The sequence below is a fragment of the Pelodiscus sinensis genome, chromosome 1 (assembly GCF_049634645.1).
Source record: "Pelodiscus sinensis isolate JC-2024 chromosome 1, ASM4963464v1, whole genome shotgun sequence".
In the NCBI taxonomy this organism is placed as follows: domain Eukaryota; kingdom Metazoa; phylum Chordata; order Testudines; family Trionychidae; genus Pelodiscus; species Pelodiscus sinensis.
The window spans coordinates 113,558,740-114,668,942 of record NC_134711.1 but is presented as its reverse complement, the minus strand read 5'-3'; the positions used below and the strand labels follow the sequence as shown (position 1 = coordinate 114,668,942).

Below are 1,110,203 nucleotides of genomic sequence, written 5' to 3'. Positions count from 1 at the left end.
CCTCCCTGCCTTCACCCCTTCCAGGCGCTGTGGGTCAGGCTAGGGGTGCCCCCCCCCACACTTCAATAAAGCTATGTTTGCACTGGTGGGTTCTTGCACAAGAACCGGCAGAGCATCCACACGGCCCGCCCGCTCTTGTGCAAGGCTTACCCTGCGGCATTGGGCTTCTCGCAAGAGCTACACTCTTTTCTAACAAGTGTAAGCCCTCTTGCGCAAGAGGGCAGTGTGGACGCGGACGCGCGGCAGGGTTTTCTTGCGCAAGAGAGCATCCACACTGCCATGGATGCCCTCGCACAAAAGCATGTGGCAGCGTGGACGTGTTCTTGCACCAGAACCCCCCTGTACAGACAGAGCCTATGGGTTTTCATAAGATAAGACTTTCCGTACATCATTGGGCACTTGTGCAAATCCATCCCACTCTTAACGTTGCACGCACCCTGCCCTACCATGTGCATGGGGGGATGTGCCCCTGGACGAGAGCAGTAGCACGCCCCCAAAAGAAGATGGTGCTCTTTCCACAGCACTTAAGGGAGATAGGGCCTGAGGAACCCCAAGTGGGTGTGAGCCCTAGTCTGAGTGAGAGAGCTTTCAACTAGCTAACTTGTAACAGGCCCTAAGGTACTCCACGTTCACGTGAGTCATCTCAGAGGAGATACTGGTTGACATTCCTTGCTGTTGGCAAATATTACAAATCATCTTGCGGAAACTGTGGCAGGTTTGGTCTTTAGTGAATTAAAGGAGGCCCTGTGAACTTGTGATGTACACCCTACCTTTCCCTGATTAGTAAGTGTTTTAAGGGAAACACTGACAAAAAACTTTTTATTCAAATGGAAACCCATTGCTACCTTGGACAGAAATTCAGGGAGAGATCTGAATGATTTACCCATATGAAATATTGTACAGAAAAGGTCAACCATGAGAGCTTACATTTTCCCCAAATCTAGCTGATGTAATTGCCATTGTTAAGGATGTTTTCATAGACACATGCAGTAAGTAACAATTTGGTAAGTGCTTAAATGGATGGAGTGAATGCAGCTTACAAAGCCTGTCAGCACAACGTTAAAGTCCAATGAAGGAGGTTCCCTTCATGGGGAGAAAAGCTTGTATAAGGCTCTTTAAAAATGTGATCATAGCGAGGCAGAGAAAAACTTTAGCATTGAAGAGGGGATGGAGTGATGTGTGAACATGGCTCCCAAGTGCACTCTCATAGATAGTTTCAAGTGCTTAATAGAGTATAAATAGTCCAAGAATTAGGGGTCTGGGAATCAATAGGTTGTAATTTACATTCTCATCAAATCTGAATCTTTTGTACTTAACAGCCTATGTTAGTCTGGAAACTTTTCTACTGTAGATCAAATGTTCTGGACATCAGAGAAACATGATCTCTCTGTGTCTGATCTCCAGTAAGTAGCCAAGCTGTGAGTGTGAGGAAGAGGGAGGATGGATGTAGAGATAAGATGCTCCCATAGTTTTGAGGTATTAAATCTGGTCAAATTTAAAAGGTTTTAGTGACTGAAATGATAAGAGCATCAATTCCAGGAGGTACCAAAACTACCTGAGCCAAGTAGTTGCTATTACTATCTTGTGTTATCTTTCTGAGCATGCTAGGACTCAGAGGGATTTGAGGGTAAGCATACATCATCCATAGGAAGCATTGAGTGAGGAATGCATCAGACAGGAATCCTGGGCTTAGACCTCCTTTGGAATAGAAATAGATACATTTCATCTTCTTGGGCTGTTGGAAATAGGTCTACAAAAGGATGACCCAGCACTTGGAAGATTTGATGGATAACAGAATCCTCGATCATCCACTCACAGCTTGACAAAAAATATCTTCTAGAGCATTCTCTACATCAAAGGGATCCTCCCTGCCCATTTATATAACATGTTTCCAGTTATAACTTGAATGGTCAGTCCATGGACAATTGGTAGGAATGCAAAAGTCTCTGTGAACCACTTTGGGCCCTGCAATATTCATATGTAGTCAGGTATCCTCATGGGTCTGGAGAACTGGAGCCTGATAATGGTCCAGATATGCTCCCTATCTCAGCAGGGACATGTCTATCACTAAGGGGGCAGAAGTGGATAAAAAGGGGGGAAAGATCTTTCACACTCCTAATGATAGACATTGTCATTGAATCAGAGGCTGAATTCAGAGGCATCCATTGCTGCGTGGAGGGTCATCCTGGCTACCAGCTGTTCATCAGCAATCAAAGATTTAAACTCCAGTCTGTTCTCCAGGGAGATGTCAAATCTGAAAATTTAATGTAATTTTAAAAATCAGCACCAGTAACACCTGATAATTAGCAATCCAGAAATACTGGCCAGTAGATGAGTAACTCTTACATCTGAATAAATCTCTGGAAGTTATCTTTCTGTTGCAGTGGGCTTGTTTCACTAACCACCATAACCATTACTAAGTAAGGTAGAGGTGAGTGCAGATACTCAGATCTGACAAATGATACCCAGTACCTCTTAGCTGACTTTTTTAGAAGTCAGAGGTACTGATACAGTTGTTTACCAGATGTGCTTTACTGGCCTTTTGTAATAAGGAGTGACAAACAACCCGGTATGACAGCAAAAAGAATGTCCAAGACCTTGTGTTGTCTCCACCAGTGTTGCAAGAGAATCAGCTACATGTTTGAGCAGATGCTCTTGTAGATGTGTGGAAGCTCTTGTAGATGTGTGGATGAGAAAGTATAGATCGAACCATTGCCTCATCAAGGGATGATGTTAATACAGTGTCTGGCTTTGACTCATTTCCTGTCTGGGGCTGGGAGGACTGCTTCTGTACCTAGAGGAGGAGGTTGATGGTGCAGAAACATAGTATCTTGTTTGTGAAGATCCCAGAGGTTCAAGAAAGGCCATGATTAAATGTTACATGGAACAGCACCTGACACCCAGGGAAAAGAGTATCAGGACTCAGGGCAGATGTCTACTTTTATATCCCTGTATAATCTAGGCGTTTATGAAACTAGGCAATTTCAGACTCATAAGAATAAAGCGAGGGGCCCATTACTGAATATAGAGGGGATCCCTGCTTTGTTGGGAATCTGATGAAGAAAGAGAGCATTCTCTGTCTAAGAGGTAGGGCCTGCTAATTAACAGATTTGTTTGAAAATCTTTGGAAAATTTAAACTATCCATGTATATTTGTGGAAGATACAATGTATTATTTATACAAAACAGAGACAGAGATCCCTGCTGTAAGCGAGAAATGGAATCTGTCCTTAATTATGGAGCTGCTAGCAACACCTCTGTTAGTTCTTCTCGCAGAATTGCCAAGAAAGAGTTATACAACAAAAATGTGAGTAGGCCATCCAGCAGATGGGGCAATTTTGTGTGTGTACATTAGCCAGTAAATCACTATAGTTTCAGAGATTATACTTCAAACTAACTGCCTATGGGAAGTCGTACTCTGCATTTGCTGGATTTAAAGCATTTGTTTTTCAAAGACAAAAAGAAAAGAAGACTTTTCATGCTGCAAAACCAGCATGAAAACATTAAAGTCCAGCTGAACTGTACAATTGTAGAATCACTCAAAAAACCCCTCAGAGTACTTACCGTGTGCCTCATAGTAGTCCAGATTGTGACCTTTTTTGTTTGAAAAGACCTGCTAAATTTTTCAAAACTTTGTGTATGTGTACATTTTGTAAAACCAAAATACTGATGAAAGTACAAAAATCCATTTAAGTGTGTATTTGTTAAAAATTCTCTCTACTTTATAGCCGTTCTGGTGAAAGCCCTTTCCCTCTATAGCCCTCGTAATTTAGGATAGGCTTCTTGCCTCCCACTTCTAAATTATCATTAGAAAATTTCCCTTTCTCTTGACACACTTTCTGTGGCCTACATTTTGTAGAGCCTGAGAAACTTACAATATTTTATTCATTTTCAGAACCCACTTATGAGATAGAAAGTAGGGATGTTAAATATAATTAGCTAATTGAATAGTCAATGGTATTTCCATCGACTGTTCGATTAGTTGATAAGGACTAGCATGACATTCTGCCTTTGAAATGTACAAGAGACACTGCAGGAACTCTTGTACATTTCAGCTGGGCCTCTTGTACTTTTCAAAGTGGACTCCTCCCTGATCCTGAACTCCATGTGGCATTTCAATCTCTGGGGCTCTTGCACATTTCAAAGCGGAAGCGCTGCATGGAGCCCAGGATCAGCGGGGAGTCTGCTTTGAAACCCTCTCTCCCTCTCCCCCCCTCCCGCTGCCTCTTTGTGATAGAAGCAGCAGCTGAGGAAAGCAATTAGTCAACTAGTGTGTCAACTATCCGATAACCTTTTGCTTTTCAGATAGTTGATTAGTCGCTTACATCCCTAGTCCATTGTACAGATGGGGAACTGAGGCACAGAAGCACAAAGATACATGCCCAAGGGAGTATGTGGCAAAATGGGATCCTGAATCCAAGTCTCCCAAGTATTCACCTAGGGCTCTAACCCCTGAACAATTCTTCATTTCTTCTTCTTTCTCTCTATTTTGTGACTGCAATGTTTCACGCTGTAATTATTTGTAATAACCAATTTTGTAACTTAAATTTGTATGGCATTTTATGATATAGTGGTCAGACAGTGTTTCTCAACCATTTTTTTAATAAAGTACCCCCTTTTAAAAACAATTAGAAGTACTCCCAGTACCTACAGTTTTCAGACACACATTTTTTTTCTACCGTTGCAACACATTTGTTTAAACAACTTAATCGTAGCTGGACGGGTGATGACATTTTTGGGTGTAAAAAGTACAAAAATAATAAAAGTGCTATAAAACAAAAATTCGGTTTTCTCCAAATTTCAGTTGTGTTGATGTACCCCCTCTGAATTCTCTTGAGTAACCCTGAGGGTACTCGTACCACTGATTGAGAAACACTGGGTCTGAGAAATTCTGTAGAAAGTTTGTTTCTATAATCTGTCAATAATGATAGACTGTGGATATCAATATACTTATGAATGGGGCCACCAGGACTAGCTTAGACTTGCTAGGATCCGGGGCTGAAGCCAGAGCCCTACTCCCAAGACTGAAAAAGCCTGAGGGCTTCCGCCATGGGAAGTGGGGCTCATGTTGCAGACCCTCTGCCTGGGGCTGGAGCCCTGGAGCTTAGCTTTGGCCCCACTGTGGTGAGGCTCGGGTTTGTGTTCTCTCTCCCCCCCTCCCCCCCCACTCCAGCTAAGTGGGGCCTGGGTGTATTTAGGCTGCAGTCTCCCCTCTTGGGATTGTGAAGTAATTTTTGTTGTCAGAAGAGGATCATGGTGTGGTGAAGTTGGAGATCCCTTGCTCTAGAAATCAATTAAAAACCTCTGGCTGGCCCATGCCTACTGATTCAGGCCCATGGGGCACAAGCTAAGTGGTCTAAGTGAGGTGTGGTTGTATGGTGCTTCAGCTGGAGCCCTGGCTCTGGGACAGGGCTGGGCAAGATGGGGCGCAGGAGCCAGATCCGGCTTGCCTAACACTTTGATCCAGCCCCCAGACTGCATCTGGCTGCCTTCTAATTATATCCTGCTGCACATGGCACCAAATTTCCAGGCAGTGGCTCAGACAGTAGGCTCCTCTTGAAATGGCTCCTGTCTCTCAGTCGTAGCACTATCTTTAAATAGCTGCACAACCCCAGGCGGCTGTCAGGCAATGAGGTAGTGGTAGGGCCAGGAGCTGCGAGCCCTTTTCTGTGTTTTTAATTCAAATCTTGCAGCCCCAGACAACTCTGAGGGGAAGTTAATCCCCAGCTCCACCTCTTCCAGCCCAGGCCCTGCCCCCTTCCAGGGGTGGAGCCGACCCATGACCACATTGCAAAATTCATTAAGTGGCCCTCCTACAAAAATTATTGCCCACCCCTGCTCTATGCCTGATCCCAGTGAACCCAAGTCAACTGGCATGGGCCAACCACAGATTTTAAATCATGGTGCAGAATATGAGATCCAAATGCTCTTGAACTACAACAAAGTTCAGACCTATACTGAAGCCTCTCTTTATTATGATATCCTCACTAAACAGATACTGTATTCATCTACTGGCATAAATCTATATATTTTAGAAATGGGCATCTGTCTGAGACTGTTTGTTTGAGAAGTCATCCTAAACGATAAGAGCTAGGACCACCAAATTTGGTATGCAGCTTCCTTTTATCATAACAAATTTAAAGCAAGGCCAGGGTTTTCTTGTGCCAGGACAATGGGATATATGTGGAATGTGATTGTTTCTCATCAGATGGAAAAGGAGGTGTGAGATAGCAAGGACAGTTATATTCACGAATGACCATGGGCAGCAGCAAGCACCCCAGCCACATGGAGCAGCTGCTGGCTGACTCCAGTGAGAAGTTGGCAGGTGGTCTGCGTGCTTCCACCCCCCCATGCTGGTCCTAACGGGAAGGCGGTAGGTGGCGAATGTGGACCTTCCCCTTCCTCACCCCAGGCCAGCCCTGAACCTAGGCAACACCAGGTAAGTTTTCTAGTAGGCCATATTTCAAGTAATTCAGATGAGTTTCTCAGAAAGATCACAAACAGCAGACAATTTCACCGTCATGTGCCATTAAAATGTAATCTAGGAGATTATGCATAACATGTTTATCTTCTTAGCCTATAGATTATGTTGTTTCCAGTTTGTAACTCTGATCTTTTCTGTGCTCAAGGACCTATGGTGTATATTGAAATGAAATGAACTTGATAGATTCTGCTTAGCTTTAGAGACAGAGTACTGCTCACTATTTCATTCAAGCAAATCGCAGAGAGAGAGACTGACAAGAACAACCTACTTTTCTGTGTGTGGCATTCACTGAATGTGAAAAGGGCTTCAACAGGATTGAGAAAGTGGCTGTTGTCATGACAGCACTGGGAAGCCAGGGATTGAAAAGCTCTTCATCAGCTCACTGCAGCAATTCTATGCCAATGGAATCGCACTGCCAGTCTGCATACTGAAAACAACAGGGAAATGCCAACTCCTCAAACCTCTCCAGGTTCATTCTTCAAACTTTCCTGGCTCCAAACCTGGGATTTAGTACTTTTGCAAAGATGCTGCATTTTTCAGGCACCCTTTTTTCTTTTGGGGATTTTTAAGAAGAAGAAAATGCCTTATTCTGCTCTTTCGCTGCTTGTTATACCTTTCTCTTCTGGCAAAACTGCATTATACCAGAAAGCAGCTCAAGTCTGTGGAAAACCTTATTCAAATGCTACAATGGTTTGCAATCTGAGTCCATAATATTGCACATTTTACAATCTTAACTACAATTTTCCCTGTTATTGGTGAATAAAGGGAATTAAAAAATAAGATTTCTGTGGATGCATCAGTTGCTTGGGATATCTTCCGACAAGCCTTAGATCTATTTGGTCAATTCTGGCCATTCCTTCGGTAGATAAAATTATTTTCTTTCAGCCTGCAGTTGGCGAGTTTGTCCTCGTATCAACTGGCATGGTATGATCACTACAAGTCACTTCACTTCTGGGGACAGATGAGGCTGTTACTGTTTCAGTGGAGCTTTTGTTTAACTGAAGTGACAGAAAATATGATGCCTAACTAGAAATTTTGTATTGCAGAAAAAAGAAGGTTTTGCTATATGAATATTTGCTGAATTTCCAATACTTGTTTAATTTTAAGTGATGAAACATATAAATCCAAAACTTTGAAAATGTGCATTGTTGCAACAATTACACTAAAACGGATGAATTCTAGCAGAGTAAAGGATTGGGAATTGGGTCCTGGGATCAGATCCTCTCCTCCACTCTGGCACCTTTATGTCTGGTGGAAGAGCAGAAATAATGCAAAGGGATTAAACTCTTGTTTACTTCAGTGGGGCTAGGGTTTCACATCTAGTTTGGGCTCTCAGAAGACTGCCATAGAGCAGGAATTGAGGAAGACAACCACCAGTTTTCTCTCAGAGAACCTCCTCCAAGCCTTTGTGTAGCAATTGTGCTGGGTGATGGCTGAAAGCTGGTGGGTCAAATCAGAGGGGAGATTGCAGCAAATAGCACTGTGAAGAGTCAGCTGCAGCAGCTACTTATAAGTTAGACAAGCCCTCATTATATTGGAGTCTGCAGAGCATCTCATAATTGTGAAACGAGGTTTACCGGAGCGGTTGACAAAGGCTTCCCTTGTTGACCATGCTGCGTCTACACTGCCATGCCGTGCCAGATCAGATGATTGTCGGCACACCGCGGTGGCCATTTTTATTTCAATTAAGTGTGGATTATTTAAATCCCCGCTTCTTTGACTATGCCAAGTAAACTATTTTACATTGCTCCGTCGACGGAGTCATGTAGTCTAGGCGCACCCTAAGAGTACATCTACACTGCACACTTATTTTGAAATAAGCTATTTTGGATTTTTTTCCAAAATAGTTATTTCAAAATAGCACATCTACACTATAGGGAAGCCTCAAAATTAGTCTGAGGTAGACTTCCCTAATGTGAACTTCCTACCTCAATTTAGAGCCCCAGGAGGCACTGGGGAGTAATTACTTGGAATGGCCCTGGGGAGGAGCTAATTTGAAATAGCAGCAGTAGAGCATCCACACTACTGCTCCTCTGAAATAGCTATTTTGGAATAAGCGTTATTTCCCATAGAATGAGGTTTACAGATTTTGAAATAAGCCGTCCGTTATTTCAAAATTATTTCAAAATAACAGAATTGCTGTGTAAATGCCCACGTTGTTATTTTGAAATAATGTATCCTAAAAGGAACAACAGAGAATCTCACCCCTGAAGTCTATAATCAACTACAGGGCCAGATTTAGGGGCAGGCAACCCAAGCAGCAGCTTGAAGTGCTGAGCTTGGAGGGCACTAGGCTTAGGGTGGTGGTTTTTGTTAGTGACAAAAGAGAAAATAGAATGTTTGAAATAAAATGTTTCAGGAATTCCTGATGGATTGATTTTTCACTAACCTCCTACAATGTTCTGGACCTTTGTAGAATCTTGTAGATCCTCCCAGACTTTCTGAGAACTACATTTTTCTTGAATCTCCTAGAATGTTGTCAGCCATGGCCTTGCAGGCATATGAAGGGTGGGGCATCACTAGTTAATGACCTATAAGAAAAAAGGGAAGTGAAATGAGCGTCCGTCTGCAATACTGTGAATTTTATTGTGTAATTGTGAAAGCGTACTTGTATTTTAAGACTTGAAGTTGTGGCATGGGCTACAAATAGAATTTTTAAAAAATAAGGTATTTAGAAGCTTAACAAATGGAGGAGAGGCATTATCTGGTTTAAAGTTTTAAACCATTCAGTGAATGTTGCTATCATATGCACAACACAAAGTATTCTCAGTAAAGTGGGTCTGCTTTTATTTACAAATGCATTTTGTATCATTTACCCTTTTCTAACTGTTTGCTCCAGCAAAAAAAGAAAATGAGCAGATGATAAACTTCAATAATTTTCAGCTATTGTTGAAACATTTAGATATGTATCCTAGTAACTGTTACTCTACAACAGTTCTGTTCCTAGACAGTTCTGTGTCTAAAAATAGCCACCACACTGTTGAAATGCAGAATGAAATCTGGTATTGTGTAAATTATTACTGGGTTGCTATTACAGTGTTCCAAACTTGGAAACAAATTGAGTGTTAATTCTGAAATGTCTTGAGCTAATCATTTGTCAATCTTCATGTCTGGATTTCTAGTCAGACTGTTCAATGTAATGTTGGTTCAATCTTTCACATTTCAGTCTTGAGAAAGAAACATTTTTTTCTGTAGAGATGCAAAAGGTCTATTTTTAGATATATTGTATCATATTGTAACCCAGTTCATGCTAGCAAACTGTCTAGTCTGCAGAAAAGAAACATTTTGATTTACATTTGCTGGTTTGAGAAAATACAAAACAGTTACTGTACAGTAAGGACATGTCATTAATTGAAAAATCATTTTAAGACATTAAGATTTGCTTAAGGAACCATAACCTATATCTATAATGTTTTCAGAGGTACGCTGTGCCTCAGCTAGGTTATTGGCCATGGCTTCTCTGGTCCTCACTACTACCTTTAGCCCTCATAAGCTTCAGTGGCTTTCTAAATTATGTCTACGCTGCTAAGTAAACCCAAGGTTAGTAGGACTTAAGTCATCAGATCCTCATTTGGAGAAACTGAGTGACACATCTATGAAATACTGATGGACATTTCAACTGCATTTTCTGACTAACTGAAGGCACCTGACAGAACTAGTGATGGTGCAGAAGGATGAGGACATGGAAGACTTGAACTGGCTGATGTTGCTCACGATATTTGGTATTGCTGCTGCTGCCCACTACATAGTGCTTCTGGAGTAGGGCTATGAACACAGTTCAGTGGCATGATATTGTCATGCAGACCTAGGATGACCAGAAATGGCTTCAGAACTTTGATATGAAGAAAGCTACCTTTCTGGAGCTTTGTGAGCAGTTTGCCATGACTGTCTAGTAATAAGACCTCTGGATGAGGATGGTTATGTTAGTTCAGAAGCTGGCAACCCCAGAATATTACAGAGCCCTTGTCAGTCAGTTTGTTGTTGCAATGTTGACTGTGGGTAAAGTGGTGTCATAGGTTTCTGACAAAGTAGGCATGAGGTTTACCCTGAGTTGGCAGGCATAAAGAAATTCCTGAAGTAATTGCTGGCTCTGAGTGAATGGGATTTCCAAACTCAGCTGAGGCCAATGATGGAGACGCATACCTATACACTGTCTCTCTCAAGGAGCACAAGTCATAAATCACCAGGGGGTATTAACTCCATAGTTATGCAGGCACTTGTCGTCCACAGAGGCCTATTTATGAACATCAATGTTGGCTACACTGGAAAAGTTCATTATACTGGGGTTCACTGACAATCATGGACAAGTTGGGGGACACTTCCTACCATATGATATTTTCTTAAATGGAGTTAATGTCCCCAGTTATTCTCAGGGACCCCACATACCCACCCCCCTTTTCTTGACTTACAAAACCTGACCTTGATCTGACAAAAGAAGGTATAATTGCACTCTGAACCGGTGTGGAATGGTGATTTAAAATGTGTTTGACTGATTGAAATCTTGCTGGCAACGTGTACAGACCCATTTGGATTCCAGCGTCACAAATGATGTCTGTATTACTGTGCTCACAAACATTGTGAAGACAGAGGAGCTATTTCCCCCTGAAAAGGCCTATGATAGCAAGGGGCTGCTGAACTGGTACACTCAGCCAGAAAGTGCCCCTGCCACAGCAGGAGCTGCATGTGCTCAGGCAACAGAAATCAGATGCTGAGGGATGAATTGCGCTCCCACATTTGCATGGGACAATGGAAGCAAGAGAATAGTACCTTTATGAATGTGCTTTTCAGGGGTGTGTGTGATTGCCATGGATAATACTTTTGAACAACATGACTCCTTATGAGGTGGGGGTGGGTGGGAAACAGTATGTATTATGTAATCTTCAAGATAGTTTAGGTAAGAAATAAGTAAAAAATTAGGGCTTAAGTTAGTCTTAAGTATAGAGGAGCATGGGAAATTTAAATTGCTAGAGTGAGAAAAGTTAAAGATAAGTTGGAGACATAGTATTATGAGAAAGCAAAAGTTAGCAAAGAAATAAGCCAGGGTCACATTACCATTTGATTATAACTAGGTTGAGCAAGGTTTTAAAGGATTGTGAAGGTTTTATTAAAATGCTTTCTATATCAATAATATGGGAAATACTTTGGTTCGGATGTTAGTTTAAATGATATGTAAAGAGCCAATCAGAAGATGACAGAAAAGATACTTACCTGTTTTGTAACTGGTGTTCTTTGACAGACGTTACTTGTGTCCATTCCACAGTAGGTGTGTGATCACTGCATGTGCCGGTACCAGAAGTTTTCCCCCTCAATAGTACATGTAGGCGAGTGATAATGGAGCTCTCATGGCATGAGATCAGGGGGACAGCATGCTCCTACCCTCAATTCCTTCTTGCCAGAAACTCCAACAGTAGGCAGGAGGGTGGGTCATGGAATGGACATAAGCAACACATCTCAAAGAACGCGCCACAGAAGAGGTAACTGTCTTTTCTTCTTCTTCGAGTGCTTGCTCATGTCCATTCCTCATTAGGTGACACCAAACAGTGCTCTTAAAGGTGGGTAGGAGTTCACAGCTGCGTTGATGGTGGCACAGTTCTGCCAAACCCAGTGTCATCTCTGGCCTGTTGCGGGATGGAATAGTGAGACATGCACATGTGAACTGAGGACCACGTCATGGCTCTGTGGATGTCCTGGATGGACACATGCACCAAAAAGGCTGCTGCTGGGCTTGGACATTCAGTGACCACGGGACCTTAGCCAGCTTTTAACAAGTGTTTATGTACAAAGTGCTCCTGTTAGAAATCCTCTCCACTGAAATCAGAAGGCCTTTATTTCTGTCCATCATAGCAACAAAAAGCTATGGCGACCTGTGGGAGGGATTATTGGTTCCAGGTAAAAAGCCAAGACTTCTGGATGCTTGGGAGAAGGGTCAGCAGCTGTGAGCCAGCATGCGCCTGCAGAGCTGGCAGCACGGGGCAGCTGGCGCCCTGGGGGTTGGGCTGACAGAGCCCACAGCACAGAGTGGCAGCTGGCTCCCTGGGAACTGTGAGGGTCCCTTCCACCGTCCTTCCCTTTTTAGTCCCACCCTGCCATACAGCCCCAGCTAAAATGGTTACCTGTATAACAGGTAGGATTTTTAAATGTTACATGGCTTTTGTTTATATATATTAATTACATCCCTAGTATAAAAGGTATTGCTAAATTGTGGGGGAGCTGCAGTTTACATCAAAAGGGTGTCATTGCATTCCAGAATTATAAGACTATATAGTTTGGACCTCCCTGGTCCAGCACCCTCAGGACCTGACCGGTCCTGGATGAGGGATTTTGCCAAACCAGGAAAGGTGATAGCTGGCCCTGAATACCAGCCCCTCCTCTCCAGCCCTGGACCACCATTGGCCTCCTGGCGGCTCCTCCCACTCTACCATCAGCCCCACTCATCTGATGCGCCCTCCTCTCTTCTAAGCCAGGTAGCCCAGCTCTAGCCCAGCTCGCTGAGCTCCCTGGTCCTGCTGGGCATCCCCGGCTCTCAGCTCTGCTGGGCAGCCCTGCTGGAGTGCACCAAGATCCTGGTCCCACCAGGCAACCCCACTGCCATGCACCTGGCTACTGCCCCACTGGGTAGCCCAGTTGCAGGAGCCCAGCTGCCAGACCTCCACTGGGACTCTCTGTACCTAGAACATCCGTGGTCTGTTGCTGGACCAGTGTATCCCGGTTTACAGAGGTTCAACCTGTATATCACTCTGTTATCAGTGAACCGATTACCCACTCTTATCTTTCAGTGTGAGTATAACGGTACCATTTGTATAAGTAGTAATTACATGCCTGTTTGCTTAACTAATATTTTTCTTTTCTTGGTATTCAAAGAGTCATCTAGAGGTCCTCTGCTAAATACATTGTAACTGATCTAGAGGCTCACACTAAGTTGGGTTTGATTGCATCCATCCTCTTTAACAACCCTTAATTGGGAACATTTTCAGCATAAAAATGTCAAAAGGCTGCAATTGATTCAAAGAATTGATTTATGGATTGACATATATAGCTGTAGTGAGACTTGGATATGCTATACACCCTCCCAGTTGTCCCTGATCATGAGTTCATCTTTATTACATGAAACATACATTTTATGACAGTTAGCAATGATGGCAATAAAATTCTTTATAAAACAAAACCTTTGTTGGAGAAGTACAATATTAAATCATTATTAATCAGGCCATCTTGTATTAACATTCCAAAACACCAGCAATACCAAAAACTTTAAAAGTAACCAAGAACAAAGAGCTTAATTGTTTGCATTAGTTTATGCAATGTAAAAGGCACCTCCTACTATTGTGTCCCCTCTGGCTCCCATTCTTTTTTCCTTTCTTTACACAGTTGCTACACACTTAGTGGAGGCATCCACAATGGAAGGGGCTCAGGACTGAAGACTGCATGAGGCAAATCTGTCCAATCCAGATGCTCATAGGACCAGATTGGATAGGCCACCCAGCCATTGAGTTGTCCTAGCTCTTCTTGGAATACAGGCCAGGGACACAGCTGGTAGTGCGGGTACAGCAGAACCTTGCACTCTTGCAGCCATCCGAGACAACAGCTGTTCAGACTGTTCTGCTTGCACACCTTCGTTTCTTCCTTCACCTCCACTCCAGGAATTGCAAAGCAAATGCCTGCTCTCATGCCGCTACTGTGTCCTCAAACCTTGAAGTCAGCTTGAGCCTTTCTGTTTGCCTCTCGGCTTGCCTCTCGACATGTCTTTCATATAGCTGCACATTCTGTTTTTACTTGACCTAGTTGTTGGCTCTGTTCAAATGTTCAACCAGAACTCTGAACATGTGCTCATGAAGGTACAATGAGACAGCCTCCTGTAGTGCAGGTGAGCTGCCTAGGTATTGCAGCCTGCTGAGGTTGATGGGCCTGGAATGGGATGAGACACAAAGGGTTATTGTTTCAAATTGTTGAGTGCAGGGGATCAGCAAAATCATTTAGGAATATTGAAGATGGAAATGTTACTTTTTGACACTGGATTTCAATAATATGATAGCAGAGAACTGCTTCCGACCACAGAGACTCCTTATGGTCAGACACAGGTACATTAATCACAGCAAAAAAAAAGTGCTGAGAGGATAGGAAGTTAAAAATCACAACTTTAAAAAAAATCAATAAATTAGAATTTGGGTAGAGGTTGGTGGCTGTGCCATCCTATATAAACCTTACCTATCATTTTAGGTATGGCACATTTGGGAGACATACAGTTTTTAAGTGCCCGATTGGGCAGCTTGGAATAATCTGTTTTTGCCAATGGGAAACTACAAGTGTATTCAGAAGTTTGGTGACTGAACAGCACATGTATGAGTGAATGGAATTTAAACATACGTCCTTCTGAACTGTTACTACCTATCTGGAGTTCCTGCTGAAGAAAAAGTTTGCTGTTATCAGTCTTACACATAAAAGAGCTCAGATAGCATAATTTACATACAGGCTGCTGCACATGCATGCTAATGCCTTCCAGTGAAAAGTTCAAACACATAAGTTTGCAGATTTTTTGCACGTGCTCAGCAACCAGATACAAATAAAACCAGAACAAAACGAGATTTTCTAAAGAACCTTTAAAATGACATGTCCGTTATGGCTCATTGTGCTTCTAGATGGATTAAAACCTAAACAATTATCCCAGGCCTCAAGATTTTGACAGCTTCTTATATATTTTTTAAATTGAACTCGGAATCAATATTAAACCTTTTAATGCATGTTGAGAATAGTATAATGACATAGCTTCTTTCATCTGTCACTTATACTCATGCCCAACAATCATTTTAACCCTGTTCTGGAATCGCCACTTACTTTTTCTGGGTTACTACATGGCTCACTATTGGAATCAATCTACGTTCCCAGAAAAGGTACTATCATGTCACCCACCAGTTATTATTTGCATTCATCCCTTAAAACCATTATACAATAGTAGGCCTGCCAGGAGGACAAAAGCACAGGAAGAGAGGCAAAAGGGGGAAAATGCAGTGGGAAAGCAGCTGCTGCTGGACTAACTTTGTTCTTTAGGGGTCCTTCCGGAAGCGTATTTGAACTGAGAATGTGTGTGCCTTTTATCATTATCAACATCTAACACAACTAGACTCCCCAGTGCAGAAACTGGAAATTAGCTTGAATTAATTGCTTGTGTATCAGCAGAGCTAAGAGGTAATAACTTTGCTTTTATGACACAACACAGTGATTCTCAGCCTGTTGAAAGCAGCAAGAGGCAGAAGGGAGGATGTGGGAGAAAATTTCCTGGAGCAGTCATTTTGATTGCCACCAGGAGTTTCCAGCACAGACCCAGCTCTTTGGGGCTACTTTCAATGAATGTAAATGAACAGCAGATTCTCCTAGGAACCCTTTCTATATCAGTTTCTATCTCTGAATGCAGTGAAGACAGAATCTTAGATGTGATTAAGGAAATTATCTGAAAAGTTTAGTCTGTATCTAGAATTCGAATCTTTTGTATAGTCATCCTCTATTCTGCAGGATTATGTTTTGACAAGGGATCATAACTATATCAGCTTTTTAGGTTGCCTGGGTTTACTAACTGGAAATATTCAATTGTATATATTAATGAACATGAAAGCAATGTATGCTGCTACAAGGCAGGCTTAAGATCAGAAATGGTATGCATTGGCACATATGTATGGGACACAGCACTAACATGAGCTATTTGACCTCTTTCTTCAACAAACAATACATTCGCAAGGTTTTAATAAGGAATATTGATCCAGCTATTGGATGGCTTCTGTCCTTTTCTGTCTTAAAGCATGGTTGAGGTGCCCAGTGGGCAACTCTGTTAGCAGATCATGCTTAGCAGATCATGACAATGTGATATGTGAAGTGGGCCTTATTTCCATATTCTTCTTGAATGACTCAGGTATTGCAGTTTTCAGCGAATCCTAGAGAGTAATTTTCTCCCTCAAGCAAGGCCTCAGAGGCTTAGATTATGTAAGCAGCTATGTTTTTCAGAGTGCTCTAATCTGTCTCCATCTAACAAATTCTCTTTTGCTGAGGGTATGTCTGCACTGCATGGCTATTTCGAAATAAGCTATTCCAGAATAGTTATTCCAAAATACTTCATTCCAAAATAGCACATCTACATTGCAGGGAAGCCTCAAAATTAGGTTACCCTTATGTAGATGTGTTATCTCGATTTAGAGCTCCAGGAGGTACTGGGAAGGAATAACTTAGAACAGGGGTGTCCAATCTTTTTTCAAAGAGGGCCAGATTTGATGAAGTGAACATGCGTGAGGGCCGACCATTTTGCCTGACATTCTTTGAACCATTAAAATTAAATGCAAATTAACTATTTTATGCAAAGTTTATTGCAAACGGCATACTTTTCATTTTGTCACATCTAAACAGGTGTTTAATCACTCTGCCTTTCATATCTGAAGGCCAGATGAAAAAAAAAATCCAGGAAGCTGAAATATGACAGGAACATTGTAAAGTACATTACATATTATTGGTAATAAAGGTTGTCTGTCAACTTTTAAGTTCAAAAAATATGAACAGGAACATAACACCAAGTATACATGTCGTGTCCAAATATATTTATAACTGATTTAGACCAACTGACATTAACTGAGATTTTACAATGTATTCATCTCAATACATATGGATTAGTTGGGGGCCATAAAAGATAGATATTGCCAAATTACGTGTGGGGCCGTATTAAACCAGAACACAGGCCGCAATTGGCCTGCGGGCCGGACTTTGGACATGCCTGACTTAGAATGACCCTGGTGAAGGACTATTTTGAAATAGCAGCAGTGGAGCATCTACACACTCATTTCAAAATAGCTATTTCAGAATAGGCGTTATTCCTCATAGAATGAAGTTTACAGATTTTGGAATAAGCCGTCCGCTGTTTCGAAATTACGGAATGGCTGTGTAGACGCTCGCATTATTTGAAATAATGTTAGCTATCTCGAAATAACAGTGCAACGTAGACGCACCCAGACAGTTTGGCTAAATGGGCATGAGATGCTGATTCCTACAACCACTTGAGGGCAGTAGCCACTGTTCTTTGAGGAGTTTCCCCAAGGGGACTCCACTAGCTGTTCTGGTGCCCTTGCTCTTGTAATTGGAGATTTGTAGTAGCAGTGCCCACTTGGGCTGTGCATGCACTGCTCCCCACTTTGTGCTGAGCAGATTATATAGCGCCACATAACCAGCCCCCAGTTCCTTCTCTTCCACCTTTGTCCTCAATCAGTGCACTTAGCCCTATTCAGTATAGTTCTTGCTGTCAATGGTTAGTTTTAATTCAGACCAGCCACTCTTCCCCATTTATTTTACACAGATTAAGCTTCAGTTGTTAGTGATCCCTTAGAACTAAATTCTTCTCCCTTGAGGGAGAAAATCCCTCTTCAAGGGACATACCCTGGGTTACAAATGCTACCCAATGTGCAGATTATCTATTCCTGTCTCAAGTGTGCATTCACAATCTGTTCTCTGCCGGTGTGAAATGCACATACTGCAGAAGTGCTCACATGGCCATATTCTGAAAGCCCACATTAGGTTGGCAAGAGATTTGTAGTTGCAACTCCTTATGATGGATAAATCTGTGCCCGGTATCTTATCCTGAATCACAGATTCCTCTCTTGGACAACTGTCTCCCATGACAGCCTCTGACAGAAGCTTGCCTAGGTTGTCTCAAGGAAAGAACACAGCATCATGAAGGTGACTAAAAAGTGGCTTCGTCATCTCCTTCTTGGGAGTCTGCCAAGAAAAGGTATTTCCCAAATCAACTTACCTTGTCAGCATTGATCACACCAGGCCATACAACCATTGAGATACATTCGGTACTATTAGAAACACAAGAGTGAAATACCCTAAGCAGGCTCGCTCAGACAAGTGCAGCAAAGGGACATCAAAACCCTCAGCCTCAGCATTATTGGAGCCAACAAGATATTTAGCATGAACCAAATTGAGCCCACCACAGATTATGGTGCTACCCGCTGCCTACAAAACTCGTGCAATGTGCTCCACAGCACCAACCACCATGCAACAGCCATTGATATTAACATCTTCAGCTGCACCAAGACTCCCAGTACATGATGATTCCTGTGGCAGAAAGATTTGCTAGGGTCTGAGGCACCAGAATCACTTCTTGTCAGTAGTGTTAGCACTCCAGTTTTTTCGGTTACAAGCCGCTTTTCCACAGTACCCAAATCTGCTTTTCCCTTCTTGAGTGATGAGGAAGATGTTGACAAAGGAGAAATCACATCCCATCACTCTCTCCCTCCCTCTCCCGGCCAGCTTCTGCCAGGCTGGATGCATCACAATGGAGGAAACACTCCACAGACCTGAAGTTCAGATCTGGTACAGGCACCGATAGATGCCCTCAATGCCTGTATCACCACATTGGCCTTACTAAGCTGCATACCTCCCACAACACCACCTGCCTCGGTGTCTACCCAAGGTGAAACCAGGACATATCCCTTCACCTTTAGTACTGGGACCCACAGAACTTCCACAGGAGGCTGTTGAGAAATCTGAGGAGCTGTCAGATGAGAAAGATGTGTCTGCAGCCACTTTTTTATCTTTTTTTCCCCAGATGAGAGTGCTGACTCCCACATGGAACCATCAGAAACTATCTGGCAAACAACCAGATAAAAAGGTCATATAAAAATACTAAGCAAAAGGTCAGATAAAAATACAATGTGCTCGCCAGGGAAATGGAATTGCTTTTTCCATACCCCTCACTTGGGTGAGGGAGGCAGTGAAGGAATGTGGCAGTGAGCCCTACTTCAGAAATACCCTGTATGATAGGGACTGGAAGAGATGCCTAAAAGTTACTACTAGCCAAATACGACATCACACATTTTTCAAAGGTCACAGTGTATTGAATTAGTCAGAGGAAAAGGAAGAACATTTTAGAGTAGTGATTTTGGAAGGGCATTTTATTGGGGGAACAGCATTGGGAGCTGTATTGGATTCCAGAGCTCGATCGATTGCCACAGCCATAGTCATGCAGCACACATCCAGGCTGAATCTGTCTGGTCTTCCCAGAGAAATCCAAATGACTATAGAAGACCACTCATTTAAGGGTCCAAAATTATTTGTTGGCAAAGTGGACAAATCCCTTCATATGCTGAAGGACTCCAGACCCAGAGCAACAAGTCCTTGGGCATCTACACACCTATGAACAAGAAGAAAAAGAGGGCAAATACTATGTAGCACGTGGAGCTGGATCAGTGCCTTATTCACAACCACAAAGGCAATACGAACCACAAAGACAGAGACAGTGACCCAGTAGATGCCGACAGCCCTGGACATCATAACATACCAGTTAGATGTCTCTGCATGCATGTGCATGTTATCTGGAAGGTTTTTCCCCTAGCAGCTAGCCACTGAGTCGGCTTGGGTGCTCTCCTAGGCTGTGTCCAGACTCAGGGGTTTTTTCGAAAAAAGTAGCCTTTTTTCGAAAAAACCTCACCTGCGTCTAGACTGCAGCCGTGTTCTTTCGAAATTAAATCGAAAGAACGCGGCTTTTCTTTCGATGGCGGTAAACCTCATTTCACGAGGAAGAATGCCTTCTTTCGAAAGTTCCTCTTTTGAAAGAAGGCGTTCTTCAATGTAAATAGGGCTTCTTCGAAAGAGAGCATCCAGACTCACTGGATGCTTTCTTTCGAAAAAGCAAGCCGCTTTTTCGAAAGTTCAACGTGCAGTCTAGACGCTCTCTTTCGAAAGAGGCTCTTTCGAAAGTATCTTTCGAAAGAGCCTCTTTCGAAAGAGGCTTGCAGTCTAGACATAGCCCTAGAGTGGCACTGAAATGGCACTCAATATAGAATCCTGCCAACCCCTTCTTGCCAGCTGCTCCAAAAGAGTGGAAGGAAGGTGGGTAGTGGAATGGATAACATCTCGAAGAACAGTTACGAGAAGGGGTCTGTAACCATTTTTTCTTTTTTCAAATGTTTTCTCATGTGCACTCCAATTAGGTGATTCCCAAGCTCTTACTCAGAAGGCAGAGTTGTAGCCTTGAACTGAATGTAGCACTGCTCTGCTGAAGGCCGCATCATCTCTGGACTGGTGCGTGATTGTGTAATGAGCTGCAAAAGTGTGGACATCACTGCTCTGCACATTTCTTGGGTGGGAATCTGGGCCAGGAAAGACACTGAGGCGGCCTGTGCTTTAGTAGAGTGCACCAAAAGTGGTGGACAGGGCACCCCTGTAAAATATAGCACTCCTAAATACAGGACACAATCCAGGAAGAAATACTCTGGGCTGAAATGGGTTGGCCATTCTCTGCTCCTGCTATGAAGAGTTGGGTAGACTTCCTGAGGGGTTTATTCTTTCAGTGTAAAAGCCGGTGCCCTTCATACATCCAGAAAGTGTAGTCACTGCTCATGTGAATTAGTGTGAAGTTTAGGGTAAAAAAACAGGGAGAAAAAAATTCCTGATTCATGTGAAATATAGAGATCATTTTGGGTAGGAATGTCAGATGGGGACGGAGCTTCACCTTATAAAAACCTATACGGAGGTTGTGACATAAGATTCTGAGTTCTGCTAACTTCTAGCAGAGGTTATTGTCATGAGAAATGCTACTTTGCAAGATAAGTACAAGGAACACAGTGCAGAGGTGGCCAACCCATTTAACAAAGAGAGCCAAAACAGCGGCAGAAAAAATGCAAAGAGCTGCCCCAGAATGGTCCGGGGGGGGGGGGGAGGGGGGAGAAGGGGGAAAGGAAAGCCCCCCAGAAAACAAAAAGTGGCTGCCCCTTTAAGAAACAAGCTTAGGCTTTTTGGCTATATCAGGCTCCTGCCAGCGGCTGCCATCTTGGGCGCCATTTTGAATTGCCACCCCTGTGAGCACAGGAGAACCGGAGGGGGGCCACCAGTGGCTGTTGGGGGGCACAGGAGTGGCTTCATGAGCCGCACTTTTGGGGGAGAAGAGCCGCACGCGGCTCACGAGCTGCGGGTTGGCCACTCCTGATATAGCGAGTGGTTCAAATGGATGACCCAGATGCTTGGATAGTACTAAGTTAAGGTCTCAGGGAGAAATGGGTTTCCTGACATGTGGGAAAAGTCTGTCAAAGCACTTTAAAAAGCGAGGGGGGGGTCAGTGAACACAGATGAGCCTGGTGCCCCTAGTCAAAGGCCAAAAAGACAGCTAAATGTACCCTATTAGAGGAAATTGAGACTCCCTGTTGTTTGAGGTGGAAGAGACAATCCAAAACCAAGGGGACAGATACCTGCATGGGGGATGAACCCTGCTGATCAAACCAAATGGAGAATCTCTTCCCCGAGCCATATAGGCAACTCTAGGCCAGGGCTTAGATGATGACCTGGGCTTGATCCTGTCTGATTTTTAGGAACACGCTGTGAACCAGAGGAATGGGTGGAAAAGCATAGAGTAGACTACTTCCCTCTCCCCCCCCCCCCCAATTGAGGAGGAACACATCTCCACAAGAGCCCAGGCTGAGGCTCTGGAATGAACAGAAGAGGCAGCATTTCCGATTGTATTGAAAAGAGATCTATCTGGGAGACCACCATCTCTGGAAACCCTAGAGATGGGTTTACCTTCTCCCACAAGGGCAGAATACTCAGTTCAGGAATCCTGGTGAAGCAGCTCTGTAAGTTTTAATAGGAAGCTACAAGTGTTAAAACCATATCTACTAACCAATGCTTATTGATTAGAAATACATAATTGCAGGCCCCTAGTAGACTACAGATGAAAGGCCTATAGGTCTAGATTTTTGACCTCCCTGTTTTTTGATGATGAGCCTTGGAAACCTGGCTGCTCACGGTGGATCACCACGTCTGCTACCAAGGAGTCAGGAAGAAGGTAGAAATAAAGATGCTGAAAGCCTCTTGATGGGACAAAGTACCTCCTCTCACTATGTTTGGCCATGGAGGGTAGTGAAGCTAGAGTTTTCCACAGAATCTTAGTGGTATCGGTAATGGACTTGGTAGGTGGCAGGGTAATATGGCTCAGAGGAGAGGAGGACAAGATGTGCACCACAGAATTAGTCTCCTCCATGACTTCCTCAGCCTGGATGTTGAGGCTTTGAGCTACTCACCTGAGGAGTTGCTGAAGTGCCTTGTAAATCCTCTAGCATGGCGGATGGGTTGGAACCCACCAACGCCTCATCTGGTGATAATGAAGAGGAGGGGCTCACCAGTGATAGATCCATCTGTACCCTGGGACCATGAAAGAACGTACAGTGCCATGAGCTGTGCTGAGGGGGTCAGTTCCGGTGGTAGGCACAGCGCTTGTAGGCCAGAGCAGATACTGTTGTCGGTGCCAGTGCCAACATTGGTTCTTTTGTAGGAGACCCTGGAGTTGACACGGATGGTGGCTCTGAAACTTGAATTGGTGTCTGGGTAGGGAGCACTGGAGCCATGGACATTGGTGCTGAGGGGGGTACAAATAAGGCCAATGCCACAGAAGACACCCTTAAGTGATGCCCCTTACTCCTGCCCTGCCTTTGGTGAAAAGCTCAAGGAGTCCAAAAAGGCCACGGCGCTGGTGATTGCCACAGTGTTGTGTATTGGTGCCAGTCCCAAGAGGATGTGAATCTCCTGATCCAACGCAACCTTCCTGAGTCTGATTCCGATGTATCAAAACCTAGCCAAGTTAGTCCGCAACATGAAAAACTTAAAACACAACAAATAGTCCAGTAGCACCTTAAAGACTAACAACATGTGTAGATGGTATCATGAGCTTTCCAATCATCTGAAGAAGTGGGTTGTGCTCACAAAAGCTTATGATACCATCCTGCTTCCACAATGTGGTGCTAGTCTCTAAGGTGCTACTAGACTATGTGTTGTTTTTTTTAAAAGTTTTTTCTGATATATCAGTACAGGCTGGCGCTGGGGCAGCTGAGCTTCTTGGCACTCAGCCTGGATGTGAGAGGATGCTGACTTGATTTCCCTGCATTGCCAGAGAGGAGGGTGTTGTGGAAGTTGAGCGCTGACTCATGGCTGGTTTACCTCTGGAAGGTGCTCTAGGCGGGACCAGTGCCAGCGATGAAAAAAGTGCCATGCAGTGAATTAGATCCAGGGCAGCTTGAAGTGTCTCTGGAGAACAAGGCACACAGAACTCCCTTGTAGACACAGGAGAGGAGGCTGGTGGTGGCGTCACTGGTACATGTGGTCTCTCTGCCACATCAGGAGGTGGCACAGTAGACTGGTGGCCCAAGTCAGATCTTAGGCCTATCCTTAGCAGGGGATCTCCCCCCGCATCTGGCTGCCCCTTCTTGGTCTGAGGCATGGATGATTGGGAACTGTGCTGATGATAGAACCATGAGAACAGTCTGTCAGGTGCTGGGGGCCCTTGGCAGGTGCTTGACTGTGCACTGATGATGCCGGTGCAGCGCACACGGAGGAGGATGCACTCAGAACTACGTCTGTCAGCACGCGGTCCGGCTAAAGCTGTAGAGCCACATCCATTGACAAAACCTTCAGGCACTGATCTCCATCCTTTAAGGTATAGTGTTAGGTGGTTTTGCTGACCCAGTGGTCCTTCTAGTGACCCTCCCCCAAACGCTTTAAACAAGAAGTATTGGGTGTGTCACTTTTGGGCCTATATTTGCCACAAGAGCTACAGGCTTTAAACTCTGGAGACCCAGGCATGCCTGAGCACGCGGGAGGAAAAAAGAGGGACCTTTCAACTGAAACTTAACTCAAATAATGTTTTAAAATGAAACTAACACTGAACTATTACAACTCACAAACTGTAGCTATGAACTACAGAGAACAAGAAGAGTTGCAGCACTTGCTAAGAGGAGCAAAGGGGAGCACCACCTCACTGTCACTGGCAGTAAGAAGGAACTGAGGAGGGGAGGGATCAGCAGGGTACTTCAAAACAATGGTGTATGTATTGAGGACCATTTTGCCACCACTCTAGGGGGTGCCCAGACTGACAGTGCAGCTAGCTGTTAGGGGAAAACCACTTCTAGCTAATGTGCACATGTGGGCATGGACACCTAATTGGAATGGACATGAACAAACACTCCAAGAAGAACAGCTTGCTCCAGGTATTCCTAAACCACTAATGATCAAAAGCTGGGGCTGAATTATAGGGAATGGATCACTCAAACTTACCCTGGTTTGGTAATTTCTGCTAAAGCATTTGGCATTCACTTAAGAGTCTTACGTTCTCCCTACACCTGCTAACTATGGGAAGTCTCTTCACAAGAGTGGTACAAAAGTACATTATTACCTTCAAAGGTCATCTGAGATGTCTAATAAATTGGTGACTAAACCAAGCCAAGAAACATAGCATGATGAGGCAATCTGCTATGAAGTTTAGAGTTACTGCATTTTTGCAGTACTTTAAAAAAAGCGACCTCTCTGAAACACACATGCCCCCATGTTCTGCTTCAAAGACATTTTAACACCATACTTGAAAGAGAATCCTCTGAACTGTCATTCATGCTTAAATTTGACACTTTACACCTAGGTCTTAACAAGGGCGTTAATTACCTGACCCATTACAAAGATAGCTTCCCCATTTATCACCTCTAATATCATTAGCTCACAGACATTTACCTCCCCTCCTCATCCCCCTTCTGTTCTGAAATTTGATTTGTCCTTTTCATATGTGTTCATTTTTTTTTATTGTATCCTTTGGTATATATGGTCGTGCCAATTTTCTTCCACTATTTGATCTGAGGAAGTTGGTTTGGCCCACAAAAGCTCATCCCCTAATAAAGCATCTTGTTAGTCTTTAAAGTGCTACATAGTCCTGTTTTTTGTTTCAGCTAGACGAGACTAACACGGCTACATTTCTGTTCCCATAAAATGTGTATACCTCAGGAAATAGGCTATAGATTGTTTTTGTCTACACCTTCTGAGAAGTTAGAAATGAGAGTTAATAGAGTAGTAGTTATGCTTATTCATTAAATGAATAGTGTGAAGAGTGGGAGATTGTGGCTCATGGAATAGATTTCAACCTGATTCAACCTTTGGGCAACCAACATTTTCAAAAGCAACCAGCAATTTTAAGTACTCAACTTGAAAAACTTTAAGCCTGATTTCTCAAAAGTGCTGAGCATCTGCAGCACCTATGCCCCACAATCTGGGAACCGGTTGTGAGTTTAGTTAGGCCCCGTGGAACAACATGTGCGTAGGAAAGGCTGTTGTATAGCCAAATGTTTTCCCCAATGCACTGTATGGATAGAAATGTATGAACTATGCTAAAGGCATGGATTAACACTACTGCAGGTGGGAAGGGAGGAAAAAACCTCTGGGGAGTTGCAATTCATGTGGGATCCTTCCCGCTGAGCTCTATAGTGCAGTAATTCTCCACTCTAAAGCACATAAACATTGCTTCAAGTACAGAGCCCCAGCAGAATGCAGGACTTGTTATGTAACTGTGGTGTAAAAGGGGTTTCCATGCCTCGGAGTTTTTTTTTAAGATGTCTGGAAATTTAAGGATCAAGGTGTTGTTTTCAACTTCTCATTGGTGAGCAGTGTGTGACAAGCGTGAATTTTGCTTGTTCTGTGATCAAACAGGAATTTCTGTCATTAGGGGCACCAACTTTCTCTCAAATTGAATTCAATAAAAATACCATGACCAAAAACAAAATCATACTATTATTCTTTGAAGTGTTACCATTCTGTTTTACACATGCCTAGGCAGTACTGATGACACCTTTAATTTTGTGCATTAGGGACAGGAAGCAACAGCAATGACATCAGTAAGAGCATTGCTCCAAATCCAACTATTGTAAATCTTTGAAGTCTATAGAAATCCCCTCTAGATAGTTGTGTGTTTTCAGAGTTTTCTTTACCTCAAACAGAAATCAATCCAATAAGTATTACACTCAAAATTTTAGGATTGGCAAACCAACCATGTAATCCTACTGATGCTACCTATGTGTGATTATAATAGTGAAGATTAGTTTTGTAGTCCAATATGTTAATGTAATTCAGCTTGATGAGATCTATGACTATAAATATTGTGCTCTTGTGAACCAGCGAAGGCCTGTTTATCTAAGGTATGCTCCTCATGAACATGTTTGGAAAAATATGTTCAATAGTTCCTTCCTAAGATTAACATCAAGTATGGTTTTTTATAGTCAAATCAATATAAAGTTTTATATTTCCAAAAGATGGGCCAGATTGTGCTACCATTCTCCATGTTGAATAGTGTTTTTCTATGAATATTTTTATTGAAATCAGCAAGACTACCTGTGGAGCATTACAAAATGTAAGTAAGAGAGCAAAATCCAGCTCTGGAGTAAAGATCCAAACATGAGACACTAGTGAGGAAAAACCATAATCTTGAGTCCCATGACTCTCTATGCCATTTACTTTATGCTTCACAGTTCATTATGCCAAACAAAAATTGTACTTCTGCTGGTTACAAAACACAAATTAGCAGGGAAGTGGAAAGGATTTCTTGCACCGTCCAAGTCCAGCTCCCTGAATTTATCAGGATATTCTGTTACACTTCACCCTAGAATTTCATTGCTTAACACCAGTGACAAAAGTGACTCAAAATTGCTTCACTAGGCAGTGGAATAATAGCTAATATTACAAAATTGTCTTAAACGTAACATTTGTTATAGCTAGTGGAACTGTAACAGCTTATTTTCAACTTGGTTCAGGCACATTAATTTAAGTATGATGCAAGAAAATAGTTCTGATTGTGATTGTTTGAAAAAAAGATAGTATATGTCAGGTTCCTTTATGATTAAAAAAAACCCTCAATGTGAATTTGAATAGAAAGCTTCCCCCCATCATGACACTGAATCAGAGTCGGGTTTTAACTACTGGATGATCTATCTTCTCTCTGAACTGGCCCAGACCAGTTTGCACAAGAAATTCCCAGGACATAAAGTACAGCTTTTCTAGTGATGTTACTTTATTCAGGAATTTGAAAGGACCACATTCCTTAGTCTTTTTGGAACAATGCAAGTGGCAAACAAAAGCTCCAGACAGAAGGAGATGTAATTGGTTTTGAAGAGCATGAACATCTGTAAAGCATGTGTCTGACGTACATCTCTTAAGAGACCCTGCTTTTGAGGAAAAAAGCATACTATGTACAAATGTCAGCACAGTAGGCCAATGAAGCAATCAATCAGAAATTTAAAAAATAACCTAAGCTCAGACTTAAAATACAGCCATTTCCAGTCTGACAGTCTAGGGATTCACTTATTTAGCGGTGAATCTTTCAAAAGCATGACTAGTGGGAGGAGAATTAAAAGGTAAGTACAACAAAAAAATTTTAATGAGGCAGGAGAAATAGCTGCTTTCTTAATCAAGAAAGCAAACTGAGCAATTTACTTTTCAAAACACAGATGAAAATAGTTTCAAATACCCAATTGTACTTCAAATCTTCAGTGTAAATGCCAAGAAAATTCTAAGGCCTGACATACTGACACAACTTTGTTGGTTGGAAGGATATGATTATTTACTAGCAGCTGTCTCACCAAAAGCTACCATAGACAGTAACATTGGCAAAATCTTCCTTTTACCATTGTAGCTTATTTTGGTCAAGGAACGATTATAAGCTTCACAGGCAAAAGGACCTTTTTGCTGGTATAAACTGCATGTATACTATGAGGATGTGCTGGTACAGCTATAACTAGCAAACCTTTTAAGTGAAGACAAGGCTTAAGAAGGTTCCAGATCACTAATCCTATTCTTTCTTTAGCGAATACTAAGACGACAGCCCCATGTGCCTTTCTCTTTCCTCACCGCTCTGCATTTAAATGGCCACAGAGCTTGGTGCACAACTTAACTCCAGAAACATGCCACACAGTGAAGTGAAACCCGTATTTTAGACTCTTAAGTATGTGCTGTGCCACTGGGCATTCAACAACTCTTACGGGAGTGTGGTGCAAGATACTGAACAAATAGATAAGCAAGTCAGAAGCTGAATAGTGTCTTGAGCAAACATTGCTTTTGTTTTCTAAAAACAGCTCTGATGGTCTGACTTCTCCCAGGAATGAAAAGTGTATTGAAGTGTTTGTTTTTAAATTCAGATCTTTGCAGTCTGGATCCAAACGATTCTCTTTTAAATCTACTTTTCATTATTCTTTTCTAAAAATGCACACAAGCAGTTTCTAGTTACACTAATTCAGACAGCAGTGAGTGATGAAAAAGTGAAACCAGTAGTATGTGTAATAAGCTGCCATGCATGACAAATGGTTTTATGTTTTCTTTTTGGTTCTGGGAAGATGATGTGCAAATGTTAGAGCCCTGAGGAATCATCTCATTCCTCTCCTCAGCCCAATCATAATAGTGTTCATTCTAATTTTGAAAGTAATAGCAATTCTACATAAAAAGATTGGGAACGGAAGCAAAAAGCAACTAATTGACTTGCCAAAGGTCATAGGTGAAAGTGTGGGAGAACCAAGAACTGAACTCAAATTTCTTTTTGAGTACTAGGCCACAAGGCTGTGGTTTTGCTGTAGGCTGTGGTAGGAACCACTCCTTCCAGAAGAGCCAAGGTAGAATCCATTAAGAGTCTACCAATGCTGCTCTTGTTTGTAGCTGATGTCACACAGGCTACGTCTATACTACCACTTATTATGGCAAAACTTAGATCACTGAGGAGTGTGAATATTTAGTGAGGAAAGCTCCTCCTGTCAACATAACTACCACCACTTGCTGGGGTGGATTAATTGCTTGGACAGGAAAGTTCTCTCTCATAGTGCACCTGAATCGGTACAGCTGTGCCACTGTAAGCACTCTAGTGTAGTGCTCAGATTTTAAGGCCAGGAAAGAACATCATTATTTCCTTCACATTGCAGACCACAGAGCGTCCTCCAACCAATCCTGTAACAGGCTGATACTCTTATAAAGATGTGCTTCCCACACAAATACGGATGAGTACACTGTGCTTGCTAGAAGGAATACTACCCACAAAACTTTTAAGAACATCAACATTTATTTAACATGATAAAAAAAGAAATGAGATATGAACATTTGCATTTGAATAGTAAGTGGCTTCTTATACTTACATTGGATGTGCCCATTGTATAATATATACACAATGAACATAATTACATTTGTACACAAACTAAGTACTGGAATTGAAAACCTGCTTATTGCTGTACACCCCCTATTCCAACAAAGAGCCCAGTACCTCAAAATACCTACACTTCATTTTGTTTAAGAAAAAGTAAGCACAAACATTCATGTATATGTTGATAACAGTGTGGCAGTAACTGCTGATGCTGCAACCTGATCAAGAAATAATTACAGCTGAAACAGGACATACTTTACTCAACAATAATAAAAATGGCACATTTTAAATATATATAAAATTTTACAAATCAAATGTCAAAATACACTAGTGTTTAAAAAGTGTAAAACAAGGTTTAGTGGAGATACGTAAAAGAAATCGATCTGTTATGTAATCTAAAAGAAACAAAAATGCAAACTTATATGATTTCATAATTAATTCTGTAAATCAACTAAGGTTCTGACTTTTGCCTGCATACTAAAAGGAATATTTATGTGCATTGAAATCATAGCAGCAAGCTGGTATCGGAAGAACAATCTTCAGATTGTTGAATGTACATATGGGCCATTTAAAGCTGTCTTGGAATAAACGTTTTCCAGGAAGTGATAAAATGATGCTCTGTGGCCAAAAGCATCAGAACTATGAATTTCATAGATTTAAAATATACTCTACAATATCTTCTCATATTTCCATAGGTCCATACTCCTCAGCCATGAATTGTCTCAACAGAATCTGTTAGAGCTGAAAGACAGACATGGATCAAATTACTGCAGTTTACCAAAAAACTATAAAGCACCTCTTAGGATCAGGAATGGTGAGGCATTTCTGACCTCACTATGGCTATTCACAAAGTAAATTATATTATTTAAAAAAAAAATCTAAGAAAAATTAATTTCTACCACCTATTTTTTTTAGACATTAAAGCTATTTGATAATTATGCACAAATACATTGAAATGGGGGGGTTTATTTGTACAAAGAGACATGTTAGGGTTTTATACTGTCACCATCAAAACAACAAGTTAAGTGCTTACCATGTAAAATTAATAGCAAAGTCCCTAAATGCAGATCCCAAGGACTGTCAAGGTTAGAAACAGGACACAGTACTCTCTATTTGCTATGATGTAATGCAATGTTTGGGATGAAAAATTCTAAATAAATTTAATCATACTTTATTAAACAGTGCATCAACATGCTTAAGATTTTATAATGAACTTGTAATATAGATGCAACATTTGTATTAGTGATGCCAGAAGAAGTACAATATAGAAAAAGTAATGTGTGAGGTAAGCTCTCTTTCCTTAGTCTTGTGATAGCACCATTTTCTTTTTCCAAATTCCACTGCCACAGTGCCATAAACATGATTTTATTAAGTATAAAAGCTCTTCAAAAATATGACTTTAGCCCTCTAAAAACCATCATGCATTTCCCAGACATTGTCTCAAAAGCTGATCATTCTTTGAATTGGAATGCCTCTCTCAAATTTTCAAGTCTTTCTATCGCAAAGGATTTTTACCCTACATTTTGTATCCCACTGATTATCTGAATTCCTGCTTTAAAAAATTAACAGGAGAGGAAACTTGTTCACAGTCTGGTATGCTTGCTATTTTGTGTGGGAAATTACAGCTCTTATGTTAGTCATGGGTAACAGCAATGCTCCTCACATTCAGACGTTTTAAATGTGTTGGGTAGTGATTAAGAAAGTTGTCTGACTGATAGCTGTGGAGAATGACCTCTAGTGGGCAGCAGCAGTGCAGTGGTTCTCTCTGCCCCGAATGCTTCATTGTGTTTCAACTAAATCTGCAGTAAAACTCCCATGGTCTGGCACCATCAGGAACCTAGAAGTGCTCCGGGTAGCCAGACCATTGGAGCTGCTCTGCTCCCAGCTTCCCTGATTCAGCCGCTGCTAAAATTGACCAGCCGCTGAATTGGGGAAGCCGGGGGCGGAGCAGCTGGAGTCCTGCCGGGTAGGTCCCATAGCGCTTCCCCTCGGGGCTGCGGGACCAACCCAGCAGCACCCCAGCTGTCCCTAATTCAGCCGCTGCTGAAACTGACCAGCGGCTGACTCCAGGAAGCCGGAGGCAGAGCAGCTCTGCTCGGGCTTCCTGGAATCAGCCCCTGATCAGTTTCAGCAGCAGCTGACTTGGGGACACCTGGGGCAGAGCAGCTGGGGTGCTGCCGGGTTGGTCCAGTAGCGCTGAGGAGCGGCGTTGTGGGACCAACCTGGCAGCACCCCAGCTACTCTGCCTCAGGCGTCCCCAAAAGTAGCTGGGGTGTTGCCGGGTTGGCCTCACCGCGCCAAGGGTCGGCGCCACCAGACCAACTCGGCAGCTCCAGTTGCTCTGCTGCAGGTGTCCCCGATTCAGCCCCTGCTGAAACTGACCAGCAGCGGCTGAATCAGGGACCCCTGGGGCAGAGCCGGACTATTGGAAGGGCGGGCTTTGAGGGGTCTGGGGTGACATCCCCCCAACCCCACCTCAGACCCCTGATAGCCCCCCCCCTTCCGATAGTCCGGCATATTTGATAATCCGGCACCCCCTGGGTCCTAAAGGTGCCGGATTATTGGAAGTTTATTGTAGTCAGGATTTTATTTTGACAAAACATTTTTCGATTGGAAACCACCAATTTATTGAAAAACTTTTTGTGGAAACCTATTATTTTCAATGGGAGTGGGGGAGAAGATGCCCACCCCAGAACAGTCAAATAGAGAGGTTAGTGCATTCTCCTAGGATGTACAAGACTCACGTTCAGAGAAACAGTTACTCACTTTAATTGTTATTTGAATGTGAATTCAACTTAGATGTGTGCTGGTGTACTGGCTACCATGAACCAAATAATTTTGCCTACAGTACCTGTAGCGGGGATAAACTCATGCCACTTGGCCACAGCTCCTCTCCTGGCTGTATGAGGCAACACAGTCTTGAACTCCCTCAGCTCCTTCACACAGAGTGTCCAAAGAATAGGATCCACAGCAGAGGGGCAGAGGTGGGTTGTGGAGTACACATTTGCATCACATCTCAAAGAACCACAGTTACAGTAACAGTTTCCTCTTTAAATGGAAAAACTTAAACAACAAATAGTCCTGCAGTGCCTTAAAGAATAAAACAAAAAATATAGACGGTATCATGAGCTTTTGTGGGCACAACCCACTTCCCACGAAAGCTCATGATACCATTTACATTTTTTGCTAGTCTCTAAGGTGCGGCAGGACCATTCGTTATTATTTAATTTTTTTCAGTAACAGACTAACATGGCTACCCCTCTGAAACTTTTGAATTCTTTTAAGTGGATGCATCTATGTATTCCACTTAAGTGCTCACAACCAATCCTTCTCCTTCCCCCAAGTAGACCTCAGAGTCTACCTAAACACAGACCACTTGACCCTTCCAATGATCTATATATGACAAACAGGCACAGTAAAGATTGGAACAGTTTAGTGCTGTCCAGACAGAAGGCTAGATATTGCCTGACATCTGATGTGTGGAGATGCTGCTCTTCTGGAGATGAAAGCATCTTGGGAAAGGACACAGGTACGTATGCCGCCTGGTTCAAATGAAGCTGAAAAACCACTTCAGATACAAATTTTGGATGTGGTAATAAAGTCATTTTGTCTTTACAGAATTGTATGTATGCAGGCTGACGGCAGAGCCTCCTACAGATAGGCTCTCCTTACAGATACTATTGGAATCAGAAATGCAGTCTGAGACAAAAGTGAAAAGAGAGACGATAGCAGAGGCTGCTAAGAAAGAGAATGGTTGTTAGATTAGGAACCATACAGAGATATGATTCCAGCTAGGAGTGGTAAAAAGGAACAGATGGAGTTTAGGGGAATGTTATCTCATATAGTCAGAGAGGAGTTGTGGCCACAAGGTGTGAGTGGTGACCCTTTAAGGCTATTGCTTGGCAAAATTCTCCAGCTCCAATGTGCTAGGTGTACACACACACCAATTGAATACACAGCTGCACTCATGCCAAAGAATCAATATAGTCCTATTTAGTTTGATTGCTTGTTCAATATATACATCTTCACCCTACTTAATAAAATTGCCTATATGTGATTCTCAAAGAAATCACAGTATCCACAGAAAATAGCATGATGTGAAAAGCAGACGTACTTTTCTCAGACTATACACACATGAAATGTGATCCTTCTGTGAGCTGTGGTTGCATTGATGGAGCTGGTGATGGTGGGGACTCTGGTGAAGAGGGCTGACTTTTTCCTATAAAGAGAAATTAAACAAATATTAAAGAAGGCAAAAGTTATACAAATTGAAAATGTTTCAGGCAGCATGAAATTTGAGAGCAAGGTAAGTGTTAAGCAAGTAAAGGTTAAAATAACCTGAAGAAATCTTTTCAATCCATATTATATAGTAAAAATAACGCTATGTAAAAAAAAGAATTTACACATTGCTCTTAAGATATTTGCTCACACCCAAGTTATTGATATAATGAATGCAAAACAGACACGGCACACAAGTTAATTATCACACAGTATAAGAAAGACAGAAATACTTTTTAATGAATATAAAAAGAATCATTTATGCAGATTAGACACAACCACAACCCTGTTATGCTCTCTAGCTAAGAGCAACTGTGATCACAAAGGATCTTTCCTACTCCTGACTTGAACTAAGTAGTCATGGTTAGAACTGTGCCGTTACTTTGTTTATTTATCCTTACGTAACATCTGAACTTCCTTATTTCTCCCTGGCACCAAACAACAATACTCATCACTGCAAGTATTGATCATTCCACCTGCCCATTTTTTATAAGCAATTTGGCCTTCCCCCAGTGCCCAAATCTTCTTGCAACCGTGTGCCATTAAGGTACTCACAAACACGCTGTCTTTTCCACTCTGGCATCCCTTTTGACCTCTTGAGACCCACACACCAACCTATTATTTTGCTGGTCCATAATCTAATGCCACTGGGAAGCTATCTACTGCTTATTTGGCCCTCATCACTGGAGTATCTATGTTCCAGTCACAGGTCATACTTGCAAGGGTTGGGAAAGGGGATCAACATCAGAAAAGTGTGTGCTTAGAATACCATAAAATCACGAGTATAATGCGCACCTATGTATAATGCGCACACTGATTTTAGAATCTTAGCATAATGAAAAAACCCGAACTCCTATGTACAATGCGCACCCCATCGTACAGAAAAACAGGAGGTAAACTGTTTCCGAAGTCCAGAATTTCTTGGTCTCTACTAAACTGGAACAACATTTGATTATCCTTAAACCAGATCTGAAGCTACAGGGAAACGCGTGCGCAGCCCGGGGAGCTGGCGGCGGAGTTTGAAACCTTTCCCCCGCCCTTCCCAACAGCAGCCCGGGTGCTGTGGGCGGCAACATGGCCTGCCCTGCTGCGCCAGGAGCTGACCCACCAGCACCAAGCCCAGCCTTGCCTGCTTCCCGGAGGCGGCCCTAAGCTGCAGGCTCGCGGGAAGGAGGGACGTGCTGCTCCTACCTGCAGGCTCGCCTGGGAAATGCGCACGCAGTGGACAGCTACCCGTGCGCCATGCTGAGCTCATGCCTGCCACGGGGACCCCCAGGCGCAGCCTGAAGGAGCACCAGGCAGGCAGCGAGCCAGGGTGCTGCAGCCTGGCGGTGCCGCCGGCTCCTCGCCTTGTCCGGGAGCCTGGCAGGGTGGTGGCCCCCGTGCTGTGCTGCAGCGGGAAAGTTTCTGTTCGGAGGGGAGAGGAGGGAAGGGGAGGAGGAGTTTAAAACTTTTAAAAATTGCTCCTATGTATAATGCGCACCCCAGCTTGGAGCCTAAAAAACCAATTTTACGGTAGATGCCTTTGATGAGATGACCTATAGGAGAAACTCACATGGCTGACTGGAACCAGTAGCAAGGAGGTAGGCAAGTACTGTGAATACGTGCAGAGGATTGGGGAAGGTTTCCAAGAGGCAGACAGGGCACAATTTGCTCCAGCCAATTCATACTTCAGTGTAATGGACAATCTCTTTTCCATACCTGCGGTTTGATTTTCTCTCGAAGATTGTACAGCTAACTCAAAAGAAGAAACAATCTCTTCTTGTTCTTGAACACTGGCTGCTTCACTTTCTTTTGGATTGGTTTCATGTCTGTGCTTTGCAAGTTGTGCCTCATTCTGCAAGCTAGTTAAAAAAGTTGTTATTTTTAGAGGTCATTTAATCTAATTTCAGGCATTAACCATATTTATGTGCAACTGGAGTTCCAACACTCAATTTTCTTCTCTTAACCCAAATCCCTCCAATTGTGTTGTTTATATCAAATACATATTTCTGGAACCTGTAGTAACATATTGAAATCCTGAATCAAAGAAAAACTGTTTCAATCTTATAACATGAATTTTAGAGTAAAAAGAACATTAAGCTGCAAACTATATATGGTTTTTCCCCCCTTTTCATATTCATACACTGAAAAAGATACCAAACCCTAAGCCATAGGGAAGATGCACTGCATCATGAGAATGCGATCACCCTGTGGGAGAGCCTCACTCTACATGAAAAGTAAAACTCATTGGTCCAGCTTCGTGTCAGGCAATAACTACTTAAGAGGAGCCCTAATGCTCCATTACTACTCTGAAATGATGGAGCTGAAGGAAACCCTTCAAGGTGATGAAGTACCATCAGGCCGTGGTTCTCAACCACAGGTATGCGTACCCTTGTGGGGAACACGTTCTTTCACAGGTTACATCAGCTCATTTAGGTATTTCCCAAGTTTTACAACATGCTACATAAAAAGCACCAACAAAGTCAGTGCAAACTAACTTTTCATGCAATGGTTTATTTATATTGCTCTACATACTATACACTGAAATGTAACTACAATATTAATATTCTAGTTTCATTATATAATTATGAAATAAAATGAGAAAAAGCCCCTTTTGAAGTCACACTGTGTTGTGACACTTTCGTATTATTAAAGCTGATTTTCTAAGCAAGTAGTTTAAGTGCGGTGAAACTTGAGATACACAAAACAAATTAGACTTCTATGAGGGATAAAGTAGTCTGGGAAGATTGAGAACTCCTGTCCTGAGGGGTCAAATAAGTCTAGACTGCTTCTCCTCTGATGGCTTCCATCACAGTGCAAAGTACTTCAATAAAAAACTTGCCCTTGGACCCTTCAGTTGAGGCTTTTAACATGAATCTTATGGAAGCTTTGAGGCATCAAGGAAAGCTATTAAGCCCTCATCCTGAAAACATTGAGTAGATCTTGCATCCCAAAGCAAACCAAGAATTGTGAGCCCAAGCTACTTCAATTACTTCTGATTTAATTTTTAGAATTTGATCTAAGAACCAGTGTTGATCAAACTCCTTCCTTGTTACCAGTATGTGATAGGTGAACTCAGTGAATTCCTGGTTTCAGTAGGTAGCAGGAAATGATTCATGATGTCAATAAGTATAACAAGTTTGCTATGACTAGGAAGAAAAAAACTACACTGCATCCAGAATGTGTTATATTTTTATATTTCCTTCCATAGCTGTGTGTGCTGTGTTCTACTTCTCAGAAAAGTGAAGTCTGTGTTGGAGCCCCTGAGTAGAATGGACAAAGAATTTCCTGGAAGTACAAGAGGGGTAGGAGAATAATCTTAAGTATTTTAGTTCGTCTGTCAACATAGAAAAAGGAAACCTAAGAGAGAAATGAATAAGCAAAATAACTTTGGATAAGATTATTCATATCTAAAGAATTTATTTCCATGAACCACAAAGTTTAAAGCCTATCTGTATGTACACAGTCCATGACCTGATTCTATACCTGTTTCTACCAATGAATGCTGGACTGTGCTATTTCTTTGTGCTTACATTATGCAATCAAATATTACCATACAAACCATCTTGTATCGAATCTGTCCATGTCTAAAGAAAACATTTTTTCCCATTTTTCATACCACCTAACCATGCATATTTTTTCATTATACTTTTTATAGACAAAATAAAAATGTAATACATATATGTGCATGCCACCCCAACTACCTGCAATTCCCCTTTAGAGTTGTATAGAGGAATTAATCAAGCTTCCAAAGGAAGCAAAAATATCCACTATTAAACTGTAATTAACTATAGGACTGGTTAGATATGCAATTATCTTATTTTTATATATTACCTGACATCAACATTATGTGTTTTTCCCAATTCCTTTTGTTTTTCTACTCCTTCAGCATTCCCTTCTTCTGGATCAGCTATAACAGAGGTGTCTGCCAATAGCAGGTCATCGCTTTTTGTCAACTTTATAAAGAAAAGTTGAAAAATTTTAAGAAACATCTGTAAGTACACACTTTGAGAACATAGGACAGAGAACCAATTTTCAGAAAGTAAGCTTTGGCAAAAGAGCCAAATTTTGGCCTCAGGTAGTTTACACAGGCATAACTAAAGAACTGTGTTTATCTAATTTATATCAATACCATTACCTGGAGAATTACACAGGAGGAAATATGAAGAATTTGGCATACTGAATTCTGAGTGAGATCTAGAACTATCAGGGAACTCTCTAGAATCTGGATTGCAGTTTCTGTATTGTTTTCACACCTCCACTGCCACCCAAAATTAATACACTGCAGAGCAGCTTAGATAGAGTACTCAGTGTGAATGCTTTAGAAGTTCTGATTATATACAGCCATTTTCTGCATGAAGTAGTACACCTTCAAAAGCCTCAAATACTTAAGATATAGCAAGAAGGCTTCAAATAAAAGGTGTTTTAAAGAAAGATGATCAGTTGGTTTTAATAACTTGATTTTAAATTATTATTTTTTGGAAACTTGATAAGAAAAATGGCAAAGTAAAAGGAGAGGAAATGGGGAGCATCAGCAAAAAGAAAAGGGGGATTATGAAAGAATATGGGCAAAAACAAACTTTTCATTAATAAACTTAAAAGTGTTCAATTATAAGGAGGCATGATTATATGGTGGTGGTTCTGACAGTTGTTAGCTCTATCAGTAAGCCATTAAAAACAGGGTTTAATGCAAGATAAATTTGACAAGTACCATTTTGATGATCACCACGTGTAATAATTATTGCCCAATTTCATTCTGTGTAAATTCTCTCTCCTCTTATTTTGATAAAAAATAATCTGATATGCTAGATGCTATACAACTCAAAAATATGGGGTAGTATTGAACACTCTAAATATAACTTAATACCTCTTTAGTAAAATCAACATTCAGCTCTTCTGATCCTGCATTTTGTTGTGTTATTTCTTCTGTCAGAGATTTATGATTCTGTTCCAAATCATTCTCTCTTATGGCATTTTCTAATTCCTTAATGTTACTAGATACTATATCATCCTTTCTTCGATTCTGTAGAACAAATGTAATATATGGAGATACTTACAATAAAAATCAGTGTATCACTGCATACTCTTTTTCTGTTATGCTGACACCTCCATTATGACCTTTCAAACACTGGTAAAAGTTACTCAAACTTCTGACTACTTGATCACAATCCAAAAGTTTACCATCCCATTTCCTCATATGTGTGTCACGTTATTGTAATGAAATACAGTAAACTTCCGATAATCCGGCACCTTTAGGACCCAGGGGGTGCCAGATTATCAGATATGCCGGACTATTGGAAGGGGGGGCTATGAGGGGTCTGGGGTGGAGTGGGGATATGTGCCCCTTGGGTCTACAGGACCACCCGGCAGCACCCAAGCTGCTCTGCCCCAGGCGTCCCCAAGTCAGCCGCTGGTCAGTTTCAGCAGTGGCTGACTTGGGGATGCTTGGGACAGAGCAGCTGGGGTGCTGCTGGGTTGGTCCCCTAGCGCCACCCCTCGGGGATGTTGTGGTCCTTCCCGGTGACCAAAGGGCCTGAGGTGCGATGTGGGAACAGGCCCAAGGGGAAGCGGCGTGGGGCCCGGTGGCAGAGAGGCGGCACTGGCTGCGCACCAGGCCAGCCCTGGCGGCCCCCTGCTTGGGGGAAGCAACCACTGCACCATATCCCCTTCTGACAGCTGGATTTGGTGTGTGCTGCCCGCCTGCCCCTTCCTCGGCTATGCCCTGGGCAGCCACACCAGCACCAAGCCGCCGCAGTGGAAACCACTGCTGCAGCCCAGCAACCCTGAGACATCACAGAGGGGAGAGCCCAGCAGTGTTCAGAGCAGCTGCCATCCCAGAGGGTGAGGTAACTGGGGGGGAAAGGGGAGGAAGAGTGCCTGCCTCTGCACGGTAGTGTCCAGAGATTCCCCCTCTCACTGGATGGCTCCCCAGCCTTCTTTCCATCATCCATGTGTGTCCTCGGCCCCTCTCGTGCCCCCTCACAGACTCCCATCCCCCCTGTCCCAACCTGGCATCCCAAAAGAACCCCCTTTCTCTGACCTTCCCTACTGCCTCTTTCTCTGCTTCCTTTCCATTTTCTCTGCCCACAGACATCCCCTTTTCCCACTTCACAGACCCCAGCAATGCCACTTTTGCTGACTCTTCTCTCTAGGCAGCTACCCAGATCTTGCTGTCACAGCACCCGGGGTAGCCCTCCCCTCCCCCGGAAATTACTGAATATGGGGCTGGAGCCATTTCTTTGCTGGTTAAGTTGCCTATTTGTGGGAGGGGGGCAGGGTGTGCGCAGGAAGGGAGGAAAGGGGATAAGGGTGTATGTCAGGATGGGTAGTGCAGTAAGGGGGAGGGGAATGGTAGGAATATTGAGGAAGGAGGTGGGAATAGAAATAAGCAGTGGGGTGGGGACGGGGAGGGGTTTGGGAGGATAGGGTTGGTGTAAGAATGGAGGTGCGGGGAGGGATGGAAGGAGGAAGATGGAAGGGGGCTAGGAATGGGAATGGGAGTGTAGGAATGGAGGAGGGTAGGCTGTGGGCCATGGACTATTTTATTGGAAGGTGGGGCAGGAGTGAGCAGGGGGGACTGGCTGGCGATTGAAGGGCATAAGCAGGTAGGATGGGCAGGAGTGGAGCAGTGTGCAAGTGACTTGAGGCCATGGAGAGTGCTGCTGAACTCAGTGCAAAAGCAGCCAGAGAGAGGGGGTCTGGTGAGTGTAGTGAGCATGGGGCACAGCCCCTTAGTTTTTCCAAATATAGATTTTCTTTATTCTAACATATTACTGTGTATCAAGGAATTTTGGCATACCTGAGCTAATTTATATGGATTATCCCTAACAAAGGATGAGCTCTGTAAAGGAGATGTATCTGAAATGCCAATAATATTTAGTCCCTTTTTCTTTTCTCTCAGACAAGCTTGTTGGTGTCTCTTTATTCTTTCCATCTGCTCCTCCACAGTCATTCGAGGTCGAGTGTTTTCTGCCAGACATAACTGCTCCACTGCACTTCTCGGCCTTTCCTTAGAAGAAAAGAACACTCTTTTTAAGAGAGTACTTTTTGGAGTAATATGAGCATATAGCATAGGTATTCGTTTTAAAAAAAGCTCATACTGCACATACCTGCAGTTAGCCTAAATCTGGTATCTCCTGTACTAAGAATGGTCAATACGTCAAGTACCATCAGAAGTTTTAGGGCAGGATTTATCCACTGGAAAATTACATCATGGTAGAACATGGCTTAACGTTAAAAATGAGTGCTCACTGTAGGGGCGTTCAACTCCATTATCATTCAGCTCATTGTAGCACCTAACAGTTTTAGTTATGGACTAAGGATTTTAGATACTGTGCAACTGAATAGTCATGTAGCCACATAAAAATCTTAGCAGTTACACAACTATTTGATAGTCTCTGGGGGTGGGGTTGGCAATCAGTGGACTCCCAACCCCATTCCTAGGGAGCCCCCTGCCCACCATGCGCTGCTGCCTCCCACTGGCATCCTGCACAGACCGGCTCCCACCTGCTGCCCTGTGCTGCAGCCTCTGATACAGGTGGCAGCAGTGAGGAGCTGATAAGAAATGGCTTTTAAGCCAGCTCCCCCTAGCAGTGATTCCTGCCTGCCCCCTCAGCTGCCTCTATTGGAGGCTGCAAGGGGGTGGGCAGGTAAATCTGCAAACCGGCAAGCCAGCTTCCCCGGCATATGAGCTCCAGCCTGGGCCCCTCACCCTCCATGCAGTGCAGTGGGAGGGGAACAGGCAGAACCAGTGCTCATGGGGAGCTTGCGTTTAAGCCAGCTCTTTATGGGCACTGGCTCCTGCTCCCCGCCCCCTTGCGCCCTCTGATACAGAAGCTGTAGGAGGTGGGGGGGAGGGGAAATGCATGTAGTCAAGACGATTAACCGATTAGTCCAGGCTAATCAGTTAATTCTGTAATCTGCATGTTGACATCCCGAACATGGACCAGTACAAACAGAACAAAAACATGGCAGTCTTTGACTAGACTGCATATTTAACACTGCTAGTTAACATGTTTCTAACAATGTAATTTTCCAGTTTAAATAAGCTGGAAATGAGAATTGTATAATTTTTAAATGATGCACACTACAGTTTGTTTTAGATGCTTTTTCCAATCAAAATGAAATGCATTTAAATTTATCTTCAGTTGTTTCACCTAATCAAGTGACTTTATGAGATCATTACCTGAAACACTGAATTAAGAGCACAGCATAAAATGTCAGTGAAAGCACAATTTTGAAGAGATTTTTCAAAACTGCATGGCGTAAGCAACAGAAATGCATAAAAATTCAATTAAATATTTTAACAGGTGAAATACACATATAGACTTGAAAATATTTTCACTTGGCTCCTCAACCATGTAACTCAGGGATGGGCAACCAGAAATGGTGGGTGGGCCACAGCAGCCCACAGCCCACTGGGGTTCCACCTGCAGCCTTGAGGACCTTGTCTGCTGCCCTCCCCAATGTGGCTCTTGCACACTGGGGCATTGGAGCCCCACACTTACCTGCTCCTCTCCCTCCTTCCTAGCACTTGAATCGTCTAATTCACTCTCCATCCCCATTCCCTCTCCCTTCCAGAACTGGAATGTCACAAACAGCTGATTCACAGTGTCCCATGCGCCAGGAGGGAGGGGGGAGAAGTAGGAAATGCAAGGCTCTGGTGCCCCAGTATGCAAGAGGCACGTAGAGGAGGGGGGGCAGACAGAGCGTCCGTGGGTCACATCACTACTCTAACTGTATCCATGTGGGTAGACCAAGGAGCCCATGTAGAACCAGATGTGAATTTGGGACATTATTGTTTTGGATTTTTAAAAAGTAGTCCCAAACCCCCTAATTACTATTAGATTACAATGAAGAATAATCTAAATAGAAGGCCTTGATTTAGAGAGTTCTCCCATCACTAGTGACCAGGCTGATCACAAATAATGCAATCTTTATGGCAGGTGGTGACCTTGCTTTCTGTTTGCAGATTCTCTCAAGTTTCAGAATGACCAGAGAGATATGTACTAAGGACTAAATATGGAGAGTCCTGCAAATCTGAGGAGATCCGCTTTATATCCATGGGTATCTACATCTGCAGATATCCATGGTTCCTTTTTTGCAGATACAATTTTTTTTAAAAAATTTAGAACCCTGAAAATGTAGTGTAACCCTCTGGTACAGTGACTAACTGTCCCTCAGATTCTCTAAAGTACAGAAGAAACTATGTGAAACTCTAAAGCAGCATGGAGGCTAGTGGAGCACCCACAGGGATAGCCATTCAAAGAATCTCAGTTACTGCACAAGGTGAGTAACACTCTTCTTCTGAGGAATATTCCTGTGGGTGGCTCCACTTTATGTGACTATTAAGCATTGTTCCTCAGGGGAAGTGAGGGACTTTGGAACAGTGTAATTGATGATGGATAAAATTCTGAGTTCAAATTGAGTGTCTGATGACTGCTACTCTGTAGCATAGTGCTTTGTGATGGCTGATGCCCAAGTTGCTGCTCTGCAAATGTCAATAATGGGAACACTGTTGAAAAAAAGCTACGGATGCTGAAACTTCTCTGGCAGAGCACATACAGACTCCCATTGGGGCTTGTAAATGAAACTTTTGATAACAAAGGTGGATGAATCCCAATATCCGCTTGGACAGTTCTCTGCTTTGAGATGGTTTGCGCTACTGAGCATTCTGCTACAGATGAATAGTCTCGCAGATTTTTCTATATGTTTTTGCTTTTTCAATTTAGAAAGCTAATGCTCTTGGAATGTCCAGTGTGTGGACAAATGCCTCATTTGCATGTGGTTTTGGAAAAACACAAATGAGTAAATTGGTTGTTTCAGATGAAAGGAGGCGGCAACCTTAGGTAGGAATTTAAAGTAATAGTGTATGGGACTGCCATTAGAGCGCCTAACTCCCCCAACTCATCTGGTGGATGTGGTGGTGTTGAGGAAAGCCACCTTCATAGGTAAGAGGAGGATAGAGCAGGTGGCAAGCAGCTCAAATGTTTTTCCCATAAGTTCATACAAGATGAGATTGAGATCCCATGGAGGAATGGGTTCCTCATTTTGGGGGAAGTGTAGTCAGAAAGCCTATGGGAAAATATTTAGTTGTTGGATGGGTAAATACGGTGCCCACATCCACCTCATTGGGAAGGCAGGATAAGGGACGCCCTGACGTTAGGGAGGTGGGGTGGGTTCTGGAGTGGCCTAAGGCACTTGCATGGGAAGGGCAGGGTTGGGGGCTTGATTACCCCTCACCCCCACCGAGTACCCTTAGTAAGTGGGAAAAATGTTGGCAAGATCTGTTTGTCTTGGGTGTTAAATGTTGAACGGTTTCCAAATATGCATATGTCTTTCTTGTAGTAATGTGGCATTAGAATGGTGGATGTGTCCCCAAGTCTTGTGTGAGTGATGAGGCATTGGGGAAAAATTTGACATGGGCACACCCTCTTTAGCAGGAATAGGAAGTATGTTTGTTTGGGCATGTAGACACTATTAGGATGACTCTCTGTGATGGATGGAAATGTAAAAATATGTATCTTACGAATCCAATTCTGAGAGCCAGTCTCCTTCTCCAACATTGGAATTATAGTTCTTGGTGTCACCATTTTGGAATATTGTGTTTTTACTAGTTTTCTTAGATCCACCTGCCCACCTTTTTCCTGAGTTAGAAAATAGCATGAGTGAAAAAGATCTCTCCCTCTTTCTGTATTGGTACTGGTTCCACTGCACCTAAGTATAACATGGGTTATTTCCTGTTCTAGCACGTACTCAGGAGAGTGATTCCTGAAGAGGAGGTGGGGAAAGTGTATGGGTAGCTCAGATAAAGATAAAGGGAATAAAATAATCCTTTTGGATAATTTTATTTATCTGTAGCAATGGATTACAGACTTACTAAAATGTTGACCGGTTGATTTCCAGGCATTAGAGTGTGTGGCTGTCTCGTGCTTTTGACTACACCTTCAAAACGGTTGTCTCGAGGTGGATTAGGCTGTTGAAGTTTGGCTTTGATTTTTGTCCACGTCTGGTTTGTCTTTGGTTGCAACATTGGTAATATTACCTGTGATTTTGTGTGTACAGCAACAATTAGAATCTCTGGGTAGAATACCAGACATTTCTTTTTATTTGCAGGGGTATAGATCAGTAGAGATTTTAATGTTGCCTTCCAATCTTTAAAGGTACGGAGAGACTGATCTGTTTTGCCCTTGAATAATTTTGGGTCTTCAAAGGGCAAGCCCTTGGCTGTTGATTGGAATTTCTTGGGGGAACTCCAAGAGATGAAGCCATGATATCTGGTGCATGACTACAGATGAGCATGAAGCCATGTCTGTGGGGAGGCCTGGCACTGAAATGGCCTTTGGAAATATCAGTGTTAAACTGTTATTTTTTCTTAAATAATTTTCTGATACTTTCGAAAAAAGTGGGAATATTTGGACAGTAGGGTCTTGTAATTTAGCTATGTGTAGTGTTGCAGCTGAAGGCATCTAATTTCCTTCAGTCTCTGTCAAACTTTTTAAATTCTAGCATATGGTGTTGGTTTCCCCTCTTGTTTACTGCCTCTGCCACCAATGTTCCTTCTAATTTTTCCATCCATATGCAGAATACATTCTGCCATATGCATGCACATGTGCACCACCAATAGAAACAAAATCCTAGATATTTAAAAAGTCTTAAATTGTCAATTACTCCAGCAGGAGAAGTTAAGCATTTTAGAACTCACTACTCAAAGAATTTAAGTGTAAGAGAAAAATTATGAAATGCATGGACCACTCAGAACACTAAAATAACACTCTGAAAGAATAAAATTACAGAGAATACATGTGCATTACAGGAAGTATCAAGTAGTGACAAGAATAATACAAGTATATGGTGAGAGATGACTGTGGGCAACACAGACTGTGTGAGTGGGTTGTGAGACATTCCCAGATGGGGAACATGGGAGGGGGAGGTGAGGAGTGTGTGTGAGACAAACAGAAAGAAAGACATAATGATCTCATAGAATCATAGGACTGGAAGGGACCTCGAGAGGTCATCGAGTCCAGCCCCCCGCCCTCAAGGCAGGACCAAGCTCCGTCTACACAATCCCTGACAGATGTCTATCTAACCTGTTCTTAAATATCTCCAGAGAGGGAGATTCCACCACCTCCCTTGGCAATTTATTCCAATATTTGACCACCCTGACAGTTAGGAATTTTTCCTAATGTCCAATCTAAACCTCCCTTGCTGCACTTTAAGCCCATTACTCCTTGTCCTGTCCTCAGAAACCAAGAGGAACAAATTTTCTCCTTTCTCCTTGTGACACCCTTTTAGATATTTGAAAACCGCTATCATGTCCCCCCTTAATCTTCTTTTTTCCAAACTAAACAAGCCCAGTTCATGAAGCCTGGCTTCATAGGTCATGTTCTCTAAACCTTTAATCATTCTTGTTGCTCTTCTCTGTACCCTTTCCAATTTCTCCACATCTTTCTTGAAATGTGGCGCCCAGAACTGGACACAGTACTCCAGCTGAGGCCTAACTAGTGCAGAGTAGAGCGGCAGAATGACTTCACGAGTTTTGCTTACAACATACCTGTTGATACAACCTAGAATCATATTTGCTTTTTTTGCAACAGCATCACACTGTTGACTCATATTCAACTTGTGGTCCACTATGACCCCTAGATCCCTTTCCGCAATGCTCCTTCCTAGACAGTCGCTTCTCATCTTGTATGTATGGAACTGATTGTTCCTTCCTAAGTGGAGCACTTTGCATTTCTCTTTATTAAACCTCATCCTGTTTACCTCTGACCATTTCTCTAACTTGCTAAGGTTGTTTTGAATTATGTCCCTATCCTCCAAAGAAGTTGCAACCCCACCCAGTTTGGTATCATCTGCAAACTTAATAAGCATACTCTCTATCCCAATATCTACATCATTGATGAAGATATTGAACAGTACGGGTCCCAAAACAGACCCTTGCGGAACTCCACTTGTTATCCCTTTCCAGCAGGATTTAGAACCGTTAACAACAACTCTCTGACTACGGTTATCCAGCCAATTATGCACCCACCTTATCGTGGCCCTATCTAAGTTATATTTGCCTAGTTTATCAATAAGAATATCATGCGAGACCGTATCAAATGCCTTACTAAAGTCTAGGTATATGACATCCACCGCTTCTCCCTTATCCACAAGGCTCGTTATCCTATCAAAGAAAGCTATCAGATTAGTTTGGCATGACTTGTTCTTCACAAACCCATGCTGGCTATTCCCTATCATTTTATTACCTTCCAAGTGTTTGCATATGATTTCCTTAATTACCTGCTCCATTATCTTCCCTGGGACAGACGTTAAACTGACCGGTCTGTAGTTTCCTAGGTTGTTCTTATTCCCCTTTTTATAGATGGGCACAATATTTGCCCTTTTCCAGTCTTCTGGAATCTCCCCTGTCTTCCATGATTTTTCAAAGATCATAGTTAAAGGCTCAGATACCTCCTCTATCATTTCCTTGAGTATCCTGGGATGCATTTCATCAGGACCTGGTGACTTGCTGACATCTAACTTTCCTAAGTGATTTTTAACTTGTTCTTTGTGTATCCTATCTTCTAAACTTACCCTCTCTCTGCTTGTATTCACTACGTTAGGCACACCTCCAGACTTCTCAGTGAAGACCGAAACAAAGAAGTCATTGAGCATCTCCGCCATTTCCAAGTTTCCTGTTACTGCTTCTCCTTCCTCCCTCATGCTGCTGTGCTTGCTTTGCTAATCAGCTGGGCAGTTTGTGAATCTCGCCTACATGGCCACCTAAGCACATGGCTTCCAGGGAACAGAGTCTACCAATAGTGAGTTTGATGTGAGGTGGGTAGAGTAAACACTTAATTGTGAGGTGGCACATAGTATTTTTGGCTGATCTTTTGCATGATGGCGGTGCTGTTGCTGGTGTCTGCTAGATGGTTTTGGCAGCCTCCATAGCAGAATGTTGATCAGTAATGCCGACTTTGCAGAGGCAGATGTCTGAAGCATGTCTAGTACTTTGCACTGTGATTCAGGTACCTCTTCTAGTGATATGTCCAAGGACTCTACCATCCTTTTCAAGAGTTCCTGGAATTGCTTGAAGTCAATCTCTGTGGGCATTACTGTTTCATCTAGTGACAAAGATGACAGGCTCACTAGTGGTAAGGCTTCATGGCCTAAGATTTCCTCAGTCATCTACTCCTGTGTTTGAGGATGCTGTGATGAGTCATAATGGAGATCATGGTGCACTTGATCTTAGTGTGCTAGAGGTCCTGTGATGCTGAACTCTGTATATTGCCTACAGATCCCAGTAGGGCCAGTTTGGTGGGAATGGCATTGGGGGCAGTATGTGTCTGTGAGGATGGAATCCCCATCTCTGGAGATATTTAAGAGTAGGTTAGATAAATGTCTATCAGGGATGATCTAGACAGTATTTGGTCCTGCCATGAGGGCAGGGGGCTGGACTCTATGACCTCTCGAGGTCCCTTCCAGTCCTAGTATTCTATGATTCTATGAGGAGTGGAACTCTGGTCAGTAGTATGACCCAGGTTTGGGTGAGGAGTGATGAACTGTATACATCACCCCTTCATCCTCACTAGAGATAGGAGGGGCTAAACTAGGTGGAATGGTCAGGTGGTTTGGTACTGATCAAGATGGAGTGCCATCGGTACACAAGAGCGGAGATTTTGATATAGAAGAGACCAAAATGCCTGTATGTCTCAGGATCTGGCACAGTACTGTGAATGCTGGTACTGATGTCAGTGTTGTTGATGGTATGGGAGTGAGAGCAGTAGCTGCTGGTGCCGAGGGTCTTGTGCAAGTACCATAGGTGGCACCAATGTGTGCTCCTTAATGCCAAATGTCTTTCTGGCTCTATAGGTACTGAAGTGGAGGGTTTTATTTTGCCCTATGAGTCTCTGTTAGAGCTTGCTCACTTAGGGTCTTTAGCTCTCCCAGAATCTGCAATACCAGAAGGTCCTGGTAGTTTACGTTGAAGATCCCTAACTTTTCTCATGCTGGCTTTGAGAATGCAGCAATGCAGACACTTCTGAGGAATGCATGTCTTGTTGAGACAGCACGCACACGGCATATGTCTCCATCAGAGACAGGGACTGACAGTCTGTAAGTCAGTCACCATTTGAATCCTGGCAATCCACGCATGCCGAGTTCTGTCCCAAGTAAGAAAGGAACATTAACTCTACAGAAGCCTAAACTTATCTTACTGAGAAGAATAAAAGATAATATTTTGTTATAAATAAAATAAGTATAACGAGTAACAACAAACTAATTACTAAGTATAATAGAAATTAACTAATCTAAAGGTAGAGGATACTGTTAACTGTTCTAACAAGCCAAAGGTGGCAGAGAAAAAACTGAGGGACAGTTGGTCATGCAGTGCTATGTAACTGCATGAATCAGTGTGAAACAGCAATGGCATGCATATGACCTAATGAAACTTTGCTATCACTAAATCTCTGATTCGAAGCGCAAGGCACACAGACACCTACATCTGAGTATCCAGGGAGACATTCCTCAAAGAAGCATAAGTTTGGCACCCACATATTGCTTCCTCACAACTAATTTACTGTAAAATACACCAGCACTCTAGCTGCTCATCTTCTGCCAAATGAACAAAAATGTATCAGTAACTTTTGTCTAAACTAGAAATAATACCCACTGCTGACAACAGGTGTCAGCAACATATTAGCTTTTTTCTCCTGAGAATAAGATTAGGAAATCATGTTAAACAATGGACAAGCAACTCAGTCTGAGTTTCTAGTACAACAATGTGGCAAAATGGACTAACGTGATCCTTGCATGTATATCCCTATGGAGTCGGGGAGCAAATAGGAGGATAACGGAGGTTTTACCTCTATACAGGAGGCCCCGCTTTACGACCACCCCATTTACGACCCCACGAACTTACGACCTTTTCCATAAGTGTGGAAGGGGCCGAAATTCCCTCACTTATGTCCTCGGCCCCGCGTTTAAGACAGCGTATGATGCCTGTCATAAATGCAGGCTCAAGTTACGATGCCTCTGACATGCGATGTTATCCCCAGAGCTGATCACGTCGCAAATTGGGGGCAGCCTGTATATAGCATTGATGAGGCTACTAAAATACTGCACACAGTCCTGGTGTCCACGTGAAAAAAAGTTGAAAGACTGGATAAGGCAAAGAAAAGTCTCACAAAAAAGATTTAAAGGCCAGGGAAAACGTCATATCGCAACAGATTTACAGCTCAATCTGTTTACCTTATTAAAAAAGATGGACAGGAAAACAATTACAGTGTATATGTACTCACAAAGAAAAACTGAGTAATAAATGAGCTCTTTAATCCAGCTAAGAAAGACGTAACAAAAATACCAATGGTGGCTGAATCCAGACACATTCAATTCAGTAATTAGTCTTCACCAGGTAGGGTGATTAAACAGTGTACAAAACTACCAAGGAAACTGGCACATTGTCTCTTGAAGTCTCCAGATCAAGATAAAACACCTTTCTGGTAGATAAAACTTTAGCCAAACACAAGTTATTGGGTTCAAGACAGGGTGGCTCAGATTTAATGGTCTGTGATATACAGCAGGTCAGACAAAAATCTAATTATCCCTTCTGGCCTTAAAATAAATAAATAAATAAATATGAATGGGTACAGCTAGACACAATTTAGCTGCAAGCATAGACCAAGACAAACCGTGTTCAGAACCATTTCTGAAACTTCATTTAAAGGGTTTAAGGTATTTTCTGCATGGTTTTGAACATGGTTCATCTTGTTCTATGATTACAGTTAAATTACATTAAGTAGTAATAGACAATTTTTATACTACAGACAAGGTTGAAGACTAATAATGTAGTTTTGGACACTGATTTTTCAAACAAACACGCTTATGTCATGAATGATGACAAAGTCAGAATACTGTCTTTTTGACAGTAATCTCTTCTCTGAATTCACATTTCTGTTCTCTTGCTTCTGCCTCCTAAAATTCTTTTAGTTTTCTCTTCTATTTTCTCCCTAACTCCTTCTCTCCCTACTCCCTTTTCCGATCTTAGTTATTCTGTCTTCTTCCTTCATCCCACATTATCTGGCCTCTTATCTGAAAATCACCAAAAGTTCAGTACAATGTATTGTGCCCTCAATTGTTCTGGTTTTTTCAGCTGCCTGCAAAATCATTTTGGGGTTGGAAAAAGAACCAATTTACCAACAGAGGTTGATGATATGCTGTCCCTTTGCCCAACAACAACAAAGGCATTTTGAAAAGCCAAGCATAAAAGGCAGTACTTTGTTCTTTAATTTTGTACTGGACATGACTCACTCATGCAAAACTTAAGTTAGCAATAATACTGGTGACTACTAGAAAAATTAAAGAGCCTAATTTTAAGCCCTCAATTGTTCAATAGCTTTATCACCAACATTTAACACTTTACCAATTCAAATGTAATGAAGTCTGCAGGGTTCTAGCACACGTGAATTTTAAAATGCTAACATTCTTTACTTATGAACTGAATGTACTAAGATGACATCATATAGTCCTTTTTAAGCCAGTGGAATGTTTCTCTTTCATTTCTTTTAAATAAAAGTTTTTGAAGTAACTAAAGGGCCAGAAATTAATCTTGGAAAACAAACACACTGTTGTAAATCTCAATACTTGCACATTTTTAAATACCATTCTTAGGTCTATCTTCTTGTTTTTCCTTAGCGTGACATAAGAGGCTATTGTTGAAGATTCTGGAGTTGGAGATTTGGTTCTGGGAGGCACAACTCCAACAGGAAAATGTGAGCCTATAAAGTAATAAAACATCATCTTTAAGTGTTATGCAATATGGAATACAAAAATACTGTATTGTTTGTCATAAAACAGGTTAGGATGTAAATTCATTAATTCATGAACTACCAATCTCTTATTTACCATAAAAGTCATTATGTCTAACTAGAATAGCTGCAGTTTTTTTCCTACGTAAATAAACCCAGTTAAACTGAAATCTAGTCAGTATTGAATCAGTATGTTAAATGTGAACAGCAAAGCTTTTTTTGTTTTAAATTAGACTTGTTCCTGCTTTGCTTATTCACGATACATAAAGAAAACCCCAAATACTTGGGCTTTCACAATTTTTTGTCCCTTTGCGGGGATTTTTCCCTTAAAAATATCTGGAATGTCAGCTGAAGTTTTCTTTGGTTTGGCTGGAAGAATCAGTGTGGGTCTCAGAAGATTGTTACTGTCTTAACTGGAGCAGAAGGATGCATCTTTAACTAAGGTTTCCTTTCTCCAAAATGTTAGTTAGTCATAGAAGGATTTTTTTAAATAGACAAGACAAGACCTGAATTTGTACTGCCAGGAAATGCTGAGTATCTGCCTAACACAAACATTTCAAGAAACTCTTCAGGCCTTTTTTTAAGTCATCAAAACAGTAAAACAAAGGCCACAAGTCTATTTTTCTTTTCTTTTGCAGATCTCTAATTTCTAGAGATTTACAAATCACAAACTGCTATTTTTAAAGTGTTTTTTCTTTCTTGGTGGATGAAAAACAAATGAAAAGAAAATAATTGACAAAGGGAAACAATAAATAGTAAAGTACACAAAGTAAACAAGAATTGAAATGCCCTCTTCTGATCTCTTATTTTCTTTCAGATGTACCCATTATGTGTGGCTCTAGTTACTGTAGGTCTTGTCTACATGGTGAGGCAATAGAAATCACAGTACTGTGATTTCTAACACACATGAAGATGTTGAACATTATTCTGTCAGACCCTGCTGGTGTTCATTCAAAGCTTTCAGTATGCTTTAACATACTGCTTGGTTAAAACCATTGGAAACAATGCATACCAACAGGTCTATATGGACCAATTAATGCATAATACCTTAATACATTTTAGAAATCACATCCCCATAGTGTGCATTATCCCAACATATAGAGCCCTTACACGTGGCTTCTTACAACAGTAAGCAAAATAAATTGAGAGAGAAGTATGATTTTTAAGTTGAACTCTGCTGAAAGTGTCTGGATTATGAAGGAATGGAAAGATTAACTGAAATAATTAACCAATATGATGTTTCTGAATGTAGACAACTAAGAAAATACTAACTGCTTATATTGTCCTTTATGCTGTGGGTAAAGAGAATTAGATAAAATTAAGTGCATTAGAAGATTAAGTGTTCACTGGGTGGAACAGTAACAGCTACAATAAAATTACCTCCATTTACTGGTAAGAGAAAGAATCTGCCTTTCATTTGCCACTTCTGAGGCTGTAGCTATTTTTAAGTGCCTTTAAATTACCTCTCCATTTTTGAGACACAAGATGGGTGAGGTAATATCTTTTATTGGGCCAACTTCTGTTGGTGAGAGAGAAAACAGGTTTCTGTGCTTACATAGAGCTCTTCAGGTCTGGGAACACTTCTCCATTTATGGACCAAGATAACCCATCACATGATGGGTTTTAAAAAAATCACTTCTGCTTTATTTAGTCAATGCAGCTTTCAGTTACTTATTTTCAACTCATTAACAGCTCTCTTCATATGATCTGCAACTTAAGTAGGTCAATACATTCTGTGTATTTTTAAAAGGGTAACTAGTGCTTCAATGAATGTGATTATAAGACTAAAGTTAAGGTTCCCACATAAGCCCTTCATCTTTAAAAAACTAAATGAAGGGGGATTTACTTTTAAGCTAATACAACACCCTAGCATATGCCAGGATGGTGCTGACATGCAAACGTTTAGGTGGGCATTATTCGATAGTGCAGTTTTGCATATTTATTATTTTGTATGACACATTAAATGCTGCTGCTTCTCCAAAACTATACAACATAAAACCAAACAGTTAACTAATGACACCCCTTTAGGCCACAGTCAGCAATGTACCATAACAGAACCTCATGTGCATGCTGAGTCATTGTGTCAGAACGGAAGCCAGTACCTGATTAGCACAGAACATTTGCAGATATTTGGGGGGAGGGAGGCGTAAGGGAGGCTGATTTTAGGGCATCATCCTTGGATGGCTCCCTCAATCTGGCAAATGGGGGTGTAACACCTATTGGTAAATTAAAGGGATTTTGAAAACTGCCTTTTCCACAAAACTTTTAAAAAGCTATTTTACATGTTTTAACAAGCGGTATTAGATTCCTTAAGCGAATGACCAAGGTGAAGGAATCTACCATATGGGCTATGTGAAAAAGAGAAAATGAGGCATTCAGCAACACCACAGAACTTTACTGTGAGTATATTCCAAGGGCAATAACATTAAATCTACTGTATCACAAAACAAAAGGCAATTCAACAGTCACAAGATTAAACAAAACAAACACATTATTCCTTCCCTTGAGAGAGTTTGAAAATTCTGTGCTGCTGCTTTTTTGGACATTTTTGGTAACATTGTTTCAAGTTGGATTAAAAAACAGCATAAGGGCAAGGACAAAAAATGGATAATGGTTCAAGGGAGTGATGTGTGTGGGACGTGAAGAATGCCAATTGACAGTGTCAATAATGATTGTGGGGTTGTTGAGCATAAAGTTTGATTTTTCTGTGGTTTGAATGCAATCCTTTTGTTGCATAAATAAATCATTTTATTGTGGAAGCTGTTTCATTTCCATCAAGCAACAGACATACCCCTCTCTCTTTCACACTCATATTTTTTAAAAGACTGAAAAAACAGGATGGAAATCAACATGCTTAGAACTAACCTTTAGTTGTAGAAGTTTCTGACTCTGAAACTGGTTCTGTTTTTTCTTCACCATTAGACTCATCAACTTCTGCCACTGTTGTTAACTCTGGCTCACTCTTATAAAGTCTGTAATCTGGACCCTAGAAGAATGCAATAGTAAAAGGTAACCAACAATGATGTAATGTTTAAGTGTTAGTATCTTAATCAAACAACTATGCTGTAGCTGATTTTGCTCTCTTTTAAAATTGATATTTTTGTAAGCCATAACTCCATTGTTCAGGAGTTGGTGAAATGATAATTTTTTTCAATTAACTTGAAGCAAACAACTGCCAGAGACTTTCAAATGTAATATAAACTAAATCTGGCTGATGTGAAGGAGAAAAATTTACCATTATTATGTAATACTAACTCTAAGAAACAAAAATTAATTATAAAAAGGCTTTAACAGATACTTAATTGCCAGGACTGTGGTTTTGTAGTGTAACAAGAGTTCAGAAAAACTTGATTTTGAAAAAGTCATCAAATATATTAATTCAGGGGTTCTCAAACTTTGTGATACTGTGACCCCCCTCTAAGTTGTTTGCGACCCCCTGGGGGGTCGGGATCCACAATTTGAGAAACATGGTATTAAATCATCATGAAAGTCTTGTTTTGATGTTTAATTCTTAGAACACATTTATAAGCATGGTATATCAGATAACTGTCAAATGCAAATGATGCAGCAAGAAATAAAATGAATTAGCCAAAAAGGGATTACACAGCACAGAAGTAGCAAGATGTCAAAATAAAGAGTGACTGTGCAGAGGATGGATGGAGAATGTCTGATGTACATTGTGGCAATTTTAGCCACTTACACAGTAAGATCCATTTCTCTGATATCCTTGAACTTGGTGCATCTTCTTTTCTTCCTGCAGATGTACTGGGCCCCTGCTATAACAGAGCAAGGAGCTGCTATCACTGGGCAGAGAGGGAATTATGGGAGGATGCTCTGTAAAGTCATAGGACCGAGGGAGTGGAGGACGAGGTGGGACTACTTCCTCTTCCTAAAGATTGTAGAATAGTCACCTTATTTAGATGTGTACACCTGTTACAATTATTTATAACTTTAAAAAAGTATAATACTGTAGCTATATAAGCGCTGTGTTTTGCAATTAAAGGGACACTGTCATACTAAAAAGATATATTAAACATGGTGCTAGTAATACCATCTAGAGTCATAGATATTGAAATACTTCTCTTTAAAACTCATCACCATTTACTATCTGCATGTTACTCAGTTAGTTATGCTTTCATTTCTCAGTTGTACTTTCTGCCGCTTGTTGACTCTCATGCTTCTGTTGCAAGTATTGATTTAATTACCCCACCCATTTTAACTGAAATTCAATATTTACTAAAAGTTTTTGCATATTAGATTTTCTATAGCCTTTAAACCCAAAATTTAAGCTTGACTTATAGCACACAGTTGACACTGTCCCTTTAACGCTATGATTTCTAGACATTATAGGCATGATTTCCAGATGGGTTGAAAATTTAGAGCCCCACTGATTTAAATCTGTTGTTGGGGTGCTTGGTACATTTGAGAACCAGGCTCTATACATGAAGAGACATGTAAAACAGTATAATTTCTCTCTCCATGCAATGTGTGTATGGGGGTGGGGGGAATAGAGGAGAGGGAAAATCAGGCTTTACATTTTTGGGGTAGAGGTCTGAGAACAGAAAAGGTGAGGAATGGGGACATAGAACCATGAATTTGTAAGGATATGAAGTCACAGAAGAAATGGAAATTTTAGAATTGTGAGATTTTAACCTTCAAAATCCAATACTGTACATCTGCTAATTTATATATACACACAGTGAATACACATTGCAAATACTATTAAAAGAACAGAGAAATAATTTCTAGCAGCTAATAATTTTTAATTCAGAAATTCATTGATGCTAAAATGTAAAATCACTAAAATCATACCTCATTTTTATACTTAATAGCTGAAAAAGACTGTATTCCAATGGAACCTGTTTAAAAAAAAACCATGAAAATCTATTTTCAATAAATATTAGGAACTAGCACAAAAACCCATAGTGGTATGACTATAAGATTCAAACACACACTTATCTCAACTGGTTAATCATTTCAGTTACACTTGTTTCCAGCAACTATGTCGTCAAACAGTTTCAGTCAAACAAAAAAACAAATATTTATTCCCTAATATAAATGCAGTTAAATAAAAGCAGCCCATTTACCTGACTCTGTAGAACTTCTTTGCTGCTTATGTTTACTCAAACCTTCCATGACATCTTGAATTCTCCAAAGTTCCTTCTGAATCTGCGCACGCTGTATACCTGCTGACTCAGTCTGCCAGTGAACAGACATTAGAAATGGGACAACACATATAATATGTTGGAAGAACAAACAACTTTACTGACTGTAGACATAGCACATTCAAAGTTTTCCCTCCTTACTGAAAGGAATCAGGATTTAGGAAGCAATCTGATAATTGGCACTCTCGCTCCAATATAATGTCCACACTATCTGTAGGTTAGTGTAACCTCTTCAGAGCAGTAAGAGGAACAGCTACCATTACAATCATTGACCCTCACATATTCCAGCCACCTGATTCTTGGATCAGTAGCTTTGCAAATCTCATCTTCTAAAACAAAGATGAAGCAATTTCACAGTTTAGAGGGGTGGGAAACCTTGGGTCCGAGGGCCACACCTGGCCCCCCCAGACAATTCCATTTGGCCTCTGGGGGTCCAGTGGCAATGCAACACTGTGGAGGCTCCAGGGGGCATGTATAGAAACCTTATCCCAACCTCATCTGCAGTGCAGACCAGTCTCTTCCATAGGCGCATGCAGGAGAGGAGGTTGGAGGGGGAAGCCACACCACATCAAATGCTGGAGCCCTTTGGCTGCACCAGGCAGCAACAAAGGAGCCCTTTCCCCACTTGAGCACTTGCTGCCTTTCCCAGCACTGGGCAGCCAGGTGCAGCACATCAAGTGCTACAGTCCTCTCTCTACACTGGGCAGCCAGGCGGCAGCAGGGAAACAGCTGGAGCCCCTTCCCAGCCTGGTTCGGCTTTAGCAGGGAACCACACCAAGCAGCCGCTTCCTTCAATTAGGCACCCTTTACGGAGGATGGAGAAACAACAGCTGGGCCAGCCCCCAAACTTCTTCCCCACCTTTTTGGGATCTTCTCACTTTTGTGTGGCCCCCGACTGATTTTTCTTGCAGGGGTCAGTGGCCCTCTGATTCAAAATAGGTTCCCCACACCATTTCACTAGTGATATAGGACAAAATGTATCAGAACCTACAAAGGAGAATGGAAACAGAAGACTTCACCACTGAACACATTACTACAGCTCTGCTCTGTGGGATGATTCTTCACATGCTGAGCTATTTCCATGTCTGTCACTGGCTAAAAGGGAACACTATCAGTACAGACTGGTGGGTGGGCTGATCAACATGAAAGTAGCATGACTGACCATGTAGAGTTGTTTGTATCTGTCCAGACTTTCAGAAGGAGCTACTCTACATTGGTGAATAAACAGTAGGCCAATGTACACCCAGAAACACACAATTTTTGCCAATAGATATGCTGTGTTCTTATTTCCATGCTCCTGACACTCACCTGCAAAAGTCTTTCCATGGTTGTGTGGAGAAAAGATGCATGTCTTGTGGTGCTGCTTTATTTCCCTGCACTCTATACCCTCCACCTACTTATTGCATTAGAAATATAAGACTTGTCATCACGCTAGGTACATCACATCAGGTACCTACAAGCTATTTTTGCTTGGTTTTGCTAGCACTGATTTAACTCAGCTGCCTGACAGTCACTTAGGAAAAAGAATTTGTGTTAAATTTCCAACAATTAAGCCTTGGAAAAAAGTCCATTTCTGCGGCTCCTTCAAGGGCACATTAAGAAAAAATAAGGAAGACTAGACACGATATTCCTCATAGTTTCCAAGTAAAAAACAAAACAAAAGCAACACCTCAGGGCAAAAATGAAAGACAATATCGCTCCTCCTCCCTAAAAATCAAACTCTACACTACCAATTAGTCCTTTACAGTATTACAAATAATAAATAGCTTAAAAAAGCAACAAAGGAGGATACAATCATGAACGAAATAAAAAGTTGGTCTGTTTTAACCTTGTATTTAAAACAGATTTAAAATCACATTGCAATTCTTTTATACCTGAACTTCCCCAAGTCGGTCCAGCTGCTCTTGCATATGGTTCCTTGTAATTGTTACATCATATTCTAATTTGTCATACTCCCTCCATGCTCTTTCCAATTCCTTAATTAAGAAGGAAAGCAGTATTAAGATCTCACTTTATATGTTGGCAAACTGAAAAGAGATGTTACCAGGATAAAAAACTTGCACCTATTTTTTCTCAACCCAGCAGCACACCGGTTCAGCAGTACTTCTCAAGAACGAATTAAGAAATGCATTTTGGTCCTGTTTAAAAATAATTTTTCATTTTCAATTGGATTTTTACCTATTTTCTTCTGTGGGCAACAACGTAATAAAGGCAAAAAGTCTGTGCTTGCACCTGAGACTCTCTTTCTTGGAACCTTTGTATCCCAGGCTTAATTCTTCCCTCACATTCCAAACACAACTGGAGACAATGAAGGCAAACAAGACTCAATTATCACCGACAGCAGGCTAAATTTTGTCCATTTCCCCCTCACAAGATGCATTGGTGTATTTTTACTATTCTTTAAACAGGACCAAAGTAGGATGTTTAAGTCAGGATATTACAAAAATTCTAATTTTCCCCTCTGAGTTTTCCAGATGCTTTCAGGTTACTGCCACTGTATGCAACTGACCACGTTGCCAAGTCCAGATCATCTCGAGATCACTGTGCATGAAGCTCCCAAGATTTTCCTTCCATCATTACCCTTCATCATCTTGTCCTTGGGGGAGGGCTGTTCAAATCAGGATAGCTCTTTACAAGCAAGACCACAAGGAAAGGATGAAGGGCTGATGTGTGTGCTTCAGAAGTAGAGTGGATTATCTCTATCCATGGGTACTGAGGGTAAAAACTCACCCTTCTCTGGGGCCACAGTTTGAAGAGTCTGCTGCTGCCATCAAAGGCAAAGTAACTGAAGCCCAGCTTGTCCTTCAACATCAAGTAAAACCTGTGAAGTTGCCAGTTGGGTCATTTAGATTGGCCAGGTAATGCCTATTCTGCATTTCTGACCATTAATTAAGTGAGGATATTAATTCTTTTCTTCCTTTTACATGCTTTGCCTTTTTTCTCTAACAATGCTGGAATGGAGACAAGTTGGAGCATGACATGATTGTGCCTTTTTGGTCTTTGAAAGAGCAAGGTTTGTTTGACAGACATCGTCCTGTCAAAGAGGATCAGGATCAACTCTCCCTTCTTTCCCACACTCTTCCTCTATCCTTTTTATGTTTAATTTAAGATACCGGTGGGCTCTGGGCAGAGAGTTATTGCCAGGATGTCTCCTTTTGTGTTTGTTTTCATGGGTCAGACCAAAGTTTCCATGTATTGATGAGTACAGATTTGTGTCCTGACCCCTTTAAAAGTCTGTCTTGACTGATTTATGTTTGAGGATGAGGCTGGGAGCATTGGGCCAGGACAGGAAGCTATAGCAGGAATGGTATTTTCCATCTACTGAAATGGTTTTAGTGTGGAGAGGCCATGCCTGGTGTAGGAAAAAACATAACTTGTCTGCTTTCCCAGGCAAACTCCCACAGCATTGTATTTGATGGCACCCTAGTTAACTGGTTAGCTGGCTGTGGATGGCAGCGGAAGATGACGGGACTGTCTCCAGGAGGCAACAATGCTGTCCTCTACTCTTAGCTAGCCTAATACAGATTGGCCACAATCACAAAACACATTAGTAGAAGGCCCACTGTGACCTGAGGAGCCACTTGTGTGTTAAGAACTGCAGGAGATAGAAAAAGCAGTAGTGCTGTCCTCAAGTGCTCCTACGCGAATGAGAAGGAAAGCCATGCTGCTTGTGCCGTCCCCTCCTGTTTTAGTCCTGTTCCAGATCTGGAAAAGGATCGACCAGCTCTGTGTGAAACTCCCCATAATAGTTGGGACTGGCAATCTTTCCCAGAGTTGTTGTGAAAGGAAAGAAGGAGGTGACAGTGGCCAACTCTCCTTCATGAGTCTGGAGTCTCTGGGATTATGTATTCAATTAACTTTATGCACTGTGCATAAGTGGACTATTGTATTTAGTTTTGTATCAGCTATGTCATGGTGAGCCCGGAGCAGTCTCACTTTAGGATTAATGATAAGCAGTTCACATGATATTAAATACAACTAACCTTTTCTAGACAGGAGTATTGAACGCTATGTCTAAAAAAAGTCTCCCTCCTGAGTAAAGAAGCCCACTGAGAGACTATAAGTTCCAAATGACACAGAATGAAGAAAGCATTTAAATTTACAGTCAAGATGACTGTAACAAATGAGGTCCATAGCCTGTGCCTTCTGGAAGCCGAAAAAACTAATAAAAAAGTTGTCAGTAACAGTAACCCTATTCCCCAGCCATGACATAATGTCTAGTCAGCCTCTGACCATATAGGAGAGAGAAAAATCCACCATCAAAACAGTGGAAGACGAAGGGAACAATATTTACAGAGTGCAGAAATTTTCCATTTATTCAACTGGATGAAGGGCTATTGATTAAAATTTCTGTCTAGTGATAAGACATCCATCATGATAGAAAATGTTATTTGAGACATTGCTACATTATAAATCACATTCCAACCTGCTTTAATAGTCTACTGTGATGGAGAAACAAATATTTTAAAATGCAACTGTTTAAGTTTTGCTTTCCGCTATTAAACTTTAAAACAGGTTGGGAGCTAGTGTACAGTTTTATAGATGAGGCTCCCTCTGACAGGTGTACCTAGGCCTTCATAGCTCCCTACAGGAGGCCTTGCGGTACTACTGCATCCTGCTCCAGAAGCAGCAGGACCTGCCAGTACTGGGGGGAGGCAGAAAATAAGGGACAATTTGTCCATTTAAAAAAAAAAAGTTGGGGCACCTGCAGAAGGGCTTAAACACAAGACTGTTCCTTTAAAACAAGAGGTCTGGACACCCTAGGGGTGATGGACTGACTATCAGCAGTCTGGAGACATGTGAACATGCAAGGGACAGCACACAATACACCTTGTCAGCAGTGTTCCCTGTAAGCTTGTGCAGCTGCTCAGGAGAGTCAAACGCTGACCAACTAATTAGCAGAGCACCCCCCCCAGCTGAGTTTTTTGTTTCTACTGTTTTCTACATGTCTTAGTGCACATAAAATTTATTCCACATAAATGGAAAATATTAGAGGGAACGCTGCTTGTCAGTATGGTCAGTAAATGTGGGAACCAGTGAGCCGAATACAGTCCAGGAAAGCATGACATGCATTGCAGTTGGCTACAAGCTCCAGTAATTAGACACGCAGTGAGGTACACTACTCTCACGATAAGCCTTGGACTTGCAGTGAACCCTAAGTGTGCTCCGTATCAGGGAATTGTCAGTGACAACAGACTTGGTTGGCAAAGAGTAGACAAAGGTAATACCCTGGCAAATGTTCTCTAGATGCATCCACTACTACAAGGAGTTCAGGACCAGTTACGAATGACAGATGTATCTGTCCAAGTGGTGAAGAATCAAATGATAAACTGATCTGAACTACATTTGGGGAGAGGCAAAGGTTCAATTTTGCAAACTGGACAATGAGCAAGCAAGCAACACATGGCCCAAAAGCTTCTGTGAAACTCAGTCTACAGTCTCAGCCTTTCACATATGATAGTGAATTACCTGTAAACTGTCAGTCAGCAGAAATGCTCTCAAACTCGTAAGAATTTGTTGAGGCCTCAACCAACTCAATTTTCTGAGTGGTAACTGAAGTTGACTTTCCAGTATTTAGGATGAGCAAATGCAGAGTAGTGTTGACGTAAGCAAAAACTCTCTTTGAACCTGCCCCTCAGTAACAATTCACTCTAATACAGAAGGATGTGGATTCCTTTCTTCCTGATATGTGCCAACACAATGACCATGCATTTGATAACCCTCCCCCTAAGGGCAGAAGAGAGGCCGCAATGGAAGCAGTATGTCACATACTGAACATGACACACTGCCACAATAAATTAAAAAAAATTCTGTGGTCCGGCAAAACATCACATGAAAGTTGGTATCTTGAAGATCTAGAGCAGTACGCCAGTCACTCACAGACAATGCACAGAGGACAGTCCATAGAATGACCATTCAGAACTTCATTTATCCAATATAATAGTTGAGGCCATGAGACTTGAGAATGTATCTCCTCTCCACGTTGGATTTGGGCACCAGAAAGCACTGGGAATAGAAACTATGACCCTGGTGTTCCAGTGGCACTTCCTCTGCTTCTCCCAAAGCGAACCTGCCTGAGGAATAATAATTCATGAGAGGGGTCCCTAAAGAGGGACAGAAGAAGAGGGGTGGAAAGGAACTGAATGGCACAGTCCAACAGTCATGATTGAGCCCCAAGCACTGTGAAAAAGGGCCAGCCTTTTCCCAAATAGAGGAAGTGGGGAGAAAGAGATGACTGGAATGTTGCTCTGGACCAAAGAGTCAGAAGGAATGCTTGGGAAGCGTTGGGATAGGGTAGGTGGATTAGCCAAACTCCAGACCACACTGCTTTCTCCTACAGAATCTATGACTCTTTCAGGGGCTGTCCTGCTGTCTTCCAGGGAGAGAAAGATTTCCCAGCTATATGCTAGGTCCAGCCCCACCTCCACTGACTGAAAGGGAGATCTCAGGGTATTGTGCAGACAACTCTCAGACTCAGTAGCCTGACCAAAAAAACAGGGCTACAAATGGTGCAGCACTGGAAAGTCCTGAACCAAGGGTTGCGACAGAAAAGCAAAGGAGTTCCATTGGCTCCCGATGAATCATTGGCGCAGAAACAGTTGATGCCAGCATTGCCGTCATCAGTATCAGAACTCAATCCGCATGGCCAGATTTGGAATCAACAGCATGGGGTCTCCGACCTTGCATAGGATACTGGGATGTAGTTGACAGGTTCATCCTGTGCACTGGAATTAATCCAATACCAATCCATGCTTGTTCTGGAAGAGGAAGAGTTCCCACAGGGCCTGGAACAGCCTTGCTCAGTTTTTTGTGATCTTTTCCTTGACATACCCAACAAGGAACAATTCCTTCAGGTCTTCAGGTAACTGCTAGCTCCAGGAGGATGAGGAGCTTGGTGATGAAACAGATCTGTTTGAACAAGTGCTGCATTAGCTGAAGATCTCTTGCCTGATGGGCCCATTTAGTAAATGATTTGTGGATCAAACTACTGCTCTTTGATGTGTTTCACTTTGGTACAACAAGCACCACATGTGGCATTGTTTCCTCACAAAATGCCAATGTCAATCCTGGTGAGATTCTCACCAGGAAAACACTTAAAACGACAGCTAACACTAAATCTAACTAATGCTAGCCTACAGATACGGATTAATTATATACAACTTGAAAAAAAAATCACTAAAAGTGGGATTGAGAGATGAAAACCACACACAACTATATATTCAGGAGAGGGGCTATAGCCATGAGGTGCAAGCATTGCTCTCTATGGGTAGAGCTAGGCAAAATTATCCAGTTTCAGCCTGCTGGGTGTGCACATACCTAAGTGGAATACACAGCTACATCTCATCTAAGAACATATAGTAAACTTTACACACAAACTTTATTAAATTAAGCTCTATGTGGTTGTAAACATATTTACAATGAGCCAATACATTTTTAGAAAATAGAGTTATCAGAACTTCTCAATAAGATATGGCTTGTTGATATTATATAATTCACTCTATAATTAACACTTCATCTCACAGAAAAAAGTTGCCAAATCAATTAAAGTTCGTACACATTTGTCCCTTTTAATTTAATTTGCATTGACTGAATTAAAAATAACATTTGTTCCCCCATCTGCCTAAACAGAAGCTTGAAAGACAATTTAATGTTTGTTGGGATGTACTAAACAAAGAACCCATAGACAACCCAATTAAAAGTACCAACCCAAAGAGAAATCACTTAACACCTCACTGAGTTTTACTGGCAAAAATATTTATTACTTACTGCAGTAGCTCGAGACACTTCTCGACATGTACTAAGCAGTCCATTCTGTAAGTCATCTCGCTGTAAGACTACATTCTGTATGGCAGCTGGATTATCAGCATTCATTTCTATCTCTTGACTGGCTGATAGCAAAGCTTGTTCAAGCGTGTACTATTATAATAAAAAAAATATATTTTTAATGTTCTGCATCATCGAGTAGATTTTCTTTTTTATTTTAGATATCAGTGTTGTGATAATAACCATGTAAAAGAACATCCATTTTAGGTAATAAACATAATTGTCCTACTTTCTCCTTGTGTAGCTGTTGAAGTTTCTCTTCCAATGCTTGTACCACTTTATCTTGTTCACATAATCGGCTAAGCTTAGTCTATTTTAAGAGAAGATGGCTGTAATTAGTATAATTTATTATTCTACACATCACCTACATTAATATGGCACCAAACCATTTTATACATAGTTTTGTTATTACTATACATTTAACTTTATTAAATGCTGTAAACCCGAATATTGAAATTTCAAAACAACAAAAGAAATTCTGAAAAAAAACCTTATAGAGCATTACTGTGATTTCAAATAGCATGGGTCAAATGCAGTATCTAGTTATTCAACAGCTAAATTTTCTAGATTTCACAGCAGCTTTTACTACCACTGACCACACTATTTGACCCATCTGCAGGCCTTGGTTGGGGTACATATTAAGAAGATCCATTCTTTTCTATCCCATATTACAGGAGCTTTGTAATTACTCATCAAAGCCAAAAGCACTCTTACGAGAGCCCTGTGTGGTTCTATCTTCTGTTAAACATGTATGTGTGACTACTCTGGTGATAGATTATTTGGTTTGGAATGTCATCAGCTTGAAGATGATAGAAAGCACTAAGTCTTAAGTTTACAGTATTAAATACTATTAAATTGCTAAAACATACAGACATCTGAATTTCAGCTACTGATATGTACTAGGAAGGCAATTGTTTCCCTAAAAAATTTCCATTGTATGTTGTATTTTAAGGGTCAGCTTCCATCTGAAAAACTCATCAGTAATATAGGTTTCCATTAGACTATTAAGCCACTTTTTTTCTGTAATCCCTTTCTAGTGGCTGAAGCTTAAAAACTGAAATTTGACATGAAAATTAGTCATGAAAAAGAATAGGTATGTGTTAGCTTTAACTGATTTTGTTTACACAAAGTTACCCATTTAAAAACTGCATGTTGAACATGTTCTTTAGAAAAGGCCTCAGGTCAGTGCATCTAAGTGTAGACTTGATGATTCAAGTTTTACAAAACTTCATGATAGTCTCTTGATTCATGGAATTTTTTTAATATACACACACATTAATACCCACACACATATTACAAATTCACTTACTAGTATCTTCCCAACCCCAATACATTCAAAACCAGCTAAGGGATGTCTGCTCAATATTCCAGAAATAATTTACCCAACTTCTAGAAATGATTTCCCATTAAGCACAAATGTGATTTCAAAAACCTTATAGGATAACAACTGCGGGTTATAATGGAATCTCTCCCCCCCACTTTAATTAAAGCAATTGCTACTAGTGGCCCATTGTATTTAGCAGTTTTTGCATCTAAATTTTATGTTCAGGGTAGAAACTACAACAGAATATCAATAAGAAGTCCAAAGATGAGTATTAATTTGAGGAAAGCCAAAAACAAATACTTACATCAATATCCAATTCTTCAGATCTATATTTGTATAGTGTACCCCTACACTCTTCTTGTGTCAACTATAAGGAAGAATAATATTGCCATAAAATAATTTCACCAAAACTATGAAAACAATATACATCTTAGAGTTAAAATTTTAATACACCAAAATCAGGTCCTTTTATATGCCTAACATTATATTTGCAATATAGAAAGTTAATCAGATCTGGACTACATAGTAGATAAAATTACATATTGATTACATACAAATACACACAAATTATGTATCACTTTTTGTGCATGCAATTCTAAATATAGAGCCTTAATTCTGCTTTTATGTTAATGTCAGTGTATAAAAATTCTAATGTGTTCAAATGTAGTTACAATTTTACACCAGAGTCAAAAGAGAATTGGCTCTTCATATATTCAGTGTAAGATGTACAGATAGACACTTTTTTGGCACGTAGGTGGGATTTTTAATTTGCACTTTTCTCTCAGCTCTTTTAGAAGCAGTACACCATACTACCACAATTACTGTAAATGAATACAATTGTATTTCTTGTGCTGAGGTATGCAAACTCACTTCTTACCAATGTTATGACTGCCATCCTACTCATCAGTACAAGGGATCCTCAGATTCTGATTTGATAAGAATGAATGTTCAACATTAACTTTTAACTTTTTTTTTTTTAAAAAACTTTCTTCCCCTCTCTCTCTAGACTGACTGCTAGCAATATATTTTAAAATACTTAAAAGGGGCATACATATATACCCATTTGTGCAAAACTTTTACTGTATATCCTATTTTAGTTAATGAAAATATATTCATATTCCTTCCGTCCTAATATATATATTTTTCCTCCATGTGTATGCTATTTAACTATAACATTTTATGTCAATTGTGCAAAAAAGATTGTAGAAACACAAGTCCACTTTAAAGGAGGTTTATAAATGCAAGGATTGAGAAGCATTAAACATACAAGCATTCCAAACATAATAAATCTTTAAAAAGACTTAAGTGTTTCGTTTCAAGACATCATTTCCACATATCTCATGCAAATGCATCCGGTGACAATTTAAAAATATGTATAGTGTATTAAAACCACACTTTCTTTGAAATGAACATTTAATGAAAATGAGTATCAGAATATGAAAAAGCCATAACACTTTTGCACCTCATTAAGGTTAAACTAAGATTTTTGTTAAAAAAAAGTTATTTAAACCCCCTAATAGTGTAGGAACAATATATTTTAAAATCCCCTCCTTTCCAAACTAAAGCTTCTATCTTAACTGCAGAAAGAATTTAGGAATGGAAATACTTTAAGAGTGTGCTCATAAACATGGTCAATATAAATCTGGCTCATATACCTAAAAAATATGGTTAAAACCCTTACAGTGATTTCTGTCAAACACAACAGGGACATTATGTAGCTTTTCAAGACCCAATTTTATCTTTCCAGTGTACTATTAGATATCATGAAGCTTCCTTGGATGGTGATATACAAAGTAATTTTTTGAAAACGTAGTGACTGATTTGTTCTCTGAAACCCAATCTTAAAAATGACAGCCCATCTTAAAATGGTCTAATCTACCATTCACACCAATTCCTAGTTTTTAAAATATTACATTAAGTATTTAGAAAAATCTAAATGTACTTTTAATGATCTAGATACAGGACTTTAATTTATTTTAATGCTTGTAAATAACTACTTGTAAAATAATTTGATTCAAATAATATTACGTTTCTGTTTATCCCACACAGGCAATGAAGCAGTTAATGTTGGCCCATTAATAACAGAAGGATAGGCCAGACCCTATGAAAAGATGAGTCCAGTTGAGGGGATGAGGTATGTGTTTTCTGTGAAGCAAGGAAGCTAAAAGTAGAAAAGAGAAAGGGAAAGAACATTATAGTATCTCTTTGAATAGTAGAGAGCAGAGGAGTTTCAGGACAGATTTTACAATCTGGGCTTGATGGAGTCGGTTAGCAGGGGTCAAAGGGATTCTGCTACTGTATTTGAGGAAAGCCAAACCACAGGTAGAAAGCTGAGGATTCACACAAGGGCAAGATTCCATGAAAGTAGTACCTGAAAGTCAGAGTTTTGTAGAGCAAGAGCTGAAGGAGACCCAGGATGATTTAAAAGTTCAAGCCTGGAGAAGGGGCCAAAGTTCCTTCTGTTGTGGTTTATATTTTCCCTTTGTAACTTAAAGCCCTGGAAATAATGGAATGGAACAGAAAAGGAGCATAGAGGGGTGGTAGATGTGAAACTGATGGTCAGTGTCAAATGGGACACTAACACACCAGAATGGGAGAGACTTTAAAATGACCTGGCCAGAGGGCCAAGTTGCAAGACAGACTGACTCCCATAGGGCCTGGGCAGCTGATGGCAGGGGATGGGAAATTATAAGAGTTGCCATGCCAAGCTACAAATGACATTTTGGGAGCCCACTTTTTTACAGTGTATAATAGCCACTTAGCACACAACAGGTAGAAACTTCTAAAGAAGGACTTCACCTCCACACAACAGAGAATATTGTAAAATTATAACATTTTACATAAATTTAACACAGAACATCTTAAAATTGTATGAATTACTTTGATCATCACTGTCAATGCAGCAGCTGTTTAATAATGTACAACAAATCTATTAGACAGTTTAGACTGAGAAAGATGTGAAGAATGCCATCATATTCAAATTGGAATTATAAAAGAAACTGAGATAGCGTAAGCTATCTCTTGGAGTGCGCTACAGGATATTTAGTGACCAAGTGTCCAGCATCTGTTTTTGTGTCACATCCAAAGGAATCACCTGCAGTGACAGTTCCTTTTTATACCCCATGAGAACACTGATTCAAGAGGAAGAGTGCCATCTACTGTACCACTATGATCACTTCTCACAGATCTGTGAGTTTTCCTTGAAGACTTCCTCTCCAAGTACAGACATAGCCTATTCCTGTTATTCTGAAATATATAGTGAAGTCACATTTTATGAGTGCAATGGAATGAATAGCATATAAATGCTCCTGAAGTACTATTTATTATTGGCTTTTAGTGTAAGCTACATGCAGAGGTGGGGCAAATATTTCTTAGTGTGTGCTGTTACAAAGGTATTACAAAACTATTATTGCACTCAGTAAGAAATGTGTTATGTCCATTATATAATGCTGAAAACATCACTCTGTGAATTAAGTCTTGTACACAATATGTATGACTACAAAGTATAGAGCAAGTTGAGATTTCAAAAGTTACAGAGAGTCTTTCATCACATTGAGACAACGAACATTATCTGCTGAATCACAGCAAGGTATAAAGCCATAAAAATAAACATTATGCAACATGTCCAGGAGGTAGGAGGAGAGGACATTTTTTTCCTAACCCTAGCAAATTACTGGAAGTTTAATTTCCTGAAACACGAGGGCTTATATCCTTGTGTTTTTATCTGAATCAGTGTAAGTGCAGATGTTAATATACTTTTCTAAAACTTTTAAAAATTACACTAAGCTTGTTGCCTCAATAAAATCTTATGGTATGGAATTTCACAACTGATGGCACATTTAACATCTTTTGGGAGACTGTCCTAGTAAGAAAATTAAACAAAAAATTGGTGCTTTTGAGCGGAAGGTAAGATATTCTTAAAAATTTTAGTAGCATTTTTAAAAGGACCTTTTTACCCATTAGTAAATAACACAGAGACCTATACCAAACACAATAATGCTTTCATGTAATTTAGCTTAAAGCATAGTAAGAACATACTGTGGGCTTGAATGTATTGCATATTAGATATGAAAACTGCATTTTGCATAATACGACATGTAGAATTTCAATTAGGGACAAGACAAGAGGCTATAGTCCAAATAAAGATGTTGAACAAATTCACAAGCAAAGGTTAGAAAATATTTCTAAACAAAGATCATAAGATAATAGTCCATCAGCAGCTTTAATTTGTGCAACTGGTGAACAGTGTATGACAACTCAACATCTTTTCTCCGAGGCTACGTCTATACTGCAACCTTCTTCTGCAAAAGCTTATGCAAATGAAGCGTGGAGTAGAATATCGCTGTGCTTCATTTGCATAATTAATTACTGTCAGTTTTTGCACAAGAGGCTTTTGCGCAAAAAGGAGCTGTGTAGACGGCTCCTTTGTGCGCAAAAACCACCTCTTGTGCAAGAGCTGTTCTTTCTCATTTTTTCAGAAAGAATGGCTCTTGCACAAGAGGGATTTTGTGCATAAAAAGCCATCGTTTACACAGATCCTTTTTGCGCAAAAGCCTCTTGCGCAAAAACAGCCCCTAATTAATTATGCAAATGAAGCGCTGCAATATTCTACTCTGCGCTTCATTTGCATAAGCTTTTGCGGAAGAAGGGCGCAGTATAGATGTAGCCTGAGAGAGAAGTATAGGACAACCATCTGTTCTTAAATGTTTTCCAATTTATAGGGCACTAACATGCTGACATTTAGGCATGCATGTCATGTCATCTTGTTTTAATCTTGTCTTTTCAGTATCACTGTGCTTCATACACACAGTGTTTGACTCATTCATGTTAAATTCCTATATGATCTTAAAGTCAACACTGTACAAGGTAGTGTCTCAAACTGAATGGCTTCAATGGGTGTATTTGTGAATTTGCACCAATGCTGTCCCCTTCAGACAGCACTGATTTACCTCACTTAATGCTTAAAATATGGACAGGACAGACTGTCTAGAGATATGTTCAAGTTTCAAAGAGACAATCTAGTTTCCTTCAATTTACTATTTACATGGTTATGTACCCGAGGGACTGGTTTAGGCTCATCTAAGTGTACCTGAATGTGTCCAGCAGAGTTAGCCAAAGAGAATAGAAAGCTGGTTATTACATTTCTTCAATATGAATAAAAAGTTAATATGCTACATTATATATTACTTATTAAGTATCAGGTAAATATGTTAAGAACCCGGCTAAAAGTACTGACTTGCTGGGAGAATGGCCTCTGAATATGTTAAGACAAAAGTCTAAATACTTATTATGCTTCTGGCTGTTAGCTTGTGTACATACTTGGGCTGAACCCTTTTCCTTTTCACAGTTTGTATTTTACAATAGCCCAATCCCATAGGAAAAGAGGTCAAGCATTCCCAATAATGTGAAATACAAAGTGACGCTTCCATGAATTTAAAAAAATATAATTCGTAACTCTGTTTAAAATGCTGATCCTTATACTAGAATATTCAGTAAAGCGGGTCAGGGAATCCATGAGGCTGTCATTTTGTAATCAAATAAATATCAATTAATAATTTTCTCCCCCAAAATGCCAGGTCTCGTCTACATAGACACATCAGCAAAGCTCATCCAAATTAATTAATGGTGTGAATTTCAATTGATTAATTTAAAACATATTAAATCTGAACGAATACTTAATTCAGAATTAAATTGCCTTAATTTGGTTTAGTTTAACTCACTTTTTTCAAGCTAAACTTTAATACTGAATGGAGGTATTCCCACGGGGGCTTAATATGGTTTAACTAATCCACTAAAAATTCATAGTTTTAGTTAATTTGGATTAATTCTTCTGATGTCTGTGTTGACAAGCTCCTATTCCTGGACAGAACTATCACATGTGTAAGTATGCTTCCCCTTCCTTATAATTCTTTCAGAATATCTTCCTGGCAGGAAAAGTATGATGGATCTTAGCTTGACTCAAATACCATACATTACATTTATAAAAAAAAATGTTTTTATGAGCTACACTAACTGAAGATTTATATTATCTTTCCCATATCATACAGATAAATTTATTTGCCTAAATCCCTCCCCCATCTTTTCATTTGTATTGTTAACACCCTTTTCATTCAAAACTGCATTCAGGGGATTCCCGACTTACGACCACCCGATTTATGACTCCCCGCATTTACAACCGCCCTGCTCTGGCCACTGCTACCACCCAGCACAGCCCTCAGCCGGCTCTGGGAGCAGTTCGCGCTGCACCACCTCCACCTGGCACAGACATCTCTGGGCCCAGTGCACTGGAGACAACTCCTCCCAGGAGGCAAAGCGGGCCAGGAACAGAACCCCTATTTTTATCATTGCACCTATGGAAAATAAGGGTTTGACTTATGACAGCTCGACTTACGATGGTTCTCCAGGAACCAATTAGGTCATAAGTGCAGTGGTCTCTCGTATATTTTAGAAATTAATTTTTTGTTCCAGGTTTAACTCTACACATGTGGTTGAATATCTAGTTTCTTGCCTCATATCTAGATTGCACAATAAAATGTTTGACTTGTAATTAATGAAAATACAGGATCTTTATATTGCTCATGTTCCTAAATACTTCTTGCTATGGTTTCAAATCAGAACCCAGACACAACTATTTAAATTGAGTAATCTCAAGCAGTTACCTACAACAAAAAGTCACTTTGATATTTCTTAGAGATAAATTCCTGATTTTTAATGAAAGAAGGGACATCTGAGAAGAAGGTAGAAGACAATTTCTCCAAGCTGTCCTGGATGAATGGGAGATATTTCATTTTTGGTGACAAATTTCTTTTTACCTCCTCTAACTATGAATTGCTATATTTGGGTTCCAAGGTTTTTTAAAAGAAATATAGAGCTCTAAAAGGACACTGGCTGAAAATGAGAGTCCTTTATTATACAGTACACGTTTTCCCCTAAACTATCCTGCCAGCATGTCTTAAAACCCCATTCTAGAGGGACCACATCTCTAAGGGCGAGAGGGAAGTTCAGTCTTCAGATTCATGCTCTCTGACAAGGTTGTCAGGAAAGTGCTATTTCAATGTCAAATATAAAATGAAGTTGTTTTCTCTACCGTAAAACAGGCTTTCATACTTACATGGATTATTTTAACAATCTAGAAAATTATAAAAATTGATAGCGTTTTTCAAAAATTTTCAGCAGTGGGACAGTTAAACACACAAAAATCATCTTTAGTTTCAGGTCTTGAGGAACCCACTGTCTCCCATTCCATCCCAACCTTTGAAGCTGTGTGTGAAAACAACTTGCTTTTGACACACAAGAGGGAGAGAGTTTTCCTGGAACCCGTTAATGCAAGCTATTTTTTCAGCCTACGCAGAAACTCGAGTCTCAAACATTTCTCCTTTATCTAAAGTACATACCTGGCTGTTCTCCTAAATACTTAAAATATCCTATGCTGTGAAGTAGGGATGTAAAGGACTAATCAACTATTCGACAAGCAACTGCTTATTGGATAGTTGACAGGATAGTTGACTAGTCGCTTCCCCCCCGCCCCTTGCTGCCTCTATTATATAGAGGCAGCAAAAGGAGTGGGTGGGAATAAGAGGGGGTACTTAAAAGTGGCAGTGCCAAGGTCAACTGCTCTGTGCGGTGCTGCAGCTTTGAATGCCGTGGGGAACGTGGCTTCAGGCTCCTCATGGCATTTCAAAGCAGCACTGCCCTGTGGAGCCGGGATCAGCTGGGAACTCCTCAGGTGAGCCTGGCCTCCACAGGATGCTGCCGCTTTGAAATGCCAGGTGGAGCCTAGGATCAGCTGGGGACTCCCCAGCCGACCCTGGGCACCATGCAGCTTGCCACCTTTGAAACTTACAAGAGTCCCCAGTGGGGGCTCTTGTGCATTTCAAAGCGGAAGCACCTGGGTGGAGCCCAGAGTTAGCAGGACTTCCTGCTGGCCCTGGGCTCCACATGGGGTTCCAACTGTGAAATGCACAAGAGCCCCCACTGGGGCTTTTGTACATTTCAAAGGTGGAACGCAGAAGTACTTATCGACTAGTTGAGTAGTTGATGGAAATTCCATTAACTACTCGACTAGCAAATTAATCGCTACTTAATATCCTTACTGTGGAGTGAATTTAAAATACACAAATATAAAGGACAAAATATCCCCAAAGAGTTGTATTAGTGACACATAGCAAAACATTTCATCACTATCAATGACATTTCTTCATAGCAGAATTTATCTTGTTCCTTTCTAGTCACTGAACTTTGTTTACCACTTCCCATTTTGGAGTAATTCCTGAATTTGATGAGAATTGGTCAAATATTTATTTTGTTTGGCAGCCAGAGATTTTCATAGCTCAGTTAGCTCATAGCAAAATGCAAGCAATCACTTAAATAAGAATAGTTAGGGTTTTTTAAAGTTTCTATGTCTGAAAAACAGTACTTTGTGCAGTTATAAAACTGCTGTGCTTATAGATTTGTATTGGCCATGCTTGTAACTTAATGCAAGTCTTAACCTATAGACTTATTTCCATTCTGTACTTTTCCCCCTCCTAATGTCTCAGAGTTGCAGCCATGACTATATAGTCTAGAAGTGTGAACTCCGCTAGATTTGCTGTGAATGTATTAATAAAACACTGTCCCTTGGATCTACAATCTCCAGATCAAAGTTATTTTGAGCTGTTTTTCCCCAAAAGCTAAGAACTAAGTGCAAACAAAAATCTATAAACCCATCTCCTAAAATTAAGAAAGTTGTCAGACATGACCAGGTAAACACCAATGGCATGCTTTTGTGCTGAACAAAATGAAGCACCTGTGAAAGCTAATTGTGCACAGAACCATGTTAAGACAAACACTGGAAGCTTGTTGGAAACTTTATGAGTTTACTTGACTCCTACATAAGTTAATAACTGATCAAATATTCTAGCCAGAAAAAGTTACCCAAAAGAGTACATTTAATATACTCAACAACAAAAGCGTTCAGCACAAGCCATGCTAACAATATGGCAGCATTTTATAAAGCATGAATGATTTGTGGTTTTCCAAAACAAAGAAAAAACACTGATGTTATGAGTAAATTTGAACAACCAAAAACTGTCACTGAGGAAAATTTTCGCAGATGATAAAGCAATTTCATTCACTGTCCAAGACCTTACTTGCTGGTACAGTTGTGGTCTTAGCGCCGAGTTCTCAATCATAGTGTGAACCATGGAGATTAAAGGTTCATTCTCTTTCATCTATTTCAAATCAGGAGGAGCATACAGCAAACATCAGTTTACACCATAGCTAGATTTGAAAGATGACACTGTAAATATAGTCTCTACTTCAATATTTTTTTCTAGTGCAGCAGTTTTAATTTTAGCCTGCCTTTGCAGATTCCATCATTTAGAAAAAATAAACATTTAAAAAACATAAGTGATAAATATCAAACTCATGTTTCAAACATTAAGATTTTACTATACTAATATTTCATAAAAGTTGCATCATTTCCACTATAATTCATGTCACTAGTAAGTCTAATTACTTCAGATGTTTCACCAATAAACACAAATTACAATAGGTAACAACTGGACAAAATATCAAGTAGCCAAACCAATATATAATTTAGAAATAAACCAGCTAGATTTGACGTACTTTAAAACGCAAACAGAATAATTTAAACGTGCAGCCAGAAACATGCAAATTCTTATCTGAGAACCATCTCATAAAATAGTTCCCCTAGACATTAAAATGTAGATTACATCTTAAGTATATTACAAGTTATTTGAGGCCTTTTACTGCTGAATACTAAGTTTTCAATGGTCTACACTAGTACTAAAATTACTCAATTATGTTATTGTATTTACCCATATATAGTTATGACACTATCTGTTGCACATTTCAAGCTTGGTTAGACATATTAGAAGCTATATTTGTTATACCAATTATATTTACTGCCACAAGAGTACTTGTTCAAAATCGGTTCTGTGATAATTTACAAACAAAATTTACAGAAGTTGGTGTTTTTTAAAAAAGGAATGCAGAGAGTAAATGGTCTTCTTATGCCAGTATTCTGGTGAGAATTCTTAGAATCTGACATGGCTTTTGAATATTGTGTTAGGTAAGTTAGTTAAGAAATATTTTTATTCCTGTCCAAGAAACCCACAAAAAACCCAACCACCAAGAAAGAAAAGTTTGTCACAATTTTTCTTAAGTTTTTGGACTTTTGCTTAAGAACCAAAAACCATAATTTTCTGTCTTAGGGGGTGAAAAATTCTGTTTTCCCAACAAAAATGCAAAAAAATATAGAAAACTGACATTTCCTTTAGAAACCTGCAGTTTCAAAGACTAAGTAGAAAATGTTTTGATTTAATAATTTCAGCCAGATCTTGTGCCAACCTGCTATAGAGGAAACGTGTGTGACCTCTCTCAACAAGTAACTGTATATTACAGTGGATTTTTATAATGGATAAGTATCGCCAATTTGATGCAACAGACAAAGAGTTGCTGCTCTACTGTCTACTGAGGGCACCCTTTCCAACCCAAGGGAAAATTTCCCCATAAATTCAAAATGCCCATGTGTGTGACAGAGGTATCAGTGGTATTTTACTAATTTTCACTGGCTATATTTTGGTCATAATTTGAACCAAAACAACTGTTTTTCTCCCATTCTCAGTGAAATTTTAATTATTATCTGTAAAAAGCGAATACTTCCAGAATACCACGAAGGATCAAATTAGAACTACAAACAGTAGTAAGTTACAGTTATTAAATGAAGTATATTGTTGGCCATTCTTTGCTTTATTGTGCATTTATTCACTCATCTGCAACATTTATTTATTTACAATGGGTTACCAGACAGTGGGAAATACTGAGGTTCCAGTATATGTGAGGAATATGTTTCATACTGCGCCTCTAATGAGGAAGATGTCTTAATTTACAGGACAATATATTCTTATAATAAGCAATAGAAGAGTTTGAGAGGCAAAAGCAGGCCAACCTTGAATTAAAATGAAATCTTCCTCACTTATTTACGTTTTGTCTTTCCCTTGTGGGACTGAAGTAAAAGCCTTATGCCACAATGAACATTTGAAAGTATTTATTTCAGTTTTCTAGCAATATTTATTTTCCCTGTAATATATAATATACGCCCTACAATATATTGTTGACAAACCTAGAGAGAAGCAGAATAAGGCAATAGTCACATATGAAATACTTAGGTATTGACTAAGTTTAAAAGTCTCAAAGACTTTGTGTTCTTGTCCTATTTTGTAACTTGCTGCTCTACATTACACAAGTTCTTCTCAGCTGATTATTATCAGTCAGTAGGTCAATACTATTCTATACTAAGACGGCAATTTTTTTAGACGTGTGAACACATCTTAAACTAGCCTGTCTTGAAGAAAAATACTGTATTTACAATAGTAAATACATGCAGTAAAAACTATTAAAAAACAAAGCTAGTCAAAATACATCTTCCATTTCTATAGAAATAAATATAGATTTAACTTTTGTATACAGGCAGTCCCCGGGTTACGTACAAGATAGGGACTGTAGGTTTGTTCTTAAGTTGAATCTGTATGTAAGTCAGAACTGGCGTCCAGATTCAGCCGCTGCTGAAACTGATCAGTTTCAACAGCGGCTGAATCTGGACGCCAGTTCTGACTTACATACAGATTCAACTTAAGAACCCCAGGCATCCCCAAGTCAGCTGCTGCTGAAACTGATCAGCGGCTGATTCCAGGAAGCCCGGGGCAGGAGCTTCCTGTAGTCAGCCACTGGTCAGTTTCAGCAGCGGCTGACTTGGGGACGCCTGGGGCAGAGCAGCTGGGGTGCTGCTGGGTTGGTCCAGTAGCGCCGCTGCTCCTCGGCGCTACTGGACCAACCCAGCAGCACCCAAGCTGCTCTGCCCCAGGCGTCCTGATTTAGCAGCTGCTGAATCTGACCAGCAGTGGCTGAATCAGGACGCCTGGGGCAGAACAGCTGGGGTGCTGCCCGGTTGGTCCAGTAACGCCCAGAGCGGCGCTACGGGACCAACTGGCAGTGCCCCAGCTGCTGTACCACAGGTGTCCAGAGCAAAGCCGCGGAGCACGGGGGCAGCGGGACAGCCCAGACGCGCCGTGGCTGTCCTGCTGCCCTCGGGCTCCGTGGCTTTGCTCTGCTTTGCTCCCCGTACCCCTGGTCTGCAGACCAGGGGGACGGGGAGCAAAGCGGCGGAACACGCGGGCAGCGGACAGCCCAGACGCGTCTGGGCTGTCCGCTGCCCGCGTGTTCCGCGGCTTTGCTCTGCTTTGCCCCCCCGTCCCCCTGAACTGCAGACCAGGGGGAGGGTGGGGGGGGGGGGGCAAAGCAGAGCCAAGCCGCGGAGCGCGCTGCCAGCTGCCAGCCCAGACGCATCTGGGCTGTCAGCTGATCGCGCGCTCCGCGGCTTGGCTTGGCTCTGCTTTGCTCTGCAGCCGGGGGGGGGGGGGGGGGGGGGGGGGGGGAAGCAGAGCCAAGCCACGGAGCACGCGATCAGCTGACAGCCCAGACGCGTCTGGGCTGTCAGCTGGCCGGGCGCTCCGTGGCTTGGCTCTGCTTTGCTCCCGTCCCCCCGTCCCCCTGGTCTGCAGATCAGGGGAACGGGGGGGGGGGGGGGGGGGAGCAAAGCAGGGCAAAGCAGAGCCAAGCCGCGGAGCGCATGGGCAGCGGACAGCCCTGTCCGCTGCCCACGTGTTCCGCCGCTTTGCTTCCTCTCCCTGGTCTGCTGGAGACCAGGGAGAGGAACGGCCCCGTTCGTAACTGCGGATCCGACATAAGTCGGATCCGCGTAACTCGGGGACTGCCTGTATTGTTTCCACAAATCAAAATTTCATGGCTAAATTTGAAAACCAACATCTCTATTTGGAAATGCCTTTTTAGAATGGTCTGAGCAGGGAGCTGAGCCAAGTCCGTGGAAGAGAGTGAGAATATGGAAGTATATGAACTACATTTTTCATGATGTACAATGGTATCCCCATTTCCTGGAAAAAGGTGCTGTATTATTGCAAACCAAAACTAATTATGATCTACGCCAACCAAGAGTTCTTCTAGAAACAACTAAAGTGACAGAACTAATTTAAACCCAATATGCAGCAAACTGCTAACTTGAAGAAAATAATTTTAACTACAGAGAACCAAAATGCTGTCAAATATGAATAATTTCAACAAGATGGATCAATTACTACCAACTTTTCATCAGGAAGATATCCCTGTAGTCTAGACATAGCCTAAATGACAGATCATTCAATATTTGTCAAGCGATGATACATTTATAATGTATACTGCCGGTCCCCGAGTTGCGAACAATTGAGTTACGACCATTCGCATTTACGACCAAAGCTCCCATGGAGCGGTTGTAAAGCAGTCCCCAAGTTACGAACAGCGCATTCGCTATGTAACTCAATGGGGTCCGAGTTACGAAGAAATCGAGTTACGGCCATGTGTTTGGTCCGTAACACGTTCGTAACTCGGGGAGAGGCTGTATGTCATTTCACTCTTATCATTTTTATAAATGCTAACCACATATATGCAGTACAATTATCTGCAGAAATGGTAGAGCAAAAAGAAGCCTAAAAAAGATAATACAGGAGCCCAAACTGGACAAGAGCACACCAATATTCACACAAGAACAGATCCAAACTGTATTATGACGAGTGCTACAAAAACAAGATTTTACACAACAGCTGCACCATAATACAGTATTGCATCTATAAAAGTCATCTGAGGATACAAAGTTCTTTACAAACGGCCAAAAAGCGTTAAGCAACTTGTACCCTACTTAACCCAGACTCAACCTTTAGAGACATGTTAGAAAAGTATGGTATCGTAATTAGGGTCATACCATGTTAGAGCTTTAAAATGTAGACTTTTATTATTAAAGAATTGGAAGAAGATACGCTACCTATATCTTGTTAGAGGTTAACAATATAACTAAAGCCTTCCTGTCTAGGGCTGAATTCTGTTAATTCAGAGATCCAAAGGATCTAAATTAACATTTAGATCAAACTTGGTGAAATAATACTATTTTCTATATGTCTCTTTAAAGTTTGTGTGAACAGTCTATAAACTGCTTAATGAATAATTACTTTATGTTAATCTATGTAGTTAATTACTGGTGGAGTTTAGGAAACAAGGTTACTTCAAAAGTCTTTTGTTCACTGAAGGACTGAGTGATGCCAACTAACATTATAAAGGACTCTTGGAACCTAATCCTTTGATCCCAGATCTGCTTATGCTTTATCAGGGGAAATACTGAGCCACAAGACTAAGGCCTCCAAATTCATTTGGATCACCCTGGTATTGCACATTGAACTAAAGCTATGGACTAATTCTAAGAATACTGTAACTCCAGAGCTCATCATCTCCACTATGAAACTGACCTCGAAACTGTACTCATATCGGTACGTCTACTGATCTTTTAACTACCATTCTCTCTCTCTTTTCTAATAAATTTTAGTTTGGTTAATAAGAATTAGCAGTAAGCATGTATTTGGGTAAAATCACAAGTATTCATTAACTTGGGAGGTAATGTATCCAATCCTTTGGGATTGGTAGAATTTTTTATGATGAACAAGATTTTCAATAATCCTGATAGTATTTGATTGTTGGATTGGGTAAGGGAACTCAAGGCTGGGTTTCTTCAAGAAAACTGTGTATTTGGCTTCTGTATAACCAGTAAGGTAAAAATTCTAAAAGGTGTTTGCTACTGGCTGGATGAATAAGTACTGGAATGACCACCAGCTCTGGGATTTGTCTGACCCATTTTTTGCAGTTTGCCCAAATTTAGCAAACTCAGCATGCTCTAGCCCTGTATTTCATATTACATGTAGGCTGCTAAAGCACAAAATGGTTTAATGAAATGTCTGATGCCATGAAGCAAGCCAGTAGCTATACTCTGAGAAGAATTCAGGAATGCCATCTTAGAGATGCCTGTTGTTTTCTGTAGATCAGTTTTGGTGGAGGGTTAGTGATGTTTTTCTCTTTGCTATACTTTTTTATATTCAGTGTGGTATATGAAAATTTCTCAAGAGGGGAAAAACAGTGAACAATTTTTACCTAAACAAGACATACGTTGAAACAGCTAAATCAATTTAATAGATAGCATTTAAAATTTGAGTATATTATATTCAGATAATGCCATAACACCTAGGAATACAGAGCAACATTATAAGCATATCTGAAATCCACTGAACAGTCAAGAAAACCCTAAAAAGAGAGTGTTTACCAAAAAGATGTTAATTTCCCTCTTTCCACCCAACACTTTTGTAAGTGAATCAAGTGTTCTTCCCTGTGTCTGACATCTTTCTGCACAGATGAAATTTCTCAGCATCCAGTATGTCTGTGGTTCTCAAACTTCAATAACCTGAGGACCCCAATTGTTTTTTTTTGTGGACCTCTCCCAACACTCCCCTCAGTCCCAACCCTACCCCGATCTCTCATTCTCTCCATCCCCCACACCTTCATTCACTTTCACTGGGCTGGGGTGAGGGCTCGGGCTGGGATGCAGGCTCTGGGGTAGGGCAGAAGATAAGGGCTTTCGGATGTAGCTCAGTGCTAGGGGCTGGAGAGTTGGGGATTTAGGGTGGATCCAGAAATGAGGGGTTCAGGGTATGCAAGAGGGCTGCAGCCTGGGGCAGAGAGTTGGGGCCTAAAGGGGTGAAGGCTCTGGGGTGGGGCATATCATGAAGTTGTGAGTGGTAGGGGGTTGACCCTGGGAGGGAGTTTGGGTGCAGGGGGCAACTCTGGGATGGAGGTTAGGTGTAGGAAGATATAAAGGGCGCAAGGTCCCAGCTGCATTTACCATGGCTTCTGGAAACAGCTGCCAGCTCCCTGTGGCCCCTAGGTACAGGCCAACTCATGGGAGCTTTGGAACTGGCACTTGGGTCAGAGACAGTATGATGTGCATCCCTGAACCTAAGGGCTACTGGGACCTGGCAGCTGCTTCCGGGACCCACACAGAGCTACAGCAGCCTTGGGACCCTGCTGTGCTGTTGACTGGCCTAATCTGCCATGCTGACCAAAGCTGCCAAGGTCACCTTTTCAACCACTGTACCCCAGCATGCAGGAGGCACTGGGAGGAGGAGTTCAGTGAGGAAGGAAGGGGGGGGGAGTGTATCAGCAGGGCCTGTGGACCCCTGGAATATCCTTGAACCCCAGTTTGAGAAATGCAGCACCATGCTGATTGCATTACAACCAGGATCAGCTACAGAGAAGAGACACTTCCTATACGAAGTTCTATTATTTAATATTCTGACCCTTCCTGATGTTTTAAAAATTTTATACTTAAAAAGCTTCAGTACTGAAAACCATAAAAGAACAGATGCATACTGAATAAATGATATTCTCTTTCTTACCAGACTCCCTGATCCACGACTCACTAGAGGTGAAATTTGTTTCCTGTCCCAGAAAAATCTACCACAAGCAGAGATTCTTACTATCAGAGAAGGAAGATGACAGAAGACTTCTTGCAGTCCAACAGGTATGTCACTATGCCAATCTAATTAATCTGGGAGATGCTCACACACACTGGTACCAGCGTGAAACCCTAAGATACACAGGTTAATCCCACTGAACAGTATAGTTCAGGGGTGGGCCAACCAGTTAGACAAGAAGAGACAAAATAGCAGCGGACAGAGTGCAAAAAGCCACGTATTTTATATTTTTTGTAGATATCTATATACAGAAAGATATATAGATATAGTACACAAAATGTAGTGATAAAAATAACATTACAAGACATTTTGGACAAAAACCAATAAAAAAGTCTCTAGTCACTTAAATTCATGGCCAGTCAATAGATCTTCAGAGAATTTGACAAAGAACAAACATCAAATTAAAAAAAAAAAACTTTTAAAAATACAGTAATATTCTCACTAAAAAAAGCATCCCCGACATGTATTTTAAATGTAACACTACTGCCTATTATGTCCTATGAGGTTTTTTTAAATTAAACTGAACTGAGAAGTAAATTAGCACAATTTAAAGTGCCTGTCCCAGACTGCAAATATGAGAGTTTCAAAAACAATAAGGGAGAGAACTCAAATCTCAGAATAATTGCTTGAGCCTGGCAAACAATAGTCTTTGAATTTTCTTTGAAGAAACACAATGTAAACCAGGTACATGCTGATTTTTTTTTTTTTTTGCCCTGGAATTTAAATATGATATCTGTGTTGGCTGCCTAATTCTGCATCCACGAAAACTTTGAGTTTAAGGTGCTTCGCCCCCCCTCATCCTCAACCCAATGCCCTCCCTCTCCTCCAGAGCCAAACACCCCCCGGCTCTAACCCAATTCCCCATCACTCCCCCAGAGCCAGACACCTGCCTTGCTCTAACCCAATCTCCTCCCCTCCCCCAGAACCAGGCACCCCCTCCCATCTCGCTCTAACCTAATGCCTGGGTCCCGCCACGCGCTTCTCCCTTCAGGTTGTGGGGTGCGTGTGCTTAGCAGCTGGCCACAAACAGGCACTAGGGCACCCTGCAGAGAGTGGCCGGCCTGAGCAGTCCGGGCACGCGGCTCAGAAGCAGCAGGAGCCGCATTTTTTTTTAATCAAAGAGCCATGGGTTGGCCACCCTTAGTATAGCTGGTAATCATAGGAGATTTTCATTTTCAATAACAAAATTACAATTGTTCTAAGACTTGTTTCTGGAATTTCCTTCTGATAATAGGTGCAGGTTCTAACAAAACATCAATTTATGAAGAAATAAAACATTTAAGTGATTGTGGTCACAGTCTTTATTTGAAATTTTCATTTTTCCATTTGTGGTTACTCCTCCTCCTGTGAGTATGGTCAGGGGAAAAAAGAGAAATCCACTGTAAATGGATTTAAAAGCATACTTGGATAACTAATCCTTTGGATTCATATAATGCCATGATTATCTTTATACTACTACCCTTGTGATAGAGCATGCAATTGCAAGCAATTAGTCTATGTCTATGATCACTAACGGTGCCCTGAATAGGCACTTGTGAAAAAGACAGCAAACATGGCTGGCTCCTCTGATGTCTCCTGAACACCACACCCACTAAGAGATGGTGTTTAATTGGTGATCTAAATTCTGATTGGCTATGAGATTTCAAAGAAACCTACTGCCTTGAGACAATTTTGTGCTGTACCATTCTTACTACAACAAATAAAAATCCAAACCCTTAATGTAACAAATAATAAATATTCCCAAGTAAAATCGGAGAATAAAGAACTGATCCTACTATAAAAAATGGTTCTTGTGATTTCTTGGGCTTTGTGAAAGAAATAACAAGCAATATTTCATTGCGATCTCAGCAATTACTAGAGTAGGGATGTTAAATTTTGATTAATCGGCTAAATGAGTAGTCAATGGATGAGACTGTGGTTCTTATAACATTTATAATGCAGAGGCACAGCGGGGAACCAGAGGCAAGAGGGGACAGAACTCAAGTAGTTCACACTCATGACAGGTCCCGACTGCTGTGCTTCTGCCTTTTAAATGTAACAAGAGCACCACAGGGCTTCAAGTTCCTGCTCACTCCGGTTTTCCCGCTGCGCCTCTGCCTCTCCTTCCCTATACCCCTCGAAGACAATGCTGGGGGGAATTGGCTTTTAAGCCAGCTCCCCCCTGCATCGGCTCCTGACCCCCCTTGCTGCCTTTGATACAGAGACCGGGGGGAGGGGAGCTGACTAGTCAAGTAGTGATTTGACTACCCAATAAGTTTATGCTTATCAGGTAGACGACTAGTGGCTTATCTTCCTACATTATAGGTTACTTTATACATAAGATTTTACATGTAGTGCTGAGAAGAGTTGAGTTCTGATATATAGCCTTGGTTAGGAGGCAGTAGGTATCACATATAGTTCCTCACAATCCAAAAGGTGGGTGATGGATAAAAGTACTGGAGTGCAGCTACACTTACCATTAAGAGAGGTTTAGAGAATTTCATATTCAGAAACTACAGACTTGTCAAAAAAGGAAACGTAATTATATATAAATAGTTGCAATGCAGCAACCCAAAGAGGGTAAAGGATTATTCAAGGTGATTAAAGAAGCTGTAACAGCAGCACTGGCCTGATATATGAGATGGAAAAATTTAGGCTACGCAGTAGGTTTTTTTTCTCCTAAAATAAGGTCAGTTTGATGGTGGACTGATTTGCTAAGAGAAGTAGTTGAAACACCAGCTCCCCGAGGTGTCCAGGACGACAATTTCTCAAACAAATTATTTGGTGTATGGGACAATCCTGTTCTAATGCAGAGAGAAAGAGGAGAAAAGAATAGAGCAGATGACCCAGAACATTTATTCCAACCCTATGCTCCATGATTTTTTGACTAAGAATCCCATTTTATACTAACACTTTCTTACTGTACATGAAGTTTAATCACTTACTTGACTTCCTGCAGAGATTTGATTTATATTTTTAAATGCTCGCATTAAATGAATTCATAAGAAATGCACCAAAATGCAGAAATATATATTTCTGTAACCCTCTGCTTTGTAAGGTATAACTTCATTTGTTCTGGAGTTCTCAATAGTCAGTTTTTACCTAATGTACTACACCAGTGAAGAACTGCTTTACTATCTCTCAAATGATTAATGCCATTTCCTTTTTTTAAATCAGACTATCACACTGGGAGATCACCAAACAAATTCTGTAACCAGCCAATAATAATTATTAAAAAAGGAACGTAAATGATAGTTTACCATCTTGTATAAGCAGTAACAAAATCAAAGCTGGAAATGTTTGAGCTTGATGAAATACTTTGGCTTAACACAACAAACAAAGGTTCTAATTGTCCACTGCCTAACACCTGGGTAGTTATTTACAACATTCATTAATGGAAACTTAATGCAACGTGACTGTAAATCACAACTAAATGAGAATAGGGGGTTTTCAACTTGAAACCAACCTTGAACTCAATTTGCATTCATGAGTGACTGCCCAAAGTGCAAGGTGATGGAAAAATCAAGCCAGGAAATTTCTTTATACCAAAAAATTTAATGAAATCCTAATTACTGCAGCAATGCACAGGATGCCCAGTTGCAAAAAGAAGCAGGAAATCATTCAAGTATGCAAAATTCTACATGCACAATGTCTGAAAAAATCAGTTTTCAGATATTCATGTAAGAAAATTGATACAGGTTGAACTTCTCTAGTCCGGCACCCTCGAGACCTGAGCAGCATCAAACCAGAGAACCAGCTGAACTACAGGAGGTTGATATTGTCTTGCAGCATTACCAACACTTTCACTGCTTACTGAGCTCTCAGAAGAGATTTAGGGGTAAATTAGAGCTAAATAATTCAGAACACTGAGAAACAGATGGGACCATGGCAAACAGCCACACCCATGATAAGTGGACATCCAGCTAACTAGAGGGTTTGAACCATAAAAGCTCATGATACTAACACACACACACTTTTTTTTTTTGGTTAGTCCCTAAGGTGCCAAAGGACCACGCATTTTTAAAGTTCCAGACTAACACGGCTACTCTCAAGTCTTAAAATCATTCTGGATACGGATATTACGGATATCCAGTGTGCTGGGTTAGAGAGGTTCAACCTATTGTTAAACATCTATTTGACTACATTTCCTTTTAAACACTTATGATTTTCTCTATGTGTCATAATTCTGTTCTCATAATTCTGTTTAAAAAGCGCTCTTTTGCAGAACCCATTTCCAAATTTCATTTGATTGTGTCTTGTAGCCAAAAAGCTGAATGTGATATCTTAATTGTTTGTCAACATATTTTGATGGCAAATGCAATAGCAATATTATGCTCTCATTCTGAGATCCGTCAGGAAAAAAGTCTGAATTATAAAGAAGTCAAGTTATGTATGACTAAATAGCTTAGCAAAACCAAAACTGGGTAAGTTGCCTTTTGTTTAAATGTACTTTCAAATTTGATCCAATATCATGTCCCTCTATAAATTCATGTCTTGAAGAAACATCTGTTTAATTTGTTCTGAATGCACTGAAATAATCAGAAATGGCTCTTTTCTATTAATCATTGAATTGTCATACTTATCCGTTTGGAAATCTTTGATGAGTTTGGTTATTATAATAAAAAGTTAAGGGCATTTTAGTTATCTATATTACAGAAACGCAATGAATGAACAGCAGCAACAAGCCAGAGCCTGAGAATCAAAAATACGTTTTGGTATATTAATGCTCAGATTCTTTTTATTAATTCATTGCATTCTATTTTGAATAACCTTTAAGATTTTTGTTATGTGAATAAGGTAATTTTTATATATAATACCACAGTACAGTTCATAGAAAATCTCTTTAAATATATGGCATCTTTAAATTTGGCACTAGCATGTAAAACAGACTTGAGACAAAGAAGAAAAAGCTGCTAATCCCACCTGATGATCCAAATATATGGCATTCCTTTGCAGGTGATGGGAAAGAATCTCATTCTAGCAGGCAGCAGTCAAGAAGATAAAGGAAAGGTGCAGAATGCATGAAAAGGTCAGTTTGGAAAGAGAAACTAGCCAGTGATCTTTCAATTTAATTAATGTAACAGTTGTATGCATTTTTACATAAACTGCTTTGAGCTCAAGAGAAAATGGATAATTAAAATTTTCTACAAATCTAACTACGAACTACTATAGTACATTTTTAAAAAGCCAAGCATATTTAATTAGATATGGAAGCAGGAAAATGCAGAAAAAGGTACACCTTTGTTTAATGAGGTATTAACTTGCAATTTCTTTTTTATAAGTCCTGTGTATTTAGTAACAATTTTCTTAATACACACACAAAATCAGTACGTGCATGTGGATTTTCTATACATGATTACATAGCAACTATAAACCCTTTGATAAGTTTGCGCTCTTTAATGAGTGACCTAGTTTTGAACGAAGATTATAGAAAACAAATTACACCTGAGATGAGGCACTTAATACCACAATACAATTGTTTATGGCAATGGTTAATTACTTGTTTTAGTATATTTCACCTGATCAATGTACAGAGTCTATAATTTTGCTTTCAAATTTGAGGAAGCAATATATTTGGAAGCATACCTACCCCTATTTTGATTCAATAATATATTTTCAGGCTTTATGTTAAGAATTCAAAGGGTTAATAGCTGAACATCACAGATGCAAGGCAACAATGATATTCTAATCTACATCCATGACTAACCAGACAACTTTTCACTAATGGTGTAACGCAAATTTAGATTAATGAATAGCTCAGAGCTAGTGAAGATGGTACACAGCACACATCAATACTTCATAGCTGACCTTTGGGCTGTTGGCCTCAAGTTTTAGCTGCATGAGTTGTGCTAATGTGTGTTCCCGGATACTACTCAGTTCGGCTTGCTGCCGTCTCAGCTTTATTAGCAGAAGCGTGAGCTCCTCTGGCTGAAGGAGTGCAGTGTGAGAAGCCAAAGAGTGGAGAATAGGTTAACTGGTGTCCCGAACAACACTTAATTAAACTAAAGGCATCTTCTCATAGTTAACTGTTAATAGGCCAAACACACGTTAAATTACTCTAACTGTATAGTATAATGTTTTCCCCAAATAGCTTTCCAAGAATTTAAAACAAAAGGTCAACACAGAATTTATAAGAATTCAAAGCCTTGAACTTCAAATGGTAGAATTTAGAATTTTGTGTATAAGAAGATACGGTTGGAAGCTTATAGATGAAAAAGTATGCATCTTGCACCGTTAGTGACCACATGTGTCATACATACCAACATGGGAGGATGAAGATAAAGTTAAGGTCAGAAGGGAGCAGCATTATCTAGTATGTCCTCCTGCATATTGCAGACCACAGAACTTCACCCTCCACTGTTACAGTCCCCTAACCTCTGGCTTATTTACTGAAGTGTTCAATCACGATTTAAAGACATCATTTAAACCTGCAAGTGACCTTTACCCATTCTGCAGAGGAAGAAAAAAAAAATGTCCATGGTCTCTGCCAGTCTGACCCAGGGGAAAATTGCTTCCTGACTCCAAATACAATTAGACCCTGAGCACATAACATTTTCCAGGGGGAATATTGCCTATCTATATGACAGCAAAAGAAGTAGGGAGAAAATATTAACATTTACCATTTAATGAATCAAAACTTTTTTAAAAGAAACATTCTCAAGATTGAAACACTCAGAATGTGACCTACTTTCTCTTATCTGTTTTAAAAGTCCTTGGTAATCCTCTGCATGTTGGGGCTTGTTTTTTTGTTTTTTTGCCAGCATACATTTCAAAGCCCTTTTGTTTTATGAAATAATGAGACTAACCAAACACCATTAAAACAAGCAGATTGCAATGAAAGAGAGTTAGCCCCCCTCACTTCCTCAAGGGTTTATAATAAAACAGGTAATACAGCCATCAGCAATGTATAGGTTTGGCCACCCATTAAACATTGAAAAAGAATGATTATTTTAAAAGAAGAGTTGTGTGTAACTTATCTCCTGGATAATTTCAAGCAGCCTTATTTTTAGGTAGAACGCTGCCTGTGCAATTTTCTAAGGATCCTCTCTTATTAACAATACTGGCAAAAAACCTTAGACCTTTGTTTTGCAAACTGCTCTCCTGTTGTAAACTGCTGCTAATTTCCCCAGCTAAAGTATTACAATGAGGTGTCAATATTTCCACAGCAACGTGACTAATTCAAGTAGAAAAAACCACATAGGAATATGGTATGTTAACTTTTACTCTGTTTTCATACACATTTCCAATTCAAGAAATGGGGAGGAAAAATATAGAAAATGTAAAATGAGGTCATATTATTGAAAACAATTAGTATCCACTCCCTGGAAGACAGAATAAGAGTCTGAAAACAACATCGGGTGCTTCTTGATTAATCCACAAACAAAATGCACATCAATGGGCATTTTTCACAGAAGACCACCAGAGGGAGAAAATACTTTTACTATAACTGCAGTTGTCTGTCCCATCTAGCTTTCACTGGAAAACACAACATAAGAATCAAGTTCCATAATGGTTAATCTTGCAGTAATTATTCATTTCAATACCAATTGGAGTATAGGTCGAGAAAGTATGTAATAAGTATTTAGGTCACTATAAAATATTTTAAAATGTGTTCCCAAGGAAAGTGGACAGTGTTTCACATACAAAATTAAATTTTAAACAGAACCAATTTCTCTGCAAGATCACATTCACAGAAATAAATTGAAGGCTGTAATCTCTCTGGAAATTAAATACATAACTAATTGATGTTTTCAGGGATAAAACATTTTCTGTAGGAAGACTTGCATGAACACAATTTATAATTTGAAAATTAAGTACATGATTTTATGATATATTAATAGAAATCCTTGCTTAATGTACATACTTGTCTTATCATAGAGAAACACAATGCATAATAGATGGCCTCAACTCCCTAGCAGTATTGGCAACCCTTGTAACATTACTATGACTGGTGGAAATCAGTTTAGGGAGCACTTGGGGTAATACAGGCAGCTCGGTAATATTACCACAGCCACCTATAGTTTTCTTCCTCTCTGGCTACTGCTTATAATACCTGTGGGCTGCCATGAGAATGCAAAACCCTGGAACAAACATAGAACAATCCTTTGCTTCCCCATCAACAGCCTCACCTAAGCACCGCAGTAGAAGAAAAGGAAGAAGTTATTGGTGACAGAAGTCTAAGGGAAAAAAAGCAGCAGCTGCAGAGCCCACTGGGGGTATTATGGAGGGCTGCAAGCAGAGAGGGTTCTGAGCACTAACAGAATCAGAAAGCAGATGCATATGGGAAATAGGGCCTTCACTGCACATAGACATTACATATGGATTTAAGGTACAAATTTCAACCTGTAATTTTCAAACTTTGGGGATATGAATTTCGGAACATTTTAAAAATGTTACGAGTTTTCAGCTTCTGGCTCTGGCAATAGTACATTCACCCATTACCATTAATGGAAAATATCAAATGAAAAGTCTTAATTCTATTAGAATAGAAAATGCTCATTGTTCTTGAATAAGAGCACTTTATTTTACTCAACACAGATATACTATTCTTAAAAATTCAGAAGAGGCAATCTTCTTTGTCAAATGAATGTTGGGAAAATCCTAAAATAGAAAACTTGACATTGCCCTAGATATGTCCAAAATAAGGTACTCAATGGTTACTGTAGTTATTTCCAGAAAGAGAAGTATATTCGTTGGAAGAAACTTAACTAAAAACATCAACTCTTATTCTTGCAAATCTTCAATGTAATCAAATACAATCAACTTGTTTGGTTTGGAAATCTTTGCCAACTGTAGACCGCATTTAATAAAAACTCTACAAACAGAAATATTGCAGTGTTGCATATTTTATTTTACGGATTCCTCTTAAATAAAAAATGATGTACTAAATAGAAGTGCCACTCACTGTTTTGCCTTGGAGGCTCTGGGGAGTAACAGGCTGTAAAGTCAGACCTGCTGGCATCGACCTTCTGTCAGGCATAAAGACATGCTATGGAAAAACAAGACTGTACGTTATAATCCATGGTTAACTGTCAAGGTTTTTTGTACTGAAGGTTAAATAGAACTTAATGTTGTTTTTCAGGTCAATTTAATTCTTATGAAACATGTCAGAGGGTGTGTCTACACCTCAAAACCCCATACTTGACCCATGCCAGATGACTTGGGCTTGCAGGACTCAGGTTGTGGGGCTCTCTACATGCAGTGAAATATTTGGTTCAAAGATGTAGCACAAGTGAGGGACTCTCACAGGTCTTACAGCAGGGGTGGGGAACCTCAGGCCTGGGGGCTGCATGTAGCCCCCGGATTGTCTAGCTCCTGCTTTTTACTTGTGTGCAGCCCCGACTGATTTTTCTGTGGGTCAGCAGCTACCAACCCAAAAAAGGTGTCCTACCTCAGTCTTACCGCCTAGGCTTCAGCCCAAGACCAGAAATCTATATTGCAATGAAACAGGCCCACAAACTGAGTGCCCAAATCAGCAGGCATGGCCAGCCACAGACATCTAACTACAGTATACATTTAGTCAGAATGACAGCATTACACAATTAAGTTTTCTGTTGGCTTACAAAATATATTCAAAAGCAGCTGAAATCCTTCAGCATGCCTGCATCCGTGCTCTAAAAGTACTTCAGACTTCATGGCTCATTCAGTTCATGGCCCCTCCACTTAGACTTCAGGAAGAAGTTGGTATCAAGCGTGGCGGTATTTTTAAAATCAGTGTTTGGGCTGAGAATGAGACAGAGCACTGAATCATCTGCCATAGGTCATGAAATATTTGAAGAATTTTGTTCAAATAGTTTTTGATCCATATCAGGCAGACGTGGATTCAGTCCAGCACTCTCTGGTCTGATTTTAGTTAGCTGGATGTCCACTTATGGGTGTGGGCAAGTTTCCCACGGCCCCATAATGTTTGTTTCAGCCACTAGTCCTGGCTCTCAGTGTTGTGCTGATATTTAGCTCTAATTTACCCCTAAATGTCTCTTAAGAGTCCAGAAAGCAATGGTAATTCTGTTAGACAATATTGACCTCCCATGGTTCAGCAAATTCTCTGGCTCAGCACTGGTCAGGTTTTAAAAATGTATTATACAAGTAAACAAAAAAAACCTCAGTTTAGTCCCTCCTCATTACATAAGCTACATCTTTGCTCTGTGCACACCTGACAATGAGGCTATTTTTTAGGGCTGCATTAAATGGTAAGTTAAATTTCTAAAAACAGTAATGGGCAATGGACTACCAATCCAAAAAAAAAGTTCTTTTGTTGGTTAAAGATATTTCAATCCCAAAGGTCAAAATACACACAGCAATTCAAAGATCTTTAAGTTTTAAAAAGCCATTCTGCAGCAAGACACATTTCAGAAAGAATCCTGGATCAGAGTTCAAGGAACGGCTTCAGTACAATCCTTGAGCATGTTACTATATCGTAGGGCAGAAAATTGTTAGTTTTACATCCTATTTAAAACAGCATAATTTTTAAAAGGCAGTCTCAATTACAGTCACAATATGCATAATATAATTTAAATCTACAAAAAGCAGATGGGAGGATCTAAATGTATGATTCTAGCTTATTCTAAACTGAGATGGCAAGGACTAACAGATTTATGGAGGGTCGGCCACATGCATGGCAGTTTTGCTGTTTCTTAGTTATCTCACTGAATAATTTAACAGTAATTCACTAGAAAATTACTTGGACTCGTGGCTGTAGGTGAGAAAAATAAATAGGCAAGGACGTAGAGCACTCTCAGGAGAAAGCTGAGAATGAGAAAATTTCCAAGGATCAGACTGGACCCTGATTACAATCCCAGAAATTCCAAGTGCCCTTTTACTTCAGAAACTTGTTTGCACTTCCTTAAGATACTTGCTTTCTGTCTGTCTCTCTCAATGTAAGAGTAATATTTTATAATGTTAAATTTACTATGGATAAGAGCACACTTCTCCATCCTCTAAAAGAAAATAACTTCTCCCATCCCTTATAGTCTACATCTAGACTACAATCATCTTTCAAAATAGAGCATCTAGACTACAAGCAGATTTTTTGAAAAAGCGAGCTACATTTTCCGAAAGAGAGTCTAGATGCTCTTTCGGAAAAGCACAGTGTGCATTTAATAGCGCTGGTTTCGAAAGAGTACTTCTGAAAAAAGGCGTTATTCCTCATAATATGAGGTCTACCGTGATTGAAAAAAACTGTGGTATTGTTTCGATTTACTTTTGAAAGAACATGGCTGCAGTCTAGACGCAGATGAAGTTTTTATGAAAAAGGCTACTTTTTTCGAAAAAGCCCTGTAGTCTAGACACACCCACAGAGATTACACTTGACATTTTAAAGTAATTTTTTCTTTTAAATACACATTTAATATAATTATTTTTTCATACAAAACAGTGGCATGTAACTGTAACTACATTATCATGAAACATGTGCAATAGCAGAATTTTCCAAAGTAATAAGGAAATTCTAGTTCTAGATAACAGAACACTTTGTATTTAAAGATGAAAACTAGAAAAAGTATTTCACCTTAACATGATGCATCCTATGCCTGCGATCAATTGTTACATCGGCTCTTTGCACTGGAGAGGGCACTTCTGATCTGTATGTCCGTTGTGGAGAATATCCTTGGTAACCAGTTATGGAACCATGGGAAGGTGATGTAGGAATGGAATGCATCACCTGATCAGAAATATTGATCATGGTTTTTGGACTACTTAAAGTACTGTGTCTAGTAAGAGTTGTTTGCTTATTGTAAAATTGACGTTGTTGCCATTCATAGAGTTGCCACATTGTGTCATCCCGCATGGATCTTCGTTTTTCTTCAGCTGTTCCCGTTCCTATGGTCTGGTCATAAACCGAAGGCGTCACACTACAGACGCTCTCTGGCCTGGTTTTGCTGTTCCTAGGCAGGGTTCTATAGCCTTCTGGGTAACGGGGTACAACTTGGGGTCGATGACTTGGCATATTTCTTGGTAGTGTCTGATATGAAATTATGCTGAAACAAAAGTTTTCCATTAACAGTCAAGAACACTGCTATAAGGAAACACAAAGCTACCCAATTTCTTTTCCACACTGGGATAGATAATATTTTATAATTGGTTCTGATACTATAGGCATTATTTTTTAAAACAAGGATGGACAGTAATTTTTAAAACAGGGATGGGCAAGAATATGGTAAGTGATTACACGTTGCTCTTGGCAGTGCAGGGTCTGGAATGGAGGTTGGGTGCAAAAGAGAGCTCAGGATAGGAAACTGTGGTGGAAGAGGTGGTGAGGGGTCTGGGAGGTAGTGCACGGTATGGGAGGAGTTATGGGTACATGAGAGGATTCTGACATGTAGGAGAGGGTATAGGATCTGGGAGGGGTTTGTGATCTGGGGCATGGGTGCAGACGGTTTGATTTGTGATCTGGAGCAGGGAGTTGGGGGTGTGGGACGGGATGGGTGGGGTGCCAAATGCAGGATCGGCTAGGAGACGTATACCACTGTAGGTGGCTCCTGGTCAGCAGCCCAATGGGACCATCAGGAAGGCTTCCTGTCTGCCGTGCTCCTGCACACTGCAGGGGCTAGGAGTTCTCTGCATGCCACATGCCTCTTGTGGGAGGAGCTTCATGCACTGACTACGCCCAGACAGGTCCCATGCCCCAGTGCTCCTAGTTTCTGGCGAATGGGAACTGTGAAATTGTGGGTGGGGACAGCATGTGAAGCTCCTCCACTCCCCCGGGGACACACAGAGCGTCTTCCTGATGCTCCTGCGGTCACTGGGTGGGATCTAGTGATTTAGATTCAGCCCAAAGACTTTGCTTTGCCTGCTCCTGTTTTAAAAGATCTATGCTGTCCATCATATGAAGGAAACAATAAAGGCTACAAAAAAAAAATCAAGTATGCCAAATTAATGTACTACAAACAATGCAACTAGTTCTCTTCACTGACTGGAATAATTAGTCAACCCAGTATTTCACATCAATCCAATCTTCATTTCTGGGTCAGTTTCTGAGAGATGCACCTGTACAACTCTTGTGGACTTTAACAGAAGTTTCAGATGCTTGGGATTCATAGCTCTCAGACCTTTTGTTTCTATTTCAGTTCAAATCTGCAAGGTGAACAGTTTAGTGTAAAGCTTTTAGAACTTAAAATTAAGTCTTGAATTGTTTGTTCCAATACAAATTCATTAAGAGACAAAAGCTGACTGTCTATAAAAAGCAGATAACTGCAAAATGATATTAAAACCATTTATTTATTATGGCTGGAATAAGGCAGAAAAATGGTAGTAATGATCTTCTGCAATTATATTCTGCAGCCTTAGATAACAAACCATTCACATAAATCAGCCCAACCGGAATAAACAGCATTTTCTTTGTATTATAAAACTGAACATAGCTTTAATATTTTTTTTTTACTTTTAAAATTGTGTGCGCATTTAAAACTTCTCTTTAATTGCATATCAAATTAATATTTCTGAAAGCTGAAGTCCTTCAGTGACAGATCAGGTAGCACTTACAAAGTTTTCCCAATTTAACCATCACTATGCTTCAAGTGTGACTGGAGGTAGAGGAAAAAGTTAAGACTTGGATCAATGAGTTTGACCTATCATTTTCCATTTAATGCCAATAGTAGTGGTGATTTTTGGATGCTGACACTTTTCTAGTGAGAAGGAGAATAATACCTAATTCATTTCACATAGGACATTGAATAAGCATGAGATGGAAACTTCCAGTCTCATGCAAAGTGGGCTAAATTCAAACGGACATCCTAGAGGTGAAAAGCACTAAACATCTCATTACCAATATTTAGAGCCATTTAACTATTTAAATCAGTAACTATGGTCGTAGAACTGAAAATTAGTGGGTTATGGCAAAGGGCCCATTAAACCAGAGATAACATCTAAGTGTAATTAGTGCCTTACAAAATAAATATTTAAAAATTAATTTATTTTATCTTTCAGTCCTACAAAATAGAAAAGTAAAGGTTTTTTTTTGTTTGTTTTTTAACATTTACTATGACCTATAATGCTTTGAAGGAATCACAGATTGGAAACTGCTTTACGAAAACTAATGAATCAACCTCCCTGAAGTATTATTCATATTTTATAGATAGGCGAATTCTCCTCTTCTCAAGACCATTCTGTTTCCATACGCCCAACTCTGCATTTTCACTGCAATAATTATGAAAATGACAAAAACATTTACTAACCTTTTCAGAACGGTTATTCTTTGAGATATGTAGCTCATGTTCATTCCATGCTAGGCACACACACACCACGTACACTGTTACCAGAGCTTTTTCTCCTTAACATAAACTAAGGCACTTCAAGCAGTTTGAATGTAGCTTGCTCACTGGCGTGGACTTGCTATAAGCGGTACATGGCTTGAAGCTTCGAGATAGGGACATTCTCACAGGGACTAAAGCATGCTCATGAACAACTGGGACCACCGTTTACTATATACATGAACATTAACTAATTATATATACTCTTCAAAAAAGAAACTCAATAATTAGAGTCCAAATGACTGAGTAACCCTTGCTGGAGAGCAAGAAGGTCATTCCAAGTAAGAGTCACTGGTGGTAAGAAGGAACAGAAATGGTGAGGAGGTGCGGAGCCTGCAACAACCCCTGCTGTTAATGTATGTGCATAGTGCTCCAGTGCACGGTTCTAGGGCCAGTCTTATGGATACTACTAAGGTAAAAACATCTCCATATGTGCATATGGTGTGCACATACCTAGTATGGATAGGACATGAGCAGGCACTCAAAGTTATTTTTTCCCTTTTACTTCAATAAAACACATCCAAATGCCCCTTTGCTAAACTTTCCAGAGGATATGTTACATTATTTTTTAGCTATTGTAATGTTTTTTTTTATTTTAAAGTTCAGATTTTCAAAAGGAATCTAAAGATGTGCATTTCCCATTGTAATTCTCTTTCATTAGAAGTAGGGCATATGACGCCTTTTTACCTTCTTTGAAAATCTGAATCTAATTTAGGAAAAAATTCCTTTGTATTTTTAATGTATGAAATTTAAAAATGTCTACTCTCAATACACATTCATAATTTCTGGAATTTCAGAAGATTTAAACATCCATCGCCCCTTAATTACTAGTACTAGAAAAAAATCCTTAAATGAAGCTACATCTTTCAATGCAATGATGAAACCCAAAAATGAGTATTCAGTGTTATGAGGATCCCAAGCAAGCCTAACCCAACCAAAGGCTAACCGCTATTAAAAGCAAGATGCTGTGTGTGCAGCGCGGAGAAAAGTGCAGTCACATAGTCCATCCTGCAAACTACAGAGCGGCAGTAACAGTTCTATGGTTGACATGATAATGATCCTCACCTCCACCAAAGCTTCTGCATGACAAAAAACAAACTTTAAAACCTTGGGACTGTTTCCATTGAATGTGATTATTGTTGGGCTCCAAGATTTGTTCCAGACTAGAACGTAAATAATTTACTCTAAAGGGGGAGAGAGCTTGCTGGTATGTAGATCCTTGCAAATCCGCAGGTATCCACGGACATCTGCTTTGTATCCACAGATATCTGCAGAGGAATTTGTGATCATAGCACGGATGAGGATACAAATTTTGTACCTATATAGGGGTCTGCAGCACATACCCATCAGAATGGAATGGCGGTCACCAAGTACAGCTCTTTAAATTGCGCAGCAGGATGCTGGGCATTCTGGGAAATGTTCTTTAAACTTGCAGGCAGCAATGGCTTAAGTGCATTAGAGGCACCACAACTAAAATGGAGTGTAGAAGCCTCCCACAGGGAGGGTGGTGTTTCATAAAAGGGCCTAGAACTGTAGTCTCGCTGTTTTGTGAGAGATTACAAAGGAAAATGGAGGAAAGTTATGTTGTCTCTTTAAAATATAGGGCAGAGGAATCCTAAGCCACATATGGGACCAATCTTCTGATTACGAATATTAGAGTGACCTGTTCGAAATAGGGATGTGAATGACTAGTCGCATCCTCCTGCCCTACTCCCCTACAGAAAGAGGCGGCAAGGGGCGTGAGAGGAAGGAGTGCAGCACTGCGTGGAGCCTGGGGTCTGCCGCTTTGAAATGCTGCATGCAGCCTGGGGTCCTCAGCTGGTCCAGGGTTGCATGTGGCATTTAAAAGTGGCAGCTCCATATGGAGCCCGGGGTCAGTCCTCAGTTGTCCCCAGGCTCCATGTGAAGCTGCCACTTTGGAACGCTGCAGGGAGCATGAGGCCACTGGGGGACTACTTGAGCCCCCCTGCTGGCCACATATTCCCCGCGGCACTTTTGCCTTTGAAATTTAGCAACAGCCCTGAGGAAGTGCTTACTGACTAATCAAATAGTTGATGCAAATTGCATTGACTATTCGATTAGCCAAATCGAAATTTTACATCCCCGGCTACAAAATTTAAAAATATGCAGATATGTAGCACACCAATTTCTCTCAACTGTAAGAGCAGATAGTTGAATCACTTTTCTGTTGAATTTAATTAATAGGGTGTACAATGGCATCTTTAGTGGTGTGATGCAGTTCTTGTAGTCCATTACTGAATCTACTCAATGGGCATTCATTGAAAATATGGGTCATTGTTATGCCACAGTTGCAAAAAAGACTGGTGTTTGCTGCACAGAGGCCATGCCTGGTCCAGAACATGTTTAATGGGGACCAGTGACAAATATTTATCTACTACTGTTAAATTAACTGTAGGCGTTAAAAATTAGAGAAGACTGTACAAAGTTCAGTTTTTAGATGATTATCTGACAAAACTTCATTAATCAAAGTCTTCCTGATTCCTTTAAATAGTCACATTCCCCTCTGTGTGTAGATCTCACACGGCAAGTGAGGAAAAAAACCAGGAAAATGTAACTAAACAAATCTAAACAAAAACAGTGGGGGCCGGGGACTAGAGATCAAGTTCAGATGCTATACCCAGACCACTTTCCTACATTTTTTTAAAATATCTAGAAATCCTTTATGATATATTTTTGGAGTAATCTATGTTTTTACAAAACATGTTTTTGTACATAAGCAATTTTGTGGGATATCCAATGGCTTGCACAAACTGTCCTTTCGAAAATTTCCCTCCCTCTCTCTCTCTCTCTCTCTCTCTCTCTCAAACTACTAATTTTAATTTGAACATACTATAAATGCAGAAAGGACAGCCACAAAACAACAACTTGGGGGACAATACAGAATTTCGGGAATTAATAATTGTGCTATCGTTACCGTCAAGTGCTTTGGGCTATTTAAAACAATAAATGTGGACATGTGCTCCTCTTTAAAAGTATTTATAAAAAATATTTCTTCAGCTACTTGCTGTTATGATAAGCAACCCTTACCTATGATCAAAACTAACAAATGTTACAACATCCAAAAGCCCTGACATTCTAAATTCAAATCTGTATAGCAGTTTATAGCATGAGCTGAAAGGATTTTTTAAAATAAATTTTGTTTGTGCCCTTGGTTCTATGATGAAGATAAAAACTTAAGATTTTTTTTTAATCTCAGAAATATTAAGAATATCAAGTTTTGTATTCATTGCTTTAGATGGAACAAATTCTGGGAGGCCTCATAGATGCTTTGTTGAAAGAACTGCATGAAAGGGAATCTTTAAACAAAGGCTGCCCTTCTCCAAAATGTCAGTCATGGAAGTTAAATAGATATTATTAGAAACCAACAGAAACCAAACCTTACTGAAAACACCACAAACCCAGTTCTCTCTTCAGGCTCTCACAATATCTCAACTTTCATTCTATTGTGATCTCACCATATCAATACTTCTCCAAATCAGATTTTTCTATTCTAGACAATACCTGGATTTCTAGTGTCATAAGAAACAAATGCATTATAAACCCTTTTCTCAAAAGTAAAAACTTCAGGCTAACTTTAAGTATCCTAAAAAAGTGAAGAAGAGCAGAAGCCCAATTTTAATTGCACTTTGCTGATTAGCTTTACATCAAGCTTCATTTTTAAGTATATCATTTGTGTTACCAATATCATCCATACTTAAATAAAAATTATCTCTATGGTCAAGGTGATTCAGTTCTGCCAGTTAATGTTTTGTAAAGGTCTTCCACCATACATCTCCCACAATGAAACCAGTTTGTGTTGGAAGAGCATAATACTGGAACAATGATAAGAGGAATCTAAATTTAAAAAAGACTCCAAAGTTTAATCCTTGTTCATAACTGTAAAACAGTATCTATTCAATTATCACCTTCTGAAAGCAAGTTACACAATTTTTAATTCTAATTTTTAAAATCTAATTACATCACAAAACACTATTAAGTTCTCATTGCCCAAGTATACATAATATGATAAATGTCAAGGTTTAAGGATCATTCCGTGTAGTATATATTAAAATTAAATCAACTGGCAACAGAAATATATCAGAAAGACTATTTGGCCCTCAGATATCAATTATATTTAATAATGGGGCTGTTATGAGAACTCTAGCAATTGAGCCAAACTATGGTAAATTTTCACTGCTTTCCAAGAAACTGATCTTAACATTCAAGTTGAAAAGTAGATTATTCATGTCAACCTATCTTCTCCTTACTCTGTACTCTCCTCCCTACATTGTGAAGGGAATAATTTCTCACTCTCCAAATTCACCCTGCAGTGACATTTCTATAAAAGTTTCATTGAAAGCAAAAAACTTGTAATGAAAGTTTGAAAAGTCAGTATTGTAAACTCAAGTTTAGGGTGCCATAAATGAAGTTGCCTGGTAGACATCCTGGAAGTGATGTCCTTATGCTACTACCATGCAAAACAATTGCTAACACCACAATATTTAATAATGCCAATGATTCACAAAGGAAGTTTTCTGATTAAGCACTGAAATGCACTGTTCAATTTGGAGGTGGTATGCCATAAGCATGATTATACGCAGAAAAGAAAGTTATTAACATGAATTTAAATGAAATTGCATTACAAACTCTAAATTACAAAATTTAGGATGTTCTTTTTTAAACTTAAATTCTAAAGATTACATAGAATATTTTTACAGTAAGAGTTTTAAAACAGGGACTTTATGAGGAAAAGTGCTGCTTGACCCAACAGTGCACACAGCTCACAAGCAGAAGACACTGGGGAGGGGGTAGAGGCTTTCTGGCTGCTGCAGTTCTCAGCATGCCCTGAAGGAAGGAGGCAACATGGTGGAAACTCCACACAAATCTGAGACCAGTATGAGGCTGTTTCTCTCTCTGGATCCTTGGGATCTGAGAATAAGCGAGTGAGTGCCTAAGTAAGGGGAGCAGCAGCTGGGCTCTAGGTGGGAGGAACCCTCAAGTGGAAGAAGGTGGAGGTATCTGACCTCCCTGCTGGACTCCAGGGTAAAAAGTTAGAGAAATAGGACTGGATTGTAACCAGGATTTCCTTAACACACTACTCCTGGAGGAATCTTCTTTGTCTGTACTGTACAGATATAGTTGCTGATCGGTATTTTGAAATAAAGTACTGAAATATTTGTCACTGATACAACAACAACAGTGTTATTCTGACAAGTAAGGGCAGAATTTTAAAATACGGTGGGCAAAATTTTAAAATTTTTTGACACAGAATTCCTCCAAGAGTACTACATCTGAAGTTTGTATTATAATAGAAGCTGACTTCCCTCAGAAGGGTTTTTGACCTGCTTTCATATGAAACTCAGAGATATTTAGTGCTCCTTTCAATATTCTAGTTCCTTACATGATGTATGCAGTTTCTCAGTGCTTCCCCTCTCCCTTACCACCACCGATTACTTACTTCTTTCAAACCTACTACTCACCAGTGAACTGATCCTAGGGTAATGAAAGCTGAGGGAAGAGAACAGAGACAAGACACGGGACAAAGAGGGATAATTTCCCTCTGATGTCAGAATCCCTACCAATGGGAGAATGGAGCGTACAAGGGAGAAGGAAAGGCGGGGGCAGAGAAGAAGGCAAGTCACAATTCAATCAACCCGTGCATTTTACAGGTATCACCTAAACTGTTACTATAAAGAATCAGAATTGCACCATTCTTTAAACTACACATTTCCTTCTTAAAGAAGCACACAAACCCCATGCAAATGTTTTAATGGGAATATGCAATATTTTTGTGTTTAATATGCATATTTCAGAATTTACATCTCTCTCTCATTTCCTGATCCCATATTTTAGGTATTTCTTGAACTGACAGACTGAATTTATCAAACATTTTGTTTTAATACCTAATTTATTCTTCATTTATGGGGACTGTTCACTCTATTTTATTCAATTTGAACAAAAACCTGATCAATGTAATTGTTTCCAAATGCTTTCAATTTGTTTTCATGTATTTATGTATATTTAAGCATACAATACTATAAGAAATGTTAAAGTCACCAGCAAATATAAAAACAAAATAAACCAAGAGCTCCCTCCCACCAATACTTTTTAACTGGTTTCATGTATTCTTCCCCAATCTAAATTGTGTGCCTAAAATGAGCTGGCAGTGCTCATTTAAATACGTCTTTTATTGAGACGAAATGATTGAGAGCATCTCTGACTGTTGTTTAGATTGTGTATCTAGATAACCACTGTACACAATAATGCAAGACAACCTCTTTAAATAAAAAATTGGACTTTACAGGAATGTAAAAGTCAATTGCACACGTGAAAGTATTTGACCAAGATATTTTCACAGCAAATCTAAATTAAAAAAAAATCAAATTGCTTACCCTCTTGTTTCCTCATCTTGCCCCTTTCCTCTCTGAATTTTAATCCACTGCTCCAACTGAAGCATTGAATTAGTTCTCTGTATGACCCGTTCAGACTCCATGTGTGAATGAACTGCATTGTGCTGTCCTCCATCTCCAGTATCTGCCACAATATTGACAGCTTTATTCTCAGACCCATTTAAATGAACTGGCCTGTAGTGTCCAGTGTGAAGTGTATTCACTGGTAACGTTCTATATTCTGAATTTAGCTTTACACTGTTAATTTTAGTTAAGGGTTTGTCTTGTCCAACTTTCTGAAATCCATATTTTTCAGCTTCCAAAGCCTTCTTCTCTTCATGTTTGCTTACTTCTTTGTTTTTTTGATTATTCTGTGCCTCTGGTTTAATTAACACCCTGTGGTTTGAAATATTATTCACTTCTCGAGGCGGTGTGTTTTCAGTTATCTTCTCTACTCTGAAAAGAGAAGAGAATGGCATAACAACATAACTGCACACAAACTGAAATAACTACCAAAAGTAATTCCTTTTGAAATACACCCCTTGATTTATATGGGTTCCAGATTGTTCTAAGAGACTATTGTCTAACCACATTAAGTTGTAACAGCTTGATTTTAGGAGAATCATCTATGCCAGTTTTAAAAGGTCAATAGTCAGGTTTTCTTGTTTTGGTAAAGAATTCTCCTTCAATTCTTTCTATTTAGGAATATCCATACCAAGCCAAACTCAAAGTTATACTAGGATGGTAAGTGGCCACTAAACTAGATGACATCAAGCTCGGGAACCTGGAAGAGCAGATGTTAATATCCCCAAGGCCAGGATGCTGGAACAGCAAATACTCTGTGGCTCTTCTCAGGAATCAAAGCCTCTGGAATGCAAACTGCTTAGAATCCAGACTGACTTTAAACCAAAGTGTTTCAGATGGCAGCATATTATGTTTCTGTCTAGCTCATAATTCACTATGCTAGTCATTTCAACATACAATGGGCACATTATTCTATATTTTAAACTTTATATGGTCACTGACATTAATTAGCTTTCTCTGGTATGTTGTCATTTCAGCTATTATATATTTTGTGGAAAATACTTGTGGCTTCCTTAATTTTAGAAGGAAAATATCTGCTGACTATGGAACTGTAGCACAAAATAATGATATCTTTTTTAAACCAAACTTTAACTGCGATGCAGTACTTATATTACACTGTTATACATAGTACTTATACCTTGAGTGTAATGATTTTCTTTTTAAATTCTTCCATTTCAACGAATCAAGGGTGCTTCAAGACTGGGACATTTGAGCCCTAAATTTTCAACTGTGCACGTATTTTATATCACAACAAACAATCGCATATGCAAAAAATGCTTTGAAATGAGTATCACCAAATATGTATTCACCAGTGCAAGCAGCCCATTATATCTATTTCTATCCAGTCTAAGTAACTGTATATGCAAATGCACACTAATTTATGTCCACTTCAGTTCTCAACATCAGGCCTAAATGTTTGACAAATAGTAATCATCATTCCAGAAGATTATTTAAACCATAAATACTTGATTCACTTGTGAAAATACTCTTCCATGTAGGGTATAATTTTCATAAACATCTAAAGAACTGAGAAATCTAATTCCCTTTTGAAATTTTACCCATTATCCCTATAGTTTCTTCAAAAATTCTGGACATATATTTTCAAATGCTCTACTGGTAAAATGCATATACATAAAGTAAAATCATGCCTTTTAATACCAAGCATTTGTTAAAACATGTAATTAGTAGAATTCCTTACCAACTCCTACATACATGGATTGCAGATATATAAACTAGTTTAAATGTTTTTACAAGGAATTTCTTAGACAACACAAATTCCTACCCCAGCCACAACTGATAACTGAACTGGACTTTAACTAGTTACAGATGAAGAAAATGGACTATTTATGCAGCATAGTTTTAGATTTGAGATGAACCATTTTGATAGGTACATTTCTCTTGGTTCAAGACCAAAGAGGCAGCAAAACTTTTTTTTTTTTTAAAGTTTACATTGGAAAATGTTAGGAACCTAGAATAAACCTGCCCTTGTAAAATGATTCTGTTTCTGTCATCCTGTTTGATGCTTGTTGATGAAGTAGGCTGGGGTTACTAGTAGCCTGTGTTTAGTAAAAGGCAGTTAACCTACTTTCTTGTAACTAGTGTTCTTCAAAATGTGTTGTTCACATTCATTCCAATCATGGGTGTGCATGAGTGTGCAACTCTCATCGGGGTCAGCTATGGAGCCCCTGGAATGGCGCCACTATAGCTGTCTTCATATACCGCTGCCACCCCAACCTCTCCCTCAGTTCTTTCTTTCTAACAGAGGGGGGAAAGGGTGGTATTGACATGAGCAACACATCTTGAAGAATACCAGCTACAAGAAAGCAGGTAACTGTTTTTATCTTTGAGTTGATTCCAAATAAGGTAATTCCCAAGCAACTATACCTCAGAAGTAGGATCGGAGTTAGGAATCATTGATTGGAGAATGGCTGTGCCAACTGCTGCATAAACTCTAGCCTGCTAATTGATGTCATAAAGAGCAGTGAATATATGTACCTATAGACCAGGTCGCCGCCCTACAGATTTCCTTAATCGGGACTTGGACTAGAAATGTGATTGAGGTGACCTGTACTCTGGCTGAGTGGGCCAAGACTGCAGGTAGTGGAATTTTAGCCAAAATCATAAGGAGTGTGGATGCAATCCAATATCCAGGAAGAAATGAGCTGTGATGAGACCAGGAGACCTTGCATCCAGCCTACGATTGCTACAAAGAATGGTGTGGATTTCCTAAATGACTTTGTGCACTCAATATAGAAAGCCAAAGCTCTGTATACATCAAGAGTGTGCAGCCCTTGTGAGTGGTTTTGGGTAAAAATCAGGAAGAAAATATCTTTCCCCAGGTGAAATTGAGAGACCACCTTAAATAAGAAGGCATGATGTGGCCTGAGCTGTACATTATCCTTATGGAAAATGGCGTAAGGGGGTTCTGAGGTAAGAACCTTCAACTCTGAAACTCTTCTAGCAGATGTAATAGTTACCAAGAACACCACCTTACAGGACAGAGAACATCAGTTCAAAGGGAGAGTCCATGAGCTTGGTGAGGACCAAATTAAGGTCCCACGTAGGTACAGGAGGGTGGGAATAAGAGAAGAGCCTATCCAAACCTTTACAGGAATAGGTCACCATGAGGCCAACAGACAGAGCACCCCAAGTGATCGGAGTGAAAAGCTTGAAATAGCAGCAAGGTTTGCAATGGAAAGACATATTCCAGGGTAAGAGATACAGGTGCTTGCATGGGGTGGGGGGAGAAGGAGGAGGGTAGGGAACATGTTGCTGTGCACACCACCAGGAAAACCTCTTCCATTTAGCAAGGTAGGTAGCTCTGGTCAAGAGTTTTCTACTAAGCAATAGCACCTTTTGCACTCATGCTGAACACTGCAGTTCTAATGTGTTCAGCCATGTACTCTCCACACCATGAGATGGAGAGACTGAGGTCTGGATGTAGGAAATGGCCTTGATCCTTAAAAATCAGGTCTGAGTACAGTGACAGAACGATCAGGGCCTCCACTAAACTCCAAACAGAGTTGTGAACCAACACTGGCACGACCATGCTGGAGTCAGCGGGATCATGTTGGCCCCATCTCTGCGGATTTTTAGCAGGACATTGTGACTACTGGGACCATTAACCACCCTTCTCATTAAGAGTTGTCTAAGGCTGAATTTGTGCTCTTTCTTGGTATGGGGCTTAAATCCTCTTCAGACCTTACAGCGCTCAGACTGTTGCTCTTCACCTAATCACATCAGGCATGCGTCATATCACTGTTTAGCATAGACTTCTTGCAAAATATGCAAGACTTGAAGCCTTGGGCTTTCAGCATGCCCTGATGACCCAAGAGGGCGATAGGAGTGAACAGGCTTGCTCACAGCTAACTGCTAAGTGTTACAACTAGTAACAAGTAGTTAATAGAAAAAAAATGGGTACTAAAATAGGTTGGGGCTAAAAGGCTTGCTTAAAGCAAGGAAGAGAAACTGATCCAATGCCAACATGAAGGGTAAGAAGGAACTGAGGAAGGGATCTGGGTGGCAGTGGTGTATAAAGGAAGTTATAGAGGCACCACTCCAGGAGGCTCCAGAGGCAACCCCGACAGGGGCTGCTGGGAGAAAACTTCCAACGCTCGTGCATGTGATACATGCATACCTGCTTTGTATCACATGAACAAGCATTCAAAGAACTTTAGGTTAGAAACAAATTCAGAGACATTTCACAACTGCATAGCATTTGTTAACCCTTAAATTACTACAAATGACTGTTCAAGTCAGTTAGGGATTGATTCTGCCTCCTTTACAAACACCAAGCAATACTTTACATATTTCTGGAATATCAGGGAGTAACTACTCAGTGTACATAAACATAGCAGACTCTAGCCCTTAATATGCAAAAGTTAGTTTCAATCTCTCTGGCCAGAAACATCCATAGTCGGGCAGGACCATGGATGTTGTTGGGCCAGAGAGTCCTGGCAGCTAGGAGCAGAGGCCAGCTGGGGGTTTGGAGGACAGTCCGGCCAGGGCCAGCATAGGCCGTGAGTGCTGTTGGGCTGGCGGCAGGGGGGGCTGGCTGCCATGAGCTTGACCAGTAGCCATAAGCTGAGCTGGGCCAGCAGCCAGGGATACTGGTAGTTGGGAGTGAGGTCAGTGGCCAGCAGCCAGGAGGGGGGCTCAGTGGCTGGCAGCAGATGGGCCAGTAATTGATCTCCCCTTGTCCAGCAAAATCCCTCATTTATGACTGGGTCAGGTCCTGAGTGTGCTGGACCAGGAAGTTCCAACCTGTAGTATTTATTATGGATATTAATCTGGTTAAAAATGTTATCATGTAACTGATAAAATCATAGCGGTTATACGCACTGCAGGCTCTGCAGTATAAAGTTTAAATAAGCCTCCTGGGAGCCCTTGCCAACCCCATTCCCAGGGATGATGCAACCTTTTACATCCCTACTTCTTACACTCTGACTAGGTTATGGAACAACAGGCTACAGCAAACATGTAACTAGTGTACTATACTAGGCGTTCAGCACATGAAAAAGACATACTAGTGTAACATATTACTACAGCAGACAAAAAAAACCCTACGTTGCTATGGTTTATCACTAATCTGGGAGACAGCTAATGTGGAAATAATCCAATGTTTTCTAATTTCAAGAGGTTGTTTTAATTCACATTTTCTGAACAACAGGTATATATGGACTGCTGATAGTCTCAAATATTTGAGACTGTTTGCAACAGGCCTCCGAGGACCTTGTTAAACTGGCATCTAACATTTAAGAAAATAAAGCCAGACTTACTTAGGTAAAAGCAGTTACAATTAAATCTACAGGGCAAAATAAATTCCATCAAAATTAATATTCACCTTGCAGTATACACTCTCACTATACACACTACCTATGAAAATAAAAACACTTAATATTTTATTTCATTTAAAAAAAAACATTTGGGATAGTGGGAAAGAATCCATAATTGTCATTTCACTCACAAACACATTAAAATGTTTCCCCATTGCATATATAAAAATATACCAGAAAACTCACCAAATTATTCACTGGACAACAAATAAGAATGGGAATCAGGACCAGTTTAGGGTTCAAGAGGAATTTATCAAAAATTCTCACTCCTCATTAGCTCAGAATAGGATTTTTCACCAGAGTGTTCACTCTCAACTTAAGCTATTACTCATTCCAGATCAATTTTCCAAGAAGAAAATTTTAAAAAATTGTTTCCTCACCTCAAACTTTTATTTTAAGCAGGTTTTAAACAAAGGAGGTAAAAGTCATTTCATAGCAAAACTGGATTAAAAAAAGAATGCTTTCATGAGGGAAAATAGGTACTCATACCTAAAGAAGAGAAAAATTACAGGCTGAAGTTATTTAAGGCTGAAATGGATAATTTAGTGGACTGTTGGACTTAGGTACAAGGGAGTTCCAGGAATGCCATCCTTACTGAAAAAAGCAGAACTTCTACATTTAAATAAATACACTATTTTATTGATAGGTAATTTAACCTCAGAAAACAAAGGTCTCAAGGCAAAGTATTGAGCATTAGTTTGGATGAATACTGGGAGAATATCTGTTCTCTTAATAAGCCTGCCTACTACACCTGAAGTAAAACTACAGGAAAATTTCATTTAGGATACTCCTAGCAAAAAGAAAAACATTAAAGAAACAAAAGCACTTACTGATTAGATGATCCAACCAAAAGCACTTTATCCCAAATATTATGCGAATGCCAAAACCATTAGGTTATTTAAGGATGAGATAATAGATAAATTTAACAGATTTGCCTGGGGATCCAGTAATAGTTATTTTATAGTATGTGTACAAGATCATAACCTGCTAAACAGATTTTTAAGACTGATTTTATAGCAAAGAGATGGATTCAGCAGAAACAGATCTCTACTCCTCCTCTCCAGCCCTGTGATAGCTAACAGATACATAAGCCTAATAAACTTTGCTGGTCTCGAAAGATGTGTGTTCAATTAATTATTTCAAGACTATTAGGCTATGTCTAGACTACATTCCTCTTTTGACAGAGGGATGTAAATTAGACACTTTGAAATTGCAAATGAAGCCGGAATTTAAATTTCCATGCTTCATTTGCATAATGGTGGCTGTGTTCCCCCCCGCCGCTCCCCGAAAAGGGTCTTGTCAATAGAAAAAACGGCAGTTTAGACAGGGATCTTTCGAAAATAAAACTCTTTTTCGAAAGATCCTGTACTCCTCAAAAAATGAGGCATGATTGAAGATCTGCATGCATCAGCACTGCAGTAGCAGCCCCTTAAAATTAATCAATATATTCAAACACCCTAAGGCTAAATCCTGTAACCCTGACACAACTAAGGGCTTATCTATAATTTGGAACAGACTACAGGGGGTGTGAATTGCTGCAGTCTAATTGCTCTGAATGGAAGCTGCTGTCATGAACTACAAAAGGTACCTAGTTCACATTAACATTCACTCTATTTCAGTTTACACATCCATAGTCCACACTGCAGCACAGAATAAACATAGCTTCAGATATCATGACATCATCAAGGGTGATGTCATAGTGGATATCTACTACGGACTAAGGATGTTAAGAAGCAGGTAACTGACTAATCGTGTAGTCAAGACAATTTGTATCAACTACACGATTAGCTGATAAAGAGCCCTGCTGCAGTTCTGTAGTTTAAATGTAGTAGGAGCCGGGTGCACAAGCAGCCTGGCTCTTACTACATTTAAAATGCAGACACGCAGTGGGGGGTATGTCAGGAACCTGGTGTGAGCAGTCCCGGCTTGCGCTGGGTCCCAGATCTCCCCCTACTGCAGCTCTGTGTTTTAAATGTAGTAAGAGCCTAGTGCTGGTCCACGAACCATCATGATGGACCACAGATGTTGTCAGACCAGAGAATCCTGGATTTTAGAGGTGCAAATTGTATTAGTATTAAGCCCAAAGCTACAATGGTCAGAGCATTCCTTATGGACTTTCTATTTTATCATCATACTGCCTGAAACAAGGACACTGGAATCATGAAGCAGGAATGAGTTTAATCACAAAGTCTCTAGTGTGCAAATGTCTGAGTTTTACAAATACTGAGATGCACTTGATATAGCACCATATTGCCTTTTTTCTTCCTTGTGTCCACATTCACAGGATATTTTTCCCCTCTTGAAAAGTTCTAGCATTAACATCATTAGTTAAGATCAAATAGTAGTAGTAAAAGTGGACACATGAATGTAAACAAGGTGCTAGCTGTCATCATTTTTAACTACCCTGCTATACTGAGGAAGATTAAAGACTTTAAACTCTGAACCTTCAACGATATTAAAAACCCGTGTCCAAAGGTAACTGGCAAGGGGACACAAGTGAGGCCAAACACCACATGCCCCCTTCCACCCTAATGAATAGCTGGTACAAGCCCCTCTGTCCCAAATCCTGCCTCTCTCCACCCTTGCTCTGTCTCCCCCTGGCCCTTGCTGTGACTCCTTCCAATTCTCTTCTCTTCCCTACCCTTGCCCCTTCCCCCAAAGGCCTGGGTGACTAGATGGGCCAAGGGTCTACTCCCCTGCTATCTCAAGCAGTAATGGGGTCTGGATCCCTGCTGTGGGTGCCAGATCCCCCTCCTACCCGGACCATTGCCCCTCCTGCCCATGGCATTTGGGGGGCATGTTCCCCGTCATGCCCCCCATATGTTGACCCTGCCTGTGTCTGGCACAAGCCAACTGACTCCAGTTAGCAGAGAGCAGGTTACGGACTGTTTATTGTGCTCTAGATGTGAGGCTCAGGGTAAATCCTGTGAGATGGGAACATCCCAGAGCTCAGGCTGAAGTCCAAGTCCAAATGTCTACATTGCAATTAAATAATTCTTTAGCCTGAGTCAACTACACAGACCAGCCATATGTATCTAACCACAGTGCAGATATCTCCAAGAGTGCTCTCATCATTTCTATCATGCCAAATTACCTTGCATTAAATGAATGAACTCAAACCCAATACTGGAAATTAGCTCCTTGTTCTTATGGTTTGCCAATCTGCATTACCTTTTCACAGGTTCCGTCTGTACAAGTGCTGCATCTATCATGGCTTTCATCCACAACTCCATTTCCTTCCCTGTATCTGTGCAGAAATAATAGGTCCTCATGTTTGGATGAGCTGCCTGATTGGAAATCACAAGGCCATTGTAATAAGACAAGATTCCTGTATAAGGAAAAAAAGGGTAAATATGTTTTTTTTTTTTTTTTTACTACATTGTTCTTAGGTTAATGAAAACAGTACAAAGAACACTTCCCACAAGAACAATTTCATTCACTGTTATGCTTCTTGTTTAATGCAATGAAGTAATAAAAGAGTTAACCTGAAAGTTATAATTGTTGCTTCTGTGCACGTAACTCAGCTGAAATGATTCACATCTTTCCTGCTATCAAAAATCCATACTGATGTTCATAAAACATTAACCTAATATCAAGATACTAAGTGAATTGTATTGTTCAGACTGCCAAAAATGTAAGTTTTTATTTGTACTCACCATTGTAACTTGCAGCGGTGTACAGCTCAACAATCATTAAGGACACCCAAAAAGGAACTCTCAACCAAGAAATGAAATTCCATGTTAGAGAATATGTAAATGATGACTTTTCTCATCATTAAAGAATATACCTACTAAAATAAATACTTCATACTAAATAGTGTGCTTAATACCGAGACAAACATTAAACTCGTAATTTTTTCTTTTATTTACAGCACAGTAAATGCTTCAAGTGTTTTTTTTCTTCTCTAAAACTACAAAGAAACGGCATGATGTGCACTTATTAGTAATCCCAGTTTCATAAACAGCCATGTGCACAACAGAAGAAAATACATCACAGGGTTTATTCATGCAGCACCACAATTCGGACTAAGGAGGTCAAAACTGCAGCACACACCAGTATGCTGAGCTGGAAGTCCCTTGCGCGAATGCTATGCATGTGAAGTAAATTACTTAAGGCTATGTCAAAACTACCATTTACATTGGGAAAAAAAACCACGCACTTGAGTGATAAGTTTTGCCTGCAATTAAGTGGCAGCGTGCACAGTGCTATATTGACAGGAGAGATTCTCCTACCAACGTAGCTACTGCCTGCTGCTCACTGAAGGTGCTTTAATTATGTCAATAGGAGAACTCTCTCCTGTCAGCATACAGCAAAAAAGAGATCTTATAGCAATGAAATCAGTACAGTTGAAATGCTGTTAAGGTGTTCTAGTATAGACATACTCTTACATGGCGTTAACTTATTCCTCTTTAACAAGAAATAAATTAACACCAACAAGATACCTTCTAGTTCATGTCCACACAAGGGAATTGCAGTGCAGCATGCTAGTGTGTGCTGTAATTCACGCTCCGGTAGTTGAAACTATAGGGTCATGAAGACATAACCTAACTACATATGGAGATAGCAATTCCAAACTACCAAGGTGCGATTTAAAAATAAAGGAGCTGCTAAACGATGACATATGCCAAGTTAGCTCCTTCCTCAAGTTTAGCAATTGTCTATAGACATAACAAAACCATTTGCACACTACACTACATTGTTTACATCATCTGCATACAACAGGGGTGGGCAAAGGGGCCATCTGCCATGTCTTCTCCTGCCCTGCAAGGGGGTGGGTGCCTAGAGACAACTGCCAGCTGTTCTGAACAGCTGGCAGTTCCCTTTATGCAGGGGGCATGGCAAAGACTTCACATGCTCCCCCAGGCCAATCAGGGTCTGTGGGAGGGGGAGTATGAAAGTGTCCTGGCCCCGCCCCTTCCGGGATGGCCAGTGGCCACTTTAAAAATTAGTGAAGTGGTCACCTCATCTAAAATTATTGCCCATCCCAGGCATACAGTATTATGCAAAATCAATCTCACAGGCTGTTTCTGTCTCGCCTATCATGCATAAACACACAGTGAAAAGTGTTCTGCACTCCAAAGTATATATATTTGTTTAAAGTGAAAATGAATGACCTCACCTTAAAAGCGTATTTGCGGTTAATATGATCCTCAGAAGAAAGCATCGATATGTGAAAACTAGGTAGAAGTATGCTCCCCAATATTCCCTCTTCTTTTTCATCTAAAATATAATATTTGGTTAGAATTGGAGTTTTATACACATGGTATGTTTATTTAGACTTTCCTTTCCCATATTTTTCATTCATTGAGAAATGACAGAATTCAACTGTATTCAGTCTTTGATGACAGATTTCAAAAGATGACCAGCACTGACAAAGAACAATAAGAATATTTTATTTTGATACCATATTGTTTAGCTTTTCTTGACCCAGATCAGTAGTAGGGAACTTGTTGATGGGAGGGAAAGAGAAAGTACATCAACACAGAATCAAGCAGCTGGATAGAGCATTGGGGCCAGCCAGGGAACTGAGTTAGGTAGGGCCTAGGAGTGGATGTGCAGCAGGTGCTACTAAATGGGTTAGTCTGACCCTCCCATGTCCCACATTCATGTCCTCACCCAGCCTCTTTGGGATGTGTAATGCCCCAGCAGCGAGTGACCAAACAGCTTTGATGAATTTAGATAATCCCACTAAGGTTCCTGTCTGAATAGCCACAGAGGGTTCATTTTAAAATGTTTTTGGTGAAAACCATAGTAAATATTGTACTAATCAAGCATAATGGAAAATTCAACTGTTCTCTGAAGACTTGTATATTAAACTCAGATACTAAATTTGATCACTGAAGTGGAAAATAGAATTTTAATCCTGCTTTAACTACATCTCTCAGCTTAAGGTTTACAGTCACTACTAGCATGCCCACAGCAAAGACATATTGGAGAAACATTCAAGGGAAAGAATCTGCAAATCAGAAATTACTAGGTGAATGTTATATTTCACTGACACATTGCATGTCTAGCCTTGATATACCTTAAGATATGCTTCCACAGATGACACAATTTGTTCATACAGGTATATGGGATGCCTGTCTCTAATGACAGCTATGAAGCACAATGACAGCATTTTTCCAAACTTAGCATACAGACACCAAGACAAACTATAACAGAAGTGCTATGCCATTGATGCCTTAGGTAGAGCAAAAGCAGGGCCATCATCAGGGTGCATTTCTAGGGAGCTTCTAACACAGGGGTGGGCAATTTTAGATGGTGGGACCACTTCACTAATTTTTTTGAAGTGGCCACGGGCCACCCTGGAAGGGGCAGGTCTCTGACAGAAGGGTTGGGCCAAGACACTTCCATGCTCCCCCTCCCACAGATCCTGATTGGCGAGGGGGAGCAAGTGAAGTCTTTGTCCCACCCCCTGCCTACAGAGAACTGCCAGCTGTTCTCAACAGCTGGCGGTTCCCTCTAGGCACCCACCCTCTTTCAGGGCAGGAGGAGACTTTGCAAGCTCCCCCGCTCCCACTCACTGCCCCCGTCCTGCAAGGGGCATGCAGCACTCGCAGGGCAGGGGCAGGGAGCAAAAAACTTCACATGTGCCCATTCCTCTCCCAGACCCTGATTGGCTTGGAGGCAGTAAAGTGGCAGGGTGTCCATGAGCCAGATTTGGCTCGCAGAGGCCCATTTGCCCACCCCTGTTGTAGCAGCAGTCTCTAAAGGCAGATGGCTGGTGAGCCTCCAAAGAGAGGTGACCCATACTGCATCTGGCATTTCTTGTACCTTGCATGGCCAGCCATTTTTGGGAGGGCTACAGCTTCCCAAGCCTCTTATATGTACTGCCCATGGGTAATCTCAAAGAAGCCAATGAGACTTACTCATATGTAGATCAACACCTAAGGGTAGAATGTTTCCCAATCAGACTGTCTCCTGCATCCACTTTGAACACATGTAAACAACTGAAAAAAGCATGTAAGTCACTTAATAAAGAGCTTTTTGTAGTTAAAAAATTTGTATCTCACCAAAAAAGGTTGGTCCAATAAAAGATATAACTTTACATTTCTTTGAAAGAGTAACAGGCAAAAGACAGTGACAAAACCACTTGCATCCCACTGTTTATTCAGTAAAACTTGCTCATACATGAGAGCAGAAACACTTTAAAAATAATTTTTAAAAATGATGGCCTCTGAGCCAATTTGCACATCCTTTCCAACTATTGACTGAAGTCAGGCATATTCAATTACAAAACTGTTTGAAATCCCACGTGGCAATATTTATGCTCATTAATATTTACATTCCTCTAGCATTTTAACTGGACTGAAGACCAACAAAATCGATACTACAAATCACACATTTTTCCATAACCTGAACTGTTAAAAGTTTCGACAGAATTTTAGATTTACACTACAAAAAGCACTCTGATAATATGGAGCTACACTTATCTCATACAACCGGAAGGGACCTTCAGAGGTCATCAAGTCCAGCCACCTGCCTTCACTGGCAGGACCAAGTACCATCCCTGACAGATTTGCCCCAGATCCCTAAACGGCCCCCTCAAGGATTGAACTCACAACAGGTTTTGTAGGCCAATGCTCAAGCTGCTGAGCTATCTCTCCCACAGTAGTGTGAATCGGACATTTTAGTTGCATGTCTTGGGAGCCAGTCCCACACTGCCCTGTAGCAATGAGAAGATGGAGATGCAAGAACAGAATAGAACTGCTGTGTCCAACCAGTTCCGAAGCACTATTGTGGTTACTGCTATAGCAAACTAGCCCCATTCAAAGGGCCAAATAGCCACGTGTGGCTAGAATGTTGGAAACCACGATTACAGAAGATTTTGGTTTCCACTCACCATCCTGACAATGCACACAGTCCAGGTGCCCCACCTCACAGGTCAGTTTTGCTCCCTGCTCTGGGCAAATTCTGTGCAGCAGCAGGGGGAGCATGCGCTCAGCTAGGTACTAATAGTGCTTCTGGCCATGATACTTAGTACCTAAAGTATTACCCACTGCTGCTGGGAAGTCTGTGAAACATCAGAGGCCTTCCTGGACCTGAGCTAGGGCTGTGTGCACACAGATTAGTACTAAGGCTCAGATCTTTCAAACCCACATGGTCCTGGAACTCTGATTCTGAGTCTTTGATTAGCTCAATTGGCTATTAGGGGAATAAGGGCCTGGGGTCAAGCCCAGTCTTGCATGCAGCTCAGACACACACACACACACACACACACACACACACACACACACACACACACACACACACACACACCCCCCCCCCCCCCCCCCCCGCCTGGAACTAGCCTCCATGTTGGGGTTTACATACATGGGCTAGTAGAGTTGGCATTTGCATTTTAAAAATGGCTGTGAAGACAGTTCTTTGAAGTTGTGGCTTGGGCTCTGAAACCTATGGAGGTGGTGGGGCTACAGAACCCAAAACTACAGTCTGAGCTGCAGCTTCAAAGGGCTGTCTAACACAGCTATTTTTAGAGCACTAGCAGGAGCTCCACTACCCCAAATCTGTCCATCAGGGCTGGGAAGTTCGATCCCATGTGCATCAATGTGATGTACAGACAAACCCTGGGACTATGGTTTTGAGCCCTATATTAGCTCAGTTGGTGTGTGGCTACAAGGGGAGTTACAGTCTGGGCTCCTGCTTCATCTTTTCTCTACAGTCCAGAATATTTAAAAAAAAAATCTTGAAAGGGCTTCTTGACATTTTCTCCTCCAAACAAACTGGTATGCTCTGAAAACACGTAAACTAACCTGTTCACCCATGGGCAAATCTCACTAGCACCCACATAAAACTATTGCCTATTTTTGTAACACTGAATAATTGTCCATCTGGGGAATTGGGCTTTTTTGATAGATGCATACTGTCATGCTTATAGTTTTCAAATTTTTAAAAATCTGTTTCCTATACTATGAGCTTTTTTCTGTTACTCTGCCTAATGCATCCATCTTCATTTGTACAACTAGGAAAAAAATCTTATGCTATTGTATAAGATAAGATCTATATTCGATGAGATATTTTTCTGTGTGAAAGCAGTCAGTCTTATCCCCCTGTAGCCAGACACGAACCCCATCTTGATTTCCGCCCCCCCCAGAGAGCAAGAGAAAGGCAGTCAGCCTTTGATGCCCTGGGAACACAGGTGTGCTGCCTGTCCCTGACTCTACCATAAACAGAAACCAGACAGTAAATGGGCTAGCTGACCACCCGGGGCCTCCCGTCGCCCTGATGGCTAGTACCAGTAATTGACACGCCTGCACTGTCCCAGAAGAGGAATCTTCGCCCATCATATACCAGAGGTGCCCACTGTCTGCATTTTCCCCAGGTGTGAATTACGCTTTGCACCCTTTGTGGGAAACTTGGTGTTCAAAGCCATTTTTCCTAATTGGCCACTTGAGACCAGGAAGAAGCCTACGTGACCCAAGGGGTATAAAGAGGGTTTAGTAGCCCACCCCATTTGAGCTCCAATCATCTATACCTGCTGGCAGGTACTGATTGTCTCCCGAGGTCTGTGGGACACCCAACCTCGCCCTACTTTTTCCTGAGGGATTGAGAGAAAGACGCTGGCCACGCCAAGTCTGGAACGCAGGGGTGAGAATATATACCTGCTATGTGTCTATTTTGCATGCATTTAATAAGAGCTCAGAGAACCAAAAGGGTTTCATGGTACCTGTAAGTGACTTATTAGTGTAATTTCTGTCCTGTCCTTTGTAGTGGCTGTGTTATCTGTAACACAGCAGTAGCATTTAACAACTAAGTTTACCCTGTAACAATAAAATAGTAACTGTTTAAGCTTTAACCTGACTCCTTCAGTTGCTGTAACAGAACCAAGCACAATTTAAAAGAACTTCAGCCGGTCATAAGGGACTCACTGCCCTGACCGTCGGCTGACATTCCCCCAATGAAAAGAGAGAAACATTATGCTTTAAGCACTGAAAAATTACAGTGAAATAGGTTTCCTTTCTGCTCTTAAATCAGGACTAGGCACTAGATTTTAACATGGCAAAATTTTGGACTAAAGTTTATCAGCCTTTTAGAACTGGCATTACAGTCAGATAGAGAATCAGAAATACTATTTGCAATCTGAGAGCAAATGCACATTTTGATTTTTTCATGCAAGTCCCTAAGACAACATTAACCTAACATAACTTCAAAAAAGAAAGGGTTCAGAATTTATCTGTTAGTTTTGTTTTAATAATCATTTCTAATAACTGTAAACCATTGCTCAATCACTTTTGATTTAAATACATTTTAGTAATGGTGTGATAGTTATCAAACTTCAGCTTCTTACTTTATACAAATTAGGCTAGTCTGCTGTTATTTTTCTGTCATCTAGCCTGTGATTAACACATTAATCAAGCATAGAACAATGGGAAACTGGAAAAGGAATACTGAAAAACAGTTTTATTTATGTTTAATAGCTGAATGGACAGCTCCATAGGCTTCAGAGCCCATGCTGCAACTTTAAAATACCATCTAAGGCTATGTCTACACTGGCAGGTGTAAAGTGCTGGCAGTTACAGTGCTGCTCATGGAATGCAATAGAGAAAATGCTATTGGGTGTCAACACTGACAAGCTACCAGCACATTAGCGTGACTACACTTGTGGTTTGCAGCACAGTTGCGTCACTTGCAGTAACATCCTGGGCAGCTATCCTACCGAGCACCTCTTCCTCTTCTGCTGCAGAGGCTTCTGGGGAGGTGCAGGGCATCCTGGGTCCTATCCCAATGCCCCACAGTGCATCGCTTTGCATCCCAGCAACCCTTGCGCTTCTGTCTGCATTTGGCTTGTATGCTTCCAAATGTACTCTGCTTCCTCTGTGTGTGGAAATGGATCCCCAGCTATTGAGAAAAATACTGATAGATCTCACTAGCACATCACACATGGCAGTTGAGTTATTCCAGAAGCTGTGAAGTGACAATGAGGACTCCAAGCAGCGTTAATATGACATGAAATTTCTTGTGGCATTCATGGAGATGCTGACAACAGTGGAACGTCACTTTTGGGCTCAGGAAACAAGCACTGAGTGATGGGATCAAATCACCATGCAAGCCTGGGATAACGAGCAGTGGCTGCAGAACTTTTGGATCAGGAAAGCCACTTTCCCCGGACTGTGCGCTAAGCTTGCCCCTATCCTGTGACACAAGGACGCACGAACAAGAGCTTCCCTGCGGTCAGTCATCAATCGTTTGGAGTGGGAAAGTCAAACACTGGACTCGCGACTGATGGTCTTGCACACTTCCATTAGCACATCCTGCTCCAAAAGACCATGAATCAGGGCAATGTGCATGAAATCATGGATAGTTTTGAACAGATGGGCTTCCCAAACTACAGAGGAGTGATAGATGGCATGCATAGTCCAATTCTGGTATCTGACCATCTAGCCTCCCAGTATATTAACCACAAGGGGCATTTCTCCATGAGTCTGCAGGCGCTTGCGGATCACTGTCATTGTTTCACAGCAGGCTAGTTTGGAAAGGTGCATGACGCACGCATCTTTTAGAATACTGGCCTGTTCAAGAAGCTACCAGCAGGGACTTCCTTCCTGGACCAGAAGATCACTGTGGGGGAAATGGAAATGAGCAGTGTGATCTTTGAAGACTCTGCTTACGCCTTAGTGCCATGGTTCATGAAACCATACATGGGGAGCCTTGACAGCAGCAAGGAGCGGTTCAATAAAAAGGTGTCTCAGGGTACGTCTACACTGCATTCCTCTTTTGAGAGAGGAATGCAAATGCAGAGGAACGAAATTGCAAACGAAGCACGGATTTGAATTTCCTGTGCTTCGTTAGCTCCCGGACAGGATTATGCTATTTCGAAATACCCTATTTCGAAAAAATAAATGCAGTCTAGACACTGTTATTTTGAAAGAAAACCCTTCTTTCAAAATTACCCTTAAACCTCATTTTATAAGGAGTAAGGGTAATTTTGAAAGAAAGGTTTTCTTTTAAAATAATCATGTCTAGACAGCGTTTCTTTTTTCAAAATAGGGTATTTCGAAATAGCAGCCGGACACGATTATGCAAATGAAGTGCGGGAAATTCAAATCCGCTCTTCATTTGCAATTTCGCTTGGCTGCATTTGCATTCCTCTCTCGAAAGAGGAATGCAGTGCAGACATACCCTCAGATACAGAATGACTGTGAAGTGTGCTTTTGGCCATTTGAAGGCTCTCTGGTGAAGTCTGTACAATAAGCTGGACTTGCCCAATGATAAAATCCCTCCAGTTACCACCATGTGCTGTACCCTCCATATCATCTGTGACGGGAAGGGTGAAAGCTTCACTCAGGCCTGGTCTACATAGCCTGAAGGCAGAGTTTGAACAGCCTGACACCAGGGCTTTTCGAGGAGCACGGCACGAGGTCATAAGGATGAGGGATGTCTTGAGGCAGCCATTTGATGTTGAATGTCAGTAAAAGTTGTTGCTATGCATGGGAGTGCAGTGGCTATCTTGCTAGTGGTTTCTGACATGCACTGGACTTAAAGCCACAGTCACCGTAGCTTTGCTGGGGGTATGCTCTTTCTTTCTTGCTTGCATGTAATGGAATACAGATTTCTTTGAAAACACATGTGAAGCATGAAACAAACATCTGCACTATGAGAGACAGGGAGGAAGAGTGGAGAAGCAGGAGGTAAAAAACACCCTGAGAATTTCACAAGTTTGTATTTGTCCATAGTTCATATGCAGCCCAACTATCCAATATGCTATGGAAAGGAGGCTTCAGTTCATCAAGGCTCAGCTATATGCCGTTTGGCACTGAGTACATTGGCAACAGGTGGTGGTTGAGCTGGCAGATGTGAAGTGTGGCAGATGGCACCTGAGGACAGAGTGGTGCACAAATTGTGTTGATTGGAACAGGGAAGTATACTGGAAAAAGTTTTGGGACACCAGCTGGAGAGGAGGGGGAAATTGTGCAGCTGCTCTATGTGCAGTGCTAGTAGTGCCTCCAGAATGTTCGTTTGCCAGCTGCATCATCCACAGCTTCCGACAGCTGCAAGTGGCTCACCTCTTCGGGGATACAAAACAGCTCCTGAGTGCACGTCTCTAAAGATGCCAAGTCCTCCTCTGACTGAGTCCCTCCTCCCCTTCACACACTGGGCCACAACTTTCTCCTCCTGCCTCGGTCCACTGCTGGATGATCCAAGCCACCGAGGTATTCACATGGGTCTTTGGAGTGGACCTCAAGTATATCATCCAGCTCTTTATAGTACCTGCAGTTTGTCGGTGCAACACTGGAGCGGCAGTTTGCCTCCTGTGCCTTGTAGTAGACATTTTGCAGGGTGTCCTGGTCATGGCCCCTTTCGTAATTCCTATGGCTGGAGCGCAGCTGGGACTGGACTGCCTCCTCTCACCAAACACTGATGAGGTCTAGTACCTCAATATGGCTCCAAGCCAGGGTTCTCCCGGTGCGTGAAGCAAGCATGACCAGCTGGAGAGAGGCCCTGAGAACACACAATGTGTCACCGAGCAAACAAGAAGGGGACTTTCAAATTTCAAAAAGAATGCAAGGGTAGGTCTTGGTTACCTAGTCAGTCACCTGAGCAAGGCAAGAGTTCAAACAGATGACAAGAGAGGCTAGAGGAAGGGTGCCCCACGGTGTCCACTATGGCACCCCAGTGCACTATCCAGAGTGCAGCAAGCTCTTTGCTTCTTGCAGAGGTGGTTTACGTAGAATGCACTAACTGCAGAGCCACTGAGCAATAAGTGTCTTGCCAGGGTGGACACTGAAAATCACAGCACTGGAGGCTGATTTACTGCACAGTAGCTTGCCACGGCAGGCTTGACCTATGAGTAAAAGTGGAAGTTTGAGCCCAACCAGCCGAAGTCTATTGACCTCGGCTGGGACACTTTCTGATGCAGGCTGCGTGGACATACCCTCAGACTTTTAGGTATTTTTTTTTAAAAAAGCGCTCTCAACCAACCCAGAATATTAAGCACATAAAACTTCCATGGGCTATGCAGACATACTCCTAAAGGGTTTACTACAAGTAGGCAAACATTATAGAAAAACCACAGAATGTGCACTGGGCCACTTAACTAAATAAAATAACTGAAGCTCAACCAATGTCTCCATGTCTAAATTATAGTCCTACTGAGTAGACTGATTTTGACTCAGCAGTGGTTTATCTGATAACATGTAATCTTTCAAGTGCTGAATGCAAGCATGCTGACTGCATTCCAATAAAGCTTTTTTGCTTTGAGGCTTCATTTACCTTTATTAGCTTAGAAATGTGCTGCAAGTTTTTCCTACCAATCATTAAATAATTTTCACCTCAGAACAAACTGAAAACGCCACACACCTCAGTCGTAGTCCAAACCTAGTGAATTTTTTTTTGTGTCTGAATTATGGCTTGTACCTCCTCTCTCACGAGAGATCATGAATCATATTTCATGTTGGTATTTATGCTGCATCATCCAATGCTCCCAGTTTCCTCAACAGTATCAAAAATGGAGATTGAGAACACCACATGTAATATTTTTATCATTTCAGACATCTATGAGTACCCCAAGAGAGCTGGGAGGATCACAGAAATGGCTTTTGACTCTCCATTAACACAAGCATCACTGGCTCTGCCCTTCATATTTGTCTCCAATTTCCCCTGAAATTAAAATTTACCTCGGCCTATCTACTCACTGACAGAGTTTTAAAAATGCGAGCAAGGTAGTGAAATTAGAAGTAAATTATTTATGCAACCTTTTGTTTTGCCTGGCAAAGCAGGCTTTCAGATGACCAAATGAGAAAGGGAGAATGCCCCCCGCATATAATGAAGTGGTGAATGGAGAAGAGGAGTTACCCTTTTAATGGCAAGAGTTGCTGGGCTGGTAGCAAAGTGGTCATTGTCCCTTTAAGTCTCCTCCTCCCTAGAAGGTTTGCTTCCCCTGTTCCACATAGGAAACAATAGGAAAAGGCAGACAAGGTCAGCAGGATTACTTACCCCAATCCCACACAGGTGACGAGAGAAAGGGAGAGTATTTATACTCAAAGCTGTGGCAGAAATGCCCCCCCTGGACCAGGCAAGCTTGTGGTGGATGTCCAGTGCAGATACTCCAAAGTGAATGGATTTGGTGATCTCATGAAATGGATTGGTGAAGGACTTTAAAAAGAATGGGTTTAGGGTTCCTATCCTATAACAGGTAACGTGAGGAGTTAACCCCCTTCCTTATAGAACCATCATAGGAGGAGTGTGTCTGGGAGTAACTCTTCATCCCAATAGTTAGTTGGCTGGGACCAGCATGGATAAAGAGGAAGCCCCCTGTGTGTATGGCAAGGATAATGGAATTACTTGCCCTGTACTAGTCTGTCTACCACATATTCCCAGATATTTAGACCACAGCCAATGCCCCCCGTCTTGCTCCTGACATAGCCGGACAAACACAATGTCAGCAGGTGGTTTTGACCTAGAAAGTGCAGCTAGGTTTAACAGGGCACTGATTTTGCATATCAAAATTAACACCCTTTCAATTAGAAGATGGGGCTAACTTTATTTTAAACCCTCAACTGTAGCGTGTCTGTGTCAGGGGAACAGTTTATGATAACTCTTTCAAATTTTTTGAAAGATGCAAAGATTTTCCCATTTTCAAAGTAAAACAAAAAACTTTAGAAAACTTACCTCTGTAATAGAAGAGGCACAGATCAGAAAGCACAAACCATCGTTTCTTCCACAGCTTCATACCAGTACTATCCTACATTAAATCAAAGTGTTCAAGTAAGTATTTTTCAGACTAACAACAATTAATGCCTCATACTGGAAATGCTATCCATTGATTTTCTTATGTAAGAGCACGTTTTATGCACATTTGATTTCTTAACACAATCCTGTCTTCAAATACCAAACTGATTATCTGGAAAGCCTACAGCTGATCTGATTTAAGAATACATGACTTACAAGTCTGGTATTTTAGGAACTTACAGACTACAATTTACACTAAATGGGAATTAAAAAATAAACGTGAACATTTTTAGACGAACTACATGAGCAAATATTTTTAAAGTTATCTTTATCCTTTGTTACTTTTCATATCAAGTGTGTGCCAAACTACTGACACCACCAGTATTCATACATTTAGAGCAAATTTCTGTTCAATAATTTAAAAAAAATAATTCCTAAACCAATTTCATTTGCTTTTATGTATGTAACCAATTTACAGTACATTTCTCAGAATGAATGACTGCCATCATTGATGCAGCGTAAGAAAGATAAAGCATTGCAGTGTGCACATCCTGGTAAAATAAGATTTAATAAATATTTTAATCTACTCCAAGAAGAAAGGTATGTGTGAATTTTGAAAGTATCCTCACGGTAAATGGGGTTTAAAGTGATATTCAAGGATGGTATTGCATTAAAATTCTAACCTTTACATACACTTAAATAAGTATTTTAAAACAATAAAAAGAAGAGTCATCACATTTTTTGCCTCTCTTTTCAGTTTTGCTCCCTTGGTAAAAAACAAGATTACCCAGAGTATAAAACCTACTTTTTCTGAATAATTTTATCTATACTTAGCAACCCTTTGCCACTGAAAGTTTACATAATTAGAATACTTAGCACTTTATGTAAACTTGCATCAGAAATGCTTTACAAGATATTAATGAATTAAGTCTCCAACACTGAGGTATTCACATTGCACAGATAGAGAAACTAGCAAGTAAAGGTCAACTGACTTGCTGAATTAAGGTCACAAACTACATCAAAACTAGAATGCAGGAATCCTGACTAATAGAACTGTGCTTTAGCACAAGGACATCAATTTTAAAGCCTTTAAATGCTTGTAAACAGCATTTTTATTAATCCAACTCAACTGATAGCTATAGGAATTAAGAAGAGTTTCCATGTCATGCCCACAACTGCACTGCTTCTCAAACATGAGGGATTTTCTTTTTTTCTTTCCATCACCAGACCAAGATTCATAAGATTGGAGTTGATGGTTCCGGTATGGCAAATACTTTATTCCTGTAAAGCAGCGTTTCCTAAACTATGGTCCGCAGCGGGAAAAAAATGCCGGGCCTCAGTGTGCCTGGTGGCTGCCGGCCCTTAGGCCGATTCGACCCATTTGGTAGAATCGGGCCACGCACCCCTGCACCCGGAAGTGCCGGCGAGTCACAAGCCGGGCCCTGCTCCAGTGCTATGTGGAGCTGGGTCTCTCCCCAGCTCTGCCTGAAGCAGGCCCCGCCCCTGCGCGTCCTCCTGCCCTGCCCCCTCGGCCCCGGACATCTCTGCCACGCACAGTGCCGCCTGCCGTCCGTGCGCGGCGTTGCACGTGGGCGGGGAGGACGCCCGGGCGTGACGGGGCCTGGCTGGCTCCGGGTTCGGCCTCCGGGGCCTGAGCGCAGACCCCGGCCCCGCAGCATGGAAGGAGAAGGTGGGAACCGGCTCGTGCGGCGGCGGCGAGGAAAGGAGAGGGGGAAGGCACCAAGGGACAGGGGTGCGGGAGAGAGAGACAAACAAATGCCAGGGGGCCAAGTGCAGACCATGAGGGAAAGGGCAGGAGGGGCGGTATCAGTGGGAGGGGGACAGGGTGATGCTGGGAGAGCAGGAGGGGGAAGGGCACTGGAGGGGGAGGTGCTGGGAGAAGGCTTGAAAGAAGGGGTGGGCATGAGGAAAGTCAGGATGGAACAAATTGTGTGTGAGGGCACAGAGGGGCAGGAGGAGTAAGGGGCAGAGACTGGTGAGGGGGTGGATATTAGGGAAAAAGAGGGGAAAAGGAGGCACCAGGAAGGTGCAGGGCTAAGGAAAGGTGCAGGTGCCAGGGGATTCTGGGGTGAGGAGGAGGGGAGAGCTGGCCACCGGAAGCAGAACTGGACAGGGGAATCAGGGCTGGCTGGGGAGATTGGGGGGCTGGTGGAAGCAGGGCTGCCAGGGGGTGTGAGGTTGCGGGCAGGAAGCTGGCCAGGGAATATGTGGGTGGGGTGGGAAAAGTGGCTGCTGGAAGGAGGGCTGGACGCAGGCAGCGGGGTTGGCCAAGGGAGACTGGGAAGAGAAGCGGGGGAGAACTGGCTGCCAGGGAGGGGGTTGGGGAAAGTGGGGCTGGCCAGAGGCGCAGCAAGGGGAGCAGGGGGGAGGAATGAATCGGCCTCCAGGAAGTGGAACTGACCCGACCCCGTTCCTCTCTCCCCCCCACCCACAAAGCATTAGTCTGGCACAGGGATTCTACTGTCATGTAATCCCCCCCCCCCCCCCCCCCACACACACACACCCCGGAGTAGTTGCGAACTATCTGCCTGGTAGACACTCTCATGCAGCCTGGTAGACACACTCATGCAGCCTGAGCCTACCAACTGATACATCTAGTAATAATACAACTTACCTCCTGAGAAAATACCAGACATGTTATATGTCTGGTATTTTCTCAGTTTGTTTTTTATGTGTTTATATTTTTGGGCTGCAAAAAGCAGAACTGAAAAAAAAGGGTTCCAATTAAAGTAAAAAGTTTGGGGAAACCCTTTCTGTCTGTCTTACAGCCCATTTATCCAATCCATATTCCTTAACTTGCTGGCAAGAATATTGTGGGTGACCGTATCAAAAGCTTTGCTAAAGCTGGCACTGGGAGATTTGGGAGGACCAGAAACAACTTATCTGAATATTCATCATTTGATTAATGAATACGCAAATGAACATTACTGGTCCTCCAAAAGTTCGTGAATGGATTTATGGTCCCCGTGGCAAAAAGTTTGGGAACCCCTGCTGTAAAGTGAATTCATTTGCATATGATGTATGTGCAAGCTACTATTTACTTTCTTTTAGCTGAGTGTCATTACACAGCAATTGCTCAGTGTTTTTCAATAATGAAAAAAATAAGAATTGGTTTTACAATCAGATTTGGTAGAAAAAATACAGAATGATTTGAGAATGATGTTGTGTGTAATGATCTTATACATCTCAAGATTCAAATTACTATTTTCTCTAACTAAATAGAACAGGAATGCTATTACTAGATAATTTATCAGATAATCAAAACTGAAGATTTCATATTATACGCAGATAGCACTCCAAATCACTCAAATCAGCTGAGTTGGGTCACTATCATTGCAATTAAGTAAACAGCACAGAAATCTATAGCATCTGCTTACCATCTGAAACCACCATTGAAATGTTAAAATAATTTTGTCCATATGCCACTCCCCCATTTGAGTTTATCTGCTGTAGTCTTTTCGTTTGTTAACCCATTAAAGAGGAGACGGGTAGGGGGGCTGCTCCAGCCAGCTGAGTTGCAGCAGTCCCCTGCACCCGCCACGGACAGGGGCTGCTCCTGACAATCGGAGCAGCCCCTGCCTGCGATACAAGACTGTTTGCAGTGGGGCCCTTGGAGGGGAGCTGCTCCAGCTCCAACCAGTTAACCTTTCACATCCCTAATACTAACCTGACAAGACATTACATGTATCTGAAAAAAATGTGTGTTAAGTAAGAGGAACTACCCCTAGTCCTGAGCATTCCAATAAGAAAAGTTTATCAACAAAAGTGTATCTTCCTGTAAAAACAAATTGCAAAGACATAGCTCTGGATAAAAAAGGAGAGGTTACTCACCACTACAATAATTTGAGTTTTCAAAATGTTTTGCTGCTTTGTATTCTCCTCTGAAAGATGTAAGCATGTTCATGTACTCTCAACTGGAGATTATAAAAAGCCAAAATCTCAAAGAAGTGCCTTGTGCTCCCAGGTAAGGTCATATAAGGTGTGAACCCACCAACAAATCTAGTTCCTCCTTTACCACAAAGCCAGAAAGTCTCCGCAATAGAAGAGAAGATGGACAAGATGTGGGGCATCCAAAGGGAACAAAAGATCTCAAAGAACTCAAGTTATTCTACAGGCAAGTAACTGGGTCAAGTATGCATCTTATACTTCTCTGTAGCAGATTCCCAAGCAGTTTCTCAGCACTGCAACAAGTGCTGTGGAGGCAAACCAGACAATTCAGAGGCAGTGAAGATACTATTAGGTCAGGACAGAGATGTGATGGTGTAATGTATGGTAAATGTGAATGGAGAACCAGACTGTTGCCCTGAAGATTCCCAATACGGGGACAGCCCTACAGAGGACTACAGAAGTGGACTGAGCCCTAATGACACCATATGCTCCTTTGGAGCGGAAGAGATGACATTCTACATTGCTTGAAGCTGCAAAGAGGTCTACCTTGGGGAGGCCTCAGATCTGGCAAATGCTGAGGAAAATGAAGCTGTTGAGCTTCCCATACATGGTCTTGATGGACGGTTCTGCTCAGGGAGTCTGACTATTTTGAAGACCTGGTTGGTAAATCTCCATGATGGAAAAGCACCAGTACCACAGTCTTAGTAATTCTGTGCCAAAAGACTGGGATTCTGCTCCCCGGTGGAGTTTTTGTAGTACACGCTTACTGTTGTCTATCACTACCCTTGAAGAGTGCCCTGAAAGGAAGTGCTAATACACAGACTGCTATTAGTTCCAGGATATTAATGTGGAGCAATGTCTCTTGTGAGAACACACTGTCCTCTGCTGTGGCACCAGGGAAGAAGTGTCCCTCATAAGTGGTTTCTAGAGTGTTGAATGTGAAAATTGAGTTCCAACAAAGACCTTTAGTGGGTTTTTCCACCACCTGAAAGAGTCTACTGCTTACACAGGTATAATGACTGGTTAAGAAAGACTGTCTGAGGTGTACGTAGTACTTAGCCATGCCTGAAGGCACCTTAGATGCAGGCTTGCATGCAGTGTAATCAACAAGACAGCCAACACATGGCCCTGCAGTTGCAGGCAGATTCTTGCAATAACTAGGGGCTGTGCTGTAAAGATAGTCTGGACACATGGGCTGTGTCTACATTGGCATCCCTTTCCGGAAAAGGGATGCTAATGAGACATCGCAATTGCAAATCCGCGGGGGATTTAAATATCCCCCGCGGCATTTGCATTTACATGGCTGCCGCTTTTTTCCGGCTTGGGGATAAGCCGGAGAAAAGCGCCAGTCTAGACGTGATTCTCCGGAAAATAAAGCCTTTTCCAGAGGATCTTTTATTCCTACTTTCAAGGAAAAAGGCTTTATTTTCCGGAGAATCACGTCTAGACTGGCGCTTTTCTCCGGCTTATCCCCAAGCCGGAAAAAAGCGGCAGCCATGTAAATGCAAATGCCGCGGGGGATATTTAAATCCCCCGCGGATTTGCAGTTGCGATGTGTCTCATTAGCATCCCTTTTCCGGAAAGGGATGCCAATGTAGACACAGCCATGAAGAATCTGTTCTTATGTAGGAAAGCCCAAGCAAGTAGGGAATCTAGCATGGGCCCAATAACATCTATTTGCATGGCTGGTATTAACAGACTTTATTACAGTGACAGAGACAGATATAGGGTTCAGACCTTGGTTGCCAATTGAATCTCTTTGGCAGGAGTGGCCTCAGAGGAGATGTTGTCTAGATATGGAAAGTTGTAATGCCAAATTGACAAAAGCATATCACTACTGCTGAGGGGAACTTTGAGAAGGCTTCATGGCTGTGGAGATCCAAGAGGGAAAGTCACTATTTTGGTCATGTTCTGAGCCTGTGAAAAAATGCAGAACACACCTGTAGAAGGGATGAGCAGCCACATGAAAGTAAAGTCTTCGAGATCCAGGGAGACAAACCAGTCCCCCTGACCTAGTAATAGGACTATGGTAGCTACCATGAACAATCAGAAGTACTTCTATAGGAGACAAGTGTCGAGTTATTGGCTTCCAGCTGCCTCCTCTTCTGGAATCCAGGAGGTATTTGGAGTAAAACCCTCTTCTGACAAATTCAGGGGAACCTGCTTAATTACTTCCCTGTTTTAGGATATCTTCACAAGAAGGATCCCTGAAAAGGAATAGACAGGATAGAATGGAAATGGACAGAGTATCCACTAGTGACCATCTTTAAGATCCACTTGTTTGAGCTGATGAGCTGCTTGAAAGATGACAGAATTGCACAGAAAATTCAGAGAATAAGTTGTCTGAAGACCTTGGCCAGGTTGTCAAACTGGTAATTTGAAGATGCAGGCTGGATAGTTCTGGAGAACGGTGGTCCTTATTTCTAGGGATCTGATGTCCTGTAGTGGGCTTTGTAGATCTAGCATTAATCTGGTGCAAGTGCTACTGATATGATTGAGTATTTTGATGCATAAGACTTGCCAAAGCATCTATTTGTTGCAGGCCAATATATTCTCAGCAGGCAAAACGTTGCCCTTGAGTCTTTTAAGAGAATGATGTGAGAAGTTCATGTTGCCACTAAAGAGTATTTTACACCTCTCTCAGGAAGCCAAAAGATAGGAGTTAAGATGCTCGCTACATAACTACAGCAGTGGCTAAGGCCTGTGAAATTGTGTTGACAGCATCAAGAGCAGCTCTGGCAATCAACTGACCCTCTTAAATAAGGACTTAACTTTGCTCCCTATGGTTTTGTGGTAATTCAATAATATTAGTGAACAGAGTAGGTTTGGTACTAATGGCAATTGGAAGTCTTGGCTATTTGAACTCTGGGACAAGAGTATTGGCATTATGACTTACCCCTCCTTTTAGAATCTTTGGATGGAGAAATAGATTTTCTTCTTTTTAAAGTTTCAAGCTCCAGAACCAACCTTTGAATTCCTGAAGTCACCAACACAGCCTGAAACGCTGAGGACAATGTTCTGGGAACCGGGGAATGGATGAGGAGCGGATGGACACAACAGATCACATCACAGCTAAAATGTTTTCTACTGAAAGGAGAGTCACTCTAGTCCTGGGGGAATATTGCACTTGTTGCATTTGGAGTCATAGTAAAATTGCAGAATTTCCTAAAGACTGACTCTAGCTTCTCATTCCTTATAAGATCCGCCTTTAAAATCAAGTGGACTTTACACTGCAATAGGACATGAGTTGCTCTGAGACATTCAAAATACCCTAACTATAGGGAAAAGACCTGTGGCAGGTCTGGGCTGGATTCAAATGCAGAGGTCTAATGCATAAAACAGAGAAATGCCATAAGCCACAATGGGGAAGGAGGCTTAGGAACTCTCCAAACACGAGCTGTGCTACCATTAAGAAAATAACTATGCAAAATAAAAACTAACTAAACAAACAAAAACAACAAAGAAAAAGCAAATGAAAGCAGCAGATTGTTCTGTTTAAAGCCACAGATAGTTTAGAAGGAACAGGAGTGGCAGTGAGACTGCGATTCCTTTTATATACTTGTGTGAGGGCACGAAGGACTGCTCTCTTTGGTACACCCTATGGGTGCTGCTTTTTGAAAACTCCAGTCAAGAGAGTACAGGTGTGCACACATCCTATTGTGGACATCTACTCAAAGGAGTATTACAGAGTGGAAAAGAGGAAAATAAATTCACTTTCAGAAACAAGAAATTACAGTATACACCGACCACATCTAGATGCACTGTTCTTTGAATTACCTGGTTAATATTTACCACTCATTGCACTGAAATATTCTGACTATACCACTTGATTCTCAGTTGGTCCTAATGTACCTCAGAATAAAAACTCATCCAGGAATTTATTGAAAATTTTACCAATTTTCCCACCAATTATTTGATTACATGTCTGTGACACTAGATATATTCAGGATGTTTTAATGGCTTTTTTTTAATACTACCTTCATGTGATTCTATTGGCCATTAATAAGCTCTAGGGTAAATGACTTTGCTGAGCCTATGTGTACAGAAGAAATTAAGTGGAGGGGAGCGGATGGTGGAACACTTGGGGAAGAGACAGGATGGCCTTGGAGCCCCACAGCCAGGGGTCAGAAGCACCGTCGTGCAGCCACAAGGCTATAATCTCAGTCTCCAGCCACAGCCCGTGGACATTACTGGGTGATGCTTACCAGGTAATGGTTAACTAGTGCCCGGGATCAGTTCCCGGCCTGCAGTCTGCCATAGGCAAACAGCTACTTCAGCCCTGCTGGGTCCCTTGGCAGGCTGGGAGCCCCATGTGGGGCTGGGAGCAGGGAATCCCACTGACTGAGGGCTGCTCCAACCAGGCTGGAGCTGTCTCCCGGCCAGGATCCCACTTAACTGATTAACTGATTAAATGGGATTTTGCATCCATAATATCAGCACAAAACAGGACTCATGAAAAGTCAGCTGTAAGAACTCAAGATTCAGTAAAACTGAAGAAGCAATTAGCAATTTAAAAATAAGACAATGACAATTATTCAAGAAAAAAACACCTACAAACTGAGAGCAATGAAATTTTGAAGTCACAGTTAATTGCATTAATGCGTAAATATTAGGAGTGTCAAGTGTTTAAAAAATTAAACATGATAATGACTCTGACCTAGCCCTGGACACTGTGCAGTAAGTCCTGTCCTCTCCAGGCCATCCGGTACTATCAGCTGAGCCCAGCACAGGATCAGAGCCACCAGATGGGTCTTCCCCAGTTCCACTCCCTATCCCACAGTGATTTACCTTTCTGCCAGCTTCCCTGGGCACCTGAAATATACTGCAGGGGAGGGCAGAAATGAATGCTCTCATGTTTTCCCTTTGCTTCTCCATCAGAAAGTCATTTTTCTGTGGGGGAAGCAATGAAATATGCAGGGAATAAATTCAGTACACGCACTGCAAAATAATAAATATTTCTTACAAATAATTGTATTTCTTCTTATAATATGTATCTATGAGTTTGAATATTTTGTATGGGAGTTAGGCTATTCATTCCACCAAAAATATATTTTTAGTCCAATATATATTTTTTTACCTAAGATGTTAAACTGGCCATAAATTAAGAAGTGAAATTAGAACAAATTCAAAAGCAAGTCATAAAGAAAACATAGAAAGCTCACATTACCAAACCTTATGGTCCTTTAGTCTGCAAAGGATGGATAAAAGTATAGACTAGAAGAAAATCTAAGTATTGGGGGGAGGGGGGGAAGCCACTGCCACTCCAAATCAAGATCAGCCAGTGCTTGAGGTAGTTAAATTATTAATGCTTTAGTCATCTATCTAAAAAGTGTACAGACAAATTATTATAGGCCATTTTTCCCCCATCAGTCAACTGGAATGTGCTTGGCAATTGTGGTTCCAATACTTAGTTTCATAACTTCCCCATCCCCCAATACCTCTATTTTCACTTAAAATCACCAGTTTGTTTTCTGGTTGTTCTTGATAGCACCCTCCATATGCCACAGGTTTTCTTGTGTAGGAGCTAATAGTACTGAACTGCTGATTGCAAGAATGCACAACACATAAGGAGATTCTCAAAAGTATAAATTGCAATTAACTTTCAATAGGAGTTGCTATTTACACTTTTAAAAACCTTCCCTTCGTATACATTAGTAACTAAAAAAAAATCTCAAATCACTCAATATATCTATATTTTACCAATATTCAAGCCAAAAATTATCCCTGAATAATAAATATCAAAATATTTGATCAGTCACTCTTGCCCCATCTTCCCAGAGAAGTATTTAGTCTTCCATCCATCCCTGATACGTACTTGCCAGGCTGACACCAATCTCCCAAATTCTTTCAGATATTACAGATCTCTGAATGTATAACATTTTCCCTCTCTCCTCTTGTGCTTCTGAAGGGAATACAGAAAGTAAACCACTATTCCTACACTTGCTAGCTGCTTTTATTAATTTTCAGCATGTCTTTTAATCAGTAGGTGATATGAGTTAATGAAAGGCAACACACATGCATCAGAAAAAGTTACCACCTCCACTTCAATGTTTCACATAAACTACTGTCTATCATGCAATAATAATAAACAGGAAAAAAAATGTTAATACCTGCTTGTAAAGCCACCCCCGTCTGATGACTGGTGCATTAGGATTCCTCTTTATTGAGTTTGATCTCTTTCCAAAATTATGAACCTTCTTTGAAGATCGTGATGTCTAAATGGAATCAACATGTTAGAAAATGCACCATCAGTGTCTATTAATGCTAGGAAATTGTTATACTTTTTTTCCTCTAACCATGTTCCTCCTTGAGAATTGCAGGATATTGCTTTGTTCCTTTTCAGACAAATACATACTGTAATTGTCATGCTGGTTCTGCTGGCTATAGGATTTCACTAAATTTTCTGCAGTCAGAAAGAAATCCCAGTGCATAACAAGAACATTGTAAACAGAGATTTAATAGCATTTTTTAAAAACAAAAACTCAGCACACTCTGTTCTAAGACAGGGTTTGAAGAACACTTACAAGAAAATACAAGCACTAACAGAGAATTAAAACTATGATAGATGTCAATTAGGAAAAGCTGCTCCAGCGCAACACCTTGGTGGGAAAAGCCCAGCTTTATTCTGCTCCTAGCAAAGCCAGGTCACTGGGAAAGAGGCCAGATTTCTATTACAGTGCAATCTCTGGCTTCTGATTGAGACTTTTGTACCCTCTTCTGGTAAAAAAAAACCCTTTCATTCTGTCCTCTCCTCACAATCTTCCTGTTCATTTTCACTTGCTTGCTACAAAAGGGAAAAAGATCTTCACTACTCTACCTCTTGATGTTTTGGTTCTCCTTCTCATGTAATTCCAGCATTCAATTCCGATGCTGCATATGTTTTTTTTCCCCAAGCTGCTACAGAATGAAATGAAAGTGATTCTTGGTAATTTAGAAGAACAGCTGTGAAACTAACCACAGTCCTGTTCTTTTCATTCTTCTGCCTCAAAGGAATGAGTAGCAGCAGACGCACTAGAGGGGTTTACCATATCTTGAATACCACTTGGCATCACTTTCCATTTAACTTTCATTTGGAAAGTTAGTGTTGCAAAAAGATGGAAGCCTTTTTAAAAAAATATGTCAGTTTAATTTCTGCAAAAATTAAGGACTTTGTGGTCAGTACATTGACAGGGAAAGTTTCCCTTTTATCAAGAGCATGGGACTAGGAAACAAATGTCCTAGGTTCTATTCCTGTCTCTGCTACAAACTTACTGCTTAATTTTGGACGAGTCATACAACTTCTGCACCTCAGCTTAATCTAAGTGCTTGTATCCACTAGGCTGGGGATTGATGCTGCAGCAATTGATCCATCAGCCGTCGATTTATCGTGTCTGCTTAGATCCAATACATTGATCTCTGAGTGCTCTCCAGTCAATGCTGGTACTCCTCCAAGACTAGAAGAATAGCCCACATCGACCTTGATACACACAAGACACTGTAGTAAATATGTCGACTTCAGCTAAGCAAATAGTAGATTGATTATAATTTGTTGGGGGAAGTCAACATGGTTTCTGGAAAGGGAAATCATGCCTTACTAATCTGCTAGAGTTCTTTGTCAACAAATGTGGGCAAGGGGATCCAGTGGATATCATATACTTAGATTTTCAGAAAGCCTTTGACAAGGTCCCTCCCCAAAGGTTCTTAAGTAAATAAGTTGTCATGGGATAAGAAGGACGGTCCTTTTGTGGATTGATAACTTGCTAAAAGACAGGAAACAAAGGGTAGGAATAAATGGTAACTTTTCCAACTAGAGAGAACTAACTAGCGGGGTTCCCCCCCACAGGGTCTTGTTCAGGTACCAATCCTATTCAACTTATTTATAAATGATCTAAAGGGGTAAACTGTGAGGTGGCAAAATTTGCATATGATACCAAAGTGCTCAAAATAGTTAAGATCAAAGCAGACTGAGAAGAGCTTCAAAAAGATCTCACCAAACTAAGTGATTGGGCAACAAAATGGCAAATGAAATTTAATGTTGATAAATGTAAAGTAATGCACATTGGAAAAAATAATCCCAACTGTACATACAATATGATTGGGACTAATTTGGCTACAACCACTCAAGAGAGAGATCTTGGAGGCATTGTGGATAGTTCTCTGAAAACATCCACTCAGTGGGCAGTGGCAGTCAAAAAAGCAAATAGAATGTTAGGAGTCATTTAAAAAGAGATAGAGAGTAAGACAGAAAATATCTTATTGCCTCTATATAAAACCATGATATGCCCACATCTTGAATACTACGTACAGATGTGGTCACCTCATTCCGAAAAAAGATATATTGGCATTGGAAAAGGTTCAGAAAAGGGCAACTAAAATGATTAGGGGTTTGGAACAGGGCCATATGAAGAGAGATTAAAAAGACTTTTCAGCTTAAAAAGAGGAGATTAAGGGGGAAGGGATATGACAGAGGTCTATAAAATCATGACTGGTATGGAAAAAGTGAATAAGGAAAAGTTATTTACTTATTCCCACAATATAAGAACTAGGGGTCACCAAATGAAATTAAAAAGTAGCAGGTTTAAAACAAACAAAAGGAAGTTTTTCTTCACTCAACACAGTCAACCAGTGGAACTCTTTGCCAGAGGATGCTGTGAAGGCTAGAACTTTAACAGGGTTTAAAAAAGAGCTAGATAAATTCATGGAGCTTAGGTCCATCAATGGCCATTAGCCAGGAGGGGTAGGAATGGTATTCCTAGCCTCTGTTTCTCTGGAGGTGGGTGGCAAGGAAGCGGGGGGGGGGGGGGGGGGGGGGAGATCACTTGAGGATTATGTGTTGTCAGCTCTCCCTCTGGGGCATCTGTTATTGGCCACTGTCAGCAGACAGGATACTGGGCTAAATGGACCTTTGGTCTGACCCAGTATGGCCATTCTTATATATGTAGGATCAATGGTGCGGGTTAATATAGACAGGGCCTAATACTGATGACATATTTACAACTTCAAAGGAGAATTTTAAAGCTGTAATTAAGGGTTGTCAGGAGCGTTAAGATACTCTGATATAATACTATTATTGCTTTTCATATCTACTTGTGGTCTACAACAGCTCTAACCTAGAAAAACAATTGCACAAGTTTTGAGGAAATGACAAATGTGAAAAGTATACAAAGACATGACACAGCCAACACAAATGCTGAACACAGGTAGTTATGGCTTTGCTCTCAAAAACAACTGGCTGTCTTAGTAATAGCATATGATAGCTCTTTGCATAAATTAAGCAGTGGGAGCAGAGTCACCATTTAGATATTACAGATCAACAACAGAGCACTGAGTTCTCTCTCAGACTAGGAACCAATACAATAAGAGATAAATACGATTTCAATTGGAATTGACTGTCAGAAGAATACACATTTCAATGTGCCCACTGCATGTAATGATTGAATTTCATCGCTGCCCGTAACAGAATATTTCCCATATAAACAGCAGGCAATATTAAGACACTAGCACCAAAAACATAGGAGATGAGGGAGAAAAACAATTTTTAATTTTAATACAAATTTCAAAAGGAAGAGACTTTTTTCTGAAACTGATGTTTGTTTCCTTGGAAGCATCTAATGATTATTTCGCTACCAAGTTTGTAAACTGAAAAGTTTTCATCTGAAAACATCCACTCAGTGTGCAATAGCAGTCAAAAAAAGCAAACAGAAAAATAGGAATAATTAAAAAAAGGGATAAAAAAATATGACAGAAAATGTCATATTGCCTCTATATAAAACCATGATACACCCACATCTTGAATACTATGTACAGATATGTTCACCTCATCTCAAAAAAATATATTGGCATTGGAAAAGGTTCAGAAAAGGGCAACAAAATTTATTGGAGTTTGGATTTATTGGGGTTTCCATGTGTGGAGACTGAAAAGACTTGGACTTTTCAGCCTAGAAAAAAGGAGACTAAGGGGGGGATATGATAGAGGTCTATAAAATCATTACTGGTGTGGAAAAAGTGAATAAGGAAAAGTCATTTCTTTATTCCCACAATATAAGAACCAGGGGTCACCAAATGAAATTAATAGGCATCAGGTTTAAAACAAACAAAAGGAAGTTTTTCTTCACTCAGCAAAGTCAACCTCTAGGACACCTTGCCAGAGGATGTGGTGAAGGCTAGGACGAACAGGGTTCAAAAAAGAGCTAGATAGATTCAGGCAGGTTAGGTCCATGGGGTAGGAATGGTATTCCTAGCCTCTGTTTCTCTGGAGGTGGGTAACAGCGGAGGGATCACGTGAGGATTACTTGTTGTGATCTGAGTATCTGGTATCGGCCACTGTCGGCAGACAGGATCCTGGGATGGATAGACAGTTGTTCTGACCCAGCATGGCCATTTTTATGTTCTTAACCATAGATTATTAAAAATTCTGTAGTGTCAGAATGCACTTTTAATTAAAAACCTTGTTGAACTGAACAGGACATTTGGATTAGTTTTCAAAGGAACATTTCACGTAACACTGCATACTGTTTTTTACCTTAATATGCAGCTTTTGTGAACCTTATTCTGTGAACAACAGCATAATGTCTTAATAAAGATTTTTGGAGTATAAAACCCTTTTTTTATTTTAAGGGGTTGACATAAGCCCACAAGATGAAAAGCAAGAGTGAAGAGGCAGTTTTAAATTCATCTGGAAGACAACAGCTGAAGAAAATCTGATTTAGGAAACAAGCTAAACTCATATTAAATATAACACAATTCAAAACAAAAGTCAAGAGGGTAATAAGGCTCAATATTTTAGTCTGAAAAACTCAATCCACCTTCAGGAGAATTCAGCAAATAAAGCTATACAAATAATGAAACCATTTCAATTCTAACAATTGTTTTCACAAACATTTCCCCATGCCCCACTAAAGAGATGATTACTAAAGCGGGGGGGGGGGGGGGATTTTCACTGAAATGACTTATTTTTGGCTAAAAATGTAGTTTTGATTTGCCTAAACTCTGAAAATTTGATAAGTTTGTCAAATAGTTTCAATCAAAAAAAATCACAGGGGAGACTTTGATGTAATTCACAAAATGGATAGAAAGTGTTTTAATCCCTCCTTTTGTAGCTGTTTCAGTCTGCATTCTGATTAATCCCTGGCCCAGCAGAAGTGAGAATGACACTATACACCATGGGTGGAAAGAGGACAAGGAGTGATAGGGCATTCACCTGGAAGATAAGTTGTTGATCCAATTATTATCTTTTATACACCATAGAAAAGTTTCAGCAGAAGAAAGATACCCTCTCAGAATACCCAATATTCAACGAATACGGAATTCCCTTGCAATGAGACAGACAAGTTAAAATCCCTTTCCACAGCAAGCAGATAGGGAAGTTTAACCTGCATCTCTCACATCGTAAGTAAATGCTGGTTTAAAGGCTGAAAATGAGGCAGAAACTCCAATACCAACAACAGTCATTTGTGAATCTAGCCCTTCCTTTCCTCTCCTTGTAAAAGGCAGTCAGAAATGAAATTTTTTTTTTTGAAAAAACAGCTATTTCATAGAATCATAGAACATTAGGACAGGAAGGGACCTTGAGTCCAGTCCCCTACCCCCATAGCAGGACCAAATACTGTCTAGACCATCTCTGATAGACATTTATCTAACCTATTGTTAAATATCTCCAGAGATGGGGATTCCACAACCACCCTGGGCAATTTATTCCAGTGTTTGACTACCCTGACAGTTAGGAACCTTTTCCTAATGTCCAACCTAAACCTCCCTTGCTGCAGTTTAAGCCCATTGCTTCTTGTTCTATCCTCAGAGGCCAAGATGAACAAGTTTTCTCCCTCTTCCTTATGACACCTTTTAAATACCTGAAAACAGCTATCATGTCCCCCCTCAGTCTTCGCTTTTCACAACTAAACAAACCCAATTCTTTCAGCCTTCCTTCATAGGTCATGTTCTCCAGCCCTTTAATCATTCTTGATGCTCTTCTCTGGACCCTCTCCAATTTCTCCACATCTTTCTTGAAATGCAGTGCCCAGAACTTGACATAATACTCCAGCTGAGGCCTAACCAGCTCAGAGTAAAGCAGAAGAATGACTTCTCGTGTCTTGCTCACAACACACCTGTTAATGCAGCCCAGAGTCATATTTGCTTTTTTTGCAACAGCATCACACTGCTGATTCTCATTCAGCTTGTGGTCCATTATAACCCCTAGATCCCTTTCTGCCATATTCCTTCCTAGACAGTTGCTTCCCATTCTGTATGTGTGAAACTGATTGTTCCTTCCTTTACATTTGTTTTTATTAAACTTCATCCTGTTTACTTCAGACCATTTCTCCAATTTGTCCAGATCATTTTGAATTATGACCCTATCCTCCAGAGCAGTCACAACCCCTCCCAGCTTGGTATCATCTGCAAACTTAATAAACATACTTTCTATGCCAATATCTAAATCATTGAAGAAGATATTGAACAGAGCCGTCCCAAAACAGACCTCTGCGGAACCCCATTAAGTTATAACTTTCCAGTAGGATTGTGAACCATTAATAACTACTCTCTGAGTATGGTTATCCAGCCAGTTATGCACCCACCTTATAGTAGCTCCATCTACTGTATTTGCCTAGTTTATTGATAAGAATATCATGCGAGACCGTATCAAACTCCTTACTAAAGCCTAGGTATACCACATCCACCGCTTCTCCCTTATCCACAAGGCTCGTTATCCTATCAAAGAAAGCTATCAGATTGGTTTGACATGATTTATTCTTAACTAATCCATGCTGTCTGTTCCCTATCACCTTGCCACCTTCCAAGTGTTTACAGATGATTTCCTTAATTATTTGCTCCATTATCTTCCCTGGAACAGAAGTTAAACTAACTGGTCTGTAGTTTCCTGGGTTGTTCTTATTTCCCTTTTTATAAATGGGCACTATATTTAAGCTTTTCCAGTCTTCTGCAATCTCTCCTGTCTCCCATGATTTTCCAAAGATGATAGCTAGAGGCTCAGATACCTCCTCTATCAGCTTTTTGAGTATTCTAGGATGCATTTCATCAGGCCCTGGTGACTTGCGGGCATCTAACTTTTATAGGTGATTTTTAACTTGCTCTTTTTTTATTTTATCTTCTAAACCTACTCCCTTCCCACTAGCATTCACTATGTTAGTCATTCCTTCAGACTTCTCGGTGAAGACCGAAACAAAGAAGTCATTAAGCATCTCTGCCATTTTTAAGTTTCCTGTTACTGTTTCTCCGTCCTCACTGACCAGTGGGCTTACCCTGCCCTTGGTCTTCCTCTTGCGTCTAATGTATTTATAAAAAGTCATCTTGTTTCCCTTTATTCCCATAGCTAGTTTGAGCTCATTTTGTGCCTTTGCCTTTCTAATCTTGCACCTGCATTCATGTGTTGTTTGCCTATATTCATCCTTTGTAATTTGTCCTACTTTCCATTTTTTATTAGACTCCTTTTTTATTTTCAGATCATGCAAGATCTCGTGGTTAAGCCAAGGCGGTCTTTTGCCATATTTTCTATCTTTCCGACACAGCGGAATAGCTTGCTTTTGGGCCCTTAACAATGTCCCTTTGAAAAATTGCCAACTCTCCTCAGTTGTTTTTCCCTTCGGTCTTGATTCCCATGGGACCTTACCTATCAGCTCTCTGAGCTTACCAAAATCTGCCTTCCCGAAATCCATTGTCCATTTATCTAGCATTACTAATTTTTCATCAAAATCCTTCAACATTTTCTAGTATGCAGTATACAAACAAAACGGTCTCTGCGTGTTCTAAGAACGAATGATGCAACTCTCATATCCACTCTATCATTTGATATAACAGAGAGTAAGACCCACAAATTCCTTTTTGTTTGCAAATTGTCAATGCATCCAAATGCTGCTGACAATAATAGTAATTTCAACTCCTCACACTGATTCATGTCACAAATGCACATCCTTCGGTTTAGTAACCAAGTACAACACACTTCAACATGCATCTTACAGGCTCATACAGTTTATTAACTGAAAAAAACACTTCAGTTAACAGTGCATTGCTTGAGTTTCCCAATACTAGTTAATAAACAGAACACTCTAGATACTTGTAAAATTTTATTTTCTACTGTCCAATAACAATCTCAGCTCATGCACAGGAGTTCTAGAGCAGGGGTGAGGAACCTAAGGCCTGAGGACTGGATGAAGCCCCTAGGTCGCCTGGATATGGCCCATCAGGCTTAGGGCTCCCCCCAGCATTGGAGAGTCCATGCTGGCACTCCAGGCCCCCCACTTCATTTTTTTGTGGATGAGCAGCTCCCAACCCAAAAAAGATTCCCTACCATTGCTCTAGAGATCTCAAGACTATGTGGAAGGGGTATATCACCAACCATTGAATTCTGTCCTCTTCATCCTCCCTCCCCAACAGTTTTGTCCTCCCTCCCAAATCTTCCTGTGGTTCTTCATCTTCCTTCCCCAGGACTAAGAGAGGGGCTTAAGTAGGGTCCCCACTTCTTCTTCCTAGGCTGGTTGTTGCAGGGAAGGGAGAGGAGCATGGGATGCTGAAAGGAGAAGTCAGGATGTGGCAGAGCTGACTGAGCTGCTTCATTCTATCTGTTCCTTCCGCTGCTCCTGTATATAAGGTGTCTGCTCTTGAGGGGCGAAGGGGGGGAGGAGGAAGAGAGGAGAGCTCTGCTTGCCTAATACAGCAGCCAAGATTGGCTGTTCCCCAGAAGGTAGGAAAGAGGCGAAAAAAAGGTGCTCGAGGGGATTCTTCCCCCCCCCCCCCACAAGCAGGGCTCAGCAACCCTGTTTCAGTTGTAGCTCAGCAACTCTTTTGGACCAAGCACATTTTAAACCACTGTGAAAAATATTGTAATACTTAAATACCACAACCCTAGTATGTGTCATCTTGTAGGTTAGTTTTTCCAAAGAACACAGAAGCAAAACTACTGCTTGAGTGTTTTAAAAAGCAACACTTGGAAACATCAGTAATGAATGGAAAGCTTATCCTAAGCCACCAATTTCTGCCAAATTTAATTTGTTTAAAAATAAGTTTTTAGTCTTTATGGCTGGTAAAATAACTTTCCAAATGTGAACCAATGCAGTGTTGCCTTCTTAATTTTGTAGGCAGTTCTAGTATTAATTATGCTTCATTCTTCTAAGCACTGGTCAAGAAATTGAGATGACTGGGTAGTATTGGTATTTGGGGGGACTGACAGCCACCACAGGCCCAAAGACAAAATGAGAGGGGCACACCCAGAAGAGGTGAGGCCAAAAGCAGTTAGCTCTTCGCATTGCTCAAACTATGGCACCCATTCCTCCTACTCCCCAAAGTGGTACTCTGGCACTCCAGCAACAATTTAAAGGGGCCCAGGGGTTCCAGGCCCCATGAGCTCCAGGCTCTTTTGTATGACTGGGCCCAGGCAAATTGCCTTATTTGCACCCCCCACCCTGCCATCGGTAGACCTGCTGCTATTATTCAGAAGTCTGTGGGCAAAAATGAAGCTAATGAGGACCATGTCAGCTTCCCAACCTAGTATCTGCTAATGCTTTGGGAAAGAATGAAGAACTACAGAAGTGGACACTGGAGCCACAGAGATCATCATAACACCTGTAACATTTTGCCTATGCAAGCACACAGTATGTTACTAAGCAATATTCCCTGTACATGTTATTAGGATTCCATCATATCCATTTCAAAAGCCTTTATAAAGATTTTAATAGCATCTTCAGAATACTTGGAGAATACCAACTTTGAAAGAGAGGTTGGAGGAAGTGTAGACTGGAAAAACCTTCCCTCAACACCACTTTTTAGCATCATGAGGCTATGGTGGGAGAATAGCAGACTCTGTCCACAAAATCTTCAGCAGATTTTGGTCTAGGTTGGAAAAGAAGTGAAAGCACATGTCCGTTCTAGAAATCAGGAAGTTGGACAGATAGCTTTGATTTACAATACACTTGCAGCTGACTGAAAAGATGGAGCCTTTAACAGCTGGAATGAATCTCCATTCTCTCTTTTATCAGTGTTTTATTTTATTTTTGGGTGGAGGAAGGAAAGGAGAAAAAGGAGGACTGGATATCTAATCAAGCCCTTTGCTGCTTGGTCTCACTCAGCTCACTTCATCTTTTTTATCAGCTTCTGAATAGAGGCTTTAGACACTAGTCAGCCTTTTTTGATCAAAACCTGAACACAAAACATTTATAAATGCTGTTATGCTAATTACGAACTATTTTATATTAATAAAAAGAGAAGCACTGTACTCTCAAAAGTCTGGAAACATTCCTTTGTCTCAGCTGAGCTGTTCCCAATATGAAATTCCTCATTATCTCCCCAACTAATTAGATAAAACCTTTAGCAATTCTCTTAAGTCCTTCCTGAAATTGTCTTAAGTTTACAATTTTAATAAATTGCCACTAATATTTTTGCTTGTCTTAGAAGTAACCAAATGCAGCCTTTCCCCTCTACTTCCCTAGTTTATGGAGAACCTAAATATTTTTCTCCCAACTATTTGCTCTCATGCATTAAAATAGTACTTTAATGACAGACACAGAAACTAGTGCTGGTAAGGTAGCCCTAACACCTAAAGTTCTCTATTCATAAAGGTAGAAATCCGAACTGATAGCACAAAACTGCTCCTGGCTGGAACTAAAGTTCCTCACTAAATACTGTCCCTGAAGGGCCACTTCTAAGCATAAGGAAATAACAGTTTTAAATACATTTAACCCATGAGCCCTCCAAAAATGCAATCAAAGAGGCTGATTACTGTCAAGTATAGTTTCTATGGTACAAACACTGAGACTAGACTATCGAAAATGGGCTGATAACGGTGTTTAAAGTATCAACTTGACTATCATTAACATCATAAGTAGTTAATTTAGTAACTGAAAAAAGATAATGAGCACAGCTTTTAGTGTAAAAGTCAGTCTGATTTCTCTAAAAAGTAGCCCAATAAATCCCATTTAATAAAGCAGGTCAGAATGTAGACCAATGCCCATAGTTAAATAGCCAGTGGCAATCTGCATTTCTTTCCAGTGTATTGTCAAATACAGTAAAGTTTATTTTAATTTGGTCAGTAAAAGCTCTAAATCAATTTCCTGACTACCTCCCAAATGAACACATTTCCCCTTTCCTGCATCCACATTTCATCCCACATAACTAACTCTAACACAGCCCTGTTGTAAGAATTGTGTATCAGCATCACTGATGCCGTCAGCAGAGTTGTGAGAAAAAAGATTTTATTGTGGATTTTTTAATGGCTGTCCCTGCAGGGGCTTAGCAACTATTATAAGGTCAAGTTTAACAGTAGCATTTTTTAAAAATATCAACCTTCTACTATTTTCTCAGCAACACTGTTAAATTGAGGCATTTTCTATAATCTGTAAGTCTTTCGTCAGTAGATAATGGTTTTAATGTAGGTCAACTTTTTGCCTGACTTATTCGACTGTATCTATTTAGAACAAAAGGTGCTGTAACAGCAGTCTCCAACTGCTCAAAATGTCTTATTTTATGGGCAATTGTGAAAAAAATGTTCACAGATAAAACCAACGGGGTTTCAAGCCAAACATGTTGAAATTAAAGAAACTGTTCAGTTAACAAAAATACTTCAAAGTACATACTATGATGCAATTCTGATTTGCGGGAGAAACACTTTGCTGGAGATAGGCTTTCAGTGTCTAATTCAATAGTATTTGGGGGGACAGAGAATGTAAAAATATTCAAGAAGAAAGTTTAACTGTTGACTAGAAGACAAATGGCACTGCTCATCTCATCACAAACCTATTCACCTATCCTGGCAAAACTCAATGAAAAATTTCATTTTTGTAGTGAGTGTTCTCTAACTGAAAAAAAGATCAAAAAACCCAAACCTGTGGATTTTTACCACCTTCTATCCAAGGATCTCTAAAGCAGGGGTAGAGAACCTTTTTTGGGTCAGGGGCTGCTAACCCACAGAAAAATCAGTTAGGGGCCACACACAAGTGAACAGCCCCTGACTGAGAAGGAGAAAGACACTTCCCACATTCCCCTGGCACACCAGAGCCTAGTGGGATACAGGCTAGCAGATTGTGTGTGCTCCAGTCCCTCAATAAGTGCAGGCTCCCCAATTGTAGGCAAACTGGAGCCACATACGGCCCCCAGCCCTGAGGTTCCCCACCCCTGCCCTAAAGCCTTTTGCTTCATAACATCTTAGGGGCACGGAAGTATCACCTTCAAGAGGCATATATGGGGCAACTCAGGCACAGAACTGTTAAGTTGATTTACCCTCAGTCCCATAAGTAAAGAAAGGCCAGAAAATAGAACTGAAGCTTCCTCATTTCCAGTCCTCTGCTTTAACCACAAGAACAGACTTCAAAACAAAACAGACAACTTATGATTTCATGGGCTACTAAGCCTAGCTGCAATGAAATTCTAGTACTGGTGGTTGCCAGTTAAATGTAACCTTTGCCATATGGCCTGTTGGTCTGTTCCCATAACCACTTTAAAGGACTGCAACCACTCCAAAGGACTCTTAAGAGCTATAATTCCATACTCCTTCCATGAGGATATTGGGTCAAAACTTTCAAAATAGTGCAATTGTGCACATACACATCTTCGTGCCCATTCAAACACACATTTGCTCATATATAAAACAAAGATATCTAATACCAAAGACATTTTCAGAATGTGAAAGGAACAGAGCCAAGAAACCTGTGCCAAAAATTACAGCTTTAGTGATAAGTTATTTCAGACACCTCCAGCTTCCAAATGAAAACATTCAGGTCACCAAGTACCCTGATGCTTTTTTTAAAAAATGGAATATTAATTACAATGTCTCTTTAAATATAGGATTCTGTTCACTCGCTCAGACAGTAACTAAATAATCTTACAGTAACTTACTCTGCCGACTGGGCTCATTGGATGAACAGCATAATCTGATGTCAAATTATAGTTGGAAGCTTCACTTATTGGTCGTTCTTTCTTTTCTTCGGATGTCATAGTTGAAGCAGTCCTGAAAACAGAATATTCAATACAGTAGAATCTGTAGTGTGTGCAGAGTGCTATTAAAAAGTAACCCTAAAATGTTCTCTAATAGAGGTTGTGTCCTACTTTCCCAATTCTGAAGCATGCAACTCAGATTTCCCTGGGAAAATTATCTGCACCAACTATTTAAAAGGCCATTCAATTGTACAGAAAAGCCAAACGTAGTTCTTCTACACAAAATTCTTAAAGTTGTTTTTAAATTATTTTCAAATTCCTGAGTTTACCCAATAGTACAGCTAGTAAGAGAATGCTGCACATTAGTGAAAATATGAGATTATTTTTAATTACTTAAATTCAGTTTGGTAATTTCATGAGATATACAACCACTTCATAACCAAGGATCGTGAATTACTACTACTGCATACATATCTTTGATTCCTTTCAACCTTTAGGAGGGTCTAAAGAAATAATGTCATTTATGATTTATTCTCCAAGAATAATGAAACTGTCATCAACAAATCTATTACCCGCTTGCTCAAGAAGCTTCTTGACAGGACAACTTAGCAAATCAGAGTTAAATTAGAGCACAGAACACAGAGCCAGGACTGGTGGCTATAAACAAACTTTATGGGACTGCAGGAAACTTGGCCACATCCATGATAAGTGGACATATTGTTAATTAAAATCATGCTGGACCACAGATGTTGCTGGCTCAGAGAGTGCCGAACTACAGTGCCGAACTACAGAGGTTCAACCTGTACTAGCCGCTACAAGAGATATGGAATGCCAACATATTTCACAGAAATTCAAATGGATCAAAAATGTACCTTTTGGATGATCGTACTAAAAATCTATTAGTTTACTCTGCACGCAAACTGTGTAGGGTGTCTGACATGAACAGCTAAATAATGGCTATCCTACTTTAAATATATGAAGCCCCGTTTGGGTTAGTTTTTTTTTTCTTTTTTTGTTTTACTGTGCTTCTTTGGTCTTAGATTAGCAAAGTGCAGAAATATTAATTATATAATAAATTTCCAAATGAGTGGAACTCATTGTGAAATCTATGAATTAAGAATGCATATTTTTTACATTGTGCAAAACACATTTCACTTACTGTTCATTCACAACAAAAATACAGTTATCCTGGGATGGCTGTCCTGTTACTGGATGCTTGCAGGTCACTTTCCGTTCATTATGACTGTGGAGAAGAGAGATAAGACATTTATACATTTTTTATAAATGTATTTTGTCATTTTCTGTACAATTCTTTTGAGGAACTAGCATAAGGTCCAATTACAGGGAAAAACGAATGGATGGCTAATGAAGAGTACATTGTGATGTGTGGAACTTAACTCCTGGCAACTGCAAATGTAAAACATTTATGTGACTTTGAATATTGTGTCTTTAGCCACACATTACAGTTGAAAGAGTGCAAACAGTTTATATTTAAAATGGATGCTACTATTGTTTTATTCACAATGAGTGAAATCCTTATGGCAAACATGCTTTAACAATTTAGAGAGAAAAATAAAATATCTGAGCTTTTTCACATTGCTCTAGAGATCATAGAGCTAATGATACCTCATCTAGAACTTGGCATTTTTCATTTAAAACTGCCAAGTAAAACGGCATAATATTCACAAAGATGGAAAATATTATGAACTTGTAAGAGCCAAAAAAAAAAAAAAAATACTACACCCCAAAACAGATTGCGGCTACATAAATGCACAAGATAAAATATATTTTATTTTAAATTAATCAAGCACAAGCAAATTAGATTTCATGGTCATATTATCCCGAATATTGTTTATGGCATTATAATGAATGAAAGTATCTTAAGTGTTAGTTAAGCACAATAAATTCATGCAACAAGAGAATATATTAAAATCAATGTTTCTGTAATGATGTCCTAAATTCTTCTCATCACAGTGAGCAAGACATAGGACTTTATAATGTTAGGCACAAATTAAAGACAGTTCAAAATTAAATCAACTTTTTTCTCTCTAAATTAAGAATAGGATTTAAACCTGGGATAATCTGGGATAGTGAAACAGTGAGTATATCTACAATAGTACAAATGCACTTTTCATGAGCTATTCAACAGAACCTGTACCCCAAGATCCTTCATGTAATTTAATAACAGGAGGCAGAAATTAACAAGGGACAAGAGACAAAATGTATGCCTTTACTTTACATTTGAAAAGAAACTGAGTCAGTGAGACAGACACATACAGGAAGTCCATTCAAAATAGCAGGAATTCCATAAGAAAAGGTTCTTCCACCAGCAGTACCAAGATTTTATGGAAGACAGACAGAGAACGGTCAATGCCAAACAAGTGGGAGGAGGGGGGAAGTTGTAACCTTTCAAAGTAGGTTGATTTTGAACGATACCATGAGCATATAAAAAGTATCAGTACACCTGTTTCGGCTATACAAAAAAGTGCTCTATGCCCAGAACTGCATCCGTTTCATATACATTGTACATGTGATTCCAAGGCAACTACACCAGGTTCTGGGAGTAGAAAAATGGAGATGAGCTAGGATGTTTTATCCTCACAAGTACTTCCTCGTTTTGAAGCACTTGGAAGAGGGAAAAGTGATGATCAGGAATAGTCAACACGGATTCACCAAGGGCAAGTCATGCCTGACCAACCTGATTAGCTTCTATGATGAGGTAACTGGCTCTGTGGACATGGGGAAGTAGGCAGATATGATATAACTTTACTTTAGCAAAGTTTTTGTGATACGGTCTGCCACAATACTCTTCTTGCCAGCAAGTTAAGGAATAAATGGACTGTGAGGTGGCTGGAAAGCTGGCTAGATTGTTAGGTTCAACAGGTAGTGATCAACAATTCGGTGGCTGGCTGGCAGTCAGTTTCAAGCGGAGTGCCCCAAGGATCTGTTCTAGGGTCTTTTTTTTCCCCAACATCTTTATTAATGATCTGGATGGGGGGGTGGATTGCACACTAAGCTAGGGGAGAGGTAGATATGTTGGAGGGTAGGGATAGGAGCCAGAGTGACAGACAAATAGGAGGATTAGGCCAAAAGAAATCTGATGAGGTTCAACAAGAAGTGCAGAGTCCTGTACTTGGGACAGAAGAATCCCAAGCACTGTTACAGGCTGGTGACCGACTTGGCTAAGTAGCAGTACTGCAGAAAACAACCTGGGGATTACAGTGGATGAGAAGCTTGATATGAGTCAACAGTGTGTCCTTGTAGCCAAGAAGGCAAATGGCATATTAGAGTGCATTAGGAGGAGTATTTCCAACAGATCTAGAGAAGTTATTATTCCCTTTTATTCAGCATTGGTGAGGCCACATGTGGAGTATTGCATCCGGTTCTGGGCCCCCACTACAGAAAGGATGTGGACGCATTGGAAAGGGTCCAGTGGAGCGCAACTAAAATGATTAGGGGGCTAGAGCACATGACTTACGAGAAGAGGCTGAGGGATCTGGGCTTATTTAGTCTGCAGAAGAGAAGAGTGAGGGGGATTTGAAAGCTGCCTTTAACTTCCTGAAGGGAGGTTCCAAAGGGGATGGAGAGAGGCTGTTATCCATAGTGACGGATGGCAGAACAAGGAGCAATCGTCTCAAGTTACAGTGGGGGAAGTCTAGGTTGGATATTAGGAAAAACTATTTCACTAGGAAGATGGTGAATTACTGGAATGGGTTACCTAGAGAGGTGGCAGAATCTCCATCCCTAGAGGTTTTTAAGCCAGGGCTTGACAAAGCCCTGACGGGGATGATTCAGTAATGGTTGGTCCTGCTTTGGGCAGGGTATTGGACTTGATGACCTCCTGAGATGTCTTCTAGCACTAGGATTCTATGGTTCTAATAACTAGACCATTCCTGAGAGAAATCTTAACATATTCCTGGCTGATGCTTATATTAAATCACTTTGCAATTTCACTGTCATGCCCTAGTCAAGTTTCCTTACACACAAATATACAGTAAAAGAATTAAAACTTCTTTCAAGTGCAAGCAACATTGGATATAAAAGGTGAACTACGGATGTTAAATTTCAATTAATAGAGTAGCTGATGCAATTTTCATCAATTTAGACAACAGTCAGTGACCAAATAGAGTCCATGCTAAGTCTTCACAAGCAAAGTATTTTGTGTAATTCATTATGATATGCAGGTAACTAAAACAACCCAAGGAAAATTAAGCCAATATTTTTCTCAATATTTCTCCATATTCATTTTCCAGTTTCCACAATTCCAAAATTGTACTTCAAAATTACAGTGTTGCATCAAAATTACAGTGTTGCGTGTTTGTACTTGTATTGTGTGGTAAGGATTGTATTACACTGGGTTTAAAAAGAGAAGCCAAGATATTTTAACTCATTTGTTCCTTTTGTGGAGGCAGAAATATAGTATGCTTGTAATATATTCTCTCAAACGTCTCTCAAAATGGAGGTTCAAAATTCTGTTCTTGGTTACACTAGTATAAACAGTGTAATAGCACTTTGGAATTGACCCTATCTGGAATTGGGAGTGCTCACAAATGCAGTCATATGTAGAGCCTAAGGCAAAAATCAAACCTTTTATTAGTATTCATGAACAGTTCCCCTAACTCAATACACACAACTGACTGTGATATATGTAATTAGGGCAATGATACTCAGACTGAGGCTCGAGAGTCACAGTGGTCATTTAATGTGCCTCTTGCAGCACATATTAAAACACAACTATTAACCAATCAGGATGCTTTTACTCTATTATTAACCAATTGTAGCTGATAGATATATTATTCTTATAGCAAAATGATCGACCAAATATTGTATCAAAGGAAACCATTCACACTGCCACGGCTCTTTTGGATAATGTTGATCGATAATTTGGCTTCTGAAACACTGGGGTCTTCAGAACTCCAGAAGCAGATGCAGCTGGCTGAGAAAATTCTGTTCTCAGTTGCATGGGGTAACAACTGAATTCACTATACTTTAGTTTCATGTGATTTTGGAAAACAAGAGTTCAATTTTTTTCCATCTCAACTGTACAGGATCCCGTACTACCTTGGGAAGAGCCAACAAAATCCATTTGTTTTCCACATGGAAAGCCCATATCAACATCTTTCAGGGTGGCAGCTTCAGTACAGATACATTTCAAATTGTACTCATGTTGTTGCTCTCTAGCCTCTGCTTCTCCCCCCCCCCCCCAGAATTCTTTCAGAGGAATTGTTCCATTTACAAGATGTGGTACAAGATAACCATTATACACTTTCACATGACACCGTCCTCTCTCCAGACATGCTTGCTGACATGTCAATCTACTCTAAGCCCTGGTTTACACTATAAACATATCAGTGGAACTATGTAGCTCTCGGCTGTCGATTTATATGGAAACATAAAACAAACTAACGGATGTAACAAAAGATCCCATTATAAGGTATTCAGATTGTTCGAAAGCCCTTCACATCAAACTAAGCTGTTACATATAGAGCACTGCACATATAAAAAATATGTATCCATATGCACATCTATATCCGCCAAAACTGAGCCATGAATATCCATATCTGAAGATGCAGAAACCTGCAGATATAAAGTGGACAGCTGCGAATTTGCAGAGTTTTAGATAAAGTTTGTATCCGCATCCATATCTGCAAAAATGAGCTTCAGATATCCACATCTACATCCACAGATGCAGATACCCATCGATATAAAGCAGATATCTGTGGATTTGCAGGGCTCAACACATACATTTCAATCATAATATCTAATCAATGCAATATATCTTATAGCAAATACTTTGCAATATTAATTCTCTTTCTGAAACTTATAACCTAACACACAACATACAGAGCTCAATGTTATTGACATAGCAACTGCCTCTCCAGGAGATCAAGTGCCTACCCTCATGGGAGAAGCTTTCCCATCAGCACTGGGAGTATTTAAGTATGATTATAGCTAGACTAGAGGCTTCTTTCGGAAGTACCTTTTTTTTGGAAGAGATCTTCCAAAAAAACTTCTTCTGAACGAGAGCGCCCACACACTAAAGCGCATCAAAAAAGCAATCTGCTTTTTCAAAAGACAGCATCCACACCGGACGCTATCTCGCATTTAAGCTGTGATTACTATGGACAGAGTGGCCACCAGAACACCTTTTTCCTCTTCTTTCGAAAGAACTCCCTCTTCCCCGTCCCCACACGCCTTTCTCCAAAAGAGCTCTTTTGGAAAAAGGCTTCTTCCTCATGGAAAGAAGATTACTAATGCCGGGAAAACCCTTCTGTTCTTTCAGAAGACTGCGACTGAAGTGCGGACATAGCTCAGGTATTGTTGGAAAAACAGACGTTTTTCCAACAAAACTCTGTAGTGTAGACATACCCTATGTGTTGCAGGGTGGTAAGTATAAACAAGCCCTAAGAATACTGAATCAATTTAATTGGGGAAGAGTGTAGGGCAAAGACACAAAATGAGACTAAGAGGCCTCAAAAAGTTTCTAATACACGACTCTGCTCTAAGAGCAAGTCTACACTACAGACTTAAATTGAGCTAATGTTCATACTAATACTAGGGATGTAAGCAACTAGTCGCTTCCCCATCCCTTGCTGCCTCTATCAGAGGCAGCAGGGGATAGGGGAAGCTGGTGCTGGGCGGGAACTGGCTTAAAAGTCGGTTCCCCCCAGAACCGTCTCCATGGGGGGCAGGAGAGTAGTGGGGACCGAGCACAAGCTGGGAATCAGTTGATTCCCAGTTTGTGCCCAATCTCACATGCTGCACCTCTGCTTTTTAAATTTATTAAGAGCCTCCCGGCTCTTAATACATTTAAAAGGCTGGAGTGCAGCAGGGGGCTCTGGCACAATTATTAATTATATTATTAATAATAAGCTGATTATTGCCCACCCCTGTATTATGTGAAGACAAACAGCCTAACAAATACTAAGAGGAAAGAATAAATGTTACAAAGCTTTGTGAATTACCAAGCTTTTGATATATTAACCAAATCCTTATTAAGCAAACATAATTCATGTGTCACATTTACTCAACAATATTCATTTTTTCCCTCATTTTTGAAGAAAAACAAAATTACATAGTTTCTGCCATCACCTACTTACATTTAAAAATTAAAAACAAATTCCAGAAAAAGTAATGAGGGAGATGCAGCTCTCCTCTTCTTTATAAAGGCACTACATTTCTGCACAGACATAAAAAACTGGAAACAAAAAGAGCAAGTCTGATCAAGCTCTGTTCTACTTCTGTACCAGTGTTTCATTTCTCAACTGGAAAAAAACATGTCAGCAACTTCTGCCCCATTTTTGCATTCCAGACTAAGAACTTCTTTTCATTTCTAACTGAAATAAATGCAGTAACTTATAGTTGTCTATTATAGAGTTATTTAAATTTGAAAATAATGTAAGTAAATGCAGCCCCTATGTCCAACTGTTAGCAAGGATGTGGTCTGTGGTTGTTCAATGCCTTCTATTTTACTAAAACTGTAATGCCACATTGCACAGTAAACAGCACATGCAAGCATTTTCCAGCCAGTACTCAAATGTCCATTTATTATGAACCTTTTTCCAATTAAAGGTTTTTGAACAATAAATTTGGGAACCATATTGCATGGCTGTATTGAAAAAAACAGATGAACATGAAAAGTTTTAATGTCAAGAATAAAAAAGACAATCCATGCTTTCAATTATATAAACAGTCACTCACTGTAAGCTGTGAAAAACATTAGCATTTGGAATTAGTTTCCCTTCACGCACCCACGTATTTTAGTACGTATACATACTTTTTTCCTCTCATTTGTTTGGCAGACAATGTCAAAACCTAATTTAGGGCTGTTGCTGTTACCACTCTTGATCTCATGAAAATATCTTTCCTAAGAATGAGGACCATTCTCCAGATACTTTTTACTTTTTTTAAAGATGGCAACTCAAAACTGTATTGCCAAGGCACAAAAAGCTTGTATCCCTCTTGCTGATGTCCAGTTGCCCTATTTCACTTGTATGGTATAGCTCATTGTTCTCAGATTCTTTCACTGTCCTTAATATTTATTCTCAAAGATTGCACTAGATGAAAGCATGATTGCTTCAGCTGTATGCAGTAGTTTTGAAATTGAAAGCTTTCCTTTCTACAAGACCTTTCTTAATCAAAAAGCCAATTCAAACCTCCTGAAAGTCTGGAGCTTAATTTAAATAGAAAATGCCTGCTACTAACTTGATGTGATTAATACATTCTTTTGAAATATTCACCCAACATGTATTTTAAATTATCAAGTGTCAGTGTAACATGGCCTTGAATGCCTACTTTATAGCAGACGTTCATAAGCTAGGGCGACACCCCAAACTGGTGGTATATTCCGTAGCAGAGGTTCACAACCCTTTTTCCTTTCTCATCTCCCCAACCATGCTGTAAAATCTACACAGCTCGCTTGTGCAACAATGTTTTTCTGTATATCCAGTAGATAAAAAGCTGTATTAAATGCATTGCCATACAGTTAAAAACACAAACATAAAATATATATAAAAAGGACAACATAGGTACATTAAACTTTTTTTTTTAAAATTTACTCGGTATGGTACTTATTTTTGGTGCTAATCAACAATCCTGTCATGAAATTGGGGGTATCTTTGACAAACATGCATGTATGTCATGGTCAACATTCATCCTGACTAGGTATTTTGTTTTCATTGATATCAAGTCAGAAAATCCAGCTTTGCTTAAGTTGTAGTTGTCAATGGGCATCAAAACTTTCAGGACTACAGAAGCAGCAGTGATGTATTCATTGGAATACTTGGACCAAAATGTCTCCACAGCAGCTTTTCTTTGAACTTGGTTCTGAGGGAGCTGTCTGATGAAACACCAATGAGCTCTTCTAACAGTTTTAATAGGATCTGGGATGAATATTCTCCACTTGTATAGCAGTCTGCTCTATTGTGAGTTCGGGAACATAAGCATTACAGATGTGCTGCTAGAGGAGGTTTAATTACATCAAAGTGAGTATTTCATTCCTGAAAGAAAGAGCTCAAACATGACAGTAGTGCCTCCCCTCCCCACAAACACTTGACCTCTTTGCAAAAGAGCTCCTCTATGTCAGTGATGAGCAACATGTAGCCTCAGGGCTGCATGCATGTGTGGCGCACAAGACATTTTGTTTACTATTACCTACGCACAACATTGTCAGGTTCTGCTGGTTTTCAACCACAGTTTTTCCCCCCCCCCACCCCCACTAGTATTACACAAGTGACATGTACTAAAAGCAAGGGCATGGAAAGTGAAGTGTGTGCTGATCACATACAACATTGTGAGAGCCATGTGCTTCCTCTGAGTTCAAATTGCTGCTATGGTTCAACTGGCATACTGTACAAATTCGAGGTAAGAAAGTGTAGTAAGCGGAGCTACTCTATCACGGGAGAAAGTCTTGTTTACGACAATCTTGTGTCCCACTGAAATGGAGGGCCACTTATGCAGCCCACTCACTAACCTTGGTTGCCCCCACTGCTCTATGCCTTTATTCCACAGATAAGGAACATAGGCAAGTAAATAGGACATTGTCAAAATGTCCATGGAACCATCTAATTGTACACAAAATCATTGTCACGCAGTCAATCAATATACTGAGAAACTGTCTGACATAGAAATGATCCGTTGTTTAACAGTGTCATCTGACATCAGTATTTTTATCAGTACCTTGGGCCTTCTCCTCTCCCAGCGCTTCATTGTTACTTTATACAAGACATTGTATTGAAATCCCAGCTACTGTAATGTGATTTGTTTTAAGCAATTTTCTGTGCCGATATGTAAGATTATCTTAAAATCGTGGATTTCATTGTTGTTTTTAGTAGCAAGCAGTTCCTTGACCTTTCGCTCAAAAAATGAACATCCTTATTTTAGAAAGCATGAAATCTATAACAAATGTGGAGGTCTTCAAACATTCATTGGACATTATTTGTGCACAAATTACTGTGGTTAAGGCACATCTCCACTTTCAGAACAAATAAAATCAAAATTCAAATAGCTGACTTAGTATTTCCTAAATTTTGCAAGCTTATTAACAGCTTTATGTTTTTTACTCACTAGGGATGTCAACAAGTAGTTGACCAGACAATTAACTGATAAGCCTAGACTTATCGGTTAATCTAGTTGATTACTCGCATTCCCCACCCCTCACTGCTTCTGTATAAGAGGCAGCAGTGCAGCGTGGGAAGGAGCAGGGGAGGCTGCTGCAAAGCAGCTTCTGCCTGCAGCAGAACATGGTTTTCCATGGGCAGAAGCTGTTTCGTGGCAGCCGCCCCTGTCCACAGGGTGGCTGGGTGTATCCGAGCTCCCCGCGGAGCAGCTTAGGCCCACTAAGGACAGAGGCTGATGCCCAGCAGCAGCCTCTGTTGGAGGGAAAAGGGGTCCGAGCTCCCTGTGGCCAGAGGCTTCTTCACAGAACCCCCCCTCTCCCAGCAGTCTCTGTCAGGAGTTCAGACCCTCCCCCACATCCCCTGACACGGGCTGCTGCACATTTCCAAATTATTCACATTTCCAGATTATGAGGGCAAATCCAGTACTTTTAGGGCAAGCCACTCTATAAAACAGAATAGTGTAAGTCAACTTAAAAAAAGGAGGTACCATTTTCCAACATGTAGTGTTTTAATAATTTCAGTTCTGAATTTACCTGTCACAGTACAAAATGGCTTACGAAACAAATTGAACACATCACACTGGGACAAACTGAAGTAATCTATTATTACCCTAAACATCACTTGTTTCTTACCAAGATGGAAGAATAGACTATCACTGTCTTTCTTGAACAAATGGGAAGTACAATTTTTTTTAAAGCTATGAACGGTGTAATTGATTTTAAGCCTTTTATACACAGCATTCCTTTTTCTTTAATTGCACAGATACATTAATGTAGTAAAAACAGACCAAAGTATGTTAAGTTTTTAAAGCAGCAATGATTTGTGTTATACTGGAAAACAGATTTATTGCTAAGGGCTTAGATTAGAATCACTTGAGAGTGGTATAATGCATTCAGTCAGGAATTTCAAAAGGTTGATTGGCTAAAGTAGCATAGTAAGAGTTGTTATTATAGCAAGGTCATTTAGGTAACAGGTTATGTTTTTCATTTTATCAGAAACTTAATTATGAAATTTTAGCATAAAATCTGATTTTAAAGTTTTCATAATTTGCCCAATGCTTTAATGATGATTCCTGAGCACTTTGAAGTCTAAAGGCTGTTCGCAGCTGGAAACCTGGATGATTTTGTTCTTTAGTGTTCCCATATTTCATTCTGTGTAAAATGCATTAGAACCCTATTTCCTTTAAAAGTGCTGAAGTACCTGCCATGACACATTTGTTCAACAGTAAACATTGTCTGAGTGGCATTGGGTTGTATCAAAGTACTGGTTTATTTGCATGTGCGCTGCACTGAATCACAAATCTTTGAAGCAATTTATTCAATATGCTCAAACCAATGGATACATAAGTTTCTGCTAGATGAAACTATTTCTTGGTTGTCTTTTCCTATATTTTCACATTTACACAATTTTCAACATCTGTTCAGCTTTTTCTGCATCTTCCCCTTAAATAAAATGGAATGTGTTTCCAAAATAAGTGATTAGCTAGCATAGCAGCAGTGAAACCTGTAGTTTTTGAGTTAAGTGGGAAACCTACTTACAGAATAGCACTTCCTTCTCTTAACTGACAGTGTTCATCCCTAAAATATGCTTAAAATATTCATGTACCAAACAACCTGGAAGTAACAAAGAGCCCAATCTAGTAATCAGTGATTGAAAACAGAAGCCTCAGGCGGTCAATGGTAGAGGTCTAAGCACAAAGGAATAAGAAGAAATATTCAAAGTTTGTCCTCATTAACATTAATTCATGGGTGCAAAGTCCTATTGTAAAATTTGTTACAACTACTATAAAAAGTTATGTATACTGTAAATAGAGCTGTGTATTTGGGAAAACTGTTTGTACAACTATTCTGGAATAGGACGGGGAAAATGTGTGTGTCCTATTCCTATCTGAAAATGTCTGTTCTTAAAGTAAATGAGGAATACAAATCCACGACAGTCTCTGCTCTCGATACCATCTCACAGGTAAAACAAACCTATCATCTGGAGGCAAGCAGCTTCAACTCTGAGAAACCACCAACTGAAATGCTTCCACTAGCAATATTAGAGTGTAGTCGTTTACACAAGAGGCAGGCGGGAGCTAATACATGCAGGAAGCAGCTTTACCAGGGAAAGCGGGGGGGGGGGGGGGGGAGCACAAACGAGCAAACCAATTGCTTATCTTTCTCTTCCCAAATCATCAGCACACAAGGGATATTCAAATAAGCAAGCTGAGCTGTGAGACCATACTGGATTGCCCAGAGCTCTCAACAGCTTTTATTGTTCTTGCTCTTATTCAGAGTTGTCTGGACATGCTTTGGTTCTGTGTGAACATTCCCACCCTTCCTGGTTTTCATCTGCAGTGACAACTGTTCTGACAGGTTTTCTTATTTGAAAGCCTGCCTTGAAGCTGCTTGAACTCACCTGCCACAAGTGGATGACTTTAGAAACTTCCTTGGGAGATATGACTTCAGTGGAAGGCAGATATGTATTAGTTTAGGGAGGTACAAGGAGCAGCCCCGTAGTGACGTCACAAGAGTACAGGGCTATAGACAATAACCACAGAGGAGACTAGGGATCCCAGCAGAGACACGCATATGAATGGGTACTTCCCATGAAAGGATGACGGTTTTAATAACATTACTCAGTTTCTCCATCTTTCCTGCAGTAAGGAACACTGTAGACTGTGTCTCGTCACAGACAGGAAATCTATTTAGATGGTATTAAATTGATTGATTAAATTGGAGGGATGATAGGAGTTACTATAGAGAACCTTCTGGGTGTCTGGGTGGTGAGTCTTGCCCACATGCTTAGGGTTTAGCTGATCGCCATATTTGGGGTTGGAAAGGAATTTTCCTCCAGGATAGATTGGCAGAGGCCCCGGAGGATTTTCGCCTTCCTCTGTAGCATGGGTACTGATCACAGCTGGAGGATTCTCTGCATCTTGGGGTCGTCCAAGTATTTGAAGGCTTCAATATCTGAGATATAGGAGAGAGGATTATTCTAGGAGGGGGTGGGTGAGATTGTGGCCTGCACTGTACAGGGGGTCAGACTAGATGATCATAATGGTCCCTTCTGACCTTGAAGTCTATGAGTCTATTTTCCACAGATTTATGGCTCTACACATCCTTTCACCTGGGTGATACCATGAATGGCTTGCCCTGGATGAGGGCTTTGAATAGGATGGTAGCATAGGAAGGGCTAGATGCAAGTGCTCTCCTGTCTGAGGGCTGCTATTAAACTACTAGCAAAATTTAGTAAACACTAGCAGTCCTGTTACTAAAAGGAAGGGCCTGGAATGAGTGCTGTTGTGCTTCTAGAGCAAAACTTAGGACAGATCTACACTAGGGGGCAATATCAAATTAAGGTATGCAACTCCAGCTACGTGAATAGTGGAGCTGGAGTCAATGTAACTTAGTTCGAGTTACTGCGGTAACCCCACTGCGGGGTAGGGGAGGGAAGAAGGGGCTGGGAAGAAGGGGCTCCCCTTACTCTGCTTGATCCGGTAGAGTACTGGAGCACATGGGAGTGCGAACAGCAGTCAATTTAGTAGGTCTAAATCGACCCCTGGGAGATTAACTCTATGGGGATCAATCTCCTGGTAAGTGTAAACAAGGCCTTAGAAAACCTCTGTGAGATTGCTGAAATATGTAGATAGGCGTTCAAGTCTACTGACGTTATGTGGTTCCTTTTCACTCTTGGCACTAATTTTACTAATGGCACTAGTGTGAATTTTAAGGATTACAACTTGAGTTGATTATTGAAAGTATCCCAACAGATTCATGAAGTAGAGAACTACTTTATAGCCTTTTTTTTTATTTAAGAACATGGTGTGAAAGCCTCATTTCCTGTGGAAAGGGACAGGATCTATTGCTTTCATTCAGAGAAGATCTGTCTGCATGCCCTGACTTTTCCTTTTCTTCAGGGAGGATTCCAACACTTAAATTTTGCTCTGCAGAATGGAAGAGACAGTCTGCCTGCCTGCAGCTCAAGAGCTGATATTTGTGCTGGCAGTTTCTCAGAACTGGGGCCAAATTCTCTTGCTACTAACTGACAAGTTTGGTCTGCCTGAAAGGTAGTATAGCGCAGAGTAGATCTGTGGCTCTCATCTACTGTATATTTGAGAGAATTTGTCCATTTGCGCATCTGTCTGTTCAAGAACTCCTCCTAAATGGGAAGAGCTAAGACCACCAAATTTCATATGCACCTTCCTTTTATCATAAAGCAAGGTAAGGGCTTGATTGTACCAGGAAAATGGGATGTGCCTGGAATGGGATTGCTTCTTATAAAACTATACAGAAAAGAGAATCATCAGGCAGGTGAAAGAGGGCTGGCTGGGGGTGTCTCCCTCCCCTCCTCTGAGGGTGCTCCAACTCAAGCCTCCCATCCCGCTGATTTGTACAGGAACATTGCTGTCTATTCCCCATCAGGGAGAGAGAGGAAAGCCTGCATACTGGACTCCCATCCCCAGCTCCACCCCAGAGCAATGAATGAAATGAAGCATGTACATTTTCATTTTATTTTCCAAAAAGCAAAAACTCAGTTAAGAACCTGAGCGACAGCTGGGTAAATTTTCTAGTTATAAATAAAAGCTATTCCAAAGTAGCTCCCCATACACAAGCACACTATTACAAATTTAAGTTACTTTACTCCAGAATACTTACTATACATACTCTTTCATAAGCTAGATTTTATGATAAAAAGTGAAGAATCAAAGAGCAGGGGCCAGCTTATCAACAGGACTACATTGTGATTATAGATCAGAAATTGGCCAACTTCATTTCCCAACCTGTCTGGGTAAGCCACTGGTGTGCTGGGACATTGTGTGCTACTCAGTCTCCATTGGTGGTGCGTGCCGTTCCCAGCCAATGGGAATGGCAGGAAGAGGTGTGGGCTGAGAGATGTGCTGGCTGCCACTTCACGTTGCTCCTGCTGGCCAGGAACAGTGAAATGCAGACACTGGGAGCTGCAGCGCTCCATGCATAAAGAAAGCATCCTGACGCACCAGCGGCTCTCCTAGATGAGCTGGGAACCAAAGTTTGTCAACTGCTGAAATGTAGGTTCAGCTTATGAAAGTGTCATAGTATTTTGCCATTTTTTACCCATCATTTTAAGAGGGGAGGAGCGCTTAGAAATGTATGGGCTAATGAATGGATATACACAGTACTTTGTTTTGGAAAAAGTGATTATTTCAGAATAAAATCACTTATCCCAGAGTGTCCCTACTATAAGTCACTCCAGTATACATCTGATCCACACTAAAGTCATTGACATTTATAGGAACTGAAGCGTTGGAAGTCCTCCCATTCCCCGCTAGAAGTTGTGCAAAACACTCCCCCAATTTGCTTAAATGGAAGTTGTTTCGCTATAAGTAAGTTTTTTGGAACATATCTTGGACTTATAGCGAGGACAGCCTGACAGCTAAATTATACTAGCACAACTGTAGTGGAATAAGCACTCGAATTACTGTGCTGGTGAACTTCTACCGGTGAAGACTGGTTATCATACGGTTGAAGACACTTATGCCAGAGAAGCACATCTACCCTAGGAGTTTGTACTGGTGTTAGCTAGTTATGTGCAAATCTCCGTTGATACAAGCGCTGTGTGAACCCACTTATGCAGTATCAAAGCTTAATTTTTTTATGGATGTTGAAAAGCAGCAAGGTGAACAAAACTTTCATAGTGTGGACTAACTTAGGAGTCTGTATCAGTCATGGCAGTGGCCTGGTTGCTGCTTCCACACATGTTGAGAAGTGTACTACTTGGTACATTCTTAAAATAAATGCATACAATGTGTCAAAACTGGCTTTAATAAAGATCTAAGTGATTAATAACTTGTTTTCAACAGGAAAATTTAACTACAGTTTACCATATGTTGCATTACTCATTTTCACTTTTCACCCAAAACATGCACAGATGGAAAGGATTTCTGAAGCACTACGTTCCATAGGGGTAACTTTCCCTAAGGACACTAAAATGAAGACCACGTTGCCCCGTTTTTTTTCTTCCAGATTACACAAAAATTCTTTTGGAAGAAGTGATGTTAGGCAGCTCTTAAGAGACTGTAACCCTATCAAAACTTTTGTAAATACTCTCAGTCCAGTTGCTAAATCCAAGGACTGGTACTTGTCTTGTTGTGCTCCCAGAACAATGCTTAAAAAGTATCTATGAGACTGCTGAACTGGGATATGAAAATAAGTCCACTGATGTCATGCAGTCCAACTTTCAGTTGCTGCACTGCTTCCCACTCACCTTATGAAATTTCGTTGGTAAGAAATAAATGTCGGCAACTAGGCACTACAAGTCAGCAACAATAAAGGGAGTGTTACTACTGAAGACCAGACCTATGCAGTTTCTGATGGTTAACCTCTGGCTTGTATAGACCTGCCTCCAATCAGTCATGTAATGTGACACACAAAATACCGGAAGCTGCCTTAGGCTATACTACTGTTGCCACTACTGGAGAGTTAAAGGAAAAAAATCTTACTGCAGCCTTTGGGAAAAATTTTTTTACCATCCTGTTAGGGCTGTGACTATTGAACCAGTACTAACTCATCATAAATAGCAGCAGACTCAAAATATCAACCCTGCAATCTATCCTTCCACTCACAATCAGCAACTATGATTAGTGGCAATGATTTTTTTTCCCCACTATCCAAATTTCTCCAACACCAAAATATTCTTCTGGGTTTTAATACCTCAAAAGACAACCTGCAAAGAGGAAAAACTGGATTTGTGCCATTTGAAGCTTGCTTGATCTATAAAGAAAGGCCCCAAATCACAAAATATTGCTGGATAAAGCTGATTTATTTATATAGCTGATTACAGTATGCCCCATTTTGGTGTGTTTACTAGTTTGAGTTGTTAGAAATAACAATTGAAATAATAATAACTGTACTCCAATGGTAGTTTTAATTTTCTTATTTGATTTTTAAACAAGGAGCAATGGTAAATGGTTAGTTATCACTTGGTTTAACATTTTGTCTTATTCCATATCTATAAACTGTTTAGGACAATGGTCCCCAACACGGTGCCCGCAGGCGACATGGCGCCCACAGGGGCATTTGTGTGTGCCCGCCGAGTGCTCGGGGCTGGCCTCGCCCCACGCACATGGCGCATGCCCCGGGGAGCGCCGGCCCCGGGAGCATGGCGAATTGGCTGCCCACGCCCCGGGTGCGCGGCTGCGGGGGGTGGGGGGGGGGCGCGCTGGTCTCAGGCGCACAGCGAATTGGCCACCCCAGCCCCGGGGACGTGGCTATGGGGGGCGCCGGCCCCAGGAGCGCAACAAATTGGCATCCCTGCCCCCGGGCACGCAGCTATGGGGGGAGAAAGGTGCCGGCTTTGGGCACGTGGCTCAGCAGGACGCTGGCCCCAGGCTTGCTGCAAATGGGCGGCACCACCTGTGGCCACATGGCGCATAGGGTTGCTGGCCCCAGGCACATGGCTCATGGGGGTGTGGTGTATGTGTGGCCCCGCCCCCGGGTGCGCAAGTGTCCCCACACTCTGGCGCCCAGCAGGCGAACGGCCACGCCCCCTGGCACCCAGCAGCTTCAAATGGTTGGGGACCACTGGTTTAGCATATATATTTACATCCAGGTACATCCACACACAAACTCAATACTGATGTTGCACATAAGAAATTTCAACCCATTCAAAAAAAAAATTCAACCTGCCTAAAATGGTAGCAGGAACAGTGCCTGAAGGGGGGTAGGGGGTTAAGTTTGCCACTCTTTTCCTTCTTTGATTTATAAAGATCATTTGAAAGATTTTTGTTTTGTTATTTAAAGTGTTTTTTGTGCTTTTTACCATTAGAAATTTATATCTGTTGAGTTTTCATAATTTGAGAACTAGAAAAATGTTATCATAAAAGTAAAAGGTGAAAAGTAAGCTACTGACATACATTTTCAGTGAGTGATTAAAAGCATGTTTTGTTTATTAGCTCAATTATAAATTAACATTTTGGAGAAATTGCATCTCTAAGTATTTTAATTAAAGCTCTGGATCTTACAATGAAATATTCTCAAGACCGACAAGGGTCTTCCAATATAACCAAGGACAAATTATGACAGTTGTATTTTTCCTTAAAAACGTCAGTATTTTTCCTGAAAAACGTCATTACATAACTGTTAAAGCAGAAAAAACAAGTACATGTCCAACTTTTATAAGTTTTTATGTACTGCGTGCAATAAAAAATCTCCTTGGTTTAGAAAATTTTTGTTCAAATTCAAAACAATCACCGTTGCAAGCACATACGAGCAATATACATCAGTGATATTGAGAACTTAATGTTACATTAAAACTAGAAGGAGTTTGGTGGCACCTTAAAAAATAACCATTTTATTAGGGCATAAGCTTTCATGAGATACATCTCACTTCTTCAGGTGCTTGAAGGTAAAGAAAGTAGGAAATACAGAGATGGGAATGTAACATCAGTGATAATCAGGGCTCAACAAATAATGTAATCTACTCGCCTGTGGCGAGTAAATTACGACCCAGAAGAGCCAGCACAGAATGATCTGTGCATGTTTGGCGAGCCCTGGTGATAATTAAATCCCAATGGTTATGGCTCACCTCCAACAGAGATGAGAAAATGAAAGTACCTGAAGGAGAAATTACTTATTGCAATGAGAGCCATTCCATGTCTCTATAAAGATCCAGTCTGACAGTCAAATTTGCATATGAATTCCAGCTCAGCAGTTTCACCTTACAGTCTAAGTGTTCTTGCCTAATGGCAATTTGCAAGTCAGTAACTATGGGCACATCTACACAGCAGGGGTAAATCTGAAATAAGCTATGCAACTTGAGCTACAACAATTGCATAGCTTAAATCAAAATAGCTTATTTCTGCTTTTTTGTGCTGTCTACACAGCAGTAAGTCCGAGAGAGCGCTCTTCCTCCGACTTCCCTTAAACCTCGTAAAATGACGGTTTACAGAGTCGGAGTAAGAGCTCCTCCAGCTCAACATTATGTCAAAATAACTGCTTGTGTGTAGACGCAGACTAACATTATTCCAAAATAATGCTGCTGTGTAGATGTACACTATGTGTCCAAGGAGACTAGAGTGCTCCCTAAGAGGCTTTTGAATGTTACCATTCTTGAGGTCTGATGTGTTATGCCTCGTAAAATGAGGTTTACCAGCGTCGACAAAACTACTGAGTTCTGTCGACATTATGTCGACAGAACTCAGCGGTAGTGTAGACACAGGTATAGTTTTGTCGACAAAAGTCCACTTTTGTCGACAAAACTCTGTAGTCTAGACATACCCTAAGTTTGCCTGCCCTCTGTGCTCCTAGGCCAAACTGAGGAATGACGAAAGCTGTACACTTTCCCCTCACTCCCTGATGAAGGGGAACAGCCAGCAATGTCTCCATATGAATTGGGAGGGGCCCACAAAAGAATACGTACATAAGAACATAAGAATGGCCGTACTGAGTCAGACCAAAGGTCCATCTAGCCCAGTAGCCTGTCTGCCAACAGTGGCCAGCTCCAGGTGCCCTGGAGGGGGTGGACCGAAGACAACGATCAAGTGATTTGTCTCGTGCCATCCATCTCCAGCCTCTGACAAACAGAGGCCAGAGACACCATTCCTACCTCCTGGCTAATAGCCTTTTATGGACCTAACTTCCATGAATTTATCTAGTTTCTCTTTAAACTCTGTTATAGTTCTAGCCTTCACAGCCTCCTCTGGCAAGGAGTTCCACAGGTTGACTATGCGAGAAGAACTTTCGCTTATTAGTTTCAAACCTGCTACCCATTAATTTCATTTGATGTCCTCTAGTCCTTATATTATGGGAACTGATGAATAACTTCTTTATTTACCCTCTCCACGCCACTCATGATTTATCATATCCCCCCTCAGTCTCCTCTTTTCTAAACTGAAAAGTCTGCTTTTCAAAAGAATACGTATGGGGTAGGAGGCTCTGGGTGGAGGAAGTCCCAAACTGGGGGAGGGGAAAGGAGGGCACCCTCAAGCCAGCCCCCTTCACCTGCCTGATGATACTGCCTCTTTTCTATATAGTTTTATTAGACACAATCTGATTCCAGGTACATCTTATTTTCCTGGAACAACCAAACCTTTACCATGCTTTAATTTATGATAAGCATAAACTGCATATTGAATTTGGTTGTCCTAGCTCTTAGAATTTAGGAAGAGTTCGTATACAGATAAACAGGCTGACAGACATGCAAACTCTCTCAAATAAATAGTAGATGTGCAGGTGAATAAGACTTTGATGGTATAGCTCCGTGGTCCCCAACACGGTGCCCGCGGGCGCCATTCGTGTGCGCCCGCCACATGCTCGGGGCTGGCCTGGCCCTGGGCACGTGGCACATGCACAGTGCAGGAGCCGGCTCCAAGCGCATGGTGGGTGCCGGCCCCGGGCGCTTGGGGGGGAGAGGGGGCGCCGGGCGTGCGGCGCTTGGAGCGGGGGGCGCTGGCCCCGGCCACTTGGAGGAGGGGGGGCGCCGACCCCGGCCCCCGGCGCTTGGAGGAGGGGGGGGCCCCGGGCGCGCAGAGCTTGGGGGGGGGCGCCGGGCGCGCGGCGCTTGGAGCGGGGGGCGCCGGCCTGGGCGCTTGGAGGGGGGGGGCGCCGGCCCCGGGTGCTTGGAGGGGGGGGGCGCCGGCCCCGGGCGCACGGAGCTGGGGGGGGGGAGGGGGCGCCGGCCCCGGGCGCGGCTATGGGGGGGGGCGCGTGGCTATGGGGGACCCGCCCCCATCCCCTGGCTCCCGGCGGGCGAACGGCCACGCCCCCTGGCGCCCGGCAACCTCCACAGATTGGGGACCACTGGTATAGCTGATATGTTTAGGTCCTATGATAATGTCACTCGTGTAGATGTGTGGACAGAATTGGCAATGAAAACTAGACTTAATATTTCTGTATGTATTTCACAAAAATAATTGTTTTCAGTAACGAAGTAAAAAGATTCCAGAAGATTGGCAGAAATAAATTATGCTCAAAACAAATTCTAAAAATAGAGGAATTAGATATTACTGTAAGCTTCTGAAAAGTTAGCGTGTTAATTATGTCCAATTTTTTTAAATTCAGTAACAATTAACATCTATTTATAAACACTTCCTGGATTTTAGGGAGAAATATCCATGTATTTAAACTGAGTGCGAATTTGTAAGGCATTAGCAGAGGGATGTTTGGTAATGATTTTACTTACTACTGGGTTGACAGTCAAGTAAGTAGTTTGCCCAAAATTCATAACTCTTAATGGAAACCTGCCAGCTAGATCCTAAATTTTTACTTCTGAAATGCCATCTCAACAGAAAATAAAAACATATGTAATGATAAAACTAACAGCTGAAGAAAAAAAACCTCTGAAATTGAGAGCTTCGTTTGCCTAAATACATCTCACCTAATGGAAACTTTCTAACAAACATGCACACACTTCTGTGAGATCAAGAAAGATTACTTGTTTTAACCTTGCCCACGGTATCAAGTTATGAAAAATTCATGTTGGTAATTCAAAATGGAGAATTAAAACCCACACTATAAAATAAAACTCAGAATAATTTAAATCTGCTTGTGTGTGCACAAAGTTAATTCTCATGAATACGGCTACAAATGAAACCTGTTTCAATATGCAAGAAAGGAAATAATCACCCCCAAAAAATCCCATCAAGCATTCACATCTCTCTCTGATTATCTACAAGTTCCATCATGCTTCTACACTCTACAGCAGGGATAGGCAACCTACAGCCTGGATCTGGCCTGTGAGGCTAAGAAACCACTGTCTCGTCTCTCCCCGCTCCACCGCTACGCAGCAGGGTAAGCCAGGGTGCTCCAACTATGCTGTGGGCACCATAGTTGAAGCACCAGCACCAGTTTTCCCACGGGGGGGGGAGGGGGAAGAGTAGGGTTGCCAGAAGGGTTGCCAGATGGTTGAAATAAAAATACCGAACACCGCTCCCCCTCCCCCCCCCAAAAAAAAAACCAAGGAAAAATTCTGATGGAAGGAAAAAAGGGGCGGGGCGGACCAAAGTTGTCGAGCAAAAAGACTCCAAGACCATTTTGTGCCGGCAGCCTTGCAGAACCAGGTAAGCATGGGGGCTGGGGTCGGAGGGCTGGGGATGTTAGGAACCGGGGGAGGGGGAGAAATCAAGGCAAGTTGCTTCTCAGTTTAAATCTCTGTGGTAATCATAGGGATAGGATCACTGCTAGGGTTACCAGGTAGTTATTAAAAAAAAAAAACACCGGACACGCTTCATGGGGGAAGGGGAAGAAGGACCAGCTGGGAGGGGAGGGGAGGGGAGTGGTGCTGGCCAGGAAGAACGGAGAAGGGGGGGCCCGGGAAACAGAGCTAACGGGGGGTGGGGGCAACAGGGCTGGCCGACGGGAATCAGGGCTGGTCAGTGGGGGATCGGCCGGAACGGAGCTGGAACAGAGCTGGCTGCGGGAAATTGGGGGGCAGCCGGCAAGGTCAGAGCTGGCCGGGGGGAGCTCAGGAGAGGAGAGGACTGGTCGCCGGAAGTAGGGCTGGTGGGAGGTGCAGAGGGGCTCCGGGGAAGATCCAGAGCAGGAACCTGCTAACAGGACGCAGAACTGGCGGAAGGGGCAGGGGAGCAGGACTGACCTGGGCTGTGCAGATCTGAGGGCGCACCCGTCCTGCGTGAGTCAGTCCGGCTGCGGCTACACCACGCACTTGACCAGCGCGCAGGAGTATGGTCAGGGCTGCTTCTCCTCCTCCTCACAGGCAACCAGGGCTTCCAGTCACTCCCCCCTCAGGCTTCCGTCCAGCGCCCAGCCGGAAAACCAGGAAATACCAGACATTGTATGTCCGGTATTTTCTGGATTTTTTTTTTTTTAACAGGACAGAGGGCCTGAAAACCAGACACCTGGCAACCTTGGGGGGGAAAGGGAGAACCCTAAACTTCACAGGACCAGTGTGGCCTGCTGGTTCTGCCTGGCCAGAGAAGGATGCAGACCTGCACACTTCAAGGAAACGCTCCCTCCAGGCACTGCCCCTCAGCACTCTCCTTGGTCAGAAATCCCAGTCAAAGGGAACAGTGCTTGCAGGGAGTGCTTCTCTGAAGCATCATGCAGAGCCACCTGCACCTTTACCCTGCTCCTGCACCCCCCTCCCTCCCAGATCCCTCCTCCCTTCTCTCCAACTCAGAGTATGGGGGTTCAGCTGCTTCTCAGTTGGGGGGCACATCTGTGAGGGTTTTTTACTCCTCCTTCCTTGGGGGCCAGGGTCAGTGAGGATTTGGTTTTTGCTTTTCACTTGTGCGTGGCAGATTTTTCTGTGGGTCAGTGGCCCCTATGAACCAAAAAAGGTTTCCGATCCCTGCACTACACTGTGTTCATGAAGCGCATCATTTCAAGAGGGAACAAATTATTTTATTGCAATATTAATTTCAACAAAAAATAAAACACATTCCTCATGGAAGAGTCATGCTGCAGAACATGTTCAATTAAAACACATAAAATTACTAGAAATACTTTAAGACATTTGTCAAGTGAAGTACTTAACATTCCCAGCAACAATTCCAGCAGTGATAAAATATCAGGGTGTTTTAATCAAGTTAGATTTCTAAAGATTATTTAAAAGCATCACTCAGATTTATTAAATAGTTTAGCAGTTGCTTTTCAGAATAGATAGTATCCTTTTTATTTCTGAAAAAGGCCATTAGTAGGTGGAAGAAATAAAATCACTAGATCATTAAATCCCAATGTGCTGACTAGGACTCAAAACCAAACCCAAAACCCAAACCAAACCCAAAACTCTCACTTTCCAGGTTAGACGAAACCTTAAGTGTCACTTTAGTACCCGTGCCATGCAATTAGTCCTACTTAACTGCTTAAGAAAGCCTTCTCTAATCATTTTTTTTTAAAAACTAAAAATCATTGCAACCAATTTATAATAAATTTAAGAGGAATTCCTTCTCTATGATCTTATAAATGGAAGTATCATAAGCAACATACATGTAAAATATAAAAGGGTGCCAGGAATCACACATCCAGTGTGGTGATATCCAGTCAGCTTAGCAATGGGAACACTGCTCTGTTTTTTCATTTGATTTATACGAAAATCGACCTTGTGGTCCCTCAATGATTAAAATTAAAATAATAATTTGCTATTCTCTTACCACTTTATACAAAACTTGATATCGACACCAAACTGATACTAAATTTCACACACACCTTTTTATCTTCTATATTTAAGCAGCACCTCTAATATGGAACTATGTATAGGATTTACTGGGTTGAGACCAATCAGTACTAGAATAATTCAGTGGATTACCAAATTAAAAAGAAACGGATACAAGAAACATGCAGGAGAAACATTTAAATTCATTCAAGATAACTTAACAAAAATGAACATATTTGTATCAGTGTGTATTTTCTTCGATAAATTATGTTTAGCTCTGCCTGAAAATTCACCGTAAGTGAAAACCAGAACAAAAAAATATTGTTACTACAATAGCATGCAGTCAAACAACAAACACTAACACAATATTAATTTTATAACAATTCGGGATCACAAAATATTATTTCTGAAACAGTAAGTCAATGATGGCACACATGAAGTGATACAGTGTGCCAGTTTCTGAAAGCTAAGACTATTACATTCACCTAGCTAACACACAGAACTAATCAGAGCATATGTATTTGATTCTGAACTTAGATATTGGCTTCCAGCAAATAAAGATTAATTTAATTACTCAGAAGAGTTTAGGCTTATTGTTCCACCAAGACTTGATATCCCTATTGTGATAAATATGCAGATTTTTTCCCACAAAATATGCTTCTTTATGTATTTATACATGTATCAGCAGAATTTCCAGACTGTCAAAAAAAGAACACTTAACAGATTTTTTAAATAATTTTCCTAAAATTTGGATCTGCTTGAGAGTTTTTGGAATGTAAGTGTTGATAGCAAGCTACCAATAGGCTTCCCCTCATTGGTCTTGTCTAGTACTCAGAAAATGAATGCAAGATATCCTATATTACCTTTGAAATAAGAAAAATGAGTTTTTATGACACAGGAATCTGTTATATACTTCAGACATCTCATGCCTGAAAAGCTGAAAATAGACATGCAGAGTTTGCCGTACAATACACGGTATACTTTAGAGCAGGTTTTACAGCTCAGATTATACGGTTTAAAAATATCTTTGCTGTCTCTATTTTTGTAGCTTCATTGAGAATGGATGAGTTTTTCTTCTTCAGTTCTGTATATCTGTCACTCCTACTTCAACATAAGTAATTATTTGTGATATGGACAGATCCTAGCATTACCTATACTCTGTGATGCGCTTGGAATACCTACTTTGAGATATTCCTATTGTTACACACTAATTTTAAAAATACTTGAAAATGCACAATGAACTATAGAACTAAACAGAATATACAATGCATAATTACTGCTATCTATGAAAATGCTGAAGCCACAGACTATAGCACTCTGGGTGGTTGCAGCTTTATATTTTACATTTAAATTTTGGTAGTAGTAGTAGTAGTAACTTAACACACTTTACATAAAGTATGCAAGTTTCCTCCAGTAGCAGTTCATAAAAAAAGTATAGTAGAGGTAAAAATGCAATATTGAAGTTGTGTTTAACAATGCTAACATTCAAGCTCTATACACTTGCCAAGAGCAATCTGAAAGAAGTAGTTATTATTGTTTCAAGTTCAAACTGAGTTCTCAAATTTTAATTTCTAAGGTAAAGCATTATACACCCTCTACAGTATATTAAATTCATTATATCAATCTAATATTACAAAGCAAACTTGCTTTTCTCCCAAGAAAGCAAAAAAACCCATCACTTACAATTTGAAGCTACTGAAATGTATACAAAAACAAGAATTACTCACCAGTCTTCAGGGATATTCATTCTCTACCAAAAGCTTAACACACAAACAACAAAAACAACATTCGAAAAGATGTGAGGCACAGCCCTTTTGTCTCTGAAGCTACTCCCCAAAGAGCACTGTTCAGACCTGACACTAAGAAAAAGCATCCTCTAGCTCTCAGGGTTTAGTCTCACTAGAAAACTGATACCAGAGTGATGTCACACTGTTTCTCTAGCGTTACTGCAGCTCAAATCACTAAATCTGTTCTCTCCAATAAGAAATCGTTACTAATAAGCATTATGAAACAAGAGGTATTGAGCAATAAAAGCTATTTTCAACAAAAACTGAAACTAAGAACATATATTTTAAAGATTACAGCTTGCAGAGGCAGAATACTGAAATCCAATTAGTTTTTAAAACTGTCAAAATTGTTTTATACAAACAGCAAATCTTTTAGTTCACGAGACTGGTTTTCTATATGCAGTTTGAATTGCTCACAAAATACTGACTCATTCTGAAATTATTTCATCCTGTCCCTAGGATGCAAAGGAAGAAACTCAGTACTACAGTAACTATATTTTCCATATTGCAATAAGCAGTGATTCATGTTCTTTTCCTCACATAATGGGGCAATAAATTCTGAAAATGGACTAACACCTCAGACTTTTCTTTAAAGAAATCTCATTTTTGAAGAGCTAGAGAGATTCAACAATTTCCAATATCAATTATAATAAACTATTGCTCACATATTAACACTGACATCTGCTCTACTCAAGTGGTCAACATTATACAGACTATGCCCATTCAGTTTCCCCTCTCTCTTTAGAGACTTGTCTTGGATAAACAGAAAGACCCTTTACCTGAAACACGCTTGAAAACTTTTACATGTTCAGGTAATATGGCAACCATTTTCAAGTTAACTTAAACCTCCACAAGAATAGAAGTGAGGCATGTGAGGCCTATGTTATAATTTTCTCCATAATCAAGTTTGATAAGAATTCTAGGCCTCGTTTCAGAAGGAACTGACAATGCATGATTGGCGTTTTTGTTTTTTTTAATAAATTAAATATGGATGATAATTTACCATGGGTGGAGAATAGATTAATGTAGTGCATCTTTTATCTCTAACTATTATGATTTTATTTCTTTCTAGCGGCAGAAAAAAACAAAGGAGTGAACTGTTCTCTGTTGCCACCACCACCCATGTTACTAGGTGCAGAATTTGAAAGAAAAAAAGCCCTTTATTCTATAGCTTCAGTGGATTCAATTCCTACTGGCTCAAGTTCGGGTTACTTAAAAAGAAGAAGCTCTCCTTTATGTCAAGATATTCAGCTACTGATCAGGACTAGCTTCTTGTGTCTGAAAAACTTGCCAAGCTAGCTTCCAAAGCTGAAGCAAACTTTAGCCTAACCATTAGCTCTATATAATAAAAATGTAATGCAACAGTTAATGATTAATGCCAAAACCTAACTACCATACCTTAGAACCATCAATCTCAGTTCTTCCAATGGATTGTGAAGATCTTGCTCTGCTGATTCCAGAAGGATAACAGAAAGAAAACATTTCCACATAATATAAAATACTTATTCTATTCTTCAGTCAAGCATGCATATAGGTCTGTCAAAGAAATTCTATGAGCATCAGCATGGAGATAAAACTCCTCAGGACAAAGAGCAATGAGCAACTATAGAAAAGCATAACATTTTGCACGCAAGAGCTACTGATATATAGGATCCACTTTAATACCTACATCTATCATGTAGTATTTTGTGAAAAAGTCCATGCAAGTTGCCTTATATATACACACCCATGAGAAAAATGCACATGTGGGGTTTTTGTTCATGTTGCTGCTATTACTTTTAAGAAATGAGCTCCACTAAAAAGACTCTTGGTTATTTACACTTCTGAAGGACAAAGTTGGCCATCTTAATACCCTTTTACCTACTATTGAAGAGTTTACAAATATAGTAACCTCATGCAGCAGGCTTGTGTGCTTTAAATATATCTTAGGCCTCATGTATCAAGATTCCCCTTAAGCTGCATGGCAGCACAGCCTGGCAGATGCTTAATGAGTTATGTTCCATAACTATCGTCCTATTTACTTTTTGAAGGTTTCCCTGAAACCTTGGAATATATATTATTGGAATATATACAAAATAGGAAATAATCATAAACAAGTTAACAACATAACTTTTGGCAGCTAAATTGACGCCCTCCCCCCAGCATGGCGCCCAAGGGCAACTGCCCCTCCTCGCTATGCCACTGCTAATCCTTGCCAAGAGACAATCCCATTAACTAGGGATGTAATAGTGTAGTCGATAAACCAATAAGCCAAAACTTATAGGTTAATGCTATAGACTACATGCATTTCCCTCCCCCACCCCTTGCCAGTAAATTTTTTAGCAGGCTAGCCAGCAGCCCTGCTCAGCAGTGGCTTGCAACAGGTCTGGGAACTGCCCCTGCTGGGGCTCTTCATTTGAAGCACTGTTTCTTAAACTTTTTAAGACCGAGGAACACCAAACAATTTTTTTTTATGAGGAACACCAAGGATGTTTTATTTGGGGGGAGGGGGGGGGGGGAGGGAAGGGTCAGGGGAAGTTATTGAGCGAAAAAAAAGTGGCCTGCCCCTTTTGGGTGGCCAAATGGGTGGCCATTTTGAATTCTGCTGTTCTCTGCGGCACACCTCCAACTGCCTTGCAGCACACCAATGTGCCACGGAATACAGCTTAAACACTGATTTAAAGTGTATTAGGAACCAGGCAGGCAGCCCAACTCAGTCCCCCCTTAGACAGGAGCTGCTGCCACCCCACACTGCTGCCTCTTATTCAGAGGCACCAGCACAGGGTGACAAGCAGCCAGTCTGCCATGGGAGCTGGTTTTGAAAACAGCTCCCCTTGCAAACCAACTCCTGCCTGGCACACCATGCTGCTGCCTCTGATATAGAGGCAGCAGCACAGAGCAGCAAGGGGCTCCTCGGGAGTGAGGCTGGAGCGCTGGTCCTGCCTCCGGGGATTATAATAAGCATTCATGAGGTTACTTGACTATTCAGTTAACTAATATTTAACATCCTACCCCCTAAACTCAAACAAATTATTTTCAGCAACCATAAAGCACTCCATCATACTCATCCAGGAACCCACCCCTGCAATCAACTTCAATACCAACTCTGTCCGCACATATATATTAGCAACATCACCACAGGACCCAACTACAAACTACCACTTCACAGGCTCATATTACTGCATATCCACCAAATGTGCTCTATGCCATCAAGTGACAGTAATGACTCCCTACCATGTATATTGGCTAAACTGGACAGTCTCCACGACAAAGGATTAATGGGCACAAATCAAATATTTGAAAAGGTAACAATCAGAAACCTGTTGGGAAACATTTTAACTTTCCCTGGGAACTCATTAATGGATCTCAAAGTTGCCATATTATTACAAGCCAATTTCAAAAGCCAGCTGGAAAGGAAAGCTGCAGAACTTAATTTCATTTACAAGTTTGATACCTGCAATAGAGGTTTAAACAAAGACCTTACATGGATTACCTGCTACATTCCACATCCTAATGACATAAAAAGCCAAGACCAGGTACTTAAGAATACTTAGAACCCACTTCAGCTTCAGTGAGCATGGACACTGACAATTTTTTTCCCATTTTTCGCCTCGCCCTTCCCTGCCTCTCTCTGCTATTTATTTTGCAACCCTTAACTCCATTCATCAGAATAGGATTGTGCCCATGAAAGCTCATGATACCATCTACATTTTTGTTAGTCCCCAAGGTGCTTCAGGACTACTCATTGTTTAAGTCTTTTTTCATTTACAGACTAACACGGCTAACCCTCAAACTTTTGCTGCAATATGATTTTTGGTATGCTCCCTGTCTGACCTATGGTCTTCTTGCTCTGGGAAGATGTGAATACCGCAAGGTCCTGTTGCAAAAAAGAGACTCCTCTCCCTTCTCCCACCCCCCACTTACAAAGCAACTGGTAAGAACAGAAATATAAAGTGAAAGAAGTTTTTAAAAATGTTCTATCCATCTGCTGTAAACTAGTACTCCCATACTACTGGAGACAGCACAGTCATCCACAGGGCAGAGAAACAAAAAATGAGTCTCCTCATTAGGGCACGCACCACTCCCTCCACCAAAAATGCCCAGTTAACAGAATATCTAAGAGCTTAAAGAAACTGAATGTAGAGAACAAATAAATTTCAAGAAGTCTGAAGATAAGTGAGCAAACTGTGGACCCTTCTAAAGGAGAAGTCTAATCCCTGGTAGTGTTCTGCACAGAAGAAGCACAAAGGCTGAAGATCCACTTCAAAACAAATGAGACCAGTACTAAGACTGGAAGAGGGGACTTTCAAATCTCTGCAGCCAAATCAGTAACTAGCTAGCCATTCATTTTTTATATTACCTGCTGCATTTACATTCAACACAAGACAAATGGAGAAACTGAAAGACTGCTCAGCACTGATGGTAAATCTAACTCTGCCAGTCACACAAAAAATATCTTGACATCAACTACAGATGTTGAGTAGGAAACAGAAGTAGTTTTGTTTTATTTTTTAAAGGTTCCTACTTAAGACTCAAGCAGCCATGATCTACCGTTCAGATTAATACAAAACATGAGCTATTTTCCTTCCTTCCTTTTCTAAAGCATCCTTCATAACTTTTAACTCAACCAGAAATATGGACTGTAGCTGTCTTTTCAAGAAGCAATCATGAAATTTAATTGATTTTCTAAGAGTTTCATTTCACCACAAAATAGGTTTTCAAACAGATGTGAATAGCAAAGCCTCCACAGTCTCCTGCTGCCCAGCACCAAGGACAATTGAGAGGCAGGAGACAAAAGTGCATCCATTACATTTCCATCACAGGCTTCTGCTCCCCCAAGTGGTGGAAAAATGCTTATAGCATACTTCATGCAAAGATAATTATGCATGCTTCACTGCTGCTTCTAAAGTATTGGTCTGAGGAGTCACTAATGACTAACTCCTTTTCAAAAAAGCTCTCATTTATCTATATTTATTTTAGAGTGCATCTGTCTGAGTCTGTTCAAGAACTCAAACAGTAAAAACTAGGACCACCAAATTTGGTTGGCACCTTCCTCGTTTCCTAATTTGAATCAAGTTCAGGGTTTGGTTGTACCAGGGCAAGCAGAAGTGCCAGGAAAAGGACTATTTCCCATAAGATGCAAAGGGAGGGGTTGCTGTTTGGAGTGATGTGATATGAGAGTGGCTACTGGGGACAGCGAGCCCACAGTAGAGAGCCACTCTGCAGCGTCCACTAGGGGCAGCCATACCACCAAGGAAGTGGCCAGCAGGGCTGGATCTCTGCTATTTTGTCTGCTAGCACACCAAGTAAGCAGGCCCCTGTCCCAAACCTTTTCCCCTCCTCCTGGCCCTTAGCCGCAGTGTTGAGGGGAGGGAGGCTGGTGGAGAAAAATACCCCTGGCAGCTAGGGAGAGAAAAGGCTCAGAGAGGAACATCTGATCTGGCACAGGCAAGCCCTTTCTCACTCCCCAGCTCTCCCCCTTGCACACACCCCTTCCCCGCCCCTTTATATCTCCAAGGCCCTGCTATGAATTCTGAACCCTCACAATGTCAGCCCCCTACCCTGAAGGGCCCAAGTCATGTAGGGTACATCAGCTAGTCTACTATATATTTGAAAGAGCCTTTCTGTCTTTGCATGGGTGTCTGTCCATCTGTTCAAGAGCTCCTTCTAAAGAGTAAAAGCTAGGACAACCAAATTCAATATGCTGTGCAGGGACATTGCTGGCTATTCCTCTTCATCAGAGAGAAAGGGAAAGAGCACCGTTTGCTCATTCCTCACTGTGGCTTGGGGATGCAAGAGCAGACGAACCTGGACCTGTCCCAACCAAGATACATATACCCCTCCCCTGACTGTGCCCACTGGAGTAGCAGTAGCCTTGGAGAGGCACTTCTCATCTGGTCCCAAACTGCTGCAGTGAGAGAAGGCTAGGATAGTCCTCTCTCCCCTGGAAAACCTGTATACTGTACCCCTCATCCCCTGCCCAACCCCAGAGCAGTGATTTAAATGAAGACAGACACCAGAGCAACAGAGGGAAAATCTTCTAGTTTGATTCTGCCTCTCAGAAAAGCAGCCCAGTTTTATCCAACACCTAGCCTTCTACCAAATGAATCAAAAATTGGTACATTACATGAAATGCATTTTTTTTTGTTTAACATACTACTAAAACCAGATATAAAGCTGATCTACTATCTCGAAATAGGAGGTTCACATGAGGTAAACTTGTAATAATGTTGCCACCATAAGTAGTAAAGCTTGGAAACACCTATTTTAAATTTCTGTTTTAAAAACTGACCATCAATAATTCAAAGACCAAAGTGCTTATCTTGTGAATTTTCAGATTCAGACACAGGAAATGCTGAAAATAAGCAAACCATTAGTCCACCTTGTTTGGCATTCTCGAACAGTGCCTTTGACAGAGGCTTCAGAAGGATGGTTTGAAACAATGGGCTGAGCCAAACGAGTTCAAGTGTGGGGTTTTTTTTTCAGATAAAATAATTCCAATCTTTGCTTTAAGTTAACAATATTTACTAGGTTTACATCAGGCAATATAATGCAAAAATCACCAGTGGTTTGCTATGCCTAAAGGGATTGCCAAAAATCACTATACTGTGCATTTAACATTCTTCTTTTCTTGTTTATATTTGTGACACTCATGATACATTGTTTAACTTGATGTGACTAATTCATTATTTAGAAATACAACTAAAGGGCTGTCATCAAAAATTAACAAGCTAAAGATTACTGAGCTCAATCTTCAAAAGGGCCTGGGAACCTGACAGCTGCTCAACTCATCAAGGCTAATAGTAATCTAGAAGAATTAAACTTAACTACAAGAGAATCATCAGTATATTTACATTTGAAACTGTCACAACAGAAGATTAAAGTGAATTAACAGATGTGCCCAGTAGCACAAAGTCAATACCAGTTCTGAAGGTAAAATTTCCTCCTCCACAAGCAAGCTAAACAACAAAAAGGCAGTGAAAGACAATGGCCAGATTCACCTTTACTTGAAATTCTTTTGGCCGTTTGAGAGTGAAAAAACTGTGTCCAGGCGAGTTAAAATGTTCCCCAACAGGCTTTGTGTGTTACCATTTTGAATATCTGATTTGTGCCCATTAATCGTTAAACTCCTCCAGCACATAATTAATAGGGCTACCCCTCTGAGACTTTTAAACATGCAAGACACTGAATTCAGCCGTATGGAGTGCAAATCCATCGACTGCACAAGGAAACTCCCAAAGATCCAAACAGATTTCATGTTCCTATCCAAGGGCAAACAGATGAACATAATCCCTAGTGAATTTATGGTGAAAAACCCACTACAGTCTACATACCCCACAGACTACAAGAACAGATTATGCCATACTAGGGATGTCAAAGTGTAGTCGACTGTATGATTGATTAACTGATAAGCCTAGGCCAGTGCCTGTGAGGAGCTGTTAAAAGCCAGCTCCCACATGTAAATGATCCACCTTCCCAACCTCTAGCCCTGTGCTGCTGCCTCTGATAGAGAAGCAGCAGTGCGAAGAGTGAGTGGAGCAGGCTGAAGCGGATACATGCAGGGAGCTGACTTTCTCTACCGATCTACTTGTCCACCCCTTGCTGCTTCCTACAGAGACAGGGAGGAGGGAGGCAGGAGCAGGTGCTGGGGGGAGCTGGCTTAAAAACTGATTCCCCCCAGCACCAGCTCCATGGTGCCACCTGTCTCCCTTCTCCCTCACGCTGCTGCCTCTAGCAGCAAGGGGGGGGGGGGGCGGGAAGAGCAGGGGAAACGGACATAGGGCGGCAGGCAACCAAACGGCAAGGGGAGCTGGTTTTTAAACTGGTCTCCCCTTGCAGCCATCTCTGCCTGATAACCCGCGCTGCTGCCTTTGATACAGGGACAGCAGCCTGGGTTGGCAGGAAGTGGGGCAGTCCCGGGGACTATCGAATAGTCGTGTAACTGCTAAGATTTCATGCTATTACATGACTATTCTATTACACAACATCTCTCTGGCACACACTCAAAGAAACTGAAGAGCCACCTAATTGGCATACTATACAACAAAAACAGAATAAAATCAAAGAGGAGTTCTCAGCACTCGAGATTCTCATAAAAAACCTAGCTTCCACATAAACTTCCTTTTGGCTGGACCCAAAAAACCCCACCAAACAATGCCACCTACAATGCTCACTTCATTCCCTACACAAGAAAAATGACAGTGAATTACCTAAATTACTAGAAGCCTCAGGATATTTCAACTCTGGGACCCTCTACAGGCAGTCCCCGGGTTACGTACAAGATAGGGACTGTAGGTTTGTTCTTAAGTTGAATCTGTATGTAAGTCGGAACTGGCGTCCAGATTCAGCCGCTGCTGAAACTGATCAGTTTCAACAGCGGCTGAATCTGGACGCCAGTTCTGACTTACATACAGATTCAACTTAAGAACCCCAGGCATCCCCAAGTCAGCTGCTGTTGAAACTGATCAGCGGCTGATTCCAGGAAGCCCGGGGCAGGGGCTTCCTATAGTCAGCCACTGGTCAGTTTCAGCAGCGGCTGACTTGGGGACGCCTGGGGCAGAGCAGCTGGGGTGCTGCTGGGTTGGTCCAGTAGCACCGCTCCTCGGCGCTACTGGACCAACCCAGCAGCACCCAAGCTGCTCTGCCCCAGGCGTCCTGATTTAGCCGCTGCTGAATCTGACCAGCAGTGGCTGAATCAGGATGCCTGGGGCAGAACAGCTGGGGTGCTGCCCGGTTGGTCCAGTAGCGCCCAGAGCGGTGCTACGGGACCAACTGGCAGCGCCCCAGCTGCTGTACCACAGGTGTCCGGAGCAAAGCCACGGAGCACGGGGGCAGCGGGACAGCCCAGACGTGCCGTGGCTGTCCTGCTTCCCGCGGGCTCCGTGGCTTTGCTCTGCTTTGCTCCCCGTCCCCCTGGTCTGCAGACCAGGGGGACGGGGAGCAAAGCGGCGGAACACGCGGGCAGCGGACAGCCCAGACGCGTCTGGGCTGTCAGCTGGCCGCGTCCTCCGCGGCTTGGCTCTGCTTTGCCCCCCCACCCCCCTGGTCTGCAGACCAGGGGGATGGGGGGGGCAAAGCAGAGGCAAGCCGCGGAGGACGCGGCCAGCTGACAGCTGACCGCACGCTCCGCGGCTTGGCTCTGCTTTGCCCCCCCCCCCCCCCCCGTCTGCAGACCAGGGGGACGGGGCAAAGCAGAGCCAAGCCGCGGAACGCCCGGCCAGCTGACAGCCCAGACGCTTCTGGGCTGTCAGCTGATCGCGCACTCTGCGGCTTGGCTCTGCTTTGCCCCCCCCCCCCCCCCCCCGGTCTGCAGACCAGGGGGACGGGGGGGGAAGCAGAGCAAAGCAGAGCCAAGCCGCGGAGAGCGCGATCAGCTGAGAGCCCAGACGCGTCTGGGCTGTCAGCTGGCCGGGCGCTCCGCGGCTTGGCTCTGCTTCCCCCCCCCCCCCCCCGTCCCCCTGGTCTGCAGACCAGGGGGACGGGGGGGGGGGGGGGCAAAGCAGAGCCAAGCCTCGGAGCGCGTGGGCAGCGGACAGCCCTGTCTGCTGCTCACGTGTTCTGCAGCTTTGCTTCCTCTCCCTGGTCTGCTGGAGACCAGGGAGAGGAATGGCCCCGTTCGTAACTGCGGATCCGACGTAAGTCGGATCCACGTAACTCAGGGACTGCCTGTACTCACATATTGTCAGCCTATCCAACCACCCTCTTAGCCCAGCAGAAGAATTGGTCCTATCTCAGGGACTCTCTTTCTGCCCCACAACCCCTACAAATATGATTCAGTGTTGTGGTCATCTGGAAGCCTGTTTTCGCCACCTCCATCTAAAGGAATATTTCCAACACACTGCTGAACAACGCACTGTCACTAGGATCCCCCCTGGCAACCCAACAAGAAGGCGGCCTCTATGTGGACCTCTGCTGATGGTTGTAACAAGAGTCTTGACTTCTACATCAAATGCTTCTGCAAATGGCAATGGGCTGACAATGTTAAACAACATTATGTGACAATTTGTCTCAGCCATGCAGAACATATCGCTATACACAGCCTCAAAAACAACTCTAACATTATAATCAAAGAGGCTGACAAAGGGGGTATTGTCGTCATCATGAACAAAACAGATTATGAACAGGAGGCTGCTAGACAATTCACAAACACCAGATTCTACAGGCTTCTTTCTTCTGATCCCACTAAAGAATACAAAAAACCCCCACAAACCTAGACCATCTGCTCATGAAACTCACTGCTACAGCTTGGGACCAAATCTATACAAACATAACCTCAAATCCCCAACCAGAAGTTTTCTATTTGCTACCCAAGATCCACAAACTTGGAAATCCCCCATGTCCTATTATCTCATGCATTAGCACACATAGGCTGCGTCTAGACTGGCATGATTTTGCGGAAATACTTTTAACGGAAAAGTTTTTCCGTTAAAAGTGTTTCCGCAAAAGCGCGTCTAGATTGGCAAGTGCCTTTGCGCAAAAGATTTGCTTTTGCGCAAAAGCATCCGTGGCCAGTCTAAACGCAATTTCGCACAAGAAAGCCCCAATAGCCATTTTAAAACAGTTCTTCCCTGTCTACACTGGCCCTCTTGCGCAAGTATTCTTGTGCAAGAGGGCTTTTTCCCAAGCGGGAGCGTAAAAGTATTTGCGCAAGAAGCACTGATTTTGTAAATTACAAAGTCAGTGCTCTTGCGCAAATTCAAGCGACCAGTGTAGACAGCTGGCAAGCTTTTGTGCAAAAGCAGCTGCTTTTTCGCAAAATCTTGCCAGTCTAGACGCACCCTTACAGTAGGAGTATTTATCTAGTTGTGTTAACTCTCTCCTCAGACCCTATGCTACCAGCACTCCTAGCTATCTTTGAGACACCACTGAGTTCCTGAGGAAACAACAGAACATCAGTAATCTTCCGGAAAACACCATCCTGGCCACCAGCAAAATTCTACACAGTGACAGATTACTGGCTGTCAGGAACACTATCCTGACGATGCCACTACAAACCTGGTGATTGAGCTTTGTGATTTTGTCGTTGCCCACAACTATTTCAAATTTTGGGACAATGTATATCTTCAAGGCTCAGCTATGGGCACCCACATGGCCCCACAATATGCCAACATCTTTATGGCTGACCCTCGAATGTTTCCTCAGCTCTCACCCCATACCACCTTTACTCTACTTATGCTACAGGGATGACATTTCATCATATGGACCCATAGGAAGGAGACCCTTGAAGAATTCCACAGGGATTTCAACAACTTCCAACCCATCATAAACCTCAGTCTGGACCAATCCACACGAGAGATCCACTTCAACAATGCAGGACTATTAAATGATGGCCACATTTCCACCACTTTATACCGGAAACCTACTGCTCTGCCACCTCCTGCCGCCAGCGGCAAAAGTGTCCATGCAGGCAGGGGGAGCAGTCGTTGGTAGCACATGCACTCCCTTCTCCCTGCGCTTGGAGAGGGGCCAGACACCTCCTGCTCTGCCTTCTCCTGCTGCGGAAGCAGAGCTGGCTTGAGCTCCTACAAGCTGCCGTGGCAGACCAGTGGTTGGGAACCGTTGAAATATGATATCAAGAGCCAGCAATGCACATCTGCCATGTATACTGGCCAAACTGGACAGTTTCTATGACAAAGGATTAATGGACATAAAATCAGTAACACGGAAACCTGTTAGGGTACATTTTAACTTGCCTGGAAACTCACTGACTAACCTACAAATGACTATACTATTACAAAACCATTTAAAAAAACCAACGAGAGTATGCTGAACTGGCCTTCATATGCAAATTGACACATTCACCCATGTCTTGGATGGGCCATTATGTTCAACACCCTCATGACATCAAAAGCTAAGTGTCGGGCACTTACAGCCCTCTCTATTAGTCTCATTTAGCGCAGACACTGACATTTTTTTCCTCCCTATCTCTCCTCTTTTTCTGCTATATATGTATACCCCTAGACCTCTTGCTTCATATTTGTCATCTGAAGAAGTGGGTTGTGCTCACAAAAGCTCATGATACTATCTATGTTTTTTTGGTTAGCCTCTAAAGCAAGGGTCAGCAACCTATGGCTCGCAAGCTATATATATGGCTCACTTAGGAGTCAAATATGGCTTGCGACTTGAGCTCACCTCTCCTTACTCCCTCTGCAATGGAAAGCCTTGTGCCCCCCGGAAGATTGGACCCAGAGCTGGCTTCCTGCAGGGAAACAGGCAGGGGGGTGGAGAAAGCCCAAGTCTCACTGTACAATTAGGGAAGTAACCGGCGCTACAAACAGCTCAGGTGTGCGCATGTGCGCACGCTCGCTCCTCTCCCCTCCCCTCCCCCAGATGGAGGAACAAAGCAGCGCACAGGTGTGCTGCCTGCAGGCATTTCCTGCTGCTTCACTGGCTGGAATCTAGCCAACATAGCAGCTGGAAGCTACGCCTGAGACAGAGAGTCTGAGAGCGGGGGAAGAGGGAGAGCAAAAGCAGACCGACAGCCATTTTGTCCATGAAGGACCTGCTGCTGCTGCCATGGCTGTGTCCCCGCTGCTCTGCACACTACTTCTCCCCTGCCTTGTGCTCTTGCATGTGCTGTGTACTCGCACCCACCCGCAGGAATGCTAGAATCCATCATTGGCCTGAGCACCTTCTTCCTGACGTTGGCAGGCTGGATCCTGGCTAGCTTGGAGAGCTACAAGAAGCACGACTGCCAGCCAGATTCCCTGCACTCCTGGAAAGGCACAGCCTCCATTCCACACTTAGCTTTTGGGCTGCTAATTTATTCCTTGACCCGTGCAGAGCAGTGGCTGGTTGGCTGCTACATGGTAGTGACTTGCATCTGTTTAATAAACCTTGTTACAGACACTGAGGGGGAGGGGGACGGGGACTAAGTGTCACTCAGGCCCTGAACCCGTCCTCCCTCCCCCCCCCCAGAGACCCTGCACCCAGCAAGGCTCTTGTACGTTTCAAAAGGAAGCACCACAGGGAGGTGGGGCCAGCAGGGGAGCTTTGCACTGCTCCCAGGCTCCCTGCAGGGCTTCTGCTTTTGAAATGTACAAGAGCCCCACTGGGGCTCTTGTACATTTCAAAAGCAGAATCGTGGCAAGCAGAGGCTGCTTCAGTCCCTACTTACACTGTTTCCACTGTGCCTCTACCTCTCCTGGCCCCTCCAGAGATGGTGCTGGGGGGAACCGGCTCTCTGATAGAGGCAGCAAGTGAGGGGGAAGCAACTAGTTCCATCGCTAGTTGACTATCAGATAAGCAGAAGCTTAGCTCTTATATCCCTAGGTGAGTGGCAGCGTTCCCTCTAAGCATGGCAGCAGAGCTTCACAGGTGATTAATCAGCCCTGCCCACTCAACTCCTTGAAAGGAGCCCTGAGCCTTTGACTGGGCGGAGCTGATTAATCAACTGTGAAGCTGTGCTGCCCCATAACTTAGAGGAAACACTAGTCAGTGGCCCTTGACTCTCAGCTGATCCTGGGCTCCACACAGCATTTCGAAACAGCAGTGCTGCACTGAACCCAGGGTCAGCTGGGGAGTTCTCAGCTGATCCCAGGCTCTCAGCAGCGCTGCTGCTTTTAAGTACCCCCTTCTTCTCTATCTGATAGAGGCAGCAAGGCAGTGTAGGGGGTGGGGGGAGTAACTAGTCGTTTACATCCCTACTGTTTATTAATCCATGTCCCTAGAGCGGTTTGGTGGGGGTGTTTTTCAGAAGATGGAGTTTGAAATTCTGGCTAAATTCCATCCAGGGCAATGACTACCTATGTAACCTCCCCCTGGAGTTTCTATTTATGTTTTCTGCCCTAAACTCTTGCATTTCTGTGCTGTTCAACAGCTGCCACATTTCACCAGAGGTAACTGAATTGGTTCTTACAATAAATATAGGCTATTTATATAACCTTTATATTATAAAGAACTTTGTGATCCCGAAGAAGGCACTAAAACACTTATTCTGGAAGTCTCAGCATGACAGATCCTAAAGAAATATGGTCTTTGCTTTGTTGAGACAGAAATCAGAAGCCTTTCTGAAGTATCGGGCCTCAGGGATGAATAGACTGTTAACTGTTGCAGAAAATGAACTCTTTGAAAAGCATACTTTTTCCTTCTGAGCTTAGGATATGACAGCCTGAGATTTCTTAGACTATCTTCTCTAGGGAGAAAGATATAAACTGCTAACAAATAAAATTTAAACAAAAAATCAATTTTGACTTACAAATGAAAATTAAGCTTCTTGGCTCAAACTTCTCATTAGCAAGACTGCATTAATAATGCTTAGATAATTAAGAGGTTTTCCTTAAAATAAAAACAAACCCCAAACATCTTATACTTTTCAAACAAGAATGCCTACAGAAAGTCTGAACACATCATTTAGAAGCTACTTAAGTACCTTTTAAAAGATATGATGGGTTTCCTCCATTGATATCTCAGATTGGCAAGTTAGATGCAATTTAGAGCATGTTATTATAAATTCAAAAATGAAATGCACTAAGTTGATCAAATATCTATCTAATGATAAGCTGAATTAATTCTGACCCTACAAGTAATCATGTTTAGGCAGATGCTATAATGAGCATCATATTCTTGTAAATTAATTGGATTACCCTGAGTTACATTTAAAGGACATTTAGTATGTTACTGTACATTTGAGAACTCTCAACGTAGTGTTTGTTTTCACTGAGTATTGATCAGACTTCAATGATTCACATTTTTTTTATACTGGAAACTATTGATATGTATGAGCATGGCTATTATATGCTTATTTTCTGCTCCAGAGTTCATACACATGCTCTATATTGTCTCTTAAGGCACAAGATGCAAAGGGAACAATCACCAAGTCTGTATTAAACCTGTGAATCAATGTAAATATAGACAATGGCTAATGGGGCAGACTGTGGTGCTTCAGGGCTTAATCCAGACCAGAAAGACACTATCACCATCTGCTTTGCAACTCTGGGTACCTTCCATACTATACAGCCATGGTTCACTGCTCTGGCACCAACAGTCAGCAAAGACGCATGCAGATCACACCCTGGCTTTCGCCACACTCTTTTTTGCAAGATGACCAACACTTCTACAGTCCCAAATTCTCCCAAACCATAACATCAGCCCTCTTTCGGAACACTTAATAGAAATATTAATCTTCAACAGTCTACTACTGGCATGAACATAAAATCATAGAGCTGGAAGAGACTTCAGGAGGTCATCGAGTCCAGCCCCCTGCCTAAAGCAGGACCAATCCCAACTAAACCGTCCCAATCAGGGCTTTATCAAGCCAAGATTTAAAAACTTCTAGGGATGGAGATTCCACCACTTTCCTAGGTAACCCATTCCAGTAGTTCACTACCCTCCTAGTGAAATAATTTTTACTAATATCCAACCTAAACCTCCCCCACTGTACCTTAAGACCCTTGCACCTTCTTCTGCCATTTGTCACTACTAGAACAGCCTCTCCATCCTCTTTGGAACCTCCCTACAGGAAGTTGAAGGCTGCTATCAAATCCCCTCTCTCTCCTTTCCTGCAGACTAAATAAGCCCATATCCCTCAGCATTTCTTCATAGGTAATGTGCTCCAGCCCCCTAATCATTTTGGTTGCCCTCCGCTGGACACACTTCAATGCATCCACATCCTTCCTGTAGTGGGGCCCCAGAACTGGACGCAATATTCCAGATGTGACCTCACCAGTGCCGAATAAAGGAGAATAATCACTTCTCTAGATCTGCTGGCAATGCTCCTCCTAATGCAACGTAATATTCCATTTGCCTTTTTGGCTACAAGGACACACTGACTTATATCAAGCTTCTTATCCACTGTAATCCCCAGGTCGTTTTCTGCAGAACTGTTACTTAGCCAGTTGGTCCCCAGCCTGTAACTATGCTTGGGATTCTTCCGTCCCAAGTGCAGGACTCTACACTTCTTGTTGAACCTCATCAGATTTCTTTTGGCCCAATCCTCTAATCTCTCTAGGTCATTCTGGACCCTATCCCTGCTCTCCAACGTATCTACCTCTCCCCCAGTTTACTGTCATCTGTAAACTTGCTAAGGGTGCAATCCATCCAGGTCATTAATAAAGAAAGACTCAAAATCAGTATTCCCTATAAGCTGTATACTTCAGCAGCCACTTGGGAGAGATTCAAATGCTGCCCAGATGATTAGCAGAGTGCCCCGCAGCTAGGTTTTTCATTTCTGTAGGTGGTGCACATTCACACATGCCTTTGTGCACATAAAAAGTTATTTTGTACATGGATAGAAAGATTAAAGGGAACATTGCTCAAAACAATCCACACCAGGCGCTCCATGACTGGAAGGTGGAGAATAATATACTCCCATGTGCCCCATTTTTTTATTTTCCCATATGCACATTTTGATTAAGTGCTACAGTTTTCCCTTTTGCCCTCCAAAGGCAGTTCTGATGCCAGAACAGCAGGCTTCATTCATGCTAGCTGTTCTGGTGCCACAGCACCCTCTGGTGGGCAAAAGAACTGCAGCACTTAGACAAAATGTTTTTTATGTGGGAAAATAAAAAAGTCTATGTCCAGTGCTACAAAATTCCCCCACAAAATTCTCAGCATCCTGCCCAATAAGTCAGGTTAGGCAAGTCTGGGGCACACAGGAGTGCTGGTGGTGGGGGTGTCAAACTGGGGATCACAATGGCTAGTGGGAAGGGAGACAGACCGGGGTATGGGCTCCAGAGCTAGTGGGTTGACAGCATGAAGCCCGGGCTCAGAGGCAGACATGCCTGAGGGAATGAAAGAGGCTCAGGATCAGCTTGCATGGAGGAGGCTTCCCAACTCCCTAAAATCTTCCTTCCCTTGTCCCTCATCTCCTCTGTTACCCGGTTTCTCCAAGCCTTTGCACTGCTTCCAACAAGTGTAGGAAATACAGTTCCGTATTGTAATTTAAACGAACTTCACAAAGTTCTATATTAATATGCCTAGTGAGGAATCTTATTTACCAAAAAAAACCCCTATCAATCTTTTTTTGTCTGTATTCTTAGACATATTACTGACACTTTGAAATAAATTACTAAAATAACTTAACTGGCATGATTATGTTGTGTTATTTTGAATTTGGCAAAATTTAAAAATAGCGTGTGCAGAATTGGTTGCTGCAGAATTCCCCCAGGAGTAGAAATAACTCAGTTATAATGGAGCATGTGGTTGCTTTACAAATACAAATGATTGTCCTTATTTACACTAATTGCCTATAGAAAGGGTTGTTATTCTCACCATATTTTTGATGGAATCAAAAGTATTAGTGATACTACAGCTGATTCATTACCCAGTAGTGGTTTCTTTTTTGTTTGAAAAAATTAGGAATTACATTCATCTCCTATTAGTGACAAATTATTATAGTGACAAATCCTCTCAGACTATGAGAGAAGACTAATCTCAAACACAACTTATTCCCCCACTGTAAGTATCAGATTCTAGCAAGTTTTTTTAAAACTTATCAGGAAGGTTTGAAATAGAATGCTAACAAGGTCTCTTAGAAGTCTCAAGTGTAGCCATGTTAGTCTAACTTTAAAAACAAAAAAGTAGTTCTGTAGCATATCAGAGACTAATATATGCTTGTTAGTCTCTAAAGTGCTAGAGGACTACTCTTTTTTTAAAGGTTTCTTAGAAATAAACTTCGGTTTAAAACTGTCAACCTTACTCCATCCTGTACATAACCTCTATTTGTGCTAGTAATATATGTTCCCATTTATAAATCTACTTCTATAAAAAGTGAGCCTTCACTATCCAAAGGATTTCACTTAAAAGCTGGCTGTCAGCTTTAATCTTACACCAATTTATACATCAAATTTATAATTCACATAAAAATATTAACAGATGTAACTAAATTTCCTGTTTTGCTTTTTGTTTTATACTCCACACAACTGCTGGCTATTTAAAGACATCTGTGCACAACACCGGGATACAGGCCTTTAGGTATTACCCTTGGCTACGTCTAGAGTACATTTTTTTCGAAAGATGTGCAAATTCGGTGCTAATTTGCATGTCTTTTTCCGATCATTTTTTCAAAAGTGAAAGTCTGGATGCTTTTTTTTTTTTTTTTTTAAGCCTCCTCTTTCAAAAACCAGCATAAACCTGTTTTTTTAGGAAGAGCGAGGTAGGTTTTGAGGGGTGTTTTTTCTTTGAAAAGGGGGTTTTTGTTTTTGGAAAAAAATGCATCCAGAGACTGTACAGACCTTTTCTAGTCCATATCAACAAGCATTCTAAAAAGACTGACATATTGTTAAAACATTACATTATTTTAGTACCTCCTCATGGACAATGTATTCTTACAAATCTACAGCATCACATTCATGAAAAATTCTGAAGCAGAGGTTGGTCCCGAACAGGGTAATTATTACACGAGCCCATAACTAAGGTCTCAGATAAAATGCACAAACCATTTAATAAAATTAACATTCAATAATCTAAGTACAACAGACCTGAGAACCCAAGATATGGAGAAAGAAGAAAATGTATAGGTAAATCTCAGAGAAAACAAGCCAGAAACATCATTTCACTCAACAGAAGTTTAAGAATACATGAGTCAAAATGATGCTTAGGAGTACATTTTCCCACTCAATATAAAAGGAGGACATGCTCTTGCCACAAAACTCCTTCACTCTTCTAGGAGATGCTGGGCTCAAGTCCTAACCCAGTGATTAATTGAATTTTAAAAAAACGGTTACTTACCTCGTAACTGTTGCTCTTCAAGATGTGTTGCTTATAGCCCGCATGCACGAGTTCCAGAAGCTTTTTACCCTTAGCAGTACCTGTTGGGCCAGCCAAGGAGCCCCCTGGAGTGGCACTGGTATATCAGCACATATATAACCCTGCTGGTCCCTCCATCCCCTCAGTTCCTTCTTGCTGGACATTCCAACAAAGGGGAAGTGGGTGGAATTGGAATGGACATAAGCAACACATCTTGAAGAACAACAGTTACAAGATAGGTAACCATTTTTTCTTCGAGTACTTGCTTATGTCCATTCCACTTAGGTGATTCCCAAGCCATGCCTATGGAGGTGGAGTCGGAACCTAAATCTATCTATAGATATATAATAATAAATATATAATACATGGCTCTTCTCATTCTATACACAGCTATTTTAGCTCTTTGTCTCTAATTGGTTGGCCACCCCTACTGTAATCAATACAATATTAACATAATTATTTGCTGTTGTTCAAAATGAGGCACATCGAGGACAAGAGTATCTTCAGGAACCTTCCAGGAGGGATAGAAGACCTATTCATGGGTGTAAGAAATTACCAACATTGGACAACAGTAATTCTGCATTATAAATGCTGCTTTCAAGGGTTACTCAATATAAATTGATAAAACTTAAAATGAGAACAATACACATTAACTAATCACAGGAACTTTAATAATTTTCAACATTCTTGTTTTAAAACTCACTACAAAATGAATAATGCAAATTCATAAGTTATTGTAAATAGCATAACAGCACTTTTAAAGGCTTTCCTTCTAAATTTTAGTTGACAGAAAACAGTATACACATTTCACTAATGTTTATAACAAAGAATGTTTAAAATAGGGATGTTAAGGTGTGATTAATTAGCTAATCGAGGAGTCGATGGAATTTCCATCGACTAGTTGATATGGGGAGGGGCGCTCACTACCCTCACTGCGGCTCTGTATTTTAAACATGGTAAGAACCTCGGGGTTCTTACTACATCTAAAATGTGGAGCTGCAGCAGGGCTAGCTCCCAGGGCTGGCATGAGACAGAACTGACAGGCTCTGTCTCCCCAACCTCACACCACGGAAACGGTGCTGAGGGGAACTGGCTTTTCAGCCAGCTCCCCCCAGCACCGGCTCCTGCTTCCCCCTTTTCTGCCGCTGACAAAGAGGCAGCAAGGGGGGCAGAAGCAAATAGTCAACTACTCCCTTACATCCCTAGTTTGAAACATGTCAAATTAATTTCATTATCTTATGCTGCTTATCAAATTCCAATTCCTGTGACACCAAGCACAATTAAATGCATCTCAACACCATCCCATATATTAATACAAGTCTTAAATATCAAATTAAAATTCCATTTTAGAACATTTGTGAGCTCCCTCTATAATGCAATGTATATTCACCAAAAGGATCATCACAATGTTTAACTGTGGCATATTTAATGAAAAAGGAAGAGAAATCACTGTATATTATAGCAACAGTGATTATTATTACTTAGTATATAGCTTAGCAACTGCAGGTTACTGAAAAAATATATATTTGAGGTTTTAAAAGGACTTTTCTGACCCATATATTAATCTAGCATTTTTTAGGAAACATTAACATTTTATTTAATAAAAAAAATCTGCCACTAATATCCACCCATCACAACAGCTAACATTTCTTTACCATTGTCTATATAAAGTTTCAGTTAAATACATTCAAATGTATATGGCATGACAAACGAGGGAAGAAAGGAAGAGCACTACAGTTTTCTCAGTGATCTCTCTTTAAATAGTCTGAAAAGAGACTAACTCACCAAAACCAACTTGTAGTTGTATGCTGGTATCTTAACAGTGAGGCTTATCTCCATCATCTTGAGCCTCCAGTTTCCAAAGATAAATCATATGTTCTCAGATATGACAAAAGGGCAGGTTACATTCTCTCTCTTCAGTTGTGACAGCTCTACTACAGAAGCCTGAGATAAACTGCAATTCTAAGAGTAGGTACTTGATATGAGCATGCTCAGTATCTAATTTGAACAGCATGCAATACCCTACTTCAAAGCAAACTCAGCTGTAAATCAAATGTAAAATCATTAACTCCAATAAGCAAATCTGAACCACTGAGAAATATTGATCTCCCCCTATTTGGAGGGTTCATCTGACTTTGTGCACAGCAATTTTTTTTGCACCGATTTACTGAAACTTATCCTCAGGCTTGAACACCATCACCACATATCAACATAACTACATGATACTAATTTACCAGAATGGAAACTTACCAGATCAACAAATGGACTGTTTTTAAGATTTTTGGGCTCATAACAAGTCTGTGGCAAACAGCATTTGTCCAATTTCCTCCAATCCAAATAAAACAATTTATTAAGTGGTGAATTCTATTATGTTTTACCTTTTTTAAAAAACTTAAGGAATACATTGCCAATCCTCTAAATCTCAGATTCTTCAATTATTGTGCCACGAAATTAAATCAATTGCTTTCTGAATTAAACTGATTATAGTGTTAAAAAGAGAGCATTCCATTTTGTAGCATGTTTTCTTCATGTGTACACAGCATAAGCATATGCATCTTTCATGCACGCTTGTGTGCCCACACTTGCGCAATAGGAAGTTAGTTTTAAAAAATTGGGTGCTTGAGTAAGGAGTTGCCGTCAATATGCCTAATACAATTTGAATGCTGAAGTGTTAGTTATCTCTATGTATTTGAAAAAGATTTCATTTTCTCACCTGTCAAACAACCTCCCAATAAAAACCTGACTACTGAGTTAACAATATACACACCTGCTTCTCAAAAAGAAATCCTCAGCTAATACAGATGATATTTTATTTGGAGCTTATAGGGCAGGGAAGAAACCATTACTATGGCACGATTACATTAGTTTTAAACTGAAGTGATTCAGTAACTCTGTTCAGCAGTTTACCACCTTTGTGAATTGAAGTCCACCATTCAATAGATTCATACTTTCGGCACCCTTGTCCACTTCACACTGGGTATGTCTAAGCCACAATATGAGACGACTGCAGCACTAGTAAAAAAAACAATAAATGCAGTGGCACAGGCTGTACAAGCACATAAAGGATCCCATGAATGTACTCATAAGACTAGGCTGTGCTGAAGCCTATCCTAGTGCTTCTCAACCTTTTATTATCAAGTACCCTTTAAAAAAGAAGTACCCCCAAGTACAGTACTTACAGTTTTCAGACACACATTTTTGTTCTACCATTGCAACACATTTGTTTAAACAACTTAATCGTAGCTGGGCAGGCAATGACATTTTTAGGTGTAAAAAGTACAAAAATAAAAAAGCACTGTAAAACAAAACAAAAATTCAGTTTTCTCCAAATTTCAGTTGATGTACCCCAAGACTTCTCTCGAGTACCCCTAAGGGTACTCGTACCACTGATTGAGAAACACTGGCTTATCGTACCACACCTACACTGTTATTCTTAGTCATTCTAGCATATATATCTCTATCTCTGCCACAATAACACCTCAAACTTCAGTATAGACCAATGCTTCGCCCACTTTGGGAAAGCCATTAGCAGGCCCACACCACTTTGTTTACCTGAAGGGTCTGTAGCCATGGAGCCCAGAAGCTCCCATTGGTTCTGGTTTACAGTTACCAGCCAAGGAGAGCCACAGAAAGCTATTTTTCTATTTGCATCCATCTTTGAACATGTAATTTAAATAACAGATCACTATTCCTCATAACCTAGCAGGACTTTGACTTCACAAAACACAGGAGTACACAATGGAAGGAATAGTTTATTTATACTATAGCAGCTATCTCTTAGCCCAACTACTTATCTTCCTCCTCCCCCACCCCTTCTTCAATAATTTTTTTCTACTCCTGTTTCATTTTAGGCTTTGTTTACACCCATATATAATTGATGAAAATCTTGTAGGGACACTTGTATGTTTTATACTTATTTACACAGTTTATTTTACGGTTGGAAATTTAATGAAGCAAATTAAACCAATATAAGTCAAATTTGAACTGAGATAAGTCTCCACTCGTGTTCCCGCTAAGATTTTCCATCCATGAGCAGAGTGGAAGTTTTGTCTTGTGCACCAATATTGAAGTCATGGGCACTTGTTCGGATGTGTGCCACACTGGCATCCAAGTTATTGACAAATAATTTTATTTGACTTCATATTCAATAAACATTTAAAGTCCAGCACCTTGTTAATTATCCTTTTAGTATTTTCTTCCATAATATTTAAAAAAAATACTAAAACAAAGGATAATTAAAGGCACAGGACTTTAAATATTTATTGAATATGAAGTCAAATAAAATTAATATGGCAAAATATTCAGTAGCCAACATCCCCCATTTATAGCCCTCTCCCAGACCCTACCCCAGCTGGGCTTCATCCTCAATTAAATCTGGCTCTCCTTTCAGGGAACTATGTTAACTGGCTTTTCAGGCTAACATTTCTGAGCTTGTGTAGGATATGCTTTCCACTGCACAACTACACAACAGCTTATTGAATATTTCCCCCATTCATATTGTATCTCAGGACTATAGTTTATTTTGGATCAGAAGTTAAGTCAATCCAGTATAACATTAGACAGTTTTTTTTATTTATTACAGATAAATTGCCAACTTAGAAAACGTAATTATAGGGAATATTTGTTCTGCACACAAGACATAAATAAGAACTAAAGCTCTCATAGAATCAAGTGCAGATTTCCCTTAATTGTCTGATCTGATCAACTAATAAGCATTCTTCAAAATTTGAAGAATATAATGGGGAGTATATGAATGTCTAATAAAAAATAACGTATAAGAAAGGCGACAAATAATATCCCTTGCTTTATGCCACAGTGCACAGATCCTTTTACTATATTATTTCAAGTGATCAACTACAAGAGTTCTTTTTCTTCAAACTAAAGAATTGTGTATTTGCATGGAAAGGTTATCAAAGGAATTTGTGTAAATCTAAGCACATGCTGGATGGGAGTTTTAATGAATATCTTGCCATTTTAAATAAATATGCAGACAAGAAAACAAATGACATTCAAGGCTTGTTCTGAAACTCCTTGAAAGTTAATGAGAATCTTTCTATTAACATCATTGGATTTTGGATCTTGTTTTTAAAAGCTATTATTTTCAATACATTGTTTTGAAGTACATTTTTAACTAAAAAGAGTGATGTATTATGGGATTCACTTCATTTTATGTCCTCTAACAAAGACATTCAAAGTATTCAGAGAAAAATATTTTCTCTACCTTTTTGTATATTTGAAAACAAGAACTGATCAAGGTCCTTGTAGGGCAAGAACCTTAATGGTCCTCTTATTTAAAATAGATGAGTAATATTTCTATACTTAATGCAACCATTTACATCAGTGGTTCACAACTGCAGACAATTACTAACTCCATGTTCAACTGGAGACTTTGCAACTAAGAACAAGTCTGCATTTTATGTCATGAATGCAATAAGCACAATTGTTTCAAACAAACACTAGCTACAAAGATACTAGAATTAATTCAATCAGTTTTTAAAACCCTAAATTTATTTTTGTTCCATAGTTATTACGGTCTTATTAAAACTCTGTTCTTCAAACCATGGCTCCAGCTCCCCAGCTCCAGCATCTGCCTCCATGCAACCTGCCCTGACCACAGCGTCAGCCCTGGGGAAGGGCTGATGCTGGGGCCAGGGTCTGCATGGGCTGGGCTCCAGCTCCAGACCTAATACATGGAGCAGTTGCCACGTCTCTCGCCCCAGGAGCTGCTGGGCAGCCACCACAAAGCACTGGCCCCCCAATCTCCCACTAAGCCCACTGCCAGCAGCAGCTTACCTTCCCCATTCAAGGAAGGTGAATACTGCTGCACGGCTCTGATGAGAAAGTAGGTGCGATTCAAATTCTTTATGCATGCCCATGCGGGTGCACACCCTAGAGGGAACTTGGGTTTCCACACAACCTCTGACACTGGTTTAATGGAACAAAAATCACCCCTTTAAACTGTTACAGCTGTGTGTCTAGACTGGGTCTTAACTTTCGCTACTGACAGCTTTCCATCTCCTCATCCTACCAACCATTATCTCTTTGTTCTCATGGGATCACAGAAGCAGCACTTCAGGTATAAACAGTCTCCTCATTTGTATTACCCTCTTTTTGCTTTTACAGAGGCTTGAAGTGAAGCAAGGCAAGGCCCACTTGACCTGCTCTCTGCTTCCTGCCTTCAGTCATAACTAGGCTGGACTTCTATAGTGCAAGTATTTAAGTGACAATGGGTGAGCAAGAGCAAACAGGGTTCTCCCTAAGCTGAAAGTTTGGGTACAGGATTTGGCCAAATGGACAATAAAGCTTCTTACTTAGATATACTTCATCATATCATTTCCTAAGCACTCCAGTTATAGCCCTTTAACAACCGCACCCTTGAGATTTTTAAGCCTGCTCTGACCACTTCCAAATCACAGTATGGCTGCTGTGCCCTACTGCAAACCCCCTACCAGTAAAGTCTATGCCACAAGAGGACTACATCAAGTTCCTGTTTATTAACATAGCAATTAAAGATTGCTACAGTAGTCAAGAGAAAAGCACAATTTCACTCTCAAGTTCAATTACTACTCTTAATAATTAGCTACAAGTTTCAACATCCATGCAAAAAAAAAAAAAAAAAAAAATCTCATTTCACATGAGAACCTGAAGCTTCCATTATAAGTAATCTGAAAAGAGTAACCATCTGAGATTTGAGAATTATGCCATAACATTATATTTTTAAAAAATCCTTCTGGCATGAATTACAGACCATCATCAAAGGTAATCATTTTAATATTCATCCTTGCTGTTAAGACTATAAACTAGGGATGTTAGTATCATGTAACTGCATAGTCATGCAACAGCATGAAATTTTAATGGTTACATGACTATTAGATATTCCCCAAGGGCGGAGCCAACAGCCAGTGTGCTGCCACTGTGCTGCCAGAAGTGTGCTCAAGGCCCATTCCTGGGGAGCCCCTGCAACAGAGGCTGCAGCACAGGGTGGCAGGCAGGAGCCAGTCTGTTGGGGGGCAGTTTAAAAATCAGTTTGCCATGCAGATCAGCTGTCTGCCGCCCTATGCAGCTGCCTCTGATACAGAGACAGCAGCTCAGGGTGGCAGCAGCCCCTGTCTGCGGGAGTCCGAGATCCCCATGGACAGAGGCTGCTCCGGCCTCCCTGCCCCCCCTCCCACACTGCTGCCTCAGTACCCTATGGAGGTGGCGGCAGCAGCATGTGCCTATAGTAGAGGCAGCAGTGTGGGAGGGAGCAAGCGGCACCACAGAGCAGGTGCTGGGTGGAACTGACTTTTAAGAGGACTCCCCCAGCACTGGTTCCTGCCTGTCCCTCCTCTCTGACTCTGTAGGAGGCAGCGGGTCTGCGGGAGCCAATGTACACAGGGAGCTAGCTTGAAAGCTGGCTTCCTGCATGTATTGGCTCCAGTCTGCCCTCCTCACCCACCTTGTCAGAGGCAGCAGTCTGGAGGGGGCATGGGGAGGCAGATCCAATGCTCATGGGGTTCCTGTTTAAAGCCAGCTCCTTCCTCACAGGCACTGGTTCCTGCTCTCCCCTCCCACCTCTTGCTGGCTCTGATACAGAGGAAGCAGGGGGGCGGGGGGGGGGGGATGTAGTCAACAAGATTAACCAATCTTATAAATTCCTAGAAAGCATAAATCGTGAAATCAGGATGCCCAATGCACCTAGTGCTATAGTAAAACCCAATTAAAGCAAGATTTCTGCTTCCATATGAAGAAGTTACAATACTATGAAAGATTAATGGTAATGATGAAATACTAACAGCAAACATTTGATTTTCAATACCTTTTAGACTAGGTATTTGTTTTACATCCATAAACGTTAACATCCTGAAAAAGTTGGCCAGGTGGCAATATGACTGAATCAGCATTAGCCTAAGGAAGAAAGGAGATGCCACAATGAGGACCTGGGTATTGTCCTTGCAGACTAATGAGAATAAATAGGTCACTGTCCTCTGTTTTTTAAAAAAAGTCTTATGTCTGCTTTTGTTTTCTTCTCTAAGATGAATTCTCACATCAAACTTTCCTCACTAAGATTTATTTTCCAAACTAATCATTTTTGTTGATCTCTGAATTCTCTCCAACTTGTTTTGATCAGTGAAGTGTAAAGAATTTTCTAAAAAAAATTCACGTTTGTTAAAATAAAACCCGCTATTCTTCAAAACGTAAGTGGTTCCAGGGCAGCAAGAAAAGTCAGATAATGGCATCATTCATTTGGGGGGAAATAAACTCAATGATTAATCCATTTAATCTATGTCTATTTTCAGAAAATCCACATAACACCAAGATATGGATTAATACAGCTATTTGTCATTAATTACAAATTCTGAGATACAGCAATTGTAAAAAGGAGTCTGAAAAGTCATGGAAAAATTAAAGCTGACACTACACACTTATCTTAAACACAGCCCTTTCTCCTTTTCAACATCATTTTGAACAGAAAATTATTCTTTAAAACTTCCATAGGCTAGATGTTTTTCTAGTTCTTACGTTTAATAAATCCTACCTGAAGCTTTCAAATTTAAATAGCAGCAACTCTCTGGGAGCACCTATACAGTTCAAACTGACTAGATTCCAAATTTGTGAGCCCTTCTGAACAAGAGTGAAAAGCAATTCCAAGCATTACACATTTGTATCTTCTCCAATTTTTGAAATTTTACAAGCAGATTTTAATATCTCTGATGTTACGTGAAAAACTCAAGCAAGAAAACAGTGAAAATGACTGTGCCACAATAAAAGTAGGGCAAACAGTGGCTAGGCTTGCCAAGGATGGACAGCTGTGCTTTATGGCTGGGGTGGGGAGAACAATAGGGGGAAAAGGGGGAGAACCTTGTTCCTCATAGTTGGCAAAGCCGCACCCATCCTCCCCCTAGTGGAGATGAATACTTGGTTTTATTAGGATCTGCTATAGACATTATGCTAGTCTGTCCTCTAAGCTGGGCTAAAAAATAATATTTTCCCGCACCACCAGATTGGCTTAGTTGGAATGAGGGTTTTTTGGGGTTTTTTTGCATTCCCCACAGTGGGAGGACCTTTTCTGATAACAAAAAAGGGGGTAGAGGACATATGTTGCAACTTATTTTGTAAGTATAGGGCAGATGCCCAGTGAAGGTACTCCATGAGGAAGGTATCCAGTGACCAGATAAAGAGCCTAGAAAAGGACTTAAAAGGAGGTGCAGGATAAAGGAACAGAATGGAGAAGGATGATTGGGAGCACTTATAATTATATGGCAGCCAACCCCCTACCCTGTTCATAGCACACCTTAATCCATCTACAAGAGGGGAAAACGGTAAGGTCAAAGCCATGGGTTGGCTGGGGGACCTGGATGGAAACAAAGGGAAGTTGGTGGTACTACAGGTAATTATTTTAACAAACACATTTGCCTGCTCTGTACACTATCTGCTGGCTAATCCCAGACACCTACATAATAAAAGTTGCAGTCTGGGAGAAGCAGCAGAAGCACTGACATTTCCTGTTCTGCCTGGCAGATCTTTCCAGAAGATCATGGGAGCCACTTCCCGGTGGAATGATTAATCATGGTGAGAAGTCCCTCCTGAGATGATCTGCTAGAGCAGGAGTCAGCAACCTTTCAGAAGTGGTGTCAAGATTTAACTTTCCCCACCCCCTGAGTGCAAGCCCTGCCCCCACGTCCCCCCCCCCCCCCCCCGCCTTCTGTTCCCACATCCCTGTGCCCCCAGCACACACACCAGCAAGGCAGCAGTGCTGGGACTCGCAGTCCCCCAGAAGCAGTGCTGGGGCGAGGAAGCGCTGGGCGGGGGCTGGGGCAGTGTCACTGCCCAGCCCAGCCCTTTGCCCGGGGCTTGCCCTCTCATCTACAGACTGCAGCTCACCTACAGGGCTGTCTCCAGCACCTGGCTGGGCATAGCAGGGTGCTGGGGAAAAGTCTCACTGCCTGTGGGGAGCAGCTGCGGCTTAGTCCAGGCCTCAATACCTTATGGAGGGAGCAGCAGCAGCAGTATGTGGCCGGCCCCACCACCCTGATCTGTGAAGCAGCCCCATCTGCATCCCCTCCTGGAGCAGGAAGAGGAGAATGTTAACCCCTTAGCTCCCAGGAGCTGCATCCTCCAGGGACATGGAGCACAGTGCAGGGTCATACCGTCTACTACGCTTGCCAGGGTGCCCGGCTCCTATGCCATGCCGTATGTGCCACTTATGGTATGCGTGGCCATACGTTGCCGACCCATGCTGGAGTGTTGCTGATTGCTGGGAGGTGAGCTGCCTCCACGCGGATGTTGTGGCTGATGCAGAGGACCAAGAGAAGGAGTGCCTCCTAGCACAGCATCAAGGAGCGCATTCCCCCGGTGTGTGACTTAAAACATTGAGGCCAGCTTGTCCGTGAGGACTCCCACCACTTTATCCAACACGTGCAGTAGAAATAATGGCCAGGAGCATCACTCTGTCACCATGACATTTAACTTGGCCTCCTTTGGGGTCCAGCCCTTAGAACAAGACGATACCTAGATGACCAGCTCTGTGCATGTCCAAGGTGTCTGACAGTTTAAGTGGGAGGTGGAAAATGGGACTCCTTTCTGGATCTTCTTTGGCCCAGTTCACCACTGCAAGGCAGCAAGTATCTGCGAGGGGATCATGACCATCTTGTCCTGAGGGTCCCCGAACTGGAAGTATGCTGACAGCAGCTCTCTTAGTAATTGGGATCATGGAGAAGGGGGTCTGCCAGAAGGCACTGGCAATCTTTACCTTTGTATAGCGGTAGGGCAACACGTCCCAGAACAGAGGCACTGAAGACACCAAAGACAGCATATACTGGCTCCTCTAGCTCTTCTGCCTGTTGCCTCGGATTTAAGACTACCCACTTTAGGAGTGCCACGTGAGCCTTCATATCATCCTGTGCCATTGAAAGAGAGGAGCTTGTAATGACCTTATCTGGGGAAGAAAAGATTGGTGCCTTGGATACCACTCCTGATCCTACTGTATTGCCACATCAGAAGGTTCATCAGGAGCTCTTGGATGCAGGAGGTTTCTTAGCAGCTTGTGCCTGTTTAAGGGGTCAAGATGTCAAAGCCAAGGGTCTCACAGACACCCGAGACCTTGGGCTGCTGTGTAAACCTCCAGTGGGTCCGCAGGAAACAAGGCATCAGACACCACTGTCCTTCTGGTCATATTGACAGAAGATTGAGGCATGCCTGGTCCCTAGGCAAAAGGGACCCAGACAACATAAACACAAACTAACTAAACTAATTTAAACTAGTGAAGAACTATCTACAAAAGCTGCTAAAAAGAGGACAGCTAACAAGAAGCAGTCAAAGCCATCAGTTCCAATGCACTGTCACTGGCAGCAAGAAAGGTAAAAGGAGTATGCACTGCCCCTTACATTGCACAATGGAGGCGCCACTTCAAGGGTTACCAGAGCTGTACCTTTATGGATGTTGTTAGGGGAAAATCTTCCAACACCAGTGGATGTAGCAAGCACACACCCCTAATATGGAATGAATCTGAACAACCACTTGAAGAATTTTTCTGTTCCCCCTACCATAATTTAAGTGTTATTTTGAAAAAGTAAAATGCTTTCAGAGAAAAGTACAAAATTGAAGTTAAACCTGTTCCTGTAAAAGACTTGTTTTATAAATTCAAAATCAAATTTGGAAAAGGTATTTAAAAATCACTTATTTTCTATGTAATTCAATAAACAGCTCTCAAAATATAACTAGACAGAGAAATAGGACCTTTTCACACTAAATTTTTTGAATGATCAAGCACACTCAAGTTTAAAATTGGAGGGAGGCATTTCATTGTTTCTCAAAAGCTTCCTCATTGATCTGACAGAAGTTCTTGAAATTAAGGAGCAAATTATAATGTTAACCAGACATAAAGCAAGTATAGAGGTGACTATTCTGAAGAGGTTTAGAATGTTATAGAAATAGGCAAAAATAAACAGGTTTTCACTGAAACTCAGCATAGAATTAGAAGGCACAATGGCAAACATTTAATGCCTGAGCATCTTATTTTTTTATTTGGGTTTTTTACTTCACAGAAATATCAGACACTATACAGTTTCTCCCTTTTAAAAACCTTTTATAAACATACCAGTTCACATTCAAACACCTTCGATAAGATGTACTGACAGAAGAACTGTTCATTTGAGCAAGCCCAGTGTGCTATGTTTAATTTTAAGTCTAAAAAGAAAACTCCCAGCATTCTTGAATGGAATATATCATTTGTCAGCAAGTTTATGCCCTGTTTTGGATAGAATTTGTTAAAACATTTTTATTTACATGACTAGTGTTTTATCAAACAGAAGGATACCCAGAAAATATGTTGTCAATACATTTTAAAGATATACCAAAAAATGGTTTTAGTGACCAAAACAGATTCTAAGTCATGTTCACACTCGCTCTTTTCTCTCTCTCTCTCTCAGTATTTATCAACACAAAAGCATGTTTTTTGCATGTGTTTCACTATCTCAATTTTTGTTTCTATAGTCTCTCGAGGAACACATTGCAAAAGCTGATTCTTCTAGGCCATTCACCCACAGTACATTTTGAAGTGGTACCCACTAAGTGTTTCTGTCTTTTTGCGTCCATTTCACCACTTACACCCTCTGTGCCCAAATGCTGTTTGCCTCTCTCATAGTCTTATGCTTGTGACACTAATGTACCTATTGAAGTCATATGAAGTTCATGTTTGCAGCTGATTAAAAAGGTGGTCTGTGGCACCATGGAAGGAAAGCAGAAAAATGCACAAGGGTGGACGTTCATCTGTATAAAATTTAAAGATGTTACCTTCACCTATTTATATAATGCATCATTCATGCATTCTCATTTCTACTCATAACTGTTTGGGCTTATATATTCCAAGTGTCCCAATTACCATAATATTTAAACATAGCTAGATGGGGCCTGTTTTTCTCAGTGTGGATAAACAATTATTTTACAGGATGGGTATCCTTTGGGAAAGCTGAGATATGCAGACCCAAAACAGGAAATAGACTTAGGGATCACCACTATGGTCCGTGACCATGATGTTTCAAAATAAGAGGCATGTATTATGTAATATAAAACAAGAAAATGACACTCCGTGGCAACTGGAATCTCTAGATTTCTCTTACTGCAGCTTTCTCTACTGTATATACTTGGGCGATAGGTTCTAATCTTAGTTAACTAATTAAACAAGACATAAGGATTAGCTAAGAAACTTTTTTCTAGCAACATCGAACATAGTAAACACCTTGGGAATTTATTAAATCATACTAAAAAAGCAGAGAGAGTGTCTTCAAGAGTGCATTGCAAAGTTGATTCATGCTGTTCTGCAGACAAATCCACATCTTTATCCACATCACTTTCCCCCAATAAGCAGTTTCCCTTATGTTTCATTCTTAGAGTTAGGAAATTGTCTTTAAGTGTAAACAGTACAATATGATGATGAAGGACCTTTTTAAACCAGGGAATGCATTTCTTCAAAATATTTTCAAAATATTTTTGAAGAGGGTCTCTTACGCCCAGAAGCCATGACAGTTTTTCTATAGCAGAAGTGAAGGGGAATATAGGGAGTTGTGTGTGCGCACTGATTAATTTTTTAATTATTTATTTTTACCCACCCTGAAACTCAAATGATCTACAGCAGTGGTCTCCAACCTTTTTACACCCAAGATCACTTTTTAAATCTCAGAACAGGCCAAGGTCTACTGCCCCGCCCCTTCCTTGAAGCCCCGCCCTCTCTATTCTCCTCCTGTCCATCACTTGCTATCCCCAGCCCTTACTTACACACTCTGATAAACAGTTTATTTTTAAATTATGTGATACATAAAATTAAAATCAGGTGTTTATAGTTATGAAATAAATGGTCTGTTTTTTATTCATGCTATTTACATCTAAAATGAAGCATTTATAATTATACATTTTGTGGGGACAGAGTTCTGCGGCTGGGGCAGGGGAGAGGGAACAGGGTGCTGAGAGGGCAGAGGACAGGGTTCTGCAGCAAAGGACAGAGTGCCAGTGGGGACAGGGTTCTGCAGCTGGGGACAGGGTGCCAGTGGGGACAGAGTTCACGGAGTGGGGCCAGCGTTCTGTGGCTGGGGAGTGGGGTGCCAGTGGAGGTGGAGAGTCCCCTGCATCTCCCTCCTCCCAGGATTTCTCCCCTCCCCCCAGGAAAACCAGCCCGTGCCTGCCCCGGGGCCAACCAGTGCAGGGAAGCCCTGCGTGCCTGCCCAGGGGGCTGATCCCCCCGCCCCCCCCCCAGTGCAGGGAAGTCCCGCGCACGCACCTGCCTGGGAGCCAACGCTCCCCCTCCCCCACGCAGGGAAGCCCCGGGCGCACGCCTGCCCCGGGGCCAATTCCCCCCCCCCCCCCCCCCCGCCACGTGTGCACGGGCCGGGAAACCCCCTGCGCGCCTCCTGCGGGGCTGACTCACCCCTCCTTGAGGTAAGTAGTGGGGCTTCTCGGGGATGGGAGGGAAATGGGGGCGGGGCACACAGGACGCCTCTCGAGCGACTGGTCGAGGCCTCACGATCGACCAGTAGCTCGCGATCCACCTGTTGGTGACCACAGATCTACAGTGATATATTCTCAGAATTTTGGCAGTCCCTGGACAAAGAAGTGGTGGGAAAGATTTGCGTAAATTCCTGTGTTAACTGCCATTGCTTGCATTAACAAATCACAGTACCAGCCTAAAGCAGCGAGGAGTCCTGTGGCACTTTACAGACTAACTGAAGTGTTGGAGCATAAGCTTTCGTGGGCAAAGACCCACTTCGTCAGATGCAAGCGAAATGCTTATGCTCCAACACTTCAGTTAGTCTGTAAGGTGTCACAGGACTCCTCGCTGCTTTTGCAGATTCAGACCAACATGGCTACCCCCGATGCATGAGTACCAGCCTAAAGTCTATTTTCATAAAATATACATTTTTGTTTTTCTATTTTTAAAATAAATGGGGATATAGAAATTAAAAATCTTGTGAATTTCATAATACACTTCCCACCTGACTAGGCTGTACAATATATATGCATGTAAACGTTAGGGATTTAACAGTATAAACATTTAAACAGTTAACAGATAAGCCTAGGGCTCATTGAGCTCCTTCAGTTGCTAAAATCGGCGCACACACACAGCCTCCTATATATTTTCACACTAGCAGCTTCCTCTGCAGGCACAAAGAGAAGATTTTCATCATTTGATATTAGGAATGTTACGTAGCAGTTAATTAGCTAATAGAGTAATCGAAGGAATTTCCATCGACAACTCAATTAGTCAATGAGGGGGCTACCCCTGCTGAGACTCTTCAGTTTAAATGTAGTAGGAGTAGGGCACACAGGCAGCTTGGCTCTTACTACATTTAACCTGCAGAGCGCAGAGGAGTTTGCTCCCAGGGCGAAGGAAGCAAGTAACTGCATAGTGACTCAACTACCTCATAAGTCTAAACTTATCAGGTAGTCGACTGCTTGAGTAGAAGCGTACATCCTTATTTGGTATCATATATTCAAAGCTAAAAAATTGACAGAGTTGAAAAAAGCAGGAAAACTCATATTTTCGGTTTCAGTCTATGAATCAAAATTCAGTGGGAGTGGGGAAGATAAGACCTGGCTGTAGAAGGACACCATACATTTACTGTTCTGAAGACTTGTCTGTTAGAGTGGATAAAGTCTGATAAAAAAAAGTTTAAGGAATAGCCATCAGCTAGCAACTCAGGAGACTGCAGCAATAGCAAATAAGAAATATTTATGTGACATTTAAGATGTAGTTTAATGTTATAAGTGCTATTGTGTATGATTTAGTTCTTACCATTCCTAATGTAATGTTGCTGCATCTGAAGCTTCATACAGGTAATGAGATTATGTACTATTTCCTAAATAAAGTTATTTAAAAAAAAATTACACCATCTACACCCTCTTCAATGTTGTAAATTGCTATATTGAGTTGTAAATTAACATGTTTTAGTGATCAATTTGCACCGTTGTTTAAGAAACATGTGAAGTATCCGTGGGAAACCTGATTTAAATCAATCGTTTTGTCTTGGTGATTTAAATCATGATTTACTTTCAGAATTAAAAGTTGTACTGGAATCACACTCACCTCCCCAATAATAAAATAGACTGCTACCACTATAACACCTAGCAGTATACTAATTTGAACAAAAAATGCAACAAAGCATATTTAAGAATTATCAGACATGGCAATTAATTCCCTAAGGCTTATGATGCTCAAGAACAGCCTTACAATCTACAGAGAACTAGATTATGTGTTGCCTCCTCCCACAGCTCATATACTTCTACTGAATCTACTGCTAAGACCGGGCTTTGCTTATGCTTAAGATCTTTGACAACAAGTTTTACCATTTAGAATCACATACGCACTTTGAAAACTACAAAGTAAACTCCCAAACACTCCTGCAAGTGTATGACACAAACACTGCTATGTAATTTCAAACCAAAAAATGGTATAAACAATTTTAGTCTGTCAGAACTGAGGACATGGAAAAATGTGCAACAGCTCAGTGGTTATAACTGCTATATTTATTAGTCAAAATAAAAATATTGCATTTTGTCCAAGAAGTTAAGTTTTGACATACTACTGTTGTATAAATAAAATGAACAAGCACAACTTGATACAACATTTATCTTCCACTCGCCTAGAAATTACTCATCCCGGAGCAGCTATGTCAGCCATTCACTTTATGAAACAGTCTAAAGATAATAAATGCCGTTTCAGATTTAAATCACCAAATATCATAAGGTGTGTATGCCACTGGGCAAAGGGAAGCCTTTTGCTGATGGATTTTGCCATAAATCCTTTAAATATATACTCCCCTGCTATGAGGCCAATAGTATAAATAGAAAATAAAACAAGAGTAGCAAAAAAGATTTCTTCATCACATTAATTACTTGTGAAATCAGAATGTCACTCAATAGCTATCTGTGCTGTCCATGCAAGACAATAATCAGGAAGTCATATCAGAATATGCCTGCTGCAAGTACACACTGAAACTCCAAAAAATGTAAAGATAAAGTGCCCTCATCTGGCTAAATAAAATGTGAATATTTTTACTGCAGCAATTCTTGTCACAACCACAGAAGTCTCTAAAGAAACTCATCTGAGCAAAACGCTATGAAGCACTTTACATAGAAATAAGTGACTTTTTAATGGACTATAATCAATCACATGCTGTACTTTAAATAGAGACTAAGGATGTTAGATAGCGGGCAATAGATACTCGACTAACTGCATGAATTCTTAGCAGTTAGTTGATTATTCTATAGTCCCCAGGGGTTGAGCTGGCAGGCAACGCAATCTGGTCCCACTCTCAGGGAGCCCCCTGCCACCCATGCTGCTGCCTCTAGATCAGAGGCAGCAGTGTAGGGTGCTAGGCGGGAACTGGTCTCAGAGGGAAGCCAGTTTAAAAACCAGTTCACCTTGCAGACCGTCTGACTGCCACTCCATACTGCTGCCTCTGACACAGAGGCAGCAGCAGCGTATGGCAGCAGTTCCTGTCCGCAGGGGGTTCAAGCTCTCCATGGACATAGGCTGCTGGGGGAAAGGCTACCCCAAAGCAGCCCTTGTCTGCAGGGAGCTTGGACTCCACACAGACCGAGGCTGCTTTATGGATAAGGAGCAGCCCCTGACCACTGGGCGCCTAAGCCCACTGTGGGCAGGGGCTGCTCCTCATCCATGAAGCAGCCTCTGTCTGAGGGGAGCCAAGGCCCACTGCAGGAAGAGGGTGCTTCACGACAGCCTCCCCTGTCCCCCTAATAGAGGCAACAGCACAAGGAAGGAGCCAGGTGGCACTGCTGAGCCAGTGCTGAGGGGAATCAGATTTTAAATCAGCTCCTGCTTCCCCACCTTTGCTGTCTCTGATGCAGAGGCAGTCAGGGGAGGAGGGAATGTGAGTAATTAAGAAGATTAACCAATAAGCCTAGGCCTATCGGTTAATCATCCACTCGACTACTCATTCACATCCCTAATAGAGACTAGTCTCTCTGTGGACTATCTTCTTAACACTGATCTTGTTCAAAATGCAAGGAAAAGTTTAATACCACTACAGAGAATTATAAATTGTTCTTGGCCACCGGGTGGTGACAAATCCTAAATTACTTAATTATAACACCCACATTTTATAGATCTATAAAATGCATAATTTTACTGTGGTCTTATCTATCCTACCACTTAAGTCGATGCAGGCTGATTTGCTCAGGGTGTAAAAAAGCCACTCCCACATGCGTCCCATCAACTTTAAGCAGTGTCTATACATTGTTGTGTCAGCAGGAGATGCTCTCAGAGACACAATTCCACCTCTCACTGAGATGGAGTAATTGTGTTAATGGGATAGTACTTTCCCATCAACATAATGTGCCCGCAGTAGCACCAATCAAGCATTATAGTGAAGACAAGCCCTTTCTTAATTGTTCCACTGTCCAACTATCGTGAGAAATGTCACTAGTAAAACAGTAAGATTTTGATATTATCCTTGAATTAATAGCTACAATGTGTAATTACTAAAAATCTGCATGTTCAAGTTATTCTGAAGATTTTCCTTTATAAGACACCAGTAGACTGTTTTATGCATGATGACAAATGAGAAGGCAGCCGCATTAAACAGATCTAAATATTAAGACAAGAGTTAGACTGCTCTTTCAATTTTCACACACACATCAGGAAAAATGCCCGATGCACATATTTCTAGGTGCAGTTCAATATAATTTTCAAGAATTCACTAAGTTGATACCTTTTTAAGAACACCTTCTAAATGTACAGATGACATGTTTGTTTTGGAGAGCATGGGAAAGTGTGTCAAGATTTAAAACTAGCCTCAAACTCCTATATTGCTCCCAACCTTTAAAGTACACAGTGAAGCCATTTAATTTTCTTATCTTCCTAGCCATTTTGAAAATCTTAATCTAAATCCCAAGCAGGAGCCTATAATTAGGATTCTAAGCAAGCACTCTGAAATTTATAGATGTAGAGCACTTGACAATTCCCACTGTCTTCACAAGCACTGGATTTTCTGCATTTCTTAGAATGAGTGATGTGATTTAGCATCTCAGTTTGAAGGACAGTAGAACCTCAATTACAAACTCCTCAGGAATGGAAGCGGTTGTAACTGTGAAATATAAGTAACTCTGAACAAAATAATATGGTTGTTCTTTCAAAAGTTTACAACCAAACACTGACTTAATATAGCTTGGAAACTGAAGTATGCAGAAATCTTGCTTTTCTTTTTTTAATAATTTATTAAGTATTTTTTTGTGACTCTGCTGCCACCTGATTGTGTACTTCCAATTTCAAGTGAGGTGAGTGGTTAAGTGATCAGCTCATAACTCAGATGTTCATAACTGAGGTTCTAGTGTATTTCATTTCATTCATATAAATTAAAATAAAAAATTCTCAATCTTAGAACTGCAAAGTTGTCCAATTCTTTAGTAACTTAGGTATCAGATTCCTTATCTTAGTGTAAACTTTGTAATTGAGATTCCTCCCCAATTTTAATATATTATTGAGTAAAGACCCAAAATCAAATCCTCACCTTTAATTTTTTTTCTTTAAATGGTTTAAAAAGCACTGTTAAAATGATTAGGAGTGCTGTAATGCCAGTCTATTTACAAATCAAGTATACAGTTAACACTAAGTGAGGACTTTATTGCAAATTTGGTGAAGCATAAATATGAACTAAAAATTGGTAGCATTTATAATACTTTGGACAAATTATTATAATCCAAAATTATTACCAATTTCACATTCCAAATCTGACCTTCCTTTTTGTTTATTCCTCCAAGCAAGACCATTCCCATTCCTTTACCTTACTAAGGAAATATTCCTTGCATTAGTTTAAGATTAGTCATGGCACTACAATACACATCCATCTTCATACAGTATTTAGAGGAAAGTCCTGGACTTCTTGTGCTTCCATTTTGAAAGTAACTTGTTCAGAATCCTCATCAAATAGATTACCAGCTGTGTCTGCAAAACTAGTCCTTTAGCATAAGAAATTTAAAACTCAAACTTTGTATTACTTAAAGACTAAATTCACCAGTTTAGCTCTTCTAGGCCCAAGCAGCAGATACTCATAATAAATCCAAATTCAGACAGGTTTACTATCACCAAACATTTCAATGCTTTCAAATTCACTTGCATGCTTCCCAAAGTACAAAGAAATAAATTACCCAAAAATATTTTGCTTTTTACTCTTTCAACTTACTGAGGAGCTCTTGGGAGCATAGCAAATAACTAGAAGGGGAAAACTAGTGTTTCCCCTTCAAATACTTTATCACTATCAAATGGACTTCAAACATTCATACCTCTTATCACATGAAATGCATCCTACGTATAAATTGTTTTATATTTAATTTCAGGCCAATCTGTCCTTACAGGTATTTTATAACTAGTTTAAAACTCTTGTTGCTTCCCTTCACTACTAAAAATCTCATTCCAATTTTGCTAAAAGGCTAGGATTGCATCCACTGCCCAGAACTAATCAATACTCCTTAAATTATTATTAAAGTATAATTTTTAAAACTGACTTTCCATGCTTGATTAGAGTCATGAATATGATGTAATAATCAAAGAGTGATGAGCATATGAAAGAATGATTACACAAGTGTTAGGTTGTTCCTCCCCATTTTCCCCTCCCATTGCAGTTCCTGGAATGCCTGCTGCCAGAAGACACTTCACCTGGAAAATGCAACTCTGTATGCCACGGAGTTAAATATCTTCCATATTAAAATTTTAATGTGGAACATACATAACTTATTCACAGACGTTACTGAAAGATACTTCATTTGCAATGTAAATTAATACCATGAATTCAAGATTTTCTGTGGTAATTCTTCATACCAAACATTTGGTTTCTACTGATAAGTCTAAAACCTCTAATATAAAACAGTCTGCTCACATTATGCTAGTGTCATACACCATTGCGGGATTGGGCAACTAGAGAAGCAATGGCCTTCTGAGAACTCTTATTCTAGCAACCAATATCTCAAATAATTGAGATGGGAACACAAAGTGAACTGATTCAGTAAAAGTGTTTTCACATATGCAACAGTTCCTTTGAGATTTCCATTACGTTGATCAGGGTACAACTAGAGGACACCACACTCACCCCTAAATCCTCAAGCCCCCTGCACTGGTACCCCTACCTCCAGCCTCCCTGCCTTGCTTCCTCCACCCGTATATCCCCCACTGCCTTGAACCCTCCTCTCCCCAACCCCCTGCCCTTATTTCCGAAACCCCCAATTTCATACCCTGACCTCGCCACCCTTATTACTGAACACTCCGAAAGCCCATACCCTGAGCCCGCTACCCACACACACTAACCCTCTGCTCTGAGCACCCCCACATTTAAATTTCATACAGGTACTGTCATATTACACCCCTGCCAACACCCTGCCCTGAGCATATTTCTGCACTATTACTACAAATATTTATGAAGATTGTCCCTTTTGATAAGAATATACACATAGTTTATATAAATCTGTTAGTGCTCAGATAAAATTTCCAAACTAGACTGATTAGAAGAAATATGGTCACACTTAAGTATTTGCTTCTTCCCAATTCATGAATTTTTTGAATCACAGGATGGATTTCCCAAACAATATGGGATTTAAGATAATCAAGCACTACTGTAACAGATTAAAGGACTTTCCAAAATGCTCAAAAGTGCAAGCAATCTAGACTGCTTTCACCAAATAATAAGGCATATGCCTAATTTGACAACTTGTCAATAACACCTGTAATCATGTGGAATATTTATATAATACATAGTATTACTTTGTCTAATTAATTAAAGTCACTTGTGCAATAATTAAAAGCTAGAATGAATTCAGGTGCTATTTTAAAAGGTTCCTTAAAACACTGAAGCTGACACTGCCAATTCAGGGCAGCTTCTTCTGTTAGCCATAAATGAAAACACTGGAGTCTTCTGTCTACATAAATCTACGGTATCATCATGTAAGGTAATGTTTCAAATCTGATTAGAACAACATGATATCCCCCCCCTCCACTCCCTCAAAAGGAAATATCAATCTGCTACACACAGTATGATTCCTGCTGGTCACACCATTCCCCACTAGGGATGTGAACGTGTAACTGATTAACAGTTACCCAGTAAGCATCACCCTTAACCATTACCTGGTAAGCATAATCTGGTAAGAAGTGCCCAGGAGCAGCCCTCCACCTGCTTCTTGCTCCAGGGAGATTCTTCCCACCCCATTATTAGGACATATATATGCTAGGGATGTAAGAGTTTAACTGGTTAATAGATAAGCTGACACTTACTGGTTATCCCCAATGGTTAAACTCTTTAGGGTGCCAGAAGCCATGGCAGACCTGGGAGTAGTTAATTGTGTAACTGAGAAAAAATTTTAATCAGTTACACAGTTAATATTTTTTCCATTTTTACAACCCTAATATATTCATATTCCACTATTGCTGACTCCCAAAAAGTAGACCATAACATTGGAGATAGACTAGAGTCTATGAAAAAAGGGACTGGAGGACTGCTTACCAAAACAAGCACCAGACCTGAAGGTTTCTGTAAGATGTACTGCTTGTTCAGGACAAATAATGAGTCTGTGTGTAATGACCCTTCATCCCAGCAGGTGGGCCTCTTTGCTATGTCAAGACTCTTGAAATGTATTCTGAATATGTGAAGGAATTGTGAAGCTATGCCCTTGCATTTCATTATGGCAACTCCAGCTGGTACCTGCCTTGCAGAGCTGATGGCTGCTAAAAATAGAGCTCTGTAAAAGGAAGTCTAAACAGCATAGGTCTTAATGATGATCCCGTAAGCAGGACTAGATTAAGGTTCCTGAAGGGAAAAGTGGCCCTTAATAGGTGGGAAAACTCTTATCAAACCCTATGAATCTCAGAGCTGTCTGATGAATGAGGACAGCTGGGCAATCAACAGGCATCTGTTGAGCTGACACTGTCATCATGCTAATTATCACTGAGCTTCAACAGAAATGAGATCATTCCATTTCTAGTAGGTATGCCAAGATTACTGATGTAAGCATTTCATGAGGTAGGAATGACTTCAAGCAAGACCTGGTAGAGAATCGGATTCATTTCACAAATATTGACTAAAATATCCTTGGCTTGAGAAGAGCAGGGACATTCTATATTAGTCACTTTTATATGGAGCGAGAAAGATCTTGTTGTACAGCAACTTCCTTTTGGACTTCAACAGCAGACCCAGCACATGCGGCATGGTATTGGGTTGGACATTAGGAAGGACAGCCTTTGAATACCTGGGAACTACAACTGCCTCATGAGTCTCTGTGGGCTGGATATCTGTTTGTCAGGCTGAGAAGTAAAAGACCCACAAGAAAGGTAGGAAAAACACATCAAAGACTGCTTGTCCACAGAATCAAAAAGAGCATCTGTCAGGGAACCCGGGCTCAAATTTCTTCTGGAGTACAAAGACTGGCATTTCTTGTGTGCAGGTCTATAAAGGCAGTGACCCCATTCCTTCAGTAAGTGATGACAAATGGGGTGGTGTCTATGAATTGTGGCCAATACTCTGGTGGGTCCTGCGCTTCTTCTTGGCATGGTGCATCAGGGCATCACCCCTTGCCCTTATTCTTAGATGCTGTGGGCACTACTAGTGTCCAAGTGAGAGGGAAGTTGGGATCCCCTCTCCTACTCCAGGTCCCAACCCCTTCAGCATTGTGAACTGCTTACCCTCTCCTTCCTTCCAGATAGGGATTCCCTCAGTCCTCTGTGCCAAAATAATCCCTCTGCTTAAGCAGGGTTTCCCTGGTCCTCTGGCTAACAGCCATACTCCTCAAAACTGTAGTCAGTTCTCCTCCTCTCTCTCTGCCTGAATGAAGTAGTGGGTTATTAGGAGGTTTTGGGCAGGGCACTAATTGGCTCCAGGTGCTTCAATTACCCGGTAGTAATTTGCTCTAGTCCTCAGGAGATAAGGCCTTGATCATCCCATGGCTTATTTATCTCCCATCTACAGCTCTCTGGCCCTGCTACATCACAAAATGCTCCAATGAACAGTATTAGGTTCTGAATGATGCACTTGAGCTGGTAGGCTTTGCGGTGATAGTGGCAGGGGGTGTCACTCCCGTAGCATTACAGAGACAGGTTGGTATATGGGCAACCTATTACAACACAAGGACCATCTCCTCGAATGTGACTGATGGTGGTGATAAGACGAGTAGTAAGGTATGTGGTTGCGATGGTAGTTGTAGTAATGATACAATCATCCAGGTGAGGAACGCCTAGAAGAAAAAGCACTCCTGTGCTAATCCTCCCTGCCCCCCCCCCCACCCCCCAGTATGCCGCATGTGAGGACAGCTCAGGTGAGTGAGGAAAGATTCCAGAGCCTCTCAACGAAGGGGGTGGAGAGAGAGAGGGGGGGGTGCCTGACATGGTATTGAGAGTCTCTCCGCAATGCCGCAGGGTATGGGGATGGAGACCTGCGATGTGGTGAATATGAAAGCTCCCTCCCATTCCATATGGGCAATGCACAGCACCAGCGATCTCAGTGACAGTGGAGAAGTTGCCAATGCCCGAGAGAATGCTGAGGAGACAGAAATAGGGCTAGGACTCCAACTCATGTTGGTCTTTGCACACACTTTCCTTGATGCCGAGAAAAACGTCAGGCCTTTCTGGTGCTGGATTGGATTGCAGCATGCATTCTGTAGCAGACGGTGCTGCTGGAGTCGGCGTCAATACTGGTGCCAGTTCTTTAGACAATGAGGCCACCAGTGGCCAATATTGATCTCGGTGCCGTCAGTACCTGCACAGTCAGCACCAAAGCTGGCACCATTTTCGGTCTTGTGCCTGGAACCGCCTTTGCATATGAAGAGGTGGTACCGGATGTTCTAGATTTGTTCCCCATGCTCACCCTGCTCAGCGGGGCCAGCAGCAGAGAACGTGCCGGTGAAGCCAGTGTCTTTTTTATTGAAACTGCCCCTGGAGAGGACGCCCGTTTCTGTATCGCAGCAGGGTCTGGTATAGTTGACAAGGAGTCCGATGGCTGGAGCGCCTTGTCAAATAGGATAATTAGAAGGCACATTTCCCTGTCCCACCAGCCTCTCGGTGTTAACTTTGCGCAATGAACGCATTTCTGAGGCACATGAGCCTCACCCAAACACCGGATACAAGATGAATGGCCATCTTAGGTTGGCATGGGCTCGTGACAAATGTCACATTTTTTTAAAGCCCGGTGAATCCGGCATCGTCTGTTTGAAAGTTTTCTGTCTTTTTTTCCCCCTAGCGGCCTAAAGGCCAGTGAAATGAAAAAAAGTGTTGTTTTTTGAACTATAAACTCTAAATTGTAACTATTAACCATAAACTGGTAACATTAACAACAAATACTAACTAATAACTATGTTTGCTTCTCTAACTAGATGAAGTTGAAGAGAGAGGGAGAGCTCTGTCTGCGACCGAGGGTGGTTGACAGGAACTGGTGGGAGCTGGACCTTAAGCATGAGGCAAACGGCATGAAAGTCAAGATGCTGACCACGCATACACGGTCCAGCTGATTATGGCTTTTAAGTCTCCAATCTGCAGCACCAGGACGGGCACGACACCTACAAGTGATGTCCCTGTGGGTTCTCCACTGAAGAACAAGTGTTACTGAGCACAAGGGCTGCCCTAAAGCACAGCCTGCAAAAATAGTTCAAGAAGCATCTATTTAGTTATTGCTAGAGCCCTGCAAATCTTGAAGCTATCTACTTTATATCCACAGATGTAGATGCAGATATCCACAAAAATGAGCCGTGGATGTAAACACAGATCTGCTCGGGACTCTAGCTATTGCTAGAGAGATTTGAAAAGAAAATAACTTCAAGTTTACTAGAGGAAGGTGCCCCCTGCTTTACTAGAGGAAGGTACACTCGCCTACTTGCCCCCTCTGGGGGTAGGCAGCCCCGGCTCAACCTCTGGCTGCTGGGCGGGGAGGATTGGGCAGAACCGAGGCCATGGATGGCCCAGCCGTCCCACTCTGGCCACCAGGAGGGGTTGTGCTGGCCCTCTCCCTCTGGCCGCAAAGGGGGAAGGCCACATGGCTCCACTCCCCCCCAGCCGGTGAGGGGCAAGGCCATGTGGCTCCCATGCACCCTCTTCCCTCTGGACCACCAGCCACGCTGCACATGTCCTGCATGCCCCTCTCTCCCCACCTGAGCCCCTCTTTCCACCTAAACATATTAGAGTCTGGTGGCAAGAAACTTGCAATTGTCCCTCCCCATTGCCATGATAGCCAGACAACTTGAGCTGCAAGATCACTAAAGGATTCAAGATCCCTTAGAGAAAGTAATCAAACTAACATTTGGATTATTTATTGGTGGAAGGGAAAACTAACATGGATACAGCTCAAGGAATGGAGTGATTATAAGCACTACAATCTTAACAGTTAACCTCAAAGTGAGATGATGCTTCAAAGTCGTCAGATCAAAGACACCAATTAGTGTTAGTTTAATATACATGGCTCTATGGCCTGTGTTATAAGGAGATCAGACAGGATCATCACAATGGCCCCTTCTGGTCTGAGAATCTATGAACTTCATGAAAGTACAAAAACACAAACTAAGGCAAATCAGTCTAGTCAGTCGAAGCTGTCCTTGTGAAATTGTCAAAGATTTGCCAACTAAGACATAGTCTGCTCTCCTGACACTAATCTTTCAGTCGCCAACCAAGGAAAATAACCCATCCTGAACAGTTTTGTAATATTGTTTTAAGCTACTGCTATAACAATATTTTAGCACAGCTTATCCAACCAGCTACATTTAAGAAAATAACATCAAGATTTGTAGTAGAGAAGATATTTCTACCATCAAATTTTCAAAGCTGTGTAACTACTAAAAGCTGAAATAACTAAATTTGATTGTCTGTTAAAAGGTGGTAATATTTGTAGTTTTCATGATGGGAATGCCAATAAGAGCAATCTAGCTTTTTGCTACAAACCAAAAACTAAAAGCTTTGGAGATATCAAAAATGAATGTATAACCCTTCACTTTCATACTTTACCAACATCATAACATGTAACAGACAAAAACAATTACAGTAAATACTGGCATCACTTAGGGTTCTATTTAATCTATTAATCTGCATTTTATCCCTAACTGGACCAAACAAATTCTCCATTTCTATAACAGTATATATCATAAGTATATCTAGATTCAAGATAGTATCTAATGAAGGGGTTCACAGAAGCAAAATTGCTTATGCTATCATCCCAATAAGCAGCACTTCATTAACCTTCATCACCTTTAGTAGAACATATCCAATGACTACTGAACACAGTAGAACATTCTGTACTTTAACTTCTGCAATCATTTCTAGCTCCTTCCATTTTATGTCCAAAACATTAGAGATGCAGCTGTCTTGAACAGAACAAAATTTCCAAGATTGGAAAAGCTGCACTGAAGTTTGCCTACAGAGGAGCCAAGTTAAGTATTTTTAATAAGTTAACAGAAAAGAAATGAGAATAATAAACTATTTGGGATATGAAAGCAGTGACTTTGCAAACATACAATTATTGTAGTATAGCTTACTGAGACACTCAGGATTTTAACAGATCTTCCAACTGTCGAATTAGAAACAAAGAATACAGATGGGAATGGAAGTTAGTAGCCACAATAGGACTGAGTGCCACATGCCAATAGACCTTTTAATAGGGACTACCATCATATACCGCTGATTACTATAGAACTATCAGGTCTATTTACAGGTCACCTACAACAAATGTTTCCAATAGGTTTATTCAGTGTTCTCACAATAAGAAACAATCAAAAGGAAATGGTTACATATGGCAATGCTTAGGGGTTCAGTTAAGTTTTATTCAGGAAGATCAATTAAAAGGAAGTGTGAATACTAACCAGACTGCCCTACTTCAAGAATATAAAATTAGGAAATGATCAATAATGAAGTCATCAGCTGTTTTTCCAAACTATCTGTAAGTATCTCATGACATTTTTGAAAATCAATTAACTACACAGGTTTAGAAACAATCATTATATGCAATGCTACTCAATGCATTACTACAGGACAATTTCCTGTTAGCCTGAGGATTTCTTACTTGATGAAAATTTGACTTTGTCTTTTAACTGGCTTACACTGATCAGTAAAATGCATACACCTGATCACAATCTCCTTTCTGTGGGTGAATGTTTAATCTCTCTTGAAATTATAAAAGTTTAAAAAAATCAACTCTGGAGAAAGAGATTTTCTAGAGTGAAAGCAATAATTGTAGTTCGAGTAGTGAAATCCAGCCAAATGTAAAGTTTGCTAACCCCATAAATTCATATTCAGTTGAGCTATTCAACAAAGTACGATGAAAGCTTGTCAGCCAATGCTTGAGTCCAGTGTTCAGATTATGAAGCTTGGGTTGATTAGTTTATTATGCAGAATGGCTCTGCTGACTAATTGTGCCATGGCAATAGCAGTGAAATAGATTTGAACCAAAGTTTCTACAAATAAAATGTTGTTTCTTCAAAATGACAAACATCTTTGGAGGACAGGTGATACCAAGTAATTAAAAATATAATTTTCTTGACACTATTTTCTAACTTATTTGATCAAATATTTTATGTTCTGCAAACACAATCAATTAGAAAAGATCCTCTACATTACATTTTTTAAACTAAATGTTGATCAGATCTATTTATAACCAGTTTCTGAAGCAAATTTTAATGATCCAAAGACCAATGTTCCCTCTAATCTTTCAACTATGTGCAGATTTTTTCCCATCTATGCGTGGATTAAATTTTTACATGCACCTACTCACCACCAGGAGAAACAAAAAACTCTGTGCTCTGCTGATCAGCAGTTCTGCATTTGAATCGCTCCTGAGCGGCCACACAAGCATACAACTTAAAGGGAAACACCGCCAGAGACTTATTTTTGGATTATTACCATTGATAAAGAACCATAAATGTTCCTGAAAGTTTACAAATAAAAAGACTATATCTGGTCAAATCTTAAATTCTAATTATATGCAGTTATACAGAGCCAGCAAGATGGGGTGTAATAGCAGCCAGCTCCCCAGAAGTGGGGCCAGAGGCTGCATATGACCATTAATGGTAATCAATAAATGCAGGATTATCAGTTAACCATTTAAAGAGTTATACTTTTATATCCCTAGCAATAACCTAGGACAGTTTTCATCTATTTCTTTCTTTAGATAGGCTACATAATGAAGTCACGACACATTTTCTACCTATGTATGAAGTGAAAGTAAGCATTTCTAAAAACTGTACTTGTACATTGAAGAAATAAATTCCAAGTATCCATCACCTCCCAAATCATACCACTTTTTAAAGAAATTTTAAATTAAGTCTCACAATAAGGAATTAATTCTACTTTAGCCCTGGAACAATGTAAGTGCAATAAAAGATCCTTGGAAATGCTGCCTCCTCTGTTTACACTCAGTTCTAGAGAAATGCATTACTTTTTGAGAAACCAGAAAGTGAACAAATACCATGGATACAGACAAATCATGCTCAGAAGAAAAAAGACAAAGCTTCACAGCTATATTATCAGAGAAATCTTTGGGCTTAAAAACCAAGTTATTTCTGGAACACACCAGCCATAAAAACTTAGCAAGGAAGTTGGCTTAGCAAGGAAGTACACATCTGCTAAGTAATGGTGAATAACAGGAATATGGAGAAGGCTGGGGGAGCAGGTGAGGAGAGGGATGTAACTGTTTTCAAGTAAATAAAGGGTTGTTAAAGGAGGAGGGAGAAAAAAAAATTGTTAACCTGAGAATAAGACGAGCAATGGGCTTAAGATGCAGAAAGGGTGATTTAGACTAGTGATTCTGAACCTTTTTTATACCGCGGACTGGCAAACCCATTCACAAACTTTTGACTGACCAGTAACATTTTATTTGCATGTTTGTGTATTCATTACACAAATGAATTGTCAAATATTCAAATAAAACGTTACCTGTCTGCCAAGTTTGTGAATGGGTTTGCCAGTCCGCGGTATAAAAAGCCCCAGTACCTGCCCCAACCCCTCCACTACCCGCCCCACCACCAGCCACTGACCCCAGAGTCCCCTGCACCCAACCCCTCTCAGTGCCAGCCTCTCACCCTCAGAGTTCCCTAGTACCAACCCTCTTATCCCAAACATCTCAGTGGCAGCCTCCTGTTTCCAGAGCCCCACTGCACCCAATCTCCCCAGGTCCCCCTATGCCAGCTCCCACCCAATCCCCCAATATTAGCCTTGTCCCCATTGCCAGCCCTGCCCCCCAGCCTCCTCACTAGTAACTCTACCACCAGAGCCCCCTCCCCCAGTGCCATCCTGGATGTCCCCAGTGCCTCTCAGAGTCAGCCCCTCTCCCCCGCCTCTTAGAAGTTCCCCAAACCACTTCCCCCACCACTAGCCCTCACCCTTCACCTAGCTCTGCCTCTCAGTCACCATCTGAGTGCAAGACACTTCCCTGTGCAGCAGGAGGGCTGCGCAGAGCACCGCAGCAGCTGGGCTCCACATGGCGTTTGGCCCCAGCTGAGCACTGCAGCTGCCCCACCAGCCAGGCTGCATAGCGGTCCACCGGAGTCAAAACCAGGAAACCGCTAATTTAGAATGAACATTAGAAACGAAACTTCCCAATATCAAGGTGGTTAAGCACTGGAATAAATTGCCTAAGGAGGCTGTGAAATCTCCATCACTGTAGATTTTTAAGAATAGGTTAGACAAAAATACTTGTCAGTGATGGTCTAGCTGCTGGAGCTGAGGCCAGCTATTTGCAGTGGCTCTGGGGGCCAGAGCCACAGCAAATTCTGGCCCTGAAGCCACAGCACAGCAGCCGGCTTCAGCTCCAGCAGCTGCCACGAGGTAGGCGGCTGTCGCAAATGAAGCCGGTTGTTTGCAGCAGCCCCTTGGCAAACAGTTAACATCTGTGTATTCATTATTTCCATCATGCATATGCAAATAAAATCCTGACGGTCTGCCAAAAGTTTGTGAATGGGTTTGCCAGTCTCAGGTATGAAAAAGATTGGGAACTACTGGTCTAGAGATAACACTTTGTGTTAGGGATGTTAAATATCAGTTAATTGAATAGTCAATTAACCTTGTGAATTCTAATCAGTCTACTATTCTATAGTCCCCGGGCAGCCCCTGTCCGGGGGGAGGGAAGGAGAGGGATCTGAGCTCCTGGACCCAGCACAAGCCAGAACTGAGTCAGCTGCCTGCCTGCCTCCTAAGACACTTTAAATGCAGAGTTGCAGCAGGTGTTGGTCTAGGACCCAGTACAAGCCAGGACTGAGCTAGGCTGCTAACCAGCCTGCTAAAAAAATTTACTGGCGGGGGGAGAGGGGGAGAGGAGAACTGCAGATGCATATAGTCTATAGCATTAACCTATAAGCTTTTGTTTATTGGTTAATTGACTATAATATTACATCCCTACTTTATGTCCTGGCTTGAGTGCAAGGGACTAAACTAGATGACCTCTCGAGGTCTCTTCTAGTCCCACAATTCTATCATTACTTCATTAACATTATAAGCAACTTCTTAACTTTAATTACATTCAGAAACTATTTTAATGTTTGATAAAAACATATGCCAATACTTTTCCTTAATATTTAAAAAAACCTCACTTTCCATTTAGATGCTCTTAGATTGCTTCAGCTCCATCGTATTCATAATATTGAACTCATTTTTCATGCACAGATAAATATCAAAGCATGAAGACACATCAAAGCATGAGAATTAGAGGTACATAAAAATATTTTGAATCACAATTTAACTTCAGAATTCTTTTCCTTGCAACTGGAAAACAGTTATGAAACACTGAAACAAAATAGCAAAAACACATTTAATTGATATTGCAGATATTTGAGACGTTAGAGTCGATAAAGAGTTCTAAAATACCTTTTGCTGTGGTGTGCAGGCCCCCATGCATGTGTTACAGAATATGAGATCTATGCAGAAGTTTGGGGCAATTCTTAACAGTGTCTAGCTTAACTATAGGTGTTTGGTCTGAAAGATATTGCCATTTTTTTCTGATTTTGGCACTTGAACTTTACAGCATGATCTTGAAACTGCAAGTATTACAATCTCTCCCCACCTCTCCCTCAGGTGGTGTTCTGGACAAAAGTCTGATCCTTCAGCGCTATTTATTCCTGGACTTCGTTAGTTGTAATGTTCCATACTAGTATCTCTGTGATGGTTGGCCCTGGTATTTGAGATTAATTAGACAGATGCATATAAACCTTTTATAAATCAGTATCAGATACTTAAGTTTAATTCAATACTGCAGCAAGAGCCATTTTTACCAATTTTACTTTAAGTACTAGAAGCCCGTACTTAGTACAATGGGGCCTAATCTCTAAGTGCTATATAAGCAGGTAGTAGAAATAGTTCTTCCCCGAACAGCTTACAAAACACTAACATAGTGACTAATTCATTTCAGTCAGGTGATGGGCTGTTTTATATATGACTGTAGTTTCTTTGTTTACTTTCTACACAGAGCCAGATTACCATTCAGGAAAGCTTGCTAGCTTGATGTGAAAGATGCTTTTGGTGTAGTGGTTGCTATTTGAGCAATGGTTTGGGTCATGAACACAGCACTGCCAACTGACTTAACCTATCGCCTGTTATTACCCAAACCAGGTTATGGAAATTGTACATTCCTCACAACATTCCTTTCTTTCAAGTGGCATCACTGACTATCCTTGATTCAGTTTGAGTCAGCTATTCTCACTCAAGTTTCAGTTTCCTCTGTACACCAACATATTTAGTACACTGCACTTTGCACTCTTGTACCAAAACATGTCTAATATTTAAATCATTTGTTGCTAAACTAATGACTTGGTTGAGACTATTAAGTTACAAAAATGTGCCCAGATTTTATTATAAACCATACTTACTGAAGGAGTTGTGTTAGGTCTCGATGTGCACGTATCTTAACCAAAGGTTCTAAACCTTTTCTCTCTCTCGAGACCTAGGACTCCAGAGCCCAGCAAACGGAGTGGGAGGAAGCTCGGGGCTTTAGCTGCCAGGCTGTGGGGAGCCCTTAGGAACTTAGCCCTTTGGGTACCAGCCATGAAATAGGGGGTTCCCCAGGCATAGGCATAATGTGACTTCTATTGGGGGGGGAGGGTACAAGGAATGCACAGCAATTGGGTCAGCAATGCACAGCAGTGCCTGTGGAGGGAGTGTCCCATCTACCCCCCAAATCATCTCAATGGGCAATGCAGCCTGTCGGGGAGGGCACAACTAAACACTGTAACCCAGAGGAGAGGGAGCTGTCAGCTCACAATTTGAAAACCACTCAAGGCGCAAACAGGGAAAGCTAGAGGTTGTGTGTAGGCAGGACAGTAGCTCAGGATTCAGGGAGAGGAGTAACTAGGAACTGTGTGCTGGCAGCCCTTATGAGTTTGGCAAACAGTCAGAGCAGCAGGAGCCTTGGGTACCAGGAGCTGAAGAGGAGGCAAGGGAACACCCACCTCTATTGCACTAGCCAGAGCAGCAGCTGCCCCCCACTACCTGGCACCAGCTTTCCACTTCCAACATGGCCAGGTGCTTGGAGCTGCTCTGTGACTGCAGGTTTGAGAGGGACAACACCCTTCTGTGGCCCCTTCCAACTCTACCCAGTTCAAAGCTTTTGTTACACAAATGTCAGGGCTCCTTGGGCTCCTAAAACCAACTCGTGGTGCCCCAAAAGGCCATGAACCCTTTGCTCAGAACCACTGAAAATCACTGCAGTTGACAGTTTCAGTAGGCACCTATCTGTAATACCAAATATAGTCTCAGATAAAATCTAAATGCCTTTCATGATGCAGCTAAATTTTAAAAGCACTCACTTATACCAATGCTGAAGCCTTCAGTAGCAATCTGGCAGAAAAGAGAAGACTATAGCTATCATATGATCTGAACAGTTTGACTGACTGCCCCATATCATATTCCTAATTCAATTACCTCACAATCATTAATGGATTTTATCCTCAACACTTATGAGAGGTAGGGAAATACTATCCCCACTGTAAAAACAGAGAACTGAGATCGGATATGTTATTTACTTAAGGTCACATTGAAGTCAGTAGTTAAGCCAGAAACTTCAGTCCCAATCTATGATCCTACTTATTGGGCCATCCCTCCTTTCAGCATTGCTGAGGGGGACAAAACCTGAACTTTTAATTAAGGGATTTAAGTCTCTGGGACAGTGGTTCTCAATGAGGGATTCAAGTACCCTGGGGGTCACAGAAGTCTTCCAGGGGATGTCTAAATTCAACAAGTGGGTTCCTCAACCAGTGGGTTATGAGCCTGTGGGGAAATTTGTAGGACAGTTTTAGGGGACCCCCCCATGAGGCTAAGTTACATGCTTTGGACCCAGGTGGCAGGGCTTGGGCTTCAGACTCTGAAAGGGGGTACAGCAGCCTGCAAAGGTTCAGAACCGCTGCCCAGGAGATTAACCCAATTCTAGAGTATCAGTTCTAACTAATAAAACAAAGTTTTTCTCAGATTTTTCATATAATCTAAATGGACCACAATATACAGTTTCTCTAGATAGAATTATAATAGGGATGTAAGCAACTAATTGACTAGTCAACTATTGGATAAGCAAAAGCTTATTGGATAGTCGACTAGTCACTTCCCCTCTTTGCTGCATCTATCATCAAGAGGCGGGAGGGGAGGGGAGAGAGCTGGGGGTGCTAGAGGGAGCCAGCTTAAAATCTGGTTCCCCCCCCAGCTATATGGGAGAGTGCAGGGGCACAGTGGTGCCCAACTTTGAAATGTACAAGTGCCCCAGCAGGGACTCTTGTACATTTCAAAGTTGGAACGCTGTGTGGAGCCCAGGGCCAGTGGGGAGTCCCCCCACTGTGGCGAGACGAAGCGAGGCACAACTCCCAGCTTTCCCCCCTCTCAGGCTGTCAGACCTGGCTCTCCCTGATATCAAAGGATGGGTGGGTATGTTCATGTGCATGATTTCTCTGCTCCAGAAATGTAAGGTTGTTTTTTCAAAGCAAAACTAAGCCTATCTATAACAATATGGCACTCCTCCTCCCTACTCCTGATCTTCCCAAGGTTCATGTGCTTAACGACGTCCTCTTACAGGGTTTCTATGATAATGTCTAGGGCTCAACAAATTATGGAAAACCCTACTCGCCAGACAAAAAAGGGACTTGCCACCCTCCCCCACAAAAAGTGTTTTTAATGGCATAAATTCCTAATAAGAATAACAGTAATTACTAATACGTTCTTAATAAATATCACCCAAGTTATTAATAAATATTTTATAAATGTCTACCTTTTCCCTCTGCTGCCATGTCTCCTCCCCTTGCTCCATCAGCTCCCCTGGTGCCTGCTGCCCCCCAACTCCTCACCCTCCTCTGCTGTCCTGACTCCTGCCCTTCTCACTGCCCTCAGCCTTCCTAAGACCTGCCCCTCTCCACCAGCCCTTCTCTCCCTCCTGTGCCCACTCCTCCAGTAGCCCCACTCTGATCAGGTGAGCTACCCCTCCCCATCCCCTCTCCTAACACCTCCCTGTACACACCTGCCCTGCCTCTCTCCTCTGGTGCTGGTTCATTCCCTGCAGGTGCCTGCCCTTGTGCTTCACCCTCAGAATCTCCTGGCACCTGCACCCCCCCAGTGCCTCCCCCTTCCCTCACTGCCCCTGCCCCCTTTGCCCTCTTTTTCCCTGATACCCACCTTCTCAGCACCCTCTGCCCTCATTCCCCTCATGCCCCTGTGCCCTCACACATGCATTACTCCATCTCCACCTTCCTCATGCCCACCCCTCCTTTCAAGCCCTCTCCCAGCACATTCCCCTCCTCCTTCTAGCTCCCAGTGCCCTTACCCTCTCCTCTCCCAGCATCACCCTGTTCCCCCCTCCCACTGACACCTCCCCTCCTGCCCTTTTCCTCATTGTCTCCACTTGGCCCCCTGGCATTTGTCTCTCCTGCACCCGTCTCTTGGTGTCTTCCCCTTTCTTCTTCTTCTTCTCCTGACCTCCTCCCCCTCCCCTCCCCTCAGCACAAGCCCCTTCCCCATATTTTTCCCCTCCCGTCCTCTCCCCACAGCCCAGCCCAGCTCCTTTCCCTCCCCTAGGGACAGCTCTAGGTTTTTTGCTGCCCCAAGCAAAACATTTTTGCCCCCCCCCCTTTTTTTTTTAATACACATTTGCATTTTGCAATGGTTTTTGTTTGTTTTCATTTTTGTCCTAGCATTTTAGCCCTATATATAGCAAATAGCATTTTCATTCATTTTTTTCCATAAAGGCAAAGGCGCTTCAAGTGAACTCCCCCTTTCACTCGCTGCTGGGTCACAGTAGCCTTTTCCCTGGCCTGTCCAGCCGCTCCCTATGGACAAGCACCCCTCACTCCCGACCCACAGGGGAACCAGGATGCAGGGACAACACAGAGCCAAAGGGGTGCAGGGAACAGTGGGGGGGGAGGAGCGGGAGGCACAGAGCCAGAGGGATGCAGGGATCGGGGAGGGAGCAGTGTGCAGGGTGCGGTGGAGGCATGGGGAATGGGGCACGGGGAACGGGAGGGGCAGAGGGACAATGCAGGGAACGGGCAGCACAGAGCTGGGGGGGCAGGGATCATGGGGAGCAGGGTGCAAGACCAGGGCAGAGCCAGAGGGAGAGCAGGGGATCCGGGGTGGAGGGGCGGTGTGGGGAAGGAGCAGCAGGAGCCAGATGGGGCGCGGGATGGGCGCAGCGAGCCGGGTGGTCGGCTTGAAGCGGTTTCTTGCCGGTGAGGGGGCTGGGGCCGTGGCAGGACTGGAGCTGGTGGGGTTCCATAAGTTTGGAAAGGCCAGGTTTAGGTCCCAGTGTGGACGGGCTGGCGAATGTGTGGGTATAGCCTGTCCAACCCTTTCAAAAACCTGTTGACCATGGGTTTAGCAAACAGAATTTCCCCCCCTTCCCCTGCGTGGAAGGCCAAAATGGCCACCAAGAAAACCCTGATGGAAGAGGAAGAGAGATCCTGGAGCCTGAGGTCTAACAAGTAATCCAGGATCAAGGGGATCGCAGATCGCCTTGGGTGTACCCCCTTCTGGGCAGCCCAGATACAGAACCGTTTCCACTTAGCCAGGTATATGGTCCTAGTAGAGGACTTCCTGGGCCCACTCTGAGCACTGAAGTTCCTTGGCCATTAGCTACGGAGCTTCCATGCTGTAAAATGCAGCAAGTGCAGGTCCAGGTGGCGGAGCCTGCCCAGTCCTGAATAATCAGGCCCGGGAGCACCAGGAGGGTCATGGGTCTCTTGCATGACAGGTTGAGGAGGGCTGAGAACCAGTGCTGCCTGGGCCAGGCCGGGGCGATTAAACTCAAGGATGCCCTGAACTCCCGCACCCTGAGTAAGACCTTGTGAATTAGCGGGAAGGGTGGGAAGGCGTATAGTAGGCCCTGCAGCCAGGGGAAGAGGAGAGCATCCCCAGGGAGCCCTGTCCCTGTCCCATGAGGGAGCAGAATCCATGGCACTTCCCATCTGGATCTCTTCACCACAGGGCAGAACAGGGAGACCCCCATGCACAGAAGACAGATTGGGCTACATCCCACCTCAAAGACCATTCGTTTCCTGCAGAGGACCTGCTCAGTTTGTCCACAGGAGGTACAAGGCCGTCAGGTGGATAAGTGCCCCGATGAAAAGTTCCCACAGGTCAATCGCCTCCAAGCACAGGTGAGGGGAACTGGCCCTGCCTTTCTTGTTTATGTATGACACCACTGTCCTGTTATCCGATAGGATGAGGACAGACTTGCCCCTGAGGTGGGGAAGGAAAACCGCACAAATCAGTCGGACTGCCCAGAGCTCCCTGATGTTGATATGCAGGGTGATCTTGTCCGTAGACCACATACCTTGCGTGTGAAGGTCTCCCAAGTGGGCTCCCCAGCCAGTGTCCGACGTGTCCATGACGAGTCAGGTGGCTAGTAATGGCCTGGAAAATGGTACCCCTGCAGAGACCTCGGTCTGGTCGGCCCACCAGTTCAGCGCGAGGACGACGGAAGCGGGACCTTCACCACCTTGTCCCATGAATGGACTACCGGGTTGTGGGCTCACGATAGCCACATCTGTAGTAGACGCATGAGCAGCCTAACGTGTTGCACAACATAAGTACAGGCAGCCATGAGACCCAGGAGGCGCATGCAAGTCCAGGGGTTCTGGAGCTCCCTGACCATTGCCTATATTGCGATAAACCAGGACTTGGGTAGGAAGGCTCTCGCTGAGGTCGAGTCCAGGGTGGCTCCCACGAACTCTATTATCGCAGTGAGTGTCAGGGATGACTTGTCCAGATTTAACAAAAGACCTAGATCGTCAAAGAGTGTGTGCACTACCGTGACATGCAGTCGCACCTGCAACTCTGAGCTCCCCCTCAGGAGCCAGTCATCTAGATAGGGGAACACCTGGATACCCCTTTTTCTGAGTGCACCAGCTACCACCGCCATACACTTGGGGCCGTGGAAATAGCAAATGGGAGGGCTGTGAATTGGTAGTGGTCCGGGCCCACAGTAAATCTGAGGAATTTGCGGTGGTGGGGAGCAATGGAAATGTGAAAGTAAGTGTCTTTTAAGTCAAGGGCAGCGTACCAGTCTCCGGGGGCTAGTGAGGGAATTATGGACACCAATTTTACCATTTTGAACTTTGCTTTGGCAATGAAGAAGTTCAGGGCTCTTAGGTCCAGGACAGAAAGCAGGCCCACTTTGGCTTTCGGGACCAGAAAGTAGTGGGAATAGAACTCCCTCCCCCGAAACTCAGGGGGAACACATTGTACCGCCCCTATCGTAAGGAGATATTGGACCTCCTCTTGAAGCAGAGGCTCGTGAGTTGGGTCCCTGAAAAGGGACGCAGTAGGGAGTTGGGGGGGGGGGGGAGTGCAAAGGGATTACATAATCCCTTTTCACTATCTCGAATACCCAGCGATTCGAACTGACCAACCGCTAGGCTGGGGTAAAGTAGAATAAACGGTCCCAGAAGAGAAATGGGGAGACTGGAAGGTTGCCCTTGTAGGTCCCTTCAAAACCCCTGATGGGGACCAGAGGGTCTATTGGGGGGCCCCTGGTTGTGATCAGGAGTCGGGCGAGGGTGACGCCTGTTGCTCCTGCCATTACCGCTTCTACTCCTACAGTGGGAGAAGTTGGTACGCAGACCCTGGGGAGGTGCTCTAGGAACTTTCCTAACGGGGAAGGGGTGTCTCAGGGTAGCCGGGGTGTGCATGCCCAATGATTTTAGGGTAGCACAGGTGTCTTTCAGGCCATGGAGCCTCTGATCAGTTTGCTCAGAAAAGAGCGAGGGGCCCTCAAAGGGAAGGTCTCATATGGTGTTCTGGAGCTCTAGGGGAACCCCAGAACCCTGCAGCCAGGAACTGCGGCATAAGACCATCCCAGAGGCCATTACTTGGGCAGCAACATCTACCACATCTAGAGCCGCCTGGAGAGCCGCCCTGGAAATCGTTCTCCTCTCCTCGTGGAAAGCTTTGAATTCTGCGCGGGACTCATGGGGGAGTAGGTCTGTGAATTTGTCCATCGAGGCCCAGGTGTTAAACGCATACCAGGACAAAAGGACCTGTTGATTTGCAATGCAATACTGGATACCACTGGACGTGTAGACCTTCCGGCCTAGCAGGTCAGTTTTCTTAGCCTCCCTGTTCCTAGGGACAACAGTGGGCTGATTTTGTCTGTCTCTTTGATTCACGGCTTGTACCACGAGAAAGCCCAGAGAGGGGGGGAACGATGCTCATTACCCTCCTGGGGAACAAAGTATTTCCATTCAGCCCACTTATCCATAGGAGGGATGGATGTGGGAATCTGCCACAAGGCTTTGGAGATCTTGGCCACCATTTTGTTAATTGGGAGGGCCACTCTAGAGGGGGCATCTGCGTGAAGCATGTCCACCATGGGATTGGAGTCATCGGACACCCTATCCATCTGGAGACCCAAACTTTGAGCCAGACGTGGGAGGAGATCCTGGTGGGCCCTGGTGTCCACAGAGGCCATGGATGGTCCAGGGTCTCCCAGAGCCTCATCGCGGAGGAGGAGGATGATTTCTTTGGGACTTCTCCAACCGATACCCCCAAAAGTGCCAGATCCTGCTGCGTGCCAGCAGACGAGGGTGGTGGAGGTTGGCTCACCGGAGCCACGCTCCCCAAAGGACCAGGAGACTGCTGGCTAGGGGACAGTGACTGGCCAGAGGTTGGCAATCTGACCAGTGGGGTCGCTGAAGGAGGGGCCCGAGGACCTGATGTGACCAAAGCCGACTTGGAAGGAGGGGTTTCCCTGGGCTTGGTGATAAGCTCAAGGAGTCCAAAATGGCCACTGGCTCGGAGGTTGAGGAGACCACGATTGCTGGAGCACCAATACCAGGACTGGTTGAGTCCATTGCTGCTTGAATGGACGAGGCGGACTATGGTGCTGGGAGCGGTGCCGTGAACGTGAGCAGTGCCACGATTGGGACCGAGAGCCCAGAGAAGACCAGGTGGATTCTGCCTCCGAGTCAGACGTGTAGTCCACGGTGGACCAGGGAGGAGCCGACACCAACACCTGCAGAGCAGCTACGTGCCTGGCCACAGACTACGGCTTCCCACGGTGTCGAGGTGGCATAGTGGTGTGGGCATCTGGTGCAGAGGTAGGTGCCGGAACTGAGAGAGCCGGTGCCAGGGTATGGTACCGCAGTATATCCGGTGCCATGCCCTGATGGGGAACCACAGGTAGGGGTGTGCCGGTGGAGCTGGGAGGGGAGGGCAGTGGGTCCAGGCCTCCGGTGCCATGGTCTCGGGTTGTTTTGATACCCAGTGCTGGGATGTCCCGTGTTGCCTGGAAGGTGTTGGACTAGGGGGCGGTGAGGGGGAAGAGTCTATGAGCACCCTTGCCGCTTCTAAGGCCTCCAGTGTGGAGAGTTCGGGAAAATCCTCCAAGGGGCTCGGCTAAGTCAGTCTCCGGCACCGCAAAAGAGGAGGAGGCCTAACAGGGGACGGTCCGCCCAACCTGGAAGGTCCGGGCTCCAGACTTGCCGGTGCCACGTGCCCCACTGAAGGGCGCACAGAGAGAGTGTGCCTAGCAGGAGACTGTCCCATTAGGCCTCCTCCTCTTTTGCGGTGCTGGAGACTAAGACCGGTGTCGAGGTCTCTGCAGTGCCGATAAGGCATGGTGCAGGGGAGAGTCCCACACCCATGCCGGTGCGCTTTGAGGACCTGGTGCCAACTCCAGGACTGGTACCGGCTGGAGAGCCGCCTCCATAAGGATGATCTTAAGACGTGACTCTCGCACGCGTTTCGTTCACGGCTTGAACGCCTTGCAGTCTTCAGCGAGGTACGTCTCTCCCAAGCACTTTAAACATGAGGAATGAGGGTTGCCTTGGGGCATAGGCTTTTGGCACTTTTTGCAGGACTTAAAGCCTTGAGGGCCAGGCATGCCCTGCCGCAGCGGGAAACAACAACAAAGAACAACAAGAGACTTTAACTTAACTGCAGGTACTTAAGGTAACTGAAGAAACAGAAAACAATACTGAAGACAACTATCACTTAGAAGTGCTGAGGGTTGTTTCAATGACCATCACGGCAGTAAGAAGGAACTGAGTGGGTGAGGGGGCCAGCAGGGATATATATGGGCCGATATACCAGCACCACTCCAGTGGGCTCCCCACTGGTCCTAAGGGTACCGCTGAAGGGAAAACTTCCAACAACGCGTGCACACACACAACTGGAATGCACATGAGCAATCACTCGAAGAAAAAGTGCTATATAGCATTCATTTGTGGAACATAAAATAAAAATGTTGTACTGATGTAAAGTACAGCGAAACCCACCAAAGTACATGTTTCCTGGCAAGGGAGGGTCTCGATAAAAGTAAAACCTCACAACTGTGCGTATGTCCAACTATCGTTGGCAAACTTGTGAGAGGGGTACAGTGTACGAGAAACTGAGGAGTACCAGAAAGTCAAAAGGAATCTGTAGGTATAGAGGGGGGAGTTGCTGAACAAAGAATTGTGCACGTGCTGCATGCGAGGTTGATCCACGATCTGTTCCTCTACAGCAAGCATGTCAAACTGGTATTTGGAGGGCCGCATGCAGCCTGATGAACATGTTTTGTGGCCCACCAGAACATTTTTATAAAAGAATGAAGTACGGCCTGCTGGCCGCTTGGAGCATGTGACCGAGTGCCTGCTCAGAGTCAGCCGGGCCGCTCTGCGCCACAGCAACTGCTCATAGCTGGCTGGGCTGCTCTGCACAGGCACTCACGGCCGGCTGGGTGCTCTGTGCTGGGCATTTCAGCAGGCACTCACATCCGGCCACTGTGCTCACGCTGCCCCAGCATCTCAAGCAGCAACATCAACCTGGGAACCCAGGTATTAGGTTGGGGGCCTGGCTCTGTGGGAGGGAGGAGGCATTAGGTTGGGGGGTCTGGCTCTGGAGGACCAGAGGGGAATTGGGTTAGAATGGGGGTATGGGAGTGCCTGGCTCTGGGGGAGAGGAAGGGGTTATTTTGTTAATATTTTGTTTTTATTTATTCCCAAATAATTTAAAAAAAATCACAAAATGTATATTAATTTTATATTAATAAATGTGTCAATTTTTGCAATTGCGACTTTGCATATCTTCGTGCAAAATCTCAAACTTACAAAGTATCTGAAATTTTCAGAGAGGACTATCCTATTTGATTAACCATGGTCTATACTTGTTTTTATTTCAACAAAACAAGTATGTATTGTGTACAAAATTTAAAAGTACCTTAAATTTATTTAAATTAAAAATTATGTAAAATTAATTTTAAAATTATTTAATATAAGCAAATAATTTTACACATCAAATGACTAATATTATAAAATATACCTAAAACAATCTATGAAATAAATAACTACAACTTTTTGACAAAGTACATTTTCTTTGGTTGGTTAGGACATTACCAATTTATCAACCATTGAAGGTGCTAACAGCTCTCTGATTAGTATCCTTCCTGACATGGGAATCTATTGACTTTGATTTTTATCTGCTTAGGTTTAAGTACCCATTCTCCAGATACTTACTGACGCTCTGTCTCCCACCCCGCTTCCTTGTTCTCCCCTCTCCCTTCCCCTCTCCTATTTATTTTGAGTGTTCATATCCCAAACTTGTAACTCTGGTCATCTGAAGAAGGGGGCTATGCTCACGAAAGCTCATGATACCATCTACGTTTTGTTAGTCTATCAAGTGCTACCAGACCATTTGTTGTTTTTTTCTATAATAGACTAACTCAGCTACCCCCTGAAGCTACATTTTATTTGTTGGCCCTAGAGTTGCCAGGTGCCCAGTATTGGTGCCTTCTGCCTGGCACCTAAAATGCTGAGAGTTTTTTTTTGGTTTTTTTTTGCGCGCGACAACAAATTTTTTCTTTTTTGGCCAAACCATCTGGGAACCCTAGGTGGCCCTGAAAGCTATCTGTTTTCGTTTGTGTGGCCCTCCATAGGCTTCGAGTTTGATATGTCTGCTCTACAGCTTGATTAAAAGACTTGAGCATCTCTTTGTCTGCACCTCCATGACCTTTATCATGCAGTCAGTGGCATCATGAGTAAATGCCTGGTTCTCCTTTCTGTCCTACCCTTCCATTTCCCAGCACTCCTCTCAGCAACTTGGAGGAGCACCGGATCTAAGCTCTCTCTGTCCCTTGCCTCTTTCTTATATGCGGGAGCCATTCTGCTGGGGTGCAGGCATTGGACCTCAAGGTCTCCGCTGCAAAGTACAATGCAAAAAGAGAGAGATTGTTAAATTCTGGCTCAGCACTGAAACATTTCACTTACAAGCACCTTTTGCAACATACCAATCAATTTCTCACTAATCCTTGCTAGTCACACATCTCTGCAAGCATTCTAAGCACGGTGCATGTTGGGTCAGGGGTTGTGCATACAGACAAAAGAATATACAGTCTTTGTAGGGCTTATGGTGCAGCTTTGGAACGCATTCTAAAATTAGCCCACTTTTCCGCAGGCGGGTATCATTTTAGCAGATATCTTACTGCTGATGGTAAAGGAGGGGAAACTAGGGCTCAACTACTGAACGCTTGTGGCTCTCGCCCTGCTTCGTGTGTGGCCTACCTATGTGCTATTTAGGTCTCTGCACAAGTGACAGAATGGTACAGGACAGTTTCCTATAATGGAGGAAGGAACAAAGCTGTATTGCCACACAACTTGTGGCAGAAAATTAACAAATACATCCAAGACTCCCACTGAGATTTCTGTGTGCATCAACCTCCTGGGCCATACTGATTAGCTACACAGGGCAACATCCAGCTCACAGAAACACAGCCAGTCTCCCTTTGTCTACTTCAGTGGTCCCCAACGCAGTCAATTGTCTACACTATTACATCCCTATACTGCACCAAACATCCCAGACCCCACACCCTCTCTATAGAAGTGTGGCTCTTGACCACTTGCCAAAATTTTGGAGTCCCCCCCTATTAAAAATTATTGCCCACCCTTCCCTCTACGTTCTACCAGTGAAATCAGCCTTGATGCCTGTTTGCCCATTTTCCCACACAACTATTATTATAATTTCTCCAACACTTGTCCCTTATACCTGTAACAGCCTCCATGAGCTGATTAAAGCTACTAACTTAGACTGCTCATTATCAACTGCTGCTGTTTAAACTGAGTGTCAGCTGAAGACAGACTCCATACATAAATTGCTACAGGCTGCTGGCCAACCTGCTAAAAAATGTATTGGCAAGGGGAGAGGGGGAAATGCATGTAGTCTATAGCATTAACCTATACGCTTTAGCTTATCAGTTAATCAACTACACTATTACATCCCACTTTCCCACCCTTTTCTTTCTGAGCTCCCTTACATTCCTCTCCCCGCCTCCATAATATAAAACCCTCTATAGCAGTGTTCCCTACAAGCTGTGTTTTTGTGCAGCCACTCAGGAGAGATTCAAATGCTGCCCCATTGATTAGCACAGTGCCCACAGCTAGGTGTTTTTTTTTCTTCTTCTTCTATTGGTGATACACATTTGCACATAGATTGGTGCATATCAATTTATATTCTTCATGTGGATGGAAAAGATTAGAGAGATCATTGCTCTATAGCCCTCCTGTGCACAACTACTGTTTTTCTGCATTTAGGAGACAGGGCTGGCATCAAGGAGTAGCAAGCCAGGCAACTGCCTGGAGTCTCATGCCATAGGAGGCCCTGTGAAGCGAAGCTGCTCAGGCTTCAGCTTTAGCCCCAGAGTGTCAGGAATTGGATCCAGGATTCAGCACCACACCGCATGGCTAAGGCTTTCTTCCCTGGGCCCTAGTAAATCTAATGTAGGCCCTGCATGGTAAACCTTCTGAAACCATCTTGCAGCCTCATCCGGGTCCTGTACCGGCAGGCTCTTAACATTTAAAAGGCTAGCAATGCAGCAGGGGAGACTCCACGCAAGCCAGGACAGCTGATTCCCACTATGCTTCTGCTTTTAAAATCCAAAACTTGTCTCCTTCTCACCATATAACCTTTTGGTAAAAGGCTGACAGACAGCAATGGGGGGAGGAGGAGAATGAGTGGCTCTCTGATAAGTCGCTTACATCTCTACTCCGTATGTTGGTGGTTTCCTGTATAGAATCAATTTGTCCCTTGCATCAGACTGAACTTTCTACTTTATAAAGTGTTCATTCCAGCCTTAAAAGATAATTATGTATAAGCTCACACGTTTGAACCTTTTGCCATCTAAGTCCATGTCTGATGAATTTCACTAAATGATTTACTCCACAAATATTTAAAATCTGTTTTAGTCCCAGTTCAGCACTCAACCTTTCCAGTCCCAATAGCCTATTATAGAGGACTTTGCTACTTCAACCTATTAAGAAAATTGAAGCCCATCATTTGATAGTCACATATTTCTTCATCTTCAGATCATGGAAGCCTGTCATACAAAACTTCAGGCAAAAAGCTACAGACATGCTGGGAGATATCTGAAGTATATCTGCAATGTTTCCAATAAAGTGTTTCATACTTATCTCCTAGAACCACATATACTGCATTTACCAGTCTTCTGGCTTTACAAAAGCAGCATGTTTTCAATTTAATAAACAGCACAACAACTATTTAGCTATTAAAGTCATAATTTTATGCACTCTTCTCCCACTGGCATTATCACATCATGTTACACTTTTGGAGATAAAAGGGGAAAATGTGACCATATTAATGGTCCGAACAAAACACTTCAGCCTCTCCCCTACTTGTTCAATCACCATTCTAGAGGACAGACAGCATTTAAAATCAGGACAAATTTACTGTTACATGGATTCAGCTGCAAAAATAATACTGTTACCAATCATAAGGGTTAAAGAAGAACTGAGTGCTCTGGCTTACACATTTAACAAGACTAAAGTTCAAATAAAATATATCCTTGAACTAAGCCAATTTCAGGGTATATTCCATCTAGTGGAAGAATAAGGTCAACTACCCAATCCTAGTTCATCTCTCCACAAAAACAGAAAAAGCACTGAAGTAGGCTGATTGATTTACATATGCAGGACCACTTGGCCAGTTAAAGAGCAACAGTAATTAACCCTGTATTATCTTCAGAAGAATGGCTGCAAAGGTCTGAGATGCGGGTAGTGAGGTCCTTAAGGTATTTGTACAAAACACAGAGATCTAGGAAAATACTCTTTTTATAGTAAGTAGATGATGACTTGCATGAATAAAACAACATTCCTCATCCCCACCCCCCAAAAAAAGAAAGGATGGTATGCCAGTTATCTGTTACTCCACATTTATATTGTGATGATGCCATTACACACCACAGCCATAGACCCAGTCTCTGCCACAATGAACTTCCAGTCTAAAAATCATACAAGAACTTTTTATTCAAACCTGCTTATTTATAAGCTATTCATTCTTGTATATTACATTTCTCAATTTCTTAAACTGAGTTTAGTAAGAAACAGCTATAATCCTGAACTTGAAATATTTAACAGTGCCTGTTGAGCCAGTCCTAAATTTGAACAGAAGAACATACTGCAGGGTTCATTTTAGGCTGCAGGAGTTTGTCACAGGCATAACAATACTGAACTGGCATACTATTTGCAATTCCCTCTTAGGAAAGTTTGGCATGCTGTCCAGCTCAGGGTAGTCCTATCTAATGCTAGCTTTGCTACTAGCAATAGATGCAAACATAAGTAACGGTGAAACAGGAGGGATGAGTTCCAAAGGCACAGATGCAAAAGGGAAAGAACAGTAAAGTAGTAGATATTAAAATTCTGTCAAAAACTGAAAACCTTGTTTATGAAGTAGCAGGTGCCCAGAAAAGCAGATTCAGACTTTGAAACACAAGAAACAATAAAGAAGGGACAAATCATTTGAGGCAGGTAAGAAAACCAAAGTATAGTGGAACAACAAACTCTATTCAAAAATACTGATAGAATAGCACCTGAGGCTATCTGCCCGGGGTTTCTAGTGGCTGGGAGTTGCTATAAGACTGGTACAAAACCCTTACAGATAAAACTTACTCAAATGAAGCATGATGTGTTCCACTGCAATTTACCCTTCTTTGAAATCAGGGCAAAATGAAAGTGTAAATTGAGTCTATGCTAATGGCTCATCATAATAAAGCTATTAAATGGCAAAAAAAAAGTTACCATAGAGTCCAGGTTGCTTGGTTATATGTCTTCTTGAAGAACAGTGCACTGAGCAAAACAAACTTCCCAAAGCTTGGAAGTTAGGGATGTTAGATATCAGGTAACTGAAGAATTAATCAGGCAAGAATTCTTATTGGTTAAACAACTATTCGATGGTCTCCAAGGGCAGGGCCAGCAGCCAGTGCGCTCTGGCCCCACGCCCAGGGAGGCACCTGTCAACCCCGGCTGCTTCCTCTGATACAGAGGCAGCAGTGTGGGGTGGCGGCAGCTCCTGTCCATGGGGGTCTGAGCTCTCTATGGACAGAGGATGCTGGGGGGGGGGGTGGAGCGGGGGGAGAAATTGAGGGGACAAGGAGGCTGCCACCAAGCAGCCTCTGGCCGCAGTGGTCCAGGCTGGCCATGGAGCTCTGATGCCCTGCAGACAGGGGCTGCTGCTACTGGGGACCAGCCTCTCGAATGGAGAAGAGAGGGCAATCAACTGGTTACCTGAAGTGTTTGTACACTAATGCGAGAAGCCTGGGCAACAAACAGGAAGAACTGGAGGCCCTGTCCCAGTCCAAGAAATATAACTTAACTGGGATAACAGAGACTTGGTGGGATGACTCGCATGACTGGAGCGCTGTCATGGAAGGGTATAGACTGTTCAGGAAGAACAGGCAGGGGAGAAAAGGAGGAGGAGTTGCGCTATATGTAAGAGAGCACTATGATTGCTCTGAACTCCAGTATAAAGAGGGAGAAAAACCTGTTGAGAGTCTATGGGTTAAGTTTAAAGGAGCAAACAACAGCAGTGATGTTGTGGTTGGTGTCTGCTACAGGCCACCGAATCAGGTAGATGAGGTTTTCTTTGGACAACTGAGCGAAGCTGCCAGATCGCAGGCCCTGGTTCTCATGGGGGACTTTAATCACCCTGACATTTGTTGGGAAACCAATACGGCAGTACACAGGCAATCCAGGAAGTTTTTGGAGAATGTTGGGGATAACTTCTTGACACAAGTGCTGAAGGATCCAACCAGGGGCCGTGCGCAGCTTGACCTTTTGCTCAAAAACAGGGAGGAACTAATAGGGGAAGTAGAGGTGGGTGACAACCTGGGAAGCAGTGATGATGAGATGGTAGATTTCAGGATCCTGACCAAAGGAAAAAAAGAGTAGTAGACTACACACCTTGGACTTCAGAAAAGCAGATTTTGACTCCCTCCGAGATCTGATGGGCAGAATCCCATGGGATGCTAACATGAAGGGGAAAGGAGTCCAGGACAGCTGGCAGTATTTCAAAGAAGCCTTATTGAAGGCACAGAAAGAAACCATCCCGACGCGTAGCAAGAGAGGCAAACATGGTAGGAGATCGGATTGGCTTACTGGGGAAATCCTTGGTGAATTTAAGCACAAAAAGGAAGCTTACAAAAAGTGGAAACTTGGACAAATAACCAGGGAGGAGTTTAAATGTATAGCTCGAGAATGCCGGGGGGTTATCAAGGAGGTGAAAGCGCAAAGGGAATTGCAACTAGCTAAGGATGTAAAGGATAACAAGAAAGGTTTCTACAGGCATGTTAACAAGAAGAAGCTGATCAGAGAGGGTGTGCAGCCCCTAATAGATGAAGGAGGTAACCTAGTGACAGATGATGTAGGGAAAGCTGAAGTACTCAATGCATTCTTTGCCTCTGTATTCACAGACAAGGTCGGCTCCTGAACTTCTGCACTAAGTGATGCAAGATGGGATGAAGATGGACAGCCCGTGATTGGTAAAGAACATGTTAGGAACTACTTAGAAAAGCTAAACGTACACAAAACCATGGGTCCGGACTTAATGCATCCGAGGGTACTGAGGGAGTTGGCAACTGTCATTGAGGAGCCTTTGGCCATTATCTTTGAAAAGTCGCGGAGATCGGGAGAAATCCCGGATGATTGGAAAAAGGCAAATGTAGTGCCCATCTTCAAAAAAGGGAAGAAGGACGATCCAGGGAACTATAGGCCAGTGAGTCTTACCTCGGTTCCTGGAAAAATCATGGAAGAGATCCTTAAGGAATACATTTTGAGACACTTGGATGAGAGGAAAGTGATTAGGAATAGTCAGCATGGATTCACAAAAGGCAAGTCGTGCCTGACCAATCTGATTAGCTTCTATGATGAGGTAACTGGCTCAGTGGACATGGGAAAGTCAGTGGATGTTATATACCTTGACTTTAGCAAGGCTTTTAATACGGTCTCCCACAATATTCTTGCCAGCAAGTTAAGGGAATGTGGATTGGATAAATGGACGGTAAGATGGATAGAAAGATGGCTAGAAGGCCGGGCCCAGCGGGTAGTGATCAACGGCTCGATGTCAGGATGGCAGTCGGTTTCTAGCGGAGTGCTCCAAGGTTCGGTTCTAGGACTGGTTTTGTTCAATATCTTTATTAATGACCTGGATGAGGGGATGGATTGCACCCTCAGCAAGTTTGCAGGTGACACTAAGCTAGGGGGAGAGGTAGATACACTGGAGGGCAGAGATAGGGTCCAGAGTGACTTAGACAAATTGGAGGATTGGGCCACAAGAAATCTGATGAGGTTCAACAAGGACAAGTGTAGAGTCCTGCACTTGGGACGGAAGAATCCCAAGCATAGTTACAAGCTGGGGACCAACCAGCTAAGTAGTAGTTCTTCAGAAAAGGACCTGGGGGTTACAGTGGATGAGAAGCTGGATATGAGTCAACAGTGTGCCCTTGTAGCCAAGAAGGCTAATGGCATATTAGGTTGCATTAAGAGGAGCATTGTCAGCAGATCCAGAGATGTCATTATTCCCCTTTATTCGGCACTGGTGAGGCCACATCTGGAGTATTGTGTCCAGTTCTGGGCCCCCCACTACAAAAAGGATGTGGATGCACTGGAGAGGGTTCAGCGGAGGGCAACCAAAAAGATTAGGGGGCTGGAGCATATGCCCTATGAGGAGAGGCTGAGGGAGTTGGGTCTGTTTAGTCTGGAGAAGCGAAGAGTGAGGGGGATATGATAGCAGCATTCAACTTCCTGAAGGGAGGTTCCAAAGAGGATGGAGAGAGGCTGTTCTCAGTAGTGACAGATGGCAGAACAAGGAGCAATGGTCTCAAGTTATTGTGGGAGAGGTCCAGGTTGGATATTAGGAAAAACTATTTCACTAGGAGGATAGTGAAGCACTGGAATGTGTTACCTAGGGAAGTAGTGGTGTCTCCATCCCTAGAGGTGTTTAAGTCCCAGCTTGACAAAGCCCTGGACGGGTTGATTTAGATGGGATTGGTCCTGCCTAGAGCAGGGGGCTGGACTTGATGACCTTCTGATGTCTCTTCCAGTTCTATGATTCTATGAGAAGGGGATGGTTTGAGAACATGATCTTGGTAACTAATTGACCATTCATTATCAGTGGGAAATAGGTCAATGGAGGGATGATAGGAGTTACTATAGAGAACTTTCTGGGTGTCTGGCTGGTGAGTCTTGCCCACATGCTTAGGGTTTAGCTGATTGCCATATTTGGGGTCGGGAAGGAATTTTCCTCCAGGGTAGATAGGCAGAGACCCTGGAGGTTTTTCGCCTTCCTCTGTAGCATGGGGCACAGATCACAGCTGGAGGATTCTCTGCATCTTGGGGCCTTCAAAGTATTTGAAGGCTTCAATATCTGAGACATAGGTGAGAGGATTATTCTTAGAGGGGTGGGTGAGATTCTGTGGCCTGCACTGTGCAGGGGGTCAGACTAGATGATCATAATGGTCCCTTCTGACCTTAAAGTCTATGAACTCGGACCCTCCCTCTCCTCCCCGCCTGAGGGAGACAGCACTGCAGAGCTGGTGCTGAGGGGGGACCGGCTCCTGCTTCTCCCCCCATTTCCCTCTGACAGGCATGTAGGGAGAAATGCATATAGTTGGTTAATCGTACAGTCGACTACACATTGACATCCCTATTGGAAATGCAGAGCTAAAAGTTCTGCCCTCTTTCAACAATGGTCCAAAAGGCCCCATTAACCTTTACTCTGCTAAACCAACATTTGTTGAAACATACAAGCTCTTCATCTCTTTTTACAACCCATTTCTCCTCACCTCACAGGATTCTGACACTTAAAATGAGCTTAAAAATATATGTTTTCAAACCACCAATTCAAGGCTTGCATATGACTCAACCTAATTTTTCTGCCCCTTCCACAGCCACAACTCTCTCACCATTTTTATCCCACCTTTCTCTTTCAGTCCTTACCATGAAACAAAAATTTTGGTTAAACCAGCTGATGACTACTGTATTGCATTCACAGTAAACCTTCTCATAAGTTATATCATGGGTTTTTTTTTAAATCAGACAACACATAGGAAACAATGAGTTCAATCTTGATTGCATAGGGTACAAATGTTTGGACTAGAAATATTAACAGTGAAGCATTCACCGGAGACAACGGCCCTGGCATATTCCCTCAAAGTACCCAGATAAGCATTAACTGGCTGCATAGAAACCCTCACTTCTTTACTGGCTCACATGCGCTGTAAATCTTTCAGACCACATATCTATCTAAGCTAAATGGCATTTTCTTAAACACCATTCACAATATGGGTCTTCCACATACCATCTTGGGTAAAACTGACCGATTAATCACGGACCCACATCACAACAGGAGTTTGATATCTAGACCTACGCAAAGAAAATATCTATCTAGAAACTGAGGAGCAGGGCTTAAGATTTTAGGTACTGTGCATTTTTTCTCTGAGGTTAAAGTCCAATGACAACAAACTCACAAGGGGAGCCTGGAAGCCCACATTCATAATTTTACTAGATACTAAAAATCATGGACTGAATACACTGAATTTACAATTTATTGCAACAGTCTATAACCACTTATCTTTTCTACCCATGCCAAAGCTTTTTTCTCTATTCTCCAAACTCTATTCTCCTTTCCCCGCTATGATTGGAATGGTATTAACAGACCACTTCCACTGGAACAGTCTCTTAAAATGTATGTTAATTTTTTATACTAGTGTACTCAACCAGGCGTATATGTACTCTCAGGGGTGCACAAAGGTGTTCCAGAGGGTATATCAAGTCACAGATATTTGCCTAGCTTTACAACAGGGTACATAAAAAGCATTACTGAAGTCAGTACAGACTAAAATTTCACACAATGACTTGTTTATACTGTTCTATATACGGCACACTGAAATTTAAGTAGAATGTTTATATTCAAATTTATTTATTTTATAATTATATGGTAAAATGAGCAAGCAAGCAATTTTTCATTAATAACGTGTGGTGACACTTGTATTTTTATGTCTGATTTTCTGAGCAAGTAGTTTAAGTGAGGTATAATTTGGTGTGTCAAAATTGAAATCAGACTCCTGAAAGTGGTACAGCAGGCTGGAAGGTTGAGCTCATGACTTAACCTACACAAACTATTCCACATTTTATCTAGCTGTGACACATTGAGTACATTGCCCAGACCTGAAGAAGAGCTCTGTATAAGCACAAAAGTTCATCTCTCATCAACAGAAGTTGGCCCAATATAAGTTATTACCTCACCCACTCTGTCTCAAATATCCTAGGACTAACACAGCTACAACACTGCATATAATAACATTAAATGAAAGCCCTAATTCTGGATTGTCTGGACTCCATTAAAGGGCCTATTGTCAACTTCTCTAAGTATTTTCATTAGAGTAACAAAATAAAGCCCATAATAAGAACACGGAAGTTGTACAATGATCTCCCATGTACAAAAAATAACATGAATTAAGATACTTGTCCAAAGTGACAATGCTCTGACCAATCATTAAAAAGCTTAGGTACATGTATGTGCTTTGCAACCTCCCCTAATAATTTTAAAAAATCCTAGGTCTACTGAACAACAAAGGAAGGGAGGAACTAAATTACAGAGCAAAGGATCCCTCAGAGTACCAACTTAACCAATTAAAGGGGGTGCAGGCAGGGAGCGCCCTCCCCCCATCCATTGTGGCTGTGCTAGAATGGCCCCACTGCAGCAGGCTGGAGCATCCCCTGCCTGTGTGGCACTTGGGCCCGCCACAGACAGAGGCGGCTCCGGATGACTGGATTAACTGGAACCAGTAAGCAACATCAGTTAACCTTTCACATCCCCTTTGAGTACACACCACCCTCCCCTAACTCCCTCTTGTTTAAACCAAAAGGCTCAAGCTCCCTCAGCCAACTGACTCACTGACAGCAACAGCAGTTCTCTCCCAGTTGAAGATCAAGCCACTTAGGGCTTCACAGGTTAAACTTAAACCCCACCTGAAAACTCACAGGAAGCCACTGCTTGGTTCAACAGAATTCTTCTACCTCCTTTCCTGTTCACAGGCTATAGAATCACAAGAGGACTTTTTCCAGCTGCAATTGTAACTTGTGAGCTCATCATCATGAATTTTTTTGCAGCAACAAAAAAGGACCCTACCTAGGGATTCTAAAGGAGATAGAAAGCACAGTTTTTTAAATTAGCTGGTGGATCCAGGATGACTTTCTGTTGTCCAAGTTCAATGGGAATGCTCAAAGGCATTTGAAAGCCTGTATTTCTAGTTAGACAAGTCTAGCCCTCACCTGAAATACATCTCAACATTACATCTCACTTTTTTTTTTAATTTTTATTACTGCCAACAAAGCAACTGGAAACTCTTTAGTGTACTGCTCAGTATGTTTTCCAAGATATGGGACTCAAGTACATCTTCTGGAAACGTTCACTAAATTTTTTCCTACAGCGTGTGAAAGATTAGTTTTTGTTCCAATTTTAAACAGTGATTAAATTATGGGGTATAAAACTATACCAACCAATTCTATATAATTTTGGGGATGATGGAAAAGATACACAACAACGTTCACAGAAGACAGTTCAACACACTTAATATATTTTCTTCCAGCACAGCACTAAGCCACAGATGGCAATGAAAGGATTCACAGGTACCAGAGGACTAACAGGACATAAATCATTTTATCTGTAATACTCACAATGCTAGATACTATGAAAACAGAAAATGTCAGGTCTATTGCACTTTTAAGCTATTTGTTCACTGTTTGGTATTATTGTCCAAACAGAACACAATACAGCATTCATCTATTTCTGATCAATTTCATTTGCTGGTTCTCAAACACATTGGACTGAAGTGGAGATGAATGTAGGAGATAGCTGTGTAGAGAGTCTCTGGGTTAAGCTAAAAGGGGTAAAAAACGAGGGTGATATCATGCTAGGAGTCTACTACAGGCCACCTAGCCAGGTGGAAGAGGTGGATGAGGCCTTTTTTAAACAATTAACAAAACTATCCAAAGCCCAAGATTTGGTGGTGATGGGGGACTTCAACTATCCAGACATTTGTTGGGAAACTAACACAGCGAGGCACAGGCTATCCAATAAGTTTCTGGACTGCATTGGAGACAACTTTCTGTTTCAGAAGGTTGAAAAAGCTACCAGAGGAGAAGCTGTTCTGGATTTGGTTTTAACAAATAGGGAGGAACTAGTTGAGAACTTGAAAGTGGAAGACAGTATAGGGGACAGTGATCACGAAATAATAGAGTTCATGATCTTAAGGAAAGGTAGAAGGGAGACCAGCACAATTGAGGTAATGGATTTCAGGAAGGCAGATTTTGATAAGCTCAGAGAACTTGTAGGTAAGGTCCCATGGGAAGCAAGATTGAAGGGAAAAACAACTGAGGAGAGTTGGAAGTATTTCAAAGGGACGTTGTTAAGGGCCCAAAAGCAAACAATTCCGCTGTGTAGGAAAGATAGAAAATATGGCAAAAGACCAGCTTGGCTTAACAAGGAGATCTTGCACGATCTCAAAATAAAAAAGGAGTCATATAAAAAATGGAAACTAGGACAACTAACAAAGGATGAATATAGGCAAGCAACACGGGAATGCAGGGGCAAGATTAGAAAGGCAAAGGCACAAAATGAGATCAAACTAGCTACAGGCATAAAGGGAAACAAGAAGACTTTTTATAAATACATTAAAAGCAAGAGGAAGACCAAGGACAGGGTAGGCCCACTGCTTAGCGAGGAGGGAGAAGCAGTAACAGGGAACTTGGAAATGGCAGAGATGCTCAATGACTTCTTTGTTTCGGTCTTCACCGAGAAGTCTGGAGGTGTGCCTAACGTAGTGAATACAAGCAGAGAGAGGGTAGGTTTAGAAGATAGGATTCACAAAGAACAAGTTAAAAGTCACTTAGGAAAGTTAGATGTCAGCAAGTCACCAGGTCCTGATGAAATGCATCCCAGGATACTCAAGGAGCTGATAGAGGAGGTATCTGAGCCTTTAGCTATGATCTTTGAAAAATCATGGCAGACAGGGGAGATTCCAGAAGACTGGAAAAGGGCAAATATTGTGCCCATCTATAAAAAGGGGAATAAGAACAACCCAGGAAACTATAGACCGGTCAGTTTAACGTCTGTCCCAGGGAAGATAATGGAGCAGGTAATTAAGGAAATCCTATGCAAACACTTGGAAGGTAATAAAGTGATAGGGAATAGCCAGCATGGGTTTGTGAAGAACAAGTCATGCCAAACTAATCTGATAGCTTTCTTTGATAGGATAACGAGCCTTGTGGATAAGGGAGAAGCGGTGGATGTCATATACCTAGACTTTAGAAAGGCATTTGATACGGTCTCGCATGATATTCTTATTGATAAACTAGGCAAATATAACTTAGATAGGGCCACGATAAGGTGGGTGCATAATTGGCTGGATAACCGTAGTCAGAGAGTTGTTGTTAACGGTTCTAAATCCTGCTGGAAAGGGATAACAAGTGGAGTTCCTCAAGGGTCTGTTTTGGGACCCGTACTGTTCAATATCTTCATCAATGATGTAGATATTGGGATAGAGAGTACGCTTATTAAGTTTGCGGATGATACCAAACTGGGTGGGGTTGCGACTTCTTTGGAGGATAGGGACATAATTCAAAATGACCTTAGCAAGTTAGAGAAATGGTCAGAGGTAAACAGGATGAGGTTTAATAAAGAGAAATGCAAAGTGCTCCACTTAGGAAGGAACAATCAGTTCCATACATACAAGATGGGAAGCGACTGTCTAGGAAGGAGCATGGCGGAAAGGGATCTAGGGGTCATAGTGGACCACAAGTTGAATATGAGTCAACAGTGTGATGCTGTTGCCAAAAAAGCAAATATGATTCTAGGTTGTATCAACAGGTGTGTTGTAAGCAAAACTCGTGAAGTCATTCTGCCGCTCTACTCTGCACTAGTTAGGCCTCAGCTGGAGTACTGTGTCCAGTTCTGGGCGCCACATTTCAAGAAAGATGTGGAGAAATTGGAAAGGGTACAGAGAAGAGCGACAAGAATGATTAAAGGTCTAGAGAACATGACCTATGAAGCCAGGCTTCATGAACTGGGCTTGTTTAGTTTGGAAAAAAGAAGATTAAGGGGGGACATGATAGCGGTTTTCAAATATCTAAAAGGGTGTCACAAGGAGGAAGGAGAAAATTTGTTCCTCTTGGTTTCTGAGGACAGGACAAGGAGTAATGGGCTTAAAGTGCAGCAGGGGAGGTTTAGATTGGACATTAGGAAAAAATTCCTAACTGTCAGGGTGGTCAAATATTGGAATAAATTGCCAAGGGAGGTGGTGGAATCTCCCTCTCTGGAGATATTTAAGAACAGGTTAGATAGACATCTGTCAGGGATGGTGTAGGTGGAGCTTGGTCCTGCCTTGAGGGCGGGGGGCTGGACTCGATGACCTCTTGAGGTCCCTTCCAGTCCTATTATTCTATGATTCTATGATTGAGTATTTTGCAAAGTTTGCACGGAAATGTAAATTTTGTTGAAGAGTTTGTTTTGACTTTCCTGAAATAATTCCAATTAAATATTTGCATTGCTTGTCTTATTGTAGAATGCACTTGTTGAGTTGAGGCGAGGCGCTGCCATTTCAGACCTGATAACCACCGCTCAAAATAATCTTCATCCTTTTGCAACAAGTTAGGGTGACATTTTTCGAGATGGAGTTTCAGCTTAGCTAGCTTCATTGAGTCATTCCCCAAGACTTTGAAACAAATAACACATTGTGGCAAATCCACGCCTTCTTTTTCTTGACAAGTGAAGCCGAATTTCATGTAGTCCTCTGAATACTTGTGCTTGACATTTCTTCCTGTCATTGCCATTATAAACAAACTATACCACTCCTGTAAAACAGCACATGTACCACAGGACGAACGACACCGTAACCGCTCAGCACGACGGCGGCAGTTACACTGACATTCAGAGCCTCAGACGGAAGTTACTGGCAACACAATGCGGTTATGACCTACGTCCGTGGTCACCATCACGATCTACCGGTCGCTCTCAGAGGCTCTAAGAGTAGCTCTTGAGCCAGCTCTGAACTGCGCGCATGCGTAGTTCCTTTACATTAGATTTCCTCATTTGAGGAGCAGCTACTCACCGAGCAACACCAGTGGTGAGTAGCTGCGAGGAATGGTGGGAGGTTGGGAGGGCTGAAAAAACCCCAGCCAGCTGGCTGTGGGTTCAGCCCGGAGGAGGCTGCCCCACGCTCAGGCTGATCGGCGGCTTCCCTTGTGCACCAGCTCACGTGGAGCATGGTGCACCCTGGCTGAGCGCCATGGCCAGCTGGCTGGGCAGCCACTTCTGTTCCCGCCCACCAGCTGTCCTGCAATCAGCTAGGGAAGCTTGCTCCAGCACAGCTGGAGCTAGGTGCAGCCTCCTTGGGCTGCCCAGCCAGCTGGCCATGGCGGCCATCCAGCCAGGGTGCACCACACTGCACGTAGGCTGATGCAAAAGGGAAGCCGGCAATCAGTTAGAATGCAGGGCAGCCTCCTCTGGGCTGAACCCACAGCCAGCTGGCCAGGCAGCTTCCCCTGTGCACCAGCCCTCGTGGAGCGTGGTGCACCCTGGCTGAGCGCCATGGCCAGCTGGCCGGGCAGCCCAGGGAGGCTGCACCTAGCTCTAGCTATGCTGGAGCAAGCTTCCCCAGCTGAGCGTAGGACAGCCGGTGGGCGGGAACAGAAGCGGCTGCCCAGCCAGCTGGCCATGGCGCTCAGCCAGGGTGCACCACGCTCCACGTGGGTTGGTGCACAAGGGAAGCCGCCAATCAGCTGGAGCGCGGGGCAGCCTCCTCCAACTGGCCGGGCAGCCGCTTCTGTTCCCACCCGCTGGCTGTCCTGCACTCAGCCCAGGAAGCTTGCTCCAGCACAGCTGGAGCTAGGTGCAGCCTCCCTGGGCTGAGCGTGAGGGGGTTGGCGCCGGGAGAAGCATGCACGAGGCTTCCCTGCGCTGGGGGAGGAGGGGTCGGCCCCCTGGGCAGGCATGCGCGGGGCTTCCCTGCACGGGGGGGGGGAGGGAGGCGGTTGGCCCCGGGGCAGACACGCGCATGGGGTTTCCCTGTGCGGGTGGGGGGGGTCGGCCCCGGGGCAGGCATGGGCTGGTTTCCCTGGGGGGAGGGAGACGCAGGGGACTCTCCACCTCCACTGGCACCCCACTCCCCAAACTCCGTCCCCACTCCCCGAACTTTGTCCCCACTGGCGCTCTGTCCCCTGCGTGCGTGTGAACACGGCATAAAACAGGCTAACGGCGGTGCCTGTTCATGCCGTGTGACTTTGAACAATGTTCCTGTGGACCACCAGTTGAGGAACCACAGGAGTAGTATAAAAGATCTTAAACACAAGTTGTAGTAGTCATGTTTCAACTTGTACTTTAAGGATTTTACAAATAAAAAACCTAAATACTAAGAATGGTAAAAGCTGGTCTATATAGAAGATAAAAGATAAGGCAAGCTGTGAGTTAGCAGTCACTCTTTCTGGGTAAGTGGAAATGGAAGAAGACAGAGCTATATGGTTTGACAGAGAAGCTTTACAATTAAAAAAAGAGGTATTAGTTTATAACTTATAGAGCTTACTTTTGTATTTCTGCCTGTCCCCATTTCACTTTGTCTTTAAATCCAAACTGTCTGCATTTGGGACAATTAGTTATGTTAATTAGAACTAATACTCAAACATACTTTAAGGATATTTCTTGCTTATCTCTCTAGAAGGGATGGAGAACAAAACATGAAAATCAAGAAAATAATTGTGCTTTATGTACCTTTACTGGGTGTGCAAATTGACTTCCAATCTGCAAAGCCATTGAGTCCTTCTGTGTTTAAGTTGTAAATTCCACAATCTCATAAAATGTTTTATTCATAGTAAGGATGACCTTGAAAATTGCGAAGAAAATTAAACTGAATATCTGCTGTTATTTCTTAGTACAGTAAACTTGCGATAATCCGGCACCTTTAGGACCCAGGGGGTGCTGGATTATCAGATTTGCCGGACTATCGAAAGGGGGAGCTATGAGGGGTCTGGGATGGGGTGGGGTGGATGCCACCCCAGACCCCTCAGTCTCCCCTTCCGATAGTCCGCCTCTGCCCCAGGCGTCCCTGATTCAGCCGCTGCTGGTCAGTTTCAGCAGCGGCTGAATCGGGGATGCCTGCAGCAGAACAGCTGGAGTGCTGCCGGGTTGGTCCGGTAGCATCGACCCTTGGCACTACTGGACCAACCCGGCAGCACCCCAGCTGCTCTTGGGGATGCCTGGGGCAGAGCAGCTGGCGTGCTGTCGTGTTGGTCCCACAGCGCCACTCCTCAGCGCTACTGGACTAATCCAGCAGCGCCCCAGCTGCTCTGCCCCAGGTGTCCCCAAGTCAGCCGCTGCTGATACTGACCAGCGGCTGACTCCAGGAAGCCCGAGGCAGAGTTGCTCTGCCCCAGGCTTCCTGGAGTCAGCCGCTGGTCAGTTTCAACAGCAGCTGAATCCAGATGCCTGGGACAGAGCAGCTGGAGTGCTGCCAGGTTGGTCTGGTAGAGCCAACCCATGGCGCTGCGAGACCAACCCGGCAGCACCCCAGCTGCTCTGTCCCAGGTGTACTCAAGTCAGCCGCTGCTGAAACTGATCAGGGGCTGATTCCAGGAAGCTGGGGCAAAGCAGCTCTGCCTCAGACTTCCTGGAGTCAGCCGCTGGTCAGTTTCAGCAGCGGCTGAATCGGGGACAGCTGGGGTGCTGCCAGGTTGGGTCCCACAGCCCCGAGGGGCAGCACTACGGGACCAACCCGGCAGCACTCCAGCTGCTCTGCCCTAGGCATCCGCGATACAGCTGCTGGTCAGTTTTAGCAGCAGCTGAATCGGGAAAGCTGGAGGCAGAGCAGCTCCCAAGGTCCAGCTGCCCAGAGCACTTCTGAGTTCCTGATGGTGCCGGACCATCAGGAGTGCCGGACCATCAGAGTTTTACTGTATGTAAAATTGCTATATACAGTTGAATCACATGTACTACTAAAGCTAAATGTATCTCTATATAACATATTAAATTAACTAAAGCTTCTCAATATGAGATTAAAATTAAATTGAATTAATTGAGAAGATGCTTAAGATACTGAAGGCTGCATTCTCTTAGCCAATTAATAATCTCATTTAATCAAGTTTAAATTGCACAGTCATTTTTGTGAGATTCTAATTCATTCTCAACCTAAGTCTTAGTTGTTTTATTGAATTGGTAATGATGAGGGGGGTGAGTGCTTTGTTTTCAAATGCCCTTTTGTTTTGATATTACACATGAAAGAATGATAAACAGTGAAGCAAATACTGATCATAACTTTGAGTGGGTGGCCAGTGCAGTTGTTATGAATACTGACGCACATTCATTTTTCCATTAGCAAAATATAAATCTGGCCTAATTTGCACACCCATATTTCTGCTGAAGACTGAGAAGAGGAAATGCTAGAAGAAAACCCTCGTTGGAGCTTAACCAGTATTGTCATCTTTCCCCCTAGTTCTTCAGTCAGTTCTATTGGGACCACTTTTTCCTTTTCTCTAGCCTCATGCCTCTCTGGAAGCTTCCTAGGTACATGTATGTTGACGGAGAGAAGGTGGTGACAATACAGAGACAATAGATGTCTATGGATTTGGGGAAGGAAGTATTGCATCAATTAAAATCTGTGAGGTTCTTTGCTACTTTTAAAAATGAAAGTTTAGCTTAATAGAAAATTGAAAGCTTAAATACTCCAACCAGACTCCCAGGGAAGGCTTGCCAGCAGGAGTAGGTCATAGACATTTTTTCAAGCCCCTTTTAAACATTGTTCTACTAGCCAATTAGCCCGTCATAAGACGGGATTTTCAGGTCTCTCCTCCATGTTGGTCTTTTTTCCTGAGCCTCCAGTCTCTCGCTCTGTGTGTCTCTCTCTCTCACCACCTCCTACTTCCTCCCCCTCAACTCTCCTCCGCCTTCTGCCTATCTCTCCGTCTCTCTTTCTCTTCTCCCCCTCCTGCCTCTCACTCTCTCTCCGCTCTCCTCTGTCTCCGTCGGGGATGCAAGCTCGTCCAGGCCCCGCCCTGGCCGTGTACGTCACCACCCCATCCCTCTTCGCCTCCCACCGTGGCACTCGGCTGACTTCTGTGCCGCTCAGCCAGGCTTTTGCAGGGGAGCAAGCAGAGCAAGCGGCCTTTTGGGCTCCCCCGTGGTGGCCCGGCTAGGCGGCGCAGAAGTCAGCCGAGCTCCAAGATGGGAGGCGAAGAACATGACTCAGGCAACAGCGCTGCCCAGAGGGAACAGCCAGCATTTCGGGCAACAGTGCTCCCCCCCCCCCCCCCCGAGGGAACAGCCAGCATTTCGGCGTTACAGACTCTCAGACATTGGACTACTATATATATATATATATGATGATGTTGTGAACCCAACTAGTGTAATTTTAACCCAACCAGTATCTCTTTAAATGCAGGAAAACTGGAATGTTAAATCATTCAGTCTATTTTTCAAGTGAATAAAATGCAAAAAAGCAAACTCTACAGTATAGTTTCCAATGTTGGAAATAAAATATAATTTGTTAGCAGCCTCATTTTAATTTTTGTACATTAGTTCTTTACAAATCAAGATTAACATACATTTTATGAATTTTATTTTTGAGTCGTAGTGAGTCAAGCAGCCTTTTCTTTGGAATATTTTAGTAACAAGATACAACATATAATTTAAAGAATACAAATTTAGAATATATATAACCTAAACAAATGCTAGCATAAACCCCTACAGACAAGATGTCTTTAGGTTGTATTAAATCGCCATCCTCCAGGAATAAAAGTGTTCCATCCAAACTCAAGTAGTCCCTTGTGTAACAGGATTTATTGGGGATAGGGGAGAGGGGATGCTTCTGAGAGTACCAATTCAAGACAAATTGCTTAAAAGCTGGGCTGCTTACAGCTGAGGACTAAGGCTCCTCTTCTATAAAGCACAGCACACTAGTCAAAAAGAGAACTTTACCTAACCAATATGGTAAAGTAGAAGTAGAAGGTAAAGTTAGGGGAGTCATGAAGCAATTCCCTCAGACACTTCAGTTCTCCTGTAACACCACCAGTAACACTTCTGATACAGATGAGAGGCTGTGAAAACCACTCTCATCAAAGGAAGGGGGGATCTTCTGCTCTCAAAGGATCAGCCACATGTCCAAGTCAATGTATAACTTACATCTTACTCAAAAATTATGCTGTGCCAATCCTTTAGAATCTAAAGGTTTATTCATAAAAGGAAAGAAAAAAAGGGGGAGAGTTAAAATTGTTCTAGGACTCAAACACATTCAACAATTGCAAGGGTTCAGGCTTATAGCAGTGGTGGAATAAATGGCTGGCTTAACTGAAGTCACCTACAATTTGGATGGGTCACTCAGTTTCTTTGTTTAGCCCTTCAGTTTGTAGCAAAGTTCCACTACAGATGAGATGCACTATTGAAGACAAAATTGAGGGGTTTTCCTGGCCTTCTGAATCCTCTGCCATATGGAGGGTTTCCCATTGTTTTTACACTGGAAAAGTAAGTTCCAAGATGGTGTTTGGAGTCACATGGACAAGTCAGCTGTTCATGCATGACTCAGTTCTTTGCAGGCAGAAGCAGTTGTACTCATGCTAGTCTGAATGCTCACAGGGAGGCTCATCAGATGTGGATTAGCACCTCCCAAGGCCCATTGTCAGTCAAGTATTTCTCTTCAACTTGAATACAATACTTTGGCCAAGTTGATGTCTGCCAGAAGCAAACATTTGAAATAGAGGTTGGACCTCCCTGGTCTGGCTCCCTTCAGATCTGACTTGTCTCGGACAAGGGAGTTTCCCAGATCAGGGAAGGTGTAGGGGTGGATGCTAGCTGCTTTGGCATTCACTACCCTTGGCCCCCTGGCTGTAGCAGCCCTGCAGGCTCTGGCCCCATGAGCTGTGGGCTCTGCAGGCATCCTCCTCCCCCCCTCCTGGGCCTTCCTGGCCCTGCCGGCTGCATCTCTTCTCTCCCCTTCCCCCCGGCATAGACTCCGGTGGCCCTGCTGGCTTCCTGGCCTGCTGCGAGCTCTGCTGCCATCCCACCCTGCCCCACAGCCTCCGGTGTTCCCCTGGCTTCCCAGCAGTCGGCTGTGGGCTCTGGTGCCCCGTGGGTTCTACTGCCCCAATGGCTAACTCTGCTCCAGCCACCAGCAACTTCTGTGCTGGAATTCTCTAGTCCAGCAATACCAGTGATCCTTCAGCCTGTACAAGTACATAACCAATACTCATAGCTTCAAATATAACAATGATACATGCATACACATGGCATAATCATGACTACCAAATTATATGCTTTTCATAGACACCATACTTGGCATGCTTTGTACAAGATTTGTTACAAATATATCACACTACAGGTTGAACTCTTATCCAGGACTCCCTGGTCCAGAAACATCCATCATCCAGCAGGACCACAGGTATTGCTAGACTACAGAGCTCTGGCCACAGAGGTTGGGAGCGGCTGGGATGGCAGGGCAGTGAGCCCTGGGAGCATCTGCTTCTCAGCTGCTTCCAGGGTTTCCCAACCCCACTCCATGTGGTGGTAGCTGCTCCTGGGGCTCCCCTCTTCCATGGGGAACCCCGGGAGCAGCAGCTACTGCCCTGCAAGTGGCATCAGGGAACCCAGAGGAAACAGCTGCCACCTTGCTTGTGGGGTCAGGAGCCCTGGAATTGGGTTGGGGGCAGCAGTCCGACACAGGTGAGCCGGGGAGCTCAGGCCTCCATGTTCTTCAAGGGCAGCAGCCAGAAGGGGAGCCCTGGGAGAGCCTGACCTCCCCTAGTCCGACAGAGTCCCTTCTTTGGGACCACTCCAGTCTCAAGGGTGCTGGATCAGGGATAGTCAACCTGTATGCAACAGTGATCTGTATGGTCATATTTTAGTCAAATAATGTCGCACCCTTAGTGGAAAAGGGATAATTTTAAGACAAGGTTTTGAAAATGTATGACAAATCCATTTTAAATAATGGTAAGGGAGTTTGTGAAATAAATTACAAAATACTTAAGATTAGAGGAATTTCAAGTCACTCTTTATATGGACTGTTTGGTCTAAACTACTTGAGTGGCAAAAACACTTTATCCATCAATCAATCTGTAATATGTTAGTAAATGGATTCTGCAATAAGCTACCAGAGTTAGTAGAAAAAAAGCACTTAATGACTATAATTTTGCATGTTCTTAGCCAAAAACATTGTAGTATGTAGCAGCATAGGAGAAAATATCTTCCTATTCAAATATCTTGATACAAAATAACCAAGAAAAAATTCAATAAATATTTTGGTTTAAAATGCTGTCTTGGAATTCTTTTGAGTAAATAATTTAAAAGCAGAAACATTAACTGAACATTTTTTGTATCCTTTGATGCTTATTTACAGAGCCCTGAAAATCCATAGATATCCACTCCATGTCCATGATTAATTTTTGCAGATAATCGAGCGGATGCAGATACGACAAAAAGTGCTCTAAACGGGTGTGTGTCCCACTCCTCTCTGCCCAGTACTTTAATGGGGATCAGAGTTATGGTGCTCCTTCGGAGGAGCATGGTTGGGGCAGGGTGTGTGTCTTCAAAGTAGCGCTGTGGAGTCCAGGGTTAGCGGGGGCTCGTGTACATTTCAAAGGAAGAATGCGTAAGTGCCTATTTAATGCAGAAAATCCGAATACTCAACTAGTCAATTAACTGATATTTAACATCCTTACCCTAAACCATATGGGATCCACCTCATGAAGCTGCTGAGCAAGCAAGCCAATCCCATTCCACCTGACCCCAGAATAGCCTCTTGCTGAAGGAGCACTTCTCCCTGGCACTGCTGGGATCAGCCGGCCCAGGGCTGCTCACCCTGGAAGAGGGGGAGAATCCACCGGTTTCTCCTCTCTCTCCTAGCTACCAGGGAGGAAGGAGAGGGCGAGTCGCAAGGCTGAGGGGCAACAGGAAGAAAACTTTTCCTCCAGGATGAAGAATGACATGCTCACATTGTTGTCCCGCAGGAAATCTTTTTTAATTAAATTAAATTAATTAATTAGTGTGTGTGTGTGTATGTATATATATATAGAGAGAGAGAGAGAGAGAGAGAGAGAGGGAGAGATACCCTCTTTGTAGAAACACAGCTCGAATCTGTCCAAAAGATCTATAGTGACTTTAAGGGACTTACTTTTAAATAGATTTCTGGGCCTTTATAAGATTTTTTTTTTTTTTCAAATATCAGACCATTCTTAATTTCAGCAGAAGTTAAACTTCTGTTAAAAGCAACCTTTTCTCCAAAATTCATCTTGTGCTTGTTTGTTTGTTTCTTTAAGGTGAATGAACGTAATCTAAACTCTTCTTATTGCTTAAACTCCCCTCTCTCTCAAAAACTGGATTTTTCCCCCCATTTTATCACGGAAATCCCAGTGATATCTTGTCTGATCGTCACTGAAAAACCTTTGGGGATCTCAAAGTAGGTTTGCTGTAATCTTTATCATTTTAGCTTAACAGGATCTCTGAGGATTATAAGTGCCAACTCTGTAGGTTCTCCAAGACTTGAACACCTACAGGAGGTGGGGAAAGAAATAGTGGTTGCTCAGCACCAATGTTCCCTCCAAATTTCTCCATGATCAGAATAAATTTTGTTATGTGCACTGAGGCATATGCTAATGTGAATCACCAGTAGAAGCACATGCTGCTGGCTGGGGGCACTCTGCTAATCAGCTAAGCAGTAACTGAATCTCTCAAGTGGTCATGCAAGCACTCACTTCAACATTACTCAGCACTCAGGGGAGGATCAGCTATGGCTTAGGAAGCCACATCAACTGTTTCCAGGTGCTGCAGCCAATCAGCTCTTTGGTGCCAAGCCCCCTATCACCTGGCCAGACGTCAGTTCAGCTGTTCCCCCAGCACATAGATGGTTGCAGTTTCTAGTCCAGTTCTGACTGTAGGCAGGTTAGCCTTTTTCCAGGGCAGAGGAAGCCAGGCAAGGACAAAGCCAGCTTCAGGGGGCTGGGGCTGAACGGAGGGCAGACCAGCAGCTTCTCAGCTGACTGCAGGGGGCTGAAGCTAAGGAGCAGACAGCCTGGGCAAGCCAGCAGCTTCTTGGCTGGCCACAGGGGGCAAAATCCTTATTTCCTCTAACGTGAAAACCTTTGAATCTTTTCCATCCAGGTGCACACATTTATTCTGCAGAGGCATGTGCAAATGTGCACAACCAATAGAAACAAAAACCTAGCTGTGGGCACTCTGCTAATCAGCTGGACAGCATCTGAATCTTTCCTGAGTGGCTATATAAGTACTCAGGCACTGTTTCCTGTAAGCTGAGATCCATTCTGAACCTTCTAAGCCAACTCAATAGTTTATGCACTTGCTCACTGTTCATCCCCACAGGCACTCTGGATTATAGTTTAACTCCTTGGGAACTACATGACATTAAAGCGAAGAACACAAATTATTTTTCAAAGCCTCAAACACACACACACACACACACACACACACACACACACACACACCCCACCCCCCAGAGGCTACGTCTACATTGGCATGATCTTGTGCAATAACTCTTTTGCGGAAGAGATCTTGTGCAAAAACTCTTCCAGAAGAGAGCATCTACACTGCCATGTGCTTTTGCACAAGAGATGTGCTTTTGCACAAGAGCAAGAGGCCAGTGTAGACACTCTCTTGCGCAAGAAATCTCTGATGGCCATTTTTACCATAGGGCTTTCTTGTGCAAAAAATTCATGTTGCCTGTCTACACTGGCCTCTTGCGCAAGAACAGTTGCACAAGAGGGCTTATTCCTGAGCAGGAGCATCATAGTTCTTGCGCAAGAAGCACTGATTTCTTACATTAGAATGTCAGCGTACTTGCGCAAGAACTCGCGACCAGTGTAGACAGGCAGCAGCGTAGACACAGCCAGACAGCATAAGAGCTAGAATTAGGCAAAACAAAGCTTCTGAATACAGTCCCCATTTGACTGGTCTCACCCCTGCAGTACATCTTCGGGTGTGGTTCAAATCCTTAAGGAAACGAGGTCCCTTCTGTCTCCCTTCTTCCTGCTGAGACTTCCAGATCTGGCAATGACATGGCTCCTCTTGCTTAAAGGGAGTATCATGTTTAGAAATAGTGACAATTTTTCTTGGTCCTGTCCTTCTCCTGGGATTTTCCATTCTGCAACTCTGTATGGGATTTCTGGCAAAGAGTGCTCAGAAGTCAAGAGATCTCCCTCTAACTCCAGAGTAGAACTAATCAATGTGGGTGACTTGTTGGTGGCCACAGTTCAGTCGCTTGACATAGCCTAGTTTCTCCTACAAAAATGCAACTTAAATCTATTCTGAAAGTTACAGAAAAACTAGGATGGTTAGATATCAGTTCTCAGTAATTGTGTAGCTGCAACAATTTTTAGTGGTTATATGATTAGTAAAATCCTCCCCAGGGGCGGCACTGGCAGCCAGTGCACTCCCAGGGAGCCCCCATCACCGTACCCTGCTGCCTCTGTATCAGAGGAAGCAGGGCAGGGTGGTAGGCAGAGCCGGTCCGTGAGGGGAGCCAGTTTAAGTTGGCTCCCCGCACAGACTAACTTGAAGACCAGCTCCTGCTTGCCACCCCACGCTGCTGCCTTTGATACAGAGGCAGCAGAGAAGGGCAGCAGCCCGTCTGGGGCAGGGGACAAGCTCCCTGTGGACAGAGGCTACTCTGCCATGCCAATGATACAGAGGCAGCAAGGCAAAGTGGGAAAGGGCAGGCAACTCTGTGGAAGCTGTCTCCCACCTCCCCTCACTTGCTGTCTCTGATACAGAGGCAGCGGGGGACAGAGGGAAATGCGTGTAGTTGTCTGGATTAACCAATAAGCCCAGGCTTATCGGTTAATCATTTAATACGTTAGCGTCCCTAAGATAATACTGGAAAACAGTGCAATTCATATTTGGATACAGACATGTTCCCCCCACTGTCAAAATGCATGATCTTTGAGTTTCATTAAAACATTGCTTTTTAGAATGTATTAGTGTTCAGACTATTTCATACCATACTAAGTAACTGAATTATGTACGAATAAAAATACAAGATCTATTAATGTTATAGGATCACACTTTGTGTTATGGCCATAATGGAAATATGAAACCACACACTAGACAAAGTACAGCTCGCCAAGCTTTGCCGACTGAAAGGGGCTATGGCTGGTGGGAGACAGAGGAACGGGGCCTCGGCAGAAGGAATAGGGCCAAGACATGGCACCTGTTGGGAAAACCAAGGCCTTGTCTACAGTTGCAAGTTCTGTCTCCAAAAAAAGCTTTTTGGTGACAAAACCCAGAGAGCATTCACACTGATATGCAACAGAAATTGCAACAAATGCTCATTTTTGGTGACAAAAAAACTTCCAGCTCTGCACAAGACTCTTGTCTCTTCCCTTGCCATTACTATGGACAATCATGTAGTGTGTACTACAGTAGGTTCTCTCTCTAGTTCTCTCCAGCATTGTGAGAAACATGCTGGTTAGCCATGCTGGCCAGCACTTTGAACTCTACTGGTCTTCAGTTAAGTAAACAGATAGCCCCTCCCACCTGCAAATCCCAGGAGCTTTAAGTTTCCTGACATCTGGCTCATTGTGTATAGGTGTTGCTTGCTCACTGTGTAATGGCCCTTGAGGCATCTTCTCAAGGAACCAGGGGTGGGTATGCTCAGAACATTCTCCTGCTAGAAGCAATGCAGAGCTTTTAGATTTTAATCAGAACTAGGGGGCTGTGCCCCCTGCTCGCTGCACTCACCAACCCCCCCTCTCACGGACAGTAGGCAACCCCAGCTCTCCCCCCTTACTACCAGGCAAGGCTGGGTTTTTCTCTCCTTCTCCCTTCCCCCGCCAGCCAGCCAGGGCCCCTCCTTCTACCCCTCCAGCCAACCTGGGGCCCTTCTCTACCAACTACCCTAGCCACACCCCCTTTCCTCATACTGTGCTCCTGGAACCAATATGGCACAGAGTTTGGCTGCATACAGAGCAAGACATCCACCACTTGCATGCAGAAGTTCATCCCAGCTTTCCCTGTTAACCTTCAAAGGGATATGCCAGCCGAGTACTCTGAGTCTGTGGACAAGTGTAGGATTATTACAAATTGTTTCCATGTGCAGCTGCTGCACAAGCCCAGAATACTTTTTTGGGGAAGCCATGCCCAATACTTATTCCCTCCTTTACCCCCACATTTAAAATTCACTGTGATCAAAGGGTCTGGAGAGATTTGTTTGCATCTAGATCAAGAAAAGTGACAAGTTTTGTTCACAGATATGTACGTTAGTGAAATGTTACAATCTTTATCATAAATGGTACAATCACTCCATTGTTAATGGTTACTTTTCCAGACCAAATCTTGAGATGTCATGCACATTCACCAAAGGACAGACTCCATCAACTAAGAAAAAAGAAGTCACAGAAGACGAGGGAGGATCTGGTCAAGGATGTATAGCATCACTCAACACTTCAAGCAAAGAAAAGAGCAAAAAAAAAAAAAAAAAAAAAAAAGCTACAGAGATCAAAGTGTTACGTTAATTGCATAGCTTATTTTGAAATTGGGAGCATCTACACAGCACTTCTGTCAAAATAGAGTGCTCTTCCTCCAACGTCCCTTACTCCTCGTACAATGAGGGTTACAGGAGTCAGAATAAGAAGTCCTCCAGCATGACAGTATTTCAACATTATTGCCAAATAACTGCCTGATATGTAGAAGTAGACTAAGTTATTTCGAATTAACACTAGTTATTTTGAAATAATGTTGCTGCGTAGATGTACCCTTAAAATGCAGAGTTGCAGCAGGGGCAGCCCAGACCCAGAGTGAGCCGAAACTGAGCCAGGCTTGCGCCGGGTCCAGCAGCTCCTGTCCGCAGCAGCTGGTGCTAGCAGTGAACAGAGGCTGCTCCAGCATCAGCCCCTGGTAGCAGCACAGGGCAGGGGCAGGCAGCACCGCAGGAGACTGTGATAGGGGGAACCAATTTTTAAACTGGCTCCCCTCAGCACTGGCTCCTGCTCCCTCCCACCTTGCTGCCTCTGATACAGCAAGAGGGAAGGAGGGGGGAAATGAGTGCAGTTGACTTGACTAATCCACTACTCCCTTACATCCTTAGTGCACACTGCTAAAACTAAATTTTAAACTTTGTTTCCAGACATGTACTTACTAATGCAAGCTACATTAAATCTTAAAGGAACAAGGTTTAAAATTAATTCTACTCTGGTTTAACTAAATTTTTAAGACGACACACACCCCATTACTTGAATCACTCCACATACATGTTTAGACAAAGTCAAAATAGTGAAGGCAAACTAACCAGTTATAACCATCACAGGTCCAGCTGAAGCACAGACAGTCTTCAATTGAAATTATAACAGTGGCAACAGAAACCAATTCACTGTTTTGTGAGTCTGCAGCCACACTAGTCCACCACCACTAAAATTCTGACTCATCTTATGTTTTCTTTGAAGTCTATGAAAACACAGGCTTTTGTCTACACTAGAAAATTAGTTCTGCATAAGTACACTCAGGAGTGTGAAATATCCACACCTTTGACCAGCACAGTTAAGCCAATGTAAGTCCCCATATAGGCAGTGTTAGGTCCAAAACAAGCATTCTTCAGTCAACCCAGCTGCCACCTCTCATGGAGGCAGTATCTATGGCAACAGGAGAATCCTTCCCAATGGCATAGGTAGTGCTTACAGCAGTGGTCCCCAACCTTTGGAGGTTGCCGGGCTCCAGGGGGCATGGCCGTTCGCCCACCAGGTGCCAGGGGGCGGGGCCCCCCATAGCCGCGTGCCCAGGGGCGGGGCCACCTCCAAGAGCCAGAGCTCCCCCCCAAGCGCCCGGGGCCGGAGCTCCCCCCCAAGCGCCACGCGCCCGGGGCCGGAGCTCCCCCCCAAGCGCCATGCGCCCGGGGCCGGCACCTCCTCCAAGCGCCACGCGCCCAGAGCGTGGGCGGCCAATTCGCGGCGCTCCTGGGTCCGGCGCTCACCGTGCGCCATGCGCCCAGGGCCGGCTCCGGCACCATGCGTGCGCCACGTGCCCGGGGCCAGGCCATCCCCGAGCACGTGGCGGGTGCACACGAATGCCCCCGCGGGCACCGTGTTGGGGACCACTGGCTTACAGTGTAGCGCTACAGCAGCACAGTTATGCATTTTAAGTCTGTATAAGCCCTCAGTCCTTTCCTACACTAGGATTTAACCAGTGGAATTGCTCCACAACCACAACTCCCAGCAAAACCCATGCAGCGTACCATCTGTGAATTACTACACTTGATGTGCACTTCTATATAGAGTTGCTAACTTTCTAATAGCATGAAACTGAACATGCAAGCCCTGCCCCTTCTGAGGTCATGCCCCTGTCCTGCCCCTCCCCCAAGGCCCACTCCATTACCCTTTGCTTGGTGGGGCTCTCTCACTTTCGCAGGGCTGGGACTTGGAGTGGGCTGTAGGTAGGATAAAGGCTCCAGGCTGGGGGTGCAGGCTCTGGGATGATGAAGAGGATTCCTGGTTTGGGGTGTAGCAATGGGGTAGGAAGCTGGGGCACAGGCTTATGTCAGACAACTTCCAGTGAGTGGTGCAGTGAGGCTAAGGCAGTCTCCCTGCCTGTCCTGGGTCGGGGCTGTGCCCCAGAGGTGGCCAAGTGATCTGATGCCTATGGTGAGGGAGAAAGGTTTTAGGAGGCACCATGCACAGCTCTCATCCACAGTCGCTGCCCCCCAGCTCCCACTGGCTGGCTCCCATCCAACAGAAGTGCAGAGCTGGTGCTCAGGAAGGGGCAGTGCATGGAGACCCGTGGCTTTCCCTCCTGCAACCTCGGAGTCAAACTAGGCAGCTTCCCAGGTACAGCACCATGCTAGGTGAGGAGTAGCCTGCCTTAGCCCTGAAGCACCACCGAACAGACTTTCAACAGCCAGGTCACTGGTGCAGACTGGAGCAGCTATGGCCCATTTTTGACCAGATGTTCCAGTTGAAAACTGGGTACCTTGTCATCCTACTTCTGTAGCTTAACAAAACTTTAACACCCTTGCACAATGCCCAATATCAACTCTTAACACATCTAATACTGAAGTCAAACACTAGGATAAAAAAAATAGTTCTTGCAGAAAATCTGAAATCTTTGCAAGAGTTCTCAGATTTTAAAAGTAAATCCAAGCAAGTTTTATTCTCCCTCTAAATTACATTGATAATATTTGGATGAATTAAAGGTCATGTAAAATAAGTTAGCAGTCTCAGCCCAAAATCTCATATACAGGTATCTGGATTTCTCAGCAAGGGAAGACTAACACCACAAAGTATCCAAACTAGTTTAAATGTCTCAGCAGCACAAAATCAAGAATGAATTGAGACAGACATCCCTTGCATTCCTAAAAGCAGGCCTTCCAAAACAAAGTAAGGTTGAGGCATATTGACAGAAGACAGTTATCAGTAGGAGTATTATAGTATCTAAGCTTGCAATGCCACTACCTATTCTAAAACATTTCACTTTCCAGCACTGAGAATCAGCTCCTCAAAGATATACAACTAGCTCTAGAGAAAACGTTGCTTCCTTCTACTCCCAACTTTACTGACATTACCATGGCATTCATTTCCATACTTTAAACTCATTTATTCAACTTTCTCCATACTAGCTTAATGTTAATTTATTAGAACATACCATATATGATTGTATTTACCTAACAAGTGAGAACTGAAAAGCAATGAAATTGGATGCATTAATTCTACAAAAAATTGTTACATGTTGAAAGGGTTGTTTTCCAGAGAGAAGCAGACAATTTCTGAAAAGCTTGGGTCTCTAACTAGGAAGCAGAGCTGATGGCATACATCTCTAATTTACAACTGATGAATAAATATAAAGACAATCATTTTAACAATGATTCAACATACTTGTAGAATGCCATAGTAGTTCTAAATTAAAATATACAAACTGATAAATGAAGTAGACTAGTGAACAAATACTTAGAGATGGGGAAATTGTATTGTTTTTAAGTTTGCAATGACCTTTGGCCACTGACATTCCACAGTAAAAAGAGACAGCATTCACCTATACAATGGCATTTAGTTTCAGTATTGGATTTCTTCTAATCCAAATTGCAAGATAGTTCAAAGTCCTACTCCTAACTCATTAAATAAATCTTATTACAAACCTTCAGACAGAACCTCATTATGCAGCGCAAACAATATTCTATTTACCTATCAGTGCCTTAAGAGTATTCTCTAACTTTAAAATTAGCACAGACTCAAAACCAAGCAAAAAAACTAAGACAAACATAGAATAATGACAAACTTTACTTTGTGATAATGAAAATATGCATCCCAACAAATAAGTCCTTAAATAAATCACGTTTCAATAAAGCATTTAACTGATTTGCTCAATGCATATTTTCTATAATATCTCAATTTGGTTACCCAGCACATGCAAAAAAAATATTCTGTCAGCATATTTAAAATCCTTTGTCAAGAGCTACAATTGAGTTTCCCATCACAGAAATAATATTTTCACCTGTTTTTTTCTTGGAATGCAGAGAATAACTATAGCATACCATAGAAAACAATGTACGTGAGTGAACAGCTAACAAACACAGTTCCACTAACTTCCTTCTATTTCCTGTTTAAATATAACCTGTACAAGTGAAGATGATCCCAACCTTTAGGAACAAATTGTCTTTTTACCATATTATTTAGACAAATCAGATAAGCCACTAGATTCTATTTTCTACTATTGCTATTGTTAACTATTCATTAAGATTAGTTCATTTTAGCATACCAAAACAATAATCTATTCAAATAAAATGTTCACCTCACACTAGAATCTTGTCCACACTAGCTTCTCCTTTCCCCACCTCATGATCCATGATTTTCCACCAACTGTGGAAGCACAAACATAGCTTGGGTTCAGGCACCCACTTTATAATATATCCAGACATGCAGTATGCAAGTTAGACAAGACTAGTTAAGGTACCTTGTCTACTCTAGCTAACACTAGTGGAGCTGAATGGCAGGAAATTTTAGGAGAAAAAGCCTGAGTAAACAGCCTCATAACCTGCATTTACAAATGACACACACAAGTCATGAACATCACTTGTTCATCTCTTACACTTAAGTATAGATTGATACGCTATTATGTGCTTGACATGTTACAGAAATATTGCAGTAAAGCATATGTTTTCAAAGACACAGAATATTAAGTAATTTGGCATTGAAAGTACTATCAGCAATTCATACTTTGGGTAACATTTCTAACAAACATCCTGTGCCATGAGAGCCATAAGTTTGAACATCTGCAAAACATGCTTCTTACTAGGAACAGCATGGTTCTTAATTAGCAGGTTCTTGACTCAATTCACAGCAATTTTAAGCATCCCATTTATCTTATTTTCTACCTAAAGTCCTATGAATGCAGTATAGTAAGGTGTAGCCTTTACAAAGAACATTTTAATCATTACAATCAAGCTGCTTGAAACTACAAATTATAGTTCATCAACAGCTAGGCCTTCAGATACACCTTGGTACAGATTACAATTTCAAGTTTCAGAAATGTATGGTTGTATATTTGGTACTACAATCAAAATTAGTCCTCTCGAAATCACTTAAAAAACGTTCATACAGTAAGTCAAATTGGTACAGCATTCACATGTAGGGATGTAAGAGTTTAACCAGTTAACAAGATAAGCGGATACTTATTGGTTCCTGTTACCAGTTAAACTCTGCTAGCACATGGACCAGGAGCCCTCCAGCTAAAAGACGATTTCTCAGTTAAAAGAATATTACAGAAAACAACCATTCACAGGACACTTCCCTGCAACAATGACTTTAAAAATGACATGGTTTCTTCCACCTAAGCATTAATGTAGTAAAGAACTCTGAACAGTTTAAGGATCAATTCATTCTACTCTACTATATATATCAGATCTACTCACAAAAAAAAACCCACACATCCCATTAATCAAAGACAGACAGATGAAGACTTAATGTGAACAAACTGTGCTCAAGTTACAATGACATGTTTAAGCACACAAAGGTAAATGTAGAGGTTATCTTTCGTAGAATTTCTGAAAAAATGTCAGAAAAGAAAAATCAGATTAAAATAAAACTAAAGGTTTAGTTGTATAAAAGCGGAATTCCTAGAAATGTGTTTGGTGGCCAGAATTCCGGTCTCAGTTAGATATACAAATTTTTAAAAAACCACTATCCTGAAAACGTTATATACATACACTTATGTACACAAACTCAGACTATATATTGAATTTTCCAGTGATTTCTTGCCAGAGGTGTGTACACTATCACAGGATCTCAGTTTCCATCTGCACCTCAAGCACTCATAAGATATCTAGACATGAAGTTCAAGAAACAACAGAGCTAACAATATAAAACAAAATTGATGTGTTATAGTATACTTGCATACTCCTTTTGAAGGTATTACATTACCATTGCATTTAATTCAGGATTAAATTCATTTACTAAAAACAATACACAGCCACACACATAAAATTTCAAATATTAGAATCTTGATAATCTATAATTCAACTCACTTTATGTAGTATCTTGCACCTTCAAAAGTATATGCTTCTTCCCAACCTGTGGGTAAGTCTAGAAAACAAGAAGTGATACATCAATAGACTAGACTAGCACAGAGTTAGAGCAACATGCATACTTGGGCAATATGTATTTTAACAGTTTGAATTGAGTTTCTCTATGTAGAATAAAGTTTTTATACAGCCAAAACAGCTGGTGGAATTAAACTATTCCATGTACTGTGCATTAAATAAATTGTGAAACGCAAATTAGATTTAGCATTTTCAGAAATAGTAATTCAGGTAAGGAGCCAGAAGAGTTCCTTTCTCTTTAAGCAATAAATAAGAACAATTGCAGGCCTAATCTTAGAAAGTATTAGTTTCAAATAACATGATATGGTAAAGATTTAAACAAATCAATTTACAAACTTCTGCATTAAGTATAAGTCACACGCATCCTAATACATATGGGTATGTCTACACTACCCTCCTAGTTCGAACTAGGGGGGGTAATGTAGTCATACAGAGTTGCAAATGAAGCCCGGGATTTGAATTTCCTGGGCTTCATTTGCATAAAGCCGACCAGCACCATTTTTAAATGCCGGCTAGTTCGGACTGCGTGCCGCGTGGTGTACAGCTAGTTCAGATAAGAAAGCCTAATCCGAACTAGCTAGTTCGTGCCGCGTGTAGCCGCGCGGCACGCAGTCCGAACCAGCCGGCATTTAAAAATGGCGCCGGCCGGCTTTATGTAAATGAAGCCTGGAAATTCAAATCCCGGGCTTCATTTGCAACTCCGTATGACTACATTACCCCCCCTAGTTCGAACTAGGGGGGTAGCGTAGACATACCCTCTGATATCCTCTTAAAATACATCACAGAAAATATTTTTTATATTGACATAAATATATTACTCAACACTGTCTAAGCAGCACAAACTTTCTTGCAGCATTTACAACTCTGTTCAACACTGCAGAAAAATATATTCACCTCACATCTAGCAGGTGATTTCCTCCGGCTCCCTTCCCTCCTCCCCTTAATTATCAGTTTCCTAAGCAAAGTAACTCAACAAGGCAGGGGAGAGACCCATTTAGAGAAATAAAATATCCATAGAATAAACTGAAGGTTAGATTTTTAAAGATATTAGGCACTTGAAAGTACCATTACTTGCCTGCATCCTTAGTTGCCTAAATACCTTTTAATATCCAGCCCCAAACTTGTAAGACTTAAAGGCTACTTACACATGCTTTGGGTTTTTAAAAATTGATTTTCAAAGACAGGACAAAGCTGTCCAAGCTTGCATGTCCATTTTCTTTATCCCTCCAATCGTCTTTTTCCCTTCACAAAATATCACAAACTCCTCTAGAAAAAAAATCTAGAGTCTTTTGGCAAAAGCATGGGAAGATATATGGGCCCACAGAATTCCTCTCCAATGTAAGTAGGAATGGACATTTCATGAAGAGAAAGAACAAGTCTCCTAGAACTGGTGATCTCACCAAGTAGATACTATCCTAGATCTCAAGGGATGTACACTCTGAAGATTATTCCCTGTTAAATGTGAGAAATACTTGAAGGACTGTATTGGATTTATTTACAAATATGTATGTAGACAGGTTATTTCATCACAATCCCTCCTTAGGGCAGAGACTTCAATTTAGGTTACAAAACAAAATGAGACAAAATGAGTTAGTTACAAAAGTCTGCCTATAGACGGGAAATGAATGAACACATGCACTAGGGATAAGGGATCTAGGCAGAGGACTGCCCCAGCCCAGGGCTCCCAGCCCCCACCAAACAGCCCCTGTCCACTGCTGGCTGGGCTTCCGGGGACAGAGGTTGCTCCAGATGCATTAGATGAGAGTACCGTCTGTCCATGACCAGCCCCCTGTGGCAGATGAGGAGTTGCTCCCACCCCCACTGGTTACCTGTTAACCAGAACCGATAAGCATTACCCATTAAAGGCGATGCTTAGCCATTAGTGGGTTAAGCTTTCACATCCCTAATGTGCACATGAAAGAATACAGAGATAGGTTTGTTTTTAAATGATTCCACACAAAGTATTTCACACTAACGTTAAAGAGAAAATTTTAAGTTTTACCTGCCAGAAACTCTTATTACACCAATACCTGAATACTTCATAACAAAACTGGTTCCTCTTGAAGAGGATAATGGCAAACAAAAAGGTAGAAATAAAAATCCAGCATTTAAGTGATTAGGATAAAACATCAGTGAATGAGAGCCATTAACAGCAATTTAACAAGGAATTCATGGGTGACAAGCAGCAATGTCCAAAAAGTAAAGGTAACATATTCATATGCCACTTTACTCTCCCAGCTAACATGAATGCTAATTACACAGGGAAGAGCATGCAACCAATAGTTCTGCTTCCTGCATTTCAAAGTCTCATGGTTATAATTCACAGCTACTCACTGCAGATAAAATTGCAAGGAGATTTCAAATCAGGAACCCACTCCCTTAAGTGTTTTCAACTCACAGGAAAAAGGAAAGGGGAGAGAACATAATAAATGTCCCCTCTCTTTCCTCCCCCAAATAATCCTGGGTGATATTTTAAAATGAAAGGACATCTTGAATGCTAACATGGAAGAGGAGTACTCCGATAACTTACTCAGTTACCGATTCTCCTCGGTCACTCTCCTCCACAGTTTAAACGAATGGAAACAACTGCATGTATACACACACACAACCTCCCAATGGCATTTGCAGCCTGCGTGCAGTTCCAGCAGTGAGAGTTTGGCTCTGGGTCTCCAGAATGTCTGCTGAAAATCCTCCTCCTCCAGCACCTCCTTCCTGCTGCTGTTTCTCCCCAGAGGAACAAACAGCAGCCGCAAAAAGGAGCTTGAATCCACCCCTCCGCCTCCCCCAAATTACTCCTCGTGCTTCAGCCTCTTTTCCTCCTACCCATGCCACCTCTCTGTCACTTAGAAACAACGCACACGCTCGCCGCCTAGATTGGAAAGGGGGAAGGAGGGAGGGAGGTTTCTAGATCACTGTACTTGGTGGGCTCTCCATAGGCATTTCTAATACACCTATCACACTGCTACCTAGGTGCCACGGTCTGAACGGTGTTCTGGGGAGGAAGCAGAGCTGCTGGGAGGGGGGGACGGTGAGCGGGGGGGTAGAGGCTACAGCGCGTTGGGGCTCCGAGGCAGGGGGAGGATGAGAGGATCAGGGGGCGCAAGAGGCTGGGGGCAGAGTAAAGGAGGGAGGGGCCGGGGATGACTAGGGGAGAAGGCTGGTCGGGGGCCGGGTGAGTTGGGGGGGACGCTCCCCTGGCGGTCGCCGTTACCTGTGCTGCGGCGGTGCCCGGTGATCACGGCCTCTCCGGTGTGCGGGTGCAGCCAGGTCGTGCTCTTCGCCTCCTCGCTGCGTGGGGGGGGGGGGGGGGGGACACAGAGACACCGGGTCAGTCAGCGCCAGCGGCCAGCCCCGCCAACGCCCCGCGCCCTGCCCGGCCCGGCACTCACTTGATGAAGAAGAGGCGGCCGCCCTGGCTGATCCCGTAGCTCCAGCTGCCGGGCAGCGAGTGCAGCCGCTCCGCGCTCAGCTCCGCCATGGCCCAGCCGCCGCCGCCACCAGCGCAGCCGGGGAGGGGGGGGGGCGAGAGGGACGGTGCGCGGCCACGAGCGCGGGCGCGCCCCCGCCGCCGCCAACACCTATGGGGGGGGGGGAGGGAGAGGAAACCGCACCAACCGCCCGGCCCGGCCCGGCCCCGCCCCTGCCGCCGCGGGGACGCGCCCGGCTCGCGAGAGCGCGCCGCCTGCCGCCGCCGTGGCTGCGCCCTGGAGCGGGCTGGGTCCGCGCCCGGCAGGGGGCCTGATGAGGGAGGGGCCCGGCGCCGCTGAAGTGTTTACAGCTTTCTCCGCGTGCCCCGGCCGCGCCGCCCTGCGCGCGCGCACGCGCGAGCAAAGTGCAAGGCAGGTGCTGGCCTCGCTCAGCCTCACCTGTGTTGGGAATGAGCCCGGCGCGAGTGCAGCCCCCGCGGGGCGCTCAAGGCGCAGCTAGCCTGGCAGCAACTTCGCACGCGCCCCCTCGCTCCATCTTCTAAGAAAGAGGGGGAGAGCCGCGTGCATGCTGCAGGAATAACTTCTGGGGCGCTCATTCCTGCACGGCGCCATGAGTACCACAAAATTATCCCTGCAGGAAACTTAACAGGGCTGGCCTTCCCTTCAGTGGACACACGCTTTTGTTTGATGGAGATAAGATTTCCTGGATTCTCCCCCTTTCCTGCTGAAAAGTGTGTAAGCCCCTAACTTGTGTAGAACTTGGAGAATTAGAGGAGTGGTGTTGTTTAACATGAGGTGCATTGGAAAGATAAGGTGGACAGGAAGATTAGGCCCAGAATCTGGGCCTAAGGTGTTAGTAGTAATTTGGGTAACAAAGACTCTGTTCTTGAAAAACAAATGGAGGCACATACCTAGATTTACTCATGTGAATAACCCCAGGGCAGTATGTATATTTATGCTCATCTGCATACACTCTTGCAGTTGAAGCGGAGGAAGCATAGACAATTAATGAAAATACTGAAGAGAAACTCCTCATGATGGAGCTTTGTTTTTTAAAATAAGTCAGCAGGTCCTGATTTGTTTATGAAGGGTACATGGAAATATCTTAAATCCTTATATCTAGGAGTGATTTGGAAATTAACAGCCTTAATCTGTTCCTTCCTGAGCAGCTTTTGACAGACAAAGCAGGTTTTCTAAATGCAGTTCTGAGAGGACTTCGTTTTGACCAGCCACGCATTGTAGTCGAAGTGTTAGGACAGAGTTGAGCTACTACAACCAAGTTTTAAAACTTTTCTTGAATGTTTTGTAACATGGACAGGGTTTTTCTGACAATGAAGAATGAAAACCTATGAGCAGGTCATAATTTATGTCCCTGTAAAGTGTATTTTGATTCTTTTAAGACAAGTAAAAGAATCCTCCCTTCCTGTTCAGACTCAGACTTACAGATTTTCAGGTCAAAAAGGAACATTGTGATAGTCTAGGCTGATCTCTTGCACATTGCAAGCCACAGAAGTTGAACCTCACCCTCCCAAATCCTGTAATAACCTCTGGCTGAGTTACTGAAATCTTCAAACAACTAGCCAATTAGCTCACCATAAGACGGGATTTTTCAGGTCTCTCCTCCACGTTGGTCCTCTCTCCTGAGCCTCCGGTCTCTCTCTCTCTCTCTCTCTCAGCTCTCCTCTGCCTTCTGCCTCTCTCTCTCCGTCTCTCTCTTTCTCTTCTCCCCCTTTCTCTTCTCCCCCTCCTGCCTCTCACTCTCCCTTTCTCTTCTCCTCCTCCTTCTGCCTCTCACTCTCTCTCTTCGCTCTCCTCTATCTCCGTTGGGGATGCACGCTCATCTAGGCCCCACTCCCTGGGCGTGTACGTCACCGCCACGCACACCACCGTACTGCATATGGAGCACGGACCCCAAACAGCCGCTTGCACCTGCACGGCGGCCCGGCTGAGCAGCACAGAAGTCGGCCGAGAGCCATGGCGGGAGGCAACAGCACCACCCAGAGGGAACAGCCAGTGTTTCAGAGTCACAGACACTGGGCTACTATATATATGATGATTTCAAGCCTTCAAGTTAGAAGAGAATTCACCATTTACATTAGTTGAAACCTGCAAGTGACCAGCACAGAGGAAGGGGGAAAAAGAACAAAAAAAAACCCCTCTTAGGGTCTTTGCTCATCTGACTTGGTGGAAAATTCCTTCCCCACCCCAACTATGGCAAGTTACTGCCATTGGAAGAAAGGTGAGTACTCCCCTTCTCCTCAGTTCTAGAGGACTACTCTACACTGCCCTCTCTTGTGCGAGAGAATATGCAAATGAGGTGAAGCAGTGAATATTGCCATGCCTCATTTGCATACTTAATGAGTCACCATTTTTGCGCAAGGAGCTTTTGCACAAAAACGCCCTCGTGCGCAAGAGCCGTTCTGCTACTTTTTTTCAGGAAGAAAAGCCCTTTGCACAAAAACGGCAGCTCATTAAGTATGCAAATGAGGCACCGCAATATTCAACGCTTTGCATCCTTTGCATATTTTCTTGCAAAAGACAGGGCAGTGTAAACGTAGCCAAGGAATTCTGTTGCCATTCTAGTTACTCATAGCACTGCATCTTTAAATGGCAGCATTTGAAAATAACACTATTTTATTTCATATTCATTCTCCCATGCCAAAATGATTGACAACTGTTTCACAGATATATGCTATATAAACGATACCATCAAAAAGTTAAAAATAGCCAAAAACAAAGAAGAAAGTATGCATTTTCAAATTATATTTGAGAAAAGATGGTGAGCTGATGTAGAAAACAGATACAGGATGAATATTCCACAAAGCAGGAGCTGAAGAAGGACTCGTTCTGTGTTGTGAGACTGCATGAAAGGACAAAAGTAGTAAATGATCAGGGAGCAGAGGAGACAGACACACTCAGTGTGTGAGGCTGGATTGTCATACAGGGTTTTGTTTTATTTTATTTAAAAAAAAACCCATAATGATGGATAGCACATATACAGGGAAGCTGACAACCTCGTTGGGCCCTCAAGCACAGTGAGTGGAGGGGCCTGGCTCCGCACTCCCAAAAGGAGCAGGCCTTGGGCAGAAGGGGCAGAGATAAGGGAGCCCCTCAAAGCCACTAGGAGCGCACGGTACGACATTCCAGTGGGGCCCAGGGCTCCAGGTGCCACTGCAGCAGTGATCAGAAGCCCCGAACCCTTTTGAATCACTGCATTCCAAGACTGTTGCCCTCTTTGCCCCCCTCTTCCCATCAGCAGGCTTGTACACCTATTATTAAGTCCACATGTTATGTTGAGTACTACTGTATGCAAAGTTTGCAAGACTTGCTATGATAGCAGGCAAAAGCCCCATGCTGGAAAAAGGATATGGAATGGTATAGCCTTCAAAGGGTAAGTAGCTACTTCATGTCCACATCTGCTGGCAAATCAGCAACCTCCACATGTGCAAACCAAGGGGGGCTAGAAAGTCTGCCTTCTCCCAACATGGAACTGGCCCAACAATTCACCCAAGTTTCCCTCCTCTGCCGAGGTTTGGCCCAAGTCCTGCTGCTCCCCCCTCTAAGCCCTATTGCTTACTCCTTCTCCCCTTCCACCCAAGACCCTTTTTGACAAAACTGGGCATTTGTTCTGTTTGCTTTTACCAAGTATCACCAGTTGGCAAGATAAAGTGGGACAAATGCCCAGTTTTCCCCACAAAATTGCAATGTCCAGAACTAAAATGGGATGCATACATGGTCACCCTAAAACAGAAGTCTTCAGACCTCTACCTGCTTTGGATGAGGGGCCAATGAGCCATAAGTGGACTCTTTCTCATGTCCCTGCCCCTCACAGTGCACCAGGGAGCAGAACCTTGCAGAGGAGGAGGCGCAGGAGGCAGATTCCAAGTATTCTTTATGTCTGGGGCCCCACTAAATATTAATCTGCCTCTGCCCATTCATCTCTAGCAGCCAGGGTGAAGAACACACTTTCACGTGTGTCCTCTTTAACCACCCAACATTGTGGAGTAGCTTTCCTGCCATCCATTCAGGGAGGGCAACACTCCCATGGATATTCTGTGGGGTAGTCACTGTATGTTCTCTGTAAAGGGGACTCCACTGGCTTCTGTGCATGGAGGCTTGTTTGTGCCAGTGTTTCCCATCCTATTTGCTTGAAGGGAAAATGCTTCATTTCCTCTACCCCACCGGGCAGAACAAGTTGAGTAACAATCAACATGTTTCTTTCATTTATTATCATGTTTATTTAATGTATTATCAATAAGAGCATGAACAGGAAGATCTGTAGCTATGGGCACTTCTCACATTGCTCTGATGGGATCTATTCCTACAGGATGCCAAGCCCCCTGAAATTCCATTACTTTCTTTGGGAACCTTGAGTATTGGTCATGTCACAGAATTAAGGTTAGGAATTGCAAACACACCAGAACTGTCATCACTGGCACACACTGACATTGCTAAGATTTGCCAAAATGAAGATTGCTTTTGCCTGTGTTGTTAACTTTGCTTCAAAATTAGTGTAACAGTTCAGTGGAAGGGGGAAAGTCCATTAGCCACTGTCATGTACTCACTATCTCCATTAAAATTGAGATTATTCACTACAGTTTATCCACCAGAAACAGAAATGGGATGTTTAGGTGCATTTAAAAAGGGAATGGAGAACAACAGCACATCAGCTATGAATGTTGAGTACTATATGCAATATTAGTTTCCATCTTAACAGGACATTTAACTCATTTAAGATTAGTTTGTTGCTATTACTAAACCCCTTAGGTTATGAAGATGTTAAATTTACTTTTCCTATTTATGGTTCCTATTAATGGCATTGTCTTCCCAACCCACTAGCCTGGTCCTAACCATACTTCACCTCCAGAACTCCTACTATTGGCATTCCGGGGGGCGGGGGGTAGAGTGTTGCTGGCCCCAAGCACCTGCTCTCCCTGTGCTCCAGGACTGGGGAGGCTTGGGCCACATGCTGCATGGGGAGGCTGGGAGCCACATGCCACCCTTTCTCCCTGTGCTCTTGGATCAGCAAGGCTTGGGCCACATGCTGCATGGGGAGGCTGGGAGCCACATGCCACCCTTTCTCCCTGTGCTCTTGGATCAGCAAGGCTTGGGCCATATGCCACCCCACGTCCCTGTGATAGGGGGTGGGGCTTGGGACATACCTCCCCCAGTCACCCTTCACCCACCTCCCATGACCTAATCACTTAAGCCACAACATCAGGGGCTCATACACCTGAATATGCACTAATGTGATATAGACCATCAAGTGCCAGCAATACCTAGGGATGTAAAGGACTAGTCTACTATCAGCAAATGCTTATTGGATAGTCAACAGACTAGCTGACTTGTTGCTTTCCCCCACCCTTCCTGCCTCTATCAGAAAGAGGCATCAAGGGGGTGTGTGTGGAGGGGGTACTTCAAAGCAGCAGCACTGCAGCGAGCCTGGGGCCAGACCCCCAAACTCCACATGGGGCTGCTGCTTTGAAGTACCGCATGCAGCCCAGGGCCAGTTGGGGTGTCCCCAAACTGCATGCTGTTTCAAAGCGGCAGCGCCCCGTGGAGTCCAGGATCAGCTGGGGACTGCCCCATTGACCCCAGGTTTCACGCAGCACTGCTGCTTTGAAACGCCGCAGGGAGCCCAGCATCAGGCTCCACAAGGCATTTCAAAGCAGCAGTGCCGCACAGGGCCTGGGGTCAGTAGGGGAGTCCCCAGCTGATCCCAGGCTCCACGCAACACTTTTGCCTTTTAAGGGCTGTTGCTACACTTCAGATGCTGAGACACCCTATCAACTAATCGAATAGTCAATACAAAATGCATTGACTATTTGATTAGTCAATTACTCGCAATTCAACATCCCTAGCAATGCCCCTTTGCCATGTATATTAGTTAAACCAGACAGTCTCTGCTCTGAAGGATAAATGGACACTAATTAGACAGAAATAGTAACATAAATATGTAGAGGAACATTTTAACTTCCCTGGACATTCAATAATGGATTTAAAAGTAGCCATCTATCAACACAATAATTGTATCACTCAGCTACAGAGGGAAACAGCTGCACTGAAGTTCATTTACAAGATCAATACCATCAACTTAGCCTTGAATAAAAATCTAAAGTCAACACACTACAAAAGGAATTTTCCCTGCCTGTGATATTTGCATCTTCACATCAAACACTGTGAATGAGGCACATCCTCCCTGACTTAATTAGCTTCATTAACACTGGTCCAACAATTGACAGGTAACTTATTTTGCTGTTATTTATACCCTGAATTTTGTAATTTCCACTCCAATTCATCTGACCAAGTGGATTTCACCCATGAAAGCTCATGTCCTATTAAGTTTGCTAGTCTCTAAGTTGCTATAGGACTGCTAGTTGTTTTTATAATTACAGACTAACAGCCCTCTGAGAATGCAAACAAGTGGATTTCACTTTCAGGTTTAAATAACTAGACCCCCATCCTGCAAATACTTCAGTATCCATATAACTAAGCAGGTGAACAGTTTTACTGAAATCGGTAAGACTAATCACATGCTTATGGTTAAGTAGATCCATCTATTTGCAGGATCGCTTTAATATAGCGCTCACCTTTAGATTCACAAAATGGCACCAATATGCATAAAAGCTTATTGACACTAACCAAAAAATAATCATGGGCACCTCAGCTCATTATGTTTGGAATAATATTTAAACTTCCTGAGGCAAATAACCCCAAACTGTAACTGCTTATTAATAAGATCAATTCAAATCTGCCAGCAAGAAAGCAAGTGTTAACTCCAGTTCTGAATGAATTCAGAGAAACTCCACCCACACAACTCCCAACAGAGTACACCCTGCCAACATATCTTCAGCTAAAATACATCACAAGGACTTATTAGCTGATCAATGCAATCTTGAGGATAGAATGCTTATTTAGCAAGTTCAGAGAGCTGATTAACCCTGTCTCACATACATGAATGTGTGTTACTGTCCTGTTTATCCAGCCTAAGGACCGACTGAACAGATTCTGAACAGGCCTTTTTCACCTCAGCACTTCATTTACTATCAAAATTGACAGTCTTCATCAAACGTTTCCAAATAAACAATCTTATCTAAATCAACAACTAAGTTAGGTCACTTCCCCTGACCTAACGTATCCCCAGAAGATTTCCAATGTTCTTGGAAGCTCTTCACCAGTTCTCCTACAGTAATGGTCCCGAAACAGTGGGCTGTGTCCCTCTACAGCAGTGGTCCCCAACACGGTGCCCGTGGGTGCCATGGTGCCTGCGGGGGCATTTGTGTGTGCCCGCCAAATGCCCAGGGCTGGCCCCGCCCCGGGCGCGTAGCACATGCGCGATGCCCGAGCCAGCCCTAGGCGCATGGAGCACGGGGAGCGCCGGCCCCGGGCAAATGGCAAATTGGGCGCCCCATCCCCAGGCGCATGGCTATGGGGGGCACCGGCCCCGGGAGTGCAGCAAATTGGCCTCCCTGTCCCCCAGGCACGCAGCTACGGGAGGGCGGGGTGCTGGCTTTGTGCGTGCAGCTATGGGGGGGGGTGCTGGTCCTGGGCGCGCGGCTCTGGAGGCTGCCGGCCCCAGGCTTGCTGCAAATGGGCGGCACCACCCATGGCCACGCAGTGCATAGGGTTGCTGGCCCCAGTCCTGTGGCTAATGGGGGTGTGGCGTATGCACGGCCCCGCCCCCGGGTAAGCGAGTGTCCCCGCCCTCTGGCACCCAGAAGGCCAACGGCCACGCCCCCTGGCGCCCAGCAGCTTCAAATGGTTGGGGACCACTGCCCTATAGGAATATGGAAGAACATTTGGTGGGCACAGCAGAGCCCCAGCCAGCCCCCAAGAGGGGTGGGGAGGGAGCATCATACAGCACCACTCCATCATCCCCAGCTCTACTGTGGCCCAGCTCCTGGCTGCAGTTTTGCCCCCAGCTGTAACTCTGGTTGCAGTTCCACACCCACTGCCAGCCTCAGCCACAGTTCCATTCTCAGGCCCACCATCTGCCTCAGACCCCCACTACAACTCTGTTCCCAGCCTTGACTCTGCTTGCCCCAAACCTACCACCAACTACAGCTCCAATCTCGGCCCATTTAGCCTTTATCTCCAGCTACACACCCCTCCCCCAGGAGCCACAGCCCCAAGGCAGGGGAGGGATGAGGTGTCTGTAGGGGAGCAAGCCAGCCTGCCACAGAACTCAGTCTATAGCTCACCACAGAGCTCTTTTAGCTTTTATAGGAATCAGATACTCACCAGACAATTGCCTAACCCCTTGCAAACTACCAGGTTCCAACCAGTTCTTAACAGAGCTCCTCCTCAGAACAGGTCTGGCTAGCCCCAGGCCTCCCAATCCTTAAAGGGCCAGGCCCCCTTGTTCCACTCAGATTAATGATACCCATAATTACTGACTTTTTAATATCTACATTTGTCGCCCTAAACTGGTTTGCACTGACTGATCCAAGTGGTACAGTATAGTGTGTTGTGATTTACATATGAGATTTACTTAATCTGGGATTATTTAACCTGAAGTTTTAAAAGTTAGAAGCATTTTTAATACAATAAATGAAATATAATCATACCTTCCATACCTTGTGTACGTCTCCCTAACATGAAGAAATGATATTATTCTCTGCTTTACTACCATAGCCCTCAGAGGCAACAGTCTTGATCAGGGCCTTATCACATATGATGATAGGCAAAAAATGTTCATCACAGCCCTTAAATTAAAAGATAATACTAGAGGGAAACGATTCTTCTTTGGTAAATAACGTATTCACCAAAAAGCCTGCAATTTTAAAGGTAAAAATACCATCCAATACTGGTACAAAATAAAAACCAAAATTGTTTTTTGGGTCAAACAAAATGCTTAATTTAACCCTAAACCTATTTTTTTAACCAAACCATGGAATTGAAAAATGAATCATTCATTTGGCTTCAAATAGTATTAATTTTTGTAAATGTAAACGTAGATCTGATTATATGTAATATATATGTATGCATTTTACTGATGTTTAGAAGCAATAAAATTAATATTTATGTATCTAGATAATTGTATAATTAGTTGAATATGATATTATCTGCCTAATTACAGGCTTTCCTGACTCACTACTCACTTTCCTTTTAATTTATCCTTTATCAACTATTTATTCATTCCTCTATCTCACTCTCTGATTTAAGCTCTTATCATGGCTTACCATTACTATGTTCTTCTGTTATGACTTCCTTTTTTCCCCTCAGTCTCACCCTATTCCCTTCCACTGCTCTCACCAGCTCTTTTTCCCTCCCTTCTCATCTGTACTTTTGTTTCCTCCCTTTGCTTACATCCAGTGACAGCTGTCCTGCTGTAGGTATTCCCTTCATTCTGCTCCCCTTTCATCCCTCACATCCTTCCCCACCATTGCCTTTGCTCCCCCAGACCTTTGCCTCTACTCTCAGATCCATCTCCATCATTAATGCTTCCTCCAAGGATTTCCTACATCACCTCAATACAGATAACTACCAGCCGTGGTAACTTAGGCTATGTCTATATTGGGAAGGTTTGGCAACAAAAGTAACAAGCAGACAAACTGGTTTTTCTGCTTCCCGTTGTTGATATCTCATGGTCACATTGCTAGCGTCCTGATGACAGATAGAGCAAAGCAATGTAAGCATCATCCAGTGCAGTGCTGTGGAAAGGCAGAGCTGATCCATGCACTTCTTGGGATTCCCTTGTAGCTCTGTGAGCTCTCCGTGCTGAGGAATGTCAAAGCAGCATGCCAGTCTCTCCAGTCTTCCCCCTGTGTTCCTAGCAGGGCAGAACAGAAGCATTCCAATGATTTGCTCTTTCTTTGTTTCCCAAACGGCGCAGCACATTCAGCTGTCACATACTTCCCAGAGCTTTGAAAGGGGAGGAGGTGCATGCCTGCAGGTCAGCAGAGATCATAAAATACTGAGCACAGACATCAGGGCAGGCATTGTGGGATACTGGCAGAAGCCAGTTCTCTCAACAAAACAAACAGCAGAGTCCACACTGGCTTTTTATTGACAATAAAGGGAGGGAAAAAGACAAAAGTCTCTCTCGGGACAGGAAGTTTTTTGTCACAAAAACTGGGTGTTTTTCTGTTGCCAAAAGGCAATTTTTGGTGACAAAATGTGCCAGTGTAGACAAGTCCTAAATTTCTTGCTTATTCTTTGTTCTCACTGAAACCTGGATCCTATATTCTGATGGTCTCTCACCCTGACCTCTCCTAGTGCAAGCTTGTCTTCTCTTATATTCTTTGCCTTCAAATTGCTTTCAAAAGATCATGTGGGTTTGTTAGTTGGAGGGGGGATAGCTATGCTTCATTTCTCTCCAGCCCCAGCTGCATCCAGCACCTCCCTCTTCTACCTTCCACTCATTTCTCTTCTCAGAGCTCCATAACTTTCTTCTTCCTCTCCACATACGTATAGCTGTCATTTACCATCTCCCTGATGAATTCTCCATCTTCCTCTGAAACTGATTCTGAGCTCTCTTTTTGCTCTTCTCAATCTTCCACTCTCATTCTCTTCAACTTCAGCTTCCATACTGATGTCCATCCATCTCTGTATTTTCCCAGCTCATCACTCTCACCTCCTTGTCTGATCTGCAAATCCAGATCAACTCCATCACGCACCAGAATAGCCTTTCTCTTATTTTTGTTTTCATTAAATACTGCTCCTTCTCTGACCTCTTCACCTCATCTTCTTCAACATCACACTCTCGCTTGCCACCCCCAAATCCACCCTTCCCAGGATTTCCAGTCCATCAGCATCCTTGGCTTTTCTGCTATTTTCAACCTTCTCTTCCCTTCCTCCATCAACCCAGTCACTTAAATTGTTTAAAACCATAACACTCTTGATCTTTCCATTTGCAGAGGAGGCCAGCAAGTATTGTAAAGTGTACTTAATCTCTCCTCAAAGCACAGACTCTGTGTTTTATGCTCTCTGCCTCCAAACTATGGTCTGAGAAGAGTCTCAATCCTTTTGTCAAGCAAGGGACACAGAAAAGAAAACCTGAGACTGCCAGAAGGGGTGAGTTAGTAAATAAAGTTTGAATATAAGAAAAAATAACTGGGAGGGATCTAGCAAAAGAGAGCAAAGGAAAAAAGACTATGGGAATTGGTAATAAAATTTAGCTATCAAGGGAGAAGGCTGAAAAAGGAACCTAAACAGAAGCTAAGCCCTAGAGCTAGCTAAACAGTATGGTAAAAAAGGAGAGACTCATCTTCATAGGAAACACAAGGTTAGACCGCAAGAACCTGAAAGGCCCAGAAAATATCAGTGCTGCACAACAAGCTGTAACAGTCAATGGTCCAAATGCTTATGCCATACCCTTAATTTAGTGTAAGTTAAGAGAAAGCTTTATACCGAATTTGGTGGTCCTTACTGTAGGAGGAGTTCTTGAACAAACAGACAGATGCAGACAGACTCACACCCAGACAAACATTCTCAAATATATAGTATATTGGTTCTTATTTTAAGGCCATATCTGAGATATATCTAACTGTTCTAAGAAACAGTGAGTGGTCAGAGTTTCTTCATTTAGACCCAGCTTTCCCACTGTGATAGCTAAAACTTAAGTCAGAGTGCAATAAACCATAAAGCATCAGCAATACCTTTTTATGTTAGCAGCAGAGGAAACATGATGCCTGATAAAAATTACACCACAAAGTTGGGAAAAATAAATCTGAAAAGATCAGTGAGGCCATGCTTACGCTATAAGAACAGTGTATTAGTACACCAAAAGGGAATGGGGAAAAAGCTGTGGAATACAACACGTAGTTGAAAGCTATGTCCAGCCAAAGAAGCCAAATGGAGATGCTACAAAATAGGATATTGCTGTAATAGCATGGTGACAAAAAATACTCGTAATAATAAAAGGAAGGAGTGACATGACAGATCAATCTATAGTCTTATGGGAAATAGCTTCAGTGGAATAAACACCCCCAGAGCAGACAATCTAAATGTATGAAGAATAGATGATTCTGCTGTTTTTATTGCCTGCCCCTCCTCCAAATATATACACGTTCCAATAACATCTCACAAGACTTGCTTAGATTCTGAATGCACCCAGTATTACAACATAAGATGTCAGTACCTAAAGGAAATTGGAAAAAGAAAGGTAAATTCTCCAACAAATAGTATGAAAAATACAAAGGCTCAGCACTCCACCTCTGGGTGCCAGTAGTGTAAGGCCTACATATAGCAGAAAACCTTAATTGCATTTGTAAGCAGGGCAATGGTCCCTCTATTGTGGGGAACTTTCCTGGCTTATACACTATCGTGGTGGAATCGGCTAAAGAAAGGATCTGAGTCTTCACTCCCTTTCCTTTTATCCAGAGCCTACCTGATCCTGGGGATTCCCCTTCTACTCTTCTGTGCAAGGCTGGATTAACCTTGTGTGATCCCAGCACCAAACATATTTGTGGGCCCCCATGGAGGCAATGTCCTAAACAGGTCAGTCCACAGAGCAAGGAGTCAGGAAGGTGTATAGCATAGCAGGGTGCCCCGCTCCATCCACCCCAGGGTGAGGGCATTGTTTACAAGGCAGCAGTTGCCAGATGCACATTGACTCCCTTGGCCATGTGCTGCCAGCGTGTCTCTTCCCCTCAAGGGCAGACCCACGCCACATCACATAGCTCCCCATCCCAATACTCCTGGACTCCCTATGCCCAGCACCCCACACACAGACACTCCCCTCCACCAAAAATGCACAGTGCTCTGCACACTACCATCCCTGCTCAGTGTGACCTCATAATCCCACAACTGCCCAGCACCCATCATGGTACCCCCAATATCTGGCACCCCAACACATACAGCTCTTCCCTACTCCTCACTGCTTTTCCCACCACTCCACCACTTTGGAGGGGCCCAGCCAAGTGCCCTGCACTGTTCCTCTCCCCCAATGGTTGAGCTGGGCCCAGCTTCTGCACTGGTCTTGGGCACTGGTCTTGGGCAGCTCATCTCTAGGGAGGCAAGTGAGCACCCAAAGATGTTGGGCAGCAGAAACCACCTGGAGCCAGATCTGCACTGGGGTCCTGCCAGGGGCAAGAGAAGAGGAACTGGTAAGCAGAGTCAAGGGGTGGAGAGGAGCCCTCGGCTACCCCACAGCAGGCTGTCAGGGCCTTGGTTGCAGCATAAATGGGTTGGTCTGGGTCAAGGACTGTTCTGACTATTGGCGCAACCCAATGATACCATTACAAATACAGTACTGTTCCTGTGGGACAGAATCCTTGTAACCCCCAACAGGGCTGGACCCAGGATTCCTGGGGGCTTGACTTAGGCTATGTCTAGACTTCAGAGCTTTTCTGGGATACCGGATGTATCCTGGAAAAGCTCTGCCATATCCAAGGAACATGTCCGCTATTTTGGAATAGTTCCTGAAAAAGCGGATGTGTTTTTTCGGCATCTCTGTATTCCTCTCGGAGAGAGGAATAAGGGATGTTCCGAAAAAGGACTTTTTTCTGAAATTTGGCCCCGTGTAGATGGGCCAAATTTTGGAAAAGCCTCTTTCAGGAAAAAAGTGAATTTTTTTGGTATCTTTTTCCGACTTTTCTTGGCAGTCTAGACATAGCCTGAGGTTGCAAACCCTCCAGGATTGTCCTGAAGCCTCCAGTAATTAAAGATTAATCTTTAATTAAAGGCTAAATTGAGTGATGAAACCTCCAGGAATACATTCTACCAAAATTGACAACCCTAGGCTTGACCCCCAGTCGTGTCACAGCCACTTAGGATAGGGGCTAACATGTTCCCACTCTGAGGTTCTCTCTTCACTCTCGACATTCTCCTGATCTACTGAGCATTACATAGTTCAAGCAAATACAATTTATTAAACAGCGATCAATTTTTAAAAATTAGGAAAAAATGGGAAAGGTTAACACAAAGCATAACCCCACCTTGGGCATGAGCTATGTGTAGATTGTAAGAGAAATTCATTCTGTCTCACCTAACCCGGGTATTGGCTATGCTTCAGGGAAGCCGCAGGTTGGGCACTTGCTTTGGCAATAACTCTTCAATAACTGATTTTTCTATATAACAAGTGAAATCTTTATTAACTTTTTTAAACAACGAACATTTAAAAGTAATCCTTTAAAATAATTGCCTGTTTTTCTGATACCCACTATGCCCCAATCCTACAAACAATGACAAACAAGTTTATTTTTTTTGCATGCAAGTCCAATTTAGTCCACTGAGGGAATACTTTCATATATTTTCCTAAGATTTGGGCTGTTGTTTTCAATCTTGCAATTGGACGTGCATGTCAGATTCTTATGCACATGTGAAGCCCCTCTGATTTTATGACACTCTATACAGAAATAATAGTTGCAGAAGCAGTAAGATTCTTAGGGACTTGGTAAGGTTCATAGTAGCGATGTAGGAGTCGTAGGTTCATAGTAGTGACATTTAGGAATATCGTAGTTTCTAATTTTTGCAGGGGAACAGTCTCTTGGGAATCTTCTACAATAGAGGGGACAGCACATTTTACCAGTGTCTGGACAAAAAATTCTAATTATATATGCTTACTGTCTTTTTGTTTTTAAACCTAGGAAATTTCAAACAAAAAATTACAGTTAGTAAAAAATTAAGCTCTTGGTACTAAAATGCCAGGGACTGCCCAAATTAAACTATGCAGCACACATTACAATACAATTACATGATCAAAGACTCAAATAGAACTGGATCAACAAAAAGCTGTTTAATAAAAAAGCCCATTTTCAAAAGCCAAATTTATCATGCACTGTCAACATTTTTCTTTGTTGCTAAAAATTGCACCCTTTTTCCTTTTTTTTCTTAAAACTTGTATTTCAGAAACATTATCCAAATGGTTATAGTTTTTTGTTATAAAAATGAGGGTTTTTTGGTTTCACAAAAATTATATTTTACTTTTTTGATCAGCTCTGATCCTTATTCTTTTTATTTAACAGCCTTAGATGCACATGTGCATCACATCTTCTAGTACAATGTGTGCCAGACTGGCAGAAGTCAGGAAAGTCATTTATATGAAAATTACAGAGCAAACCATATTCAGGAATGAGGAGAGTAATTTTTTTCCTCATTATACAGTATTTTATTATCTTTTATATATTAAGCTTAAATCTTCTTTCAGACTGTAATTCATTATTTTGACAAAAGTTTGATATTTGGAAAATAAAAGGTTGATAGACTCAATGTCAAATTAGGTCTAAAATTTGACTTGTGGTCTCTATATACCACAGCCAATGTCTAACCTCCACAACACGTATATTGGTTAGAATTGCGCCTTTTATAATGCTAAACATACCTGGTAGATCTTGACCTTATTGTTAATTTAAAATCAGTAGCAAAGGAACGTGCCATACACATTTAAGTGTTTATTGCCAGAAGTATAATATGATTTTCACATTTTGTTTTAAAAATATATCCTTTTGACACCTAAATTATACATTTTTTAAATCTGTATTTTTACAGAGTACCTTCATTAGATAAAAGTAATTTTTATTCCCTCTGCTGCACTTAGCTGATCAACCTTATCCCTACAACTATGGTGGCAGCAGCAATGACACTGATGAAAAATATGTAAGAAGCCACACAGATATTAAAATCACTCTATCAAGTCTGAGTCTAAACCTGGTCCTAATGAAATCACTGGGATTTTGGGCAGGAGAAAGATACAAATAAAGGCCCTGAACCTTCAAACACATATACATGTATTTGGTTTTACTATTGTGAGCAGTCCCGTTGGAAATAAATGATGCTACTCATGTTAAATATGTGTTTTCAAGATTGGGGCTAATTGCGAAATCTGAAGGTATGGTAGCAAAGACTCCATCTGCAAGCTAAATGTTTGTATTGAACAAGAAAACCAAATGGTTAAACAGAATATGAAAAATAAGCAAGAAAACAGCTAGGATCACCAAATTTAGTATACAGTTTCCTCTTTTCATAACTTAAAGCAAGGTAGTGTTTGGTTGTGCCACGACAATGGGATGTGCCTGGAATGCAATTGTTTCTCATAAAATGTAAAGGGAGGGTTCTGCTAGCAGGACAGTTATAGTGTAGAATGGCCACAGGGGGGCAGCAAAGGGCCAGAGATAGGGACCAGGACAATGTCATTGGGCCAGCAGGGGTAGAGAAAGCGAAAGCATTTGATTTGTCCTTTTCATATGTGTTCATTTTTTAAAATTGTATCCTTTGGTATATATGGTCGTGACAATTTTCTTCCACTATTTGAGCTGAGGAAGTGGGTCTGGCCCACGAAAGCTCATCACCTAATAAACCATCTTGTTAGTCTTTAAAGTGCTACATAGTCCTGTTTTTTGTTTCAGCTACACCAGACTAACACGGCTACATTTCTATATTTGAGAGGGTTTGTCCATTTGTGTATGTTTCTGTCCTTCAGCCAGGGGACATGTACCCCTCTCCTGGCTTTATCCTCTGGAGCTGCAGCAACCATGGAGAGGCACTTCTCACCCACTGCAGTGAGAGAGGGCTGGGGTAGTCCTCTCTTCCCAGAGCAACCTGCATATTGAATCCCTCATCCACTGCACAATCTCAAAGCAATGATCTGCGTGAAGAAAAACAAAAGTTAATTGAGTTAAGGACCCAAGCAATGCCAGGTAAATCTTCTAGTAATAAATAAGTGATTTTTGCATGTCTTCACAAGTAAGAGTGGTATGTTTGTTTTGCTGTTATTTATGCAGTCACATTACTTGTTGTTCCTAATTATTTGAGTAGCTGCTGAGTCTTTATGAAGCTATTCACAAATCCTGAATGTTTCCAAAATATTTTACTCAAATGTTTATTTACATTTACTATTATAATGTATTATTCTGCTATTAAAAATGTTCCAGCCATCCGGCCATGGAACAGAAACAATTCTTTGTTTGTGACCTCATAAGTACTCAAAATTAGTAGTCTGCAAATAATTTTCTCCCAATGAACAACTTGACAAATATTTATTTAGAGTTAATAAACAAAAGGCATTCATGTGAGCATTCCAGGCACATTGACAAATGTTCAAAAAAAGATAATAAAATCACAAAAGAAACAGTAACCCCATTTATATAATAAGATGAAATAACCAGGGAACACCATAAATAAATCAAATTCCCTACTTTTTGTGTCACCTCTAACAATATTTACATTTTCAGCAGCCCTCCATAAGTCTTTAAAATATATTATTCACAAACTGGATTGGTTCACAAATGATTCATGAACAGAAAAGAGAGCTACATATGTAACAAATATCTAACCAACTCTCTATATAAACACCCTATGTGGAAATTTGCATTTTCTTCTTCTGCTTACCAATTAGCTGTTCTTGTAGAGAAACTGGTTCTTCTGGAAACTTCACTGTCCTTTCATTCTCCACTCTTGTCTCTTAATCAGCATTGTACACCTGTGAGAGGCATGTAAAGCATTGCTTTCGCTACTAGACGAAAAAAGTGTGTGTGTTTTTTTTTTGCTGGATAAGTAATTTGTTAGTTATCTCACTGTAAAATTCTAGTAAAGACAGGGCACTTTAGTTTTATTGTGAGATAAAGTAGGCAAGGTCAACCACAGGATAGAGTGTTGATTTCACCTAGTTACATCAGAGGAGTTTGTCTCCATCAGGCTTTTAGGGAACGTCTACATTGCATGGCTATTTTCAAATAAGGTATTCCAGAATAGTTACTCCGAAATAGCTTATTTCAAAATAGCACGTCAACACTGCAGGGAAGCCTCAAAATTAGTCCAAGGCAGGCTTCCCTAATGTAGACGTGCTACCTCAATTTAGAGCTCCAGGAGGCACTGGGGAGGAATAACTTAGAATGGCCCTCGTGAGGGGGTATTTTGAAATAGCAGTAGTAGAGCATTTACATGCTCCTTATTTCAAAATAGCTATTTTGGAATAGGAATTATTCTTTATAGAATGACGTTTACAGATTTCGGAATAAGCCTCCTGCTATTTCAAAATTATTTTGAAATAACGGAATGGCTGTGTAGATGCTCACATTGCTATTTTGAAATAACACTAGTTATCTCGAAATAAGGGTGCAGTGTAGATGTACCCTTACAGGGAAATAGGAATCTGGTGGTAGATAGCTCACTGTAATTATTTTTAGCTTTTTAGCTGTGAAGACAAAACCTAAGCAGCGAATTAGTTCTCTGCTTGCTAGGAAAGAAGTCAAGCCTCTGAATCCAATCACAGAGATTTGTTAGGTGGTCAAGCATGTTTCATATTCCCAGCAACTTGCTAAAAAAAAGGGTACATGATATGGGAAAAACTAGGGAGCCTTGACTACTCTAGTCCTTCTAGCATTGCTACTGCTGATAGAGCTGAACTGAAGTGGTAACAATGGGATTTTTTTCTTTTTCCAAAAGGACTAGGGTAAACAGCCACTGACTGCAGTAGAAATTCTGGTCACAGAGTGCTTGCAAGATCAGACCTATGGAGTTTATTAAGCCCTAGATACAATGACATGTTACTTCAACAGCAGGAAGTCCCTCAAGTTATAATCTACTTAGCAATGTTAAGACATTTTTAATTATTCATTTGCATGTTTCAGAATTTGAAGGACAAATAGGCCAATGAATGACTGTCCTCAGTTGTATACAAATTCAGATAACCTGTAAGTAATATGAACTGAGTTTCAATATGCTGGAATTTAAACAGAGATTATTAGCATTTTAAATGGAACAGAGTAAACACTGAAGGCAGGGATGTTATGTGTTTATTCCTGGCAATGCAGCAAGTGTATTGCTATCCTAGGAGATGAGTCCTAGATAACTTCATAATGTTTCAAATAGAATATACATTAAATTGGATCCCGGGACTCCCATTTTGGGTTTAAACTGCTGTCCACCAATACTTGCTGGATATAAGCAAGAGAGTGTGTTTGCTCTTTAATGAGAAATATTCTTCCAAAATATGAACACAGAATTTGATTCCACTCTTTCTCTAGGTTAATGTAATCAGGAATTTCTAATCTATATTCTGGACATTTGAACAAGTAAAAATTCAGGAATATGAAAGAAATTCTGGTCCATCAGTAGCTTTATGAAGTCTGGCAAACGTCTATACAGTTTGGGCCCAAAGTCTCATGTGGCACATGGGTGCAAATTACGTGCAGTCCTTTCAAAGAAAGCATGCATGACCTAGTAACTAGAGTCAATAGAATGATCTTTTGGTACAGGGCAGCTGGCCTAGTAGCTAATACCTAAGGGGCCACTAGAAAGCCAGGTAGGGGGGCCCAGGCCCACCTCCACCAGACCCCAACTCAGGGCGCTAGCAGTGTTGGAGCGATCTGACACTGGCTCAGCAGGGAATCCCACAAAAACACACTGAGCTTACCAGGTGAGGAGATACCACTCTGTCACCTTCCCTGAGCCACTTCCTACCATTATCTCTGGTGAGGCAGTCCATGAGGCTTCAGTGTCTGCATCACCGGTCGCTTCTGGAGCTCCATCAGTCAGTCACAGGTGTCAAATATGGGTCTTGGAGCCACCGGCCTCTGCAGGCTGGGGCAGTATTGAGGCCTCAGCAGGAGCTACCAGCCTAGTTTCTTTGTCTCTACCATCAGAATGGTCTGGGCTTGCTCCCTTTATACTGCTATAGCATCATGCTCAGTCTGGCTTAAGGGTGGGACTTCTGGAGTACGTCTACACAGCAACCTTATTTCAAAATAACTTAGTCTGCATCTACACAGCAAGCAGTTATTTTGAAATAATGTTGAAATACTGTCAAGCTGGAGGACTTCTTACTCCGACTCCTGTCACCCTCATTGTACGAGGAGTAAGGGAAGTCGGAGGAAGAGTGCTCTATTTCAAAATAAATGCTGTGTAGACGCTCCCAATTTCGAAATAAGCTATTTTGAAATAAGATACGCAATTGATGTAGTGTAACTGCCACCAGGCAGATTTGATTCTGGGACTTCTGGAGCTTAGCACAGGAGTCTCTACCCCCTGAGCTAAAAGCCAGCTAGTTTTCAACCCATGTTGTAGAGGTTTCTTGTTCTTATCGATTGCTGTGGTCTAAGTGCCATTGCATGGGACAGTGAACCACACTAGGGCTACATCTAGACTGCAGCCTTTTTCCACAAAAGTTTATGCAAATGAAGCATGGAGTAGAATATTGCTGTGCTTTATTTACATAATTAATTAGCAGCTGTTTTTGTGCAAGAGGCTTTTGCACAAAAAGGAGCTGTGTAGATGGCTCCTTTTTGTGCAAAACCCCCCTCTTGTGCAAGAGTCGTTGTTCCTCATTTTTTTAGGAAGAACGGCTCTTGCCCAAGAGGAGGTTTTTGTTCAAAAAGGATCTGTCTACACAGCTCCTTTTTGCGCAAAAGCCTCTTGCGCAAAAATGGCCGCTAATTAATTATGCAAATGAAGCGTGGCGATATTCTACTCAGTGCTTCATTGGCATAAGCTTTTGCGGAAAAAGGCTGTAGTCTAGACATAGCTTACGTGTGTGGGTTACAGTAACACAATTTATGTAGCTTATTTCAAGTTAAGCCCTGATTTGCAGACACACCCCTACTGTCCGGAATATGGGTTTTAGCCTTTATGGGCTAGTGTGGGGTATGCCAACCCTGTCACTCTCTCCAAGAAGATGCTTTGGTTAGGATCAAATCCCTTCCTCCAGGAACTAATTCAAAGCCCATAGTGAGGTCAACAGAAAGACTTACACTGATTTAACTGACTTTAGACTGAGCCCTGAATATACTTATCTCCAACAGCAGCATTAAAAAGAGAAGAAAGAAAAAAACACAAGTTAAAGCTGCCTAAACCAAATTTAGCTTGCATTCTTTTCACTTTGAACATAGACTTGGAGCATGTATTGGTGTTGGTGGTCTTTATTCCTTGGGAGACTATATATATGGATTAGTGACAAGCATAATATGATTATTTTGTGACAGCGGTACCATACTGACATTCTGCCTCTACTGGAACTTCGGTGCACTGGCATGTGTCCTGTTTATTGTGCAAACCTAACTGAGGCGAGGGGAACAATGTCTACATGAACAGTGTCTGAAAGTGTCATATCTGCTATGGACCGGATTTCTGTTTGACGGTGTTCCCAATTTTTGTAATTGAATTAAATCTGCATACTGCATTTTTAACAGCATGTGCATCAGAGGGAATTATTCCAGTGCTAAAAGGCATGTATAAGATACATTATGTGCCACTCTTAGAAATGATATACAACAATGGTGCCTATCCATAAGCACTGACATGTCAGGAAGATGTTAAAATAAAGGGAATAGGGAGAAAGCAGCTTTCTTCTCCTCTGCTAAAAATTAGAGAGAGACCTCCCACACCACGGCTTGTGTAAATAGTGCTCCCCATCTTCCTTGGTTAGTGCACTAAGACCTCCCTATTCTGTTTTAATCTACTATAACCTTCAAAGTCAGGTAAACATTTCCTCTCCAGTACATCTCAGTAATCATGAGTTCTCTCTCTCTCTCCTGGGATCCTGAGCTGCGTTCCTATTATCCACTTATTTTACAATTGTGCTGTCTGTCTGCCTGCCTGTGCTGATGCCATCACCTGTCACTACATCTGTGCTATGCATAATAGAGATCTCTTGTATCTGAACCAATTGCTATGTTCATGGACAGTCTGCAGTGTGCTGGGACAAAGGAGGCATAAGTGAAGGTGCTTTTACCATCTCTGGATAAACATTGCCTCTTTATTATATAGGTCATTCAACCCCACTGAAACAACAGCCACTAGTTGCTGCTCATATCTTGAATTTGCATGGAAAAGATTGTGTAACAGGAGATGTGTGCTGGGAAGCATACACATTCTCATATTTTTAGTGTCTTTCTTTGACATGTTTGCTTTTTCCAAAGAAGACTAAGTCCCACTGAGGGAATACTTGCATAAATTTTCATAGTCAGGGCTGTAGTCTTCAGTTGTGCAGTTGGATATGCATGTCAGACTCTTGTGCACATGTGAGACCCCTCTGATTTTATGACTCTCTGCACAGATATAACAATGATTACAGATGCAGGAAGATTCTTAGGGAGTTGGAAAAGTTCACAGTAGTGATATATTTTAGGGCTACGTCTACACTTTAGGGTTTTTGCGCAAAAACCCATGGAGTGTCCACACCTCAAATGCGCTTTTGTGCAAGTAAATCAACAGTTAAACGGCAGGAGAGAGGGCTTTTGCTGGTGTAGGTAAACCTCCTTTTATGAGGCATAACTCCTTTTTGCGCTACATTTATTGCACAAAAAGGCAAGTGTGGATACTCCAGAGAGGTTTCTTGCACAAGAAACCCCATGGGAAGAAGCACAGGTGCTCGGATGGCCATTCTGTGAATGGCCATCAGAACTTTCTTGCGCAAGAGCGTCCATGCAGTGTGGACGCTCTCTTGCGCAAAAGCACATGGCTTTTGCGATGTTCTTTGAGGTGTGGACGTGCTCTTGTGCAAGAAGTTTTTGCACAAAAACTCTTGTGCAAAAGGCTTCTTGAGCAAGAAGCATGTAGTGTAGATGTAGCCCAGGAGTACTATAGCTTCTAAGGTTTGCAGGAAAAGGTGTTCCTCCCGGGGACATCCTAGAATACATGGGACAAAGACTTCTACTAGTGTCTCAACAAAAAGTGCTAATTCCAGTTATAGGTGCTTACTGCCTTCTTTTTAAACCTAGGAAGCCTGAAGCAAAAATCTGTGGTGTGGGTATATGTACAAGCAACAGTAAAACAAAGAAAATAAAAGAGAGAAATATAATTAAAGCAGAAATTCACTCATGTCAGACATTTTTATTGAGGCTGTATAATGTATTCCATGTTAAAAGCCCAATGTTTCTGAACATTGCCTAGTAATATTAGCATAGTTAAGAATTAATTTGTTTCCTTTTGACATTCCAGAGTCTTGTCGAAAGCTGTTCTGCTCTATTATTTAGTTTTTGTAAATGGGAGATGCTCCCTTTGGGCATCTCTAGCTAGTATGAATCCTTGTAGCTAGAGTTGCAGCCTCACTGCTAATTATTATGGTCATATGAAGTAGATAATCTATTATATATTTTGAAGAGTTTGTTTATGGGTTTGTTCGTGAAAAATAATGTCATATTTTGCAATAACCTACAGATACCAAATCTGCATAAACAATCCTGCCACTTAAATTAACTGAATGCACTACTTTTTACACCAGAATATGGTGAGTGACTTTTCAACAGTCATTTTAGTGCAAAGACAATTTTTACTGTTACAAATCACAAAATATTTCAAAATAGTTATGGAAAGAGTAATGGAAGCTTTAGGAGTTTTTGGTTCAAATTTACAATGTATGGTAATTATTCAATAAAATGAATAATGTTTGAAGTTGAAATCCTGCAAAATTCAAACTGTTCTTTTACTTCCCTTGTGCAAGCACATTAATAAAAAAATTCTACTACATATATTTAATTTCTTGAACTTTCCTTTTAAGTATAATCTACACAAAATGACTTTGCCCCCGTCAACCATGGGCCTTACCTGGTAGAATTAAATAAAGGAAGGAGGGAGGCAGTGTGTCCAATAGTCACAACAGGTGATTGGGAGTCAGGACTCCTTACTTCTATTCTTGGCTCTGCCAGCAGCAGTAGGATGTGGTCTTCACTTTGGGCAAGTATGTGTTTTTTACCTCAGTTTATCCTTCTGCAAATACTGACATAATACATGACAATACCTATGTCACTGTAGGAGCATTGTGTTAATTAGCATTCATAATCTGCTTTGAGATGTTCAAATGAAAGGTGCTACATAAGGATAAAGTGTTTCTATTATACACACGTACATACAAATATTATTCACAGCACTGATTAAAATTCATTAATTTTGCTTGCATCCAGAAAATATATTATGCCAAATCCTGAAGGTTTTGTCCCATTTTTAACCCAACTCCTTCCCTGGCAAACCCGATGACTATAAAAAAAGGAACAAAACAAACAAAACCTCCAACCTGGATAAGGATCTATCAGGATTATTGAACAGAGGCAAGCAGGAAGTGTCACTCACCTGAAAGCCCTGGGGCCATATCAATTTTTAAGTCAGCTTGATCATCCATCAGGATGGAAGAGGGTCTCACTAGGAAGGTGGTGAAGCACTGGAAAGGGTTACCTAGAGATGTGGTGGAATCTCCATCCCTAGAGGTTATTAAGTCTTGGCTTGACAAAGCCCTGGCTGGGTTGATTTAGTTGGGATTGGTCCTTCCTTGGGTAGGACTTATGACCTCCTGAGGTCTCTTCTAGCTCTATGATTCTATGAAGAGGAGTCCTGTTTGCAGGTGACCTGCAAATGAAATAAAAGAAAAAAGGTGTTGCTCCTTCTTTAACAGAGTATAAGGAAAATGTGGATGATTTTTTCCCCTAAATATCTTCTTTCCTGTCAGTTTTTTCCATTAGAAATTTGTGTCCTGGCTAGGTCGCCAAATAGAAGAACTAGTGAAATGACAACACCAGAAGAGTCAAATAGTATAACTGAAAAGGAAAAAGATGTTTAGTCATTACTGTTTGATTTTTTGTCTGATTCTCTGGTGCCTCCTTCTCTCTCTGTGCTATTCTGTTCACCTAAAGAGTCATAAAATACTTACATTTGGATGGTGATAATTCTCCTGGTGCTGGGGAGCTTTCAGAAGGGGCAGTACTCCAATATCTGGCTCTGGGCAATATCTTGGCCCAGAATAGGGAATATGTCAGTGTCAGGATTGTCAATGCACTGGACTCCCACCCTCTCCAGTTGATATATGATCCCTTAGGCCCGTGGTCACCAACCAGTAGATCGCGACCTACCAGTAGATCTCAGGGGCTCCAAGAGTAGCTCGAGCCCTCTCTGAACTGCGCACCTGCGCAGTACATTTACATTAGATTTCCTCATGTAATGTAGGCGGGGCTTCAAGGAAGGGGCGGGGCAGTAGATCTTTGCCTTTTCTGAGACTTAAAAAGTGATCTTGGGTGTAAAAAGGTTGGAGACCACTTAGGCAGAGAAGGGTTCAACCTAGCCAGTTGTGAAAGTAGAAAGAATTATACTGTAAGAGAAAGATGAATTGTGCTGTAATAATTGAATAAGTTGAAGGAATTCTGTTTGTCTTTTAAGAGGAAGAAGAAAAGTATGTTAATATTGATTGTAGGTATGCAGATCAAGGTGCTAGCCAGATGGGCCTGAGTTTAACAGGAAAAGGAACATTAGGTGTTAGGCAGAAAGCAATTCCAGATAATCAGGGAGATATGAACAGGAAATTGCTGTGTGCTTGATATTGAAATGAAGATACTTAACCACACTGATAATGTGAAGTTTTGCCCCTCTTTTGATCCTGTTAACTTGGCCTTTTGACTGTATAAATCAAGGGGTTTGAACCTTGTATGGTGCTCACATTTTCTGGATGCATTTTAGCAAAGCTTTGCTGAAATAAACAGAGCGGTCTGACAAATCTGTGAGTCCTGTCTGACTTTGACACAGTATAGGTTCAAACAGTCCCAAGGCTCCCTGCCAGCTGATCTCACTATACTCACTAAAACAAGTTTGGTGGAATCTGCAAATATATGGTTTAATTTTAAAACAGATGTGACAAATTCAGGAGGTGCTCTTTGGTGATAACTAATCTGTGATCAAAATGGTGCGTCTGTACCATCAATGGGTGTGGATATTTCATTGTAATGGTTGGGGAAGGAGGATCCTCTCAGAGAGCCAAGAAACAGGGCAACTCTGTTACAGTATAAAAACATTTGTGTACAGAAGAACCGGTTAAACAAGTGTACCAAGAGGATGCTTACCAAACCATGGTTTCTAGGTTCAAATTAGTTTTATTTGAGATTACAAGTGGGAAATAAGATGGCAATCATGCTGGTGACCTCCTTTCACCTTAGCAGTAAGTAAGTAATCTGTGGCGATTACAAATAGTGTACATTATATACGTTATTGACAGATGTTAATTTTCACATCTACAACGGATGTAGATGCCACAATAATGGGGTATAATCATGAACGGGAGAAGGAGTTCTTGGAGACACTCTATGTAAATACTTAGGAACCCTTATTTCAAATTATATCACTCAAGGTATTTCCATATATATTTGTGTTCTGATCCTTTACCCTTTCTTGTATAGTGTAGGCTAACTTATTATGGATTTGCTCTAATACAAAGTGGGTTTAAAATGCTACCATTATGATTAGGTAACATTTTACATCCTTTTTGCATGGTTATAAATGACTGCTGTACAGGGCAATGGAGAATGAAACTCTATGGGTTTTTCATTGCATATGTGTTTTTGAGATCTTTTAGCTTTATCTGGCCTAATGGGCTGAAGGAAATTGGCTTATCCAAGCGATTTCTAATATCTTAACCCAGCGAAATTCTGAACCATCTGCTGAACTTGAAGCATATGCTGACTAACTTTGTATATGTGTATAAATGGTTTTCTGGTCTGGAGAGTAAGTATGAAAAGTAAAAGGCATGCCTGATAAATGAAAAGTTCAATAAGAGACAGATGATGCATCATATCTGCATTACAGTATGCTGTTTTTCTTAGACTGTAAACACGACAGTGGAAGCATTGTGTCTTCCTCAAGTTTGAAAAACACCTAGCATATTGTTCAACTGGAAACAATAAATAACAGTAATACATTGACTTAAGCACCACCACCCCCATATATACATAGCAGGTACATTTAAGTGGCTTCATATAGATTTCCTGAAAGGCTCATTTAGGTTAATCATGCTTTGCTGTTAAGTCATCTTTACAAATATTCATTTTTTGTTTAATACTTGGAGGAAATACAATTGAATACACAGGAGACTGCACACAGTGATGCTGGAGCACACTTTGATTTTCATTATGAGGAAGAAGAGTTATAGGGGTTGGTGCTGTATACTCTCATAGGATTTGCAAAACCTTACAATTTCAAAGACAATTATTATTTCCCCAAAGTGATTAGTGCTTGGATCCTTTTACTTTAATTTTTGGTCAATTAAAGCATCTGTCTCAATGCTGGGCTAGGTTTTGTTTTAATCAGACTTTTAACTTGAGTCACAATCAGCTACTCTGTATGTACTGAAAGTAAAAAGAGAGCATGGGAGCCCAGGGTATGTAATTTGCAATTGTCTATTTAGAAAAGTAACTCCAGGAAATGGCAGATTTAGCATTGGGTCAATTGTTCCCTGGCCCAATCTCAGAAGGTCCCTGTTTAATGATGGGGAGCTCAAGGTACCCTGGGAGCTGTAGTTCCTTGGCCATCTCCCTGCCTAGAGAGCTGGTTCTGAAGCAGGGAAGGGACTACAATTCCAAGCATTCACTTGGCTGCTAGCAACAGGAAAGAGAGGGAAAAGGAGTGGGAGAAGTGGAGAGTCATGCTGTGAATGTAGAGCTGGCTGCTAGAAGGGGTTGGTACTTTGAGTGGGGAACATGTGCGTACAGGGGAGTAAGCAGCTTTGGCCCAGATGACCAGATCTCATCCTCAGAAGCCTACCCCAGGCCGCGGGTACTAGTGATTGATAGCCTAAGCCTGAAGTTGAGTGGGAAGATAAGAAGATTAAAAAAAAAACCCAACCCCTCCACTTTTACTATGACATGGACCTTTTCCAAGCCCATTTAAATTAATAGCAGAACTCCCATTGAAATCCGTGAGCTGTTTCTCCCTGCTTCTGAAAAAACTAATCACTGATCAGAAGGGATATTCCGAATGGGATCTCACCTTGTATTTAGAAGAGGGGAGGAGTCTCTGTCACACATCATCTTCACATCTTGTGGCTCTTCCAAAGAATGTTGCATATGTGTGGGGAACACGTCATACTCTACTGCTGCAACTGAGGCGGGATATATTATATCATATATTATCATATTTTAGCAGCCTGGGTCAAAAGGAGTGCCTGGATCCAGATAGACTGTGAGGATAAAAGGCCCATATTTACAAATATGGCTTTGGTCTCCTTTTGGCCCCCATCTCCTCCCACATTGGTGGTGATGGTGGTGAGGTGAACGAATCTTGCTCTCCTGACAGAATTATCAGGGAAGAATGGAATAAGGGAAAAACTTAAAAAACAACGAATAGTCTTGCAGCACCTTAAAGACTAACAAAACATGTAGATGGGATCATGAGCTTTCGTGGACAGAACCTACTTCTTCAGTTGAATGGAGTTGTTATAAGTCCAGTTTCTAAATAAAGGATTGGTGGAGGGTGAGAGAGAAGGAAAAAAAGGGGGAAAGAAGTAGTCAATTAGAGTGTCCATGCTACAAGAAGCTGATAGAGAAGGTGCAAATTGTTCTTAAGAACCCATTGTTTGTTTTTTTATGTCATTCGGATGTGGAATGTAGCAGGCCATCCAGCCAATGTCTCTATTCATACCTTTGTGATAGGAATCAAACCTGGAAATGAAGTTAAGTTCTAAGGCTACCCTGTGTAGTTGGCTTGTGGAATTGGCGTGAAACAATGTGGTGACTTTGAGATCCATTAATGAGTGCCCAGGAAAGTTAAAATGTTCCCCAACAGGTTTCTGCATGTTGCCATTAATTCTGTCCCATAGAGACTGTCTAGTTTGACCAATATACATGGCAAAGGGGCATTGCTGGCATTTGATGGCATAGATTATATTAGTGGATGTGCGGTTAAATGAGCCTCTGATGTAGTGACTGACGTGACTGGGTTCAGTGATGATATTGCTTTTATAGAAGTGTGGACAGAGCTGGCACCAGGGTTGACTGCAGGGGTGGGTTCCTGGATGATTATGATGGAGGTGTGTTGTGTGGTTACTGAAAAGAATTTGTTTGAGGTTAGGAGGTTGTCTAGAGGCAAGGACTGGCCTTTCCCTCCAGGCCTGTGAGAGTGAGGGGTCATTTTCCAGGATAGGTTGCAGATTATTGATAATGCGTTGGAAGGGTTTAAGTTGTGGGCTGTATGTGATGACAAGTGGAATTCTGTTGTTTTCTCTTCTTGGTCTGTCTTGAAGTAGTTCATGTCTCAGTACTCTTCTGGCTCTGTCAATCTGTTTTTTCACTTCTCTGGGTAGGTATTTCAGTTTAGATTCTGTAGGTGTTTATCTTTGTCTATGAGATTGGAGCAAATCTGGTTCTATCTTAGGGCTTGGCTGTAAACAATAGATTGAGAAATGTGTTTGGAATGGAAGCTAGAGGCATCTAGGTAAGTGCAATGGTCGGTAAGTTTCTGGTATAAAGGTGTGGAAATGTGTCCGTCATGTAATTGTACTGTAAAGTCAAGGAAGTGGATCTCTCATGTGGACTGGTCCCGGCTGAGGTTGATGGTGGGGTGGGAGTTGTTGAAATTCTTCAAGGGTCTCTTTCCTGTGGGTTCATGTGATGAAGATGTCATCAATGTAGTGTAAGTAGAGTTAGGATGTTCTCATTGCCTCCTCCTGCAGAGTTCGTTCCCCTATATTTTTCTGTGGTAGGGCTGACTGTGTTGTAAATGCTTTGGGTAAGTGTAGGAAGCATGGGTTTGATCATCTCTTGGAGTGATGAAAAGAGATCAAGGACAAATTAGAAAAGCAATTATTAGTGTTTGTACTGCATTCATCTGCTCATCTGAAACTTCATAAGCATGGTAAACCTAACTCCATTTCCTGTTGAACTTTCTCACTGATAGAGTGGGTACTAAAAATTTCAACCAGTAAGTAGAAGATATCACATCACATATAAATAAATGGACACTGCTACCTAGCAGATTCCAAAACCACTTGGTTTTTAGAATGCTGTCCTTTAATAATTTCATACACACTGACTGGCGTGTTATCATATTGTTGGTTTTGCTTAGGATATTTCATTTTTTCATATGGACACACCTGTGGGTGACATTGAATGCAGATTTCACAAGGAAGCAGACTATTTTCAGAAAGATGATGTTTAGCTTTACTGATGGTCTGTTGTCTCCAATTGTATGCTCTTTTGGTTTGTCTTTGGCTACAAAGGAGCTTTAATGCTGATTAAATGTAATGCTAATATAAGTTGGTCCCCCTTATTTTGGGATGCTTTCCTTGCTCTCAGCATAATGAAGATGATATGAAAAGAGTCACAATCCCACATACTGGTACTATTCCACACAAAGGTACATAAAACTAAATATTAATCCTAGCAAATCATTCATGAATTATTAATTCAATTTCTGAAAGAATGCATAAGTTCCATCAGAAATATTACAAGTTATATACGGAAGACAACAGTTATTATAGACAAATTGACCGTTTAAAAAAATTGGCCTCCTGATCCTAATAATTGCTATCTGTCATGGTTCAAGTATTCTTCTATAGCTAATTCTTCAGGGATAGTAAAGAGTGAGGATCTTAGAATAGTAATAATAACAACACTAGCCTCTGTACAAAGGAATTAATTCAGGTATTTAAGTCCATATTTTCAGATATTTACATTAAATCTTGGAAACTGAAAGACATAAGCACAAAAAATCAGCATTCTAGCACTTTTTGATTCCACAACACGTTTTAACAATGAAACCATCTCACATTTGATTTAAGGACTTAATAGGTTTTTGTGTGGTTGACTGTACCAGTCTAAAAATGGGCTTTGCCACAAATTGAACCAAATACATAAAAACCTTCAAAAGTACTGTGTGATATTCTTGGGACTTCCCACTGGGAAAGTGTGATGGCTAAGAGGAAATATAATAACCTAGCAGAAGATTTTTCAAAGGCACAAATGAGCATTAGGAATCCAACTCCCGTTGAAAGTCAGTTGGATTCAGTTGCTTAAATTACTTTGGCTCCTTTGAAAATTTCAGCCATAGTGCTTACAGCATGGAAATAGGAGACTTATCGCCTGAGTTTTGTTCCTAAATTTATGACTTATTGGTTGCATGGCCTTGAACATGTCAGTTTAGTAAGTTGTGTAAGGGGAACAATACCATACCACTTCCAGGTAAAATAGTGATAGAAGCAGACTGAGGGACTCCAAGAAGATCTCACCAAACTGAGTGATTGGGCAACAAAATGGCAAATGAAATTTAATGTGGATAAGTGTAAAGTAATGCACATCGGGAAAAATAACCCCAACTATACGTACAGTATGATGGGGGCTAATTTGGCTACGACAAATCAGTAAAGAGATCTTGGAGTTATCGTGGACAGTTCTCTGAAAACTTCCACACAGTGTGCAGCAGCAGTCAAAAAGGCAAATAGGATGCTAGGAATTATTAGGAAAGGGATAGAAAATAAGACACAGAATATCTTACTGCCCCTGTATAAAACTATGGTACGCCCACATCTTGAATACTGTGTACAGATGTGGTCTCCTTACCTCAAAAAAGATATTTTGGCCTTGGAAAGGGTTCAGAAAAGGGCAACTAAAATGATTAGGGGTTTGGAACGGGTCCCATATGAGGAGAGGTTAAAGCGACTGGGACTTTTCAGTTTAGAAAAGAGGAGACTGAGGGGGGATATGATAGAGGTATATAAAATCATGAGTGTTGTGGAGAAGGCGGATAAAGAAAAGTTATTTATTAGTTCCCTAAATAGAAGAACTAGAGGACACCAAATGAAATTAATGGGGAGCAGGTTTAAAACTAATAAAAGAAAGTTCTTCTTCACACAGCGTGTAGTCAACCTGTGGAACTCCTTGCCAGAGGAGGCTGTGGAGGCTAGGACTATAATAGAGTTTAAAGAGAAGCTAGATAATTTCATGGAGGTTAGGTCCATAAAAGGCTATTAGCCAGGGGATAAAATGGTGTCCTTGGCCTCTGTCTGTCAGAGGCTGGAGAGGGATAGCAGGAGACAAATCGCTTGATCATTGTCTTCAGTCCACCCTCTCTGGGGCACCTGGTGCTGGCCACTGTCGGTAGACAGGATACTGGGCTAGATGGACCTTTGGTCTGACCCAGTACGGCCGTTCTTATGTTCTAGAAATGTAGCTGTGTTAGTCTGGTGTAGCTGAAACAAAAAACAGGACTATGTAGCACTTTAAAGACTAACAAGATGGTTTAATAGGTGATGAGCTTTCGTGGGCCAGACCCACTTCCTCAGATCAAATAGTAGAAGAAAATTGTCACAACCATATATACCAAAGGATACAATTAAAAAAATGAACACACATGAAAAGGACAAATCCAATTTCAGAACAGAAGGGGGATGGTGGGGGGGGAGAAAGGTACATGTCTGTGAGCTAATGATATTAGAGCTAATGATATTAAACAAAGACATCAATTATCTTACCCATTACAAAGGTAGCTTCCCCAATTATCACCTCTAATATCATTAGCTCACAGACATTTACCTCCCCCCCATTTCCCTTCTGTTCTGAAATTTGATTTTTCCCTCAAAAGCAAAGATAAAAACAAAACAAACAAACAAACAAAGGATAAGGAAAATGCCTAGGGATAGGCTCCTAAAGCCATTCCAAATATTAGGACAGAATTAGCTGGCCACATTCCTGTCCTATTCAAGTGCTTGATGTGGTACTTCCTGTGTTCTGTGGCAAACAAAGTTCCATATCACATGCTTACATATGTTGTTCATCTCTGCTTTTCTCCTTGTGATGGGCTGGGTCACAGAAATCCTCTTGAGATTCTCACTTCAGTCACTTGGAACCGCCGCAGACAGGGACTGCTGCCACGGGCCAGCCTTGTCCGTGGTGAGCCTGGGCTCACCGCGGACAGAGGCTGATCTGTGGGTGCTAGAGGCAGCAGCACGGGAAGGGGGGCAGGTGGCACCACAGAGCCAGTGCTGTGGCTCCTGCCTGCCTCCCCGTTCCCCACTGCCTCTGTAGGAAGCAGCAAGGGGGGGCAGGCAGGTCCACAGAACCAGCACGTGCAGGGAGCCTGCTTGAAAGCTGGATCTCTGTGTGTTTTGGCTCCCGCCTGTCTCACTCACTCTCTGTGCTGCTGCCTCTCTATCAGAGGCAGCAGTGCAGGGATAGGTGGGGCAGGCAGATCCAGTTCATGTGGGGAGCTGGCTTTTAAGCCAGCTCCTCAGGGGAACCGGCTCCCGCTTCTCCCGCCCACCCACCCCGCCCACTGGGGGAAAGCGTGTAGTCAATAAGATTAACCAATAAGCCCAGGTTTATCGGTTAATCATGGAGTTATCTACACATTGATAACCCTAGTTTATACCCCATATTCCTAACTTCAAATACAGGAATGATGCATGTACACAAATAGAATATTCAGCAGATTACACATTCAGCAGATTACAAGCTCTTCCATGGTAAGTCACATGCCACATTTTGCATAAAGTATATTCAAATTAGGCATATTCAAAAACATATTTCCATAATGAATATGGAGTTGCAATGTCAACCACCTAGCCTCTGGAAATGCAACTGGGGAGTTGTTACCAAATGCTGCCTTTCCATGACTATGCCAACTGAACCAAGCATCTCAATATCTTGACTCCTATGCAGCGGTTCCATTAGGGACATGTGGTCTGTGCCCCTAAAGGCTATTCAACAGATCTAGTGAAAATTATGCAATTTGTTTAAACTGAAAATACCCATGCTATGATTACTGTAAGTAAATACTCTGGTTCTTGAGCAATAAATAACTTGTTCTGCCAAAGTTAACTAATATTTGCCAAGACAGGCATGAATTCATATGCAAAATTATGGAATAGGCTTTCAACCTCTGTGGAGGTGAAAAAATCCAGACCATAAAATGCTTTCAAGTGTGATTTAAAAGTTTTAAATTAATATTTTTATTATACTTTTGTTTGCTGTGTTCATATAATGGGACATTAAACCTGCTGGTAATCTTACAAAATGAACTGCTTTATCTATATAGGCTGTAAAAAGCCAAATAAGTGATTGTGCTGACGTGGATTATTCCACAGGCCTTGCCACAGGGGCATAGGAAGAGGGAGCTTGATTAGAACACAGAGAGGGAAGAGATCAAGGAGTCAACATAAACCAACCCAGGGCATTTGCAGGAGTGTTCAGTTCAGAATAATCTGCAGACTCATTAGAAGTGGCTCAGCTATGAGGTTTCCAGTGCTTCCCTAGTATAACACATCTCACCAACAGGAAGTTTAAATTTTCCCCTGGTTGTTTCCTTCCATTGCTGAGTCATTACACCCTCCTAGAGGGGCCCTAATAATTCTACTCCCTTCTTAGTGTAATACCCTAACACTGTACACTTGAATAGTTATTGTCCTGACTAGGGATATGGGGATTCTCCTGTTTTTCTAAATAGGCCAGTCTCAACAATGTGTCTGATTCATTGCTTGGGTTTTGCTGATGGAACCTGGGCTGGGGGGTGCTGTTAAGAGGAGTCTGAGCACAATCTACCCACAATCCCTATTCTACTGTGAGGATTCCAAGCCAGCTGGTGTGCCCTACAAAAAAGCATTAGGGCATTCAGGAGAAAGGGAGATATTATGCCCCATAAAGATGGAGATTAAAGACAGAGATGAATGTGATTTGTTCAAGATCACACAGGATGTGTGTGGTAGAGCCAAGAACTTACCCAGATCACTTGAGGAGCCTCCACCAGCAGGTCTCTTAAGGTACCCTTGTGAGAGTTGCCCATCCCTTGCACTTAGCGGAGGTGACTGACAAGTGCCCTCCTCAGAGTTCAAATTCCTTCACCTATTCAACTGCTCTTGTGTGGGATGGGGAGAAAGGTGAGACGCTACATGAATGCACTGCCTTATGCTGCAAATGTTTAGTAACAAAGAAGTTAGGAAATTTCTTGTAGCAATGTTAACATGCCCAGACTGCTTGCATCTGTTAGGCTATTCATTTTGTACCTTATTATACAGAGTAAGCCACATTCTGCTGTCTTTACAATAATTTAAATCAAAGCCACTCTATTTGCCCCAGTAGAGTTACCAAAGGTTCATTCCAGTTTAACTGAAAGCATAATTTAAACCAATATGTGCACTATGAAGAGCCAGTCTGGAATAAAATAGTGAGGGGTGTCTCATCACCTTCTATGTCACCAACTTAAAGAAACTGATAGTGGAATCTGGAATAATGGAACAACAGAATGGACTCATACCATCAAGAAACTCACCACAGGTCAAGGTGAACAAAATAAAACCCATTCTACATCTCTCACTCCAAATACTACACTTTATTTTAGGTATGAAAAATCAAATGCTTGAAAGCTTCTTCCCCTTCACAATCTGTGACCCTATAACCTTTGCTGAAATCCTAGTAAGCGTCTGACCAGGTATGACAATCTCAATTAGGTGGTCTTCACATCTTGTAAAAAGAGGATCTATAGATCCTGCAGTCTGCTCTGGCAGAACAAAAACCTCACTGGAATTACATTGGTCTAAAGCACATGTTGAAAGAAGTTTCAAACTAAGAACCTACTGCAAGATTTCATCTGTGAATGCACACAATAACTAGATATATCTGTTCATTTATACCTCTGTCTGATCTCTCCTTTTTACTGCCCCAATGTTTTTCCTGAAGCCAGGACTAGCTGCTAGACTTTATTTCCTTGTCCTGCTACACTCTCTCTTCAGATCTTTATTGGTATTCTTTGTTAAAATCCTGTCACACTCTTATCTTTCTATCTTCCCTCTACCTGCCCCTCCTCCCTGCCTTTTACATCCCTTTAAAACTCTCACTTTTCTGTACCTGGTCTCCTGCTGGCTCCAGTTCCTGCACTCAGCACCTGAGAGGAGGCAGCTCTACTATTGCAAGTACAGTAAATGGATCTGCTCAGCAGGGGGCCAGAATGGTAGTGACATGAAGAGACTTCTAAAATTGTCCAGTTAAGCAATGGAAGAACCAGCAGTTAATGGTCAGGGAAGAGAAGCTAAACCCAAGTGACAAATATCTCCTGTGTCTGCTTTATTATGCTAAGAATATATCACTGTACCAGGTAACATGCAGCACCAAGTGTAACCTGAAAACTAGGATTGAAAATTGGACTTGTGACTTTTTTTTCCTTTGTGGTCTACAAAGGCAGCCTAAAAGTTCTCTTAGGGTATGTCTACACTACCCCGCTAGTTGAAACTAGCGGGGTAATGTAGGCATACCGCACTTGCAAATGAAGCCCGGGATTTGAATTTACCGGGCTTCATTTGCATAAACTGGGCACCGCCATTTTTAAATCCCTGCTCGTTCGAACCCCGTGCCGCGCGGCTACACGCGGCACGAACTAGGTAGTTTGGACTAGGCTTCCTAGTCCGAACTACCGTTACTCCTCATTCCACGAGGAGTAACGGTAGTTCGGACTAGGAAGCCTAGTCCGAACTACCTAGTTCGTGCCGCGTGTAGCCGCGCGGCACGGGGTTCGAACGAGCAGGGATTTAAAAATGGCGGCGCCCAGTTTATGCAAATGAAGCCCAGGAAATTCAAATCCCGGGCTTCATTTGCAAGTGCGGTATGCCTACATTACCTTCCTAGTTCGAACTAGAAGGGTAGTGTAGACATACTCTGAAATAAAATGTTTTCTGATTATTTTGAAGCTTAGAAATATATCAACAATATCAAGTTTTTCCAGCTTTTGATGAATGTTCTTGGGGAGGTCTCTGGAATGTCTATTTTGAGCTCTGACAGACCTCAAAATGGTGAGGCTTTTGAACCTTTGAAAAAGGGCATCTTTTCTCCAAAATGTCAGTTATTGAAGTTCAACACTATTTTAATATTCTTGATTAGAAATTCCTTCCTCTCTGATGAGTGCCATTATTTCGCTGGCTCTCATCTTTTGTTTTATTAGGTCACCTTTAAAGTGCTTTAGAAACATTCTCCACGAAATGCCTGTGTGAGGCACATAGATAATATCATCTCCATTCTTAAACGAGCAAGGGATGGAATGGGGGAAAGCACAGCTCCTACTCCTGTGCTAAAAGCGGAGGAGCTTCTCCTGGCTAGGAGATGTAGCCTTCTTCCATAGTCTCCCTTCACAAGGGCCTGGTTAAGAGTGTAGTTACTCACTTTGGATTGTCAGCGGTGTGACAGCTATGCTTATCTGCACCAACAACCAACTCAAGGCAGACACTCGCAATGGCTCACGTTCTCCAGTGGGTTTAGCTCAGCCCTCTTCACCCACAAGCCCTATCTCCCCAAAGCAGCAATACCAGACAAAGGGTCCCTGTCTAGTTTTTGATATGGCCTTCCTCACTTTTAATATTAAAATACCTTAGAAACTTCCATTTATCCGCATAACAGATGATGCCTCGAAGATAGAAAAGTAAATAAAAAGATGGTACTTTGTTTTATTTTCCAAGACACAAATATACCACATGCACTCTCACCCAATTATGAGTTGCCTGAATTTTCTGTGGCACTCTGGAGGAAGAGAGCAGAAAAGATTAGACAGTGATATCAGGGGAAATATGGTATGATGTACCCGGTGCCCCCATGTTGGCAACTCCTATGGAGAGGCTATACCATCCTCAGCCTTTCCACTTAGGATCTTCTTCCTCTATACAGCTGCACGGAAGGAGCTGCTGGCCTGACCCCAAGTTTTGCTCCTCTTGCTGTTGTGGTTCCTGGGAGAGTTCTGCAAGTCAGGGCTCTTCTGGAAACTGCAGCGGGGGAAGGCAGCTCCTCTGGCAACAGCTCAACCACCCTGCTCCTTCATGCAGCTGCATCTTTCTGGGGTCTGTACAGCAGCCCTGCAGGGGAGGGGGGGAAGCAGTGGGACTGCACCAGAGGAGCTCTTGGCATCCTGCTCCTTTCCCTGCTGTGGTTTCCGGGTTGGCAGAGGGAAGAGCAGGACGCCAGCAACTCCTCCAGCGGCTGTACCACAGCTCTGTGGAAAGTAAAGGGGGCAGGGCTGTGCTGCAGGACTCTCCCAGGAATTGCAGTGGAGAAAGGAGCATAATGCCAGCAGCTCCTCTGATGGGGCTGTACTGTTCCCAGTGCTGTCCTGTAGTGGGGCTGCACACTGCTATACTGACCCCAGACAGACGCAGCTGCTTAGAAGGGCTGTGGCAGCAGAGCTGCACCAGAGGCTCCTCTCCCTGCTGCTGTTGCAAAGTCTCCAGTGCAGTGGGAAGAGGAGGAAGGTGCCTCCCCCAGGTAAGAGGGATGGATCATGAATAGGGGATGGGGAGAACATGGGGGCCCAGGGTGGGGAGGAGCCATATGAAGGGTCATGTACCCCCTGTCCCCATCCCGGTAAGAAATGGATTCCACTTGCACCACTGCTTATGTCTCCCTTATCCAGCATTCAGCAGTCAACCCTACCAGCCCTAGATTATGGGGTTCTTCTGAAATAAGTGGGAGAGGGAGGAAATTCATTGGGTTTCATAGAGAAGCCTGTTGGAAACAGACCTGGGTAAGGAAACAAAACAAAACCCAAGAAAAATTAAGGCCACAACACTAAAATGTTGAACACAAAATGGAACAAAACAACAAACAGCCAAACAACCCCCAAAATGCGCTCCCCCTCCCAATCACAGTGAAAATGTCAAACAAATTATATGGCAATAGTCAATCCTTACCTCTTTGAGCACAGGTGTCCATAATCAATGGTGCTCAACACAATGCACCTATGGGCACAATACAGTCAGGAAAGGTACAAGGGGAAACCTTTGGCACACTGTCATTAAGAGGCTCCTTATGCTTACCATGAATATTTCTGCCTTAAAAGCCAGCTTCCCTGTACACGGGGAGCAGAGCCAGTTGGCCCCACGCCTGGGGAGTGGCTGGCTCTCCGGGAAATCACTGAAGTGGCTGCAGGAGAAGTACTATTGTTAGCACAGATAACCTACTTTCTCAATAAATGGTAGCTAGGTCAATGGAAGACTTCTTCTGTGGCCTTGGCCTTGTGGTCACTGGGGGTTTGATTGGCTTCCCTCTTTGTTGCTGAGGGGTGTGGGTTTTTCACAACCCTGACCAACATACCTGGGTTGACCTAACTTTTTAGTTTAAGCCAAATTTCAGCCTTTGTAGGGTCAGATCCCAACTCCTTGCACATATACATCTTTGAAGGATCACCTGAGGGTGAACTGGTACCAGTGACTTTAAGTTAAATACCTTTATATCCCCATTAGAAGACTTGGTCCTTTAGAGCAAGGGCTGGCGGTGTGTGTGGGTTCAGGAGTCAGGGCAGGGCTTTTGGGTTGGGGGAGGAAGGGCAGGAGATTGAGGCATGGGAGGGTGCAAAAATGAGGGTGGGGGGTGAGGAAGGGCTTAAGACAGGGGGTCCCAAAGGGCAGGGCTTTCTTTCCCCTTCCTCCCCCATCAGCACGGGCTTTCTCCACCCCCTCTAGTGCTGCAGCCAAGAGCTGGGGCAGGAAAGGGTTTGGAGCAGGGGGATTACTTATCTGGTTTGGTGGAAGGCAAGATGGCTGAGCCTCAGCCCTACTGGCTACTCTCTTGGTGGTGTGGCTGCCCCTACTGGCCACTCTCAGTATCACATTCCTCCTCTGTGTCCCTCCTCTCTCTTCCCCCTCCCTTTCCATGTTATGGAAAACAGTCCCATTCCCATTATCTTGGCACAACCAGACCCTGACCTTACTTTAGGTTAGGATAAGAGGAAGCTGCCTACCAAATTTAGTGGTCCTAGCTCTTACCATAGGAAGAGTACTTGAACAAACAGACTCGTAGATGGACAGGCAGACACATGTCTAAAACAGATAGATTACCATTCTCCGGAGACATCCAGTCTTCTAAAATCTTGTTGACCAACACTAGTTAAAAAATGACAGTTTCAAAATTAATCTGTTAAAAACCACATGAAAGTGAATTATCTTTTGAGATAGAACACCAATCCAGAGATGTATATTACATACATTTTATCATCAAACACTGTCATGCCTTAAAGTAAATACATTTGAGGCTGATTTCAAAAGGAAGTCAGTATTCACTCATTAACCAATGGACTACAATGCCTGGTACCAATAGCATTATAGTTCACTTTGAACTGCTGCCATCATTAGGAACAGCTTTGGCACTCCTCTCCGGATCTATATGCTGTATAAGCCCAAACAAGAAGAGTGATTCAGTACTGTCCTTAGAATGACCTCTATGACATACTGAGGCCACACCTCTATACAATGCAGATGAATCAGCAGGTCAAAGTTTAGTTTGCAGTGTGGTCTAGTGAATATTGCATGAAAATAGGAGTGATTGTTCACCGGTAATTCCATTCACAGGCGTGTCACTGACTTGCTCAATTATCTTGAGCAAGTTATTTAGCATTTGACAACCTTGATGGATGTTGTCAAAGCTGTTCCCCACTCTGGAAGAAGGTAGGATTCCAAAGGGACTTCAAAATACTTTGCCACTAAGGGCTTGTGTTAACACTCCCCAAAGTCACAGATTCCTTTGGAAAATAAATCCCATCTCCTCTGGGAAATAAATGTAACAATATTTAATGACTGCACAGGACTTTTATTTCAGTGGAATTATAGCTGTGTACGCAAAGGCAGAATTTAGTACATAGTTCTGCCAATATTTTTGCGGTGAGATTTGACCTAAACAAAATCAAATTATGTAGGTATTCCATTCTGTGTAACTAGCTTAAGTCTTTTGCTATTTTGAGAAATGAGTTCTTTAAGAAACAATACCTATTGCAGAAGACAATTGCTGCTTTATCCAGCCATAGCCATAGACTAGGGCTCCGTTGTGCTAGCTGTTGTACAAATAATAGCCCCCTATCCCAAGGAACTTACATCAGGGATGTGTGACTGGGTGTTCTGGCCCTGCACTATAGAACAGACTGCGGGCTAAGCCCAGCTGGCTGAGAGTGCCCCTTCCCCACAGCCTTGCTGGGCACGCTCACCGGTGAGCAGGAGTATAAAAGGCCGTGAGACAGCTCACTCAGGGCTGACTGCTGAAGGGGGAAGGATCTGCGTAGCAAGCTCCAGAGTAGGAGGAGACATTGCAGCCGAACCTGACAGAGCAGCTGCTACAGCCCCAGCCACAATGACAGCCCCAGCCCCGGAGTGAGCTGGTCCATCCCTTGCTATCTTCCTGTATTTCTTCCTGTCTCCGCCTGTCAGCAGGCATTTTCCAGGTTCTCTCTAAATTCATCCTTTTTTTCAGGGCCCAAACTCACTGGGCTCTCCCCTGCAATCCCTCAACAATTCCCTGTCCAGAAAATAACTTACCGACTTTCCGTAATTGAAGATGTTACTCGTGTCCATTCCATGTTAGGGGTGTGTGTGTGTGTGTCACGTGCACTATTAAGGGAAAACTCTCCAGTAGTCATATCCATAAGGGCCGGTCCTAACCAGCATCCTCTGGAGTTCCATGCTGAAGGGCCAGCACAAGGGACACCACCAGCCTTGCTCTGATGCAGAGGCCACAGCGCATGGCAGCAGTCGCCTCTGTCTGCAGTGTGCCCCAGCTCCCTGCACGCAAAGGCTGCTCCGCACCAACAGCTCCTGTCTGCGGGAGCTCGGACCCCTCTTCACAGATAGGGACTGCGGCAACGAAGCAGCCTCTGTCGGTGGTGGACCCACGCTCGCTGTGGACACAGGCAGGGGCGGCCCGTGAGCCTAGGCAAACTAGGCAGTTGCCTAGGGCGCCGCCGGCCTGGGCGCCCAATGAGGATGTCACGGCCATTGATGGTCGTGCATGCAGGGGCACCAATCGTGCCTTCTGCCTGGGGCGCCAGCTGCCACAGCCGGCCTCGGGCCACTCCTGGACACAGGCTGCTCCCTGGGATACAGAGCAGCCTCTGTCTGTGGTGAGCCCAGGCTCTCCATAGACAGAGGCTGCTCCATGGCAGCCCCCTGTCCCTGCCCCCCCCCCGTCTTTGTAGGAGGCACCAAGGGAGGAGGGGGGGGGGGAAGACAGGTGGGGCTGTGGAGCCAGCATGCGCAGAAAGATGGCTTGAAAGCCATTTCCTCATGCATGTCGGCTCTTGCCTGTCCTCCTCAGCCTCCATACTGTTGCCTCTCTATCAGACGCAGCAGCTCAGGGGTATGGGTGGGGCTTATGGGGAGCTAGCTTAAAAGTCAGCTCCCCACAGACACCTGCTCTCGCCTCCCTCCCTTGCTGTCTCTGATACAGAGGAAGCGGGCGGGGGGGGGGGGGGAGCAGGGGAGGATGAGTGCAGTTGACAGGATTAACTGATCAGCCTAGGCTCAATGGCTAATCATGTAGCTGTCTACATGCTGATACCCTAAACCTCACACCCTCTCAGTTCTTTATTGCCGAACTCAGACAGAGTGGCAGGAGGGCAGGACATGGGATGGACAGGAACAACAGGTATGGAAGGTAAGTAACCATTTTTTTTTCTTCGTGTGTTTGCTCATGACAATTCCTTGTTAGTATTGTCACAGGCAGTATCTTCGACAGTGGGTTTGGAGTTCACAGATGTGTTGATTGTAACACTGCTCTCCCAAAACTGGCTGTGTTACAGGCCTGCTGGGCGATGGTGTAGCGGGCTGCAAAGGTCCAAATAGATGACCATGTTGTGGCCCTGCAGATGTCCTGGATTGGAATCTGTGCAAAGAATGCTGCTGATAAAGCTTGGGCCCTTCTAGAGCTGTTTTTTTGACTTAGGGACAGGCTAGTTCTGGATACCTCTTTGTTAGCCTGGAGGGGGTTGATAGCGCCCTCATCCCGCTGGTTTCCAGGTAAGTCACCATGTTTAGGCCTTACACCTATCTGACACTTTTAGCTTTAAACTGCCAGTCCTGCCTCCCTTATATGCTGGAGAACAGCTTGGAGGTACTCTAGGTGTTCTACCTTGATGGCCACATCATCAAGATAGGATACTGCAAATTCTCCAGAACCCGATAGGAGATTATCTACAAGTGTCTGGAAGGCAGCAGGGGTGTTGAGCAACCTGAAAGAGAGCACATTAAATTCAGAGCACCCTACATTGTGCGACAAAGGCTGACCTTTCCTTGGCTGACACATCCAGTTGTACCTGGCAGTACCCCTCAGTGGCACTCAGTGGTATCTCTCTCCTTTGCTGCGAACTGAAGAACCTTAATTTCTCAAGAATAAAAGAGCTTAAAAATGATGTACCTTAGATTTAGGTTTGAGTCTGGGAATCCCGTGAGGTAATTAACAGTCCATATGTGGTCTTGGACTGTGAACATCCCATGATACTTCCATCTTATTGGCCTGGAGTGCCTTCAGGACTTGGCCACCTACCTTGAAAGAACGCTCTCTGGCATGTTTATCATACCAGGTCCTCTGTTCTTGCTGAGCACACTGCAGATTCTTGAGAAAGGGCTAAAGAGTTTTCTGCAATTTGCCTACACAATCCAAAATGTTAGTTCCCTGCACTGCTGGGTCATTCACAAATTTGCATATCATGGCTCCCAAAGTTCTACTAAATTTTTCCACCAGGTCTTTCATCTGATGATAGTAAGGTGTGACAACCAAGTGTTTCTTTCCCATGAGCTTCCCAAAAAGTTTCATGGTCCCTGCCATAAAAAGGCTTGGAAAGAAACATGCCAAACTAATGCTAGTGTGGCCTCACCAGGATTATCCATGTAACCCTTGCCTTGTCTTTATGGTCCTCTTAATGATCAAGAGACCAAGAATGTTGGTGGGAAAGCGTACAGCAGTCTACCTACTCACAAGAGCAGGCAGGCTTTGGCCCGGAAGACTTTCCTTAACCTGTGCAATGAGCAAAACTCCTGCAATTTCCCAGTCTGACCGGAGGCAAATAGATCCATCCAGGGAGTCTCCCATCTCTGGAAGATGACACTGATGATCTCCTTGAGGAGGGGCCACTCATGGCAAGTGGAGGAGGACCTGCTAAGGAAATCCACCAGCATATTCTGGACCCCCAGGAGGTGTAACACCTCGAGATAAATGGTGTGTTCCTTACAGAAGTCCCAGAATGGAAGAACCTCTAGAAACGGTGGAGGAACAGCTCTGCATTGCTTCAAGGAGTCCTGTGGCACCGTATACACTAACAGATGTATTGGCCTATAAGGTGCTACAGGACTCCTTGTCGCTTTTGCGGATCCAGACTAACACAGCTACTCTTCTGATACTCAACATTGCTTGTTGATGCAGAACATCACAGCCATATTGTCCATCAAGATCTGCACCACTTTGACCGACAGAGGGAAAGAATATCTGGCAGGTGAAGCATGTTGCTTTGAGTTCACTGACATTTATGTGATGGGAGTGATCCTCTTGTGACCAGAAGAATGCTAGGGACCTTAACTTTCCCTGACCACTCACCCCTTAAAAGCTTAACACTTGTTTGAAGGTTTTGTGGGGTATCTTCAGCATTAACAACATGATACAGTGATTTTATCATTTGTAAGCAAGTATACAATAGGAAGCAGTTACAATCTTAAATATGGAATGAAGATAACCAAGGAGACAGTTATACCAAGATACAAATATAGATAGGAATGACAGAGTAGGTTGTGCTGGTGGGGAAGTGGTATCATACATGAAAGAAAGCATAAAATCAGCTACAGTAAAAATCTTAATCTTACTTTACTTAACTATAGTAAAAATGAATTAAACTGTACTGTAGAGGCTCTATGGATAGAAATCCCATGCTTGAATAGTAAGAGCCTAGCAATAAGAATATACTATATCACCTGACCAGGGTGGTCATGGTGCTTGTGAAATGCTCAGGGAGATTAGAGAGATGACAGAAACCAAAACACACATTAATAATGGGAGATTTCAACTATCCTATATTCACTAGGTACATACCACTGAGATAATGTTTCTAGACATTATTAATGATGGAGTTCCAGGACTAGCTATTCCAAGAAGCAAAGGGAAAGACAATTCTTGATTTAGTCCTAAATGGAGCACAGGACCTGGTTCAAGAAGTAGACATGATTGAATGGCTTGGTAATAATAGATTTAAATGTAACGTCTTTGCAAGGGGTAAAATACCAAAGAAACCCACCGCAGTAGCATTTAACTTCAAGAATGGGGATTATACAAAAATGACAAAGCTAATTAAATGGAAATTAAAAGCCAGAGTCACAAGAATAAAATGTCTGCTGGCACCATGGAAGTTTTTAAAAACACCATAATAGAACTCCAACTTAAACATATGCCCCAAACAAAACAAAATAAGCTAGTAAGATCCAAAAACATACCACTTTGGCTGAATAGAGGAAAAGAGAGATCTCCCCCCTCCATGTCCTTTATAAGTCAAGTCCTCCTGAGTAGCATAGAAAGGACCGTAAGATTTGGCAAATCAAGTATATTCTTCAGACCAAAAATTTTTGAAATACCAAAAAACACAAGAGTGAACAGTATTTTTTTTTAGTACATCAGAAGGAAGCCTGTCTGACAGCCAGAGGGGCCATTGGCCAATCAAGGAGCTAAAGGAGCATGCAAGGAAGAAACAGCTATTATAGAGAAGCGAAGTGAATTCTTTGCATTGATCTTCACTACAGAGGTGGTGAGGGAGATTCAGACACCTGAGCCATCCTTTCTAGGTGACAAATCTGAGCAACTGTTCCAGATTCAGGTCTCAGGAGAAGAGAACAAACAGATTAATTAAATTGTAATAAGTCACTAGAACCAGATGGCATTCTCCCAAGTGTTCTGAAGGAACTCCAATATGAAACTGCAGAACTATGAAGTGTAGTATATTAGCTATAATTTACATAAGCCTCTGTTTCAGATGACTTTAGGATAGCTACTAGGAGCCTTTTAAAAACACTGGCATTGTAAGGCAGTCCTGGCAATTACAGCCAGGCAAACATAGCTTCAGTACCAGGAAAACTGGTAGAAACTACAGTAACTAACAGAATTATTAGATCCACAGATGAACACGGGGAGTTGGAAGAGAATCCACATGGCTTTCTGTAAAAGGACATCATGCCTTACCAGTCTATTATAATGCTTTGAGGGAGTGAACAAGATGCAACCCATGCTCCTCATATACCTAACCCCCTGGATGCTAGAAGCTGGGACTGGATGACAGGGGAAGGATCACTCAGTAAGTGCTGTTTTGTTCGTGCCATCTGAAGCATCTGGCACTTATCACTGTGGGAAGACAGGATATTGGGTGAGATGGTGTGGCCCCATATGGCCATTCTTATGTTCTCGCTCCATATTATTGGTAGAAGTTTAACATGTGGTTGTCATTAGTGATAAGCAAACTTCAAAAGGAGGATTGGCTAAGAACCAAAATTTCAGATATTTTCTGAAGCCAGCTCCCCACAAAAGAATTACAGGAAATCCCAGATGCCTCCTCCTACCCCCAAAAAATCTCTGCAGCAGCACAGTAAACCCTTCAGAAGTAATCATAGGGAACCAGCTCACCAACCACACACACTTTCCCGCCCACAACTTTCTATATATCACCATATACAGAAAGTTGTGGGCTAAGAATTGTGGTTAGCTGTAAACGAAGTTTAGTCAATACAGGGACATCTCCTTGTGACCCGGCATGGCACAAGGTCAGTCTCTTTATTATGATGGCTACTGCGGTATTCTCTCTCTTTCCATAACCTGACCCTCCTGCTAGACCCACCCCTTCCATGGGGACAAATTCCAACCAAGCTATAATTCAGTGATCTTAAGGTAAGTTTTCCATCCTGCTTCATGGTGCTCATGCTAATAACCTCGGGAATTTCACCTCGCTTTTCTTGGTGACTAGTAGAGAATCAAAGGCCCCCTCCATGTACTCTGGGTGCCTTCCCAGAAATCTTATAGCTGGCAGCCAATATCTACTCCTTCAGACTCTTTGCACCTCCTCCGACTATTTCCTGCCTCTATCCCCAAAAAGAGCAACTGTAGACTCTCTCCCTACAGCTACAAACTTCCTTGCTCTAGGACTACCACTCTGCAGGGCTTCATCAGCAATTAAGCCATCCAAACTCTGGTCATCTGAAGAAGTGGGCTGTGCCCATGAAAGCTCAAGATACCATCTACAGTGAACCCTCGTTTATCGCGGTAGATAGGTTCCAAACCCGACCGCGATAGATGAAAATCCGCGAAGTAGGATCCTCAAAGCCTCGGGGGAAGCCGGCCGGGGGGCATCCCAGGCGCGCCTGGGCTGCTCCCCCGCCGGAGCCCCTCCGCGGCTTTCAAAGCCTCGGGGGAAGCCGGCGGGGGGGGCATCCCAGGCGCGCCTGGGCTGCTCCCCCGCCGGAGCCCCTCCGCGGCTTTCAAAGCCTCGGGGGAAGCCGGCCGGGGGGCATCCCAGGCGCGCCTGGGCTGCTCCCCCGCCGGAGCCCCTCCGCGGCTTTCAAAGCCTCGGGGGAAGCCGGCCGGGGGGCATCCCAGGCGCGCCTGGGCTGCTCCCCCGCCGGAGCCCCTCCGCGGCTTTCAAAGCCTCGGGGGAAGCCGGCGGGGGGGCATCCCAGGCGCGCCTGGGCTGCTCCCCCGCCGGAGCCCCTCCGCGGCTTTCAAAGCCTCGGGGGAAGCCGGCCGGGGGGCATCCCAGGCGCGCCTGGGCTGCTCCCCCGCCGGAGCCCCTCCGCGGCTTTCAAAGCCTCGGGGGAAGCCGGCCGGGGGGCATCCCAGGCGCGCCTGGGCTGCTCCCCCGCCGGAGCCCCTCCGCGGCTTTCAAAGCCTCGGGGGAAGCCGGCCGGGGGGCATCCCAGGCGCGCCTGGGCTGCTCCCCCGCCGGAGCCCCTCCGCGGCTTTCAAAGCCTCGGGGGAAGCCGGCCGGGGGGCATCCCAGGCGCGCCTGGGCTGTTCCCCCGCCGGAGCCCCTCCGCGGCTTTCAAAGCCTCGGGGGAAGCCGGCCGGGGGGCATCCAAGGCGCGCCTGGGCTGCTCCCCCGCCGGCTTCCCCCGAGGCTTTGAAAGCCGCGGAGGGGCTCCGGCGGGGGAACAGCCCAGGCGCGCCTGGGATGCCCCCCCGCCGGCTTCCCCCGAGGCTTTGAAAGCCGCGGAGGGGCTCCGGCGGGGGAGCAGCCCAGGCGCGCCTGGGATGCCCCCCCGCCGGCTTCCCCCGAGGCTTTTTAAAGTTTTGGTAAGGATCAATTTTATGTTCACAGTACAGTGAACCCTCGCTACTTCGCGGTTCGACCATCGCGGATTCACGTATATACATAATGTAATGAAAAAAGTCCGCGAAGTCGTGAATCCGCGATGGTCGAACCGCGAAGTAGCGAGGGTTCACTGTACATGTTTTGTTAGTCTATAAAGTGCTACCAGACTATTTGTTGTTTAAGTTTAACTTTCACACAAGCTGCTGCCAGGCATATGTTGATTGGGCTGTTAGGCCCACGTTAACCCCCTTAGAGATTACATGAGATACTCACCCTCATCATTTTCACAGTGAAAGAGGGGCCTGGTGAAAGGCTGTGGGTATGTTGAGAGAGGAGGAACGTTGGCTGGTTTAGGTGAATGAGACCATTTACCAGGAGTGCTCTGAAACTTCTGGACACAGAAGTTTTGAGTTCAGTTTGCTTGAAATAGTTCACTCATTTTTAAAGGACCAATTTGCATATCCCTAGTCTTAACTAGCCTGATACAGCTAGTAATTTCAAACTAGGCTCATCATCTGCAGTTTTCTACAGGAGCACTTTTCAAAGAGCTGCATGAGGTGGTGAGTCAACCCCCTTTGTCCAGGCCCAGCACTGCACCAACATGCACTTGGTCTGGCAGGGCAGTCCTCTGGTCCCTCACACCTGTGGCTTACAGGTGTGTGGGTTTTCTCTTTTTCCTTATTCCTAGTGGGTGGGGTCAGCTGGTCCTGATGGCCAGGAGATCTGGAACCTCCCCCAGTTCTTCAGACTTTCAGAAGCCTGGTAGGGAAGCTCAGGAACATCTACTCCATCAGATTCCAGTGTAGAAATTAGACAGGCAGAATCAGAAATCAACTCCAGCTGTGCCCTGAGTGCCTTCTTACCTCCTCTGGTTTCTGTGGGCTTTTTAGTCTGTTAGCACCCTAAGAAGGGTTCCGACAGCCTCTCAGAAGCTTACTGGCAAGGGCTTGCTTGCTCCCTTGGCAGCTACCCCATACCTCTGCTTTCCAGCTCTTGTTATCCTCCCAGATGTTGTGAGGCTGCCAATCAGAATGGGCTGGCTGTATCTGCATTAACCCCTTGGTTGCTGGGCCAGTATGTGGTATAAACCAGTGGTTTCCAACCTTTCTTATACCGTGGACCAGCAAATCCATTCACAAACTTTTGGCGGACCAGTAACATTTTATCTGCATATTTGCTTATTTATTATGGTAATTAATTAAGAGGTCACGTGCTATTTTACATCGCATCTGTATGCACACAACACATGTCGTCGTAATGGATCAGAGTTGGCAGATCTCTACAACACTAAAAAAAATTCACAGAAAGAATTCCCCTCTGGCTTCTGACTGGGGCAGTCCCTCCCCCAAGGGCAACTGGTGCCTGCCGAGGGAGAGGCACAGGGAGGAGCACCCACAGGGGCAGAGGACATGTGGGGCCCCCTATTTACCAACTGAAATTTCTCAGGGGCACAGGAACAGGTGCCCCCAAGTGCTACCACCAGTCACCTCTGCCTCCCGGGGTAAGGGAGCTGCCCTTGTATCTCCCCCATCTTCTTCTGTACAACCCCTGTCCTGTGTCTCTCCCTTCCCCAACTGCGCTGCTCTTGCTCCCACAGTCTCCCCTCAGCTTTCACTCCCCGCATCCCCATCCCACCCCTGCTCCCATCTGCCCCATAAGTCTCCCTTGAATCCCCCCAGCTTCCCTTCAACCTGCATCCCTCTCCTGCCTCAATAACCCTGTTCCTCCTCAGCCCACCTTATCTGCCTCTGCTCCTATTCAGCCTCCTCCTTAACCCCCAGGGCTGGCTCCCCCCATCCTGCACATGTTGGGATGGGGTGGTGTATAGGCAAAAAGTGAAACCGCTCCGTTTTTGTGACGGTCACAGTTTCTGTCAAACAAACATGACATTCGGGATACAGAGAAGTTAGTGTTTTGCTCGCTACAGGGGCAGCTTCCCTGGGCAGGGATCGCAGCCAGCTCCACTGGGAGCAGCCCGGGGCCAAACCCTCCCCCTGCAGCCCCGGAGTACCGCTCCTAGGGAGGGAAATGGGATCTCTCTTACCTGCCCCCCACCCTGAGGCAGGGGCTAAGCTGGGCAAGGGCTGGGGATGCTGCCTGGGAGAGGCTCCTGGGGGCCCAGCAACAGCTCGCGCAGGGACTCGGGGATCCAGCCCAGAGGCTGGCCCCAGAGTGAGTCACTGTGAGCAGCAGCTGCAGGTCGCTTCCTGCTGCAGGGGCCGAGCCCAGCCCTGGCTCCCAGAGCTCCTGCCCACTGCTGCTGGGTCTTAGTGATCAACCGGCCATGCTGCAGCCCCTGCCCCTGGGGGCCTTCTTGCCCCTGGGCTTGGGCACAATCATGCAGAGAAACCAACGCAGTGCTGGGCTCCAGGAGAAGAGACACTCCCGGGAAGAGGAGAAGGGGGGTTTCTGGGCAGACTGGGCCTTGCTCCAGAGTTCAGCTAAGCCAATCATCAAGGCATAGGCGTGGCCTGGCAGTGCGCCGCAGCCAGCAATCAGGCACCGGTCCACAAACCGGTGGCTGGGAACCACTGGTATAAACACTCTGTGATTGGCTGCATTAGTGGGACTACTTGGATCCTGTTTTGCCTCTGATAGAGAGGTTAAGTCCCATTAGCTCTTAGGAGTCCCTAAAATGCAATGATGATAAGTACTAGGTTTCATTCATCAGAATAATCTTGAGATTGTTTGCTTGAGGGAGGGGTAGAATCAAGATACTGCACTTCCTGAGTCAAAAATCCGGTGTGCTGAGAGAGGAAGAAAACACTTTCAAGATGAAAGGGAAAACAATCAGCGATGGATTTTTGAGCAGTCTCATTGCAACAGTTTGATCATCACAACAGCACTTCAGAGGACCAACCACTATCCCCCCATCCAATAAGCTACAGATTGATTTCATCCAGGGCAGTTTCTCTGGGGTAGTCTTCCATCTGTCAATAGATACTAATTTTGAAACAAGCAGTCAAATCCTATCTATACTGTTATTGCATACCTCTCTGTTCCTGCCAGCACCTTCTGTTTTCCATTTCTTGTTTTCAGCTGCTTGTTCCCCAAGTATCACGTTACAGTCACCTCACAGTTATTTTACTATTAGTCTCCCATTCCCTCATCAAGAATTGTAGAAATACCAGGACCATTTCTCTGCTATTTCCTATAGGAGCAGATCTAGAGAAGCTCTACCCCTGTAATGTTTAAAACAGTAACTCTATGCTGAATAGGTGCTGACTGCCTAGTCCACTTCTGACAGCTACTCAGGATAACTTTTTTTAAAACATTTGTCAGCATTCCCATAATTTGTCAGACTCATGCTCATAAGACATTTCTGAACTGGATTAAAATCAAAAGATTAACTCAATTCCCAAAGGGAATAGTTTCCTAATCTAAACATCAATTTTAAAATATCCAAACACTCTGGATCTAACAAGATTCACGCAGCTATTTGTTTTTGAGCTACAGAAATAGAGTCCATGCAGTATAATATATGTGGGTCCTTCACATGAGACGTTGAAAATTAAGCTCTTCTTTGCAACTGGACATTAGGAGCCCATGATAATATGTTAGCATAAGGATTTATGCTTAGCAGATTTCTACACCCTGCAGCCCCTGACATTAGCTGAACATCTGCCTGCTGCTATTCACCCCAGAATTGGCTGTGAAGCCAGTCATGTGTATAGTTTGAAAAACAAGCAGGGATCCTTTGGAATGATACGTATAAGAAAATGTAGCAGTTGTTCAGATACTCAGCTAATGTAGAACAACATAGCTCCATTTAAATCAATGGGACTATTTAGATTTACACCAGCTGAGGCAGTGATGTAATGAGGTTGGGAGGGGCAGTTACACCCAGGTGCAATGCTAGGGCGGTGCCAATTTATTCCCCAACCTCTGCGCTATCATCCCTCAGCTCACCTGCTCCTCCTCTGCCTACTGATGGAAGCTGGAACTTCCTCTCCACTTCTGGCCCAACCATCTCCACCAGCAGGTTATGTATGCAGGGGCCCAGCCCTAAACTGGAGGGGGTGGGGGAAGATGCGGTACAAGCTCCCCCTTCTCCTCCCAAGGTTGGGCTCAGCTGTGCGCCAGGTGTGGGGCCCCATTGCACGGCGAGGGGTATGAATTTTGCCTTTGCCCTTGCCCCTGGTGCATAACACCTTCTCTATGCCTCTGAGCTGAGGGTTTGATCTGTTATAAGCATAGGCCCTAATTAGTTTGTGACACTAGATACTATTAGCCTATTGAAATCAAAACGGCAGTGGAGGCTCAATTAGCTTTTTTTTTTTCCTCACGCAGTTTACAATTTTGGATACATTGTGAGGCTGGCAACTTAAATCCCTCCACCCCTTATTAGCAGAGTAGAACCCCATTTATCTGAGCTGACAGCAACTGGGGCTTGGGCTGTCAGAGCTGTGCATTAATGACTGCAATATAGTTACAACAAAACATCTGGTTATTAAAAAAATTAGCAGGTATAACATAATACTTAAGTGTTCATGTTGTTCCAGCAACTTCTAGTTCTCTGGCTTCTCCAATTTATCACAATTAATAAAGGTCCATTATTACTTTTCTGCACATATTCCATTTCTTGTTTGCATCTCAGCTGCAGTTATTTGACAGTCATCCTGCAATTCAAGTCGGCATAGCGAGAGGATGTAAGGGGCAGTTGCAGCTGGGTGCTATACTAGCCAGGCTCCAATTTAGTCTCCCTCCACCCCTCACCTTGCTTGCCCCTCCTCTGCCTGCTGGTGGTAGCTAGAGCCTCCTCCCTGCCTCTACACCTCCAGCCCAACCCTCCTGCATCTCTGCCTGTGGGTTAATATGTGCAGGGGCACAGCCCCAAATTGGAGGGGGTGAGGGAAGACAGAGAATAACAAAGAGGGCCTTAGTTATTAGTCTGTTCCCATGAAACTGAGTTTACTTCATCAAAGTGACTTTTCTTTAGCTCATCGGTGAGTTAATCCTGTTCTAAAATATTAGGTATTCCTAACTTTTGCATTCTAACCCCTCACCCTAGTAAATAGAACAGCGCTTTCTTCTCCAAATAAACTGTTATTTCAGAGCTCCCAAAACAACAAACAAAAGCTGATACTTCAGAAAGAACACTGATTTCTCTTCTCTGCATCACATCTAACAGACACGGATATCTCCTGAATCCTGCACCACAATATCTCCATTCATCACCCTGTCATGGTCATGAAACAAATGAAAAGCAGTTTAGCAGCCAAAGGATCCCTAATTGGAGCACTGGAATGGGTTACCTAGGGAAGTGGTGGAATCTCTATCCTTAGAGGTTTTTAAGGTCAGGCTTGATTAGGCCTAGTCTGGAATGATTTAGATGGGACTGGTCTTGCTACGAGCAGGGGGTTGGACTAGATTCCTACCCTAATTATCTATGATTCTATGAAACTTGTGATATATATTTTTTAAATTAATTAATTATGGGCTAAATTGTGCACATTTGCGCAAGAGAGCGTCTACACTGGCATGTGCCTTTGCGCAAGAGATGTGCTTTTGCGCGAAAGCATCCATGCCAGTGTAGATGCTCTCTTGTGGAAGAAAACTCTGATGGCCATTTTAACCATCAGGCTTTCTTGCGCAATAAATTCATGTTGCCCGTCTACACTGGCCTCTTGCGCAAGCACAGTTGCACAAGAGGGCTTATTCTTGAGCGGGAGCATCATAGTTCTTGCACAAGAAGCACTGATTTCACACATTAGAACGTCAGTGTTCTTGCGCAAGAACTCCCCGCCAGTGAAGACAGGAAGCATGTTTTTGTACAAAAGCGGCCGCTTTGGCACAAGATCACACCAATGTAGACACAGCCACAGTGTTGAAGAAAAAGGAGGAAAAGTAGAACAGAAAGATCTGACCCTTCTCCATATGAGACCCATCCTTAAAAGGCACTCTGCGCACTAAAGTTGGGGGAAGAACCACACACCTTAGTTTTATAATTAAATAGCATGGCTGTGAACCTTAGACATCTAGGCTGCGTCTAGACTAGCATGATTTTCCGCAAATGCTTTTAACGGAAAAGTTTTTTCGTTAAAAGCATTTGTGGAAAAGAGCATCTAGATTGGCATGGACCCTTTTGTGCAAAAGCACATTTTGCGGAAAAGTGTCCGTGCCAATCTAGACGCGGTTTTGCGCAAGAAAGCCCCAATTGCCATTTTCGCCATCGGGGCTTTTTTGCGCAAAACAGTTTTTAGCTGTCTACACTGGCCCTCTTGCGCAAAAGCATTTGCGCAAGAGGGCTTTTTCCTGAGCAGGAGCAGCATAGTATTTGCACAACACTGACAATCTTACATTAGATCGTCAGTGTTCTTGCTCAAATTCAAGCGGCCAGTGTAGACAGCTGGCAAGTTTTTCCGCAAAAGCACCTGCTTTTGCGGAAAAACTTGCCAGTTTAGACGCAGCCCTACACTATGAGCCGGGGGTGTGATTCCTAGCCCATGCAGACATATTGGTGCTAGCTCTCAACTGAGCTTTCATGCTTAAAATAGCAGTATAATCATGGTAACATGGACAGCAGCAGCATTACTGAGCTAGCCACCCTGAGAACAAATGCACCGGAACCTATTACAGACGATTTCAGATTTTGTTTTAACCTGGGAGCTTTCTTTTTATTCTCTCACTCAATGTGGTTTCTTTTGACAAATTTTCTGTTTGGTAGCTATATGTCACTGAGCATATGCAAGACATCAGGCAAAATGAAGATGGAAGAACTAAGCCACTGCTTAGCTTTGTGTTTCAAATGTCAGCTTTATTCCACAGGAGCGGTTCAAATTCTCTGGTCTTTCAGTGCTCCATCAGATAAGACCTCTAATGTCTTATCTAGATGATATTTTCAGCTTGCTCTTGTTTCTTACAATTGTTTTTGTATGTTAGCTATCCTCTAAAAATAAAAGGCACACATTCTCTCACATCTCATGCATTAGATACTGTATGTCACTTAATACGCTATTATATTGGTTATATATAAAAAGATGTGTGTATGCATGTATGCTTAACAAATATATCAAGCTAAGCAAGCTGCACTACTGAACGTGATCGTGGAGCTTTAGACTTCCGGAGCATCTGGATTTTGCAACTGGCAATGTTTGCCTATTTGAGAGGGCTGGCTTCCCATCAGGGGGACAGCAAAATGTTTCAACACCCCCCCCCCCCCAAAAAAAAATCTGTTTACAATCTCTCTTATTTTCTGTTTTGAGATAACACAAGCACACCAACACCAGATTATAGGTGAAGTAATGTCAAATCAAAACTATATCTTTGCCATCATTATCAAGGTTTTACAGGGAAAAATAACAGCGTGTGGAGCAGAGAGTGAAATGGGATTGATTTTGTTTTGTACCTTGTTATTTTATTCTTATTTGTTTTACAGTAGGGCCGAGAAACCCTAACCAAGTTTGGGGCCATATAGTGCTACATATTGTATAGACACAGAATGAAAGAATCCAGATCCCAAAGAATTTTCAATTTAAAGAGCTGATCATGCAAAGATTTAATGTACATGCTTTCTTTGTGCACTGAGAATAGTCCCATTGAAGTCAATTCACAGTGCATACACATATGTTTTTGGAAGATCTGGGTCAAAATAGACAAAAGGTGTGTATATGTGGGGAAACACACAAAGAAATAAAGCAACTTACTCAAGTTCACACCTGGGATCAGTAGCACAGCCAAAAACAGACCAGACTCCCAGCCAGCTGCCCTATCTACTAGATTGCATTACCTCCTATATTTATGGATATCAGTGCTCAAAACCCATGTGTTTTTAGGGGCCTCAAAACATAATTTGGCACGTGGCTGTGCTTGAAGCAGTTATGTAACCAGAGTTGCAACATACAAGGTGTAAAATGTTAGTCAATAGATGGAAAAGATGAATATGTAACCTACACTGATCTTACTATATGGGTGTGCAAATGGGTATACCCAAACATGGAAGGGTGGTTTGTAGCATGAACAACTACTAATAAGAAACTGATGATTAAATAGTTCTTGTTTTAGTTGCTTTCTCTCTTATGGACACCTTTCTATCTACTTATTGAAATCAATTGAGCTTGCATACCATTTTCATCAGTACTGAATTTATTCCAGAGATTTCCAAGGGAGATGAGAAATTATTTATATCCTATTCCAGGAAGGTTACACCTATGTCACAGAGTAAAACTGAGAATAGATTTACTTTGGGGACATTATTAAAAGAAAGGTAATTTTAAAATAAACTTAACATTTTGCTAATGACCTTTCCCTTCCACCGTTCTGTTTGCTGTAACAAAATGCAAAGAAAACTGACCTTTCCACTCACTCGCTGTTTTACTCTTGATTTCAGTGACAAATCCAGTATCTTTGATACCTACCAATTGTTTTAATATTTAAAAAGATTTTAGAAATACTCCCTTGACTGAAAAAAGTCATTTTTAATGTTGCCAGGAGCAGATTCTTCTGTTTGGCCATGTTTACTGCAGAAGGCCTTCAGAGTTGGAGAGAGATTCTCTTTTTAAAAACATTTTACAGAGGGGTATGGGACAGAAGCTTGTGTCTGCCGTTTCATAGTTACTTTTCGGCTGAAGGTTTAGACTTTTTTTTTATCTTTACAGGTATAAGATTATGTTTAAAACAATAATATTGATTGTGTGAGTAGCAGTTTCAATCTGTTTGAGTACGCGGGCTATGTCTACACTACAAGCTAGAGGCACAAGTCCTGGCTTGTGTACACATACACATTCTAGTGTCCAGGGCTGTGAGGTGAGGAGCAATGTCAGAGCTCCCTGCACACGGGTCACTTTCCCCACCAGGGCTGCATAAGGAGGGGAGTGTGATGGAGCGGCAACTCTTGACACTCACCTCACAGCACAGGCAGGGAAAGTGACCTGGATGTACAGGGCATTTGGTGTTGCTCCTCAGTCCCCCCTCACAGTATCCTGTCTATGAGTCAGGGCTTGACTTACCATGAGGCAAACTGAGGCGACTGCCTCAGGTGCCAGACTGTGAGGGGGGGCACCACTAGGACCCAGAGTGTAGAAAATTGTGTCTGTTGCTGGTGCATATGTAGGTAGCAGAGTAGTACCATGAGGGGAATAGAACAGGAAGAAGGCAGAATTGAGACCTTTCAAAGTTTTGGCTCAAGCAAGGGGGTAAGGGAGCATCATTTTGGCCTCAGATGCCAAAATGTTATGGGCCAGCCCTGCTATGAGTTGCAGTGCTCCCCTGACAGCTGGCAATGTGCACCTCTGCAGAGTGCCCCCTGTGATCATGGCACCTGCATGGCCCATCCCTAAGGTTGGCCCAGCACAGAGGAAGTCTGTGGTGGAGCAGGGAGTCTTCCAAGTGCCAGGTTTGGTACTCTAGCCACTGGACCTTTCTCACTCTTGACAAAGGGAGAGCTGGATTAAACATTAAAAAAAAAAAAACTCCTTACCTGTGTAAGTAGGGTGTGAATGAGCTCTCCCCTGACAGCTAGTGAGGGGCTGGGGAACAGGACTTTAGGAGCCAAGCTTGTTTGCATGGGCACATCCCCCTTGCCTTGGTGCTCAGCACGATGGGGCCGCTTTACTCCAATGGCCGTTTGTGGCTGGTGTTAGATTATAAATCACTTCATTACTAGGTAACAGAGGTGAAAAAGGGTTGTTATCTTTGTTGAACGACTAAGGGCTGCAGAACTGTGCTAGGCATACCCCGATTAAGCTGCTCACACTCAAATAAACTGTACTTGCTAGGCAGAATACAGAAATGCCGAAGTCCAGTGCAGTTGGGAAGAGCGTGGGGATGGGTTCTTGTACCTGGCAGTGTGGGACCTGCCTAAGGGCCCCAGAGATATCGTCTGACTCTTCGTCTCTCCACTGTGTAGCAATGGAGCTGATTAAGACTCACTCGAGTGTCTAGTTGAAAACCAGTAGAGCTGAAATCACTCACAACCAGGCCTAAACCATAGGCCTGCTTTGGGACAATGTCTTTGATGCATGTGCCTGCCCTGTCTGCAATAGCCCTGAGGCTCTGTCACTTAACAGCTGAGATCTAAATATCATGGAGCTGAAATCAGAGAGCTGTTTTAAGCAGTGGGACCTCAAGACATCCCAGAGGATCGAGAGTAGCAGGTGACAGGCAGCCAGCTGGCACCCAGGTGGGATGTAAGCTTACCTAATGCACTTTGGGGCTACTTCTAGACTGCATCTCTCTGTTGACATGTCTCAAAAAATGAGGTTTAAAGGATCTGTCGAAAAAGGCTTTATTTTCGACGGATTCACGTCTAGACTGCTGGGTTTTTTAAGAAAAAACCTCCATTTTGAAAAAAAGCGGTGGCCATGTTTATGATAATGAGATGTGGGATATTTAAATCCCTGCTTCTTTAGCAATTTTGATGTGCCTAATCTCCATCTCTCTGTTGACAGAGAGGTGTAGTCTAGACATACCTTGGATGTTCAGTGAGCAAGGAGAACCAGGTGTGGGGTGCTGGGGAGGAAGAAGAATATTAAAGGAACTTTTGGTTGCTGGATTTAAGAACCTTAGTCAAGAGACACTTCCCAAGATACTCAGGGTGAGTGTCTTGCTCATGGTTTTATCTTTATGAATCCTGCCTGTGGCAATTTACCTCATTCATGCTGAGTTATTTCCCTCATTTTAATGTTTTTTTTTCTGAACTTAGGTTCTGTGCTAACAAGAGGGGGATTATTGCCTCTTAGAGATGCCCAAGAGTGGTGTGTAAGTGTTCCCATGTATTGGATTGAGGGCTTGAGCCAGCTCGGTGTTGGATTGTTGAAAAGGAACTCCTAGATACTGAATGCTGCCCTTTTTGCTGCCAACTTCAACTGGCAGAAGGGTTATGCTTGTGTTAGCCCCTTAGATTAACACAGATTAAAATCAAATGTACTTTTCACCATTTATGCTGGGGTTTTTTTTGCATTTTTTTCAATACTGATAAATAATGAAATCAGACTAGTCCTTGTCACTTACTGCTTCCTGTGCATTAGCAACAGTCTTGACATGTTTAGGTTGTACAGAAAATGGTAATTCCATACAGGTGCCCACAGGGCCACCAATGCGAAGGGGACAAAGGGTTCAGTTGCGTCGTGGTCCAACAATTTAAAAGGGCCAAGAGCTCTGGGCTGCTGCTGCCACTACCATGGCAACTGGAGCCCCAGACCATTTAAAATTACTGCCACACCCTTGGGCAGTGCTGAGGGCAGGCTGGAGGGAGGCGTGGCGCAGGCTGGGTGGTGCTGAGGGCTGTCTTAACATAGCCCCGCCTCTTCCATCCAAGGTCCCGCCCCTTCCAGGGGCCCAGAGCTGAGAACCGCCTATTTTCCAGGGTCCAGCAAAGTCTATTGCCAATCCTGGGTGTCCAATCCTTCCCTTCCCCCTCCTGTGTCCCCATTTTCATTTCAGAAATACCCCCCCAAACCTTGTAAATATTTCCAATCAGAATAACCCACATCACTGGCTCTTATGAAAGATGATGTCCTGGATATCTATGTAAGCCAGCTACTTGAAAACTTTTCCCGGCAGGCAGACTAAGGGACCAAAATCTACTCTCTGCCGCTTTTATAATGTTGCGTAATATTTAGAAATATAACTAATTACAATCTTGTGAACATTTCCTAGATAACAGTCTCATTTGCTGAAAGAATATCCTTTGCTTTAGTTTTTTCTTGCCTCTCTTACGAACTTCTTAAATGCACAGGCAATGCTAGTATGCAGATTAGTTGACTGTGCTTTTTCCTAAAAAACCCCCAACCAAACAAAAAAACAGGGACACATTCAGTGCCCTTTATCCAATTTATTAGGCCTGCCTGGCTTATTTAGATAGTTAGAAAGCAAAACTAATAGCAATCAAAGGAGCACTATTGTGCCTTAATCAGCAGGAAGATACACTTTAAAAGTTTTCATTCTCAAGTGAAGTGACATAAAAAGCAGCCAGTAAGAGCAAGGGGTAACTGAACATGTGTTCAAGGACATTTAGACAAGACATTTAATGACTTTTTACAAAGCAAATTTCATATTTCACAGCACAAAGAGAAACTATATTATATGGACAAATAACACTTTTATTCTACGGGCCTCACACCGACAATGTGCCCATTGAAATCAAAGCCAAAGGCTAGGAAATTTTGAGGAGAGGAGGGCAGGTTGCCTTTTCCCCAAAGACTGCTAGCCATCAGTTTCTCTTTTGTTATTCTAGTAAGTGCCATGAGTTAGAAAAATTATCACCATCATTTACAACAGAAAAGTTGTCAGAAATACCATTGCTGCTTTGTGGCCTGCAGGTCTGGATCAGATTTGCTGGGCAGGGTTGTCAGCTCTCAGTTGGAGCTGCCTGCTCCCAATATTGAAGCTTCACTAAGCATATTGATTAGTGTAAGTTCAGAGATCAATCACACATTTGGTAGACATCACCAGGGCCATGTCAAACAAATCCTTGATTTCTAGCAAGTGTATAATATTGTACCATTTTGTCATCCAACTTTTTTGGAAAACAGAGATAACTTATGACATTTCCTTTCTCTGATCTATCATCTCCATATCGCCTCCTTTCTCTTCTTTTAGCACTTATTGCTCCTATATTTATCTCCTGAGATAAAAGAAATCAAACCAAAAATAAATCACATGGATGCAGGAGGAGAGACAGGTCTTAGAAATACTTTTCTCCTAAGACACTATAGTTTACGGCATCCTTTTACTATGTGGGTGTGTCTAGACTATAGGTTTTTTTTTTTTAAAGTGGCTTTTTTTCAGGGAAAAAACCCCAAACACAAAAAAACCCCATTCCCCTCCGTCTAGACTGCTGCTGTGTTCTTTTGAAAATAAATTGAAAGAACGTGGCAGTTTTTTCGACCACGGGAAACCTTGTTTTACGAGGAATAATACCTTTTTTCGAAAGTGCTCTTTTGAAAAAGGCGCTATGTAATGCAAACTGTACTTTTTCGAAAGAGAGCATCCAGACTGCCTTGTTGCAGTCTAGATGCTCTTTTTTGAAAGAGGCTTTTTTGAAATTATCTTTCAAAAAAGCCTCTTTCGAAATAGGCTTGTAGGCTAGATGTAGCCTGTGTGTGTACAGTGCTTTGCCCAATGGAGCAGCAAAGTAATGTAAGTTGCAGCGTCAGGTTGCTACTTAAAACCAATAACAAATAACCTTCCTCACCATGGATTTAAGACATGCTAAGAAGAGTGGCAGCTACCTTCTTCCCACCTCTTTTCCCACATGTCCCATGACTGGGTGGAAATTTTATTCAAGACTCAAAATGGATATACCTGGGGATCTGGTTCAGAGGAACTGTGTATGTTTGTTATACAGTAGTATCAATGGAGTGCTGTTCTATGAAGCCTTAACTAAGCTTAAATCAAAACCACCCCTAACTCTTGGAAATTAAAGATCTGCAGGTGAACTCCACAGCTCTGGACCAATTTCTACATTATACATAACAAATCTGAAGGAATAATGCTTTGAAATGTGATGCTATTACAGTGACACATGTTCAAGCAAGTTACTACAAATTTTTTTTGTCTATTAGTATACATAGCAGGTAGCACTGCGCTGTGTTTTATGCCCTGAAAGATTCTGCTTAAATGTCTCTGCTTTAAGTTAGCCACAGAACTAGAGAGTAGGTTAGACCCCAAGTGTCACTCTGTTCTTGTACATTGGCTCACTTCCCAAGAGTGCCTTGAAGTTTTTATAAGGAAATAAATCAGGAGTAACGGCTCTCAATACAGCAGGAGCCAGGCCTAGGTTTTGTTTTCACTTCACGAATTCTATTCTGCAAAGTTGTCCACTGTGATGCCATAACAACGTAGAGCCATGTAATGCTTTCAGACAACTTGAAAGGCTTCATTCTTCTGCACAGCCAGCCCACATTTTTCATGCCAGCAAGGCTCTTCTGTCCCTCCTCCCAGCCTTGCCACCCATGGCAGTATGTAACTATGTATTAGTAATAATAATGCTGAAGCATTTTCAGTAGATTTCTCTGCAATGTCTCTATTCTATTCTGTGTTGTGACAATGCGATCAGTTCTTGGATAGGAAACACATAAACCTGCATTCAAGTTTTGGCTAGTAAGTACTGGAAGAACTAATTTTCAAAAACATGCCTTTACAATGGAGTTATATTTTTAAATCTCTACATATTGTTTCCTCTTGCTCTTCCCACTCAGTATTGTGAAAGTATAATATAAAATACAAACTAGTTAAATATGAAGAAACTAAATAGCCGCATCATGTTTTTCAGTTCTTTCCATCTCTGCTACTTAGTGAAGGTATAGAATGGGAAATGATCATAAGTGTAGAAGTAAATTAGCCAAAATAGAATTAAACCCAAGAAATTACACAAAACAATAAATGTGTTACAAGAGTTCAAAAGTAGTTAACAGCGTATGTTAAATTAAATTTCAAGAGACCGCATCAGATCATTTAATAACCCTTATTGGACAGACTTATTACATAAGTAAATCTATCCTATATCAACAGATGCAAGTGATTTTGGGGCCAAAACAAAACCAGATCCATCAGTACACATTTATGAACAATTTTTCAGATAAGATTTATATTCCAAACAAATTATGGTTTGCATTGACATTATTCAATCAAATGTAGCACTAAAGTTAATTACTAAAAATGAAGTTGTAGATTGAAGTTGCAAGACTTCCCCTTATACAAATATCACACACAACCCAAATGTAAGAGGGAAATAATTTAAAATTATTTTAGTTCTGAAATATATAAGTACTGTGGGCTGTTATGCCAGTTTAAACAATTGACCAAACAGTGGTTAGGATCATAGAATACTATAACTGGAAGGGACCTTGAGGTTATCAAGTCCAGTCCCCTGCACTCACGGCAAGAACACCATCTAGATCAGGGCTACTCAACTTTGGAAGCCCCAGGGGGCCACAATGATACTGCACATGCTGAGGGCCACAACTTAAGCATGGTTGCATGTACATGCAAATATATATGCAAATATGTGCAAATAGCTTCTTTCATACAATGCTCTGGCGCTCTCAGCACTTCTTTACTGGGGGCTAGAATCCCCAACACCCTCTACCCCTCTGTTCCAGCCAGCCAATCCGCTTGTGTCTTTCAGTGCTCACCCTGCCTGGGAGACACTTTGCCGTTGTGGAGTTTGTTCCCAGTGGAGGCCATGTTCAAAGGATCCTACCCACAGGCTGTGTGTTGAGCCTCCTGCGTAAACCCGAACTGCACCGCGGGTCACAAACAAATGGGCCGTGGGCTGCATGCACGTGTTGTGTAGTCCTGATCTAGATAATCTTTGATAGAAGTTTGTCTAACTTGTTCCTCTCCAATGATGGAACGAGTAACGATAGTTCGGAATAGGAAGCCTAGTCCGAACTACCTAGTTCGTGCCGCGTGTAGCCGCAGGGCACGGAGTCCGAACTAGCGGACATTTAAAAATGGCGGCACCCGGCAACATGCAAATGAAGCCCGGGAAATTCAAATCCCGGGCTTCATTTGCAAGTTCATATGACTACATTACCACCCTAGTTCGAACTAGGGTGGTAGTGTAGACATACCCAAAGAGATTCAGACCTCTTTCTCTTTTTATTTTAAGATCCTGTCAGTGAAAATGTATGTTTGCAGTTTTGTAGACTTGTTAATACCAGGATATTAGAGAGACAAGGTGGGTGAGGTAATATTTTTTTTATTGGACCAACTTCTGTTGATTAGAGAGGAAAGCTTTCAAGCTGTTAAAGAAATCCTATGTCACTCAAAAGCTTTTCTCTCTCACCAAAAGTTGGTCCAAAAAAAGATACAGCGTCCCCCATCTTGTCTCTTTACTGAAAATGCATGTCAGAATACTTGCTCTAGATACTAAGGGGATTTTTTTAGCTATCTTTGCTATTAATCAGACTAGTTCTTATTATATATAATTTCCTTTTCCTACAGACTGAGTCATTGCAGTCAATTTTCCTAGTCTTGGTAACAATTAATCTGAAGAAATGGGTTTTGCCCATGAAAGATCTCGATTCTATATTTTCATTAGTCTCTAAGGCTGTGTCTAGACTACATCCCTCTTTCGATAGAGGGATGTAAATTAGACACTTTGAAATTGCAAATGAAGCAAGGATTTAAATATCCTGTGCTTCATTTGCATAATCACGTCATGGTGCTCTTTTGAAAAAGCGCCACTTTGAAAGTAAAACTGCAGTCTAGACGTGATTGTTTTGAAAATGACAGGCTTTTTTGAAAGATCCTGTACTCCTCAAAAAATGAGGTTAATAGGATCTTTTGGAAAAGCCTACTGTTTTTTAAAGAACCGCATGTAGATTGCAGCTTTACTTTTGAAACGGAGCTTTTTTGAAAGAGCACCATGATGCGATTATGCAAATGAAGCGCGGGATATTTAAATCCCTGCTTCATTTGCAATTTCGAAGTGTCTAATTTAAAACCCTCTATTGTAAGAGGGATGTAGTCTAGATGCAGCCTAAGGTGCCACAGGACTACTCGTTTTTATAGTTACAGACTATCACAGCTACCCATCTGAGATTTGGTAATTTATGAGTATTGTTAATTTCCAGTCAGCTCCAGTTTTGATTCACAAGTGACAAAGTGTTCAAGAAATTTAGTTTCTCATGGGTGATGCAGGCTGGTACTTCTTGGCAAAGCAGAATCAGGACAAACCGATAGCAACCTACACCTATGATAAAAAAGAATTGGTTTAGACTAGGAAACGTCTCTTATTCCAAAAGCTAATGTAGACAAAATTCTTCTTATGAAGATATGATATGACCCACCCAGAACGCGAATTCTGTATAGTTCTTGCCAAGCAACAATGAAACAAAGCATCTCCTTTGTGGGTTTTAGAGTCAATACATTGCGAAACATCTTGGCTTATTATCTATTCTGCAATTATCTGGTTTTTAAAGACATCTGGAAGTTCAGAGTATTGTCAAAAACCTTCTCCAAGATTGGCCTCTCGTGAGTATTGTCCTTGGCTAATTTGGCACATCTCCATTTATCTCGTCAGCTGCTTTGTCAGCACTTTAGTCTTTTGCAACATGTCCATTTTAAAATTAATGTGTACACTTCATGGAAAAAGACTTTGATTCAAAGCTGGCTTTGAGTTCATTTTGCAACTGTAAAAGTCATTTGACTCATTTACTTGATTTTAAATCTCAAGGTAGATTTGTTATAATTAACCATCAAATTAAAAACAACAACTCTTTTGGTTTGTTAGTTAGGTGAGAGAGTCTCATATGGGTAGCTGTATTAGTCAGTAACTTAAAAAAAATGAGTAATCCTATAGTTAGGTGAGAGTTGCTTGAATATGCTATGCTCTCTGTATAACTGCTAACTACCAGTTAATTATGCCTTATGATCACTTTAGTCTCATATTTTGATTCTCCTTTCAGATCATATTGAAAAAATGCATCATTTTATTGGCTATAAAATAAATGCCTTGTTGTACTTCTGTTAATTGTCGATTAGATATAGGTTATGTATGTTCATTGATCACCTCACATTTAAAATAGATTCCCTTGCCCAAGCTACTTGAATGGTGTCATTACAGTTGCCTTGGCAACAGAACTTCCTCAGTCTGAAGGAATATTATAGATTATGTTTGTTAATATTAACTCTATAATTCCCACATTTAATCATTCTCTCTTCCCATTAAGAGATTATTTACTTCTTCATTGAATCAAAGATAACTGTTTTGATATATATTATGCATTATTGAACATGTGAGCTAAGAAAAATGAGGATAGAAATTACTTGATCACACTTTGCTATCTCTCTCTATATATTTTAGAGAGTTTAACATTTGTGTCAGTCTGTGAGTCTGTCCAGCTGTCTGTGAGTCCATTTGTTAAAGAGCTCCTCCTAAACCATAAGGATGCATCTTCACTGCACTGTAGCTTGAAATAAGATACGTAAATTTTTGCTACGCAAATTGCATATCTTATTTCAGTCTTATTTTGAAATAGCTTATATACTTTATAGCCAAATTTCAAAATAACCCGCTATTCTGAAACATCCATTACTCCTTATGGAATGAAGTTTACAGGTACATTGCAATAGTGAGCCCAAAATAACAGGCTTGCTCTGAAGATGCGGAATAGCTATTTTGGGCACATTAGGAAGAGAATGGCCAGCTGGGGCCAGACCTCTCCATGTTGCCAACCATAAGCCCAGGAAAATAGCCCCTTTGCCCCAAGCCCCTCCCCTCCGCCCTTGTCTGTAGCACCAGACTGATGGGGCCTGCCATCCAGCAGTCCCTCCACTCCAGAAGAGCACTGCTGTGGCATGGCCACACAGCCCCAGTTCCCCACCCTGAGGAGTACCACTGGGGGGCCAGGTTAGGACTGCGCCACCTCTCCAGACCCGGGCTGCACAGCTGCGCCCCCTAGCTGGCCCCCTGGTGAAGCCCCCTGGCTGAGCACTAGATCCCCACAAGAAGCTCCCAGGCCCTCCACTCCCTGGCCTGAATCTTGCAACCCCCCTGCTTAAGCACCCTTACACTTTCCAGACCCCTGTTCTGAGCCCCACTTCTCTGACTCTTGCACCCCACCCCTTACCCTGAGTCCCCCAACACTGGCCTGACTCCTGCCCCCTCCCACACTGCCAATCCCCTGCACTGAAGGACCCGTGCAACACTGGGTAAGTCTGCTAGTTTGGATATACAGTAGAGCAGCAGTTCTCTAACTGTGGGTTGGGACACCAAAGGGGGCAATCCCAGTCTTACTGGATTTCTCTGTCTTAATAAGATTGGCTTGTTTAATAGTACAAGAATAGCCACAGGAGTCAGTTGATACCAACCCCTGTCAGGTGACAGAGGCTGGTTTAAACGGAACAAAATCTTAAGACTCCAAACAAAGTGGCTGGCAACCTGCGAAGACAATATCTTCATCATAAGAACATAAGAACTGTCATACTGGGTCAGACCAAAGTTCCATCTAGCCCAGGATCCTGTCTGCCGACAGTGGCCAATACCAGATGCCATGGAGGGAGGGATAACAATAGGAAATCCTCATGTGACCCTGTCACCCATCTCCAGAGAAACAGAGGCGAGGGATGCCATTCCTACCTGTTCTGGCTAATTGATGGACTTAACTTCCATAAATTTATCTTGCTCTTTTTTGAACCCTGTTAAAGTTCTAGTCTTCACCACATCCTCTGGCAAGGAGTTCCACGGGTTGACTGTGCGTTGAGTGAAGAAAAAACTTCCTTTAATTTGTTTTAAACCTGCTGCCTATTAGTTTCATTTGGTGACCCCTACTTCTTATATTGTGGAATAAGTAAATAACTTTTCCTTATTCATTTTTTCCACACCAGTCATGATTTTATAGATCTCTATCATATCCCCCCTTAGTCTCATTTTTTTCTAAGCTGAAAAGTCTAAGTCTTTTTAATCTCTCTTCATGTGGACCTGTTCCAAACCCCTAATCATTTTAGTTGTCCTTTTCTGAACCTTTTCCAATGCCAATATATCTTTTTCGGGATGAGGTGATCACATCTGTATGTAGTATTCAAGATGTGGGGGTATCATGGTTTTATATAGAGGCAGTAAGATATTTTCTGTCTTACTCTCTATCCCTTTTTAAATGACTCCTAACATTCTATTTGCTTTTTTGACTGCCATTGCCCACTGAATGGATGTTTTCAGAGAACTATCCACAATGCCTCCAAGATCTCTCTCTTGAATTGTTGTAGCCAAATTAGTCCCCATCATATTGTATGTACAGTTGGGATTATTTTTTCCAATGTGCATTACTTTACATTTATCAACATTAAATTTCATTTGCCATTTTGTTGCCTAATCACTTAGTTTGGTGAGATCTTTTTGAAGCTCTTTACAGTCTGCTTTGGTCTTGTGACCAAATGATCATCTCCATCAAGGTCATTTATCACCCCTTCCTTCCTACTTGTGGAAGAAGGAGCAGAAGAAAAACCAAGGAGGACACAGGCTCTGCTTCTTATACCAAACCAAAGCTGCAGTGTGATGTTAGAAGTTACTTTAACACTTCATAGGTGACCCCCCAAAAATGAGATTCTGACCATTAGAATTCATTACAACTACCATAATGCTTTTCACGAAGGTAGGAGTGTTATCCAAACAGGGATTTATTTAGGATGCTAATGTTAACACTTTGCTGTATATCCCTTTCAGCCTCCTTTGAACTTTTTGGGTACTTCCTCATGTGCCAGCCACAATCTAACCCATGGTTTATAGTTGTTTCTCACTGCTTGGATATGAAAGAAATGCTATCCATTTAAGATTTTATGATAAAAGGAGTTTACCCATGGAAGATAGCCTGACACCTTTTTTTTAAGCTGTGCATGCAAACTGATCGTCATTTCATATCAGAGCCACTTCTAACAAAGCAGTGGCTGTGTAAAGCAGTGGTTTGTTAAAGCAAATAAAACACTTATCAGGACAACAAAAAAGCAAAGCTGAGAGGACATCAGCATCTGGAGATGGAGGACAAGGAAGAGAGTTAGTAAGAGACCTTGGAATTTTAAAATGATGAGATTCTTTAACAGTGACACAAGAGGGTGATGGATACTAATAACTGACAACTGTGAAAAGCAAGATGAAATCACACTCAGAGCATATAATGAGGTCTCAAACAAGGTCAGAGTAACAAAATGAAAATAAGAGTCATGGTATTAGTAAGAAATCATCGAAGAGTCTTCTACCTGACGTCAGTCATTATGTATTAGTTCCAGCACATCTCCCTCCAGGGATCCATTCACCCATATAACCATATGAGAGAGAGCAAATGTTTTGGATTTCCTCTTTTTCAAAGCAGATTGAAACATTTTTTTTAAGCTATGGAAAGGATGTTTACACACCTTTTATTTGAGCATCTCAAAGAGCTTTACAAACATTAAGCCTCACAACACATATGAGGAAGGCAATGTTTTACAGACAGGTAAACCAGGACACTTAAAGCCTGAGACCAAACTTCAAAAAGGTCCTCATCTCGGGAAATAAGGCCTGGTTTTAAGGAGTACTGAGAACTAACACTACCAAATGACTTTAATCAAACCTTGCACTTGTCAAGGGAAATCAAAACTTGCACTCCGCTGCCCTAATCTCTAGACCATTATGATGGGAAATTGAATTCTACTTTGTTGTGCACTTCTTTGAAAAGAAAATAAGGAACATGGCTAATAATTCTGTATTTATCAGGTCCCAAAAGCAATTTTAAACTTAAGAAGGTGTCAAAGGAGAGGACCTTCAGTAGATTTAAAACAGCAACTGGTATATAAATAAGAACGTTAATTTACTATGTATTTGAGATAATTTGTCTGTCTGCTTGTTCAAGAACTCCTCCTAAATGGTAAGCGCTAGGACCATCAAATTCAGTATTCAGCCTCCTCTTATAACCTAACGCAAGGTAAGGGTTTGGTTGTTCCAGTAGTATGGGATATGCCTGGAATGGGATGGCTTCTCATAAAGCCATACAGAAAAGAGACAGAATCAACAGGTAGATGAAAGGGGCTGGCTAGGAGTGCACTTCCACATCCAAGACTGCCCCAGTGTCGAGCCTCCCACCTCACTGGTGCCCTGTAAGGAGGGCAAGGAGGGCAGGAGACTGAAGCTCTCCCTCCCCAATTCACACAGAAACATTGCTGGCTGTTCCTCCTCTTTAGGGAGTGAGGGGAAAGTTCACAGTCTGCTATATTCCTCACTCTGTCTGGCAGACAAACCTGGACCTGCCACTTCTGGGAGGACATGTACCCCTTTCCTGGCTGTGCCTGCTGGAACTGCAGTGGCCATGGAGAGGCACTTCTTACCTGGTCCTAAGCTGCTGTGGTAAGAGAGAGCTGGGGTGGTCCTTTTCCCCCAGGGCAGCCTGCATACTGAACCCCTCATCCCCATTCCCATCCCAGAGCAATGATTTAAATGAAGCATGTACATTTTCATCGTATTTTCCAAAAACCAAAAATGAATTGAGTTGAGGACCCGAGCAACGCCAGGTAAATTTTCTAGCATTATATATACAAAGTTTTTTTTAAAAAAATCAAGAGCTCTTCGGAACTAGATGCTTGTAAAATTTCTCATTCCTTACCTTTTTTACCAAAGTTGTCCCTACATCAATATATTTCTTTATTTCTTGGAATCCTCACTCTTCTTTCAACGTGATATGATTGCTCTGTACATCACAGTAAGAAATGTACAGACAATATCTTATGCAGCAGTAACATTCCAAGTCTAACCAGGCTTGGCTTTTATTCATTACTTTGGAAGGCAAATTCAGGTGTGTATCTAGTTCTATTAGCATTTGTTATTTTGCCAATCTTGTTCTCTTTTAGAAATGGTAGAGCATTGATTTTTGAACAATTGCCCTTGTGAAGCAGGTTCAAGATCAGTGAGTAATTTCAGGAAGTGGGACTTCAGCAGCATATTGTTATAACAGGCACACGTTAAAGCTAAGACGGTGAAAAGACATGGTAATTTGTTGGAAAGTCTGAAAGAGGCAGGCAGTAGCTTTCTTTAACTGACCTTATAGGAAAATAGTGGCTATTTTGCTCAGCCCAGTGGCTTGAAAGGTCACCAAAGGAAAAGTTACAAATGAATTTGCTTTAATGAAGATTTTAATTGCAGTGGGTATTTCTGAGTCTGGCCCCAGAGGTGGCCATTTGGTTGAAAATAGATGACCGTGAAAAAACTAATGTGGGAGCATGTAACAGGTCAGGAAAACCATGACTGGCATTGGGGCTTTCCCAGGGTTGGAAAGTTCATTGAGCGATACTCAGACTATTCAGAATTCCTTCAAAACACATGAATCCTTTTTATGGAGGGAGATTCAAAATGAGGAGTTTGAGAAGTTTATTCCAGGCTGGTTTCTGAATGAACTTACCTAAAAGCAGAGCTTTGCGGAACCCAGGAAATCAGTTAAGAAGAGGGTTTTTCAGTTAGCTTTTTCTCCTTCCCACAAAGCATGACTTAACTACCAATGCCAGTTAGCTGTGGTGCTCCACGAAACATCCCACCTCTGAGGAATGGGCCAAAGGTCTTACTTAATTTACTATAGGTGATGCCAACCATCATTTCTCTAGTGGAGCTGCCCCAAAATGAACTCTGCACAGTTGTGGGTTTTCTCTTCCTGCCAAGCCCTGTGGCACTTTCTAGTTTTCAAATAGTTCTAATATTCATTTCCACACCAGCAGAAAAACATGCATGCACAATATTTAAAACATTGGCACATTTAATAACTGTTAAATCATTATCACAACAGCTTTAAAAGCTGTAGAGTGTTTCTTCTGCTGAACTGCCTTGTTGCCATTGTGACTCACTGAAATCACCTTTTCAGCCATCTGGCTGCCCCAGCACTGGATTTGAAATGACAACTGTAGTGTGAAAGCAAATACACTGTGCAGTTTATAACTGGTGATAAAAGATTATCATGGTGTGAACATCAGAAGATGGAAGGTTTAGTGGTTAGGGAATTAGGTGGGGACATGGAAGATACTGGCTCAAATCCCAGTTCTGCCACACATTTCCTGTCATTTGAACGGGCTTGTCTACACTGCAAATGGCAGAGAGTCTCAGAGCGCAAGCCTATAGGTTCATGCTCATGTTGTAGTGCTAAAAATAGCAGTGTGGATGTTGCAACACAGGCTGAGAATTGAAAAATGCCAGAATGCACTTTCTTAAAATAAAGAAATAGGCTTTAATAGTGGGAAATATAATCCATTTTCTGAATATGGCTCCTCTAATTTGGTCTCCCCTGAACCTTAAGTAATAGTAATGGTAAACATATCATGTTTTTATTTCCCGTTCACATATATCTGTTTTTACAATTTACATAAATATTGCAGGGGAATATTAGCTTCCATTATTTATGAATCTGTTGAACTTTTCAAGGATGTGCTGACAGTTGAAGGATTACAATTTTAAAGATAGTTCAGTTCACATCATAAATAACCTAAAAGGTCACATCCTACCTTACAGTAAAATTTGAAGGAGAAAGCACTTCTAGTTGGAACTCTTTGCAGTCAATTTGAAGAAGTTTCAGCAAAATTTCTAAACTAGAAATCAAAATACAAGGCTATCACACTCTCTTTCTTTGTAACTTTCTGTTCAATGCCATGTTTCCGTGGCACTATCTAAAATATCATTTTCCTTGGCAATGTGAAGATCCTGGCATTCTAAAGTTTCAATTGCTAACATAGATTTCAAGCAAGGTCCACACAGGGGCTGTCTCTAAACTGCATCCCTTTTTCGTAAAAGGGATACAAATTAGACATATCGCAATTGCAAATGAAGCGGGGATTTAAATCTCCCCCGCTTCATTAGCATAAAAATGGCTGCTGCTTTTTTCAGACTCGGAGCTTTGCCGGAAAAAAGCGCCAGTCTAGACGCGGATCTTTAGGAAAATAAAGCCTTTTCTGAAAGATCCCTTATTCCTCTTAAAATGAGATATTCCTTAAAATGAGGGATAAGGGATCTTTCGGAAAAGGCTTTATTGTCCTAAAGATCTGCGTCTAGACTGGCGTTTTTTTCCAGCAAAGCTCCGAGCCGGAAAAAAGCGGCAGCCATTTTTATGCTAATGAAGCGGGGGAGATTTAAATCCCTGCTTCATTTGCAATTGCGATATGTCTAATTTGCATCCCTTTTACGAAAAAGGGATGCAGTCTAGACACTGCCCTAGTGTGTGAGCACTGAGACTTCAGTTATGTGTCTCCTGCATACATCAGGATTTGAGATAGCTCATTTTAACTAAGAGGCAGATGGACTCACGAGTCTGACATCAGAATGAGACATCAAGAAATTGATTATATATTTCTTCAACTCTGGCTGCTTGTTAAATGGTGTATGTGAAAGCATTGCCAGCATTTACTATATGGTGAGATAAGAGATACTACACTGTCGTTATTTCTTTATTTAAGTACAAATGCAGTATCCTTGTTAATACTGGGTGGTAATTAGGAAACGATTATTTTTTTTCCTAGTGAAAACCAGTGTTCCCTGTAAGATGAGTGCTGGGGTGGCTGCCCAGGAGAAATTCAGATGCCACCCAGCTGATTAGCAGAAATGCCCATAGCCTCCCAGAGCCAGCAGCATGTGTTTCTATTGGTGTACATCTGCACATGCCTTGGTACACATAACAAAATTTATTCACATATGGATGGAAAAATGAGAGTGGAACATTGGTGAAAACTATTGCCTTCATACACCCCTCCAAATGGTGTAACCAAGACACATTCTGGTTATTAACTATCAAATAGCCTTTATACTAGAGTACACCTGAGATAGCAAATGTCTGAAGTTGACATTTTAATCAAAATCCAAATTTCATCAAGTAAAGCTGCTCAAACAATTTCTAATGAATGTATATGACCTTCTTCTCTTTGCAAATTACCTGCAAGAAGATGATTTTCTGGAATTTTTCTCATTTAAAATAATTAATCAAAGCCATGATTTTCAGATGCGACCAGCTGCTTTTGAACACCTTATTTTTAGGGTCTCCAACCAGAGACACCATAAATAGCTCTGAGTAAAAGGGTGATATGCAGCACTTGCTGGAAATTGGGTCTCTTCATAGCTTCATAGTGTCTCTCTTTGGGCACCTAAATATTAAGGCTCATAGAACTCACTACTCTCTTTTTAAAATCTTGGTCAAGCTGGGAATAATGGTATGCCTCTGCAGAGAGTTATGAGTAGTTCATTGTAAAAATGTTTGACATTTGCGCTGATCATCAATTCACATTAAACTAAGCCATGGCTAAAACTGGTATGAGCATGCACAGCTTCTCGACAGATGAATCTCAATCATTGTCCTGTTGTCAGTGTGTTCTCATGGCTAATAATGAATGGCTGTTCCTATTCCCCTATCAGCACAAAAGGTAAAAAGGAGTTATTTAGGCCAAGTCTACACTAGACCCATCGGTTTGGCTTAAGATACTTATCTTAAGATACTTATCTTAAGCCAAGTTTGGTGGCATCCTCACAGTGGGAGGCGGATGGGAGCAAACGCTCCTATTAACTTCCTTTACTTCTCACAAGATGAGGCGTACCAGTTGCCGGTGAGGTGCCCTCTGAGTTCAATTTAGCAAGTCTTAATTAGACTCGTGAAATCAAACTTCAGAAGATTGACTGTGGCAGTGACAATCTTCTTTTCAGTGTGGACAAGGCCTGATTAGTTTGTTGAGGCCCTAAAAGGAAGAGCAGGTGCAACGTTAAGACAATATTTTGGCTCTATATAACAAGGGTGTCCTGTAATCTTAATGCCATTGCAAATGTCATCTTCTGTGATAAATTAAAATAGAATAGATTTATTTAGTCCTTTCCTCCAAAGGTCTTTATAAACATAAGCTGTCAGATCCTCAACTTCCTGAGTAGTATAAACAGACATAACTTCAAATGGCCTTCCATTTCAACAGCTATGGGAGTGGCCCAAAGTACCGGTACATATAGGAATAATTTTCTTACCACTGAAAGGCAGCTACTGCTTGTATAAAACTCAGCAAAAATTGTTAATTTATATGCAAGGAGCTGATCTTTGTACTCTCTAGATGCTTCACATTATTTATGGACACAAGCCCAGCTCCTCAGCTACTGCAAATCAGAGGAGTTGACTCATAACATTAAAACAAGCAATACCACCCAAGGCTACATTACCTCACCAGCTACCTTGATAGGCTGCCAATAATCTCAACACTGCTATTCCAAAACTTACATCAAAGCCTGCTAACAGCACACAGCACTCTATGTAGGAGGCCATATTGGGCTATCAGATTTTAGGTGGCGGTTCCCATGGGAAATCAGGTGAGCTAATCAGGACATTGTTCACTTGCTGCCTTCATTTCCCCCTAGGGATGTAAAAGAATAGTCAATTAATTATCTGGGCCTGATTGGTCTCTCGCTCCCTGCTCTCCAGCACAGGGCACTTAGAGTCAATCTCTAGGGTTGACTCTAAGCACCTTGTGCTCCTCCCTCCTGAGGCCCTGATTGGCCTGGAGGTGGGGGAGTGGCAGGGCTTTTGTGGGCCAGATCAAGACACTTGATGGGCTGGATCTGGCCCACACAGGCCCTTTTGCTCACCCTTGGCTCACCCGATTACTCACTTTCCTCGCCTGTTTTGCTGCCTCTATCAGAGGCGGGGGGAGCAGGGTGTAGGGGAGGCTGCTTCACAGCAGCCTCTGTCTGTGACAGGCCATGCTCACCGTGGGGTAGAGGCTGCTCTGGCAGCAGCCTCTGTCAGGATCTCAGTGGGGAGCTGGGCCCCCCTGTGGACAGAGGCTGCTGCTGTGAAGCAGCATCTGTCCTTTGGCAGGAGCCCTGGTTTGCAGCGCCGGGGTTTGATGCAGACAGGGGCTACTGGACCTGGCTCATGTCAGTCCTGGACTGCTGCAGCTCTGCATTTTAAATTTAAAATGCAGAGCCACAGTGGTCCGAGCTCTGTAGGACCTACCCACCCTGCGCCTCTGCAGTTTCAATGTAGTAGGAGCCAGGAAGGGCCAGCTCGAGCCATTCCTGCACCCCGGGCAGCGGGCACACGGCGCATGCATGGTCCTGGCACACTGCACACCTTACAGCTGCAATCGGGCATGCGGTGCCTGATGGAAGCTCTAAGGGGTGCCGCGCGGACAGGCATGCAGCACCCCTTACAGCTGCCATCAGGTGCCGCCTATAGGTTGGCGCCCCGGGCAGCTGCCCGGCTAGCCCCCCGCTCCCTTAATCCAGCCCTGGAGCCAGGATGCCTTTGCACCTGGCTCCTACTACATTTAAACTGCAGGGCCTTACTGACTAATCATGCAGTCAATACAAATTGTATCATTTACATGATTAGTCAATGACCAGCCTCTTAACATCCTTACTTCCCACACATAATGTTTACAACAATTGCTTTATTGTGATCAAAATTTCCCTGTAAAATTTTGCTTTTTTAAACCAGACTGATATTGTTTTGATTTTTGACAATAGAACACAAAAAAATGTGTCCAGAAGCTGCAAATATCTTTTTAAAATTTTGTCTGATTTTTTTTTTCTGTTTTCCATTGCCCCAAACCTAAAAATACGAACAATTTTTGGTTTTTGATTTTAGGTAGACACAATTATGCAAATTGAGGTAGGGCTATAACATCATGTTACTTCTCTGTTCAAACAGTGTTCCTCTGTTATTCCTCTGTTCAAAGTTATTCCTTTGTTCAAACAGTGAGCCAATTCCATCCCTAGCATGTCCTGAAAATGTGCACAAAGGGCCTGATGGACTCATGGACTTCACTGGGGTCACTTATGGCATAAAGCACTAAGCCTGACTAAGGCAGGCATGATTGGATCCTACAGCTCTTCTTGATGAGCCTCCGTGTGAATTCTCATTGGCACTAATTGCAGTTAGGCATGTAGCCAGAGGGAAGAAAGTGCCGAAGTGTGACACAATGCCAGCGTGCCACAGTCAGAAGCTTTCAGTCGATTTGGAAAGGCTGGCCGACAAATCAGCGGTTTTGAACAAGACATCCTTTAATTTTTAATGTAGGCTTAGTGTGACTAGCTGTAACGGGGTGGAGCCCTTACTGCTGTGGTGCCACCTGCTGGACAGTGTCTCACTCATTGTTGCTCCACACTCTCGCTCCCATTGGCCGGGAACAGTGATTTGCAATCATGCATACCTGCAGAGACACAGGTAAATACAGTGGTGGTGGCCTGCCAGAGGCTAACCCTGGTGAACCGAATCCAGCCCATGAACTGGTATTTGCCCACCTGTAGATTGCCATAGGCAGTCAAGTTGCAGGGGTCAAGTTGGAGTCAACAGCCAGAAACAGCAGCCAAAAATCAGAGTCAATAGCTAGCCACCAGAGGGAGGGTAAGGAGGCAGGAACAAGGCAAGGTCTATCTCAGCAGGAATTCAAAGATCTGCCTTGTCTCACAGACAACTTCCTGCTATTTTCTCCATGCTTAAATAGTAGGTCTGAGCCAATCAGATAACTTGGGAGAGGGTGCCTGGTCATCTCTGTCCTGTGGATACTAGTGATTGGTAACCCAGGATGATATGGTGCACCAATGTGAAGGCTGCCAGGTTGCAGGTAAGAAGTACTGCCTATCTAGAGCCCTACAATCCTGGATTCAGGTCTCATGAATGCTCACTTAGTCCATGGTGGAGGCGGCAATTTTTCTTTATGTCCACCCAACCACCACATAAAGTTTCAAAATTCTTTAGGTTGTAAATGGTCAAAGTGAGTGTTTTGGTATCAGTCCCCTAGCAGTCTCCCAGGTCATTTAATCCTGGTCGTTTATAAACCCTGGTATACAAGTAAGCCAATGAGTGAGGCTAACATAGAACTCTCCTCGTTTGAAAAATTTGCTCTCAATTCTATCTCCCCCCCCCCGTTATCATCACTGCTGTAATCCTGCACCCATCTATCCATACCATCTCCCAACTCAACCAAATACATTGCTGAAAACAAGATCTCCCACAACCTTACCTTTCAGAAGAGTTCTTGAATTATCACCTTCCTCTTTAAGAGTTGTAAGCAGCGAGCACTTTTCTCCAGTCTCTCACTTTACATGGGTATTTGTCATTTGTATCTCACTTAATTATATGCTATTCCCAACCCATCTTTCACATAAGTCAGTGTAACCGTCACCATTCAAGTGTGACTTGTCGCTCAGTGTGATGGATTGTTATTATTAGTTGTTGTATTAGTTGTATTACAGAATGCCAAGGAGCCCTAGTCAAAGCATCCATAGGCACAAATTCTCACAAGTACTAACTACTTTATACCCCCATTTTCTAACCTATAAGTCATTCGTCTGGTAACTTATGAAAAATGTTCCCTCTAATCTTTTCTATCCATGTGTGGAATAATTTTATGTGCATCGAGGCAGGTTCAAATGTGTACTACCAGTACAAACACAAAACCCAGCTGTAGGCATTTTGCTAATCTGCTGGGTGGCATTTGAATTTCTTCTTAGAAGCCACAGAAGCACACAGCTTGCCGGGAACAGCCTATGAGTTTCACTAAAAGCCGTATTGAAAAGAAATAACGTACCCATTTGTTTCCCAATAAGGAACAAAACTTGGAAGTGGCCACCTGAAACATCAATAGTTTTTTTGTTTTTTTTTAAAGAGGGCCAAGTCTCTCAACTATGAAACACTCTCTTGAATTTAATCCTACTAATTTTAACCTTAATTCTCATAAATTAATATGGCAAAACATCGAGGCACATTTAAATATTCTTCTTAGGTACCTCTCCATTTAAATCAATCCTGTCCAAGCACACCATTCCCAACACTCCGTCATAATAAATCAAACAGAACAGAACACACACCAAAGTCTTATCTGCTTGCCCTAACAGCAGCACCATAAACCAGGGGGAGGGAGAACCAGTGTAGAGCATTTAACAGCCAAAGGTCGCTGAGTTAGGCCATACCAGGCTATGCTGTAGGCTGAATGTTAAGCCAGATTTTATCAAACAACACACATCCTGGCAGGTACTAACTGTGCTGAGATTATGGGATAAAATAATTTATGAATGAGGAATACATACTGGTCTGTGTGCACCTTTTGCATAATTTGAGAAGTGATTACAATATCTGCACAAACTGACTCCTTATAATGTATAATACTAGTAAATAAAATGCAGAAAAATCTGTGAAGGAGTTTAGATTTATTTTGCTTAACCCTGTGTTCTCCAACTGACATAGCAAACAATTCAATGAGCCTATTTAATATTTCCATTACCGTTTCAGTTGTAAAAAGTATAGTATACTTCACTTATCATAATCTGTAATATAGTGCGGCTGAATGACTTCATAATTTTATTCCAAAGGTCTGTCTCTCAGTGGTGGGTGAAGAGATCTCTTCATATAATTTGTACTGAAGTAGGTTCCTTTTCTAAAGCATTAACAGAAACCCTTTGTGATGAAAGACTCTATGTTGATTTCAACTAATTGTTTGTTTGTTTGTTTGTTTATTAGAGACGGGACTGAGCTGTGAAGTTTGAATCTAGAAGAAGATTCTCCTAAATTCAGGACTGTCTGAATCTTGAGCTTAGGTCATGTACATTTCTGATTATTATTTATGAGAGCTGGAGTGAGCTCACAGACAGCACTTTCATGCCAACTTGTAATAACGCCTTTCTGTAAAGTTTCTTTTGGAATTGTTAGCTGCTGGCTATGATCAAAAAGGGTTCAAACAGTAGTGGTTTGTAGTACTCATCATCTGTATTCATCTTCATCAATGTTTCACATTTCATCACTTTCAAACCTAAATAACAGCACATTCCACTGCAAAGTTTCATATAATCCTTTCCTTCTCTGATAACCTGATCTGCAAAACTTGAGGGGAAAGGGGGGGAGAAGCCACTGTTAAGGACTAAATATTAAATCTTTCATGAGACAGATGTCCTCCCTTTATCTTTTTCATTGCTGTATTATTACTTTTAATGATCTGTCTATGATTTCATGTTTTTTAAATGATGAAGGAAGACCAGATAAGTGTATTATAGTGGAAACCATCACCTTGAAATCTCTTACTTGATAATTAAAGATATCACTATAATAAAGAATATTTAAAAATTGAGTTCGAAGCAGCAAACGTGCCACGCTTTTGCAATGATACAGATCACTCTTGCTAGCTGATTATGTCAGACATCTCGCCCTTTTCTGAATGGCGTGGGAGCACCACAGGAGGTGTTCTATAGTTCTCACCTTTGCACTGTGCCAGACAAGCTCCTGACCAGTAGAGCCAGCTTCTCTTCAAGGTGCTACTTTCTGATGGTTCTAAAAACACCTCCTATTTTCTGCTTTTATTTTTACAATGATACCTGACCAGTCTGTACAGCTGGATTAGATGGCTCTGGGTATGAATTAATTGTCACTCAAGTACCCCCTTTCCAAGTCAAAGGCATAAATAAGAATTCCACAGGAATCAATCATCTAATTTGTAAAGTGAGCTTTAACAATGATTGAATCTTTCATTCTATCTATTCCTGACATTCTGCTGCTATCATATGGAGTCTTCACTGGTACTGACAAATGTCTGATACTACAAGATTGGAAATCATCTACTCCTTCCAAGACAAAAAACTAGAATGGCACCTCTTCAAACACTAGCATAGAATAGAAGGGAAGACAATAATAAATGTGATTTCATTTGATCTCTATTTGTACAATGGTTAGATTGGCAGAAGCTAGGGATGGATAACAAGCAAAAGGAGCTGTATTAAAAAGAGTAGTGGAACAGTGCTGGAGACTGATATTATGTGTGATGGCAATTCCCCAGCTCTGCATGGTATTTCTTCAGTGACACATTATGTTCTATGTGCCATTTCCCCCTTATTTCCTATTTTCCTGCCTGCCCTGGTTCTTTATTTTCAGTTTTCTTATGAGATAAGACTGTGAACAAATATAAAATATTATACTGTTATGATAGAAATGGTTTTATTCTGTATCTACCTTCATACTTTTAAAAATCCATTGATAATATGTTGCCCACTCTCCCCCCTTCCTCAAATATTTAATAAAAAAGTAGCTAAAACTGGGAGTAGAATTGCTAGGAGGTTAATACTTTTGCTGGGAGGTTAATACAATTGCTGGGAGGGTAATAATTCTTTTTGCTTCCATTATTAGAGTCAGTGCCACATCTAGACAACTATATAATATAGACAACTATAAGTGCTTTTCATTATTGTAGTAACAGAATAATTGGTATTTTAATTTATACAATTTCAATATTTTATTTCTTTATCTATCTCAAGATGTACCAATGAGACACAAAATGTGTTGTTACTTTGTGTGTGCATGTTTCATACACAAAGTCATCTGCAAGCTATACAAGGCATAGTACAACAACAACTGGATACGTTTGTACATCTGTGCACCCACAGGGAAGTCATTTGAAATGCACTGTGTGTAAATCAAGGCAGAAAAGGGCCTGAACTCTTTTGGTGCAGTATTTTATATTGTCATATCTGTGCAGAATTTGAAACTTTAGACGCTTGGGGAAATGGAGTTTTTAAAAGAAAAATGGTTTCATTCTTGCATGTGAAGTTAATCATCATAATGCTTATAAATACTTCTTTTACATTTGCATACAGAATGAATACAATGAGCCAGGCAGTAGGCTGGATTGCAGATTAATATATGCTTTATGCTGGTTTTAACCATGCTCCTGGTCCTATTTCTGATGAAGTGAATGGGATTTTTGCCGTTGACATCCATGGGAACTGGATCAGGCCCAAAATCTGTAAAGCAAAAATTTGTTTTTATTTCCTCAGTTGGTGCATGGATAGTCCTGGAGTCTTAAAACTTCACTTGCCATGTAGAGTGAATTCTACTCAATAATACAAAGTTATGGTTGTTTCAGGGCAGAACTTTTTTATACAAATCAAAATATCTCGTCATTTTCACTGTTCCTTTTAAAATTCAGTGTTTATTTCTCATTGATACATGTACTGAAAGGTTTTCTGACTTCCCTGCCTTTTTCGTAAGTGGTCCTCTATCCGCATGTGAACTGTTGTGTTATAACATCGGCAATGATGATCCCCAATGAATTGTAGGGATATCTGTTACAATAGTACATATTGTTCTCAGGCCCTCCCAAAGAGTATGCAGGACCCTAGGCAGCATGCTGACAGCGGGACCCAGCCAGTGGATGCTCTAGTTTCAGTCAAATCCAGTTGAGGGGTTACAGAGTCCATCCTGGGCAGTACAAATCACTTGCTATATATATTCCATAACACACTGGCCAGGTTCGATTCTCTGCTGACCTGTGTGACTCTGCCCTCCATACAGATTAACATAATCTGTGGCAGACAGGGAGAAAGGCAAGTGGCTCAGGGCTGCATCCTGGCTCACTAGGACCAAACACATCCTAGAGCTGTCAACACACATGCCGGAAGAGCCAGCTCCCACAGCCTTGCCAATGCAGCCATGCTGGAGCCCAGATGCCCGCAGGATGAGGTGGGGGGATCCCTGCCAGGGCAGTGGAAGGGTGTTGGGTTGGGGGCTGGCTGGGCAGGTACCTATGGCGATCTCCTGTGCATAGGTCACGGCAACACACGTGACCAGTTGTCCAGTGCCAGCTACAGCTGCAGCTCCTTATACTTGGGCTTGGCGCAGCACGAGAGCCAAGGCACAGGGCCCAAGGCAACCTTCTTGCTCACCTTACTCTAAGGCTGGGCCTGATTGTTCTAAAAGTCTTTGAAGGCAAACATCTGTAGGTAGGCCACAGCTGGTTGTTCAGTTTGTCACTCTTACATTCACAACCACTTAGATACAGGTTCTTTTCTTTGAGAGAAATTCTGAGCCACCTGAGAGTGTATTTCATTTCCAAGGGCTGCAAGATGGAGGGACATGATAATTAAATCAGAGAGTAGGAAACTTAATGTATCCAACTCTCCAGATCCTCTATAACCTCCTTGCCTTTATGCAACTTAGTAGCAATTAGTTACTTAGAAGCTATCATTTCTTTCCTCAAAGTGAAAATCTCCCTTACAAGATCTGATGACAAAGGGTTCTGGGGTCGGCAGATCCCCGTCTAGACTGCCGCGCTGTGCCGACAAACAGCTGATCGGCACAGCGCGGTGGCCATTTTTATTTAAATGAAGCGGCGATTATTTAAATCGCTGCTTAATTTCCCTTTGTCGTCCTGCCTAATCTACATGACTCCATCGATGGAGCCATGTAGTCTAGACACACCCTTAGAAATTTTACTTAACACTTTAGAAACCTCAAAAGTAAAATTTGATTTAAAGTTTGACTTACCTTCACTGCTCAGGTGGGTTTCCTATGCAGAGTGACACATCTTGGGATATCCTGCTGCTATGAAGCAACATGGACGCACAGTGCCGTAGAAGTCAAGTGCATATCTCCCTTCTCCTTCCCTATTCATGTTTTAATTTCCTTCTTTTAAAGATATCTCCATGTATTGTTCATTTAGCATAATTTCAATACACTTTACAATGACAATTTATGTATATTTTACATGAACATTCATAACACTGGGGTATTGCAATGCATATTGACAAACCGGATTGGATGAATATTTTTAAACAAATTTGCTTGGACTGTAATTACACCCCATTTGTGTTCACTTAGAGGAATGTTTGGCAAATCAGCCATATTTATTTATACAGTAAACAGCTTCACACTTGTATACTACCTAGCTCAATGAGCCCATGAGCAAATGTTACTAAATCAAATATTGCAGTATATTTTTGGAAAGCAAATTCACAATTTGTAATCAGGAGTATCTGTATTAGAAAAAAGATTCAGGTGAATGGCTACATCGGAATGTAAGGTCAGGGTTAGTGGGACTTGGATCTGCGAATTCTAGGTTTGAAAGTCCACAATTTAACTATCTATACTGATTAATGACCCCTTAGGTTATCAATTTCTGAGTCCAGATTGCACCTGGGGCTCTAGCCTCCACACTGCAGAATACACGGGCAAATCCAGCCATCCCCCATAGCCATTCCTGAAATGTGGCTGCTCTAAGTACCTTTGTTAGTGGTGCAGTGTGGGAAAACTTGACTGTCCATCCTTCCTGTCCCAGGAAGCTGTCACAACCCGCCAGTTCCTGTTGATGAGCTGCCATTTTGGTCTGCACGCTCTTGGCAACTGGAGCCAGCAACATGGAGGACTCACCATTTCAAGAGCTCCTCTTGCTTGTTCTTTCACTCTTATTTCAGAAAACAGTCAGAACGTCCTTGAGACCCTGGTGGAGATTTCGGCAGTATTTTCTGACCTCTCATAGCATCTAATGGTGCAGGTGGAGCAAAGTAATGGCAGACTAGAACAGAAAAGCCACTGATGCCCCCTTGAAATTCTTGGAGCGGGACTAGAGCACAAACTGATGGGATCACATCATCTTGCAGACATGGAAATGACCAGCAGTGTATCCACAACTTTCACATGAAGAAAGGTACATTGGTTAGGATACTGGCCCATAACCATACTTGCCACTTAGGGTATGTCTAGACTACATGGCTCTGTTGACGGAGCCATGTAGATGAGTTTACTAGACATAGGAAAATGAAGCAGCGATTTAAATAATTGCCGCTTCATTTACATCAAAATGGCCACCGTGATGTACCGATCAGCTGTTTGGTGGCACAGCGGGGCAGTCTGGATGTGCCGCGGTCGACAAGGAAAGCCTTTGTCGACCGCTCAGGTAAACCTCATTTCACGAGGGATAACGGAGCAGTCGACAAAGGCTTCCGTTGTCAACTGCGGAGCGTCCAGACTGCCCTGCTGTGCCGCCAAACAGCTGATCGGCACAGCGTGGTGGCCATTTTGATGTAAAGGAAGTGGCGATTATTTAAATCGCCACTTCATTTTCCTGTGTCTAGTAAACTCATCTACATGGCTCCGTCGATGGAGCCATGTAGTCTAGACATACCCTTAGTGTCTAGAAACTGGCGCTCTCAGGCTGTTAAAGGTCCTTTGATAACCGGTTTGGCTTTGTAAAGTGAACTATAGGTAAAATGGTGGCGGAGGTTTTTGAGGGAATCAGGCATGTGATTCATCCAAAGGTTGTGGGTATAGACAATATCCCTAAAACAGCTGCCAGTTTTAAGAGAATGAGGTTTCCAAACTTCTCCAAGGCCATTGGTGAGGCTCACATTCTCATAGTTTGACCTCAGCAAGGAGCATGGGTACTGCAAACAGTACAACTCCATTATTATGGAGCCCCTTGTGAACCACTGAGGCCGACTGTTGGACGCCAGTTGGGAAAATTCATGATGACATGGTTTTTTATTGATCAAATCATGGATGGGTTGAGATATTATTCCCACCAAATGACATTGTCATAAACTGAGTTACTGTCTCTGTTGTTGTTCTGGGGGACCCCACACTTCCTATTTCTCCTTGGCCTTTGAAACTATACCCTGACTTCAGAAGCCCTGGCAAGAGAAGATTTAACTCCACTCTCAGTAAGTGTAAAATGGTGATTCAATGTGCATTTGGCAGATTGAGATCCCACTGGTGCGGTCTATAGAGCCATTTGGATTCCAATGTCATCAGTAGTGTTCCCGTTCCCGTGGCTTGCTGTGCATGTTACAATCTTTGTGAATCCAAAGGTAAGGCCTTTGCTTCTGAATGGATCCTGACAGGAATGGACTGTTGAACTTGTATTCTAAGCCAGAAAGCGCACCTACCTCCTCTGAAGCAGGAGGCACCCATGCAACAGAAATCAGGGATGCTTACTTTCATGGGCCAATGGAAGAGGGACGGTACCTTTCTGAGTTTTGGGATAGCAATGCTTACAGTACATGAGGTATTGTCACATCACAGAATGAAACGAAGGGGGCGGGGGCTGTCAGTGAATGGGGGAGAGGTTTGTTTATTTTTTTTCTTATGGCTGAGACGACTGTCTAGGTTGGTAGAGCTGTTTATTTAGACAACGGATAGTTGTACATAGATAGATTGTGAGATTGTGTTTGGAGGCAACCCTCTCCGTTGTGCCTTATCATGTATTTATGATTCGAAATACAGTTTTTTGATGTGATGTAGTGACAGCAATAAACATTCTTAATTAAAAACAAAGCCTTTATTCATGAATATGGATGAATTACGACAAATGAAAATAATATTTAAGCATTGCTAGGCAGCCCAGCTGCCCTGGAACACTGAACCAACACTTATAAACCAACATCAAAATGAGTCATAAAAAAAGCACATAGACCAAACCTTGAACAGTGCAAATAGTGAAACCAATGCCATCAAAACAATCCCCCCATTTTGTGTGTCATCTGGTGCGGTCTCTTTTCCCTTCTTGAGAGTTTAGCATGTGTTTGTCGCGGCTGCATGCATGTGAAAGCATGCAGGGGAGAAGGAGGTGGAAGTATGCAGGGCAGAAGGAGCCTGGATGAGAGTGGAGGACAGCAAGGGATGGATTTTCCCTGTCCTAGCTGCTATTAAGTCTTGCTTGCATGGGCCACCCAAACACGGAATTGTTCAATGTGTTACTGGTTTGCAGTGTGCAGTACCATGCATGGGACTCAGGCTGTGGAGCAGGAGACTGCAGTGTAATAGCCATTAGTGAAACAGGTCTTTCTGCTGCACTTTGTCTTCCTACCTCAAAATGACCCCCTGGTTCCTGGAACTGCAGTGCAAGTGTCTGCTTCTATAATGCCAACAGGAGCCTAGTGTAGAAGCCTCTACAGCTTGAGCTAAAAGCCATCTTGCTGTTGAGGAGACTCTGGCTGTAGAGGAGACTCATTCTCTCTCTCATTCTAAGAGGTCTAAGTGCCCCTGCATGGGATAGTATACTATGCCCAGTAGGTATGTGGGTTACACATCCATGCTGCTATTTTGTCCTCAAGCTCTGCTGCCTGCATGTGCCTTTGTGCTTGCCTTTCCACTTTCTGTGAGCTCTGCCCAGAATGTCAGTCATAAGTTCATCTCAGAAACACTTCCTCTGTGACTGATCCATGACTGTAAGGAGATCCAGGGTTCTGCCAGAGTGAGCCTGAGCTGCCAAAGTATAACAGCCAGCTGAGGTTGAGGGACCAGCAAGCAGGCATAAACTAGCATGTAATTGTCTCAGTAATTCACAAATGGTTCAATGCATGAGCAGAGGAAAAAGTCCACATGGAATCTCAAGGGAAAACATGATACCTTGTAAAACTGATCTTCAGTATACTATGAGAGGAATGCTTCAGATCCCAGAACTTCTATGAACACGACCTGGTTAATTACAGAGTAAAGAATGCATAGAGAATGTAAATTAAGAATTACAGTTGGTTTTGTTTAGAAATAGAGGACCACCTGGGACATTGGGGGAGTGGGTGGACCATGGATTACTATGTAAACCCTCTCTGTCAGTTCAGACATTCCACATTTTGAAGAATATTTGAAGAATATAACAATTCTTGTGGTGCCTAATGGCAAAGGGATATTTTATTCCAGGCTGCCAAGGGGATGTCAGCTGTGTATGCCACTTACATTTTTAAATTGATGGTGACTGAAAAGCAAATCTACAACTGGAGTGGTCATGTGCCCATGTGGCCCTCCAAAATAAGTCCTTTCCCAAAACGTGACTATCCATCTGGAGTTCCTACTACAGGAAAAGTTTGCCACTATCAGCACCTGGGACGGAGCCAAACTTTATGGCACAATCAACAGAAGGCTTCATTAGCATCTGCAGGGATTACTGCTTCCCCGTGGCTTCCAAAACAGCTTATTATAACTGCATGCGAACACATGCTAATAGTTTCAAAGAACTCCACAATGCCACTCCCACTCCACCCACGGCACATTTCTGGATTGCATACAACCTCCCCAGCTGTATTTCAGACAAACGGTTTCATCCTCCAGAGACTACACTTAGCCTGAATGGATTACATTTATTAAAGGACAACAGCATTTCCCACTCTTCCCCTGTATAGTTCCTGTGTACAAGTGGCTCATTAATCCATTGGACTGATGCTTGTTTCACGGACTGCACTTTTTAATCTCCATTTTGAATTCCAGGCAGTGGAATTCTGCAGCCACTGACGTGGAATCCACCGTTAGCAGTACCTTACCTTTGCCTGGTAATAACTTTGCATTGGTTCATAAACCAGAAATCCCTTTCACCGCTGTATTAATAAAAACAAACATGGATCAATAAACTTATCAGGGTCTTGGGCAACTTCTGCCTCTTCTTTTTCTCCTCCTAGTTCTGCAATGGGCTGCTTCTTCAGAGGGCATCAACAAGCTGCTCTGTGTAAGGACCCCGGCTGTGCTGCAAGTGCTTGCGTGCCTCTGCAGGGATCTGTTTCAGCACCAGTCTCTCTAGTAGCTTCCTCTGCTAGCTTCCCTCCAGCCTTATGCTGGATTCAGGGTTTAGAAGGTTGCCAGCCTAACTGAGCTGGATGTTGTGAAGTTCTGTTGGCTCTATTCTTGGCAAAGTACCCAGCCCCCCGGTCAAACTCCTATTAAAAGAGGCAGGACGATGGAGAGTTCACAGAGGTATGATTCTTACCTGAGGCTTTCCAATAGTCAGTCTAGAATTGCTTACTCCTCTCCCTGTCCTGGTCATTGGTCTCATGCATCCCCAATGCTGCTGACTTCTTCGCTATTTCCTGATACTCGCGGTCATCCCTGGAACTCTTACTAAAATCAGACTGTTTGCCTCGCACCAAAGATTCATCAAAATCTGGCTCTGCTCCCAGGATCAGGAAGCTGTATGTGTTTTCCCACGTACTTCTGGTCACTAGACATTGAAAATGCAGAAGAATCAATGTGTTTGCCGCTCTTAAACAAAGGGTTTCCTGCGAGTTGACTGATTATCCTTGTGATACAGAGGACAAAGAGCACATGCCTATGGGACTGTGGGATAGTATTGATGGATTCTCAAGGCTCGAGTCTGGGCCTGAGCGGCATCCATCCTGCAAAACAATGAAGTTTGGACCCAAGCCCCCATAAGACCCAGGTTCCAGCCTCTATCCCTACAGGTCCTTGGACTCAGGCTTCAGTCAGACAGTACTGTGTGGACATAGAAGGGGAGGGTTGAGCCTGATTCCAAGAACAGGCAATGTTGCAGTATAGACATAGCCTATGAGCTATGTTCATCTACCATAACTTATGACCCTACATGGCTATCTAAACAGCTAGAAATTGCCAGTATCAAACACTCACAAGTAAGCTACGAACTAAGAATCACTGATAGAATTTATTCAAAGAGTAGTGTTGAGTAAATATGAGAAAATATACAATTTTTTCAGTGACAATTCACAAACAAAAAGTCATCAAACATCATCAGTTCATCATGCATTATTCATCCAGTGCTAGTAGTAATACCGCACAATAATGTAACACTGGATAATTTCAATGAACTATACAAATGCTGGTGTTAATTAAAGTAAGCTGTCCCATGTGATTTACTATGTGAATTAAAACGCTATATATTAAAAAACTAGTTCCACATGTCATTTTTCATACTGTCCAACAATTTGCCTAGCGGAAGATATATCCTTGTGTAGGTGTAAAAAGAAACATGGTGCAAAAGTACGTCTGAAGTGAAAACACTGGGCTAGAATGATTGTCAGTTTGCATCTGTCATATATAAGGGGCAGTGTCTAGTTGTGCAAACCAAGGAGCGGGAGGGAATTGTGAGTCTCAATTTCTGTCCTTACTGCAGGATGGAACAAGCCTGCTTCTGGACCGACACCAATACTAGACTGACACCCTCTGCACTGACCCAGCTATGCAGATGGGCACACAAACTGCATAGAAGCCCGAACTCTATACAATCTCCAGCCCTGCCCACTCAGAGGGAGTAACAGCAAAGGTATGCAATGTGTGTTGTCCAGGCCAGGGAAAAGGGGGAGCCTTGCACCTTTACTCCCCAGCCCAGGGGTGTAGGGTGAGCGATGACGTTGCCGATGGATTTCTGCTTTAAACAGAAACATATCAAACCTGCCATTTCTTTGTATTTTGACAATCTCAGTGTGCACAGAGCCAAGCTAGCATATCATTATTGATAAGAGTGCATGAGAAGCCTATTTCAGAAAACAAAGCTGCACAACTACAGGCCAGAATCAAAGCCCATTGAAGTCAATGGAAAGCATGCATGCTGATGAGGGAGGGGGAGGAGGAGAAGGAGGGAAAAGTGAGGGGAGGGCAAAGGGGGCAACTTCCCTGTGAGACCTGGTGATTCAAAAGCACCTGCCAGTGCTATTGCACTAGTGGTGGCGGCCAGAGCCCCAGGCCTTTTAAATTACTTTTGGAGCCCTGTGTTGTGCTCTCCAGGTAGCGCTGGAGGGCTGGCAGGTGGAGGCTAATCCCCAGCCCTGTTTCTTCTGCCTGAGGCCCCGCCACTTCCGGGAGCATGGAACCGACCCCACCCATGTTGCCTAGGAATTCTGTTGGATCCCCTGATGAAAAGATTGCCCAATGAGTTTTGGATCAGGCTCACTTTGAAAAAATATTTTCAAATATTTATTGAAAAACTATTTTGAAATTCATTGACATAGAAACTGGTGAATATTTGCAATATACTAACCCTATTCTATAAGATAGACAATGAATGAAAAGTAAATGTGACTAGTTTTATTTATTCAATAAGCTACTTAGCACCTTTTTTTTGACCACCTCTATTAGTAATGTGGTCATGCTGCCTATGGAGGCAATAAAGAATAGTTAGGAAATTGTTCTTTTATAGCCCAGTACAGTGACTAGCTTTCAGTTTACAGATATGCTACAGATTTTTTTTTTAAAAGAGAGACATGAACAAATTAGCCCTTAGGTTGTTGAAGTTGATAGGCTTATAAAGCAAATTAATTAGCACACTTATAAAATATGTGTGTATGCATACACACACCTTCCATTGTAAAACAACCCCATAAAATGTTCACTGATTCATTTTCCCAATATTTTCAGCTGTGCCATATTTCAAGAATTCCATATTGTCCTAGTTATTCAACACTGATGCGTCATCAGTGTGCTCAGTAGCCATTCACTCCTATGGGAGAAAATTGAATAGCTGAGAGTCTTTGATCTCAATGCATTGTGTAATTTATAGGGCTCATAAATGAAACTGGTCCAGATTCTTTCAGTTACATTCTTTTCTTATGTTATGATGTGTTCAGATAAAAGAAGCAAGTTAACAAATATAATTAGGGCTTCCAGCTTGGGATTTTTTTCCTGATTTTTGATTATTGTCTAGCTATATAGTTTAGAAATATCTATGTCTGTCTGTCTGTCTGAGAGTCTGTTTGTTCAAAAACTTCTCCTTAATGGTAAGAGCTAGGACCATGAAATTTGGTATGCAGCTTCCTCTTATCCTAACACAAAGCAAGATCGGGGTTTGATTATACCAAGAAAATGGTACATGCCTGAAATGGGACTGTTTCCCATTATGTGGAAAGGGAGGGGGCAGAGAGAGGAGGGACACAAAAGGGAGGGGCACAGAGAGGAGGGATGTGATACTGAGAGTAGCCACTGGGGGTAGCTGCACCAGCAAGACAGTGGTCCCAGGGCTAAGGCTCCGATATCTTGAATAGTAGCCCCCCTACCCCAAACTCTTTCCCCAGAGGAGTAGCGAGGGTGTTACGTGCCTGGGGGCAAAAGAAAAATTTGTGTTCCTTCCCTACTGCTGTGATGGCACGGTGGGACCCCGAACCTGGCGCACGGCTGTGCTCGACCCTGGGAGGAGGGGCGGGGGAGCTTTTACCGCATCTTCCCCTGCCCCCTCCATTTTGTGGCTGGGCCCTTGCACGTACTAATCTGCTGGTGGAGAGGCCAGGGAATCTGGGTGAAGACAGAAGGCTCCTGGCAGCCAGGAGGGCTGAGGGTGAGGGCAGAAGGTCCCTGGCAGCTGGGGGAGGGCTAGAAGGATCCCTGTTGGGGAAGGCCAAAGGACTCTAGCACCCAGGAGGTTTGGGGGGGATGAGACAGAAGGCCCCTGGCAGCCAGGAAGGGGAAAAGGCCCTGCTGACTGGGAGGTGGAGAGAAAGCCTCGCCAGATGAGAGCCCCCCCACCCCGAGCCCCTCCTTACCCCAACTCTCACTCTCTCACCCCCTCATGCTCTCAGCCTCCTGCTTTGACCCCCCTCCACATCCCCAAGGCCCTTCCCTAACTCCTGCACTCCCCCACAGCTCCAGCCCTGCCCCTACCCTGAAGAACCTAGACAACACTGGGTAAATCTTCCACTTATTACATATTTTAGGCATATTCCCCTTTAAAAAAATGTTTAGCTTCAATGATCAAATATTGACCATCTCCAAAGTCTCATCATGCTAGGTACAAGCTCTTAGGCAGCATAGGAAATCTGTACAAACTTGTGGCTTCTACCCCAGTTTCTTTCTGATGTATATATTGTAAGTACATGTTCCTGCACTATGTGCTCCTCTCATTGCTATCAAAACAAATGCTCCTATTACATGTTTAAGTTTACCTAACAAGACGTTGAGCACAGTCCTCACTTCAGTTTGAAATCCTGGTGTTTCTTCACAAGAAGGTGAAATTTACCTTAGTGCTGAAGACTAGTGCAAGGCCTTTCACAACACCCACGTGACCAGCAATAGGCTTGGGTATGAGGACAAAGGGAACAAGTGGTGTTGACAAGCTAGAGGTGTCATCTTTAAATATGTGTGTATACACACACACACACACACACACAGAGCCTACGGCAGTAAGGGCCTATTCTCTTCCTGGGGGTATGTCTACACTAGAAAGTTAGTTCGAACTAACGGACGTTAGTTCGAACTAACTTTCCTATGCGCTACACTAGCGCTCCGCTAGTTCAAATTTGAATCGAACTAGCGGAGCGCTTAGTTCGAACTAGGTAAACCTCATTTTACGAGGACTAACGCCTAGTTCGAACTAGCTAGTTCGAACTAAGGGCTGTGTAGCCCTTTAGTTCGAACTAGTGGGAGGCTAGCCCTCCCCAGGTTTCCCTGGTGGCCACTCTGGCCAACACCAGGGAAACTCTATGCCCCCCTCCCGGCCCCGGACCCCTTAAAGGGGCACGGGCTGGCTACGGTGCCCGTGCCAGGTGCAAGCCTGCCAGCACCCAGCTAGCAGACCCTGCACCTGGCACAGCACAGAGCCACCCACCCGATGCCCCCCAGCCCACCCCCTCTTGCCGGGACCAGGCTGGCGGCTCCCGGGAGCTTGCCCTGGACCGCAAGAGGCGGGCACCTTCCTGGGCTAGTGCGGACATCGTGGACCTCGTCCACGATCTCCGCACTAGGCACAGGAAAGTGGCCGTCTAGGGCAGGAGAGCTGCCAGCCTGGCCACCCAGGACCAGGTGTGCATGAAAATCAAGGGGGTCCACTGAGACCCCCGACACTGAGCCCTGAGCTTACAATGGCCGTACTGGGTCAGACCAAAGGTCCATCTAGCCCAGTAGCCTGTCTGCCAACAGCGGCCAACCCTAGGGACCCTGGAGGGGATGGACCGAAGACAATGACCAAGCCATTTGTCTCGTGCCATCCCTCTCCAGCCTTCCACAAACTTTGGGCAGGGACACCACTCCTACCCTCTGGCTAATAGGACTCCATGGACCCAACCTCCATGACTTGATCTCACTTCCCTTTAAACTCTGTTCTAGTTGTAACCTTCACAGCCTCCTGCAGCAAGGAGTTCCACAGGTTAACTATTTGCTTTGTGAAGAACAACAACTTTCTCTTACTAGTTTCAAGCCTGCTACCCATTCCTTTCCTTTGGTGTCCTCTAGTCCTTCTTTATGGGAACTCAGGAAGAACTTTTCTGAATGCACCCTCTCCACCCAACCCCTGCTTTTAGAGACCTCTATCCTGTCCCCCCTCCGTCTCCTCTTTTCTAAGCTGAACAGTCCCAGTCTCTGTAGCCTTTCTTCATCTGGGACCTGTTCCCAACCCCTGATCATGTTAGTTGCCCTCCCCTCTCCCAGCCTTTCTCTTCCCCTCTCCCACCTCCTTTTCCCAGTCTCCCCCAGTTTTTTTCAATAAAGACAGAGTCAATGTTGGAAGAAACGTTATCTTTATTTTGTACATCAATAAGAAGGGGGGCTAGGGAAGGGAAGTGGAAGGAGGTGAGGGAGGTATGGGGTACGAGCCCCCGATGGGGAGGACTGGGCTGGCTCTGCGGGCTTCTGGGGGTGGAAGCTCTCCTGCTGCCCCCCAATTACCCCCTCTCCCCAGATGGCAGCCTGCGGCAAGTGCAGCCGGGGTGATGGCCGAGTGGTGTGATGTGCTCAGTGTGGGCACTCAGGGCACTCCAAGCCAGAACTTCTTTGCAAGCGGGGCACCCCTGAGAACTGTGTGTCCGGGGTGGGGGTCGGGACCCTTTAAGCGCAGCCCTCGGCTAGCCTGAGACAGCATCTCCATGCTCTAAGTCCTCCTTTTATGCCCTGCCGGCACTGCTTCCGGCCAGCCTTAAGCCCTGTTCAGAGTCCACTCAATGTGGACTTACTAGTTCGAACTAGCAAAACGCTAGTTCGAACTAGTTTTTAGTTCTAGATGCGTTAGTTCGAACTAGCTTAGTTCGAATTAACTAATTCGAACTAAGTTAGTTCGAACTAGCGCTGTAGTGTAGACGTACCCTGAGGTATCTAAGTATTCCTGATATGTAAATAATTAATAAATAACCATACTACCACCAACACGGAATTCATGATTATGAGGATCCATTGAGCTACCTACTCCATGCAACTGATACAGAGAAGATGTGCAAGCAGTGTAGAAAGGCTGTACTGCTACCATGTACACTGCCTGTAGGTTGGAAGGGGTGTGTGTGTTGTGGGTGTGTGTAAAGGGCTTTGGTGCGATGTCTCCTCCAGCAGTGCAGTGCTCCAGAACCACGATAGTCCCCGGGTTCTGTTTGACCCCTGGGGAAGAGTACCATCTACTGAATTACCACAGCACGTTCAGAAGCATTTGGGTGTTCATTGGAGATCATCCAAGCATGTTCCGGTCACATGAGCATTTTCTAGCCAGTTCTTTCAGTATACCACTTTCATAGATTTTAAGAGATGCAAAATGACAAAAAAAGTAAATCAAATCTCACCATGCTAAAAAAACACATGCTATTGGGTTTTAGACTGTTATATTTTCTTTATTTCATAATAGCATTTTAGGGCATGCATTTTCCTTACAGGGAAACTGTAACCATGGTAACAACAGCATCTCCTATAGTGCATTCTTATAAAATCACATGCTGCAAAAGCATATTGTACCAACTTGTTTTGTCTAATCTGATGGCCTGGATAAAAAAAATCCCAGAAGCAATTTTGCTTTCTCTCAAATAATTACACTTTGCATTTGAACAGCACCTTCTTAGCACAGCTCTGTTCAGTTCACAATACTTCTGTGACCTAAGTGGCATGCTTACCATATTGATGGGAGAGCCTGAGACATAGAAAGGGTTAAGTGGGATGTTCAATGTGAATAGAAAATCTGTAGCAGAATCTGGGAATGAATCATGTTCTTCTGAGTCCCAGTTCTACAGATTAACTGAAAGTCTATGCCTCCTCCATTTCATAAAAAAGTTATAAGGAGTTTTCCTGAAAGTTCAGGGCAAACCAGGTTGGTTCTCCAATCAATGTGCAATGCACAATGGAGATAATTCACTCTTACACCCAGGAATCCAGACCTATCATACTGGGATTTCAGGTAAGGAATAAACAGCAAGTATGAGATGAATTCTGAAGAAACAAAGATAGTGGGCAAAATTCTGCTCTTTCTTACACTGCCTTTAGTTCACGGTACCTCTGTTGAATTCCAGATTTATGCTAGTGTAAATGAGAGCGGAAAGTGGCCTCCTGTCATTATGCAAATATTAGGTATATAAAAAATCCTGTATAAAAATTAGGAACAAAATGAAAATCTGACAATAGCCAAATTGTTTCTCAACAGTGGGCTTTTCGTAGTTCCTCGAGGAGACCTTTTTGAAGAACATCCTTGTGCCATTTTTTGTGTTGAATCACCTGGGTTTTGCCTTTACTCTCTTATTGCTATTATCACCAGGACAGAACTGTAAACGTATTTAACGATGATATGTTTTTACTGAATATTCCTCAAATATACACAGTATCAAATGAAAGGAAATGAGGCCTGAAGTACAGGCAGGGTTTGCACAATATACCATAGAGCCTCTGGAGCAGCTGCCAAAATTCATTGTGTTAAAATATCACTTGGAAAAAGGTGCAGATTAATATAATTACTGACAATGGTTCCAAAAGAGCTATTCAGAATCTTTTGTGTAAATCATTTTGCATTTTCCAAGTTTGCATGGATACCAAAAATATGTAGTTAAATTAAATGCCATAAAGGTTTGGAGAACACAGGAATGGGCAAGAGCTGGAGCTTAAGAGGCTCTCAAGCAAACAAATGAGAAAATTCAGCTAAAAGGCCCATTTCAATGTCAGCAGCTAGTCCATGATCAACAGACTGTTCCTATGCAGGAGATGTTCAAATGTGACTGGCAGAGTAAAGATACTTATGGGCGCTACACACCTAACACTAGGTACTTTTGAATACCAAGCTTCTCAGCAAGTGCTAATGTTATAAACATGTTTTAGTTCCACTGACTTTCATGGAATGCTAGCAGGTGTATAATGTGTTGCTAACATGGGTCATAATGAAGAACTGTCATGCCAGTGTTCATATTTTTTATAGTAAATTTCCATTTTGTCATACTGATTGTGAGACCACCAGAGGCAACATGTGCCGACTCTCCTGCTCTCCCGAGTCATCTAAAGAAGTGGGTTATGCCTTGAAAGCTCATGATACCATCTCTATTTTTTGTTAGTCTTTAAAGTGTTGCAAGGCTATTTGTTGTTTAAGTTTTTCCAGTTACAGAATGAAGCCCCTCTGAAGCTTTTGAATCTCCTGCTCAGTGTTATAGTCATTCCTTTGACTTGGTCTTCCTCTGTTGCTTTCAGATACTTTGATTTCTCTCCTGCTGCCTTGAATCTTTTTCTCTTCCCTCTGGGTATGGCTAGACTGCGGGGTGGTTTTGGGATATCAGAGGTATCCCCAAAAAACTCCACCACGTCCAGGGAATGCGTTTGCTCTTCCACTTTTTTTTGTGGAAGAGCAAATGTGCTCTTTCAGAAGCCCCTGTATTCCTTGTTCTACGAGGAAGAAGGGGGCTTTCGAAAGACAGTTTTTTTCTGACATTTGGCCCAGTCTAGACAGGCCAAATGTCGGAAAAGCCTCTTCTGACAAAAGTATCGGCAAAAGTTATGCAAAATCTAGATGTATCCTCCTTCTGGTTAACCCCATGGTAACTACCTTCTTCCACACCAGACTACTTTGCTCCCATCACCTAGCTCTTTGTCTTCCCCATTAAGGCCAGCTTTAGCTCTGTCTTTGCCTTCTTCATGTCCACTTCTTCTGCTGGGCTGTGACTTTCTGCAGGAAATACTATTGTCATGCCAGCTTTCTTTATCATAAACATCGTCTCCTCTTTCTTCATCTCTGCCCTGATCCTCCTTTCCCTCTCTTATCCAGGATCATGCTACTGTTTTTTGACAGCTTTGAGCCACATTTAGGTCTCCAACTTGAACTTTTTCCTCTTTCCACGCCTGTTGCCTTCTCTTTCTGCCTGATTAGGACCTTGTTAACTTCTTTAAATACAAAATAGTGAGGGGCCAATAAGACTTGTCCTTCCATAGCTCCCCTCCTTCTCCACTCCCCACTGTGTCCCCTTCCTGTGTCCTACACTCATGTCTCCACGCATCTGTCTAGTTACGATACTTAACTGGTCAGTTCTAATCCCCACCTCTCATCCCAATTTCCTTGCTTTAATCCTAAATCATTCTTTCCCTACATGTTATCAACTGCTCTTCTCATTCCTGCTGACACAGGGAAGAATGAACAACAGCCACTTGAGCCATCTGGTGACCTCTGGTTAAGTGCTGGAGAGAACTGGTGTGAGGGAAATCAAAGTGCTGCCTCTGCTTTTATACTTCTGCTGCTTCAGCAACTGGATGCCAGTTAGGAGAGGTATATTTGCTGCTGCAGAATAACTAATTGTGCTTGCTATATATGAACATTGATTACCGCCTCATTTTTCTCTGGGTCCTTTATTTGTGTACTAGCAGACCAACAGTTTTTCTATTATTACAGACATTGGCAGGGGGCCTATGGAAAAAAAAGCGTATGTGATCATGTAACTGAAGACTGTATCATAATGCACATTCACAAGGGACTGAATTAAGGTTTTGCCTTAGTGTTAATAATGTCCTTTTCACATGGATTTTTTTCTTTGTAATTTCCTAGGTTTTAAAAATAGCACACTGAAAAAACAGAAATTCCTTCATATGGCAGTGTATTGATAGCCATATGGTTCATAAGGAGGGTTGCAACTTTTAGATCCACAGCACAGACTTTTGCCTCGTAAATTAATGGATTTCTTAGCTATTGACGAAACAGTGAAATTCAGAAACCATGTTTTCCACTCCTGGCTTTGAAAAGGAGTGTTCGCCAGCGAACACAGACTCTTTCGTGCTTTCCCCCTATCAATATGACCCCTTTTGCCCCCATCACCTCCTCTAGTCCTTTCAGTCCACCTCCCAGTTTTAGTCTTCCATTCACCATTCACCAAGCCCAGTCAAGTTTCTATGCTCAGCCATTCCCAGTGCCCTTCACTTTCCTTGCCCGCTCAATCCCAGTTCCCCCTGTTCCAATGTCTCCTTCATTTTTCTCTCTCCTCCCTATTCCTATTGACATCCAGTCCTAGTCTTTTTTCCTGAGCGCCTTGTCCAGTCCCATTCCCCAGTCCCATTGCCCGGCCAGTTCCCCCGCCAGCTCCTCATGTAATCTCCGCCTTTCCTCCTCCTTTCCTCATTGGCTCCTATTCTTCCCTTCATCCCACCTTCCATTTCTATCCCCAGCTCCCAATCACTGAGTCTCCAGTCCCAGTTCAGTGTTCCAACCTCAGAGGTCCTTGTCCATGAATTCCTTTTTTCTCCCCACGCTGGCTCTTGTTGCCCCGACTTCTGAATCAGGCAACTACTTCCTCCCTGCTTCCTGATTACCAAAAAGAGGTCATTGAGAGCACAGAAGAAACAGAAATATTGCTCACTTCTGGTGCTCATCTCTGTCATTGCCTGCTGCAGCCAAGCACTGCAATGGCAGAGGAAATTCTGTTCTGCCTCCTACAGTTGTGAGCTGGAGCATGCTCCGTGAGGATGGAACTGGAGTTTTTAACGGTGACGTTCTATGAATTCTCTACTGAACGTGAGAGTCCTGAGAATTTTCAAAGGGCTAGAACTTGTCCAGATTTGGACAGATCATCACAGGGCTAGTTAAAAGCCTCATCCCTGACCCACGGGCTACAACTTCTTTGAAAAGATCACCAGAATTTTTTTACCCTGGGGATAATAACATATTTTTATGCGATTTTTATTCTCTAATATGGCTGAACATGTGAAAACAGAGTTTTACAATGGGAAGGAATGTTGGACATCTTCAATAATATGTAGTTCTAGCAGCTCTAGCTATAATATGTACAGCATTTTCCTTGATAGTTATATATAATATTGTTCACTAATGTTAGTTTGATGTTATATTGTGAGAGTCTGTACCCCTATGTTCACCGCTTTTACAAGGTAATGTTAAATTTTGTACAAAGCATACTGTGTCAGGTATAATTTTAAAACTCATGATTTGCTGATCATTATTATCCTGGTAAAATGTGTGTGGCTGGCAACATTGTATACAAAGATAAAAGATTTCACTGCATTATTTACCAATATTCTGACATCTTCTGGAGTGCAGTCACAAACAAGGGGGGGAAGGAGGAAGAAATGGCTCAGCATAGCAGTGCAGGAAAGCTGTCCCCGAGCTCACTTGCAGGTTCCACCCCCATCACTCCCATTGGCCAGGAATCGTGGCCAATGGAAGTGGTGAGGGGTGTGGTTATCTGCAAGTGCAGTGCCGTGCTGAGCCACCTGCGCCCTCCCAGAGCTGCACCAGGTAGGCATCCCAATCTCCTTCCCCTTCCCGCCTGCACCCCACAATCCCCATGACCAGCCCGCTCCCAAGCTCTACCTTCCACCCAGACTCCCCACCTCCAGCCCGCTACTGCCCACCCAGACCTCCACCTACTCCTGCATCCTATCTCTTACCCAGACTCTGCACCCCCCCACCTGCTTCTGCACCAATATTCCCTCTAATTTTTTCCACCCATGTGTGGAATAATTTTTTTATGTCCACAAAGGCATATGTGAATGTGCACCATCAGTAAAAACAAATGCTGCTGGATTTAGGTGCTGTAGATACTGTGCTAATCAGCTGGGCAGCATATGAATTTCTCCTAAGTAGCTGCCCAAAAGCTCAGCATACAGGGAACATTGTCCTGCACCCTACGTCCTGCCCATACCCCGCACTTCCAGTCCCCTTCTGCACCCTACCTCATTCTGGGCAGTATACAGTGCACGTGCCTGAGGGAAAGTATAGGCCTGGGAGTTTGCTGGTGTTGCCCTGCAGAGTAATTCATGAGGGGCTGGCTATCATGAGACTGATTTGCATGCTTGAGTGTGTGTGTGATTAGAGCAGACATGGCTGTTCTCAAAGCACAGCATGTAAAAGGCACCCCAGTTTGGGAAATTGAAGGGACACATTACTCCAGATTGTATCCTGGAAAATATCACATATCTTATATCTACTATATATTTGAGAGAGTTTGTGTGTCTGTCTGTCCATCAGTGAGTCTGTTTATTCAAGAACTCCTCCTAAAAATGGTAAGATCTAGTATCACCAAATTTGGTACGTAGTTTCCTCTTATCATGATTTAAAGCAAGATTAGGGGTTGGTTGTGCCAGAACAATGGGATGTGCATGGAATGCGAGTGTTTCTCATCAAATGGAAAGGACAGGCTGTGATAACAGAGACAATTATACTCCAGAATGACCGCAGGGGGCAGCAAGCAAGTGTGCCCCCGCTCCTGTGAGAGCCCCAGAGAGCCCCACCACTCCCCCCAGCCCTGGGGAGTAGCCACCAGCCAGGCAGCATGGCCACCACTATACTGGGCCAGCCCTGTGGAGCAGCTACTGGCCAGCTCCACCCCCGACCCTGAGCCCCCAATCCCCTGCCCTGACTCCTGCACCTCTCAGCCCCCCACCCTCCCACACCTTGCAACTCCCTTTATAGACTCCTGCAGCCCCCACTCCTTGTCTTGAGCTCTGCCTGACCCCCAACCCTGACTCCTACACACCCCATGCCTCCAGTCCCCTGTTCTGAGCCTCCCACATCCACAAGCTCCTGACCTGACTTCCGCACTTCCCACACCCATAGCCCACTGTCCTGAAGCAATGTCAGATAAATCTTCTAGTATTATCAAGTACACATGGAGAAAATATTACTGATACAACCATTTATCATTTCAGAAAGGCATAGTGACATTCAATAGTTCATGTCTGTTTTTAGTCAAAGCACAACAATGGATCAGGTGTATGGCTGAGTTTTCAAGGTTATTGAAATTATTACAAAACAAGTAAAACTGATGTCTGAGTAGCACCACCTTTGGTAGATTCATTACTGGCATGTACTGTAGATCTGTTTAAAGGTCTTGATTCGATTTCATAAAGATTTTTTTCCTATTTTAGTGCCAGCAGAAAAAGAGCCACTATACAAACTGGGGAAATCTCAATAGAAAAAAAAAGCAATTTGGCAACAGTTAGTCAGTTAGTCATCTTATAATATTAAAAATAGAATTAAAGAAAGTCCAATATGTTCATTATTACTCAGTATCCTATCTTGCATTTTAAGATGAAATCTATGTGAAGGTTGAATGAGTCAGTGGTTTATCTGCTCTGTGTCATTTTTATTTCCGATGAGGGACTGATCATCAAAAAGTTCATGTACAATCTATGATGTTAATGTAGATCTAATAATTTTCAATAATTTTCATTACTACAGAGGGGAAAGTCTCCCGAGAGTGTCCAGGACATTAAAGGCTGTGTTAACATTTATGAAACACTTGATTAGATCAGGGTTTCCTGACCTGTGAGTTGGGGCTCACAATTGGGTTGCCACATTGTTTCAAAGGGTCACGTGGTGGCTCCTGTCCTGCATGGCTGTCTGTCTGGGCTATAACCTGGCCAGTAAGGCTGAGTGAGTGAGGCAGCCGACAAGGGTGCAAAGCCATATGGGATTGTGAAGAAATGGGGTGGTTAAATGACAAAAAAATGGTAGGTGGTAGAATGTCACTATGCCTGCTGTGGGCCTGGTGTTGCCACCCTTACTGCCGCACTGTTCCTGTTGGTGCTGCTAACTTCAGTGTGGGGCACCCAGCCAGCAGCCACTGCTCTCAGACAGGGCTGTTCCTAACCAATTGGCGGCCCTGGGCCAAGCAAAAAAAATAAAAATAAAAAAAAAAAAATGGGGTCAGAGCATTTGGAAGGTTGGGCCAAAATGCGGTCATGACCCCCTCACCGCTGAGAGCAGCCCCTTCAAAATGGCAGCCCCGGGTGACCACTCGGCTTGCCTGCCCCTAAGACCGGCTCTGCTTTCAGGCCACCCAGCGCTGACGGCAGCACAGAAGTAAGGGTGGCGAATACCATGCCATGAGTAGGCTGCAGGCAGGGGGAGGGGGAGAGGGGAGAATTGAAAAAAATCTAATGCTGGGCTCTAGTAGGTGGCACAACTATGCTAGCTTACCCCACTGCTGGCTGGGGTTCACTCCTGCAGGCACTGAACCTCTGGGGTTCCAGTGCCACTCAGGGTTAGCTCAGACGTTATGATAATGGGAGTCTAGAGAATGCCAAATGTGAGTGAGAGGCACTGCAACCCCCTGAGCCAGGTCACAACTTCTCTCACACACTTTTGTGGTCCAGTCAGGAGGATGGGGCTAAATCTGAGGATTGCTGCAACCCGAAAGGTTGCAATGCCTGGAGTGTAGAGCTAACCTCTGCCAGCCCCCAGCACAGGAGCTACAGCTGTGGGGTGAGTGGCATGTAGGACCCACAGCTCCCCTGCCTAGAGGGCAGGATCCGTGAGCCTGTACCCTCAGACAATTTACTGGGTCCTGAAAGGCCAAAAATATTTACAAATAAATCCTTAGGCCAAGAATGTGGAGAATCAAGGATTAGATCATAGGAACAGAAGTAAGGACTGCTTGTATTTGCTACAAGCTCTGACATTCACATATAGTGTGACTTTGGGCAAATCTCTTTACCCATAGGTAAATGAGGAGGGCGATGCTTATCCATAGCATAGGGGATTGTGAAACTTTATTAATGCACATTGAGAACTATTATTCTTTTCTTTCCCCCCCTCAGCCAATATTTTTTGAGTCACATAAAATACTTGACATAGTTTCCCAACTCAAATCAATACCCTGCTACAAAAATTATGATGTGTGACATATCTATTGTCTTTCAGAATAGGTCCAATTTAAAACCTGATGCCCAGATGAGTTCTGCGCTCATCACATGGGATATTTTGCTGAAATTATGCCATCAATCAAGAGAATGTATCCAAATAACTTCCATGACTCTCCTATTTGTTTAATGTTTGCATGCTGGGCATAACTGATTCACTCTCTACTGTACCCTGGAGAGCTGTGAAATCCAAAAGAGCAAGCAATCTCTGTTCAAAGCAGCATAGTATAATACACAAAAACAAAAATAAAAAAAAGATGACTAATAATTAATGTGGGGCTACTGGAAGTAGCACTACGATTATACACTATTAACTAATTAGCAGTTTCCCCTCTGTAATATGGTTATCTCACAAGCAGACTTATTTAGTGATGTAAAGAGAATTTATGACAATGGTTTGGTACAGCTGAGAATTACCTTACTGCAACAAGCCACGTCACACCCTCTTTCTCATCTTCCTCATCTAATTTTACAGATACAACATGAAAGGTGGTAAGCACAGTAAGATAAACCTGTTGTATGTTTTTATTCACACACAGTCTTATCCCAGATTGGCCCAATCTATATACTTGTTCCTATTGAGCAGCAGCTGGCAGTTGACTCTAAGCACCATGTGGCCATTGCAGGGTAGGAGGAGACTTTGTGCACACCGGGCCCTGATTGGCCTGGGGACGGAGAGAGCACGTGAAATCTCTCGCTCCCTGCCTTTGCCCTGCAAGGGGTGAGCGCCACTTAGAGTTAACCCTGGTGGTTGACTCTAAGCACTGTGCACCCCTGGCAGGGAAGGAGACTTTGCTTGCTCCCCCGTCCCTAGGCCCTGATTGTCCAAGGGGAGGGGGAGCGGCAGGGTGTCTGCAGACCAGATCAACCCACTTAGTGGGCCAGATCTGGCCCATTGAGGTCCTTTTGTCCACCCCCATTTTAGATCCATATGTTCCATCTAAATTAATATAACAGGTCCCTAAAGACTGTCTCTATTGAGACATTCCAAAATGTTCTGTGCAAAAAACCTCAAAATATGCGCAGGGCTCTGAATGTGATGTGTGAGAAACCTGACTCTTTCCAACTGTATTTGACCATTCTCTCTAGAGCAAGGAGGATGCATCTACTTTATATTCAACTTGATGCTCAGCAATATTTGATTGTTTTTTTTTAAATAACTCGATGTCAGTTCTCATTGAACAAAATGTTAAAAGAAACATGAACTATAGCCAATGTTCAAATAGTATTTGGCAAATATCTCCACGTTATGCAATCATGCCCTCTATTAGGTTTGTTTACCAAATTAACAGTGGTGAAAGTAGGATCCAAGCCCACTGAGAAATGGTACAGTGCTTTTGTCTTATTAAAAACAGCAACACAAAACCACCACCTCCTAATACCTAGATTAGATATTAATTTATGGCCATTGGCTTCCTTCTGGAAGCCTAATGCTACTGTAGGGATGAGCCAGAAACAGTTTTGCATAATCTTGTCCCGGATTCCTAGAGTGCACAAATATCTGGCCTCCAGGATTGGCTTTTTCCTCATTGGAAGAGCAGTGAATTGACGCATATTGGTGTATTTCCAGTCTAATTTTTTTAGAAGTATGTACGCTCTTGAGGAGGAATGCTGGCTGGCAAAAGCAAAGTGCAGCTGGTATCTATCTCACAGATGGTGCACATCACTTGCAAATGCCAGCCAGAAAAATAGTTTTGCATGTAAGTTCCTTACCAGATTCTTCTGACTGAAGCCAATTTTTTTTCTTAAACATGCTCCAAGTTGTCACTATAATAACTTGCGTGCACAAAAGGTGGTATTTGGATATTTCCCTGATTTATGTGCATAGTCAGGTAGTTCAAAGTCTAATTGAGCTAGCAACTGATTTTGCTAAATTAGAGGCTGTTTTAAGATCTCCTTAGAGAAATGTATAGTAACAGCTAGCAACTCTATACTTTGCCATTGTGACAATACATTATATGGGGCTATTACCATTCTGCACCCAGATATGCACACAGAATATACATTCCCATTGAAATATGATTTAGGGTTGAATTTGGCCCTTTGTTTTGCTCTTAGAAACCATTCAGTTCTAATTTTTTATGAAGGTTTTTAATCTTATGCAAGACATCTAGATGCTGGGGAAAAGAGCTTCATATATAAATAGAAAAGCCAACACACTAAATATAGTTATTAGTCTCTTGGCAATGAAGGCTGAATGAGTGTCAGTAAACTGTGAAAGATTTTAAAGGGATTATGGGCTGAAGATAACTGGCATCTCGCTGGTTGACAGATCTGTTTTGGAGGTCAAGATCTGTTTTTTCCCCAGGGGGAAAAATATAAGGGACCATGTGCCCATAAAGATGATCTTCCTGAACTTACTAACTAAAGCTATGTTTACACTACGGGGCTTTATCAGAAAAAGGTACGCAAATTGCGCTCTGAAATTCGCGTACCTTTTTCCAATAGTTTTTTCAGAAGGGGCTTTTCAGAATTTTAGTCCATCTACACTGGGCCAAATTAAAAAAAAAAACCCTCTTTTGGAAGAGCCTTTCCTTGTGGGACGAGGAAGTCAGGGCTTCTGAAAGAGCGTGTCTGCTCTTCCACAAAAAAAAAGCGGAAGAGCAGACATGTTTCCTGGACGTGGCGGAGTTTTTCTGGGATAACCTGTAGTCTAGACATAGCCTAACTAACTTCTAGGGCAGGTAGGACTACAGATGTGGGAGAAACCTCAGTACAACAGCAATACACTAAGTTTAATAACTTAAAGTGTTCATATAAATGTCCCTAGTTATTGAGACAGACTGCATAACTATATTGTAGAGTGGAAGGTTTTTATGTGCCTATATTACTTTAAATCAATGGAAACAGTCATCAGGAAGAAGAGAATAGCTCCCAGATCAGAACATCCCTGCACATACTAGAGAGAACATGGGGAAAGGTATGAGGATCCTATGCTGAGTGCTGTCAGATCAGAGCACTGTGAAGGGGGAAGATAAAAAGGCTGAGCAGCTTTTGAAAAGCACACTTGCCAAGCTAGCTGGTTTGTGAGTTTAGGAGAAGATTATCCCATCATGCGTTAGAAGTCTTTGGGAGTCTGTAGGAAGCTTAGCTGTACCAAAATCCCATAGTGAAAGTTGGAAAGACTCCTGTTAAGCTGCATATGTAATTGGTTTGTTGTCTGAAGATGCTTTTCTCTTACACGCTTTGGATCTGAATAAATAATACTTCGTCTTAAGAAGGCTGTCCGATCACTGGATACCACTGGTCATAGCTGCTAGTGGAGCAGTACTGCAGGGATTGAACCAAAATCAGACTTGCTTAGGTAATCACCGTTAGTACCAGGGGACAGCAGCTCAAAGCTCAGTCCAAGAGCAGATGAACGGTGCGATTTCAGTATGAGAGAGGCGAGGGCTCAAGGCTTGAGACCTGAATGGGGATACACATAAAAAGACCAGGAGGGGTCAGAGGTGCAGCTATCCTGACAACTGTGACATCTGAAACCCAAAGTGCTATGAACAAGAGTTCCAGTGATAGGGCACATTGTGCTGCCCCTGTGGAAAAGTTTGCCTGAAGGAATAGGGTGCATTGAGACATGGCGGCAGCTCTGAAGTTTCCTTGGATGCACAAATGTGTGATTCCACACACACCTTATCCCTGATTGAGGTTGTCTGCCATGAATTTAGCATCAGCAGCTTTCTGGGATTCAGACACTGCATCTGGAAAGTCTCTGGATATGCGGTTGTGGCCTCAGTAAGGAATGACTAGGTTTTAAAACGAGTAAGTAGGGCCTTACTAAATCCCTGGTCCATTTTGGTCAATGTCATGGTTGTAGGATTTAAAAATTCGTAAGTGTCATGTTTCAGCTATTTAAATCTGCAATTACATGGTGTTGTAGGGATCCTGACCCACAAAAAAGAGTTGGGGGTCAAAAGGCTTTGTAAGGGGATTTGTGGTACCTCTACCCTTACTCCTGTGCTACTGCTGGTGGCTGGGTCCCAGTGGTAAAGGCAGCACCATGGCAGAAGTAAGGATGGCATGGCATGGCATAACTGTCCTTAGTTCCATGTTGCTGCCTGCAGAGCTGCACCATAAGTCAGCATCCACCCCTCTCCAGCTGCCCAGCTCTGCATGGTAAGATATATGCTGTTGGGGGGAGTGTTGCTGCCTTTAAAGCTGGGCTCCCAGCTAACAGACACCACTGTCTGGCCACCCGCCTCTGAAGGCAGTGCAGGAGTGTGAACTGTGAGGTGGCAATATCATAACCCCTCCTAAAATAACCACTCCAATACCACAACCCCTCCAAAAATAACCTTGCAACCCCTCCACAGCTCCTCTTTGGGTCAGGACATCTAATTTGAGAAACACTCGTCTCCTCCATGAAATCTGTGTAGAATAAAGTAAAAACACAGAAAAGACCAGATTTCATAGGTGAAGCAGACCAGATTTCACAGTCCATTGCACATTTTTCATGGCTCTCAATTTAGTAGGGCCCTGCAAATAAGACAGACGTGTAAAGTGCCGAACTATCACTTGATACTAATTTCCTGAGTTTAGGGTTTAGAGGCTGGAAAACAAAAAGCAAATTCAAACCTTTTATAGTCTTCTATCTCTTGAGACTATAAAAAAGTGAGTTCTGTCTGCTGCCCTCAAATGCAATTACATAAATCATCCCTGAATTAATTCTGTGAACAATCCCAGCCAAAGTTAGGAGGCTGTAGAGAATTAAAATGTTTGTCTCTTGCTTTGGAGGTGGACCTGCTGAATCAGAACACTTAGAGTAAGACGGATTCCACAGAATAAATTAGTTGCCCCTTGGAGTGCAAGATAGAGCACGTTTGCAGGCTATGAGGGACTGAGAATTAGGATGAAGAACAATGCCTATCTAAAGCTAAAAAGAAAAGAAAAGTTAATTGTATGCAATAATGGAAGTAGTTAAAAGGGAAGAAAGATACAGATGGGACACACTCAATATTTAGCTGAAGATAAGGTATTGGCTGTTCTAAATACTCTCTGCCCTTTTGTTCGTTTCAGTTATTGTCGCAGCTTACTCCTGCCTCTTTATTCCGCTTACTCTGGTGAATTGTACTTATGTGGACTATGTGTTAGCCAAGATTCCTAAAAGAACTGTAAACAGAAGGAAGATAAAAGAACTAATGGGTTGCTTTTAACCTTTTAAAGTCAAATGTATACAGCAGCCTGTAAAAGGAGAATGGGTAACGCAGTCCAGAGAGTCAGGAGCATGGCAGACAGACACACCCAGGCTACCAGAGATGCTGAAAGCATCCTAGCTTTGCTGGGAAATGCACTACATGTTTGCCTGTTTCTAAAGGGTCAGTGACCATTTCAAGGTATAACATCACTTAAGCCACCAGAAATCCTAATGAATGCAACTGCAAATTAGGAATACCATCTATTCTTTCTTTTCTAACTAGTTGGTTAAGCAATGATTCTCAGTGAGGGATACATGTACCCGTGGGGGTTCACAGAGGTCTTCCAGGGGGTACATAAACTCATCTACATATTTGCCTTGTTTTAAAAGAGGCTAAAAAGCATTACTGAAGACAGTATGAACTCAAATGATATTCAGACAATGACTTATTTATACTGTTCTATATATAATACACTGGAAGGTAAGTACAATATTTATATTCCAATTGATTTATTTTACTCTTCTGTGCTAAAATGAGAAAGTAGGCAATATTTCAGTAACAGTGTGTTGTGACACGTTTGTATTTTGATGTTTGATTTTGTAAGCAAGTAGCATTTAGGTGAGGTGAAATTTGGGGGTATGCAACAAATCAGACTCCTGAAAGAGGTACAGTAGCCTGGAAAAGTTGAGATCCACTGTGCTAGTGATACTGAAGACATGCAAAAGACCCAGGCAACCAATTTGCCCTTCCTTACCCCATTCATTTCATATTATTTCTAATGGATGCCAATTTGACATCTGTTCAAGGCACAATTCAATGTTGTATTCTGGTCATCCCTTTTAAACTAGTGAAATACAACTATATAAAGCAGGGGCCTCAAACTCCCAGCCTGTGAGCCATCCCCAGCCAGACTGCACAATCTGGCCAGCGATCCCGTTACTGGCCCCCAAACTTTCCCACCATTGCCCTGCCCTCTCTCTCCTGATGGCACCCTGACCCCTGGGCTTTGGGGATCAAGAGGGGGTCTGGTGCCACATGGCAGCAATGGTCATGCCACTTGCACCCCCTACGGTGGCAGGAGTCATGGGGGAATTGGAGCCCACTGGGTGGGCACACTCGCTCCACTTCCCCATGGCGCCTGCAACTGGGGGAGTGCGATGGGGCACAACCACAGCTGCTGTGCAGCACCAGGCTCCCCAGGTGATCCCTAAAGTCAAGTGCTCAGGGACTGGGGTACCACAGTGGGGAGAGGGTGAGGCAATGGCAGGAAGGGGTGGGGTTTAGTGGGTAACAATGGACAGGCTGCTTCCCTCTCCCCAGGCCCACCAGGGGTACGTCTAAACTACATGGCTCCATCGACGGAGCCATGTAGATTTGTTGTTTTGGCAAAGGCAAATGAAGCTGCGATTTAAATGATTGTGGCTTCATTTAAATTTACATGGCTGCTGTGCTGAGCCGACAAACAGCTGATCAGCTGTTTGTCCACTCAGTGCGCTAGTCTGGATGCTCCCCTGCCGACATCAAAGCCCTTTGTCGGCAGCCCCGGTAAACCTCATCCCATGAGGAATAACGGGGCTGCCGACAAAGGGCTTTGATGTTGGCAGGGGAGCATCCAGACTAGCACGCTGAGCTGACAAACAGCTGATCAGCTGTTTGTCGGCTCAGCGCGGCAGCCATGTAAATTTAAATGAAGCTGCGATCATTTAAATTGCGGCTTCATTTGCCTTTGCCTATGTGTCTAATCTACATGCCTCTGACGACAGAGGCATGTAGTCTAGACACAGCCCAGGAGTCCTGGGCCAGACTGCACAATCGCTCCAGATGGGATTGGCCTGTTTGGATCCCTGGCATAAAGGTACAAAGTCTTCTTTTCCAGCCTTATCTGAATGATAATAATCGTAACCACAACATCTGATTAAAAATTAGCGAGACTATTTGTGGCTAAAATCATTCTGGAATTGAGGAGGGGGAAAAGGAATGAAATACAAATCACAATGACCTGATTTTAAAGGCTTCAGAGGGGTAGCCAAGTTAGTCTGTAACAGGAAAAACGTAAACAACAAATAGTCTAGTAGCACTTTAAAGACTAACAAAACATCTACATGTATTGTTAGTCTTTAAAGTGCTACTAGGCTATTTTTTGTTTTCTAAGTTTTTCCTGATTTTAAAGGGTAGGCATTTCCTAAGCAACTATATTTTTTCAGCATTTTTGTTGTCACAGAATGCTAATTATGTAATATGTCTCATAAATTTCAGAAAACGAACAGTTAATATTTGTTCCCCTCTCCCCACCTCCAGCTGTTCCACTCATCCAGCAAAATGTGAGACGCTAAGGCATTGGTTACACTGTAGGTACTTCCTACTTCCAACTAATACACGTTTAAGATTAGTTACAACATCCCGATGAAGTTAATTTAAAAAAAAAATCAGGCTTATGAGCAAAAATAGGAAGTCAATATTTGCTCACCACATATCTTCCTTTTAGTTTCAAATGTTTTTTTATTTCAGTTTTTATCTTAACTCAATGCTCAAATTTAGAAGGAACTCTGAGGCATGTGCAACAATGTGTTCCTTCAAGAACAGTGCAAACCCACACTACCAGAAAACTACAGCAAGTCAATCTGTCTAGAGTTTGAGTTGTTATTTGGAACTGGGAAGGCTGTCTCTGCACTAGCAAATTTCCTAGCTGTAATTAACCCTTGGGTAGTTCCATGTAGTCTACACAGATTGTGAGGGCAAGATATAAATTATGTAATTTGTTCATTAATCTTAATACAGCTCTTAGTGATCCCAAACTGAACAGACTGTTGGACACTGGATGTGCTATGGAAAGAGCGGAGTTTGAGGCCCAGAGTGTGGAATGCCATGACCAGCTTGTATGCATGCTATGAGCATCAAGACTAGAGTCCAAGCAATTTAAGCCTCAAAAAATAACCTGGCAGAAGACAGTGTTTGGAAAAAATGTAGTAAACACAGCCAAAAAAGGAAGCAAAAAACCTCAGCAAAAATAAAAATCAAACAATCCCATTTTGTGGATCACAGTCCACCTCTAGTGACAGAATCCAAAACAGGAGAAGTCCATTTGCAAATGTGCAGCCAATGTGTAATAAGTCCAGTAGGATCTGAAAAAGGCCATTCGGAGAAGATTATATTCACTTGAGAAAGATGAACATGACACCTCGGCATAACAGAGTTGGAAGAGGAAGCTCTCTCTCAAGACCATCTGGAATATGTTCATGCAAGAGTAGAAAGCGTTAAAAGCGATATTGTGAAAAAGAAACCGGAAAGCAAAGTGAAAACATTGTGACATGGCAGCGTCTACAAGAAGTTCCAAACTGAAAAGAAAGTGCTTGGAAAAGAACTACAGAGAGGCTTGAGAAGGAAAGAGTAAAAAATGCCAAATCAGCAGAGATTAGGACTCCCATTCTCCCATACACAAGGGGTATCTTGCACAAACTCCTTGCCTAAAGAAAGTATTATTTTCTGAGCCTCCAAAATTGGAGGTATGTCCAGGGGTAAAGGAAAGTAGCTGAAATGCCCCCATCAGTGAGCTGTGGCTCCCAGACCATCTAACAGAATTTTGGAGCTACTCATCCTTTTGAGCTACTCTAAATACTTCTCTGGTGTGGTCCAGTCTCTGGTCATCAAAGTGCAAGAGAAGATCAGGAGAAACAAAATAAAACAAAAAGCTCTTGGAAGAAGTCTGGGTGAATACTTCCAGTTAAACAGAGCAATGGCAGAGCCAGGGACGATAAATATGCCCTGCCCTCATTCTGGGACACTTAAAGACATTAGAAAATGACAAAAGTAAGTTCTTTATGGAACAACAACAACAAAAATGCACAAGGCCATGAAGACTTCAGAAAGGCACAGTATGGTGAAACAACACCACATTAGAAACTTTTGACTATCATAACTTTTTAACACCATTGAAGATAGAAAGTAATAACTGCATTTTCATGGACAGTCATCTTCTTTCAATCAAGAAGCTCAACAAGACTATAATAATATCTGAGAACTAAGGACACAACTACAAGATTTATGTTTATTAGCTTGTGGTGAGTGTGTAAAGCATTGGAGGGAAGATTTAATGAGGTGCCCGTTTATTGTAATCTGAGGCGTATGGAAATGATCGCTGAAGTTCTGCTATATCTCCATGTTGCTGGGTTTATTTCCACAAAGGAGTACTCGGGATAAATCCACATGAATCAGAATGGAAGAGGAGGTTTTCAAAAAGTCCTGAAAACTGGAAACAGTGGGATTACTACCTCTCCAGAAAGGCTTACGGAAACAGTGAGGATGGAAGCAATAAGTATGCATTCCAATATGCCCCAAATGAGGAAGTGCACTCTTCCCTGTCTGACTGATATTCAGGCCTTGTCTAAACTACAACATTAAGTCGGTTTAGCTATGTTGCTCGGGGATGGGAAAATCCATCCCCCACAGCAGCATAGTTAAATTAAATACACACGCGCTGCAGCATAGACAACAGCTGGTCATTGGAAGAATTCTTCTATTGATCTAATACCCCCTCTTGAGAAGGTGGATTACCTACGCTGGTGAGAAAATCCCTCCTGTTGGCATAGATAATGTCTACACTTGAAATGCTACAGCAGCGCAGCTGCAACGGTGTACCTGTGTTACTAGTATTTAAGTACAGACAAGCCCTCAGGCAATTGGAGAGGAAATATAATGGGCTTGTGCAGCAGATGTCACTTCTAAGAGATAACTTTTTGTCTCTCAGTGGGTCAAAGAATACCACTTCGTTCATCTGCCTGAGGAAAACTGTAAATGGGGGTTCCAGAGCCTCTCAATAAAGAGAAGAACTTCTTATCCCAGTTTTCCAACAATTGTACCTGGGAGAATTTCTGCACCTGTCAAAGAGCAGGCATTGAAGAAAAAAATCATTCATCTCTCCCCTTAGGGGACCTATATACAGAAGGGCTGTGTCTACATTGGCACCCCTTTCCGGAAAAGGGATGCTAATGTAGACTTTGGAATAGGCAAATCCGCGGGGGATTTAAATATCCCCCATGGCATTTGCATTAACATGGCTGCTGCTTTTTTCCGGCTTGGGGAAAAGCCGGAGAAAAGCGCCAGTCTAGACGTTATTCTCTGGAAAATAAAGCCTTTTCCGGAGGATTTCTTATTCCTACTTGAATAGGATTTGCCTATTCCAACGTGCTACATTAGCATCCCTTTTCCGGAAGGGATGCTAGTGTAGATGTAGCCAAGATGTAAATAACTCCCTCAGTCTAAACAGCTTACGCAGGGTGAAGAGAAGCATACAAGATGATGAGGATGTGGAGTATTGTAATTAGAGAGGTTAACTATAACTTCTTCCCAATTAATTCTGTACTTGCTTACTGCAGAGAAAGCACTATTTTGCTGGCCTCATAATGTCTATGGTACCAGGCTACATTGCCTTTTGCAGCAATAAGACCACGGAAGCATTCTGCTGGAAATGGACCCTATATGCAGAACTGAATGATATAAATAGAGCAAGAAAAAAGACTAATTCCCAAAATCATAGTTAGAATTATGTCTAGCTTTCCTTGCTCAATTCTTACTTTGCGACTTTAAATCACAGTTCTTAGTACTAAAGGTTTCAGTGAAGGCTCCTCTTAATATCCTCTGGGATTTAGAAGCAATTATATTTAAAAACGGAACTGCAGCGGATGTATAAACAGGAATGATCTTTTACGGAAATTAAACAAAGGCCTTAATTGCAAATCCATTCAAATGACAGACAGAAAGAATGAATCTTTGGTAAATAAAAACTCAGTGAGATGGTAGAATAATAATCTGAAGTTTTATTGCATACATTAAGTATTTATTTCAAGTCAGCCAGTACGTGTCTGATCATCTTATTCAGTTCCTATCACCTTTTGAATTTCAAATTTCCTTGAGAAAAATCTAATCTAATACAATAAGACCGAGATCCCCATTGTGATTGGGGCCTATCATGCTAGCTTCTGAACACACATACACACAGACAGTTCACCTCAAATATCTTAGCATACTATTACTACTGCTAAATAACTAATGATTGTAAAGATCTGTAGTATTAAATAGACCTGTGACATGTCTTGGACCTGAAAAATATCATTAATTATTTGCCAGGTTTTTAATCAGATACTCCTGGGTTGATTTAATGGCAAACATTGGACATGAAAGATTTTCATAAGTTCTTCTGTTGTAAAAGAGTTCAAGTTTTGCACTTCGGAAGTCAACACACAAAGGCAATGCTTTTGAAGAGCTGTGACAAGCTTTCCTTATAAGTTCCAAAACCACATGAAACTCCATTTGTTCTTGACCGTGATACAAGCCCCACGTTCAAGCTATGTTCGTTAAAAGGGTTGCAAGCCTTTCAGCAAGCCTAGACTAAGTTGGCAGTTTTGGTGATGTTTCAAGTGAAGTTGGCCTTCTTGTAGAGTTAAACTGGAATGATTTAGGCTGGGTTTTACCATATGCAGATTTTCTGGCACAGTGACAATCTGGGCAAACACTGCAACATTTTTCCCAGTAATATTTGATTTTTTTACATGAATTTGATTCAACAGTGCTCATGCCAGTATTATGCAGTTTGTGACTATTCTGATTCTGGATAGCACATATGGGCAGGAAAAGTCTTATGCACAAAGGCCCATTGAAGCCCATGGAAGGGTGAGACAGTTGCTTAACTTAAAGCATATGCTTAAGCGCTTTCCTCAAGAGGAATAGACCTATCACATGCCTATGTACATTCCTGAATAGGGACCCTAGAGGATAAGTTCCCTCATTATTAAAGTGATCTTTAATTTGTAATTGCAAACATACACACAGGATACTTGGGAAAAAGAAACAAACCAAGCGACTTCTATGCCAAATAAAGCCAAACAGCTCATACAAATATTCACAATAAGTTGCTTTTGAATAATCTGCTGTGCAACAAATGCTCATAATGAATACCCTCAAAACTGTCATCTACTCATAGACCATTTGTATTAAGAAGGAAGTGCAACTGAAAGAAAAACATTATTATCATTTTGCTCAGCTCTCGCCATAGCTCTTAGAGCAGGTAGGGGGTCTAGTTCAATCCCAAATGCGTTTGGATTTTCCATATTTATAATTTGAATCTGAATAGAAAGTATGGACCTGCATTTATTAAAGATTGAATGGAGTTTTGAAAAATTACTTTTGTGATCTTCTGATTTATAAAGCTATCTGCATCAATATTTTTATTAAAGCTATTTCTTGCTCATTCTTTATATAATAGTCATGGAGTCCCAAATTCCATCTTTCTGCAGAATGACCTTTGCTGTCACTGAAGACTTTTAAACTAAAATGTTCTCACCGAGGAAATGGGGCCAGGAATGACGCTATCTTGATTCACCCTGTATAACAGCAGATGCGGAGCTCCATTGCCTAGAATTCTAGAATCTGAGTCACCTCTCCGTTATACTTTTACACTGGTGTAACTTCACTCACTTGAGTGGGGTTACTTCTGATTTAGAATCTGATCTAGCACCAGGGAAGTCAATGGGAGCTTTGATCTTGACTTTCAGTCAAGGGGATAGGTTCAGGTCCTTAACAAGAGCTTGCCCAATATCTCCCTGAGAAGAGGTCCATAAAGAACTGCAGCTCAAATTTCAGCTTCTAGTATTTTCACATTCCTTGTCTTGTAAAGATTGGAAAAATCCTCTTGGAAAATGAGGGAACTCAAACGAGCAATCTCTGAAGTTAAAACATGGAGAAAACAAAAACAAAAGACCCCTTAAAACTGACAAGGCTGCCTAACTCGGTAATAAAGATGCAGGAAGGTGAACAAATGACAACTTGTTATATGTTTTACATTTTGCCTCTAAAACAGGTAGAGAAGAAATATATTCTTTTTGCCCCTTTAAGTTACTTGCTAAGACACTAAAAATGCAGATAGGTCTGTATAAATCTTGCAAATATCACTTTCTGGCTTACCTCAGGTGAAAGGAACTGGGACTCTGCAGGGGAGTCCAAGTGAAGGTGATTGGGGCTCTGCAGGACTGTTATTAATGGGGGATGTCTGAGTTTTGGGGAACTGGGACTCAGCGGTGTGGAGGTCCAGGTGCAGCTGGTTGGGACTCAGTGGAGTGGGGGTTCTGTGTGTGAAGGTCTTATCAGGGTGGTCCATGTGCAGTGGGGGGTGGGTCATGGGGAGTGCAGATTTGAGTGTGTGGGGGCTCAGTGTTGGGGAATGGTCCAAGTGCAGAGGTGGGGGTCCAGATGCATGGAAATGGGTTTTCTGGTAGGGTGCAGGGGCTCAACAGGGAGGTATGGGTGTATGGGAGGGCTCTAGATGCTGGGCATGAAGCTCAGCTGGGGAAGTACGGGGGACTCAGGAGGCTGTTCTGGGTCCTGGGAGATAAAGCTCAGTGTGTGTGTGTGTGGGGGGGGGGGGAGCTTGGATTATGGGAGTGTCCAGATGGATGGGGAATTGAGTGGACTTGAGACCAGTCAGGGCCAACTCTGGAAGTTTTGGTTCCCTACGCAGCCCCCTGCAGGGGGGTTGCCCCCTCCACAGCGGCAGAGGCTGTGCTCAGAGCCACAGGGGCAGGAGCTGTGTGGGGCAAGCCCAGAGTTGCCAGGGGGCAGAAGAGAAAGGCAGCAGGGGTCGGACATGCCCCTGATCTCACTGCGGGCAGCAGAAAGCAGAGTGACCCAGTCCCAGCCTGCTCTGCTTCCATGGCTCCCAGCCACATTGCTTGGGGGAGGGGACATGAGGAAAGGGATGGGACCACTCAGCGGGGGTGGCAGGAAGTGGAGTGACATAACTGGAAGCCAGAGGAGCAAAGTGGGCTGCGGCCGGGTCTCTCCACTTCCAGCCCTGCTGGTGAGTTCAAAGGCAGGTCTGGATCCTGTTGCCACTGTCAGGTTCCCCACTAGTCCTCCAGGCTGTGTTGCTTGAAGGAGGAGGCTTAGGGGAAGGGGTGGAATGGAAGAGGAGAAGGGGCAGAGTAGGACCGGGGGCTTAAGGGAAGTAGCAGAGTGTGGGCAGAATGGAGGGGTAGAGCAGGGGGCTTTCCTGGGTCCCATAAGACCTAGGGACAGCCCTGCTGGGCACAATCCATGGAGGATGGGGGCCACTAGGGAATGGGGCTGCCCCCTGGATCCAGTGATGCCCTCTGCAGCTACCTGCAATTTTGTGCCCCGAATTGTGTGGTGCCCTATGCAGTGACATAGTTTGCATATTGGTAGAGATGGCTTTGGGAGGAGCTTCCCATACAGTGATCCCTCCTTGAATGGCTGAGGAAGAACAGGGACAGGAAGAATTTGCATGTGTGTATATGTGTGTGTTTGTGTGTGTGTGTGTGTGTGTGTGTGTGTAGCTTTCTGCTGCTGGGAAAGGTTTTTGGGGGTGAATCTGGCCCAACCTTGAAGAAAGTGCCGTGAAGAACGAAAGGGCCATATCATGTATATTTCACGCTGTGATAGATGGTATATAGGGCAGTCTGCTGCTGTGCATAGATTTCTAAGATGAGGAAGTGGGCCATAACTTCTCTAAAATTGAGTGTGATGGGGTGTACCAGGTCCTTTGAGGCCCCCTGCTGAAGGCCTCATGGTCCTACAACATTGTGCCTCAGTAAAGGAGCCAATCAGAGCTCAGCAGACTTAGTTAAAAGGAACGGCAGGGCCTTAGCAGTTCAATTGCTGACTGGAACCAGAAGAGGGAGGGTGGGGGGGAGAGAAAGGACTAGATGGCTGTGAAACTCCATGGCTGTGTCTAGACTGGCAAGTTTTTCCACAAAATCACCTTATTTTGCGGAAAAACTTGCCAGCTGTCTACACTGGCCGCTTGAATTTCCGGAAAAGCACTGACGATCTCATGTAAGATCGTCAGTGCTTTTCCGGAAATACTATGCTGCTCCCGTTTGGGCAAAAGTCTTTTTCCGAAAGATTTTTGCACAAAAGGGCCAGTGTAGACAGCACAGTAGTGTTTTCCGCAAAAAAGCCCTGATCGCGAAAATGGTGATCGGGGCTTTTTTGCGGAAAACCGCATCTAGATTGGCCACGGACGCTTTTCTGCAAAAAGTGCTTTTGCGGAAAAGCATCCTGCCAATCTAGATGTGCTTTTCCGAAAATGCTTTTAACGGAAAACTTTTCCGTTAAAAGCATTTTCGGGAAATCATGCCAGTGTAGACGTAGCCCACAGGTATGGAGGCCTGGGAGAAGACAGAAGAAGACAGAGAACCCTGTGATAAGATTGACGAAAAAGGGGCTATGTGGGAAGTGGCTCAGGAAATAGAAGCAGCAATAGTTAAAGGAAGCATCCTATGGCTACTATTTGTAGGGTCCCTTCCTTGGGCTGGGACCTGTAGTAATGGATGGGCCTGGATCCTTCTACTGGTCACTGGGGAAGGGGCCTAAACGCCCAGAGGGGGATAAGACTCTGTACTAAAATACCCAAGAAAGGCACTATGTAATGCTTTGTGTACCTCCTGCTGATCTATCCAGGAATTAGCTCTTCCAGCCCTGGAGTGCCTCCACTTCAGGCCCCATGTTCCTCCTGGCCCACAGAGCCCCTTCCCTCAGAGTACTCCCCACAGCACAGCCCCCATACTCTTGGGACCCTCTCCTTCCAGGGAACCCCAACCTCCTATACCCACCTAGCCTCAGTGACCCACCGCTATTCATCATCTAGCCCCTGCCTCCAGGGTAGACTGTAGTCTGAAATGGCCACTCATCATTGGCAAGATGGTGTGGACCTGCTGACTTCTATCCTGGCTGCTTCCCTGCAGCCCTAGTACCCCATAGGCCTTGAAAACAAGGCCTCAGCACGAGGGTTTGCATGGCCAGAGCTTTTCAGCTCTGCCTTCCCTTCCCCAGCACTGCTCTGTCTTAGGTACTCTCTCTAGCTTCTTAGGTAGCCAGGTCCTTCTACAGCTGGAGCAAGAGTGCCTCTAAGGCTGTGTCCAGACTCAGGGTTTTTTTCGGGAAAAGTAGCCTTTTCCCGAAAAAACTTCCCCTGCGTCCAGACTCAAGCCGCGTTCTTTCGAAATTATTTCGAAAGAACACGGCTTTTCTTTCGATGGCGGTAAACCTCGTTTCACGAGGAAGAACGCCTTCTTTCGAAAGTTCCTCTTTCGAAAGAAGGCGTTCTTCAATGTAAATAGGGCTTCCTCGAAAGAGAGCATCCAGACTCGCTGGATGCTCTCTTTCGAAAAAGCGGATTGCTCTTTCGAAAGATCCGCCTGCAGTCTAGACGCGATCTTTCGAAAGAGGCTCTTTCGAAAGATGCTTTCGAAAGAGCCTCTTTCGAAAGAAGCCTGCAGTCTAGACATAGCCTAAGAGCTTAGCAGTTCCCTGTTTATAACACCCCAGCTGGGCCCTGATTGGCTGTTATTCACCCTCAACCTAATTGGCCCACAGTCCTAGGCTGGGCACAGAGCGGGGTGATCACCCCACTACAGGCCAGAATTTAAATAGGCCTCAAGATGAGGCTGAAAACCCTGTAAAGGGCCAACCATCATTGGGCCTTTTACCCTGAAAAAGATACCTGTATGTGTTTAGACACTGTGTGACTCAGCCACAGGGCTAAGCTGCTCAAGGCCTCCCTGATGCAGTTTACAGCTGACTGGGGTTTCCAGGAGCAGAGAGTGCGTGGGTTTGTGCCTGACAGACAGAGGGCGATCACAGGAGGCGAGTGCTCACCAGTGTGGATTTAATAATTAGAGCAAGAGCCTGGGAGTCAGGATTTCTAGATGCTGTTTTGAGCATGGCCACTTATTCACTTCATGACCATAGGCATATCATTTACCCTAGCTACTATACCTTTGTTTCTCGTTTGTAAAATAGAGCTAATACTACTATTCAGGGATGTTATAAACTTAGTGTAAATATTGCACTTTGAGATCTTTGAAAGGAAGGCACTCTAGAAGTACTATAGTATTATAGATATATAAAAATGTAAAAGAATATCAATAGCTGAACCTTTATTTTTAGTTTAGTCTCATTGGTTTGTTTCCTTTCCTTTTTATAGTTTAAGGTGTTTGTCTCTTGTCGGCAGGATGTATAAGTTTTGTGAGTTACATGCAATTTTCTTTCTATTTTCTAATGAAGTGCATACAGGCCTTCACAACACTTATAGTATCAGTTAATTAATGAATTATTAGAAGTAGTTTAGTGGAAAGTAAAAGAAAATATATTTAAAATTTTGTTTCTTAATTCAGTTTTTACGTGCTTATCTTAAATGCTTGGGTCAGGTTAAATCTGTCTTCAAATACAATACTGTAAATCTCACACACTCAACTGACAACACTGGCTTGAATTAGTAGGATAAAGATAATTTAAAAGCTTATCTCTTGCTGTGTAGCTGGTGAACTGTTGAATCAGATTATTTATGTTATGATTCATTCTGCTTAAGAAGTTACTGTATGTATCTCCTGGACCATATTTTGTAGTGTGACATATTCTCAGACTGAACACCACCAGTTATTACAGAAAAATGTGATTCCAATGTAAAATTTACTCACCATTATGTTTACTGGTGGCACTTAATATACTGAGTCAAAGGAACAAGAGTTCAACTTTCCATGAACTTCTCTCCACACACTTGATGTCGCAATTGTTGTTCTTGTAAACAGGCCTGGCCAAAGCATTTGTGGGGCCCAATGCAGGATGCTGGGAGCAGGGCCCCGGGCCAAGCCGGTGGATGGTGAATATTTAGCAGCACGGGGCCCTGAAAGTGCGAGGCCCAAGACATTTGCCTTGCTCACCTTGGTGTAAAACACACTATATGCAAATTGAAGTTACAGGACTGGACACCCAAAGTTGATACCTGCTGTACAGTTCCTATAGGCAAGTACAGGTGATCTTCAAGTGAGATTAAAACCAAGACTTTGAGCATTATTAGGTGAATGTTAACGATGCCTAGAGACTTTTCCAGTGAGAACAGCATTGATTGCTGGCATTCCGGTCAACTCCTCTCCATAAAACAAGTTCTAAGGCTCTTGCACGGTGCTGTACTTATTTTCACAGTCATTCTTAGTAACTACTACCTATAGAAAATCTAATGAGGGAGCAGCATAATCCAGTGGGTGAAGTCTGAGAGTTAAGGAATTTAGGCTGTCAGTAACTACCCTGCATATATATGTAATATAAATATATTATAAATATATATATATGTATTTGCCTTCAGCAGAATAAAAAGCTGAGTTGCCCCTGTCTTGGCCTAATCTGAATCTCTGGTTCCAGGGAGCCTGCCTGTTACAAGCCGGATCACGAAGCAATGTGGTGTGCATATATCACACTGTAAAAAATGTGTATAGGGTTTTGATATTATTTTATTTGGAAAAAAAACCTGGTAAGTCCTACACACATTTTTGCAACTCAGTTTCTAGTTATGCAATGGTCTAATGGTTATGATTTAAGCATTACATTCCCAATCCTGCAATGGGATCTGACAATGCTGTAGTGGATTCTGTTGCTGGGTCAGGGTCTAAATTTGCAATTTTTTCAAATGAGCTTTTGCATTTTATATCAAGCAAAAAGATCCAGAGAGTAGCTGTATTAGTCTGTAACTTTAAAAACGAGCAGTCCTCCAAGGTGCCACCGGACTGCTTGTTATTTATATCAAGCAAAGTCATTCAAAGATGTGTAGTCAGTGCCCCCATTTTCATGTACAGCCCTGATCCCATGGTCTTTGTACAGAAATTTGATAGTAGCAGTAATTGTGGCGACACCCCCAGGGATCTAGAATTTCCAAAACCATTTTTAAAAACAGTAGTTTAAAAATTAGCGACTAACAGCTTTTATCAACCATGAAACAAGATAATCCCTCCATGGTAAAGTCCAGATGACACTTCAAAGCTATACATAATATACTGGAACATGAGGGAGAAATACTTTGGAATCATGGCTTCTGGTTTTGGTCACATCTGTTGGGTTGGTGAAAGCAAATGTTAATTTTTAAGTTATACATTGTGTCACACAACCCTTTTGTCTCCTCTAAGGATTATGAAGTGCTATAGTATATAGTTAGGCTTCAAGATATCGCAGATATGGCCTTGCAGCTGTGGCCTTTTTGCATGAGCTGTGTCTGTAGTTATTTATCATAGTAACATATAATATTTGCAGTTTGTTCCTCGGAGCTCCTGAACTAATCACCACTAGATCACATGACAATGCCATGCTTCAGAGCTCTGTAAATTAATGCATAGGTGATTTGTGGTTGCACTCAGGTGGTGCACCACCTCTCTATGTCCCCATCAGAATTTTAATTGCTAAATGGGGTGCCCCTTCATGCCCCCTCACTGTCCCTCTGGGTGGCCCTCCTTGGACCTGCTCCCCTGCGGTTTTTCTAGCTTCACAGAAAAGGAGCAGAGAAGTTAGTATAAACGGAACTAACTTAAACCTAAGGATCTGACCATATCTTGAATTTTGGAAACTTTGAAACCAATTGTAAATCAGAATGTTATGACTGGGCCTATCTTTGTGATGGACTGAACCAAAAGACAAGATGAACATCCTCAAACTAGGGCAAAGTTCAAACTCAGAAATCAACTTCAGGACCTCTGAGATTCATGCCCAGAAGACACTTTTGCTAATCTATAGATTTTAGAGAATTTGGCTGTTTGATCAAGAACTCCTCCTAAATGGCAAGAGGTAGGACCGTCAAATTCGGAATACAGCTTCTGGCCACTGCCGCAGTAACTGTGATGGTATATGGGAGCCCTGGGCCCTTTTGAATTGCCAGGCTTCAAGGCAGTTGCCCCTTTGCCTCTTCCTGTTGGTAGACCTGCCCCCACTCTCCCAAACCCTTACTGGAAAGTAAGAATAGCAATGGGGGAGTCTCTGGATAAATATCTAAACAGAATGTCCTGCCCCCAATTTCCATCAAGACAAGTATTTTCTAGTTCATCATTTTTTAGGCTTTGACTTCCTGCGAGAACTTTGCCAAGCCATTCTCTGTCAGCTACACTTGGAAGACTCAGGAATAAAGCCCATCTCTATGAATATTTAAAGATTCAATATCTCAAACTAAGTGGTATCATGGTCTCCTTGCACTTGGCAGAATGTACTTGTTTAGATATTTTTAATTTTTACATGAGTCAGGCCAATCTTTCAAATCCTTCAAATTAGGAACTCAGACAGAAGACATATTCTGTTCCTAGTAGTAAATTACACAGAAAAGCAATTCCAAAATCATTTTGTTTTAAAAGTGGCTTCATAACAGAAGCTTGCAAAATAGAGCTGTACCAAAATGTAATTATAATCTCCTTGATTTGTCTCTTGGTGGATGGCAATAATTTGTCACATATCCAGCACATTCATCTCCGTTTTATAAACATGTTCACCTCTCCCTGTTGGGTTGCTGCCAGGGAGGAAGAAATTGGAGAGAGACCAGACAAGCAGCCCCAACCATGACTCAACAAGTGCTTCTCTGGCTGAGATGATGTGAGAGAGAACCACTCAGCTTCATGTCTCACAAAGCTGAATGTAGTGGAGCCTGACACCAGGTGCAGGGTCTGGGAGGGTGTTTGGATGCCGGGGTGCTCGGGGCTAGGGCAGGGGCTTGAGGTGCAGGGGGGTTCATGATTGGGGTAGGGTTTCGGGTTGTGGGCACCAGCTGGGCACTGCTTACCTCAGGTGGCTCCTGGGTGTGGTACAGTGGGCCTAAGGCAGGTTCACCCCTACCCTGGCGCTGCACCACTCCCAAAGCAGCCAGCAAAGTCCCTCCATCCCAAGTCCTGTGGTGCCCCCTCTCTGCTCTGTGGAGACAGGATACAGGTGGGAGAAGGAGCACCCTGACATAGCACTCCCTCCTCTCCCTTCTCTGCCCTGCACAGCAAGCAGGAGTTTCCTGAGGGGACAGCTCCAAGGCAAAAGGCGGGAGATGCACAGCAGTCTGGGGGAAATGTGGGTAGCTGAAGTCCTGTGCTTGATAACCTCTTGTCCAAACCAGTTAGGATCATCTGTCAGAGGCTCCACGATCTACCAATAGATCCCAATCTACTGGTTGGTGACCCCTGCTTTAGAGAAATAGAAGGACCCCCACTCTTCTATTAGGGTTTACACAAGCACTTCCAAGTTTCAGAGGTTTGTCTTATCTGCACTCTCTGACAGGGAATGCCTTTCTTGTGCAGGCCGAGGAGATTGAACAAAGAATGATAATCTATGAAAGGAGGAGCTTCAGGGGGTAGCTGAGTTATTCTGTTACTGAAAAAAACAACAAATGGTCTGGTAGCACTTTATAGACTAACAAAACATGTAGATGGTATCACGCGCTTTCGTGGGCACAGCCCACTTCTTCAGATGCAATAATGGCCTGAGGAGAAGGAGACAAAACAAAGAAAAGGGGAAGGAAGGAAGGAAGGAATGGCATGCAGAATAAGAGTCTCAAGGCTTTGCTCAGACGTTGTTTTTTTTCACTTGAGTCAAATGGGTAGCCAGTTCTTTATATTAATGCTTGGAAAGGCCTTGCTTTCGCCTGCCTGGTACTTGCCAAAAAATGAGCAATGCTTATGTTACCACACATCATTATAGGTACACATATAAAATCCCCATACAAAGAGAGGTGAACTATGGAAGTTTCTCAAAGACTATCCTTTGGACTTTAAGGAAACTGAGCACAATTTTTAGAACATACACATTTATGAAAGAGATTCTGTCATGCACCAGAGCTCTGCTTGGCACAATAGAGGAGGAGGAGGGGAGTTACCTGAGTGGCACAAAAGGGCCAGAACTGTCTGAAAATCTTTGCTCAAAAGGATTTGCTGGATTACTGATGTAAAGAAGAATTTTGAATGGGGATTCCCTTTGTGTGTAGGCGGAAAGGTCAGGTCTCCAAAAGCTCTTTAAAACCCTTTTAATGGGAAGAGAGATGTTTCTTTCATACAGGTTTGTGGGTTAGTTCTGACAAATGTTGCTGTACAGTGCAGCTATACCCAACTTGGGCTGTGATTTTACTGGCTTCTTGCAAGCTAAATAGAGTCAAGATATATTTGTGCTTAGACTGGAGTGCTTTAGACAGAACCCAGAAAGCGGAGTAGTCATACAGGTGATTTGATGGGTAGTCCTTGTCTCTCTGAATTGGTAGTAAGCCAAAAAGTACAAGAAGTCAATTTTTCCCCAACAAACTATGAGAAGTAGTCAAAACCAAAAATTTGCACACTTTTTGTCAAATTTTACAGGAATAAAAAATTTCTGACCAACTCTATCAAAACCTCCATTCTTAGGACACTATGAAGCTTAAAGTTTTGCTTTTAGGTTGAGACATAAAACACAGCTCTGGAGTATTTGTGGTCCTGCAATATTAGTTAGAGTAGTGTAGAGTAGAGTAGTACAATGACCCTAGTGTCCTGACCCAATTCCAGTTAGGCAGAATGTAACTACCCAATCTTAATTGTCTTTGCTGTGCCAGTTTACTTCCCACCCTAAAATGTTGTTGCCTGTTTGTCCTCCAGAGACCATGTTTGATACTACAAGAGGGGTTGTATTTCAGCGAATAAAGGGGTTCCTGTATTTATGTAGTGTTCTGTGATGAACTATTTTGTTTATCTGTTAGATTAATATAAATATAGTGTACTAGTCTACATCAATTAATTGTTTGCTTTTAGGATCAAAGTAAAAGTTCCCTCATTTCAGTTTAACCAACAAGATGCGGATACAGTACCATTTAGCTAGAGCTTTCCCATTTAATCTTGCATGGTACAATCAACTTAGCTCCTTTTTACAAGTAAAGACATTTTCTCACCTGTCAGAGTGTAAAAGTACTTTGGTAAAAGAGAGAAAATACATAGCTATTGCCAGTCTACAATTACTAGCAAATGGAGAAAATGTAATATAAAACATATTCTTCTTAGGATAGAACAGGACACCTCAGTACAGCAAAGGAAACGGGTGTAGGCAGAATTCATAATTCGTTTCCTATGCAAATATTTAGAGTTTAAAAGTGAGGTGTATGTGTTATGATTGGAAGTTTTACATTTTACAAAATCAGCAGAATCCCTGTCTTTTTAGGAACTAAACCTGCAGTGTAAAGCGATTTTGGTACTTCAATATCTTTCCTGTTCAAGAGAAATTAATCTGCTTTCGTTAAACCTTAACAACATACCTAATTCCAGAACTGAATGTTACCAATTTCTTTTTTAATTTAGCTGCTAGTGTGATGAAGAAACTCATTTAAAAGACTCTAGCTTTTCAATGTTCATTTCTTTAGAAACAATCAAAACTGACTATGCAGAAACTAAAAATGCAAGTAACTGAATCGCTTGAGGAAATGTGGACACCATCAGGGAAACTGCTTCTTTAATGGACTGCTGTGTTTGTATTATTAATGGTATGGCCTGCAATCACAACATCACTCATGAACTCATTCTCTGTCACAATAGCTCATCTGTCAAAAGCAATGTTTACTTTCAGCTAACATAGCTATTTATTGACATATATAGATGAGTTATGCAATGCTTAGCCTAAGTATAACAATGTACAAGTTTTGCATTCTGTATGCAACGAACTAAAGTAACATACTGGCAACTAAATGTGCCTTCAAGAGGTAGTCTGAGAAATAAGACAATGCAATAACTAATGAAAGTGTTAGTGTGTTCTATGTACATTTTTGAGCATCTGCTTCTCTCAACTGCCTAGCCTACTGGTTGGTCTCTTACTTGTTACAGCATTCTTTTTACTTGTACCTCAGTTTTGGTTTAGTAAGCTACAAATTCTGAGGAGAGCTCTGCCATCATTCATAGTTTCTACTTCATCTTAGTAATATCTCACCTCTTCAATAGAACAAACTGTGTGCAACTGAATACTATGTGCATCCTGGAACTTTATAATTAAGTCTTCCTCCAAAAACAACATCACTATGGCAAATTTTGCAATTGGTTACACATAAGCAACTCCTAATGAAGTTTAGTGAAACCATCCAGATTTTTTATTCTACTTCACTCTATTGCCAAATATTGAAGATCTTAAGCATCTTACTCCTCTGTCCTTGTTCAGATAAAACTCAATTGAAGTCATTGTGTCTCCCTCAAAGAATCAGCAAGTCATGAAATGTAAAAGATATACTTGAAGACATAACTATCCAAAAGTTTTTATTCCTCCCCCTTCCATCTTTGTCATTCATTTTAGCAATAATAAGAACATAAGAACGGCCATACTGGGTCAGACCAAAGGTCCATCTAGCCCAGTATCCTGTCTGCCGACAGTGGCCAATTCTAGATGTCCCAGAGGGAGTGAACAGAAAAGGTAATCATCAAGTGACCCCATTTACTTCCTCTGACAAATAGAGGCTAAGGACACTATTCCTACCCATTCTGGCTAATAAGTACTAATGGACCTAACCTCCATGAATGTATCTAGTTCTTTTTTGAACCCTCTTAAAGTCCTGGCCTTCACAACATCTTCTGACAGTGAGTTCCACAGGTTGACTGTGTGCTGCATGAAAAAAAAAACCAAACCAAAATCCTATATTCACATACCCTTGGGCTATGTTTACACTGCACTGTTTTGCACAAGAAATATGCAAATGAGGCAACCTGTGAAATATCACTGTGCCTCATTTGCATAATTGAGTGACCACTTTTTGCACAAGAGGCTTTGGCCTGAAAAAAAGTGGAAGAACGGCTCTTGTGCAAGAGGGACTTTTTGTGCAAAAAGGAGATGTGTAGACAGCTCCTTTTTGCACAAAAGCCTCTTGCGCAAAAAGCAGCTGCTCATTAATTATGCAAATGAGGCACAGCCATAGTCCACGCTTTGCCTTATTTGCATATTTTTTGCGCAAAACAGTGCAGTGTAGATGTAGCTTTACATTTTGGGATCTTTGAATCTGGATGTGAACTTTGGAGGTAAGATCACCTATTAATTTATTGTATTTGGATATAAGGCAATTAAAGCTGCCTATAGTATGTAGGGCAAGACCTATGCCCTGGCTTTATTTTATACTAGAGCTAGCTGGAGTTACCCGGCATTGCTCGGGAAAGTGGAGCATTTTTTAAATATACGTTGATATAACTGAGGTGAGGAGCCTGAGGGGAGGGAGGAGGAAGGGAACCGCGGACCTGCCACCAGTGCCTGAGCCTGCCCTCCGCTTCCTTGTGCCTCCACCGGCCTTAGTGAATGACTGTCCCCACTGCTTCCCCCAAGAAGCCGCTTCTCCCCGTACTGCCAACCTCCATGCAGCCCCGGGGAGAGGCATCGGTCTCTCCTCTCTTCCCTCCCACAGTACCTTAAAACCTTCTCCTGGAGGAAAGGTTATCCCATGCAAAGTTTGGTTGTGGTAGCTCTTATTGTGTCCAAGTTATTAGCACACAAACATACAAACATTCTCCTTTATATATTAGATATAGCAGCTGGAAAAACCAATTGAAATGGCTACATTGGGTTCCTTCAGTTTAATAAGAAATCAGCATGACGTGTAGGAATGAGTGTGATGGCACACTACCTCTCTTCTGGGCCTGTGGCTGGGAAAAGGAAATGTAACCAGGGTGGTTTTGCACATTCATTATTCTCTGTTGCTAGAACAACTTCTAAGGGCTATAGGTAACTGGGAATAGCTCACAGCAGCTCTGAAGCTTTTTCAAGTTACACAGAGAAATGGATCAATTCCCAGTGAGCCAGAGATAGTTTAAAGCAAGTTGGTCATTCCTGAGAATCTGTCCCTATAGTCTACTTTGAAAAACACAAAATTTACTTATTCTTAGCGGTAGAAACTGCAGAGCTAGAAACACATAGTGGTGCAGTAGCTCCACTATAATAGAGGTTATGTCAGGACTTCTGTTTTGTGGTTGAACTTTCTAATCCAAGTCCTCTAACTGTGACATGCTTAGTCAGATTATCTGATTTTATTAAGCCTTAACAATATACCTAATTCCAGAACTGAATGTTACCCATTTATTTTTTAATTTAGCTGCTAGTGTGATGAAGAAACTTGTTTAAAAGACATTAGATTTTCTATGTCCATTTCTTTAGAAACAATCAAAACTGACTATGCAGAAACTAAAAATGCAAGTAAGAGAGTGCAGGGCAGGGTTAATATACTAAAATTCAGGTCATTTGAGCTGGGTGGTACAGAGATATAATCCCCCTCTCAAAAATAAACATTTTTCAAAAAGTTTCCAGGTAGATGATTTTTATGCGGCACTAGGAATCAAACAATTATTATGATATGGGTCAAAATCATCTCAATCTGAGTTCTATCCAAACTAGTGCATGGGTCCCACTAAGCCTTCAGGGAATTTAAAAGGAAAACAGTTTTTAAGTAAATCGTATTCACTTCTTCATTTGAGTAAATGTGTAATCCAGGAGGATTACAGTGTGTTTACAGTATTTGTTTCTTTACAGATACAAGATGGTTTCTATGCAACCTCTTTATGGTTGCCTGGATAATTCAAGGGATTGTGCCTATATCATTGTTCTGGTGAATACTCACACCTGATGTTTCTAGTATGAAACTTTGTACACCAGCATAGTAAAGATTTAATAACTCACGTTGCTTGCAATCGCACAGAAACCGGCAAACAGAGCTGGAAATAGGAGAGGTTGATTGGGGGTTTGTCAAGGGAACTTGGAGTGAGGGAATGTGTGATATCCCTTTTTTGTTTAGTTTATATGGGGGGTTCTCACCCACCCAGTTAGGTGCCTAATAGGGCAGGCTATGACAGTTGCAGAGGCAGCAGTGGTAGTGACCGAAGGAATGGAAGAGACAATGAGGATGACCAGATGTGGAAGCTGTGGCAAGTAAGTTATTCAGGAGTGGATACCTGAAAAATTTCATTTGTATGAAGTGCTGCCTGATGGAGCTGCTGGAAGAGAAGCTCTGAGCTTCGGAGATGCAGGTAGAAGCTCTGGTAGAGTATGTCTACACTGCATTCCTCCTTCGAGAAAGGAATGCAAATACAGCCGAGCGAAATTGCAAATGAAGCGTGGATTTGAATTTTCCATGCTTCATTTGCATAATGGCATCTGGGTACTTTTTTGAAATACCCTATTTTGAAAAAAAAAGCAGTCTAGATTGGGTTATTTAAAAAAAAAACCCTTCTTTCAAAATAACCCTTACTCCTTAAAAAATGAGGTTTAAGGGTTATTTCAAAGGAAGGGTTTTTTTCTAGAAATAACCCTGTCTAGACTGTGTTTTTTCTCTCGAAAGAGGAATGCAGTGTAGACATACCCATAGAGTTTCGAGGGCAATTCAAGCAGAAGATAGAAAGAAGACAAAAGGAGGCAGAGGGAAAACTCAAGGCTCACAAATGCAAGTTGGACTGAAGAACTGTAAGGGGAGACTGCTGGGTGAAAAAAGCTGCCAGTGGAAACATGTGACTGAAAACCAGGCAGAGGAGAAGACTGGCTAGTGAAGGATAAACAGCTCAGGAACAGATCTGCTGTGTAGAAAAATGTAGAAGAGGCACAGCAAGCAGCAACCGCAGGGAAGAAGAGAAGCTAGTCCTAGAAGAAAGCCAGAGATTAGAGCCTCAAGAAACAATGACTTGCAGAAGATTGCAAGTGAGACCAAAATAGAATCTCATCAGGAAAAGGCAGGTGTGTGTGACTGGTCACTCCCAACTAAGAACAGTCAGGCCTGCCACCAGAGCTGATATGGAGAACAGACTGGAGTGCTGTCTGCTAGGAGCTAAGATCTGAGATATGGACTGGAGGTTGAAAAGGATCCTAATGGGAGCAGGGAAGAATTCACTGATTGCCCTTCACATGAGAACAAATAATAGAGCTAGATTCTCACTGGAATGCATCAAGGGAGACTATTTCAGGATGGGGAAGATGATTAAATAAATGAAAGCTCAGGTGATCTTCAGTGAGATTCTACTTGTCCCTGGAGGAGGAGAATGAAGGTGAGACAAGATTATGATGATCGACAGATGGCTCAGGACATGGTGCTACAAGGAAAGCTATGGGATGTTTGAAGTCATTGTGTCTCTCTCATAGAATCAGCAAGGGCACATCTACACAGCAGGACAAAAGTTGAATTAAGCTATTCAACTTCAGCTATGTCAATTGCATAGCTGAAGTCGAAATAGCTTTATTTCGCTTTTGGCACTGTCTCCATAGCAAGAAGCCAAAGGAAGAACACTCTTCCTTTGACTTCCTTTATTCCTTGTGAAATGAGGGTTACAGGAGTTGGAGTAAGAAGTCCTCCAGCTTGAAATTATTTCGAAATAATGGCTTGCTGTTTGGACACACTCTTTGTTATTTTGAAATAACATCAGTTATTCTGAAATAACATTGCTGTGTAGACATGCCCCAAATCATGAAATGGAAAAGATCTACTTGAAGACCTAACCCTCTAGAGGTCTTTACTCCCCCTATCTTTTTAGCACTGTCATTTATTTTAGTAATAAGCCCAAATCAAAATACTGGATCCTGGAATGCTGGAAGCCATTCACATAGAGGACTGTTCTCATGAAATGGACTCCACCTGTTATGTAGCTTGGCACAGCTCATATAAAGAACATTAAAGTAGGAGTTCAGGGAAAGAGTTGGGAGATGCTCATATAATCAGCTCAATGTTAGAAACAGACAAGATGAAGAATGAATTGAGATGATACAGCAATGGAGATAGGAACAACAGAGGATAGGAGAAATTGTCATTGGTATTTGCACTAACTGTCAAGTAGGTGATACTAGCGGTAGAATGACTGCCTAACTGGGTGAGGAATCTGGGCAAAGCTGAGAAGAAACAACTAAGATGACTGTAAACCAATGTGAGGAGCCATGGGTAACAAAAGGGAGGAGCTAGAACTATTAGTGCAGGAAGCAAAACCAGATATTAAAAGATAACAGAAATATGGTGGAATAGTAGACCTGACTGGAACTCAGGGTACTGAAATGTATGTTTTGTCCAGGAAAAACAAATAAAGAGAAAGGTGGTGGAGTAGCATAGTTTGCTAATGATGAGGTTGACTTTAAAGAAATTAGAAATGATGGACTGGATAAAATGGAACCAGTTTGGGAAGAAAGTAACTGAGGGTCCACTGGGCTAGTGCTTGGGGTCTGCTACAGATACAGAAATAAATATTACTAGGAATTGTGAGATTATGGAAAAAGAACCAGTGGGATCTTTAGAATGAAGCTGCAGGTCATGAAAGAGATGTATCATACCATGTAATAGGGGTGCTGTGCAATTGCACAGTTTGCATGAAGGTTGTAACGGTGTCAACTATTTATTTGTAATAACTGACTTCTCTTTATATAATATGATTTATAATTGGGATCTGTGCTGGTATATGAGCTGCCTTTTTACGGAAACCAGTAAAGAGAATGCAAAAACAAAACAAAACAAAACAAAACAAAAAACCCACCCTCAGAAATTGCCCTTTGTTAGGCCTGAAATAGTCCAAATACTTCCTCTTTTGAAGAATTTATGATCGAAACCTCAAGATGACAAGAAGCACATTTTTCATAATCATATATGAGTGAAAGGAAGATGTCACTGAGCAAGTCGGAAGGCTATTGCATCAATACTGAAGTCCTTGCATGAAGCGACTGACATCAGCACAGCTGTCAGCAAAGCCAAAAGTGGAACAAAACAAAAGGCTAAGGAAGACAAGTACAGAAACTTAAAAGAAAGCTAACATCTGGATGCAGCTGTTGCAAAAATATATTGCAGAACAGACTCTCCATCTGCTCAGCACTATTATTAGTGACAAGAAACAGGAAGATGTAATGCGAACAAAGCACTCAGACGTGACAGTGATGGGTGAAATGAGAGCATCTATGGAAGCCATGGCACTAGTTTGAATGGAAAAAATAAAGTGAATTACAGCATGTGAAACATTTTTTGAGCATGCTGCTCAGTCTTACAATTTCTTCACATCTATCTATGCTCATCTGGTCATGCACCTGATGGGTCATACCAAATTAGAAGATGGTTTGAAGACCCACTGAAAACAAGTCTCCAGTATTTTTTTCCCATTAATATTTTGAGAAGATATTTGGCCAAATTCACTGAAGTTGGTCAGAGTTTTGCTTAAGGATTAAAAGAATGCAAAATAGGCCTGCTCGTTAGTAGAAAAAGCAACTACATAATTTATGATGTCTGACAGTAAACCTTACTATTACACACTATTTGCAGATGAAAACATATTTCAAGTTTTTAAAACACTGGTAGTCTTTACTTGCAAGCTGATTTTATTTTTATGAAATTATTTTAAAGGAAAGCATTATTCAAACCAAACTGAATTTTTCCACATGCATTTTGCTTCCAATGGAGATTGGAAAATAGGATTAGGTGATGTGCGGTAACCTTTTTCTTGGTTTGATAGGACAGATTCAGTCCATATTCTGAGGATATGCAATTGGCGCAAACTTATGGTGACAGGAAAGTTATATAGTTGTGGAAATGAGATTGCCCATTACTTTATCTGGGAGATTTATTTCCCCAAGTTCACATATGTTCCCCAGTTTTGAAAATTAAAAAGGTAGGCAAAGCCTTTATGAATGTTTCACTAAATGTTCCATGAAAAAAACATTCATATCAGAATGTATTATTGAATATGGTCTCTTGTGTATATAACTGAAAGTCAAAATCTGTACAGCAAACATAAGGGATGCTTCCTGCTGCAGTATCAGACAGGCATTTATTATATGCTATCTGGTCTCATTAATCATGTGAGGCAAAATGCAGTTCTAAGCATCAGCACTATAAACAATGTTATCCAGAGATGAAATGATGGGGAAACAGCAGGAGTTTTAAAGTTACACTATATCTAGAAAGGAAAAGAAGCAATAAAGTGAGCTGTAATACACACACACACACACACACGTGCTTTCTTCTACTGAGTGTATACAAGTTCAGTATTTGAGGCCCAAATCCTGTTTTGTTGAAGTCTTTAGGAATTTTTACTTCCAAATTTATTTGGATCAGGATTTTATCCTTAGCTTCAGCATGTCCCTTACAGGAGGCTAAGGTTGTCAAATAGAAGAATCTAAAGTTACGCTTCCATGTCCATATTTAGGCTGTGTCCAGACTCCATGCCTCCGTCGACGGAGGCATGTAGATTAGCCAGATCGGAAGAGGGAAATGAAGCCGCGATTAAAATAATCGCGGCTTCATTTAAATTTAAATGGCTGCCCCGATCTGCCGATCAGCTGTTTGTCGGCAGATCGGGAGAGTCTGGACGCGATGCCCCGACAAAGAAGCCTTTCTTCATCGACACAGGTAAGCCTCGTGAAACCAGGTTTACCTGTGTCGATGAAGAAAGGCTTCTTTGTCGGGGCATCGCGTCCAGACTCTCCCGATCTGCCGACAAACAGCTGATAGGCAGATCGGGGCAGCCATTTAAATTTAAATGAAGCCGCGATTATTTTAATCGCGGCTTCATTTCCCTCTTCCGATCTGGCTAATCTACATGCCTCCGTCGAAGGAGGCATGTAGTCTAGACACACCCCTAGTTCGAACTACCTAGTTCGTGCCCCGTGTAGCCGCGCTGCACGGGGTTCGAACCAGCGGGGTTTTAAAAATGGCGGCTCCCCGCTTATGCAAATGAAGCCCGGGAAATTCAAATCCCAGGCTTCATTTGCAAGTGCGGTATGCCTACATTACCCCGCTAGTTCGAACTAGCGGTGTAGTGTAGACATACCCTTAGAGACTATGGCTGTGTCTAGACGGCAGACTTCTTTCAGAAGAAGCTTTTCAGGAAGAGATCTTCCAAAAAAACTTCTGAACGAGATCATCTACAATGTGAAAGTGCATCAAAAAAGTGATCTGCTTTTTCAACAGATAGCGTCCATACTTGCATGTAAGCTGTGATTATTAGGGTGGAATGGCCACCAGGGCACCTATACTTTTTCCTCTTTCCTCTTGCAAAAGAACTCCCTCTTCCCTGTCCACATATGCCTTTTTCCGAACGAGCTCTTTCAGAAAAAGGCTTCTTCCCCGTAGAAAGAAGATTACCAATATTGAAAAAACTCCTCTATTCTTTCAATTTTCTATCTGAAGAACGTGACTGCAGTGTGGACATAACTCAGGTTTTGTCAGAAAAAACAGCTGTTTTTCTGACAAAACTCTGTACTGTAGACATACCCTAAAAATTTAGAAGGGCATAAGCTTTTGTGGGTAAAATCCACTTCATTGGATGAATTGGAGCGGAAATTACAGAGGCAGGGAGGGATATATATATGAAAAGAAGGAAGTTACTTGTCAAGTGTAGGACCAGTGTTAATGAGGCCAATTAAGTCGGGGTGGATGTGGATCACTCAGCAGCTGATGATGAGGTATGAATATTGAAAAAGGGGAAATTGTCTTTGTAGTGAGATAACCAATATAAATCCTTATTAAGTCCAAATTGAATTAGATTGAATTTGTAAATGAATTGCAGTTCTGCTGTTTTCTTTTGTAATCTGTTTTTGAAGGGGTTTTTTTTTTTTGTAGAAGTATGGCTACTTTTAAATCCATGATTGAATGTCCAGGAAGATTAAAGTGTTCCCCTACAGGTTTATGTATGTTACCTTTCTTGATGTCCGATTTGTGTCCATTTATCCTTTGGAGACTGTACAGTTTGGCCAATATACATGGCAGTGGGACATCGCTGTCATTTTATGACCTATATCACATTAGTGGATGTGCAAGTGTATAAGTCCCTGATAGTGTGGCTTATGTGGTTAGATGCTGTGATGGTGTTACTTGTATAGGTATTCTGGCAATGGGGTTTGTTGCATGGATAGGTTCCTGGGTGTTTCTGTAGCGTGGTGTGTGGCTGCTAGTAAGTATTTGCTTCAGACTGGGGGACGGTCTGTTGGCAAGGCCTGGCCTGTCTCCCAAGGTCTGTGAGAGTGAGGGATCATTTTCCAGGATAGGTTGTAGATTGTCAATGATGCTCAGGAGGAGTTTAAATTGGGGGCTGTAGATGATCACCAGTGATGTTCTGTTACATTCATTGTTGGTCCTGTCCTGTAGTAGGTGACTCTTGGATACTGGTCTGGCTCTGTCAATCTGTTTCTTTGATTTATTTGAGGATATGCACTGGATTCCAATTGACTTGGGAGAGTACCCAACCTCTGCCCAGGCCTGCTCTTACTCCACTAATTCCACAAATGTCCCACTCTACCTCTTTCCATCCCTCCCAATTCCTACTCATTCCCTGAATACACCTCATGCCTGCTCCCTCCCCCTGTCTTCCAGAGCCTTCTGCATGCCCCTGATCGTGGCAAGTGGGAGGCACTGGGAGTGGAAGGGAGTACCAATATTTTTTTCCATGTGTGCTCCAGCCCTGGGACAGCCACGAAGTCAGTGCCTATGCATTTGAATGCCAAAGTTAAATAGGTTCTCCAAAATCTGAGGTCTCCTCACTTTTAGTCTTGAAAATTATTTACACCAGAAATAAATAATCATAGAACTGAGGTTATAGAAAGAGTTATTTACACAAATATGATTAATCCTGCATCATTTAAAGTTTTTCTTGCATGAATAATGTTTTCTAGTTTTCATTTTGAGTGTGTCACATATTACCTCATGCATTTGGGTCTTGGCATGTTGAGGAGCATGATATTACTTGCTTTTCATCTTCAACATGCAGAGTTAGAATGAAAGAAGAGATCAGAGATACAGGTATGTCTACACTAAACTTGGAAGGTATAAATTCTAGGTTGAGGAGATCTACCTAAGCTAGATCTGAGGGTACGTCTAGACTACATGCCTCCGGTGACAGAGGTATGTAGATTAGGCTACCCGGCATAGGAAAATGAAGCGGCGATAATTTAAATGGCTGCCGTGCTGAGCCGATCAGCTGTTTGTTGGCTCAGTGCGGTAGTCTGGATGCTCAGCGGTCAACATCAAAGGCATTTGTCGACCTCCCAGGTAAACCTCATCCCAGGAGGCTAGCATGCTAAAACAGTAGTAGCACAAACTGTAGGTGGGACTAGACTCCCCAAATATAATCCAGTTCAAAATCAAAAGCATATACATGGGAGTGGTTAGACCCACTCACTGAACGTAGTACTGTATTTACACTTCTGTTTTTACTGGCCTACCTCAATCACAGCTAGCACAGATATGTCTTCTTCAGCTGACATGTATACCTTCCAGTTCTAGCTCAACACATCCCCATGGATTGATCATCAACAATCATCATCCTTGCAATTACAGCATCTTCACAGAGGATAATTTTTTAAACCAGAAATTTACACTGAATGATACCAAGAGCTGTTAATGTACAGACTGTACTGATTTATTGCTTGAATACTGAATATTTATCATGGTATCTGGTCACATATATCAATTAAAAATACTAATAAAAACAATGACCAGACAATTTGGCCACAAAATTGAAATGTTCTCCATCCTTTCCCACTAACAACAGATCCTCTACCAACATTGTACTATGTCCTGTTAGTTGAAAAAAAAATCAAGATTGGGCAGACTGCAAATGAAAGTAAATTCCAGGGTATTCATGTGGACAAACCTTAGTTGTATGTTCATCATTATGTATGTAAATATATACTTGCCACAGTTTGACAGGCGGCCCATCCGTTGTACTCCTGAATCCTTATCAAAGCACTCCAGCTCTCCCCCTCACCTCTACACAAAATTTCAGCCCTCTATCTCGATTGGTTCTTCCAGCCCCCTGGCCAGCACCCTTGCTAGCTACCTGAGTTTAACCTCTTAGTCAACAGTTGGAGCACACAAAGTCTCCTAGCCTGAGCTCCCCTATACTCTGGTGTGCAAGGGGAATATGGAGAGTATCTTTCTCCTTCTCAGTTGGGGGCCACGTCAGTGAGGGTTGATTTTTGTTTTTTTGCTTCTCACTTATGTGCTGCACCTGACTAATTTTTCTATGGGTCAGTGGCACCCAACCCATGAAAGGTTCCCCAGCCCTACTCTAAGGGGACAAAGGGTTTGAACAAAGCAAAATTAACAAGTTCAGAATGATGCCCCTTATTTATTCTTAACTACTCAAGAACTCCAAAATAATGACATTTTCTTTAGACAGAGAAATTGGAGAGAGGAAAAATAAACATGATTCTACGCACATAGAGCTAATAAATGCTTTATCTAGAAAATCTTTGTAATAGTGTTGCTAGAAAGGATGGATGGTTAGGGCAATGGAGTAAGAGTCAAGAGATCTGGGAATATTATTTGGCTCTGTATCTGTTTTTTATGCGTGACCTTCATTGTCACTTAATTTACTGTATTCTTTCTGCTACCATTCTTCCACATGTTTATTTAGAATTTTAGACTATAAGGTATTCAAGGCAGAGGCTATTGCAGATTGTGTTTGTATAGCAAGTGCCATAATGGGGCCTGATCTCAGTTGATCCCTCTAGGCACTACTGTAATACAAGTCATATATAAATATAATATATTTCTCTTTCTAAAATGAGCAGTTGAGGCCTTCCATTAACTATGTGCAACTGAAAACTCTTTCATATATAGTGCTTAACTATTGGTTAGCCTATTTTTGAGATCCTCTCATCAGGACCAGTTGTTCCCTGTTGATTCTATACTTATGTAAACTGGACCCAAATGCCAACTGGAGTTTGAGGCCTTTTTATAAAGAAACATGGATCATCTTCAAGAATCTATAGAGCACATTGTTACAGCTCTTGCCCTATATTAACAAGTATAGAGAGCAGAATATTTTGTATACTCTGCTGATTATAAACCAGCCAATACTATATAGACATTACCATTACTCCAGCACAAATGGTTGTTTGTTCCTAGTTTGCAATAACGGATTAGTCAAAACTTATCAAGGATAGCAAATGTCAACATGTTTCGCCTCTCTGTGAAACTGATGCTTTTCTTCCTGTGACAAAATTAAGATGAATACAGAATATTTAATAGGCCTGGCATGCAATATTAATCAATTCGGGAGCTAAACAAGAAAAGGCTAATTTTTTTTAAAAGGTCAGAATGGCCATGAAATTTACTGGGCCATACATAATGCTTGAAAATTCTAGAATGAGAGTTTTTAGTTCTGGACAGGACATACATATATATGTAATAGTCACTTCCAGGTTTATTTTTAAGTGTATGTGTATGTGAGAGCGAGAGAGAGAGATTTTTTAGTTCTGGACAGGCAATATGTAATTTTTGTGCAAGAACTCTTCCGCAAAAGACTTCTTGGGCAAAAACCTTGTAGTGTAGACATAGCCTAACATCTTGCATCCAAGTATGCTTTATCAAGTTTATCTTTTGTTTTGTAATAAAAATCACTTTTTTTAAGTTTATCTTTTGTTCTGTCCTGGAAGGTACTGGAGGTCTGTCTGTCTGTGTTTGCATGTCTCAGACTGAGAAGTCAGCTACCAGAGACTACAGCTTCTTTTTCTCTTTAGTTTTTTCAAGCTCTTTTGGGGCAAAAGAGCTTGTGGTACCCCTGTGGTGGGTTCAAGAGTTCACCCCTGGTTTTCTAGGGTTAAAAATCACTTGATGTTGGCAGCAACCCCTCCTCCCCAAATCTGCGCATTGTGATTCGGGGAGGGGGACTTTTTGTAACAAATTAATGTAGAGGTAAGGTATTTAGGCTCTCTTGTGGGCCTTCACCTTCTGTATTCGGAGTGCCAGAGTGGGGAACAGCCCCGCAGCAAAATATTGTTCATGTCTAATAGACAAAATCCAAATAAGCATAACAGTCATCTTACTGGAATTATTTGAAATTGTCACACACAATATCAGTTAGTACAAGGTCTAGTCCAATAGGCATTCTGATCAGATTTCTATGCAAGTATTTTGATGGTGCTAAGACAAAATTTGAAGAGCCATTGATAGCAGTAATGTCAGGCTAGCAGATAGTTGTTGTTATAAAAGATTCTGGAACAGGCAATTTTAATTGACCCACACTTTAAAGAAAATGCTGAATGAATTCTTTCTTTGGGGTGGATACTGAACAATAGGAAGATAGCCTTGTTATAAAAACTCTGTGACATGCTACATCATCTGCTGTAGGGAAAACAAATCTAGTCCTCTGTTAATCGAGCCATCACACTGCCTGAGGTGCTGACATCCTTTCTTTTTAGCGCTTCACAAGCCTCATCTTTTACACCAGCTACTACTGATCTGGCACATTCTCTTCCTAGCTAAAAGGTAAAACATGCAGTTGTCAGGCTTGGTATCCTGTCAAGTGTTAATTCATCTGCTAGGTTGCTACTACTCACCTAGTGACGTGACCCAGGAATACTTTTCTTGTCACTCTGAAATTGGCTGCAGGCAAAACTTATTGGTCTTTTGGAAGATGATGTGAAGACAGCGGCCTCATTTGGTAAAGCTCAGTTTTTTGTTCCTGAGCTGCCTACCAGCCACCGTAGTTTCATAACTTGCATTATCATTGTTCCAAAACAAAGACCACAGCTGATGTGGAATAGCTAACATCTCTATTCACTATTGAAAATAACAAGTAGTCTGGTGGCATCTGAGGCTATGTCAACACAGCAGCGTTATTTTGGAATAAGCTATTCTGGAAGAGATTTTCCAGAATAGCTTATTTCAAAATAGTGCGTCTACACACAAAATGAGTATCGAAATAGCGCTTAGCTATTTTGAAATAGCATGTCCACACTGATTGGATGCTGAATTGCATTTAAGGCTGCCCAGGACCAGTTCAGGCAGGGCATCATGTCAGTAATTGCTTCGTGTGGGTGCTGCTTGAGGCTATCTGAGGCTCATGCTTAAAGGAACCCCCCTGGACAGCTGCTTCTCAGGTTTCCAGGTTTGCTTGCCTACCTCTCTGAGGGACAGCAAAGCATTTTCTTTTTTTGCTCTGGTTGCCCTGACTCAGGTCACCACAGCACTCTCCGCTATGGAGCTGGAGTCTTCAGCTCTTGCAGCTTTTGCTGCAAGTCATGCAGCACTTTCTGCAGGCTGCCTCCCAGGCTCTGGATGAACCCAACCCCCAGCCCTTGTGGCAGACCCTCCTCGGGTATGTGGGGGAGCAGCACTAGCAGCTGGAGGCCTCCCACCATGGCCTGGATGCTGTGTCCTGCCACATCTGGCGTCTGGACACCATTGCAGACTGGTGGGACCACATCGTTCTGGAGCACTGGGAGACCAACAATGGCTCCAGAACTTCAGAATGAAGATGGACACCTTCCTTGAGCTCTGTGAGTGGCTCGCTCCTGCCCTGAGGTGTCGGGACACACACACAAGGCCCGCTATTCCCCTCCAGAAGTGTGTCACTATCGTCCTCTGGAAGCTCTCCCCGCCGGATAGCTAGCAATCCATGAGGAACCAGTTCGGTGTGGGGAGATCGACTGTCGGGGCCCTGGTCATGCAGGTATGGCTTTTGCCCCACGAGGGGGGTGGAAGGACGGAATGGGTTTCCCTACGGAAAAAGGAGGTGGAGGTGGTGCAAGCCCCCTGCCCGGGAAGGTTTGTTCTGTCCCGCCCTCACAAATCCCTGCCAGCGGATAGGACAACAGCTGAGGCGATAACTAATTAAATTTCTATGAAGAACCTATAAAACCACTGCTGTCCTGATTATGGTCTGTACTCTCAACCTATCCAGAGCTTTGGGGTAGGTTATGTTGTTCTCTGGATTACAAAAGTAATCTCTACTACAGATTATAAATTCACTGTTGTATCGTCACTACATAATAGACTGGATCCTATTTTTCAGATCTAGCAAAAGGCTGTCACCCCTCTATTCAGGCTTGTTATATAATTAAGAAAAGGGGGCTCATTTTATTCCTGTCTCTAGACAACATTTATAAATTCTTGCTGTTTTTCTCCTGGTTCTAGCTAATTCTGTTTAATTTTCATTTTGTGTTGCATTTACTAGAGACAATATTGACTGCTTCTGCACTTCCCACATACATATCTGGCACTTAATGGTAATCCTTTTCAGACATAAAGCAAGTGTGGCTTTAAAAAAGAATGTTTCATACTATTATAAAAGTATCATGAAGGAAAAATGGTATTTTTACCACTAAGCATATACATTAGGTAAGTGACCTGCTCTACATGATGTATTTGTATAGAAATGTGCTACCAAAATACAAGGACTGCTTTCTTGCAGACCAGAATCAGCACTACCTAGGCCAAGACACGAAGAGCCAAAAGAGCTGTGGATAGTAGGGCAAAGAGTCACACATCCCTCCCCCAGACCCAGGCCTCCTCAGCCCCCCCACTCTAACCCAATGCCCTCCCCCTCTTCCAGAGCCAGGCACCTCCAGGCCCTTCCCATTCTAACCCAATGCTTGAGTCTCACCAGAGCTGCCACCGCCACAGCCACGCACTTCTCCCTCCAGGAACTGGGGCATGTGCACAAAATGGGCATGCGGCTCCGAACAAGACGTAACCCCGAGAGCCGCCTTTCTGCAAGCAAAGAGCCTCATGTGGCTCAAGAGCCACAGGTTGGCCACACCTGACCTAGGCCTACCTTTAGCCGCAATTCAGCAAATCACTTGAGTATGTGACCTGCTGTCAGTAGGACTACTCGTGTGTTTAAAGTTAAACAAGTTCTCTGTTTAATAATTTTAAACCATATTACTATGGCTCATTATGACCGGGGCCTTAAGGGTGCCAGCTGAGGTTAGTCAATTAGGGCCAAACTGCAAAGAATAGGGAGCAATGCCTCAAAGCTGGTGATTATTCCAATACTTAGATTTATCAAGCCAGCACAAAACAACCTCTATGACACCTTAGTGGTTACACAGAAACCAGCAACACAGTGCCCTTAAAGCATCTCAGTTAGGTCACCATCCAGACACCCAGATCAAATGTGATGAGCATCAATGAAGATCTTATTCATCACATTAGAAAGTTCTACCAATCCTAAAGGATTGGATACATTACTCTCAAAATCAATTAATATTTCAGATCTCACCACAAATGCACACTTATATACCTTAATAACTAAAATATTTATTAAAAAGAAAGAAAAGAGAGAGTATTGGTTAAAAGATCAGCATTACAGCAGTCATGAATACAGAGCTGAGATCAGATTTCATAGTAAACTTGATGAGTGTTGTAGTTGCAGTTAGTTCTTAGACTATCAGTCCAGAATTATTAATTAAATGTCCATTTTAGACATACCAGAGTATCCTAAAAACTCAAATTTTGCAACTTGAAGATTTCCCAATTGAACATCCAGATAGGAGACAAGAAGGATCAAGTTCCAAGATCTCTTTATACAAACCCAATCTTCTTTTGAAAGTTTAAAGTCATTAAGCAAACAATAGCTGATCCTGGAGACTTCTTTCCGGAACATTACCTCGACTTGGCTACATGCATTAGCATAAAGCAATTGCCCCTTTACTATCATTAACAGGTGAATAGGTGTATTCTTCAAAGAGAATTCAATTCAGTATCATTACTATATTTAGAGTTCATTTAAATATTAAATCATTTTTTGATGTCTGAATTGCCAGAATACAACATAGGCAGGAATCACTTGGTATAAAACCTCTAACAATATATATGCAAATCTATAAAATACAAACACGGTTTACCAAAATGTCCTGACAGGTTGAATTTGGATAATTTATCCTTTCCAGGCCATGGGCCACACTTATATGGAGTCACAGATCTGCATTGCCTTCTATGTACATGACCTTTATCCCAAGCAACTTGGGGTGATCCTTGTGTGAAGTGTGTATTGGACCAAATGCTAAATATAAAGGAATATGCCCTCCTTTTGTATTTCTCCTTCACATCCCAAGGTCATGTTTCCCTTTGTCTCTCTTTTCCCTTGTTGTCCTTTTTATGTTACATCAATTCTGTTCTTTTGCATTTTAAATCTCACTGCTGTATCTCAATAAAGGAGTTCAGCTGGACATATATTTCTCTGCAGTTAACGAGGAAGTACACAACACAGTTTTTCCTTCACACTTATTGATAGAGGGCATCAATGTCTTCAAAGCTGCTTCAACACAACATGTAAGCACTTCAGTGAGAGACTGGACAATACTTTTGGGAGGGATCCTGTATAAAAACTCCAGGGTAGATTTTTTTTTTAATTATTGGAGTTATTTTACATGCCCTTATGGCTCATCCAGCAGGATCTCATACAATTCCAACATAGAGTCCTAGGGTACGTCTAGACTACAGGCTTTTGTCAACAGAAGTTCTGTCAACAGATACTATCGAAAAAGCTTCTGTCGACAAAGAGCGTCTAGACTACATCCAGTTCTGTCGACAAAGCAAGCTACTTTGTCGACATGACAGTGTAGACGCAAAGGACAGTGCAGATGCAATAATGCCTTCTGTCGACAGAATTCCCTCGACAAAAGGCGTTATTCCTCGTAGAATGACGTTTACAGCTGTCGACAAAACTGCTGAGTTCTGTCGACGGTATGTCAACAGAACTCAGTGGCAGTGTAGATGCAGGTATAGTTTTATCGACAAAAGTCCATTTATGTCAACAAAACCCTGTAGTCTAGACACACTCATAGAGTCCAAGGCCAAAAGGAACCACCAGATCATCCAGTCTGACCTGCTTACCATAGGCTACTAAATAGCCCCCAGTCATCTCCACACCAACACAGCAACCAGATTTAGACCAAAGTATTAAAAGTCTTCAGCAGACTAAACTGTTTTATGTCAACATCATTGGTTTTGTTTCAGCTACAATTGTGAAAATATTAAGTGTATCCTACTATAAAAGCTGGAACCAATATTCAGAATTTCTGGTTCTCTTCCTACCTCTGCTATTGGCTCCCTGTGTGACTTGAAGTAAATCACTTTATTTTCTGTCTTAGTTTTGCCATCTGCAAAATAGGGACCAAAAATACTTACTTATGATATAATAGAACAATGGGAATTAATTCATGTTTGTAAGGCACTTTGAAATCCTCTGATGAAAAAGCTATGTATATAATAAGTAAAGGCATATCTACGCTCCCCTTATTTCTAATCCAGAACCTGACACTGCCTTCCTGGCTGGGCAAGTCTCTTAGATGAACATTATTAATTGAGGGTCTCTGTGTAAAGGTATTTAAATACATACATGGGTACCACAACCAAATATCCTAATTTTCTAAAATTCTAAGCATCTGCCACTCCTCTTAAATTCAGTGGGACACCTGTGTATGTATATTCATTACCTCAGAAAATGGGGCTACTTATTTGGCTGCATAACCTTGGCCACCTGAATGTTTTAAAAAATGGACTTTATTCTCTCTCAATTGCTGCTTTCAAATTTGCAGAAAAAGGATAGTTTTTTATTCACTTTTCTCACAAGGGTGTTTGTATGAATTAATGTTTGCACAGCACTTCCTAGAAGTAAAGTGCAGTATAAATGCTATGCATTATTATTACTATTTTAATCTTATGTCTTTGTACACCTGTAAAAATAATATGTTATGATGCAGCTGCAGATAATTGCTGAGTCTTTAATTCACAGCTCATGAAATTAGGGCTGGACAACAGAAAAACCAAGACAACCAACACAATCAGAATTAAGGGTATGTGAGAACATTTACAAAGTACTTATGCTGGTAATGTAGTTACAATAGATTATTTTATAATCTATATATCTCTTAATTAAAATATTTTGCTTAATTTTATGTCATTCCCTGATAAAGGAAGTTTTGTGAGACTTTGAAGCCAAGTATTTTTGCTGTCAAATTGCATTTCCCACGGCTGGAAGACACAAACCACATATGAAAAATCCATTAGATCTTCAATAAACAGTCTTCTAAAATATTGTTGCAGTGACAATATTTTTCTTACTGGCCAAAGCAATGAATATTAAATGCTATTTATATGCCTAATTATGATTGCCTGAGTACTACAGTGTAATTTTGTGGGCAATAAATAATTTTCAAATATGACTTTTTTATTAGGGTGGTGGTGGCAGGATGTACAATTCATTGTTCATTTTAAATCTATAAGCTTTAAGTGTATGGAACAATCTTCTCTAGTATGCTTACTAGGGAGGACTATGATTTACAAGGCACTATCTAAAAGCTGAGCCTCAAGTTTCCAGAAGAGGGGGAATCTGCTTTTGTTTCCATGGCAGGATAGGATGTGAGGCAGGTCCAGCCTGCACATTGCAGAATTGGATGGAATACAGGGCCCAAGCATCTACCAATGTGAATTGTGATTAAGAATTAGCCTTGTCACCACAGTCCCTCAATTGCTGTACTAAAGGCTTATTGCCTATTGGATCATTTCCTTCTTGGATTATTTCTTCCCCAATTAGAACAACTCCTTCCTTCCTTCAATTTAGCTTTGTTTTTCTTTCCAGAATGCCTACTGGTACTAATTTATTTAACCATTTTTAAACCATTGGCACCATATCAATTCATGAATGTCTACATTCTCCCACACTTACTCATCCTGGGTCATATCTTGCACTGTGCGTGGATAGACAAGGACTATTTGAGTAAGGCTCTATTCAATGTGACAAAGGTAACAGAATAAGCATCAACGTTTAAAAATAAACAAAACTAGTTGTACTGAGCAGTCTTATCTTCCATGGAAATAAATCACATCCTAAGTTAGTTTCCAGCTTTTATATAATTTTCCAAAGATGTGAGGGTGTGTCTTCTGGCATCATTGCATTGTGCTGTAAAACATATATGTTTCAGTTTTTAAACTAGCCTTGCAGGTAGGTGTTCTACACACTGCAGATGTCAGCATTTACCACAGGAAGTAAAGTAGTGATACAAAACTGATTAGTTGAACGCATGAAAAAAATCATGCTGTTTTAGAGTTATAATAATATATCTGAATAATAACCTGAGGGATTGTTTCCAGTTTATGAATTAATAAACATAGCCTGAGCTAAATAAAACTCAAGGCAGCTATCCAAACAGTTCACCAGCCCAAGATGTGATGATTACCAATTTAACAGGGCATTGGAATGAAGTTGAAATGGGCTCCTCCTTGTCTAATCCCTTTGGTAGAACTGGCTGCTATTAATCCTTTTTCTGTGAGGGTATGTCTACACTACCCCCCTAGTTCGAACTAGGGGGGTAGTGTAGACATACCCTGAATGACTACAGCTTATAGAAATCTTAATTTATATGCTCACAACAAACATAGCTCCTTTAGCTTCTGACAGCCTCCTCACCTTGTCAACAACCTCACTCCAGCCTTCTGAATATCTCCTATTGTTCTTCCTGACCCTTTTTTATGAATTGTTTGTTTGAGTAAATGCCTAGATGCTCCATTGAGATGCCCCTTTGCACTTCAGTACTGCACATATGCACAGTAAGAGAGAGTTCCTTCCCTAAAGAGTCTACCATCTACATAAGAAAGACAAAGGGAGAAAGAAAAGCAATATTTCTAAATGAATAAATAATACCTCTATTTCACAGAGAGGAAGCTGAGGCACAGGGAGACTGAATGATTCCCTCCCCATATCCAGACCCACTGAGGAGAGGCAGAGGGGGAAGGAGGATGTTTGCTGATTCTAAAGGGCCCAGGGCTCCCTATTGCTGCCACTGCTACTCCTGAGTTCTAATCCAAATCCCTGACGCTATTTTACTTGCTGGATAAGCTTCTTAGATAAATATTTTCAAATGAAGGTTCCTGTGGAGAAGTATTTAAATACATACATAGGTACCAAAAACAAATATCCTGATGTTCTAAGATGCTAAGAACCTGCCGCTCCTCTTAAACAATCAGTTAAATCATGTGGAAACCTGACTCAATTTCTCTTCGACAATGGCAAATTACCTGCTGCAAGGCACCAAAATTGGCCACAATTCAGCAGAGGGGCAACAATATGTGACACTGGGCTTGGAGAAAGGGTGTAGATGGGTGGGAGTTAGAAGTTGCAGCAGCCCAGTTTGTTTTGGTTGTACAGAGATTTCTGATGACAGTACTTCATCACAGTGTACAAATCTCTCTGCTTAGAGTTGATTTTAATGTCACTCAGTATATCCATATTTAACATCTAAACGGTTATTGAGAAATAGATGTTACAGTCATTTAATAAATCATAAACATTCAGCTATTTAGAGTGAAGAGAATTCTATAATTGGGAATTATTTACTTCTATGTATTTAAACTGGAATAAAATAAAACTAGGGTATTCCCAGGCTTCAGTTGCTCTGCCATCATCAGATCAAAGAAAGAGCAAACCTCACTCACATAACACAATGAATCAAGTTGGAAAGAACTGGAGAACAAAATCTGTCCATCCCATCTGTACAACCGCATCTGCTCTAATCCCACTGACAGAGACCAGAAACTTCAGGATCTCTGCCAAGCATTTATAAACCTCAACTACCCACCCGGAGAAATAAAAAAGCAAATTGAAAGAGCCAGACAAATACCTAGAAACCATCTACTTCAAGACAGACCCAAGAAAACTAACAATAGAACACCACTTGTCATCACCTACAACCCCCAACTTAAACCTGTCCAACACATTATCAATAAACTATAGCCTATACTGGAACAGGATACCAAACTCCAAGAGGCTCTGGGAGACAGACCCATAGTCTCCTATAGACAACCACCTAACCTCAAGATGATTCTTACCAACAACCACAGGACATACCACACTAATACCAACCCTGGAACTTTCCCTTGCAACAAACCCCGTTGCCAGCTTTGTCCACATATTCACTCTGCTGATACCATTATTGGACCTAACCAAGTGAGTTATAAGATCAAGAACACATATTCCTGCACATCCAGAAATATAATTTATGCTATCATGTGCCGAAAGTGTCCGTCTGCTATGTACATTGGACAAACGTCTCAGACGCTTCACCAAAGGATCAATGCCCACAAATCAGACAGGATCACAAAGAAAAATCAGTTTCTTGCCATTTCAACCAGAAAGGACACTGTCTCAACGACCTAACTACCTGCATCCTGCTACAAAGACCTTTTAAATCTACACTTGAAAGGGGATCCTCTGAACTGTCATTCATGCTAAAATTCGACACTCTACATCTGAGTCTAAACAAAGGATCTAGTTATCTTATCCATTACAAAGATAGCTTCCCCAATTATCACCTCTAATATCATTAGCCCACAGACATTCACCTCCCCACCCCCATCCCCCTTCTGTTCTGAAATTTGATTTGTCCTTTTCATATGTGTTCATTTTTTAAAATTGTATCCTTTGGTATATATGGTTGTGACTATTTTCTTCCACTATTTGATCTGAGGAAGTGGGTCTGGCCCACGAAAGCTCATCATCTAATAAACCATCTTGTTAGTCTTTAAAGTGCTACATAGTCCTGTATTTTGCTTGTCCATCCCACAGAATTTAAACCAAAGCCCTGCATCTACTCGCTTAACTCACCCTAAACACGTGCTCAGAAAGACAGGCTTTGGCTGTGTCTACATTGGCATGATTTTGCGCAAAAGTGGCCGCTTTTGCGCAAAAACATGCTGCCTGTCTACACTGGCGGGGAGTTCTTGCGCAAGAACACTGACTTTCTAATGTGTGAAATCAGTGCTTCTTGTGCAAGAACTATGATGCTCCCGCTCAGGAAAAAGCCCGTTTGCGCAACTGTTCTTGCACAAGAGGCCAGTGTAGACAGGCAACATGAATTTCTTGTGCAAGAAAGCCCGATGGCTAAAATGGCCATCGGAGCTTTCTTGCGCAAGAAAGCGTCTACACTGGCACGGATGTTTTTGCACAAAAGCACATCTCTTGCGCAAAAGCACATGCCAGTGTAGACACTCTCTTGCGCAAATACTTTAATGCAAAAACTCTTGCGTTAAAAGTATTTGCGAAAATCTTGCCAGTGTAGACGTAGCCTCGGTGATGTACTCTGAAGGTCAAGTGTATGATTATGGGTCAAGTGCTGCACAGAATTCTGCTGTCCTTATCAACGGAGACAATTTCTTTCTATTGCAAATGCCCATTGAAACTATAAATTCCTTCAAACAGGGACTCTTCTCTGGTACAGCACTGGCCATCCTACTGGCACACAGTAGATGCTAATATTTTATAAATAGCATATTAATCACAATCTTAAACTAAATTTCTAGAGAGACTAATATATATTGTACTAGACAAGGTATTGGTTGCTGATCTCGCCATACTGCTTTGCCTCCCTGAGATTATCCTGGATCTAAGATGATGACTTGAAGATGTGTTACATAAGAAGTCTGGATATAGTTCTGAATGCCAGGGGGCTAAGAGAAGCTGTGTATCAACATATGCAGGGAGAAGGAAGAGTGCAAAGGGTGCTGCAGCATCTCCTTGATTTTGCACCCCATGTGAGGGTCCTATCTTTCAGCCCATGCTCAGGGGCCCCACTGCAGCCCAGTGTTCCAGCTGCCAGTCCCACTGCCTTGGGAGATCCCATCTGCTGACCCTACAGGCTCCGCTGCCTCCTGGGGTGCTGGTGGCTCCACTGTGGCCCCAGGGCCCTGACTGTCATCCCCCAGCCACCCTTAGCTCTGCTCCCAGCCTAGGGCTGTGAGGGGCCCAGATGGAATAAGGCAGGGGGGTGGGTGCAACTCAGCCACCCCACCCTAAAAATTGTTCTATCACCACTATGCATCAATGATTAAAAGATTTTTAAACAAGACTTCAGGTTTATAGATTAAAAGTGAACGAGCTTTTCTGGAAAGCTGCCCCAATGGATATAATTTTAAAAAGAGACTATTCTAAAAGCAGAGCACAATAAAATCAGCTTGTCTTGGAACTTCACTTTACTACTCTCTGTGTGGAGCATACCCGAAAGTATATCCTTGGGTGCCCAGTGAATACATAAATTGTACTAATTGACATGAAAATAGCATGATGCAATTATTTTATATTTCTATTGTATCTTTCAACCCGAAGGACTCCATAGAACGGGAAGGACCTCAAGAGGCTGTCCAGTACCCGGCACTCATGGCAGGATGGAGTATTATCTAGACCATCCCTGACAGATGTTTGTTTAACTTATTCTTAAAAATCTCCAGTGATGGAGATTCCACAGCCTCCACAGACAGTTTATTCCAGAGCTTAACTACCCGATAATTAGGAAATTTTTCATCATGTCCATTCTGAACTGCCCTTGCTGCAATTTAAATCCATGGCTTCTTTTCCTATCCTCAGAGGTTAAAGAGATTTTTTTCTTCTTCCTTCTTGTAACAGCCTTTAGGTATTTTAAAGCTGTTATCATGTCCCCTCTCAGTATTTTCTTTCCTAGACTAAACAAATCCATTTTTTTAATCTTCTCTTAGAGGTATCCCAAAATAGTTACACTGAATCTTATCAAGCCGCCCATTATTCCAAAGTATTTCTCCATGAGGGTTAAGGGAGCTATTTCGAAATTTAGCACTGTATAGATGCACAACATTTCAAAATAAGCTATTTTGAAATAGAATCGAAATAAGATATGCAATTTGTGTAGAGCATATTGCGTATCTTATTTCGACTTTAGAGTGCAGTGTAAATGCACCCTTACAAGTCATGTTTTCTAGACCTTTGTCGCTCTTCTTTGAACCTTCTCCAGTTTGTCCACAGCTTCCTTACATTGTGGCTCACAGAACAGGACACAGTACTCCAGTTCAGACCTAATCAATGTGGAGGAGAGCAGAGGAATTTCTTCTTGTGTACTGCTCACAAAACTCCTGCTAATACATCCCGGAATGGTGTTTGCTTTTATTTTTATTTTTTTGCTGCTGTGTTAAATGGTTGACTCTCATTTAGCTTGTGATCCACTATAACTCCATTCAAAGAACTTTAATAATCTCTATGCCAATTTTGAAGACTATGAAATTCCACAGAGGTTAATGAGAGCAGAATTTGGCCAGTCATCAGGGATTTGGTCCCGGGAGGTGCTTACTACCCTGAACTCTAGGTTACTTAGTACTTACACAGCATCAAGCCCCACTGAAGCATTACTCACATACTGCTAAGTGCAGCACACTCTGAAACAGAATGTGGTTTAAGTCATGATCTAAGAGCTTTTTCAGATGTGACTGAACTGATAAAGTTTATTATAGTCTTAACAGTGAGACATATTGAAGAAGATTTGTCATGAGTGGAATGTATTGAATCATCCCTGAGATTTCAACAGGTGATGTAAGGCTGAGGGATTTCTTAGCTATAAGGGTATGTCTACACTAGCTCGTTAATTTGAGCTAGGTAAGCAAATGAGGTGACCAGAGTTGCAAATGAAGCCCAGGATTTAAATATCCCAGGCTTTATTTGCATGTTCCCGTCCGGTCGCCATTTTGAAATTACACTAGTGCGAACTTACTGCCGTGAGGCTACATGCGACAATGAAACGTTAATTCGAACTAAGTCCTTAGTTCGAATTAACTGTTGCTCCTCATGGAACTAAGGACTTAGTTCGAATTAATGTTTCACTGCCGCGTGTAGCCGCGTGGCAGTGAGTTCGGGCTAGTGAAATTTCAAAATGGCAACCGGATGGGAACATGCAAATAAAGCCTGGGATATTTAAATCCCGGGCTTCATTTGCAACTCCGGTCACCTCATTCGCCTACCAAGCTCGAATTAACGAGCTAATGTAGACATATCCTAAGGGGCTTCAGCTGACCAGACCAAAAAAAAATCAGTAGGCAAGTCAAAATGAAATCCTATCGATATAAATGATTAGAAAATGTTTTTGCTCAGAATTTTAGTATTTACTGTTCATTTACAGCTATATATATTGCTATGAAAAATATCGCAGTGTTGTTGGGGCAAAAAGTGAGGAACTGTTTTTTATGTATATAAATGTTTCTGTTTTCTTTAATGTCATACAACACCCTTCTGAAACAATACACCTAATACAACTGGTTTAACTTTGTGTGTTTGACATAAGGCTGGATTCTGATCTCTTTCACACTGCTGAAGTCAAGGCCATACCTCGGAGGAGGGGAGGGATGGGAGCAGGGCAACATCCCCATCCAGGCCCCACCCCTTCCCATCTGTGCTCCGCCCCTCTTCCTTTGTATTCCTTCCCCAAAGCGTTCTCCTTGGAGCATCCTATCCCATGCCTGCATCCCCCTAGGAATGGCCCTGACTTCTTCCATAAGTTAGGGAATGTCTACACTACATGGCTCCGTCGATGGAGCCATGTAGATTTGTTTATTGGGCAAAGGGAAATGCAGCGGCGATTTAAATAATCGCCGCTTCATTTAAATTTACATGGCTGCCGCGCTGAGCCAACACACCGCTGATCAGCTGTTTGTCAGCTCAGCGCGCTAGTCTGCACGCTCCCCTGCCGACATCAAAGCCCTTTGTCGGCAGCCCTGGTAAACCTCATCCCACGAGGAATAACGGGGCTGCCGACAAAGGGCTTTGATGTCGGCTGGGGAGCATCCAGACTAGCGCGCTGAGCCGACAAACAGCTGATTAGCTGTTTGTCGGCTCAGCGCGGCAGCCATGTAAATTTAAATGAAGCGTCGATTATTTAAATCGCTGCTTCATTTCCCTTTGCCTACAACCCTAATCTACATGGCTCCATCGATGGAGCCATGTAGTCTAGACACAGCCTTAGAGTCAATGAAGTTATTTTAGATTTTTAACAGTATAGCTAAGAGCAGAATCTGACCAGTGCCCCTACAACTCACACTGAAGACAGTGGAAGCTATGGTTATTTAAAGTTTGGTATCCAAAAAATCAAGTCCTTGAAAATGTTTTCTGAATGATGTCCTAAAGAAGGGAAACAAAGTCAACAGAAGTTTTGGAGTTGGGATATGTTAATATCTAGGTTTCTTGTATTTCTAGCAGTACAAAATGAGGCAAAGAGTCTTTAAAAACTAACTAAAAACACTGACATTTTAAAATGACAAATACACTCATATTGGTAACAAATGAGGATTGACTATTTTAGTTTTGCAGTTATTTATTATAGAGGTGAATTCTCCCAACTTCAGCATAAACTAATTGCCAATGACCTTAAAAAAATCCCCTAAACAGTCAAGATATTCATCTTTAGCCATCAAGCTCTGGCAAACACCAGATACTTTACTCACATGCCATAATAAATAATTATACTTGTTAACTCTGCAGCACAACATTATTTTTTGTGATTGCAGGTATAGTGCTGTCCAGAATCTACACTTTTCATTGACAATTTTCAACATATGCCTTATTTCCATCAGTAAGACATAAATACTGGTCTAACATATAAGGGCCAGGAAGTGGAAAACTTATTATCTGGCACTCTTATTTAACCATAACACTCAATTTCCTGGCTCTCTGACACACTTATCACCACCTGGATGTAGTTTTTAGATATAAGAATACACACATTCTTTACATTACAACTGCTGCAGAGCAAAAAGCTTTTCTATATACAGTTGCTCTTTGGCAACAAAGGATAAATAGGACCACTCTCTCCCACTCACAGTAAGATGATTTTTTATACATAAAATAGATGCCAAATACAACTACTGTTCAGCTACATAGAAAGATCAACAAATATGAAAAATACAGACCTTACATGGGATCTGGCAAGATAGCTGTTAAAATGTGTTCTGCCCCATCCCCTCCCCCACAATCTCTCTTTAACACACCTATACACTACATTTCGTTCCTGTGGCACAACACAATTCAGATCTGAAGGAGAATTCCTGGTGTAAAACAGAGAGACAATTCAGTGATAAAAATAATGCCTCCCCCAAATTGGGGAGCTAGTGAAGAAGCAGTACAAATGCCTTTGTTCAATAACAAGATGCTATGGCCCTCGGGCACTATATCTCAGATATCAGTGAAACCAATAAGCTGAACCCTGGAAAATCGAGAGAAACATATATCAGGTGTAACACAGTTTCCAAATATATTGCAGACAGCAATAAATGTACTAGAACATTGTCTGTCAGAGTCAGACAAACACAGGGACTGCGATTAGAATTTTTCCCTCTATATTTTTCTAGCTGGATCAGGTAGCTCAAGAGAAATTCAACTTATCTCTGAAGAAACATATTACAGTAGTTTTTGTTGAGGTGGGCTGGTCCTTCTGATCATGTGAGTTATGGGTTAAAAAGTTATAGGACTTCCACTGTGTGAGTTTTTCCTGGTAACTTATCACAACAAACCAGACTCATGTGTGGAATGCATCACAAACAGGAGTCTGACAGCATCTGATGATCACTCAAGGGAGGGAATGGAAAACACTTCAACAAAAATTTAAAGTGATTAACTGCTGGATCACAAATGCAGTTCAGTTTTTAGGAAGGGATGATTCTGAGTACTTACATGATTTTTTAAGACAAACAATTCAAACATAACTAGTTTCAATTGCTTCACTTTGAAATCGTTTTGGTTTCCTTTGAACTTGGAACTCAAAGTGAAGCTCAGGGACATAAACTATTGTGGGTCAAAAGCAAAGAAAAAGTGTTCGCTTTCAGCACTTGCAAAACAAAACTTCTGAGTTTCACCCAGCTTTTTGTGTCACTGTGAAATGCAGAAAAGGAATTTGGCCAGGGAAAATACAAAATCACTAGTTGACAGCAGTCTTCCCTTTGCAAAACTCACTCACCTTCAACAATGTTCTTGGTTAAAATCTGCTAAATACAATTGATCCCCTATCCCTAATTTCTCTAAACTGAAGGTCTAATACCAAATGTGAATGCCCCTAGGAAGAAATTAATAAACTGTTAGACTGACCTTTTGATGACTTGAGGGAGAATTCAATTTATTATTATTACTTTGTAAGTAGCAGTCCGTAATGAATGAGTGTTTCTTATTTTGAAGGCTGTAGATGAAAGGGGCACTTGAATGATTAAATCCAGCAAAAGAGATTTGGAGTGACATCTGATGGAAATGTCAGCACCATTATTCCTTCTTAAATGAGTGAATGAGTATAGCAAACTTCAAGACTGCAGTTCAAAATTGTATTTGGATTGTCGAAATCCCTTTACAAAAATGCCCTGATGACCTTTCAGTCACCGAAGTTCACACTTGTAATACCTCCTGCCTGTAGTCTGTGGCCCCCAGTGAATGAGTGGACTAAATTCCAATATTTTAGCCCAGTGGAAATGTGAGAATTAATTATGTCTGTCAGTCACAGTTACAAATGTATGTTTTACATTAGATAGGAACAGTAGAAAGGGCTCTGTTGAAGTAACCAATCACCCAAAACCTCCAATGATCCTCAATAAAGTAAGAAAAAATAAAATCAGGTAGTGTTTTCAGTCTGTAGAGGTAGCGTAGAACTATGGATAAACAGTTATGGGTTGTGCTGACCTTAAATTCTCAGGGCTGGATTGTGACAGTCCCTTGTTCAGGCACACATGAATTCCCTACTTAATTGCAAAGTCCTATAGACAACCACCTAACCTCAGGATGATTCTTACTAACAACCACAGGACATACCACACGAATACCAACCCTGGAACTTTCCCTTGCAACAAACCCCGTTGCCAGCTTTGTCCACATATTTACTCTGCTGACACCATCACTGGACCTAACCATGTCAGTTACAAGATCAAGAACACATATTCCTGTTCATTCAGAAATATAATTTATGCCATCATGTGCCAACAGTGTCCGTCTGCTATGTATATTGGACAAACTTCTCAGACACTTCACCAAAGAATTAATGCCCACAAAACAGACATCAGACAGTTTCACAAAGAAAAAAGTTTCTTGTCATTTCAACCAAACTGGGCATTGTCTCAATGACCTTACTACATGTATCTTACTACAAAGAGACTTTAACACCAGACTATAAAGGGAAACCTCAGATCTGTCATTCATGCTTAAATTTGGCACATTACGAATGGGCCTTAACAAAGATGCTAACTACCTTACTCATTACAAAGATAGCTTCCCCAATTATCGTCCCTAATATCATTATCTCATAGACACTAACCTCCCCACCACACCCTCCCTCTACTCTAAAATCTGATTTGTCAATTTTATATGTGTTCACATTTTTTTGATTGTATCCCTTTGGTAGATATGGTCGTACCAATTTTCTTCCACAATTTGATCTGAGGAAGTGGGTCTGGCCCACGAAAGTTCATCACCTAATAAACCATCTTGTTAGTCTTTAAAGTGCTGCATAGTCCCATCTTTTGTATTAGCACTTCCTGTGAGACTCTGCTCTCTCTGGGGAGCAACAGGCTTACAAGAAGTTGTTTAGGTTAATGAGGAGATAGTCATGTCCCTGCCTTCCCCACTCACCAGCCAGTATGATGCACAAGGGAATAATATACCCATGCCTAATGGATAGTGTGCTTCAGCTCTCTGTATTGAGTAGCTGTAAGTGTGACTCTGTCCTGAGGCATAATTTCTTTCAGTCTCTCCTGGGAAGTGTATTGTCCTGCCCTGGCTCCTACACAGCATTTAAAGCACATTGCATAAGCTATCTACATTTCTTAATTTGCTCGGATGTGCAGACCTGGAATTAATAACAAGCATAGGAGGAGAAGTGATGGCCTCCTTTGGCTCTAGTTCAAATCAGAAGATTAAAGATCTTCTCCCTGCCTCCCCCCCGTATCCTGGATTTTTCTCAGAAAAATATCCCTGATAACTAGACAGATTTTGTCTTCCTAGAAATGTAAATTCAAAAAGAGGACAGGGGAGATTTTATTTATTTATTTTTATAAATATTTAGGCTGATAACACTGCACCACAATACATGCAATATTAATATCTGCTTCATAATCATGGATTAAACATTTCATTCTCTATGTACTTTTGATTTTAACCACCAGATGAAATGCAAATTTTTCTGGTATAACTAAAATGCAGCCAGAGTAATATGAAAGTAGCCTCTTCATGGTTAGGCACAAATCTCATAGGCAGATCTACAAGGGTCTATACTAGCAGACCCAACTACAAGCCTGAGGTTTTAGTCTGCAGTGTTTTTGTTCTGGGAATTTAAATGTATAGGACATCTCATGTGAATTTTTGAAAGAACAATGAACAGTTCTTTCTGAGCAATGAACAGGCTATTCCACAATGACAGGGACCTTTGACTTAAATGGGATACAGTTTATTTCTTAGTTCTTCTTGAAATTGGAAACAAAAATCTAAGTTCTGAGGAGCTGAATGCATGTGCCAATCATGGATTGAAGATTTATCCAGGTCCATTTTGAATCCAGAATGTTTTGTTGTTAGCCAACACATATGTGACATGCACACAATTGGCACAGTATTAATATATTAAATAAGTGCTGGGAAATTATGTTAACGGAACGTGTTATGCCCTTCCCACAATTTTGTTCAATCTTTGCTACTTTGCAAAGGAAATGGCATTTTCGGAATGGGAAAGTATGAAACCTGTCCAAGAATTGATACATGAATTTTCTTCCTTGTACATACTTGGGAGGTATCTTCACAGGCGTGGCTTGGAACGCAATCCCCAAAACAGAGATAAGGAAAGGTACAGCATGGTACCAGATAACCAAAATAAAATTAATGGCTACATTTTAATCTTGGGTGACATATTGCATGCTTTTAACACAGAAATAATCATGCTATAAATATGGTTGGTTTTGAATGCATATTTCAGAGCACATATTCTGAGTAAGGACTCTTAAATATTCTTAACAAACTGCAGTTGTAGACAAGCCATTGGCTATACATTTAGCAATATAGAAAAATGATGATAGAACTGAGTTTGCAGAAGTGCTTGCAAAAGCAAAACCAGAACATTTCAGAAAAGTATGAGATGAATATTTATGCCTAGTGAATGCGTGCTGAAAGATTCAGCTGGAGAGAGTGGTACAAAAATTGTGCCTTCTACTTTTTGACTTTCCACAGGTATAGCTTTGGCTAACCCTCAACCTCGTTCAGCTGTGGAGAAATCTTTCCCCTCCCCCACACACTGGAAAATGGGTAGTCTTTCAGGGTATGTCTACACTACAAAGTTAATTCGAACTAACGGATGTTAGTTCGAATTAACTTTGATAGACGCTACACTAGCGCTCCGCTAGTTCGAACTAGGTAAACCTCATTCTATGAGGACTAAGCCTAGTTCGAATTTACTAGTTCGAATTAAGGGGTGTGTAGCCCCTTAATTCGAACTAGTGGGAGGCTAGCCCTCCCCAGCTTTCCCTGGTGGCCACTCTGGCCAACACCAGGGAAACTCGTCTGCCCCCCTCCCAGCCCCAGACCCCTTAAAGGGGCACGGGCTGGTTACGGTGCCCGTGCCAGGTGCAAGCCTGCCAGCACCCAGCCAGCAGACCCTGCACCTGGCACGGATCAAGCCACCCACCCGATGCCCCCCAGCCCTCCCCCTCTTCCCGGGACCAGGCTGGCGGCTCCCGGGAGCTTGCCCAGGACCGCAAGAGGCGGGAACCCGCCTGGTCTAGTGCGGACATCGTGGACCTCATCCACGACCTCCGCACTAGGCACAGGAAAGTGGCCGTCTAGGGCAGGAGAACTGCCAGCCTGGCCACCCAGGAGCAGGTGTGCATGAAAATCAAGGTGGTCCACTGAGACCCCCAACCCTGAGCCCTGAGCTTACAATGGCTGTCCTGGGTCAGACCAAAGGTCCATCTATCCCAGTAGCCTGTCTGCCGACAGCGGCCAACCCTAGGGACCCTGGAGGGGATGGACCGACGACAGTGACCAAGCCATTTGTCTCGTGCCATCCCTCTCCAGCCTTCCACAAACTTTGGGCAGGGACACCACTCCTACCCCCTGGCTAATACCACTCCATGGACCCAACCTCCATGACTTGATCTCACTTCTCTTTAAACTCTGTTCTAGTTCTAGCCTTCACAGCCTCCTGCAGCAAGGAGTTCCACAGGTTGACTCTTTGCTTTGTGAAGAACAACTTTCTGTTACTAGTTTGAAGCCTGCTACACATTCCTTTCCTTTGGTGTCCTCTAGTCCTTCCATTATGGGAACTAATGAAGAATTTTTCTTGATGCACCCTCTCCACCCCACTCATGCTTTTATAGACCTCTATCCTATCCCCCCTCAGTCTCCTCTTTTCTAAACTGAAAAGTCCCAGTCTCTTTAGCGTCTCTTCTTATGGGACCTCTTCCAAACCTCTGATCATTGTAGTTGCCCTCGCCTCTCCCACCCTCTCTCTTCCCCTCTCCCACCTCCTTTTCCCAGTCTCCCCGAGTTTTGTTCAATAAAGAGAGATTCTATTTTTGACCACACGTTTTCTTTATTTTGTACAACAGGAAGGGGGGCTAGGGAAGGGTAAGTGGAAGGAGGTGAGGGAGGAATGGGGTACGAGCCCCCGATGGGGAGGACTGGGCTGGCTCTGTGGGCTTCTGGGGGTGGAAGCTCTCCTGCAGCCCCCCAATTGCCCCCTCTCCCCAGATGGCAGCCTGTGGCAAGTGCAGCCGGTCTGATGGCTGAGTACTGTGATGTGCCCAGTGTGGGCACTCAGGGCACTCCAAGCCAGGACTGCTTTGCAAGCGGGGCACCCCTGAGAACTGTCTGTCCAGGGTGGGGGTCGGGTCCCTTTAAGCACAGCCCTCGGCTAGCCTGAGACAGCAGCTCCACGCTCTAAGTCCTCCTCTGATGCCCTGCCGGCACTGCTTCTGGCCATCCTTTATCCCGGTTCAGGGTCCACTTAATGTGGACATGCTAGTTCGAATTAGCAAAACACTAATTCGAACTAGTTTTCAGTTCTAGATGCGTTAGTTCGAATTAGCTTAGTTCGAATTAACTAATTCAAACTAAGTTAGTTCGAATTAGCGCTGTAGTGTAGACATACCCTCACTTTCACAAAATGGAAAATATAGGGCAACCTTAACTGAAGGTGTCATTGACAAGTCTGCCTACCATGAGAACATGACAACTAGTGCTTTCCAGTAATAGTTATTTTTTGCATGCTTAGTCATGTCCATGCCAATGGATGTGAGTGCATGTTGTGTACTCAATCATCAGAAGATTTTCCCCCTAGTCAGGTTAGTTATGGAGCTTCCTGGAGTAGCACTTTCATTTAGGTCCCTACTGACCTGCCACCTGCTCAGTTCCTTCTTACCGCTAGTGATTGCCATTAGAGCAGCTCAATCTCTTGCATTCAAAAGTGCCTACCTTGTCGTTCCCTTTCTTTTTAGTCATATATTGTTCTATAGAATTATAATTCATAGTTTCATAGTTAGTTTAATATTAAATGTATAGTACCCACCCGCTAATTTTCCCCAGACACCAGGGCATGTCATGGTCTGAGGGGGTTAAGTTGTGCAAGAGATGTGTGAAACCCATCCTGTTTGTCCTAAATGCCCAGCAGAAGGCCATCAGACAGACAAATGCTTAATTTGCAGGAGCTTTAAACCCAGGACTAAGAGCAAGTGGGACTATTACTTGAAGCTCCTTTTAATGGAGTTGTCCGTCCATTCTCTGCCATTACTGGAAGTGGCACCAGTGCCACGAGGCCGGAGATGGTGCCACAGGCCGCGCCACCATAAACATTGCAGATGTTGCCATCGGTGGTGCTGGTGTTTGTGTCTGCAAGGCCAGTGACTGTGCCGTCATGGCAACAACGTTGTGTGCTGCGCACTGGCCTTGGTACAGGAGCCTCAGGACCAAGGAAGGACTCTTCCAAGTAGCATTGACACTGCTCCCTGGCTCATAAAGCCAGTTCTAGAATGCAACACCACTCTCAGTCTGTGGTGCTGCACAAGAAGAAGGTGGTCAGGGATTATTTCCCCATGAGGAAGCCACAAGATTTTTTCCAGCGGGATGCATTCCACATCGGGACACCCATGGACTGGTCCCCAAAACCCAATACCTTTGACTCTGGAAAGTATGAAACCTGTCCAAAATTGATACATGAATGTTCTGCCTTGTACACACTTGGGAGGTATCTTCACAGGTGTGTCTTGGAATGCAGGCCCCAAAACAGAGATAAGGAAAGGCACAGCAAGGTATCAGATAACCAAGATAAAGTATTAATGGCTACATTTTAATCTTGGGTGACCTATTGCATGCTTTTAACTCAGAAATAATCATGATATAAATATGGTTGGTTTTGAATGCATATTTCAGAGCACATATGCTGAGTCCACTGAAGGTGGGCTGCATGACTTGAGAGGAATTGGAGGAAGAACTCAACCTCTCTCCCACCCCAGATACCTTTGAGGCAGCACACAATGTTGTTGCCATGACGGCACAGTCACTGGCCTTGCATTCACAAACACCAGCACCACCAATGGCACCATCTGCAACATTTATGGTGGCGCGGCCTGTGGCACCATCTCCGGCCTCACTCGTGGCACTGATGGCAGCACCGCCTCCTGCCCCGTTCAGCATCGGGACAAGCCCATGATGTTATAGTACCATTGCCACAGGGTCCTACTCCCCAGCACCATAGGGCTTGGGGTACCCTTCAGAGTTGGAGGCAGATTCTTCTGTGTCCCAACATAGATGGCATTAGTCTAGGCAAAGCAGAGTTCAGGAATCATTGGCACTGATAATATCCTGGCCACTTCAGTGGCATGGCCTGGTACAATGGCCCTTTGGGACTCTCTGGGCCTATTATCAGGCCCAAGGACAGGGCTCCAGGGCCGCATCAGTAGTATTCAAATCCCATACTATATTGGGGTCACACCACACTCTTAGATGCCCCTGCTAGCCCTCCCATAGGACCCTGGGCTTTCACATGCAGGCATAGCATCAGAGCCACCACCAACTGTGACACCAGTGCTGCCTCCAGTCACAATGTAGACTGACATACAAGAGCCAGCCTCCAGGGAGCCAGGGGGTTAGGAAGACGTAGGCTCATGAACTTCTTCCTTCTCTTTGACAGGTGAGGTGAGGCAGCTATCATTACTACCCTCCCTGCAATGGACACGAGGAAGCAACAGGATTTTCTGAGGAGGGTGGCCCACAACCTCAACCTCCAGGTGGAGGAGGCCGCAGACGACTCAGACCTGATGGACATTCTTGCACTGGAAGATCCATCTAAGGTGGTTTTTCCCCTTATAAAACCAATCCAGAACACCACTAAGGGGCTCTGGCAGACTCTGACTTCAGTACCACCTGTGGCTAAAGTGATGGAGAGGAGGTACACTGGGCTGGAGAAGGGGTATGAACACTTATTTACCCAGCCTCCAACCTGGCACTTTGGTGTTTGATGAGGCACATCATAAAGAGTGGCAGGGCAATCAAGTTCTGTTCCAAAATCAAGGGACACTAAGAAGTTGGATCATTTTGGCCAGAAGGTCTATTCAATCAGGTGGAGGTTGGGGGGCTCTAGCTATGTCTAGCTAACCAGCAAACAATACTTAGCGGTTATGCTTACAATTCCTGGAGTGCACTGGCAAAGTTCTAGGAGTTGCTCCCAGAGGAATTGTGCCCTGAGTTTGCGGTGCTTCTAGAGGACAGGGTGGTGTGCAGACTCTCCCTCCGGGCTGTTTTAGACTCAGAGGCTTGGACTATGGTCACCACCATTACAATGATATGGAGAGTGTGGCTATAGGTTTTGGAGATACAGCCTGAGGTCCAACACACCATTTAGGACCTACTTTTTGACTCTGCAGGCTGAAAATATGGACTCCCGCTTGCACAGTTTTAAGGACTGGCAGGCGATCCTGAAGTCTCTGGCGATCCACACTCCAGCACTCTAGAAAAAGGCATTCAAGCTTCAACCCCCTTCCCACTTTTACTCAAGGCCCCTGAGCTGCGACTCAACTAGGAGAATGGGCAGGAATAATAGGAACTCTAATATGTCTCTAGATCAGGGGTCTCCAACCTTTGCAAGCACGAGATCACTTTTTGAATTTAAGTGCAATCCAAGATCTACCTTAGAGCCAAATAACCTTGTCCCGCCTCCTTTGTGCCCCTTCTCCAAGGCCCCACCCCTGGTCATTCCATCCTCCCTACCTCTCCCATCCTCCCTCACTTTCACCAGGCAGGGGCAGTGGGTTGGGTTGTAGGTTCTGGTCTTGGTCTAAGGGATTTGTCGTGCGAGAGAGGCTCTATGCAGAGCTTGGGGCAGGCAGTTGCGGTACTCAAGAGAGTTCTAGGTGCAGGCTATGGGAGGGTGTCTGGATGCAGTGGTGCTTAGGGTTAAGGGTACAAGAGGGGGTTTATGATTGGGGTAGGGTTTCAAGATGTGGGCTCTGACTGGACACTGCTTACCTCAGGTGGCTCCTGGGTGATGGTGCAGTGGGGCTAAGGCAGGCTCACCCTTGGCCCTGTACCAACAACCCCCCTCCTTCACCCAAACTCCCTTTCAGATCCCACACTCCCTCCTGCACCCCAGTTCCCTACTCCAAGCTCCCAACTGCACCTAACCTCCATCCCAGACCCTGCACCCCCTCCATAGAAGTGCAGCTCTTCACCACTTGCCAAAATCTTGGTGTGCCCCCCATTAAAAATGATTGCCTGCTCCTGCTATAGAGGAGCCAAATCAGTCAGGTCAGTTCAGGTTTTGTTTTTCTGAATTCCTCAAAGTTTGGTTGGGTCAAATTTATTTACAAATTCTAATTTACCATTCAGTCTGACTGTGTTCCACAGCAAGCAGAATAAAGGGGAAAAAAGATTAAAAACCAAACAAATGTCTAATCATAGAGCTGGTTTTATATTGTTTGCCTAACTGTGGAGAAGGCAAAATCTGTGTCAGAGGAAACATATCCACTCTTGATAATATGAAGTAACAGATTCTACATCTCTGTAGGATGTATTTGAAAATGCATAGACTCCCTACTAATTATGCTTTGAACAAACATTTAATATAATTTCAAACTTCATTTCATCATACTAATAAGGTACAAGCTACTGTCCTTTGACCTAGAGCAGAGTCCCCAGCAATTACTTTTCTACTTAACTCATCATGAGATGTGTTCAGATGAGATTTTTTATAGCGTGACATTTTTATTAATTTGGCCTTTATGTAAGAAAATAAAATACAGAAACTGCTAAACTGGTGGTAAAAGCAAGGATTCTGGAGTGAAATGCGGTTTTAATAAAACAGGAAAAGCAACATCAAAGTGACTTTTGAACACTGAATTTTCATCGCAGACACCTTTGGGTTTTTTTAATTTCCTCTCATGTTCTCTTGTTTATACAACTATTTCATCAACAGCAAAAGAAGTTAGACCTTGAAATGGGACAGCCGTATCCCATACCATATCAAGTATTAGGGAGGTTAAAAATTGTGTAGTAGGGTAACTATGTTACTGCTGAAAATCTCAGCGGTTACACAGTGTGACAGGGTCAGAACAAAAGGCTATAAAAAGTAGTGGAGGGGAGATATATAAGCCTCAGACTGAGGAGATCCCTGCCCCCAGAGTAATAGGGAAGGGCTGGTTTAGAACCAGCAGAGGCAATCAGGGCAGTGGAACACCTGAGGCTAGTTGACCAGGCCTGCAGAGTCAGGCCAGCCTAGGCTAATTAGGACACCTAGGGGTAATTAAGAAAACCAGTTCCGACTGGCTATAAAATAAGCTTTGCCTGCAGTGGGGGTGTGTAGCTGAGAGGATGAGGGAGGGCACTGCTGGGAGTAGGAGGAAAGGAGACAATAACTGAACCTTAGGAGGATGAATCAGAGAGAAGGAAGGTGTGGGGAAGTAGCCCAAGGGTCTTGGAGCTGTCTTATAGCAGGTGTTGGGGATTCACACAGGCAGCTGCTATTCCAGGGCCCTGGAATGGAACCTAGAGTAGAGGGTGGGCCCATGTTTCCCCCAACACACACCTCTCCATTTCCACTTGGGGAAAGGAATGTGGAGTTTATTCTCCATTTTACCATACGCTGGCTGATGATGAAAAGAGCTCAGCAAACAGCACATTAAACCCCTAGGAATGGTGCCTAAAACTGAGAGCTGCTATGAGCCTCTGAGGCAAGCAAATCCACCAGGTAGCGCAGGACCCACTGAGCTTTCATAGGAGCTTTGTCACAACAGTTACCTGTGCTGTGGGCTCTGCAGCTTAAAGCTTAGCTTTATACTTCATTGTCTGCAATGAAGCCTCCTCCCCAGAGGAGAACCGGCATCTCTTGTTCACCAGGCTCTCAGGGACAAGGCTTCACTGCCCTGCTGCTTCGCCTCTCCAGGAGCCAGTTGAGTCTGAATTCAACTGATACCATCAATGCAGAAGCATCAGCTTATTCGTTACACTAACATCCCTAACATTACCTAGAATAGAGAGGCCACTTTGCAGGTACTGAGCATCTTTTGGGAGATGGTCTTAAGTGTTTTTGGCATGTAGGATAATTTATTTATTTACAAAAGCAACCACATAGTTTTCTTAAAGAGGCCAAACATTGAGTTCAATCAGAAATTATTGTTTAGTTTGTTTTCAATAAGCCCAGCAAACAAAAAACAAAACAAAAATTATTTGCATGGCTCTGCTTAAAAGAGGGGCATCAAGAAGGCAGTTTTCTTTGCTTTGCTTTTACGGGTCCATACACCCAATCTCACCGCCTGCATATGATGTCCTTTCCCCCACAAGCACTGCATTGTGATGTCATACATGCTGCTGCATGGTGCAACTGTTCACGGTCATTTCAATACCATTTTAAAAACAAGATTAAACAGTATTTTTTAAAAAAATATCCACAATCCTTGAGATGATTGTGCATGAATTTTCCCTCTCCATAAATTCTCTGCTTCTAGCATGCCTGTTATATAGGAGGCATAAGGGATCTGTCGAAAAAGGCTTTCTTTCTAGACAGAATCCCCTCTAGACTGCTGCTTTTTGCTGACAAAGTGCTGAGTCGGCAAAAATGATGCCCATTTTTGTGCAAATTAAGCACAGGATATTTAAATCCCTGCTTCATTTGTAATGTCGACCTGCCTAATCTGCATCCCTCTGCCGACAGAGGGATGCAGTCCAGACATACCCTGAGGTGAAACAATGGTATCCAAAAAAAGAAAGTGTAATTTTTTGCAGTTTCAGAAACACTGCAAAATAACTATGACTACAATTTTTAATGTTTGTTAATGTTAACACTTTAATGTGGCATTCATTGGTCAAAGCTACCAAAAACAATATATGAAAAAGTTTTTATCCATTTTGTACGGACACATTTTTTTTTAGAAATGATGAATCTTAGCAAAAATGGCAACTCTCGGTGTGTAATATATTAACATGATATGTTTTCACATTGCATATTCTTAATTGTCAAAGTATCTCACAAATTATTTTAACAGTTTTCTATATTTTCAGTTGAAATTCGTAGACCACGATCAGTCTATCCCTAAAGAATGTGAACTAGTAGCAGCAGATTGCATAGCCACAGTTTGAACTCATAACTGGTAGATATAAACATGCATGAATTCCTAATGTAATGCTCCTCCATTTCTAAACATTTACACATACAACATAGAGTCTAGTCTGCCTGGTAGAAGGTTTTAATTTGTAAATTACATTTGTAACCTGCTTGTACATGCATCACTAACCTTTTGAAACATTATAGAAACTCCCTTTTAAATTCAGCAGCCCTTATGCATGGGTCACTATTACTATTGGAGATCACAATACACAGGTTCATTTTGGGCTTCAAAGTGCTCACTAAGCAAAAATGGCAATTTTCATACTGACCTATAGATCTAATTTATATCTAATTTAGCACAAGTCTGTACAAAATGAAAAATGGTGGTGACGGTGATGGTAAAGCTAACAAAATGGAATTTCTCCCCAACAGGAAATATGAAGACATAGAACATTCAAGCCCATTAAAACTTGCAGCAAAGAGAAAAAGACTCTCTATAAATTTGGAAAAATTAATTATTTGTGAAGAAAATAAGAAAATGCAAAACTCTCAAAGCTGGACAAAATTTCTGTGACTCTAGCAGCAGAATCCAGGAGAGATTATTTGTATTGTTTTGGTAGCTAGATGAGTTTTCTAGATGATGTACCACCAATACTCTATCAGAGGGGTTATTTTCAGAAATACAAATGGAAGTTCAATCTGGGATATGTCACAGTTGCACTGAATCCAAAAAAGAAAACAGACTTTGACTATGATTAGAGAACATCATGTTCACCAGCTTCTATAGCCACAAAAGTAACCATATCCTCCAGCAGTTGGTCCTGCTGCATTGTTTGCTTGAGGAAAAAAGTACAGAGAAGAAACATCAGAAGACAGAACCATTTGAAAAAGCAACCAATTTAAAGTGAGACAGCACTTCAAGGAAGAGATGATGACATACTGCGCAGAACATCTGTGGAAGACTTGATTGTCAAGGATGCAGGGGCGGCCCTAGACTAGCTGCCAGCAACTGGCACCCTAGGCAAACCATGCAATCGGCGCCCCCACCTCCAAACCCCTCGATGATATTGCGCCACCATTTGGCGCCTCATTTAGCTTGGCGCCTTAGGTGACTGCCTAGTTCACCTATATGGATGGGCCGCCCTAGCAAGGATGCAATTAAAATGTCTTTCTTTCTACTAGAGTAAACTCTTATAGCAAAACCATCTAGGTACATTGCAGCCAGGGCTGGCCTTAAGCCGATTCGGCCGAATCGGGCCCCGTGACTAAGGGGGCCCCGCGCCCTGCACCCAGAAGTCGGCTCCCTCGGTTCAGCCATCTGGGCTCCCTGCTCTTACCTGTGCACGCTGCCGGCTGCTGCTGCTGCCATGCAGGTGAGCGGGGAGATGCCCGGGCGTGACGTCACATCACGCCCGGGATTTTTAAACTGAAAAGGCAGCGGCGGTGGCACACGCAGTTTGGAATCCGGCCCCGCAGAAGGTAGGGTAGGGGGAAGCTTGGAAGGAGGGGTGGGAGAGGAAGAGGCTTGTGTGGAGGGGGAAGAAAGGGGAAGGCACCAAGAGACAGGCTGGAGGAGAGACAAATGCCAGGGGCCAAGTGCAGACAACGAAGGAAAGGGCAGGAGGGGAGGTGTCAGTGGGAGGGGGACAGGGTGATGCTGGGAGAGGAGAGGAGAGGGGAAGGGCATTGGGGGCTGGAGGGAGAGGTGCTGGGAGAAGGCTTGAAAGAAGGGGTGGGCATGTGAAAGGTGGGGATGGAGCAAGGCATGTGTGAGGGCACAGAGGGGCAGGAGGGGAATGAGGGTAGAGGGTGGTGAGGAGGTGGGCATCAGGGAAAAAGGGGGCAGGAGCAGTGAGGGAAGGGGGAGGCACGAGGAGGGTGCAGGGCTAAGGGAAGGTGCAGGTTCCAGGGGATTCTGGGCATGAAGAAGACAGGCAGACACCTGCAGGGGAGGGACCAGCACCAGAGGAGAGAGGCAGGGCAGGTGTGTAGAGGGAGGTGTTAGAAGAGGGGTAGCTCACATGATCAGAGTGGGGCTACTGGAGGAGTGGGCACAGGGGGGAGAGAAGGGCTGGTGGAGAGGGGCAGGTCACAGGAGGGCTGAGGGCATTGAGAAGGGTAGGAGTTAGGACAGCAGAGGAGGGTGAGGAGTTGGGGGCAGCAGGCACCAGGGGAGATGATGGAGCAAGGAGAGGAGACATGGCAGCAGAGAGAAAAGGGAAAGGTTTATAAAATATTTATTAATAACTTGGTATGCTGCCCACGGCCAGTTTGTTTGCACCCCACGGTGCAGTTTGGGTTTATGTGGGGATCAACATGTGGCTGACGAGTGGGAGCCAAAACAAAAAAGTAGTCAGTGTAATGATCTTCTGTTGATATGTTTTAGTAGTTAAATTCTTGGACTGTCATTGCTCATGAAAAATGCTGTCACATGGGTAGAAATCGGGTAAATATTGCATTTTATTAATATCAGCAGAACTGACTTAAATGGGGCCTGTGTGTTGTATAGTCTTGCCTTAATATTTGTATTCATGCCTGTCAGTGTGAGAAGCTATTTGTATATATTTGCTTGCATATGCAACCACACTTAAGTTGAGGTCCTCAGCATGTTCTGTAAGTATCAGTGTGGCCCCTGGGGCTTCCCAAGTTGAGTTGCTCTAGCACATCCCTGACAGGTGTCTGTCTAACCTGGTCTTATATATCTGAAATTTAAGATCATTGCTTCTCATCCTAACCTCAGAGAACAAGTAGAACAATTTTTCTTCCTCCTCCTTATGATACTCTTTTAGATACTTGAAAGCTGCTCTTGTGTCCCTTTTTGGTCTTCTCTTTTCCAAGGTAAACTATGCCAATTTCTTCAGCCTTGCCTCATATCTCAATTTCTCTAGACCTTTCATAATTTGTGTCGATCTTCTCTGGACTTTCTCCAGTTTCTTCATGTTTCCTGAAATGTGGCACCCCAAACTGGACATTTTACTCCAGCTGGGGCCTAATGTAGATGGCTCATTCTCTAGGGGATGTGAGACTGGGCGGGTTAATTTCCAATCCTCCTGTTTATTCTTTTCCTAAGCCAGGAGGGCACAGTAGTTCTGATGGGGGTTAGAGAGGGGATGGAAGCCAGATCCAAGATCAATGAGCCCTGGGAAGTGGGCCCATTGAAAGGAGACTGGACCTGTGGATGCCTTGGGCATCAGCAGCAAGGGCCTGCTTTGGGAAGCCCCCTCTTTGGAGGTGAATGTGACAGCATTGAGACACCACCCAGAAGCCGGCGCCACAGACACTAACTGCAGAGTCATGGGACGGCTCTCACAGATCTTGCACATGCATAAGAGGATAGATCTGCAGGAGGGGGGTCAGTGGCGTAGTGAGGGGGCTGGAGGGGTCAGTTGCCCCTGGGAGAAAAATAATATAAAATTTAGTTAAAAAAAGATGTCACGCGTTTTTAAAAGGAATACCATATCTCCTGCCTTTTGTCTATTTTTGTCTCTTTAGGCCCCCAGTTAAAATTTCCAAAAGCACTTGAGTGACTAAAGTCATTTTTGAAAATTGGACTTGGAAATCCAAGCTCAGATTTTCAAAGGTAATTAAGCTCCTAAAGAGACAGTTGCCAACTCGGATCTTCAAAGATATCTATCTGATCTTTACACACTTTGGAAAATCTGGTCATAAGTGTCCTAGTCAGTTCTGAACGTGAGATGTAGGAGCCCAGTCCTACTTCCTTCAGGCTTTTTTTTTTTTTTAATTTGAACATTTATCTACGCTAATTCCCCTCCTTTCTCTTTCACTATCCAATAAATGCATGGATCAAAATTATAGGTGCTTTGTGAATATGCTGACTTGAGAGTGGAAAGATTTCATATTGTCATGTATGATTCCTGGTAACCCATCTCAAATATGAAAAAAATGGTTTTATCTAATGCTGCTTCAATCTTTCAGTCAGAAACAGCCAAAATGAAAACCTCCAAATATTATCCACATTTTTGAAGTTTATAGAAGTTGGCCCCAAATGGTGCAGGAGTTTGTCCTTTAGTTGATAAAGAGGTATGTAATTCAGCAAAGAATAAGTATCATCCTTCAAAAGACATTCAGAAGTGCCTTTCAGCTGTAGAGTACATAAGGAGCAGTGGGAATGTAGGACTGAAAAGAAAGAAGCCAGCCAATGGCAGATGGATCCCAGTAGATATGTCCCGAGAAAATATGCAAAAACTACAAGTAAAAGAAGTAGGCTAACAAGAAGTTGTAAAGACAAGTTTACAAGAAAGTCCACGCTTCTGCACTGAAGGGAGATGAAAACCTTGTTACAGCTCCTACCACATCATTAAACCCATTTGACCCAGCCTCACATCCAGAGGTCCTTATTAATATATCTTCTAGAATGCACATAAATCAGATGTACAAGAATTTCTACTGAAAACAGTAGTGAAAAACAAATGGAGAGATTTGTGAGAGGTGTATTTGATTTTGATGGGATGTGTTGCTCTCTCAGTCCAGTCAAGAAATCTGGCATCAGAACATTTGCTGACATGACCAAAAATACCAAACTAAAGCCTGACAAGAGAGAGACAATCACAGCAGCTATCAATCCAGAAAATGTTTTCTGTAGAATGATGCGAAGAAAATGTTTCAATGCTTCAGTCATTCCATATGACCTTGGCCTTTGTCCTTCACCCATGCTGACGGAACAGTGAGAAGAACAGATAAAATTAAATTAGGGCATCAACTGGGGCTGACAAAATTCATGAGTTAAGAGCATACAACAAAGAAACGGCAGTGTACAGCAGAGATGTCAGGGTGTCAATACAAATGATTCCTGAAGACAAATTTCACACTGTTAGTGAATTGGCTTCTGAGTACTTGAGGCAGGTCCTAAAAAGACTTGATAAAGCTAATAGAAGACTTTGACAGATATCAGAACAGTAACTCTTAAAACTGCAGAAAGATAATGACAGAGAATCTACAAGGAGATTTAAGAAATACCCAATGATTTTTGGATGATCTTTGCACCCCCCACCCCGAACATCTTGGGAAGCAGGTGAAGCTTCCCCACTAGTGGCTAGCTCCCTGTCCCTCCTCTTCTGCTCACAGCTCTTCTTCTTCCACCCATGGCCCCACCTACACTCCACTCTTGCTCCTGTCTGGACCCCATCCATGCTCCACCACAGATCCTGCACACCCCCTCCCTCTTCCTCCCTCCCTCCTGGTACAGTATTCTTCCTCTCCCCTCTCCCCCAGAAAGGCCCCCTACTGCTTGCTGCTCCCTGAATCCATCTTTTCTGTGACCCTCCTCCCTAATAGGCCCCCACCACCTGCTGCTTCCCATGTACCTCCTCTCCTCCACCTCCACATGCTTCTCCTCCACACATCCCCTGCAAGGCCCTCACTACTCACAAGGATGCAGTGAGTGGCAAGCTCTGGGAGCCTTGTGCGGAGGGAGTGATGGAGAGGAGAAATGTGAGGTGATGGGGGCCTCTTAGAGAGAGGGTTAGGGATAACATATCAATGTATTAAAAATGATTCCCCCAAGTGGAAGAGACTCCCCATATTTTTTTCCTCACAACTTAAAGTGTTTAGATTTATTATTAGTAGTATTATTATTTAGATTTATTATTATTATTATTATTATTTGTTAAGATTGTTAAATGTTTCGATTTATAATTATTGCCCCTCTAGAATATAATTTGTTAGGAATATAATATTAGGACTATGTAGCCAGAAATAGCTTCCACCACCCCTCTGTGTCCCAGGGCATGCTCAAACTTGTGCAAGGGGCTGCTTGAAATTGACATTGCAGAGATACATTGTAACAATGCATTGTCAAGCCACTAACTCTGCTGTGGGAGCCATGCCCTGTAATTGACTAAGGGCATTGTTACATAATTGACGCCTGTTCTCTTCAAAGCAACTGTAACTAACTCAGCACTCAGAAAGAGAATGTTTCAAGAAATGCCACCCAGAAACTTGTGACTTTTTTTTGTAACTACAACTCTTGAATATGTAAAGTTGTTGTTATACGAAATACTATATGGGAAACATTAATTAGGGAATGTATGTAAGAGAGAGAGTGCTTGGATGATGAATGAATGGTTCTGAGAGGTGCCAGCCTAAGAATACAGCAACAAAGGGCTGAAGAAGGCGTCAGGTGCCAGTGCAACCAAAAGGTGTCAAGTGGAGAAAACCAAGTACTGGAGGTCCACCCTATGAGATCACTGATGAGCACCTGGCAGCCATCCTGAAGACATCAGCATGATGCAGCAATTTCCATAGACTGGCATAGGAAGAAATTCCTATAAGAACTAGACCAAAAGTCTATGGAATTAGAGTCCAAGGTTCTGCTGCCAGCCCACAAGGAGCTTCAGATGCACATCTGATCAGGACTTCGCTCCCACTACCATCACTTGTGTACAGAGTACCTGGCCAACTTCCAGGCTGGTAACTATACACAGAACTTGAATGAATGGATGAATGATTGAATGAGTGTGTGTGTGTATATATATATATATATATATATATATATATATATATATATATATATATAAAGTGTATAAGGGTTAAGTAGTGATAGGTATAAGTAGTTAAACAACGTTGTTTGCTTCTATCTTTTCTTTATTTTTTTTTATTATTATCTTTACAATAAATGTGGCTTTTTGCCTTATTCCCCTCAGAAGATCCTGCTTGCTTTTATTGGTATAACAAGGGTGTGGAAGGAAGGAGAGGAGGGAGTCACCAGATAGCAGCAGGCAGGTGGGGCTTCCAAGTAGGGGTGGAGCAGTGACAGGAAGAGGCAGAGAGCAGGCAGGGCCACCACAGTCCAGGCATTCAGTGGGGGAGGAGCGGGGGGGGGGGGGGGGGAATAGTGGCAGCTGCACCAAGCAAAGCTATCTCTCCCCTATTATACCCACTGTTTATGCATGGTTTTCAACAAGCAGAAACTTTTAAAATTCCTCTGCATGCTGTGTGTGCCAATATGTCTTTTGGGTCTCTTGGGGTATGTCTAGACTACATGGCTCTGTCGACGGAGCCATGTAGATGAGTTTACTAGACATAGCAAAATGAAGCGGCGATTTAAATAATCAAAATGAGGCTTACAGGATCTGATGACAAAGGGTTCTGGGGTTGGCTAATCCCCGTCTAGACTACCGCACTGTGCCGACAATCAGCTGATCGGCACAGTGCAGCGGCCATTTTGATGTAAATGAAGCGGCGATTATTTAAATCGCCACTTCATTTTGCTATGTCTAGTAAACTCATCTACATGGCTCCTTTGACGGATCATGTAGTCTAGACATACCCTTGGTGACAAAGGAACCATAGAAATTACGTTTCCTGATACAAATGTTTCGGTCCTTGTTGTTGACTTCTTTCCAATAATGGAACACACAGAAAGAATGTAGATTGAAACAGCCACCATGACCAGCACAACTGACAAGTATAGCTTCATACCTGTGCATGCAATTTGGGAAGCACTCACTCCGGACTTCTGCAACATACTTTCTGCTGTAGACAAGACTCATTAACAGGATATGACTGTGTCATCCTTATTTGGTATGGGGAGAGGAGGGAATCTGTGTTTAATGCTGTCAAAACAAAGGGAGCTTTCCACTTCTGAGATTCTGGCAAATTGGAAGAAGACATTATCAGACAATTTGCAATTTCTGCAGCAAGGAAGTTGATAACAGTGCTATATGACCAGAGAGACAAAAAGAGATCTCTCATATAAACTTCAATGCTCATGCCTCAATCTAGCCATTACAAAGTCCAACTCACTGGTCAAACACCACCATCTGAGGACAGTTTTGGAGAGCATGTCGAAAAAGTGTCTTCATAAACAAAGATTTTGATGTCTTCACATAGGTAAACCAATTATTGGATCACCATTGCAACATGAATGGAGAAATGTGGATGATGAACTACTTATATTCTTTAAAGGCTTAATGGCACCTGAGATTCTACAGGACCTTATTGATGACTATACCAGTAGTGGTCACATTATAATCAACTGTGTCTTTAGTCAGAACAATCTTGTCTGCACATAATTGTGTACATACCAAGGCAGTGAAGATTGAGTTAACCCACACATTCTCAAAAGAGAGCGTAACAATGAACATGATGAGGATGACTGGAAATGTCACTAGTGCTATTACATTTAAATACATGTACACATTATTAGATTTTGTTCTGCCTTTTAGATTGTTGGTGTGATACTCTGAGTTCATACAGAAATCTAGTTTCATGTCCTGACAATATAAGAGTTATTAAACTAACAAATTTCAAAGTGGACATTTAATGTGTTGAGTATATCATTGCTTATCTACGTTTCTAAGTTTATGGCACCACATGACAGCTTCACTTAATAACTTATTTTAAAGTATACATAATAAGATTTCAAATTATGTATGATGTGTATAGAGAGGGTATATTAAGTCAACCAAATTGGTGGTTGCTACTTGCCTATTAAGGGCCCAAACCTGCAACAGTTCTGTACAGGAAATGCCCATTAAAATTGGCACTCTTTCATGGAACAATCACAGGATCACAATTTGAGCTATTAATGTAAAACAGGGTACCTTGTTATTCAAGGACATTCATTATGGTCTTAAAGTTGTTTGTTCTGGATTTTCTAAAATCTTTGCAGATCAAGTTTAATTTGCATTTCATAGCAGAAAAAGAAGTACAACAGTGAAGCATTTGTCCCAATTACGTCAGGCTCAGAGGGATACACTGGGAGATAGTGTTTCATTAATTACTTTAAAATAAGCATAATATAAAGCAGTGAAGCATTTAAAACCATAATAATGTAGGACTGGCTAATTTGTGCTTCCAAAATTCAATATGTACCTTGTTCAGCAGTTCACAAACTACACCAGGTATATTTTTAACAGGTTTGTTATATCTTTCATGCATTAATCTGAGAACTCTAAATGTATCACACTGAATCAGCTCTTTGGCAATTTTCCCAGTTAAATGGATATGTCATTTATCATGCTGATAAGTGAAATCTAGTATATTAAAATTAATTCTATGCATTATCAAAATATTCATTATAAAAATAAACAAAAATCTCCCAAACTGAGAACAGGAGTCCAAAACTTAACATTACAGAATGCTGCACAGAATTAAGAAGTAATGTAAGGAACTTAGAAGAAAAGTATCACATTGCATAGAATTTAGCATGTTTCATAGATGTATGTGACAAACTGGCAAAATGCAATATGATATTTCAAATTAATTAGCTGATGGGAAAGGTTAGTGCATGGGTCTGGTAGATTCCCATTAACTCTACTCAGGGTTGATGCAAAACTGCATTGAAGTCAATGACAGTGACTTTCTGGTGACTTTAATCCACATTGGATCAGGCCTTTCGACTGGGTAGATATCTGTTTGCTCATCTGTAGTATTATAATTATCTCATAGGACTACATCTAACGGGAATGCTTACATGCTTAAAAGTAAGCATATAATTAAATGCTATGCCTGAGTGGGGGATTAAGTAGGGGAACCTGCGAACAAATGAAAGCAGATGTGGACTGGGAAGTCTACACATTTAAAATCTCATCGCCCCAAATATGCTCTATCTCGATAAGTACAGAAACACAATAGAAATAAATCAATTTGTTAAGAAAAAAATCCTGCCTTTTATTCAGCGTCTGAGTCATGTTCCATATCACCAGTCTACTGGCTATTTAACTATGATAATGAGAAAAATTTCCTAGACATAGAATATCAAAATGTTGATTATGGTCTTCCTTGGGTTCTGCTAAATCTGTGTTTTGTAGTGCATTTAAGTGCATGATACTACAACCCAGAGGTTGAATAACAGCTTATCCTTCACAGGGTTTACAGCTCCTATGAAGTATTTTGTTTAAGTGTCTCCAAACTGACCTTTTGACAATCAGAAAATAAAAAAATCAAGTATAGATCCTCAGATGAATAAGCACTGCACACAATTATAATTACTAAGGGAATTGATTGGATAGGAATAAATTAGCACGTAAAGTTAATTTTAAGAAACAACAGAATACATTTGCATGCAGATGTTATAAGGAAAGCAATGGAACTGAATATATGTAGCACCTTAAGCTATCATGTTTTTTTATGGGCATACAAAAATGTAAAACAAGATGGAGACTTTTGTATAGATTGACTTCAGGCACTAATTCATTAACAATACAAGTATGAATAATACTTGATATGAAAAATACAGTTTATATCAGCTCTATATTGAGAATATAATTAAATAAAGATTGGGAATGTAAGGTCTTTTATGAAATAAAGTTATTAAGTAAAATTAGTACAATTTAAAACCAGGTGACACAAATGTTTTACTGATGTATTTTCTTTAGAAAATTCCCGTTGTATAATTCCATAATCAGAGATGCTAGTGAAGGACATTCTACTTCTAGGTCATATACATTATTAAAAAGTTAAAAAAAAAATTCCTCACCTATAGAATGCTCTAAAACAAGAAAGAGAGTGGGAGCATTTATGCCAACATGTATTTATAATTAAGGTTATTCCTTTAAACAGGGTGCTACACCTTGTCATCTTTTTGATACCAGATTGCTCTTAAGTTGCTTCTTTTTATGGTCTTTAAAATGATCTGTGGCAAGGTCTCTGGAGTCCAGCCAACTTTAGGATTCATGCAGCAAGGCACAGCAGCTACAGGCATAAAACAGAGTTTTTATTCCTGATTCCTAGAAGTGGTTAGCTTACCAGGGGACTAAGAACTAACTGACTCTAGAGCCCAGAGTAAATTAAAGCCCAAAGTAAGGAGTATCTAACCCTGCATGCACCTCAGGTCTGTAAGCAGAGGCTCCCTCTGTCGAAAAATTTGTTCCTACTTGAAACTAAGGATCCTATCCATAACCCAAACATCTCCTACAAAAAGCCTCCTGTTTAACAATTCCCAGATGTCAGATCCTTTCCTCAAAGACAAAGAGCCTTTGTACATCATTTGGGGCCAGGCAAGTATTCTTCACATTCAGGGAAGGTCAGTCTGGCAAACCAGAGGTATTTTTATGTCTAAGCATACGGTCTGTTTTGTTTGGTGGACCTCTATTGTTTTACAACCTCCATTTTGAATGTAACCTTCAGTGCTGATTAGTGATTTCATTTTGTAGCAGATAGTTGACACTTGGTAGACAGTGTCTGAGAAATTGTGGCAGAGCATGCAATGGCCATCAACAATTAATGACTCTTCCCTACTGGAACAATGGGCATTTGATTTTATGCACTGGAGTACTGGATAGAAGGGAAGGGAGACTGGACTTCCGCACAGATTATACTAATAAAGGAATGGGGTATTAGACTATGGTTTAAAAGGGGTCTCTCTAAGCATGACAGGCTAACCAATGCCCAGCCAAGCATGCAGAACGAGTTGCCTGCCCAAAGAACTTGAACCAAACTACAGTACTATGGTAGAGAAATCAAATTTAAGGAAATTATGTCCAGTACTTGGTTCTTGTCTCAAGATCTGTAATTATCTTCTTTTTGTTTAAGGGCAAGGTATCTGTGGTTAAAAGATTTCTTTGACAAATCTGTATTCCTTGCATTACTGCCACATAGTCTCCGAGGGTGCATCTACACTGCACCCTTAGCTTGAAATAATCTATGCAATTTGAGCTATGCAAATTGCGTGGCTTATTTTGAATTAATTTCTAAATAGCTTGAACCACTATTCTGAAACATCCCTTAATCCTCATGGAACAAGGTTTACAGGAATGCTGGAATAGTGAGTCTGTTATTTTGAAAGCTATTTTGAAATAATGGGCCTGATATCAAGATGCAGAATAGCTATTTCAGGATACCAGAAGTATCGCAAAATAGTGCCACAGTGTAGACCAGGGATGGGCAAAAGTGTCAGGTTGATCCAGCCCGCGGAGGCCCTGCCGCTCCCCCGCCCCAGGCCAATTAGGGCCTGGAGGTGGGGGAACGTGCAAAACTTCCTCCTGCTCTGGCAGGACCACTTTGAAGCTCCGTGCTTTGAAGCTCCGCGCGCTCCTCACAGGGCAGAAAGAGACGTTACGTGCTCCCCTTCCCCCAAGCTCTGATTGGCCTGGGGGCGGGAGGAGCGTGCAAAGTTTCCTCCGCCCTCCCCCCACCCTGCAAGGAGCGCACAGCACTTCAATGTGCTACGTGCTCTTCGCAGGGTGGGAGGAGGCTTCACGTGCTCCTCTGCCCCAGACCCTGATGGGGTACCTAGTGGGAAGGGGGGGCAAAGGGGCTCCTGCATAATCTGTGGGTGGGGCAGCCCAGAAGCATCCGGGCCCCACCCCTTCTGGTTTAGGCCCCACCCCTTCAGGGACAGCCCTTTTTTGAAGTGGCCCCTGGCCAAAAATTATTGCTCACCCCTGGTGTAGACGTACTCTAAAAATTGTAACTAGAATGTAAGCACTTTCACTGCTAGGTATATTCAGGAAAAATGTGTCTAAGCCTCAGGAGGCTTGTAGGGCTATGGCACTAGTTCTCGGGTTTAAGTAGGTGGATTGCTGAGTCCCATTGCCCAACTATGATATAAAACACTGACACAGAATCTGTACAAGAGAATGTTCCTGAGATTCACAGTTAGGAAAAGTCACTAACGAGGCTCAGAAGACTTAGAAGCTCATGGGATTCAGGGTTTGATCCAATCACAACATACTTCATCCAGTGAACAGGATTGGACCCAACTGTGACACCCAATAAACCCTTCTGTCCGTTTCTGGCATGAGGTATGGACACCCAAAAGCATTTTTAATTCCTCCTATGGGGTCAACCTGTGCTGACCAGTCATTCATTTTCAGGTGGAGATGGAGATGAGATGTTCTGTAAAGAACCTCCTCCTTTTTGGTTGTTCCTTATCTACTTTTGATGCAGACAGTGCTCCCACTACTACAATATATGGTATCATCAGATAACTTCATTCTTTGTTTCATTGAAGAGGTTTATCTGCCCATTCTGAAAATAAAAAGAAAGGTGCACTTATTTTGTTTGGCACATTAGCCTACAAGTCAAAGCTGTAAAATATGTTTTAATTAAACATTCATATTCTTCCAATATTAATTCAGGTTAGAAACTTATATAACTAGTCTCAAATTGAGCTCTGATGCTGTTGGTGTCATGAAAAAATAGTATTTCTCACTAGGATTATGTCAAGCAACAATAGATGCAGAGTAGTGATGTGACTGGTTAACAAGGTGATGATTACTAGTTACAGTTAAATGGTGGCTGGGCTGGAGCATCTCCCTGTCTGCCCTCAATGCAGTGGACCTGGCTCAGACAGAGCAACTCACCACACCGTTGGTGCTCCAGCCCTGCTGGAGCAGCCCCTGCCTGAGACAAGGGCCGCTCCAGCCTGGCCCTTCTCCTTCCTTCTCCCATTTAAGTAGTTAACCAGCTAAATATAACGTTTAACCGGTTCATTGATTAAACAGGATTTTACATCCCTAATGCAGAGTTACTAACATCCACAAAAGATCTGGGCCCAATCTGTCAAAGAGTTATATTTGTGCAACCTTTCTCCCTTCAATGAGGTTGCAAGCAATAGGGGAGAAAAATGAGAACTTCAAGTTTAATGCATTTCACATTTTAACTTGATGAGTGTTATTTTCCTTTGAGGTGAATGTTCACAGAGTAACAAAGAGAATAGAAAGGAAAAAGCACTTATGGAAGTATCATATAGGAGGATGCTCGAGTATGGCTATATCCTGATTGGGAAAAAAACAGTTCTTCAATAGCTCAAAATAAACCTGATGATAAACCATGGGGCATTGTGTTCTATTTTACCTCTTTTGAACTGCTGTTGACTCCTCAGGCTAGCCATGACCTCTTAAGAATAAGCCACTATTCAAGTTTCAGCAAAATGATTTAAATCAAATCCACCCTGTCTGGCACTTTTCCCCTTTCCCAGACAGGGTGGATTTGATTTAAATAGGGGGGCCAGTATAGATGCTGTTAACTCAGGATTTACCTTGAACAATTCTGCATTCAAGTTATTGTGGCCAGGAGTTTTCTCATTATTCAAGGATTTGATGATGGTCTCTTCCTTTGCTGGGCTGTCTGTGTTGATATCAAGATCTTCCTCTGCCTTGTCTATATTTGGTTCCTCTTTAGGTGCTTCCCTAATCAGAAATTATTTGAAATACTCTGTCCAGAGCATGTCTTGTTCTTTTTTGTTGTCAGTAGATTCCCTTGTTTGTCCCGGATAAGAGTGTTTGTTGGTTTCTGCTGTTTACCACTGATAAGATGCATCATTTTGTAGATGCTTATCAGATAGTCAACATACTAGTAGACTAGTCTCTTTCCCCCACTTGATGCCTCTATCAGAAAGAGGCAGCAAGGGGGAGGAGGGAAGGAGGGAGTGCTTCAAAGCAGCAGTGCTGTGTGGAGCCTGAAACCAGACCCTGGGCTCCACAAGGTACTAACGCTTTGAATGCCGCGTGCAGCTTGGGGCCAGCTGGGGAGAACTTCCTCATCACTGTAATTTCTCAGGGCATAGCACTGATTCAGAGTGATATTATTGTGTTTCCCTTTTCATCAGTCTGGCTCTCATAAGTCTGCTGCTGAGGGACTTCCACTCAATGCCACTTCATTTTAAAAAGGATGGCAACACCCTTATAGCACTGTCCATCATGCTGTCCATAATACAGCAAAATTTCTCCAGAGGCTTTTGTTTATCTTCCAGATCCTGCCCATCTGTTTTTGCTGACATCCAGGATGTATAAGCTGTAGTGTCTCATCTCTGCTATGACCTGAGCTAGCTTCCCTGTTTTGAACATTGTAGGTACATTCCAAAAACCAAGTTTGGTTTTTGTTTTGGTGTTGAGCACTTCAGTCTTCATGTCAATGGCTTCCTTTCAGCTTTGCCCATTGGCAGCCATACAGGTCATTGATTCTTGACAGCCACTACATATAGTAATGGTTAATATCTCCAGTTAATATCTCATAGTCACATCTTTTATTTTTGACAGGGCAAGGTTGTTCACCCTGTGCCTAACACCCAACCTGGAAGAGCAGGGTGTCTATTTTGTCTGGCCTCTCCACCACATACTGATCCGATATGGTTGAACCTGCCAGGAGCAAAAAGCCCCCCACTGACATGGACTCTAGGCATCGTTAGAGCATGCAAGCAGTCCTGCCATAAGGCATGGACCTCAGAAGACACCTATTCCATAATGAGAGGTATTAAAATTTCTTCATTACTACTAGCACACAGCCCTCAACACTGGCTATCATAGATATGTGCCTCCTGTTTCCACGTCTCACTTAGTTCATGTGATTACATTATGAATATCTCTTATTTAAATAAACATTGATCTATGTGAACAAAACTTGAAGGTTGAACTTCTTGAGTTTCAATACTATTCTGAAAATCTCATATTTATCTCTTAATATCCTTTTTAAATAAACATTACTGATTACCCCAAAATAAAAATTAATATATGAGAGATCAAATTCAGTTATTTTTATTTAAGAACCTATGTCGATTTAACAGTTGTGAAAATACATAGAAATATAAAACTTTCCATATTTAAACATTGTTCCATCTAGACCAGCATCCTATCTTTGGCAGTGACCAGTACCAGCTCAGTAAGAAAACGGCGAGAAAAAACCCTGCATTAAAAAAAAATCAAAGGGTAATAATTTTTAGCCATTACTGAACTGGATTAGATTCAAAGTGGCAAACTTGTGGCAAAGAGCTCTCTATTTTCCATAACCAACCAGAAATAAGTCAAATGAAATATAAATCTACTTCCCAAAGTGATTGCTAGTTTTATTTGGGTTATATTTTACTCAAACAGTTGACTTCAGTAAACTCAGTGGCACCTCAAAACTAGAAATTGGTTTTCATGCTCTGATTGGTCAGCAGTTTATTCCAGTTAATGATAGTCCGAGTGACTGGGAGCTGCCTTCGTAGAGTTTTTCTCCAGATTTCATCTGTCAAAGCCTGGAAGTTTTCTAACATGGCAAGGTGAAATTTGTTGTCTTCAGTTTCTATGAGTTTCACAAAATCTATGGCCAACTGGGCTGGGTCAATTACATGTAAGGTCTCTTCAACAGTTTTGCAGGCTGTCATGTGGAGGTTAGCATCTTTAAAGTAGTGTAATTGCAGATTAATGGTCCCTGTAACCTGAGTAATAACTGGAATCTGGGAAAAAATCCATTTACCTCTCCAAAGACCATTCCAGAAGCCCAAAGGTGTGTACTGATGACCTGAAATACAGGCCACAAATATGTGACTGTTTTTCAGGGTTTTTTTAAACACATTGCAATCCCCTGAAGGAAAGTGACTATCCACGTATGCCTTTAGAGCACTGCTTAGGGCTATTCTCCATAATTCTGCTTCATCCCACGCGACACTATGAAGCTGAAATTTGCTTGATATTCCACTCAAGTGATCAAATTTGAAAGAAAATTTGTTTTTTGGGTCAAAAAAACGACTTCCTCCTAGGTCATTGTAGCGTGTCACCAGTACATTGGTTCCTTCTATTCTGACTGAAGTGAAATTGTTCTTATTGTAATGGGCACAGACTTGGGCTGCCTCTTGCCTCATCAAGTCATCATCCTGGACCAGAATACAGAGATCTTCAAAAACACTGTAGAATTCACCTGGGGGTGCTTGAGACAGAAGACGGCATATGACCTGCACTTTCTCTTCCTTAGACAAATCACATTTGTTGGACATGGTGTTTTATTTCTGTGGTGGTAAACCTGAAATGAAAGCATGAATAATATACTAACTTGGAAACCGTAATTAAAAAGTATTTCAGAACACCTGAAGATGTCAAGGCAAACAGGGTTTGTGAACTCTGTGTGATCTAACATTGTATTTGGAAAGATCTAGAAATATTAGTGAGATCATAATAAAATAATTCAGTAGAGTTAGAGCTTTTGGAAAAAAAATGTTGCAGTGGAAAATATTCACTGGCAGCACAAGAAAAACAAATTATATGAAGCTATGAAAGTGTTTACATTGTCCTATGAAAGATGACTAGGGATCCACATCTTACGATACCAGAATGAAAACTCAAAATACATGTTTTAGGTAACTAGAAACATACTCAGAGAAGATACAACATATTTGATATAGCAACAATAAAATAAAATGACTGGAAAATAATTGTGATAGAACAATAAAAATGACCACCATGGAAAGCTCAAAAACTCTTAATGATGTAACAGTTTTCTAATATAGCCCTAAAGAAATATAAAGCTGCTGAAGGGAGAACAGGTACAAGGGAGTTCCAGACAGATGTAGAGCAGTGGTTCCCAAAGCTTTATTAGTTCACCAACCACTTTCTCAGAGGGGTAGCCGTGTCAGTCTGTAACTAAAAATATCTTAAAAAAGGAATGGTCCTGTAGTACCTATGGGCACTCTAGACAGCAGAGCAAAAGTTGAATTAAGATACGCAACTTCAGCTATACCAATTGTGTAGCTGAAGTCAAAATAGCTTAATTTGGCCATTGGCGCTGTCTACACAGTAGGAAGTGGAAGAAAGAACACTCTTCCTTCACCTTCCCTTACTCCTCCTGGAATGAGGGTTCCAGGAGTTGGAGTAACAAGTCCTCCAGCTTGATATTATTTTGAAATAATGGCTTGCTGTGTAGATGCACATGTTGCTATTTGGAAATGTCAGTTATTCCCTAATGACGCTGCCGGGTAGATGTACCCTTAGAAACTAACCAAAAAATCTAGATAGTATCATGAGCTTTCATGGGCAAACCCCACTTTTTGTCATCTGAAGAAGTGGGTTGCTCATGATACCATTTATATTTTTTTAGTTAGTCTCTAAGATGCTACGGGACCATTCCTAGTTCTTTAAGGGTTTTTTTTCACTTTCTCAGAGACTTGTGAGGACATGGGCGCACATACTAGCTCGGGGGTACCTATCTCTCTTGACTCCCTGCTCACCCAACCCCTAAGCTAGGGCACATGCAGGGGGTGGAAACAACCAGGCTGCACATGACCCTCGGCTGGTTCAGTGGGATGAGGAGGGGGGAGTAACCCCTGGTGGCCAGACTGGGGCTTCTGGCGGGCGGGGCGAGGAGGGCACTGCCGGCTACAGACATGAAGAACAGCAGGACGGGCCCTGCGGCTGGGACGATTGAGAAGCCCGGGCCACGTGGTCAGGAGGACACGAAGCCACACGCGATGGAACCCTCCTCTCGGAACACGCGGCTCCGGCAGCCCCTGAGCGACAGCACGAGCCCGAGAACAGGTACGTCACCTTCATCCCGGCCTGGCCGGGAGCAGGACCCTGGCGCCGGCCACGCGACGGAGAGAGAGAGAGGGGGGAGGGGGGGTGTCTCCCGCGTCACTGACCCCGGGAGGGCAAGGAGGAGGAGGTGTGACCCACGTGGCCCGCCGGATTGTGGCGTCACAGGGGCCGCGTGCCGGCAGGCGCTGGCGCAGCGGCCGGGGGGTTCTTTTCGCGCCGGGGCAGCGGCGAGGGCGGTTGCTCGGGCAGGGGCGGGATCCCCGCGCGGCTTGGGGGGCGGGTGGGGGGAGGCGGGCGCTGTGGGGGGCCGGGGTGATGCTGCTTCTGACACCACCGCAGTGACGTGACCCGGGAGCGGCGCAGGGAGCCTGCTATGGAGACCAGATATCCTTCTCATCGCCCCCCCCCGGGCCTCCCCAGAGCCCCCCATCCCAATTTCCCAGGGACCCCCCCCCACACAGTGCAAGGGCAGCCACCCCCCCCCCCCGATTGTATTGCAAATCCCTGACGATTTCTAAGCCACCCTGATTAATAACCCCAGAGCTTCATTGCCACTGAGCCTTGTGCCCCCCCGCCCGTTATTCAGTTCCCGCCTCCCCCCTTGCTTCTACGCGAAGCCCCTCTTCTGCCCTTACAGTTTCCCTCCTCCACCCTGCTTTCTTTCAGCCCTTAATTTCCCCCTCTTCCCATTAAGCCCTTCTTCCTGTCCACATTTACTACCATGGGCTGTCTTAAATCCTCCTTTCTCAAAGGGTCCTGCCATTTCAGAACCTTTATTGTTTCTAGGGCTCTACCAAACTCCATGCACCATTTTTTTTGTCAATTTCACCATCATAGGGTTTTAAAAATAGCGCCTTTCCTTATTGCAGCGATTTAAACTTGTCATTGCTTAGTGTTGTAGTTGTAGGCGTCCTGACCAAGAAAGGAATGTTGTGTGTGTGTGTCTTGCAAGGTTTATGTAATGGGGGGTTGCAGTTCTGCTACCCTTGCGTCTGCACTGCTGCAGCAGTGGTGTTGCCTTCAGAGCCAGGCAGCTGGAGAGTGGCAGCTGCTGGCCAGGAACCCAGTTTTAAAGGGAGACACACTGCCAGCAGCACAGCAGGAGTCAGGATGGCATGTTATGGTATTGCTGCTTATATCTCTGCATTGCTGCCTGCAGAGGTGGGCCCTCAGCAGTTGTCACTCCCTGGCTGCTCAACTCTGAAGGCATCAGCACAGAAAAGGTGCCATGATATAGTGTAGTCACCAGAACTGGGTGCCTAGCCAACTGCCACCACTTTCTGACCATCCAGCTCTGAATGTAGCGCAGAAATAAGGGTGACAATACCATGACTTGCCAAAAATAGCCTCATGACTTCCCTGTAATTCCCTTTTGAGTCAGGACCCCCAGATTGAGAAACAGTGTTCTCTCCCCCTTCCCAGATTTCAGGCTATGACATATTTTTTATAGTTGTGAATTTTTGGTAAGGCCATAATTATTCCTTTTCGCTTTTCTTCCCTTTAGGCTGCTCTTCATCCTCCGGTACCCCTTTACCCCAGAGTTGTAATAAAATAAATAACTGAAATATTTTTCAGTTAGTTATTTGGAACCAGAGATGGAGAAAATGTAATTGTAGAAAAATAGCTAATCTGTTTGGTTTAAAAATCAAGCATGTTTTCCCATAAAAAGCTATTTTAATGTGTTATATGTTTCCTTAACATGTCTTCCTTTACGTGGATTTTGTCCATCATTCAGGATGAGTTTGGAAGCGGAAGGATTAATTTAGATAGGACAGCAAAGTTACTTCTCAAGCTATGCATTCCTTTTGATGTAGCTCATGTAGAATATGTTTTTAAGGTGAGAAAATAGCCATGTATTGAGGTTTTTTTGGGGGGAAAAGAATTTTTTGTTAAATAATCCAAATTAATGGCTGAGTGCAGGGCTATCTCTGTCAATACTGGTGCCTTGTGAACCCCACCCAGCATGTGGGAGGAGGTAGGTTGTGGTGCAGAAATTGTGGGAAGAAGGGGTAAGGTTACCAACTCAGCTGGATGACATTGCTGCAAATGTCATTCAGTCTGTCTAGTTGGGAGAGTTGGCAACCCTAGGCAGGAGCCTGGAAAGGTTGGAGACTCACCTGATAGCCTCAGGGGAGCAGGAAGGAGGTGTGGGTGGTGTGAGAACAGGCTGGAAGAGCAGAGATAGCTGTCCAGATTGCCTGAGAAGTAGGGCTTTGAAGGGAAATCTGCTGATTCTCCCCAGCTTCCAACAGCGCAGTCACCCTCTTCTCCTTCTGAGTCCTCCAGCCTGTACTCACACCTCTCCCTACTACCTGGTGAGCAGAGGCTGGGCACAGCCCACGGTTGGAGGGGGTATGAGGACTGTCTGGGGGATGGGCTGGATGCAGGAGCTGTTGTAGAGACTACAGGTGAGGGAGGGCACTGAAAACTATACACAATACCAGGGCTGGGCAAAATACGGCCTGCGGGCCAGATGTGGCTTGCCGAGCCACTGGATCTGGCCCACAGATGCAGCAGGGAGCTCCAGACAGGCTCTCTGCTTGCCTTTTCCCACCTGCACGCTGCTCAGAAAAGTGGCTGCCAGACCATTTCTCTTTCACCACTGAGAACCCAGAGAGAAAGGGGGGAAGGTTTCATGATCTGCCCCCCCCCTCAGCACAATCCTGGCCAATGGGAGCTGCCTGTTCTTCAAACAGGCAGCATATGAAGCACTACTCCCCCCTCCCTCCGGCTCATAGTTATTCACACATGCTCGTGGCTCCTGCAGCATGTGCAGGGGTGGGACATGCAGGGAGACTGCCTCAGAAATGTGCTGGACTGCAGCTGGCAGTCACCCAGGTAAGTCTCCTGGCCAGAGCCTGCCTTTGGCACTCCAGGCCCCCACCCCTCTGCCCCCCACTCCTGCACCTGTATCCCCTCCTAGAACCTGCAACCCAATCCTCTGCCCCAGGTCACAACCCCCTCCTGTCCTTAGGTCCCATCAAAACCCTGGCACCCCAGTCCCCTGCCCTAGGTCACAACCCAAACTCCTGCACCCCAGTCCAGTGCCCCAGGTCACAACTACTTCCTTCACCCAAACGCCCTCCCAGGCCCCACACTCCCTCTTGCACTCTAATCCCTTATCCTAAGGTCTCTTCTGCACCCAACCTCCATCCCAGATCCTGCACATTCTCCATTAATACAATGGCAGAGTGCGGCCCTTGACCAATTTCCAAAATTTTGGAGTGGCCCCCCATCAGAAATTATTGCCCAACCCTGCACAATGCCCAGTTGCATATGGTGCCATGAAATTCATGGTGCCCTAAGCAGCTGTGTTTTGTATATTGGTAAGGATGGCCTTGACCAAATGGACAAAAGTCCTTTATTTATCTAGCATGGCTATATCTCATAGGCAGCAATAATGCAATATCTTACTGCCTCTTCAACATGTTTTGGAATAGGTCATCCTTAGATGGTGGTAGAGGGACTCGATTTACATAACTCTAATGAAACTAAAAAGAGTATTGGTTTTGTGATGTTTACATCTTACTACAAGGAACTGGGTTAATTACCAAATTAATTTAACAGAAGCCACTAATCAGCCACCAGGTGGCAAAGGGTTTGCTGCAGTCAAATTCAACTATCAGCAGTCAGGTTTGTGTTAGTTGTTATTACAAGAATAATAATGATTTCAAATAGAAGGGGACAATGGTTTTAAAATAGCACTTATATGTCTCTAGTTTTAAAATAGCACTGAAAGGCAGATAGATTCCTTTGTAGATTGGTAGATAATATCAAATTCCAAACAGATTGATCCGATTCAATTGGAGGATAATCAACATTGAAACCATTGTACTAAAAAAAATCTCTTCCTATTTCTATGCTTTCCTACTCTATGAAAAGTTTATAGAAATAATGTGACCATTCTTTTGATAAAGTGGACATTTTGTAGAACTGAAAATGTATATCAGTATTGGTGTACACTCATTGTAACTTTATGTTTATGTGACACTTGTGCTGTTGCATTCATTTCATTTCATTTAAGTTGCTGACTTTGTTGTATATGGTCGTATGTAGCTTGGCTCCCAGATACCTGAAGATTGACTTCTCAAATCATAGCACCACCATGATAGTTCAGGTTAACTAAGGTGTTCAGAATAATAGTCTTCAGATTTAAATAGAAAGGTTGTTGGCAGGGCATTTTTGATGGAGGACTTGCAACTTGAATTTGAAGTAGTCGGGCAAAGGCCAAGCCTGCTGACCCTTTGGCCCACGACCCACCCTTATTTTGGTCTCTCTTAGAAGTTTGCAGATTTTGTGTTTATTCTTTTTATGGACTTTCAATTACGTTGTTTTTGGACAGAAATTTTAGGTGAATTACGGTAGACTAAAAAAAGAATAATTACTTGAGGGAGTGACCTGTGTAGAAAAGGCATGATCTATTTGGACACAGTATTCTTTGAGAGAGAGTTGAGGGGGTATGGCTATATAGTTAATTCTGTATGAAAGACACATATGCAGGTCTTTTACCAACATGCTTACTGCTTTTCTTTTTCTTTCCTTTTTAATTTAAATGTCTATCTAATTATTTTAGGTAATATAAGAAAAAGGGGAGATTAAGGTTTGTTAAAGAATAATACGTTTTCTGAAGCTTTTTAATTTCATCAGGAAAGTCTTTTATTAAACTTACAACATTTTCTGATTAGCAAAGAGTTGAGGTGTATTAATAAAATTAAAGATATAATAAGGAGCTATACACATACATAGAAATCTATAGTTTGCAGCACTGTTATAGCCATGCCAGTCACAGGATATTAGAGAGATATGTTGGGTAAAGTAATATTTTTTATTGGAACAACTTTTGGTGGTAAGAGAGACGAGCTTGCACATATCTGAAGAAGTTTCTGTAATTGTAAAACTAGTCTCTTTCACAACATAAATGGATCTAGTAAAAGATGTTACTTCATCCATTTGTGTCTCATATAATTATGTAATAATACTTCTGTCTTGGTTCTTATATGGCCTCCATTACAGGCAGTCCCCGAGTTACGCGGATCCGACTTACGTCGGATCCGCGGTTACGAACGGGGCACTTCCTCTCCCTGGTCTCGAGCAGACCAGGGAGAGGAAGCAAAGCGGCGGCGGAACGCGCGGCCAGCTGACAGCCCAGACGCGTCTGGGCTGTCAGCTGGCCGCGCGCTCCGCTCTGCTCCCCCCCCCCCCTGCAGACCAGGGGGAGGGGGAGCAGAGCGGAGCAGAGCAGAGCGGCGGAACGCGCAGCCAGCTGACAGCCCAGACGCGTCTGGGCTGTCAGCTGGCCGCGCGTTCCGCCGCTCTGCTCTGCTCTGCTCCGCTCCGCTCCGCTCTGCTCTGCTCCCCCTCCCCCTGGTCTGTAGACCAGGGGGAGGGGGAGCAGAGCGGAGCACGCGGCCAGCTGACAGCCCAGACACGTCTGGGCTGTCAGCTGGCCGCGCGTTCCGCCGCTCTGCTCTACTCTGCTCCCCCTCCCCCTGGTCTGCAGACCTGGGGGACGGGGAGCAGAGCAGAGCAAAGCCGCGGAGCCCGAGGGCAGCAGGATAGCCACGGCGCGTCTGGGCTGTCCCGCTGCCCGCGTGTTCCGCCGCTTTGCTCCCCGTCCCCCTGGTCTGCAGACCAGGGGGATGGGGAGCAAAGCAGAGCAAAGCCACGGAGCCCGAGGGCAGCAGGATAGCCACGGTGCGTCTGGGCTGTCCCGCTGCCCCCGTGCTCCGCGGCTTTGCTCCGGACGCCTGTGGTACAGCAGCTAGGGCGCTGCCGGTTGGTCCCGTAGCTCCGCTCTGGGTGCCACTGGACCAACCCAGCAGCACCCCAGCTGCTCTGCCCCAGGTGTCCCCTAGTCAGCAGCTGCTGAAAATGACCAGTGGCTGACTACAGGAAGCCCCTGCCCCGGGCTTCCTGGAATCAGCCGCTGATCAGTTTCAGCAGCAGCTGACTTGGGGATGCATGGGGTTCTTAAGTTGAATCTGTATGTAAGTCAGAACTGGCGTCCAGATTCAGCCACTGTTGAAACTGATCAGTTTCAGCAGCGGCTGAATCTGGACGCCAGTTCCGACTTACATACAGATTCAACTTAAGAACAAACCTACAGTCCCTATCTTGTACGTAACCCGGGGACTGCCTGTAGTGTAATTTTCACATGCTTCAGTGGAGCTAGGAAGTCTGTTTTTCCCATTTCATAGATGGGGAGCTGAGGCAAAGAGAATTTATTTACTTGCCCATAGTAACATAAGAAGTCAGTGGCAAAGCCAGGAACTGAATCCAGATTGTTTAAGTTCTATTAGACTTAAAACTCAGTGCCTTTATTCACTAGATAGTTCTACAATGTAATTTTATTTAGTGTAGACTTACTGATAAGAATAAGTTTGTAGATTTTTTAATGAAATTTTACAAAAGATTTGGGTTCAGGTTTTGAAGGTCTGGACCTCAGGGTTGAGATGTCTCAATCAGTACTAAATATTAATAGTTTCTTGTAGGACGTTTTGTTCATTATTTAATTTTAGTAAATCTGATATTGAATTTCTCTTGAACAGTCATAATTCAAACATTCAGCAATTAGATACAAGCTTGGAAGGAAAATAATTGATTATTGTTACAAGCCACCCAAATACTTTCCTGATACATTGATTTGGGTTACTTAATATCATTTTTAGTTTTATGACAGTTCAACACTTTTAGAAATCTATTTCACTAATGACTAGATTACTCAAGAGGAAACTGGCAATGTAATATTGAAGCTTTCATTGTTAAGACATTGTTTCAAATCTATCCCAGATAGATTGTGAACAAAAATCTTTATCAGATGATAGAGTATTTTCCTTGTCCGGCCAGTTTTTACTAGGCACTAACCATCACACCTGATATGATATTAGGCACTAATTACTATTCCCCATAGTAATCTCAGGGCTTAAAACCTGAATAATACTAAATGTATTACAATTACTGTGGTGCTCTTTGTAGATGAGAGCTGAAGCAGGTTGATGGAGGTCAGTGCAAATAAGTTTTTATTTAAATTTCCTGTGCCGTGTTTGTTTTGCAAATAAACAGGTTGTTGACTCATTAGGTACATTATGGCACTTTTTATGAATAATATATTTAAAAAGTTAAAGGGAAAAAAATCTACACCAAGAAAACTGAATTACATATATTAAAAAAAACCTTAAAAGAAAAATTATTTTGGTGAGTCTTTTAAAAAATGTTTGTCAGAATTATTTAGAGTTCCCCTCATTCAAGTTTTAATTTCTACCTCTTTTTTTCCACCCTTCTTATTTTCTAGTGGCTTTTGATAATCAGCCATGGAAATTAATCTATATTCTAACCTTTAAAAAGCTCAATTTAAAAGAACAAATGTATATTTTAGAAATTCTAATTGTATGAATAGTTGGTCAGATCTTAACTGATCTTAGTCTCTTAAAAGTTCAGCAAAGTCATATATTTTAACTTGAAAAAACATTTTAGATGTGATATGCCACAAGACTTTGATCATATGATGGTTTGGCCATTCTTTGTCACTTATTTGAGGAATGTGTACTCCTCCTAATCATATATATAGTAGCCCAATGTCTGTGACTCTGTAATGCTGAAATGCTGGCTGTTCCCTCTGGGCTGCGCTGTTGCCTCCCTGGCTGTTCCCTCTGGGTGTCGCTGTTGCTTGAGTCATGTCCTTCGCCTCCCACAGTGGCGTTTGGCTGACATCTGCGCCGCTCAACCGGGCCACCGCGTGGGAGCAAGTGGCGCAAGTGACCGTTGAGACTCCGTGGTTCCCCGAGTGAGAGGCAGGAGGGGGAGGAGAGCTGAGAGAGAGAGAGGGGGGGAGGCAGTAGGAGGAGGAGAGAGAGAGACACAGAGCGAGAGACCGGAGGCTCAGGAGAGAAAACCGATGTGGAGAAGAGAAGACCAATGTGGAGGAAATCCCTTCTTATGTCAGGCTAACTGGCTAATTTTAAAATAGAGCTTTATGGTATTTACAAATTATTTAAAATAGTAACTGTTGATGTGTAAGAATGTATTTACTTTTCACAATAACTTTTCTTTGTAGTACAGTTTTATTAAATAAAATACACCAGGGGACTGGGCCTCCTGCCCGCTATGGTCACCAACCCCCTCCTGCCTCTCCAGAGCTCTGGAGATGGGAGGAGGCTGTGCATGTCCTGCCTCCCTGGATCACTGGACGGGGGGTAGAGGAGCTTCCTGGAGTGAAAATGGGCTGGGGGCAGGGCGACGCTGGTGACGACCCACAGGAAATTGTTTATATATATACAGAGAGAGAGAGAGAGAGAGAGATTGATTTCAGTACTTTTTAAAATTCATACATGCTAATCTAATACATACAATATGCACAAATATTTTGCAATTGGCAATATACAACAAGTGTTCTGCAATACAATTTACACTTAATTATGCAAAATAACAGACATTTTTAAGAGGACAGACCAAGATTCTAAGATTTGCTATCTGGTAGAATAGAATAGTATTGGATCATGTCCATGCACTGGAGAAACATTATGGCTCAATGTTTTACTGATATAAGGACTCTACTTTTTTACATTGTAATGCAGTGATTTTAATGTAAATTTGTACACAAATCATTTTTGTTTTCAGAAAACAGCTAGAGAGGGGAAGCGTGGAACTATTTCTGTAGAAGAATTCAGGACAATTTATCGAACTGTTGCACACAGAACTGACGTCCATGAAATTTTCTGCTGTTACTCTCCAAACCGCAAAATTCTAGAAGCAGCAAACCTGATTGAATTTCTCAGAAAAGAACAGTGTGAAATGGATGCTGATGAAACACGTGCCTCTCAACTCATTGCAAAGTATGAACCCATTGAAGAAGGTACACTATATCTTTAGCATAATGCTGGATTTTCAGATTTTATTTTACTGTATTACTCTTTATGTATGTATGCATATGTATTTTTGAATACCTATCTGATGATAAAATTGTTATGAACTTTATGAGAAAGCTATAAACTGTGTAAGATAAATATCTGCTTACCTAAACAAAGTAAGAGAGAATTCGAGATCTGTTAGTTAGCATGTGGACAGAATATTAGTTGTTTTTAAAGTCCAGATCCTTAAACTACTATGTATGTATTATAAAAAATGTTTAGTACATTCACCATAAATTTCTGTAGGATATAGCTGAAAGATAGCACATGCAGTTTCCTGTAGGTAGATAATTCAGATTCTAGTGTTATACCTTAGGCTGGTCCAAAAAGTGGCATAGAGGTCTTTTGTGTAGTAACATTATATGCAAAATCATGACGAATATGTTCGGTTAAAGTTGTGAATATTTTGTAATGTGAAATGGCCCTTGTTGTGCTGGTCTGTCAAACTGTCTAACACTTATTGTTAATTGAAATAAGCTATCAAAACTAATTTTGCTTTATTAATCAGGATTAATTTGAATCATGCGCTAAAGAGGTGAAAAATGAAAATTGTCATTCATATGTCCTTTCTATCACATGATATTGCGTTTTAACATTAGATTACAATAGAAAAATATTTTTTTAAATGTATTTGAAATGTGTAAAATAAAATGAAGTTTTAAATGATTACTTATTTTGTAGCTTAAGACCTTTTACATTTGTCTTGTTGAAACTGGAAGACTATGCCCAATAAGTATTAAAGCAAGACTATACTCAGTTATACTTAACTTACTTTAGGTTAAGAGATCTGTTTCACAACCATATTAAAATGAAGATACTTTTTTGTAAGCTCCATTGAGTTTCAGTGATTATTTTATTCCTTAATAAAAGAGTTTGATTGTATGTTACTTGTAAACTGGTTTTTGTTAGTATATTGTTATCAGTGGAGTACAAGATATGACAGAGCTTACATGTCTCTAAACAGTACTAGATTTTGATACATCAACCATGTCATTGTTCATGTTTGAATGTATGGTTTTTAAAAGAGTAATAAGCATCTGCATTTCAAGTAGTCATACTTGTGGAGTGGGTACTTCTGTGGTTTCATTGTTGTAAGGTAATTTACACATAGAAGACTCACAAAGTTTAGTTGAGTGCCGTTGGCGACTAAGCAAAAATCGATACAATCAAGACCCTGTATACTTTGCAACAAGCTGAATCTAAATTCTTCATTAAGAGTCCAGACTGTTTGCAAACTCAGTAGAATACCACCACATTGGTGTATATTGAGTCACACATTCAAGAATTACTTTGCAACCATGACAAGTAGTTGTACCTGGTGTGTGTGTGTGTGTGTGTCTATATATATATATATATATATAAAAGAAAGCTTAAATTCTGAAGCATAATTCTTTGAAGGAAGGAGAATGCTATGGTCATTGAAAACATGCCTCCCTGAATATAACTCACTTATGCTATAAAACATAGCCCAAACAATAAAAATTAGTTGTTAATTAATTATACTATTTGCATTGTATTAAAGTTTAAGGACAAATGTCAATACACTTATTTGAACTCTCCTGATGAGACATTTCATTAATAGAACTGCTAGTACCTTCCATCTCGTCTAGTTGATTGCTCAGTATTCTCAGTGTAAAATGGATCCTATCTGCCAACAGAATAGGTAATCATCAAGTAATCCATCCCCTATTATCTACTCCCAGCTTCTCGTAAACAGAGGCTAGGAACATCGTCAACATTCTGATCAAAATTTATTTTAGAAGCACCCAAGAATGCTTAACCAGTTGGATTGTTCAGTTAACTGAATACCTCCCATCTTTTTCTTGAAGAAAATCGATCTCTTGTGCATCATAAACACAATATAAAGGTTCTTCCACTGTAATTATTATGGTGTGAAATTTGTTTTAAAAACAAAATGTTTTTAAAATTGGAGATGCTTTATAATTGAGGGCTAATCCATCATGGGTACTTAGAAAAAATAATAATTAACTAATATAGCAAGACACGCTTTTATTTCCTAGCACTGGAACTCTTAAAAAGCACTTTTACTTTGAAAAATAATTTTGTAAATACGACATCATGGATACTACATTTATCATGCATCAATGATTCCTGAATAATTTTTCTCAATTACATGTATAAGAAAGTTGGTTTGAAAAAGGCAATAAAGTGAACTCAGCCTGGAATCTGAAGCTGAGACTGGTTTTGTTCTGGTTTGTGTGTCACCAGACAAATACATTAGTAACAAAAATTCTGTTAGTGAAAAACTCTGTGTCCTTAGTTACACTTGTGTGGTGAAGTGACTGTTAGAAAATTATTTTCAAACATAACCTGTCCTCTGTGTGATTTCATAACTCTTTTCTTGCCTCTTAGGCTGTCAAGTAGGGGTTAGGCTAAGGCTTGTGGGTGGTTTTACTCATTTGCAGATCTCTTTTTATTTGTGGGTTTTTAATTTATCAAAAATTAAATGGAGATATACTAAAATAGATTAAAAATAAATGTACCAGCATAAAAGTTGTCATCTTGTATTACTTTTTTTCATTTCATTTTCTTCCTCTTTTATGTGCTGACTTCATTCTTTTCTTAATTCCATTTTGTTTGTCCTTTTTCTGTTATTTCTATTCCTTTGTATTCTTCTCTGCCCACTTTCTCTTTCCCTCCAGTTTGATCCATCCACTGGAAATAAAGGGAAAAGAGAATTGTCAATGATATATCCCATTGGCTCTTCCCATTGCAGCTTAACTCAGAGAGGATGTGCTTATGTGGAGATGGAAGATCTTCAGAGGTCCCTAAAGATCTGGGCAGACAATGGATTTGTTTAGTGTATAATAGCCCAGCTACTTCTGTTACACTTTAGAAAGTGAAGGCTGCCTTGAATGATGTACCTTCTTTGTTGAGATTCATTGCGCTGTGTAACAAGAGGCAAAATGTGCAGCTCGGTTGAGAAAAAGTGACATGGGAGCTAAGTGCAGCTCTTTATGGGAGCTAAAGTTCAGAAATACTTTTTGAAATTAACCTGGGTGGACTGTCATATGTTGGGTGATAGTTCTCTCAGCCTGACTGACAGCGTTTGTCAGAGTGATCCAGGATTGGAACCTGCACACCATTAATAAATATAAAGCAAGAAGTCACAGAACACAACCCCCCCTCCACCAATGAAGTAGTTGTCCTATGTATAAATATTAACTTTTTATTGTTTTTTTTACATTAAGGTATTTTGGTGGCTTCGTTTTCAAAAAATGCTGACCAGCTAGATGGTGCATCAGAACTTTTATTCTTGTATTATGAGACTGAAACTTATGAGCAGAGTGCATTCTATATATAGGCAGTCCCCGACTTACATGGATCCGACTTACGTCGGATCCCTAGATACGAACGGGGTGAGGCAACTCCCGCACATGCGCAGCAGCATTCCCGGGGCTCACTCACCTGGGTCCTAGGATCCTCCTCCTCCTCGGGCCGGCTCCGACTGGGGTCCCGCAGAGCTGCTGGGCAGAGGAAAAGTGCCTCCCCCTGCCAGCAACAGGCTGCCCCCTCCCCTGAGCAACAGGCTGCCGAAGAGACAAAAGCAGCCTCTCTGCCCCTCCTCCCCTCTATACATGCTGGGCTCCCGGAGCGCAGCAGCGTCCCTGGGGCTCGCTCACCTGGGTCCTAGAATCCACCTCCTCCTCCTCTTCGGCCGGCTCCAACTGGCCTCTGCCTGCAGCAGCTGGCCACAGGGACAGGGATCCCGCAGAGCTGCCGGGCAGAGGAAAAGTGCCTCCCCACGCCCGCTGCCCCCCCCCCCACGGCCTCGCATCCTGCACGCCTCCTCCCTCCCCCCCTGCCAGCAACAGGCTGCCCCCTCCCCTGAGCAACAGGCTGCGGAACAGCAGACAAAAGCAGCCTCTCCGCCCCTCCTCCCCCTATACATGCTGGGCTCCCTGGGCAAACAAAGACTCCACCAAAACAAACAAAGTGCTGGCCTCATTGTGTTAGCAAAAAAAGGACCCTCCTCCTAGAACCCTGGGTGGTGTGTGGAAATAAAGCTATTAGCTCAAAGCATGGTGCAGAGCTGTTTGGTATTTGATGAGTTACTCCTTTAGTCCTGAGTTTGTCACAGGGACAGAAATAGATGTGAAATCTTCTGAACAGGGGAACAGACAGCAAAACAAACATTAGAGGGGAGTTAACCTTTCCCTATGCTATCCAAAACTAAAAAAAATGTTTGGCTAGAGTTTCCCCTACAATATGTACCAGTTCCGACTTACATACAAATTCAACTTAAGAACAAACCTACAGTCCCTATCTTGTACGTAACCCGGGGACTGCCTGTACTATGAACTATTGTCTCTGAACACTTCTACAACGCTTTCCAGAACTGCTGAGAGAACTTTCTTCCACCCTGTTATTAGATCAAGAGTTCTTTTTGCTTCTTGTGTGACTTGCTTTGCTTACAGGCCAGCTGGCCTTTTCAACTTGGATCAACTGGTCTGTGTTGTTTCTACCCACTTCCAGCTACTTAAGCTATTCTGAACTGTTGCTTCCTTACCTGAGGCATCGCCGATAGCAAGCTGAGGAAAATCAAAGTGCACAGACAGGCTCAACTGGAGAGGATATTCTCAACTGGGGCAATATGGAACTTGACTTCACTCATCTAATAATCTTGGCATAGAATTCCCTTTTGGCCTTCCCAATAATAAGAAATGGAGGGCTTTTTAGTTCTTTATTATGCAGTTCTCACTGTCATCAGAGTTGTAAAAGAAAGGTTTTCTTTTAAGATAGAAATCTTATATTGAAGTTAGCCACCTTATATTGTCTGAGATGAAACGTTTTTGTAAAACCCTTTTTACTGAGTGGTAAAAAGTATTAATAATAGTTTGGTTGGAGTATCCAGGAACCTTCATATCATTAGAATATATTCTTGTCATTATGCAATACATTTTTATACACGCAGGTGGTTATCCTTTTGATATCTAATTTTAGTTTTATTTTTAAATACTAAACCAAATACTTGTTTGTTCTTGTGAAGAGATTATCTGAGTACAGTAAAACTCCAATTGTCCGGCATCCAGTGGTCCGGCACTCCCGATAGTCCAGCACCAACTGGAACCCGGAAGTGCTCCGGACAATTGATACTGCTGTGAGCCCCATGGGCGCTCGCAGCTGGGAAAGGGAAGGGGAGAAGGGGGGAAGGGGATTATACCCTTGTGACGGGTCTGCTGGGACCCGCACTGCATCCTGCCGGGGGGTGGGCGGGGAATGGCGCAGTGAGGGGCGAACCCTCCGCTGTTTTGCAGGAAGGCGGGGGAAGCCCCGCGCAGCCGCCAGTGACAGGCCAGCTGGGGAAACCCAGCCACTGGCCTGCAAGCAGCATCAGAGGAAAGGAGGCGAGAGCTAAGTCCCCGAACTTGCCCCGTTCCGGCTGCGCTCAGCCCCATGCCATTGCTGAGAGTTTCCAGGAGGGGAGCGGGCTTCCCTCCCCTCAGACTGCAGTAGTTATCGCTGAGCAGGGGGTTGAGGGGTGGCGCTGCGGGACCAACCCGGCAGCACCCCAGCTGCTCTGCTCCGCCACTTCCCCAAGTCCACCGCTCGTCAGTTTCAGTTTCACTGTTGTTTTGAATTCTGATTAGAATATTCTTAATAAGGATAATTGGTTGGATTCCCATGTCAACCTAACCTTGTATAGTGCAAAACAGGGAGTAGCTGTGTTAGTCTGTAACTGGAAAAACTTAAAAAACAACGAACAGTCTAGCAGCACTTTAAAGACTAACAAAACATGTAGATGGTATCGTTAGCTTTCGTGGGTACAACACACTTTTTTAGGTATTGCAGTAAGTAAATAAGTTAAGAGGGCAGATTTTGATACTTGATTGACTGAGTTTTCATTAGTAATAGCCAATTTATGATAATCTTGATAGCTTTGATGTGTTAAGATGAAAATAACAGATAGAGACCGAGCTTTATATATGTACACTACATACAAATATCAATGAATGTTAATATCTGTGAAGATAAGAGACTTTTTGAACACATGTAACTGGATAACTCTAAATGTACTAATCATCTGAAGAAGTTCATAAGTGTATTGTTTATTCCATTAACAGTAAGGTTTCAAATTTGCGTCCATCATTCAAAGTTCAGACATTAAAATACTGTATGAATCAATTATAGGGTGTGCTAAAGCTTTCCACTTTTGGGAAGTGCTCCATGATGAATGTGATATTTATACCTGATTCCTGTTCCCTTTAACATACAAATTTGACCTCTGTCCTCTACAAGCCTTCTGTTATTTGTCATTTATTGTTATAAATTTAAATCAGAAATTTTGAATCATAAAGTGAGATGAAAGAAAACATCTTTTAATACTAAATTAATGAAACCTATATGCCTTTAAGCTACATTTCCCCCCCTCTTATTGTCCTTTCTCTAGCATTTGCTTGGATGGGATTTGAGGGATAAAATATAGATCAATGAATGCTTATTGTTACTATTTGTCAAATGGTAGCATGCAAAAGTTCAAGTTTGGGAGACTAGCATGTTAAGTGTTACGCACAAACTTTGAAAACACAATCCATTCCCTGAAGAACTTGCATATTCGTATTTTGTAGTGATAGGAGAAAGCTAGCACCTATATATTTTAGCATCTAACAATTTGTGCAGAATTTAGCTATCCACCGTGTTTATCTGCAGGTGGAAGTTCATCATTAGTTTATCTTTAGGAAGTCTGTTTTTTCCCCAGAAGGTGCTACAGGCAGTCCCCGACTTACGCGGATCCGACTTATGTCGGATCTGCAGTTACGAACGGGGCTTTTCTCACCCCGGAGGACACGGGCGGCGGGACCCCCAGACGTGCCGTGGTCCTGCCACCTGCATCTTCCGGGGCGAAAAAAGCTGCTCCGCGTCTCCCTGGTCTGCTGGGGGGAGGTCCCCAGCAGACCAGGGAGACGCGGAGCAAAGCTGCGGAGGATGCGGGCGGGACTGCGGCGCGTCTCGGCAGTCCGCCGCCCACGTCTCCCTGGTCTGATGGCCCCCCCCCCCCCCAGCAGACCAGAGAGACGCGGAGCAAAGCCTCGGAGAACGTGGGTAGCGGGACAGCCCAGACGCGCCACGGCCAGCAGGACCGCGGCGCGTCTCAGTGGTCCCGCTGCCCGCATCTCCCTGGTGTGCTCCCTGGTGTGCCCAGCTAGTGTGCCCCCCCCCAGCAGACCAGGCTTTTCTCACCGACGCCTGGGGTAGAGCAGCTGGGGTGTTGCCGGGTTGGTCCAGTGGTGCCGCTCCTCGGCGCTACTGGACCAACCCGGCAGCACCCCAGCTGCTCTGCCCCAGGCGTCCCCAAGTCAGCCGCTGCTGAAACTGACTAGCGGCTGACTACAGGAAGCCCGAGGCAGAGCAACTCTGCCTTGGGCTTCCTGTAGTGAGCCGCTGGTCAGTTTCAGTGGCGGCTGAATCTGGACGCCAGTTCCGACTTACATACAAATTCAACTTAAGAACAAACCTGCAGTCCCTATCTTGTACGTAACCCGGGGACTGGCTGTATATGAATACCAACTGGAAAAAAACACCTTTAGAAGTTAGGAATTATTACTTGTTCGTAATGATTTTAGTACAGGTAAACAATAAAGAAAATAAAATCTATTTTCTTACAGAAGTGGAGGAAACAAAGTATTACATTTATGCTTTACTTTTAGATTACAAGTTGTAGTTTGTCACTATGCTGTCATATTTAAGCCTCTAGGGGTACGTCTACACTACATGGCTCCGTCGACGGAGCCATGTAGATTTGTTTATTGGGCAAAGGGAAATGAAGCGGCGATTTAAATAATCACTACTTCATTTAAATTTACATGGCTGCCACGCTGAGCCAACAAACAGCTTATCAGCTGTTTGTCGGCTCAGTGCGCTAGTCTGGACACTCCCCTGCCGACATCAAAGCCCTTTGTCAGCAGCCCCGGTAAACCTCATCCCACGAGGAATAACGGGGCTGCCGACAAAGGGCTTTGATGTTGGCAGGGGAGCGTCCAGACTAGCGCGCTGAGCCGACAAACAGCTGATCAGCTGTTTGTCGGCTCAGCACGGCAGCCATGTAAATTTAAATGAAGCGGCGATTATTTAAATTGCCGCTTCATTTCCATTTGCCCACAACCCTCATCTACATGGCTCCGTCGATGGAGCCATGTAGTGTAGACACAGCCCAAAGTTCTAGTTTGACACTACTTTAATCTTTCAAATATTAGTTGTTATTTTTAGTAATTATTTAAACCAAGGGTGGGGAACCTAGGTCCCGGAAACTGAAAACTCCAGCCCATGAGGCTTGGGTTTTCCCACCCCACTCAGCATTGGAAAGCCGGTACTGGTACTCCAGCCCTGCACCCTCGCAGGGCTGGAGTGCCAGTGCCAGCTCCCTATTGGAAGGAATGGGAGCTCCAAGTCTCGGGCCAGAGTCAGGCAAGCCAGGGACAGATTGGACCCACGGCCTCTGCCTGTCGGGGAGAGAAAGTGGCTCCACATGCTGCCGCTTTCCCTCTGGTTCCCCATTGCTGGGGAAACAGCAGTGCAGCAAAGTGCTGCCTGGAAGCTTTCCCCGCACCGCTCTGATTGGCTGTAATTGCAGTTAATAGGAGCAGCAGCAGACAGTGCTTGGGAGTGGTGACACATGGAGCCATGTGCGTCCTCAGATAGCTGTACCATGTAAGCACCCTCCATCACGCATACTCTGCACCCCCAGCCTGTTCCTGTACCCTACCTCTCACCCAGCCCTCTCACCCCCAGCTTGCTCCTGCACCCTACCCCCTCCCAGACCCAGCAACCCCCAATCCACTCTTACACCCTCCCTTCTACACAGACTCCACACTCCAAGTCTGCTTCCCAGCAGATCCCTTCCACAAACTGAATCCCTCATTTTTTGCCCCACTCCAAAGCATAGGGAAGTCCACAAAATCTACTAGCCCGGCCCCCCCAGGCTCTGGTTTATGAGGGGAATGTGAGGGAATGTCTTTCTGCTTCTCAGTGGGGGGCTATGTTAGTGAGGGCTAGGTTGGTTGATTTTTTGCTTCTCACTTTTGTGTAGCCCCTGATTGATTTTTCTGTGGTTCAGCGGCCCTGATCCAAAAAATGTTCCTCACCCCTGATTGAAATGCTGCTTTTTATTGATTAGTGGAGTGGAGAGGGTAACATCTGTCTTTTTTAACAGATTGAAAGGATTCTGCAAAGTATTTGTCTGTCCACCTAGAATTGCTAATAACAGTAACTCCATCCAGATTAATGGCAGTTTGGTACACTCTGGCTACGTCTACACTGGCAGCTTCTTGCGCAAGAACTGTTTTGCAGAAGAGTTCTTGTGCAAAAAGTCTTCCACAAGAGCGCATCTGCACTGGCATGTGCTTTTGCGCAAGAGCGTCTATGGCAGTGTGGATGCTCCCTTGCGCAAGAAAGCTCTGATGGCCATTTTAGCCATAGGGGTTTCTTGCGCAAGAAATTCAGGTTGCCTGTTTACACTGCTCTCTTGAGCAAGACGGCTTATTCCTCGTGGGAAGAGGAATAACTCTTCCGGAAGAAGCCCTGTTTTCCGATGCGAGACTGTAAATTTACTTGTGTAAGAACATACGTGCAGTGTAGACACCTGGCAAGTTTTTGCGCAAGAACAATTGTTCTTGCACAAAAAGCCGCCAGTGTAGACGTAGCCCCTCAGTTTCAGTTGCTGGCTACAGAAATTCAAAAAAATATCTTGCTAATGTTGGTTAACAATACTTCTAATGCAAGTTTTGTGAGAGATATCACTGTGCTGAGTACTTTTTTCAGACAGAGAAATATATCTGGAATGAAAAAAAAAAACAACAACCCCAAAAACAAAACAAAACAAAAAAAATGCCACCACAACCCCCCCCCCAATGCCTTCCTAAAATCAGAATGTGATAACTGTGCTGATCCACTAGCCCACTGTAAAGGAGAAAAAAAATCAGCTTATATATGCAGATTTAAGGATTATAGTGCCAGCTTTTTCTCTGGAGATTATGAGATGACTACTCTGAACGCTGTTCACAGAAGGCACCTACTCTCTTTTTTCTGGCTCAAGCAGGGCAATAAACATATGCCACAAGTTAAATGATTCTCCATGGTAAATGAGGCCACTATGGTCATTTCCCAAACACCTTCCTTTTGAAAGCTATCTTTGTTTCAAGGAAACAAAAATTCTCCTAATAGCTAAACAAAACAAACCCTCAAATCAACTAACTAACCTTCACCTTCTTCAAAAAAATAAACTATAGCATAGAAACACAAGGAAGAAAAATCAAAAAGATATTGTTATAATGTAAACATGAGAATCTGTCCATTTAGGGTACATCTTCACTACAGGATAAGGTTGAATTAAGATAGGCAACTTCAACTACGTTAATTGAATAGCTGAAATCAAAGTACTTTAACTTAAATTTTGCTGCTGTCCATACTGCAGGAATTCGAAGGGAACACACTCTCCCTTCAACTTCCCTTACTCGTGGAAGTAGGACTACCAGCAATGATCAGAGCATCCCTCTCCGTTTGAACTAGCATGTCTTCACTAGACTTGCTAATTTGAACCCTGTAAGATGAACTGCGGCAACTTCGGTCTTCTCTGTAGTGTAGACATACATTAGGGAAACACACAGGCTGTGTCTACACTGGCAAGTTATTCCGGAAAATCAGCCGCTTTTCCGGAAAAACTTGCCAGCTGTCTACACTGGCCGCTTGAATTTCCAGAAAAGCACTGACGATCTAATGTAAAATTATCAGTGCCTTTCCGGAAAAACTATGCTGCTCCCGTTCAGGCAAAAGTCTTTTTCCGGAAAACTGTTCCGGAAAAGGGCCAGTGTAGACAGCACAGTAGTGTTTTCTGCAAAAAAGCCCCGATCGTGAAAATGACGATCTGGGCTTTTTTGCGGAAAAGCGCGTCTAGATTGGCTATAGATGCTTTTCCAGAAAAAGTGCTTTCCCAGAAAAGCGTCCTGCCAATCTAGACGCACTTTTCCGAAAATGCTTTTAACGGAAAACTTTTCCGTTAAAAGCATTTTTGGAAAATCATGCCAGTGTAGACGTAGCCATAAGATCTGGAGAGTCAGGAAAAAATATTCCCCTTAGATGTATCTGAACCTGTGCTAAAACAGTTAGCAGTCTGTTTGTTTACATTGAGTAGGAGGGAGGAAAAGAAAAATAATATTTTTCTTGGACAGAAGTGATTTGGACATCTTAATTGCATTCTTGGAAGAAACAACATATTATTGTTGAACAGACACCTCCCAGTAACAGCAGACCTAGGAATAATATATGAAAAATTAACAAAATTCCAGGAGACAGGATTTCCCCCTCTCTCCATGCCTAAATATCCATAATGCAAATAGATTGGTAGCCATGTTAATTATTTTTACAGAGATCCTAGGTGATAAAGAGATTGAGGCTTTACTTGAGGAGGAGCCTTGAGGCCCTGGTGACAATCTGGTAAACATGTTTGATGTTCATCTATAGAGCAATAATAAAAGAGCATTCCCACTGCAAAGGATAAAACATTATAATTAATACTGAACAAAATACAAATTACACATTTTTCTCTCTGCCAGTTGCATCTGTTGATTTACTTAGATTTTTTTTTAAAGGACTGTGTGTGCCCTTATATACAATCAGCAGGGAGAAACACTGCAGAGATATTGGAGAACATAGAGCCAACCCAGTTCCTGTCTTCTGAAACATTAAGAGGCAAAGTGTTAGTTGGGAGGATTTTGAATAAGTTTTAGAGACGCATTTGAGGCAGAAAAACACACATGTCCTTCCTCAAAACTCCAGAGGGATTAAGACAGCATAGACTTGGAAATGATGTCTTTTCTCCTTTTTCCTAGACACAATTACCAATGAGAGACACTGGTTTTCACAGGAGGATTTTGAAATCATAAGGAAAATTTAGATACAATAAAACTTTACTTCTACAAGGTGTGACCATGCCCCTGGGGGTGGGTCCGTCATCTCCGGTCCTCCCCCCTCTTTATCCAATCTTGGGGCGTCAGGCCCTCTTAAGCCTGGCCGGCCAGCCTTTTTTTGCCGTAGGATTTAGTCGCTTGCCCAGATGTCTCGCAGAGTCTGGCCTCCGCCCGAGATGGAGGAGAAAGGGGGTCCCAGGCCCACCCTCACTCGTAGGCCCCAGCCCAGGGCCCTAAGGACTTGGACTACGCCGCAGTCCCAGTCTGGCTGACGGGGTTGTGACCCTAAACGCGTCAGCCCATGGGCTTGGTTCACTGCCCTGCCCTGGGCTACTTCCTTTCTCCTCCTCGTACCCCTTCCTGTGTTCGCCCCTCTCCCCTCCATGATGAGCCTTACTGGCTCTTCAAGTCTCTCCAGTGAGGCGCCTCCGGATACTTCCCCCTCTTCCGTTGGGTTGGCTCCTCCTTGCCCCCCCCCCCGCTGCCCGGGCAGGTTTTAAATCTCCCGCCGCCCCAGACGCCGGCCGGGCGTCCCTCTGACATCACTGGTGTAAGCCCCGCCCTCTACACTGGCGTGCCGGTTGGTCCACTCCTCCCCCTTCCAGCGGCTGCCCCGGCATTCCCCAGCAGCGCCGCAGCCCGGGAGTATCTGGCGCACCGTCAGTAAGCTCTCCCCGGCAGCGTCAATAAGATGCTCGCCCCCCAGGGTTCAGTGCGGGGTCTCGGCACCCCTTCACACAAGGATACAAAAGCAGTATTTGCCATATCATCAGAGATAGTCTATAACTTATCAACATTGCTTTTTTGTAATATAGGAGTAACAAACAATCTGTAAATGACAGGCGGGCTCAGGAAGATAACAGAAATCAGATTATCCCTGAAAACAAAAGACTACTTCCATTCATAGCCATTTTCTGATATCTTATTGAGATGAAGATGAAAGCAATTTCAAGGAAGCAGTAAATGCTTATCTTTTAGGGTGGGAGAGATACATATAACTCAGAACCAAAAAAATCTTATATTCATACTCTATTGTGATTTCTAAAAGCAAAACAAAACAACAAAAAGCCCCATAATGGTCTTCAAGTAGTTGCAAATGTGCGCATGTGCTGAGCATATTAAAGCTGGACACATTTTCCCATCCCACATTTACCTTCTGGCCCGTTAGCCTCTTCCCAAGTTATTTAAGGATAGTCCTGTCTTGGCACCCTTGGCTCCAAGTTTCTTCTCACTACTTCCTTCTAGAGTTGGAGCATTCTGTGTGGCAGTTTATCTCACATTTGTTTATCTCAGTTTTTGGGTGGACTTTGTTGTATATAATTAGTATAGCTTAGTACTCTCTTAGGTGTCGTTCAGAGCAATGAGTGAGGATGGATAGAGGATAGATAGATAGTTAGTTACCGTAGGTTATGTCTTTATTAGGGTTTAAATATTGTCCATCATATGAGGTGGATATTCCCAATAGTAATCGCCACATGTGGTGTTTGTTGTGCATGGGAGAAAGGTACATTAAAGAAATTTGCTTCATCTGCAAGTTTAAAAAGAGACTGGCCATAGAGAGGCACTTGCATATGAAACAGAATCTTCTACAACAGGACAGAAGGCCCATGTTGGCATCAGGGACCTCAACAGAACCTCCAGCCCAATAGTTCCTTCAGAGCCAAAACAGGATGTTGTTCCCAGCTTGAGATCTGCTGCTTCCCCAACGAGGTAGAGGGATAATTCTTCTTCCTATGGCCCTCCAAGGAAAAGATCCCACAAGATGGACCAAGATCTTTCCAGGACTCATAGAGATTCCTCTTTGTCCTTTAAGGGCAGTACTCACTGGCATCATGATTTCTCCCAGATGCACAATGGGCCATTTAACCCTTTCCTGTAACTGCCAAAATCAGTTGGTTACTGTACCGTTGACCCCAATACTGACCACGTAAGTATTAGCACTAATTGTCTCTATGTTCTTGGCATACCAGCTGGCATCAAAAGTACCCTGTCCCTCTGTTCCTGATTCCCTCATGATTCAGGAGCATTCAGCGGCTTCTTCTGCAGTGCCCTCAGCACCATCTGGTCTGCTTGCAGTGCACTCTAGGTGATTGTCACCATATTCCTCTCTGCTTATGAGTCAGGGTGCGTCTACACTGCAGGGCTTAACTCGAAATAAGCTATGCAAATTGAGCTATGTCAGTTGCGTATCTTATTTCAAAACAGCTTATTTTGAAATAGTGAGCGTCTACACAGCACTTATTTTGAAATAGAACACTCTTCCTCTGACTTCCTTTAATTCTTATACAGTGGGGGCTCGTCTACATTGGCCCCTTTTCCGGAAGGGGCATGGTAATTTTTGAAATCGCAATAGGGAAATGCGCGGGGGATTTAAATATCCCCCGCGGCATTTAAATAAAAATGTCCGCCGCTTTTTTCCGGCTTTTAGAAAAGCCGGAAAAGAGCGTCTACACTGGCCCCGATCCTCCGGAAAAAGCGCCCTTTTCCGGAGGATCTTATTCCTACTTTGAAGTAGGAAAAGGGCGCTTTTCCCGGAGGATCGGGGCCAGTGTAGACGCTCTTTTCCGGCTTTTCTAAAAGCCGGAAAAAAGCGGCGGACATTTTTATTTAAATGCCGCGGGGGATATTTAAATCCCCCGCGCATTTCCCTATTGCGATTTCAAAAATTAGATAGTTCGGACTAGGCTTCCTATTCCGAACTATCTAGTTTGTGCCGCGTGTAGCCCCGGGCACGGAGTCCGCACTAGCGGACATTTAAAAATGGCGGCGCCCGGCAACATGCAAATGAAGCCCAGGAAATTCAAATCCCGGGCTTCATTTGCAAGTTCGTATGACTACATTAACCACCCTTTGACACTACACAGGCCACAAGCAAATCATACAATTAGGGGGGCAAAAATCTATATTAAACCTGTAGGTCTTGCTGTCATTTTTAAGCCAATCAATCAGTTTTTTAAGCTGGTTTTGGCCTCTTTCGGATACATATACTGCTTCTGGGGAGGTGGGGGAGGGGGTCAGGATCACGGCTTGTGACTAGAACTTCTGCATCAATTTTACCACATTTTCTTTTATTCTTAGTCCACACTTTCCAGACTACGTCTACACTGGCATGATTTTCCGGAAATGCTTTTAACGTAAAAGTTTTCTGTTAAAAGCATTTTCGGAAAAGCGCGTCTAGATTGGCAGGATGCTTTTCTGCAAAAGCACTTTTTGTGGAAAAGTGTCCGTGGCCAATCTAGATGCACTTTTCCGCAAAAAAGCCCCGATCTCCATTTTCGCAATAGGGGCTTTTTTGCGGAAAACAAATCTCTGCTGTCTACACTGGCCCTTTTGCACAAAAGTTTTTCGGAAAAAGACTTTTGCCTGAACGGGAGCAGCATAGTATTTCCGCAAAAGCACTGACAATCTTACATGAGATCATCAGTGCTTTTGCGGAAATTCAAGCGGCCAGTGTAGACAGCTGGCAAGTTTTTCTGGAAAATGTGGCCAGTTTAGACACAGCCTCCAGTGTTTTGGTGCAACTGCTAGAACTTCCAGGGAGCATTAGGGTCATTCCAGTTCTTCAGATGCCTTAAAGGGCTGCAAGACAGTAATTCACTGAATTCTCTACAAGTTCCCAAGTGTGTCAGGGTCATCTCTCATATAACTCTGTTGGGGAAGTCAAATAGCACTCTCAATTCTCTCAAAGCATCAGTTCCCAGAATTCCCTCAGCTCCCAAATCCATCAAGCCAAATTGCTCTTTATGTTGCCTTTGTCCCATCCTATACAGGATCTTTCTGCAAAAGAGGAGAACACTCTGCCTCATTAAACCCCTTGTAAGTTTTTAACTCCATCCAGAGATCCAAACAGGTTCTTTTTCTGTATACTAATCAGGGAATAACTAGCATCTGAATCTACCAGTAAATTCTGTCTGAATTCCCTCCTGAAAATTTCACATAAACCATAAACCTCCTCCACTCTACATTTACTGTGGGGGCTATGAGTGGGGGGATTTTTGCAGCTCTTCCAGTGTTTGGAGCAAGGGGCTACATAGGGACCTCCTAAAAGGACCCAGGAGACACATGCTTGAGTCTCATAATAAGGAGTATTCAAATCAGGGCCTAACTGTAGCCTAACTTCTTCCCCTAGACCATGGGTGAGCAAATTCCGGCCTGCGGGCTGGATCCTGTCTGCAGGGTGGTAGGCCTCCGCCTCTATATTTACCTGCACCTCTGCAGGTATCGGATGATTGCAGCTCTTGTTGGCTGTGGATCACTGTTCATGGCCAATGGGAGCATCAGGAAGTGGTGTCCTGATCTCTGCCACTTCCTGCCACTCCCATTAAACAGGAATGGTGATCTGCGGCTACCAAGAGCTGCAATCTCCAGATACCTGCGGAAGTGCAGGTAAATATAGCATCAGCAGCCTGCCAGTGACTAACCCTGGTGGACTATCATTTTTTTATTGCCCAACCTTGCCCTAGACTATAAGCCTCTTTGATCACAGCCACTATTCCCATCTACTCTCCCAACTCCACTCAGGGTATGTCTACACTAGCCCCCTAGGTCGATGTAGGGAGGCTAATGAGGGCGACCGGAATTGCAAATCAAGCCCAGGATTTAAATATTATTTAACCAGACCAGCAGCCTTTGTTCTGAATCCCAGTAACAGAATGTATCCATAAATTGACTCACAGATTACAGCATGGGAATTACAGGTTGCTGCCCTGTCCCACTGTCCTTTAGCCCCTATTGCAGCCAACTGCTTGTGTACCAATCATCCCCTTCCTCTTCACCAGTTCTTGGCAACTGGCACAGAAATCTGTTACCCAGGGTTGTCTGAACCCAAAGCTGTGATAACTAGTCTCTATTTTCCAGGCAGTGTCAGAATAAAAACCAGTGGGTGACGCAGAATCTCTGTATGATAAATGCTTGGTACATACAAGAATGCTTCCACCTCGTTTTTATTTTTAATGAGTCTAAAGGGCACACACATAACCTAACAATAGTCCAGAAGCACCCCAGATACATATAGTTACCCAAAGTCTAAGTTGGGGTTGAGTGATTTAGCAGCAGGGTACTGATGGTCATTCTTTCTCCTACCCTTTGGGGAGTTAGGTGTTAGTCTCTTAGCTTGTCAGCAAAGCTTCTTCCAGCAAGAAACTTACAAACCCATCCAGACTCAAGGCCAGCTCTTCAAATCCCCCCTTCTCTTCTTCTCATGAATCTGACCTTGTTAGTAACATGCTGCAATTGTTTTGTCTGCCAAATTATTCCTTGCTTCTGGATTATGGGGTTAAGAAAACAAGATGGTTGTAAGTTACCATATATACTTGTTTATAAATTGAATTAATTTGGAAAAAATCCTGCCGTGAAGGACGGGAGTTGGCTTATAAATGGGTCGGTGTAATTCACATTTTTTACCACTGGGGAAGAGTGGTCAGCAAACTTCAATTTCCAGCCCAGCAGGACAAACCGGGTCAAAGAGAGCAGTGGGGAGCAGTGGCCAGCATGTCTCTTGGCCTGTGCTGCTTCCTCAGCTCCCCTAGCCAATGGTAGCAACTGGGAGCTGACAGACGGAGCCTGCAGATGCCCCACGTGGATAAAACATCTCAGTGCGCCAGTAGTTTGCCCTGCTGGGCTGGAAAGTGACCCTGGGAGGTGCTGTGGACTCTGCTGTACTCTGCTGGGACATTTGTTTGCTTGCAGAGTCTAAGTGCAGACGGCAGGGCATGGAGCCTCTCAGCTCTCATTGGCTGCTGAACAGCAAACAGCAGTCAATGGGAGCTGAAAGACTCCGTGCCCTGCAGTCTGCATGTCCCTCAGCAAGTGCTGATGCTGATGAGCTAGGACTGGAAGTCTGTTCCCTGGAATTGGCTTAGAAATGGGTCAGTGACTTTTTACTATTTTTTCCCTGTAAGCTTGGGGGGTTGGCTTATAAATGAATGGACTTATGTTTGAGTATATACGGTGTGTTAAATCCAGTTCTCTTATAACACCCTTACTATTTCCTGGAACCCCAGACCATCATGCTTACCCTGATATATCCTGATGAAACCAGGCCAAACAGAGGAATCAAGATAATATTACCAGCTCCAGCTGAATCTGAAACACCACCTGTGATGAAATCAACTGGACTATGACAGCAACAACAACAGTTCTAGCCTATCTCAGTTAAAATAGCGTGACACCCTGGCACCCCAGTATTCACCATGTCATGTAATTAGGATATGTTTTGTACAAAGTGGCTACGTCTACACTGGCATGATTTTCCAGAAATGCTTTTAACAGAAAAGTTTTCCGTTAAAAGCATTTTTGGAAAAGCGCGTCTAGATTGGCAGGACACTTTTCCGCAAAAGCACTTTTTGGGAAAAGCGTCCGTGGTCAATCTAAACGCACTTTTCCGCAAAAAAGCCCCGATTGCCATTTTCACGATCGGGGCTTTTTTGCGGAAAACAAATCTGAGTTGTCTACACTGGCCCTTTTGCTCAAAAGTTTTTCGGAAAAAGACTTTTGCCCGAACGGGAGCAGCATTGTATTTCCGGAAAAGCACTGACAATCATACATGAGATCGTCAGCGCTTTTGTGGAAATTCAAGCAGCCAGATGATTTTGCGGAAAAACTTGCCAGTCTAGACACAGCCCCCATGTCTTGGGAAGCATCATTCTAAAAGTCTTGATCTGCTAGACATTAATATCACTATTGTAGTATGTGAAGTTACGAAGTTTGGCTATGTATTATGTTACTGAAACATGTTGTGATGTTGAAAAGATCCACAAGCAGCCTTTTATGTACAACAGCAAAAAGGCCAAATAATAATAACAGCTTACTGAGGAAATGTGCACAAGCACAAGCTTTACCCTAGGATGTATACAATAGAAACCTTTCAGAGATAGCACTATGCAGTGGGAACTGTTTGATCCAGGTCATAGCAAAAGAGCTTTCTAGTGAGTGAGAAGAAGATATAAAAGGAGGGAAATGACATAATGATGGTAACTCATTCTCCTTATAATAACACATCTGGAAACACGTGAGGAACAAAGACTGAACAGGGAGGGGAGGAAATGATGGTCCCAGGTAAAGGGATGTGTAGCCGATGTATAAAAACTAAGTAGCAGGCAAAAGATTAATTGTGTACTCAATACAATTTGTATCAAGTACATGATTAGTTGATAAGGAGCCGCTGCAGCTCTGCAGTTTAAATGTAGTAGGAGCTGGGTGTGTTGGGTGTCTTATACTACATTTAAAAGGCAGAGGCACAGTGATCGGGGACCTGGCATGAGCCGGGACTGAAGCAATCCTGGCTCATGCTAGATCCCATGCTGCATCTCTGCCTTTTAAATGTAGGAAGACCTGGATGGCTCTTACTACATTTAAAAGGTAGAGCTGCTGCACTTCTGCTGCCCCCTGCTTTCTTAAGTTGGCTCCCTCTCACCCACAGCACCAGCTCTTCCTTCCTCCCCGCATGGGATCTAGCATGAGCCAGGGATCTAGCATGAGCCAGGATTGCTTCAGTCCCGGCTCATGCCAGGTCCCCGATCACTGTGCCTCTGCCTTTTAAATGTAGTATAAGACACCCAACACGCCCTGCTCCTACTACATTTAAACTGCAGAGCTGCAGCGGCTCCTTATCAACTAATCATGTACTTGATACAAATTGTATTGAGTACACAATTAATCTTTTGCCTGCTACTTAGTTTTTATACATCGGCTACACATCCCTTTACCTGGGACCATCATTTCCTCCCCTCCCTGTTCAGTCTTTGTTCCTCACGTGTTTCCAGATGTGTTATTATAAGGAGAATGAGTTACCATCCTTATAGAGGTAACATCTGATATAGAGGCAGCAAGGGAGAAGAAGTGAGCAGTCGACTCGACTACCCGATAAGCATAGGTTTATTGGGTAGTTGACCAATCGACTGCTCTTTTACATTCCTAATGAAAAAAAGAAGTTACTCACCTTGTGCAGTAACGATTGTTCTTCGAGATGCGTGTCCCATGGGTGCCCCACTGTAGGTGTCGGGCTTGTTCCGGCGCCGCAGATCAGAGATCTTTTCTAGCTGTAGTCTGCCGGACCACGCATGCGCGAAGTACGGCTCGTGGCTTTTCGCGCCGTTTGAGCGTTGATGGTCCGGCTCCCGCCAGTTCCTCCTGCCTCTTGCTCTGAAAGACACAAAGTATAGAAAACTCCGAAGAGGGGAGGAGGGAAGGTCGTGGAGCACCCATGGGACACGCATCTCGAAGAACAATTGTTACTGCACAAGGTGAGTAACTTCTTTTTCTTCTTCGAGCAGTGTCCCGTGGGTGCTCCACTGTAGGTGAATGTACAGCAGTAGCTCACGAATGGAGGAGGGTTCGGAGCTAGCATGCTGTAGCTGAGGATAACACCGCTGTCGCCACCGCCAAATCAGGTATTAAGAGATTAGGGATGGCATAATGTGTAGCGAAGGTTAGGTTGGAAGACCACGTAGCAGCTCTACAGATATCTATCAAGGGAACTCCCTTGAGGAATGCAGTGGACGTAGCAACCGCCCGAGTCGAGTGGGCCCTCAGGGTTGAAGGCAGTGGTTTCTTTCACAGTTTATAACAAGTTCTTATGCATTGTACAATAGTGGAGGAGAGCGGACAATGAGCGACCTTTAGAACGGTCCGCCATTGATATTAGTAGCGAGTCCGCCACTCGAAAGGGTCTGGGTCTCTCAATATAGAAGGCGAGAGCATGTCTGACGTCCAAAGTGTGCAAGCGCGCATGTTCTGGTGAAGCGTGTGGTTTGGGATGGAATATAGGAAGAATTATAGGTTCGTTGATGTGAAAACGAGAGATCACTTTGGGACGAAAACGTGGTTGCATTCGCAATATCACCGCTTGGTGTGTAAAAACCGTATAGGGAGGAGAGACTGATAGTGCAGCTAGCTCACTCACTCTCCTCGCGGAAGTAATTGCCAACAAGAAAATGACCTTCATGGACAGGTCATATAGATTGCATGTTGCTAGCGGTTCAAAGGGTTTGCCCTTCAGGGAATTCAGGACCATTTCGAGGTCCCAAGGATCCGCTGGTTGAGTATAATGTGGATACAAGGTGGACATTCCTTTGAAGAACCTTTTCGTTGTCGGATGGGAAAAAACGGAACATCCGTTGACAGGCTGATGAAAGGCTGCTATTGCAGCGACATGGACTCTAATGGAAGCACAGGTAAGGCCCGAATTTTTGAGGTGTACAAGGTAGTCCAGGATACACTGCAGAGGTGTAGAGACTGGATTCAGATCCTTTTGGAAACACCATGATGAGAAGCGTGACCATTTTGAGAGGTAAGTAGTTCGCGTAGATAATTTTCTACTGTTTAGTAAAATGTGCTTGACAGATTGTGAGCATAATACTTCTGACTGTCGGAACCAACTAGGTAACATGCCGTGAGAGTGAGATGGTCCACCTGCGGATGGAGAAGGGAGCGGTGATTTTGCGAGAGCAGATCGTGCCGAATTGGTAGAGGACACGGAGGATGTATCAACATGCGATGGAGGTATGGATACCACGTTTGCCTGGGCCAGGCGGGGGCTATTAGGATTACTGTGGCCCTTTCTCGAATAATTTTCTCCACTACCCTGGGAATCAGGGGTGTGGGTAGAAATGTGTAAAGTAGGTGACGTCCCCAGTTGTAAAGGAAAGCGTCGCCTTTTGAATTTCACCCAATTCCCGCTCTCGAGCAATACTGAGGACATTTCGCATTGTGAGAAGTGGCAAAGAGGTCTACTAGCGGAAATCCCCATCGTTGAAATATTGCTGAGAGCACTGTGGGATGTAACTCCCATTCGTGTTTGAGAGAAAAATGCCTGCTGAGGGCATCGGCCGTTACATTGTGGTGGCCCGGGAGATATTCTGCGATTAAAAAGACGTTGTGGTGATTGCATATGTTCCATAGACGTACCACTTCTGCACACAAGGAGTGGGACCTGGCCCCACCCTGCTTGTTTACGTAATAAATGGTTGTCATATTGTCCGTAAGGACTCGTATGACTTGTCCCTGAATGATGGGAAGGAAGTGTTGACATGCTTTGTACACTGCCCTGAGCTCCAGGAAGTTGATGTGCATCAACGATTCGTCTGGCGACCATAGGCCTTGTACTTGTTCGGGGCCGAGGTATGCGCCCCATCCGATGAGTGACGCATCTGTTGTCAACTGCGCCGACGGCTGAGGGCGATGAAAGGGTACGCCTGACAATAGATTGTCTGGACTTGTCCACCAAGCTAGTGATTTCTTGACCTGGGTGGGAACCGTTATTGTCCTGTGGACATCGCGTACATTGGGGGGACAGATTCGTGCCATCCAATGTTGAAGGCATCGAAAATGTAACCTTGCGTGTTTGACCACATATGTTGTGGAAGCCATGTGTCCCATAAGCTGTAGGCACCATAGTATGGGAACCGTTGGACTGATGAGCAAGATCTGGATCAAATCCTGCATCGTCTGGAACCTTTCCATTGGTAATGATGCACGCTCGGTCATAGAGTCTAGACGAGTGCCTATGAACTGTATTGTTTGGTGTGGTTCCAATGATGACTTTGGAACATTGAGAATGAGACCCAGCTCCTGGAATAGCGTGCGTGTTGTCTCTGTAGCATTGCACGCTTCCTGCAATGATTGGGCTCTGATTAAGCAATTGTCGAGGTATGGAAAGATCATTATGTGTAGACGACGAAGATATGCGGTCACGACAGCCAGGGTCTTGGAGAAAACCCGTGGAGCTGATGAGAGACCAAACGGCAGGACCTTGTATTGGAAATGGTCTGTACCGATTTGGAAGCGTAGGAATCGTCTGTGCGCCGGATGAATCACAATGTGAAAGTATGCATCCTGAAGATCGAGGGATGTGAACCAATCCCTGTTCTGAAGTGCTGGGATGATTGTAGCTAAGGTAACCATTCAAAACCGTTGTTTTCGTTAGAAACGGTTGAGGTCGCAAAGATCTAGTATCGGTCTCCATCCCCCTGATTTCTTTTCCGTTACAAAGTACCGGGAATAAAAACCTCTGTCCTTGAACTCGTCCGGAACAGGCTCTATTGCTCCGACAGCGAGTAGATGGGTAACTTCTTGCCTGAGCAAGAGCTCGTGAGATGGGTCCCTGAAAAGGGACAGGGCGGGGGGGGGGGGATGGTTGGGGTAGCGACGTGAATGGGATGGTGTAACCAAGGCGAATTGTCTGAAGGACCCATTTGTCGGTGGTGATGTAGGCCCATCAATGGAGGTACGGCCTCAGACAGTGGTGAAATATCGCCTTCGTAGCACTCAGAATGGTAATGATGGGAATGGTTCTCAATCCCTCGAGTGACGCATCAAACTTGCTGTCTGGTACCCTGTTGGGAAGTTGCTTTGGGCGGCAGGCGTCTCCGCTGTTGCCGCTGTCTACCTCTTTGTTGGTCTTGAGGCCTATACTGAGGAGATTGTCATGGGGGGGCCTCTGCCTTTGGTAGGGGGTATATCGTTTTCTACGATATGGAGGAGTGTACATGCCCAGTGTTTTTAAAGTGGTTCTGGAGTCCTTCCCCGAGTGCAGAAGTTGGTCAGTCTTATCAGAAAAGAGATTCTGCCTGTCAAAGGGTAGGTCCTTGACCTTCGAGAAGAGGTCTTTGGGAGCAGAGGACTGTTGCAGCCAGGATGCTCTGCGCATAACGACCAATGTAGCAGTCGTGCGCACTGCAGCGTCAGCTGTATCCAGGGCAATATGTAAGGCGTTCCAGAGGCTGCGTAGCCCTCTTGTATTACAGCCTTTAAAATGTCTCGTTTTGCCTCTGGAAGATGTTGAAGCAGCGGTACAAGCTTGGCCTAGTTGTCGAAGTTGCTGCCAAATATCGTCCGCAATTTCAAGAATGGGCTGGTGAGTGTGTTTGATATTATGGAGGAGATGGTGTTGTTTTTGTTCCACGTCCCCCAGCTGCACGTTTTGACTCTCCGCCACTCTCTTAAACAGCTCCTGAAATTGGCGTAGGTCGTCCGATGGTAGGTGTCTCCTTGAAAAACTGCATCGATGCATGGGTGATTGATCAGGTTCGGGATCCCGAACAGGAAGAGGTTGTCCGGTGTGAGAAGGAGACCCGGAGGGAGTTGGTGGCCTTGAAGGGGCAGGGGGAGCGTGGTGCTTTTGAACGAGAGAGGTTTGAGGGAACCGGTGCTGATGAGAGGATGACCTATGGTGATAGTAGGGCGACGTGGAATGACGGGATTTTTTGGAATATCCCGAATGGGTTGAAAACGCGGGCGATCTTGGTGATCGTGACCTTCCTCTGTAATATGTGCTGCGACTGGGTGAACGACGATCATGGTGGTAGGAATGACCGGATTGTGGCGAGATTTGGCCAGTACGAGAGTATTCAGAGTACGCCGGAGATGATGAACATACTTCAGGAGAGAACTCAGGACTTGGTGAGAAAGAAGATAATCTCCTAGATGTATGGGCAGGTGGTGCCAGCAACTGTTCCGGTGGAGAGGAAGTTGGAGTGGAAAGCATAGAGTGAGGAATTATCTCCACTGGTATTGGAGAAGTCCGTGCCGAGGTGGTCCGCGTCGTCACAGTTGATTGTCTCGGCACCGATGATTGTCTCAGTTCTGGGGATCGTCTCAAAGGAGAAGGCCGCCGCGGTGCCGGTGGACGTCCTTCTAAGGGAAGCCTGTGATGTGACGATCCTTCTGGTGCTGAAGGATGGCTCGGTGCCGGTACGCTCGATGACGGGGAACGCTCAGGTGCCAATGAACGTTTAAGCTTTTGTTGCTTCATGGGCGGCGATGATCAATTCGGTGCCGACCATGTAGAAGGAGGATGTTCAGGAGTTACCAAGCGTCGCCTTGTCAAAGGTTTCGGTGTTTGTTTTGGTGATCGTCTAGAATGAGCCAGTGCCGAAGTATGCTCCTGCACTGAGGAATGGCTTGGCTCCGCAGGCTGCTTGGACAAGCGTCTCTGCGCCGGGGAGCATCTCGGTGCCGGGGAGCGGCTGCGTGCCGGGGAGCGTCTCGGTGTCGGGGAGCGGCTGCGTGCCGGGGAGCGGCTGCGGCTCGGTGCTGGGGAGCGGCTCTGTGCCGGGGAACGTTCCGTGCCGGCAGCGGTTCTCGAAGCCGTGGAAGTCCCTGGAAGCGGTTTGGAGACCGAGGGAACTGCTGAGACAGTGGAGCCCAATATAGAAGGGCTCAGAGCCGACTTACTCCGGCTGTCTTTAGGCGCCACCGCAACGCTTGCGGGCGGTGCCGTTGATGTCCCTGGCTTGTCACCTGCACCCGATCTTGAGAGTGGAAGGGATCGCGCTGGAGATGGTTTCCTCTTCATTTTTTTAGTTTGCTCTGCATGCCCCTTAGATTGTTTGGCCTCGGGTTGTAGAGCTTTGTCAAATAAGAGGATCTTTAGGCGCATGTCCCTGTCCCGTCTTGCTCTGGCTGTCAGCTTGGAGCAATGGGGACATTTATGGGGTATGTGGCTTTCCCCGAGGCACCTAATGCACAGGGAATGGCCATCAGAGGCAGGTATTGCCTCATGGCATTTGCCTCACTTCTTGAATCCCGGCATTTGAGAAGAATAAACTAACTACTGAAGAGAAAGATTTTTTTTTTAACGACTAGAACTATTAACTATAGGAAGAATTATAACTATAACTTTTAAACTATGTATATAATAATTATTGGTGATCTCTCTCTGTGTTAGTGAACAGGGTTCACGAGAGAGACGTTAATCCGTCCGTGGCCGAGGACGGTCAGGAGGAACTGGCGGGAGCCGGACCATCAACGCTCAAACGGCGCGAAAAGCCACGAGCTGTACTTCGTGCATGCGTGGTCCGGCAGACTACGGCTAGAAAAGATCTCTGATCTGCAGCGCCGGGACAAGCCCGACACCTACAGTGGAGCACCCATGGGACACTGCTCGAAGAAGAACCTGGGAAACCCAAGCTGCAAAGCCAAGGCAGCTTGTGCCTTAAGAATATGCTAGCCTATTTATCACTCAGTGTGAGAATTTGCTAATTCATATCCTTCCTATCTAGTACATTAGGCTCTGTTTGTGTTTTGCTATCACATAGAGTCACTTAAAATCTGTTCTTTTGTAGTTAATAAACTTATTTTTTATGTTTTAATCTAAACTAGTGAACTTTGATTAGCGTTCTTGAGGAAAATCTCTGCTTGGTTACCACAGGAGTGCATTGTTCTCTTCACATTGAGAGAGAAGTGAATCAGATATTAAATCCATATACTGGCCATATTCGACCAGGGCAGGATGATACTGCTCTGGGATCTCAGCAGGCTATGAAGCTGGTGGTTAGATAGCCTGTGTGTAACTGCAGCCAGGGCCGGATTAAGGGGCGGGGGACTAGCCGGGCAGCTGCCCAGGGCGCCAACCTATGGGGGGGGTGCCTGATTGAAGTGGTAAGGGGCGCTGCGTGCCTGGGGGCGGAGCCGCGCATGTGCCGCGTGCCCGCTGCCCGGGGTGCAACTATGGCTCGGTCCGGCACTGATTGCAGCTGGGAGTGTTGCTACTGTGCATGCTGGTGAAAGTGCAGTCTGAAAGGCTTTGCAACTTGTCACAGCAGTACAGCATGAGAGGGAGCCCAGGCCAATGGGTCAGGGGACTCAGTGGTACCCTAGTTCTAGGTGATATCTGGGGAGGGAACCCATCACTTTAGGCCAGGTCTATATTATACCCGGATTAAGGTATGCATCTCTAGATACAGCCAGGTCTATACTACACCCAGAAAGTCGGCTTAAGGTACACAACTCCAACTACGTAAATAACATAGCTGGAGTTGATGTATCTTTAGCTGAGCTTGGCACCATTTCCACAGTGGGAGGTTGATGGGGACAAATGCTCTTGGCAACTTCCCTTACCCCTCATGAATTGAGGAGTACTGATGCCAACCAAGGACACCCTTAGCATTCGATTTAGCGGGTCCTTACTAGATCTGCTAAATCGAATGTCAGAAGATCAGTCTCTGGCACGGTAAGCATAGTCCTGACTTTAGTCTCCTTTCCCCAAAAGGCGAGGTATCACCATCTTTGATACTATCTTAGGGTATGTCTACACTACCACCCTAGTTCGACACTAGCAGACATTTAAAAATGGCGGCACCCGGCAATATGCAAATGAAATTCAAATCCCGGGCTTCATTTGCAACTCCGGTTGCCTACATTACCACCGTAGTTCGAACTAGGGTGGTAGTGTACACATACCCTAAGAGAATGTAAAACAAGGAAGGGAATTTTCCTTTTAAAAATTCTCCCCAGCGAAAGGGAATGGGGCCAAGAGATGATATTAACATAAAAGCCTTATGCAATACTTTGCATTTCAAAAGTTTTTACTATTTTTTTCCTGTTTTTCCTCTTTATCTTTAATAAAAAGGCGAAAAGAGTGTTTAATGATGTGTTTGCCCTGGTAGGCTGTAATTGTGGTATATTAAACCCCAGACCTTGTTTAACACTGTTGAATGTTGGACAGTGACTAGGTTATGTTAACATTTTTGGGACTCTGTATTTCATATAAATTAATACAACACCACCCCCTATCTTGTCCCTTTTCAAGATGCAAGCCACTGCTTCTTCAGCAGATTCAAACTTGGTGTCCTGGCTTTATAACCTAGCCTTCTCCAGCTCAGATGAGCCTATTCTTCAGTGAGCCTGTTGTCCATCCAAGACAGCCAAATACCCTAATTGACCCCTCAGGCCCATGTTAACTCTTTCAGGGTCTGTGTGGGATATTGATCCCATCATAAATAGATTAGATAGTCCACTATGAAGGATGTACCCAGTTCTCCTGCTTTCAAATGTTAACTGTAAATTTCATCATGCCTAGAAGTGTAATTTCTGTATGGCGTGGAAATCTAGAGCCAGAAAAACAGGGAGATCAAACTTCTCAGAATAGAGAGCCTGTAGTGCCTGCTTCAGACCCAGGCCTGGAGACCTATTGTATGCTGATCTCCGAGTACATATGCTAATTTAGTTAGTCTCTGAGCTGCACTCCTCAAAGGCATTTTGGAAGAAGATCCAAGATTCCTGTTATAAGAATTGTTCTTGAACTCTCTAGGTAGGAAATCTACCTCAAAAATTATGATCTCTGATGACTCTAGAGACTTCAGCAGCATCTTGTCTCCTGTTGAATACTCTCAAACCTGTGGGTTCCTCAGGTACCAAGCACAGTGCTAAACCGATAGACTGCGAAGTATCAGGCCATGAATGGAGGCAACAAGAAGAGCTCTTCTTCTGCTCACTCAGCCCTGAAGAAGCAAACTCGCATTCCAACTGTGCCACCCTTGCTGTGGCCCATACTCCCGATACCAGCTCACTCAGCCACTATTACTTTGGTGTAGGCTAAGGACATGGTAATGACAGAGTGCTTCATACTGCGGGAGTTTAATTTCCCCTAAGAGGTGGCTGTACCTGGAACACTCAACTTATAACTGCTCGGCTCACACATGTTTTTGGTGCTGAGGCCATTGGAATCTTCAGAAATATGCCCAGTACTGACTGCTTCACCTCAGATTTCTCCTTGTGCTCCATCTTTTCAGAGTGAATCAGAGGAAGAAGATTCTGATGAAGACCTTGCCTTGGTCTACCAAATATTGGTACAGGGCTTTCTACCTCATCCCTGTAGAGACCTTCCAGAAGTTTCTGACATGTTATTTGTGATCTCACTGGCATGAGCACTCATGAGTGTTCCCTCCTATGCCTTATGCATCACCTCCACAGCTATAATGGGGGCCTTGGGCAGCATATTGCTAGAAATTCTCAAAGACTTTGAGCACCATCTGTTACAGTGATAGATAGCCTCCACCTCTAGGAAACCTGAATCACAGGAGCTGATGTAGAGGTCTCTCCTCCCAATAACCTCATCTCTCGATAAAGCAGTTATGCCCCCTCCTGCATCCTTACTGGATGATTTTAAACAGTTTCAAGATCTGGTCAAGAAAATTGCTGACTTGTTGCAGATCCTTCTCAAGAAGGTTAAAGAATCACATAATAAGAATCACATCATAAGATGCTTGACATTTTCCATACAGCTTCATCTGTCTGCATAGGCTTGCCTATCGATGAAGCCCTTCTGGACACTATGAGGCATATCCGGCACACTCTGGCTACAGTTCTACCTAGAATGCGATAAGAAGTGCTTCAACAGATAGCTCAGAGTTTTTCATATTTTTCCTAATCCTTTGGTAGTTGATGCCATTAATGTAGGAGTAACCTGTCACGCTATGAGAAAGATCATAAGTGTCGGGACCTGTTGGTAAAAAATTGTATTTGTCAGTCTCTTTGCAATTCAGAGTTGCAAACTACCAAGGGTTAATGGCTAAATAGTTATACAAGTTACACTAAACTGAATTATTTTGTGGAGCATCTAGAGGCCGAGCATAAAGAGGAAATCCAGGCAATTATTAGAGAAGGCCAGCTGCCCACCAGAACATTACGGCAAGCCCCTTTGTTGCTGCTAACACAGTTGACTGTTCCATCTCTACAGCAGTTATTATGAGAAGGGCCTCATAGCTTCTGCTCTCTAGGGGTATGTCTAGACTACAGGGTTTTGTCGACAGATACTGTTGACAAAGCTTCTGTTGACAAAGAGCGTCTAGACTACATCCAGTTCTGTCGACAAAGCAAGCCGACAAAGGACAGTGTAGATGCAATAAGGCCTTCTATCAACAGAACTCTTTCGATAAAAGGCATTATTCCTCGTAGAATGAGGTTTACATACATCGACAAAACTGCTGAGTTTTGTCGACGTTATGTCGACATAACTCAAAGGCAGTGTGGACGCAGGTATAGATTTGTCAACAAAAGTCCACTTTTGTCGACAAAACCCTGTAGTCTAGACACACCCTAGTGTGCCTAAGAAGATACTAAATACCTTCCCTGTGATGGTTCTAAGATATTTGCTTACAGTACAGATGAACCTCTGTGCACATTAAAGAACTCCAGGGCTACTTTGCATTCTCTTGGGACCTATACACCTTCTCATTAAGGAAGATTTACCGAATCCAAGATGTCTTAGAGATCCCATTCTGGCCAGTTCCCAACCACTGAGATCATATGAACTGCAACACAAAAGACAGAGAAGGAAACCTTTCACTTAGTCTTTGACCTCAGAGCCTTCCATCTCCAAGTACCAATTCTCATCGGGTGGTTATGAGTCTGATTTACCATCCTCATCTTTAGCAGCTATAGAAATTCATCTGCCTTCAATGACCAATTTTACCATTTGAGAAAGTCTTGAGAATTTATAACTACAGACAAGTGGATTTTGGAAACAATCTCCACAGGGTACTTTTTCTCTTTTTCATTGAACTATCCCCCTTCAGATCCCTTGCACTGAAGCGTGCTTCATCAAGAAATGCATTCTCTCCTGCACATGAGTGCTATAGAACTGGTTTCTATGCAGCACAGATTCCAGATATTTCATGGTGCTAAAAATTATAGCAGTTAGAAACCCAGCCTAGTTTGGAGACTTAACACTTACATGAAGGAACAAAAATTCAATATGGTGACACTTGCAGCAATAATTCTATCACATGGTTAAGGAGATTGGTTTTCACCCTTCAGCCTTCAGGATGCATGTTTTCATATTGTGATCCACCCCTTTCACAAATGTTTCCAATGTGCTACTGTCAGTCAGACCACTTTCAGCACAAGGTGCTCCCCTTTGGACTGTCAACTGTCTTGAGGGTCTTTTCAAAAGTCATGTGCATAGAAAAGTAGTTTTGGTGTTTACCTGGATAATTGGCTGTCAAAAGGCTGCTTCCTGGAACTAACTTCACAGGTAACTTCTGAAGCCATAGATCTTTTCCTCCTGTTGGGCCTACAACTGAACATTCAAAAATCCATGCTGACCATCGTGCAAAAGTTAAACCTTATTCCATGAGGAATAGTACCAATTTCAAAATTGCTATTTCGAAATAAGCGCTGTGCAGATGCTTATTTCAAAATAGGGGGCCTCCAGCCTTTCCCAGGGTACCCTGGTGGCCACTCTGGGCACTACCAAGAAATCTCCTCTCTCTCCCTCTCTTCCTGGAGTCCTTAAAGGGGTAGACTCTGGCCACAGTGCCTGTGTCATCTTCAAACCTGCCAGCCCAGAGCCAGCAGTCACTGCACCTGACCCAGTGGCCCCAGCATGAGCCAGGCAGCTAGTGCCAGCCAGCCCCCCACTGCTCCCCAGGACCAGTCTGCCAGCTCCCAGGAGCCTGCCAGGGGCTGGAAAAGGCGGGCACCTGCCTGGTCCAGTGCGGAGATCAGGGACCTAATTCAGGTTTGGGCGGATACCTCTAAATGTCCATAATCTCCGCATTAAACAGAGGAACACAACCGTCTACAGTCGGATGTCTGCCAGCCTGGCCACCAGAGGCCACATACGAACCCAGGAGCAGGTTCACATGAAAATAAAGGAGCTGCAGCAGGTGTATGCTAGGGCCACAGGGGGCAGCTCCCAACCAGGGCCAGACCCAGACCGCTTACCCCTATTTTGATGCCATGGACCACATCCTGGGGGGCAGGACAGTCCATGCACCCCAGGTGGTCATCGACCCTGAGGCAGAGCTTGCTGCCTCCTGCTGCTCCAGCTCCTGCTGTCTCCCCAGCTACCGCTCCTCCTCCCACTCCTTCTCCCCCTCCTGCTTCTTCCTCCCCACCCTCCCCACACCCACAGTACTGGGAGACAGTTGGGCTGGTGAGACCCCCCAACCCTGAGCCCTGAGCTTCTCCTCTCCCTTCCTCCCCTTGCCTCCCCCTGCCAGCTCCCTCCTCCCAGGTTTCCCTCTCCCCTCTCCCACCCTCCCTCCTCTCCTCTCACACCTTCTTTCCCCCAGTCTCACCTCAGTTTCATTCCCCCCACCCCAGTTTTGTTCAATAAAGAGGCTTTGTTGTAATGAACACGTGTCTTTTATTGTACAGCAGGAAGGGGGGTTAGGGAGGGGTAAGTGGAAGGACGTGAGGGAGGAATGAGGCACGAGCCCCCAGTGGGGCACACCAGGGAGACTGTTACTGCCTGCAGAATGTGCTGCCAAGCTTGCAGCAACATGTCCAGGAAAAGCACCAGAGTGGCCGGGGTGGCTCCGGCTCCATGCTGTGGAGTGCCGTGGTGTCCTGAGTGAGGGGAACCAGATCACGCAGAGAAAACAATGCTTTGCTGTCCCTCAGTGAGGTAGGCAAGCAAGCAGGGAAATCTTAGAACCAGCTGTTTGGGGGGGGGGTCCCTTTAAGCACAGGTCTCAGGTAACTCTTGACCTGATGCCCTGCCAGAACCAGTTCCAGATGGCCTTAAATGAGATTCAGCATCCTATCAGTGTGGACGCGCTATTTCGAAATAGCAAAATGCTATTTCGAAATGCATTTTGTGTCTAGATGCGTTATTCTGAAATAAGATATTTCGAAATAACACTGTAGTGTAGACATACTCATAGATCCCTTTGTTAAGGGCTATCTCAGCTGGTGAAAAGACCGTTGGTGTTTGTTCGGGAGTTCCCTTTGCATGTTCTTCTCCAATGGTCAACCTAATGATGGATGCACCCCTACTGGGGTGGGCAGCACTAAATGATTCAAGAGACCATATTTCATAAAAACCTCCTGAAACTCAAGGAAGTTAGACACTCCTATCTCCAATTTTGCCAATAGTCAGGAGCAAACACATAAAGATTATAATGGACAACATATCATGCACATTCTGTATCAACCAACAAGGGGGGCAACATTTATCTCCTTCTGCACAGAGGCTGTCAAGCTTTGGAATGGGTAAATACACAAACATAATTATCATAGCTACCTATCTTCCAGGAGTTCAGCATGTGACTGGAGACACACTCAGCAGGCACTTCTTCCAAGACCTCAAATTGGACATAGATTCCATTATACTACACCAGATTTTATGCCATTGGAGCACCACCCAAATAGATCTGTTGACTGCAGTGATGGACAAGAACTGAGCCCACTTTTGCACTAGAGGATGTCTGGAATTTGGTCCATCATTTGTAACACAAGCCGGTCTAATTCTTCTACTTCATTTTGTACTATGGTCAGTTTTGGGTATCATATATTTAAAAAGACACATTGCAGAGAATTCACCAGCCAGGAATAATATACAGAGATTTTTAAAATAAGATTTGTGAGGGAATTATATAACGAATGGTCCCCAATCTGCTTGTGATAGACAATATATGAAAACTACCAGGAAATACCTGATGGAATATTATACAGGAAAACTATGAAGAGGACAGATCAATTATTCACACAAGTGAAAAAGCATGGAACAAGAAGTAATGGTCATTCTGTAGTTGTCGGCATGCAGACTGATGGGTGTGCTTGTGCATAGCTCCACTAAATTTAGTGGGGTGACACATTGGCACAGCAGTCTTTCTATATACTGTCATTTACAGGATTGCAGCCTAACACTACCTCAGGGGAAAAAAAGTTAGGCATTAAGAAAAACATTTTAATTGTAAGAATAGTTAGACTAAGGAGATGATAATAGTGTTGTGGAATCATTTATAACTAGAGATATGCATGCCCAACACAGCCATCATCAAGGGGTTCTTTATGTATAATTAAATTAATAATACCACATGGCAAAAGTGCCTTTCGAAATCAAATGACATTAATAACTTATGGACAAATCTTCTTGTTTCAAGGAGACGATGAATACAAAACTTCCACTAACCATCAAATAGTATCTCCGATTTTAAAGCAGATATCACTCAGTGGTTCCAGCCAGGATAGTAGTAACAGCAAATCCTTATATATAAGGAAAGGATGCTCTTATGGAATCCAGATAGTACAAGAAAACAGAAAACTTCAGAATAACCCTGGGTAAAACTAGATCAGTGATATTTTAAAATAGAAGAATATAAAAGAGGTGTTTTCAACAATAGATGGTAAGCAGGAGGTCTCTTGTGAATTGGGGAGAAATTGCTTTCTTACATTGGGCAGAACTGCATAAGAAATTGATGTTTCATGGAGCTGAAGGCCAGAAGGAACCATTAGATTGTTTGATCTGCTCTCCTGTATTTCACAGGCCAAACTTCACCCAAATATCTCTATGTTGAACACAATGACTTTATTTAACTAAAACATTTTAGTCTTCAGAAGTTCAGATTGTATTTCACAGGCAGAGGAAAGAACAGACCAAGATGCCATCAGTGCCCAAGGTCCCTGCTATGGCAGGGAATTGATTACATGAAGCACATCTAGGTTTCACGTAATCAATTAAACCTAGGGACTGCATGCCCTGTAAGATCTCTAACAATTGGACCAGGGAAAATTCCTTCCTGATCTCAAATCTGGTGATCATTTATATTCTGAGCCTGTGAGAAAAACTAGTGCTGTTACGTGATAAAAAAATTAATTGGGATTAATCATGTGATTAATCATGCTGCTAAACAATAGTGTAACACCATTTATTTAAATATTTTTTGATGTTTTCTACATTTTCAAATACATTGATTTCTATTACAACACAGAATACAAAGTGTTACAAGGTTAACACCGTAAAAAACAAAAGAAATAGTATTTTTCAATTCACCCAAAAGAAATACTGTAGTGCAATCTCTTTATCATGAAAGCTGAACATACAAATGCAGAGTTATGTACAAAAATAACTGCATTCAAAAATAAAATGATCTATAAGTTTACAGCCTACACATCCATTCAGTTCTACTTATTGTTCAGCCAATTGTTCTACATTTGCAGGAGATAATGCTACCAGATTCTTGTTTAAAATGTCACCTGAAAGTGAGACGAGGCATTCACATAGCACTTTTATAGCTGGTATTGCAAGATATTTTTGTGCCAGATGTGCTAAAGATTCACGTTGGTACTTCCTTTGCATTGTGTCAAATCTGCAGTATATGGCAGAATGTAGGTAAAACAGAGAGGAAGGCATACAGTTCTCCCCCCAAGGAGTTCATACACAAATTTAATTAATGCATTATTTTAATGAGTGTCATCCACATGGAAACATGTCCTCTGGAATGGTGGCTGAACTATGAAATGGCTAAAATTGTTTAACTTATCATCACATAAATACCTTGCAGTGCCAGCTACAAAAATGCCAAATTAATATTTGTTCTCATTTTCGGGTGACATAGTAAATACGAAGCAGACAGCATTATATCTTATTTGTTTTACCAATTAGCAGAACAAGAAGTAGCACTAAGAGGACTTTTAGACTCTCATGTTTTACATTGCTTTGTTTTTGAATGCAGTTATGTAACAAAAAATAATCTATATTTGGAAGGTGCACTTTCATGATAAAGAGATTGCATTACTATACTTGTATGTGGTGAACTAAAAATACTATTTTATTATTTTTACGGTGCATATATAGTAATAAAAATAATGATGTAAATTGAGCACTATTCACTTTGTATTCTGTGTTGTAATTGAAACCAATACACATGAAAATGCAGAAAGACAAAATAGGTAATAAATTTCAATTGACATTCGATTGTACAGCAATTAATCACAATTTATTTTTAATACTGATTAATTTTCTGAGTTAATTGCATGAGTTAACTGTGATTAATCAACCGCTCTAAGCAAAATACATCACTCAGGAATCTAAGATAGAGCCCCCAAGCTTCCACCTACACAAGTATTCCATATCTTGCTGTGTCTGATCTCTGATGCTTGAAAGGAAGATAACCCCCTCCCCCCACCTGCCAGATTACAAACATACATTAAGAAAAAAATCATCTTGATCTCTACAGGCAACCATCTGAAGCTCTGAAGCATGAGATTAGATTATAGTAACTAATTATACAGAACTACAAGTGCTATGAGCAGGTTTAGGACAACATAGAATCAATTCTATTCTTCACAAAGCCCATGAAAGGAGGGAATTAAAAGGGGAACCCTTAGATTTACAGACTCCAGGGCCACATGGGACTATCTTGAGCATCCAGCTGACTCTATACATAAAAAGTCCATAGAGTCTTTACCACAACATGGATTAAAACATAGTTTGGAAAAAAAATCACATCTTTTTATTTTTTATCATCTATTTATAATTAGAAAAATATATAATCTTCTCTCAGGATGCATCTACACTGCTCTCTGTGCACCTGTGTAAAATGATTAAGTCATTTCTCATCCTCCTTTTTTGAATAATTGAGTTATTTAAGCCTTACATTATAAGGTTTGTTTTCCAGATGCTGGCTATCCTTTGAACTCTCTCCTGTATTTCCATATCCTTCTTGAAGTGTGGATACCAGAACTGGACACTCTGGGCACATCTACACAGCAAAACAAAAGTCAAATTAAGCTATGCAACTTGAGCTATGTCAACTGCATATCTTAAGTCAAAATAGCTTAATTTGGCTTTTGGAGCTGTCTACACAGCAGGAAGTTGAAAAAAGAACACTTTTCCTTCAACTTCCCTTACTCCTTGTAAAATAAGAGTTACAGGAATTGGAGTAAGAATTCCTCCAGCTTGGCATTATTTACAAGTAATGGCTTGCAGTGTAGATATGTTCTTTATTATTTCAGAATAGGGTCAGTTATTCCGAAATAATGCTGCTGTGTAGACATAGCCTCTGTTTTTGTCATGGTCTTACCAATGCTGTGTACATAGGTGAAAACATTTCCTTACATTTATTTGACATTCCTCTTTTGAGACATCTAAGGATTGCATTAGCCCTTCCTGCCAAAGCATTGCAATTGGAGATCATGTAGAAGCAATTATCCATTATGACCCCGTTTTCTGAATCCCTGCTTTCCAAAATAGTCTCCCAGGCTGTACGTTTAACCTATATTATTTTTTCCTGGATTCATTATCTTGCATTTGTCTGTACTAAAACAAATTGTATTGGATTTGTGACCATTTAACTAGGTGATTAGATCAATCTGTAACAGTAACTTTTCATCCTTGTTATTTACTATCCCACCAGTCTTTGTGGTGCTATAGAGAAATTCAAGTTTACTATTCACAACAAACATACTTTTCCCAAACAGGATTTTAATCCTATCATAAAAAAGTTCACGGATTTGCTTGACAAAAATCTACCTTCCATGAAACCAAGCTGAGTAGCATTAATTATATTTTAGCCTCTGATTATTTATTATCAGAGTCTCAGATTAATTATTCCATTGTTTTACCTAGAAGCCATATTAAGCTATCTGATATACTATTATCTAGATTATCTCTTTTACACTTTTAAAATACTGGTTGAACCTCTCTTAACCAGGACTCTCTGGTCCGGCAACATCCCTGGTCCAGAAGGACTAGGGATGTTCCAGGACCAGAGAGTCCCGCGGAGGGCTGGTGGCTGGGAGCCCTGCAGCGGGGCTGGAGCCCAGTAACGGGGCTGTCCTGGGGCAGTGAAACTGGGAGCCCAGCAGCAGGGCCACCTCCCTGTAGTGACACTGTGGGGAAAGGGAGGCAGCAGGGCTGCCCGAAGGGCTAGAGCCCAGTTGCGGGGCTGCCTCCTGGTAGTGAAACTACCGGGCAAGACCAGTAAGCAGTGGGGTTGCCCAGTGGTGGGGTTGGGAACCCAGCAGTGAGGCTGCCTGACAGCACAACCAGCAGCCCCACTGCAGCCCCACTGCAGCCCAGCGATTCAGCTCTGCAGTGGGACTAGGATGTAGCAGGGCTGCCCCATGGGGCTGAGAGCCCAACCGCAGGACTGCCTGACAGCAGGGCCAGGAACCCAGGGGTGGGGCTACCCAGTGAAGATGCCTGGTGCGGCTGAGAGGCAGTAGCACTGCTCAGCTGAAACCCAGCAGAGGGGCTTTCCCCACACAGCCGGGAGCCTGTGTTTTCTGCAGCGGGGTTGCCATGGTGGGGCTGTGAGCCTTGCACTGAGGGGCCAATGGCAGGGGGGGCTGGCAGCAAGGCCATGGCTCGGGAGGAGGGGAGGTCTGGGACGGGAGCAGAAATGACTTTCCCTGGTCTGGCAAAATCCCTCATCTGGGACCGGTCAGGACCTGAAGGTGCCAGAGTGGGGAGGTTCAACCTGTTTTGGCAATACATTGACAACCACCATGGGAAGGAGTAGGAAGGAACAAGAGTAGCAGCAGAGAAAATGCTAATGCCATATTACATCTGCTCTCAGGGGTGGATGAGAGTGCTGCGGGGCCCAGGGCAGCACCGCGGGGCCCAGAGCAGCACAAATTCACGCATGTGCCATGGCCACAGCCAACAGGAATTAGCGCATGCACGGGGACTATTGAAGCGTGGGGCCCGGGGCAGCCGCCCCGCTTGCCCAGCCCTATATCCACCACTGTCTGCTCTTATAGCAGAACTGTCTCCTGAGTTCCAGACAACCCTTTTTCTCCTTATGTGGGGATACAGGATCATGATGTCTCTTATTTTTAAAATTCTATATTAGGGATCCTAATGTTCAAATAACACATGCAGCATATTTCATTAATTATGTCTGCATTTTTGCATTTTACTTATTTTTAATTAATGTTTTAATGTGGACCAGTTGGTTTCCAAGGGATATGGGAGCCTGTTTAGAGCGTTGTAATGTCTTCCTGTCCATGTGTGGGAGCTGGTTCAAGTGCACCAGTAAGGAGTTTGGGTTTGTATGTGTCTCACTTCTCTCTATTCAGAAGGGCTACTAGCACTAGTAGGATGCACCTGGAAGGTATAAGCATAAACACTGAATAAGACCATGATGGCAGTGTTGCAAGATAGTAACCGTATAGTGGCTCTGAGATAAGAGTAACAATCAAATCTGATATCCTATGTAGGTGGTCCCAATTAAATTGGGATGTTTCCTGTAGCATAAAAATATTAAAGAGAAAACATGACAAGAATGTATTAGAAGAGATTTCATGACATTAAAACTTCTATTTTGTAGATGTGAAAGGCATTAGATAAATTTTCACGTGGCGAAATAAATACTTCACAAATTACATCTTAATAATGTCTTGGGCAATACAAAGACCAATTGACGGATGTGCTGAGTGTCTACAATTAGCACTGATTTTAATGAAAGTTACATAATTAGCTCGTCAAACAAAATTGACATATAACAGTACTTAAGCAAAACACATTGACGGAGCACTTCAGTTTGTCCATCAAATGTCATCACAAACACAATTTAGAGAAAAAAAATCACTTTTCTCTGGTGTCTCTCTTCTGGTATAATAAAACAATAATTTCAAATATTTTAGATTTGCCTTTCTCTTAATTCTTGTCCAGAGAATTAACTGTCGTTATGGATTGGTGCCTTTTTGGATTTGCCTTCTGATTTATTTTTTGCTTAACTGGAAACTGACTATTTTTACCAAATTCTCTGAACTGTAAAAATTCAGTAAAATCATCTGCAATAATTGTTTTACAGAGAAGCAGGTTCAGTGCTTTTTTAGTTCAAAATAAACTGTTATTTTTAGGTTCTACATGAGGGGTGAGCAATAAAGAGGTGGGGGTGCTGCCGGTAATATTTACCTGCTCCTCTGCAGGTACTGGCAATTGCGGCTCTCGGTGGTGGTTGATTGCCATTCCTGGCTAATAGCAGCTTCAGGAAGCTGCGTGGACCAAGACACAATCCCCAGGGGACTAGAAGTGGCCCGTGGACTGGTATTTGCCCACCCCTTTTCTACATTGTCCAGCCCTACTCATATCATCAACTTCTACTACTTGAGGCCCTACATCGAAGGTTCTCATACTGGAAGATTTAATATACATCTTTCAGTGGGCTGTATAGCCTTGTAACATCTGACCTATCCTAGGTCTACACAATATCATTTTATATATCAGCAGGGGCGCTGCAACGATTTTTATCCTGAAGGTGCTGAGATCCATTGAACCAAACTTTAAGACCTGTATATAATAGAAACCATGTCATGCCTGGACGACCATGCCCCTTTTAGCCTTAGTTCTAGCCTCTGTGTACATCAGTCTCTTAATCTATATTAAATACCAAATCATATTTGTAAAGTGTAAACACATTTCAAAACACTATTAATGTTTTAGTCTAGACAAGTGCTACTGCTTAAAAATACTCAGTGTTCCATTTTTATAGCTTTAATCAGTGTAATTATAGTGGATTGTTAGTCTGATAGAATATTTGTATTCATAATTTATATTACAGTTTGATAATTGCGTCCCTAAGAAGTAATTCTTTATTTCTGGGCCTGGAACCTTAATAGCTCAGATAAATGTGTTTATGTTTTTGTTTGCAATTCAGGGTATATAAGTTCACCACTTTAAAACATTTTTATCATCCTATTACACCGTTAGTCAAATTTGTCTTAAGAAAGCACAGATAGACTACAGTGAGAAGTTTGCAAAGTCACAGACCAGCTAAGAGCACATTTAATAGTCAGTGCAATGTTTCTTGGCCTTTTTGATCACAGATATTGGCTTGCTGCCTTCCTAAGCTCTGTTAGGGAGATCTCAGAGACTGCCCTGAACCATGTACAGGTTGGACCTCCTGGGTCCAGCAAAATCCGTCATCTGGGACCAGACAGGACCTCTGTGATTTAGTACCTTCCAGACGCAATTGGTCTAGGATGAGAGATTTTGCCAGACCAGGGGAGATTATTTCTGGCCCTTCCTTGCCTTGCCCCACCCCGCAGCCATGGCCTTCCTTCTGGCCTCCCAGCCAGCCAGCTCCCCTACTGCCAGGCTCCTGGCCCTGCTGGGCAGGCCTGCTGCCTCCTGGCTCCCCAGGGCAGTTGTGCCACCAGGCGGCAGAGCCTTGCTGATGGACTCCAGCTGCTGCTGGGCTCCGACACCATTGCTGGACAGCCCCACTGCTTGGCTCCCAGCCCCATTCCCAGGCCCCAGGCCTGCTGCTGGGCAGCTCCACTGTTGGGCTCCAGCCCCACTGCAGGGCTTCCAACTGCCAGCCCTCTACCAGGACTCTCTGGTTCTGGAACACCAATGGTCTGACTGGACCATGGATGTTGCCATACCAGAGAGTCCTGATGCAGAGAAGTTCAATTTGTAGTGACCAGCACCGGTTCATGGACCAGTAGTTGAGAAACACCAGTCTAATGGACTTCCGGGATTGAAATGATATCACTTGCCACAAGCGTAATGCAGGCTTAGGTATTACATGGGAGCAAAAGTTGCCATTTTAATGGTACTGCCTGACATGACACCAGTTTTAAACAACATGTTGAATGCACTTGTTATCCCTAGGTGTTCAGGAGCAGTTGGCATATTTTGCTACAATTGAGAGAATTTTGTAAATGTGATTTATAAATCATCTTTAATATTATTATGATTTGAAATTGTTTGGAAGAGAATATTAATTCATTTCCCTGTTATTGTAATGTTTTAGCTGTTTACTAATTTCTCTTTCCACGGTTTAGCAAAATAAGTCTTTTAGTGGAATTCTAGACTGCTGTATTATCATTCAAGCCTTTTCTGACTGACACTTTGCAGGACTTTTCCTGAGCTCTTCACAGACAAGGATATTAATCTCTTATCTTGGATTGGTGGATGTATGGCCCACGAAAAAAAAATTATCATTAACATTTTTCTTTCTATTGGAGTGCTATTTTTTTTTAATGTGAACAGTGAGAATTTTACAAAGCTTTGGTTCTTTATGTTCTTAGAATGATAAAATCAGACCTAATTCAAATCATTCTCTAAGTTTATTGACTCTAGGACCACAAGTATTTGATGACTGTCTTTAGATATCTGATTAATTTAAAAACTGAAAGAAATAGTTGTGGTCTAGGAACTTTAACATATTCAGATCAGACCATTTAAAAATCAATGCCATGAAAATTACATAGCTAGAAATGTAATTTTAAGATGACTGCTGCAAATATAATTTTTTTTGCTTTCTTTATTTTCACTTTTAGCAAAGAACAAAAATGAGATGTCATTTGAAGGATTTTTAAGATACATGAACTCATACGAGTGTGAGCTATATAGAAAAGAACACCGAAGAATTTACCAAAACATGAACTACCCATTACGTGATTATTTCATTTCATCTTCTCATAATACCTACCTCATATCTGACCAACTATTAGGGCCAAGTAACCTTTGGGGTTATTCAAGGTATTTAAATACTTTTTAAAATTGTAAGCAAATTATTTTGCAATGTGTCTTAAGCTACAATTTATTAATTTGTCTTTCACAAATGTGTATTTAGCAGTAAGGAATCAAAGATTCTGTTTAAAACAATGATGAAAGCTAGAATAACATTCTTTGAATATGACCTAGTGAAATTTTTTCTATGTGTACACATTTTGATATATTTGCCACCCCATCTGTCTACCCTCTAAAGACCACGCAAACCAGTTTTTCATTGGCCTTGCATCTACTACTGTCCCTTGAAGCAAATAATGACAACATCTGTAGCACATTGCTAGTATATTGTAGTGTTTAATCTCCTCATCAGTGAAGATATATAATTAATCTTCCATTTATTCAAATAAATAGGTGATCAAATTCTGGATGCAGCTATAGTGGCAAGGGACCCATCTCTTTGCAGGTCTATGTCTTAGTGTACACAGGAAAAGCAGTTATAATCAACTCCATTTGGTTAGGGTACCCAAATGAGTCATTTACCATTGATGGGGTGCTCTGGCCATGCCTCCTCACCACCTCCCTGGCTATGTCTAGACTACAGGCTTCTTGCGCAAAAGAAGATCTTCCACAAAAACGTCTTGTGCAAGAGAGCACCACACACAAAAGCGCGTCAAAAAAGCAATGTACTTTTGCGCAAGACAGCATCCAGACTGATTGGATACTCTCTTGCATAAAAGGCCACCCAGAACCACTTCAGGCAGGGCTTTTGGTCATTAGTTGCTTCTGAGGGTTGGTGCCGGAGCCTTGCAGAGACATGTGCTTAAAGGGGCCCCCCTGGGCAGCCATTTCTCTGCTTCTGCTGCCTGTTTGTGGAGCTCTTTGAGGGAAAGCAAAGATTCAGCAGTAGCTGCTGTGGTTGCCCTGTTCTCTTTTGAAATGCAACAGCTTTTTCCTGTTGTGTGCTATGGAGCCGGAGATGCCCCTGGGTAGGCGATGGCCCCACATGGCCATGCTGCAGTTCTTGCAGCATTTGCTGCCAGCTGCCTACCTCTTCTTGGTGGACGTGGACCCCGAGCTCCTTCTCAGAACCCTCTCTGTGGCTGCGGCTGCTCCACTCTGGCTGCCGCACCCCATTGTACAGAGGCATTTTTGGAGGCTCGAGACGAGTTCGGACTGGTGGGACCGGCTGGTCCTGGAGCGATGGGATGACCAGCAGTAGCTGCACAGCTCTGAAATGTGCAAGGCCACCTTCCTTGAGCTCTGTGCCTGGCTCGCACCCGCCCTCCAAAGATGTGGCACTCACCTGCAGCCAGCCATTCCCCTGAAGAAGCGGGTTGCAATCACCTTGTGGAAGCTGGCCACCCCAGACAGCTACTGGTCAGTGGGCAACCAGTTTGGGGTGGGGAAGTCCACCTTTGGGGCCCTCCTTATGCAAGTAAGGAGCTCTCGGGCAGCAGTGCCTGCACGGGGGAAGGAGGAAGGGAGAGTGTTGCATAAGAGGGACCCTTGGCAAAGGGGGCTGGGGACTGTAGGGGGGTGTAGTGGGGTTTAAGGGAAAGCCTTGTCCCCAGGGGGTTGTGCTGTCCTACCCTCACACAGCCCTGCTGCTGGGAGTGGGGTGGGGAATGGGCTCATAGGGGATGGCTCTTGGGAGTTTGGAGGGGCAGAGGAGGGGAGGGGGATGGGCACTTCCCAAAGGCTCAGTCATCCCCTTTCTCATTCTCTGTTTTGTGTGTTTCTTTGTCTCCTTCTGCAAGTGATGAGGGCCATTAACTCCCTGCTGCTATGCAAAGTCATCATCTTGAGAACTTGGACGTGACCATGGCCGGTTTACTGCCCTAGGGTTCCCTAACTGTGGGGGAGCCATCAAAAGGATGCACATCCCCATCCATGCACCAGACCATCAAGCGGCCCAGTTTATAAACAGAAAGGGATACTTTTCTGTAGTCCTACAGGCCCTGGTGGACCACCGGGGCCAATTTATAGACATTTACGTGGGGTGGTCGGGTAGGGCTCATGATGCCTGAGTATTTAGAAACTCCAGCCTGTGTGCCAAACTGGAGGTGGGTACCTTTTTCCCATACCGGGAGTTTGTGGTGGGTAACCAGAACATGCCAGTGTGCATAGTGGGGGATGTGGCATATCCACTAATGCCCTGGCTGATGAAGCCATACACCGGCCACCTCGATCCCATCAGGGACCTTTTCAATGCCCACCTCAACCGAGAGAGGATGCAGGTTGAGTGTGCCTTCAGGCACCTCAAGGCACGCTTGCCTTGCCTCCTCACCTGCCTGGTCGTAGGGGAGCAGAATATCCCTGAGGTAGTGGCGGCGTGCTGTGTGCTCCACAATATCGTGGAGCGCGATGGGGAGGCCTTCCTCCTGGGGTGGGGAGCAGATGCCGGCTGTGAGGGCCATGTGTTTGAGCAGCCCCAGACAGCTGCCACCCGCCAGGACCATAAGGCTGACATGAACATCTGGGAGGCCCTGAGGGAGAGGTTCTCTCAGGCACTGCAGTAACTCTCCCCAGGGCCTTCCCAACAGGGGCCTCTGCCTTTCAGCTCTCTCCCTTCCCCCTCTCACTCCCTCGCCTTACCCCTTCCCTGACCTCCCCATAAACACACCTGTGTGGTTTGAAAACAAAAGGAGGCTTTCTTTATTGAACAGTAAGAAAAGGTGGGCAGGAGGAGGGTGAGGGGGAGGATTCTGAACTGGGAGGGCGGATCAGGACTGGCAGGCAGAGTGGGGCAGCTCGAAGTCCCACCTCGGGTGTGGGGACCTCATTGGGGTTGTGTGGGTCCGGGGGCCACAAAGAGATGGGCAGGAGGGGGGGCTAAAGCGGGGTCAGGGCTGGCAGGGGGGCAGGAGGAGGGGCCATAGGCATCACTTGGGGAGGGGGCATGGGCATTGCTAAGGGAAGGAGCAGAGGCATGGCAGGGTGGGCAGGCCGATGGGTAATGGCCATAGGAGCGGGCACGGTAGGGTGAAAGCCAGGAGCAGTGGTACCAGGAGGGTGTTCCGCCATGAGGGACATGATGCCACACATGGTGTCCCACCGCGCCATCATTTGGTCTCACGCTTGCTTCTGTCACTTGAGGTCCGCATTGACCCTTCATGCCATACTCTGATGGATATCGTGGAGGATGCTGATGTGTTGGCGCATCAGGTCCTCCTGCACCCTGGCTAGTCTGTGAGTCCTCTGGGCTCTGGCAGGTGGCTGCAGCAGTGTGGCTTGGCCCTCTGCAGGTCCGGCTGTGGAGAACACACAATAGGTAGAGGTGGTCAGTCATCCCTGCAGACACATTCCCTGAGGCCATGCCTTCCCTAGTGAGCTGCGACCATAACAGTCTGCGGCCCACAGGAGGGGGATGTCCTGGTTGCCAGGCCATGTGTGGCCTGCATATCATGCCCTGTTTCACAGGGGCCCTGATACGCCCAGAGGACCGTGCTGCCTGCTTCCCCCCTCCCCACACACACCATGGACAGGCAGGCATGGAAAGTGTCTGGCCACAGTAGGATCCCCTCATGGGCGGAAGAGGAGCCGGGATCAGCCTGGCCCTCTGTGGGGTCTACACACACAGCTGCAGCTTGCTGTGCTGTCTGTGGGAGCAGCTGCTGACTCGCACGTGCAGGCATGCCTGTGTGCAGCACTCCGGGGTGTCTCTGGAGTCGTGCCTGCGAGCTTGTGGCTAGCCTGCTTCCAGCTGGGTGCACCCCACCCCTCCACCAGGGGCAGGACCTGTGTGCTCTCCTCGAGCCTGGCAGCAGGATCCAGGGCATGTTCAGGGGCTGCCTACTGTGTCCGCATGCCACACACTCATGCGCCACATGGTTGCACATGTACGGACTGCAGCACCATGTGCAGCCTGAGTGACACTTGCCCCTTGCTCCCAGTGCGTCCGCCCTGTGTGTGTGTGACAGCTCACCTGAAGATCCCTCACAGGTGTCCGAGGAGGCCTGGGAGATGTCCTCACTGGCAGTGACTGGCTCCAGGGACAGGGTCACAGTCCCTGGCTCCTGCTCCTCCTCCTCTGGCTGGGGTTGGTCATGGCCCTCCGGCTTGTCCTTGGGGGAGACCTCCGGGCAGATGATAACTGGTGTCTCCAGCCCAGAGTCCAACACAAAATGTGTGGGGAAGACATTTCCCCATCTCGCAATATGAGGTGGAGCTCCGCATAGTAGGGGCAGGTGTGGGGTCCTGCCCCTGAGTCCGTGGTGGCCCTCACATACCTCTAATGGTGCTCCTTCACCTTGCTCCAGACCAGCTCCATGGTCTGGGCAGGGTGACCTCGCTCCGCCAGGGATACAGCCATCTGTGAAAATATTTTGGCATTGCACCACTTGGCCCAGGGATCTTGCAGGGACTCCTCCTCACCCCACAATTCCAGGAGAGTCACAATGTCTAGGCCAGACCATGTTGGGGCATGCCTTTTGGTCCCCCTGGGGGGTTATGGGACCCCTGGGGCTGCTCCCTGGGAGTGCCAGGAGGGTCTCGGGGCTTCTTGCTCTGCCATGTGTGGCAATGCCAGTGGCAAGAGAGAGCTGCACGGTGAGGAACCTGCTCTATTCACAACTTCCTGCCACAAGACTTGTCCAGGATGCCTGCAGCTTTAAGAGGGTCCAGCAGACAGCAACTACAGAGTTCTGATTAACTTGGATGGAGTGGCCACTAGGGCACCTGTTTTTACCCCTGGAGGCCATTTCTTGCACAAAAACTCCTCTTGCCTGTCCACACACACCGTTTTGCAAAAGAGCTCTAGAATGAGGAATACCTACACCGGAAAACCCCCTCTGTTCTGTTGTTTTACTTGCAGAAAAACACGCTTGAGGTGTGGATGCTCCATGAGCTTTTGCGCAAAAATGGCCGTTTTTGTGCAGAAACTTTGTAGTGTAGACATAGCCCCTGTCTGGATTCTGGATAGATGTGTAGAAGCCAGGTACATTGGCTGTGGACTCCATGATGCCCAGGGCAGGTGCATGCAAGTAGCATGCATGCATGTATGCTTACGCAAGGAAACGTTCTGGGTACAGTCAAGTGGGGAAAATACGTGCACTTGAGGAGAGGAGCGGAGAGGTGAGGAAAGAAGAAGGAAACTTGGGGTAAGAGCATATGCTGGCGAATGTAGGAGATGCAGGAGGAAGGAAAATATGGGGTGAATGATCACAGGAATGTGGAAGAAGGAAATAAGCAGGGATTTATTTTGTAATTGTGAAGGGGATTGTGGAATGTAGTGGGTTCAGGAGAGGTGACTGGTGAGGAGGAACCTGGGGACTACCAACAACATGACTCCCCCAGCTCTGGAAAGGGCCAGGACAACCCCCATCCACCACAGGCCCAGTCTTTCCCCGCCCCTGCTCTGTCCTTGCCCCGCCCCCATCTCTGCCCCATGTCTTTCTCCAACTAATGCAGGTCAGGGCTGAGGGCAGAGCAGGACTGAGGGTCCAGTGGCTGCAGCAGGGGTCTGCCCCACCCTTACATTCACCGGCAGCATTGGGGAAAGTGGAGCAAGGCAGCCCCAGCTTGCTGAGCTCCTCTGGCCGCATTGCTCCGCTCCCTGGTAATGAGTGTGTGTGTATGGGAGGGTGTCTCCCCTCCCCTAAGCGACGTGGCTGGAGCAGTAGAACAAGTTGGGGCTGCCTAGCTCTGCTTCCCCCACTGTTGCCAATGAATGTGTGTGTGGGGGGCTGGATCCCTGCTGTGGGTGCTAAGCCCCCCTATACTAGTCCTCCCACCGGCTGCTGGCTGGCTCCTCTCACCTATGGTGGTGGGGCACGTGACCCTTCTTGCCCCCCAACACATTGCCCCTTAAAAGAAGGGAGGGGAAAACTGGGATTTGTAAAACATAATGTAGGAAAGTTCAGGAGACAGGAATTTGGAGGACAGGAGTCTAAGAGCACTCCAGTTTCCTTGTACTGCTCTGGTGAAACAAAGCAGCTGTAAACACAGTTTGGCTGACCAGTTTTCCTGGGCTGCTTTGAACTGCCCCAGAATGGGGTAAGGGATCAGAACTTACTTGTAAAGCTGAATGTAAAAGTTAAATGTGAAAAAAGGGGCTAAGGTAGACACTGCATATCATCAAATTATTAGACCTATCACATGGCAGCATTTTCTTTCTGTTTCTTTCTTAGTATTCACGTATGAATTTTTAGTTACAGAAAAAAAAATTCCTAGACCAAAAAATCATATTAGGATGGAGTTATATCAGTACTTTATGGTAAAATACATTACTTGGAGGGTGTAATTATTCCAAATCAAAAATGATAAACCAAAGAAATTCAGAGTTATTGTTAAACTTAAGAAATTCAGACTTATTAAGATATGGAAGTACACACTCAGGCTATCCAAACAACCTTTTCTCCTCCTAGCAGTGAAACCATAGAGGAATAAAAATCTGTCTTTACAAATTAGTTTAATTTACTCTAGAGCACAGAATCTGAAATGACTTAATCAGAATGATATGATTATTTCATGCCATTGCTATTGATGGTGAGTCCAGCCCCTATTCTCTTTGTGGTGTATTCTGCATTCTTGGTAAAGCTGGGAGGAGTGAATCTCTGTGCACCTCAGCATGCAAGTCCTGTAACGTTGCCTGGCTCTTTCACATATTGCACAGAGGTAAAGGAAGGCCTCCTCATGCCCTTATCATCTGTGTAAACACCAGGCACATTCTAGCTTACGGTAAGCTTTATTACTGGTGCTTTTATACTTCAAATTCATAACTTAGCTGGAGTTTATTCAAATATACAATCCTAACATAAATAAACCTCAAACATTTCCTATTATATCAACTATTGTTCCAGAAAAGGTTTTACTTAAACTAAAACTTTGGCTGTATAGTTTTATCTATTATGGGTTCATATTCGTAGAATCTGTTTTTCCCCAAGAGGCTCTAATAAAGCTTATTATAAGCCCAAGATAGATTAGAGAAAATATACATCAATTTCCATATACATATATTCAGTTGGTATTTTATTTTTTTGCATGATAATTTAGGTATGCTAATTATTCAGACTATGCTATTTGTAATCTGGACTGCAACAAAATGACATCTCCCTTTTTTACTGTTATTTTTTTTCTTTTAATTTTAAAGTGCTCTGATGAAAGGATGCCGTTGTTTGGAAATCGATTGCTGGGATGGAGGAAACAATGAACCTATTGTGTATCACGGTCACACTTTAACAAGCAAAATTTTATTTAAAACTGTCATCGACGTGATAGAGAAGTATGCATTTGTGGTATGTACATACATTTGTTGAAATGTGATGACTTAATACTTATTAGTACAGTTGTAATTTAGGGTGCTCTGGATAGTGCTTGGAGTGAAGGGTGCTGTAGAAACAAACTAGATAAAAAAAACCTACAATACCTGTTCTTTACTCTGTGAAAGTCTCTATATAAATCCACATCTTGAATAATGTGTGCAGATATGGTTGCCTTATCTCACAAAAAGGATATATTGGCATTGGAAAAGGTTCAAAAAAGGGCAACAAAAACGGATATCATATGAAGACAGGGATTTTTCAATTTGCAAAAGAACTGACTGAGGGGAGAAATGATAGAGTTTATAAAATCATGACGGCTGTGGAGAAAGTAAATATGGAAAAATTATTTACTCCTCCCAATAACACAAAAAGTAGGGGATTAAAAATGAAATTAATAGGCAGCAGGTTTAAAATGAACAAAAGAAAGTATTTCTTCACACAATTCGTAGTCAGCCTATGGCATTCCCTGCCAGAGGATGTTGTAACAGTCAGGACTTTAAGAGGGTTCAAAAAAGTAGATAAATTCATGGAGGATAGGCCCATCAGTGGCTATTAACTAAAATGGGCAGGGATAGTATCCCTAGCATCTGTTGGTCAGGGATGGGACTGGGCAACAGGGGCTAGATTATTTGAAGATTACCTGTTCTGTTTTTCCCCTCTGGGGCACCTGGCATTGTCCATTGTCAGCAGACAGGATTCTGGGATAGATGGACCTTTGGCATAGCTGCACTTATGTTAGGGGTATGGCTTCTAATCACATTTTCCTATTTTTGACAATATTTTTCTCCCCTCTCTTGGTTTATAAAGAACTCACACAATCAAAGTGGGAAACTAATTACTCAGAATGATGCAAAAAACAGAGAAATATTGTTTATGCTAGTCTCTTTCAGGTATATAGCTACAGGTGTTAAATGTAATGTAATTTGTTTATTTTTTCATACAAAATATGATTTTTATCCCTTCAAAAGACACTAGCAAGGAAAATAGCTGTGATTAAAAGATGTCTGGTGTATCTTCCAGATACCAATGACTGAGCCAAATTAAAATTCTTTTTTTGCTTTGGGGACTTGGGAATAGCAGTTTATTATGTTTTCCTTGTATTGCTTTCCCCTTGGTTCTCCTCACTAAGAATATTTCCATTCAAACAGGATCATTATTTCTAAGGAATTCATATATTCCTCTTCATTTTAAGTAATAATTATCTACTGGCATGCCCTAATAATTCCCAGAGCAACTTTGATATTACTTTCAGGTCACAAAAGAATGATTTTTCAGGTGGGTAGTGACTATTAGGCCTGAAGAAATGAAGACTATCTATCTACAAATATGCTGGGATGAAGGAATAACACACTGTATAGAAAATAAAGCATTGAAATAGACTGGTGTCTAAATGAATGTTGAAGTTTTTAGATGTCAGCAGCTTTTCCTCTGCTGAATTTAACCTACATAATCTTCCATGGGTATTTTTTTCTTTTTGTTTTGTTTCTACTTCACATCATCACTATTTGCTTCTTGGTATTCTAAGCTGTTGTGAAGCTCTGTGGTGGTAAGAAGCACTAGTCAGTGGGTTGCTGTCTTGACAGACCCTGAAATTTTTTGGGCTAAATTTCTTTCCAATATGTGTGATAGGGATGTAAGCAACAAGTCGAGTCACTACTCACTTCCCCCACACCTGCTGCCTGTGTATCAGGTAGCCGGAGCCAGTGCTGGTGGGAGCTGCTTTAAAAGTCATTTCTCCCAGCACTGTCTCTGCTGGGGAGGGGTAGGGGATGAAGAGGCGCAGCTGTCTGGGACCTGGCGCGAGCCAGGACTGCTGAGTCCCAGCTTGCGCCAACTCCTGGACCTACGCCTGCTACAGTTTAAATGTAGTAGGAGCTGGGCTACTTGCATGCCCTGCTCCTACTACATTTCAACTGCAGAGCCTCAGGGGGCCCCTTATCAACTAATCGTGGACTCGATACACGTTGTATCGCATAAACGATTAGTCAATTACCCACTTCTTAACATCCTCATGTGTGATGAATATTATTTCCTGCTACCATGTTTTAGGTTCTTAACTGATTTAGCACCTCTTTTCTCTCTACTTTCTCCACATTCAACTCTGGTGAACTTGGTTGTTGGCTATTAACATTGGACAAATAAACTTAAGATCAGAATGTAGTCATTCAGACTTCTCCCTTATAAAATACTGTGACCAGGTTAACTGAGCTTCATTTGGCTTTTCTTGTCATAGTCTTTCCTCTGTTTATGTCTAAGCTGAAACCAATCCCTGTGTCTAATGGCCCAAATATTAAACTTTTAACTTGAACTAGTTTCCACTTTTACTTTTCCTCTTCCATAACTATTACTGAACTCAATGCTGTTGTGTTATTAATCTAGAATAACTAATCACTATTTTGAATATTTTAAAATTAATGAAAGACAAATACCCATGTGCTTTTTTGTAAGATATATTGTGCATCTAGTATTTCTTATTTTTAATGATTAATTATTGTATTTTCAGGCATCTGACTATCCTGTTGTACTGTCTTTGGAGAATCACTGCAGCCCTAAGCAACAGGAGAAAATGGCAGACTATTTAGAAACTATTCTAGGTGAAAAACTTCTTACTACAATAGTTGGTGATATGTTTCCTACAGATCTACCTTCCCCTGAGGTAACAACTTTAATTTTCTCTCTGTGAAAGATAAGGAAAATTCTGGATCCTGCAGTGGTTGTGATAATCTCTTGAGGCATTTATGAAACTCATATTCGGTGTTTAAAGCATCTTTGTGCTTCAGATGGTAAAACAGAATTAATTACACATCCTAGAAATAATGAAAAATAAAAGAAATAAAAATGAAATCATGTGAGTTGATACATCCTCATTAAGAAAATGGTGCTTCATGTAGCAACTTGAAATGTGTAGCTGGAAAAGCATAATCAGTATTTTGTAACATCTTGGATCTTCCAGTTCATAAAGTCATGATTTAATATAAGGCTCGAACACACTAAGACTTTTATTTTATATGCAATTGTAGTTAGTGAAAACTTGTCAATACCAGTGTCTTTTAAAAATTCTGACATGGCAGGCAGCTGCCATAATGTGCCACATTATTATTACTATAATTTATATTGTGGAAGCCCCTAGAGGAACTAACCAAGATCCGATCCCTGTTGTGCTAGGCACTGTGGGCACATCTAATCATTGAGATAAGTCCGAATCTAATATGCTCAATTTCTGGGTACGCGATTTTGTGAAGTCAAGGTCCATGTCCTCACTGTGGGGAAGAATGAAATGTAGTCCATTATGGAGATGTGGGCAGCTTTGCATTGTGGGCTATGCTCCTGGTGCCCACTAGGACCAAAAGTCTGCAGCGAGTGGTTATGGGCACATGTTGTCAGTGTCTCATAATTCACTCATCTAGTCACTCCCCCCTTGCGTGAGATAAAAAGGAGGCAGTGTGCTTGTGCCTTTTTGTCCCCTGGTTGGCTGCACAGATGCCATAGCAGTGCCAGCATGGAGCCCAGTTTGCAGCAAACCATTGTGATGCTGATGTGTGTTGTGGTGTGTGCCTAATGGTGCTGTACTTTGAGAGTGCACACATGTTGCTCCTCCAGGAGGAGGATGGGGACAAATCTCAGCGTAGCATGGAGGCACTGCTTATGCAAGGCCCGGTGCTGATGTCAGCTCAGCTACCTGTCAATCCTCTGGACACTGTGCAATACCAGTTCTGCCACCATGAAACAAAGTCAGATTGGTGGGACCGCATTGTGATGCAGAGATGGGACGATCAACAGAGGCTGCAGAACTTCCAAATGAGCAAGGCCACGTTCTTGAAACTTGTGAATAGCTTGCCCCTGCCCTAAGGCACTAGGATACCCAAATAAGACCCACTCTGACTGTGAAGAAGCATATGGCAGTTGCTCTGTGGAATCTTTCAATGCCAGACAGCTGCTGGTCAGTGGGGAATCAGTTTGGAGTGGAGAAATCTACAGTGGGGGCTGCTGTCATACAAGTAGCCAAAGTGATCAATACCTTTCTGCTACGGAGGGTTGTGGCTTTGGGAAACATAGACACTCTAGCGGATGTCTTTGCCACACTGGGGTTCCTTAACCGTGGGGGACGATAAACAGAACACATATCCCCATCTTGGCCCCCGACCATCTTGCCACAGAGTACATGAACCGCCAAGAGTAATTCTCCATGGTGTTTCAGGTGCTGGTGGATCACAAGGGCCTTTTCACCACCAACAACATGCGAGGGTCAGGAAAGGTGCATGATGTATGCATCTTCAAGAACTCCTGCCTCTTCCAAAAGATGCACAATGGAACTTTTTTCCCAGATGGGAAAATCAGAATTGGAGAGGTGGAAATGCCTATTGTGATCTGTGGTGAAGTATTTGTACTCATCGCAGTGTTACTTGAATTGGGTGAAGTCATGTCCATGTGTGCCGTGGTGTGCTGCCCACTTTGAGATGTGCTCACAATGCTGGCTCATGGGAAATGCAATTCAAATTTTCCCAGTGCTTTTTGTGCTCACCTGGGGTGTGTCTAGACTACATGCCTCCTTCGACGGAGGCATGTAGATTAGCCAGATCGGAAGAGGGAAATGAAGCCGCGATTAAAATAATCGCGGCTTCATTTAAATTTAAATGGCTGCCCCGATCTGCCGATCAGCTGTTTGTCGGCAGATCGGGGGAGTCTGGACGCGATGCCCCGACAAAGAAGCCTTTCTTCATCGACACAGGGGCAGCCATTTAAATTTAAATGAAGCCGCGATTATTTTAATCGCGGCTTCATTTCCCTCTTCCGATCTGGCTAATCTACATGCCTCCGTCGAAGGAGGCATGTAGTCTAGACACACCCTAAATCTGTCATTATGGGGTTTGACATTTATTTTCTGAAATATTTCCTTATCAACAATCTCTATTTGCAAATAAAAGACTCTCCTCCTCACCACCAAATGCTATAATTTGCAGACTCAACCTTTAGTGGGATACATCTTTCAGAATAAAGTGATCTTAAACATAAAACCTTAATAGCTACGTCTATTTCCTCCTGGGCTACGTCTATTTCCTGGAGGGGGTTGAGTGGTGATTCTCCATCCTTCTTCCACAGTTAGGAAAGGAGATGCTGCATCACCCCTTTTCCTCTGGAGGGTGTTGTAAGAGAACTGGATTTGACATAACTTGTAGCCATTTTGTGCAACTAGTCCCCCCACCCAATATGCTGGAAGCAAGGATATCCAGATAATAATCTGGCCTTGCTTAGTCAGACAGAACAAAAACAACTGCAAGCTTCAGTTTTACTCACTTGGATAGATAAAATAAAAGGAGAGATTAATGAAGAGAAGGAGAAATGTGAAAGACTGACCTTGATTCTGGTTGTCTGTGTTTGTAAGGTTGTTTTTGTTTTTTGTTTTGTGTTTTGTTTTGCTGCGACTGCTTTACTGATAAGGAGAATAAAGGATTGTTATTGGCTGTTGCTAGGGAAATTGTTAGCCTAATAGGTGCTATTTTCGGAGAAAATCTGTGAAGGTTTAGTTAGAAAATGTGCTTTGGAGTTATCCAAAGCTTTTCTTTGAGCAAGGATCTGGCACTTAAACTCCTAGCAGCTGGACAGAAGAGGGGCCCCTAGAAGGCTGGTTTTTGATTCCTCAAAACCATTTCAGACTTTAGATTAATATAAATGTTTGGACTGCTCTAATCCTATTGTTCCAGCATGCATGTGTATGTGATCTTAAGCCCTAATAAAAATTGTTTTAGGTAAAAGCTCTCTTGTTTGTGCCAGTCATTTATTAGACAGAGGAGCTATGCTCTCATTGATTTATCCCTGGCACTGCCTGGAGAGAAATAGCTAACTTATCAGTGCTTTGGGTTCTGAAAATTCTGAGTAACCTGGGGGTTGCCAGTTGAATAGCAAAGAGACCCTCTCTATGTCTTTTCAGGAAGTCTTTTGTGAAGGCTTTTCCTTCCCATGGTGTCTCTTGATTGGTTTATTGATGCATTGTAGGAGATGGAAGGGGAATCTGGTCCCGCTCCCACATCACAAGACTTCTAGTCCAATGGCCCTTAAGAAATGGTAAACTTTGTTCTCCTCAGAGGATAAATTATCCCACTCCGGGACCATTTTCTTTCTCCCAGAACCTGCCTCTGCCATGTCCTTCCTTTACTCTAGAATTACTAGAATAGCCTGGTCTTAAAGGAACAGTATACCTGGCTAAACTGTGATTTTAAAAAGGGCCATTCTTGCATCATAATTCTAATGTCTTGTTTTTATGTATGCCAAATTTTGTGAAGCTATTGCTTAACTGTTCCCACATATTGCAATTTTCCAGAAGAAGTATTTTCTTCAGCTTTTGTCAATATTGAAGTGATCAAAGTGATGCTTGAATGTGAATATTGCCATTTTAAAAATACAATATTAATTTAGATTTTTCAGGACATTATTTTCCAAGCATCTGTGTTTGTCCATACTCTAAACATTTTACTTTTTCCCACTTTCTAACAATTTGGACAATATGAATTAAAAGAGTTAGTATCAGTCAATTCTAAAAAGCCCTTGGAGGTAGAGGATTTCTGCCCTTTAAAAAAAAAAAAAAAAAAAAAAAAAGGGCAGCATACTAGTTTAAAAATTTGAGGATATGCAAGAAGATTTTGAAAACCCTTTCCCCTCATCTCAGTCCTCTTTTACAGTCCCAAGATTTGTCTTCCACCTTTGTGTGATTTGACTTTTCTGAACCTATCACAATCAACAATGCGGTAGCTTATCTATGCCAGGGTACGTCTAGACTACAGGCTTCTGTCGACAGAAATTTTGTCGACAGATACTGTCGACAAAATTTCTGTCGACAAAGAGCGTCTAGACTACATTGAGTTCTGTTGACAAAGCAAGCTGCTTTGTCGACATGGTAGTGTAGACACGCAAAGGACAGTTTACATGCAATAACACCTTCTGTCGACAGAAGGCATTATGCCTCGTAAAATGAAGTTTACCAGCGTCGACAAAACTGCTGAGTTCTGTCGACAGAAGTCCACTTTTGTCGACAAAACTCTGTAGTCTAGACACCCCCCCAGTGTGCCTGGGATTTTGTGTTGAGTCTTGTGGTACTTGTTCTGACATGCACCACATTTTGGGTTCAACATCACCTGAATTAAAGTACATTTTACTACAGGTGTTCTTTTAGCTGATTTTTTCCCAACCCCTTGCTGTCAACCCACTCCAGGTCACCCTCCTGATAATCCCTGAGCTGCATCCCTTGGAGGAAGGGGTGTAATGGAAGGGTGAAGGAAGGGCAGTGGTGGGAAGGGGAGGGACTTGGGGGATGGGTTAGCTCTATATGCGATGCATGGAGGAGGAATTCACGCCACCCCTTTGCACTCACCAGCAGTGGTGGCACAGAAGGTGCAGGCTGGGCACCCCGGCTTACATGGCACTGCTTTCTAGCAGCACTGTTTTCTCCCCACTGTTTTCCCCTCACAACTGCCGAGGTCAAAGCAGGGGCGGAGCAAAGAGATGGGAAGGGGCAGGATCTGGGGTGGAAAGGGGTAGTCCTAGACCATCTCTGGGCTGGGGGGCCCATGTGGCCATTGCCCCCTTTCTCCTTCCCCCCTCACCAGTCATCTCTAGTTAGCTCAGTGCTTAGTGGTACCATTTATTTTTTTCTTGTACACCTCGTGACCCATGAGCTGCAATGTTCCCTTCAGAAGACTGCCTGCTAGAAAGGATTCAAATTTTGGATATGTTGGCTTGTGATTTCTGTATTCAGTAGGAGTCGCTGGGGCCTAAGCACTTTTGAAAATTGGAGGAATTCATTTCAGTGCATGAGTGGGAGTCAAGTTATTTGGAAACTCTGGCTCCAGTTATGGACCAGAGTGCTTTGGAAAATCTGTCCTTGAATGAGTGACAAGGAGTCCTGTGGCACCTTATAGACTAAGGGTATGTCTACATAGCAAAGTTATTTCGAAATAACTATCCTAGTGTCTACACAGCCATTCTGTTATTTTGAAATTAAATCAAAATAGCGGAGGGCTTATTTTGAAATTGGTAAATCTCATTCCATGAGGAATAGCGCCAATTTCGAAATTGCTATTTTGAAATAAGTACTGTGTAGACACTTATTTCGAAATAGGGGGCCTCCAGCCTTCCCAGGGTGGCCTGGTGACCACTTTGGCATCAACCAAGAACACTCCTCTCCCTCCCCCAGTCCCTGGAGCCCTTAAAGGGGTAGACTGTGGCCATAGTGCCTGTGCCAGCTCCAAGCCTGCCAGCCCAGAGCCAGCAGTCACTGCCCCTGACTCAGTGGCCCCAAAACATAAGCCAGCAAGTCACTGGCAGCCAGCCCTCCACTGCTCCCCAAGAGCAGTCTGCCAGCTCCCAGAAGCCTGCCAGGGCCTGGAGAAGGCAAGTGCCTTCCTGGTCCAGGGTGGAGATCATGGACATTATGCAGGTTTGGTGCGGATGCCCCCATCGTCCATGATCTCCGCACTAGATGGAGGAATGTGGCCATCTATGGCAGGATAGCTGCCAGCCTGGCCACCAAAGGCCACATGCGAACCCAGGAGCAGGTTTGCGTGAAAATCAAGTTGGTCCGGTAAGACCCCCAACCCTGAGCCCTGACCTTCCCCTCTCCCTTCTTCCCCTTGCTTTCCCCTTCCAGTGCCCTCCTCCCAGGTTTCCCCCTCCCCTTTTCCATTCTCTCTCTTTCCCTCTCCCACACTCTTTCTTCCTCTCTCCCACCTCCTTTCCCCAGTCTCACCAGAGTTTCATTCTCCTCTCAGTTTTGTTAAATAAAGAGAGTTTGTGTTCATGAAAATGAGTGTATTTTATTTTACATCAGGAAGGGGGATTATGGAGGGGTAAGTGGAAGGACGTGAGGGAGGAATGAGGCACAAGCCCTCAGGTGGGCAGACCAGGGAGGCTCTTAGTGCTCCTCAGGGTGGAAGCTGTCCCACAGACCTCCTGGATACTGACAGTCCCTCGATGGACCTCCCGGATGGCAGCCTGCAGAAAGTGCAGCCAGGCTCACAGCAACGTGCCCAAGAGAAGCACCAGAGTGCCCGGGGCAGTCCTGGCTCCATGTTGCAGAGTGTTGTGGTGTCCGGAGTGAGGGCAACCAGAGCATGCAAAGACAAAATGCTTTGCTGTCCCTTATCGGGGTAGGCAAGCAATCAGGAAAAGCTGAGAATTGGCTGTCATGGGCGGAGGGGTCCCATTAAGCACAGGCCTCAGATAGCCTCAGGGAGCAGCCACACAAAGTAACTACTGACCTGATGCCCTGCCAGCCCTGATTCCAGCTGGCCTTAAATGTGATTCAGTGTCCTTTTAGTGTGGATGCGCTATTTCAAAATAGCAAAACGCTATTTTGAAATGCATTTTGTATGTAGATGTGTTATTTTGAAATAAGCTATTTCGAAATAACTTATTTCAAAATTAGATATTTCGAAATAACGCTGAAGTGTAGACACACCCTAACAGATTTATTGGAGCATAAGCTTTCGTGGGCAAAGACCCACTTTGGCAGTTGCATGTCACGCATCTGACGAAGTGGGTCTTTGCCCACGAAAGCTGATGCTTCAATACATCTGTTAGTCTATAAGGGGCCATACGACTCCTTGTCGCTTTTGCAGATCCAGACGAACACAGCTACCCCTCTGATACTGTCCTTGAATGTAATTTTGCAAGTAATATGCATCTATTATGTAACCGGTGATCATATGAGTAACATAATACTGCATTCTTCTCGTAGCTAATGAATGTTCACTAGGAAAAGAGGCCAAAGATAAAGAAAAGGCCCTTGGGATAAACTTAGTGCCCTTGCCAAAATTCCATCTTTCATTTAGTTCAAATTTATGCAACTGTTCTGAATCAGGGTTGTTTGAAGAAGTGGTGACAGCCTTCTCATGTTTGTTACTTTCTTTATTTATTATTTATTTACTTCAATGCTTGCAATGTTATTATTCTACAGCATTCTGTTATGATACGAAATAGTTGCCTGCTTTAACTACAGAATTATTTACCATACCTACTAATAGATATTCTTGAATGAAAATTCGTTCCTTTTAATTCTGCATAGTGATTTTAGCATGGCAACAAGGGAAATGTGTAATAATCACTAGGACATGTAAAGATTTTTGATCTTTTTTCACATTTTTTATATTACATTTTTTTACAGTTTGGTATGCTGATCAAGTAAAACACTGTGATTTATCTAGAAATGAATGCCATCTTACAGGTTGGATTTCCTTGGTCCAGCATGCTTGGAGCCTGACTGGTCCTGGTTGAGGGATTTTGCCAGTCATTTCTTCCTCCCTCTGCTGCTGGCCCCACCACTTGTCCTGCCTCCCCACCCTCAGTCTCCTGGCCCCCTCTTGCAGCCCAGATGAGTTGTGTGCTGGCTCCCAGTCCTCACCTGCAATCCAGGTGAACAACACACTGGGTTTCTCACCTCTTGTCCTCCCTCACCCTATATCTCGCTGGGCTCCCAGCACCCCTCCCCCTGCAGTGTGTCAGGACTCCCTGATCCTGGAACATCCATGGTCTTTCTGAGCCACAGATGTTGCTGGACCAGAGAGTTCTGGTTTATAGAGGTGCAACCTGTACTTTCAAAGTAATAGTTCAATAAGACTATTTTCGGTGTCTGATAATGGTTATCATTGAAAACTTGACTAACTGTGTACATTTTGTATATCTGTAGAAATTCTGTGATCTGAAGTTTTGTCTATTTTTTCTGTCAGGAATAATAAAGCTATCATTTTTTTAGGTAGTGTATATTTTAAAAAATGATACTTTCTTCAGATATCAACATCCAATCCATGGTCCAAAACATGATCTGCAGAAACAAAGCAAATAGCAGCAAATTGGCTGGGTTCTGAATAACAAGACTCTAAGCTCTGCTACGTTATCTTTATTGAAAATATAGGATCAAAAGCATGAGCCTGTGAAACTTATACACATGTGAAAATAAGTAATGGGAGAATCATAGGTTCTCATACAGGGCAGCAGTATACTGTGAAAACAAGGCACCAAACTTCCTGCCTTCCTTAGCTAAAACCAATTCCATAGTCATACAGATTTAAAAACAAGCATTGTATTCATATGTATGCACATTTTTGTTTATAAAAACAAGGGAATTCTTTAAAAAAAATTCAATAAAATCTATATTCACTTAGGTGTGCAAACACCTAGGCAACATCTACATTGGCAGGATTTTGCACACATACTTTTAATGCAAGAGTTTTTGCGTTAAAGTATTTGCGCAAGAGAGTGTCTACACTGGCATGTGCCTTTGCACAAGAGATGTGCTTTTGCAAAAAGAACATCCGTGCCAGTGTGGATGCTCTCTTGCGCAAGAAAGCTCCAATGGCCATTTTAGACATCGGGCTTTCTTGTGCAAGAAATTCATGTTGCCTGTCTACCTTGGCGTCTTGCGCAAGAACAGTTGCGCAAGAGGGCTTATCCCTAAGCGGGAGTGTCTGAGTATTTGCACAAGAAGCACTGATTTTATACATTAGAATGTCAGTGTTCTTGTGCAAGTACCCACGGCCAGTGTAGACAGGTGGCAAGATTTTGCGCAAAAGCACTTGCTTTTGCGCAAAATCTTGCCAATGTAGACACAGCCCTATTGTGCTGCTATTTGCAATCATCCAGCAGGTTCTCACTGACTTATACCTAGCAGCAATGTGGATAAATAGTTTCTAGCATACCTTGCTATGTGGCAGTCACATTTATATGGTAGATGGATGCTGAATACTCACTTCTCATCTTACCAAGTGAATACTCACTTTTCTTCTCACTTCTCTTCTCTTACACTCTTGCTCCCTGTTCCAGCACTTAAATACAAACTTTATTTGTATTATTGTCTTTTTTCTGCCTACATTGTCATGAAAGGCAATTTGGTTGGTAAGATATTTGATTGTCCATTACTCTGTGGCACCTGTTTCTGAATTTCACCGTGTCTACTTCAGCACCCCTAGTTCTAAAAAAAATTACATCTATAAAATACATTTTAAGAGTAGGTGTTGCAATATTTTGATATGAAAATGTTCTACTAAATGCTTTATGCTTTCTACTGTTTTACCTGTTTTCACAGTTATTAAAATTCAAAGTATTGGTAAAAAATAAGAAAGCTGGAACACTTGAACGAACTGTTCAAAGGAGAGGCCTTGACAGCCATGGTGCGATAGAGGAACTTGAGGAAGAGGTGGGGCAATCTGAAGATGATGATGGTGAGGAAATCAGGCCCGAGCCACCGAAATCTCCTCTGTTAAAAAGAAAAAATGCAATTAAGAGATCTCCACCACCCAATCGAAAAAAGTTAAAGGTAAAAGTATTCTATCTCATAGGAAATTAGGAAGTGAACAGAGATTTGGGTAATTTATTTATTTAGTTGGTATTTTTTGAAAGTAACTTTTGATATCAAAATAAGCAAAATTTAATAGATGGGCTTTAAAATGATAAATTCAGGGTAGAATAAAATATTTAAAATAGTATTTGTCCTCTCATAGCTCCCCTTGCTTCCCCACTTCTCCAGTCAAGATACAGCATATTGTGGCATCCAGTTTAAGTTCAGTCCTTCCCGATTCTTTCATGCCAAATTTTACTTTCTCTGAACTTTTCCGTTCTAACCACTGTCTTCACCTGCGAGGGACTCCAAAAGACAACATTCAATGCTGCTCACATTGCACTACTGATGCCCGTTCTTCTTATGGGACTACCCATGAGGAGAATTGAGGTTTTGTGTGCCTTTTAATGATGGCAGCGAGAGGAAGAATTCCCCTGAGGTCTCTTCCCCACCCCTCCCAATTGGACCAAACAGTTTGTCCAAGAAGCTTCAAAGAACCTCATTCACCTAATTTTCTGTGTTCTATTCTAATGCACCGCACTAGGTAGGCTTGGGGAAGACAATAAATTGTATTTTTAGTACTTTAGCTAGCCAGGAGTTTTGCTATCTCATTTACCAAGATACCAAACAGATTGTTAAATGAGCCTCTACTCTTAAAGCTGACACTAAAAATGGCTTGTAGTTAGTTCCATGTTTACTTTCACTGTTTACTATGTTAACTGTCCGCAGTAAAATAATGTGATAGATACATGGACTCATAGACTTTAAGGCCAGAAGAGCCCATTGCAATCATCTTGTTTGATTTCCTGCAGGCCTCAAAATCTTACTCACCCACTCTCAGACACATAACCTCTGGTTGAGTTGCTGAAATCCTCAAATCTTGATTTAATGACGTCAGTTTAAAGCATCCACCATTTATGCTAATTTGAAATGTGCAAGTGACCTGTGCCCCATGTTGCAGAGGCATGCAAAACCCCCCAGAGTCACTTCCCATCTGACCTGGGGGAAATTTACTTCATACTCCAAATATGGTGATCAATTGGACCCTCAGCATGTTGGCAAGACCCATCAGCAAGGCACTTGGAAAACAATTATCTGTAATATCTCAGCCCTCTCCAGCTCATATCCTCTCTCGAGTCACTGCTAGTGGTAAATGGGTCACATACCTTCCTAGGCGGTCTCATCATACCATCGCCTCCATAAACTTACCAAGCTCTGTCTTGATCATTCTTTGTCATGGAAATCGGCAGCTTCATGAGGTATGGAATTGCTGGATTCTTCTGTTTCCAGGTCTCAGAGCTAAGCAAGAGCTTCCATATTTTGGCTTGTCAGCATCTTCTCAGCTGCTCTGAAATTATTCCTAGGTTTTTCAGCAACAGTCTCCCTCCCTCTCTCTCTCATTGCTCTCTTAGGCTATGTCTAGACTGCAAGCCTCTTTCGAAAGAGGCTCTTTTGAAAGATACTTTCGAAAGAGCCTCTTTCGAAAGAGAGCGTCTAGACTGCACGCGGAACTTTCGTAAGAGCAAGCCGCTTTTTCGAAAGAAAGCAGCCAGTGAGTCTGGATGCTCTCTTTCGAAGAAGCCCTATTTACATTCAAGAACGTCTTCTTTCGAAAGAAGCACTTTCGAAAGAAGGCGTTCTTCCTCGTGAAATGAGGTTTACCGCCGTCGAAAGAAAAGCTGCGTTCTTTCGATTTAATTTCGAAAGAACGCGGCTGCAGTCTAGACGCAGGTGAAGTTTTTTCGGAAAAAGGCTACTTTTCCCGAAAAAAACCCTGAATCTGGACATAGCCTTAGGGTGTGTCTACACAGCAAAATTATTTCAAAATAATGGCTGTTATTTTGAAATAACTATGCGAGTGTCTACCCAGCTATTCCGCTATTTTGAAATAATTTCGAAATAACGGGCAGCTTATTCTGACGTCTGTAAACCTCATTCTATGAGGAACAGTGCCTATTCTGAAATAAGGCATGGGAAGATGCTCCACTTCTGCTATTTTGAAATAGCCCCTCACCAGGGCCATTCTAAGTTATTCCTCCTGGGGCTCTATATTGAAATAGCACATTTGCATTAGAGTACGTCTACACTATAGCATTAATTTGAGTTATCTTAATTTGAAATAGTTAATTCAAATTAAGCTAATTTGAATATACGCATTTACACACAAAAACTATTTTGAAATAGCATTTTGCTGTTTCGAAATAGCGCATCCACACTGAGTGGACCCTGAACCAAAGTTAAGGCTGGTCTGAACTAGTGCCGGCAGGGCATCAGGTTAGGACTTAGTGTGTGGGGCTGCTGCCTGAGGCTAACTGAGCTCTGGGCTTAAAGGGACCCTACCCCCACCCTGGACAGACAGTTCTCAGAGTTCCCTACTTGCTTGTCTACCTCGATGAGGGACAGCAAAGCAGTCCTGTCTTGGAGTGCCCTGTGTGCCTGCACTCGGGACACCACAGCACTCAGCCACATGGAGCCAGAGCTGGCCCTGGGCATACTGGTGCATCTCGTTGCCATCAGCCCAGCTGCACTTGCTGCAGGCTGCCATCTGGGAGGTCCATCAGGGGGCTGTCAGGATCCAGGAGGCCCTGTGGAAGAGCGTCCACCCCGAGGAGCCCTCAGAACTACCCCGGTCTTCCCCACCGGGGGCTCGTGCCCCATTCCTCCCTCACGTCTTTCCACTTACCCTTCCCTAGCCCCCCTTCCTGATGTCAAATAAAAGACACGTATATTCAAAAATAGAAACTGTGTTTATTGAACAAAACTGGGGGGGATGAACCTCTCGGGAGACTGGAAAAAGGAGGTGGGAGAGGGGAAGAGAGAGGATGGGAGAGGGGAAGGGGAAACCTGAAGACGGGAGCTGGAAGGGGGAAGCCAGGGGAAGAAGGAGGAGGGGAAGCTCAGAGCTCAAAGTTGGGGGGGTCTCGCCAGACCACCTTGATTTTCATGCAAACCTTCTCCTGGGTTCTCATGTGGCCTTTGGTGGCCAGGCTGGCAGCTATCCTGCCATAGACGGCAATGTTCCTCCATCTAGTGCGGAGATCATGGACGTTGGGGGCATCCCCCTGAAACCTGAATAAGGTCCATGATCTCCACCCTGGCCCAGCCCCTGGCAGGCTCCTGGGAGCTGGCAGACTACTCCTGGGGAGCGGTGGAGGGCTGGCTGCCAGTCACTTGCTGGCTCATGTTTTGGGGCCACTGGGTTGGGGGCCCTGGTGGCCACTGCTGGCTCTGGGCTGGCAGGCTTGGAGCTGGCAAAGGCACTGTGGCCAGAGTCTACCCCTTTAATGGCTCCGGGGCTGGGGGAGAGGAGAGTAAGTTTTCCTGGTTGTGCCCAGAGTGGCCACCAGGACACCCTGGGAAGGCTGGAGGCCCCCTATTTCGAATTAATGTCTACACAACACTTAATTTGAAATAGCTATTTCGAATTTGGCATTACTCCTCGTAGAATGAGGTTTACCTAATTCGAATTAAGCGCTCCGCTATTTCGAATTAATTTCAAAATAGCAGTTTGCATGTATAGACGCTATTAACGTTAATTCAGAATAACGGCTGTTATTTTGAATTACCTTTGCAGTGTAGACATACCCACAGGGAAGCCTACCTTGGACTAATTTTGAGGCTTCCCTGCAGTGTAGACGTGCCTTTTCGAAATAAGCTAGTTCGGAATAACTATTTCGAAATAGCTTATTCCGTAATAACTGCCATGTAAATGTAGCCTTAATCAGACCTTTTGGTCTTCTTCTGTCTCTCCCTCCAACTTGGTCTCTGCCAGCCAGAGACTAGGTCTTCGGGGGAGTCCTCTAGCCTAGTAAAAGATCCACAGCTAATTAGTAAAAGATCCACAGCTAATCCTTAAAGGAATATGCTCTATGCTGAAACACCCCACTTCAACACTGATCAGCCCAGGATCGCTGGTCAGGGCAAAGGAAGACATCAGATATCAAGTGCCTCCAATTCTCACTTCCCCAGGCCCTGCTCCCTGGTCAGGTTGGAGTTGGAAGCCAGAGCCAGGCAGTGTAGGATGGCTGTGACTCTGGCTGGTGCCATGCAGCAGAAAAGCCAATATTAGTTCATCTGACAATATAGCAAGCAGGGACTCACAAAGCCAAATTCTTGTTCTATTATATTAAGAGGAACAGAATTTATCTTGCATCAAAGCAAAACATATACCTTGAGTCCTCAGTTGACAGGCAAATAAACCCTATGGCTACGTCTAGACTGGAATGATTTTCTGGAAATGCTTTTAACGGAAAACTTTTCCGTTAAAAGCATTTTTGGAAAAGCACGTCTAGATTGGCAGGACGCTTTTCCGCAAAAGCACTTTTTGCGGAAAAGCGTCTATGGCCAATCTAGACACGCTTTTCCGCAAAAAAGCCCCGATTGCCATTTTCGCGATCGGGACTTTTTTGCAGAAAACAAATATCTGCTGTCTACACTGGCCCTTTTGCGCAAAAGTTTTTCGGAAAAAGACTTTTGCCCGAACGGGAGCAGCATAGTATTTCCGCAAGAAGCACTGATTTCTTACAGTAGGAAGTCAGTGCTTTTGCGGAAATTCAAGTGGACAGTATAGACAGCTGGCAAGTTTTTCCGGAAAAGCAGCTGATTTTTCGGAAAAACTGGCCAGTCTAGACACAGCCTATGTGTGACCGAGCCAATCAGAATGATCTATAGACTAGAGTGTTCTAGCCCAGCCCGGCAGAACATGCCTTCGATGAATATAGTTGGTGAAGTAAAATATGCTGGTCTATCAGGCTATGTCTACACTACATGATTTTTGCGTAAAAACATTTATTTTTGCGCAAAAACCCGTAGAGCATCCACACCTCAAGCGCATTTTTGTGCAAGTAAATGTACAATAAATGAAAAGAACAGAGGGGTTTCTGCGGTGTAGGTATTTCTCTTTCTATAAAGAATAACTACTTTTTGCACAAGGGTTCTTGCGCAAAAAGGTGTGTGTGGATGGGCAGCAGGGGTTTTTGCACAAAAAGAGCCAATCAAAAAAAGCACAGGTGCCCTTGTGGCTATTCTGTGAATATCAATCAGAGCTTTCTTTCGAGAGAGTGTCCATGCAGTCTGGACACTCTTTTGAGCAAAAGGACATCACGTTTGTGATTTGCTTCTGTAGTGTGGACACTCTCTTGCACAAGAAGTTTTTGTGGAAAATCTCGTCCATAAAAAGCTTCTTGTGCAAGAAACCTGCAGTGTAGACATAGCCTCAGGGTTTTGCATCTGAGTTAGGTTTGCTGATATTTCCTCCCTATGCTGCAGTGACATCCTACTATATACTGCTCCCTCCAGTGCCTCACTTACTTGGGAAAATAAAATTGGACAGGGAGAGCACAGTCTTAATTACCCCAGATTGTATCCATCAGTGTTGGAAGAACACTGGTTTTCTAATGCTTCCTATCAAAAGTCAGATCACTGTGTCAAGAGTGTATTAATTGTGGAGTAAGATATTGTGCTGTAGTGTTTTCTCCTTTTTTTTTCTTCTTCTTCAATTTTGCAATGTAAAATCAATGTTAATATACAATCTAATTTTCCATATGATAATATGTTATAACCTTAGAGCATGACTATTATAGAGTGGATTATTATTTTTTCTTTTTTTGCATTACTTTGGCACTATTGTCTGTTTCCAAAATAAATACTACTTACTACTTTTTATGCACATATTCAATTATTTTAAGTACATTGGATGTGAGTAGTCTCTGACATTGGTGTAAATTAGGAGTAACTTCACTGAAATATGTGAGCTACAGCAGCATAAAACTTATAAGAGGAGAACAGAACTCAAAATTCTACAAAAGTTGCTTTAAAACATTTAGCAATAAGATTTTACCTTTAGCGTGCTTTTCTGTCTCAAAGGAGTTAGAGGTGAAACCAAGCTGAGATCATCTTGGTTATTGAACTGCCAGTGCAGACTCATTCCTTACAATTTTTTTGATAGCTTCAGGGGATAGCTGAGTTAGGGTGTGTCTAGACTACAGGATTTTTTTGAGAAAAGTGGCCTTTTTTGAAAAAACTTCCCCTGCCTCTAGATTGCTGCCACATTCTTTCGAAAGTAAATAGAAAGAACATGGCAGTTTTTTCGACTCAGAAAACCTCATTTTATGAGGAAGAACACCTTTTTTCTAAAGTGCTCTTTTGAAAAAAGGCGCTATGTAATGCAAACTGTGCTTTTTCGAAAGAGACCATCCAGACTGCCTGGGTGCTCTCTTTCGAAAAAGTGGCTCGCTTTTTCGAAAGTACTTGCTGTAGTCTAGATTCTCTCTTTCAAAAGAGGCTTGTAGTCTAGACGTACCTGTTGTCTATATAGGATAAACTTAAAAAACAACAAATAGTCTGGTAGCACATTATAGACTAACAAAACATGCAGATGGTATCATGAGCTTTGGTGGGCACAGCCCACTTCTTCATATGACCGGAGTTTTGAGTTTAGGATGTCCAGACCCAAAATAAATAGGGGCGAAGACGGAGTGGGGAAGGAAAAAATAATGGAAGGGGGCAGGAAACAAGAAGCAAAGGGTATGTAAATATCAAAGTGAAAACCAAACAGGCCAAACTGGTAATCTATAAGCACCTAAAAATTGGATAGTTAAAAGAAGCAGATAAGGATCATAGGATAGCAATTAGAGAGGCAGAGTACTAACACAAAAATCTACACAGACAGAGAGCGGTTGGCACTTTCATTGTTTGTTTGTTTGATAATGTCCTAGCCATCCATTATCTCAATTGAGGCCATAGATGTGAGAATTAAATTTGTGGATGTAATTCCAACCCTTCTCTGTGTATTTGGCTTGTAGAATTGGTCTGTAACAATTTTATAGTGTTTCATCCAGTTTTGTTTTAAATATCTGAAGGGACAAGGCATATCCCTTCTTTCCCTTAGGATACTATTCCATAGGCCAGTGGTTCTCAACTTGCTCTGCTCCCTGGTCAGGTTGGAGATGGGAAACCAGAGCCAGGCAGTTTAAGGTGGATGCTGCTGTGGCTGGTGCCATGGAGCAGGCAGTTTTGACGTTGGTGGCAACTGCTGCTCAGCTGCCAGCCCCCAGTTAGGCTATGTCTACACTGCCTCTTGAGGAAAAACATATGCAAATGAGGCTAAGCGTGGACTATCGCTGCACCTCTTTTGCATAATTAATGAAGCTCCATTTTTGCAAAAGAATCTTTTGCACAAAAAGGAGCCATCTACACAGCTCCTTTTTGCGCAAACCCCTCTCCCTCTTGTGCAAGAGCCATTCATCGGGGGAAACATGCGGAAGAACGGCTCTTGTGCCAGAGAGTTTTTTTGCACAAAAAGGAGCTGTGTAGATGGTTCCTTTTTGCACAAAAACCTTATGTGCAAAAAAGGAGCCTAATTAATTATGCAAATGAGGCATGGCGATATTCCACACTTAGACTCACTTGCATATGTTTTTCCGCAAGAGAGAGGCAGTGTAGACATAGCCTTACTGAACAGCCAGTAAAAGTTACTGGGGAAGAGGATCCGGCTCTGGGGCAGGCAGTGCCCTTGGGGGCTAGTGACTGTCGGGAGCCTCCCAGCACACAGTGGCTTGCTACCCACTAGGGCTGGAAAAATTTAGGATAGAGGTGCTGAGCTGCATTCCCCTTCTTATCTCTGTTCATACCCCTCATCACCCCAGGCTGAGGCCACAGCTAGGGATGGCTACAGAGCCCCAGGTACAGAGGCTACCATCAGGTCCTGCAGCACAGCCCTCAGAGCTGGGGGCTGAGGGGTTGGTTCTGTGATTGCTGAGGCACATCTTTCTCTCTCTGCGTCCAGAACATGCTGTGTTATCTGCATTACTGAAGAGCAGTTTAGCTGGCAACCACACAATGGCTTGAGATTGATGGAGACACACCTTTATTGCTTTTATTTTTTTAAGATCAGAATGACCTCAGAAGTGCAATATGTAAGTTCCTGTTAGGGTGATGCTCATCACAAGTGTTATGATACCTGAAAACCAGGAGATGTGAATACATCACACTCACCTTTCACTTAAAAAAAAGAAGAAAGTTAAGTTGCTAGTACTCTTGGTTGCAGAGAAATGCTGGGGAATATAAACTGAAAAAGTGCAAAAGCCAGAAGGCAATTAAAAAGAACACTAAATAGTTTATATTTAAAAGCTCATGATTTTAAAACCAATATGATTCCTGGGGGGCTTAACTAGTGATTTTTGAATATTTGGAGTCAGCAAGTCTGGCCCCATCCATTCACCACAGTTTTCCTCAAGAATAAAAAAATGTTAAGAAACAAACAACAGTAAAACAGCTAATAACCATTAGATAGAACTTGGAGAGAAGAGCAAACTCATGATCAGCGAACTTCCAGTTTTCTTGTTTAAAATGTATGTGGTTCTCAGATACCACAATGCTGGATGAGCATTAAGTTACAGATAGGCAGCTGCAATTTCACCTACACAGAGCCACATGGGAATGAGTTATTATCTTCCTGTTTCTGTTCATGATAAGTAAACTAATGTTGTTTTTTGTTGTTCTGTACGTTTATATGCATTATTTGTATATAACTGGTATTTTGTATTTACTAAATATAATATAACTAGGGCCCTACCAAATTCACAGCTATGAAAGATGCTGACTGTGAAATCTAGTCTCCCCCTGTGTAACCTGGGCCTCTGTTGCTTTTACCCTATACTATACAGATTGTACAGAGGCAGCCAATGTTTCTCAAATTGGGGGTCCCGGGCCAAAAGGAGGTTACAGGAAAGTCAAAAGGTTATTTTAAGGGGGTCAGAGTATTGCCACTTTTATGTCTGCCCCTGCCTTTAGAGTTGGGTGGTCTGAAAGTGGTGTCTGTTGGACAGCTGCCCAGGTCTGAAGACCGCTCCCTGGCAGCAGCAGCATGGAAGTTAGGCAGCAATATCATAGCGTGTCACCCATATTTTTGTACATCTACCTTCATGGCTGGAAAGCCAGAAAGTGGTTGGTGCTGACTGAGGGCCCAGTTCTGAAGGCAAGAGCACAGAAAAAGGGATGGTGATATCATATGGGTTCGCCTACGCAGCAGTGTTATTTGGGACTAACTGACATTATATTTGGGACTAACATAACATAATCCACATCTACACTGCAAACAGGTATTTCAATACAATGTCAAAATAATGTCGAGCTGGAGGACTTTTTACTCCAATTCCTGTAACCCACATTGAACGAGGAGTAAGGGAAGTCGGAGGAAGAGTGTTCTTTCTCAGACTTCCTGCTGTGTAGACAGTGCCAAATGCCAAAATAAGCTATTTTGACTTAAGCTATGTAATTGACATAGTTCAAGTTGCGTAGATTATTTCAGCTTTAGCCCTGCTATGTAGACGTGCCCTACCATGCCATCCTTACTTCTGTGCTGCTGATGGGCTCCTAGCCTGAAACCACCACCCTCAAACTCCCCAGCTCTGAAGGCAACACCGTAGCCAGCAGCAACACATAATTAAGGATAGCAGTACTCAAGCCCTCCCTACAATAACCTGACAACTATCTCACAACTCTCCTTTGGGTCAGAACTCCTACAATTACACCACTATGATATTTCAGATTTAAATAGCTAAAATAATGAAATTTACAATTTTAAAAATCATATGACTGTGATATTGACCAAAATGAATTTGGTAGGGCCCTAAATACAATATGTGTCCTACTCAGGCCCAGAGTATTTTGGATTCATGTGACTTCTCTCATTTTAGCTTCTTCATATATAAATCATAAAAAAAAATATTTTCTGGATTGGCAACAACAGTAATTAAATACGTGAAAATAGTAAAATACAGACTCTTCAATGATTTCATGTTATATTTATAGATTAAGAAGGTAAAACTGGCCATGGAGCTTTCAGAACTTGTGATTTTTACCAAAGCTGTGAAGTTTAAAAACTTTGAGCAGTCAAGAGAAAAACAGAAGTTCTATGAAATGAATTCAATCGGAGAGGTTAAAGCACGAAAACTTGCCAAACAGTCAGGTAATTTCTTTTGATTTAATCAGATAAAATTTATAAGGTTGCTATAGTTCATTGCTTAGCTATCAAAACAGTCAGTAAATATTATGAAACCCATAGTCTGCATTTTATTGTTTTGTTTTATAATTCAATTTCAGAACTATTCTTGCAGTAGTGTTACAGATCTGTATTCATTGCTTTATTAAGAAAAATGAAATATTTTTTCTAAATATTTCAGTATTGCTTTAAATTCATATGGTCTCATAAAAACAAATATTGCATAGTAAAGGAACCATATGAATATGTTTTGTTTAATTGAAAACAATAATGTGTGTGTTTGTACCAAATGGTTCTGAGTAATCTTACATTCTGTTATTGAATTTATATTGAACACATTTTTACCATATAATGGGCTATATTCTCCTTTTGATGTGCATATGTGCACCATTTGCCTTAATGAAAATTGCATATTCTGACTAAAGGGAGAATAATCTCCAAAGCATATAATTTGCCCTCACAGAGAGATTGAATTAGGTAGAATTACAACTTCGGCCTGGTCTGAACCACTGTTGCCTCTGAGTACCCTTTAGTAGCTTCAGGCTACTTTAACTTGAGCCAGCTGCCAAAAAACTTGTGGGGAAGTTAGGAAAGTTTGACATCACTATTCATAAGTGTAGTCCTCTTACTAAAGGGGCCTCTGACTTTTTCTGGGAGGATCCTTTGTGCTGAAAGCTAGCCCTGGAGACTACAACTCCCATGAGCCCTTGAGGAAAAAAGGAGGAAGTGGGGCTTGTTCAGGCCTGTTGGGAGAGGAGCTCTCCATTTTTTTTGAGACAGAGGACCCATACTGCTGTGAAGGAGCCTTGGTTCAGTCTAGGAGCTGTTGTGTTGAGGTTAGAGCCTGGGGCTGAAAGCCTATGGGGCTTGGATCCAGCAGGCTGCTGATTGCCTCTAGAGGGGAGAGACTCTGGCTATGCCTGTGGCTGAGAAGTACTGCATAAACCCTGCACACAGGTGGAAACTGTAAGTAACTCCGTGGGCTCTTTGGGAAAGTGCTGCCTGGGACAGATCTCAGGGATATAGACTAACTCTGGGTCCAAAGAGAGGCAGAGTGACCAGCCCAGTGAATCAGAGCTTCTGGCATTTGGTGGAGTCTGCTCCAGTGGCAGAGGGATTTTGTAGCTGGCTACTCAGCTTGGACTAACAAACCCAGGACCTGCACTGGGCTGTCTCCACTCTAGCTACAGACCTTCAAGTGTGCCCACACAAGCACGTGTCTGGGACTCTGACTTCAGAGGAGTGTACACTCTGGAGTGGGATAAATTGTGGCAGTGCAAATATCAGATAAGTTCCCATTATTTCTGTGTACTTTGTCAATTGATGTTATTCACTGTTAACCTGTTAAACCCTGTTTCCTTACCTTTTTAAGTAAAGGTGTGTTAATTTTATGTAATCAGTTAGATGTATATTATTTATAACTGTTGTCCTGGGGTTAAATCCAGATTACTGTTGGAATAATTTTATTCCTGGAGGCTCCTAAGGCACACCACTAAGTGTGTACAAAGCCAGCCAGGTGGAGGCATCAACATTGTATATTCTTAGGGAGCAAGGGAGTGGACAGGGAATTCCCAACCAAACAACATTGCCACTGGAGTTCTCAGGATCTCCTTTTATGTTAAAAACATCAGGCGCCTAGGCATACATGTGAGTGTGACCTGCTCCTGAGTAACCCAGGGAGGAAAAAGCGGGGATTACTCAATGAAGAAGTTTGGCATAGAAACTTCTCTAGTAGTTCTATGCCACCTGAGAATAGCCCTGCGCTGTGCAGATCCTTCAGTGGCTGGTAAGACTGGGAAAAATGGTGCCAAGTTGACCTTATGCAACCCAAAAGGTTGCATAAGGTCAACTCTAGCACTATTGGTCAGGCCAGTTACCAGTAGGAACTATTACTTACTACATAGGAATAGTCCCTATTGGTAACTATAAAACTAATTCCTCCTTGGCAGTGTTGTTTAAACCTATTTAAGAGGTGAACGCATCAAGGAGTGAGAAGGTCTAGCTCTATGCCCATTGAATAACTGGTCTTGCTCCAAATACTGTAAACAAGATTATCCATTAAATGCGGGTTCTGTGATAGCTTTTCACTGGGCCAGATTAGTCACTTGTTGTATGTATGTCATGAGAAAGCAATAAAAAATGAATAGCTTATACCAAGCAGGGCTAGAATTTGCCTAGTGAGCATTTGTAGTAGTCAATGGCTTTACAATACATTTCTTATGTCTAGTCCTTCCCATTCCTTAAAAGGCAGAAATGTTTAGTGTAAAACATACACACTAATCCAAACCACCACCAACAAAAACAGTGAAATATTCTCCACAAAATTCTCCAGAATTTCTCCACAAAATTCTCCAGAATTTCTCATGAACTTTTAATATTTTCACTATGAATTTAGTCTTTAAGAAGTCATATACTTAAGTAAAATTAGATATGCAGGGAAATATTTTAAAGAAATATGACCATCACTACTCTGTTAATTGTATCAGAACTAAAAAAAAAAAAAGCACAGTTAGATTATTTATTTGAAACATGACGGCTACGTCTACACTGGCCCCTTTTCCGAAAGGGGCATGCTAATTTTACAGGTCGTAATAGGGAAATCCGCGGGGGATTTAAATATCCCCCGCGGCATTTAAATAAAAATGTCCGCCGCTTTTTTCCGGCTTTTAGAAAAGCCGGAAAAGAGCGTCTACACTGGCCCCGATCCTCCGGAAAAAAGCCCTTTTCCGGAGATCTCTTATTCCTACTTCGAAGTATACCATTTATACTTCGAAGTAGGAATAAGGAGATCTCCGGAAAAGGGCTTTTTTCCGGAGGATCGGGGCCAGTGTAGACGCTCTTTTCCGGCTTTTCTAAAAGCCGGAAAAAAGCGGCGGACATTTTTATTTAAATGCCGCGGGGGATATTTAAATCCCCCGCGGATTTCCCTATTACGACCTGTAAAATTAGCATGCCCCTTTCGGAAAAGGGGCCAGTGTAGACGTAGCCGACCTGTTTATTTGCATTTTGTAGTAATGCCCATCTTAAATTTTATGTTCTTTTTCAGGTAACGAATTTGTTAGGCATACGGCTAGATTTATTACAAGAATTTATCCCAAAGGGACTAGAGCTACATCTTCTAATTATAATCCTCAAGAATTCTGGAACGTAGGATGCCAGATGGGTATGTGCTCGAATCTAATGTTTGTTATTTTAGAGTCTGACCCAGACTATTTGGATTTAATTTTCACAAATTGTTTGTTGAATTGCATACATCACATAATATTTATGTAGATGTTTTACACATAATCCTAAATATTACTGCATGAGTTTTCTTTCTCTCATCATTATGTTAAATACAATATACAATGGTGGCCTGATCTCCTGTTATTAAGGACTTAGCACATAGATTGGTCTGAGTACAGTAATGTTAATTAATTTATCTTAATGGCTATAATCTCACTCCAAACATGCAGGGAATATTGCAGTTGTAGTATAGTAATAGATTTTCAGCTCGCCTTTTAGGCTGCTATGCCATTTTGGACAACTGCTGTTGGATACTAAGAACACAACTGTCCGCACTCCTCCTCTCATCAGACCAGAACATCAATGCTTACAGTACGGTCTGTCCCAGTTCCAAAAGTTGAAGTGTCACTCTCACACACACACAAAATCTCATGGAAAACTGCGACAAACTTGTATGTAAGCAGAATTCTGAAATTAATTATACAATTTAAGATGCTGTATCACTTTCGTGGTCAAATATCTTTGTTGTAGTTTAGGAAATGCTTTTAATGACTGTAACTCAGGTATTTCTCTGAGGCTGTCTGTAGTAATTCATGTTTTGCTCCCTGCTTTCTGGGGCTAAGATTATGTTAGCTATGCTACTTCAGCCCTTGGAAAAAAGAGTGAGTGTACTGTACAGTAAATACAACACTCATAACTAAGATAATTGTCCATGTTCTTTTAAAAAAATAAAATACATTTTATCCTTACATATTTTGTGTTCATGAAACCTCACAACTTCCATGCCAGATAGAACTTGGTCACAGCTGACTATTTGGTGCAGCTGAGAGAGGAGAAAAGTGGAGTGGTCACTTTAGCCATTTCGCCAACTTTCTCATCTGGAGACTTGCTGAGGTCTGTCCTTTACCCTCAGCAGAACTGATCAGTGTCTCAGAACTGTTCTGAATTACACTCTGTTGCCCAGCTCGCCAAGGTCTGCTGGAAATTGCTAGACTGCAGCAGTGCTTCAGCCATATCTACTTTCTCCTGAGAATGGCCATTAATCCAGGCCCTGGAAGAGATCCCCAGATAAATAATTAAGTTGTCACTGTGGCAAGAGGTCCGAGGGGAGGGGAAGCTATGCTGTTTTGTGTGGAGTTAGGCCACTCATTCTTGCATTCTCACAACATTTGGCTTATTCACCTAAGCCTCCTGACTTCAGGAGTTGTGTCTTGGGTGTGAATTGCAAACAGATGTAGGTGACTCCCCAGTGCCCAGGCTTATGCATTTAATGCCTGGATGTTGGCAACACACCTCTTGTCAGCATTTGCCGTTAGCTTGCATAGTCAGCTTCCCATTTAATGCACTGGATCGCTTTCTAAGATGCCTGTATCCTTCCCGATGCTTTGCATAGGGAGCGTAGGCACTTAACTCTGGCTTATCACATCATTGTTTCATTGATTTTTCTAGGTGCATACAAGTTAGGCATTGTGACACCTCATTTATGATGCCAAAGATCCTTTGTGGATTGGGGCCACCAGCTGTGTTTCCAACTTTTCTGTGATGCCAATTAGATGGAATGTGGTTGAGGAGTGTGTCTATGTTTAACTTGCATGTTTTCAGCATGTTTTTTCCTTCAACATGAAAGTTTTGATAATTTTATTTATTTTTCCCTCTGTTCAAATTAGTCTAATTTGCAATAGTTACAAGTAAACGTGGCATTTCTACTTAATGTGCTTTGTGGGGTTCTTAATTATTAACAATTTCTTCCTTTTAATGGTTTTGTTAACTCTCATGTCTCTATTTTTCTCTTTTGTGCATTTAAAAACAAACAGCAATAAAATAGTTTTCTAAATCAGTCTGTTACTTTCAATGTTATATAATGCTAAGAAATTGCATAATCCTTTTTACAGCTATGCTTTGTCTTATTCTCACTCTGCCCTGATTGCTTTTTCTATGTATTGAGTTTTCTTTTCTGTCTCCAAACTCCAGTTTTCAAAATACATTAATTTTAAAGAGGCAGTCGCCTTCTCAGAACCAATTTTTAATTTATCATTTAAACGTCTACTAGTTTGTATTTTCCCCAGTTACTTTCTCAATGTATTATAAACACAGAACTTAAAAAGGAGCATTATGAACTAAGCTTTGGTTGTGAGTGTTAGGACCTGGCTATTCAGGCCTGCCCCTTGGGGACTATCCCTGTTCCTGATGTAGGGTCCCTAAATGGAACCAAGACAGGAATGCTGTAAGCTTAAATTTCTGATTGTGTAGTGTGCCACTTGGAAGACACGCATACTGTTAACTCCAAAGTCTTGGTGTGATCTAGAAAGTATTGACTATTGGGCTTGCTTCTATTCTTCCACACTGCTCTGCCTGGCAGGTGAGAGGGTTTTAAAAAACTCACAGACTTCCAAATCCCATAGCACCATTTTTGTTGGCATAGATTGTGAGAGTTGGAAACATTTGCCTTTTTTCCCCATTGCTGTCTTGGCGCTGTGTTTAATATTACAAATGTGCATCTGTCTGTCCATCCATCTGTAAGACCATTTGTTCAAGAGCACCTGCTAAATGGAAAGCGCTAAAACCACCCAATTTTGAAAATGGGATCTGCCTAGAATTTGATGCTCTCATTAAATGGAAAGGGCGGGGGGTTGCAGGATGGAATTATACTGCAGAATGACCATGGGAGGGCAGGGAGCCAAGGGCCAGAGGTGGAGACCATCTGGGCAGCAGGGAGCAGGGTTGGAGAAAGGGACAGCTATCTACTGTAGATTTCAGAGAGTTGGTATGTTTGTGTGTCTGTTTGTCTGTCTGAGTATCTGTCTGTCTCCAGCTGGAAAACATGTACCCCTCTCCCCAGCTTGCCCAATGTAGTTGCCGTGGCCATGGACAGGCATTTCTCACCTAGTCCCAAGCTGCTTTGGGGAGAAAGGGCTGGGGTTGTCCTCTCTTTGTGCAGCAGCCAGCATACGGAGCCCCTTTACTGCCCCACAAGCAATAATTTAAATAAAGATGAACAGAACTTATTGAAGGACCTGAGCAATGCCAGGCAAATCTTGTAATATATTATAAAATGAATATAGCTGATTTTGGGCCACACCATCATATAGGTGTCTTTGTGGTATTGATGTTCAGATTGCTGTAGGTGCATTAGCAGTGTTACCAGTTCTGTCTCAAAATTGTCTGGCCAGGTTCCATCTCAGTCATTGGTCCTCATTTCATTCTAGCCATGCTATTGTTGGGGTTAGGTACACCTGAGATTGTAACAGATTGTTTTATTTATACAGCCTGGATATTCATTACCATTACAGACCAGTTAGTTTATTTCTTATATAGCTGTTTTATGGTTTTGTCCCCAGATACATTATGATCTCATGCTGTTCTTCCCTTCCAGGGTTACTTCCAAGCACCTTACTCATTCCTATGTAAATGAGGCTTCCTTTATTTTTGTTCACAGCTTGGTTAATTTCACTGGAGACAGATAGATGGCTCCTGTCTTGGCAGGAACCTGTTTCTCTGTTTGCTCACAGACTGTAAAATATAATAGCATTAGGTATTCATATTTCCTCACACACTGTAAATATATATATTTCACAATGATATTAATCACTAGTGTATCATTAGCTTTCAGAAAAGACTTTACTGGATACATTTATAATACAGTAATGTTCGGTATGCAATCAGTTGATTCAATTATGTGTCATTTCAGGTTCAGGCTCTCAGTCTTTATAGCCCAGATAGTTTCTTTCTTCCCTTCCCCTAAAATGTAGTACCATGCTTGCTAGCTTTGTTTACCTCATATGGAAGCGGACCTTCATTGTCAAGCAGAAACAACCTGGCTGGACAGCTAAACAAATACATTCCTTTTTCTAGGGAAGACAGGGCTTATGCATTGCTTGCCAAACATTCTATGACTATTACCTCTTCATTCAATATGTACAAAATTATGGTATATTACTTGACACCTTCTAGATACAGAAAATGACATTGATATGCTAGGTTTGGTATGCTAGGTTTAGTGAGTATCCCAGCCCGGCAAGAGCTGTTGACACAGAGTAGTGAACTGCAAATGGGCTTGTGTCACAAAGGAGAAACCCAGAGGAAAAAGTCCACCTCAGCTCACTCCCCAGTTATTGGAGAAGCATTTAATCTGATTGCAGCAAGAGTTTTCTGCCCAAAAAACAAGTTGTAGGTGTTGATTTCAGCGTGTCTTGGGACAGATTCTTAGCCATGGTCAGAGGAATGGAGCTGAAGATGATGATTCATCACAATGAATAACTTCAAAAATGAGCATGTAATAGAAAATAGTTTCCTTTAGTTTCCTTTACTTGCCTTAGGTAATATTTTTACATGTTATTGCGTGCTTGTGACTATTCCATAAAAATATTAATCTTAGGATGGAGCATTTTATGAAAAATACAGACTTTTGTGAAGGTAGATTTTTTTTTTAACAAAGAATAAAAGAACCAAGAGCAACTTTTTATATGCAGCAAAAATTAGTATGCTTCCCCAATACTACTTTAGTGTAGCTGTGGAAAGAACTACTTTGGCATATCCATATCTTCTTTTTTTATTTACTAAATAAAATGGAATGCAAAGGTTTATGCACCAGAAGAAAACTCAGTGCAGCTAGGTAAATATAACATCTATAAAAGCTAAAAGCATGACCAAAATTTATCCTAACTTGTGTAATGACATCATTATATACCAGTTGCAGAATTTTAGTGTACAGCACCAACATTTATGTTATGAAATTTCTTTTGAACAGTTTTGTTTTAGCTTACAAGTTTGAAATGAACCGTAGCAATTCTAATATTGCCTGACATGAAGAGGTACTCTTTATGGGTGATGTGCACATTTATTATAAAGTGCTAAAATCTGAAATAATCAAGGAACTTGGGTTTGAAACAGAGACTCTGACCATCTTAATAATGTGACCTAAGAATAAAACTCTCCCACCATTAAAATGGAGCACTCTAGAGAGAAAATTAGTTCCACAGTAAGAGGTAACCTCTCCATTGTCGTCAGTCTTTAAGAACCCAAATGTCACTTCACCAAATAATATGACCCCTCACTGGCCCTTCAAGGGTTAAAGGCAGTCTAGGGAGGCTGAGTGGTAGGCATCCACAGGTGAGGCTGCAGATAATTAAGGGCCAGCTGGAAGTGCTATGAGGAGCCTGATGCTGGGCTCCCAGCCTGATAGGCAGCAACGGGGGGCGGGGTGCAGCAACTAGTTGACTATCCTATCGACTGTCTAATAAGCATTTGCTTATTGGATAGTCGACTAGTCCTTCACATCCCTATCAGTGAGGCAAGATGGGCATAGGTGATTGGGTGATTCCCTGAGAAGGAAGACCCCCCAGAGTGTGGGGGCACTGTGGCTGGGCAGTACCCAGATGGGAGGACGCAGTAGTCTGGGAAGGGATGTGGAGTCTAATGTAATGTGGCAGAAGCATTAATGCATAAGTAGGTAAAAGGTTTATATGCTCTGAAGAGGGAACCAGAAGTGAAGCATGGGCAGTAAGGGAGTATTCCAGTGCTGAGAGAAGCTAATTGCTCAGTGGCCAGCAGGAGATGCTGCGGCAGTGAGTTGTACCTTGTTCCGTGACCTGACATCATAATGCAGTGTTGGTTGTTGTTTTCATTCTTCCTGCTATTGTTTGGAACCTGCTTTTCCCACTTATTCTTTTCACCTCCTTGCGGAGTGGGTAAGGAATTTGAAGAAACTGTTGTTTTTTCAAAACTTCCAGCATCCCTGTTTCCCTACCTGTCAGAATCTGGCAGAGCTCTGCTGGTAGGACTGCCATCTGCCAGCCACTGCTGCCAGGCTTTCCTTTACCCTCCATGTTAGAAAAAAGGGGAGTCCAATCAAAAGTTTATTACACTTTTAAATAGCACACAGGACAAGAAAAACATGTTAAATTGTTTAAACAAACACATAACATTGTATTAATGCAGTATACTAGCTGATCTCTCACACAAAGAAGGGTAAAAGTCCATAAAATGATATTTTCCTGTATGAGCAATATAAGTTTAGGAGTCTTAAGCTACATCTACACTCCAATGCTATTTCGGGATACTGAAGTATCTCAAAATAGCTGTCCCGCATCTTCACAGCAAGCCAGTTATTTCAGGTTCGCTATTTCCACATCCCTGTAAACCTCATTCTACGAGGACTAAGGGACATTTTGGAATAGCACTTTATTTGAAAATTTGGTGCTGTGTAGACAGCACCAAATGATGAAATAAGCTATTTTGAAATAGCATTGAAATAAGATACGCAATTTGAGCTACGCAAATTGCATATCTTATTTCGAGTTATGCTGCAGTGTAGATGCACCTTTAGTTTGCCAGGTCCTCTTAAAGCAAATGATGTCATACTCAGGAATTTTTAAAAACTGTGAAGTTTTTATTCTTTGTGTAAACAAAATGAGTCATGTAATGATATTAAAGGAAAACAGGTGAGTGTTCTGAACTGTTTATGATAACACAAAGTTTAAAAAACAAATAGGTTTAGCATTCCAGTAAAGCAAGCTAAGTGCAAAAACAAAAAAAGGGGAGGGGGAGAACCAACCCAAAGCCTTAACAATTCCAAGTTATGCTCATGTTCATTTTGGCAAAATATATACACAAGAAATTAACTTATCAAATATTTCAACTATTTATGATCGATTAGTAAAGATTTAACTAATACATTCTCCTCATGCATTATTTTCTTTGAGTAGATGAGCTTTTTTTTCTTTGGTCTAAATTTGTAAAGGAGACAACAGTTATTTCCATGGTTGTAAATAAATAGCATTATTTTATAAACTTTACATTAACCAAAAGCAACACAGAGGCCAGAAAACATAGTGAAAGAAATTCAGAATGTAATTCTCATAATCTTCTTCTACAATTTTCACTAGTATTTCTTTCTGAAAATTCTATATAACACTACTTTTTCTAATTGTACTCATAATATGAAACTGCTAGAATGGTGATAATAATCATTTTTGCTTTATATATCATAGCACAAACAAACCGCAAATCAAAAACTCAAATCAGGCAATAAAATTAGTGATATAAAGAATATTTCCAGAATAAGTAATGAAAAGTTAAATTATCTTACCTAATTTTATAAAAAGAAACTGAGATGATCTTTCCCTTTACAAAGATTTTGGATACTCAGTTTTCTTATGTTCATAGAATTTTTTTTTAATGTTTTCTATAAATTTGATTTGCCAGCATGGAAAAAAGATGCCATACTTTAAACCCCACTTTGGTGATTTATTTTTCTAATAATGCGTAAGTGCCATGTGTATTTTTATTCAAAGGTCTTTCTGGTATCTCCCCAACACTGGAGATTCTTTGTTCCTAATCTGACGTTTTGAGGAAACTGAATCCAACTTTGACTCACGTGAATCTCATTTAGATTACAGCATTTGAATAGCTATTTTAAGTGTGGCTAGTGATACTTAATTGTCCTGTTTCAGTATATTTAGAGGTAGTTATCCATGTTATTGAACTGTCTCAAATGCATAAATAGCTTGAAAGTAGCGAGAAAAAAAATTCCCCATCTGTTGAGTTCAACATGTAGTGTTGTAGTGAGCTGACTTATGCAGGGGAGGCGGGGAGGTGTTAGTGACTTTTGAGTGATCTCACACCAGTATCCTAGAAATCTTGCAGACTGCTGAACTATAACCCGTGTTGGTGACATGGAACAAAGATTTCTACAATAAAAATACATCACCTTTGTTTGAGGGCTCCCCTCAGTGTTCCTTGTAAGCAGAGTGCTTAGGCAGCCACCCAGGAGAGATTCAAATGCTGCCCCGTTGATTAGCAGAATGCCCAAAGCTGGTGCACATAAAATGTATTCAGCATGTGGATGAAAAAAATTAGAAGGAACACTGCTTCCCTCTTTGCTAGTTTCTCCTCCTCCTCTCCCCCCCCCCCCCCAAAAAAAAAACTTTTAGAACTTTTGGTGAATTCACCCAGGAATCACTCCAAATGTACTCATTCATTTATTAGAATGTACAGAACAGCAGTGCCATTGAAAAGTGCAATCAACAGGAGCATGACATAAAACTAAGATGCCTACTAGGAACTCTAAATCCAGTGCTGGCTGCCCCTGCAGCACTGGTTCCTTAAAACACCTCTTTCCTTTTGGGCTATAGTTTATTCTTACCTCTGGTGCTCAGTGATAGGACATAGGCCCAGTGACCAGTCTCCGTGCATATTCACCATCCTTTAGCTCAAGCCAGTTGAAATTTGCAGTAGCAGCACATGCATTTTCCTATAGCTCATGTGGGTGGTTCTTAAAGCCTAGAAAGGCAACTCCCTGCATCAGAGGAGAGCCAGCTGCAGAAGCAGGATTTCCTGAGATCTCCCTGGTTGGATGAGGTGGAGAGGGAGGGCATGTCTAGACTACATCCCTCTTTCAAAAGAGGGATGTAAATTTGACAAATTGAAACTGCAAATGAAGCCGGGATTTGAATTTCCCGTGCTTCATTTGCATAATGGCTGCCACACGTTCTTTTGAAAGGGTTTTTCGAAAGTAAAACCGCCCTCTAGATGGGATTCTTTTGGGGGGAAAAAACCCTTTTTTGAAAGATCCTGTGCTCCTCAAAAAGGGTACGTCTAAACTAAGTTCTACTTTCGAAAGAGGATATGCAAATTCTGTGGGAATTTGCATATCTTCTTCCGCTTTCGAAAGTGAGATCAGATCTTTCAAAAGTGAAAGTTGTCTGGACGCGACTTTTTTTTCCGGGAAAACCCCTCTTTCAAAAAAAACCACACGTAAACCTCATTTTTTAAGGAATAACATTTTTTCGAAAGTTTTTTACAAAAATCCCCCCCATCCAGACTACTTTCACTTTCGAAAGATCCACTTTTGAAAGTGAGAATGGAAGATATGCAAATTCCCATAGAATTTGCATATTCTTTCGAAAATAGAATGTTGTCTAGACAGAGCCAAAATGAGGAGTACAGGATCTTTTTGGGGAAAAAACAAACAAACAAAAAAAAAACACTTTTATTTTTAACTGCGTCTAGACAGCAGTTTCACTTTCAAAAAGCCCTTCTTTGCAAGAATGCGTGGTTGCCCTTATGCAAATGAAGCACGGGAAATTCAAATCCAGGCTTCATTTGCAATTTCGATCTAATTTACATCCCACTTTTGAAAGAGGGATGTAGTCTAGACATAGCTGCAGAGACCAGAGAAGAGGCCTGCCCCTCCCTAGCCAATCAGTATTTCAAGGGCAAGAACAACCATCAAACACTACTGCTGTTCTGTGCAGCGTGAATGCCACACTTGAATATAGGTTGCAGAGCCAAATGATTTAACATTTTGTGTTAACAGTATAGTGGGGAAAGACTGGATCTTATAAAGTTGATACCTACATTTTATGTTACTAAACACTACTGAGTAGTCTGTCCACCTTAAGAGGAAGGTAACAGAGTCCCATCAACAGGCTACTGGATTGCAGTACTAACACTCATGTCCATTTAGAAAAAAAAAATGCTGAAAATAAGAATTGCATGTATAATTTTAACACAGCATTGAACCTGATAAGAGCACGAGCCTGATTCTCTACTGCCTTGGATCTTGTCAACCGCACCCATCTGGCTATCACAGTCCCAAGGGGCATGTCCCTACTGCTGGGAACTGCTGGGCTGCATCTAGATTGGCATGATTTTTTGCGGAAAACAAATCTGAGCTGTCTACACTGGCCCTTTTGCGCAAAAGGGACTTTTGCCTGAATGGGAGCAGAATAGTATTTCCGCAAGAAGCACTGATTTCTTACAGTAGGAGGTCAGTGCTTTTGCGGAAAATCAAGCGGCCAGTGTAGACAGCTGGCAAGTTTTTCCGGAAAAGCGGCTGATTTTCCAGAAAAACTGGCCAGTCTAGACACAGCACTTGTGTGTAGAAGTGTCATGGCCAGACTGCTTTGTCTCTTAAGCTTGAGGCTGGCAGGACCTGTTGTGTTGAGCTCTGATGTCCCTAGAATTCTCCTTACAAAGGAAAAGCATAAGTGCCCAGCTCTGCCAGGTTTATGACAAAGTAGCCAGATTACAATGAAACATATTAGCTCCTGCTAGAATATTTACCAATTTAATTTATGATGGACTTTAGCCAAGACACCACATTAACAGAATCATCATTTCATCAAGGTTCCTTTTTTTTGACAACCATCATCAAAATCATTATTCCTTAATACATTCACTAAATCTGCCCGCAGACAATTAGACACCAAAAACTGTAGTCTCATCAATTTTTTTAAAGACAGATAATAGTGATAACAGTTTCAGTGGCTACAGCTGACCCTAAATCTCCTTGCTAATTTTTGTGGATTATCAATTTATTTTCCTAATTGCTGTGTTAGATACCGTCACAAATAGGAAGAGAATAATGAAACTGGCCATACACAACATGCTGTCAAAAACACAGGCTAATTGAAACAATGAGAAACATTTTTTTTTCTCCAGCCTTTGAGGCACAACAAAATTAGATCTTACAAGAAACAATAGCAAGTAAACTAATTTGAAAAAGTGTAATTTTTAAATTTACACAGCAACTTAGATTTTAGTTATAATAATTCATTTGGAAATGCTTGTTTGCTTTTCACATGCAATACTGTTTTTCATAGGAAAAAAACTGTTTTCAGACATAATTGGGTAATGGACAATGAATAATTTATAGTAATGAAATGCTTTTACAGCAGAGTTACTTACACTTGCAATTAGGGAAAAATGACAGTAATTAGAAAAATTAAAATGACCGAGTTCTTTAATTTTTCTGATACATTTTATAGTTATAAAGAAAATTTTAATTGATCCAAACTCTTCTTCAGACCCTGCCTGTACCTACATTTTGACCAAGATCCTACAAACATCTGTATGCAACTTCTCATGAGAGTAGTCCCATTCACTTCAATAAAACAACTCCTATTTAAAAAAAAAAACAAAAAAAACCCCAAACCCTCATGGGCGCTGCTTAATGTGTAGTTGAAGGGGTGCCAGGGCACAAGCAGTTTTTTTTTTTAACTTTCATAACTGTGGTAGCAAGAAGCAGAGACAGTGGACTGCTAAGCTTAGAATTTCTGGGGCTCAGTGCTGGCAAGCCCTGGCCCAAATGAAGCACAGCTAATAAGCTTAATATTGGCAGGATGAGGTCCCTTGTTTTGAAATGCTTTTGTGATAAACAGAGAGAGAGAGCTAGTGACAGAGCTGAGTATATTCTGCTTTGTAGTGAAACTCAGGTTCAAAGGTGAATGATACAATATAGCAATATTCTTTGCATGCAGAAAGAAGACTAGTTTGAACAAATAGGAATGGATTGCATATCAGGCTTTATCAAGCTAGGAACTTATTAATCAGGCCAACTAGGAGTTACAAGGAGATGAATCACAATAAGTTTTAACAGATGCCCTTTCTGATTAAAATCAGAAAATCCTTGTATCAATAAAAATGTTAAAATCTTTATATAGTCCATAATACATATTCATTATTGGCTTGAATAACATTGAAAGACTGCAAATAATATACAAAGAGTCATGTAGACTATAGAAAATAGCTCTCTATATCCTCCACCCTCTAAAACCAGTTTAAATGGAGTTTTACATCTCTGAGGCACATTTTAAGGACTTGATATCGTTTTCAAAAGACACAATAACATCTAACACAAAACATTGGCTTTTCTTTGCCAGCATTTTCACCTCTCCCAAAATACAAGTTGAAACTCTCTAGTTCAGCACTCTCTGGTCCAGCACAATTTTAGTTAGCTGGATGTACACTTATCATTCACGTGGCCAAGTTTCCCATGGTTCCATAAACTTAGTTTACAGCCACCAGTCCTGGCTTTCAGTGTTCTGTGCTGTTATAATTTACCCCTAACTGTCTTCTAAGAGCCCAGTAAGCAGTGGAAATGTTGGTAATGCTGCTACATAATATTGACCTCCCATAGTTTGACAAATTCTCTGGTTTGGCACTGGTCAAGACCCGAGGGTGCCGGACTAAAGAGGTTCAACCTTTACTCCAATTTCACCAAACTGAAATTACAAGACAGTGTACTGAATGTCTCCTTGACTCTTCAACTGTGTTCATCAATGCTTCTGATCTTTACTGAAGGGCCCTCTTTCTCGATTGTTCGAGTTCACTGTAACTGTGGGAAACAAAACAACATACGCATCCCAGAGTTATAGAACTTTTGGGGGGCCTAAACTTAAGGATCAGATAGTGTAAATTCTAATGGATAAAACAACAACATTTTATAAAGGTGCTTGCTCCAAGAAACTGTCAGGACATCACAGAGTCTTTTGGGCCTGCTGTTTGGCTTATCAGCTGCATTGTATTCCCTTTTAGCTAGCTGGCAGAGAAAATGTATTGACTGACAAGTTAATTCACTTTAATTATAGTTGAGCTGGTCCCATATTATCGCTCAAATAAATTCAGAGAACAACAAGAACACTGAGTAGTAGGCTTCAAAGCAATCTGTTTTGGACTGTCTCGTTGCATAAGCAAGTATGCAAACTGTCCTTTTTTAAAATCCAGAGCGAGGATGAAGAGGAAATCTGCTAAAAGAGATGCTTTTCTAAGAGCCTGTTGCACGTATAGATGTTTCAGAAAGAAAGCACAGAGTCAGGTTTGGAGCATTTGGGGAGCGCTAGCTTGGGGCTAAGCCACAAAGGCATCCAAATCTTTTAGCTCTCTCAGGAGAGCCCATATCTTATGTCACTACTGAAACAGGAAGGTCTCCTCCTGAATTCCAGTCCAGAGTCACCTTCACATAATGGGACATTGTTTACTGCTGCAACAAGTGTTTTTTTTTGTGTGTGCAGGGATGCAGTGGATTTTACTCTGAATGGTTATACCAGTTTTATTGTACAGCAGTCAAACATGGGTGCTGAGGAAGCCCGAAGAGTGGTGGATTGACATTTCCGATTCATGCCCTCTTTTCAGCAGCTCCATATTAATAAGTGGCAGAGAAAGATCAGCAATGAGACCATTCAGAGATGAATCCACCAATCAGTTCCATCACCTTGAGTTTCAGTTCTGGTGGTTTTCTTGGTATCTAGATATTATTATTCTACAATATATAGAAGACCAATGAACTATGAAGCACGTTTACCAAGGAATGTTGCTGCATAGTCAGCAATCCTGTGGTTTACAAAAGCTTTTGTGGCGTGACACAATTGCCAGCAATGGACAGATTAAAACATCCAGGGTTTCTTAATGACCTAAGCTAGAGATGGATCAAAGTGATGCTCCATCTGCAGGGAGGCCACATCCATTTGGGATGTACTTGGATGATAATAAGGACATAATCTAGTGGCAGTCCAGGAAACCATCTGTGTTAAAATGTGTAAGCGTAAGAAGTTTGTTGTCATTTGCCGTGCACAGAAAAATCTGCCTCCATGCTCTGTCCCCATCTACTTTAACTGGAACAGTCTACTCAAATTTGAAATCTCTCAAGGCCTTTTCTTGTCATCAGTCAAGTGCACTTGCCTTCAAGTCAGTATACCCTGTGCCACTTAACATTTTTAGAGTCCTGCATTATTGTACCCTTATGGGATTATTCACAGGACTGGTTTGTGGTTTTTTGCTACTCAGTGAGGGTACAGCTACGCTGCAGGGCGAAAGCCGAATTAAGCTATGCAATTTCAGCTACGTCAATTGCATAGCGTACGTCAAAATAGCTGAATTCGGCTTTTTGTGTTGTCTACACAGAAGGAAGGCAAAAGAATACTCTTCCTTCAGCTTCCCTTATTCTTTGACTTCCCTTACTCCTCATGAAATGAAGGTTACAGAAGTCTGAATAAGAAGTCCTCCAGCTCGACATTATTTCAAAAGAAAGGCTTTCAGTGTAGACATGATCTCTGTCATTTTGGAGTAACATCAGTTATTCCAAAATAATGCTGCTGGGTAAACATAGCCTGAGTGTGTTAATTGTCCAGCACTGTATACTTGTGATCCCACTTGAATCCCTCTTTTGGGTCCTCGTTTTTTACTGCAATGAGTACACACTTCTCAAGCTGACCTTCAAGGCTATCAGCGTTCTGCTGCTATCTTCTTCATTGCTTCTCTCTTCTCTGTTTCTCCTGTCTGGCTATGATGCTAATTTCATCCGACTCTTTGTTCACGTCTCTTGCTAGTGTGAAGGCGTCTGTGGTGAGATCATAATTTGAGTCAATGACTAGTCCATCTGAAGCAAGTTTCTCTGTCGCTTTGTTATTGGTGCCAATATTAGTGGTGTTTTGGTGCTGAATGGGAGTGCTAAGGAACAAGTGTAACTGACATAGTATTAAAAACACTGGAAGCTGCTGAAGTCGTCCCTACACTCAAACTCTTTTTGGTGGTAGCATGGTAGCACCCATGGGGATCTTTTCCTTAAATTTCCTCTTGAAGAGATAGTTACAGATTGCGTATGTCAGAGCTTCAAAGCCACACATTAGTAAAAATCCCTAAAGCTTTAGAAACAACAAAAATAATCTGTCAGTTTGGGTCTAGAAAGTACATTACAGAAAATTCTTTCCAAGTTCCACCTTGAAGCTCAGCAAAATCAGAAAGTGAGCTTGCATTAAGCTCATTTTCTCCCGGTGAAGAAGCTCATCAAGATCATGCCACTGGGAAAAAGAGCATATAGGTTTTTAATCTAGGTACTACCCAATTTCATGACATCTAATACTTAAAAGTTTACATGGTATTTTTTTTTTCAAAATTACATCTCTTTGTAAACTTCATCATACTTCTTGACCAGTGCTTTTTCAATCCGTAGTCCACGGAGGGACTGACTTAAAAGGGAACATGCTAATAATCTGCAAACGTTTAAAGCATGTTTCAAGAGGACAAGACTGACTTAGTACTGTTCATGTACTTGCTACTATTCCCTAATCAGATCTTTATTTCTAATACATGAAACTACTTGAAAATATTAGTATAAAGAAATGTTTTTTCAATACTTTTTACATTTTGATACCATAGTCTTCTTTTCACAGACCGCCTGCCTCAGATGTGCCTCAGGATCTTTTGCACCATTTCTTATAGATCTTCAGAGTTGCATTTGAGAACTGTCTAAGGGTGACTGCACGAATTTGGTTAATTAGAGGAATAGAAAAAGTCTGTGAAATCAAATTCACATGTTCTTGCTACCCCTGATGACCGTTGATTTATTTTTTTGTGTTTCCAGGGCATCTGTCTTGTGACTGTTCATTTAGAGTACGTCTAAGACTACAGGCTTTTGTCGACAGAAGTTTTGTCGACAGATATTGTAGACAAAGCTTCTGTCGACAGAGAGTGTCTAGACTACATCCAGTTCTGTCGACAAAGCAAGCCGCTTTGTCGACATGACAGTGTAGATGCAAAGGACAGTGTAGATGCAATAATGCTTTCTGTTGACAGGACTCTGTCGATAAAAGGTGTTAGTCCTTATAATAAGGTTTTTAGCCGTCAACAAAACTGCTGAGTTCTGGCGACGTTATGTCGACAGAACTCAGCGGCAGTGTAGACACAGGTATAGTTTTGTCGACAAAAGTCCATTTTTGTTGACAAAACCCTGTAGTCTAGACACACCCATAGAAAAGGAATTTAAGAACTTGCAATGACAATAGCAACTTGTATTCTTTCTTTAATTCAATCAGTCATAATGAGAATTTTTCAGCAATTGTTCAGAGACAGGCACAAGTGAATCATAGATATGCCTGGACAGGCCAAGTTGGCCCGTCATGTTGCTGATATTTTCACTGACTGAGTAGGCAATAAAAGCGCAGCATACGTGTATGTAGTAGAACAAAAATCTTCAGGTGTAATTTTATGTTGGTTATACTCATGTACCCTTATTGAAATTACTGGCTAAATTAAGAATCTGATCCTCAGTAAAAAAAAAATTTATTTGAGGCAAAAACATTAGAAATATACAGTGCTGATGTTCTGGAGAATCAATTCGCATTAAAATATATTTTATCACAATTGTAAGTTATCTAATATGAGACACCATAAAATATTCTCTATTGCTTGTTATGCTTCTTAAGTCTGGTTTTCTGTTTAGCTGCTTATGAAGTTGGCAGCAGTCTCATTATGTTCAATCATTTAGTTTGTTTCATCATGCAGAAATTACAAAAACATTTACAATTTTTTCAGTGCTATTTGAAGCCAACACTGTTTTGTTTTTGTCTAGATTTACTTAAGCTGCACACTTTAAACTATTGCATAGCAAAAGATATGCTGATCTACTTTATAGGCAGTCCCCGGGTTATGTACAAGATAGGGACTGTAGGTTTGTTCTTAAGTTGAATTTGTATGTAAGTCGGAACTGGTACATATTGTAGGGGAAACTCTAGCCAAACATTTCTCCAGAGTTCAGTTTTATTCTCCTACACCTCACTTCCCTTAGTCCTTTATTCTCAAGCTGAGGTGTCTGCTGAGAAAAGCCGCTCTGCGTCTCCCTGGTCTGCTCGGGGGGAGGCGCTAGCTTTGCGTCTCCCTGTTCTGCTGGGGGGAAGCAGCTAGTGCGGGGTTGCCTCACCCGTTTGTAAGTAGGGATCCGATGTAAGTCGGATCCATGTAACCCGGGGACTGCCTGTATAGTGTAACTCTGGTAGTAAAAGTTGGAGTGCATTCATTGCTGGCACTGGCTTCTTGCTTTGAAAATCTGAATCCTGGCATGAAAGGACTAAATTAACTCTAAGTTTCTTGCAGTACCAATGGCAAAGAAAGGGATGCTTTGTAAGTATCACTACAGAAATCAAAATTGAATTGGTTAAGTGGTGAAGAAAATTTTTTGAGGAAGAGGGATCCAAACTTCTTATAATTGTCCCCCATGCTTGATGGTCTGCCATTTTGCCCTAGCCCTGTGGTGTCCAGCCAGTTCTGAAGCAGTAGCCATTATAGTGGCTACTGCTTTAGGGAACTAGCCACACTCAACCAGCCAAATAGTCACATGTGGCTAGTGGCTATTGTATTGGACTCCATAGTTGGCCTGAAGGCCAGTTATAGCAGAGTGGTATTAAATTTGCACCCAGGAATGCAAAGTGCCTGCTATGCCCCATACTGCCATGTTTCACTGTGATTAACTGGGCTCCTAGGGAAAGCCAAGCAGGTGATAAGGATCCAAGCCACTGATTATTATTTAAAATACTAATTAGCTATTTAATAGCAATAAAATCAACCATGTTGTCCTAAAAAAGATCTTAAAGCAAGCACCCAGGACACAACCTACAAACTATTATTAGAAGTGACTTGTAGTACTTAAAGGCCTCATTTTTTAGCTGCCAGGACATCAAGTAAGTACCTCTTTATCATTATGCCATTTAGTACATATCATATTAGTTCTTAACTTATTTGACGTGTGAATTTTCCATGATGAATGTGAACAGGAAACTCCAAGATGCTTGAACAAAGAACATTGTATAAAAAGATTCTATTGGAGTGTTGGCCTTATCTCACAAATTATAATAGCTTGTTAAGAAGTGTGGCATTTTATTTTCCCATTGCAGAGAATGTTCAAAGGTGTTGGGAAGAGGAAAATTTGATAGATGTGAACAAACGATAAAAATCAGCCTTTTAAGCTCTGAGGAAGTATTTTGTTCACATAGCAATTAAAAAGTGTACACAATCATTCCTCAATGTACGGAGGCATATTCACAATACAATTTTTTAATTAAACTTGAATAGTCTTGGTGTTCCTGGCCGTGTTTTCAAAAGTGACACCATTTTTTATTAAATCAGTACAATTGCCACATGTTCGCTCACAATCATGTCTCTTCCTCCTGCACAGCAGAACTTGACTGAGCCAGAGTCCCTTTATCAATGCTGTGCCAAAGTTAGAAAAAGATTGTGGAAATATTTCCCTAGGATTGCATTTGTATGGAAAGTACAGAATGTAGTGCAATAAAGAAGAATGGAGGGTAACTCTCTAAAGCTCTCACACTGGCACCCATGATACATGGATAATCCCTAAGGGCACATCTACACTGCAACACTATTTCAAAATACCTAGCACTATTTCAAAATAACTTAGTCTGCATCTACATACTAGGCAGTTATTTTGAAATAGTGTCAAAATACTGTCAAAACTGGAGGACTTCTTACTCCAACTCCTGTGAAACCCTCGTTGTACAAGGAGTAAGGGAAGTCAGAGGAAGAGTGCTCTATTTCAAAACAAGTGCTGTGTAGACCCTCCCTATTTCGAAATAAGATATGCAATTGACGTAGCTCAATTTACATTGCTTATTTTGAATTAAGCCCTACAATGTAGACACACCCTTAGTGCCTGGTACCAAACTGAAAAGATGGCAGTGTCCCATATGTGAAGACAATGGCATCTGGCATGTGTCAATCTATTTCATTTTAAATATCTATTTAAACATGCAACTGAAGTTTGATTAATTCAGATGTGTTGCCTGCAGTTTTCAAAATATTATTTTTTCTTGTAGTGGCCTTAAATTTCCAGACACCGGGACTACAAATGGAACTGCATGCTGGGAGATTTTTGGACAATGGTGGCTGTGGCTATATTCTAAAACCAGAGTTCCTGAGAGATCCTAATACAACATTCAATCCAAATAATGTAACAGATTGTCCTCCGTTAACTCTTTCAATAAGGGTAAGTCTGGTTTATTGAAAATCTCATTTATAAATTATGGAAATAGCTCCCATTTAATTAACTGCAGTATACTAAGAACCTCTCATGTATTTATTGCTGGTACCTTTTTTCTTCAAAAGCTCATTGTCCTTTAATCTTGTTGTTTAACCTAGAAATATTCAATTCCTTGATACCATGGTGCCAACATATTATATTCAGTGTTGTTTGTATGGTCACCTAGTGTCATTTCACATCACTTTGCTTAAAGAAACACCTTTCCCTTGAAAATGTAAAATGTTTGAGGAAACAAAACGTGTACAGAATGGTGTCTAATAATATAAATATGGCTCACACTGAGGTAGATAATCTATTTACCTTATACGATGAATGAGCTGCACTTGTAGAAAACTATGTACATCTTTAGTAATCAGTGCTCTTGTTACACAGTAAGGATATATAAAAATAACTTTGCACAGAACTCAACTGGAATTTGGGTGGGTACTATTATTTTCATTAACCTCATAGCCTTTCTCCCTTTCCCCACATTAGTTCTTCCATTCTCTTCCTATCACTTTATGTTTTGTTCTAATCCTTGCATGTGAGGGGGAGGGCAGTGGACTGCCTCACATTCTTTCAGGCATAGAGTGGCTACTCCTGAAGGTAGGGGTGGGTGGGTGTGTGTGTGTGTGTGTGAGAAAGTAGTTATTGAGTGTAAGACAGTCCACTACTATGTCCTTTTCAAAATAGGATTCCCTGTACCAAACAAGAGGAACCAGGTAATCCTCTTCTTATTTGCTAAGTGCAGGAAAAAACTTACAATATTTTAGCATAATTTTATACAGTAAAGATTATGAAGTTTTTTTCTGCAGTCAGCTTCAGAGGTGCTGGAACAATTTGTATAGAGCAGATGCTGAGAGCCATTGACCTAAACTGTAAATCCCGTAGCTGATGGAAACCACTTCTAGCCACGGGTACAATAGCACCCTTAGTTCCAGCACCTATGGTTAGTTCATTTGAGAAGTACCTGACAGTATGGTGCATCTCTAATCCTTATAACCTATGATGAATGTGTTTTTTGCCCCCTCCCCAAAATCCAGATGGTTTTCCATGGCCAGCATAGGGTAAAAGTGGCCTATATTAGAGACCACTTCTGAAGACGATGGTAGAGTTAAGAAGTGATTACCTGGCACCTCCTGAAGAACTGAGAGGAGCAAGGCAAACTAGTAACACCACTGAAGACACACACTGGGAAGCCAAGTGGTGGGCCTAAACCTAGAAGTGAGATATAGTAGACACCTTTACTAGTCTATTCAGCTTCTCCTGAGTAACCTGATGGGATTGGTCCACTGCCAACCCACACAAATAGACAATGAGTAGTTAACATTGTCTACATTTATATTAAAGCATCTTGATCTTCCTTCAATGTATAAATTTATACCGAGCTAAAAACTGGTGAAGTAAATGAGCAAATTTGCTCACTCAGACATATGATTGTCCGTGTTATATCTGGTAAAGGAAAACTTGTATAGTTGCCACAGGAGCAGGATCAAGGACTATACAAGGCAATTTTTTGTTTTCTCTTCATTAAATATTAGGCATATCCTATACTATGATACTATTAATTTGGTAAAAACAGAATTGTAAAGATTTGTATGGTAGCCTCTGTGCTTGACTTTTACACAAATCCTGATTTAGTGTTTAAAAGCCCTTATTAAAAAAATCAATTTCTCCTTTTCAACTCCAAATAGAAACTTCCAAATTCTCAATCATTAAAAAACTAGTTTCCAATGAAATGTTATCTCTGATTCTACTGTATACTACTTACTTAAATGCTATTGAATGAGCATAGAATTAATGGATAATTGCTGTTTCGTTCCTGTCAGTGAAATAAATTGCGGGAATAAAGCATTAATTAAATAGGGATTGTAGAATGATTATACAGTGTATGTGTATCTTATTCAGCACATCATACTAGTCTAGTAGTGAGCACCCTGATTATATGATGGATGTGAATTAATGATTTCAAGCTCTCATGCTTATACTCTAATTATATTATTCATTATTTATATAGAGTTGTAAGAGATTAGGACAAAACCCAGGTTATGGGCTAGGGGTTAGACAGGATTATTAGTAACAGAAATGAAGTGATTGTGTATGGAAGAGAGAGCACTGGCAAGCAGAATTTGAGGTTGATAACAGAGTTTAACAATGAGCCAGCCAGGTAGCAGTCAAGGGCAGAGTTTTGGGAGGGCAGAAGCTGTGTGTACTGAGGCATGACTTGCTTTTCTTCCTGTTCCTCTGACAATAGGGGAGTGAGGTGAAAGTACTTGGATTCTGTGCATGCCTGTCACTCCTGGCTGGTGAAAGGAGGGGGACAGAGGTGTAAATCACGGAATCCAAGTACTTTCCTTCGCTTCCTTACCATCAAGGGAATGGGATAAAAAGCAAGCTGCATTCCGGTGCACATGGCTGCTGCCCCCCTGCTCACTTGAAAGTCCACCCTTGGTAGTGGGACATCCAAAGAAGCAATGATAACTATGTGACTAATGGAATGTAGGCTTCAGAACATGAGAGTTAATAAGGTTAGAATGAGAGGAAGCAGGTAGCACAGACGGATAGGAGAGGTGCTTATAGAAAGTAAATTCAGAGCCAAGAGTCACAATAAAACAAGAACAAGTAGACCTGTGATGATTTATTTGGGCATAAACTTTCATGGCTAAAAATCACTTCATCAGATGCAATAAAAAAGATTTAATTAATTACCAGGCTCGTGAATGGGGGAAACTAGATTGCTATTTGCAGAGGACATAAATAAGGGGAAGGTAAAACAACTGAAGAAAGATGTCTCACGTGTTTCATTAGCCAAGAATGAAGCTGGATGCAGGTTAAATTGAACAAGTGGAACTTTACTAAACCCTAAAAAAGGAGTGGTCCCGTGGCCCTTCACAGATTACCAAAATCTATACAATCCTGAGCTTTCAACCTCAGCAGATGAATTGTTTTGCCCATGAAAGTTCATGATTCTGTATATTTTGGTTCGTCTCTAGGCGCCACAGTTCCACTCACTATTTTTAAAGTTATAGACTAACGTAGCTACCCATCTGAGATTTTTTTTTTTTTTTTAAACTAAACCTTGTGCTTTGCTCCGGCCATGTGGCTGAGTAGCTTCTAGTCTACCTCCCACATTCCCTGTTTTCCTGGAGTCCCATTAATAACACAACATGGATCCTCTCACCCCAGTTCAGCTGATCATGGTACATGAGGGGAGGAACAGTTTTAACTAGGGCTAGCAAGTGATTAAAATATGTAATTGTGATTAATCGCGCATGCCTCCCCTTTGAAATGCCGCAGTGGCATTTCAACGGGGCAGTGCTACATGGAGCCCGGGATCAGCTGAAATCCCCAACTCACTCTGGGCTTCATGCAGCATTGCCACTTGGAAGTGCCACAGTGGTATTTCCAAGGGGCTGCGCTTTAGGAGCCTGGGATCAGCTGGGCACTCTAGCTGATCCCCGGCTCCGCTTGCACTGCCCCTTTGAAGCGCCAGTGTGGCACTTCAAAGGGGCAGCACAGCATTAACACCTTAATTAATTAAAAAAATTAATGTGTTAATCCTGTCCTGCATTAATCGCAGGTGTTAACACAGGTCAATTGACAATCCTAGTCTTAATAAAATTCATATGGGCCTTACCTCGGGGACCTTGGTCAGAGCTCCTGAACATAGACTCATCAAGGAAATGTAAGTGCCTGGGAGCTGTAAAGTAAGGGGATCACCTTTGTTGGATGGAAATAAGGGATGACAACATGAAAAAGAAAACATAATGCTTTGTTTTATGGGACATTTTAAGGAAACACAGTTTTCCATAGTCTATCAGGTACTTTTCTCTCAAGTATACGTTTCTACTGTCCTCAAGTCTACAGTGGATTTATCAGAAGCTTCAATTTAGTATTTAAAATAGTACTTACTATTAAGGCTATGATTTAGTTATGAGTATTTTTTAGTAAAAAGCCCTAGACAGGTCATGGGCAATAAATAAAAATTCATGGTCTGTCCCTTGTCCATGACTAGTGTTGCCCAGAGTCCTAGTGAGCAGAATTTCTGCTGAAAAAGGAAGCCTGGTGGTGCCGGTTGGCACTGCTGTTCAGGCCATTAAAAGTCCCAAGGCAGGCTCCATATCTATTCTGTTTCTGCACTGCTTCCGTGGCACGTTGGTGATTAGGGAGGCTCCTCAGGCTGCCCCCACGCCGAGTGCCAGCTCCCCAGCTTCCATTGGCCAGAAACTATGACCAATGAGAGCCGAGGAGGGGCACCACCTGTGGACATGAGGGCAGCATGAAGAACCTCCCTGGCTGCCACTTCCTGGGAGCTACCAGTCCCCTGCAGCCTCAGGCCTAACCCACACTCCAAACCTGTACCCCAAATCCCTCATCCCTGGTCCCACCCCAGAACCCACACCCCCAGATGAAGCCTTAGGCCCCCTGAACACAAAACCCATACCCAGCCCTGATGCCCCTCACCCACAGCCCTACTCCAGAGCCCACATCCCCTCCCGCACTCTAAGCCCCTGTCCCCAGCCCAGTGAAAGTGAGGCTGGGGCAGAGGGAGTGGGGAATGGAGTGAGTGGGGGCAGGGCACTGGGAAAGGGAGGGGGAAAGGCCAGCTCGGGGTGTGGATCAGGAGTGTTCCATTTTGTGTGACTAGAAAATTGGCAATCCTGGCCATGCTTTGTACTATAAATACCTTTGGCTAAAGCTTAGTTGGGGGTGGAGAGGGTAATGTTCAGGAGGGGACAATGGACCAGTGGAACCATCCATTGAGCAGAGGATGCTCCAGCCACCCCCAGGGCTACCCACCTGCTGCTGCTCCTGGGGCCACTGCCAGCAGCTGCTGGCTGCTTCTGTGGTTTTTAGCACCACTGCTCAGGCACCGCTGCTGCTGCTTGGGTGGCCCTGGGCAGCTTGTTCCAGAAAGCACCCAAGTAGTGCCAGTGTGGCTGGCCCCAGGGCCACTCCAGCAGTGCTAGTATGGCTGGCTGCAGGCCCCCCGCAAGTAGCTGGCTGTGGCGCTGTGCCAGCAGTTGCCTGTGTGACTGTTCCTAGGGGCCACCTGAACAGGTGGTCACAGGACCAATTGCTCAGGTGACCCTGGGGTCGTCTGCTGCAGACGTCATGGACGTCTCAGCATTTGTGACCTCTGCAACCTCCTTGACAGACATGCGGCCCTATTATCAGGTTTACTACATTTCAGCATATCAAAATAAAGGATAGTTGGTCAGATCAAGGGATAAATCAATGAAATAAGAGATGGGTCCTTGAAATAAGGGATAGGTGGCTGTAATATTATGTGAAAGCAGGCCCGCTGATTGGGGGGGGGGGAGAGGGAGAATGACAAATGAGCCTGGAGCTCCCAGCCACCGCTGCTGCTAATGAGGCAGTGGTGGTTAGAGCCCCAGGCCTCTTAAATTGCCATCAGAGCCCCCTTCAATGCAGCTGTGAGGGCTACGGGTGTCCCAATGCTGTGGTTTGGGTGGCACTGAGGGGTGGCTACCTCTGGCCCCATCCCTTCCAGGGCACAGAGCCAGCCCCACACCTTGCCCAGAGGTCCCACAGAAGCTTTCACACCACTGCATGAAAGAGATGGCATGGTGCCTAGTCGTTTCTCTCTACCTGAGCATCCTGTTTCAGTTACCAAGCCCCAGGACAGGAGAGGGCACCACCTTGCTTATGTTCAGACTGTTTTGTGAGTAGGCTTCTAGCCTGTCCCTGCCTGGAGTAGTGCATGCCTGTAAGCCAAAAGCGCCGCTAAAGGAAAAGAGTTAAGAGACAGAGTGGTCAGAAGTCTCTGACAGGTGAAGCTTAGAGGCAGTTTTACCAGCTGTGAGTTTGGTGGTTCCATAATGGTGAGTAGATAGGAATGAAAGCTGTCAGGCAACAAGAGAACCAAACTGGTAGATTTCCTGGGCACAGTGAAGGGAGCCGGATGGAAGACAGCAGATTGGTCAGTGGTTACAGAAAGGAAGTGACAGAGGCTGTGACAAGAAGGAATGGCATGGAAGGTTAGAGATGGGGAAGGAACCGTGAGAAGAGCATGGTTCAGCTAGAGGGAATATTAGAATGGAGCTGAGTGTCAAAATACATTTCAATGCAGGTCATTGGCAAGTAAAGAAGTTTATTTGAAAGTGAATGGCAAAGGAAATTGGAGAAGGTCGTCATCATCAAATAGTTTTAAAGCCAGTGAGCTGGTAGACTGGCAAATGCAGGAGCAGTAGTCTTAATTTTTATTTATCAGTAGGAACTTTTATAGATACACTGATGTGGAGGCTCAGTAGATATGCAAGAGGATTTGTGTGCCCAGATGCCTTCTGTTTGCCATGATGAAATGTGTGATGCTTTCTGATGATCTTTGTGTTACTGCTTACATAGATTTCTCAAACCTGAAGCCACTTTGTCACTTCAGTTCTACTCACCTCACATTTTAGACTAATACCTAGCTGCAAGGAAAAGATTTGAGAATCGTTCAGCCTGATGGACGCTCTTGCAAATTGATGAATAAAGTAGAATGGAATTTTTGTATGTATTACATTTCTCCCATTCATATTTGAAAGCCTTTCTGAGTGGCACCACATTTGTACTGAGATAAATTACTACCACATCACTGTCTCTTTTGACCGTGGTTCACACTGAGATGATCACAGGGGGTTCTAATCTGTGAGGTTTAAGTACTAAATAAATCAGAGCATTCTACAATAGGTTTGGCGGCTTTATTCTATGATTCATCTTCTACAAGTGCCTCCTTATATCAAGCAAGTCTGTCTTTAATCACTTTTAATTTATTGTTCAGTGGCTGGTCTTGCCAGCCACATGGGCAACAGAATACCTTTACTTTACATAGCACATGGTGGTGGTCATGCTGTCAGTAACTGGCTGACTCATCAGTTATCTTGTATATTCACATGGAGCTTTTCTGGGGTCATCTGGTTCATTCAATCCTTTTTTGGGGCACTAGTATGGAAGGGAAGTCACACACTCAAGGTCTGATTGTCATATTTGTGATTTGGAAGGAAGTTCCCCTCAAATGACAGTGGCAGAGGCCCTGGGATATTTTTTTTTTTGCCTTCCTCTGCAAGAATAAATGATGGATTCTATGTACAGTAACTTGAAATCTATAAATCATACTTTGAGGACTTCAGTAATTCAGCCAAAAATTATGGGCCTATTACAGGAGTGGGTGAGGCTAGCAATGAGCAGGAAGTCAGAGGTGGTGAGTATGATGGTCCCTGTTGGCTTTAAAATCTGAGTCTAATTAACAATAGGAGGACTCAGGGGGGCTAAAAGCAGGCAGAAAGGTTACTAACACACGACTGCATAAGTGAAAGAACTGAATTGGTAGGGGCTATTCTTCCCTATATGTGCCCTCTGGCAAATGCTTTTGTCACGCTTGTGCAGCCACAATGGATACATCTTTGGTGGTAGTCCCTGAATTTGATGACAGGGCAGTTGGCAAACCTACAAGAGGGAATTCACATAGGCCTTCATTAATGCAACAACAACTTTCTGTAGGTAATGATTAAGATCTGCTTAATGTGATCATATTTTGGTGAAAACCAAAAGTGAGAAACACATTATTTTCAAAAAATATTCTTTGGTTGCACAGGTTTTAAGATAAGTAAATGGAAAACCAAACTAGCAAGAGATTGAATTAAGTGTGAAGCATTACATTTCAGTTGGTCTTTTGAAAAATTTCTTCTGCATTTTCCACTTTATATGCTAGACTGCACTGAGCAATTATGGAATATACAGTTCAATGTTAAGATTGCTATAATAAATTATATTTTCAGGCCCAAATGAGATCTTATGTATCATTTTCATTTATGCAGATTATTTGTGGTTATCAGTTACCACCTAGTCAACACAGCAAGGGTAATAAAGCTGATCCCTTAGTCCAGATAGAACTTTTTGGTGTTCCAGAAGATCAAATAAAACAACAGACTTGTGTCATAAAGCGTAATGGTAAGCATAACATATTCTACTGTCTGTACATGATTTCAATAATGTTACATACGGGAAAGTTTAATATCATATAGAATCTCTTTCTCCAGTAATTTACTCCTCAGCAAAAAGTTGGAGTGCACTAACTGCAAAAGTGGGCACGAGGTATAGAGACTGATTAGCAAAACTAACAGCAAACCTGGCATGGTAATCTGTGTTCCAACAAGATTAGTCTGAAGCAAGTAAATTAAATCTGAAGATTTTATTTTTTCTATAAACAGTTTTTAAGTTACCATGTGTCTTATATGAACAATGATGGAGTGTCAGTTTTAGAACCTAAAGTAGTTTTACACACATAACAGCTAAAACGTGAGCTGGTTCCTTGGCCCTAATCTCACCTTTGTGCTAATATGACCAGACATAAAGGGATCGTCTTTACCAGAGGTGGCAAAGACAGCTTCTGCCATTCTAGTTTGTTTCTTCCATCTCTCTTAGTTTATTTCTCTTTCATCCCATAATTGAGAAGACAAAATGAGCAAACCTATGTAGAAGGATAAGAAAAACCAAAAATCCACCATCGCCATCTGTAGTGACAGATCAACTCAAATTCAAGTTATCGTGGTGGGATCACCCTGATTTATTTGGGACAGTTTATCTACTAGGACAGATCAGTGCAAACCCCTTTACCAGCTGTGACGGCGCGTTTTCTTGTCTCCTGCACCCCCGTAATGGCACGAACAGACTCCACCAGCCAGTAGAATAGAGGGAGTTTATTGCTTCTCCAGGATACAGCACAGATGTAATCTGGTTACAGGGCAGGCCTAGGATGCCTCAGCCCCCCTTGAGATGGAGGAGACTGGGCTCCTACATTCCAGCCCCTTTCCCTAGGCTGGCTCCTCCATGCTCCCAGACAGAAACTAAACTCTCTTCCAGCCCTGCCCCCCAGTCAGGGGCGGCATTCCACCTTCCTTTTTTCTATCCCTGGGGGGGTAGCTGGTCGGACAGGTTTGGAGCCCCCTTTGCATAATGACTCATCCCCTGCCCTGCTGGGCCGTGCTACAGACAGCAGCCTGTGGAGGTCACCCACTGCCCAGCATAACAACCAGCAAGGTACCCCCCATTACGTCACACCAGCTATCACCTTGACCTATCTCTTTGTGTGCATGTGCTTTTATGCAGATGCAGAACTCGAAGGATTAAATAGGGAAGCCAAAATGAATCCACAAGAGACTCAGAAAGGACATATATGAATTAGTGTTTCCTCCTTATTTCCCCAAGCACTTCAGTTTTTCAGATATCTTGCCTCTCCATTTTAAGGATGTTAAATTTTAGATTAATCAACTAATTGAATAGTCAATGCAATTTGCCTCAGTCCCAAAGCAGTAAAAGAAACGTTGGCACAATCTTGAGATTACTAGGGCTATAACACATTTTATTTGACCACATCCTCAGTGTCAGGAAATCATAATCCCTGTTTGTTCTCTTCAAAAACAGCGTCTCAGTCTTGTGCATTGGATAAATCAGAGTACTTCTTACAGGTGCTGTCCTATCACAACCTGTGCCCCTTGGTTGGGGGAGGGGCTCAGGGAAAGGGAAGGTTGTGATAGGACAGTGCCCGTAAGAAATTTGTGTGTGGGGGGGTTGAATTCAGGGGACACAAAGGAGGATGCTGCTGTATGGGAGTGTGCAGGAGTCATGACAAGGGGCTGGGTGTTGGGGAAGGGGGAAGTGCAGGAGTCAAGGCAGGGGACTGGGAGTGGGGGGAAGAGAATAGGTGGAGGACCAGGGAGCTGGGTTACCTTACCTGACTGGTGGATGGGTCCCTCTGCTACCACAAGGGAGCTGTGGGCTGGCTACGTGGGGGCACTGCAGCAAGGAAATTGGCAGCAGGGCAAGAGACCCTTTGTCCTGCCGCTTCCTTCCCCTGGCTTCTTCCCAGGAGCCACTGGGAACAGCATATACCATGGACAGCATGAGTGCTGTCTGGCATCCACTGAGGGTGCAGCAGGACAGGGTTGTACCAGAATGTACCAGGACTCCATCTGGCCGTGCACACTCCTTGCCCACAGCATGTTCCCAGTTGACCCTTATAGCTTGCCTGCCTTACCTGGCTGCACACACCAAGTTGCTAGCAAGAGAGCACACTGCAAGCTGTGCTGCCTGCCCACCAGTCTCAGTGGAGCACACCAGACTCAGCAGAGCATCCCAGCCATTTTTTGCTGGAGCCACAGCAGCATACCAGGGCACACTGCCTTACTTACACTGCTGGGAGAGAGGGACCTATCTCTGCTGGCTGAATACTGCAAAAAATGAGAACTTCCTTTTGGCTGTCATTACTCCTGAATCCACATAAAAGTCCTGCGCTTCCACCAGTGGGAGTTGTGTTATTGAGTTCAGTGGGCACAGAATCAGTCACAAAAGGAGCTGCTGCCACCAGTCCGCTGGAAAGCATAGCTCTCAAATTAATTACAAGGAATACAGTTCTCATTATTTTTCAATCAACTGATGTGTTTGTATAGGATGCTGTTTGTTTTACAATTGTTTTCTCTTTCTCTTTTCACCCCTTCCCTCCAGCGATGTGCCCTAGATGGAATGAAACTTTTACTTTTACTGTTCACGTTCCCGAAGTGGCATTAATACGCTTCACTTTGAAAGACCAGGTCATGCTAGCTGCAAACGACTTCCTTGGCCAATACACTTTACCGCTTATGTGCATGAATAAAGGTATTACTTCCTCCAAAAGCAAACTGCATACCAAACTGCAAAATTGACAAAAGCATAACCCATACTATTAGCCTATTGTTTCTTTAGGTTTATTAGACATCATAAACTTTGTGTTAGGTAAAAATAACGAGGGGTCTTGTGACATCTGAAAGACTAACAAATTTATCAGGACATAAGCTTTTATGAGCTGCAACTTACTTTGCCATATGCATGAAATGAAAATCAGATGGCAGGGATGTATCTATATGTAAGTGCACACACAAAAGATAGGAGTTTTACAACAGTGTTAATGAGGCTAATTCAGTCAGGGAAAGTGGAAAATTAGGTGAAGCAGATACAGAGTGGTATTCATCAGAGTTTGGGGTCATTGTTAGCAATGCCGATTAGATTCTATGTAAATGCTGACCTTATGCACTGAAGGAAAATATTATTGATTGGCAGTTGTACCTATTGTAGTATTACTTCACTCACATTATAAACAGAATCTATTCCTAGCATCAGGGAGTAGCTACGCAAGTCTGTATAGGATAAACTTCAAAAACAACAAATAGTCTGGTAGCACTTTATAGACTAACAAAACATGTAGAATGGTAGCATGAGCTTTTGTAGGCACAGCCCACTTCTTCAGATGATCCAGCTGTGCCCACGAAAGCTCATGCTACCATCTATATGTTTTGTTAGTCTATAAAGTGCTACCAGACTATTTGTTGTTTGTTTATTCCCAGCATGGTATAACTCCAGCCATTAAGAAACAAGAAAGTGAACAGAACAATTAGTCAAGACCAATATAAAGGTACCAGAATGCCCTGATTTACTCAGTCCAGAACCTGAACAAACAAGTGAGAGGTAGGCAATAAAGTTGAAGACTTAAAGCAAGTTTGTTCTGCAATTTTTCATAATGGGCAAAGATGGAAGTTAAATGGGAGAAACAGAGAAGTGTAATTGCTGATCATTCCCACTTGTTTTACTGGTAGTACGGGTGTTAAGAGGCAGGTAATTGGCTAATCGTGTAGTTGATACAATTTGTATTGACTACACAGTTAGTCAATAAGGGAAGGCACTACCCGCCCCCACAACTCTGCAGTTTAAAAGTAACAAGAGCCAGGTGTGTAGGCCACCTGGCTCCTCCTACATTTAAACCACAGAGCTGCAGCAGGGGTAGGCTCCTGGACTCAGCGCAAGCTGGGACTGAGCCAGCTCACACCGAGGCCAGCAGACCCTGACTGTGGGGCAGTCCCCTGACCCAGGCTGCTGTGGACGGGGCTGCTGCTGGAGCAGCCTCTGTTTGCAGTGGCCAGTGCTGGCTGCGAACAGGGGCTGCTCCGGCAGCATCCCCTGGCTGCAGAGGACAGAGAGCTGGGACCCTCCGCAGGCTGGAGCTGCTTGGTGCAGCAGCTGCTGTCCATGTCCAGCTGTTGCAGATGGGCTGCTTTGTTGCGGGGAGTCCCAACTTCCCCACTAGGACCCAGAGAGGCCTCCATTGGCCGCCTGAGTGGGGGCAAGCAGCACCATAGAGACAGTGCTGGGGAGATCCAGATTTTACATTCCTAACTAGTACATCTCCTTGATTCCTATCTGATTAATAGAATCCTAACAAACAGCTGCTATAGAAACCACTATGTCAGGAAGAGGGTGACGTACCTAATCTGACTGCTTACTGTAGTTGATTTCCAAAATAACTTTGGACAAGCAGACAGAAGTAACCCCTGCTGGTTAAATAAAGGTGCATAGACTGGTCTACTGCATTTTGCTTCCCTACACATGGTATCTGCCAATGCCTCAACATTCTGTATGTATCTGGGTTACCAAAGTGGCTATATTTCCTTCTCCATGTTCCTTAAAAATCATTTCTCAAGCTGGAGCACTGCATCTTCAACAATCTCCTAGTCAAACTGACGTGTTATAGATTTAAACTTGACTGGGGCTATACAATGCATAGAGAAAGTCTGAGTTACAGAAATCCTTCTTTTACAGATATAATGTCAACATAGTTTGAAACACCAAGAACGTAGTTTCATTTTCTTGATAAGTCAGAATTCAGGTCAAAAGTAGGCAATTTAATATGCTGATTAATTTTATCCATTTATAGGAGTACCCTACCCAGCTCTATGTAGATTCCCCCCCACATCTTCTAAACAAAAAAATGAACAAAATAGAAAAGACTGTGTTTTACATCACCATTACTTTTGGTCAAAACAGTAAGCCTTGTAGTTCTCTCTGAAGGTGAAGCTTGATTTGGGAACAAGTTCTGAAGTTGGAGACAATTCATATCTCAAACCCAGCAAGTGATCTCAGCCCTTAGATTGGTAAACAAAAATGTTCAGATGGGCTTTAGTGATGTGAGAACCTCAGATCCATTTTCAGAAGTGACTTAACCACTTGGGAGTCTAAGAGTTAGTCTACACAACTGCCTTATGCTGGTGATGCAGCCTTGACATTGTGGTGCATTAGGTGAAGACAGGCTATGTCAGTGAGTGTGTGCTGTCCTGTCAGCAAATGTCCAGGAAGCGGCCACGGTAGTCCACGAGGACCTGGAGTACGATGGAGAAGTACCCCTTTCTGTTTATGAAATGGGCTGCTCGATGCTCCAGGGCATGGACGGGGATGTGGGTTGCATATAGGGCTCCCCCGCAGTTGGGGAACCCCAGGGCAGCGAAGCCGGCCACCGTAGCCTCCACGTTGCGCAGGCAGATGACTCTCTGGAGCAGGATGTCATTGATGGCATGGTTGACCTGCAGAAGGGTGCAGAGAAACACAGGGGAACACATTACATAAGGCTGGGTGAGCGCATGCTCCCTTGGGGGGTTCCCCCCCCCCCCCCGTGATGCCCTCTGTCCACACACACCCACACCAGCAGGCCTGTGCAAGGGAGGGATGGCCCAAACCCCTGGGTGACCCAGCCTGGAGTCTTGCCTACCCCTGGGCATGGAGTGCAGCACCCTTCCCACTCCCCCTGGGACTTACCTGCATGATGACGGCACTGACAGTCAATCTGCCCACCCTGAACTGGTTTGCCAAAGATCAGTAGCTGTCCGGGGTGGCCAGCTTCCATAGCGCAATGATGACCCTCTTGTCCACTGGGATGGGTGCCCGCAGCCAGGCACACAGCTCCAGGAACATCTGCTTTCTCATCCGAAAGTTCTGGAGCCATTGCTGGTTGTCCCATTGCCCCAGGACCAGCCGGTCCCACCAGTCATACTGGTGTCCAGTCTCCACAAGGACCTCTCCACGGTGGGGTGGGGATGCCACAGGGACGCCATGGCCTCCCTGGTGAGGGAGTCCAGAGTGACCTGCGCCTCAAAGTCCTGGAGGAGGAGTGAAGTAGCATGGAGCAGCAGTTGCAGCCACTCCAAAATGGCTGGAAGGGGCCAGAGCAGGCACAAGGCCATTCCTGGCTCCATGGCACAACAAACAAGCTGAGATAAAAAAATCAGCCAAAGGCACTAAAGGCAAAAGGCAACGGTGTCCAATCAGGCAGAGGGCAACCACAAATTGAACTGCTACGGCTGTCAGTCCCTGCAAGAGGTCCTAAAGCACGCAGCAGGAGAGAAACGGCTGTCTGGGGAGATCCCTTTCAGCACGTTCTCAAAGAAGGCTCCAGCCCCTGCCCCTGGTGCCCTTTTGCCCTCTTTAAAATGGTTCCGGGCTTCTGCTTTTGCGCAAAAGTGCATTGATGAGTCCCAGACCAATATAGACGCTCTCTTGCGCAAATACTCTAATGCAAAAACTCTTATGTTAAAGAGTATTTGCGCAAGATCATGCCAATGTAGACGTAGCCAGAATGTTTGAGGCTTTTATATCAGGCCTAATGGTTTTCTTCCCCCACCCTCCCTCCCCAATTTCTTCCTCTTGCTTACTAAATTTTAATACTGTTTATTGAATCTTTCTATGGGCTGGGAAAAGAGGTGATATGAGAAAAATAGACATGGTTATTAAAGAATACTTAACCATTCTACGAGCTAAATCTGCACACCTTTTTCTTCATCTATCTTCTGTTTGAATTATTTTGTGAAACTGCAAGAAACCAATTCTAACTTTCATTTGTGTATATAAAATGCAGCCAAATAAACACTGGCGCTTAGATATGGCTGTTAACCATTAGTTTGGATAAGTTCATTTGTAGAAATTTTTGAATTGCCAAAAGGGACACTTTTAAGAGGCTTTAAGTGGCCAGAGTGCTAGGAAACCTTCCTTTTCTACTTCACACTTCATTGTGTTAACTCACTATCATTGTAGCTTAATTTCTTTTATCAAAACATTGTCATTCTTCTTTCACATGATAATTAATATGTGATGTTCTAAAAGTAATACGTATATTATGTCTTCTGCACACCAAGGTTTCCCTTTCTAGATTCTTGCCATTCCCATGGTAGAAGTCTGTAGAATGGTCTAAATCACAACTTATGTATCATCGGAGGCTTTGAAGCTATGCTAACATTACTTTTGTTTATCATCACTGAATACCAGGAGAATTAAAATGCTAGAAAAGTTAGAGAACTTCTATAGGAATGGGTGTTACTTTAGATATCATTTTGGTTAACATTAATTAGATAAATACAAATTATCCTTCATCTATAGAGTAAACATAGCTACGTCCGATCCCTCAATTAAACCACTACACATTTTATATTTGTATATTAATTTAATGTTATTACATTTACAGGTTATCGTCATATTCCTCTGTATTCCAGAGAATCTGAAAGACTTGATCCTGCAACACTCTTTATGTATATTTGGTACTATAAATGATGGCATTAGAAGTACTCCTGCACTGGTATATTCCTCAATAAAGCAACCATCATGTAGCACTCAAACAACAGTTTAGTGAGTGGTCTGATTTTCAGAGGTGCTGAGTACCTGCAGTTTCCATGGAAAGCAGTAGAAATACCTGTATGAGTAAATGTAATTTAACTTAATATGAATAAAGGCTGTAGAACTGAACCCTGTAGTAATGCAGAAAAAATCATGTGCGCTTAACTTTTGGGGTATATTTTCTTGACCCCAGTCTGTATTTTAAGATATGATTACTATCAACCTCAGATTGAACCTCTCTAGACTGGCACCCTCAGGACCTGACCAGTGCCAAGCCAGAGACTTTGCTGAACCATGGAAGGTCAATATTGTCTAGCAGCACTTCCACTGCTTACTGGGCTCTTAGAAGACGGGTAAATTAGAGCTAAATAACAGCACAGAACATTGAGAGTCAGATCTGATGGTGGTAAACAAGCTTTATGGGACTCCAGGAAATTTGGTCACACCCATGATATGTGGATATCCAGCTAATTAAAATCATATCAGACCATGGACATTGCTGGACCAGAGAGTATTGGATTAGAGAGGTTTGACCTGCAATAGCAAAACTGTAACTAATTATTAAATAATAAGGAAGCAGCATATTAATATTTATTGCCTAAGACTTCCAAAGGCACCAAAACTGACAACATGGAGTGGTCTTTTTCATTTGCATTGAGAAACTTTTTCCTACTACATATTAGTCTGTTCAAGAAAAAGGAAATCAGGAAATGTACAGACACACACAATTGAAACTTAATATTTTTAATCCATAACAAGCCAGTTTCTGATCTATAGCTCATCGATGCCCTAGATAATATTCAATTTTGCTAATATCAGGATCTCAAAACACTAACTGCCTGCCAGTTACTTATGTTTTGGCACCTTTTCTCAGCATAGCCCTTGCCCAAGCATTAAGAGACTGTATTCTCCCAACCTTTTTATAAAATTGCTTCTGTGCAATGAGCTCCGTATGGATACAGGGATCTGGCTGCACAGAACTCATGGCAGTTTTGAGGTCTAAATCTTGATAACTTAAATAGTTTCATACTTGTATCAATGCTTATCTTTAAAGTTAGATTTTATTTGTATTGTAATTATTATTTTCATTAATTATCCCATGTACATAAAAGCAAACAAAAGAAAACAAGACTATAAATTAAGAATCTGAACTCAACACTGAACTTTAGGGTCAGGTAATTTGAGAACTAAAAACTGGCTATGATGTGGCTTCTTGTATTTTTAAAAAGTGAAGTCAGTTATTTCTTTATCTCTGAACACTTATAATTTAAATTTGCCCTTGTACTGTATCATAGACAGTGTTTTATTCCATAAGGGTTTATGGTTTTTCTTTAGCACTGAGGAGGTGTGTTCATATTTTGACTCAAGCAGGTTCTCTCTCCTTACTGGGAAGTTTAATTTCCCCAGGCAATATGGTAGTTGTATTCCAACAGCTGATCAGCAATGACATAACCAATTTGTTTGGGACTGAGAAGAATGTTGGTTTATTTGGATTCATGCCATGTTAAAATGACACTCATATACTGCACCTTCAACAGCTTTCTATACCATAAGCTGCTTAAGCCTGATTTGTGTGCCTTAAAACTATTGTCCTTTGGGTGAGGAAAAAATAATTGCCCACAGCTCTGGGTATTATATCCCAATGTCAGCCACTTTTACAACTTGCAGGATAAATCTCAACTCTAGCCAACTACATATTATGTTAATGTTTACCTTGGATCAAATCATGAACCAATACCTTTTTTACTGCTATAGTTTGTTACCTGATTCTGGAAGTATCAAACTTTATGCACGTGGGGCTCAGGAAGGCAACTGATTTAGTGGAAGTCAGTGAGTCTATTGGGACTTAAAAGTGGGCTTAACTGTTTTCCTGGATTGAGCAAAAGCACCATGAAGGACTGAGCTCATGCACCAAATCCTGCTGAGCTTAATGGAACTACTCCCATGCATGATGTTAAACATGCATATAAAACTTTACAGGACTGGAGCCTGGGAAATTTTTGTCTGCTTCTCTGATGCAGCATGACCATGTGATGGGGTAACAGAAATGAAAAAAGATGTCTTATAATATGATCATTCTCAATTTAACCTTTCAGCAGAGTAACTATGGATTGTTTGCTCTGCTCAAATATATATCTACATCTCATTTTCGGAAAGATTTCAAAGTCTATGGGAAGCATTTTTCCAACTCTAATTTAGAACATATATTAATTTTTTTCCAGAATGTATTTATTGCCAAATATTTTGCCAGAATAAACCCAATGAGATGAAATATCTTGTCCCAAGTCGCATGTCATATCAGCGCGTTAAAACTTAAAAATACATAGCATACACTATACTTAAAGTTCAGCATAGTTTTAAATTCTTTTAAATGTTTAGGTTTTCAATTCTGACAGATAATTAAATTTTAAATGTGAAAAAAGTAAGAATTAAATGTGATATGTGCTAAAGGTTTTAAATACAAGCTGTCATTCTACTAGGATCTCTCAGGTGAACATGCTATCATACTAACTTGGACATATTTAAAACTGATATAACTGTACAGACAAAGTATTTACAATAGGATGAATCCAGACCAATAACTCATAAGGAGTCTTATCAAAAGCCCACTAAAGTCATTGGGAAACTAACATTGACATATATGGGCTTTGGATAGGCTTCATACCTCCAGGTTTCTGATACATAAAAGACATCTAGCTGTATACAAATAACAGTGATGAGCAGGAAAAAAATTCTTGCTTGTTGCCATAAGAAATGTTATCCAACATAATCAGTTATCTCTCAGAATACAGTGTCAGTTAAGTCTTTTTACACCTATGCTAATGGGAGTTTGGTGCCGGTAAAAATAATAATTCTAAGACAACAGTTAAATGGCAATGGACCGTGGGGAAAAAGTTATTATAATTTGTGATTAGTGGGGTAATGTATATGGTTAGTGGTTTACTGCCTCTTTTATTGTCAAAGGCAAATATTTTGGCTACTGTGCCAAAATGGCCCATGAGAAAAGTTAAAAAATGTCAATGAATGAATATTTTAGTTGTCTAAGGCAATGTTCAAATGATACTGTTCCCCAATGGGTACCACACTTCTTCATTTAATGAGACACTGTGCAATCGAATGTTGATGGCTCCCACAAATGTTCCTTTGCTTTTCACAATAAGCTGTAACACACGTCCTTGGAGCTCTGTGACTGCATCGTATACTACCTGCAATCATATATGGAAAAGTAGATAAAGTATAAGCAGACTGAATATTTTTTATGCCAAAAGCACTTCATTATTAATCACTTCTACCTAAAGGTTACCAACAATGCTTAAAGTAACTGACAAACAGCCAGTATGTGTCTAAAGCAGGGCTACTCAACTCTGCAAGTTCCGGGGGCCACAGTGATACTCACAGCACATGCCGAGGGCCGCAACTTAAGTGTGGTTGCATATACATGCAAATATATATACAAATAGCTTCTTTCACACTGACGGGCATCAATACAAAGATTAAGGTAAGACTACACAACATGCAGGCCCTGTTTAAGTCAATTCTGCTGATATTAATAAAATGAAATATTTACCCGATTTCCACCCATATGACAGCACTTTTAATGAAAAATGACAGTCCAGGAATTTGACCACTAAAATGCATATCAACAGAAGACCAGTCTATTGACTCGCCATTGTGGAACATGTTCCCAGTGGAGGCCATGTTCAAAGGATCCCACCTGCGGGCCGCGTGTTAAGCCCCGAGTAAACCCAAACCACTCTGCAGGCCACAAAGCAAGAGACTGCGGGTTGCATGGGCCACATGTTGAGTAGCCCTGGTCTAAAGTTACAAGACATGAGTCATGCTCACGTCAATGGAATTACACCAGGAACAAATTTAGCCTTATGAATTCAAAATAAAAGGAGCTTTTGCTGGCTTAGGCTGCTAAAGTTTAAAGACTGAGCATTTGCAAGGAAGTTTAAAACTAGTGCTTAAATGCCATCCCAAATTCAATTAGTAAAATTAATTATTTAAACTACGTAGTACTAGATACATTTTAATGCCCTCTAGTTTTTAAAGGGTTTGTTATTCATGTATCACTCAGTTTGACATCTGAACAAGGGGTTCCCGTTTAATAGTTGACCCAGTGGTTTTTTAATCTTGTCCCTCTGTTCATTATTGAAATACATTATTACAATATACCATTTTTCTACCTGTAAGTCCAAAGTCACAGTTGTTTCATGTACACAGCAGTTCTGAATAGGAGGTCAGCATAGAAAGGATTGTTGGGGAGTTGGCTGGAGAGAAGACACCAGTGAAAAGTGGAGGACATAAAGCAGGAGATTTAGGAAAATATGAAGGAGAGAAGGTGGAGTGGGATTAGGAGCTTAAGAGGAATGTATTAGTTCTCAGAGGGATAAAACTTAGGGGCAATGACATGGCTAAAAGCTTATCCATTTTGAAAATGTAGTTTATACAGTAATTCCTCATTTAACACTATAGATATGTTTCAGAAAATGATTGTGTTAAGTGAAAACGTGTTACGTGGGGTCAATTTTCCCTTTGAAAATAATGGAAAAGGTGGGGGTTGCGTTTCAAGCAGTGGTGTCTGTTGGGACCAGAACATAAGGTTGGAGGAGAAAGGGGTCTGGGTTACAGCAGGGAGGGGAGGTGTTTGGCTCTGGGAAAGGGAAGGGGAAGGGGAGGGATTGGGTTGGGAGTATGCCCCTATGACGGATCTGCCGGGACCTGCACTGCGTCCGGTGAGGGGAGGGGGGTCGCCAGGAAACGGTGCAGCAAGCGGTGAACCCTCCGCCGCTTTGCAGGGAGGCAGGGGAAGCCCTGTGCAGCTGCCGGCGACAGGCCGGCTGAGGAAACCCAGCTGCCAGCCTGCAAGCAGGGGCGAAGGAAAGGGGCCAAGGTGTCCGGCGACGGGGAATCAGCAGGGAACGGCACGGTGAGTGGCGAACCCTCCACTGCTTTGCAGGGAGGTGGGGGAAGCCTCACACAGCTGCTGGCAACGGGCCAACTGGGGAAATCATGTTATTCTGGGGACGGTCGTGTAATTCAAAAAACGTTCCCTAAAAAAAAATCATGCTATCATGAAAACGTGTTAAGCGGGCATGTGTTAAATGAGGAATTACTGTATCTGCATGATGCTTTTTAACCTATCCCAGCTAATTTTAAAAAAGATGACCCTGGCAATCTTTATGAAACTATAATATATCCTGCACTATGAAAAGGCTAATTTATCTCATTAGAGCATTGCAATAACATAACATCTTTTTTGTAGACTCATAGAATCATAGGCCTGGAAAGCACATTGAGAGGTCAAGTCCAGCACTCTGTGCTGCAGCATGACAAATAAACTAACAGCATCCCTTACTAGGACATGTCCAATGTTTTCTAAAAACCTCCCTTGACAGGCATTTCACAATATCCCTTGGCAATCTATTCCATTACTTAACTGTCCTTATTGTTAGAAAGTTTCCTAATATCTAACCTAAATCTCCCTTGCTGCATATTAAGACCATCATTTCTTGGCCCGCTTTCAGTGATCATTTTGTTTCTTTCTGTTGGAATCTCTCAGGTTTATTTAGATCTTTCCAAAAGTCTGGTGTCCAGACACAGTGGATACAGTACTCCTGATGAGGCCTCACCAGTTCTAAGTAGAGTGGGGGAATTACCACTCAGGTCTTGCATACAACATTCCTTTTAATACACCTCAGAAAGATGTTTGCCTTTTTTGCAATTGCATCACATCGTTGACTCATATTCAATTGTGGTTCATTATAAATTTCAAAATGTTTTCAGCACTACAGCCATCTACACATATTGCAATTTTGAATTTGATATTTTTCCCCTTTCCAACAGTAGTACTTGGCACTTAATTTACTCTCATTTTATTGATTTGTGATTAATTCTCCAGTTTGTTAATCTGCAGCTTGTATAAGCACACTCTTCACATCATTATCTAAGTCAGTGGTCCCCAACCTTTACGGGCTCCCGGGCGCCCGGGGGCGGGGCCACACTCGCACCGGGTGCCCGGGGGCGGGGCCACACTCGCGCCGGGCACCCGGGGGCGGGGCCGCGCATCCTGGGGCACGCCAGGGCCGGGGCCGCCCGAGCCCCTTGTGCCGTGGGCCCGGGGCTGGCGGCGCCACCCGAGCTGCGTGCCTGGGGCCGGCACCGGCGCCGCACGCCCGCATGTGCCCCGGGGCTGGGGCCGCCCGAGCGCCGCGCACCAGGCGCCGGTGAGTGGCGCGCGCCTGGGGCCGGTGCCTCCAGTGCGCCGGGGGCGGGGCCAGCCCGGGTTGTCGGCGGGCGCCTAAAAATGCCCCGGCGGGCGCCATGGCGCCCGCGGGCACCGCGTTGGGGACCACTGATCTAAGTCATTAATGAAAATATTGACTATTATTGAACCCAGAACTAACCCCTGCAGAACCCAAGTACAGATTCTTTTCCAGTTTGGCAGTGAACCTTTGATAACTACTCCTGAGTATGGCCTTTCAATAAGTTGAACCCCACTTTATAGTAATTTCAGCTAGACCACATTAATCTATTTGTTAATGAGATCATCATGTCTACTGCTTCAACCTGTCCACTTTATTGGTTACCCAGTCAAAGAAGGTTGCTTTGTCTTCAATCATGACAAATCCATCTTTCCTGAAATGTGGCAGAATAGAACGGAAGAATGACTTCTTGTGTCTTGCTCACAACACTCCTGTTAATACATCGCAGGATCATGTTTGCTTTTTTGAAACAGTGTCACATTATCGATTCATCTTTAGCTTGTGGTTCACTATGACCCCCAGATCCCTTTCTGAAGTACTCCTTCCTAGACAGTCATTTTCCATTTTGTATGTGTGCAACAGATTGTTCTGTTCTAAGTGGAGTACTTTGCATTTGTCTTTATTGAACTTCATCCTGTTTTCCTCAGACCATTTCTCTAGTTTGTCTAAATAATTTTGAATTATAATCGTATTCTCCAAAGCACTTGCAACCTCTCTGAACAATATTTCTAAAAGATTTCATAACAGTTCAAGACAAACATGCACAAATCAAATCAAGTTACAGAAAACCCCACACAATAGAGATACACATGGTATCTTTCCTTTGAAAACTGCCTCTATGAATTCTACACTTGGGATGCACAAATCCTTAGGATTTACCTACATGAACATGCAGTTCACAGCAAGCTGGGTTGTGCATATCCCCCAAACTAGCCTGCCATGGAGTAACTGTCTGTGTGGACCATGCAAACAGACAGTGTCAAAGAGGACTACATCAAAGTGCACTAACAAACTTTTTATACATGTCAGCAGCTTCTCTGAGGACAGTTAGTCTGACAGGCTAGTGCAGAGCAGATTCACAGCACACCTTGCCACGAACTAAATCTTTGTGTAGATGAGCCCTTACAGCGAGAGTGTGGAATCTTCTTGCTATCAGTATATTTGGAGCATTCAGTACAGTAACTGCAATATTTAAAAAAACGTCATGTGATAAACACAATACAAAGCCAACCCAGGACAAGTTGTAAATGTAGAACAATTGAGGTAGTAGAATTTATAAATTAGTTGGTATCACCGCTGTTAGGATGCTGTTGTACCTCTTCACAAAAAGTGAAAAAGCTTGCTTTACATGCCTTGAGAAAAAAATACACTTTTACCCTTACCCTTGAAGTTACCTTGATATTATGAGAACATACTGGGGTTAATTATGAAATGTGAACATTGTATTCTTGAATTAAAAAGTCTGGAGACTGACAACCTAACAAGAAATATGCTGCATTCGTAATCAATTCCTCTCTCATTAACAAGAAAATGCTTTGGGACTAGTATATGGGATTATAATGTTTAAAAGGGCACGCACACACACACAATATATATACGTTTAGGGTTCAAATCTCAGGTTTGTTTAGAAGAACGTATATATCTTTGTACATGTTTTCACTGGGTTTTTTGTTTTGTTGCATCTCAGTGAAAATAATATGAAATGTGCACATTCTTCTGCACAGTTTGTAAAACACAAACACAGCAGCATTGGGCCTGGGCACGAGAATCAGACAGTGAAACTTAATAAAAGTGAAACGACCTCTCTGGTTTGAGGAAAGAAGTGCAATAAAGTAAATTATGACAAAAGACAATCAGACTTTCAAGTCTTCCAGCTGTCATCATAAGGGGTATGATTCTCCACTTTGATAAGGCCAATAGTGATCTTAAAATGGCCTGTGGTCATTAGAGTAGCAGCTCTCAACCTCTGAGGATTGGGACCTCAAAGTGGATTGCAAGTCACAAACCAGAAGAGCTGGTTTGGACTTGTTGTGGCCCCAAACTAAAGCCCAGGAACTTCATTGCTGGGCATTAGAACTCAAGTTACAGACCTCCTGCCCGGGGCTGAATCATAGGATCAGAATTATAAAACTGGAAGGAACCTCAAGAGGTCAAGCCCAGTCCCCTGCATTCACGGCAGGACCAAGCACCATCTAGATAATCCCTGACATGTGTCTGTCTAACCTGCTCTTTAAAATCCCGAATGATGAGCTTCCATTTTGCCCCTTCCCACTCTTGGGAGGCGTGAGCTGGCTCAGGCTTCAGTCCTCCATCTTGGGGGTAGGTAGCAATTTTTATTGTTTGAAAGGAGTTGCTGTGCAATGAATTTTGAGAACCACTGCAATAAGGCAACACGCCGCACTGTACTCTGCCACTGGAAAGCACCAGATGCACTCATAACACCTAGCACGAGAGAGGGAGAGGGTGTTCTGGGGGCAGGACATGGATGGCATAGGCTAGAAAAGCATCCCTGTGGGACCCTACAGCAGTGACACATAATTACTGCTTCTTGTGGTGATCAGCAAGATGCACTGGCTCATAGCAACCCCACATTTCGGTGGCAGAACACTGAGCAACATGGCGCCTTAGTGAGGCACAATGCCTCCTTCTCTCAGGGTATGTGCAATATGCCCAGCCATTTCATGGTAACATCATCAACCAGATGGAGGACTGGCAGCCTGCCATCAAAAAACAGCAGTCAGTACTTGTCAGGTGAGTCATCAGAACCCCCCTTCCCCCCAAAGAGTTTAGCTGTACAGTTGCCCTATCCTGTTTGAAACTGATTTAGAGATGACTGCAAGTGCCTTGGCAGAACAAAACCTAGTGGGCAGATGGCTGGGTCAGTAACGAGAGAGTGATTAACAACTGTCATCACTGATGACTCATTGTACCAAACATATTCCATTGTCATGCCCTGTGGTAGCATGAATGACCATAAAAGCAGTCTAGAAGACAGGCAAGCTGATGGATGGTTGAAGAGGTCTGCAAAGGCTGGTTTCTGTCTCATGGATCTTGATCAAAAACATAGAAGCCTTTGTATGGCAAAGATAAGATGGTGCTACATTACTGAGTATTGGCACCATGGCAATTGACTTGCACTTGTAGTCATGGTTACAATACTCATGGCTTTGTTAAACTTTACAGTGACCGGCCTTGTGTGAGCCAAGCGGCACCAGATAGGAGCACAGTATTCTGCTATTGAATAGCAGGGGGCAAGGACTGAAGTCCTAAGCATTGAAGTGCTCTTCGAACTGGCCAGTTTTCTGAGAAAATTGGGGGCTAAGGGATCAGCATTCACACTGTGCTCCCTATTAGTGCCTGACCCAGGCCAGGGGATCTAATGATGCAACCTGTGGAGCAAATTCAGTGACGAATCTTGGTAATGTGTCATCTGACTGCAAGCCCAATGTATCACCATCCTTCAACTTTCTAGCCACTGGACCAACACTTTGAAATCTTGACTCAATGGTGAGGACCTGTCAGCTGCTAAACAAAGCCCCCTTAGTTCCTTAGCCACTTGTTACTGTGTCAACAGGATTTGTTTGCAAGAAATTCATGTTGCACTTAGGGTAGCAGGATATTATGGTATCAATGGCTTTGACCTCATTTCATTCACCCCACATGCCAAATATGGCTGTGCAACATACATGCACTCTGACATAGCTGATGTTATTCCACTCTCCTCCAGTTTTGACAGTATGATCCAGGAGTGCCAATGTACATAAGCCACTGAACATTGGAACAAGTAGGTCCTTCCAATACTTGATCATTCACCAATCTTTGTTGGTGATTTTAACAACCCCCACTCTGACTGGGGCTACACTGATTCAGATGACCATGGTGAACAGTTGATGGACTGGGTGGCTAACCACAATTTTGTGTTGATTAGCGATACAAAACAATACATCACATTTCTTTCAGCCAGATGGGTGAAAGAATATTCACCTGACCTTTTCTGGATTAGTTCACTACATACCAGTTCACAAACAATGAGCAATATACTACTTGATAACTTGCCCCCAGAACCAACATAGACCATCACCCATTCACATTGGGCTCCATACCATTTGAAGCTCAATCAGGTGTTGGTGGAATTACCGTAAGGTGGACTCAGAGAAGTTCTGGGCCACACTGGAATGCAGTGTGGTTACCATTCCATTGCATTGTCTCTCAGTCCAGGCAAAGAAGACCACCACGGATTCTGAGATGCTATTTACATGACCACATGCTCAGTTACTCCAACTCAGCTATTCCAGGAAATTCCAATGATCTGGTGACCTGGACATTACTGACTACCTGACTGAGTCTTTGAATGCTGCTATGCTCATTCAGTGGAAGGACTCTACAGAGACGCTTTGACTTCACTTATTGCAGCAATATTAAAGTGTTGGAAATTGATGTAAGCTGGGCACTATTTAACAACCTCTATGTCAAAATCATCCACTGGCTAATCCCAGCAAGGTTGCAAGCTATCTACTGTGGGTGGCAAAGGTCCCACTGGAGAAGCATTTCAAATGCAAAGTACATGATGAATGGTGCCAACTTTGACATCAAAATGGGGGGAGGAGTCAACTGGAGACATTCATGGTCAACAAGCCAGATAAGACCCTTAACTCCATCAAACCAGACACAGCGGCAGGCTGACACAACATTTTGCTGGAATTCCTCAAGTACCTTGGACCAAAGATGTCACAGAGACTTACTAATTTCTACATATAGACCATTAATACCTCCTTGAGTTCCCAGGTGTTCAGGGCAAGGTTACTCAGTTTGACAGACTTTTAAGTGGCTAACCAGCTCTGCTCACTGACATGGAGGAAAGGATGGCCTCCTTGAGGTAGCTTTAACAGGGAGCAGGCCTTTCATTCAGCAGACTTCAAAGGCTTCTTGGAAGTGAGGAAGAGATAAGGAGAGACAGATTCTTGCACCTGTTCTTTTTCTTCCATGTCCAACAGTTGCCAGTCACCATCTAACCCATAATTTTTACTGTGTCTCTTTCACTGAATTGAAGATGAATTAAATAAAATGAAGAAAATCAGAATGGCTTTTAGAGAGAATAAAAGCATAGACAGAATCACAGTAAGAGGTTGTGTAATTTAATACAAATATGATTTGATTACCGATGCCATATTATTGTGACAGTATTAAAGTGTCATGGTTCTTGGCTAAAATATAAAATTACCATCTTAATTTTTCATTTAAAATCACTGACAAATTTTAATTTGCATGCTGCATAGCTAAGGAACCTTTTCATTATTTAGGACGTGTACATGATAGTGTTGGGAGGGTGAGAACTCTCATTCCTTGAGTCAAGAGATGCTGTAGGCTTTGAAGAATGACAATTTACAGGGACTGAGTACAGTCTACCTGGCTTTCAATCACTCCCTATGAGTTGGCTCTAAGAAGGCATTGCAAATTCAGAGGAAACAAGGAATATGCAATTAAGGGTATATGTGCAGAAAAAAGGTTGAAGGATTTGGGGTTACAGCTATCAACTGCCAATCTCTCACATGCCCTCCCGTCCAATTTTCAAATCACTGTTTAATAATAATTCTTGCCACTTAGCTATTCAATCAAACAGAATTGAATTGCTCAAGGCCAGACAGCAAATCAGTGGGAGAGCTGATAGAAAATGTAGGTACTCCTGACTCCAACGACCAGGCCTGACATACAAGGCGTCTAATGAAATTTTAATCTCCAATAAGGGACATTTGTTTCTCTTTTCTTAGCATTGGAACAGTTTCTAGATTTTCTGTCAATAGCCAAACTGCATATTTGCCTATTTTTGGAGGAAAAAAAAAAAGATAAATTGAGAGCAAATGTGAGCCCATAACATGTTACATACTGATGCTACATGTTTCACTCTAGTCTCAGCAGCATGAAGGGGAACTAATGTAACAGAAAAAAAAACAAATGGTCTGGTAGCACTTTAAAGACTAGCAATTAACATGTAGATAGCGGTATGAGCTTTCGTTGGCACAGCCCACTTCTTCAGATGACCGGAGTTATGAGTAGGAGATATGAAAACTCGAAATAAATGGGGGGGAGGGGGGGAAAGAAAAAAAAGGAAAAAGGAAGGGGTGTGAGAGACAGGGCATCATTAAGTATCTGGAGAATGGGTACGTGAACCTAAGCAGATCAAAGTAAATAGATGGTAGGACAGAAAGGATACCACTCAGGGAGCTGTTAGCACCTTCTGTGGTTATGAAGTAGGTAACAGGTTCTGTTCCTTTTCACATTTTGGATGTGAGAACTTTGAAACATCACTGCTGGAAACTTAATTCTTCAGATTTAGTTCCTTTTGGTCCCTTAGCTTCCTTTTGCAGCTCTTTTCACGGACAAAGAATGTTTTTTTGAATGATACCTATTTATTCATTTCTGCCTACCCTGCATCTCTTTTCTCCATATTCTTTGTCCGTATCCTCTCTGAGTCAAGACTATGTTATTTTTAAGGCAAAAAAAGACAAAATGAAAAAGCAGCATCAGAAAAAAAAAAAGCACAGATAGCAGTGACTCTAAAACACAAAATCTATTTTTCTCACTGTCACACACCTTTCAGAGCCTTCATATCTTGGATCTCAAATATGATGAGAAATAAACCCCAACAAAAATAAGGCTTACAATTTTCTTCAGGCAGTTCTACAAAGTGCAGAACTAAAATCAAATATACCCAAGAGAGGCACATATCAGAATTTTCTCAACCTCTAACACAAAGCAAAATTAAAAATACAATTTTCTTCCAGCCCTTTGGCTTAAATAAAAGCTTGTAAATTCTTATTAAAAGAGCTATTATATTATTCTATTCAGCTTCCTGGATAGAAACTAACCCAAAAGAGGGATGACTTGTGTTTTTAGGTTTTTTCCCAAGTTCCCTAAGGCTCACAAAAATATAACCCCTGTTTTTGCCTCTGTCCAGCATCTACAGACATGGAAAACGCATGCAGCAAGAGGGGTGGTATAATCATATGTGTTGCTAAACAGTTAAGAAACTTTAGTTTGAACTATAGGTCCCCATCAAGGTCAACCTAATTTTTCTTTGTGATTAAGTACCATGTGCTCCACTGTGCAGATAGGTCTGTCAGATCTTAAAATGTGGAAGTGTCATCTCAGTCAATATTAAAGTTCCCATGGTACTTTTCATAAAATGAAAAGTTTCCTCTTGTGTCGTTGATCAACATTAACACTCCTTCCACTGAGTACTAGTGGCTTGATGCTCTGTCCCACAAATATGACAATGTTTTAGTGGTACTGGAGACATATGGTATACAGAATATTTGGGAAATCTTTCATGGTGATGGGTGCTAAATGTACGTAAGATATTTTTAATTTCAAGGAACAGTGTTAGTGTGATGATTTGAGGAATCTATGTACACCCCATAAACTGATTTTATGAAGTTGGTGTGAAATTATTGTATCATTGAATGCTTGTTATGTGGTGGTCGATTCTACCATTTGCTGACCAGGGTTGTAGCTCTGCTATCCCTGATCCCTTCCAAACTAGGAACAATGGAGAGTTAGAAACCTTAACAACGGTGTATGCTAAGGTAGTTGCCTGAACGGGGAAAACAGTTTGACCAAGTTTCTTTCCAGAAAGCTGTCGAATTAGAGAATGGAAAATCACCAATAGCAGAACAAAGAGACCAGGTGTTGGCAGAGATGCATATAAATTCAAAGGAATCAGAAACACACCGGGGGCATGTTTCATATCAGAGGTGTTTCCTATTTAACTATGGGACCAGATAAGATCAGAGAAAACAGAGAAATTCAAAGAGGGGAGAGAGACTTTATGATTCTGAAGAGAAGCTGTGAGCTTCAGAAGCAGGATCCTGGACACCAGACAGGACTTTGCCAAAGCTCAAAGAACTCTTCAGCGTTGAGGAAATTGATCAGAGAAATGCATATAGGTGTGTTTGCCATTTTGTCTAAATATGTGGATTTCTCATGCTGCTAAGTAAAGAGTAAATTGTGTTTAGATTCCTGTGTAAAACCTGTGTGTCTGTTTCCTTTCAATGCCATATGTCCCTGAAGAGTCAAATTGTAAACTTAGACCAGCCTTGTGGCTTGAGTTCTGGGAGAGAGTGTGTTTAAATTACAGGCGGACTTTGAGGAGCCCTGCTCAAATACAGAGATCAGACAGTTTGGACTGAGGCTCCCAGCTGTTAGGAGGGAGTGCTAGAGAGGATCTGTACTACAAGAGTGTGCCTAGAAACACCATGTTGGCATCATGTTTGAACTCTGCTCAGATTCAAGAGTCTTAAAGCACATGTGGCTAATTAGGTAGAGGCTGGTGACTCTGTGTGTGTGTGTGTGTGTGTCCCCCCAATCAACTCCATTTCACTATAACTTTAGTTGTTAAAAGGACAGAACTAAATAAAATAGATTAATAAAGTCTAATTTCATTTAATTTTGCTGTGGGTAACATAAGACAACAACTTCTGGCTGCTTCAATTGTGAATGTAAATAGCATTTGCTGATGCCTGCTTGTATAAGTATTGCAATGTACAGTGTAACTTAAGGAACCGAGCAACTGCAGATGCTTAATAAACAATCACTATTATATGGAATAAGAGCAAAGTAAAATCATAGACTTGGGAAAATCAGAAGACATGGGTTCTAATCCCAGCCAGCTAACTTGTCTTGTGTGTCTGTGCTTTAGTGGCCTCATCTGTACAAAAGGGCAGAGTATCATACTTAACAAGGGTGTTTTGAAGTGTAATCAAGAAGTGTTTGACTCATGCTAACTATCACTACTAAGACCTTAAAGATCGTTCCTTCCTTGCATACACTCTTCAGTTTCAATAGACTATAGAGTATGTCACTTCCTGTCATTTACTCCTGCTTTGTGCAACTGTATGGTTGCTTCTTTTCACCCCAGAGGTGACTGCATTTCTGTAGCCAGACACAAAACCCCATCTTGTTTTTCCACGAGCCCCATCTTGTTTTTCCCCCCCCAGAGAGCAAGAGAAAGGCAGTCAGCCTTTGATGCCCTGGGAACGCAGGTGTGGTGCCTGTCCCTAACTCTACCATAAACAGAAACCAGACAGTAAATGGGCTAGCTGACGACTGGGAGGCCTCCCGTCGCCGTGATGACTAGTATCAGTAATTGACACGCCTGCACTGTCTCGGGAGAGGAATCTTCGCCCATCACATACCAGAGGTGCCCATTGTCTGCATCTTCCCAGGTGTGAATTATGCTTTGCACCCTTCGTGGGAAACTTGGCATTCAAAGCCATTTTTCCTGATTGGCCACTTGAGACCAGGAAGAAGCCAATGTGACCCAAGGGGTATAAAGAGGGTTGAGTTGCCCACCCAATTTGAGCTCCAATCACCTACACCTGCTGGCAGGTATTGATTGTCTCCCGAGGTCCGTGGGACGCCCAACCTCATCCTACTTCTTCCCGAGGGATTGAGAGAAAGACGCTGGCCACGCCAAGTCTGGAACGAAGGGGTGAGAATTGTACCTGCAATGTGTTTTCTTTATGTGTACACTCTAATTGTCTCTCTGTTGTAAGTTAGTTACTTTATTATAGTTTTCTTAAAGTCAAACTGCTTCATTTCTATTGTAAATCACCTTTGGTAAGGTGATTTTGCTATAAACTTTGGGGACAAGTGGGGTGCCCTCATTCACTTATAAAATATATATATCTATATACACTGAACCAAGTTTCTTTATTTCTTTTCTCTTTCTTTCTCCTATAAATAAGCCAGTGCGTGTCAAGCTTCTGACTTGAACCCGTGCTGCTGTACCCGAACCGAACACAAACAAAAGAACTTCAGCCGGTCAGAAAGGGACAGATATAGGGAGAGCTTGGGCGTTTTAATTTGTGTCACACCCAGGTGGCAAAATTCAGTTGGGGCGCTTCTCAGTCTCCCCGAGCCTGCCCGCTGCGAAGGAATTATGAAATTCTAGCAGCTGAAATCTGAAGCGTAATAAGCTCTCCCTGTACACTTACTGGGGCGCCTTTCAACCTCTTCCAGGTTGCCCACTGCAAGGGACCCCGGTCTCAGCAGTTAAAGTCTTAGGCGTATAGTACACACATAGTATAGGAAGAGCTTGGGCGTTTGAATTTGTGTCACACCCAGGTGGCAAAATTCAGTTGGGGCGCTTCTCAGTCTCCCCGAGGCTGCCCGCTGCGAAGGAATTATGAAATTCTAGCAGCTAAAATCTGAAGCGTAATAAGCTCTTCCTGTACACACTGGGGCGTCTGTTAGCCTGTTTGGCTACCCTCTGCGACGGGACCTCGGTCCTAGCAGTAAAGTCACGGACGTTAAACTACTTTTCAGGGTGCCCTCCAGCCTCCTAGGCTGCCCGCTGCAACGAGACTTTGTGTCTCAGCAGTTGAAGACTTGGGTGTAAAACACACGCACACACTGCCCTGACCGTCGGCTGACAATTTCAAAGGTGAATGAAGTGGTTGCATAGGTCTGAAGATTGCCAATACACGTTGGCACAAAAATAGGTCAGTCATTTATTATTTGTGTAATTATTCAGTCCACTACGATCTTTGTGCACCTGTGGACATTTTGTCGGGACAACTGCTTAACTATGCCCTGTTGGTACTGCCATTGGATTGTTCTTGAGTGCTTATTTCCCTGCTTATATGGCTTCTACCATCTACGTCTGGAAGCCATTCCATTACTCGCCAGCTGTGAATATCCTCAGCGGCCCATGACACTGCCTCAGAAAAGTGACCAGAAGTGAGGTTGCAAGACATGGGCAACATATCACCCCACCACTCAGGAATCATGATCATATGTACTGCACTCAGTCTGTTTGCAGGGTCTCCTGCTAGGACACTTCCTAATACTGAAATCCTTAATTGTGGTTGGATGGCTGGCATTCAAAGAATGCTCAGAGCAGCTCAGCTCCATTGATCTGGGCCACTTGTTTGTATGGCTGACTCAAGAATATTCAAGGCTATATGATAGGGTCAATTAAAGTAAGGCACCGTAGTGGTCATTACAAACACTTGCAAGCGTGACAGGCCTACCCCAGTGACTGTGAAGCAACAGCTCCTGACAGAGCAAGATGGCAGCAGATTTGCCATGTTACTATTAAGTAGTTTAAAATAAGGCTCAGCAACACCTCACTTGAAAAACTCAGACAGCACAAAGCAAGGACACAACAGCCTCCAAAGATCTTGCACAATCTTGTCTATTCCACATTTAGTCATGCTAGCCATTCTCACAGCACAAGCTCGTTTGTCCTCAGTTTTGTACAGGTATTTTAGAATTATCCTGTTGTTTAAAATTACAGGTATGAATGTGAATGAGGCATTAAATTTCCTTTTAGTGCAATAGATATTGAGCTTTAGGGGTCTAATGTGGAACTATAATTGAAGTACAAGACTGAACAGTACTAGTTAACCAACTATTTTCCTAAAGAGAGAGACATGGAAATTGTTGTATCCCTGAAAACTGGGAGCATCTGGATTTATACTTCATAGTTGGATATGTGCCCACTTCTTGATTGTACCAATTATTGCAGCTCTCAAAGCTCTATTGCTAATTCAGCAAAGGATTCGGATAAGAAAACCCAGAAAGGCTGAAAGAAAAATGGATAACACTCACAATTTCATTATAAGTAGGGTCAGTGCTTTTTGGAACAGCTTTTGTTTTCCTCCTGCTGACTTCTTCAGGATCTGGTAAAAGATAAAATTCAGCATGTGCAGTTGGGGCAGAGCCATCTGGGAGATGCTGTAGAACAAAAGGTTTATAAATATGAATGTTCGTATTTCTATCAAGGAAAACAAATAGAGGTACCAAATTAATTCGGGACTCAAAGCAGACATGAGGAGACTTACTACACTGAACAAGTTTTATTGGTATAAAATGAAGTGCTATTCAATGTAAACCAAAGAAATACACAGAATTTAATCTCAGGTTGTGTTGGGGAAAGTAATTGAAAAAAATAAAAACAAAATAAAATCCTCTATGTTTAAGACTTTTAGTGGAAAAACCCTTAAGCATCAATCCACTTGAACTCATTTGAAACTGGTATGCAATGTAGCCCTTAAAATTGTCAAAGCTATGCACAGAAACTGGAGTTTAGCCAGATCACTCCAATTGACCTTAATTCCTAAAAATGAGCCAATTCCAAGATTGATATGGGAACAGTTGATTGTTTATAAGGATGTTTCATAGAGGATGCTAGTGCAGAAGATTCAGGAGCATTTTCAGCAGCAATATGGGCAGAAACGGATAAGTATATAAAGCCTCTCCCACCCCCATGTCAGCAGAGTTGGAAATTCTCTTTAGTCCCCCATTGACACAGCATATATTGATTACTGGGCACGAAATCAGCTAGGACAGGAAAGGAAAGGGCCAAAGGAAGAGAGAATAGCTGTGGAGATCAAGAAGGCTGGTTGAAATATGAATAGAGGACAGGGAGAAATGTGGATGTTAGAGAAAGAGATGGAGATTGCATATAGTTATCTGGGAGAGAGTCTGGTCTATTTTGTGAAGGGATTGTGAGGCAAGTTAGGGGGAATCATAGAATCATAGAATAATAGGACTGGAAGGGACCTCGAGAGGTCATCGAGTCCAGCCCCCCACCCTCAAGGCAGGACCAAGCTCCGTCTACACCATCCCTGACAGATGTCTATCTAACCTGTTCTTAAATATCTCCAGAGAGGGAGATTCCACCACCTCCCTTGGCAATTTATTCCAATATTTGACCACCCTGACAGTTAGGAATTTTTTCCTAATGTCCAATCTAAACCTCCCCTGCTGCACTTTAAGCCCATTACTCCTTGTCCTGTCCTCAGAAACCAAGAGGAACAAATTTTCTCCTTCCTCCTTGTGACACCCTTTTAGATATTTGAAAACTTCTATCATGTCCCCCCTTAATCTTCTTTTTTCCAAACTAAACAAGCCCAGTTCATGAAGCCTGGCTTCATAGGTCATGTTCTCTAAATCTTTAATCATTCTTGTCGCTCTTCTCTGTACCCTTTCCAATTTCTCCACATCTTTCTTGAAATGTGGCGCCCAGAACTGGACACAGTACTCCAGCTGAGGCCTAACTAGTGCAGAGTAGAGCGGCAGAATGACTTCACGAGTTTTGCTTACAACAATGAAGACTGAAGAAGAGAAGAGCACAAACTAGGAGCTGAAAATGAATATACTTGTTCTGCTGTCTCTAAGGCCCCTAGTAGATGTTTTAAAGGAAGATGCAAGAAAGCTTCTTCCTACTAGTGATAGAAATGTAGCCGTAGTCTTGGCTCATGCATGTGCAGAGCAGTGCCTGAATTCCTCACTTAGGCTCTCCCAAACCAGGGACCATCAAAATGCTGACCAGCACATCATGTAACATTATATAACATTATATAACATAACATGTAACATAATATAACATAACATCACAGGTGTTTATCAAAATATCAGCAACATTGAAGGTGTTTTTAGGCTTTTAGAGAGAACACTTACTGCCCAGTTTGCAAGCATCAGAAGGAAGTAGGCCTCCAGGGACAGAGAGTGAAATGAAACTCCATGTAAACAAACAAAAAAATAAAAAATGTTGGCGTGATTGCGGCTGAGAGTGTTATTTTGGCTGTGCAATCATAGCTACATTCCTCATTTCAGCTTCACCTGACCCATTACAAAGTACTTGCTCAGATTTTGGTAATTCATTGTATGGGACCAGAAATGTTAGATTTCCTACAACAACAACAACGTATCTTGCAAATGGAGATGCTACAATTATCCGAGCAATCAATGGCATCTATATGGAAGAGAAGGGGTGTTTGTGTATATATAACAATTAGTTGTTGACACAAAGACATTGGGTTTTGTGAGGTTTTTTTTGTTATGTGAAGTGATTCCTCACAGTATATGACTCAATCAACCATATCGCTTAATGTTAATGTTGTTACCATTGCTTATATAGCACACTTCTGGTATTACACAAATCATCAACATCTCTTCCATCCCATCAAGAGTTCAGGAAATGAAGTGAAAAAGACTATCATCCATTTTAAATACATAAGGAATGGAGATACACAGAATGCAATTATGCAAATCAGAGCTTCATGAGGGCACTGAGGCTAACAGGCAATTTCATAGGACAGGGTACTGCACTGTTAAATCGACACAGGATTAGGCTTCAAACCTCTTGAAAAGCCCCTCTGTAGGGAGTTAGGGCCTATCATACTAGGACCTACAAAAGTAAAAGCAGCAGTCTCCCCTAAACCGAGCAGGATCAAACCAATCTAGTCTTAAACATTAGTCCAAGGTGCACAAGTTCTCACCACACCCCCCCTTCCTCAAGGGAAAAGAGATGACCTTTTCAACATGAAGGACCGGCATAGTTTAGATCAAAAGGGAGACTGGGTTCCAAAATTCAGCGTCCCTCATGGAGAATGTTGGGACAGCAGCTCCCTCTCTTTTCACCTGGGAAGAGAGGAGGAGACCCAGCTCAAGTCAGAAGTAGCACTTCTATCCCACCCTGAAAGCAAGAGTCAGCATTCAGAGAGCGCTCATGTCACATACTCATGGTGAAAGGCCTAGTGATGAGGGCACTTTCCTGAAAAGTTCAAGAGCCAAGCTCAAATCCACAGGCAGGAGAGGAAACTTGAATGGAGACCTCCTCCCCACTGGACCATAGATCATATTGCTCTCAATTTCTCTGCTGAAACAGTTCTACTAGGGCAGTAGGTTTCAAACTTTTTTTTCTCATGTCCCAGTTGAAGAAAACTGTTGATGCCCATGACCCAGCATAATCTGGCTAGAGCGTGGGCATTGGGGAGGGCTGAGGATGAGTGCTTTGGGGTGTAGTGGGGAGTGAGACTCTGGCTTTTGGGGTGTCAGGGCTGGGGCAGGAGAGGCTCATCTTGAGCAGTTCCCAGTAAGCAGGGCAGTGAGGATGTTAAGGCAGGTGTCCTGCCTCTCCTTGCAAACTATGCTGCATCCCAGAAGCAGCCAGCAGCAGGTTTCTAGCGAATTGGAGTGTGGAGCTAGTGCTCGGGGCAGAGGCAGTGCACTGAGCCCTGTGTGCTCTCCCCACACCCATCACCACCTAGGAGCTGAGCATGCTGTCAGCCTGTTCTGGGGTGCAGCACAGTCTGAGGTGTAGGACAGACAGGTAGCCTGTCTTAGCAGCCCCACTTGATCACCCTGCAACAATGAGACCCAGTGCCTGACATTCCACAACCCAGTACTGGGATGCAACCTGTAGTTTGAAAACCACTGCACTAGGGTATAAACTCTGCTTTCAAATCTTTCCTGTTGATGGTACTTAAATATTCACTGGTCAGGTAGAGAGAGACATACATTCATTTCTTTTCTCTGCATGATTCAGAGGAGGGATTTGAATACCTTAATCATCAGGCAGTTCTCCAGCTGGAAGGATGGGGAAGGCAATACTACCCACAACGCAGCAACACTATCTGGTCCCAGATTTTGCTGGTGCTGTTGGGTTCTGCAAGGTGCCTTTGAATGGGACTCACCTACATGAGAGCCTGAGATTGGTATGGGCAGGCTAGGTTGGAACAATGAATCATGGGGAACTTTAACATCCCCAGATAGCTGTGTTTAGGAGTGACTGGTCTACATAATTTGCTGTAGTTGCCTTTGAAAAAACATGATATTCGGACAAGAATTTTTCTTAGGAAACACAAAACTTATTACAGAAGCATAAATCTGAAGAACAGACAATGCTTAATGACAAACAGGTCAAAACTAAAATGACTGCATTTGAGATGGGGGTTGATTATTCATTTTGTACTGAATTGCTAACTCCTTATATAATCTCTATTGCATGTGGCATTTGGGATGGCTTTTCTCAATTAGCACAGGAGCTCAATATTGCCTCGTGAAGAACCTATTTCACTGAAAGATGGTCTGAGACAAGGCACACAATCAGACCTGAGGAGGCTACAAAAGAGGCTTTAGTTTCTTAATTCAAAATGATTATTGTCAGACACACACACCATCCCAGGGAACAACTAGGAAATATTGTCAATTTGGGAAACGCAGTGTGAAACCAAGAGTGGGGCTAACATGGCAGAATTCTCAAGAAATCGTTTTGAAGTGACCGTCTCATCTAAGTTGAGCACTTATCTGAAGAAAGAAGACAACACAAGCAAATATTACCTTCCTAAGAATGACGTTCTCCACTGCTAGCTTTCACGATGTTGCATCTAGTAGGCTGAATCTCCTGAGGCTTCCTTCTAATGCAGAGTACACTAGCAAAACTATCACTGGTGTTACATAAAGTTCAAGTAAATGAGAGGAATATCAGACCGAAATGCTAGTCTTAATTATTCCAAAGTATCATTGTTGTGTAAATTCAGTATAAATGGTGAGTAAGATTTTCAAAAGAGACAAGGAATGAAACTAGATGTATTGGTACCTATGGAGGCCCCATTGGTTTATATATAGTGGCTCCAGAATGTCATTGACTTTTCCTTTATAACATTTCCACCACTTCCATTGTGATTTTAGGAGAAACCGATGAAGAAGATTGGCAGCTGTTTTCAGGATTTTGCTTAGTTTGGAATTTTCAATGGTGTATAAAGTAGCTGGAATTTGTTCAATGTATACAGAAAGTTTGGGCCAGTTTCTTCAACACATTGGCCTCTTCAGGGTAAAACAGATCACTGTGTCAAATAACTGAGTACTTATGAGGAAGCAAGTGCAATAAATTAATTGGAAATTCTGCTTTAAAGTTCCTGCTATTAGCAGATCAAAATAACTGGTTTCTGTCTTGAGTCATGGCTTTGTCAAGTGCTACACATACCTGTGGGATATTTGGTTCCACCATTAGCTGTTTGGTGCATTCTTCACAGCTTGAATTTGCAAGGATGCACAACACAAAACTATGGCTTTGAACCTGATTCTGCTGGATTTTAAATCTGGAGTAACTTCATTAATCCATTTTCATACATAACTTAGGGCAATGATTAAAGAAGATCTAGAAAACATGACCTATGAGTGAAGAGTGAAAAAACTGGGTTTGTTTGGAAAATAGATTATGGAGAAGGGACATGATAGCAGTTTTAAGTACCTAAAAGGGTGTTACAAGGAGGAGGGAGAAAAATTATTCTCTTTAATCTCTGATAATAGGACAAGGAGCAATGGGCTTAAATTGTAGCAAGGGAGGTTTGGGTTGGACATTAGGAAAAACTTCCTATCAGGGTAGTTTAACACTGGACTAAATTGCCTACAGAGGTTGTGGAATCTCTATCATTGGAGATATTTAAGAGCAGATTAGACAGACATCTGTCAGGGATGAGCTAGAGGGCAGGAGACTGGACTTGACCTCTTGAGTTCCCTTCTAGTTCTAGTGTGCTCTGATTCTAGGATGCTATGATTTAGGAGCCTAATTCTCAGTGATGATCCACAAGTCTTTTCTGAAAATAGGCCCTAGGCAAATTTTGAAAATGTTATTTGTTTCCTTTAGTGAAGTTACTCCAGTTGTAAATTGGAGCCAAATTTGGACCGAAGCCTGGGGTTTTCTGTTGTGCTTGTGTCAGGGCTGTTCCCCACTCTGGTACTCCGAGTGAAGAAGGTGAGAGCCTGCAAGTGAGCTTGAAAACCTTGCCTCTACAGGCACTGGTTACAAAAACTTCCCCTTCAGAATCACAATACACAGATTTGGGGGAATTGCTGCCACCATCAAGTGATTTTTTTATCCCTAAAAACCAGGGGTACACACTTGAAACCACCCCTAAGGGGTACCCCAAGCTCTTTTGCCCAAAAGAGCTTGAAAAAGAAAAGAGAAGAACAAGCTGCAGTCTCTAGTAGCTGACCTCTCAGTCTGAGGCATGCAAATACACGCAGACAGACCGACCTTCCAGGACACAAAAATCAAATCATCACCTTAAAAAAAAGTGATTTTTATTACAAAACAAAGGATAAACTTGATAAAGCATACTTGGTTGTTAGATGTTACAGAGCAACTAATGAAAACTAATTAAAACACAGAGAAAAGTCTCTGGGCACACTGCAAGATAGTAAATGGGAGGGGAGACAAAGATTCCCACAGATCAGTTCAAACCAAACCACAAAATTAAAAAAAAATTACCCTGAACGTGGCTAGATTCACTTTTCTTACTTCCAATCTCCTCTTTGTTCAGTCTACTCTCATGCTCCAAATTTCTTGGAGGCATGGCAGTCCTGCCTGGGTTTAAATCATTCTGTGTGTCAACTCCTGGTTTCTCTCTCCCATGCAAGGAAAGCAAGCAAGGAATCTATATCTAATTCAAATTTCAACACTCTATCTCGATTGGTTCTCCTGGCCCCCTGGCCAAAACCTTTGCTAGTTACATGAGCTTAACCCTTTAGGGGTGCTGGTCAGCACTCCTCCTGTCTATTACAGATTCAATGCAGAAGAATTCAAAGATTATAAAGGCTTGTTAATATATGCTCCCAAATTTCTAACAGATGTGTTACTACTCTTTTCACAGGCTGGTTTATGGACAGAAACCAGACATTTTGATCTGCTAATAGCCGAAGATTGGTACTGGATTTAAAAGCCATCTCCTTGTGCTTCCTTGGTTATACAGATAAATTTCAATTGTTCCATTAACTGACAAGGTAAGCTGACTATTTGACCCAGAGATGGCCAGTATATTGAAGAAATTGACCAACAAGTTCTGTATACATTGAAAAAAATTCCATCTAGCAAGTTCTAAAATAAGCAGAATCCTGAAGATAGTCACCAGCTTCTTTTGATACATCATTTCCCGCTTAATCCACAAAGTATGTGGTGGAAATGGTAAAGGGTGAATAAATTACTTTCTGGATCCACTATTTTTAATCCAATGGAACCTTCATAAGCAACAAACTTTTCCAGTTTGATTTTTAATTTTGCGTGTCTTCAGAGCCATTTATAAAATGTAGTGCACTGGTGCAAAACTTCTGATAGGGAAGATGCTAATGGATCAATGGTATAAAACCATTACCCTACAACATACAATCTAAGATGCAGAATTGCAAGACCATTCAAATTTAGCACGGAAAAAGTTGGCAAACTCATTGCCAATCAATGGAAAGAGACACTTCTTTTCATCTTCCTAATTTAGAATTAAAAATGTGGCTCACAGAACATGCCCTTTGTAGCAAGTTCCATAATTCAGTCCACATTAGATTTCCAAAACCCAAAGTAGTATTTGACATGTATTTACAGAAACCCACATGGACGGGTTATGAATTTGTGGTAATTCAATATTAAACACACTACATATGTTTTGGGAAAAGAGAAGTAATGAAATATTCGAAATAAATTGCATTCGACTAGCCACTTGTTTCCCCTTGCAGCTTGCTGACTATCTAGCCTTCCTTTATGATTTTTGACACTAAGTAGCCATAAAGGTTTCTTCTCAATTTGGCGCATTTAAAGCACTGAAATTCAGCCTGACAGTATGACTTCTGAGTCTCTTTAGCATGCAAGCCTAAAGGGGAACATTTGTGAAAGCAAAAGTTAGAGACTTTGCAGAACTGTTATCTTTGTTAGCACCTTTTCCTAAATCAAATGCTTCCTTCTGGCAGTTAATCATCAATGCTCACTTTCTTTCACTTTTTGGTCCTGGCCTAAAAGCTGTTTAGATGCTCCATCTCCTGGCATTCCTGTTGTATTCTGTCTCTGGATGAAACGCTCTGGTGGCTCCTGAACATTTTCTGTGTTCAGCTGCTCCGTTTTTTTCCTCTAGAAAAGGCTTCATCTCACATTTTTCAGTCTTAAAAAAAAGTCACAGATAACTTCCATTCACAACCACTGCCTAATCTCCTCTGCAAATAACTTCTTTTCTTCTACTTTCCAGGATACCAGAGGTATCCCAGAAAAGCAATGCCATGTCCAAGGAATGCATCCGTGGTTTTGGAAAAATTTTCAACAAAGCATATGTGTTCTTTTGTGCATGGAAAAATGTCTGGGTATCTTCAACTCCCAACTACCTTCTTCCTTTCGTGAAGTCTCCCACCCCGCTTCCTTTTTCTTTCTCTCCCCTGTTCCCTTCCCCTCTCCTATTTATTTCGAGTTTTCATATCCCCAATTCCAGTCATCTGAAGAAGTGGGCTGTGCCCAAGAAAGCTCATGATACCATCTACATGTTTCATTAGTCTATAAAGTGCTACCAGACCATTTGTTGTTTTTTTCTGTAACTGACTAACCCTGAAACTCCCATTCTTGAGCATCAAAGTTTTTCACGATGGTCAAATATTAAGCATGTTAAAATAAAACTACGGTAAATAGCTGCACAAAGTTTTCACAGCTCCCAAACACCACAGTTGTATTCTAAATGCAGACATGAAAGAGACTGGATTATACTACATGAAAGGAGGGAAAGAAAAAATCCACTGAGGATATCAGTCACAGTGTTTAAGTAATCAGAAAAAAATAGTATCTGAATCCTGATTAAATTAAACCCTAGTGATAAATGCAGAGGCTTCATCAAAAGTATTAAATATATCATTTAATTTTTGTTAGTAACCAAGCACAGTTTATATGCAACTTAACTTAGGGTATGTCTACACTACCCCGCTAGTTCGAACTAGCGGGGTAATGTAGGCATACTGCACTTGCAAATGAAGCCCAGGATTTGAATTTCCCGGGCTTCATTTGCATAAGCCGGCCGGCGCCATTTTTAAATGCCGGCTTGTTCGAACCCCGTGCTGCGCGGCTACACGCGGCACGGGCTAGATAGTTCGAACTAGCAAGCCATTCCGAACTATCTGTACGCCTCGTTCCACGTACAGATAGTTCGGAATGGCTTGCTAGTTCGAACTATCTAGCCCGTGCCGCGTGTAGCCGCGTGGCACGGGGTTCGAACAAGCTGGCATTTAAAAATGGCGCCGGCCGGCTTATGCAAATGAAGCCTGGGAAATTCAAATCCCGGGCTTCATTTGCAAGTGCGGTATGCCTACATTGCCACCCTAGTTCGAACTAGGGTGGTAGTGTAGACATACCCCTAGTGTTCTGGGAAAACTTACAGCTTGACTCCATTAAATGCAACCTAACAACAAATGTTCCTTCACTTTTGAAAAGATAGCATCCTCTGAATGAATTATAAATTTAGAGTCATACAGAAAGAAAAGGAAAATCAGTATATCAACAGAAGTGTTAAAAAACAAGCCTGGATTAATAAGATCTGGAGGATGAAACGATAACAGAGGTGTGTTAACTAGAGGTTGTGTTCTTAGTAAGTTTCATGACATTATTTTTTCTGGATTTGTACACCATGTGCCTCCCGCTCTCCTGTGTCACTAAGTTTTCTCTTTTCCAGTTAACTTAAAATCATGGAACATTTGGAAAAATAAATGATAAAATCATTTCAAATTATTTAATACAAATATTTGACCCAACCACGGAAATATAATGCATTATTATTATTCTAATTATCATTCACTATAGTAGTTACTTTAAAAGTGATCTTTTATTTCCATGGTGGGGCGTCTTAGAACATAAAGTAAACATTTGCAGAAGTATCAAATGAAACAATGGTAGCCAACTGCACAAAATGAGTTGTTTTCTCACTAAATGTTGCTTTCTTTTATAAAACTTTAAACAGATTTTATTGCTTTCTCTTTGTTCCCTATGATTATTTAACTCTTTTGTTTTCTTTTCTGCATGTACATTTCCTTCCCTCCTCATGCTTGTTAGCAACTTCACTGCTTCCCACCCCGACTTTCATGAATAAGTAGAGAAGAGACACATGGTGATGGTGGACAGTGGCACACATGGGAGGCAGATAATGGAGGCTATGACAAACCTCCACTAATGCTTTCTGTCACAGCCAGTTAGCCAGGTTGCAGCAGGGCTCAGAGCCATCTGGGCCCTCTTCTACACAGCAGGGCTAAAGTCGAAATAAGCTACGCAACTTGAGCTATATCAGTTGCATAGCTTAAGTCGAAATAGCATATTTTGGCTTTTGATGCTGTCTACACAGCAGGAAGTCCAAGTTAGAGCACTCTTCCTCCAACTTCCCTTACTCCTTGTAAAATGAGGGTTACAGGAGTCAGAGTAAAAAGTCCTCCAGCTCAACATTATTTCACCATTATGTTGAAATAACTGTTTGTAGTTATTTCGGAACAACATCACTTATTCGGAAATAATGCTGCTATGTAGACGTAGCCTGGGTGGCCCAGCTCAAGGCTTGGAGCCAGCAGGGGCTGGAGGCTCCTCCGCACTGCTCTGAGCACTGGTGAGCTGGCCAGGATTCGGGGCTGTGCTGGCAGGCTGGCCAATGAGAACCATTGGGAAGAGAGTGAAGGTGGGATCTCAGGTGGAAGAGATGGAAATGGGCGGGGTCGTGGGTAGAAGAGGTGGGATGGGGAGTAACTTCTGTGAATCGGAGATGAACACACTGCACATGGAGACACAGATATTTTCACTTGCCCGAGCAGCACAGAAAGTGGGGAATGTTGATTCCAAAAGAGAGAGCAAAATTCTGAGTGAGCTGCTGGTTTGGAGCTGTGTGACAGCAATGCAGGCTGGTTTGATTCAGAGTTGGAGTTCTGAAAGCAATTATCTTAGCAGACAGTTACTCTCCTGGAAAACTAGTGATGGAGATTATGGCAGGAGGGCAAAGCTGTTGCCTTTGTACGCCATTCTGATGAACATTGTCATCTTACAGGTCTGTACCCCAAAATGTGATTTTTGTGCTTGTGAATTAGTTTAACAGAGGGTATCAGATAGTTTCAACACCCTCATTCACAGAGAGGTACAGAGCAGATTTGCACTGAGAAGCTTTGTTGGTATAGTGATACCACTAAACTAGCAAAGCTTTCCTAGTGTGGTCACAGCTTATTCCTAGTGTGGACACAGCACTCTCCCACAACTGAAACGAGCTCTCTTAGCCAAAGTGCAGTTTTGCCAGTATATCTGCATCTACCCTAAGGGTGTTTGCGAGCATGAATATATTGGTCTGGTGGGTCTCACCTTGTGTGACAAAGCTATGAGGACAAAAACATGTAGTGCAGGTGTGGGCTCAGTGTTTGCAAAGCATTAAGGCTGCACATGTTTCACGCACCACAGAATGGAATTGTTCACAGGGGCAATCTCCTAAGGCACATCCATAACGGCAAAATTCTCTACAGTAAAGTTACATCACCGCTCAGAGAGTGCTGAAGGGAAACCACTGTTGTATGTTCACATTCTCAGCTGCCATCATCCATAGCATGCTCACTCCTGGGACTTGGGATAGGCACACATGGCAGGGGGGTGGGGGTAGGCTGGTTTACTGTATTTGCCCAAGTTTATAACTAGCTCAGATTCAGAACCAGAACAACCATGAATGAACAACCATGAATATCAGTCTTCCCTTTATATAACTTGGGCCTTTGATATTGGCTTCCTGTAACAGGTGATCAGTAGACAATGGCTCAATTTTGTTCTTTGTGCATTACTGAAGGTGGGGATTTGCATTTACCTCTCCCTAGATGGGGTGAGGAAAATCACTTCACCTTTCTTTTGTTCCAAAATTGAATTTATTGCTGGCAAACTGTTCAACAAATACTTTGAACCCCCGAGGTCTCACATCTGTCACATCTCGTCCCATGACAGGTTACATACATTCTTGGCCCACAATATTACACAAACCACTCATTTAATACAATGGACTCAAAAGATACTTAAATTTAATTCAGTAAGATCTCCAGAGAAAGAGGGAGAACAATTTCCCAATTACAGAAAATTGCCATGTCTGTCACAGGGACCACGAGTGAAAATGCATTTAGTTAAGGGCTGCCCTGAGGAGGACAGATGCAGTATAATAAAAATGGGAAGGAGGAGAGGAAAAAAATATTCCTGCTTCTTTTCTCCAGTAGTTGCACCTATACCTGAGTCCCCAGTTGTACTGTTCCAATTTTAAGGTCTATTTAACACCCTTTCTACCTTTTTTATTGTTTTGCAAGTGGGATATTCATTTATAACTCAAAACAATGTCTATGAGACTCACTGAGGTAGATTTTCTCTAGATTGGAGTATTAGTCTACAACTGTGGTCCCCAACACGGTGCCCGCGGGCGCCATGGCGCCCGCGGGGGCATTCGTGTGCGCCCGCCACGTGCTCGGGGCTGGTCTGGCCCTGGGCGCGTGGCGCTTGGGGCGGGGGGTGCCGGCCCCGGCCGCTTGGAGGGGGGGGGGCGCCGGCCCCGGGCGTGCGGAGGAGGGGGGGCGCCGGCCCCGGGCGCAGCTATGGGGGGGGGGGCGCGCGGCTATGGGGGGGCCACACCCCCTGGCTCCCGGCGGGCAAACGGCCACGCCCCCTGGCGCCCGGCCACCACCACAGGTTGGGGACCACTGGTCTACAGTATGTGCATGCATCAGCACACACTCATACACCCCTACAGATTCTACTGTTCCTTCTCTCTTGAACAGAAGGTAATGAAAGAAAAAACACCTAAGAAAACAATACTGCTTCATGTTTCTTTTCAGCTCACAGAAGATGTACACTGTTGCTGACCATCAAATGGAGTAAAGGAAGATCAGTTTCTGAGAACAGAAAATAATTACAAATGCTGGTGTTTTATTTCTGTCTTATGTCCACACAGATATGATCTTTTCCTCTTGACTGGGCAGAGATGGAAACTATATAAAAACACAACAACATAGGAAACAGCAGAAGGAGCTTTATTTGGGCCTTTAACCAACCTTCTTCATCTTATGGTTTTGTTAATCAGTAAATGAGTATTCAGAATCCACAGCTGCCTTGTCTAAACTAGTTTTAAAGGTCTCATAGTATGGGGATTCTTTCAATTTTGTTGTCTAGTCACAACCTGATACCAATCACAATGAGGAAGAGATGAGGCCCAAAGATTCCTTTCTTTAATTACATCTGACCACTGCTAGTTATGCCCTATTTAACACCCTGAATAATTCCTCTCCATCCCTACTGTTTGCTCCCTTCAAAGTGTTTGCAAACTTTTGTGCTCAGTTTTTAACCAAGCTTTATTTAGCTACTATAGTCACTCCTCATGAATCAGTCCCTGTAGCCCTGCTGATTGTTGACTCTGAATTCCTTCCTGTTTTCAGCATCTGTCTGTTAGTGGAGTGCTTAGATCTAGAGCAGGGGTTGGCAACCTCTTTGCACACAGCACATGGGCGCTGCATTGGGTGGGAATGGTGAGCTGTAGCCACTGGGCCTGGGATGGTCAACATACAAAATGTCTTGCAGCCTGCCCGCTGGTTACCCTGATGAAAGTTGCCAATCCTTAATCAAGAGCTAATTGGGAAAAAAAATGTCCAAATGTTTTTTCAACAGAAAGTATTTTAAACCATGATCGTTTCAACCAAAATTCTGAGGGAAAATATCTTAAATGAAGAAACAATGATTTTTGAATACATTTTGATTTGGAAAATGGTGGATTTTTTTGGAAAATGTTTGGGTTCCATTTTTAATATTATTTTTATTCTTTATTTCATGACAAGTTTCATCAGATGAGACATACAGTTGAAACATTCTCTTTTTATTTTTATTATATGCTTATTTAAAAAAATATTTAAGGGCAGCTTCTAGATTGAATAATAGAATACTAGAACTGGAAGGGACCTTGAGAGAGCATCAGATGCAGTCCCCTGCTCTCAAAGCAGGACCAAGCATGGTCTTTATCATCCCTGATAGATGTCTGTCTAACTTGCTCTTAAATATCTCCAGTGATGGAGATTCCACAACCTCCGTAGGCAATTTATTCCAGTGTTTGTTTAATTACTCTAGCAGTTAGGAAGTTCTTCCTAATGTCCAACCTAAATCTCCCTGGCTGCAGTTTAAGTCCATTGCTTCTTGTCCGATTATCAGAGGCCAAGGAGAACAATTTTCCCTCCTCCTCCCCGTGACACCCTTTTAGATACATCAAAACCGCTATCATGTCCCCTCTCAGTCTTCTCTTTTCCAAACTAAACAAGCCCAATTCCTTCAGCTTTGTCTCATAGCGCATGTTTTCTAGACCTTTAATAATTTTTGTTGCTCTTCTCTGGACCTTCTTCAATTTCTCCACATCTTTCTTGAAATGTAGTGCCCAGAACTGGACACAATACCCCAATTGAAACCTAATCAGCGCAGAGTAGAGCGGAAAAATGACTCCTTGTGTCTTGCTCACAACACTCCTGTTAATGCATCCCAGAATCATGGTTGCTTTTTTTACAACCGTGTCACGCTGCTGACTCATATTTAGCTTGTGGCCCACTAAGACCCCTAGATCCCTTTCTGCAGTACTCCTTCCTAGACAATCCCTTCCCTTTCTGTACGTGTGAAACAGATTGTTCTTTCCTAAGTGGAGTACTTTTCATTTGTCTTTATTAAACTTTATCCTATTCACCTCAGACCATTTCTCCAGTTTGTTCAGATAATTTTGAATTATGACCCTATCCTCCAAAGCAGTTGCAACCCCTCCCAGCTTAATATCATCTGCTAACTTAATAAGTGTGCTCTCTATGCCATGATCTAAATTGTTGATGAAGATATTGAACAGGACCAGTTCCAAACCAGACTCCTGCGGAACCCTATTTGTTATGCCCTTCCAGCATGACTGTGAACCATTAATAACAACTCTCTGAGAATGGTTCTCCAGCCAGTTATCCTAGTTAGTATTGATTGAAACATCTTCTTTTTTTTAAATGAAACAGTTTGACTCTCGAGTTCAATACAAAAAAGTTCCAAGGTATACCAGTAATAATGTTTCTGAATCCGATTAATGTGTGTAGTTGGGATCAATATTTCCCATGTGTACTAATGGAAAGGTAATTGTCTGTCCAAACTGATTCTCACTGTGTGAGTTTCTGTCTAGATATCTTTTGATATCTTGGTATCTTGGCTCAGCCATCACTAGTATTTTTTTTTTCTAATTTAGTATCAAGTGCAAATTTTATCTCAGTGACTGTTCCCTCCTCTGCATAGTGATCCATAATATTAGATTATTGAATACTTTAGTCAACAAATGTTAGCTGTTCAGTGAATGATTTATTCAAAATTAGCATTCAAACAATAAAGTTGGGCCAGTACTGTCCAAAATATTTGATTCATAAGACATTTGTCAATAACAGTACAATTAACTGAATTATATATTTGCCAATACCTCAAACCAGATCTATTAAAATGAGACTAACACAAATCTCCATGATGCCACAAAAGATGCCCCTCTCTTCAACTTGGAAACACCGCTGACCAATGTTTCCCTTTGTTTATAGCTCTTCAGCCAATTTTCAGGCCAAAGAGAAATGTACCTTTCCAAGCTAATTTGTACTCATTTTAAAATGCATTCTTTAAACCATCATTCTGCAAAAAAGCCAACTTCTCTGTAAATTTGCATCAGTGCAGAAATATTATTTTCGTATCTTCTGGCTTTTGTCTTAGCTTGCCCTGGCAGTCTAGAGAAAACCACAGCTGGAACTATTATCTCCCCTCCTTTCAAACGATTGGTCTCATTCTGTCATCAATACTTATCTCTCTACGAGGTTTTTGTTCAGCTCGAAAAGATTTTTTTATCCTGTTCATTTCCCACACCAATTTTGGGCATTTTCTATTCTGCCTCCTGTGCATGGCACTTCTTCCTCCTATTTGAGTTGGCCAGTCAATCACATGTTTTTCATTCTAATGGCCTTATGATGAAAAATTGGAGATAGCAGTCACGAAATATAGACATGAATATTACATATCTATGACCCTCTGTGTGCTTGCTTTTTGATGGGTTTCTGGTGGTGTGTGTCTGCAAAAACTAAAATAAATGGTTTAGATATCCTAATCACTGATGCTTAGTGAACAATACAAGAGTCAAGGCCTTTGAAGTTTTGCCTGTGTGCAAATTGGGCACACATCTCTGTGTGGCAAGGGATGCATGATGTGGACAAAGAGAACAAAAAGGTTTGCCTGGTTTTAAGAAGATGCACTCTCTGAAGTCCAGGGAAGAGAAAGAGGCAGGCTCTGCAGAAAAACAGACTATAACTCAGGCCCCAGAAAAGCAAAGATACTAGGCATAAGTCAGTCCTATCTAAGTCTAGAGGGGCATGCTATATTTAGATCACACAATAAACATGTAGGTCCCTTTGTTATGTTATCCCTTTTTTCTAATGTGACCAGACGTCCTCCTTTAAGGAGTACAGTCCTCCTTTTGAGGGGCTTGTTCTCCCCAATAATTATGTCCTCCTTTTGTCCTCCTTTGAAAAAAATTGTCCTTGTCCTACTTTGCCAAGAAAAAAAAATCCCGTGTTTCTTTCTTTTTTTTTTTTGCTCAACCAAAAATACCGGCTGTCCGGGATTTTTTGGGAGACCATCTGGCAACCCTAATGTACAAGTATGATTTTTTTGTCAACTCAGTGTCCTCCTCGCACATTTTCAAATTCTGGTCACCTTACTTTTCTCTCATACTGCTCTATTCCTATGGATAAATATATAAATACTTTGTTTTGAAGAAGCTGTTCAATATCACTGCACTTAACCTACTTTACACAGCTCTTAAGGGAAGTCTATAGCAGAGCCGTGAATCCATCTTCTTTTTCTTCTAGTGTTGTTGATCAGGAAGTTAGTTATAAGTCCCTTGCTAAGAGAGATCCATTTTAATAGTCAGGATTTTACTCTGAGAAAAATATAGGCACTAGACCTGTCACTTTAAAAGGGATGATCAGGGAAAGACTGAGTGAAGAGTCAAAGATCCAGTGAACCCAGTAACCATGACAGCCTCTCTCCCATGAGATCCATAAGTGACAACTTTATAATATGGAGAAAAATTAAAAAATGAACCAAAAATTTCTCCTGACCATTAGGTCATCCTCTCTAGTTTCTATTGTATGTCCCTCTTCTTTGTTTCTTTCTCTTAGACCCTAATCCTGTAATCAGCTCCATGCAGGATTGGGGTCTTTGACTATAATCCCTTCAGTGACAAGAACTGTATGTTTCTTTTTGGTCCTGACACTTACTATATTATTATTATTAATAATACTAAAGAATGAACATAAAAATGACAAGGAAAAAAAACCATAAGAGCTAACTGCTACGGGCCGGTCAAGAGAGGATTCTCATTCTCTGCCCCCCCGTCCCTCCAATCCATTTAGTGTCCCTCTCATTGACTTTTGAATCAGGTCTTTTCTGCACTGCACATAGAAACACTTAGATAGTTTCAATTGCATAGAATTGTGGTTTAAAGAAGGTTTTGTGCTCCTTTTCCTTCCCAGACCAGTTCATCCTTCACTCCTCCTATCCCCCTTCTTGCAGTATTGGTGTGGAGGGTATGGATGATACAGGGCAGGAGTGCAAAGAGGCTGGATGCTGAGCATGTTTAAACTGATTACTAATCTGTCATCCTTCTCATTGCCCATCTGAGCACCATTAATCACTGATAGTGGGAAAGCTTAGAAACCAACAGAGCTTTAAGAAAGGGAAGTTTGGAGTGGTTTTATGAAATATTTGATTTTAGTTTTCTCTAAATACATTTTTACCTGAGCAAATTGATTCGGAATTCAGCATACACATATACACTCTTCACTGACTAGAACAACATTTTACATTTATTGGCAAGAGACTCAGAGATCACCGGGCAATACTTTTTGCCCTCGGTTTTCTCTCTCCAGCACACTATTTGGTCCACTAGTGGTGATGGGCCAAGCTCAGAACATTCAGCGGTTTGGTTCAAGTAAGGTCTCAGAACTCTAGCTGCTTATTAGACTACCATCCCAGAGAAATCCAAAAAAATCACGAGTGGTTTACAGAATCATGAGATTTCAAAAATAAAACATTTTGAATCTTCATTGGTCTTCTGGATTTCACACCTTAAAGGATCATGTTTTCTAGCTTTTCTTGGCAATCTTGAGGACTAAAAACTTATTTTATTTAATGAAAGCTGAGAACCTGCTGAATTCACATGATACTAGGATTAAATAAACCACAACCCACTACTGATCATGAGACTTTCAATAAAATCATGAGAATTGTCAGCACTGTTAATATGTCAGTCAACATTAGTTTAACAGAACTGCGTGTTTCTCTCACTATTAACCCAGAGTGTTTAAGCAGAAGTGCACACGAGCATTTGCAATCAATTCTATAACTCTTTGCATGCATTGTTGCCCAAATTGTCAAACCGTTGGGGAAGATGCAGGAATTCCCATGGTGAAATTAAGGTCACAGTAAAGCAGGATGTTAGAGGAGATTAATGTCTCCTTCTAGCCTTAAAGTCTATTAAACTAGTTCAGTCTGCACTTATTCTTCAAAGTAAATTTCAATAGGCAGTTTTCGCAGATGATTGAAATATTTCCTGTATTAAAGAAGAACAAGGTTCATCTTGAAGCAGAATTAAGTTCTTCCATGATTAAGCACAAGACACATACCTTTATTTCTCCAACTTTCTTTCTAGGATATAGAACTAGGTAGAGAAAGCATCATAGACATCTAACACTCCTGTCATCTGAAGAAGTGGGCTGTGCCCATGAAAGCTCATGATACCATTTACGTGTGTCTTTAAGATGCTACTAGTCTATTATTGAAATTATAGTTACACAGCTGTCAATCTGTACTGCTGCTAACAAAGTCAACTTTCCACAAACCAGATCAACTGTACCTAAACATTTTTTTTTTTGCTTTCTCCTGTGCACCCTGTATGCCTGGGAGAATAGACTTGTAAAAAATCTTCAAAATTACTACATTATCCTCCTTAAAATGCACTTCCGTCATGAAACTTACACAACACTTGACAATGCCTATAAAAATGGTAGCTTCACAGATATCTTGTTCTTCCACAACTGTTTGTTTTTCTTCATATGTTGTCTCTTATCATACAATTAGGCTAGGGCTGCCTTCTTTATATTGTGTGTGTGTATAGGGCCTAGCAAAATGTGTCTCCTACCTGTGGATGAAGTTTCTAGGATCTATCACAATACAAATAATAATTAATAATGATTGTTTCCTTCAGCGAGTCAAATCTTCTACTGAAATGCCAGTGAGTTCAAGAAAATTATATCAAGAATGAATTTGGTCCAATTCTATTATGTAAACACTGACAACATCACATACACTATTTTAAAGGATAAATTAAAAGGGCGTGCACCAGTGCAAAAAGTATTTACTATAAATTATTAAATACAACAAAGTGGCAAATTAATTTCTGAACAGATGAACCACTAAAATATCATAATTAGCAAGACAATGAAAAAGACTAAATAGATCTTAAATGGATTTAATGTGTTGAATAAAATATGAACTCAGAGTATTTTGTAATCCTTCAACTCAGAGAGAGAGAGATTGAGCTAGGGGATTGAATGGTTGAAGAGATTATTAACGGGATAAAGAACTTTTCGGTCACTACTCTGAAGGCAGCCCAGCATGACAGTCTCCCAAAGCAGTTTCCATGTCACAATTGTTTGGTAATTTTTGTTAGCGTATGAGGAGCACAAGTGTTCACATTAAAACAATCATAGGTCAAGATTTCCAAAAATAGTTACCTAATATTAGCCTCTGATATCCAGAGCTAGGTGCCTAGTTTTTGACAGTGCTGGGCAAACAACAGTTCCCACTGAAGTGTGTGCTTTGCACTTGTATAAGTCTAACTATTTGAAAGTATGGAAACACAGAGTTAAGTCACTTAAGACAGTCTCAGCACCATTCCCATACATCTGCCAACCATTCACGCAAATTCATCAGAAAATGTACACCTATAAACCACATGCTACCACTACATTTTCCCACAACTGACACATACAACTATGCGTCCTAAACAACCACAGATTTATAAGATGTACCTCCCAATCAATGCGCGCTCACCCACATATACCCTTTCTCATGGAACCTCTCAGCATAGGCATTGAATAAAATGCACATGGTAATACTAAGCTTTTACTAAGTCATAGCAAGGTCTCACCCCAATTTCCTCCACAAGCTTCACCAGCTGCTTAGCCTGAAGAAAATGGCCCTCCCCACTGAAGGACTTTGCATTGTGCACTGAAGGTAAAAAGGGTTCTAGCTGAATAAAATGAGAAGCATCGTCAACAGTCTCAACTTGCAGGATGGTGCATGGAAGAGACTCAAACCTCTTATGACTTTATAGATGAAAACGAATACACTGAATTGCAAATCAGAAGCTCGGGGAATTCATAAATAATAGTGGGGGTTATGCAAGCTTCATATGACTCATACAGCTAACCAGCCAGCCAGTCTTGTTTTGTACTGGCTGATACTTGCAAGTGGTCTTCAAATTATGAATGAATGATTACAATCCAATTGGAGGTAAAAAAAGGCATAAATGAACTCAGTGAGGTCCATGGCCAGGAAGAAACATCACCATCTCCTAGTTAAAGGAAGTAAAGGGATCTTCTGGTCAGTGCCATTACTTGACACTGAAAGAGCAGCTGGGAGTTCAAGATATGTAGGCTGTAAATATAAAAAAGCAGACATACCCCCCACTATTAACCAAGGTAGCACTTTCTGACTTCAGAAAATCGCCTGTGTCAACCAGCATTACTTGAGTCTTGTCTGGACTGAGCCTTGCTAGTCTGCTCCTAGCCCAACCAGACTACAGGAAGGAAAGAAGACAATTGTACCATCTAGATCTGCTGAGAGAGGCAGGGGGGAGAGAAGTAGAACTGAGCATGGTCATCATATTGATGTACTCAGTACTTCCTCTTGCAACTTCACCAGGAATAACGGTAGTTCAAATTAGGAGCTTTAATTCGAACTACCTAGTCCGTGCCGCATGTAGCCGCGGGCAGATAGTTCGAACTACGGGCATTTAAAAATGGCGCCCGCCCAGGAACATGCAAATGAAGCCCAGGATATTTAAATCCCGGGCTTCATTTGCAAGTTCGAATGCCTACATTAGCCACCCTAGTTCGAACTAGGGTGGCAGTGTAGACATACTCTAGGAGATCATCACTGACCATGAAATGAATGGTGCTAGTTTCTGTACCACACCCTGCCATCAAATCTGGGTGAAAGAAAGCAAAGACCAAAATGCTAAGTGGAAAACATTGTCTTACAACCTTCTGCAAAATGTATTTATCTGAAAAGGACATTGTGATGATTAATGTTAGCACAACACTCTGCTAACATAAAGCCTTATGTAAGAAATCAATTATGATAAAAGGACTCACAATATTTCTCATATGTTTCAACAATATTGTCAGATGGGTGTTCTCATAAGATATGACTAACTGCACTCCAGGTTTCTGGTCAGTAGATTTAGGACCTGAAATAAGCAAAAGAAATGAATTTTCAGTTAGTGAAAATATTAAGGAAAATGCATAGCTAAAGCATTGAAATACTATTTTAAATAGCATGTATAACAAAATATTTCCTGCTTAAAATAAGCCTGGAATTAGAAAACACAAGAGATTATAAAGATTAAAGTGGTGGCTTGAAATGTACCATTCATTCTTTCATTATGTATTTGAAACGTTTCTTCTTTAAGAGTGAAATTTTAAATTTTCCATTTGGCATCAGTCTGAATTTTAGCTTGCTTAAAAAAAACACACCCTCAACCACTATGTAAACTGCTCCAACTTTACTGAAACAAAGTAGGGTTTCATTTTATTGATAGAATGACTCAATTTGGATGATTATATCCATTTACTAGACTGACAAAAAGAGAGTTTGCTCCTGTTATCATATCTCTCTTTTATTGCAGCATCTATTAGCTCCACCGATGGACCAGGATCTGATTGTACTAGGTGCTGTTCAAACACAGAAGAAAGAGACAGTCCCTGCCCTGAAACAGTTGCATTTTGTCACAGTGTAGGGTTGAATGGTCTGGAATTTGAATGGCATCTCCTGAAAGTATTAAATCACAGAAAAATAAACATCACTTGATATCAAAATTGTTTTGATGGAAATGTTTCCACAAAATAAATTTATTTTTGATATCTGTTCCCCTGCCATACTAAGCAGAATGCGGCCAATATTGAGTATATTTCAGAATGCATCCCAGTGGGAATGCTGCATCGGTATTCATGACACTGTAAATGTGGCACTGAGTTTTAATCTCTTCATTGCTAGGATCACAGCACAAATCTATCAGACATTTTCAATTTATTTTATTATTTCAGTGTAATCACCAGCAATCTGAGAATGAAAGTGATATAAGTGAAGGATGCGGTCACCAAAATTCAGAATCTGCTTGTTACTGGGTGTTTTTATTTTATATTCATTCTGACTAAGAGATAAGGCTGAAAGACAAATCACCAAGTTCTCACTCGGGCAAAACTCTTATTAAAGCCAAATGGAGTTTTGCCAGATGAGAGTAAGTAAAAGCAGAGCCCTGAGTCATCACTCTTCATACAAAAAAAGGATCAATTTTTTTTGTATGAAGAGTGAAGCAAAGTAGACAGAGCAGTTTTGCCTTCTTCTCTTTCATTACCAGCTCTTCTTCTCCACTGAGCAGCTAGCAAGGTGCTTCTCCACTGAGAACACCCTGATCTTTCATTTTTATCTGACATACCTGTAGATCCCACTCTTGCTGTCTCTAACATTTCTTGCCTTAACAACGACAAGTCCTGTGGCACCTTATAGACTCAGAGGGTGTGTCTAGACTGCAGGGTTTTGTCGACAAAAGTGGACTTTTGTCGACAAAACTATACCAGCGTCTACACTGCCACTGAGTTCTGTCGACATAACATCGACAGAATGCCTTTTGTCGACAGAGTTCTGTAGACAGAAGGTGTTATTGCATCTGCATTGTCCTTTGCGTCTATACTGTCATGTCGACAAAGCAAGCCACTTTGCTGACAGAACTGGATGTAGTCTAGATGCTCTTTGTCGACAGAAGCTTTGTTGACAGTATCTGTCGACAAAACTTCTGTCAACAAAAGCCTGTAGTCTAGATGTACCCTAATAGATTTATTGGACCATAAGCTTTCGTGGGCAAAGACCCACTTCATCAGATGCCAGATGCATCTGATGAAGTGGGTCTTTGCCCACGAAAGCTTATGGTCCAATAAATCCATTAGTCTATAAGGTGCCACAGGACTTCTCGTTGTTTTTGCAGATTCAGACCAACATGGCTATCCTTCTGATACATTTCTTGCCTTGCTTTCCTGGCTGTGTCCCCACATCCATGTGCTATTCCCGTGTATACATCCTTAGCGACACTGTCCTCTTTCCATTTCCTGTGTATATCCCATTTGGTTTTCAGATAGCTAAACATCTCGTGGGGCAGCCACACTGGTCTCCTGTGGCTCCTCTTACCTTCCCTGTTGCTTCATATACAGCAGTGGTCTCAAAGTCCCACCCTGAGGGCCATCCCTGGCCAGAGAGATTGCGCAATTCAGCTTGGGACTCCTGGCAGGCTGGGGATGAGCCTGTCTCTTACCATCTCCCCCGGCCTGCCCCTTCCCACTATTGCCCTGCCCTCTGTCCCCATCTCCAAAGAATGCAGCTTTGGAATCACTTGGGGAGACCTGGTGCTGCTCAGTGGCAGTGGTCATCCTCCCTTTCCTTCCCCCACAGCAGAGCCTCTAGTATTACATTTTCAAGGAATTGCCAGCTCCCTTCAGTTCCCATAGAGCTGAGGGGGGCTGACAGGGGCTCTGAGACACTCACACAACCTTTATGCTGCCCAAAGAAAGTTGAAGGAACAGTGCTTTGGAGGTGGGTACTTAAGGCCTTCTCTGTGTTCTGTGTTTCTGCTCCTGAGATACAAACAACAAATAATAATGTGCAGGTGGGGGGGAAATTCCCTTCTGTAGCCAAACAAAGGCCTCAGGATTTAGATATTAGAGCAAGCAGGAAGGGCTTTAACTACATCAATTTGAAAATGTATAGCATTGTCTGACCCTCAAATTCTTTAACCATGTTTTCTGGTTTTTAGGGTAATGAATATTCCTGTTAAAGACAGAAACTTGACTTTCAAGAGTTTGGGAAATGATGCTTTAACATGCTTATGTTAAAGCATCATTTCCCAAACTCTTGAAAGTCAAGTTTCTCTACATGCAAATGGCTCCCTTCACCTTACTAAAGGCCTATGGATCTTAATTTGTATGTCTGCTTTAGTCCCCTGCCACTGGGGAGTGTTATGTGGCCCCCACATCAGCATCAAAAATGGAAGAAGTTGGCAAACAGGTTGCGATATAGATTTGATAGCTTGGTCACTCACTCAATACTCAGAAAATAAATGATGGTCTAATTCACAGAGTGGAAGGGTTTCTTCTACAACCCATGTACCATTGGGTACATAATGGTTATAGGGATGGTCAACTGGGAACTGGAAGAACTAGGTGTCATGCTTTTCCATGAACTCAGTGCCTCATCTGTAAAATGGAGGTAACAGTAGTTCCTTATCTCTCATGCAGAAGATAAATACTTTTAAGACTGCTAGGTATTCTGATATTACAGTGAAGAAAGCCATTGAGAGATCTAGAACATAGCCCATAAACCCAGGCTACAAGCTGCTTGAATTTTTGCAGCAAACCAATGCTCTTGTCCGTGCTTTGCAGCCTCCCAATCCTGGATCAGCTGGGTATCAAGCAAACCTTTGGTACAAGTTAGAGCAACCATTGCCAATTTCCAGTGGCCCTAAAGGAATTGATGTGGGGTTACATAGATGCCCTGGTAATTACTTTTGTGCTGCAGTGAGGGGGCAGGAAGAGACACTGAAGCAGCTGTACACTACCACAGGATTTTCCTACACAGAGGGAATTCTTCAGTGGCTAGTTAAGCACAAATTAGAGTTGCTTTGTTTCAATAGAGTGGCATAGCCAAAGACCAGAACCTCAGTCTGTGAAGAGGCGGAACAGTACATTGGACATGGAAGGCATGTGGCATTGCTAACAGCCACTCACTGTATGAAACGTGGCTAGCTAGACATCCAGGAGCTTGTTGGTCTCTTGGAACATACGGTAGATGACAGAACTGTTTTGGTGCACACAGAGTACATCTGTGGCCACCATAAGATTTTATTCCCTCTCTTCTCTAGTTAACTGCAGAAGAGCTAAAATGCAAGAGTCAGCATTAGGCAAGAACAAAATGAACATCATAGCTTGTGACTGGCATTTCAGGATGGAAGAGGAGGTGGTTAGGACATATTAGCGCTATTTCTATAAATAATAATGCATGCTTAGGCAAAATTAACCACATATTCTGTTAGTTACATATACCACGCCTTGTGAAACAAATACCCTTTTGACAGTTCATCGCTAGCAACATTATTCCCTCTCAGTTAACACGTGCATTATACTTTGCCATTCCTCAAATCCTCCTCCTTGAGATTGTTATACAAAGAGGAGTCCTAGAAAAGGCGTCTGGAATAGTTTATTTCAAGCATAAATATATATTTGTTTAATTATGATGTAATGATAGCTGGAAATAATGCAACTGGCAAGGGATGGGATACCAAAGCCAAATGGGGCTGCAGATTATATTCTAAAAATATTTATATGAACCTCTACAAGTTGGGAAATAATAAGTGAACCGAATTACTTATTGGCTAGGATATTCACATTTACAGACAAAACCCACTTTTACCACTGGGTTCAATTAAACCCACCTCTGCATTACAGCATTCAATGTTACCAAGACCAATTTCCTCTTAAAATGATAAAAATTAATAATTTACATGCCTAGGCTAACAAGCGTGGATTCTTCCGGCCAGTCAGTTTTGGAGCCATCGAGGAAAAAGCTAAGCATGTGCTCATTCTGAAATCAAATAAAAAACATATAATTATTACATTCTGGGAAACTGGGTTGGGAATGACTTCCATTTTCCAACACTGGCCCCCAAGGGCAATGGGCTGGTTTGTCTCTTTGCACATGCACTAGAAGATGATGCAGGCAAGGGGAACTTCTTTTCTCCCATTGCAGAGGTGCATGGCAGGACAGAGCCCTAGTACTCCCTTGGATGTTCTTCCAAATGCACATTTGCACCCCGGAGTGGGGTTTTAGTCACAGCCTCATCCATCTGTATAAAAACGGATTCTGACAGATGCCCTAGCAAGGGTACATGCTGCCCCTTTTTGGGGCAGCAAGAAGGCAGCATACCTGAGGGACTTGCATCTTGACCCCATGAACCATCCTGCCCTGTACTGGCCCAATGGCTCAGGGTCTTTGCTCCTTCCTGTCAGCATGCCTCACACAACAAGGCCAAAACGTGGCCTTAGGTTAGTGTTTCTAGTTGGTGCAAATGTTGCAAAAAAGACCATCATTATCCCCTGTATAGCCCTCCTGAGGGAGAGGAAGCGCCGCAGAAGGTCTTGAATTAGTCTTCTACATGCAGGGTAAAATTCACCCCATGCACACGACTATTATATAGTCTGCAGCACTACATAAGGTTGGCTTGGATTTAAGTGGTGCAAGTGTCCTCTGTTGGCTGTCTTTACCCTCTCGTTGTAACAAGGCTAATAAACAGTTAACTTCCTGACAGAAGTCAGACATGCACATGGGAAGAAGAGGATCATTTATCACCACATTGTTTAAAGACCCCATGCCTCTTGTGCCAGATTACAGATTTTATTTGTGTTAACGGACCTGCAGTGCTCTAGTAAACCGATGTAAAAGGTAGCTGAATTCAGTTTTAGAGCACTAAAGCAATAAACCAAATCCCCTGCTCTCAAATATTGCACAAAGCAATAAAAATGTGAATTCCGAAATGAAGACTTATAAAGGTTCTGAATCAAATCTGGACAGTAATTGCATTTTAGTAGCTTTTTCATAAAGCAGCATGTCAGATTGTCCATGCTTTAATGTGGTGAGACTACCCACATTTATATCAGTGTTCCTGGGATTGACACTATAACAAACTGGATACTGCACAAGAGCCTTTCTGGATTCCAAGATACAAATGTCATCAGCATTTTACAGGGCCAAGAAAAATAAGATGTCTCTTATCAACAGCATGTCCTGCTTCAGACTGATAAAATGCAGCAAGAAACAAAAACAGAAAAAGAAGAGTTTAGTGACAAATGTTGCTCTCACAGCAATTAACATCTGGGATTAGCAGACAGAAGAACCAGGAGCATATGCTCAGCAATCAGATATGATTTAACAATTTGGATTTATTTGACATTTGTGTTTGCGTTCTGCTTTTTATCTTTCTGTTTAGAGAAGAAAGCCTCCAACCTGGCCTTTGAAAATGTCACTTTTCCTTGATTCAAATAGGTGAAGAAATGATTAGCAAGAAGGTGCCAATACTCTAGATGAAGCCAAGTTTTGGCAAATACAAGGTGACTTTCATCTTGGGGATCTCTCACATATGGGCACACACACACTGCTTCAGTTAGTAGTGTAATAAAAGCTTAAAGTGACACAATAGGGTTATTGTTTGTGGGACTCTTCTTTGTTTTTTCAGCATGTCTTTACAGCTACATGAAAGTGTACGGAGACTCAAAAGAGTATCTTTTTGGCAGGTCAGCCATTATTGAACAGTAGCAAAAGAAAGCACAAAATGTAAGTAGCCATCCTAATTTTCGAAAACTCAAGAGGAAAGATATGGGGAGGCTGAAGGAAGAATATGTGAACACTTTGAAAGGGAAATAAAAATTTAATACTGAGCAGCCTGTCTTTCTACTTTCTCTTGCTTGCTCTCACAACACTAGGCAGGTTAGATTTCTATCGGTGATATAGGGAGAATACTGAGTAGGAAGAGCAGAGGGTTATTTTAGGTTACCATAATTGCAAGTTCTCATTTTCAGCCGTACCTGCAGTGTCATTTAAGAGCACACGGATAAATGGTGCAAAATCCTATGACAGGCATGAACATAATGAGTACGTTTTTCTCTGGTGTCTCATTATTGATTTCAAGGCATGGATTTTACCGTTTGTGCACGAAAGAGAATACAATGATACACCCAGCATGGTAAGAACACAAATAGGGAGAAAAGAAGATTAGTGTTGGTGAACGAAAAGGAAAAAAAGTGCCTCTGAGAGACCAGGACCAAAGTGCCGGTTGGCCAGCCAACATGGGGCATCTGAAAACACTGTAAAAGCCAAGGGAAAGATCTCCAAAGTATTAATTATAAAAAGCAGTCAGTGCATCACTACTTCAGAGAAAACAACAGCTTGGCAAAATGCGTAAAGGCTGAGGTCTTAATTATCATGAGTATGTCTGTATAGTACAGGACATGCTCATTTATCCTCCAGTTCACCAAAGAATTTAAACACATACCTAGGTTTGCACTATTCTGCAAGTCGCATACTCTTGCTTAACTTTTGGCAAGTGCTTACATCCAATTAAAGTCAATGCCAATGGGACTTAAGCAAGTGATGTTGTATCAGAGCCTTCATACATATTAAATTAACACAAATAATGGCTATGTCTACACTACAAGGTTTTTGCACAAAAACCAGCATTGCTCTTATTTTCATATATCCAATGTAGCATGTATGATTATCCGCCCTATAGACATGTCGTGTATGTGTGCATTCGATGTATACCTCATCCCAGGAGGCATACCTGGGTAGTCGACAAATGCCTTTGATGTCGACACCCACGCGTCCAGACTATCGTGCTGAGCCGACAAAGAGCTGATTAGCTGTTTGTCGGCTCAGCGTGGCAGCCATGTAAATTTAAATGAAGCGGCGATTATTTAAATCGCCGCTTCATTTTCCTATGTCTGGTAGCCTAATCTACATGCCTCTGGTGACAGAGGCATGTAGTCTAGATGTACCCATAGATAGCTGAGTTTGTGATGACCGGGAGAACCGTATGGTGACTTGTCTGCCTGGTGCGAAGGTTGGGATCTCTCGAGACATCTAGATAGACTTAAGTGTAGTGCTAGGGAGGAGCCAGTGGTCCTGGTACATGTAGGTACCAATGACGTAGGAGAGACATTGTGGGGGCCAAATTTAGGCTCCTAGGAAAGAGAGTGAAATCCAGATCCTCTATGGTAGCGTTCTCTGAAATGCTTCCAGTTTTACACACAGGACCAGGTAGGCAGGCAGAGCTTCGGAGTCTCAATGTGTGGATGAGACAATGGTGTAGAGAGGAAAGGGTTAGATTTATTAGGAACTGGGGAAACTTTGGGGTTAGGGAGAGCCTCTACAGGAATGATGGACTCTACCTAAAGCAAAATGGAATCGGACTACTTAACATTAAAAAAGTTGTAGAGAAGTTTTTAAACTAAGAGTTGGGTGAAAGCCCACAGATGCAGAGGAGCACATGACCAAAGACATCTCTTAGGGGAGGATCCATTAATAGATATGCTCTATGTTCTAGTCAGGAGGAGAGGATGGAAGTATGGGTCAGATCGGATGAGACACAATGAAATGAAAAAGTCTAACACATCAGGAAATGGCGGACAAATAAATAGTGGCAAATTGTTAAAGTGCTTGTACACAAATGCTAGAAGTCTAAATAATAAAATAGGTGAACTAGAGTGCCTGGTTTTAAAGGAGGATATTGATATAATAGGCATCATGGAAACCTGGTGGAATGAGGACAATCAATGGGACAGAGTCAGACCAGGGTACAAAATATATCAGAAGGACAGAACAGGTCATCCTGGTGGGTGAGTGGCATTATACGTGAAAGAAAATGGAGAATCAAATGAAGTAAAAATCGTAAATGAGCCAAAATGTTCCATAGAATCTCTATGGAAAGTAATTCCATGCTCCAATAATAAGAATATAGCAGTAGGGCTATATTATCGACCACTTGATCAGGACAGTGATAATGACTATGAAATATTAAGGGAGATTAGAAAGGCTATCAAAATAAATAACTCAATAATAGTGGTGGATTTCAACTATCCCTATATTGCACCTCAGGACGGGATGCAGAGATAAAATTTCTTGATACTTTAAATGACTGCTTCTTGGAGCAGCTGGTTCTGGAACCCACAAGGGAAGAGGCTATTTTGATTTAGTCCTAAGTGGAGAGCAGAATCTGGTTAAAGAGGTAAATATAACTTGGAAATAGTGACCATAATATAATAAAATTTAACATCCCTGTGATGGGAAAAAGCACCTCAGCAGCCCAACACTGTAGCATTTAATTTCAGAAAGGGAAACTACACAAAAATGAGGAAGATAGATAAACAGAAATTAAAAGGTACAGCGACAAAAGTAAAATCTTTGCAAACTTCATGGAAACTTTTCAGACACACCATAATAGAAGCCCAACTTAAATTTATAGCCCAAATTAAAAAACACAGGAAGAGAACCAAAAAAGTGCCACCGTGGCTTAACAACCAAGTAAAAGAAGCAGTGAGAAATAAAAAGACATCTTTAAAAAAGTGGAAGTCAAATCTTAGTGAGGAAATTAGAAAGGAGAATAAACTGTCAAATGAAGCAGGAAGTCAGCTAAACAACCAGCGGGGCCCTTGGACAATTGAGATACTAAAGGATCATTCCAAGATGCTAAAGTCATTGTGGAAAAGCTAAATGAATTCTTTGCATCAGTCTTCATGGCTGAGGATATTGGTGAGATTCTCAAACCTGAGCCACTCTTTTTAGGTGTCAAATCTGAGGAATTGTCCTAGATTGAGGTGTCAGTCAACTTCAGAGGAAGTTTTAGAACAAATTGATAAACTTGACAGTAACAAGTCACTGGGACCAGATGGAATTCACACAAGGGTTCTGAAAGAAGTGAAATGTGAAATTGCGGAACTATTAACTGTGGTTTATAACCTATCCTTTAAATCATCTTACGTACCTAATGACTGGAAGATAGCTAATGTGATGCCAATATTTAAAAAGGGCTCTAGAGGTGATCTTGGCAATTACAGACCAGTAAGTCTAACGTCAATACCGGGCAAATTAGTTGAAATTACAGAAAAGAATAAAATTGTCTGACACACAGATGAAAATAATTTGTTGGGAGAAAGTCATTATAGTTTTTATATAGGGAAATAATGCCTTACTAATCTGCTAGAGTTCTTTGGAGGAGCAGTCAACAAACATGTGGACAAGGGGGATCCAGTGGATATAGTATACTTAGATTTCCAGAAAGCCTTTGACAAGGTCCCTCTCCAAAGGCTCTTAAGTAAAGTAAGTTGTCATGGGGTAAGAGGGTGAGTCCTTTCATGGATTGATAACTGATTAAAAAACAGGAAATAAAGGGTAGGAATAAATGGTAAGTTTTCCAAGTAGACAGAGGTAACGAGGTAACTAGAGGGGTCCCCCAAGGGTCTGTCCTGGGACCAAAGCTATTCAAATTATTTATAAATGATCTAGGGAAGGGGATAAACAGTGCAGTGGCAAAATTTGCATATGATACCAAACTGCTCAAGATAGTTGAGACCAAAGCAGACTGTAAAGAGCTTCGAAAAGATCTCACCAAACTAAGTGAATGGGCAACAAAATGGCAAATGAAATGTAATGTTGATAAATGTAAAGTAATGCACATTGGGAAAATAATCCCAACTATACATACAATATGATGAGGACTAATTTAGCTACAACTATTCAAGTGAGAGATCTTGGAGTCATTCTGGAGCGTTCTCTGAAAGCATCCACTCAGTGTGCAGCAGCAGTCAAAAAAACAAATAGCATGTTAGGAATCATTAAAACAGTGATGGAGAATAAGACAGTAAATATCTTACTGCCTTTATATAAAAGCATGGTACACCCACATCTTGAATACTACAGATATGGTCGCCTCATCTCAAAAAAGATATATTGGCATTGGAAAGGTTCAGAAAAAAATGATTAGGAGTTTGGATAGGGTCTCATATGAAGAAAGATTAAAAAGACTTGGACTTTTCACTTTAGAAAAGAGGAGACTAAGGGGGGAATATGGTAGAGGTCTATAAAATCATGACGGGTGTGGAAAAAGTGAATAAGGAAAAGTTATTTACTTATTTCCACAATATAAGAACTTGGGGTCAACAAATGAAATGAATAGGCAGCAGGTTTAAAACAAACAAAAATAAGTTTTTCTTCACACGACACACAGACCACCTGTGGAACTCCTTGCCAGAGGATGCAGTAAAGGCTAGGACTTGAACAGAGTTGAAAAAAGATAAAAGATAAATTCATGGTGGTTAGGTCCATCAATGGCTATTAGCCCGAATGGGTAGGAATGGTGCCCCTAGCCTCCATTCATCTGGTGATAGGGGAGGGATCACAGGAGTATTACCTGTTGCGTTCCCTTCCTCTGGGGCATCTGGTATTGGCCATGTCAGCAGACAGGATACTGGGCTAGATGGACCGTTGGTCTGACCCAGTGTGGCTGTTCTTGTGAGGATTGTGGATTCTTATATTTTATCTAATAGAAATATAATCTGTGAAGTTTAATAGTTGATGTTCACCTGGTTGAATCAAAAATCAAATATTCTATTAAGGAATCATACCTGAGCACGAGGATGGGTGTCTGTTCAGAATTTATATGCTCAGCTATTAAAACTGAAAGGACCAAATTTCTGTTCTCAGGTACACTAGTGTAAATCTAGAGCTCATAATTCTACTGACATTAGTGTATATATTTTGGAGTGTACCATAGTGTACTTTGGCCAGGCGTTCTACTGCAGCCTAAGCAAAAATTATTTTAGGACTTGGGAAGTAAATCATAGTCAGATTTCTCTTAAGCCTAATTCCTATAGAAAAATAATTGACAAATCTGTTTTTTTCCAGCTGTTTATCATTTCTACTTGTGATAGAGTAGGCCTGGAGTCAGAGAACACCCAACCTTCTGTTATAGTTCAACAGGCCAGAGAAGCAGCAGGAAAAAAATAAATCAGAAAAACCTAATCCTACTGCAGCTGTTACATTTTCAGGAAATGACGGAAGATGATCGGAGGCTTACCCTATGCATTTTGACTTTGCTTGACAGCAATGTGCATATTAAAAATGAAACTTCAAGGGAACCAGACACTTACTTTAGACTCTCATTATATCCATCACATTACAATGACCCCATGGAATGAACACTGCAACTATTTTCTGATTTCACTTCATCATCATCATCAACAACAACCATGGGCTCAACTCCAGTTGCATTCATATAAATCCAGAGTAGTTCCAGTGATATCACTAGATTATTCTGGATTTACACCACTGTGCACATGAGGGGTGAATTTGACCCTGTAGATTATATAATCTTCCCCCATGTTTATAAGGGATTTTTTTTCTCAAGTAAAAGATATAAAAAAATTAAATGTTCCTTAATTACTCTGATATTGCAATGCATTAATCAGACCAGCAAAATTACAGGCATGATTCTCATATATACTAAGGTTTTAAAGTGGGTATATAGGTCATTTATAACCATTTCTATTCACGTCCACCTTAAAGCACCTTTATGCTGCCAGAGCCGCATAAAAAGACTTCAGTATAAATGAAAATCATGCTCTGTATGATAAATTCACATTTGATGTTAGCAGCATGATTCCAGTGAAATCATGAATGTGCTTACGTAGTTACCACAGTTACTTACCAGTACCACAGCTAAGGTAGTACTGTTTTTTAACTTTCTATGAAATTTTCAAAAGTTTAACCCACCCGCTTCCTAAAATAAAAAAAAATTATGCATAAACGCAATGGGAAAAATCAGGTATGTTTAAGTACACACACATTTTGGAAGGATAGGAACTTAAACCTAAAATCTGTGAACACACTGTAAATCAAACATTTGGAAACCAAAATAAATAGCACAATATTTTTAAACAAGAATTGATGAGAAAATAACCCATGCCCAGCTAAATAAGTTTATGGATTCAAAGCAGCAACTCCTTACGCACACTCAGATACATATATTGCTAGTTTTCCTATGTATACAAAATATCAAGGGCTGGTAAATTATCACTATGTTACTTTATATTCAGGTTCATAATTGAAGATAAGACTTTTGTAAGGCCAGGCCACCTGTAATTTCTCCACTCAAACAAAGCAGGAAAAAGATCACCTAAGTCAATAACTGACATGTTGCTGCTTGAACCAGGACCCAAGAACTGACTAAATTAATGGTGCCTTAATTGGGTTTTGACTCCTTAGGGAGTGGACAGTCTCCTATAGCATGGCATTAAAATGATGAGCTACTGTGAGAACTCTAATTTATTTGATATATGATGGATTTGGGGTGGTTATGGACTGGCAACCTCCACTTAGCCCATCACTCAGAGAGAGTTAACAATGGGCATAAAAAGGCTGCCTGTGAATGTTTTGTGTCAGATTTGATTTACATTGAGCTAATGTGTAATTTTGTTGTTCACATGTTTCAAACTTTCAATTTATTGTGTCTTGATGTTTCAGCTAGTTTCTGGATTGCTCTCTGACAATGAGACACCACTTGGCTGCTGTCATGTAATGAGGCAAAACTGCACAAGTCCAAATATTGCTGAACATGTTCTCACATTGATTCATGATTATTGCCCCAGTATATGCATCGTGATTGGATCATGGCCATAATTGGTGCAAAAATGTATAATATATTTCTGTTATCAGACTTGTAATACAATTGATTTCACATAAATAAAATGAAAAAAATCCCCACCAAACATCCCGACATTTGTCCTTTATGAGTTACTTACACTACATCGTAAGCTAGATGGTGCATGGTCCTGCCATGAGTGCAGGAGACTGGATTTGATGACCTCTAAAGGTTCCTTCCAGACTATCATTTCTCTGATAGTACTTAACAAAATAAAGATGCATTCATACTGGAAACTTGCTGCATTAATTCCTGTTTGTAGTCCTATGAAAATTCCCTCAGAATAATATTGTCTACTCTTGAATTTTAATGAATATTCTAGCTGTAGTGATTATACCCCATTCTTCATACTGAAGGCCTAATCATGCAACCACTTAGAACAGTATTCAGGAAAACTCTCCTATTCCAGGCAAGTCTTAATCGGAGCTGGTCTCAAATATTTCAATAAATTTTTTTCCTCATCAGATATTACTGACTTGTCAAAACCAAAACTTTTTGTGAAAACATTGGCTATGATGGAACTTCTATTGGGAAAGTTTCTCATGTCCAAACCAAAGGAAGACACACAGAGAGAAACCTACTTAAAAATAGCCCATAACATGGTAGATAGGGCATTCAGCTGGGATATTGGAGATTGAGTTCAGGTCCCTGTTCTGACTAAGGCTATGTCTAGACTAAGGGGAAGATTTGAAAGAGGATATGCACATTTTTCTGTAAACCCCCTCCCCTCTGTTGAACAGCCGCATAAATCTCATTTTTTGAGGAAAAGCAGCTTTTCGACAAGGGGAGGGGTGTTCGCTGAAAAAGCCACGTCTAAACTACTTTCACTTTCAAAAGCTCTGCATTCAAAAGTGCGATCAGAAGAAGATATGCAAATTCCCCGGCAATTTGCATATCCTTTTTCAAATCTTCCCCGTAGTCTAGAAGAGCCCTAAATCAGGAGAGGGACTTGATTCTGTCTATCAAATCAGGGAGAATGGCTCTAGTTATTCATGGACATTTTTGAAAGGTTTTGGTTTTGTCTCGATGAGGAATAAACCAAATGCTGAAATCTCAACATTTTTCAAGAAACTTGAATTGTTTTCCTGCCATTCTTACTCTTAAGTATGTTATTAAGCCCACTAGAAGTCAATAGGACTTAAACACATGCTTACATTTAAGCATAGCCATGAGCACCTCCTTGAAAGGGATGGAATTAAGCACATGCCAGTGGTGAGTAGCCCCACTGATTTACTGTGCCTCATTGTAAGCCTTATAGGATTGAACCTTTATATAAAAATAATGTATTCCTTGAAGTCTAATGTGGGCTTACCAGAGGCATCACATAGTTCTAGGTCGGTGAAACTCCGCTTTCCCCCATGCCCAATGCCTCCCACTGGCATTTACTCCAATACTACGATAACCTGTCTTCAGGTGGGTGGTGACTTCATCCTTCAGCTGGATCACAAAATTTGTTCACCTAAGTCTAGGGAAATCAGATCGAGTCCTCCCCCCAGATGCCCAAAGTGTAACATAAGACAGTGAAACAAAATAAACAACAAATCTGAACCTTCAGCCCAGCTGAGCTCTGGTGCTAATCTATTCTTTTTAGAGCGGGCTTCTGTGGTACCTGTGTTCAAAAGCTCTCAGGGTAGGTACATTTACCCCCCCACCCCCCGCCCCTCATCTGAACGGTCTTGTTCTCTTTTAAACTCCTCTTCCAATAGGATCAGGATATGCAGGTGTCTGTTTGGGGTCGGGGGGAAGAGGAGGCGGCACGTTCACCTGGGCCCAGAACTGCTCCTTAACTCCTTGAAGTCTAATGTGGGATTTATAGACCCTGTCACAGTATATGAATATATATAGGCATTGGTATGTGTGGATAATTTGAAATGTCTATTTCAAAAAATGTATTGTTTTGATATTTTAAACACTTTAAATAATGATTTGATTCCATCAGAATTACGATTGAAAACTACAGGTAGATATCCACCCCCATGTTAAATGAATTAAAATAAGAGGCAAATCTTAAACATAACATTGTTTTAGTAATAAGTGCTTAGTTTGATCGGAAAAACATGCACTCATGAGTCAGTGAGAAATCTGAGTATAGTCCAAATCTTTTAAGTTATATAATGATAATTCTGAGTTTGCTGTATCTCCTGCAAGACCTTTTCATAGTTGCACAAGGTGAAAATTTACGTCTAAGCAATCAGGATAATCAGTTTAGAGATGATGGACTGAGGTATTGATAGTTAAAATCTCTTCCACTCTTTGGATCTCCACAACCTGAGCCGCCCACCTACATCTCTACCAGGCTAAAGTACTATTCAGAACAAAACAAAACAAAATAAAACAAAAAAAAATTAGGTCAATAAATGTAAAAGGCAAAGAATTTAATTCTATAGATACCTACACTTCTGACACACTAAACATTCTTCAAAAATTCCTTAATTATTTATTATTACACATTTTTACTAATATATAGTAGAAATACAAGTAACTCTTCAACAGAGAACTACTATTTGCTACAGGTTAGAGTTGGATTTCTGGTTGCAGGAGGAAAAAGGATAAATGTTACTGGAAAGTTGTCTGGGATGTGAAGATAAACAAAAACAAGTAAGTACCATTTTTTTTTCAGCAAAAATTTCCCAACAAGTATTTTCTGCTTGGAGCTTAACCAAATATCCACTATGAGGAAAGGGAAAATTGATACTATTTAAAAAAGAAGGATCTCTCAGCCATCAACATAAAGAAAATTACTGAACCAGTCTCCTTGAACAAAATATGTAAGTCTGTTCAGAATATCAAACATCTCCTGGCAGGAGAGCTACATTAAAGTAAAACGTCACAATTCAGTGGTTCTGGAGTGCCAGAGACTGTATAAAGATGATCACTAGAATTACTGGTTAGATACATAATGGTTAGGAAGACAATGTGCAGCATACAGTAACATTTTACAGATGGAAAACTATCCACCTATTATTCCTTTCATTTATATGGCCCACTGAGTCCTGTATGCCATTAACTACAGCACATATTCTACTTTAAAAGATTAGTTTCTCTGTCATCATTTTAGTAGTTGCTCCTAAATCCTCATCCACTTGGCTCACAGATTTTGTCTTCACTGAAACTGAACTCTGTATCAACTGAGTCATTAGTAAATGAACTGGTTGCATTGTTCATTAGTGGTGTTAGTTTATTTCAGGGAAAACAACAAGGAGTGTATTGGGTATCCACACTGCTCATGTGGGAGTGGTTTAACTTTTGTTCTCTATCCACAAGGGGACTGTTACAAACAATTTAATGTATGGGTGTCCTTTGGGTACCTATCCCACAATTCCCACTCAGTTTCTAGAAGCAGTGTGTTGTGGGAGCTGAGTCAAGGCCACTGGGGTAGATATCCAGAGGATACTATAAATTAAACTGTGGCATGGTTAAATAAGATGAGCAGCAGTGTGTACTAACTGGCTATTGCACTATTCCTAGGTCTTCTTTGATGTGCAGATACAAAGGATTTTACAAATATTCAGAAGTAATGAGTTTGGGGGGGGGGGGAGGAGGAGGGAAGAGGAGGGAAGACACAAGGTCACCTCCCTCCCCAGAAAAAAAACAGCAAGCAAATGGTCCATTAGCACGTTATAGACTATCAAAACACGTAGATGGTATCATGAGCTTTCATGGGCACAGCCCACTTCTTCACATGACTGAGTTAGCCTCTCCAGAGTTGCTGCTTGGCTTGTACTGAGCATGCTCAGAAGTATCTTTTGAAGCCACTGCCCTCACTCTGTCCTCCCCCAATTATTGGCAGGTATGGGTCATCTCTGCAAATATTAAAGGGGCCTCTACCAGTTTAATTTCCCTACTAGAAGCCAGGCTAGAGTTTCTGCCCTGCAGTGCCTGCCTCATACTGAAGGCAGTCTACTTGAGGTGGCCCCAGAACACAGGAAGACACAGAGCCTTTCACTTCTAAATAATGATCCTAGGCTGTTGTAGGGTCGTGAATGACCAAAAGGGGCTCATGTGAAACAAACTGGTGGTCTTAGTCCATTTATTTAGGGTAGTATCAATATATCAGAGAAAATCTAATTAAAAAACTCTGCATTTTTACCGGCAACCTCATTAGAGAAGCGAAGTAGTGAATTAGCCTGGAGTCTGAAGTTTCCTCTCCAAGCTTGAGTGTTGCTTTATCATGTGGATGTTAGATACTTTTGGGAATTTATTGTCCTTTCCTATCCTCTGCGGGTCTTCAATTCAAGGTTTTGCATTTTTAGTAAAGAGGAAAAAAAAGCCCTGATTTTTATTTCACCTGGATAATTTCCCTTTCCTCTTCAATTTCCACTGCTTAAATTATAGTGCTGGTGATGTTTCCTGTTCTACAATATTTTGCAAGGTTTTTAAAAAAATCCATCCGATCCCAAATCAGATGAATAGTTAAAATCTCAAAAAATAATTTCATTTCAGGTAATTTCAGTGCTTTGTTTTGATCGTTCTGAAACACACTATTTTGATTTTGACTTTTTAAAATTATTTTAAGATTTTTGTTACTATAAATTAACTTAAAATTCTCAATGAAAAGTTGTTTTGAACCAAAACCCAGAGACTTTTGTTCAGAAAATGTTGAAACAGGATGTTTTCACAATTTGAAAACCTTTTTCAACCCAAAATAAATTTGACATCAGGAAATTGTGGAAACCAACGCAAAAAGGTTTGGTTTCTCTAAATCACCACTTTTGATAGAAAACATAATCTCTCAAAAAACTCCCAGACAGCTCTTAGGGTATGTCTACACTACCCCGCTAGTTCGAACTAGCGGGGTAATGTAGGCATACCGCACTTGCAAATGAAGCCCGGGATTTGAATTTCCCGGGCTTCATTTGCATAAGCGGGGAGCCGCCATTTTTAAAACCCCGCTGGTTCGAACCCCGTGCAGCGCGGCTACACGGGGCTCGAACTAGGTAGTTCGGACTAGGCTTCCTATTCCGAACTACCGGTACACCTCGTTCCACCGGTGTACCGGTAGTTCGGAATAGGAAGCCTAGTCCGAACTACCTAGTTTGAGCCCCGTGTAGCCGCGCTGCACGGGGTTCGAACCAGCGGGGTTTTAAAAATGGCGGCTCCCCGCTTATGCAAATGAAGCCTGGGAAATTCAAATCCCGGGCTTCATTTGCAAGTGCGGTATGCATACATTACCCCGCTAGTTCGAACTAGGAGGGTAGTGTAGACATACCCTTACAGATTTATTTTTCAGTCTATTTGTTGTCTGTGAGTGGGTTGCCTTATTAAATGAGACCATTGTTCCCCCTCAGAAAAGGAGAAAAGGGTGCAGCAATGGCTGGAGCTCCTATTTTATATAGACTTTGGACAGTTTTGGGATCTGTTAGGCCAAAAACTGGTAGAAGCAATAAAAGCTGTTGTATGGAAAATGGTCACATACATTAAAGAGTTTGCTGGATCCATGCAATAACTGCTTCATATAGAGATTCAAATCGCTCATTCTTTTGTGTTCAAGATCTGTAAAAGGTAAATGCCACCAGTGGGGAAATCTGAAAGAAAGAACAGGAAGACATTTTATTTCTCCTGAAAAAAAAAAATTACAGTTTACTCTACTTTACATAAGAGCAGGAGGAGCTCTTTAAGATTTTGTTCTATTATTTTTATTTTATCTAAAGCAAGGGACTATGATCCAAAGGACAGGGTACTCAGTTTGGACTCGAGATCCAAGTTCTACTCCTTGGTCTGCTAATGACTTCCTATGTGATCTTGGGCAAGAACTTCAGCTTTGTGTCTATTTCAATGTAAAGGCCATATTTTCAAAGGTATTTAGGACATCTAATAGGAACGTATCTGAATCTCTAGACACTACGTCTAACTTTTTTTTGGAAAACTGTACACAAAATGTGCTCCACAATTTGTGTATCTTTTTCCGTTTTTTTTTCCTGGAAGGCTTTTCCAAAATTTGGCCCTTCTACACTGGGCCATATTTTGGAAAAAACTTCTCTTTCTCATGGAATGAGGAAGACAGGGCTTCCAATAGCGCACATCTGCTCTTTCGCTTTTTTTTGCAGAAGAGCAAATGCGTTCCCTGGACACAGTGCAGTTTTTTCAGGATACCTCTGGTATTGTGAACCCCCCCCCCCCCACACACACACAGTCTAAACATGACCTTACATACCAGTAACAGTGGCTCTCTGTTCCCAGCCAATGGGAGCTGCAGGGCGCTGTACATAAAGACACTCAATGTAAACAAACTCTGTCTCAGCTTGTCAGCAGATTACCATGATGGGCCATGTGCCAAAGGTTGCCAGCCACTGGCCTAGTGTAAAGGATTACTACTATTTCTAATAACAATGAATCACAAAAAAGTATCAAAGAATTCTTGCAACATCTCATCAGTATAGCTTTGCTTCTTCCCTTAACCTTATCCCTCCTTTTCGTCAATGTAGATTATAAGCTCTCCAGAAAAAGGTCTGTCTTGTATTAGCTGTTTTTAGTACAGGGCCTCTGACAGTGGGTCCCTGATCCCCATTGTGGCCTCTAGGGGTACCATAAATCAAGTAATATGTGAAATCACAATAAATAATAATAACAATGATTATTGACTGGATTTTTATTAACACTAATTTTACTTCAATAACATTAAACTTTGGTTTAATAATTAAAACAACAACTATCTAGTAATTTTCTATGTCGTGATCCTGTTCCAACTTCAAATTATACAGCTATTGAAGATAACTAATATTTTAAATATCTTTTCGCTTAAGTATGTTACAAAAGCTACCTTTAAATACCTCTCCCTTCTTTACAAGCAAAGCAGGACTCAATCAGCAAGAATGTTAGCTTTCTAACAGTGCACCTCATTGGATTACATTGACCTTGGACAGGAAGGACTATTTCTCTGGCAAGATGAGGGAATATATTGTAGGACTCAGAAGAGCTATCTGTGCTAAATTGCATGTGAAGGGGTTTGAGATATGGATTACTAATATTAAAATGAGATTGTTAAACTAATATTATGCTTTGCATCCTCTCATCTACATGTTTTAGAAGAGCAGAAGTTTTAATTTGATTGTATTAAGTTTCTCAATGCCACTCGAGGCATTTAATAATGACTCATTTCCATTCTCCCCCTCCCCCCTCCTGTGTAACAATGTTTGTCCTAACATCTCAGAAGAGGTCTGAAAGTGTCAGATGAGCAGACTGCCAGCCAGCCAGCAGTCTAGCACAGTAAAATGACACTTGGACAGACTTTTGAAAGCCTGTTGATCAGATCCTTGCTTTGATCAGTCTGTACCTAATTCCAGAGCTCTGCAAAAAGCTGCCGCTGGCTTTTAAAAGGTCAGCCAGATTACAACACACTGAGTTGTAGTTTGCAGCTGTACAGGGGAACACTGGCTAGTTCTGCAGACCAGCTGGTTGTAAAAGCCTATACATGCAAATGGTATTCTCTAGTGAAAAACTGAATGCTTTAAGTTAAACCTAATTACATTACATCTCTATGGAACGATTGTTAGATTTTTCAAAAGCTTTGTTTGCTAGAAAGGGTCATTATATGAAGGGTATATTGATTAAGTTGATACTGAAAGCCTATTGTAGATATTGCAACCGACAGTTTCATAGACTTTTTCATAGACTTTACAGATGGATGCTTATTGATGGATAACTCAATTTTTTTAAGTGCTTTGTCAAGCCTCTTTTAAAATGTGCCTGCTATGGAGCTTTCCCCCACTTCCTGCAAGCATCTAATTTACAGTCCAGTTATCACAGCCTACATTTTTATTTGCTTAAGTAAACTCTTCCATTGAATATATACAATTGAGGAAGGACAAAAAATGACTTTAGAATATTTCTTAACTATATAATACATCTAAAAGTAACTTCTCTCTTTAGTTGCACTCATAAAACTTCTGCACCAAATTCAAATAAGCAATCTGTCTGCTGGTAGTAGATGAAGAACTAAAGTAAATGTCAAAATAATGTACTTCCATTTTGATTATTAATATTTGTATTGCTGTAGAATCTAGACATCCCAACCAAGATCAAGGCTCTACTGTTCTGGGCACTGTAATAGGCAAGATGGACAATGAGTGGGAAGTAAAGCAACTTACCCAAGGTCCTCAGCATATTAACAGCATAGCTAAGAACAGAAATCACATTTCCTGTCATCCTAATGCTCAAACCATGTTCTTTGCCAATGTTGGTCTTCTCAGGTGTACAAACTGAATATAACTTGCAGACATAAAGGATGAACATGGTGAACAAATTTCTACATCTCATGTTGCAGTTTGGAAACAATGGAAAATTTGGTCTTATCAGTATTTACCTGCACCTCTTGTGGACCATGGATTGCCATTTCCAGCTAATGGGAGCTGCAGGAAGGTGTGTCATGGTCCATGCTGCTTCTCGCAGCTCCCATTGGCTGGGAACAGCAATCCATGGCCAACATAAGCAAGCACCTGTATCTGTGGTGGCACAGGTAATTACAGCACTGGTAGATGTATATAAACCTCTTTCAAAGGTCTATGCTCATGCAAAACTTGGATAGAAATAGCTGCTTTTTGCAATTTTATTTTATAAGTCAATAGTCAGAACTTTGAACGGACCCAAATAGAAACACTGACAAAGACCCACAATCTTGGGAGAAATTTAGATCCCAATTATTGGCTCGCCACCACGGGGGTGAGGGTGGGGATGGGGAAACTACATTGGTGTCTGGTGATTCAGAAGGTCCCAGGACTCCTGGTTGTCCTTACTGTGGCTGCAGCAGCCACAGCTGGACCCCCTACCTGTTTAAATCACTTTTGGAGCCCCACACATCATGCTCCATTCAGTGCTGAGGGGTCTCAGGGGAAGAGCATGGTGCAGTGAGCCCCACATCTTCTACCAAGGGCATGCTCCTTCTGGGAGTACAGGGTCAGACCCGCCAACCTTGCCCAGGGGCCAAGTAATTCTGTTGCCCCCCCCCCCCCCCCGCCCAATTAGATTATTATAACTGCCCTTCAAATGATAATGGCCCTGATCAGAGAAATGAAAATCCTTTCTTCACCTTTCTCTAGATTTTGGGAAGACAAAATTTGGATGACGACTTTGGCCCACTTACTTTTGGATTTCTCAAGCCCAATTTAGCCTGAGTTTTCCAGTATTTAGAATCAAATAAATAGCTCATCTGTATGGGCAAATATTTGCTTTTTCTTGGGTAGAGACCACAGAGAGAAGGGAATTCCATTGGCTGGGTTAGGAAGACTGATACAGGGACAGCTGCTTTGCATTCAGTGGTGTTTATATTGGTGAGTAACATAATATTTGATGTCACTGACATGCCCAGAATAAATGGCCATGGACAAAGGACATGCTTTTTCCACAAAACACATCATTAAGTTGTAGAATTCATTGGCTTCAGAAGTTCTTGAGGACAAGAACTTACCAAGATTCCAAACAAGATTGGACACGTACACAGAGATCAAGAATATCCAGAATTACCACAATACAAAATTTGGAAGTGATGTTAAATGTCATGCTTCAGGGCATAAGCTGTTCTCTGTTTGAGGTCAGGACCAGACCTCATGTTGGGGGGTGAGAAGAAAGAGTATCCCACATCTGTCTGCGTCAGGGTTGTTACCCCTTCCTGTGAGAAAACTGGTGCTAGCCGCTCTCAGGAACAAGATACTACATTAGACTGACCTTGATCTGGACTGGTATGTAAACTCCTGTGTTGCTATAATAAACGGCTTTTGCTAACAGTTTTGCACAGCACCTAATATAAAATAAATCTGATTCAAGGCCCCATCATGCTCCCAATGAAGTCAGTGACAGTTCTGCTTTTCACTTAAAAAAAAAATCAGGCCCAGTTCTTAACCCATCCCTCCCCCACTCATGCATACCCCATTGCTCCAAAAAAAAAAAAAAAAAAAAAAAAAGACTCAGCCATTTGTTGCTAAATCAGCCCACTCCCAGAAATAAATCTGCCTGAAAAGTAATGGGTGAAAAAAAGTACATGCTACAGGTGGCTGTGGACAACTAGAATATAGCAAGTTAGGCTGCCACAACAGACTATGATAAATTTTCCCTAGATCCTATGACAGACACGAAAGGTTTGAGTAACTTATAGGCAGAATGTGTGTTGCTAGCAAATATAAACTACCACATATATTTGTCACAATTTTGTTTGTACTTAGTGGGACCCATGCAGAATAACGAGGACTAATGTGTTGTCTTACTCTGGGAGGGCAAGTGATGGAAATTGCTTCTGGAGATGCCTGTGAAGTTTTGAAAATTGTTCAAATGATTTTTCCACGAAGGTGACCACCTGGCTGGTTTGCACCACCTGGACTAAATAGAGCTGCATTGGGGAAAACCAGAAACAGAAATGATTAGAGAGGGGCTTATGAAAAAAAAAAAGGGCATACAAAATAGTAGGGAGATTTCCACAAAGAAAAACCTTTTTGAAATGTCGGTCGAAGCACTTGAAAATACAATTTGTAGTTTATAGGCGTAGTTATATACAGCAGAACATGTCTGGATGGTATGCAGTTCAAACACTGAGATATCACCTCTGAGTGAGAAAACCACTCTATTCAAGCATACAGTTGTTTTTATCAGGCTCCCTAATTTTGTACTGTGCTTTCCTTATGGGTGCTATAATTAGCTCTTGATTTATTTTTCACTACAGGGCAGGAACTATTCTCCTTAATGGCTCTCCGCTAATAGCTCTCTGCCTGGTTTTATTTCCCTCCAGAATCTCATTGCTTATGGCACCACTGCTCATTCCATGATCTTTTCATTGTAGCACAAGCACATTTTATATAACCGAGGCAGAGGAGCGTGTAAGCTAAACGAAGAATGGTTAAAGATCAAGCGAAAGGAGGGCAAGCGGAGAGTGCAATACATACAGAGTCAGGCTTTTTGCTGAACCCTAAAATGGTTGCTCGGGCAATTGACCTCTCTGCATCCAGCATGTTGGATTCCTGAGGAACACTCTGTGTAGCTGAAGACTTGGCAGAGCCTGTGGCTAGCATCTGTGCGAGCGTATGGATCAGGTTATTGAGTTTGACAGGGAAGCACTCTAAACTTTCCTTTATTTTCCTGAGAAAACAAAACAAAAGGAAGATCAAATGCAAATGCTTCTCTTCACGCATATACTTCTCTTTGCTTGTTTCCTCGTGCCTGCTGCCACAAATGGAAATAAAAACAAACCATAGACAACACAAATACACACATGCTCATCACTGTTGGTTTGCAGCAGCACAATTTACCCAGCAATTGAACCCACTTTGGAGCAGTTATTTCATCAGTCTCCAAAGGCCTAAGGCTGGGTGTGCTTGGAGAGACGAGGCACACACAATGCCTCTGTGCACGCTAAGCACCACCAATTACTACGCCTTTAATAAGTATGCAATATGTGCTTCCTTCAGTTGGCACAGGAGACTGTCCGTGGCATGTCCCCTTTGGATATGTTAAGCTTACAACAACACACTAGTGTCTGTGCTCAGAAGTATCAGCACCAACACCGCGATTCTCAAAGCTGATTTAGAGATTCACCTATTGGAGTTTGGATTACTAAAACCCCCAGTGGATTTTTAAAATCTCAACCCAGGATCCTATTTACCCTTTGTGTTGCTGCAGAAGCCCCCTATGCTGTCTTTCTCCATTTCATTTCTATGCAAGGTAAGCCAGAACACAGTTTTTGTTTCCTTGAACTTTGGGATCCTTCAGGAGGAATGGCACTGAAGACATAAAAGCATGACCGCTTCTTCAGATCAAATGTAAATTCTGTTTGGAAAATGGCACTTGCAAAATCATATCACACTAGTCCTTGCAGGGGGAGAACCACCACCCCTAAAATTAACTGACTCTATTTTCACTATGATGTTAAGTTCCCTCTCTCTTTCTCTACTTACCCAAGCTTTGGGATCAGCTTTCTGGGATATGCAGGATAGCTGTTGATGTTATGGACTGCCAACCATTCAGGGTTAACTACAGGCAGTCCCTGAGTTACATGGATCCGACTTATGTTGGATCCGTACTTACGAACAGGGCTTTTCTTGCCCCGGAGAACGCGGGCGGCGGGACCGCCCAGACGCACCGAGGGCCCGCCACCCGCGTCCTCCGGGGCGAGAAAAGCTGCTCCACGTCTCCCTGGTCTGCTGGGGGAAACCCCCCAGCAGACCAGGGAGACATGGAGCAAAGCCGCGGAGGACGTGGGCGGCGGGACTGCCCAGACGTGCCGCTGTCCCGCCTCCCAGGTCCTCCGCATCTCCCTGGTCTGCTGGGGGGGGGGGGGGGCGCCAGCAGACCAGGGAGACGCGGAGCAAAGCCGCGGAGGACCCGGGTGGGACCGCGGCGCGTCTGGGCGGTTCCGCCGCCCAGTTCCTCCGCGGCTTTGCTCTGCGTCTTCCTGGTCTGCTGGGGGCCCCCCAGCAGACCAGGGAGACACGGAGCAAAGCCGCGGAGGACCCGGGCGGCGGCACCGCGGCGCGTCTCAGTCCCGCCGCCCGCGTCTTCATGGTCTGCTGGGGGGGGGTGCAGCTAGTGTGCCCCCCCCCAGCAGACCAGGCTTTTGTCGCGGACGCCTGGGGCAGAGCAGCTGGGGCGCTGCTGGTTGGTCCCGCAGCGCCGCTCCTTGGCGCTACTGGAACAACCTGGCAGCACCCCAGCTGCTCTGCCCCAGGCGTCCCCAAGTCAGCCGCTGCTGAAACTGACCAGCGGCTGACTACAGGAAGCCTGAGGCAAAGTTTCTCTGCCCCGGGCTTCCTGGAATCAGCCGCTGATCAGTTTCAGCAGCAGCTGACTTGGGGACACCTGGGGTAGAGCACCTGGGGTGCTGCCGGGTTGGCCCACACAGCGCTGAGGTGCGGCGCTGCAGAGACCTACCCGGCAGTGCCCCAGCTGCTCTGTCCCAGGTGTCCAGATTCAGCTGCTGCTGAAATTGATCAGTGGCTGATTCCAGGAAGCCCGGGGCAGAGAAACTCTGCCTCGGGCTTCCTGTAGTCAGCCGCTGGTCAGTTTCAGCAGCGGCTGAATCTGGATGCCAGTTCCGACTTAAGTACAAATTCGACTTAAGTACAAACCTACAGTCCCTATCTTGTACGTAACCCGGGGACTGCCTGTATACAGCTCCTGACAAAACTGGAAAGAGTCCTACAATTTCCCCAGTTTTAGGTCCCAATTAGGGCTCAAATGTAGGTTTAAATCTACTGCTGGTCAGAAGTACACTTAAGCACATGCTTAACTTGAACCACCAACTCATTTACTTAGGAATTCAGCACATGCTTAAAGGTAAGCATGTGCTAAGGCTGTACTGGGAATAGTCACGCTTTTCTGAATTGAGACCTAAATTTCCATGACTTCTGCAATTCAGGCTGACGACTCACAAATGCAGCCATATCCAAAAGAACAAACCCAGATGCCAAACAAAAAAAAAACCAACCCCCAGTTATGCATGCAGAATTTGCTCAAAGTTCTGTGCAATTTATCATGTAAAAATTAGCCACATTAAACTAAGTAAGGATGCAAAAGTGAAGATACGTATTTTTTCTTAATGTAGTATGACGAAAATAATCTGCCAATAAGGTAAGATAATTATCAACTTAATAAGATTTCCTGAAAGAGGCAAATAACCCATTCTATAAATGAAATAAGTTAGGAGTTTCATTCAAAACAAAGAAATAAATCTTAATTTAGGATATTATGGGACAAATTAATACGTTGCTGATTAATTGTGCCATATCCAAGGCTGTAAAACTTTTTTTTTTAGTTCCTAGGGACAGAGTATTATATATTCAAAATGTAGTTTAATCACTTGATAAATCACTAGGATGTGTTTGGGGTTCTGGAATATGTAGCTCTACCATAATATAGAAAAGCAGCCAGAAAAGTCAGAATACTGTATTACTGAGAGAGAATCATGTTACAGCTAAACACTATTCAGTTTAATCTAACTTGTTTGAAATGTGCCTTTGCTTACAGTGTAAAACCAACTTAGTATTCAGACAGTATCACTGTTGCAGAGCAGCTGATATCAGAGGACTATAATTCAGGCAATTCATCTCTTTAATGGTCTGTTATTCTTTCTATGGGTCCATTAAACCTCTCAAAGTATTTTAACCTGTACCTTGCTAATCACACACCTTTACTTTATATATAAACTGAAAAAAGGGCTTACATTATCAAATACTTAAAAGGGATGCTACCAATGGAAGATATGAAAAACAAATGATACATATATAGAAAAAATACAGAGTCTCGTTTACTCGTTAAAAATGATGTGCTGGAAGGTCTGTTTTGATGTTGTGTTGATGTTTCTGTCTTCTCTGCAACAGGCAAACAAGCTTGTGTTTTCATCAGGCAACTGTCTCTGTGCTGGAGATGCCTTCACTGAAATGTAATCAATGAGGCTCCATGTGATTGCAAGGCTCTGCCTGTACAGATCTATATACTGGGCCATGTAGGGAAAGAGTGCACTGACCTTATATAAAGTGCTAATAAATGTGCAAATGAAACTGAAAAAGAAACAGAGGAGCTGATTTTGGTTCTAGTAATTTTGTAGCTGGCCTACAATTTTCGGTTTCCTCATAACAGCATGCTGTTAGCAGCCAGTTTAGTTTCTGGTTTGCCTTTTACAAAAGCAAACTGAGTTTTTAGTGTAATTCACGTGTGTCAATTTTATGCCTCATAATGGCTGAATTAAATTTGGATTTAATATATGAGTCACAGCATTTCTAAAGAACTGCTAAGCTCCTACCTAAGTCAGGGTGCACAGACATCTTAGGCCAGGTGGCTGTTCTCTGAAGTGGAGGACAAAAAGTTTGGCCTATGTCTCTGCAAGTAACGCGGCTATAGCTGGTAGGTACCCTCAAAACACATAATCATGACTCTGTAGGAGGACATCTGTGAGCTAATTAACATGTGACGTTCATCCTGGACTCCATGGAGGAATGATAATTGGGCCTCTGTAGAGGACATGAAAGATGTTGACAGAGCCTATCAGAGAACAACTCATTTTGAAGATTACTTTCAAGTGTAATCAGGCAGTATGGAGAGGAAAAACACACACAACCTGGATCCTCAACATCCCTCAAATGAGTTGTGTGTTTGAATTGCTGTGTCGTATCAGAGATCGGATCTTGAGTGTTCTCCCAACTCCCAGCAGCAATGCTACAGTTGTCCCTATAAATCTTCTGGGACAGCAGCAACCCTGATAGGCCCTGTGAGTGGAAAAGAAAAAGGAAGGATGCACATGTGCGCATGTTGAGGAGAAAACTCATCCGCAAGTTCTCTCAACTAGCCTCAGCCACTCCACTCATCCTGTCAATTCTACTGCTTCAGACACCCTTTCCTTATTTGGCCCCACCAGTTGAGAATCAGCCTGTCAGGTGCAGAGCCACCGTAGCCTCTTATGAACATGGAACCACGGGACAGAAACTGACTCAGTTTTAGTAGAGCCCACTAGAAAGAAAAACAGAGTTAATCCATTATCCAAAGAGCACATATAGGATCTTAGGGTACGTCTAGACAGCGAGGCTATTTTGGGATACCAGAGGTTCCCAAAATAGCTACCCTGCGTCTTTTAAACACGCCCGTTATTTTGAAATATTTTTTGAAAGAATAGGTATGTTATTCCAACATCTCAGTAAACCTTGTTCCGTGAGGGACAAGGGATGTCTCAAAATAGCACGCTATTTCAAAATTTGGCACTGTGTAGATGTGCCATATTTTGAAAAAAGCTATTTTGAAATACAATCAAAAGAAGATATGAAATGTGCATAGCGCAAATTGTGTATCTTATTTCAAGTTTAGCGTGCTGTGTAGACACACCCTTAGTCAGGAATCCATTGAGGGCTATCATCATCCTGCTGTCCAGGGCCTATAGGGGCATGTTGACACTGGAGAGTTATTTCAAAACAACTCTCCTTATTTCGAAGTAACAAGGTGAGCATCCATACCACCAAGCTTGTTATTTCTAAATAATGGGCTTTTTATTACAAAATAATAACTCCTGCTTGTGATGAGGAATAAGCTTATTTCAAAATAGTTATTTCAGGAGTTATTTCGAAATAACTTATTTTGAAATAACTTGGTAGTATAGACATAGCCTAGTATAGCAGAGACTATCAATAGAGTGAAGGATTCTCTATGCCCTGACCTTCTCTGTGTAGCCTGTCATATTATAGTGGAGGCAGCTTCACAGGGGAGAGTAAGAAGTTTGTCTTAGTGTCTTTGCAGTTCACACAATGTGACCATTACCTGTGGTTGTAAATCATCTGCAAGCATACTCTCTTCACTCAGTGCACAGTCAACCTGTGGAACTCCTTGCCAGGGGATGTGGTGAAGGCTAGAACTTTAACAAGGTTCAAAAAAGAGCTAGATAGATTCATGGTGGTTAGGTCCATCAATGGCTATTAGCCAGGATGGGTAGGAATGGTGTCCCTAGCCTCTATTTCTCTGGAGGTGGGTGACAGGGGAGGGATCACATGAGGATTATGTGTTGTGTTCCCTCCCTCTGGGGCATCTGGCATTGGCCACTGCCAGCAGACAGGATACTGGGCTAGATGGACCTTTGGTCTGTCCCACTGTGACCATTCTTATGAGATGGCAGTGTTGTCTGTGCCCTTGCAGATGTCATGAGCCTCCACTAGTGTTTTAGCTAGCTGGGGGAAGCGGTTGCTGAGAGATAAGTTGCCAGTTCCTCATGGCAGGAGATTTGTGTTAGGAGAGGGGTCTAGTTTTGTGGCAGTTGGTATTGTGGTTTGGAATCTACACGCCTGACCTATGCTATGATAGGCACATAATAAATTATTCTGTGATAAATAAAATGAACAGATACATCAGGTAACACCTCGTTAACATCTCCCCTGCTGTCAAGCTTTTGAAGATGTGCATTACTAATTTTCTGGTAATCCTCCGTGCAGCTCTTATTCATTGGCAAGAGCAGTGGGGCTCCTTGTGTACTGCAAAGAATTTTAACTCTTCAGTCATAGCAAGGAACCAGTTTTAATCCATTTTTAAAAACCAGACTAACTGTAAAAGCATTTTAAGAACACTTAAAAATGTCACACAACATCAAGGTGACACTTTGTAGCAAACCAAGCCAGGAGATCTACTTCCAGGAGTAGGAAGGATTCCCTGTTATGTGGATAACATGTTTTCTCAGTAGATAAGAAATGGGGAAGGGGAAGTGATCAAACTGAGTTTCAAGGCTTAAACTGAGTTTAGGGCAGGGATGCATGATAGACAATTGTTTCATATAGTGGTGGTCTCACAGAAGTGGAAATCTAATGCAGAAACTCTTGATTAAATTTCAAATGCCACTATGTTTATCAATGATACAGAAGATTACAAAAATCTGTAGTCTGGGAAACATGCTACTGCTGATCAGCTCGTTATAGTGCAGTGACCCAATGCTAGGGATCATAAACTGTCTTCAAAGGAAAATGATGTACAGATGCTAACAGAGATTACAGAACGGGTCTTCAATGAAGAACCAGAGCAGTATCAATTCCTAAAACAAAGAATGCTTTATGGTTCTAAAAGTTTAGAGATCAGCCTCTAATAGCATTGGTCTATTAGCTCAAAATATGAAAGGGCAAGCCAATTAGCCTAACAAATGGAATATCCATCCCAAGAATATTTAGGATAGGGTTAGTCCTAGGGTTAGACGTTATAGTTTGAGTTATTCTTAAATAACAACACATATATGGTGTTGTTGACAAAGCTGAACAGTTCAGGTAACTAGTAAAAAAGTGACTTTATATTGAAATAACACCATTATACTGTACTGACTGCTGTTAAAAAAAAAAAAAGGCCAACTTTGCCAACTGCTACGCTTATCATGGTATCTGAGAAGTCACAATATTGCCCCATACTTATAGCAGGAAATAACTGTTTGTTGGCATGTTGATTTTTTTTAATGACAATTGTATCTGATATTGGGATGGTCACAAGGTGTTCCTGCTCTACAGGAAAAGATGTAGGACAATTACTTTGCTCTACTACATTTAATATATATAAGGGTAGAAGACAGTCTCTCCCTCAGGCTCCGGGGTTGCACAGCACTCCTCCTTGGGATCTGTGATATCTTGAGATCTCCTCTCTGTGAGGTGAGTTTTTGTCCATGAGCACCTCCTTACAACTGAGCCCTGATGGCCTTTTACCAGGCTTGGGAGCTCATTATTTAATGAAGTGCCTTGATAAGCCAGCTCCCCTTAAATTAGCTTGTAATGAGTAATCTAGGCCTGGACTCCTTTTAAAAGGATCAGCAACCATGTAACATACCTTCCTCATCCCCTCAGTGCCAATCTATACCAAAAGGTAGGTTTAATAATGGCCAGTGTTTGGTCATGTTTTCTAGTCAGGTGGGAACTGTCTGTTCAGCAGCAGCCAGCAAATCCCCTAAATCTCTGACAGTGTTTTTGTCTTCCTCAGTAAAACATGATGTTTACGAGACTTGGGTGTCACCACGGTTCTCTGCTGCCTGCTTCTGCAATTCCAGGATTTCAACCTGGTTTCTATCAGCAATAGCAGCCTTTCCCTGCATTTCCCTTCAGTCCATTACTGTAGAGAACTGTTGTGTATCTGGTGGTGCTCCTGCCAGACCTGTGGCCTCTGTCATTCATGTGATCTTAGGGTATGTCTACACTGCAATGCAAGTCCAAGGTTAGAAGAACGCAAGTTAGCAGACCCTGGGTTTTTTAGCCGATGACTCAAGCATCTACACTTATTTGTCAACCCAGGGTTAGGAATCACTGAACTGTGGATCCCAGACTGAAGCTCCAGCATCTACACTGTATTATGTTGGGTTAAATCCAACTACCCATATCTCGGACCTCCTAGCACCCTCCCAAAAGGAGGCTGCAGTGTGTGAAAACCTGACTGCCCACCAAACTTGACTGCTCAGAGGACAAAGAAAATTGGCCCATGGGATTGTGGGATACTTTTGATGGACTTGCTGAGGATGAATCCAGGGAGGCTGTGTCTCCAGGGCACAGCAAAATGGCTTGAACTCTGGGTTGTGGCTTAACTCAGACTGTTAAGTCCCATGGAAACCTGGGACACTGGGTCTGAACCCTCAATTACAGCAATTTGTATGTAGATGGAAGGGGAAGTAGGCTTGAGCCAAGCTGGAACCCTGGGCTTATACTCCAGGGTAAATATAGCCTTAGATACAGGCAGTCCCCGGGTTACGTACAAGATAGGGACTGTAGGTTTGTTCTTAAGTTGAATCTGTATGTAAGTCGGAACTGGCGTCCAGATTCAGCCGCTGCTGAAACTGACCGCCAGTTCTGACTTACATACAGATTCAACTTAAGAACCCCAAGCTTCCCCAAGTCAGCTGCTGCTGAAACTGATCAGCGCTGATTCCAGGAAGCCTGGGGCAGAGCAACTCTGCCTGGGGCTTCCTGTAGTCAGCCGCTGGTCAGTTTCAGCAGCGGCTAACTTGGGGACGCCTGGGGCAGAGCAGCTGGGGTGCTGCTGGGTTGCTCCAGTAGCACCGCTCCTCGGCGCTACTGGACCAACCCAGCAGCACCCCAGCTGCTCTGCCCCAGGCGTCCTTATTCAGCCACTGCTGAAACTGACCAGCAGCGGCTGAATCAGGACGCCTGGGGCAGAGCAGCTGGGGTGCTGCTGGGTTGGTCCAGTAGTGCCCAGAGCGGGTGCTGCAGGACCAATCGGCAGCGCCCCAGCTGCTCTGCTCCAGGGTCCAAAACAAAAGCCTGGTCTGCTGGGGGGGCGCACACTATCCGCGCCCCCCCCCCAGCAGACCAGGGACACGGGGAGCAGAGCAGCAGCGGCAGCGGGGTGCCTCGCCTCTGAGGCTTTGCTCTGGCAAAGTCTCAGAGGCGCGGGACCCCCCCCCCCCCGCGGCTGCGGCTTCAGTCCCGGTGCCTGTGGTCTGCTGGGGACCATCCCCAGCAGACCACAGGCACCCGGTCTCAAGCGGCAGCAGCGGCGGATCCCGCGCTCCTGAGGCTTTGCTCTGGCAAAGCCTCAGAAGCGTGGGAACCTGCCCGGTGCCCCTGGTCTGCTGGAGACGGTCTCCAGCAGACCAGGGGCACCGGAGCAGCTTACGAACGGGGCTTTCTCGCCCCGGAGCTCGCAGGTAGCAATCCGCTACCTCGACCTCCGGGGCGAGAGCCCCGTTCGTAAGTGCGGATCCGACATAGGTCGGATCCGCGTAAGTCGGGGACTGCCTGTATAGCTGAGTCCTTTATTAGGGAATCGATTGTTCCTCTTGGAGGGCTTTTCTGGAGTCCTTACAGGACAATCCATCCCTCTGTGGCAATACAAGTCTCCCAGTAATCTATTTCTGTACTCACCTGTATCTGCACAGGGTTCAACACCCTGGTCCTGCACTCCTAAGTCAGTTCCCTCTCCCCAGCTTCTTTTCCTGGGTTCATACAGCTAATCCCTGAATGTTCAGTTCTTGGAATTTAGTCTGCAGCTCTTTTTCCTTCAAGGCAACATGCTGCTCCAAGGCAGACTTGACATTCTCTAGCCCCCAACTTCTCCATTGCTGTGCTTAGGAAGAGAAAGGATCGATCGATCGATCGCTCTCTCTCTCTCTCTCTCTCTCTCTCTCTCTCTCTCTCTCTCTGGTGATAGACGGGAGAAATTGGAATAACTACTTGGTCTGGAGAGAAAATGTCTGTTAGGTTGCAAACCTCTTTCTCGAAGTTTAACCTGAAGTCAAAACTTTTAGCAGAGCAACATGTTTCTATGCACCCATTCTTCCTGCAACCAAAACCAGGGGACACCTCATTTTCTTGCCTGCAAACTTGTTCCCCACTTCTTTATTCAGACTTCACGGCAGCCAGCAGTTTGTGGCAGGATGTCTTTGCCATCCTGGCTCTCCTCAGTTTCTCTGTAAGTGGGGCCAGCTTTACAATCATTGTTTTTACATAAGCACGCCCCACTTCCTCTCAGTCAGTACATAGAGTTGGCTGAGCACTGTACCTTCTTCCATGTTGGTGTCAATGACAACTGATTCTTTACCACTGTAGAACTCAGACATTCCCCCTTTTCCAAATGGAATTGAACTCTAACAGCTCTGGTTGCCCTCTGTTCACTGATATAGGGGGATGTCACGGCCAAAGAAGGTGTTTACACTGTGCTGCATGATCATTCTTCTTTAATGGGAAGCCTAAGTGCTAGAACTACAGGTGTGGGTGGAAGAGTACTGCAGCACCCCTTGGTTTGAAGTAGTTTCCATTCTATACAGAGTTTTCAGTTTGGTTCAAAAGCTTCCAGCACCCCCACTATAAAAAGTGTTCCAGCACCCCTATGGTAAATGGTCTCAGAATCCCACTTCTCAAATCACTTGGCAAAAGCTGTGCCTACTCGTTATCACTACTTTGCTGAGCTAGTGCTGCCGGCACTATCTGCCTCACTTTCCTTTCTCTCAGGGCCCCACAAGAGTTCTACACACTCTGAGGGGATGTAAGTGCATTCCCCGGAGGGGTTTCTATTTTATTAAATGGGAATAAACTTGAAATACAATATTTCCCATTGGGCCCATGGTTTGCACCACTTCCTTCTTGGGCTCTGGGAGCTCCTCTCCCTCAGAAGAGATTCTTTCTGGGAGCATCTCTTGACAGTTTAGTCCTGGTAGCCTTGTATGAGGCTCAGGTGTTCATTATTCAAGTACCTGCTTAGATTGGCTCATTCCATTTACATTAGCTCTCCCAGGATAGTCTTACCATGGAGGCCCCTTCTAAAAGTAGCCAGCAAGCCTGTAACTGGTCATGTCTAAAAATAACAAACATTTATTGAAGTAGTTCAGAAAATAAAGACAAAGCAACATATGGAGTCAAGAGGCTGTGGCTAGACAGACTAGGAGATAGAGTATGCTATCTATAGAGTATACACTTTGGCTGCATGGGGTGTGATTGCAGCTCCTGTACATATACTCAAAACTAGTTTTAATCTAACCAGCTCTGGCATGAGAGCACCGAGCTGCAGCAGCCCTGGTTTCAGTGCCCAACTCAAGTAATTACTCATATTTCTAGGTGGGCTTATATAGTCCTACACAGAAGCCCATGTTGACACGTGGTCTCTGACATTAGGTTAGCAACCCACGATTGTAGTATGGCCTTAGCCTGAGAGAGTGAGGACTTTGGATCTCTTCCTTTGACTTGCTAAGTGATTCTAGACAAATCACTTGACCTATGTGAAAAAAGGTTAGAATAATACTTAACTACCACTGTTTCCCTCTAAGTTTTCACTGAGGGCTCATCACCAGCTGCACAGGATGTTATGAAAAAAAAAAGTTGGTGAAATACTTCGAGAGCCTTGTTTAAAGCATTATTATTATCACTATACAATGACTAGAAATAATATACCCATAATATATTGCTATCAAACTACAGAACCAGAAGTTTCCATGGTTGGATTCCCATGCTGATTCTGATCTTTCATACAAGGGCAGTAAAGAGCAGTCGAAGAAATCTGTTGGTGAAGCAGCAGTGTTGGACCAATGTAATCAGCACTGTGCTGCCTGTTCTCATAAGCCATAGCATGAGGCACAAGGGACCATACTGAAAGTGTTCAGCACTACGGGGATTTGAGGCTTCACAACACCTAAGAGGCAGAATAAGGCTAGTCATAAGTTTAATCGGGACTAGGAACAGATCTTGGTAGCCTGTCCACATTAAAATTTACAAACATGTTAGTCAAAAACATCAATGTGCTAAATGAACCAGGAATAGAAACTAACATATGGACAAAGAGACAATGAGTTAACTGGTTCCATGAAGTGTATTTAAACTGATTAAATGAGAGCATTTTCTTGGAGTAACACATACAGACAGCGCAAACAAACCTCATTTACATTAAAAGAAAGAAAACATGCACTTGAGCAAAATTGTACATTTCTCCAGGGTTTTAAGATCTTGTTTGACAATAACTCTAACAATCAGGCATTTGTTTCAAGGCACTGGAAGCATACAGCTGTACTCTGAGGAAATCATTAAGAGATCTTTTCCCTGTTTGATGCATGGATGTAACTTATCATTACTATTAATAAGGTTTGTTTTTACCTTGAGCTTGCCATATCCAAGGCTGTAGCTCAACAATACTTTAAATTGTGAGGGAATGAGAATGAGTAGGGATTAGAGAAGATGGGATCAACATTTATCTTAAATTAAAAACAAATGAAACTGGGTAATCAAAGGGTAAGGAGGAAATAAGGAAAACCTAGGGGTGAAAAGGAGGAGTTGGGGATGCTGCTGTGTTCTAAAATAATAGAATAATTTAGTTTTGAAAGTTCCTAACTACTCTTACCCAAAGGTTTCGTATCATTGTCCAAACCTTTCTCTATTTTGAGTGGCTGTACTGCTTTCAAGTTCTATTCTTGACATATCATAAAAGCCTGAGCAACACAGTTCAAATTGCCATCAAGGTGCAGGTCTAGCTAATGCCAGAAAGAGTTAAGAGGAGTTGTGCTTTTGACTGGATTGCTTGGGCTCAGGCCCATCTCTCATTTATGAAAAGTTTAATATTGTTTTGCTTGTACTCAAAGGTGCTGGGCAATATTCTGGGGTCCTCTTTTCTCAGGAGCTGGTATAGTGCAGGCTGGGACTGTGTAAGCTTTCCCCAGCTGGGCCTCTACAAGACCACTTGGTCCATGCTTGGCCTCTCTATAGAGACTATCAATAAAGGCACCAACTGCAGTGGAGATTTCTGTGTGATGGATGCTTGTCCACAAAAAACAGGATTGAGAACATCAAACTTGTATTGTATAGGCTGCTAAACTGCCATTAATCTTCAGTCATCGATCTCAGATGAATCCAAACAGTGAGATAGAAATAAAACTTCATATTATGCAAATGCCAATCAAGCAGCAAAATGATTATTAATAATACTAAACTCTTATATAGTGTTTTTCATCTGTAGATTTCAAAAAGCATGAGAAAATATCATTAGCTCCATTTTACAGATGGAGCAATTGAGGCATGGAGAGGTGAAGTGTCTTACCCAAGATCACCCAACAAAGCCAGGAATAGAAGTGAGATCTCCTGCTTTAGCAACAAGGCCATATTGCTTCCTAATGTTTTCAAAATCATATTACAAAAACCAACACAAAAAGCAAATTCTTCATGGAACTCAAGCAGCACTTTGAACAAGATGACTCAAAGATTCACTGGAAGCTTTTGCAGTCCAAACCCTATAGCATTGTCACAGTATATTAGAGCAAAGCTGACAAGAAATATACCAGCACAGTTACAATATGCAAACTGAGCAACAAACTGCAAGCAACATAAGCAATGAAAATAAGTTGGGTCTGAACAACTCTTTTCATAATTTAAGTGATACGCATAATGAGAGGGTTTGTTTGTGCATTTATGTTTGGAGACAAGTTAACCCTTTGTGCAATTTTTTTATTTCAATTGACTGACTCCATAGGAAATTACGCCTATGATTTTTTAATTTGCAAGTGTCTCTAAGCAAAAAAGAGAACATACATGTTATCTGTGCTTTTAGTGGTATTTAGTAGTGTGTGTGTGTTCCTCCTCTTGAGGTGTTTTATGTTCTCCCCCATTTGGGGTTTTGCATTTTACATGTGTGTGTGTGTGTGTGTGTGTGTGTGAGAGAGAGAGGGGGGGGGGGAGGGAAGGGATACAATATTTGTAATAAAATAATAATAATAAAAGATTTCTGAATTCTCTTCTGTTTTTTACCTGGTAAAATGGCTGGTGGCTTGGAGTTCTGAGTCCTGTGGACGAAGGTTATCATACACATACTTCAGATCCTGGATACTATTCAGCTCAGGCAACCCTGCATGCAGCATCTATGAACATATAGGATTGATCCAATAAATCCATTGAAAATAATTGAAATGGAACACGGCTAGTTAGAAAAAAAATGGAGTTACAGGGAAAGAACTCTCCCTATTTATAAATTACAAGCCTCTCCTAATTTGGGACGTTTGTGACTCAATATAACATCCTGATTGGGCGAATGAAATGCAATTGTAACTTCTTCACATTGATGCACTAGAAAAGGGCATATTCAAATGGATTCTGGACCTCAGGAATCTGATACTTTACAACTGATCCTTCCCCTAGACTCTGGTCTACACTAGGACTTTATTTGAAATAACTCCCACCAAGGTTGAATTTATAAGTGGAGCGTCCACATTACCAAGCTCGTTATTTTGAAGTAACGGGCCATGGAATTTGAAATCTGTACTCCTGCTTTTCATCAGGAGTAACACTAATTCCGAAATAGTTATTTTGCAATAATGCTAGTGTGGATACTCCAGTGCTGTTAATTCAAAATAATTATGCCCCAGAGTAACGTCTAACTAATTTCTCCCCAGTTCTTCCTGGGGCTATAAGTCTGAGGTACTGCGTCCACATTAACAAAGCGTAACTCAGACTAATTTCAAAGCTTCCCCATAGGGTGGACACAATAGTTCAAATTTATTAAATTTACTAATTTTGAAATAATTTCCAAGTGTAGACATGGCCTAGGAGTCCACACCCTCAGGCTGGTTTACTTCTTCCTATTCTTATTTATGTAATGAGAGGTAACCACATGGTCAGTGCAGTGCAATGAGAAGTGGACACCTAGGCATATTCTATGTGACCAGCACACCTATTCCTAGGCACCTTAAAATGTTAAAAAATTAAAAAGTTTCTAATAAACTTTTAAAACTCACTGACTTTGCATTTTCCTCACACCAAATTGAGACAATGGACTGTGTGTAACAGAGAGAAAACCTTCCCCACCCATTGCTCAGAAAACATATACATGTAGCATTACGATTGCTGCTTGAGTGTGTACATTTTGCAATGAAATATATTTCCAGTACAGACAAAAGTGCCTACTGATCTCAGAAGATTAAACCAAACAAAAGGGAAACATTGCTTTTGTTGTAAGTTATTGGTAAGGGGAAAGTGAAAGGAGGTGAGAAGAGGGGTATTTGTTTTCCTTATTTCTTTCCATCTTTTTTATGTTTTTTAAAATCAATGTGTTTGTATTTTAGGTTCTTTTCTCCTCAGCAGCATAGCTCAGATGTTGCCTAATGGCTCAGGTTTTATCTATACCGCTGCTGGAGCTGTGACAGCTTGAACACTGGGTACTCAGAGGAGACAGAAAAATCACCGAGATGAATTCAATCAGTCTAATTTCCCAGAGACACTTACAAATACAAGAGGATACAGGAATACGGGACCTTCTGGGTTTTCTGTCCCCTAGTATCACAAGCAACCTCATCAGAGAATCCTGGTTTAGCAAGATTAATTTAAAAACTAGTTTGTGTCTTTTACTCCTATTGGGAGACAGTTCCAGAATCTCAATCCTCCAATGGCTATAAAACATCCTTTTAACTTCCAGCCTAAATTTACTCATGCCCAGTTTATGTCCATCTGTTATTATGCAAACATTATCATTTAGCTTAAATAGCTCTTCTTCCTTTTTGGTTTTTATCCCATGACATAGTTCTAGAGCCCAACCACATCCCCTCACAGTCTTTGATTTGCTGGGTTAAAGAAGCCAAGATCTTCCAGTCTCTAGTTCCAAGGTAGGCCCTCCATTTCCCTGGTCATCCTAGGAGCCTTTCACTGCACCTGTTCTAGTTTGAGTTCATCTTTCTTAACAATGGTGCAAGGCACAAAATAATAATAATTTGCATTTACATATACACAGTCTTATTTATCCATACATCTTCAAGCAGTTTACAAAGGATTGTAGGTACAAATATCCCCATTTGCAGCTGGGATAACTACGGTCACAATGTCACACTACCAGACACTCTTAAATGTTGAAACAGAATCCAGATCACTTCTAGTTAGGGCAGTTTGGTGCCCTAACTACATTATGCCAGATGCAAGTGACATGCCTTGGACTCCCTACGCTGCAAATATGAGGAAGAACCACCCAAGTGCTGGGAAAGCAAAGGGCTCTGTGGATAGGACTGGCTTCTCAGTGTTGTTGGTTACTATTCCTCCCAGGCAGCCTGGTTCTTTGAGGATCATCCAGTACCTCCAGCATTCCTGCTTTGTGTAGTTTTCTTTCCTCTTGTATCAGGGGACAAAGAGGGTTCTCAACACACTGGTGGTAGAGACTGATCAGACAAACTTTGGGTATTATCCAACCCCAAGTGCACATGTGTTTGGACATCCAGCCTGCATGGACTACAGTACTTTTCCCTCACAAGTATTTTAGATAGCTGATGTAACTAGAGAGAAGTCTGAGCCACAAACATTTGGACCTGGATTTCTGATGCCCCAAAGTATAGTAATGTTTGGATCTGCTTACACTGAAAAGGAAGTGCAGGGCCAGCTGTAAGGATGAACCTACGTTTGGATGGCATTCAGATCCAGAGCTATGTTTTAGGCCTATTTCTTCATGAAATAATGAATTAAACTGACACAGCATTTTTCACACAGATCTCAAAGTCCATCACCAAGATGAGCAAGTTTCAATATCCCCTATTGGTATTACTGAGGCATGGAGAGGTGAAGTGATTTGCCCAAGTACACAGAGTGACTCAGTGGCAATTAATCTATACACCTGTCTCTCAGTAAGGACTCTATTTCCTACTCACATTTTAACAGAGAGCTAATTTGTTATGTTTCATTGGAGAATCTATTATACCGGAGGTAGGTGTGTGTGTGTGGGGGGGGGGGGGGGGGGAGGAGCAATAAGCGGCCTGCGGGCTGGATGTGATCTGCCAGGGTTAGCTCTTGGCAGGCAGCTGGTACTTTATTTATCACCATGTCCACAAGTAGAGCCGCTTTGAAGCTCCTGTTGGCTGCAGATTGCCATTCCTGACCAATGGGAGCTGCACACGGCCATACTTGTGAACACGCAGGTAACTAAAGTGCCACCGGCCTGCCAGAGGCTAACCCTGCACTATATAGAGCTGTGATAAAAATGTCTATCTAGAAAACTCTTACGATTGTAATGGATTTTTCCATTATTTTAAACTAGTTAAATGCTGTTCATAGCTCACAGAAACGTTCTGTTACAGTTCACATTGTTGCTTTAAGGCAAGGAAAGCTGATGAACTACAGACTTTTATGTGCTGACCTCTGCCAGCAAGGCTCCTGGGCCTCTCACAGATGTTTGTACTTTTCAGAGTGATGGGAACTTCATGGCTTATTTCTTCCCTCATGCTCAGGAGCATACGCTGGTACTGCTGATATCGGAAAACATGCTGCTCTCCACCATGAGAATATAGCATTATCTCCATACTGGGCCAAAACATCTTGGGTGGTGCAGAATCACAATTTGCTGGAAGCCACTAGCACTTAGTTACCAGTCAAAGCAGAGAGAATTTACAACCCCTATCAAACATGGCACATTTTGAAATTGGCCTTATATAACTGCAAATTGGACTTTAAAAAAAAAAAAAAACCAACCCAACCTTATATAGTCATCCCAAAAAGCGGAACTCAGATAGAGAGATGGAGACAAGAGGCAGATTTTCAGATCTGCACAAAGCTTTCCATCATGGAAATTTGAAATTGCTTTTTTTCCTGCATGAAATAAATATGAGATTGTTAGTCTTTCCCTTCCTGCTGTCATCTGGTATTCTGCATTAAAGTAAGCCAAAAGGAGATCTTCCCCATAGTCTATTTCATTTTCTAAAAATTATCCTTAAAGGCTACGTCTAAACTACACCCCTCTGTTGGCAGAGGGATGTAAATTAGTTGTTTCGAAAGTGCAAATGAAGTGGAGATTTACATATCCCGCGCTTTAGTTGCATAATCGCATCGTGGCGCTGTTTCGAACAAGCGCCACGTCAAAACTGAAACCACATTGAAAAAGCACCTTGTTGTCGAAAAAAATGCATCTAAACCGCAGTTTCAGTTTCAACATGGTGCTTGTTTGAAACAGCGCCATGATGCGATTGTGCAAACGAAGCGCAGGATATTTAAATCCCCGCTTCATCTGCACTTTCGATGTGTCTAATTTACATTCCTCTGCCAATATAGGGGTGTAGTTTAGACACACCCAAACAGTTTTCCCTCTGTCATCATCTAACCTTGGGCAGGTGCAATTTTCTTTTGGGCGAGTTGAAATTTCTAATGTGCAGCATCAATATTGAGGAAGTGTGTGGATGTGTACCGACAATATAAACAAAAACACAACCCACTTCCTTCAGATGAATGATGTACGGAGTCAGAGGTAAAAAAAAAAATAGCAGAAAAGGGGGATGGGGAGGGAAAGAGAAGGGGGAAAAAAATCTTGTCAATTAGAGTGTCCGTGCTAAATGAGGCTAATAGAGTGGGCTATAAGTGCCCGATACTTAGCTTTTGATGTCATTAGAGTGTTGAATGTAGCAGCCCATCCAGGTCAGGGCTTTGGTCAAGCCTTGATTAAAGGTATCAAATTTACAAATGAAGGCAAGTTCTGCAGCTTCTTTCTCCAGCTCGTTTTTTAAATTGCTTTGTAATAGTTTTGTCACCTTTAGATCCATTAGTGAGTGCCTGGGCAAGTCGAAGTTAAAATGTTTCCCAACAGGTTTCTGTGTCATCATTTCAAATATCTGATTGGTGTCCATTTATATTTTGTCACAGAGACTGTCCGATTTGGCCAATATACATAGCAGAGACACATTGCTGACATGTGATGGCATAAAGATCACATCAAAGGATGTGCAGTTATATGAGCCTCTAATGTGGTGACTTATGTGGTTAGGTCCTGTGATGTCACTTGTATAGATGCGTGGACAGAGTTGGCACCGGATTTTAGTGCTTAAAGCCCTCCAGTGCATCATTAACAATCTACAACCTATCCTGGAAAATGATCCCTCACTCTCACAGGCCTGGGGGAGAGCGGAGGTGGGAGGGGGAAGGCAGGGACAGGCCAATCCTTATCTACAGATAACCCCATAACTTCAAACAAAATTCTTTCCATCAACTATGCAGCCCACCTCCATCATACTCAGACAGAAACCTACCCCTGCAATCAACTCCAGAGTCAACTCTGTCCATACTTCTATACAAGCGACATCATCACAGGCCCTAACCATGGGCAGCAAGTTATATGGAGCGGTGCCTATGCTCCAGCAATATTCAGAGCCGGGGGTCCTGCTCCACCAATATTTGGAGCTGGGTCTCTCCCCCGGCCCTGCCTGGAGTGGGCCCTGCCCTCCCCACTGCCGGTCCCCCCCGCGCATCCTCCCACTCCGGCCCCAGACCGTCCCTGCCATGCGCAGATTTCAGTCCATCTCTCCGTTGCGGCGCATGCTGCCGGCTGCTGCTGCCATGCGCAGCATTTACAGGTGAGCGGGGAGACACCCAGGTGTGACGTGACGTCACGGCCTGGGACTTTAAAACTTCTAGGCGTGGCGTTGCGCCACATGACCTAGCTCCGGGTTCGGAGTCCGTGGACTTCTGGGGCCTGAATGCAGACTCTGGCCCCGCAAAGTGGAAGGCAGAAGGTTGGGGAAGGGAGAGGGAGGAGAAGGGGGAAAACTAGGGGGAAGAGGTTGGAGAGGAAGGGGCTTGTGTGGAGGGGGAGGGGGAGGGGAAGGGGGAAGAAAGGGGAAGGCACCAAGGGACAGGGTGGAGGACAGACAAATGCCAGTGGGCCAAGTGCAGACAATGAGGAAAAGGGCAGGAGGGGAGGTGACAGTGGGAGAGGGGAAAGGGTGATGCTGGGAGAGGAGAGGGTAAGGGCATTGGGGGTTGGAGGGAGGAGGAGGTGCTGGGAGAAGGCTTGAAAGAGGGGGTGGGAATGAGAAAGGTGGGAATGGAGCAAGTCATGTGTGAGGGCACAGAGGAGCATGAGGGGAATGAGGGAAGAGAGTGGTGAGGGGGTGGGCATAAGGGAAAAAGAGGGAAAAGGGGACAGGGGCAGTGAGGGAAGGGGGAGGCACCAGGAGGGTGCAGGGCTAAGGGAAGGAGCAGGTGCCAGGAGATTCTGGGGGTGAAGCAGAAGGGCAGACACTTGCAGGAGAGGGACCAGCACCAGAGGAGAGAGGCAGGGCAGGTGTGTGGAGGGAGGTGTTAGGAGAGGGGATGAGGAGGGGTAGCTCACATGATCAGAATGGGGCTACTGAAGGAGTGGGCACAGGGGGGAGAGAAAGGCTGGTGGACGGGAGGGCTGAGGGCAGTGAGAAGGGCAGGAGTCAGGACAGCAGAGGAGGGTGAGGATTTGGGGGAGGCAGGCACCAGGGGAGCTGATGGAGCAAGGAGAGGAGACATGGCAGCAGAGAGAAGGTAAAGGTTTATAAAATATTTATTAATAACTTGGGTGCTACAGTGGTACATCCAAACAAGCCACATGAACTCAGTACTGGTGCACAACACAAAATTCATTCTGCTCATGGGAGGAAACTGTTAGGCTATGTCTACGCTGGCGGCTTCTTGCGCAAGAACACGCCCACACTGCCATGTGTAAGCTGTGCTTTTGCGCAAGAGCATCCATGGTAGTGTGGATGCTTTCTTGAGCAAGAACGTTCCAATGGCCATTTTAGCCATAGGGGTTTCTTGCGCAAGAAATCTCTGCCTAGCATCCACACTGCCCTCTTGCGCAAGAGAGCTTACACCTGTTAGAAAAGAGCGTAGCTCTTGCGCAAAACACCCTCTCTTACCACGCCGTACTGTAAATTTTCTTGCGCAAGAGCAGGCGGGCAGTGTGGCTGCTCTGTGGGTTCTTGTGCAAGAACGACTGTACTTGCACAAGAAGCCGCCAGTGTAGACATAGCCTTAGAGGGAAGACTTCCCCAAGCCTCTCTGCCCCTGAGTTAATGTCACACACATTGGGTTAATGCAATTGCAGGATAGTTGCATGAGGGGGGTTTGGTGGGGGCCAAACTAATCTCTGTTGGTAGGAAGCTGGTGGGAAAAGTCCTTCGAGAGGGGTGACATGACACCTTTTACTTCTGGTATTGTGTCCATCTTGCCCTGAGCGTGTTACCTCCATAGGCCTGGTTAACGGGTGTCAGGGCGTGTAGTTAATCGGGGTCAGGGGCATGGTTAACCGGGGTCAGGGGGTGTGGTTAATGGGGAACCACGAAAAATTATACAAACCTGCTGCCCTTGGCCCTAACCACATAAGCCATCACATTGGACGCTCATACAATGGCACATCCACTAAGTGCCAGCCTTTGATTTGGGATTTACTGCATAATCTCTCATCTGCAGAGCTGAAGGTGCTTACAAACATAAATCGATAAATGTCTCACATCGCCCATCCTTGCCTCAGCCTAAGTCTAGACTACAAAGCTAAGTTAGAAAAAGATGAGCACATTGTGAATTCAATTTGTGTATCTTTTTCCACTTTTCTGTTGAAAGAGGCTTTTCCGAAATTTGGTGCATCTACACAGCACCACATTTTGGAAAAACCTGCTCTTTCGACACATCCCTTATTTCTTGTAGAATGAGGTTTACAGGGATGGTGAAAGAGCGTGTCTGCTTTTTCAATTTTTTTTTTTGAAAAAGTGGACGTGTTCCTGGGACGTGGCATTGCTTTTCTGGGTTTCCCGGAAAAGTGCTGCAGCCTAGACGTAGTCACAGTAACATTATACAAGGGACTGGTAACACTTCCCTGTCTCTACTGGAAATATCTACCTGGTGTGTTCTAGGACCACATTAGCCCTTTTTCATGGTTGCATCACATTGGTGGCACATAGTCATCCTGCAATTGACTGATACATCCAGATCTTTCAACTCCTTTGTTATTTCCAATTTATATTTGTTTAGTATTTGTTTAGGTGTTGGGCCATGCCTAGGTCATCTTTAATGTCCACGTCATCCTCAGTGTTTAGCAGTCCCACTTGTTTTCTTATTTATATGGTAATAGAACCATTTACTATTGGTTTTAATTCCCTTTGAAAAATACAGTTGTACTTGGCTTTTGTCAGTTCTCACTTTAATCCTATACTTTCTGACTTCCAAAAGGTCGTGCTCCTGGCTGACCCCTCATATCTTCCATTTCTTGCAGGCTTTCTGCTTTCTCTTAATCACCTGTTTATGATGCTTGTTCTTCCAGCTTGGTCTGCATCCCTTCCCTATGAATTTTCTTCCCTTATTTGGGATGCAGGCTTCAGATACTTTAAGTCAAAGTTTCAGAAACTAATTGCCACTTTCACATTCAGATCCTTGAATTCTTCAGTCTAGTCCACTTCCCTAAGTAATCCCCTTAATTTTTTTAAAGTTGATTCTTTTGAAAAGAAGGACCCAAGTGGCAGATCTATTTTTCCAGTTAGTTTAAATTCAACCATTCAAACCAAGCCTGTCCTCTCTAACCAGTTCTTCTATGAAGTCCTCATGTAGCCTTCTTTCCTTACTGTATTTATCCTAGTAACAAAAGCATGACAGGCTTCTACAACTGTGGCTCCCAAAATGCTATAATCACTGCACGGTCATAGACCAATCACCATAGGGTGTTCAAACATAATGCATTCTGTGAGTTTAGTTTAATTGGTTCACTTCTTTAATTCCAAACAGTTAGCAAATGGCTATTTGAAGACCTGGAATTAAGATCAGGTGAAATATTCACAAAAGATAATTTTTGGCTTGTTCTCTAATTGGTTGAAATTTTAGACAAACATTCCAATATTGGGGAAAAAAATAGGGTAAAACTTTAATATGAGCAAACCCACAATCAGTTCTCTCAAGAGAGAAAATACACCGATGTTTTACAGGCACAAAGGTGGCACTCTAAGGGTACGTCTAGACTACCGCGTTTTGTCGACAGATACTGTCGACAAAACTTCCGTCGACAAAGAGCGTCCAGACACATGGAGTTCTGTCGACAAAGCAAGCCGCTTTGTCGACAGAACTCCGTAGTCTGGACGCAGTGTTACAGGCAATAACACCTTCTGTCGACAGAACTCTGTCGACAGAAGGTGTTTTGCCTCGTAAAATGAGGTATACCAGCGTCGACAAAACCGCGGAGTTCTGTCGACGTTATGTCGACAGAACTCCGCGGTAGTGTAGACGCTGGTATTGTTTTGTCGACAAAAGTCCACTTTTGTCGACAAAACTAGGTAGTCTAGACACACCCTAAATGAAGTCACTAACATTGGTGTGAAAAAAATACATTCTGGGATATTCCTGGAAACTGGACAATACTCTAAATCACAGTACTAGAGACTTGGCAGAGCTTGATTATTTTGCAATTTTGAGTGATAATATTGATGCTTAATTTTAAGCATTTTTTTCAACTTTTATCGATTTACATGTTCACAGTTGCATGGCCCCTGGCTCCTCCACAGTAGGAGGGAGGAGGATGCATGGCTCCTGGGCCCCCATGAGGGGGAAGGGTGTGCAGCTCCAGGCCCCCGTGGAGCACCAGGGAGGGAGGAGGCCTCATGCCCCTCCCCCCGCAGAGGAGAGAGCACGCAGCTTGTGGCCCCCCTTGAGTGGGGAGGGCACGTGGCTCCCGCCCCATGTCACCAGGCGAGGGGAGGGAATGAGGAGGCAGGGAGGCTGAGGGGATAGTGGGACATAGAGTGACGTGATGACATTCCTCTGTCTTCCGGCAGGAAAATTTCTTATATGGAAAAAGGCAGATGTCAAAATATACAAAGTAAAGGCCCTTAAGTCAAATGCTAGTAACTTTTGAAGCAGCATTTTTCTTATTTTGCATTCATGTAAATGTCTTTCTATCACAAATGAACTAAATTTACCAATAAAAAATTTAATTCTTCCAAGCCTAGCTATAAGGGAAAAAGAAAACAACAGGAAACTGGGTTTTTTTTTGCGGGGAGGGGGACGGTTGTGGGGAAGGGGCGGGTGTTACATCCCTGTCCTCCTTACCATCTCCAGAAGGTTCAAGAGCAATTGGCTGTGCTTCCTGACTATATTATAAGCTCGACAGCAAAGCTCCACAAACTCTTGGAATCGCTGTTGGTTTTTTCCGCCTTCTGTAATGAAATACTCCATCTCTGAAGTGAAGATAAAAGGAGCTCGGTCCCTTGAAAAAAACAAAATACAATGAAAAATGGCAAATCCTATCTGACCATTAATTTTTTAAACTCCCTGCTAATATTTGTTTTCCTAGTATTTCCTCTCTCGTTATTTCTGCCCTCCCTTTCTGCAAAGTGGGTAACATCATACCAGAACATTCAGTGATGTTGACTAATTCTGGCAGACATAGGTCTCTAGGGGTATGCCCGCGGCTTCCATGGGGAGTAACAGTTAATCCGAACTAAGGATTTAGTTCAGATTAACTTTAAACTGCTGCATGTAGCCGCGGGCAGTTCGTTCAAACCAAGGGGGATTTAAAAATGGCGGCCGGACGGGAAGATGCAAATAAAGCCTGGGATATTTCAATCCCAGGCTTCATTTGCCACTCCGGTTGCCTAATTTGCCTACCTAGCTCAAATAACGAGCTAGTGTAGACATACCCTAGGTGAGAACTTCTTAGTGCAAATGGTTATGCAGCAATTTGGGGAGGTTAACAACTGAACATGATTTTTTTAAATTTATTTTTAATTTTGACTGCTTTAGTTTCCTGACTCCCTGCCTGAGCATAATGTTTTTGATCTTGAAGCATATTCTCTCCTGGTACTGAAATATTTAAATCTGTACTTGAACAGAGTGGGATATAAATATAACTCACTACCCCACAAGAAATGTATTTTAAATACACAAAATCCTCCACCTCCCTCCCCCCCAAAAAATCTAGGGTGCAGTTCTGCTTTTGAATACACAGCTGTGAAGGTCTGGTTCTGACTTCAGTTGCACCAGAATACAACAAGATATGCATTGGCTTCTATCCAGTGACTCCAGATTTAGACTGATGTAAATTGCCAGCAGAATCTGGGCCCAAGTCTTGCTTTTTTAATAACTTGTGGATTTGGAGCTATGCTGTGGTATTGCAAAAGAAAGTGAATTAGCCAGACAGACTAAAAATTCTCTCTCTTGAGAGCTTGAGCTTCAATATTAGTCAGATAGGGTACGTCTACACTACAGCGCTAGTTCGAACTAACTTAGTTCGAATTAGTTAATTCGAACTAAGCTAGTTCGAACTAACGCATCTAGAACTAAAAACTAGTTCGAACTAGCGTTTTGCTAGTTCGAACTAGTAAGTCCACATTGAGTGGACTCTGAACAGGGCTTAATGATGGCCGGAAGCAGTGCCGGCAGGGCATAAAAGGAGGACTTAGAGCATGGAGATACTGTCTCAGGCTAGCCGAGGGCTGCGCTTAAAGGGTCCCGACCCCCACCCCGGACACACAGTTCTAAGGGGTGCCCCGCTTGCAAAGAAGTTCTGGCTTGGAGTGCCCTGAGTGCCCACACTGGGCACATCACACCACTCGGCCATCAGCCCGGCTGCACTTGCCGCAGGCTGCCATCTGGGGAGAGGGAGTAATTGGGGGGCTGCAGGAGAGCTTCCACCCCCAGAAGCCCGCAGAGCCAGCCCAGTCCTCCCCATCGGGGGCTCGTACCCCATTCCTCCCTCACCTCCTTCCACTTGCCCTTCCCTAGCCCCCCTTCTTCTTGATGTACAAAATAAAGATAACGTTTCTTCCAACATTGACTCTGTCTTTATTGAAAAAAACTGGGGGAGACTGGGAAAAGGAGGTGGGAGAGGGGAAGAGAAAGGCTGGGAGAGGGGAGGGCAACTAACATGATCAGGGGTTGGGAACAGGTCCCAGATGAAGAGAGGCTACAGAGACTGGGACTGTTCAGCTTAGAAAAGAGGAGACGGAGGGGGGACAGGATAGAGGTCTGTAAAAGCAGGGGTTGGGTGGAGAGGGTGCATTCAGAAAAGTTCTTCCTGAGTTCCCATAAAGAAGGACTAGAGGACACCAAAGGAAAGGAATGGGTAGCAGGCTTGAAACTAGTAAGAGAAAGTTGTTCTTGACAAAGCAAATAGTTAACCTGTGGAACTCCTTGCTGCAGGAGGCTGTGAAGGCTACAACTAGAACAGAGTTTAAAGGGAAGTGAGATCAAGTCATGGAGGTTGGGTCCATGGAGTCCTATTAGCCAGAGGGTAGGAGTGGTGTCCCTGCCCAAAGTTTGTGGAAGGCTGGAGAGGGATGGCACGAGACAAATGGCTTGGTCATTGTCTTTGGTCCATCCCCTCCAGGGTCCCTAGGGTTGGCCGCTGTGGGCAGACAGGCTACTGGGCTAGATGGACCTTTGGTCTGACCCAGGACGGCCATTGTAAGCTCAGGGCTCAGTGTCGGGGGTCTCAGTGGACCCCCTTGATTTTCATTCACACCTGGTCCTGGGTGGCCAGGCTGGCAGCTCTCCTGCCCTAGCCGGCCACTTTCCTGTGCCTAGTGCGGAGATCGTGGACGAGGTCCACGATGTCCGCACTAGCCCAGGAAGGTGCCCGCCTCTTGCGGTCCAGGGCAAGCTCCCGGGAGCCGCCAGCCTGGTCCCGGCAAGAGGGGGTGGGCTGGGGGGCATCGGGTGGGTGGCTCTGTGCCGTGCCAGGTGCAGGGTCTGCTAGCTGGGTGCTGGCAGGCTTGCACCTGGCACGGGCACCGTAGCCAGCCCGTGCCCCTTTAAGGGGTCCGGGGCCGGGAGGGGGGCATAGAGTTTCCCTGGTGTTGGCCAGAGTGGCCACCAGGGAAACCTGGGGAGGGCTAGCCTCCCACTAGTTCGAACTAAAGGGCTACACAGCCCTTAGTTCGAACTAGCTAGTTCGAACTAGGCGTTAGTCCTCGTAAAATGAGGTTTACCTAGTTCGAACTAAGCGCTCCGCTAGTTCGATTCAAATTCGAACTAGCGGAGCGCTAGTGTAGCGCATAGGAAAGTTAGTTCGAACTAACGTCCGTTAGTTCGAACTAACTTTCTAGTGTAGACATACCCATACACTGCTACTCCAGCAGAGAGAGAACCACTACAGGATTTTGTTCCCCATAACTGTGTATGCAGGTATACGTGAACACAACTGAGCCAAGTAATATACACAGCGGATGAGATTTAACCCTGAGCTAGAGGTAAGCCTCAGTCAACATTCAGAATCCATGTATTCCCCAATATCTGGGAGATTTGAACTCCAGATGCAATTTTTTCAGTGTGGGGGCCTCCTTAGTTAAAAATTCACTCAAGAGGAGTCTGACCCCATTCTACTTGCTGAGTCATCCCCACAAGTGATCTGAACATCTTCCCCATGAAAAATTTTCTCTCTCAGTATCCCCCAACTCATTGTTAGTCTCCTTAAACTCTTGTAGACACAGGCTCTTTGTTTGACTGCAGTGATGAAGTTGGGTTGCATTGGATGCTCATGTTGGGGCTTGGGAATTTACTCTAGACAAGACAGTCAGCCTTCTTAATGCCCTAACTGCCTCCCTTTCCCACAGTCTCTGGATTAAAGCATCCTTCCTACAAATCCATCCTCTGCCTTTAAATATTGGCCACAAAGTACACCTGGAAATAACCTCGTTTGCTAAGGCCAAATCAATTTTTTGTGTAACTTCATCGATGTTAATTGTTCATCTTTCCAATCTTTTCTGTGCTGTGTAGGAAGCTGTTTGAGAACATCACTGTTGCCTTTTGTTATTCCATTGGTTTGTGATCTCTCTCACTCGCTCTCTGGAGTTTATACATCTCAGTGACAAATTATAAAAATCACATCTATTATGGATCTCAGTAAACAATTTTTTTCAGGCCCAGCCTTTAATCCATCATTAAGCTTTTCTTAGAGACAAAAGCTCCCCTGTTTAACACAACTACTCCTCTTTGATATTAATCTCTAAATATTCCTATATTATTGCTGAAGAAGATGTGAACAGACAACACTCAGTGAAGTCAGCCTGGGAGACAATCACAGAGCCAGGCCTGCAAAACAGACGAATTTCACCTAAGACTGGAGATGGGGCCAGTTCCAAACTCTGCTTTTCAATGCTCCTCCATCTTTTTTGGTGTTCAAAAACCAAACCTCAGATTTGCTGCAGAGTCTTCTCCTTATAAGATGCCTATTCAAACCTCCAGATGTAAAGCCTCCTGGAGCGCTGTGATGTTTGGAATCTATATTTGAATTTTGAGATTTGTATCAATCTACACCAAGAAATAAGATATTCTGTGAAAGCACAGATATTCTAAAGCAAGGTCAAATCTCTCATGTTAAATCAACATCATGGTTATTTGAGCTGAAATCAGAAACTGTGAGTAACAGAGCTTTTTAGTGGAAGACACAGTTTGGTACAGTGGCTGCTAGCATTAAGCTATTTTTGTAGGCTTTATTCGAGCCCTGTCTGGTATTTGACAGCTCTTATATTATTTGCAGCATTAGCTATGTTGCAAGAAATTCTGAAACCATTGATAAGGTTTCTTAAATTTCTCAATTTCCTTCAAGTCTCCCTTCTAAAGTGTTGGACCTTTCCTCTTACAGTCATCTGAAAAATATGATGTAGATAATTGATTTCTATTGGAATATTTAAGCCAGGCTTTTCTCAAGCTCTTCTGACATCACAGACTCTCTCTTCCATGGTAACCAGATGCTGAAACTCCAGAGATGCAGGAATTTAATGAAGCTAGAAGCTCACAAAAGAAGCGCCTCCCAATTTTAAAGAAATAGCAATATGAAAATAACACAGGAGAGGAAAAAAGTCATCCAGAAACAGAGGACATCTTATTGAGATCTCTTTAAAAAAGCAATTTGCAATGATACAAGGTTTTTAAAGGCTGTGTAAAATGCATCAACAAGGGACAATTTCTGCACGTGTCTCTTTCTGCCTGCTGCTTTTCAGAAGCCCTATTTGAAAATAGGGGGAAAAGGTGCCCCATAAATGACTCCAAAATTGCAAATTGTAAACTGTACTTTGTCAGCTCATCAAACATGTGCAAGTTTATAACATCAGCAACAAATGGTGACTGCTGTTTCAGTCCAAATAAGGAAAAGATAATGTGTGTTCCAGAACTTAAAAAAAACAAACAAACCCTCACTTATGCCTCTCTCTCTCTCTCCATATATTTAAACACATAGCAGGAAATAAAGCGGAAGAAGCATGAGAAGAGGCTTATCTGTGTGAGTACACTGTCTAATGCTACCATACATAAACATGTGTTTGTTTGCCCAGCAGCTCTTTCTTCCTTGATGTGCACTGCTAGAAACATACATCATGGCATTTAACTAAAAAACAAACAAACAAACCCACCCCAAACCAGCACTCACTAGAAGCCACAGTTTCAAGGCAATTGAATTTGTTTTCACCTTCTGTGATCCCCCATTTAAGGTTTCTGGCTCCCCAATGTCATGTCTCTTGGATGAGACCCACATCTCTCTTCTCCTGTCAGGGTCTTTAAAGTGTCACAGTTCCCTGTTCTGTATTCTGATATTAACACCAAGTCAGTTTGCCTCACAGGCAGCCTCTGTACCTTGCTTTCTCTCCAAGGACTATGGACGGTGTATTACCAGCAATTACAAGTTACCGCACAGCTTGTTCTAAGGAAGCACTTTGATTCTTAAGGTAAAAGCATATCAGGGAAAACAAAAGACAGATTTAACACACACACTTAAATATCACGAGTTACTCATCAGCTCCCATGGGCCCCTGGTAGGGCAGAGTCTTTCCAAACCTTTCACAAGAGTTGGGGACTTAGCATTTGCTGGATTAGAATGAAGGTTCTGAGTCAATTTAAATGCAGCCATTTTACACCAGAAGTCACTTCAAATCAACACTCTCTGTTTTTAGTTCCTAGGGGAGCTAAAACCAACCCTCCTCCACAAACCTCTCCTCCACAGCTGCATACAAACCCTGGCCCACAGTGATACATGAACCATTCATAACCTTAATACAACATGTTCCTCCAAAGAGAAGGCACATGCTTTCAATTTTTCTCAAACAGATCATAAATAAGTCATAACATGTCACCACCACAAGGAGCTCAAAGAGCAAGGACTCTGTATCACCATCAACATGTGCACCAACGGGGCCTCACAAGTCAAAATCCAGGTCTCCATTAAGCCTGTGCTCCTTCAATGAAATCAGTGGAATTGCATGGATTTAAGAGAGAATTATTTAGCTTTCCCCACCTCCCAACCTGCTACAGAGTCACTTTTTATCTTCTGTGTTTGCACTGCACTTGTGAGGCAACATAATAAGTAGGAGATTTGGCCTTGACTATGCCTCCATTTAGTAAGGGCACACAAGCCTTTGTTCTAAGGGAGCATGAAAAGGAAGACATTCACGCCATAGTATGCCCTCTATCCTACAAGTGTAAAACTCTGGGAAATGTTGATGCAACTTTGCTTGGACCTTGTACCCCATAGCATATAAGCAAAATCAATGAAATTGCCACCTCTCTTCACTGCAGGTTGTGCCCTGGTGGGCTTACTGACTCCTCTAGTTCCTTATAATGGAAGTGTTTCAACAACGAAGGGAATGCACACACTCAGGGCAAATAGGCTTTTATATAGTACTGGGATTTCAGGAGTTACATTTTGCTATGGCTGTGACCTAAGGTTTATTCAATTAATTCCAGGAAATGCAAATCCGGTCATGAATATCATCATGTATTGCTGTCAGTTCTTCCAAATTTTCATGGGAATGCTTTTTAGTTTCCCTCCAGAGGCTAAGACAGTTTGGGAGGCAGGGAAGCAAATAAGTCTCACATTATTGGATAGCTCAGCATGCTTAAAAACAAACTCAAGTTAAAGTTAAGAATATTTACTAGGGCCTTATCATTGGTTGGAAACTTGCTTCATCCCTAAAGCTGCAGAATAGTCAGATCCCTAGGGTTTACTGACCATTGGCATGAAACATCTGAAATAAGCTGATAATAAAGTTTATAAGGCTAGCAAAATTCCAGCTTTCCCCATTCTGAATCCCACGGTATGGAACATGTTTCTAGTCAGAAAGATGTCTCAACTTCCTTCTTGATTTAGTAATCGGAGCACATGAGACAAACAGCAAGTGACCTTTTCCCCGATTCAAACTAAAATTCCCATTGTGTTGTAAGGGGAAAGTTTGTTCTACGCACACCACAAACAAAGTACTGAGAATCCGGTCAAATAAAGATTCAAACAATTAAACTATAGATACAGTTCAGTGGCTATGAAGGCTGAAAAGAATGAACCTGAGAAATCACACAGAACTTTTACTAGTTTAAAATCAATTGCTTCATCTGTCTAGCCACCCACGTACACATCCTAGGTTTTGGACAATCATCTAGGCTGAGTCATGAATAAGTAGTAACACTCAGCAGGAGTAACTGGAACACAGATGCAGTCACAGAAAAGTAAAGATTTCAGTTAGAGTATGAATATGAATATCTTTTATTCTTCTGAAAAACCAAAAGCTTCTTTAAATCATGCTCAGCAGATTGGATTTTTAATTCAGATCCTTATTTCTGCAGGTTTGTCAGGAAAGGACAAACTTTGCATACCTCATAGAAACAGGCTGTGAACAACTAAACAGTAAAATCTGTCTAATGCAACTACTCAAAACAGTGGACACAAATCAGCTGTGGTACAGAGATGATCTCCTTCTCTAAGGGTATGTCTACACTACCCTCCTATTTCGAAATAGGAGGGTAATGTAGGCATACCGCAATTGCAAATGAAGCCCGGGATTTGAATTTCCCGGGCTTCATTTGCATAAGCGGGGCGCCGCCATTTTTAAATCCCCGCTCGTTCGAACCCCGTGCCGCGCGGCTACACGCGGCACGAACTAGGTAGTTCGAACTAGGAAACCTAGTTCGAACTACCTAGTTCGTGCCGCGTGTAGCCGCGCGGCACGGGGTTCGAACGAGCGGGGATTTAAAAATGGCGGCGCCCCGCTTATGCAAATGAAGCCCGGGAAATTCAAATCCCGGGCTTCATTTGCAATTGCGGTATGCCTATATTACCCCGCTAGTTCGAACTAGCGGGGTAGTGTAGACAGACCCTAAGAGAACTCTAGAGCATTTATTAAGTTTGAGGTTAATCTGGGGGAATGAGACAGGTCATTGACAGGTCATTGACTAAGAACAGTAGTCTATTTTATAAGGTTATTTATACAATTGACGGCCTAATTTTTTTGAGTGATTTCATGGATAAACATCAACTCTGAGCCATATGTACAATATAAAGCATTATCCAAATACTCTAAAATCCCATAACTAGGTATCAAGTATCAGAGGGGTCTGATACTGTCTGACACTGTTAGTCCGAATCTGCATAGACAATGAGAAATCCTGTGGCACCTTATAGACTAATAGATTTATTGGAGCATAAGCTTTCGTGGGCAAAGACCCACTTCATCAGATGCAACAAAGTGAGTCTTTGCCCGCGAAAGCTTATGCTCCAATAAATCTGTTAGTCTATAAGGTGCCACAGGATTTCTCATTGTCTATGCAGATTCGGACTAACAGTGTCAGACAGTATCAGACCCCTCTGATACTTGATACCTAGTTATGGGATTTTAGAGTATTTGGATATAAGGTGCCACAGGACTTCTTGTTGTTTATAACTAGGTATGGAATTAATAAACCAGATCATCCGCTGATCAAAAGGGAAAATGAAAAAGCATTTTTATAATCAAAATATTCAATGTTACCATGGTTTATATTCTTAAACCTACATCAGTTGAAATACAAACCAAGCTGCTGTAGCCTGTAAAGTAACAATCAAATACAGAGATGTTTACAGGATCTGTTCAGAAGCAAAGAGGATGTAGGGTATGATACAAAGTCTACTCAATTCAACAGAAAAACTCCCACTGACTAACAGCTGAACCTCTGTAGTCCGGAACTCTACTCTGGCAACATCTGTGGCCTAATAGGACTAAAGAGCCCCAGCGGCAGAGGCTGCTCGCATCTCAGGGTGGAGCCAGCTGGCAGGGCCTGTGGGGCAGTGGAGCCTGCGGGGCACCAGAGCCCGCAGCTGGCAAGGCAGGGAAGCCAGTGTGGGGAGCAGAGCTCATGGGCAGTGGGTGGAGAGAGGGCCCAGTGTGGGGCTGGCGCCCCCCTCCCAGACCTGCCCTGGTCTGGAAAACTCCCTTGTCTGGGACCAATCAGGTCCCAGGGGTGCTGGACCAGCGAGGTCCAACCTGTACCTTAGGCTTTAATTAGGTCCTTAGTAGGGAGTGACCAAGCAAGAAGAAAAAGTGTGTTGCTCTATGCGCTGAGGAAGAAAAAAAGGAAGTTACACAAAGCCACAGATGTGCTTTCCCTTGGTTCACTGAAGTTATGATCGCATGTGAACAGTAGTGTACGCCTCATGTGGACTGGAGAAAAAGTATGCTTAAGTGAAAACTTAAGCAAAGCCAGAGGGAAATTTGCATCACTGTACATGGTCCCAACCACTGCTGAAATCCACCCAGCATTAGGGCAGGGTCAAGTGAGGTTTCTTTGGGGATTCTCTGCATCATGGAGGTTTGAGTGCATACCACTGCAGAACTATGCAACAGGGCTAGTGCCTGGGTGTACAGTGAGCTCAGTGAATGTGTGTGCTACAGACAAAGTCATGTTCATAGCATTTACATTAATTTCATGCATTGACCTTTTACAGCTTTAAAATATACACTCAAAATCTATGAAACAATGACTAATAATGATCTATGCAACATAGTTCAATAAAGCGCACATTTGCCTCAAACTCCATGTAAACCTTCAAAAAGACTGAACATCCTAGCAAAATATAGCTTTGGAGATTAGTAAAAAGCTAAACCTTTATTCCCTGGATCATCCTTGACCATCTTTGATCAGACTCAGTCAGCTTTGCGATCACCCTCCCCCTGTGTGATAACAAGAAGTAGAGCTGACCTAGCACAGAAAGCTGTAAAAGTCAGAGGCTAAGTGACGAAGGGAAGCTAGCAAACAGGGGACCACAAACAGGAGTTTGAGGGGGAGTTTTCTATATCTTGACTTTAGGAAAGCTTTTGATACTGCATCGCATGATCTTCTCAAACAAACTAGGGAAATACAACCTAGATGGAGCTACTATAAGGGGGATGCAAAACTGCTTTGAAAACCATTCCCAGAAAATAGTTATAGTGGCTCACAGTCCTGCTTAAAGGGCATAATTAATGGGGTCTTGCAGGGATAACTTCTGGATCAGGTTCTGATCAATGTTATAATCAATGATTTAGATAATGGCAGAGAGAGTACACTTATAAAGTTTGTGGACAATACTAAGTTTGGAGGAGTTGCAAGTGCTTTGGAGGATAGGATTATAATTAAAAATGAACTGGACAAACTAGAGAAATGGTCTGAAATAAATAGCATGAAACTGAATCAGGACAAATGAAAAGAACTTCACTTAGAGGACATCAATTGCACACATACAAAATGAGAAATGAATGCCTAGGAAAGAGTACTGTGGAAAGGGATCTGGGGGCCAGAGTGGACCACAAGCTAAATATGAGGGAACAGTGTAACACTATTGAAAAAAACTGGCAAACATTATTCTACGTTATTAACTAGAGTGTTGTAAGCAAGACACGAGAAGTACTTCTTCCGCTATACTCTGTACTTATTGGGCCTCAATTGGAGTATCGTGTCCAGTTCTGGGCACCACATTTCAAGAAAGATGTGGAGAAATTGGAGAGAATCCAGAGAAGAGCATCAAAAATTAGTAGAGATCTATAAAACATATGTCCACAATGCAGATTTTTTATGCAAGAACCTTTTTGTGGAAGAGATCTTCCACAAAAACTTCTTGCCCAAAAGCAAGTCAATACTACAAAAGTGCATCGCAAAAGTGATGTGCTTTTGCGCAAGAGAGCGTCCGCACTGCATGGATGCTCTTGCGCAAGAAAGCTCTGATGGCCATTCTGTGAATGGCCATCAGAACACCTGTGCTTTTTGTGCAGGAAACCCCTGTTGAGTGTCCACACACACACACACACACACACACACACACACACACACACACACACACACACACACACCTTTTTGCACAAGAACTCTTGTGTAAAAAGCAGTTATTCCTTGTAGAAAGAGGTAAACCTACACCACAAAAAGCCCTCTGTTCTGCCTGTGGCGGGTTTTAAGGGTGCGAGCTCCACACCCCGCGGCTTCCGCCCGCACCCCGTGCCGGGGCCGGCGGAGTGGGGTGGGGCTCCGCGAACCCACCCCCTTTGAGTGTTCAGTTATCCCGTTATCCGGGGTCCATGAGTGAGACTGGTCCCGGGTGCGATCACCCCTCGCCCTGAGTGGGGCCGGGGGGGGGGGGCTCGGCGGACCCGGGCCGGTACCTTCCCGGGTGGACCCCGGCCGGGGGCCCGACCGGGGCTCTTGAGCCGTCCCTCTAGTCCTGCTCCCTTCCTCTCGGTCCCTCTCAGAGGGGAGGCGGAGGTTGGGTAAAGTGTTCGGCTATTGCCGCCTTGAGGACCTAGGCTGAGGTAGGGGTGTGGGGAGTGGGGGACCCAGGCCCGCCCTCACCACTGGGTCCCAGCCCGAGGCCCTAAGTGGGGTGGGTGCCTTAGGGCGATCCCCCCACGGCAGGCGGGGCAGCCGCCCGAAACTCGCCTGCCCACGGGCGCCAAAACGGTCCCGACTCGGACTCCTTCCACTCCCGCGTCGCCGGCCCCCCGGGCCGGCGCAGGGTTAAGTCGCTTACCCCATCGCAGACGCCGTGCCCGTCCCAAGGCGAGTCGCCAGCTGCCGGTGTCGTCTCCCTTCGTTGCCCGGAAGGCCGGGTGCTTGGGGTGTCGGGAAGCCAGGGTGGCTGCCCGCTCGCTCCCCCTCTTCTGAGCGTCCCCGAGCCCCTGTTATGGGCGCGGGCGGGTGACATCAGGGGCGTAAGCCCCGCCCCCGCCGGGGCTCTCCAGCCCGGCTCCGGCCGGAGCGTGCCCACGGCTCCGCCCCGGGCACAAACCGTGGCGCCCTAGTCGGGCGTTTCGCGGCTGCCCGGGGCTTCCCCCGCTTCCCCCAGCGCGCGCCCGCCCCCGCTTCTTGCCGCGGCGGGGCCAGCGGCGCAGTGCCGAGCGGCTTTTGGCCGTCCGTGGCCGCCGCTTCCCGCTCGGGGGGGGGGGCCTCCCCCGCTCCTAGTGCGGACCCTGCTGGGTCCGTCACACTGCCGTTCTACTGTAAATTTTCTTGCACGAAAAAAATGCTTGTAGTGTGGAAACTCTGCAAGTTTTGTGCAAAAATGGCCAGTTTTGCGCAAAAACTCTGCAGTGTAGATGTAGCCTGAGAGATTGAAAAAATTGGATTTGTTTAGCCTGGGAAAGAGAAGACTGAGAGGAGACATGATGAGAATTTTCAAGTCCCTAAAAAGTTGTTACAAGGAGGAGAGAGAAGAATGTTTCTTCTTAACCTCTGAGGATAGGACAAGAATAAGGACTTAAATCGCAGCAATGGCAGTTTAGGTTGTGCATTAGGAAACACTTCCTGTCAGAGTGGTTAAGTACTAGAATAAATTGCCTGGGGAGATTGTAGCATCTCCATCATTGGAGATTTTTAAGAGCAGGTTAGACAAACACCTGTCAGGGCGATCTAGATAATGTTTAGCTCTGCCAAGAGTGCAGTGGACTTCATCAGGGCAGGGTGCTCACCAGCCAGGTGTGAGAGACATGCACAGAATGCAAGTACTTTCCCCTCACTCCCTCATAGTCCATAGGGAATGGGGTGAAAAGATAGTCACATCCCAGAGCACATGGCTGCTGCCCCCTACCCTCCCGAAAAGGCACCATTGACTTCCTGAGGTCCCTTCCAGCCCTATGATTCTATACTCCTGCTCTCATCAAAATGAACAATATTTTTGCCACTGACTTCGATGGGAGCAGTATCAGCCACAAAGCTGCCAATTACATTGCCTGTAGCTCATTGTAAATCTATATTCAACTGCGTCTACTAAAGCATACAATGCAGAAGTGTGGAACTTTCATACAAGTCCAAGCTTGTTTGTTTTGCAAACTCTTGCAAAATAAAAAAAAACAGGCCCATACTTTGTTGCTACTTCTATTCATCCAGCTATTCCAGTATGTCTAAAGAGAACAGTCTGTTTCCCAAACACCAAATGGCAATTGCACATTAAGATGCATTAGAAGAGACAAATGACTGAGCGAGTTTTGAGCAGCCTGCCACCTAAAGTTTATTTCTCTAGATAGATTTCTCCCACCTTTTGTTTTTCTTTTAAGCCTTTATTTATTGCAACAGACAGTTGGGAGGCTTCCTTACAGACCTCACAGTGAAGAGTTTTTGAGGTAAGTGAGGCCCAAGAAGCTACAAAGGAATATAAGCGTTGTGATACCCATTATCACCACAGCTAACTTTTAGGTGTCTGCAAAATCACTGGGACAAGTATGGAACCTATACAGAGTTTGAATGAGGCAAGTAGGCTCTGTATACAATGAACAGGGAGAGATATGCACCTTAGAATGGCATCTACAAAAACTATCAAGCTAGGTGGTCCCCTGCCTAAGCTAGCTAATGGCAGATGCTGGTGAGGGGATGTGTCCTAACCTGCTCAGGGAGATAGGTACCTGAGTTCAGGCTGCACAGAGGAACCCTACCCCCATTAGTGCCATACAAACCAGGGGAAAATAGATATTCTTCCACCTAACTCAGATTCAGGGCATGAGCCAATTGGCTTGCTCAGAGGTCAATAAATGCCACACAGAACAGGAAGGCAAAGGAAGAAATACTCCTTATCTTAAGCGCAGTGACTGAGATGCACACAGGAGTGGCCCTAGACGAGCTGCCAGCAACTGGTGCCCTAGGCAAAACGCACGATCAGTGCGCGATCAGCACCCCCGCCTCCAAAGCCCTCAACGGCCATTTATCTTGATGCCCTAGGTAACCGCCTAGTTTGCCTGTGTTGACGAGCTGCCACTGGATGCACACTGGGCTGTGAGAGACCCCTGGTTCAAGTCCCCCCTACCCTCAGCCTGATGAGGAGAGGTGCGGCCATCACAGATCTGTCATCTCCCAGCAGGTGCTCTAGCTACTGGGCCATAGAATGGCTCTTTTCCTTTTTCTGCCCCAATTGTTAATTGTTCAATAATTTAATTAACAGTGGAACAACTTCAACAGGAGACTGAGGGAGGTCCCTATCAGAATATCCCAGAACCCAGTGGTTAAATCACCTCATTTGTGTGGTGCCAGATCCCTGGTCAAATTTCTTCTCATCAGGGAAGTAGGCAGGGAGTAGAAGTATGGCTCTCTCACATCTCAGGTTAGTACCCTAAACACTGGGCTAAAAGGAAAGGCCCCTTCTGGGTTTGTGCAGAGTTGAACAACCAGTGAGCATGTCTGTCACTTCAGGCCCTATACATGACTGAGGTGGAGGACACCCTCGCTTCGATTTATAAATTGCTCTGGGGCTTAGGTGAGGGATAGAAAATCAAGTGCCTAACGGCAGGCAGCAGTGTGCATGCCCAGAGCCAGAAACATAGGCACTTAGGAAATTGTTCACTGCAAAAAAACTTAGGCACTGAAAGAGTTTAGGTGACTACAAGTTTAGCAGAAGTTTAGTGAATATATGTGGATCATAGTGTTGCTTAAAAGTGGAACGTAGGCACCTAAATCTGGGGAATAGGTGCCTAAGTACATTTGTGCATTTAGGGTTGAAAGGTCTGTGCATGGTGTAATTACGAGAATGGCCCTTCAGACTAGGAGTGTTGTGTTTTGATGCACAGGCAGCAGAGGGGGAAAATGTTGCCTTTTACACTGAAATCTCTTTTTTATCCTAGTTTCACTCAGAAAATTGTATTAGCATCCATCACAGCAGTTTTCTGAGCGTGGGATTTTCAAAGGTATCATTGACTTTTATGGGAACAGTGTTCTTAAGTCCTGTAAGTGCTTTGGAAAATCCCAACCTGATTGACTTATATGGAGGCCATTCCCCTGACATTAAAGCCATTGCAACATGACCATTAAGCTTGAAACTACTCGCACAGTATGTCCTAGACTGGATTTGATTTCCAGCCAGCACTATACACGTTGTTCATGAGGCATTCTGCTCTTGATTAGCAATGGTAGTTTCCCATATTCTTGAGTAATTATTGAGCAAATTCTTCAAGGTATTCAAGGTAATTTTTCCTTTTAAGAATAGTTGTTACATGTGTACCTAGGCTTGGCAGAATTTGATATTTATTTTTCATGAATGATATTTTAAGTACGTTTTTACCATTTAAATGTTCACAATTCAGGGAAATTAAGTGGGGTCAGATAATAATTATATGGCAGTTAAAATGTGAAAAGTTAAAGATGTCTAGCCACTAAGACACAAACTGTCAACATCACATGTAAAAATAAACCAAGTAAACAGCCTTATATCAACATGCAATAAGTTCTCAAGCTGCATTTTTCTTATTTTACTTATCCAACAATTTTGATTATTATGGATGGAAATATTTTTTTCATCAGTTTGTATGGATATAGTTAAATCAACCATTTACCAATAAAAATCTAGTACTTCCAAGCTTTTTAATCCATCCATTCATCCATCTTTAAGTTTCCCAGTGTATCATCACATTATATATACTCCCTGTCCTCAGCAGGCTGGTCTATGCTACAAGATGTAGCCATGTCTGACCGTGGCTGTCAACAACCATGCTAGATGAATTAGAACTTACTTATGGTGCAGAACATGTTATAAATTCTTCCACTTGGTTAAACTATGCTAAGACTAAGTACAGCTAACACAATTGCCGACAACTGTGTTTATACACAGTTACATTTCACAGCACAAACTAAGCTTTTGTGGTATCTCTCTCTTTACAGACTCATCTGGAATGGTCTCTCCTAGTAAGGAAACTGGCAATGGACGTGTCACCACAAACAGAGGCTATGGTTTGAGGGATCTGTGAATGATTTTTCAATTGGCTATAGTGGCACTTTGCCATCACATTCTCATCCATCTGCGTTATCTAACCACAAAGTTTTAACAGAAATTCACTTCTCTCAGAGAAGTTCATCCACTTGCACATCAAACAGGGACCAAGCCTTAAAAAAAGGACCATGCCTCATAAAATATGCACTATGATCTAAAGATTTAGAAGTCTAGATTGAAAAACTATCATTGTCTCTTTCACTACTTAGTGGCACAGACAAGTCTCTTATGTAGATTGGTCAAATAGCGTCATCAGCATATGGTTTAGTCTAACTCAGGTGCCTAAAGTTAATAATTCTATTTTAGGGACCCAACTAAGTCGTCTGAATTACCAAGGTGCTGGCAACCAGCTATCAGACCATTTATTTGGATTCTTTAACACAGATTTAAATATGTAATTTTTGTACACATATGTTTTAAAATGTTGGCCACAGTTTTCTTCATACCATAAAGAATTAGTTTAGAAAAGCATCTCATTTTGCAGGAGGCAAGGAGTTTATTGCCAGCTGTGTCTGATATAAACTATGTAGAGTGAGGGAGTTCAGATGAGTAATACAGAACACTACACAACTATGTCTGATATTCTGTAAGGGTGTTTCTAGACTACAGAGTTTTGTCGACAAAACTGGACTTTTGTCGACAAAACTATACCTGCGTCTACACTACCGCTGAGTTCTGTCAACATAATGTCGACAGAACTCAGCAGTTTTGTCGATGCTGGTAAACCTCATTTTACGAGGCATAACACCTTCTGTCGACAGAGTTCTGTCGACAGAAGGTGTTATTGCATGTAGGGTTGTGTCTAGACTACAGGGTTTTGTCGACAAAGCAGCTTGCTTTGTCGACAGAACTGAATGTGTCTAGATGCTCTTTGTCGACAGAAGTTTTGTCGACAGATACTGTCGACAAAACTTCTGTCGACAAAACCCTGTAGTCTAGACGTACCCTAAGAATGGTTTCCCAAGAATAATAGCACTGATGAATCTTCAAATGCAAACTTCATAACTTTAAACTATTAGGAAACTGGTTTAAAATAAACTGCATGGTACAGAAAAACAAAAACAAAACAATTGGACAAATCAGTTACAGAAGGCTGTTCTAAAAACATGGTATCAGAGGTATAGGATATCAGTTTATCAATAAGCAAAAAACAAAAACAAAAACCATCACAGAAATGACAAATGACATGTATCTAATCTATCTATAATAGACGGCAGCACATTTTCCAGATAAGGGTAAAGGGCAAAGAGTCAGAATAAAGTAGAAACAATGTTATCAAGATCAAGCAATACACTTTTATAAATGCACTAAACTAGTGTTTCTCAACCATTTTAATACCAGAGACCTTATTAAACTGTTCTGTACCACTCGACAGAAAAACCAAAACCAAAACCAGAACCAGAACAGTGTTTCACTGGTAGTTCTTGTTGGTTTTTCATGTAGAACATTTCTTTTTTGAACTGTCATGCAAGGCATTTACACTTCTCAAGCTATGCAACAGACTTCTATTGCAGAAGGTTTGATTAGGTTTTCACTGACTGTAAAAGGCAATTTGTATTTAGCTGTGTGTTGGTACAGAGATATGAATCTTTTAACACTTCCATTTGATGTTATGGAAACATGCAGTAGTTTTTTTAAATATTAATATTCCATGTTAGGGAAATCTCGGGGACTGGCAAGGAGGCTGCTATGGAGAGGTACCAGTCCAGAGAGTGGCCATTGAGAAATACGGCACTAGAGTGAGAGAAAGTATAGCCATGCTAGAACTCTGTGACAGGGTGAATTTCTCGCTGCTGAATGGCATCACATCCTGGCAGTTCTGTGGGTTAACTCAGGCTGATCCCCCTTCCAGCTGTTATACCCCTTCAGCTTCTTCTGTGCAGCTCTTCTCTTGCTACAGCTGTCTTCTTCATGATCCAGCCCTCCAACAAGGCCACTGTTCCATTTTCTGCTTCTGGCAACTGGGGAACACATGCATGAAAATTCCTTCTCTTTAGCGGTCTCAGGACATCTTCTGTTTTACTACCTCACAGGGGCCACTCCCACAGGGAACCTAGGCCCACCCTTTACTAAGGGAGTCTCTACACAGCGGCAAGGTCCATTCTCTGCTCCTTGGTGCCTTTCCCTGAGACACTTCCATATCTCCTGTCTTCCCCACTCCTCTCAGTTTTCCATTCTCTTCACTACCTCCACCCAAGGAGTAATTTTAGGCAACGTGTTTCTGCAGCCCTTCAAACACTTTCCCTTTTCTGACAGGAAGTGACTTCAGCCTTCTCCCTGCTGATGTCTCTGCTTTGTTTCCTGCCCTTTATAGAAGCCCCACATGTCTCTGACAGGCAAGCTTCTCAAATTCCCCCATTTGCAGCCTAATTCGGCATTTGGAGGGTCAGTGTGGGGAGCACACCAACCACAAATACAGAAGTTGCACATGGGTTAAAGTGGTGGATGAGAGGGTTGCAATTAAAAGCAATGGTGATACAGCACACAAGACAAATCAATTTTTTCCATCTGTTCTTTACTGTTGATCATGATGTATGGAGTCACTCAAAATCACGTGCAGAAAAACACCAGAACTGAAAGGAATTCCACCGGTGATTCTAAAGGTGATAAATAACATCACATTCTAGCCCAGATAATTACTAATGAGAATATACAATAACCTCCTCAAAATATCAGCTGTTTCTGAAGACTGGAAAGTAGTTAATGCAGCACTTCAGTGTCAAATAAAAGCCAAGGGTGTGCTGAGAATTACAGATGGGTGAGCTTTGCCTCAGTTGCAGGGAACTCAATTGAGCGTGTAATTAAGGAGAAAGTAGAACATTACACTTGGATAAATAAAATCTGATAGGGTCAAACCTGCACTGCTTCTGTAAAGGAAAATGTGCTTCTAAACTCTGAGGATACTCTGCAGATACAATCAATAAAATGTCATAGATACAAAGAGGCCAGGGAACATAAATTTACTCTAATTTCAAAAAGCCTATGATGAGTTCCCCCCATAAGAGGCTATTAAAGAGAATAACTAACCAAGGGTAAAATATTATGCAGGATTAATTCCTGGGGAGGCAGAGACATTGTCATAACACTTAATAAGTAGCCTTCAAAGTGGAGAAAGTATCCTAAGCCAGTACTGGGACTCCTACTGCTCCATATTTGAGGCCTAAATTTCCAAAGGTGACTAGTAATTTTGGGTGTCTCACCTGAAACATCTAGAAGGGGCTGATTTTCACAAGTGTTGAGCACCTGTTCTCTGAAATTCACACCCCTTTATGGTTTCCCAAGTTGACCTATCCAAAATCTGAAATTGCCCTAGTAGACACTAATTCTGAAGATGTATATGGATTGTTATCCTCATTAACTTCATTGAAACCGCCCAGGCACTTACATTTAAGAATATGAAGTCTTTGCATGTTTTGGGCTTTTGGTTTTTCTGGAGGATGACAGGTGCAGCAAGTAGGAGAAATTGGCTGATGATCTGAAACTCTTTAGGTTACCAAAAACTAAGAACTGCAACTCCAGATATACATAAAGTGGGGGACTGGCATAATACAGGACAGAGTTTAACTTGGATAAAAGTAAGTTAATAAACAGAGCCAGCCCAAAAGTTTCCAAGGGAAGTTTTTTCAACCATAAATAGGTTTGCATTTAGAATAAAATGCTTCACAGAAATTTTTTAGTTTGACAGTTCTTTCAGTCTCTTTTTTAAAAATGAAAATTTTAGATCCCCTCAGTTGACACATTTTCCAAAGAAATACATTGAAGAAATAACTAACATTTTAGAATTTTCAATTTTTTTTCATTTTCCTCCACATTTTCTGATTGTTTTCCCACTTTTGCCAATTCAAAAGCAGTTAGCTATGTATTAAAAAGAGATAGAAAATTACATATACATTACTATGGCATGACAAAGATATGTTGGGGTATGTCTACACTAGCCCCCTAGTTCAAACTAGGGAGGCTAATGTAGGCATTCGAAGTTGCAAATGAAGCCCGGGATTTAAATATCCCGGGCTTTTTTTGCGTGTTCCCAGGCGGGCGCCATTTTTAAATCCCCTTTGTTCGAATTGACTGCCTGCGGCTACATGCGGCAGTCAGAAGTTAATCCGAACTAAGTCCTTAGTTTGGATTAACTGTTACACCTCATTGCAGGAGGAGTAACGGTTAATCTGAACTAAGGACTTAGTTCGGATTAACTTCTGACTGCCACATGTAGCCACAGGCAGTCAGTTCGAACAAAGGGGATTTAAAAATGGCGCCCACCCGGAAAGATGCAAATAAAGCCCGGGATATTTAAATCCCGGGCTTCATTTGCAACTTTGAATGCCTACATTAGCCTCCTTAGTTCGAACTAGGAGGCTAGTGTAGCCATACCCTTATAGTGTATAACCTGGATTATCTCATGCCATTTGAGTGGCCACCTCATCACAAAACAGATAGCAGTAATCACAAAAGTACAGATAAAGGCACTGAAACTGGCTTGAGAAGTATTTGTAAGTTAAATCTAGGATTATATCAGCTAGCTCAGGATTTAAATAAATATTTTATTGTCTAATTCACCAAAGCAGAAGTGTTCAAGAGGATTTGATAGAACCAGAAAAATAAAAAAAATCTGTCCTTCCTCTTACACGGTCTGATAACTGCACCAAGGCTTGTGTGACTGAACTAAATGTGGCAAGCTAAAACCACTTGTGCACAGGGATACAGGAAGGACAAACAAATCCTCCCACAATACACTATACACCAATTGCTAGAATAGCTGCAAGTGGCAAAGTACCAAGAATCCTGGAATATACTCCAATAATTCTAGTACTAAACACAGAGCTCCAGAGTCAGAATAAATGTTGATATACTGGGGAGTGTGAGTATGTCTAGACTACAAGCCTTTTTTGAAAGAGAGTGCCTAGACTACATTCAGTACTTTTGAAAAAGCAAACTTTTTCGAAAGAGAGCAGCCCAGCAAGTCTGGACGCTTTCTTTCGAAAAAGCACAGTTTGCACCACTCATCCTCCCTCAGTTCTAAAATCTGATTTGTCTATTTTATATGTATTCACTTTTTTTGATTGTATCCCTTTGGTATGTATGGTCATGCCAATTTTCTTCCACAATTGGATCTGAGGAAGTGGGTCTGGCTTACGAAAGCTCATCGCCTAATAAACCACCTTGTTAATCTTTAAAGTGCTGCATAGTCCTGTTTTGTTTCAGCAAGACCAGACTAACACGGCTACATCTCTATTACTTTTTTCAAAAGAGCACTTTCGAAAAAAGGTGTTATTCCTCGTAAAATGAGGTTTTCCGCAGTTGAAAAAACTGCCACGTTCTTTCGATTTACTTTCAAAGGAACGCAGCAGCAGCCTAGACACAGGGGAAGTTTTTTTTTGAAAAAAGGACACTTTTTTCTTAAAAAACCCCATGTAGTCTAGCCACATCCTGTGTGGCTCTGCAGTGGAGGAGGAAGGCTGGGCTAACAATAACCACACATGCTCAAACCAGGATACAATCATAAAACACTAGAACTGGAAGGGATCTCGAGATGTCATCAAGTCCAATCCCCTGCCCTCACCAAGCACCATCTAGGTAGGGGGTGTGCAAATTTCAGATCATGCTCCGGATCTGATCTTCACGGTTAATCCCTGGTGGACCACCACCTCCATGTTTACCTGCGCCTCCAAAGTTATCAGAGGATCGCAGCTCTCATTGACCGCAAATTGCCATTCACGGCCAATTCAAGCAGTGGGAAATGGTGTTCCAGTCTGTGACACTTCCCGCCACTCATATTGGCCATGAACAGCAATTTGTGGCCAGCCAGAGCTGCCATCCTCCAATATTTGCAGAGGTGTAGGTAAACATAGCAGCAGCGGCCCACCAGGGACTAACACTGTGGACTGTCGATTTTTTATTGCCCACCCTTCATCTAGATCATCCCAGATAGATGTCTATCCAACCTACTCTTAACTATTTCCAGTGATGGAGATTCTACAGCCTCACTAGGCAATTTATTTCAGTGTTTAATCACCCTGACATTTAGGAAGTGTTTCCCAATGTTCAACCCAATAGAAACATAAAATGTGGGTAGGATGTAGGTACACATTTCAGTATAGACGTATCAGTTGAGAACACATAATTTGAGCACAAGCCTAGCTCAAAATGAGGATACAAGGTATCCTGTACTTTCATAGTATTTTGTATTTTGAATAAACAAACACTTCTTCATAGTGTTTGAGTTCCATGGACTTCATTACCTTAGAGGACCACAGGGTCAAAAACTGTGGCTTGATTAAAAGAAGGCATGTAATTTTATGCCCACAACAAAATATGGAGCTTTATAAGATAAAAGATAATGACATCTCATGTTTTAGTGTGTAAATCTGTGATGGGAATTGAAAACTAATTTTCCTCCTGAGCATAGCATTATACTGTTGGCTAGTTACAGCAGTATAGCTCTCTCCTCCAACCCTTCTGAAGCAGTAGTTGGTAGACACTGTGAGTGGTAAGACTATTATTATTTAATACTTCCGCTGCATAATGGGTGTGTATGTCACTTTACAGATCAGATAGACAGATTATAAGCATTGTCAAAGTCAGGTATCAGAGGGGTAGTCAGGTTAGTCTAGATCTGCAAAAGTGATAAGGAGTTCTTATTAAAGTCAGGAAAGTTCTCTAAATTCCACTGAAGTCAATGGGAGTTTTGCTACTGATTTTAATCAGTGCAGGATTGAGATCTAAATAGAGAGACTCTACATATAGTTTAATGATGAGTATAGGACTGGAACGGTTAGTTGATCCCTGTCCATTGTCAAATTCTGTTTGCTACATTTTCAACATAATGTTTTCCTGAAAATTCCCATGTCAGTCTGACTTGTATTATCTCCAAAGTTTTATTTCCAGTCCAGATTGGACAGGGAGCCACTGCTCTGAAAAGTATTACATAATTCTTCATGCTACTATAAATCAGTTTATTTACAGAAAAAATGTACTCTTATTTGCAAAAAACTGTGGAATGCATGTGTTTATGAAGCTTTGAAGGACAGGTGTTTGCTAACCACTTCCCTACTCCACATTTATTGAGAACATACAATGGGTATGTACAATGGATATGTATCTTTCTAGGAAAAGAAAGACCAGTTTTCTAGGGGGAAAAAGGGTTCGGTACATACTACAGAGTGGGGATTCCTTTTCCTGCAAGCCTTTAGTATAAGTGCTTTCAAGAAAAATATGACACCACCACAATATAAAGACTATTTGCATGAGCAAAGATGTGTAAAATCAGATGCTATTGATCTCTAAAATTATCTAATCTCTCTCACTGCAGTGAATATTAGTTGTATTAAACAAGATGGAAAACAAGAGCATCGGCACAAATATAGCATTGGCAACTTTTTTTAAGTTTGCTGTTTTTATGGGCATCACTGTAGGGGCTCAGGTTAGGTGAATTACTGTTTTGGGAATGGTCAAAACGCAGATAGTTTTTGGAGAATTGAGCTAAAAATCTAATAAAGAGTTAGTTAGTCAAATACAAGGCTAACAAGTGTATTGCTTCAGGGCTGTGTGTGGAAAAGGAATGGATAGCTGGATAGATGCAAATAGCATCAAGTATTCAGTTAGGCTGTGTCTAGACTGCAGGGTTTTTTCGAAAAAAGTAGCCTTTTTTCAAAAAAACGTCACCTGAGTCTAGACTACAGCCACGTTCTTTCGAAATTAAATTGAGAAAACGTGGCTTTTCTTTCGACGGTGGTACTCCTCATTTCACGAGGAAGAACGCCTTTTTTCAAAAGTGCTCTTTCAAAAAAAGGCGTTCTTGAATGCAAACAGGGCTTTTTCGAAAGAGAGCAACCAGACTGCTTGGGTGCTCTCTTTTGAAAAAGTGGCTCACTTTTTCGAAAGAAGAGTTTGCAGTCTAGATGCTCTTTTTCAAAAGTATCTTTTGAAAAAGCCTCTTTCGAAAGAGGCTTGCAGTCTAGACGTCGGCTTGGTGGATGATGAAAGTCTGACATCCTTATTTCACTATTACCAGTCAGGCACTACATTTGATGAAGAACACACACTGCTCATGAATTTTATGTCTATCTTTCTCAGACCTTCTTAGTATGCGAGAGGGCAAGGAGTAAGTACATCACTCCCTAATTACATCTCCATCCTATAGATAATATAAGTCCAGTAATACTAAGGGCACATGAATGAGTCAGAAGTTATTCCTACCTGTATAGCTTTAGAATCTTTTAAAAAGAAAGCAAAATATTTGTATGGATGAAAAGGAATGAAATAGCTGCTATTTATATAAATGAATTATTTTAAATAGCACTTCTAGATTTCACCATACAGGGAAATCATGGGCCTATTGGGATCAATGGCAAAACTCCCATTGATTTCTACAGGGTCAGGATTTCACCTTATGGGCGTGAGTGCAGTTGATCCTGCAGGCCCAGTCAGTCCTTGGTCTCTATGCTGAAAGTGACAAGAAGGATGTAATTACATTCAGCTGTGGTACTGGATCTGTGCTGGAGACATCTGCCCACTAGAAAAAGAAATGAGATCAAGAACTAATGATCTGATAGTAACTACTCTTGGCCACTGCTGAAATGGAACAGACTCAGACTCCTGACTACTGACTTAAAAGAGAAAGTCTCCATATTAATAGCTAAAACATGATGTTGCATCTCTAGAGATTTCGAGGGTTGGGAGGGGAAAGCAAAGACTCATTTACAATTTTCTTGTACGTTATAGATACTGAAGCTTTATCAGAGCACTGTTTAAACTTCATAATTAATGTAATTGTAGATACCAACCTTTTTATGCTTCCAAATTTTTGTGCATGACCTAAAATCTTTCCAAAATCTATATGGAACATGTGGCCAGTGTTTGTCAGCATGATGTTGTCATTGTGTCGGTCACAAACTCCCAGAATGAAGGTAACAACATACCAGCCAGCACAGGAATGAAAGAAATTCTTTACCGCCTAATAAATCAAAACAAAAACACAAAGAGAAGATATATAGTAATGTAGTTTTGGAATACTAATATGAAAACCAAGCCCTACATGCTCTCGTGTACTTCCTTAAAGTGAAATACAGGCCAAAGTGTTTGCAGGTTCAGGACCTAAACTAACAACATAGGAACTGCCATATTACAACTGACCAATGACTCATCTATTCACTTGCTCTCTCTCCAGTAACAACTTATTTTGGATGGTTCTTTGGAATGTAGGTGGATCTTTTCATCCACAAACTCAACGAACTTAATAAACACTAATTAATGAAGCCTCGCAACTTCCCTGTGGAAGGAACCTGACCCCCGCTTTACCGAGAAGTAAATTCGGATACAATAAGGTTAAGTGAACACCCCCCAGTGCTGAAGATTCAATGTCAGAGCTAGGAATATGTGACAAGGAGTGCTGATTCCTAATTCCGTGCTCTAACCACTATATTAACCACTATATACTCACTAAGATTATGTCTATCCTGCAGGCTTCTTTTCTCAGCATGTAGAATATGTATTCAGGACAGGTTTAAGTATCAGGTAGACTGTGAGGCCCATTTTAGCAACAAGAGTACAGACAGACAGACAATCTGAAGGGTACTCAAGTACATATTCCACTTGGCTCTTTACTTGCCCAAATCACGTAGTGTTCTGCTGCCTCCCAGCTGCTAAGTCCTTTGCCCATCTCAGGAAAAGACTATAGCAGCTGGCCAAAGGCACCAGCAGTGGGCAAAAGCTCTGATGGGGAGGGGGGATGGAGGGAGTAGTGGCAACAAGGAAAGGCTTCAGCAGATCTCTGTTGGCTAGAGCCCTTCACACCACAGGGAAAGGATCTGCCAGGGAAGAAGGAGCAGGGAAAAGTCACATTGTCACGTGTCGCTACTCGTACTGTATACACCAACGAAAGTGGTGCACAGTGTATACATGTAGCCTTATGGACTGATCCAAAGCTTTCTACTGACTTCAGTGGGCCTTGTACCAGCACTTCTCTGCTCCCTCAAATGAATCTGTCCAACCAGTCCCACCTGCCTAATATCACATCCCAGAGAAGAGGGGAAGATGAGGAGAATTCTTCCTAGCTCTAGATGGCAATCAGATTTATACAAACCATGAGGAACTGTAGCCCAAGCAGGTTTTATTGTAGCTGTTGCAGTGTAATAACCACAGTTACTATTCTTATTTGTCAAGGTCTGAACTGCTTGCAAATGTTATTAAGCTATTTATCTCAATAATCATGAGGCATTTATATGCAAACTCTATAAAATTTAATTCACAATTATTAAATTCTTCATCAAAACCTCAATGCATACAGTACTGTGCTCTCTTTATACTATGCCAGCAAATAACTGTTTGCGTACTGATATTATTGTAGTATTATAGTGACATATCTAGTGTCTGATTTTGATGGTAGCAATGGGCAGCGATTAGAACACAGTGCAAGAACTAAGGATGCCTATGGTCTATTCCTGAATATGCCACTTAGTCACAGGATGACCTTGAAGACATCTCTTCACCTTTCTGTGCCACTGTTTGCCCAACTGTAAAATGGGGATAATAAAGCTTACTCACCCTATCTGAGTTCAGTACCCAAGTGCAAAGGCATTAATAGCAAGAGAAGAGAAATGGTGAGAGCAGGATACAAACAATTATACAGACATCTTCTGCAATCAGAACGGACTGTATTTCATTTGTTTTTTTAAAAATGAGCATAATGTGTTGCAATTTTGTTAGAACATTTCATTTTATTTGACTAACAAAACCAGATTTTTGACTGATAATTGACAGCTGTCTCAATTTTCAATTAAAGTGTCAGCAGCACCTTTACTGCAAATGTATAACAGTTGTTTCTAAAAGTTCAGATTGAGTATTTTCATAAATAAATACATGTGAAACAAGCTACCACCCACCACATTCTGGCAAAAAATCTACACGTTGATGCCTACAATTAGGTATCAAAGTAGATGTCCCATCTTCAGAATGGCTGAGCATCTGGAGCTCTTTAACTTGGACCAAATGTTTGGCTACTAATCTACTGCAGGCATGGGGAGGTGTTCAAAAACTCCCCAGGATGGAAAAAAAAAGTTAAAACCTTTTTGTGAATCTTAAGACATACTTCATCTAAAAGGAATGTGCAACAGTGACTTCATGGCTTCTTCCTTCTAAGAGTGAAACCTCTGCTTTTGCAAATATGGATTCCCCAATTTTATGGCTGATATGTAAACTGGTGTGCCACACCAGGTTGCATGAAACCAGATGAATTGCACAGGATCCTGTAATGTTAAGTGATCAGTGTGACCTGATGCATTATATCAATTCAATTAAATTCTAGCTTTCTAACAGTGACATTTTCAAGCACAGGATGCTGTTTTTATGTGATTATATAAAAATACCATCTCTCACTATCTGCATATAAATAATCTAGGTTTGGTATTTATTAACTTAATTTCATCTTCAATTTCTTATTTCACTTCTGTATTTCAAAATGTGGTATTTTCTTATCTTTTCTTAATGTTGTTGAAAAAATAAAAAACAACCCCAAAGAATACTGCACTGAATCTGGTCCTTAGCAATCTTCCAAAGAAACAGATGTGCCATTTAAGGACACTCTATGGTACATGTGATCTGTTTTTCCCGACTTCAGGAGACTACTCCTAATTACTATTTGTTTTTCATTTATAAAACAAACAATTTATGCAATATTCCATTGTAATGTACCTCTTGGTAACTTGATTCCAAAGGATGATGATGACTGAACCATTTTTTAATTGTGTTTTCCTTCAATGGTCCTATTAGTCCAGATTCCCTGTGGATCTTGGCCAGTGTTGTAGCATCTGCCACCATCTGCACTAGTCCTAATCAGAGAGAAGGAATTCACACGAAAAACTTACAATTTAAAAAAGGCTGTTTATTAACCTGCATCGCACTGTATCATATCACCCCATGGAGAAACTTATACACGCATTTCAATTAACTGCAAAAGTCTACACAGCATTGGATAGTCTAGAAAAGGAAGACTGGGAGCTTCTCATTTCCATGTCTCATAAAACAAGAATAAAGAGCTATTAAAAGAAATTAAAGGTAAATTAAAAACTGATATATAGAAATGCTTTCCCACACAATACATAACTAGATTTTGGAATTTAATGTGAAAGGACAGAATGGAGCCCAAAAATGTAACAAGAATTACAGTGTTGTGAGGATAAAGACATCAAAGACTGTGAGGTGCTCAGAAATGCTGATTACAAAGTACCACCTGAGACAGACATCCAAGGGTCTATTCTCATGCACCCTCTGTATCCTTTAAAAATATCAAATTGAAAATTAGTGTAACGGAGGAACTATAATTATAGCATCTTCCTTCCAGATCAATACAATAACCATAAAATATTGTAAGGGGAACTCTTCTGGTTCTGCCTTGTTCACAAAAAGAAAGGATGAAGAGGATCCTTTTCCAGTTTCCATCATTCACCTGACACATCCTTGACTCCTCCATGGCTTCTGCAGGACTCCCAAACATTCTCTGCAATGTGGCTCAAAAGGCCATAAACACTGTATTTTTCATTTCTGTACCATAGGTAATCTGGATGCTTCATCTTCCTTTTGTGCTAGAATTATTTTCAGTAAAAGGTTTAGAGAGTCAATAAAAAAAGTCTACTGCCATCGGTAGATTTCATTAGGAAGTAATTGTCATTCTTGCTATGGCTTTGTTATAGCAACCATAAAAAAAGGAATGAATAAAGCTTTCACATGAGTCAAGCTTGCCTTAACCCAGCATACACAGCAAGAATGGTATCGCAAACAACGCTGGCAGGTTTGGGGAACTTTATGAGTCGACAGCTGGCACCTAAATAAGGGTCAGATTTGCAAAAGAACTCAGCACCCAGGACTTCCCATTGCAACTCTTCTGAGCAGGTTTTCAAAAGTTCTTATATGGTGCCCGAATGGGAGATTTTTTTGAAGAGTCCGAGACCAGTTGTGGATGCCAAGGTTTTAAATAAGGCCTGGGTTGCTACAAAAGGTCATTAGTTTGGGTTGTATTTCATCTTAAGGAAGGAGAAAAAAAAAGATGTTAACTTCCTTAAATCTACAAAAGATCTCTGGGACCAAGTTAAGTGATATTCTGAGCACTCTTTTCCCTTTATGGAAAAAAAGAAAGAAGACACCTTCATAAAGAAATACTGAAGGGAGGAATGCTGTGTTTCAGTGGTTTACATGAGACATGAATAATGTAACATATGCATCCTTTCTAATCTGTACTGACCTTGGCCTTTTCCTGTAGATAAACATCTATAAATGATCATTTGCATATTGAGTCCCTCCTGAAGCCAAATGCTGTCCATCACACGAATAATCTGCAAAACCAGCATATCCTGACGTAGATCATCTCCCACCTGTGAAACGGGCACATGAAATCTGAATTTCTTCTTGAATCCCAAAGAGAGACACCTTCCTACATCTTTTGGATTTTTTCCAGGGAAAACCAGTTACCTTCATTTTACAGTAAGCCACTGCAGTTTTGCTCAGTGTTCATACTGTATCAGGAGGAAGAAAGAATGGGATGACTAGTACAGACTACAAGTGTTTTGACAGCCACATGAATGGTACCATATGCTCTTTTACCTGCTGCAAACTTGCAGTTTATTACTCACATAAATTATTATTGGTGTTTCAAATGCAATCAGGAGGTTGGATCCTTATTTAGTTAAATTTCAAAATACAACCACTTATTTATCCCTTTCAGGAATGAGAGAACATGTATTTGACCTGACACTAAAGATCACAACTCGATATTTGTAGCAGGCAACAAGGCAACTTTATTACAAGTATAAATCGCTTCCCTGACATGATTCATATCCAGTTTCAAACAGCAATGTATTGCTCACTGCTCTCCATATGGAGTCCGTTGAACAACAATCTTAAAGAGATCGGACTTTGCATCTTGTAATTAATGAAGGGATTATTTTCTACCATAACTGGATAAATGGCCTGTAAAACAAAAGCTCTGCTTTTCATCCTCTTCCCCTCTATGTCTAAACTGCATCTGGATTTTACTGGTATTTTCAAGCCTTCATCGAGAAAGTCTTCCATAATTTGCTAGCTTTTACTTACATTATAATGATTTGCTCCTTTACAGAAACATCCTAGTCTACAAGCATTTAATGAGGGAACATCAATTCCCCTCTTTTAAAAAAAAAAAAAATCCATTTCCCTTTTGTTTACAGCTAATCTTGATTCCAATATTATGTTCAGTATACAGACCTGAAGATAATTTTTCCTGGGTTTGCTCACCACTATTCGAAACAATAGTTACAATTTTATTTAACCATTATCTATTACAAATAATGAAGCATATTCTGAACTGAATTAGGACTGCTGCTACACAGGTTTGCTGGATGGGAGAATGTGCATGGAACTTAATAACACTGCCAGTATTGATTGCCTCAGAGGTATGTATTGCGTGGAATGACAACTGGCACCTGCTTCTCCTTCCAATTTAAGCTACTGGTTTGTGAGGTAAGCAGTGCCAGCTACACCACTTTTTCCAAAGGTAAAATGAATGTGCTTCTTCCAGTATGGTGAGAGATGATGTGCCTGTTCCTGTGTCATGTAGGCAAAAATGCAAATTTCACCCAAGTAGCACCTATAGTATGACATTTTTAGGCTTTTGTTGTTTGATTACAGCCCCTTATAATTTCTAAGAGCTACCCCTTAACCATTTATTTAGAGACATCAACCATTTTGTTCTCTCCAGGATGTGTTTTCTCTCTCTCTCTCTCTCTCTCTCTCTCTCTCTCTCTCTCACACACACACACACACACACACACAGCTTTCCCATGGAGATTTTCCTTTTGTTGTTTCTCTTAATCTGAAACAGAAGTAATGTTAGATTGAAGACATATGTTTTTTCTCCTTGGGTATGGAAACATGACAAACCTGGGCTTAATTCCAAATAAAACAATGGAGTTCCGCCAGCAATGAATCCAACCCAATGCCTATAGATTCCCTTACTCAGGCGGTGCACCTTCTCTGTCATTCCACAGGATGACTGCCATGGGGCAGTGCCCTCCATCATATCCCCTTATGGCTGCTCCTGACCCTGCAGGTATGTTCTCTTAGCAACCCTTCCAGGGTCTTTCTAACAACTACCCTGACTAGATTGGTTCAGAACATGTACTCCTCCTCTCAGGGATGCAAGCAGAATTTTCCTAAGGTGAGAATCCAGAGCTCTCCCTCCATTGGCCAGAAGCCAGTCTTACACCTCCCCACCACTCCTGAACTCGCCCCTGCCACTTCCCTGTACCCAGTCCTGAGCACTCTCATGCTGTCTCAGCACCCAAATCCATGCTCCCCCTCATACACCCAGCCACACAAACACACTGCTCATCCTGCTACACACCCAGCCCAGTGCTCTTCCCCTCACACTGATCTGCCTCCATCTCTGAGCTCTCCCTCATACACTCAGCCCTATTCTGCTTTTCACTAGGGAGTGGAAGGGCCTTCCAGAAGGCCTGAGAAAATAGAGGGCCCAAGCAGGCATACAGGCTTGCCATGCCACTCTTGTTTGGCACAGCCGCCCCTCCTCAATCCAGCAGAGAAGGGGCTCTGTTATGATGCCACCCAGCTTTGGTCAGTTGGTGAGAAGGGTAGGGCTGAATCCCCTGCCATCTCCCACTGCCACCCTTAGCTATCTTCTCCTTCAGCTGGCCCTTTCCCCCAGTTAGTCCTCAGGTGCAGAGAGTTCAGCAGGTAGCCTTCTCCTTCTAGTCAGAGCCGGGTTACCACATGCAGGAAGAGGTAGCTTTTGTACCAGTCTCTTTCCTAAAAACTGAGTGAATGAGAAGGGAGCCTCTTCTGCTTCTTTGCAAGACTCCTATGTGTTTTGTGTCAGATGCAGTCTTTAGCACTTTAATATTTTGATCAGCTCCACAGGGCTACTGTATAATTAAGTCCTTTCCTTGAACAGTCCTTTGTTTGGCTGTTGCCCTTTCACCCCCAAAAGGTAAATACACAGTGTTATCATAGGGTGTGTCTAGACTACCTAGTTTTGTCGACAAAAGTGGACTTTTGTCGACAAAACTATACCAGCGTCTACACTACCGCTGAGTTCTGTCGACATAACGTCGACAGAACTCAGCAGTTTTGTCGACGCTGGTAAACCTCATTTTACGAGGCATAACACCTTCTGTCGACAGAACTCTGTCGACAGAAGGTGTTATTGCCTGTAACGTTGCGTCCAGACTACGGAGTTCTGTCGACAAAGCAGCTTGCTTTGTCAACAGAACTCAATGTGTCTTGACACTTTTTGTCGATGGAAGTTTTGTCGACAGTATCTGTCGACAAACCTTCCGTCGACAAAACGCGGTAGTCTAGACGTACCCTTATATTGTTTAGCCTGGTGGTCTCCACTGAGTTAAAAGAACCCACTGTTTTCTTAGGATGCTTTTTAATTTCTACAAATCAAAACCTAGGGTGCTTTAATATATTTCCTTAATATACTGTGTTAAAAAGCCTTGTATCAAATGGGATTATGAAAACTGAGCAGCACAACCAAATCAAACATCTCAGGCACAAAATCCAAAGCCTTGTCTTCCCATAAGTATTAAATTAACATTTTGCATACAAAATAAACTGGGGGTTATTAATATGAAAAACCTACCTTAAAAATAACATCGATGTTTCTACTCAGTGTATCTGTACTGAGGAAGGAAATTTTCAATGGAAAAGCACTGGATGTGAAATATGAACATGCCTTTAGAAACAAAAATGATACACACATAAAATATATTATATTATAGGTTAAAAGCTGTAGAACATTTCCCTGGGAAGATGCAATGTCCTGAAGTATTTATCAGCAGCACAGGTAAGAAAAATAAATAGTCCTTGATTTTAGAGTCTATTGAACTGGTTCAGAGAATAAGAATCTCCACTTCCTTTGACACTTCACCCATCTATATCATCATCTGAAAACTTTTGAAAGTTTCTGAAATCTCTCTAACACAATTCCCCCCCTCTCTCCCAGGCCATTTAGTGCTTCATTTTGGCTGGGTCTAGAAAGACCAAAGTGATGTAAGGCAGACCCACTGAAAATGCATGTATGAACACTGCAATCACTGTAGCCACTAGACTGAAATGCATGTTATATTTAATGAATCCAAACATTTTTAGAATATACTCCTAGGCTACGTCTACATTGGCATGATCTTGCGCAAATACTCTTTAACGCAAGAGTTCTTGTGTTAAAGTATTTGCGCAAGAGAGCGTCTACACTGGCATGTGCCTTTGCACAAGAGATGTGCTTTTGCGCAAGAGCATCCATGCCAGTGTAGATGCTCTCTTGTGCAAGAAAGCTCCAATGGCCATTTTAGCCATCGGGTTTTCTTGTGCAAGAAATTCATGTTGCCTGTCTACATTGGCCTCTTGTGCAAGAACAGTTGCGCAAGAGGGCTTATTCCTGAGAGGGAGCATCAGAGTTCTTGCGCAAGAAGCACTGATTTCACACATTAGAACGTCAGTGTTCTTACACAAGAACTCCCTGCCAGTGTAGACAGGCAGCAAGTTTTTGTGCAAAAGCAGTCACTTTTGCGCAAGATTGTGCCAATGTAGACACAGCCCTAATAATCAAGCCACAATTCATTTCAGTATTGTCTGCTGGTTACACCAAAGTCAAGTATACAGTTTTGGTTGTTTGTGTTATTTTGTCAGTGGGTAGCTGGATCCTGCAATGCTTTTGGAGGCAAGTCTCCCACTCATTTTAATGGGTCTCCAAGCCTGGGTGAGGAGTGCAGCAAATTTCAGTCATCATCAAGGTTTCCTCTAAGCTGTGTGGAACACAGCTCCACGGCTGCTTAATTAGCTCCTCCCAGTCAGGCAGCTCCATACACAGACCACTGAGCTCCTGACTGGGCTGGGCGGATTAAGCAGCTGTGGGGCTGTGCTGCCGAGCAGTTTAGAGGCAACCTTGGTCATCATAATCTACATTTGGAGCCTATCTTAACTCCTGCCCTTGGTATCATATAGCAGCTTCCATGTGAAGATCTCAAAAGCTTTTAAAACCATTCATGAACTAAGCTTTGAAAACCCCTGTGACTTAGGTGAGTATTATTATCTTCACTATAAAAAGAAAAAAAAAACTGAGAATGAAAAAGCAATGACCTGGTTTTCAGAAATAAGAAGAACATTTTAAGAAAAATTATAAATCTAGGCAGCTATATACTGCCTTTCTTTGAAGGTTCTTAAAACATGTTAGAAATATTACACAAGCCTCATAGCACTAATGTGATGTTTGAGAAATATATATTATACCAAGTTACAGATGAATATATTTGAGGCACAGATGGTGAAATCCTGACACAGTCAAATTAGCAGGAGTTTTGCTCCATTGAGGGCAAGGATTCACTGAGAGTGACTGAAAGACTTTGCCAAAGGTTAATGTATGATAATGCTCCAGTGGCAGAGCTGGGTAAGGTTCCTGGATGCTTGTCTCTTAGGCTGTGTCTAAATTGCAGGGTTTTTTCGAAAAAAGTAGCCTTTTTAATAAGTAGCCTTTTTTCGAAAAACCTTCACCTGCGTCTAGACTACAGCCGCGTTCTTTCGAAATTAAATCGAAAGAATGCAGCTTTTCTTTCGATGGCGGTAATCCTCATTTCACGAGGAATAACGCCTTTTTTCGAAAGTGTTCTTTTGAAAAAAGGCATCCTTGATTGCAAACAGGGCTTTTTTGAAACAGAGCATCCAGACTGCCTGGGTGCTCTCTTTCGAAAAAGCGGCTTGCTTTTTCGAAAGAAGAGGTTGCAGTCTAGATGCTCTCTTTCGAAAGAGGCTTTTTCGAAAGATTCTTTCGAAATAGCCTCTTTTGAAAGAGGCTTGCAGTCTAGACGTAGCCTTAGTTCAACCAGGAGACAATTCTGAAATGAATTATGGTTCGATTATTAGATCTACTCTAAAAACATTTGGGTTCATTAAAGAGAATGGGCATTTCAGTCTAGTAGCTGTAGTCAATGACTAATTCATGTAAGAAAATGAACATGAACACACACACACACACACACACACACACACACACACACACACACACACACACACATCAATCAAGATTTAATGCCAGTCAAGCCAACCTGGTGTGCTTTCATATGCTCAACTGGATAGTTAGATATTCCCCCCATAGTCATTATTTTGAAGAAGTCAGAAAGCAGTGAGGAACAGTATGCTTCAAAACTCTTCTGATTCATTTCATCCACAAGTGGCCCAGTCCAGCCAGGTGCCAAGAAGCTTTGTTTCTCATTGACATCAAGTCTGTGTAGCAATTACGGGGAGAGCTGCAGGTCAAAGGGAGTCGAAGGACTCAGTTTCTCAAGATCAGATCTATTATGGGTTATAGGCCATATATGAGACGAAGTGCTGTAATTATAGGAGTTATAAATTAAAAAGCCTCTTAGGCCTGTACATACTGTATTTTCCTTGTGGGGCTAGGCACTCCTTTCTCCCACAACACTGAAGCTTCTGGTGTGACAGCTACATGTCACAATGATGATAAAACCTGAATGACACAGTCCTGGCAGTCTTGTCAATGCAATCAAACATCTGAACCAATACACAAGTTTCCTCTGTTCATCACTAGTTTTTAATAAGGATAAATCATACAGGTTAAGTACAAGCAGCTGAATCTGCAAACATTTACCATGCAAAATCTCACAGGTTCAATGGGACGAAAGCCAGTACTGGAGCTAACCCCCCCTCGCCCATCTAGGCAAGCTATCACACTCCAGGAAGGAAAAGCTTCCAGCAAGAATCTGCACTGGTGTGGCAGCAAACAGATGCTTTTTGGCGGGGACATTTTTAAAAAGGAAGATACCGTCTTCCACACAAAAGCTGCTTTGAGGACAGCAAGGCTGGAACAATGGTAGTGACAATTTGGAATGGTTGTTGCCATGCTGCTGTTGTAAGAAAGAGAGAGAGAGATGCACACTTAAATTGGCAAACCCTACCTCTCTCTCTAGCTGAGCTGAAGGCACCCCTAAAAATATAAGTTCTGTCGATGGCTGCCTATGTGTCTAGTGTCATAAAGGGGATACTCACCAGTAAAGATTTGCAGGATCATGCCCTAGTTTATGCAACAGTTCATTCCCTAGTACTCATTACAGTGAAAATAATCAATAGAGTAAAATGCACTTACATCTGTGTCTATGCCTCTTACAACTAGTGCAGGATTCAGGGGAAGCCGGCAAACATTTACCTCCTGGAAAAACTGTTTAAGTGCGTTGATTTCCATCTTTAGCACCTCCTGTGAGACATCAGTCATAATGACAACATGAAATAACATCACAGCAGCTTTTTAATTGTTGACTCTCTTGCTATATTTTAATAAGACAGTGACTCAAATTTCTGATCTTAGTCACATCAATGCAGCTTCATAAAACCTAAGGGGATGCGCAGTAACTGAGACTATGAATTGTGATCATAGTCTACATCTGTGCTCTTGTCGCCTACAGTGTGCTCAGCAGAGGCTGTTTAGCTGTGCACCTGTTGTTCTGAATTGTGTTTTGCCCTGTGACATTTTCTCTAACCGAGTTCACAATGGGAGGTTTATTGTTTCAGAGCTGTTGCCTCGCCTCTCCTTTCTAAGTGTGGGTATGCCAATTACAGGGACTTGTTTTTTCTGGCCGTACAGCCTCTTGGTCGTCTCTGAGGTCTGACTGAAGTACCAAAAAAGTGCCATACACACTTCTGCTTTCTTCTTATGATGGCACACATTCTCTTTCGCTCTGCCAAATTACTATGTCTTTTCACTTCAAAGTTGAAGAGTGACATTCAGGTTTGTTTTGGTGTTGGTTTTTTTTTTTTTTTCTTCCCTTGGCAGGATTTTAGGTGGGAAGGCAAAGACAACTAGCAAGGCAGCTCTGGTAGAGATCCAAGCACTAGAAGAGACAATGAAGATGACTAGCTGTGGAAGCTGAGGGGTGGGGGGAGAGATGATCCTGGTGCAGATGCCTGAAAAGTACTTCATTTGTTTCCAATGGCTGAAAATGATTTTTATAGACATTATAGAAAAACACTGCAAGCAACCAAGGGTTTTGATGGACCCATTCTTACATAGTATAGCTCTAAAGGACAAAAGTGAACACTACTTAATGTTTTTATTCATACGTCGCAGTAGCAATTGTATTATGCTAGTTGAATCTACTTATTAGCCACATCAGCATCCTCCAAGTTTTCCAATTTGTGACCCTCTGGCCGTGTACGTCACTGCCCCGCCCCCTTCCCCTCCAACTGTGGTGCTCGGCTGAGTGCTGTGCACTCAGCCGGGCTGCCACAGAGAAGCTCAAATGGCCATCTGCGCAGCTTGCTCCCCCGCGGTGGCCTGGCTGAGCGGCACAGCACTAAGCCAAGCACCACTGAGGGAGGGGAAGGGGAGAGATGGAGTGGAGAGAGAGGCAGGAGGAGGAGAAGAGAAAGGGAGAGATGGAGAGAGAGACAGAAGGCGAGAGAGGCAGAAGGCAGAGGAGAGCTGGGGGGGGGGAGAGGCGGTAGAAGCAGGATGGAGAGAGAGAGAGAGAGGGAGAGAGAGAGACTGGTGACTCAGGAAAGAAGACCAACATGGAGGAGAGACCTGAAAATCCCATCTTATGATGGGCTAATTGGCTAGTATATTTTAGAAATGTCCAGCCAGTCTGTTTGTTCAAGAACTCCTCCTAAATGGTAAGAGCTAGAGCCACCACATTTGGTAGGCAGCTTCCTCTTCTCCTAACTTAAAGCAAAGCCAGGGTTTGACTGTGCCAAGAAAACGGGAAGTGCCAGGAATGAGTTTGTTTTCCATAACATGGAAAGGGAGGGGCACAGAGAGGAAGGACACAATACTGAGAGTAGAGAGAGCTATATGCAGAATGTTTATTGGGGGCAGCCTACCACCAAGAGAGTGGTGAGCAGGGCTGAGGTTACACTATCTTGCCTGCCACCAGACTGGGTAAGTAGCCCCCCCAGCTCTTGGCCGCAGCACTGGAGGAGCGGGGAGAGAGGAGAACGCTGGTGGCTGGAAGTCTGGGGGAGAGAGAAGGTCCCTAGTGACTGGAGGGGCTGGGGGGAGAGAGCAGGCCCCTGATGTCCAGAGGGATTCTAGGGGGAGACAGAAGGCCCCTGTTGGCTAGGGGAGGTTTTGGGGAGAAAAGCCCCCACCAGCTGGAGGGGAGAGAAAGCCCTGTTGAATGTGACCCCTCTCCATGAAGGACTTGGGTAAATCTTCTAGTACCTTATATTTAAGTGACTGCCCCATGCTGACTTGGGAGGGGGCGCCTGTGGGAGATTGGTCCTCTGTACCCAGTCCTCTGCCCCTGCCAGCTATGGGGAGCCTGGCAGAAACCAAAAATAGCTGGGCTGTTGACACGAGTGATACCCAAGATGAATTCAAAGCCAGAGATGGAGAAGAATAGGCCCTGCCAGCTAGCAGCATGTTGGAGGGAGCCTCTGCCAAGAGAATTCCCTTCTCTGCCCCGACCTCTGGAACTGTAGACTCCCTGCAGCTGCCCTGCTACACAGCACTCGCTCTGAGGCCACGGGGAAGGAATTCCTCAGCTCCCTTTCAAAGCTCAGAATTTTTTTTTACTGATATCTAATATTTGTTATGGATTTTACTGATAGTCCATCTTAAGCTTTTTTATGGACTGTCCATGTATGTATTGACAGTTGGCAATTCTGCACCTCGGAGAGCCGATGGAAGAGAAGCTCCGAGGTCTGGAGATGCAGGTGAGAACTATGGTTGAGTTTCAAAAAGGATGATGATGGAGCAAAGGCAAGAAGAAGCTGAAGGGAAAAAAGTCAAGAGTTGCAGAACTGACTGAAGAACTCTGAGGGGAGTAGGGATGTAAAATCCCAGTTAAGTGGTTAACCAGTAAAACAAAATGTTTAACTGGTTAAACCCTGGTCCCACACTTGCGTTGTGGTGAGCCTGGCCAGGTTGGAGCAGCTCCCCACCAGTTAACTAGTTACCCAGGTAAGCATGCTGGTAAGGGGATGCTTAGCAGGTAACCAGTTAACTGGTTAACAGTTTACATTTTTAGAGGGGAGACTATTGGGTGAGCAAAGTGGCCTTTGAAAGCTTGTAAACAGCTAGTGAAGGAGAAACAGAACTCAGGAACCAGTTTGTCAAGTTGGAAAATGAAGAAAGGGCCCAGCAGGCTGTAATTGAAGATGGGAGAGCAAGGAAGAAGAGCAGAGCAGAAGATTGCAAAGATGAATAAAAGACAAGAGCATTTGCAGCCAAAAGAACAGGAGGAAGTCTGGAGAACTGCACCATCACCAGGAAAAGGCAGCTCTATGTGACTGGTGACATCTTACTAAAAGGAACAGGCAGACCTGTCTCCAGAGCTGATCTAGAGACCAGGAGGATGTGTTCTTCACCAAGAGCTATGATAGGAGATGTGACCCTGAGGCAGAAAGGATCCTAATAGGAGCAGGAAAGAATCCACTGATTTTCCTTCATGTGAGAACAAATGATAGAGCTAGATTCTCACTAGAATATATCCTATCAAGGGTGACTATGGCAGGCTGGGGAAATGGAAATTTAATAGTGCAAAGTACAAGGTCAAGCTGGGAGCGTATCAATGGAGGTGACAGGAGGAGAAAGACCTGGGTATGTTGGTTGATCACAGGATAACAATGTGATGCACCTGTCAAAAAGGCTAATGAACTCCTAGGATGCATCACATGAGGTGTTTTCAGTAGCGAGAAGGACGTATTAGTATCATTAGACAAGATACTGGTGAGATCTCATCTGGAATATTGTGTATAGTTCTGGTCTTTCATGTTTAATAAGAATTAATTCAAACTGGAACAGGTTCAGAGAAGGGCTACTAGGGTGATCCAAGAATTGAAGACCTACCTTATAAAAGGAGACTCAAAGTACTTGGCGTGTTTAGCATAACCAGAAGAAGGCTGAGTGAGAGATGACTGCTCTCTATAAATACATTAGAGGGGTGAATCATGGGTGACACATGGAGAGGGGGTCAGAAGGGGTCACACCATGGCAGGAGGGGCCGGCCAGTAGCAGGTGGGGCTCTAGAGGGGGGCTTGCACCTGCAGCAAAGGTGAACCCCCCCCATTCATCATCAATTGGGGGTAAGGCAGTGCCCTAAGCAGGGATCACACTCACCGGCAGTGGCAGGGGTAAGTGGAACACGGTGGTCCCATTGCTTTGCTCTCAGTGATGCTGCTCTAGGGGAGGGGGCGTGAACTCCCCCACACTCCCTGGTGGGAAACGGAGTGATGCACCTGCCTTGCTCCATTTACCCCGGCTGCTGCCAGTAAATGAGGAGCAAGCAGTGGACTCTTGCTGCTAGCACTGGCCTCCTTAGTCCCCTGTGCCACCTTGGTTGAGGAAAAAGGCAGGATGGGGGCTGAGCAAGACAGAAAAGAGGAAAGAGCAAGGCAAAAGGTGGAGCAGGAGAAGAGCAAGGCTGAAGGGGGGTGGAGCACGGGCAGGGAGAGAGGGGAACTGGGTGGAGGGGGGTTGTCTTGGCCCTTCCCTGGGCTTGGGGAAGGGGTCATGTGGCCAATGGCCCCCCAGGTCTCACTTGACCAGCTGTCTCGGAGATAAATACCAGGGAAGGAAAGGAGTAATTTAAGTTAAGCACCAAAGTGGACACAGGAACAAATGGATATAAACTGGCCAAAAACAAGTTTAGGCTTGACGTTAGATGAAGGTCTTGGGAAGGAATTTTACTCCAGGTCAGATTAGCAGAGACAGGTTTTTTTTTCTTGGATCTTTCTCTGCAGCATAGGACACAGGTCATTTGTAGGTTTCAGTTAGTGTAAAGGGTGGGTTCTCCCCATGGTTTGAGGACTTCAGTAACTCAGCCAGAGGTGAGGGGCTCTATTGCAAGAGTGCGTGTATGAAATTCTGTGGCCTGCAACGTGCAGAAGCTCAGATAAGATGATTATGGTCCTGTTTGATTTTAAAGTCTATGGCTACGTCTACACTGCAAGGTTTTTGTGCAAAAACAGCTGTTTTTGCTCAAAAACCCATGGACCGTCCACACCTCAAATGCACTTTTGCGCAGAGAAATCAAGAGTAAAATGGCATAGGTGAATCTCCTTTTACAAGGCATAACTCCCTTTTGCGAAAGAGTTCTTGTGCAAAAAGGCAAGTGTGGATGTTCCAGAGGAAAAAGCACAGGTGCTCTGATGGCCATTCTGTGAATGGCCGTCAGAGCTTTCTTGCGCAAGAGCGTCCATGCAGCATGGACGCTCTCTTGCGCAAAAGCACATCACTTTTGTGATGTGCTTTGGGGTGTGGATGTGCTCTTGTGCAAGAAGTTTTAGTGCAAAAACTCTTGCGCAAAAGGCCTTTTGTGCAAGAAGCATGTAGTACAGATGTAGCCTATGAGTCTAAGGTTTCTGTCTCTCTCTAAAATCCTTGAATCCTTATTAGAGGCAAAAGAGAGTCAAAAGTCTGACTACATGCAATGATAGGTTTTAACTTTTATCTCTCTGGTCTGTCTGGTTGAGATCTCATCAAGAAAGAGTTTAGACATCAGCTAAGGACTGATAATGGCTACTTCAGTAACAGAAGAGTTTTGAGCATCGGGCTTTGCAGACGTCATCTTGTTCACTTAACCTATTGAACTGCTTTACTGAAGGTATGTTATGATACTTAGACATGAATCTGAGCCAAAGACAGATGGCTCAGGGACTATATTATTTATTAAAAATGTATTACTGTTGCGGCTGTTAAAATATTTCCAGATGTCTTTACATATACTTGATGCTATTATGGGATTCTTGGTGGACACTGTGCTAAAATACATAGACTACCACAAATATTGAGGGGTTTATTTGCTTGCCAAGGCAAACTGGAAGATTTGATGGATACTCACTATTTATGATTAGGCAACTCAGCCTTGGGACTTAAGCAGACACTAATTAGAGCCATGGTGTCCAACCAGTTCTGAAGCAGTAACTACTGTAGTGGCTACTGCTATAGCAAACCAGCCACATTCAATGGGCCAAATAGCCACATTGAGGGTAGAGTTTATGTTCCTCCCACACCAGGGAGCAAACCAAAAAACATTTACATGAGTGCAGAATAGCACAAACTTTGAGGGACTTTTGATTCAAAATATGGAGCTATTTTCTATAACAAAGGGCAATTTAGGAGAAATGTGCCATAGTTTCAAAATGAAAAGGTATTTGTACAAAACAGAGAAAGGAGATGGGAAGACAAAAAATTGAACAAACCTGTTTTTTGGGGTCGCTGGCAGCCTTCACTTTTTCAGCAACATCACCTAGAATATTGATAAGTTTCCTCTCCTTAGAAAACTCAACATTTAAGGCTTTTCCTGCACAGAATTGGACAGCAGCCAATAGTTTCTGATACCAGCTTTTGAAATGAGCTTCATTCTGTGCATCCTTTAACAGCCTGAAGGGAGGAGGAAGAAAAAAGTCATGTCCCTAAAGCTGATTTTTTTATACCACCTCTAGCAAGTACAATGAACGTACTCTAGACTAATCTGTATTTGGTGGCCTTGGGCAGTTTAACAGGAGAGAATTAAAAAAAAATGTTGTTTATTTGTTAGCAGTAGTCAAGTTCCATCTGATAACTAATGAGATTCCAAGAGTGTAGGATTGATAGGAACCTGTTACTTTTTTGCCTTCCACAAAGCAGCTCCTGACTTGCTCTGATTTCTAAAAGAAACATTTGTCAGAGGAATGTATTTCCTATTTTCTTTTGCCCAGTTGTATATACATACACACATTCCCCACGCCAGTAACTTCACATGTGGATAGACGTACCTTACATCCAGTGGGTACATTTAAAAGTTTATGTTGGTCTTAAAGATGCTGCCAATTTCAGCAGCATTCACCACTTTTAAGTATATAGGTAATACTCCCAAAATTGATGAAAGCTCTAAACCTTGAATTAATTTGTAAGGGCACCCAATGTATCTGTCTCTTCATTGTCAGAGATAAGTCCAGACTAAAAATCCATTTCTGATTCTGCTGAACTTTGGGGAAGCTTTAGAAGTCATTGTTACCATATGTTGATTAAGTAGCGGTATGGGGGCAACAGGTACATTAACCTTCTGAGCCGCATCCAATTTTTCCTCCATCCATGGCCCTGACTACATGGGGGATAAAGGATGCATTTTTCAACTGAATTTGTTTAATTCCATTGGAAACCCACTCCCCCCACTTTCATACCCAAGTAGACACACTTCAAATACCTTTAAGATCATTTGAACTAGTCTTGGTGTATGTTACTTTGACTGAAAAAAATAATCTTTCTGTTGGTGTCTGTAGATAAAGAGCTCATTTGTCATCAATTGTATGTCCAGTCTCCTCATTCATCCTTTCCCTCTCCCGTAAATAGCACCACCCCACCCCCAGCCTGTTGATCCTTCCTCAATCCTCCTCTTCAAACACCCCCCTCTGCCAGTAACCCTGCCTGACCCCCAGACTAGCTTCCCCAGCTTCCTTGGCCACCGATCCCTAAGAATGGCTTTCGTTATCTGAGGCTGTCTACCTGAAACGTAGCTCTCTTGTTAAGGGTTAAAAGAAACATATGTACACACATTGATATGACAGACATGAGCAGACTAAAGATTTTGTTATACAGATGTCAGAACATGAGCTGGGGCTCCCCTATGCACCTTAACCCTGCCTTTCTTGTCAATGTATTACAATAAGGCTACTGCAGCCAACCATTTCTATGTATCATGCCTATAAGGATTTACATATTTTCCCCCACTGACTTTTTTTCTTCTCTTTGCTGTCCTTTATGAAGATAATTGCTCCCCTAGAGCTTTCTGTGTCACCCAAAGTAACAATTCAATACAGAATAATATCACCTGTTGGTTTCTGACAAGCCTTCGCAATACCATAAAGAATCTGAATTTTTATAGGTTTGTAAGCAGTGCAAACAATGAAAATACCTGTAGCATTCTGCTAGTAATGCCTAGACATGAAAGCGGGGAGATATGAGAACTAAGTTTGTCATCTTCTCTCCCACTTGGAGTTGGAAATGACACTTAGTAGAGTCTATTGCAAACAAATAATTATATTCAGGGCTGAAAGAGAATATGAATTGTCAGGGCACTGTCTTGTGGGAGATAAATTCCAGCATACAGACAGATTCGTCACTTTTAGTGGCAGAGCTGTTGCTGCCAGCCCCACTCACTTTAACAGCTCATGCATGAATGACGGATGTTAGCTAGACTCGCTGAGGTTCAAAAGCCGTGTCTTAGATTCTGCTGCGTGACTTTATGCAGTGGTAACAAGAGCAGATATTGCTTAAGAAAATCACTGTCCATTTTTGCAATGAAAACTGTTCTAGCCCAGTTCTAGTGAACTTGTTAATGATCATTGGTTTTTGAACGTGACTATTGCTGGCACAATTCAAGCTACAGTGCCAACTGAGAGTTTCATCCTGTTTCAATTATAGCCCTGAAAAGAAATAAAGATGTCATTTCAAGTTTACCCAACTCTCAGCAGGTGAAATGCACCCTTCTCACAAAACCAGAGTAAACAGCTTTAATGCAAGTTACAATATTGGGCTGAAGTGGCGTACTGCTGACTCCTCTAATGTTTTACATCCTTGTGCAGAATTAATTTTTTTATGTGTATCAAGGAATGTGTGAATGTACACCACTAGTAGAAACCTAGCTGTGGGAGGTCTGCTGATCAGCTGGGTGGTATTTGAATGTCTCTCCTGAGGGGCCCATAAGTACATAGCTCATAGGGCACACTGCAGGTACGCTCTTTGGAGCTGCTGTTCCTGCCTAGGATCATGTCCTCCTACATGCGGTTCAGCCCAATGAATCTGTACAATTACAACGAGCTGTTCCTACCTGCTTTGCACTGGCACATTCAGAGAACATACAGCCCTCATTCTGCGATGTGCAAAGGTCTCTGCCTGAGTGCACTGCACTGTCAGGGCCATGAGTATCCTGCTGTGGTAAAGGGACGGTGTAAATCTCTCTTTACAACTGGGTGAGTTTCACCCATATTTCTTCGATATTGTTAAATTTTTTCAACATATTTTCTTTTTAAAAAGTATGTTCCACTGTGTGCAATTAAAGCACTTGATATGATGACAATATAGATATGGTACCATGGTTAAAGGGTTCCATAAAAAGCCCATGGCACTTTGGCTCTCAGAATTAAATGTTTAAATCTGTAGAAGTACTGTTCACATTTCCTGTAGCAACAGAAAATGGATTTCATATTAGCAATAACTTGAATATATACCTATTACATAAAAAAGGTTGTTGAGAGACTGTTAAGGTTGCAAAGTCAATCATCCAAAAGATAGGAAATACCAGAATTAAGGAGGCCTGTTCAACCTTTAATTTCAGCTCTCTTGAGCATATGCATTCTGATATAGTCTTTAATTATATGATTACATACTATTTTTTCCCACAGAACATGCTGTCAGAAAATGTGGGCTTTAGATCCCTCAGCTCAGCCTGGGGCTAGCTGGCTCAGTTTTCAGACTGATTAATGAGCCCAGCTGGGCAGCTGCAGAATCACTTGACTGACTGGCTTGTCTGATTGGATACAAGAAGTGAACAGATCTTCATTTAAGTTCAGATCTCTGACACCCGCTTCATGTCCTGCACGGGAGAATAGGTGCTTACTCACTCATCGTCCTGACGTATTTTGTTTTTTTCCTTATTGTTCAGAGGAGTTATTTATTGCACCCTATTCAAATCTTGTTCTGAAAACAGAATTACTAATTTCCTCAGGTGCTCATCACTAGAGTATATAAGAGCTTTTCAAACACTAATTAATTTATCTTCCAAAATGCCTGTGAGGCAAGGTGGTATTATTATTCCCATTTTACCAAGTGAGAACAGAGGCGGAGAGGCATTAATTCCCCAAAGTGTCTCATAAGATTTAAGATGCCTAAGGCCTGATTTTTCAGAAATAAAAATGCATTTTAAAGGACTTTATTTGTTCAGAGGACAGTTCCCGTTGACTTCAGTTCCAATTATGAATGCTCGACACTTTCATAAATCTCATAAAGTCAGGCACCCAGAAAATGAGAAACACATAACTACTGAATGTGTTTGGTTTCAGTGACTTGCCCTACATTCCCTAGGAGCTCCAAGGCAGAGGTAGGGATCGAATCCAGTTCTTCAGCGTAATATTCAACTGCCTTAACTATGAGACTGTCGTCTCTCCTTTTGCAGTCCCTGCCTCTCCACTACAACCAGTACACACATTCCAAATAATACAACAAATGCCCTCATTTTCATACACACAACCTTGACTCACTCTGTGAGTACTGTCCACCCTGAGCACTGAAGGAAGCTCAGGACATGTGGAAAAAAAAACCCTACATGATGGCATCTAAGGGTATCTAAATTAGAGTAATGCTAAATGGGCTAGAACAATACAACTTACAACCATTTTAGAATTCTTTATAAACACTTATTTCTGAATTTGGGCCTGATAGCATACATCATAAGAATCCAGCTGCCCATTTTTCTTATTGTATCAATCTAAAGGAACTATGAAGTCTACTTTCTCCTGTATGAGTGACCTTTGTTCTTAAATACACAGAATTGACATACCTTTCCTTGAGTGAATCCAAGATTTGGCATTTGGCACCCCTACAGCAAGATAACCAGAAAAAGCAATGTTTTCTATTTTAAATAGGGAGACTTCCTGTAGGGAAGATCAATTATTCATTGTCAGTTCAGTTTCTGGCCAAACTTCAGAAAAAGTAAACGCTAAGGGCTTGTCTACACTATGGAGAAGATCAACCCTCTGGAGATCAATCTTCTAGCATTTGATTTAACAGGTCTCGTGTAGGCCCACAAACTGAATGCTGAGGGCAGCCCCCTCCTGTATCCTGTACTCCTCATTCTGCGAGGAGTAAGAGAAGCTGATGGGAGCATGCATGCTTGTTGGCCTCCTGTGGTGTGGATGCTCCAGTGGCTCAGCTTAAGGTAAGCTGAATGTGGCTATGCATTTTGCTTAGCTGGATGGTTGTGACGGGGTGGAGCAACCCCGCCACTCGAGCAAGGCAGATGGGGCCGCCGCGGAGCCGGCAATCAGCGCGGCAGGCCCGAGCGGGGGCGGAGGGACACGTCATCACGCGGCGCCGGGGCGCGCCGGTGATGACGTCGGGAGGGCAACGCCAGGGACGGCAAGGGGAGGGGGGATAAAAGGAGCCGGGGAGGCCAGGGGAAGGGGGGCGGAACCGGCGGGGCCAGCGGACCCGACTGAGCAGGAGCCAGCGGCAGCGGGGCAGGAGCCAGCGGCAGCGGAGCAGGAGCGAGCGGCGGCGGAGCAGGAGCCAACGGCAGCGGGGGTGAGACCTGCGGCAGCCAAGCCAGCCGGAGGAGGGGCCCGAGCGAGGGAGGAACAAGCCACGGGAGCCAGGCAAGGAGGCAGCCGAGGCAGCGGGGAGCCCGCAGGGACAGGCGGGTACCCGGAGCAGTGAGGGTCGGCGGAGTGGAGCAAGACCCAGGGCGGGCTGTGTAACCCGAGAGCAGGGGCGTTTTGGGGTACCGACCCCCCCTGCTACCACTGAGAGGGCACCTCTCAGTGTCAGGGCCCTGGGTTGGGGTCCGGAGAGAGGGCGGGCCCGGACCCCCCACTCCGCCCGGTGACCCAGAGTCAAGTGTTAAACTGAGCGCGGCCTAGGGGCAACAGGAGGGGCGGCGGCACGGACAGGCGGCCCCGTGACACGTGGTGGAGAATGTGGGTGGTGGCGGCCCTGTAACGGAGGGCACAGGAGGAGAGGGGCCTCGTTTTTCTTTCGGTCTTGGTCCCTTCCCCCTCTTCCATTTCCATTGCCACCCCAAATAGGTTGAGGCACCATGGATGGGGACAAAGTCGTGGAGTGGCTGGTGGATAGCCAGCGTCAATTACAGAGCCAACAGACAGAGGCATTGCGGCAACTGACAGCCGAATTTAGGGAGCAGCAGAAACAGCTAGTTCGGGAGCTGAGGGATGGGACAAGGCCGGCGGGACCCACCGACGAGGGGGAGGAGGACATGACGGGCCCAGTACGATTACCCATCAGGCTCGCCAAATTGGGGGAGGAGGACGATACCGAAGCGTTCCTAGTGACGTTCGAGTGGGTGGCCATAGCGGCCCGTTGGCCCCAGGAGCACTGGGCTACGATACTCGCCCCCTACCTATCCGGCCCGGCGCAGCTCGCCTACCGAAGCTTATCGGACCGCGACGCGTTGTGCTATTACAAGGTTAAGGAGGCGATCCTCGACCAGATGGGCATTTCCCCAGAGACGTACAGGCAGCGGTTTCGAGCAGCAAAGTACGGAGCGGGGGAGCGCCCCCGAGCGGTCGCCCAACGGATCCGGGAAGCCGGGCTGCGGTGGCTGGAGCCATCTAATAAGACAGCAGCCCAGGTGGCGGACCTGGTGGTACTTGAGCAGTACTTGCAGGTGCTCCCCGCGGAGGGCCAGCAATGGGTACGCCGACACCTGCCCGGGACTATGGAAGAAGCCGTGACGCTCATGGAGCACTTCATGGCGGCCGAGGCACCAGTAGGACACGGCAAGATAGGGTCCGTGACCAACCCGGTGGGTCGGGGAGACCCCAGCCCCAGAGGGAAGGAAGGGCGGGGCAACACAGGGCCCAGGGCCAGAAGCCCCCCAACCCGAGGGCCGGAACGGCGATTAGCCCCAGTGTGGCGCGGGGCCGAGCACCGCGAGAGAGTGGAAGCACGGACCGGGGCCGAAAGGGGCACGGAAGAAGCATCGGGCCCCCAAGTAAAACCGACGTGCTTCCAGTGCGGCCAGGAGGGCCACTTCCGCCGGGAATGCCCCATGATGGACTGCACGTTTGGACAGCCCAAACCCCAGAGAGGGCCGCGATCGGAGGTAAGCCGGGCCCGTATAACAGGGCAGGTACGCCTAAATGGGGAGGCAGTGGAGGCCGTACTGGACTCGGGGTGCGGGCAGACGCTAGTGCGGCGAGACGCGCTAGGGAAAGGGGTGCGCACCCGAACCCCGGTGTGGATTAAATGCGTGCATGGGGACACTAGGTCGTACCCCATGACCTGGGTGAAGATACACGACGGGCAACAGGGCGGGGATCTGCGAGTAGCAATAACACCCCGGCTACCCTGCCCCGTGTTACTGGGCAGAGACTGGCCCGGACTGCGGCGGCTCCTGGGGGAATGGGACCCCCGCGACCAGGGAGGCACGCACGAGGCATGGGCCACCCAGGAGGAGGACGCGGGGCCACTGCCCCCGCAGGAACCGGGGAAGGGAGAGTCATTGGCAGCCCTAGAGGTCGATAAGGGCGACTTTCTAGTCCTACAGCGGGAAGACCCGACGCTACAGCACGCATGGGAGAACGCACTGAGCACCCCGGGGGAGGGCGAAGAGGCCGAGCAGAGGCCCGGGCAAGGCCCATATTTCAAGATCCAGGGGGATCGGCTGTATCGGGTCCCGGGGCTAGGAGATGGGGCAACCCAATTGGTCGTGCCGAAGGCGTATCGGTGGCGGGTGATGGAGATGGCCCATAACAATCATTGGGCAGGGCACCTGGGGACTGAGAAAACGCAGCAACGGGTGCTCCAGAGGTTTTATTGGCCAGGGGTGTACCAGAACATTAAGGATTTCTGCCGGTCGTGCCCGCAATGCCAACGGACCTCTGGGGCCCGGGTACCCCGAGTCGCCCTAGTGCCCATGCCGCTGGTATCGGAACCCTTTGAGCGAATAGGCATGGACCTGATAGGACCCCTGGAGCGCACCCGGAGGGGGCATCAGTACATTTTGGTTGTAGTTGACTACGCGACGCGTTATCCGGAGGCCGTGCCCCTACGCAAGACCACTGCAGCCGCGATAGCCGACGAGCTCGTAAAGATGTTCGCCCGTGTTGGACTCCCAAAGGAGATTTTGACCGACCAGGGCACGAATCTGGTGTCGCGGCTAATGAAGGAGCTATGCAACTGGCTGCAGGTGAAGAAGATCCGCACCGCAGCCTACCACCCCCAGACGGACGGCCTCGTCGAGCGATTTAATCAAACTTTGAAGGCGATGCTACGGCGATTGGTGGAGGATGATCCACACGATTGGGACAAGCTGCTACCGCCCCTGCTCTTCGCGGTACGGGAGGTACCACAGTCATCGGTGGGGTTCTCGCCGTTTGAACTATTGTACGGCCGGCGGCCGCGGGGTATACTAGACTTAGTGCGGGAAGGGTGGGAGGAACAGACGTCCTCCGCACTGGGGGCCGTCCAATACGTAATTAAGCTACGGGACCGTATGAGGACCATAGGGAGGTGGGCACGGGAAAACCTGGAGAAAGCTCAAGAAACCCAAGCCCGCCACTACGATAGGGGGACACGGCCGAGGACCCTCAGTCCGGGTGACCCGGTCTTGGTGCTGCTGCCAGCAGGGGAGTCCAAGCTGTTGGCCAAGTGGCAAGGGCCGTACCGGGTCATTAAAAAGATTGGAGAGGTAGACTATGAAGTCCAAGTGGGGGGTAGGCACCGTCAAAGCCAGGTGTACCACATTAACCTATTAAAACGGTGGGTACCACGGGAAGAGCCCCTAGCAGAGGCCTTGAGTACAGAGATCGAGTTTGGGCCTTGGGGCGAGGAAGAGGTCACCTGGGCAGCTAGCCCTGTGGGGAGGGAGCTAAATCAGGTTCAGCAGGGCCAACTACGGGCAGTGTTGCAACGGGCAGCGGCCAGCCTAACGAGCCGACCTGGGAGAACGAGCCTAGTACAACACGAAATCACCACGGAGCCGGGGAAAAAGGTTCGAGACCCAGTGCGCCCCATCCCCCGGAAGTTGTGGGACACAGTCCAAAGGGAACTGCAGGACATGACACGGTGGGGAGTAGTGGAGAAATCGCGGAGTGAGTGGCGGAGCCCCATCGTGCTAGTGCCAAAAAAAGACGGAGCGACACGTTTCTGCATTGACTTCCGTAAGCTGAACGCCGTGTCTAAGTTTGACGCGTACCCCATGCCCAGAGTAGACGAGCTGCTGGAACGGTTGGGGCAGGCAGAGTATTTGTCGACAATCGACCTCACAAAGGGGTATTGGCAAATACCCTTAGCACCGGCAGCCCGAGAGAAGACAGCGTTCGCTACCCCGTTTGGGCTTTTCCAATTCGTCACCATGCCATTCGGGCTGCACGGCGCGGCAGCTACATTCCAGCGGATGATGGACGAGATATTAGAAGACCACCGCGAATACGCCACGGCATATATAGACGACATTGTCGTCTTTAGTAGGACCTGGGAGGACCATCTGCAACAGCTGGAAGCTGTCCTGCGGGCGCTCCAACGAGCAGGACTCACGGCAAACCCCAAGAAGTGCCAATTCGGAAACAGGGAAGTATCGTACCTGGGATACACGGTGGGGAGGGGGCGGTTAAAACCACTGCTGGACAAGGTACAAGCCATTAGAGACTACCCCCGACCCCACACCAAGCGACAAGTCCGCCAGTTTTTAGGCCTCGCGGGGTATTACCGGCGGTTTATAAACCACTTTGCCTCACTGGCGGCCCCGCTAACAGACCTTACAAAGAAAGATCGCCCTCAAAGGGTGGTGTGGACGCCCCAAGGGGTGCGGGCCTTTGAGGCGCTCCGCCAGTGCCTGATGTCAGGGCCAGTGTTGCGGCCACCTGATTTCGAAAAACCGTTCATATTACAAACCGATGCCTCCGAAGTGGGGCTCGGAGCGGTCCTCGCGCAGGAGGAAGAGGGCACGGAGTACCCCGTAGCCTACCTGAGCCGCAAGCTGTTCCCTAGGGAAAAAAACTATGCAGTGATTGAAAAGGAAGCGTTAGCCGTCAAATGGGCCATAGACTCTCTGCGCTATTTCCTTACAGGCAACGCCTTCACGCTGGTGACGGACCACGAACCCCTGAAGTGGATGCAGACCATGAAGGACAATAACGCGCGGATAATGCGGTGGTATTTAAGTTTACAACCTTTTCGTTTCGAAGTCAAACACAGACCCGGCAAGGACAATGAGAATGCAGACTGCCTCTCACGGTTGCCGGGTGACGAGCAACCGGGGGGTGTAGGAACTTTGCAAAGGGGGGAGGTGTGTGACGGGGTGGAGCAACCCCGCCACTCGAGCAAGGCAGATGGGGCCGCCGCGGAGCCGGCAATCAGCGCGGCAGGCCCGAGCGGGGGCGGAGGGACACGTCATCACGCGGCGCCGGGGCGCGCCGGTGATGACGTCGGGAGGGCAACGCCAGGGACGGCAAGGGGAGGGGGGATAAAAGGAGCCGGGGAGGCCAGGGGAAGGGGGGCGGAACCGGCGGGGCCAGCGGACCCGACTGAGCAGGAGCCAGCGGCAGCGGGGCAGGAGCCAGCGGCAGCGGAGCAGGAGCGAGCGGCGGCGGAGCAGGAGCCAACGGCAGCGGGGGTGAGACCTGCGGCAGCCAAGCCAGCCGGAGGAGGGGCCCGAGCGAGGGAGGAACAAGCCACGGGAGCCAGGCAAGGAGGCAGCCGAGGCAGCGGGGAGCCCGCAGGGACAGGCGGGTACCCGGAGCAGTGAGGGTCGGCGGAGTGGAGCAAGACCCAGGGCGGGCTGTGTAACCCGAGAGCAGGGGCGTTTTGGGGTACCGACCCCCCCTGCTACCACTGAGAGGGCACCTCTCAGTGTCAGGGCCCTGGGTTGGGGTCCGGAGAGAGGGCGGGCCCGGACCCCCCACTCCGCCCGGTGACCCAGAGTCAAGTGTTAAACTGAGCGCGGCCTAGGGGCAACAGGAGGGGCGGCGGCCCGGACAGGCGGCCCCGTGACAATGGTGTACCATAAGCTGACCTGCCTGGTCTAGTGCAGACAAGGCCTAATAATCTTAGCTCATGCGTGTACAGTAAAACTCCAATTGTCCGGCATCCAGTGGTCTGGCACTCCCAATAGTCCGGCACCAACAGGAACCTGGAAGTGCTCTGACCAGCCGGACAATTGGAGCTGCTCCGCACCGCTTCCCCAAGTCCGCCCCTCGTCAGTTTCAGCAGTGGCAGCAGCAGACTTGGGAAAGCGGCGCGGAGCAGAGCAGCTCCGGTGCTGGCGGGTTGGTCCCGCAGCACCGCCCCTCACCCCTCTGCTCTGTGCCCGGCAGCACCCCAACTTCTCTGCTCCACGCCGCTTCCCCAAGTCCACCGCTGCTGCTGCTGAAACTGACGAGCAGCGGACTTGGGAAAGCTGCAGAGCAGAGCAGCTGGCGTGCTGACAGGTTGGTCCCGCAGTGCTGTCACTCACCCCACTGCTCGGGGATAACTACTGCAGTCTGGAGGGGTGGGGAGCCTGCTCCCCTCCCCTCCCGGAAACTCTTGGAGGCGGTGAGGGGCTTCCCCTGCCTTCCTGCAAAACGGCGGAGGGTTTGCCCCTTGCTGCACCATTCCTGCCCAGCCCTCGGATGCAGTGCAGGTCCAGCAGACCCGTCACAGCTCCCCCGCTGGAGTACCTCCTGATACTCCGGCATATCCGATAATCTGGCACCACGTAGGTCCCAAAGGTGCCGGATTATTGGAAGTCTACTGTACTTGATATATGTTTCCTTTTAAGCTGAAAGGGGGTTTAGGACCAGATTCCAGCTGCTCATGCATAAGCCAGAGGCAGGGGGCAGGACACAGAGGGGAGGGAAAGAATCAGAATTTTGATATTTGTGTTTAGTAAGCCCAAGCTGTGCAGGAAGGTGGAGCAGCTGTCATGATCATACTCTCTACTTCTGCCTCAGCTGGAGGGCAGTATTGGAAGAGATCACGTGCTGCACAGTTTAAGCACCTGGCAGTGGCTGTAATGGAGTGTGCCCCTCTCTACATTATCTCTTCAGAAAGCTCTGTCCACCCCAGTGCTCTGCTGACAATACACACCCAGGAACTGCAGCCAAGGAAATGCATCATCCTGCTACTCACGCCTCACAGATATGCTTTTAAAAGCCACCGTATTGATCTTAAATTGCTAAATGACTGAAATTAACTAGACTTGACTTTCATCTTCATTTTATAACAACAAAACAAAAACAGTCCCAAGGCGGATCTCAGAGGCCAGCCTTTAATGTGATGACTCATTCTGAGCTTTGCTGTATTGTTTACTCTGCAATTGAACAAATAAGCAATTGCAGTTCTGGCTTTACTATCCTCTGGCCCACACATTTCCTTCCCTTCCCCCTCAGTCCATTGCAGTCTGAGAATCAGGCAGAGGTAGGAACAGCTGTGCCCTATGAGATCACAGGAGGAACATAATCATCTAGACATGAATGACATTCTAAGACAAGACTGGACACACTAATAGCCGTTGTTCCGGTACGAATGAACTGTAATTAGAATGACTCAAAAAGTCAGGGATCGTGAAAGCAAGGAAAAACTCACATTCAGCCTCTGATGTTTGCTACAGAATAGTGCATAGTAGAACTAACCCTGACATCTTGCTTATATTCCAGGCCCACAACCCTGGAACACAGGGGTCTTGTGGACCAGCAACAGGAAAATGGAGCTCTCCTTCTGTGGATGAGCTTCACATTTCTTACTTAGATACTTGACTGTGATCAGAGCAGAACAGGTGATTTCAGACTCACTGTCAATAGATTATGGGCTGGAGAACATCACAAGAAGGCTAGGAGAGGAAGGATTCTGACTTCAAGTTCATTTATGTGGTAAAGGAGAGCAAGGATTCCTAAATAGCATACGATGGGGTTGCAGGTCCTTAACAGATGTGAGGGACAAGAGATTCACAATTTGCCTGAAATTCATAAGTGCGGCATGGTTTATAATTAGTTTCTAAGAGCCATATGCAGTGATAAGGACAAATTATTGTTTCTATGTAGTAAGCTGGTTTGGTGTATTTATCCATATATCCACGGTGTATACCAGTGCACACATTATGAGCACACAGTAAAACATGACAAACACTTCCATTTTCAAAAGTGACTTGTGATTTTGGGCATCCCAGTTGATGAGAATTTAAAAAAACCTGGGTGTATTCATACTCTAAAAATCAAGTCACTTTAAGGTGTCCCAGATTGGGCACTTGAAAACCAAATATCACAAGTCACTTTGAATATTTTGACCAAGGTATTATCTAAGTTTTATTGTAAGTATACAGATTACTCCTATTTTTTTTCTAATCCTTTATTTTACTCAAGTGAAGACAAGGAGAGTGAGAGAAGGAAAGGACATTGCTCCAGGATGCCACAGCAATATGTGCTTTTAAATGACACTGTTGCACACTCCCCAGTATGTCACTAGATTAGCATGGATGTTTCCTCAGAGGGGTTTAGCCTGTGAGTCTAAGGTAGGCACCTGCCTTGGAATTTACAGGCATTCCTGTAACACTCTCAAGGTATTAGGCTATGAAATACGCACATGAACAAAACATAAGAAAAGAAAGAGCAAATTGAATTGTAATGAGAATCCAGGAGAAAATATTTCAGGCTGCTAGGTTGTACTGAGGAGGAGTCGGGACATGGAGATAGTTAGCCAGTGGGCATGTGCACAAGATCTGAGTGTTGTTAAATTCCATTGTAGATTGCTCACACACACTGGAACTGGAGATGTGACAAAAGTCATAGAAATGTCATACCTCTGGCAGAGTTGTGAAGGGCTGTGAGGAAGAGCAGGCAACTCAATGCTACTCCTTATCCAGTTGCAAGTAAAATATTTAAGATCATGCTCTTATTAGTTTTTCTTTTTTTCTCTCCTGAGGGAAGGTTAGATTCCACAAGGCTCCTTTCTAGCTAATTACAATTCTGCGCACTCTGCCAAAGGTAACAGGAATACTCCCTTTGATAATGGTATCAAGATATCTTATGTTATATAGAAACTACAGATTCTACAGATTTTAGAAAACCATTACAGATACATGCCTCTACCTACTTATCTACATGTGTGTCTCTAGATATACAAAATGGGCCTAGATCAGGCCAAATTTGTCTCAAATGCTAATTGGTCTTCTGATGGGGTGACCATTTGCCAGCTCAGAGAGAAGGAAAGGGGATTCATATCCACTTTATTTTGAAAGGATATGCAAATGTATCTCTTTGTGGACTTAGCCCTGAAACTTAAAACCAGTTGGTGTCCAGCCTCCTAAACAATGCTTCCAGAAGTGGGAAAACACTCGAAAAATCACTTTGGAGAGGAAGTGGGACCAGACACATGGAAGAATATTCTGGAACTGTAGAAGTTAGGGTCATGAGAAGACCAATTAACAGATGAAACAAAAGTGGCTTGTCCCCAGTGTGACTCTCCACCATTTTGTAGATAGCTTTTGGAATGCAACAGGCAGCTGAGAAATAGGGGAGAAAGACAAAAACGTAAACAGTCTATTCTACTGAAAGCAATATAACATATAATATATTGGGGAACATCATGCATTATCAGATTAATTAATTATCTGTGGCCTATCTTTTCCATCTCTACCTCCTATGTTATCCACCCCAGGTAGGCAGAATGTTCTTGATAAATTGACTAGAGATGAAAGTTAATATCGGCATGTATTTTGTTTTTCTTAGGCTTCTAAGTCAGCTGAGATGATCAGGCCATCTCTTGCTGAGCTATTGTATCAGGCATTATCTGTAGATTTAGGAAAACACCACTGTACCATTCCATGACAACCACATAGAAGGCTAAAATCATTTTATTTTCAAAATGAGAATTTAAACTATGCGCAAATGGATGGAGTCACAACAGAAGTGGCCGATAAGGGTTCTAGCATGTCTGGCTCATTTTAGACCTCATCCCTCTTTTTACAGAGACAGGAGAGAATTAGTGGTGACTTGTTGAGGCTATGGGTACGTGTACACTGTAAGTGTACTTTGGAAAAAGCTATTCTGGAAAATTTCTTCCGGAAAAGGTTATTTCAAAATAGAGCATCCACACTACAGGGAAGCCTCAAAATTAGTCCAAGGCAGGCTCCCCTAATGTGGATGCGCTATCTCTATTTAGAGCCCCATTAGGCACTGGGGAGGAATAACTAGAGAATGGCCCTGGTGAGGGGCTATTTTGACATAGCAGCAGTAGAGCATCCACACACATCCTTTTCTGAAAGATCTTGTTCAGCTGAGGCCTTATTCCTCATTGAATGAGGTTTACCAACATCGGAAAAAGCCCTCATTATTTTTATTTTATTTTGAAATAACACAGTTGCTGTGTGGATACTAGTGCTGTTTTTGGCCATTATTCTGAAAAAAGGATACAGTGTAGATGCACCCTATGTAGCTAACTGCCTCCTAAGTGCTGATGTATTAGATGAATGTTTTAAATGTTTAAATTGTATTTAATATTTATTTTTAAATGGTTACAATGAATATTTTAAAATGTTTTAGATGAATCACGTGGGTGGAATATGAAATATGTTCAACAGTGTACAGCAACAGTATACATTTGGTACATCACATGCCCTAGAAAATGAAACTGCAATAAATTTCACATGCTGGTTTTCATACTCTAGAACAGCACTCTTTTGTCTGTGTTTCAAAACACTTTTCTTGAATATTTTACCAAAAATTACATCTGTTTAAGCTGAAATTTTGTTTTAAAATTTTCATGACAGTTCTATTCATAGTAGGCGAATTTGTTTTAAAATATAACCTAGAACAGATGCCTACATGCCAATGACTTTGTAAAAGTGAAACATTGTTGCAAAATAGATATTAGATGTGATAGTTAAGCTTGAGGCACACCAAGTTTGTTTGGCAGTCAAGAGAATGGCTGCTTTTCACCAATCCTCAGTAAATCAGACACAAGAGAATTAACATATAAGCAAAGTTGCACTAGTAAGTCAAAACTTAAAAAAGAGAGTCCACATAACAGGGTTAGGGATTATTGTTCCAACCCCAGCTCCATTCATTGCTGAATTTTGTGGGTATTCAGAAACTGAATCAGGATTCAAGTTTAACTAATGGCTCAATCTAAATAAAGTACCAGGACAAAACTCCAGGGAAAATGCTCCTAAACTATGGGCTGTCTGTAATCCAAATCCAAATTCTAAAACTCAGGCTCATTTCCAATTGCATAGCAGCCTCAACCTTTAAAAGCTGAAGAACTAACTCACCATCAACAGAACTAGGAGGAGGGACAAAAGTACAAAATATATCTATAATACAAAAAGGTGACCAGCAACTTTGCTACATGTAACATCTTAGGAGTTGAATAAAGTTTATGCATGGAGTAATATTTTATTAAGTTCACTGAGAAATGGTTCTAATTAGGTGATTGCCACTCACATCTGACCATCTAAATGTCTGCCCATGCCTCTGTGTTTGTTTCAAATGGACATTCTCATTGAAGCAAATGCCATGTTATTGTCAGACTATCATGCCATGCCTCCTTCAGGCAAGCCTGAGAGCTACAAGTCACATATCACTGTAAAACATCACCATCAATTTGTGTATCGTGGTGTGAAATGAGGCAGTCAGGTAGATCCGAAAGGACTACAGTACTTTCTCCTCACGTACAAATGTACGGGAGGCTTGCAATGCACGTGTGCGTGTGATGGGATGCTAAGTTCACCAGTGGAATATACAGACCCAGCACCGGCAACTTCAGTGGAGTGAGGCCTGCATACACTAGCAGTGATTTTGACCTATAGGTGGACTGTGGCTACTCTACTTTGAAGCCATATAAACAAAAGGCTACAAGGCTATGCTCAACCTAGAGCATGTATGGGTAGCTCCATTGAAGTGAATGAGGCTGTGTTGCTTTACATTGTGTCTGAATCTGGGCTGCAGTCATCAGTGTAATGCATGGACTGGAAAAGTGCACAGAAGAACGTTTCTTCCCCACCCATTGTTTGGTTAGTTCTTGTCAACAAAAATGGCTTCGGATAGCTTCTATAATTTTCCATTACCTTCACAGCGGGAACAAAAAAATTATTTATGACGTTCTAAAACAAAATGTATGACACAACACTGATTTGGAACAGTTCTGTATTCATAGGGAAAAATCAAGATTTATAGGAAAATGACACAGAATTAAACCTGATTTACTGTCAAGGACTCTGGTTAACTTTCCCCTAAAACACTGTACATTTTTATATTAATATTGAATAAGCTTCCATTAAAAAGAGTAAAATTAACATTTGAGAAGGTTATTATGGCCTTGGGTTACTCATGTGAGGAGCGGCACCAGATTTCAGTCATACAAGTTATTTATAGTTCTACATCCTTAAAGTTTCTCTTTTTGTAACCCTACTACCTACCATGTGTTTATTTGTTTTGAGTGGGGGAGGAGGTTAAAACACAAACTCAATATTATTCAAAGAAATTCAGACCTGAGAGCAGGAAATGTCTATATAGACTGTTATCCTTTCTGTTTTCATTGCATTTTTGTCACAAGATGAGGTTTGCATAGGGTTGTTTCCGGCCATCTGATTAGGTACGTACTGTATATTGTTAAACATACAACTCCCAAAGCTACAATAGGGTATTTTGAAAGCCAGTTAGAGCTGGATGAAGAGCTGAATGCAAATGAAGCTCATGATGAAATAATCATTGTGTCAGGTCAACATCTCTTCAAAATGCCTACCTGGAAAAACTTACTTTCTGGGACATCATTTTCTAAGGTGACTGAGTGATTTACACAAGAGAGCAAAGTATCCAACAGAACCCTGCACACTCTGACTTTGTCTCGACTGCAGGCTTCTTTCGGAAGAACCTTTTTTCGGAAGAGCTCTTCTAAAAAAACTTATTCTGAAAGAGAGCGTCCACAAACAAAAGCACATCGAAAAAGTAATTTGCTTTTTCAAAAGATAGTGTCCACACTGAATGGACGGAGTGGCCACCAAGGCATCTGTGCTTTTTCCTCTTTCCTCTTCCTGCGAAAGAACTCTCTCTTCCCCATCCACACACACCTCTTTCCAAAAGAACTCTTTCGCAAAAAGGCTTCTTCCTCGTAGAAAGAGGATTACTAATGCTTGAAAACCCCCTCTGTGATTGCAGTGTGGACGTAACTCACGTTTTCTCAGAAAATCAGCCGGTTTTCCGACAAAATTCTGTACTGTAGACATACCTTCTGAGATGATCCTTATAGCTTCTCCATGCAACACACTCTCTAGTTCCACCATCCCTCTGGAGTATTAGGTGGATACACCTTCTGCCTCCCCATGTTACCAGCTGTTTCTGCCTGTACCAAGATATCTTGGTGATACACCTCACTCCTAAAGCCCATGGGAGAGGAGACCAGATGCTTACCCACATCTGGTCCAGCTGGTGGCCCTAACAAAAAGCTAGGGGAACTGAGTTCATTGGAAGACGGGAATGACTCTGTCCTCAAGCAGTCTCAGAACTGGCACTGGCCTTTCCTGGTCAGTGGTTATCTGGGAAGTTCCTGCCTTTAGTCATCCCTTTCCTCAGGAGTTGAAGGTAAGGCCAGGGAAAAGAACTGACAACAGTGGGCTGCTCTGCTCCCCTTTTAATCTCCCCATCCAATCTGTGCATGCCTTACAGGGGTGGCAATAACAGAGATGCTTGAGACCAGAGCAGCTCCTTAACCTCTTCTTGTCCACTGTGAGATTTGTATGCCCCATCACAAAGAGATATAATGAATCTTCACCATTTACTGCTATAAGTATTGAAGTAATCATGAGCAATGTTCCCTTTCAGCTGTGCATTTGTGTGGTTACTCAAGAGAAATTCAAATGCTGTTCAGCTGATTAGCAGAGTGCCCACAGATTATAAAGGTGAATACCATAGCAACAGCTATACAATTAATAAAATAAGATTACTGACCTCCTCCGCCAGTCCCTGAGCTACATCCATACAGCCAGTACCTGTGTATCATACAGGGGAAAGCAGCAGCTCATAGCAGGAGAGGCATGACATTCACATTTTGTTCTACTGACAAAGGACTCTGAGCTGAATCACAGATCCAGAGCCACTTGGGAAGAAGTTGAGAAAGCATTAGGGCAGTAGGAAGGACAGGATTTCCATGCATCAGAAGATAAGTGAGGGATGGAACGTGCTCTCCAGGGGCAGGTACTCCTCAGATCAGCCACTTGCCATTCAGCTTCCACATTGCCCAGATATCCTCCCTCTGGGACTCAGAGACCTGCAGGCCCTCCTCTCACACTCAAGGAGCACAGGAATAAGGATCCATATTATTCCTAACCTTTGCATGGGGGGTTGGGAGGAGAAGGCATCTTGCCCTCTCTGTGCTCCTCATGAATCCATGATGGGGACAGCCAGAATATGGAAGGAAGGATGGAAAACAGCAGCAGTTTATTTTAATTGTCCTCTTTCCATTTCTCCTTAGGTACAGTACTTAGATGAGTGAGCAACTGCCTGGCACCTCTGAACTTAATACAGATAGCATCAGGTTACCTGTCCCTCACAGTAGAAACATGGCCATGTAGAAATGGTTGCTTTTATGAGGCAACACAGCAAAGATGTTTGGAGTGAGCATCCGCCATTGAGTTGCTGTTTCACAAACTCCTGGCCATAAAGCAAGACTGTATCTGTGCACTTTTTGTATGTGAACTGAAAACAGCCACAGGAAAAGAAACCAATGTGTACTTCTGCTAAGCTAGGAGTCATTTTTGTGTTCGCATATCACTATTGTGAAACAAAGCACCAAATGGATGATGCCAGTACCAAGCACAGACAAATGAAGGAATATTTGCTGAGAGGGCAGCTTATAATGTCCCTAAGGGTATGTCTACACTAGTCACCCTAGTGTGGACTAGGGTGGCTAATGTAGTCATTCAAACTTGCAAATGAAGCCCAGGATTTAAATATCCGGGGCTTCATTTGCATGTTCCCAGGCATCACCATTTTTAAATGCCCGGTAGTTCGAACTACCTGCCTGCAGCTACACTTGGCACGGGCTAGGTAGTTCGAACTAAAGCTCACTGCAATGAGGAGTAACGGTAGTTCAAATTAGGAGCTTTAGTTCGAACTACCTATCCCATGCCGCCTGTAGCCGCGGGCAGGTAGTTCGAACTACCAGGCATTTAAAAATGGCGGCACCCGGGAACATGCAAATGAAGCCCAGGATATTTAAATCCTGGGCTTCATTTGCAACTTCGAATGACTACATTAGCTACCCTAGTCCACACTAGGGTGGCTAGTGTAGACATACCCTAACAGACTGACCCATCAATAGAAGATTATGCAAGATAATGATTGGTTACACAAAACGCTGAATGTCTGGATCATAGTGCTATTGGAAAAAATAAAATGTAAGTTAATGGAGTCTCATTTCTGAGCCAGAAATTGAACTCTCCCAGTATGTGCACACATCCATACCAGTCATGTTGTGATTTGTAGATACTCATGGATTCGGCTCTGGAAGCCCCTATTTCAATGCCTGTCTTACTGGCCAAAACAGCAGGTGTCACATCAACCTTGATGAGTGTTTAGTATTAATTAACTTAAAGGAATTTGTTTACAGTGCAAACAATTTTGTACAATTCACTGCAATTGTTGCCATTAAATAGCAATTGATATTAAAGAATTCCCCATTTAACATCTGAAACTGCATTTAAGTGTCATTTATGATGTGCATTACTTTACAGTGAAAGCGGCTTTTGATTTTTTCAAATAATCTCATCAAATTTTATGTTTTCAGTCTAGTTGCATTTTTTACTCACAATGATATGAAATGATGATATGGGCAGAATGGAACGTTAAAGAAATTTCTTTTTAAAAGCCTCCATTTTGATGCTATAATTTTCTTCTGAGGGAGGAATAACATTTTTTTAAATGCCAGATAACATGAAAAAATAGATTGTTGTTCAATTATGCAGAGTTGACTATAGATCCTTTACTTTCATCATATTAAGGAAGAAAAATTCTAATGTACTTCCATTTGATTTCATCCTGTAGTGATTTCCAGGTTTCTATTAATACAACTAAAAATCAACATCCTTACTACATCATTATTTGCAGAGGTTCTGAAGATAATATTACCATTTACCCTAATTCTGGTTTTGGAAATAAAATCCCTTCTTGGTTACAGATGTTTTAGAAAATTGGCTATATCCAGGAACTGCCAAATGACATAAAAGAGTATCTTTCACCATAGTCACATGTGCAAGAAGTTAATCACTGGCATTAATTACTATAGGTGGCAGTCATTTCGGTTCAACATATTGCTTGACAGCCCATGCCAGTTCTGGGCTCCAAAGACACAGCTCTACATTTTTCCAGCATTATAGTCTCAACAAGCCATGTCAAGTCCTTAGGTTATATGGATCACTATAGAAAGTTAAATGTCAGGCTATATCAACAAGTCCTCTGTTGCAGCTTACCCATGACCATTCAGCTTCATCCTGGCTCAAGTTACAGCAACATCTACTTTTCTGAACTTGTGAAACTCTGAGGTCTCGGAGGACCAGTCTGATGCATCAGGATTCCAGGAAGTAGAAAACAGGGAAGAGCAAAGGCAACTACAGAATTCAGCTTCTGTTACAACTTACGGACACTACAGCCTGAGGAGGGATGCAAGCACAGACTATAAAAACCCCTAATGATCTGGAACCCTGGGGAAGGTGTGCAGCTGCATTCTGTGGCTACATCTAGACTGGCATGATTTTCTGCAAATGTTTTTAACTGAAAAGTTTTCCGTTAAAAGCATTTGCGGAAAAGAGCATCTAGATTGACATGGACACTTTTCCACAAAAGCACTTTTTGCAGAAAAGCATCTGTTCCAATCAAGACGCGGTTTTGCGCAAAAAAGCCCCGATCGCCATTTTTGCGCAAAACAAATCTGAGCTGTCCACACTGGCCCTTTTGTGCAAAAGCTTTTGCGCAAAAGGACTTTTGCCCGAACGGGAGCAGCATAGTATTTCTGCAAGAAGCACTGATTTCTTACATGAGATCGTCCGTGTTCTTGTGGAAATTCAAGCGACCAGTGTAGACAGCTGGCAAGTTTTTCCGCAAAAGCAAGTGCTTTTGCGGAAAAACTTGCCAGTCTAGACACAGCCTGTAGCAATAGTCCCTTGTGCATTGTATTCATATTCAATTTTAGACATAGCGAGTTAGAGTAATTGAGCTTGGAGGTGACATTTAGATGGATTACTGTGGCCAGGTCCTCATCCAAGAGTAAAGGATGAAGCTCCCCAGTAAGCCAGAGGTGAAAGAAGGCATATTTGGAAACGTATGCCATCTGGCCATTCGGGCTTAGTGACGAGTCAAACAGGAGGACCCTGAAGCATCGCACCACTTAGATTAATACCTTTGATGGATGATAGCGACAAACTCTTGGCCAGCTCTTCAAAGTATTTCTCATTTCCAGCCAGCATTACTTAAATCTTGCCTGGGTTCATCTTGAGCCAGTCACTCTTAATCTGAGAACTAATTTCCTGTAGACATTTTTGATCAGGACAGAGATATGACAGCAGACTCTTTTAAAGTGTTCTGGTACTTCCAATTACAACCCTGTAGGAAACCACAAAGCTCTGGATGAAAAACAAACAACCGCTGTCTTCCTCACAATTCACCAAACATTTGGATCAAATTCCTTTGGTACAAATTCATTGTGAGTGAGTAAGAACTGACTTGACTCGACACACTTTGTCTAAGCCAGTTTATTCATAGCTGGTTTTGGTATAGGTTACAAAGTGATTCACTTTTAAGTCATACCCCTGCCAATGCTTGGGATACATTCCCTTCCATATTCACTATGCACAAAAATAAACCCTAACTGAATAAAGAGTCCTTTTAAAATCAGTCACACATCAGCCCTCCATCTTCCAGATCTTTTCAAGGCATCAATATCACCAGTTAGAAGAGCAGCTCAGTCAAAGAGTTTTCAGAATGTTTGTTATTCTGAAGAGATAAAATAGAAGCTCCCTAAATCCTTATTTGAGAATAAAAATTGTGAAGATTTCCTACAAAATCAGTAAACTAGACTGAGAATTGAAGTGTGATTTACACATGCAGGAATAAGGACCCACAAAGGTGCATGTAGCACCATGAGCAATGGCTTTATTGATGACAATCTAGAAGTGAAAGTCAGAATGATTTCTGAATAATAGTGATGCCCACGGGTTTAACTCTGAAAGGACTTTTTATCTAGAGACAGTCTCAAGTTTCCAAGTTCTGCAGGAGGAAAATTGCAGCCACATGAGGATACAAAACTACTCAAGATAATCAAGTCCAAATCTGATTATGAAGCATTGTGAAGATCTCTCAAGAAGGGTGACTGTGCAATGAAATAGCAGATGAAATTCAATGTTAATAAATGCAAAAAAATGCACATTGGGAAACAATCCCAACTACATATATGAAATGATGGGGACCAAATTAGCTGTTACCATGAAAGCCTGACTCAGTCCTGGCTCTCACTGGGTTCAGGAGCTACACCCACTGCAGCTCAGCAGTTTAAATGCAGTAGGAACCAGGCTGCCTGCCCGGCTCTTGCTACCTTTAAACTGCAGAGCTAAAGTGGGGGTAACTCCCGGAGGCTTCCTCCCTTATACACTAATCAGATAGTCGATAGAAAATCTATCAACTACATAATTAGCTATTTACTCGCTTCCTAACATCCTCACTTCAACCTAGCCCCAGTCTAGTCTGCCTAGTCACACTTCCTGCACTGTGCCAGTTCTACTCCACTTTCAGCCTGGTCATCTCACACATCCAGTAGCCTCCTAATTCTGGGTCTAAAACTGGAGATAGGATCCAATAGAAAGGGTTGTGGGAATGTTGAGAGTGCTGGTGGAGGAGAGATGGAACCAATTAGATTATCCCATCTCTCAACTGCCCATAAACACTTTTCTCATGGCATAGCACACCCCTTATCAACTCCTGAGCAAGTTTTTTTTAGGAACTCACCAGTTTCCAAAAAGTTAAACACCAGAGTATAAACCAGCATCCTATGGCTTAAAGATGATCTTTTACATTACATACAAATACAATGGTGTGTGTGCATATAACAATACTAGTACATACACATGAGGAAATGCTGGGATGGGAATGGCAGGGAAGGAGGCTTCCCGGGAACTTTTATTACAATTCCAATGGATGACAGAGATAATGAATAAGTGCTAAGGGAAACTAAACATAAAATAAACACTTATATGAACAGAAGAAAGATTTTGATCTGCTTGGATACAAGCCCTGAAACATAAGCTAGACAAATAGAGCATAGGAAACATAAAACAGGATTTTATTGAGGGAGATATTGAAGCTCCTTTGTTGTTTACAGCAAAATACTCTGAGTTGCCATCTTTCTCCTGGGATTTTAACTCACAAAGTCGTTTACTGGAGGAGATGAGAGGGGAAAATCTTAGTTTGGGAAGGAGGGATGACTCCAACTGAGAAAGATGATACACTTATAGATAAGCCATAGCTTTTCACCTCAAGCAAACTATTCATTTATGTTCCAACTAGCAGACTTACCTGGCGTTGCCTAGATCTGGCCCAGAGGGATGGAGGGAGGGTACACATGTCTCTTACCCGCACTCTGTGGGCTGGCTTTGTTTTACTAATTAGCTCTTGTATCTACTTGCTCATTTCAGTACAATTTATCCTCATCCATATTAAGAACTATTTTTGGTGGTCTGGACAAATATTTACAAAATTGGAGGGATTAGTGCAGATAAATTCTTTAGTCACCTCTCTGCCTGTACAGAACTGGGCTAAACAGTGACATTTTAAACATGCTCAAATGACAGATTTCCTCATGAAGTTTACAGAACCATCGCACCTTCCTTTAAAAAAAATAAATAAATAAAATAAAATGCACTGGTAAAGGATGCTGGATTTACTTCCCTGGAGACCTCTATTTAACCGCACAACAGGTACAACATGGCCTCCCTGTTGTCTGGCCTGAATATCTGAGCACTCTCTTGAAAAGATTTACTTCAAGCAGCGAAATAGATTCAGTCCTAGTGTTTTCTCTGATGAAACTCACAACTAGCATGCCAATTGACAGTGGCTTCAGTGTTGTGGAGCTCTGCCTGCTAAAGGACTAAACCAAGTGGGCACAGATTAAGATGATTTTTCCCATATCAATTTTTAAGATACTGTATACAGGCAGTCCCTATTCATACTTTTAAAAAGGATGGGCAAAACAGCAAAATCCAGAGACAAATGGCACCAATGAGACACCAGCATTAATCACTCTAGTTGAGAAGCTAAGTTCAAACTTCTAGCCACTCCACTTTTCATACGTAAACAGTCACCAACTGCTGTATAATTCTCCACACAAATTCAAGTTCCTTTGTTGCGCTACATACTTGGGCTGCTATTCAAAAACCCCATTACACTCAAGACCAACTAGATGCCTACCTCTATTGATTGCAAGGGCTGTTGCCTTCCATCACATTTAAAAAAAACTGTTATTTTGAGTGAGACAATGTGGTAAGGATTGTTTATATTCTTATCTCACTTATCGGCTCAGTAAGCCCGATTCATTCAGTACTGTGAAGGTCTCCTGCAATAGCCTTTACATTCATTCTTCTGCAGAAAGCCCCCCAAATGGATAATTATTTTAGTATAACTACCACTTTGGCTACACTATTGTGATAACAAAGGCTACCTTCCTGAGTATTTCTTTATAGGAAAAATCTGTCTCACTTTTCAGGGAACCTTCCTCACACCCAAGATTTGTGGCCTATCTGAATTTCTTTCTTAAGAGCTTAAAGGATGCAAGAAACCCTCAACCTGCAAGCAAATATATTGTATGCATTATATATAACCCTACAGAAGCTAGAAAATGATGAAGGTATTTCTCTTGTATTCCATTTAACCATTAGATGAATCAGACACAGTGATTCAATAGTTTTAAATCACTTTTGTGTGTCTGTTGGTCAATTTTTGTTCTTTATCTCAATTTTATCATGAGACTTTTATCTGAAAATTCCTAAGAACTTTACATTGTTATTCTACCAGCTTTAGAGTTAGGTAGAATGTTGCGCTCACTCACACCTCCAGTATCCCTCCCTGCTTCAAAATAAATAAATAAAATGCAAATAAAATAAAAAGTTGGGATTTTTCAGATTTTCATTTAAAACTTAAAACCTGAATCTGCTGGGGTTTTCAAAAATTCTCTTCATCAACCCAACAACATTCACAAAAAATCTAATACGCAGAAAAATAGCTTACTGTGTAAAAATTGTATCAGTGGAATATTTTCAATCAGCTGTCATGATTCCAATGCTTAAAATGTGCCAGTCATCCTGCAAAAGGTCTGATATTATATGTTGGTCCTGAGTTGGAGGACAATTAAGCATTAGTATTTACGTCTACCGCTATTTACTCTTAACTCTACGCATACACTTAAGTATGGTCTTAAAGTGGTATGCTTTTCTAAACTGAGGCCTGGGAGACTTACCTGATCAACCACACAGTTAACTCATCTGAAGAAGTGGGTTTTGCCTCCAAAAGCTCATGATACTATGTATATATATTTATTATTCTCTAAGGTTCTGCAGGACCACTCATTTTTTTTAAGTTTTTTTTTTTTAATTAGCAGACAGACACACTGTACCACATGATAAACTCAGAATCAACAATATATTTGCTCAGACTATTTTGTGATTACTTACAAGAAAGCACACAATGAAAATTAGAATCAGTTTGAAAAAAGTTTTGCCACGGTATATTCTTATCAAATTTTACCTATAACAAACAGTTCAAATTTCTCTAGTTGAAATACAAACCATGGTAAGTAATTCTTAGAAAATAAAGCCCACTCATGGAGCAATCCTTACTCTCCAGTCACATGTTTTTAAGATTGATCAACATAAAACACTTGCTAGTATTAATATGCTATTTTAGGTAAAACAATGGTAATTTATGAATAATAGCATCATGCAAAGGATATAAAAGCAAATATTTTCCAACAGTAGCTAAAATAAAAACTTAAGTCCATATGCAACAAAAAAACACTACCAGCAATAAAAACCCCGTTTAGTACAGTGAAAGAACAGTTCCTCCAGCAATAGCTTCCAATGGAGTGCTCACAAATTCAAGACCTCTACTTGGGTCCTGCCCAGGGATCCTCTAGGCAGAAGCCACATGCTATCCCTCTCCCAACAACTGTGCTCCTTTTTTTCCTGGGCCACATGCCCCGTCACCCTAACACCTTCCCAGCAGTTTGCATCAGGGCTCATGCTGAAGTCCTCAGACTGGAGCTCCCTATTGCTCCCCTGACCATGCCCAGCAGTTCTCTGTCTAAGTACATGTTGGCAACTAGTACTTTTCCCTTGCACTCCAGACAGTCCTCTGCTCTCCTGAGCAACCCTTTATATATGGGCTCTTCCCTGATTGGAGGGTTCTGCGCAGGCTCCCTCTAGCTTTTAACTCCTCTCTTCTTGAGTGGGCAACCATACCACTACAGTCAGAACTTAATTTGTCCCAGTGTTTGCCAGAAGTGAGTCCTGGCAGCTTTATGCTTGGCACTTCATAGCCCTAGCACCTCTGGGCTTGCTACATCAGTTATAAATGTAAAAAAAAAATTGTTTGAGCACAGTCACCTCTTGGTTACAAATTAAGCACTTCGTTTGGTTGATCATTCTCAACTAAGATGGTTAATTATCCAAGACGTAATAACCAGATAAATTCAACAGGAATTGGTAGGCTGAAAATCCTTACAATTATGGCTCTCAGAAGCTATTTCATGTTATTAGGTCTCCTATTTAAGTTTTCATTTCCCTGCATCACATGGCCTAGATTCAGAAATGAATCACCACCATCAGTTATCAACTATTTTAATTTCAGATTTCTGAGCTTCAAATGATTAAGGAAATCACAGACCATCTATCAGCAAAATAAAGAAAAGGTCCTCAGACATTTGCCCTCATAAAACCAATAAATCATGCCAATGAAAAGTGGCACAAAACCAAAACAATATAAAGCACTTTCACAGACATTATGTAATCCATACTTCGGTTTCTGTTCCTTCACACCGCAGTAATTAGAGGTTGGTTTTGTTTTTGGCCAGAGGAGTGGAACAGCTGTTTACAAACCCTTGTACCACATTCAGCTGAACATTATCAAGAGTGGGACTCATGGTGTAAAAAAGGCACCAAACTCTTCAGTTAGTACATCCAGACCCAGAGGAAGACAGTAAAATTGGAGGGCAAGAAGATCTCTGCTGTGTTTACAGTGCTACTTTTACTAATTGTAGAAGATAATCACAGGAAGAAAGATGCCAGAGTACTTGACGAACTGGGTGATTGCTGGATATTCAACTCAGGATACATGATTACATCAATGTCAGAACAGTTGTACATGTTTTAAATGCATAGGATTAATGAAGAAATCTGTTAGTTTGATACTATTATTTTTGTTTGTATAATCTTGGCTGTATTTACTGTAATGATAAGATCAAGCTTAGATTTATGAGGAATCTTAATTAAGTCTTAAATTGTCAGCATATAAACATTTGTTTAAAAAATCTGAGCAGCTTTATTACATTGCAGTGCCATTTTTCTAAATGAGGGCAGCTCAGGGTACATGCATCTACAACTGTCTACATTTATATATCTATGTAATATTGTCAATATTACCACTGTCAAAACAGATTGAATCCACTCACTACTCCATCAATAAAAAGGTATTATAATGTTGTATAATCAAAGTTTAATGGGTTACAGCTGCATTCCAGTTCTCATCTTCATCTATACCACATACAGAAAACAAACAATTCTAGGTGTTTAATACAGAAAGAAAAAACCACAACAGAGAAATGGGTTTGTAGATACTTCCTCTGCCAATCAAAGCCTGCAGTAAATACAAGAAGTATTCTCATGGAAAGGCAACATTAACAAAATATATAAAATATGTCTAGCTTTTAAAACAGTATGTTAGTAGGATTCTGTAACAAGGATGGCGAAGTTCCCAGTTTACGAAGTCACTAAAGAAAGAAATCTGGGCTGCCCATAAAAACTTCTGAAGCCTTGATTTTTTCCAGTGGGTCCCAAAGAACAAAGCACCCCAAACAAGACCAAAGTGCAGATGGAGCTAGAAAAATGGTGCAATGATTTGCTCATAATTGTCTCTGATATCCTGCCTTTGATATTCTGACTCTCTCTCACCATGGTGTCCTGAAACATCTCCATGGTTCTGCTCATTCACAAACTACATCAGCAGAAGTGTGTAGGAGGAAGACTAGAGTAATGGCTGCATAAACTCCTTTCTGGAACGATCTCCCCAAAGCACCAAGATTTTCTACGGAACTCTGCCCACCACAGTTACAAAATCCTAGCTCCCAGAGCTGTTCCACACAGTGACCAGCTAATCAATTCATACTGAAATCCCAGAATCAGTGACTTAAGTACTTACTACCAGTGACACAGAAGGGACTATGTCAGAACCAAGAATACATTAAATTCACTTTTTGCATTCAGGACACTAAAAGAGTTAATATTCCTATCCTTTTAGTTAAGGTATCAGAACTCATAGCAAACCATGGAAAAAGCAGATTTAACATAACCAGTATTCTGAATGTCAAAAACAAGAACAAACAATATTTGGAAAACCATCTCTCCAAGAAGTTTATATACCAAAAATCAACAAACACATAAGCTCAATTTTTAAAATGCTTCTTTTCAGATAATTTTAAAGATTAATTTCTTAACTTTGATTCTGCCCCCTTGTGAGTATGTATTATGTCAGTCTGTTGTTCACTGTATGAACTGGCATTGATAACTTCTGTCATTTTTTAGTGTTTTACTTTGTAATATTAACACTCTTAATTTTAGTTTTTGACCTGACATTCCCCACACTTTAAAAATAGTATAATGAAGAAAAAAGAATTCCTATTATACTCTACAAAATGTTGTGGCTGAGAACAATGTTATGTGCAATGTTATTAATGAAACAAAAGCTCTGGCTTGATTCCAGTCACATTTCCCTATACCATCATATAGATTATAGGAGGAGTCCTTGAAACCTAACTTCATTCCTCTCACATTTTCCTTAATTGTAGAAATGCACAGCACTACTCACAAACGCTCCTAAACTACTCAAGAATGCACCGAGCCTACAGCATGTTGATAGACTGTACCTCAGTGACTAATGTAGAGAGCTCTTTAAAAAAAAGTGATAATTTTTATGGAAAAATGTGAATTTCCACCTTTCATCCTGGAAACAGCTTCAATTCTTTAGATGCAAACCTTTCCAGAAAAAGAAAAAAAAATGGACTAAAACCTTTTGTATTTCAGCAAGATACATACAAATGGCAAAGCTACATGTAAACAAGAATGACCCCTTTCACTGGAAATATTTGTACAACCTTGGCTATGTCTAGACTGCAGGGTTAAATTGGAAAAAGATTTTTTCTTTTTCCAATTTATTTTCAAAAGAGGCTTTTCCAAAATTTGGCACATCTACACAGTGCCAAATATTAGAAAAATTGCTCTTTTGACACACCCCTTATGCCTCGTAGAATGAGGTCTATAGGGATGGGGAAAGAGTGAGTACACTTTTCAAAAAAAATTTTTGAAAAAGCGTACACATTCCTTGGATGTGGCATTGCTTTTCTGGGATAACAGAGGTATCCCAAAAAAGCAATGCAGTCTAGATGTAGCCTATGAATAATCATTCAGGATAAGCTCCATACGTGATTTAAATCATGCTGCTAGGGCTATGTTGGTGACTAGTTCACAGTTTAAAATAAAATATATAAAGATACATTGGAACCATCTATTAATTATTAATTATTATTATTATTTTATTTTACATCAATTTAGAAACACTTTTCACTTTCAAACCTACACATTAAACCTACGTATGAGAAAGCTAAGCTATAAAAGTATCCCTTTGAGGCTAGCCTTGATTTAGCAGACATTCTTTAGAACAAAGAACATTATAGCCTTGTTAGATTTACCTCAGATTTTAGGTTTCCAGGAGGCAACCTACAAGCAGATTTTAACTAGACTGCAACGTGCAATTGTATTTGGGCCTAAGGTACACACACATGAATCGACAATCACTACGGATACAAACTGTGTGCCAAATCTATAATTAATGACACAAAAGCAGAAACCATAAGAAATAAAGATGTTAACATGGGCTTTTGAAGGGATCTTTGTCAAAATGTCTTGATTTTTTGGTAACTCTTGGCTATTATATTATTTTTGTTACTGTTTCCTTGTGATATTGTAACCATTTTTTCCTGTTCCAATTTATGAAGATGCAAAGTTGTGGTCTCCATCTCCACCCCCATGGGAATAATTTAATTTGAAAAGGAAATAACACAGTACCTATAAATGTTTATTCTTGGGTCAATTAATGTTCTGTTCAAAACTCTTTAAAATAGTAAAAAAAAGTGAAATAAGTGCTGGTGAAGCTGTCATACACTGAGCTCTAGAAATTAAAGTCTCCATTCAAAGTCCATTGAAATCACTGGAAAGACTTTCACTGACTTCAAAGACCTTTGGATCAGGAGATTGTGGAATACTCAATTATATGCCTCAAACCAGACCTTCAATGACAATTTTTAGAGGGTGAAGAAAGCCATTCGGTCCTCCAATGCTCTGCTGAGATTCCCAGTCAGTGCACTGATTAATTCCAACTCTATTGATATTTTTGTATGAAAGCAGAGCAAGAACAATCAATTCATTGCACAGAGGCCAAACAGATGATAATTACTTTCAGTGGCTGTCAACATGTGCTGGACTCAAAGCTTTCCCTTAAATGTGAAATGTCCTATATCCTGTTTCAATCCATAAATACAGCTATACAGTACTCTTGGGGGAATTCTGTGCATAAACAGCATTCATGTCCAGCAAAGTATTTTTTTTCTCTGCAGAAAAATCTCTGCTGAAGAGGTGATGCAGTTATGCCTTTTGACAAGAGGCTGCTGTGGTGCCAAAACAGAGAGCAGCCACTCCCAGGCAGCAGCCCCACTTGTGGATAAGGAAGAGACGAATCTGTATACTTCACAGCTCTTGGAGCCAGGTCAGGAGGCGTAGGATATGGACAGCCTGGGACACATGGGGCTGCTGGGGCATGTCACAGACTGGGACTGAGTAGGGTTAGGGTGAGCAGACCAGAGTGGGGGCTGAATGGGGATGCAGGAACATATAGGCATAAGGGTGGCTGAATGAAGGTGCAGAAACACATGGGGAAGGGATGTACAGACAGTTGGGGATAGAGGGTACAGGGACACTTGGAGATAGGGGGGTTCAGACATGTGGGGATAGGGCAGAGAGATGGGGGACTAAGAGAGGGTACAGGACACATGGGGATGAGGGAGGGGTAGTGGCTGGGTAGGAGCACAGGGAAACAGACTTGGGCCACATGGGGGCAGATCCAGACATTTCTGATGGAATAAGAGAAACTAGGGGTCAGCGAGGGTGCGCATATGTGAGGCTCTGCAACTACCACTGCCCTCCAAGTTCACATCTAAGCTCCTTCCCAGCAATTACTTCCCTCTCCCGTAGCTCCTCCTTTATCCAGTTCCCTTGCACTCCTCCTAAGGGCTGAGGGAAATACACTTCTGTGCTGTAATTTAAATAAATTATTACTCAAAGTTCTGTATTAATATGCCTAGTAAGGAATCATTTTGTCAAAACCCATTTCCTGAATCTTTCTTGTGGTCTATATTGTTACACAGATGTATTTGTTGACAAGAATTTTGTAATAAATTACCAACATAACTGAAACTGATGGGGTTATGTTGGGTTATTTTGACAAATAAAATATGCAGAATTTTAAAATATTATGCCCAGAGATTTTTATTTTTTTTTGTCACAGAACTTCCCCAGGAGCAGTACAGCCAGTAGTCCTAGCTCTTTCTTCAAACCTGACAGAAAGCCCAAACAGAAAGCAAGCTCAAAGAGATCAAAGGAAGCACTGAATTTTTAAAATATCTCTTAGGCTGTGTCTAGATTACATCCCTCGTTCGACAAAGGGATGTAAATTAGGCACTTTGAAATTGCAAATGAAGCCTGGATTTGAATTTACTGGGCTTCATTTGCATAATCATGTAATGGGGCATTCGAAAAAGCATTATTTCGAAAGTAAAACCGTGGTCTAGACACGGTTCTTTCAAAAAGGGAAGACTTTTTAGAAAGATCCTGTAAACCTAAAAAAAAAAAAAAACCTCATTTTTTGAGGTTTACAGGATCTTTCCAAAAAGCCTTCCCTTTTCAAAAGAACTGCGTCTAGACCAAGGTTTTACTTTTGAAATAGCACTTTTTTGAAAGAGCACCATTACGTGATTATGTAAATGAAGCACGGGAAATTTGCTATTTCGAAGTGCCTAATTTACGTCCCTCTGTTGAAAGAGGAATGTAATCTAGACACTGCCTTAGCGTATTTCTTTGAGTTAGAACTTTAAGATCTAGGGAACTAAGAGCTCAGTCAGAATCAAACAATAAATAGACAAAGAGTATTCCTCACCACTGCAGGATGGAATGGGCCTTTTATGGACAGAATGGCTCCAGCTTGTCTGTACCTCATTAACTCTGAGGGGGCCTGATGGAGGACAAGTGTCTCCTATAATTACAGCAGGAAGACACAGGAAAGAGGGGGCAGCTCTGGAAGCTGTGACAAAGATTTGAGCCAGGGAAAGCTGGGACTCAGCTCTGAGAAGGAGGGATGGGTGACTCCCTATCTATGGAAGACAGAGACACACACACTGAAGGGGGCATGATGAGCCAATGTGTAACCACTGGACAAAATAAATTGAGCCCCAAGAAAGACAGGTTTCAATTACTTTTGGATTGGAGGCGTGGATATTGTTTAAGAAACACCTGCTGTTGGGGAACAGAGACAAGGTACTGCAAAGTGACCTCTGGCCATGATGGTCATTTTACATTCACAATAAATGTCTCTGTTCTGATTGATGTTTTCTCTTTGTAAAACAAAAGTCTGAGAAGATTGATAAGCCATAAATAAGTAATAATATAATTATCCCTCTGGTTTCCAAGGCAACAATCCAATTCCTGAGTGAGTGGAAAACGAGAAGCAGATCACGAGGTAATCTGACTACTGCCTCAAAACAACAGGGGGGCTAATGGGATTATTGTTAATATAATTAGAGATCATCCATAACCAAAGCCACATTATTTGGATTGAAGAGGTGATAGTGGTCGAGAGGTTCATGTTCAAATGCTCTGACCTGGATCTGAATCTTCCCCTACACTTTTGGTTCTGGGTCACATTTGAAATGGGAAAAGGGTTTCTTAAAGGGCTCACAGTTCAAATGAATGAGATGTCTTACCAGACTAGCACATTAGATTGTGACACCATCAAATACACATCTAAACTTGATCCATAGTTCTGATTAGACCTTAAACCTGAATTTCAGTCTAAATGTAACCTGGGTCTAACCAATATTGTCTTTTTGGTATAATTCTCTTATGTTGGCCCTAATCCAAAAAAGCTATTAAGAAGATGTATAATTTTAAGGGATTAGTCCAGTGTTTAAGATTAGGTAGATACTTAAGTGTATTGCTGGATTGGCATCATTAAGATAAATGTAATTAATGTAAAATACAGGTTTTGTGGCTCAGGCTGCCTCTGTCTCTTACAGAGAAGATACTTAAAAGCTAGCTAAAATGAGCACAACTGGCAGCCTTTGATTTCCTGTGAGAGAGAGTTTGTGTGAGGAAGAAAGTGAGAAGGGAAGGTGTGCTTAGAGTTTAAATAGTTTTGGGACATTACAGAACCAAGACTCTCCTTGATTTTTTTTCCTTCCTGCAAATAGTGCAAGTAAAATTTGATGGGGGTAGATCAATACTAAGTGACAGTGAACAATAGATTTCCCTTGACAAAATATGAAACGATCTATCATATATTCCATCCCAAATTCAAAGAGGTGAATTAAACCGCAAGCTAACGATTTTGAAAAGAAAAGAACTGAGGGCCAACTTCCTTGCTGCAGGGGAATTTAGCCAAGAGTCTTAAAAAACTTCCTATTGAGTCTGTTCCATCAGGCTCTGTTACACTTTGTAAAGTCTTAGGTACTTTGCTCTGTACTCACATGACAGAAATTTCCCTAACATAAAAACTGGATGCAGAGGGCAACATTCTAGCCCTCCTGAAGTAAACGACACTATAGTAGAACTTCAGAGTTATGGACACCTCAGCAATGGAGGTTATTTGTAACTTTGAATAAAAGGTTATGGTTCTTTCAAAGTTTGCAACTGAACATTGACTTCGTACCACTTTGAAACTTTACTATGTAGAAGAAAAATTCTGCTTTTCTTTTATCTTTTTAGTAGGTTACATTTAACATGGTACTGTACTGTATTTGCTCCCCCTCCCCTTTATTTTTGCTGCTGCCTGATTGTATACTTCTGGTTCTGAATGCAGTGTGTGGTTGGTCAGATTGTAACTCTGATGTTTTTTGGTCTGAGGCTCTACTATATTCTCTTTGCTTTATTGAGGCAGGGTTGTGCTGTAAATTCCTCTTTTGCTCATATAGTCCTGTGCCTCTGTCTAAAGAGCGTGCACGCAAAAGAATAGTGACACTCTCCTTTCTTCATGAACTAGGCTAGTTGAAGAATGTTACAAGCCAGAAAATTCGATGAAGTTCCAGCAAGTTATTTGATTACATGAAATAAAATTCAGGCTGGATAACAAGTCACAAATGTACAGTCAGCCTTCAGGAGAACTCTTCTTCCTTTGCTCTAAAAAGACAAGCATCTAGCACTGTAGCAAAGTTGATAAACATTCACAATGGTGCACTACAATGAAACCTGTTCATATATCTTACCTCCGAAGATCAGTCACAAATCTTAGGGTATATCTACATTGCAATCAGACACCTGTGGCTGGCCTGTGCCAGATGAGTTGGGCCCACATTGTGTGGGTTAAAGAGCTGTTTATTTGCAGTGTAGATTTTAGGGTTTGGACTGGAGCCCAAGGCAGTAGAGTCCCAGAGCTCAGACTGTCCAGAAGTCTACACTACTGTTAAACAGCACTGTAGCTTGAGGCCTGGGAGCCTGATTCAGCTGGCATGGGTCAGCTGCTAGGTTTTCTTTTCAGTGTAGACCTATCCCTATTGGCCACAACATTTCTTCCTGATATTTAATTCCACTGTGGAAAGTAAGGATATGTAGAAACATGTTCCTAGCCACATGTTGACCCAGCCAAATGCTGCAGTCATATGGTACAATTGCTGCCTGTGAAAAGCAGTCAAAAGCAGAGCTCCATACAGGCAAGAAACTGATCCACAGGTTGCTAGACAATAGGGTGGCTAAGGTCTTCAAATGCAAAGAGCTGAGTGAAAGCTGGATGAAAGCCAACTTTGAAAATGATACATGTAAGAGTAGCAGGAATAAAAAGAGTAATTTTCTGGATGCAGAGAAGGCTGTCAGAGTTCACTCTTTTAGAGGAAGGAGCTACTTACCACCATGCTTCTTGCATTTTGCAGGAGCTAACCAAGTGTCCCTTCTTCCCAACACAGCTTATTCCAGACTCAAACCACAAAGAAAGTTTAAAAGATGTTGGATGGGACAACGATTTCATAGGGCCTTCACTTCACGTACTGTTTACATTATCTTTTTAGTCAGCAAGAGATTGATTTTTGATGCAGAGACAGTTGCAGCTAAGAGACGAACTAAACATCATAGAAATTTGTGGCAGCTGCCAACCTGGTGTCTGTCACAGCCACCTGGAACTTAATGATAATGGAAGGGAGAAATCAGAATCTAGTAGTGTCTTATATGTGGCTAAGACTGATTTTGAAGTTTGAGTCCCATCCACTGATTTGTAATAAGAATGCTCTAACATTTCTTTCTTTTGAATTAGCTCACCGAGAAAGCAAAAATTTTGATACAGGTTTCTCATCTGAAGTGAGGAAAATGCCTGGATCCAGAGAGCTTCCAAATAGAATCTCTACAAATTTGTAATACTAAATAAATTCCTTTTACACTGAAGTTTCATGGAGAAGTATTGGAAAAGGGTGAATTGCATATATCCCACAGAGAAGCTGGAATTTCAGTTCTTCTCTAACAAGGATAAAATACATGGAATCTTAAACTTAATCAAATTACTTTTTTATTCGGGAATTACTTTAAATTATAGTTTAAAGTACCGGCATAGAGACTAGAAGTATTAATTCCAAATTTAATGCATGGAAATCAATATCAGGAGATCAGTGTAAGGGAATCAATATACATGGATTTTTTTAAATCTTTTACTGTGTAGCTAAAGATTAAATTAATAAGGCATGCATTGTATGACAGTTTCATTTCATGCAGGAAAAGCATTTCATTGCTCTGAACTAGGGGACATGGAGGACTTTGTTCCCACGGGACCTAGGCCCCCACCCTCTGGCCCCTGATTGGAACTGGAAATTTGGCTAGCTGTTCTTCTGTCATGACAAAGGGACAGAGCAAGAAAATCCAAATGGTGTTTCAATCCTTCGCGCTAAGTCACACCACCATGTACTCACTCCAGCTCTCCCTTAGTGATTCCTGCTCTTGACCAAGGGTTGACTGGGTTAAATCTGAATGTGCCAGATCACAATGCTGTTCATTCACATTTGGCTTGGACTCTCCTCTGTTAACATGAACTAATGGGACCACAAGTTCACTTTAATTCTGAATGAAACTGTTCCCACAGGGTTTGAATGCAGTTTAATTAATCCACTTTAAATTTCACACCTTTAATTTTCCTGTAGACAAGCCTTAAGACCTCAAAATAGGGTTTATGTGGGACTTAAGTAATGTCTGGACACGGACTCTGCTAAAGGGCAATTTTTGTGCTCCATGTAAAGGATTCCTTTACAATGGAAAAGTAAGAAGTTTAAATATATAGAGATGTGGTAACTGACAACATTCGTGACCAGCGTCCTGAGAAACATGGGCAAAATAATTCACTCCTTGAGAAAAGTGTTGGCGGTAGAGTAAATTACCCCCTCACTTCAACTGGTGGAGTTAAAGAGCCACACCCAGAGTAAGATGGCATGGCACATTAGACTGAGCTATAGTGATTTACACCAGCTGAACACTTGGCCCAATAACCTTCAAACGAACAAGTCAGCGAAGTGTTTGCACATTTGTCACTCTTCACCAATTATTATTCCAGAACTCTTTTTTAAATGGCCAGATATACTATAATTCACTTTTATGGAAAAAAGTCGGATCATTTATTAGCCAACATTAATATTAGCAGATGATGAGTGGACACATTATTACAGGCCAGCCACATCTTCTTACTTAGGGGTGTGTGCAGGGAAATGATATCAGTTTTATTTTTAGTAGCTCAACTGTTGTTAAAAAGCCACATGACTGAGCAATGTTTTCTTTAGTTTGCTATTAAAAGATGTTAGGAGCATTAACAGTGACCTAGTTGGAGGAACAATTTTTGGACTTGGAAGAGAGTTTACGAAGCACGGAAGGTTTGTTCACTTGACTTCTCTACTTGAGTCTTGAAAGAGCATCACAGGATCTCTAGATTTTCTTAAAATCTCTCTCTATAAAATATTCTGGAAGAGCATATTGTGAATTATATTGGAATATTTAAAAATAGAATGACATTTATCGTGATAAAAAAGATAGATATCTTGCCCATAAATTTTGCCAATACTTGATTCTAAGGGTGTGTCTACACAGCAGGGCTTAACTCAAAACTGAGCTATGCAAATTGAGCTACGTAAATTGCGTAGCTTATTTCGAAATAGCTTATTCTGAAATTGAGAGCATCTACACTGCACTTATTTCGAAATAGAGCACTCTTCCTCCAACTTCCCTTACTCCTCGTACAATGAGGGTTATAGGCGTTGGAGTAAACAGTCCTCCAGCTTGACAGTATTTCAACATTATTTCTAAATAACTGCTTGCTGTGTAGACACGGACTAAGTTATTTCAAAATAATGCTTGTTATTTTGAAATAATGTTGCTATGTAGACATACTGTAAGACATTGCTTTGATTGCTAATTTGGCAAACAGCTCAAATGAACCAAAATTAAACATTAAGAAAATACAATATTATCTATTTTCTTTAAAATGCAGAGATAAATGGAATTCATTTGCAAAGGAGAAAAAAGTCATTATTAATACAAAGCATAACATTACTCTAAAATTTTCTGCACAAAAGTTATTACCTGGAAAACTACTCAGGTTTTTCATTTAAGAAGAAAAATATTTTAATAGTAATATCATACAGTAGTATTTTACTAGTGTAAAACAGAAGCAGAACATTTTCTTTGTATGAAGCAGAATGAATGTTTCCCGTTAATGTATCCAGAAAGGAAGAAAAGCAGGTGGAATTGGTATTGTTTATACAGAAAGGGTAGCTGTTGGTGAAGCAAGGAGTACAGTTTTTAAATATGGGTTCCTAAATCCTGTATCCATAGTTAGATGGCTAATTTAGAAGCCTAATCTTCAAAATTGCTATTCTCATTAAAATCAACATGAGCTTGTAGGTACTAAACACCTTTGAAAATCAGACCATTTGTTTAGGCAGCTAAATATGTACTTAGGAGTCCAAAATTAGGAATCCATTTTGGAAAGGATCAATAACTGCAAGACACCCGCCCCCCGCTATAAAACCTAGAGGTTAATACTCTTAGGTGGAGTCTCCATGGGTCTGGAAGAGCGTGTCAAGGCAGGGAAAGAGCATAGGCAAAGAGCTTGGGCTATATGCAGCATGCTCCCCTCTACAACTAAGGACTACGGAGTTGAAGGCAGGTCTGAGCAGCATGAACTGAAATTAATGCTATACATGGTGCCATTATTATTAATTATTGTAGTTTGTACTACAGGACCGTCCAGAAGTCCCAAACATGATTAAATCCCATGGTGGAGGACATCATAGATACAAATACTGAGAAAGAGTCCTTGCCTGAAGAGTGTACAGTTGAAGTAGACAAGAAGGATAATAAGGGTTATTATACCGGTTTTGTAGATGGAAAAACTGGGCAATAGGGAAATTAAATCATTTGTCCCGGGTCACATATGAACTCTGTGGCAGAGCTGGCAAAGATGTCTGGTGGCCAAGAGTCTAAATCATTAGCCACAAGCGGATCCTTCTTCTCTACACATCATCATCCCTGGCTGACAAACCATTGGCAGCAGGACTCAGGAGTTCATGCGGACAGAAATAGAAAATAGGTCACATGCTTGGACATTCACATTGTGGTTGGAGCTACTAACCTGAGAAAGAGAAAAGCTTAGAAATATCAAATGCTCATTAACATTTAACTTTTTTGGTTACTTGTATAACTGATTAAGAATCCTTCCTCCTCGATTAGGAAGTTGCATGCCATGTTTTAGCTCAGAGGATATTTTTAAGGTAGCATGTGTCATCTTTGGACACAGCTGTTAATACTGGAAAAATGGCAACTCATGACTTATTACTTACAAGAAATAATCATAGACTCATCTGAATCTTTCAAATATGAAACTTATGAAGGCTCTTGGTAAATTTCACCTCACATCTGCAACCAGCACATGACTGGGTAATCAAAACATTTAAAGCTTTATTCTCAGTGGTTGATGAGCTCTCTAATTACCAACCAGCAGCAGCAGGGAAAAAGTCCTTGAGAAGCAATCATTGTTTGATGACATGAACAGGCTGCTACTACTAGTTGGAATGAAGGAAGAAACACGATAATTCAAAAATCTTTAATTTTCTGTGTTTTTTCCCCCTTTTTAAATCTGACTACACAGAATTCTATTCTTCCAGACAGGCATCTGCACTATACCATTACCACAGATTGATTAGCTGCTGCACACAAGGAAGATTATATCCTGCAGATTATGTAACATCTGAAGATGATTTGGTTACGTACAAAGAGTTTGTAGGAAAGCAGGGACAGAAAAAGCACTTTGTAGATCTATATTACCAAGTGAAAATTCAGTAGCAAAGGTATACTGGAAAATTGCATCAGCTAATATAAAATATTGTAGTTCAGCTGACTTCAGAGAAGCTGTGACAATTTACATCAGCTGATGATCTACCTCAGTGTGTTTGGGAGCCTGGTTGGTGTAACCATCCAGACTTTTACAGCTGCTGTTGATTTATTGGGCCAATTTATGGACTCATTTTATATAATTAAAGTGAACTTCCTTCAGTGTAGCTATGTTAAAGGATGCAATGGCAAAAGTCTCAGTTAAAAGGCATGCATGATCAGAAAGGTGACTGCATAAAAAAGGCATGTCCTTATTTGACAGATCTTCTCTCCACGTGTATATTCTCCATAATTGCTTGTTCACTATCTTTTATGCCTATTAGTACTTGCTGAGCTCATACAGTAAAAATGATCTAGATGCTCTGTTTTGCACCTTATCAATAGAATTATTACATTTCAGCTGTATAGTCTTTGCTTTGAGGTGTATAATTCTATAGAATTACTGTGCTGACAAAAAGAACACAGCTTGACTTTCAGATCCCAGGATTTGCACAACTAATAGAAAGACCATCCCTTTAATTAGAAACCAGTGAACTGAGAACTAGCATGTAGAATAATCACGAGATACATGTACAATGACTTTCACATGGAATATCCAGCCGGCAAGAGACAGCTGCAGTCACATTGTGATGTATTATATCTTCATAATCAATAAGAAGAATGGATGGACACCCTGGTTCTTTTTATATGCACACTGATTAATTCAAAAGTTTAATTTCAAACAGCTTCAGAGGGGTAGTCAAGTTAGTCTGTAACTAGAAAAACTTAAACAACCAATAGTCTAGCAGCACCTTAAAGACTAACAAAATATGTAAATGGTATCACATGAGCTTCAGTCATCTGAAGAAGTGGGTTGTGACCATGAAAGCTCATTATACCATCTTCCCGTTTTGTTAGTCTTTAAGGTGCTGCTAGACTATTCATTGTTTAAGTTTTTTAATGTCAAACAGTACATATTCCAACAGACCTAACTCTAGATTAGAGGATATCAAGCTATGATTATTTGGAGCTTGTAACCTAGTAAGTGGTTATTTGTTTTTGTACTGTACACCACTAAATAAAACAATTCTCCCCCTCTCCCCCCCGCAGCCACATAATGTATCAGATTGGCCTGTATATGTGAACCTCCTTCAGAGCAAAGACCTAACCATGCCCCAGTGACAAAGATCCCAGACACTGTGCTTGGTTGTCTGTTCATATATATTTGACCACTGCTGGATGGTGTGTCAGACCTGTAAACATATCACCTTCTAATGACTGCCCACCAACAGAGGATAGAAGCCCTCCCACTACTACAGAAGTGAGTGTGTTCATAGAATCATAGGACTGGAAGGGACCTCGAGAGGTCATCGAGTCCAGCCCCCCGCCCTCAAGGCAGGACCAAGCTCCGTCTACACCATCCCTGACAGATGTCTATCTAACCTGTTCTTAAATATCTCCAGAGAGGGAGATTCCACCACCTCCCTTGGCAATTTATTCCAATATTTGACCACCCTGACAGTTAGGAATTTTTTCCTAATGTCCAATCTAAACCTCCCCTGCTGCACTTTAAGCCCATTACTCCTTGTCCTGTCCTCAGAAACCAAGAGGAACAAATTTTCTCCTTCCTCCTTGTGACACCCTTTTAGATATTTGAAAACCGCTATCATGTCCCCCCCTTAATCTTCTTTTTTCCAAACTAAACAAGCCCAGTTCATGAAGCCTGGCTTCATAGGTCATGTTCTCTAGACCTTTAATCATTCTTGTCGCTCTTCTCTGTACCCTTTCCAATTTCTCCACATCTTTCTTGAAATGTGGCGCCCAGAACTGGACACAGTACTCCAGCTGAGCCTAACTAGTGCAGAGTAGAGCGGCAGAATGACTTCACGAGTTTTGCTTACAACACACCTGTTGATACAACCTAGAATCATATTTGCTTTCTTTGCAGCAGCATCACACTGTTGAGTCATATTCAACTTGTGGTCCACTATGACCCCATAGTGTTGTATGGTTATATATCAGCTTAGCAGGAGATTAGTCAAAAAATCCCCTACCTAATTTATGCTTGATACAGATTTGTTTTCCTTCTCAATTACAATATATATAACACACGGATTCATGTACTGGCTCGCAGGGAATTTCATCAAACAGAGCTAGTTGGTATTAAGGACTGGTAAAGATAAGCCATGCCCATAATGCACCAACTGTAAACTATGCACTAGATACTGTTAAGTAGCTACGGCAGAGGTCCTCAAATTGTGTTCTATGGGCCACTACCTGATGTGCCATAGAGAGATGACCTATCTCTGGGTATAAATAAACTACACCCCTTTTTTGATAAATTAAACGTATCAAAAATGCAAATGAAGTGGGGATTTAAATATCCCGTGCTTCATTTGCATAATGGCAGCCGCCGCTTTTTTCCAAAACGGGGCTTTTCAGAAAAAAACGGCAGTTTAGACAGGGCATTTTTGACAGAAATGCCCCGTTTCTAAAGATCCTGTACTCCTCACTGTTGAAAATGCCCCCTCTAAACTGCCGGGGGGGTTTCAAAAAGCCCCATTTTGGGAAAAAAGTGGCTGCCGCCATTATGCAAATGAAGCATGGGATATTTAAATCCCTGCTCCATGTGCACTTTCGACGTGTCTAATTTACATCCCTCTGCCGACAGAGGAGTGTAGTTTAGACACACCCTCTGAGCCTGAAGGAAGAACAAGCAGGTGAATTGGAAAAGGGATGGAGCAGGATATTAAGCAAAGGCTGGCTCTAGCTGGCACTGTGGACATGTGAGAGGTATGTTTCTGAGCCTACTGGTTTAGGTAGTTTGGCAGGTTATGAGGCTAGAGTCCTTCCCATAATGCAAAAATCCTGTCTCCCAATGTTTTCACTTTGAAAATCTAGTCAATGTACAAGAGAAAGGTACAGGCTGGACCATCCTCATCTGCCACCATCAGGACCTGACCTGTCTCGAACAAGGGGATTTACCAGGTGTGGTCCCTCCCAATATGGCCCATTCTGAACTCCTGTCCCCTGCTTGGGCTCCAGCCTGGCACTGCTGCTGCCTACCCGGCTGTGTCTCCCCAGGTTGGAGCTCCCTAGCTGCTGCTGCCAGACCCTAAGCTCCAGGGCCAGAGCTCCACAGCCATGGCTTGACCCTGATCTTTGTCGCTTGCGCTGGCACTCCCTGGCTGTGGCCAGGCCCTAAGCTCTATGGCCACTGCTGACCCCTGCTACCTCCTGGTCACAGGGGGCAGAACTTTCTGCTGTGCTGCCCACTCCTCCCTGCTAAGCCACTGCCCCCCCCATGGGTCTCCCAGCTGAGCCACCACCCACATGGGTCTCCCAGCCGAGCCACCACCCCTTTCTTCCCCACTGCACTCCTGTCCCATGGCCCGACTTCCCTATACCTGGGAACTGCTGGACCATGGATGTTACCAGGCCAGAGAGTTCCGGTTAAGGGAGGTACAACCTATAGGAGATTATATGAAGCAGAAAGATTATGCTACAGAGTGTGAACTTTTAGGACTTAGCCTGCAGTAATGTATGGTGATTAGTAATGGGAAAGTGTTACAAGATTTGGCTTTGATACAAATCCAAAAATTTGAATTTTTGAGGTCAGATTGGAAAACTCTCGAGAATGGGTTCCCTTATGAGTTAGGTCTTGCTCTCAATGTGCTTGGAAATTTTTTTCTGGAAATAGTTCAATCCTGCCATTTCTGGCTGAAACTAGAAAGTTCAGGATTGTGGAAAATGAACGAAAGATTTTAAAATAAAATCCATATTCAGGGTCTGGATACAGGTTCAGGTAGATGGTGCCTTTATTTAAGTTAGTTCATTCTTACCCAGTGCTGAAATGAGCATCAAAACAATCAACCTATTTTCCCAACTGACTGGATCTTGAACATAGCGAGTGTGTACTGTGCACATAGCGGATAATGCTCCCTGTAACAATCAATGGAATGGACAAATTGGTGTATTAGATGATCTTACCAGTATAGTTGATGAATAACTTGGATGCTCTGTAGAGAACGACATAGCAGAAGTTTCACAAGAGGGCTTTCAAGACTCCATTCAAACTTGAGCACCTTAACAAATATAGGAACGCATTCACTTACACATTTTTTCTGTCGCATTCCCTTTAAAGCAAAATAGTTCCAACAAAGGTTTTATTTATTTATGCATTAAATGTGCTAACCCAACAGATGCTGTATATCACCCAAAATGCAGTGGGCAAAGGCAACTCAGGTCTTTAGTGTCAATATTTTTTGTGAGGACAATAGAGGTGCAGAGACTAAGTTCACTCTGATCCAGTGATACGTACACATCATTACACTGAAAATTAAATTCAAAGTCCTAATGATTCCCTGTGATTAAAAACAAGTGTTTTTTAAAAAAATATTGGCAATATTATTGCACCTACTGGCCCAAACTGAGATTAGAGCCCTATTGTGCTAGGCAATGTTTGAATATATTGTAAGAGAAATTCCCTGTCTGAAAGAATATAAAGTCTAAACAGACAAGACAGATAAAAGGTGCAATTGAAAAGACTTGCCAACACTACACAGCAAGTTAGTGATACAACTGAGAATAGTATCTAGGTCTCTGAAATGCAATCCAGTGCCATATTCACTGGACCATGCTTCCCTTCTGTTGTTACAGTTGTAAAACAGGGTAATTTGGGACTCATCATTATTTACACAGCACCCAAGTCCTTTTTCACCGTTGGGCTAAATGACACAAACTAGTTTAGATGTAGAACACAAAGACTACTATGGGAACAGAAAAAAAGGATAGAGCAGAGAAAAAAACCCAATGAGGTCTGAAGATTAAGGAATAAAGTGAAAATTATTGAAAGTCAAGGTGAATTAGATCTTGTCAAGGAAATTGAAATAAAGGTGAAGGTTTTTTTTTTTGTTTTGGTAATTATATGAATAAAAGAGAAAAAAGGAAGGGATGAGGCTGGGTCACCGTGCAATGTGGATGGGAAGGAAATTTAACAAAAACTAAATGGAAATTTCAGTGCATATTTCAATAAGGGTGATAATGTAGAACATGGGCATGTATGTGTAGCTTATTTCGAGTAAATTTTGAAATACCTTATTTTGTAATTTTAATTTCAAAATAATCTGCTATTCCGAAATGTTCCTTAGTCCTTGTGGAACAGGGTTTACAGGGATGTCAGAATAGCGAGCCCGCTATACAGGCAGTCCCCGACTTACGCGGATCCGACTTACGTCGGATCCGCACTTACGAACGGAGCTTTCTCGCCCCGGAAGTCGGGGCGAGAAAGCCCCGTTCGTAAGCGGCTCCGGTGCCCCTGGTCTGCTGGAGACCGTCTCCAGCAGACCAGGGGCACCGGTCGGGTTCCCGCGCTTCTGAGGCTTTGCAAGAGCAAAGCCTCAGAAGCGCGGGAACCGCTGCTGCTGCCCCTTGAGACCCGGTGCCTGTGGTCTGCTGGGGACGGTCCCCAGCAGACCACAGGCACCTGGACTGAAGCTGCAGCCGCGGGGGTCCCGCGCCTCTGAGGCTTTGCCAGAGCAAAGCCTCAGAGGCGCGGGGAACCGCCGCTGCTGCTGCTCCAGTCTGGGTGCCTGTGGTCTGCTGGGGACGGTCCCCAGCAGACCACAGGCACCCAGACTGAAGCCGCAGCTGTGGCGGGGTCCCTCGCCTCTGAGGCTTTGCCAGAGCAAAGCCTCAGAGGCGCGGCACCCCGCTGCCGCTGCGGCTCTGCTCCCCGTGTCCCTGGTCTGCTGGGGGGGGGGGGGCGCAGCTAGTGTGCTCCCCACCCCCCCCAGCAGACCAGGCTTTTGTTTTGGACTCTGGGGCAGAGCAGCTGGGGTGCTGCTGGGTTGGTCCAGTAGCACCCCAGCTGCTCTGCCCCAGGCGTCCCCAAGTCAGCTTCTGCTGAAACTGACCAGCGCTGACTACAGGAAGCCCGAGGCAGAGTTGCTCTGCCCCGGGCTTCCTGGAATCAGCTGCTGATCAGTTTCAGCAGCAGCTGACTTGGGGACGCCTGGGGTTCTTAAGTTGATTCTGTATGTAAGTCAGAACTGGCGGTCAGTTTCAGCAGTGTCTGAATCTGGACGCCAGTTCCGACTTACATACAGATTCAACTTAAGAACAAACCTACAGTCCCTATCTTGTACGTAACCCGGGGACTGCCTGTATTTCAAAACAATGGTTGTGCTGATAAGACATGGGATAGCTATTTCAGGATATCTCTGGTATCCTACAATAGCTCTGCAGTGCAGATGTAGCCTCTGTGTATACAAATGAAAATGACTGTATCTGTAATAGAAGAAAAATTTAAAGAGAGTAAACATGCTCACCATGAGGTAACTTTCATCCCAGAATACCGAAACAACTGGCACATGGAATTGCTCATTTTGTACCAAGGATTTTTAATAAATATATCTATTGGTGGTAGTGTATAACTGAAGAAAAGCTAACATCATGCCTATATTTAAAAAAAAGGGGGGGGGGACATGGTTTAGGCAATTAAATACATCCTTCCAGATGAACCTGATTCCCTTCTTTCAAAGAAACAGACTCTTCAGATAAGAGAAGTGCAGTGGATTTAAAATACTTGGATCTCAGTAAAGCATTTAACATGATACCACATAGGAAAGTATTAGTTAAATGAGAGAAGACGGGGATTAGTACAGGAATTGTTTCAAGTGGGTAAGGAACTGGATAAAGGAGAGAAGGCAGTGGGTTGTGCTGAAAGGTGAACTAATAGACTAGAGAACTGTTTCTAGTGAAGTTCCTGAAAGATTGGTCCTGGGATTAATCTTATTTATGATCCCAGAACAAAAAGTAGGTGGTGTGCTAATGATACTTGGTGATGATACGAAGTTGGGAGGCACCACCAATACATAGGAGTATTGGAACATTACACAGGAAGATATGCACGATCTTGCATTGGAGTAAGAGAGAGGAGAGGAAATTCAATGGAACAAAGTGCAAGGGTCTAATAATAAATATTTCAGCCACAAGCTAAGAGGCTCAATATTTGGAAACGACAGAAGAAGAGTGAGACCTGTTTTTACTGGTTAATCACAGAATGACTTTGAATAAGGCTATGTTTATGTCACAGAGACGATGAAATCTGTGATTTTCATAGACCTCCATAACACTTTCTGCTTCAGTCCTTTTAGGATACAGGATTGGAGCTGCCAGCTAGCAGGGGCTATGGCAGAGCCCTAGAGAGGGGCGACCGCTTCCCGAGGGGGCTCCTGCACAATTCCAGTGACAGGCAACAGCCTCTCAGGAAGTGGGAGAGGGAAAGGATGGATTTTTCTCAGCAATGTATTGGGGGCTGCGCATGCGCGGCGCATGGCACGCGCGAGCCTCTCTCAGTACTATCGTGCATGCATGGCCCCCCTCCCTTCAGTTCCTTCTCTATCCGGCAAATAATATATTAAGATGTTATCATAAGGGCATTCCGAAGTAGAAGGGAGGAAATGAGGGTAGTGGAGCACCCCCAGGGACGCTCATCTTGAAGAACATCAGTTACAGGAAGGTGAGTAACCTCCTTTTTTTCATCAAGAGGCGTCCCTGGGGGTGCTCCACATCAGGTGACTACAAGTAATATTTTCTTATGGAGACAGGGACTTCGGATCAGATTAGTATGCCACTTGTAGTACAGCTTTTGCTAGTTTGGTATTCTGGAGGGGTCCTGAGGTAAGTGCATAATGTTTTGCAAAGGTGTTTTCTGAGGACCACGTGGCTGCTGCACATATAATCATGCAGTGGGATTTTCCTCAGGTAAGCAATGGATGTGGCGACTGCCCTTGTGTTACCTGAATCGGAATTGGTGAAGGTAGGTCGTTTAGCGAATAACAAGCAGCAAAGCATTCTGATATCCAATGTGACAATCTCTGTGATTAAATTTGTTTTCCTTTATTATGATCTGCAATGGAGACAAAAAGTCGGGAAGAGGATCTGAAAGATTTTGTTCTGTCAATGTAGCAGGAGAGAGCCCTTCTAACATCTAGGGTGTGCATCTGAGCTTCAAATGCATTAGCGTGGGGTTTTGGAAAAAATACTGGAAGTATATTGTCTGATTCAAATGGAAAGGGGAATGCATCTTGGGGAGGAATTTTGGATGCAGTCACATTGTGACCTTGTCCTTAAAAAAGATTGTGAAAGGTGGTTCTGCCATCAGGGCAGGCATCTTTCTCTCTCTGTGGGCTGATGTTATTGCTACCAAAAATGCAGTCTTTAAGGATAGATGGCAATAGGGAACATGTCATCATGGGTTCAAATGATTTTGTGAGGGTTGTTAATACCAAGTATAAGTTCCAAGGCTCTTGTGGGGGTGCCACCTCTGGGTATAGAGCCTGAATACCTTTCAAAAATTGCTTGGTTACTGGATGTGTGAAGACTGCGGCATGGAAGGTTGCAGTGGCTGCTAGGTGAACCCTGATTGAGCTGAGGGAGAGATGTGATTGTCTGAGGTGTAACAGGTATTCCAATACAGCAGGAAGTGGAGCATCTTGCGGTTGTATGTTGCGAGAGGTTGCCCAGTGAACAAATCGAGTCCATTTGCTCATTTATGTTTTTCTTGTTGAAGGTGCTCTGCTTTGTAAGAGGACATCATGGACTTGTTGAGAGCACTGCAGTTCTATGCCCGTGAACCATCTAGCTACCACGCCTTGAGATGGAGTGTGCGAAACTGTGGGTGAGGATACATGATCCCTGGTTGATATAGAATGTTGGGATTGTTTGGAAGCGTGATTGGTTGATGTATTGCTAGCCTGTGTAAAAGGGGAAACCATGGCTATCGGGGCCAGCAGGGCACAATGAGGGTAACTTTTGCTTTGTCGTTCAGAATCTTTACGAGGACTCTGTTGAGGAGAGGAAACGGGAGAAAAGAGTAATGTAGGAATGCATTCTAGGTTATAACAAGAGCATCACCAGAGAACTCTTTGCCCTTGACCACCCTGGAGCAATAACTTGGGCATTTTTTGTTGATTGAGGTGGCAAATAAATCTATATCTGGGAAACCCCATTGGTTGAATATATCGGTGAGAAGCGCATAGTCGAGTTCCCATGCGTGCTCTTGTGGCAGGGCTCTGCTGAGGGCATCTGCCGTTGAATTAAGGACCCCAGGAAGGTGGCAAGCGGATATGCAAATGTCTCTGGCTAGGCACCAATTCCAAAGTGCTATAGCTTCCAGGCATAGAGTGTGTGATCAGGCACTGCCTTGCCTGTTTATATAAGAACATAAGAACGGATGTACTGGGTCAGACCAAAGGTCCATCTAGCCCAGTAGCCTGTCTGCCGACAGTGGCCAGCGCCAGGTGCCCCAGAGAGGGTGGACCGAAGACAATGATCAAGCGATTTGTCTCCTGCCATCCTTCTCTTCCCTCTTATCCCATGGCCATGTAATTTACACAAGAGCCTTTGGTGAGGGACCTTGTCAAAGGCTTTCTGAAAATCTAAGTATACTATATCTACTGGATCCCCCTTGTCCGCATGTTTGTTAACCCCTTCAAAGGATTCTAATAGATTAGTAAGACATGATTTCCCTTTACAGAAAACATGTTGACTTTTGTCCAACAAATTATGTTCTTCTACATGCCTCACAATTTTATTCTTTACTATTGTTTCAACTAATTTGTCTGGTACTGAAGTTAGACTTACCGATCTGTAATTACCAGGATTGCCTCTAGAGCACTTTTTAAATATTGGTGTCACATTGTCTACCTTCCAGTCATTAGGTACGGAAGCCGATTTAAAGAATAGGTTACAAACCACAGATAATAGTTCAGCAATTTCCCATTTGAGTTCCTTTAGAACCTTTGGATGAATGCCATCCGGTCCCGGAGATTTGTTAACGTTAAGTTTTTCTATTTGTTCCAAAACCTCCTCTAATGACACTTCAATCTGGGACAGTTCCTGAGATTCATCACCCACAAAAAGACGGTGCAGATTTGGGAATCTCCCTAACGTCCTCAGCCATGACGACTGACACAAAGAAATCATTTAGTTTATCTGCAATGGCTTTATCGTCCTTGATTGCTCCTTTTATATCTCGATCGTCTAGGGGACCCACAGGTTTTTTAGCAGGCTTCCTGCTCCTAAAGTACTTAAAAAACATTTTGTTATTTCTTTGCGAGTTTTTGGCTAGCTGTTCCTCAAAATCTTACTTTGCTTTTCTTATTACATTTTTACACTTGATTTGATTGTGTTTATGTTCCTTTCTATTTATCTCACTAGGATTGGACTTCCACTTCTTAAAAGATGCCTTTTTGTCCCTCATAGCTTCTTTTACATGGTGGTTAAGCCACGGTGACTCTTTTTTAGGTCTCTTGCTATGTTTTTTAATTTGGGGTATACATTTAAGTTGGGCCTCTATTATGTTGTCTTTAAAAAGTTTCCATGCAGCTTGCAGGGATTTGGCTCTAGTCATTGTGCCTTTTAATTTCTGTTTAACTAACCTCCTCATTTTTGTGTAATTCCCCTTTTTGAAATTAAATGCCAGAGTGCTGGACTGCTGAAGTGTTCTTCCCACCACAGGAATGGTAAATGTTATTATATTATGGTCACTATTCCCAAGCGGTCCTGTAATGGTTATCTCCTGGACCTGATCCTGCGCTCCATTCAGGACTAAATTGAGAATTGCCTCTCCCCTTGTGGGTTCCTGTACCAGCTGCTTCAAGAAGCATTCATTTAAGCCATTGAGAAATTTTATCTCCGCTTCTCTTCCTGAGGTGACATGTATCCAGTCAATATGGGGATAATTAAAATCCCCCATTATTATAGAGTTCTTTATTTTGGTAGCCTCTGTAATCTCCCTCAGCATTTCAATGTCAGTATTGCTGTCCTGGTCAGGTGGTCGGTAATATATCTCTACTGCTAATTTCTTATTATTGGAGCATGGAATTATTATCCATACCGATTCTATTGAACATGTTGATTCATTTAATATTTTTATTTCATTTGATTCTACATTATCTTTCACATAGAGTGCCACTCCGCCACCCAGCCAGCCTGCTCTATCCTTTCTATATATTTTATATCCTGGTAGGATTGTGTCCCACAGATTTTCCTCATTCCACCAGGTTTCAGTGATGCCTATTATGTCAATCTCCTCCTTTAATACGAGGTTCTCTAGTTCACCCATCTTATTGGTCAGACTCCTAGCATTTGTGTAGAAGCACTTTAAAAATTTGCTACTGCTTATTTGTTTGCCCTTCCCTGATGCATTGGATTCCTTTATATGCGGTTGTTTGTCTGCTCTGGCCCATGGTTTGTTCTCTCCCCTCCTCTCTTTCTGACTACAACTTAGAGAATCTCTATCAATGGATTCTCCTCTAAGAGAAGTCTCCATCCGATTTACGTGCATCTCCGCACCCATCAGCTTTCCCCCATCTCTTAGCTTAAAAACTGCTCTACGGCCTTTTTAATGTTTAGTGCCAGAAGTCTGGTTCCACCCTGGTTTAGGTGGAGCCCATCCTTCCTGTAAAGGCTCCCCCTCTCCCAAAAGTGTCCCCAGTTCCTAATAAATCCAAACCCCTCTTCCCTACACCATTGTCTCATCCACGCATTGAGACTCTGAAGCTCTGCCTGCCTACCTGGCCCTGCACGTGGAACTGGAAGCATTTCTGAGAATGCCACCATAGAGGTCCTGGATTTCAATCTCTTTCCTAGCAACCTAAATTTGGCCTCCAGGGCATCTCTCCTACCCTTCCCTATGTCATTGGTATCTACATGTACCTCGACCACCGGCTCCTCCCCAGCACTACACATAAGTCTATCTAGATGCCTCGAGAGAGCCGCATCCTTCGCACCAGGCAGGCAAGTGACTATACAGTTCTCCCGGTCATCACAAACCCAACTATCTATGTTTCTAACAATCGAATCACCCACTACTAACACCTGCCTCTTCCTAACAACTGGCGTTCCCTCCCCATCAGAGGTATCCTCAGTGCAAGAGGATACTGCAACATCCTCTGGAAGGAGGGTCCCAACTACAGGATGGTTTCCCTCTGTCCCCATTGAATGCTCTGTGCCCTTGAGACTTTCATCCTCTTTAAGAGCACTGGGGCTTTCAGACTGGAGGTGGGACAGTACTACAGTCTTCCGGAAAGTCACATCAACATAGCTCTCTACCTGCCTTAGCTCCTCCAGTTCAGCCACCCTGGCCTCCAAAGCCCGAACTCGGTCTCTGAGGGTCAGGAGCTCCTTGCAACGAGTGCACACATATGCCACCTGCCCACGGGGCAGGTAATCATACATGTTACACTCGATGCAATAAACAGGATAGCCCCCACTCTGCTGCTGGGCTTCTGTCTCCATTTTTCTTATGAATAAGTTTAAGTATAAACTGGGCTTATTAAATGTCTGGAATATAGATTATTATAAAAGTTAGGTTTAAAGGAGGCCAGAAGTCACTAGTGCCCTCTAACTTCCCCCTCTAAACTCCCTCCCCAAACTCCCTGTTAGCTTCTTCTGTTCGGAAGCTCCCTGGTCGCTGACTCACAGGCTTATCAAGCCCTGGTAGCCCCTCCTCCTGACTGAGGCTCAGCCAATTAACAGAGGCTTCTAGATTTCAAACCTTTTTAGACTCTACTTCAAACAAACAAACAAACAAACACACACACACACACAAGCTCAGCACACAGCAAATAATCCCCCCCCACACAAACACACACTACAGACAGCCACTTACCACAAGGGCCCCGTATTTACTCCTCTTTTACCTATAGAACATGTATGTGGTGTTGTCTGTGTATATTTTTACATGTATTCCCATGACATTGGGTAACAGTTCTTGGCATGCCCAGTGAACTGCCCTGAGTTTGAGGGCATTGATGTGGAGCATGCAGTCTGCCGGAGACCATAGGCCATGTGCTGTGTGGCCTTCTGTATGGGCACCCTAGCCTGTAAGGGATGCATCTGTAGTGACAACTACAGAGGGGTTCAGGGGTCGAAAGGGGATGCCTATGCATAGGTTGCTTGATTTTGTCAACCAGTGTAGGGATGCTTTCATTTGGTGTGGTAGCGTGAGCATTTTGTTCATATGATGGATGTATGGCTTGTACATGTGTCAGAGCCAACCTTGGAGGCATCTCATAAAAAGACGTGCATTTGAGACCACAGGATTGCATGATGCCATGTGACCTAATAGTTGAAGGCAGTCATAAATCCTTACTACTGGCATCCCTTTAAGCGCTTTTGCCAGTTTACTGATGCAAGTGGATCTGTCTGTTGGTAGAGAGGCTCTGGCTGTGATTGAACTGAGCTGAGCGCCAATGAATTGGATTGTATGGGTTGACGTGCATGTTGATTTGCCATCATTTATTAGGAAGCCTAATGATTGAAGGCAGATTATTACAATTATGGTATCTTGATAACAGTCTTGACTGGTCCTCGCTTTGATAAGGCAGTCACCTAAGTACGGGTAAATTATGATTCCTTGTTTTCTGAGGTGAGCAGCGACAGCAGCTAGCATCTTCGTGAATACCCTTGCTGCAGTGCAGAGACCAAAGGGCACCGTATACTGGTATTGTTGGAGACCTAAAGTGAAATGAAGAAAACGACTATGAGAGGGGCAAATAGATACATGAAAATAAGCATCCTTCAGGTCGAGAGAAGAAAACCAGTCACCAGACTCCAGAGCTGGGATAATAGTATTTAGGGTGACCATTTTGAATTTCTGTTCCCTTATGTATTTATTTAGTAACCGAAGATCAAGGATTGGCCTCCAACCTGTCTTCTTCTCTACGAGAAAATAATGTGAGTAGAAACCGGTTCCGTGGACCTCTTGGGGTACTGGTTCTATGGCTCCTAATTCAAGAAGGTGGTCAATTTCTTGTTGTAATATAATTTCATGAGAGGGGTCCCTGAAAAGGGACGGGGTAGGTGGTTGGGGAGGGGGGCGAGGTGAGAGAAAAGGAATGGTATAACCTAGGGAGATAGTTTGAGATACCCACTTATCAGTGGTAATAGATAACCAATTTGAAAGGAAAGGTATTAAATGAAATAGGAAAGGTTTGGAATCAATCTCAAGCTCTGGTGCATGTGGTATAGTTTTATATCTCTTGACTGTTGTTTCAAATTTGCTTGCTGGGTTGGGATGAGTGGTTGGGGTTATTAGTCTGAGGACGCCGTCTCTGATGCCTGCTGCGCCCCCTCTGTTAGTACGGGGCATGGTCTTGTCTCTGGTACTGGTAAGTCAGTTGTAAGTACCTGGGTCTCTGATATGGCTGGTACCTGTACTGTCTCTGTCTCGTCATAGGGGTTTGAATACCGAGTGATCGCAATATGGCTCTGGACTCTTTTATCGATTGGAGCAGTTCATTGGTTTTTGCAGAAAATAGCTTTTCTCCATCAAACGGAAGGTCTTCTACCAATGGTTGCACTTGGCGGGGAAAAGCAGAAGAGTTGAACCACGAGGCTCGTCTCATAGTGACTGCTGTTGCCGTAGTCCTTGTAGCTCTGTCTGCTGAGTCAAGTGCGGCTTGCAGGGCTATTCGCGATATTATCTGGCCTTCTGAAACAAGAGCCTGAAACTCTGCCTTTTTGCTACCAGGGATATCTTCAATAAAAGTATTGAATTTTGTATAATAATTGAAGTTGTATTTACTTAATAAAGCAGCATAGTTCGTCACTCTCATCTGAAGAGTGGCAGAGGCACAAACCTTCTTTCCGAATGTGTCCAGATGTTTATTGTCCTTTTCGGATGGGGTGGAACGATTTTGTTGTTTGTTTCTGTACTGTGCAGCATCTACTATGAGGGAGTTGATTGGAGGGTGAGAAAAGAGGAATTGAGAACCCTTGGGGGGAATAGAGTATTTTCAATCAGCTTTCTTGCATATTGGTGGGATGGATGCAGGTGTTTGCCATAGGGTTTTAGCGGGCTCCAAGATGGCTGGGTTAATAGGAAATGCCATTTTTGTTGCTGTACTGGGCTGGAGGATGTTAGTGAGTTCATGTTGAGAAACCTGAACTTCTTCCATAGATATATTCAAATCAATAGCAACTCTTTTAAATTAATCTTGGAAAGAGGAGAGATCATTGGTAGTATGCGTAGCAGGTGGTAACAATGCCTGCTCTATGGCTGAGGCTGCTTTTGGATGTAATATAGATGTAGAAGCTGACATTGAAGAGCAATGGCTTTCACTGTCATTTTCCCTCAGAGGTGTGGGGTGACAGGTTTAAAGGAGAGCAGGGTTTTGACATATTCTTGGTCTTATATGGTCTCTTTTTATATTGTTGAGGTGGTTGATTGAACATTTGCCACTGTTGGGGGGCAACACATAGGAGGTAGCATCCAAAAATAAGGAGCCCGGGGAGCCATTTGTGCTCTAAGAAAATCTGGTTGTTGCTGATAAGCAGACCATGTAGAGCCTGCTATATATGGCTGAGGTGAAAAAGCCGGTAAACATTCCTCCTTGTCCTCAAAGGGGGGGGGAGGAGGAGTCAGAGTAATCAGAGAATGAAGATTGAGGATGTATGTTATCAGTCAAATTATGCGAATGTAAAGTGAGAGAAATCACCAGGTCTTTGTGGTCCTTGTGGCTAATGAGGGGAGTATGCAGCATGGATAGCGGAGCTGACTGTAAACAAATTGCCCGGGCTTTGCCCTTGCTGCTGAGACAGCGCTCCTCTGAGGTGTTGCCCCTGGTAATGGGAGAAGGGGGCCAGCACCCAGCGGTTGGTAGGTGAGGGGATTCCTCCATGCTGCGATAGGAGTGGGAGGATCTCCTATGACCCGAGAGGTAGGCACGGGAAGACCTGTTGCCTCAGTAAGGGAAGACTTTTTTACATTTTTATTGCCCTTTTTGTGTTCACCCAAAGTGCCTGGGAGGTCAAAAGTGCTCAGGCGGTTATTGCCTGAGCAGTGTGACTTTCTCCCCTCAGCACGCTGCTTTCTGGGCTGCTGATTCAGAGAACTCATCCCTGCCTTTGATGGCTTAGGGGACGTTTGCCTCATTGGTGTATTACTCAGACCCGAGACCGGGTCAGATGGATGGTGTTTGTCCTTGACAGAGAAGGACATTTTAAGTCTCAGCTGTCTGTCTTTGCATGTTTTCAGCTTAGCACAGTTAGTGACAAGCATTAAATTCTTGCAGAGCCCGCAGCTTTTGCAGTTCAAGACTGCAGGCGTTTTTCCCCCCCCCTAAACTAACTCTAAACAAGTAAATTAGCTAACTATTAACAAGAACTGTGGAAATAAACTATATCTAAGCAACTATTTGAAGAAATAAATTTGTGAGGAGAAGTCTCTGCGAGAGCAGGAGAGTTCGGTCTGAAGCCGAGGGGCATTAGAAAGGAACTGAAGGGAGGGGCGCCGTGCAAGCACGATAGTACTGAGGGAGGCTCACATGTGCTGCGCATCCACAGCCCCTGGTACATTGCTGAGAAAAATCCATCGAAAAGCTCTGGGGCGCTCAACACCTGATGTGGAGCACCCCCAGGGATGCACTTTGACGAAGAACTAATGAACAAATTCATACTAGAAATTAAAAGGTTTCTAACCATCCTCATCTCCCACCACTATCCCCACCCCTTCTCCTTCTGCGATGGTGACCACTAGACATGGGACATCAGACAGAGTAGGATACCCTGTTCGATGGCATCAAGCATTTTCTCTCTCTGGTGCTTGGCTGGCTGGTTTTTGCTCATATGCTCAGGGCCTAATTGATTGTTGTATTTGGGGTCAGGAAGAGATTTCTCCCCCTCCCCATCTAACTGGGAGTGACTAGACATTTTTTTTGTTTGTGTGTATGTGGGGGGGGAGAGGGAAAGGAAGTTGGCCTCTCTTTGCAGCATAGGACGTAGGTCACTTGTCAGGATTATCTGGGTTTCTCTCAATCATTTCCTAGCCATTACAAGGGCCTCGGCTACTGTCCCTCCCATTCTTTATCTGTGGCATATAATAGTTTAGTCTCTTGTGGACTGTACTACTGATTTAACTGTTGGATTTGGTGTGCAGCTGCTGAGCGATGGTGGTGGTCTGTGTTATCAATGAATTCAGACTATTCATTCTGGTTGCCTCTTCTGGTCTTCTTCTCTGAGTCTGACTCTACATAATTGATAGTTCAGCCCTGAAGTAACAATTATTGTATGTCATTGAAAGTGGCTCCTTCTTGGGTTTCTCTCCTGATTGCCTTACCACAAGCATCCACCCCAACATAATCTGAAGGGCACTGACCCTATAGGAGTTTTGGGAGAGGCATTTATGAAAGATTGTATGGAGGAAGGACAACGTTTTGGGGCTAGTCATCTCTTCCTGGATCGCAAGAAAATATCCACTGGTTGCTAACTCTTAAGAAAACAGTTGGGACATTCTGTCCTGTAGTTTATAAAGTGTTTTGGGATCATTTATGAAAGAAAAGTATATAATGAAAGATTATTTTGCATGTGAATTACTCTGTTCAGTCCATATTGCCAGCATCTTGTCCCCATCCTTACATCAATGATAATTGCATATTTTTCAGATATCTAAAAGTAAAATTCTGATGCCAAACACTATTTTTCTTGCCAAGAAGCTAGGCCTCTACCAGCTATTGATTTGATCGTGTGTGCTACTAGTCGTAACTCCTTTTCTTTTCTTTCCAGATGCTATTTTTTTTCCCCAGAGGAAAGGCCTTTTTGCAGGGCACACAAAAATCCAATCAGCAATGCCAAAAAACAAACCACAGTCTCTGGAGTGGAGCCCGATCTATAATTCAGCGCTGTAGTTAACTCAATCATTGCATCAGCTGGTCTGATTTTCTTGGTTATTCTTCCACTAATGCATCAATCAAACTGAAAGAATTAAAGGTATTTAATGAAGTCATTGATCTGGCTAGAGAACTTCCTTTGCTATCCATTTTTTCTTTACCTGAACCAGCTGTGGGAGGTAGTCTAACAATTCATCATCTGACAGATTTTCCATTTGTTGGACTGCAGTTCTGCGAATGTCTTGATCTGGAAAACTAGTGCAAACAAGTAGAGGTCATTAGGCATTATTGAGCTGCTGCAGTTATATTACAGTTCTCATGATTCTCAACAATACAAAATGCTAAAGAAATGTGAGAGGAAGATCAATCTGTTTCATAGCAATGGGAATCAAAACACATATGACTGATAACTCAATTGCAGATTGTTACAATACCTTACCCCACAAAACCATTTCACCAATTTCCATGTAAATCAGTCGAACTATAATGAACATTTTAGTTCCTTAGTTATATATTACTCTATGAACCAAATGATGAGTTTTCCATAGCTCTTTTTCAGAACTGGCTGAAACTTGGAATGTCCACTGCACGGGAAATGCCAACATTTCAAATGTTTTTGTTATTAATTTAACTTAAAACATGAACATTGGATTTTTCTAAAAAAATATTTTGTCAATTTTGGTATTTTATATATTACAATTTATTTATAATAAAATACAGAATGTAGAAATAATCATTTCAAAATGAAATATCAAAATGTTTTCAATTTTTTTTTCAAAATGAAATTTCATGGAAATTGACACATTCCTTGGAAAGATCAGATTTTGATGGGACACCATTTTCCAAAGTTAAAATATGCTGGTGAAATATGACATTTTGACTAAATCAATTTTTTTTTTTAGCAATTTCTAGTTTTTCATTAACAAACCAGAAATTGAAAAAGAAGTAAAAGAATTCAGCTTGCATTTTCAAAAACTAAAAAATTCTCTCAGGAATTAAAAATATTTTGCAATAAGTATCTTGCACTAAGTATCAGAGGGGTAGCTGAGTTAGTCTGTAACAGGAAAAACTTAAACAACAAATAGCCTGGTAGCACTTTAAAGACTAACAAAATATGTAGATGTTATCATGAGCTTTCGTGGGCATAACCCACATCTTCAGATGACCCTCTGAAAAAGTGGGCTGTGCCCACGAAATCTCATGATACCATCTACATGTTTTGTTCATCTTTAAAGTGCTACCAGACTATTTGTTGTTTTTTAAGTTTTTCCTTGCAAAAAGTAGTCATTTTTGACAAGCTCTACTCAGTATATTAATAATGGTGCTTCCCACCACACCGCTTGGCTGGAAACGGTGAACCAGAGACAATGGGAGCTGCGAAGCTCTGTGGCTATGGAATCTTTAGGTAAAAAAAGTGGCACAGGCCCACTAGTGGCTTTCCTGAAGTGGTCCCATGGAACAATTTGAGAATCACTGATCTAATTCAAAGGGGATTCCTTTCAGGTCAGTACGGGTACACATTGGCAGAGGGAAGTGTGGAAGCACAGATATAGCTGATACCCATGCTATAGCTGTTCTGCAGATCAACCAAGGTCAATCAGGACATCAAATTCATGTGAAAATAAATGAAAATTAAAATATGACAGATAAAACAAAATAGACACAATGGTCACTGGGAGATTCCACATCTGAGAGAGACTGAAGAACTTGTACAGGCATTTTGGTGCAGAAGTATACGGGTACCTTTTAAGTATAATCAAATTTTAAAAAATGAAAAAAAAACCACAGACAATCCTATGCACTTTGATGATCAAATTGCTATATGTGTTTACATAATTTTAAGAAAGGAAATGACTGTATTTTGGACCTGTTAGAGAGCTCTGGCTTCTGCACTGCAGTAATAGCTCATCTGTAGCACATCCATTCCAAACTTTGTTTTAATGAGGCCACTGTGTTTGGCTTTTTACTATTTTGTATAGCTATATGGTGCATATTTGATGATGCTTTTAATATTGTTTGTGTAGTGCTGAGTATGCTCTATTGAGGAGCAAGGAAGGGGGTATTTTATGAATAAATTATCATTGTAGTCCCAAATTGAACTGTTTTACAAGAGTTAATTATTTTTTAATTTTAAGGCAACATACTATGAATTTGAAGCTGCTAGTTCAATTTTGACATAGTTATTAAAAGCAAAATATATTTGAATTAAGATAATAAATTAAAAAATGTCTGATCTCTATTATCCAATCAATTTACACAGATAGTATGGGATTTTGCACCTCCCTTTGCTCGCTCCTGTGGTTCAACAGATTGCTAGAGTGTGAAATATGTTCTATACAGGCACCAAATCAAGCAGAAAATGTTATTACGTAGTTATTGCTTGTCCTTGGGAGTAGTCAATGCTCAAAGATGCTATGACAACAAAATTCTGTGTTTTCCCCAGCAAGATGAAGAACGAGAAATCTTCCTGTTTGAATAGTTCCAGAAAATCCTGCTAACGCTTTGATACTTTAACATTAACTTTCTAAAACCTGCTGGGTGAAATGTCATTGCTTCTAAATTATTGTAGGGTGATATGTTTAGTAACACATCACACTGAAACACATACACACTGCAGTTAAAATCGAAAGGTCTGCTTGTTTCAGCTCTTGCCACTCTATTGAGATTCTGGATTGCTCTCAGTTACTAATCCATCTCTATCAGATTGTAAATATGATGGACAAATGACAACTTGTTCAATGCAAACAGTAATGACCAACCCTGGAATTTCTGGGCTATTTAGGGGTCACAGATAAAGAATCAGCACCACTAAAAGCTCTTTCTATTTAACTGTATTCCAGGATTGTTTTGATTAGAGTGAACACTGAATATCTGTAGAAACATTAGCTCCATAATGAAAAACTCAATTTGTAACATAAGGATTCATATAATACAGTAAAACTCCATTGGTCTGGCATCCAATGCTCCGGCACTCCTGATGGTCTGGCACCATCAGGAACGCGGAAGTGCTCTGGCTGCTGGACAATTGGAGCTGCTCTGCGCCCGGCTTCCCCGATTCAGCCGCTGCTGAAACTGACCAGCAGGTGAATCGGGGAAGCTGGGGGTGGGGAGCTGGAGTGCTGCCAGTTTGGTCCCATAGTGCCGCCCCTCGGGGCTGCAGGACCAACCCTGCAGCACCCCAGATGCTCTTGGAGACGCCTGGGGAAGAGCAGCTGGAGTGCTGCCAGGTTGGTCCTGCAGCCCCGAGGGGTGGCACTATGGGACCAAACTGGCACCACCCGAGCTGCTCTGCCCCAGGTGTCCCGGATTCAGCCACTGCTGAAACTAACGAGCAGCGGCTGAATCGGGGACGCCTGGGGCAGAGCCGGACTATCGGAAGGGGGGGCTATAAGGGGTCTGGAGTGGCATTCCTCACCCCAACCCACCCAAGACTCCTCATAGCCCCCCCTTCTGATAATCCGGCACCCCCTGGGTCCTAAAGGTGCTGGATTATCGGAAGTTTACAGTACTTTCTCAAGTTCTACTTGTTAAAAACCATTACGGGTCAAAAACCCTATCTGAATCAGAAACTATCCTTTGCATTACTAGAATGTCCAGCTTCTTTAGCTGTGTAAACCATTTAGGTGGAGAGGTGTCTCTTAGGGTATGTCTACACTACAGCGCTAATTCGAACTAACGCATCCAGACTAAAAAACTAGCTCGAATTAGCATTTTGCTAATTCGAACTAGCATGTCCATAATAAGTGGACCCTGAACCGGCGTTAAGGATGGCCGGAAGCAGTGCCGGCAGGGCATCAGATGAGGACTTAGAGCGTGGAGCTGCTGCCTCAGGCTAGCCGAGGGCTGTGCTTAAAGGGACCCGACCCCCACCCCGGACAGACAGTTCTCAGGGGTGCCCTGCTTGCAAAGCAGTCCTGGCTTGGATTGCCCGGAATACCCACACTGGGCACATCACACCACTCGGCCATCAGACCGGCTGCACTTGCCGCAGGCTGCCCTCTGGGGAGAGGGAGCAATTGGGGAGCTGCAGGAGAGCTTCTACCCCCAGAAGCCCGCAGAGCCAGCCCAGTCCTCCCCATCGGGGGCTCGTACTCCATTCCTCCCTCACCTCTTTCCACTTACCCTTCCCTAGCCCCCCTTCCTGATGTACAAAATAAAGGACAATTGTGTTCAAAAATAGAATCTCTCTTTATTGAACAAAACTGGGGGAGACTGGGAAGAGAGAGGCTGGGAGAGGGGAGGGCAACTACAATGATGAGGGGTTTGGAACAGGTCCCATATGAAGAGAGGCTAAAGAGACTGGGACTTTTCAGCTTAGAAAAGAGGTGATGGGGGGGATATGATAGAGGTCTATAAAAGCATGAGTGGGGTGGAGAGGGTGCATAAAGAAAAGTTCTTCTTTAGTTCCCATAATAGAAGGACTAGAGGACACCAAAGGAAAGGAATGTGTAGCAGGCTTCAAACTAGTAACACAAAGTTGTTCTTCATAAAGCAAAGAGTCAACCTGTGGAACTCCTTGCTGCAGGAGGCTGTGAAGGCTAGAACTAGAACAGAGTTTAAAGAGAAGTGAGATCAAGTCATGGAGGTTGGGTCCATGGAGTGGTATTAGCCAGGGGGTAGGAGTGGTGTCCCTGCCCAAAGTTTGTGGAGAGGGATGGCACGAGACAAATGGCTTGGTCACTGTCGTCGGTCCATCCCATCCAGGGTCCCTAGGGTTGGCCGCTGTTGGCAGACAGGCTACTGGGCTAGATGGACCTTTGGTCTGACCCAGGACGGCCATTGTAAGCTCAGGGCTCAGGGTCGGGGGTCTCAGTGGACCACCTTGATTTTCATGCACACCTGCTCCTGGGTGGCCAGGCTGGCAGCTCTCCTGCCCTAGACGGCCACTTTCCTGTGCCTAGTGCGGAGGTCGGGGACAAGGCCCACGATGTCCGCACTAGATCAGGCAGGTGCCCGCCTCTTGTGGTCCCAAGCAAGCTCCTGGGAGCCGCCAGCCTGGTCCCGGGAAGAGGGGGAGGGCTGGGGGGCATCGGGTGGCTGGCTCGAGCTGTGCCAGGTGCAGGTTCTGCTGGCTGGGTGCTGGCAGGCTTGCATCTGGCACGGGCACCGTAGCCAGTCCGTGCCCCTTTAAGGGGTCCAGGGCCGGGAGGGGGGCAATAGAGTTTCCCTGGTGTTGGCCAGAGTGGCCACCAGGGAAAGCTGGGGAGGGCTAGCCTCCCACTAGTTCGAATTAAGGGGCTACACACCCCTTAATTCGAACTAGTAAGTTCGAACTAGGCTTAGCCCTCGTAGAATGAGGTTTACCTAGTTCGAACTACGCGCTCCGCTAGTTCGAATTAAGTTCGAACTAGCGGAGCACTTGTGTAGCGCCTATCAAAGTTAATTCAAACTAACGTCCGTTAGTTCGAATTAACTTTGTAGTGTAGACATACCCTAAGTGAGGACTTATTCATGTGGTGAGTTACTATATGGCAAGCCAGTACGCGGCAGATTCACAGTCTGGTTTACTGTGCGGTAACTTTTTGCGTAGATAATCCCTGCGTCATCTAGTGAATCTTCAAACATTGTGCCAGGACTGATGTCAATCATCCCTAAATGATCCCTAAATTATCCTCCAGTCAACTTGACCACCTTACTTGCATGATAAACTCTTTTACAGTAAGGACTCTGCCTTTCCATATATTTGTATCAGGCATGCAGGCAGGTAATGCTACTGGTAAAAAGTAATACACAAATCGGGGGTGTCAAATCTAGTCTTTAACAATATTTTGCAGCCTAAGGGACTGACTCCAGAAATTTTTCCTCACCATTACTGGGAACATTCTTATAGTTCTAAACAGGGCTTGACAAATCAGTGAATCTACTTGCCCAGGGCGAGTAGATTTCACCCAATCACCCCGTTCACTGGCGGTGCGTGCATGCGCAATGTGGGGCTGGCAAGTAGATTTCGCCACAATTTGTCAAGCCCTGATTATAAATGTTCCCTTAGTATTTAACCCAAATATCCACACTGCCTGCTTTAAACCCATGTTTTATTCTGTCCTACTGCCTAATGAAAATAATTGACCACCTTCCTTGTTTATAACATCCCTTAATGCAGTTGTATCTTCTTTCAAACTTGATGCTGACATGTGAAATAGGATTCTGAGTGGAGTAAGCACATTGCAATTTGCTTTGGAAGCAAGAACAACTGTTCTTGATTCTCTTCACATGGATATCCAGAAAGGAAATGTGTGTTGAACTACAACATACACCATAGTAAGGCATTTGATACAGTCTCACATGATATTCTTATCAATAAACTAGGCAAATACAACTTAGATGGGGCTACTATAAGGTGGGTGTATAACTGACTGGATTAACCGTACTCAGAGAGTAGTTATTAATGGTTCTTAATCCTGCTGGAAAGGTATAACAAGTGGGGTTCCGCAGGGATCTGTTTTAGGACCGGCTCTGTTCAATATCTTCATCAACGATTTAGATATTGGCATAGAAAGTACGCTTATTAAGTTTGCAGATGATACCAAGCTGAGAGGGGTTGCGACTGCTCTGGAGGATAGGGTCATAATTCAAAATGATCTGGACAAATTGGAGAAATGGTCTGAGGTAAACAGGATGAAGTTTAATAAAGACAAATATAAAGTGCTCCACTTAGGAAGGAACAATCAGTTTCACACATACAGAATGGGGAGCGACTGCCTAGGAAGGAGTACGGCAGAAAGGGATCTAGGGGTTATACTGGACCACAAGCTAAATATGAGTCAACAGTGTGATGCTGTTGCAAAAAAAGCAAACATGACTGTGGGATGGATTATCAGGTGTGTTGTGAGCAAGACACGAGAAGTCATTCTTCCACTCTACTCTCCGCTGGTTAGGCCTCAGTTGGAGTATTATGTCCAGTTTTGGGCACTGCATTTCAAGAAGGATGTGGAGAAATTGGAGAGGGTCCAGAGAAGAGCAACAAGAATGATTAAAGGTCTAGAGAACATGACCTATGAAGGAAGGCTGAAAGAATTGGGTTTGTTTAGTTTAGAAAAGAGAAGATTGAGGGGGACATGATAGCAGTTTTCAGGTATCTAAAAGGGTGTCATGAGGAGGAGGGAGAAAACTTGTTCATCTTGGCCTCTGAGGATAGAACAAGAAGCAATGGTCCTGAACTGCAGCAAGGGATGTTTAGGTTGGATATTAGGAAAAACTTCCTAACTGTCAGGGTAGTCAAACACTGGAATAAATTACCCAGGGAAGTCGTGGAATCTCCATCTCTAGAGATATTTAAGAGTAGGTTAGATAAATGTCAATCAGGGATGGTGTAGTCAGTACCGTAAAACTCCAATTGTCCGGCGTCCAGTGGTCCGGCACGCCCAATAGTCCGGCACCAACTGGAACCCGAAAGTGCTCAAGCCAGCCGGACAATTGGAGCTGCTGTGAGCCCCATGGGCGCTTGCGGCTGGGAAAGGGAAGGGGAGAAGAGGGGAAGGGGTTTATACCCCTGTGACAGGTCTGCCGGGACTCGCACTGTGACCGTCCGGGGGGTGGGCAGGGAACGGTGCGGCGAGGGGCGAACCCTCCGCCATTTTGCAGGAAGGCGGGGGAAGCCTTGCGCCGCTGCCGAGTTTCCAGGAGGGGAGTGGGCTCCTCACCCCCCAGACAGCAGTAGTTAACTCCAAGCAGGGGGGTGAGGGGTGGCACTGCGGGACCAACCCGGCAGCACCCCAGCTGCTCTGCTCTGCAGCTTCCCCAAGGCCGCCACTCATCAGTTTTAGCAGCGGCAGATTTGGGGAGCAGCGCGGAGCAGAGCAGCTGGGGTGCTGCCGGGTTGGTCCTGCAGCACCGCCCTTCACCCCCCCTGCTTGGCGCCCAGCAGCACCCCAGCTGCTCTGCTCTGCAGCTTCCCCAAGTCCACTGCTCGTCATTTTCAGCTGCGGCAGCGACGGACTTGGGGAAGCTGCGGAGCAGAACAGCTGGAGTGCTGCCAGGTTGGTCCCGCAGCACCACCCCTCACCCTCGTGCTTGGTGATAACTTCTGCAGTCTGGGGGGTGGGGAGCTTGCTCCCTTCCCGGAAACTCTCGGCGGTGGTGCGGGGCTTTCCCCGCCTTCCTGCAAAACAGCGAAGGGTTCGCCTTTCGCCTCGCCATTCCCCACCCACCCTCCGGACACAGTGCAGGTCCCAGTAGACCTGTCACAGCCCCCCGCCGGAGTACCTCCCGATACTCCAGCATATCTGATAATCCAGCACCACCTAGGTCCCAAAGGTGCCGGATTATCAGAAGTCTACTGTACTTGGTCCTGCCATGAGGACAGGGAACTGGACTCGATGACCTCTCAAGGTCCCTTCCATTCCTAGTATTCTATGATTCAACTAAATCTTATACAAATTAAAAACCTTGCACTGCTGAGACTTTCTGTGAATGTGTGTATTCCCTGGAGACCTTTAGATCTAGAAATCAATTATTACAACAAATACATCTCTGTAATTTTCATTTGTAACAAGTAAAATAATCTTAACTTTAATATAAGATATCAGTTGGAAAACTTGTACATTGAAGAACTTGTATATATTCGTCAGGTAAATGGGATGAAAATATTTTACTGTAGAAGCTGGAATATTTTATAGCATGCAATTTTCCTTTAAGTATGAGAGAAGCATCTCATATACCATCTTCCGGATAGGGGCATGAGACCTGCTAAAGGGTTTGCCATATGCCATGCAGTGCTGTAAGGTGCGCTCTCATTTTGTATAAAGTTTACATTCTGCTGTGTTCTACCACATGGTATTGCAAATCTGAACCAGGAAATGCAAAATAGAATATTTTTCAGAAACGTAGACAGCTACACTTCCAAGCTAATATAATCAATACATTGTTTCCTAATGCCTCAGGACTCCAATAAGCATACCATGTTGCTGAGTGCTTTATAAATGCCTACAAAGGCAGACAGAAGTGTCAACAATTACTTAGATGGATACTGAATATTGGATTATGAAATTAAGCTTTATTGCTTTTCTTTTTTATATTTATAAATAATTGAGACAGGAGATAAAAAAACCAATTATTTCCTCACAATTTTAGATTTTTTTTTAAGATGAAAACTACTTGTGGTTTTAAAGCATTATCATTTCAAAATTGCTCTGCAGGCTTGGTCATACATCGAGTATTGAAGCAGCTTTGTGCTAATGCATGAAAATTAGAAAATGAAACCTACCAGTTTAGGAACACGGTCTGGACTGAATGAAGGTAAGAAAGTAAACAAGCAATATAAATGGTGAAAAGGACTTCTGATTTTTTTACTACACTTTTTGTTGTAATAATCTAAAAGGTTATTAGGAAGAAAATAAGGGTATGTCTACACTAGCCCCCTAGTTCAATCTAGGGAAGCTAATGAGGGTGACTGAAATAGCAAATGAAGTGTGGGATTTAAATATCCCGGGCTTCATTAGCATGTTCCTGGCTGGTCACCATTTTAGAAATTGACTAGCCTGAAGTAACTGCCCATGTCTACACGCAGCAGTGAAATGGGATTCCAAATTAAATCCCTAGATCGAATTAGCTGTTAAACCTCATTCCAGGAGGAATCACAGCTAATTCGATTTAGGGCTTTAATTCGGAATCGCGTTTCACTGCCGCGTGTAGACGCGGGCAGTTACTTCGGGCTAGTCAATTTCTAAAATGGTGACCGGCTGGGAACATGCTAATGAAGCACGGGATAATTAAATCCTGTGCTTCATTTGCAATTTCAGTCGCTCTCATTAGCCTCCCTAGAGCAAACTAGGGGGCTAGTGTAGACATACACTAAGGTATTATCCTCTCTCATATATGTGTGCGTATTTATATGTATAAACACACAAACTCCATGAGAAGAACTGTGACGAGGATGCCCAGGTGCCCCGCACGACAGCCATGCTGTCCCCAGAGTTCTGGGGAGAAGCGGTAGCGCCGGCCCGGACCTGGCTCTGCCGCACATGCTCCACTGTGGCCAGCGACCGGCGGGAGGATGCTCTGGCACCCCGCCCACCAAACACACTGTCCTTGGCAGTTGGGACAGAAGCAGTGGCGGCACCTCTGGCCGGCACAGGACGCACAAGTGACCCAGCGGCTGGGGCCGCCTGCAGGTGCCAACATGCCAAGGAGCCGGAAGGGGGAGGAGCCAAGGATGGTGGCACAGCCCACCCTTACGTCAGATACGGCATCAGCAGGACTCTTAAAAAAAATGCCTGTGACACAGGAAGGGGTCGTGAGGCGGAGCAGTCAAGAGCGACTGTGGGAGGAGGAAAGTAGGAAGTGGCCCAGGGTGCAGCTGTTGGAAGCTCATGGGTTGGTGTGTTACAGGTCTCAACCCCACCAACCGGACCAGTGACCTGAATCCTGGTCCTTAGGGCTCTGGGCCAGGGCTCGGAGAGAGGTGGGCCCAAGCCCCCCACCTTCCCACGCTGCTTGCTGGCCGTGAAGGCCTTAGACACCTTACAGCATTGCAGGAGACTGCTGCCGTATTAGACTCATCCAACGGGTCAGTGGCCTCACCACCAGTGAGGACACCTGGGCACGCCCGGGAGGGTGTTGGGAGAGCGGGCAGAAAAAGGATCTTCCCCAGAGAGCCCCCGCTCACACGGCTGCAAGAACATTATTAATATTGCAAAGTCAAACACTCAAAAGTTAGGAAATGGCAGAATTAAGGGTGTAACCCAGTGGTCTCCAACCTTTTTACATCCAAGATCACTTTTTAAATCTCCGAACAGGCGAAGATCTACTGCGCCGCCCCTTCCTTTAAGCCCTGCCCTCTCTATTCTCCTCCTGTCCATCACTTGCTATCCCCAGCCCTTACTTACACACTCTGATAAACAGTTTATTTTTAAATTATGCGATGTATAAAATTAAAATCAGGTGTTTATAGTTATGAAATAAATGGTCTGTTTTTTATTCATGCTATTTAAATCTAAAATGAAGCATTTATAATTATACATTTTGTGGGGACAGAGTTCTGCGGCTGGGGGCAGGGGAGAGGGAACAAGGTGCTGGGAGGGCAGAGGACAGGGTTCTGCAGCAGGGGACAGAGTGCCAGTAGGGACAGGAATAGGGACAGAGTTCTGTAGCTGGGGACAGAGGAGTGGGAACAGAGTTTGGAGAGTGGGGACAGGGGAGTGGGGACAGAGTTCTGTGGCTGGGGAGTGGGGTGCCAGTGGAGGCAGAGAGTCCCCTGTATCTGCCTCCTCCCAGGATTCCCCCACCCCCAGAGGGAAACCAGCGCGTGCCTGCCCTGGGGCCAGCCCCCCGGCACAGGGAAGCCCCACATGTGCACCTGCCCCGGGGGCCGACTCCCCCCTGGCGCAGAGAAGCCCTGCGCGAGCCTGCCCCGGGGTCAGGCCGACCCCCACGGCGCAGGAAAACCCCACACGCGCCTCCCCTGGGGACGACCCCCCTGGCGCAGGGAAACCCTGCGCGCCTCCCCCGGGGCTGACTCCCCCCTCCTGTGCAGTGCAGGGAGCCGATACTCCCTCCCACAGTACATCGGCAGAGCAGCTAGTGCTACTTCCAGAATCGCCAGAAGTGGCACTAAGCTGTGGGACTTCTGTCCATCCCCGGGAAGCCTACACTACCTCCATTTTCACTGGAGGTAGGTAGTGGGACTTCTCGGGGGTGGGAGGGAAATGCGGCGGGGTGGACAGGACGCTTTGCGATCGACCTGTTGGTGACCATGGAGTGTAACCTATATGTATACATTGATATTTTTACAGATGTGCATTGATACTCTAAGTGTGTGGTCATGTAAGTAAAGAGTTTATTACAATGCACTTACACAAAAGTGTCAAATTAAGGTTGCACAAGCAATTAGTTATGACATTTCAATATTTTGAAGACGTGAATTTGCAACCAGAATAATGTAGTGTGGCAGGGTAACCCCACTCCTGGGCCCCAGTACCCTGCTCAGTCCTTTAATGGGCAGTCTCCGTACTGTATTACCAGCCCTTGGATGGGTTTAAGCTCTGGTCCCTCAGCTACCAAGTGCATTGGGGTCAGTGCCCCAGGGACAGCCTGGGCTGCCAAAACAGTCCTTTCCAGCTCTCAGCTGGGTTGTCAGGCTGCCCAGAAAAGGTGAGCCTAAAACCCGTTTGGAGCTCTTCACTGTGCTATCTCTGGCAATGTTGCTGTTATCTTTCTTCGTCTCCTCTCATGCCACTTCCTCTCTCCCCTCCCTGCAAGGAGGGTTTCCTTTTAAAGGATCTATGGCAGCCTCAGGTGAAATGAGCTGGCCCTGATTAATTAACAGCAGCCCTATCTCCTTTGCTCCTGATTGACCAGTGCTCTTGCTGCCTTAGAGCTGCCTTTCTCCCTCTTAGTTATAGTCCTCCAGCCTGACCCTGTCACAGTAGGTATTGTGCTTAATTTTTAGGTGTTTCAAAAGAACAAACTGAAAACCCCCCACAAAATTCTACCATATGGTATTTCAACAGCAGGATTGGAACTCCCAAAGCCAGACCTTTACCACTTGTGCTAATTAAGTAGCAGCAGCAGATGGTCTTCCTCTCCGTGGAAGCACTAGATGGGAATGGGCAACACACCTTGCCAATGGGTTTCACAGCTATTTACTGACAGCTGAGGAACGGTGACAGTCAGATGTTTTGGGTTCCAGTCCAGACTCAGAGGCTACATCTAGACTGCAGGCCTTTTTCGACAGAGGCTTTGTTGACAGTATGTTTCAAAAAAGCCTCTGTTGAAAAAGAGCATCTAGATTACATTATGTGGATCAAAAAATCGATCTGCTTTTTCAAAAAAGAGCATCCAGACTGCCGGACGCTCTGTCGGAAAAAAAAAAAAGGCACCCGGAAGTGCTTCTGGCAGAGCATGGGGGCAGCCTTTATTTCCAGGTGCTGCTGAATGCCCTTTGCAGAGACATGCTTAAAGGGACCCCCCCTGGACAGCCATTGCTCTGCTCCTGCTTCTGGCTTGCCTACCTCCTAGAGGGAAAGCAAAGCTGCTGCAGTGCTTGCTCTGTTTGCCCTGCTTCCTTGGACACCACAGCAGTTTATTTCCTGGTTTTTTTTTTCTGCTTTTCACTCTTTTTAGCCATGGAGCCTGAGCTGCCCCTGGGCAGGCAATGGCCCCACGCTGCCATGCTGCATCTTCATGACTCTGTCATGAAGCTCCTGCCCCATAAGGACCCGGACCGCACCAAGGAGACCCTCCTCTGGGATGCAGGAGCTCTGTCCTTACCCCCAAACTTTTTTGGGGACAGGCAAATTTGGAGGCATGAGACGAATTTGGACTGGTGGGATAAGCTCATCATGCAGCTCTGGGACGACGACCACTGGCTCTGCAACTTCTGGATGCGGAAGGCCACATTCCTGGAGCTGTGTGCCTGGCTCGCCCCTGCTCTGCAACACCAGGACACCCACCTGCGGTCCACCCCCCCCCCCTGCAGAAATGGGTCACAATCGCCCTGTGGAAGCTGGCCACCCATGATAGCTACCGCTCAGTGGGACACCAGTTTGGCGTGGGGAGGTCACTGTCAGGGCCGTCTTGATGGAGGTAAGTCACTTTCGGGGGACAGGCCCTGCTGAGTGTGGGGGTTGAGAAAGGGAGACTGCCAGGCAAGGGCAAGAGGGAGTGGGGGATGGAGTGGCACTTGGAGGCCGCACCTTGGCCACCCCTGCACTGATGCGGGCAAGGGGGGGGTGCCGCATCCTGACAAGGGGAGGGATGGGGCGGGGAGGGTTCTCCTCCCAAGAGCTTAGGTAACCTAACTCCCTGGTTTCTGTCTGCCTATTTGTCTTATGCTACAGGTGGTGAGGGCCATCCATGTGGAGCTGTTGAAGAGGATCGTCCGTCTCGGGGATCTAGACAACATCATTGCCGGGTTTGCCGCCCTTGGCTTCCCAAACTGCAGAGGAGCCCTCGATGGGGGACACATCGCAATCCGCGCACCGCTGCATCAAGCAGCCCATTTTATAAACAGGAAGGGCTACTAGTCCATTATGCTGTAGGCGTTGGTTGACCACCGGGGACATTTTATGGACATTTGTGTCGGGTGGTCGGGCCGGGCACATGATGCTCGCATATTCCGCAACTCCTATCTGTACTGCAGGTTGCAGGCAGGAACATTTTCGCCTCAGCGGCACCTCGCACTTTTTTTTTTTTTTTTTTTTTTTAGAAAAAAACCCCTGTAATCTAGACCCACCCAGAGAGACTCAAGAGGACACATCCCCTTCTGTCCATTCCTCCCCCAAACTTGACCCATTCTGTCCCATTCTCTCAACCCTGACTCCTCATTCTTATCCCACTCTCCTCAACTGGACAGTGCTAATTAAACCTGGGCACAAAAATGGTTTTTCCAGCCATCCTACGCTCTGCCTCTCTGGGTTCCAGTCCCTAAGCCCTGCAGTTATACAACCAATCAGTATCCAGATTGTAGTTTGCAGATAAATTTGCATTTCTCTCTTATGCCAGCTACTTTCTTTCTCCACTCCACTGTGCCACTGTTAACAGATGTCAGCATTCCAGTTCTGGCGCACAGCTTGGACTGTGCTAGGGAATTATGTATGTTGTTCTTCTGGTGTTATTTCCAAATTTTCAGTGAAAAACATTACATGGTTGCAATTACATTGCAGGTATGTCCTAATAAGTATGGGCAGGATACGATACACATCTTTAGAGGAGCACTATTGCTGGGTGCTGTAAAGCTCTGATGTTTCAGGTACACTCAAAATTGCTATCAAATTATTTTGTTTTTCACATTACCTGATGTGTTCATATATATAAAATATAAAACCACACACTAAGTAATCTGAAAAGCAAAATAACCTGACAATTTTTAGGTGCACCTGCCCTATATGTACACAGTGTATAAATATGCCTGCCACATTGATAACACTGCATTTAGCTTTTCTCTAATCACCATCAATGTTCCTACATCGTTTCCCTGACTGGAATGCTGTGCAGAGACATTAAGAGTTCAACTAAAATCTGGACTTTCTCCCAAGGAGGGCTAATAAGGGAAGTCAATGATGAGAATCGAGTGCAGGAAAGGAGGGACCAGTTTTTTACCCTTTGCCTTGGGAAAATGTGTGTTTTTTCAGACTACTTTGTAATCAACCTTCCTTGAAATTAGAGGTAAACTAAGAGCATAAAATCTTATTCTGCACTCTACCCTCCTTTCATTAAAGAGCTCTTTGATGCTTTCTAAATTGGTTTTTAAGGAAAAGTTTCAGGGAGGCCCTATGAGTCCATGCTTGATGCATGTATTGGGATGCAAGACTGGCACCAAATTTACTTGTGAAATGTAGCGTGAATGTGCTTCCAATTTATGAAAGTTTTCCTTTTCTACTGCTTAAACGATTAACTTATTATTAGTCTGCCTGGAGTCAAGCTTTCAAAATAGGGAAGATAGTCAGCAAAGGGAGAGACATGCCAAAAGAACGAGATGCATCTATTAAAATACACACTTAGCTGGCTTGTGAGTAGCTGATGTTAAAGAATATAGCAGAGAGAGTTGTATTCTTTGTTCTGGACATTGGGGCTTGATCCAGAGTGGCCCAGAGCATCTATAATGCTTCCTAAATTCCATGAGATGTACACATTTCCTAGGATCAAGACAACTGGGTGTTATTTCCTGTAATTCCTCTTACTTCCTCTTATTCTTTGAAAAAAGTAAGCTTAGTGCTCAGGAAATAATCCTTTAACCTTTTTTTTTGAGAAGGCCATGCCCTACAGATAATTGAGCTATGTTAGCACAAGGCTTTCAAAAGTGTCTAGAGATTTTTGGATACCCAGCCTGTGTTTCAGAAAATGCTGAGCACTCACCTGCAGCAAACCAGGTCCCCGAAGAGGTCTCAAATTGGGCACTCCAAAACTACATCAACCAAAAATTGAAGCATCTAAAATTACTGGTGACTTCTGAAAATCTTGAGTCATCGGTTTTTGGATGTGATGTAGAAATTTATCCAGAGAGAGCAGCCAACTCATTTCATATACATAAGCCACTGAACAATCAAATTGTAATGATGCCCAGTTACCATCATACTGGACTACATTAGAAATAGCAACCAGAGATCAAAGACCCCATTATCAAGCCCTGAGCCTTTCAGTCCTTGTGGAACAAGATTGTAATTAAACGAAAAATACTTATTAGTGGCTCACATGATAAAACACACACTGAGATAAGAAGCATGTTTATAGAGACATCTCACCTTTTATTTGCAAATGCTCTCCTTTTATGGTTTAATCTCTAGTCAAAAAAAATTAGAACATTTTGTTGCTCTGAGAAATGGGGAGCAGAGGGTAAAAACTACCAGAGCCCAGCATAACGCAGATCAGAGAAATTCAAACAGCTTAGTCAATGTACCAACAATCCAAACTGATTGAAGGTCAGAATGGGAATGTGAAGCCAAGTTAATAATTCAAACACTGCTGCTACTTCACTGGCAATTAATAGGTTAAAAACTAGACACCACAATCCCACCTAGCTGAATCTCCCTGCTCTACAGAAGTTTAACCATCTGTGAAACTGGTTCTTTAAAAATGGATGTTTAGAGAGCAGTGTACTCCCCCTAAGCTCCAAGGACTTCTCACCCAATTTACCTTAAACACATAGACAACATGTTAGGGGCATTAATTAAATACAGAATACAAGAATAAAGGAAAGACGACTTCTGTTGAGATCTCTCATCTCTTTTGTTAATATGTTTGTAAATAATAGACCGGAGTAAGCACATTTCCTGTGATGGTGTGTAATTAAGGGAACCTTCTAAGGATAAGGACTTCCTAAGGACAAGTATTCACTCTCGGCCAGCCATTTCACAGGCTGCATTGGAGGAGTCAGGTTTATGTTATCTCCTCACACTCTCATGCCAAGCTCCAGAGCTGGACAGAGTGAGTGGAGTGCACATTGCATCTTGTAAGGGTGTGCTGCAGTTGGAAGGTGTGATTGTGCCACCTGTAGGGGTGCCTGAGCAAGCTTTGCTCTAGCTATGTAAAAGTTTGCTTTAGAAACAATAACATGGGCACAGTAGCAGGGGCTATGACATGGCTGAGTATGCACCTGAGTATGCATAATCATGTAATGGCGCTCTTTCGAAAAACTGCTATTTTGAAATAGAAACCGGAGTCTAGATGCGGATCTTTCGAAAAACTTGAGGTTTACAGGATCTTTCAAAAAAGTGCCCCATTTTTTAAAGAACCGTGTCTAGACTGCCATTGCAATTTTGAAATAGCGCTTTTTCGAAAGAGCGCCATTACGTGATTATGCAAATGAAGCACGGGATATTTAAATCCCAGCTTCATTTGCACTTTCAAAGTGCTTCATTTACATCCCTCTGCCGACAGAGGGATGTACTCTAGGCATAGCCTAGGAGAGTGGAAAAGTACTGGAATGGGTTACCTAGGGAGGTGATGCAATCTCTATCCCTAGAGATTTTTAAGTCTTGGCTTGACAAAGCCCTGACTGGGATGATTTAGTTGGGATTGGTCCTGCTTTGGGCAGAGGGCTAGACTTGATGACCTCCTGAGGTCACTTCCAGCCCTATGATTCTAACATTAGAAGCCAGTTCTCAATTTCCCCCTCAAGTTTGGGATGTTTCTATTACAGAAAGAGCAGCCAGTGGCAATGATCAGATCCAGATGCACACTTTAATGTTCAGCATGGTTCAGCCCCATCTCCATTTATGTCTATACAGCAGTGTTAAGATGTAAAGTGCTATCAGTGCTAGGTATCTGACTGATCATCTATAACTAGGAAATGAATGAACCCATAATATAAAATGAAACATGCTTTTCATTATCCTGAAAATAGCTAACTTTTCAGCCAAGAAGGTGGGGTCAGTGCATTCAACTGAAGGTCAGTGCAAGAGTTCCACTTACATCTTCACTTTGACACAGAGACAAAGCTGAAAGCAGACAGCCAATGAAGCAAAGCTTGGTATTGTACTGAGCAACTCAGAGTGCTGAATTAATCAGAAGACTAGGAGTCTGTTGACTGTTATTTTCTTACTTTGTTAATTTTCTCTTACCTGAAAGTCAAAAGCCCAAGTGCTTCCAAAGGGTTAGAAAAGCTCCATTCTCTCAATACCATGTACATTTCTGATATGCTCTTTCGATCCCAACCGGGGGCACTGCCTAGTACCAAAGGGAGGGAACTGTTTTCATTATTGCAGCTGGAACGATAAAACCATAAAAATCTTCTCTCTTGCACCGACAACCTGGAAATGAAGATTAGAAATTCAGTTTGAAATTAAAACCAGCTAGATAGAGCCTTGTGTAACAGCAAACTCTTTTAAAGAGGGGGCACTGCTTTCTGGCTATGTATTTGTTCTCCTTGGAATGGGATATCATTTTTTTCTGCACCAGGTCTTATAAAGAAGTGATATATATAATCTGGATCTGTCAGCCTTGGGACATGTAAATATGAACTCTCAAAGGAGATGCAGAGACCGATATTTCACTTTGCCAACCTCCCTCTCTCCCTCCCATCCCTTTTCTCTGCTGTTGTTTTTCAGAGTGTGCAATTTTTGCCAAAGAAATTGCTAGCATATCCGCTGCCTACTCTATAGCATCTCTAATTAACTGTGGTGACAACTACTGATTATAAACACAGCTAGCCAACTTTCACATTCCTGCGCCCCACCACTAATCAACTCAGGTGACAGTATCCATATAAATTCAAGGATATGAGACTTTTAAAAGGCATTCACTCACACACATATCCCTGGTACTTGTACAGGGTGAGCAAAAGAGGATAGGATAGGAAAGATCTTTTCAAAGACCAGTCTGGCCTGCTATGCCTCATTGTGTTTGTCTGCAGAATAGGTGCAGTGCTGTCTACTTCATAGAGATGGGCAAAGGTCATTAATAAAATGCCTTGGCTTCCCCAACATTGCAAAAATCAACAAGCCAATGAAAAGGACACCAGGGTTAATGTATACCATACATTCTTCAAAGCACCAACAATACATATACCTTTTCCTGGACAATCAAATAAACACACTCATTAAATCTCTGGGTTAAGTATCATCACAAACAGAAAAACTTTACCAAGATCAAACTGCTAACGTAAACAGGCACTCCTAGTTTAAACTCAAGCTCTAAAACAAGCCTTAAAATGTACAATAAATACAAATAGACAAAGTTCATAATTAACATTATACATATCACTAAGGCTCTGCAATAGCATATTTAGGTGTCACACTGGATCAGACCCATGATTGGACAGTAACTAGCATCAGAGGTTTCAGAAGAAGGTGCAAAAAAATCCTTGCTGTAGGTAGCAATGGGATAACCTGCATTTGGGGAAATTTTCTCTTAACTCTCAATAGCTGCAATCAAGCCCAGAAACATGAGTGTTTATCTCAATTTCAAAACACTTCCCCCCACCCGATGATTACTATAACAACAACTTTTCATAGCCAAATAAACAGGCTATCCCTATCTGAATCCTGCAAAGGTTTTGGCTGTGGTAGCATCTCAGGGCAATGAGTTCCACAGTTAATTGTGCATTATGTGGAAATAAAGGTTTCCTTCTATCAATTTTGAATTTCCTAGGCATTTGGAATAGATGTTGTCAGTACAAACAACAAACTTGGAGTTCAGCAGTTGTAAGAAAGAAAATTTTCTTTCCTTAGCTCAGAAGAGTGAGAGGAGAATAAATTCATAAATGTATGAGCTGCTCACATATTATAGTGACAGTGGCCCTACAAAGAGGCATCTTATATACTGTCATTTTTTAATAATAGTAGTTTTAAGCAAACCATTATAATAAACAAAAAGTATATTTTAAGCTTCAGAAACAAGTAGTGGCAGCATGATCCATGATCTCCTTTCTGCAGCTCAACAGTTCACAGAGTGCTTACAATAACTGCAACCAGAAGTCAGTGTGTGTGTGTGTGTGTGTGTGTGTGTGTGTGTGTGTGTGTGTATGTACAGTAGACTTCCAATATTCTGGCACCCTTGGGACCCAGGGGGTGCCGGATTATCGGATATGCCGGAGTATTGGGAGGTAATCCGGTGGGGTGCTGTGTTGGGTCTCCTGGGACCTGCACTGTGTGTGTGGGGGGGGGGGAGGGGTGTCGGTGGGGAATGGCGCGGCGAGGGACGAACCTTCCATTGTGTTGTGGGGAAGGGGTGGAAGCCACACACAGCCAGCTTGCAAGTGGCGGCGGCGGTGAGGAGGTGAGAGACAGGCAGCTGTTTAAGGCGGGCGGGGGATGTCGGCGGGGAATTGTGAGGCGAGGGGCGAACCCTCCACCATGTTGCGGGGAGGGGGTGGAAGCCCCATGCAGCCAACTTGCAAGCAGCGGTGGCAGAGAGGGGGCGAGAGGCAGGCATCTGTTTAAGGCGGGCGGGCATTGGCGGGGAATGCTGTCTGCCTCTCTCCCCCTCTCCACTGCTGCCGGTTACAAGCTGGCTGCGCGGGGCTTCCACTGCCTCCCCGCAACACAGCGGAGGGTTTGCCCCTCGCCATGCCGTGCTGTACCCCGCCTCCCTCTCACCACCTCTCCGCCGCTGCCTCTGGGCAGCTCCAATTGTCCGGCTGGCTGGAGCAGTTCCAGGTTCCAGTTGGTGCCAGACTATCAGGAGTGCCGGATCACTGGATGCCAGACAATTGGAGTTTTACTGTATATAGATAAAGCTTTAACTTTTTGATGGTCTGTCATATGCTCCTTTACACTCGGACAGCATTCAGTGAGACAGTACAATTAACACATTGCATGATGACTTTAGAGATTTTTCTAGTTTCCCAACCTCATCTCCTGAACCTGACAGCCTGTTCAGATTAAATCAGCTAAAGCTTAAAAATGGCTAGATAAAAGACCAATGTTATCTTATATATCAACCATTCCTCTTTAAGTGACAGGGCAGTCTTCTCTTTCCAATCTTGTTTTGCAGGGTTACTGTCTTGTTTAATGGCTGTCTTTAAAGATTTGATCGGGGTAAAAGTTTTAGATTTATCTATAGTAATAAAAGTTTATAACTTAAAAAAATGTTTAGCCTGGGTGACAATAGTACTTTGCACATATCTCACTTGATTGCCCTCTATGACAAGGTAACAGGCTCTGGACATGGGGAAGTCTGGATGTGATATATCTTGACTTTAGCAAGACTTTTGATATGGTCTCCCACAGTATTCTTGCCAGCAAGTTAAGCAAGTATGGATTGGAGAAATGGACTGTAAGGTGGACAGAAAGATGGCTAGATTGTGGAGCTCAATGGGTAGTGATCAATGGCTCGATGTCTGGCTGGTGCTCGGTTTCAAGTGGAGTGCCTCAAGGATTGGTACTGGGGCCAGTTTTGTTCAACATCTTTATTAATTACCTGGATGGGGGGATAAATTGCACCCTCAGCAAGTTCACAGATGCCACTAAGCTAGAGGGAGTGGTAGATACATTGGAAGGTAGGGATCAGGGCCAGAGTGACCTACACAAATTGGAGGATTAGGCCAGAAGAAATCTGGTGAAGTTTTACAAGGACAAGTGCAGAGTCCTGAACACGGGACGGAAGAATCCCAAAAACTGATATAGGCTGGGAACTGACTGGCTAAATAGCAGTTTGGCAGAAAAGGACGTGGAGATTACAGTGGATGAGAAGCTGGATGAGTCAACAGTGTGCTCCTGTAGCCAAGAAGGCATTAGGTTGCATTAGGAGGAACATTACCAGTAGATCTGGAGAAGTGATTATTCCCCTTTATTCCACACTGGTAAGGCCACACCTGGAGTATTGCATCCAATTCTGGGACCACCATTACAGAAAGGATGTGGATACATTGGGAGATAGTCCAGCGGAGGGCAACCAAAATGATTTGGGGGCTGGAGCACATGATTTACAAGAAGAGGCTGAGGGATTTGGGCTTATTTAGTCTACAGAAGAGTAAAATGAGAGGGGATTTGATAGCAGCCTTCAACTGCCTGAAGAGAGGTTCCAAAGAGGATGGAGAGAGGCTGTTCTCAGTAGTGACAGAGGGCAGAATGAGGAACAATGGTCTCAAATTGCTATGGGGGAGGTCTAGGTTGGATATGAGTAAAAACTATTTCATTAGGAGAGTGGTGAAGCACTGGAATGTGTTATGTAGGGAGGTGGTGGAATCTCCATCCCTAGAAGTTTTTAAGGCCCATCTTGACAAAGCCCCAGCTGGGATGATTTAGTTGGGGTTGGTCCTGCATTGGGAGGGCGTTGGACTCGACCTTCTGCGGATTCTTCCAGCCCTAGGATTCTATGATAGCATCCAAGGACTGTTGGGCTGATGAAAGGGATTTCTTAATGGAACACAAAAAACCCAGCTAACAGCTTTAAAAATTTTAGTACAGGTTATTTAAAAAAATGCAAATGAAGCTACATGATGTGTATGGTGTATCTGAAAAAGAGGGAGATATGGGCCATTTCAAATGATCCTTCTGATCCCATCCCGAGTTTTCATGATCTCATTTGTAAAACTTATCAAATGAATGACCCTTCCAGAAGCTGACACCCCTGAACACAATGTAGCTTTGTTTTTCTACTAACTCAGAAATAATAATTGCCTCCTGAATCACCAAGGCAACTTCTCACAGCAACTATGTTTTCTATAAGAGGCTCTCATCCAGTTACTGACCAGCCCCAATCCCACTGAACAGCCATCAGTGGCGGAAGACAAAGAAACTTAAATCACATCCCATTTCATTAGAAATAAGAGGAGATAACATTAAATATGCTAGCAGTTGATTGGTGCCAATAGAAATTTCTCTCTTAAAAAGTACCTTCTCCACCCCCAAAAAATATAATTAACAGAGAAAACCTCCTTCTTTACATGTGCACAATAGAGCATTATTGGGACATTTAAAAAAAACTTACATTATTTATTCTATTACTATAACATTTTTAGCCTGTGGTGAAGGATTACTGAACAAATGTTAGTGACTTGTACAATGCCAGCCTGCAAGCATTGATATCACTAACACTGCAGTTCTTGCTATAATTGTTATTTTAGACAGTACATAATGATACTTGATAATATAACCTACATATGTCTAGGGTTACTAATCTGACTCAGTAGATAATAGAGCTTGTTTTGTTTTAGTTTTTATATGCCTGCTGTGAAAGCTAAATTCTGCATAATCGTTTCCTTGTTTACTGAGGAACATGATACAGATTGCCTTTCTAATGCTTATGTGTCATTTGGTGAGTACAATGGCTCAAAGAGTATGGGTTTATCATTATTATCGACTGCTGCTGGTTTTCATCCAGCCCAATTTTTTAAATTGCTAATACTATTACTATTGGAAAGTATAAAGCTTGAGACAAATGTTTGTGCTTGAAATCAGCAGTTTGCTTTTAGTGACAAGGAAACCTGAAAAAAAAAAAAAAAAAAAAAAAGAATAGGGACAAAGTGTTCTAATCTATAGAATGGTATTGTCAGCTTGAGGGGCTTGTTTTAGCTTCATTGCCATCTTTTCCTCTCATCTAGACATATTACCTAACCAAATGAATGAAATCAGGCTACACAGAGAGGACATTTAGCTTTTAAAGAATTGAGAACACTGAAGAGTGATTCATGGCATTGTGTACAGCATACCAGAGGTAAGAAGGAAGACTTTGGTCCACTTACAGCAACAGAGAATGTTTCCGTGAGAGTCTTGAAATATACTTCAGGCATTCTTTAGCTGGCTCTACAAGGTCTTCTCTTGTCTCTTCTGGCTCAGGTTTAAAAAACTCCAAATTAGTTTCTGGAAAGTCAATCTTAAAAAAAAAAAAAATGCCTTATGTGGAAATGTGTATAAAAGGTTTTTCAGATATCTGCACATGACTGTTAGTGAATGGCATCCTAAATATGCAGAGGAAATGTGAAAAATAAGGGGAAAGCGAGATAAGATAACTGCAAAAGTATGCCCATTATATGAATGAATTTTGCTCAATGCTTAGGGTGATAATCCTGGTCCCACTCAGAGTCAATGAGAGTTTTGCTTTTGAAATTCATGCGGCCAGAATTTCAACCATTGTATATGAGTCTCATTAGGTCTTCATGGGACTCCAGATTAAAGGCTTCTCCTGTCCTGTTTGTAACTAGAGATGGGCCTGCAGTACAAAATTTCAATCTAGATTAGCATTTTTCTAGGACAACACGGGGGAGGATGGTTTCCGAGTCTGCATTTCCATTTGGCTTGTAAGAGACGTGGACCAAGCTGCAAAGTTCAGGTCTGGATAATATTAATTTCTTCAAAATTTGGAGGTCTTCACATAGATGGAAGATGACAATGGTCAGCACAAGCTTATTTTTATCTTTATCAAGTTACGGGGAAAATTTTTTTTAAAAGGGGTTTTTTTTGGGAGGGGAAGGGGGTTCTATTCAATTTGAATCAACATCATTCCCAAGCTTTGGTATCTATCTTGGTTTTGCAAGAGTAGGCTGGAACATTCAGTACAGCAGTCTGTTTCTGGTACTTCCTTGTTTCTGATTGGCCTGTTAAGTTTAATTAAATAATGTATTAAAATGGGGAGAGGAAGCTCAAAAGGGTTTTGTTTTTTTAATGGTGGAATAGATAAAATTCAGTTTTTGAATCCAGTTCAATTTGCCTAATGTAAAATTTACACCATAATGTATTAAGAGATATACACAGCAGGACCAGAAAAGGAGTCTCTCTAACGAATATGTATATGTGTACCCACTTTCACACAGTTAACCAAAAACCACACCAACAAACTGGCTCCCAGATAACAGTAGTCCTAGGAATTATAGCACACACCAGTCACATTAAAAGTGCTGTTTTTAAAATGTAGCTTTTCCTGTGTGCTCAATCTCCTGATGTCATATATTCACAGACATAATTAAGTATAGAGAGGCAGATGAACAGAGCGGGAGATTCCTCTCTGCTTTTTTCTTATAGCAGAGATACAGATTTTCCTTCCTTTTATTATTAATATAGAGAAAGCTATTTTGAAGAGTCATCTTTGGCTGCATTATTCCAACTAAAAACTCTTGTTCATATACTTATTAAAAAGTAGGGCATTTTAGGCCAAACTCATTTATTCACATTAGTTACCTTTGTGTTTCATTTGCTAATAAAATCATTTGTTTTTTTAATATGAAATTCTACTGTCTGTTCCTTTAAAATGAGCAGCTCAATCTGGGAACAATTCAAAACTGTGGACAGGCAAAATGTCTTTTCGGTATTTGGAGGCATTGGTCGACAGAGTTCACAGTGACATCAGTGGGAGCCTGGCATTTAGTTGTGGACTAAGAGTGAAATAAATACAGATACACGTTGTAGCTCCTTCCCTACAGACACTTATGCAGACTCATTTAATTGTTAGTTGCCTACGATGTGGATGATGGTAAGTAATTCACAGGCAGACAGGATACAAGCGGGACAAAAATGCAGCTGAGAGTCAGGTGCCAGGTCAGCACTTTGTGTTTTTTGAACATACAGGAAAAAGTAATCTACTCATTGCCTAACCCCCATGGTTTGAATATGATTTAGCAAGTCCAAAGTATAATTTCTGTTATGTAGTAAGCTTTACTCTCACTCCAATTAAAAAGGCCAATAGCATACAAGCAGAAGTCTCTTTTCAAGCAGACAGAAAGGAGATGTGACATTTAAACTGTGGGATCAGAAAGCACTGTGTAATCAATCGTTTACTGCAAGCTGTTTGACAACAAGCCCTGGCTTTCCTGTCTCAAAAAGCAGTGCTTACCTGCAGTGTTACTAGCACTGGCAGACTAGTGTCATAAATGCCCGGTGCTATCATTGTTGTTGGAGGCTCACTGTACAATGCCATTCCAAGCAGCACCGTTCCATGAATGAACTTTCTGCAAATGACAATATACATAGATATAATACAGCATCAGTTTCACATTTATATCAGAAACATTAAAATCAATGCCTCTGGGAATAAAAATATACATACGTAACAAATATTAGATAAAGGGTTAGTATATCAGAAAAGAGTGTAACACAATCCAACAGCTAGACATTCAAACTAGAGAAGACATTTTTAATAACAAAAATAATCATTCACTGGAACAACTTACCAAGGGTTGTGGTGGATTCACCATCACTGACAATTTTAAAACACAGTATGCTCAGGGAATTATTTTGGGGAAGTTTTATGATCCATGTTACCCAGGAAGCCAGACAATCATCAGAATGATCTTTTCTGGGCTTGGATTCTATGACTCAGGTCCTAAACTCAATACATTTTTTGGTTTTTGGAAAATAAAATGGTAGGGCTGGGAATGAGGGGTTAGGCAGGCAGGCAGGCTGCCCTGGAGAGAGAGGACCACCTAAAAACTCCCAGTGCAGCAGCTGGGGGCTAGGTGAGAAGTGCCTCTTCATGACTCCTGACGCTCCAACAGGCACAGACAGGGGAATGATGCATGTCCCCCAGCTGGGGCAGGTCCAGGTTCATCTGCCCTCTGCCCTCTCCAGACAGAATGAGGGGTGCAGCAAACTGCATTTTTCCCTTCGGGGAATAGCCAGTAATGCTACTATATGAATCGGGGGGAGGAGGGAAAAGCTTCAGCTCCCATCACCATCCCTAAAGGGAGGCTCAGGGTTAGGGCATGGGAGGAGGGGGAAAGAAGGGCACCACCAGCCAGTCCCTTTCTCTTGCCTGGTCTCTTTTCTATATGCTTTTATGCATTCCTGTACAAATTGGGGATGGAGATTTGCAATCTCTCTAGCTCCACCCTCCCCAAAAGGGAATCTAGCGGGTGGGAGGCTTGGGGCTAGGGCAGTCCCAGGTAGGAGAGGGGATGTGCCCTCAGCCAGCCCCTTTCATCTACCTGGTGATTTTGTCTTTTTTCCATATGGTTTTATAAGAAGCAATCCCATTCTACGCATATCTAATTTTCCTGCAACAATCAAACTCTTGCCTTACTTTAAGTTATGATTTGTGGAAGCTGTATACTGAATTTGGTGGTCCTAACTCTTACTGTTTAGGAAGAGTTCTTGAATGGACAGACAGAAGTACAGACAGGCAAACTCTCTCAAATATATAGTAGATGAATGGATAACAAGGCTTGTGGATAAGGGGGAAGCAGTAGATGTGGTTAACCTAGGATGTAGTAAAGCATTTGATATAGTCTTGTATGACCTTCTTATAGATAAACTGGGGAAATACATCATATATTGGGCTACTAAAAGGTGGGTGCATATTGGATAACCATTTTCAGGGAGTAGTTATCAATGGTTCAATCATGGTGGAAGGACCAAACAAATGGGGTTCTGCCGAGATCAGTTTTGGGACCGGTTCTGTTCAATATCTTCATCAACCATATAGAGTATACGGCATAAAGAGTAAGCTGATAAAATTTGAGGATGATACCAAGTTGGGAGGGGTTGCAAGTGTTTTAGGGAATAAGGTTATAATTCAAAATGAGCTGGACAAACTAGAGAAATGAAGAAATTCAATTAGAACAAATGCTAAGTATTCCACTTAGGAAGGGACAAATCAGTTTCACACACAAAAATGGGAAGTGACTAGAGATCTAGGGGTAACAGTGGACCACAAGTTAAATACAAGTCAACAGTATAATACTGATGTGTGCAAAAAAACAAAACACAAAATAATTCTGCATGCATTAATAGGAGTATTATAAGCCAGCCATGAGAAATAATTCTTCCTCTCTACTCTATGCTGATTTGGCCTCAACTGGAGTATTGAGTTTAGTTCTGGGCAACACGTTTCAGGAAAGATGTGGAGAAATTGGAGAAGGTCCAGGGAAAAACAATAAAATAATTAAAGGTCTAGAAAACATTACCTAGGAGGGAAGACTGAAAAAATGGGTTTGTTTACTTTGGAAAAGAAAAGACAGAGGGATATCATAATGGCTTCCAAGTACATAAAAGGGAGTTACGAGGAGAGAGAAAAATTGTTCTCCTTAACCTCTGATAATAGGACAAGAGTCAATGGGCTTAAATTATAGCAAGCGAGGCTTAGGTTGGCCATTAGAAAAAAACTTCCTAACTATCATGCTGGTTAAGCACAGGAATAAAAAGACAACGGAGGTTATGGAATCTCCATCATTGGAGATATAAAGAGGAGGTTAGATAAACATTTCTAAGGGATAATGTAGATCAGGAGTGGGTAATACCGGCCCATGGGCCAGATCTGATCCACCAGGATTAGTCCCTCGTGGGCTGCCAACCTCTATATTTACCTGCACCTCTGTAGCTATCAGGCAATCACAGCTCTCATTGGCCACTGATCACCATTTGCAGACAATGGGAGTGGCAGGAAGCGGCACTAACCAGAACACAGATTCCCACAGTGATCTGCAGCAAATGAAAACTGTGATTGCCCAGTGCCTGCAGAGGCACAGGTAAACATAGCAGTAGCCCACCAGAGACTAACCCCAGAGGACCATCACTTTTTTTACTGCCAACGCCTGATCTCATTGGTGCTTGGTTCTGCCATGAATACAGGGGACTAGACTTTATGATCTCTCAAGGTCTTTTCTAGTTCTAATACTCTATGATTCCATAATGGGACAGGTCACAAAACCTAGGTAGGTAATTCAAATCTGACCTAGGCCAGTAATGTCTTTCTTGCTCCAGCACAGACTCCCTGTTTGATCTTGGGCGTTCGGCTAAAATTACTTCCTGACCTCACATGGATGTTGGGAAAATAAGTACTTTAAGGTGCCACGCTACTATCGAAAGGGAGCCAGATAGGTAACCAAAGACAGACAGAAAGAATATCCACCACCACAACTGGCTATAGTTAAGCCTCCTATTTGATAATATTGGTTTGAAGAGCTGAAGAGGCATGAGGACTGAAGAACCTATAGAAATGGTCCTTCTAGGAGGAAGGAGATTGAGTGGGGAAGCTTGCCCTATCTGTTCAGTGGATAAAGAGAAGATTAATGCTTGGACAGGTGCTAGATACTTCATCTTCAGATCAGAAAATTGCAGGTCAATCTAATTAATTCAACACTGCTTGAATACATTTGGAAAAACACAGATGCCAGTCCTAATTATAACTAATTCACTCACTTGAATTAAGATACAATATGTGTTTTGCCTTTTAATTTACTCACATTTTAATGACTGGTGGGGTTAAGATCAGAAATCAAATCATGTATAAAAGGGCATATTCAACATTTTTCTACTCCTAAAGAATTATTTTTAGTGATAGGCAAATTTTTATTACTGTTAGCACTGTACAATCAATACAGCTGTGGGAGAATAAACTAAATCCTCTCTACCTTCTACAGCATCAGTAGAATGGACAAATGAGTTTGGAACACAGAATCCTTAGCAGCAGAGTTGATTTAAGCTGCATAAAGGACACAGATGAGTTTTCTGATCCCAGTGTGAGTTTGCAGTACTGACAAAAAAAAAAAAAAAAAAAAAAAAGGGAATATTCTGAATTGCAAATTGAAATAAATTGCCATTAGAGTCACTGAAACAAGAAACATGGGAATCCTGCAATGTCATTTTTGCAGCCACCATTAAGAGGAAAAGTACAGTTAGACATAAATGTTGCTTTATTACTTTTGAAGATATTTGGTGCAAACGCTATTTTGCTGAGTGTGCAAAACTCAGGAGGATCAAAGATATTTCCAGGAGGACCAAAAATATCTCCAGGTGTAAGAGGAACAAAGCATTCTGTTGTAAACAAGATGCTCATGGAAAACCAGTAGTAAAATATGAAACCATTCACCATTAGGTCACTAGTTTGAGTCTGAACCGGATCAACAGTGACTGAAAGGTGTTTCCAGCTGATGTTCACTTGGATGAACTTTATGAAATGAGTCATTGCTCTTCAGCTATTTCCTCCAGGACAGTGTTCAGATCACAACTCACCATAATTGGCATTACTTGGTACTATTATTAAGTCTCAGATACGCATCCAAGGGCTGAAAGAAAAGGAGACTAACCTCTCCTCACCCCTTTTTATTATCACACATCATTTACATTTCACTATAAAATATAGGTGGAACTTGAACCCCCTCACCCCCCCCCCCATAGTGCTGGGGTTCCTGACCTGGAAATCTTTGAGAGATATAAGGCAAGGAATGGGGCAATTGTTGGGCAAAGAAGCATGTGTCAACTGTACATGTGAGGAAAACAAGATAGGAAAGATTTAATCGAGATGTTTTTAAGGAGGATTTTGAAGAATGATCATGCAGGAGCTTGATGAAGAAGATCTAGGGAACTGTTTTAAATGCAGGAACAGAAACAAGAAATGAGAAGATGGAAAACAAAGGTCAACAGGAGGAAATAAGAACTGAGATATAAGTAAGTTTATACCAGGTACAGAGGGCAGAGACATGGAGCTTGAACTTTATGTAGTAAGAAGCCAGGAAGCTAGTGAAGCTATAAAAGAAAGGGAGATTACAAAATACGACCACCCCATAGATCACAGCACCCCCACCATGAAAATTGTTCCAGAGTCCCTGATGCGGTTGGAAAAATATTTAGTATTATGACAAATTACTACACACACACACGAATGAATGACAAATGCAAAATTAATGTATTACTTTATTTGGTTGTACTGAATCAATGCATTTACATCTCTAGGCCCCTTTAGAGAAAAGCTAGCCTGATGTCATAGAAGACACCCATAACTGGCAGAAGTCGGCTCCGTAAGAATACAGAAACTTGGGCATCATTTGAAGCCCAGTTTCCACTATAGCTCCCTCTCCAAGAATGATGGTGTGGTTATATGGATTGCAGGTCTCTAACACCAAGTCTGGAGAGGGCATTTCTTTATGCACAAAAAATGACACAATCGGCAGGGGGAGCAGGTGGCATAGAATGGTAAGATGATTCTGAAAGGGAAAGGGCCAACTAGCCAATTCCTTCACTAACATGATCTCACAATGCAAATGAGAAAGTTCCTGTAGCAGCAAAATATGGATGGAATGTGAAGAAAGTGTTCTAAATATCTGCTGCTCTTTATTTATTTACACAGACCAATGACACTTGGGAACACCTTCAGCGGAACAGATTTTTCAGTTTTGCTTGCTGCAGAAGCTGAGGTGAACTCCCAGGCTCATTACATTTCAAGACAAGACAGAGGTTTAAGGACAGCTCAAACTACATTAAGTTACAAGTTCAACCTTATGCCCCGAAGTCACATGGGGGCCTTCACTCGCTGAGACCAGCAAAAGAAAATGATGTTGCCTGCTCTCTCTGATTTGGAAATTCCACTTCAAAATAAGCTGTGTTGCTAGAAGCGGTGAACTCAGAGCAATGAGCGCGGTGGGAGACATTACCTCGCCCAAATTGCCCCAAATGATGAATTTCTGATGTCTTAATTAGGTTTGGAACTCTCAACTACTCAGCCCAAGAGACAAACAAATTTTCCTGATGTGCCAGGAGGAGACTTAGCACTGTCACTGCAAATACTTACCAAACTGCCTCTTGAGTTTAACAAGTGCTCCTATTAAACTCCACCAGCCAGGTCCCTTTGGGCAAATATATTCTATATATGGACCATTCTCAGACAGAGGCAAGTAGCTTGAATATTAGGGTTATTGGTAAGAAAAACCAGAGGACCATAATGGCAATTTTATAATTTATATTTTCAGATGAAAACTATGTTAAAATGGAATTAGGCTGAAAGGATATTATCAAGAGTCTAAGGGTAAAATACATGACAGAGATGTTGTAATTATCCCCAACCATATATCAAACCAAGAAAGTCATAGCTGAGTATAAACTTAAAGAAATCCGAGTATGTTAGGGTATAGAAATGCTCAGTCAGTGAACCCAAACAATCTTAATTCTGTACGGTAGCAATATCCTGAAATGTTGATTAATACCCGTTAATATGTAGTCTCACTGCATTCATAAGAGTCGCTCTCAGAAACATCACTGGTGTTTGTTTTTCCTCAAAGTTCTTATTTACAACACTATGAATCACAAATTACTCCACTGAAATCATTTGAATTGCTGTAGAGTCACACTGGGGAAGATGGAAGTACAATTTAGCTCAGTTTATCCCTATTCTTGCTTCTTATATATCTGTATTTCTGCATTACAGGAGTATTGATTTTTAATCCACATAATTTGAGAACAAAAATGAAAGATTAAATGATTGCGTGGGGAAAATTAGTAAGGCAAAATAACTCCCACTCTGCAGTTATTGTCACAATCTGCAGGACTGGAACACTCTCAGTTAGCCAAACAGATTCCTGTCTCAGAATAACTCCCTTAAATCTTTCTTTTGTTACTTTAAGTATTTGACCTTTCAGAAACTGTATTTTACTCCAACTACAGAATATTCAGGTATGGCTCTAATGTAGTCATGGGCAATAATTTCTGAAGGGGAATCACTTCACAAATTTCTGAAGTGATCCCAGGCCACTCCGGAAGGGGCAGAGTCTTGGGCAGAAGGGGCTTCCCATGCTCCTCTGCCCAGAGCCTCTGATTGTCCTGGGGTGAGGGAACGAGTGGGGGAATGAATGAAGTCTTTGCTCCCTGCCCCCGGTTTCAAACAGCTGGTGGTTCTGTCTAGGTGCTGCGTGCCCCTGGCATCAGGAAAGAATTTGTGTGATCTCCCCTCCCGCAGGCCAATCAAGACCTGGGTGTGGGAGAGCACGCAAAGTCTCTTACTCCCTGCCTCTGCCCTGCCCGGGGCATGCAGTGCCTAGAGGGAACTGCCAGCTATCTTGAAGTTCATGCGCGCCCTTGGCCCCAGGTCACAATTGGCCTGGGGATAGGGGAGCGGCAATGCTGCCGCGGGCTGGATCAATTGCTTTGGTGGGCCAGACACAGCCCATGGAGGCTGTCTTGCCCACCCTGTTCTAATGAAAGAGTAGACTAGACTGCCTGCGAATGTTCAGTTATTTTCAAAGTTTCACCTTTTTGACTACTTCTGTTTTTAAATTGATCTATCAATTCAAATAATAGCAAGCAGCCAATTGTGTGGAACTGTGGTTAGCGAGAGAAGGGAAAACACTCATTGTTCTCTAGACGACTAGTTTCTCCTAATTGTAAATGATGTAACTAACAACATAATGTTGGATGTAGAACACACAGATTCTAAATTATTCCTCCTCCTACACCTAGCTTTAATTTCTCTCTTGATGGGTCATTTGAGCTAGGATCTATAAAACACAGAAATAGCTGTAATGGAAAGTTTTCTTGTGTTTCCTTACTTATGTGTATGGGTTATGTAGTACCATGAAAGAACAAAGCCATATATTTAATAGAGAGGTACAATTTTCAAAAGCACCCAAGTTATTTAGGGGTCTAACCATGAATGGTGGGTAAACGTACGGCTGGGGGAAGCAAGCCCCTAACCCCATCCCTTCTGCCCGAAGCTCTGCCCTCCCACAGGAGCCAAACCCCTGCCTGATCACAAAGGCAAGTCTCCAGTCCCCTCCCCCCCCGGAACCTCCCCAGGCACAGAGCATGGGGAGGGTGTGTGGCATGCAGCCCCTGCCTCCCTGAACCTGGAGAGGGTGCACTGTCCTAGCCTCCCCAGCCTCAGCACGGCTGAAGCCTGGGAGCTGTGCTGAAGCTGGGGTGAAGTATGGGCAGTTTCATAAGGCATTGCCTTTCCCCACCCCTTACACCTACCAGCTAGATTCACAAGAGAGATTTACGTGTCTAATGCTAGTTTAGCATTTAATTCCAACATTTAGATGTCACTGGTGCCACCGCTCAGCTGCTGCCTCGTTCAGCAGGTGCCTAAATTCCCCATGGTGCTTAAATTTCTGCTGCTGGACACTCGCAGAGCTGTTTAAATCCTGACACTGCCATGCTGATTAGCACCAGTCTTACACCCAAGGTCGTGGACGATTCACAAGCTAGTTGTTCTCCTACCTATCTTGCCTGTGGAGCCTGACCTGGTATGCGTGCTCGGAGCACCTCCAATCTACACAGAGGAGAGACAGAACCCAGGTCTTTCACCTCCCAGATGGGTACCCTAAATGGCTGCTAGGGTATTTTGTGGGTGGGCTGTATGAAGCACACAGTCATTGGGCCAGAGAGTGAAAACAACTCTGTAGCCCAGTGAGTTAGGCCCTTCACCAGGAGGTGAGCATTCCGAGTTCAAGTCGCCGCATTGAGTCAGGCAGAGTGGATCTTGGAACCACCTCCTGGGCGAGTTCTCTAGTCCAGGGCCAGCCCTACTGGTGCTGATGCCCTACGCAGCCCAGCACCAGCACCCTCAACCACCGGGAGAAGCCGTTCTGCACAGGGCCAGTGGGGGCTCAAGTTGTGGGGAAAAGGGGTTGCCAACTCTCCTGGAGAAGATGGACTGGACCCCATTTACTGCAATGGTGTATGGCCCATCTGGTCTGGGAGAGTTGGCAGCAGAGGAGCAGGGCCAGAGAGGGAAACGCGGGCTGGAGGAGCAGAAGACCACTACTAGCTGGACTGAGAGAAGCAGCACTTTTAAGGGGAAAGTGTCACTTCTCTCCAACCACTCAGCCCCCACTTAGCCCTCCAGCCTGCGACAGATGCTCAGTAATCATCTAGGGCATGTCTACACTACCACCCTAGTTCACACTAGGGTGCTTAATGTAGTCAATCGAAGTTGCAAATGAAGCCCGGGATTTAAATATCCCGGGCTTCGTTTGCATCTTGCCGGGCGCCACCATTTTTAAATCCCCGGTAGTTTGGACTCCATGCCCGCGGCTACACGCGGCACGGAGTAGGTAGTTTGAATTAGGCTTTCTAATTCGAACTACCGTTACTCCTCGTGGAATGGTGTATGGAACGAGGAGTAACGGAAAAGGCGGCTGAAGTGTGGCTGGACTGGGATTGGGCAGGGGGCAGCAGGGGGATGGGGTTGGGGCAGCCAAATGGGCTCTGAGCCTGGGGCAAGTGGCCAGGGAATGGAGCTGGAGGCAGCTGGAGCCCATAGGCTGAATACGGCTACATAGGGCACCATGACGTTTGGGGCAAGTTGGTGCCCAAAATTTTGCGGTGCCCTACATGTTTATGCGTCTTACCTATTTTAAGGGGAGACCTTACTCTAGCTCAGGGTTTCCCAACCTATGGGTCAGAACCCAAATATGGGTCACCATTACATTTCAAAATGGTCGCCAAGTGTCTCCCTAGGTGGCTCTGCCCTCCCCCCGTTTTTGAATTGCCTTGGGTCATCAAGTCTTCCTAAATTGTCAAAATGGGTCCTCACCTGGAAAAGGTTGGTAACTGCTGCTCTAGTCACTGGGAGACTGTCTATTAGGAGGAGCTCTTCCTCTCTCTTCTCATTTTTGTGAAGCAGGCACCTAGCTCCAGGAGATGGTTCATGGGAAAGATGCTGTGGAGTGAGGGGGTTTGGGGGGGGTTACCTTCCTCAGCAGCAGGGCATGGGCCACTTGCAGGTACCAGTGTAAGCAGTGAGTTCTCTAACTTGAAATCTTTAAAGCATGATTTGAGGACTTCATTAACTCAGCCAGAGACTAGGGCTACCCTACACTATGAGTTTTCTCAGCAAAAAATTTGCTAAGGAGGGACTCATTTGCATGAGTAGCGATTTCATGTGCAAATTTTCTGCCAATCCGTTTTTTCACTGGGGTTTTTGTGTGAAAACAAGCAGTGTGGACGTTTCCTTTTAACGTAAAACCCCCTTTTCCCACAAGATCCTTATGCCCCAAAAAAGGAGGTTTACTGTTCTTGCGGAAAAAGGTTTTTTTGTGAAAAAAGGAAACATCCACACTGCTTGTTTTGCACAAAAACCCTAGCAAAAAAATGGATCAGCAGAAAACATGCAAATGAGATCACAACTCATGCTAATGAGGGACTCATTAGCATATATTTTGCTGAGAAAACTCATAGTGTAGACGTGGCCTAGGGGTTTATTACAGGAATGGCTAGATGAGGTTTTGTAGTCTGCAGCGTGCAGGAGGTCAGACTAAAAGATCATGATGGGCCCTTCTAGCCTAAAATCAGTGAGTCTCAATATCTTTAAAAATTTGGCCTGGACCTAAATCAAAAATAAAGTGCAACATGGTCACTTCTGAATATTTTATATATAGTTACCAACATATTAATAACCTACAAGCATCTTTAAAACAATGTTAAACCAAGAAAACAGAGAAAATATTTACTGTGGTTCCAACCAGCAGCACCGTTCTGAGAAGTAAGTGTTTTGAAACGGTTGGGGGTGAGAAACAGGAAAGCAGATCCAGAAAGAAAATGAGAAGGTTGTTTAGAGAGGGTATGGGACAGTAACAAGGCCCTTCAACATGACTGGTAAATTTCTGAGCATAACCTGGTGGACGGTCAGAGAAGCCCAATCCAAAGGGGTTCAGGACAAAAGTACTTGAAAGAGCTTTTTTTATGGAAAGGAGGAACAATTACTGAAAATGACTGTTTCAGTCCTTATTGCATTAAAGTTTTGTTTAGCCTCTCAAATAAGTGTTCATTTGTTTGTATATTCCTTCCAGGCCTCCTCATTATGAAGAGCCTAACACTTAAAGAACACAATTAAAAAAAACCACTTAAAAAATCTACTTACTGTTTTTGATACAAGGGGGAATATGTCCAAGCCAGAATTTCTGTATTTTTAGACACACAGTTTACTCCAAATAGTTTTATTGTCAAGATTGTTTCATTAGGAAGAGATTTTCTTTGTAGAGGAAAACTGATTCTGAAAGAAAAAGCACAATTTTAAGAAATCTAACATACTTTAACATTGTTATTTGCAGTTACTGCTTTTCAAGTTTTACTGCATCCCACACCACACCTTACTAAGTGTAAGGGGATGGTTAGCCCCTTACTAAAACTCAGTGGGAGTTTTTGGTGGGCCAGCTCCCGGTACCAAAAGGGGAAGGGTCCATGAGAAATCAGGGCCCTGAGACTGACAAACCCCAGGGACAATGGGAAGAGTCCAACACTCCAGCTCAGCCTGACTGACAGATTGGACAGATCAATGAGAGAATTAGAAGGCCAGGTCCTGTGATCTGTGAGAGCTGGGATTTTCTGAGTCTTTGTGAGAAAAAGGAGAGAGAGCTGAGAAGAGCAGCAGGAAAAGCAGTCTGTGTGGAGAGACAGACCTGCAGTGTCAGAGTCAGACGCTCACAGCCCAAGGAGTGCAGACCCCGTGCGGAGCAGCAGATCTACAGTGACCAGAGAGCCAAAGGGGTCAGAGAAGCAACATGAGGAGCTGGAGTCTGGCAAAGCAGCACAGTTTGCAGCTGGTTGTGGTGAGCAGCTGGGATCAGCAAAGTGGGGGGAGAGGTTCTGGGCAGGGAGGCACCACCAGCCAAGAGGCCTTGCAGGCCAGACTGGGAGAGGGGTCCTGCCAGAGCAAGCCTGCAGCTCCCCTGCAGCACAGCCAGGGCCTGAGAAAGAGCCATGGGACCTAAAAGGAACAGACTGTGAACTGTCCTTACACTCTGCAGACTGCTGTTTGTGATGTCCCCATGCTACAGAGCAGGACTACGTGTTCTCATTTAACCTTTTTCGTTTCTCCTTATTCTTTTCTTATTAATCAGTTGTTTAATAAATTGTATTTGCTTTGAACTGTATGAAATGATCACTGAGTCAAGAAAGCCTGCAGTGTGCAGAAAGCACCCCGGAGTGGGGACACGCTAGCCCCTGCCCCAACTGACTGCAAGGTCAGGGATTAAGCCCCAGGAAACCTGGGTCCGGCCTTGTTGGGATTTTGAAGACTCTGCTACTCAGGAGAGTGGAAGGGGAGCCCTCAGGGTCAGGGAGGCCTTTGGGTAAAGGAAGTGGGAACGGGGACTCAGATCCTTTCGCTGGTCCATTTCACCGGGGTAGTATAGAAGCCTGGAAAGTTCCCCACAATAGTGGGACCATTCCCCCTTTTACATAAGGAATGAACTGCAAGGTGGCAATTCCTTAGGGGAAAATGCAATTGACAGATCTAGTCAACATTCTGCCCAGATAGTTACAAGATTCCCAACAGTTAACCTGAGATCACATGGCATGAGAAAAAGGCAAATAAAATCTTGTTCATCCAAATGATCAACCACTAGGAGGAGGGCAGGGCAGGACAAGCTTGGTTGTCGCTAAGGCAATAATTAGAAAGCACATTCCAATAAACAGTGAATGAAAAATGGATTATAAACTAGTGGTAATGGGTTAAATTCCCCATCACATGTATATACACATCTCCCCTTGAAGTTACTCTGTGTGTGTCTGTTTTAGTATTTATCAAGAGACGATTCCATTCCCTAATTCATTCATATATCACAAATGTGTAACTTTTTTTCAAAGCAGTTTAAAGGCAGGTGTGGGTTTAAAAGCAACATCTGTCAATTTTAAAGCAAGTTACAGAAACTAGTGTCCACTTCAGGTTTGCATTGCTCATTAGAAGTATACTGACTGATTAAATTATTGCCATAGTTTTTATGACCTGATTTAAAATGTCAGTTAACACTAATTTTAAAAATTGAGATATTTTCATGCCTGTGTAAAAAAATCTGAGTCACTAGTTCAGAGATGTACAAAATATTATACAAAGTATATTATATTTTCACTGAAAATTTTGGTGCAAAGCCAGATTTTGCAAAAAGATATTGAGATGAAATGTATTTCTTTCACAAACAAAAATCAATATTCAGAATCCAAGGCTAAAAGAACTCTTGTGCATAGGTAGTACCAGATTTTTAGAAAATGAAGATCTGAACCATCCTGAACATTAAAAACTATATAAATCTAAATGAAACTGAGTAAACATTTTCAGCATTCTAGATGTTTTAATGAAATGATGTAGTTGTAGGTGTTCTCAAAAGTGTATTCTGCGAATAAATCTAGGAAGCACTAATGGAATTATTTAACAGTCAGGAAAACATAAGGATTAGAAGTAGCAAGGGGTAAGGTGGCAGGATATGTAGAATTTACACGCAAGGTAAAAATTCCAGTGTCAATTGCATTATTATAAATCTGGCGTAACTGATTTCAGAAGACTTTATCTGAAGGCATACTGGAATAAATGAGAGAAGAACATAACATCTGTTGAGATTTCCATCTACCCCAGACTGGTCCTGAACTTTCTAATCATCAACCCCAAACATTTTTGGGTGATTAAGCCAGCATTTAAATCCTGCCACTCCCCAACTACAGTAATTCCTCATTTAACACGGTAGGTGCGTTTCAGAAAATGATGGTGTTAAGTGAAAACGTGTTATGCAGGGTCAATTTTCCCATTGAAAATAATGGAAAAGGTGGGGGTTGCGTTTCAAGAAGTGGACAATGGGGAAACCCAGCCGTCGTCCTGCAAGCTGGGTCAGAGGAGAGGAAGCAAGGCGTCTGGCGAGAGGGGGTCTCTGGGGAACGGCGTGACAAGCAGCGAACCCTCCGCCGCTTTGAAGGGAGGCAGGGGAATCCCTGCGCAGCCGCCAGTGACAAGCTGGCTGGGGAAACCCAGCCGCCGGCCTGCAAGTGGGGGCGGAGGAGTGGGAGCAAGGTGTCCGGCGAGAGGGGGCTGCCGGGGCACGGCGCGGCAAACCCTCTGCTGCTTTGCAGGTAGGTGGAGGAAGCCGCACGCAGCCGCCGGCAACCAGCTGGCTGGGGAAACTGTGTTATTTTGGGAACGGTCATGTTGTTCAAAAAACTTTCCCCGAAAAAATCGTGTTATCGTGAAAACGTGTTAAGTGAATAATTACTGTACTGCACATCCCCTCCTTTTAATAAAGAAAAACATCTATATTCCGTTATTTCAGTGTAAAGAGCAGTCTAGTTCCAAAGAAATTAATATGCATCCACCTGCCTTTCCAAACATCCCTACTTACTGTTTCCAGACAATGACTGGTGCACTATTTTTTGTTCTCTCTTCCAGAACTTAGTGCATTTCAAGAAGTGATGAGAAAGCAGCCTGTTTTAAAAATCTCAAGATCAATTTTATTTCCTGTTGTGGCAAGTCTGGGCTAAGCCTCCTGGATCCTGTGCTTCCTGGCAGGTCTTTACGTGTGCCTCAGAGACTCGCGGGGTCCCTACCACTGCCAGGAAGGCAAGGGCACCCTACTCCAAGAGCCCTTTTCATCATTGTCCAGTCTGGGGTTTTGGAGGTCAGTCCCTCCAATAGTTCACAGGGTTCCCCTTTTTCCTTACTGGCAGCCCAACCAGCAAGGAAGAGGGTTGGCGGGAACCTGGTCCCACCCATTTGCTCTGGGTTCCAGCCCAGGACCCTGTAGGGGGTAGCCCTGAGTGGGCTGTGGGGTTTGGCCCTTGCCCCACTGAATGGCGGCCCTCCCTGGGTATGTCCTCCCTGAAGCCTTGGAACAGGCCTTGTTGCTGGCTGCCTTGGGTCTGTCTCCTGTTCTGCTTGGCTTGGCTTCTCTTCACTTCTCCTCCGGTCTGTCCCTTTTCTCCTCCCCCCTGCCTTGGCCGAGGGAAAGTTTTTATTGTGTGCCCATAGCCTTAACTGGCAGCAGGGGCTCTAATTATTTCACCCTCCAGGCTGACTCCAGATGAGCTTCAGGTGTCCTAATGGCGGGGCTGCAGTCTCTGGATGCCTGCTCCAGGAACATAAACCCACACACCCAACTCTCCACGTGAGTGCCTTCCAGTGGCCTTCTGCAGCCTCCTGATCTCAGCCTGCCACACTGTCCTTTCATTTGCAGCCCATCAATTCCATTTATCCTAAACAAAGTGATCCTAAAACATGGGCACTCAGTCTTAAACATCTTAAAAGATCTGAAGCAAGGTGGGAAGGGAGGAAGCTCTGCACTATATTATATAGGAGATAAAAGATTACTCATAAACCAGGCAACCACCTTCACAGATGCCGGGAGCTCTCATTACTCTTGTAACCAAGTGGAAAAAATATCCCTCATATTACAAGATATAGATTCTCAACTTCTCTTTTGCTGCAGGCTTCACTTGGACTTTGTCGTGATAAAATACATAGCACTACTGAAAGCAGGAATTTAAGAAAGCTATATCAAGTGCAGACTTTAATAATGGCTAGAGTATCAGTCAACTGAAGCCCACAGATCAAATCCAGGACCTTATTGCTTATCAGGAAAATGTTAAGTGATTTAGGCTGTGTACAGAACATGGGAGATAACAATATTACTTAGAAATATTCTGTGTATACCTCAGTTTATCTGCTTCATATTGTTCTGTCTGATGATGTGGATTAAATAAAAAAAAAGGACTGTCAAGAACAATAAATAGGAAACAAAGCAATGGCCAGAGATTAATCAGATCTGCATAAACATCCAGGGTGTTAAGTGAACAATTAATTAGGAGATGTCATTTCCATGCAAATTATACAGTCAAGGCCCTGGATTTAAGATCAACCACACTGAACAGCTAAAAACTCCCTCTCTAGAGATGTAGAGGGAATTCAGCTATCAGCTTCTGGGGAGCTACAGAGGAATGGATACATAGGCCCTATGATATGGGTCTGCATTAGTGAGGCTTCCCAAAGATGCCAGGGAAATTACAAACTTTAAGACAGACCCAGGCATGTAGGACTTCTGTTTTAACCCTTTTCTCTGACTGAGAGATTTGGAGTTACTTCAGTCACCAGCTTGTCACAAAGTTCCAGGAAAAAGTTTCTTGCAGGAGCCAAATGCAATTGGGAAAAGGGGGAGGTGGGGAAGAGGCTGCAATTAAGAGATCTAGTCAAAGAATAGTTTAACTCTAGGGCTCTGCTCTTGAATGACCTGAAGGAAGCAACTGTCATCTGAGAGGCGCACGTTAGAGGGACTATAAAAGGCCCAAGTCATAGCTTGCCCTATCATCATGACACACTGCAACCTTCAACTGCTAGTAATTTGAAAGTTCACCTCTTATTATTTGAGGTCATAGCTCAAACTTTAAAAGGTATAGTCAAATGCAAAACCTTATTTTAGACATAGGAGGAAATAGGATTAGCAGCCAATGGTGATTGTGGTTGGAGAACTGGGCACGGAAGGAAAAAGGACCCAGACCTGACAAGGCGCTGCAGTGCAGAGGGTGATTAGGACTGCTTGGGCAAGTAGCCAGGAGCAGGGAAGAGAGGGACTGACTGGAAGAGATTGGAGAAGATGGGACAAGAGAGGGAAAAGAAGCAGAAGGCTCTGTGCCCACTAGAGGATGCCCTTTTCCAGAGAGTGGAATAGAAATCAGGACTCCAGAACCTCACCAATTCTTCTGCTGTCAGCAAATATCTGTAAAACCAACTGGCAAAGTATGTCTCACCCCTGTCCTCTGCCAGCCCATATAAGAATGGCTAGCTACTATTACTATAAGTTACTCCATGAGTGCACATGCAGAGGTCTGTAGTGACTCTAAAGCAGGGGTCTCCAACTCCCAGCCTATGCACCATCCACAGCCAGAGCACTTGTGCAACCTGTCCCGGGAATCCTGGAGGGGCAGGAAACAGGGGCCTGTCCATTTCTGTTTCCCTTGCCTTCCTTCCATCACCCCACCTTCTTCCCCTCCCTGGCACTCCATCCCTGAGGATGAAGCTTTGGCTATCTCCAGGGTAGGGCGCTGGCATGAGGAAGCAGTAGCAGCTGAGCTCCTCCACACTCCACGCGGTGGCAGAAGCTGCAGGGAATTGGAGCGCAGCAGAGTGACCACTGCTGCCTCCCTATGCCAGGCCCCTCCAGTGATGCCCCAAAGCACGTTCTTGAGGGACGGGGGGCCACGATGGAGAGAGGGCAGGGCAATTGTGAGAAGAGGAGGAGCTTGGGGGGATGGTAATGGACAGTAATTTAGCCCTCTAGGATTCCTAGGCCAGATTCTGCAAGTAGTCTAGCCAGGGATAGCCCACGGGCCTGGAATTTAGCACTCCTGTTCTAAAGTCTCCAGCACTGATTATAATCAATTTGGGTATCAACATAATTAAATTGTTTTTATTCAATTAAAAAACCCTGGAAGCTAAATACAAGAAGCTAAATTAAAAGAACATTAAGGCTGAAGATGGGGTGACACAATCTTTTTACTGGGACATCTTCTGCTGAGAAGTTTCTTGCTGTAAGAGATGGGTCTCTGACACCTGGAAAAAAATCTTCTCGGGTAAGTGCAGATTTTCTGAGATGCATATAAGAAATATGACTATTTCTTAGACAGTCAAGAGTTCCCACAAGAGACCTATTCACCCGATGCTTCCCAAGCAGCACTTTCCTCATTACTTTTTTGAACTGACTGAAAATGGAATCACTGGCAGGCCACAAATCAAATCAGAATCAGCTCTCTTTTAATAAAAGGACAACTCTGTTTTGTTCTTTTCTCCTTCAGATACAGCTGATTCTTACCCTTTCACATGCATTAGCAAATAATTTCCTTTGTTTTCCAGCTAAGCAAAGAAAACGGTATTCAAATGGAGACCATAATTGAAAATAAATACAGAAAAAAGAATAATGGAAGGAGAACGATTGTGCATTTTAACCAGCATTTGTAGACGTACAAACAGTGAGCATTGTAGTTCTCTCCTTTAGTGCTGACAACATCTTTAACACCAAAAATCAAGCAAAAGAAAAAAAAACACAATTGAAATGTCATGACCTTATGTCTGCTTAATTTTGTTGTCCAATAGGATACTTACAGCAACAACAGGGCCTGCCATTGTGAGGAATACAAAGGAAAAACCTACTAAAAACCTATTACGTAGTGAATACAAGCAGAGAGAGGGTAAGTTTAGAAGATAGGATACACAAAGAACAAGTTAAAAATCACTTAGGAAAGTTAGATGTCAGCAAGTCACCAGGTCCTGAGGAAATGCATCCCAGGATACTCAAGGAGCTGATAGAGGAGGTATCTGAGCCTTTAGCTATGATCTTTGAAAAATCATGGCAGCCAGGGGAGATTCCAGAAGACTGGAAAAGGGCAAATATTGTGCCCATCTATAAAAAGGGGAATAAGAACAACCCAGGAAACTACAGACCAGTCAGTTTAACGTCTGTCCCAGGGAAGATAATGGAGCAGGTAATTAAGGAAATCATATGCAAACACTTGGAAGGTAATAAAGTGATAGGGAATAGCCAGCATGGGTTTGTGAAGAACAAGTCATGCCAAACTAATCTGATAGCTTTCTTTGATAAGATAACGAGCTTTGTGGATAAGGGAGAAGCGGTGGATGTCATATACCTAGACTTTAGTAAGGCATTTGATATGGTCTCGCATGATATTCTTATTGATAAACTAGGCAAATATAACTTAGATAAGGCCACGATAAGGTGGGTGCATAATTGGCTGGATAACCGTAGTCAGAGAGTTGTTGTTAACGGTTCTAAATCCTGCTGGAAAGGGATAACAAGTGGAGTTCCTCAAGGGTCTGTTTTGGGACCCGTACTGTTCAATATCTTCATCAATGATGTAGATATTGGGATAGAGAGTACGCTTATTAAGTTTGCAGATGATACCAAACTGGGTGGGGTTGCGACTTCTTTGGAGGATAGGGACATAATTCAAAATGACCTTAGCAAGTTAGAGAAATGGTCAGAGGTAAACAGGATGAGGTTTAATAAAGAGAAATGCAAAGTGCTCCACTTAGGAAGGAACAATCAGTTCCATACATACAAGATGGGAAGCGACTGTCTAGGAAGGAGCATGGCAGAAACGGATCTAGGGGTCATAGTGGACCACAAGTTGAATATGAGTCAACAGTGTGACGCTGTTGCAAAAAAAGCAAATATGATTCTAGGTTGTATCAACAGGTGTGTTGTAAGCAAAACTCGTGAAGTCATTCTGCCGCTCTACTCTGCTCTAGTTAGGCCTCAGCTGGAGTACTGTGTCCAGTTCTGGGCGCCACATTTCAAGAAAGATGTAGAGAAATTGGAAAGGGTACAGAGAAGAGCGACAAGAATGATTAAAGGTCTAGAGAACATGACCTATGAAGCCAGGCTTCATGAACTGGGCTTGTTTAGTTTGGAAAAAAGAAGATTAAGGGGGGACATGATAGCGGTTTTCAAATATCTAAAAGGGTGTCACAAGGAGGAAGGAGAAAATTTGTTCCTCTTGGTTTCTGAGGACAGGACAAGGAGTAATGGGCTTAAAGTGCAGTAGGGGAGGTTTAGATTGGACATTAGGAAAAAATTCCTAACTGTCAGGGTGGTCAAATATTGGAATAAATTGCCAAGGGAGGTGGTGGAATCTCCCTCTCTGGAGATATTTAAGAACAGGTTAGATAGACATCTGTCAGGGATGGTGTAGATGGAGCTTGGTCCTGCCTTGAGGGCGGGGGGCTGGACTCGATGACCTCTTGAGGTCCCTTCCAGTCCTATTATTCTATGATTCTATGATTACGTTAGTCCTATAATATCGGAGTGTAGAATCCAAGTTGCTCCAAATGACTTTCCCTCTGCCCTCCAAAAAGGCTACATCTAAGGGGTTTATGATTTTCTTCTGGGGAATCTGATTGGTCTGTTGTGCACAGCATCATTACTTGCTCCTGAGCATGTGAATAAGGGGAGGAATAAACTGCAATTTAAACCTATCAAACCACATTCTCTACCACAGTAAGGTAACTATTGACCTTTTTAATTGCTATCATTTAGGGGCGTGAAGAGTCAACTGGTTTACTGCCAAGCCTCATTCTTAACAGGTAAGGCTTACCAGTTAAGGTTCACTGGTGGGGCTGGCACAGTTTCCCGCCTGCTGTGGGCAGTGTTTGGCTTCAGCCCCACGGACAGGGGCCGCTCACCTTACTTTAGTTGGTTAACTGGATAAACAATATGTTTAACCCATTAGCCAATTAAATAGGATTTTACATCCCTATTATCATTATACACAGAGAGGTGCACTTCACTTACTAATCCCTAGAATCTATTTGCATACAAGGGTACATCCATGCACAAAGGCATCTTGTGGCCCACAATTTGTGTCTGAAATGCAAGATAATGACAGATTAGAGAGTATGTCCAGGTATCAATTTTTATCATCATACAGGTATATTTAGAACATTATTACTACCTGTGAAATCAGTTGACACCTTCTCTAAAGGACACCTTCCCTCCCCGCCCTCCCTCCCCCATTGTTAGAATCTAACATTGGTTGTGTAAAGTGAAGAAGACTAGCATTGTTCAAATGAAGATTAAAACTTACTTCTCATTCCAGTTTGCCAGGGGAAAAAAAGACTTTTTAACTGGTATATTTTTGCAATTTTTCATTTGGCATATTTTCTTCCCAGCATACGTTAAAGAACAGGAAAAAGAAAAAGCTTTGTAGCTACAAAGAAAAAGAAATGTAAACGATTAATTATAATTTAACATACCTTATAGATGAAATTTGGAGTTAGTTATTCAGAATGCTCTAAGGCTCATCTTTATAGACAGAAGTGAAAAAATAAGGATCATGTTAGTATTAACACTGCATTTTTACATCAAAAGCTAAAAATGGGACACTTCCAGCCCACTTCATTAGCACCGGTCTTACAATTGACAGGTATCTTTTTTTTTTCCTGTTATAAATAACTTAGTTTCTGTTATTTCTGCTCTGGCTCATCATCTGATGAAGTGGGTTTTGCCCATGAAAGCTCATGATACTATTGTGACGGCACGTTGGGGTTTTCCCGTCTCCTGCACCCCCGTAATGGCACGGACAGACTCCACCAGCCAGTAGAATAGAGGGAGTTTATTGCTTCTCCAGGATACAGCACAGCACGGATATAATCTGGTTACAGGGCAGGCCTAGGATGCCTCAGCCCCCCTTGAGATAGGGGAGCCTGGGCCCCTAAATCCCAGCCCGTTGCCTAGGCTGCTTCCTCCATGAAACCAGCTAGAAACCTCCCTGACTCACTTCCAGCCCTGCCCCCAGCCAGGGCTCCACTCCCCTTCTTCCCATTGTTCCACTCCCTGGGAGATAACTTGTCAGACAGGTTCGAAGCCCCCTTGAATAATGACTCATCCCCTGCCCTTCTGGGCCGTGCTGCAGCCAGCAGCCAGTGGAAGTCACTCACAACCCAAGCCTAGCAACCAGCAAGGTACCCACACTACGTCACAACTAAATATTTGTGTTAGTCTCTAAGGTGCCACAGGACTACTCATTTTTCAAGTTAGAGATTAACACAGCTACCCCTCTGAGACTTTATTCCTTTAAAGTCAGGATTCAGTCTGTAACCATCCATTATTGACCTAGCCTAGTCCTTTACCACCGGAATCAGAGTTTCACCACTGACTTTCAGGTGCACAGGATCAGGTCTCCATTGTGTAATATTGGGCAACAGTAAACCTCTTTGTGCCCAAAGTTTCACTTCTTTAAAGATGATGATAATGCTTACAGAGTTGTGTAATTACTACCGTGTGTGTGTGTGTGTGTGTGTGTGTGTGTGTGTGTGTGTGTGTTTATCAGTGACAGTAACTCATCTGGTTGGGCTTAGATTATGGTTGAAGTTTTGGGTTCAAAACAGTTTCAGGGCTGAGGTTTGGTTTCAGAATCAACATCATTGAAATCATATGCAATATTAGCCCCAAACAGTGAAATATAAGAATACCTGCTCTTGAAAGCTTTCTGCCTTCTTTCAAAACACTGTCTCCTTCCAGTCTGATTCTGAGGAAGAACTACAGGCATAGCATAAAGCAAAGTAGTCAGATTTGGACAGCAAATCTGAAGGGGGTTGGCGACTTGAGCCTCCTATTTTTGCCTTCTTCATAAGAATCATTGTTGATCTTTTCCAGAATATTAATTATTATAGAACACAGATTTCTGTTTAACTGAGGGGGATAATCAACATAGAGAACTCCACGAAGAAAAAAGGATGCAATGGTTATAGCTAATAGGACTTGCACCTGGTCTGAACATGACAATAATGACATTCATACTTTACCTTACAATTAATATCTGCCATTGTAACATTGTGAACCAGAAAATAAACACCGACAAGACAGAGCCCTGGATTTTATTGTATACATTGCAATAGAACACTGTAAGAATACAGACTCTATCCAAAATAATTTAAGCTCTAAGGCCTCCTTACTAGAAAGAATTATATTTAACTTTAAATGCTGTGAATAGTTTAATTTAAGTCAACAGGACTGATTACAGTGCATTAAGCTAAAATCTTTGCAAGACCAGGGTTTAAATTAGGCAGATACAGACAACACGGAAAGCATAGATAAAATTAGAGGATAAGAGGCGGAAAGGATAACAATAAACAAGATGTAATTTGCGTCATTATGTTGTTCTGTAACTTGTAAGGTTCTGTACATTATCTATTTTAAGAAGTAAGTCTAGGAATGCAGAATCCGTAGCTCAGAGGTGAAAGTCAGTGATAGGAATCCAGCCAGCACAAGTGTGTTTTAAGGAGAAATTGGTGGAAATGAGGCTTGTTTTTTCCTAGAATAGGAAAAATTCCAGGTGTAGTAGGAAGCAGGAGGCAGAAGGAGCTCCCAGTCTAGGAGAAGACATGGGACAGGCAGACAAAGGAAGCAACAAAGAAGAGAAGAACTGCAGGAGCATAGGGTTCAGGGTTGTGAACAGGCAGAAGCAAGGGCTGAGATGTGATGGCCAGAATTGTGTAGTGTCAGAAGAATTAATGAGAAATCTGAATGTGAAAAGAGACAGGGAGTCAGTGAAGGCACCAGAGAAAGTTAGGTATGAAAGGAAAACTATTTTAGCTGCTGACTGTTGGAAAGATTTGGAAAGAAAAATGGTTCTCATTTTCTCATAAGTCTGTGTATTGAGATGGAGCTCATGTGATCAGCAGCCTCTAGGATCATGTGTAATTTCACATCTTCATGGTAAAATCTTAAAATAAAACACACTGCAAACAACACAACCATCTTCAGAATCAGAGCAGTGATTATGGCTTCGGTAGCTATTACCTTCAGTAATGCAAATTTTCTGAAATTTGTATTAAACTGCTAATTATCACTAAATGCTGTATAGCACATTCCTTTGCTAATGTTCTAGCACAAATTATCCCACTGTGTTTTAATTAACCATCTGAAATTCAAGCAAAAGTGGGTGCCTGGGAAAAACATTAATAAAAATCTGGAAAATAGCATGTCCCATTGCAACAATAACACTGCTAGACAGTAGTCATCTGACCATCTCTTGATTGCTATGGTGTGGTGAGGGGAAAGTGTTCACTTTACAATCAAGTCGGAAAACCAGCCATATGAAAACACACTAATTAAACAAATAAATAGTGTCGCAGAGATTATTTTCATTATAATTTTCCCCATTTTACTAAAAGTGTCTCCCTCTGTTTTTCTCTGTGGTGCTTAATGCGCCAGATAAACTCTATAAAGCTACAGATGTATTTAAACATCATCTGTAAATAAAAATGGTCACTGCATAGGCAGAGCCCAGTAACAGTGGTTTAAAACCCATCTATTATAAGTGACATTATTAAGGTCAAATTCAGTGCTGTAAGCAGGTGCAGTGTCATTGACTCAGCAAGATGGCTGAGCCACTCATTCTGCAGGGTTCACATGCACCCTTGCCACAGCCCACTCTGTGGGCAGGTAGGAAAGCCCTCTCTCCCATTTTTCTACAACCCTATCTCTTGCCAGCTATCTCTCTGACACACACTTGTCAGGACAGCTACCCACCCTGCTTCTGTCCTCTCTCACACACTTGTCTAGTGCAGATGCCTAGGTTGCCTCTTGAGACCTCCACCTATGCTCCCCTACCTATCATGCACCAAACAGATCCTATCTTTGGTGAAAATGGGTGCCGCTTCCTGGAAAATAATAAGAGTTGCCTCTGTTTAGCCTAGATCTGAATTTGACCAATGCTTTTATATTAGCAACACAAAACAACTTTGTTCACATGCAGGAACTATGCAGCGCAACTAACTGTCATGTGTGTGAAGGAAAGAAGCCCTTCTAAAGAGAACTACTGGCACTTCCTACCTTTTCAGCCAGGCTGCGGGGATGTTGTGGGCTGCATAAACAGTGAAGCTAAAGTGGGGATCTACATCAACCGCCACGCATGAAGAGCTTCTAAGTATTTTTGCAGGCTGAAAATCCGTGTGAAAGCTTCTGCTGAAAACATAGATGAGATGGGAGATGGCTGCAGACAGCTCTGTCACAGCATTCTCTATCAAGACTGGAGGAAGGGAAAGAAAGATTAGCAATTGATTATTGGTAAAGAATCATATTTATTATGAGTTATTAATTATGGCTTTGAAATTATTCCTATTAAAGGTATTAAAATGTACTTCAGATACTTTATTCCAGTGTTTTAATTCCCACTCTGTGAGGATGTTTATTATGTTTTCTCCAGCTAAGCAAGTATTTACTTCAGGGGACCTGGCAATAAAATAGAAGAGCAGAGAACTCTAAATATGCTCCTTTCTTGTTAAACCTGTTTTAGAGCTCCTAGAACATGCAGATATGGTTGAATGTAATTCTGTGGAGCCTAGAAGAAAACAATGAAACGCTTAGTATGGAAATTACAAAACTGTTTACAGGAGTTACAGGGACATTCCAGTGGCCTAGGGGCTAGGAAAAAGACCCATAAAAAAGATGCAGACAATACAAAAGGAGGATCAATGGAGAAGAGAAGCCAATAAAACAAATGGATAGGAAAATGGAGAGCAATTAAAAAAACAGAGCAGTATCAACGCAATTAGATTAAAGTGCAAGTTAAATATTAATACTATGCCATTACTGCCACGTGTATTGTGGGACACACATAGTAATTTATTAATATAGAGTACAATTGTTTTCAGACATACAACAGATAATGGCTCCAATTCTCTATTGTTTTGCTTCTGTGACTTTTAGCAACATTTGCATTCTTCATATTTCTTAGGGCAAGATGTAAATTGGAGCCCCAACTAGATGGGCTGAAATAGAGTGGTATGAAGGGATCTATGTTAGTTTTTCTGGTGGCTCCAGGAGTAGGGGGCATGTGATCAAGGAAGGGAGACAGTCAGAGTGCAATGTGCTGGGTACTACTGGTTAATCTAGAACAGTGGTCAGCAACCAGTAGATGGGGATCTACTGGTAGATCTTGGAGCCTCTGACAGGTGATCCTTACTAGTTTGGCCAGGAGGCTATCAAGTGTTGGCACTTCAACTGCCCCAAGGAGCACTGCCCTGCTGCTCCTGCCCTCTGCCTTGGAGATGCCCCCCTCTCCTACCTATGGGAGCTTCCTGCTTCCTGTGCAGGGGATGGAAAGAAGGGAAAGGGGGATATTGATCTCAGGGTGCCCCTCGCTCTATTCTGTACCCCGCCTCCACAGACCAGAGGGGGGCAGGGATAGAGAGAGTTTGCTGGCTGCTTTTGGGAGTGGTGCAGGGCTAGGACAGAGGTGAGCCTGCCTTACCCCTTGCACCACCTCTCAAAAGCCATCTGTGGTAAGTGGTGTCCAGCTGGAGCCTGCATTCTGAACCCCGGCCCCAGTCCTGAATCCCTCCTGCACCCCAAACTCCTGCCCCCAGCTTGATAGAAATGAGTGAGGACTGGGGAGAGAGGATGGAATGAGCAGGGGTGGGGCCTCAGAGGAGGGGCCGGAAGGAGGCGGGGCAAGGGTATTTGGGTTTGAGGTAGATCCTCGATTGCACTTATATTAAAAAATAATCTCATGCTTTAAAACGTTGGAGACCACTGATCTAGAGGTTGTATGCTTTAAAATACACTAAGGTTGCCCATGTCTTTCCTCCCACAGTTCCCCTAACTTCCCAAAGTACATGGGTAATTAAGAATAGTCCACCTATTTCTAATGACTCTCAGAGTGGCCATTATAGGGTGCTGCAGCTGAAGACCGAAGGATCCATAATATATCTATTTGCTTAATACTGTAGTACAGGGTAAATAGCTGCTTGATCCAAGTTAATTTTCTTCCCTGAAGTGAGAGGATCAATATTTCTTTCAGTTTTATTATAGAGTACATGCAGATAATATTAAGGTTAATATACATTTCTAAACCTGTCAGTAATTTTGTAAGATTTTCAAAATCTTACTAGGATAAACGTGCACATATTTTAATTAATATTTGATTATTTCCCTACTGCAATAAGTGCTTGAAATCTGGAATTTTTAGGTGAATGGTAACATTTCCCAATCTCATCGCAATTGCAGTAATTTAACTGACTATATTTTAAAAGCATGTCACTGTGATCTTATCTTAAAATAACTGCGACCATTTGCTCATACAGGACCTGTAAATTACAGAGATGGTGTGTCTAAAATAAATTGAGATGGTACATTATAATTCCATTTGTTGTAGGAGAGCTGCAGAATGGATTGTGGAGACCTGATATGAATAGCAAGCAAGAAAGATGGTGCCAGTCAGGTTGGCAGGTTGCAATCAATTCTAAAATATCCAGAGAGGTCATACAAAACACACTAAATTCTACACTTCACAGATGCAGTACCCTCCAAAATTATTGCACCCTTCTTGTCTCAGACAAAATAAGAGTTTAAAGTTCAACTAGACATTTTCATTATATCTTATCTCACTGCTTGCCCCAACACAAGTGTGCACAGGTAAGGGGGTCAGAGTATATTATGCCATATATGGTCCTGATTCAGCACTTTGGTAGGTGCTCAATTGTAAGCATATGTTAAAGTCCCTTTGAAGTTAATGAGCCAGTGTAAAAGGAGGCTAAGTTAAGCTCAACTGGAAATTATACATGGCAGGTGCCAACTTGTTTTAACTTTCATTCCTAGAATGATATCTACAAATCACACTTCCAGAAAAGAATGACTAGAACACTGCTTTTTGTGGTGTTGGGAACGGCTTTTCCAGATCTGAATAAAGAATACATTTATAGTTTGATAGACTAACAAAACTCTCTTATAATGCACTTCAATCTCATTTTATTTATACTTCTCTCCTCTGCTCTTTTTCTTCTCCTTTTTCTTCCTATTCATTTATCCTCCTTTTGTACTGCCTGCATCTTTTCCTGGGACCTTTTCCTATCCTCAAAGTCACTTCTATGTCCCTGTAACTCCTGTAAACAATTTTGTAATTTCCATACTAAGCCTTTAATTGTATTCTTCTGGGCTCCACAGAATTACATATAACCACATCTACATGTCCTAGGAGCCCCAATACAGATTTAATGAGAAAGGGGACTATTTAGAAATAAAGAAAAGGTTGTTTTATTATACAAAGCCGATAGCTCTCTTGTGCCAGAACAGTGTACATAAATCCAATTGATCTGAAATGGATTAAATTGAGTGAGAGTTTGTGAGCATTCAGTCAACAGCTCCCTGGATGCAATTATTTAGTGAAGACCAAGGCTTTTAATTTGTCCAGAGTAGAAAGTATGTACAGATAGTCCCTGGCTATCTGCAGGCAGTCCCAATGAAGTCAATGGCTGCAAGATAAAGCCAATAATAACAATTCACCAAAGGTTTTCCTCATCTCTTTGTAAAATATAGTGAAATGTAGCTCAGAAGCATGTTAAAATGCCAACTACAACCTCAGTTTGTTGAAATATGTCTTGTGGGTTTCATTGTTTCTTACATAGTTCCACACTGAAAGTGGTAGGACACTGGTTCAATCAGAACAGGAAAATATTTTTTAAATGACAAGTATCAAAAGAATCATAGATAAGCTTTCAGATACTGGACTTCTCAGTTACATTCTTATGTACATTGTGACTGTTGAAGGAATATGAAGGGAGCAGACAATATAATGGAGCTAAAATATGGCACTCTGCTAGGGCAATATGTGTACACTAGCCTTGCTATGCTACCATGAAAACTTACTAGCATATGCACAAAATACGCTCTTATTATGACTGTGGTGATAGATATTCTACAGGACAGAAGAATTACCCATACCAAGATAGTTGGTGAATAGTAATGTACAACAATATATTATAGCCCAGATTATACTGTTCACTAACCTAATTTTGCAGAACAGTAGATGTGATAAGTCTCTAAAATGAATCAGAATACAGAGTGCTCCAAACAAATTAAAGAATGAACCCTGGTGTATCATCTACCACGACTACTTAGTGTCTTACTATATTTTGGATGTTCATTTGAATTCCTGAAAATAGCAGGTATACTCTTTTCTTGACATCAAAACCCAGGCTGTAACTAGGGAGGAATAAATGCAAAGTCAAAGGAGTGGAAAAATTAGATGGGAAAAAATGGCAAAGGTTGCAAATGTGCTTCCTCACTTTGGGAGCTAAAATGGCAAGTTATAGCATGGTTAAAACCCACTGATCTTGATTTATTTACTACTGTGAGTCCTCAACTTAAAATCCCATTGCAGCTTTTGAGACAAATAAGGCTGTTTCTTTCCACTCCTCATTCATTAAGTAAGACTACGATTAACAAAACTAGAGACACAACTATCTTGGCAGGCTTGTAAGTGTCTATTATTCACAATGGCTGGGCAAAATCTTATCCAGAGGATTTGGTATACCGTGCACTATTGTTCATGAAGCCAAATACACCAATTGCTTTTTGTGATTCATGGATTTTAAAGCCAGAAAAGACAATTATGCTCAGCTAGTTTTAACAAGTGCATAATACAGGCTGTAAAAAGGTCACCCAGTAATTCCTGTGGATTCATAACTTCTGCCTGATCTAAAGCCAGCATCCAATCTTGATTTAAAGACTACAAGTGATGGTGCAAACCATTTCATCCCTAGGCAAATTTTTCAAATGGTTAATTACTCACTGTGGAAAATCTGTGCCCAATTTCTAGTCTGAATCAATTTAGTTTTAAGATCTCAGCCACTGTGATGTGGATAATGGGACGTGGACTCAGAGTATACATGAAAAAAATTAAACTTATGCAAAGCTCTCCACAAAAAACATGAATCCTTGCACACGCTCTGTTAACACAAAGTATTTCTCCTCTGGTCAGCAAAATTAAGCAAGCAATTTAGTAACTAAAAGTGTTGATCTTACTCCTGCAGCATACACTTCTGAGACATTGAAAAACAAGGAATAAAATAAGTTAGCATCTTTCTTTCTTTTTATATTTTATGTGGTTTTCATTTTGGACCTTCTGTCAGGGCAAGCATTTTGTTGTTGTAGATCATGTCAGTTCAATACATGTTAAATATGCTCTCTGTACTTTTGTATACGCATGCCCCCCGCTCCCAACCCTAGTTACTACCTGATCATTGTTTCAATGGCTGAATGGAATATCAGAAAAGAAAAGCTTCATATTTCTGTGACACCTGACAGCTAATGTAATGAACTTACCATCCACCTAGTAGTTAAAGAAAAAAGAGCAAGCCCCTGAAATTTGTAAACCAATGAATTTCACTAAGACACAGTTAAGGTTATAGTGCTATTTAGAACACTGTAGTGGTCACAAAAGGCAGGAAGTTAAAAGGTTGTGATCCAGAAAGCTCCAGAAAATAAAAAATATTTTTTTTAGAGATGGGCAAACTTTTTTTTCTGCAAAATTTGCAGATTCACTGACAATGAAAATGCTTTGAGTTTGAGTTGGTTTCACTGAATTGTTCATTATGAAAAAATTAACACTTTGCTTCAACATTTTAGAAACTGCAGCATTTTGATTTTTGTGTCAAAGTGATGTTTTCTTTAGACACAGACTTTAATTTTATAAAAAATGGAACCATGAAAAAAACTCAAAAATCAAAACAAAATGTTCAGTCCAAAACAATTTTTGCTTAATTTTGTTTCTCACACACACACACACACACACACACACACACACACACACACACACACACACACACACACAAATAAGTGGAGTTAAAAAAGGTTTGTTTTTTCCCAATTTTTCATTAAAAATGGAAATTTTCCACTGAAAAGGTTTTTTTAAATGCTTGTGAAAAATGCTTATAATTTTCTGATCAATTCTAGAAATAATAGTTAAATTCCAAAACAAATGTGTCAGGCGTTATACCTTTAGTAGGTCCAGAACTTCTATAATCCTCAAAAAGTGGGGATATCTATTTTACATTTCCTCCAAAAGATGGCACCTTTAGTGGCACACATAAAAGACATTTCCACTTTAAAACCACCTCTTTATGGTGCACAGATGGCCTTTGGGAAAGTCAGTACTTGGTTGGAGACAAACTATTAAGGCTGCGTGTTCTTTCAGATATGACAAGTACTAGTTTCTGCATACTCTAATACTATATAAACCACTAATCCATTAGGTCTTCACAGAAGACATGCTGGATGAGTTTTGTATAAACTTGTTTCTGTCTATCTGCCCATAACCTGGATTAAAAAAAAATCATAATGCAAAATCTTTATTGGAATCGAATAATCCCATTCTTCATTTCATGGGAACACCCAGTTCTGCAGACAGGTGGGAAGTCTAGAAATGATTATCTTTTCCCATAAGGAGTTACAATTAATTCCAGAAAAAAGTTTAATAAAAATAGCTTACAAAGATAATACAAATAGCATCACCTGACTGAATTCTATGATGCCAACAAGTTCTGACAAGATCTCACTGCATTCAGTAAGGTGCAGTTCCTAAGGGTACATAACAGAATGGATTCTGCAGTGCTTATGAAATTAAGGGTGTAGTCAGAACAAACTGAACAGCCTTCAACAGAAAAAGCCTGAGCCTTTTCTGAAATAAGTAAAAGGGTGTAGACAAGTAAACAGGCAAAACTCTGTTAGACATCTACAAGACTCCTCAATACATCAAACAGATGTTCTTTGAGGGAAGTGCTGACTCAATAAAGCCTAAGCTTGCAAATAGGCTTATATAGAGGAATGGTTTAAATTTTTACCACAAACATGTTTTCAAGTGCACATGGAAGAAGATGTATAATGGAGTCGCTGATAATTAGGAGCTATTAATTTCTTTCATGTTTAGCAAAATGTTCCCATAACTCGAGTTGAACAAAGCTCATGGGAAAAGCATCTTTTCAAGGGGAAGGAATTCCACAAACCATAGTTGCCTCCTTTCCTTGGCACTGGCATACTCATAACTTTTTCTCAAGAACGCTTTTCTCTTTCCTGCAGCTGGGGATGTAGGCACTCCTCATACAATTGTGTTTAGTTATTTATTTTTAATGAATTTGAAAAAAAAAAAAAAAGCTGGAATGACCAGCCTGGCATCTAAAATCCTAGGTACAATTGGTTAGCAGCTACAAACTACTATGCCATTGAGCCAGTCACCATACCCCAACCCTGATCAGCACCATCTACAAAAGTTTGTCGATACAGAAAACTTTTCCAGAACAGCTACTCCTGATTTGTTCAGAAACAAGAGAATCCATACATGGGGTTAGAGTGTGTTGTTCTGAATTAACTTAAACGAGTTTCGATGTAGATTGACTATTCCAGAATAGCTCTGTGTGGCTACGTCTAGACTGGCATGATTTTCCGGAAATGCTTTTAACGGAAAAGTTTTCCGTTAAAAGCATTTTCGGAACAGAGTGTCTAGATTGGCACAGACGCTTTTCTGCAAAAGCACTTTTTGAAGAGAAGCGTCCGTGGACAATCTAGACACGCTTTTCCACAAAAAAGCCCCGATTGCCATTTTCGCGATCAGGGCTTTTTTGCGGAAAACAAATCTGAGCTGTCTACACTGTCACTTTTGCCCGAATGGGAGAAGCATAGCATTTCCGCAAAAAGCACTGATTTCTTACAGTAGGAAGTCAGTGCTTTTGCAGAAATTCAAGCAGCCAGTGTAGACAGCTGGCAAGTTTTTCCGGGAAAGCGGCTGATTTTCCGGAAAAACTGGCCAGTCTAGACACAGCCTGTATGTTTTATTCCAAATTAGCTCAATCTGCTTTAAGTTCACAGCTTTACCTTGTTCTGGCTCCACTTTCATATACAGACAAGCCCTAAGTGTGAAGGTCTTCTACATTTTTTGCAACCATTCAGTTCTCAAACTCAGATCATATTGCAACGAAGAGTGATAGATACAATTTTTTTTTGCTCAACATGAACATCTCTCTGTCTGAGCAAATGAACTGTGACCATTTAGTTAATTCATATAAAACATCAACTCCTAATAGGACAGTAACAATTTTCAGTCACTACTTGTCTGGTCTGATTTGAATGGCAGGGGGACTAAAGATAGGTGGCTATTCGCTCCTGATATTTTATTAAGTTTCTTAAATTATATCACTAGTATAACAGCACTAGAATTTATTGAAGAGGAACAGAAATGTCTCAGACAAACCTACATTTGCGGCTTCACAGCAATACTTCATTTCTCCTTTTTCCCCCCCCCAGCAATAGAATGGAGATTAAGTACAACTTGTAAAAAAGGTTTCAATCCACTCTGCCTTCTAAAATGCCCACTATAAATGACTATAATTTCTTATCTGAGAAAAAAATGACCATTTTATCTGTAAGATGAATTGGAGATAGTACAATGATCTATAGAGACTGAAACACTTGCATTTGCTTTATTTACAGCAACTGGTTTATGCTATAAATGAATTCTTTAACAAATTGAATAGGAATATACATTTTGCTAATTATTTATTTTTTGCATTAATATCTAATAGAAACTTCTTTACCTCTGACTGGAGTTTCTACATTTTGAAGCAAATTCTAAAAAAGAAAAAAAATAGTATTTATAATACAGAAGAGACGGAACACCAGCATTTGTTGATGTGGCATTTGTCAAGTACAGACAATTCACATGAGAACCACATGGAGTTAACCTGGTATTGGGGCAAAAGGAGAAAGCACTGCTCGGTGGTTTTTAAAGCTGGGTTGCAGGCCCACATGGGTAAGCTGCTGGTGGGCCCTGCAACGTTTTGTTGACCTAACTGTCCATAGCCATGGAGCCTTGCAGCTCCCATTGGCTGCGGTTCACCATTTTTAGCCACAAGAAGCTGTAAGAAGTGCCAGCCCTGGCCATGCCACTTCCCATGGCTCCCCTTGTCTGGAAATGGCAAACCAGAGGCAATGGGAGTTGCAAGGCTCCATGGCCATGGACCTTTTAGGTAAACAAACGGTACAGGCCCACCAGCAGCTTATCTGACTTTGAGAACCATTGGCATATTTCATGACAGGAACATACTGGATTGGGGCTGGATTCAGTTTGGTTCCCATCTGTATCACAAGTTTCATGTATAATGTTAGGCAAGTCATTTAGGGTACATCTATGCAGCCCACAGCAGTGAATCTCAGAGCCCAGGATGGCAGATTTGGCCTTGTAGGGCTTACCCCAAAATAGCTGTGTAGCTGCTGTGGTTCTGTCTGGAGCCTAGGGATCACAATATCCTCTTTCCCCTACCTTTTGTGTGTCTTGCTTATTTCTGTAGGCAGGCTCCAGAACTTTCACACAGCCTCACTAAGTTTTCAAAACAGTACCTAAAAGTTAGATTTCTAGCTAGATAGCTAAATCGGAAGCTTGGTTTTCTACAACCTTTGAGCAGGCAACAACTCTCCACTACCTTCGCTGAGAGCTGCCTGGTGCTCAGATCATCTGAAAGATCAGACCAATTATTTATGTGCATCAATAACTTAATAGCTGACTCTTTAAAATTTAATTTTAACCAACTGTGCCACCGAGACCTCATTTGCAATAAGCACCTTTAATAAATTCATATTTATCAAGATACGATCAACGGATTGCTGGAGTATAAAAATGAAACACACATAATGCTTATGTAAATTTAATACTGTAGTATGGTATTCATTTGTTTTTTTATAGCACCCTGTTGGAACTTCTTGCAAACCAAAAGTCAGTTTTTCCCTTATATTCATTCATGCCTTTGCTGTTGATCAAGGAAGCCACACTTTAGTGGCCCTTGTGTTTAGTAGGGTCCTTTTAAAAGTGATAATTTATTCAAAGCTGACCTACAAGCCGTACTAGTACATATCCCGCTGGTTAGGCAGAACTGATCTAGCTAATATGAATGGAAGTTGATTGCTACTTGGAGGGAGAAAAAGCAAACTTGTTTGTGTCACTCTATCCAAGACTGTGACAAAGAAGAACTGAGACCTCGATTTTATTCTTCTACATTTTGTAAAGTAAATCTTTTTCTAACAGTTCTGATAATTTCCACATATTGTAGCCCATTTAATACATAATGGATGGTGTCTGTTCTAGCAGGATTTGTTTCCCAAGACCTTTTGTTAATCACAATAAAAGGAGAGTAGGAGAGAGGAATGAAAACAATAATTGTACAGCAGGATGTAGAATTTTCCTTGAATAGTTTTTTTAAAATTCCCAAGGTCAGGGAATTGTCTGGAAGACTGGATCAATCATTTAGTGACACGTGCCACCAGCTCATGCTGATGCCAGTTTCTTAATCTCCCAACCACAGTACAGGGGCTTTCATAGCAATGATGGTGGTTTAAATAATCACATGGAGTTGGAAGAAATGTAGGCACTGTTATATATAAATGTTGATGGCATAGATAGAAGCACAGCAAGATATGCAAAAATGCATTACCAAATGTAATTTACCTTGGAAGGAGCAAGCAGCAGTTTCCCTTAGGGGTAGTGTGTGTAGGCTGCCTGCCAAATGGATGTGTAAAAAGTATTCCAAACAAAATCACAATATACAGTTCACTAGTCATCAGGAAATCATGAGAGAAAGGAATCAGAGATATGCCAGAATAACTGTTCTATTTCTTAATGTATGATCCAACAGCACAAGGAATGCAGCAAGCAGCTATTCAACATTCATTGAATAATAGCACCAAGTGCGTGCTTAATTGGAAAAAGGATGATCTTTAAACCAGCTACTTATCCTGATTTTAGTAGGCAGGGCCTTATTCCTAATGCCTCCCCACAGAAAACCTACACTACTTTGGCTGCTATCTTGATGGGTAGTACAGAAGCAAATGAACCCGACATATTAGACATATAAGTGATCTATAAAGCCCTCAGAACCAAAGGAGAAAAAAATGTGTTGCAAGTGGCCCAAAAACACTGCACTGTATTTTTATGGGGACACAACTCCTACTTATGACCTCAATCTGAGTTATGCTTGAATAAGGACTGGAGAAGTTAGCCTATCACCAGTATTCAAACTGCTGAATATTGATTCAGGCTACACATCTAAATATTGAGCTAGATATGATGAGATAAGTTATAGCTCCTGATTTATCCATACCTGGATATTACACACACACATCCACCCACCCACCATAGGACTTGAGTTACTACATATGCAACAAAATATTTGTCCGCTTTTATTATATTTATAATTCAGCTGCATCTGGGAGAGAAGCAGCTCTTTTTGCTGAAACCTGAACTTCTGAGGGGCTGCCCAAGCCTAATTGACTGTCCTAGCACTTGTTCCTGAAACAAGAAAAAAGCAGCAGCATTTGCTGGCACAGGAGCAATGTTGTGCTTGATTTCAGCTTCTTCTTTTTTTTGGTTTGGAAGTCAGATGTTAATCAGCTCTGTCTCATGAACAAGGGTAGGGAGTGTCAGTCAAGGTAATGGACAGTCTTCAAAAGAAGGTTTCAAGGGAAAATGAATTAATTTAGCTAACCAAGCCTAAAAGGAAATATTGATAGAGGAGAAATCTCGTCAACATTAAGCAACTTCTTTGTAAAGTTTGCATCAATGTAGATGTTATAGTCAGGGCCGAAGAGAAATCATTTTATAAGAAGAAAATCTACAATACTTTTTTTAAATGTTCATACTAGGCCGTATCAGATGACTAAACACCAATATCATTATCTTCTGTCATTTATTGCTTGCTTTACAGTGGCATTTAGGCATCCTGGCTTAGATTGGACTTCATGATAAGTGCATGCAAAAAATAAGAGGCATCTCTTGCCCTGAAGAACTTACAATTTAATAAAACAAGACCGAAAAAGTATTATTATTATTGTGCCTATTTTCAGTATATGGAACTTGGGCACAGAGAGATTGTGTTACATTGGCAAATCAGTTTATGATTCGGGTTCTCTCATGTAAGTGCTGATCACTAACCAGTCCATTTACTTGTACAATAATGACAACTTGATCTGCAGGGACAAACCAGTTTACAGTTTTATGGGATAATGTACTCACACCAAAAGCAGAGACCAAGCTTTCAATGAATTTCATTTAGAGTATGTGTACACTGCAGATGTTACCCTAGAAAAGGGGGCTATATTATAGTTTGGTTCAGTGGGTTCCATTTTGAAAGAGACAGGTCCTTTTCTCTACATGATGTAGGTTTTCCTGCTCAAACTGTTAATTGGCACACGGTACTACCTTGTGCACCCCTCTCAAACAGGCTGTGCACCCGTTACTATCTGGTGCACTCAGCACCAAAACCGCTGCACACAGCCCCTAGGAAGCTGCACTCAACACCTAGGTTCATTAGCATACTTTTCCCGCCTCTGGGCTAATAAAAGCCCTGAGGTATCAAGGGCTCGGGTCCTTGGATATTCTCCAGCCTTGGATCTACTCATTTGTTGCTCCTCTGTATTGTTTGCCTGAAGCTTGGATACCATCTATGTAATCAGAGGCCTGGACTTTTGAACTGTGCTACCCTTGTGTGGTAAATACCCACAAGGTTTTCCTGTTTGCATTGGTCACTGGAACCGAGATTCTCTTTTCCTATCATCTTCATTGGATTACCCACCTACTGGATCAGACGGTGTTGTCGAAGGACAGATCAGACTGTGTCCAGAGGGGATTCCTTTCCAGATCGAGGATCCATATCGGGGTCGTCTCTTCACAGAGGACTCACTACCACGGGATCTCCCTGCTTGTCCTCCCCAGAGGCTTACAAATAGCCCGAGGGTTGAAGGTTGCAGGCATCGATCGCCTCAGGCTTTGTATATATCTTATGTATCTAGGGAAATGTTCTATCTCCTTTCTTCAGGTTAGGGAGGGTTGGTTTGTTGAAACTTGCTGTTAACTGTATATCTGTTCCACTATTCTACTCAAATACATGGTTTGGCCCTAAATTGTGTATGCCTGATTTGTGGCTAGAGATCCACCGGTGATTAGATACGGCTCTCAGGTCGGATCTTTCTTCTGAGTAGGGACTCCTTCTCCCCATTTTATATCCACACCATTGGCCACTTTTATTCTAAATTGCTTGTCCACGTCCCTAGGGCAACACAGAGTTTGATCTGAGGAAGTGGGTCTGGCCCACGAAAGCTCATCACCTATTAAACCATCTTGTTAAAGTGCTACACAGTCCTGTTTTTTGTTTCAGCTGCACCAGACTAACATGGCTACATTTCTACCACTAGACTTATGTGCACACTGCTATTGAGTTTTCACCGAAGTCGAAAGACCAGACGGGTTTTTACGACAGCAGTAAACCTCTTTCTATGAGGAAGAAGCCTTTTTCCAAAAAAGCTTTTTGGAAAAGGGTGTGTATGGATGCAGAAGACAGTGTTTTTTCAAAAGAAGAGGCCTCCAGGAAAAAGCATAGGTAACCTACTGGCTACTCCGTCCACAGTAATCACAACTGAAATAGGAGATGGCATCCAATCAAAGTGGATGCTATCTTTCAAAAAAGCAGTTAGTTTTTTCTTTGCACTTTTGCTGTGTAGATGCTCTCTCGAAAAAAAGTTTTTACAGATCTCTTCCGGAAAAGCTTTTTCCGAAAGAAGTTTGCAGTCTAGACGTAGCCTTAGTAACAGAAACTCGAGACTCATGTAAGAAGACCTGCAATCAGTGTCCTCCCTTCATCTCCTTACTCACTGCTGCATTTAAGATGCAATTTATTGATTAGAGGTGTCCAAGGCAGGCCATGATGTGGATATTTCTGTCTCTGATTTCAAACAGAATGTCTGAAAATGGGTTGTGATAAGTCAGGCAAGCCTGACCAAATCTGAATGTAGGTTGCTTCTTACGATATGGATTCAAGAGAGCTGATGAAATAAAAGGGAAAGTGACTTTCATAATCAGAATCTTCCTTCATCTGGAGGGAATCCATTTCCCAACTCAGTACCAATTTGAAAGAATCAGTCTCTGTCAATTTCCTTTTTATACTTTTTAATTCATTTCTAAAGGACAAATTATCCCACAATTAGCCCTTTTCGAAGAATAAGCAGATGGCTGAGGAATCCAGTTAAGAGCATGGCACTGAAGAAGATACTCTGCTTAGAGAGAAGATTGTCCCAGAGGACAGTAGATGGAACCTACAGATGAAAGTCAATGTCTTGTCATAAAATGCTGCTGTTACTTTTATTTATTTCTCTACCAAGTTTGTTGTCCGAAATAGCAGAGGAATGTTCTTGTGAATATTTTTATTTAAATTAACTCAACACGAGAGAATGTGTGGTATTTCACAGACCCATTTAAATAGGAGAGTCCACCTGACACAGATTGAAACACATATCAGTGAAGTGCCATTCATTCACTTAACAAAAATGAACAGTGAACCAGAAGGAATTCTAGGGAAAAAATTAAAGGAAACCAAATCGTCTGATTTACTGTGAGAAAACTGAGCTATCTGATTTTATGACACATTTGAAAAGGACTAACCAGAGGGCTAGGAAATAAGATTTTCTGTGTTCAAATTCCAGGTTGTCTACTAATTCACTATGTACGCTTTGGTAAGTTCATTTCACCTCAGCTTCAGGTTTACTCAGATAAAAATACCTGGAGAGACTTATGATTTTACTGGGGTTTGAAGGTGTGACAGAGCTTTACATTACAGGCAGTCCCCGACTTACGTGGATCCGACTTACGTCGGATCCCTAGATACGAACGGGGTGAGGCAACTCCCGCACATGCGCAGCAGCATTCCCGGGGCTCGCTCACCTGGGTCCTAGGATCCTCCTCCTCCTCGGGCCGGCTCCGACTGGGGTCCCGCAGAGCTGCCGGGCAGAGGAAAAGTGCCTCCCCACGCCCGCTGCCCCCCCCACCCCTCTGCCAGCAACAGGCTGCCGAACAGACAAAAGCAGCCTCTCTGCCCCTCCTCCCCTCTATATATGCCGGGCTCCCCGAGCGCAGCAGCGTCCCCGGGGCTCGCTCACCTGGGTCCTAGAATCCACCTCCTCCTCCTCTTCGGCCGGCTCCAACTGGCCTCTGCCTGCAGCAGCTGGCCACAGGGACAGGGATCCCGCAGAGCTGCCGGGCAGAGGAAAAGTGCCTCCCCACGCCCGCTGCCCCCCCCCCCGCGGCCTCGCATCCTGCACGCCTCCTCCCTCCCCCCCTGCCAGCAACAGGCTGCCCCCTCCCCTGAGCAACAGGCTGCCGAACAGCAGACAAAAGCAGCCTCTCCGCCCCTCCTCCCCCTATACATGCTGGGCTCCCTGGGCAAACAAAGACTCCACCAAAACAAACAAAGTGCTGGCCTCATTGTGTTAGCTAAAAAAGGACCCTCCTCCTAGAACCCTGGGTGGTGTGTGGAAATAAAGCTATTAGCTCAAAGCATGGTGCAGAGCTGTTTGGTATTTGATGAGTTACTCCTTTAGTCCTGAGTTTGTCACAGGGACAGAAATAGATGTGAAATCTTCTGAACAGGGGAACAGACAGCAAAACAAACATTAGAGGGGAGTTAACCTTTCCCTATGCTATCCAAAACTAAAAAAAATGTTTGGCTAGAGTTTCCCCTACAATATGTACCAGTTCCGACTTACATACAAATTCAACTTAAGAACAAACCTACAGTCCCTATCTTGTACGTAACCCGGGGACTGCCTGTACTGACTGGAAATGTGTAATATGCCTTAAAAATCCATGCCGTGTTTCACTGTCATGCTATGTAAACAAGTAAATTAGCTTTCCCCAATTACAGCAATTACAGGTATCATCATGGTATTCACAAACCAGCCAGTAGGCCTATCCATATACATTTATTTTGGGTAGATGAACAATTCTCCCCACTCTTTTTCTAACCCATTTCCCCCGCCTTAAGAAGATTATTCTTATATAAATCACAAGATTTATGGGCAAAATCATTGTTCTGATATTTGATTATTTAACATGAGTGTGCTACATAGGAGATAAAATGACATATTGGCAATGAAACTAAAATCTGCACAAATTAACAAGAATGGGTCCAATCTTGCAGCCCATTCCACACAAAAACTCATCAGTGAGTAAGGCCAGCAGGATACAGACCACTTATGGGAAGCAGAGGAAAACTTTATTTAATTAAACTTCTTAAAATGCTGAAGCAGGAATTGTATTAATGTGAGAAAGCATTAGCATGACTAACCCATAATGATTAATGGCCTAATTTTCTGCAGTGCAGAGTACCTCAGTTCCCCAGATGCTGACTTAAAATGCAGCTTTAAGTGCTCAGAACCTCTGCTAACCCAATTCTATATGACTTGCCCAAGGTCACAAAGAAGTCTATGGCAGAGCTGGGAATATATGCTGACTCTCCTATGTCCAAATTCAGTACCATACCCACAAGACCAACCTTTTATTGCTTTTTTAATCATACATTTCATTGCTCACAACTAGTGTTTTTTGTGACTGTACTGCCCAGTACACAGTACTGGCACCTCCAGACGCAATACCAGCACCTCCAGTCAGAGCTCAGCAACTTTTCCCCTGGAGTTCTGGCACCTTTTTTTTTGTTTTAAACAAAAAAAGCACTGCTTCACAATCTTTTCTCTTTTTATGCTTCCTCTTCTTAATAGTCACCTATGAGGAAATAAATAGCAAGGCAGTACCTTGACCGATCAGCTTTATCAATTGTGACACAGTCCTCACCCTGGGACCCCTTATTGGGTCCCAATTCAACCAGAGACCCCTTTTTGTACAATCTCCTGTGCCTTTCATCATCCATGCCAATTTCCTACCACCTTCTATTTACAGAGCTTTGGTTGTTTGTTCCTGTAGCTAACTTAGCTAGCCTCTCCAGCTGGCTGGGAAGTACACTATGGCTCTTCCACTTCCCCCACAACTGCCTCTCTGGCAGCCTTATAAGCCCTCTGGCTAATGAGGCCCACAGGTGTTTCACATTAGCCCCTCAGGCATGGGCTTGCTCATCTGGATTCAATTGCTCTTTTCAGCCAGGCTGTAATGGCAGAGCTCTGGCTTAGCAAGCAGCGGGTCACACAATGCAGACATGAATGATACTTACTTAAGTTCTGGTGTTAAGAGGGAACAAGACATCAGCCTTTCAGATCAGCCTTATAAAGGTTTTAGTGCTTCCTTTACCTGTGTTTTTCCCAGTGTCACTGAATGGAGTTTCTTGACTGCCTCAGTAATAGCCCTGGTTTCCACAGAACAGAGAACACTGCAGATTGCTTTAGCTTCTTCAATCACTTTATCCACTTTACACTGTTGATGGCAAGGAGAAAAACATCCATGGTACTTTAATAGAAATACCTCACAAAAGCACTTATCAGTAAGCTAAATAAGTTAAACTGAAGTCAGTGGGTGCATCCAAAAATAAGTCTGGCACAAAAGAAAAATATCATCCACAAACCCAAGAACTTGGCAGACTGCTGAGTAGCAAAGTCTTCAAAACAGCAAGCATGAAATTCCATATGCAGGGTGAAACTTTCCTAATGAAATCTTTAACAAGCCAGGTATCATCTGCTTCAGAGTTTGATTACATACCTGAAAGAGTTAAGCCTATTTAACCAAGGTTTTGTGGAGCTTCAAGAACATTAAGGCATATCTAACCTAGGCATATCGGACCTAAGCTTCTTGGACTAATTCCTTATTTTTCTTGAAAAAAAAATGTGAAAAATTTAGTTTCTAAGACTGATTCTAAGGCAAACCTTGGTGGTTTAGTTGGATTTCATAATTTCCCCTCAAACTATTAAATCTTCATGAACATAAAGTCCAGACCTTTCAAATATTCTATTTTACAAGCCCATATGCAAAATTACATTTTTATACAAACTGAGCTGTTCCAGATATGATGATGATGTATTTTAAAAAGGTGACCCAAAAGAGAGTACATCATCTATGAGTACTTCCTTAATGGAAGCTATTTATGCATGAAATGTCACCTGATAGAACTCATGGCAGAGACTAAAGATGCAGATCAAGATGATGCTGGAATTCAGTTAGGAATCTAAATATATAATACAGGACAGGACAGAAGAAGTGGCAAAGATAACTCAAGATTTGCAGATACCTTCCAAAACAAAAAGGTTTCTGGAGGATGGATTGCAAGAAGAGCAACGTGTCACTTTATTCCATTGGTCAATGAAGACAAGGTAGAGACTCAGCTAGTGGTGATGAAAATGAGATGAAGTTTGCTGCACTAGGGAATGAGGAGGAGACAGTTATAAGGTAAGTGGCAAGGAAGAAAAGAAGGGAAGCCAGTCCCCACAGAAAAGAGGTCGAGATGACAGAGATAACCAGAAATTGGAGTTTAAGAAAAAGAGAGGCCAATGGATAGGGACTGCAACACAAGACAGATTCATTCCCAGAGCAGGGTAAGACAGGTGTGTAGGGTTGGGAACTCCATACTCAGAAGAATGAACAAGTCTCTCACCTGACCAGATCCAGAGGGGAGAATAGAATGATGCCTGCCATGAGCAAGGATATGAGGTGTGAACATGAAACTGATGAGGATCCTGATAGGAGCATGGATAAATCCACTGATTGTGCTGAATGTTGGGATAAATGACATTGCTAGATTCCCACTAGAATAAATCAAGTAGAAAGGCTGGAAAAAGTACTTAAAGAGACACAAAGTTAGGTGATTTTCAGCTGAATTCTTTTGATCCCTAGCGAAGGAGGGTGAAAACATGATAAGATAATGAGGATCAACAGATGGCTCAAGGATTGGTTCTAGGAGGAAGGCTTTGGAATGAATGACCATTGTGTGATATTCATAGAAAAAGACCCTTCTCAACTTATGGACTCCACTTGAGAATTACACTTTTGAGACCAAGGTTGGCATGATTCGTAAGAAGGGCTTTTAATGAGGAGATGAGAGGAGACGGTTGGATGAGACCAGTGAAATCTCCATGACTGGGCTCCAGTACACAGGAGGAGGAAAATCAGCTACATGATGATATATTAAAGGATAACGGAACATTACAAAGTAAAAGTATCAACAGCACAGAGAAAAACATACAGATATTGAGTGGAGGGGTAGACAAGTCGTTATTGAAAGGATTAGAACTAATCCAAATAGAAAACTGAGTGAGGTCATAGAGAAACAATGGAAATGTTTGTACACTAATGTGAGGAGTGTTGGCAATAAAATGGAGGAACTTGTAACTTATAGGGCAGGGTCTTGCACACATGTACAGGGTCGAATTGATCACCATATTTTGGGTTAGGAAGGAATTTTCCCTAGAGCCAGTTTGTCAGAAATCCTGGAAGTTTTTCACCATCCTCTGCAGAGTGGGATATGGATGATTTGAACGTTTAAAACTAGTGTAAATGGGTAAATTCTCTATAACTTGAAGTCTTGAAACCATGATTTGAGGAATTCAGTAACTAGAGCAGAGGTTGTGTGTCTATTACAGGAGTAACTCAGTAAGGTTCTGTGGCTTGCAATGTGCAGGAGTTCATTGTAGAATCTTGGTCATGCTTGTCCCTTCTGACTTTAAAGTTTATGAGGGGGTCCAACAGCTATTACAGGGATTACAGAAACATGGAGGAAAGCAGTCATGACTGGAGTTCACATATGGAAGACTATAGGAATAAAGGTAAGGTTGATGAAATAGTATTACATCAATGAAGTAGGAAACTTAAAAAAAAAAACCCACCAAAAACCCAGGAACAGTATGGACAAAATCTATTTAGATTAAAATCACTTTTACAATTATTATCTAAAGATGTTTAATCCAGATAATGTTAGGTGTTTGCTATAGATCCTTAGTGCCACACTTATATAGAGAGAGACCACTTCAAATAGTATTTGAAAGATAAGTACTGCTGGAAATTGTGTCATAATAGGGGACTTTCACATATTGAATATAGATTGAATAATAAATGCTAATAATGACAGCAGATTCCATTTATTCCTGAAAAAAATAGATGTTAATTTCCTTCATCAAACTGCCACTCAATCAGCAAGAAGTGGTATAATTGATGCTAGACTTTATTTTGGTAAGTGCTGAAGACCTCATAGATGGTCATAGGAAATAATCTTGGATCAAGTGATCATGAGTTGATTCCGTTGAAATTAAATGAAAGGATAATAAAAACCAGATCACCAATTATGATTTTTCACCTCTGTCATGGTTCCTTCCCCACTCTAGCAAAATAAATGCAGAAGCGGGGGCCAACAAGTGTACCCCAAAATCTTATCTACCAGGCTTTGGTATAAAACTTCCCCCAAAAATCTTAAAACTCTAGATTTTGAGGATAGAATCTCCGCTGCCACTACCCAAATTAATAAAGAAACCAGGGGAGAGACCATTTGGGAAAATATCACCCCTAAAGCAGGACACCACTATTAGCCAATATCAGGTTAATAAAAGGAAAAGAGAAAACTTTTATCATCACCACACTATTCCTGTTGCAAGCAGAACAATTAGATGGAAAAGTAACAAAATAATTTCATGGAGAAACTCCATGGGCCTAGAACTTAGTTACAAAGGAAAGCCAAAACATTTTTTAAAAAGTGCCCAGACAGCAGATCCCATGCCCAAACCATAAAACAATGAAACCTAACGCATTTATCTAAACGTTACCCTACTTACAGAAAGCAAAGAAAGAGTATTTTCTTGGAGGGAGACATAGTATCCGTCCCCAGGGCCAGATTAGACCTTTAGAAGTCCTAAGCATTGAAAAGATTATGGTGCCCCCCATGTGTAATTCAAAATAAAAACAATATTATACCGTAAAATCTCTTTTTTTGGGGGGTGTCTCTGCTTTGCTGGTGCCCTAAGCACGTGTTTAGTCTGCTTATTGGGTAATCTAGCCCTGTCCGTCCCCCTCAATAGCTGTAGAGAGCTGCTCAGAACAAAGGAGGGAAAAACAAAAAATTCCTTTGTCCCAGTTTAAAATTCCTGCCTACATTCCTATTGGCTACTCCACCTAGCTAGGTAAGGGACATAGTTAACCCTTAGTCCCCAGGCTGCTGGCTAACCCTCATGATCATGACCACCTCAAAAAGGCAGATTTTGGGAAACAAAAGGAATTAGCTGAAGAAAGTCAACTGCACTAAAGATAAGAACTTAAATGTGGAGGACATTTGGAATTGCTTCAGATCAACTGTGCAAAAATTATCTGAAATTTGCATGACAAGCAAGGGGGTGCTTGACAAGCAAGGGGGTGGGAGGAGAACCCTTGTAGTGAAAGGTGCCATACAGAGGTAGATGAATAACCTCCTCAAAAAGGAAAAACTTAAAAACAACCATTAGTCTTGCAGCACCTTAAAGACTAACAAAACATGTACATGGGATCATGAGCTTTCATGGGAAAAACCCACTTCTGCTCATGATCCCATCTACATGTTTTGTTAGTCTTTAAGGTGCTGCAAGACTAATGGTTGTTTTTTTAAAGTTTTTCCAGTTACAGACTAACACAGCTACCCCTCTGAAGCTCCTCAAAAAGATCATTAGTGCTAAGAAGAGAGTCTAGAGAAAATGGAAAAGGGGGAGGACCAGCAAAGAAAACTACATTGTAGAGAAGAAAATTTAGAGAATAAAGAGAGAACTGCAAAAAGTCAAGTGAAACAGATCTTGCCAAGGAAATTAAAATTAATAATAAGAGGTTTATTAGTTTAACAAACAAAGAGAGACTAAGGGTACGTCTAGATTACCGCATTTTGTCGACGGAAGTTTTGTCAACAGATACTGTCGACAAAACTTCCGTCGACAAAGAGCGTCCAGACACATTGAGTTCTGTCGACAAAGCAAGCTGCTTTGTCGACAGAACTCCGTAGTCTGGACGCAACGTTACAGGCAATAACACCTTCTGTCGACAGAGTTCTGTCGACAGAAGGTGTTATGCCTCGTAAAATGAGGTATACCAGCGTCAACAAAACTGCTGAGTTCTGTCGACGTTATGTGTAGACGCTGTGTGGACGTTATGTATAGACGTTATGTGTAGACCAGTGTAGACGCTGGTATAGTTTTGTCGACAAAAGTCCACTTTTGTCGACAAAACTAGGTAGTCTAGACACACCCTAAGAAAGAATGAGGTTGAATCACTATGCAGTGTGGATGGGAAGAAGATTAAAGATAATCTAGGTATGGCACATACTAACTACATAAATTGCTTCTGTTTTCAATAAAGATCATATAAAACATGTGCATGAAGCCAATATAGTTCATGGAAATCAGTGTCTAGAAATTAATCTTATTTCATCTGAGATGAAAGAAACTTTAGATAGTTTAGTGCACTCAAATCAGGATAAAGGGATAATTTACATCCTAGAATACTGGAAGAACAAATACATGAAATTGCTGGTGTGGGAGTACAGATTTTTAATACCTCTGAATATACAGAGGTATTAATGCCATATGACTGGAGAATAGCTGGTGTTGAACCTATACTTATGCAAGGTAAAAAGTGATCTAGGCAATTACAGACTTGTTAGTCTAAACCTCAGTAGTACGTAAGGCTTTAGGACAAATTATATCACGGATGGTGAAGACCTATTTAAGCTAAAAGACTATGGCACAAGAACAAATGGATATAAACAGGCCATAAATACATTCTGGCTGGAAATTCAAAGACTGTTTCTAACCATCAGAGGGATTAGGCCTAGGGCCTAATAGGAGGTATGAGGGCAAACAACTTAAGGAGGGAACTGGACAAACTTAGGAATGTGATTGCATGATGGGGTTGCTTGTAATGGTGAGGTACTGGTCTCAGCAGTACTGGGGCTCACATCTAGTTAACATGTTTTGTTCTTAAAAGCTCAGGGCTTCAGCCAGACCCCTGCAAGGATCAGGATGAGATTCCCCTTCCCCCAGCATATTCTCATTTTTGTTGTTGTTTTATTTCCTTCCTCTGAACCTCAGGGGTGGCCCTGGCTGGGGATGGGACACTGGAAGGGAGGACAGGACCCTGAGGTGATGTGCTATCAGTCGCTCTCTCATGAGTTTGATTACTTGGTTCTTACTCACACGCTATGGATCAAATTGATCATTTGTGGGGTTGGAAAGGAATTTTCCACCAGATCAGACAGGCAGTGACTGTAGGGCTAGGTCTATACTGCTGGCTTTTGCTGGCAGAGACTATACTAATGAAGCACTCGTTAGCAACTTCTCGTGCTTCCGTTTTTGAGGCATAAGGATCTTGTGCAAAAGGGTGGGTTTTTTCTTTTTTCTGCACAAAACAGATCCATCTACACTGCACCAAAACCTCTTGTGCAAAAAGCCTCAGGCAGAGATATGCAAATGAAGCATGAGAAGTTGCTAATGAGCGCTTCATTGACATAGCCTAGGTGTTTTTTTGCCTTCCTCTGCAGTTTGTGCGCGCACGTCGCTTGCCAGCATTTCAGGTAGCCATTTCCTTGCCATTGGAGGCTTTGGGCACTGGTGCACCTTCCTATTCACTGTTTGTGGCACACAATAATCTAGTTTCCTGGACATGTTGATTTTAGTGCCTGTGAGCTAGGTGGTGGTGTTGGAATGTGATACTCAGGTAGATGATTTGTAGTGCCCTTCTGGCCTTGAACTCTCTAGGCATCTAAAAAGGGGTGTGCATAGATACTACATACTCTGTGTTGGGGGAAAGATTTAAAATAATGTCCACGGATTCTTTGTTTATTGGTACTACTGACTGTCTTAAAGACTGAAAAATGTTTCCTGGGCAATCAAAACCTCTCTGATTAAATTTTCTCTGTCTCTCTGTACTGATAACATTCCTTGTAGTGAGCTACAGTGTGTTCATGTGCCGATAAAATTATTTTAGTAACTCATCTATTTCTAGGAACAGAAAAAAAAATGGTCCTTAAGGTGAACTTTTTTATTTTCAAGTTGAATGTCTGAAATTGAACAGTAATGAGAAGGTTAATATCTACCATTAATACAAACAAATAAATATATTGGGATAACTGTCTCACTGGACTAAATCCAATTACTTAATTAGAGCACAAATATATTAGGCATGCTCTCACAAAATTTTGAAAAATAAAATGAGCACACCTTTTCAAAAATAATCCTGTTTTAGGATTGTAAGGGAAAGGAAATTGATTATGCTTGGTTGTGATCTCCAATAAACTTTGGAGCTTCTTTCAGTCTTAAATTGACTCACCACTTTCTAAACGATCCCTTTATAATTATTACATTTTCCCTTCAGCCTCCCCCCAGGATCATGTCGATTCTTAAATTAAATGCTTGCAGATTTTCCTCTCTCTATATTCAGGGTACACATAACCATACTGGTGGAGCAGCTAAAATGGGACAGCATTGTCACCACTTTAACTGTGACCCAGCCAGAGGTTTAGAAGGGCTTTTTTATGGTATGGACCTGGAGAATATTACTATTTTTCTTTTTTCACATGTGGCTATAGATTAGTAACACAAAGCACTTTATCTCTACAGGCACGTGCGCACACAGGAATTTTCAGAGTAACACATTATCATTACAGGCACACCAGGCTAATCCATGAACAGGGTGGTGACTTGAGCTTCCTCTGAAGGAAAAAATATCTTTTTTAACATTTTCAGAAAGTACTTTGTGCATTCCTATAAAGAAGCATGTTGGAAAGTTTTGAAGAGTGTTTGCATTTCCATGATATAATGGGCTTTTAAGTGTGAAGCAAGAATTATAATTAAGTGTGGTTTATGGACTACTAGGCGCTTCAAGGCATGGATCTTATTGCCTTAATGGACATAGATATGAAAAATATTTTAACTAAGACATGACTGATGATAGATTTTTCTCACACCATCTCTCTTCCCAGACAGACATTTAATACCTGGAGAGTCTTCCCTTTCCAAATTCAGACATATCACACTGATTTAGACTTAATGGACCAAACACAGAGAGACTCATTTTTCTACAGCTATTTTGGGAAGTTTTTGTTCTAAATGTCCTAAAATTCAGGAGGAACTAAAACCAACATAATGCAGACGTTTCAGTACATTTTATTTTACTGAAAATATTTAAATATGATAACTTTTGGAGGATATTTTGATGTTTATATTAATTTCTGTTATTAAAACGCCATCTCATTGTAGAACAACCCTTTACCAAAGGTTAAGCAAAGTTTCATTAGAGGCTAACAGGAAGTTTATTATAAATAACAAGAGATAATTCCGGTGATAATAATTTCTAACATTCAGGGCATAAATTCTGTGGAAATGCTCCATACATGTCAGGTTGAACTGCATCTTGTGTGCCAAATATTCCATACTTCTATCTTTCTCATTTTTATTTTGTAATAGCAGCAATCACTATCTAGCTTGTACATCATTTACTATAGATGAAAAATACCAAGGAATACATTTTTGCCCTGGGCCTCACCAGGGGTTCATGGATTCCATGACTGAAGTTTTTTAAAAAATGCCTGTGACTTATGGGATTTGAAGATATGAATAATTCCCACTGATTTAAATTATATTTTGCACTGTGAGCATGGGGACCCTGGATAGTACTTTTAAATGTTCTTAAATTGCTTAACTGGTGTGTATTGCAAATACACTCACAGATTCAAACAGTGAATCATGACTCCTGGATTTGTTTTGTTTCTCTGGCTGTGTCTAGACTGGCCAGGTTTTCTGGAAAATCAGCCGCTTTTCCGGAAAAACTTGCCAGCTGTCTATACTGGCCGCTTGAATTTCCGCAAAAGCACTGACTTCCTACTGTAAGAAATCAGTGCTTTTTGCAGAAATACTATGCTGCTCCCGTTCGGGCAAAAGTCCCTTTTGCGCAAAGCTTTTGCGCAAAAGGGCCAGTGTAGACAGCTGAGATTTGTTTTGTGCAAAAAAGCCCCGATCGCAAAAATGGCGATCGGGGCTTTTTTTTTTGCATAAAACCGCGTCTAGATTGGCCATGGACGCTTTTCCGCAAAAAGTGCTTTTGCGGAAAAGTGTCTGTGCCAATCTAGACATTCTTTTCCGAAAATGCTTTTAACGGAACACTTTTCCGTTAAAAGCATTTCCAGAAAATCATGCCAGTCTAGACGTAGCCTCTGTGTGTAATTTTTCAGAACAATGACAATTAATTCTAACAATAACAAGAACAATAATAATGTTTTGTGCAATGAAAGTTTCACACACACACACACACACACACACACACCCTAGTCCTTGTCTGTGTACAATAGAATTACCACTGGTCAGAAAACTGGTGCAGTACAATGAAGAATAAAGACAATACCATAGTATTTTCAGGAAAGGATTCTGAACTCAATGAAGCACAAACTTAGGCCCAGATCCTGAGGTAAACTCTATGGTCACAGTAACACTATGAAAAACAGGTGTATTTTTAAAATCTATTAACTAACTTATGCCCAAAATTTAACTATCATGATATTACACTAGTGAAAATATTGTGAAAAACTGAAATCTGGGGATGAGGATTAACATCCTAACACAGAATGGAGATTTTTGGTTATGGTTTTATTTTTTCATTTTTTTATTTTGCAAGAGAATTCTTTACTTTCACACAACTAGTTAAACTCTACTGCATCAAACTAAAATAACTTCAAGCTGCTGCAGGAGTATATTCTGTGATCTACCAAGGTCTTGTGCTTTCTTTCCATTCCCCCGTTATAAATGGAAGAAAAACTAGTTTAAATAAAAGTAAGACGAGTCTGCACCACCTTCTGAAATGCAGCGCAACCTATTATTTGTATTCTTCCGTTCTCTCTCTGATTGTCTGTAATTTAAACATGCATCTTCAATTTGGGGTCAGAGTCTGCCCACAGCTGGGAATCAAAGGAACAAAAGCTTTTCTGGTGGCATTTTGAGACCAACTGTTTAAACCTGATTCCGCAAACTTTTAAGGTTCATGCCTGATTTTATTCATGCTAGTCCTGCTTCAATTAGTGTTGATCAAAATGCCTGGCTGAAAAGGGACCCTGGTGGCTCCAGTCAGCACTGCTGACCAGGCTGTTAGAAATGTGGTTGGTGGTGTAAAGAGACTAAGTTAGGGCCTCTTCCTCGCTTGGCTTCTTACAATTCCCGGAAATGACCGGCATGTCCTTGTGGCCCCCACATTCAGGGCTAATGGAAAGGCACTGCACACTGTCCCTGCTGGACCCAATGGTTCAAATTCCCATTGGCTGGGGGCAGTGCCTACGGGGATGAGTAGTACACACTGTACTGAGCTTTCTGGCCGTGCCTTCACCTTGCTGCTTCTGGGTGTCACCTGAGGTACATGCCACCTGGCTGGAGTCCCCTCCTTCACATTAAATCCCTCCAAGACCTCGCACTCCCACCTGCACCGCAACCCCATGCCCAATATCAGAACCCCCACACTCACCAAAACACCCTTCCAGAGCCTGCATCTACTCATCCTCCCACACCCAATCTCCTGCCCCAATCCTGAGACCCTTCCCATAGTCCAGCCTGGAGGCCCCTCCTATAGTGCAAATCCCTCCAGTTGGATCCCTCAACTCTGTGCTGCACCCCAGATCCCTGCTCCTGCCTAATGAAAGTGAGAAAGAGGCTGGGAGAGACAAAAGACAGAGGGACAGGGGCAGGAATGAGTCAGCTTCAGAGAAGAGATGGGGCAAGGGGAAGGGAAAGGGCATCAGTGTTTAGTTTTATGCCATTAGAAAAGTTGGCAACCCTAATGTACATGTTTAAGTGTTTCCAGAATTGTGGGAGGGGTATCATTCAGCTAAACCAGAGCCAAATATTTGGGTGTTAACTCAAATTAGCCTCAGATCCTTTTGTTCCCCAAACCTAGAGAATAGTTACCTTGAATGTTTTAATTGTGTAGCATTTGTCACAATTTAGATGTCAATTTTACTTAAAAATTTCCACACCTTTCCAACACAGGTTAAACAGCTTTTAGGAAGAGTCCTCTTTAATTCAATTTGAGGCAAATTAATCTAATAATTAGAGACTTTTCACAGGTAAGTCAATGTTTTTCTGGCAAAGACGACTGAGAACAAATACCTCATTTTGTAATAGATATTCCACTTGACCTGCATATTTCATAATAAATGTAACAAGGTTCTTCCTGGAAATAAACAAAAAACAAAAAACACAACCAACATTCAGTTAATGGAAGTCAGAAAAAGAAAGTGGGCATTATTTTTACTTTACACTATGAATCAGGAATAACTTCACTGGCCACGGTGATTTTACAGTGATTGGTGTAAACAGGAATTCAGAATCAAGACAAGAGCTTATATAAATTTCAAAGAATTCTAGGCCTGATTCTTCACCACCATTAATTTGTCCCTGTGCAAAGTATGTTTAAAATGCTACCATTCAAATCTGGTGATATTTTATACCTACTTTTTACAAATGTAAGTCCCCAGTTCAGCAAACCACTTAAGCACATGCTTAGGTTTATGAAGTTGCTTAAGTCTCATTGACTTTGTGTGTTTAAAAGTTAAGTGTGTGCTTAAATATTTTTTTGAGCAGAGACGGACTTAAAGTTTTTAAGCACACACTTAACTTTTAAACATATAAAGTCAAGGGGTATGTTTTACAGCTTAGGGGTATGTCTACACTGCACGCTTATTTTGAAATAAGTTATTTTGGAATAGCTTATTTTGAAATAGCACCTCCACCCTACAGAGAGGCCTCAAAATTAGTCCAAGGCAGGCTTCCCTAATGTAGATGTGCGATCTCGATTTAGAGCCCCAGGAAGCACTGGGGAGGAATAACTTAGAAAGGCCCTGGTGAGGGTCTATTTCAAAAAAGCAGCAGTGGAGCGTCTACACACGCCTTATTTCGAAATAGCTATTTCCGAATAGGCATTATTCCTCGTAGAATGAAGTTTACAGGTTATGGAATAAACTATTATTTCAAAATCATTTTGAAATAACGGAAGGGCTGTGTAGATGCTCACACTGTTATTTCAAAATAACACTAGTTATATCAAAATAACAGTGCAGTGTAGATGCCCCTTATGTCACAAAATAGGTAGAAATCTATGAATGATCAAGCCCTGTGTCTGCAAAACAATCGGCAATAGTTCTCAATTTACTGTAAACCAGATCACCAGTGTAGAAAAGTACATTTTTAAAAAAAGAGATACTGTTGAAATAATAAATTTGAAAAATACTTGAACGGTTTTGCAACATAAAGCAGTGAAATGTGAGGACCACTCTCCCTCCAATGTTGATTTCCACTCAAACCTGTACATGACCTTACAATCAATTAATTTTTTAATTACCTGACAACTGAACATCTTGTGGAGTACTGCCAGGTTTACTTTCCAATAGGCCATTAATTAATAGACTTCTAAAATGTATCCAACTACACCCATCAGGTTAGCCAGCATGTTGTTGCATTTAAGGGCATTTTGATGTTGAGGAAGATGGGCCAGAATTAGCCTTTTTGTAAGTGAATACAACTCCATCAATGTCCAGGTACTCACATAAAGTTTGAATTTAACTCCAGGTGTTTATTATAGTGAGGGATGGAAGTACAGCAACCACCAGTGGATATACTGATTTATTTCATTAGCTATCCACGTGTCTATAAGAGCAATTTGCTGATTTGCCCATTTTCTTCAGTTTATCCGAGGCCAACTGATAAACAGCTAAAGAAGTCATTTGTTCATTATTCTTCATGGGAGCTAGGGAGAGGGTGCCCATCTTAATCAATTTGGCTGCCTGGACAAAGACATTGTTTCATTCTGCCATATCATGACACAAATATCACAATGTGGCATTTCATTATGATGGGGCTGCGCACAGAGAAATTGCTATTAAGAAGAGCAAAGGAGGGCATCTTAGAAATAATTCACACTATAAGACAAGTCTGCCCGGCTGAGTTGCACACACTTTGTAAGCAGTCAGCATCATTCATATATCCCTTTGTCGAGACCAAAAACTTCGTATCACAAGAAAAGGAGTTATCATCACTGGAATGTCTCAACAAATCATTTTTTCCCCATCAAAAAAGTATAGATGTATCACAATGGAAACATTTTGTAAACTGGAATTTTTGTTTTCCATCCCACCCTAGTCATGACAGCATAACATGTGAAAAGCAGTAGACATACTTATTTAGCAAAAATGTGTAGCCCACATGTCACATATGTCAAGGATGGAAATTCAGAGAATGCTTATAAGAAATTAAATAAAACATCCCATATACTTCAATGTGCCCTTGAGCAATTCACCTCACCTCTCTCTGCCTCATTTTCCCATCTGTAAAATGGGACGTATGGAATTTATCTTTCCATATAAAACACTTTGGCTAGGTCTACACTACAAGTTTTATGCGCAAAACCAACTGGTTTTGCACAAAAACAGGCGGAGCATCCATACCTTACGCACGTTTTTGCACAAGAAAATTGACAGAACAGAGGGCTTTTTCTGGCAGAGTTATTCTTCTCCCCGTGAGGAATAACTCCTTTTTGCACTACAGCTCTTACACAAAAAGGCAGGTGTGGATGCTCTGGAAGGGTTTTTGCACAAGAAATCCCTAGAGGCAAAAGCACAGGTGCTATAATGGCCATTTGCAGAATGGCCATCAGAGCTTTCTTGCGTAAGAGTGTCCATGCAATGTGGATGCTCTCTTGTGCAAAAGCACATCGCTTTTGCGATGCGCTTTGAGGTCTGGACACGCTTTTGTGCAATAAGTTTTTGCACAAGAACTATTCTGCAAAAGGCTTCTTGCACAAAAACCCTGCAGTGTAGACGAAGCCTTTGAGATCTGTGGATGAAACACACTACAGGAGTTAAATATTGTTATATAAACAGTTAAATATTCCTCACTCCTTCAGAGGGAGCACAGTGAAAGTTGAGGAAGAGATCTGTTGCTGCTGGGTGTCCTTGACACATTAGCCCTAGCACTATATCGAACCATGTTGTAACTCTGCTTGTTAAAATTGTACCTCAATACAAAGAGTGTGTTATGAAGAGTGAAGCCATTATCCCTGTATGTATATACATATTTGGCTCTGAAAATTCTGTCTTTATGAACAGAAGCATGAGAAAATTACAACTTCTTCAATTCAGGAAACTTGCAGGGAGGAGAGGCGGGGGAATTTTTTTTCCACCAAAACTGTAATATTTTTAAGTTCTCTTTTTCATAGAGAGACTTTTAAGATCTAAACACTGCTATAAATGCTGTATGATAATGGCTTTTATCTACTTAATGTTATTCTCATAGATTTATAGTGAACTCCTGTTTTAACAAGACTAATTATAACAGGGTTTAACTCAACGTGCTTGTAAAATAAATGCTAGAGATGGAAGAGAGCCAGGGGAACATGGTGTGTGTGTGTGCGTGTGCAGAAGGGAAGGGGGACTATCAAAGGTACAGGCAGGGGGCATGTGTGGGAACCCCATGTAGAAAATAAAATGTTGGCATGGATCTAGGGGGGCAGTGTGCCTCCCAAGTGCTGACATGAGTCACTTGTGCAGGGAGCACTATAGCCAGCTATACTGAAACTAGCCCAGTAGCCCGTCATAAGCACCTTCCTCAGCATCATGATCACTAACACGGTGATACAAGATTGGCTCAGTGCTGACTCACTATCAGAAGAGGTATTTATTGAAAGGCCAGCAATGATTCATGCTGCATCTTATGTTATTTTTGTGGTTCTCCCATCCATGCACAAACTAAAGCCTGGCTCTGCTTAGCTTATAAGTGCAGATGAAATCACGGTCCCAGGACATCTAGATGTTGACAAGTTAATATACACAGTTATTATGTGCAACACCACAACTACTAACATTCTTACCTAGACACTTTCCAAATACATGCATGTTGTAGCAGCTGATTCACACTGAACTGACTTTGATCATCTTCATGCTGTAGAAAAAGAAACACATAAAGAATTACATTATTGGTGGCATGAAGTATCTAAGTGGTATAAATTTGTTTGATGCTTCATAATATTCTTTTATTGTTTTTGGCCCTGATCAAAGATTGATAAAAACCTTTTTCTCCTTGCTTGCATTTTCTTGAGCCCTTCGATAAACTTTCAAAGCTGGTCACACCACCAGCTTCACTTTGGAAAGCAAGAAGCTTTTCTTGAGTAAAATCCTTATCATTTTGGAGATTTTTCAAATAAAGACTTGGTTGCAAGTGGAAAAGGGCTGATGCTAGAGCATTCCAATCCAGGCCTGGATTTGGGGAAGAGTTTTGGTCAGGGTTATGGTTTCTTTCATTAGGAAAAAACTAGGAGCCACTGGAAAAATTCCTAGCTAGTCTTAGATTTCAAGCACACTCAAACTTCAAGATATTTCAATCTCAGATTGTGTTTGCTCCCAGTCTTTCACTTTCAATTTATAGTCTGGGTTTTCCAGGTTCCTGCTTTTTTGATAGTTGAGGATGGGGCAGGGATTTTTTTCTCTAGCAGTATAGGAAGAAAACATTCTCTCAGAAATCCACACCTGCATGCTACACAGAGTAGAAGACTCTTTGTCCCTTTCAATTTGCATCTTCTTCCTTTTAAGGAGTACATTTGGGATAAGAGTCATATGAGTGACAGTGGGAAGGGAACCATATTTACTGATAAACAGCATCAAAATCCACCATACTTTTTCAGCTTTCCTGCCTTCCTTTGATGCTTGAATTTTTGACCACCTCCTTTCATTCAAGGTAGTTCTCAGCATGCAGCTGGCAAGCAACATAGGCAGCTCTGACGAACTGCTGAGTCCAGATCTCTGCTGATTATAGGACCACAAAGTATCCTGTGAAATAACTGTTGCTCTCCAGAGCCCCACAATGAAAATCAGGAAGCAAGTTAACTGAAACATCATCATGTCTTTGCATTAAGTGAGAATACAAAGGAAACAAAACTAAGAGTGAAGAAACCTGACACCCAGTGCTTTAATGACTCCCTAAACCACACAAAACAGCCATCATTGGCAAGCATAGCCAAGCAGTCATGACACTGGAGCAGTCACTTGATAAGAGTGGGGAGATAGGATATCTGACAGAATTGTGAGGAAGGAATGCGTAAGTCCCTCCCAAAACCTTTATTGTTACTGTAACAATGCTTAAATGCTCCCTCCCACAAACCAGCCTGATACAGAGCAGTTTACATGAAACAAAAACATTGCTCATAGAATTCCAGCAATTCAGCAAAGAGATTCCTAGTGTCTCATGACACACAGGATTCTGGGATATTACCCATGAAATTTCACAATAAATAGTGTGTACACACATGTAATCCTGTGTCCAGTGTATACCCGTGCCTAGCAAACATGTGTGGCAAGGGGTACATGCTCTAGCAGTACGGGCATGTATAAATTTGTACAGTCCTAAATGTAGACAGATATAGAGAGTGTATATGGGCCCACTTAACTTCTTCTAACTGAGCTCATAAATATGGTAAATTTATAGTCAGGGCAGCCTTAGCATGGGCACATCATTCAATTGCACCTACAAAAATAATAAAAACAAGGAGCTGAGCCAAGAATCACTGCAACCTTCTGTGGCAGATTGCACCTACTCATTCAAATGTGGCCAAGCCACCCCTACATCATGGGCCCAGTCCTGTGATGTGTACAGTACTCCAAGTATTGCCAATACCAGGGATTACAAAAATAATGAGTCAGGCACTCAAAAAAATCTCGAAAGGCTTTAAAATTAGATTTTAAAGTGAGTTTATTTGAGGTTGGTTATTTTTTATTGGCCTTTTGAATTTTGAGTCTGTGTGTGTCAATCATATACTCAGGCTTTTCTCAAAAACCATGAAGGTTAGACCCTTTGTTTTGTTTACAAAAAAAAAACCATGAATTGAGATTCTCAGATAAAGACTCCTCTCCTGGAGTCCAGAGTTTGAGAACACTAAAGCTGCAAATTTTGGAAGTCTTACACTAATATGTTGAGAGTTGACCAACATTGCTTCATATCCTTGATTTCAATGGGATAGGAGTAGAACCCTACCAAATTCACGGCCATGAAATGCGTAACACGGATTGTGAAATCTGGTCTTTTGGCTACTTTTATTCTATACTATATAAAGAGAGGCCAGTGTTTGAGTCCTGGCCTGAGAAGCAGTTACAGAGGATTGCAAGGTTATTTTAGGGGGGTTGCAGTATTACTTCCCTTACATCTACACCTTCTGAGCTGGGTGGCCAGAGTAGCATCTTTTGGCCAGGCATCCAGCCCTAAAGATGGCACCCTGCCCATAGCAGAGCAGAAGTAAGGGCAGCATTACCATACCATGCCTTCCTTTCTTCTGTGCTGGTGCTGGCCGCTCCTTCAGAGTTGGGCTCCCAGCTGGTATCTGTTGCTTTCAATTTGCCCAGCTCTGAATGCACAGCAGCCACCAACAGCAGATCAGAAGTAAGGTTAGTAGTACCACAGCTTCCCCTTGCAGCAACCCCCCCCCCCCCAACTCCTTTTTGGGTCAGAAGCCCTACAATCACAACACTATAGAATTCCATATTTAAATGATCATATTTCTGAGATTTATGATGTTTAAAATCTGATATTCATGAAATTGACTATCAATTTGGTAAGGCCTTAGATATGAGGGCACTTAGTATGTGTGAGGAAGGGCACAGATCACCATAGGACGGGGTCTAAACAGAGAAAGCTTAATGGCTTCATACAGTACAGCCTGTGTCTGTTTAATTATAGCTTCCTCTGGGACTGTTGCTCTGGTTAACATTACTGCCTTTTGGCAGAACCCTTTTCTTTTCTTAAGTGCGTCCACTGTTGCGAGTATTCCCCAGGGATGGTAGGAGACCTTTGGTTCAATGACTTATGCTAGCTCTATAGCTGTTAATGTTCTCAGCTGCTATTAGTAACTGAGGCCTGGAGCGCTCGCATCCGTATCAGTTATCATCAAGGGCTAATTAATAATTTACCTGAATGTATCGTAAAACTCACCATCCCTGGTGAATCTCTACTGTACACTATTGATAGTTTATGAATTCTTTGAGACAACAAATGTTTTCTAACATCATGAGCACTGCTCTTTTGCTTTCCAAGACTGTTATTAACCGCTTGAAATATCAAAGTTTAAGGATTACTTTTGTTCGTTAGCGATAATTTTACCAGGTAGTTGTAACTATGTCTGAGGTGGTAAATGCCAAGAGCTTCACTGACTCTGCTCTTGGCCTACATAGTGCATTGCAGTATATTAAGCCTAATTTAGACCTGTCAAACTAGAACAGTGAAGGAGAAGGCTTTGTGCATATTAATGAGACATAGATTTTAGCTCTGCAGCAAAATGAGGGATGATTCAACATTAGAAAAGGCTTCCATATCATTGTATCATTAAGACTTTCTTAAACATGCAATAATTATTTTACAAAACAAAAAATAAATCTCTCATAATAAAACTGGCATAAATGACTTCATTTCCTCTCAATTTTGGGGTATTTTTATTGTAAATACACAGGCATTAACATAGCACTTCTACTACAGTGTTATCAGCATTAATACTGGTACAGTCCACATAAGCAAAAATCATCTCCGCGGTTGGTAGCATTTTCCCCCAAACCAATCCATAGCAGGTGAGCATTCACTGTGGTTCGTACCCCCACATGTAGATGCTAGGTCAAGGGTGAGCAATAAGACTGCAGCAGTTCACCAGGGTTAGCCACTACTGTATTTACCTGCGCCATCGCAAGTATGAGCACTTCCAACTCCTGTTGGCTGCAGATTGCCATTTCCAGCCAATGGGAACTGCGGGAAGCAGTGTGGACTGGGGTACTGCTTCCTGCAGCTCCCATTAGCTGAGAATGGTAATCCATGGCTGACAGGCTCCGCATCTACACAAACCTATGGAGACACAGGTAAATATAGTTGCCCCCTGCTGTGCTAGGTACAATGGCTTGCAGAGAGGCAATAGCAGGTGTGGGCTGAACACTTTTCAGAGAGGAACTCTGAAGGCAGCCAAACTTGTGGTGTAGTCTTGGACTAGATTTTGTCTTCTCTCATTCAGAGGTCTTTACATGAATAAAGCTAAACTCCAAGAAGGGGCAAGTTTTTCCACTTACTAGAGTTTATGTAGATGCATTTTGGAACCATTGCTCAAACAATAATGTTTAATATCCTAAGTTGCTAACAGTTCTCATGAAACAGAAGATCAGAGGACATATAGCGAATATTTTACCACTACTCTAAACTAGTTTAATCATTTGTGAGGAAAATATTATACCCTCCCCAAGCACAAATATTTGACAGTCTCAAGATCTCAAAAGTGTAGAATACATGCAAATTTCCCATTGATGTCAATGTCCCATAAGGGGATGTAAATGGGCCTCAATATTTTGACATCACGACAATTAACTCAATGGGATCTATACTGCCTTTATTTGGATAACTAAAGAGAATCTGATGCTTAGAAAATTCAGGTACTAAAGCTTTTGTTCAAGCGAGTTGTGCCTGGTAAAACTCCTCTCTCAAAAAAACCACACCAAAGGTCATCCATGGGCTGAAAAATGCCTATGATTTCAAGGCCTGATTTTTCCTTTTTCATTTCTTGGCTCAAGACAATTTCCTCTTTCCTTCTGAATACATCACAACAGAATACCAGCTTCCAACACCAGGAGAAAATGCATCTTTACAAAAAAGTTGCTGGTGCATTTACTAAACAATTTTAAATATTACTGTATTATTGGCCCTCTGAGGGATTGTAACATCCCTGTTTTACAAATAAACCTGTCAGATCCCATTCCCGCATTTTCACTTCTCATTATGCTAAACAAAACTTCCCATTTCCTTCTGTCTTCTGCTCTTACTTGGGATTTCGTTTGTGTGTGTGTGTGTGTGTGTGTGTGTGTGTGTGTGTGTGTGTGTGTGTGTGTGTGTGTGTGTGAGTGAGAGAGAGAGAGAGAGAGAGAGAGAATGGGAAAAGGTGGGGGGATGGTTAGCTTCATTTCACTTAAATTGATTTGATAGAACTATTGTTATCCCACCCTCTTTCCGTTTTTGTGAGCAAGGTGTCCTCAAACAAATTCTCTCTTGATTTTCAGATGAATCAAGGTGGAAAAGCCAGTACAATTATCACTGGAATGGGTTGGAATTTTTAGTTAACCTTTTCATTTAAGTGATTGCTAGTTTTTAACTATGCAATAAAAAAAATAAATCATACATGCAGTATATTTCTGAATAACTTGCATCAGATTACTCAGAACCTACACTTCCACAACTCCATGACCAGGTTATTATTTATTTCAAAGGCCAATATTTTATTACCAAATGGCTTCAAAGTGACAGACAGTTTCCGTGGCTGCATGCCACTTTCCAGGCAGCTTTACATATTTAGGGATCCCAGACCACTTTAAAAAACTTAATTAAGTCTCAGATATTCTATGTAATAGATAAATATTGTTATAGCAAGCACACTAGATGTGCTTTTACATAGCATCTTATATTTTAGTGTGCAAGCATATTTTTAGCCTTGAAAGAGAACATCCTGTTGTTAGATTTGTAAAGCAGATTCCTATGGGGAGCTGTAGCTAGTACAAGGAATCTTGCTCTATGTTTTAGTTATTTTAAACAGAGTCAGTTCTTGAATCATGGGAGCCAGGCATTGGTGACTGGCCTGAGATCCCTGAAAGAAGAGATTGTCTGAATGCTGATTGTGACCACCTCTGCCCCAGAACTGGCATACTGTATAGGTATAAGTAAAGCAGTTCTGTCTAATAATATATCTTGACTCATTGTCATTGATTTCTCTGACAGTAGGAAGCCAAACAAGATATCTACTATAGCACAGTAGTAGGGAGACAGTAGGCATGAGACACAGAAAGTGCGTATCTGAATCACTTCTGTACTTTATAGCACAGTTTCCTCTGCTTTTATCTGTTAAAAGGTAAAGAAGTCAAAAGAAAAGATATTTTTAAACCATATCATGTTTGGCCTCATAGCTGCTCCTCCCCCCCAAATATTGCAGCAGATGAATTACACAGAACCTGACAATTCTCATGGGGACACGTTTCAGAAATGGAAAGAAAAGAAACCATGTTTTTTATATTAGAAATTTGTTAGCTGACCCAAATTTTCACAGACTCAGGCTGGTAGTTCCAATTACCTGCTTTAAGCAGATCTCTTAGCTGAGGAGATAGGCAACCAATCTCCAGTCAAAAATCACTTAAACCATCTAGGTCTCCTTTGTAGTGTACGTTTGGTTTGGAAGGAATTCAAGGTTGTTCACAGGGAATAAAACTCACATCTAGCAGCATGAATCAGTATCATTAAAGCTCAACAATCATTTCTGGGTAGTTTAATCATAAATCTAAATGGGAATCTCTTCTGATATAAAGTGTGATAAATCTATGTCTTCAGCAGAGATATTTTCTCTCTCTCACACACACATATGCACATGCACACACAATCAAATACTTAGAATTTCAGTAACCAGGATCTGGATCAGATTTATCTTGTATAATTCTATATGGATTTTTACCCTTAATATGTTTCTAAATGTACAAGGACCACCCAGGGGGGAAAAATGACAAGCTAATATCATTACTATAATTCAACTCCAATAAAGTTGAATTCTTCCTACAAAGGCAACATTATATCTTCTCATGTTCAGGTATTCTTTGTTTTCAGGTAGTCTTTGTGATTACCAAAAGGATAAAGTAAGCCTCATTACAGGAGAGAAGTAGAAAGTTTTAGAATATGTTTCAAATGTAGTTCACCATTAACATATATACACTCAGGAAAGCAAACCACCGCTTTCTAGTTATCAATGCAGATGGTTACATGAAAGGATCAAATAGATTTAAACTTCCTCTGCCATATTGAAAGAAAAAAAATGACACACCGTTCGAGCCAAACTTTGCTGATAGCTGGTGCCTTTCTGTAGACGAAGCTGAATGGAGGTGGCTGCCTTGAGAAGGCTCTCGTGACTGCCCAAAGCACGATCACTGCAATTGGAAGCGGGTTGGAGGGAATGGAGAAAGAGAAAACAAAATAATAATCTAGTCACCAGCTGCTAATTTTTCTCTCACTGATAAACACATTTTCCACCACTCTCCAGCAACTCACACTAAGCATCTAATAGAAGGCTGTATTATGTGAGCACAGTATATTGAGCGTAGAAAGGTTCATGATGTTTTCACCATGATGGCCTGATTTTAAGGGCTGGATGGAAAAAGAGTAACAGAATCCTCAGTGTAGTTGATTTAAAACTTGCAAGTTCTGTAAAAGGAACAACAATGAAAAAAAGATGGAAATAAAAAAAAGATGCCCAAAGCCATACTCTCTCTCTCTAGCACCTGTTGCTATCTCTGCTTAAATCTCAATTTACTATGGGTTATTAGTTAGAGCACTTAGGACATAATGAATTATTACTTATTTATATTGGTGCCTAGAAGCCCTAGCAATCAGCGAGAATCCCATTGTGCTAGGCACTGAACTATTAGAATTAAAAAATGGCCCCTGTCTGAAGATATTTGCAATCTAGGACAAGAAGCAACAGATGGATACAGATAGTAACAGGGATTATGAAGGAAAAAGTGAAACCATACTGGCCAGCGTCATAGACCGTAGACAATCTATTATTTCAGCATCTTAATATAACTAAATAGAACATACTTGATGAAAAATTGTAGCTGTATTTAACTGGTTTTAAAGGCTGTGTGGAAAAGATAATCTAGATTTACAAATCAAATAGATACATAAACATGGCGACAGACCCTCAGAAGTTCCAAAGCTGTCCTTGTGCTGCTGAGACGGAGAAGGCAAAAGTGGTTGTAAGTCAGTTTTGAGCCCACCTCTAATCATAGTGTCATCCCAGGCAGCCACAGGGTTACTCTACCTTACACGAACTGAAAGGTTCACTAGGGAATGGTCTGCCTAGAGTGTTCTAATCATCTGCTAGCAGAAGGATCCTCCAATCCTCCTGTGCTTTGTTAAAATAGCTTCCAATCCTCAGCATCATTGCTTCAGCCCTCCCCTGGGCTGTGGGTCTGTTCTGGTGTTTCTAATGTTTTGTGGAGTTAGCTTTGCTCTATTTGTTATCATTATGAAAACGTGTGAAATAATACAAAGTAATAGCCACTTAAAAGCCAGATCATACCTTTTTTTCAAATTAAAAAAAATGATAGGGGTTATTGACATTGATTTTTGCAAGGACAGATTATTGGAACAAGTTAACAAGTGCCATCCTGTGCACGTTCTGTCAGATTCATGTTACCTCTTTCAGGCATGAGAGCAAGGAAGACTGATCTATATTTATATTGCTTCTCTGCATATCAAGTTGTACCAGAGGTCCTTGGGCCAAGTAGGAGAAACAGGTTTGTAGGTGCACTTCCCCACCTATGGAGTGCCCTCTTCTGCCTAGACAAAGCACTACAGAGTAATTTGCCTCCTCCCCTGACTCTATGTTGCCAGCTCCTCCCCTTCTCTCAACCCCCCCGCCCCCGCTCGCCCCCACCACTGTGACTTTCTTAGGTATGATGGCCAGTCCCTGCCAAAATCCACCCTTTCTCTAAGTTTTCTATGGCTTGGCCCTTTGGTTAAATCATATAACAGTTTACTCCCCATCTAGAACAAAAGATACAACTTAAAATCTAAATCAAATGCCCAAAGCACTAGTTCTGATGCTGCTCTCAGACTCCATTGCTTCTTGGCCCCTTCTTCTGGCCCCTGCAGAAGGTCTTTCATCTTTCTGCTTCATTTCACCAGGGACTTCAGCAGTTTACTTCTGGGGATCCTCCTACATCTATCTCTGGCCTCACTGACAGGAGTCTACTCTATTCCTTGTGAGTCTCTTTTTCTTGTTCCAGGTCCTAATTCCAACCTCTCCTGCCCAGTGGGCACCTCAGCCTCTTCCCAGAGGGACATTCCCTTTATTCCTCCCCCCAAGCTCTTCCCACTGCTGCTGACTTCATAGCTCTATTTGAAGAGTGCTCTGCCCGTTTGACCACTACAGCTGGGGTTAGTTTTTCTAATTAAATACCCATTACACCAAGCTGCAATCACCAATTAGCTCTATGTTGCCAGTTCATCAGTGAGGCTGAGGGGTAGCTGTAAAACTATGAACAAGACTAAGCTTAAACTTGCCTAATAGGGCCAAGTAGTCCATGACAAGATTCTTCTCAGATTTACCAATCATTAGGAGAGGTGTGGAATTTAGATGGAAAGTAGGTGTAGCTATAGCTAAAAGAGTTCTATGTAGAGGGTCTGAAATCAGATGTATGGGTTTAATCCCCAAAACACTGGCCCCATTAATATATGGCAGAAATATGGGCTAATAGAATGTGTATATAGCAGATTAGGAATTATTGTCTGTCAAATGGGAATGTCTAATGAAAATCAAGGTTAAGCTTAAATCATTAACTAGCACAGTGCATAGCTGTCAGATATAATTACAAAGGATTCAAACTTCTGGGGATTTTTGACTTCTAGGAGTAAATGTTCTACACCTATCCCACAGTGTAATTAGGACAAACACATGCTCCCCATTTCCAGGCACAAAAGGTAAAAATGCAGAAGTGGCATTTTGTGACCAACACAAAAGGAGAACTCTATTTCCATCTGACAGAATAAATACCTATAGCAAGGTCCTTTGACAGTGCTTCTGTGCATTTGCAAGATTCCTTACTATTAATGGCAGACAGTACAGATTCAGATACAAGAAAGGTAGAGTGCCAAAGCACAATCTACCACACTGGATTAATGAAGTATCTGTACTGCTATTGTCAACCCTACTCCTCCCCCCCTTTCCACACATTCCTCATTCTCACCATTGGGGTTTTGCATGGCTGTAGCCTCTCCTAAACCTCTCCTGTCACTTCCCATTAAGCTCTGATGCTTTGCCCATGCATCTTGCCACACTGCTCCCATGACACCATCTCCTGCTCTTGTCTTCATTATCCCTTTACTAGCTCCAGATCTGTGATGGTAGCCTGTTTCCTATATACCACACATCCTCATATGCCTCCTTCAAATGCCTCCACACAGCTTTTAACTCCACCATTGATTCTGCACCTCCCCTCTCATCTTACCATCAACCTCGACTATAGCTTATGGGAAATCAGGGGAAATTATATATATTAAATCTTGAATCTCTTGGTCATGCTTCTATGCACTTTGCACAAATGTTTGGAGAGAAGCCTTTTACTTAGGCAGATATTGGGTCATGAACGAATAGATCAAGTGGATTAATGGCTTTTGAGAAAAATATAATCAAGTTAGAAATCCATGTTAAGTCATAAGAAAAAATAAATGCCATGGTCCATATTTGGTTCCTACTGGTCACAAGTTGATCATGGACTGAGAGGCTATCAATGGCCCAATCTTGAAGCAGTACATGGGGCTGCAGCACCTCACAAAACCTGGCCCCCTGCATCAGTTACCCCACCTACAAAATGGAGAAAAAATTCATCTGAACAATATAAGAAGCAGAACATTATTATAAACACAACACATTCTGGCACATCTCTTCTCTCAGTTGTACAGGCAGTCCCTGGGTTACGTACAAGATAGGGACTATAGGTTTGTTCTTAAGTTGAATTTGTATGTAAGTCAGAACTGGCTCCAGATTCAGCTGCTGCCACTGAAACGGACCAGGGGCTGACTACAGGAAGCCGGAGGCAGAGTTGCTCTGCCCCCAGCTTCCTGGAATCAGCCTGATCAGTTTCAACAGCTGCTGAATCTGGAGCCTGGGACAGAACAGCTGGGGTGCTGCCAGGTAGGTTCCCACAAGACCAACCCGGCAGCACACCAGCCCCTCTACCCGAGGTGTCCCGCAACAAAAGCCTGGTCTGCTCGGGGGGCGCACTGGCTGCGCCCCCTCCCCCCCCCAGCAGACCAGGGAGACCCGAGCAAAGCCGCCCAGGCGGCGGGACCCCCGCTGCCTGGGCGGCTTTGCTCCTGCCCCCCTGGTCTGCTGGGGGGGTCCAGCGGCTTTGCTGGACCCCCCCAGCAGATCAGGGAGACCGGGAGAAGCTTTTCTCACCCCGGAGGACACGGGTAGCGACCCGCCGCCCGTGAGCTCCGGGGCGAGAAAAGCCCTGTTCGTAAGTGCGGATCTGACATAAGTCAGATCCGCGTAAGTCGGGGACTGCCTGTATTACAATACCATTCACAGAATTCAAGAGGAATTGGGGGTCCCGTTTTACTAGACATGGTACAAACATATAATGAGGGTCAGCACGAGCCCCTAAGAGCTTACCCACTAAACAAGCAAGACAGAGGCAGAGGGGAAAGAGCCACAAACAAGTGTCCAAGGTCACAGAGTAGGTCAGTGGCAGAGCAAAGAACAGACTTCAGGTCTCCTAACTCCCAGTTCTGTGCCATATCCACTATGCTGCACTGCCATGCCCCAGCAAGGCCATTCATTTTCAGTAACACACAATTCTCTCTGTTACACTTCAAAATCCTTAGGCATTCTCTCAAGTTTGATTTTAAAAATAACTCACTGGAGCAGCATCACGGTATGAGAAGTTTAATTTGCAGTGACAAGACAAAATGGAGGCTTATTTTTATTGAGAATGTATTCACCCCCTAAATACAGGCATCTAATGATCCTAATCTACACAAATATAACTCTGTCCTTTCTATAATGAATAGTTTAAACTTCACTTGAAGCGAAAACCAGTTTCTATTCAGGCCTTGAGTCTCAGAGACTGGAATGAAAAAAAAGGACAAAAAAAGCCATCAATAAGGTCACACACAAGCGTGAGAGTGTAAATTATAGACCAGGGATAATTTAGATTTTCTATTCGACATTTCTGTTTACTGTGGAGTAGTAGGAGCGAGATAATTACACAAAAATATACCATAGGACAGTGGTCCCCAACCTGCAGAGGCTCCCGGGCGCCCAGGAGGTGGGGGCCACTCACGTGCCGGGCGCCCAGGGACAGGGCCGCACGTCCGGGGGCACGCCAGGGGACTTGGATGCCCTTGCACCCGGCGCCGGCATGTGCCCTGGGGCCGGGGCCGCCCGAGAGCCTTGTGCCATGGGCCCGGGGCTGCCCGAGTGCCGTACACCCAGCGCCGGTGCGTGTCGCGTGCCTGGGGCCGGCGCCTCCCGGCCCAGGTTGTCGGCGGGCGCATACAAATGCCCCGGCGGATGCCATGGTGCCCGCGGGCACTGCATTGGGGACCACTGCCATAGGAGAATGAAGATGGAACTCAGCAATATACTAACTGCAAACTAAAACCCTCATGCCTTCAAGAGACAGGAAACTTTAAAGTAACATTTATAAAAACTGCCTCACTATGTTCATTTGCTGGTTGCGCATTGCAGTCAGTCCTTTTTACTGAAAACAGCCAGATCAATACATACAAACACACACAAAATAAACTAATATCTTTTTATATAGCAACATGGCAGGTTTTACTAGGCACTTTGGAATGCTCCGAGCAAGTGGCCTGTAACTCTAGAGGCAGAAAGTTTTCAAGGAATATGGATTCATTACTGGCACTTAACAAGAGCTGCTTTGGGTTTGCTGCTGGCAGTGGGAGTCATGAATTATTTAACACAAGCCGTGTTATCCCCCCCCACAATATATTTTTATATGGCATCTTTCATAAAGGACATCATAAAACTACTGTTCAGAGGCATCCATTCATAAGCTAAGGAAGAAAAAAAAGACAAAGGACAGCCTGAAGGCAAGATTTAAAGAAAGGGGATAATACAATTGGTTTGGACAGGTAAGATCTTCAGCTACCAGAGATAGCCAGAGCAAGAAATCAAAAGATAGAAACAAAGAACAAACCAAGTTTGATGGAATGAATTGAATAGGTAGCTAGGAGATTTGGGTATGTCTACAGGGGAAGCCGGAAGGTGTAATGCAGTTAGCTCTGAAAGATGTGAAAAATAGTACAGCTGCAATGGTGCAAGTGGTGGGACCAACCTAGGGGTATGTCTACCCAGCAGTGTTATTTTGGAGTAACTGATGTTATTTTGAAATAACAAAATGAGCGTCTTCACAGCAAGCTGTTATTCTGAAATAATTTCTTACTCCAACTTCTGTAACGCTCATTCCACGAGGAGTAAGAGAAATCGAAGGAAGACGTAGTTGAAGTTGCGTATCATAGTTTGATTTTTGCCATGCAGTGTAGATGTGCCCTAGGTGACCCGAGCACAATCCTGTCAAGACTGCAGACACATATGTGAACATATAGCCATTCCTTCTTCTCAGACAGTTGTGGATACACTTCTTTAGACCACTAGCTCAATCAAGTGCTTGTATGTCTACTCAAGATGGAAGTTACACACTCCAAAATAGACACACTCTTAGAGGATGGAGGTAGATTGAATCTAAGAAGTGTTTGAACACTAGAAGAAAAGTGAACGATATTTGGGAACATGTAGGAAAGCTAGTGAATGTAGAATAGTAATTCCTACTTCCTTGAGCTGGAGAGTTCTGGGTCTTAGACACACAGGCACCAACTCTGTCAATTCCCTGGGGGTACACGACTCCTGCTTGACTTCCATTCCACCCCTTCCCTCCAGGCTCTATCCTTCCCTTTCCTATCCCATTCCACACCATCTCCCAAGTGTACCCCATGTTTGCCCTGCCCTCTGCCTACTCAGCACCTCCTGCCCACTGAACAGCTGATCATGGTGAGCAGAAGGCACTGGGAAGGACATGGGAGGAGCTGATCAGCAGGGCTGCCAGTGGGTGCTAAGAACCCACCATTCCTTTCCCACCCCTGCTGGTTAACTGGTTAAACATTCACATTCCTACTTCTAATTTTACATCTATCGTAACAAGAGAGTGAGGAAAGAACAGGTCACAGTCATAGACATCTCAGATACCAGGCCAAACTGATCCCTGAAATAACTCTATAGGCTTCAAATTAAGTTTCCCTAGGGATGAGTTTGGCCTAGGGTTTCAAGATCACATTTAAAGGATGCTGATGATGATCAGGAAGAGCCAGGAAAATGAGGCAGATGAAAGCACAGCACAGCATAGCATAGAGTTACAGCAGTTGAGATCAGAACTGTAGCTCAGTGGTGTTTGCACTATGCTGAAGGAGCAAAGCAAGCAGCTAAGAATATTATTGACCTTGTTTCACTGCTAATGAGATGTGCAGAGATTCTGCAAGTGCAGGATTCTAACAGTCCCCTATTGAGGAGTTCTTCTGAAAGTGAAAATAAAATGGTTTTAGAACACCATGTACACCACACTGACACACCACTGAGCTCATCCTCAGGACAATTACTTGTTATTTTCATTGTTAGCTATTAGTCTGAAATGAGAAAGAGCGTTCCAAGTCCCTCCAAGCCCAGTCTCTCATATGCAACAGAGTGGTCAAGTAATAGATAGAGTTAAAGGGCTTGATTGGTCTCTCACTTTTTCCAGTTTTACGCCAGAACAACAATACTGTCTTGTTTTATGCAGGGGTAAACAATTGGAGAAAAAAGCACAGTAAGGTCCAAATGACCCAATCCCTATACAAGGGCCAACCCAAGGGCTTTTGGTGCCTAAGCGTACTATGATTTTGGCCCTCTCCCTTCCTTCAATTTGAGAAAAATTAGATGTCTAGAATAAATTTTACACATGTATTTACTTGGCATTCAAAATGAACAATGTAACAAAATGATATTTTTCTACTCTTCATTGATCCTAACACAGTTATACTGTATAGGGTAAGCTGCCCAGTAGCTGAGACTTTAAAGTTTTAACCATTTTGAGTAGTACACAGTGTTTCTGGTCAGCTCTATAAACAGTTGCATTTCAAACTGCAACTGTCTTCCTTCCTAAGGAACTGATTTTGGGGAAGCTGAGAAAATCTCTATTCTTGAACACTGAATGAAGTTTGTATTTGAGTTGTGACCCTTTTGCACTGGGCTATCGATTTGTGCCAACATTTAGAACTTTTTTTTTTGTGCTTTTTTCCCTAATTGGGCAAAAGATTGTTTGAGACAAAGTTCTGAAACTATTTCGTGTTCTATCGAGATGGTGGCCAGTTCAACAAATCTCTCAGCATGGAAGAGCAGAGGTATGTCTTTATCAATTTTAACTTTGAAAAGCTATGCTTTCCAACTAGCAACAGAAACTGGAAGGCTATGTCTACACTGGCCACAATTTCCAGAAAAGCCATGCAAATCAGGTAAGTCAGGATAGGGAAATCCGCGGGGGATTTAAATATCCCCCGCGGATTTAAATAAACATGTCCGCCACTTTTTTTCTGGCTTGGGGAAAAGCCGGAAAAAAAGCGTCTAGACTGGCGCAATCCTCCGGAATAAAGCCCTTTTCCGGAGGATCTCTTATTCCTACTTTCCAAGCCAGAAAAAAAGCGGCGGACATGTTTATTTAAATCCGCGGGGGATATTTAAATCCCCCGCGGATTTCCCTATCCTGACTTACCTGATTTGCATGGCTTTTCCGGAAATTGTGGCCAGTGTAGACGTAGCCGAAGAGTCAAGAGAATTCAAAGACCAATGAAGATGTGGGAAAGCTGTCTGAGTGTGTGTTCAGAAATAAACTTCTGTACATTTTGAGGTGCAAAACATCTTGGAAGTGATCATAAAATAGTCTTCAGTTCACTGCACAAATCTAACGTATTATGAATCTTTTGAATTTCCATGTTGTAATGCCACATCTAGCTTCAAGCAGTATTCTAGTATCTGAAGATCTGCCATACATAACTTTACATACACTTAGCATAGAGAACGGAACAAAATCCGTGGATAACTCCCGGGGAACAGAACAGTAGTTGTTTGTGCGAATGGATGAGTGCCCCCCCCTTTAAGCTTAATCATTGGCTTCCCTACTTCTATCAACCCTATTTTACTTTACCGTGCTTTGCTTTGATCCTGCTCCATCTTATATATTTATGGGTATGAGTTTGTGTGAGTGGGTGCATGCATGTAGGTGTATGTGTATGGATGTTTTGTGTTCCCCCTCCCTCCCACTCCCCAAGACATAGACCTAAAGAACAACAACCACCTAAAGCTCCAAGTAGCAACCAAGAAACACTAGCCCTCCCACACCGTGCGGTCCCCTTAATAAATACTACTCCCAGACTCGCTCAACCATTACCCCCCTGCTCCCACAAAATCCCTGACACAAGACAGACCCCGCGACCCTGAATCTCCTCCCGACCAAGGGTCCCTACATTCATTCCCGCCCATACCGCCTCAGCAGCAATGCTAAATCCAGGCAAACGGTGAGACGTTCACCCCCCCAAATCTAGTTCTCAACCCACCTAAACTACTGGACCAGTGACAGAATGAGCATCCCCACCAAACCACCCATCCACTAGCCAACCCCTCACCACCCCACCACATCCGGGGCCCCACAGACTCCCCATTATTCGCTATGGGCTTCTTATAAGCCACGCTCCAAACCCCCTCCCCCCCCACCCCTCTGTCCTATGGAATCCATCTATTCTATGCACTCCTCACCGAAGGGCCTTGAACAATGTTCCAGAGGATGAGGGCACCCCACTGGCGGACTCCACTTGCGGGCCACGCCTAACGCTCCGCCACAGGCCAGGGAACCAGGCTCCCGGGTGCTGCCCCCCCCCCACCCTAGACCCAAACTGGCTCCTGGATATATCTATTCATTCACCCATGCTTGTATCAAAATGCAAACTCTGCTGTTTGTACTGTTTGTTTGTTTGTTTGTAAACATTCCCTCAATAAAACATCAATCTGTTTTAAAGTCTTACTTTGAAAACATGATCCTCAACTTTAGATTTTAACAAATCTGTTGTGACCTCCTGTGCTTTAGGAAAATTGGCTTATGAATATGCATAATTTGAGAACATTTTAGACAAAATACCTTGTGTAACATATCAATTTTAATGTTATAATTTGCTGAATGTATATATCCTATTTTTGTGCATGTACCATTCTTGTATGTGAAATTAAAATATGAAGTGTGGATCTGTTTATAGTTCTAAATGTGCTAATGAGAGCCATTACTGATGCTCTGGAAACTTAATGGCTCATGATCAAACTAATGACCTGTGAATGGTCTTGTTTATCCTGTAAGCCAAAACTATGTCTGGTCCTAGAGAGTCACCTTCTTCACACACTGACCTGAAGAGGAGGTCTTTTTAACCAGGCTCAGCTAGTTTTTAACTGGCCCCAGATATTCTGAACTGTCTGACTTACTTGACTCTAGAAACCCTCTAATTGACTTCAGGTCCTTAAATTGGCCTCATTGAGTCTGGCAGGTTCCATTGGTTCTGAACTAGCCTTTCCTAAATTTACCCTGGCAACAGAGACTTACTCAATCTAGGGCTAATATGCTTCCCCTCCACCACTTTCCTTTACTCCTCTTCATAATGTCCTTCAATAAGAAGTTGATAACATTATCCCCATTTCTGGATAGAGAAATTGAGACAACTCAGCCAAACACAACCTCAGGATTAGAAAAAAAAAGATGCTGATGAAGAAATTGAGGCAGCCAGAGAGTTGAAATAACTTGTACAAGGCTGTGCAGGAAGCAGATAGAAGAGCTGAGATTGATGTTCTGGAGTACCTAGCTCCTTGTTCCATGCTTATTTCTCTAGACCATATTGTCTTCTCATTACCCCACAGTGTAAGCGCAATTTGATATAGGAATGAACCAAACTCCATGGTTCAGACACCTTCCACGGCTGAGGCAGATGGGATCCAAGATGTATGGCACACGACCATTGCTTTTGCATCTCTCCCTTTGGATGTGCTTTGTTTACAGATGTAGTATATCAGTATTCAGGTGCACAGATTGTATGATGTAATACATAATCAATACCATTTCTTAATGTGAGACTTACTTTTGTAAAAATTCATCAGACCCATAAATGCTTAGAAAATACTCTTCCTGGGCTGGATATTGATTTGTGCAATGGAGAATCTCTACAATTAAGTTGCGGATAATGCAGCTAGCTGTAAACAAAGATAAGAAGAAAAATTAATAGCAGCTTGGTAGAGAGTTGCTAGATTAGTGTTGAAAAGAGAAAATGGGAGTCATGATGTGATCGCTAACTTCTGTTGCAGTATAGCTCCATCTAGGGGAATCAGAATGAGACTTTTTTTCCCCCTTTCTAGATTCACATGCTCTGAGGACTGGGTTGTCATTCATACAATACTTTTACCTCACTGAATTCACCCATTTTGAAAGAAGCAGGAGAGTCTGTAATGAATCTAGAATTATAAATTTATCAATTCTGAATCAGAGATGGCAGAACCAAAAAGCTAGCTATTTCCCCTGAAATCTATAATCTCAAAATTGAAATTGTGTGTAATTTCCTTACATGTATATGATGAAGGCTCTGGTTCTGCACAAGACACGAGGCTATGCCAGAGATTTATTTGACACTAGACACATCCAATTCATTTAACATAGTAGCAGGGCTGGATTACCCAACAGGCATACTAAGCACGTGCTTAGGGCACCAGCAAAGCAGACACACACACAAAAGAGATTTTACGGTATAATATTGTTTTTATTTTGAATTACATATGGGGGCACCATAATCTTTTCAGTGCTGAGGGCCTCTAAAGGTCTTAATCCGGCCCTACATAGTAGTAGCTTGCATGGAGGTGGGTGAAGCTGCTGCTTGGGAAGGCAAAATTCCCACTCTGTGGCTCCACCCATATTCCACCTCTGCTCCACCGCAAGCAATGTCACCTCCCCACTGTCTCCCTCTTTTCTTCCCTATCCCTCCCTGACCATCCCCTTCCAGCCAAATCCTTGAACCCAAATGTGGCAAATTACATTTAAACACTCTTCTACAACATCTTTCTAAAGAAAATGGAGCATGTTTTCTACTGAATGCCAGACTGTGAAAACTGAGCATGCAGAAAGTATCTATTTAAAAGCACTTACATTTTGTAATTAAAAAAATGTCAGTCACGGGGTTTTTTGTACACACTGAAGTTTTTCAGAAATTTATTTGCAAAACTTTGTGGTAAGGGCAAGTCAGTTGTCTAGCTGAATACAACATTATATATTATGGAATACATGATACGATCCTTTTTTAAAAAACATTTTCTTAATCAGCATTTCTAAGATGATTTTATATTTTAAAAGTACTCAAACCTTCATAAATTTATCATTCCAGATTACTATTATTATTTCAAATTAATCGGTCAGAGCAGTTTAATGTGTTAATAACAAAGCTCACTGCTTTTAGAAAAATGGAACATTAATATATTGTGTATGATTTCCATACTAATAGACATGTTTATGACATGTCAACATATGTTTATGTTTAAATAGGTTTCCAAAGATTTTAGGCATAACAAAGGATTTTACATCTTACTAAGGTACTAATTTTGGTGGAAGGGTTTCTTAAAACTACTTCATCAAATAGTCAGAAGTAAAGAAAGGGAAATGCATTTGTCCAGCTATGTGGAAGAAAAAGGGCATTGTCCCTTTAAGGGCTCTTTTCAGCAGGGGGTGGGTGAAGGGAGAAATATTACAATGAGGATGGACAGGAAGACTTTGGAAGCAAGTTTTTGTACTACAGTAATTAAAATTAAAATGTGTATTTTAAATAAGTGTGGTGTTTTGAAGAATTTATATAGAATTTGTGTCTAAAGATCCAAGCAATTGTAGGACTGAAGCTCAATACTCAGATGTGAATCTAAAAATCTATGCAAGGATTTTTTTTAGAGGTTTGATTTTACAATCTTCAGCAACAAACTGATAAAATATTTAAAGCAAATTTAAGCTAAGGTCCTGTAGACATATTATAGCAATGCACAATTGTTTTTGTAAGTAAATTCAGAAACTGACAGTATATCTCCCAGAGTTGGCAAATTCCTGTTAAACGGCTTCATTACCACTTAATCTTTCACATATTCAGTGTTAAGCTAATAGGTTTGGCAAGCTGGATAGCTTTTCACTTTTAAGCTACTAAATTCCGCCCCTCCCCCCACACCAAGAAAGACTCACTAGGCTGCAACAGCCTGTGGGAATGTTTAGAACAGGAATAGGAAGAGGTAAGAGGTTCCGCACTAAGACCGAGGGAAGGCATTGCCTTTCTTTGCCTCTTATAGCTGCTGCCTACAGTAGCTGGGCACAGCAATCATATGAAGATTAGTGCAATTAGGCCACAATAAATATATTCTATTAATTACATCCCTCCATAACCCTTCTCCAAAATTTTAGGCCACATTCCATAACAGAGATTTTCTTTTTTCCCCCCACATTTTTGAGGTTCTATTCCATAATCAGAAAACATGTATGTGTAGTTGGATTGTGAATTCCAGGAAGCAAATCACAATACAGAGTGTATCTAATTTTGCCTTTATGTAAACGATTTGCCCTGCTAGACCAGATGATAGGTTTCTCAAGTCTGCTATGCTCCCTCTAGCAATGGCCAGTATCTGAGTCTTCAGAATGTAGGCAGAGATCCCACAATATACCTAGTCAATTGTGCAATGCAGCACACAGGGGAAATAAATCCTTCCTAATTTCTGTGACAATCTGAATGCCCACAGCTAACAATACAAATCACTAAAGGAGAGGTTGATTTTCATTTTAATTCCTCGTTCATGCTATTTCTTTACTGCTAAAATGTGTTAAAATCTTTATTTTAAAGGTTGATTTTAAAGTGTTAAAACCATTTGTGTTTTAGTGACCTCCTGGAGAACAGGCACAAAAATTAAATGCTCACTGTCAAACTGAAGGCCTTAAAAATAAAAGTGGCCAGATTCTTATTATGTGCTGGCTGCTTTGTAGTACCTTTGTGATATAACACAGCTGTATTTAATGGCTTAACTAACCCATTAAACTAAAGTAGCAAAGAAGCCAGATTATATCAGTGAATATGGACCAAAAAAATCTTTAAGCTACTTACATTTAGATCAGGCCCATAAATGCCAATTGTTTTTTATGCAAAATGACATTTTCTTCTATATTTCCTCTGGAAACAATAATTGGGCCCTTTCAATATTTAAATAAATAAATAAATAAAAACCCTCAAGGAACCACACAAAAACAAGCATGCATGTTAGCAGAACTGATTTTTAAAAGGCTAAAAAAACCAACACACTTACCATACGGTGTAAGATGCAGTGGAGGCGATGAAGAGTTTGTCAAAATGCTAACTTTTAATTTTGATTTACAAAGGATCTCATCTGATAATGTTGATGTGACACTCCAAATCTTCCCAGTATTTGTCTTCAGATCAAAAGCACAATATGAACCTCTTATTCTGGGGAGAACATATGGTAAAGTTTATATATTTCAGCTCTATTATCTCAAATGACAGAACTGCCATAATGCCAAAACAATAATAGACTTAGATATTAAGAAAAATGATGCTGAAGAGTACAATGATGCTATTAACAAATCTACTTCTGTCAGACATCTCAAAGTGCTAAATGCTGCCTGTTTCATGTTTTGTTAAACTAGAGAATCACTGGTAAAATCTCAATTGATTACAGTATGCAATACTGTCATGATCATGAGGGTTAGCCAGCATCCTGGGGACTAAGAGGTTAACTATGCCCCTTACCTAAATCGGGTGGCAGGCAGCCAATAGAAATGTAGGTAGGAATTTCAAACTGGGACAAAGGAATTTTGGGGTTTTTCCCTTCTTTGTCCCTGGGTAGTTTCTCTCCAGCTATTGAAGGGGACAGGATGTCTCCCTCTAAGAAAATACTCTTCACAGACTGTAAGTAGGATAAAGTTTAGATAAAGTTTAGATGTTATTGTTTTATGGTTTGGGAAATGGGATCTGGTCTGTGCATTTAAAAATGAGTTTTGCTCTCCTTTGTAACTAAGTTCCTGGCCCATAGTAAATTTCTCTTCCATGAGTATATTATTTTGTTACTGTTCCATCTAGTCATTATGCTTGCAACAGGAATATTGTGATGATAATAAAAGTTCTCTCTCTCTTCTTTTTATTAACCTGGTATTAGTTAATTTTTGTGTCCTGATTTGTACGTTAGGGGTGAGATTTCCCAAGTAGTCTCTCCCTGGTTGCTTTATTAGTATTTGGGTGGTGGGAGCAGCGTTTTAGTCCCAAAATCTAGGTTAAGATTTTGGGGGAAGTTTTATATCAAAGCCTGGTAGATAAGGTTTTGGGGGACTTTTGCTGGTCCCCACTTCTGCATTTATTGTGCCAGAGTGGGGAAGGAACCATGACAAATACTATGAGCAGAATCACTGTATGGGTCTGTTCCTAATCCCACTAAAGTCAAAGGGAGTTTAGCCAGAGATGTCACTATATTGTGATCAAAATAATTTCATCATGGTGCAATGAGTGTATTCTGTTAAACAGATTTACTTAGTTTATTCATGTTTGAATAATGGTGATATCATAGCAGGATTTTTGGAAGACTTCGCAATCCATTGCTAAAGTTCAGCACTCAGCAAGCTAACCTTCCAGCGATGTGCCAGACAATATCCATCCCTCTCTTAGGTGGTTACCTTCTTCTATGATTATCTCTCTCCTTCCATCTCTGTATCTAATATGACCAAAGTGCATAAATTTACTACTGTGATTTCTGACACCAGGGTCTGCTTCTCTTCAACAATATTTTTAAGGGAGGGAGGGAGGGAGGGAGGGAGGGAGGGAGGGAGGAAGGAAGCCTAGCTGCCGGATGTGCAAGAGATTCTTCAACAGCTCCACATTTCAAACGTTTTGTTCTTGTCAGCAGCATTAACTTCTCAAGATTCATATCTATAAATTGCCCATGGGAAAAATAGACTTTTCACCAGTCACGCCTTCATACATTCTGAGATGCCATGGTTTTTCCAGATGCTCAAGGAAGACCATAACTGAGTGAGCTACCAAAGTCTTCCACCAATTTCCTTAGAACAGCATCCTTGGTTGGAGAGAAATGATCCCAGAAAATAAAATCCATCTATTGCCTCTAAAATGTATCTGTTAGCCCTAATGCCTGCTTGCCTCTCATTTTTGTTGATGTCATGGTACAAATGCTTTATTTTCCATCACATACAGGAATAGTCCATATGCCACATAAGCTATTTTCATAGACTCCAACATTCATTACACTGGTGGTTGTAGCAAGAAGTGGCACACCATCAACAAACTAGGGGTTAGGTTAAGAGATGTCCACCAATGGAAATTCTAGCTGCTTTCACTTTGTCAAAACCTCCCATGGCTCATCTCATATATTTTATATCCCTATATGTTAGAAGCTTGGAGGTTGAATACACACTTGTCTCACACCTTGACTAGTAAAAAGGACACTCACTGTTGCCTACTGTTGGCTGCACTGTGTGCTGCTGTTGGTTGTAGAGACATGTAGTAAGTTCAATTACATGCTTTGTCTGCCAGTATGCTCCAAAGATACAGTCCTATTGGACAGTATCAAATACTTTAGAGTAGTCAATTAAACACATCAACAATGGGTGATTATATGCTCTGCATGTAATGGTTCATTGAGACTGGATATTCACTATTTGATCATGTGTAACTTTGGCCCTTTCAGAAACCAACTTTTTGTAGTGATATTCCTGCTTCTGTTCTTTGCTGCATATGATCCTGAATTCTTTAGGGCAGAATTTTGCCTGCATGCAACATCAAGGAGATGTACAATGGTTACTACATTCTATCATGCCCCCCTTCTTTGGTAAGGACATAGATATTCCCTTTGTCCAGTCTCCTGGCCAATCTGTAGATATCCATATATCAGAGTATGTTTTCCATATGTAATCTGTACCACCCAGATTGCATATCATCTACCTATGGTGCTTCCCAGTCTTCATTTTTGAAATAGCACATACTATTACTTTGACAGGATTCATGGCTCATTCTCTCCTTTCTGTTGTCCTATAACACAGGTGGCTGTGGTGATGCATATAGATTGGCACCATAATCTCTGTCTGCTTTTAATATCTTCACCCTTAGTGAGGACTATGTCATCATGATCTTTTATTAGGTTTGATCATTGAGTAAACCTTTTGGTAAGAACCATAACCAAGTTTTGTGTTGTTATTCTCTTTACCATTTGCAAGTTCTCTATATTTTGCTCTTATATAGTCACTCTCCCGATGTTTAATTAAAGCAATGTTCTTAATGACAGATTTCTAAGGCGACAGGGTAATAAGCTTTGGACACTGAAACTTACACACAGTAAGGCCTCAACAAGGACTGAATAAAATTACTCAGAACATTTAAATATTTTTCAACAAGCAGGGAACCTTTTCTATGCAAAATCTCAACACACACACACGAATTGTATTGGTTTTCCGCCAGCTCTAGGATTAAACCTGGAAATGTCATCACCCAAAATAATAGGCTTCTCTTATTTAAATGTAAGGAAACTCCTGTAGATGCATATAGGTCAACTGTTCTAGTTAGCGGGCAAGCCACTAAAGGGAAATCTGATACAACATCAGTGTATTGTGTACTGCCTCTCCTTCTAATTAACAGAGGTCAAGTTCAAGTCCCCTTTGACATGCCTTTTTGTAATAAACAACAGCTACAAACCTAGAGACACCATGGTTCTTAACTAGGACTGAACCTGCATATACACTGGATTGCATCAGACAAGAGTACAGAGCCTATCTCTTGAGATTTTATATTTCACTAATTGGCCTGCATTTTCAGTAGCTAATATCAAATATTCTACAATAAGCACTCCACATTTTTTGTGTTCAAGCAAAATACTGGAACTTGAGTTTGGCAGCATTATATATGGCATCTGATTATGGCACATTTTGTGGCATAGTTCTCTGTGTAAATATCTTCATGATAAGGTTATTTTTAATATTACATCTCAAAGCTGGTTTCTAACTAATTTAAACACTAGTATGATCTTTGCTTTTATTGCACACGCTTTCCTATTGCTTGGGGAGTGGGAGGCAAAAATCTAGATTTCCAAAACTAATTATCCAATGAAGTAGTATATTACTTACTAGCAGAAATACCCGGTGTTACCGGGGGAAAATATAGTAAAAGGTGTGATGAATGAACTACATCAGTGACATTAACATAGCATATTTTTTTGGAAATACTTTTTTCTCATATATTACTGTAAGAAATTAACATAGCTAGTACTTTTTCTGTTGTCATAGGGAAAGGATCTCATAGTTGCAGTGTATGTGACATGCTTAACAGAAGAGTCCAGCAAATGCCTATGATCAGGCGCTACTAAAAGCTTATTAGTGGCCCAATTGGGGCTCTGGAGGAACCAATTCAAGATATAACCAATCCAGTTATTTAAGTTAGGAAATCAGTAGTATCCATGTAAAATTTGGTGATTCTAGCTCTTACCATTTCAGAGAGCTTTCAGGACAAACACACAAACAAACTTTCAGAAATATTTATAAGTTAATGGGAAACCAGTGGATATGGTAGCTCAGTGGTATCACAAAAAGAGAAACTATGGACACTACCTATCATACATGTCCTAGATTTATACTAGAAACAGAAGTCATTATAAAGGCTTTTTGGTGACTATATGAAAGTACTTGCCTGCCTAACTTTTTTGTGGATAATGTAGACATCACAGTTTCCACTCTCACAAGCTTTGTTGCTGTAAGCTATTGCCACATAGAGCACAAGGGTTAAATGTTTGAGATGTAATTATCCTCTCACCCCCAATTCAGGGCTGAGGTAGGGGAGCTTGGTAGCATGGGGAAAATCTGTACTGCTTGCTGCCTATGTGATGCCTGTACTGTATATAAACAAAGGAACACCATTTCCAGGGGCTTGATCCTGCAAGATGCTGAGCATTCCTTTGAGGTACAGTGCATGCTCAGCTCTTGACGACGTCAGTAGGAGTCGATTCAGCATCTTATAGCATTGAACATTGAGATTGTGAATTTAGCATCTCTTTTCAGAGTCAAATTTGTTTGAAAAAGAATTCAGTAGAAGAACATTTGCTAAAGATTTGCCCATAATTGTACAAGGAAACCTCATAAAGGGATTGTGGAAAGTGTTTTAAAGTTGGTATGCATACCGTGAAATGTTTCAGTTGTGGGTTGCCACCTCTACAAATATTACTAAGAGAAAAACATGATGGTTTCTATTTGATTTACAGAGCTGTAAGTTTGCATGATGTAGAGTCTGAATCACATATCTTGCCTCTGATTTAGAAGGCACTGAGAGTCTTTGGAGACTTGGAAGAAGCTCAGTACAACTGAATGGGTCAGTTGTGTGAATATGTATTTGAGGTTTTTCTTGGTCTTTTCCTTGGTGTGATGTTATCTCCTGAGGATTCTCTCTCCTTTGATAACACAAAAAGTATGGGTTTATCGTTGACACCCACAAAACAAGCTAGGGCCAAAACAGAGACAGATTGATTTCTATTAATCTTTCTAACGCTGTAAATAAACTCATTAAACCAGAAAATCAATAGGAGGCTTTTCCCGTAAATGGAGTGGAAAGTTAAATGTACAATGTTAGGACAGAACAATCTGAGTATCTGACAGGAAAGTATGTCTTGTGGAATAGGCCTTCATGAATCTGTTGCTATTTTTTGCAGTCAGCCTGATGAACGATGGAAAAAAGGAAACAGAAATCACTGAAGCAGCATGGCTCGGGGATGGACTTCATGGAGCTAAAATATATATTTAGCCTATTAAAGAACCATTAGCACAAATTAGCGAGCTATATTTATGCAGATAGTCTTGACTGGCCTTGAAAACAACAGATTCATTAATATCTAAATTTAAACAGATTTTTATATATTTTATATACCTAAAATGGGTCTTTGGGGAAAACAGTATGGACTATATTACTAAGGACTTCATCATAATAAATACAAATCCCAGGACTCAACTGAAGTTGCAGAGGCAACCTTCAATCTTGTATTTCTTAATGTTCTTGGGATTTTTAAATGACATTTCTAGTTTTTTTTTTAAGACAACTGAAAAAAAGAAGAAACTAAATTTTAGCATATGAAACTGTAAGGTTATGTCTACACAGCAGTGTTATTTCAGAATAACTAATGAGCGCATCTACACAGCAAGACATTATTTCGAAATAACAGAGCAGGTGGACTTCTTTAACCCCTGTAACCGTCATTTCACAAGGGAAGCTGAAGGAAGAGTGTTCTTCCTTCAACTTCCTGCTGTGTAGACAGCACCAAAAGCCAAATTAAGCTATTTCAACTACAGCTACACAACTGATGTAGCTGAAGTTGCATACCTTAATTCTACTGAAGCCTTGCTGTGTAGGCCTGCCCTAATTATCCTACTTCTATTGCTCAGCAGGGTTGGAACCTAGCATCTAGAGATCTCTACCACTAACACTAAGGTAGTACCTGAATCAATACTAGCCCATTATCCTCTAAGTGGAACGTACGATGGAGTGGAACCTTAACAGAGTTTGCCAGTGGGTTGCACAATTGTTTTCAAAACAGAAGAAGAATGTTAAACTTGAGAATCCTGATACCTACCACCATCTTTGAGAGATTAGTGTTCTTAAATTGATGAATGGCTTGCACTCAATAATCAGGGCTAATCAATGGAAATGACGACATCTGAACACATGACATTCATGTTTCTAGCTCAGTGCACCTTCACTTTGGTCAGAGGGTATTTTGCTGAAGAAAAGAGGGTGAGTAAGCAGGCAGCTCACTGCAGGCATGACAACATATGCAGTACAGTGATAGAAATGTAGCCGTGTTAGTCTGGGGTAGCTGAAGCAAAATGCAGGACAATGTAGCACTTTAAAGACTAACAAGATGGTTTATTAGATGATGAGCTTTCGTGGGCCAGACCCACTTCCTCAGATCAAATAGTGGAAGAAAATAGTCACAACCATATATACCAAAGGATACAGTTAAAAAAAATGAACACATATGAAAAGGACAAATCACATTTCAGAACAGGAGGGGGATACAGGCGGGGGGGGGGGGGGAGGGAAGGAAGGTGTCTGTGAATTGACGATATTAGAGGTGGGGAGAGTGGGATGTTTGTGAGTTAATGGTATTAGAGGTGATCATTGGGAAAGCTATCTTGATAATGTGTAAGATAGTTCAAGTGTTTGTTCAATCCTCTTTGGAGAGTGTCGAATTTTAACATGAATGACAGTTCAGAGGATTCCCTTTCAAGTGCAGATGTAAAAGGTCTTTGTAGCAGAATGCAGGTGGTTAAGTCATTGAGAGAGTGTCCTTTCTGGTTAAAATGGCAAGAAACTGTTTTTTCTTTGTGATCTTCTTGTCTGATATCTGTTTTGTGGGCATTAATCCTTTGGCGAAGTGTCTGAGATGTTTGTCCAATGTACATAGCAGACGGACACTTTCGGCACATGATAGCATAGATTATATTTCTGGATGCTCAGGAATATGTGTTCTTGATCTTATAACTCACTTGGTTAGGTCCAATAATGGTATCAGCAGAATGAATATGTGGACAAAGCTGGCAACGGGGTTTGTTGCAAGGGAAGGTACCAGGGTTGGTATTAGTGTGGTATGTCCAGATGAACTGTTTAGAAAATTAAGGGACAAGTGCAGATGGTAATTATCCAAAACTTTATAACTTGGCCAAATCAATGTTTTCTTAAGGTCAGCAAAAAACACTTCTCCAATATCTGGCCTACATCCCAGCCAACTTTTATTTTCCTGCTCTAAAGCTCAGAGGCATGAGAACTTGTCAAAGTGGCGGCATGAAACATCTTTAATGGTCAATACATTGAAAAACTTCAACTTTGAAGAGGTCAGCTTACTTGTTAGTAACAAAGAGAGTGACAAGGAGAGAAATGATTTTTTCCACTACACGATTGCTCTTCTTCATCTCTAAACTGAAATTAAGAGTTTTTCCTTATTTAAAAGGCATGAATATTATGGTATTGTACAGAAATGTAGAAATAATCATCCAATTAATATTAACAAGATAAATATCACAGTTGATTGAATAAAGTTTTTTTTCCCATTACTTACTTCTTCACTCCATTGCAAAAGGAGGCAATACTTTCATTACTCCCTTGATCTGCTTCAGCCAACTGGATAGGCCAACCTGAAATCTAAAAATACCAAGAGTAAACCAGAAGAAATAAAGCTCACTGTATTTACATAAGGAAAGCAGAATCATCAAAGGAGTTCAGCAACCTGATCTTGCAGTAGGTTCGAGGAGGGCTAAATCCTCACACCTCAGCACAATTTCACTTACTTAGATGGGATGCCAGTAAGGATAAATGACCCATTTGATTCCACTGAAGTCTCAAAAGATTTATTGGTAACTCAACAATGCACTATGTCACATAACTCCCCTTATCTCCCTATTGGTAAAAATATTATGAATTTTCATTGTCAGCATGGAATACCAATGTTTTAAATGTTTCCCCAAGATCTGGAACTAGAGCCTGTCAGCACCTGGGTTCAAGGTGGTCAGAACTGTGGTTTAGAACAGGATAGGAACAAAGGTCAAAGCTGGCTATAGAATCAAAATCAGGCTGAGGGCAGAGTTGAAACTAAGGGCTAGGGACAGGCTCTATAGAACTGAGATCAGACTCAACAGACAAGCCAAATCAGGCCAAAGGCTGAAGCCAGGTAGAAATCAGAATCTGGGGGGGTTAGGAGGCAGGTACAGGGCTGGAGCACATCAGCAGTATGGCTGGAATAGGGCATGGACAAGGCTGATAAGGCTAGGCCAGGAACAGCAACTGGCTCAAGGGAAGGCTAGGAATCTAGGAAGTCTAATCCTGCTCAGAAGCATAAAGATTCCTGGCTGGCTGAATATTGCTGTTGCGCAGAGTAACTAGAACCTCTGGAAGGGTTAGTGACCTGGGTCCAGGGGAGTAGTTTGGGGAGGGTCATGTGACCTAGGTCCTGACCTGGCCGCTGCAGCATACCTGAATGCTGACTCACCCCCAGGCTCTGCTTAGGGATGAGACAGTATAGCTGAGTTGTTGAAGCATCCCTGAGCCATGAGTTACTGCAGGCTTTGTTGGAACAGGGGTCATGGCAGCTATGTGAGCAGCCCTGATCTGACTCCAGCCAATTTCAATATCAAAATGAGTAAGTTTAAAGAAGTGATACAGGACAAACACACTTATGTAAACTTGATCCTTCCTCCTCCTCCAGTACACTTCCACCCATAATGGAAACCTGATATTCCTCCAAAACCCACACATCTTTCCAGTCAGGCAATAACAGAAATTCAATCTATTCTGTGTGAGCATTAAAGATCCCATGGTACATCTTCAAAATACCAGAGTATAGTATTTGAAGTATTTTTCTTGGCCAAAATGCTTTCTACTGTAGTTTGGTGCATGTTGTCTGACAGCTACACTACACACTGTAGAGCAGGGATGGGCAAATTCCAACCAGCAGGCTGGATCCAGTCCATAAGGCTAGTTTCTGCTGGGCCCCCCATCTCTGTATTTACCTGCATGTCCACAGGTATTGGGCAATCTTGTTGGCCTGAGATCACAGTCCACAGTCAGTGGGAGTGGTGTGAAGTGATGGTCCAGTCCACACTGCTGCCCGCTGCCCCCATTGGCCATGAAAGCTGCGATCACCCAATACCTGCAAAGGCGCAGGGAAATATAGCAGCAGTGGCCATTTTTTTATTGCCCACCTCTGCTATAGATAAAGGTCTCTCAATATTTTTGCATAATATTAGGTAGGCACTTGCATATTGTAATATAATAAAACATTGATTCATATTATAGATTATGCAGATTGTAGCACCTTGCTAACCACTTCGTATTACAAGAACCTGTTTTCAGTTGCTTAGAACTTTCCCAGACTTCAAAAATTGAGGCTGAAAAAAATCTCATTCTGATGTTTTCCCCTCAGAGTTTCAGTGGTGTAATTGTTTCTCTGAATAAGTTAGAGAAAAATACAGTTTGTCATTGTTAAAACACTCTGAAGACTGTTTCTTTGACAAGCTTTTGTGACTGCATGCTTGCAGTCAGGCACTTGAAATGTATCAGTGAGGTGGTCTTTGTCCAAGGATGTGCCTTTGGATTTCCCCATGGAAATCTGCCCAGATTTGGTCAAGCTATAAACCTTTGAAAAAAATCTCTATAAGCACATGCTGAGAGTAGAGTTCAACAGCTAATATCTCTGAAGACTCTATCCCCAATGAGTATGCGCAATCTCCTTATGCTACTTACATGTGACCAGAAGGCATATGCACCGTTCTCACAGATTGAATGAGCATGTTCCACTCTGAGAATCCAAGGGCAAACACAGACTTTCCTAGTAATCGTTGCTCTCAGACATAGCTACAGTTTTCCATGTGCTTCATGGACCTCCAAGATGAAAGGTACCAAATAAATTAGAAATTGTTGTTATCTCACCCTTTTTAAAACCATCATCAAATCCCTGTATACTCACCACAGTTTTACTATCTGAGGAGGAATATATTTTTCCAGCTTGTAACCACCACAAACAGGCATGAACCACAAACTTGGTGTGATTCTTAGTTTGGTAAAATGGTCTGAACTGGAATCTTGACTGAGGTTTATAATAAAAATCAATTTTACTCCCAGCGGTCTGATCCTGCAAGGTGTTCAGCACCTTCTGCTTTGAGTAAGGTCAAAGGACCCTCAGTACTTTGCAGCATCATGCCCTAGTTATCCGATCACTGTAGAGTGATTTGAAGTTACTTCTCCCCACATATCTCTGAATACTTCCGAATTCCTGCAATATTTCAGAGTGTTGACCAAGAGGTGAATGGGGAGGCACCATAATGAGGAAGGAGAAAGAAGGGTGAGGAGGAAAATGGAAACTAAGGAAATTAACCTCCACCTCCTAAATATTGTGAGTTGGAGCACTGACCACTTGAAGGAAGGCAGGAGAAAGAGAAAGACTTGGTTCAAAAAGACAGCAAGAGCCAGAGTGTATCATCAAGGGATATGACTTCTGAAAACTTGTTACAGTAAAAAGATTTATTTCAAAAATATACGTATATAAATGCAAGTAGAACAGGGTCAAAATAGATCATTGTGCCAAATCTCAGGACTAGGACAAGTAGTTTAAACAGGGGCAAAGATAATACATTTAGCTCCACAGCAAAACATATTCAACGTACTGTCCTGATATTATAGATGTTTTGTTACCTCTGTAAAAAGGCTTGGGGGGGGGGGGGGAGCCCACTCTGCAGTATTCTGCTCTACGTTTTGCCCTGCAGCAGAAACAGTCTATTGAGCCAAATGTTATTAGTCCCCCAAAGTGCACTACAGATTAGAATATGTACCATTGCAGCATTTTGGACTAGAGACGTTAAATATCGGTTAATTGAATAGAAGTTTAACCTCATGAATTCTGATCAGTTACTCAACTATTCTATAGTCCCGAGGCATGGGGTCAGCAGCAATTGCCCTCTGGCCCCACTCCTGAGGAGCCCCCTGCCACTCTGTGCTACTGCCTGATACAGAGGCAGCAGCCTGGGGTGGCAGCACCCCCTGTCTGGGGTGGGTCTGAGCTCCTCGACCTGGTGCAAGCTGGAACTGAGCCAGGCTGCCTGTTTGCCTGGTTCCTAATACATGTTAAATTCAGAGTTGCAGCGGGGGTGGGTCCCAGACCTGATACAAGCCAGGACTGAGCCGGGCTGCTGGCCAGCCAGCTAACAAATTTTCTGGAGAGGGGCAGAAGAAATGCATGTAGTCTATAGCATTAACCTATAAGCTTTTGCGTATCAATTAATCGACTATACTGTTACATGGCAAACAGTCAAAACCAAATCTTTCAACCATACAAATTAGGCACATACCTCTGTGCTATCTGCAGAGCTGTTCACAGAGAGGCTGGGCCAAACAGGTCCTGTGGTCAATTTTCTAGAAGGGTTTGTTACGTGTGTTTCCCCAGATCTCACCAGGAAAGATTTACTGGGATTTCTCCTTTTATCTTTAATTCCTTGTCCACATGCATTGTCATCTGTGAAAATGGGAGATTGATGGTCTATATGTTCAAAGCCTATATAGAAATTCAGATTTTTATTCTCTTTCTCAACATCTGATCCAAATTCATCTGTAGTTGGACTCACGCTATTTCTTCCATATGGACCATAGTCATAAAGGGTTTCGATGGGGTATGTAGGGTAGCAATTCTCAATGGTGGAGTCGTTAAATCCTGATAGCAAAGAAGGTCTAAAGCCAATTGTTGGTGGCACTCTGACTTGCTGCCAGTGAGAGGTGTAGAGGTCCCCATGAAGAATTTGAGATGGATTTACTCCACATAAATGTTCTGCTGCATCCAAGTCAAATACATCTGATGGGAAAAATTCATTTTCTTCAGGGTCATGTGAATGTATTGGAACATAGAAGGGTATTTCACTGCTGCCTTCACCAACTATTCGGTCAAGTCCTAGACTGACTTGGCTCTCAGGACTAGAATGACACACAGAGTAAGATGCTTGGTCCTCAGATTTTCCTTCAGATAATTCATCTTCTGTCAAAGGCATTTTCCAAAAGTACGCCATGCTTCTTCATCAAATCAGTCTTGTTAATACTCCAGAGAGATCTGTCACAGTTTCAAAGTGACAATGGTTAACACTGAAGAATTTGAGCTTTATATTCACTATAACAAAACAAAATAAAACTAACTAACATTAATTTAACATACTGTAAACTGTACAGGATCTTACATGTCTCTTACCTGGTATTTGGGGGTGAAACTTACTATATGAAACAGATGTAGAAATGGGCTTTTGTTTCTGGTTTGTTGAATATCATCTTTGGTCATTAGAACTAAAAATGCCTATCCCTGAGGTTGCCAAATAAGTTACTTTAATGTCCACAACACCTCTCTGAAGTTGATCAATATAGGGGAAAATATGAATTATTTAACTCTTTTGTGCCTTTGAAAGTCTCTCCTTCTAATGTCCATTTTACAGGGGTGTATTTTGAGGCACAAAGAGGATAAGTGACTTGGTCAAGGTCATACAAGTCAATGGACTAAGTACTATGCTATTCTGTGGATACCAGACACAATTTATCTAAATCAAGGCAAACAACAGTGAGCCCATTTACCCTTTTTTCCAATATGACATTGCATTAGATTGAGATGGGGGGCGGGGCGGAGAGGGAGAGAAGAAGAGGATGTGTACCTATCAATATGAATGTGTGTTCATAAAATTGAGATGGGGGGGGGGGAGAGAGGGAGAGAAGAAGAGGATGTGTACCTATCAATATGAATGTGTGTTCATAAAATTGAGATGGGGGGGAAGAGAGGGAGAGAAGAAGAGGATGTGTACCTATCAATATGAATGTGTGTTCATAAAAAGTTTTATGGGTCTATTGGCTATGTGACTATTTTGAGACCTGGAGTTACAGAGGTGGGAGTGGGGCACATTGGCAAAAAGCAGCATGTCTTCAAAACTTCAGAGTGCAAATGGCAAGGAACAGCAGTCATCACAAGGCACATGCAATTGTGTTCCATACTTTTTCAAACAGCAGAAATAAAACCCATTTGATTTAATAATTTAATGACTATACACACACACACACACACACACACACACACACACACACACACACACACACACCTACCTTTCTTTCAGAATAGAAATGAAATGAAATGAAAGATCTCTATTGAAATGAAAGATACCCTATTAAAATGAAATATCTCTTGTAAATTGCTGAGGCTGAAAAATCACAAATAGTTTCCCCCCCTCCATATGCTGCTAAAATTTATAATACATTACCTTAGATAATAATGCTATGCATGGAAAATCTATATTACAGTACAGGTAATTTTTTATTATTGTTTTGATGAAACTATCTTGACTCAGACTATTTACCATAATCAGAAGGAACAGGATGAAAATTGGATTGTTTGATGTGGAAATCTCCAAGACCTGCTGCGACAGCTTCAGGATTAGCTCTACCTTTGACCCTCACTCTTGGACACCCCTTTTAGGGGACAGGCCTAGTACATGGACTTCTCTCAGAATGGAATCTTGCAAGTCACACCCATTTTTAGAGAGGGTCTTTCGGCTACAGCTCTTATTTACCAACCTTGTTTCCACAGCAGGTCCAACTAGAATTGGTCCCTGCTACAGATGTCTATTCAAGAGCTGTGCCCAGTAGGTAAATACTACCAAACAAAAACAAGTGTTCTCTCTCCATTGAGCTGATTATAGCAAACAAAAAGAAAGTGATTAACATAACAAAGAGAACTAAATGCATATCGTCTTACCAAAGGCTTGGTCTACACTTCAGGGTTAGGTTGACATATAAGCAGCTTATTTTGACCCAACTATGTCACTGTGGATGGACTTGCTTCTGTCTATGAAAGTACTCCTTTACACCAGCATAATAACTCTACCTCCATGAGAAGCATAGGACTTCTGTCGGTGTAGTTGGGGTGACACTGTGACTGTGTAGATACTGAGACACTGTTGGCTGGGCTCCCTATTTCCCATTGGAAGCTCTGCTGCTCCCCAGAGCCCTGAATCCCCACTTCCTGCTCGGAGCATGGTAGCTGACTGGACTGTGGGAGTGGTTTTCAGCACTGGGGGTGAGATGTCCGAGGGAGCAGCTAGGCTCCTGGTGCGGAGCTGTGCAGAGCTGAGACCCCGGCTCTCAGTGCCCCCACACTGCCCCTCAGTCAGTGGGGTACAGCGTACTCACTGATTTAAGTACGTACTGTGCTGGCTGGAAATCGACCTAACGTAGGTCAATGTAAGATTGTAGACATGCCCCATGTCAGGATGGGGATCACATGCTTAGGTAGGAAAGTCTCAGCGGGGTAGCAGTGTATATTAAAAACAACTATTAGTCCCGTGGCACCTGCGTGACTAACAAAAGTATATTGTATCATGAGTTTTCCTGGGAAAAACCTACTACCTCAGATGATGAGCTGGAGTAAAAATAACAGAAACCAGATTTCTGTTATGTCTGCTCCAGCTCATCATCTGAAGAAGAGGGTTTTGCCCATGAAAGCTCATGATATGATATATTTTTGTTAGTCTCTAAAGGTGTCACAGGACTACTCATTATACTTAGGTAGGCGGTTTCATCCCTGGTATTATCTCCCCTGTCTTCTGGGGGAATACATTACAGCCTGATTCCCTGCAAACCTTGCATCTGCCTCAAGGTTGAGGATTTTCACAGTTTCTGAGGAATTTGTATAAAGATTTCTCACCTGAAGGGCCTTGGCTCAGTCCTAAATTGGGTTATGCCCCCCTCCCCCTACACCTCCTCCCCACTTTCTGGACAGAAACAAACCAAGAAAAGGCCTTGATATCCTTTCACTTGAGAAGATGGGATTCGGAATGTATAAAGCCATTGATTTTTGGTTCCTTCAGATGTGCACCATACACAAAGGACTGAGCTACCTCTTTGCACCTATGGAGCATGCTAGTAATTAAACAGTAACCAAACCAAATAGATAAAGGTTCACACAATATCCTTTAATAATACATGTATCTCACTTCTGATCCATGAGAATTCAATTTTTAGCCTGATTAGGATTTGACAGTTGAATTACCTATGCAAATTTTATCAGGTGTGTTACTAAGCTATACGACAGTTACTGTAGAAAAGTGCTCTCTCTGACAGAGCTGGTTGACTTTTTTGATGAAAAAACCCTTTGAAGTCGTGGGTAGAAAAAGCCAATTTTTTTTAAATTATTCTTTTTTTTTTTAAATGGAAAAAATAAGCCTTTCCCTATTTTTCATTCTCCAAACTTCCCCTCTGTTTTTTCCAATGAGAGAAGTGGGAGGGAAAGAGAAAGAAAAAGAGGGAAAACATGTTCAGCTCAAAATAAATATCCTCCAAAACTGGAAATTTTCAATCAGAAAATGTAATGAAAAATTTTTGATAACTAAAATTTCTCCCTTTTCTCATTTTCCCAAAATATACTTAAAGTTTGTACCAAGAGAACAAAAACTACTGCAAGTACTTTTTAAATCTTTCAAGCATTTCTATTATTTTTTCTGCAATATGAACAACATAAATGATGATGCACTGTGGCATAAATGTTTAAAGGCATATCCTTGCAATGATCAGCATAATTCCTTCATAGCTTTTTGTCTCAAGAGCAATGTAGCAACTCATAACCCATGCAATAAAGGCTTCATAACTGTACCACTGCATCATGTATTCTCCCTTGCATGCACACACAGAAACATTGATAGATAAAACATCTATCTAAATATCTCGCTCATTTTAGACTTTTTGTGCTGCTCAGAGGAATAATGCTAATAAATTCTCTAGTGTTGGAACTATCTATCTGTGTTGGAGAGCCAATGTACTTCTGCATTCCTGTTATTCTCATTGGACAGACAGTCCTTTGGGGACTGTTGCAGTCTTATTTGCATTAGAGACAACCCGAGGATGATGGAGCCTGAGAAATGCAAAAGTAGGATTGCTGCCAAGTTAGATGAGCAATCAACTACCTGACAAACCTTTACTCTGTTGCAACAAGAAGTTCTTGACTATTGTATACATGCTGTATATATAGTACACATCAATAGAGTAGAAAATTTAAGCAAGTAGTTATAACAAGCCACTTTGACTGCAATATCAACTTGCCATATCTTTATTCAGGTCCTCTCTGTACTTTCAAGAAGTGCTCAGTTTCTGATAGGATCAGGCACAGCATTTGGTCTTCACCTACTCTTGATCGAATCCTTGTCCAACGTTCCCTTACATTAAATTATTGGAGATTGCCTATCTCCTAGAACTGGAAGGGACCTTGAAAGGTCATCAAGTCCAGTCCCCTGCCTTTACAACAGGACCAAGTACCATCCCTGATGAATTTTTGCCCCAAATCCCTAAATGGCCTCCATAAGGATTGAACTTACAACCCTGGGTTCACAGCAGGCCAATGCTCAAACCACTGAGCTATCCCTCCCCCCTTGATAAACAAGATCTGGTCCTGCTGTAATTTCTAGTATGATAATAGCACTAACAACGTCAAATGTTCAAGAAGAGTGAGCCAGTTCCCCCCCTCCACCTCCACCCATCAACAACTTTTTAAAATAGAAGTTTAAAAAGTTTGGGGTTATTTTAGTCACCTTCTGGATTTTGAGCTTCATGGGTTATGTTTTTAGGTCATGCTTTGCGATCATGAGGTCTCTACACTTCCTTTTCCTTTTAAGATGAAAGCGGAGCTCCTCACATAATTGCCTGGTTCTAGGAACTACAATTTTAGTAGCTCCCTCCACCTCCATCAAATACCATGGAACTGGTGAAAAAAAAATCACAGGAATGGCAACACTAATCCCCACAGTGTGCTAGCTATTGTCCAAACATATTCAGATACTTTCTCTACTCTGAATAGCTGCTGGGAGAATCATTAAATAAACTGGAAACTCATGCATTTTGGGCCCAATTCTCCAGTTTTGCTCGAAAATGGGGATGCAATATTAGGCATTTTGTGAACCTATATGAATATTTCTTACAGCCCCTTACCTGAAATGCATAGTTGTTTGGAAGCACATACGATATCTCATTTCTTAGTAATTCACGGACATTCTCAGATGAACTACATGGTGAAATCTGAAGGAGGCGTGAAGCTTTCGTTCCTGTTTAACAAGTTTAGTTTGTTGATGACTCTCCCATTTCTCCCTCCAGGGAAATTTCAAATGATAATAAGAAGAAATGGGTTGCCCTTTTGTCTGCCTTTCACATTACTCAGGCAATGCTAAAGGCACTGGAGAATGAACCTCCACTATTAAATATACTCTAACACACCATAAGGAAATTCCTTCCTAACTGAAAGAACTTAGAAGTACTTACTGAAATAAGATTCAGAAGTTTCACTAGTCTCCACCTTCAGTAAAGTCACACACAACTATTAGAGTAATATACATCCCTATTATTACACACACTGCAATACTACATAGGGAAGAGCATGTGCTCGGCACAAGTAGAAGCCTGTCAGAATTGTGGGAGGCAAGAGCAGGAGATGAACAATGGCTAGATAACAAACTGACTATCTCTAAAGGCGGCTTCCTACTGCCCAGGGTGCAGGGTGGGTCAGGACTAATTGGGACACCTCCCCTGTGCTAGAGTGTTTCCCAAGAACTGGTTAAGGAAGAGCTTTGCAGTCTCCTTATTTGCTGAGCTGGTGTAAAGGGATTGCAGTGGAGGTGAGAATAGGCGGGGGGCTTAATTGCTAACATAGTCACTTGCAGTCAAGAAGCACAGGAACAGTTCAAAGCTAGTGATGGCAATGGAGCTAGCTTCCTAAAAGGGGTACAAGGTAAGGTCATGACCCACCCATGCAGCCTTGCACCCCATTCAGAATATTTGGCCCTTGGCAGGGGAGCCCATGTTGTTTTCCATGAAAGAGTGTCACAGGCTGTTTGGGCTCCACTCCTCTCATGGGGTTCCCATATGTCTTTACATATGTCTTTACACTCCCTGTGTTACAGGCCTGCACATTGAAGGCACAGACTATTCAGTTTAAGCTCATAGCCAGAATTCACATAAAATAGAGAGCTTACTAAACTCCATGATTCTTACATGCACAAAAGTATGTTTACAGAAGGCAAGTGTGTTGGTTAAAAACTAAACAGTATTTCAATTAGAAAAAGTTATGCAGTGCCCTTGATCACAGTAGGAAAAAATGTTCAAGGTTAATAGTGAATTATATCTCTATATCTGAAAGCAACTGAATGGAATAAGAACTTGATAAACAATGTGGGGAAAACTTTGCTCTGTGCTTGAGGCTGTCACTGAAATCAATGGGAATTGAAAGAATTTATCAAAGGGAAAATTTTAGTCTTTAGTTGTTACAGAACTTGATGTTATGGGATGGTGTCAAGGCCAGCCAGAGCCATGGTCAGAGGTGGGATCCATTGTCATGGGACAGCGTCAAGAATAAACCGGGTCATTTTGCCTGGAGATCAGAAGCAGGAGGCAAAATGGAGAGAAGAACTACAAATCAGTAACAAAAATCTGGCTGGGTCAGGTTACCATGAGGTCAGAAGCAGGAGACAATCCAGAGATTGGGATCCCAAGTCAAACAACAGGAGTCAAACTAAGCTGGGATGTCAGGAAGTCAAGCAGAAGTCAAAAAAACATAGATTCTGTCCTCTGATTTAGCTTTTTTCTATTTGGGGTTAAATTTAAATGTGACAAAACCCCAGAAGAGCTAATAAATGCTGTGCTTGTCCTCTAAAATGAAATACAGGCATGTTCTGCACACTTACCCTGTTTAGTAATCCTTCCCAAAAAGCTGGGGCCCCTGTAACTAACTCCCACGCACTGAAAGCGGGGCATCTGCACAGATTAAACCTGGGGAAAGATGTAAGATGTTCACAGAGGGCGTGCAGTGGAGTATTTCTACAATTTGCAGTGCCAGAAATGTAATTAAACTCAGCGCTGACAAACATACATCTGCTCCATTTCGCAACAGACGATACAAGTTGCTGTTCTTGAGTGCCACCTACTGTCACTGGCTCACAACACTGATGCAAGGAATATGAACCAAACACCATCACAGATACAGTTGCCATGGTCCATCTCAGATATATCCCCTGTCTTAAGGCCAGACTTTATGGAGGAGCTAAGAACCTGCTTTGTGGGTGCTGCAATACCTCTTCTCTTGGATCAGTAACATGCTAGCTAAGTCATGTTATGCATACTCAATGAAGAAATGTCCTTAAGGGTATGTCTACATTGCAATAAACCACCTGCCTCCCACGTCCTGGGAGTCCATATCAACTGACATAGGCCAGACATGGGTGTTTTATTGCCATTTAGATATATATTAAGTACCAGTAGGTATTCACAAACCTGCACAGACATGCACATATTTTGCTGGTGAATGCCCAGCTATATTACCAAGAAGTGGCTAGTTGCTACCTTGATCTCTCTGGCTATGTTGTACTCTTTCCAGGCCTGTACAAAGGAACTTCTGTGGAGCGTGTTTTTTTGTAAATGTGGACTGACATTTTTTTAAATATAAAAGAGCTCAAAATAGTCATGTTTACACACACTAAGACAGCCCCGGGTAGAAAGGGTTTACAATCTAAGTATGTGATAAGAGACAAAAGGTCATACAACAGCCAAGGTGGGGGATGACAGGGAACAGCAAAACAAGGTCTCATTATTGTCAAAACAAGTGGTCACAGTGCACCAACTATTTAGGAATCTGTTATCTTATTTCAAAGCAATGTCTGCAGAAATTAAGTCTGCTGCATTAATGTACCTATTGGTCACTCTTTCTTGACTGACAGCTCAGGGCACCTCCATGCATTGCTGCTTGACAACCTTTACCCCACCCTAAGAAGGGAGAGGAGACACAGCCTGACTGCAACAGCAAGCCTATGAGCTCAGGTCAACACACTTAGGCTTGTACTAAAAACAGTGTAGGCTGAGTAGGAAATGCCTGCTCCAGCCCCCCTCTCTCCATGGTCTCTGGTAAAATGGTTTCTGCAGGCATCTCCCCAGCCCTGAGCAAGTTCGAGACAACGTTCTTTCTGATTGGCTAGCTGGATCTCGCCTGAGGTCGTGGAGGGAGGGAGCCACTTTGGGTGCATGCTCACATGGCTGCATGGTCCAGGGCAAAGCAGAGGGACAGGTGGTGTGAAGCTTTAGCTGGCAGGGTAGCATTGTGGGCCTGTCGTGCAGCGTGGCTTTGGGGGGTAGGTGCGTTCATTCCCTTTACATGCTTGCTTTCCCCATCCTTGTGTCTCTGTTTAGAACTTCTTAGGGCAGGGATCAAGCTTTTCTCACTGTTTGGTAAGGGCTTAGAAGAGTGTGGGAACTACTGGAAATAACTAATAAGAAAAATACAAGCACAAAGGTCACTGAGGGAGCAATTCATCACCCACTGAAGTCAACCAGAGTATTTGCATGAAAGGGAAAAGAGTAATTTTGACTTCCAAGAGCTGCTTTTTACCCTCTACCACTCTAATGAAGGGCCAACAACCTTCACTTTTCCATGACATTGGCAAAGGAACAGAATTTATATATTTCACTTTATGAGGAAAATTTTGCCACATATTTCTTTCAAACACAACCCGACATACAGAATAAGTCACCAACGGCTCCAATTACAGTAAACTTCTGATAATCCGGCACCTTTAGGACCCAGGGGGTACTGGATTATCAGATATGCCGGACTATCAGAAGGGGGGGCTATGAGGGGTCTGGAGTGGGGTGGGAGGGGATGCCACCCCAGACCTCTCATAGCCCCCCTTATGATAGTCCGGCTCTGCCCCAGGCATCCCTGATTCAGCTGCTGCTGGTCAGTTTCAGCAGCAGCTGAATCGAGGATGCCTGCAATAGAGCAGCTGGGGTGCTGCCGGGTTGGTCCCGCAGCGCTGAGGGGCGGCGCTACGGCACCAACCCAGCAGCACTCCAGCTGCTCTTGGGGACGCCTGGGACAGAGCAGCTGGAGTGCTGCCGGGTTGGTCCCGCAGTGCCAAAAGACGGCGCTGCAGGACCAACCCAGCAGGACCCCAGCTGCTCTGCCCCAGGGGTCCCTGATTCAGCCGCTGCTGAAACAGATCAGCGGCTGATTCCAGGAAGCCCGGGGCAGAGTTGCTCTGACCGGAGCTTCCTGGAATCAGCCGCTGATCTGTTTCAGCAGCGACTGACTTGGGGTCCCCTGGGGCAGAGCAGCTGGGGTCCTGCCGGGTTGGTCCCGCAGCGCCAAGGGGCGGCGCTACGAGACCAACCCCGCAGCACCCCAGCTGCTCTGCCCCAGGCGTCTGGATTCAGCCTGCTGGTGAAACTGATGCTGCTGGTCAGTTTCAGCAGCGGCTGAATCCCGACGCCTGGGGCAAAGCAGCTGGGGTGCTGCCGGGTTGGTCCCGCAGCGCCGCCCCTAGGCACTGCGGGACCAACCCGGCAGCGCCCCAGCTGCTCTGCCCCAGGGGTCCCCAAGTCAGCCGCTGCTGAAACAGATCTGCGGCTGATTCCAGGAAGCCCGGGGCAGAGCTGCTCTACCCCGGGCTTCCTGGAATCAGCTGCTGATCTGTTTCAGCAGCGGCTGAATCAGGGACCCCTGGGGCAGAGCAGCTGGGGTCCTGCCAGATTGGTCCCGCAGCGCCGTCCTTTGGCGCTGCGGGACCAACCCAGCAGCACTCCAGCTGCTCTGCCCCAGGCGTCCCCAAGAGCAGCTGGGGTGCTGCCCGGTTGGTCCCGCAGCCCCGAGGGGCAGCACTACGAGACCAACCCGGCAGCACCCCAGCTGCTCTGCTCCTGGCTTCCCTGATTCAGCTGCTGGTCAGTTTCAGCAGCAGCTGAATGGGGGAAGCCTGTCCGGCTGCCCCAGCACTTCCGTGTTCCTGATGGTGCCGGACCATCAGGAGTCCCGGAGCATTGGATGCCGGACTAATGGAGTTTTACTGTATATTCGAGCCAGGTAGCTTTTTAAGGCCATAGTTGGCATGCGCAAGGTTGCTGAATTAGTTATGACTGAATATTAAGGACAATGAATTTTAAACCTTGATCTCTTAATCAAGGATAGTAGCTCTTATTATACAGAGTTTTTGTTCTGGTAAAAATGACTACAGTTTTAAAAGATCAGATGGTTAAGAAAGTAAACACTGAAACGCAAAGCAGAATTGCCTTAAATATGGTATTAAATCAACAGTTGCAGGTCAGAGATCCAAAATTTAGCTTACTAAATATAGGCAATCCACTATTTAAGATCATATGTTTCAAGAAGAGATGGGCCCAAGGTTCAGATCAAGAGCCAAACTTTCCAGAAGTTCAGAAACATTTGGATCCAGAGCTCTGGTTTAGCTCTACCTTGAATTCCAACCCGCTTTCATGATCATTTCTCTTACCTTTTGTGGTTTTCTACTTTGTTTTCTTATGCTGTTCCTTCCAGATCACTCATTGCAGTGTGTCTGCTCAATGGCTTCCTGGAAATCCACTTATGTCATTCTACAATACTCGATGGGATTGGTTGACCTTCAGTATATTCCCCTTATCGTGGACTGTACAAATACAGAACATGATTATGTGATATCAGCACACAGTAAAGAGAAGCTCCATAGCAACTGCTGCAGACCTTTTTCCATACAAGACTTCATGGGGCCACTTTATCCGGGTCCAACAACCCCTTTGATTTGGACCTGCTGGTGCAAAGTAAAGCCTGTCTGAGATGATCTGGCACACTCACGACCTCCAATATGGGGGGCATGGCCAGAGCCTCACTGCCCTTTATTATTTCCAGCTGCCAAATCAGGTTGTGGGGACACATGCAGTTGGTTATTACTTCGGGGAACGCTGAGAGTTCTCTAGCCTGTGCCAGGTCTGTGTGTCCAGCCAGAAGCAGGGCAGCGCAACAGTGGCATATGGCTACTTTTTAACTCCTCCAATTAGGTTCTTCCTGGTGTGAGCTGAGGTTCACCCGAGAAGCAGGATCAGTTACTGAAAAGTGTCACAAAAGTGCACACACTTTTCTGATTAAGCATCAGGTCTGATTCTGCTCAATTCCACAGAGGTAAATCAGGAGTAGCTCCACTGAAGTCAGTGAAATTATACCAGCAAAAACCTGTCTGGAGAAGAGAATGGAGTCCATTGTTTTTAGCAAAGAAAATACCTTAATGAAATTTTATGCTTAATATCAAAATCTTCCTTCTTGCAGATATAAAGCTTACTCACCCTGTCCTATTCTGCATTCATAGTCAGCTATGTGATCATTGATTTCCCAATACATTACATACTTTGCAAGTTTTCCCACAACCTAACATCTAATTTTGTATGTTTATCCATAATTGTCTATTTATGTTCATTGAATTGTCATAATTATCCTGCATAACTTACAGGGTTTATTTTGGAAAATCTCTTTATGCCTTTGTTAAAAATCTAGTCAGCAGTCATATATGTGATTTCTTTACAATTTAGAACTTCAGCAATCTGTAGGTGTGATTCAAGAACTGAACCAACTATCTACAAAGCTATTTTAGTTGAAAGTTTCACTAGTCTATTCATGCCAGCAACTGTTCACAATTACTTATTAAAACTTTACCTGCAGTAAAAGATGCAAGGATAGTTTTCTGTTCACTTTTCAAATAAATTACTTTATAGGATTGTTTGCAAAGAATAAACAAATGAATAACTGGTACTATCAGCTGTTATGTGAAATAAAGAGTGCAGCAAAACTTGGGTGTTACTATTTCAGAAATGGCATGATAATGTAACTAAAGATTGGCGTCATGCACACACTTAAGAACAAGTTAAAGTTTGACTTGCAATCTTAGCTTTTTATTTCCTGAATTTCGAGGTCTCAGTCATGAGGCTTTAACATTCCCCTCACAGAAGATTTTGGATGAAAAATATTTTAGGTTAAGAAGCAGAAAGAAAATGTGGGGGAAAAAAAAAAAAAAAGAAATTCCATGATGGGAACCTATTTCCCCTGGTATCACATGTGGACATTTTATGAAATCCTACAGGAAAAAGCTATTGAACTCTGACTTTTGAGTACACAAAATCACTGAAGGGCTACTTCACACGCAGGGGTAGTGAGTTGTATGGGCCCATAATGCCTGGGGCCCCAAGGGCCCAGCTCACCAATATGGGGGCTACATTTTTCCCTCCTACCCAGTTACCCCCGCATGCCTTCCCTGGAGCATCCCCTTGCCCCACATGCCAACCCCTAATGTGCCTCTCTCATCCTCACCTGACCTGAGCAACAAGCAGCTGTCCTAGGCCTTCTGAACCCCCTCACCAGCTGCTGCTACTTCAGCCTGGCTGTTAAGAGAATGGGGTTGGCAGCAGGCTGACAGCTACATCACTGGAGGAAAGGAGGCTCTTGGCAGCTCCTCTCCTCCCAGCAGATGACTCTGAGTGGATTCCTTCCGGCACTTGGGTGAATGCTGGGAGGGGGGAGTCCTCCTCTGGCCCCAAACCCAGGGCAGCCTGCCTGTGTATCACAACATTTGAGCTCCTCAACCCAGGCCCAGGCCCAGCCCTGATCCCTCAGCCCCCTGACTCCAACCCTCTGCCCTAGCCCTGAGCCCCTCTCACATATATCCCCTTATCCCCTTATCCCCCTTCCAGAGCCCACACCCCCATATTCCAACCCTCTGCACCAGTCCTGAGCCCCTTACATACCCAAACCCATCATCCCCACTTCAGAGCCTGCACCCCAAACTTCTGTCCCAGCTTTGAGTCCCTCCTACAGTACAAGCACTTAAACCCCAAGCCCCACCCCAAAGCCAGAGCCTTCATCTGTTCTGAGAATTACAAGGCCAGTGTGTGTTTGGGAGGGTTGGACTTAGACCCATTCTAGGCAACACCAAAAATTATACAAACCTGTCACCCCTGTTCACAGGCTCTTAAAGTTGTGGAAGGACATTATGTGAGGGAAAATGGCTTACATTTTTACAGGCAGACATTAATTTCCCCATCAGAGGCACCTGCATAGATCATTCCTGCCTAGCAAAGGAGTAAGGTGACTGGGAGCTGTTCTAAGGCCTGTGCTCACTGGAATAGGGGCACATATTAATGCTGCTCTTTTGTGTCCGTGCAAAAGACCATGCAAGCAAAGAAGATGAGTCTTTGAACTTACGCTCCTGTACTAATTAGCTATCCCTGGTTGTACTAAGGGGACAGGAAGGCAGAAGGAGTTCAAAGGGCTGCCTAATACTTTACCCACAGCTGCTGGACAAAGTGGGAGATGAGTAAAATGTGGAGTTTGATAGATTCCTTGTCCCCAGTGTTCTTCTCTTTTTCCCCTGCGCCTCCCTGGACTACGTGTTATCCGCCTCCCTGCAAGAGAACTGCATAAAGATTGAGAAATACTGATTTTGCAAAAATTTTAAATTGAGGATGATGCTCCTATTACAGAGAAATCTACTGAAAAGGTCACATCCTTCTTGTCCCAATTCCTTAATAAATGAATACAGAGTTCTTCACAATCTCAGGCAATTTGGATTTGGGTTGCATTTTTGTGTGTGGAAAGTTTCAGACTGATTCTATATTTTAAATAAACCAATTCAGCTGTCCTTAGCACTCAAACCTACAAAGCAAAGAAACTGTAGTTTGTCTATGACTCTGGCTTTAAGGCCTTTTATTGTATTGAATTGCTGAAGATACTTACTATATGATCTAAAATAAGACACCATATGTACTGCAAGAACATTTGCCCTTCCACAGTTAGTGTCAGTGTATTACAACAAATTGCCACTTTCTTTGGAAGAAAAGGCTACAGCAAACTTTTGAAAACATGAGCTATAGATGTTGTTTTGCCAACTGATTATTTGCCAGCTGTTGTACATGGCTCCAGTATCAATATATAGGATTTTATTAACAAATGAAAAATCTTGAAGTGTCAGTAACAGTCATTACTAACATGTAACAAACCAGAAAGTTGAATAATTTGCAGCCTTATTATGGAGATACATTAAGTAAAAGAGTAAGTGTGGCTTTAACTTTGGAATCAAAATCAGTGTCATTTCTGTGAGAATTTACATTTACTGATCTTGGTAATTATAAAGAGGAGGTAAATTAACAATTGCAACAATGGCTGTTGTAGTAAGATGAAGGCCTAAAACTTAAGCCAGTGCAGCACAGGCCTGGTTTGAGGCCTGAGGCCTAGCTAACAATGGACAAAACATGGGTAACAAAGCAAAGCTAATCTGTGAGCAAGAGGCAGGCTCCAGCTCACATAACTTGGCACAAACAGGGCTGAGAGAGCAAAACACTAATTGGTAATAGGCCTAGTACAGAACGATAATTGGTACTTGTCATAAGTGGAAGGCACATGGTATCACTAGCTTATTAAAAAAAAAAGACTTTGGTACCCACTCCTCACAAATAAAGACTCAGGTTCAGGAAAGGGTTTAAAATGACAGCATAATGGATACAGATTATATAATCAAACCACGAAGTACAGGGTGATGGATGGTATCTAAGTAGTGTCAGAGGGTGGCAACCTGATACATCAGCAGTGAGGTGTGATTTGCTGTACCTGTATATAAGGTGGTGTTTTTGAGGGGGGGGGGGGGTGGACAGATTTTGGATGACCTAGGAGGCAGTGGAAATTTCCCACTGATTGAGTCATTCCATTGCTATAGGGTATATATTCTTAGTGGTTCAGTAGAGTCTACTGACAACTATTACTGTACTTCGCTTAGCAATAAACCTAGCCTGGCACCTTCGATCCTTATCTGGTTTGTGGCCTTTGGAGACTCTCTTGGGGTCTGCTGTGGAGACTAAGTGCACAAGTCGACACAGCAAACATCACTGAGCACACACACAAGTAGCCTTCTGGATATCATCATCAACGGAGCCAGAGACCTGTAAGGACACCTTGGCAGTAAATCCCAACCACTATCCCTGAATAACTACAGCTGTATGTCTAGAAAGCCTACACAGAGACTGTTGCCTGTTAACCATGTTTTGTAAGTGCAGTTTCACTACAAATTGAATCAATGGCCTGATTCTCCACTGTGTTTCTCTAATTTTTAATTGGAGTTATGTAGACCTAATGTGAATACCCTTATTATGGGACAACCTATTATAACTAGATTCTATCATACAGTCATATTTGTAAGCCTCTGAGATAGCAAAAGAAAAAAAAAAATCACAAGGTTAACTTTTTTTTACTGTTATACTGTACTCCATTTTGCTTTTGCATCAACTTATACCATCTTTTGTGTTAGCTATTCAAACTATAATTCCTTCAAAATTCCTCTGGAGGGCACCATTACCATAACTATGCAATTAGCTTCAGACAGCTGTAATAGAGATATGCTCTAAATACACTTTTAGGCCGCAGGCAATGTGTCTGTTAACCAGAACAACTTCTTTGGTGATGCTTTTATTTCTTGTTCTTCTTTGCTAGATATGAAGCAGCATTACTGGGTAGAAATTCATACAGCAGACTAAAAAGATTGTTAATTTTTTAAGGGTATGATTTTGAATAAGCAACATTATTAGTATTCTCTCTACTAGAATGTGATATTAATGCCAAATCCCATTCCTTGGACACAGCCTGAGTAACCAGACTATATACTAGGATGATAAAGAATTCTCCCTCCCCTGCCGTTTGCTCTCACAACTTCACAATTTTCTTCTGTGGGCCTCACTCTAGCATTGGAGATTAAAGAGTCCTTGTGGTACCTATGTTCTGGCTCCTCTTTTATAGGAAAGCTGTCCGAGTTCCACATATAAGATTATATAAGGTATACAACTCTGGAAAAGCCAAAGATTGACCATACAAATTTAACCTGGTCCTCTTGAGTATGTGCACTACACTACAATGTGATTGCATAATGCTTTTCCTGGGTCCCCTTGTGAGGCTTTGCAGCATTCTAAGTAGTGACACACAGTCCTCAGAAAGTTCAGGCCTTTCCTTTTCAGATTTTGATTGGAACCAACAGAAATCAACAAGTTCCCCAGCAGCTAATTCTCTAACTATATGATCTTAGTTCATTTGCTGTCTTTCTCCCATCCCTCCTATTCACCTGTTACATTTACTTGTCCCATCTCATTTCCAGTTTGAATACACATTATCTGGGTCATAGACTGGGCCTATCTCTGTGTTTGTACAGCACCCAGCATAGCAAGGCACTAACATAATACAGACGTAATAGCTAAATTATGATAAACAAGTAATACTACATCATCAAGCCAAGTTGTAGTTTAGAAGAACTACATCATCAAGCCAAGTTGTAGTTTAGAAGAAGGGATATGTTTACTGTAAGGCTGGGACCTGTATTTTTGTCTAAGATGCATCATGCACAGCTATGATGCTATTAAAATAAAAAAATTAATGATTTCGCCACCTCTTTTGGAAGTAATGCATTGATTTGAGTTGATAATTATTAGAAATGGTACACTAACATTGAAATGAAACATACAGACTGTATCCACCATCTTTCCATACCATTCCAGAATTTCCCTTTTCACAGCATCTGTATATTGACACTGTGAATACTAGATACTCATAAAATCTCCCCCAGTCTCTACAATCAGAGAGCAATTGGAGCATTTGCTTTTGGAGAAAAAGAGACTCAGAAAAGAATGACATGAACTTTTCAAATAGATATAAGGGAAAGGGGGAAAATAGGAGGTCAGATTTTGGGTACACCAACCTTGACAGCGTCCTTTTAAAGTAATCCCCTGGCAACGTTAACTTTTGCAACCAACGCACATGCAGCAGCTCACCCGTGGGCCCAGTCAGCTTGGCAGGATGACAGAGGTCAACATTTCACATGAATGAACAATTTCTCCAATATATAAGGCAGACATACAAGTCTTTTTTCTCTTACTTGTCCTTTAAAAGTTTAAAGGAAGACAACCATGAGCGCTATGCACAATGCAATTCCTTTAACCCCTTTGACTCTCACGAGAAGAATTAGCCTGATTATTTTTAATTGAGGAACAAGTGACAAACATTAGTTATCATTTCTTCCCTCCCTTCTTTCACACAGAGGATTCTGGACTCTTTTAGCAGACTGACAGTGGCTTTTTTCTCATCTCTTTGACCAGAGTCCTATAGGGAATAACACACAGTATCTACTTTGAATATAATTTGGTGGAATAGCATGCATTTCAACTGGTTGTGCAAAACATCTGTACCGGGTGTGAGGTGAGGGTGTGTGGGGGGAGGGGGATAAGAAAAGATTAGCATGTGTAGTACTCATTGAATTGGGGGCAATGTTACTGTATTCAGTTTTAGTTGTTTTTCCTGTGCTTTTCTGTATGGGTATGTCTACGCTGCTCAGCTATTTCAAAATAAGCTGTTCCGGAAGAGTTATTTCAAAATAGCTTATTTTGAAATAACATGTCTACACTGCAGTGAAGCCTCAAAATTAGCCCAAGGAAGGCTTCCCTAATGTAGATGTGTTATCTCAATTTAGAGCTCCATGTGACAGGAGGCATGTGACAGGAATAACTTAGCCCCTCACCAGGGCCATTCTATTTCGAAATAGCAGCCGTGGAACATCTACACATGCCTTATTTCGAAATAGCTCTTTTAGAATAGGTGTTATTCCTCATAGAACGAGGCTTACAGATTTTGGAATAAGCTGCCTGTTATTTTGAAATTATTTCAAAATAACGAAATGGCTGCGTAGGCACTCACATCGTTATTTCGAAATAACAGTGAAGTGTAGACATACCCTATTATATGTTCAGTGGAAAACTGTATGCTCAGCACTAGCAAGCAAACAAATACAGCTAACTCAGGAACAGGCTGTACATTTAATTTGTCACAAAGCCTTAAACTGAAATTACAGATGTATCTTGCTGTGCAACCCTAGCAAACTGAAAGGCATATGCTCTCTCAAGTGGTATTAGTTGATGGGTCAAGGTTTGAACAGGCATAAATACTGAACTATCCTCACTGCAGTGGTGGGATTTTCAATAGAATCTGCATATCTTAGCAGACACAAATCTCACTGATTTTTTCATGATCTTCTTGAGTCACTTAGGAACAGCTGAAAATCTCACATGGTCTCTCCAGAAGAAACTGATGCCAATCAGAAGAGAGGTATGGGGAAGCTTGCATTGTATGTGCCCATGCTGCATTTGTTTTGTAGATAAAGTATTTGAGTTGTCTAGTAGAGATGGACCCCCTGAAATGCCAAGTCCAGACCAAGATTTATACTTATACAATGATCAGAAGCGGTGGGGTTTTTTTTGTAAAAAAAGGTGCCAGTAATCGAGGGGAAAAGTTGTTGAGCTCTGACTGGAGGTGCTTGTACTGAGCAGTACCGTCACAAAAAAAAGCACTGATCAGAAGTATTCAAAATTTAAGAGGTATTCTGAAGTTTGGTTTGAGTCTCATATAGGGCTGTCAGCTGAAAACTTTTCTAAAGAAATAGTCTGTGAAACTGTAGTATAAAAATAGCTATTTAGTAGACAGACTGGGAGATCACAACAAAATGTAAGTGCACAATTTACTACTACGCATTTTTAGGTTCAGAATGTTTAGGTCCTCTGGTTGGCTTGATTGTGCTTGGCGTGATGTACTAAAGTGGAGGGCTGCATGTTGCTTTATGGTACTTTTCCAGCCCCCACATCCTAAGGATGATCAATGCTAGCCTGGATCCTAGTTATAAGGCAGAGTAGCATATGGGCCATTACAACAGCAAGAGATGGCTGGGGTATAAGGATGACCAAAGTTCTCTTTGAGCTAGGGACTGGTTTATGAAACATTACGGCAGCTGATGAAGGGGGCAGTTCAGCTGAAGTTATGATAGCTTTGTTCCATGCAACCAGGCTCAAGGAACTTACAGGCTTGTGGATGTCTAGAGCTCTCTCCCCCATACCATCTGGAAGGTCTCCTTTGAAGAACACTGACAATGATGTTGAGGCATGCAGGAATTATAGGCCAATCTCTACTTCTTTTCTACCCACCACTTGTTTTTCTCCAGTCCTGCAAATGAGTATTTTATACACAAAAAATGGTGTATATTGAGCTTTATCTAATAATGCACTAACCAAAGTTGAAATTATAGGTAGTGCCTTGCCTAACAAAGCAGAAAAGCTCAAGTCACCATACTAGTAGCTAGTTGTTCAACATTGCTGGTCTTGAAATTGTCCTTCATTCTATGCTTACTGGTTCACAGCACTTGCCAATTAACTCCAGTGGAGCAGCCCCGGACTTACTGGGGTCAGCGGGATCTGATAGCGACAGTGGGATCAGCGATGGGACCTCAAGACCACGGCAGGCAGAAGGCTTGGTGAAGGGACCTAGTTTAAAATGTTTAAGCATTATTGTTTAACTGATTAACGGCTTTAACATCCCTACTTTAGTCCAAAACTTTGTTTCATCAGTCTCTTCACTTGATCTGGTTACTCTTTTTATTGAACTTTATCTTTTTCAAAGGTTCAGAGCTCAAATGGCTTTCCAAATCCCACTCAGGGCTCATGTTGACTATGGGCTTTTGAAAGTGAAAGTAGTTAAGACACAGCTTTTTCAGTGAACTCCTGCCCCTTATCGAAAAGCCGCTCTTCCTCAAAAAAGGAGGAGGTTTACATGGCTTTTCGACGGGGAATGTGTGTGGGGGGTTTGCCAAAAAAGCCACATCTTAACTACTTTCACTTTCTAAAGCTCCGCTTTCGAAAGTGCGTTCGGAAGAAGATATGCAAATTTCCGTGGAATTTGCATATCTTTTCAACCATTCCCCATAGTCTAGATGAGCCCTCAATTTCTCTGTCTCTTATTCTTAAGCTTTCCCAGTAAGCTCCAAGTAGTCGCTGAAATATTAGGAGGGGGCTGGATTGCTGGAGAAGTGACTTACCTCTAATCACTTCTTGCTGAAAGAGACTGGTGGTGCTCAAAACAGGAGTCTCCTATGGAAATGATATTTAGAAATTAACAGGGGATAATATTAATTCCATAATACGGGAGAAGTGTGGGTATTAAATAGATCTTGCTTTCCTACTCCAAAAGGCAGAAGCTCATGACATAACAGCTGCTGGGGCAGACTGCTAGATAGATTTTTCTGGCATCTGGCCTGTGGTCAGTGCTATTTATGTGAATTCAATTTTCCAGGATATGAAGAATTTAGAACTTAAAAACAGACTCTGACATTAAGGGTGAAATCCTTGTCTGATTTTAGTCAGTCAATGGGGCCTTTTTGTCACGAACTTCAGTGGTGCCAGGATTTCACCCCAAAGGCCTACACGGGAGGTTGAAGCAGAAAATTCTGACACAGTGTAAGCCTTTCAAGGATAAATTAGTTATTGTTCAGGCTGAGCTTGATAGTAAAGCTCAATCTTTAGCTGGGGCTCTAATCAAAAGTGGGATATTCCATCACAAGATTGAAATAGCTGAGAATATTTCTAAAAGAATATTGTTTAAGGATCTTTGAAGGGGTTAGCCTAAAGCAATGCTAACTTCTTTATTAAAATCTGTTCTTGATAGAAAAGATTAAGTATTCTGTACAAACTAAAGCTGTTCTGTATCCCTTTTAAGTTTGTAGGCACTTAAAGCTACTCAAGACAGTCGTTCTAATCCTTGGCAATTGCATTTTGTGACATTCTAAAGGTGACTTTTTAAGAGTGGAGAATAAAGACTGCATGAGAGCAGCACAAAGAGGAGGGAGGAAAAGGGATTATTTATAAAGAGAAGTGGTTTCATCTCATAGAGAGGAAGCATGGTCCAATAGGCATTGGACTCGGAGTACAAATACTCATGTTCTCCTTGCTACTTTGCTACTTTCCTCAGGTGTGATCTTGGACAAGTCATCTACCATCTTTGTTCTTCTGTTTCCACTCCCTTCCTTTCGTCTGTCTATTATAAATTATTTTGGGGCAGAGAATTATTTTACTTGTTCTTGGCAGTGCCTAGTACAATACATTCTCAATCTTCTTTGGGAACACTGAACATGGCTGTAAACCAAATATATAAAATAATCTCAATCTGGTATAATTTGAGTCAAATTGCCAGAGCATATTATCCATATAAGCAGACATGGGCACTGATACCATGGTCTGATTTTCTGTTGAAGATGGATTATGACAACCAAAAAGGCATTTTTCAAGAATGTGTTAGAAGATTTTTAATATCTTAAGTCTCAGACTCAAAAAGAAAAATCATTTGGGAAATGTGTCTAATTCTATCCAATAACTTTACTTTACTAGTCTGAATATCATAGCTTCATCACCTCACTACTAAAAAATACATCAAGACACAGCTGCTCTCTCAAATATTTCTACCATGGTTAGAAGAGAAAAAGGAGAAGAGAAAAAGGAGATCAAGACGACGAAAAATAAAAGGGAAGGGAGAAGTAATATGACTCTGTGTGGTTGGGTGAGAGTAAGAGATGAAGGAAAAAGAAACAAAAAGGAAAAAAAAATGAAGCAAAAGGAGGAAGGGAGGGAGGAATGAGAAAGACACTAGTAGAGTTAGAAGATGACTGTGCAGGCAGAAATGCCATAGAGGAAAAAAAGAGGAGGGGAAAAGATGCCACAGGAGTTAAATAAAAACAAACACCACCACCACACACAGAAAAGTAGCAACGAGGTAACTATAAATAATGAAAATAAGATACAAAAAGAGAATAAGCAAAAGCAAGACTATTCCATTTTTGGGTGCACTTTTATTCCCAATTAGGTGGTAGCTTTGGGACCTTCATTTATTGGATGAGATTTCTAGAAAACTAAAAATCTGAAAATTATTACGTGTGCTGAGTAACTGTTACAAGTTAACTTGCAATGCCTTTACACTTTCTTCAGACTAGCTGAATTTTCTTCCTTTTCCTCATTGTTCTAATATTCATGGTGTCCTTACTTTGATGGTGATCTCTTAGACTGCATCAGAGAATGTATTTCTTTTTTTCTTTGCTTGGCATCATACCTTCACTTTTCTTTATAAGGATAACTATTACCAGGACCTTTATTTAACCAATCAGAAAGAAGGTTGATGTAACAGGGTGAGACACCTCCTACATGACCTCATATGGTGATGGGTTGCTCTGCAGAACCCTGGCTCAGGTTTTCCTCTTGCTGGCTCAGGTTTCCCTCTTGGCTCTTAACTCCAAGAGAAGCTTTCACAAGTTCAGTGAACAGCCCTTCACAAAAAGGTCTTCCACCTCAGCCTTAAATGGGGCACAGCCCTTCCTCTGAGAGGTACTGTCTTACCCCAAGGTTTAGAGAACAGAGAAAGACATGAGGCCTGGCATTCCTCCTTTGTCTTCTTCCTAAAAGGGAAACAAAGCTTCCAACTACAACTTTCTATGCAGACCTAAAGGCCTTCTTCAGGGACCACTGCAGAAGCCCCTTTGTGTTTCTTTGCAGATCCCTCTTTGGCTGTTCACAGGTTTCTGTTCTTCTATCCCAGACACCTTGTTTAGTCTCATGGTCATATGCCATGTGACTGGATTCATTCTCTCCACCTAGGGAGGCAAATCAGCTGTGTCACAAATGGGCTGAGAGCTGTCTCCTTATAGAAAGGCCAATCACCCTGACAGTAATGTAGTGAAAACAACACAGCTACTGATATGAAATAATCGAAGAGACATATAATAAGTGCCACAAAGAAACAAGGCAATCGTCCATGTAGTTTTTTTCTAGTATGGGCCAATGCTGGATGTTTCCAAAGAATTTTAATTCAATCACAGTGCAATACAGGCAGATTATGAACATTTTTCCTTTAAAGCACATAAATAAATAGTCCTGGTAATTCCACCCTAGCTATTGATGATTTTGAGTTGCTCTTATTTAAACTGTTTATTCTTGTGAGGTTTTAAATTGTTGCACATGGAATACAAACATTACTCCAGTTGTAAAGTCCTGTCCTGACCCTTCTGTGGCCTGCCTCACACTTCATCCTTTCCCCTCCAAGTCTCACCCCTTTTCTTCTCACACCGCACCTCTTTCTACCCCTGCTCCACAGCCACAGGGAAGCTGAGTGAGGTGAGTTGGAAGTGGAGGAAGGCAGGTTAGAGTAAAACAGGCTGCCAGATAGCTCCAGATATCACCACTGCAATGCTTGCTGGGCGGGAAGCAACCCCTGCTAGTGCCCCATGCCAGACCACCCAGGCCCCACAGTTAACATGGAGGACTGTCCTGTATGTAGGATGGCAGAGGCAGAGGCTCAGACCAAAGCATGAGGTCTGAGGGTGGCCATTATGAACCCTTCTATGGATGGGATGGCTTTGTTGTCAGAACAGCCCATGTAGCACGTGGGCTTTTAGAGAGTGGGGCCTCGTAGTCCTTTCTCCAGCTCGTGGCATACGGTGAGTGCAGGCAACTCCCAAACAGTGACTGGTCAAGTGTTGCCTCTGCTGCCCTCCCATTGGCCCTTTATATGCTCCCCCGCTCACTCTTGTCTTCCTGCTTTGCCTCTTCACAGCCCCAGCCCTGCTGCTCCCCCATAACACTGCTGGCAGGGCTCATCCCGCTCCCAAAACTGTGTGGAGAACTAACCCACAGTTAGAGCGCTAAGCTTACCACCTGTCTGACTAGCCAGCTCCTTCCTTCCCCTACTGACTTTAGCTGGAGGGGCACCCTGGGAAGTCCAAAATCCTCTAACCCAGAGTGCTGGCCAGGACAAGCCAAGCCCTGCATGTGACAAAGCCCTACAGAGTACTGGCATGGGGAAGCCTCAGGCAGGGTGATCCCAGAGCTCGGACTCCAGTCAGAGCCCAGATATCTATATTGCAATTTTAAGACTCCACAGTCTGAACCCCGCAAGCTCAAGTCAGTCAGGCTGAGCAAGCCAGAAATATCTTACTGTAGGGTAGACATACCCTTAGTGGCGGAGGATGATTTATTAAATAAAATACTACTATAGTAGCTATGCTTAATAAAAAAACCAAACCTGTTCCTGCTCTGAAGAGCATACAATCTGAAGAGAGAACTCACAGAAAACATGGGTGGGGAAAGACACACAGAGAGGTGACAAAATAAGTGAAACTGCTCTCACAACAGTGGAAAAATAAGGGATAGAACCCAGTCTTCCAAAGACCTTGGTCAAGGCACTATGCTGCTTGTCTTCTCACCCTTTCCAATTCTGCCACTCTTCTTCAGAATAAGTAGTTAGTTACTCTGCAGGTAGCTCACTTGATTTGAGTGGAGATGCTGACATAGTAAAATACTACTTGGCATGCTAGAAGGTGTCCCAGAACTTCATTGCTCTTTTCCTGATTTTTGGCCTTCAACTTTCCTCACCATCCCTTGTTGACTCAGACTTTTGATAAAATCCCAGCACTGACACATGAGTGATTTGTCATCTTTATACCCTATAAATGGGGTGTAAAAATAAGTTAAACTGATTGAGATTACATTGTTGAGGCAAAACAAAATAGGGATCAAATCCAAGCTGACAGCTACATGAATTTTATTAGTTTGAAGGGGGGGTGGGTGGGTAAGGGAAAAGCCATGAAAAAAACTCTAATCCAAAAACCAATAAAGCATTTTGCCAAATGTGATGTTATCTGAGGCTCGTCATATTAAAGAAAGTTCTATTAAATCTCCGCTTTCAAGTGCGGCATCAAAACCACTCAGTTTAAATGATATTTCTGTCAGTTTTTTCTTAACCTTCATGAAAAATTTACTGTACCATGATTAGAATTACTTGAATAATACATAACTTGCTTTAAATTCAAGTTATTACATGCACTTGTAAAATGCTATTTGATTTGATTTTTTTCCTCCCACACCTTAAGCAAAATATGTGACAATTTTGTTTTATCTTGGGCAGAATGGATACGATCTAAGCCATTCCTATGGGATTCTCAATTGCTAGCTAATCCAAAGCAGTTTCTGTTAGAATGACATGGGATGGAGTAAATGGACCCAAGAGTTCTGTTTTGTTTTAAAAAAAATCAGATTATTTTTAAATAGAAAAAAAAGATCCACTGCATACATTCTATTCCCTAGCCCACACATCAGCAACAACTGCTTTGGGCCATAGAAGAATATGCCTAACTAAGTGGTATGTCACATATAGGCTCTCATTTTGCTTGTTCGTTTCTGTGGGTTTAAGCATCTGACAATGCACAGCAATGGGGATCTAAGTTTTATTCTTAATTAAAAGGCAAATATACACATATCACCATTATCCATAATTTTTAAGTGTTCCCTTTCAATAGAGTCATCTTATTCACTGGATGTAGAATAAAAGCAAGAACAGAAATTCTTCCTAAACCTGTAGATAGGACAACGAGGATGCATTTTAATTTTCTACAACTGAAAACTTGAAATATAGCTTTTGATTTACCTCTACCAAAGTTATGGGATCTGGCAGGAAGTATTTTGTTTCCTGTGACTGGGAAAAAATAGATGCATCACTGAATCTAAGGGGGAATTCTGGTTCTGAGAAAACAGAACACATTCAGGTCCTAATCAATCCAAAAATATCAAAGGACATGACCAATCTGTACTTGAAACCCAGTCATTCAATTCCATAATTCATAATTAGTTCCATAGAAAAATGTGAGCACGCAAACATGTTTTGACTGCATAAAGAGAAGATATCCCAAGAGCAGCTGATTTAATATTAGATCAAATGAACTAGAGTGGAAATTACCATGTTTTTGTTGACGATTTTAACATTCAGGAAAGGCACAGGGACTTTTACATATTTCGAGGACTCTTTGTAGTATTACTCTTCATAACTTATGCCAGTCAGTATGGAATACATGGATGAAGGACTGGGGATGTGAGGAGCAGGAGGAGAAAAGGAACCTTGGAATGTCTTACTGGTGTACCCAAGAGGAGTGGATTAAAATGATAAAAGAAGTATGCTTTCATTATTCATTTTCTATTCATCCTTCTGAAAGCTCCTCAAAGATGTAAAAGCCTCTGACAGGAGAGCCACCCAGAGAACTTGTTGCTTTTATGAGAGCTAACATCTCATCTTCGTGTACAGTGAAATATGCTGGGCTCCCTAATGGGTTTTTTCCTCCCCCTCAAATAAAGAAAAATAATTGTTCAGGTCTAAGGCCTGCAATAAAAAACTCCTGGCAAATGAAATCATTCATTGAAAAAGCAACACGGCCTTGGAACTCAGAAATGGTTTCTTTCAGAAGCATGGCAAGCTTCCTTCTAGAAAGGCTGCATCACCATTGCTGTGCTCCCTTATGGAGGGGCTTAGCACCTCATGCGGATGGTTCTCCCTCAGCACCTCATGCGGATGGTCGTTCTGACTCTGAGGTGGTCTCCCTTCTTTTGATTCAGCCCTACAATTAGGTCATATTTCAGTTCCACTCTTTCAGGGTCAATCAGCAGTTCAACAAATAGGCCGAAGTCTTTATGAAAGGTCTTTGGACCAGTCTCTGGGCCCCATGATTCCTGAATCCTTCTGTCTTAAATATTCCACTTTCAGGGGCCTCCTACCAGCTTTCCTCCATAGACGAATTGAGATATTCCCACTGCACTGGGTCCAGAAACCCTATAACTACTAATGAAGTGCTGTTGTGTAACACTCCTAGTTGTTGCCTCTCCAGACTTTTGTCTACCACACACAGTCACAGTTGGCTTCTCTCACAGTCTTTTCAAATTCACCCTTCTTCCAGAGCCAGGATTTGAAGGGCTCTCCCCTGGAAACTCCTTCTCCCAAAAAATCCAATGTACAAACAAATCCACTTCTTGCCTTTGTGGACCTGACTGTTCAACCCTCTCTGCTCTTCAACTTAACACTCACCAGACTTCTCCCACTGAGAGGCCAGACTGTAGTCTTTATCAGTGTTTCTCATCAGTGGAGCCTCCTCTGCCCCTAGTGACTGCTCTGTCTCTCTCCTAGTCTCCAGCCAGACTATCCAGCAGGTGACCAGCTCCCTCCCAGGCTTCCTTCTTGATCCTCCCGAACTCTTTAATCTCTAGTTTTAGAGAATGAATGACAAAAGTTAGTCCTTTATGCATCAGACTTTCCTTTCTTCATACTAACCACCCAGAACAGATTCATCTTTAATTGGGCCTGATCCACTTTCCTGTTGTGCCAAGTAGGTTAACTGGCCTCTCAAGTCCACACTAACCCTTTCAGAATTAGGATGGCATGTATACGCCATCATACTCCTTCATATTGTATAGTATGTCAATCAGAGTTGAATACTAAGATGTGTGTAATGGGGGACAATCCCATTCAAATATATCTTCACATTAAACAACAACTGAGAAGAGGCTACCGAGTTGCCAAAATTCTGCAATGCTGTAATTAACTCAGTTTTCTCCTCTAGCAGACATAGGCAGGTCAGCCTGAGATGTTGTGGTGTCATAATGTGCCAGAAGGTTGGCGAAAAGAACAAGACAAGGGCTTTAAATACTTAGATTTTACTGGAGAAAATACTGAAGTCTTTTTTACTAGACTTCAAAGGACACCAGAAACGTGGGACCATCTTGGGTAACCATGGTAATATGAACTTACTCTACCTGCTGTGTACCCAGTGCTAGTGTTTCGAAGTCCAACAAAAATGTAGGGTCGGGGATGCTCACTTCCAAAAAAATCTCCCTTTACATCTGGTATTATCATTAGGCCTTTTTTAGAAAAGCAGGTAGACACTCAAGATAGATTTAAAGTGGCAGTTTGCTTTCACATCAGATCCAAAAAGTCAGTAAACTAGAAGGAGTTGGCAGAGGCAGCTTGTCCATGGAGAGGAGTATAGTAAGCATCAGGTGATGAGGCAAAACAAAAAAACAGAACAGTCAATGGAGAAAGTTCTATCTTAGTTATAGGAGAGAAGGCTCTGGTTTCTGAGGTGACAACTCACATGTGATCTTTTAAAAGGCAAGGTGAATGCTGTGCAAAAATGAAACGTGTATCCATATAGCTATGTGTATATTCCCAGAGACAACAAATAGTAGAGGGAGAAAGAAAACTGTAAGAAGTTCTGCTCAATGGACAACAAGTTTTCAACTGCAATTGGAGCTGAAAGGGAAATATAGAAGGATGGCAGGAGCAGTAGTGGGGTGACACACACTTCACAGGTAAGAGTTGAGAGGAGAGCTAGAGCAGTGTACAGAAAGAGGAACTGTGAAAAAAAAATGAAGGGATGAAAAACTAGTGGTAAGGCTGAAGCTTTTGGTTTGGTATTATAAAGTGCTATGTGACAAACATAGACCTTCTTCTACAGAGAGACCCTTATTTGCTGGAGAGCTAGTGTGACTGTTTTAGAGAGCTATGGGTAGAATGCCTGGGGCCCATAAGATGAATGTGCACCATTTTCAACCAAGGAGCCCAAAGCCTGTGAAGGCTTCTTTTGTGTTGCTGTTGAGCAAGATTTGAATGTAAGATATGGAAGTGCTCAGTGACTCTGCACACAAGAGATTTACCAGACATTTCTCCTTGTGGATGAAGAAGGTCATGAAGCATCTCTGGGGCAGTTTCATAACCTGGGAGAATTTTTTTTTACCCCTTGGAAGTGCCCAGCATGCAGCCTATCTGGCTGGAACACTGGGCAGGATTTTTTTTACCCTTTGGGCCTGATGCACAATCTACTGAAGTCAGTGGAAAGATTCCTGTTGATGAAACTGAGCTTTGGATTCAACTCTAAATGAATCTCATAGCATTAAGTTTATTTCAGGTAGAAAGTGTCATGCAAAAAAACCATTGTTTAAAGAAAATATGTAATGGTTCCAATGTAATTACATATTCTTTGATTAAATTATTGGGGAAAAAATAATTAAGCCCATACTGCTGATCAACCCAAGGCTGATTATTTTCTAGGGAAGAATTTACTAATTATACCAAGAAGGTGTGTGATGCTACTCAATGAACACTTTATGCAACTCTTCTTTCAATTGTGGAAGCCAGCACTACACATACTTTCAAATTTTTTCAGCTGTTCAGCAGAAAAAAAAAGTCTGTCTTGCAAAAGCTATTTAAGAGCCTGTGGGTCACATCTTCAGCTGTTGTAAGGCAGAGTAACTCCACTGTCAATGGAGCTATGCCAATTTATATAAATCAATGATGTGGCAGTGTTTTAGTAAAAGAAACAGAAGAATATTAGGTCTATCTTCCTTTTTTAATCACAGTAGTTATTTTGCTTCTCAAGTCAAATCCATGGGTTCAGATCCTGGACTTGGATTTAAACCCTAATTGGTTTGTCTTGTATTTAGAGATTAAAAATAAGAGAAGAGTGAGAAAAATTCAGACAGACTGAGGAAAGTTTGTACATCTTGCCATGACGCTTAAGAGCAAGTTGGAAATTATATTCTTAACACAGAAAGGAACACGCTACAGGGATGAAACCTTTGCAGCGGTAGCTTTATGTGACACTGACTTGAGTTCAAGAGGACATAAGAGCAGTCCTAGCTTCATGGGCAAAAGGGTGTCTTTTACAATTGTGTTTGTTAACTTGAAAAAGCTTAACATGACTGAAAGCCCTTTTAAACACTCAGTGCAGCTTCTGTCAGCTGGCTGAGTTATAGCCTATGTTTGTGTCTAGTGCAGGAAAGTCTTTTCAATCACATTAAGAAAGTCATTTGAGCTAATACGACAAACACACACTTTCTACCCATTAAGAACCCAAGAGCTACTTCTCTTATGGCACCCAGTGTAACTAACTATCCTAATCAAAAGTGTATGCATTTAATGTTGAAACATATGGTTTGCAACAGTGTAGACACTGGAGAAAAATATTCTTTAGTGCAACGCCACTTTGTTAAAAGTTACACCAGGAATAATTTGGCTATTAGGCTTCAGGTGCTCTGTTCAGTATGTGGCTATTACCATTTTCTTGGCACAAACCCAGATCAGTCATTAGTACATGGATTGCCAGCACTCTGCCAGCCTTTTAGGGTCTGAGCACAAAGAAAAACCACTTTGCTAATATGACAATAATTGTTTAAAGCCCAATAATATCTCCCAGATACAGGGCCAGCTTTCACGAACAAATAATGGAAATATAGGCTGAAATTACCAAGGCATTAGAGATTTTGCATAATGAAAAATATAATTTCATAACAGCTGTGATCAAAATTGCTATTTTACTTAGCATAATTACTATTACTAACTGGTATTTTATTGTATGCGCTTATTAAAATGTTCATTTTTGTTAAGAGAAGGTGATTTGAAAAGCAGCACAGGAAAACTAAGGGCAAAGGGTAGGAACTATTTACTCTAGAAAACACTGAAAGAAATTTAGCCTGTGTATAAATTGGATTTCTGAGAATCACTCAATCTGATTTTCAAACTTGAACGGTTGAGTGAGCAATCACAAGCTTCCAAGACTTTCCTTCCCTGCCCAGGTTCACTTCCTTTTTTATCTTGCTCTTGCTTTTTCTTCATATGGATTCTTCTGTCACTTTACACATCTTTATATGGGGAAAAAAAGTCAGGTTGATGTAGCAGCATATTTATAGAAAATATCCTAAAACTTTACATAAATATTAACAGCTAGTTTATGTCGGTGCCAACACACAAAACTATGGGAACAGATTGGCAAATGTTCCTATCAGAGAAAAATATGGACAGTGCAATACAATTTGGACCAATACTAAGTCCCAGTGTGCTATCAGAGCATGTAAATTACTAACATACAAATACTCCATGTGCAGGAGAGACTACTCTGTCGGTCTAACCCCACATCACCACGGCAGCAAAAAAACCTCACAATCTTTAATAGGTTTCTCCTCAACACTCTCTCCGTGGACAGTTATTTCAAAATAACTCTCCCTATTTCGAAATAAAGTGAGCGTCCACACTACCAAGCTTGTAATTTCAAAATAATGGACTTAATTCAAAATAACTCATACTCATGAAGAGGATTAAGCTTATTTCCAAATAACTAGGTAGTGTAGACATAGCCTATGAGTATATTTCTCCTACTTTACAGATGAGGCCCAAGGAGACTAAATGACCTGTCCAGGTACAGTACAGTACATTTGTGGTGCAACAGGGAATTGGAGCCCCATGTATCTGATAAAAACTGTAGGACATGAAAAAAGCTGCTTACCTATCTGGCTTAGGTACAAGATACATAATCTACCAATAGACTGAATCCTGCCCTCTTAAGCATGAGGTAAAGCAATGCAAGGTTTATAGGAGGAAAAGCCTTCTCAGTCCATGCAAAAAAGTTAGTTGAACTCTTTTGAAGAAAGAAGTCTAGTTCAATACTGAGATACTTTTGAGTGGTCTGAGAATCAGGAATATCTCTGATACCCTAGTTTTGATTTACAACTTAATACCTTTCTGTATTAAAGCAAAGTTGTTGTTTAATGGCTGAAATAAGGCCATTTTCTCCAAATGCCAGTAATAATTTAAATTCATGACTTCTGTATTATTTATGTGGTCCAATTTAATATGAACAGTATTTCTAGCATTTGCTGTTTATGAGGAGTGTGTCTTCAGGGTATACCCTATTTTATTACAAACAGATGCTAGAAATAACTACCTGGTATTCTGCTGTTGTGAACTGAAAGTTAAAAACAGGTCTTACAATTTCTATCCCAAGCAGAAGAGAACATAGGAATTTCCTTGACAAGTTTCTAGGACACAGAGCAACTGAGCACCTCATTTTCCAATCTCTTCTCTTTCTAATACTTTCTTTCCCCAATTGGAGGTGTGCTGCTTCAAGTTTAAGTGATTCACATATTCACAAACAAAACAATGGGAACCCTCCCCCCCATTTTAATACTATTTGTTTCTACTGGTCCACATCCTTCAACAGCTTTAAATTTGAATAGTAACCATTTCAATTAATTAAAAGTAGACCCAAGCACAAGAATAATGAGAAGGGCCAAACATCAATTTCTTGCTTCTTCACTCTGTGCGTGCATGTGTATAGAGTGCTGTGGACCAAATTAATTATCAGGCAATAGTGTGCACAGAGAAAATATGACCTAAACTTCTTTAGTATGGCAACTTAAAAAGCAACATTATGAAAATCAAATTTTGTTTGGGGGAGGGGAGGGGAGAGGAGGATCTTTTTCACCAGTTCACAAACAGTGATTTCCTTTGATTCCACAAGCAGCTTTTTGTCTGCATCAAGCATCTATGTTTTTCAAATCGATATGGATTTATATAATTTTCATGGGAGGTTTGTTTGTTTGAATTTTAATTAATGTTGTGCTAGCCAATAGAACAATGAAACAGGCACTACCAATACAACCATAACAACCACACAAGCTTCTGTGAACTGCACTAGAAATATACTTTCGTTCTCATATGGAATGAAGATTTACTGGAAGATGGGAGAGCCTTATTTATATACATTAACGTTTTGGTTTCTCTGTCAATTGCCCTTTGTAGCCGTGGCTTATGTGATGTAGACACTTGTCAACCTGGTCTAGAAATACTCGCTCATTTAACATAGAACACATGTCTTCAGATGGGATCAATGTCTTCAAATAGGAACAAATTGGTAGTCAATACTGATAAAATAGTTTTCTTGGCATACTATATATGAAACTGTTAATGTAATTATGATGAGAGCGATCAGAAAATGGGCTTCTTGCCTCCAGGAAAATTTTGATTATCCAGCTGAACATAACCATTTTTGTGTTCCCAATGAGGGAAAAAAACCCACACCACAACATTTCTGAGGTAATCAGACACTTTAAGCAAATTTACACAACATCAAAAAAATGCTCACTTCAACATCAACAGTAGTTGTTATGGAAAAATGTTGACTAGCTCTAATTGTGAGATTTAATAAACATACTAAAAAAGTCACCTGTCAGTATTTTCTACCAAAATGAAACAATGCCATTTGCTTATTAGAATTCTGCAAAAGACTAATTATGGTTGTTTTGAGAGGTGTATTTGTTATAGTACCACACAGTAAGACAGGGGATCAGCTCCTCAGCTGATTTGAACAGTCAATGTTTACACAAAACACTACCAAACCTGACTTGTGGATGACACGGAGACCAAGAAAGAAGCTTGAAATTATGTCATTCTAGTACCAAAGCTGTGACTTTTGGGGGATGGAGAAAGATGGAGGATGGATCTGGAACAAGCAAGAGAAGCTCATTGCTGTTCTCCCAGGACTTAATGCACCAGGGCTAAGCCCTAGCACTTCTAGTTTTGGCTGTTTATAGTTCCAGCACTTCTGCATTTGGTGCTTATTTTATCAATGCAGAAAAATGTCTTGAGCCTCAACATGTCTTTCTGTGAGTTCCCTTATAATACTTAAGACAGAAAATGATGCTTTGCATTACAATAGAATAGGGACCAATAATTTTAGGAAACAACAAAGGTCAGGTGACAACAGTATAAAGAAAAATATTTAGCTTATCTCTTGCTATCTTTTAAGATACAGCTGTTATATTTCAGTACATCATTACTTCCTAATTTTTTCAGGCATGTCATGCCATTTTAGTCAAAATTTCTTTATAAAGGCTTTTCCCCCCGATGAAATACCACCTTATTTAAATAAAAAACACAAAGTATTTCCCATTTCATGGTATGCTCTAATATTTTATTCACAAACTTTACCAAACACCAGCTATTTTTGCTTTTTAAAAAACTTAATATTTTTCAGCTGGTTTTGGTTGCTTGCATTATGTCATTCCAGTCTAAAGCATTTAAAAAAAATAGAATTAGAATGAAAATTTTACCTCTCACTTTCACAGAAAATATTCACCATTTTCTGTCCATCTGCACTAAATTACTCTTTTAGTCACTGTATACATGATATAAACTCTATATTTTCTCTTATACCTTATAAGGACTTTTTTAAAGTTCAAAGATCTTATTTAAAAATATTTCATGCATGTACACTGTATGATTATAGGTTTGAGGTTGCTTTCAGAAGACTAAATGAATCCTTTAACATAACCTTAAAAATGCCTTCTCTCTAACATTTAAGAAAAAATGAAAAAATGATAGGAAATAGTACTACGAGAATAATCTTAGAAAGGATCATTTTAAAAGCTGCTGCACTACCATTAACGTAAAAGTAAATGTTCATTTAAAATAACATGGATGTTTTACTCCTATGGACTAGATGCTATACTTATGCCACCAGAAACAAAAGCCCTCTGTTTAGCCACAGAGAAAAAAAATCGCAATGGAAGGAATGCTTCACTGGATTGAATCCTGGATATTTGTCCTCTCTTCAGAGACTGTTAACAAGAGGCTCAATTGCTGTGGTAGCAATTGCTGGGCTGATGTGGAAATTATTATTATATGTGAGGACAGTCATAAAAGTCAATGGAAGGTTATTCTGTAGCCAGGGTTGTTCCTTGGGGGGAGGGAGCAGGCCCTGTGCAACTCCTCCTCTGCCCTAGGTCCCACCCCTGTCCCCTCTTCTTGCCTCTGTTCTGCCCGCCCATCCCCACTTCACCACTTTTCCCAAGGCCTGCTCTTTCCCCTCCATTGTACTGCTTCCCCAAAGGCCCCCGCGCCCAAGTGACGTGACTTAGGGATTACCGAGGCGGCTGGGGGGGGGGGGGGAGAGTGGAGGGGCTGGCTGGCACAGAGCAGCAGTAGAGGTCAGCCTCCCCCCCGCCTCCATTGCAGCGGCAGGAGCCACAAGAAATGGAGTGATATGGCTGTCTGCTCTGTCACCCATCTCCCAGCCAGGTTGCTTTGCTTTACTGCGGTAGGATGAGACGGCTCTGTATATAGTAATGATATTTGGCCCTTACTGATTAAACCTGGAAGATGCTCAGATATCACAGTGATGAGGGTGGTATAAGAACTTCTATAATTTGGAGGAGAAGAAAAAATGATCACGTAAGTAATACTAGGAGTCATCTAATCCCAGAAAGCCAAGTCTGACCCACAAAATTCCACGAGAGTATCAGTATGCCCTCAACTCAAGTTTCATTTTCAAGAATGATTTTTTGCATGATTCAGCAATCAATGTTTCATTTATGCAAGGACAGTTTTCTACCAGCATCAGAACCAACAGCCTGTTCTGAAAAAAAATCAAAGGCTAAGTGGTTAAAAAAAAAAAAAAGCACTTTATGCTTCCAAGAGATTTGTGATTAAGTGGTAATTTAATTATGTGTCACTAAGGAAGCAGTGATTAAAGTATAGCCTATAAATGGTAAAGTTATAAATTAACAAAATAACAAAATTAACATAGAAGGTTTGAATAGCCACATTTACAAGTACAGCAAGTTATTGGTAGGCCTACAACTTTTATGGAGAGGCAAATATGTGCCTTAATAGAATTCAAAAGTTCTGGGCCTCTTTACAAAAGCTGTATGTTATTCAACCTCTCAGAATCCCCCAAACACCACGGTGACCTGTAGAAACAAAAGGACCTTCTATTAAGGAACTTTTAAATTAAATTGGCATTACAATGCTACAAACGAAGAGGAAAGACTAACACACAGCACCAGCTATTCCATAACCACTATATCTTTATAAATCAATAAATCAAATCAGTAAACTTTCTGCTTGCCCCAGAAGTAACTCCTAATAAATTGCTCCAATGGTTAAGTACTCTCTCTGTTTGAAATAAAATATAGATTTTTTTTCCAGTCTGAAATTATCTGGCTTTCAACTTTCAGTCATTGAACTGTGTCATATCCTTCTCTGCTATGTTGAAGAGCCCACTATTAAATATTGGATCCCCGTGAGGTTACTAATTGCCTGTAATCAAGTCATTTTTAATCTTCTCTTTTTTAAAAACTAAATAAATCGAGTTCTTTAAATTTACCCCTCTATAGCATGATTTCTAATCCTTTAATTATTCTCATGACTTTTTAGAAACCCTCTACAATTTATCAAAATCATTCTTGAATTCTACCATTTCATCTAATAATGGACCAATACCAGAGGTACCAGAATTGGACACATTATTTCCACAGCTGTAAACCAAACAGAGAATTAAAATAACCTCTCTGCTCCCACTCAAGACTCCCCGGGTTATACAGCTAACCACTGAATTTCCTCTTGACACACTGTCACACTAGGATCTCATGTACAGCTGATTACCTTCCAGAACCCCAGATCTTTTCCAGAGTCACTGCTTCATAGGACAGAGTCCCTTTTCCTGCAATGACAGGCTACATTCTTTGTTCTTAGATGTTCATATTTACATTTATCTGTTTTGAAACACCTATTATTTGCTTGAGCCCAGTTTACCAAATGATCCAGATCACTCTGTATTCATAACCCATCCTCCCCTATTATTTACCACGCTCCAATTGGGTCACCTGTAAACTTCAGAGTTAATTTTATGTTTTCTTCAAGGATATTAATAAAAACTCTACACAGCATAGAGATGAGAATAGATCCCTGCAGAAGCCAAATAGAAAAAATCCCATTTGATGCTAAGTCCATTTTACAGTTCTATGCTAATTTTACACAATTCTAGCTTTTTAGTAAAAAATATTTTGGTCTAATGTGTTACACGAGTCTAAGAATATTACATCAGCACCAGTAACTCTATCAACCAAACTTGTGATCTTATCTAAAAAAGACACCAAGTTCATTTGTCAGAATCTATTTTCCATAGATTAATTATACCAGCCTCCTTTAATTCTTGATTAATCAAGTCGCCTATCAGCTACTCCATTATCTTGCTCATGATCAATGTCAGAGAGTCAGGTCTATGATGACTTGAGTCATCCTGTTTAAACTCTTTACATATTGGAACATTTGATTCCTTCCAAACTTCTAGAACTTCCCCAGTTTTCCAACAATTTTTGAAAACTCAAACAGCCCAGCAAGCCCTGCAGCTAGCTCTTAAAACTCTTGGATGCAGGAGTTATCTGAAACAGATAAATTTAAAATATAAATTTAGTAGCGGCTTCATAAAACCATCCTGAGATACAAATGGAACAGTAAGGCTATGTCTACATTGGTGCGATCTTGCGCAAAAGCCTGTCTAAACTGGCCCGTTGTGCAAGAACACTGACGTTCTAATATATTAAATCAGTGCTTCTTGCGCAAGAACTATGATGCTCCCACTCAGGAAGAAGCCCTCTTGCGCAACTGTTCTTGCGCAAGAGGCCAATGTAGTCAGGCAACATGAATTTCTTGCGCAAAAAAGCCCTATGGTTAAAATGGCCATGAGAGCTTTCTTGTGCAAGAGAGCGTCTACACTGGCATGGATGCTCTTGCGCAAAAGCACATCTCTTGCACAAAAACACACCTCTTGAGCAAAAACACATGCCAGTGTAGATGCTCTCTACTGGAAGAGTTTTTGCACAAGAACTCTTCCGCAAAAGAATGCTTGCGCAAGATCATGCCAATGTAGACGTAGCCTAAGGATGCATCCACACTGTACTTGTAGCTCGAAATAAGTTACGCAGTTTGAACTATGCAAATTGAGTAGCTGATTTCGAAATTTGCTGCTGTCCTCATTCCAAGAGGTTTACAGGGCTGTCAGAATGGCAAGCCTGTTATTTCAAAAGTTATTTTGAAAGAACAGGATTGTTTAAAAGACACAGAATAGCTATTTTGGGATACCAGAACTATCCTGAAATAGCGCAGCAGTATAGACGTACCCAAGGAGTGTTATCACACAACTACAGAACAAAATATTTATTGATCTATTCTCCCTTTTCTGCATTATTCTTGATAATTCCACCATTTTCATCTATCAATGGACAATTGTTAGGATTCTTTTGGTCCTAATATTAAGCTCTTTTTTATTGCTCTTATCTCCACCTGCCATAGATATCTCCTTGTATTTCTTTGCTTCCCTTTTACCAATTTTTTACAAGACCTAGTTTCTGATTTGTATTCATTAATAATATCAACTTCATTTTTCTTTATATTTTGTTGCACAGGGTGTTTTTTAGATTATACTTGCCTTGAATTCCTGTCTAAAACTGCTCAATTTTTAAACCAATTCAGCCTTCTTCCACAATTGTGGGATTGTGACTTCTGGGGCTCATTCTTAAATAATTCCTAAACAGTCTAATTTTTCCTTATTAGAAAAATAATAAGCTGGCCCCTTTAAAGTACCAAATATACAACCATATATCATTGGTTTGGACTTCACCCTGTTTGCACAATATAAGGTTGATCAAGTCATGATCACTTGTATCAAAGGGTATGTCTACACTAGCTTGTTAGTTCAAGCTAGGTAGGCAAATGAGGGCAACCGGGGTTGCAAATGAAGCCCAAGATTTAAATAGCCCGGGCTTCATTTGCATGTTCCCGGGCACCGCCATTTTTAAATCCCCCGTAGTCCGAACTCCGTGCCCATGGCTACACGCGGCACGGAGTAGGTAGTTCGAATTAGAGATCCTAATTCGAACTACCTACTCCGTGCCGCGTGTAGCCGCATCCCCCTTCTGTTCTGAAATTTGATTTGTCCTTTTCATATGTGTTTATTTTTTTAATTGTATCCTTTGGTATATATGGTTGTGACTATTTTCTTCCACTATTTGATCTGAGGAAGTGGGTCTGGCCCACGAAAGCTCATCATCTAATAAACCATCTTGTTAGTCTTTAAAGTGCTACATAGTCCTGGATTTTGTTTCAAGTAACAGCATGTTTGCAGTTTTGTTATCATAATGGGTGGAGCAGATAAGAAGTGAATGGACTGTGAGACTAGAAGGAAGATTTGGATGGTCAAACTTGGTTTTGAGAGCATTCGACATCTTTGACATGTAAATTTTATTATTGTTAGTACTAAAAATGTTTTGATAAGAGATAATGAGTAGCTTTGCTGAAAGTAGGAGAATTGGTGGCTCATTGGGAGTTACTGTGGTGACCCCTAGAAGCCACCATAGATTGCATTCTTTGTCTGAAGTTAGGGATAAAGGTTAGGTGAAATAATTTGCTTTGGAGAAGTCCAAGGAAACTTTCTTTGGGCAATGATCTGACATTTAAGTTCCTTGGGGCACATCTACACTAGGAAATTATTTCAAAAAACTTATTTTGAAATAACTCCCAAAGTAAATATTTTGAAATTGCACGTCCACACTACAAAGAAGCCTCAAAATTATTCCAAGTTAGACTCCCTTAATGTGGACGCACTACCTCAATTTAGAGCCCCAGGAAGCACTGGGGAGTAATTACTTTGAATGACTCTGGGAAGTAGTTATTTTGAAATAGCAGCAGTGGAGCATCCATGCTTCTACTATTTTGAAATAGGGGTTATTCCTTGTGAAAGCAGGAGTTATTGTTTTGAAATAACCAGCCCCTTATTTTGAAATAAAGGGCTTTGGTAGTGTGGATGCTCCACTTAGCATGGGCTAAGCGGCTAGAAGGAAGGTGGATCCCTGCAGAAACTGGGCCATTGATCTCTCAAAAATCATTCAGGACATCTCTACACGGGGAGTTATTTTGAAGTTACTCCCCTTACTTGGAAATAACAAGGCGAGCCTTCACACTACCAAGCCTGTTGTTATTTCAAAATAACAAGCCCATTATTTTGAAATAAGCTCATTCCTCTTTACAAGCAGAAGTTATTTCAAAACAGTTATTTGGGGGATTATTATTTTGAAATAACTTGGTAGTGTGGACATAGCCTCATTGATTTCAGGTGAACGTAAATATTTGAAACACTCGATACCTACTGTGATCACGTGGGTATCGGTGTGTGTTCACTTGCTTGCTTAAGACCGATTAAAAAACTACATTTAGGCAAAAGCACTCTGGTTTGTATCAATTATATATCAGATGGATGAGCTGTGCCCACATTGATTTATTCCTGGAACTGCCTGGAGAGAAACAGTGAAGTTACCACTAATTAGGGTTCTGAAAACCCTGGGTAATAGCATTACTCTCATGGGTAAGGGATGTAAGATTGGACACCAACTTGTCAAATTATCTAGTTTTGTTCTCTTCACCATTTATACCATCAAAAAAAAGTTCTGGGTAAGCAGCCCATATAATGTAGCCATTTCACTGTCCTGGTTTATAGAGCTTTACTCTCTTGAAGTCTATTTCTTGTGACTGTCAGAGACAAAATCCAAATGTGTAAATTGAATGCAACTTTTTTTATGAATACTTAAAACATAATCACATCTTCTTTATGGGTCTTCTGCTAGTTTAGTCACATTAACATCCCTCTTGTGAATTCACAGTGTGAAGAAAATCCTGCTAAACATGTCACAATAAACTTCTTGTTTGAGACCCTATAGGAAAAAAGGGGATAACATTTGCCTAAAACCTGGAAAAATATAGTTTACAAGAAATATATCTATCAGCAGCTGTAAAACGGTCATAAAATAAAATTGGAATTTATATCAAAATGATTCTTAATACCTTAGGGTTTCTGTATCTCTGCATAGTTTACCCTGAGAGATTTAGTAGTGGAGTTTTATGTTAACAAGCTGAAAGTTATTGCAGAATTGTCAGTAATATTACCTTTTTCTCAGGGGGAAGATACACTTGCCTATATATCATTCATTTAAATAGCAGAATAGTAACCCTCAAAAGGTGCACTATCTAATGCTATTGGCAATTGCTGGGTGCTTGCAGATATGTTAATCACCTTTACAGAGATCAGTTTAAATCCACTGTCAGAGATGCTGTACAGGCCAAAAGGTATAACTGTGTTTAAGAAATATCTCTCTAAGTCCATGTAAAACAAGCTCATTGATGCCTAATAGTCAAGACGCTCAGGGACATAACCCCATACTCCTGCTGTCCCTATGCCTCTCGCTGCTAGAAGCTTGGACTGAGCAACAGAGGATGGATCACTCAATAAGTTGCCCTGTTCTGTTCATTCCTTTTGAAACATCTGGAGCAAGCCACATGCACAAGACACTGGGATAGCTAGAGCACAGGTCTGATCTGGAATGGCCATTCTTAAGGGATTTTTGTTTGTTTGTTGATAAACAGAAGTATATTGTGGAAATAGGGTTGAGCAGTATGTTTCCCAATTGGATTCCCTACTCTTCAGGGGGCATTTGATATTTCTTTTCACAGAAAAAGAAAGTTTATTTATACGTGTGCATGATTGCTTTAAAAAAAATGGAACAGAGGACACAAGCAGACACAGATGCTGTTAACAGCGGAGTGAAAATAAATCAATGCTGGACGATACCTTATTGCTAATAACAAACTGGCTTACAATGACAAACTAAATGCACAGACTTTGGAATGAAGCTCTACATGGTTTACCTTGCAAAAAAACGTATATCCCTTTTTCCAGTCATCGTGCAGCTGTGTCAATGCTAGCAATCATACAAGGCTAGTGTAGATGTAAGGGGACTGTTAGCCCCTTACTAAAATTCAGTGGGAGTTTATTGGCCAGCTCCCAGTACCAAAAGGGGAAGGGTCCATGAGAAATCAGGGCCCTGAGACGGACAGACCCCAGAGACAATGACAAGCAGCCAACACTCCAGCTCAGCCTGATTGACAGGTTGGATAGGCTAGTGAGGAAATTAAGAGGCCAGGTCCCGTCCTCCCTGTGAGCTGGGATTTTCTGGGTCTCTGAGGGAAAGTAGAGAGAGCTAAGAAGAGCAAGCTGTGTGGAGATCCAGACCTGCAGTGCCAGAGCCCAAGGAGCCCAGACCCTGTGCTAAGGGGCAGTCCTGCAGCAACAGTGCCAGGAACACACAGCCCAAGGAGCGCAGACCCAGTGTTGTGCAACAGACTTGCAGTCATCAGAGAGCCAAAGGGGACAGAGAAGCAACACAAGGAGCTGGAGACTGGCAAAGCAGCACAGCCTGCAGCTGGGTGTGGTGAGCAGCTGGGACCAGCAATGTGTGGGGAAGGCTCTGGGCAGGGAGACACCACCAGCCAAGAGGCCCTGCAGCCCAGACTAAGAGAGGGGTCCTGCCATCTGTAGCCTGAGGCTGTGTGGTCACTGCCAGAGCAAGCATGTCCAGCCTGCAGCACAGCCAGAGCCTGAGAGCGAGCCCTGGGACCTATAAGGAACAGACTGTGAACTGTCCTTACACTCTGCAGACTGCTGTTTGTGATGTCCCCATGCTACAGAGCAGGACTGTATGTTGTCATTTATTTTTATTCTTTTCTCTTTAATCAGTTGATATTTAATAAGTTGTAGTTGCTTTGAACTGTATGAAATGATCACTGGGTCAAGAAAGCATGCAGTGTGAAGAGAGCACCCCGGAATGGGAACACCCTAGCTCCTGCCCCAAGTGACTACTAGGTCAGGGATTAAGCCCCAGGAAACCTGGGCCTAGCCTTGTTGGGATTTCGAGGACTCTACTACTCAGGAGAGTGGAAGGGGAGCCCTCAGGATCAGGTAGGCCGTAGTGTAAAGGAAGTGGGAGCGGGGACTCAGATCCTTTCGTTAGTCCATTTCACCAGAGTAGTATAGAAGCTAGGAAAGTTCCCCACAATAGCATGACCATTCCCCTGCTTACATAGACAAGCCTCAGAAGACCCAGACACACAAATAATTAGGCTGATTTATAACTGAGTAGAAAAGAACCAGAATCTTGCAGCTTAATATACCTAGGATCCACTTTACAACATGATGCAAGTGTGTGGACAAGTTAAAAAATAAACTACGAACACACTAGCCCAAGAAACTCACTGCTGGTGATGAGATCTGTTTCCACTGAGAGCTGAAATGCTGGGTTTTGAGTTATCCTAATCCCCTTGAACTAACACATGCCTTTAATTAAGAGTGGGCACAGCCAGCTAGCACGCAAAAAAGAAGGCATGGCTCTATAAAAGAGTTCTAAGCCCATTTGTTCTTCCCCACTGAGCATCACCTACAGGGGGAAGCATTTCTGGTTATAATATCCCGATTATAAAAAAAAGTTCTGTAGAATAAATCAAACCTAAAAGGAATTATATCTCCCATGGCCCCAGACAGCCTGATGATTTTGGCTTGGCTACAGTCAGAGTAGGACTGCCTTTAAGTAGCATTTGATGAGGCCTATTAGCCGAGGATTTGTGGCTGCTTGTTTGTAATGGGATCAGAGCTAGCGGGGTAATATAGTTATAAGAAGGAGCAAAGTAGGATGGGCTTATTTGGGGCCAGCTGACTACTGCCACCCATGAATAATGCCATCTGGAAGCAGGCTGGTAACTTCTGAGAAACATTTTTAAGACAAAAAAGCCTGCGTTGTTCCAAAGATCTCTGCCTATCCTGCACCATAGTCGGAGAGAAGGTCCTTACAGAGGGTAAGCTGCGGGAGGAGGTTGTATTTCACCCTATCATCTGCACAGAATGCCGATTTCATTAGGACTTCCATAAGGGTGCATGCTTGTAGATTTAATTTTCTATTTTGTTTTGTTTAATGTGAACTGGAAGGAAGAGTTGCTAATTCAGCATCTATCTATATGTTGCTTAAGGGACACCTTTTGGATTTCTTTCAGAAAGTATATGGCTACTTTCAGCCAAGAGTTTAGTTGAGAGGCAGGGAAGCTGTTAAGTGGTCTTAGTATGAGAATTAAGGGTAAGAAGTGTGGGGAAAAATATTGCTTACAGTGTTCAATATTAGTATAAAATGTAAGCTATAGGAAAGTGTGTTTGTGGGAAGGAAGTTCTTTTTTAAAAAAAATACATGGGGAAAATGGTGGGTACAAACCCTTAGCAGAAAACCTACCACCAAAAACAGCCATCGAATGTTTGATCTCAAATGTTTCACGCTTAAAATAAAGAAAGAAAGAGAGAAAGAAAGTTCTGGCTACTTATAAAGAGGAGCAAATTTAACTCTCACCACAGTGTTTTCCAGTATTTTGTTGGCATCTTCATTCTGTGAATCATGCTTGAAACTTCAGAACTAGTAATAACTCATGTAAAAACGTGGTCCCCATCAGCCCCTTAAAACATAGCATTCCTAAACAAGGTTTTGGGGGAGCAGAAACATGGCTGATGTCATACCCAAGTCAACAATACTGGATATATGTAGAAAATGAGCCACCTGTACTGACAAGTAACAATCAACAGAACTAAGAGTAAGTTACTACTGAATGTGAGTAAAGATGGCAGAATCTGGCCCTAAATGAACTGAAAATCTTTCCAGGTACATACAATAAATTGAGTTCATCTGCAAGTAATTTAATTTAGTTATTTGAAAAAGCTTAGAAGGGTGCTGCATGGCATTAGCTATCTGAGACCTATCACAAAAGCAATCAGATCATACTGGAGACCAGCTGTGCATCAAGTAGATTGCTTTTATCTAAGTGATAAAAACCTTGTAGAGTGTGAACAATACTGGGCATAAAATGTAATATTTTAGTGAATGACATAAAAGATGAAAAGAATGAGAGGAGAACTGGCAATTTAGTAAAAAAAGATATGAGGGGAGAAAAAAAGCCTCCAAATATGACATTTTACAATAAGTGGATTTTGCAGTGAACAGACATTTGAGGGGGAAATATTATTCTTTTTGTCCTAACTGATCTAGTTGGGGTACCTTTCCAGACACCTCAAAATACCTCCCGTGCCACTTGCCAGGACAAAACAAAAAGTGTTCACACATGTTGGACCAGTTTAAGATCTGGTGTAAGTGGGTGAAACTCCATTAACTTCAATGAAGATGCAAAATTGGCCCTTTTACTGTAATCTACATCAATAGAGAAAAGCATAAAATATAAAGGCAGTTATATGCCTAATGGTTTATTACTTTTATGAGGCTCCTAGCAGGACATTAACTTCAGATTATGTCTTTGGTGAACCATCTAGCCTGGCATTAATGATGGATGGGAACCCAATAAATAAAAAGATTGTTATTACTACTATTTAGAGTTGGCCTACCAGTATCAACTACCACCATTTTAATATTTGGAAACTTAGGAGGTATTTAGGAATCTCACATTTCACAACACATTCTCCACAAAAATTAGTATTATTTTGTGCAGCCAGTTTAAAACATTTCTAAATTTCCATTTCAATGATTAAATATTGTTCTCTCATTTCAGTAGTTATATATGTCCTGGAACTGCATGAATGCCCTTTTCAAACACAAGCCAACAAAAATACCAACTCATTTGGAAAAAAATAAGAATGAACACAATTTCAAGATGATCAGGAACCCAATTTCAAAAAAAGTTTGAAAGTGTTTGAATCCATATTACATCGCCTCCAACTGCATATTTTTCATTTTGATTTGTTTCTACATTTCTTTACACATCCCTACAGTTTCCTAAAATATCACCGTCCCATCGTTTCCTGCCTAGTCAATTAGTGGCAGGGGCAGAGGGGTTTGCAACCAAAAGGAGTCCAACTCTAAATCTAAGTTTAATCTCTGTACAGTACCACACCAAAACTCCAATCATTACACACATCTGCCAATCTGATTCAATTACTCTTAGACCTGAGGGTTCAAAATCTGTATCCACATTTTTAAAATCTCAAATTTTAAGTGGTTTGGGTTTGGCCCATTATAGCATCAGAGCAAAAGCAGAAAGACAACAATTTGAATGTGGTGCCACGTTTTTCCTTTAGGCCCACGTCTTCCCTTAGGTTTCCCGTCTGGGTGAAGAACACAAAGTCAATACTGACAGCTATAGTCTACCCTTATTTACATCTGACAAACTGTATTGACTTTGCAGAGATTGTATGGGCATAACTATAGGTCGGTGTATTTACTTACAGGCACCATGGCTATGGAGCCTCGCAGCTCCTATTGGTTCTGTTTCACCATTTGCAGCCAATGGGAGCCACTGGAAGTGGCAGACCAGCCCATTCCACTTCCCAGGCTCCCTTTGGCTGCAACTGGCAAAATGGAGCCAATGGGAGAAACATTGCTATAAGCAGAATTCAGCCCTCAATGAACATTCATGTAGTATCTATCTATTGGAGCTAACAGGAAGGCAGAAAGCGGTCCCAGGATCTCACCATAATGTCACTAGACATCAGACTATGGATAAAACCCATTATACTTCAATTTTCCTCTGTGAAATTCTCTTCCTTCCTATTTTGGAGAGTCTTTATAGCAAACTTTTCTTTATTAAAAATTATGTCATGCAAAACTTTACTCAATCTCACCTCTCAGGCACATAATCATCTCTGAAACACTGATGTATGGTGAAATCACCAACACTTCAGCTGTCAAAACTTTGAAATGAAAGGAAAAGATTCTCACTTATTGGTATTATGGTAAGATCTGAACAAACTTCTCCATGTGATAGATTATGGGTGTTTTTAGGAGTGTTTTAAAAGTATTTTTGTATAAGATTAGTGCTATGCCAACCTCACAGCTGTGAAGATGAAGTTTATCCGGAAAAGATGTGGGTAGTGGCAGTGCAAGCTTTCTGAAATTTTTTCCAGACTTGGCTTTCAACCTTTACCAAGAAGAGCCTTCTCTATTGAGGAGGTCATAATTCAAATTTGCATACTCCGTTACTTCTTAGCTTCTGAAGTAAGACTATCAGCAAGATGGCTATTAGTGCAAAGGAGTTTGTTTTTATTTTGGATATTTGCCAACTGGGAACTGGAATGAAACCGCTAACTCATTTCACATGGACCACTGAATAGCATCACTGAACAGTCCCTTGCTCAGACTATTGAGCAAAGCGGGATTATTGCTACCAGTTGACTAAGAACATCTCATGTGGTTAAGTCTATAAAAACAGCCTCTTAGCTTTTTTATCCTTTCTTCCTTTCCCTCCCCACTCTTTAGTTTCATCTACTAGTTATTTCTCATCTTTTATACTGTAAGCTCATTGGGTCAGAGCTTGTCATTTACCACACATTTGTGCAATACTAGTACCATCGCTGAGACAGCTTTTATGTTGTTGCAGAAATACTGTACCTAACGATCAGAGGGCAGTGACATTGAGGACTATGTCAAAAACAGTAACCCAACGATGAACTGTCTCCATATGTCATCACCTTTTGATCCATCTACTCCCACTCCACCTCTAAAATCCTCCCGAAAGTCATGATAAAGCATCATTCTTTCAATATGCAAGAGAAAAAAAAAATGTGAATTTCTAAAGGAGCAAAATTTACAGGTAGAGTATATATACACTGGATCCAGGCACTGCTGATTTGGACTAGGATCTCATTAAAATGTAGTTTTTCTCCACCTTTCTGGTACATCATCCCTTTTTCCAGATCGGCAGTTGTTCTTATTTAAATACAATATTACCAAATAGCATCCGAAGGCATGCCAATTCAAAGAACTATGGTGGTGTTCAAAGACAGTTCCATCCATTCCTCATCGAACCACTGTAGTTTACTTGCACTTCATATATTCAGCCATACATGCAACTGTGCATTTTCTAGCTGATGTTTAAAAAAAACCCCAAAAACTAAACATATTAAGACTCAGATTTATATATAATATTAAACTGGAAAAATATTTAAATGAGTAAAAATAAATAAAAAGCAGTTCTAGATGTGTGCACAAAGAAACTCACTCAGCGTTTGGAATCATTTCCAGTTTGAAAACTAAAAGTTGTGCATTTACTACTAACGTGTGTGCCTCACTGCCCTCTACTGATGATTTCTTGGGACATTTATTGTTAACAAAGACTGTCCGTTAGATTAGGTTGTATGAGCTTTCATAACAAGGGGGGCCCATTCCTGCTGTTGCTATGGTGTTGCAAACCTCATGGCATACATCACAACGAGACTGATGAAGTCCTAAGTAAGGAAGCTATTATGTTAGGCAGCATAAAATGTTTTTAATAAAGCAAGGGAAGAAATTCACCTCTTTTAGGAGTACTGCAAATAAGCAGTTCAGTAAGTTACATAAAACGTTAGCAGCCTTTTGCATACAGAGAATGTGGTCTCTCTCAATTGCTTGTATATGAAATCAATTTCTCTTCTCTGCTTCGGAAACATGGCTATCACTTGATGTGCACAGTTTTAGAAAATAGGGCACAAACAGTTCTAGCTAATGCAAAGTAAACAATATCTAAACAACAACAAATGGTCTGGTAGCACTTTATAGACTAACAGAATATGTAGATGGTATCATGAGATTTCATGGGCACTTCTTCAGATGTGGCTGTGCCCACAAAAGCTCATGATACCATCTACATGTTTTGTTAGTCTATAAAGTGCTACCAGACCATTTGTTGTTTTTTTCCTGTAATCGACTAACTCAGCAACCCCCTGAAATATCTAAATATGTTTGCTAAAGAAAAAATATTGTACATAGGTAGACCTGCAATTAGAATTTACTGGGTTCACCACAAGATACATAAAAGCTACCATTGCTTTTCACAGCTTCCATCATCCTCATATTTTCAACTACACGTTGAACCTCTCTAGTCTGGTACTCTCTGATCTGACAATGTATGTGGCCTGGAATGATTTTATTTAGCTAGATGTCCATTTATGGGTGTGGCCAAGTTTCCATAAAGTTGGTTTACAGCCACCAGTCCTGCCTCTCAATGTTCTGTGCTGTTATTTAGCTCTAATTTACCCCCTACAAGTCTTCTAAGAGCCGAGTAAGCAGCAGAAGAGTTGCTAACGCTGCTAGAGAACATTCACCTCCCATGGTTCAGCAAATTCTCTGATTTGGCATGGTCAGGTCCCAAAAGTCCCAGACTGGAGAGCTAGAGAGGTTCAACTTGTTGTCTCTCTGCTTCAGCAGCACTCTCCAACACACACTTTTCATCAGACTGTTTAATTAGAGATTTCCCCTTATTACTTGAAGCAAACTAGTTTTCCAAACAGAACCATTTATCCCCAACAAAAACAGACCTGAATTACAGAGAACAGTGGAAATGATTGTTTGATTAATTTTGTCTTTTTCTGCTCATAGCGTGTACTGAAGTAGATTTTGATCTTTGAGTTTATTACATACAATATAATCACATGTATTTGATATCCAGAATGCAAGCTACTTGAGTTACAATTGGACAGATAAATCGCAGGGTATTGTTTTCATTTCCTGAGTAGATTAGCATGCAAATGGTGCCAGTGCGTACCAAAGCAAATTTTAACTTTCATGAATACTTATGTATTCAAATTTGAAATCTTCTTTCCATTAATATTTTTGCCAGTTAAACTCACTAACAGATTAATGAAAGTCAGGCACTGGAGAAGTACAAGCACAGTGTTAGAGAAAAGAAACTGCCCCCCCAGTAAAAAAGTTTGGCCAGGCCGCTCTTGTTATAGTGGGCTGCAGTACTCCTTGAGAGAAACCGGCCGCACCCTTCCTGCATACCATTGCCTTTAGAAAAAAGGAAAGGTGTGAAAAGGGGAAAATAGCCTCAGACTCTCCCACCCGTCACCTTGGCGTGAGAACTGCGGGGCTTACCTGGTCGCATGAAACCTGCACAGTTTTGGCCCTACCCCTGGGACACAGACCCCCCACTTGGTGACCATTGGGCCATATATGGTAACATGCAAGCGCAGGAAAGCAATGTGCAGATTTGAGGATAAATATCCAGGGCACAGTTCACTCTAGAAGGTCTTCGCAACACACGTACAACCATGTGTGTGCCTTCTCGCATACTTCAAAGCGCTGCCGGCCTGATCAACCGACCAGCCACTTCCCCCGACTCTCGGGTGTAACCAAGGCCTTCGCAACCGAACCGATATCTGTGAAATGTTCCATGTGCTGTGTAAGTTGGTATGTATGATTTGATTTTTTCCTGTTGTATAAGCTTAGTGTTGTAGTTGTTTTTGGGTAGTACATAAAGAGTTTGTAGTTATCACTGCTATTTAATTACTGTAGCTGGATATTTTAAGATTAGAGACTATTCCCCTTGCCATTCCCATCCTTATATCTCTGACACGTTTTACTAGAAGCCATAGAATATAATAAATACTGTAAATTCATTATTAACACGGTCTATTAAAAATCTTAGAATAAATACTATAAATTCACCACTGTCATAAATAAATAATTTTTATTTGATAAAACTGTCCACCTGGTTCTGTCCTTCCCCCCTTGGGTGTTCATCATCGGACCTGTGATACAGCTAAAGCTAGTTCTTTAAAACACATAGGTGATCTTTTAGAATTTTGATTTTCATTTTTGCCCAATTCAAATTTTTCTTTAAATATTTCAACTTTCTGTTAACTGCAATTTATAGGCTACGGTCCCACAAAGTTAAGTACACACTTAATTTTATGCCCAAGCGTGGAAGCCAATGGGATTAAATCATATTTTCATTTAAATATGAAATGTAAGCATGTGCCTAAATCTTTGCCAGACAGGAGCCTCAACATGGATAACTCACTTTTATTCTTTTTACCTCTCTTTCCATTTTTCCTTTCTATCTAGGAAGAAAAATATGCTCACTGTCCATTTCACTCTAGAAGCATTACTGTTAAGAGGGAAAGTTATTTGTATTGGTCCATTTGACCGATTTGCATTTCAAACATAAAGGAAACTCAAAATAAAACTCGACATACAAGAACTGAAAAATTCTCAAACAATGTAAGCCAATTTTTGTGTCATAGTCCCTGGCTTCAGGTTTCCTTTGTATTTGGGGATACGGAAGGTAAACTCAGCAAGTTTTGATGTGTTCTATGAAGCAGAAATATACATAATCCATTTTTTACTTCAGAAAAGAGAAGGTAAAAAAAAGTGTTGCTTTTGAGAATTACGCTTAACTTAGAATTTGCCCCCAACACACAACTAACAGCGTTCAAAAGTCTGATGCATTCCCAAGAGACATTTTCTGTTTACAAAAATAAAGGCAGAAGAAATGATAAAATGCAGTCCGACATTAGGCAAGATCATCCTCCTACAAATGCCAACATATCAATTTTCAAAAAGAGAAAAATCACTGTTAGAAATAGAAACCTGTCGGGAGGAAAGGGCATAAATATACTGAAAAAACAGGTCAGCTATTAGGAAGGTGTGCTCTTCTGAATGGCAGGATTAGCAATCTGAAGGTATGTTGTACTGTTATACCAAGATAAACAGGACCCATGTGTATAAAATAACTTTCTGATGGGCCAGCATTCATGCTGGAACGGTGTAAACCACAAATTTAAAACAAGTTGCTAAATACAAAACAGCTTCAGAGATATGAACACTAGAGCAATGAACTAACTGGTCAAGTGCACGGAGGGTAGGTGACAGAATTGCTAGGTCCTGGGGCAAGGTGTGGGGGACCCTGTTCCAGGTTCCTAGAAGGGACAAGGCTTCTGGTGGAAGGGGGCAGGGCTGGAGACTAACCGTCCCCAACCAGCCCTTCAGCCCTGTCCGGCCCATACCACCCAGGTCTCAGGCATTGGTTTAAAGGGCCCCAAGCTCCAGCTGCTGCAGTGGGAGCAATGGGGGCAGCTACCAAGAGCCCGGGCCCTTTTAAATCACCACTTCCCACCCACACCCTCTCTTGGCAGCTCTGACTCATTTGGAATTGAAATTGCGCAATCAGGCGACAACAACAAAAAAAGTGAATACTGTATGACTCAGCACAGGAGCAGGCAGTGGGATGTGCAAATGTGTCATACTTTCAGTAGATACAAAGCTAGAAATATTGTTTTTAAAACCCATCAACAATGGTATTAGCCTCAGCAACATAGTAGTAGAATATGGTATCCGGATATCAAGTGTCACTGATATTCAAAAAAGCCAAGAAAAATTAAAGCAATTTACAAAAGATATCCTGATATGAGAAACAGCACAATTGGACAGTGACAAGAAGCAGGGGAGGGGAACACCAAGAAGATTTTACATATGTAAGTGGAAGAGTTCTTCTCTACCTGTCTTCAATGGCTTGAACAGCAACCTGAAGCCACACCAATGAACCTAATAATGCTTCAGGATATATGCACCTTGGTAGCAAAACAGCATGTCAGCAACCTCAAGCCGAGTATCATTAATGTGTTTTTCAAGCCTACTAGTACTTAAGCATGAAAGTTAAGCTCGGAGCCTTTTTTAAAAAAAATTGTCATTATAAAAATTAGTGCTGATATGGCTTACTGCAGTATTTTTCTTAGTACTGTTTGAATATTTAAATCAGTAGATTTTTGTGTTGGCATTTTTTGCCATGAATAATGAACATTAGAAAGGCAGCAAAAGAAATGATTTAAAATTGAAATAAAATACTGTCTTCAATGTTCCATTGTAAACTTTTGAAAGAACAACCATTATGTTTTGTTTAAAGTTATGAACATTTCCAAGTTACAACCTCCATTCCCAAGGCATTCATGACACTGAGGGTCTACTGTAGCATCATTCAGAAAAACCCATATTTTATCTGAAAGACCAATGCTTTCCTTTCACTAGATCCTGGCAATAAATCGAGAAATATCTCACTAATATATGGTTGACTGAGTAATACAGGATAGCCCATTACAACTTCTTGATTAGAAAAGGGACAGAACTCAAGTCCTTGGGCTTCAAAAATGAAGCTTATTTAAAGAGTAATCTCTGTGACTTTTTCTACACCACCAGGTTATTTAGAAATCAATTATTTTGAAATAGTAACTCCTAAAATAACTGTTTTGAAATAAGTATTTTTTTTGTGTAAATGTAAAACTGTAGTTAAGGTTTAGAAAGGAAGTTCTGTTTTCCACGCTAACTATTTTCACCAAATTATTTTGCTTTTTTTAAACTAGCTCTGAAATTGATGTGTCTCTACCATGGAAAATGCAATGGCACTAAAACAATTTTTAGGATGGGGACGCTCAGCTGCTCCTGCCTTTACCTCTATCAACACCTCTCAGTGCCAGAGACTGGGGCCACAGCTAGGGACACCTGTGGCCCACGGCCAAGAGTAGAGCCCAGTGGCTAGAACTCGGAGCGGCAGTGGCAGCAGCAGAGCGGGTAGCTGGGCCCCTAGAGGCAACAGGGCTTCCACTCTGGGTGCAAAGCTGGCAGTGCTGCAGCAGCCCCTTCACGCCCTACTTCCTGTGCCTATGAGCAAAAGAGAAGACTTTTGTTTTCATAAAACCTCAGAGAACGTTGATTGTACAAACCTAAAAGCAGTCAATTTTGGGTTGCCTTTTATTCAAGTCATGTATGTTTGAGGAACAGCAGATTTCTGCTAAAAGACCTGTCATATAATTCTAAAATAGGAAGTCCACTTTGGTTCACAAGAGAAACAGTGGCTCAGTCTTCTTGTAAAAGAGACTGAACAGGCGCAATAATACATGCCACAGGTCAAGGCTGCCTCAGCCTGTGAATTTACTCCGAGTAATTTTTTTAGTGCTATTTCACCCGTGGCAATCACAAGAGTAACTCAGGGTGAATTGTTGTAGTTCTCAAAACACTCTCCAATATACAATGACAACTTTAGCACCTAGATTAGCCAATTCCAGTACAATCACCAAAAAAGTTAACTTTGAGGGAACCTCCAAACACAATTGTTTCAGACAATTTTTCTTCTAACCATTTAAACACAGGCTCATGGTTTAAACCAATCTGGCCCAACAATAAATATTTTTTAATGCTTCAAGAGCAACAGGTTATCACCACAGCCCCCCCCCCCCCCCCCTACCAGTCTAGCCCACAGCCTGATTCTCTTGTAGCCTGCCCAAAATAATTAGGAAGAAGCCACGACAAAACCCACAGGTCCCTTATGCTTTGGGAAAGAGTGAATCCAAAACGTACAATTCAAGCCCATTTGCAAAAAATCAAACAGTTTCTACATCTGCACAGAAGTAGTTTTTCTCCAGCAACAGGAATATATGGTCCCTGTGAGATATCACTAGATTTCAAGCCCAGAAGGGATCATTGTGATACCCTGCATTGACCTCCTATAGAGGACACAGGACACAGTAAATTCTGCGTGAAGCCCATACCTTCTGTTTGAATTCATCCATAATTTTTGAAAATGCGTCTAGTCATATAAAAACCTTACTACCATAAGGATGTCCACCATGTAACTGCTTGCAAACTAGCTCTGCAAAGTTCTCTAGTTTACCCTGAGCTCCTGAATGAGTCAGCAAGCCTTCCTAATTATTGCACATGGGCACCTGTTGAGGGGTTTGCTGCAGAAGCCATGAGCAAAGAATTAACTCCTTGTCTGCCAGTGCCCAAGTACATTTGGCCCATTGCTCCCCAGCTTAGTTTTCTTTTATATAATTTGGTGCATAGCAGTGGACTCAAAAAAGACTCATGGCTACAGTATAGGCATTAATCATCATTCAGCTTACCATACCTGCAAAAATGCGTAGGGTGATGCCTGTGCTATAGGATATCTGTAAACTGACATGTCCGTCCCTCTGCCTCTGTCTGAGGGAGGCCACATCTCTTTGCAGATTGCTCTGCTCTAGATTTTTCCAAGCAAAGGGAAAAAAAGGGGGGGGGGGAGGGAGAAGTAGTGTTTCCCAAGAGGCTCTGACCTTCAGGTGGGTCATGGCCATAATCGGCCTGGGCCTTGGCCTGTTATCACACAGAATGGTAGCAGATTAATCACCCAGATCTCAAGCAGGGCAAACCAGCAAAGAGTCAAGGCTCTGACCTGCAATTAGGTAGAGCTACAGGCTTAAAGAGGGGGAGTATTGTCTACCACCCCAGGGATCAGGTGACAGGGGGTTGTGGAACCACCCAACTCCATAGTGTCTTTGCCAGGACCCTATCAGTAGCAGGAGATCAGCAGAGATCCACCTATACTATATTGATGTTCTCTCAGGCCAGCTCTCAACCAGACTGTTGCCTGGTTTCATTGGGCTGCTTCCTACTCTCCCCATCAGGTATAACTGCATCTGGGGGTCATCCTCAGTCTCCCCAGGATACATAGCCAATGATAGTAGTAGTACCAGCTCTTCAGCATCAGCAGTTGCAGGGCCCTCTGGAGACTCAAACAGGCCCTCAGGGCAGCGGTGGTTCTTGGCATCCTGCTCCATCAACAGAGAAATGCATCCAGCTCCCTTCAACTGAGTTGCTAGGCTGGCTTTGATACTTCCCTTTCCCCTCTGATTCCATCCTGCAGGGCATGGTCCTCTTGGCTCCGCCCACCAGGCAGCTTGCGACTTTCCCTCTGCTTCCGCCTCTGAGAGATGCCATTCCTCCTCCACACAACCTCCAACTTAAACTAGAGAAATATGAAATCATTTACATTGGCAGACTTGCCTATTTCTTTTCCTAAAGTGCAGCAAAGAGAGGCCAGCTGCTTTCAAGAATTTAAACTGTCATGAAGATGAGCTGGGACAAAATATGATTGTGATAATCAAAACGTTAATGAAAAGATCCCTGGCCTTTGACGCCCCCTCACAGGAAAAGCAAACTTCAGATGCACACTGTAAAATGGAGCGCATATGCCAACAGAACTGATGCAACGAATTTCTGAGTGGCTCCTGTGTTGTGCTGAGTACATATTTGTTAAATTGCAGAATTGGGCATTTTATCATGATTAAAAAGATGCTGCTACACCTATTACCTTGGGAGTGTAGCCCTTCTAATAAAACCACTTAATATACTTTCACCACCATCTCTGGTTAATATTTTCTTCCACGTTGTTTTAGTGCACCACCATATTTTGGTAGTGGAACAACTAAATTTAAATGACATAATGCAAAAATAACATGCTAAAGTTGTTCTATATTTCATTGTCATGACAGTGTTAAATATATAGGGCTCAATTCGCAGTGCTGAAGTCAGTGGAATTATACCCCTGTAAAACTGCTGTATGCAAGAACTAAATCAGGTCCATAGTTTAAAAATACATTCTTCAAACAATGCATCAGTACTGGTGGGAATTACTTTCACTATCTGAATTCTAATGATTCTTTCATGGATTGAAGGATTTTTTTCCTAAGTCTTTTATGTATGAATTATTGCTTTTGGAATTAATCTAAACACAGTGTGTGGTAGTTTGGGGTTTGGTCATGCTCCAAACAATAAGACAGGGTATCTTTCACTCTCTCTCTATGCATGGCAGTAATTCCCTTCAACACTAATTAGAGGAAGCTAGAAAAATAAATTGGGAGAGAAAAAAAACCCTTGAGATGCTCTCTCAGTAAAGCATTATTTGATTGATGCCCATCTATTCTGAAGTCTCTATAATAAAATAATTAATTTATACTTTCAATATATACCTTCTGGTGTGCTTCAGCCAATGGACCATGTTCCCCAACTTTTAACAACAAAAACTAAAGCCACCTCAATAACTTACAAATGAAGCCATTATTTGGGTGGATCCCTAAAATTCAAACCAGTGCTAGACAAACCACAGAAAATTTGTAGGACTATGCAAACAACCAAGATCTGACAAGCTTACCCAAAATTCTTCAGTTTAAAACAAACACAAATTTCCACTGATACTCTAAGGGTCAGGTTCTGCTTCTCTTACCTTAGGTTAATTTAAATAAAAGTTATTCACAAAGTAAAATGTTTATTCAGCTTGAAGTAAGCATAGAAAAATTTGACCCTAAAAGAGAAGACTCTTATGAGATTTCCATTACTTCTTGCAGCCAGCTGTGCTATAAATATCAGGGCACTTGTATTATACACACTTATGCAAGTATCGCCTTTCAATGAGACTTCATTAAGCAAAAACCTAGGTGTTTGGAAGATCAGGGGGCTCAGGACAGCAGCCTCTCCCATGGTGTTTCAGCATTTGTCCTTTGCTCCCAAAGTGCAAACCAAACCAAACTGAGGGTGTTTTTAAGTTAATGCAGCTCCTTCTAGTATTGAGGAAGATTTAAGTTTGGGTCTGCGTTTTAAGCAAAGCTTCAGTTGATTTTTTATTTCTGTAGAATCAGTTTTGTAACCCTAAATCAAGTTAATCCTTACATGTATGACAGGCTACTGTAGGGCAATGTTTTCAAGAGTGGCCTCTGATTTTGTGTATCCCATTTTTATGCTTAATTTGAGATACTTTGGGACTGATTTTTACAGTTTCCATTGATTTCATTAGTTTACAGCAGTTCTGAAAACTTGACCCTCACTGAGTCTTAGTGAGGGTGCCCAGAAAACGCAGCCCTTGAAAATCAGTGGCCACTTGTGAAAATTGTGATAAGTGTAGAACTAGATCTGAATGTGAGTTCTCCCAGCATTGAGGAAGGTTCAGAATTATGGTTAAGAACATAAGAACAGCCATACTGAGTCAGACCAAAGGTCCGTCTATTCCAGTATCCTGTTTTCAGACAGCGGTCAGTGCCAGGTGTCTCAGAGGGAACGAGCAGAACAGGTGATGATCAAGTGACCATCCCCTGTTGCCCATTCCTTGCTTATGGAATGAGGCTTAAGGCAAACAGAGGCTAGGGACACCATTCCTACTCATCCTGGTTAAAAGCCATTGATGGACCTAACCTCCAAGAATATATCTAGATCTTTTTTGAGCCCTGTTAAAGTCCTGGTATTCATAACATCCTCTAGCAAGGAGTTCCACAGATTGACTCCATGTTATGTGAAGAAATACTTCCTTGTGTTTGTTTTAAAGCTACTACCTATTAATTTCATTTGGTGACCCCTTAGTTCTTGTGTTACGGGAATAAGTAAATAACTTTTTAAATTTACTTTCTCCACACCCAATCATGATTTTATAGACCTCTTTTCTAAGCTGTAAAGTCCCAGTGTTGTTAATCTCTTCTCATATGGGAGCCGTTCCAAATCCCTAATCATTTTTGTGGCCCTTTTCTGAACTTTTTCCAATGACAAGATATCTTTTTTTGAGATGAGGCAACCATATCTGCATGCATTATTCAAGACATGGGCATACCATAGATTTATATAGAGACAATAAAGCCGTGTATACACTAGGTGGAAGATCGACGGTGTGTGGCCAATCTTCTGGGGTTTGATTTAGTAGGTCTAGTGAAGACCAATTAATTCAAACTGAGAGGGCGCCCCTGTTGGTGCTGGTATTCCTGCTCCTCACAAGTAGTAAGGGAAGCCGATGGAAGTATTTGCTCCCTTTGACCTCCCACTGTGTGGTTGGTGATTTAAGATACATCAACTCCAGCTACATAATGTAGCTGGAGTTGCATAACTTAAGTCGATCTTCCCCTTTAGTAGATGTGCCCTAAGATATTCTCTATCTTTTTTTTTAAATGATTCCCAACATTGTTTCCTTTTTTGACTGCCACTGCACATTGAGTGGATGTTTTTAGAGAACTATCCACAATGACTCTAAGATCTCTCTCTTGAGTGGCAATAGCTGACTTAGATACTGTGATTCTGTATGTATAGTTGGGATTATGTTTTCCAGTATGTATTACATTGCATTTATCAAACATATTCCAGTCACGCCAGGTTGGCAGAGAGCTTTCATTATTTATCTGAAATGGTGCTTCTTTATACTTTGGTGTAAAAAGGGATTTCACAACTGGTAGTCATTAAAATAGGTGCCATTAATCAGTTTAAAATATACATAAACCCAGATAAGAACATGAAGAAATTTATACCCTTTAAACTTAAGACAAAGGAAGATTTTTCTGATAAGTTTTATTTATTTCCAGGAAATAATTTTCTTGTAACACATTTTGAACTTTGAATTTGTTAAACAAATGAGAACAGAATGAAGGGTCATCTGCCTACATGTACATTGGGTGGTGAATGACCAAAAAAACTACCACCAACAAAATAAACAACAACCCACAACCTTGGGATCAGGTGAAACTTGTAGAGAGTGAATTAACTGAAGATGTACACTTTTGGTACTGTCACAACCTCTAAATAGTGACAGATTCCCAAATATCCCTTGAATATGCTGAGCATTTTGCGATGAGCATTTCCAAAATCCTAAATCCAAACTTCAGTGCATTTTGAAAGAATTGATATAAATATCAAGACTTGCACTTTGTGAATGATGCCCATTCTAATTCTCGGTGTTTAGGAAGTTTTGGACTCAAGTTATGCCTGATTTCATTAAAATCAAATAAAAGGAAGGAAAAAAAAAAGAGGAAAAGTATTGTCTTTCCCACCCTTTCTTCACAATGGAGGGGCTCAGTGGAATGCGCTTTATTTAGAAACAAGCTCATAAGCAACATCACAAGAACATATTACACTGAACAGTCAAGCAGCATAACATACTTTTCATGCTTTTTACCATGGAAACCACAAAGTAATGCTCATTTTTCTGGAAGAAATAGCCTAAAAATAAGAGAAGTGAGGGTGCCAAATACTCTTAGTTGGGGCAGGAGAGGTTTTTTCGCCCCTTCATTTAAATTGTCCTGTCACTGTGAACATTTAACATAGAACTCGAGCCTGAGAAAGGTCAAGTCTGTTCTAAATGCGGAACCAGTGAAGTTCCAACAGGATTCAAAATTCCATGTCTTCAGCTCTCCCAGCCTCTATATAGATTCTGAAACTTTTTAGGTAAGCTCATTGGAACTAAGGTTAATGCCTTCTAGGTCAAAAAACCATAGGCAACAACAGTATTAAGATAGACATGATTATTTGACTAGATGTGGTTTCTGTTCACTACTGCTTCTTCTGGACTAGAAGAAATTTTATTCAGAAGTTAAAATTGTTTAAAGAAAATGTTTCATAGAGATTAACAATCATATAAATATTGATATGCACAAATGGTGACTTTTTTCTATTTGATGTGTTTATCTTCGAACTTTCTGAAATATAGCAAGGCATTTAGAAAAGACAAAACATTTAATGTCTCAACCATCTACAACTTCTTCTGGAAAATGACCCCTCACTCTCATTGGCCAATCCTCACCTACAGATAACCCCCTAGCTTCAAACAAATTATTTCCAATAGTCACGCAACACACCTCCATCAGACTCATCCAGGAACCTATCCCTGCAATCAACTCCAGTGCCAACTCTGTCCATACACGTATACAAGTGACATCACAGGACCTAACCACATAAGCCAACCCATCAGAGGTTCATACAACTGCACATCCACCAATGTGATCTATATGCCATCAAGTGCCAGCAATGCCCCTCTGTCATGTATATTGGCCAAACTGGACAGTCTCTACAAGTATGCTTCTCCAATGACTCTCATATATGTAACCCTTCTGCCAGGTAGCACCAGCAGCAGTCAGGGCCAGGTTCAATATCTAGGGCAGCGGTTCTCAAGCTTTTTGGGCTCAGGAGCCCTTTACATGTGTAAAAATTTATGTGGAGCCCCAGCGGTCCATTGATTATGTGTGTTGTACCTATCGATGTTTCCAGTTTGTCAACCTCGCGGAACCCCTGGAGATGTCTCGCAGAGCTCCTGGGGCTCCGCAGAGAACAGTTTGAGAAACACTGATCTAGGGGTTCCTCTCCATTCATCCATCAATGAAGTGGCTCGAGTCCCCACCCAGTAACCTGGGAAATTCACACAACACCCGTGGATGCCTCTGGGAGGCAATTCTTCCCCACTTGCACACACAGAGTCTGAGGGTAGAAAAGAAACTTGTAATGAAGAGAGAAGTAACGTGGCATTAACTTGGGAAAACACTACAAACAGTTCATAGAAAACCACCACAGAGTTCAAAACCAAAACCACGAGTAAATGTCCCAGCTCAGGTAGGTTGGGCAATGTCCTTTTCCTCTCAAGCCCAGCAATGTAAATGTCCCCTTCATATGCCCAACCCTTCTCTGCATTCTACCCACAGTTGCTGCTCTTGGTCAGGGAAGACCAGAGTTCAGAGGTGATTTGCAGAGTTCACTTCCCATCCTGAGTGAGGGGGAGAAAGTAGGAGGTATTTCACCCACTCCACTGGTCACTCATCCATCTGCTCACTGCTCTCTGGCACTGCCCTGCAGGCCATTCATCGCCCCTCGCTGCTGCTGATCTGCTGGCTGCTTCTCATGCCTCCCTATCACCACTCTGCTGGCTGCTCCCACATCTTCTGCTGGCCTGTGGTGGATTTGGCTCTGGGTCAGACCTAGTGATTTCAACTCTCAGTGATTTCACATCTTAGCCCAAAGCACAGTGCAGCCACAAGAGATTCCAGCACTCACTAGAGTAAATTTACACACAAAAGACTCCTTTTGGAGCTTTTCTTTAACTCTGTCATTGAAACAGTGGGGGAAACAGGTTGAACCAGTCTTACAGCTCATGCCTGGAGGGCATGCAGCCTAACTCACCTCCCTCCCCAGCCTAATCTATAGGTCTCTGAAAGAGCAGCCTCTGTCCATCCAAGTACTTACACTGACAGGAACAAAAGGCAAGACTATGCAGCACTTTAAAGACTAATAGGATGGTTTATTAGGTGATGAGCTTTTGTGGGACAGACCCACTTCCTCAGATCAATATGTGGAAGAAAATCTGATCTTAGGAAGTGGGTCTGGCCCATGAAAGCTTATCACCTAATAAACCATCTTGTTAGTCTTTAAAGTGCTACATAGTTCTGTCTTTTGTTTTAGCTAGACCAGACTAACACAGCTGCATCTCTATCACTATTTTACACTGACAGGGTCTTTCCTTTTATCTTTTAACTGAGTTAAAACCAGTCTGACTTTTCTGAATTGTGCATTCCCAAAATAACTGCATGCATTGGTGGTCATCTCTTACAATTCCTGCATTTACTGTTAACACAGCTTGTGACCCCCACAACAACCAACTTGGTTACAATGGGCAAAACACCAGTCTAACGGTTGAATATCAAGCAGACCTAAACAACCTGAGTGAAGTGCATTTACATAACCACACCTAGAATTTATTTCCCATTCCTGCATGAACTGTATTTACATAGCTTCAGGGGATAGCCGAGTTAGTCTGTTACAGAAAAAAACAACAAATGGTCGAGTAGCACTTTATAGACTAACAAAACATGTAGATGGTATCATGAGCTTTTGTGGGCACAGCCCACTTCCTCAGATGACCTGGGCAATTGTTAAATATCTAGCAGGTCTAGGCAAACTGAGTGAACATAACCACACCCAGGATTCTTATCCCATTCCAGCTGGTTGTAATGGAAGCATTGATTCAGACCCTCCTTATATCTAGGACCAAATGGTTTTACACCTGTATTTGAGGCTTTGGTGGATTGCTGCACCCAAGCCTGAATTACAGTGCCCCAATATGTTACACTCTGAGGGTACGTCTACACTACAACGTTAATTCGAACTAAGCTAATACGAACTAACGGATCCAGACTAAAAAACTAGTTCGAATTAGCATTTTGCTAATTCGAACTAGCATGTCCACATTAAGTGGACCCTGAACCAGGCTTAAGGATGGCCGGAAGCAGTGCCGGCAGGGCATCAGAGGAGGACTTAGAGCAGGGGTGTCCAAACTTTTTTCAAAGAGGGCCAGATTTGATGAAGTGAACATGCGTGAGGGCCGACCATTTTACCTGACATTCTTTGAACCATTAAAATTAAATGCAAATTAACTATTTTATGCAAAGTTTATTGCAAACGGCATACTTTTCATTTCGTCACATAGGTGACAAATCTAAACAGGTGTTAAATCACTCTGCCTTTCATATCTGAAGGCCAGATGAAAAAAAAATCCAGGAAGCTGAAATATATGTCAGGAACATTGTAAAGTACATTACATATTATTGGTAATAAAGGTTGTCTGTCAACTTTTAAGTTCAAAAAATATGAACAGGAACATAACACCAAGTATACATGTCGTGTCCAAATATATTTATAACTGATTTAGACCAACTGACATTAACTGAGATTTTACAATGTATTCATCTCAATACATATGGATTCGTTGGGGGCCATAAAAGATAGATATTGCCAAATTACCTGTGGGGCCATATTAAACCAGAACACGGGCCGCAATTGGCCCGTGGGCCGGACTTTGGACATGCCTGACAGAGCGTGGAGATGCTGTCTCAGGCTAGCCGAGGGCTGTGTTTAAAGGGACCCGACCCCCACCCCGGACAGACAGTTCTCAGGGGTTCCCCGCTTGCAAAGCAGTCCTGGCTTGGAGTGCCCGGAGTACCCACACTGGGCACATCACAGCACTCGGCCATCAGACCGGCTGCACTTGCCGCAGGCTGCCATCTGGGGAGAGAGGGCAATTGGGGGGCTGCAGGAGAGCTTCCACCCCCAGAAGCCCACAGAGCCAGCCCAGTCCTCCCCATCGGGGGCTCGTACCCCATTCCTCCCTCACCTCCTTCCACTTACCCTTCCCTAGCCCCTCTTCTTGATGTACAAAATAAAGGACAATTGTGTTCCAAAATGCAATCTGTCTTTATTGAACAAAACTGGGGGAGACTGGGAAAAGGAGGTGGGAGAGGGGAGGGCAACTAAAATGATCAGGGGTTGGAAACAGGTCCTATATGAAGAGAGGCTAAAGAGACTGGGACTGTTCAGCTTAGAAAAGAGGAGACGGAGGGGGGACAGGATAGAGGTCTCTAAAAGCATGAGTTGGGTGGAGAGGGTGCATACAGAAAAGTTCTTCATTAGTTCCCATAATGGAAGGACTAGAGGACACCAAAGGAAAGGAATGGGTAGCAGGCTTCAAACTAGTAACAGAAAGTTGTTCTTCACAAAGCAAAGAGTCAACCTGGGGAACTCCTTGATGCAGGAGGCTGTGAAGGCTAGAACTAGAACAGAGTTTAAAGGGACGTGAGATAAAGTGATGGAGGTTGGGTCCATGGAGTGCTATTAGCCAGGGGGTAGGAGTGGTGTCCCTGGCCAAGGTTTGTGGAAGGCTGAAGAGGGATGGCATGAGACAAATGGCTTGGTCACTGTCTTCGGTCCATCCCCTCCAGGGTCCCTAGGGTTGGCCGCTGTCGGCAGACAGGCTACTGGGCTAGATGGACCTTTGGTCTGACCCAGGACGGCCATTGTAAGCTCAGGGCTAAGGGTCGGGGGTCTCAGTGGACCACCTTGATTTTCATGCACACCTGCTCCTGGGTGGCCAGGCTGGCAGCTCTCCTGCCCTAGCCGGCCACTTTCCTGTGCCTAGTGCGGAGGTCGGGGACAAGGTCCACGATGTCCGCACTAGCCCAGGCGGGTGCCCGCCTCTAGCAGTCCTGGGCAAGCTCCCGGGAGCCGCCAGCCTGGTCCCGGGAAGAGGGGGAGGGCTAGGGGGCATCGGGTGGGTGGCTCGATCTGTGCCAGGTGCAGGGTCTGCTGGCTGGGTGCTGGCAGGCTTGCACCTGGCACGGGCACCGTAGCCATCCCGTGCCCCTTTAAGGGGGTCCGGGGCCGGGAGGGGGGCAGACGAGTTTCCCTGGTGTTGGCCAGAATGGCCACCAGGAAAACCTGGGGAGGGCTAGCCTCCCACTAGTTCGAATTAAGGGTCTACACAGCCCTTAATTCGAACTAGTAAATTCGAACTAGGCTTAATCCTCGTAAAATGAGGATTACCTAGTTCGAACTAAGTGCTCCGTTAGTTTGAATTAAATTCAAACTAACGGAGCGCTAGTGTAGCGCCTATGAAAGTTAGTTCGAACTAACATCTGTTAGTTCGAACTAACTTTGTAGTGTAGACATACCCTAATTCTCTTATGTGGAACCTGCTGGTGCACACTAAATGTTCCTGAATATAAGTACATGCTATATTGTATGTGGCAGATGGTTTAAATAAACATGTATGTTTACAAAACAAGACTTAAATGTGTGGTTCTGGATCTGCTCTCATTTGTCAACAATTCTGTTCTTTAGTCAGACATTAAAATACTTTTATGTACAGCCCTGGATCTCAGAGTTTTTACTGGTGTTCTGAAGTTTTTTTTTGTTTTTTTTTTTAAATGAAAGGACACTATAATTTCCAAATTAAGTAACAACACCCAGACAAAAAGCAAGGTAGATTAATATGTTCACATTTACCCTCAGATATAATAATGGATAGAATAATTGAAGAGAGAAAATATTCTGGTTCAGCAGCCTTTTCATAAAACTAAGAAACTTCTATTTTTTTGTCCTGTATGCTCGAAGTGTTATTGGCTGGAATTCCAGTATTCAAGTTGCATAGCCATTGGTCCAAAGAGGCATGACATGGAAAAAGCAATTAAATGTTAGGAGGTGGTTTTTTTTGTTTTGTTTTTCAGAAAAGAAATTTAAGAGACTGATTCTGATTTCAGTTAAAATGTTAATCCAGAGTAACTCCAGTAAAGTCTATGCGATTATCCAAGTGAAAACTGGTGTGAGATTAGAATCTGGCCCTTAATGTCTATAACTTTTCGACACAGAAAAAAAAGTCAAGAACTATCAAAATGCTGGAAATGCATGAAGCAAATTGTTATATATTTTAACAGAAAGTTTTTGGGATTAGAAATGCTGAGGCATAAAAAATTAAAATGCTTACTTTGCCTCCTTTGCATCTTGTGATCAACTTTTCAGTCATGAATTCCAAAGCTTCATGAAGGCATTGTAATTAGCACACTTCCTTCCCGTCTGGTACCATGCTGCTTTTTTAAAAGGGAAGTGCAGGCATTCTTCCACTTACAATTGAATGTAAATTGTATAATTTATTAATAATTTCAGTAGCACTTGATATTTATTTTAATTACTCTTTAAGTCAGACATGAACACTGGGGAGTAACAGCAGGACTTTAGAAGAAGGAAAAAAATTGTTTTAAGCTTGAATAGATTTTAATGAAAATGTAAATAATTCACATTTTGGAAAACTGTCACTTAAAATAAAGTTTGGCTGAAATGAAACAGTGCACACTGGAGGTTTTAAAACAAACAGTATAGGCCTGATTTTGACATGGCACAAGGTAGAGAAGTACAAGAGCAAGCCCCACTCCATCTCACTCTCCCCTAAAGATATGCAGAGAAAGCCTGCACTGGGAATTGAGCACATAGGGGAAAAGCAGGCTCAGTCAGGCCACTGCTCCTCCATGCCAGTCAAATGAAGCAGCGGGGCACGAGGGAAGGTAAATGCTGCATCTGGCAATGAGCCAAAGCACTGAATTCCTCCCCTTCATCTTGTACATCACAGGAGCTCAAGGTAAATTGTGACTTGGGGTTGACTGAATTGTAATTCATTTTTGGTGCTACTCCTGGATTGGCAGAATTAGGTACTGCTTTATACGTAGAGCTATAAGTAAAGTTTTACTCTAGCCTTAAGAACTTAGCATTGTAGATGAGAAAAATACTAGACTGTGCCTGAAGGAAGCTGATATGAGCAAAGTGCTCATGAGGGGTGTCCCTGAAAAGGTGGCTTGATGCTCTCTTGCTCCTGGTATAGCTCCATGTAAGTCTTCTACCTACACCCCGTCAGAGTACCTTATTATTTCTTTGTCTAGCCCGACAACCTGCAGCTGAACTAAACCTTTTCTTTTGTTTGTAAAGCAGTGTGAAAAATTCAAACTTGAATCCTACACACATCTTAGCCATTTGTGAAAAGCTGTGGTCAAAGAAAGGACACATAACATGATTCTAAGCAAACTGGCCATCACTTCATTGAGAGCAACTGCTCAAACTCTTTGATCAGTTGGTTTAGCTCTCTGTCATGCTGTGCAGCAGGATACTGTGCCCTAGTTTGGCTCCTTTCACTTCACATCAAGTTGGTTGAGACACAATTATTTCAACCATGCACAACTGGGATAATTTGACCCACTCTAGTATCATGGCACCCCGTTATTGAGCAAGGTCACTTCCTCACACATCCATCATGGGGATGCTTTGACCAGAGTGGTTGAGAAGATCAGTGTGATCCTGAGCCTACCGATGACTTACGGAGACGTCTTCAACCACCCAAGAGCGTGCCTGTCATTGAGGCGACTGTTGTGGGTGCCCTTGACCTGCCTAGATTTCTCTGCAAAGCTGATTAAGACTTATCTGCAGATGACATTCACAACCAGTCTCTTCTAACTGACCTAGCCATGTGAACGTCCACTTGGATTTGCTGTACTGCTCATGAGCTCTTTTGAACCAATTCCAAATGGACCAAGGTCAACGGGCAGCCAACATTCACACCTGGGACTACAAAATGATCCCACATATGACTGTGGGCAATGAAAGACAATGTAACACATCACTGACAACTGTCCTGTGACCAGATTAGGTATGTTCTGAGAGTCCTTTGCTTTGCAGATGAGGCTGCTGCAAACTGACTTGGCAGACTCCAGCATTGGAGAAGAATAATTAAAATAATAGCAGTAGAAATGTAAATCATCTTTTTTTACAGGGACATGTCTTCCCTAGCCAGTTTCCTTAGTCACGTCACCTTGAGAAACTTGACCATGCAAGTCGTCAGCTCATTCACTGCTGAGATGTCAACTCCTGCTTCTGACCAGCTCAAGTGTCAGCCTTCATTTCCCACATATTTTCAAACAAGCACGTGTTTTCTCCCATGCTACCCTTCTCACTTCAACGATGCCCCCATGTAAACATCTGCAAAACTAATCCCTATCCTCTTCAAAGCCCTCTTCAAAATTCTCCTTTTCCATGAAGCCAAGACAAAACCGTTGTCTATCACTCTGACCAAGATCATCTCCTTTTTTCTTTTTCACTCCACCCATCTGTCTGCCCACAGCCATCCATTGCCTTGTCTTACAGGTAGACTGTAAACTCTTCAGAGGCAGGGATCATTTTTTGTTCTGCTTTTGTAAAGCATCTCACACACTGGTACGGTGGTCCATAAGTAATGATCCTAGGTGCTTTAATACTATAAATACATAATAATCTCTGATTTTAGCTGTGACATGGGCAGTTACTGTTGCCCTTGAAGAAAGCACCAAATCAGCAATGGGCAACATAGCTAGTGACTGGACACGGCCCTCCATCTTTGTGGGCCGCAAGATTGCGGTAACCAAGATAGTCTCCAGGGTAGCAGGCTAGCTGTTGCTAACTATGCTTGCATACCTAAAATTTGTAGGATGTGCTAACTGAGCAATAGCAGTGCTTTGATTGGATGCAGAGGGAGCCTACGTCTCTTCTAATTAATGTATGGAACCAGCAGTCACCTCACTTCACGTGCCCTTGCTCTAAGTGCGTGCCACTTTAGTAATAGCAGTAAGGGGGGGGGGAACCTATCCAGATAGAAACCAGTGGAATCTTGCAATCCTGCACATGGGAAACAGTAAACACAATGTCTTGGGGGCCACACGGAACTGTGATGGGCCCCATGTGGCCCTCAGGTTGCCCACCACTGCAGTAAATCCACAAGTCTAGAATGTCCTTAGGCTTTAACAGTTTATGCATTAGAATGTGCAAGTGGCCTTGTGTGAGGGCAAAAGAAGTTAATTCTCTCCCTCCCACATCCCCCGAATTCTAGTCCAGCTGGCATCCAGATTTTAGATTAATAGGGTGAAGCAAAGCAACCTTATTTTTCTGCATTGAGCTTTTTAAAGTTTCCAACTGTTCTCTATCAACATGAAAGCTGGGAAAAATACAGGCTTTCCTTTCTTCTAAATTAAGCAGAATGCTACAAAAATAGCAAATTCAGACATGCTTAAAAATAGTGTGTGTTTTAGTGAAGATAAAAATAAAGCAACATAAATATTTTGGAAGCCTGTCTCTCTAAATAAATAATGTAGGGGCTGGATATGTGCCTCATTTCCCCCATTCCTGTTCTTGGGGCAGACATGGGAGGAAAGGGAAAGAGGGAACCTTAAGTTAGAGCAAACCCAGAGCTGTCTATATGCTTGGCTGCTGATAAGACCCCAGGAAGCACACTGAAGCATCACAATGCAATCCACTGTGATCTAAAGCTGGGCAACATTATTTTGGGTGAAAAATACAAATTTGTCTCCAATGAAACATGTGGTGAATTTAATTGAATTGTTTTGATGAAAGGAAGTGAACAAAATCAAAAACAAATTTTAAAAATATAAGTTCTGTTTTGACATTTTTAGAATGAAACATTTTGGATTTTTTTTAATTCACAGTAACATTTTGTTTAGAAATCTACATCAGTATTATTTGAACAAATGCAACAGGGTAAAAAACCATCTTGAAAATAAAATGAAATATTTATTTCAACCCAAAACAGTTTTTTCCAGTTCACTGAGAAATTTAAAAAAAAAATCATTTTGGGTCAATTTATTAGTTGCTGTAGCCAATGAACTGAAAAATCAGTTGTTTTCACAATTCCATTGTGGCCAGTCTGCACTGCTGTTTGTTTCATCATTCCCTGGTACATCCTTGTGTGTGAGAAAGTGGGAGTCAGGTTGACATGGAGCTCTTAAACTGCTCTACTTGGGTAGGGGTGGGGGAGGAGAGGGTGACAAAGGACACTCTACAGAGTCATTGTTCTCTGGGGACCATTCTATCAACTTTAAGGCCACTTAGACTGCAACACCAGCTCAGAACCACCCTGCCTTTCTCTCTCTCACTCTCTTTCTCTCTCTCCCTTTCAGCATCCCAGATTGGATCTTCACAGGGGAAAAAAGCATTCTCTTAGCTCAATTTAGCTAGCACATAACAACCAACCTTGAGGCAAAATGCTAGTGAAGACAAAATATTTTATAGTGTTTACATATAATATTTAAAAATAAACCGTTGGTACTTTTACAGTCTTTACCTAAGCCTGCTGACACATAAAAACTACAAACTACCCTGTCTTTCCAGAAGTTTACCTCATATTAGTTACCACTTGTCAGCTAACACACTTCTTTCCCTAAAAAAGACAAAGCTTCAGTTGGCTAAACTGAAACTCCTCACAAAATTTTGGTAGAATTACTGGAATTTTGTAGAGCTTTTGTAAATACTAAGGGAAAAAAAACCCACTTTTGCTAATGTTGCCCTCAATTAATTGCAAAGAAAAAGCAATTTTCTTCACTGGAAATAAAGCTTTGTGATTTAACAAGAGGGTTGCGCTCAGCGAATGAGATGAGCCCACACTAAAACATGAATTTGATAACTGCTTTAGATTCAGATCCAAACTTCAGATGTTTTGTTGTATTTTTTACCCCTTCTGATACCAGTGACACCAACATTTAGGACTGTCACCTCTCAGATAAGATTGATTACCCTCCAGGAGTGTCCAAAAGTCTCAATGAATTAAAGATTATGCCATGGTCAAACCTTCAGGAATGACCATCAAAATCAGCAACACTGCTCTCAGGAGCAAAAAACCCCCAGAATGTTTGGGGTGATCCTGAGCCAATAAAACTGGATAATTAGCAGTGTGTACTGAACACTCTTGGGATTTCCCAAGATGGGTATTCCAAAAAGAAACAATCTGAAAGCACGTGGACAGTTGGCAACCCTGTGACAGCATTTCCCTGGGGCTTAGCAGCAGCCACAGACGTGTAAGGCTGACAAGTTTCCCAGGGAATCTGGATATATTGAAAATGGAATTTATTTACACACAGATACACTAGTCCTGAAAAATGAAGATATCAGACAGCATGTAGAGTAATCCCTCTTTCCTGGAATCTCAGTTTATGCTGGGTTCTGAAGAAGCAAGTCTGTTCAACAATTAACACTCATCAGAACCCAAGGCAGAAAGTAAACAGTTTCTTACATAGCTCCCTCACTCCTAAAGCTCTGCAAACTGCATAACTTAAAACTAACACTACAGTATGTCCCCTAAGGGACAGAACTCAGAAAACTATGCATAACAGCACCACCCAGTGATGTCTGCTATAACACCTTATCCCCTAGGTATTTCTATAGCACTCATCACCATTCATTTTAGCCTGAAGCTAAAAACCTGGGTCTGAACTCCACTGCATCCTCTAGAGATGATTGGCTCTGGATCTGAACTCAGTGCCTCCGGCCCAGTTCTAGAAGATTCCTGTAACCAGAGCTTGCCATTTCACACAACGTTATCTGTTTGATTCATAAGAGAGCTCATGTTCTTAGTGTGAGCTTAGCAATGGAAGAAGCTTTCTTCTGCATTTAGGGGGTAACCTTAGAGGAAAAGATCCATCCTCCTCTACCAAAAATGAAACAAGGACATTTCAGAGAGATCACAGACAACATTTTTGGAACTCTGATGCCTGAAGTTAGCCTGTGAGCCTAAATCTGGGCACCTAAAGGAGCCATGGGTGCATATCATCTTTGAAAATCAGCTTATTGAGTTGCCTAAATATGGTTTGAACACTGCACTTAGGTACCCAGTCAGAGACTAGTTGTATTTATGTATTACAAGAATGTACAAAAAATAATGGGAGTTAGCATCCATATACCCCAGGGGGCTGTGAAAATTCTACTAGCAAGTGTTGAATTTGTGATCCCATTACTCTATGGGCTAGATGTATCCCAGTGTTATTCTATTGATTATCATGGGCTTACATTGGGGATAGATGGGGGCCTATGAGTATCTGAGGAAAAATGATAAGTTGATTTTTTCAATCCAGGAGAAGTGTATTAAGATGGAAAGAATATAGCCATTACTTTCAAAGGTGTGTTAGAAATGTCTTTTTCAAGGTCAGGGTCCAGTTATAAAATTCCCGTATGCAAGATTGGATAATAAATACAATTTACATTTTTTATAATGATTTGTATCTCCTTATTTTGGGTACATGTCATCATTTTAATATGCTTTGCCTCTTTGTACTTTTCAGTGAATCTTGGCTTACAATATAGATTATGGATGACTATAACTGGAGTTCAAGTTTTTTCAAAGCCTGTGCCCTGAATTCAATTAGCAATTTAAAAAGTCACTTAGGTGGCAATAACCACAAACACGATAGGATTACTTTCCCATTTATTTATGAATAAAATCCAACCCAAATGCCTCATTTTACTTCCCATTCTTTCAGAATGGAGCATAAGAAAATCTTTTTTTTTTTAATTTTAAAAGCTCAGTTATACATTAATGTAATACAACAAAAAAATACAGCACCCATATACACACACCGAAGGCAACAATTAGCCACAATACACTACCTATTTACTCTGGTAACTACTCCCCCTAACCACAACCTTCCTCTTCCTAAACAATGAGGAATGGAAAAAACAAATTCTGCACTACAACAAGATTCACACTAAGTGACAAGGGCAAGATTGACAAGCATCTTTCACAGAGGGATGTCAGCCACAGAGAGGAACCCTGGTTGTGTTGTCCTAAGAAATAGGAGGGGGGCTTCAGGGCTCCCCATCTACCAGCTGCAAGGTATGGGAGGTTAGTTGCACAACAGGATTAATTCACCACATCAAGGAAATTCAGTCAGATTCAACATCTTTCTATATAGGGAAAAAGTGCTTTTTTGCTACAGCACTTTTGAGTCTGAGCAAAATAAGTAAAAAAAAAAAAAACAAAAAAAAAAACCACTGATCATTCTGACTGTAAAGAGTTTGTTAAGTTTCCAAGCATTAACATGCTGGAAGTGGTAGAGGGCTTAAAGGCAATTACCACCAGTAGGTGGTATGCATTAGCTACTATTTTCAAACCAGCAGGTTATTCAACAGCTTTAGAAACAATAAACCCACAAGACTTGGGGCAGGAGGAAAAGATAAAAAAAATGGTTTGAAAAATCATTACCAAGTCATAAGCATTCATGATAAATTGCAATTACAAGTGGGCATTCATGCTGGGAATAATTAGTAACACCTCAATATTACTGAATGTCAATGAAGTTAAGAACACTCTTCACAAAACAATACAGATGAAGTAGTCAAGCGATTTTAAAAGGAGGCTTTTGTAATTTTATTAATTGCAGAAAAATAGCGAGATATAAATAGGGTAGGCTCACAGTGCCTGTAAAGATTCCAGCATTTGTTAGAACCAAGGACACATAAAGATCATGCTTTTTTCAGAGATAACAATATCCAACGACTATTCAGTCTTCACTAGCATGTCCACAGGGAATTGTTTGAAATGGAAATGTCTTCAGATCACTAGTTCAGATTCAGCTTAGCCTACGAGAAACCAGAAGCAGTTATTACCCATTGGCTCCGGTGGCCTTTGTGAAATAGGGTTGGTGTTCTGAGTTCAGCTATAAATGGAGAGGTGTCCGCATAACAAAGTCTCAGCAGGTAGGACATGTACTGAAGTGGCATGGAATCCAAACTAGCATCTCAGCTCTAAAGGATGTGGCATATTATCAGTCCAACATGGAAGAAATACATCCATGCTGTACCTCTTCTGCTTTATTATCTAAGGTTGTCAACAGAACTGGCCAGAAAAAAATCTAAGATTTCTAAATTTGTTTGCATTCCATATCAGAAAAAATATGATCTTTTGTATTGTTTTGAAAGAAAAAAAAAAACTACCACAAGAGTGAGGGAGACCTCTCTCCCTCCCTCTCTTTGAATAGGCAACAGCTCAAGGGTTATGGCAAATAGAAGATGTAGGTGAATGCCTTTACCACCAGGCCACACTGTCAGTGTTTCTACCTCTTCTGTTCCACTTTGTATAAGTATTCATTGGGACAGAAAAAGAGTGAGACTGATTCTATATAGCCCAGTAGTCTGTAACTCATTCGGGATGTGAGTGATGCAGATTCAAATTCTGCTCTGATTCAGTCAAGTCGGTCCCCTAATCACTGGCTGTTCTGGGATAAGACTCTTCCTTCCATCCTGGACCTAAGAAATCTTTGACAAATCAGCATTTTCCAATTAAAAAAAAGTGTCACTCTAGTTATCCATCCAACACACCAAATGAGCACTAAACATGCCCGAGTTGGGTACATAAGAATGCTACAATGCATAAAACATTTTCCCCCTAAAGTTACCCGTGTGAGTTCCCCAGAAAAATTGTCCACATCAGTATGCCATCAATTTTATTTGACTATAATGTCAGAAAAATGTGCTTTTTAAATATGTCTCCGAGGGATGGCCGTGTTAGTCTCTAAAAAGAAATAGTCTCTAATGTGCCATGGGACTAACAAATATAAGGCATCGTGAGATTTTTGTGGGTAAAACCCACTGATGAAGTGGGTTTTACTCACAAAAGCTCACGATACTATATAAATATTTGTTAGTCTAAGGGTGTGTCTATACAGCAAAGTTAGTTATTTCAGAATAACTACTGTTATTCTGAAATAACTATGTGAGCATCTACACAGCTATTCCATTATTTCCAAATAATGGATGGCTTATTCTGACTTCTGTAAACCTCATTGTATGAAGAATAATACCCATTCCAGAATAATGCCTATTCCGAAATATCTATTTGAAAATAAGGCGTAGCTAAACGCTGCACTTCTGCTATTCCAAAATAGCCCCTCACCAAGACCATTCTAAGTTATTCCTACTGGGGCTCTAAATTGAGGTAGCATGTTTACATTAGGGAAGCCTGCCTCAGACTATTTTTAAGACTTCCCTATAGTGTAGACATGCTATTTTGAAATAAACTATTTTGAAATAACTGTGCAGAATAGATGTAGCTTAAGACACCAGAGAACTACTTGTTCTCTTTAAACAAGACTGGGGAAAGTTTGGCAAAACCCCAGAATTGCAGCCTGTACTTGAGTAAATTACCTCCATTTCCCCCATCTCGAATGTACCCTTGAATCCTATTTCTAGACAGAAAGACTTTATTTTTCTAAGTTCTTTTTATTGTCCTCATTTAGGAAGAAAGTTATTCTTTAAGGGTTTGCCAGATCACTTCGCTTAGTGTAACATTCTATATTATTAAGATCCTGTAGGGATTTCCATTGACGTAATACAATTTTTGGCTACTTGCCCTACTTCTAATATTTATTTCCTATTTCATTCAGATTTAATAAATCTATTGGATTCCTGCAGCTTTCTGATTCAGAAGTATTAAGAGCTTGTTCAGAAGTTTATAGGTCAATAGAATGCCAGCAGTTGGAATGTAATTTCTTAATTAAATATATAATAATTCCTTTCATTTATGCTGTTCCCTTCTTTGAAGAGTCCCAAATGATTTTTAAAGTCTGTATAATTAAGGCAAGTAGTTTTACTGAGTAAAATGTACAGATTCTATGCCTATACACCACTTAGATTTTGTTCTGGTTACATGTACAGAGGTAAATTTCAATCACTAAGAAGATGTATAAAATATGTATATAGTCACACTGTATCCAGTACATACTAATAATGGCACTGAGACCTTGAGACACTAAAATGCTGAGCACCCTCAACTCTAATGGGCTTCAATGGAAGTTGAAAGTACTCAGCACCTCACTATAGATGAAGTCCCAGTCTTCTGAAGTCAATGGGAGTTTTGCCATTACTTCAATGGGCCAGGATCCCTCTCCCTCAAGTAATACATTATGGCTACGTCTACACTGCCCCTTCTCCGGAAGAGGCATGCTAATTTAGAACTTTGGAATAGGGAAATCCGTGGGGGATTTAAATATCCCCCACGGCATTTAAATAAACATGGCCGCCGCTTTTTTTCCGGCTTGGGGAAAAGCCGGAAAAAAGCGTCTACTTTGCAAATAGGAATAAGAGATCTTCTGGAAAAGGGCTTTATTCCAGAGGATCGCACCAGTCTAGACGCTTTTTTCCAGCATTTCTCCAAGCCGGAAAAAAGCGGCGGCCATGTTTATTTAAATCCCCCGCGGATTTCCCTATTCCAAAGTTCTAAATTAGCATGCCTCTTCCGGAGATGGGGCCAGTGTAGACGTAGCCTATACGTTTGTTAATTTGATAGTTTTTTTTTATAAACTTATACATTCTTATAAGAAAAAGAGATACTTTCTGCTACACTACATTTACTCTGGTATACAGCCTCATAAAAGCTTAGATAATGACAAATGTTTTAAAAATTGTGACAGTACAGCTGAAGCAGGAATTAAGTGATTTGCTATATTCAGACATACAGGCAGTCCCCGGGTTACGTACAAGATAGGGACTGTAGGTTTGTTCTTAAGTTGAATTTGTATGCAAGTCAGAACTGGTACATATTGTAGGGGAAAATCTAGCCAAACATTTCTCCAGAGCTCAGTTTTATTCTCCCACACCTCACTTCCCTCAGTCCTTTATTCTCAAGCTGAGGTGTCTGCTGAGAAAAGCCGCTCCGCGTCTCCCTGGTCTGCTGGGGGGGCGCTAGCTTCGCGTCTCCCTGGTCTGCTGGGGGGAAGCAGCTAGTGCGGAGTTGCCTCACCCCGTTTGTAAGTAGGGATCGGATGTAAGGGGACTGACTGTATTATTGCTATTAAATGGGACAGTTCAGTTAATCCACATTAATGTGACCCAGGCTAAAAGCACAAGCCAAGAAAATGAAACTGTCAAGATTCCAACACCAATATTGAGTCCACATCATGCATGTTATGTACATGGCATTTCCAGGTATATTAAATGACATAATTCGGGTCAATGCCTGGATATTTGACACACCCTGATTAATTCAGGTGGCTCACACATTAGAAAGGCATATGGGGTGACCCTTGCTTGTAGAACTATGCTTTTACATCCTTAGGTACAAGAGGCCTGACTTTCCAAGGTGCTGCACACCTACTACTCCAAGGATTTAGGAGCCTACCTTGTCATACTTGAAAATGATGGGCAATGCAAGGTGAAGGAAAATTTGCTCAGAAGATGCCTGAAAGGCAGATTTCCTTTCCATACCCAAATCCCACACAGTTCAAAATTAAGGTAGCTTACCAAGTCATGTACAATTTTCAATTATGTTCTCTGAATGGGGTTTTGCTTTTGTACTTATTTGGAGAGCAGCTCATCCCCAAATATAATGATAGGCATGTGTGCTATGGTTACATTCTGCACTTCAGTCACTTAGGTGCTCAGGGAGCTAATTGGGATAATGATCTAACCAGCCTGGTGCTGGGTGGAATTAAGATTCAGCTAGCCTATCAGACCAAGTCTGATAGAGAGGCATAGGAAAGAAGTGCTGGAGATGAATGGAAGGAAAAACCTAGTTGAGCCCAGTCACACAGGGGCCTGAGAGAGGAAGACCTTTTTTATCCTTCTCAGGACCTGTGGTAGCAAATATCACTGAACGTAGTTCCTATGGGGGGGTGAAGGAAGGGACAGGGGATGAGAGACAGAAGTGAAGCTACACCTGGTTACACATGGGGGCTTGTCCAAGATTGGGACTTCTCCATTTATGGCAGTGACAGGGGACCAGTGGGGGAAGCTGGTCCAAGGTCTCAGTGTTTGGGCAATGGAGCAGACCCTACAGTGGTTGATGGAGCAACTGAGATACAGATGGCTCCGCATTGGTTTCAGAAATCCAAGACAAAACAGTCTCTTCTTGCGTGGCAGGCTGAGTAGCAACAGACTCTGCAAGAGTTCCCAAAGGAACAGTCACAAGTGTAGCAGCAACTGAGAGTCTGATTAAGTCCTGCAACAAGACACAGCAGTAGGACACAGGGATTGAACCTATCTAAGAAGGGCCCAGGAGATAACCCTGGTGCATTTTTAATAATTTCTGAGAAGACACTGATGGGAACCATATGGGATAAGGAATTGTGGGCACACCAAGTGGCATCATAAACATTGGGGAAGCCCATGGTCAGAAGCCAGGAACAGGCACAGAAGTATGGTAGGGTAAAGGCATATATCCTAGATATGGTTGGCCTTTTGGTCAAAAAAAAAAATACTGACAAATGTAGGCCACTGGATGGACTGGAGACACATGACCCAGGGTAGTCCCATAAAATGTAATAGATTGGGCAACTCTCTGGCTAAGGCCAGAAACTGCAAATGCATTGGAAATAATAGACATGATAACAGTGGACAAGATCTGTCAGCTATCACATCCAGGAAAATCCTGACCCACTTGCATATATAAGTCTTGGCTCTTCTCTTCAGCGTTCTCTTCTATCATCCGCTTACATCTCCTTCAAAACTCAGAGTTCCCACCTGCATCTCCAAACCTCAGATCTTCTCTTCCATCAGCTCTTTCATGCAGCATTTCACATGAACTAAGCATGATGCACATCACCGCTTCCACGTTCAGTCATCTTCATTCCTTCTTTTCCTCAAATAAGGGAGACCTCAGTTCCCCTCAGATTCCAAAGAGCGGGCCAAAACCACTGTAGATACTGTAAAACGACTGTGGCATGGAGACTGCAATAGTATTGTTGGAGAGAACTTGGAATGACTCCACGGCTGCGTCTAGACTGGCATGATTTTGCAGAAATACTTTTAACGGAAAAGTTTTTCCGTTAAAAGTATTTGCGCAAGAGAGCATCTATACTGGTATGTGCCTTTGCGCAAAAGATTTCCTTTTGCGCAAAAGCATCCATGCCAGTGTAGATGCTCTCTTGCGCAAGAAAGCTCCGATGGCCATTTTAGCCATCAAGCTTTCTTGCACAAGAAATTAATGTCTACACTGGCCCTCTTGCGCAAGAATACTTGTGCAAGAGGGCTTATCCCTGAGCGGGAGCGTCGGACTATTTGCACAAGAACCACTGATTTTGTACATTGCAAAGTCAGTGCTCTTGCGCAAATACTCGTGGTCAGTATAGACAGGCGGCAAGATTTTGTGCAAAAGCAGCCGCTTTTGTGCAAAATCATGCCAGTCTAGATGCACCCCACCAGTATACATTTGGTGACCTGCTAATGCATATTTTGTGGGGAAGAGGATATGAGTGAAGCCAGGTCCTGTTACACATGCCATTAAGGGTAGGGTTCAGCCAGGGCAGGGAGGCTGTTCTCTTATGGCTATATCCTTAGACTGCCTTAATCCTTCCCTAATACCTAACTTTAAGCAAGCAAGTAATCCTATTGACTATTCATATGCTTTAAGTCAGGCATGTGTTTAATTACTGTCCTCAAACAAGGCCTCATCTCAAATGCCTCAATTTCCCACTCCACAAAATGTGTATTCCTGTGGATCTAAATGGAACAGCAAAAGTGAAAAGATCTGAGACTTCCAGGCTCTCTGATTTTCCAGCAGTTTAAACCTACATTAGAGAAGCTAATTGCTTCCCCCAAGTACCCCACGCCATCAAATGCAAAAAAGTTCTAAACATCATGGCATATGCTGCCATTAACCTGCCACAGCGGTGATGATCAGCTTCACACTCACTCCACATACCACAAAAGTCTTGGCAACAGAACCCCTATAACAGTGGTCACCAACCAGTAGATTGGGATCTACTGGTAGATCTTGGAACCTCTGACAGGTGATCCTGACTGGTTTGGCCAAGAGGCTATCAAGCACAGCATTTCAGATGCCCTCCTTCCACTGCTGTGCAACTCCTGCCCTTGGCCTTGGAGCTGTCCCTCCCTGGGAGCCTCCTGCACAGAATGGAAGGTGGGGGAAGAGGGTCAACAGGGCTTGGGAAGCATGGAGTTTGCTGGCTGCTTTTGGGAGTAGTGCAGGGCCAGGGCGAGCCTGTCTTAGCCCCACTGCACCACCATCCAGGAGCCACCTGTGATAAGCAATGTCCAGATGGAGCCAGCTCCAAACCCCTGCCCCAGTCATGAACCCTCTCCTGTATCCCAAATCCCTGTCCCAGCCCTGAGCCTCCAGCACCCAAACTCCCTGCTCCAGTCTCAGCAAAGAGCCCTCTCACAATCTAAATCCCTGAGACCAGCACCTATGCCCCAACCCTCTGTCCCACCCTGGTGAAAGACAGGAAGAATGGGGGAAGGGGAATGGAGTGAGCAGGGGTGGGGCCTCAGAGAATGGGTGGGACAAGTGTCTTTGGGTTTGAGGTAGATCCTTCATTACACTTAAATTCAAAAAGCGATCTGATGCTTGAAAAGGTTGTAGACCACTGCCCTACAATATGCAGGCAGAATTCCAAGTCCACATTTATATTCTACAACAGCAGAGAGAGCTGTAGTTTGAAGTCTTATTATCATACCCTCTGAATGAGGTATTCCAGCTCCCCCTTCTACATAGTGCACAATGCATCTTCCAAAGAAGATTTTTTTTTAAGTTTCCCTCCTAATATCACTACAGGACTTCTAAAGGATTAAAAAAAAATAGATAGGGTGGTAAGGGACCTTCCTTACCTAGTCAGAATTTGGGCTAGCAGCCTTTCCCTTTCACCAGGGGTTGGAGCTTACAGCTGGTTTCTGGGGTAAAGAGCACAGCCACTCTTTCTAGTACTCTCTCCCCTGCTGTTTCTAGCTCTAGAACTGATATAGCTTAGCCTAAAACTCTTGACCCTGGTCTTTGTCTTTGTCTCTCCTTCCAGCCTCTCACTCTCTGTTCCCACCTGCTAACTGGGGAGGCTTTTAAAGGTCTTCAGCAAACCTCCAGCAGGCCTGAAGTGGAGTCAGCTGGCCCCAATCTGCTTGGGCCCCCTGTCCCCTAATTAGCAGGCTTTGTAGCCTTTGGGGGCTGCCTTCCCCCCCCCCCCCCCACACACACACCTCTGTAGCAGCCTTATGGCCTGACCTTGTCACAATGGTCAGAATGAGATGGTTAAAACACACACATGAAAATAATATATTTCCTTGTATCTGCAAGTCATGTCTGTTTACTGGCAAATAATTTTTAACTACGTATGTTACTATTGGCAATGCAGTGCCAAAACAGTTGAGTCAGGCAAGCTGGATTCCATCATATATTATCAAGATGTCAGCCATGTTCTAAATGTAAATTTTTGTTTACTACTGACAATAATGCAAGAGGCTACAATTAAAATTTTGATTTTTTTCATACTACAGTTAACTCTGCAGTTCTGGGAGTCAGAAAAATGTTTGACTTGTAAACTGAACAGAACTGATCTGCAAGTGCTGAGAAAAAAATATAAATGTGGGGCTCCCAGTGTATCAGTTTGACAGGGTGACTTTTCTGATTACAACCCTACTTTAAAACTAACCTTTCAACAGTTCTTCCACTTGGGACATAGTAAAAACACACTTTGCCTAGGAGAAGTATAAGGGGTCTTGATAGTACTCATCTCATATATGATGGTTTTATGGTACAAAAATAATTGTTTTTAAAAGTCTGAGCAGGATGTGCACTGGAAGCTAATCTCTTCCCAGACCCATCTTACCTCATAGTAGGCTTGCAGCCATTTCGTTTTCAGTATAACAGATAGCAGCAGGGGGGAGAAGGAGGCGGCAGGGGACAGGGAGGGAAGGTTTTAAGAAGCTGAATAAACCAGACTCCTCTGGAATAGGATCCTTAATGAAAGCTCAGTCAGGTAACATTTGCAAAAGTGCCAAAGTGACTTAAGAGCCGAGTTATCATGAAAATCAATGGAGCCTTGGCTCCTATGTACCCAAGTCACATCAGAAAATGTGACAAGCTACAAAGTAACTTAGGGTACATCTACACAGCAACATTATTTCAAAATAACTAGCATTATTTTGAAATAACTTAGTCCAAGTCTACACAGCAGGCAGTTATTTTGAAATAATATTGAAATACTGTCAAGCTGGAGGACTCCTGTAACCTCATTGTATGAAGACTAAGGGAAGTTGGAGGAAGAGTGCTCTATTTCAAAATAAGTGCTGTGTAGATGCTCCCAATTTTGAAATAAGCTATACATTGGACATAGTTCAATTTGCATAGCTTATTTCAAGAGAAGCCCTACTGCACAGACACACCCTTAGAAACAACTATTATGGTATTAATTTAATGGCCACATCAATGGGAAATTTGAAATTCACGTCAGTGGTGCAGAATAGAATCCCACAGTATAATTTATCCATGGTTCCAAATTTGCAAAGGGATTTGGATAAGTTAAAGTGGAAGAATTAAACTGTTAAATCAACTGAGTAGGGCTACCCTGGGATAAAAAAAAACCCCTAGAGAACTCTGAGACCATCCCTTATCCCTTATCAAAGTCAGACTGTATCTTCTCTCCAATTCTGGTATTGAAAATACTTCCCTGACCCCTTCGAAAATGGAAGTGTGTTGTAAGTCTACTTATGCAAGCTGCTCAGGGACTAAAATTTCAGAATTGGGCAATTTGACAGACTCTGCAATTCCTAGAGAGCTATAAGCTCTGACTGAAAAACAGATAACCACAGGGAACTAAAAGAATTCATTAATACCCATAGCAGTGTCAGAATATGGTACATAACCTATAACCAGGGGCAACTCGAGGCGGGCTGTGGCAGTTGGTGCCCTAGGCAGAACACGCAATCAGTGCCCCCACCTGCATAGCCCTCAATGCCGTGACTTCATCATTGGGTGCCCTGGGCACCCCATTGAAGGCAGCACCCTAGGTGATGACCGAGTCAGCCTATACTCACAGGCTGCCCCTGCCTATAACATCCTGCCATAGAAAATGGCTCCCAATACAACATGGCTAGATTGATTTATGACTTGTTATCCTTCTAATTTATCTGTGCAGGAAGACCCATTGCAGATGCTATACCTTCTTCAGGTTGGCTTCTTCAGTTTATTAGATCTTCTAGTTCTATTGACTGGAGCTCCAGGAAACCAAATAACTTCCCCAAAGTTGTTCAGCTTAGATAAGATATCGAAAGGTTCCTCTTTCTATCCCAAAGGCTGGACTCTCATCACTATATCCAATGGCTCCCTTCACTTCTGAATAGATACCACAGCAACTGCAATTTTCCTATATACTAATTAAAGCTTCATATACAACCCTAACTCATTAAAAAAACAATTATGTAATGATAAAACAAATTGGCTGTGACTGAGTATTTACTTAATGCTGACACCTGCTGTTGCACATGTTCCCATTATTTCTACCTCTCTTGCTTCTTTCAGCAGCAGGGGCAACATCTGTGGGCACATGGAGCATCTATAACAAATACAAAACTCAGGTGCTAAATCCTGTAGTATTTTCCCCTTACTATGATAAGTTCAATTACTGTCTCTGCAACAAGCTCTATAGAGGTCTATATCTGAGGTGTCTATTTCTGAATTCCACAACAATCTTAGATTTTCTTTTGGTTTATTTTTTTATCCTTGCTACATGTATGAGAATAAAGTCATGTGTAAATTCCTCAGGAGATTCCATGACTGAGAACTTTTCATGGTAAAAATAAAGGCTTCCAAGATATGTCCTGATAATACATTTACACGTTTTCCTTGAGAAGCACATCTTTCCAGGGACATACCATATGCTCCATTTTCCATTTCTAAGCTAGAAAGATTCAGGATCTCCTGTGCTACACAAAAATTAAGCACACTTGTCAGCTTACTGTTGCATAGTAATTTTTAGTGAAAATGGCTGCTTTCTTATCAGAACTTGGACAATCTCTCCTTATTAGCAGGTTCTTGTAAATGGACACTATTGACTCAAATTTGGCATAACCCAGATCTTACAAAATCTTAGCCCAGTAAAAATATTTCTCATTTTTTAAAGATTGCAGTGGACCTGACTGCTTCTAAGTAAATAAACACAACACTGTAATGCCTACAACCTTCCCACAAAATACAAAGAGAATCTGAAAATAGATCTGATCCTATTAACACAAAAGAAAATGGTTTCAATGGCCAATCTAAAATAAAGTCTAAAATAAACATAACAGTTGAAAATAATTGGATTTTTAAAAGCCTTCTTAATAAATGAGAATTTATCTACAACAAACTGGAATGAAAAATATTAAATTTGTTTTAATTCTCATCTTAAATTATTTCAATACATAACTGGCAATGAATATGCATTTTCAGATTCTAACGGTCCTTAACTTAAAACTGGGACTTAAGTTAAATCAAACAAGGATAAAACTCTATCTATGATTGGTCACATGCAGATTTTTGTTTAAATAATTAAGAATGAAAATTAAAACCACTTTTGATTATTTGGTTCCAGCTTGTGTATATACAAGCCATAATATATTTTAAAGAGTCCAGGGTTAGTAGAACCCAAGTTAGCAGACCCTGTGTGTGTGTGTAAATCTAAGGCTTAAATATATATTCTCATTTGTATCCACAGTTTAAGAATTGTTGAACCCTGAATCCCAATCTGGACACTGCATTATGTGGGGCTCAGTCCAACCACCCATATCCCAGACTTCCTAAATGTACCTGCTCTAGCCCTTCGTTCATAATGTAAAGTAGGAAAACCTGACTGTCCACCAAACTTGACAGTCCAGAGCACACAGAAAGTCAACCAATCGGATTGTGGAATAATACAGATGGACTCCCAGAGCATGAATCCAGATGGGCAGAATCTATACTGCAATCAAAAAGGATTGAATACTTTGTCACATTTTGTATGCTTAGATCCTTCATTCCTCTTTGGTCCTGGGACCATGGACTCGTGCCAGGAAGCTGAGTACAATTTATGTTGACCGAAGGGGTGTTAGGCTTGAGCCTGAGTTCAAAACCTGGGTTTTCACTACGGTGTAGATGTACCCTGATGGTGCATAGGCCAGTTCATAGAATGAGTTTCTTAATAACTAATGTATTCTATTAATTTTATCTTCCACAATAGGCTGATATTCTGCATTCTACACAGATTCTTCAGAATGCATCATCCTGAAGCAATATAGGGTACGTCTAGACTACAGGCTTTTGTCGACAGAAGCTTTGTCGACAGATACTGTCGACAAAGCTTCTGTCAACAAAGAGCATCTAGACTACATCCAGTTCTGTCGACAAAGCAAGCCGCTTTGTCGACATGAGAGTGTAGACGCAAAGGACAATGTAGTTGCGATAACGCCTTCTGTCGACAGAACTTTGTTACCACTGTCAACAAAACTGCCGAGTTCTGTTGACGTTATGTTGACAGAACTCAGCGGTAGTATAGACGCAGGTATAGTTTTGTCGACAAAACCCTGTAGTCTAGACACACCCTTAGTCATCAAAACCTCTATCAGTGTCTTAGCAACATCCCAGAATGATACACTCATTTTCACCACAGCCTGGATTTTGGAAGAATTCACCATATATTTCTGGCTTCAACACAACAGTGACTTTTCTTTTAGCTGTCTAGTTAGTCCTGACCCAGCCAGGTGGAATTGAGAATATTCAGCATCTTCTAGTTTCAGACTATGACCCTTTAAAATATCAATGTTCACAAAGCTTTGTAAGGAGGTTTTATTATTATTAATATAGCCAAAATGGGCATGTATTTAAAGGGACTTTCAACTGTTCTAGTCCCAAATTAAAATAATGCACAGCTGCTTACTGAACTCAATCTTTAAAAATACTTCTGTTTTCATGTATTTAAATAAAAATAAGTTAAATGTTTCACTTTAAACAGTCCCTTTGTAGAATTGGTTAAGTATATTCTTCTTTCTTCTTCTTCTTTTGTATGCATTAAAAGTTGAAGCTGGTATCTAGATTGTTCATCTATATAACTACTGAAGAGTATCAAGATATCACAGTCCACCTTTCACTCTTCTAGTTATGCATTATTCCACTGCATATTTATCCACCTGCAATAAAGCCCTATAGTCACACTGCAAAGACTGGTGTCAGCCTGTCAGCCTTTTTTTATTGTGTTAACCACTGTGACCATTTGAGTCAGTAGCTTGTTAAGCCTAGTCCAAGATCTGAGTCTCAGGATGCAAAACAGATGGATGAAAGTTAGGGCTTCTGACATTTTTTTTTGTCACTAAGCCTGTTTCTCTATCCCAGAGTTGCTGCCATTCTGAGAACATAGCTGTCAGCCCTGATATACTATTGTTGATCTGAGACTGGCACTAGACTAGCAACACTGGGCATGAGTGCTTGAACAGCCACTGCAAAATGATATCATGGAGTCAGACATGGCAAGTCAGCAGGAGCTGCAGGTGTTTTCTTCTGGAAGAAGGCAAATCATTTTACAAAGAGTGTATGTTGCTTATTTACAACTACTGCAACCAGTCAGCCTCACATGAAGCAGGTTGTTTTCATCTGCCATAGCACTTCATGCTGTTTCAAAGGTAATGGCATCTCAGTGAAGTTTTGAGGGTCTGACTTTTTAACTTGACAAATAAATAAAAAAAAAATTCCAGACCCATGTACTAATTGTGATGACCATTAAATACATACAGAAATAGTACTTAATTGGAATGTTGAAGAGAGAAAAAATAACTTTGTTAAGGATATCTTTGCCAGAGTTTGAATTTCTGGCTAAGAATCAATTACTGCAGCTCTCTATAGACTTTCAATTTAAGAGGCAGGAATCTTGGTCACTGTGCCTTAAAGTTTCGTGCTAATGCCCTACACAACATAGATGGAAACGTTAAAAAAGTCTGAACCCGATTCCCTCTTAAAAACAGACAAGAAAAGTCTAGTGCCTTGATCTCAGTTAATGCCAAAGAGAGAATTGCTGGGCTTTTAATTTGTGTTGTTCTTAGCATTCCAAACTATTATTATTAATATTAATAATTTTGGAGGTAATTGTTATGATACTTTTTGGGTGTTTAGTAGTAATTCAGACTCAACATTTACCTCCTTTCTGACTAATTCACCACTATCTCTTCATTTTAACAAATAGCTGGCTTTCTGAATTAATAGTTACATAACTTCTCTTCAGTCCATCACTACAATATCATTTTCTTGGCTGTTAAGTATGCCAATAATAGCCACCTGCCTTGTGAACCAGTCAGCCCTTGTGATAAAGGTCATGATACAGGAAAGAATTTAAACATGTGATTAACTATAAGTACATGCTTAAGTTCCATTAACTTCAATGGGAATTAAGACTTGGTAAGTGTTTTCCTGAATTGGTTATTTTCAGCATCAGAAGGAGATAGCTGGTGTACAAATCTGTAGGATTTTTTATTCTGGTCCTTCTCCAAATTTATTTCTGCTCTAACATTCTCATTGCACATGGAGGAGTCTTGGGTATGCATTTGGCAATTTCACTTCAGTACTTTGGACTGTAACAGGATAACCTGAAAACTCAGGATTTTGTAAACACTTTGAACTTTGCAACAGTTCCTTGGTAACCAAAATCCAGAGTTGCCTGTCAAGGACTTTTACAAATTGCAAAAAAGAGTTTTCCTAGTTGTATAAGTTTCAGTCTACTGAAACTCCCTCCGCTCCACAGGGCACCCACCTAGAATGTGGAGTATTTCTGATAGACAACACATTTGTAACCATAGAGTTAAAATACTTCAAAACCATCCTGGAGTGCTTCTTTTCTTCACATGCCATCACACATCAAAGAATCAAGTCACATGAGTCATAGAGCTGAAAGAAATCCTGCCTCTGCCTCGTTATTCTTCCACTGCCCACTCACAAAAGATGATTTTGCAATAAGCCCATAATGTACATAAATCTAGGCCATTATGGAGCTGGTCTGAGGTGAGTTCATTCTAAAGGAAAGGTTTCTTTACAGAGAATGCTCTGACACAGCTGCCTTCTTTTATAATGAGGGAACCAAGCTCAAGTGGCTAGGCTGATTACAGCAGCAGTGGTATGCACTAGGAAGTAAGTGATTTCTCAGGCAAGCTGAGTCCAAGCTCCTGAGGGATTTATAGTTCAAAATTAACACCTAATGTTCCACCCATAAAAATGCAGACAGTATCCTGGAGATGATGACTCAGTAGGAGATTCAGCCAAAAGTAGCTTGAATATAAGTTAATCACTAAAAAGTATTTGTCTTCTAAGCAAAAAGAGGCCAGTCAATACTTTTCAAAAGATTCTTTGTGGTACTTGCCAAGGATATTTGACTATTATGTTAGAATTATCCGAGGTTACTTATATGCCTTTTCTGACAGGATAGTGATTGCTTCCCTGTTCTAAGCTTAAATTATGATAGAGTCTCCATTTTGTTCGAAAGTTACTTTCCAGTCTTTATTTCTTCTTGTACTCAGAGGGGTAGCCATGTTAGTCTTTATGGGTATGCCTACACTACAGTGTTGTTTTGAAATATCTTATTTCAAAATAGTTATTTCGAAATAGCTTATTTTGAAATCGTGTCTACACACAGAAAGCAGTTTGAAATAGCATTTTGCTATTTTGAAATAGCGCGTCCACACTGAGTAGACTCTGAATCGCATCTAAGGCTGGCCGGCACCAGTTCCGGCAGGGCACCAGATCAGGACTTACTGTGTGGGGCTGCTGTCTGAGGCGATCTGAGGTCTGTACTTAAAGGCCCCCTCCCCTGGAAAGCCAGTTCTCAGGTTTCCCTGCTTGCTAATCTACCTTGATGAGGGACAGCAAAGCATTTTGTCTCTGTATGCTCTGGTTGCCCTCACTCGGGACACCACAGCACGCTGAAACATGGAGCCAGAGCTGCTCCTGAGCACTCTGGTGCTTCTCTTGAACGCGTTGCTGCGAGCCTGGCTGCACTTTCTATAGGCTGCCATCTGGGAGGTCCATCGGAGGGCTGTAAGTATCCAGGAGGCCCTGTGGGAGAGTTTTCACTCTGAGGAGTACTGAGGGTTTATCTACACTACCACCCTAGTTCGAACTAGGGTGGTTAATGTAGGCATACCGCACTTGCAAATGAAGCCTGGGATTTGAATTTCCTGGGCTTCATTTGCATATTGCCGGGCGCCGCCATTTTAAAATGTCCGCTAGTTTGGACTCCGTGCCCGCAACTATATGCGGCATGAGCTAGGTAGTTCGGATTAGGCTTCCTATTCCGAACTACCGGTACACCTCGTTCCACGTAATCCAAACTACCTAGTTCGTGCTGCGTGTAGTTGCGGGCACAGAGTCCGAACTAGCGGACATTTAAAAATGGAGGCGCCCGGCAATATGCAAGTGAAGCCCGGGAAATTCAAATCCTGGATTTCATTTGCAACTCCGGTTGCCTACATTAAACAACCTAGTTCAAACTAGGGTGGTAGTGTAGACATACCCTAAGAGTCTCCCTGGTCTGCCCACCTGGGGGCTTGTGTCTCATTCCTCCCTCACATCCTTCCACTTACCCCTCCCTAGCCCCCCTTCCTGATGTCAAATAAAATACACTTATTTTCATGAATATAAACTCTCTTTATTTAACAAAACTGAGGGGGAGGGAATGAAACTCTGGTGAGACTGGGGAAAGGAGGCTGGAGATGGGAGAAGAGAAGTTGGGAGAGGGAAGGAGGAAACCTGGGAGGAGGGAGCTGGAAGGGGGAAGCCAGGGGAAGATGGGGGAGGGGAATTTCAGCGCTCAGGGCTGGGGGTCTCGCCAGACAAACTTGATTGTCATGCAAACCTGCTCCTCGGTTCGCAGGTAGCCTTTGGTGGTCAGGCTGGCAGCTATCCTGCCTTAGACGGCCACGTTCCTCCATCTAGTGTGGAGATCATGGACATTGGGGGCATCCCCCACCTTGAAATCTGAATAAGGTCCATGATCTCCGCCCTGGACCAGGAATGCTCCCACCTTCTCCAGGCCCTGGCAAGTTCCTGGGAACTGGCAGACTGCTCCTGGGGAGCGGTAGAGGGCTGGCTGCCAGAGGGTTGCTGGCTCAGAGGGCCACTGGGTCAGAGGCAGTGACTGCTGGCTCTGGGCTGGTAGGCTTGGAGCTGGCACAGGCACTGTGGCCAGAGTCAACCCCTTTAAGGGCTCCGGCGAGGGGGGAGGGAGAGGAGTGTTCTTGGTTGAGGCTGGAGTGGCCAGCAGAGCACCCTGGGAAGGCTGGAGGCCCCCTATTTCGATATAAGTGTCTCCACAGCACTTATTTCGAAATAGCTATTTCAAATTTGGTGTTATTCCTCGTAGATTGAGGTTTACCAAATTCTAAATAAGCGCTCTGCTATTTCAAATTAATTTTGAAATAGCGGTTTGGCTGTTTAGATGCTAGGAAATTTATTTCAAAATAACAGCTGTTATTTTAAAATAACTTTGATGTGTAGACATAACCTAAGGGTGCATCTATACAGCAGGGCTTAACTTGAAATAAGCTACACAAATTGAGCTATATCAATTGTGTAGTTATTTTGAAACTGGGAGCGTCTACACAGCACTTATTTCGAAATAGAGCACTCTTCCTCTGACTTCCCTTATTCCTTGTACAATGAGGATTAGAGGGGTCGGAGTAAGAAGTCCTCCAGCTTGACAGTATTTCAACATTATTTCGAAATAACTGCCTGCTGTGTAGATGCAGACTAGGTTATTTCAAAATAACACTACTTATTTCAAAATGTTGCTGTATAGACATATCCTAACGGAAAAAACTTAAAAAACAACTAATGGTCCTGGCAGCACCTTAGAAACTAACAAAAAATGGAGATGGTCTCGTGAGCTTTCATGGGCAATACCCACTCCATTCATCTGAAGAAGTGGGTTGTGCCCACAAAAGGTCATGATACCATCTACGTTTTCTTGTTAGTTTCTAAAGGTTCTGCAGGACTATTCATTGTTTTTAAAAATTTTCTTCTTGTACTAGCATTGAACATTATTGCAATAAAAAAGTTCCATCTAGTGCTCTATTCATATCATCAGGACACGCGACTGCATGCACACTGTTTACTCTGCATATTTTACAGTTTCGGAAGACTTTACAGTCAGGACATTTTCTTCTAGATTGTTTAGTACTGCATCTTCCACAGAGTTCAGTTTTTTCCCTTAATTTACAGCACACTATTTCTGGAATTTTATGAAATAGCTCCTTCCTAGAAACATTTCTGAGACGTCCGCTTGCTTCTTTTAATAGGTTTTATGTTGTGTTTACTTGTTATATAAGCAGGGTCTGAATGAACTCTCCCCTAGCATCTACCAATGAGCTAGAGCAGTGGTCTCCAACCTTTTTACGCCCAAGGTCACTTTTTAAATGTCAGAACAAGCCAAGATCTACCCCATCCTTCCTCCAAGACCCCACCCCTTCCTTGAAGCCCCGCCCTCTCTGTTCTCCTTCTCTCCATCACTTGCTATCCCCAGCCCTTATACACTCTCAAGGGTATGGCTACACTTCCACTTTTTTTTTCCGATTCTTCTGTAGAAAGAGGTTTTTCCAATATTTGTCCTGTCTAGACTGAGCCAAATGTCAGAAAAACCCCTTCTTTCAGAAGCCCCCTTATTCCTCATGGAATGAGAAATGCAGGGGTTGCCAAAAGAGCATGTTTGCTTTTCTGCTAAAAAAAAAGCGGAAGAATGAATGTGTTGTAGTCTAGCTGTACCCTCACTGGGTTCAGATAGGATGTGTGGGCTCTGGGGTAGGAATGAGGGATTTGAGTGTGGGAAGGGGTGAGAGGTGCAAGCTCTGGGAGGGAATTTGATTCAGGAGGATGTGGAGAAGGAGATGCTGGCTCGGGGAGGGAGTGCCAGGCTGGAGAGTGTTGGGGTCAGGTGGCGGGTTGGAGTGCTGAGCAAGCCACAGGCTTGTGGATGTGAGGGTGCAGGAGTTTGGGTTGGGATGTGTGATGGGCTCAGGGAAGGGAGGTTGGGAGTGTGATGGGCTCAGGACACAGATTTATGATGTGTGGATAGTGTAGGAGTGTTGTGGCAGAAGACTGAGGATGTGGGGATGCAGGAGTTTGGGGATGTGAGAGGCTCAGGACAGAGGGTTCCAGTGTGTGAGAAGCTCCGGTTTGGGATTGGGGGTGGTACAGGAGTGTTATGATGCTACCGCCAGATGGGGGGCTTGGCCCAATTGGGGGTTTGTTGGCCAGAGTTCATTTTTAAATAAAATATTATGTCAAACACAAAAGTTTCAGAATTATCTTTATTTATGAGAGGGGAGGGGAACCTGTTTTGAGTCAGGGGTCACTGACCCACAGAAAATTCAGTTGGGGCCACACAAGTGAGATGCAAAAAAAACCCACCTCCTCCAAACCCCCCCAAGCCTCACTAATGTGGCCCCAACTGTGCTGGGGAGTGCTGGGGCAGGGGACAGAGTGTTGGTGTGGGTAGGGGACAGGGTGATGGGGCAGGTGGCAGGCTGATGGGGCAGGGAACAAGGTGCCGGTGAGTGCTGCGGCAGGGGACAGGGTGTTAGTGGGGGCAGGGAGTCACTGGCACGCACCTCCTCCCAGGACTCCTACTCCCTCCCCCCACAGGGGAAGGAAGTCCTGGCATGCCTCCTCCAGGGACGACTCCCCCCCCCATGCAGAACCTGGGTTCTGGTACCGCACTGGCTGTTTGGGGGAGGAGGAGTAGCCAACACACTTCCTGAAACCCCGGAAGTGGCGCGCAGCTGTGTGACTTTCATCCACCCCCGCAGGAGCCAGCACTACCTCCATTGTCACTGGAGGTAGGTAGTGGGGCTTCTTGGGGGGGGGGGAGGAAATGGGTGGGCCCCAAACTCCTCGCGATCGACTGGTCAAGCCCTCCCAATTGACCAGTTGATCGCAATCAATGGGTTGGTGACCACAGAGCTAGAGGAAAAGACTTCAGGAGCAGACAATGTTTGCAAAGACATGCCTATCTTGCCTACACGAGCAGCAGATGGAGCTGCTTTGTTAAAATGATCAGTTTTGGCTATTTAATATTTGCCACAACTCACTCTAGTATTTGAATGCAGGGGTAATGAAAAGTTAACCATTTTGTATGAGTAAAGGACACTGCATATACCATGCCATGATTAAGGGAGGGGGGCACCCTAAATTCAACCTCACTTGACAACTATGGGATACACATGCCAAATCCTAATGAAAATGTGAATGACTGTGAGCAGGTGTCTCTGCTTGATGAGGTGGACTTTGTCTAACAGAGTGAGGTGCAGTGGAGGGAAAGGGGAGTTATATATTAAGGGACTTTGGCTTATCAGATTTTCATGCTGCAAGGTAAGAAACTGAGGCAAAAGACACTCACCAAATCTGTGTGTTTGCCTAAGGTCACAAGTTTTAGAATGGTGATTGCAATGTTTTCCCAAAATAAAGTTGGGTCCCCTTTTTTCAATAAAGGTTTGATTATGTTACATTCAGTGCCTGCAAGAGGGAAAGTTCTGCCTCTTAAAAGTGCTTGAGGTGGTGTTTAGTTTCCCAATATAACTAAATTGGGGCTCCAACAATTTGTGTTAAAGGAAATCGTAGACTTTGAACCCTGCCCTTACTGTTGTTGTCTCTACCTAGCAGAAGAGTTATAAAAACTGATTCACAATTTACAAATTTTCATTAGTGAGGGGAAATATTTTGTGTGATATTTTTCAGTTTAATTATTTTTGTCCAAAGTTTAAAATTTCAATTAAATGTTGTTACAATTCCAAATGTCAGCAAAAACGGAAAAAAAACTTTGTGATGATGATACTTTTTGCTGCTACTTATTGTTTTAGTTAATATCAATTCCTCAAAACTGGGGTTTTGAATACCACATTATTATCTCCTTTATGAGAGAATCAACTAATTTTCCAAACGCATACATATTTTTATTGCTTTTAAACTCCCTTATATAACAGAATATTTCCTTTCCTTGTTGCTGTTGGTCACAAATAAAGAACTTGGTATCTTTTTATATTATGCACATCCAAATGATTTCTTCCAATATGTTCTGGAATGTTATAACCCTCCATAGCTGTTTGTTCCACCGAATGTACCAACATGAAACTTAAAATTATGTGGCTTTTCCTCTGACTCTGCAGATGTTGTACAAAGTCAGAAATAGCAGAAGTTGTTTAAACATTCTGCGTAGTTCAGTGACATTTCCTGCAAGATTAAGTTTTAAAGGGGTTTTCAGTTTTCCTTTTTAATTTCATGTTATAACCAGGAAGCAAGCATCTTGGGTCCTTCTTAAGTCTGAGTTGTGTAACAAGTCAAGTAACACTGTCACTGGAGAGAGAGAGCCACTGTCTTAACTAGAGCTATTCAAAAGCTGTGTGACCCATATAGCTGAAAGTTCCCACTGCAAAAATGTGGCCTCTGCTCTTATTTACTACTTCCTCAAATAGCTGGATTTCCCAGCATGCCTATCTTACCAGATTTTTACCAATACTTTTGTGAAATTGTATTTAATTTTCTGAATCCAAATTCAGTAAACCACTACCTTAAGCCATCCCATCCACACCTACACACTCTTTAACATGCATCCACCATTAACCTCTGTGCTTTTTCTTTAAAATAATTTTAGCAGATCATTCTTTCAGGGAGGTAGTTAATAAATTAATATCGATTCTCAAGGTGAATGCTGCCTGAAGATGAACTTCAGAGGTCTATACTTACCTCAAAGGACAATATGATATTCATTGAAATAAGAAGCATATTTATATGCATGTATGTGTTTCTCTGTGTCTATCAACTATAAATTTGAGAAAGTTTGTAAGTGAGCCTATCTGTCCATCCATCTCTTTGTTCAGGAACTCCTCCTAAATTGTAAGATCTATAACCACCAAATTTGGTATGCAGATTCCTCCTATCATTTAAAGCAAGGCAAGGGGTTGGTTGTACCAGGTCAATGGGATATACAGGCAGTCCCCGGGTTACGTACAAGATAGGGACTGTAGGTTTGTTCTTAAGTTGAATTTGTATGTAAGTCGGAACTGGTACATACTGTAGGGGAAACTCTAGCCAAACATTTCTCCAGAGCTCAGTTTTATTCTCCCACACCTCACTTCCCTCAGTCCTTTATTCTCAAGCTGAGGTGTCTGCTGAGAAAAGCCGCTCCGCATCTCCCTGGTCTGCTTTGGGGGGGGGGCGCTAACTTCGCGTCTCCCTGGTCTGCTGGGGGGAAGCAGCTAGTCTGGGGTTGCCTCACCCCGTTTGTAAGTAGGGATTCGATGTTAGTCGGATCCATGTAACCCGGGGACTGCCTGTACCTGGAATGAGACTGTTTTGAAAAACACAGAAAAGGAGAGGGCTGCTAGCAGGGACAGTTATACTGTGTAATGGCCACAGGAGGGCAGCAAGGGGACAGAGTTGGGGAGCAGGACAGCTACAACTTCATTGAGTACACAGAGAGTAGGGATAGATATAAGCTCCTGCTTGCCCCCTGGTCAGTGCAGCTCCCCGCTATGGCCAGCCCCAGGGAGCCACCACGCCACCAGTGCTGCCCCTGCTGCAGCCAGCCCTAATGAGCCATTGTTTGGTCAATGTGACTCCCACCATGGTCCTCCCCAAGGAGCCATTGCTTGGCCAGCGTGTCACCCACTGCAACCAGCCCTAGGGAGCAACCACCCAGGAAGTATGGCCCCTGCCATAGCCAGCCCCAAGGAGCTACCACCTGGGCAGCATGGCCCCCTGACAGCTCCTGCACACACACATCCATACATCCAGCACACTGCCATGAGCTTCCCACATCCTCAAACTCCTGCCCTGACTCCTACACCCCCTACAATCCCTGCTCCCTGTCCTAAAGAGCCTGAGCAACACTGGGCAAATCTTCTAGTATCTATATAAAAATAGACATACGCGTGTGTGTAAATACATACACAGATATATAATCTATGTATGTGCACACATTTGTACTAGGGATGCTAAAATGTGTTTATGCATGGTGAGTACTGGCTCCCTGTGAGAACTGACTCCCATCTTGCCTCTCCCACCCCCGCTGCTGCCTCTGATACAGCTCCATGGGAGCCGTGATGTGTGGGGAGCTAGTTTAAAAGCTGTGTGTAATCGTGCACATTAAAAGCTTCATGTAACTGGCTGCATGTAACCATGCATGTTAATAGATGAGCCTGAGCTCATCTGTTAACTATGTACACAGATATATGTTCATATCCCTAATTCGTACCTCACTTTGTGAAGCCATTTACAAAGGTACAAGTGTATTTTTATATATTTCTGCACAGTAGAGAATCTTCATCAGAAATATTTCATCAGTACTCTGGTTGCCCATACAGAATCACCCAAAAGGGACAGAAGAAAGACTGTAAAGAGGAGGATGTGTACTTGCAATTTGTATCTACTTTGCACTTTTGTACATGGCTCCTTAAGTTGCATTTATTCTGAATGGGTAGCATTTTCTACCTACATATGTAGGTGCCTACAAAAGAAAAAGTGCAAGTGAAGAGTTAGCACCTATTATTTTCCACAGAAAAAAACCCTGTATTCTGAAGTCTATGTGATTTATTTCTGTTAAATCATACAAGAAAGCTGTTAGAGCTCTCTCTGGGTACATCTACACTACAGCGCTAATTCGAACTAACTTAGTTCTAATTAGTTAATTCGAACTAAGCTAATTCGAACTAACGCATCTAGAAATAAAAACTAGTTCGAATTAGCGTTTTGCTAGTTCGAACTAGCGCGTCCACACTGATTGGACGCAGGGGCGCACTTAAGGGCAGCTGAAACCGGTTCTGGCAGGGCATCAGGTCAGTAGTTGCTTTGTGTGGCTGCTGTCTGAGGCTATCTGAGGCTCGAGCTTAAAGGGACCCCCCTGGACAGCCGGTTCTCAGCTTTTCCTGCTTGCTTGCCAACCTCGCCGAGGGACATCAAAGCGCTGGTCTCTGTGCCCGTCTGTGTCGGTGCTTCCCTTCGGGGACGCCGCCGCAGGTGGCAACATGGAGCCAGAGCTTGCCCTGCACCTTCTGGTGCATTTTCTGGACTTGCTGCTGCAAGCCTGCCACCAATGGCTCGAGGCTGCCTGGCACCTCCTGGTGCATGTCAGCCCCCTGCCTCTCCACCTGGCCTCCCTGGGGGCCGTGGAGGAGCCGCGGCGGCACCCCGGCACAGGCGTGCCCCGCCGCGTCTGGTGTCTGGACACCAGCACCGACTGGTGGGACCGCATCGTCCTGGAGCGCTGGGAGGACCGACAGTGGACCCAGAACTTCAGGATGAGGAGGGACACCTTCCTGGAGCTCTGCGAGTGGCTCGCCCCTGCCCTGCGCAGAAGGGACACTCGCATGAGGCCCGCCATCCCCCTCCAGAAGCGGGTGGCCATCGCCCTCTGGAAGCTCTCCACGCCGGACAGCTACCGATCCTTCCCCACTGATTGGCGCTTTGCTGTGTCTCTCTCTGCAGGTGGTCAAGGCCATCAACCGGGTGCTGCTCCGCAGGGTGGTCCGCCTCGCCGACCCGGATGCCGTCATCCGGGGATTCAGCGCCCTTGACTTCCCCAACTGTGGGGGGGCCATCGACGGGACGCACATCCCCATCCGTGCCCCAGAACATCAGGCGTCCCGTTACGTGAACCGCAAGGGGTACTTCTCCGTGATCCTGCAGGCCGTGTGTGACCACCGGGGACAGTTCACGGACATTAATGTGGGCTGGTCCGGCAAAGCACACGACGCCCGGGTGTACCGCAACTCCTCCGTGTGCCAGCGGCTGCAGGACGGGACCTTCTTCCCCGACCGCCACATCAGGGTCGGGGACGTGGACATGCCCGTCTGCCTGGTGGGGGATGCTGCCTACCCACTGCAGCCGTGGCTGATGAAGCCGTACACGGGGCACCTCAATCCCTCCCGCCAGGCCTTCAATGCCAGGTTGACCAGGGCCCGCATCGTGGTGGAGGGGGCCTTCGGGCGACTGAAAGCCCGCTTTCGATGCCTCCTCACCCGTCTGGACCTGGCCGAGCACAACATCCCTCCCGTGGTGGCAGCATGTTGTGTGCTCCACAATTTGTGTGAGCGAAAGGGGGAGGCTTTCCTGCCAGCCTGGATGACTGAGGCTGACCGCATGGCTGGACACTACGGTCAGCCCCGCACTGCCGCCGTCCGGGAAGCCCAGCGGGGGGCCGTCCGGATCCGGGAAGCCCTGCGGGAGAGCTTCCTGGTGGAGGAGGAGGACTGACTTCTCCCTTGCATGCCCCACTGGGGCCTTCTTCCACCCAACCCCCTTCCCCTTTCCCCTCCCTACCTACTGTAAAATAAAGACACCTGTTTTTCAACCAAAAACGTCTGTTTATTTCACATAACTGGGGTAGGGGGAGGGAGGAATGAGGGTGGGAGAGGGGAGGGGGAAACCTGGGACGAGGGAGCTGGAAGGGGAGGGAAGGGAGGAAGGGAAAGGAAAGCTCAGGGGTGGGAGTCTGGCTGCCTCTCCCATCTCGCCACACTGTGGGTCCAGGGGCGTCAGTGGGGAATGGTTGTGGAGGGTGGGCAGGAGGGACGGGGGGTGTGGAGGAAGCAGGAGCGGGAGCAGGGGGAGCTGGGGGAGCAGGGGGAGCAGCAGGGGGAGCAGGGGGAGCAGCAGGGAGAGCAGGAGGAATTGGGAAGCGGTCCAGCAGGCTCTGGAGGTGGCCTCGCAGGGCACAGCCCTGCTCCTCCAGGGCCTCCAAACTCCTCCAGCGCAGCCTCAGGTCCTCCTGGACCCAGTGGTCCTGGAGACGGAGCTGTTGCTCCAGGAACTGGAGGTGCCACCTCTGGTAGTTCTCCTGGTTCCTGGCTCTCCTGCTGGCCCGGGCATGGGCAGCTGCTGCAGGCGGGGTGGTGCGCCCTGCAGGCCCAGGTGCTGCGGCTGTGGTGCAACAAGACCAGCAGTCAATTACCCCAGGGGCCCAGGTGTGTGAAACCCAGCTCCCCTCTGCAAGGCCGGGGCCCCTGCAGGATCCCCAGCTGCTGCTCCGTGGTGGGCAAGGCCCAGGAGCACGGTCCCAGGGCTCCCTCTCGCCCCAGCACCCCGTACACATAAGAGGAGCACGATGGTACTCACAGGTGGACGCCTCCCCAGCCTTGGACGACACAGGCGAGTGGCTCTGTGGGGTGCCTCAGGGGTCCCAGGTCCTGGGCAGGCTGCCGGCAGGTTCCTGGCTCTCGGAGCCCTCCTCTTCCTCCTCCGTCTCCTGGAGCGGTCCCTCTGCCCCGGGGTCTATCACGTCCCGGAGGGCAGGGACGGCATGAGCCCCCAGGAGGCAGTCCAGGGCGTGGAAGTGGGGGGCAGGCCTCCGGGTCAGCCCCTGGCTGGCAGGCCCGGGAGTAGGACTGCCGCAGGTCTTTGATCTTGCAGCGCACCTGCTCCCGGCTGCGCTGGTGGCCCCTGGCGGCCAGGCTGGCAGCCATGCGGCCGTAGACTGCCGCGTTCCTGTGGCTAGTGCAGAGATCGTGGACATTGGAGGCTTCCCCCCAAACTTCGATGAGGTCCACAATCTCCGCACTTGACCAAGTGGGTGCCCGCCTCTTGCATCCCCGGGCAGGCTCCTGGGAGCCGCCAGGCTGGTCCTGGGGAGCAGTGGAGGGCTGGGTGTCCTCGGGTGGCTGGCTCATATTGTGGCAGGTGCAGGGTCTGCTGGCTGGGTGCTGGCAGCCTTGCAACTGGCATAAACTGTGTAACCAGCCCGTGGCCCTTTAAGGGCTCCGGGACCGGGAGGGGGGCAGACAAGTTTGCCTGGTGTTGGCCAGAGTGGCCACCAGGGCAAGCTGGGAAGGGCTAGCCTCCCACTAGTTCGAATTAAGGGTCTACACAGCCCTTAATTCGAGCTAGCTAGTTCGAACTAGGCTTAATCCTCGTAAAATGAGGTTTACCTAGTTCGAACTAAGCGCTCCGTTAGTTCGAATTAAGTTCGAACTAACGGAGCGCTAGTGTAGCGCCTATGAAAGTTAGTTCGAACTAACGTCCGTTAGTTTGAACTAACTTTGTAGTGTAGACATACCCTCTCTCTCTCTCTCTCTCTCTCTCTCTCTCTCTCTCTCACACACACACACACACACAACATTACAACCAGCATCCAGCACTACTCACCGCCAACATCCTCTGAGAGTAGGAGTTGGAATCTACCTGTCAGTCAGGATTCAATGGGAAGCCAAGCCCTGGACACAGGATATGTGATCTACACTGCTGCTGGGAAGTGTATTTCCCAGGCCTGATAGACATAGGTATGCTAGTTGAGCTTGAGCTAGCACCTAAAGATACCAGTGTGGCCCCAGTGGCATGGGCTAGCTGTCAGAGTACATATCTAGATTCTTGAATGGGATACTATGGAGTGGCTGGCATGAACTGCTGCCATGGCAACACTGCTATTTTGAGCATGCCAGTTGGAGTAGAACTAATACACGTACATTCACCTGAGCTGGGAATTATGCCTCCCAGTGGCAGTGTTGACATTACCTCAGAAAATCCAGATTTCAGCTAGGGTGGCATCACTGTTGCTTCCTAATAGGATGAGGCATTTGTACCAAATTTATTCAAGTGATGTGCCATATCTGTGCTTAGTTTGCAGTTCATATAAGTTGGGACAGTTTCTTTGGAAAGCATTATTTCAAGTCTCAAGCACACAAGAATTCCTTTTCCAAGTGCTCCCAGAAATGGGAGAGGACCACTATCTCGAGTTTTCATCAAGTGAAGTGGTAGAGGACATGTTCTGTCAACATGGGACTTCAAAAACTGATCAGGTAGAAAGACGAAGCTCCAGGCTATAGCCCAGGAGAGCACTGGAGGCAAAAAACTATTAATAGGGGGACAAACATCTGTGAGCTAAATTAAAATTAGATCCATATGACAAATATGCTTAGTTTAAAAACAAACAAATAATGTAGGAACAGATGACATATGAATGAAAGATGAGAAAGAGACTGCAGTTACTCATTCTACCTTTGTGCTGAACTGAAACACAGCGACAGGCAGGGAGACTCCTCTGTGTTTGAAGGAGGAATAAATAGAATATCCTTTCAGCTAAACAACTGCATTCTCCCTAGGGCAAAAGAAAACAGGATGTGCATGCTAAAATGCCTGGATCCTGGTTCTGATCCCTACTGCTGGAGCCATGGATAAACCTTAGAATGGGATTTCAATGGGTCTGACCATGAACGAAAACAATAATGAAATATTTCTAATTTTGCAGCTCTGTTCCTAGCCTTGCCTGTTCCTGCATATGAGTACCAAGCCCAGAATTTGTTCCTGAAGCTGCACTATACCGTGACATTTACAGGATATCCTAGCATGATTGTCATTCAAAATAACGTCAAGAATTTTAAAAATATGTCCCAAACCACTTTTTTCTTTCTGTTTATTAAATGCTTTGTACCAAGGACTGAAATTCTTGGCTTTTTAAAGTAAATGCAACAAGTTAGATTTCCAGTGACTTACCATAGTTAGAAATCTGTTTTAATACTCTGCTGTAAACACTGGAGCTAAAAAAAATAATAAAAAATTGGAATTAACATTCCGCTAGTTGCTAAAAATAAACCAGATACAAGCGGTTTACCTTGGGCTTTGGTTTGTATACACACTCTAGACATATTTACTCCTGCATTTCATATTTTACTGGACTTTTATGATTAACTTGAACATTTTTCTTCACAGAAAAGAAATAAATTATTTTGCAATGAACTTCTCTTCTATATAGCTCACCCATCTGTAACTAGAGCTGGACAATTCAGTCTTAAAAGAACAATTAATATACATAATTATTGAATATTCCTTGCTTCTTAGAGCATTGACATCTTAATTATTAATGCAGAGGGGACCTTAAAGCCCCAATTCTGCAATTTGAGCAGCATGGATGGACACTACTTTTTCATTTTTAAATATCTGCTAGTCACCATATAAACAAAAAATGAAAGACACTACCTCATTGAGAAAGCTTAACATTTATATTGCAACTCATTTCAGATTTGTATAGCTGAAGTACCATAGATTAGATTGACATCGGGCGGGGGGGGGGGGGGCAGGTTATGCAAAGTAGGCCTTATAGAATGAGGTCTGTATAAGCTAACTGTAATGTAGACCAAAGCTGAATTAGTTTCCCAGACCTAAAGAAGTGCCTCTGAGTAAGCTGGAAAGCTTTTCTGTTTCACCAACAGAAGCTGGTCCAACAAAAGATATTACCTCACTCATCTCGTATCTCTTTTAAATGTACTATTATTCAAAGTGATTCATACTTTGAACAATTGTATGTAGATTGCTACTTGAAATGTGCTATAGTGAATATCAGTAATCACATACATTTAAAAGCATTATTTCTGTTCCCTGATAGGTCAACAACTTTTGCAATGGAATTTTCTGTGTGATTACAGAAAGTGAATTTAGCATTTGTTCTTCGAGAGCATGTGAGGTTACGAATTAGCTTCTTTGCTATTAAAGCTAAGGGAACAGACGGTCTGCCTGCAGTCCCTCATCTAGGGAATCAAGACAGAGCACCAGGAGCGGGCTGGCAGCCAGGAGGAGCATGGGGCTAACTGGGAGAAGAGGAAGGCTGCATGGGAAGAGCTGGTGTGTCAGCATGATGCTATGTTCACCACCCTCACCTTCGTGATGGAGCTCATGGAGTGGACCACCAGCCACCTCCACACCCACCCAATGTCTTCCCCTCCAAGGTTCCCCAGTGGCTGCCTGGGCCACAGAACATGGGGAAGTTGGGCCTCTCGAGCAGCCACAGCCTCCAGGCCACCCGGAGCCAGCACCACTCTGAGCCCCATCCTTGAGTCCCCTACCTTCATTCCAGGTTCTTTTCCTATTCCCTCCCTGTTCTATGTCCCCTGAATAAAGAGTCCTGTTTTTTTAGTCTTTATTGTTTGCTCTGCATGGGAGGGGGAGGGTGAAGGAGGGCAGGGGAAATTAGGGGGGGGGGTGAGGGGGGGTGAAAGGCACACACAGGCAATACAGGGGCCCCTTGTGAAGAGGCCCGGGAAAGAGTCTCAGAACTGGCCTTTCCTAAAACTGCCCTTCGAGGCTTCTCTGATGAGCACAGCCATTCCACTACCATTTGGCACTTGCCCAGCCTGGCATTGAAGTGCTCCTTGTTGGGGTCCAGCCTGCCTGTGTAGGGCTTCAAGAGCCAGGGGAGCAAGGGGTAGGCTGTGTCACCCAGGATGACGATGAGCATGTCCACCTCCCCAACCTGATGATGCAGTCTGGGAAAAAAGTGCCGGCATGAATCTTTTGGAAGAGTCAGGAGTTGTGAAAGATGTGGGCATTGCGTGCCTTTCCCGACCATCCAATGCTGATGTTGGTGATGTCAGTGTAGTATCCCTTGTGATTCATGAGGGTAGGCAGCACCATGGAGAAGGACCCCTTCCTGTTGATTAACTCCGAGGCATGGTGGCTCGGGGCCAGGATTGGGATGTGTATGCTGCCTGTGGCTCGCCACAGTTGGGGAAGCCCATGATGGCAAAGCCATCGACAATCCCAATGTGACAACCCTCCATAGCAGCAAATGGTTGATGGCCTTGGCTACCTGCATGAGCATGGCTCCAACTGTGGATTTTCCCACGCCAAATTGGTTCCTGACTATCCAGCTTGATGACCTTCCACAGGGTGATATGCTTCTGCACGGGGATGGTGGGTCTCAGGTATGTTGCCTGAGGGCAGAGGTGAGTCACTTGCAGAGCTCCAGGAAGGTGGCCTTGAGCATACTGAAGTTCTGCAGCCACTGCTGACTGTCCCATTCCTGCATGCCGATGTGGTCCCACCAGTCAGAGCTCGTCTCTCACCACTAGAAGTAGTGTTCCACTGTATGCAGGAGACTGAGGGGCGTGCGCAGCAGCAGGAGCGCCAGGACCTGGGTGACAAAGACATAAACCAAGTTACATATGGGCTTATGTGTTTGCTAGTGATTGTAAAGTGCTTTGAAGGTGAAAATAGTTTTTTTAACTTATGTTTTTTTAAGTAAAATTTACTTTGCATGTGCTATAACCACTTTTTCCATTCATGTGAAATGGTCTATTTTAACGTCCTCACCCACATCCAAAGCCCTTGGTCCAAATGACAAATTCTCTGAAAAAAAAATAATTAAAAAAATCACGAATAAAAACATGTTTGAGTTTTAGAACAGCTACAACTACAAAGCATTGCAACTGGCTTTAGAAAGGCTCAAGCTATTTATTGTATGGGGAAGGGGAGGAGGAAAAAATGGAAGAGGTTTGTCAGGAATTTCCAAACAAGTTTATTACTGCTGAGTTTCAGCTCAGAGTAAATATTTACAGCTAGAAATAAATGTGACTTTGTTCCATTCCATATTTCACCACAATGTGACTCTCAGCAAATCTAGGGGCGTCACTTTCACATCTTCCTGGAAGATACACGTGAGAGAGAAGAGCTAAAGAAAGTGACTGTGACTCTTTCTCTCTGTCACACAAACACACACTCTGGTAATAGAGGCATCAGTGCAACTCCCAGCCGAACTGCTTCTCGCAGGCAGCACTGTGTGGGCGGTCTGCAGAGCTGCGTTGCCAGAGGAACAGAGCGATGACAGCCACCTCCCCTTGACGTCCCCAGCCCAGGCAGGGAGGCTATAAAGAAGTGGAGGGCTGGGGAGCAGCCTGGGGAGCGCTCTCTGTGGGAGCACGCCTGGGCTCTTGCGTGCGGGTCACTGGAGATTGTCAGGGGGCGGAGGTGAGGCACTCGAAGCAAAGCGGGTTTGCAGCCCAGCTGGAAGACACAGCGGGCTCTGCACGGCAGACCCCTTTTGAAGCGCTCAGGCAGGAGCTGGAGAGAGGGCTGGCTCAGGATGAATGAAGTGAAGCTCGCCGTGCTGGGCAGCAGAGGAAGCGGCAAGTCTGGTAAACTGACAAGTCAACTTTGTGGGGTTGGGGACCGGGAAGGGGGTGTATTAACTAGGATTTCAATGTTGCTCGGGTTTCTCCCTCCCAAGTTTTGCAAGGGTGGTTGCATCATGGGCAACTTGACTTTTTTTTAATAATCCATTGATGGCCAGCGGTTTTCTGCAGCTGCTTTGAAGGCAGAGAGTTGGAAACAGCTGCCATGTTTGAAGAGTTGCCCATTCCAGCTCCACACTGCCCTTTCCACTGTGCTACTAAAAGCCTCTGATCCCCCTCCCCGGAACTGTGCATTATCGATCGCTCCACTTTTCGTTCCCAGTTTGCAACTCCCCCCCTTGATAATCATTTGGGGGCAGCGTAGAGTGAGGAAAACCCTACGGAGTTTGGCTCACCAAGTAAAATCAAAAGTTGTATAAAGTTAACCCTCTGAACCAAGCACGTGCTCAGCTGGAGTTTGTTTTGTATTGCAGCCCTAACAGTGAGGTTCCTAACCAGGCGCTTCATTGGAGAATACGCTTCTAATTCGGGTAAGCTTCCATGCACAACTTTTTTGCGTTTTGTTTTAGGCTTTCTATACATCAGACCACTAACGCCATAAAAATATGAAATGCCTGTTTTAATTTCCTACCAGATACATACCTGAATTTTCTTTTTAGATGTTCTAACGTGTTTCCTCATCAAAATGTTTTATATATATATTACAATCACTGAAATGATTTTAGAACATGAAGAATAGAAATATAAAACTCGTGTAAAAAGGAGATGTATAAAAAATGATGTATAAAAATGAGCCGGTAACACTCAGATAACACACCTTGTGCCAGGTAAAGTACTAATCAGAAATTTAAAAAATGCAAAGAGTTAAAGAAACTTGATTAGCTCAGACTAAAAAAGCTGGTAAACTCTGTATACTATAAAGAGGAGAGAAGACAGTTAAAGAAGAGAGTGAAGATATAGAAAAGTAATGTTCTTACCTTCTCTGCCAATACACTTCTTGTCTCAAGAGGCATTTTTAATGAAAAAGTGGCCTTAAGAAATGAACTATAAAGCATCTAGAGAAAAGAATGCAGGAATGGGGAAATTCCAGAGGCATAGACAGCAGTTACCAATCCAACTCCCATTCCCTTTTCGTTATTTGTACTGCAATAGTGCTTAGGAATCCCTGTCATGGACCAGTGCCGCATTGTGCTAGGTGCTCTACACACAAAACAAGAAAGACAATCTATGCTCTACAGAGTTTACAATCCAAATCTAATTTTGGAAATAAGATTTGGGTGCATAATTGCCTTCTGTGCCTCTGAGAACCTCTTAGGGTGCATTTCCACAGCACCCTAAACTCCACTGAATTTTGAAATAGTGTATTTCAAAATTTGGTGTGTATACACAATGCCAAATTTTGAAATAATGTGCTATTCTGAAGTATCAGAGGGGTAGCCGTGTTAGTCTGAATCTGCAAAAGCGACGAGGAGTCCTGTGGCACCTTATAGACTAACTGAAGTGTAGGAGCATAAGCTTTCGTGGGCAAAGACCCACTTCGTCAGATGCGTGCTATTCTGAAACATCCCTTAACCTTTGTGGAATGAAATAGTGCATCCTCTATTTTGAGATCAATCTCAAAATAGTAGATGCATTCAAAAGTATCCCGAAATATCCCGGTTGTGTGGACATACCCTTGGATCAGCTGTACTCAATAGGACAGGGGAACTAGCTAGTACTGTGAATTTCTCTCTCTCTCTCTCTCTCTCTCTCTCTCTCTCTCTCTCTCACACACACACACACACACACACACACACACACTGTGAATTTCTCTCTCTCTCTCTCTCTCTCACACACACACACACACACACACACAGTTTTTCAAGGGACATTTTTAGCAAACCCATGTATTTATAAACTGAAGCTCAGACTGTTAGAAAATAATTTTTCCTCTGCTTTTATAACTAAGAGGTAAATAAAATAAAAAGAGAGAGAGAGAGAGAGAGAGAGAGAGAGAGAGAGAGAGAGAGAGAGAGAGAGAAAGCAAGCCACAAAGAAACATAGAACATTTTGTAGTGGAAATGAAAAGTAATTGAATTTCAAAAGTTTTTATGTTCTTACTTAACTGTGGATACCATAGTTTAAATGTGCTGCAGATTCAATCCTTCTAATTTTCTTTCTTTCTAATATTTTCCCCCAAATATTCACTTGAAGATTCTGAAGGAAGTAAGGAGATAGAAAAAGATAGGCAAAATATTAGTAAGAACTGCAGCTTTTTCCCCTTTTTCAAAATAAGATGTAGGTACAGATTTTTAAAGGCATTTAGGAATTGTGCTCAGAATTGAAATACCTCTGGCTCATTTTTAAAAGAGATTTAAGTATTTTGACTCCTTAGTGCTTGAATCACTTTTGAAAATCAGGCTGAGGCTCCCAACTTAGGTGTTGCAATGTGAAGCACAGTAGTGCCTAAATAATTTTAAACACCTGGGCCTATGTCTCAGACTTTAAGAATATCGGATACCTTAATGACCGGATCCTATGGAGGGAAATGCTTGTTATAGTGAGGTTTTCCTTTTGAGTCTCATTGGTGTGCTCCTAATAGTAGCTTTATGCAGGATCAGCACCTAAGTTAAGGCTTGTATAATACCAGCATAATTATAGCTTGATAGGATCAAACCAATACTGCATGGCTGTGTCTACACTGGTGCAATCTTGCGCCAAAGTGGCCGCTTTTGCGCAAAAACTTACTGCCTGTCTACACTGGCTGTGTGTTCTTGCTCAAGTAAACTGACGTTCTACTGTATAAAATCAGGGCTTCTTGTGCAAGAACTATGATGCTCCCGCTCAGGAATAAGCCCTCTTGTGCAACTGTTCTTGTGCAAGAGGCCAGTAGAGACAGGCAACATGAATTTCTTGCTCAAGAAAGTCCTATGGTTAAAATGGCCATCAGAGCTTTCTTGTGCAAGAGAGCATCTACCCTGGCATGAATGCTCTTGCGCAAAAGCACATGCCAGTGTAGAAGCTCTCTTCTGGAAGAGCTACTCAACACCCGAGGTATGTTTTGGGTTTATGTGGAGTTCAGCATGCAGCCCATGGGTGGGATCCTTTGAACATGGCCTTCACTAGGAACATGCTCCACAATGGCGAGGCATCTCCCAGTTGGGGTGAGCATTGAAAAACGTAAGCAGATGGGCTGGCTGGAACAGAGGGGTACAGGGTGTCAGCATTTCTAGCCCCCAGGAAGGAAGTGCTGGGAGCGCCAAGGCATTGTGGGAAGTGCTTTGTCTTCATGCCCATCAGTGTGAAAGAAACTATTTGCATATATATTTGCATGTACATGAAACCACACTTCAGTTGCAGCCCTCGGCATGTGCTGTGAGTATCATTGTGGCCCCCGGGACTTCCAAATTTGAGTAGCCCTGCTTTACAGTATCAGATCAAGTTCTGTCAGAGGATTGATATTAGATTTGATGGACCAAGGGCAAATCCTCTATCACAATCTGATGTTTCTTCATTAGCAATACATCAATTAAAGCCTTTTTTATCTCTTTATCTGTTAACTCTGATATTGATTGTAATGCCATATGCCTTGCAGAATGCATCTACACTAAACATTTGTGTCTGGATGGGAGACAAATGAATCTGGAAATTTATGATCCTTGTTCACAGGTAAGTACAATTTATAGAAGATGAGCCCAGCAAAGTTGTTCCCAGAGGTCCCTCTAAGGGCTCGATTACACTATCACTTTACTTCACTGTAGCTTTCTTGCTCAAGAGTGTGAAAAAAACATATCCCAAGTGCAGCAAGTTACAGGGCTATAAAGGGCCAGTGTAATCAGGCTCCCAGCACTGTTAGTTACTCTGCTTGTGGCGATGGTTTACCATACAGTGCCATGACCACACTGCCATGTTAAAGCACTGTTGCAGCTGCACTTTAAATGTACCAGTGTAGACAAAGCCTAAGTGAGAGGGGAGGAAGAAGAGAGCCGGAAAGCTATTTGAGTTACTGACATGAAAGCTCGACATTCCTGTGACTAGGATGTATCAGGACTCTCTCTGTGCTGGTCATTTTCCAACTTTACAGAATGAGCCCTTTACTGGACAACTTTCTAGTCAATGCTTTTCTCCATTAAAGCTACCAATGACAACCAAATGTAACATTGTACAGTGAAATTACATGTAACTTTCAATTCATAGGAGGGGCAAAAAGGTTGCAAATCACTGCAGCTGTGTCTAGACTGGCAAGTTTTTCTGCAAAACTTGTCAGCTGTCTACACTGGCCGCTTGAATTTCCGCAAGAACACTGACTTCCTACTGTAAGAAATCAGTGCTTCTTGCAGAAATACTATGCTGCTCCCATTTGGGCAAAAGTCCCTTTTGTGCAAAGCTTTTGCACAAAAGGGCCAGTGTAGACAGCTCAGATTTGTTTTGCACAAAAAAGCCCCGATCGCGAAAATGGTGCTCGGGGCTTTTTAGCGCAAAAGCACGTCTAGATTGGCATGGATGCTTTTCCACAAAAAGTGATTTTGCGCAAAAGCGTCCATGCCAATCTAGACGCTCTTTTCTGCAAATGCTTTTAACGGAAAACTTTTATATTAAAAGCATTTGCGGAAAATCATGCCAGTCTAGACGTAGCCTGCTTGTATTGTTTCCCCAACTATCCTTTCAAATAATTAGACATTTTTAAATCAACCAACTAAATTTCTTGAACCTGTGGCAATGGCCATATAGCCATAAACCCAAAGTCTGAATTCACAGAATAGACCCTGTGTTATTGACAATGCAGACTTCCCCATGTGAACTTAACTCTGGAAAAAAACACTTCTAAGGCAGTTCAGCCTTCATGGTCATTCAATTCCTTCTTTCTCTGCTGAAAGGGTTAGTAAAGAAATTATGGTGATGGATGTGCCATAAAAATCAAGACAGAGAAGCCAGCTTATTTCCCACAGAATCACCCCCCCAAAGCAGACCTTATCCACTCATCTCTCTAGTACTAGACTCTGCAGAGAACCATCACCCATGTGGCCAAAGAATCTAAGGCTGGAGAATACAAATGAAGGGGAGGGCCAAATAGAGCTTCAATCATCCCCTCTTCTCAAATCTTGGCGAGGATCTCGATGAATATTAATGAAGCTCCACTTTACTGTTTCTACTGCTGCCTTTCTGTGCTTTATGGGCTCCCCCCCCACACACACCTTAATGAGGCAGCCAGAGGTGGCTTTGGTAGCTTGACTCAGCAGGAATCATGTTGATCAGGAGCTGGAGCACGGCACCCACCATTAGGGACTAGGCCAGGACCTCTAAGAAGATAGCTCTGGCCTTCCACAACTCCCTCGATCTGATTCAGTTGGGGGGTGAAACCCCTGGGGACAGAATGATTGGGGGAAACTCCTCCTTTGATTTTCTTTCTCTCCTCTACCCTCAGACTGAAGCTTGGTGGTATGTTCTATGACAGAAGCCCGTGACCACACTGAATAGAACAGAAACCAACTCAGTTCCACAGGCACCTCTCAGAGGCACCTCTCATTTCTGGCTATTGCAAATCTGAGCGACACTTGAATCCTTACTTAGACCTTGCTTGGAGGGGAAAGCTACCAAAAAATCCCCACGGTGCAGTTGAACTAGAGGACAAGTAATAGCAGGGGCAAATCTCCTGCAGTCAGAACCCTTCCATTCCCATTTCAGTTAGGCTCGTATTTCATCTGGCATATCTAAAAGGATGGTGGAGGGCACTGAAGTCTTGCCTATGTAGTGCCTCCCACCCGTCCCAACAATGATTCTGCTGAATTAGTCCATCTCTTTAGGTACATTTTCCCAGTGCTGACAACCTTGACTGTGAAAGGCTCTATCCCATATCTAAGCCACCCATTTCCCCGTAAATGATCTGTTTTAGTTGCAAAGTGCACGGATCAGCACATGTTGCAATAGATTATAAAGCAATAGATTGAAAAGCATACTTACTAAGTAGAGAACTTCTCTTACTAGATTTCTATAGCACAGCACCTTTTTATACATAAATACGTACACACACACAAATATCCTGAATATAAACAGAACTGTACTTTTTATATTGAATTGCAGGCACAATAGAGGGAGTAGCATAGGTTGTTTAAGAAATACACAGAGCATTAGGGAGAAGAGAGATCATTAGAAACCACCAACAATCTGGATCTAGAAAAGTTTTCCATCTGTAATATACAACCCATGAAATCTCTTCTTCATGGTCTTAAACATCTTTAAAATATATAAAAATAATGGAAAAAGTTATGCTGTCCTCTTTTTCCTCCTTTGACATTAAGTATCACCTACTCTGGTGTTATCTCACGTACATTTCTTTTAGCCGTTTTCAAGGTGCTTTCAGGTCTTGATCCTTAAGATTAATGATTTTGTCTGAACTTTCTCCAATGTTTCATTATGGATTTCAGAATATAATTTTAAAAATCATATGTATTTTATTAAATGGCCCGTGGACTTGTTCCCAACTATTTAATCTACCTCTTAACTTGTTGCTCCCCTCCAGCTCATCTGCCACCAACTGCTTTTGCATAGTTTTTCACCTGTTGAGGTGTCAGCATCTTTATGCCTTTGTTTGTAATTGGCCTTATCCTTTTTCCAAAGTAAATATGGAACCCTATCTTTTGTCCCTTCTATCTCCCTCTGCTTTCACTTTCACAGTCCTGTTCTAACTTCCCACCACTCATATTAACAAAGTGTCTCTCACCCAAAAGTCTGTGTGGTGACTTCATGTCCCACTAAAGGGATTATGTATGCTCCAAGTCTTTTCAGAGATTGGGGGAAAGGTTGAATGGACAGGAGGGTGAATGATTCACTAAAGTAACCTTCTTAGTGAAGGAACAGACACAAACACCAGAGCTGCTTCTGTATAGAGAACTGGGTGGGAACATTTAAATAAATCAAGTTGACAAACACCCCATATGCATTTTACTAGGATGAAGAGAAGCTATACCCTATTTATAAAAGGGTTAAACAAATGGCCATATTTGTTCTCAGTTACCCTGGGATAAATTCAGAGAGAACCCATTGCAATCAAAGGAGCAGAGTTTGGCTATAAGGTTTAACTTTACTAATTATTATAGCTTGTCAGGGGGGTTAAAGTTCTGGAACGTTGTTTATACATTCATTATAACAATCATGGGCAATGATGGTTATTATTTGATTATAGCTCTTTGGAGAACCAGAGCCAGACCAGGGCCCCTTTGTGCTGTGCAAAGTACGAGCACATAGGTTTTTTTCTCATTCTTAGAAAGAAAATATTGTAAAATGACAACAATAAGAGATCCTTTCTGTTGACATATGCATTTCATTGCCTTCAGCCACGGCAGGGGAAGCTGTCCCTCACGGATGAGCTTCACTGGGCTGACGGATTTGTTATTGTTTATGACATCAGCAACAGGGCTTCCTTTGCATTTGCGAAAGCTTTGCTGTACAGGATACGAGACTCCCACATAGCAGCTTGTAAAAGGTATGTCGCATCATACTTACTATATTTTTGTTTGATCTAACGTATGAAAACAGAAGAGTCTGTGAGCTCTAGGCATCCTAGCAACCGCTAAAATAACACTCCACACAGCAATAGCACCTGGCAACATAACAACTGTAATAATATATTAGATGGAAAATGCAGCAGCAAAATGTGTTCCATTCCACTCAAACTCCAAAATACTTCAGGCTTTTTCCATCTTCCTCATGCTCTGACACTGAACGATAGCCCAAATTCAGAACTCCAAGATTTATCTGTAACATAGAAATTGCACTAATTGAAACCAGGCCTGTGATATTGCGATTACATGTAAATCATACTCTCCTGTTAGGGGATGTAAAACTGATTACTCTGATTAAGATTAGACAACCTATAGGTTAAAGTGCTGGTAGTTAACTATGATGCTGCCCTCTCCATTGCTGACTCCAGCACAGATGTTCCAATAGGAAGTTTGAAGAAAATACTAGTGTAGACACACTCTAGAGATTTGACACCAAGAACTCCTTCTAAAATCGGTCATGGTCAGTGACATAAACTCCCTTTGTGTCCTTGAGCAAATAATTTAAATGAATTCAGAGGTCCCTGACGCAAATCAATTAGGGAACTGTTTGAACACGGAACGCTCAATATCAGTATTCACAACAGTTGACCTAAGAATGCATAACCTGCTGAGGCTTTGCTTAAATAAAACATGACCTGAGAAGAAAATCATCTTAAATTGGGAAATTATTTAAATTATATTTTCAGCCCCTTTCACCATATATTGCCTCAGCCCAATTCCTTGGTGCATATATTTTTTCACACACTTTTTAATATTTAAGAGGAAAAATCTAATGTAAACAAAATTTTTGTCTTTAATAAAACATCACTAAAATGGGATTTAGTCATTTGCCTCACAGATGTTTTAGGATAGCAATCTGAGATTCTACATAGCATCTAATGGCCTAAATTAATACAGTATAAAAATGAATTCATTTTACAAGAGCGGGTACACTGCTTTATAAGGCTTTTTGTCTCATCCAAACCTTTTTGATTTCCAGAGTGGTGGAGTCAGCTGTGTTCTTAGTTGGTAACAAGCAGGATCTATGCCATATGAGAGAAGTAGGCTGGGACGAAGGACAAAAGCTGGCGATGGATAACAAATGTCAGTTCTCTGAACTGTCTGCTTCAGAACATTGTCAGGAAGTGGTAACCATGTTCACAACAGTCCTAAGAACCATCGCCACAAACTTCAAAGTGAAGGAAAAGAGACGACCCAGTGGGTCAAAGTCAATGGCCAAACTAATCAACAACATGTTTGGGAAGAGGAGGAAGTCTGTGTAGTGGATGTCCAGTCTGATGGGAACCATTGAACAAGGATGCACTGAAGCATTGCAGGAGTGGGCCATATAAAATGCTTGGACTTAGCCAATGTGTACATGTGTTTAAAAGGTCTCCATTTGAAGGGATATGGTACAAACCAAAGATAAGTGGCAGTATGAGCCAGTAGACAGGGTACGGCAGTGGGTTTCAGAAGACCAGGCTTCCATTTACAGCTCTACCATGGACCTGCTAGGTGACCTTAGCAAGTATCTTCATCTGTTTGAGCCTCTGCTCCCCTCTCAACCTGTGTCTTTGCTGTTTAGATTGTAAGCTCTTTGAAGAAAGGGCAGTCTTTTCTTACTCTCTTTTTGTAGAGCGAGACTGGGAACAATGGGGCCTTAATCTTGGTTGCCTTGACACCGAACAAGAGCCCAATGTCAGAATTCCAAGGTTTATCTGTAACATAGTGATTGCACTAATTGAAACCAGGAGTGGTATTTTGTGATATTGCACGTACAGGTAAATGAGTGGAACGTACTTAATGGCTGACTTTCAGGGCTTCCTTCCCCTGAAAAGCTGCCAGGAGTAGGGAGTCACATAAATGAGGTCATTAGCTATTTCCCATTACAATATTATTGACGGAGAATGATGGGAAGAAGTATGGGAGTCAAGAGCTTTGTGCTCCCTTTGGCTCAGTTGCTAACTTGCTGTGTGACCTTCGGAAAGGTCTTATTGGGTGAAATTCACTCCTAGAGATCAATTTTAATCTTCTCTAGACATGTGGTTATTTGACTCTATGACTTTAAGCTTCAGAGGTGGAAGCCAGTCCCTTAGACCATCTTTTGTTCCCATGCTGATGACCAGTGCAGCCCAAATACCACTGAGATCCAAGAACTTGGGCTCAGATTATCACAGGTATTTAGGCACTCAACACCCATGGGTCTCTGCCCTTAATTTGGTCCTCTGCACATGGGTGATTTTTTTTTCTCTCCATGCCTCAGTTTTCTTATCTGCAGTATGGGTATAACAATTGCCTGTCTACTCTGTTTTATTTAGGGGTAGAATCTGAAAAGCCCCTAAGTAAGAAACATAAACCTGACCAGGATTCAAAATCAGACTTTCAGTGGACTTGCGGCCCTAAATCCCATACTTCTCTTAAAACCCATACGCAGCACCATGGTAATGAAATGCCTTTGTAAAGCGCTTTGATTTATACAGACAGTGCTTTAGGAGTGCCTTATCATTTTCCCCCCACACTGATGCTTAACATGAGGCAGCAAAGTCTAAATATTTAGCAGAAATATTTAGAAGAAAATCAGTCTTCTGACTGTGTACTTAGGTACATATGTACCCATGTTTTTAACTGCAAAAGTTATGAAGGGAAAAGTAAGTGGTCTCTAGGGGTGTGTCTAGACTACATGCCTCCGTCGACAGAGGCATGTAGATTAGCCAGCTCGGCAGAGGGAAATGAAGCCGCGATTAAAATAATCGCGGCTTCATTTAAATTTAAATGGCTGCCCCGCTCTGCGGATCAGCTGTTTGTCGGCAGATCGGGGCAGTCTGGACGCGACGTGCCGACAAAGAAGCCTTTCTTGATCGGCACAGGTATGCCTCGTGAAACCCCGATCTGCCGACAAACAGCTGATCCGCAGAGCGGGGCAGCCATTTAAATTTAATCGCGGCTTCATTTCCCTCTGCCAATCTGGCTAATCTACATGCCTCCGTCGACGGAGGCATGTAGTTTAGACGTACCCTAGATGACTGACTTTCTCTCATACTGATTCCAATGGACACGAAGGGCATGTCTAACAGCCTCCTGGCACGAGTAGACAGACTTGCATTAGTGGGGCATGAACTTGTGAACTAAATACAGGGTGAATATTGCAGCTTGAGCTGTCACTAGGGTTCTCAAGCCCACTTGACCCCTGGGGTCAAGCTCAGGAGGCTATCTTGAGTCTCTGCTGGAGCTGGAAATTTCATGCTGCTATTTTTAGCATGCTGTCTTGAGCTACATGAGCAAGAGTGTCTCCTCTCAGGCTAGAAGAATTGCTCCAAAATGCCATGTGGCCATCTGCAAGGGTGCAATTTCCAAAAGAAACCCCAAATACTCTCAGCATTGTGGCCAAACTCTGGTCTTATTGAAGTCAGCGAGCAGAGATAGGTCAATGCCGAGTGGTTTTGTTAACCCCATGCAAATAAGGAGAATACTATATCGCTTTAACAAACTATAAACAAATTATGTGCAAAAAGTACGCTGTGACTAAAGATCACCACTTGTTGAAAAGATCATCTTATTTCACATAGTTGCAGCTTTTAAAATTGCAAATCATGGAATATATTTCTCAGAATGCTGGCAGGCCCTGCATTATTTTACATTGAAGCAGACTTTCACCTACCATATCAAGAGTGATTTATATAAGGGGTATATTTTAGAATCAGGAGCTATAAGGCACTGATCTGTACTGAGCTATGAAATGGCGTACAATCCCCCAAACTCTTCTAGCAGGCTGCTTTTTTTTTTATAGCCTGTCAATCTGTGTACAGCTTGCTAACCAGATTTGAAAAGTAACTGTATTTACTGATATATTAAACCAACCTGAATGTTACAAGATGTTTACACTTGTTTACACTTTTCAAAATGGTCTAATATATGAACAACGTCTTTTGCTATTATACAAATGAAGTCCATGCCACCTCAAATAGTAAATTCAAATGTTAGGCACTTTAACAAGAAGAGGACTATGTGTTTCAAATACACATTAAAGAATCCATCATGCACTTTGATACAATGAATTGTAGAAGTCTTAATATTCATTTTTTGTTCTTAATACTTAACAAAAACAGAACATGCTTGGTTAAAGTTGCCAGGAGACTAATTGCAGTTTATGCATAGAGATATTTTTACAGTGCTTATAATCATAGTATTTGAGTGCCTATATTATTTATATAATACAATAAGCTTGCCTGGTGCTTTACCAACACATTAAAAAAAAAGAGAGGGAGAAATCCTGGCCCCACTGAATTCTAAGGGAGTTTTTCCATTTACTTCCTTGGAGCTAAGATACACCCTTCTACGCATGTAGAAGAACATAATTTGTTGGACAAAAGTCAACATGGTTTCTGTAAAGGGAAATCCTGTCTTACTAATCTATTAGAGTTCTTTGAAGGGGTTAACAAGCATGCGGATAAGGGGGATCCAGTAGATATAGTATACTTGGATTTTCAGAAAGCCTTTGACAAGGTCCCTCACCAAAGGCTCTTGTGTAAATTACATGGTCATGGGATAAGAGGGAAGGTCCTTTCTTGGACTGAGAACTGGTTAAAAGACAGGAAACAAAGGGTAGGAATAAATGGTAAATTTTCAGATTGGAGAGGGGTAACTAGTGGTGTACCCCAAGGGTCTGTCCTGGGACCAATCCTTTTCAACTTATTCATAAATGATCTGGAGAAAGGGGTAAGCAGTGAGATAGTAAAGTTTGCGGATGATACCAAACTGTTTAGGATAGTCAAGACAGAAGCAGACTGTGAGGGACTCCAAGAAGATCTCACCAAACTCAGTGATTGGGCAGCAAAATGGCAAATGAAATTTAATGTGGATAAGTGTAAAGTAATGCACATTGGGAAAAATAACCCCAACTATATGTACAGTATGATGGGGGCTAATTTGGCTACGACAAATCAGGAAAGGGATCTTGGAGTTATCGTGGACAGTTCTCTGAAAACTTCCACGCAGTGTGCAGCGGCGGTCAAAAAGGCAAATAGGTTGCTAGGAATTATTAGGAAAGGGATAGAAAATAAGACACAGAATATCTTACTGCTCCTGTATAAAACTATGGTACGCCCACATCTTGAATGTGGTCTCCTCACCTCAAAAAAGATATTTTGGCCTTGTAAAGGGTTCAGAAAAGGGCAACTAAAATGATTAGGGGTCCCATATGAGGAGAGGTTAAAGCGACTGGGACTTTTCAGTTTAGAAAAGAGGAGACTGAGGGGGGATATGATAGAGGTATATAAAATCATGAGTGGTGTGGAGAGGGCCGATAAAGAAAAGTTATTTATTAGTTCCCTAAATAGAAGAACTAGAGGACACCAAATGAAATTAATGGGTAGCAGGTTTAAAACTAATAAAAGAAAGTTCTTCTTCACACATGTGTAGTCAACCTATGGAACTCCTTGCCAGAGGAGGCTGTGAAGGCTAGGACTATAATAGAGTTTAAAGAGAAGCTAGATAATTTCATGGAGGTTAGGTCCATAAAAGGCTATTAGCCAGGGGATAAAATGGTGTCCTTGGCCTCTGTTTTTCAGAGGCTGGAGAGAGATGGCAGGAGACAAATCGCTCGATCATTGTCTTCGGTCCACCCTCTCTGGGGCACCTGGTGCTGGCCACTGTCGGTAGACAGGACACTGGGCTAGAAGGACCTTTGGTCTGACCCAGTACGGCCGTTCTTATGTTCTTATGTTCACCCCAAAGCCTTGCTCCACAAGGTAAAAGAAAAAAGAGGATGCCAGAGGTGGGACATAGTAGGAAAGTGAAGAGGGTCCCATAAGGTTATCTTTTAAAATGCATTTATTAACATTTCAATTGTTTTTAAAATGGAAAGACACTTATCTGAGTAATTGACTCTGAGACTAAACACTTCTTGGGTTTTAAGGTGGTATTTTCAAAAAAATACTTATGCATTAGGGCTGTCTAGACTGGCATGATTTTGCAGAAATACTTTTAATGGAAACGTTTTTCCGTTAAAAGTATTTCCACAAAAGAGCATCTAGATTGGCACTGATGCTTTTGGGCAAAAAGTGCTTTTGCGCAAAAGCATCTGTGCCCAATATAGACGTGCTTTTGCGCAAGAAAGCTCCAATGGCCATTTTAGCCATTGGGCTTTCTTGCACAAAAAATTAAGATGCCTGTCTACACTGGCCCTCTTGCGCAAGTATTCTTGCACAAGAGGGCTTATCCCTGAGCGGGAGCGTCAAAGTATTTGCGCAAGAAGCCCTGAATTCTTACATTAGAACGTCAGTGTTCTTGCGCAAATTCAAGCGGCCAGTGTAGACAGTTGGCAAGTTTTTGCACAAAAACAGCTGCTTTTGTGCAAAATCTTGCCAGTCTAGACGCACCCTAGGGCTATGTCTACACTCGCGGCTTCTTGCGCGAATAATATGCAAATGTGGCTAAGCGTGGAATATCTTGTGCAATGCCATTACACCTATTACTTGAGAGGAAGAGCGGCATTGCGCAAGAGGGTTTTTCTTGCGCAAGAAGGGAGCAGCGTAGATGCTTCTTCTTGCGCAAGAGCCTCTCCTGAAAAAAATGGTGGCTCATTAGGTATGCAAATGAGGCTCAGCGATATTCCACGCTTAGCCTCATTTGCATATTACTCACGCAATAAGCCGCGAGTGTAGGCATAGCCTAGGCGTTTAACTTGAATAGGCACTTTTGAAAATACCACCATTAGCACTTTAAAAACACTGACCATAATGTTGCCAGGAAGCTGGGAGAATTGGTTTACTACAAGTGCTCTTTTCACTATAAACAAGTCAGTCTAAATAGAAGTGTATCTTCCCACGACAAGACTCTTTTGATCAATTTCCTTCCCACAGTCTCTCTGGTGATCCCTTAACCCCAGCCCTGGGAGCTGAGCAGACATTAGGTCTCTGTCCAGTTAGCAGAGCTATCTAGTGCCACCTCATCAAACACAAGGGCTTTGAATCCTCCTACTCTGCCTGAATACGTTCCAGTGGCACTTACAGAGATAAGGCACTTCATTTCTTATTGCATGGGGTTGCCCGAGTCTGAACTTTAAACACCAAGCCTGGCACTCTCCAACCCAGAAGCTGATATGCTTCACTGATTCTTGTATGTCTCTAGAGAGAGGTGTACTTTGGGAGCCTTTATAATAAAAGCTGGAGAATAAATGTATGGTAAGTATTAATATAACCCAGCTACAGGTGTTTTAACACCTAGATACAGTAGAACCTTAGAGTAACAGAAGAAAAGCAGCAGAGATATTAAGTAGGTCCTAAAACATGCAGATAAAGCCACTTCACTGAAGTGCACAAAGCATATGAGTTGTATTTGAGGTGAATAAGGAAGCGAACCTGTAGTTTTTATGAAGATTATGTACTTTGAGACTGAGAGATGCAGAAGCATTTCCAGCTTGTAACAGAGGACTGCATCTGAACTGAAGGTTAAGCAATGAAACATCGGTGCACTTGGATGACAATGTGTGTGCAATATGATCCTTCTCCTTTCTTCCATTTCTGGCTCTCTCATTTCTTAGGGCTTATATCATTTACACGGCATAGCTGTAGACTGAACACATTAGAGGGCAAAACACTTGAGTATGTCTGATAATGACATTCCACCCAGCAACACGGAATTTGGGAGGGAAGATGAATGCGAACGTGATGTAATATATACTACAATTTTCCATTAGCAAACAATCACACTAAAGTATGAAAGTAAGAAATTTTGATGACTCAAGATTCCAATTCAAGTACTGGGAGGGGGCAGATTTTGAAAATTATTTTAAGACAGAGCCAGAATATAATAAACATCTAACCAAATAATTGCTTTTCACCAGCACTCACAGGTTCCATTCTGTGTTAGTTAGCTCTGTTGCCTATCTGAACTCGTTCTACTAGGCCCCCTGGCTTAGTCAGCTCTCCCTTTCCATCTGGCTTGAATAAAAACACAAGAACAAACTCCAATTCTGAATCCTGAGTGTATTTAAGGGAGGTTTTCCTACTCATTCCTGAAGAAAGAGGTGGGGAGAAAGGTATTCTATTCATACAGAGTAATTAGATTAACCTCCCATTGTGGCATGAAATCACAGGTACCTTCAAGGCTTTTTGGGAATCTCTAGAGTGCTCCTGGAAGCCAATGAAGAAGAAGAGAACACTTCTACACCATTTGTTTTGGAACCTGCATTTTTAGCCTACTTCCCATTTGAAAATCAAGCCATTTACTTTGGTGCCCCAATATGGATTTAGGAGTCTCAGGCTATGTCTAGGCTGCACCTCATTTGCATAATTAATGAGGTTCCATTTTTGCACAAAAGCTGCTTGTACAAAAATGGAGCCTCATTAATTATGCAAATGAGGCCCAGCGATATTCCATACTTCGCCTCATTTGCATATTTCTTGCACCAAATGGGCGCAGTCTAGACATAGCCTAACTGTAGACTCCGATTGTTTTAAATCATAGTCTTATTTTTTTCTCCGGGGTTAATTTTACATGAGGCAGGAAAACGATTATGGATAAGTTATTTTTAAAACTCACGTGATTCTTTCCCAGCAAGAAACTGTACATTTCTGTCATCCCCAAAATAAATTGAGTGCCCATAGTTAAACAATATATAGACTTAAATGTATTCCTCAATATTTGACATAACAATTGATCCATTTAAAACTAAATCTATCCTCTAAGGCCATGTTTATACTTCAAACTTTAGCTGATGCACTTTACATCAGCATAAAGCTGACCTAGTATATCACTGGGGCACACTTGACTCCTTGTGTCAATGCTGCATGTACTCACCGGAGCGCTTGTGTCAATGCACAGTGCCATGAATCGTGGATAGGAAACCCAGCATGCAACTTCCCACTATTTGGCAATTCATGGTGAGGCAGAAACAAGTTGCACAGAAGTGACTGGGAGCAGCGGATCAACTTCTCAGGGTATGTCTAGATTGCATCCTTCTGTCAGCAGAGGGATACAGATTAGGCAGGTCGACATTGCAAATTAAGTGGGGATTTAAATACCCCGTGCTTAATTTGCATAACAATTGACATCGCTTTTGCAGACTCAGCACTTTGTCGGCAAAAAGCGGCAGCCTAAAGGGGGATCTGTAAGGAAAGAAAGACTTTTTCGACAGATCCTGTAAACCTCCTTGCAGGAAGCATAAGGGATCTGTCGAAAAAGGTTTTCTTTCTTGACAGATCCTCCTCTAGACTGCTGTGTTTTGCTGACAAAATGCTGAGTTTGCAAAAACAATGGCCATTTTAATGCAAATTAAGCACGGGATATTTAAATCCCCGCTTCATTTGCAATGTCGACCTGCCTAATCTGAATCCCTCTGCCAACATAAGGACGCAGTCTAGACATACCCTCAGTGTGCTTCTTTTCCCACCCCATAATGTCAGTCCTATCCCCATTGCTTTCATGTCTTTAAAAAAACAAACAAACAAACAAACAAACAAACAAAACCCCACAAACTTGCATGGCCATCCTCGCTATCCACCATCTCTGACAGAAGCATAGATCCTGCACAGTTCTGCACTGCTACAACACTGGAGTCTCAAACAGGTTCTGGCATGTGCCACAGCTGGAACACTCAGTGGCTGGTCTAGGGCAGTCTTTACCAATACACAAAAACATGCAGCTGAGTATGGCACCATGAAATACGCGGCACCAAAATGTCCTACATTTCATGGTGCTCTATGCTGAATATGGGCTCGGGTGGCCCCTAGCCGCTCCCTTTCACCCAAGGGGTCTGTGCCACCTCCTGTGGTCAGCCCTATCCCCCCCACTCCTGGCAGAGTGCACCCAATCCCTGCTCACCTGGCAGCTGGGAGGGTGCAAGCATGGGCCTCAGGAGGAGCAGAGAGCAGCTGCACAGCCTGCAGCTGAAGAGATGTGGCAGTTTCTCTGGCAAAGCATCGTTTCCCTCTAGCCAGCTGCATAGCTGCCCTCTGCTCCTCTGGCCTGTGCCTGTGCATCCTGCCTGCTACCCTGAGGCTGTCACATGAGCCTCCCACCCCACCCTGCTGATTTGTAGCAAGAGTGCCTCATCTGTCCAGCCCAGCAACCCTACTCCTGCTCTCTCTCCCTCCCACCCCCCACTGCTTCTGCCCTTGCAGCCCTGCTGCAGAGTTGTCGCTCTCCCTGTAGAGAGTGGGGAGTTACTGGGCTGCATAGGGCACCAGCATTGATAGGTAACAGCTCCGGGTATGTCCCCCATATTCTTCCTCTCAACCTGTGGGCTGCGTCATAGGTTCATCAGAGGTATTCACAGTGGTCTGTAGGGTGGTTTTGGGGTCCCTCCCCATCAAAATTTGCATGCAGCTCTTTGTACAAGCAACCAGGGTCCTGTGATTCAGCAGCAGTGTGACTGTTGGACTTCTGGTATGCCCATAACCTGTCTTTAGAATTACAACAAATGTGGTTGTATCTTAGGGTTTGATTGCAGACAATGGATCGTAGGATGTGCCCCAGGACTCCTTGTTGTTTTTGCTGAATCAGACTAACACAGCTACCCCCATGAAACTATGCAAGAAGGTCAACGCAAGTTAGCTTGTTTGGAACTACCTTTAGCATTGATCAAGCATATGATTATTTGAAAAGTCACCTAACATGACTTCTGAAATATGAACCCTTAAATATATATGGAGGCCACACACACATATATATTTGATCTCTAATTCACTTTCTAAAACATCCTGAGGTCCGCCTGTGAAATCCTATACAAATACAGGAAAATATGTCCTGTAAATGAGACAGCTGCATCTACTCTGAAATAAAGTAATGCTACCATATTATTCCACCTTATTCATTTTCTTTTTAAAATATAGTAAAGGCAGAAATCTAAACACTGGAGCATTTTAAAAAGTACTGTTTTTTTAAAACCAGTGGTCCGGGACTCTCTGGTCCTGTACCAGCCGTGGTCCAATAGGACCACAGATGGTGCAGGACCAGACAGCCCAACCAGAAAGAGGAGCTGAGACCTCAGTGCCGGGGCAGGGAGCTGGCAGCATGGAGCCTACTGGTGTGGGCCAACAGCACAACCTGGTTGGGGGCACGAGGCCCAACCAGTAGCCAAAGCTGGACTGGGCAGCATAGCCCAGCTGGAGGTGCAGAGCCTGCCTGGCAGCCAGGGCTGGGGCCAGAACTGGGGCCAGACCAGGGCTTTGGACCCCCCCCCCCCAGGGGCAGGAGTTGGGGCTGGAGCTAGCAGTGTAGCCCAGTGGGGGCATGTAGACAAAGTAGGGAGCCCTGCAGAGGAGCCAGGTGGGACCGTGGGAGCCCAGAGGGGAGTCAGGCCCCGTATGCTGATGGACCCCAGGAGAGCCTGGAGTCCATCAGTAAAGGGGCTGGAATTGACCTTCTCTGGTCCGACTAAATCCCTCATCTGAGACTAGTCAGATCCCACTAGTGCCAGACCAGGGAGGTCCAACCTGTACTTCATCATCCACAGCTTATGAATAGTTCATTTTTAATAGACCAAAATTTTATATTTTACTTCCAACTTATTTTTGCCAAAGTTTCTGACAAAACTTTAGATCAACTGCCTGCTGAGAAACACATCGTTGTAAAGATTTTGTGCTCTTAAATTCTTACACCCTCTAGGTAACTGCTTTTTAAATATTAGCAACTGCTTAAGAAGAATCCGTTAATGTTAATGCTCCCAACAGTGCCCTCTTGTGGCTCATTGCTCATATCTCACATGTTCAGTAATATTTTGAACATACTGTTTCTACTCCAGTTAAAACATCAGCAATAAAAACTCGAAGAGACGGGTCACACTGTAAAGATAAAACTCCTTTCTATCAGCTGTTAAGGGATAACTGAATCCATGTTGCTGGTCTCAACGGCATAAAAGTTTTACAGGCTAACAATCAAGTAGCCTTAAATTAAATGTAAACTATTTTTCTTCCTTTTCAATTGACATTTCTAAGCTTAGTCCTTCGGACATTTTGCTGCAGTTATGCTGTTTCTCTACTATGAGACACAATGTGGTCTAGTGCAATGAACCACAGAATGGCCCTCAGCCGCCACCCTTCTAAACTCTGAGCTTCTTGTTAGATATAGGGTGCCATCAGGGCTTTAGCAGCTATGAGAGTGCTGATGGGTTGAAACTTACCCCCTATATGCCTATGCAGTTAGGCAGCAGCAGAGTGGTGGTTTTGAAAATGCCAGTGGTGCCTAAATGGTGAACTTAGGTACCTAAAAGGCACTAGGCATCTAACAGTCGTTGAGGATCTGGACCTAAATAACTTGCCCAAGGTTCCTCCAGGAAATATTTAGTAAAAAAGACTCAAACCCAATTTTCCAAAGTCTTAGGCCACTTGCATTAGTCACTGGACCATCTGTTCTCTTAGAACAGTGTTACTCAAAGAGGTCCCTTAAACCACTTTGAGAAATCTGTTAACTGGCTGCTCCAGTGCATTTACTTACTGACGCCATGCTGCTTCGTGGCTCCTATTGGCTCTGTTTTGCCAAGGGGGACCCATCGGAAGCAGCACGGGCTGGGCTGCCACTTCCCACGGCTCCACTCGGCTGCAAATGGCGAAATAGAGCCAACAGGAGCTGCAAGGCTCCGTGGCATCAGTAAGTAAACACACTGGAGTGGCCAGTTAACTGGTTTCTCAAAGTGGTTTTGTGGATCACTCTGAGAAACACTGTCTTAGAAGACCTGTGACCCATACAGAATCATTTCAAAGAGCTTGGCCAGCTTTTCATCTCGCTTCATCAGCAACTTAAGGGTCTCAGTGAAGCTCACCACTATTCAGATAGTCAGCCCTATGTTTACATACCACTAGCTGGCAGGAAGACCTTGCTCTGGCCGGCTGCACAGGGACCCGTCACAAAGCTCTAATGCTTACACAAAATATGTAATTAAAAAATGGTACCCGATGATTTTCATTCTTAGTACAAGAAGGATGGAAACTGGTTTAAAGTTTATTTCACAGCAGGGTTGCTCACTGGAAATTACAGGACAGCAACACTTCACTTTGCAGCCAGATGGTTCCCAAATGCTAATTTTAATTCATCTTATATGTAAATTGAAAATTGGTTGTGGTAAGCATGTCTGAGCTGGTGCATGTTGAAACCCAACGTCCAAACATTTATGTAGCTATAGAGAGGTGGAGTGGCCTGCATCAGAGGGGAAGGAACCATGCTTGAGCCCAGGTGGGCAGAACCAGGCCATGCCTGTCCTTCCCATTGGAAGTTAGGAGGTGGGACAGAAAACATAAAGAGCAGGCTCTGGAGCTCAGTTGTGTGGCAACTGCTGGAGTAGATAGGTGCCTTCTGCCTGCTCCTGAGCCTTGAAGGGAGCGTTCATTGAGCTGAGGACAAGCCAAAGCTGCTGGAGCTGCCAGCCAACCAAGGCACTGTGGAGTTGCTGGGACTAACGCTGGCTATCTACCCTGGTGAGATGAAGGACACTCACGGATCCAGGTACACCCCTAGGGGAAGGTAAAAGGTGCCACAGGGACACAGCTGAATCCAATCTGGTTTCACTGCTGCCTGAAATGCTGCCAGTGCATTATGGCTGGATTCCCTGCTGAACCAGTGGAGGAACATTAGAATATTGGTGGGACCCTGGGCTGGGATCTAGTGGAGTTGGGAGAGCCTGGGTCCCTTTACCTGGAGTGTCAGCTTCTTCATCATAGACCAAAAGGCTTATGTTAGCTGACTGCATGAGGGCTGAGCTTCTAGACTGGTGCCCTCCCTGAGGGCTTTGACTCCGGAACTATTCACAGCTCTGCTATGTGTATTGTTCCTGTCCCTTGCAGGGACCAAGATACACAGACTGCTTATAGCCTGCTCAGCTAGAGTCCATTCCACCTAGCCTCCAGATCTTTACACAGACTTTGCTAATTCCCTGACTATGGGTGACACCCACTGACATAATGAGGCAGAAAAAAAATCAGTTGCTTTAGATAACTAATTCAGTAGCTGAAGTGTTCTTTGTGGGAGTCCTCATACTAAACATACAGAATACTTGCAAGTATTGAGCTAAATCATCTAACTGAGGCAAACCTGGAAAGTTTTTATGAGTGAACTAATTTACACTTATCTTTTCCAATATTTGAAATATCCTTATGTTTGTCTCCATTTTAATCATCAGAGATTCCCAAACAAATACCCAAGCACCAGATTTTTCCATGTATAAAGAGAGAATGGCTAGTGCTAGTAAGAAACAGCCCTAGGAATAAAAATCAAGCCCTACATCATGGTGATCAGCATATTCACTCTATCCAACAGGACCATGGTTTGTCAACCCTGACATGGAAGGATCCACATGAACCAATGAGCGTGTAGTTAATTTCAATCGATCATCCATTCACTCACTGACTGTTCTGCTCTGTTTCATTTCTGGGACAAAATTATTGCCAAATACAGGCAGTCCCTGGGTTACGTACAAGATAGGGACTATAGGTTTGTTCTTAAGTTGAATGTGTATGTAAGTCGGAACTGACTCCAGATTCAGCTGCTGCCACTGAAACTGACCAGGGGCTGACTACAGGAAACCGGAGGCAGAGTTGCTCTGCCCCCAGCTTCCTGGAATCAGCCTGATCAGTTTCAACAGCTGCTGAATCTGGAGCCTGGGACAGAACAGCTGGGGCGCTGCCCGGTAGGTTCCCACAGGACCAACCCGGCAGCACCCCAGCTGCTCTACCCGAGGCGTCCCGCAACAAAAGCCTGGTCTGCTGGGGGGGGGGGGGTGCACTAGCTGCGCCCCCTCCCCCCCAGCACACCAGGGAGACCCGAGCAAAGCCGCACAGGCGGAGGGACCCCGCCGCCCATGTGGCTTTGCTCCTTTGCCCCCGAGCAAAGCTGAACAGGTGGCGGGATGCCGCCTGTGCAGCTTTGCTCCTGTCTCCCTGGTCTGCTGAGGGGGTCCAGCAAAGCCGCTGGACCCCCCCCCCCCCAGCAGACCAGGGAGACCAGGAGAAGCTTTTCTTGCCCCGGAGGACACGGGTGGCGACCTGCCGCCCATGAACTCTGGGGCGAGAAAAGCCCCGTTCGTAAGTGCGGATCCGACATAAGTCGGGGACTGCCCGTATGGCTGTGTTTAATTACGGCATGGCACTTAGCTGGGAAGATCTCCAAATTCATTTTACATACACCATTGGTTATCAGATGACACTACTAGCTTGACACTAATGTCCCAGGCTGGATTTGAATGAGCAGCTTAGAAGTGAAAAGCTGGTTAGTCTATTACTACAGGCAAAGTCAGCGCTGTTCTACACTGCAATATACCTATGGGTTGTTCAGGCATGATGCTGTGAAGAATGTCATCACAGGGTGCTCTATGCAGTGCGGTGGCACACACTTGTGGCTGTCTGGAGATTGGTCTCATCCATTCTGACACCCACACCTTTGGTTGCTCACCTCATCTCTCCCCTTGCCCTTTCTGGGGTTAGATTATTTCCTTTTCATGGCGTGGCCCTTTGTCCAGGTTGCTATAGTCCTCTCCTGCCTAGGTATCAAAGTCCCATTAGCTGATCCTCTCAATGGTAGTCTTCTGGTCCACCATTCTCTGTGCTGCTTTCCCAGTGGCTGCTTGGGAAAACTGGGCCTGCTCATTACTCCAGTCTCAAGCTCAGGGACCTTCCAACCAGCAGCCACAGTCCCAAACCTTGCTGTTGTTTTCCAGTATTGCTTCCTATTTTGCCTTTATCAGGCTCCTTTGCCATCTTCCTCTAGGTACACCCTTCCCTCAGGGGCAAGATACCATGGTTCTTTTCTCCCCCTGATGTCCTCTTTCTCTCTCTATGCCCAGAGAGTGACTGCAGACTTTCTTATGCAGTGCTTCCTGGTTTTATAGACCCTTAGCCTGCCCCTTATCCTCCAGGGCTTTATCACCAATTAAAAGCTTATCAACCCTGACTCTCTCCCAGGTGCTGCCTGTTACAGGGCTAATTGGCCCTTTCTCTCTATTCAGGCCTGATTTGAAGTAACAAAAGACAGGACTAGTAGGCACCCCATCACAGTCATCCTTCTAATCCTGCTGCCTTTTTTTATGCAGACTCAGAGGTAGCGTTAGAGTCAGGTGAAATGTTTCTGACTAATAGTATTATATGCCATGTTGAATGAAAACGAACTCATGTCAAATTCAGTGAACAAAATTCATGTCAAGTGAATTCAGGTCAAATTCACCTAAAAAAAAAGATTTTTAAAACAATTTTAAAAATAAACGTTGCAATTTTTTAAATTTCAAAAAGACATTGTGTCAATTTGCTAAATATATATTTTTTATTTTGGGACAACTTAACTTGCTCTCTTTTGTTTGAAAAATCATTTAATCGGTGGAAAAAATAAAGAGAGAGAAGATTGTAAAGTTAGGCCTCCTCCCTTGTATTAATCCTACCATAGCTCCCTTCTACCACCAGAATTGGCAGCGAGGTGCAAGACTTCTAATATTTGACTCAGTGAAGAGGGGGGCCAAATCCTGCTAACTGATATATAAGTATAAATTCAGAGTGAGTCCAATGAACAGACTGGAGTCACTCTGGATTTAGAGCTGTATGAAATTTGAGCAAAACTAGGCCCTGGGGAGTCATTTTAAAATATTTCAGATAGGTAAACAGATGGATAAATCAAACACATTCTCCAATCAAGCTGCACAAGAAGGAACATCTTATCTGACTTATGATAGCAGTAAGATGCTATGATGACAGCTAACAATAGAGAAAGGAGACAAAATAAGGGATGGAACTTTCTTTTTGCCTACTAAACTCACATGATTTAATACAAGCCATGCACTGTTAATGGTGTCTTTGAGTGATACCTGTATGTTTTATGGGTTTATAAATTGGTTGTAGTAAAATCTTATATACCCTATATCACTAGGTATTGTTTCAGTCTTTTACAGGATATATCTATCTAGAGTTGATTGAATTGTATTAATCTGATCCTAGTTTAATGATGCCTTAACATTTTTATGAGAGAATTTAATGTTTGCAATATCCATGTTCCTTATTTGAAAGTGTGACTTATAGGTTCTCATCGTTGTTAAATTATGAAATCCTTCAGCTAATAAATGAAAATGATTATGGTTTGCAAAAAAGGCAAAATCATTTAACAATCTATATAACTGTCTATTGTAGGTCTTTGCATAATAATTGTAATTTAGCCATTAGGAATTCTAAAGGCAGTTATCAGTCATTCACTGAAGTACTGAGAAATAAGGGAAAACTCGAATCATTTAAGGGTTCTACACTTTCTAAACAGAAAAAAAAACCCATACTCCCTGAATCAATAATGCACTTAGCAGTAAAAATAGTTGTTAGTTCCCCTGAAATAACTAGCTGTTGATGGTAATTTTTCCAATTATATAATATTAAGTTGTCAGCTTTGCCCCTTTTCCTTTTCTTTGATGAATGCAAAATGATCATCATTTGATGCTTGTATTTTTGTTAGCAGAACAGTGATGGGCACAGCTCAAAAGTCGAGATGGCTCCAAGCTGCCAAATTTAAAGTAAGTTTTGTAAAATGTGTGTGTTAAGCACACAGTTGTCACGCAACTTGTTCAAGGTCACACAGTAAGCCTGTGGCGCATTTGGTGCATAATACAGTCATGGTCCTTCATCACTTGCCCCGATAAGATGAGAAGTTCAACTGCCTTCATAGCTGTAGTATTCTTTTCATCATTCCCTCTATTTACGTGGTCACTGGAATTCTGCAAATAATGAACTCCGGTAACTGCACAGGCTTGATTATCTAAGGCAATTGGCAAGTCACTAAGGGCAACCACTGTAGGTATGTCACGCAGTACACGTGTATAATAGCTGCTGCAGGAGTATGTGCTAAACAGTCCAGGTATCCCTCTGTTAAACTGTACTTCTCCAGTGGCATAGATGTTTATAATGAGTTCCATTAAGCTTGCGGTGCAAGCTGAAGGAGTCCATAATACAAACTGCTAAATGAGTGAACCTTACAAGTGCTATAACAGTCTTGTCACAGAAAAACCAATTATTACCAATGTTGTTGTTGTGGAAAACTGTCTTAACACCAGCTATGGTATTCCTCTTCCCCACCTCTCTGCAGTCTTGTCTCACTTCAGCTATGTTTGCTCTATAATTTATATACCATCAGGTATGGCAAGGCAGGCTGTCAACTACTATCAGTTGTTACCACATGCGATGACTAGAATTGATGGAAATCTTGCCATGGCTGTAAAGAATGAATTCACAGACTCATGTAATGCTAGCTGCCATTTAAAAAGGTCAGCTTTTGCCCACACAATAGTACCTGAGATACTTCTTCCTCCCCCACCCTATAGTCTTACTGTGGTAACTTCCGCGTGTATTGGGAAAATGCTGAACTTTTAACGGCAATCACCTAATAATCAGATTGATTTTAACAATTTGGGATCCATTGTCAGTTGGTGGCTCCGAAAATATGAGCATCAATGGCTTGATTGAAGATCAATTATTTTCAGAAATTATTGATGCATCTTGGCTAACTTAATAAGGTGCAAAACCAAGCCAAAAGCAAGTTACTATAAATACCAGCTTAAAACTGTGACAAAAATAATATATTCTCATGTAGGCTGCTGGATATTAAGCAAATTTGGCTTTCAAGAGTTCATTTAAATTCTTAATTTTAAGTTATTTTATGTATTGTTTCAAGAGGTTTTTTTTCCCCTGTCTGTTTGAATAGATTGTGACAGAAGTGAGAAACAATCACAAACCACTTTCAGGAAAATGTTGTTTGTGACACAACATGTACAGGTTGAACCTCTCTGGTCTGGGACTCTGTTCCGGCAACATCGCTGGCCTTGATGTTGCTGAACCAGAGAGCCCCTGGAACAGTGGAACCCTGCTGGCCCCAGAGCAGTAGCAGTCCCAGAGACCTGACAGGCCCGACAGCAGCACTCCCAGCAGTCCGGGGCTGGCCACAGAACTGGAAGCCCAGCAGCAGGGAACAGGGGAGCCCTACCAGGTCTGCTAATGGACCATGGTAGAGCCCAGAATCCTTCAGCAGAATGGAATTGACCTCTTCTGGTCCAGCAAACTCCCTCATTCGGGACCAGTCAAGTCCTGAGCGTGCCAGACCAGGGAGGTCTAACCTGTATTTTTAAATTTATATACCCCCCATATTTTACTCTGGCTCCAACTTTTGAGTCTAGCTGTATTTAAAAGAGATTGGCTGTTATCTGTAACATGAAGACGTCAAGAAATAAAACCACTTCAAAAAAAATCTATGATAGAGGCATGATTAGGGGTTACTCAAGAACTGCTCTCGGTGCATCTGTAACGCATACCAGCCAATACAGTTCTGGAGAAGCTCACATGGTGGATTTAGACAGCCTCAAATTATATGCAATTCTGAAGTTCATTCAATATGAAGCAGACAAAAAAAAATCTCCACTGTTAATTTCTATAGGAGCATTCTAAAGAGCACCGGGACAAAGTTAGTGTTAGTGAGGGCGACTTCAAGGGTTTTATTTTGAATATATTTTTAGAATACACCTTGGACTACACAATACAAAGTGCACATATGTTGTGCAAGGTATGGGTGATGAATAAACAGATATGGACTTGATTTAGATGAAGGTCTTTTCACTGATTTCACAGAGCATTGGATCAGTTAGTACAACCCCATGTTCAGACTAGGGGCATCAGATGGCCATATGTTATCATTTTGTTTTATGGGAAACTACACTCACTTTAATAGACATTTCCACGTGTGGCCTGATGGCAAGCTATAAAGTTTAGGACTATTTTTGTCTTATTTACAGTATAAAAAATATTTGTGAATGAGCTATCAGACACATTCATTCAGACTGTTCCATGGTTTAGGCTAATAGAATACCCCATTTCAGGTAATTATTTTAGTTAGTTAAGCCATAAAGCTCTATTTAAATATAAATAGCAAGAAATTGGGCTATTAATAATTATTGCAAATGTCACTGATTTCAGATTATAAAATTTAATAGACTATCACCATTAAAACATGTGCTCTCCATAATTACACTGTGTACCAACTTGTACTTTATTCTCTCTCTCTCACTCTCTCTGGTGGATAATTAATGAACACTCTTTTTAATGCTTCTGCCTGATGAAACACTTTTCTTTGAAAGAAAACAGGAGTTTGCCAGGAGCCTGCTGAGGTGTGGATGTTGAACAACAGTTCACAGAATCATAGAAGATGAGAGGTAGAAGATACCTCAGGAAGTCATCTAGTCCAACCCTCTGCTAAAAGCAGGACCGACCCCAACTAAGGGTGCACTTATATTGCACCATTTTCCCAGAATAATGGCCGTTATTCCGGAAAAACAATACTAGCCTCTTTTTGTTTGAAAAGAAAATTGAAATAACGGAGGGTTTTTTTCCAACACTGGTAAACCTCATTCCACGAGGAATAAAGCCTCTTCCAAGAAAGCTTTTTCGGAAGAGGGTGTGTGTAGATGTGAAATAGGAAAATGGGGTTTTTTTTTGTTTTTGTTTTTCCGAAAAAAGAGGCCTCCAGCAAATCTCACAGATGCCCTGCTGGCCATTCTAGCCACACTCCTCAGCATTCTATAGTTCCTGTTCCCCTGAAGCGCTTAAAGTTGTAGACACAGGGGAAAGTGCCTGTGGCAGGAAGCCAGCCCTTACAGTCTCCAGCCACAGCACAGCTCACAGTGCCACACATCCGGCCACCATGTCTGAGCCCCAAACCCCTCCAAAGAGCCTTCTGCCCATCCCAGGGAGCACTCACAGGGCTCCCAGGAACCTGCCAGGAGCCACAAGAGGTGTGTGCTGTCCTGTCTGGGGCAGAGATTCTGGCCCTTCTCAAGGTGTGTGCACGATCTTTTCTCCAGACGGTGCAACACAGACATCTACGACTGGATAGCTGATAACCTGGCCATCAAGGGCCATATCTAGACACAGGAGCAGGTCCAGAGTAAGGTTATAGAGCTCTGCCAGACATACGCTAGGGCAAGGGAGCACAGCTCATGCTCTGGGGAAGAAACCCACTCTTGCCCCTATTTTGAGGACCTCCACTGCATTCTGGGGGGCAGTGCAGCCCCTAACCTACCCCTGGGGGTGGACTCAGGGCTAGAAACACCCATCGTCCAAGGGTCTCAGCCAAGGAGGAGGAGGACGTGGCCAGCACGGTGACCACCATCACTCTGAGCTGGTACCCCAGGGCCTGGATGTCTCCCAGGCATCCTCTAAAGCCAGGGAGGGATCATCAGGTGAGGGGTGGTCTTAGTTTTTTCACAAACAAACACACACACACACACACACACACACACACACACACACACGGTAGGGGTGGTGGGTGCTGAGGGGCTGTGGTGTAATCGTCGCTCATCCTTCTCGGCCTGGCCATCACGCTTCAGTCCATGCATGTGGATGCACGTACAGCACCAGTCTGTACCACACAGCACCTCGAGGCAGCACTGGAGCACCCCTGAGATCCTGCTCACAGGCTCTGGGAAGGCCGCCCAAACTTCAGACCCCCAGTGGGGGGACAACCTCCCACCACCAGAGGCTAGAAGGTGGCTGGACAGACTCCGGAGTACCACACACAGCACACGGGCATGCCGCGTGCTCGAGGTGGCACCCACTCCCAGGGATAGCACTGCCAGGTGCAGGTGTGTGTGCTGCTCACCCTCCCCCCCCACACACCTTCATCTCTTCACACCCAGCGGACAGGGATACAAGGTCTCTCGCCTGGGGATGCCACCAATGCTGGATCTGGTGTGTGCAGCACCAATGGAAGCCAGGCAGCTTGAGACTCCCCTCCCGCCCTTTGAATCCCAGTGTGGCCCGGCCATTTCCCATGCTTGCTTGTGTGTGGGATTGAGGGGGCAGGGCAGGAAGCATGATCCTCTCAGGATGTCTGGGCCGCTGTAAGACAGGTCCCACTGTCCAGATCACACATGGCCTTGCTCCTGGGACATCACCATGCTCTGACCCAGGAACTGTTGCTCTTAGCTCACAGATGAGGGCAAGGCCTCAAGGACAGTCTCTCCAGGGATGACTGACCATCTCTCTTTATTGTCCCCAGGCAAACCAGCCATGACTATGGGGTGATTTACACCACCTGAGACAGCTGCCTGAACCCATGGGAGCCATAGGTGCTGGAGGGTCCACGAGAAGCTCATGAGGGAGCACGTCTCCAACCTCCAGGATATGCAGCAGACGCTGGCACAGAAGGTCCGGGATGACATGCAGTGCCAGAGAGAGACATAGACTGAGCTGCTACTGCAGGGATGCAACATGTATGCGACTGTCAAGACTCTCCTGGCCTACCCAGTCCTAGTCCCAATCCCTGCTCCTGCCCCAGTCTCAGTCCCTGTTCCTGTCCCGACTCCTATGCCTGACCCTGATCCAGCCCCTCCCTCCTGCCTATCCCTCTAGCCTCCCCAGACTGCCTCACCCCTGAGGTCACCGAGGTCCCTGCACACAAGATGGAGGAAGCATCTGAGCCATGCACCACACTCAGCCCAGCCCTGAGCCTCTCCTTCCCCGCTCCAAGTTTCTAAGCCCCCTTTCCTTTTCTCCCCTCCCCTTTTTCCAGGTTCTCATCCCCCCTCCTCCCCAGTTACTTCTACCCAAATATTTCACCTCACAGTTCTATTTTTATCAACCAGTTTTTGTATAGTGTTTGCAGGGAAGAGGGGAGGAGGGGGAAGGGAGGGGTTGTTGTGGGAAAGGCAGAGGGCAAGACAAAGGCCCCTAGTGGGGAGGCCCTTGGAAGAGTGTTACTGGGATCTTTGAGAGAAACTGTCCCTCAGGGCCTCCCAGATGTGCACCCACACCTGATGGGCCTGCCTAATGGCAGCTGTGCACCACTGCTCAAAGGCCCTTCCCTCCCAGCTGGCCTCTGCCCCTCACCTTGTAAGGAAGTCCTTCCTCTCCACAATGTTGTGGAGCACACAACATGCTGACACCACCTGGGGGATGTTCTGCTCCTCCACATCCAGTCAGGTCAGGAGGAACCCTAATCTCACCTTCAGACAGCCAAAGACACATTCTTCCTTGATCAGGCAGCCATGTAAGCGGTCCTTGCTCAGATCAAGGTGGCTGGTGTAGGGCTTCATTAGCCATGTCATGAGGGGGTAGGCCGTGTCCTTCATGATGCACAGTGGCATGTCCATGTCCCTAACCCTGATGCTGTGCTCGGGGAAGAACTTGCCAGCCTCCAGCTTCTGGTAGAGGCTGGAGTTGTGGAAGACACGGGCGTCAGGCGTCTTCTCTGACCAGCCAACGAAGATGACTGTAAACTGACTGCGGTGGTTGGCCAGGGCTGCAGATCAATCTAAAAGTATCCCGTTCTGTTCATGTACTATGCTGCCTGGTGATCGGGGGCCTGGATGGGGATGTGTGTGCAGTCAATAGCTCCCCCCCCCCCCGCATTTGGGGAAGCCTAGGGCAGCAAATCCGCCCACGATGGGGTCTACGTCACCCAGGAGGATGACTCTGCACAGCAGAGCGGTGTTGATGACCTTCACCACCTGCAGAAGGATACAAACGAGCAAACAAAACAGAATCAAAGGGGTGCCAGAAGCCCCTATGTATACAGGTTTGACAAGGAGTTTACATTAAATAAACATGGTTCAGAAACATACGACACAATTGGAAATACCTAAAACTAAAGTGATATTTTAAAAGGGAGCCTGCAACTTTTATAATGCATGAAATAAACTTCTAGAAATAAATCCAAGGGGGCCTTTACACATATAGTTGAATTTGTCAATTTAGAAAAATTAGTGCAACTAGCAAATTTTAGCTGCTAAAGTCAACATATAACCCTAATGAAGAAGACGTACAACAATAAATGAGAGTAAATATTTTCTGAGGAGAGTTATACTTGATGCTATTTAATACTTCAAATTTAATAATGCTTAGAGGCCTAGAATCCAGAGGATTTGCTGAGCTCTCAGATCTCCAATGGACAAAGCAGGAACTCTATAACTGAAATGCCACAGTTGTACCATGGGAGTCCTTCAGTGTAGACACTCAGTACAGTGATGGAAGGGGTTCTCTTGATGCTGTAGTTAATAGTCCTTTCCAAGAGATGGGAGCTAATCAATGTTGACCTAGCACCATCTACCTCTCAGGTTAGGTCAGCTTAGCTACAGCACATAGAGGTATGGATTTTTAATGCCCCTGTGAGATATAGCCATGCTGATGTAAGTTTCCAGCGTAGACCAGCCTTTAATGTCTACCGCAGTCTTTTAAGCTTTATATCGCATTCAAAAGAGAAGTGTTTATGCTTTCCCATAATGGCTTTGTAAATTCTATGCTAAGTGGAAGGTTTTTTTGTTGTTAAATGATGCAAACATTTAAGGTGCAAAGTTTCCCCAAATTCAAATCTCGCTGAACATCTTCATTGGCTTTCAACCACATCAAATTTACAGTTCACTATCAATACTGTGATCCTGTGTATGTTACTGATTAATCTTTTCCTTTTATCTTAAGCTATAAATAACCAGATAGACATGAACTTAGAAAAACACCACCACAACCAGTTTCTGGATAAAAGACCCTCCAGTCAGCGCTTTAGGTTTTTTTAAAAAAAATATTTTTGTTTTGACAGGCTTATACATGAAGATAAGAATCTTGTTGTGATGCTCAATAGCCTATCAGGATATGGTTTTGCTCTAAACATATGGCTCTAAAATTCAGAACAGATATATCATTTGGTACAGTCCAGATAATTGATTCATAAGTCAGCAGCATCAGGCAGGTTTTGATGGTATCTTTATAAATAGGTTGGTGCTTTCAAAGTGCCTGATGGTATCTCTCATGTTGACATCAAAGACATTTGGAGGTTGGAATATGCTAGTTACACAACATGTACTCTTGGTGAAGTTCATAGGGGCGATGTGCTTTTCAGAACACTTGAACAAGTAAAACACCTTACAAACAGGAAAAAAAATAGCTGCCTATGTCTTAGTTTAAATGATTTTGAGTTTCAAATCTCAATTTTCAAAAATTGTTGTTTAAAAAAAGGTTTACAAAAGTTAATATGAATACATATGTGAAGTTAAACAAACAAACAAATCCAAATAATAAATTAAAAGTTTATTGGAACTAAATATTTCTCTATGGTGTTTGCAACCCACAAACAAGAGAACAGGAAGGAGAACATAAAACCAGCCAGAAATAAATCTGAAACCGTTATATAAATAGTAATTGTCCCTACAGAGTGAAATACAGGAGTAAGCAAACTGCACACACAGTAAACAGCAAAATGGTGAGAAACGGGACTTTCAAAGTGGTATAGCAGAATTAGGCACCCAACTCTCACTAACTTGTAGTCTAAATTTGGAATCTAAATTTGGTTGGACAGGACTATATTCATGGATGCAAAATACCTGACATATGGATCTGACCTTCAATGGTAGTTGTGCAAATAACTCTCTTAGGCTTCTTTGGAAATCATTGCTTCGATTTTTCCTTTCAAGTTTAGTATGTGATGGCATTGATAAAATAAAATGTTTTTTCTCAAATGTAAATGTTTTAATATTGGCAGTGTCTGCTCCATGTGTCTCATATATATTAATAAAATGGTAGTGAATCATTCCCACAGCAAAATGAGACCGAGAAAACGAGCACTTCTAAAAATTACAAATATTCACATCTTTTGGTAAGATTAACTGAAAATATTGCACACCTGATACAAAATGATATTTTTACTGCCTAGACATTCTGGCTTCCTGATCTTGCAGCAATATTTATATTGGCCTTGTTTAAACTGTTCCCTTCACAAAAATTGGCATTTTCAATTATGAAACATAAATTATACATAATAGCATTTGGTACACAATGACAACTCTGGATAGCTACAAACAATATCATACTAACAGAGTATTTTATTTTAAGCTCTGTATTAGTGTTTTATCACTGACAGTCTACAACCTATCCTGAAAAGTGAGCCCTCCCTCTCACAGACCTTGGGAGACAAGCCAGTCCTCATCTACAGACAGACTCCAACCTGAAACAAATACTCACCAGGAGCCACACAACACACCAAAGAAACATTTACCTAGGAACCTATCCCTGCAACAAACTCCATTTCCAACTTTGTCCACATATCTATACATCCAACACCATCACAGGACCTAATCACATAAGCCAGAACATCTAAAGCTAATTCACCTGCACATCCACAAATGTGATATGCACCGGTAATGCCCTTCTGCCATACTGGCCAACCTGCATAGTCTCTGTGCTAAAGGATAAATAGACACAAATAAGTCATCAAGAAAAGTAATATTCATAAACCTGAAGAGGAACACTTTAACCTCCATGGACATTTAGGAACGGATTTAAAAGCAGCCAGTCCTTCCACACACACACACACACACACACACACACTACAAAGAGAAACAGGAGAATTGAAATTCATTTGCAAATTCAATACAATGAAATGAGGATTGAATAAGGATTTAAATTAATTATCTCACTACAAAGGAAATCTCCCCACACTTCCTCATCAACTGCTTAGAGTGAGCCACATCCTCTCTGATTCAATTAGCCTCATTAACACTGGTCTTACACTTGATAAGTAGCTTCCTTCTTACCTTTGCTTGTGTAATTTCCACTCCAATTCATCTGATGAAGTAGGTTTTACCCACAAAAGCTTATGCCCTAAAAAACCTGTTAGTCTCTAAGCCCTGATCTACATTAGGGTGATATTTCAAAATAACCCCCCTTAGGGGGGTTCAATTTTATAAGAAAAGTGTCCACACTACCAAGTCCGTTATTTTGAAATAACAGACCACTTATTTAGAAATCTGTATTCATGCTTTCCTTGTGAAATAATGCTAATTTTGAAATCGCTACTTTGAAATAGCGTTAGTGTGGATGCTTCAGTGCTGCTAATTCAAAATAACTACTCGAGTAATAACTCCCCAGACTAATTCAAACTAATTACTCCCCAGTGCTTCCTGAGGCTCTGAGTTGAGGTGGCACATCTACATAAAAAGAGCCTGCCTCTAACTAATTTCAAGGTTCCCAATAGTGGGGGGTTCACACTATTCTGATTTTGTAAAATTGGGAGTTAAGTCAAATTGTTATTTTGAAATAATTTCCTAGTGTAGACATACCATAAGGTGCCACGGGACTTCCATTTTTCTTGTTGTTTTGTTTGTTTTTCAGATACTCTCTGAGACTTATCCTGTATAGTAAAGGCAAATCTCTGAGGATTTGGAGGTTCAGTTCAGTTAAACATCCAAAAAAATCAAAAGGGCTAATTTTACTCTCCTTTACACCTTCAGTGTCACTGAGATACAAGGGTCTGATTGCTTATGTGAAGCAGAGCTGTGGTGAAACTTTTTTAATGAAACCAGAAATCAGATTAAACTAATTTTCTCTGGTGTTTCATTAATACTTTGAAACTCAGCCCATGTTAAAAGTTTTGTGAAGCTTTCAAGGGGTATGTCTAGACTACAGGGTTTTTTCGAAAAAAGTGGCCTTTTTTTCGAAAAAACTATACCTGCTTCTAGACTACTGCCACATTATGTTGACAGTAAATCGACAGATTGTGGCAGTTATGTCAATGGCGATAAACCTCATTCTACGGGGAATAACGCCTTTTTTCAAAAGTCATCTTTCGAAAAAAGCGCTATTGCATGAAAACAGGGCTTTTCCAAAAGAGAGTGTCTAGACTCTTTTGAAAAAGCGAGCTGCTTTTTTGAAAAACTTGTTGTCTAGACACTCTTTTTTGACAGAGGCTTTTTCGAAAGATACTGTCGAAAAAGCCTTTGTCGAAAAAGGTATGCAGTCTAGACGTAGCCAAGTAGTCTGGGATTTTATCTGAGCCTTTATTTGCATTTTTTTGCTATATTATAATAAAACTTTATAAAAAGATATACTTGTTGCTCTTTAGAATAACAGAACAAACTATTCAACTAATTGCAAAATGGAAATGCTGAGTTCTGCACAAGTCTAATCTAAGCCTTTGCAATGTTCAGGGTTGTAAAGTTCACATAAACACATAAACCTGGAAAAATCTCAGGCTTGGAAATTGGCCTGAGCTGCAAAATTCAGATCCAGACTTCAACTCCCTGCCCCTAAATTTGAAAAGTCTTCATCTCAGCATATTTCTACTAAGCACTTGGGGTGGAAACATAGCACAAATAGCATCTTTCAGCTTATTTGGGCATTTCCCCAGAGACTGGGCAGTGTCGAATAAAATAAGTAAGTAACAAATAAAAAGTTACATCTGTAATCACAGCCACCAGAATTGGATAAACTTTTGTAATCCTGACACATACCAGGTGGCAGGGACCAAGAAATAAAGGTCAGTCTCTTAGCAATACTCCTTTATATCACATCATTATGACAGTGTGATGGCACCAATCATTTCAAAGCTACAGAAAGAAACATGTGTGCTTTAGAATGAGTTTTGGGAAAAGGTCTGAGACACTTATTCATTCATTTAGATCAGTTTGTCCATCTTTACCATATGAATCAAACATTCTGAATATTGTGTTTCCTCTATATTAACAGTTTTCCCCCTTTTCCAGATGTTCACAATTAACTGCTTCATTTAAATGGGAAGTAAATTTACATTGAAAAGTTTTACCTTATAAAATGTACTAAATTCAAGCCTTTATTTTCAGATTTTGTTAAGCTAAGACCGCCTGCGCCCTCTAGTGGACCAACATGTTATAGCAGTAGACCATCCAGTGCTTTAGCAATACTATCCTGTTAAAATGGGAGAAATCGGTGAATTAAATGAATATTTTTATTTTACAGATCTTCAGCCTGAGGAGAGTAAATAAAATAATAGAAGAGAGCTGTTTTTTCCAGATCACTACAAAATGCATCTTTTATTTTCAGATTGTCTTAAAACAGATGGATATAAACTCATTGAAACTTTAATAAGGGAACAGAGGAGTTAGACCTTTTTAAAATCCATATTCAGTGTATATAAATGTAGCCCATAATAATTTCAAAACAACCTCTCCCTCCTACCTAAATACAAATAGTGGGTTTATATAGCATTCAGTGCTCCGTTTAGCTCAAAATTTCCCATCCACGGCATTATAACAAGGGCAAAGAACTTTTCAGTGATGAGAGAAATAAAAATATTGGTTTTAAACAAACAAATGTATTCATGGATGGTAACTCTTGGAAATCCAGAATTGTTAATTCACCTCAATCTGTCTATTTTTCTAATGTATAGCTGCATATAGTATGTTTTAACAGGACAAAAGTTAATTTTTCAGCATGCTCATGAATAAATGCCAATAAAGCAAATGCTACAGTATATAAAATCTACAAAACCTAGCACATTTTTGTACTCATTTTCTTTGTCCTCAGTATGCACACAGATTACAATATATGAATACATATGTACAGTCTTAAAACAATCTCTTTATATTTAACCTAGTTGGTATTTATAATGTAGTTAATTATATAAATATGACTAACACTTTTATAGAGTAATTTGGGATCTTCAGATTAACTTAATGAAACTTTTCATGAACTGCATACATTGAAAACAGTTCACCTTGTTCTGTAATGCAGCTATATGAAAAGTGGAAGCCATTTCCCTATGCATAACAGCAACATTATATAACAGTTTACAGCTGAAAGGAAAAAAGAAATACCATGGCCACATGAATCTGTAGGAGAAATCAGAGGGGGGGGGGGGGGTATAATAGTTGGCATTCTGAGTGACCTGGCCAGTTTTGAGATTTTACTGTCCTGTGACCTCACAGGTGCAGTTGTGCTCAGGAATGTCCATTGTGTAACACTGTCCTAAATGCCACAATTTAGCTGAAATTTAAGTAAGGTAGATTTAAACTTCCCAATTGGCCAGAATGATAAGGCTTATATTTGTCACAATGTAGGATAGTATTTTATTGGGTCAAAAGCAACAGAGAGAAATGTATATTTTCCTCCATCTTAACTGTGCCACAGTTTCATCCTTAACATTTCAAGATGTTTTCCTCTCTCTCTCTCTCTCTCTCTCTCAACAGTTTAGAAATAATTCCACTTCTCCAAACCTCTATTTAAAGAGATTATATGCAGAGCTCAACAGGAGCAGGAGCTGTCAGCCTTAGCTCTCAGTTTCCCCAGCAGGGGGTGAGCTCCAGCACAGTGCTGAATTTAAATGGAGTTTTCATTTTTATAGAAACAATATAAATAGGGAGGCAGAGACAGACATATTATTTACACAGCTCTGAAAATATATGTTGGCACTTTACAAAGAAATGTGCAGAGAAAGTCCTGCTCCAAAGTGTTAGCAAATAACAGATTATAAAGGAACTAAATAGGAAAGAGTTTTAAAAAGTGAAGAAAAGAGGGAAAGGATAGTTAATTGAAGGGCATTTGGGCCTGTTCTACAGCATGTTTTTGCTGCTTTTCTATCTCTTTCCTGTGCCCTGCTCCACTGATCTGGATTATACCATTAGAGAAGTCCCCCTGCTTTCCCATGCCCCCCTATTCTCTGCTCCTTGACTGAGACCTGTACTGCAGTATTACAGCCATACACTTGCTTGGTCATGTTCCTCTCACATTCTCTCTCCCAGATATGGGATTTCCAATGTTGAAGATTATCCAGCCCCTTCATATTGCCTAGCACATGGGTGGGCAAGAGAATCTTGATCCGACCCACAGCTTGCCTGAAGCTCCCCCACCCTCAGGTCAATTGAGACCTGGGGACAGGGGAGTGCACAAAGTATCCTCCCCTCTCCAGGAGCTCATGATACCTAGAGTGAACTGCCAGCTGTTTAGAACAGCTCCTGATTGGCCAGGGAGCAGGGGAAGCATGCGAAATATCCTCTTGCCACCAGGGACGTGTGGCACCTAGAGGGAACCACTAGCTGTTCAGAATGGCTGGTGGTTCTCTCTAGGCACTGGGGGCAGGGGGAAAAGACTTCACTTGCTTCTCCTCTGCACCAGGCTAATCAGGGTCTGTGGGCAGGGGAGCATGGAAGTGTCCTAGTTCCACCCCTTCCACCCGAGGCCCCACCCCTTCTGGGGTAGCCTGGGGCCACTTCAAAAAATTGGCTGTAAATTACCTTTATGTTGTCATCATAAATTACAAGGTCACATTCTCCCTGAAATTAACGTGGGCAACCCCCAATGCGAGATTTAACTGAGATTACGACTGGAAAGCCATGGTGTTGCACAGGAATAACAGAGTAAAATGTGAACATCAGAATCTTTGTTACAGGTGATGATGTGTGAACCAGAAAGAACCTAGCTATACATTCCAATCCAAGGCTGAGTTTGCAAAGCTGGCAATTAGAAAAATATATTTTCATTGTAAGCAGAACAAATTTTCCCTGGTGTCACTGGAACAAAAATGGAATGATCACAAAATGCTATTTTTACACATTTACTGTTCAAACAAACTGCATTTTGAGGTGTTTCAATCGGTTGTCTTTCTTTACAAGACAGAAATATCTCCATATAAAGCATATACATGTACCTATTAGGGGACTTTCAGTCTATTATTAACTTATTTCTGGATTTCAAGTGGTTAGTGGCTAGCAAATAGTATTTGAGTTGATTTCAGACTAGGAATGGAACTAGGACTAGAACTAGGAATAGATAGGAAAAAAGTATGTTCGAAGTTCTACTGCTGAACCTGAAGTTTGGCAGACCTAAACTCTAAATCCTTCTACACATGCTCCAGATACGGCATTCCAAAAGGAAAGCTTGCTACTGCCAAGCTTTTGGAATATGTGATGTGAAATGATGATGTCAGTAATGCAATGCAAGGGGACTCTGCAATGCAATTTTTTTCTCCAAAATCATGATGCTGTCTGGCACACAACTGTACAGGTTAAACCTCTCTAGTCCTGCACTGTATTGTCTGGCAACATCAGTGGTTGGGCATGATTTTAGTTAGCTGGATGTTTGCTTATCGTGGATGTGGCTACATTTTCTACAGTCCCATAACATTTGTTTACAGCTACCAGTTATGTTCTGTGCTGTTATTCAGCTCTAATTTACCCCTAAATGTCTCCTAAGAGCACAGTAAGCAGTGGAAGTGTTGCTAATGCTGCTAATCATAAACATGGTTTTTATGCTGATCCGGCACAGTGCGGCAGTCTAGACACGGATCGGTCGATGAAGGAAGCCTTTGTCAACCGCTCCCTTATGCCTCGTGAAATGAGGTTTACAGGAGCGGTCGACAAAGGCTTCCCTTGTAGACCGATCCGCATCTAGACTGCCGCGCTATGCCGGATCAGCTGATTGTCGGCACAGCGCAGCGGCCATTTTTATTTGAATGAAGCGGGGATTATTTAAATCCCCACTTCATTGACTATGTGGGGTAAACTAGTTTACATGGCTCTGTTGACAGAGCCATGTAGTCTAGACAGAACCATAATGAAGTCTGGCAGACAGCAATGAAAAACTTCTCTATGTGGACATTTAATAATGCGACTCCCTCTCTCTATTCCGAGGTCCATTTCATTTATCCTAACTTTCCCTGTTGTTTCTCCCCGGTCCCACAACTGCAGAGGCTCTGAGCTACATGCTCACCTCATAAATGGAAGCAATCTCTTTCCCTTCTTTTAAGGTTGCTGCTATCAGAGGAGCCCTCCATCTCTGAATAGTGGTATTCACTATCTTTTTGATCTGTCAGCCAGGGCCCCAGGGATATACAGTGTTATCTCTGTGGTCTATGGTATCTCTTCTGAACTTATGCAGTTGTAATTACTGGAGTTCCTTTGCGAAACTTTTGACTACTACATCCAAAACTGCTGAAGACACTTTACTAATACATACCTCTGTTGCAGTACATTTTTCTGTTTTGTCAGTTCCTTATGGATACTCTCCCTCCCTATCCAGAACCACTGCTGAGTATCAAATGGGAACAGAGATGGGACCTAACCATCACACACTAAAAACTGTGAAAAAACATGCAATTCAGATCAAGTGATATGAAGTGACCCCAAGGAGAAAGGAAATGCACTTGTATCAGAAGATTTAAAAAACACAATTGGTTACATCTCAGTTAATTATTGCATTCCTGGGTCATGATTGTAGCTGAGGCAAAGAAAGTTTTACTCTCCTGTCTATAAGGTAGACCAAGATAGCTCCTGACTACTGCAGTTACACAGCAGCATTATTTTGAAATAACAAAGAGTGTGTCTACACTACAAGTCTTTTTTTTTTTTCAAAATAATGTTGAGCTGGAGGACTTCTTACACCAACTCATGATAACCCTAATTTCACAAGGAGTATGGGAAGAGTATTCTTCCTTTGACTTCCTGCTGTGTAGACAGCGCCACAAGCCTAATTAAGCTATTTCAACGTCAGCTACACGATTGACGCAGCTGAAGTTGTGTAACTTAATTTGACTCTAGCCCTGCTGTATAGACATGCCCTCAGGCATTTAAGGTATAGTACTTTGTGTATCCAAAGTTCTGACCCTTCAGGTCTTACTGAGTTTGGGAACCTTCTTCATTTTGGAAGTCTGACCAGATGTACAGAGTAACAAAACAGTATCTTTGAACACAAGTATTGTTTATTTTACAGAAACAATGAGGGATTAAAGAAAAAAGGAATTAAAAACAGTTTAGCTGAAGCTCTGTTGTCTCTAAATGCTTAATGTTGCCTAATGGATGGTAACATAAGCAGGCAGACGGAGACCTTTCTCTCTGTCTGTCTGGTTCTCTTAAACTATTCCTTCCCTGTCTGGAGACAGAATCTGTTTTAATACTGCTAGTGGGTTTTTTTGTTCTGTTCATGGCCATTTCCTTTCCAGGGCCAAACCAGTTTTGTATGTCTGCAGGAGAGAGAGGCAAAAATCCAAGCTAATTAGTGTTGGCAGTTTCCCTTTGCAGCTTCTCCAGTGTTTCTTGAGAAGTGGATCTCCTGAGCCATAATTTACTTCTTGCCTGTTTTCCCCACACAGATTCCTGTTGAGTTTAACCAAGAGTCATACAATAAATATACCAATACCCAGGCTATTATGCAGTATCTACAAATTATCACAGAGCAGCTCCAAATCCATCAGAAGCATTATGCAGTCTAGATGCTTACTTTGGAGCATCAACTGAGGAGAAATGTACAAACATTGGTCTTCAGTCTTCTCTCACTCATACAAGTGTAAATCACGAGTAACTCCTCTGCAGTTATTATGACATAGATGTGTTGTAAATGAGAGGGTAATTAGAACTATAATCTTTACTGGCTTGTTTTCACTTTGTTTTTTTGATCATGAGGGACAAATTTTATTCAGTGAAATAACAGGAAGAAAGCTATTTCTAAAATCTCATTTGGTTGGCAGACATACCCGTCAGAGCAGCCCCTGCCCGCCCAGGGCCCAGGCCCACTGCAGTTAGGGGCTATGTCCGCAGTGGGACCATACGAGGCTGGAGCAGTCCACTTCCCACGGCAGGTAGGCAGCTGCTCCAGTGCCACTGGTTAACCTTAACACAGTGGGTGGTAAGGATGAGGCTTACCAGTTAACCCTTCACATCCCTAATTCCTATAAGACTGCATCCTAGATTTGTAAAAAAGAGGTTCTAGTATTTTTTATACTACACTGAACTATTGGATGTTTATCTTAACAGATATCTCTAATCTTTTGAGACTTTTTCTTAGCATTTCTTTAACTATATTATTTATCTATCTCAGGGACTTATCAAGGTGATAGCTAAGTAATGATATTAGTGTCCTATTGACTTCTAGAACATTCAGGCTCTTGTAATAGGCTGAGGGTAATGATTTGAACCTATTGATATATGTGGATTTTATATTATTCTGAGGGCAGGGTAGCTGAAAGCTGAAAGGACCAGATTTCTCACCTGGTATAAATAGTGATAGAAATGTAGCCGTGTTAGTCTGGTGTAGCTAAAACAAAATACAGGACGATGTAGCACTTTAAAGACTAACAAGATGGTTTATTAGCTGATGAGCTTTCGTGGGCCAGACGCACTTCCTCAGATCATTTGAAAATAAGCTATTTTGCAATAAGCTATGCAACTGACGTAGCTCAATTTGTGTACCTTATTTAGAGTTGAGCCCTGCTGTATAGATGCACCCAAAATGTGTCACAAAACCACCATTTACCTCATCTTAGCTCAAAGAGTGGACTCAGTAAATTTGTTTTTCATTCTTTCAGCCATTTTGAATCAAATGATACATTTCCATTTTCTTAATATTGAATATTTTCCTACTAAATAGGCACATTAATATGCATTTCTTAATGATTCCTGAAAGATTAAATTCATCTACTAATTCAAAAATATTTACTTTCAGAATATCTTTGTATTCAGAAATGCATTTTAACCAGGGGAAACACATTGAAATATGGATGCAATAATACAATCCTTACATAGCACCACTGAAGCGTATTATATTAGCTTGTATGCCTCTGTTTTGACATCAGTAATAATTGTTGTATTTATTTAAATATTTTGTTCATTGCATTATTTTGTGACTTAGTTTTTTCTAGCTAAATTAAATAATTAATAATTATAAACAATGTGGGCCTAGATTTACTTGAACAGTTCATAAGCCTTTTTCCAGACCTGGTGTGAATTTCATGTTGTAAATGAATCCTAAGCATGTTTAATATAATTTCCTGTTTCAACTGAAAACATTTCACTTAGCTCCTACAGATAAACAAGAACCCAGTTAGAATTAGCTTTAGCTTTCTTAACTCAGACTCCTATACACATATTTCAATTTCTTTTTCTGTAGGAATCTCAAATTCTCTCTCCCATTTCTTTATCAGAAAACTAAATTCTGACACTTACACCAATTCCTTACACAGATCCCTGGGATAAATAAAAGTGAGTAACTGCTCCAAAGATTTAATGAGTCATAAAGCATGTGGATATCCTAAATAAATTGCACATGATTTTTTATTAATTGAGCTCTTGCTTAAGATTATGGATTCTTCTTTGTCTAGGTGCTGTTATACAACTCTGACCTTCTCCTATTAAGCATGCAGTCCTGGAGGAGAATAATCCCAGTCCATTTTTTCCCAGTTTAATTTAAACATCTGTAGCATAGATATTTTCACAGAATTACTAAAACTTGAAATTAGACAAGGACCTAAACTGCAAAATTCAGCAGATTTTCAAAAGCCAAAAAGTTCAAAGGTTTTAAAATAGAAACTGAGATCTAGATTTGAGGTTACATATGTAGCAGAGCTGGACCAGGAGTTCAAGGCAGAATCCAATTGTGCCTGCACTCCAGCCTTTCAAACGTGGCCTTCTGATTTTGCAGACACAGCACTGAAGTTGCTCTGGTGACACCAGGAAGGAAGAGCCTTCAGGCACATTGGAATGCAGAGAGGAGTAGAGATTCTAATTAGGTCCCACTGAAACTTTGTAGCTAGACCAAGGACTTTGTGAATTTTGAGGGTGTGCCACCAATAAAATCTTGAGCCAGCTCAGCAAAATGTATGGTACAATATAGTCCACTTCCTTCTGACGAGTTCTGCAGTCCAAAAACCTTGAATCTGAATAGCTCACCTCTGGTCTATGGGAAAGTTCAGTTATATATACAAATTCTCCAATTAGTTCTCATCTCTTTGGAAGTCCTCATTGACCCATTTGGAAACCCCAAAACCTCATATTCAACATACAAGTTCAGCTCCAAATTTAAATAAAGATTCAAACATTGTGCCCATTGTACATCTCTAATCCAAAATAATTAGAATAACGTGCAATTTAGCAGTTTTAGTTCCCATGTTGGCCTTTTATATGGCTTCAATTAGGGATGTAAAATCCAGTTTAAGCAGTTAACTGGTTAAATGTAGTATTAAAGACTACATTTAACCAGTTAACCAGATTAAGAGGGGAGGGGGAGAGATAGGTGGAGGCATTCTGCTGATCCTACATGGGTAAATTGTCATTGGAAACAGTAAATTCTGAGAAGTATTGTTACCCTGTTGAAATGTGTATCACCATTGTTTACGAAGTTATGAAATTTTACTGTATGTTTGTTTCTAAGCAAGTTGTGTTTCTTTGCAGCACCTACAAGATAGATTTACAACAGGAACAACCAGCCACATGGTGAGGGATCATTAAGGAGAATCAACTCTTCCAGTAGAGCCCTTTCAAGGATGCTTAGAGAGCATATGTTTAACAAAGGCCCAGTGGCTTAGCCTAGCATGTAGAACACATGACACATAGCTCCATGTCTGAGCAAGTATTTGTCCTTGCACACAAACTGGGAGTATAAATCTGAGAGGGTGACATCACCTCCTTGCCTCTTTGCTACTGAACATCTCTTCCCCGTGATTTCTAACAAAAGGGAAACTGAACAATGGACTGAGTACCCCAATATTTGGGACACACCAGAGAGACTTATTGGAAGCTAGCTGGTTGAATATCTCTGCTATTATCCTGATCTATAGATAACGATCCACCAGTGGAAATGGGAATTCTGAGTATTTGACTGGTCTGTCAAATACTATTTGTGGATTTGCCAGTGGCCAGAAAAATAATGTAATCTGCTGGAGGCTGACATGTGGCTCTAAAGATTTGCATTATCATCACAAGACACTGGGATATCTACAGGCAGTCCCAGGGTTACGTACAAGATAGGGACTGTAGGTTTGTTCTTAAGTTGAATCTGTATGTAAGTCGGAACTGGCGTCAGCCGCTGCTGAAACTGATTAGTTTCAACCGCGGCTGAATCTGGACGCCAGTTCTGACTTACAAACAGATTCAACTTAAGAAACCCAGGCGTCCCCAAGTCAGCTGCTGCTGAAACTGATCAGCGGCTGATTCCAGGAAGCCTGGGGCAGAGCAACTTGGCGCTACTGGAGCAACCCAGCAGCACCCCACCTGCTCTGCCCCAGGCGTCCTGATTCAGCCGCTGCTGAAACTGACCAGCAGCGGCTGAATCAGGACGCCTGGGGCAGAGCAGCTGGGGTGCTGCCGGGTTGGACCGGAGCAGCGCTGCAGGACCAACCTGGCAGCCCCCCGCTGCTCTACCCCAGGGGTAGGCAAGAAAAGCCTGGCCTGCTGGGGGGGGGGGCACTAGCTGCACCCCCCCCAGCAGACCAGGGAGACGGGGCTGGTGGGACCGCCCAAATCCTCCACGGCTTTGCTCCGTCTCCCTGGTCTGCTGACCTGGGAGACGTGGAGCAAAGCCCCACCGTCTCCCTGCTGACCTGGGAGACGCGGACCGCGGCGCATCTGGGCGTCCCGACGCTCCCATCCTCCGGGGTGAGAAAAACCCCGTTCGTAATTGCGGATCCGACATAAGTCGGATCTGCGTAACTCGGGGACTGCCTGTATTGTTAAAAGTTCATGCGTCCAGCTAACGATACTGCAGGGTTCCCACTTTCACAATTTAAACAATAACAGATCAAAACTGTTGAAGATACAGCAGCTGTCTGCCCACCAACATGCAAAACTCACCATGCGTGGCTACGTCTACACTGGCCCCTCTTCCGGAAGGGGCATGTAAATTTCACGAGTCGTCGTAGGGAATCCGCGGGGGATTTAAATATCCCCCGCGGCATTTAAATAAAAATGTCCGCCGCTTTTTTCCGGCTTTTAAAAAAGCCGGAAAAGAGCGTCTAGACTGGCCCCGATCCTCCGGAAAAAGTGCCCTTTTCCGGAGGCTCTTATTCCTACTTCGAAGTAGGAGATTATAAGTGGCTATTGAAAAAGGGGGTTTCGGAGTTCCCTTGTGGTTGTGACTGGGTAGGTTTCTTGCATTTCATAGATGATAATCCAGTCTCCAGGCTCTGAAATCAACTTAACGTATATGATTCATTTAAACCTTTTCAGAATGCTGTTCTCCTTTGTTTTATATTGATAAACCTTTAGTTTTAGTTTACTAAAAGATTGACTACCAAGGTGGTTTTGAGATAAGATCTAATGCACGGCTACTCAACATGTGGCCCATGGGCCACATGAGGCCTGCAGCCCGTTTGTTAGCGGCCCGCAGTGCAGTTTAGGTTTACAGCGCAGTTTGGGTTGATATGTGTTTTAGTAGTTAAATTCCTGGACTGTTGTGACATATAAACAAAAAAGTAGTCAAAAGAAGGGTCTTCTGTTGATACATGTTTTAGTAGATAAATTCCTGGACTGTCATGGCTCATTAAAAGTGCTGTCATATGGGTGGAAATTGAGTAAATATTGCATTTTATTAATATCAGTAGAACTGACTGAAATGGTGCCTGCGTGTTGTGTAGTCTTGCCTTAATCTTTGTATTCGTGCCCATCAGCGTGAAAGAAGCTATTTGCATATATATTTGCATGTATATGCAACCACACTTAAGTTGTGGCCCCCTGGACTTCCAAAGTTGAGTAGCCCTGATTAATGTATGCTCTGACCTGGGGGGAGTGACTGGCTCTCTGAAGCTGGAAGAACCTAATGTATGTGATTTCTGGTTTTAATAATCATTTCTCACAGAAGTCTGGATTGTCTGGGTGATGCATGAAAGGCTAGAGGGGACTCTGCGGCTTCACAGTAACTAGTATAGTATATTGGAAGCACATATTTGTTACTGGCTTGGTGAAATCTTATGATAGAGTACACCAGCAGTCTGAGGTGCATGACCTGGATGTGTTCTGGCTGTCTGACATACGAGGCAGCGTGACAGTGACTTCTTGCCTCTGAGCACCACTAAGTAAGCCATTGTCTGTCAGTGGCTGATGAGCCACAAAGAGGCCTGATCTCACAAGAGGGAAAACACTTCCCCTCTGCTGTTAGATAGCCTCTAGCAATCAGAGGAGAATGTGTAACATCCCCTGTGATTTAGCATGCTGTTGTGCACCAAAATTAAAATATTTTAACATTAGTCAGAAATCTGAATCAGAAAGTTTCAGAACAGTTAATCTTTACTTGGTTCTGGTTTCTAACTGTCAAAATATAAAAGGGATTTACAGTAAAAATATAACTATGTTCCAGCCACTACATTAAAAAAACCCTGCAAGAACCATTAAATGAAGTTTCTAATAAAAATTCTTCCTAACTGGTTAATTGCGGTTGCTAAATGATTTCTTTTTATAGTAAAAGCTTTATAATTAACAAGCCAGAGATTGATTTCTAGTCATTATCAATTTCTCTGTGATTATTATTGCTTCCATAATAATCTGCACTGTATTAACATAGATTAAGAAGCTCTTTAAAACAGAGCAGCTTCATTAGCTCCCGCTATCACAGGAGGACCTACAGAACTCAGCACTTCAGTTAACTACCATGCAAGCACTAAATAAATGCAGCCTACTCATTGGAGACTGGGATTTTCAAAGGTGTTGAAGGGAGTTAGGTGTGCAACTCCTAGTTCTTCAACTTCCTTTAGGCTCCTTTGAAAACCACAGCTGGAAAACCCACTAAAATTATCAACCTGGATGGGCTCATTTACGCACTTCATGAATGTGAATATAAATGTTAATATAATAAAACACCTTTCATCCTATGATCCTGATATGGTTGACAAACTTTGCAAAACCAATTGCCATCTGTAAATAAGGATTACTTTTCTCATTGTGTAAATGTAAACATCTCTGCTGTGAACGGCGCTCAGATTGAATTCAATACCAGTTCAGAGAGCAGTTCAATCACCTACTCAATTACCAACAGCAGTTCCCACACTGTCCTATATATTCCATTGAGGTACTAAGCACGACACATAGATAAACACTCATTTCCACATGGAAAAGTCACACTTTAAAACATTTCTAATCACCTGTATTGTTAAGCTATGATTTAATTTAATTTAATTTAATTTAATTTAATTTTATTTTATTTTATTTTATTTTATTTTATTGCAGCTGATGATTGGAGGTGGCTATTGCCCATTTTATATCGCAATGTTGAAGTACAACTAATATATCTGCTGAGGGATTGCAGAGAGTATTTGAGAAAGAAGGACTTGCTTTGAGGCAGGAAGAAACTTTGATTCAAGATTTGTTTCCAGATCTGGTTCACTGTGTAATTCATGGTGCCTAAATAGATTATCATTTCTGTAACTGCTGGTGAATATCTTTGTAGTCAGTTTCTCAAAGATCTCTAACGGTCTCAGAGAACTCCTAGTTGTGACATAATTATTTAGGGTCAATGGTGAAGAACTCTGAAATAGGCCTACAAACCCCTTATCAGGAATTTTTAAATACAAGAATAATATGTGGAGAATTTTACATATAGAACATTACCATCTGTAAAAGTATCATATGCAATTATTCTACAAATTGGCACAAGCCCACCACATACGGAACTGACCTTCCACTGAGTGTGTCCAGAGCTAATGTTTTGGTGTGACTAAGAACAGGGACTAGTTGTACAGCTCAAACACTGAGCATATAAGCAAGCCTGTTTCTCTCTATATATACCGTTCACACTGAAAACGACATGAGTACAGGCAGTCCCCGGGTTACATGGATCCAACTTACATCGGATCCCTACTTACAAACGGGGTGAGGCAGCCCCACACTAGCTGCTTCCCCCCAGCAGACCAGGGAGATGCAAAGCTAGCGCGCCCCCCAGCAGACCAGGGAGACGCGGAGCGGCTTTTCTCAGCAGACACCTCAGCTTGAGAATAAAGGACTGAGGGAAGTGAGGTGTGGGACAATAAAACTGAGCTCTGGAGAAATGTTTGGCTAGAGTTTCCCCTACAATATGTACCAGTTCCGACTTACATACAAATTCAACTTAAGAACAAACCTACAGTCCCTATCTTGTACGTAACCCGGGGACTGCCTGTACTGCACATGCACATCAAGGAATTGAAGAACATATCTGAATTCAGAGATAAGTTCAATAAAGTTAAGATCAAGAGCCAGTCCTAAACTATTCCCCCTCCCCCCAAGCTTGAAATCTTGCTTTCTCGCTATTTTGCATTTTTTGGCATGGCTAAAGAAAGAAGTGCTGAAAAACTTTTCTCTCACCATGTGTCTACCCATCTACAAGCAAAAAACTCTGCTCAGTCCAGATTTGTTTGCCCGTTCAACTCCTATCTAAAGTACGCTCAATTCTTATAGATTTCAATGGAAATTGTGCTTATGTTGAAGCTAAAATACATCAGGAGCCAACTGACTGTTTTTGAGGTCATCCCTTCAATAGCGCAAATTTAACAAATCTTGTTAAAATGAAGTAATGGTTTCCAAAACAAATCTACATATTCAGATTGCTGTGGCTCAGAAAAATATACATCAAAATTTAACAGCTTCTCAATTTCCTTTTCCTGCTTTGTTAGAGAACAATATAAGAAAAGCAAATCCATAAGAAATAACATCTTCAAAAGCTTGTACTGTTAAAGCTAAACATTTATATTGGATGGTGGAGGATGAATCAGCTTGAAATAATTAGTATCTTTCAGATGACATCCCCAGCAGTGGGCCTTTTAGAATTTATGGCTGTTTCAACTATAGTCTCACACAACACCTTTTAATTTTATTTCCTGGCCTATTAATTATTTGTTAAAAAAATAACAATAAAGACTGAAAAATGTGCTCTCAGATCTCTCTAGTTCAATGCCACTCTTTGAACAAGCAGGATGTCTCATTCACTCTGGTGGAACTAATTATATAGATGATGTTGGGCAAGTTTAGAAGTATGCAATGGGAAATGTGTTAGAACTTTATATTCTGTTCACCACAGCTGTCTTCTAGTTGTTCTCCTGGGACCTCTTCTGGAGTGTGCTGATCCACTTGAGTGTTCCCTTCCCTTGCCCTTTGGTAGCTACTATTTCCTTCTTATGCTAGCTAACTTAAAAACATGATATTAAAGGGCAAAAAAAAAACAAAAACAAAAACAAATCTTTGTTAACGCAAGTTAAAGTTGCCCAGTGACAGCTTGTGCCTGTCTCGAATGTCAAATTCAGCAAAATTCAAATATTTGAAAACCAGGAGAAACAGAGTTAAAGTAAACGCCTACATAACCTTAACTCTGCCTTCTTTGAGCAATGCCCATGACACACGTTGTCCCACTCAGCCTTTTCACTGTAATGGACAAGCACTACCTGAACTTGCTCGACATTCAAATACTGAACCGACTCATCTAATGGAATACGACACTTGTGAACATTACCAGTGGGGAAAAAAATTGTCCACAGTTTTATTACATGGTTGTTAAGTAACTTTAAATATGGAAGAGAAGATTGGTGTTTGTCTTTCCTTCTCCATCCACAGCCCCACCATTCCCCAAAACATGCAGCTCCTTGCTAACATTGCCAACTCCCCCCTCCTGTTTCCATCCCAGTAACCCATTAGATGGTGCTGTATAAGCCATTAACACTGGATAAATTACTCCTTGCTGCCTCCTGTCCTATGCTGCAGCACAGACATCAGAAGCAGTAGCTTACCAGAGGACTGAGTGCTACCTTGATTATACAGTCTAATCTGCACACTGAGCTGCACTCCTCATTCACCATTCCAGCTCAGATTCCTCCCCCAGCTTCAGTCAGGCTTCCCCAGCAATGTCCCAGGGTCACCAAGTCCAAACAGGGCCACTTCCCCACACAAACATGGTGTGTATCTAACTCCTTCCAGATTTTTGATGTTTATGTTTCTGATCATTTCATTCCTCACAACTCAGATGCCAGCTCACAGGGAAAGGCAGAGAGAGGGGCTTACATACATGAAGAAAAGCAAGGCCCCTCAGATCCCTAAACACACATCAGGCAGGGAAAGGGGCTCAGATCCCTGCAGAAGGGAAGGGCTCCCGTAGATTCCAGCACACACAGAGAAGGAGAGAATTCAGTACTGAAAGCCACCACACAACAGTCTTTGCTATCCCTGATGGTTTTTTAACCCTTCACATATTCTCCCCTCATAGGTCCCATAATCCCCTCCTCTCATCCCCCTGCCTCTCTTTTCTATCACCCATTTTCCTTTATCTCCCTCCTCATAACAACTTCATTCTCTGCTGCAAAGCCCCTCTTCCCCTATGAACACCTATTCTTGTACGTTTAATCACCCTTCCTTTCCTGTTAGAATTAACATATGAAATTTATTTTCTTTAAAAAAATAGTTTCAGTGCTTTCCGAGTGCTCTCCCATACTCAGATTACATTTCTCCAAAATAAAACATAGGAAAACATTCTAATGTTTACAGCTCATTCTCAGATTTCTGCTCAAGGTGGATTTCAAACTTCAAAGTTACTGGAATTTGTGAACATAATGAAATGTTGGTTTGTTTTGTTCTGAGGCTGTATCTCTGGTACCCCTTGGTCAAATGATCCCAAACTGGTTCACCAAATGTACTTCCACTTCCGCATCTAATTTAAAGCAATTTGATTAACTGTAGAGCACTTACAACATTCAAACCCAACAGTTAACAGAACAGCTGGTCTTGACCTTAACCATAGCAGAGCTATGCCAAAATAATAGGATAAGAATGAAGAGAAGAAAATTTGAGATGAAAAAGAAAAAAATCAACAACAACAGGAGAAACTTCATGGTTGATTAGGCTGGAATGGTGTTCCGGGGGAAGTAAGGAAGGGTTCACATTAAAAACTGGCCTAGAGAAATTGCTAGAAAATATACCACTACAGAATATATAAATTCTGTAAAAATGCATTTGAATAGCACTTTACATTCTCAAAGCACTGTGTTGACTAATTAAGTCTCACAACACACCTATAAGGAAAATGAATATGTATTATCAGCCCCTTTATACAGAGGGGAAAACTCAACCAGGAAGATGTGGTGACCTGCCCATGGCCCAAAGATTAAACTACAGTCCACTTCTAAAGAAGTCTTTCCTAATTAGGCCTCAGAAACACCAAGGGGAAACCCTACGGTACTGCTGCTATCTGTCCTGCACCCGTTGTGTAAGCATAAGATATAACTCTTCTCTAAATTTTGTTCCTAAGCCATCATGCTTCTCTTCCTGTCTGATTTATGTTACACAGTGTTTTCAATAACCTCTACAGCTAAGTGTCTATTGAGCAAATACTCTGTAAATGTTGAAGAGAATTGGTATGTCCTAATACTGCATACAGAGAATAATAAATGTGTAAACCAATCTATTTTTTGAGATATGAAGAGTACATCAATGCAATTCATATTCTTGTATATAACAAATAACCTGTAGCAACAATAGCCATGGCCCTGAACCACAGCACAAATGAAAGTTCTGTATCATTGACATCTTGTTTTATAGGCATGTAATCCTTTCAAAATTCATTACACAAATATTTTAGCTGTATGCTACAGCATGCAGTGGGAAAGTATGTTTATAATCATCTCAAGCTAAATTCATCTCTGCTGTAACTCCATTAACTTTCCAGTTTTCAGTTGAGGGATGGATTCAGGCAACCCAGGGCCCTAGCCATGCCATGTCGTGGTGATTCTGTGGTTCCACCCCTGCTCATGACCTTCCTCCCCAGTTGAAGAGGAGGTGGCAGGATGGGACCTCTTCTATGAGGCATTACTAGGAGCATGGGGACCTCCTCAGAAGCTCCCCTCAGAGCACTGTGTTTTAAAGTTTTTCCGAATGTCCAACCTAAACCCCCCTTGCTGCAATTTAAGCCCATTGTTTCTTGTCCAATCATCAGAGGTTAAGAAAGGGGGATTTCCTTTGATGTAGTTAGCCTGCCTCTCCAAGAGGTGGTGGCTAGGTCAACAGAAGAATTATTCTGTCAAGATAGCTGCCTATAATGGGGGCTAGGTCAACCTAACTACATCGCATGGGGTGAAACATTTTTCACAGTCCAGAATGGTAAAGATAGATCAGTCTAATTTTTAGGTGTGGACAAGGCCTTAGATCTGTCATCCTGAAAAGTGAATAAAATTAAATTAATAAAAAGCAGGCTAATGTCAATACAGGAGGGACTATGCATCGTCAATGAGACGGCAACTTCCGCAGAAGACATGCACTAAAATGCATTATGGAGCACATATTGGTAGTCAAGGCACATTTAAATTATTTCTAGCATTAGTAGTATTTCTAGAAAGAAACCATGAAGTCATAAAAGCACTGATGGCATTTGGAGGGGGAGCTTGGACAAGTATACAATTTATGCAATTTAGGTTAGGTTAGGTCAGGTCAGTAAACTAATTTTGTATAATCTCACAAATATTGTACCAGAACCCAAATGGAAGTCATGATCCTACAGAGACTTATATCCCCTCCTGATTGCCATAGAAGCTCTGTCAGGACCATTGACTGCTAGTGCCAATCTATAGGCTGCTCCAATGCATACTGGAGATTGTGTGTGTCTAGGTTCAGGGAAAGGGGCATAAAAATGCCTTATAGCCCTATCTAAGTGGTCCCAGTGATTTCAATCTTTGTAACGTATATAAAGTTAAGCATGCGTACAAGTCTTTGTAGGACTGGGGACCAATGATGTAAATTCCCAAGATCTAAAAAATAGTACTTGGGAAATATCTGGGAATAACATACCAGAGAGCCCTATTTCAGTACCATGTAATCTGGCTGTAATGATTATGAGAGAGGGACAGTTAAAAAGCACCTAAAAGAACAGAATATAAAGACACACCAGCAATGCCTCTGTTAAAGAAATCCATGTCTCTCAAATCTACTCGACTCATATGCATTGGTCAGAAGAACAGTGGTTAAAGAAGATGTTGACATAATTTATTTGTACTTCAGGAAACTTTTGACCAAGTCCCTTAGAAGAGCGCAATAAGGAAACTAAGTAGTGTGGGTATGAGGTAAAAATACAATCACTAGACACTGGCTAAAAGACAAAAATATAATGTAATACGTTTTTCAACATGGCACCCTTATGGCTGTCAGAGGCTGTGGGGAAAGCCCCTGGCTACGTCTAGACTGGCATGATTTTCCGCAAATGCTTTTAACGAAAAAGTTTTTGCCATCGGGGCTTTTTCCATTTTCGCGGGGCTTTTTTGCGGAAAACAAATCTGAGCTGTCTACACTGGCCCTTTTGCGCAAAAGCTTTGCGCAAAAGGACTTTTGCCCGAATGGGAGCAGCATAGTATTTCCGCAAGAAGCACTGATTTCAGACAGTAGGAAGTCAGTGTTCTTGCGGAAATTCAAGCGGCCAATTCCGCAGCTGCTTTTGCGGAAAAACTTGCCAGTCTAGACACAGCCCCTGTGTCTTGGCTGTCATAAAAGCCTCTTGGGATCATGCGTTGCCAATACAAGTTTAAGTAGCCTTCAACCTTCACTAATTCATGCAGTAGGTAAAGTGAGCCTAGGCTCATGACAGGGGCATACAAATACCTAAAGTCATCTTTGAAACCCTTTTTCATCAGCTGTGCCTCTGACCCAACAAAAGAATTATGTCTAATAATATATACCTATCTACCTAGAACTAGAGAGATTAAAAGTCAGAGAGCACTTAAATAGGAAAGTGAGGATACATATTCATTCTAAAGTCTCAATATATTTTGCATAAGACAGGCAGGCTCTAAGATTTTTTGCTCTTGTCCTGTGATATTACTAGTGTGAAGGAGATCTTATTAGCACAACAGAACTAGTGCCATTATTACACTAATTAGTCCCATTTCTGCTGTTAGAACAGAAAATACTGGCTTTTTTCCCAGTTTGCTTCTTTCAAAGACATGCCAGATGAGTTCAGTCTCAGTTTTCAGACTGAAAATTAAAAAGCAGTATTTTGATCAAGCCACATTTAAAATGACTATGATCACTTAAAACCTTGTTAATTCTGGGCCACAGAAATCAACTGCCGATAGTATTCTGCTTTCTCATTCTGGTGGGCAGCCCTATAGTCATGAAACTAGAAATTAAAAAAGGGAAGACATCATCTAAGCAGCAAATCGTTTGATATCCGCAATGAAATTTTCCTGAATAAAACACAGAAACTGACAGCTTCTGCTCTGCTTTTCTTTTCTTCTTGCCATCAGCTGTAAAAACCACCTGTTGTGCTTAGATATCGTGCAACACATATGTTATGCAGGATCACACACTGTTCTGAAAATTCTGCTCATACTTTGGCACAACAGAATGAGTTATGGGTAGAGAGGCAGTTTTATATGGGCTAGATTTTTTCATTTTATAGCTTTCGGATAGACTCTTAAAGGAACACTGTGTTAAAGCAGTTTTCAGCGAACCTAAAGCTGGGATCTGTAGAAACCTTTGGGCTATGTCTATACTGCAGGCTTCTTGCTCAAGAACGGTTGTTCTTGTGCAAAAACTTGTGAAGCCTCTACACTGCATGTGAGTTCTTGCGCAAGTAAATTTACAGTAAAGCATTGGAAAAGAGGGCTTCTTGCGCAAGAGTTATTCCTCTCCCCATGAAGAATAAGCCCTCTTGCGCAAGAGCTCTTGTGCAAGAAGGCAGTATGGATGGGCAACAGGGGTTTCTTGAGCAAGAAAACCCTATGGCTAAAATGGCCGTTAGAGCTTTCTTGCTCAAGAGAGTGTCCACGCTGCCATGGATGCTCTTGCGCAAAAGAACACGGCAGTGTGGACATGGTCTTGAGCAAGAATTTCTGTGCAGAAGCTCTTGCGCAAAACAGTTCTTGCACAAGAAGCCTGCAGTGTAGACGTAGCCTTGCAGTAAATATTTCAGGTAATTTGTGTATATATACTCTTTAAATATTAAAAGTTGTTAGATGATGTATGTCTAATGTAACAGGGCATGCATTCATACAGTATACATTAGTACTGGTTATATTTGGTTCATTCAAAGGGTTGTTTCATCAAACAGGATGTTTGAGAGAAATGTCTATTTTTGAAGAAATTGTGGGAATTTTTGCCAAAAAACTGAAAACATTTTGATTTTCAAGTACAGGCAGTCCCCGGGTTACGTACAAGATAGGGACTGTAGGTTTGTTCTTAAGTTGAATTTGTATGTAAGTTGGAACTGGTACATATTATAGGGGAAACTCTAGCCAAACATTTCTCCAGAGCTCAGTTCTATTCTCCCACACCTCACTTCCCTCAGTCCTTTATTCTCAAGCTGAGGTGTTTGCTGAGAAAAGCCACTCCGCGTCTCCCTGGTCTGCTGGGTGGGGGGGGCGCTAGCTTCGCGTCTCCCTGGTCTGCTGGGGGGAAGCAACTAGTGCAGGGTTGCCTCACCCCGTTTGTAAGTAGGGATCTGATATAAGTCGGATCCATGTAACCCGGGGACTGCCTGTAGTTGAAAAAATGTCAATTTTCAGACAAGATTTCCTCTTTTTTTTTTACAAGAAAAAACATCTAAACATCTATTAAAAAACCTTCTGATTAAATTACTTTGATTTTGTCAAATAAACTTCTGATTAAATAAATGTCGTTTGGTTATGTAAAAACCCCCACATTATACAGGAATAAAAAGCATCCCCCAATCAGCACTACTTTACAAACAGAATTTCCACTGATTCGTGGGAGGCATTTCATGGGGTGTAGAAGCTGCTACACAAATGAGTTTTGTCTAGATAAACACATGCTATAAAGAAACTCTGCAGGGATGGGGAAGCCCTCATTAAAAAATATTGTTAAGTCAGATATAGAAAGTAAATAGCTCCTCTTATTTATGGTGAAATGCATTCAATGAACCACTCAAGTCCCATGAAAGCTGTATTTTGAAGGTTCAAGTTGGACATAACTCATATGTAGCTCAAAAGCATTTTGCTGGATCCCGGCACATATTTGAATACCACACCAAGCCAAAAAAATGGTAACTTTTAGGAAAGTAATTAAGTAGAGTGTTCTTGGGAAGAAGTGAACCTTTCAACCTGCTAAGAATCAGCAATAATTTACTTTCTGTATATTATTGCTAATTATGAATGTCCCAGGATAAATTTGCTGCCTTGATGCTGAAAGATTTTCACTATTGCCCCTTTTTGAGCTGTAGCAGATGTCCAGGACCTTGTGGGGTGGATGTTAAATCAGCGACAAAGAGTCAGGCTATGTCTAGACTTCAGGCTTCTTTCAGAAGAACCATTTTTTCAGAAGAGAGCTTCCGTAAAAACTTCTTCTGAAAGAGACCGTCCACATAGCAAAAGCACATTGAAAAAGCAGTCTTTTTCAAAAGATAGCGTCCACACTGAATGGATGCAATCTTGCATTTAAGCTGTGATTACTATGGATAGAGAGGCCACCAAGACACTTGTACTTTCTTCTTTTTCCTCTTCTTTCGAAAGAACTCCCTCTTCCCAATCCACATACGCCTTTTTCTGAAAGAGCTCCTGCCATAGTTCCACTATTATTTCATATATATACTCATGTTACCACCATTGAAGAAGGCATGAATAATCTTCACTTAAGAGGACAATGTTCTTGACTTCAGTGAGACTACTAACACAAGTGAGGGTTTTCAGAATTGGAATCCAAGTTGGAAGCCAGAATTATATTGCCAGATCTACTGTACAGTTCATTCACGATTGCATAAATGCAAATGATCCATAATTATCTCACTTCGCAAACTGCCTTAAAAGCAAAAAGGAGAATGTGTCAGACTGTTCTTCTTATTTTATATCCCTTAGGCAATGAAAGAATTTACAATATGCTCTAAAAAACAGACATTTGAATTCTCGACTCATTTAAACTATTGTAAATTCACCAGTATTTTAAATACATTCACACACAGCAGTTCCAAGCTATTACCAGTGTTCTTTCCATAATATTGAAAGCTAAAAGAGAATTACAGCTGGAATAAAAATTATAACCAAATAAACTACTAAAATATTGATATCACTTCTACCTGCACATAAAACCAACTATGATACTACTAGGAGAAAAGAAAACTGCAAGAAATAATCAATACAAAACAGGACTACCAGAGATAGGATAATATTTCTTTGGGATCTGGACAAATCTAGGATTTTGAGAGGTTTAATTATGCTGCTGCTGTGTCTCTTTAGCACACCATACAAATGATCCATAATTATCTCACTTCACAGGAAAATTCTACACGCCACATTGCAGACATGCTTAATGGGAACAAGTTGGTGTAGTGTGCCATGGACCTCGTTGATAGTGGGGAAGAGAAGTGAAAGAATGGGGCAAAAGAGAATTTTATGCTCTTAATAACCAGTATCCAGTAGCAGATGAAGACACAGGGAGGAACAGAATTTAAAATCTATGAAACCTATTATGTTTCAGTAAGGGGTGAAATTTACCCTGTTGAAAATTTGGAACTACTTACAGTGCAGTAAGTTAGGAGAGAACTGCTACAGGAATGGATGACAGCACTAGAAATGGGGCTAGATAGGACAATAGCAACCACCATGATTAAAAATAGTGAAAAAAGAGCATCGATTTGAACCAACCTACTGCTTTTAATTTCCAGTTTCAAAATATTTTGACCAGTTCTCACTACTAGACAAATCTAATGTCTGAATATCCCACAGAAGGAAATACATGTTATCAAGAGGACCTTGTGAAAAATTATTTGGGCCAGATCCTCAGTGGATGAAAATCAGTAATGGTCTCCATCTTAAGAGCAGTGATAGTAATGAAATCAGTACTGCTCTGTAGAAATAAAGTTAGGTTGTATGAAATTGCACCAACAATCTTTAGAATTTAAAAATGAGTTTTCTTTTCTCCACATTAGTTTTTAAGAACCTTATGGAAGAAACCATTCTCTATTGAATTTTGTAGGGGGGGTTGAAAACTTATTGATACTGATAACTGTAATATATTGAAAGGTTATCATTTTCAATTACATTCTATAGGACTTTCTGTCAAGGAAGGTAGAGAGAACAATGTAATCATGCTGCATGGCCCTAGAGCCCTCATCCCCTGGCCTAATAATGAGTATGATTTTGCCACTCCAGCCTCCCTTGCAGCCCAATTACACAAAATTCAATAACCCTCAGAGAAATTCTGGGATTACTGTTTGACTTAAGCATCAATAATTATTTCAGATGTGTGCTTAATTTCTGTGATTCCCTAAAGAAAATGACATTGCTCACCCTTTTAAAAAATGCTTTATCGCTAAGAATTCTGAAACATTGTTTTTTCTCCGCTTTTCTTCCTTCAGGAGTCTTAAGCTTAACAGAGATACCACATGTCTTAAGGTTCTAATTAAATAGATAGGATGCAGATAACATCTGCTTTCTGTAATAAAAACTATTGATATTGTTGATCTGACAGATTTTTATCTGCAGTAGACAGAACAAGATAGACAAGTCTAAAAACAAGGGATGGGGAGACTTAGCTCAAGAAATAACATCATATTACTATTAGGACTTATCTGTTCTTCTGCCCCTTAGAATGAATAACAGCATTGGTCAGGTATCTTGACTCTTTATTCAGTCATGTACACCATTTCTTCTTGCCTTCCTTAAACTGGAAAAACGAATAGTCAACTCTGGAACTTGATGAATTTTCTATCGTATGATGTTTATCAAGGTAAACCTATTATTTTTATGGAATCCATGAGATCTATGAGCGTGAATGTTGCTTTTTAAGATGTTGCCCTGTGGGGCAAAACTTTGTAATAAGAAATTAAGAATACTAATGGTAATTACCATTTAATACAGAACCTTTAATTGGCAAATCCCAAAGTGTTCATACAAAATACAGATTATAGGCTCAACACTGTCTGTCTGCCACACCCTGACCACTCTCTCAAGTCACTGAAGACATCTGCCTTCTGTCTTCAGGGTGTATGGAGACTCCTGTACAGTTCAGGCAGTTGAGCATGGAACATGCTAGTCCATGTCTTTCCTTATCTTCTCAGAAGGCTCCCTTATGACTGGCAGCTCATATTTCCACCAGAAGGGTCTCCCCCAAAACCTCTCTGAGTGGCTGGTCATTTGCTAGGACTCTATCTGGAAGTTAGCCTCAGTGACCAAGTCCATAGCAGCCACCAAGATGAGGATGATTGGAAGTACTGGGCAGACCCCATGGTGCTTGGCCAATACATGGGGCTGCTCATACTATATCCTTATTGTGGACCACCCGGTGTCCTGCTTTTCTCACTTTCCATGAGTGGGCTGTGTCAATAAAGTGCTCCCCACCATCCTTTCCTCAAGATCTCCTCTGAAGGCCTATGTCCTCCTACCGCTCCCCAAGCCACTTGTCTGGCCACCTGAGCTGATGGCATGACATTCAAACTCTGAGGCCAGAGAACAACTTCACACCATCCACTTGCTCACCCAACTGGCAGGACGTTCTGTCACCTGAAGAGGTCAAGGAACCCCCGTAAACCAGTTTGTACTCTACTCTGGTTCTAAAGTCCACAGGGGATATTAGCTGGCAGATCCTCCAAAGCCATTGGCATTGACATGTACATGGCACAGGTGACAAACTCCCCTGACATCTGTTCCTTTTGGGGCAAAAGGGAAGAAGTCCTGGTGCACCTCTTGTATGGGTGCATCAGGTGACAACCTACTCCTCCAGAACCTCTTACCGAGCTTCTGGCTGTACTTTCCCCCAATATCCTGATCAGTGCACACTCCATCCGTGGCTACACAAAGTCAAGGAACCTCCTCATCAATCTCTTCCTGGCACTGGCCTAGATGACCAGCCAACACTCCAGGAGTAATGACAGAAGTGGTGGGGAGTGCTCTGTGGCTTTAGGTACTATTTTCATTCCCTTGTTCGATCACATCTCCAGGCAGCATTCCTGTCTGGTGCCCACTTACCCTTTAGGGGTCTTTGAAGAGTGGCTGTCTGGGGTTCTCTATTCAGTGTCCTCCTCTAGTTCCCTTATTTTCAGCCTTTGACCTCACTCCTATTCCTCTTTTCTCCATTACTGTCCCTAGAAATCAATTATAGCCTAGGATCAGGGATTCTTCCCTCTCAGTTGAGGCACAGAACTTCAGTTTTGGGCAGGCCTACCCCTGCCTGTCCCAATACTTCAAATAGTACTGGTTCTGTGTCTTTTGATGTGCTTTTTTGATGTGCAATAATTGTGAGTGCAAAAAGGTTATGAGGGTGGTGATATTTAAAAACAAATCAACTCATGCTTCAGAAATCCCAACTCATGTTCCTTTATATTCTCCATCTCCTGGGCCTGCCTGTAAACCATACTGAGCTTAAGTCAGAAATCACTCAGGAACATTTTACAGTGGGGCTACGTCTACACTGGCCCCTTTTTCAGAAGGGGCATGCTAATTTTGAAAGTGGGAATAGGGAAATCCGCGGAATAAGAGATCCTCCGGAATAGGGCTTTATTCCGGAGGATCGGGCCAGTCTAGACGCTTTTTTTCCGGCTTTTTCCCAAGCCAGAAAAAAAGCAGCGGACATGTTTATTTAAATCCGCTGGGGATATTTAAATCCCCCGCGGATTTCCCTATTCCCACTTTCAAAATTAGCATGCCCCTTCCGAAGAAGGGGCCAGTGTAGACGTAGCCTATGACTTTCTGCCAGTTCTGTGTTACATACATTTATAAAGATTCGCTAGCTTCTAAAATAAACTTTTTTCATTCCTACTGCTGATGAGATTTCATGAAAATATGTGAAGATGTTTAAATGTATTGAATAAGATAGGATTTTTAAACACCTAGCCTCTCTGTTTTTAGAGTTCTGTCTTAGTTTCCCATAAAGTTATTTCTATATATCAACCCCATTCATATTAAAGTGACTCAGAGACTTTAAGGGAACAGGAACCTTGCTTCTAGTGGCACTGCAGTTACTTCTTTCTAAATTGTTTTTCTTAGGATCTTCTTTGCTGATACCATTTCTCCCCACACCTCACCAAAAGAAAGCCTTTCTTTTGTAGGCTTATAAGAGGCCTTAGCTTCAACCCCTTCTTCTTTTTTCTGTTTTCTACAGAAAATCTCCTGGTTCCAACTGGGATGGAAAATCAAGAATCTGCATGCGCCCTTCCCTCCTTGTTGTTCTCCTACAGATGAAACCTCCCAAATCCGGCAACATCCGTGGTCCAGCCCAGATGCTGTTGGACCAAAGAGCCCGAGGAGTGGGAGCCAGCTGAGAGACTGTGGGCGTTTGCGGAGTCCTGGCTGGGCCAGCAACAGCTAGGCAGGGAACCCTGGTGTCAGCAGGGCCAGGCAGCATCGGGGGGGGGGGGGGGTTCCCCCCGGCCAGGGAACACCAGTGTCAGTGGGGTCAGGTGGCTGGAGAGCCCCTGGCAGTGGGACCAGTGACAGCCAGGGAACCTCAGGAACCCCCCGACAACAGCAAGGCTGGGATGGCCAGGCAGCACTAACCAGGAAACCCCTGGCAACAGTCAGGCCAGGGAGCTCCGGCTGGGAAACCATGGCAGAGAGGCCAGACGGCAGCTGGGAAGTCCCATACCCAGGAGAACCCCAGCATCAGTGGGGACACACGGAATCGGTGAGCCTCTGCCCCGACTGGTGAGCCTCTGCCCCAGTGTCAGTGGGGTCAGGCAGCCAGAGAGCCCTTGGCAGTGGTGCTGGCGGTGGCCAGGAAACCCCAGGAAACCCTTGGTGGCAGCTGGGCTGGACCACAGCAGTGGGGCCGGTAGCAATGGGGTTTCCCATCCCTGGACCACCCAAAGGAACCACTGGAGGTAGCAGGGCTGGTAGCAGTTAGGTGGCACTGGCTGGGGAACCCCTGGGAAATCCAGCACAGCTGGCAGGGTGGGGAGCCTCAGCTGGACCAGAGTTAGCACGGTAGTGGAAGGGTGGGGAGCCCCAGCCATGGGAGCCCCAGGGAGAGGAGATGTCAGCAGGGCAGCCAGCAGGGGAGCCTTGACCTTCCCTGGTCCGGGTCGGCTCAGTTCCCAAGGGTGCAGGACCTGGGAGGTCCAACCTGCAATTGAATTAAGTGAAACCACAGACCCTGCAATTGTCTTACTTGAATGGCTGCCATTCCTCCCGATATTTGACTGGGCTGTTTCAGGGAGGAAATTAGCTGTCCATCAAAATATCCCCCTGACCATTGCTGTTCGGAGTTCAGTAATGTATCATTGGGGTCAAACGTAACATTTATTTTGGGATTAATTGAAAACCCTTTCATTAAAAATATTAATCAATCTATAAATGCTGAGTACTCACTTATCCTAGGATTTTCCTACACAATAGGGCTACAGCAGCATAGTTGTGGTGCCACACTTATGCCACTCTATTCCCATAATATAGATACACCTGATAGTGACAGATTTATTTTATTTTTGTTTGTTTAGTAACTATGCCTCTCTGAGCAGAGGCATTCTTCCACTGACTTAGCATTAGGTTAGAATAGCTACTGCATTGAGGGATGTGATTTTTTCTAAGAGTTAGTCTATACTAAAATTAAGATCAACATGTCTATGTTGAGCAGGGGTATAACTTTCATACCCTTAAGTGACTTAGGCACATTGATCTAATTTTATAGTGTTGACCAGGCCTTTAGATGCTGCTCTTACTAAAGATCCAAAAGAACAGAACTGGTAATTTTGGATGACCTTCATTTCCCCAAAAAGGAGACCTCACACCAAACAGAATTACCTCACAGACAAAATTGATGTAATGACTGTAAATTGTTAAGCTGAGAAACTTTTGGTGACCTATGGCAAAAATGTTATGTTTTCATTGCTTTCCTGTAATCAGTGGTCTATAATGAATGACAGTACTACATTTCAGGAGAATAGCTGAAAAGGGTACTTACTCATTTCAAGATACTAGCTCAAAAGGCACTTGAAGGGTCAAAATGTGAAAACAAAGACTGAGCATGACTTTTTGATGACCTCTGATGGGAAGTTCAAATTGGGTTATTTTTCCTGTACTCATCTCATCAGCACCTAATAAATGAGTGCCACATATTTTAAGTTTCTATTTCAACAGGAATATGGAAATTAATTGTGTTAATTGGTTGCTTGGTAACAAGCATCTGTGTTATATTAATGACAATTAATATTGAAAAGGCTTGTTTTCTGACTATTAGGCTATATCTACACTGCACTGTTCTTCCAGAAAAAACTACTCACATTGTAAACTGCAATTTGCATAGCGTTTTCCCCTTCTTTTTTTGGAAGAGACTTTTCCTACATTTGGTCCGTCCACACTGAGCGAAATATAGGAAAGCCCCCCCCAAAAATTTAGGAAGACGCGTTCCCTGGACATGGCAGAGTTCCCGGAAAAACTCTGAAGTATAGACATAGCCTTAGTGACATCAGTGTTATTTGTATCCATATATATTGGGTGACCATATTTCCCGTTGCTGAATATGGGAGACCTGGCATAATTGCTCAGTTTTAAGCGAGTTCAATGACAATCAGTCAGAACCACACAGCAGAAAAGTTCAAAATAATATTAAAGTTGACTGAGCATCCAGTAAAAAGAAATACTACATTATTGTTACATTAATAATAGATACAAATTTAAAAAAATATGTTCTTCCAATTAAATGGTTAGGGGGCTGGAGAGATTCCCAGCTCCAGCAGCAGCCCTGGCTGCACTGACGGCAGTGGTCTCCCAGCAGAGCCTCGGGAGAGGTGGTCCACTGTGGAGAGGGAAGCGGTGGTCTGCTGGGGATCAGGGCTTCACACCTGCAGAGGGGGAAGGAGAGCCCATGGCAATGGAGACTTCAGCCCCAAAGCATGGGCTGTAGCCGTGCTTACTGAAGCCTGACCAGATCGTCAGGAGAAATAAGGGGCAATTTACTAGATTTTTTAAAAAGAGGTGGGATGCCTGAAGGAGGACTGAAATAATTGGGAAATAACTGTTCCCATTAAATTGGGAAATAACTGTTCCCATTAAAAAAAGTGGGGCTGATGGTCACCCTACTCATATAAGTTTCTGTACCTTTCCTTAAAGAAAGGCACTGCTGAAGAAACTATTCAGGAGTGTTCTCTGAGTAGCTCGATTTAGGACTAAGACAGCAGCCAGACAACACAGTTCAATTTCCCTCCTTGTCTCACAGATTTGAAGTTTGGGAATTATTTTGTAAATATTCTTCTGGGTTGCATGCCCACATCTGTGGTATGACAAGCAGCTGTCCAGGGTCTTCGGCTGTGAGATCACTGTGAAGGTCATGAACAAAGACAAACTGAATCTTTTTTTAGTATAACTGTCTTGACTCGGTTTGTCTTTCATCATAGTGAAGGTCCACAAGTACTAAGTGCATAGTGCAACACGCAGTAAAGGAAACAGTCAGGAGCAGTAAACAGCACAGAGCAATAACAGCTCTTTTGACTGTCAGCCATGGCAACTGGAGGGAGAAAGTGCCAGGGGAAATCAGGTGTCCATATATCCACTTATATGACCATACAACATTTTCCCTTCCAGAGCACAGGAGATGCTTATTATGGAATAATGCTCAGAGGACAGATTTGTTCAGCAGATACAAAATGCTTGACTGAGTCTCCCTAAAGCCAGGTTATAGTTTCAGCTTGTATTTAAGTCCACTACAATGACAAAATAAACACAAACTTTTTTTTCCTATCAGAAGTTTGAAATCTAATGAAGCCCGTATTGTCAGTTGCATAGTGAGGAAATATGTATCAAATTTTCTCCTACCACACAGCGATCAGTTAATTCTATGAGAGTATATATATGTATATATATGTATTTATATACAGCACAAACACAAACCATTATACATACATACAAACTTATCGTTTATCCTCAGTTATTGTAACTTCAGTTGTGACAAACATCCCTCTGTCTGAAACAAGGTCATTTCACACCACATCTGCAATTTACATGAAAAGTTAGCTTGATTATTAGAAACATTGATGATAAAAAATCATTCACTTCCTCCATGAAAACTAAGGGCATGTCTACACATACAGTGCTGGGGCTGTAGCAATGGAGCTGCATCTCTGCAGCTCCTCTGGTGAAGACACTGCATGTGGAGGGGTAGAGCTCTCCTGTTAGCATAACAAAACCACTTCTATGAATGGCAAAAGTGATGTTGGCAGGAAAAGCTCCTCCCTCTGACATAGCTCTGTGTGCATGAGTGCATAAGTCAGTGTAACGTGTCATTCAGGAGGTGTGGTTTATTCACATCCCTCCCCACACCCCCAAGCAATATAAATTATGCCAGCTTATGCTGTAGTGTAGACCTAGCCTAAATAATTGATGTTCTGAAGGCCAGGGCTACTTCTACACTGGCCCCTTCTTCGGAAGGGGCATGCTAATTTTGAAAGTGGGAATAGGGAAATCCACGGGGGATTTAAATATCCCCCGTGGGATTTAAATAAACATGTCCGCCGCTTTTTTTCCGGCTTGGGGAAAAGCCGGAAAAAAGCATCTAGACTGGCCCGATCCTCCGGAATAAGAGATCCTCCGGAATAGGGCTTTATTCCGGAGGATCGGGCCAGTCTAGACGCTTTTTTCCGGCTTTTCCCCAAGCCGGAAAAAAAGCGGCGGACATGTTTATTTAAATCCCGCGGGGGATATTTAAATCCCCCGTGGATTTCCCTATTCCCACTTTCAAAATTAGCATGCCTCTGCCGAAGAAGGGACCAGTGTAGACGTAGCCCAGGAGTTTAACAGGTTTCAAAGCAAACAAAAAAAAAAAAAAAAAAAAAAAAAAAAAACTAGATAAATTCATGGAAGTTAGGTCCATCAATGGCGATTAGCCAGGATGGGTAGGAATGGTGTCTGTAGCCTCTGTTTGTCAGAAGCTGGGAATGGGTGACAGGAGAGGGATCACTTGATAGTTACCTCTTCTGTTCACTCCCTCTGGAGCACCTGGCATTGCTTTGACAAACCAATCACATACACTCTCTCCATATTGCTCTGAGCAAGTTTCTGTCCAGAAGCAACAACAGCTTTGTTATACAGAATCTAAAATATACAAAAGTGTAATGTGTTGGACCCTGCAGAGCTAGAAACCAGAGCTACATTCCACTGGGTAGCAAGGTTTTCAGCTTCCCAATGGGACCCCTATGGACACACTATAATACCAAAAAGGGCCTGGATAATGGACTTGAACAGTGTGATATTCCTAGGCATAGAAAAGCTATTGTAGACTATTGTAAAATAGTTTATGGCTCCCTGTAGTAGAGTTAGATTCAAGGTAACTAAGGATTTGTAACTGGTGAGATACAAAATATCAGTCCCATTAAACTGAATGAAACAGCCTCAAAATCAGACATATGTAGCATGGACATGTGAACTCACATACGTGTGTGCACATACATCAAGCAGGAGTGGATCAAATCATACTCACATTTGACAACAGTTGGAGATCCACGTAGGAAGCTGAAAGTAAAAACCAATGAAAGAATTAAAACAAAACAAAACCTCCTCATTTATTCTTCATAAATGTGCTCTCTGTGGGAATTTTTTCTGAAATTCAGCACTATTTCTGATACTTTCTATTTTGTGGTTTTCTAGATTAAGCCTACCCCTTTCTCGAGAGTTTCACAAAATCCCTAACCTTGCCCAAGGTCTTCTCCCTTTCATTTTGCACAAGCCCATGTCTCAGCTTCCGCAGGCTGGTTTGAAAATCAAGGACCTGATCCGAAGACACCAAAGTTTGTGGAAGTCTATCTTATGACATCAGGCCTCAGCTGTTCTCCACAGGTGTTTGGAGATGCACCCAACCATAACAGCAGCACAACAGGTGCTTATGCTCCTACTGAAAGGGAGGAGCTGCCAGAGCATCCATTCTTCTCCTCTACTGAAAACAACAATGTTTGAAAGTTAGTTGCAATTGATGCTGCATGTCAACTTGCTTCACAAAACATATGACCTTGGCTTTTTTAATTTAGTCCTTTAGAGAAAGTATCCTATTTTATATAAACACAGCCCCTTTTTATTCAAGAAACATTTGATCCTGAAAAAAATCCCCAAACGACATTATTTCTCCCAACTGATGAATATGAATTCTATCCACTCCCTATCACCCTTAATAATTCCTACACAAGGAAAAGGGTAATGCAAACTAGAAAAGAGGCTTTGCGTTTCCAAATAATGTCTGGATTTGAACCTTCTTCATTCCCATGCAAAAAAAAAAAAAAAAAAAAAAAAAAAAAGCTCTTCAAGTTTTTCTGTATGATTCAGCATTTTTTTCCTGAGGCTCTTTAGAGTACATCATTAAGTCTTATTTTTAAATGCATGCAGAATTTTATTTACTAGGAACATCACCATTTCAGCAATGGATCTTACTACAGCTTTATTTCTCCTCCAGAGCTTTTGAACATGTCTAATAGGTAAACCTATATGATTCCTTTCAATCTAAATGGCAAGACCTCCACTAAGGAACTTTGGAAAAGCTTCCTTTTAATAGCATTTTAGCTGTCTGTGGTTAAAAAAATGAAAATGTATGCAATCAGAATGTTTGCTTGTGAATTCACTGCTTTTATAACGCTTGGTCTCACCTGGCACTGTTTGTACAGCACAATGCACAAATGGTAGTATTCCCACAGCAGCAATGCCAAGAGCAATAGACATTTAGAAATATTTCAAACAGACCAATGTCTGGCCTCCCACTGTTCAGTGCATTAGGGAGTAGAATTTTGCTCTAGATTAAGTATAGCTAAAAACACCTATCCAATGTTCTAAATTTGCTGAGTATATATTATATATTTGTGAGAGTTAGTCTGTCTGTCTGTTCATTCAAGAGCTCCTCCTAGAACCAATAAATTTGGTATATAGTTTCCTCTTATAATAACTTATGGCAAGGTAAGAATTTGGTTGTGCCAGGGAAATGGGATGTGCCTGGAATGGGATTGTTTCTCATGAAACCATACAGAAGAGAGACAATCACCAGGCAAGTGAAAGGGCCTGGTTGGGTGCACCCTTCCCTCTCCAGAACTGCCTTAGCCCTGAGCCACCCATCCCTCAGGCGCTCTTAAATAGGATGGGGAGGGGTGACTGCGGCTTCCCTCCTATTTGTACTGAGATGCATAACTGTATAGAAAAGAGACAGAATCAACAGGCAGGTGAACATCCTGTCTGGGACTGCCCCAGCCCCAACCCTGAAACCCCCAGAATCATAGAGTCATAGAATGCTAGAACTGGAAGGAACCTGGAGAGATCAAGTCCTGTCCCCTGACATCACAACAGGACCAAGCACCATCTAGATCATCCCTGATAGATATCTATCCAACCTGCTCTTAAATATCTCCAGTGATAGAGATTCCACAACCTCCCTAGGTAATTTATTCCAGTGTTCAACCACCCTGACAATTAGGAATTTTTTCCTAATGTCCAACCTTAACCTTCCTTGCTGTAATTTAAGCCCATTGCTTCTTGTCCTATCATCGGGGCCAAGGAAAGCATTTTTTTTCTTCCTCCTTCTTATAACACCCTTTTAGATACTTGAAAACTGCTATCATGTCCTCCCTGCCCTCCCCCCAAGGTTCGTCTAGACTGCATTGCTTTTTTGGGATACCAGAGGTATCTCAAAATAACAACGTTGTGTCCAAGGACTGCATCCACTTTTTCAAAAAAAAAATTCAAAAGAATGGACGCACTCTTTCGCCATCTCTGTAAACCTCATTCTACAAGGAATAAGGGATGGCTCAAAAGAGCACTTTCTTTCACAATTTGGCACCGTGTAGATGTGCCAAAATTCGAAAGAGCCTCTTTCGAAAGTAAATTGAAAAAAGACGCAATTTGCTTAGCGCAAATTGCGTATCTTTTTCCGATTTAACAGTGCAGTCTAGACGTAGCCTCGGTCTTCTCTTTTCTAAACTAAATAAGCCCAATTCTTTCAGTCTTTGCTCATAGGTAATGTTTTCTAGGCCTTTAATTGTTGTTGCTTTTCTCTGCACCTTCTCCAATTTCTTCACATCTTTCTTGAAATGTGATGCCCAGAACTAGACACAATACTCCAACTCGGCCTAATCAGTGAAGAATATTTCAAAAGAATGATTTATCATGTTTTGTTCACAGGACTCCTGTTAATACGTCCCAGAATCGTGTTTGGGTTTTTTTTGCAACAGTGTCTCACTGTTGACTCATATTTAGCTTGTGGTCCACTATGACTCCTAGATCCCTTTCTGCAGTAATCCTTTCTAGACAGTCACTTCCCATTCTGTACGTGTGAAACAGATTATTCCTTCTTAAGTGTAGTACTTTGCATTGTTCTTATTAAACTTCATCCTATTTACCTCAGACCATTTCTCTAGTTTGTCCAGATCATTTTGAATTATGAGCCTATCCTCCAAACTCCTCCCAGCTGGTATCATCTGCAAACTTAATGAGCATACTCTCTATGCCATCATCTAAATCATTGATGAAGATATTGAACAGAACCGGTCACAAAACAGACCCCTGTGGAACCCCACTTCCATCATGACTGTGAATCATTAATAACTACTGTCTGAGAATGGTTATCCATCCAGTTGTGCACCCACCTTATAATAGGCCCATAGAATCATAGAATACCAGGACTGGAAGGGTAATAGAAATGTAGCCGTGTTAGTCTGGTGTAACATTTTGCTTCAGGACTGGAAGGGACCTCGAGAGGTCATCGAGTCCAGTCCCCTGCCCTCATGGCAGGACCAAATACTGTCTAGACCATCCCTGATAGACAGTTATCTAACCTACTCTTAAATATCTCCAGAGATGGAGATTCTACAACCTCCCTGGGCAATTTATTCCAGTGTTTGACTAGCCTGACAGTTAGAAACTTTTTCCTAATGTCTAACCTAAACCTCCCTTGCTGCAGTTTAAGCCCATTGCTTCTTGTTCTATCATCAGAGGCCAAGATGAACACGTTTTCTCCCTCCTCCTTATGGCATCCTTTTAGATACCTGAAAATACAAGCATCTAAGTTGTATTTGCCTAGCTTATTGATAATAAGACCATATCAAATGCCTTACTAAAGTCTAGGTATACCACGTCCACTGCTTCCCTCTTATCCACAAGACTTATTATCCTATCAAAAAAGCAATCAGATTGGTCTGACATGATTTGTTCTTTATAAATCCATGTTGGCTGTTACCTATCACCTTGTTATCTTCCAGGTCCTGGTGACTGGAAGACATCTAACTTTTCTAAGTAATTTTTAACTTTTTTTTTAACTTCTAAACCTACCCCATTTCCACTAGCATTCACTATGCTAGGCATCCCTTCATCATCAAACTTCTTGGTGAAAACTGAAACAAAGGTCTTTAAGCACCTCTGCCATTTCCAAGTTTCCTGTTATTATTTTTCCCTCTTCACTGAGCAATGGGCCTACCCTGTCCTTGGTCTTCATCTTTCTTCTAATAAATTTGTACAATGTCATCTTGTTACCTTTTATGTCTCTAGCTAGATTGAGCTCATTTTGTGCCTTTGCCTTTCTAATCTTGCCCCTGCATACTGGCAAGATTATATTCATTCTTTGTAATTTGACCTAATGCTCACTTTTTATACAAGTCCTTTTTGACTTTTAGATAAAAAGGTGCCCTTTATGGAGAACAGAGGGGGATGAAGCTTTCCCCTACCTTTCAATTTGCATGCAGACATTGCTGGCCGTTCCTCTTTGTCAGGGAGCCAGGAGAAAGTACACACTTTCCTGTATCTTTCACTCTGGCTGGAGAATGCAGAGGGCAGACAAACCTGGACATGCACCCCTCCCCCAGCTGTGCCCTCCAGAGTTGCAGTGGCCATGGAGAGGTGTTTCTCACCTGGCCCCAAACTGCTTAGAGAGGGAGATGGGGTAGTCCTATCTCCTTGGGGCAGCCTGCACACTGAACTCCTCCTTCCCAACCCCTCCCCAGATGAATGATTTAAATGAACAAAAATAAAAATTAATTGACTTAAGGACCTGAACAGCACTGGGGAAGACAGACAGACAAACGCTCTGAAATATATAGTAGATAACAGTCCCTTTCTCCAGCCCTACCCCCTGCTGACTGAATGGGGTTATAGTTGTTCCCATCTCTACCTCCTTGCTGCCCCCCCGTGGTCATTCTATAGTATAATTGTGCCTCCTAACAGACCCCTCCCTTTCCATTTTATGAGGAACAATAGAATTCCAGGCTCATACCATTGTCCTGGCACAACCAAACCCTCACTTGGCTTTAAGTAAGGTGTGGGGAACTTTTTTGGGGCCAGGGGCCACTGACCTACAGATAAATCAGTTGGGGGACACACACAGCTGAGAAGCCCTAAACCTGGGGGGCCAGATCCAGAGCCTGTGGTTCCCCACCCCTGCTTTAAGTTAAGATAAGAGGAAGCTGCATACTAAATTTTGTGGTCTTACAATTAAGGAGGCGTTATTGAACAAATGGACTCAAAGACAGATGGATGGAGTTTCCAAAAGGTATAGTAGATATATTTAAGATAGACATGGGAAGAAAAGAAAAACAATATTTGATGATCGCAAAAATATAAAGGAAATTGACTATAAAAGTGAGTGAGAAACTGGAATTCAGATCACTATGAGAAATAGAAAAATATTATGACCTTGCAGACAGCTAGCTTATGAGGCCTTTATTCTTGGTGAAGGAGAAGGATATGGGACTTTAGAGAGGAAGTTCATTATGTCAGGAAGTCTGAAACAAGGCCAGAGTGGCTTGTGGTCTTATTTCTCAGTGAGCCAATGAATAGATCTCTTTTTTTTCCAGTTAACCAATGTAAGCAGGTCTGTGGGCTGTTTAAAATGAATTTGTTCTTCACAGCAGGAGAAGTGCCTGAAATGTTCTTGTTGCTTTGCTGTCACTCACTGTGTACTACACAATCCAAAGCACAGGAGCAGTTCTTTTTTTTTTCCCCCGTGGAGCCTTTATCTGGGAGAGCTGTTCCATTAAATTAGCAGCTGAGAATGACACACAGAATAGGAATGAAGGTAAATTGTCATTACTGTGAGTTTGTTCTCATTTCTTTTGACAAAGGCAGTGTCTCAAGTGCTCAAATACTCCAATAACCTCTGTCTGGAACTATGTATGTCCACAACCCTAACTAGGGGGAAGTTGATTCTACAACCTAATTTGTGACTTGGCTGTCTTTAGAGCATACATATGCTCTAAAGAGGCACCGAGACTACTGATAAGGGAGAGTGAAGTCTGCTCTATAGCTGTAGCTGAGGGCCAGCTCTGTCTTTCAGTTCATGCCCTAGAGGAGCATGGCTTTAACCCCTAAATTAGCAGATTCAGTCTTTCCTGTGGACGACCCCGGTCTTTCAACTTTACACAGAGAAGCTTTTTGTCTCCAGGCACATGAAGTAAAAGGTGGTATTCAAAGAGACAACTATATTTATGCATGAAAAGAAGTAAAACAGATAACGCTCCATTCACACGCATACTTGCGCCCACACTTGCCCATCTACTCCCCTGATGAGGCCTGTGACTAAAACTCAAAGTAAATAAACTACATGCCATCACCTTCACTATTGCCTGCGGAGGTGCTAAGCAGCTCTGTGGGTCATCCACAAGATACAACTTCGACAAAAGGTTAACATCCTTAATTTTAAGATATGGTGGGTTAAGGCAATTGCTTCAAGTAATCTCTGAGACAAATCCTAACACTACCAGGTTAACAAGGGACTTCAACATCAATAGCAACCAAAAAGAAAAGCCCAAATCGACAATAGTGTATTTTCTCACATACATTGCCTAAGGCTGCCTCCATTATTACCTGAGACTTTGTTAACTTGATAGCTCTGAAGAGGAGTTATTTAATGTTGTCTTCAGTTTCTCCTGCGGCAAAGGCACTTATTGTGGTACTGAGGGATAACTTTCAGTTTTGTCCTCTTGGCTTTCAAAATTCACCTCTCCACAGTCTATGCCTGTGGCACTCATGGAATAGCCTTTCAGTAATACAAGACAGCAATGGTGCAAGTGATGGGGCTAACTCCAGACCTGTGAAAAATGGCTTGATATTATCCCCAAGAAAGCAGAAGATGTCAATATCATCCATCTTAATGGCTTGTGTGTTCCTTGCAGTGTAGCTCCAAAGCATCTACCTTAGAGGGAGGAAGACAGGTTAGTGGGACAAGCGGAGTCTTTTGGACTTGCTCTTGGATCACACACACAAATACACACAGAGAAGCTAGAGGAAATGTAGGATCTGCTGTGCTGCTCGTGCTGTTGTATTTGCTATAATTACACATTTTTTTGGGTGGTGCTGCTCTTTCCTGCCACAAATGCCCACCATAGCTATCAACAGTCCTATGCCTACCTTTTCAAACCCTATGCCCACCCATGTCCCATGTGATTTAGCAAAAGGTGAAAGCTGCATTTTCACTGCACTATTCTTCTCTCACTATTCTTCTCTCCATTCTCAGCAGAGGGTTCCAGACCATCCTTCTACCCCACCTCACCATCTCTCAGCTGGTTTGCTTAGAGAAGAGGGGGCTGACTGTTGTTGAGATTGAAAGAAAGATCTGAGAGGAAACCTGGAAGGGGGACCACTAAGCTGTTACCAAGAGATACTTTAGTATGGGACGCAGATATCAGTCCTTTGTGAGGGAGGGCAGGAGAATGTAGGAAGCAGCCACTGATGGTGAGAGGAAGAGCAAGAAGGGGGAAGAGGGTGTCATCATAGGAAACAGCTATGGGAATAGGTAGGAGAGAAACAGAGGTATTAGCCATAGGAGGAAGAAAAGGCAGGGAGTTATTAGAGTCTCCCAGCTTATTCTGGAAAACCATTCATAGCAAAATTCAGATGCTGGCAAATATTTTCCCTCCGTTGTGGGTGTCATGACTCCAAAACAAAGGAACTAGTGGCATTGTAGCAGTAATTTACTTCTCGACTTCTTGCTCTTCATTCCCAAGTTTCATTTTCATTAAAGCATCTTATTAAAATGCCAAGACATCCAAAACAATTACACTGAAACTCTGGCTTTGTGTCATAGTCAGCCCGTGGGATTCAGACTTTGAGCTCATCACACCAGAAATACATGGATGAATGTAAAAACAACTGGCTAACTTCATGAGTACTGATGCTATTTGCATCTGTGCTAAAGCTACCATAATTAAATGCAATAACTGCATTCATGCCACATTACATATGAACAATTCAAATGAAAAAGAAATGAGGAAGTAATGTATTAATCCCAAACGCCTGCTGATAAAGGCTTTATACTGTAACTATATAGTTTTCTATATATATGCCTATATTTAGAGAGGGCCTCATTAAGGAATAAGCACTGTCGGCCAGTGCATAGGACCCTGGCTCCTGTAGTAGGGTGATAATAACAGAATGCCAGATTTCATTTATACATAAGAAGGCTGTGAAGAAGATCTTGAATAAACAAATCTTTCATCAAGGTTGCAGAGTCTGCTTGGGACCAAAGCCTGAAATTATGGTGTTGAGAGCACCTCTGTGGGGTATTGACCTCAAGATACACTGCTTTGCCCTGCCTCTGCCCACCCCCCATACAATGCTACCAAGTCTGTCTGTGGCAAGAGGACAGGAATGTAGCTGGCTTGGTCCAATCACTGATACTATACTATGTCTGATGGCATAAGCATTGGAGAATCCTGCAGAGGAAAGAGGCTTCCCTGACACTGTCACTACAAGTAGGATTGGCCCCATAGAATGGGGATACAGTTAGTAAGCCCTGAATCTGGCATGCCTAGAGCCTCAGACCTTACATTTCTCCCTGGGTCAGTTCCTACCAGAATCTCATGACTTTTCAGTCACAGAGGGTACATCTATACTAGCTCGTTATTTCGAGCTAGGTAGGGTAATGAGGGCAAGCGGAGTTGCAAATGAAGCCCAGGATTTAAATATCCCTGGCTTCATTTGCATGTTTCCGGGTGCCGCTATTTTTAAATCCCCCTTAGTCTGAACTCCGTGCCGCGTGTAGCACGGAGTAGGTAGTTCGAATTAAAGATCCTAATTTGAACTACCGTTACTCCTCATTCTATGAGGAGTAGCGGTAGTTAGAATTAGGATCTTTAATTCGAACTACCTACTCCGTGCTACATGTAGCCACGGGCACGGAGTTCAGACTAAGGGGGATTTAAGATTGGCGGCACCCGGGAACATGCAAATGAAGCCCAGGATATTTAAATTCCGGGCTTCATTTGCAACTCCGCTTGCCCTCATTACCCTACCTAGCTCGAACTAACGAGCTAGTGTAGACGTACCCAGAGATCCTCCAGTCTCTCAATGCCCCCCTTCTGTATAGGCCTTCCTCTCTATACGTCCAAGATACATTCCAAAAAAACCTTGGATTTATAGCAAAACAACTTAAAATGGGAAATTTTTTCCCATGGCCGACTTCCATTTGCGCAGATTGGGTTGGGTTGGGGTTTTTTGGTGCGACTTAAGAGAAGGGAATGGAAAGACTTCAAAGGCATCAGTTCCTACAAGCGCCCTCAACTTTAGTGCAGAACGGATGTATACTAGAGCAACATACAGTGAGGACGCTTTGTATGTCAGAGTCTGTCTGGGCTCTGTGCCTGGGGGTGCAAGTGGTCCTCTCCCTGGAGCTAGTGATGCATCTCATCTCATCTTATGAGATATATATATATATATATAAAAATGGTGGGCAACCTGTGGCCCTTCAGGATAACCTGTTGGTGGACCGCATGAAATGTTGCTTACATTGACTGTTCTTGGGCACGCTCCCCTATCCCTGTCAGCTTCCAGGGGCATTGTTCACTGTACCCAGTTAATAGGAGCTGTGGGAAGCAGTAGGCCACAGCTGGTGGATTTGACTCGGGCATCGCCAGACAATACAGGTCACCCACCTCCAGGTTGGATCTGGTTCATTCACTTTCATTAGGGGTAAACTGATTCTCCAGGCAAGATACCAGGCATGCATGTGTTCTGATTGCATGGATCCTGATTAAAAGGAGTAGTATGACACATTTCTTTTAAATGGAACTGTGCCACCCGCTGCTTCCTGTAGCTCCCTTTGGCCAGGAACAGAGACCTATGTCTACTGGGAGCTGCAGGAGCTGTGCCTGTGGATGTAAATCTCAATCATGTAAACAAACTGTCTTGCAGTTTGCCAGCATATTTCCCTGATGGGGCCACAGGCCACAGGTTGTCCACCACTGGTCCACATCCTCAAAGGTATTTAGGTGCCTTTTAGGTACCTTAATTTTAATGAGAGTTAAGCACTTCATGCCTTTTAAGGATTTGGGCCAGAGTGCTGTCAGCCCTAAAAATTATCAGTAGCTTCTGTCGTAAAAGAGGGGACAAAAGAAGGGGCGTGATTTCCCTATTTCCAACTATTTTAACAGCCTGCTCTGCACTACCTAGTCAGTGCAGAGGTCCTAGTTTCCAACGACTACTACAACATAGAAACGCCCCACCTAATAACTTTGTCAGGGCAATTATGCACCGATAATACAAACATCTACACACACTGAAAACTAAAAATATAGCAAAACATAAAAACAAAACTGAATTTATTAAAAATAAATACAGAAACAAACCTATACTAAGTGCATTATTCATTTTTACATTCAGTTCACTGAAAATCTCCTGCTTTCAATTCATTAGCACCTGCCAGAGCATTCTGCTTTGTTACCGCATTTTGGAGTAAAGGTTGCAGAAGCCTCAGGCCTGAAGATAGGGTTTAGGTGCATCTTGCTACATATAATATGTGACTATCTGCCTTAAAGAAATATTTTGACATTTAAGGCCCCAGAGTTGTAAGACCCAGTATGCATTGGGCTCAGTGAAGGTGCGACATTAATGTGGATTGGTTTGCTTACAGGATCCTCGTTTGTTAATCTTTCTAAGGGGCTTGGAGACTATCTGGAAGAAGGTACTTTCACTGTGTAAAGCAGGTATTTTATTATTGTAGCTTTGGCACAACTGGCACATGATTTATTGATTACACTCAATCATGTAACAGGCCTTCACATAGTGAGACTATAAAGAAAATAGTCCTCTTGCATACACATGAGCCATTTAATGATTTAAAAAACCCCAAGAACCATTGTTTCCAGATAATTTATACAGATATTGAAATATTCTTTTTCTTTTTTTTATGAATTGGGTTCCTAAGAGACTAGTGAAAGTGTCTTTTGGGTCAAAGTCTAGTGGTTTACTCACTTAATCATTCATCCCTGGTTGATTAATAGACTTTTTAAACAGAGTCACATATTAATAATGTAGGCTTTAACTGGGTGTCTCAATCAAAGAGGAGATTTTAGAAGTTGATTGGTTTGTATCCTCTAGGCCTGTGATAAATGTCTGGAGATTTCATGTAGTCATTTTTTCTTGTAATTTTTTTTTCATTTTTATATTCATTTCTCTCTTCAACATTGTCACATGAATATTTAAAACAAGAAGTATAATCAGCTCTGTGCTTTCTCTCTAATGCCAGGATCAGAAAGAGAATAGCTGTCATTCAATGCAAAATCTCTTTATTACAATATTTAAGGATTTTTTTCCCCTCTTTCACCTGTTCAATAATAAACTTTTGCTTACTGGCAAATGTGGGACAGAAATCTTCTTTGCCCAATAGGATTCAGAATTAAAAGTTGCTCTTTTGTTTAAACAAACTCAAATATAACATTACTAAACAGATAATACTAATACAAGGGTACTGCATTTTAAACACATTACAACTTGCCAAAAGAGTTAAACAAAACAATCATATTCCTCATGCCTTGCTGGGTTTTTAAACTCTGTGGTTTCTTTCTGTAGGAGTCAGTTATTCATATGAGTAATATCCCTGAAGTTGATTTTTTGGGGATTATTTGCATATGAGTAAGTGCCCACCAGTATAAAGAAGGGTGGCACAACTTGACAGCTGCCTAGAAAGAAAGCACTTCTGATCCACAGTGTGGATAACTGCTCCATCATGAATATTTGTCCCCCACACAAAACTTCCAGCTCTCAATAGCATTTCCAAGTAGAGGGCCAAATCCTGGTCCACACCACAATCTCTTGATGCCTCTGAATACTGCTGAGAAATTAAAACATATTTTGCCATATGCAGCTGCCCCTAGAATAGGGGGCATTTTGCGAACCACAAGTTGTCCTAAGAACTATCTAGCCCTGGGATCATGGAAGTGGAAAAGTATCTTAGAGCCATCTTTGCTTTGTTCACTGCCAGCAAAGCTCAAAGTTTAACACATAGAATGTGCTGAGATCTGTGCGCAGCTTGGAGAAGAGAATTTTTCTATCCAAGGAAATTTCTCTTAAAAACCAGTGTAACTTTTGTGTGTGAGAGATCTGGACAATGGTTCCCCATCCCAGCTATATCTCTGCTTAATTCTGTCCTGTTTCTGCACTTCTGTTCAGTCTCTCACAGGGTGGCAGGCCCCAGTGAATGAAGTAGTTCCAACTCTCCTGTGCCAGGACAAGGGCCGCCATTTGGCTCACTAAAAGGACAGGGGAGCACCAGGGGACTTCCTGGGATCAGAGAGGATCACAGACTGGGTAAAACCTAGTGATTCAGACCTGTTTAAGTGGGAGTCAGAAGTAGTCACTCTTTTTTTACAGGTGTAACTGACTGGAATTTAGTAACCAACTTGGTGGCTGATGCACAGAAAGAGGTGGGATCCAACCCATAGTTTCTTAGCTGTATTGATGCAGATGGGCTAATAGAAGCAAGTAGTAACACAGGTTTATTGAAGTCACTTATATTAGCAGATGTTTCTCTGAACAATTCACAGAGATTTATTGGTGCCAATTGTAGACAGTCATTTATCATAGCAGAGCTCCACTTTAATATACTGGCGATTACTTTTTTTTTTTTTTAGGACCATTTGGGTAAGTATTGCCTTTTAAAAAGTTAAAGCTGTTATTGTCATTTTCAGGCAACACTCTTTTTTCTAATTGCAGGCCAAGCATGGTTCTTGTCTGTGCAACTTAGTAAATCTCCATGCAGAGAGGTATATTTCTACAATCCATATCAAAGACCTTTCCATCTGTCAGGCCCAAAAAGGAACTGCTATTTCTATGTATAAATTTGCCCCCTGCAGAGTTGTGCTTTCTGATCCTAGAATTGCAATTCTGATCTATTCCAAACCCTATACAAGTATCTTGGAAAATCTGGAGTAGATGACTGGAAGCTTTCCTGCATTAAAATGTATACTTAAATATAATTACTTGGCTGACCCTTTAATTCACCTAAAGTCATTGAAGTATAATGAAGGCTGCCCCTTTCCATTAAAACTTGCAAATGGATGGTACAGAGATCCTCCCATTCCCCACCTCCTATTGTGCACAACAGTATAAAAAAATGCTTCATCCATAGGAAAAATCCACACAGATGGCCATTAAAATGATATAGACATCTACATTCTTAGCTGCAACCCAGACTGAGTAGAGATTTTAGACTGTTTTATAGTATATTTTAGACAAGCATCTGAAGTGTGAAGTTTTGCAAATTTAGCCTGCAGTCACTATACAATTTTTCCACTCTTTGCAACAAATGCCCCAAGGGACGGATTTGACTGGAATTAGATGGGCACAGGGAGTGCCAGAATATTCAGTTCTTTGATATGAAACACCTGCTGCAAGCTATGTAAGTCTTGTTATATCCTCAGCAGATTTTTATGGCTTTTCATAGGCTTATTCAATGCAGGGGAAGAAAACGAGGCACTTGATGTTATACAGATACTTTTCCTTAAGAGTTTTCTAGCTGGGGTTAAATTCTGAAATGACTGGGTGTTTCTTTGACAAACAATTCACTCATAACTTCACTTATATACTAGTGAAAGTAATTACGTATGCTCCTGAGGTACTTCTTAATACTCCAGCACACATTGTGTGAAAATATTGTGGCAAATGCCTAAAATGATAAGCACCTTAGAACTTACAAGCTCAAAACAAAATCCTTCAAACCTTGGGGCACTTGGTTCCTAATGTGGATTAGAACTTCATGGTTGGATCTTCTCTATATAAAAGGTCAAACAAAAACCTTGGCTAGAAATGCTCCACATCCTGGTTAAATTCATATCCTATTTCAGCTGTCAAAATTTTCAGCTTTGGCTCATGTTTGGTATGCAACCAGACACATTATTGCTACCATGGTAGGGTACATCTACTCTACAGAGAACGATCAAAGCTGCTGCTGTTGATCTTCCTGGGTTTGAATTAGGGGGCCTATTTAAGACACGCTGATTTGAACTGATAGGGGCACTCCAGTCAATGCTTCCATGAGGAGTAAGAAAAGTCAAAGGAAGAGTGTTCTCACTTGGACTTCCTGAAGTGTGGACAGCACCAAAAGTCGAGTTAAGGTATTTCAACTTCAACTTCAACTACATAATGAGTGTAGCTGAAGTTGCTTATCTTAATTCAACTTTATCCTGTAGTGTAGGCATACTCGTAGAGTGCAACAAAGTGGTATTGGTCACAATGAAATCATGTCCATTAGGAATACACTTAGGCTACGTCTACATAGTGCATTCTTGTGCAAGAAGATATGCCAATGAGGCGCGGCGATGAATATCACCACACCTCATTTGCATACCTAATGAGCCACCATTTTTGTGCAAGGGGCTTTTGCGCAAGAAGGAGCAGTCTAAACTGCTCCTTGTGGAAAAAACACCTCTTGTGCAAGATCTGTTCCGCCGCTTATTTTCAGGCAGAATAGCTCTTGCTCAACAGGGGATTTTTGCGCAAGGAGGAGCAGAGTAGACTTCTCCTTCTTGGCAAAAGCCCCTTGTGCAAAAATGTCATCTCAGTAGGTATGTAAATGAGGTGCAGCTATATTCAGCTATCTATGTGGTTGTTGACATACTGACTCAGAAGTTGGGTGACTGAGGTGTGTTGGGAGGGATGTGACATTCCCTCCCCGAGCCCTTCAATGTTGGGCTTCCCAGAGCCATGTGGCATCACTGTCTGCACCCTGAATGTTCTGGGGTACATATCAGTTTGAATGCCTCTGATCTAGTGGAAGATTGCCTTAGGTGATGCATTTAAATTTATGAGGGCTTTGAGAAAAATTATGTGAAGGGAGACTTGCAGAGGACTAAAGAGCCTTTACAGATGTTTATTTGGGATCTCAGAGGGAAGGCCTAGAATCCTGGAGGAGCAGTTTGAGAGACTGAGGGAGTTTCATGTCTGTTTATCTATGCCATGGGAAGGGACATAGACTGTTCAAGATGAGTGGGGGAGGAGCAGGTATTGTCTACTTTTTGTCTGGGATAGTGAGCATAACCTGATGCTTTTTAATTTTCACTCATCTTCACCATGTGTGAGCAATCTACCCTATATATTGTAACAGAAAAGGGAACACATCCCGTTGGATAGGCTGGGAGGCCAGGGTACAAGTTGTCTTTTGGCGAAGTGCAGAAACTAAACCAACATTTAAAACACACATACATGCCCTTTGTACACTTGATCTTTTCAGGGTTGAAGAATGGGTCTGAGGAAAAATCTTTGAAAAAGCTGTGGGGCAAAGGCACAAATGTTGAAGTACAGGCCGGAGCCTTAACCCAGTGGCAGCACAGGCCAGAAGTGGAGGGACCTCCCCTGGTCCAGCAAATACCCTCATTTGGGACCAGTCAGGTCCCGAGAGTGCTGGACCAGCAAGCGTCAACCTGTACTTTTACTTGTTTGGCTACACGCCAAGATTTGCAACCATCTCTACAAGTGTTTGTTTGTTATCTTGGTTTATATATTATGCCCATGCACATATTTTTAGCTATGGAAGCATCTTTTGAAAGCACTCATGCCACAGTCAGAATTCATTAGCACCCACGGACCTTTTGCCTACAGCTGTCTGCCTCAAAAATGTTAGGACTCTAAACCTGTGAGCATCAAATTTAGAATATTATTTCTATGAAAGGACTGATTTATTGTTTATAAAGGAAGGAGAAAGATTTACAGTACAACCCTTCAACTCCTATTAAAAGGGGCCTAAGCCATGAAGTTGGATCAGCGACTGAGCGCTTCCCCAGAGTTCAGAGTCTTGTTCTCCGATCCAAGCTTATTGTCAGGGGCTCTCCCACATCAACAGATATAATGTTAAGTAAGGAAGTGCTCCAGAAAGGTACTTAAAGGCCTGTGGTAAGATTTTCACAGACAACTAATGGATTTAGCAGTAAGTCAAAGTGATTTAATTCAGTGTACAGTATCAAGGTTCACGCGACAGCTAGCAAGCAGCAGGCTAGAGAGCTGTAGACACATCATGCTGTACACTAACTCCCCATATAGACAATCCATAAGCTTTCACTTGAAGAAGAGTTAAGTCTCTACCTTTCTGGTTGAGAAGATAACCCTTTAGATAATAAAGGAGATAGAGATCCAGATAGTGAAGATCTGCACAATGAACCTGTAGCGCTCTGGCTGGAGCTCGGTTTGTGGGCTCTGCTTATGGGGGGAGCCTGGGAGAGCACCATTATATTATTTTTCAATTTGATGTTGAGCTCAGGGTTTAAAGTAATTTAAAATTTCTTACAGGTACTCTCCTATTGCAACCCAGGTTCCTGCCAGCTCTTCCAATATCCCTGCTGGTTTATGCCAGAGCTGCACACCCACTTACTTTCACCTCTGCTTGAACTTGATGTTCCCCCTTCTGTTTACCAGATAAGACCCTGATTAACAAGGCTGTTCTATTCCTGTGATCTAAAGGAAACATATCACACATTGGAATAGCTGTAAGACATAGCTCCTTTTCATTTCCAGCTATTATATTGTTCTGTTTAATTCTGTTTGTGAAGGCCTGTTGGCTGAACTATTAAACCATGCCAACTGCACCCAATTACTTCCAGTTTGTATTTATAGTAAAATTTTTGGCTAACCAGGTGTTTACATCTACTATACATTTGAGAGAGTCTGTCTCTCCATCCATCTGTTCAAGAACTCCTCCTAAACAGTAAGAGCTAGCACCACCAAACTTGTTCTAAAGCTGCCTCTTGTCATAAATTAAAGCAAGGTAATGGTTAGGCTGTGCCAGGAAAATGGGAAGTGCCTGGAATGGGATGGCTTCTCATAACACCATACAGAAAAGAGACAGAATTAATAGGCAGGTGAAAGGGGTTGGCTGGGGGGTGCCTTTCCCCACTCTGGCACTGCCACAGCCCCAAGCCACCCATGCCTCAGGTTCCCCTTAGGAAGGGAAGGGGAGGGCTGAATCTCTGCCCTCCCTTGTCCCCTCCCCCGCTCCAATTCATAGGAGAACGTTGTTGGCTGTTCCCCTTCACCAGAGAGCCAGGGGAAAGTGCACAGTTTTCTACATTCCCTACTCTGTCTGGAGAATGGAAGAGTGGACAAACATGGACCTGCCCCAGCCAGGAGACATGCACCCCTCTCTCAGCTGCACTCAAGAAGCTGCAGCAACAATGGAGAAGTGCTTCTCACCAGCCTCCAACCTGCTGGCCTGAGGTTGTCTTCTCTCCCCAGAGCAACCTGAATACTGAACCCCTTATCCCCAGCTCCACCCCAAAACAATGATTTAAATGAACCACGTACATATTCATTCTATTTTCCAAGAAAACCCTAAAAATTAATTGAGTGAAGGCCCTGAGCAACACTAACCACATCTTCTATTATTTCATATTTTCTGCTGAACAACTTCACTTTTCTATAATTGAGAAAACTTTAAACTTCCTGATTTTAATTCTATGTAAATCCCTCATTATTTTATATTCTGCTATTGTGGTTTCACTTGTTTCCTGTCAATCTTTTTATCTGTCAAACATTGCCAATACATATTGTCTCCTATGTACATCCTGTTGTCTTAAATATATTGTAACAACAAATTAGTCCATTCCAAAGACAAGCTCAACGTAGGTCTAAAAGTTAAATTTTACACGCTAGTGTTTATAATTACATTACACATAGCAGCAGTCAAAAAGCAAACAGAATATTAGGAATCATTTAAAAAGGTATAAAGAATAAGACAGAGAATATCTTATTGCCCATATATAAATTCATCATATCCCCACATCCTGAATATTGTGTACAGATGTTGACGCCTCATCTCAAAAAAGATATATTGGCATTGGAAAAGGTTCAGAAAAGAGCAACAAAAATAATTAGGAGGTTTGGAATGGGTTCCATATGAAGAGAGATTAAAAAGACAGGGACTTTTCACCTTAGATAAGAGGAGACTAAAGGGGAATATGAAAGAGGTCTATAAAATTATGACTGGTGTGAAAAAAGTGAATAAGGAAAAGTTATTTACTTGTTTCCATAACAAAAAAACTTAGGGGTCACCAAATGAAATTAATAGGTAGCAGGTTTAAAACAAACAAAACACAGTTTTTCTTCAAGCAGTGCACAGTCAACTTGTGGAACTCTGTGCCTGAGGATATTGTGGAGACCAGGACTTTAGCAGGGTTCAAAAAAGAACTAGATAAATTCATGGAGGTTTGGTCCATTCATGGCTATTAGCCAGGATGGGTAGGAATGGTGTCTCTTGCCTCTGTTTGTCAGGGGGTGGAAATGGATGACAGAAGAGAGATCACTTGATGATTACCTGTTTCTGTTCATGTCCTCTGGCATTGGCCACGGCTGGAAGACAGGATACTGGACTAGATGGACTTTTGGTCTGACCCAGTATGGCCTTTCTTATGTTCTTTGGTACATGCTTGGTTTCTATCCAGTTCTTTAGCGAAGAATGAATAGAATAATATTTAAGACTTCTCTGTGGCATAAACCTGATGACAATATAGCAAAAGATATCTATCATTTGTATTGGAGCGTTTGTCCTTACTCTGAATGTTGCTCTGATAAGGCAGGAATAAATAATCACTTTCCTGTGTCTGCTTTTAATTAAAGGGGCAGAAAGTAAACAGTGACTAGAAATCAATGGCCTTGTGGCAAAGTGACAGAGAAAAATCTAGTGTGCCAGTCAAGATCAGAATATGAGTCCGTTATCCAGCAACTGCATGTGTTGTGGCTCAAAAGTTTCAGAGCTCTGATCTCATACTTAATAAGGGGAGAAGATTCTGAGTCAGCATCCAAACTAGCAGCAGAATAGAGGGTTATTTGGACAGCCCACCTTGTTTCACTCATGAAGCCTTTTAGAGGAAGAATGAGGAAAAGAAAATATATAGATAAGTGACTGCAACATCAAACCAATCTGGTGATTTTTGCTTTTTTTTCCAGGACATATTTAAGTTAAGCTTTGGGCTGCATTTTTGTATTCATGCTATTGAAGAGTAGTAAGAATAAGCCTTCTATATTTGTAAACAGAACGGGACACTCCAGTTCAGGACTGTTCAAACCTATATTACAAGTTCAACCGAGCCACTCTTAGCCCTGGTGTACACTATGGATAACTGCCACTTTAGGTTGAATTCATAAGCGGAGTGTCCACACTTCTAGGCCCGTTACTTCAAAATAATGGGCCACTTATTTTGAAATCTGTACTCCTGCTTTCCTCAGGGAATAATATTAATTTCAAAATAGTTATTTTGAAATAACTTTAGTGTTGCTGCTCTGATGCCACTGTTTCGAAATAACTACTCCCCAGTGTAATTTGAACTAATTACTCTCCAGTGCTTCCTAGGGCTCTAAGTCATGGTAGCACATGCACATTAATAATTTCGAGGCTCCCCATAGTGGGGACATGCTATTGCGATTTTGTAAAATTGGGAGTTATTAAGTCGAACTTAGCTATTTCAAAATAGTTTCCTAGTGTAGACATGCCCTTAGAGGGCTATTTGTGTAACTGCATTTTCTTACTTCCAAATGATCTTACGAAAACATTATCCCATTCATTTATGTATGTGACCATGCCTCAGTTCAGCACTTACAATAATATGTACAAACTGCATGTGTTTTTGCGAGTAAGTGCTTTACAATAAGAACATAAGAATGGCCATACCGTGTCAGATCAGTGGTCCATGCAGACCAGTATCCTGTCTGCTGACAGTGGCCAATACCAGATGCCCTAGAGGGAGGAAACACAACAGATAATCCTCATGTGTGACCTCCCCTGTCACCCATTTCCAGACAAACAGAGGCTAGGGACACTATTCCTACCCATTCTGGCTAATAGCCATTGAGGGACCTAACCTCCGTGAATCTATCTAGCTCTTTTCTGAACCCTGTTAAAGTCCTAGCCATTACCACATCCTCTAGCAAGAAGTTCCGGAGGTTGATGGTATGCTGAGTGAAGAAAAACTTCCTTTTGTTTGTTTTAAGCCTGCTTCCTATTAATTTAATTTGGTGACCCCTAGTTCTTATATTGTGGGAATAAGTAAATAATTTCTCCTTATTCACTTTTTCCAAACCAGTCATGATTTTATAGACCTCTATCATATCCCCTCGCCCCTTAGTCTCCTCTTTTCTAAGCTGAAAAGCCCAAGTCTTTTAATCTCTCTTCATATGGGACCTGTTCCAAACCTCTAATAATTTGTGTTGCCCTTTTCTGAACCTTTTCCAATTAACTAATTAATATCACAATGCCCCCAAATATATACTAGTACATCTACCTACTTACATGGTCTTTATCATTGTGATAATTATTATAGGCCCATTTAACTGATGGCTAAACTGGGGCAGAGATGGATCTAGTGGCTTACTCAAGGTCATATAGAAAGTCAGGTAGAGATCTAGGGGTAAAACTCTGAGGCCTAATACCCATTTTTCTGTTCCCGACACTGGACCACCAATATTCCTTATACAGAGTATTTTAAAAGTTCCTATTCCCTGTCAAAGGGAAGCAACCTATATATTTCCCAAGCGTATTCATCTTAAAGAAAATTAAGATACAGATACTGTTCAGTTCTAATGATTGGACTTTACCCTGTTTATCAAGACACCCTTAAAAATAATGAACTGGGCTTTATTTTTTATTATTTTAATGCTAAGCAAATTATACTTCCTAGTAACTAGTTTGTAATTTGTGATCATGCGTGATTCTGATAGCGAAAGAATTTCATTATAGGTACAGTAAAAAGAAGAGAATGCATGTGCATTTGCATGTCTATGTGCAGGTAAATAAATAGTAAACCTCATTGATAACACAAGACATTATAATTTGAATAAGATTATATTCTCTCTGGGAGAGATAAAGGGTAATGAAAGACAATTCAAAGCTAGTTTGTTATTACTTCATCAAATACCTCAGCCTCAAGCTGATAAAATTCTGTGGTATAGCTCCTGTGAGACATTAACGGCAATGATGCTGCCAACCATTTGTAGTGATCTCTAAAAACATTAATATCACTATTTAAATGAGTTTGTGATGTAGTATAACAGAGGGTAAAGTTAGAGGTGAAACTACTACATAAGCTTTCATAAAAATCACTCCAAGTGAGTTACTGGATGACAAAATGAATTATTTTTGCACCAGACAGGTGCTCCAAAGAAACTGTATTAGAGTTTTTAGCAGAAGGCAACTTTCACTGTCCTCACCATCCTATTGCACAGCCAGCTCTTCCATTCCTCTCTCTTCAACCCAGGTCTTTCATTGATTCATTCATGAGAATTAAATCCATTTGTTTCATTCTTTAGATAGCTTCACTCACCATTTTTAGTTTTCAGTTGGTATGGAAGAATTTATGAAAGTATTTCCATCTTTGGCCTCCAGTCCTTCAAGGATTTACCACATGCTTAACTTTGTGCAGACAAATAGTCCCATATACTTCAATAAGACTAATCATGTCTACAATTAAATATCCACACAAGCCTCTGCCAGATAGTGCACTGTAAGGCCTGATCTACAATAGACCAGGAAGATCGGCTTAAGGTTGACTTACCTTAAGCCAAGCGTTGGCAGCATTCATTGTGCAGGATGGCAGCAAATGCTCCCATTGGCTTCCCTTACGCCTTATAAAAGGAGGGGTATTGGACACCAGCAGGAGCTGCCCTCAGCATTTGATTTATAAGTCTATACTAGACCTGCTAAATCAAATGCCAGAAGTTTGACCTCTGGATCGTCAATCTTCCAGTAAGTATAGAGGTGTCCTACGAGTGCAATATTAGAAGATATAATTGTAGTACACTGGAGTTTTATGTCAGCTTGAGTACACAAATTAGTAATGTACTAGTTTCTGCAATCTTAGGATTCTAGGAGGAAATGTGTGTTCTAAGTTACTGTGTTCAGGTCCACTTTAGGTTGAGTTTAACACAATTACCTCCCAAGAATTATGGAACAGTTAATTCTGTAATTAAAATACTGCAGGCCATGAGGTTCAGGAACCGAAGGTCCAGGTGCAACAGGCATCTGTGGTCCTGAGAGATCAAGTATGGGTAGAGGGAAAGCTCTATGGGTGTGTCCACTGACACTCCAAGAGAGCAGTGAACCAATGTTGGTGCGGCCATGCTAGAACTAACAGGATTACCCTGGTGTTGTCCCTGTGGATCTTGAGAGTGGCAATAGGGGAAAGGTGTCAAACAACTGTACCTCCAAAGACAGCATGAATGCATCTACCAGGGACTCCTTGGAGAATGAGTAAAAAGGAGGCATTTCTTGTCATCCAGTGTCTATAGCTCTACCTGGGGAAACACACATCTGAGGAAGATGGACTGGAGAACACCACATTTCACAGACCACTTATGGCTGAGGAATGATCTGCTGAGATGGTCTGCCACCACATTCTACACCCCGGGCAGTTAAGGAGCCTCCACATGAATGGGCAATGCAAAAGTCCCAGAGAAGGGGAGCTTCCTGACACAGTAGTGAACCTGAGTCTGACATGAATGCCCTTACCTCTACTGATTCCAGGACCACCCCTATGAACTCTATCCTTTCAATAGGAACCAGCATCAACTTGCCCAAGTTGAACAGAATTCCTAGCCTTTGAAATGTGCCCATGAGGAGGTGAATGTGGGATTCCACCTGTTCCATGGAGTGGATTCTCAGCAACCATGTGTCTCTTGGAGAAAGGCTGCTACCATTGCCATGCATTTTGTGAATACGAAGAGGGCTGTGCAAAGACTGAAGGGAAGCAACACAAACTGGTAGTGAATCTGACGTATCAGAAAGCGGAGGAAGATTCTGTGCAATGGTTGAATAGCAATGTGAAAATAAAAGACAGGACTATGTAGCACTTTAAAGACTAACAAGATGGTTTATTAGGTGATGAGCTTCCGTAGGCCAGACCCACTTCCTCAGATCAAATTGTGGAAGAAAATTGGCATGACCATATATACCAAAGGGATACAATCAAAAAAAGTGAACACGTATAAAATAGACAAATCAGATTTTAGAACAGAGGGGGAATTGTGGGGGGAGGGAGGTGATGTGAAAATAAGCATCTTTTATATCAAGTACTGCATACCCCTGGCGTCACAGAAGAGATAATGTAATTTAGCGATCTCAACTTCACCAGAAACTTGTTGAGATTAGGGATACAAGCAACTAGTCCCTTGACTAGCCACTTGCCCCCCTTGCAAGGGAATGGGAAGAAGAGCCAGTGCTGGGCAAGCTGTCTTAAAAGCTGGTTTCCCCTAGCACCTTCTCCACAGGGGACAGGGGAGGCAGGGGGGAGCGGGGACCAGGCATGATGCGGGAATCATCTGATTCCCAGCTTGTGCCCAGTCCCAGACACTGCCTCTGTTTTGTAAATGTATTAAGAGCCTGCTAGCTCTTAATACATTTAAAAATCAAAAGCTCAGTGGGGAGGGGGAGAGCTGATTCCTGGCTTGCGCTGCATTCCCCCCACTGAACTTTAGCCTTTTGCATGTACTAAGAGCTGATAGGCTCTTAAAATATTTAAAAGGCAGAATGACAGTAGAGTTATCTCTTGGGCCAGGGGCTAACTCCACTGCAGCTCCCCTGCTTATCACTTAGTCGATGGAAAATCCATCGACTAGTTGATTAGTTGATTAAACTAAATTTAACATCCGTAGTGGAGATCGCACGGGTCCAAAATGGGCCTGAGGTCCCCTTTCACCTTTGGAAATGGAAGTATTACAGGAAGGAAGGCAAAATCAATTACACAACTATTAGGTGGAGAATAACTGAGTAGGTGGTAGTACTGGTGAAAAAGATTTGGGGCTTATGGTAGATCACAAATTGAGCAGGAGTCAACAATATGGTGCAATTGCAGAAAAGGCTAATATTCTGGGCTATATTTGCTGGTGTGCCATATGTCAGACACAGGAGTAAATTGGGGTTGATGAGCCTACATCTGGAATAGTGTCCAAATCAGTGTGCGCTGGACTAGATGACCTCTTGATTGCCTTCCAGTCCTGCATTTTCATGGCCTTAAATTTCAAATAGAGATTGTAGTAAGTTGAGGGTCAGTAACATGGAGTCAGACCAGATGATGCTGACACAGACAGTTCAGACCACCGAAGGCACCGAGGTACAGAACACCGAGGTACGACACGGGTGAACAAAAAAATTACAGTTGTCAACATTTCAAACCAAGGTCATTTTAAAAAAAATTTTTTACTCAACAGCAGTTTGATTTTTTGTAAGATATTGCGAAAGCATTCTTCTTTGTTATCATGGTTAACATGGAAATGTTCATGCCAAATCAACTTTTTAAGGCAAAAATATAGCATGGCTAAAATATAGTATGTTATAAGGGAAACTAAACTTGGGGAAAGGTTATTGCCTTTTAGTAATCTATTTGTAAAACGGGGGTGACAAAGTTACAGTGAGATATGAAACTTTTTTTTATTTGTGTCTAAATTTACAAGTGCAAACACTATTTTAACATAAGGCCAGATTCTGTTATGTTTATTCATGTTGAGCAGCACTTCATACAAGTCACCTAAGTGTAAGACCACTCAACTTCAGTAAGTGTATCAGAATCTGGCCCAGAGGGTCTATTTATTTACAAATAGATTTTGCATTCATTAGAGAGGAATGTGAAACAAATTGTTGAGAGTCAAACTTCCTCCGAAGTTGAAATAGGTTTGATTCAAATTGTTGGATTCAGTTTTCTTGTTCCGTTTCCTTATTGCAAAGCTTGGATCCAGATTCAGATGCCCCAGAATTGAAAAGATTTGGGTCCCACCTCCTGGGTCATGTCTCTCTCCGTAAGAGTAAATTTCCATATCCTTTTTAATGTTTTGCATTGATAATGTTTTTCATGCTAGAGGGAAATGATATTCCACTATTATTTTGAAGAGTTTATTCTCTAAGGAATGGAGTTTGGTCAAGATTTTCAATTAATACACAAACCTTTCCTAAAATCTCAGTAGATATGATCTTTGAAATGCCCTTTCTATCTGTCAAACCAGATAAGATTACAGATTTGTCTCTCTCAGAAGCATGATGTCATATAGTCCCATTCGCTGCAGCACTAGTCATTATCTATCTTGTCTGACACCACTATACATGATCTTCAAGATCAATGTCAGGTTTGTTAAAAGGGAAGCCTAAACACAACTGTGTTCCTGCATTCTAAGGTGGACAAGAAACAGCCAAGATGCCAAGTTAGACCTAAATTATGGCTAACCCTACATAGTTTCTAGGGTAGATAGAAAGCCTTTTCCAACCAACGTACTATGCAGAAGTCAGCTGTTACTTGATTGAAAGCACAGCAGAGCATGATAAATAGGGAACAGAATGTCACCATCTGTTTGTCAACAGCACCTATAAGAAGGAGATCATGGCTACACCCTACTCCATTCATGGATTAATAAGCATTAGCAAGACACTTAGGGTATGTTTACACTACAAAGTTAATTCGAAATAATAGCATCTATACAGACAAACCGCTATTTCAAAATAAATTTGAAATAGTGGAGCCCTTATTTCGAATTTGGTAAACCTCATTCTACAAGGAGTAATGCCACTTAATTCGAAATAGGGGGCCTCCAGCCCTTCCCAGAGAGCCCTGGTGGCCACTCGGGGCACAACCAGGAAAGCTTACTCTCCTCTCCCCCAGGCCTGGAGGCCAGCTCAGAGCCAGCAGTGGCCATCGGGGCTCCTGACCCAGTGGCCCCAAAACATTAGCCAGCAAGCCACTGGCAGCCAGCCCTCCACCGCTCCCCAGAAACAGTCTACCAGCTCCCAGGAGCCTGACAGGGGCTGGAGAAGGCAGGCACCTTCCTGGTCCAGGGTGGAGATCATGGACCTTCTTCAGGTTTGGGGGGGACGCTCCCAACTTCCATGATCTCAGCCCTAGATGGAGGAACACAGCCGTCTATGGTAGGATAGCTGCCAGCCTGGCCACCAAAGGCCACAAGCAAACCCAGGAGCAGGTTTGCATGAAAGTCAGGTTGGTCCAGTGAGACCCCAAGCTTCCTCTCCCCCTTCTTCCTCTTGCTTCCCCTGAGCTTCCCCTCCCCCTTCTTCCCCTTGCTTCCCCCTTCCAGCTCCCTCCTCCCAGGTTTCCCCCTCCACTCTCCCACCCTCTCTCTTCCCCTCTCCCACCTCCTTTTCCCAGTTTCCCCAGAGGTCCATCCCTCCTCCCCCAGTTTTGTTCAATAAACGCAGTTTCTATTTTTGAACATACGTGTCTTTTATTTGACATCAGGAAGGGGGGCTAGGGAGGGGTAAGTGGAAGGATGTGAGGGAGGAACGGGGCACGAGCCCCTGGTGGGGAGGATCGGGGAGGCTCTGAGGGCTCCTCGGGGTGGACGCTCTCCGTCAGGGCCTCCTGGATCCTGACAGACCCCCGATGGACCCCCGGATGGCAGCCTGCAGCAAGTGCAGCTGGGCTGATGGCAACGACCCCTCAAGAGGCACTGGCGTGCCCAGGGGCAGCTCTGGCTCCATGTGGCCGAGTGCTGTGGTGTCCCGAGTGTGGACACTCAGGGCACTCCAAGACAGGACTTCTTTGCTGTCCCTCATTGAGGTAGATAAGCAAGCAGAGAACCCTGAGAACTGTCTGTCTGGGGTGGGGGTAGGGTCCCTTTAAGCACGGAGCTCAGTTAGCCTCAGGCAGCAGCCCCACACATTAAGTGTCAACCTGATGCCCTGCCGGCACTGGTTCTGGCCAGCCTTAACTTTGGTTCAGGGTCCAGTCAGTGTGGACATGCTATTTTGAAATAGCTTTTGTGTATATAGGTGTTATTTCGAATTAGCTTAATTCGAATTAACTATTTCGAATTAAGTTAATTCAAAATAGTGCTGTAGTGTAGACATACCCTTAGAGAGGAAGTATAGGATATGCCCTTTTAAATGATGTAACAAGAGCTTCTCTTCACAACAGTTTGTCAAGCAGTATGGAGGCAGTATGCTTGCTTTACAAGGGTGTAATGGCTTTCTCCTCTCCACCCATGGAACTAGTGGACTGCAGAGAAAATTGGAAAGTCTAAATTAACTTGTTGACTCTGGGCCATTAGGAAGCAATCCTAAATCCAAATGGAGTTGCTTATTTTTTTTGTGTTTAATGCCAGAATGTAACAAAGGTAAAGGGGACCTTCAGATGTTTTAAACTAACATCTTTCTAAAAACTGGCCTGTATTCAAATTCTTGATCGGAACATCTGCAAACTGTGGGCAACTTCACATCTTCATTCAAATGCCAGCTTTGGGTCTCAGGACGAAACCAATTTATTTCCTCATTTGAGCTCCCTCCCTATAATGCCGATAATGTCACATCCTGTTCTGATGTCCTGAAATAGATAATTCTGTGTTACTGCATCTACCATTGGACGTGAACCAGTTTATGGGGCTCAGGTAAATGGCAATTTCTAAACTAGGTAGCATGACTTTGTAAACTGTTTTAAAAAGTGTACTAAATTTACATAAGAACGGCCGTACTGGGTCAGACCAAAGGTCCATCTAGCCCAGTATCCTGTCTACCAACAGTGGCCAGCACCAGGTGTCCCAGAGAGGATGGACCGAAGACAATGATCAAGCGATTTGTCTCCTGCCATCCCTCTCCAGCCTCTGACAAACAGAGGCCAAGGACACCATTTTATCCCCTGGCTAATAGCCTTTTATGGACCTAACCTCAATGAATTTATCCAGCTTCTCTTTAAACTCTATTATAGTCCTAGCCTTCACAGCCTCCTCTGGCAAGGAGTTCCACAGGTTGACAACACGCTGTGTGAAGAAGAACTTCCTTTTATTAGTTTTAAACCTGCTACCCATTAATTTCATTTGGTGTCCTCTAGTTCTTCTATTATGGGAACTAATAAATCACTTTTCTTTATCAGCCCTCTCCACACCACTCATGATTTTATAGACCTCTATCATATCCCCCCTCAGTCTCCTCTTTTCTAAACTGAAAAGTCCCAGTCTCTTTAGCCTCTCCTCATATGGGACCAGTTCCAAACCCCTAATTATTTTAGTTGCCCTTTTCTGAACCCTTTCCAAGGCCAAAATATCTTTTTTGAGGTGAGGAGACCACATCTGTACACAGTATTCAAGATGTGGGCGTACCATAGTTTTATACAGGGGCAGTAAGATATTCTGGGTCTTATTTTCTATCCCTTTCCTAATAATTCCTAGCATCCTATTTGCCTTTTTGACCGCCGCTGCACTCTGTGTGGAAGTTTTCAGAGAACTGTCCACGATAACTCCAAGATCTCTTTCCTGATTTGTCATAGCCAAATTAGCCCCCATCATACTGTACGTTATTTCTTTTTGAGTTTTTGGCTAGCTGTTCCTCAAAATCTTTTTTTGCTTTTCTTATTACATGTTTACACTTGATTTGACAGTGTTTATGTTCCTTTCTATTTATCTCACTAGGATTGGACTTCCACGTCTTAAAAGATACCTTTTTGTCCCTCACTGCTTCTTTTACATGGTGGTTAAGCCACAGTGACTCTTTTTTAGGTCTCTTGCTATGTTTTTTAATTTGGGGTATACATTTAAGTTGGGCCTCTATTATGGTGTCTTTAAAAAGTTTCCATGCAGCTTTCAGGGATTTGGCTCTAGTCACTGTGCCTTTTAATTTCTGTTTAACTAACCGCCTCATTTTTGCATAATTCCCCTTTTTGAAATTAAATGCCAGGGTGCTGGACTGCTGAGGTGTTCTTCCCACCACAGGAATGTTGAATGTTATTATATTATGGTCACTATTCCCAAGCGGTCCTGTAACGGTTATATCCTGGACCTGATCCTGCACTCCACTCAGGACTAAATTGAGAATTGCCTCTCCCCTTGTGGGTTCCTGCACTAGCTGCTCCAAGAAGCAGTCATTTAAGCCATTGAGAAATTTTATCTCCGCTTCTCTTCCTGAGGTGACATGTATCCAGTCAATATGGGGGTAATTAAAATCCCCCATTATTATAGAGTTCTCTATTTTGGTAGCCTCTCTAATCTCTCTCAGCATTTCTATGTCAGTATCGCTGTCCTGGTCAGGTGGTCGGTAATATATCCCTACTGCTAATTTCTTTGTGGTACAAAACTTGCTTCAATGGGACTACTCATATGAGAAAGGAGAGCAAGCCTTGGTGACTTTTATGATGGGCATCAATAGCCAGGGTTCCAAAAACAATGCTATTGTGAATTTCTGTCAATATTTGCCAAATACTTTGGACAGTTTTCAGGAAATTAATTTTTCATTAACTGTTTGTGAACAGTTTGCAGTGACTTTAGTATTCCTAGCATATGAAGTATTATCACCTAAGTCATATGGTTTTGTTTCTTCTCTGTGATTAGATGGCACACTTCTAAAATAGGAAAGTAATGATTTGAAGTTGGAGTGTGATTATTCAGGTGAGCAATCAGTTGTAATAATATTTGTGAAAGTTTCTGAACCTGTAACAATCTAACCAGACATTGGGAAAGTATGTAGAAGACTGAATTTGTGTCTCAAATATACAAAGTCACTACCCAGTTTTTAACTATTTAAACAACTGAATTTATTAATAGAGCCCTGCAGAGATACACATTTTGTATCCACATCCACATCTGAATCTGCAAAAATGAGCCACGGATATCTACATCCATATCCCTGGATGTGGCTACCCAGGGATAGAAAGTGGATATCCACAAATTTGCAGGGTTCTAGATGCAAAATTTGTATAGGCATATGCATCTGTATCGGCAAATATGAGCCGTGGATAACTGCATCCATCTTCGTGGATGCTGGTACCCACGGATATAAAGCAGATAACGTGGATATAAAGCAGATTTGCAGGTCTCTATTTATCAAGGGAGGAGGACTCCAAGGAACAAATAGGAGATGGATGCCCAATTCCCAGTATCTTTCTCTTCCCAGTATACTTTGAATGTATTGCACATGTTATACAGAGATCTCAAAGAATGCAAATATCAATATACCCATTTTATAAATGTTTGAAATAAGCCTTAAAACATGTAAGTAATATGCCTCCAAACCCCACCCCTGAAGATCCAGGAGGTAAGGAATGTAGGAGCTAATTATTAGAAAATACTATCTCAATTTCTATAAATAAAGACCAGTGATGATGACTCCTGCAGGCTGGCAACTGTTCCGTAAAGAGGCAAGATAAACAGAATGCTCACAATTTAGCTGAAATAAATCCAGGAAACTCCAAAAGATAAATGTAAACAAGAAACACCATGTCTCTATTTTTGATTCGTAGGGCTCTGAATATATATCCCTATTTTCAGAGGTACCTGAAATTTTCCGAACCAGTTTGGTGTGTGTAACAGAATGTTAGGCAAAGGGAATCTCCTAATTCATGACACTGCAGTACAACCACTTACCTATTTTACAAAGCATTAAGCATACATAATGTTTTATTTATTTCACTGTCAAAAATATGTAGAGCCTGCCAACTTTCTTTGAACTGCACTTAAAACTGGCTTCACCCTTGCATATGTTTTTTGACGGAATACACATATTTCTCCCCATTAAACTCAATTCCGAGTATTTTTCTAATACATATGAACATATAAAATATATAATTTGAAATTACTCATATATCGTAAATAAACTCTTAAGAATACCACTAAAATCATGTTTTGGGACAAGTTTACTTTCTCCCAGAGTTCCTTCTCTTATTCTAATTGAGCAATTGTAGTATTTTAAAATATTTATGAGCTGCTCATATGCCTTTTGTCAATTTCTATTCAGTAAAAGCCAAATCTTCTGAATTTCTTCAGGTTAATATTTCCAGCCAGTGAATAGAATAGGATAGGTAACCAGAGAAAAGTGAATGAGGCAATGTCTAGACTGCAGGCTTCTTTTGGAAGAAGATTTTCCGGAAGGAAAGCGAGCGTCCACACAGCAATAGCGCATCAAAAAATCAATCTGCTTTTTTGAAAGATAGTATCCAATCAGTGGGGATGCTATCTTGAATTTAAGCTGTGATTACTATGGACAGAGTGGCCACCAGGGCACCTGTGCTTTTTCCTTTTTCCTCTTCTTTTGAAAGAACTCCCTCTTCCCCGTCCACGCACACCTTTTCTGAAAAAGCTCTTTTGGAAACAGGCTTCTTCCTCATAGAAAGAGGTTTACCGATGTCAGAAAAACCTCTCTGTTCTTCCCATTTTCTTTCAGAAGAATGCAATTGCATTGTGGATGTAATTGAATTTTTTTCAGAAAAACAGCTGTTTAAAAAAAAAACCAAAACCCTCTGTAGTGTAGACATACCTGAATGAACACATATGAAGCTTTTGTAGTAGAACACCATATAAACTTCCACTATTTCTCTGGTGAAGAGTCAAGGCTTTTATTCTGGCTCCCTGGACATGTGTGCCACACACTTTTTTCTTTGAAGAACAATCTCATCACAGTTTGCAGACTTATAGGGACTGCACAAGTTATGAGAGAAGAGTTTAGTCCATGAATTTAGAATGTTTAAAATTATATCTATTGTATCAGAACAAGTGCCATTTACATTAGTCAGAGCAGCTCCAATACATACTTATTTTTGTTCTCATTTGTAATCTTCTCAGGTGCACGTATTTTAGAATAGGAGTTACACTGATGTAAACACTTAAGTCAATGAGGTTTCAAGCTCATAAGATGAAAAAAATATGTTATAATTAATGAAAGTTCAAACTGAAATGTGAAATTGCAAGAGATCACAAAAAAGGTCTGGCAAAATTTAAGCCATCCCTGACTCTATGATCAAAAGTGTTGCATTAAGTCACTCAATCATGCTAATTCAACCCGTTTTATTACTACCTCTTCATTAACACTCACACTCAATGTAATTATGCAAATACCTCTGAAGAGAAAGTGTTCTTTCCCAAACCTCTTTTTAATTCTGTGGGAAATGAAGCATGAGATGTTAGATACTGATGAAGATACTGGTATGTTTCCATTAACTCCAACTGATCAGTTTTCTAGTTTTGATTTACTGTGATATTGAACATTAGCATAGGGACATAGGCTGGTCTTCAGATTCACTTGGTATTCATATTAGTGGATCTCACTCTTTGGGAAATATTCTGCAACCTCTCCCCTCACCATATCCTCCCCCGATCCTGAGTTGCACTGTATGTTGCTCAGTTGTAGCCATGACACTTGGTTGGTATGTTTTGTGGTCAGTATGTTTCATAATCCAAATGCAGGGGACTTGGAAGTATATGAATTTAGGAAAGTCAGGTAATCTCTCCATTTACTTAAGATAGAGAATTACAGCATAAAAAAAATCAAAGTCACCTTGCTTCATAATGTGGAAGAGTTTGCAGGAGGACTGGAGTTAGAACCCAAGGAGCTGTGAAAGAGACCATTAAAAAGTTTGTGCTCGTGGCATGTATTGGCTCACACAGGAATCCAGTAGTGATGACAAAGTGCAGATACATGTTGTAGTAACCAGACTCTGTTCAGAACTCAGTATTTTTCTTTCTGCTGATCAGAGAAAGGGGATTGAGAGGTCATCACTTCCTGATGACCTCTGCTACAAACAAACAAACTTTTCCAAGTACATTCATCATCATATACCACAGGGTACTGATTTTCTGGCATTCGGGGCTGAAGTTAGATCACACTAGAGACCAGCTGCTTTAGCAGTGAGCAAGTAGTATCTTACTGCTACCTATTTACTACTTTCCAACTACATCCTCTCAGCAGATAACTCAAAGCACTGACCCTAACAATGCCATACATCTGTTATTTGGCACTCTTTGAAGAGAGCACGGCTGGCTGTGCAGACTGTTAAACGCACTCAAAATTCAGCCTTCCAGCCAGCAGCTGCAGTAGTCCTGTTGGTTCAGAACAATAGCTCCAAGTTCCAATGCACGGAAAGTGCCAAGACAGAGAGAAAATGAGAATTACTGCATTTAATTTGCATCAAGGGACAGGTGGATGAAATACTGCTTCTGTACCTGCACTCAGGCCCACCAATGGGGAGTGGGGAGGGACACAGAAGGGGAAAGTGCCCCGAGGTCCAGCAATTCTAAAGGGCCTGTGGAACCCAGAGCCTTGTGTCCTTTAAATTGCCACTGGAACACCATGCGGTACACTTCTGGTAGTTCTAAGTGATGGGGTGGGGGCCCGGTGCAGTGTGTGCTGGGTGGTACTGATGGCCCATTCCCTTCCAGGTGTGTGGAACCGGGGGGCCCTCACCTTTCCCAGGGGCCTAGCATGGCTATGGGCTCCCCTGCTTGCATGGAGAGTCATTGCATCAGGCAACAGCAATGACAGAGTTTCCTTTTCTCTGTTTCTAATGTTGCAATACATTGTGAAGTCAGGCATTGTAATTGCTCTGGGAACAGCTTCCAATGAAGGTTTATTTTGTATAGGTAATTTGATACAGTGGGTTGTCTTTACCTAGAATAGGAACAATGAGACTGGAGTGAAATGTTGGCTCCATTGACGTCAATGGCAACATTTCTATTGGATTCACAGAGATCAAATTTTATCTTCGGACTATAAAGCCGTCTCTGCCATAATCCCAAAGTGTCTGTGTATTGAATGGAAAACAGATGTCAAGCAGGACAAAGGGATGAATTTAAATCAAGTCATAACATGGTTGAAATTCACCCATGAATTTTCCAGAATTTCCTTGAAAAGCCTCATCCAATCCGGCATACAGGCACCTGCCTATTCAGCAGGTTAATATTAACCTGACTAATAGCAATATTTGTGTCAGCCGACGGTCAGGGCAGTGTGTGTGTGTATGTTTCTGAGAAAAGGTTTAATGTCTGTGTCTTTACTGCTAGGACCGGGGTCCCGTTGCAGAGGGTAACCAGCAGGCCAACAGACACCCCTTTATAGGAAGAGCTTATTACACCTCAGATTTTAGCTGCTAAAATGCAAGATTCCTTCGCAGCGGGCAGCCTTAGGGAAAGACTGAGAGGTGCCCCAACGGACCTGTCACCTGGTAGTGACACAGATCCAAACGCCTAAGCTCTTCCTATACCTGTCCCTTATGAGCGACTGAAGTTCTTTTAAATTGTGCTTGGTTCTGTTACAGCAACTGAAGGAGTCAGGTTAAAAACTTAAACAGTTACAGGTTTATTAAAAAGACATATAAAAGCATATGGTTACAATGGCTATTGCTCTCTTTCTTAACTGTTAGCAAATACAGATTTTAAAAATAGTTACAAAGAAAATAAAGATAGAAAATAGAAATAATGGTACCAAGTGACAGCTTAATCTTTAAAGAGCTCTAAGTCTATGTGTACACTTAAGACAAAGGACTACATCCAGATACAATTTTTACCCCTTTCTGTGCCTCTTAACTCCAGCGTGTCAGGCCAGGGCCGGTCTCTCAATTCTTAGGAAAGACGAATACGAGGTGGGCGTCCCATTGGAACCTTGGGAGATCAAACACTTAACCTGACCAGCAGATAGATGGTAGATTGATGCTCAGAGTAAATGTGCTGCTGGACTCATCTTTATACCCCTGGGGGCTCATATCCTCTTTCTTATCTTAAGATGCCAAATTGTACTGGTCCATTTTGTGGCGCCAGTTCTTACAAGCAAGTTTCAAGTTAATTTACACTTGCAAGAGAGATAACTAAATTGTGCGTACTAGACGGTTTTTTACTGGGCGAGATATTCCTCCCCCCCGCGGACGGCTGTGTGTTCGTATCAATATGGGTTTGAGTCAAGGGCACTCTTTGGCAGCTTCTTGGTCAGCAATTGGCATATCTCTGTGTACAGCCATTCACGGTCACACAGCCTGGGCCTTCTGCTCTGTGTGCCCTGTATGCTCCAGGCAAGCAAAAATGGATGTTACAGGGGGGTTCCTGTCTGGCTACAATTTGGGAGGCAAATATCTCTGGATAATATTATGGTTTAGCAAATTCATTTCTAATTTCACTCAGAGGTAATGCTCCTTGATCTCCTGGGGTCATGCTGGTCCAGTCTCTTCATAGATAATAAGGAGCGTCTCATACACACACACACACACACACACACACACACACACACACACACACACACACACACACACACACACACACACACACGTATTCACTAAGTCTGTATTCCACCAAGGAGGAAAACTGGATTATAAGGAAATATATGATTTAGTTATGGATCCCATCCATCAATTCTTTCAACAGATATCGGGGACTGCAACTTCTTTGGCTTTGGCTGTCAGCCCAGACAGAAGGGCTTTGTCTTTGCCTATCAGCTTTGCTGTGACCATACCCTGATTTTGTGCACTTGATCAAATCTGTTCTGTGAATTTGGCCTATTTTTACCATGACAAAATTGTATCCCTAATTATAAAGAAGAGAAGAGCATAAAATAGAGTATACATGTGTCTATTGATGTGTGATGTGTGTACTTCTTCCCCACGTGATCTTATGCCTCACCAAAAAAACCTGTTTAATTCTGATTTTTAAAGAGCAAAATCATTTGCTTTATTGGAACAGCCCATTCATCACATAAAGCATTTGATTCTGTCACCTCAAGTACTTGTTAAATCACTTCCAGCTGCTACAATCAAGGACCAGGTACTTGCAAGGTCTGGCACTTTCTGAGCTCCATTACACCTTTAAGTATGATTCTTCAATCCAGTTCTAGCCTTCGTAATAATCAAGTGCCTACTCCACAGAACTTCAAGACAACTGGGGAACTTGGAATTCTCCTCGTATGTCTGTATCTGATTTTCAATCAGACCTCTTCAACCCCAAACTGAAAGCTCCTGAAAGTCAGCTAAGTATTATAACAGCATAATTTACCCCACAAAGATTGTGTCATCGGTAGCTCTTCTGTTGCTAAACCCGTATTTTTCCCTAAGTAGAAGGTGACATTTTCATCAGGCTGAAACAAAATATACTGGACCATCATTTTAACTGCAAACATACAACCAATGCTTACTGTGTGTGCACAAGCATTTTTCCTCATGCAAATTGGAGTAGATAGGTGACTAACCGACCTCATGTGCATGCATGTGTGCAAACAATAACTGATGCACACTGTGAGATGGGTAGGTTAGCAGTTGGTATAACAAAGACCACAGTCTTGTTTTGTCAGTTGTTTTAAAGCAACATGCTAATTTACCATTGAAATAATTATTTCTAAAAGGAAACATGTATTCTCTGGAAATATCTGAGCTCTGTGATATGGTACTGCACAAGTGTCCAGGGTGTATAGTAGTTTTTTCACTGCGCTCTAAAGCCTTAGCTTCTGTCCACTGTTGGCAGCAGGACTATATAGATTATTGATCTACTGCGAGCTGACATGTCCATTTGTATGTACTGGTTAACACTACAAGAGATGCAGCAGCGGCATAGGTGACTTGGAACTTTGAACTGCTAGTTCTCCGGACTCCCAATATGCCCACTGTGGTTTCATTCTCACAGGTTTCTTATCACCCCTAACTCCCTCTTATTCCCCCCTTTGCAGGACACAAAAAGTAATCATCTACACTGATCTTAGTTAATGTCTTATTCCTTCCCTTTACATCCTTCCTCCATAGCTGTAGACATACCCTTTCAGTTCACCTTTCCTGGTATCCCTGACACTGCACTGAGAAGGAGGCTGGCAGCCATCCCAGCAATGAGAAAGAAGAGCAACAAATACTGGGTAGAGAACTCATGTTTAATTTGTTGTGCCAGGACTTAGTCCCGGCACGTCTAGCCTTGACAGTTCATAGCCCTGGCATCCATGGACTTGCATCAGTTACAAACGGAAAACAAATCTTGAACCCTGGCACCTAATTGCTTGAGCCCCTTCACTTCTTTCATTACAAATAAAGCACGTTAGGGAACCACGGTACTGGCTCAGCTCTCCCTCATCATCTTTGCTTGGGCAGAAGGTAGGGAAGCTCTGTGTTATGTTTCAGTCAGAACTACTGCACAGTGTTTAAAGAGACCCAACAGAGAACGGTTTCAAAAAAGAACCCAGAAGCTCAGGCCTGGATGAGCTGTGCTCAGTACAGAACCCAAGGACAGGAGGGGTGACAAAGATGGATTTCTGTTACACATGCAAGTCCTCATCTCTAGAGCAAACCAGGGAATGGCAGAAATATTATTGTTTTTTCTGCTTCTCTTACACCCACTGTTGTAAGTTTAAACAAAAAAGTGTCATAAAGCTTTTTTTGGCTCACAGAAATCTTTTTATTTGTATATAAGATGGAATGCCATGGGACTTCTAGAAGTATGCTGGGTACGCTGTTTAAAACATGAAATATTGTTCTGTTCAGGGAGGCTTTTTGTTTTATTTGTTACAGAATGTGCTTTTGAACTCGCCATTTAAAAAAATGGGGTAGGTTTGTGTTTTTCTTTTGGTATGGAAAAGTCCACCATTTACAATTCTCTGCTGTAGCAAACAGGCTAGTGTGTTAAAGGGACACTGCTACACAATCAAATATGCATACAAATACATGTGATTTTTTAAAGAAAAGAATAGCTCTATATTTAAAAAAATAAAATATTCCCTGTGCTGTACTCTGGCCCTCACCTGTGAAATGACTAAGGTTACCTCACAAATGGGCTAAAAAGCCGGAAGTAAAGAAATACCATAAATATTATATTTTAAAACTAATTGTTAATCTTAGTGGCACGCAGAACCTCATAGGATCAGGCCTTAATAATATAAGAAAGGATTTTATACATATAATATGTGATTTTTTTGGTCTTTATAGTGAACCTGATTCTGCTTCTACTGACAGGTGTTGGGTCACTAACTTCAGTAGGATCAGAAGCAAACCCAAACTCCTCTAATTCTTTCAGACTAGGAATCCAGACTAAGGTATTCCAAATGTGACACTTCTTGCTATTAATTGTCACACAAAAGTTGTTTGGCGTTATGAAGAAGAAAGAAAAAAAAGGAGCAAGAGACAGACATCAGGGTAGCGTAAATGAAAAGTAGGTTTTGACATAGATGCATCGACTGCTGCCCTAAAGAAAGCAGCACGGCTCTTTTAGTCTATTGAATGAATAAATAGAAGATGACAGAAAGTCCTTTGGTTGCTTATAAATGTCAAATCCTTTGAAGTGACTGCCTTTCCTTGTCACTAAACATTAAAATACATTTATGCTCAGACAGTTGGTTAAGGACATGGGGTTTAACTGATGTATAATAATTTATACACGTGTATATATAGGAATGATGTTTTTAAAAACATGTATTTATTGTCTTGTATATTTTTGTGCTTTTCATGATGCATATTGTTTGCTTAGATGGATCCAATGAGGTCAAATGTATCCCCAAAATGTGCTCTCTCAAAATCCGAGGCCTACCAAAATTAATCTGTGTAGGTCTTGGGTATTGTGAATGCTCATGTTAGGCTTATAAAGTAATCCAATGGAAATATGTTCAAATACATAAATAAACTTTCTCCAACTGTGTTTGCAAAACAAACATTCCAACATTTTTTCCGAAGCATGGAACCTGAAAGTAAAATTAACCTCAAATATAAGCCATTAGCCTATTTTAACATGTGAGCCAAGAAAACCACAGGAAGCAAAATCCCCAAAACAGCAAAAGAAGTGCAAAGTAAACTATTTTGTATTCACTATCCTTTGGGGGATCCTGCAGGGCCCTGGAGGATTACTGGTGGGCCTAGAGCTGGCAGTAGGGGGTCACCCTTCCCTTCCCCCGGCACTCATCAGTGGCAGTGGAAGCCGGGTCACTGCACTTCACTGCAGGAAATTATGAATTTTCCAATGAAACCTCACAAGGCATACTTTGTAAGAAATATGTTAGTCTTGTAAATGGGTATAGATTGTCATTAACTAGTGATATATTAAGATCCCAAATCTCCTCCCTCCCATCTTCAGTCCTCTCACTACCCCAAATTTGTAGGTTGCGCCTTCTTTTTTCTTTGTATTATTTCTTTGCAAATGATAAGCCAATATTTCCATGGTCTTTACTTTGTAAAGGATCAGTCCTCTTGTCCTCATATATATAATGACACTACAGTGGTTGGTCACATTTCTTTCAAAAGGAAAATAATCAAAATAATAAAAGTTAAATAAATGGGTTTTTTTAAAATCAGGCAGCACAATTAACTTCGACTGAATGCATGAATTCATATAATTAAATCAGCATTAAATTTTAAAAGTATAACTAAAAAATTGCTGCCTCAAAAATATCCACAATTGAAATTCTTATTATTGTAATGGCATCCACGGAAAACAGATCAAAGAGAACCCTCTGTCTGGAAGATCTGCCAATAGAAATGGTTAGAATTACCCACTTTTTGGTAAGAAATATTGGGAACCAAAAATTTTCAGCTACAACATTTTTAGATTTCATTTTTTTCCTGATAAAAACTAGAAGTTTTCCTTTGATAGCAGACATCACACACACAAAAAGTTAAAACTTTGCTTTCTGTCTACTTGCAGTTTGATGGGGGAAAATTGCCTACCCTCATTCACAATCCTTTAATCTGCTCTAAATCAGAACTAGATTTGAAATGAAAGCCCAGATCTCAACTCTCCTGAACTCTGGGAAACTTTTGATTTGGGTCTGTACTTTGCCACTCCTTTCTACAGCTGGACTGCCCCAGAATCTGAACATAAATATCCTCAAATTTAAGGAGATTTTGAATCAAATCTAGACCTGTGCTTCATAGTTCTGCCCATCTTTAGACTTTTAAACCCATCTCAGTTGCAGACTCACATACATGGTACATCCTTATTAAAGTGCTGATGTTCTAAAATAATTCCTGCACTATAAAGAACGTTGCCATGTTCCTCTGCTGCTCAGTAGCTTCAGTGGAGAATAGTATTTCAGCTACTAATATTATTCCTGGCTTCTGCTTCTATGTAACATCATGGGGACACATGTCTATTTTAAAGAATTTGAACTAGAGCTGTGCAAAACTTGCCTTACAAAACTGAGTTGTGTTTATATCTCACCTTTCTTTCATGCTAACCATTTCATGATGTGTGCCTTGAAACAGGTAGTGTTGATCTATTTAGCAGCATAGCAATACTGGCTAAGTATAACCTCAATTACCCAAACTGTCAAGAAGGAGGAGGATACTGTGAAGTTCAGTTAAGTGAGGGAATTAACATTGTCATTTCTAGATACTGGGAAAATGCATCTATTTCAGTTAAGTAAAAATTGCAAATAACTGTAGGAAAACCAGTGGCATATTGTGTTTAGTCTAGTTCCTTTTTGAGAGCAATTGGTATTTTCCCCTTGTGTTCCATCACTTTGGGTACATCTACACAGCAGGGGAAAAGTCAAATTAAGGTATGCAACTTCAGCTACATCAGTCGAAATAGCTTAATTTGGCTTTTGTCACTGTCTACACAGCAGGAAGTTGAAGAAAGAACACTCTTCCTTTGACTTCCTTTACTCCTCCTGAAATAAGGGGTACAGGAGTCGGAGTAAGAAGTCCTCCAGCTCAACATCATTTCAAAATAATGGCTTGCTGTGTAGATGCACATTTTGTTATTTTGAAATAACATCAGCTATTCCAAAATAACAAAGAATGTGCATAGCCACATTGCCCCCAATAAACTATAAAGATTTTTAGGCAGTCAAAGGATAGTTCTGATCTTAGGTGGATATGTTTGTTGAAGTAGTTTATCTATCCTTTCTAAGGTATTTCTATTAGCCCCATTACCATCATATTTGAGTACTTCACAATCTTTAAGGCATTTATCTTCACAGCAGCCTATAAGTTCGGGAAATGCTATAATCACCATTTTACAAATGGGAAACTGAGGCAGGACAAACTAAGGTCCAGATTCTTAAAGGTATTTTGGTTCCTAACTTACACTCATAGACCTTAAATATGTTCAACGATCTGGGCCTAATTACCTTGCCCAAGGTCACTCAATAAGCTTGTAGCAGAACAGGGAATTACACCCATGTTTTCTAAATCCCAAGCTAGTTCCCTAACTTCTTGACTTTCCTTTCTCTTTGGCCCATATTGTATGAGTAGGAGGCCAAATAATGTCTACTGTATTCATGGTTATTGCTCAGTTACTCAAGTATTCCTGGCAGGGCTGGCCCACAACATTTTGGCACCTGAGGCAGGGAGCTCAAATGATGCCCCTATGCCCCCTCACTCCACCAGCCACAGACACAATTTTCTACACTCTGGGTCCTAGTGGCACCCCCCTCCCCCCAACAGTCTGGCATCTGAGGCGGCTGCCTCAATTCGCCTCATGGTAAGGCCAGTCCTGATTCCTGGTGAAATTGATGGAGCTGTTTGTTTATTTTGTGCATTTCTAAAAGGTTTGAATGAGCCTGGAGTAGTGGAACCCTCTTTTATTATAAGCTACAAAAGTCCAAATGAATACATTTTAAAACATGAATATTCTTCCAGTCTTGCCAACATAAATTTAAAAGCAACTCCACTGAAATCTACAGAGTTAATCTGGATTTACACCAGTTTGATCCAGAGCAAAATTTTGATTCCTCCCCCCTGCCCCCAGTTAATATTACTTCCTAAGATGTTTATAAATAAAAATCCCCAGAGAAATTATGGAACATAAGCCTCCTCCTCCATTGCTAATACATATTTTATAAATAACTGAGTATGAAATGATTGATTATGTACTCTAATGATGGATAAGGACAATTGCTTGAAAGGTCAAAACTATTAAGTAAATCCTCGAATAGTAAAAAAATGTTTCTCTCTGAGGCACAGTAAGTCTTTAAATGACAGGTGGCCTTCGTGCCATGTGCTAACACTGAAATTGAAAAATATATGCATAATTGGAGATTAAAAGTATGCTGTAATTACTGGAGCATTTCTGTGTGTTTTTGAGTAAGGCATCTTGAATAGAATTAAGATTGTTCAGATTGTCAATCCATATTTTTCAACTTTTAGGTTTTGTAGAATTTTGTTTTAAATAACATGTCTGTCTATACAGCCAGATATATTGATAAATCAAGGGGGGGAAGTTATCAGACTAAATACATAATCATAAATATTATTCTCAAGAGAGAGACAACTAAATTCAACCATGGTTTAAACAGATATGCAACCTTTTAGACATCAGTGCAGTTGTGCCAGGGAATTTAAACAAATGTACATATACACTTGCAAGTTGAGTAGAGCCTGAACTCATTGACTGCTCTCAATCCTATCCACAGATGTGCTACAGAGGCAGCAGCTCTTCTTCATTTCCTAGACAGAATTTTTTCTCTCCAGTATAATTCCACTGCATCCAAAGCAGTTACTCTTGAGTTATGCTAATTTAGTTGGGCAGAGAAATAGGGGCTGCAGAAGTCTGTGTTCCCCATAATTGTGGATGCTGGGCATAACTTGATTCTCAAGTCCCTCTACAGGGGGGCTGTGTCTAGATTGGCAGGTTTTTTCCACAAAAGCAGCTGCTTTTGCGGAAAAACTTGCCAGCTGTTTACACTGACCACTTGAATTTCCGCAAGAACACTGACTTCCTATTGTTGAAATCAGTGCTTCTTGCGGAAATACTATGCTGCTCCCATTCGGGCAAAAGTCCTTTTGCGCAAAGGGCCAGTGTAGACAGCTCAGATTTGTTTTGCGCAAAAAAGCCCCGATCGCGAAAATGGCGATTGGGGCTTTTCTGTGGAAAAGCGCGTCTAGATTGGCACGGACGCTTTTCTGCAAAAGCACTTTTTGTGGAAAAGTGTCCGGGCCAATCTAGACGCTCTTTTCCGCAAATGCTTTTAACAGAAAACTTTTCCGTTAAAAGCATTTGCGGAAAATCATGCCAGACTAGACGTAGCCGGGGAGTATACGGAGTCCTCTACATACACACTAAAAAGCTGCCACAGTCAGACACAGCAGAACCATTGTGTTGTGGCCTTTTTGCATCCCTACATTCAAGGGATACAAAAAGATGCGTACACTGCAACATAAACCTAGGGACTGTGGGACTCAAGTCCTCAAACTCAGCGTTCAAAGCACACTTTTGAACATCCACACCCATTTAACAATCCTAGCTTTACAATTTCTTGGCCCAGGTCCAGTGTTTCCGCACAGGTGATTAAGCAGCCCTGCCCAGTCAGTTAGCGTGGCCTAGGAACAGGGTGTTCACCTGGGGAGGGCTTGGTGGCGGTTTCTAGTCACCTCGCTCCCCCCTCCCCCCCCAGACAAGAGAGATAAAGGGCACCATGAAAGTCAGAGGCTCAGGGCGGGGCTGATTAATCGCCTGTGAAGCTGTGCTGCCACACAACTTAGAGGGAACACTATCCAGGTCTAGACACCCATGCTCATGAATCTACACTATTCAAACCAGACTCAAGCCAATCCATCCCAGGCTTCCTAACGCCCTCTCCAATTGTAGCTTCTCTGACCTTGGGTTTATGGTGCGCTGTGGGAAAACTTGACTGTGCATCCCAGGGCACTTTACTGAAAGTTGTCTCAGTTGATCAATATATCCAGCCAAGCCATCTTTTGGGTCTGGAGGCTCCTGGCACCTGGAGCCAGCAACACAGATGAGGTGCTATTTCCAGAACTTTTCCTGCTGCATTTTCACTCCCATTTCAGGAGAAGGATAAAGCATCTGTGAGATTCTAACGGACATATTGGTGGCATTTTCTGATCTTGCAATGGCGCTTGTTGGAGGAGAAAGAACACAGATGTTGGTCTGAGACCTGATATCCCCCCACTGCAAATTAAGCCAGCTTTGAGTGAAACACATAGAGTGCGCCACTTAAATTGAAAAAAAGAACCAAAAACGTCCTGCTGCTGATAAAGCCTCTCCATCTAGGGAAGATCCCTAATGAAAGTTATAGCCACCCTAATTGTAAAGGCATTGGAAATGAGAAAGGATATAGAAAGACACCAAACAAACGTTAGGATAAGCTCTGACCAGTGTTTCTATGCTGACCATATGCATAAACAGAGAAGTTCACAACTTAGTTACAATTTGGACATGAAAAATAAAATGTAAAACACTTGGTCAGAAAAGAGGACACATAGGTGCCAATGTGTTGTTGGTTAATTTTTTTTGTTATTTAGAAGTTTCAGATAATGTACATGAAAAACAATGCTATTTGAGAACCATTTCCAGATTGCAGTTCAAGAGGCTGAAATGATGACTCCTCTGCACAACCATGGTGTACAGAGGCATTGCCAGGAACTTCTGGATGAGTGGATCTTGACTGGCCATCCAAAGAAATGTGTCTATATATTGGGATGGGTGAGCTTAAGAGATTTGCCTGGTGTATGTGGCTAATAAATAGGGTGATGTCCACATTGCAGGGTTTTTGCAGACAAGATCTTCTGCAAAAACTTCTTGTGCAAAAGTGTATCCACATTTCAAAAGCGCATTTGCACAAGGGAGCATCCACACTGCATGGATGCTCTTGCACAAGAAAATTCTGATGGCCATTCATAGAATGGCCATCAGAGCACCTGTGCTTTTTCTGATAGACTCTTTTTTTGCAAGAAACCCCTGTTGAGCTTCCACACAAACCTTTTTGAGCAAGAGCTGTAGCGCAAAAAGGAGTTATTCTTTCTAGGGAGAGGAATAACTCTACTGCCAAAAGCCCTCTGTTCTGCCATTTTACTGTGCAATTTTCTTGTGCAAAAACGTGATTGAAGTGTGGACGCTCTTCAGGTTTTTGTGTAGCAGAGACAGCCTCGATATTTAGAGCAGTATAAGGCTCTTTCACTGGGAAAAGGTTCCACAGACCCAAAGAACCCGGAGCACCATGGGAAAGAGCAGGTAGTTAAATTTCCCAAATTTCTTCCTGAGCCCTGTGTATAGGGATATGTTCCTAACAACCTTAGCCCTCAGTAGGTTAGAGAGGGAAAGCCTAAATTGACCAAGTCATGCCTTGAGCCCTTGGTGGGGTATGGACAGGGTGCAAATGTTCCCTCTAATATTTTCCAGACATGTGCAGAATAAATTTTGCTATGTGAACAGAGGCATGTGAGGATGAGCACCACCAATAAACACATGCTGCCAGCTGTAGGCAGCTGTGGACACACTACTAATCAGATAGGCAGCATTTCAATCTCTCCTGAGTGGCCATCCAAGTGCACACCTTACAGGGAACACTGTAGGGTGCCCTAAATGTAAACAGGTAACACAGATGTGGCAGACTGCAACTGGGTGATGCTGCTCACTACTCTCAGGCTACTTATCCACACCCTCACATGTCCTGGAACTTCTGGAGCAGGGACCACATCATCCTTCATTCCTGGGATGACCAGCAGTGACACTAGAACTTTCACGTGAAGAAAGAGACATTTTTTGAGTTGGTGAGTAGCTTGCTCTGACCCTTTTGTGCCAGCACAAAATACATGTGGGAGACCATGCCAGTCCAGAAGTGGGTGCTATAACCATCTGGAAGCCAACTATTTCTTACTGTGACAGGTCTGTAGCTAACCAGTTTGGTTTTGGCAAGTTACAAAAAAATTGGCTGTGGAGGTTATGGTTGTGCAAGTTTCTGCAGCAATCAGGCATGTGATTTAAACAAAAGGTGACTGACAATCAATGTCCCTGAAATAATTCCCAGTTTCGCGAGAATGGGGTCTCCAAACTGCTCTGGGGCTACTCCTTTGCCCATCATTTGCACACAGTTGACTTTAACACTTAGGCTACCTCTATGCTGCAGGCTTCTTGCAGAAGAGATCTTCCACAAAAAGTTCTTGTGCAAGAAGAGCACATCCACATTGCCATGTGCTTTTGTGCAAGAGAGAGTCCACGCTGCCATGGATGTTCTTGCGCAAGAAAGCTCTGACTGCCATTCACAAAATGGCCATCAGAGCACCTGTGCTTTTTATGATAGGGGTTCCTGTTGTCAGTCCACACACCTTTTTGTACAAGAGCTCTTGAGCAAAAAGGCTTATTCCTAGTAGAAAGAGGAATAACTCTTGTGCAAAAAGCCCTATCTTCTGACAACCTACTGTACTTTTTCTTGCACAAAAACACGCTTGTAGTGTGGACGCTCTGCGAGTTTTTGCGCAAAAACTCTGCAGTGTAGACATAGCCTACTTAGTGAATAAATTATGACCATTTTCTAATATCCAAAACATGTTTTGTTAACTGTGAATTTGCAAGTGGCCAGTGGAGGGACTATGTTGCATACTTTTAGCTTTTATATCACAATTTCCCCCCCAACGCTGCCTTCGTATAAATAACTCTGCTACACCCACAAAACACTGAATCTACTTAGCATCTCTTGAAGAGGTGTAATTTTTTTTTTGAAAATGTGACATTTGTGGAGGGAGGGGGGTTGTGCCAGTGCATTTGTCAACATTAGTGTAATTAGCTCAAGTTTCATCAACTAGCTGTTGCAATCTGTTCAGAAAGTGACTCAGAATGTTAAGAACCCTAATAGGCTTCTTCAACTACAATCTAAAGCCTAAGGGATTTAATTTTTAGTGCCTCCCTACAAAAATAAAATCAGAGGAAACCTTTTTAAACACAAGTCAATACATGTGAGAAAAGCACACAAAGACCAAGTTGGACAGAATTATTTGATTTGGTGGAACTTAGTTTCTATATGTTCAGATCCTGTGCAATTTTTGGAATGAAGAAAGGTTTTACATGAAAGAGCTAGCTAGGGCTTCAGTCCTGCAAACACTTATGCACATGAATAACCCAGCCTATAAGAGTAATCTCCCTTGAATCCATGAATATTTGGATGATCAAGGTAATAGAAAATACTAGCAAATATCTATGCCTGATGAAGTAACTATGCACTGTGCCATCTCTGTACCTTTTTAAAGCATAGATATAATCTCTCTGCTTAAGGCACAAACAGGAATAAGCATTTATTTTTAAATTAAAAAAGTATTTATTGATAGGGATTTGTCTCCACCAAAAGACAGCCCAGAAATGGGGCCTCTGGAAACATCTTTAACAGCACTTGAACAAAATAAAATTTGTTCTTAAGACAATGAAGATAAAAACAGGGGGCGGTTGCTGTGTTTTGTTTTTGCCTGGTAGCACTCCCTCACCGCCTCAGTGTAAGAAGAGAAAAGATTAGAAAAACATTAGAAGTTCTTTTGTTATAGAACAACAACAAGACTCATATGATGGCTCAAAGAGATTAACAGATTAACTTGGCCAGTGTAAAGTCAGTGCGAGGACTGGGACCAGAATCTAGAAATAGAATTGGTGCTTATTCAGCTTCCTTCTCTAGGCTCTGACTCAGAAAAACGCTTGACTTGCCCTTTCAAAAGTACTCAGGCTTGTGCTTAAGAGCTTTGCAGGATAGGGTTGGATTTACACACGTGCTTAAAGAACAGCAAATACTTCAATGCTTTGCTGACCCGGGGAGCCAAAGCAGCAGCCAATGCTCCTGTTGTTATGTACATTAATATCCTATTTGCATACCATTGTGAGGCAGAACCATTAGGCTTAGGAGAAACTGTTCAACTGGGTTGGATGGTAGGTTGTAGCAGTAAGGTAAAGGATGGACTGTACAGGTATGTCTACACTGCAATGCTATTTTGGGATATCGGAGTATCCCTGTCTTAAAATACCTAACCTGCGTCTTCAAAGCAAGCCCATTATTCCAGGCTCTCTATTCCGACGTCCCTGTGAACCTCATTCTATGAGGAGTAAGGGAGATTTTGGAATAGCATTTTATTTTGAAATTTGGCGCTGTTTACACAGTGCCAAATGACAAAATAAGCTATTTCGAAATAGCATCAAAATAAGATGTACAATTTGCATAGCTCAACTTGCATATCTTATTTTGAGTTACGGTGCAGTGTAGACGCCCTCTCAGAGACAGTAAGGAAAAAGAATAAGCTCAAAGGTCAGAAACAATTGAGGAAAACATGCCAGTAAGAGAGCTGAAACAATCACACAAAAAAAATAATGAAATAAGATTATTGGGCACTTCATTGAGAAATGCAGACATGACAGCAATACACTTTCTTATTTGATGACTTCACAAATTATTTTAAAGTTTTTTTAAACAGATCAACTTAGCTTTACAACATATTTACTCGTAGATAAATATGTACTAAAAATTATCACTTAGAATGTTTTAGCCTAAAATGATTGTTTCTTTTGGAACAAAAGATTTTACATCTGTTTCCTGATTTATTTGCATCGTATTACTGCTGTTTTGTCTAGCAGTAACAAAAATCACAGAGGGATGGGTTGACCTATAGCTATTTTACCTGTGCATCTCTCCCATAATTGTTGATTGTCTCCAATGTGTATTACTCTTTTCACTAAAGTGAAAAGTCTCAGAGGGATAGCTGTGTTATTTTGTATCTGCAAAAACAATGAGGAGTCTTGTGGCACCTTAGGCTGTGTCCAGACTCAGGGTTTTTTTCGAAAAAAGTAGCCTTTTTTCGAAAAAACTTCACCTGCGTCTAGACTGCAGCCGCGTTCTTTCGAAATTAAATCGAAAGAATGCGGCTTTTCTTTCGACGGTGGTAAACCTCATTTCACGAGGAAGAATGCCTTTTTTCGAAAGTGCTCTTTCGAAAGAAGGCGTTCTTGAATGTAAATAGGGCTTCTTCGAAAGAGAGCATCCAGACTCACTGGGTGCTTTCTTTCGAAAAAGCGGCTTGCTTTTTCGAAAGTTCCGCGTGCAGTCTAGACGCTCTCTTTCGAAAGAGGCTTGCAGTCTAGACATAGCCTTAGAGACTAAGGCTGTGTCTACACTGGGCCACTTATTCCGGAAAATCAGCCACTTTTCTGGAATAAGCTGCGAGCTGTCTACACTGGCCCTTGAATTTCCAGAAAAGCAACGATGCTCTACTGTACAAAATCAGCCGCTATTCCAGAAAAACTATTCTGCTCCCGCTCGGGCATAAGTCCTTATTCCGGAACACAGCCCAGTAGTCTTTTCCGGAAAAAAGCCCCGATCGCGAAAATGGCGATCGGGGCTCTTTTCCGGAAAAGCGTGTCTACATTGGCCACAGACGCTTTTCCGGAAAAAGGGCTTTTCCGGAAAAGCAGCCTGCCAATGTAGACTCTCCTTTTCCGGAAAAACTGAAAACGGAATAGTATTCCGTTTTAAGCATTTCCGGAAATTCATGCCAGTGTAGACACAGCCTAACAGATTTATTAAGCCAGGGGCTTTCAAAGTTCGATGATGGGGGGTAAGCTGCTGGCAGGCCAGGAGGTGCTTTCTTTATCTAAGCCTCCATAGGCACAGAGCCTTGTTGCTCCCATTAGCTGCTGTTCACTGTTTCCAGCCAAAGGGAGCTGTAGGAAGCTGTGGGGAAAAGCTGGATGTGAGGGAGTTGTAGAGGATTGTCTATGTGTGCAGCAGCTCACAAGCAGGGGAAAAGTCATGAGTGAGATGGACTGTATGGAGTAGCTTTGAGTGCACCCCAAATGGTCTGTTCTATTTTCCAGATGCCTTTCAAACACCACAAAACATGCTCTTTCAAAGAGGTTCACCTCTCAGCAATCACTTGTCTCAAACTTCTCTGCCTTTTTATTTTCCTCACAGTTCTTCTTTGATTCTGACCATCATCATTTTCTGGTGAGTACTTTGAACTTTCCCCTCAGTAGGTTGTTCGTCTTAAGTGAAGACTCAGCAGTCACTGTTTTCCCAAAATGGATAAATGCTTTTTGGATTTTATATGTATATATATAAAATCATTTTTAATCTTCTTACTGAAAAGAACAGATGAACTAGCCCTTATTTTTTCCAGAGTTGCATGGGATTTAGCTATCTAATGCTATCCAGGAATTCATTACAGTTCTATTTCTCTTCAGTTTTGCTACATAATAACTGCTAAGGAATAGACATTACCAATTTAACTCCGCATTATCTTACTATCAACAGAAAACTGATCTTGAAGAGAGTTGAAAAAGCATAAAACAGAATGAAAAAACCCACAAGTCTGCGTTCTTCAGGGTAAAGTGCTTTTATTCAAGTTCCATTTTTTATTCAGTCAGAAGCATAGATGTTATATCTAGCTCCTTCTTTGAGCTAGTGACTTCAAGTGTTGACACACACCAAATCTGAGTGGAAAGGGTATGGCAAGATACAGGCATTTTGAAGTTATTTATTTAAATACAGCTTCAGTTGAGTGTGACAATCTGGATCACGGATGTGTAGAAATATAGCCCTTCACACCTGTTAGGCAAGATCTGCCCACCATGAGAACCAGCTCTTCAAAACCCACCTCAGATCTACCCTGGTCACCCACTTCTCCCATTCCCAGCCACTTCACAATGTGAGGCTGCAAGACAATCTGCCTGCCATGCTCTGGCTGGGAGGACTCTGGCACAATCAATACATCTTCACTACACTTGCTTCCATGAAAAAAATCTGCCAGGGAGGGAGCTACCTAGAAAACCCTTCATGAGTTGTTCATACATTCAGAGATATTGGTTCACACTGCTCATGGTACTGACAGGATAAAACCATTTGAAAGGTTCATGAAGGAGCGGATTGATATTTGTAAAGGAAAAAGTACTGGATTTTTTTTGAGAGGGTGGTGTTTATGTGAATGGATTGCTGGATATTTTTGAAAGAAGAAAGAGTATAGGTTAGACCTCCCTGGTCTAGCACCCTCGGGACTTGACTGGTCCCAAATGAGGGAATTTGCCAGATCAGGGAAGGTCAATTCCATCCCTCTGCTGACAGCACTCCGGGCTTTCCCAGATCATCAGGAGACCTAGTGGAGCTCCCTTGCCCCCAGATCACTGGCTCCCAGCTTCACTGGCCAGTCCCTGACCCCGCAGCTCTGCTGCCCTGGGACTATTAGACTCTGCTCACTCCAGGGCTGCCAGGGCTCCAATACCCAGAGCCTCTGGGGCTTGAGGCATCAGGGCTGCTATGGCTCCACTATCCTGGGGCTGCTGTGGCTCTGTGCTCTGAGGACACTGGAGCTACTGTAGCTCTGCTGCTCCAATGCCACTAGAGCTCCCACAGCTCCACTGTCCTAGGGCTGCTGCAGCCAACCCTGTGGCCACCCAACCCTCTGGTCCAGGAGCTCTCTGATTCAGCAAGATCCGTGGTCCTATCAGACCACAGATGTTGCTGGACCAGAGAGTCCTGGACAGGAGAGGTTCAACCTGTACTGATAGAATTTTTGGTGGTAAGAGAAGATTATGTAAAAGACTGCAACGTTTTGCCCACTAATTTGGGGGAAAAGTATGAAGGGAGAGCCGTGTTACAATTTTGGCAGTGCTATTATTAGATAGTCTCTATGGAATTAGTTATTTAGTATGGGACCAGGTCCTAACGTACAAGTGTCCATACCACATGAAGGATTTTCACACCAGGCTCCAATTTTCTCATTGACAGTCTCAGCAGAGTAAGCAAAGACTGAAGACAACACTAGCTTCTCACTCCTAGAAATGATTCCCTTCAGAAAAGGCCTCAGCAATGCTGGCTAGGCAATATATTCATTATCTATCCATTGTTCTGTATAACTTCCCATGCTGTATTTGTCCTATGGATAAAGATGATTTCAGTCACCTGGGCTGCTTTGTGTTCCTGTTTGGTTTCCCACTTTTATATCTATAACCGGCACCCATCCCAATGTTTTATTTTCCTTGCTGTACTTTATTAAATACTGGATCCTTGGCCCCTCCCTCAGAGGAGGAAATTTCCTGTTGTTTTAGTGGGCTCAGCTCACTAAGCCTAGCATTTAAATACCTAGTTGCAATTTTTTATGATTAAAGTAAGTAAATATGTTGAGAGGAACAATACTTTTTAAGCATCTATTTGTTTATTTTTGTAGACTTTAGTGAATAACCGAATATCAATAATTTACCTTTAGCCTTTTATTCTACTTATGGAAGAGCCATGAGACAATGTCAATTTCCTCATCTGTGTTTATTGTTTGAGTTTGTTCAATAAATATTTTTATCAATAGCTCATGAACAGTTTGCTGCAAATAGTATATTATTGAGTTTTGCTTAGACCAGCTATATAAGTGATATGGAATCATTTTTTTTTCTCTGACTGGATGAGCATGAGGGATATAGCAAGTACTCTCATTAAAAACACTTGCCTGTATCAAGTTAAAATTTCCGCAGATCAGTTTGAGATTAGATTTGTGTAACATACTGATATCCACCCAGCTCCATTGTTTCACCTTCAGTTGATAGTGGACCAAACATTACCAATGATTTAAAGCCTATCCAAAGTTATTGACTTTAGTGGGACTGCAGTGGGGTATAAATGACAGGAGCGTGGTTCACTGCGCATAATTTTTTAGAGATGAAGAATATCTGAGCAAATAACAATATGACAGAAGTGGAACCCAATATTAATGCTAGCATAAAAGGAGATGTTTTGATATTGTATTTTCTAGTGTGGGACATATGACGATTCTCGGCATGGAGGATAATTCTAAGGCGATAAATTCTATGGTGGATCCTGTGGTGTCACTCTTCTAGACTAAAGATGTAGGGAGAACAGCTAAGGCAAAGAATGGGTCGATAGGACCCTCTTATGCCTTGCAATTCTTGACAGCAAGTCATGAAATAGAAGCACCCTTATGTTGCTTTAATTTATCCTGGACCCAACAGCCAGATGGCCCAGATTCAGGTGTACAGAAGTGGCTTAAAATTTTTGCTCACTGTCCCTGTGAACTGCACCAGACATAGCATGGTGGCAGCCCAAGATCTGGGAACCAGGGAGAAACATTAAATAACCCTAAGAGCTAAGGTCTGAATGTTCTACCCTGTCAAATCTGGCCTGTTTCCCACAGTAACTTCAACTGCAAAGGTGTCTTTTAAAATGGCATAGCATGCCATATTTTATCTAGAATTAAGCTGTTGACAAAACAAATCAGTCAAGAGTCTGAATATTTCATTAAAGAACTACAACTTTTAAGTTATAATGAGCTAGCCTTTCCTTTTAAAGGAAAGTCTTTATATTAAAAGACTTGTTCTAACAAAGATAGCTGAATAGATGGAGAGTGTCTATTCCTCTCCAGTCTATTATTTAATAATTTAGCTGTATTGAACTATTATAATAATTCAGTTATTTTTTAATAATTCAGAGATAGTCCTAAAATGGATTTTTTTTATTCTGCCAATTCACCCAGAGGTTAAATAATCCACATCACACAAATACCGTAATCAGTAAGCAGCACAAGCATTTCTCTGCCCTTGCTCAAAGCATGGAAGAAAATAAGCACAGATAGAAAGACTAAATAAGCTACTCCATGGTTGATTTTGCACACTGGGACAAATTCTAACTTCACTTATGCCCGACTGAGGTCACCAGGGTCTAATTCAATAGGTTTGCATGGGAATCCATGTAGGATGAATTTGTCTATGATATCTACTACTGAAGATGACTAGCAGAGCATAGAAGAGGAGGCATGCACAACATTCTGCACAATATTGGCCAACAGCTATCATAAACGAAGAATTTTACTAGCATTACTGCCTGTCATTTACCCACAACACAGAAGCAGAGCTACATGAAATTCCCAACTTTTGTTTTTATTTATACAGAGTTTGATCCTTATTTATTTATGGTGCTTTAAGGCTCCATTGCACTCCCAAATTATCTGACCTATCAGGACCCACAGTGTAAGTTAGAGCATTCTTAGGGTGGCTCTTGCTCTCTGGCTCAAGAGCTTCCCTAGAGGGAACAGGGAAGATGATTCTGGATATGCCATGGGCTCTCTGTCGGCTCAGCAAAACCCTCAGGCATTCATAGAATAGTTCCCTCTTCAGAGCAACGTAAAAGTGCAGGGATTAAAGAGAGAACTGGGCTCTTTGTTTTCCTCCTCTTTCCTTTCCTAAGTAGGTAAACCAGTTATTTGTCCCGAAAGTTTGGGAAAGTTTGGATTTATAGTTGAACTTTGCTGCTTGACCCATGTCTACTAGGGACAGCTTTTGCTGTGATGAGGAAAGGTTATAGCTGTGAATCATGGCTTGAAGCAATATGTAGCACACCTGTGTACATGAGTAAACTAAATTCAGTTTGCTATTTATCTACTGTATTTATCTCAGTTAAGTAAACTCTGAGTTTGTCAGGATTTCCTGCTGGAAATTCTCATGATAATATGAGTATAATTGCCTTTTTATTGCCACAGACATCTGTTACACTTTTCAAAGAAAGACAAGAAAAAATAATTGTTTTCTATGGAACCAGGCACAGCTTTTTCCTCTAATTGTGTGAAACACATTACAATACCTAAACCAAGCTGGGGAGCAGGTGCTGGGGCAGTCCAAAACAAGACTCACGGAGGGGGGGGGGGAGAGAGAGAATGGGGCAACAGATAAAAAACACAAAAGCACATAGTTAATCCTGTTATTAAGTGACCTCATTCTGTGAATAGGAGTTGCTATATTAGAACAGAGCAGTGGTTAATATCCAACCACTCCTCCTCTTTGCTGAAAGCTCATGGCAAAGATTAGGGTGTGCAGGGGGTAGAGAGGAGGCAGTCAGGCAGCCTATAGAGGAACATGACCAGAGAAAACACCCTCTTTATCCCACTACCTTTTCTACATTCTGGAGTTGTGACTAGGAGAAGCTCAAAGAAATCTCCTTTTGGCATAACTAAGGTGCTGCTTTACCAGTCATCCAGACAGAGGTAAGGGTATACAATCAGGTGAAGAAGAACTAAAGGAGCAATAATCATCCAGAGGACAGTACACTGGCCAGGTAATCAGTCCACTTTCCAACTAACATACAAGTACTCCAATATCAAGTGGAGCTCCCCCACGGTCAATTCTAGGGCGGATTTTGTTCATCATCTTTATTAATGACCTGGATGAGGAGATGGAAGGCACCCTCAGCTAGTCTGCAGTTGACACTAAGCTAGGGGGAGAGGCAGATATGTTGGAGGATAGGGATAGGGTCCAGAGTGACCTAGACAACTTGGAGGTTTGGGCTAAAAGAAATCTGATGAGGTTCAACAAGGAGTGCAGAGTCCTGCACCTGGGACAGAAGAATCCCAAGCATTGTTACAGGCTGAAGACCGACTGGCTAAGTAGCAGTTCAGCAGAAAAAGACCTGGGAATTACAGTGAATGAGAAGCTGGATGAGTCAACAGTGTTCTCTTGTGCCAAGAAGGCTAGTGGCATATGAGGTTGCATTGCCAGCAGATCTAGGGACGTGATTATTCCCCTTTATTGAGCACCAGTGAGGTCGCATCTGGAGTATTGCATCCAATTCTCCCCCCCCCCTCCCCTCCCCAGTATGGAAAGGATGTGGATACACTGGAGAGGGTCCAGTGGAGGGCAACAAAAATGATTAGGGGGCTGGAGCACATGATTTATCAAGAGAGGCTGAGGGGCTTGGGCTTGTTTAGTCTGCAGAAGAGAAAAGTGAGGGAGATTTAATAACAGCCTTTAACTACCAGAAGGGTGGTTCTGAAGAGGATGGAGAGAGGCTATTCTCATTAATGACAGATGGCAGAACTAGGAGCAATGGTCTCAAGTTAGTGGGGAGGTCTAAGTTCAATATTAGGAAAAACTAGTTCACTAGGAGGGCAGTGAAATATGGGAATGGGTTACCTCGGGAGGTGGTGGAATCTCCATCCCTAGAGTTTTTTAAGTCCCAGCATGACAAAGCCCTGGCTGGGATGATTTAATTAGAATTTGTCTTGAGGTCTTCCAGCCCTATGATTCTATACTCACAGTAAACAAGCCATTACAAAACTAAGCAATAAAAAAATCTATACAATGGCGCTCATTTCCTGGTCCGGCTGAGCTATACATGGTGCAGAATGCAAAGCGGGGATGACAAAGTTGCTTTAAACCATCTTTTGCAGCTCTACGTTTTTGAGCCACCCATAGTGTAATTTTGTATAAGTCGAAGCATTTTCAGGGCTGCTCATGGCCAAAGAGGATCATGGCGACAGTTGTTAATATTCAGAACGGTGAAGATAATTTGTCCAAGTTCACTACATTGACAGCTGCTGGGGTGGCATAGGAACTAATTCAACATAGTTAAATTCAGACACACACTTGCAACTGAAATGGGCTTGGTTATCTTCTTGCCAGGTTATCTTCTCACAGGTCAGATGACTTCTGATTAATACATCAGTCCATATTAGTATAGAATATATGGAGATATACCATCTCATAGAACTGGAAGGGACCTTGAGAAGTCATCAAGTCCAGTCCCCTGCCCTCACAACAGGACCAAGTACAATCCCTGACAGATTTGCCCCAGATCCCTAAATGGCCCCTTCAAGGATTGAACTCACAACCCTGGATTTAGCAGGCCAATGCTCAAACCACTGAGCATCAGGATGCTACACTAGTTAGTTTTAATAATAACAACTGTGAATTTGTATAGTGTCTTTTACAAAAAAGGAAACCCTCTGTGTACATTAACTCAATCTCACAATATTCCTGTCAGATTTGTTAACTAGTTTACAGGTGGGTAAACTAAGGCACAACAAGATCAAGTGATTTGTCTAACATCCGGCAATAAATAATCAGGAAGTCAGGCTCTGCTCTAGCCCTGAAACAACTGTTTACATATTTCTCATTACCTGCCTACTAACATAATGAGGTTGATTAACATTAGCTGTGGTGCATTCAAAGGAGAGAGTCTCTCTCTCATTATTGTCTCTTCCTGTAGTTGTGGCAGCAAACAGGGACCATGAAAACCACTCACCTGTCTGAAGAAGAATTCTCTCAGCATATACACTATGTAGAACCAGATTACCGCTGCCCTGTAGGCTCCCTCATCACCTTCAGAAAAAAAAATCCTGACAGGGCCAGGAAGGGAATCCCTACAGAATACATAGCTCCTGAAATGCTCAGCTGCTATGGAGCAGCCATATGGAGATGGAAACAGGGAACCATACAAATACTCACAATAAACAAAACTAGGAGTTTAAAGCTGCTCTCATATGTTCTATATCACTCTGGGAGTCACTTTGGCTCCCAAAGTGACCCAGCATCAAGTAGTTGCAAATGGTTTGTTTTCCTCTCTTTCTCTGCTGCATTTCTTGGAGGATAGCACAGAATCCCAGTCCATATTGGGCCCAACAGGCTGGGAGACAGGAGCAATAAATAACACGCAGCATTACTTCATCTATCATATGCAAGAAGCCTGATTTCTCAGGAATATTAAGAATCAACATAGCAGGAATCAAAAGTACTTACCATTTAAAAGAGCAAGAGACGGAGCAAACAACAGTCAGTTAGAAAATGGCCACTAAAGGGCTACAGCTGCTTTACTCAGACAAATTCCATAGCCCTAGAAAGGCATGATGGGAAAAAAGCATTCCTATTAGAGGACAACAGGGATCTAAGGAGATTTAGTAGAGACTATCTGTTATCAATGAAGGTGCTTCTATAAAAGGGCTGGTGCTGTTTATCTATCATATGTAATGCTTTTTCTCACTTTAATGTGGATCACAGAGACTTAGGGAAAATCCTACTGTCTAAATGTTACTGAGGTTCACCTAGGTATGTCAATAAGGGTTCAAGCTGGTTTTCTTTGCTCTCTTTAGCCACTTTGCTGCTGACTCTGTCTCAACAGTAGAATGCATCCAAGCTCAAAAACAAATAATTTACTCTACCTTCCCCCCAATTAAAAACAATTCAAAGAACCTTTGTTGTTCCACAGACTTTAAAATAAAACAGTAGACAAACAGAAGTGCTAGGCAAATTCTACAAAGTTTAATGATAAACATTCAACAAGGCGGAGTCCTGTGACACCTTAGAGAATAACAGATTTATTAGGGCATAAGCTTTTGAGTAAAATCTACTTCATTAGAGTAACTGGAGTGGAGTTTACAGAGGGATGGGTGGATAGATTAGATTACATATAGACAAAAAAAGAAAGAGGGTACTTGTGTAAATGAGGCTAATCAAGTCAGGGTGGAAGTGGCTCATTCTCAGCAGTTGATGTGGAAATGTGGATATCAAAAGAGGGAAAATTGCCTTTGTAATACATTAACCAGGTAAAATCCTTATTCAGTCCTAAACTGATAGTATTGAATGTGTAAATGAATTCCAGTTCAGCTGTCCCCCTTTGAAATTGGGGTTTGAAACACTTTTGTAGAAGGATACTTTTAAATCCATTACCAAGTTAAAAGTGTCCCCCTACAGATTTATGTGTGTTACCATTCCTGATTTCTGATTTGTGTCCTTTTATCCTTTGGCATAGAGAAGTGAAGAAAAAGATTGACAGAGCTGGATAAAGAGCCAGATGCCACCTACTTGAGGACGAGCACAAAAAAGAAAATACCAGAACACCACTGGTTCTAACCTACAACCCTCAGCTAAAACCTCTCTAATGAAAGCTACAACTTATCTTTGAAAATGATCCCTCACTATCACAGACCTTGGGAGACATGCCAATCCTTGCCTACAGACAATGCCCCCAACCTGAAGCAAATACTCAACAGCAGCCATACAATACCACACAGAAACACTTACCCAGGAACCCATCTCTGCAATAAACCCTGTTGCCAACTCTGTCCACATATCCACACAATTGACATAATCACAGAGCATAATTACATAGGCCACTCCATCAGGGGTCATTCACCTGCACATTCCTAATGTGAAATATATCTCATCAAGTGCCAGCAATGCTCCACTACCATGTATATTGGCCAAACCAGACAGACTCTCAGCCGAAGGATAAATGGACACAAATCAGACAACAGGAATGGTAACATATATCTATCTATTTATGTGACCATCATTTATTTGGACTGTAGTGTCCAGGAAGTGGATTTTTTGTGTGGATTGTTCCATCCTGAGGTTGATAATGGGGTTAACCCATTACAAAGACAATTTCCCCTCTCTCGATATCCACATTTCCACATCAAGTACTGTGAATGAGCCACTTCCACCCTGACTTGATTAGCCTCATTTACACAAGTGCCCTCTTTCTTATGTTGTCCTTATATATACATATGCCTCTGTAAATTCCACTCCAATTCATCTGATGAAGTGGGTTTTAGCCATGAAAGCTTGTGCCCCAATAAATCTATTAGGCTATGTCTAAACTGCAGGCTTCTTTTGGAAGAAGTTTTTCCGGAAGAGATCTTATGGAAAAACTTCTTCTGAAAGAGAGTGTCCACACTGCAAAAGTGCATCGAAAAAGCAATCTGCTTTTTTGAATGATAGCATCCACACTGAATGGATGCTATCTCGCATTTCAGCCGTGATTACTATGGATAGAGTGGCCACCAGAGCACTTGACCTTTTTCCTCTTTCCTCTTCTTTCGAAAGAACACCCTCTTCCCCATCCTCACACACCTTTTTCCGAAAGAGCTCTTTCAGAAAAAGGCTTCTTCCTCATAGAATGAGGGTTACCAATGTCGGGAAACCCCCTCTGTTCTTTCAATTTTCTTTTGGAAGAACACGATTGCAGTGTGGATGTAATTGAAGTTTTTTTGCAAAAGCGGCATTTTCCCCATAACTCTGTAGTGTAGACATACTCTTAGTTGCTAAGGTGCCACAGGACTCTGCATTGTTTTTGCAGATACAGACTAAGATGGCCATTCAACAGTTTATATTATCCAAAAATTCTTGGGCTTCATTCTACTCTCAATTTACACTGTTTTTACCATGCTGCAACTCAGCTGACTTCATTGTGGTGTTTCTGATTTTACACTGGTATAAATTAGAAGAGTAGCAGGTCTAAGTATCAGCAAAATTATGCTGGAAATCTTATGATATCTCACTGGTAATATTCCTGATGTTTTCATTACCTAGTTTGTCTGAAATTCTGATGGGAACAGCCTTCCTTGTGGCATGTTGCCTCTTCCACTTCCTGTCTTGAGAATCCAGCTCTTTTCTTTCATGATATGAGTAATTCCCATTCAAGTTAATCCCAGTAGGATATACTTAAATTATGGGAAAAGGAGAATTGCCGATATGGTCGGACCAGAAAATCCAAGCATGTATAAAATGAAAAATAACATGAGAATAACCCACACCTTATTAACCTCTCTCTCTTCCTTTCTACATGGTTTCAGTGTTAGATATTGAAAAGACCTTTGAGGTCATTCAATCCATTTCCTTGCAGATGCAGGATATTTAATATATCATGAGATTGTTGTAAAAACAAAGAAAAAATCCTAGCAACTTGATCCAGACACAGAGTCCACACAAATCCAGCCACTATGCCTCCTGAAAGGGAAAACTCAGATAAAGTCTTGAACAGCTGGTAAACAGCACAAATGACAATCACTCCCAGTTAGAGAGAAGGTCAGTGGGGAAATGTGCAAATGCCTGGTTTTTTTTCTGTATAGTTTGTATTCTATGGTATTTAATTGGATTAGAGAGAAGGAAAGGCCCAAAGTTCAACACTTCTTATCACTTATCCTTCATGATACTAGCTGTTAGCCTTTTCATTAAAAATAATAGTAACTGTACAAACATTAGTAAGTTGCATCAAAAGAACAATCTTTTTTTTTTTCAGTATTTGGAGTAACTAACAGTAACACGTTCAGTGGGAAAACAAAGAATGAATCAAATAGATTAGTGAGTACTAGAATGATTTTGTTAACTCTGGACAAGGAAATGCTGTTTAAGCTAAAGGGTTTACACAGATGATAAAAATAAATTTCTCCAATCAGCCACAGTTAGACAACTAGCTACGAGTCATAACTGTTCTGATTTATAATTTACCTAGTCTATTTGCTTTCTTAATGGCTCTGAAAATCTGAAAAAACTATGACTACTAAAAAAAGAGACATTTGAAGATCTTGGAGTGATCATGTACATGTACTTGTATGTTCTGTACTCGTGTTAGATAGGTGGGTTGACATTACATTATGACATTGCACAGAAGTGAAATATTTCTGATGGATATAAGTGGTTATTCATTCAGCTTTGAATATGTATTTGGAATTGCTTTTCAAGGCATTTCACATTGTCATAGGCATAAAGAAAATCTCTCTGAATAGCATGATGGTTCAGCACCGACTGATACTTAGGCTGTGGCATGGACTTGGACCTCTTCAATCAGATTAAGATTCATTCTTAGGATACTGCCAGAAACAGACATGCAGAAACTCGTTTAAACAAGTACTGAAGGTGATCTAAATTGCCCTATACAGAGTAATTATGTTTTTATTGCCAAGCATTTCCTACCTGCAGAGTAAAACTAAACTAGTCAGCTGAAGTTGCACCCAACCTAAATGAGTGTCAACTATGAATGGAACCTGAGTATGTGACAACTTGCATAGATACTATGCAAGTATCTCATAGTATCTATGAGGTTGCACCATTAAACATATAGCAGGATAATTGAAGTGGTTAGAAAATGCTGGGTTATGCAGTTTGGGATCTCCTGGGGGTTGAAAGTAGCATTCACCCATCATACAGTAAAACCAGCTACAGTTCTCACTCTGCAGAAGCTGGAACTGTGCTTATCATAGGATCATAGAACTGGAAGAGACCTCAGAAGGTCATCAAGTCCAGCCCCCTGCTCTAGGCAGGACCAATTCCAACTAAATCAACCCGGCCAGGGCTTTGTCAAGCCGAGACTTAAACACCTCTAGGGATGGAGACTCCACTACTTCCCTAGGTAACCCATTCCAGTCCTTCACCACCCTCCTAGTGAAATAGCTTTTCCTAATATCCAACCTGGACCTCTCCCACCACAACTTGAGACCAGTGCTCCTTGTTCTGCCATCTGTCACTACTGAGAACAGCCTCTCTCCATCCTCTTTGGAACCTCCCTTCAGGAAGTTGAAGGCTGCTATCAAATCCCCCCTCACTCTTCGCTTCTGCAGACTAAACAGACCCAAGTCCCTCAGCCTCTCCTCATAAGTCATATGTTCCAGCCCCCTAATCATTTTGGTTGCCCTCCGCTGGACCCTCTCCAATGCGTCCACATCCTTTTTGTAGTGGGGGGCCCAGAACTGGACACAATACTCCAGATGCGGCCTCACCAAAGCCGAATAAAGGGGAATGATGACATCTCTGGATCTGCTGGCAATGCTCCTCTTAATGCAACCTAATATGCCATTAGCCTTCTTGGCTACAAGGGCACACTGTTGACTCATATCTAGCTTCTCATCCACTGTAACCCCCAGGTCCTTTTCTGCAGAACTACTACTTAACCGGTTGGTCCCCAGGTTGTAACTATGCTTGGGATTCTTCCGTCCCAAGTGCAGGACTCTATACTTGTCCTTGTTGAACCTCATCAGATTTCTTGTGGCCCAATCCTCCAAGTCATTCTGTCTAAGTCATTCTGTACCCAATCTCTGCCCTTAAGCGTATCTACCTCTCCCCCCAGCTTAGTGTCATCCGCAAACTTGCTGAGGGTGCAATCCATTCCCTCATCCAGATCATTAATAAAGATATTTAACAAAACCGGTCCTAGAACCGAACCTTGGGGCACTCCGCTAGAAACCGACCGCCATCCTGACATCGAGCCATTGATCACTACTCGCTGGGCCCGGCCTTCTAGCCATCTTTCTATCCATCTTACCATCCATTTATCCAATCCACAATCCCTTAACTTGCTGGCAAGAATATTGTAGGAGACCGTATCAAAAGCCTTGCTAAAGTCAAGGTATATAACATCCACTGACTTCCCCATGTCCACCGAGCCAGTTACTTCATCATAGAAGCTAATCAGATTGGTCAGGCACCTCTTGCCCTTTGTGAATCCATGCTGACTATTCCTAATCACTTTCCTCTCATCCAAGTGCCTCAATATGGATTCCTTAAGGATCCCTTCCATGATTTTTCCAGGAACTGAGGTAAGACTGACCGGCCTATAGTTCCCTGGATCATCCTTCTTCCCTTTTTTGAAGATGGGCACTACATTTGCCTTTTTCCAGTCATCCGGGATTTCTCCCGATCTCCACGACTTTTCAAAGATAATAGCCAAAGGCTCCACAATGACATTTGCCAACTCCCTCAGTACCCTCAGGTGCACTAAGTCCGGACCCATGGATTTATGTACGTTTAGCTTTTCTAAATAGTTCCTAACCTGTTCTTTACCCACCACGGGCTGTCCATCTTCATCCCATCTTGCATCACTTGGCGCAGAAGTCCAGGAGCCGACCTTGTCCGTGAAAACAGAGGCAAAGAAAGCATTGAGTACTTCAGCTTTCCCCACATCATCTGTCACTAGGTTACCTCCTTCATCCATTAGGGGCCGCACACCCTCTCTGATCACCTTCTTCTTCTTAACATGCCTGTAGAAACCTTTCTTGTTATCCTTCACATCCTTAGCCAGTCGCAATTCCATTTGCGCTTTCGCCTTCCTGATAACCCCCCGGCATTCTCGAGCTATACCTTTAAACTCCTCCCTGGTCATTTGTCCAAGTTTCCACTCTTTGTAAGCTTCCTTTTTGTGCTTAAGTTCACCAAGGATTTCCCCTGTAAGCCAGTCCGGTCTCCTACCATGTTTGCCTCTCTTGCTACGCGTCAGGATGGTTTCTTTCTGTGCCTTCAATAAGGCTTCTTTAAAATACTGCCAGCTGTCCTGGACTCCTTTCCCCTTCATGTTAACATCCCAGGGGATTCTGCCCATCAGATCTCAGAGGGAGTCAAAATCTGCTTTTTTGAAGTCCAAGGTGTGTATTTTACTACTCTCTTTTCTTCCTTTCGTCAGGATCCTGAAATCTACCATCTCATGATCACTGCTTCCCAGGTTGTCACCCACCTCCACTTCCCCTATTGGTTTCTCCCTGTTTGTGAGCAGAAGGTCAAGCTGCGCACGGCCCCTGGTCGGATCCTTCAGCACCTGTGTCAAGAAGTTATCCCCAACATTCTCCAAAAACTTCCTGGATTGCCTGTGTACTGCCGTATAGGTTTCCCAGCAGATGTCAGGGTGATTAAAGTCCCCCACGAGAACCAGGGCCTGTGATCTGGAAGCTTCGCTCAGTTGTCCGAAGAAAGCCTCATCTACCTCATCCACCTGATTCGGTGGCCTGTAGCAAACACCAACCACAACATCAATGCTGTTGTTTGCTCCTTTAAACTTAACCCATAGACTCTCAACAGGTTTTTCTCCCTCTTTGGAGCTCTCTTACATATAGTGCAACTCCTCCTCCTTTTCTCCCCTGCCTGTTGTTCCTGAACAGTCTATACCCTTCCATGACAGCGCTCCAGTCATGCGAGTCATCCCACCTGCTTAAATGCAGGTCTCCTGCCTTCCAAGAGAAAAGTTACTGGGCTATTCTATAGCGACATTTCTGGAATTCTTGAATAGTCAATAGGTTATAGCAAACAAAGGTGGAGCCACTGCTACAGCCCAGTGATTAAGGCCCTCAGCTAGAATATGGGAGACCCAAGTTCAAGGCTCTTCGCTAATTGCTATTTAATCATTTCCAAAATTTGAATAATTCCCATACATCATAGTGAGAGGGCAGTTGTTATACTGTGATGTGAGGTACAAAACCTGTGCTCAAATCACTGATCTAACACATGCCAGAGGAGGAGACTGAACCTGACCTCCTAATATCTTCAGTGACTATGCCAAGTTTCAGGCTAGATAGTGACAGCACCTCTGTACTGTACCATGAGGTGTTTAATCTAGTACGTGACCTCTAAACATACCTACTGGTTTGGGCCACAAAGGTGAGCTAGGTGAGGGAACACCTTCTTTGAGACTCCCACAAGGTGCAGGACTGAGGCAGATGTGTGCCTGCCCATCAGCAGAAATTTAGGCACTTACACTACATCTACACTACGAGTTTTCTCGGCCAAAAATATGCTAATGAGGGACTCATTTGCATGAGTCATGATTTCATTTGCATATTTTCTGCCGATCCGTTTTTTTGCTAAGGTTTTTGCACAAAAGGAGGTTTACCGATCTTGCAGGAAAAGGGGTTTTTGAACAAAGGTCAGAAAAGGGCAACTAAAATGATCAGGGGTTTGGAACAGATCCCATATGAAGAGAGGCTAAAGAGGGTGGGACTTTTCAGCTTAGAAAAGAGGAGACTGAGGGGGGATATGATAGAGGTCTATAAAAGCATGTGTGGTGTGGAGAGGGTGCATAAAGAAAAGTTCTTCATTAGTTCCCATAACAGAAGGACTAGAGGAC

The 1,110,203-nt window shown here is 42.4% G+C and overlaps 5 protein-coding genes and 4 long non-coding RNA genes across 22 annotated transcripts; 4 read left to right on the top strand and 5 right to left on the bottom strand.

Moving 5' to 3' along the window:
* Positions 1 to 29,337: 29,337 nt before the first annotated feature.
* On the bottom strand, positions 29,338 to 271,332 carry PLEKHA5 (pleckstrin homology domain containing A5). Of its 13 annotated transcripts, XM_075897802.1 has the most exons (30): positions 270,983 to 271,178; positions 270,805 to 270,881; positions 267,519 to 267,576; positions 147,826 to 147,909; positions 146,628 to 146,739; positions 133,922 to 134,026; positions 123,843 to 123,915; positions 113,353 to 113,453; positions 111,405 to 111,520; positions 102,817 to 103,269; positions 93,685 to 94,153; positions 91,084 to 91,167; positions 87,987 to 88,106; positions 87,102 to 87,155; positions 74,925 to 75,005; positions 66,101 to 66,163; positions 64,702 to 64,782; positions 64,416 to 64,565; positions 58,523 to 58,624; positions 56,571 to 56,682; positions 56,296 to 56,342; positions 55,184 to 55,372; positions 54,349 to 54,469; positions 51,338 to 51,453; positions 40,494 to 40,703; positions 38,562 to 38,717; positions 37,529 to 37,650; positions 35,414 to 35,556; positions 33,569 to 33,653; positions 29,338 to 30,175 (listed from the first exon to the last, which is right to left on the bottom strand). In XM_075897802.1, exons 1-30 carry the CDS (start codon positions 271,069 to 271,071, stop codon positions 30,157 to 30,159), a joined length of 3,792 nt encoding a protein of 1,263 aa, XP_075753917.1. In that variant the 5' UTR covers positions 271,072 to 271,178; the 3' UTR covers positions 29,338 to 30,156. The 13 variants fall into 13 exon arrangements, with proteins under 13 accessions (XP_075753917.1, XP_075753874.1, XP_075753879.1 ...); XM_075897759.1 differs by lacking the exon at positions 74,925 to 75,005 and having other exon boundaries at positions 270,983 to 271,177; XM_075897764.1 differs by lacking the exon at positions 74,925 to 75,005 and having other exon boundaries at positions 33,549 to 33,653; positions 270,983 to 271,176.
* On the top strand, positions 79,997 to 87,642 carry LOC142818430 (uncharacterized). Its single transcript, XR_012895903.1, has 3 exons — positions 79,997 to 80,168; positions 82,125 to 82,246; positions 87,135 to 87,642. It is a non-coding gene; the product is annotated as an uncharacterized LOC142818430 (long non-coding RNA).
* A 13,720-nt stretch (positions 271,333 to 285,052) lies between the features above and the next one.
* Positions 285,053 to 299,093, bottom strand: LOC102461942 (uncharacterized). The gene is made up of 5 exons (XR_001368127.3): positions 298,640 to 299,093; positions 294,968 to 295,240; positions 294,446 to 294,616; positions 288,293 to 288,383; positions 285,053 to 287,549 (listed from the first exon to the last, which is right to left on the bottom strand). It is a non-coding gene; the product is annotated as an uncharacterized LOC102461942 (long non-coding RNA).
* A 23,511-nt stretch (positions 299,094 to 322,604) lies between these two features.
* Positions 322,605 to 350,583, top strand: LOC142826630 (uncharacterized). Its single transcript, XR_012900863.1, has 3 exons — positions 322,605 to 322,688; positions 349,437 to 349,488; positions 349,585 to 350,583. It is a non-coding gene; the product is annotated as an uncharacterized LOC142826630 (long non-coding RNA).
* Positions 350,584 to 453,114: 102,531 nt separating this feature from the next.
* CAPZA3 (capping actin protein of muscle Z-line subunit alpha 3) lies at positions 453,115 to 455,702 on the bottom strand. The gene is made up of 2 exons (XM_075897755.1): positions 455,594 to 455,702; positions 453,115 to 454,076 (listed from the first exon to the last, which is right to left on the bottom strand). Exon 2 carries the CDS (start codon positions 454,048 to 454,050, stop codon positions 453,199 to 453,201), a length of 852 nt encoding a protein of 283 aa, XP_075753870.1. The 5' UTR covers positions 454,051 to 454,076; positions 455,594 to 455,702; the 3' UTR covers positions 453,115 to 453,198.
* A 112-nt stretch (positions 455,703 to 455,814) lies between these two features.
* Positions 455,815 to 573,338, top strand: PLCZ1 (phospholipase C zeta 1). The gene is made up of 13 exons (XM_075897749.1): positions 455,815 to 455,968; positions 457,298 to 457,421; positions 464,201 to 464,435; positions 506,160 to 506,361; positions 513,425 to 513,569; positions 516,100 to 516,252; positions 525,670 to 525,900; positions 535,735 to 535,891; positions 538,971 to 539,087; positions 557,536 to 557,705; positions 565,562 to 565,694; positions 568,248 to 568,397; positions 573,061 to 573,338. Exons 1-13 carry the CDS (start codon positions 455,958 to 455,960, stop codon positions 573,144 to 573,146), a joined length of 1,914 nt encoding a protein of 637 aa, XP_075753864.1. The 5' UTR covers positions 455,815 to 455,957; the 3' UTR covers positions 573,147 to 573,338.
* A 150-nt stretch (positions 573,339 to 573,488) lies between these two features.
* On the bottom strand, positions 573,489 to 956,815 carry PIK3C2G (phosphatidylinositol-4-phosphate 3-kinase catalytic subunit type 2 gamma). 2 transcript variants are annotated; one of them, XM_075897745.1, is made up of 35 exons: positions 956,663 to 956,815; positions 885,572 to 885,724; positions 874,589 to 875,337; positions 870,808 to 870,890; positions 863,002 to 863,159; positions 859,770 to 859,881; positions 848,863 to 848,965; positions 841,864 to 841,934; positions 838,110 to 838,173; positions 827,323 to 827,445; positions 818,801 to 818,834; positions 810,267 to 810,462; positions 806,515 to 806,637; positions 797,024 to 797,155; positions 786,290 to 786,404; positions 784,206 to 784,336; positions 778,642 to 778,830; positions 776,080 to 776,217; positions 760,807 to 760,900; positions 746,958 to 747,052; positions 702,520 to 702,700; positions 696,467 to 696,574; positions 692,951 to 693,043; positions 689,555 to 689,684; positions 688,009 to 688,145; positions 685,104 to 685,273; positions 660,417 to 660,573; positions 650,373 to 650,482; positions 636,591 to 636,783; positions 635,919 to 636,040; positions 631,139 to 631,247; positions 616,982 to 617,057; positions 612,524 to 612,618; positions 591,089 to 591,214; positions 573,489 to 576,415 (listed from the first exon to the last, which is right to left on the bottom strand). In XM_075897745.1, exons 3-35 carry the CDS (start codon positions 875,294 to 875,296, stop codon positions 576,263 to 576,265), a joined length of 4,629 nt encoding a protein of 1,542 aa, XP_075753860.1. In that variant the 5' UTR covers positions 875,297 to 875,337; positions 885,572 to 885,724; positions 956,663 to 956,815; the 3' UTR covers positions 573,489 to 576,262. The 2 variants fall into 2 exon arrangements, with proteins under 2 accessions (XP_075753860.1, XP_075753861.1); XM_075897746.1 differs by lacking the exons at positions 776,080 to 776,217; positions 885,572 to 885,724; positions 956,663 to 956,815 and adding an exon at positions 880,236 to 880,449.
* A 21,075-nt stretch (positions 956,816 to 977,890) lies between these two features.
* RERGL (RERG like) lies at positions 977,891 to 988,623 on the top strand. Its single transcript, XM_025188302.2, has 5 exons — positions 977,891 to 978,377; positions 978,848 to 978,904; positions 981,949 to 982,022; positions 985,688 to 985,836; positions 986,895 to 988,623. The coding sequence occupies exons 1-5, from the start codon at positions 978,326 to 978,328 to the stop codon at positions 987,175 to 987,177; spliced, it is 615 nt and encodes a 204-aa protein (XP_025044087.1). The 5' UTR covers positions 977,891 to 978,325; the 3' UTR covers positions 987,178 to 988,623.
* A 30,721-nt stretch (positions 988,624 to 1,019,344) lies between these two features.
* Positions 1,019,345 to 1,102,397, bottom strand: LOC142826627 (uncharacterized). Its single transcript, XR_012900861.1, has 4 exons — positions 1,102,337 to 1,102,397; positions 1,045,689 to 1,045,720; positions 1,044,116 to 1,044,203; positions 1,019,345 to 1,019,723 (listed from the first exon to the last, which is right to left on the bottom strand). It is a non-coding gene; the product is annotated as an uncharacterized LOC142826627 (long non-coding RNA).
* Positions 1,102,398 to 1,110,203: the final 7,806 nt, after the last annotated feature.

Coding starts and splice junctions, on each gene's coding strand:
- PLEKHA5 (XM_075897802.1), bottom strand. CDS start 271,071: ATGGCGGAGCTGAGCGCGGAGCGGCTGCACTCGCTGCCCGGCAGCTGG. Junction 146,740..147,825: donor ATTTTTGTTGTGAATGAACA/GTAAGTGAAATG, acceptor TTCTGTTTTCAG/GACTGCTTCAACTATGACAT. Junction 56,343..56,570: donor AAGAAGTTCTACAGAGTCAG/GTAAATGGGCTG, acceptor TTTTTTAAACAG/GTTCCATTGGAATACAGTCT.
- CAPZA3 (XM_075897755.1), bottom strand. CDS start 454,050: ATGTCCAACAAATGTGATTTGTCTAAGGAAGAGAAAGTGCAGGTCATA.
- PLCZ1 (XM_075897749.1), top strand. Junction 457,422..464,200: donor ATGTAGAATATGTTTTTAAG/GTGAGAAAATAG, acceptor TTTTGTTTTCAG/AAAACAGCTAGAGAGGGGAA. Junction 557,706..565,561: donor CGTTAACTCTTTCAATAAGG/GTAAGTCTGGTT, acceptor TCATTTATGCAG/ATTATTTGTGGTTATCAGTT.
- PIK3C2G (XM_075897745.1), bottom strand. CDS start 875,296: ATGGCGTACTTTTGGAAAATGCCTTTGACAGAAGATGAATTATCTGAA. Junction 702,701..746,957: donor GTTATTCATCAACTATACTG/GTAAGATCATCT, acceptor TCCTCCCTTCAG/GCTGTTAAAGGATGCACAGA. Junction 617,058..631,138: donor GATCCAGCAAACTCTTTAAT/GTATGTGACCAT, acceptor ATTTGATTTCAG/AATGAGCACATGCTTAGCTT.
- RERGL (XM_025188302.2), top strand. CDS start 978,326: ATGAATGAAGTGAAGCTCGCCGTGCTGGGCAGCAGAGGAAGCGGCAAG. Junction 978,905..981,948: donor AGAATACGCTTCTAATTCGG/GTAAGCTTCCAT, acceptor TATGCCTTGCAG/AATGCATCTACACTAAACAT. Junction 982,023..985,687: donor TTTATGATCCTTGTTCACAG/GTAAGTACAATT, acceptor CATTGCCTTCAG/CCACGGCAGGGGAAGCTGTC.